Source organism: Ursus arctos, unplaced genomic scaffold (genome assembly GCF_023065955.2).
Source record: "Ursus arctos isolate Adak ecotype North America unplaced genomic scaffold, UrsArc2.0 scaffold_5, whole genome shotgun sequence".
In the NCBI taxonomy this organism is placed as follows: Eukaryota; Metazoa; Chordata; class Mammalia; order Carnivora; family Ursidae; genus Ursus; species Ursus arctos.
In genome coordinates this window covers 53706635-54860067 of record NW_026623067.1, presented here as the reverse complement: position 1 = coordinate 54860067, position 1153433 = coordinate 53706635, and the positions used below count along the sequence as shown (strand labels likewise).

Genomic DNA, 1153433 nt, shown 5'->3' with positions numbered 1-1153433 from the left:
ATCATAGAGACAGGAGGTAGAATGGTGATTGTCAGGGGCTGCTGGAGAGGTAATACGAAGTTGTTATTTCATGGGCATAGCTTCCGCATCCTGGAGCTGGATGGTGGTGATGGTCGCACAACAACATGAATGTACTTAATACCACTCAACTGTACACTTAAACATGGTGAACATATTACAATTTACCTTAAGTGTATTTTACAACAATAAAAAATATTGTAAAAGGGGGGAGAAGCAATAGGATAATATTTTCAAAGTGCTAATAAAAATAACTGCCAATGTAGATTTTATAATCAGTGAATCTATGCTTTGAGAGTAAGATTAAAGTCTAAAACATCTGACCGAATACTCCTAAGTGTGCTTGATAAACCACAATTCAACGTGCTTCACACACACAAAAAGAAACCCAGAGGAAAGACATGAAATGTAAAGAATAAGGACAGCTGTGCAAATTCACAAACTATGTGAGTGCGGCAGACAGCATCTTTCAAGCATGGTCACAGCAACACTTAGTTGCTTGCTGCAACAGTCCTTGCTGTCGGAGAACCTTGCCGCAACTCCATCAAGAGACCGAGTCTACTGGCCCTGCCTTTGCACCTGAGGAGACTTTGTGGCTGCCTTAATGAGGAGGGTACAGTGAAGGGGCACTGTGACTTCTGAGGGTAGGTGATAGGGCTTCCACATGGCTATTTCTCGCAGGGACTTGCCCTGGGAACCCAGCTACCATGCCGTGGGGAAGCCCAAACTATCTTCCACCGAGAGGCCGCATGGAAAGGAAAACAAAGAGAGAAACTGAGGCCCCCAGCCAACAGCCAGATTCCAAAGGAGGCCTTAAACAGTGTGAAACAATGGCACACTGTCTCTAATTTGCCCTGCTCCAATTCCCGACCCAGAGCATCCATGTGCATAATACTGAATTTGGTTCCTTATGCCACTAAGTTTTAGAGAAATCTGTCACAGAGCTATATTGACTGGAACAGTTAGTATTGTTAGCTATTGACTGTTAAAAAGATTTTGGTAACTATTACTACTACTGATAAAACAGTAAGGAAAATCAAGGGTAGTAAGCGGCAATTGTTTAGTGGACAAGTTTCTTGCTTGATTTGGGAGAAGGGTAAAGATGTTTAATAAATTCAGACTCTGATGACATTTCATAGTTAAGTTTCTGTGCTAAAAATTTGAAGATAAACATTAAAAAAGAACAGAAATGGAATCTATAGTGTACTCCGGCAGAAAGAAAAAGGTGGGGGAGGTAATATGAAATGTACAATATCAGAGCCGAATAGTAACAACAATCAATTGACTGCTATCGTTATTTTTCAAGTTCTCAGAATTCTAGTTGATTTAGGCAACACTATTTTAAAAATCCATGGCATGGTAGGAATAATAGTCCTGTGTCTCAGATTTTCAGATAGTATAAAGTTCAGGAAGTTTTGGCGTTTTCAGGTTTTTTTACTATAAAACCTTCACACTTCTGAAAGAGCACATACATACAAAGTCTAAGAACAGAAAAAAAAAACAGATTTTTTTTACACCATGCATTGTGATATTTTAGTTGGAATGTATGGCCACCACAGTAATTGTTATAGTTAGCTTTTTCAAATCCCTATGGGAAGAACATGGAAGAGAATTGTTCTAAATAGTTAATTCTAAACCACTCTAAGAAGGCTGATTTCACCAAGGAAGAGAACAGCATTAGTCTTCTTCAGCTTAGGCACAGCTGTTTGTTAACTGACCTTATTTTTATTTAACGAACAGACACAACACTAATGATCATTTGTGACAGTCAGTATTTGGTTCCCTTCGCCAACACATTTTGCCAGCTTCTGTGTATGCCACTGTTCCCTGCGCCTCTGTCCCTCCCTCTGCGATTCTTCGGGCGCACTAATGAATGCCCTGTTGCATGCTCTATGCTGGGAAAAGAGACACAGAAGCCACAGCTTCGCGCTCTTAAGCTGTGAATTCTATCCCACTCTTCTCATTTCTGTGCCAGTGGGATCCAGGTCCTGGAGCCAAAGATGGCGGCCAGAACAAAGGAAAGCACAAGAGGGTATCAGAGAGCAGCCATGAGGACTGCATTTGTTCCTTTATTTGTTTGCAAGACAAGGGCGCTTTCTCTTGTCCTCAAGAAACTCTAGTTTCTTAGTACTTACTGAAATTACCACTTATTTGTGTCTTGGTTCATATGTGGTTTTATACTGATAATTTCACTAGATGTGTCTTATCTCTTTAATCAGACTGTGTCCCATTTGAGGGGTAATGTTTTCTTCATTTTAGTCTCTGCAGCACTTCAAGTAGCGCAGGCCCAGTGAATACAGTGCTGCGTGCTGCACAAGTCAACACTGCGTGTGAGGAATGAATGCTCTCACAATTCTCTCATTAATGGATTTTCTCTAAAAATGAAATTGAGTCTGCCCAAGGAATTTCGTGACAGAAACAGAACAAGGAACGAAAGACCTTGCCTCCCCCGACCCCTCAAAGTAAGTGCTATGCACTTTAAACACAGAAAGCTCCTACTCAGAAACCTCCAGATTCCTTCCCAGCAAGCCTGTTACACCCGCGCCAAGCTGTTGTGAGACAATGTCTGCGGTCCCTGCTGGCTAGAAAATACAGTAACACCGACCTGGTGCCTTTACTGTCTACCCACAATTACGAGTACAGAAAGCAGCTTCATGTCACCAGCACACTTGTGACCTTAAATCCTCAGGTGGAATCCTTTGGTGGTGTATTTTTTTTTTTTTTTTTTACATGTAAAGAAACCATTTCACCCCCTCTATAGCTCTCTTTCTCCTTGAAAAGATCCCAAATATGGACCCTAAGAGATGACCTCTTGCTTGCCATTATAGTAAAAGTGCTCATTTATTTATTTAACATGACACGCCATTCCTTTTATTTCCTATGTTAATAATAATTCGGGGCACCTGGGTGGCTCAGTCAGTTGAGCATCTGCCTTTGGCTCAGGTCATGATCCCAGGGGTCCTGGGACTGAGCCCCACATTGGGCTCCCTGCTCAGAGGGGAGTCTGCTTCTCCCTCTCCCTCTGTAGCTCCCCCTGCTTGTGCTCTCTCTCTCTCTCACACACACTCTCTCTCAAATAAATAAATCTTTAAATAATAATAATAATAATAATAATAATAATAATAATAATAATACAATAACCCTGGGTATGCTACCTTCCTGGAGCCTAAAGGGGAAAGTCAATGATCTTCTTCCTCCTCAGAGTGTTCCTTTGTTATTTTATAAACTTCCCAGCAAAGTGTGAGGAATTTTGGAGAACACGAAAAATCAGCTGGCAACTACTTTATAAGTGAAAAATAATATCAAAATTCCCGAGTCATTTTCTCTGGGTAGGTTAGACTTTGTTTTCCCATGAGAAAGGACCTGTAGGTTCATTGATCTGGACATACTTTTCTCCCTTTCAACTTTTCCTTCTAAAGGCTTGTGAAGCTATGCCTTACACTTATTGCCTAATAGACTAGAAAGACAGGAGGGAAGTGGCAGTGAGAACAGCTGAACGGAATTGTGGATTCTGACAGACAAAGAACTGCAGTGTGTGAGAGAGAAACAGAGACCTTTGTGCTGGTGCGGAGCATGTGACCAGCTGCCCCAGTTCGCCAGAGCAGTTCCATTTGTTAGTCTACTTTTCCGGATTTTCTTCAAGATTCTGATTGAACCTGCTCCTTTCCACACCCCTTTCCACTCTCCCACCCGGGGCATCATAAGGGATGAGAAAAAGAGGGACCCTCTGTGAACGGCCATATGGCTTCCTTCATTTTCTACACCCTTCCTTCTGTTTTCTAAAACATAGTCTCCAAACATTTTGATCATGGATTTAATCAGGAAAACATATGGCCTCATTTATAGATCATATTATGTGCTATCTATGACAATGCTTTGTGCTAATACCTTAAAAAACACATTAAAATAAATTATAAGAGTGACACAAAACATATGTAATAGAATTTTTCTTAATATTTTCCCCTCCGTACCCTACTACATCATTTGTGCATGCCCAGGCTGTCTGCATCCTATTTGAGAGGCTCCTGGCTAAAAGACAGTTACAAGTTGACCAGAGAAAAGTGTAGTCTGAGAAGCTGAGTCCTTCTTTTGACATCATTTGGGGATGTGGCAACTCAGGTAGCACCATGTTTCTGTATATTTCTGGAAAGATCATGCAAAAAGCACAGGCAAGTACCCAACCCCAGGGTTCTGGAGGAGACCTGAAATCTAATTCCACCCCTTATCAATAGCCAGCCCTGAAAAAATCATTTAAACTCTCTGAGTTTAATGTCACTGGTAAATATAGTAACTTTTCTGCCCATTTCTCCTAATTGCTATAAATATCAAACTATGTAACTGATTTGCAATTTCCTGCCTATTTATCCTAATTATTATATATCAAATAAGACAATGGATTTGTGAAGTTAACACGGACTAGTAACATAGGAAAATGTTACTCTTTTTAAAGACCACGGGAGGTAGATGGGCAATATTCCCCATCGTGTTTACTGTTTCAGTGCCCTCCCCTACCACAGAAAGGATCATTGGTGAAAATCCAAGCTTTTAAATTTTAGCGAACAGTTTTCTAACTATTCTTCTCAAGGTTTTAGGAACATAAAAAGTAAGAAGAATACAAGGTTTTTGGAGTTGAAGGAACCTAAAGGTGATCTCAGCTGATGTTCTTATTTTGTGGATGGAGATACTGACGCTCAGAGGGCAAAGTAGTTTCCCAGGATGACACAGCCAGAGAAAAGCCTCACTAGGACCTGGGCTCCCTATTTTGGAATGGATGCCACCTTTAAGGGCATCACAGACCATCACAGTTCTTTAGTACATCACTTATTCCTCAGTGGTTCTATGTTTCTCTCGGTAGCAAATCATGTCCTGATAAAACCCAATCTATGTCTATTCCCCATCACCAAAGACTCCCTCCTTTTTCATACCTTTACATCTTACAAGTCAATTCCAGCCCCCAAATTGTCTCCCAACTCTTTCTTCCTTTTATTCAACTCCTCCGATTGCCTTGTTAGCTACCTGTGATCATCTCTTGTCAGGAAACGATTGCAGGTTAGGTGCCTAGAGGTGGCCACTTACATGGTCATGGAGTTGTGTGTCCCTTTCAAAGCACTGACAGCTCTTGTGTGAGTCACTCACAGAGGGTAAAAATAAGAACGTAAAAATAACCTTCTCACAGAAGCCTCACACCAGAAGACAAGGATATTTTGGAGAGGGGAATTTAGAGACAAATGGCAGGGATGATGGCACAAGGGTTGGTTAAATGGATGGATGCCACTCCTGAACTTTGTTTCTTCTCTCAGGTTTGGTTCTGTAGCCAGGAGGGCCTCACCTCTTTCATCTTCTCTCCTATCCCTCCTTCACCTCTATCCTGCTACTCCCCATTTCCAACCTACCCACCCCAAACAATCTCTGATTTAAATGTGAAATCCTGCTTATGTTACATGTTCAGTGGGTCTCCTTCTCCCCTACCCAGGTTGTTTGTAGCTATTTAATGGGACAATAATTCTCTAGGAGTAAGATATATTAAATCTCAGCGCCCATGTTTCTAATAGGGTAAAGATACATTAGTGAATTTATTTAATAAAATGCTCAAAATGAAGCCTTGACCCAAGTTGTTACTATATGATAAAGCAGTCGGAGATCCAAGGCAAAGAGCTGGCAAGATATTTTTGTGATTTCTGTTCATTTTTGGCTTTGATATCATAAAATATTCACCTGGTCTGTCATAGGATCAGAATGCAAATAACCAGATCACCAGAGCAACTGTTGAGAGCAAAGAACAATTTATATATACTCTGTTACCAATTTGTCTCCTAGGAATATTTGTGTTCACACCACCCTGGTTTGTGCACAGAAAAATGTCCAGCATTTTCTAGTTTGCTTCCCCGCCACCTATTGTTTTAGAGTATGTTTGACACGAAGGCACCCAGCTAGGTCCCTAGCACAAAGCAGGTGTTTCATACTGCGTTTGACTGGTGTTCAAACCCAGGAAAACCTCAGACAAAAAGATGAAACATTGTGGGAGTTTTTTGTCTAAATGTTAATGTTAAACACAACGCAAGCTCAAACTAAAAAACATAAATTGAAAATGACGAGTTAGAGGAGGAGGTGTGAGATAGGAGACAGCAGACTCAGAGCGAGTTGAAAACATCTCAAAAAGTCAAATGAAAGGCCTGTGTTTCCTGTAATGTGTCAGAGACTCGTACAGCAAGAGGTCTGCTAAATAATCACCAAAAACAGGAGAACCTTGAGCAGAAAAGATGGAGGAGGAAGGGGCGTGCGCCAGGAGGTGCCTGGAGGAGCCTGAATTTGCCCTGCCCATCATCACCCTCTTTCTTCCCTCCCACTGCAGACCCCACAAGTGGGCTCACAGTGTAGAGGGGGAGTCCAGGCCAGACTCTTGCTATGCTCATCCCACCAGAGTCCATGGAGTAAGAGGGAGAAGGAAGGAAAGACTCCTTGCTTCTCCACTTCTCTCTCCTCCACCCCTGCCAGAAACGAAAAATATCTGATGGCAAAGAAACAATCCTTCTGACTGCTGAGGTCTGATGTAGCATTCGATGTGGTTCTAACACTTCTGCTGGCCTTTGTCAGGGATGTTTTCTGCTCTGAAGCCACACATGTCCTTAAGTGTATATGTGAGTGCGTGTGAGTGCGCACGCACGAGTGTGTGTGTGTGTGTGTGTGTGTGTGTGTGTGTACGTGCATTGGTAGCGAGATAATGAGCTTTAATCGTAGGCTGGATTTACCATACTAAGAATTCTTACTTTCTGGGGGTAACTAGGCTCACACTGTAGCAATTTTTTTTAGTACAAAGAGTAATTGGTGAATTTTCTAAGAGCATATATTTGGACCCAAGGTAAAACAAGCAACTGACCAAACAAACAAACAACAATAGAAACCTACTCTAATGTCTGAAACTTACCTTCAAGGCAACTTTCAAATTATAAAAAAAATTTCCCAATACAATTAATGCGTTAAAATTGACACAAATTTATTTTACAGAACACTTACCAGACCCCTCCTGCCTGTCTTGATCTAATGCTTTTATCTTCTATTTCACCATCTCATGACCTTTACTCCTTCCTCTAAAGATCCTCGGGAGTCTGACTGCGCCAGTTTGCGAGCTCCATTAACTAGAGCTACCAGGTGATCTCTCAAAGGCTTCGGTGATTTGCAAACTTACATAAATATCTTCCAGAAATATTCAGTTACCTAGAGACCCAGGTACGGTCCACCTGGGCTCTGTCCCACGTAGCAGCCACAGGTGGCCACGAGCACTTACAACACAGAATGCAAGTAGGAAATTTTAAGTACGTTCGGAATAACTCAGGTAGATGAATATACTTTTTCAAATTTAATTTTGTGAAATCTAAGTACAGATCACAAATTTAGTATCTGAATTGAAATGTGCTCTAAGTGGAAAACACACACCAGATTCTGAACATCTCACATGAAAAAAACAACCTTATTAATATGTATTTATACTGATTAAATGTGGGAATGATAATACTTTGGATATATTGGGTTAAATAAAACATACTCTTAAAATTAATTCATCTCTTTCTTTTTACTTTTTTACAGCAACTACCAGAAAGTTGAGGATTATATCTTAGGGTTCACACTGTTATTTTCATTCCACAGGGCTCGTCCAGAGGGCAGTTCAACTTAAATGGAGCTGCTGTAGTTCGTCCGCCTGCCTAATCACACCTCTGGCAGTAACCCTGAACACTTCTTTGTCCAGCATGCTTTTTGTGTTTTGAACAGAATTACTTAATCTTCAAAGAAAAACTGAAGTTGTGAAGGAAGAGAAGCCAAAAGGGACAGAAGGTTATCGCTAGTGAGGTTTCTTTGTAAACAAGCAAATGTAACTGCTTTTCACCAGAGCATCAAAAATTTGTGAGTTCTAATCTTGAGTGATATATATATACATATATATATCACTCAGTTAGTGACAGAGTCAGTTAGTGACTGTCAGTTGGTGACCATCTGACTGTCACTATCAGTTAGTGACAGAATCACAGAAAGATTTAAAATAATGGAAAGTACAACAAGGTCGAAAGGAAATTGCATTCTGACCAGTTTTCCATGACACCATATGGGAAAAATTTGAAGTGGGAGAGGGGTGTTTTCTTTTTTCTTAAAGATTTCTTTATATATTTTAGAGGGAGAGAGAGACCTCAAGCAGATGCCCTGCTGAGTGTGGAACCTGACACAGGGCTGGATCTCATGACCCTGAGATCACGACCTGAGCCAAAACCAAATGCCGACTACTTAAACTGACTGAGCCACCCGGCACCCTGGGAGAGGGGTGTTTTAAGAATAAATTATCATAGTACTGTCAGTGGAACTTAAGACTTACAGGAAACACATCTCTAATGACATGGTGACTAAAGGATGTCAAGGGGTAGACGTGGGAGAGTGGGGAGTCATGGAGAGAACAGCACTCACAACATTTCCAAATCAGAGATTTGTCTCTGCATATTTTCACACTTTGTTTTTTCTTTTTAGAAAGCTAGCAAACTTCTAGGATGAGCTGCTTCCATCCCTTAAAAATCCTACCCTTGAAATCTCTAACACCAGCCTTGCAAATCACTATTAGATATAGTCTCCATGAACTGGTACCTTGGGTGCTTTGCACTCCGTTGCCTCTGACATGGCAAATGTACCTCCAAACACACTCATTCCTTTATAGTACCTAATCCAATTGATAGCTCCATTATCTACCCTACCGGCATGTAGAAACCTGAGTTGCTTTCAACTTTTCCTTCATTCTTACCTCCCCAACACCCAAACAATTAATCAATCACCGTGTCCACAATTTCTCAATTTTATCCTCTGTCTCCATGCCCACTTATCATCTCTATACTGGACCCCATAACTCATCTCCCAGTCCTTGGTATTACCCCCTTGGAAGCCATATCTCAAGGCATTTCAAAAACTGTCTAACATTTAAATCGGACCACATCATTCACCACTTCAATACACTCAAGGACTACGCATCACCTGCAGAATTCAGGTTCTTCTGCCTGGTCTGCAAGGCCCTTAGTGCCTGACACCTACCCATGAACCTCTCCACCTTCATTACTTGTTGCTTCTTGATTTAATATCAACTGTTTATGATTCCCTGCAGTCCTTATGCTATATGATGACTTTCTGCCATGGCTTATACTCATCCCTCTATCAGGTACCTTTCCCACTTCTTTTAATATTGCTTATCCCTCAAGACCTGATTTAGTCATAATCTCTCAGGAGGTCTTCCCTGAACTTCCAGGCTGAGCTACGGGCACTCTATTCCCTGTGCTCCCATATCACAAGGGGCAGATTTCTACTGCAGCACCTAACATGCTGTACTAAAATTATTAAAATTACCTGCTAAGTGTCTGTCTCTCCTTCTAGACTCTAAGACCCACTAAAGCAGGGGCAAACTTACTTACCTTTGTTAGTGCCACTGCTAATATCAGCTGGCTTTTGGTAAATATTTGTTGGAATGAATGGAACAAGGGGAAGTGGCTGAAGGGATTGGGGTTGGAGTCCTCTACTCCTATAAAGTCAGAGCTTGGACTCCTGGTGGCCTCCCAATAGGGTGGGGGACTGAAATTGAAGGAAAACAGTAACAAGGTGGCAGAATAAGAGTGAGAGAAGAAAGAAGCCACAAGCTGTTGATATATATATATAAAAAAAAAAAATCCCTGAGGAAGGACTTACACAATCAGTGAACACATGGGGAGGTCCACATTGGCAGTCTGTAAGCTGGGCTCTTACACTTCTAATGTCCCCCAGGAAGCATACAGCCTTATTATAATACTGTCCAGCTCTGGGCCTTTAATTCTACCCCTAAAAATTGTTTTATCAGGTTCTACCTGTATAAAAAACATTTTGGGTTCAAGGAGTGTAATTTTCCAAAGTCCAAACAAATCTGATTATGTTCACGATTAAAACAAGATATGGTAGATTGAAGGGCCAGCTCTCGGGAAACCAACACATTGACTCTCAGTATGAAGAACAGATATAGCCGAAAGCAATATCCAAATGACTTACCCAGTGACCATTTTAAGAAGTTTTCTGATGACTTTCCCAGTTGGCAACTAATGCCTAGTGGCCCAGAGTATGATAGCTGTCCATTTCCTTTCTGGGAAGATCAGTGGGACCTGGAAGATGAATTGTCAGTCTTAATTGCTGGCTCAGCACAAAAGGCTTTGCCTGGATGAGTGGCTAATGGTGACGCTGGCTTTCTTTTACATTCACTTACACTTAGTAGGCAGAGTGTGTGTTTGACACGTCTAGGGATTATGACTAACATTTCATCTCCCACTTTAGTGAGGTACCACTTTGAACGTTAACTACATGACTGAAAATCAACATATCACCATAAGGAAGAACTGTCCAGAGAGCAGCCAGTAGAAAGGGAAGTTGCCTCTCAGAGCCTCTTCTTCCATGCTTGTACTTGGCTTTATTGCAGTGCCAAACCAGTCACCCTAAACAGAGCTGATCTCGTGGCTTGAGATTTTCCAAGCCAGATGTGCAGATGAATGTGCAGATTAACAACAGGAAAGCATATCTGAAAAGCTTTCAAGTCCACTTGAACTTGTGTAGACTTCACATGCACTCTCTGAGCTCAAGGCTTAGGAAAGATTCTGTGCTCTTAGACCACGGTGCCTGGAGATCCTGTGGACAGGCAGGTATTTCCACATCTAGACAACTGTACCCTGCGGACTGGGCACAGCAGCCTCTCCCTCCTCTTCCCACACTTCTGGGCAGAGAATTGGCCCCAGGAAAGTACAGTGTGAGCTGAGACAGCATGAAGAGGTAGGCAGAGTAGCAGTGACAAGAGAAAGAGCAACGAGGTCAAGACTAATAGCAGGGGAGTAGAAGGGAGGTGATAGTCTGGGAAGAGAGGCAAGTTTGACAACCCTGAATTATGCTGTCAAACGTTAAATCAAGTGAATCTTACTCCCTTTTAGACTGTGGGAAAGGGTGATTATAATTGAAACTGGTTTCCCACATCATTCTCTAGTGATCATACCTCTCCAGAAGTTAAACAGATGAGCGATTACATTGGCTACGAGACATGCAGGTGAGCCCAGATAGAAAGGGCATGATAAAGGTTAAATGATAAGTGTTGCCCATATATAACCACATATATTTAGAAATGAAGCTGTCCTAACAGACATTTTCTCTATACCATTTCATGCATTATGAAAGCTTTCCTAGCAAAGTCTAATGCTATCAGATATGTGTTCCTGTACATGGCATCCCAAGTCTGAATGGCTACACGCACACTTGTGTGCCCAATGCCTACTGCATGAAGGGATCAGCTGTTGGTCCTGGCTAGCTGCTGACCCAGATGGGTTCTGTAAAGAAAATGAACACCTTGTATTAAATACACTGTAGCCTCTACTGATGCCCAATGGACTGGTGCTGGCAAGACCTCTAAAGGAAAATCTCAGCTGCCAAATTTCCTTCTGTCCAAAGAACTTCTACTCCTTGGTCAAAGCAGATAGTACAGACAATGACAAAGACAGCAGGACTCCATTTCCTTGATATCCCCTAAGATTTGTAGTACAGGTCACTGGGTTCCCTGTGGCCGTCCTTACACACTGGTTCAACTTCATGACCGCTTTGGTGGTCAGGTCACTTTGACCTGCCCTCCTACCGCCTTTTCCCTTTGCTTACCCACTCCAGCTACACCAGCCGTCTTGACGTTCTCTCCTCCGCCATGGGCCTTTGCAATTGTGCTTCTACCTCAAGGCACTTCTGCAGTCCTTTCAGGGCTAACTCCCTGGCTTCAGTTGTTGCTTGAATATCACAACCTTAGAAAGGCTTCCCTGACAATCTCATCAGACAATTCTTCCCATCCACTCCCTTCCATCCTTACATGTTCTATCACCCTATCCTAAATTTTCTGCAAGCAGTTTTAACTATCTTATAGTTCTGTGAATCCTCATTTGGTGATTGTGACGGTGTTGTCTGCGTCTGCAACTAAAATGTACGATCCATATGGGCATCCCTTTTCCCTCTACTGATCTCTAGTGCTAAGACAGCGCATGATACAATGGAGGGCAACGATATACGCTGGTTGACCGAACGAATGAGTGAATGAGGTTGAAAAAAAAAAAGGTACAGTTTACTGGCTTACTTCACATCATTCCATTAGGCAGAGGGGGAGATGTGACTCAAACCAGGTCTTTGGACTTCAAATTCCATGCTATTTCCTGTACACAAGGTTGCCTCTGTTGCAAAACTTGCATTTGGTTTTGTTTATTCTAGGGGAAAATAAACTAATCTAGACAAGAATCCTAAGGCCACTGTCACTGCTCTCATGATTTTGAACTACTTTCATGATTTATTATTAGGTATCTTATTTTTAACCCTCTCAAAGCTAAAAGCAGCACTTTCTCTAAGAAAGTGCAAAGCTAGACAGCTAAAAAAAAAAAAAAATTCTGGAAGAGTGGGAGCTGCTAAGCCTCAATAAATTTGGGGTGTTTCCAGCAACTTCAAATAATGAATGATAATAAGGGACCCCTAGAGGGCAGAAGGCTCACCTTCTCAACTTCAAGTGAACAGATTAAAGTCCTGAGTATAGAGTGTTGCTCAAATGGTCACCTCAGATACGGGTATTAGTGACTTTCCTAACTCCCCAGGTCCCTGATAGAAAAGATCTCTCCTTTTGAGATCTGTGGCACTTGTTTATTCTTCTTATATGTTCCTCATCTCAAGATACACATATAAGAAAGACTACACCTATTCGAAAAACTTCATTATGTACTTATTAATATGCATTAAGCGTTTATATTATCATATTATTATTTTTCAGATGTAGAAGTGATATATGCTCATTACATAAAATCTAGAAAATAAAACTCTTAAGTAAGAAAATTATTTATCATCTCACATAATTTTACAGATGAACTGTAGATTTAATCAAGTACAAAATTCTACTAGAATTGTATTTTAGATTTCTTTTTATATTTCATTAAACTTATACATTGACTTGTGAAGAATTAATATTTTTAAAGTATTCAGTCTTCAATTCTGTAAGCATGATATATATTTCCATTTGTTTATTGTTTTAAAAATATATCTCAGTATATATATGCAAAAATATCTCAACATCATGTACATTAGATTTAATATATGCACTATATGTACATACATTATATATACAGACACAGACATGTATCAAAACATGCAGGACTTCTATAAAGAAACATGGAAAACTTCACTGAAGTATATAAAAAAGACCTGTGTATGTGAATAATGTATATATTGTATACAGAGAGAAACATGTATCTTGAGTAGTATGTGTATCATTTTCTAGATAGTTGTGCAATGTTTTTGAACTTCAAAATCATTTTTTAATAACTATTACATTTCATCACATTTTTGTTGCATATGGTGCTGAACTGTTGTCCTACTATTGGCTTTTTAAGTAGTGTTCAAGTTTTTACTCTAAGCAATGGTGAAATGAACCATCTTACATACAGGTCCTTGTATATGGGACTGCGCATTTCCTCCAGGTTTCCAGGAGTGGGATTATGACATTGAGATAGATGAACTTCTTAAAGAATCTTGATACATAGTACCAGATGGTTTTCCAGACAGGGTGAACTAACGTACATGCCTTTGGCGTCTCAATTTGATTTACCATTGTTCCCTTTTAATATTTGCTAATTTGTAGACAAACATGGTATTCTAACTCTTATTTTAGTTCACAATTTGAGTAATAAGGTTGACATCTGGAAACAGTTCAGCAGTATGACTTGTGGTTTGATAAAGTTCCTATGTTCAGGTCCTGGAAAATGATTCATAAAGTTCCTATGTTCACGGTGTTTTAGGGAGACAGTAAGTCATGTGCTGGGAAATATTTAACGAGGAGTTTTATGGGGGCGGGGGTTGCATTTGTAGCATATTTGTAGCTGTGGTGTAAATGTTCCCATCAAGCTACCAACATGACCTGACTAAACAGGCCGCTGGAAGAGGCGTATCAGCGGACTCCCACGGGTGGGCATGAGCTGGTGCCAGCGCGCCACTGAAGGAAGTACAGTTTTAGGGCTAAATAACGAGTTTGGAGTTGGTCAGACTTGGATTCCCAGTCTCGCTACTTCCTGGCTTTGAGATCTTGGGTGTGCATCATACATAGTTTTTAAATATTTAATAAGATAATGAAAGTATTGAGCACAGTTCTTGACCCAGAGTAATAACTAAATAATAATGTTATTATTCTTTTTCATTTAGTACTAGTACCACTTATTTTTTCTTTTGTGAACTGTCTGTTCCTATTCTTTGACCATTTATCTTTGAGGGTATTGCTGTTTTTCTTATTGAAGTATAAGCACTTTGCATATTGAGGGCATTAATCATTAAGAATATTTTTGGCTTTCAAAAAATATTCTGCTTCCTAATTGTATATGCTTTTAGACCCTTAAAAGTTAAAAATAGGTCTTTGGATATGTTTGTGATTTCTTCTACCTGTATGCAAGCCTTTCATATTGTGCATTTAACTGCTTAAATTACTTGGAATTGATTTTGGTATGTGAAGTGGGTGAGAAACTAATTTTTATATGTATAACATCTAGCTACGTACCGTGGGTTCAGTATTATGAACTTATCTACCTCAGTTTCCTCATTACTGAGTTAGAGATGCTGGTATCATCTACCTCCTAAGTGTGTTAAGAGAACCATTCTGATTGTAATGTGTGGAGCACAGAGAACAAACCCCTGCTACACCGTGAATGCAAGGCACAGTTAGCTGTCCTCAGCACCATCCTCGTCGCCATTATCCTCATTAGAGCCTCACGATTATGTATCCCATCCTTTCCTTACAGATTACTTTTCTCTTTTATTTTATTTTATTCTTTTTAAAGATTTATTTATTCATTCGACAGAGAGAGAGACAGCCAGCGAGAGAGGGAGCACAGCACGGGGAGTGGGAGAGGAAGAAGCAGGCTCCCCGCGGAAGAGCCTGATGTGGGGCTCGATCCCAGAACGCCGGGATCACGCCCTGAGCCAAAGGCAGACGCTTAACGACTGAGCCATCCAGGTGCCCCTACTTTTCTCTTTTAAAGAAGATGATCTACTAGCAAAGTAAAAAAACAGAAATAAAACACCACCACCACGGCAAACTCGGACAAACTTCTGGGGCCCAAGCCCAGCTTCCATGACTATAAATACAGGTGTGAGGGTCACTGGGGAATGCAGTCGTTTCCCTTTGCCTGAAGGGATTAGAGAGACAGCCTTGAGACTGCTGACTTTCACCTTGCAGTTCTTTAGATACAGAAATAAGGTGCTCTGAGATATTGTCTTTCCCCCAGTGTAAACCTAAAGTCAGGTTTTTGACCTGTTTGTCATGGAAATTCTGTTGTGAGTGATTCAGTCCTACAAAGAGCAAACAGCACTGGAGAGCCACAACACTTGCCCTTTTCAGAAACGGAACTTCTTAAGGGAAATTTGTTCTGATAAAGAGAGACCATTCATTGCCTTAGGGACACCTCAGCATTGATTGCCAAGGCCAGGCCAGGCTGAGCTGTGATTTCAAGGGCCCATGGAAAGACTTCTGCCCCTTCCCCAAGATTTCCACCTGCAAAGTGGAAACAACGCATGGAGTCCTACGCTTCAATATAAGCACTGGAGAGGCACTCAGTCAGTTTTTGCTGCGAATGAACGAACACCTTGTCTGATTGTTCACACTGAACTGTGCAAGGCTGATTTAAGATTTTGGCTGAAAGTAGGAAGGCTAACAGTGCTATCCACTGTATACTTAAAGAAGGTGGAGGAAGGAGATCAGTTAAGATTATGGAAAAGGGACAGAACAGTAAACAGGAAATAGAAAGAAAGCATGGCCCAGCTTAGGGCAGTTGTATTCCATCCCCCAAACAATTTCCTGGTTCTGTATAAGGGCTTTCCATCACAACGTGACAAAAGTCATCATGTCAAAGAGATTTTGTGTGTGTACTACACAACTCTTAACCACAAACCAAATTCAGTGGCTATAACCTTTGGATATTGCTTTAATTTAACATTCCATTTCCTTTCCTTGAGCCCTTTAGACAAATGGGTATCAATGGGTTACTCCTCCTTCCAGGAAAGGTATTATGGTGCACTTGTTTTATCCTTGAGTTAGTGAACACATAAGCAGAAGAGAAACCTAGGACCCAGCAATTGCACTACTAGATATTTATTGAAAGGATGCAAACATAGTGATTTGAAGGGGCACATGCACCCCAATGTTTGTAGCATCATTATCAACAATAGCCAAACTATGCAAAGAGCCCAAATGTCTGTCCATCAACTGATGGATGAAGGAGATGTAGTATACATTTAGAATGGAATATCACTCAGCCATCAAAAAGAATGAAATCTTGCCATTTGTAACAATGTGGATGGAACTAGAGGGTATTATGCTAAGTAAAAATGTCAGAGAACGACAAATACCATATGATTTCACTCATAATGTGGAATCTGAGAAACAAAACAGAGGATCATAGGGGAAGGAAAGGAAAAATAAAATAAGACGAAAACAGCCAGCGACGGAGGCAAACCATAAGAGACTCTTAACTCTAGGAAACAAACTGAGGGTTGCTGGAGGGGAGATGGGTGGGGGCATGGGGTAATAGGAGGATGGGCATTAAGGAGGACACTTGAAGTAATGAGCACTGGGTGTTATATGCAACTGATAAATCACCATATTCCACTCCTGAAAATAATAATACACTATATGCTAATGATATTGAACTTAAAAACATTTTTAGAAAAAGAAAGAAGAGAAGCTGTCACAGGAAGCTTCAGCCCCTGCTGTGGGGAGTAGGAGCTCCTATCACATGGTGTAGGAGAAAGTATTTCTCCTTCACTTTGGAAGGTAATTTCTCAGGATACAGAATTCTAAGTTGGTAAATTTTTTCCCTCCCAACACTAAATATTTTTAGTCCACTCTTGCTTCTAGGGTTTCTGAGTAGAAATCAGATATGATTCTTACTTTGTTCCTGCATAGGTCAGGTGTTTCTTCGAAGATTTTTCCTTTATCTTTGATTTTCTGAAGTTTGAATATGAGCTGCGTAGATGTAGCTCTTTGGCATTTATCCTGTTTGGTGTTTTGTGAGCTTCCTGGACCTGTGTTTTTGTGTCTGACATTAATTTGGGAAGATTCTCAAATGAAAAAATAAGATGCAAATTTAATTCGGAAGCACCTAATACAATAATGTCTCCACTTAAATTTCAATGCTTTTGAAAAAAGTTTTAAATTTTTTGAATGTTTCTTTTCATTTTCAGATAAATTTAGACAAATCTTATCAGATTTTAAAAAAGAACACCGTTCAAATTTTAAATGAAATTACTAACTTGTGAAGGCTGACAATAATACAATATCCATCTTGAAAATGGGTGTGTACATGTGTGTGAATACACATACTAATTTATATTTGTAATGTTTGTGTGTGTATATATATATATATCTTAATTAATGGAAACTATATAAATATATAGAGACTATATATATGAAAGAATACGTATATCTGACAACGTGTGTGTCATTTTTTTGCACTTTCTTTATCTCTAGACTGTAAGTTCCTTGAAAATGGAAACCTTATTCCTTTTGTGATGCCCTGACTCTGACCAAGTGCCTTCCATATTTGGGCAAATGAATCCAGGTTCACTTTTCACACAGAGGCAAAAGGCTAGCACCATGTTAGACAATACCTTCAATACTCTTTCCAAAGGCACTGGAGAATAACTACCCCTGAAAGTTTAAATTTTTTCTTCTTTACATCCTGAGTAGAAAGGATGCTACTGATGAGATGGGGCTAAGATTATGGGGGAAATGTTATGGGGAAGCTTCTGTTTCATGCACACAATGGTAATAGAGTAAGTGAATTATACCCCTCTTGAGAAAAGTATCTTTATCCTTGGCACATGATAGAATCCTTATTCACCATGAAGGAATATAAGGAAATGTTTACCAGCTTTATTTACAATAGCCAAATTACGGAAGCAGCCCAAGTGTCCAGTGATAGATGAATGGATAAAGAAAATGTGATACATACACACACGCACACACGTGTATATATACACATATATATGATCTCTCTCTATATATATTGTTCATCCATAAAAAAGAATAAAATCTTGCCATTTTCAATAATATGGATGGATCTAGACAGTATAATGCTAGGCAAAATAAGTCAGAGAAATACAAATATCATAGGATTTCACTCAAATGTGAAATTTAAGAAATAAAAAAATTAACAAAGGAAAAAAGACAAACCAAAAGACAGGCTCTTAACTATAAAGAACAGATAGTTATCAGAGGGGAGGTAGGTGGGGGGATGGGTAAAATACGTGAAGAAGATTAAAGAGTACACTTATCTTGATGAACACTGAGTAATATATGGAATCGAAGAATCACTATATTTTACACCTGAAACTAATATAACACTGTATGTTAACTATACTGGAATTAAAATAAAAATAAAAATAAAAAAGAATATACTATCAACTCATGTTTGACAAAGAAGCCAAGAATCCTCATTCAATGGAGAAAAGACATTCTCTTAAAAAAAAAAGAGAGAGAGAGAGAGAGAGAGAGAGACAAATCTTCTAACTTTGGTGAGGAAATTGCTTATTTCAATAAGAATAATTAACAAAAATTACAATTTTCAAATCCATTTCTTTAATGTGAGAAGTTTAAACTCTGTATCTAACTATAGGGTTAAAATGAAGAGTAAATTAGATAATTATCCACTGGATTTGATCAATGTAGAATATGGATTATTCAGTCCAAAGAATCATTTCCAATAGCAGTGGTTTTTAACTAAATTACCTAGAAAATTACTTCAACTCTCTAATAACCATTCCTGTCCTCAAGGTTTATCCATGTTGTAGCAGGTGCCAAAATTTTCTTACTTTTTCATGTTGAATAATACTCCATTGTAAATGTATGCCACATTTTGTTTATCCACTTATCTGTCAATGGACACTTCAGTTGCTTCTACCTCTTGGCTGTAGTGAATAGTACTGCTAAGAACACGGGTGGACTCATTTATCTTCAAGACTCTGCTTTCAATTCTTTTGGATATATACCAGAAGCAGAATTGCTGCATCATGCAGTAATTCCATTTTTAATTTATTTGGGAACCACTGTAGTGTTTTCCATAGCAGCTGTACCATTTTATAATCCTACTAGTGCTGCACAGGGTTCTAATTTCTCCACATCCTCACCAATGCATGTTATTTTCTGTTTTGTTTTTTTTTTTTATTTGATTTGTTTGTTTTTATATATAAAAGCCAGTAAGTATGAGGTGGTATCCCATGGTGGTTTTGACTTGCACTTCTCTAACAATTAGTCATAAATATCTTTGCATGTGTTTATTGGACAGAAGTCTTCACAGAAACACCTATTCAACTTCTTTGGTCATTTTCTAATCAGGTGGTTTTGTTGTTGTTGTTGTTGTTATCAAGTTGAGGAGTTCTTTCTATAATGCGGATATTAACTCCTCATCAGTTTTATGATTTGCAAATATTTTCCCATTCTCTAGGTTTCTTTTTTGCTGTTGACTGTGTCCTCTGGAGCACAGAAGGTTTTAATTTTAATGTAGCTCAATTTGTCCTTTTTTTCTTTTGTTGCTTATGCTTTTGATGTCATATCCAAGAAATTCTTGCCAACTCCAATGTTATGAAGCTTTTACCTTATGTTTTCTTCTAAGAGACTTTTATTTTAGGTCTTACATTTAGGTCTTTGATCCATTTTGAGTTAATTTTTCTGTATGGTATAAGATAAGGGTTCAACTTCACTCTTTTGCATATGGATTCCGAGTTCCCTAAAGCTTTGTTGAAGAGACTATTCTTACCCCATTCAATGGTCTTAACACTCCTGTCAAACCAACATCATGTGACCAGGTAGATGGGGGTTTATTTCTGGACTCTATGTTCTAGGCCATTGGTCTATATGTCTGTCTTTATGCCAGTACCACATTGTTTTGATTCCTGTAGCTTCGTAATAAGTTTCAAAACTAGGAAATATGAGGGCTCCAATGTTGTTGTTTTTTTAAGATTGTTTTGGATATGCTTTTCTTTTTAGTTTCTTATTTCTAATTCTTTTTTTTTTCATTCCTTAAAAATCTTTATCTCTTATTATGGCACTTTTCCTTATATGGTTTATATGTCCTGCATCCTTCACATCTGGAAGACAGATGGAACAAGACAGCTTAATTGAGTGACCCACAAGTAGTTGTGTAAAGTGGGCTTGCCCTAACACAGTGTGGAGTAAATCTCTAAATCCTTTCCAGGAAAGGAAGTGTGAGACTGGAATTCAGACACGAAGCAGGAGTTATAGACTGGTGTTCTCATCCTGTCTGCAATACTCTTTGGCCACCTAATTTTGAGCAAGCCTGTTGACTTCTTTCAGCATCAGTTTTCTCAAGAATCAAAGGAGGGGAGAGGTTTCCAAGCTCTAGAATTCTATCATTCTTCTGGTAAACCAGAGTTGTTACTTAGGGATGGGATCTTAGCCAAGGCAATTCAAACCCTCCAGAGCTGGGCAATCTACTTCTTGTTCTCTCTTCTTTTCTCTTTTCCTTTACAGTTCCTGACTCCCAATTGCCTTCCTTTCCTTCCTGGAAAATTATTTTTCTTTAATTTTGCCATTATTGTTTCTAGATTCTTACCTTTTAAAATACTCATTCTATTCTCAGGAGGGGGAAAAAGTACCATTGTTTTTAAGCCTCATGCATTTAAAGACCATACCACACTCTACCCCCTCTTAGACAAAGTTCAGTTCATCACAGAGCTGACAACCAAAATGGTAGAGTAGCCAAACATCTATGCAAGGTGATGTGAGAACTGGGCAGATCCACACCTCTGTCTTCCATTCTCTGTCTGAAATCTCCCATTGCAATGACAGAGAGCACTGAAAGGTAAGACATTCAAGCCTCCTTATTTCTTCCTTCAGAATATTAACTATTCCTTTCCATCTTTTTTGTCCTTTTTCAGACACCCGATAGTATCAAGTTAGGATAACTTGAGCAACTCTACTAGGTTCAAACTAGGCTCTCGCTCTATCTTCTCCCTCACCTACCTTGCATATCAGGCCAGGCTAATCTTCATGAAAGTGTACTTATAGTTGTCATCTGCTCAAAAATCTACAATGGCATCCTGTTACCTTTGGCATTAAGTTATAAATTCTTTGTTTGACCTTCCAGACTATTCATCATCTAATAGCACCTTTATTTCCCAGGGCTCCCCAGAAGAATTCCTTAACAGCTCACTTTCTTTCATGTATTCTACTTGTATTTCTAACTCTTTGTCTTTGCCTGTGCTGTTTTTCATCATTTATAAGAACTTCTCTCTTCACCTCTGTTTACCCAACTACTCTAGACAATACAGATGTTTCTCCTCATTTCTCATTGCCAATATTATCCACACCATACAATTTAACACTTAAAAGTTTCATATATTTGTCTTTTGTTTCCTTGGCTGGATTCTAAACTCCTTCAGGAATGTGGACTTCTGTTTCCAAATTTATAATACCATATGCAAATGAAAGATATCATGATTATTTTTAGAACCAGAAGAGTTTCTGTGGTTCACTGACCTACGTATTCAAGTCCCTGGAATTAATTCAGCACTCAGAACTATCCTAAGTCATATGCAACAGGCCACTGCTCTAAGAGAGCATTGGGTCTACTCCACTGAATTCCAAACTGAGTTATTTATCATCTCTGTACCTGAAAGTCTAACAGGTACATGCATTTTTTTCTAGAAAATTATTTAAATGAATCCTTCTGATTAATGCATCCAAGAGCAGCACGGTGTCTTTCAAAGCAATGACAATGTACAAAATAAAAGAATACACAATGAAGCCAAACCAAGAAGAAATTTCTCAGCTTGTCAATGAGATGAAACAGCTTTACAGACAGATTCCCCAAACAGCAAGCCTCCAAAACCCTTGCAGATAAAAACTAAGATGTTTGAGAAGTCACATAGCAAGAAAGAAGACTAATTCAGTCATTTTCCAAACTGAGTTTCCATTCCTCCTTTAAGTAGTTCACAATACATACTCAATTATTTTCATATAACTAAGAAATACCTTCAATGCTGCCTTTTAAAAAGAGGCAACAACTCCGGTAACCTCATAAATATGCTGACGGTTCATAGCTCTGTTAGTTCTATACCGTCTCTACCCTCCTATGTTCCCTACCTGCACTTCCCCTAAGTCTTGTTCATTGCTCAGATACTAAAGCCTACTGAGTGGAATAATCAAAAGGAGAAAGGCCACTGGCTAACTCAACACCTTCTTTTTAATTCAGCTATGTAATTAACAGGTAACTTATATAACTCCTGACGGTGTTCACACTTCTGAATAAACATGAGTTAAATACAATGCTAGGATTTTCAGGAAAAATATGAACTTTTATAGATTTCAGTAAAACAATAAAACCCTAGGGTTAGAAAGAAGAAGTGACTTCTTTGGTGAAACTTCACTTTTGCCTTGCTGGCAGAGGCTAAGGGGTCAATATTATTTGCAACAAATACACTTGTGCACATGATTCTGAATATCTGCATGGAAGTATTTTTTGTCTGAAATCCAGAAAGAGTTGTGGTCTCCCAGTCACTGTAGAAAAAGGAGCCATGTATTATGTTGCAGACGGTCCATTTCCTCTGGTCACATTCACTCTTCCTACATTGGGAAGGCAAAGAGAAGTGTGAAATGATATGACAGAACAATGTTCTTTATACAGGCATAGTGGATTATTTATTTTTAAAAGGTCAGTTAGGAAAGGGTGTCATGCACTATAGAGTAATACATATGAAAATTAAAGTCATGAACCCCTGCATGGGGCTCAGTATTGAAAAGTCACCCAAAGTCCTACAGTAAATGCTCTGTTAGCTACTGTGGTTACAGAATGAGGTTCTCTGGTTAAAAATATGTTGCAGTTAAGTCTCCATTATGATTTCTATATCATGCCTAGATTTTAAATACCCAAGCATTAGGGTAAAGCAAAGCAGGGAAGAAATACAAAGCCTCTCAATTCAGACAAGCTGACTCTAAATCCTGGCTACAACTCTTACCAGATTTGTGATATTAAGTTATCTACTCTCTCTGAGCCTTAATTTTATAGCTGGAAAATGGAGCTAAACCTTGATTAAATACTATGCTAGGACTTCCATTTTTCCACTTCAAAATGTCCTTTGGGGGACAAGGTTTTCCCTCTGGCCTCACACAAATAAAACGTAGACAACATATATGAAGAAGCATTGGTTTCCAAGACTCAGTATATTAGATAACCAAGGACAGGAACCCCAGGATATGAGAAACAAAGGAAGTGAGATTTCTTGTTGCTCCAGCTTACTATCTTGAGAAAGTTTCCTGATCACGGAGCAGAGGGGAAAAACCAGGGATGGTCCAGCAGAATCCCTGAGTTGAAGAGACAGAGCTGAATGTCTAGGGACACCAATGCAGCTGGAGTTCATAAGACAGATTAGTGAGAAGAAAGAGTCACATAGAAAGCAAACTCCAGAGAACAGCACAGCATCCACCTTCAAGTTCAGCAGAGCATTAATCAGTGCATGTGTGTGATAAAAGTAATGGATACTGGGGAAAGAATCACCCACAAGGATTAGAGGGAATGGTACCTATGGCTCACCTAGGGTCAGTAAGTACCTATTCTCAACACCTACAGGGGAAATCTTTGTAAGCCCCATGGAACTGGGAAGTAGTAACAAGGGTCTTGCCTCAGTAGTAGAGAATAATTAGCTCTAAACTAAACATGGCTCAGTACTACATGAAAAATCTTAAAAAACAGACCTGAAAAGATGAAAAGTTTTCCAAATAGCTTACTGTATCCCAGAATAAAACACAATAATATTTATGAAAGTACAAAAATATCCAAAACCTATACAAAGGTAAAGGTAAAACTCACAATCTTTAACATCCAATGAGAAATTACCAGGTATGAAAAAAGGAAAGAAAATATGAGAAGAAAGCTCAATCAAAACTGACCCATAACTGACAAAAATGTTAGAATTAGCAGACAGGAACCTTCAAACACTTACTGGAACTGTATTCCACATGTTCAAAAAATTAAGTTGGGAATGGAAATATAAAAAAGACCCAGGTCAAATTTTTGAAGATGAAAACTAAAATGTCCAAAATGAAAAAATAAACTGGGTGGTATAAACTTCAGATTAGACATGGCAGAAAAAAAGAAGAGTGGACTTGAAGACATAGCAATGGACACTGTTCAAAATTAAATACAAAGATAAAATAATCCCAAAAAAGTGAAAAGAATACCAGTGACCTGTGGAACAACTCCAGATGGCCTAATTCATGTATAACTAAAATTTCAAAAGAGGGGATGATAGAAAAATATTTAAAGATATAATGGTAGAATTTTCCCCCCAAATTTGATAAAATCTATAAACCTATAGATCCAAGAAGCTACACAAAACCCAGCACACACACACAAAATGGAAAAAAAAAAGACTATACTAGGGAACACCATAATAAAATTGCTCAAAAACAGTGATAAAGAGAAAAATCTTAAAAGTAACCAGGGAAGACAGATGTGCTACATATAGAGGAATAAAGATAAGAAACATAGCAGATTTTTTTTTTAAATAAGAAACAATGCAAAAAGATTGCGGCCAACATGTCAAAGAAAAAAAGTGTCAAGCTAAAACTTTATGCTCTGGGAAAATATCTTTCAAACAAACATAGAGGCAGAAAACAGTTTTTCTAACCATAAAGACCTTAAAGAGTTCATCACTAGCAAAAACACACGACAAGAAATACGAAAGGCAATTCTCTAGGCAGAAGGAAAATGAGAACACCTGGAAATATGGGCCTACACAAAGGAATGAAGAGTGCAAGAGTGGGAGCAACATGATTAAGTATATAAGATTATTTATTTGTGATTTAAATAACTTTAATAGTTAACTTACTGTTGAGACAAAAAATAGTAATGTAGTATTGGGTTTATAACAGATAAAGGATACTAAAACACACCAATACTACCAAGGCTAAGTAGGGAGAATTTGAGGTACAGTATTATAGCCTTCTGAAAATATGTATGAAATGGCATAATAATCACTTAAAGATAGACCACAAGTTAACAATGTACACTATAAAGCCAAAAGCCAACACTAAATTAACAAAATGAAGAGGCAGAGCTAATAAACCAACAAAGGAGATAAAATGGAATCATAAAAAATACTCAGTTGAGCCAAAAAAAAAGGAGGGGGGTGAGAAAAGAGAAAAAGGAGAACAAAGAATGAATGGAATAAATACAGAACAAATAATATGATGACAGAATTAAACCTAACTACATCAGTAATCACACTGAACAGAGATGCTCTTTACATCCTAAGTATAAGTCAGTATTGTCAGATTGGACAAAAAACTAAGACCCAAATATTTTCAGGCTTTCTTTTTTTTTCTAGAAATTGGCAAGCTGGTTTTAAAAATTCATGGAAGTGGAAGTGACCTACTACAATAGTCAAAACAGTTCTAAAAAAGAAGAACAAAGTTGGAGAATAGCATTGCCTGATTCTCAGATTTATCATAAAACTTCATAAATCAAGTGGCGCCTGGGTGGCTTAGTTGGTTGAGGGACTGACTCTCTCGGTTTTGGCTTGGGTCATGATCTCAGGGTCATGGGACTGAGCCCCATATCACGCTCCATGCTCAGCAGGGAGTCTGCTGGAGATTCTCTCTCCCTTTCTCTCTCCCTCTACCCCTCCCCCGTCATGCTCTCTCTCTCTCAAATAAATAAATCTTAAAAAAAAAAAAAAAAGACAAACTTTATTAACCAAGACAGGGTGGCAAAGACAAGGAAAGATAATATATCAATGTAACAGCACAGAATATAGAAATAGACCCACACATACATGGATAACTACTTGTTTTTTTGTTTAGAGAGAGAGAGAGAGAGAGTGCACATGGTTGGGGGAGCTCAGAGGGAGGGAGAGAATCCCAAGCAGGATCCACACCCAGCACAGAGCCAGGTGCAGGGCTCGATCCCAAGACCCTGAGATCATGACCTGAGCCAAAATCAAGAGTCAATCCGACTGAGCCACCCAGGTGCTCCATGGATAACTATTTTTCATCAAAGGTACAAAGGTAATTCAGTGGAGAAAGGATATCTTTTTAATAAGTGGTGATGGAAAAATTGCATATCTATAAAATGAATAAAATTTGAATCATATCTTATTTCATAAATTAACTCAAATTAACTCAAAATCAGTCATAAGCTAAATGTAAAACCAAATGATAAAAAAGACCTCAAACGGAAGAAAACACAGAAGGAAATCTTTGTGACCTATAGTTGGTCAAAGATTGCTTAGCTGTGACACTGAAGGTGTGATCCATCATTATTGATAAATTAGAGTTTAGGAAATGTACAAATTTGAGTTTTTTGACAGATACTCTCAAGAAAATAAAAATAAGAGATAGACCAGAAGAAAATATTTCAAATCGTGTATTTGATAAGGGATTTATATTTAGATTATATAAAGAATTCTCAAAACTCAGTAATAAGAGAACAAATTATCTAGTTTTGTAAAAATTGACCAAAAAATCTGAACAGATAATACATTAGAGAAGATATATACATGGCAAATCACACAAAAACATGTTCAGCATTGTAAGTTATAAGAAAACTGCAAATTTAAACCACAATGAGATACTACTACACACCTATTAGGATGGCTAAGACACCAGATCGAGTGTTGGTGAGAAATGGGAGAAGCTGGGAGTTCTCATGCAGCGCTGTTAGGAATGTAAAATGTGCAACCAGTTGGGAATATAGTTTTAAAATTTCTTAAAAAGTTAAACATGTATCATTTTACCCCTAATAGTTAGAAGATGTAATAAATGAAAGCATGTGTCATACAAAGACTTACACAGAAATATTCATAATCCCAAACTGGAAACAAATCAAATATGCATCAAAACAAATGGTGACGTACGGATAGGGTGGGACAGGACATCAATGTCCTGGAAAGAGTAGTGTTGGTTGGGAAGAGGAGCGAGGTCTGAGATTCAGAAGTCTTGAGTTGTAACTCAGATAAACAACTTCACTTCTCTGGACCTCAGATTCTTTATCTATTCAATGAAACAAAAACATTTATTTTTCCTCTAAAGAGTTTCTAATTCCCCCACTCAAAAAAAAAAAAAAAAGACTAAAAATGAGGCAGAGATGTTATACAAAGGATAACGGAGTCTGTTCAATTTCTGTTACTGCTCCATTGGCTATTCTGGAGAATCTGTGCCTACTATGGAATAAAAGTGATCAGATATGACTGGAAAAGGACTTTTACTCCACCAGGGATAAGGACCCAACAGCCTATTCCTGACCTCTGAGCTACAGAACACAAGGTGTAAACCCAGAGTATAATTCTCTAGGTTTTTGGCAACTCCGGTAGAGATCTGTAGCCAAAATTTCTGCAGATATTTGCTTTTCTTCTCCTCCACGCTACCCCTCCCCCAAGTTTCACGATTATTTCTCTATTTTACAGCATTATGAAACAAAATTATATAAGTAAACAAAAGTTTATTTGCTCTTTAGTCTATCTAATGCCAAGGACACCTGTATGGGACAAAATCTACAGAAGAATACAAATCCGCAAGGTCCTAGGAAGCCAGCTGTATAGCCAAGATTTCTTAATTCCACAACTTGGCTAGAATCAAATCAACCTTGACATGGTTTGGGAGCAGAAATGGCCATCCAGAAAGTTATGTTCCCATAGAATAATTTCTAGGTTAGCTAAAATTTGGAGCAGTGTCCAAGTCTTTAGGATACACAAAGAAGTATTTTAATCCAGGAGAATCTGTTTTCTAATGCAAGGGTTAGCATGAGTAATTTCAGCTACGACTAAGAGAGTGGGTTACTTTTGGAAACTTCATTTAAATGAGTGTATATATACTTATCTATGTATCAACACATGTGGTAGTGGGAACAAGCACAATTTTGATTTAGTTCATGCCTTTTCCCTCTGAAATCTGTGGTCTTATGTGAAATGTCTTCACACTGAAGAAATTCTGTTTTCCTTTTGCTATCAAAAATAAAGTCCTTTAACATGGTCATAATCCCCTGCAAACATTCAGATTTACAATCACACCCACGCACACCCAGGTCTTTTCTGATAGCTTGCAAATATCCTTGTTCTCCTTTGCATGTCATCTTCACAATTACAAAGCTGAAATTTCTTTGGCCTTTCCTCTCATGTTTATACAGCTCAGCTTTTCAAAGTGTTTTTAAAAATTCTTTAGGCACACCTAAGAAAAATATGCGTTTCTTTTCATTACCTGGGTAAAGGCCAAGGTTTTTTAATCCCCATTTACCAAGAAAACAGTGCTCTCAAGTGTGCTTTGTATCAGCAAATTGAAGGTGCTCTTGATAGAGATTAATTTTTCTACCTCAAAAAGGCCCCTATCATCTTCCCATTTTCTTCCGCCTGTGTTGCACACAGTCATTTATTAACCACAGAAGGAGCTATTCCCGTAGTCTTATTCTACCGCTGTATCTCTGGCTCCTATATGGGGTCTGATAGAACACACACAATGTACACCTTACCCCCATACCCTCAGTCTTTATAAGCTGTGGAGGGGCATATTAAATGGGCATATTAAATGAATATAGATTTCCTACTTTGCAGGGACAGTTTGTTCCTAAAAACACTTTATGTAATGCCTTAGGTTGGATTCCCCAGGGGCAGACCCTGAGTCAAGGATTTGTGCGCAGATGATGTATTAAAGATATGCAAGAGAAACTTGTAAGGGGATGCAGGAAGCAGAGCAGGGAAGAGGAAGGAGCCCAGCAGGGGTGTGACTCCAGGCAAACACTCCTGGTTGCTTCAAGTTCAACCTGTAAAGGGGCACTTGAGGGTCTGACTTAAACCTCCAAGCTTTTCTCCTGTGGGGTCAGGGGGCTGAGCTATTGGTTAAGGGTGGTTTAGGCAGAGAGAAAACCCCACGCACTTCCAGATATCTGAAAAATCCCAATGAGGAGACTCCAGATGTCCCAGGGGAGTCCCTCAAAAAAAGTCAAGAAGCTGGTATTAGAAACAAAAGCACACAGAAGCCAGGGGAGGGACACGAGAAACTCTGAAAGGCTCCTAGGTGATCCAGCCAGAGCACCAGCAGTGTCCCAGCCCCTGCTCTGTGCTGGGTACTGTCCTCAATCTAGGAACAATATGGTAAGTGGACCTGCCAGCCATTCCTTCTAAGTTTAAAATGGGGTTGAAAAAGAAAAGATGACTCTTTAGCCAATACTCACACAAATGAATAGAACATAATAAACTGTGAAGTGCATCAAAAAAAGAACATTTTTTGGAGGCTCCTGACTTAGTCTTGGGTTTAACGGATGCTTTTTTAAGGAGACAACTCAAAATGTAGCAATCTGGATTCCTGGCTATATGAATATCTACACTGCCGTTATTAGTGTTTTAGTGGTTTTGCTAGGCAAAGACAATTTGTACACTTCCAGGTGCCCTGAAGTAATTCTCAAAGTCAGGATAAACCCTCTGAAAAGCCTTTAAATAGTGAATCGATGAAAAAAAGATAATATGAGGGTGTTTAGGTTGAGTGATCTAGAGAATATTCTACAGTCCAAGCTTATAAAGGCATCACAACATAGCACAAAGAGCCTTAATAAGTCACACACACACACACACACACACACAATCACTGGATCACCAGGCAGCTTTTGACAGCAAGGATGATTTTCTGACTCAGAATAACGATAGAAATTTCCACATGGTGACACAATATGACCTGCCGGGCACCAGGCGAGGTGCTCTATATTCATTGTCTGGTTCTGTCCTAACAAATGGCCCATGGGTTAGGTAGTATTTTTATCCCTACTTTGCAGAAAGGAAATGAAGATGAGAGAGGTTAAGATATGTGCTCAGGGCACACAGATGCAAAGCAGTTGAATGTAAGGGACTGCAACCTAATTCTGTCTGACTTCAAAGCTGAGCCATAACCAATTTGTTAACTAGCTGGAAAAGCAGCACCTGCTTGTGTGTACTGGAAAGAGAAGTAGACACTGTGGCAGCTTAAATGCAGCAGGGTACTAGCTAATTATCCACTTGAACCAGAAGATTCCCAAGCTAGCTAATAAGCCCCTTTCCCAAACAATGTGGTTTGCACGCAGCAGTTAGCTGGAGCCCCCCGCTATATTGACATGCTCCCTGTTGCCTTGTAGTCAAGCATAATGTGAAACTCTCTGTAGCCTCAATCACATCATAACTTAGACTTGATTAGCACCAACATTTGCATCAGGGAATGTACAGAATCAATGCCTAAAAGCAGGCTCCAGAGGGCCACCAGACCTTGGCAACTAGTCAACACCAGCAAGAGAGTATTTTTTCCCACAGCACAAGGCATGGCTTATGAGATTTCACATCAAGTGTCTATCACCCATACATTACACCGGGATGATAAATTGGTTCTGTCCTCTCTCATCTGGTGACTCTGAGAGATTGATAGTGACTGCCTGGAACACTGTTGCAAAGAAACCAGGGGCTGTATAGGCTCAGCAGGAAGGAGCTGCAAGATTAACTGGTACATATGGGGAGGCAGGAGGATGTGCAACGTTGTGGCCACACTGGAGGAAGTGGTGTTTCTCATTCCTACCTAATACGAGAATCATAGGGGACTCCCTAAAAACCCAGATTACCAGGTCTGGGGCAAAGCCTCAGCATCTGCAGGATAGGCGCCTTGGAAATGGCATTTTTATCAACTGCCCCAGATGAGTCTTATGATTAGGTAAGTTTGGGAAACACTGGGATCACCATTCTCTATCCCATCTACACTTCCGGGCTTTATGGATTCAGTTTTTAAAATTCTCATGGTTAAACTTTATCTGAATTGACCAGCCCTTTCTACAGCCATATGTACTTGCACACATGTATGTGCACGTACGTGTGTGCAGGTGCACGTGTATGTGACAAGGATGGGTTTTCCTACTATTCAGCTAACCCATGAAGTAGTGATGGGATCTTCCCTTCTGCATCACCACCCCTCCTCCAGGGTTCCAGAACTCACACCTTCTTTTGAGTGTGGCAGGAAATTAAAAGCATACTGAGCAGTTCACAGAGGCTCAGCAAATTCTCAAGTGAGAAGCAGAGATCCTTTAGTTGTATGATCATGGCAGGATGCACACTAGAAGCTGCCAGTGGAATGCCCTTTGGTCACCATGATGAGAACAGCCACCTTCCCTGCAGAACCAACAGGGTTCCCAGCCCAAAGGCCAGAGGTATACTAGCAACTGGCTCAGCTTCCATGTGGCCCCTGCTTCTGACCACTGGTTCTTAGTGGTATTCTCTTGTTAACAGTTTCTTCTCTACTTGACTGCCCCCCCACCGATCCCCTGACTGACCTCTTCCAAGGTACGACCTCATGACCTCTCTTTGTCTTTTCAGCACAGATACACCTCATCTATATTCTGTTTTTTTCCTTCACTCTGATTCTGTGTGTGTTGTACGTGTCATAAGCTCCTATATCCACTCCCCTCAAGGCCTTTCTTCTGATTTTCCTGACTTGCAAGGAATGAAAAAGAAAACAACAATAAATATTTACTGTTTATTTTCTTCTCTTCCTGCCCTAATAATTATAGCTTTTCTGTAGACGATACGAATGTAGCTGGCTCGACCTGATGTTATGATCAGGGAATGCAGGAAAAGCAGAAATAGACAATTTATTTGGCCAATTAAATATTTCATGGTCTTATCTTGCTATTTCTTCACTAGAATGCAAGCTCCCTGAGGACAGAAACTCTGCCTGTTTTTTTGTGGTGATCATTTCAGTGCTTGGTGAATGGGAAACATGTGTTAATACATCTTCGTGGGATTAATGCATGAATGACAACATTTCCAGTCCTGACTTTTCAGGTGCTATTCTGATATTCATAACTTCCCTAATTTTTCAAGGGACAGCTCAAGTCTCCCCTCCTCCAAGAAGACTTTCCCAAGTATCCCTGCTTTGCTCTCACCCCTGTGGCATTTTCAGCTGTATCTCACAACATCTCCTTGTTTGTTATTTCGATGCTGTGTAGCTTACTTGTTTAAGACAAATGATATTTTCAACAACTTTACAACTAATACTGTAGTGAATGTCTTTCAAGTTGTTTCTTAGAAATCCCTCAAAGCAGACTGAGGGTAACACTCCAGAGTCTAATTCAAGAAAAGTAAGCTGGGTCAAAACAATGCTCTCTGGGTACACAATTCTTTGACTCTTTGACTTGTCATTATTCTCTTATTTTTAATGTGTGTCATGTTTCCTCCTCGCTTCCTTCATGAACAAAGGATTATGTGTTTTCCTCTACAGAGATGAGCGTGGCTCAAGGCACGTAGTAAATTCCCACTGATTACTTGATTGATTTTAAAGACACTAGGGTTATTTCAGAGACTCTAATGTTCTTTCCATGGACAACTCTGTGGCAAATGTGTCCTTCCTAATTCACAGGAGGGCACTCCTGGTCTTGGGTTGTGTTTTCAATATTCAGTGGACAATAAAAGAAAATGTGTAGGACTGTAAATACATGTGCTCTCCCATCCTCCATCAGGATAGAAATGATAGTTAAAGTCCATGAAAATGATTAATTAAACCTTAAGGGGGTGTGTTTATTTCCTCTGAAATGTTACTTTTGACAAAGACAGAATTAATGTTCTTTTCCTTTTCAAAGCTTTGCCTCTGTTCCGAGCTGCCTTTGTAATTTTTTGCCAGCGAGTGAAGGAAAGAGGGTATTTTTTGCCACAGCATTTGTCTCCATTTCAGCAACGAAAACATGAATGTTCTAAAGGCACTGGCAGCGCAGCTCCAACCTGAGTGATTTTTCTCACACACCAGTCTTTCATCCTGAAAAGATGAAGCACTGTTGGGATTTTAAATAAACTCTAGTAAACTGCAGCATCTTTCAATGAAAAGAAGCAAAAGATAATGTGAGAAAAATAAAAGAGAGCATCGTTAAACAGTGAAGCCCGTAATAATGACAGAACAAGGCCTTGATTCTTTCCTCCGAGATCCAGTGGTGCTGGCTGGGACTGAAATGACGAGAATGAGTAAGACACAAAGCCCGAGCGCAGCTTCCCTTCACCACAAGTCCCTCACCTCAGCATTTTATGTTCTCCAATGCTCATGTTCTTCCCCGGAAAAGCAAACACATGTATGTTGTAAGTGGTTTCTCTACAATTATAAAGCAATTTGAGTGGCGGAGCCATATTCTAATTGAGGATGTTTAGATGTCCTTCGGCAAAGATTAAAAAAGGACTCATGGACATTTTAAGGGCAGTAGCTTTTAAGCATGAGTATTTCCGCCATTTTCTGAGAATTTCTTTTAAAAATTTTTACAAGAATAATATAGTTCTTGGCTTAAAAATAGTTTAGGGGAAAGGATCATTTTGTAAGAATGTTCTAGGCTGGAAAACTTCATACATTTGGTGAACACGTTACCTCAAGCGAGATGAATTTTACAAGCATTTTAATTCTCCTGAGCTTTGGACAATTTCTGGGTGACTCAACACTGGAGGGGAGTGCATGAGACTAGAAAGAAAGCATCGTTCATAACAATATGCTCTTCACATTGGGACTGACCTTTTGATTCTTTTGCCTATTGCGGACTTCAGCCAGATTTTAATTGGAGAGTATTTTTAATATCCTCCACTCATTAGCCAACTGACAGAAATAACCCAGGGCCACTAGAAAACAACAACGACAACAACAAATCATTATCTTTTGGTCAATCTGGATACAGTGAAAAATGAGAGACAGGAGCCAATGACAGACTATAGGCTTTGCACACTGCTGTTAAAGAAACCCTTATTCAGACACAGGATCACACAGAAAATTATAGATAACATGCTGCAGAAAGGATTCCTTGCTTCCCACCTGCACCCCCCGCCCCATTGCCCAGCAAGGGGAAAAACATCGCTGCAGTGATTTTTCTGATTAATAGTGAAAAATATATCCAAAGGGGAAAAAAGAGAAAAAATACCATTATACTGATACAAAACAAAGTCATAATATACAGTTTCTTGGGAAAAAATAGATTCTGGTTCCTTCATTTTACCATAAGCTGAGAAAAAAAAAAAAAAAGTAAGGTAGACTGGAAAAAAAAAAAAAACACTTAAAAGTAGGTTTCCCATGTCCTTAATCATTAAAATGGAAGTAAGTATACTAGCAATGAAAATAAGCACTGAACAGGGACAGGCCACAAGGACAAGATGCTGAGAGCATCAGTGTGAAATGATAGTATAAGAAATACGTCTAGGGGCACCTGGGTGGCTCAGTTGGTTAAGCGTCCAACTCCTGATTTCAGCTCAGGTCGTGATCTTAGGGCTGTGAGGAGCCCCTCATCTGGCTCCAGCTGGGCATGGAACCTGGTTAAGATTCTCTCTTTCCCTCTGTCCCTCCCCCACTTTCTCCAAAAGGAAAAAAAAAAAAAAAGTCCAATGGGTATTGACTCTAAAAAATATTTTGGAATGGTGTCTTATTCCTTATCTCTGTTTTTGTTTCATACCTTCTATACCTCTTTCACCAGTGGATGTGGTATCATAGCAGAGAAGTGTGGGCAATTTGGATGGTATATGAGTTAGCTAACCAGCTTAGCTTCTGTAACAAAGATCCAAAAATACCAATGGCTTATACAGGATAGAGTGAATTTCTCTTTCATAATAGTCTCTGTAGTGGTGATGGTGTCAGGGACCGTACTCCTGATTTTTTGCTCTGGCAACCTCAACCTCCAACTTCCATTTGTGTCCTAAAAAAAGCTACTCCACTTCCTGCCTTCATCCAAGAAAGGTCCTGTTCTTTCATTTAAGGGCAGGTTTCAAAGTCTTTACATATCACTTTGGTTCACAGTCATGTGGCCGGAGCTTGGTCGTGTGACCACACCCAGCTGATACAGGTTGGAAGTGAGGTTTTTGAACTGGAAGCAATGTGCGCCTGTTAGAACTTGATGGGTCTCTTATTTTTCATGACCAACTCACTTACGGTCCTTTAGCATTTCACCTGGCTTTCAGGACTCTTACTATTTTAGGGACAAAATGTACTTCCAGCGTCTCCTTTATATACCTTCATAAGAGTCGAGGGTGCTTCCCACCTATTTATCAATCATCACCAGGAAGCACTTTCTACTTATGGTATTATTTGCTCATGCTTGTCAGCTGCTCCTGGATGGATAGATACCTGGGACATTAAGTTAAAATTTTATTTCATTTTTCCCTGCTATCACAATTACAATAATACTCAAGTTCTACTAAATTTAGAGTCTAAATTGCCCTTTAGAGTCTTCAGTTGTTGGATTTGCTATTTGAGCACCTGTGTGTGAAAGAAGTTTTATTTTATTCAGGGATGGGGGATGGGTTTGACAGGGATGCTTGGTAATTTGAAGGAAGAACTAGAAAAGCTGGACAAAATTTTTTAAATATTTGAAGACAACATAGAGAAAACAACAAGTGAAAATGCTCGGGCTGTGTTTTAAGAGACAGAGAAAGCTGAGAGGTAAAGCATTTTGGTTTCTAAAGGCATCTGTATATTCTGAAAAGAACCTGAGCTGAGCATTCTTCAGAATTGCAGGCGTGTTTCCCTTGCAATAATTCATCAAGCTATGAGGTTAGAATTTTTATAGCTTCAATAAGTGTGTTATACTTAAATTTTTTAAAAAATTACATATATTTGAAATAAAACAAATGAAAGAAATTATGTAGAAAATAATATAACCAACACCTATGAAGCCAAGATTAAAAGGATTCTATCACTTCAAAAATTATTATGTATTTCTCTTTCCACGTTTATAAGAAATAAAATGTTTTAGATATAGCAGAAGCTCTATCCCATCTGTGTTCCTCCTGTCCTTAGAGAAAACACCATACTGAACTTGATGAAGCATTCTTACCATGGATTTGCGCTTTTACTATATATATGTGTGTGCATATATACACACACACACACTATAACAGTATATATAATAAAATATACAGTAGGTATATATAGAGAGTAAAAATACAAATATATATATATATATATATAGTAAAATTTCATAAAGAATCTTGTCTAAGATTTTGGGTTTTAAGTTTCATATAGAATTCCACTATGTATCTTTTGCAATTTGCATCTATCACTCCATATTGTTTTTGAGACTTATCCATATTGAAATGTATAGATCAAATTTATTTACTCTTCTATATATAACTTTGGTGTGTGAATAAGCCACTTACAAGCGATTAAAGCTATTTGCTATTAAAAACAGTGCTACAGTGAACATCACTGTACATGTGTCGTTGTTCTCATGTTTGAGAGCACTCATATAGTAGACATCTAGAAAGGAAAAGACAGCGCACTGGGACATACACATCTTTGACCTGACCATACACTGTCAAACTACTCTCCAGATGGTTGTCATAATTAGACTCCCAGAAGCAATATGGAAGAGTCCTTGTTTTCCTACCTTCTTGCCAGTGCTTGATACTATCAGGTTAGTGATTATTTTACATTTTGGGAGAGTTTAAAATGGTACCTTGATGTTCTTTTAATTTATATTTTCCTTACTACTGGTGAGGTTGAACACATTTTCCATATGTTTGCAGGCCATTATTTTTTTCTTTGTGAATTGCCATGATAAAACTGACCATTTTGTTCTATTTGGTTTGATTGCATCTTTCTTACTGATCTTTAGGCAATTTAAAAATGTTGAGTATCCAACTCTTGGTTTTGGCTCAGCTCATGATCTCAGAGTTGTGAGATCCAGCCCTACAACTGGCTCGGTCAGCCCTACAACTGGCTCGGTGCTCAATGGGGAGTCTGCTTGAGGATTCTCTCTCTCCCTCTCTCTTTGCCTCTCTCCCCACTCTAAGGCTGTCTGTTTCTCTTTAAACTAAAAAAAAATATTTTAAAGAATGTATTCTAGAACTTTATTCTTCGATACATGAGTTGTAGGTATCTTCCCCCAATGTGAGAAGTTTTTTTGTCATGAGATTTTATTAACATTAAAATAAGTTTTTATTTATTATTGATGACAATGTAGTCAAATTTATTATTGTTTACATTACTGTTCGTGTTTTTCTGTATCTTAATTAAGAAGTAACTCCTTATTTCAATGACATTACTTTTTCTTCCAATACTTTTAAAGTATTGCTCTTCAAATTTGAGTCTTTAGTTCATCTGGAGTTATATTTGTACATGATAGGAGGTATTTCTGCAATGAACATGACGCCACACCAACAGTAGATTTCATCCTTTCCCCAGGTAAGTGAAATGCCATCTCTGCTACATGCCTAGCTCAAACATACACATCTGTCTTTTTAGAATGTTCACTGTATTCATTCCTAGATGAAGGCGGACTTTTCACCTGGCATCATTTCTTACCAGCTTTAAGAACTTCCTGTAATGTTTCAGGTGGTGAAGCTGTGTTGTTCTCTCAGCTGTTGCTTATAAGAAAATCTCGTTTTTATTTTTGAAAGATACTTCCACTAGATAAAGAATTCTAGGTTGACAGGGATTTGTTTTGTTTTGTTTGTCTTTTAGCACTTTAAAATGTTCTTCTGTTACCTTCTGGCTACATTGTTTCTAGTAGGATACTAGCAGGTTTGTAAAGGTCATTTTTTCATTAATGTTTTTCTCTGACTGCCTTTAAGATTCTTCTATTTATTTTCAGCCATTTGATTATGATGTGCCTAGGTGTGGCTGTCTTTGTGTTTATTCTGCTAGCAGTTTTTAAACCTTTTTTTAAAAAGGTTTTTTTTTTTTTTTTTTTTGGATCTCATTTATTTATTTGAGAGAGAGAGAGTGAGTGGAGGGGCAGAGGGAAAAGGAGAAGCAGACTCACTGCTGAGCAGGGAGCCCCATGCAGGGCTTGATCCCAGGACCCTGGAATCAAGACCTAAGCCCATGGCAGATGCTTAACTGACTGAGCCACCCAGAAGCCCTGAGTTTTTAAAACTTTTTAAAAATACAGGTTATGATTACCATCAGAGTTGTAAAATTTTTAGTCATTATTTCTTCAAAAAAAATTTTTTTTTTCTGCCCCAATCTCTCTCTCTTTTCCTTCTGAGTTTCCAATGATACGTATATCTGTTTCCTGTACTATAGGTCAATAAGACTCTATTTGTTACTTTCACTTTTTTTCTGTATGTGTCTAAATTTGGATAGTTTCTATTGACCTATAATATTTTCTTCTGAAGTTCCCAATCTACTTTTTTTAAAATTTAAGTTCAATTAGCCAACATATAGAACATCATTAGTTTCAGATGTATAATTGAGTAATTCATCAGTTGCATATAACACCCAGTGCTCATCACATCACATGCTGTCCTTAATGTCTGTCACCCATTACCCATTCCCCCACTCACCTCCCCTCTAGTAACCCTTAGTTTCTTTCCCCTAGTTAAGAGTCTCCCATGGTTTGTCTCACTCTCTGATTTCTTCCCATTCTGTTTTCTCCCTATCCCTATGATCCCCTGAGCTGTTTCTCTTATACCTCATTATGAGTGAGACCATATGATAATTGTCTTTCTCTGACTGACTTAATTCACTCAGCATAATATATATGTGTGTGTACACACACACACACATACACACACACACACACACACACACATACACGTCGCACCTTCTTTATCCATTCATCGGTCAGTGGACATCTCAGCTCTTCCCATAGTTTGGCTATTGTGGACACTGCTGCTATAAATACTGGGGTGCAGGTGCCCCTTCAGATCACTACATTTGTATCTTTGGGGTAAATACCTAGTAGAGCAATTGCTGGGTGGTAGGGTAGCTCTATTTTAAGCTTCTTGAGGAATCTCCATACTGTTTTCCAAAGTGGCTGTACTGTACAAGCTTGCATTCCCTTGATCCCAAAACCAGACAGAGACCCCACCAAAAAGAATTACAGACCAATATCCCTGATGAACATGGATGCAAAAATTCTCACCAAGATACTAGCTAATAGGATCCAACAGTATATTAAAAAGGATTATTCACCACAACCTGGTGGGATTTATTCCTGGGCTGCAAGGGTGGTTCAATATCTGCACATCAATCAATGTGATATATCACATTAACAAAAGAAAGGACAAGAACCATATGATCCTCTCAAGTGATGCAGAAAAAGCATTTGACAAAATACAGCATCCTTTCTTGATTAAAACTCCACAATGTAGGGATAGAGGGAACACACCTTAATATCATAAAAGCCATACAGGAAAAGCCTATAGTGAGTATCATTCTCAATGGGGAAAAACTGAGAGATTTTCCTTTAAGGTCAGAAACATGAGAGAACTGTCCACTCTCACCACTGTTGTTCAACCTAGTACTAAAAGTTCTAGCCTCAGCAATCAGAAACCAAAAAGAGTCAAACTCTCACTCTTCACAGATGACATGATATTTTATGTGGAAAACCCAAAAGGCTCCACCCCAAAATTGCTAGAGCTCATACAGGAATCCAGCAGTGTAGCAGGATATAAAATCAATGCACAGAAATCAGCTGCATTTCTATACACTAACAAGACAGAATAAAGAGAAATTAAGGAACTGATCTCCTTTACAGTTGTACCCAAACCGTAAGATACCTAGGACTAAACCTAACCAAAGAGGTACAGGATCTGTACTCTAAAACTCAATCTACTTTTAAGCCCGTGTAGAGATTTTTTAAATTTTTCAATATTGTATTATTTTAGTTTTAGAATTAGTATGTGGCCCTTTTTATGCAGTTTCTGTTTTTCTGCTGAGCTTGCCCACCCATGTTCTAATTCTGACCAGATTTTCCCTTTAAGTCCTTGAATATACTTCTTTTTTCAACGTTTTAACATCGTCCTGTGTAATCCTAACATCTGTCTCATCTCTGTTTTATTGACTGTTTCATCTCCTACTTTGGGTCATGCTTTTCTGCTTCTTTATATGTCTCATAATTTTTATTGTATGCACAACTTTATGGATACTACATTGCTGAGAGTTTGGCTTGTATTGTCTTCATTTAAGGAGGGTGGAATATTATGGTAGATCAGCTTTATCCTGTAGAATCTTGATTTTAGACATTTCTGGATGAGTCTAGAATGACCCTCACTATGGAGGAAGAGTAGCTCTGTTCCTCAGGCATGGTATTTCTGGGGTTTCTTGCATTTGAGTGGCTGAGTTATTCCTGAGGTCTCTCCACTTCTCCTTGGCAAAACTCCATTGTTTCCCAGTACCGTGTCACTCTTGGAATTCCTGTTTTGTTGACTGTCCCCCATAAGCTGTTCTCTGCCAGGCATCCTAGAGTCTTGCTTTGTGCATGCACAGCTGAATGCTTGCTAAACAGTCCAGGTAACACTTCTGAAGATCTCTGGGGTTCTTTCTCTGCACAACTCTCTCCTCCTGGGACCATGCTTACACAATCCCAACTATCTCTGTATGCCCAAACTCCAACATCTGAATTCTCCTTGTAGGCCTACCTATCATTGCTCTCTGACAGGTCCCTGCTCCCTGATACTACAGTTTGGAAAGGGTCCTCAGGCAAAGAACTGGGCAAATGTGACACTCACCTCGTCCCCTTATGTTTATCCTTTCACCCGAGGGTCAGAGTCCTGTGCTGTCTGTTGACCAAGAGAAGAGCTTCTTTATATACTTTGTCTGATAGGTATTTACAGTGGGAAGGTGAGTGTGATGCTCATTGCTCCATTATACCCAGAATTAAGGGTGTCTACCTATAAATTTTTTAGTCTCTCTTACATTGGAATTCCTGCCCCCCTTTTTTTTTTTTTTAAAGATTTTATTTATTTATTGGACAGAGATAGAGACAGCCAGCGAGAGAGGGAACACAAGCAGGGGGAGTGGGAGAGGAAGAAGCAGGCTCATAGCAGAGGAGCCTGATGTGGGGCTCGATCCCATAACGCCGCCTGCCCCTTCTTTTATTTCCATCATTGAAATTTGCAACATCTTACCTTTTTCATTGGGCAGTATAATTAGGACTGACACTGACTTCAGCTGGTGTCAGTTAGGGGTATGCTGGGGCTGCAGATTGCTTTTAAACAAAAAAAATTTTTTTAAAGATTTTATTTATTTGAGAAAGAAGGAGAGAGAGAGAGCACGAGCAGGCGGAGGGGCAGAGGCAGAGGGAGAAGCAGACTCCCCCGCTGAGCAGGGAGCCCCACAGGGCTAGATCCAAGGACCCTGAGATCACGACCTGAGCCAAAGGGAGATGCTTTTAACCAACAGAGCCACCTATGTGCCCCTTCCTTAGACACTATTATTTCATTGTGCTCCAAGTAACTCTCGATTGCCATTAGCTGCTTTGAGCCAGAGAGCTCTTCTGAAATCACAGAAGACTGTTCTGTGCACATACAGGCAGGTTGGAAGTGCTGGGGAATTACCAGGAACAACCACTGGCCAATGACCGATAGGAGTTTGTACCTAAACACCCCAGTGCCCTCACCTTCTGGATGTAATAATTTTGAGACATGCTTAAATCATTTATCAGAGTTTCTCTATGGGATTTATCTTCAACTGCCCACTCTGGTAGTATCCTTCCTCACCCCCTTGCTAGTGTTCATGGCCTAAAGAAAAATAAGCCATCTCCAATCAATTCTGGTCTTAAGGTATGCTGCTAGGGAACTTGAACTAAGCCCGCTGTACTAGGGTTAGAAAAGGTATGCTATATAATACCAATTTTTCAATATTTGTGGACAATTGTTTTATGTCCTAGCATGGAAAAAAATTATAAATGTTCTATGTGAGCATAAAATGTTTATTCTCTAATTATTGCCACAGATACCTAGAAGTTTTTATTGGATAAAGATTTGTCTTGTGGTTGAGATGCAGAATTTTATTTGAATGTGAGATCAGTTCTTCAGTGAGATATATTTTAATCCAAATATAATGGAGATTTGCAAGTTTTTTCTTGTAATTCTGTATGTATATATATATATATCTATCTGGAGGCTGTGTTATCATGTACATATAGATATGGAATAGTTACATATTCCTTATCAATTGACAAATTCTCCTTATTTTTCTCTCCCATTAATTACTCAATGGTACACGTTGTCCCTTAGACCATTCTAGAGGAAACCTGTGTTCTAAGTGAACACGGCAACTTATTTTGCTATCTCTCTGACTCTGCTGAAAAGAGATGGCCAGTGCAGTAACATACTGCATTGTTCTCCTTTCTGTTATTTTTTGCCACATTCCTTTTTTTTTTTTAAATAAACATTTTGTGTTAGAACGATTTAGATTTATGGAGAAATTCTATAGTACAGAGAGTTCCCCTATACCCCATGCCAGCTGCCCTTCTTGTTAATACGTTACATAACCATGGTAAATCTGTTACAATTAATGAACCAATACCAAGACATTACTACTGACTGAAGTTCATATTTTATTCAGATTTCTCATACCTTTTTCTCTTCCAGGATCAGCATCATTGATCATTTTACTTTTTACTTTTGCCTATTTCAGAATGTGATACAATTGGAATCATACAGTATGTAGCATTTTCACACTGGCTTCTTTCACTTAGCAATATGGTTTTAAGGCTCCTCTCTGCATGTCTTTTCATGGCTTCATTTCTTTTTCTTGCTGAATAATAGCCCCTTATATGGATATACCACAGTTATCCATTCACCAATTAAAGGACATCTTTGTTACTTCTAGTTTTGGGGGTTATGAATAAAGTTACTATAAACATTTACGTGAAGGTTTTGTGTGGACTTAAGTTTCAAATCAGTTGGATAAATACCGAGGAGCACAAGAGCTGGATTATGGTAAAACTATTTTTAGCTTCATAAGAATCTGACAGCCTGTCTTCCAAAGTGGCTGTCCATTTTACATTTCTACTAGCAATGAATGAGAGTTCTTGTTCTGTATCCTCTCTAGCAATTAGTATTGCCAGTGTTTTTCTTTTTAATATTATTTTAGTTATTCTTATAGGTGTGCATTAGTATCTATTATTGTTTTAATTTGCAATTCCTTACTGACAGGTAATAATGAGCCTCTTCATATATGCATATCTGTATATCTCTTTTAATGAGGTATCTGTTCAGACCTTTAATTGGAAATTTAGATTTTTAATTTGAACTATTTTCTTATTGTTGAGCTTTCAGAATTCCTTGTGTGTTTTGGACACAAGTCTATAATAGTTAATTTTATATCACTTTGGGCTATGGGACGCCAAGATGTGAGAGTGTTTTGGGATGAGGTTAACATTTGAACTGGTAGGTCTAGTAGAGCAGACTGCTCACCCTAATGTGTGTGCGCCCCATCCATTCGATTGAAAGCTTGCCTAAAACAAAAGGCTGTCCCACCAGGAGAGAAAGACTCTCCACCTGACTGTCTTCCAGGTGGGACATCAGTCTTCTACCTTCAGATTCAAACTTGGACTGGAACTTACACCACCAGCTCTTCTGTTCCTCTGGCCTTCAAACTCAGACTAGAAGCAAACCATCAGCAATCCTGGGTCTCCAGCTTGCTGACTGAAGATCCTGGGACTTCTTTCAACTTCTCAGGCTTATCATTCTATGAGCCAATTCCTTATAATTAACCATATATGTATATATATCCTATTAGTTCTATTTTATAATTGGTTCCATTTTACATTATTTCTAATATAATATATATTATATATATATATATATTATTAAAAGACATTATATATAATAGAATAAAAATATATATCCTATATATATTAATAGCCCATATAAATATAAACATATATAAACACACACACACACACACACACACACACACACACACACACACATATCTCCTATTGGTTCTATTTTTCTGGAGAGCCCAGATCAATGCAAATCCTTCACCAGGCATGTGTCTTGCAAATACTTCTTCTAGTCTATGATTTGTCTTTGCATTCTTTCAACAGTGTCTTTCACACAGCAGCTTTTAAATCATAGTAAAGTTCTACTTAATCAATTTTTGTCTTCTTTCCTGGGTCATGTGTCTAGCATTGTAGCTAAAAGCTCATCTCCAAACCCAAGCTCACAGATTGTTCTCTCATGTTTTCTTCTACAGTCTTTATAGTTTTTCATGTTATATTGAGCTCCATGACACATTCTGAAGTAACTTTTGGAGAAGGTGTAAGGTCTGTATCTAGGTTCTTTCTTGTGCAAATGGAAATCCAGTTGCTGACATCCAGCATCATTGCTGAGAAGACTACCCTTTCTCCACCAGACTGCCTTTTCTCCTGGGTCAAAGGTCAGTTGGTTGTATTTGTGTGTGCCTTTATTCTGTGTTACTCATCTGCTTCTCTGTTCTTTCAGCAACACTACATGGCCTTGATTACTATAATTTTAGAGCAAATTTTGAAATCAGGTATCATGAGTTCACCTTTGTCGTTTTTCAACAGTGTTTTACTTCCTTTTCCCCCCGTCGTTCTCCTGCTCTATGTTCTCACTCACCAAATAAAGGGTTAGCATTGGAGTTTTTGACTCGTGCTTTGCTTTCTAAAAGACTAGTGTTATAAAAATGAATGTTTATGCTCCATGCCCTTAAATTCATATGTTGAAGCCCTAACCCCCAGTATAACTGTATTTGGAGATGGGGCCTCTAAGGAAGTAACTAAGGTTAAGTGAGGTCACAAGAGTGGGACCCTGGTTCGGTAGGATTAGTGTTCTTATAAGAAGAGACAACAGAGAGCACCGTCTCAGGGCTCAAAGAGCTCTGTTTCTACTTTTTCCTCTTTCTCTCTCTCTATCTGTGCATGCTCTGAAGAAAAGCCATGTGAGGACATAGTAGGAGGGCAAACATCCACAAGCCAGGACAGGAGGTCTCACCAAAAACAGACCCTGACAGCCTCTTAATCCTGGACTTCTAGCCTCCAAAACTATGAGAAAATAAATTTCTGTTGTTTAAGCCACCCAGCCTAGTATTTTGCTATGGCAGCCCAAACAGACTAAGATACACAGAATAATACAATGAGGAACTTTTGTAAAGATTAAATAACTGGTTTCTGTTTCCTTAATCCAAACTGGTAATCCTTGTCTTCGAACTGATGAGGTTGGTTCATTTAAAGTTAGTCTATTGCTGACAGTTTCATTTTTATCACTTTATTTTACAATTTCTCTCTCATACAGTTTTCTTTTTTTTTTCTCCTCTCAAATTAAGCACTGGAATGATTAATTTCCATAATTCTTTCTTTCCTTTCATTAGTTAGGAAATTATACATTTAACCTTTATGGTTTTATGGTTTATCCATTTATTTAAAAAATGCATGCCTGTCTGAACAGTCCAAAGTGAACAAAAAATTTTACCACATTTCCAAACGTTACCAGTTTAGAAACTGGTAAAGTTTAGAAACTTAATTATGATTACCCATTCCCTTCTTAAATGTCATTTTTCTCAAAATTTTAGTCCAACTTGATTTTTATGAACACATTCTTCATAATTATTTTCATTTTTTGTATTGTTAACATGTGTTTACATTTACCCTATGTTTGCCAATTGTTTTGCCCACTATTGCTTTTGGAAACCCTCTTCTTCCTTCTGGGTTCGATTTTCTTCTTTCTGAGATAAATCCTTGAATACTTTCTTTAGTGAGAACATGGGGTGGTAGCACCTCTGTGTCGTCTTGCGTGTCTAAAATTGTCCTTCTTATACTTCCACCCTTGATTGATAGTTTGTTTAGTTAATAATTCTTGGTTGACAGTTATTTTTTTCTTGGCAACATGAAGATAATATTCAACTGTACCCTGGACTCTACTGTTGCCATGACAAGTCTATTGTCTGTACTTTTTTCTTTGTCTTACTGAAACATTTTATTGTTGGACCTAAAGATCCATGTTTTTCATCATTTATAAAATTCTCAACCATCATTTTGTTACTATTTGACTCTTCACCATTCTTTTTCTTTTTCCTCTTAAACTTTCAGCAGACATATATTAGACCTTCTCATTAACTCCCTCATGACACTGAATCTCTCTTTTGTGGTTTTAATTTATCTTTCTCACTTGCATTTTATTTAATTTCCTCAAATCTATATTCTGGTTCAATATTTTTACTTCAGCTGTTTCTAATATGTTCCACAAGCTGTTTGTTTGTTGCTTAACTTTAAAAGTTCTATTTCATTTGTTTTAATCTTTTTTGTTGTTGTTGTTTATTGTGTATTTTTATAGTTGATTCTTTTCATTAACTTAATTATTTGAACACAATGATTTTATATTCTCTGCTGAAATGTTATAATATGAAAAGATGGATCTTCTAATGTGACCTGTTATGTCTCCAGTTCCTCCCCCATTCTGGATTATTTACTTGTGAAAGCTCAGGGTGAGAGGCACTTCATCCACAGGAGCACGGACACATATGCCACGGAGTGGTGTTGTCTTCATGTGTAATAAGCGCCCCAGAATTATCATTGGCACAGGAGCATGTTGATGTTAATTTCTCAGTCTGGGGACTCCTAAGGCTTGAGGACTTCAAGGTAGTATAAATTTATAGCCCACAATTGTGCATGGAAGACCCAAAGTATAACTCTCCAGGAATTTAGATAGAGATAGATAAACTTGCCTGCTGCGTTCCTGTGTCACTGGTCACAGCTTTTTCCGTCCTGTATTTTACTGAGGCATGGACCTTCAAGGTTTCCAGCTCTGCCCTCATGGACTTACAGGCTTTATTCTGTTCCTCTGAGCACATTAAAATTAAAGCTCTCAGGTACTTAACCAGAAACACACTAATCCTGATCTCCCACACACACTCCCACCCAGGATTAACCAACAAGTGGGACCTCACCTGTGCCTCCTGGGATTACGCCCTGCTTTCCAAATTACCTGCCATGTGGGCATTTTTCTTACTATTCCTGGTATCTCAACCATGTGTTTTGAACAATGTTGTATTTTATGAGTTTGGGGAAAGGATTCAGGTAATTGAAGTCACATTATTTATGGAACAGGAAGCACTGAAACTCAAGATTTTGTGACTATAGAGAAACCACACCCCAATCTGGGGGCTCAAATTAAAATGTGGAATACATTAATTTTATTTTATGTTCACTACCTGTATCATATAGTAATTGGAACTCATTGCTTTTTTAGCCCTGAGAATGTGAGATGGGATGCAGCCTCACAGTTGTTCAAACCTCCTTTAAAGAAGGAGAAGTGCATTAATGAGCATGAAGGAAGGTACTGGCGTACTGGTAAGAAAAGACTCATCTTGAGTTGATAACACATGGGTGAAATATCTGCCCTTCATTAGTTTATAAGCACCTTTAAGGGAGGCAAAGTGATATATTTATCTCATAATCTGTGCAGTAGAGCATTAAACCTGCTGCATGGCAGGTGTTAAATAACTGTGGAAAGAATGAAGGAAGGAGAGGGTGAGGATGGGAGAAAGAAAGGAAAAAGGAAGAGAAAGAAGGGAGGGAGAGAAAGAAGGGAGGGAAGGAAAGAAGGGAGGGAGGAAGGGAGCAGTATAATACCTGTAGAGAAAAAGAAAACCTAACCCACTTCCAGAAACTGGGTATTTGGAGCATAAATACAGGTGTCCTTAACAATGACTCCACATTCTTAAAGTCCAAGTCTTACAGAGACCATCAGTATGATCAAAGATTTTAGCTGCTTACAGCAGCAATGACATAAGACTCTCTTAAGTTACATGTTGAACTAGAGGAATTTGTGTTTTCAGTAGAGTATGATACTTCAAAGTTTCCACGCTGTTAAGGAGCATGCCGCCATGTCAGCAAATCTGAATACGTGGATGAGTCAAAGATTTCTGAGCTGCACCCATGTTTTGAGAGTTCCATGTCTTCCTTTCTTAATGACCTAAACTTCCTTTTCACCCCAATAAATTTCTTACAAAACCCCCTGTCCTTTCTTTTGGCAAAAACTATATTTCAGAAACAGGTAAGATGGTAGAAAGTGCTTGTTTTTTTCCTGCTGTTGCAGAGACCATCAACTGCATAAATGTTTCTCCTCAAAGAGGAGGAGGTTTTATGACTGAATTGTATCTTCAATAAACCTCTTTCCAGCTCAGGGGTAAAATGTTCTTTGTTTGGATGGGGCAGTTTAGCCCCTGACCCGAGAGCACTTGATTCTCAATCACTTCCATTCCTTTTGGGGATGAGGATGGGAAGAGTAGGGCTATCTGGTCATAGATTTTTAGTTGCTCTTGATGTCACTTCCTGCCTTGGCATATTTGACTGGAAGAATGAGTTTGTACAAAAGAACATGCTCTTTCCCTCGTCTCACCATTCCTTCGTTTCCTCATCTGCCCTACTCATCTTTCCTTTAAATGTTTTTAACATAATTTTTAAAAGAGCTTTATTGGCTCCCCATCAAGGTAGCACTGTTTCTTGAAGTGTGATCCATAAACCTCTAGTGATGCCAGGGAATACAGAGTCGGTTCCATAGTTTAGAAGCTAAAGCATTGATAATAATATACTAGTAATGTCATACCACAGAATGTGTACAAGCTTTTATAGTTGCTAGCATACACTTTGCTTCACATTTGGCTAAGATCGCTGATGCATAGAACTGCATCATTTCTCAGCATATATGGAAAACATATGAAGGAAAAGTGATCAATATACTATTATGCCAATATTGAAAAGGCATGTTATCAGAAAAGAACAATTTAAAAGGATTAACAAATAGTTAAAAATGATTCATGAGGGGTTGTAGCAGCATTTTTCTTTTTTTTTTTTTTTTTTAAAGATTTTATTTATTTGACAGAGAGAGAGACAGCCAGTGAGAGAGGGAACACAAGCAGGGGGAGTGGGAGAGGAAGAAGCAGGCTCACAGCAGAGGAGCCTGATGTGGGGCTCGATCCCATAACGCCGGGATCACGCCCTGAGCTGAAGGCAGACGCTTAACGACTGAGCCACCCAGGCGCCCCGTAGCAGCATTTTTCTATGTGTCTCCAGAGGCAAGGGAAACAAGGTCAAAAATAAACTGTTGGGACCCTATCAAAATAAAAAGCTCCTGCACAGCAAAGGAAACAATAAACAAAACTGAATGGCAACCTACAGAATGGGAGAAGATATATGCAAATGACATATCTGATAAAGGGTTAGTATCTAAAATATTAAAGAACTGACACAACTCAACACCTAAAAAATGAATAATCCAATTTAAAAATGGGCAGAAGACATGAACAGATACTTCCCCAGAGAAGACATACAGATGGCCAACAGACATAGGAAAGGTGCTCAACATCACCGATTAACAGGGCAATGAAAATCAAAACTACAAGATATCACTTCACACCTATCAGAATGGCTAAAATCAACAACACAAGAAACAACAGGTGTTGGTGAGGATATAAGGAGAAAGCAATCCTTGTGCACTGTTGGTGGGAATGCAAACTGGTGCAGCCACTGTAGAAAACAGTATGGAGGTTAAAAAAAAGTTAAAATAGAAAAAGTTAAAAAATGAAAAGTTAAAAAGAGAACTACCTTATGATCTAGCAATTGCACTACTGGGTATTTACCCAAAAATTACAGAAACACTAATTCAAAGGGATACATGCATCCTGATGTTTACAGCAGTATTATCTATAACCACCAAATTATGGAAACAGGCCACGAGTCCATCAAATGATGAATGGGTAAGGAAAATGTGGTATGTATATACAGTGGAATATTATTCAGCAATAAAAAGAATGAAATATTGCGTTTTGCAATAACGTGGATGGACTAGGGAGTATAATGTTAAGAGAAATAAGTGAAAGAAAGACACATACATATGATTTTACTTATATGTGGAATTTAAGAAACAAAATAAATGAGCAAAGAAAAAGAGAGAGAGAGAAACCAAGAAACAGACTCTTAATTATAGAGAACTGATGGGTACCAGCAGGGAGGTGGGCAGAGGGGGATGAGTGAAATAGGGCTGGGGATTAAAGCGGCACTTGTTATCATGAGCACTGGATAATGTATGGAATTGCTGAATGACTATATTGTATACCTGAAACTAATATAACATTATATGTTAACTAATTAAAATAAAAACTTAATTAAAAAATAAAATAGAGAAAATTAAAATAAGTAAATACATAAATAACACATACATCTTAAAAAAATGATTCATGAGGTAGGTATATTGGGATCAGGGTCACTTATATATGCTGTTGTGGACTTTACAAGAGATTGCTAGAGCTCCACTGTTTGTAAAGTGAACAGGTGGTAGAATATTTTCTTTTCTTTCCTTTTTTTAAAGATTTTATTTATTTGAGAGAGAGGGAGACCATGAGCAGGGGTGAGGGTAAGAGGGAGAGAGAGAGAAGCAGACTTCCTACCGAGTAGGGAGCATGATGTGGGACTCGATCCCAGGACCCCAAGATCATGACCTGAGCCGAAGGCAGCCATTTAACCGACTGAGCCACCCAGATGCCCCCAGAATAGTTTCTCCTCATGATCTAATATTGAAGGAAGTGAGGAAACCTGATTTTATTACATTCTGGCCTATGAGCATGTATCTTTTTTTGTCTGACGAACAGAAAAGAATAAGCAGCAAGTATTAAAACCTTTCTTTTTTCCATTAAAATATGGGACACTTACTATGACATTTACTACAACTATTCCAACTCAGTATCCTGTGTAAGGATTCTTTAGGGTCAAGAAGATAGCTTATGAGCCCTGAATTTTAAATCTTTAACTTACTGTACTCCATGAATCCACAAACCTTAAAAGTTCTCTAGGCTCGATTTAACAGATACCTTGTGACTGAACCGGGCTAGACCCCAATAAAGGCTACGCTCCTCTAATGAAACACAGAGTCTCATATGTCTACCCAAATGAACAGAAGCAGTTACAGAAGCAGTGATGGAATGAAAAGAACAGGGTAATAAAGTCTTTTTCGTATCTTATACTAGAAAGCCTACACCAAACTTCTGTGGACAGCAATACCTCTGCCACTGGTTGTTAACTCTTCTTCCTAATGCTTGGGGAAGGAAGCCACCCAAGGGCCCTTTTAGGGAGTTACTAGGAGACAAAAAGCAAATGTCATGCTAATCTTAAAACACCAACTTCTTTGCTTTATTTTTTGAACTTAAAATTCAATACACATTCATGGAATTAAATGGTCTGTTATTTACTTGAAGCTTGTTATGGGTTGAATTGTGCTCTCCCCCAGATGCATATGTAGAAATCCTCATCCCCGATATCTGAGAATAGCACCTTATTTGGAAATGGGGTCATGACAGATATAATTAGTTCAATTAAGATGAGATCATACTGGAGGAGGGTGGCTCCAAATCCAATATGACTGATGTCCTTATGAAAAGAGGAAGTTTGGACACAGGCACACACACGGGGAGAATGTCATGTGAAGATGAAGGCAGTACTTCTGCAAGCCAAGGAACGCCAGAGTGCCAGCGAACCACCAGAAGCTAGGAGAGCGGAATGGAACAGATTCTCTTTCCCAGCCCTCAGAAAGAGCCACCCCTGCCAACAGGCTGATCTCAGACTTCAAAGCCTCCAGAACTGTGAGACAAACTTCTGTTATTGAAGCCACCCAGTTCGTGGTACCTTCTTACAGCATCCCTAGCAAACGAATACAAAGCTTGAGCAAGGAGAAATTATATTTTCCGTCCTGCATTAATAAAAGTGCAGCACAATCGGTCCACACTTCAGAATTTTGCCAGCACACACCCTCCCCTCATCAGAATCACCGCAGGGAGGAAGAGACAACAAGCCGAGGTGTGTGTGTGCAAACACATGCTCACTCTTCTGAAGAAACGGAAGGCGCGCTTCTTAATTGAAGCATGTTTCCAAAGAGGCTGAAGAAGGGAAATCGCATTTAAAACAAACATTTACCCCCGTTGCTAAGTAAATGCCTCACAACATTACTATAGGATCAGACATGAAAATGAAGCCAGAATTAGGCAGTCGAGTAGAATGTGTCTATTCAGGATCTAATGACAGACAAAGAGAAATAGTTGCATTTTGTAGGATAATTGGTTGGGGGTGTGCAGCAGGCATTTGAAAACCATGTCAGGACATTTTTGCATATCAGAAAACAATCTCATTAACACACTTCAAGAGACACTTATGCAGTCAAAGAATTTTAATTATCCCTGAGGCCTGGGACAAGGAGTACGATACAAACCACTTCGGTGATAGAAAGAAAATAAATCTTTGTATTGCCATCAGCAGTGCCAGTCTTCTAATTTCATCTTCATTAATATTTCATCACTGTTTTACTGGAATAATTACTACTTTGTACTATGAGTAAAAAAGATGTGCTTATGGAAATACGAGATATGAACAGCATACTTCTTCCATTCGACTGACAGAGTGGAATCTACTGAAACCAGGAATGGAGAGAGACACGGTATGAAAGAAAAAATAGTGATTTCTTGTTTGTGGTTTTCAAATTTGTACAAAACCCAAAGGTTAAAAAACAGCCCAGACAACAGTTAACCGCCCCAAATTTGGTCTGGTGGCTTGGCTTCATGCCATTTGCACTGAATGAGACATTAGGTTCCACACAGTGACTGAGGGTTTTTTGAAATTGCTGCTCCTAGTCTGACCCCAGATTCTTGATCTGCCTCACCTGCACCCCCACCCGATGCACACGAATCCTTCTGAGCCATTCGAACAGGACAGAGCAGCACATGGTATCCACCCACCCAGACCCTGACCAGCCTCAGTTCCAAAAGCTGTCTGTCAGAACAAACACAAGGTTGACTCATGGGGCCACTGCTCCTTCACCCAACCTGTTTAGGAGCATGGCTCTGTCATTTTAAAAGGTAGACCTGCAAGCAACAAGTCCTCTGTTATGACAAGGTGAGGAGTGTACAGCTCGTCTGGGATCTAACTGGCAGAACAACCTTAGTGCTTTATAATTGTTCTTAGAAATGCTTACAGAACACTGTGTTTCACACCTCGGTATAAAACACACTGAGTGAAGCCATGACCCAATCCACCACAGAGCTGAGAGGCACTGAGAAACTCCAGTTTTCCCAAGAAAGGCAGTCTTTCTCTTTACTCCAAATACTATAGAAGAGGCATTACATCTAAACAGAAACAAAAGAGATGTCAAAATGTGAAGAGCTTAGGGCTTTCTTGAAAATAAGAATGGCTTGTCTTTCTAAGAGAATTCAGAGTCTCCTGGGGGAGTTTTAAGCGATGACAATATAGATTTATCTTTCACCTTTTTCGGAATAGCTAAATTCAGTGCACCTTAAACGATCTCAAAGAAACCTCTAAGACTACGTGGTACTTCATGGTTTTAGGTCTAGATCTCTATATTCTTTCTTGTTTTTATGAAATCCTGGTGGATTTATGGAGAAAAAATTAGTTTTTCCAAATCAATCTATGAATATCTCCTGTCCCACCTGTGGGTGCTCTTCCTCTTAGTTTTTGCTGCTAATCCTCTTAGATTAATCTCCTCTTTCTTCTCTGTGGTCTTGCAAAATTGCCTCTGCACTATACAAACAGCTTAATACTGTCTGCCTTCAAGCTTGCTATGTTCACATGCAAAGAGAGAGCCAAGAACTTACCCCACTGCTATACTGTATCTTGATTTGTTGGACTTGTAAATTGAAGGAAGCGTTTTCATGTTCATACATACACAGAAATAGTGAGGGAGAAAGAAAGAGTGTAATTAAATAAGGACTCACTAAGAAGAACACATTCAGGGACAGATGGAAAAATCAGCTTAATAAAGAAATAGAGCTATGTTAATTACAACTCCAAACTTAAGTGGGGGATACAATGCTCTGGAGAATGGAAGTTATGCTTTAAAATCCCTGAAATCTCCTTACCAATTAAAGTACAGATTTTTTGTGTGTGATTCTGATTGGTTCAGCTCGACTAGAAGTAGAGAGAAAGGGAAACGTCATCTCTGCTCTCATGTTTCTCTTCTTTATGAGTCTTGGTGATGACTAGTGCATGAATGAGAGCAAGGGTTTTGGCCAACTGCAGACAGTCTGGAAACTGTCTTGTTGCCACCTATGTCTAGTTTTTAAATCATTTCACTCAGTGGGCAAGATCTGATAATGAGTGTTCACAAAGGCAACCCTTTTCCATTCCAGCTGTGCCAATAGCTCTCATAATCTCCATCTCCTTGGTTCAAACACCATTATTAAATCATTCATCTGCTGCATCAGCAAAAATTTACTGAACACATATTCCACACCAGATATCAGTCTAGATCTTGGATTATAGCCATGAAACATTTGACAAACAGACTTAACTTGTAGTGAGAAGAGATGGACATTGATGGCTGAAGGTGCTAAGGACAAAAATAAAGCAGGAAGAGGGATGGGCTAATGGGTGGGGTGAATATTAAAGTTCGAGTGGGATGGGCAAGCAAGAATAGCTAAGAAGAAAATATCTGAGCAAAGGTCTCAAGGAGTGGGGAAGACTAGATGTGGATATTTGCGGGAAGAGGATTTCAGGCAGACAGAATAATAAACACACAGGCTTGAACATGCACCAGACAGAAATCTTGTCAAGGCATGACATCTTCCTTGTTCTACCCAAATATCACATAGGAGAAAACTCTGCTCTAATAAGAGTAGCCAGCAACATGTGAGTCCTGCACTGATACCTCCGTTTATTCCGCTCAGCCACAATGTGATGGGTATAAAATGCCCTGGGATTTGGTTCATGTGTCCGATCCGTTTTAGATAGCTTTCCTAGCAGTTTTTATGTCATACTGGTGATACAGAAACACTTCATTGTTGGAAAGATGCAAACAAGACAAAAGTTTACCCAGTAAAATGTGAAAGTTCCCCCATCCAACTTCCCCTGTTCTATTTCCCATCCACCTACTAATCTCCTCACCCCTGAAGAAAACACTGGTAAGTGTTTGACATACACTCATAAGTCCTTTCTCTGTGTATTTATATACGTCCATGTATACATGAAAACAGTTTTTTTTCAAGAATGGGACTTAACAATGTGTAAAAGATACAACTGTGTTAATACAGAAAAATATCTATCTCATTCTTTAATGTCAGTGTGGTAATTCCATGGTATAAATTTACTATAAATTATTTAAACTTCCCATTGATGGACTTAAAAATTTTTTTTGATTAATATTCTGTACTCAACTCATGGTGAATGTATGTGTTTTTCTAGGACAGACATCCAGAACTTGAAGGAGAAGGACATAGGAGGGTTTAGACAAAACTTTTTGGTAAAATGTTTATTGAAATTTAATTCACTTACTATACAATTCACCCATTTAAGTACACAATTCAGTGGTTTTCGTATATAGTGCAGTCATTACCACAATCAATTTTAGAACATTTTCAATACCCTAAAATAAATCTCCTATCTTTAGCAATCACTCCTCAACCCTCCCATCCTTTTCAGACATAGGGACCCATTCATCTACTTCTGTTTCTATGAAATTGCCTATTCTGGACACCTCACATGAATGGAATTATACAATTTGTGGTCTTTTGTATCTGGAATCTTTCACTTGGCATAATGTTTTCAAGGTCCATCCAAACTGCTGCATGCATCATTACCATCATTCCTTTTGATGGCTGAATACTATTTCTTTGTATGGATATACTAAAATGTATTTATCCATTCACCGCTTGATGGATATTTGGGTTGTAATTTGAGTTCGCTAAGTATCCTGTTTTTCTTGGTCAGACTAGCTATGTCAACTTCATTGATCTTTTCAAAGAACCACCTTTTTATTTTGTTGATTTTCTCTACTGTTTGTATATTCTCTATTTCATTGATTTCCATTCTAATTCTTATTTCCTTCCATCCACTTGTTTCAAGTGTAGCTTTCTCTTCTTCTTCCAGTGTGGACGTTTAGGTTATTGATTTGAGATATATCTTCTTTTTAATATAGGTATTTACAACTAAAAATTTTCCTCTAAGTACTTCTTTAGCTGCATCCCACAAATTTTTGTGTTATATGTCTTTATTTTCATTCACCACAGTATATTTTCTACTAATCTTTGTGATTCTTCATCAATTCATTAGTTATTTGGAAGTATGCTGTTTAACTTCCACATCTTTATGACTTTCCCAAGTTCCTCTCTGTGTTTTGATTTCTAATTTTAGACTATTACAGTTGGGGGGCATATTTTGTATGATTTCAATCCTTTCAAATTTTTTGAGGCTTCGTATGTGGTTTTTAGAAACGTTTTTCATTCATATTGTCAAACAGCCCTCCCAAACCAGTACATAACTTCTCATTACACGATGTTCAAAATATCCAAAGGTTTTATAGAAAACCAAAGTAAAAATAAAATATCTTTTATAATTCCCTTCCTGAATTTAGTTGGTTATCATTAAAATTAGCTGAAATTATGGTACTCTTGTGGACATCACAGAATAATAACTAGAGCTCTGATTTATGTAACACTATGGTCTGTGCATGTGTTACATATTTAAGATACAGTAACTATAATCTTCATTACAAAAGTTATTAATATTTTCATCTTGCAAAGGAGAAAACTAAGTCAGATTATTTAACTAATTTGTCCAAATTCACATTAAAAAATGAGGAAGAATTGGGATTAAGGCCCAAAATTATTTCTACCATAATACTCTTTTCCTACAGGAAAGGAAAAATGGTCACTTGGAGACAATGCTTTTTCCTCAATTTTCCTCACTTTTCTTCACTTCTATAATAGCCAAGGACTCATCCGGACTCATGTTCTTGCTATTCTTGGCAGCCATAAACTTCCATTTTTCCATTTCTACTTTTGCCTTTTTCCTATTCCAGAGGCCAACTGAATCTTCTAATTGGACAAGATGTTTACTAACTCCTTCCCAAGTGATTTTACTAAGAGGTAAAAGGGATCCAGAGCCTATTTCACTTATTGCAAATACACTGATATTTTCATAATTCCAAATTAATCCTTTCTTTTCTTTTGATTTGTCAACTACTGCAGAAATATGGTTCTGATTGTGTTGCTTTTATTTTCCCCATGAATCCATTAGATTGGGAAAGAGTTATTCTAATGAAAAACAATGTTATAAGGACAGTTAGTATGGGTGGGGATGATAAGCAGAGTCAGAGTAAACTAGGTGCTAAGTTTTACAAAATCTTTGGAAAGTATTCTTTCTTTTAAAAAGGTGTTGTGATTATCTTATCCAGGAATACTGAAATGTGAAAAATAAACTATAAAAAACATTGAATAATTGGACTGTGAATCGCCATGAGGGCAGTGACTATTTTCTGTCTTCAACACACAGTACACGACTGAAAACCCAGTAGGTGTTCCATATGACCTGCCAGATAAATTAATAAGCAGTGAAATTATTTCTGAGAAGAATGTTTTTACTACCCACTACTCAACTTGTAGTCCTTACTATCCCTCCAAAAGAGTTTATTTATGTATCCCACAAATACTCATTATGTGCCTATTATGTGCCAGACACCGTGTGAGGAACTGTGGCCTCAGAAGTGACCTGAGCAGACATAGGCCCTGATTTTACAGACAATCATCAGTCACTGAGGTAATTAGATAAAATTGTGATATATGAGTCAATGGGAAGTATATGGTGCTAGAATATCACATAACAGGGGATCCTCATCAAATTTGTGAGAGGATCCCCTGAGGGAGTGGCATCTAAGCAGACCCTTGAAATAAGGGGCTGCTATGCCAATGTGTTCTCTTAGGCCTCCGCAGCAGATTTTCCATTTTAAAAGACTGAATAGTTCATGCCTTCACATAGTGCATGCATCTCCAGTTATGTACCATACCCACTGTGTCGTTCTGACTGGTACCTGGCCTGAGTAAAATTTATGTTATCTGCCTGGCCCCTGCAGTTCTCTGAATATGTGTTTTGATGTAGAACTCTGAATATTAAAAATAAATAAATAAATAAATAAATAAATAAATAAATAAGCTCAATCTATGGTAGATAGATAAATGCATTCTAGGGCTTTGTCCAGTACATACTTATTTCCTCTATGTGTACGTGAAAGAATGTATCCTTAATCCTGAGATACTTTATTATTTTGAAAATACTGAGGGCATCTGGGTGCCTCAATTAGTTAAACATCCAATTCTTGATTTTCGGCTTAGGTCATTATCACAGGGTCATGAGATCGAGTCCCACATCAGGCTCCACGCTGAGGGTGGACCCTGCTTAAGGTTCTCTCTCTCTCCCTCTGCCCTTCCCCCAGCACTCATGCTCTCTCTGTCTCTCAAAAAAAAAAAAAAAAAAAAAAAGAGTGAGAGAGAGGGAGAGAAAGAAAGAAAAATAAAGTACTGGATATAGCCCAACAAGTTCATTTTATCTCATGAGACAATAATGGTCTATAATGCAGAGTTAAAAAAAAAAGTTGGAGAACTCAGAGGAAAGAAGAAACGAAATACCCTGTTTTTCATTGTGCACTAAATAATAATGACTCATCACAAAGAGAAGATACATCTTTCTTCCCATCCCACCTCCCAAACTCTGAAGTCACACTTCCTGTAATTCTTGTTTTTATAGCCCACTCCCCGTATGGTTGATTATGACCTTCAGAAAGCCACGGAATAGGAATTGACTAGCAATGACTAAACAAATTACCCTATTCAACTGCATATAACCTTCCAGAGGCTCTTGTGATTGGATTTCCAGTATTCCCACCTTCATATTGCAAGGCCAAGTTTAGAAGAAGATAAAATAAGAAAAATGGAAGACCAGGCAGGAGGGGAAGAATCACAGAGTGAGAGACTTGGTTGGGGCTTTGGAAGTTCATTCTATGGCAGCTAAAAGGTTAAGTATTAAAGCTCTAAAATGGGACTTGGATCACCCCGAGCATCCCCCATGGACGGAGAAGAGAAAAGGACATGTAAGGTGATACAAGTAAGGTGGGTCTAAAGTCCAGAGACACAGAGTTTGTGACAGAATAGAGGGCCCAAATGTCTATCTAGGGTCACTTCAGGCAATGCCATTGCAAACATCAGCATGTGATCCTGGATCTCTGGGAAAAGCCTTGATGACCCACTTCCACTATGAGTACCTGGAAATCTTTTGCATACATCTGCCTCCTCACATCTCCCCCCCCCCACACACACATATCCCAACCACCCTCTGTTATTACATTATTTAATAGGATTCATAAATCTGGTCTAACAATGAGGTATCATTCAACATATTCTACCCCTAATAAAAATTCAAAAGAATGGTTTTGGAAGGGACACTTCGTAGGCAGCTTTAGACAAACAGAAATACTTAATGACCCTTGTGGAAAAAATTATAGTAGGTTACAAGAGTGGAGGAAGCCGGGGTAATTTGGAAACAATGTATGTTCCTCCGGAACAGACTTAACTAATAGAAGATACTTGATTTTGTTGGTAATAACTGCAAGAGATTTCCATAATGAAGTAAGTGAAATGCCTGGAATTTTATCTAGAATTGTTTTAACATGTTGCCTTTCCTTTACTGTTATTCTAGACTCACAAGACAAGAGTTTCTCTATGATACTAGGAACGCTTGTATGGAATTCAGGATTGTTGAGGCTAATTTAGGACACCTTCCAAAGGGGTCATTTACTGCAAGTATCAGAAGGATCTTGGTATCCACCTCACCCATACCACAGTAACATAGCCTCTAACAAAAAAGGGTTTCTATCACTTTCTGCTTAGTTGTTCATCTATACACACACACACACAGATTATTCTCAGAGCTTTCCCTGAAACCATGCATGAGGTCCTACTTGACCTATTTATATGGCTAGAGCAATCTGTTAGGTTGGGTTCTCTGGCAGTCTTCCTTGTTTTTTTGGAGTTAAGTCCATCTGTTTTTGCTACCGTTTAGTATTTAACATTATTATGACTTGGAAATAGAAGTTCAAAATCTACTCTAGGTGTCATACTTATATCCAGAGACACATATCCTTTCTGTGGCTTTGCTGTAACCCTTCTATAAGTGATAGGCTTTGCTGAGTACAGCTTGAGATGGCATTGGTAACAGATCAACTCTTGCACCCAAGAGCCTAGTGGCTTAGCTGCTTGCCACAATAACTTGCATGTTCTGCAGTATACTGACTGCAGCAAGGCAAAATGCTGTCTGGCTGGGACAGACAGCACCTCCACCCCTGGAGAATAAACACACTTGCTGGGTTTTTGTTGGAAGAGCTGTTTGAGAATTCTTCAAGCAAGGGGGAGAGGGACATGATGAGTTGCAGGCATAATGCCAAGTGGGTTCCCACACCCCAGCTTGTAATTCCCACAGCTGGTTACAAACGGATGTTTGTAAGGATAGAAGTGGTGATACAAAGTGTGGCTGCTTGGCTCATCCCTTCTTATGAGCTCATTCTGTGCAGAAAGTGTGAGAAAACCTTATGCAAACCTCGGACTTTGGAGTCAACAACCACACAGGTATTCAGAAGAAAGGACAGCCTGCACCTAGGACCACAGCCATACTGACGAGCTTCTCGTCCAGCCCTCCCACCTTCTCAGCCCTTGAAATAGAACATCCTATAGAGAGCAGCAGCTGGAGATAACCCGTATATTACAATGCCTCGTGACAAACAGATGTTTAGCATTCAGGGTCTGAGAATGAGCCCTAGACCAAGTTCAGCATGTCCACCTTACTGAGCTTCTATCCGTCCAAGTCACTCCCTCTCTGGTCACTTCCAGGACTATAGCCATTGTTTACATCTTCCTTGTTGACCTCCTTCAGCAACTCTTGCTCATTCCCCGCCATACTATTCCTGGAGTGCTTACTGGTGCCCTATAAATTCACACTCTCTTCAGCCATATGCATTAGAATGTGAAATTCATGGGATCTGGGATGAGGCAGACCTGGACTTGACTTTTCGCCTATTTGCCATGGCAGCTCAAGCAAGATGCTTAATTTCTCATCCTTGCAATCCTTGAAGGATGGCTGGAAGAATTAGCTTACCCTTCATTCACAAAATGTCCTTCAAACAGCCTAAAGTAGGAAAACAAGAAAGCACAGTCCCTGGCATGTAGGAAATACATGATAAATAAGCAGCACGCTTACAACGGTGAATGTGATAATACAGACAAAAGTAATATTACACACAGTCTGACCTGGGTCCCACACCCTTAGCCACTTCATTCTGAGCTCGGTAAATACTGATCCATTGACTGTTGCTCCTGTGACTTTTGCTGGGCTTCTAATTGCTAGTCCATTCTTGGCATGGCTCTTGAAAAGTTCTCAGGCCGTAGTCTTGTCTTTTTCCCTGGCTAATGTAATCATCTGTGAGAATGTGAATGCCCCCACAAGCCTCACCTATCAAATGACTCTCACTGGAACAGTTCCTGTCCTGAGGTGATATTGGATGGCACCCTGAGCAGCTTCCACCTGCCATATGGTGTGGCAAAAGTCATGAGATCCCTGCTTCCTTCATTTCAGGCCAGCTTGCCAGGAACCTGATGCCGTCTCTGTAACACACAACACCAATGGCTTAACTGTACTCAGGCCTTCAAAAGCAGCTACTGTGAATGTGCTATCCTCAAGGATTCTCTGAAGTCTCCACAATCTCAAAGAGCTTGGGTTTTTCAAGTTCATATTCTTAAGTACAGCTCTCTAGTCTTGTGTTCATTGTCCTGGTTTTGACTTCTGGCTCCTGGAATTGGTTCTAAGTTAATAAGAGTGTTCCTAGGACAATTGCCAAGTGACTATTCCCTCAGTATATGTGGTTAATAAACCCAAGCTAATAATCTCACAACTCAAAGAAGCTTGTTTATAATTATATATGAGTGTTTTGTCTATCTTAACCACTTTACTGAGAACTAAATACTAATTGTGCTTTTTGGGTTTTGTTTTGTTTTGTTTTTTTTGCTTGTTATATAGCTTATTTATGTCATTAAGCAACAGCTCCCACAACATGGGTGTCTAGAAGGCATTGTCTTTCTTTAGCTTAATATATTGTCTAATTTATTAATCACATGTATGGCTGATTCATCAAATTAGTTGCTTTATAATAAGAGGCCTTGTATAATAAGATTTTCATTTGGTTTCTTTTTCTTGGTCACATCTTTAGGGTTAGGTAAGCAACAATATAATTTATCCTTAACTTCTTTTAGCTTTCATTTACTATAAATTGCCTCGTTAGCCACTGTGATATTTTTTCCTACGGTTGTACATTCAAGTCCCTAAACAGACTGGCAAGAGCACACAGTAGAAGGCTGAGAAGAAATGATCAGTCCTTGTCCCACGTGGGTTAAGCCTGGTGCTGCCAGGGCTTCTGATTTTTCAGAAATTAATAAAATAAACACTAGAGACAAAAAAAAAATTAACAGACCAGACTCATTTTATGGAATGACAGTTTACAACCCCTGATTTACTATCTTAGATGAGTGTTCTAATATTCTTTACATAATGAAGGCCAAGGTACTTTGATACTGAGATCTATGCTGTCAGAGACTGAGGACATTTCATTATGCACAGTAATTATTTTCATTTTATAACTTCAAACATAGTTTAGAGTTTTTAGAGTGTCACTGGTTGATCTGTCAATCTTTCTGTCATGCCTGGAGCATATGAGTGTGTGTGTGCGTGCATGTGTGTGTGTGTGTGTGTGTGTGTGTGTGTATAAATGATCTTCAGTTCTCTATCTAGGCATTTTCTTATTAGCATAATGTATATGTATCTGTATGACTTTAATTATTTCTATATTCAATTAATGTGTTAGGGGCTTTTCTTATTAAAGCCACAGAGACCACAGAATTCTGAATCTTCTCTCAAACCTTCCAGACTTTGGCTAAAGAAACATCTGACTAACATTCTGGTTGACAGATGCACAGGTCTGTTGCTGAATACTTGATTGGGATCTCTCCCTATGTTTGGCATATCATGTTCCCCTGACTCTTGCAGTGTTGAAATGCTACAAGAATCTAAATTCTCCATTTCCTTAATCATTTGTTTCCTTACAGTTTCTTGATGTGCTCTTAACTTTTTGTGTCCACTCTAGGAAGAAAGAAACCATGGACACTATGAACTAGCCCCAGTCTTTAGTGGTTTATAACATGCGAGGGAAACTGAGAGCATCTGAACAGACTCACACTAAAGTAAATGCATACAGAGCGGGGAGAATGGAAGGGGAAAGCGAAAGGGAAGGAAAAAGAAGACTTCATCCTTCACAGAAACTTTATGTTATCTTTGGCAAATACAATTGGAACTTCTGCCTGGAGAACAACTGGAGGAATGTACACTTACCCAAAAAAAGCTCTAGGCCTCCCTGGTAGCCTTTCCCCTCACAGACTCTAGACAGTTTATTTAATGTTTCAAAAACATACTTCCTTTTTCAAAAGTCCGGGTTAATTCTTAGATAAACCAGAAGAAATCTGATCCATCTCTGAGCAAAGATTTTGCTTATATTGCCCCAGCAGGATATTTTCCTGTTCCATTGAATTTCAGGTTCTTTATCTTCGGCTGACTTTTTTCAATAGATTTGCCAGTTTCAAAATTCAACAGAGGACTAAAACTGCTGTATCATTCACTGGGATCTTTATACTTGGATCACGAGGTGGTGGATGCTGTCCTACACCATTCAGATGCCCCCTTCGGGACCAAGACAGTCATTTCCTCAGCTGCCACGATTGCTGACCGCTAATGGCTCACAGCTGGGTCTCAGGTCAGTATTTGTGGACAAAGGAAGCTGACATCCAATGAGTGGCTGTGGTGGCCCCCTCACCTCAATTTGGGAAATCTCTGAAGCACCATCTCAGTGCTAGAGATGCCAGTGAGACCAGCTAAAACCTCCGTTGCAACCACACTGTGGTTCGATTTCTCCTTTCCACAGCCCTGCTTCTCTCATTTCCTCTGCAAACTTCTGGCATACAAATCTCTACCTCAGAGGCTATTTCCTGGGGAACCGATAAAAAAAACGATAAAAGAGAGTTGATATCAACAGTGGTTCTATAGAGCAGAAGCTAAATTGTAATTTTTTAACTAGATTATCTACCAGCCAGCTAGGCAAGGAGAACCCTGTCACTAGTGGTAGGTATAGTACCAATAGCCCCTGGTGTGTTGTACCGGTATGATTATTCAATACACCAGTGGATGGGTGGAATGGGACACGAGCGAAAAAGAATGCACTTGGTGGTGGAATATCTGAGGACAGTCTGAGAAGTATGGGAAAACAGTAATCAGGAAGAGTATGAAATTCAATGGCTGTTCTGGTATTACTGGTATATAGGCTAGAGACAGCAAAATCCCGAGGAGATTAATCTCCAACATAAGACCAAATATAACTGTTAGAAGGTCTTATTGGCAGCACAGAAAGACACTCAACTCTAGCAAATGAAGGGCAGAACGATCTGAGAACCAGGCCCAGTACTTAATTATAAGAGCAACAGAGCTCAAGAGAAGGTTCTCCACCCCCATCAGTCTGCTTCATAAAGATCAATTTCTAAACTCGAGCCTGAATCTTAGAGTCAAACTCAGTAACAGAAAGAGAAGCCATGTACTAAGAAAGGACCTGCAGCACCATAGCAAGAATGTACGGGAACGAGTCTTCCAATCAGGAGGGAACAATTTCCTCTTCCTTGGGTAACCATATACTGGGAGAAGGGGCATAAACAAATGTTTTGAGGACTCTTTGGCAAAGGTTCTATGTTAACACTGATAGCCAAGGACTTAAAGCATCAATGATAGCCCTTGTTAGAGTTGTGATGTGTGAGTGCCAGGTAATAAATGGAGTCATGTCCCATGTCTGGCTCACAAAGGGTCCAGTTGGTGGCCATGTCTCCATTCAGTAAATGTATTTTTGGAGGATCATGCTTAGCAGTTAGCAGAAACCCTACATTGGTTCCTTGGCTTATGGTGAAATAGCTATGACAGTAGGAAAGGCAAAGTAGAAATTGAGGAAACTGCCCCTTACTCTATTCAAGAGAGTAAATCAAAAAGACTTTTGCACCACTGAGTAGAATGTCAGCAGTTAGTGTTACCCTTAAACACTTAGTGTGGAGGTCACCTGCTTATCTCTGTTTAATTCACCAGTCTGGCCACTAGAAAAAGCAGGTGGATCCTAGCAAATGAGAATGGACTTCCACTAACTCAACAAAGCAACAGCCCCAGTTGTACAGGCTACACTGGATTTGGTGATTTCTGCTCAAATAGATCAACATGGCCCCAGGAACATACGCAGGCAGATGCATTCTTTTTCATCCCTATCAAGAAAGAGGATCAGAAGCAATTCCTTTTCAAGCAGGAAGGACAATATTCAAGGTCCTGCCTCAGGATTCTGTCAATTCTGCAACCCTCTGTCATAATATGGTGTGAAGGGACATTCCACAGAATATCACGATGACACTGGACTTGAGGGCCACTGTAAAACCCTTTTGCTCCTGGGTGTGGGAGATAAACTCTCTGAAGATTTTAGTTTCCTCCACATCAGTGAAGTTTTTAAGAGTCCAGAGGTCCAGGGCATGCTTAGACATACCTCTAAGTAAAGGACAAATTATTGCATCTTACCCCTCCTACCACTAAGAAGGAAGCCCAGGTTCTAGACGCAGCATATTTCACACCTGAGATGACTGCTCTAATCCATTTACTGAGCAACACAAGGCAGAGAGCCTCAGGTGGAACCCAAAGCAGCAAATACAAGCCATGATATAATCAGCCCTGTGAAATAAAATCCACAGGTATGATGGTACTGGAGGCATCTGTGGCAAAAGGATACATCCTGTGTCAGTTATATACCTTACAGGAAAATCACAGTGCAGACTGTTGCATTCTGGAGCAAGGTCATGCCATCTGAAGTCTGGAACCATACACACCATTTCAAATACAGCTCTTACTATGCCATGAGGCCCTAGAAGAGACTGAGCTTCTGAACTAGGCCATGAGTGACCATGAAGCCACAGCTGTCCATTCTGGCTGGGTTCTGTCCACTGAGCCATAGGTCATAAAGTCACCACAGTACCCAGTACCCATCTTAAGTTGCAAATGATGCATCCAGGATCAGAAATGAGCAAGGCCAGAGACCCAAGTAAGCTGCACAGTCAAGTAGCCCAGATTACCATGTCACTGAACACTATTTCACAGGCTTCTCTCCTTCAGCTCACATCTACGACTGTATGGGAGTCCTTCGGACCATATGAAGCAGGGAAAGACAGGTTATTCATAGATGAGTGAATTTGGAATGTAGGTACCCAACTGAAAACGGACTCTTACTGGACCACACTCTTAATCAGGGAAGGTCCAAGAAAAGGGCAGTGGAGAAAAATCCTGCTAATAGGCAGAGTTTGGGGCAAAGCCATGAATTCTGTGAAAAAGAGAAATAGTTGAGGAAAAAATAGATGTGGATTATTGGGCAGTGGTGAGTGGTTTCACTGGTTTCACTGTTCAGGGGTCTGGAAGGAATAATACTGAAAGATCAAGAAGAAGCTGTGGGAAAACAGCATGGGGGTGGGCCTACGGGAACAGGCACAAAGGGTGGAGATCTTTATCTTGCCTGCTAACACCTTCCCGACAGCACCCACCCAGAAGAGTGCCTGTCACAGTTCGAGGCAGAGAATAAGTGCCCAGCAAAGACATATTAACTGGGAAATAACAGATAATGGTCCTCGTCTCCAATAGACTGCAATAAGTAAAACTAACTGTTTGAGCCATACAGAGAAATGAACCCCCCCAATTCTCATTTGAGGTATTTTTAAAAAATATACACAACCAGAAAAAACAACAACAACAACAACAACAACAAAAACCAAATACATACAACCAGAAGCAAACATGAGCTAGGAAAGCAACATCTGTGACAGCCCAATCTTATATTGTTCTGTACCACATAACTATCATTAGGGAGTGATAAGGAGAGTATCTTGCCTTGGGGTCAGTTAATGGACCTCTCAGCATTGTAACAGAAATTTTGTGAAGCTGAGTGGATGCCTTTCTTTCCAGATATTTTCTGGCTTTTTTTCCCAAAATTTTTTTAGAGACAACTGATACATTTTACCTTCTGGAAGATTTAAACTTATTCTCATGTAAGAAACATGCAGCTGAAAAAATAAAATAACCCCAATATTTTAATGATTTTTATCTCTTTTTAACTTGGGATGAATTTTTAGAATCCGACAGCTCGAGTTTTCCTTTATCTAGTTTTAAAGAATTTTAGCTGAAGTTTAACAGTTTTGTAAATTTCAACTCCATTTCTTTCCACTCGATGTAATTCAAATACAACTGTCAAATACGTTTCTATTTAAAAAGTTAAAATACTTCTTCTAGTTTATGTAATTCATAATAATTATACTTTTCTTTACATTTTACCATATTTTTAAGTCATTCTGACATGACCACATGATGCTTTTAAAATAAGAAAAGTGCTATTTAAAAGTCTAATCCCCTCACTAATACAGACTTAATAAACTGCTTGATGAGTATCATCAGTTCATACTTAGGATTTGTTACAACATAAGAAAACATGAAATGTAATGAAATCCTACAGTACCTAGTAACAGATGTGTTCCAAAATTTGACTATAATCCTACAAATGTATGTAGCATTATAATGCACAGTGAATTAAAAAAAAATTGTGATCAACCATGCCAGGAGTCAAGACCGAATTATCTTTCTTTTTTCTATCTAGGAAGTATTACAAATTTACTATCAAGTGAAGAGACAGCTCAACAGTATGGAGCCAAGAAACAAAGGAACAAAAAGTATTACAGAACTATGTAAGGGAAATAAGTAATAAACTTATATACTTTATGTAATTTTCTAGAAAAAATTATCTTTGAAAAATTAACATGTAATGTTAGCTTATTCAATAAAGAGCACCAGGTTGACTGGCTAACTAAAAAATAATCATTTTCTCTCCATCATACTGTACCTCAAAATATATTTAACATAGATTAAAAGTGTAAAAAAGTAACACCCTTAAAGTACAAAGAATATAGCATATACCTGTTTTTTTATATATTAGTAAACACTGAATGATGAAAGTTTTAAAAGCTTCAAATCAAAGGCAGAATCATAAAAGGAAAACTAATAGACTGGTCAACATAAAATCGTATTTTTATATGTGAAATAACAATGTTACCATCAATGACAGACAAAAAGAAAACAAAAGAGATATACTCATAACATGTAACATATAATGGAGTCATTTAACTTAAAAAGAGAGATGCCTAGGGGCACCTGGCAGGCTCAGATAGAGGAGCATGTGACTCTTATCTTGGTCCTGAGTTCGAGCCCCAAGTTGGATACAGATATTACTTAAATAAATAGAACTTAAAAAGAAAAAAGAGAGAGAGAGATGTCTCTATACATAAAGAAGCAGAAACCATAAATAAGAAATTCACAAAAGAATTAAAAAGGAACAATAAAGTTTTCACTCTCACTATTAATCAAAAAATGCAATTAAAACACAAATAAGATACTGTTTTTCCTTAGCAAAGGAATGAAGATATAACAACAGAAGTTTTACATAAATAATGTGAGAAGACATTATATAATATAAACTTCCAGATATTGGCAGACCATGAATTTGCTGAAAGAATATTTCATATTTGCATATGAAAATAAAGAATGGAAAATAATTACGGAGAGTTCTATTCTTTTTTAAATTAAAAATTCTTTTCAGATTAGGTTCTGGGGAACTAATGTACAGTGTGATGATCATAGTTAATAAGACTGTATTATACACTTGAAAGTTGCTAAGAGAGTAGACATATGTTCTCACTCAAAAAAGAAATGGTAATTATGTGACCTGTTGGGGGTGTTAGCTAACACTATTTTGGTAAGCATTAACTTATATGGTGTTATATGTCAATTATTAGGTCAAAAGAGTTGGAAAATAAATAAACAGACCTTCTTTTTAGTTAGGGACTTCCTCTCATGCATTGTTGACAAGCTATTCATCACTCACTGCCCGTCACTAGACTTAAAATCTATCACAGTGGCCAAATATTTAATATTTATCTGAATGAATTCATCATGATGTATCAGTTTCAAGAAACACGGGTTTTTAGTCCCCAGACTTCTATTTTCTGATTAGCTAGATGTTCACCCACAGAGCTTCTCACCTCTCAGACCATGAAGAAGACAGTAGACCTTGCTGAAGAGGTGGGTGGGACTCTTTATCAGGCTACAGGGCCCCAAGGAAATAAGGCCCTATTGGTGTCCAAAACATCAAAGGAGTTAATATTCAAGAAGAGCTAACATTTATTGAGTAAATAGCAAATTTCAGATACTGTTCTAAATACTTCACCTGTATTAATTAATTTATCCAATGAGAAAGTTTTACAGTTGAGGAAAATAAGGCTCACCCAAAAGATAACGGACTTACCCAAGGTCACACTACTAAAAATGGCAAGGCCAGAATTTGAATCCAGGTGATAAAGTACTGAGACTATGTTCTTAACTACCAAGCTATTTGATAAAGTTAAAAGGAAAAAAAAAAACTGAATATGGAAGAATTGGTGGCAATTTTTCTGATTGAAAATTGGTCTAGCAAATATAGAGTTGGAAATTTATGATGTGTTTAAAGAAATAAAACCACAATTTCAGGACTTAAAGGAGAACAAAAAGGTTTCTAAGTCAGGTAGGCTCTGGCTAGGATGGTGGGTGAGACACCAACTGGCTGAATTATGGTTGCCAGAGATTTGCGTATTCTAATGTGTACCAAGCCAACACATTAAGCCTCATTACCTCATTGAATTACGTATATTGAATTACGCTTTGTAATTTAATGAAATGTGAAGTTAGACCATGAAGCGCAGTCATCAGCTCAAAGCGCTGATGTGTTCTCTGGCAACAGATCAACTGGAAAGACTTGATTCCCAATCTTCCCTACTTATGGAGGTGATCAGACCATGACCTTGCCACATTTTGGTCCAAGTGCCAAATGCTTCTTTCTTTGTATCTTTTCTCAAAGTGGTTATGTTACAAGTCAAATAGACAAATTATATTTTTTTGTTATTTTTCATCATTACTTCTCTTTTCATTTTGATAAGAAGCCCATAAGTTGAGAGACTGTTGGAAAAATGTAGTCCAAGATTTGAAGACTAATACAACGCAGAGTCCTGCTTAGAAGGATGACCTTAGTGTCTAGAGAGTAGGGAGAGTTAAGTGTCCTTGTGTGTTTTTTGGAAAGATCCTGGTACTTTGGTAACTAGATCCCATTAGATGAGCTGCAAGAACTTGTTCCAGGCCTGTTCAGGTTTGATTGTTTTGTTTTTTATTCTTTCTTTTTAAAGAAGAGGGAGAAGCAGAGGAAGTGGGAGAGAGAGAATCTCAAGCAGACTCCCCACTGAGTGTGGAGCCAACATGGGGCTCCATCTCCTGACCCTGAGATCATGACCTGAGCCAAAATCAAGAGTCAGAAGTTTAACCGACTGAGCCACCCAGGTGCCCCTATTTTTCTTTGTTTTTACTATAGCCAAGAGGAGGTTATTACAGTTAGGTTTCAGAGCACAAAAGCTGAATGGATGCTCAAATATCCCTCTGAAAGTAAAATAAAGCAGGATGTCAGAGGAGAGGGGGAAATAGAAATGGCTTCTGTCCTAGAGTCTCATTCTATTTTCTCTCTGGTCAATTACTCCACAAATAAAAAGAGTCAAGAGGCTTCCCTGATAGCAGTAGTTCACAGAATGTGGTCCTTCAGCTATCAACATCAGTGACACCTGGGAATTTGTGAGAAAAGTAAATTCTTGGGTCTACTAAATCTGAAACTCTGGGCAGAGAGCTGTCTCAGCAATCTGTGGTTTGACAAGACTTCCAAGTGATTCTGATGTACACTCGAGTTTGAGGGCCACCAGCTCAGGCTACTCCTAAGACCCTCCCATCTGTTGATCATTAATAAGTCAATAATTAATATTTTGGGAGTAAACAATTAATATTAATCCAAACATACAGATATAGGGGATACAGTCATTATGAGTTGTCTTCTGATCCATGGAGCTGTGTCAGGTCCTCACCCTAGGTCCAATTTGGTATCCCAAGTCAGGTATCACATCCAGAGTTGAAAATCATAGGAAGTAAGAGCCAACATCCCCTTGGTTGTCAACGCCATTTAAGAAAGAAAAATCCTTGTAGATGGTATTGTATGTACTCTTGCCCAATTATTTATTTAAAACATATTCTTCGGAGTGGATTTTCAGAGACAAAAAACCATGAATATTTAAAAATGTCATCTACTTTAAAGCGATCCCCCAGAACACTGTAACAATCTGTATTCCTAACCCATCGGGGCAGCATCAACACACGGTTCAGTCTTTCCCATTTCTCCCAACGGGCAAAAAATGAGGCATTTTAAATGTGTTTCCCTCTAGTTAAATATGATGAAATAATCTGTCATATGGATTTACTTATATTTCTTCTTTGAAGAGTTTTTCTTCACTCTTTTTTATTTTCTCATTTAACCTCTTAGAAAGTGCTAAATGGTACAGATAGATTTCCTGTTGCATTCCAGGGATAAGTTCCAGGTTGGCATGATACACGTGCAAGTAAACACACACATTAGCACACTCACAGGCACACACTGCCTTCCATTAACCAAAGTTTCTAGTAGACTAGATATTTTTCTTAAACTTTTTTCATCTGATTTGAGTATCAAGGTTATACTCCCCTGACAAAATGAGTTAGGTATTTTTTTTCCGGTATTTTTTTTTTAGTTGTCTCAACAATTTTTTTTTTTAATAATATATGGATTATCTGTTTCTTATAGTTTTTGGTAAAAGTTGCCTAAAAATCTGTTTGGGCAGGTGGGGGGTTTTTTTGGTGGGAAAATTATTTTTGGTATAATTTCACACTCTTTGATAGTTATCAAGCTCCTGAGCTCTTTATTATTTAGTCATTTGATAATTCATATTTTCTAGATGAATACTTTATAAGTAGTGACTCAAAAGTATGGAAGAAACCTGATTAATCAATTATAATAGACAAATTCAAAAGCTATTGAGGTCTCTACAACTTAATTAATCAAGTCTGACTTTTTTTAAAAAATCTTTTTGAGATAATTTTAGACTTACACAATAGTTATAGAAATAGTACAGAGTACCCATAGACCCTTTATTCATCTCCTCCTAATGTTAACATTTTATATAACATAAACATTATAAAAACAAAAAAATAATATTGTTGCAATGCTATTAACTAAACTATAGATTTCATTAGGATTTCACCAGTTTTTTCACTAACCCTGTTCTAGGATCCAATTCAGGATCTTGATCACGGCACTTTAGTTGTCATGTTTTTTCCAATTTGTGACAATTCCTTGATCTCCCCTTATCTTTTACGAACTTGATACTTTTGTGAAGTACTGACCAGGTATCTAGTAGAATGTCCCTCCATTTGGGTTTGTCTGATATTTTCTCAGGATTGGATTAAGCTTATGTTTCTTGGAAAGAACACCACAGAGATTTGCCCTTCACAGTGTATCCTATCAGGGTTTACAGGATATTGATAGGTCTTACCACTGAAGATGTTAACTAGAATCATTTGATTAAGGTATTATCTGCCAGGTTTCTTCACTGTATTTTGGGAACAGATGATACTTTGAAGTTATACAATACCCTGTTTCTCTTAAACTTTTACCCACTAATTATAGCAATTATTTGTGGCTCTTGCCTGCAGCAATTATTATGGTGTTCTATGGTATTTTCTATCTTATTCATTCCTTCTACATTTATTTTTTATTACGTTATGTTAGACACCACACAGTACTTCATTAGTTTTTGATGTAGTATTCCCTGATTCATTATTTGCGTATAACACTCAGTGCTCATTGCAATACGTGCCCTCCTTAATACCCATCACCAGGCTAACCCATTCCCCCACCTCCTACCCCTCTGAAACCCTGTTTGTTTCCCAGAGTCCATAGTCTCTCATGGTTCGTCTCCCTCTCTGATTCCCTCTCCCCTTCATTTTTCCCTTCCTTCTCCTAATGTCTACATTTATTAATAAGAATTTTTCTGTAAGGAAGACTAATGCTTCCTTCATCCTTATTTATTCATTCAGTTATTTATTTATATCACCATGAGCTCATAGGTATTTATTTATCTTCCCCTAACTCAGGAAATCAAGTAGCATGTCTCCAAGTAGCCAAGGTTACTTTTATTAGAGAAGGATATTTTGGAACCAAGATCTGGACTGTGGATGTTTTAATCTTATTTTATAACCTGTGTGTTTAAAAAAGTGAATTCAATTCATTCATATTTTATTGTGGAGAATGACATGTTTGGAGTAATTTCTATCACCTTTTTATGTTTCTGTTTACTATTTATTTTATTTCATTTTTCCCATCCTTCCTACCTTCTAGTAACTTGATGAAATTTTCTTTATTCTGTATTTTTTTCTTCTGCTGACTTTGAAGCTATGGAGTGTATTACATATTTAGTTATTACTATTAAATTTTTAATATAAATACTTATCTGAATTTTTTTCAACCAAAGTCCAACATTATTCAGTATTTCCAGCCCCCTTCCAAACAAGGCTCCCCTTCCACAGCATCTATGCATTGAACCGTCCTCATGACTGCAGCCTTAATTTTACTTCGGCGTTTAAAAAACGATTTAAGTATGCATATCCTGACAGTACCATTCGGTAGATTTTCATGAAACGAATAAGTAAGCACACTTTATGACATCAAGCAGGTCAAGAAACAAAATATTATCTACGCCCCCAGAAGTTCCCACTAACTCTCCCACCCGGGAATCGCCTCCTTTCCTTGAACCCCACCATGGGTTAACCATTACTTGACTTCCGGCAGCAAAGACTAGTTTTGACCTCATTCAGACTTTTAAATTAACAGAATCATACAGCTTTTACTTTTCAGCGTCCTTCATTTAATATTATTTTGGTGAGAGGAATCCCTATTTTTGCACAGTCAACAGCTCAGTCTCCTTGCTATATACTGTTTAGTTGTGAGTATAGTACTTATTTATACATGCTACCATGAAGGGGCGCTTGAGAGCCGGCATCCATCGCTTTTCAGAAGGACAAGCGCTGTTTCAGTATTTGTCTGAAGCAGAATGATGCCATCACCTGGGCCAAGTGACAGGAACCCAATGTTAAATCGGTGTTGTGATAAATGAGCAGTGCCGTGGAGAAGAAGAAATGTCTGCATTTTACTATGATTTCTAGTGCTTTTCAGCCTTCCTGGCCCACCTGCAGGAAGGATGGGATTTTAGGAATTGTGTTTGTTTCCATTAAGCAACGGTTGTAGCTCTTCAGCTTAGGACCATATGGGAAATTCTCCTTCCCTTCGGAATGCTGGCCAGGGCTTCATTTTCCCCTGCGCTCAGTAAGAAATGTGAACTGCCCACTAACTCAGGGGTTTACGATCTGTGCGTTTTCTGAGGACTAGCAATGTACTCCGTACCTGCCGGGGATCAGAAATCATGCGACTGGTGTTCAAAGAGAACCCGCAGGAGAGTCCCCTTTTTAGAAAACCAAATCTCTCAGTGGGATAGTTCCTGAAGCAGAGTGAGCAAATGTCCTTGATGGAGAGGAAGAGCACATACAGCAGGACACACATCCAATGTGAATGGGTGGAAGACTCGAGCAAGATGCTCCTTCTCCTCTTACTAAAAGCCCAGTGACAAGCAAGATGAGAGGACAGTTCTGGCAATGCTTCACGAGAGCATGTGAAGTGCTGAAACACCAGGCCCAAGCAGAACTGCCAAACCCTGGAGAAAACCACAACCACAGGGCCTCCTAAAGCTTTCAGCAGGGCCAAAAAAGGGGGTGGAGGGGAAGTATTAAGTCCACCCACCTGGTTACATGAGCTAGTCACCTTATGGCCGTCTGGTCCACAACTGTCATCTTTCTACTTGAGCGTCAAAGGTGCATTGAGACAGGGACCCAGTTAAAACTGAGGAGAAGAAAAATTCAATTGTTCTATCTGGTTTATCTATTTTGAGTGAGCAGTGAAACAACTGCAAGGCCTAGACTACATTCTTCACATCTTGGATCAACAGGGAACCAGGCCAAGTGTCAGATTAAATACTCCACAGCTGAAGTGTTTGCATAACTTTTCAGTGGCTACCATTTAAAGAAAGAAAAACAGTGATGGGCCTTTAAAAAAAAAAAAAAAAAGATTCCCTTCACTTGACATGCTCACAGTGTCCTGCCAGCAATTTCTCTCAACTTGGAAGGCAAGGCCATGCATATCTCGTCCCTGGAGTATCGGCGCCAGCTGGCAAGTGCGGCCCTGGATTTCCATTCGCTCCAGTGCATGAAGACCCACTGTGCGCCCTGAAGGCCACAGCTGCACTGCTGTATTGTTTAACCCTGTCTGCTTTGGTGAAGAAGCAAATCATTTTAAAAAGGAACTTCCTGATTCTTGAAGTGTCTGTTGTGTTTCAATAATGAGTTTGCAAGCACTGCGTGTGTTTTCAGTTTGGGTTGGCTCTGTGGGTCTGCTGAGGAAACTGGAGACAGGTCTCTTATTGAAACAAAATAAGAAGTCTGAATAAATCAACTTTATTGTCATTGGCTCTGGCGTGGTTTGGATTAATTTTAGCTTTATATTTCTAAAGCATTGCTCAAGAGGTGATGGTCTTCAATCAGGTTATGTGAGGGAAAGGAGAGAACGGACATATCCTAAGCACCTTCTAAGTGTCAGGTGCTTTCGTCTAGTATCCCAATGACTTTTCCTAGCAATCCAAGGAAGTGGTTGCTCTTCCATTCACTTTACTGAGGAAGAAATGGAGCTGCTGGGAGGGTCATTCCCTTGCCTGAGGTCATGTTGTCAAGAGCATGAACTGTGAAGTCCAACTGCTTCTTTTCATCCCAGATCTGCCATTTACTTTCGAGACCTTAGACAAGTCACTTCACCTTTCTGCTCCAACTTCCCTATCTGGAATATAGCAATAATCATCAGAATACTACATCAAGGATTGAATATTGTGTGGAAAGTGATCATTACAGTAAGTGGTCATTAAATTCAGCCACTGTTATGTAACAGTGCAGATATTTCAACCCAGTACAGCTCCCTTCCAAGCTGGTGCTAATGCCACTCACCACCCTGCCAGTCAGCACCTCTTTCCTCCACGGGGAAGGCTGAAATCAACACTGATATTCAAGAGACTCAAAGTAGAAGACCATTTAATGTCCTGATTTTTAAAATTATTTGCCCTATTGATGCAAACTAGGCCTATAGCTCTGGCTCAGACTTCTAAAAGCAGCTTTTTCTGATAAGAGACAAGAAGGAGAGGAGACCTGACAGGAGATAGAGAGGCTGGAGGGCTCCTTCATCTCATTGTCCAGGCCAGTGGCTTGGATTCAGAATTTTATTTCATTTTATTTTTTTTTTAATTTTATTTATTTATTTGTGAGAGAGAGAGAGACAGAGAGAGAGAACACAAGCAGGGGGAGCAGCAGAGGGAGAGGGAGAAGCAGGCTCCCCGCTGAGCAGGGAGCCTGATGTGGGCCTCGATCCCAGGACCCTGAGATCATGACCTGAGCCAAAGGCAGATGCTTAACAAACAGAGCCACCCAGACATCCCTTGGATTCAGAATCTTAAAATGAAAAATTAACATGTGACATGTTTTCTCAAGACAGCTGATGTCTGCTCCATTCACACAGCAAAAATGGAGTTTAACTCCTGATCCCGGGATCAATCATAGTGCCTGTCAGCCTGCGGCTCCGACCCCACCTCTGACTGCTTCCTGTGTACCAGGCTCTAAACTGGCACCTGGGGTGCAAAGTGGAGTAAGATATGGTCACCGTCCTCGCAGAGGTCCAGACAGGTGATCAAATGAGCCCACTCAACACACAGACCTTCCTTTCCAGAAGGCTAATTCTAGCTCCTCTGGAATTCATTCTAAAGGAAGCCTTGTATACTTCTCAGTTGTCACATACCCAGGAATTTTGGATGCTTTGTGAAGAAGCTTAGGTAACTTTCTTTAATAATCCTCAAAATCAACAATTAGGAGGGAGGCCCATCATGCAACCAACCTGGTTAATCACGTGGAATTTACCCCAGTCTTGCAAGGATTTCTTGGGCACTGGGAAGTACCCCTAGGAACCTGGCATCAGAAGACCTGAACATTAGCTCTGCCCTTGCCACTTAACAAGCTGTACAATTTTAGCCAAAATTGCTCAAACTATCTGAGTCATATTTTTGTGTTTGTAAAATGGGGAAGATGAATAATGTTGAGGCTACAGGTTTATTACCAATGAGTAAACAGATTAATGTCTTCGAAAGCATTTTTATGCAGTAATGACTTGTAAATATTTATTCTTGTTACTTCCCTTCATACTTTCACTTCCATTTATTTTGGATAAATTTTGTATAGTGTGACTTTAGATTGTGTTTCTTGCTTTATATTCTGATGTTTGTGAATATTTTAATAAAGAGAAGGCAGAAACGAATAGCATCAGTGAGCAGTTTTTCAATACCACATCCATGAGGGACAATGGGTAAAGAGAGGGCTCCTCTGCTGTTTTCTTTTTTACTGTTATATTATTATTATTATTTCATAATTTTTTTTAGAGAGAGAGAGTGAAAGTGAGTGGTGGGGAGGGGCAGAGGGAGAAGGAGAGAGAGAAACTCTCAAGCAGACTCCCCACTGAGCATGGGGCCTGACTTGGGGCTCAATCTCACGATCCTGAGATCATGACCTGAGCTGAAACCAAGAGTCCGACACTTAACGGACTGAGCCATCCAGCCACGCCTATTTCTTTTTTAAATGATTATTGTGACTAGTTACTTTCTGTTGGATATTGTGCTAAATACTATATATATATGTTTGTAAAATCCCAGAACATTCTCATTCTCACAACAAACTCATTAGATATGACTGCTTCCATTTTACAAATAGAGAAACTAGGGTTCTAAAAGCCTAGGCAATACTCTCAAGGTCCGAAATCTAGTAAGCAGTTGAACTGGGATGTGAACTTCTGTCTGACTCTAAAGTATAGGTTTTCGACTACAATCGATTCTCTGTCTGAGGATGATAATATTTGTAATAATCTGAAATGGGAAAAGGAAGACTAATAACAATGTCCATTTATTATGTTTATAGGAGCATGAAATGAGATAAGGCTTTGAGGGTTGGACAACTGCTATAAATATGTACCTATGGATAGGAAGTTATGAAATACAATCTGAACAAGCAACAAGTAGAAAGTATAAAATACAGTTGACCCTTGGAGAACACAGGGATTACGGATGGCAACCCCCTGCATGGTTGAAAATCTGTGTAAAATTTATGACTCTCCCAGAATGTGACAACAAACACCCTCACTTAGATTTGATGCCCCAAATCTAGAATAGCGCTTGACACACAGTAGTGCTTAAAACATAGTTGTTAATTGAATGAATAAATGAAGAATGAACAAATATGGCTCTTTTTCTTTTTTCTTTCAGATTCATTTATTTGACAGATAGTGTGCACAAGAGCAGGGGGGGAAGGGTGGAAAGAGAGGCAGTCTCCCCACTGAGCACGGAGCCCGACATGGGGCTCAATCCTAGGACTCTGAGAGCATGACCTGAGCTGAACCCAAGAGTCAGCCGCCTAACCGACTGAGCCACACGGGCGCTTTGGCCCTTTTTCTTTTATATCATAAAAGATATATGTGATTATATGTATATACCTCACCTAGGAAACTCTGAACTTTTCGAGGACAAGGTCTATGCCTCTCTCTCTAGGTCCTAACACAGTACTTGTAATTTGCTTACTGTTTAAAATTTTACAGAGATTTCATATACAATGTCTCATTTGTGACCTAATAACTCTTTAAAATAAGTTGGTATTCTTATTCCCATCTGTCTCAGTCAATTTGGGCTGCTATAACAATTACCACAGAGTAAGTACCTTAAACAAGAGACATTTATTTCTCACAGTCCTGGAGGCTGGGAAGTCCAAGAGCAAGATGCCAGCCAGTTTGGTCCGTGGTGTGAGCTTTCTCTCCTGCCTTGCGCACAGCCACCTTTTCATTGGGCCTTACACAGTAGAGAGGGAGAGAGCTCTGGTCCCTTTCTCTTCCTATTAGGATACTAACCTCATTCATGAGGGCTCCACCCTCGTGACCTCATCTAAACTTAATTACCACCCAAAGGCCCCAGCTCCCAGTACCATCACACTGGGGTTGGGACTTTGACATATGAATTTAGGCAGGTGAGACACCAACATTCAGTCCATAACACAATCCACATGAAAGAAATCATAACTCAAGGAAACTCAAGTAATGATTTTTCCAAGGTGGGAGATAACAGATAAATCAGATTTGAAGCCCAATTCTTTTTCCATAAGTCTAGGAGTCTCTCTTTTAAGGATCACTGTCTCTCCCTGTGTTAGAACCCATAAATAACTACTGAACCAGGAATGAATAAATAGAATACTAAAGCAAGGCCCCCTCCCCTGTGAGGTCCAGAGTAGGCAGGACTCTTCAGAAACACAAAAAGCCAGTTCACATGAAGGTACATTTCTACTTTGGGGTTTTGAAAATTTTTATTATTTTTAAATTAAATATGGTTTCTAACGTTTGTTTTGTGATAGTCCATCTGTCCTCACACTGCTATCTCTGCCCCTCTCCTGCTTTCAGTGGAAGGAATGGAGACTCTGTGAGGTAGAAAAATTCCAATAAGCCACATAATGCTAAGATGGGGAGACAGAATTTGAACCCAGGGCAGGTCGCCTCCCTGTTTTACCTGCAAGGGAGCCCACGAAGAAGCACTGTGTGCTCCTCTGTTTGGTCTGCCTGCTCCAATGAGCAGGGGTCAGTATAATGTTCTCTTCTCCCATAAAAGTGGACAAGATACAACTCTCTGAAGTTTAAATCCTTGGTCATTCATTGTTCTTAAGTATGTATGCACATAGGTACCTATATATGTCTAGATACATATATACACGTGTGTGTGCACAGGCATACGTGCATGTGTTTGAAAAGTCCTTAAAGCCCATGTATTTTTTCTGGATTTGATGAGTTCTTTAACCTTCAAATATTTCTGCAATCTGTCATTAATCCTCAGAACTCCTGGAACTCCCAGATGAAGTTAAGCCAGATTCCAAACTTAATCAGATTTATCCACCACTAATCTCTGTATCTATTTTTAACAGAAATACCTTATTTGTTATTTTCCAGACAGAACATGTTTCTGTAACAAGCCACTACAGCAAATTCTTCATCCTTGTAGATCAGAGTAGAAGACCTAGATCTCAATCCAGAGACTGTTACAGCTTTCATTTTTTAGAGTAGACTACAGAAGGAGGGGGACTGTGTGATTTAGGCGCCACAAAGACTAATTCACATTCAAGGCTACATTTAAATTTGTATGTCTATCAATGTAAGATTATGCCACTTACTCGGTAATTCCATTCTCCGTTCTACCTCACCCTGGGCCAAAGCGACGTGAATCAAAACAAACAAACAATCAAAAAATTGCTTTATTTGATGACAGTTATAAATGTGTAGCATCCTTTCAGTTTACATGACGAACTGCTTTTCCCTGATACCCACTAGACTTGAAAAACCTGTGTGTCCCTAGGGTGACCGAAGTTAAGAAACTACAGGAGAGTGGCCTCAAAAGGCTTGTATTAATGATGCAAATAATGCCAGAACTTTGGAACTCTTCATTGGAAGTGGACCCATCTTTTAATGCTGACTTGAGAACAGAGAAGAAACGCAAAGCAGACAAAACTAAGATGTCCACCGTACTTTCTGCATCTACAGTATGAAGGATTTGGGCTGATTAACAGAATGCTAAGGACCATTTAAGCTGCAGTACTCTCTGTTATTCCGATTTTCCCCTAAGTAATACTCTTCTCTGCCAGACCCAATGGTATTTTCACAGAGACCCAAACTACTTTACATTGAGTAGGCTGCTTAATATGATTTCCCAGTGAGCAAAATAAAAGCTTTTTTCAGGCCGGAAAGGGATTCATAGCCTGTCAGTGCTAGAGTAGTTATTTTTTTTCCCTTAGGTTTCTTATTCTGGACTCATGAGCCACAGAGTACAAGACACAGACAGTTAGCTATTTATGCTACTTCTAGCTAACTAAATTGTCAAGGTCTGTACAAGAACAATGAAAAGAATAGAGGTATATCACATTTCCGGAAAACCCAGAGTTCCTGAGAAATATTTTTTCAAACTTTAAGATGTTCTAAAGTAGCTTGTTATTTTAAGAGCTGACATGGCAAAGGATGCCTTCCTTTAGCAGATGACCTTCTGTCAGCTTTTCTGTTTAGCAAACTGAAATTTTCCTAAGTTGTATTTATTTAAAGTTGAGTACACCTGTGAATAAATAGCATTAAACTCAGGAGAGGGACAAAATCTCTGGTAAACCGGCGGTAGCTTGCATTTGGTGCCCCATATCAATGCCAAGGGCTTCCTCATTATCAGTGCATTTAGAAGCTAAGAATCTTGGATATGATGTTTCTTAAAAGCACATATTTACGCACATATTTATTGTACCCATTCGTCTATGACTACTTACAGAGTGCTGTCATCATAACACCTAAGCAAGTTTAATAAAAATCATTTTAAAAATGAAGAGTCTTCACAATATTCCTTCTCGAACATAAATAAAAATACAGCGTGGAAAATATCAGCTTAAAAAAAAAAGATGGCTACAAAAAACTGAGGTGTAGGCATGTACGCAGAATACAGCTGACTCTTGAACAACATGGGGGTTGGGACGCCAATCCTCAGCACAGTTGAAAATTTGCATATAACTTTTTTGACCCTCCAAAAACTTAACTACTACCAGTAAGCTTTACTGATAACATAAACAGTCGATTAGCATATATTTTGTATGTTATATATATTATATTCTTATATTATAATAAAGTAAGCTGGAGAAAACCTGTTAGTAAGAAAATCATAAAGGAGGGAAAATACATTTAGAGTACTACACTGTTTTGATTTAAAAAAAAAAAAAAAAAAGTTTGCCTATCAGTGGACCTGCACAGTTCAAACTTGCCTTGTTCAAGGGTCAACTGTACTGTACTTCTAAGCCCTCATTTAACTAAGAAGGGTCTGGCCGAAACAAGCTGCTTTGATTAAGAAAATAATTTGGGGATGCCACAAAAGAGTCACTTTATAATGCCATGGAACCTGATAAAATTTTAACCTCCAACTTTTCCCGAGGGACACTGTGTAAAAGATTCGTACCGAAGTCCCCAGGTCCCACAGCTTCAAGAAGATCCCCTGTCAGCATAGGGCTTTTCCCATGTCACTTGATCTGATGTGGCCGCTGTTTTCTGAGGCAGGGCAGAACCGTGGTGTTATAGACTTGAGTGTGTGTGTCCCCTCCAAATTCACATGTTTGAAACCTACTCCCCAGTGTGCCGGTGTTAGGAGGTAGGGTCTATGAGAGGTGATCTGGTCATGAGGGTAGAACCCTCAGGAGCGGGATTAGTGCTTTCATTAAAGAGACCCCGGCCCCTTCCTCCATGTGAGGACAGAGTGAGGGGACAGCTGTCTGTGACCCAGGAAGCAGACATCAGACACCGAATTTGCTGGAGCCTTGATGTTGGACGTCCAGCCTCCAGAACAGTGAGAAACAAACGTTTCTTGAAGCCACTGAGTCTATTGTGGTATTTTGTGAGAGCAGCCTGCACAGATGAAGTCACACAGTAGGCCCTGATACTGCCCTACTGCATTGGTAAGAAGCAATCTGATAAACTTTCCTTACCTTTTAAGGAATGCTAGCTTTTCCCCCTCAGCACCTTGGAAGCTCATGGAAATGCCTCTGTCATCTGCTGCTTGGTTTCTCTGAAGCTATTTATAGCTCAGGTTATGTCCTCCTCCAGGCTACTTTTTTTTTTTCTAATTTCATAAACTGAGTATCATGTCCCAACTTGTTTTAATTGCTCCCTCCACCATTCCCCATGTGAGGAATACTTCAAAGTCGTTAAAGAAAAAATTTTACGCATCTGCCTAACATTCAATGAACATGGATATGCAAAACATCTCTATGCAAAAAAAAACTTTGGACGTGGAGCATCCAAAGTTGAATCAGACTCAGACCCAGCTCTCATGTAGTTTCAACTTACAGGAAAGATGTTTTTAAAAAGGAAAAAGAAAAAAAAAAAAAAAGGACAGAAGAAAGTGTTAGATGTCAGTAGCATAGCAAGTTCCAAGAGAAAATGACATTTGGTCTTTCCAAGGAGATCAGGAAGAGTCTCATGAAAGTCATTTTTTGATTGAGTCTTAAAGTATCTTTTTAAAAAAATCGTATAAGAAACAATATGTTTCCTTTTTCTGATGTCACAGCCCCAGCAAGTGGTTTTATACCAAATTTAATGGAAGTTACACACAATGTTTTGTGCGTGGGAGGAGGAAGAAAGAGAAGTAACCACAAAATTCAAAAATACAAAAACAAAAACAAAATCCTGGATAACTTTTAGCATCTGTTCCACTCCCACATTAACAAAATTCACCCGGGAATTCTGAGGAAAAGGAGAACAGAGAACAAGGGGGGGGGGGGGGGGTAAAGAAGGGCATACTAGTGAATAAAAAGTCACAGGGGGAGGAAAAAAACCACAGAGAGCCCAAGGACAGACCTCACCACCCCCTCCCAAATCGGGAGGGCACTGTGCTGGAAAGCTGAGCCTCTGCTGGATTATAAACTGCCAGCTACAGCCCCCAGGGGAAGAGGGGGGAGGGCAGCAGGGAGGGAGCAGACTGGGGCAGGGGGTCAGGCATAAGGGAAGGAAACACTTCACTGAGCAGATGGTGAAGGGTGAAGGAGCTGTATTTTCATATTTAGAAAGAAGGACAGTGCTGAGGAGCTCATAAACTGAAAAACAAATGTCCTAAACTTCATTATTTTCAAAAAAGAAAGATGTCCTTGCTATCCCTACCCTACACCCATCTTGTTAATAACTTCATTACTTTTTCTTTTCTTCGTTTTTTTGTTTTTGTGTTGGTGCGTTTCATTAATACTTTGCTCTTACTTGAGAGAGGTCAGCGATCTCACTGGGCTCAGGTGTGGCGTGGATGCGCCCATACCCAGAAGAATGGCCAGAATGTCTACTGACCCCAGACCCACCCTGCCAGGTAATGCCAGTGCCATTCTGAAAGCTGGTTTGCCATTATCCTCTGTGCAAAACCCAGGTCTAGGACCCCAGTGCTATGTATAGCCTGGGACTTCCCCTCATGGGAACTATTTCGGCATCTGGCTGGGCTTCTCAGATGGACTGCTAAAGGCCACTTCTAACTCTATGATCTAGAGATCAGGGTCCATAAGCATAGAAGACATGCCATTCCTCAGCATAGTGAAGAAGTCAGGGTTCCTAGGGCCTCCAGGCTTCAAAGGGGCTGCATCTACTGAATTTTGAGGTGGGTTATTGGGATGGCCAAGTATGATTTCTTCCGGAACACCAATGTCTTTTGGGAAGTCCATGGTAAGGAAATGGCACCTGCTCCCATGACCCATTGTAGGTTTGTGTAACATCAAATCAGGCCCCGGTGAAAAACATGTTGATTGCCATGGCATTCAGGAAGGACATATGGTTGGAGTGAGAAGTGGCTGGGTCATTCCCACTGGACTGAGGGCTGCCATTAGAACATGAAATTTGAGGATTTTGTGTATTGATGTCCATTCCTGGCATGCTATTCATTGATGGCAAGTTGGGTGTAAGAGTTAGAGCAGAGTTGTTGTCATTTGAATCAACTGCAGTCTTGATGGTATGATGGTATAATCAGGTAGAAGTGGGAATTGCAAACTTGGATCTTCAATACATCAAAAAGGAGAGCAGGTTTGGGAAAGGAAAGGCTCTGGAGGCAAGCTGTGCTGGAGAAAAGACATCTGGATATTCACAGTAGCAGAACAACAAGCAGAGCAGCAGCAAACCCTAAAAAGGGGTTATTTAATCAAAGTACCAATGTCTGAGCCTACTATCAGGCCCACCACATACAGTGGAATCTGGAGGACCTTGAGGTTCCTCAATGGCAAGTTCGGCATTGTTGACTGGACTGCACATGGCGGGAGATTTCAGAGAAATATACGAGCAGAATGCACATGGTGGCTTGCCACAGATATATTCATGGCCTTCTGCCCTGATTGTGTCAAACTGGAGGAGCTGTGTGGAAGCTAATGAGGTTTCTAGAAGAACTGACAAGTAGCAGTGACTATGACAAAGCTGGCCATTAGTCCTTTGGTGGGTCTGATTGGCTCTCTGAGATTTTGCAAAATGACTGTGGCCTCCTGGACCTTGAGACACAGGAGGGAACGGCCTGAGGCCCATGCCTTCCCCCTGCAGGGTGCTCACCATATGGCAGGGAAACCATCCTCTGCTAAGCAGACAGCATCTTGGAGCCACCTGAGTGTAATCCATCATCTCTCCAGGGCACACCAAGCCTCTCATCTTTTAAGGTATCATCTGAGAGTTGGATCCTGTGTTGACATTTAAACTGACATCTCCTTTCATGACATTAAAGACCATCCCAAACTCAAAGCCCAACCAGGGCCCATCTGTGGGGCATTGCTTTTAGAAAGTCATCCCTGGTAAAACTTAAAAGGAAAAATGGAAATGTTCATTGAGAGCCTAGGATCATCCTGGTCATCTCCATGCTGGGCCTGATGCCTGCCGTGCTTATCCCAGGGAGAAGGCCTGGGCATTCTTTTGCCAACTGCTGTTGAAACCTCTCCGCAGACAACCTTTGGGGATTTTGGAAGTGCTCCCCTCAGTTAGGACCACTGAAGATGGCTTGGCTAGGAGAGAAGTTTCAATCATCTGGGACTTTTGGCCTATTGTCTGGCCCAATGACTACAGAAAGACCAGGTCTAGGCGTACAACTGGGGACGTCTGTCCCTTCCATTTCTGAGCTTATCATTCCTGTAAATCCAAGGAGGCCTATCTGCCCCCTGACATGTTGGGGTTGAGGGTAATGGCCCTAGGGGCAGAGAATGTGGCATAGCAATACTATCAGAAGATAGCTCTTCTTGCCCAGGTACCTAGCCTTCATCAGGAGCCAACTCCTATCAGAGGAGAGCCCCCTGGATCAATTCTCAAGTCCATGTTAATAAACGTTTATACCTGGAGGGAGTACTGTGGTACAAACATTTGTCCTTGATTCCTCTTCTACTCTTTATAAAAATGCCTCCTGTAATTTCAGACAAACTATTTTCCAGGAGCTATATGATTTGGGTGGTGGAATCCTATGGGCCCACAATGGGAGTTCACGGAATTTAGAACTACTTCATCTGGAGAAGTGGACACATGTCTGTATCCTATAAGGATAAGCAGAGCCCCCACATGTGTCTGGGGCCCAAGTCCCTTACCTAGGCATTGGCATTGAACCATCATGACCTGTATAAACCATTATGGTTTCTTGGGAATTCTGTGTAATATCCCAGCATTCTGCATTGTTTGTGCTACTTTGCATATTTTCTCATTAGGTAAAAGCATATGCCGGGGATTTCTGAGAGTTTGAAAGGAGAGCTGCTGATGTTCAGCTGCTCATAAGACAGTCTATCTGGATTCTCTCTCAGGGTGGGGGGATATCCACCCAACACTAGGGGAAGGGCTGAAGGCGGGGGGTAAGATATAGGGATTTTCCAAAGAGCTATTGCCCCAGTAAGAGATGGAGGAAACTGCTTGGTTTGGGGGCATCAAATTTATTTGTCCCAGTACCATGTAGGATCAGTGAAGTAGAGTAGGCCAGGCCACTTTCTACAGAAGGAATCAGTTTGTTTTCTACCCTAGATCTGTCCTGGGCCAAGGGACACATGGGGGCAGCAGGTCTGGGTGCTGGTGCCAGAATGCAGAGTTATGGGCAGTTGCCATTCAGAGAGGAATTATGGCCCTGGCTGGCCGGAAGTGGGGGCTGTTGTAGGAAAGGTTCCAAAGGCAGATATCTGTGTGTTCAGAGAGGCTTTGATTCTCTCTCTGTTTTGCTGCTAGGGATGTCCTAGATTTGGAAAGGAGGGGCAGTTTCAACTTGACCCTCAGTACAGCTTCTGCAGTCTGTAAACATATGCACCATTTGGGCTAACATTTTATGAGCAGGTGTGGGATTCGGACAAGTCTGGCTATGGGAAAGTCTAGAAGACCTATGGGTCATGGAATTTGATAGCATCATCAGTGTGCTAAGAATCCTGGGACTTCCTGTGGTCGGCATAATTACTTTCTTCAGTCCTGGGACCTCTCTGAGCAAAGGAGTAGATGAAAATATCCTGCTCCCTTTGCACCATTTCCAGTTCCATTCTTCAGGCCCATGATCTCATCTGACCCAAGGAGTCCTTGAGGGGTATGGATCCCACTCTTGGAGTCACAAGGAGAAGGGGGAAGGAGGCCGGGATTAAATGGTTAGTTTCCATGTTTACTCTGCCTAGAGAATTTCGGAATCAGGTGGGGCTTTGCAGAAGGGGACATCACTGTAGGAGGAAGGCCCATTACCTCCCACCCTAACTTGGGTTTTGACATTCTTTTGTGATGGGGAGTTTCTCTCTTTAGGGTTACTGGAATTGACTGAACTCCTGAGCTTGCAGTCACAGACAGGAGCAGGCTCTCTGAGTTCTTCTCAGATGGCAGCGGAAATAGCTGTGTGACAGTGACCTGATGCTTTCGGGGTGTCCCCTCATGCTGGTCACCCAACTGTCTTATTCCTCTTTGTTCTTCTGTACACTGAAGTTGGTCTTGCAGCTACACCATTCTCTAGGTGAACCTCCTGCTGCCAGAGGAGAACCTCGCATCTTGAGAACACAATAATACAGAGAGCTTGCCAATCCTGGAGCTCAGGGATCCAGGAACCATTCTCAAAGGCAATCCACACCTTTCAGGACATTTGATTTGTTCTTTTTCTATAATGGGACATGGAAGAACTTTCCAACATCATGTCCGCCTCCCAAACCTAAGTGAATTTCTAGGCAAAATTGGGCCAACATCAGCTAGTTCCATGTTCAGTCTCTGGAGGCAGAGTCGGGGCAGGCAAAGGGGAGCCAGCTTTGGTCCAGGGCTTAGCCAGCCGCTAGGCTGGGCAACCCATCGTCTCCTAGCCCCTGCAGGTCTTAATGTATTTTAACCACTGGAAGGGATTCATGTAAATGAAGCATATAAGAAATGAGGTTGGTGGTGCCTGGATGGCTTAGTCAGTCAAGCACCTGACTCTTGGTTTCAGCTCAGGTCATGATCTCAGGGTCATGAGACTGAGCCCTGCCTTGGTCTCCCCGCTCAGCCAGGAGTCTGCTTGAGATTCACTCCCTCTGCCCCTGCCCCCACTTGCATGAGCTCTTGCATGGGCGTGCTCTCTCTTTCTCATTCTCTAAAATAAATAAATAAATCTTAAAAAAAAAAAAAAAAGAAAGAAAAGAGCTTGGAGAGGCAAGCTAGAACGAAATTTAGGAAAGTCTCACATGCTAGATCATAAATTTGCAGTGTTTTGGTAGGGAGTAAGGAACTACCAAAGATTTCTACTGCACATGAGAGTGACATGATCATGACTTGGCTTCGGAGTGATTCACGGCTTCAGAGTGATTCACTCTCCCATTATTGTTTAAAGGAAAAAGAGATGCTTTTGGATGCAAACAAGAGAAAACCAAATCAAGATGGCTTTGCTGATAGAGATTTATTACCTCATATAACAGGAAGTCCATAGCTATAAAGAGAGATTTGAATCTCTTTTACAAAGCAACGGTGATATTTGAAACCAAGGGATTGGCCAAGAATGTCAAGAGAGGAGACAGACAAAACAGCCAAAAAAGTGACCAATAATAAAAGTTCCAAGAATGCCAAACAGGAAAGCTAGGAGGAAGGAAAAAAATTAAGTCCTTTTTATCCAATTTTTTGCCACCTTTATTTTAACACAACAGTTCACCTCTAACCCCTCAATGATTATTTTTAAATGAAAGTGATTTATTTAAATGAAATGAAAGGGACACTCAGTCTCTCAGGAATATTACATTCTCATTTCAGAAAGCCAATTTATCCAAGCCTAAGGATAACTAAGGGTACTTCCTCCCTAGAGAAGACTTCCAATCCACTTCTAAATAATTTTATTTACTGCTACCAAAAGTAACTAGAATATTCATCCCTAGGGGCCACTTGTCACCTTATGAGAAGCTTCCACATGTATATAGGGAGTACCTACTGAAATTCACAGAGAAACTTAGTAACCCACCAATCAGTGTCCCACTGAAAACAGGAAAGGTGCTGTTTCACAGATATGCTACAGTTGTCTGCAGCCAGGCTGGGCACTCAGCAAGACTTTTGGATATGAATGCCCAAGTCAGGGACACCTCTTCATGTATCTTGGCAGAACATCCTCTAAGACGTGATTGTAATTACCATGAGATTCTATTTTGCGCAGCAGGATAAAGGGATATGGACTTGATACTACAAAATGAAAAGATTATTTGCCCTCTTTCACTTATTTTTTTTTTTTCTTTTAAGCGAGAGAGAGAGGTGGTGGGGTGAGGAGAGTGAGAGGGTGAGAGAGATTCTGAAGCAGGCTCCACACCCAGTGCAGAGCCTGACTTGGAGCTCGATCTCACGACCCTGAGATCATGACCTGAGCTGAAATCAAGAGTCAGACACTTAACCAACTGAGCCACCTAGGCGCCCCATGACCTCCTCTTTCACTTCTGAGCTAGCTCAGATAGGACATCACCTCTATCGTTCTTGTGAGCACTTGAGGTATATGTGCCAATCACCAGACAAGGCAGACATCACTCAGTGCTCTGCCTGTTCCCTCACCAAGAGGCCAAAATGGCCCTATCACAGGAAACGGACACTAATGATTCCAGGGGAAACCAGAGGGGATGATGAACCTCTGTAGACGACGAAGTCGATGTTAGGCAACCAGCTCTTGCCAAATAAAGACTCAACTCCTTGCCCTAGCGCAGATGTGCTTTTGCCACAGAAAATAATGAAAACTATCTAACTTGAATACAACAGTGCTATATTCTGTAAAATCACATCAGAGCTTTTAATTTAGAAAGGCCAATTGTGTAATTTTTAGATTAATCCCTCAGATACTATACATTTCTTGAGCAGATCTGAATGAATGAAAGAATAAGTAAACATGCATAGACATGTATAGATAGTTAATGTTTATTAGTTGACTAGTGACCTGGACAGGCTGAGCAGCAATCTTCAAGACTGTAAAGGAAAGCTGCTAATTAACAGAACCTAAAACACTCCATTCTCTTCTGGAACAATGTGTCCATGGACATTTGCCTCACAGAGTTAGCTGGTGAGAGTTCCAGGATGGCTCTTCCCATCATGTCTTTAAACTGTGCAGTTACAATATGCATACAATTCAGTGCATTCAATAATTAGTTCTCAGCATCTTGTGAACTCAGGACCTATTCCCAGAAAGATTAAGTACAGTTTCCTCTAAAGTTTATGCTAAAATAAGAAATGATTAGGCTCAGAAGGGTTTTACTTAAAAACTCGTGCCTCTACTTATCTAAAATGACAGTGTTAATTAGCCTTCTCATAAATTTCCCCGCCACACTTCACTCTGAGGACCACACCTCAGGTGTTCCCTCAGGGTCTGGCACAGTGCTGGAAACCCATTGAAGTGGGAGCCGCTCTGTCTGGAATTCCTTGAGATACGTAATTCACTTAGAGACACAACGTTCTTGTATGGCAATGTAGTCAAAAGTAGTTTTTGCCCTAACCACATATCCAAGTCAATCTGCTGGGAGTTAAGAAAAAAAAAAAATGGTCTAAGCAGAGCTACAGCAGATGTTCTCTATGGACTGGGTGATGGCCTGTGAAATGTCACCAGTCTATGGAGCCATATATACAGAAGTTGGGAGTAAACATTCAGAAACTATTATAGCAATCTGATGAAGTACTTTTTTATCTATTAAATTTAATATTTTTAAATATTGTGTCATGTTTTTCTGTTTCACTTTTTATTATAGCTCATCCTCTAATAGTTGATTTTTCTTTCTGCTTATAGATCATATGTCCTACTTCTTTGCATACCTGGTGATTTTTTAAATTGGATTGTAGAGAGTATGAATTTCCACTGCCGGGTGCTGGCTTTAGCCATATTCCTTTACACAACAGTCAACTTTGTTCGGAAATGCAGGTACATAACCACAGATCAGTTTGACCTTCTCAAGGTGTGCTTTTGGGCTGCCTCCAAGCAGGACTCACCTTGTTTGTTTCCCTTCCGTGAAAGGAAATCATACACGTAAAGGGACTTTTGTCCAATATGTGAAAACCACTGTTTTATATATTTTGCTGGTTTCCTAATCATTTAAGGTGGAAGGGAAAATCGATGCCTATCACACCATTATGGCTACAAATAGATGTCCTAGGACTTAACATCCTTCATTTTGGTGTCCAGTAATTCACAGATAGTAATTTTACCGTATTTTATAAAAGTATCAATTTATAATGGAAGTGAAGTTAAAAAACAAAGCAAAGCAAAACAAATAACTCGATTTAAAAGTGAGCAAATGAGACATTTCACCAAAGAAGATCCCCAAATGGCGAATGACCAAATGAAAAGATGCTCAAAGTCACTAATCATTAGAAAAAATGCAAATCAAAACCACAATAATATACCCACCTTATACTTACTGGGATGGCTACTATCAAAAACAATACCAACAACAGGCCCCCAGAAAATAACACGTCTTGGCAAGGGAAAAATTGGAACCGCCATCCCTAATGGGAATGTGAAATAGTACAGACTCTATAGAAAACAGTATGGTGGTTCCTCAAACAATGAAAAACAGAATTAGCACATGATCCAACAATTTCACTGGATTGAAAGAACTGAAAGCCACGACCCCAACAGATATTTGTACACCCACATTCAAAGCAGTATTATTCACAATTGCTAAAAGGTAGAAGCAACACAAGTGTCCACTGATGAATGAATGGATTTAAAAATGTGGTATATTCCATACAACGGAATGTTATTCAGCTTTAAAAGGAAGGGAATTCTGGCATAAGCCACAGCTTGAATGAACCTTAAGACATCATGCTAAGTGAAATAAGCTACTCACAAAAGGACAAATACTGTATGATTCCACTTACACGAGGCATTTAGCAATCAAACTGTCAAAAAGTACAAGTGTGGTTGCCAGGGGCCGGGGAAAGAGGAGAATGGAGAATTATTGTTTAACAGGTACAGAGTTTCAGTTCGGGCAAATGAAACATGTCCTAGAGAAGGATGGTGGTGATAGTTGCACAACAGAGTCCTTGAATGTACAGTGAATGTATTTGAAGGTACACTGAATGTACTTCATGACCCTGACCTGTACACTTACAGTGGCAAAAGGCTGAACTTTATATGATGTTAATTTTATCCCCAAAAAAGAATATTTAAAAGCAAAACAAAACAAAAAGCAACTGGATCTTCTCCCAGGTAGCCTGAGAATCACTGATCTATAGAAGCTGAAGGTAGGAAAAGGCCTAAGTGAGGGGGAGTATGATGAGCTTTCTACCCATGATCAAAGATGACAAACAAGCCTTTCCTGCCATGCAGGGACCACCCTGCCAGGGAACCAGGAAGGTCTAACTACGTCAGACCTACAGAACCTACCATGGTGGCTATTTTTCTATCATCTGTTTTCCTACTTAATTAGCAGTGAAATCTTTAACAATGGGCTATGTGGTGGGCTTCATGCACAGTGAGGAAAGTAGGCTCTGGGAGGCTGTATTGTCTTCTGCAGTGAGTCTGGGGACAGACCTCAAGAAGTTGGGGTGGGAGCAGCTGCTCTGAAGACAAACAAAGGCAATTAAGTCTCTGTGTTCTAAAGGGAGGAAGAACAATACTGGCCCAAGACATATTGTTTATCCTAAAAAGAGAGTATTATTAAAAATATGTGTAACATGCTCCCATTCCTACATATTAAGAAAATAAACATATATATATTATATTAGAAAAGCATATATATATATTTAATAGAAAATGTGCTGGAAGGAAATAAACCAAAATGTGAACATTGGTTATATCTGTGTAATCAGATCATGGATTTTTTTTTTTTTTTTTTTTTTACTTTCTCTCTGCAAGTTTTTTTTTCATCATCTGTTGTCTTCACAGTGGGTAGGTAAATAATCGGGGCAAGAAAGCAATTTTTATTTAGAAATTAGAGGACTGAAGGGAGATGCTATGTGGCCCAGATTTGAGGTACCTTTAATTTTCTTTTTAGAGATTTATGTATAAATTAGTCGAGGTTTCACTATTTCTCATTCCACTTTTGTTTTTAACATGAAGATCCAGGCAGCAGTTTATGCATTAAAGTAACAATTCTTACTGTTTTATGTGCTAGAAATGCATTTCTTTCATCTAGGTCAGATAAGATTAGAGGAATTAAGGTCACTGGACTTTGTCATTTAACAAATCCTTAAATCCAACTCTAATCTCATTCATTAATGCCACAAAGGGGTTAATTGCTAACATACAGTGTGTCATACCCATCCAGACACAAATGTTATAATATTAAATGTTATTCATGTATCGCTTTGTATCTTTAGACGAGGGCTGATGTATTGACTACTCTAAGAGTTACAGATTTATTAGTTCTGAAGAGGTTATCCCTGGGGTAACTCATTATCGCTGGCACAAGCACGGAATGTTCTGTGACAGGAGAATGTCTAAGATGAAGCAACCCAATTAATCAAGATGGGGCATGCATGTGGTGGTGCTGCAATATGAACACATGCTGTCAACTCCTGAACTGTCACCATGCAGCCGTGTGGCTGAGGCAATGCCCCAGTTAGCACAGGCAGGCCACTGACGCTGACAGGGGGATTCTACTTGCCGGCTGCCCCATCGGACTCCTGCTCAGCCGCTCGCTGCAGCTCTGACTCAGCTGGAAAGGACTATCATGTTGCTTTACGATTCTCCTGCACCAAACCTTTGGCCACTTTAAAAAGGAGACAAATGAACTGATTTGCGTCTTAATCCGTCTCTCTCTCCCTCACTCCCTCCCTGTCCCCCTCTCTGTCTCTCTCTTTTCCTTTTTCCAATTCTGACAAAGGAGCTAAGGAGGAGTTAAAGTTCCTAAAGGGCAGTCTCGAAAGATCAGCCTCCAAATAAATGTGTTATCTCAACATTCGGAATCCTCTGCGGCCATTAAAAACGATGTCATAAAAAGTTTTTGCAGACACGGGAATGTGTTCGCTTCACGCTGATATTGTGAGAAGAACGACCTACGGATGTAACCCTGTGAACATACGGGATGATTCCAATTTCGTAAACTAAAATGCTTCAGAGAGTCTCCATCATATGTAAAAGATGAGAAGGAGTAAAAGACCCAATGTCAACATTTGAGAGGGAGAGGGATGCTTTGCTGGGTTGTGTTTCTTAGTTTGTTTGATGCCTATATACTTTCCTCCATTTTCCAAATACTGTAAGGGAGAAATGCATCACATTCTAAAATACAAAAAAAGACTCCCAACAAATTTTACTTTTAGGGTTATTCTCTAAACCAGTGATAGAGCAGATTCTACTTCTCGCCACCAATTCAAATGCAACAGCAATTTTCCTGTAAATCTTTATCTTGCCACGCTGGGCTGAAGCTGAAACAGAAATCATTCGAACGTGCCACCTTTTTCTCAAGCTAAAATCTTAAATATACCTTGACCCTCTATATCACAAAATCAAAAAACCCATCCAGAAGGGGGGAAAGACACTGTCCAATCAGTTCTGCTTTTTCTCAAAACTCTACAGGAAGATTTCATAAAGAGGCTGCCTTGGGCCCAGGGGTCATTTCCTCTGGGAATGCTTTCCCCTTTCCTTGCCCTGACACCAGGAAGGAAAAAAAAAAAAAAAAACACGAAAAACAAAAACACAACAGCCAAACAACAATTGGCATTCATACTGTGCTCAGAGCTTTGAAAATACTTCCATACACAGCTAGAAGGATGCAAAGAGAAACTCCTGAATGGTCTGATGCCCTGCTGACAGACACGTCCCCTCAGCCGAGTACATCGTAACGGGGGTCACAGGTGGCAGCACAGGGACTCACAGAGGCACAGCATGAGGGAATGGACTCTTAGATCTGCTGTCATGCCTGCCCCTGCTCTAATCACTTTACATACAGCATGCAGCCCTCGTGGCGATGCCGGGAGGAAGGTAGCATGATCTGTATCGGGGGTCAGCAAACTACAGCCATGGGCCAAATGTGGCCCGTGGCTTGTGACTGTGAATAAAAGTGTATTGGAACACAGCCACACCCATTCGTTTACTGTCTATGGATGCTTTCCTGCTACAACCACGGCACTGAGTAGAAGCTGCAACAGAGGCGTCGTTCCTACAATGCTTAAACTATTATTTGGCCCTTTACAGAACGTATTTGTCAACCCCAATCTACGTGATACCTATGAAGAAGGCTCGATGCCCCTCAGCTACTGACTGGCAGGACCAAGACATAAACATGTATCTACTTTAAGCCCACGTGCTTTTCATTTCTCCAAACCAGAGCTTCAAGAGTAATACCCTAGCTTCCTCTGAAGCATATCACACAAGTGGCACCTTACAAACTGAGAAAGATGACACATGAAAAATGGTGCTATTATTTTAAGACACATTAAGAAACATAGTAACTGTTGGATTCCTTAAGTGAAAGAATACTTCACTGTAAGTTATCTCTTACTTTTCAACTTTTAACTCTACAATAAAAAGTATAAGCCAGAAAATAAATTTTTAAAAAAAGCAGTGGAATTTTACATGCAAAATTGGCATTAGGTTTCATTGTATAGCTTTCACAGGAAGAAAAGACCCTAAAAATACATAATGTGTTCTTTTAGTGTGATATGGTACCATCTGTCTGAACTTGCTAGCTTCTTCCCAGCCTACATAGGAAGGGGTAAGGAAATGCGTGTCTAAAGTCAGTCTAACCTAGTCTTCATTTTTAGCATGGCTTTTGTTTTAAACATCAGTCTCTCTTCCAAAACTCCTTTTGCTAACTTCTCAACCACTCATTTAGCTGGGGCATAGAACTTTGTAGAGACTTTCTGTAGGGGCTTGATGGAAGAAACTACTAACTCTTACCTGCTCACACTGCCTCACCCACTGGTAACACAAAGGTGCGAGGCATGAAAAACAGAGACCAGAGAAGGGTGGGAGGCTGGCTCCATTCCCTCTGGCAGCAGCAAATGTGGGAAAGGGAGCATCTCTCCAAGACCTTGTCTTAGAGTCCAGCAGCTGAATGGAGGGAAAGGATGGAAAAACCTAAAGGACAGTTCTTGGCATGTCCTCACATGTAGTGGGAAGGATCTAGTTCCTCTGGCTTCTTCCTGAGAATCCCCAAGGAGTATGTCATGACTCTGGGAAAAGGCAATCCCTCCAATGTTTATAAGAATGCATAGAGATGCAACCATCTTCTGGAAGAAGCTGGCAGGGGCAGAATGAATACAGAGGGCGTTAAGTGATATCCTTGGCATGGAAAAAGAAAGGAGGGAGATGAAAACAAGGGAGTGGAAGTAAGAAGAGTGAAATAATCTAAAGCCTATAAAATCTTACAGGAGAGTTCACAGAGGAAGCTACTATCATACAAGGAAAATAAGAGCCTCACTTCCCGTTCTAACTATACACTAAGGAAGAGTCAGCAAGAGAATGTAAGTGGAAAGAGGTTCCCTTTGTTATCCTTTTACAAGGCTATACTGAAGTATAACTGACATATATTAATCTTTCCATATTTAAAACATAGCTTGATAGCTCTGACGTATGTTTACACGGATAGAACCAGCACCACAACCAGGATGGTGAACATATCCATCACCAGCAGGAGCTGATTCATACCTGTCTGTAAACCCTCCCTCCCAGTTCTTCACTCCCACCTCCAGGCGACCATCCACCTGGCAGACCATTACTCTACATTTTCTAACTGTTAACATAAAGGGAACATACTATTTTTATCTGGCTTTTTACATGCAGTGTATTTTGAGATTCATCCATATTATATTTTATACTATAGCTTTATTTCTTTTTACTGCTGAAATGTATTCCAGCATACAGATAAACCACAGCTCACTTATCTGTTCACCTACTTATCTGTTCAGTCATTTCCAGTTTTGGCTATGATTGCTCATGTTCAAATCTCTGGAGGACACGCTTTCATTTCTCTTGGGTAAACGCAAGCTGAGCGGACAGAGCAAGTGGCACATGTTTAAATTTCAAAGAAACCATTAAACTTTCCCAAAGCAGTTGTACCATTTTACATTCCCACCATTAGTGAATGAGAATCCAGTTGCTTCACATCTTTACCAATATTGGATATGATTAGTCTTTTTAATTTCAGTCATTCCAATAGGTATGTACTGGTATTGTCTTGTGTTCTCCATTTACATTTCCCTCGTAACAAATGACGCTGAATATCTTTTTCATGTGCTTATGTGCGCTCTGTATACATTCTTTGGTGAAGGGTCTGTTCCGATCTTTTGCCCACTGTTTAGCTAGGTCTTTCATTTTCTTATTATGGATTTTGGTGAGTGCTTTAAGTATGCATTTAAGTCCTTTATCAGATATAGATTTGCACATATTTTCTCCCAGTGTGTGACTTGTTTTTCATTCTTTTAACAGTGTCTTCCAAGAGCATAAGTTTTTCATTTTAATGAAATCCAACTTACCAGTTCCTTCTTTTAAGGACTGTGTTTTGCTGTCACAGCTAACTTATCTCTGACTAACTCAAAGTCGCAAGGGTTTCCACTTGCGTTTTCTTTTAGAAGTTTTATAATTTTAGGTTTTGTGGTTAAGTCTGTGATCCATTTTGAGTTTCTGTTTGTATATGGTGTGAGTTGTGGATTGAATTTATTTATCTCTTTGTATATGAATATCCAATTTTTTAAAGGCTACTCTTTACAGTAAATTGCCATTACACTTTGTCAAAAATCAGCTGTCCATGTGTATGGTGGGTCTATTTCCATACTCTCTGTCCTGTTCCATCGATCTGCATTTGTCAATCTTTATACCAATAATTCAGCACTTTGATTACCATAGCTTTATATTAAGACTTAAAATGTGATTATGTTAGTCTCCCAACTTTGAGCTTTTTGTCAAAGTTGTTTTGTCTATGTTACATCCTTTGCATTTACATGTGAGCTTTTTTAGTACAGCTGACACACAATGTTACAATAGCTTCATATGTAACATAGTGATTTGACAACTTTGTTATGCTATGCCCACCCCAAGTATAGCTACCATCTGTCACTACATAATGCTACCACAATACCATCAACTATATTCTCTGTGCTGTACCTTTCATCCCCCATGACTTATTCTACAACTGGAAGCCTGTATCTCTCACTCTCCTGCACCCGTTTTGCCTATTCCCCCATTTTCCTCCCCTCTGGCAATCATCAGATTGTTCTCTGTATTTATAGGTCTGATTTTGCTTCTCATTTATTTGCTTATTCATTTGTTTTGTTTTTTAGACTCCACATACAAGTGAAATCATATGGTATTTGTCTTTCTCTGACTGACTTACTTCACTAGCATAATACCCTCTAGGTCCACTCGCATCGTCATAAATGGCAAGATCTCATCCTTTTTTATGGCCAAGTAATAGTGCATTGTGTGTGTGTGTGTGTGTGTGTGTGTGTATCCATCCCACATCTTCTTTATCCATTTATCTATCGATAGACACTTGTGCAACTTCCATATTTCCATATCTTGGCTATTGCAAATAATGCTGCCATAAACATAGGGGTGCATATATATATTTTCTTCTCATTAGTGTCTTTGTTTCCTTTGGGTAAATTGCCCAGTAGTGAAATTATTGGGGCATATGGCATCTCTATTTTTAACTTTTTGAGGAACCTCCATACTGCTTTCCATAGTGGCTATACCAATTTACCTTCCCATCAACAGCACACCAGGATTCCCTCTTCTCCACAACCTCAGCAATGCTTGCTATTTCTTGTCTTTTTTACTCTAGCCATTCTGACAAGTGTAAGCCAGTATTCCACTGTGGTTTTGATTTCCCTAATGGATGGTGACATTAAGCCTCTTTTCATGTGTCTATTGGCCATCTGTATGTCTTCCTTAGAAAAATGTTTATTCAGGTCCTCTGACAATTTTTAAATCAGATTATTTGGATTTTTTGTTTTTGTTTTTTCTTTTGGTGCTGTGTTGCATAAATTCTTCATATATTCTGGATATTAACCCCTTATCAGATATATCATTTGTATATATCTTCCCCTATTCAAGTCGCCTTTTCATTTTGTTGATGGTTTCCTTCATAGTGCAAAAGCTTTTTATTTTGGTGTAATCCCAGTAGCTTATTTTTGTTTTTGTTTCCCTCATCTGAGGAGACATCTATAAAAATGTTGCTATGGCCAGTGTCAAAGAAGTCACTGCCTGTGTTCTCTTCCAGTTTTATGGTTTCAGGTCTCACATTTAGGTACTTAATGCACTTTTAATTTATTTTTGTGTATGGTGTATGAAAGTGGTCCAGGTTCATTCTTTTGCATGTGGCTATCCAGTTTTCCCAGCACCATTAATTAGAGACTGTATTTTTCCCATTGTATATTCTTGCCTCCTATGTCATAGATTAATTGACCGTAAAAGGGTGGGTTTATTTCTAGGCTCTTTTTTTTTTGTATATGTGAGTTTTAGAATTAGCTTGCTAACTACTGAGATTTTGATCAGGATTGCATTGCATTTACAGATCAATTTGGGAACAAATGATATCTTAACAATACTGAGTAGTTGACTCATGAATGTGATGTATCTCTCCATCTACTCAAGCATTCTTTAATTTCTCTCAGCGTAGTGTTGCAGTTTTCAGTGTGCAGCTCTTTCTCATCTTTTGTCAGATTTATCCCTAAGTATTTCATTTTCTGATACTATTTATTGAAATGTTTTACTTAAATTTCTGATTCTTCCTTGCTAGTATATAGAAATACAATAGAATGTTTTATATTGATCTTGTATCCTGCCACCTTTTTTTTTTTTTTAAGATTTTATTTATTTATTTATTTGAGAGAGTGAGGGAGTGAGAGAGCAAGAGCAGGGGGAGGAGCAGAGGGAGAGGGAAAAGCAGACTCCTCGCTGAGCAGGGAGCCCAAGGTGGGGTTCAGATCCTGGGACTCCAAGATCATGACCTGAGCCAAAGGCAAACACGTAACCAACTGAGCCACCAGGCACCTCAGATTCCTTTCTAAACTTGTTAACAGTGGGAAAGAACACTGGAATCTCTTGAGTTAAGAGAGAGAGAATGACTCTATGAAGGGGCCACAGTTATTTGGAAGAGTCACAGAAGTGAGATCTGAGAGAGAGAGCAGGGCTGAGGAACCTGGGCTCTATAGTAGGAGAGACCTAGGTTTCCATCCTGGCTCTAGCACTTCCTTGTTGGGTTCACTTAGGTTCTTCAAATCTCTTGCATTTGCTTCTCATTCTTTAAATTGGGACTGCAGCAATGCCTATCACACAGGGGTTTTGTGTGGCTTAAATGATACCATGAAAATATGCAAACTCTTCATAAACATTCCTGGAATATAAAAGTATAGTCTGATGACATTATGACTGAGATGACTTCATTCATTTGACAAATATTTATTGAGCACCCACTATGTGCCTGCACTGTTCCAGGCAGTTAGGATACATTAGTGATGAAAACAGAGGAAAAAAACCTGCCTTCATGGTGCTTCCAGTCTACTTGGGGTGATAGACGGTGAACATAACAAATAAGTAAACGGTTCAGGATGATTAAAAGTGTAAAGTAGTCAAGAGAAAAGAAATAAAACAAGTAAGGTGTTACTAGGGGTTGGGAGTGCTGGAGAGGCTCTGTTATCATAACAAAGGAGATGGTCAGGGCAAGCCTCATTAAGAAGGTAACATCTGAGAAAAGATCCAGTGCGGGAACAAGGCAGTCAGCTGTGTAGGAAGAGCATTTTAGGCAGAGGGAACAGCAGGGCAAGGCCCTAAGATGGTGGCATGTCTGGAGTGTTTAAAGAACAAGGATTTCAGGGGGAGGGGGAGGCCTGTAAGGGATGAGGTTATGAGCCAGGTCATTAGAGGTATGGGGGCCTGAGGAGGATGTGGGTTTTACTCTGAGTGAAATAGGAAGCCAATGGAAAGTGTAGCAGAAAGGAGTAACTTGACCTAATTTATGTCTGAAAGGCTCCTCTGGCTGTGAATCGAGGCTAGAATCACAAAGATGTCAGTCAGAGGCTAGTGTGGTGAAACAGGGGAGATGATGTTCACGCAGGTGCACAGTAGTAACAGGAGGAGTGATCAACAGTATTTTGAAGACAGAAGAAGGAGGTTATTTGGAAGAACTGGATGTAGGGTGAAAGAGAAAGTGAAGAATCAGGATGACATTGAGGTTTTCAGCCTGAGTAATGGGAAGGCTGGACTTGCCATCAGTGAGACAGAACACAGGCTTTAGGGCTGGATCGGGAGTTCAACTTGAGGCATGTTACATTTGAGACGTCTATTAGCCTTGAGTATCCACTTTTGTGATGCTCAAATGAAATAAGTATGTAATCTGTCCAAATTACATAAGAAAGAAACAGATGGGGTAGGTTGTTCAGAGAGAATCTGCCTGCAGGGAATTCACCTTCAGGCCAGAAAACGTGAGGTTACTACTTTAATCTTGTAGTCTATTAACCTGCTTTCTCTGTCTACTGTCACTGGTTACACTTAAAATTACAGGACTCCAAATTTTCTATTTTGCCTGTTACATTTCATCTAAAATGCGTATTCTGACCTTATTTCCAAATATGAAAGATGCAAGAGTGAAGTTTGGCTGTCGTCTGGCTGGTGACAATGGGAATCTTGGACCACTTGACAGCTTACTACCCCCCCTACCCCACTTCAAGCCATCACTACAAATACTGTTCCATAGTTGCCTTACACCTGGACTGAGCCAGGCACAATATAAAAACACTTTTTTTTTTCCTTTTACCCTCTCCCCATACCCTGTTCTTTAAACACTCCCCATGCCTCCGCTTGCCATACCCCCTACATATGCTATGCTGGGTCTATCATGCGGCAGGGTCCCACTGAGCCATCCTGTGAAGAGGCCTACCATGCGCCACGTTCTAGGGATGCATTGCAGGTGCTCTTCAAGGAGGCCCAGCATAGCATATTAGGTGAGGCAAACCCATGCTATCAGCCTCACAAGTTTCTGAAAAGGTGACCAGTTGCCTGGAATTTCCTGACTACTACCGAGGCCTTCCAATCTAGGCAAGGGAAGTAGTGACGGTGATCTTTATGGCGCTTTCCACAGCAGTGCTGGTAACAAATTGCCGCTGAGCCTTGTTCTCTCGGAGGGCACAGATGTTTGTGTTCGTGATTCATATCATCAAGAATCAAGGAGATGCCCTTCTGTCCCTCTATTCTCCTGTCCTTTTCCTATAAACCATTTCTCTGAAGGGTAGATGGAAGGCTCTGGGGAGCTGCCCAGGGGAGCTATAATGCCACCGCTTTATTTCCCCTCCACTGCGCACTTGTTTAAATGTACCAAGTCACCTCAAAAGCCAGTTTCTGACTGACTTGGAGCTTAACAAAAAAACAAAAAAACAAAAAAAAGTTTCTGATGTTGTTCATAAGATACGTGGACTGAAGAAAGTGATAAAAGTCCTAACAAACTTTATCCTGAGATTCAGAAGAATGAGGAAATATAATTCCCAGCTGAAAAGCCAAACGGTTCTTTTCAAATCTAGTTAGGAGTGGAGGAAAACATCGATACTTTGCTTCAGTGCCCTAGTACTTAGAAGAGATATATTGGGCTCTATAATTTAACTGCCAAATTCGACATTCATATCCATCTGGACATTTTTAAAAGGATCCTTGAGCCAGTGAGAATTGGCAGTTGGCTGTATAATCACACCTGCATATGGCACAGGAGGTTTTTAATGGGCAACAGTCAGAGCAAGAAAGTACTGCATGATAAGCATTTGCTGCGAACCCACGCTTAGACATGTTTGCACGTGTGAGTAATTATATTTTAGAGCTCTCTGTTAACAAGACTTTGTTCTTTCCTTCCTACAAATCAAATTAGTTGGGGACGTAGTTCATTTTGAAATTGTTTGGAAAACGTCTTGGTGTTCTAAATTTCCTTTGTACCAAACTTTTGCAAAGTTAAAAGGCAAGCCACAAACCTCCACAAGCAGTGAAAGAAAAATGCATAAAACCAACAACAAATGAGACATGATAAACACTCACTAAATAGGAAGGAGAGTGTAAATAAAGCCGTGTCTCTAAGTGTGTCAACCTCCATGTGGGATCTAGGTTCGACCCACTGTAGATGAAGATGATCTTTAATGATTATATATCTGCAAAACCTGGCTTCACAAAGGTCATATTTGTCTTGGTCCCATCTCCCTTGTAAATGTAAGTCTAACTGCACATATCCCAGCACCACCTGGGGGTGAAGCTGATGTATTCTGGGGGCTACTCTTTGAGATGATTTTCAAAGAAAGATCAAAAGTAATGGGGGAGGAAGCCTCCTTATTTGGAGAGCCCAAGTAGGAAACTGTTACGACCCACCTACTCTGGTCAACACAGCCCAGTTTTGGAAAGGCAGTGAGATAATCTACAAAAAAGCACTTGAGACGGTCTTGTTAAGGATGGCCCATTGACCCTAGCTACTCTGCTTCTGTAGAATAAAAGTCACTGTGTGAAAATCCCGTAAAGAATGGTCATTCATCCCTATGTAGGGGATTCCATCTAAACAGCTTTTGGAGAATGGTTTAATAACTTCCAACCACCAACCTAGAAGGAAACATCTAAGAACACTTGGAAAATTCTAAATTACATTTAAAACGCAGGGTGGCGTTGCCTATAGGCAACTTCTATCTTATATGTGGAGGGACTCTGTGGCTGCTTTGGTCATGCTGGGCATTTCCTCTTCCACATCCTCCCTTTCCCTGCTTTCTATCTTCCCATCTGTCTCCTGGCTGGACCATCAGTTTCTGACACCAAAAGAAATTATAATCCTTTCTGTGCAGAAAATACTCTTGAAAAATCAGAGATGCCTAATATAAAAAAAACAAACTGTGGTCATCACAAATATCATTTGAAAATAAAATTGGTTCTCTTTCTTCGGTAGATATAAAGTAGATCTATGAATTTATAGGGTAAGACTCATGTTTGCTTTTGACTCCTGAAATAAGTGGAAAAAAATAATTTCATATTTCTTATCCAGGCAGTAAAGGAATCACTCTTGCCTTTCCAAATGGGAAGGGCTTTTAAGACTTGGATGGGGCAAGTGTCAGTACACAAGATTTTATATTTATCACAAATATGATCTGAACACTCAAGCTTGGGAGGGATGCATACTGGTGGGAAGGGTGGGGATAACATTTAGAAAGAGAGCTGTTCTTAACGAGGATCATAAGTTTGGATTGCAGAGTAGTTTTCTTATGACTAATTTTTGTTTCTGATGGACAAAAATCCAATTTTTAAATGGAAAGAAAGGGGCTCATATTACAGACACAAAACATAGCTCAATTCAGGCATGATCAATGATGAATTCAGACCTTACACAGATGGATCAGTGAGAATTCACTAGCAGATAATGAAACCACTCAGGTTGTTTTAAGTGGTAAAGGATTTAAAAGGAATTAAATGCCTACAAAATGGGTAGATGCATAGATGATTTGTGGAATAACACTGAAAAAGCTTCTCCACAGGACAACTATTTCCCATCTTCACCAGATGCCTAGGAAATCAGGGAGCTTCTGTTCCCACTGCAGGCCCTCGATCTACTGCACCTCTGCTCAGCTCCACCCCAGTAAAATGGATCCCCTACCTCTTGATGTCCAGGAAACTAGGGATGAACAGTGGGGTCCCTTAACTGCTTCCATAGGAAAACCGTAACTGCATAGTAACATAGAGTCAGACTATTTCACAAATGCCTTTTGAATCATGCCCAGATATGAATTACTTGGTGGAAGTTAGGTTATCTGAAAACATAAAATAGTTGAGAAATAGAATATTTAGTTTCCCAGTCTAGCAAGACCTAAGGCCATGGTGCTCACACTTTGCTGCAGACGAGAACTATGTGCGGGGGGTTTAAGAATCTAAACACCCAGGCTACATCTCATATCAAGTCAGTTTAAATCTCTGGGGCTTCATAAGTTTTTTTTTTTTTTTTACAAAAACACCACAGGTGATTCTAGCACACAGCCCATGTTGAACCAGACACAAGGCATGGCTTCTCAAACTTCCCTGTACATATGAATATCCTGGGGATTTTGTAAAAATGCAGAACCTGCCTCAGTTGGTCTGAGTTGGGGTCCAAGATTTGGCATTTTCACAAGTCCTCTGGTGATGCTAGTGCTTCTGCCCATTATGCTGTGAGAAGCAGAGAGGTACTGCAGCAGCCCTTAAACGTTAGTGCGCGTCGGAATCGCCAGAGAGTTTGTTACAACACACATCGCCAGGAGTTTACGATTCAGTATGTCTGAAACAGGGCCAGAGATTCTGAATTCCCACCAAGTTCTTGGGTGATGATACCGAAGCTGCCGTTCTGGGGACAACAGTGCCACTGATACGACTGAGGGAGGTGATCGCTCTATCTGTAACAGATGGCCACCACGTGGAGTTTCTAATGAATTCAAAGAGTTTATATTCCATTTGGATCCAACTGATCGAGAGGGACTCAGAGGAGAAAGTGAAATGCAATTACTTACACCAAATCCAGTTACCTTTATCTGTCTTCCCTCCATACGTGGAATTATCAGTGAGTTAGCCAGGGAGACCTCACAGGAACATGTAGCTGGACGGCAGATGCAAGGACAAAAAAAGAGAGAATATTCATTTTATAGATCTCAGTAAACACAAGGGGCTGTATATCTCCACATTTTCCTCTTTGGGAAATCAGGGGAAAATATCTAAATGCTAGACGTATGGCAGAGGTAAACAAGCGACAGCTCAGGAGGTTCCCATGGAAGAGGTCTCAGGCGACACCCAGCTTACTGCTAGCTCACTAGACACGTACCATATGGGGGGATTGCGTCTTTACCATGATGCGCTCTGGGGGTTAGATTTTATCTCCGGAGGGAATGCATCGTCAGCCAACAGCTTTTAAAAACAGCCTTATCATAAGCGAAGGCAATAATAGTCTTCAAACAAAGTGTTTGTAACTTACTATATAAGATACAACCTCACTCAAAATCATGGTTTGGCGTCATTACTTATACTCTATTACGATATCTCCTATCTCCCCATTTTCACTCCTAATTCACATTCACAGGGTACTTGTGAACTTGTAAAACGGAGGTTCAATATCTCACTCATGGTTACCTCGTGAGTCAAATGAACCTGAAAATATCATGACCTCCATTTATTGAGGAACGAAGATAGCTAAGCACCTGGACTTAAATGAAATGCAACAACCTCCACTAAAAGAGGAGGTAAGAACTCCATGAGAATTTGACTAGTAGTTTCTGACTTTTTTCTTGAGTTTCAACTCAAAATGAATCACAATATGACCACTTGGCCCCACTGGTTCAAAGCATTTTCTCAGACACTAGTAGGGAATCTGTCAAAACGACTGAAACACATGGTATACTCTTAGGCCTTGGAAATGCAAAGATGCGTATGATAGTGAGCTATTTTTATTCATCTTTACACTTCTGACATTGAACAAGAGGGTTTTGTTTTGTTTTGTTTTTCCCTCACAGCAACCTGATTCTCTGATTCTCCAGACACCAACTGGGTGTCCAACAATTCAATTAAATCCTGACACTAGCTACCCAGAGTTAGCACAGACCCCACATGTTAAGGGCTCAGTCCCAGAACACTGTCCCCCCTACTTCAGGTGCCAGCCACACATCCCAGGACTTCTATATTTCAGGCCAAATGGCTCTAAATTGGGATTTCCCACAACCTCTTTCCTCAGGTTCAGTAATTTGCTACTATGGTTTACAGAACTCAGGAACATACTTTGCTTACATTTACCAGTTTTTTTGTTTTCTTTATAAAGGGTACAACTCAGGAAGAGCCAAATGGAAGAGATTTATAGGGCAAGGCATGGAGGAGGGTACGCAGAGCTTCTACACCCTCTTCAGGTGTGCCATCCTCCAGCACATCCATGTGCTCCTCAACCTGGAAACTCATCATTGGAAACCCCAAATCTCATCATGTAGGGGTTTTTTATAAGTTTTCCTTACATAGGCACAACTGATTAAATCATGGGCCACTGGTGACTAACTCAATCTACAGCTCCTCAGAACCAATGATGTCCCCATCACCCTTATCACTTAGGAAATTTCAAGCATTTTAGGAGTTCTGTGCCAGAAACTGGCAACAAAGGTCAAATATCTAAAAATGCTATTATAGTTTAGAGACCTTGAAAGTCTTACAACCAAGCTGTGGAGGGAGGACATGGGACAATATAATTAACAATACAACAAAGCGACATCTTTGAGTGTTACAGACTCAAAGTGTTACAGGCATTCAGAAACGAGAGGATTCAGTTATCAAGGGCAAGGATAGCCTGGACCAACCCAAACTCCAAGATGGGTGCAGAGGTTCTTACTCAATGTCAGGAAAGGTACAGACACACAAAAAGAAAACCCCTGAAGCTTAGTTTAGTTTAATTTAGTTTGGTTTGGTTTGGTTTGATCTGAGGAACAGTGGGGCAAAGGTGAGAGGAATGGAAGGCAGGGGGAGAAACTTAAGGAACAGTAGATGATTGACATTGGGAGGTACTGCCTTGCCTTCCCAGACGTAGTGAAGACTCACCTGTAACCCCCTAGAGGAACCCCACCCTACAATTTGGCACCAGTATAGAGATAACACAGAAGTGATAGTGTTGGGGAAGGCAGCAGGAGGAAAAATGGTGCAAGAGCATTTCAGCACACCACACTCTGTGTGAGATGTCAGAGGGCTCAAGAAGTCCTTGGTTCTCTATGAGTTGATGCAGATGTTCTGAGAGAAACCAGGGAATGGCAAAGGTCAGGGAAGGATGGAAGATGCCTCTGTGGGCAGGAAATCCATAACAGCTCCAAGACCTTGAGAGTTGAAAGAACACTTCAAAAAGCCAAAGGGGTGAGTCATACCTCAGCAGGAACCCATCCAATGGGTAGACCAGTCCAGCCACTCCTGCTGCAGAGGCCAGCAAAAATCCAAAGGTCACAACAAAAGTTCTGTTAGGTCAGATAATTTCAAGAAGGTCAGAGAGAAGTACAGGAATCTTCTATTATTCAAAGAGAAAATGCAGTTGGGTGTTCGGATATGGTATTCATCCAAATAAAAGTAAAAACTGTAGTCATACTAATGAATGAAATCTCAGAGCGGTAGCATAATAGGAGCCCATCATTTGTGAAGAAGGACTATGGCTGTAAAAGACAGAGAGGCGACCATGGTAAGTTTTCACCTCTTCGTTTTGCTGTAGTAAAGGGAAGCTCAAACACAGGGACAGCATTTGGGGATTTATAAAAGATGTTGCTGAAAGAGATTTCTAATGCTACTCAAAACCTGTTGCCAATTCACTATTCACACATCAGATGCTGAGAGTTGTGTTATTGACACGATGTGGCAAGAAAATTCCGTTAAAAAAATTCTGAATTTTGTCAGTGTATCATCCATTAACAATTATTAAAGAGAGACAGCAGAGCAGCTTCAGATGGAGATGAATGCACACACTGCAAACAAGGAAGAAGAAAGCTTTATGAAGAAGTGAGTCGTCAACAACACTGAATCCAGTGAAGCCTGAAATCTAAGCTAAGGCCTGATAAGGGACAGACGTAAAAGAACCCAAAATAAAAAATGGGGAGTGAGGAAGAACAGAGGAAGAAGATGTTTCTACTCCTAGGAGAAATTTTGCAATAAAAAAAGAAAGATGGTGTATTTCAAAAGGTTTAAAGAAGAGTTTTTGAATCATCCATCATTTACTATCTTTTATTGTAGATTCCTACTAAGTTAGGAAAACCTGCTCCCTATTTATAAACAAAGAGAAAAGGAAGAATTGTAGGAGAAACAATGAAGGATCCAAGAGAAAGAAGGGTATGCCCAGAGCAGTAGAGCCCTGGGAGAGAAGGAAGGGCTCATGATGCAGGGAGGGATGCAGGGGCTCTCCTCTAAAAGAGCAGAAGAGGGGGACAGCACGACGAAGTCCAGACCATGAACTGTGGACAGTATAAGGAGGCAGTCATTGCTCACAGCATGCTTTCTCAACCTCAGCACTGCGGGCATGCTGAGCTAGATGATTCTTTGTTGTGGGCAGCTGGCCTGTGCCGGGTGTTCAGCAGCATCCCGGGCCCTACCTGTTGGATGCCAGTAGCAGGTGCAGCAATCAAAACGCCTCCAGACATTACCAAGAGTCTTCTGAGGAAGACGGACAAAATCACCCTTGGTGGACAACCACTGGGTTAGAGAGACTGGGTGGGAGCACCAAGGTGAGGAAGTTGCTTGCGTGTCCCAGAGGCCTCAAACCTCCAAGAGGTGAGTCCACACAGGAGAAAGGGGAATGTGTGCATGCAGGACACTGGTATAAACGCTGGGGCCTGGGTTACAGAGTTGGAGAAAGGGTTAAGTCCCATTAGAAAGCCCTCGCTCCCTCTTCAGCTGTCTCAAAGCAGCAAGGTCACATGGGCTGATTAGAACAATTCACTGCCTTTCTGGAGGGGCAGCCATAAATCTCGAAAAATCCCGATCACTGTTACCTATGCTGTGGTAGATGAGCTTTAGAGGGGACACATCCCTGCTCTTGTAAAATCATGTATTCTATTGTTAGGTTCAAAAGCACTGGGTGTTATATGCAACTAATGAATCATCGAACTTCACATCAAAAACCAGGGATGTACTGTATGGTGACTAACATAATATAATAATATTATTATGAAAAAAAAAGCCTTGTGGGAAGTTTACAGTAAATTACTGCAGCTGCTGACTTTTCAAACTGCACATGAAAGGGCTACAGGGGGCATACCCTGTCACACAGTGGGTCCACACAGCCTCTTCAAAACTCCAGGGCCACCCTGTCACATGCCATGGGATGGGGAGTGTGGTCGCCAAGCACAGGGGGCAAGTGTGCTCAGTCTCCATGTTCTCAAGGAAGTTCTGTGGGATAGAGTTGGGAAGACTTAAACTGCAGATTCCAGAAACCCTGGCTTCTAAATTACACTGGTAAGAATAATAAGTTTGCCATTTGCAGATGTAAGCTCAGGGAAGCAGACCGCTTTGTGGCAAGGAGCTGTCTCCCTCAACTCCCTCCTTATCTCTAGACCCTGCTGCCACAACATGATTGGTAGCAGTTAGTAATGAGCACAATTTTTCTTCACATAGTAGGCACCTTCAGGAGCAAAGCTATAGATACCTTTCCCCGCCTCAGTGACACATAGAATAGGATGAGGAATCTTTCCCTGGCCGTGGACACAGTCATCCATGCTGCTGTCTAGTTAGAAATATGCTTATACATTGCTCATCAAGCCAATGGCACAAGATGGGGAACATGTCCTGTGAAAGTGGAGGACAAGAGCAGATTACCCCTCTCTTGGTGATTCTGGTCAAGGAAAGTCTGCTCTCTACCTTTATGGAGAAAAATATCTCCAAGAAATGAAACAGAGCTCCAGGAAAAAACTGCCTCTTCCTTTTACCAAGCTTATCTGAGCTACCGCTCAGAAAGAAAATTTGTATTTCTAGAACCCTCATCTCATTATCCCCCTCACAACATGAAAATAACCTCTTCTGATGATGTGAGGATGAGTGGTAGAGGGGAAGTAACACTGGATGAACTCATTCACTCATTCATTCATTTGACCTATACCCACTGAGCACCTGCCAGTGTTTCGAGCTCTGTGGGTAAATAATGAATGTTCCTGCCATCCTGGATGGTGACAGGGAGGTGTGGTGCTGACCATCACTCTACTTTGAAAAGGTGTTAGTCTTTAGGCTTCTCTCATCTATAAAACTAAGGGCAAGGACTTCCCATCTTCAAGCCTAGTCTATCTTAAATCCCACAAATGGTAAGTCAGCCTATAGCAGTGCCAAACATTTGGCCTATGCTATGAGCTGAATTGTATCCCACCCTTGTATCCCACCCACAACTCCCTACCCCCCATCCTTCCACCTCCCCACTGCCCCATCCCCCACTACAGCACCCAAACATTTGTACTTTAGTCCCAATTTTTAGTACATAAGAATGTGACCATATTTGGAAACTGCAATTACAGAAGTGATTAAGTTAAAGTGAAGTTGTTACGGTGGACCCTAGTCCAACGTGACTGGTGTGTTTATAAAAAGAAGAGTTTGGGACACAGACAAATACAGAGAGAAGACCATGTGAAGACTGGAGAAGACAGCCATCTCTAAGCCAGGGAGAGGGGCCTCAGAAGGAACAAATCCTGCCTTTACCTTGATCTCTCATACTTCTAACCTCCACCACTGTGGGAAAATACATTTCTATTGTTTAAGCCACTGGGTCTGTGGTATTTTGTTATGACCGCCCCAGCAAACTAACACAGTCTATATTAAGATCACTCAGAAACACTTAAAGATACACAGGCCTGGACCTGACCCCTCAAAGTGAATGAGATTATCCAGGTATTAGGGCCCTGGCTAGATAAAAAAATTGAAAGTGGCCTAGTGATACATGTGATGTCACCAAAGTCAGAGATCCGCTGGTCTACAGAATTAGAAGGTGGTCTACAGATTAGGGTGAAGCATCAGTCTGCTCACCCTACTGATATCCTTCATCTTTTCAGATGCATTATTTATTTTCATGGGGACATTTACTGAATCATCACCTCCTATCAGCTGTGTATGAAACCAAAAGATGAAGAGGCCAGCCTTCCAGTGATGTCGCCTGTCACAGGTCTTTCGACCTCTGCGCATCTCAGTAGGCTTCATTCTAAACAAGGCAGAAAAACAGTACACTGCCTGCTTCATGGGGATATTTTGAAATTTAATTACTAAATGCTTGTTAGAGCTCTCCAGGAAGGCTTTTGATGAAACAAATTCTCTGACTACAAAGTACTGTTTAATATGGAGGTACAGCCCAGAAGCACTGCAGTCTCCAACAAGGCCTACCTTCTTTTTTATGCAAATTAAGCACCACTTCAATCCACCTGGCAAATTACTGCACTCTCAGCAAGGTTTAGTCAGGGGCTCTGTGGGTATCCTTGCTACCTCCTCCCAATTCCTCTCTACTTTTCACCTCAGTTGTTTCAGTGTGTTCCTGTCAGAGAATCCCACAGGTATAATCTCACATTAATGACCTTCTTTTTTTTTTTAATTTTTTTAATAATTTTTTATTATGTTATGTTAGTCACCATACAGTACATCCTTAATTATTTGCATATAATGACCTTCTTGACACCTGTGTGTTGCTATTCTGGTGGGGTAACACTGTGTTGTCTTAAACGTTAGTGTGATTGAACTAACTGACTTTATCATTGTTGTACCCACCGTCATCTTCTTGGCATAGAGCCGTGAGGGAATGAACCTGGAAGTTTCCCTGTGTGGAGGTGAAAGGTGGTAGAGAAAGTTATCTAGAAGTTACAATTACCTGAAAGCACTGAGTCATCTAGAAGCTACACAAGGAGAGGATCAAACAGAGAGGGAGTAGGAAGTTGGAAAGCAACTGGTGGCAATTCAGCCAAAGAACCTCTTTCTCCTTGAAGTTATTTGCATTTCGCATTGATGGTCTTAAAAGAGAGAAGGTACTCATCAGAGATAGGATTAAAGCAGAGCTTTCCAACAGATGTGCAGATAATGGCTTATAGATGTGCACGAATGCCTCGATACTGGATTCTCTTCAGCCAGTGGAACAGTCTCCTGGCCTAGGAGCACCTATCCCCAGACCTGTCCCCTCCAACAGCTGGAAGCCTAATCAGGGGCTACAGATTCTCTCCAGTTTAAACAATGTGTACAAAAACATCATTTTTTCACACGTTCCATGATGAAAAAATTTAGGCACAAGTGGACTAATGACCTTTCACAGCTTCCTCTGTTTTCACTGCTTCCTCTCTCACCCTTCAAGTTAATCTCTAGCAGGATCCACCTGGATGTTGTGGAAAATGCCTTGCCTTGGTTCAAATCCTTCCAAAATTTCCCATTATTCTCAGGATAAATCCCCTAGTATGGCCAAAAAAACCTTCACGATCCTCTTCTGTGTACATGTTAGCCCACATATCTCACCATTACCCACTTCATTCAAGCTCAACTATTTTCAGTACTTCCAACACGTCATGAAGATTCTCAATTCCAGGTTTTTACACATGATGCTCCCTTTCTCTGGAACACTACTGCCCACTCCCAACACACACACACACACACACACACACACACACACACTACTTGTTACAAGGGAAACAATCCTATCTGTTTTGCTCACCATTAGCACCCAATGCTTACTACACTGTTGCACACAGAGCAGTCCTTGTGGGATGAGTAGATGGACAAATGGATGAGTTTCTTTCATACCGAAGAGCCAAGAGTTTTGTTCCTTTTAACTTTTTTGTTTTAGTTTCTGTTTGCTTTGTTTTTAATTCTACATCAACACTGAAAATGAAGTAACTTTCTCCTCAATGAATCTCCTAATCATCTCTGGCCACATTGTAGACAATAACTTGAACAAAATCAAGGTTCTGTTAGCAAAGAAAAAGGCTGGGAAAATGAATGTTGGGTAAGAAACCACTAGTGTGTTCTATAGTATTCAAGAAAAGGAATAGAGATAAAGGTAGGAAGTCACAAAGGAAGGACTACAATTCAACAAATACTGGGTTCCTGTTATACAACGCACGTGGCACTAAGTACTAGGGATAAGGTGGTGTACAAGACAAATGGTCTCTCTCTCCAGATACCTTGGACTTAAGTTGGGAATCCATACACTCAGAGAAGTAATTTTATTTTGACGAGGATATTAAGAAGAGAAACAGAATTCTCATGGACAAGTATTATGAGTCCATTTAATGAACACTTCATTGAAGAAGGTACCCCTAAGCTGAGATGTGAAGAACAGCTGGGGGTTGTACAAAGTGTGAAGAAAAAGAGTGTTCTAGGTTGTATGCCAAAGGACCAGCTTCCAGAGAAAGAATGACAGGCTCCAAAGGCTGACAGGATATCAGTGGGACGGGAAGGTAGACAGTGAGGGATATTCTCTGAATGAAGTGAGTGTAGAGGAACAGGCAGTCCATGTCACCCAGAGCCTTGTAGACCATGTTATGGATTTGGGGCTTTGTCCCAAGGGCAAGTGAAGACAAGTACTTTATACTGAGGAATGACATGATCAGACTTATATTTTATAAAAATCACATTGCCCACAGCGTAGAGAATGTTGGAGAAGGACATGTAGGTGCAGGACACTATGCAGAAGGCCCCTATGAACCATCAGATGCTGGTGCCTGAACTAACGTGGCAGTGGTGGGACTAAAGGACAGTATATGGACTGAAGAGACACTTGGAACACAGAAGCAACAGAGCTTCATGATTTAACCAGTTAGTGGAAGGGGAGTAAAAGAGAAGAGAGAAAAAGGAGACTTTGAAGCTTCTTGCCAGAAAAAAAACAGGTAAATGTGCTGCCACTTACTACAATAGGGAAAAACTGGGGAGTCTGGCAGGTGTCGGAGTGAATTATGAGCTCGGTATTCCATACTTGGGTGTGAGGTGACTGAGATACATCCATATTGAAAGAGTCCTAGTATTTGCCACAACAGTGGTTCTCAAAGTGTGGTTATGGAGCCAGCAGTTTCAACATCACCTGGGAACTTGTTATAAATGCACATTTTCAGGCCCCACTCCAGATGTACTGAAGCGGAAACTATGGGGGTGGGGCCCCTGCTCCAGAGTGCAGTGTTCTTCTACTGAAAACTCACTATCACACACTGCTTTTCATACAGAGTAGGATGCAGTGAGATGTCATGGAAATAACAACACCTGGAATTCAGAAGATAAGGGTTCAAGTAACAAGGCCCTCCTTTAACAAGGCTTCCAGGTGATTCTGAGGCATTCCCAAATTTGAGACCCAGTGGACTATAGCCAATCTATTAGGAATAGAAATAAGAAAGGATTGGAAGAAAGAAAGCAGGACAAAGAATCTATCAGACCTACACTACTCTGGGTGGGAAATTTTTCTACTTTCTTCTACTTTGCTCACCAAACTGGATTATTTTAATTTAACACTTCTATCTGACCTGTTTTGCATCTTAGTGATGGTACTTTCTTTCAAGGGGCCTCCTTTCCTCCAATTTCTCTTCTGCTAATTTCAGATGGCTTCTACAGACATATTAATAAAATACAGCTCTGACCATAACTATCCTCAGGTTAACAAGCTTCAGAGGACACAGGGCCCCACTCAATAAATCCTAAGCTCTTTGGCTGGCACTCAAGGCTGTCAGCACTCTAGACCTGGTGGGACCACTCATCCACCTGCCTTTACCCTTACTCATACCTGTGCTCCAGGCCAATAGAAATGGCCATCATTCCCAGAACATGCTTGGCACTTGCCTGCTCTTAAGATATTCCTTTTGCTCTTTCTCTTCCATCTATACACTAACTTCACCCATTGATATCCTACCTATAGGCCAGAAGTCTTCAGTGACATTCTCAGGCAGTGACGTGCTGGGACTGGCTTACACACATCTCTTTCCCAACTCAGCATTCAGTAACCACATGCTGGTAGTTTGAAATCAGCCATGACGAGAATATTTACAACATGGAAATTGGCAACATCACAAATCAGGTTTTCCTTACCCAGAGATCCACTTATTAAATATTTACTAGTCCACCACTGCCAAGAAGAGATGAGCCTGTCTTCCTATTACCTTCTATAGTAAGGACAGACAAACTATGGGATAAATTTGAACTGCTGCCTGTTTTTATACATAATTTATCAATGGCACACAGCCACACCCATTCACCGATGTGTTGTCTACAACTTCTTTCACATCAAAATGGGAGTAGCTGCAACCGAGACTCTAGGCTTACAAAATTTAAAATACTATTTGGACCCTTACAAAGTTTCCAACCCCGCTCGCTAGGACAATATTGTATATTCACTACCTATCACGCACTGTTTTTTATGAATACTAGAGAGCATGAGATGTCATGGAAATAATACTTAGAATTCGAAGATGTGGTTTAAGCCTCTACTCGCTACCTAGACATCTTCATCAATGTACCTAACCTCGCTGAACTTGAGCTTCCTCATCCAAAAAAGGATGGCTAACCTGAGAGCAATTTTCTAAAATCAAACATTCATGAAAACACCTTGTAAATTATGAAGCATTGTGCAAATGAAAGATAACACAGTTGTAATTTATGTATAGATCTTCTTCCGCTGCTAGACTCTCTCAGGACAGGTTTCACACCTCCTTCATGTCTGCCTCCCTCACAGCTAGCATCTTCCAGGCAGGTGGTATTCCCTGTGTTACTATGGAATGAAGCCTGAATGGCAGGGATTTGCTTTTTCAAGCTCTAATAGCTAACCTGGTTTCTCAGCAATGACCTCAAGGTTAGCCTAACAAAAAAACGGAGAAGAGATTCTATGGCTTTCTTGTTTCCCTGACTGCCCCATTCCCTACTTTGTCCCTGCTGCTGCTCTTCTTCCTATCTGAACCTCATTCCCTCTGGGATCCACCCTGCTGTGCCCACTTAATGCAGATGTCAACTGTGTGTGCTGATAAAAAGAGGTCAACAGTGTTTTGGAGAGTCTCAACTCCTTGGGATATAAACATGAGATGGCTTCATTTTTCTCAAACAGCAGTCCATCAAATTTGCTTTGCTGAGTCTCTTTGCCCACTAGTTTGTGGTTCCTTTTAGGCTAACATTTCAAGATTTTACTGTTTTCCTATCATTTTCAGCATTAGCCTGTGTCAGCCTCCTCTGAATCTATTATTTTGTTTCCTAATCATTTTCCACACCCAGAGCAGTATTAGCAGATAGTAGGTGATTAATAAATATTCATGCAATGAAGGAATGGCTCCCGGTATTTAATATCCAGTTCTCTCTTAAAACTTAAGCGTTAACATTCTTCCTCCCTGCTAGCTCTGGCCAGGCCTGTCTGGGGAAAGAGGAGCGTCCTATGCTATTCACACACCTCTCCCTCTCCCCAGCTCTTTCCCTTAGGTGTAGGGGCCAGGAGAAGACAATGGCGAGGCAGTTTTCCTTACCGCTTTGGGAAGGCTGAAGTCTTCTGAGGGGTGGGTTTGCTGCAGGCTCTCTTACCAGCACTGACCAACCCCAGCATCTTCTCACGGCCTCCATCTGTGGCTGCTGCCTGTCTCCTGAGCTAAGCACATGTGTTCCTCAAGGAGACAGCTAGGGTCTCCTCAATGCATGGTTTCTGGTAAGAAGGTTCAGCTGTGACTTAACCTTTCTCATAAACCCCTCCTTCAGCTACCTCCTTGGTGGTCACCACCCCCTGGTGATCCACTCCTGCCTTTCAGGCTGCTCTCATTGGGGGAACAACAGCACACTGTCTTTCATTGGTGCACTCAGTCTGAAAACAGTTCATACATTCTTGCCACACTGGGTGGCTGGAGGACAGGCTGCTTGGTCTTTACTTCTTCTCTTGGCCCCACAGTCACTCTCCAGTGTCATTGCTTCTGTTAGGAAGCTGCCTAACAGGTAATGAAACTGCCAATGGAACTGGTGAGTCTCCAGTGACCATCCCGCATTGGTTTCAGGGAAGCTGAAGCTCCCACCTTACTATCACAGTGTGAACAGAAAAGAGAGCTTCTCTCCAAGAACAGCAGGCTTCCTAAATGTGACCACCCAGTCCTCTTGCCATAATGACCAGGTGGGGGGAAGGAAGAGTGGCTGGATTAATAGAGCTGATTTGGGGGTCCCTTGCTAAGCCTTTTAAACTGGGAGGACTGCAAAGTCTGGCAGCCCTCCAGACTTTGGAAATTGCCTTCTTGGTGATTTTGGTATCTACTTTTGGCCTTAGCCACAATTCTGGGAACCCACAAAAATGCATTTCCACAGCCTGTTACAATTAAAAGGTGATACCTTGGACAGCTATATGCAGAAGAATGAAACGAACACTCTCTCACACCATACACAAAAATAAACTCCAAATGGATGAAAGACCTCGATGTGAGACAGGAATCCATCAAAATCACAGAGGAGAACATACGCTGTAACCTCTTTTGACATCGGCCACAGCAACTTCTTTCATGACACATCTCCAAAGTCAAGAGAAACAAAAGAAAAAATGAACTTGTGGGACTTCATCAAGATAAAAAGCTTCTGCACAGCCAAGGAAACAGTCAAAAAAAGTTAAGAGACAGCCCACAGAATGGGAGAAGATATTTGCAAATAACACTACGGATAAAAGACTGGTATCCAAGATCTATAAAAAACTTCTCAAACTCAATACATGAGAAACAAACAATCAAATCAAAAAATGGGCAGAAGATATGAACAGACACTTTTCTAATGAAGACATACAAATGGCTAACAGACACATGAAAAAATGTTCAAAATCATTAGCCATCAGGAACATTCAAATCAAAACCACACTAAGATACCACCTTACGCCAGTTAGAATGGCAAAAATGGACAAGGCAAGAAACAACAAATGTTGGAGAAGATGTGGAGAAAGGGGATCCCTCTTACACTGTTGGTGGGAATGCAAGTTGGTACAGCCACTTTGGAAAACAGTGTGGAGGTCCCTTAAAAAGTTAAAAATAGAGCTAACCTATGACCCAGCAATTGCACTACTGGGTATTTACCCCAAAGATACAGACATAGTGAAGAGAAGGGCCATATGCACCCCAATGTTCATAGCAGCATTGTCCACAATAGCTAAATTGTGGAAGGAGCCGAGATGCCCTTCAAAAGACGAATGGATAAAGAAGATGTGGTCCATATATACAATGGAATATTACTCAGCCATCAGAAAGAACGATTACCCAACATTTGCAGCAACATGGATGGGACTGGAGGAGATTATGCTAAGTGAATTAAGTCAAGCAGAGAAAGATAATTATCATATGGTTTCACTCATTTATGGAACATAAGAAATAGAAGGGAGATCAGTAGGAGAAGGAAGGGAAGAATGGGGGGGAACAGAGGGGGAATGAACCACGAGAGACTATGGACTCTGGGAAACAAACCGAGGGCTTCAGAGGGGAGAGGGTGGGGGATTGGGATAGGCCGGTGATGGGTAGTAAGGAGGGACATATTGCATGCAGCACTGGGTGTTATACGCAAACAATGAATCATGGATCATTACATCAAAAACTAAGGATATACTGTATGGTGACTAACATAACATAATAAAAATTTTAAAAAATAAAATACAATAAATGGTGATACCTTTTAAATTCTTCAAAATGTAAAAGCTAAAGTAGTTACCGATGGTAGAGGGGGAAGCGGTAGGGTCAAGGGCTAGGAGATGCCATGAGAAGCTGCCAACCCACCTTCCTAAGAGTGCCTTCTGCAAAATCATGAAATAAGACTCTGTTTCTAAAGCCCGAAGTTTCTCTCAGGATTGTGCTTCAAACCTCATTTACTGTCGAACACCAATGCCTACACTTTTGTACTAGGGAGTAAGAATCCAGGAAGACAGTGGAAAAGGCAATGCCTTTGGGAAGCAGATAAAAATGAGCCAAGGACAAGTGACATGAGCGTGGAAGAGCAAAGCACCTGACTTCCTGTGGAGGGAAATGCTGTAGAGTCAGAATCAGGAGTCTGAGTAAACCAGCATCTCCGTAAACTCAAGTCAATTGACCATTTAAAACTTAATGGCAACTATTTGATATTCTCTAAATTTGAGAAATTGTCATTTTTTATTGTCTTTCTTATCTTCCTTCCAAATACAGACATCTTGAACAATGTTTAATTGCTGTTTTCTGATGGAATATTTCTTGCTCACAAAAAGCCTCTGCCACGGAAATCAGTGAATAATCTGTAAGTGCTCTCAAATGATAAAAAGGGACGGAAGTGGAAAAGTAATTGCATGTCTTGCACCTGCCTCCTGAAAATCATTAGCAGCTTATGGTGCTCTGAAATCCTCTTTGAGGATGTTAAAACAATCGCACAATTGTTCCATCTCATCCTGTGTTTTATGATTCCAGCACTTAAGTGGCGCAGACACACCGAAAGGTTTTAGATACATAGCCTGTTTTCAGACGCAGAATAGATCTTTGCATGCCATTAATTCTGAATTCTCACCACTGCTCCGAAGCACCTGTTTTTGCTTCAAGGGGCCATACCAACTTGAAACGAGCGAATTAGGGAATGCATGAAGCAAAAAGAGGTCTGAAAACTTAGACTTTTAGAGTAATTTCACAAGCAGAAATCTGGAGTCATTGTTTCTTCATTGCTATAATTTATTTAGAGGAAACACTTCACTTCCTTACACAGAAATGCCAAACAAACCGAGAGGTTCCAGTGCACAGACAGGAGAATCTTCCTCCTTTCCATATCCCGCTCTGTTGATGTTCCTTAAACACTGTGTGATGGACACCATCCCTGACTCCATCAGTGGCTCTCTTTTCTTAGCCCTCGGTTGATAGGACTTCTGCAGTATGCTTCATCCAATGTATTCCCCCACTGTCATCCTGCAGAGTTTTCCCGGCCAACATTTTTCACAGAAGAGGAATCCAACTTTTCCTAAGTCCTTTCCTCAAGCTATTTTAGTTGACTGCTGTTTGTGAATGATTGTCTCTAAAAGAGGAAATGGCAAAGCATGGCTATCATTGATTGAGTCCATCCTATGTGGTCCTGTGCTACATTATCAATGCTTACCTACAACATCTAGAAAAAAACTTTAGCCCAGTTTTTAGCAGGAACTGAGGCTCAGAGAGCTCGGAGCCAGCCAAAGACCCCCATCTCTCTAAGTGGTTCTGTCTCAACAACAACGGCAACAATAACGTGCGCCCTGCTAAGAGTTCTGAGGACAAATATCTAAGAGCTGAGACTAGATTACTTAAAGAGTTCAACTAAATCTGGTCAGTTCATCAGGAGTTAGTTTAAACCCCCACATCCCAGGTGCCACCAGGGATAAAGAGCAGGTACACGATGACATCCTCCTGCCCTAAGGAATATACAATTCACCGACCCGACAAAATTACCCTGGGAAAAAGGGAATCAGATAACAAAAGGTACAAGACAGTATATTCACAAAGTGCAAAACTGTGTGACAGCAGACAAAAGTGCTAGAGAGGGCCAGAGCCACAGCTTTGATTTCAGGAAGGAAGAGGGAACAGACAGGCCTGTGAAACTCATTGTGATTTCAACCAAGGGAGTGGAGAGCAAAAGGGTTTTCAGACCAAATTTTTCAACCAGTTGCTACTTAACCAAGTCCTGGCCTTCCCCCTATCTGTGCAGAGGAGAAACCTTCCACTGCTTTCACGTAATGCCTGGGAACACAGAGTTCCCCCAGTGTGAGCCTGAGGAGCTGACCCAGGCTGCTCTTGGCAGGCAGCTCAGGAAGCCAAGGACTCAGTCAGGGGAACGAATGGTAGAATCCCTCAGGCTGCTGCTAACTGCGCTCACCTCAAGTTAGTTAACTAGATATTCAATGTTACACTGCTCTCAGAGCTACCTGCATGACCCCTACCTGCCTTTCAGTCAAAACAGGAAATAGGCGTATATCCGGGCTGCTTACCTATGCACACCCTCTTGTGTGCCCTCCGCCCCGTACAATCCAGCACTAGTCATCTTTCCATCAGACAAATGGTTCTCTGGCAGCCACACTCTTGTCACTGTTCTCCACCTTAAAGCGGGCTCTTCTGAGTCAGCTGTTTTTGTACGATGCTTTCAAATGTTCTGGTAGAGTACATTTATAAACTATTCTAGCATTCTCTAACCTTATACATTTTATGACTGTTTAGTGTGTGTGTGTGTGTGTGTATATAAAACCATTATCACACATATCACATATGTATGTATGTGTATATATATATATATATATATCACCATTAATCTCTCTTCTTATCTCTTTCTCTTGCAATTTACAGATAAAGAAATTGCAGCTCAGAGAGATTAAAAATCTTGCCAAAGTCACAGATGTAACAGTATCGGTCCTATGAGATGAGTTTAGGACTGAGGGAAGCTTAAGTTCCTGTTGTTTCTACTGGACAAAACTGCTTCCAAAAATATGACCTGAAGTAAAGTTTATCTGTGATACATGATTCAGATCGTCTCTCATTCTTGTCCATTCTCTGTTTCTCTCTTTATTTTGATAAGATTTATTGAACTATAAGTTGCATACACTAAATTTGAGTCATATTAAGGCTACAGTCTTATGGGTTTGACAAATCTGTGCAGTTGTATAACTAACACCACAATCAAAATGTAGAATTTGCCATCATCCCAGAGTCTCTCCCTACCCCATTTAGTTAATGCCCTCCTCCAACCCCTAAGCCTTGGGACTAGATTTCTAATACAATGGTTTTGTCTCTTCCAGAATGTCAGATAAATGGAATCTATAGGCAAAAAATGCCTTTTTAAACTTTGAGATGTAATTCATATACCACAAAATTTACTCCCTTTAAGTATACAGTTCAGTGGTGGTTAGCACATTTGCAAGGTTGTATCACAACTGTCTAACTTCAGAACATTTCCATCGGGCAAAAAAAAAACAAAAACAAAAACCCAAACAAACAAAAAACCCTCATGCCCATTAGCATTCACTGGCCATTCCTCCCTTCTCCCAGGCCCTAGAAACTGCTCATCTACTTTTTATCACTACAGATTTGCATATTCTGGACATCTCTTATAAATTCAATAATAAAATATGTGGCCTTCTGTGGTCTTGCTTCTTTCACTGGACATGTTTCCAGGGTTCATCCATGTTGTAGCATGTTTCAGTACTTTTATTCCTTCAATAACATTCCTTTGTATGGATACACCACATTTTGTTTATTTACTCAGCAACTGATAAACATTTGGACTGTTTCTACTTTTGGCTATTATAAATAATGCTGATATGAACATTTAGGTAAAATTTTTTGCGTAAACGTATGTTTTAAATTAGTTTGGGTATATAGCTACAAGTGGACTTGCTGGCTCATTCGGTTAACTCTATGTTTACTTTCCTGAGCCACTGCCATACGATTTGATAAAGTGGCTGTATCATTCATTTACAGTTCAATTGGGTTGTCTTCTTTACAGCCTTTTATCTGACTTCTTTCACATTGTGGAACGTTCTGGAAATTTCCTCATGTTGTTGTATCCCTGCTTCCTGTTGCTTAGTGTTCCACTGTATGGATATACTGTAATTTGTTTATCCATTCACTAGGTGATGAACATTTGGGTTGTTTCCAGTTCGGGGCAATTGTGAATAAAGCAAATACTTTAAATACTCCTGTACAAATTTCTGTTTATACAGAAGATTATTGCACTGTATGGTAGTATATGTTGATCTTTATAAGAAACAAACTGGTTTTCAAAGTAGTTGTCCCATTTTGCACTCCCACCAGCAATGTATGACTATACAATAATTCATGTCTTAATAGCTCCTTGTCAGCACTCAGTATTTTTAGTCTTTATAATTTTAGCCATTTCGGTTCATATATAGTAGTATCTCCTTGGGGTTTTAAATTCCATATATAATTGGCAATGTCTAATGATATCAACACTTCAAAAAATTTTTTGTGGGGGGATTTTTTGTTGTTTTAAATTAAGAGACTTTTTTAAAAGAGCACTTTTATGTTTACAGAAAAATTTAGTAGAAAGAACAGAGTTTCCATATAACCCATCACAATGCCCATCATCCTAGTTTCCCCTATTCTTGATATCTTCCACTACTGTGCCAATATTGATATATTATTATTAACCAAGTCCATAGTTCACGTTAGGGTTCAATCTTTGTGTTACATAACCTATGGGTTTTTGTCAAATGTATAATGACATAGTCACCATACGGGCTCAAACAGAATAGTTTCCCCGCCCTAAAATCCCCATGTTGTACCTATTCATCCCTTTTCAACTCCTCCCCAAAACCCTGGCAAAGACTTCTATCTCCACAGTTTTGATTTATCCAAAACGTTATCTCATCACAGTGCTCTTAATCCCCTTCACCTATTTCACCCATCCCTCCCAGCGACCTCCCCTCTGGAAACCATCAATTTCTTCTCTATAGTAAGAGTCTGGTTTTTAGTTTGTCTCTTTTTAATCTTTGTTTGTTTTGTTTCTTAAATTCTATAGATGAGTGAGATCATATAGTATTTGTCTCTCTGGGTGAATTATTTCACTTGGCATTATACCTTCTATATCCATCTATCTTACTGCAAATGGCAAGATTTCATTCTCTATTATGGATGAGTAATATTCCATTGTATTTATATATATATTGATCTCACATCTTCTTTATAATCTATTGATGGACACTTGGATTCCTTCCACAGTTTGGCTATTGTAAATAATGCTGCAACAAACAGAGGGGTGCATATAGCTTTTCAAATTAGTGTTTTCATATTCTTTAGGTAGATACCCAGTAGTGAAATTACTGGATCATATGGTAATTCTATTTTAAATTTTTTGAGGAACCTCCATCCTGTTTTCCCGAGTGGCCGCACCAGTTTGCATTCTCACCAATAATGCACAAGAGTTCCTTTTTCTCCACATCCTCACCAACACTTTTATTCCATTTTTTTAAATTTTAATTCCAGTTACTTAACATACAGTGTTAGTTTCAGGTGTACAACACAGATATTCAACACTTCCATACAATACCCAGTGCTCATCATGACAAGTGACCTCCTTAATCCCCATCACTTATTTCACCCATCCCCCAACAACCCCGCCCTCTGGCAACCACCAGTTTTTTATCTATAGTGAAGAGACTGCTTCTTGGTTTGTCTTTCTCTTTCCTTGTTTGTTTTGTTTAAATTCCACATATGAGTGAAATCGCATGGTATTTGTCTTTCTCTGACTTATTTCACTTAGCATTATACTCTCTAGTTCCATCCATGTTATTGAAAGTGGCACAATTTCATCTTTTTATGGCTGTGTAATATTCCACTATATACATATACCACATCTTCTTTATCCATTCATCAATTGATGGGACACTTGGGCTGCTTCCTCATCTTGGCTACTGTAAATAATACTGCTATAAACATAGGGGTGTATGTATCCCTCTGAATTTGTGTTTTTGTATTCTTTGGGTAAATACCTCATAGTGTGACTGCTGGGTCATAGAGTAGTTCTATTTTTAACTTTTGAGAAACATCCATATTGTTTTTCACAGTAGCTTCACCAGTCTGCAGTCCCACCAAAAGTGCACAAGTGTTCCTTTTTCTCCACATTCTCACCAACACCCGTTGTTTCCTATGTTGTTGATTTTAGCCATTCTGACAGGTGTGAGGTGATATCTCATTGTGGCTTTGATTTGAAGTTCCTTGATAATTAGTGATATTGAGCATCATTTCATGTGTACGTTGGCCATCTGGATGTCTTTGGGGAAATGTTCATGTCTTCTGCCCACTTCTTAACTGGACTACTTGCTTTTGGGGTGTTGAGTTTTATAAGTTCTTTATATATTTTGGATACTAATCCTTTATCAGATAAGTCATTTGCAAATATCTTCTCCCATTCCATAGGTCGCCCTTTAGTTTTTTTTTTTTTATTGTTTCCTTTACTGTATGGAAGCTTTTTATTTTAAGGTAGTCCTGATGTTTATTTTTTCTTTTGCTTCCTCTGCCTCAGGAGATATATCTAGAAAAAATATTGCTATAGTCGATGTCAGAGAAATTACTAACTGTGCTCTCTTCTAGGATTTTTATGGTTTCAGTTCTCACATTTAGATCATTAACCCATTTTGAGTTTATTTCATGTTTGGTGTATGAAAGTAGTCTAGTTTCATGCTTTTACATGTAGCTGTCCAGTTTCCCCAATACCATTTGTTGAGGAGACTGTCTTTTTCCCGCTGCACATTTTTATTTCCTTTGTTGAAGATTAATTGACCATACAATCATGGGTTTATTTCTGGGCTCTCTATTCTGTTCTAGTGATCTATGTGCCTATTTTTGTGCCAGTACCATACTGTTGATTACCATAGCTTTGTAGTACATCTTGAAATCTGAGATTGTGCTACCTCCAGTTTTGTTCTTCTTTTTCAAGATTGCTTTGGCTATTTAAGTCTTTTGTGGTTCATACAAATTTTAGGATTCTTTGTTCTAGTTTTGTGAAAAATGTGGTTGGTATTTTGATAGGGATTACATTAAATCTGTGGATTGCTTTGGGCGGTATAGACATTTCAACAATATTTGTTTTTCCAACCCATGAGCATGGGATGACTTTCCATTTCTTTGTGTCATCTTCAATCTCTTTCAACGATGCTTTATACATTTCAGAGTACAGGTCTTTTACTTCCTTGTTTAATCCTAAGTTTTTACTGTTTTTGGTGCAAATGTAAATGGTATTGGTTTCTTAATTTCTCTTTCTACTACTTCATTATTAGTATATATAAATGCAGTGGATTTCTCTATACTGATTTGGTATCCTGTGACTCTACTAAATTCTAGCAGTTTTTTGGTGGAGTCTTTAGGGTTGCCTATATATACAGTATCATGTCATCTGCAAAGAGTGAAATGTTTACTTCTTTCTTACCAATGTGGATTTTATTTATTTTTCTTATCAGATTGCTGTGGCTAGGACTTCCAGTACTATGTTGAATAAAAGTGGTGAGAGTGAACATCCTCGTTTCATTCCTGACCATAGGGGAAAAGCTCTCAGTTTTTCAGCAGTGAGTATGATGTTAGCTGTGGGTTTTTCCTATCTGGCCTTTATTATGTTGAGGTATGTTCCCTCTAAATTTACTTTGTTGAGGGTTTTTATCATGAATGCATATTATACTTTGTCAGATTTTTTTCTGACTCTATTGAAATGATCATATGGTTTTTACCCTTTCTCTTTGTGATGTGATGTATCATGTGGATTGATTTGTAAAACTGAACCACCCTTGCATTCCAGAAATAAATCCCACTTGATCATGGTGAATGATTTTTTTAAGGTATTACTGGATTTGGTTTGCTTATATTTTGTTGAGGATTTTTGCATCTATGTTCATCAGAAATACTGGCTTATAGTTTGCTTTTTTTGTAGTGTCTTAACCTGGTTTTGGTGTCAGGATAATACCGGTCTCAAAGAATGAATTTAGAAGCTTTTCTTCCTCTTTTATTTTTTGGAATAGTTCGAGAAGAATAGGTATTAACTCTTCTTTAAATGTTTCGTTCGATTCACCTGTAAAGCTGTCTGGTCCTGGACTTCTATTTGTTGGGAGTTTTTTGATGACTGATTCAATTTCATTGCTACTAAACAGTCTGTTCAAATTTCCTATTTCTTCCTGATTCAAATTTGGGAGGCTATATGTTTCTAGGAATTTATCCATTCCTGCTAGGTTGTCCAATTTGTTGGTATATAATTTTTCATAATACCCTTCTTATAATCCTTTGTACTTCTGTGGTGTCATCTGTTATTTCTCCCCTTTCACTTCTGATTTTGTTTATTTGAGTCCTCTCTCTTTTTTTACATGAGTCTGCAAAAGTTTACATCAATTTTATTGTTCTTTTCAAAGAACCAGCTCCAGGTTTCAAGGATCTGTTCTACTGTGTTTGTTTTATTTTGTTTTGTTTTTTGTTTGTTTTGCTTAATTTTAGTTTCTATTTTATTTCTTGTGGCTTATCTTTTCATTCTTTTATTAACAACGTCTTCACAGAGCAAACATTTTGAATTTTAAAGGAGTCCCATTTTCAATTTTTCTTTCATGGGTTGTACATTTGGTGTGGTGATGAAAAAGTCATCACCAAACTGAAGGTCACCTGGATTTTCTACTATGTTATCTTCTAAGAGCTTTATAGTTTTCCTTTTTACACTTAAGTCAATGATCAATTCTGAGTTAATTTTTGTGAAAGGTGTACGGTATATGTTTAGATTCATTTTTTGCATGTGGATGTTCCGTTGTTCCCATACCATTTGTTGAAAACACTATCCTTTCTCCACTGAATTGCTTTTGCTCCTTTGTTAAAGATCAGCTGATTTTGCACAGGTGTATTTTGGGCTCGCCACTGATGTATTTATCTATTCTTTTAACAATACCATACTGTCTTGATTAATGTAGCTTTAAAGTAAGTCTTGAAGTCAAGTAATGTCAGTCTTCAGATTCTTTTTCCCCTTCAATATTGTGCTGGATCTTTTGCCTTTCCATATAAAGTTTAGAATCAGTTTGATGACATTCACAAAATAACTTGCTGAGATTTTGATGAGATTTGATTGAATTTACAGATAAACCTGGAAAGAAATAACATCTTGATAATATTGAACCTTTCTATCCATGTACATGGAATATCTCTCCCTTTATTCAGATCTTCTTTGATTTCTTCATAGTTTTATAGTTTCTCTCACATACATCATGTGTATATTTTGTTAAATTTACACCCAAATATTTCATTCTTGTTGTTGTTAATATAAATGGTATATTTTAATATCAAATTCCCATTTTTTATTTGTTATATAAAAAAGCAACTGACTTTTAAACATTAACCTTACATCCTGCAGCCTTGCTATTATTATTAGCTTCAAAAGTGTTTTTTTTCCCCCTAATTATTTGGGATTTTCTACAGAGATGATCATGTCATCTGCAAAGGTGATTTTATTTCTTCTTTCTCTATCTGTATATCTTTTATTCCTTTTCTTGTCTTATGGCCTTACCTAGAACTTTTAGTATGATGTTGAATAGCAGTGGCCAAAGCAAAATCTCTGCCTTGTTCCTGATCATAGCAGAAAACATCTAGTTTTTGTACTTTAACTATGTTTTAGGTTCTTTTGTAGATGGTCTTTATCAAGCTGAAGAAATTCTCCTCTATCTCAGTTTACTGACAGGTGTGTGTGTGTGTGTGTGTGTGTGTGTGTGTGTGTGAGAATCATTAATAGGTAGTGATTTTTATCAACTGTTTTTTGGCATCTGCTGATACAATTAATCATATGATTTTTTTTTTCTCTTTAGCCTGTTGATGCAATGGACTACATTAACTGCTTTTCGGATATTGAACCAGTGTTGCAAATATAGCATAAATGCCACTTGATCATGGTTTACAACTATTTTTATACCATGTTGAATGTGGTTTGCTAATATTTTGTTGAGGATTATGGCATATATGTTCATGAGAGATATCACTGTGTTATTTTCCTTTCTTGTAATGTCTTTGCTTTGGGTATCAGATTAATGCTGGCCTCACAGAATATGTTAGTAAGTATCTTCTCTGCTTCCATTTTCTGGGAGAGATTGTAGAGAAATGGAATAATTTTTTCCTTAAAATGTTTGGTAGAATACACTAGGGAGCCCAACTGAACTAGCTACTTTTTGTATTGGAAAGTTACTGATTACTGATTTAATTTCTTGGATATAGGCCTATTCAAATTATTTATTTCTTCCTGTTCAAGTTTTTTAAATGTTACCTTTCAAGGAACTGATCCATTTCATCTAGATTATCAAATTTGTGAGCAGAGAGTCATTCATTATATTCTTTTATCTTTTAATGTCTATGGGATCATCAGTAATTTAGGACATTAAATCTTTCTAGCCTTACTAACCTCTTTCATTTATGATATTAGTAATCTGTGTCTTCTCTCTTTTTTTTTTCTTAATTATCTTGGCTAGAGACTTAACAATTTTATTGATTTTTTCAAAGAACCAACTTCAGCTTTGTTGATTTTCTCTGTTAATTTCCTGTTTTCAATTTCATGATTTCTCCTCTACTATTAACTATTTTTTCTTCTGCTTATGCTAAATTTAATTTGCTCTTTTTTTCTAGTTTCCTATTATGGAAACTTAAATTATTGATTTTAGATTTTTCTTCTTTTCTAATACATGGGTGCAATGCTATAAATTTTCCTTTAAGCACTGCTTTCACTGCATCCCACAAATTTTGATAAGTTGTATTTTAAATTTCATTTAGATCAAAATATGTTTTAATTTCCTTTGAGATTTCTTTTTGATTCATGTGTTATTTAGAAGTATGTTGTTTAATCTCCAAGTATTTTGGGATTTTCCAGCTATCTTTTTGTTAGTGATTGCTAATTCAATTCCATTGTGGTCTGAGGGAATACTTTGTATGATTTCTATTATTTTAAATTTGCTAGAGTATGTTTTGTGACCCAGAATGTGGTTTATTCTGGTGAATGTTCCATGTGCACTTGAGAAAGCACAGTAAATGAGGATGGAAGCATACACACTGCTAGATGTGGTAGTAGCAACTGTGACAGAGTTCTCTAATTTTTTAAACAATTTTACTGAACCATGATATACATGTAGTAAAGCACCCAGGCATTAAATGTATAGCTCAATAAACTTTTTCAAACTTTTATCATGTAACCACTCTCCAGATCATGAAATAGAACATTACTAGGAATTCACTGGCAATTACATTAAGTTCACTATGTACTATCATAGCTTCTTCAAAATGGTGGTTGAGAACAATATATGGGGGGAAGGATCTTACAAGCGGACAGTTGGTGGGACTAACTATAGCCCCATTGCTGCTCTTGCTCACAATAGTGTAATGGAGTTCATCACCTTCATCCTCTACAACAAAGTCTCAATACTCTTCCCTCTCAGCTAGTGAATCTGTCAGCCTAATTGATTTGCCTGATGGAGTAACTTCAAACTTTACCTTCTATTCATGATCGGGATCAATTACCCCTGCCAATATGCTCCTTTCTTTGTTTACGATCCATCAAAATGAGAAACTTCAAATGACCCAAGTTATAATGGGGGAGGGGGAGTTTGCCAGTCGGTATCTGTAGTTTTATGTTGACTGGGATTCTTCTGTGATACACGGCCCTTCTTGGAAACAAGACCTCTAGACCTATGCTTTCTAATATAGAAGACACTAGGCATGTGTGGATGTTTAATTTTAAGGTAAGTTAAAATTCAATACCTCAGTCACATTAGCCTTATTTCATCTGTACTATAGTCACATGTGGTACTATATTAGAAAACACAAAACATTTTTATCGTTGCAGGAAATTCTATCAGAGTACAACTCTAGACTCATATATTTAACTAATTGGAGACACAGTAATATAATGGCTACTGATATATATTTTATCTTATATTTCACGTATACAGATACATATCTTGACAGTACTTCAATCTCAGTGACTATCATCTCTAATTGGGCACTTTAATTGTGCTTTCAAGAAGGCAATTCTAATGCCCTCTCAGGCTGACCATTTGTGGGCTATGTAATATGTGGTAAGGTAAGTGAATCATATGGTCATGTGCCCTTTGGCGTATCTCCTTCACCATAAAATGAGTCTCTTGAGTTGAAGCAATGTCATTAAATCAGACATTCTGTGTGCCTTTCTGTAGTGGTGCTAGGGACCACAGCCAGTAAAGACAACCTCATAACTGGAAATCAGGTATCCTAATTAGGACAATTTATGGCTTTTACCAGGGTAGAAGGGGTCTCATATAATCAACTTATTATCAAGTAGCTGGTTAATCTCCTTGAGGTATGGAGCCACACCATAGGCTCAGAATTTCTCTCAGCTGCCTACAGCTTGGACACGCATCAACAATAACTAGATTACTCTTGGTGCAAGGGGGTCCTTGCTCTTAGGCACATGTGTAGCCTCCATTTCTTTCCCATAGCTACTTCTTCCATAGGCTCACTGTGTATGCTCTAAGATGATGGAGTACAAGGGCTGGCTGCAATCCACTGGATTCAAAACACAGCTGGTCCGATATACAAAGCATTGGTTCAGCCTACCTGTCACATGTTAACTTTAATCTTTCTCAGAAGACCCTATGTCTCTAGAAAGGGAAGGAGACATGGCCATCAACTGCACCCAAGCTGCAGAGTTTATAACCATGACTACCTGACAGGAGCTGACCTCTGATCACTCTCACATTGGAGAAATCCTGATGAAAGCTCTGGTTTCTCAGTTCCAGACAGGTGCCCTAGAAAAGGTAATTTAACCTCTCCAGTCTCAGGATCTGAGGGAGGAGGGATGGATTCATGTCAATATGGGGGCTCCTTCCAAACCAAAGATAGAGTATAAAGAAGAGGCATATCTGAAGTGACAATCCTGAGAGAAATAAAAAACAGGGAGGTGTCCATTATCTCCAGTAATAAACAGAGAAAGTAAAATAATTTTACTTCTTTCTGTTTAAAAAAAATCAACTAGCTTGAACATAAAAAGGCAGCACCTTTTGCAGAGTGTATTATTCTACCTTCACTTTATTAAAAAGTCCATGTCTTCATAAACTGCTTTTAATAAAGGAATTAAAATACTTTTCTTTCCTTTTTTATATTTTTAGGCAGGAAAGTCACTGGCTCTTCATACACCCAGCAACTGCAGCAGTTACAGCTTTTTTAACAGTAGGATCAGGGCGCGGTAGATGGACTTCAACATTTTTGTTAAAAATAAAAAGCCATATAAACCAGGCCCATCATTTCCAACAGGCAGGAATATAAATAGCTGATGCACTTTACTATGCATAAAACCAAACAAAAGCCAAAAAGATGTTGTCTAAAAGGTGATTAGAATTTGTGTGTTTATGGGATCAAGATGTGGCCACCCTCTGGCTTAAGGTCCATCTGATTTGGTCTGTTTATAAATAGAATTCCAAAGTGAATGAACCCACTTCCTGTTAGTCTCTTTCAATCTCCTTTTTTTTCCTCTCAAGTATGAATTTGATGTCTTGCCCTGTTTGGAAGAAGAAAATGCTGTTTGTCATCTATCAAAATCTAAACAGCTGTAATCCAACAATGTTCGTTCAATTTTAATAGTAAGTAAATAAATGTGAGCAATGACTGTATTATGGAAACATGTGGACCTCACATTCAAATTCAATGAATTTCACTTCCAGTTAAGTTTCACAAGGTTTTAGATTTTCTTAGACTCCCATTAGATTTCCCAGCTTTGCTAGATTAGTATGGATGTATATTCTGTAGAAATAGCCTCTTAACTTGTCCCCAAATCCATAAAGCTAAGCCTGTTTGGACTTGAAGATTTTTTTTTCTCTTGAAAGTTCAAAATAATTTAGTTCAAAAATTGAGAGCAAGAGTGAGTGATCTGAAAATGTGCTGGTTTGAAAATTACAGAATAATTAAAGTTATCATTATGATTTCCAGATCAGGTATAAAATGGGCAGAAACAATGTGCATTTCTAAATACTTCCACCCATGTCACTCATCCTTAACCCACAGCAACTGTGTACTTAAGACTAGCTTTACTCCCCAACCAGCCATTTCAGTATCCTTATACTTTGGATAAAACTCTGAGTCACTTCAGTGTTTCACAGAATCACAGTGATTAAGGGCACCAGTCGATAATATTTTACTATGAACCAACCAAGTGCCATTTCCAATTTACTTCCTTCAAACAGCAAAGGTGGTCTGCCTTTAGAAACTTGAAGGTGTTTGTAATTAAGTTACACGGTGGGACAGCTTGAATTAAATAATGGTCTCTTAGAGTCAAGCTAACATTCAACTCTACTGAAAGACTAATTTGAAAATTGAAGTTCTATTTTTCTGTATGTAAATACAGCACTAATCTGGAGAGACACCTATGCTAACGTAAAATATGCTCTGAATAAATACTCTTTTCTCACAGGTAAGAGTATCCTAATCAAAGGCTTTCTTTTCTAAGGTTGACTAGGACAGCTATATAGTAACTACTAGGTTATTACTGATTTCTTATTATTTCCCTAGGACACTCCCCATGGCAGATAGTATAAATCTTCTTTAGTTTTCTTAATGCCCAATTCTGTTACTAGGCCTCTATTCTCAGCATACCAGAAGGAAGTAAAACTTTTTATTTTAGCTTATTACTTGTTAGACTATGAGAAGCTATACCCAGACAGGATATAGAGAACTGCCTATCACTCAGAGATGGTGAGGTTCAACTTGGACACATTAAATGCATGATCATCTCCCGTGGTTCATGCACCCCATGCATGGCAAGGTATGGAGTACTTCCGGTTATAGCAATGGTAGACTAACAGGCTTCCCTTTCTGCCTGAAATACCTGGAAAACGTTGGACAATAGACCATAAAGGACTATGATGCTAAGGAAGAAGGAAACAGAAAATGAGCTATTAGAGTGTCCTGGCACTCTGCTCTTTCCCCTTTCCTCTAAAAAATTCACTCCTCAAGGTTGTAATCATTATAGGAATTTAGGTCATTTCCAAATCTGTATCTATAGCCCCCTAATCTCTCACAAATTCTCAGTGTCCTATCTCCAATCTACACAATCATTAGTTTAATCAACCTACCTAAAAGCCACTCATCCTTATCTCCAACCCAGTTTGTCCCTTCATTATTCTGCTACATCTGTTGTAGGTACTCTAGTCCCAGTCAGCAAACTGGAAAGTTTACATCCCTCTTCAACTATTCCTTCTCTATTCTTTATTTAAAAGCATTGGTTACATTATGATCACTTGTGGTTGTGGAAAATGACATCCTACGTCAGATCTTGATCATCTTCCACTTGTAAAAGTGAAACATCTTCAGTTCTCCTACCTTCAAATTCCTCTCCCTCCAAAGAACGTACACCCATACTCCACCACAAGCCTATTGCTAAAGCATTCTTTTCACCAGATCACAATTAAATGACTTCCCATTTCCTGCTGGATTTCCAACTCCAAAAGCAGCTTATAAGGAGTTAAAACCTGACACAGGAGGAAGTCTTTAGAACCCTACTATGGCAGTGCTCTAAAACTGTTATTAAGTATTTTGTGTACAACACCTGCAGACACCCAAGATTTAGTTACTTACAATTAATTATAGGTTTGATTGGACTGTTGGGTAATAAAAGTGGACCATGGGTAATAAAAGTGGAACTTGACTTTCTCAACTCTGTGTATTCAAGAAACAGGGTTTCTTGATTCCTGCAAAGTACATTATTAACGGACTTAACATTAGTAACAAACCTCCAAGCAATCTTCCTTCCTTTGTAGAACTTGAACTGCTAAATCAAGCTCTACACATTGGAACCACATTGATATTTCAAAGCCCACATCCAGACACAGCTCATCTTTTACCACTTTCAGTTCTGTGTTTGATCCCCTACTTCTTCCTAATACACTAAGTGTAAAATCAAATTTTTTATTTTCAGTTACCACGGTATTTTCTCCATAGACCCATATAAATTCTTAAAAAACTAGTAAAGAATACTTTTCATTGTGCATCTATAGAAAGATTTGGGCTTAATTAACAAAATATTAACCCAAGTCCTGTAGTTCAAATATGTCAATTGCACTCTGAAATGATGAGAAATATGCCAATGCATTGAACATAAATATATATGCAAAGTCTGTTTTTTTTCCATGTTTTTCCCCCCAAGCATGTTCTTTCTTTGTACTGAGGTTCCAGCCTTTGACTAGACCAAATCAAGAAGACAGGCTCCTTATGTTCCACTGTCAAGGGTGGAGAGGACTGCTCCAAGATTTTCTAAATCAAGATTTTCTAACCAAGAAATTGTTCAAGGCCTCTGATCTGGGGTTCATCCTGATTTTACTGACTTACTTCATATTTCCCAAACCATTCCTTTGCATTTTAGAAAGTAGTAACAATTTCATAATAATAACACAATTTCATTTCTAAGGCTATTTCTACGCTTGGGAATTCATTTAAAGAGAATAGTAACAGACTTTATTTCAAGGATAGACAATTTAGAATAACGATGGGCTAGGAATTCAAAGTGCTGGGTCTTCCCCAGGGCTCTGTAAGTAACCAACATTGTAATGGAAGCCAATGGTTTTTCAAAGTACACAGAATCATTTGTGATGTTTATTAAATTGTAGATTATGGGATTCTACTTCTAGAGATTTATTGTTAGTAGCTCTAGAGTGGGGACCAGAAATCTTCATATTAAGCAAATTCCCCAGAAATTGTTCTTTAGACTACCCTTTGAGAATCACTGCCTTAGGCAAACCAACTCCTCTGGGCTTCAGCTTTCACATCTGTAAAATGAGGGAACTGGATTAGATAAGAGCTGGGAATATTGTCAGCTCTTAATGTTTTACGACTCAATTATTAAGTGTTTCCTATTTCTAGGAATAAAGTCTTGATCAGTCAACATCGATGGCACTCAGGTGACTCAAAATCTCTTCTTTCAGTAGAGTACTGCCTAAGGGATATTTTTCTATTGCTATCCCCACCATTACCTTTTTTGTATCCTTATTACTCACAGGCAGTCTCGCATGTCTACTCCCAACAGCTGCCCATCACAAAACTTGTCAACAGGAAGAGGCAACAGAAACCATCAAATATAGCTACCATCCCCCACTAATATTCCAAATAGATGGTTATTTAGCCTGTGCTTGTTTACTTCCATTTTTGGGAAAGCACTATTCCAAAGTATGGAAAAGTCTTCCTTCTCTTAAACAAAAATCTTTCTCACTGGAGGATTAACCACATATCCTGGTTCTGCTCTATGATCCTATATAGAACAGTATAATTCCTCACCCATGTGATAACCACTTGAATACAATCTTTGTTCCATACTCAATTTCATGTCTTCTTACACACTGTTGATGTTTAGTTGCCCTGCAGTGGATGTCTCCTAAAAGGAGGGCCTACCCGTGGGTCTAAGCAGTATCATTTATACTAGGACCATGTAAAACCAAGGGAAGGGGGGCACATTTGAAACTCATACCACAGAAAGAGGGAATATCTTCCTTATGTATTATTCCAGATTAAGGTTATGTGTGTACTCAGATCTACATATTTACCGGCTTCTTTTTTGGAACAGGCCTTAAAAACGCTTACATTATCCCTAAGGTCATGTAGGTAGATCACTATTGTCTTCACCATCTCTGCACACCAAAGGGGTCAATGCAGCTGCTGCTGCTGCAGGTGTTTCTTACTATTCATGGGAATTCCCCAACACAACCTTACCCCATACCCAACAGTCCACAGCTCTTATTTCCTTCCCAGGGGCTTCCCTATTGCCAGTGAGATAATACAGGCTGTTGGACTAAGTTAGTGGCTTGTTTTTTTCTTTTACCACGAGGAGACGGTGTTTGATCACTACATTTTTCTTTTCCCAGCCATCACCCTGGCCACCACTCCCACCAGAGAGCTGAAGATAAATATTATCTTTAGGGGAACAACAAGAAAAATCAGAGCTGAGGTTTTAACATAAACAGGAGATGACATAAGACAATGGAATAGCAGTTTAAAGGTGAAAGAGAAAAAAAAAGTCAGACAGGTATTACATATCTAGCAAAAAATTCTTTAGAAGAGCTAAGTAAAGGTATTTTCAGACAAGATGGGAATATTTGTTGCCAAAAGAACCGTACTACAAGAAATACTAAATGACTTTCTTCAGATTGAAAGAAAATTATCCCACATGGCAGCATGGAAATGCAGAAAGAGACAAACAGAACAGAGGAAATGCTGAAGTAAATATGGATTTTTTTTTACTTTGCAAAAAGACTGTTTAAAGCAAAAATAATAATGTTTGATGGTATTTATAGTATACATAAAAGTAAACTATATGAGAACAATAGCAAAAAGGGCATGCAGAGCTGAAAGCATCTTCCATTATTTGTGAAATGGCAAAATTTTAATTCAAGGTTTTATTAAGTTAATATAGAGCATAAACAATAACAGGAAATACAAAACATAAAATAGAGTAAATATACCTGAATCATCCAAAAGAAGGCATGACAGAAGTGACGAAGCAACCAAAAATGATGGGAAAAGCAGAAAACAAAACACTGGGCTTAAACTTAACCATACTGGCAATTACATTAAATGTAAAACTAACAAAGAAACCTAAATACTCCAATTAAAAGATGGAGTTTATAAGAAGACATTTTTTTAAAAAAACCATGATTCAGTCAGTGTGTGCTATCTTCAAAAGACACCTTCAACATAAGGACAATGACAGAAGAAAAGTAGAGGATGGAAAAAGTTATGCCACACAGGCACCGGCATTAAAGAGAGATATGTCACAATGATTAAAGGATTAATTTTTCAGGAAGATGTGACAAGTCTAAATGTATATGCAGTTCATGCACTAGCTTAAAATATATGATGCAAGACTGACAGAACTAAAAGGAAAGAGACTGTTTCACAATCATAATTAGAGAACTGCACATATGTATCTCAGCCAGAGATAAAACAAGTTTTTTAAAAATAGCTAGTGTAGAAGAATTGAAAAACTCTATTAACAAACTTAACCTGATCAATATTTATATAACACAACAACTAACCAGTAGAGAATACACATACTTTTCAAATATACATGAAATAACAACAATGCAAACCACATGTGCATTCTTTAGCTAATTCTTTTAAGATTAATTTATTTATTTGAGAGAGAGAGCACATGCATGAGTAGGGGGAGGGCCATTGGGAGAGAATTTCAAGGGGACTCCCCACTGAGCATGGAGCCCCAACATGGGGTTTGATCTGAGGACCCAGGAGATCATGAACTGAACCCAAACCAAGAGTTGGATGCTTAACTGACTGAGCTACCTAGGCACCCAAACTTTAACTAATTCTTGGTAGGTCACAAAGGATTGACTCATTCAGAATATGTTCTCTAACCACAATGAAAATAGCTAGAACTTGGAGCACCTGGGGGGCTCAGTTGGTTAAGCGTCTGCCTTCAGCTCAGGTCATGATCCCAGGGTCCTGGGATCAAGCCTCACATCAGGATCCCTGCTCAGTGGGGAGTCTGCTTCTCTTCCTGTCCCTCCCCTGGCTAGTGCTCCCTCTTCCCTCCTCTGTTCTCTCTCTCACTCTCAAATAAATAAAATCTTTTAAAAAAGAAATAAATTAAAAAAAAAGAAAATCTGCTAGAACTCAATAACAAAAAGTTACCTAGGAAGTCCCCAACATTTGGAGATTTAAGGTATAATTCTAAATAGCCCATGGGTCACAGAAGAAATCAAAATGGGCATCAGAAAATATTTTGAAGAAGAAATAATGAAAATACAACATCCCAGAAGCTACGAGATGATGCTAAAGTAGTGCCTAAAGGAAAATGGAATGACTTTAGATGCTTATATAAGAAAACAGTAAGGGCTCAAATGCCATAACCTAAGTGACTGGCTCAAGTGTCTAGTAAAAGAAAGAAAGTATCCTTGAAGGAAGCAGAAAGGAAACTGTGGTGAACCCAGAGGTGCGGCACTCTGATCACCCAACAGTATCAATTGCGATAGACTGCCCCAGCTATCAGCAGATAGCCTCTGGTGGTCCAGCGCCTTCAGGGTTTGCCTCAATTACAGAGAACCTCCTCACCCAAGGGCACGCCCTTCTTGGGCAGCCCATATCCAATGACTGATTGAGGTGGAGATATGAAGCCCCAGACATCTGAGCCAAATGCAGGACACTCCTGACAGCCTGTATACCCATCACACTCCTTGTAGGGTTGTCTGAACTTTTTCAGGCTAGATAACAGTTAGACTTCTCCTTCTGACCAATGAGCTTTCAGCCTCCTTCTTGCTATAGGAATTAATCTCTAATAAATCCCCTGCATGGCAAAGTTTATCACAGGGTCTGCTTTGAGAGACAGATTTGCAGAAATCAATGGAAAAGAAGATGGACCCAAAATACAGAAAATCCACAAAACTAAACTAAAATTTGGTTCTTTGAAAGATTAATAACATTAATAAACACCTAGCAAGACTCATAAAGGCAAAAAGAGCAAACAAAAGTACTCAACAAAAATTGTTTGTTTGATACTGATACAGTCAAGATACAGAATACATCTATTCCCACGAGAATCCCCCATGCTGTTCTTTGGTAGCTCCAACCACCTCTCTCTCTTCATCCCCCCAACCTTAATCCCTGGAAATCACTATTCTCCATCCTAGAATTTTATCTTTTCAAGGATATGTATAAATGAAATGATACAGTATGGTTTTTGTTACCGGATTTTTTCATTCAACGTAATTCCCTGGAGATTCACCCAAGTTGTGTGTATCAATAATTCATTCCTTTTTATTGCTAAGTAATAGTCTATGGTATGGATGTACGATATTTAACCATTTACCCCTTGAAGGCCATCTGGCTCATTTCTACTTTCTAGCTGTTAGGAAAATAGCCCCTATGAACATTCCTGTACCAATTTTTAAAAACATGTATCTTACTTTTTCTGAGATAAATGCTTGAGTGCAACTGCTAGGTTATATGGTAGTTGCATGGTACTATGGGCCAGACTGTGTCTCCTTAAAATTCATATTTGGAGCCCTAATCCCTAGTACCTCAGAATGTGAGGTAACTGTAGTTGGAAATAGGGCTTTAAAGAGGCAATTAAGGTAAAATGAGGTCATATAGGTGGGCTTTAATCCAACAAGACCATGTGCTCTGAAGAAGAGGAGATTAAGATACAGACAACACAGAAACCAAGGTGCAACAATGTGAGGACACATAGACAACGTAGCCATCTGCAAGCCAAGGACAGGGGCCTCAAAAGGTGACACCTTTATCTTGGATTTCCAGCCTCCAGAACTATGAGAAAATAAATTTCTGCTGTTTAAGCCACTTGGTCTGTGCTACTTTATTATGGCCGCCCAAGCAAACTAAGATACATGACTTGTTTTTATAAGAAACTGCCAAATTATATTCCAGAGCTGCTGCACCATTCCCATCAGCAATGTGTGGGGATCAGTTTCTCTGAATCCACTCCAGCATCTGATGTTACCGTTATTCTTTATTTTAGCCATTCTGGCTGATACATGATATCTCACTGTTGTTTTAATTTGCATTTCCCAAATGACTAATTATACTGAACATCATTTCACGTGCTTATTTTCCATCCTTTTCATAAAATACGTCTTAATGTCTTCTGCCCATTTGCTAATTAGATTTTTTGCTTGCTTTTACTGTTAAATTTTGAGAGTTTGTTATACAGTCTAGATATTGATCCTTTATTGGATACGTGGTTTGCAAATATTTTCTCCTTGTCTGTAGCTTATCTTTTCATTCTCTTAATAGCGACTTTTGCAGAGTAAAATTGTTTAATTTTAATGAGCTCCAATTTATCAATTTTTTCTTTTATAGATCTTGCTTTCAGTGTCAGTTTAAGAACTCCTCTTAATCTTAGACCTTAAAGACTTTTCTCCTATACTTTTTCCTAAAAGTTTTATAGTTTTATTTTACTTTTAACTACATGAACCATTTTGAGTTAATTTTTGTATAAAGTATGAAGTTTAGGTCAAGATTCAATTACTGAAAAGGCTATCCTTCCTTTACTGAATTGCATTATCAGAGTCTAAACTGGGCATGTGAGTCAAAAAGGCTAAGAATAATTGTTTTACATAAAAAGAGCCTCCATGAAGATTCTCAGATCTTACTAAGGCAGAGTGAGCATGCTGTGGGTCTCTTTCGTGTTCTGCCTTCAAACAATGTATGTAAGCTCTCTTCTTTCTTCCTTAGCTGAAGATATAAAAGAGAAAATGAGCATTCTAAGATCTAAAATTTTCTTCGGTGACATTTATAGATGATAGTCCTTTTTTTTACTCTGATTTATGGTCATGTTTGTGAGGGAAGGATGCTTATTTGACTTGTGTCCCAGGTTAAACCTCTAGCTTACATGAAACCAAGGAACCAGCCCAATGACACAAGACCTGCCAATTCCAAGTGCATCTTGGAATTCAGTCCCCTGCCTGCTGTACTAGCAGACTCTCCTAATCTAGATTCCCAGTCACCCCTGGCCAATCTACATTTGCTTCATCCATGCCCTTTTGTGAAATTATGAGTACTTCCATCGTTGGTCTTCCTTTCCCTGGAAATGGTATTATTAGGTCATTGGCAGAGGGAGGGGAAGTTAGCCGAATATTCGATAGTAGAATACAGAGGAGTCATTAGTTTTGAATATCAAATATTTCTTCTCTTTTTGGGCAAATGAATTTTGCTACCCTATCTCTTTGAAGTTTAGAAAACCATGTGACTTGCCTTGGCTAATAACACATAAGCTGAAACAATGTGTTCTGGCTCCTGGTTGAATTCTTTTAAGAACTCTAGTGCTTCACCATTGCCTTTCTTTCTTTCTTTCTTTCTTTTTTTTTTTAGATTTTTATTTTGTTTATTTGACAGAGAAAGAGAGGGAGAGAGCATAAGCAAGGGGAGCAGCATGCAGAGGGAGAAGGAGAAGCGGGCTCCCTGGGAGCCCGATGAGGGGCTCAATCCCAGGACCCTGGGATCACAACCTGAGCTGAAGGCAGACGCTCAACTGGCTGAGCCATCCAGGTGCCCCAATTTGAGAAAAACAGTTTTCTTTCTGAGATTGAAATTTTTTTCCTTTCTTTCTTTTCTTTCTTTCTCTTCCTTCCTTCCTTCTACCTTTCTTTCTTCCTTTCTTTCTTTCTTTCTTTCTTCTTCAGCATAGTTTAACAACTGTGCTGTTTTAAAGTTATGGTTATTTTACCAATCCATTATTAGTATTTATTTATTTTTTTATTTTAATTTTTAAAAATCATATCACATGCCCTCTTTAATTCCTTTTTTAAATAATATTTTATTATATTATGTTAGTCACCATATAGTACATCTCTAGTTTTTGATGTAAAGTTCCATGATTCATTACTTGCGTATAACACCCAGTGCACCATGCAATACATGCCCTCCTTAATACCCATCACCAGCCTGTCCCATTCCCCGACCCTCCTCCCCTCTAAAGCCCTCAGTTTGTTTCTCATTGCCTTTCTATATAAAATAGCGATGCTCCTGATGGTAGAGCCTTCATCAGCATACAAACCAAAGTGAAAATAATATAAAACAGAATCCTGGCAACCCAAATGGACATGTAGCATGAGGGAAATAAACACAGTTATTTTAAACCACTAAATTTCTTTGTTCATTTACTTTTTACCATTACATACCTCCATCCATCCTTATCGACATAATCCCAATGAGACTGTATGCATTTACTTAGTTGTAATAATACAATAAAAGGAAATCCAAATTTGAATTGATCTTTATATCTTTGTAAATCTATTTATAGAAAAAAAATTTCTAATTGAAAAAAACTACGGTCACACCACGTTCTGAAATTAGTTCTGAAAACACAGTTTCTACATGCAGATCAGTGACAGCATTCCATGGGCTAAGATACAAACACACCAAAACTCGTTCTGGGCACTGAGTCAATCCTTGATATTTTCTGAATAAATGTAATCTCCAAGAGTGAAGTGGAATAAAGCAAATTGCTGACCAGAAATAACTAAGTAGTATTTCAACTGTTTGAAAGCGGCTTAACAACAAATAGTTTAACAACATTTTATACCCATCGAGCAAGATGCTGGATGGATGAAAGAAAAACACAGCCCTTTGCACTTTAATCTGTGGATGAGGCAGATATTCAAGAAATTATGACAGCAGAAATGTGCTCTGGGTTCTGCGGGACCACAAAGGAGGGGTAAATGTCCTGGTATCCAAGTTTATACATCATGGCAAAAAAACCATTTTCAGCTCAAACTCTCATCAGAAAGTTATGCTCTTGATTAACCAGAGCAAAAACATACAGGCAGAACCCAGGAGAAGCAAGCCAGAGAACACAGTGTACTCAGATTAAAGAACCAGAGAAGTGCAGAGCCCTGCAGCAAAGACAAGAAGTCACATCTCACTAGGAAGTAATTAGAGACAGGAATTTCACAGAACTCATGGAAAGCAGTAAAAGCTCCCTAGCAATGAAACTGATGATGCCTGAACCTGCCTAAAGTGAACTTTCAGCAAGTATATAGGCAGAGACAGATTCTCCTTCACTTCCGGGACCTCAAGGGAGAAAACTGTGTTGGGTTCACAAAGGACAATCAGCAAATGGCGATCTGTGCAAAGCAGGAGGCACTGGGGCTGGGAATATAATCAAGACTACTTTTTTAAGAAATATCAAACTGCGGCTTTCAGTAACTCTTTAGTGAGGATGGAATATATATTAATAGCAGCATACACTAGTAATTAATAGCCATGTGACTGTGTATATACATTTAAATTGTGAATTATTCTGAAAAGCTATGTTAAATTTACAGTCACATCTAGAGTTCTCATGAGATTGTGGGTTTATTCATTATCAACTAATCCTACTTTTGTCTTCATAAAATCCTGAACTGAACAACCACTCCAGGAAATGATAAGGCAGTTTGGGTTGAACTGACATGAGTATTATCCAGAACGGTCAAATGAGTTATGAAGTACGCCATACAAAATGGCGTCCTGGCAGGGCTGTTCCAGTATACTACACTTGGCATCCTTTTACGGTGGATGATGAAGGAAAACCGATACAATTAGGAGATTAAGTTTTAAAAAGGAAAAGAAAGAATTGGGGGGTAAAAATCTATAAAAAATCGAGGCATAACATTCCCCTTCCGCAGCATCACGTGCCAAATCATAATTTTTTCCTGTTCCCAAAACATGCACTTTAAGCATGTCTATTTGCTCTGACCCAGAATTTCTGCCTCTATGAGTCTAACCCTAGGAAATGATTGAAAATGTACATGGAGATTTATAAGAAAAATGTACTCATTACAAAATTAATAATATTGAGGTGATAATAAATTTTAAAAGCTTCTAAGTACTAATAAGAAATGCAACTAAATATTTTTTCTAAATTGGGAAGAAAAAATATGTAAAATCTGAGTAGTGATTCCATGTTAAGAAATGAAAAACTATGATCAACTCAGCTCAAATGCCAAAAAAAACCTCTAACCACTGGCTAGTTGCTCATAGAATGCAAGGTGTTGAAACAATCCTAATCCTGGACCCCAGGGTGCAAGCCTGGAATATTTTATAGTTCACTTCTTACCTTTTTCTTCATTTTAAAAATAAACACTTTTCAAAGTTGAGTATTTCAGAAGTTGAGCCATTCTCATATTTTTTCTCCTTTCCTGCCACTAAGGACGAGATACAAAATGTAGTCTTTAAATTCAGACTTTGAACCAAGACTTGATTATCATAGCGGCAGTTAATCTTAGTGGGTTATTTCCCTGTTATCAACCACATCATCAAGTGTGTAGTAAGAGATGGGCCTTGGCTTCACTGTGCTTGCTGTCCAGCTTACTAGTTAACGCCCACATCAATGAGCCAGGAACAAACAGTGTAGGATGAACGGAAAGAGAGCTAAGGCAGCATGTAGAGCCTAGATGTCATTAACATTGATATAAACCCAGTAAGGACCACAATGACCAGGGATAACCTGACAGAAGGGAGTTTCAACTAGCCCTTGAGAAAATCATGGGGAATTCTAGGAATGTAGCAAATATGAATGAAAGAATGGTACCAGGAACAAATTATTTTAGTTTAATGGACTTAAAATAGAGGGGAGCAATGAAAAATGAAGGTGGGAGAGTACTCAGGAAAAAAACAGAAACAACACCTTAACAACAAATTCGGTGTACTTTGGTTTTTGTGTGTATGCATGTATGTGTATATATATTTTTCCTGAAACTGGAAAGGTAAAATTACTTTAAATGTTAACTAATAGTCTTGACAAATCTAAACTTAAAGACGTTCTTCAGGAATAAACTTACACGTGACCCAATATAATAAAAAGTAACAACATGTGCCCAAGGAACAACTTCGAGAAACTTTGTGAATCCTCCTCAGTCATCCCCAAATAATCATGGTGACCAAGCTGGCTGCCCACATTCCCCACCAGCCTCAGCATTTCTAATGTCAAACCCAAGTCCCATTAACAAAAGTTTTTTCACCTCTGCTTACGCAATACCCTTCCTCTCTACTGCTCCAATCCTCCCTGCCACCCCTTCATTGGCACTAATGAAGATCTATTCCATATGTATTTATTACCACATTTCAGGTGCCAGCCATATTCTGAAACCACCTGAAGTACACATGAAAAGACGAAGAGGACGAATGGATAGACAGATGAGACAGAGGAATATGGATAGGTGGAAGGCAGGCTGACTGCAAACAAACATTGAATTTCTCCCCTCAAGGAGTTTCTAATCCAGCAGGAACCAGATGTGCAAATCAGTACAAGACACAACAGCTTCAATACAGTGATTCATAATGTCTACTGACACAGGGGTAAAGGAGCACCCAAGTCTGCCAGGGGAAGATGGAGAAGGCGACCCAGAAGCATATGAGATAAAACTTAAAGAAGAGGTAGGAATTTTTGGAGCAGGCTGAGAGAAGAAAGACAGTGATGAGGATCTGTGAGTATCTGGAATTGGTGAGAGGAGTGCTAAGGGAAGAGAGGTGGGAGATGAAGCCTGCTAGGTAAGCAGTGGTCACTTCACAAGGGACCAAGAAGAAAAAGTCATAATGGCAGAACATTCTATGGAGAAAAAAAACACAAAAAGTGAAAAACAAAACTAAAAAATATTCAGTGTGGTCATAAAGGTAAGGCATGTTCATTTTTTTTCTTTTTAAAAAGTCTATTCTATTACTCATATTTGTATATTTTAAATTTAGTTTTAATGTGTTCTAAGTAGTGGCTAGATAAAAAGAGCCTGTAAAATTGAGTAATGTATCAATAACAATGCAAATAACGCCGCTTCACCTGGTTTCAGGAATGGAATGTTACTATCATCTGTAGAGCCCCTCCCTGGGCCAAGCCCTTGCCTTCTTGCTCAGAAAGAACCGTTCAAGAGCTGAGCCCACACTTTGCCCACATTTCTTTCCACTCCCTGCTTCCCTATGGATATCTCACTGACTCTTTCCTTCCCATCCTAATCTTATTCCCTGGGCATAAAAAGAAACGTTTTCTGTTGTTGTTTGGTTTTTAACAGAAAGAGATGCCCCAGATTTTCTATCCTAACATCTTTATTTTACACCAGAAAGCTGAGGCACAAGAGTAACAACCTCTTGTTAATTAGTGGTAAATTCAGGGGCGCCTGGGTGGCTCAGTCGTTAAGCGTCTGCCTTCGGCTCAGGGCGTGATCCTGGCATTCTGGGATCGAGCCCCACATCAGGCTCCTCCGCTAGGAGCCTGCTTCTTCCTCTCCCACTCCCCCTGCTTGTGTTCCCTCTCTCGCTGGATGTCTCTCTCTCTGACAAATAAATAAATAAAATCTTTAAAAAAAAATACTGGTAAATTCAAAACTAGCACCTAAGAGTGTCAAATTCCAATTCCACTTTGAGTCAGAAAACCAACCCTGAATTCACCTCTAGTTTTGTCACTGTCCCATGATGGGGACGAAGCAGTCCCCCTTGATGACACCATCAATCCTTGGAATTCTGTAGTTTGAAGCATCAGGAGCCTCGAGTTAAAGAGCAGGGAGGAAATGATACAGAGAAAAGCACCACAAATTGCTATCCCTGTATTTGGGGAACTTTAGGAGGGCTATTAAAATAAATTATATCTTCTCTATCACTGCTGTAATATTTATTTGGGAGGCTTCAGGGTATATAAGACCCTAATGTTTAATGGACTAATTATCAACAGTCTGAGCCAAGAGGTGTGTCCAATTAAGTGTGAGTCACTAGCGGCATCGATTTAAAATTTAAGAATCCTGTTGGCTCTAGACCAAGGATGCTATTTCAAGTCACTCTAAAGGAGAAAAACTAAAACTTATCTTTTTTCCTCTCTAAAGAACCAAAAAGTTACTACAAAAATTAAAACATCATGAACAAGTACCATGGGGCACAGCTCTCGCATGCTGGGCACTAACTCGGAGGTGTTTGAATTTTGTCTGCAGATGTCTATTTACAGACTCATTAGGGAAGGTGGCTTTTTAAAGGTTTTGCATCCGAGGTATGAAAATCATTATTCAGCCACTAACTTCCAAGCTTCAAATCATTAGCTCTTCTTCCCTCATCTGGGTCTTATCTGTTTGTCCTTTAGAACAAAACAACTGTTAGGGCTGGAACAGACATCCAAAGGCCATTTAATTATTGAATGCTAGAGTGGGAAGGAACTTCAAAGACCTCTTAACTAACTCCTTCTGTTTACAAGAAGGAAACTGAGACCCAGAAAAGTATCAGTATTTCTTGAAGGCCATGGAAAGGTGGAACTTGGAACATGGTTCATTATTCTTTTACTGCATCGCTCATTCCAGCAGGCAACTGTAAAGACTGCACTTCTTACACAAAATGTCTGCTCTTGCATGGAGTCCGTCAGTGAATGGAACAACAGCCCTTGACTTTTCTGATGCTATGTCTTTGCTCAGAAAGAGCCAGCAATCTGTCTCATCCCAGGAAAGCCATCTAGAAGGGTCCCCTGACAGCCCACAGAGAAACCCCAAGACTTCCACAGTGAGCCTGTCAGATCACCAGTCCTGTGGGATCCTGGGGTGATGGGGCCATGAAATACTCTTGGGAAAAACCTACACACTGGTCCATCAATGCTTTAAAATAGGCCGCCTGGCCTTGTTGAACACGGGTCTCTCCAACCAGCTGGACCACACTTTCCTCTCTCTCTTTTATTGTTCTTTCTATATACCCATTATTTATCCCACAGAGTCACATTCTGAGCAACTCACCTATCCAGCACTAAGGAACGTCTGCTGCCCACCTCATTGCCTCAGGTGAGCTTTCCCAGAAGGGCTTAGGCACTCTGCTCTGCTTAGGCACACAGGTTAGCAGACTTCACTGCTGATGAATGGATTCATTTCATCACTTCATCGCAAAGGATCCACAAAATCAATTACTGTTACACATGACAAGTCAATGATACTTGTTAGAAGACCTGCTGCTAAGCCTCTCCCACTGGCTGGAGCAGGATAAAAACATCAGTCTTACTCCCCTTCCCCCCAAAAAATATCGCCTCAAATTCTATGCCAATGATTGTGTTTTTCAGGCAACAAATGCACATTTTTCACTTTGTATCATACATTATATCACTTATACTTCAACGGAGCTTCACAAATACCAATGTTTATAGGTGAGGTGAAATCCCTTTTCACTAATTCCTTTCTGAAGCCCAGTTCTTTCATTCATTCCTATTCATTCAACTAATATTTATTTAGTACCTACTATATGCCAGATACTATCCCAGGGCCTGTGGATACGGCTGTGAACAAAAGAGGCCAAGACATCTCCACTCTAGGCATATGTTTTAGTAGTGGACAGAACTGATCAGTTAATCAATAAAAAAGCAAACAGAGAAACAAATTTAATCATTACCATGTGCACATATATACTAAAATATAATGATGCCAAGTGGTGGTAAGTGCCATAGTATAAATACATATACACATACGTACGTACGTACATACATACATACATAAAGTAAGAAAAGGTAATAGGGAATAAGATGTTGGGATGACATCATTTTAAATAAAGCAGCCAGGGAAGGTGTCAGACAACTTGTGTAAAAGAACCAGAAGTATTTTTTATCTCTAGACCATCTCATCCTAAGTGTGCTTCCCTAAGCTCCTATGGGAGCGGAATGCTGGGAAAGTAAGAAAGATGGCAGCCTTGGACCAGTGGCCCCCATTCCCATTCCGCCGTGCAGGTCCCTGGTGCAGAGCTTACGGAGAGTCACCTATCTCAGGTTAGCAGGGACTAAGGTGAACATGTAACTTGGCATCACAGTGATAAGCCCACTTCCTTTCCTCCAGAGTCACACAGAGATGGGAGGCCTACCCTGAGAGGACAGGACAGGACAAGATCTGGGTGTCCTGCAATGTTTACAGGAGATTCAGGATTTTCACTTTAAATAACATTGTTATTGCCTTTTATTTTTCCCTAATCGTGACTCCCTCCAGGAGGAAGTCTCAGTTCCACGACAGTGGCACACACTCCTCTAACAATGCTAGTTTTCTTTTTTAACAGGAAGAGAATGGAACCGAGGTCAGACCTTAGACAATAGTGGTATGTAGCCAGAATTCAACGACATTAATTATTTTCATTGTATTTAATTTTGCTTCAAATAAATTGATTCAAGCAAAAGTGAGTCAATTTAAAGCAAGTATTTAGTAAATGGCAGTACAAGTGAGATTAGATGTTGTAAAAACTGTCAAGTTGGGGCATGAGTGAAGCATAACTGAAGTTAGGAAAACACTGTCCTTGCCTCACAAGAGCTGAAAGAAAATTTGTAGAACTCCCTCTTCCTCTCAGATTCACATACCAGTAGACAGTGCGTTGCTCAAAAAGCCATAGTTACTGGTGATTTTTATCACTGTATAATGTACGGAAATCTCTGCCTGTGTCTACACGCTTTCTTGATGATATGAGTATTCTATCAATAACCAGTATGTGATTTCAGTTTTCTTTGAATCTGCAAGCTGCCCTTAATCCCTTGAAAAGCTTCTTGATGTGGGTTTGGAGAAAAACAAGCAGCAATCATGAACTCACCATCTCCCCCTGATGAACTAACAACTGTTTCAAGGATTTCTTACAACATCTATTACTGGAGTGCAAACAGCCTCCTTGGTGACAAGAGGGTGTAACTGAAATTTTTGGTTTAACTAAATGACTAGAATTATTTTTAAAAATCCTGGTATCTGTCATTAAGTACCCTGGAAAGAGTTGAAAATTCAACCTGAAGCAAGGATATTTCAACTAGGTCAACTGTGCCAACTGAACCAGTTTAAGTATCCATCCATCCCTCATGCCTCATGTCCACACATGGGATACAAGAAGTACTGATGTTGCAATGGCATTAAAAATAAAATATCTCCCCCAAGTTTAAGCATACTCAAGAGTAACACTCATGTAACTCTTAGACCTTTCTATTCACCCCTTCTCTTTCCAGAGCCACCCCACATGTTCTCCCCTGCCAACCTGTCTGCAGACAGAGGGGCTGGACAGCCTGGAAAAACAATATTTTCAGCACAAATCATCATTATAAATCCATTAACACATCAAGAGAACAAACATTTTATTCCACCTCTCTCCTTCTACCTCTCTTTCTCTGTCTCCTCCTCCTCCTCTTTCACACACACACACACACACACACACACACACACACACACACTTACTCAGAATGTGAATCCACATGTGAATTTTATCCTTCAATGTTCTCATGTTTTGATATTATCTTAAAACTTTGGATTCTTTCCAAGAAACCAGTAAATCTAAACAATCTTTATACTATTTTTCAATTCTTACATCATTCCTTGAAAAACAGAATTTAAATTTCAGCTTTCTGTATTCTTCCCATCCTCTAAAAGTAGCTGCTTACTACTTGTTTGTTGTTATTAAAGTCATTTCAACATAGCTCACTCCTGAGGTTGGCTTTCTATATAACAGTCTTCAAAAAAACTAGGCAAAACTGGTTGAGTGTATGAATCTAATATATTCCCAATGGAGCCAATGGTGGGGTCAAATCTCCTATGCGAGCACAGTAAAACCACTGAAGGACTGGGTGATACATTGAAAACTGAGAAGCAGGGAATGAGTTATTCCACTGATCTCTGTGTCCTCTGCAACAAGGCCAGACAGGGTACAGAACGATACACAAAGCCAAGGGTACCACACTGTACCAAAGCCAATGGGACTACAAGAACTCATGCTGTCTTTTTGTTGCCGAGTGTACATGGGTTGGAGCTGGCTTACTTTAATTTTCAAAGTTTGTGTGTGTGTTCTGGCAACTTCAGCTCAGCCCCCAAACATAATCCAAACAGAAAAACTATAGAGTTTTCAGACTGGCTCCACATGGAGTGTCTACAAAGGCCTACAGTGCACCTTGGATGACTTTCAAGTTTTTTCAAAACCATCTGGAGTCTTTTAAAGTTGTCATTGTTTAAAGAACCTGCAGAGAGGGAAGAAAGCAATTTGGGTCTCAGGAGAAAAAGAAGAAATAAGATTTAAAGTAGCCAACAGATGTGGAAAAATTCAGGTACTGCCCCCTCCAAGTGCTCTGGCCATTACCTGCCTTTCTCCTACCGACTCAGCTGCCCTCTCCCAGGTGGTTCATCCTCCGTGAATGCCTTCTGCCTGGATGTAGAGAGAAGTGGTCTGCTTTTGCCTTTTCTTTCAAAGACCGGGGGTCTTCTCATTCTCCATAATCCTATCTTGCCATTTAAATCTACACAACAGCTGTTTTTCCTTTCTTTTTCTTTTACTGTCATGGGTATCTATTGCCAAACCTCATTTTGAACTTGCAACCAGGTAATTTTTATTCTTTAAAGTCTCTGTTACCAAATTCTGGCATATCCATATTTTACTAGTGGTAACTTCTCTGCATCTAATTTCTGACACATTTACACTTTTGATCCCTTCCCTAAAAGAAGACCTTCCTCTGTTTCTGTGCCCTCTACTTCCCACTTCTACAAAGCTCTTGATAGGAATCTAACTATTACTTTCCTTCTGTCACACTCTTCTGCACCCACCAACCACATTTATTCTTTCTCACTGCCTGCATCTCATCTGCTTTGGTCATGGTGCCGACTTCTTCATGACCAGCTTAGGTTATGATTTCCTATTTTTCTCTCTTTTGCCTTAACCAACTTGCTCCCTGTCCCAATCTTACTACTTAAACAAATTTTAAAGATCTACACTAGCAAAATGAATTTTTTAAGACACAAGACTTTAACTGAATTTCCCTTGAAAAGCACAAAATAGAAGCACAATTCAAAGTTGACCCAACTTGACCCAACAATGTTCCTCAGTGAACTCAAATAAGAGTGATTTATTATTCATGCATCTATTCAAGAACATACCCTGTCAGTATCATAAAAACCCCATAAGTATTGTCCAGGAGTAAAAAGGTACAACCAGTTCACATTCTTCCTATTAGATAACGTGGTCTTAATCAGCAGAGGCTAAAAATAGAGATCCCTGGTTCCTGGAAATGATTGACTCCAATTTCTCTTTCCAATGAATTTGAAATGAGAAGTTGAAGGGTCTTTGCCTCCTGGGAACATCCAAAAAAATTAAAAACACATTTCTTTTACTCGTATTTTATAAACATATGGCTGATGAGTACATTTAGGCTCTGAAAAAGTTTTCCTATGTGATGTACAACCTAGAGAAATACATCATTCCTGCTCTAGAATTGAATATATTTATGAGTCCTGAACTCTTACAGAAAAAGTCAGCCCTAAGTCTACAAAATACAATCTTCCAAAATGTAAAGTTTTACTTAAAGACTAATTTTCTTATCTTTCTTGTCTTGAGAGTTACTAGAAGTATTTACGCATCTAACTATCGATCGATCAATCCATCCATCTCTGCGATTTTTCTTTTTTAATTACTGGGATGGTCAATCTGGCCACTAGATTGTAAACTGATGATCCAAACATAGTCATCTGCATGAGTAGATCAACAGCAAACAATTTATAATGTTATGTTTCTTAGCCCTCAATTGATTCAAATCATCATCCCCCTCTGTTTGGACATTAAAGTTAAAAAATTAAAATTTGAATACACCTAAGATATGTAGAGACATGAGTTCAGGGTAGTATTAAAAGTCATTTCAGTGAATATGGCACAGGGATGCCTGAAAATGAAGAAAGCTCAATAAACATTGATTATGCTCACTCCCTGTCACCCCAGGCCTGAATGAATCATCCAGAATGAACAACCCCCAAGTTCTGCTTTTACTTAACGATTGCCCCATGCTATTGTGACTATACAGAATTGGATTCCAGCATTTCAAAGCACTAAAAATTCTAACTGAGCATTCTAAACCCAAATATAGGTTACAGTTTACTCTTCTATTTTGTACACAATGTCCTTGAGGAGAAAAATGCATCATCACTGCTATCAAAGCTGAAAAACAAAAAATACCTCTGATCACAAAGTTCAGGAAATTTCCCTGAGAATGGGGAGACACATTTCATATATTGTCATACTCATATATAATTGACTTATTTTTTCCCTAATGGCTAATCTACTTCTTGGAAGGTAATTCAGATCAATGAAAAATTGTTTTAAATCTTCTGGGCTACTTACGGATAGATTATTGTTCAATTTTAAGTCTCTTTTAGGAAATCAATTTCTACTTTTCTACCAATTAACAGCATTTGTTCATTGACTCAAAACACAAATTGAATTTTAAATCTGTCTCTGAATATAATGGGGAGAGTAATAAATGAATTATGTTTACTTGGAGAAAAAAAGGAATAAAGAGATAAATTATCCAATACACTATTGCGAAAAGAATCAAGAGTAAATCAGAGCACTGTTGGTACAAAGAATTGAATCTTACCTGTTTCTTCCACTATACTAAGTGATGGAAGATCACAGGATTTGAACAGTGAAAAGATGATGCCTTTGGCTAGTTTTTCAAGGACAAAAGAAGTAATACTAGGTTGTTAAATATGCAGGCACCTTTCTCACAATACTGCTGTGTAAATGTCAACATCTTCAAATAAATGGCAGGTCACTAAAAAGCTAATAATTAAGTCCCAGTTTTTTGACTAGAAATCAAAAAGGTGACACATATCTTTAACACATAAAAATCATTGTGATTTAACTATTGGAATGAAAATGGCTACATGGAGAAATACTTCCGTTGCAAATTTCGGGGGAAATCAGAACTTTTTAAATTTGGAATGGTCTTTTAAGATGAAAAATGAACTGAGAATATAAAATTTAGAAACTCCAAATTCAGGTAATGATTTTTTTTTTTTTTTTTGTAAATTACTCTGCTGTCAATGAGTCAGTAATATATACGTAAAAATCTGAAGGGCTGTCCAATTCAAACCTTGAAATAATGCATTCATTTGAACAATGCAATGGAAAACATCCTGACACGCTTGTGTCCCAAAAAGTATTTAGGGTAGAGTATTATCTAATATGTTCTGAGTCAAGTTAGACAAAATGTATAGCAAAAAGCACCAGAAAAAAAATATGTTAAAAGTCAAAACAGAAATTTTTCTACATTTCTCTATTTTGAATATCTCTTTATTTTCTAGATTGAGCATTTATAACAATAATCACAGAAGAAAAAGAGGAAGGGAGCTTATACTAATTTACTCATTTATATACCAAACATTTGGGGAGCACCATGCTTGACAATAGAAATACAGAGTACTTCTCAATTAAATCTCAGAACCACCTACATCAGAGTCTTCTAGAAAGACTATATCTGGAAATCATGAAGTTCTAGACACCACTCTAGACCAAGCTGATGTTTATCCTTTGGAGGGAGTCAAAAAGCTGCATATCTAGTAATCCACTCAAGGGATTCTTTTGCACAATTGTTTAAGAAACTCTGCTACTGAGACCCATTGGAGGAACTGCTACACTTGACCGATATGTATGGCCTCCCTAAATTGAGACTTACCGAAAAAGGGATTTGTCAGATGGAAACGAGATACAAGAGAAGAAGGTCAGGATGATCCTAACATCCAATCATTCTAGATCAGTGTTTCTCAATTCTGACAGTCCATTATAATTACTTGGAACTCTGCTCCACAAGGATGCCAAGCACTGCCATCAGTTGGGAGTTTGTTCAAAATGCAGATCTTCAACCCAAAGCCTAGACCTACTGAATTTGGATCTGTAGTTTAATTAGATTCAGCATAATTTGCATCCCTGTTAAATTTAGAGAACCATGTTTGAGAAGCACCCTAGATCAGGCCTTCTAAAATGGATACATTTCATTAACCGACCTTCAGGTAGCATTTTTCATCTGTCTTCACTCCTGTGTTGAGCAGAGTTTGAATTTCTTTGCTTTGAATAATGCTTGAATTCACCACAATCTTACGACTTAATTATATAGAAGAGCAAATGAAAGTACCCTTTCCCAAAGGGAATTAGTATTAACAATTTGGTATAAAGCATTCTTGATCTTTCCCCTACATTTATGAAAATACCTCTCAATTCCTTTTTGTACTGGACCATTTGCACACACTATTCCCCATTTCTGAAAGGGACTTCTCTCACTATTCACTTGAACTCCAATTCATCGCTAAGGTCTCATATTAAAAAGTCATTTCCTCAATAAAAATTTCAATTTCTAGTATTTTCTTTTTAAAAAAGTAACAGTTTACTTTTCTGTCTCACCAATAATTTTATAATTTCCTACAGTAATTTTGACCAAAGGCGGGGCAGATTTTTGAAGACCCTTAGATACACAATGCATGAAAGCAGTCATCAATACTTCATATAGTATTGAAACCTAGCCCAAGCACTGCTATACATAGAGCTTTGTTGCATAACTGAAAAAAAAGGATGAATTTCATCTCAGATTGGGGATCAAGGTATCAAATCATAAAATTATGAACTCACTGTCTATCAGATAAGAATCAATTTTTTTTGGTAATTAAAAAAAGTCCTTGTAAAATCCTCTCCCCTTCTATGTAAAGTTATTCTTTAGAGTCATAAATCTTTTCTCTACATAATTTCAGAACTCCCTTTGCGAACAATGTTTATTATATTTATCATCCAACAAAAGTGCTGGTATTTACCATTGCCAATTAATATGATTCTCCATGGTTTAAAAATCTTAGGTTATTATCCTAGTACTGTTTACCTTGAATCACAGGATCTATACTAAACGTTTACTGCTAACTTTATGTTTGTCTTATTCCTTCTCTATTTTTTTATTACAAAACTGAATCAAATTAATTTTTTGAAGTGAAAGCAGAGTTTATTGAAGATACATATATATGTGTGTGTGTGTGTATATATATATATATATATATATAGAGAGAGAGAGAGAGAGAGAGAGAGAGAGAGAAAGGGGTACTGAAAGGAAAAGAGCCTGAGTATTATCTTTGCTTGGGGCCTGGGGTTACTGGTGACTGTGGTCTAGTGCATGTGTCCTCTTAGGCATCCAAGAACTGGTCAGAGCAAGGACAGGGTCCAGGTGATTTCTCATCTAATAGAGAGTGAGCTCATGATTTTATGATTTGATAGCTGATTCCCAATGCGAGATGAAATTCATTCTTTTTTTTTCATCTATGCAACAAAGCTTCAGGTAATCAAATTAATTTTTAATCGTCTTACACCCATTTAAAAAGAACATGCAAGTCAAGCATGCCAAATATTTCCTCCTGGGCAGGGTTTAAGTATATGAGTGTAAATTATGTCAAATCTTAAAATTTTTATAAAAAAGGGCTTTTACAAAATCAGCCAAGTGCTGAGAGGATTACTGAAACCATTTCCTCATGAATACTTTATCATTTTTTTCTGGTTTCTCGTTTCTCCATCACATTTTAATGTTTGATTTTAAAATGTTCTCTTTGGGGCGTGCGGGTGGCTCATTTAGTGAAGCATCTGCCCTCAGCTCGGGGCACGATCTCAGGGTCCTGGGATCAAGCCCCACCCCCACAGGGCTCCCTACTCTGCTCAGGAGGGAGTCTGCCTCTCCCTCTCCATCCGCCTCTCTCCCAGCTCATGCTCTCTCTTGTGCTCTCTCTCTCTCTCTGATTAATAAATGAAATCTTTATAAAAAATAAAAAATACCCATATTAAGGAGGGCACGTCTTGTAATGAGCACTGGGTGTTATACGCAAACAATGAATCATGGAACTCTACATCAAAAACTAATGATGTACTGTATGGTGACTAACATAATAAAATTAAAAAAAAAACAAAAAATAAAAAATAAATAAAATGTTCCTCTTCTTTCCCTCATTTTTAAGTTTTTGTAGCGTCTCAGACCAGTTTTTCTTACGTGCTTTCAGCATGCAGACACTAAACTTTAAAGCTTATTCGTTTTTACCTTTTCTCGCATATGAAGCAAATAATCAGTTAATATTCTGGTCAGAACTCACTTCTGGCAGTGATTGATTATGACTAGATGCAGGGGACACTCTCTCAGATGCTCAATCTCTCTCAAAAGCCTGTGCAGGAGGAGGCAGTTATGAGAAAAGGAAAAGCTTCTCTTGTATAGAATTATATTAGACAAACCACAACTCTGATACTAAGAACCACGGGTGCTAGAAGGTACTGAGTACTTGTTAAAATGGTTAATTCTCTGCTGCAAGAGATACCCTTCAAGATACATGTGATAAACCTTTCTTATTATTCAGTATATTTCTTTTTGTTTGGTTTTTGTTCCATAATCAAAGACTGAGTTAAGATCTTCCAGTAGAGTGGTATTCCATTGTGTGTGGCAACTTGTCATTAATTGCTCCCAATGTCCTTACCCTTGTGAAGTTTGCAGTCTAATCAAGCAGTCTGTCAATATGATAAGCAAGTAAATACACAAAGATGTATCTGTTAGTGGTAAGTGTTGTATTTTCAGCATATGTTTTATCCTCAATCAATATAAAAATATACCCCTCTGAGTTTTTTGTAGTAATTTCTATTTAAATTCTTTGTTTATGCTAGCATGTCAATTCCTAATTCTAATTGTTAGCATGTGCCTAATACAACCCTGCCCTTCTTTTTTTCAAATGTTTTTGTTACATTATATTATGAGAGTCTGTGTCATTTAACAGCTGAGTTAATTCCATTCACAGTTGTTATTACAAATGATATTTTGACTTAATTAAGTCATAAGGGTACACGGTTGTTGTTTTTTTTTATATTACTGATTTATTTGGGGGAAAACTAGAACATTTAAGGAATACACAGATTAAAGTAGCCTGGAAAAGAGACTACAAAATGAAGAAATAGGATATAGAAGAACCAAGGGAAAAGCATCTGATCAAGAGATGAAAGATGATAAACAAACTCAAAAAGCTACAGAAAAATCAAGTAAAGTCATGATTGACTTTGACAGTTGCTAGGTCAACAATAGCCTTATATTTTCAGCAAGTTGAGATAAAAATAGGAGGTAGAATCAACCGCAAATAATGCATGTGATCTTCTTTAAGAGATCATGCTCTCTTCTCTTTTACTTCATAGTTCCACTCTGTTTATTTCCTCTCTTTTTCCCTCCGCCCTTCTGTCCACACACACACACACACACACACACACAGTTACCAACAGCGGCATTAAGTGGAACCTGGGTATACAACAGACATCAATTCGCAGTAAACATCTACGGCTATACTGATCATCTGAGCTGATCCTCTAGAAGAGAATTCACTGCCACATCACTCGTTCAAACGGAAAAACCAATCTCCACGCTTACGCACCTATGTAGCTGTTCCACGGACTCTTAAGAGCTAATTTTCCAAACTCAGATGTGATAATTCCAGGTTTTAGAAACCATACCCCAGGACTTTCTAATTTTTTTAGAGCCATGGACTCCTCTTTGTTCTTGTTTATTTTTTGCTAATTCACGGCTATAGAAATATAGCCTCTGAGGAAAAGACTTTTCTTAAATAGACATTTGGTGTGATTCTTTGACCAGAGCCAAAAACTAAATTAGATTCCACTGACTACAAAGTGGAGAAACAGGTCAGTAGTACTTATTTACTTAGTGGTTCCTTCTTTTTAATTGTTTTGACTGGTTTTGAAGGAATAGCTACTTTTACTACTTGGAAATTGCATTAGCGTCTAATGCTGCCTCCTGATCTGCAGTCCTGTGGCCAAGCTAAGTTTGTACGGTGGAAGTAACATGGATGAGGATTCAGAGACTCAAGTTCAGTCCAAGCTGTGCCTCTTTCTACTTGAGTAGACTTCAGCACATCAGTCCATTCTCTGAACTTTGGTTTCTTAACTCTTAATTATAAAACAGAAACAGCATCTACAAAATAGATATACAGTTAACTGAGATAGTGTGACACACCTGTTCACTATAAATACATTAAAAATGTCATATATCACTAGGAGAAGGAATACAGCATCAGAGAATTAGAACCAATCAGATCAGTATTCAAATCCCCATCTTACACTGAAGAACTATATGAACCTGAACAAAAGCAGTTAACATCCCTGAACCTCAGTTCTCTCAAATGTGTAAGACAAAGAAAATACTAGTATTTGTTATGAGGATCCATAATCATGTATGTAAAATATTTAATAATATTTAGTATAGAGAAGACGTTCAATAAATATTATATATTAACTTCATTATTACTGCTATAATTGAGAATATCTAAAATTTTTTGAGTGAGAAAACCATTTGTATAAAGAAATATTTTTGTCTACAAGCTAGATGAAAAATGAGAGAAGTAAAAACAAAGATGAGATATTTTAGGGACAGAAAGCATCCACATCCAGTCTGATGTCCTGGCTCATTTTCTAGAACATTTCATTTAATTCAGCCTTCCTGAATTTTTCACCAGACTCCTCACAGCTCTTTGGAAAGAGCAAGGTTATTATGTAACCAGGATGGGAACTGTCACAAATCTTATTAATTCCAAGGATCCCAAAGGCCCTTTCTCCTCTTGTTTTTGTTTTGGTTATACGCAAATCATGGGAGATATGGACTTAAAATTTATATTTAGGTCAGTTGTTATTTTGCTTTGGCATTTTTCTTATTATAAACCTAGATATAATAAAATCCCCAAATGAAGTTATTTTACAGTCATATTACATTCCCAGAAATCACTCTTCTTTACTAATAGGTCATTTGGTATGTTCCAACCACCTAAATTGGTTTCGGAAGAGAAAAGTAATAAGAGTAGATGTTCAAAATACTTGGAGTGAATTGCACAAGTCAATACAATAGCCGTGGAAAACGCACTTTCATTCAGGGTGCTTAAAACCCACCCTTAATTTCAATCCATAGCATCTGTTCCTATCAGACCATCTCAAGTCAAGCTACTCCTCTAGGTCCTTTCAAACACCTTATCCCTAAAATCTATAAAACATCGAATGATCTCTCTTCATAATTTTAAAATTAGAGTCATACGTTTGCTTCTAAATATTGGCCTTGATATCTCATTCTAAACTAAATTAACTTTCAAAAGCAAATCTAAATCAGAGATAAGCATATGCTCTCATCTCAGTAACAGGCACATAAAGCTATTTCGAGATGTTATTTTATTATGTAATTATCAGTGATTCCATTTTTAGGGTTTGTCTTGTACTATACTGACCACAGGAAGATCTAGGTTAGTATGCATGACATCATATACAACTCCTGGACAAATTATATCAGTAACACCTGCGTATCATATATAAAACACCAGGACAGAAGCCAGAAAGAGGCCTTGGAGACCAGCCAAACTCCAGTCTCAGAGGCCACATCTAACACAAGTGAAGCAGCACTTAACTGACTTCACGTGTGATGGATGGGCCCCCTACGGCACTGCTGTATCAGTCGTTATCACTGTATTTAGAGGTGCCTCTTGGCATGGCTGGGGGGTTAGATGGAAGGAGAAACTCCCAAGTCACTGGAAAACTATTAGGAACTCTGTTTATTAAACTGGTTTACTTTCTTCATTCATAATGTCAAACCATGCACCCCAAATATCACAGCTGCTTCTGTAAAGACATGAGAAAAGCCTCGATCAAGTAGAGGGAATAAACATATAGGAGCTCTTTGTGAAAAGGCAAAATATGAATAGACAGTCGAGACTAAGAAGCCAAAAAAAATGCAGCCAGGACAAGCAGTCCTCAGAAAGAGATGTATTTATGTGAAGAAAAATATGACAGCTTTGGAAATGATTACCTGGCTAGATTCTAATAAGAAATACCATTCTCAGATAGCCCAAAAATTTATCCAGCTCAGTATTTTGCCCTACACAGTGGCCTTAAGCAATTTTTGGGGGGAAGGATTTGATTTCTCTCACTGCCAGCAAACTTAATTTTTAAAAAAAGAAAGAAAGAAAAGCTTGGTGTATATACCCAGACCTCCCTATTCCTTTATAACATGTGTAGAATTATTCTAGAAATTTCTAATGGATCTCACAGGGAATTGTAGCTGGTGGGATGGTTCTTCACTGCATGAACCACATTTCCAGTTTGAAAGGAGAATCTGTCCTAGAAAGGAGGGATTCCCAATATTTTAGTTAATACATGGGTCAGAAAATAGACTATGGAACATATAATTCACAGGAATAAAAACAAAGAAGAACCCAAAGTGTCTTCCATTTATCATTATCAGAGAATATCAGAAACCACAGGCCTAATTCTTATTAAAATATTCATAAGTTTTGTCATCTTCCCTGTGTCATTTTGACTTCACTCTGACTGTTTCCCAATACAAATCTAAAAAGACATAGGGGAACTTCTTTATCAATTTTTGTTTAAAAGTCTATAATCTGAAAGATAAGAATGTTGAAGTTTGAAAAGCTGCTTTTGTCTGAAAATCAAGCATTTAACTCTGCTTCCAGGTGTGCCACAGAGACAGGAGAGTTCAGAGGCGGCTCTGTCCAGTGTGGTAAGACTTGTAAGAGAACGTCTCTCCCCTGATATGGAGTCCCCAGGATCTACTGCCTCAGGGTTAGAGTAAAAGACCTAGAACTTGACCTATCTCTTCTCAACCCTAGTAGACTACAGAGATGGCTGTCCTGGCAGCAGGTGCAACTGAAGAGGAAAAGGACATGAAGAGGGAAAGAAGCTCTAGCTCTGAAGGGGTGTGGCTTCAGAACAATCTTAGCCTGACTCTGGACCTAGGGTATGTGATCAAAGGTATTCAGAAACCCTGAAATTGGTTTGAGGCTGCCCAAATAATAGAACCTCAGATGAACAAATGCAAAGGCAAATTTAATCTAAGTTCACTCAAAAAAAATAGAAACTTAAAAAAATGAATAATCAGTCATAAATATTTCCTCGAAGAAAATCTATGCCTACATGTTTTCCTTAAAGAATGCTATCAATGCTATTCAAGGGGGGATCAATTCCAGTTTTACCCAAACTCTTCCAAAGAGTGACATAATACTGATAACAAAACCAGATAAGCACCATGTGATACAGAAAGTTGGCAAGCCAATCTTTTTCATGAACATAAATACACAAATTAAATAAGATACAAAGACAGATAAAGCAAGTGAAATCCAGCAAAATCTAAAAGGAATAGTAATACATCAGCACTAAGATGGTTCTTTTTTTTAAATCCAGGAATGCAAAATCTGTAACATGCAAAAAATCAAACAACATAAATTCCACATAAATAAATAGGGGACATTATATTATCATCTCACTAAATGAAGATAAAATATTCGATGAAGTTCAAAGTCCATTTATAATAAAAACTTCCAGTACACTAGGAACAGAAGAAACACCAGGGAGTTTTGTTTTGTTTTGTTTACTACAGTAATGCTGGATAATAAACAGCTGCAGAGTTTGGTGGCTTACAATAATGATTACAAGTCAGTGGGTACATTATAGCTCTGATGGGCTCAGTAATGCTTGATGAGCTTAACCAAGGCTATTTGTTTATATCATATTCACTAAATATGAAAAGCAAATCTATAAAACTTTTAGAAGAAATTATAAGAGAATTACCTTTCAACTTTGGGGTATAGAAATATTCTCTTTCTATATAACATCCTTATTAAGATGTAAATAACTTGGCACAAAACCCATTCTTCTGAAGTGTACAAGTCAGTGACTTTTAGTATATTCACAGAGTTGCACAACCATCACCACCATCCAATTTTAAAGTATTTTCAAACCTCACCCCCAAAATTCCCTTTACCCATTAGCCATCACCCCACTCTCTCCTCCTTCCAGCCCCTGGCAGCCACTAATTTACTTTCTGTCTCTGTGATTTGATTACTCTGGACATCTCACTTAAAAGGATTCATAAAATATTTGGTCTTCTGTGACTGTTTTCTTTAACAAAGCATGATGTTTTCCAAGGTTCATCCACAATGTAAAAAATCATGTATCAGTAATTCATTTCTTGTTACAACTGAAAAATATTTCACTGTATGGATATATGACTTTTGTTTATTCATTCATTAGTTGATGGAGATTTGGGTTGTTTCCCCTTTGGCTGTTAGGAATAATACTTCAGTGAACATTCATGCAGAACTTTTTGTATGTACATGTTTTCATTTCTCTGTCTTCATTACCTATGAGTGGAATGGGTGTGTTACTTGATATCACTATGTTTAACTTTGGGAAGAACTATCAAATTGTTTTCCATAGTGGCTATCCCATTTTACAATCCTACCTGTAATATCTGAGAGTTTCAGTTTTTCCATAAACCCCTCAATACTTGTTACTGTCCATCTTTTTTTTTTTTTTAGCCATCTTAGTGATTGTGAAGTGGTATGTCATTGTGGTTGTTTGTTTGAAGTATGCTCCACGCCTAGCGTGGGGGCCCAACCTGGGGCTTGAATTCACAACCCTGCAATAAAGACCTGAGTTAAGATCAAGAGTAGGACACTTAACCGAATGAACCACCCAGACGCAATCCCCCCCCAACCCGGTGGTTTTGATTTGCTTTTTTTCTAATGACTAATAATGTGGAACATTTTCATGTGCTTACTGGCTTCTTATAAATCTTCTTTGGACAAATATCTTACTCAGATCCTTTGCTCATATTTAAATTGGTTTTTTTTGTTTGGGTTTTTTGGGGGTTTTTTTTTTACTGTTGAGTTGTAAGAGTCTTTTACGTATTCTGGATGTAAGTTTCTTATCAAATGTATAATTTGCAAATGCTTTCTCCCCTTCTGTGGGCTGTCTTTCCATTTTCATGATAGTGTCCTTTGAAACACAAGTTTCTTAAAAATTTTGATGAAATATAATATCCTTTTTTTTTTTTGGTCACTTGTGCTTTTGGTGTCATAGCTAAGAAACCACTGTGTAACCCAAGGTCACAAAGATTTACCCTCATGCTTTCTTCTGAGAGTTTTATAGTTTTAGTGCTTACATGTAGAACTGTGCTCTATTTTGAGCTCATTTTTATGTATAGTGTGGGGTAGGAATTCAAATACATTCTTTTGAATGTGAATACCAGGTTCCCAGCACCACTTGTTGAAAAGTCCTTTCCATATTAATTGGTCTTGATATCCCTGCTGCAAACCCACTGACCATAAACGTAAGGATTTATTTCCGCACTCCCAGTTCTATTCCAGTGATCTAAATGTCTATTCTTACGGCACTGTAGTACCGTCTCGACTACTACAACGTTGTAATAAGTTTTTGAAAATACGAAGTGTGAGGCCTCCAACCATGTTCTTCTGTTTCAAGATTGTTTGACTCTTCCAGGTTCGCAATTCCATTTCAATTTTAAGACAAGCTTGTCAATTATTGCTAAAAATGGAACTTGGATTTTGGTGGGGATTGTATTGAATATGTACATCATTTTACAAAATATTGCCATCTTAACAATATTAAGTCTTAAGATACGTGCACATGGAATGTCTTTTCATTTATGTATGTCTTATTTAAACTTCTTTTAATATAGCTTTAAAGTAATACATCTTGTTTTTCTTTTGCTAAATCTATTCCTAAGAATTTTATTTATTTATTTATTTATTTATTTTGGTGCTGTTCTGAGTGGAAATGTTTTCTTAATTTCATGTTCTTTGGTAGTGGTAGGGGAAAAAAAATGTTGTGTTTCTTTTTCTTGCCTAGTTTCCCTAACTAGAACCTCCAACACAATGTTGAATAGAAGCGGCAAAAACAGATATCCTTGTCTTATTCCTAGTCTTGTTCCTAGGGAGAAGGCATTCCATCTTTCCTCATTCAATATGATGTTAGGTATGAATTTTGTGGATGTCCTGCATTCCCAGTTGGTTGAAGATCTATAGAAGGGTTTCTTAACATAGACACTAATTTTAGTAGAGTAGGAGATTAATCAATTTGAATTAAAACTTCTGTTCATTGCAAGACATCATACAGAAAGAATAAAGATAAGAAATATGGAGTTTAAAATATTTGAAACATGTATTAACCAAAACAAAGCTATTTCCCACAGTATATAAGGAATTCCTATAATTCAATTAGCAAAGCATAGACAATTCAATAGAAAAATAAACAAATTACTTGGCCAGGCACTTCTCAAAAGAAGAAACCCAAACAGCAGTAACCAATGAAAAAATGCTGAACGTTAGAAAAATAAAAATTAAAGTCATGAGAAGATACCATTATTCACCCATTAGTTTGGAAAAGAATAAGTCTGAAAGTGCTTAATGTAGGCAAAGACAGAAGCATCTGGAGATATTTTACCGGGAGTAGTATAAATTGTTATGGCAACTTGAGAAAAATGTTTGTCATGACCTGCTAAAACTGAAGTATGCAAACACTATAATGCAGTAATTTCACTCTCACACCTAAAAGATATGTTAGGTTATGTATGCAAAGATTCACACTTAAAAATGTTCGCGGCAATACTGCTCATAATTAACAACTTTTTGAAAGAACCCCCCATGTCCACCCTTAGTAGAATGGATTTATAAAATACTTTATGTTCTTACGATGGCATACTACATTGAATAGATATGAATGAATTACAGATAGGTAGGTAAAATTACAAATGTGTGTGCAGGAAAAGCAAGTCATAAAACAGTAATTACATGATTCTATTTCCATATAGTTCAAGAGGAGGAAATAATGATCTAATTTTTAAGAATGCATATATATTATATGGTAAAAAAAAATGTAAAGAAAAAAAAAGTACTAGAAAAGTGAGGGTCATATTTACCTTAAGAGGCCGTAAGTTATTTCATGGTGACACAGTGAAGACAGAGAAGTCACAGAGTATAGTCTCAGTAATGTTCTATTTCATGACTTGATGGAGTTGTACGGTGTCTGCTTTACAGACAATGTTTCAATGCACCTATAACTTTACACAATTTTCTTGATGTCACATTTGATAATAAAAAGGTTTAATCCAATAAACAAACACACTGCTTTCCCCTGATTACCTTACCTACCTTTGACTTAACTAATCTGGCCTCTTATGAGAGACAGATCTTTACAAAATTTGAAGTTTTCAAATGGGAATTTGACACTGAAATTTCACATGGAAAACAAGTCAAATCTAGTTGTGCTATTTGCAATGGATGATACGAGGCCTGGATTAGAGTTTACTCAAATCCCCTTTACACATCCCATTACCCAAAGCAGTAATACTTCCATAGAATCCTACAAAACCAGGGCATGAACAGTTTGGAAGCCACTATTACAGACTATCGGGGCACGAAAAAAAACCCAGATTTCATCTAACTTCAGCTCTTCATTTTACAGAGGGCTTTATGACATACCCAGGGTCATCCAGCCAATGAATGGCGGAGTGGGTTTAAAAGCCAGATTTGATTTTTAGTGGAGCATTTATTTTCACAGCTTAGTTTTTCAGTGAAGTAGCACTCAGAATCACTCATCTGCACTTTCTAATGTCTTCCACAATTTTTCTTACGGCAACTAGTTCTATTAGCAATGCTTTAGCAATAAACCAATTTTACGCATATATATGTGTGTGTGTGTGTACATGTATATTAATAAATATGCATATATCACACATACACAAAAATACATACTATAATGCATACTTATGTATATATGTATCCAAAAAAATAAGGTCCCTGTATAAAATTAAAATCAGTTGGTCACTTTAACCTCAACGAGTAAAGCAAGCAAGGGGAAGCATTTATTATAGGGTGAGTATAAATCAGCTGTTTCTTCTTTATTAAGTCAAACAAAGATGAAATAGGTTGAACTGCGCAACATGAAAGATTTAAAACATTGTTTATCAGAAGAATTTCCCCATATTATGAGTGTTTTAAATGTAGAAGTAAAATGTATCACCTCTTTTAAGGAAAAGATTCTAAAATTCTTTTCTCTTATGGTTGTAAAACAGGATAGATTTCTTTGGGACTTTCACAGTAACGGGAAGGACCCAACACTTCCTTTCCTGGCATTTTATGCATAACAATATCAGAATGAGGTTGCCACGGGGGTGTAGCTTCAGGACCAGCCTCACCCTGCTCCCAGTTCTGTGTGGCAGGCAAGGAGGTGCACTGTCCACACCTGCCTTCAAGAAACAACTTGCCAATCAGCTACAAACGGCGGCAAGGTCAGGCTCTTCCTTGGCAATATCTAGTCAAATCTCAGCACAACAGAGAAACCAGGGCACCACTTCTTGACAATGTGGGATGGCTCTATGGGTAATTTGTGTACCACAGTACCCACTGGCCTGGCCAAGACTCCAGAGCCGCACTGCAGTCTGAAGCCCTTCCTCCCTAAACCTCCTTCCCTCTCTTCCTCCTTTCATAGGTAGCAGACCCACATCACGATCTAAAGGTTTTCACTGCTTACTCTTGCTGCTTCTTCCTTCCATCTTTTATTAGCATTGCCCCCAATAAATCTCTGGCACTTGGAATTCCACACTGGTTTTCTAAAAGACCCAACCGACCAAGAAGGTCAGAGAGACTCTGATCACAGCCCTCTGTGTTCTTTCCTTTCCTAAGGACACCATAGTATTCAGTTACAGAAAAGAAGAAAGTTATCGTACTTCATCATAGTACACGCAGTTTAGATAGAAAGGGGGGGAAAACAGTATTTTAAAAGTACTGGTCTAGGAAAATTTAGCATGCCCACAAAATGGTTCTTTTGCCGAAAAATTCTGAAAGGGCCCTGTTCACTCCACCTTATTTATAACTTCTCCCTTCTTTATAAGATTTGGAGAAAAAAAAGGGAATAAAAAGGGCAGGGGACCAGAAAAGTCTCTCGTACTCTTTATCAGAGGTTGGGAGAAAGAAGCAATAGGGTGGTGGCAGGGATCCTAGAGACTAGGGCTGCTGAAGATCTCACCAGCTTTTCCTCCTGCTGACCTTCTTCTGGTCTTGACGGTCCCACTGCATCCAGTTCCTACCTGTCTAATTCCATCAGCATATTTTATCTTCCTGAGATCCCCTTTCCTTAGAGAAATGTCAGAGAGGTCCCACTGCTGTGGTAATCAAGACTCCTTACTCTTCTGAGAGATGGAACCATATTCTTTTTCATCTTAAACACTATCATTGATAGTGGTTACCTATGAGTTGAACTCCCCTCGTGCAGGGCTTCCTCTTAACAAGCACATTTCTGGTTCCTTGTCTTTCAGTGTGTTTATTTATTTTCTTTACCTCCCCTCTATCCCTGTCCCATGTGCTTGTCCCTCTGGTCTACTGTTTTGGTAGCTTTAATAGGGGTCACACCATAGCTTCTGATTTTACAATTTGATAAATGGCTGTGTGCTTACCTAGACAGTCATCAAGTGTGGATGAGTACTGATAAATCATCTCAATTGAGAAGGTTCAAATCAAACTCCACCTCTTCCAACTCCGGCTTCATTGAACTTAAGCTGTCTTACACTTGGACAGGTCATTTCCTACCCTATTCATTTACCTCTCTCTACTTTCTTTTATTTTTCACTTCTATGCATTAAAAAAAACCCTGAGAATTAAGGTTTATGACCCTAGGAGCTGTGAGTTTGATTTGGAATGTCCGCAGCCTACTCACACATAGCTACTCTGAGATCTAGTTGTAGACATCCTGAAGTCAGACTTAGCCTCAACTGTGGCTTTTTGTCTGGTGTCACTGGAATTGATAAAAGGGAGCCCACTGAGAAAAACAATGCAACAGTTATATCTCATTTTGCCTGGAAAAAATACTTACAAGATTCTTCAATTCCCTGGATTTTGGTACCCCTAGACCCCATTCCCCCAACACACCACACACGTACAAAGGTACACATGCATATACCCACACACACGTAACTTGGGCTCCCTTCTCTATTCTCAAAGCTCCCCACACCTGTGTGACTCTTATATTGTCTTGTCTCTCTACCTAGGTGAACTCTAACCACTTTTAGAGTGATTGTTACGGTCTTTTGTCTTATGTATTTTTGTACCACAGGCACCTAGCTCAACAGCAGAATCATGGTAGGATAATTATAGAAGAAAGGAAGAGACGGAAGAACTAAATGAATCGAGGCTACATTTAAGTTTAAGATTTAACTAAACAAGTAAACATGCACAAGCTATTTGATGTTTCTAAACCTCAGTTTTCTCGTCTGTAAAAGGGGAATATAATAATGCCTTTACAATATTTATTTTCTAGAGTATATAACTCTAGATAAAATCTAAAATTAGAATTGTTCTTAAATCAGAAAACAATTTGTTTTCAGCCCAAACAGGCTAAGCTTTCTACATTTTTTAAAAGTAAATATTAAATATCAATTTGTTTAAAAGCAATCAGTTCTGTTTCAAAGGCTCCTGCTGTGAGATTCATGTTCTACAATGAAATTTCATTTAATTCTCACCCTTAACACCTTAAGCACTTTTTTCAGATGAAGATTTTTATTTATACAATAAATGTTTGCATTTATGTTCACCATGACAGTCTGAGTTTTTTCATCTACTCGTTCAGGTTGACTTGAAATACATCTAGATCTTTTGTGGATGAAGTAATTGTACTGACATTACAAAATAAAATCTTCCAGAAAGAGACTGTTTAGACTTGTGTATGTGACCTATTCGTTGAATTCTCCTGGAAGGTTTTATGCCAGCAAGAACAATTTTTTTCTCTTTACAGATTAAATCGAATATATATATATTGCCAACACACAGACACACTGAGCCACCAGCCAGCAGGTTGACTCACTTGAATTTATAGTTATGATAAAGTCATTTGGAAAAACAAACTCAAGCTGTGAACCAGTGAGAACTAATCCCGGATTCAAAATCCAGTCCCTGACTGGGGCTGCACCACTGTGGCCGTGAACATGTGATCATGTAAATGTTCCCCTCAAGGCTATGGATGACAAGCCTGATGGAAAGGAAGGAGGAATACTGGGCCTACAACACTGCTCACCAAATGTGCTGACTAAAGAGAACAAGCAATTCCGTCTGGGACCCAGAGCCTCTGGCAGCTTCTCAGGGTAGCTTCTGCCTTTGGTGGCAAAACAAAGTTTGGGCTTTTTTTTTTTTTTTTCATTCATTGTTTTTTGAAAGGAGATGAGTATAATCATTTTTTAACATTGGCTCCTTTGTGTTACAGACAGTCTGTTAGCACACATTTTCAGATTTACTTCAGAAAAGAAATGAAATAGAAGTGTGGATGCATGTTAATTACCCAAAAACATGGTACACCAGATGGCCACCAAGGTCTGCTCCAGTCTAGTAGGTAAATAATGCTTCCCAATCCCTTTGTCCCTTGGAAAACCAAATTTTGAATTATATCCCTTCCTATTACTGTTAATGCAGGAAGTAACCAAGGGCAATAGAAAGCCACATTTATGAGTAGACTGTAAGGGCTGAGGGTAAACATCTTTTTTTTTTTTTTCTTTTGCTAAATTAGGCAGAATTATTGGGTCCAGAAGAAGTCAAGAAAAATGCTTATAATGCCCCAAAGCATAGACTCAGGCTTTCTTCTGTCAAAGCACAAACACTAGAGAAAACAAGTTTGTTTTTTCAAACCATGCATAATGTTTCAGACCTTATTGATATAGGTATAATGATTTTGACATCAAGATTCTTCTCACTAGGCTGTGTAATGGGCCCTCTTGTATTACTTACGGGAGATTTTTAAATTAATTAGGTCAGTATATACAGTCACAGTCCATTCTAAGAAAAACAAAACTTGAACTTTAAAAATGTCTTTCTCCTGAGTTGGGTATACACAATAAATTCTGCAAGACATTTCAAATACTATATTTCACCTCAGTGTGCTCCACGGCTGAAACCATTAACTTCAATAATACGTCTATAACTTAAGGGGCAGGGCAGTACATTTGGGATATTGGAATTTGGTCCCTCCCTCTCCTGTGGTGCCCTTCCTTTTTCCTTCACTAAGTAGGTAACTGGCTATCCAGGGCTATAAACAATGGATGTGACAGGTGGAAAAGCAGAAATAATCTGCAACAGAATTTAGTGGCTCCGGGTATAGACCAAATAGCTAGTAGAAGCTGGGAAGAAAGTATAGCTTCCCCACCCTGGGGAAGGAGTCCCACAACCTGGCACACATGCAATCAGCGGAGACATCATACAAGATGGGACCAAGGACAGAACCATAACCTCCCAGTGGCACTAATGATGATGGAAGATCAGGGTCAAGCCACAGCACAGACAATACAGTCACTACCTGCACACCGAAGGACAAATGCCCCTTCAGAACAAGCTTGGCATCTTGTATGATTCCTACATTGACATAAAATCCAAGGGAAAGGAGTGGGTAGACGGGGAAGAGAAATCTTCAAATTGATAGAGGTTATTTCTACCCACCCTGGCAGAATAAATTCTCAAAATAAAAATCAGATTGAGTTTGAAAAAAAGAAAAAATTCATTTTGCATAAGTGAGTTTGCTGATTGAGGGTCATGCCTGTAACTTTTATAAAGACCATCTTGAAGTTTGGGAGAAGACAAGGAAGGAAAACGGAACGACATTTCCTAAACGAACTTGGGACAGATGAAGATGAACAGATGAACAATTCTACTGAGGGAATTCTCCTGTTTAAAAGTAGCGGCCATTCTATGTATGACAGTTTCCTGGGCGCCAAGGGCTTTCCTTCCATTAACCTATCCACTCCTCCTAAAGCCTTAGGACGGCTGCAAAGTAGGAGGGGTGATCAAAGCACCCTCCTCTTCCTTCCTCACTTGTCTTGGCACAGAATCCTAGCCCTTCTAGCCCTTCAGAATGCCATCTGAAACTACAAATTCATGACGACCCATTTTCCACTCTCTCCGTGGTATGCTTATGGCTAATTACTTTATTTCCCAATAAAACTACCATTTTTTCAGGGCCTTAAAGTAAAATGCTACGCAAGTGAAAAAACAGGGCATATAATTAAACCCATCTCCCCCTTTGGAAATTCTCCACTTATCTGAAATGAAGCAGTTTTCATACATTTATAGTATAAAAAAGACTCATCTCTCTCTTTTTTAAAGATTTTGTTTATTTATTTTAGAGAGAGAGCATATGAGTGGGGAGACAGGCAGAGGGAGAAGGAAAGAATCACAAGCAGACTCTGCGCTGAGTGCAGAACCCGACACGGGGCTCGACCTCGTGACCCTGATCATGACCTGAGCCAAAACTGAGTTGGATGCTCAACCAAGGGAGCCGTCCATGCTCCCAAGACTCATCTCCTTTTTATGAGGTCAGACAACCATCACGTTTTCCAAATAAAAAACACAGGTTTTTATAAAAAATAAAATTGGGAAGAGGGATGGGTGTCTACGGAATTATAATTCAAGAAAATAAAATAATTTTTCTTGAAAAAAGCTAAAGGTTACACATTGGCCAGAACTCTGAATGAAGAGAATGCAATTTCCTTTCTTTATACTTTTCTGTTTTCTTCTCTGACGTCAATGATATTTTTTCATTTTATATAAGTTGACTAAGTTTTAAGTAACACCTCCTGAAAACAGAGAATCTCATAAGAAATAATGGATTCAACTTCCAAGTGACCAACTGACTGGCTCTATTTTCAGGACAGAAGCCAAGATTTGATTTAAAATAAAGAACCAGATAGTTTCTCAACAAAGATTACTGCCTGATTATCCAAAGAGCCTGCTCAAGTCTCCAGTTTAATTTACCCAAGACACATTTTGTAGTTCTCCACACATTATAGCATGCAACAACATGCCGTATCACTTGTGTGTTCTTCCAAATGTAACCACACCTTGCCCACATGGGCAGAGTTTTCTTCCTGCCTTATTGGCTGTCCCATTCTAAGGTTCCTTTGCTGACTCATTCTCTTCCACTTGATCTTTAGCAGTTGGCATTCCTCAAAGTTCAACCCTTGGCCCTCTTTTACTCAATGTTCTCTCTCTAGATGATTTCTTCATCTCCCCATGGCTCTCATTACTATCAGAACAGCCAGGACTACTAACGGTATACCTCTAGACCAGACCTCTCTCTGACCTCTAGGTCCCTATGTCTACAGATACCCAACATTCATGGACTGTTCACCAAATGTTATGCCAAGTGCTGTACGTGCATATTTTTAATTTAGTTTTTGATACATTTTCATATTTTACTATTTGCTTTGTTTCTAAGCATACATATAACATATATATTGTTATAAAACTTCAAGTGATAAAAAAAAGACGAGTCGTCTCAGCCCACCTACAGCTTCCCTTCCTACGCCACCTCATCTCACACCCACATCCCCAAGTATCTACTGTTATTGTGATGCATATTCTCACTTAATCTTCACAACAACTTGGTGGAAGTAGTATTACTGTTATCTTCATTTCACAGATGAAGAAAGTGATGCATAAGAAGATTTTAAAATGTGCCCAACGTCTCTTGGACAGTAAGTGACAGAAAAGGGATTACAAATTCAGGTTCGTGTCATTCAGCACCTTCACTTCTTCATTTTTATTTTGCTGCGTCACCTGGGTGTCCCTCAGAGGGCATCCCAAGTTCAACTGTCCAAACTTGAATTCAGTTTTCCTGCCTCGTACCCAGTCACCAAGCCTGGTCCTTCTCTTGGGTCTTAATGTCAGCAAATGACACAACCAAATACCCATGTGTTCAACTGAGGTAACTTGGGGTTATCCTTAAAATCCTTTCCTCCTTCATAATTCACATCTAACTGGTCACCAAACCTTGCTCATGTGGTTCCTAAATCTCTCTTGGATTTGTGAGATTCTCTATATCACCACCACCTCTGCTTCCAGACTTGCCACCTTCCAAAGCAACCTGTACACAACCATCAAATGGACCTTTGTAGAATGCTCACATGGGAGCATGTCCCTTGCCTCTTTAAAGTCTTTCGTTTTCCCATTGCTCTTAGAATCAAGTGAAATACCATTAGTATGGCTTCCAAGGCTCTCTTCAGTCCAACCCCTGCTCATATCCCTGCCTCCTATCCTAGATCTCTATATTCCAGGCACACTGGTCTTCTCTTAGTCCCTCAAACAAGTCACTCCCCTTTAAGCCACAGAGCTTTCACATATGCTCTTCCCTATACCAGGAGTTCTATTCCCCTTCTTCTTAACCCATAGTACTCTGTTCAGTATGCAAGCCTCAAGTTGCCCAGAAAAGCCTTAGCTGCCCTTTTATCTATTTCTTGTTCCACTCTTCTATGTTCCCTTACTACTTGGTACTTTGCATCTGTTAGTTCTATCACTAAATAATTAATCCACTAGTTTATACATGTTTTCCCTACTAGACAATGAGCTCCAGGAGAGTAAGAACAGTGTCTCTCTCACTCATCCTGTGCTTGGAACACAGAAGGCTCACAGCAACTCATGAAATGAAATTTGGTACAACCCTCGGTGAGTAGCCTCCTTAATTGGCTCTTAAGTCTCGGTTCTTGGAAAATTGGGATGGCGGCACAAGCTTAGAGTCACAGTACCTCTTTCAGGCAAGCTGGATTCACTGCTAGCAGGGTTACTTCTGGTAATAGTATTCAGAGACAGTTTAAGTAGTTCAAGGAGTTAAAGACGGTCTCCAGTGGAAGTCCCTAGGGAGCAGAAATAGAGCACTTTAAATCTTGGCCTTCTTCCTTCCCTCTTCTCTCAACCCAAGAGTCATCAGAGGAAGTCTAAACATTACAAAGCAAGATTACTGGAAAATCTTTTGCAAACTCGCTTCTCTGTATATTTCCAAACAGTACTACTTTAATAGATTCAAGTTTGCGGGACTTGATTCTAATTCCAAGACAACTCCCCAAACAATTCACCACAGAACAGAACATTAGAATTATGGTAGGTATAATTAAAATGCCATTGCATTCTAATATTGTCTCTTCCTCTGTTGCTCCCACCCACAACTGGTTTTTCATACCAACAAAGAAACAGCTGTGTAGATCAGCAGGCTTCCATCTGTGAGCTTCCTTCCATCTGCGGTCTCTCTAGCACTTGCACCAGGCAGAGCTGGAAAAGCAAAACACATTCTAGTCTTGATTTTACTCTTTCCCATTATTTCACATGTGCAAAAAAACCAAAAACAAACAAACAAACAAATAAAAAAAACAAAACAAAAAAAAACCCTGAAAGATCCTTTGGGGCTTTCCCTAAAATTGGCACTTCCAAGAAGTTCAATGGTAATTAATGACATTCCTTTGCCCTTTCTGAGTAATGCTATTATCAAGAGTAGAGAAGCAGCTGAGAAGGGATGAAGGACAGAAGAACAATCCTTATCCCATTACCTGGTAATGAACTGCCAAGGTTCAGGGAAATGACATTGTTATGACCATGCCTCATTCAACACAGAAAGAAATATAATCCGAAAAAATAAAAGTGATGAGGCACCCAGTACTTTAGAATAGTTGTCAACTTCTTTATTTCTAGTCCTTCCTTCATTCCCCAGCATCAGATTCCTATCAAATCTTCATCAAGCAGGTTCACTTGTCACTTGTCATCTCAGCAGACTTTAAAGCCTGGAGGATAGAAAACATCCAGGAAGTCTTAGTGTTCTCTGATCACTTGGTTACTCCCCTACTCATCTTTCAGTACTCAGTTCAAATCAGCTCTTCAGAAAGTTCCCTGATCTCTCCAGGACGAGTTAAGTACTATTTTTCTCTTATTGTTGCATGTTTGTATCAATTATACCCCTGGTTACAATGCTATAACTTATATTTACTTGTCTAGATCCTTAATTCACTGATTCTAATGTTTTCTGCTTTTGCATATGTCTCTAGAGTCTAAAATATGAATGAATGAATGAATGAATGAATGAATGAATTTATTGATTTTTATTAATTTCTCAGTGGTACAGCAAAATCTGCCCAACAAGCAAAAACTCTATGAAGTACAGTATACCTATCCATTGTCCATTATACTCTCTGTAATCCATGGATAGGAAGCAGGTTTGTTTTGAAGAAAGCAAATACAAGGACAAACTCAAATTCCTAGTTTAACCCCTCGTTTCTATCTTCTCTCTGATCTTATTTTTGCCACTTTAAAATATAAAGAAGAACAAACCAACAGTAATTACATAACTGTGACATTTTACTTTACCTTGCCAAACTTTAATTTCCTCAACTACGGTTTGTAGGGTAGGTGTGAGGATTTAATGGGGTCATGCATAACGCACAACAGAGCCCGTAGTATAGCACCTGACACATAATGAGTGGCAAATAGATTCTTAACTGGCATTTTTTTGAATATCAGGAACTTAGCATTGCATTTTGATTCTCCTCTATACTCCCCATCTTCCTCCTCTTACAAAGCTGTTAGCCATAAAGAAATGATCAAAAGACAGGAAATGAGAGGGAAAATGTAAAATAAAAATGGCTTAAACCCAGAAAATCCATCTTTGAAGAGAAACAATATATTTTATTTATACCAGATCCACATGCAATCTATCTAAAGGAATTTTCACTACCCACATGTCACTTCTTCTTTGATAACTAATGGTTTGACATATCTTTTGGCTCAAAAGACTTATCACCCTATAATGCAAGGGATGTGTTTACTGGGACAGCTGCCACAAAAGCAGCTCTGCAGATAGACTTTGTTCAACTAGCTGCTTTCAGACATGAGGGAACTGTCTTATATATATATAAAGGATATATATAACATATTATATATATCACATATATATATCAAAGGCACTAAAGCCCTGGTTTCATAACTATAGTACTCTAGTTAAAATTAATAGACAAAAGACCATAATATATCAAAGGGTAACCACATTTAACCATTGCTTTTCTATCGGTGACTCCAAATGGTCCTCTTTTTTTTCCCTTTGCCTTATAATAAAAAAATAACACACTAGATATCAATTAAAGGCCAAATTTTAAACTTAAAAAACAAAACAAAGTTACTCCTAATATTTTCATCATGTATACCAGGATCTCTCATTTGCCACCCAAGGAAGCACAATTAGTCAATCAACAAACATATTGGGGACCTGGAAGACACCAGTTTCTCTGCTGTTATTTGAGAATTCTTAGGTAAACAAAACACTGTCCCTGCTTTCAAGAAATTTATGTTCTAGTAGACAGGAAAAACTAATAAACTAAAATTTTCATACTTTGTAACAAGTACCATTACAAAGTTAATGATAAGGTGCTTGTAGAGCCCAGGAGGAACAGAGAATCCAGAAAGGCTTCCTGAAAAAAGTGGCATTAGCTGAATTTTAGACCAATAACAGACCTTAGTCACAGAAGGAGGAAAGCGGCAACCAGGGGGAGGGACTGTTTGTGCAAAGGTGTGAATGTCAACTTGTCCAGTGAGCTACAAATAGATCACTAGGGTGCCGACTGGGGTAATCTAGAGACCATGGAGAGGAGACAGGGTTTGGAAAATAGCTTAAGATCTCAAAGGTACTCGCATGTAAGGAACTTAAACATTTCCAAGCTGTTGACAGCCGTTTATGAATAAATAAATTGACATAAGCAGATCTGTATCACAGTAGATCACTCTAGCTGACTCGTAGAGAATGGATCATATGCAGAGATCTATCAAACTCTGTCACCCACGGTAAATGCTCTTATGTTGTAACAACCTAGTATACTTAAACACAGAGAAGGAACTAAATAATAGCTTCACAAAACAGGGTTGGACAGCCTGTGATACGCTGCTATTTTCTATTCCGGTTCAAGTTTTAAAATTCTGGCCTTGGCCTACTAAACTGATTTCACAACGCTCTAATGGAATGTGGCCCATGGTCTGAAGAACCACTGATAAGAAGAAAACAGACTATGGTCAGGGAGATCAGACAGGAGGTTACTGTAGTAATCCAGGTAGTAAGAGCGGTGAACTCAACTAAGGCAACACAATGAAAAGGAGCTGGTAACTTCTGCCTTATTAATAAAGCTCTACTGATTTCGCTTGCTATAACCTAGTTAAATAAACCTGGCAGCATTAGTGCACCTCTGAGATAATCATCATTTGAGTGCCTGCCATGTTTCACACTGTGCAAAAGGGCTTCACATGTGTATTAACTCTAATTCTGATTGCTACACTGCAGCGTAGATACTGTTATCTCCATTTTACAAATAGGAACAACGAAAGCCCAGGGAAATTAAATAGCTCTGCCAAAGTCACACAGATAGACATTAGCAGATTAGTATACAGCCAATCTTTTAGTGCTAGTTAATTCATACTAACTACAACAGTCTGATGAATGAAAATATTTCAGTACCTCTTGATGACTAACTTACTTCCAGCTTTTTGCTATTGTAAACAATGCTATCATAGACATTTTGGGGCCTCTCTTCCTGTAGAGTGGAATTCCCGGATCATAAGGTAAGATTACATTATAGATGTATTTTATTCTTATTAGGAAGTATCCATCAATACTTGTTAAGAACATCAATAGCTGGATTTTTCCCTAGGCCTCTTCTGCATCTATGAAAATGATCATATGATCTTGCAGTGTAGTTCTATTAGTATGATAGTTTTAAGGTTTTTTCTAACATTAAACCATCTTTGCATAATCCTACTTGCTCATATTTCTACTTTAATGTACCAGTGGAGTCTAAAAACCCTTGATAAGAAGAAACAAGTAGGAGTCAGGAAGAACGGACAGAAGGTTACTGTAGTAATTCAAGCCACCAAGGCAACATAATGAAAAGGATCTGGTAACATAATGACAAGTATTAACGTACTAATACCAATTTAGTTGAGACCTTTGCATCAATATCCATAAGTCAGATTAGTCTGTTGTTTCCTCTCCATCATGATCTTCTATTAGTTTCTAAAACATGGTATCTACTTCATAAAAATAAACTTGAATTTGTTCTTCCCTTTTAGAGTAAAAACTCAAATAATTAAGTAGCATTAACAGTCATGTCATCATCTTAGTTGAATTCTCCCATGAAACCATTGGAAGATGGTGTCTTTTGTGGGGGTGGACTAAGCCACTTTCTCTACATTTTTAAGCTAATTTGTCTGTGTAGACTTTCCTTGAGTCAGTTTTGGTACTTTTCATTTATTCTAAAAATTAATCCACTTAGTTTAGACATTCAAAGTATTTCCACAAAGTTGTGTAGTCTCTTGAAATATTTAAAAATTTTCTCTTTTCAACTATGGACTATGAGAAACAAACTGAGGACTTCAGAGGGGAGGGGGGTGGGGGAATGGGATAGACCGGTGATGGGTAGTAAGGAGGGCACATATTGCATGGTGCACTGGGTGTTATACGCAACTAATGAATCATCGAGCCTTACATCGGAAACCGGGGATGTACTGTATGGTGACTAACATAATATAATAAAAAATCATTAAAAAAATTTTTTTTCTCTTTTCAGGCTTATCGTTTGCGCTTCCTAATTGTGTACATGTATACTTTATCTCCTTTTTGCTTGATCAGGTTAGCCAGTGACATCAATTTTTTTCAAAAACAAACCTTTTGGTTTTATAGTATTTTTCTTTGCTAAAGTGTTCATTTAGGCTCTTAATTAATGCCTTCTGCTTATTTTGGTTTATTTGTTTTTTAATTTTTAATTTTAGATTGGATTTTTAAATTCTTTACCTTCCATTTTTTAGTCTTAGAGATATACGATTTAATGGCAGAAGTTTCTAAGTGTTAGAGTATTTTGTGGGTTTGGGTTTTTTGTTTTTTTGTTTTGTTTTGTTTTTTGGTGATTAACTTTAGTGTAACTGCATTAGGGAAAAAAAAAATAAGAAAATGCTCCTGTACTATATATAACACTTGGAATTTATGGATTTTCTATAGCAAAGTAGTCTGGCCCAACCTGTTTGTGTGAATAAAGTTTTGTTGGAAAATAGCTACACCTATTCATTTATGTATAATCTCTGGCTGTTTTTGCACTATGTCAGAGTTGAGTACTTGCAACAGGGACAGAATGGTCCACAAATTCTAAAATATTTACTATCTGGCCCCTTATAGAAACTATTTGCTGGCCTTTTTCTAAATCATCAATTTTTAGCCTAATTCATCTGTTTTGGATTTTTAAGATTTTCTAATATATTATTAAACTTTTGTCTATTTCCCAGTCAATTGTCTATAGTATAAAAGATGCTTCTGTAAATATAGATAATTTATTTTCATTGTGAATTTTAGCCTTTAGTTTTATAAAATATCTTAATGTATTATTTCCTTTTTTGTTTATTTTTATGGTGCAGTTATAGAACAACTTTTTTTTTTCAAGTTTTTATTTAAATTCCAATTAGTTAACAGTGTAATATTAGTTTCAGGTGCAGAATCTAGTGATTCATCACTTACATACAACACCCAGTACTCATCACAAGTGCCCTCCTTAATCCCCATCATTCATTTAACCCCTCCCCCCACTGACCACCCCTCCAGTAACCCTCAGTTTGTTCTCCATAGTTGAGAGTCTATTTGCTGGTATACCTCTCTTTTCTCCCCCCTATATTCATCTGTTTCGTTTCTTAAATTCCAGAGATGAGTGAGATCATATAGTATTTGTCTTTCTTTGACTGACTTAATTTTGCTTAGCAAATCACACTCTAGCTCCATCCTGTCATTGCAAATGGCAAGATTCATTCTTTCTGATGGCTGGGTACTATTCCATTGTGTGTGTGTGTGTGTGTGTGTGTGTATCACTTTTTTTTTTCTTTTTTTTTTTTTTTTTTTTTTTTTTTTTTAAAGATTTTATTTATTTATTTGACAGAGATAGAGGCAGCCAGCGAGAGAGGGAACACAAGCAGGGGGAGTGGGAGAGGAAGAAGCAAGCTCATAGATAAAGAGCCTGATGTGGGGCTCGATCCCATAACACCGGGATCACGCCCTGAGCTGAAGGCAAACGCTTAACCGCTGTGCCACCCAGGCGCCCCACTTTTTTTTTTCTTTTTAAAGATTTTATTTATTTGACACAGAGAGACACAGTGAGAGAGAGAACACAAGGAGAGGGAGTGGGAGAGGGAGAAGCAGGCTTCCCGCTGAGCAGGGAGCCCATTATGGGGCTCGATCCCAAAACCCTGGGATCATGACCTGAGCCAAAGGCAGACGCTTAACGACTGAGCCACCCATGCGCCCCATATACCACCTTTTCTTTATCCATTCATCAGCTGTGGACATTTGGGCTCTTTCCATAACTTCGCTATTACTGTTGATAATGTTCCTATAAACACCAGGGTACATGCATCCATTTGATCCAGTATTTTTGTATCCTTTGGGTAAATACCTAGTAGTGCAATTGCTGGGTCATAGGGTAGTTCTATTTTTAACTGAGGAATCTCCACACTGTTTTTCAGAGTTGGCTGCACCAGTTGGCATTTCCACCAACAGTGTAAGAGTGTTCCCCTTTCTCCACATCCTCGCCCATACCTGTTGTTTCCTGTTGTTGATTTTAGCCATTCTGACAGGTGTTAGGTGATATCTCATTGTAGTTTTGATTTGTATTTCCCTGATGATGAGTGATGTTGACCATCTTTGCATGCATCTGTTGGCTATCTGTGTGTCTTCTTTGGAAAAAAGTCTATTCTTGTCTTCTGCATGGCTTTTAACTGGATTACTTGTTTTTTTGGGGGGGAGTTGAATTTGATAAATTCTTTATATATTTTAGATACTAACCCTTTATCAGATATGTCATTTGCGAATATCTTCTCCCATTCCAAAGGTTGCCTGTTAGTTTTGCTGAATGTTTCCTTCCCTGTGCAGAAGTTCTTTCATCTTAATGAAGACCCAATGTTTATTTTTTGCTTTTGTTTCCCTTGTCTCTAGCAAAGTATCTAGTAAGAAGGTACTAGAGCCAATGTCAAAGAGGTTGCTGCCTGTGTTCTTCCCTAGGATTTTGATGGATTCCTGTCTCACATTTCGGTCTTTCATCCATTTTGGATTTATTTTTGTGCATGGTGTAAGAAAGAACTCTGTCTTATTATTTTTCAGTTTAAATTTTACCTTGTCAGATATCAATATTCTGACCACTGATTTATTCACTTGATATGTCCTTGAAAATAATTTTATTTTCAGCCATTCTGAATCTCTTTCCTTTGGACATCTCTTAATATAATGTAGTTTTGGATGCTGCTTTGTTCACCAGTCAGAAAAAATTCTAATAGGTCAATTAACCCCTTCTATTTCTTTATATGATTTGTATTTTGGCTCCAACTCCGCCATACTGTTTTATGTTATATAGAACACTTAGTACCTCTTTTTTTTTTTTTTTTTTTTGGTTATTTTCTATTTGAAAATAGAACAATATTATAAGATAATAACCTTTTTTTGTTTTCCCTGCATCTCCTTGAACATCTAGCTTAAAACAATATTAGTGTACTCTCAATAATAACTATGAAACTATCAGTAAGTTTTTTAAACTTTTCACGTTTCTCTTATTCTCCCCTAATATTTTGATAGCTATAGTATATTATCATTTTTGGAGTTTACAGCTATTACGCACTATACACTTTCTTACATAACTATTATTTGGTTTTAGTCTTATTTGCAAATGTATGTTTAATATTCATTACCAGTGCTTACTTCAATTTTCTTTTGTTTTTTATCATTGCCTAAAGCTCATTCTTTTGTAAATTCCTCAGAAAAAATATTCCTTGAATTATTGCATGCTAATAACTGTTTGTGTGCAACTGTTCTATCAGAAAGTCATTTTAGCTGGTCATAAAGTAAATGGCTCACATTTTTTTTTTATTAAGACTATTAACTTTTAGCGTAAGCCATGACTATCAAGAAGTTTGATGATATCAAATTTTCTTTTTTTGATAAATGTCTTGGTCTTTTTTTCAGTTCTCAATTTATTTTTCTGTTTTATTTAAAGTCCAGTAATTTTACTGCAATAGGACTTTGCAGTTCTCTGCATATTTTAAGTGACATAATTTTATACCACATCTCAACAGATAAATGGTGAGTTCTTTCAATGTATAGTGTTGTCTCCTTTTTAAATTCAAAAACATTTTCTTGAGTTACAGTTTTTACTATCTGTTCTTTTCCAATGGTTTAGTTTTCTTATTCAAGGATCCCTAATTATATGCATATTGGACCCTCTTTGCTATCTTCATCTCGTACATTTTTTGAACTATTTTCTCATCCTTCATGTTCTCTTTTTGCTTACTATTTACTTTCAGGTGTTACTCGTGGTATCTACTCTCATGTTTATTCTAGACTGTATTTCTGAAATGATTTTTTTTATTATCAATTCTTGTTTTAGTCTCATGTATGCTGTTCTTTCATATCACCTATAACTTTTTTAATTTTTAGCTCCTTTTGAAATGTTATATCATCAGGTTATACTTTTTGTTTTATGGTCATGTCTTCCTGCTTCAGTTCTCTGTGGGAACATTATTATGCTCCTTATTCTTGCTTTCTTTTTTTCCTCATAATTACTTGCCATGGAATCCAGTTTAGTTTTCCTTAACTTATAGGAGGGATGGATGGGTTTTAAGAGCTTTTCTAGCATTGTTTATCTATAACTCTGCTTTGTAGTTTTTTTTCTTTACTATTTTATTTATTTGAGGGAGACAAACAGATATAGCAAGAGAGAGCACAAGCAAGGAGGAGAGGGAGAAGCAAGCTCCCCACGGAGTAGGGACTCCTGACACCGGGGCTTGACCCCAGGACCCTGAGATCATGACCTGAGCGGAAGGCAGACGCTCAACCAAATGAGCCATCCAGGTGCCCCTCTGCTTCGTAGCTTTACTGAAGTGTTAAAAGCTATAGCCTCTCACTTTCTGACAATCTCTTGGCTCTGTGCCTTTCCTCCACTTCTATGTAAACTTCCTTCTGCTCCTACTGACACTGTTCTGCCTAATTTATACTGTATTCCTGTCAGTTTCCCATAGATTTGTGTTTTGTTTTGAGAGTGAATAGTGCTGCTCTGGACTTTTCAGACCTTACCATATCCCTTGCACTCATTCTCAAGTTGGTATATATAAAACCTTTTTCCATTTTTAGCTGCTGTTTTCAAATTGGCTACAGTGTTTTCTAGTGAGTACCTGTTGATTATTTTTAAATACTCTGGGGTTTTTCCTTCTTTCTATTTGGCTATCCCTAGATTATACAATGTCATGATTTGTCCTTACCTCTTCTGAAGTGTGGTTTTAGGAATACCTTGTCTGCTAGCTTTATTGTAGGTAGTGCTCCTTTTATTCCAAAGTGACATCCTAATTGTTTGCCAGCATTTGTAGAGAGATTCAAAAGGATTAAAAATTATACCACTTTCATCATTTTCCCAAAATCCTTGTCTAACTTTTTAAAAGTGATATTTAAAAGGCTTACATATAATGATAACCAACACTTGTAATTCTGATCTTTTATACTCATTATTTCCCAGATTATTACTAAATCTCCATTACATTTTTTTGTCCTTAAAAAAAAAAAAAAAACTAATCTGTTCGGTAACTTCTATAACAATAGGTTTCACAGGTAAAACGCCTATTTCTAAGTGTTTTTAAATTGTTATTACCTATTATTTGGTCATAGATCTTACATTGAAATCTTCCCAAAGCAACCATGTCATCACATATACTTACCAATTTGGCTTTCTTTTTTTTCCCCTGTAGTTTTGGCTCCTACATATTTTTTTCCTGGATATATTTTGAATCTTTTTTTCCCCCCTTAAAGATGGGCTGGGGGAGGGGGAGGAGGAGAGAGAGGATCCCAAGCAGGCTCCACACCTAGCACGGAGCCTGATGTGGGGCCTAATCCTAGGACCCTGAGATCATGACCTGAGCTGAAATCAAGAGTCAGATGTTTAACTGACTAAGCCACCCAGATACCCCCTGAATGTCTTCTATTTGTGAGAGTAGGGACCCTCAGAAATTTAATCTTTAATGCTGCTGGACCCAGAGGACCAACTTATTCTTTTTTAACATACATTTAGTATATAGTTAAATAAAACAAAATGTCCTACTAAGTGAGCATTTAGATTGTTTTCAAATTATATCTATGGCTTACAGTGTTTTACTGACATCCTTGAGTACTTTTGTGAGTATTTCCATAGAATATATTCTTCATTCTTCGATGTAGAATTGCTCTGTGCATATTTCAAATTTTGGCATAAATTTTCAAATTGCTCTTGAAAGAAGCTCTCAGAAAAATGTGTATGTTTATTCTCAGGCTAGCACTGCTAGTATTTTCTGAGAATTGGTTAAGTCCAACAAACAAATAGTACTCCCTATTATAGAACGGAAGCGAGTCAAAGGTCAACCCATGAACAGGTCCAAGATTTTCCTCAAAAAATCAGTTTGAGGGTTTCTCCAGTTCATGGACAGACAACTGGTTAGTTTAAAAAATCCTAAATCACAAGCCAAGGGTACAATAATTTTAACTTGACCAAATGTCATATGAGTATCATAATGCAAGCATGTACTTGGCCAGATGATTTCACCCTCCTTTCACCCTTAACCTTCCAGTCTTCTCTGTTTGGTATGTGGGTCCACTCCACTGCTACCATGCTGTGAATGCTGCTTCTTGTTTGCTATTTAGAAAATAAGTCACACTTCCCTCAAGATGAAGGAAGTAAAAGGGGCACCTGGGTGGCTCAGTCGTTAAGTGTCTGCCTTTGGCTCAGGGCGTGATCCCAGTGTTCTGGGATCGAGCCCCGCATCAGGCTTCTCCGCTGGGTGCCTGCTTCTTCCTCTCCCACTCCCCCTGCTTGTGTTCCCTCTCTCGCTGGCTATCTCTCTCTCTGTCAAATAAATAAAATCTTAAAAAAAAAAGATAAAGGAAGTAAAAATAAAGCAACAGAATACAGAAAAGGTAGAAGAGTAAGAGGATTAAATCTTAAAACCAAGAAAAAGCATACACGCTCGCACAATAAAACATTTTGGGAGGAAAAATAATATAAGGTAGCAAAACAAAATTTAAGATAAAGGACAAAAACTAATGATATTTCAAAATACAAAGCCAGAAATGAGAAAAGGACTGCCACTGAAGTTAATAACATCAGGTAAAGTAAAAAGAAATCTAAAAGAAAAAGAAAAAAGAAATATTTTAATGACAGTAGCACTTTAAGGTAATGAGAAAAAACACAGGATACAAAGAAATTTAACTGGAGAAGTAAACTAAAGCCACCTTTTTAAAGTACTACACAGCCTATATCATAGCAAAATACATACTAAAATACTACTATTTTCTGATTAATAAAACAGGAGACACCTTTAATATATAAGAGAACAGAACAAAGAAAGTGAAAGAAAAGAAAAAATGTTGACACCTCACTGAAGACAGGCTTCCCACTGTAAACTATCTCACATCAGAACATGGGGCCAGCCCTTAGAAACTCTCTTTAATACTTGCCATTCCACAAATATGGATCATGCTTTAAAACAGCTATCAGGGGCACCTGGGTACCTCAGTCAGTTAAGCATATGATACCTGATTTTGGCTCAGGTCATGATCTCAGGGTCCTGAGATGAAGCCTCGCATTAGGCTCCACACACAGTATAGAGCCTGACTGAGATTCTCTCCCTCTTCCTCTGTCCCTCCCCTCACTCACACATACAGTCTCTCTCTCTCTCAAAAAAAAAAAAAAAAAGAAGAAGAAGAAGAAAAGAAAAAGAAACAGCCACCAAAGAAAACTACATTCTTGTCAGATAAAGAGGAATTTTCTTTCACTGGTTCACTGCAGCTAAAGGTAGAAGGTGGAAGAAGTCCACTGATGAGATACTCATCATTCCCCTCTATTGTTTTCAATATAGTGACTATGAATCTTAATCCACACTCATAAGTGAGATATTACAACTTCAATTTCTATAAATCATCTGAATTTCTATTTTGAACCGCCATCTCAGGTGACAGAAGCTAATTTCCATTAGTATGCTGTGCCCTCTCTCCCTTTCATCTTAGGCACTGGATCTAAGTTCTTAGGGGGCTGACCAAGTATGAAGTTGTGGTAGAGTATGCAACATTCTTCTTATTCTTGGAGCCTTCTATCTACACAATTATGTACTGACCTATTATCTTCTTGGATACTCACTTTGAAGTACTTAGGCAACCCTCTTTTCTGTCTGTCTGGGTTTTTTTTTTTTTTTTTTTAAGACTAGGTCTTCACTATTTCCAAAGAATCTTAACTGTAAGACATGGGGACCACTCTGGTGCTTCTGTACAGAAGTGGTCATTTAGAATCTTACTGAAATGTCTCCATAATGGATTTCAAACTTTTCTCTTGTGTCTCCACACAGTCCATCTGATATTTCATTACCTTCATCAGTCCATGCAGGAAGCAGGATCCAGGGCCTAATCTATCTAGGTTTCAGAGTCCCTCTCTTCCTTAGCCCAAGGAAATCTTTTGTTTTCCAAAGAAGGCTCCATTCTCCTCGAATCCATATCACCTATTTACCTTAAATCTTGAGTCTTTGAATTTTCAATCAAAAAAGTATCTAGAAAAAAAAAAGTATCTAGAAAACAATGAGTCCTGGCCAACTATCAAACTGAAAAAAAGGAGAGAAATGGGAAATATTTGGAGAAAAAAGCTTGGATACCAATTTCAGAAATATGCTCCTACTATGTAGTCCTTTTTCTAAGTCTTACTTGTCAAAAATTTTTGAACTGAATTCAAAAGATTGCTTTTAATTTTGATTTATTTTTAAGATTTTTAGAAATACATTTTCTTTTTTTAATTTACAATAATACTCTTTTTCTATTAAAATACTAACAAGGTCAGATTAACACTGCATTATTAATGCCTCTGGCTAACTAAACATTGGCCCTACCCTTTGTGAGCTTCTGTACTAAAATGTGGGGGGTGACTTTTTAAGTTTAATTTAAAAAGAAGACATGAGCCTACAATTTTGGTAAAAACACAGTTTTCAATGCCTCCCTTTGATATTAAAATAATCTTACATTTTAGAACTTTATTTTATCTTGAATTGAGACCAGCTTTAGAAAAATGATGAGAGGAATGGGAGGGGAATCCTTTCCCTTACTATCAAGTCTACAGATGTGGAATCAAAGCTTGTGTCTCTAAGACAATTTCCAACGATATTATATTGTGTTGTTTAGGTCTCTCTTATTTCTCCCACATCATATGGATGGAAAAGAATGAAGTGTTACTCACTGACAGCCAATTAAGCGGCCTTTGTCTAAAAAATCCCACAGAAAAGCTGGACAAGGGGGCTTGAAATATATCTTTTGATGTAGTTTCAGAGGGAGTGGCAACTTTACTTAAAAACAAAATGTGTATAATTTGAAACCTTCATCCCCTATACCTTTCTTTTTTTTTCACATTAACAATCCAGAGCTCCAGTTCATGCAAATCATTCTGATGATTCTAATTTAAACATTCAAATATATCATTATAAAGAAATATAATCTATACTATCTACTTTTGTTCAAGGAGAATTATACATAAAGCACCCTAGTAGGAGGAATGCAAACACCCTATATTGATAGGTAATGCAAAAAGGAGAAAGTGGGCATTTGGATTTTTCTGTATCGTCTCATTTCCACAAATAACTCCCAATTTCCCCAATTAAGGTTCATAAACAAAATGACTGCTAATTGCTCTACTGAAATCACTTCGTTAAATTTTCCCACGCCATTCCTTTAACACAAAATCTATACATTAGGTGAAGTAGTCTACTGATCCGTTCTTATTGACAAGAGCATGAAGGGTCTATAACAGTTCCATAAAGAATATAATCAAAGTTAACTAAATAAGGCAAAAAAATCATACAGACTAAAAAAGCGCCTGAAATAAAAAACAAGAAAGAATGTATAAGTAAAGAAATAAACAATGAGGCTCCCAAAATCTACAATGTGGGTTTTTGTTTTTTTTTTTTTACTATATGTTTCCCCAAATGGGTTAAAATACATCCTTTCCAATAAAGAATCGCCAATTACGTAAATCTGTACTCTTAACACAGGACACTAACTGAGGCCGGGAGAAAGAATGAACAGATGGAGAGACCCTTGGGAGAGCTGGTGTAAATAAAAACTCCTGAGGCAGAAAGAATCCTTTCACTCGAGGGAAAAATCTAAGCTTTTTCAAACTGAAACAATTTTCTCTTTGTACACTTAGCTATTTAAATAAAGAGGGCAATACAAATGTGCAATAATGAGTTGGATCCATCATGATATTCAACCTTCCAAAACAATGCCCAGCTCTGCTGTTCATAATTTAGTATGGCCGATGATTTTGTAGAAAAGAAGATTCTCCTTCTAGAGGGCCATTTTTATCAACTATTCACTTCTGAAATCACAGTTCAAACTCACTTCAAAGCTCATCCTAGGCAAGAGATCTCAGCCACTTTCTCATGGGCCTCACCAAGAACAGCAGTTGGTAGTAACGCAATGATGCTAATTTGGATGTGATCATGACAGTGGCCATATCTCAGTGCTCATATGCACATCATTCTCTATGGAGTGGGAGGAAGAAAAAGAGATGGGTGGGATTTTCTTACATGTTATTTTTTCATGGACAGCTTTTATCCTGCAGTCTTTTATTTTTTTCCTTTCCCTTCTCTCTGCCCTTTGTCTCTTTATCCTGTATAACCGCTCCATTACTTTTCATCGCGCCTCTCATGAATGAACTAATTAAGCAACCCGGTGGATGTTCTTCCTTACACTTCTCCTTGGTCACCGAGACATGGGAGGACTTGCCTATCAAAAATAATAGGAGCACAGGCATAGACAAGTAAGTAAGTGGAACAAAAGAGAGTGAAGAGAAATAAAACCTAATATAAACTGGAGTTTAATTCAGGACTAGAGTGATATTTCATGCAGTCAGAAGAGGTCATTTATTTCATAAATGGAGCTTGAACAACTGGTTATCCATCTGGAAAAAAAATTAAGTTGGACTCTTAAGTCACGCCAAACTCAAAAATAAATTCCAGATGGATTAAAGACTTATGTATAAAAATTAAAACAATGAAAACCGTTCAAAATTCTTTATGTACAATCCTAGAGGCAGGAGAGACTATTTCACCAATTCTGGTAACCCAGACACACTAAAAAAAAAAAAAAAAGTATAGATGTATCTAAATACTCAAAATTTAAAATTTTGTTTGAAAAAGGGACCATGCTGGAAAAAATATTTACAACATATGTCATAGGTAAATGCTTAATATCTTTAGTATACAAACACGCCTTGTAAATTAATAAAAGAAAGGCAATCAACCCAATAGATGTTGGGGTAATAGAAAAGAAGAGTCAGTTGAAAGCAAAATACCAAAAAGCAGTCAACCTTATTAAGGCAACAGTGAGATATTTATAGCCATCAGACTGTCAAAAATAAAGACTTAAGATACCTATTTTTGGCATGGATTCAGGAAAAATTCTACTATATTGCTTGTGGAAATATGAATTAATGGAGGGTTTTTTTGGAAAGCAATCTGCAATACTCATTAAGTTGAAAAAATATATATACTATAATCCACATAATCCCACTGCTATGAATATATTCTACAGAAATAATAGCACTAAGATTTAAAAGAATATATTTATAAAGTATTTAAACAAAGAATCATTTTAGTGAGAAAAAACTGAAACAGAGTAAATGTTTATCAAAAGAGGAATTCTTGAAAATGTCATTACATTCATAACATGCATTTGACAGCATTAAAAGGAATACATTGGATATATGCCAGTTAATTTGAGGGTATTTCTCCAGTGTGTGGTTCAGCAAGGAAATCAAGATTCAGAAAAGCTTATGTGATATGACCTTTTTGTTTTTAATGAGAAAAAATAATACTGTGTGTGGATATGTTTTTTTTTTCTTTTTAAAAATAACACCTTTGACATAATTCACTGTCTCATAGGGTACAATTCAGCATGTCATTTATTTTTATATTCATTTTAAACTGTCATAGAAAACGACCAAAGGAAGCCTAGAGCTGTCTACCCCAGCAGAGTACAGAAACATAGAAGCAACAGGAGCTTCTCCTTGAAGCACAGGCATAATTTAAAGAGTAAATACAAAACATCCATAGTTTCTGGTGCCAAGTAGAAGCAATCTTGGTGAAGGAAGCCAAAGAACAGAGAGTCAAAATATATTTCACCTAGAGTTTCTTGGTGTTTATGAACTTGAATGAAACTCTTTCCTGATTATTATCCCATTACAAGAGCAAACACTATTAAAAAATCATGGCAAAGAATTTGATTGACACCTCATTCTAGAAAGACTTTCTACCTCCCGGCATCCTCTTCTTTCACTTACAGCTCCACCAGAGATGGACACACGCATTTAAATAAAGAACGGATGACAGTGACAGGTAGCACCGTTCCAGGGAACACCGATCACAACCCCCAAGAGATGTGTAGTATGGCAGTCCTGGCCACATTAATTTTAAGGTTTAATATTAAGCTTTAAATATTGAAAATATTTCAGCAAATATTAAACTGATGCTTTTTACTTTCTCTTTTAATGTGTATTTCATGGTGCTTTCTCATCATGGAGGTCAAGCTTTTGAGAAATATCACTCTATGACAGGAGATGGCTAGAATCTCATTTCCTCTGGAGATTTTAGGCTTTAAAACCAGGACTTGTGCAAAGAGAGGCTTTGCTAAATTCCTCTGTCTACTCTTTAGCATATCAAAAGCAATCCTAGAGGGTCCAGCTAATTGATTTCTGTGGTATTATGGAGATGATATCTTAAGGCTTAACAAGAGTAAAGAGGAAGAAGGAGGTAAAAGAAAATCTTATTCCTTCATCTCTTTCCTGAGGAAAATAAAGTGAAACCAAGGTGGGAAAGAATAGCAAGTGGACATGTGTTTTGTGACTGTTCCTCCCTGGGCTTTATTCCCAAGGGTGGGAGACCTGAGAGGGACCCTAGAAGTCAAGGTGTCTCTCAGGCTGCCAGACACCCACCTCGGCTGGACCCTGACAATGCAGGGCATCACGAAGAAGGCTTAAGCCTTGTTCTCAAGCTGATCTCAACCCCCAGGGGACACACATGCTAAAGTGGGAAACAGTGGGCCAGGCATGTCACCAGAGCAAGGCTAGGTGACCCTAGAAGGTAGAGAAGGCTAACACAGGACAGTGATGCTCTGCAGCCAGGGCAAGCTATGGGGAGGCCAAATTCACAAGGAGAAGGCAGCTGAGGCCCCGTGGGGACAGCCTAAGCCAAAAGAAGCCACACACTTACCAGCTGCAGATATGGAGCCAGTAAGAACACCACCATCCAGGGAGCCTGGGTGGCTTGGTCAGTTAAGTGTCTGCCTTCAGCTCAGGTCATGATCTTGGGGTCCTGGGATCGAGCCCCATGTTGGGCTCCCTGCTCAGTGGGGAGTCTGCTCTCCCTCTGCCTGCTGCTCCCCTTGCTTGTGTTCTCTCTCTTAAAAAAAAAAAAAAAAAAAAAAAAGGACCACCACCATCCAGGGTCCAGTGCCTAGGAGATGGCTGCTAGCAGCCACTACACTCCAGGGCAAGCCAGAGGCCACAGGTCCATGTCCTCCCTTTGGTGGCCCAACCAGAGGCCACTGAAAGGAGAGAAACAGGGGGAGGAAAAGCTTTTGAAAGACTGAGCATACTTTATTTAATTAATTCATTTATTTAAGTATGTTCCACTGGGCCTAACTCAAGGCTTGAACTCACCACCCTGAGATCAAGACCTGAGCTGAGATCAAGACTCAGACACTCAACCAACTAAGCCATGCAGGCACCCCAGACATATGTTCATTTAAAAGATACTGATTCTCCTGAGGGATGAAATGATGGGGATAAGAGTAAAACATTAAACTACATCGGGCATTTAGGTTAAGTTTTGTTTTCCTACTGAACAGCCAGTGGCAGCACACAGAAATGCCTCTAAATCACAAAAGTAGTCCATTTTCTCTGCCAGACCAAGCAATGGTGCAAGTCAAGCGCTCTCCTCTGGCGCGCTGCTGGAGGTAGTCGTGTTGCCCTGTGCGGCTGGCAGACAGCGGATCCCTGTGGGCCTCCGGAACCTCCTCCTGGGACCCAGCCGCTTCACGACTGTCAAATACATGTCGGAGAAGCAGCTCCAGCACTCTCCAGAACCCTCCGACACATTCGAAACCGTGAAAAACACAGGGCTAAATAACTATTGTCAAAAGGCATATTCTTCTCAGCCCACTCCCCAGAGAACTTCAGGCGCAGAAAAGGATACTTCTAAAGAATTATCCTAATGGCCAGTTATGAGCCTACAGCTTCAGACAGCACGGGAGGAAAAATCGTCTCCCTGCCCACAAGTTGCCTTCTCTAGGCTGCTTTTACTTCTCCCGGGTTAGGCGCCCGGTCTTGGCTAAACCAAGATGTTCCGTTTTTTTCTTTGCTTTTTCTTTTCAAACCACAGTAACTCACACGGGAGCCAAACCCCTTAACTAAAGGATAATTTATGACAGCGCCACTGGCATTTTAAGCAAAATTGTTTTGGGGATGGGGGTAGAAAAGCCAGGAGGTCAGAAGTTGATTCCTGAGTAAGGTATGCCAGCGGCCTCCTCCCCGGGGCTGGCAGGCTGGGATTATCACATTACACAGAGGGCCTGTGCCAAGGCCAGTAACAATGGCACCTAGATTCTATTCATTCCCTCCATGGTCTCAGCAGAGCCCGCAGAGCAGGGAAGCTTCCTGTTCTGAGGACACAGGCCCTGCAGAAGGGCTTGTTTTTCACCACTGGGAGAGTTACTGGAATGTAAGAGGTTCGGCTGCCTCGGTGAAGAGAGGCCATGTTGCTTGGATATGTGATCCTTAGCACATCATGTGCTCCAACTGAAGGCAACACGACCCACCAACAAAAGCTCTAAGTGGTGCTTAGCAAGACAAGGCCCAACTAGCACAACAGAAAAGGATGACTCACGGCAGACTCTGTACACACATGCTGGGCCTGTCCTCTCCACTCACAAATCACACGCGGGAGCTGCAGATCATGACACCGAATGTCGGCCCAAGGTTACCCTGTTCAAGGCCCAGGTCTCTGACCCCGATGTGAATAACTCAGAGCTGGCATGCGGCCTCCAACAGGGAACAAACACAATCCTAGCTGGGAAGAGTTTCTGGGGTGGGATTTCCAGATCTACGTGGTGGGCATCACGGGAGGCAAAGGACGAGCCGGGACTGGCAAAGCTGCTTCTTTTTCTATCACAAAGAACTTTTCAGCATTTGTATAGAAAGACATCTGAGTAAAACCCCCTGGGAGACTGGCGTTAAGGGTGGGAACATATAGTGTCCTGGTACTCACTCAAGCAAGAGTGCATGGTTTGGACATCTTCAGGTGGAGAGAGGTGCTGCTGTGTTGGAAAAGCCATGTCCTAGTGATGACTCCTGCTCCTCCTACCTTTCTGGGGTCACTGACCAGAGAGAGCCGTCCATGTCGGGCATGCGCAGGTACCGGCTGGTGCTGTCTTGTAGATAATCATGCTGCACTGCTTCCAGAACCCTGTGTGCCTGTGGTGAGCTTGCGATCTGGGAGCTCAGGGGGCTGCTCTAGTCCACACAGGGGCCTCCTTCGGGATTAACGGGGCTGGCAAAGAGCACACAGGCTCCCAAAGACTTCCGTGGGGTGGTAAAATGTGGTTTCCTTGGCAAGGCTACCCTGTATATGAATCAACTACATAAGTGTCAGCCCAGTCAAATCAACAAATACTTCCAGCAGATTTTCCCAAATGGCTTATTAAAAGTACATATTTTATATTTCAAGAGCCAGCTTCCTCTTGGAAGATTATGAAGTATACCAGTAATCATATAAAATTCCCCATATCACACATGCTATTTATTATGGCTAGAACAGCCTAACATCTAGTAACTTTTCTCCCAGATAAAGAAAATTAATTTAATCTGCTCATTTTCCATTTACTATCTGTTCAGTTTCAACAGGGAAAGAAAAGCAAAAGTGGAAACCCAATTATTTTTAAGAGAATTAATATAGCTAAGGAAGTATGCCCTGCTAGACCAGTAATGATGGGCCCCTGCCTGGCTCCAACAGAGGATATTGTTTCAAACATTACAGCATTTTGCTGATGAACACGCCCCACTGAATTTCTAACCATTCATTTTCTAAATGGCACTTTTTAAAACTTGACAAGACTTGTCTGGTTACTTTATTATATCCTCTTCTGAATTTCTTCCCTCTGAAAGTTTTTTTTTTCCCCTTAAAGGGCTATTATCCCTGCTTCCTACAACTCTATCTTACTAGTCAGACGTTCTCCCAGCTCCCTCCTTTTTCACCTGTTAATTTTTACATCTGAATGGCGGATAGAAAATGCCAATTTCACAATCTGAAGGTGTTTCCTTAGTAACAATTTACTCAAGGAGGAAAGGGAATAGGATGTCAGAGCATAGGCTGCCTCTCACCTAGGCTCTGCATTTTGTCTGAGGTTTCCAATCCTTTGATTTCTCTTTAAAAGGACCAGAGCAGATACAAACCCCAGGGCCAAAGAGCATCTCCTGAGACTTGATACTTTATGCTCTGCAGAGAGGACCTCACATTCCAGGATTGTTGCATCCAATCCCTATTGGTCTGGATAGGAATCCAAATAGAGAAGCTATCTTCCAGGAGGAGGAAGAGAAAAGAATTTTTTTTTTTTTTTTTAATATAGAACTACATAGCCAACCCTTACTAGGATATATGTCATTTTTATATTCCGGATACCCACAAATCACAAAGTATGTTCCATATCAAGATTCTGGCTGCTGTTAATAAGACCACAACTTTGGAAGGGAAAGGCCTGCCTTTTCTCAAGAAACAAGATAAAGAATGATAAAAGGCAACAGAGGCCTAAAATATATTATGAATGCTAATCTTATTAATAGTTTATACTAACCTTTAATATTGAGCTTCAGATTTTTAAACTATTTCTTATTATGGGAAATTCTTATGCCATGAAGAAAACAATCACTTAATTCTCTTCTATCTGGTCTATTAATTGCTTTTGCTAAAAATCAGGAGGTTCCAAATTTCATGACCCATTACTCCTAGGATTCTTAACTTAGGATTCACTTGGATGGGAAAAAAAAATCAGCAGTGGTATCTGTGACTCTGTCAACAGTATAAATTAGATATTTTTATATTATGTTATAACCAGACATACAGATGAATTATTTATTACTCATCATTGTGTTTGAACCAGGTAATTTTTACAAAAACCCACTGGTAGATATTGTTTCTAGTATACCCATAAAGAAACAAACTCACTGTTATAAATTTTAAAAAAAATTTGGGTAACTGCATGTCCCAACATTCCTATGTATTTTACTTAATGCATTTAATTTTTTTTTCTGACAAATGAAACACATTAGCTTTATTATAAGAAAGAATCCACAGGCATTCCACATTGCTGAAGGAGACTGTGGCATGCACATACATACACACATACACACACAAAAGCTGAGAAATCAAATACCAACTTTATGACTGGTGGTACCGCCCAGATGATATATAGGGAAAGATCTGAAGAAACAGAGGAAAGAGTGTCATGCTTAGTTATCAAGGTTGGCTGTGTGGGCAGCACTACAGGAACGTGCACCGTGTACTTCCTATTCCCAACTCCAACACCTTTGGGCGATATTTACATATTTGTGGGGGAAAAACAGTAAGCTGCAGCATGGTCCAGTCATTGTAAGAAAACGCTGACTCCTTTGGAGTCCACTAGTACTAAATACTCTACAGGCAAAACTCATGCCGGTAATCCCATTGTATGGATAGTTTTAAAATCCTACAAAGTGTCTTCTCTGTTTCGAGGCCAATCTAGGAATAACAATTTGAAACAAAGAATTTCTCTCCTTCCATAGAAATGTTACTTAATTAAAAAAAAAAAAAACAAAAAACAAAAACCCTCACCTAAGGCCTTTTTGAGAGTGCCCTGTCTTTGGATGAGCTGCTTCCAATCTTGCCAAATATTTCTGCAGCTTTGTGCTGCCAGTGTTCATAGTCTCATAGTCATTTCAAATACAAAATCTTCTCTCATAAAATTTGTTTCAAAATCCCTCTAGTGGAGAAGTCACCTATTAAATCACTCCCGCAGAGGGCAGAGTGTTGGCAATGTGGTCTGGAATGGAGTACTTAGCATTCCCAGGGAGTGGCTAAGGAGAATGCAGGTAATTGAAGTAATTAGTGGCACTTGTACGCTGAAAGCATTTTGCTCTATTTCCTAATCCAGCAGAGGCCCGTTTCCTGATATTAAGGGGGGGAAAAAGGCATTTAAAAATGCAATGTATAGAAAAATGAAAAGGAACAGGTTAGGGAGTGGTTCATACTAGAAGGGAGCTGCATTTGCCAGAAATTTCGGGCTCAAAGAGAAATTACTTGCAAAATTTATGGTAGCAATTTTTTCCATTTGACTTGTCCTACTTCCCTGTTCCTTCCCTTCTCCTCTATTTTCTCCTTTTAGATTTCCAGATCCTCCCTTTCTTCCTTCTTCCTCTTTTTCCCCTTTCTCTTCTGACTATTTTCTAGTCCTTCTCCCACATTTTATTTTTTTTCTCTTTTAATTTCTGTTTCTCCTTCCCCTACCTGAAGCCCAGTGCTGAAATCCCACCTTTGGAAATCTAGAATAGTCACGGGATCCCTCAAGTGTCATGCATGACATATTATTTCCCATTCTTTTATTTTCAACACTCCAATTCTTCACTTGTGAAGTATAGCTCTCATAAATAGCATATATATGCATGTGTGCACACATGCACCTGTGTGTGAACACTCCATAGGCAAGATTCACACAGCTAATTCCATTGTAAGGACAGTTTTAAAACCCTGCAAAGTGTCTCACTATCCTGAGGCCAATCCAGAGAGTGAGTGCGTACATGTATCTTAGTCCATTCTGATCATCTCTTTTAACTGGGATGTTTAGCCCATTTACATCAAATGTAATTACTGACATAGTTGAGATTAGCTCTACCATTTGCTATTTGTTTTCTAATCATCTAATCTCTTCTTCGATATTTTGCTCTTCTCTTTCTTACTTCTCTTTCTTACTTCTTTTGAATTATTACTCACTGTATTTCTTCAATTGGATTTTTTGCTATACCTTCTTGTACTACTTTTAATGGTTACATTGGTTACGTGCACCCATAATTAATTATAGTTTACCTTGAATATTTTATGATCTCACAAATGTTATTTTTACCACTCACTCTGCCTTTTGTTATTGTTGTCATATATTTTACTTCTACATATGTTATAAACCCCACAACGCACTGTTACTTTGCTGTTTGCCTTTTTTTTTTTTTTTTTTTTAAGCTTACTTTTATGTCCACCTACCTGTATATCCTTTCTGGTACTCTTCCTTTCTCCTTGAAAAATCTGTGGTTTCATATGTGATAATTTCCCATCAACTGAAGAAATTATTTTTGAGTTCTTATAGGGTAGGCCTATTGCAAAGAATTCTCTCAGTTTTTGATTATATAAAAAAGGATTGATTTATACTTTATTTTTCAGGGGCACAATTTACTTGGTATTGAATACTACATTGGCAGATGTGTGCAGCCTGAGAAAAAGACTGAGATGGAGATTAGTGTGTAGGAACTTGATCTCCCCAGACCAACACCTTTGGGAGGATGAAGGGATACAGGTTGGGCAGAAGGAGAAACAGAGCTGTAGTTCAGTCACAATATCACCACAAAGGTCTCGGATGATTCCTATGGGGACTGAGAAGCTGAGACTGTCCAGCAAAGTTGTTTTCCATCAGGAGAGAGGGAAGGGCCCTTAAACTCCAGTATCAACACCCAATTTCTGACAAGTGTTGTTTCCACTGGCTGCATCCTCTTCTTCCCTTCCCTGCATTCTTATAATCTGGCTTCAGACCATGTTTCTGCGGAAATACTCCAGCCGAGGTCAAAGATAAAATTCATAGCTAAATCCACTCAATGCAGAAAATACAAATTTAAAATATTTATATCACTGACCCAGAGATTCCACTTTTAGGGATATGTTTAATGGAAAAAGTTGCACAAAGATTATGCATGCACAGACACATACATATGTCTTTTGCAATTTGTTTATAATAATAAAAAATTGGAAACAACTTAAATATCCATCAATAAAAGATTGGTCATATAAAATATGGAAAACCCAAAAGAATCCACTCCCAAACTATTAGAAGTTATAGAGCAATTCAGTAATGTGGCGGGATACAAAATCAATGCTCAGAAATCAGTTACATTTCTATACACGAATAATGAGACTAAAGAAAGAGAAATTAGGGAATCCATCCCATTTACAATAGCACCAAAAATCATACATTACCTTGGAATTAACTTAACCAGAGACGTAAAGGATCTATATTCTAGAAACTATAAATCACTCTTGAAAGACATTGAGGAAGACACAAAAAGATGGAAAAATATTCTATGCTCATGGATCGGAAGAATTAACATAGTTAAAATGACCATGCTACGCAGAGCAATCTACACTTTCAATGCTATCCCAATCAAAATACCGATGACATTTTTTAAGGAACTGGAACAAATAGTCCTTAAATTTGTGTGGAACCGGAAAAGGCCCCGAATCGCCAAGGAACTGCTGAAAAGGAAAAACAAAGCTGGGGGCATCACAATGCTGGATTTCGAGCTGTACTACAAAGCTGTGATCACAAAGACAGCATGGCACTGGCACAAAAACAGACACATAGACCAATGGAACAGAATAGAGAATCCAGAAATGGACCCTCGGCTCTTTGGGCAACTAATCTTTGATAAAGCAGGAGAAAACATCCAGTGGAAAAAAAGACAGTCTCTTCAATAAATGGTGCTGGGAAAATTGGACAGCTACATGCAAAAGAATGAAACTTGACCACTCTCTCACACCATACACAAAGATAAACTCCAAATGGATGAAAGACCTCAATGTGAGACAGGAATCCATCAAAATCCTGGAGGACAACATAGGCAACAACCTCTACGACATCAGCCAAAGCAACCTTTTTCATGACACATCTCCAAAGGCAAGAGAAACAAAAGAGAAAATGAACTTGTGGGACTTCATCAAGATAAAAAGCTTCTGCACAGCCAAGGAAACAGTCAAAAAAACTAAGAGGCAGCCCACGGAATGGGAGAAGATATTTGCAAATGATGCTACAGATAAAAGACTGGTATCCAAGATCTACAAAGAACTTCTCAAACTCAATACACGAGAAACAAATAAACAAATCATAAAATGGGCAGAAGATATGAACAGACACTTTTCCAATGAAGACATACAAATGGCTAACAGACACATGAAAAAATGTTCAAAATCATTAGCCATCAGGGAAATTCAAATCAAAACCACACTAAGATACCACCTTACGCCAGTTAGAATGACAAAAATCAATAAGGCAGGAAACAGCAATTGCTGGAGAGGATGTGGAGAAAGGGGATCCCTCCTACATTGTTGGTGGGAATGCAAGTTGGTACAGCCACTCTGGAAAACAGTGTGGAGGTCCCTTAAAAAGTTAAAAATTGAGCTACCCTATGACCCAGCCATTGCACTACTGGGTATTTACCTCAAAGATACAGATGTAATGAAGAGAAGGGCCATATGCACCCCAATGTTCATAGCAGCATTATCCACAATAGCCAAATTGTGGAAGGAACCGAGATGCCCTTCAACAGATGACTGGATTAAGAAGCTGTGATCCATATATACAATGGAATATTACTCAGCTATCAGAAGGAACGAGTTCTCAACATTTGCTGCAACATGGACGGCACTGGAGGAGATAATGCTAAGTGAAATAAGTCAAGCAGAGAAAGACAATTATATGATCTCTCTCATCTATGGAACATAAGAACTAGGAAGATCGGTAGGGGAAGAAAGGGATAAAGAAAGGGGGTAATCAGAAGGGGGAGTGAAGCATGGGAGACTATGGACTCTGAGAAACAAACTGAGGGTTTCAGAGGGGAGGGGGGTGGGGGAATGGGATAGACCGGTGATGGGTAGTAAGGAGGGCACGTATTGCATGGTGCACTGGGTGTTATACGCAACTAATGAATCATCGAACCTTGCATCAGAAACCAGGGATGTACTGTATGGTGACTAACATAATGTAATAAAAAAAAATTTTTTTAAATGTCATTTAATAAAAGTAGAGACCATATTTGTTAACTAAGTGGCTAAATGAATGAACAGCTACCATGACATATACCCTTTAAACCTGAGGCTTTGATGATCTCCCACAATATTTCTACTAAATGTGAAACTAAAATCTTACTTTTACTATTTCTGTTTAAATAAGTTTGGTATTTACTAAAAGAAATTTCTTAATAAAATCAGGGGAAACAGAGTCCATTAGAAATGGAAGTGGTTAAGAAATAAAGCACAGATTTCTTACCCTAAAATAACTGAAATCTGCCCACAAATTTGCTAATCTGTCATAGTTTAGTGGGTAAAAGGCCTCTCCTCAACTCTAGTAGGATTGAGCTCCAAGAGCTCTTGAGTCTCATCTCAATTAATATTATTTATACACCTATCTCTGAGCTAATTAGAATGAAACTTGTCTTTTACGTGTTTCTGTCATATGTATGTTATAGGTACGTGAAGGATAGCAAGTACACATGACAGGTAGTAGATGAGGTGAAGCAACTTTGGAGGATACCCCAAAAGCTCTTTATCAGTCTTCTGTCATTTCCCAGCATCAGTTATTATGTCCTGCTTTCTATGTGGGGAAATAGATGTGAGAGAGGAAATCACAGTCTAAATAAACACTGGCTGCTAGGTTGTTAAATGCACCCTTGCACTAGGTGGTTGGGGTGGGAGCGGAGAATGAAATCTTCTCACTTCTCCACAAATACCAAAACATAAAAGAGCTACTACCCTCCTTTGATAAAAGTTAGTTTTGCCACCTGAATCCCACTCTCTCTTCTCCACTGACCCTGTATTACAAGGTCACATAACGTAATTTCATCCTTATATACTCACACTGCCATTCCCCAATCGTTATGCTTCTCAAATAACAAGTCTCTTACAGAGTCATGCATGTAGTGTGGAGTCATATCCCAAAAGTGGGACCAAAAATATGCTCAAGTTTCCTTTTTTGAAAAAAAATTTTTGCAGCTTCCTTATGGCATAATTGATGCACAATACATTGCAAATATTTAAAGTGTACATCTTGTTAAGTTTTGACATTAGCACACACCGGTCAAGACAATGAATACATAAATGCCCCAAAATGTGGCTGTGCTCCTTTATAATCAATCTCTGCTACTTCTCCCTGCTTTCCAAGTTCCGAGGAAACAACTGATTTGCTTGTTTCTTGCTAAAGATAGTATGTTTTCCAGAATTTTATTTATAAAAAAAAACATACAGCAGAAAGTCTTTTTGTGTCTGGATTCTTTTACTCAGCATTATTTTGAGATTCATCCATGCAGTCACATGATCAATAGTTTCTTTGTTTTCATGATGTAGAGCTTTCCAGAGTATTGATACACTACATGTGTTTACCCATTCACCTGTTGTTGAACATGTGATTGTTTCCACTTTTGGATACTACAAATAAAGCTGCTGTGAACATTTGTGTACGAGTCTTTGCATGGACATATGTGTTCTCTTCTCTTGGGTAAATACCTACTTGTGAAATGAATGGATCATATATACCATATGGTAGGTGTATATTTAACTTTTTAAGAAACTGTCAATCCGTTATCCTAACTGGCTACAGCATTTTATATTCTCCCTAGGAGAATATGAGTATATTCCCTACATAATGCCTAGGAGTATAATCCCTAGGAGTATATGAGATTTCCAGCTCTTCCTCATCCTTGTCAACATTTACTATGATCAGACTTCTTATTTTTAGCCATTGTAATACACACGTAGAGGTATCTCACTGTGGTCTTATTTTGCATTTCCCTAATGACTAACGATAGTGAACATCTTTTCATGTATTTATTTGCCATCTCTGTATCTTTTTTGGTAAAGTTTCTGTGAATATCTTTTGCCAATTTTTTTTAAATTGAGCTGTTTGCTTTCTTATATTGCTTTTTGACAGTTCTTTATATATTCCTTAGTAAGTCCCTTCATGCTTGTCTGGTTACTGACAAGGAATTACTTGTAATTCCTTTACAACAGAGCTCCTCTCACTGTTAGGATGGAGAAAGTAGTGACAGACTACTATTCCTGCCATAATACCTTGGAAAAAAAGAATGCATTAAAATTAATATATGTTTTGTTAAAGACACTAGAGAACCATAAGCACAAAGTAAGATAAAGAAACTAAGTTCCAGAGAGAGACAATACATTTCTACATGAGCAAAAACAGGTGATTACTTTCCCTTCCTAGAAACAAATGGGTGTGGGAAGGATCAGACCTGGTATAGGCACAGAGACTCTACATAAGTGAAGAAATAAGGGGAACTTATATTGACTTCCTGGGCTCGCATGATAGATTGGAATCTATAGGGGCCCCAAATACAGATTAGTTCTACCTATCCACTAATTCGACCTCATAGAACTTCTGTGGAGAATGCAGCAGCACTGGAAATTGTGGATATACGCTGAATTTTGCCAAATACTTTTCTTCAGATAATCATATGCTTTTTGGGTTTTAGTTTTTTAATATATTGTATCATGCTGATGGATTGTTTTCCATATTTATTGATTTATGTTTTCCTTTTTAGCTTTTGACCCCCTTCACCCAATTCTCCCAACCCCCAACTCGCCTCTGGCAGCCACCGGTTGGTGGTGTTCTTTTATCTATGAGCTTGTTTCTCTCTTTGTTTTTGTTTTTTGATTTTTCAATGTTAACTAACTTAACATTCCTGGAATCAACCCTTCCTTGTCACTATGTATCATCCTTTCTATATATGGTTAGATTCAATTAGCTAAAATTGTGTTAAGAACTTCAGCAGCTACGTTCATTAAGAATATTGGTTTGTAGTCTTCTTTTCTTGTAATGTCTGTCTTGTTTTGTTATCAAGGTGATGCTGGCTTCACAGCATGAGTTTGCAATGATTTCCTCTTCTTCAGTTGTTTGGAAAAGTTTGTGAAGAATCAGTGTTATTTATTCCTTAGGCGTTTGGTAGAATTTGTCAGTGAAGCCATATAGTCTGGAATTTTCTTTGTAAGAAAGTTCCTAACTAAAAATCCAGTTTCTTTAGTTGATATAGAGCTCTTGATGCTGTTTCTTTTGGAGTGTGTCTGGTTATTTAGTGCCTTTCAGGGAATTTGACTATTTCATGATGTTGTCGAATTTACCGGCATAAAGTTTTTTTTTAAAGACTTATTTACTTATTTCAGGAAAAGAAAGAATGAGAAAGAGGGGCAGAGAGAGAGGGAGAGAAAATCTCAAGCAGACTCCCCACTGAGTGTGGAGTCCAAAGGTGAGCTTGATCTCCTGACCACAAGATCACAACCTATGAGAAACCCAGAATTGGACACTTAACCCATTGTGCCACCCAGGTGCCGCAGCATAAAGATTTTTTATAATAGTCCCTTATTATTATTATTATTATTATTATTATTATTATTATTTGCTATGTAGAATCTGTAATGATGTTGCTTTTTCCATCCCTGGTACTGGAAGTTTGAATCTTTTCTTGACTTCTTGAATCTTTTCTTTTTTTCTTGCTTGTTGTCTAGAATTTGTTATTTTATTGATTTTCTTAAAAAATCACTTTTTGGGTTTATTAATATTCCATGTTGTATTTCTCTTCTACTTCATTGATTTCTGTTTTGATCCATTTTATTTCCTTCTGCTGCTTACTTTGCATTTAATATAATACCCTTTTTCAGTTGAAAATACTTTCTAGTTTCCTTTCTGATTTCTTATTTGATCCATGGGTTGAGAAATGTGTTATTTAGTCAATACATATTAGGATATTTTGGATAGCTTTCTGTTATTGATTTCTAATTTAATTCCTTTGTACATATAATGTACACCATGAATCCTTTTAAGTGTATTTAGAGTTGTTTTGTGGCACAAAATAATTATCTTATTAAATGTATTGTGTAAACTTAAAGAGACCGTATTTTGCTAATGGTGAAAGCGATGTTCTAAAGCATTTCTTAGATTGAGAGTGTTGGTTAAGTCTTCTCTATCTGATTCTGTCTCTTCTATCATTTACTAAGATGGGACTATCGAAATATCTTATTCCCACTGTTGACTTGTGTCTTTATCCTTGTGATTCTATCAGGTTTTGTTTTGTGTATTTTGAAACTATGTTAACAAGTAAATAAATGTTTCTGATTTTTTATGCCCTCTTAATGAATTAACCTTTCAATCATAGTAAAATGACTTTATTCCCAGTAATAGTCTTGCTCTGAAATATACTTTGCCTAATATTAATATAGCCACTCCTGGTCCTTTGACTAGTGCTGTCCAAGCTTCTTGTTTTACATCATTTTGTTTTTACATTTAAAGTGGGTTTCTTTGGGCGCCTGGGTGGCTCAGTCAGTTAAGCATTCAACTCTTGGTTTCCTTTCAAGTCATGATCTCATGGCTTGTGGGATGAAGCCGTGAGGTGGCTCCCCGCTAGGGGAACCTGCTTAAAAGATTCTCTCCCTCTGCCCCTCCTGCTGTGTGCCTGAGCACATGGGCTTCTCTCTCCCCCTCTCTAAGATAAATAAATAAATAACTCTTAAAAAAAAAAAAAAGTGAGAAAATAAAGTACTCTTACTGTTGATCAGAGAATAAACTGGTACAACTTTCCGGAAATTAATTTACAAAAGCCTTAAAAAAGATCTACTCATTTTAATTTATGAATTCTTCTTATAGGAATTTATCAAAGGAAAAAGTAAATATACTCATCAATATTTACTATAGCAATCTTACAAGTGAAAAAGGGAGCAAAGCAATATACGCAGAAAATTCCATTTTCAGAAAAATGCATTTATATACATATGAAAATATCTGAAGAGATCAAACTAAAATGTAAATACAGATAATGCCTGGGGTGGGGAGGTTATGCATAAGTTATAATGTTCATTTTTTTCTATTTACTTGTTTTAATTTTTAAAAACAATTTGATTTCTTTAAAATTCTGTAAAATGGCCCTTAATTTATATTTTTGAAGGTTATAAATATATTTAAATAAGCATATATCTGTATCTATATCCATATCTATCTATACACACACACACACACACACACAATGAGTATGAAGAAAATTTTTGCAATAACTATTGAAATAACGAATGATTCCATGACTCCAGTGCCGACCTAGAGTACTGCTAACCAGGCCATTTCTTTGAATAATCCAACTAAGTCCAGTTAATTGGCAATATTTAGAAGGCCGAAAAAAATCTTCAGGGTTGCAGGTGTTTCTCTCTCAGAAGTGAAGGAAGGAAACACTATCATCCTTTCCTTGAGGACACTGCTATTTTCTTGAGACTCAGCTAGCCAGGGCATCTAGAAGAGAACTAGTTCAGTCTCTGAGCATTAGGAATAATCTAATCCGTTTTTCTTCTGCATCTTTTTTTACTGAAAGATGTGAGGGAGAATTCTGGCCACTTTATAACCAAATCGGCAAAACTAACCAAATTCTCCAGTTGTGCGTTTGTGAGAAATGCCTGTAATAACTTTCTCATGACACATCTTCGATTTTAGAATCCATTTAGAACTTGATGACATTCAGAATGAAAGAACCAATGTGTTTCCGCTCTTAACCCCGATATGTGAAGAAATGTGGCAAAGAGAAATGGCTTATCTAACCTCTGGATGAATGAAAACTATTTTGTCATGTGGCAACTTGAGAGCTGTTTTACATTTAGAGTTTATTTCAGAGAGTGGCAGTTAGAAAAAGCTCTGCACACACAACAGGGCTTTATCTTGTTTCTCTAGATCAATAGTTTTCAAAGTGTGATCCCTAGAGCAGTGGCACTGTTAGAAATGCAAATTCTTGGGCTCCACTCTACTACTGAATCAGAAATTTCAGCATCAGGGCACAGCAGTCAGTTATATAACAAGCCACCTAGATGATTCCAAAGCATACAAAGTTTGAGTATGACTGCTCTAGACGGTCTCTGATGCAGATTCTCAAAGAACAGAATGACAGCATGGCTAACATCTAAAGGAAGAATTTTCTTGCATGATGAATTTGTATAAATTTTAAAGCACTGTTTACCATTTATTATCTCTGAAAGGTGAAAATTCTGATATTTATCAAAATTCTCAGGATAAACAATATAGTGACATTTCAGAAGCAAAACCATATGTTAATGTATTCCTATTTAGCACAGAACATGGAGAAGACAGCAAAATCCTATTAAAAGAAACCTGGTCTTGTTTATCTTCTATTACACACTGTCACATAACATCTCTATGTACATTCATTAATTTGGACTCACCCTAATACCTAAGCCCTGAAACCTTGGCATTCACCAACACTAACATAATAAGAATGTTCTCCTATCATTACCATACAGCTCAAAAATTAGAGATTAAGATTATCACGTTAAGCAACTCAGAAATAAAAGGATAGAGGTGAAGAATATGGGGGCACTCACTGCCAAAGATAAGAGAAATAAACAAATTATCAATTTAGCTGTACTGAGTCTACATTCTACAGCAAGGATGCTTTCTGGAAAGGAGTAAAATTTGACAAGAGATTCATACCAATTTAATCACAAAGGAAAAATACATCAGCAGGAATGATGAATAGAGCCATTTTTGTTCCAGAGTAATCACCAGGCTCTTTAAACAAAATATGAATATATCCTCTCTTTAATCTTTAAAGCAGAGTGCTTCAGTTATCTGTTGCAACTATCTATGTAGTTTCCTCACAAACTGGCAATTTGGATAAGACTCTGTCGAGCCAGCTCACCTCTGTTCTGAACGGTATCAGCTAGAATGGTTTGAGTCCTGAGAGCTGGAGTGAGTGCAGACTCATTTACTCATCTAATTTAATAAGACTGATCCTCACTCTTGGTTGAGGATTTAGCTGCGATTGTTGGTCAAACACTTACCCATATCTTCTTCAAGTGGCTTGGGTGAGCAATGTGAGAGACAGCCAGGAAGAAAGCCCCACTATCTTTTAAATCTCAGCCTCTCAAGTCAAAGGCTGGCAAGACTTCTGCCATATCCTATTAATCAGAGAATTCACCATCCTCCCTAGGATCATGGGAAGAGAACACGGTCTCCACTTCTTGATGGTGAATGCCAAGGTTCTGGAGAATGGAAGACCAGATACACAGCTAGCTGTGACCACTTTTGCAAAATCCAATGTTCCACGTCCTCTGGCCACAATAATTCACATTCCTTCCTGAGATGTTAGACTGAGCAAGTCCTCAGGTGATTCTTTTTTTTTTTTTTTTTTGAAGATTGTATTTCTTATTTATTTGAGAGAGAAGAAGAAAGAGAGAGTGATCAGGAAGAGGAGCAGAGGGAGGAGACAAGCAGACTTCACGCTGAACACAGAGCCCAGTGTGGAGCTCCATCTCACAACCCTGAAGTCAAGAACGGTGCCTAAATCAAGAGTTGGACGTTTAATCAACTAAGGCACCCAGGCACTCCACGTCCTCAGATGATTCTAGTCTCTAGTCTGAGAGCTGACCTAGCTGATTCTGAGTGGGACAAAAGAAAGCCATCCCCACTGGGTCCTGCCCAAGCTACGCATTTATGACTGAAGTAAATGTTGGTTTTGTTTTAAGCCATACAGTTTGGATTGGTTTCTTATGTAGCAAGGGACAAGTAGAGATGACACAGATTCTCAACTTTTTCCCTGGCTAAACACAGGTGAGAAACCCAGTGACACAAGAGACACTGCTCAACTCAACCAGATGTTCAAAGGAAGACAGACTGGGTCTCCAGCTCTATCTAATTCATTTGTTTTTTTTTCTTCCAGAAAGCATTTTACAATAAAGGCAAGTGAGAGTTCTATCATTATTGTGGTAACCCTGAATTCATCTAAATTTATACAAAAATAATGCTACAAATTTTGGCACCTTCCATATCATTTAGGACATACCTCGTGATTGATCACAGTCTACAACAAGAAGCAGACTGGAAGCCAGTGTCCTATACACTCTTAGTGGTGAAAGTTGCTTCAAAAAAGTTTAACAGAAGGGGGAATGAAGCATGAGAGACTATGGACTCTGGGAAACAAACCAAGGGCTTCAGAGGGGAGGGAGGTGGGGGAATGGGATAGGCTGGTGATGGGTATTAAGGAGGGCACGTATTGCACGGAGCACTGGGTGTTATACGCAAGTAATGAATCATGGAACATTACATCAAAAACTAAGGATGTACTGTGTGGTGACTAACATAACATAATAAAAAATTATTAAAAAAAAGTTTAACAAATGGCTACAAAATTAACAAATAAACAGAAAACCTGAGTTTTGTTATTTCTATCTTTTAAGAATGGTTAACCTACCCTAACTCACTACTGGCTGATCATTTTCATATAAAAGGAAGGGGAAATGGAAGCCTTATCAATAAGCAAGTTTTGCTGTTCATGCTGAGAGGATGTGGAGAAACTATCACTCACTCTCTCTGTCATTAGACACCTGGCCCAGTGGGCAAGTTCTTCATAATACAGTGACAACACTTCTCACTGTGCCCAACAGAATCTCACCATTCCATCTGATTTCACAACAGAATTTTGAATGATAACTGACGTGGTCATTATATTCATAAGTAATGTGCTCAGAAAATAACTTGTGGGTTTGTGGGATGTTTCCTGATGTCTCTGGACAAATCTCTGGAACAATTTCTAAGAGAATGGATCTGGGTAACGTATTTTATGTCCTAACAGATAGTCCCAATCTGGAATCAAGACATGGGAATCATGTTTGCCCTGGATTCATCATGTTACACTCTGCTAGCTGTCCTCTTAACAATCTGATTCCCTGCCAGTTATAACACTACATCTGTTGCTTACAGCTGGGCAGTAAGTAGAATTTTCACTAAAAGCACTCAGCATAGTTTTCCAATGGTCTCCACTGGCACTTTAAATTTGGCTTCTAAGTACTTTGTAAAATTAATTTGCTTGCTCAGGATTTCATACTTCTTTTATCTCAGTATGCAGGGAAGCTGCAGCAAGAAAGTCTATGCCCAAGTTTCTGCTGATTGGGGAACTCTGCCTTCCACCTGGCCCAGCCACCTTGCAAAGGAGCCCTAACTATGCCACTTCCGTTAAAACACCTTACCCAACTGCCTATAAAGTCATCTCCATAATCAAAACATTTTTGAGTTTTCTATCAGGAACATGGGTTCTGATCATTAAGTCATCAGACTTGCAGCCTCCATACCATTCATAAAATTTTTCTTGGTCTAAAAACAAAGCCCCGAACAGGTTACAATCACTATAAAGTTAAACATTAAAATAAGGAACCTAGTACACGCTGTTCTCAAAACAAAGCCAAGGTCTTGGTTTTCATCTGCAGGGTGTACACACTTTGCACACATTGGAAGGCACAGGATCCCCAGTGCTCTGGTCCAGGGCCATAAATAAAGGCTGTATCACACAGATAAAAGCAGAGCCTGGTTTCCCTATCCACTTGGAATACCCCAAAGATCAGAAGGTCAGTTCTGGTCTCTGAGGTACAAAATCATCAATTATGAAAAGTCTCTCACTTTAGAATACCTTTTTTTTTTCATCAATCTCCACAAACCTGGAAGTACTGAATATCCAAGTCTCTAACTTGCTCACAAATATATAGAGCATACTTGTACGTACAAATATATATGTATAGATATTTGATAATACCTAACACTGTCTGTCAATATTTTGTGAAACAAAAGCAAGCCATCATTTGCATTCATAAAGGAGCTCCTCTCTTTCTCACAAAAAATAGGGCTTTTCAAATAAAAGGTGCAACATTCCCAGGAAGCAGACCCCTGACAATCACCTAGTACATTTGTCCTTTAAAGCACACTTCCAACCAAGAGAGCTGAGTTTGAGCATTGATGGGATGTTCCACAGGCTTTATCATCTATTTTCCTAAAAAGACTGGAGCCCTGAGGATCATTTATTTTAACTGGCCTCTTCCTCATTACCTAGCACAAAATGAAGAGATACAAGTTTGGAACATCTGTCTGAGTGACCAAAATGGAAGTTTATAAAGTAAACTGGGTAAAAAGCTTTCAGGGCTGGGCCACAGGTATCCAGGAAACCTGTTATGGCTGGTATGGCCTGCACTGTATTTTCATAGCCCTGCACCCTATGCTGGGTGGATTCAAATCCAGTCTCTGGTATGCAGGCTGGCCATGGATCTAACATGTGGGCGCCTGGAATGCTGAGCCTCTTCCTCTGGCATCATGACCTAGCTCAACCAATCAACCCTGGTTGGGGTGTCAAGCAGGCAATGGACATGAGTGTGAGGACGTTCACAGTGCAGAGGTTCTTGGTATATTGCTGCAAGAAATCTTGCTCAAGGAGTTCAAGTTTAGGCAGCTTCCAGATGAAATACAAGAATCAAAAACTAAAGAATTTCCCTTAGCTTCATTGATTTCTAACTGTGGAAAAGAGAAAGCTATCAAAATTAACTAGCTACCACGAAGGTAGGCAGAAAGTAAGTGAAATCATACTGAATGACACCTTTACATCTCTTATTAATGAGGTATCAACTGCCTGTGCTTAAACATCCAGGTCCTGAGTTCAAACAGTGATTATTTCCCAAAAGTTTGGAACTTCTACAATGGGGGTAGAGACTGCATCTAATTCATTGTTAGATCACTAGAAGTTAGTACAGTAGCTAGCAAAGGTGTTCTGTAAATATTAAAAGAATAAAGCACTGTAGGCTCAATTTAGTGTGTGAACGTAGAAACATACTTTAAGGTCATCCTAATGTTACAGTGGCTGTTCCTTAAATTTATGTGTAGGATTCCCTAAAGTGCTTTCAAGTACTAATTGTTTAACCAATATTTTTATTACCATCTGTAGGGAAACCATTACAGGGTCTTAGGACTCCACTCTACCCATAAATGATCTCTTCTGCTTGTCTTGTCATTTTTAGTACAACAGCAAAGAGCTAGAAGCACAGAAAAAAGCTTTTCTCTGGGAGAGCAGAATTAAAATATAAGTTACAGTTCTTGCCCAGCAGCTGTGGGGATGAAAGAAGGCTGCTGTTGAAGAAGAAATAGCACAAACACAATGCTAGGGAGATCTGCTGTTCCCAAAGACAGTCTTTTCGGAAGCATTTTATCATAGCCTTCTTTTCTCAAATCTAGGTGATAAATAAATACCAGTTCCCACAGGGATGATAAAGACATTAGAGTCTAGAAAACAATCAGTGGGGTGACATGCAATATTGTCTCTGCAGCTCCCAACAAACGTAACTGCAATAGATGGAAGAATCATGAAACCGGTCAAGAAGATCCCTTTAAAAAGAATGTAGTGCACCACTTCTTAGAGGAGAACTTAGACCTTTTGGGCCCCATATCCAAGAAGATAGAGAGAAAGCATGATCTGGGGAAACAGATGCCTAGGACAGCTCGAAAAGAGAGTCCTAGTTAGCAAAGCACAGGAAGCTGAGCCTGTCACTGATCACTGACGTAAATTCTGTCTGACAAAAGAGTATCATGTCTTTTTCAAACTACCCAAGACGTTGTCTATTGCATGTCCAACATACAAACGTATGAGATGCAAACAGGAAGAGGAATGATGTGAACAGTAGTCAAATTCAAGCAGCCACAGTAGCCAAGACTAAAAGCACTAACCTGAAAAGCTCCAATCATCATCATCTTCGTAGAAGAGACATCACTATAAGGGAGCCAGCCTAGTGAGGACCAGTGAGGTGAAGGATGCCCCAGAGCACAACCAGCACTGAAGCTGGCATGCTGTTTCTCAAGACCTGTGGGTTGGAAGGATTTTGCCAATCCATGGGGAGAAATCCATATTGAAAGAAAACACAACTGCATCATGCGCTTATGCATGTGCCCATTCATTTATGGTCATTTTAAATTTATCAGAAAAAAACACAAAATAAACTGGATCTGCATATGTGTGTGTGTAGATAGCTCCTAAATCCTGGCTTAAGTGTGTGTGTGTGTATAGCTCCTAAATACTGGCTTAATGGCTCCTCTGGATTTCTCTGAAAAGAGTGAGTTTGTCAACTAGGACAAGTATCTCCAACTTTACATATATACCCCTCTCATCTAGCAAACCACATCACCTCAGAGAGACCACTCATTGTCTACAGAAGCTCAAGAAATACCCAAGGACACAGCAATTTTACAGGTTTTCCATTTTTACTGCCTTGGAAAATGCCAAGCACAGAATCTTTTTCAAGACTCAAGGGCCTTGCTTTGGCCTCAGTGCCTCTCAGGCCCATTTACCCACTTCCACTGGGTATGAGCACAACTAGTGGGTAGCTCAGGGCATGGCTAAAAACACTCAATACCTTCAAATCAAGTATGCTTTATTTAATCAGATACTTCCATCCATTCCGCAAGAATGCTGAGTATACTCTTTCTAGTCTGAAAAATATCACCTAATCCTCTTATTTTCTGAAAGAACTCCCAGTGAATGACTTGAGTCAATGATTTCCAGGGCTTTAAATTTCATAATACTATAAAATTAGATACAAAAATACAGGGGAACTACTTAAATTATTGATTTAAGTAAGCATATTTATAATTTCCCAATTTTATTATTCTCTCCCTATTTTATTATTTTTCAAAATGATTTTAACTAAAAAAGGATATAATCTGAACATATAAAAAAGAAAATAATTAAATAACTCAGGATTAGAAAGACTTTCTGATCTCCTTAACTTAACTCCATCTGTCATTTAAGTCAATTTAAGCCATGTTGAGGCTCATTGACCAAACTTACAGGTCAAGTACAAAAGAATGCAGCTAGGAAGATATTGGTGTAGACAGACTAGTATATTTCCCTGAAGATTCTGATAGAAAAGAGAGGAGAATGAGAAACAAACATCAGACAACTGAGAATTGTCTAGACAATTGAGAATCAACACAGAGATGTTCCTTTTCTTTTCTGCTGTTTTGCTTAATGGCATTTACAGTGGTCTTTACAACAACACAGACAGAGCATCCATATTACCAAGCATGTACTAATTTGACCCAGAAATACTCTCATACAAGTATATACACAAGATCTTGATACTGAAAACCTAAACCCTTTCCAGGGCTATTTCTATATTTAAAATGAGACTCATATTTAATAAATTTTTCAACTCATTAACCGTTGCCCCATTTCACATACCCAGTTGCACATGCGACAGAAGGGAACATTGTGTTCTTCACAAGATCATTTCAGTTAAGCACGCACTGGAATTGAGTTATCATGCTGACTTGATTTACTTCGCAACTTCTGCATCCATCAAGTCAGAGGGTATAATTAGAAGAAAGTATTAAAAGTGTTACCACTGCAAAATAGGTCGAGGGGAAGTGATCAGCAGGGTTGGACAGCTTCTATCAAGCAGGCATCAGCGTAAATTCCCAAGATGCCAAAACATGAGGCAGAATTTTTAGAGACAACTAACATTTACTTTCTATACTTCTGAGAAAAGTACAAAAGACACAGGTACCTAAAATGACCTCAAATTGTGTTCTGAGGGAAGTTATTCCTGTTTATAGCCAATTTCTTTTCTCTCCTGGTGCTTATGTTTACTTCAAGTAAGCTAATTCTGTGATTGTTTCCAGACCGTATTATTCTTGATTTGGGCATGGGGCGGGGGGGGGGAGGTTTACTTTTTGTGACATGTTCAGCTAGAGTTTTCCCTTCATTTTAGGTCATTGGTTTTCCTCATCTTTATTAATTAGAAAATTTAGTAGCTACATGCTGCCAGCCACACTTCACAAATTCAAGCCCCCTGAAACTTCAGGAAAGTCTTGAACCCACCTACCAACCCAGTGCCATGAAGAGGTAGGGTAACCTTCTGCTCAACCATACCACGAGATCATAGGGTTGCCAACATTCACAGGAATCAGTAACAGAATACCAGCACTCTGACGTTTATTTCCAGCTCCAATCCAAAGCCCAGCAGAGAACTTCTAGCCATCATGGGGAGAAAGTCAGCCCTCTGATGCAAAACTCCTGCTTCCAAAACATAGCAACAATAGGGAAAACAGACAAAGAAACACCCCCTCAACACACAAGCAGACTAAAATGTAGCTAAGTTCTGCTTATAAAAAAAAATGCTGAAAGCAAAGCTGTACCAAAATTCCATCAGGCAAATAGCTGCTATGGCAAAATAATGGAAGATAGAGTAGTATTTTGGGAAAATTATTAATAGAGATAAGGAGGAATACTTTCTAATAAAAATGACTTATTCCACCAATAAGTTCTAACCCGTATGAAGTAACTTGCTACAAGGAAAAAACAGAATCTCAACATAAATGGAATAAAATCTGACAGAATAATAAGGAAGAATTAACCAATCCACACTATCAGAGTACGATATTTTAATAGTCCTCTATCAAACCAAGAAACAGCTAGGACTACGAAAGATTTAAATAAAAAAATAACAAGATATATATACTTATATATACTTATATAAAATATATAAACAAAATAAGATATATGTACTTATATATACTTATATAAGATATATATACTTACATATCTTGTTATTTACATATATATGTATATATACTTACATATCTTGTTATTTACATACATATGTATGTATATATATTTATCTTTAGGACATATATACGTATATATTAGGACATATATGTGTGTGTGTGTGTGTGTGTGTGTGTGTGTGTGTGTGTGTGTGTATTTATCTATCTTTAGGACAATACACCCAAAAAACACAATACTCTTTTTCCAGTTCTTATGGAAACCTTACAAAAATTCATCCCATACTAGGCCACAAAGCAAATGTCAAATAACCTAGATAATAAAGACTATAATTGACAAGCCGATTTATATAAAAATCAACAATTAAAAGATAATTAATAAATATCTTTGAAAACCCAAAATGCACTTTTTTTTTTTTTTTTTTTTTAGATTTTATTTCTTTAACAGAGAGAGACAGCCTGCCAGAGAGGGAACACAAGCAGGGGGAGTGGGAGAGGAAGAAGCAGGCTCCCAGCAGAAGAGCCTGACCTGGGGCTCGATCCCAGAATGCTGGGATCACGCCCTGAGCCAAAGGCAGACGCTTAACGACTGCGCCACCCAGGCGCCCCATCCAAAATGCACTCCTAAATAACTCCCTGATTAAAGAAAAAATTAAAATGGAAGAAAATGACAGTAAACATTCCACTCCCAACTGTGGATAGGGGGGTACATAGAAAGAAATTACTAACTTCTTTCTAAGGACAAAGCTGTCATGAGATACAGTTTAACTAGGCAATTGAGAATTATAAAAATCCATACATTCTAAGAGAGTAATAATAATATCTGAACTCCTATATGTCTGATGTCCTATCAGAGATTTGCATTCACTCTGTCATGTTTTATGAAGCATTTTTGTGTTATATTTTTGCAAACTAAAAAAGGCTTTTAAGTTAAAAGGTTTATTCTTTAAGAGTCAGATCAGGAACATAAGTCAGATGGCATTGGTATCAATTCCTGCACTTGTAGTTATATAAAGATAAGTAAGTTATTTAGCTTCTTAGACTGTTTACCTAAAAAAATTCACACACTAATAATCTCTACCATGTAAACTCCTCATGATTTTAAATGATTTGAAACACATGAAACATAGTTCACAGTAATAGTTCAATAACTGTGAACTAGTATTTTTACAGATACATTAGTCATTTGGCTATTTGTTCCACCACTCGCACATGATTATATGCCTTCTTGAAGACAGAAAGGACACTTTATCTCCGACCACTGAAGGACATATACCACTGCCAAGTACAGAGTTGGTGCTAAATAAAATTGTTGTATTAATGAATGAAATTTGGTTAAACTTGTCCAAGCTACTCTGGTGCTCAATACCAAAATTATCTAACCAGCAAAATAAAGCAATAAATATGAAGATATTATTAGTGATTTGTAATCATATTTAAGTCTACTTAATTATCACTTGACACTTGAAGCACAGTCAATTTTCTTGCATCAAATCTGACATTTTCAAGTATTCATTAAGAATTAATCTGTATGATATCAGCCAAAGCAACCTTTTTCATGACACATCTCCAAAGGCAAGACAAACAAACGATAAAATGAACTTGTGGGACTTCATCAAGATAAAAAGCTTCTGCACAGCCAAGGAAACAGTCAAAAAAACTAAGAGGCAGCCCACGGAATGGGAGAAGATATTTGCAAATGATGCTACAGATAAAAGACTGGTATCCAAGATCTACAAAGAACTTCTCAAACTCAATACACGAGAAACAAATAAACAAATCATAAAATGGGCAGAAGATACGAACAGACACTTTTCCAATGAAGACATACAAATGGCTAACAGACACATGAAAAAATGTTCAAAATCATTAGCCATCAGGGAAATTCAAATCAAAACCACACTAAGATACCACCTTATGCCAGTTAGAATGGCAAAAATGGACAAGGCAAGAAACAATAATTGCTGGAGGATGTGGAGAAAGGGGATCCCTCCTACATTGTTGGTGGGAATGCAAGTTGGTACAGCCGCTCTGGAAAACAGTGTGGAGCTCCCTTAAAAAGTTAAAAATTGAGGGGCGCCTGGGTGGCACAGCGGTTAAGCGTCTGCCTTCGGCTTCAGGGCGTGATCCCAGCGTTCTGGGATCGAGCCCCACATCAGGCTCCTCCGCTATGAGCCTGCTTCTTCCTCTCCCACTCCCCCTGCTTGTGTTCCCTCTCTCGCTGGCTGTCTCTATCTCTGTCAAATGAACAAATAAAATCTTAAAAAAAAAAAAAGTTAAAAATTGAGCTACCCTATGACCCAGCCATTGCACTACTGGGTATTTACCCCAAAGATACAGACGTAGTGAAGAGAAGGGCCATATGCACCCCAATGTTCATAGCAGCATTGTCCACAATAGCTAAATCGTGGAAGGAACCGAGATGCCCTTCAACAGATGACTGGATTAAGAATTGTGGTCCATATATACAATGGAATATTACTCAGCTATCAGAAGGAACGAGTTCTCAACATTTGCTGCAACATGGACGGCACTGGAGGAGATAATGCTAAGTGAAATAAGTTAAGCAGAGAAAGACAATTATCATATGATTTCTCTCATCTATGGAACGTAAGAACTAGGAAGATCGGTAGGGGAAAAAGGGATAAAGAAAGGGGGGTAATCAGAAGGGGGAAGGAAGCATGAGAGACTATGGACTCTGGGAAACAAATTGAGGGCTTCAGAGGGGAGAGGGGTGGGGGAATGGGATAGACCGGTGATGGGTAGTAAGGAGGGCACGTATTGCATGGTGGACTGGGTGTTATACGCAACTAATGAATCATCGAACTTTACATCAGAAACCAGGGATGTACTGTATGGTGACTAACATAATATAATAAAAAAAACATTTAAAAAAAGAATTAAAAATGGTCGATAATAAGATATTATTATTGGGTGAGGCTGGGTTTGGAGCCTGGTTTGGTTTTCTAATTCTAGACATATGATGGTGATGGTAAACATGCCCCTCACAAATAAGACACACAAAGACAAGGGGATAACTCCAAAGAGCATAGACTACACAAAACGTGTTGTTAGATGGGAAACAATACATTTATGTAAAGCTAGGATAGGATCCTTTGTATTCTCATGGAAAAAAAATAAAATTCTATAGTTTCCAGAATCAAATGTTTCTATAAAATTTTATTTAATTAAAATACTAATTTCATCTTGGCTGCAGCACATTTATTCTCTTTGAACCCATTAATTATATCTAGTAATGTTCTGCAGGGTTTGTGGTTTTTTTCCAGTAATACCTGTGTAGTTTAACTTTCATTAAACCCTACAGTATCTTAACATGGGGGATGCTTGGCTGAGTCCAATAAAAGGCCACAATAGATACCTGAGAGTTAATTTACTTTGATGCTAGTGCAAACACCTCTAGCATTCTTCTCATAAAGCTAATGTTGAGGCAGAAGGAGCATCTTTCCTTCTCTTACTGCGTGGGTCTTCCAACACTGGAACAGATCGCTCAGGAATGAAAGTTTTACTGGAGATTGTTAAGAAAAGAAAGAACGGAGGGAGAGAGGGTAAAGGGAGGGAGAGAAGAAAGGAAGACAGGCTATTTCAGTGTAATGGTAATATTGTCCTGACCTACTGGAAGTTGAGGCAAGAAACTAAATGGCACGGTGATGGTCTTTTTAATCTTTGGCTTTAAATTTTCAAATTGTTGAAGCCTTAACTGAAAATAAAAATCATGCAAACACACATATACATATACAGACAAACACAAAGAGGACCTGAAATGAAAAACTTTAAATATAGCATTGGTTTCCATGACAGCACATCCCAAGAACGGAGATTCATTTTAGCTCACCATGGAATACAAATGTATCCAGGAACTTCATATGCATCAGCTTCAACCCTACCAAATCTTCTATCTACTTGAATTCTAAATTTTTAAATGCCATGATGTCAGTGTCAATTCTAAAAACTAAATTTTTAATTTAGTTCTCAGTGACTGCCTTTTGTGGATCCATTTTCTCCATTACAGATAACCTACTTTTCTTCTTTATTGCTTTTGCTTTCTACTCCATGAGAGCAAAGTAACTCAGTATTTCTTGTTGGAGCACAGAATCCACCCAATGTTCCACAGAAACATCTTTAAAAGAAGTGAATTAACTAGTGAATATTTTGAAGAGAAGGGAAAGATAGGATGCATCTTAGCTTAGAAGCTATGCATGATGATTGCATTTTTAACTGTCCTTAACAATATGACACCTCTCAGAAATACATTTCTTTCATTTACAGAATTGTCTCAAGATTTTAATAGTGTGTGCATGTGTAGAAGGGAGAGATTGAAATGTACCTCTTCTCAGGAAAATTTTCAAAAGACATAAATGCCTCTTTTCTGAAATATCACTGCATCCAGATGCCTCTATTCACCCTATCTTTAGCAAAGCTTTCTGTCTCCCAAATGAAAAACATCTGCACCTGCTATGTACATGGAGTTTCAGTTGCTCTGTGCCCCTAAGTAACCCAGCCTGTCTTAATTATCTATTGCCCTCAAAGACCATGTTTTGGCTCTTTATAAACTCCTTTTCAAACAAGCTAAATGCTGTAACATAAGATACTAAAGTAGGTGTGATATTATTAAACTAAATCCTTTATGGACCAAAGGGAGAACAGGACCATTAATATATAATAAAAACCTGGGAAAAGAAGCTGTGGTGATCTGGAAGTAGAGGTAGGGCTACTTGGTCTCTCCTTGACCAACACTCCATTTGTTAATGGAATGGTGAATCTATTCTAAGAAACAAGTCTAAGCCCATATTCTTGGACAAAGAGAAAGGAAAACCAATTTTACATAATTCCAATGTTTGCTTATAGAAATGACGATTTCTATAGCCAAATGTCATTTAAGAGAAAAGAAACAGAGAGAATTAATGGAAATAGGAAAAAAGGCATTCACTGCTTAGAGAACCAGTCCCTCTGGAGATTTCCAATGTCGTTTCTAAAGAACACTCGATGAGATTCTGCTACTGAGAACTTGAATTCTTCTGAACAAACACCTCTCTTGGCTCTTTCCTGGGGACATCTTTCTATGCTAATTCATGAAATCCCTTTAAAAGTCTCCAATGTACACCAATAAGTACGTTTCATAAGGTTGCAAGATACGAGGTAAAGACACAAAATCCATTGTATTTCTATACACAAGCAGTGAAAAGTCAGAAACCAAAATCTAGTTATATTAACATTTGCAATAGAAACAAAATAAAAAATACTTAAATATAAAACCTAAAAAACATGTATAGGGTCTGTATATTACTGAGGAAAGAAATCATCAAGGAAGATCTAAGTAAATGGAAAGGCATACCATGTTCATGAACTAGAAATCTTACCATAATAAAGATGTAAGTTTTCCACAAAGTGATCTGTGGATTTAATGCAATTCTTATCAAAATCCCAGCATAATTTTACGTAGATTTAGGTAAGTTGATTCTAAAATTTATATAAAAGGGCAAAGAAACTAGAATAGCTAAAACATTTCTGAAAAATAAGAACAAAGTTGTAGAAATCCCACTATCCAATATTAAGGTTTGTTACAAAGCTATAATAATCAAGGAAATATGGTATTGGTGAAGGGATAAACTCATAGATCAATGGAAGAGAATAACACAGAGTCCAGGAATAGATCCTCACAAAAATGGCCATTTGACTATGACAAAGATATAATGCAATTCAATGGATAAAGAATAGTTTTTCTCAACAAATATTAGAACAATTGGTTATCCATTAGAAAAAACTGAACCTAGACCTAAAGCTCATACCTTATACACAGATTAACTTAAAATGCACATAGATCTAATTTGTAAAACTATAACACTTCTATAAAAACACAGGAAAAATCATCTTGACCTGTGGTTAGACAGAGAATTCTTAGAAATAACACTAAAACCACAGTCCATAAGAATGGAAACTGATAAAATAAGACCTTATCAAAATTAAAAATTATTGCTCTGCCAAAGACAGTGTTAAGAGAATAAAGAGATAAGCTGCAGACTGGTATAAAATATACACAAATCACATATGTGGCAAAGAACTTGTATCTAGAATATAAAGAATTTTTAAAATCTAACAATAAGAAACAAACAACCCAATTTTAAAATGAGCCAAGGACCAAAGAAGATATAAACTTGGCAATAAAGCACATGGGAAGAGGTACAACATCACTGGCCACAGGGAAATGCAAATTAAAATCACAATGAGATACCACTACACATTTGTTAGAATGACTAAAATAATAGATACCAATAAGACCAAGTGCTAACAAGATTCATGACAACTGCAACTCTCAGACACTGCTCATATATAGTGGTATACCCACTCTGAGAAAGAGTTTGGCAGTTAAACATACACTTGGTATATATACAATATAGCAATCCTCCACCCAGGTATTTACAAGAAGAAGACGAAGACGAAGACGAAGACGAAGAAGAAGAAGAAGAAGACGAAGACGAAGAAGAAGAAGACGAAGAAGAAGAAGACGAAGAAGAAGATGAAGAAGACGAAGAAGAAGAAGACGAAGACGAAGAAGAAGAAGAAGAAGAAGAAGAAGAAGAAGAAAACTATGTTCACACAAAAACATGTACATTATTGTTCACAGCAGCTTTATATGTGACAGCAAAAACTGGAAACTCAATGTCCTTCAACAAGAGAATGGATATAAAAAGTAATAAATCTATAAAATGGAATACTGCTTACAATAAAAAGGAATGAACTATTGACACATACAATAAAACAGATAATAATAAAATGGATAAAATAGGCCAGTGGATGCTAGGAGTCTTGACTGGAGCAGGGGGGAGGGTATAAGACAGGGTCGGTTTGGGGAGCATTTTTGTTCAGTTGATGGAACTGTTATGTATTCTCATTACAGTGGTGACTATATAAATCTATACAGGTGTTAAAAGCAACAACATTGCACATCAAAAGGTCAGTTTTACTGTATGATAAATTTAAAAGTAAATATGAAATCCTACACTTGGCATTAAAAATTCAGAAATTGTTTCAGCCATCCCCGGAACTTATCATGTTGCCCGTATTATTCAAAATCTAAGTTTTAAATCTATAATTCAAGATGGAGGCACAGCTCCACTCCACAGGGTGTACTGAATGGGGTGAATTCTCCAAGCACCATGTCCCTTGCAGCTAGCAGCCACCAGAGCTGCAACTACTATGTAAAAGACTGTTTTCAGGTATTGTTTCATCCCCTTCTTGAGCAGTACCTGGGCCAACTGCCATAATGGCTACACCAGAGATAATAGAAGAGAGGATAGTTACTACCACCATTATCAAGAAGACTGGAAGAAGAAAGAAGCAACCATTTTATAGACCATGGTAATATTGCTTAAGGCAAGAGGGGAAGGGTTGCCATGGTTGTAAAGATGTTAAAAGAAAAGAAAGAAATGGGATGTTCCCTTGCTCTGAAGTCTTCATAAAACCTTATGTACACACAATCCCAGCTCAGTTTTTCTAGATGTTTCTAATACCTCAACGTCACCCTTATCTTTCACCTGATTGCTGCCTCTTATAACCCTTTTGTATATATTTGTCTACTTTTATGGAAAAGAAACAAGTGATAAGCCAGTATCAGAGATTTCAAAATAATGCCCAGGGATATGTCCTCGGTTTCCTGTAGGCTCAATTTCCCTTCCCACACCTTACACATATGTGGTCCTGCATAATAATTTCTAGGTGGTTTTTGTTTTTATGTTTTAGTTTGGAAATTCCTGAACTATCTACAGATTCAAATCAGATTAAATAACTTCTGGGTTGGTGTTATTGCTAAGTGTATTGCATTAAATTCAAATTTATATATCAAAATGTTCAATCAGAATATTCATTTAACTATAAGTCAATCTCATTGGATATTAAAAAAACCTTTTGTAAAATGAGAAAAGTCCACTGGTGCTAAACCATAAAGAATATGCAATGATGTCATCATTACTTGGTCAGCCACATAATTGAAAAAAAAAAATTTAATGGGTATTTATGAGCCACAAAGAAGGAAGGCTGGTGGGTTGCAATTCTTCATCTTAAGGTCCTATATTTTGTTTCATTCCTCAAAGGACACTTTACAACCTTCTAGGAAAAAGACTCAAATGGCTAGTACTCCTAACCACCCACTATTCATCACCCCAATTTCTGTGAAGGGCCTACATAATGAATGCTCTTTATATCTTCCCAAAAATAAAAAAAATGTCCTGACTCTTTAGACAATAACCACGACTTTTTTAAAAATATGATTCATTTTCCAGAATTCTGTATGTAGAAAGCAATTATTAAGTAATTATTGAATGAATTAATGAAAGAAAGAATTCAAGAACAAACTACTGTGAACAAAAGCAATGTAAAAATTCTACCTAATTATGCCATGGAACATGCTGATAATCATAAACAGCATTCCACAGTGCTAAAGGTATGTACACAGACCCCACCTTCTTCAGTACCTTTCCTCTGGGATGAAAAGATGAAGCTATGGTCTCTGAGCCCTCTCATCACAAACCCATTATTGTGGACTGTACCTTATTTCTCCACCTAATTAAAGCATTTCTTCTGAAAACCAACACTAGGTTAAAGATGCTTCAAATCAGATGTGTGTGGCATGCAGAAACATTCTGGCCCAAGCAAACTACAGCCTCTTCATCTGGGTGATGTAAGCACTGGCCTTGGCTGTACCCAATTTAGACATCAAAACTTGTCCATTTGTACTATGCTATTTACTCATTACACTCATTCAATTTTCCCACATACCTTGCCCAATTATCTACCAATTTAATCCATTTAAGCTATCTCAACTACAGTAAATATGTTCCCCTTTAGCATTTACTAGCACTTGGGCTGGCTTTTCAAGGGCCTCTAACAGGCTTTATGATTCATTTATTTTTCCTCTTCCTGTTCAATTTTGTACTTATGACTCATCACAAAATGGATGCTGCTGCTGTAGACAAATGCACTGGCAAGACCCTAACTGCACAACTGGCCATTTAGTCCTGAAACTAAATGAAACAGAATAATGACTACAAAATTGATCTGGACCACAGGGCAGAAACCATACTTAAACTTCATCCTGCACAGAGCACCTGCCACAGAGCTGATGTCTGGATGCCATTTACTGTTCTTTCCATTATTGTTGATAATAGCAGTGCTTTCAAATGGAACACTCCTCCTGCTGCAGATCAAAAGGATTTAGAAAAAATCCCATCATCTTATTTGAGGGATGAAAAGTAATAATTCAATTTCCTCAGTTTTGCTACAACCTTGGCAGCTGATATTAATTATTATCTCTAGCCATTGGGCACTAGTGAAACTATGACTTCTAAATAAAATAAACAGCATTTGTCTATTTTTGTTTGTAGGAGAAGGAGCCCATTCTGACTTCTGGCAAGAGGCCCCATGTGGCTCATGGGACTCACAGACACTTGTCTCAGGTACTTTAAAGCACCCGTACCTTCTCCTTCAACATTAACCAATTGGCATAAAAATCCTGAAGGCTGATTTGTAATCAGTTTACCCTTGCCTCACCCACTATCTTCCACACACCATCTCTCTATTAGAGAGGCTTCTCTGCCTCCATATGTTTTTTTGCACTTCACAAAATCTATTTCTCTTGCATGCCAAAAAAAGATCTCAACACTACAGAAGAGAAGCACACATGGTACCTTAAGAACTCCAGCATCAGTGGCTGTGAGTATTCTGTGGTGGAAAGGGATCAGTTGCTATAACTAAAAATGATCATGGGAATTATCAAATTCCTGAGAACTTTATAAGAAGACAAATTCTTAGGAAACGTTGTTATTATTTGGCAGCCTTATTGAACAGGTCTTTCTTTGATATGGACAATTTTGGGGGTCAAGAGTTTTCTGTGCCTAATGGATGAATTGACAGTTTCCCTCCCATGAATTAGAAAAAAAGGAAAAACATAATCACCTAGTTGACAATGGCCATATCTGCCTTCACAAGCCTGAGATCACCGAGAAATGGATCACGGCAAGGATGGCTGTTTAACCACGCAGCTTCCATCTCCCCATCTTCCTTACTTAAGAAATGTGACTGCTTTCAGGGAGGCAGTATGTCCACATAACAATGTATTTCCTACTGTTCCTGCAACCAGTAATGACTAGTGAGACTTAAGTGGAAGAAATTGGGTGGGACTTCTGAGAAAGCTCTTTAAAGGGAACTAATTCTCCAGGAGGGGCTCACGTGCAGCCCTATCACTATGCACCCCATCTTTCTGCCTGGAATATGAACACGATGGACACAGCACTCTAGCTGTCACTTTGGACCATTCTGAAGGTGACTGAGAGGTGTGAAAGATGACGAGGCAGAAAGAAGAGGATCCTGGGTCCCTGATAATGATGGCCCTGATTTGCCAGCCCTAGATATCCTATGGTTAACAGGATAAAGAAGAGAAGGAAACCTGTGTCTTTTTAATGTCAGTTATTTGGATTTCCTGTTCCAGGATTCTGCCAAGCCTAATACTAACAAACTCATCAAGCAATCATATAAGTTTATGGAGAACTACTTGTGATCTAACATTGGGTAGGGTGCTTACATTTATATAGCAGACACTGAGGATGTTATCCTTGCCTCCTCTTTTAAAAACTTAGGGAAATAAGACCAACTGACATTGAGCATGATGAAGTTTCAAAATTTATATCAAGCACATGAACTCACATAACACTCTGTACTTCTGTTATAATGCCACTTTCCATAGGATTTTTTCCTTTTTCCCTCCTTTCTTTCTACTAAGACTGAATAATGCTTGAAAGAAAAGCTGCATCTAATTCATAAACTGAGTCATTAATAAGAACATTGCAACTATGACACAATGGTAACAATGAATGTGAGCTTTCCTGGCATTCTGCTTACGTCTCACAGCTAGAGATGATTCCAGATTGGCCTGCCCTGTGTCTTGTTCGCCTCTCAAATTCAAGAAGTTCCTGCTTAACCACTTAAGTGCATGGACTTGTTAAATTAATTAAACAAGGAGGCTAGTAGACTAAGGTGGCTTTAATGCCCAGGCAGCCTTTGGAGCAATACAAAATCTAAGCTGGTAATGCCTCAAGTTAGGCAATCAAAACCTAAGGACAATACCCAGTAGTGCAACTGCTGGGTCATAGGGTAGCTATATTTTTAACTTTTTGAGGAACCTCCACACTGTTTTCCAAAGTGGCTGTACCAACCTGCATTCCCACCAACAGTGTAAGAGGGTTCCTCTTTCTCCACATCCTCTCCAACATTTGTTGTTTCTTGCCTTGTCAATTTTTGCCACTCTAACTGGTGTAAGGTGGTTTTTCAATGAGGTTTTGATTTGAATCTTCCTCATGGCTAATGATGTTGAACATTTTTTCATATATTTGTTAGCCATTCGTATGTCTTCTTTGAGAAAGTGTCTGTTCATGTCTTCCACCCATTTTTTGACTTGATTATTTGCTTTTTGGGTGTTGAGTTTGAGAAGTTTTTATAGATCTTGGATACCAGCCCTGTATCTGTAGTGTCATTTGCAAATATCTTTTCCCATTCTGTGGGTTGCCTCTTTGTTGTGTTGTTTCCTTTGCTGTGCAGAAGCTTTTTATCTTAATGAAGACCCAAAAGTTCATTTTTGCATTTGTTTCCCTTGCCTTTGGAGTCATGTCTTGAAAGAATTTACTGTGGCCTATGTCGAAGAGGTTACTACTGCCTATGTTCTCCTTTAGGATTCTGATGGAGTCCTGTCTCACATCAAGGTATTTTATCCATTTAGAGTTTATCTTTGTGTATGCTGTAAGAGAATGGTCAAGTTTCATTCTTCCATATACAGCTGTTCAATTTTCCAAACACCATTTACTGAAGAGACTGTCTTTTTTCCATTGGATTTTTTTTCTGCTATGTCAAAGATTAGTTGACCATAGAGTTGAGAGTCCATATCTGGACACTCTATTTTTTTTTTTTTAAGATTTTATTTATTTATGTGACAGAGAGAGAGACAGCCAGGGAGAGAGGGAACACAAGCAGGGGGAATGGGAGAGGAAGAAGCAGGCTCAAAGTGGAGGAGCCTGATGTGGGGCTCGATCCTATAACGCCGGGATCACGCCGTGAGCCGAAGGCAGGCGCTCAACCGCTGTGCCACCCAGGCGCCCCTGGACACTATTCTGTTCCACTGATCTATGTGTCTGTTTTTGTGCCAGTACAATGCTGTCTTGGTGATCACAGCTTTGTAATATAGCTTGAGATCAGGCAACGTGATGCCCCCAGCTTTGTTTTTCTTTTTCAGCATTCCCTTGTTGATTTGGGGTCTTTTCTGGTTTCACTCAAATTTTAGGATTGTTTGTTCCAGCACTTTGAAAAATGGCTTCAGCATTTTGATCAGGTTGGTGTTGAACCCCAAAGATACAGATGTAGTGAAAAGAAGGGCCATATACACCCCAATGTTCATAGCAGCAATGTCCACAATAGCCAAACTGGAAGGAGCCAAGATGCCCTTCAACAGACAAATGGATAAAGAAGATGTGGTCCAGATATAAAATGGAATATTACTAAGCCATCAGAAAGGATGTTACCAAACATTTGTATCAACATGGGTGGAACTGGAAGAGATTATGCTAAGTGAAGTAAGTCAAGCAGAGAAAGACAATTATCATATGGTTTCACTTATTTGTGGAACATAAGGAATAGCAGGGAGGACATTAGGAGAAGAAAGGGAAAAATGAAGGGGGGGAATCACAGGGGGAAATGAACCATGAGAGACTATGGACCTCGGGAAACAAACTGAGGGTTTTAGAGAGGAGGGGGGTAGGAGTATGGGTTAGCTCAGTGATGGGTATTAAGGAGGGCATGCATTGCATGGAGCACTGGGTGTTATACACAAACAATGAATCATGGAACACTACATCAAAAACTAATGATGCACTGTGTGGTGACTAACATAACATAACCACCCCCCCCAAAAAAAAAAACTAAGGACAACCAATCTCAGGCTACCATCGAGGCTTTAAGCTACAGCCAATTGCCAGCTTCCTTATGAAAGTCACCCCCAGCTCCTGCCCTTAGCCCTTCTACCCATTTTTCAGTTTGGCGCTACCTGATTTGAAGAAATTTACTCAAATAAACACTTAAAATTTTTAATATGCTTCAGTTTGTCTTTTCTCAGACTTTTTCAACAGAGGATGAAAAATAAAGGAAAGAATAGTAGTTCAATAAGGTGACGGACATACAGTGGCCAAGGCTGGAGGAATATTCTCTTCCTTAATGTTCCAATGGCTTTTCCCAAAGGTTTAAAATCCAATTTCCTCCATCAACTTGTAAGTTAATTTAACTTTTTCATAAACTGCCAGACTACTTTCCCAAGAGGTGGCTCCATATTAATAGTATCAGCAGCAATGAATGAGGGACACCCCGGTACTGCTAGTTTGGTTTTCAGCCATTCTGATGATAAACAGTGGTATCTCACAGTGGTTTTAATTTACATTTTTCTGATGACTAATAACAGTATCTTTTCACATCTAATTGGCCATTTGTAGATCTTATTTTGTAAAATGTTCAAAATTAGCCCATTTTTAATAGATTTGCTTAACTTACTATTGAATTATAAGTGTCTAATATAGTAAGCCTATCTTGTGAATTTTTCAATTCATGTATTTAATTTTTCAGCTCTGGAAGTTCCACATAGTTCTTTTTAATATATCTTCCCTTTTTCTCCTCATCATGTTCACCTTAAATTATGATATAATTACAAGAGACTTTAAAAGTCTCCTAAAGTTTTTGTCTGCTAATTCCATCATCTCTGTTATTTCTGGGTCTATTTATTATGCCTGAATTTTCTCTTGATTACTGGTTACATGTTTGTGCCTCTTCTGACCTCTAACAATTTTGAATTGGATGCTGCATTATGATCTATGTTGCTGACTATCTAAATTATGCTGTCTTCCTTTAGACAATGTTGCCTTTCGATTTGTCAGGCAGTTAAATTGAGAGGATCAACTTGGTCTTTTAAAGGTTTATGGTGACTAACATAATAAAAATTATTATAAAATAAAAAATAAATAAAGGTTTGTTTCTACGCTTTGTAAGGGCAAATCTAATTTGGCCACCCTTATAAGTTTGACCTTTTAGGAGTCTCTACTGAATGATGTTTGTCCACTGAGTCCCTTCACTCTGCCTGATTAAAACTAAATTGTTGCCCAGCTCAACATGACCTCTTAGAATTGTTTGGTTTATAGATTCTTAGTCATCCTGTGTCCTCCTGCAGTTTCACCCTGTACATATACAGTTTAGTTTTCATTTTAAAACACAAGAGGCAGCCCCTTTCCACCCTCCTCACCCTCCAGCCCCAAGCAGGGTTTTGGAGCTCTTCCTCTGAGAAGTTTCCTCTATTCTGATACTCTGCCTCACCACTTCTGGCTGCCTCCATTTCCATGAACTCTGATCTCTGTCACATGATTCAGTGAATCCACTAGATGCTCTACTTGAGTTTTCTCTCTCTGGGATAGGGCCCACTGAAGACATACAGGTAGAAGGTTGGGTGAGTCATAGGTTCGTCTTGTTTAGTTCTCTTCTCTGATGAGACACAATCCTGTCTGCCTATTGTCTGATGCCTGAAACCAGCTGCTCTGTATTTCTTTTTCCAGGTTTCTACTTACTTATAGCAGAAAAAAAGTCTACTACTAGTTCCTCTGCCATGCCCAGAAGCACATTTATACTAGATGATTATTTCTGTGTGTGGCTATGTAATGGAAGGGCCTCTGAGAAGACAGACATCGGAGCAACCATGTATGAGGGTGAAAGAAAAGAGAGAATGTGAAGATGAGCTGGTAACTGCATGCTTCCTTCAAATAAAAGACTTTTCTAGACTGTGTACAGTTGCCTGTGACATCCTCTAGAATCAGCCAAGTGCACGATGATTTTATAAGCATTATATAATAATGGCAATATACATTCACCTATAAAAATATTGAGATACTGACTATTTAGGAGACCAGAAATAAGAAAGAGAAATGGACTGGGAACAAAAGAGGGGTATTTATTTAGAAGTTAGCTTTGAACCCAAACCTGAAAAAGTGATAGAATTGATAGAAGTTCAAAAAGGGTGGACAGGAAGTTAACTTCCAAGTCTTCCAGCTGCTTCCAACAGGAAAAGCTGCTTGAATCTGCTCAGGTTGAGTAGTTAAGTTCCTTATGGATGGTTGGTATCCACTGCTTCCCTAATTAGCATTATATATCCACCCACTTTATGAGATACCCGTTAAAGTCCTTTGAAAACAATATGCCAAAACTCTCCAATATTGTTATTAATTTGTCTATATGGGATGGAGGCCAAGTAGCATTCCTCCCCAAACACTCGATAGCTATTATGAGAACAACTCCATTACTGAAATGAGCAGAATCCAACCTATGTTTCAAATATAACTTTTATCCAAATTAAACATACCTGACCAACCCAAGGATGATATCCAATGATACCACTTTATACTTAGATCTGCTATTTTAATAAGACACCAACAGGTTTAGCAGATGTTGCAATGAACAAGTAAATATGTTCCAGGCAATAAATCTACAAATAGACATTTAGGATAGCACTAAAAAAATGTGCTCCATTCTTTCCAATGATCACAACAGGTAATATTTTATGACTAACTACAGATGCATACAAATACTCATGATCTACTTGAAGAAGTGTCTCCATGTGGTATGACATGCAAAGACCTTACACATATTGTGCATTAGTATATAATTAAGAGAACATTCAGGCATTGTGAATATTTTGTATTTCACCTATCTGATGGTTATGTGATTGGTGAAAAAAATCACCACCTATTTTGGTCATAGCAGGGTCACAAATTGAATGTACTAGCTTGAGGATGTCATTTAATATCTCTCTAAGCCTGAGTCTCTCCATTTCCAAATTGAATTATTATCTAAACTACCAAACAATTTGGTGGAATGAAGAAAACAGAAAATTATTCTGACAAAGCAAATATTCTATGTACATTTAAAGAAAGGTAATTTTTATACTATGAAATTACTGCTGCACAAATTTCCCCCCTGGACACTAGAATAAAAAATTAAAGCTGAAAACAGAAGCAATTCTGGCATTAATTCTTTCAATTTTTAAGATAAATAGGAGTCATCAATCATTCTCCTTTTTATCCTTTCCTCTAGCAAAATAAAAATCCTTGTGGCTTATGAGAAAGCAATAAAATTATGCAGAGAAGCTGTACTTAGCAAGATAATTTAGTCCAACATTAGAGATCAGGACTATAAAAACACATGGCAAAAAAAGATATTTATTGCAAAATATAAAAGATCCATTCCTGAGACCAAGGAAATATTTGGACAAATTCTGTTCACATTCTTACTTTACCAAACAATCACTATTTGCCTTAATTCTTCAAAGTGGTTAAGCCAATCCTTCCAATGAGACTATTTCCCTAATAGTTATAAGGTAAAGCAATAATTAATTGGATATAAATAGAAAAAGTTAACATATTATATAATACTTTGTGCTAATAAATGGAAACAGGTTATTCACTTTGAGTAATATCAATGTTGTTTGAGTGGCATATAACAGGTTTTCAATAAAGACTGGTTCAATAAATAACTGCATAGTAGTGGGAATTTCTTGCAATATTAGTTATAGAGAAGTATGTAAATCCAAGAAATTTATAACTCACATTGGCAAAACATGCAACCCATTTAAAAAGTTATTTTCAGGTACTCCAATATATTGACTATTTCAGCCCTATACGGTAATTTTCTTTGTTCTCAGCTATGAAAAAATAAAAAAGGAAAGTAAGACTCATAGTCTTATGCCCAATTTAAGCCTAAGAATTAACTCATAAAATACGGCAACAATTTGTATACTGAGCCCAAGTTTCCCAAGATCATTTTTCTGTGTTCCGACAGGTAGTTACTTTAAACAACATCCTGAACTTCAAATACTGTCAGTGCTGGGCAGAGTCAATATGTGTATTAACCTTCTCCATCCTACTTACATGACTCCCAGCCTTAAGCACTGTTACTCTAAGGCATAACTATTCTGCTTCGGTATTCAGTTTCACAGCTGTCCTTAGAACAGTACCTTAAACAATGCCTTAAAACATTATGCCTAAATAATATCAAGCCTATACTGACAAGGTGTATTCTCAGATCGTATTAAAAGGCATTCTCTGATGCCAAATGGAGCCATGAGGAAGCACCAGGCTCAGCTAATTATGGGCTGGCATCCAGCTGAGGAGAGGTTGGGGCAGTTACCCAGCCACTCAGTGTGTGCACTGTCATCTTCATTACCACAAACCAGCCACTTCTCTTTGTGTTTTAGTCTCCATGGCGGCAAGACAGAATCAATAATAATGAGTTCAGCGTTAGAATTATTCACAATAAAGAAAAAAATAATCTACAAAGCACTCTGAGCTCCTGGGAAACTGTAAACATCGTTTATCATTTGTATTCTGAGACCTTGTCCTTGTTGGAATCATGTGGTTCCTAGTTCCATGTTGCCTGTGCATTCTTTCCACATGGGCAGCTTTTTCTGTTTGGTGTTTGGACATGCCAGTCCAAGGTTTCACAATTTCCAGCCAAACTTTTTTTTTGAGGGGGGAGGGGTTTAAAAGAAAATTTTCCTATGCCCACAATCATGCATTTTTCCTTTTCTTTGAAAAAGCAAGGTTCTTGGTTGTCGTTTCAATACTAGCTGCTAATTTGGAAATCAGAAGATAAGTTCCAGACACTGTGATTTTTTTAGATGGCATTTATCACTGCTCTGCATTCAATTTCCATTACCATCAAAATGAGGATGGCAGACCACGCAATCTTTGGGAACATTTCTCCAAATGTAGCCTATGGGCAAGAACATTTGCGTCAGAAATACTGAGGGGACTCAGTGAGAATGGAGTAGGTATTATTCCAGGGCTCGCTAAGCAGAAATATTTACTTTGAGACATTTTTAATAAGCACCCCAGTCATAACTACCCATGATAAAGTTTGAGAGCCAGGCTCCAACATCAGCAATTGATGACCTCCTGGTTTCCATGGCTTTAAAGAAGAGATTCAAGTTTTGTCACTCTTCTTAACTAATGGCTCTGTAGAAGACACCCTTAGTGGGGCCAGCTCAGCCTTACATAACACTTTCCCCGCAGTACATGTGGGGCAGAGCCATGGTGAGCTTCCCTCTGCAGTCCAAGGTGGCACACGGTACAGAGACATCTACAGTGGTAAGTATCATCCCATCTCCCAAACTCTGAACTTGAAGAAAGAAAGGCCTGGGCATTTTCCTGTATATCTCGGAACAGCTTTTCCCGGGTGCTAACTACAAGAAATATGATGAGAATGCATGGTCTCAGAGGAATTAAAACCCCACCAACTAGAATTTAGTTAATTATCAGGATAGACTGGTATGTTCTTTTACTTTGTGGAAGTTTACAGAAGCATTTCTGATGCCAAGTCAACACAAAGGTTTTTATTAAAGTCCTGCTCTAAAAACCATCTGCTTTTTAAGTTTTTACCTTAGGTAAACAATTTCCAAAAATGTCTCTTCTTTTTGTCCTAAAAGAAGAATGAGCCTTTAAAACACTCTTGGTTTATCTGTGATATATAATAAGAAGGATGAAATGTTGGAACATCAATTTCTTTTTTTTTTTTTAACAGATTTTTTATTTATTTATGTGACAGAGAGACAGCCAACGAGAGAGGGAACACAAGCAGGGGGAGTGGGAGAGGAAGAAGCAGGCTCCCAGCCGAGGAGCCCGATGTGGGACTCGATCCCGGAACGCCAGGATCACCCCCTGAGCCGAAGGCAGACGCCCAATGACTGCGCTACCCAGGCGCCCCTGGAACATCAATTTCAACTCTATAAACAAGAAAAATATTACATGGTTTGGTCAAAAGCCTCATTCAATAGGGCCCGACAGAGAGCTTTCATTGTATTTGACACAGCATCTTCTTACCCCTTACAAACCTATCTCTCATACCTGTAAATAACAGGGCTTCACACCTGTCGAAGAGTTTCTTTGAAATTGTTCAAGAATAATATTAGGAATATGAGCATTATCATATCATAGACCATATGATATATATCACCTAAGCTGTAGAATTACATTATAGAAAGTTTCATATCAATTTTTTACAATATTGTTTAAAGACAAAAGAACTCTTATCATTTTCCCAAGAAGAAAAAATGTTTCCCATCTCATGAAGAACAGAAAAGAAAAAGAGCTACATGGCACATTCAGTCAGATAAAAAGTCAATGGAAGGTAACTCCAGAAGAGCAGTAGGAAGGGGTTCCTTTGTAGTGATGGAACAGTTCCATATCTTGGTTGTTGTGGTGGGGACATGAGTCTAGATACAGGATAAAATTTCTTAGAACTACACACACACACACACACACACACACACACACACACAATGAGTACTTAGAGAAACTGGTGAAATATCAATAAGATTGGTAGTCAAAGTAATTGGATTATGTCAACATCAATTTCCTGGCTTTGATGATAAACTAGTTATGTTAAGATGTTAGTCAGGGAGGAGTAGCTGAGTGAATAGCATGTGGAACCTCTCCGTATTACAGTTTGCAACTTCTTAAGGGTCTATAACTAGTTTAAAATAAAAAGTTAATGGAATGGTTAAGCGTTTGTCCCATTGTTTATTCCTCTTCAAATACACTGACAGCTGAGGCTGTACCCACACATGTTATCTGAGCAAAATACAATTTATTTAATTTGAGAAATCCAATAGGGATCAGGGTCAGCTTCACTAATCACTCATCACCCTCTAAAACTGAAGCAAAATTCTGCAGAAAGTAAGCAACCCAAAAGTGAAATTTGAGCAGGTGTTTTAGCTGACTTATAAACACAGATTTCTCAGACTGAAAAACTGTCCAGAGATTTATTGCATAGATCTGGGCCAATCGGTCACTTTAAGGAATTGCCTGTCTTTTAACCCTTCTCTGTACAGACTTGCTTTTCCTCCTCCACATCTTCATAGTTCCTCTCACCTCTTCACTTGGTAAAAACAATCCAAGTCTTCTAGGAAGTTTCTATGTTTTTGTCCAGAGATTTGATATTGGACAGCCTTCACTGAGTATCATGGATGGTCTCAAAGATTTGAGATGTGATTTCTTCTATGCTCCAAAGAGCTTGAGGGACACATTCCTGCTCTCTTTGTTCTCTTCTGAAATGAGCACAGAGGAAGTGACTGAGCTGCAATTGCTCAGTTGCAATTTGGGGACATTTGTGGAACCCCAGCTTCACACTCTGCCAGTGAACCCTGAATAAAACCAGGAATGGTAACATGCAAGAATGTTTGTGGAGGTGGGGGCAGGGAAAGGAGGTGAATATGTACTGAAAAGGAATAGAGATGAATAGGGAAAGGGGGGAATCCTGTATATTAAGAAAAGAAGACCTATCATCCATCCCAAGCTCAGTTTCTTCATCTCTAAAACAGGAGCTTTGACCGGAAAGCCCAATACAATAATATTCTATTATTTGAACCACTCTAACAAATTAAGCAAATATCCCAGAAGCAGAGAGAATCTCTTCTCCAAATGCAGCTCATTCTGTAGATTAAACATAAACATTTTCTTGTATTTTATCTTGGATAATTTAAATACAGGAAGCAAGGAGAGATTTCAGAAATAACATTCTCCCTGATTTTATTCATAATTAAACTGTAGTCATCAGATCAAGTATGATTCTATTCTTGTCCACAATCTACAATCTGTTTCCTAGCACTTCTGAGTGAGAATTGGAATAGAAATGGTCTGCCGCCCTTGCTCCTTTCTTGTGCACAACCCACACTGGGAATTGAAAAAACCATAAAAACCATACTGCAGGCTCCAAAGCTACCTTGTGCTGGGGGAAAGAATGTCTTCCTATCTCAGTCTGCTTTTGCCCTGCAGGATTTACTGCCCACTGAGGCCTCCGTATCACCCCAGTTCATATAAACAGGAAACACAATTCCAAGTAAAGAAGAAAAGGAAAGAGAAAGCTAGGGCAAACCAAGCACTACAGGTACATTGTACAGTGAAAAATGAGCATACTGCTAAATTTTCTCCACCAAGTTAATGTGATTCTGGACTGCCAAAGAGCTTGAGATTGTATATAGTTGATAGCTGATGCAGATCAGGTGCCTCAAAGTCTCAGATGGGAAGTTCATAGTCCAAAGTTAAATGGGGTGGGGATGCCATTACAGACACTAGAAACAAGATTTCTGTCTGGATCACATCCTCTCATGATAGGTACACCCTGCAAATACCGAAGGAAGGACTAGGGAACTGGAGGTATGTGTCATCTGACACAAGCCAAAATACATTTAGGAAGTAAGAAACTCAACAGAATTTAACAAAGCAGTAAATTGTGATATTGCCAGAGGTTGTACAGTAGTGGTGTGTAAAGTTAAGCTGAAGCTTCCATAGTGAACAATATCTAAAATCATGAAGACTCGTGGTTAAATATGACATTCCATCTTTCTGTATATAACATTACATTTTATCTTTCTACATATAATGCACAATTGAAAAACTGAATTTATACACTTTCAGTATTCCCAAACTTTAATTATCTTACCTACTGCTACAAACATATACATCAAGATCACACAGGTATTCTAATAATGTCTTGGTGCAAAAGCTACACAGATGTGGCCTTTTCATCCTCTGGGCTTTCCTGTATATATTTATTACGCATGATAGCAATGACAAACTATTGCCTTAAGATTGTGCTTTTACTGGATAAAATTTAAACTGGTCTCTAGAATCTACTTAGAGTAGAAAATGCTATTTGTGAAAACCAAAAAGCGAGGGTAAGAAGTAGGGGTGGTATAAAGATTAAAAATAAGAGAGAAACAATTCCTATTTGAGGTGCCCACAGTTTTGTGGTGTATAGAAAAATAGCACAACCTGAAGATACAAGTTTAAGGTGCATGCTCTGGAAGTTTAGGAAAGGCTTTCCAGAAAGAGTGACCTGAGCCAGGGGAAAAAATAGGAACAGAGTAGGCTGGGCACAGGAACAGCGTGTACCAATCACAAAGTAAAGAGCAGGCACACTAAGGGAAATGGTACGTGCATGATATTATTATGGCTGAGTGAAGACGCTATAAAATGGTAACAATCACATCAAAACAGGCCTCATGTACCCTATTAGGTATTTTGAACTTAATCCGAGAGGAGACATGGAAGGATTTTGAGCATGGGTGTAATGTGTTCAGATTTCCCTTTTAGAAAAATCACATTGCCAGTGATATATGATAGATTAATTTAACTTACAGTGAGACCAGTTAAGAATCTGTTGCAGGATATATAAAGAGCTTATACAACTCAACACTAAAACCACAAATAATCCAATTAAAAAATGGGCAGAGACATGAACAGATATTTCTCCAAAGAAGACATCCAGATGGCCAAAAGACACATGAAAAAGATGCTCAACATAACTCATCATCAGGGAAATGCAAATCAAAACTATAATGAAATATCACCTCAAATCTGTCAGAATAGGTAAAATCAACAACACAAGAAACAAGTATTGGTGAGGATGTGGAGAAAAAGGAACCTTTATGCTCTGTTGGCAGAGAACTCCAAGAGAGAGGTCCTGATTGGAGATGCAGCTTTGGGATCATCACAGTGCCCATAATCAAAGACGAGCATGGCAGACCTCACCAAAGCAGAGAGCATCGAGTGAGTAAAGAGAGGAAGGAGAACTTAACTCTGGAAGACACATCCATTAGAAGTGTGCATAATGGGAAGGTATCCATAAAGGCTTCTGAGAAACAGCAGTAAGACACAGGATCAAAGAAAGTTTCATACAAACCAAAGCAGGACAGTGGCAAGGAGGAAAGGAATAAACAACAAAGTAGACTGAGGTAACAATATGAAAATTTTCCACCAGATTTGACAACTTTGGTACACTGGCAAGAGTAGTTTATTTTTATTATTATTACATTCATTTAGCCTCTGTATAGTACATCATCAGTTTTTGATGTGTTCAATGATTCATTAGCTGCATATAACACCCAGTGCTCATAACACATGCCCCCCTTATACTCATCACCCTGTTACCCATCCCCTCACCGCCCTCCCCTCTGAAACCCTCAGTTTGTTTCCCAGGGTCCATAGTCTCTCATGGTTCGTCTCTCTCTCTGATTTCTCCCCCTTCAGATTTCCCTCCCTTCCCCTGTGGTCCTCCATGCTATTGCTTATGTGCCACATATGAGTGAAACCATATAATTGTCTTTCTCTGCTTCACTTACTTCACTTAGCATAGTCCCCTCCAGTTCCAACCAGGTCGATGCAAATGTGGGTATTCACCCTTTTTGACGGCTGAATAATATTCCCCTATATATATATATATCACATCACATTTTCTTTATCCATTCATCTGGTGAAGGGCATCTTGGCTCCTTCCACAGTTTGGCTATTGTAGACATTGCTGCTATGAACACTGGGGTGCATGTGCCCATTCTTTTCACTACATCTGTATCTTTGGGGTAAATACCTAGTAGTGCAATTGACGGGTCGTAGGGTAGCTCTAATTTTAACATCTTGAGGACCTCCACACTGTTTTCCAGAGTGGCTGTACCAGCTTGAATTCCCACCAACAGTGTAAGAGGGTCCCCCTTTCTCCACATCCTCACCAACATTTGTTGTTTCTTGTTTTGTTAATTTTTTCCATTCTAAGTGGTGTAAGGTGGCATCTCAATGTGGTTTTGATTTGTATTTCCCTGATGGCTAGTGATTTGAGCATTTTTTCATATGTCTGTTAGCCATTTTATGTGTCTTCTTTGGAGAAGTGTCTGTTCATGTCTTCTGCCCATTTTTTGACTGGGTTGTTTTTTGAATGTTGAGTTTGAGAAGTTCTTTATAGATATTGGATATTAGCCCTTTATCTGTAATGTCATTTGCAAATACCTTCTCCCATTCTGTGGGTTGCCTCTTAGTTTTGATGGCTGTTCCCTTTGCTGCGCAGAAGTTTTTTATCTTGTTAAAATATCTATCCTGTCCAGAGCAATTTACACTTTCAATGCCATCCTTATTAAAATACCATTGGCATTATTCAAGGAGATGGAACAAACAATCCTAAAATTTGTATGGAACCAGAAAAGACCCCAAATCACCAAGGGAATGCTGAAAAAGAAAAACAAAGCTGGGGGCATCACATTGCCTGATTTCAAGCTATATTACAAGGCTGTGATCACCAAGGCAGCATGGTATTAGCACAAAAACAGACACAGACCAATGGAACAGAACAGAGACTCCAGAAATGGACCCTGAACTCTATCATCAACTAATCTTTGACAAATCAGGAAATAATATCCAATGGAAAAAAGTCAGTCTCTTCAATAAGTGCTGCTGGGAAAATTGACAGCTACATATAGAAGAATAAAACTGGACCATTCTCATACACCATATCCAAAGATAAACTCTAAATGGATGAAAGACCTCAATGTGAGGCAGGACTCCAACAGAATCCTAGAGGAGAACATAGGCAGTAACCTCTTCGCCATCGGCCACAGCAACTTCTTTCAAGACACGTCTCCAAAGGCAAGGGAAACAAAAGCAAAAATGAACTTTTGGACTTCAGCAAGAGTAGTTTCAAAAGAATTCCCAGAGGGAGTGTGTGTTAGAGACTGCTGGGAATTATAGTTGGCAAAAGATCCAGAGCACAACTGAAGGGATGAGCCCTGGACAAATGAATGAACACCACTGTCACTGAGTTAGAAACAAAGGAGAGGGGGTACAGGAAGTTGATAGAGATCTCCCTAGAATGGATTCTGTTTTCTCCATGAAAAAGAAGCAAGATTATTGGTTGCCAGTGAATGGGGAGGAAGTCAGATAAGAAAAATGAGACTAGTATGAAGATTTCATGCATTTGACAAACATTTACTCAATACATACAGTGTGCCAGTCAGGGTCAGAAACTGAATTCAAGTTGCTCAAGGATGTATGGCAGGAAAAAGGTCCCAAACAGTCACCAGAAGGCCTTGAGCAAGAGCTGACCAGTTACAGACTGAAGGATCACCCTAACCAGGCTGGAGAATGGGCACTGTTAATAGCATCAATATGAACACTTCAATGGAATGAGATTTTCTCTGGCTAGGCCTGGAAGGTAGTGTAGAAGTAAAATGCAGATATTTACATGGGTCCAGAGTTGGCTACTGTGAGTAGAGTGCTTCAGAAAGTCAAGAGGGAAAGAGAACATTGGTGACAGAATTAGACTAAGCCAACAGTGAACCGGGGAGGTATTTAAATGGAGAGAGAAATAGCCTCTAGAACACAACAGAAGATTCTTAACACTCAGGTCTCAGTGAGCTTCAAGGGAAAGTTGAGGGAGGCAAAGAGGTAAGACTGATAAGGCAAATAGAGAGATTTTTTTTTTTCTTCTTTAAAGCATGAGATTGCAGCTCTGAACTCAGAAAATAAAACGGGATGGAGTTTTCTAAGCGACTTTAAGTTTCCGTTGTAATCAGTATTGGCATTGAACAGCATGAACGTTTCTCATACCCTAGCATTCTGTTTTCTTTTCTATGGATAATGTGGCTTATGTGACTGATCATTTTTCTTTTCATTGGCTGCCAGGAAGCTCAAAAACAAAAGTTTAGTTTGTCACTACAAGACTTTAAAGGATATGTTTGTAGTAATAACAATGTCCCAGGATTCATATTACTCTTACTAACCTTATTTCCTCCTTCCACCAATTTTTGTCACTTAATTTCATTTCTTTTAGGCTTGTTTTTATACTATGTCGCCACTATGTCTAAAAGGGAGAGTGGGTATATATAACAAACATATGGTCTGTGATTACTTCAAACCCTGGGAAAGGGACATAATTAAATATTGAGATAATGCACACCTATTAGAAAGCATTTATTACCACAGAACTTTTAAGAATATCAATGATTCTGCAAGTCATATTTGCTGCAACGTGACATCTTGCATGTACTCTAATTTGGTATCAGATTGCATAGGCAGTGCTCAGGCTCCAAACTCCCATGTGCTTCATCATTCCAGTGACCATTACATTAAGTGTCCAAACCCAGGAACTTCTGAAAGTAATAAGAAGCACCACTAATAATTATACCAGGATGAGAAGTATATACTGAGACATATGACCTCCCTCCACACATATCAATTTTTAAATGCAGGCTTAAGTTCCAAATTGCCCTTGTTCTTTAAGGAAAATCTTCAGCTCTGTGAGATTACTCTTGCCATTTTCTATAGGAAAACAGCTTCATGTAATAATCTGTTCAGTTCCAACATTATTTAGAATGTCCACAGGGCTCTTCTGACTTTCGATAAGAGATTATAAAGCTACTAGTTGTGATGCCTAGGAGATTTCCTGCCAGTCCGTCAAGCAACTGGTTAGCTCATTAAGCTCATGGTGAAACCACCAAGAAGGATGGAAATGGAGGAAAGTGAATGAATGTAGACAGCTGTTCTGTTCCCTTTACTGTACCACAGAAATTGGTTTTACTTGATTATATTTATTCAAAATGAAAATAAGTCTTGTGTTATTTGAAATGCAGTGTAAAATATCACATGTACCCTGTGGACCAAATATGAATTGAAATCATCTATGTTGAATTACTCCTCCACGTGAGCTCCCAGAAAATGATATTCATGGCCATTTTGTTAGACGGGTTAAAAAAAAAAAAAGTTCTTAAAAGGAGCTTTGTCGTTTTTGTTTTTGTTTTTAACACCAGACAGTAGTAAACCCACCCTTTAATCCCATGCCTGGCTACCCACCAAAATGTCAGAAAGGAAAATGCAGGGTGCAATTTCAATCAAATGAGAGTGAAGAGCAAAATAAATTCTGATAGAAATACAGACTGACAAGTTTCTCATCCCCAAGTGGAACCCCCAAGACCACCTACATGGCAGGGTTTTCCAATTCTGAAAAAAAAGGCCTACCCTGAATCAGATTATATACTAAGTATCTAAGAATAGCATGTTGGGGCCAAATTATTTAAACTTTGTATTCTGAAAGATCTCCTTTCCCGGTCATTATTAAGCATGCACCCTTCAGAAAGAGATGGTTCCAGAGTCTATGTGAACGGTTTAAGTGCTTCGAATCAAAATTCTGGTCTGTCTTTTCCTGCCAAGGCAGGTACCCCAGGATCACTGTGGTGGAGGGTTAGGAGACTTCTTACTGCAGCTACAAGTTTGTTAAACTGAAGAACATTTTGTCCAAGAGAGGTTCTAAGAGTGAATCGGTGTTAGGTCTCCAAGGGTGAAATAAAAACCCCAGCTAATCTCTGCAGCTTAAGCAGAGAGAGGGTAATTGAGAAGTACCACAGCAAAGCAAAGCACAGGGGAGCCAACCTGGAGCAACTCCTGAGAGGCTGAGAGATGCCTTTGGTCTACTTGCAGCCCTTCTCCTCTCTGGACATCAGTTCACTTTGGTATCCAGGCAAAACCAAGAATTGTTTGGACAAGACACTATGCCATGTCTCATGTGGTCCAGACTGCATCAGTGTGGGGTTTACTCCCTTCAATTTCTTGAGTGGTCTAATTCTCTGATAATACCTCTTAGGTCAATATTTATATAATAAAAAGTAAACCTCCAACAGAATTTATTATTAATGATGATGATGATGATGATGATGATGATGATGATGATAAAAGAAAATATGCTATTATTTTTTAAGTAACAGTTCCTATTACTTAAGAGAAACAACAAGCTCCCAATGGAGTCACTTAAGCTAAACGTGATATCAGTACACCAATACTTAAGACCTCATCTAACTGAAGTTTCAAACCCTTCCAGGAATATAATCTTAACTGATCAGTCTGGAATGTCCTGGTCAGCACTGGTGAGGCAATCTACCTGACACACCTCTCTCATCCCCTAAAGGACAGTGACCTTGCCTGAAATAAGCCACTCTTTTTCCCCTTCTGCCTATAAAAACCTCCTGTTTTGTACAGCTCCTCCTTTCTACTGGCTAGATGAGATGTTGTCTGATTGAGGAATCAATGAATAAAACTAATTAGATGTTCAAATTTACTCAGTGGAATCTTGATTTTGAACACTACATATGACCAACTTGTTAAAAACTTGTATGCATTAGCTTGTTAATGTGAGCGTCCACAATCCCCCTGCAGGGGATATTCTGCTATTAAGTCTATTAAACAGATGAAAAAACCTGAAAACAGGTAAGTGAAAAGATAAGTAAGGTAAGCAATTACCTTAGAGATATGACTGCTACCTAGAATGCAATGGGAAGTTACTCAAATAAGAGGGCTGAAAGCTATTAGCAAAAGAGAGGAGAGGAAAGAACAAAAGCAGGGACCTGATGTGTTTTGTTCTGCAGAACCAACAGTTCCAGCCAAGAAGACAGCAACTAGGTGCTGCTCCTGAAAGCCCCTTGCTGGGTTAGGTGTGTCTCACCCGACAACACCTTACATGAGGCAGTTTTAGCTAGGCTGGAGCTGAGGACCTGCACAGAAGCCTCCCTGAATTGTTACCTTTAGCTTAGTCTAATACTAAGGTCTCCTCCTACAGGCAGAGTTTTCTGCCAGTTTTTGAACACAGGAGGTATGCACTAGCATGTTGACGAGCTAGGCATGCACGGTTGAACCAAACTGCCTATGGGAGCTCCCTGCACATGGATACACTGAATAAAAGCTTCCTGTACTAGCCCCACAAGGACAGAGTTCTTTGAGAGCTATCTCCCTGTCTCCTTACTTGTAACAAGTAACACAAAGTTCTTCGCTTTCAACACTCTGTTGGGTTGTGTTTAATTAGAGGTACTCCACTCAGTGAACCTCTTGAGTTCAGTTACATGACTAGTTAGTGACAAAGCTACAATTTAAACCAGGCACTTTTGACTTCAAAACCTTAACCTTTTTCATTTATCAACGAAGTCTCCAAAGGAATCAGTACAAAAAACTTTTCTTCTTATAGCATGAGCCAGATAGATAGTAATACAGAGGCTTGAAGCGTATTTCTTTCCACTTTCTTTTCTACCTTTCCAAAGACGGTCTAACCAACATGTAGTTAATTTTACAGAGCCGAAGGTTTGGGCATGACATTTACTAGGAAGACATTTTCTTCAATACTTTGAGGCTATGGTTTGTGGGTATGGAAATGCACTCCATCCTAGGAGTATTCTTCAAAGAAACAAAATAGGTTTCAACTGTTTCTACATTAGAAAAAGATCATAGGGGCTAACAGACACATGAAAAAATGTTCAAAATCATTAGCCATCAAGGAAATTCAAATCAAAACCACACTGAGATACCACCTTACGCCAGTTAGAATGGCAAAAATAGACAAGGCAAGAAACAACAATTGTTGGGGAGGATGTGGAGAAAGGGGATCCCTCCTACATTGTTGGTGGGAATGCAAGTTGGTACAGCCACTCTGGAAAACAGTGTGGAGGTCCCTTAAAAAGTTAAAAATTGAGCTACCCTATGATCCAGCCATTGCACTGGGTGTTTACCCCAAAGATACAGACGTAGTGAAGAGAAGGGCCATATGCACCCCAATGTTCATAGCAGCAATGTCCACAATAGCTAACTCGTGGAAGGAGCCGAGATGCCCTTCAACAGATGACTGGATTAAGAAATTGTGGTCCATATATACAATGGAATATTACTCAGCTATCAGAAAGAACGAGTTCTCAACATTTGCTACAACATGGACGGCACTAGAGGAGATAATGCTAAGTGAAATAAGTCAAGCAGAGAAAGACAACTATCATATGATTTCTCTCATCTATGGAACATAAGAACTAGGATGATCGGTAGGGGAAGAAAGGGATAAAGAAAGGGGGGGTAATCAGAAGGGGGAATGAAACATGAGAGACTATGAACTATGAGAAACAAACTGAGGGCCTCAGAGGGGAGGGGGGGTGGGGGAATGGGATAGGTCGGTGATGGGTAGCAAGGAGGGCACGTATTGCATGGTGCACTGGGTGTTATACGCAACTAATGAATCATCGAGCCTTACATCGGAAACCGGGGATGTACTGTATGGTGACTAACATAATATAATAAAAAATCATTAAAAAAAGAAAAAGATCATAGGGGATACTGAACGAAGGCAAAGTAATACAATGCTCTTTAATTTTTATATATGGTAGATCATGTAACAAAGCACCAGTTTGTTCTACTGTTTTGCAAAGCATTTACTGGACCTATTCAGAAAATAAGTATATTATTTTTTCAAGTTAAAACTCTTTCCTCTGTCAGTGTGTAAGTAATCTGGCTGCATTTCCTGAGCATAGACTGAAACATTAGGTAATTAACCAGAAAAACTTTCTTAATGTGGCTTTTTTGCTAAAATTAACCAGATGGATAACTGTTGCCCTAAACTGAATCAGTCTGAAATTGTTATGTGATTTTGCCTCAACAATTCTATTTCTTTCCCACTTAAAGATCCACTCCTCTCTTCTATTCTTATGGTCCCATAAAACTCCAAATGAGAATCAAACATGATTTTCAAAGTTTTATGGAACAAAAATCTGGTGTTTCAGAATTATTACATTACAGACTCTGCAGCTACCCTACTAACAACATAAGTAGAGTGCTGGACCAAAATCTTGGCTTTTCTTAAGCCCCAAGGATTGAAATAACCAGAATGTGGAAGAGTGCTGTTGTTTCACTATTCTACACTGATCTCCTCTTTCATTATTCTGATCTATCTCAGATTAACTGCTGCCGGAAACTGCAGACTTCTACCTATCTTTTTCTTTTACCCACAGCTAGAGGGGAAATTTGATTGGGCCTCACTGGGATATAAAAGGAAAACAGTTTAATCATATAAGACTTTATAATAAAAAAGGGAGGGGTAAATTCTACTTTGTTCAAGACAAAGAGACGGATTTAAGATAGGTTTGTAAAGGACATTTCATCCTTCCCTGAAAGAGCCAAGTTAATACCTTTGACTAAATAAACAAGGAAGAGAAACCCACCTCTCACAGGTTAACACAGTGCCCACCCCAAGAGGCTCTCAGCTACTCTGAAGGTGAGTTTTCCTCCAGGTTGACAATATGCTATAGGGCAGGGTCCAAAGCCTGAGAGAAATGTACTCAAATTCTGGGTTCATCCCCTATGTAACTTAAGCTGTCTAACCAGAGCCACAAATATATAAAATAAGGATGGGGAGGAGAAAAGATGGCAGAGGAGCAGGGGACTCCTTTTTGAGCTGGTCCCACTGAGTCGAGCTGGATATCTACCAGACCATCCTGAACACCCACGAAATCAGCCTGAGACGCAGGAAGATATATCTGGATCTCTACAAACGAACATCTCCAGCGCTGAGTATTGAGGTAGGAAGCAGGGAGCCAAGAATCTGGAGACAGATATCGAAAGATAAATGGAAGGCGGAGGGATATGCTGCGCTCTGGCGCCAGGAAGTAGTAGCCACCAGCACTGGGAAGCGGGCCGGACTCACGGACTGGCACCCGCGAGAGAGCAGACTGAGACAGTGAGCCTGGGAACGCGCGTGCGGCCAGACTGAAAACCGGCACTCCGAAGTGCACGCGAACACTGAAACAGGGAGCTCGGGAGCGCGCGCGGGAACCAGGGGCAGCTGGTAGTGTTAGAAGTACAAAGGACAGAGACGTGCTAGCCCAGGAAGTGAGGGCTGGGACAGCGGCTGTGGGGCGCACAACCTGGGAGGCTGCAGGGTTTTTAGCAGCACCGACAGAAACAGAGTTAGAGTGGCCAAGAGTGCTCAGTGGAGAGTGGACTGTGATCTCTCTGTTCTGAGACAGAGGCTGGATTCGGCCACTGCTGCTCTCTCAGAAGAGGCACAGAAAACCACCAGGGAAAGCCACTAGAGAACAAAAGCCCAGAAATACCTGTTGACATTGTGCCCATGCCCATCCCCATCCTACCTCGCAGGGGACAGGGAGACCCTACCCAAAGAGGGTTACCTGAGTATCTGTGCAGCAGGCCCCTCCCCCAGAAGGCAGGCAGAAAAATCAAGAAGCCCACATCCCTAAGGTCCCTATAAAACAAGTGCACACTGCCTGGGACCTGGTCAGGAATTTGGGCTCTGGGCATCCCCGCAAGCTCTCCTCATCAGAATGATGAGAAGGAGAAATCCCCCCCAGCAAAGAAAAGATAATGAGTCTGTGGTCTCTGCCACAGAACTGATGGACATGGATATAATCAAATTGTCAGAAATGGAGTTCAGAGTAACAATGGTCAAGATGATGTGTAGGCTTGAAAAAAATATTAACGGAAATATTAATGAAAATACAGAATCTCTAATGGAGGAAATGAGAGCAAATCTGGCAGAAATTAAAAATGCTATGAATCAAAAGCAGTCTAAACTAGACGCTCTGACAGCCAGGGTAAATGAGGCAGAAGAACAAATTAATGAATTGGAGGATGGGATGGTAGAAGAGAAAGTTAAAACAGAAAATTGGCTCAAAAAAACTCCAATCTCAAGAATGTAGATTATGGGCGATTACTGACTCAATAAAACGTTACAATGTCAGAATCATCGGCATCCCACAGGGGGTGGAGAAAGAGAGAGGTCTAGAAGAGATATTTGAACAAATTGTAGCTGAGAAATTGCCTAATGTGGCAAAAGAAACAAGAATTTGTGTCCAAGAGGCAGAGGGAACCCCTCCCAAGGTCAATGAGAACAGACCTGTACCACGTCACATCATAGAGCAATTTGTGAATATCAGATCCAAAGATACAGTATTGAAAACAGCCAGGGGGAAGAAAATCCTTACGTACAGAGGGAAAAATATCAGAATAACGTCAGACCTGTCTACAGAGACCTGGCAGGCTAGGAAGGGTTGGCAGGGTATTTTCAAAGCTCTAACTGAGAAGAACATGCAGCCAAGGATCCTTTATCCAGCAAGGCTGTCATTCAGAATTGATGGAGAGATAAGGACCTTCCAAGATCGGCAGAAACTGAAGGAATTCGTAACACCAAGCCAGCCCTACATGAGATATTAAGGGGGGGTTCTATAAATGTAAAAAGGCCCCAAGAGTGATACAGAACAGAAATTTACGATCTATAGAAACAGACTTCACAGGAAACATGACATCATTAAAATCATCTCTCTCAATAATCACTCTCAATGCGAATGGCCTAAATGCTCCCATAACGCCACAGGGTTGCAGACTGTATAAAAAGACATGACCCATCCATTTGCTGTCTACAAGAGACTCATTTTGAACTTAAAGATACATCCAGACTGAAAGTGAAGGGATGGAAAACCATCTTTCATGCCAATTGACCTCAGAAGAAAGCTGGGATAGCAATTCGCATATCAGACAGATTAGATTTTAAACTAAAGACTGCAGTTAGAGATACAAGAGGACACTACATTATTCTTAAAGGATGTATCCTTTAACAAGTGGATATGACAATTATAAATGTCTATGCCCCCAACAGGGGAGCAACTAGATACACAAGCCAACTCTTAACCAGAATAAAGAGACATGTAGATAATAATAAGTTAATAGTAGGGGACCTCAACACTCCACTCTCAGCAATAGACAGATGACCTAAGCAGAAAATCAACAAAAACAAGAGCTTTGAATGACTTACTGGACCAAATGGACCTCAAAGATATATACAGAAACTACACCCCAGAACAACAGAATACTCATTCTTTTCGAATGCACATGGAACGTTCTCCAGAATGGACCATATACAGGGTCACAAAACAGGTCTCAACCGATACCAAAAGACTGAGATTATTCCCTGCATATTCTCAGACCACAGTGCTTTAAAACTGGAACTCAATCACAAGGAAAAATTTGGAAAAAACTCAAACACTTGGAAACTAAGAATCATCCTGCTCAAGAATGATTTGGTAAGCCAGGAAATTAAAAATCAGTTTAAACAATTTCTGGAGACCAATGAGAATGAAAACACATCAGTCCAAAACCTATGAGACAATGCAAAGGCAGTCCTAAGGGGAAAATACATAGCCATCCAAGCCTCACTCAAAAGAACAGAAAAATCTAAAATGCAGTTTTTATATTCTCACCTCAAGAAGCTGGAGCTGGAACAGAAGAACAGGCCTAACCCACGCATGAGAAGGCAGGTGATCAAGGTTAGAGCAGAGATCAATGAATTAGAAACCAGGAGCACAGTAGAGCAGATCAACAGAACTAGAAGCTGGTTCTTTGAAAGAATAAATAAGATCAATAAGACACTGGCCAGACTTATTCAAAAGAAGAGAGAAAGGACCCAAATTAATAAAATTATGAATGAAAGGGGAGAGATCATGACCAATACCAATGAAATAGGAAGGATCATTAGAAACTTTTATCAACAGCTTTATGCCAATAAATTAAACAACCTGGAAGAAATGGATGCCTTCCTGGAAACCTATAAACTACCAAGACTGAAACAAGAAGAACTTGATTATTTAAACAGATGGATTAATTATGAAGAGATTGAAGCAGTGATCAGAAACCTCCCCAAAAGCAAGAGTCCAGGGCCTGAGAGATTCCCGGGGGAATTCTACCAAACATTCAAAGAAGAAATAATACCTATTCTCCTGAAGCTGTTTCAAAAAATAGAAACAGAAGGAAAAGTACCAAACTCATTCTGGGAAGTCAGTATTACCTTGATCCCCAAACCAGGCAAAGACCCCATCAAAAAGGAGAATTACAGACAGATATCCCTGATGAATATGAACACCAAAATTCTCAACAAGATGCTAGCTAATAGGACTCAACAGTACATTAAAAGGATTATCCATCATGACCAAGTGAGATTCATCCCTGGGATGCAAGGGTGGTTCAACATTCGCAAATCGATCACTGTGATACATCATATCGACAAGAAAAGAGTCAAGAACCATATGATCCTCTCAACTGATGCAGAAAAAGCATTTGACAAAACACAGCATCCTTTCCTGATTAAAACCCTTCAGAGTGTAGGGATAGAGGGTACATTGCTCAATTTCATAAAAAACATCTATGAAAAGCCTACAGCGAATATCATTCTCAGTGGGGAAAAGCTGAAAGCCTTTCCCTTAAGATCAGGAACACGACAAAGATGCCCACTCTCGCCATTAGTATTCAACATACTACTAGAAGTCCTTGCAACAGCAATCAGACAACAAAAACGGATAAAAGGTATCCAAACTGGCAAAGAAGAAGTCAAAATGTCTCTCTTCGCAGATGACATGATACTCTATATGGAAAACCCAAAAGACTCCACCCTCAAACTACTAGAAGTTACAGAGCAATTCAGTAACGTGGCGGGATACAAAATCAATGTCCAGAAATCAGTTGCATTTCTATACACGAACAATGAGACTGAAGAAAGAGAAATTAGGGAATCCATTCCATTTATAATAGCAACAAAAATCATATGTTATCTTGGAATTAACCAGAGACTTTGTAAAGGATCTATATTCTAGAAACTACTAATCACTCTTGAAAGACATTGAAGAAGACACAAAAAGATGGAAAAATATTCCATGCTCATGGATCGGAAGAATAAATATAGTTAAAGTGTCTATGCTACCCAGAGCAATCTACACGTTCAATGCCATTCCCATCAAAACACCAATGACATTTTTCAAAGAACTGGAACAAACACCCCATAAATTTGTCTGGAACCAGAAAAGGCCCTGAATCGCCAAAGAATTGTTGAAAAGGAAGAACGAAGCTGGGGGGAACACAATGCCGGATTTCGAGCTGTACTACAAAGCTGTGATCACAAAGACAGCATGGTACTGGCACAAAAACAGACACATAGACCAATGGAACAGAATAGAGAACCTAGAAATGGACCCTCGGCTCTTTGGGTAACTAATCTTCGATAAAGCAGGAAAAAAAACATCCAGTGGAAAAAAAGACGTCTCTTCAATAAATGGTGCTGGGAAAATTGGACAGCTCTATGCAAAAGAATGAAACTTGACCACTCTCTCACACCATACACAAAGATAAACTCCAAATGGATGAAAGACCTCAATGTGAGACAGGAATCCATCAAAATCCTAGAGGAGAGCATAGGCAGCAACCTGTACGACATCGGCCACAGCAACCTTTTTCAGGACACATCTCCAAAGGCAAGAGAAACAAAAGAGAAAATGAACTTGTGGGACTTCATCAAGATAAATAGCTTCTGCACAGCCAAGGAAACAGTCAAAAAAACTAAGAGGCAGCCCACGGAATGGGAGAAGATACTTGCAAATGACACCACAGATAAAAGACTAGTATCCAAGATCTACAAAGAACTTCTCAAACTCAATACAGGGGGAACAAATAATGAAATCAAAAAATGGGCAGAACGTATGAACAGACACTTTTCCAATGAAGACATACAAATGGCTAACAGACACATGAAAAAATGTTCAAAATCATTAGCCATCAGGGAAATTCAAATCAAAACCACATTGAGATACCACCTTACGCCAGTTAGAATGGCAAAAATGGACAAGGCAGGAAACAACAAATGTTGGAGAGAATGTGGAGAAAGGGGATCCCTCTTACGCTGCTGGTGGGAATGCAAGTTGGTACAGCCGCCTTGGAAAACAGTGTGGAGGTCCCTTAAAAAGTTAAAAATTGAGCTCCCCTGTGATCCAGCAATTGCACTGCTGGGTATTTACCCCAAAGATACAGATGTAGTGAAGAGAAGGGCCATATGCACCCCAATGTTCATAGCAGCATTGTCCACAATAGCCAAATAGTGGAAGGAGCCGAGATGCCCTTCAACAGATAACTGGATTAAGAAGATGTGGTCCACATATACAATGGACTATTACTCAGCCATCAGAAAACGATTACCCAACATTTGCAGAAGCATGGATGGGACTGGAGGAGATTATGTTAAGTGAAATAAGTCAGGCAGAGAAAGACAAGTATCATATGGTTTCACTCATTTATGGAACATATGAAATAGGAAGATTGGTAGGAGAAGGAAGGGAAGAATGAAGGGGGGGGGCGGTAAACAGAAGGGGGAATGAACCATGAGAGACTGTGGGCTCTGGGAAACAAACTGAGGGCTTCAAAGTGGAGGGGGGTGGGGGATGGGGATAGGCTGGTGATGGGTATTAAGGAGGGCACATATTGCATGGTGCACTGGGTGTTATACGCAACTAATGAATAATGGAACATTACATCAAAAACTAAGGATAAACTGTATGATGACTAACATAACAAAATAAAAATTATTATAAAAAGTAAGGATGATTATAATGCCTACTGCAGTGAGTTTTTTCTAAGGATGAAATGAGGTAACATATATAGGTATTTAATACAGCACTTGACGTATAGTAAGCATTTTAAAAGCATGATCAATTTGTTATTATTTTCCATATGAAGCCCTAGTGTTAAAAAATGTTTGGAAAACCTAGTAAATTTGGAACGGTTATTAGCAACTAATAGTAAGGTGTACCAAGGTACTCAAACAAATGTATTTAATGTTTTATGTAAACACAAGGTTTTATTATTCTCTACCTGTCACATTTTCTCTAGCTCTGCCAACTCTGCTTTTATTACTTTCCTTCACTGAAGTTAATTGTAGACCCATCATACTACATCTGAACAAATGGTGGCATTCTGTGAAACCTATACGCCAAGGTCTTCACTTAAATGAGAAATTTACAATGCTGCCATTTAACCTAAATATTATCAGTAAAAGTACCTTTTTTTCATTTGTTAAAAATTGAACAGAGAAGAAATTCATGAATTCGAATAAAAGATTCCATGCATCATCGCTGTCAGGGATGCTACTAAAGTCCTATAGTGAATGTGATAGAAATAAACATGTGGCAGTATCAGAATTTAGGGATTTCTGATAGTTCAGGCTATAGTACTAGAGGTTCAAGAATCATTTAAATTTATCAGAGCAAACAGTCATGTCAAAAACACAGTTTCATTCATCACAGCCATACACTGTATTGACTCTGTTAATGATGTGTACTTGCAAAGTTCAAATACCCAGCCGTTTTTCATTTATGATGTGCAAGATTTTTAAAGGTTGTAAACACTTGAGAGGGAGAAATTTTTTCTGGGTGGTCTTGGTAGGGGGAAAGGGGACATAATTAGAAATGACACAGCAAAGGGAAGAAAGGCCGGCTTTAATCTGAGCAATCAACTTTTCTAACTACACCAAGAGCCGACATGATATTACGTATCCAAAGGTAAGTGACAAAGACCAATGAGACAAAATAATTTGATGAGGCCAAATGAAAAATGTGGATTTCTCAAACATCACCGATGCAAATTTTAGCTGAAAGCAAGAGCACTATAAAATAAATAACAGCACACATTTGCTTTATTTTGAAATGTGAAATGAACAGAATAACCAAGAGGGAACATTTATTTCAGACCATGACTTTCACATCAGGCTTAGAAATCTCAGCAAACATGACAGCTGAAGAGTGAAACAGGCTAAGGGCCGGCAAGAATCTCAACTTCACTTTTGCCCCATTCCCTGGCTTAGGGTGGTGAACACCTCAGCCAAATGATACCAGGAAATCAGGGAGATCTTTTCCTAGAACTAATATTTTGGATGCAGAGATCATGAATTGTTCCAAAACTGGCAGGAGCAGTGCAAAGAATTTGGAAAGGCACAAGGAGAGCAGCACAGCCAGCACTGATGACTCCAAGAGAAGGAAGCAGAAAGGACTGAAGGACTGCCAGAGGATAGTGGCAAAGGGTGGAAGAAGGAAAGCCACAATTGCTCTGGAAGAAAAGTGCAAGGCATGATGGGAAAGGGCTCTTCCAAAGAGGCCAAAAGCAGGAAGCTGCCCTTGTTTAAAAGAGAAAGTTGTTTATTCTACCCAGAATGGCTGGTCCCTGATATCAGGCTCATCCCTTAGTTCCCCTTCTCTGCCATGACCCCACATACAGCTTGTTTAGTACTAGAAGAAAAAAATGGTCAACTTACTGACCTTAATTTTCAATGCTTTTGGATGTACACAATTAAAAGCCAGCAAATGGCACAGAGGAGAGAATACTGGCAGAAGAGGACGGGGAGGATGTGGGGAAGAACACTGAGTAAGAGAAGGAGAAATGTTGAGAGTCTGTAGGTACCATAAAGAGAAGAAGGCAAGCGTGTACCTCAAGGCTATAAGGGGCAGGGGTCAGGATGATGTGCTGGGCTTGAGGAACTCTAGACATTTCCAGACACAAAACATATGGATGAGGAAAGCAAGAGTACCAATTCCTGTGGCTAAAATGAAAAAGATTTCCCGTGGAAAAATCGGAGACTGCTTAAAACACTGGGATTGATCATGTTTGGTTTCCTTTGCAAATGCCCCATTACAAAATGCATTACTAAATCACCGTGAAGTTCTCAATTTCAAGCTCAGTAAAGCTGCAGAAGAGCTTCCCTACTTTAATTTTAGGTTTCTAAATTCGCAGAATTGTGAACTGTAGATGGCAAACAGGCCAGCTCTTATCTGATTCAGAGAGACCATCTTGCTTGATGAACCAACCCCTCCCGTGGGACTCAGTTAAGCAATGCGGTCTAAGCCCCAAGTATTGTCCAATCGGTGATATCTCAGCTGACTGGCCAAGGTCTAGGATTGAGAAGTTCAGATTTCACATCCCAGCTCTCCAAGCACTTGAATGAGCAATCACATGAAATCCTGGAACTCTCCTGACACCAATAACGATCCTTGCATTTAGATCACACTCGTGAGCTGGCCAAAGGCATTTACATCAATGTTCTCATTTGATTCTCATGGTGAACACAAGAGGGATTATATTTTGTACTTTTCAGGTTAGAATAGGAGCAAGACTCAGAGAATTTATGGGACTTGCCTAAAGTCACACAATTAAGTTCCTCTAATACCAGTCTACTTTTGCCAATGTACAAAAACACTTATTAAAGTAACTTCTATTTCAGGGGCGCCTGCGTGGCTCAGTCAGTTAGGCATCTGCCTTCGGCTCGGGTCACAATCCCAGGGTCCTGGGACTGAGCCCCAGGTCAGGCTCCCTGCTGAGTAGGGAGTCCTCTTGCTTCTCCCTCTCCCTCTGCCTGTCGCTCTCTGCTTGTGCTCTCTGTCAAATAAATAAAATCTTTTTTTAAAAGTAAATTTATTTCAAATCATTTAACTATACAGGACTTAAGAATCAGAAGGGGGAATGAAGCATGAGAGACTATGGACTCTGAGAAACAAACTGAGGGCTTCAGAGGGGAGGGGGGAGGGGGAATGGGATAGGCTGGTGATGGGTAGTAAGGAGGGCACGTATTGCATGGTGCACTGGGTGTTATACGCAACTAATGAATCATTGAACTTTACATCCAAAAAAATAAATAAATAAAAGAAATTTACAAGAAATTAGATAATGATGAGTACGCTAATATAAGCATAATATTAGTCAGTAATGCAGCCAAATACATTTTGCTTCTCTGGGTTCCTGTATATAAGAAACGAAGTATAAGTATTTGAAAATCTGTATACGCTCAATCTACTGAATCTTATCACTACCCCAAAATCATCTATTCATTAGAGACTATTTCAGGGAAAAAGTTTCTCCAAGAAGTTTTTGTAGAATTCAAAGCATCCCGTAAATGAGGAAGACATAAATATTCCACAAATCCAAGTCAAAGACTTGTGTTCCTTAAAAGAAAAGACCTTCCCTGATGAGAGTTGGATCAGTGTGATGGTTAAGCACGTGCCAGTCTTCCCTGAATTTAAAGCTTGATTCTGACACTTCCTCGATATCTGATGCTGAGCAACTTACTTAGTCTTCGCCTCTGTTTTCTCATGGGTAAAATATAGAAAAAATATTATTGAGTCATTGGGATACTGTGAGGATTTGATGAGTTAACATCTTTAATGTGTTTAGCACCATCCTGATACATAGTAAGACCTACATGTATAAGTTACCACTGCATCCATCTGCCAGGCACTACACACTAGATGCATTGGGTCCTTTCCAATTCACAAAACAATCCAGAGAGATAGGTATCATTACACCAAGTAGAAGGGAATAAAACCTCAGAGAAGTAGAGTAATGAGCCCCAGGTCACACAGCTAATAAATGGCACAGTCAAGCTACAGCCTTGTCTGTCAAATCTAAGTGGCCTCTGTATTTCCATCTAGAGAGAGCATGGTGGAGTCAACATAGCTGCTGTGTGTTATCCTTCCAAACACAAACCCACATTTCAGGCTTCAATTCCACAAACCTATAATTATTCATTTAAAAGTTTTTTTTTTAACAAAAAATTTTCTTAAAGAAATTGGTATTGACCAAAGTTTAAAGTCATAAAAAATTTGTAACTACATGTGGTGATGGATGTTCAACAAATGTGACTTAGTAATCAGTTGATAATACATACAAATATCAAATCATTGTGATCTACACTTGAAATATAATATAATGTTATATGTCAATTATATCTCAATAAAAAGAAAAAAAGAAGTCACAAAGTTACACGGCATGCTGCAATTGTACAGGATCTTATACACTATCTTGTTTAATTTTTACAGTAGATAGTCATCTGCATTTTATACTTGGAACAATAGGTTCAGAGATGTCCAAACATTCTGGTATTTTTAGACCATGTATTGTAGGAGCCATCCTGAATCTGAGTATATAGCTCTTAGCTCTGCACACTTCTATCTCTGATCATTTATACTTGACTTATGTATTGTTTCTACTTTTCTTTGTTTTGTTGTTGTTGTTGTTGTAAAGATCTTTATTTATTTATTTGAGAGAGAGACATGCACAAGTTGGGGGGAGAAGAGGAAGCAGGCTCCCCACTGATCAGGGAGCCTGACATGGGGCTTGGCCTGAGCCGAAGGTAGTCACTTAACCGACTGAGCCACCCAGGTGCCTCTCTACTTTTCTTTGAAAAAAGTAATGTGATGCTACCAACCAAAATACAACCCCTTGTACATGCAATAGGATGGACCCCATGGGAGCAAGACATACACCTAACCCATCAGAGCCTCTTTAACTCTATGATGACAGTCCCACACAAAGCACAGTTTATTCTTTAAATGGTTTCTCCAGTGAGTACTAATGGAATATTTAGTGAAAAACAGTGAAGTATGATTAAGTAATTATTACTGAGAGGATTTTTAAAAAGAAACTTTCTTTTATGGGTGACTAAAATTTTTATTTCTTTTTTTTTTTTATTATTATTATGTTAGTCACCATACAGTACATCCCTGGTTTTTGATGTAAAGTTCGATGATTCATTAGTTGCGTATAATACACAGTTCATTTCTATCTACTCACTAGGGATGGTTTCAAGTAGCAAAGGAAATAGAAAATAATAAAATTCATTAATTTTACTCCCACTAGTAAAATACACTTTACTTCTGAGAATTTAAAATGTGGTTATCTTCAGTCCTGGCTCAAACCATAAAAGAGGGTAAAGAAATGTGTGCCTATAGCGTATTTTTCAAGATTCTTGCATTAAAAACTTCCAGAAACATCAGTGTGAAATTGGGGTGTTTTAACAACTTCTCCACAAAACTATGGTAAAGCTAGCCACTTTTTTCCCCTCCTGCTTGCTATATTTCCAGGAAAAGGAACCAAAGGCACTTCTCTGAAAATTAACTCTGAAAATTTTCAAAAGTACCTTTTGTAAACTGCTACTCAGCAGAAAGAAATTGCCAGTTTCAGTTCATGTGGGACCTATAAACTCAGAAATCAGGAGGAAAAGCTTTGCATCCACTGATTTGAGTTGGGTGATGCAACTGAACAATTTCATTGGAAGATTTCAGAGCTGCAGTTCTAAGTAGAAAGTGAAAGATAGGATGCCATGGTATTTATAACTTCTCCAAGAACTTTAGACAAGTCCTATTTGATACCCTCTGGGGAATGATGTCCCTTTTAGAGCTCATTCCAACATCTTCTAAGAAAAAATTGTTTCCAGGGCTAACTTCAAAAGGAATCACATAAGCAGGGCTTATAAAGCTTGATACCACAAACACTTCACAACAGTTAAGTATCTTAAATCAAGTATGCTGATATCATTAGCTAGGCAATGAAAGAGAAAACAATCTAGTTTTTCAAGTCTATTACTTCTCTTTTCACAAAGTGGGAAAAAATTATATTCCTATCTGTGATTCTAACTATTAAGATGGCATTCTCAGAAATTTTCCGTTAAGATTTAAATCACGTTTATTTTATATGGACCAAAATGGGAGCAGTCGGGGCCGGGGGAGAGGTTCTCTTGAACTGATTCAGTTTAAGTCACTTGCTTTAGTGTTTAATTAATGAATTGGTGACGTGTTTTAAAAACCGCAGTTGTTTCTAAGTCCCTTAGCCATGTCAAATCCAGGACTTCCTTCTCACCACAGCCAAGGCTGAGTGTAAACTCCAGCTCCGTGGATAATAAGGAAACAAGCTTTCTGTTGTGGTGGCTAAAACGTGGTGTGTCCACCCCAGTGACTAACTGTGTCATGAAACAAAGAAACCAAATGTAGAAAAAGTAGAATAGGGACAGTGCCGAGCCTAAGTAACTGGGCAAGTTTGGCCCACCACAATAAACAGCAGATTATTTGAAACCACTCCTGCAACACTCCTTACATCCTTCATGAGAACTTGGGAATAACAAGACTTGAAAGAAGAGTGTCTACAGAGGTACACCAGCAGTGCCACAGAAGATAGAGAAAACAGAAAGGAAAACACCACTGGTGGAAAACAAGAACAAGAATTTCACAGTGCATTCGTTTTGTGTTCTGTGAGAGAATTCTAGCGTCATTGTCTCAAAATCGTGCCTAATCCATTTTTAACCTGAAAGAATATACTTTTCACCAGAGAAATACAAAGAACATGTTAAATTACAAATACTCTTTGAGAACATCAGCATTTAGTGACTTACACAGTTTCTTCCTCCTTCCATCTACCATATTGGTGAGTCAATGGTGCCACTGTTGACAGGCCAAAGGGCCTGCGTCACTCAAAATCTTTTCCTCACAATCATCTTCTCACCTTGAAGGCATGTACATACACTACCTAATCCTATTTTTTTAAACTAATTATAGTTCAAATGATCTCTCTTTACCAAACAAGTATATATATTCTCTATAAGCCTTTCATCTTCTCCTTTCCTAACTCTTGCCTAATTACTTCAGCAAAACCTCTCATCTTCTCATTAGCTGCAAACAACAATAAAAAGTTCTTGTTTCAGAGTTCTAGGTATATAAAAACATTACTAGCACAACTATATCAAACAACAGGAAAAGCTTTAAGTTTCAAGTGCAGTGAGATACAATAAACATCTATCTTCAAAGCCCTTAAAAGAACTCACAAATCTAACGTTTTCTCCAAAGTTTCTATCTACTTCTCTTGCCTCCTTTCCCTTAAACACAATTATCTAAACATAAAATCTAACATTTGGCTTTCTCTTTTTTAGTAATATTATGATAGCGCTGCTCTTTTTCTTTAATTTTACTGCAAATGAGCATATTTAGCTATCTCATGGCCTAAAGAGACTATGGATTTGTCTGAAAACTGAACTATTCTTCATGACATTGTTCCCAGGGGGGAAAATATATTGGTGTTCCAGATATTTCAACTTCAAAATAACTCCCAGAAAGAACTCATTCAAAAGAAGGAAAACACTGACTTTTGAAAAATCTGGCAAAGTGCACTATGCATTAAGGACTAACAAAAAGATAAAGCCAAATGGACTTGCTCTTCCATTCACTGTTATTAAGAGCTTCGCTGAAAGGCAAGGGGGCAAGGTGGTAAATAATTCAGGCTTTTGGAGTTATATGGCTCATATCCAAATTTTAGCTCTGCTACAATACTAGCTGGAAAAACTTGAACAAGTCACTTACTCTTTTAATGCCTAAGCCTCTTTGTCCCAAAAATAGGGATAATCATTGAACCAGTGTCAGAGAGATGTTATGAGAACTTAAAGAATTAATTCATATAAAGTTTATAGAATAATTCTTGACAGACAGCAAACCTTTAATAAATGTTTGGGATGAGGATGATATCAGACACTAGAATCTCTTCCTCTTTTGTCTCCTCTTACCAAAGCTTGCATGGAGACGGGTACAGCAATGAGCTAAAAAAAGGATCTGATTAATATTGTATGTCAATTATGTTTCAGTAAAAAAAAAAAAAAAAAAAAAGACTTGATGGCACCTGGATGTATGGTATGTGTGGTAAGAACTGAGTATGCTGGGAGGCAGGAAAGCCTGCAAAGTGACTACTGCTATCATCCAGAGTTAACAGGGCCTGAACTAACCCAGCTGCAGTGGGAATAAAGATGGGTAGACATGCTCAGGAGATAGGACAAACTCTGAAAGTCCAAATGTGAATAATGTTACCTTCCTCCTGACACTAATGCAAACAGTCCTAATATAAAACAGAAGCCCATCAGTAGTAACAAAACAAACACTATTAGGTGACCAACTCTGTCATACTCTCCCTGCTTTCTAGAATCTTCGGGACTCAGTTGTCAAAGGAAGTTAGAATATATGATCCCTAAGGTCCTTTACAGTTCTTAAGTAATGTCATTTTTTCAGGGTAAACATCAATGTTACTGAAGTATTCTCCTTAAAAAAATATCAAGATGCCAGAGGCAAGACAGCGGTGGGCACTGACAGCCTCTGCAACATTTTATTTCTTCACAAATGAGAACAATTTGGAGCAAATAGTGTAAAACAGTAACATTTGGTAAAGACAGGATGATGAGAATATGGGTATCATTTTAATGCCTGAATTGTCTGTATGTTTCAAATATTTGATATTGAAGTTAACTTAAAAAAATGGAAGCACAATCCAGAAAGGGCAGAAGCTAACATGTAGTCAAGATGAATAAAAATATACTGACATGTCTGTTAAAATTTCTATTTTGGTTTCTAGTCATATGCTCTCAATTGAAGGGTTTGGATCCCATCAGAAAGAGGGAGACATAAGGAGGTCAGGTTAGGGTGGGGCAGTGTGAGAGCAGGGAAGTGGTTTCACTGTCTGTGGGTGGAATCCTGATCAGATAGAATAAAATGAGTTGCTGACTGAACGGTTTTAATTTCTTCCCAAATAAACCTCTTCACGTTCAGGCTCTAAAATGCTCCAAGATTTGGGTGCAAATAAGGACCCAATGTGTAAATTCCTTCTATCTAAATCACCTTGACTCCCCAGGCTTTCTCTCGGGGCTGGTCAGGCTACGACGACAAAGACCACCACATGGGAGGGTTTTGGGGTAGCTTCAATCACGTGATATTGGGAACTACTCAGCCTATCTTGTTTAAGTATGGGGGCTTAAGGGTGAATCTGCTCTAGATCCTGATTCTTCCCTGTTGCCTTCCAGGATTAGGCTCTTAGTGCATTCTTTCATCTTACCCAATGAACATAAATAGGCAGTGATGATTCACATTCCTTTTTGTCTTAGAACATTTTACTTTCTTCAAGCTCTAGTTTAGGGATTCTCAAACCTAGGAGGAATGCCAGAATTATTGGGGGGGAAATTTTTCAAATATATAGTTATAAGGTTCCATCCCTCAAACACTGGATCAGAGTCTCCTCCCTTGGTGGGGGGGGGGGGATCTGAAAATTGAACCCAGGTTCCCTACTTCTACATAGGTATTCTTTTATATCCTGTGGCTTTATTGTTTATCCCCAAAGTCTGGAACCCATACACGGCCTAAAGTTAAACTTGTTTCTAAATCTCTACCTACAGACCCAGCAAATAAATGATTAGGAGGGAAATAACTCCATGTGGCCAAGCAGAGAGACAGCAGGCCATGGCCACAGGAACAGAAAACAGAAAGCGAGGAACATACATAATCCATGAAGACTGGCTCCTGACTCACATCTGGATTCTGCAAGGATTTCCAAATACTGACTAGCAGAGAGGAAACAGCCAGGTGGTTACAACCACAGGTTCTAGAGGCAGACTTTACTGAGCTAAAAATCCTAATTTTGCCATTTATCAGTCATATGACCTTGGGCAAGTCCTCATTCTCTGTTTCTTCCTCAAATGGAGATAAGAGTGGTACCTGCCTCCTAAGTTGTTTCAGGGATTAAAAACCTTAAAAATTTTTTTCTAAACACCTGGAACATAGTAAGCGCTCACTAAGTGTCAGCCATGAAAAACGTTATTATTTATTTGTCCTGCTAATCTACTCCTTGGCCTGACTGAATCTTACCTGTAGGAAACTCTTTCTCTTGCAGATACGCAAGCCAACTCATTCTACAATTCCAGTCATCCTTCTGTTACACAGTTTGTACCTTCTGTACTTTTATTAGGTGTATAGCCACCTACTGGTGGCAGTGGCGAAACTGGCTAAAAAAATAAAAACTTAAAAATCCAAAAGGACCTCATCAAAGTTCTACCAGGATATTCTTTCAACCATGTTGACTGTTTGCTTGGGTTAGGAGCTAAGAAAACACGCCTGACACCAAGACTGTGTAATCCCATCAAATGTCTCCCTGGAAGCAGCAGTCAATGTATAACACTGCCACTTCCATTCATGCTTAATCATTTTATAGTTGGGCTAAAAAAAAGAACTTCTTTAAAAACATATTGCTAAACTTTAAAATATCTTTGGTTCTTGAGTTGGAAAAACAGAACTAGAATGGTGCTGTATGCATGAGCAAAAATACAGTCATACCACAGACGCATAAATGTCACAAAAACTGTCTCATATGTAATGTTGCTTATGTTAAAAAAGAAAATTCTCACATTCTGCCAAATCTCTGAAGCTACTATATCTTGGACCATTGTCACTAGATCCTCTCAGAGATGAGAGAGGCAGGAGAGACACCAGGAAAATTACAAAGCCTGGGAAGATACTGCAAGCGTAATCTAGAGGCAGAAAGGACCAGAAGGCATCAACTGGCCCAACCTTCTCATGTGGGCGAACTACAGCAGGGAGAGGAACCTGTATCCCAAGGTCACCTAAATGGATGGGGGCACATGTGGAACTGAGGTCTGAATTGCCTGGTTCTAGTCTAATACTGTTTTTACCTTATTCCACAGCAAATGTTTTACACGAGAAAAAGAGGTGTACAAATACAGTTTATACATAGTATCTTAATTAAATGTTTTTGTAACTCTTGTCATTAATTAAAAGGAAAGGAAGGGAGATTTTAGTGAAATATGCTTTCTATTTTCTATTCTAAAACATATGCATTTGAACAAAATTAGATAATACGAGACTACAAACAAGAATAACCATATCAAAATAAGCATTAGACCCACCAACCAAGCATAGCTACTCTTAATGTGCTGGTATATTTCTTTCTAGTTTTATTTCTCTACCATCGTTTTTATGTATTTGTAGCTAGATTATATACATAATGCAGAATTTTCATTTTCACATAACAGTGTAACATAAGGACATTTTTCTGTTTTAAAAATACACTCCGAGGGAAAATTGGGAAACAAAAATAAAGTTAACTTTAATGAAATTCAGCTTGACTAAAATTAAAATTTTTAAATAAAATTTAATTCACTGTTAAGATCACACCACTGGTATACAATCTTTCCTATCATTGTTCAATGTGGTTTCCTATCCCCACCATTTTCCAGCACAGACACCTACTCTAGTTTGTAAATTCCAGGGCTTGACTGACTTTGGAGCCTCAGGATACATCATGGGAGCAGAGGATAGAAAAGGAATTAGCAAGGGAGTTCAACCCATTACCTTTCCCTCACCTCCTGCTCAAGTCCCACCCAGGCCTACCAAGTTCAGCTGGAGGAAGAGATTCTAAGCATACAGAAAAGAGAATGATCCAGAGAAGGGGAAACAGTTAATGGTGAGGTTCTGACCACAGGTGGATAATAAATCTCAAAGAGAAGACCTACCAAGGAAGCCAGGGTCAAGTGGGTGAAATCCAAGGTGGGAGAATGGAAGAAAGAATAATGGGAAAAAGAAAAAAAAAAAAAAAGAGGAGATTGACAACAGTGCTCAGAAAGATAAAGTAAACAAAGTTAAAACAAGTTTCCTAGGGTATTTGTTTCTACCCCTTCCTCTGTGATTGGTGAATTTTGTGATAAATTTTCTCCCTACAACTGATGTTTGGCTTGGCTCCTCCATTTTGTTTTCATTTTCACTTAGGACTTTACCTCTGCCCACAGCGCCCTCCATCTGAAAATGAGGGATTACTGGGATTGATAACTTAGCTTGTCCTTACTTCTGCTGGCTGGAACAAAAACCTGAGAGAGCCAATGGCTGAAACAATGGCAGGACAGGTTTATAATGTTTATAGATATATTTGAAAGATAGGCTGGTGATGGGTAGTAAGGAGGGCACGTATTGCATGGTGCACTGGGTGTTATATGCAACTAATGAATCATTAAACTTTACATCAAAAAAATTAAAAAAAAAAAAGAAAGAAGGTCCTGAGATTTCATATCCCTCAGGTTTTACAGTGACGCTTTTACCTTCTTCTACAAAACAGATTTCAACTTTAGGGAAGATTAACCATCATTTCAACTGATTGGCTACAGTAGAATCTACTGAGTTGAAATTTGCATTGTTGTCCTTGACATCTTTTCTACAGTGGAATAAACAATCTGTTTTCTAATGGGGTAAACTCATACATATTGAGTTTAGAGTTCTGTATTTAAATATCTCTTTAGGCAAGGAAAGAGGGAAAGGGGTTATTAATTTACAACTATTAAAATAAATCATATATTCCTTGCTTACATTTCTAGGGTGAATTTAATTGACTTATGAAAACTTTTATAATTAGATCACTTTTATAAAATTATAAATAGCGATTCCTCATTTCTAAGAACTTATCCCTTATTGACTTCTGCCCTCAATTCTCACATTTCTAAAAGAAATATTAAACAGCCCATCATATCCCCCATTTCCCTATATAGAAATGGCTTAACTAGGAGATCAGACACTGCAAAGAGGGTGTCTACTAAATGCTCTCATCAAATCTTCTTTCCAAAGTTGAATGAAAGAAACGTTAAGAAGGTCCACTGATCCAGGGCCAGAATGCCACAAAAGCATATTTTATATTAAAGTGAGGTTGGCCAAGAATCTATTCTTTCAGAGTTCTTAGGCAGATGCCAGCACACAGCCTCATCACAGGACTAGCAGCATAGTTATTCCCTGGTGCCAAGACACCGCCCAGCAGAACCTGCCAGTGTGTCTGACATTCCATCAGAAACACATTCTCTCAGGTTAAGACATTGCCTGTTCCTAAATAACCTCTTTCTGAATTAATCCAAATGTTAGGAAAGATAATATAATAATATATTACTTTTTAAATGTTTTTTATTATATTATGTTAGTCACCATATAGTACATCCCTGGTTTCTGATGTAAAGTTCGATGATTCATTAGTTGCGTATAACACCCAGTGCACCATGCAATACGTGCCCTTCTTTATTTATCTGCAAGACCATTTTGTAAATATTGTCCTGCCTCTTTTCAATTCTGACTAGAAAAGTTTCCTGGGGTATTTGTTTCTGCCTCCTAGTAGCTATGTGAGTGTTCACAGTTTACTTTATCTTCCTGAGCACTGTTGACTTCATTGATAAAAATAAGAAAAAATATTTCCCTTTCCAGATTACTGTATTGATTCCTTTACCAATACATTCAAAACATTTATTGAGAACTTCGTGCCAGACGGTCTTCCAGGAGTTGGGGACACAACAGTGTACAATACAGGTAATGGCCATGTCTTTCTGGAGCAGAAAATAGTGGAGGAGGGATCAAGATTCAAGGAGACAGACAATAAACAGATAAATAAATAGTTGCCTGATGATAAGTGCCATAGAGTGTTCCATTTCTATATTGGGTGATAAGCAATGGCCTCCAGCTGGTGGTGCAGATATTTGATGGAACAGCCTTTCTGGCAGAGGGAACAACAGGTGGAAAGGCTCTGATGCATGAGCATGTTTGCATTTTCACACAACAGTGAAGACATCAAAGTCGCTGGAGCAGAGTGAGTGAGGGAGTGTGTGGTGGGGAATACGGTCAGAGAGTCAGGAGGGCTGAGAATCATGCAGGGTCTTGTAAGCCAGTACAAGGGCTTTGGGCTTTATTCTGCATGACATGGAGCTTCTGCACATTCTAAGCAAAGGCAGGGCATGGCTGACTTCTGTTGTGAAAGAATCACCCTAACTCTCATACTGTGATAAAACTGCAAAGGCAAGGATAGAAGCAGGGAGTCCACATAGGAGACCAAGTCAGCAATCCAGGAGGGAGGTGGTAGTGACTTGGCCGGCGGGGGGGTTGCAGGGAGATGGGCAGCGGCAGTTGTTCTGGAGATGTTGTCAAGGTTGAGAGGGCAGGACCTGCTGATGTGTTGGAAGACATAAATGAAGGAGAACAAAGTCTAACATTAGCACATGTTCTATACATGTTAGCTTCCTTCCATTCCTTCCTTCCTAATAGATACTTGAGATGACATGCTGCTGAAAGGAGGAATTTGGAGGGATGGGAGGAATGGGGACTGATAGGGAGAGGTCACAGCATGGGCTTGGGCACAAAGACCTGCTTGGTTGGTTGTCTCTTCTAAGTAGAATGAGGTCTTTGAAAGCCAGCTACAAGGATCCTTTCCGTCCCACACCTCACCCCTAGCACCATTACCCTGAGGCATGGAAATGGAGCAGAAGCCAGTCCTGCTAGAAGTGTATATGACTTCTAAGGGACCTCTGAATTAATGTCAGTCTTGGTAACCCTGGATGCGGAGGGAAAACATGTTTTAAATGTTGATCAGGTTTTAAGGTCTTAATCATGCCTCATCAATGCTTAACTCTTTGCTTCTCCTACATACTTATACTGACACATCGATGGCACCAGATAAAACCTAGAACCTCAATGCAACTTAAGAGAAAACAGGGAATTGAGAGGACCAGAAATAACTGGGATTTATTTTCACTTCACAGATAAATGAGAGCTCAAATGATAATATCATAAGAAAAAATAAGCTGTATTCCACCCACGGCACAATGTAGTGGAATGAGATGAGACCCGCTATAATAGCAATACCCTAAAGTTAATATCTACTTTAGTAGTTCAATATTACCTATTTTTCTCCTATAAAACATATCTGAATTGTATTTTTCAGGTATTTCTTATGAATTTATTTAAGCTTGACTATATTTAAAAGTTCCAACTCCAGAAGGGTAAAATAACTTAATTTATCCACATAGGACAATCATACTGAAGTGAACCATCTAGAGCCTTGAAAAAGATGGGCATCAGAGGCAGGAAGCTCTCTTCCTGGGCCTGTTCCATGGTAGGACTTGTACAGCTCAAGGAAGAACAGACATCTGGACATGGTGGCAGAGTAGCAAAACTGGGCAATCTTTATGGCCCTGGTGTTTCTTTCCTTGATACAAGATAGCAAAGAAAAAGGAGTCTTTTCTTTTCCTTCAAGTTTCTGACAATTTTTCCCTGTTGTTTTGATAATGAGTCTGAGCAGAATTCTGGATTTCTGCTATAGTTTCTCTCTGGGCACATATTATGGACAGAAACTAAGCCAGTCTTGAAATACTTATTGTACCCTCACTGCTCTGGGGGTTTCTCATTCTCAAAACTTAAGACAATGTTTCATTTCATTTCCTTCTCAACACTGGCCTCAGCCATTCCATGCTCTTACTATACTTCAAAACCTATTTCTAACAGCCAGAAATCACTCGAGATGAGAATGAGAGTCTTTGAAAAGCAGAGGGTTTCTAGAAGCCAAAAGCCTTAGAAGAGAAAAGTGAAGCCAAGGGAGGCTGGGTAATTGCTCTCGGCTATGAGAGGAGAAAAAAGAAAACAGGAGCGCGGGCACGGGCCATCCAAGTTTTCTCCAACTTTACAAAGTGTTCAGGTTACACACTGTACGATTCTATTTTTATAACATCTTTGAAAGGATAGTGTTTAGAAATGAAGGGCAGATGCAGGGCTGCAGATTTGTGGGGAATGCTGGAAGGAGGTGGCTGTGATTATAAAAGGGCAGCATGAGGGATCCTTGCTGTGCCTGTGGGAATGGTTCGGAATCTTGACTGAGGTGGGGAACATGCCAACTTACAGGTGACAAACCTGTGTCGAATTCAATACACACGCACACAAGGCAAGTAAAACTGTGGAGATCTTCATCAGGATTTCTGAATTCTATCAATACCAATGTCCTGACTATGGGAAACGGGACAAGTGTATGAGGGATTGCTCATATTCTTTCTTACAACTGTGTGTGAATCTACAATTGTCTCGATAAAAACTTCAATTAAAGAAAAAGGGCTTAATAGGCAGTCTTTAAAACTGCATGTATGATACAGATACTGACAAGACATATGCATAAAAACTAACATAATACAATAAAAATATTATAATAAAAAATTAAAAATTAAAAAGTTAAAAAATTAAAATTGACAAAGAGCCTATCTACCAGCAAGGAATGATTAATAAAAAATAATGGAAAATATCCAATCTAGCTAATAGTTAGACATAAATTAACAGAGTAAAACAACATTTTCACCTATCAAGAGTTGACATTAAATAAAAAGATGTGGTGAAAATATAATAAAACTTATACTCTCATAGAAGGATACCAGGAATGTAAATTGATGCAATATTTTCAAAAAGTCACTTAATAGTTTTGTACAAATGATACATGCTTGGTATTTGAAATTTAAGAAATAAGGAACAGTAAAAGAAAGATGGAAAGCCATTAACATTTGGCAAACATTTCAGACTAGTCTTTATGTGTATAGTCAAACAGATAACAGTAACAAAAGCAGCATCATACATGATTTTTAAATAAAAGTATTTAATCCAGTTTTCCCTGAAATTAGCAAAAGAACATGATTGTCTTGAAATTGAAGAAACCACTAAATATCTAGTAAGTTTCTTTACAGCAAGCAATATTATTTTCAAGATTTTTCCAAACTGAAAAGGTTATGTAAAATATTATGAACTAGGATTGTTGGGTCTCAATGTGTATTTTTAATATGTGTTTAGTTCAATTTTCAAGTAATAAAGTTCAGGCAACTCTATGATAAAAAAGAGGAGTCTAAACAAACTCACAACCAAGCACAAATGTCTCATCCTACTTTTTATACACATAAAACACTTGAGAACATAAGCTTACTGGTAGGATGAGTTTTCAAGAAACAAGTAATAACGGAATGCTAAGCTACAAACGAACTAATATATGAGATGGGGAAAAAAACTATATGGCGCTGATTACAGCAATTTTAAATATAAAGAAATCACTCATGTATTCAGATTATCAGTCTGTCTCCTTCTTCCTGAATTACCTGTCCAGTGAAGATTTGGCTTTGTAGTTTAACCAAGCACTGTCTTATATACAATCAATTATTCAGAGTACTACTATATTTTAGCTTGCCCCACAGTTTTCTTCTATAACTTTTCCCCCAGATTTCCAATTGCTTCTTTTTTTTTCTTGTTTATTAGACAGGTAAGTGCATCCACTCATCACTAAAAAACTTCCAAGTTTGTTAATAATGAAAGGTATACATTAGTGTATACTATCTGCTCAAGATAATCTCCATGGAACTGTGTGTTGAAACCCAGTAATTCTAGGTGGGAGGGAAAGAGGGAGAAGCAGACTCACTGCTGAGCAGGGAGCCCAATGCGAGGGTCCATCCCAGGACCCTGAGACCATGACCTGAGCTGAAAACAGACACTTAACTAACTGAGCCACCCAGGCAACCCTTAATTGAGACTTTTAAAATGAAAATACGCAAGTAATGAATCATGGAACTTTACATCAAAAACTAGGGATGTACTGTATGATGACTAACATTATATAATAAAAAAATTATTTAAAAAATTAAAATAAAATAAAATGACAATACACTGGTGTATTACTTGATTTAATTTCAAAAATACATAAAACTATTATTATTGTTCTACAAACCTGGCATAAACAAAAAACCAGATCAAAGAAAAATAGCAGTGAACAAAACTATATCCATATGATGAAGTATCATATACCTATTGTTTTTTTAACAAATTTTAGCACTATGGGAAAATGTTCATTATATATTACTAAGTAGAGAAAAAGGGTAGACAAAATGTTCTAGCTGATGTAAATATCTATGCACATCCATAAATAGGAAAATAGAAGAAAACACATCAAAATATTAACAGTTGTTACATCTGGGTTGTAAAATATTGATGACTTCTGCTTTCTTTCTATATTTACTCACTTTCTAAGTTTTCTGGAGAGTTGTTTGTGGTTTTTTTTTTTTTTATAATAAAGGTAAAAATAGTTTAAAGCCAAACCCCACACTGAGTTCTCTCACCAACTGCACAGTACACTGCCATCAAGTCCCTGGAAACAGCCGTTCTGTTATGGATCTTAAAGCTTGTGCATGGTAGACGATACACAATGATTCCACTAACTAGAACTGGCAATGGTCTGACACAGGTTGGAAGGTTCTGTCAGTTTTAGTGGAGACAAACACCTAAACAAAATGTGGAAGGAGGGGATGACAGAAACATTTACTGAGTGCTAAACATATGCTAGGTGCAAAGAACGGCATTTTATACAAACTAGAGCCTCCACAGAATCCCAGAGCTTTGATTTCTTGCTTTAGAGCTCACCCCCTCACTTCCTGGCTGTGCTGAATTATGGGGCCCACAAGGAAGCTGGGTCTCAGCTATCCCCCACAGGGATGAGAGGGCAATGAGAACAAGATGGGATGCTTAGCTCTGACTGGATTCTTCACTATCTTCTACTTCCCTTCCTTCCTTGCTCAGTAATACTCCATTTTTGGTTTTAAAGTCCTTTTTAACACATTTCTTCTGGCCCTATAATCACCCTGTAAGATAGGCTGGTACTATTAAAGCCATTTTACAGACAATAAAGCTAAGATTTAGAGAAGTTGGGTAGAGATGTTCAGTGAAAGGCAAAGGTGTTTGTGTGGTAGCGAAATATCAGACAGAATGGTCATGAGAACCCAGGCCTTCTGACCCTCTAGGCCACCCAGCGACTATCCTCCCCCACCATCCCTTAAAGCAGTAAGTGGCAAGTGGTAAACAGACCCTACTTCAACAAAATAATACCAGTGTCTATAAAAATGTCACTGGGCCCATCCCAGGCTAAGCCAGAGCCACACCCAGCCACAGAAACTCAGAAAGAGCAAAACCACTAGCAATCTTTTCTCTTGACCTTCATTACGAGAGCATTGACAGAGCCTATCCATCTCAAGGCCAACACCAAGCACTGAGCCCCTGAATCTCTGCCTCAGTGATAAATGTGTGGCCCTCAGCCTCCACTACCACCTCCCCCAAATCTTAGGGTTCCCAACTGTCTTCCACAGCTTCCTCTTTTCTACCCCCTCCCCACTGTCACTTCTGCATTCCAACAAACTTGCCCTTCTGGTAACTCAGATCTAATTTCACTGCATGTGGAAACCATGAAAGTAGTTCTAATGTCAAAAAAGAACCACTCATCATCATCCAATGTTATTAAAATAGAGAAAGAAACTGAACATGAAGATGGCCAAAGAGATGACCTTGCCAACTCTGCCCAGATTCCCCAGCTACAGGAAATTCTTTTCCTGCCCTGACTCATATGAAAAGTTTTTATAAATCAAGCTGGGCCAAAAGAAAGGAAAAGTAAAGGTAACAGACATGAAAAATGATTTCCAGAGAACCCGGCTACATTTCTAGAATAAGCGGATTATAGCCGTTGCTTCCACTTCTCCACTGCTTATTTCCACATGACCTCCCCTAAAATGGTGCACTTCAGAATCTCCAATAGCCTTCTTGAGTGAAATTGCTTCTTTTCTCATTTCTTATTTTCCGCGTTCTCTAGGTGGTTAACTCTGTTGATTTCCCCTTTTTCAAACTTGCCATGCCTTCAGACTTTGGAATATATCAAGGTTCTGGCTCTTCCCCGTTTCTCTACTTGCTACTTTTCTCCTTTATTCTCTGGTTCTACTTATAGAACATTTTGCTAATCCCTGTCCCTAATTCTGTTTTGCTATTTTCCCCATTCCCATTCCCACAACAAAAAGGATTCAAAACCTATGTGTCAACCCCAGTCCATCTGAGGGGTAGATCACTTGTTCCTACATGCAAATACAAGGCATTTTCAGATTTTAGCTCAGAAAAGAGACTGGAGGAATACATGAGACACCACTGAATTTTCCTTGGGTTGAGACATACATAATCTCAGGCTGAATGAGGCTGTCCAAGGAGTCAGTGAAAGCTCACAGACCTATCTGCCAAAGTGTTCCCCAGGGTGGGAACAAATAGTGAACCTTTTTACCTTTATCATTACAGGCCAGATACCAAGGACTCAAGGTCCATAGCACAAGGGCTACACACTTAATTTGATTCTCTAATAACTAGAATCTTGTGGCTGACTAATCATAAGCTAAATTGATATGTAATTAAAAGCATCTTTTGCCTGTCAGCACTCTGTAAGAATCAGCACGTTTGTCTAATAGAAGGGTAATATAATTAAAGAAATTCTGAATACTGGAATTAAGAACTCACAGAAGGATGTGCTTGCCCACGTTATATCCTACTTACACAAGGCACCCTCAAGGACCTACACATGTCACATGCCTAGGAAGAAGAGCAGTGGTCACTGACTAAATGCTTGATTGATATGATACAAATGGAGATAAAATTCCTTGCTTTCCAATTAAATATTTAAAAAGTATTAATAAGTAGGTAGCAAAAAATATCACTTTAACTTTTACAGGTCTCCTTATGATTCTTTCATTCAACAAATGACCTAATTGATGGTGAACAAGGACAGGCACTGTAGGAAATGTAAACGTAAATTAGAAAATATTCCTCTGGACAAGAAAGTGACAATCTAGTAGCAAGATTAAATAGGCACTTAAATAACTACAATATTAATGGAAAGTAAGTGATGCAAGAACTTTCCAGCTGAAATACTACATGTCCAGCTTTCTAAATATCAGGATGGAGAGACTGCTTTTAAGTAGTATTTGATCTACTTGAGCAGCATATCCCAATTCATCCATTCATTCGACAATGACTTATCACTTGTTCACCAAGTGCAAACTGGAAAAAAAAAATTTTTTTAAGATTTTTTTATTTATTTATTCAACAGAGATAGAGACAGCCAGCGAGAGAGGGAACACAAGCAGGGGGAGTGGGAGAGGAAGAAGCAGGCTCATAGCGGAGGAGCCTGATGTGGGGCTCGATCCCATAACGCCGGGATCACGCCCTGAGCCGAAGGCAGACGCTTAACCACTGTGCCACCCAGGCGCCCCTAGAAAAAAAATTTTTTTAACCTGAAAATCCTTTTCTTTGGAGGGTACAACATTTTACTCTCTCACCAGTAATGTACTGTTGTTCCACATCCTCAGCAAAAGGGATAGGAGATACACAGTGACAAAACATAGTGACCCCGCCAATGTGTAGCTCAGAGGCTCCTCAGGAAAGCACAGTAATTATAAGAATACTAGGAATCACCAAAAAAATGTGCTGGGTCTTTTAACTTGATGATATCCAGGCAATCTTTTCTCCTCCAACCCATGCTCCATAAGATATCACTGCGCTTCCCTTTCCCAGCCAGGAAGCCCTGGAAGATGGATGCATGGTTGAAAATGTCTACCTACAGAAAACCCATTTATGAATCACAGACGATACTGGAGTTCTATCTCTCAAGAACCCCATCTCTATTCAGAAAAACAATTAGGGTACTCGTTGTTGGGGCAAATAATTAGGACAAACATATGTTGGCCATTCAGCTGATCATGAATGTAAATGAAGCTGAAATACTAGGTAATGTTCCTCAATTAGATATAATAATCCTCTTCACACAAGCCTGAGAAACGTATTATGTGTTTATACCAAGCCTTGTAGCTTGTTGGTAAAAATGGCCTTGTAATGGGTCATTGAGACAACTCAGCTAGGACACAGCCCCAAGACTGTGGGTAATAAGAAAGGTGACTTCTTTCATGCCACATAAAGCAGAAGTATTCATATTCATCCTTGGCAATTCATTTATTCCAGATATAAAAACAAGTTCACTTATTGTTTTAAATATATTACAACTCTATATAAAATGGAGGTTCCTTTATAAGATGTTTTTGGTAAATTTTCTTAAAACAAAACAAAACAAAACTTATCTTTTTCTGAAAGCCTAAAGGAACTTTAAGAAATTAACAAGGTTACTTCATTTGTTCACTATCATTCATTTCTCATTTTCCGTGTATTCAGCGCAAATTTAGCAAGGTTTACTAGACACTACTCTTGGAGTTAAAGAGGGATAAAGCATAGCCCCTGTCCTCAGGATGCCCAAAGCCCAGCTAGTGAAGCACAGAACACAGAGTGATCAACACCTAAAGCTTAACCATGGCCTCAATGGAGGTGAGTCATTACTGGGCCCAAAGGGTTGCCATGAACACACCAGGCCAAGATAAAAGCTGAAGAAAAAAAAAAAAAAAAAAACCCAGGGCTAATGGGAGAGCAATGAAGGAACTTTCCTGTTTAGAGCGTGGTTTAATCAAATATTAATTAAATTAGACTTTTTTTTTTTTTAAAGATTTTATTTATTTATTCGACAGAGATAGAGACAGCCAGCGAAAGAGGGAACACAAGCAGGGGGAGTGGGAGAGGAAGAAGCAGGCTCCTAGTGGAGGAGCCTGATGTGGGGCTCGATCCCATAACGCCGGGATCACGCCCTGAGCCGAAGGCAGACGCTTAACCGCTGTGCCACCCAGGCGCCCCTAGACTTTTTATCCTGATAAGTTTGGGAAGAATCTGAAAAATAAAAACACATTGACTGGACTTTAAGTATTTCTCTCTAAATAAAACCCTACTAAAAGACCCATCTTCAATCTGAGGTGCTAGGTTTATAAAAGTGCTACTTGTTAAAGGGAAGTCACTCTAAATCTTAAGAACAAACGTGAAGGAAGGGTCAGCGTATGGTAAGTGCTTTAATAGTTAACACAGTTACTTGAGCAAACACACCCAGAATTAGCAACAAAACAGATATTCACATAAGAGCTAACAACATGAATCAGTTACTGTAACAGCCCAGTTTCACTGAGAGAGAGAAAGACAGGGAGGAGAGAGAGAAAGACAGGGAGGAGAGAGAGACAGAGAGAGGGAGAGGGAGAGAGAGACAGAAAACACTTTTATAGACAAAAAATAATGACCAATATTTTCCTCATCACTTTTTCATTCCTACATCCCAATATCCTGGACCCGCATCATCTGATAAAATTTAAATTATTCCACAGCTGAACTCTACAGGAGTTAAGAATTTGATACAAATACATGAACTCAGAAGAGCAGAGATGGTGCTAGATTTAAGGCTGAGTGCTCAATCTACCATTCTACTTCCCAAACTAGCTTTGGACAACACTTTAAAGAATGAGCTATAAATCAGAAAGGAAATGAACTCTGAGTCACCTCGTAACTGATCCAAAACACCTCAATTCAGTGCCACCACACCCTCCAATTTAGAGTGAGGGAGGGCCAAAAAATCTCATAGATCTTGTATCTTTCCTGCTGAAACAGTGCATTTCTGCTTGAAACTGCTGCGAATTTCCCCTCCCCTCTCTTCCTATCCCTCAAGATGTACAGTGCCCTTTCCTACTGCTACATTCTCTGGGTAGGAGTAGACTCTTCTTTTGTGGCCATTAGTTTTTTTCTACTATTAGTTCAAATTATGTCATTTTTTCTTAATTGCACAGTTTGATGAATTCTGACAAATGTATAATTCTGTATAACATTACCTATGTCACCATACAGAACTTTTCCATTGCCTGAGAACTTCCCCTGAATGTCCCTTCCCCGTCAGTTTCTGCCCCACCTCCTCCAAAGAGTTGACAACAGCACTAATCTCTACCTCCATAGAATAGTTTTGGCTGTACTAGAAGGTCATACAAATGGAGTCATCCCATATGTTCTTTTGGTGTGTGTCTGGTTTCTTTTGCTCAGCATGTATGTGAGATTCAACCATGACACTGAGTGTATTACTACTTTGTTCCTTTTTATTGAATAGTATCACATTATATGACTGCACCATATTTGTTCATCCATTATCCTCTTAATAGACATTTTGGATATTTTCAATTATAGGCTATTGAGAACAAATCTGCCATAAATATACCTTAAGCAATATGTTAGGGGATGATTGCTTCCATTCTTCTTGGCTAAATACGAAAAAGGATCATAAACCAGGTACATGTTTAACTTTGTAAAAAAAAAAAATTAATCTGCAAAACCTTTTTCTTTGGATAGTATAACATTCTATCCTCTCACTAGCAATGTATTATTATTCCACATCCTCAGCAGAAGTAGCTGTGAACAGTCTTTTTAATTTTAGACAACTTAGGAGGTATGTAGTAATATCTCACTGTGGTTTTATTCTTCATTTCCCTGATGACTAATTGCAATTATCACTTTTTCATATTTATATAGACCATTTGTACATTTTTCTTTGTAAAACGTCTGCTCAAATCTTTTGCCCAATTTTTAATAGGGCTCTTTGTCCTTTTATTATTGAATCAAAGGAATTTTTTTCATATACTTGATATAAGAACTTGTCAGATTTATGTTTTGTGAATATTTTCTGCCAGACTAGTTTTTATTGATATATTCTGTGTATAAGTGATAGGAGTTTGTTTTCAGGGTTTTTTTTTTTCCTCCCATGCAGATATTTAATTGTTCTAGCACCTTTTGTTGAAAACTTTTCTTTCTTTACTGAGTTGCTTTGGAACACTTGTCAAAAATCAATTGTGTGATTCTATTTCTGGATTCTATTTTATTCCATTCATCTATTTGTCTAACCTTACTTCAGCAACAGACTGACTTATTTACTGTTGCTTTATGGTCTATATTGAAATCAGGTAATATAACTTTTTAATTTTAATTTTTTTTTATGTAACGTTCGATGATTCATTAGTTGCGTATAACACCCAGTGCACCACGCAATACGTATCCTCCTTACTACCCATCACCAGACTATCCCATTCCCCCAACCCCTACCCCTGAAGCCCTCAGTTTGATTCTCAGAGTCCAGAGTCTCTCATGCTTCATTCCCCCTTCTGATTACCCCCCTTTCTTTATCCCTTCTTCTTCTACCGATCTTCCTATTTCTTATGCTCCGTAGATGAGAGAAACCATATGATAATTGTCTTTCTCTGCCTGACTTATTTCACTTAGCATTATCTCCTCCAATGCCATCCATGTTGCAGCAAATGTTGAGAAATTGTTCTTTTTGATAGCTGAGTAATATTCCATTGTACATATGGACCACAGCTTCTTAATCCAGTCATCTGTTGAAGGGCATCTCGGCGCCTTCCACGATTTAGCTATTGTGGACAATGCTGCTATGAACATTGGGGTGCGTATGGCCCTTGTCTTAATTAAGTCTGTATCTCTGGGGTAAATACCCAGCAGTGCAATGGCTGGATCATAGGGTAGCTCAATTTTTAACTTTTTAAGGGACCTCCACACTGTTACCAGAATGGCTGTACCAACTTGCATTCCCACCAACAGTGTAAGAGGGATCCCCTTTCTCCACATCCTCTCCAACATTGTTGTTTCCTGCCTTGTCCATTTTTGCCATTCTGACTGCCGTAAGGTGGTATCTCAATGTGGTTTTGATTTGAATGTCCCTGATGGCTAATGATTTTGAACATTTTTTTCATGTCTGTTAGCCATTTGTATGTCTTCATTGGAAAAGTGTCTGTTCATATCTTCTGCCCATTTTATGATTTGTTTATTTGTTTCTGCTGTATTGAGTTTGAGAAGTTCTTTGTAGATCTTGGATACTAGTCTTTTATCTGTAGTATCATTTGCAAATATATTCTCCCATTCCGTGGGCTGCCTCTTATTTTGACTGTTTCCTTGGCTGTGCAGAAGCTTTTTATCTTGATGAAGTCCCACAAGTTCATTTTATCTTTTGTTTCTCTTGCCTTTGGCGATGTGTCCTGAAAAAGGTTGCTGTGGCCGATGTCGTACAGGTTGCTGCCTATGTTCTCCTCTAGGATTTTGATGGATTCCTGTCTCACATCGAGGTCTTTCATCCATTTGAAGTTTATCTTTGTGTATGGTGTGAGAGAGTGGTCAAGTTTCATTCTTTTGCATAGAGCTGTCCATTTTCCCAGCACCATTTATTGAAGAGACGTCTTTTTTTCCACTGGATGTTTTTTTTCCTGCTTTATCGAAGATTAGTTACCCAAAGAGCCGAGGGTCCATTTCTGGGTTCTCTATTCTGTTCCATTGGTCTATGTGTCTGTTTTTGTGGCAGTACCATGCTGTCTTTGTAGTACAGCTTGAAACCCAGCATTGTGATGCCCCCAGCTTTGTTCTTCCTTTTCAACAATTCTTGGCGATTCGGGGCCTTTTCTGGTTCCAGACAAACTTATGGGGTGTTTGTTCCAGTTCTTTGAAAAATGTCATTGGTATTTTGATCGGGATGGCACTGAAAGTGTAGATTGCTCTGGGTAGCATGGACATTTTAACTATGTTAATTCTTCCGAACCATGAGCATGGAATATTTTTCCATCTTTTTGGGTCTTCTTCAATGCCTTCCAAGAGTGATTTGTAGTTTCTAGAATACAGATCCTTTACGTCTCTGGTTAAGTTAATTCCAAGGTAACGTATGATTTTTGGTGCTATTGTAAATGGGATGGATTCCCTAATTTCTCTTTTTTCAGTCTCATTGTTCGTGTAGAGAAATGCAACCCCTCCCAAGCTCAACCACGACAAACCTACGCCACATCACATCATAGTGCATTTCGCAAATATTAAATCCAAGGACACAGTATTGAAAGCAGCCAGGGCAAAGAAATTTCTCACATACCAAGGCAAAGTTATCAGAATTACGTCAGACCCGGGGCGCCTGGGTGGCACAGCGGTTGGGCGTCTGCCTTTGGCTCAGGGCGTGATCCCAGCGTTGTGGGATCGAGCCCCACATCAGGCTCCTCCACTGGGAGCCTGCACTTCCTCTCCCACTCCCCCTGCTTGTGTTCCCTCTCTCGCTGGCTGTCTCTATCTCTGTCAAATAAATAAATAAAATCTTTGAAAAAAAAAAAAAAAAGAATTACGTCAGACCTGTCTACACAGACCTGGAATGAGAGAAAGGGTTGGGGCAGGGGAATTTTTAAAGCTCTTTCAGAGAAAAACATGCAGCCAAGGATCCTTTATCCAGCAAGGCTGTCATTCAGAATTGACGGAGAGATAAAGACCTTCCAGAATCGCCAGTCATTGACCAATTTCGTAACCACGAAACCAGCCCTACAGGAGATATTAAGGGGGATTCTATAAAAGTAAAAAGGCCCCAAGAGTGATACAGAACAGAAAGTCACAATCTATAGAAACAAAGACTTTACTGGCAACATGGCATCATTAAAATCATATCTCTCAATATTCAGTCTCAATGTAAATGGCCTAAATGCTCTCATAAAACACCACAGGGTTGCAGACTGGATAAAAAGACAGGACCCATCCATTTGCTGTCTATAAGAGACTCATTTTGAACCTAAAGATACAGCCAGACTGAAAATAAAGGGATGGAATACCATCTTTCATGCCAATGGACCTCAAAAGGAAGCTGGGGTAGCAATTCTCATATCAGACAGATTGGATTTTAAACTAAAGACTATAGTTAAGAGATACAGAAGGGCACTATATTATTCTTAAAAGATGTATCCAACAAGTGGATATGACAATTATAAATATCTATACCCCCAACAGGGGAGCAGTAAGATACACAAGCCGACTCTTAACCAGAATAAAGAGACATACAGATAAAAATACATTAATAGTAGGGGACCTCAACACTCCACTATCAGCAATAGACAGACCACCTAAGCAGAAAATCAACAAAAAAACCAGAGCTTTGAATGCCATACTAGACGAGTTGGACCTCATAGATATATATAGAACACTACACCCCAGAACCAAAGAATACTCATTCTATTCTAATGCCCATGGAACATTTTCAAGAATAGACCATGTTCTGGGTCACAAAACAGGTCTCAACTGATACCAGAAGACTGAAATTATTCCCTGCATATTCTCAGACCACAATGCTTTGAAATTGGAACTCAACCACAAGGAAAAATTTGGAAGAAACTCAAACACTTGGAGACTAAGAACCATCCTGCTCAAGAATGATTCGATAAACCAGGAAATCAAAAATCAATTTAAGCAATTTATGAGGACCAACGAGAATGAAAACACAACGGACCAAAACCTATGGGACACTGCAAAGGCAGTCCTAAGGGGAAAATACATAGCCATCCCTCACTCAAAAGAACAGAAAATTCTAAAATGCAGTTTTTATATTCTCACCTCAAGAGGCTGGAATAGCAACAGAGGAACAGGCCTAATCCATGCACGAGGAAGCAGTTGATCAAGATTAGAGCAGAGATCAATGAATTAGAAACCAGGAGCATAGTAGAGCAGACCAACAGAACTAGAAGCTGGTTCTTTGAAAGAATCAATAAAATTGACAAACCACTGGCAAGACTTATCCAAAAGAATAGAGAAAGGACCCAAATTAATAAAATTATGAATGAAAAGGGAGAGGTCACAACCAACACCAATGAAATTGGAAGGATCATTAGAAACTTTTATCAACAGCTTTATGTCAATAAATTAAGCAATGTGGAAGAGATGGAGGCCTTCCTGGAAACCTATAAACTACTAAGACTGAAACAGGAAGAAATTGATTTTTTTAAACAGACCAATTAATTATGAAGAGATTGAAACAGTGATTAAAAACCTTCCAAAAAACAAAACCTCAGGGCCTGATGGTTTTCCCGGGGAATTCTACCAAACAGTCAAAGAAGAAATAACACCTAGTCTCCTAAAGCTATTTCAGAAAATAGAAACAGAAGGAAAGCTACCAAACTCAGTTTATGAGGCCAATATTACCTTGATCCCCAAACCAGGCAAAGACCCCATCAAAAAGGAGAATTACAGACCGATTTCCCTAATGAATATGGATGCCAAAATTCTCAACAAGATTCTTGCTAATAGAATCCAACAGTACATTAAAAGGATTATCCATCATGACCAAGTGGGATTCATCCCTGGGATGCAAGGGTGGTTCAACATTCACAAATCTATCAGTGTCATAGATTTTATCAACAAGAAAAAAGCCAAAAATCATATGATCCTCTCAATAGATGCAGAAAAAGCATTTGACAAAATACAGCATCCTTTCCTGATTAAAACCCTTCAGAGTGTAGGAAAAGAGGATACATTCCTCAATCTCATAAAAACCATCTATGAAAAGCCTACAGCGAATATCATTCTCAATGGGGAAAAGCTGGAAGCCTTTCCCTTAAGATCAGGGACACGACAAGGATGCCCACTCTCGCCATTATTATTCAACATAGTACTAGAAGTCCTTGCAACAGCAATCAGACAACAAAAAGGGATAAAAGGTATCCAAATAGGCAAAGAAGAAGTCAAAATGTCTCTCTTCGCAGATGACATGATACTCTATATGGAAAACCCAAAATAATCCACTCCCAAACTACTAGAAGTTATAGAGCAATTCAGTAATGTGGCGGGATAAAAAAAATCAATGCTCAGAAATCAGTTGCATTTCTATACAGGTAACAGAACTTATCCAGCTTTGTTCTTTGTTTTATTCTAGGCACTTTACTTTCCCTATAAACATTAGAATTAGCTTGTTATTTTCAACAACAGCAGCAAAAACCCTGATGGGATTTTTATTGGGATTGTACTGAACCTATACATTAATTTTAACAATATGAGTGTCTATATCCAGCATTGTTGCTAAATTCACTTATTAGTTTTAGTTGTTTTAAAGTTTCCATAGGATTTTTAATGTTCAAAAGCAGTTCATCTGTTAATAAAGATTTTTAAAAATTTTTTCTTTCCCATCCATATGTTTTTTTCTTCCCTGAGTGCACTGCTTACAACCCCCAGTACAAGGATGAATATAAGAACTGAGATATCCTTGCCTTATTCTTGATTTGATGAGGAAAACAGTCTTTCTTCATGAAATCTGATAGTATCTGAAGGTTTTTAATGGATGAGTTCTTTTTTATTATTATTATGTTACATTAGTCACCATACAGTACATCATTAGTTTCTGATGTAGTGTTCCATGATTCATTGTTTGCGTGTAACACGCAGTGCTCCATGCAATACGTGCCCTCCTTCATACCTACCACCAAGCTAACCCATGCTCCCACGGATGAGCTCTGTCAGACCAAAAAAGTTTCCTTCAATTCCTAGTTTTCTAAGAGCTTTAATAGTGAGTAAGCATTGAATTCATCCAATGCTTTACTCAATCTACTGAGATGGTTATATTATCTTTCCCTTTATTCCGTTAGAATGAGGAATTACATCCACTGACTTTCCAATAATAAACCAATCTTGCACTCTACTTGGTTATAATATAAACTCTACTTGGTTGTAATTAATGATTTTATATTTTACATATATATGTGTGTACAAATAACATATATAATAGATTTGTATGTATATACATATGTATGCTTTAAACACTTTAGATTTATTTTTGGTTTTCTAAAATACGAATTTACATCAGTAAGTTTCACTTTAATCACTGGTTTATCTACATCCCACAAAACTTTTTGATTTGTTTTTCACTGCTATTCAGTTTATTTTAAAATTTCCCCCATGAGTTCTCTCTCCAATTTAGAAATGTGATGTTTAATTTCCAAATAGATGAGTATGTTCCAAATGTCTTCTAGTTGATGATTTCTAGTGTGATTCTACTGTAGTCACTATTTCAACCTTTTAGAACTTATTGGTAATAATCTTAGGGCTTACCATGTAATCTGTCTTGATGAATGTTCTCTGTACCATGAAAAAGGGTCTTTGTTTTGACTTTTTAGATGAAGTGTACTATAAATACCAATTGGCAAAGTAGGTTGGTAGTTTTGTTCAAAAGATGCAAATACACATATATGATTTGTATTCTTTGTGCTATTATCATAAACTTTAGTTATCTTGTAAAGGAGTTAAGAAATTAGTAGCAGTGAGTAATCACAGTTACCCAAATATTTACTTTCTTGGCATCCTACGTCATCTTCATGTGGACCTGTGTCTCTACCTGATATCATTTCCCTTGGGTCTTTAACATTTCTGGTGAATTCTGCTTCTGCTGGTTTTTATTGTTATAAAGATTTATTTATTTACTGGGGGGGACAGGGAGTCAGAGAGAGTCTTATGCAGACTCTGTGCTGAGCATGGAGTCTGACATGCCTTGAGATCACAACCCGAGCCGGGTGCTTAAATGACTCTGCCACCCAGGTGCCACTGCCTTTGCTGGTCTTTAAAGGTGGTACTTCACCTTAAGTTCTGGAGGATATTTTCATTTAGGCGAGAATTCTAGATTGACTTTTTTCTTTCGGTGCTTTAAAAATGTCACTAACTGTGTTCTGGCATGTACTGTTTTCCATGAACTCAACAGTAATTCTGAACACTGTTCTCATTTATATGTCTTTTCTCCTACAGATATTTTCTTTATATCACTGACTTTCAGAAATTTGACTATGACGTACCCACGTGTTATATTTTTTATGTTTATTCTACTTGGGGTTTGCAGATATTCTTAGATCTGTTGGTTGGTATTTTTCATCAAATTTGGAAGAGTTTTGATACTATGTCTTCGGAGATCTTCCTTTCTTAATATCTCCATACTCTTTTTCTGAAAGTCCAACTATACATTGTTGCGCTATTTTGATACTGGCCCATAAATGGCTGAAGCTAAGTCCATATTTTATGTTTTTTCTTTGTTACGCTTCCATTTAGATAATTTCTAGTGCCTAGTCTTAAAATTCAGTGATTTTTCTCCTACTGTCTCCAATCTGCTAATAAGCTCACACAGTGAATTTTTCCTTTTAGATAATGTAGTTTTTAGCACTAGAGCTTTCATTGGTTATTTTTATAATTTCTATTTCTCTGCTGAGATTTTCCATGGGTTAAATCATTAAGCTCTTTTGTTTTAAATCATTTAAACTTTATAATAGTTTTTCAAAATTTTGTCCAATAATTCAAGTATCTATATCATCTCTGGGTCTATTTTATTCACTGTTTTTCTCCTTATTATGGTTTACATTTTTCTGTTTTTTCACTTGCCTCATAATGTTTTATTATTACTTAGACATTGTGAATGCTACATCACTGAGAGTCTGGATCTCACTCTTTTCTCTTAAAGCTTGTTAATTCTTTTCCTGGAAGGCACTGAATTGATTAGTAGATAGCTTCTATCCTGTCAAAGGCTTTCCTAATGGCTTTGTTACTGCAGGGATACAATAACCCTTGCTATACAGGTAAAGTAGCTTACTCCTAATGCATGACCTTTCTGGTCTCAACTAAACATCTAGTATGTTCATTGAGGTCTCCTCCCTCTGATTGTTGGGAATTCCAGCATTTCCCAACTCTATGCTACTTTCAGAATATCCTTTCAGCTAAAAGCTATCAGTAACTATTTTCTGCCGGAACTGGCAGAGTTTCATCTACATATGCATAGCCAGCTATAGACTCAGAGAAACACAAATTCTTATTTCTGATATTTCTTCTCTATATAGCACCCTACACTCAAAAACCCTACCTTGTAAGTTTTGATACCCTACAAACTTTGAAATTTGCTTCCTTTGTCCAGCAAGATAGCTGTTTTCTGCATGGGCTCTTCTTCCATGTGTTATCACTTGGAAAGTTCTGCCACATAAAAGAAGCCAGGGTGAATACGGAGCTCACCTTGTCTATTTCCCTTCTTTCAAGGATCACAGATCTGTGCAGTCTGTTTTCCAATGCCTGAAAAAAAAAGCTGCTTCAAATATTTCATCCACTTTTATATTTGTTAATGGAGGAAAGATAAGTTTGATAATAACTTTTCTGTAATGGATGGAACTTGCAAGACCATTACTAGAGGTTATCCCAAGTAGGGGAAACACACACACACACATATACTTCAAAAGCCATAGCTCAACAGAAACTCTTAAATACCTAAAACTTTCCAACGTCTGAAATTTGGGACCTGTGTACTTCTAGTCATGATTAAATTATATCCCCCAAAGAAACAAACAGGTATTTACTGGTGGCAACACTTCTTATTTGTTTTAGGAAGACAAAAAGAAAAGAAAAAAAAAGCAAAAAGCTACAACATACCTGAAAAGTTAGCCTCATATGGCACGGGACTATAGAAGTTTACCTTCTGAATTGCTGAACTAGTCTAAATTTGTTCCTATGCGTGATTATCAGCTCTATACATGTGAATCTCTCATAACCTTGAAAGTGACATTTAGCCCATTCATTTAGTCAAAGTGAAACCAAAGTGAAACTTCTCTGTAGATCAGAATCTCTTATGGCTCAGATGATCGTAGAATTAATTATTCAAACTGGGAAGCTTTGACAGTTTTAATAAATATTCAAGGACAAGAGCCATACACCATGACTGGAACATATGGTCAATCTGCTTATTGTGTTCAAATGGTCTCTTGCCTGGAGCTCTGGAGATGAGAGAGGAAGGTGGTTCTAGGACTTCTTTTAATGACTTAAACTCAGTAAGTTATGGGAAAGTCTGTTACTCACTTTTCTTTTCGAAGAAACAAAGGTCTAAGGAGGCTTACAGATCCACTAGTTCAAGTGGCCAGTCACTTTTCTTTCCTTTATTACATTTCCTGTCATGCTTTGAAAGACCACTTCCCTCTAACTACAGGAATGACCCTTGTGCATATCCTGCTCATGCATGTGAGGGGATAAGAAGAGGGAGAGAGAAGAAAGTGAGAAAGAGAAAGTAAGTTTTGCTATTTTTCTTGATAGGTGCATTAAGTTGCTTTTATCTTTTCTGTTGGAAGTTGGAGAAATGGTGTTCAGGTCCTATTCAGACCAATTACATCGTTTGTTGTATTGCCTTAATTAAGAGCCCTTGTCTGATGCATCAAAGTAAAAATCTTTCTTTGCTAAAGACTGTTTACCTCATTCTGATTAGTGGGAATACTAATCAGCCAAAGAAGAGAAGGAAAGATCATACGAGGACTAAAATAAATAGTTTGGTAAAGGGAACAGCTTTATTCTAGTCCTTGAAAACTATTCTATCCATATCATTTTTTAAAGAGCTTGCAGCATAAAGCATCCCCAGTCGTCCTCTTAGTCCCTTAATTCTATTTAACAGTTGTTTCAAAACATTTTATAGCCATTCAGCTTAGTTTCCATTGATTTCTTTAACTGTGTTCAGAAAATATAATCACAAAATGTTCTCATGCCATTTGGGGTTCAAGAAGAAAATATAATAATGTCCTTGCAAAAATAAAAACCTTATTTGCCCTATAGTGCAGGCCAAATAGGAAACATTTTCAAAGGAGAAATGAACAAATGTCCTCTCTATTGTTTCTTCTTAATTAGATGGATAAGAAACAGGTAACGGTATGTGTAATGTAAGTAAATAATAATGTATAATTGGCAGATTTCTCAGTGATTTTATTGTTCTGATGTCATCCACGCATAATTGGGGAGGAGATACTTAAATGGAAAGAAAATTTCTGATGCAGTTTGTGCTGGGGAATAGCACTTAATTCAGCAACACTGCAGTGTTGCTTTGCAGTGATTTGAACAGGCACTCCTCGAAAATATCCAAAGTTCTGCAGCAGACACTTATTCTCAGTGAAGTTATCAGACAGCTGTATCTCCTTAAATTCTAGTACCACACAGATGCATGAGTACCAATCACAGCATAAATCATCATAGCTTTATTAAGACAGTTTATGAAGATTCTGAACTTAAAATGTGGTCTTTCAGCAACTGAAGAAAGTGATAAAAAAAATTATCTTCAGTTAGTCTATTAATCCTGATGCAAAAGGTTATTCATTTACCTAAATCAGATACAAATAGTTGGGAGAATTTCTCAAAAGCAGGAGACGAGAGAAGACAGACCATCAAGAGAACCAATATGTCCCTTAGTTCCTGCTAGAAAAATTTCTCACCTGTACCTTGTTGAGAAGAATCTGTGTGAAACACCACTCACCATGGCAGTTGACAGCAACTTCATCCTTCTAATTTTGTGCACCAAAATCATTGGGAGTCACCAGGGACTCCTGCATCTTCTAGCCAATCCACCAGGAAATCCTGTTGGCTCTATCTTCAAATATACCCAGCATCTGACAAATTCCTACTAGCACCACTGCTCCTACCGTACCCACGCTAACATCATCTCGCAACTAAATTATTGCAGTAGCAATAGCAGTAGCAATCCAGTTCTTACCTCCCCGTAGCCTATTTTCAACCCAATAGCTAGAGCAATTACCTTATTTTATTTTATTATCTTATTTTATTTTTGGAGCAATCATTTTAAAACTAAGATAGAGCGGCTGATTGGATCTGTTAAGCCCTGACTCTTTCTTTAGGCTCAGATCATGATCTCAGGGTCCTGGGATGGAGCCCCATGTCAGGCTCTACACTCAGCATGGAGTCCACTTGAGATTCTTTCCCCTACATCTCCCTCCCCCTCTGCTCGTCCCCCAGCTGGCACATGCTCTCTCTCTCAAATAAATAAATAAATGAATAAATCTTAAAAAAAAAAAAAAGACAAAGATAGGTATTGTCACTCATTTGCTCTGAACTCTCGACGAGCTCTTCACTTAACTGAAACAACAACAAACAACCTCAAAGTTCTCATCATTGTGTATATGATCTATACATACTGGTGAAGTGTCACCAGCCTTAATGAGTCAAGAATCCTAGAAGGCAGAATAGACCACTTTCAACATATTAATGATATGACTCTGTGGGCTGGAAAGCCCTCACTTAAAAACCCCTCTCTTGCTGAAAGATCATGGAAATTCAAGCAGGGGGATTTCTATGTCTGACCTATGACTCTGATCTTCATTGAATAACAAATACATTTCAGAAGGACAAAAATGTATGCTCTGATAAATTACTTATATTTTAGAATGTATATGTCTCTCCTGCTTTTTTTTGGCAGTAAATTATGAAAGAAAAGTAATATGGATGTTTTAGTGTGGAGAGAAGGAAATGGAATCAAACTTTACAATACAAAGAGGCAGAAGACCCAGATCACAAATTTCTGCTGCATCATAATTCTACCAAGGGCCAAAACTGAAAACAACTTGTATTAAAAATGTAATGGCATTTTAAAAATTCACTATCCAAAAATAGTATATGCTCATTGCAACAATTCAAGTAATACAAAGATACAGATAAAAAAAAAGAATCTTCACCTCCAGCTCTTACTCTATCCCCATCAAGACACATTATTTTAATAGTTTAGTATAGGATATTCCACTGATATACATTTAAATTTAAAGTATGCCCCGAATGCTAACTGAGCTCAACTTTGACATTCAGCTCCATTACACTATTTTCTTCAGTTATTTTTCAAAAAATCATCTTAGCTATCTATAGAGACCATTTGAAGATAATTTGTTTTATAAAAAAGAAAGAAGAGGATCCACATGTAAAAGATCTTCCATTACATCTCTCCATGTCTGGCAAACTAGTCATTAAGCAATTTTTTGCTTAAGAGTTTGAGATTTTTGTCAAAGGTCACACATTCTTTCAGAAGAAGGAAATGAGATGCTATTCTCCCAGTGGAAATTTTACCAGAATTACTTCCTTTGTTTTTTACACCAAAAATACACTTGGATAAATTAATTGTAATTTCTGTGATCGTCTGAATCCTTTTTCAGTGACATAGTCTCTATGTTAAGAAGGCACTCTTCTGAATTACCTCTTATAAGTCCTCATAACCAGGATAAAGGTTTATTCTGGTTTTTTGGACTATAGTTGAGGACTAGAAAGTACTCAAGGAATTCCAAAATTCCGAAAGAGAATATGTTCAAACTAACATTTCTCTGATTTATAGGAAATGTCTACATAATGTTACCTTCAGATTCTTTTATTTTTGTTTTTTCACTCTGGTCTGCAAACTTCAAAAAATGTGTTTTGGACTAAAATCTTTAAATTTAAATTTAATTAAATTTAAATTCTCTTCAGAGAATGGAAGAATAACCAAACTAACAGAGTTACTACAATCAATTCAGCATAGGATAACTTTATATATATAAGCCCTATTAAGTCATATCTTTGTTTTCTTTGAAACATTTTTAGAATATGGGAAAATAAATAGAAATCAAGAGAGAACAGGGCTAGAATGTGAACCAAAACAAACTCAGAAGACAAAGTGCTAGACTGACATGGGGTGGGAACAAGCAGACAGATGTAGCTGAACCATATTTAGAAGTGGTGGAAAAATCATCTCTCATTTACCAGGACAAGATGACAAATAAGTCTTATGTCATGTATGAACCCCATCTGATTGACAGCAGCTGCCTGGAGGGTAGTGCCTGAAAGGGATTCTAAGGCCCTCCTTGGGGACAGCCGCAAACTATTAGATTTTGACATGTCTAATTTAAGCATAAAATAGGGAACGGCAACATATATCCTACGAAAAGAAAGAAGAAATGGAGACTAATAGTAACTAAGCACTTGCTTTGCAACAGGTACTTTATACACGTTCTCCTATTAAATTATCATAGATCCAGTGAGGTTAACACTATAATCTACATTTTATAGATGAGGAACATCATTCACTGAGTGACACTTTGCAAAAGGGGGAGAGAAACAAGGACTTTATGATAGAAGAAAGAGAAGGTGTGTACGAATGACCAGTCCTACAGATGAGCAGTTTGTGAATTGACTTGTCTTCAGGAAGAACCTATGTACACTAATGTCTTCCTACTCCATTGCTTCCAGTGTTTCCAATGCTTCTTATATTTAAGTATCACAAATATTCAGCAGTCTAAATTGTTTCATTCTTCAAGATGTGCCATTATGCTAATTATAACTTCTCTATCAATGGTGAATAATTTTTTCCTTTGGAAATTATTTTACAGTTAGAAAGAAACCTGGTCCAAACTCTCTGATTACTACTGCTCGACCACAGAGATTTTAGAACAATGGAAAGGAAAGCATGTGAGCCCAAGAGCACAGAATTCAACAGTAGTCTCAGCCACTGAGACACTCTGCTACTGACAACTGGATCTGCATCTTGGATTAGTCACTCTCCCCTTTTGGGCCTCAGTTTTCCCACAAGGGGTTGAACCACTCCTTCTAAGGTCTATATGGACTCCCGAGTGCTGTGGTTTGCACAAGTTCAAATGCAAATCTTACTAGAAAGAGTCAGAGAGGCTTTACTGTAAATAATAAATAATATTGCCTGGGAATAAAGAAAATTATTTTATCTGTTCCTTTTTTAAGACATATTGGGCATCTCCCAGGTAAATGCCCTTTGCTGGACACACAGACTCAGGGAGAATCATTCATTTACTCCATGTTAATGTACTGACCACTGGCTTTGAGTAAGGCATTATGGAGGTATGAGAGGAATTTAAAGTTGTAAATCAAGTATAAATGTGCTCCAAACTTAGGAATAATAAAGGTATCTAACTAAAACATAGATCAAAAAGTAAAAAGATTCACAGGAGTTATGCACATAAGTTGCTGTAGGGGATAAAAGGAAGGGTAAACACCTTTTGTGGGGCTATGGAAACAGTAAAAGAAGTTTCCATGGATAGAGCCTTGCAAGCAGGCCTTCAGAAATAAAGAACACTTGGCCACATAGGGAAGAGTGAGAAGAGGAAGACCATCCAGGCAAATGATCCACTGTGAGCAACAGCAAGGAGGTGGGCAAGTACAGAACAAGAATGGAGAAAAGTAAAATATTCACTGTGGCTGGGCTGAAAGGTCCCTGCAGGCAAAGAGTGGCCAATGATAGTGGAAAACAGTACAGAATCTGTAGTGACAAATAAAGGAGTTAAAGACTTTATTTTCTAAGTCAAATCTTTTTGAGCAGGAGAGTAAACATCTCTGTCATCTGCCAGATCTTTCTGGCAGCAGAATGTAAGGCCAACTGGACTGAGAAGACCCTGGGGATGAGTAGGCAAATCAGGAACTACTTCAGGGTCCAACCAAGAACTAACAAGTGCCTGGATTAATATCATTACAGGGAGAATGGGACAGGGCACCCACAAAATCTAGTAATAATCATAACAGCTCACATCCTTTGGGTGTTCACTGTGCACCTTGCACTGTTCTGAGAATAAGTAAGTAAACTCATTTAATCCTCACAACAGTGCTCTGAGCTATGTTCCATTATTTCAGGTTTACAGATGCAGACACTGAGGCACAGAAAGGTTAAAAATTGCCTAAGGACACCCATTAAGGAACCTAACCCTGCTTCCAGAACCCTGTTTCTTAACCCTTCTGGCACACCATGTCCCTGCAGAAGTGAGAGTGACATCGCACAGTCACTGAGGGATGATGACAGGAAGGAGGAGGGAGGATGGGAGTTGATGAGACTCCAAGCCTGGCTGCTGGGAAGGTAGAGGAGCAGCTGTCAAAGGATGGAGGAGGAAAGAGGTGGGCAGGTGTGAAAGAAAGGTAGTGAGTTTACGGCATGTTGCTTTGTACTGGGTGCCATGAATGAAGGTAAATACCAACAATAACAAACGGAGCCCAGGAATGTGAGTGATTGTTGGGATCAAGGATACAGACTCGTGAGGGGGAAAGTTGATGCCATGACACTCCCCAAGCACAGAGTTGGTGAGGGAAAACTTAGGGCAGGTGTTAAGGGAGCATTTAAATAGAAAAGAGGAAATGACAGAAGGGGTTCAAATCAACAATGCCCACAAAGAAAGGGAGTAAGACTGGAGAGCACATGCTATGGAAACTAAAGAAAAAGTGGCTCCAAATGGGAACACACAAAGATGTCAATGGAATTAGGGAGCATCTAGGAAGGCCCTTTCCAGTGAGTTTTATATTTAATAGGATCCCAAAGAAGCAATATCATTTCCACAGAAACTTAACCCACGCTAAAGGACACAGAGAAAATCTATTTTGTCACTGAATGCAACTCAGGCTAAAGAGGTAAAAATGAGCAAATCATTACCTACTTTTCTTTTTAGGGATCCACCATTTGTATATGCGAAAAATCAAATAATTAAAGTATGTGATAAGTTCTCAACTTATCTGTGGCATTTGTTCTACTCTTTGGAACTGCATTAAATGATCAGTTTCACCATCCAAAAGGTAGTAAGCCCAGGGCCTCATTGGCTAGACAAAGCAAGCTGTGGGTCTCTCAGCCCCACCTGCCACTGCATGTGCTATTATACCTCACATAAGATATGTGAAAAATTCATTTTTTAATTTTTTAATTTAGTCAGGGACAGGAGCTCCCATCCCTAACCCCATTGCCTTATGGCTACTTATGCTATGGAAAGATGTGTGGCTTTATGCCAAATAAACCAAAGGTTTATACTCAATAACTGTCCCCTCCCAAGTTTTCTCTGACAAGCCAAGCTGACTCAGTCTGTCCTTTCAGTTCTCAGCCTCCAGACCTGATTTACACTAAACCGATGATTAGAAATGATGTGTCCCTACAGAAGGACAGAGTACAGGACTCTATTTTAGAGGAATGTTGAACTACATTTACAACTCCAATTTTCCCTAATTCTCAGAGGTAACCCTGACATTTGCAAGAACTGTCAGTGACTACCCTGTAACAACCCATCCATATTCCATGTTTATTCTGCTACTGCGTCATTTTTTTTATTTCATTGTTTTTTTGTTTGTTTGTTTGGGGTATCAGCAATGATTCTTACGAACACAATCACATAAGCAACATAAAATGCTGGAAGAAGGAAGGAAAAGCCAAAGAGATTCATATTTAGAAAATTAAATAAATGCCAGTTACATAATTCGAAAGAATAGGCCTTTGCCTAGGCAGCAGCCCACCTCAGGTTCAGTGCCTCTGTCCCCCCACAACCATCTTCTGCCTGTCTCCTGGCTGGCAGAATTCAACTCAGGGAAGAGTACAGCCGTCATTTGATAAAACACATTTAATTTCCAGTGAGGAAAATTAACTGTCTTCACAATACTGCTCTTGATGTAAATATATTGTATATTTAACTCTAAACCACCTACTAATTTGCTTTAAATTGGCCTAATAATAATTATTGCTTAAAGTTATGGCAGTGAAATAGTCTCTGCTTTTTGAAAAGCTAATTTTGACAGCAGGTGCTTTTTATGCCACTGTAATCTTTCCTATAAAGATCATTATCACTTAATTATAAATGGCAGCTTCATTTAGGGTATTTTGGTTCATGATGATGGTTTGATTGATTATTGGAGTTCCAATTCTGCTACATTAATGAGTCCAGTCTACTGGGATTTCCAAAAAGCATCATCAAGATTCTCAGTATCAGCACACATTAGTTCACTCTGTCACAAACCGTTAGCCATGAGGTAATGTTTTATATAAAGCACAAAGACAACTATCTTTTCCTTTTTGGTCAAGAAATTTAAAAAATAAACAAAACATTTGTGTGTGCATTTTCAAATAATATGATTCTTTAGCATCTAACTCAACCACATATGCTTTGAAGAAAACCAATTTAGACAGTGTTTTGTTTGAAGGATATATTTAAAAAAGAATAGTTTTCTAGAATTTAATCGAAAAATATGATGGTTATACATCTCAGACTTTTCATATTTTTAAAAAGTAATACCTATCTTCCTAAAAACCCACTTTTGAATTTTTTCCAAACTATATGATAAGCATAAAAGTCAGCAGATGTGATTACTTACCTTGAAAGTGATGAATCTTTAAGTAAAGACTATGTAGATACATGTCAATCTACATTTGTTTTCCATCAGAGAGAGAGAGATGTTAAATACATCAAATGCAGGGACATTTTGTCCTCTTTGGCAGCCTAACCCAATAGAGAAAGAACATATACAGTTGCCTCTGTCCCCAAACTACTCCTTTTCTAACTTCACTGCCTCTGTCCCCCTGCTAACTTCTTAAAGACATGTAGCTGCATGATTTAGGCAAATCCCTAAGCTTCTTCATGCCAACACTGCCTAATCTATAAAACGATGCTGACAATATGACCGGATGTTGTGCAAACCAAATGGCAAAACCTATGTTAAGCTCTTAGAGTTACTTCCATATATGAAGCATTTAAATATTATAGGAGATTTTATGATCATTATTAAAGAACTGAATGTTTTTATTGGGCTTCTTCTTGGTGTCAGACACTCTACTGAGTAAAAGAATGAAATACAATCTCTCTTCTCTAAGCAGACTACAGTCTATGGCAGCATGTTTTTGCTTGGCCCCTAATCTAAGAATGAATTTTATATTTTCGAAGGGTTGTAAAGAAAAACAAAGAATAATATGCAAAAGACCTATAGGTCTTTGAACTATAGGCCCTCCAACTTTAAAATAGTTATAATCTGGCCCTTTACTGGATAAATTTTCCGAGGGCTGCTCTGGAAGGGTTCTCAGTCTAGTGAGACCAACTAGTGAGTACTACGGGAAGTGTTTCATAAGACACAGAAATGTTCTGGTGAGGGAACACCAGACTAATAATCTTGCTGAGGACAATGGATAGAAAGTCACAGAAGGTCTTACAGTAGAAATTTTCTTTTTTAACTAGGACATGTGTATCATAGAGTAGGTAAAATGTGATCAGCCTCAAAAGGGAAAGGAGTATGCACAAAGAAAAAACAAGATCAAAACACTAGGATGGTATATTCCAGGAACTGTGGTTAACTGGATGTGTTTGCTTATAGGGTGTCTATCTATGTAGAAGGCAGGGTGAGAAAGGGGAAATTTAATGACCTACAATGAATGTGGAAAGAGCCATAATATGAAGGGCCTTAGATGCTCTACTATAGGTTAGAACTTTTACTCGAAAGTAAAAGGTTATCACCAAAGGTTTTTAAGTAGGAGAATGACAAAATCAGATTAGAGATTCAGAACAATAATTCAAGCAATAGTACAAAACCTAAACTATAAAAGAAACTCTGGCTTTGGGTCAAGATGCAATAAGAGGAACCAGATTTAACCATCTGCTTAGCAGCTAAAAAGAACTAGACAACATACATGAAACAAGGTTTTCAGACATTGGCAAGAGGCAGTGCCATATACTGACTCCTGAAAAAGGGGGTAGAAATGAACTAAGCCTTGACTGTCCAGATTCCTGCATGGAGAGAGGTTCTAAGCCTCAGCATAGGAGGGGGAAAACATAGCACATAATGAGGATAAAAATCAATCAACAGAATGAGAAATAATGAAGATTACATAATTGTTAAACAAGTATCTTAAAGGTTATAACTATAATCCAAATGCCCTAATGTCAAAGTAGAGGAAATCTGAGCATGTTAAGTACAGATGTAAAAGATATTTTTAGAACACCTAAACTGAACTCCTAGAGACCAAAAAAAAAAAAAAAAAAAAAAAATACAATGCCTAAAATGAAAAATAAACTGGATAGGATAACTGAATATTAGATACTATTTTAAAAAGTATCAGTGGACCCAAAAACATAATAATAGAAACTACCCATAATGACACACACAGAGGAAACTACTCCTGCCCGCCCCTCAATGGTCTGTGGGATGCATTGAGTTTCTGAAGAAAGAAAAAAGAGGCTGGATAGAAAACAATTCTGAATAAATATGGAAAAAATATTTCAAAAAAGCTTATAAACAATAAACCCACAGATTCAAGGATATAACTAAACCACAAGCACAGGAAACATGCATGTAGTCACAGCAAGGTTCATCATAATCCAATTGGCTAAAAACTAGTGATGAATAGAAAATCATAAAAGTGGGGTTGGGGGAGACATTACATACAGAGAAACAAAGACAAGAATGACAGCAGGGTTTTCCTTGGAAATAATGTGAGGTAGAGGGCACTGAGTAACTCTTTGAAAGACTGAAAGAAAAGAGAACTATCAATATAGAATTTTATACCCAGGTAAAATATCTTTCCAAAACAAGGATTAAATACAGACTTATTCAGAACACACAAAAGCAAAAGAATTCAGAGCCAGCAGACCTGTACTAAAAAGTATATTAAAAGTAGGTCCTTTGGGTAGAAGCAAAATAATGCCTTATGGAAATCTGGATTACCAAAAGGATGAAGAGCTTTTTAATTTTTTAAATTTACTTAAAATATAAGTGACTAAGATAACAAGGGCTTATAACATATATAAAAATAAAATGCATGAAAACAAGAACAAATTAGACACAGAGAATTTCCCAAACTGATAAGACAGCTATGCCAAACCTACAGCTAACATTATATTTAATATTCAAAGACTGGCATCACGAACAAGGCAAAGGTGTCCTCTCTTACTCCTTGTATTCAACATTGTACTAGAGCTTCTAGTAAAGGTAATAAACCAAGATAAAGAGGCAAAAGGGATCTTAATTGGAAAGAAAAAAAAGAATTATGGTGAGTAAAATAAGTCAGAAAAGAATATTCTACTTACATCAAATTATAGGAAATGCACACTGATCTATAGCAATAGGAAGCAGATAGTGACTACCTGAGAACAGAGGTATGTGGGGGAAGACAGTGAGGGACATATTATAAAGGAGCACATGGAACCTCCTGAGAATGAAGGTTATGTTCATTACTTTTATTGTGGTGATGGTTTGAAAACTCCTCAAACTGTACACTTCAAATATATGTGGTTTATTGTCAGTGAATTATAGATCACTAAGTCTGAAAAAAATGATGATGATTAGGATCGAGGTGCAAAGGCAGAGATTCATCTAGGGAATAAGAACAAGAGACAAGAGGATAAATGATTGAGACCAGAGTTGGAAAGGTGACTTCAGGGTTGCCTGGGTGGCTTAGTCAGTTAAGCATCTGACTCTTGGTTTTAGTTCAGGTCATGATCTCATGGTTGCGAGATGGAGCCCTGAGTCAGGCTCCATACTCAGTGTGGAGTCTGCTGGAGATCCTCTCTCTCCCTCTCCTTCTGCCCCTCGCTGCCACTCTCTCTCTCAATTAAATAAATAAATCTAGAAAGAAAAAAGAAAAGAAAAGAAAAGAAAAGAAAAGAAGAGAAAGGAAAAGAAAGAGGGAAAGAAAAGTGACTCTAGGAATTAAGAAAATAATACAAGGTTTCCTTCTGAGGTTGAATGAATAAATGTTCAATGGGGTCTATGGTGTGACTATCAACAGCATTAAGGAATGGAGGAGAAGTGTCTGACTGAAGGGGAAAGAGAATGATTTGAGTTCTAAACATGCCCTATGGGACATCTAACTACAAAGTGAAGAAATAGTTGCATATATAGCATTTAATTTCAGGACAGAGATCTCGGTTGCAGATTCAGATTTTGGAATCATAAGCAATATAGTAGAAAAGTGAGGCACTGGGAGTGGGTGCAAATGCTTAGGGGGAATCCTCAGATTAAGAAAGAAAAAGAAGTGGAGCCATGGGAAATATCAATATTAAGGAATGGGCAGCAGGCTTTGTTCTCTGAGAGTCTCCATCCTCTTTTTATCATCTTATACTCTACTCTCAATTTTCCATTCAGGGCAGATGAAAATAAACCAGCACCATCAGCAACCAGAGATTCACTTCTCTCTAAGAACTGACATTTACAATTTCAACTCAGTCTTGGATCAAATCAAGAACTATTTCATCAGGTTCTCAAGTATATTTACACTCTTTGTATTTATACAAAATACATACTTAACTATTTTCGGGGTAACACATCGTTCCTACATTTTGCTGTGCTTGGTAAGAGACAGTAGAGAACTGGGACAGGCAGGAATGCAAGGAAGACTGGAACAAGTCTTGGAAGATCAAGCTCCTTCATCCTGTTAAATGTATCTCTATTTCCTATGACAGTGTACTGAAATGAGATTTTAATCAATATAAAAAAATCACTATGCTAACAGAAATAGGGAGCCTGGGTGGCTCAGTCAGTTGAGTGACTGCCTTCAGCTCAGGTCATGATCATGGAGTCCCAGGATCAAGTCCCACGTTGGGGGGGGGGGGGAGTCCCTGCTCGGCAGGGAGTCTGCTTCCCCCTCCGATCTTACCCCCTCTCATGCGCTCTCTCTCTCTCTCTCTCTCAAATAAATAAATACAATCTTAAAAAAAAAAAAAAAAGATAACAGAAAAAGAATTTTCTACTCTAAATTCCTCTGTGCTTACCAAGAAAAAACAAAGGGGCAGGGGGTCCAACTGAAAACTGTCCTTTAATGACCAAGCAGACAGAGATGCTCTCCCTTTAAGTAAAATACTACACCCAAGGCTACCACTACTTCCTTCCCTGTCTATCCCAGCCCCTGATGCTCTATGTGCTTAGAGAAAATAAACCTGTTCACATAATCACTATCTCTAATGACAAAAATTTCTTTTCTGATTTCTTAAAAAAAAAAAATCTGAAGAGTCAAAGCATCTTTATTATTTGTTCAGTTTAAATAATTCAAACCTCTCAGCCCCGGAAACTTCAAAAACTAGTGGAAAACAAATTAAGCAGCTATAGAAGAAAGAATTCTTCCCTAGATATCCTTACATGCCAAGGAGCATCGAGGCAGTATTTTGACTTGGCAGGGAAAAAGATCGCAGTCAAACAAGGCCACCTCTTGCTCTCTGACATTTAACTTGATCTTTTATTTTTTTTTCCCCCCACCTTCCATATGTAGACCAAATTCACTCATAAAACTAACTCATCAAACTGACTTCCCTGCAGATTTAAGGATAGAGCCAGGTACTGCATAACATTTGAAGATTTGTTTTTGTTTCTGTATTCTTGAGTCACATGATGGACTGCAAACTATCCCTTCTTTCTGGTCAACTCAGAAATTCAAGTGTTTCCAGTATGAATATTAGCAGAGATGACAACAGTAAAGCTTCAATTCAATGGAATAGGCAAAGAATTCTAAATTTCACTACACAGATATGTAGATAGGGCCCCCCTGAGGACTTCCTTTCACAGGAAGATAAATTAATGGTTTTCAAGGAACTCCTTTTGTGATTATTCCTGCTGGTCTTATAGTGGTTGTTGACTATAATTTTGCAGATCACAGACAGAACACATGGCATGGTAAAACCATCATCCTCATAAAAGGATGTGTTACTTGCTAACACTAGCCGATACTAACATCATTTACTTTGTTTTTAATCATCTGAGATATACTTTGCATCCAAGAAAAACAATTTAACTGATTATCTGGGGAGCAAAGGTAGAACTAAAGAGCAAAATAAGGGCAATTAGAGCAGAAAGTCCAAATCTGAATGCAGAAGGCTAAATTAATCTCTAGTCTCTTGAAGATTTGCTGGTCAAGGTCTTAACCTAGTATGTTCATCAAATCTATTATTCAAGCAGGCTTTTTTGAGTTTTAAACGTTTTAACAGCTTTCTTTTCATTGCCTTACCATCAAGTTTTTTTCTCATGTGTCCTCTTCCCTTACTTCTAGCTTTCATCTATTTCAAAAGAATTAACAGTACTTGGACCTCCTACACAATGACCCTCAAAGAGACTGTGCACACGGTTTAGTTAAAAATACAATATGAGAGGGAGAGAAATATGTCTAAAATAACTGGTATTTTAAAAATAGCAACATGTAATCCAAAAGAATGGAATTACTCAAATGAGGCAGCCCCCTGAGGAAATACATGACAATAACCCATAAAAAGTAATTAAAACATTCCTGGTGTACTCCAAAGTAGCCAGAAGAATTTAATTACAAACTTCATGGCTACATTATGAAGATTTATACCAAGGCTAGAAGCAAGAAGTGCCCAAGCCTGGAAGGACTTAATCACAGAGCATCATCATTACATCTCTCTCAGGGAACCACTGATCTCTCCTCTTACAGAAGCATTTGTCACTGTTTCTGAAGAGCAGTCACACCAACTTTTTCAAATACCCTGTGAACCTCGAAAGTGACACTGACGGGGAAGGGCAAAGATGTCATAACCAGATCTTTTGTGAGAAAAGTTAATAGGAACATCCACATCTAGAATGGTCAACAGTCATCACAACACCAGAGTATACAACCAACAAAGCATACTCTGTCCGGTGCTATAAGTAAGGTGGGCAACTTCTAACACAATGGCATTTAGGATTCGCCATCAGACTTCATTTGCCCTAGAATAACTGACCTCCTACCAAATTAGAGTTACCTAAGATTTGAGTCATTAGAAACAAGAATAGATTAAACAACAAAAAGTGATATTATTTCCAGAAAGCTTCTTTTGCAATATAGGCACTAATTAGGAGCAGATAAGGCAGGTCTTATCCTACTGTCTCAGATCATGATTCTGAGGATGCTTATGGCTACAAATAAAAAGAAAAAAAACAAAAACAGACTCAATTAGAAACTAGAAAATTAGAGTTTTCAATCAATTAGAAAATTTATGATCCCACATATAGGAATTAATGATCTCACATACAGGGAAGCTCGAGACACACACTGTGGTACACTAAGAAATATATTTGGTCTCTGTCCCTGATTCCTGGCACAAAGCTCCTAAAACACTTGGTGTTTCCTGAGTGATAGGGGCATCTTTTGTTATTCATTATCAGCTCTGTTCTATCACACTTGGGTTTATGCTAATGAGGTGACTTAGGGTGAGGTCCCCAAACAGCCCCATGATGGGGCTGGTCACCAGAAAGACTAAGTGACTAGAGGATTGGAACTTTCAGTCCTACCTACAAACCTCCAGAACAGGATAAAGGGATAGAGATCAAGCTCTTAAAAAAATCTTGAGCAATGAAAACTCTTGAACAACCCATCCTCTTATACCTTGACCTATGCACCTCTTCCGTTTGTGCTCTAAAACTTACCCTTTATAGTAAAGTGTTTTCCTGAGTTCTTAGTGTGGAAGGTCATCAAAAGACATGACCAGTGATTAACCCAAAGTTGGACTCAGGCACTTGGAGGCTCCTCACCCCCTCCACTGTCCTTGGAATGTGGGTTCCACTTGCCCTTCCTGCTTCCAGAGGCTGCTCAAGGACAGGGCCTTGAGATGGTAATGTGGTACTGAAGTCACCTATACATGACTAGACCCAGTAAAGACCTCTTTACCAACTTCTAAGATTTGGTAGGCTGTTGTGGGGTTCCACTCATCCTGCTGCAACCCAAGACATGCCTCATATGTGAGTTCCTTTTGCTTATTAAAACTGACACCTAACAACCTGGAGTAGCCTGCCTCTTTCTTAGGTCTCTCCCGCCATTTGTATACAGAGTTTATGGTTAGGCCTCTTTCTAAAGTTTTTGTTAGAAGGAATCTCTCCTCAACTTAGCATCAAGTTGCTAACCAACCAATTTTTCTCTTCTCTTTGCTCCGATACCTATTACAGATACAGAAATGGTTTTAAAAGTCCATCCTGTGCCTCTATTTAGCAACTCATAAGTAATCCCTAGAGTAAAATTCAAGTCATCATGCTTGCCTGCTCCCTGAAGCTTGTTCTATAATTAGCATAATTAGTCAAAGGTGGCTAAATGGGGAAATCATATCATTTGCTTCCCAAGAACATGCCCTGGGATGCCTCGCTAGTGTTTTTCACTAATGAAGAGAGGAAAGATTGTGTAAACCTTGCTCCTCAATTGAACTCAAAGCAGAGTTAATTTCCAATATCCAAATTACTTACACTTTAAGACTAGCTCAGAGTTGATTCCATATTCACCAATACGTTTAATTAAATCACACAAAACAAAATTACTACCTAGGGTGATATTTTGTCTAAGTTCAAATTCTTCATAATCACCAGATTTGGGACAATAAACAAAGTGGCGATTATTTGAAGCATAAAGGACAGACTGTTTTATAAAACTGATGCCTCCTCCCAAAGAATCAAGTAATAACACAGAATTCTTAAAAATTACTTCAATCTCCCAAATTACCATAGATGTTTGGTAGACAATTTTCTAGACCTCTCTTTGTGAATATAGATAAGTAAAAGATGAGTAGATAGATTTATGGATAGACTGGGATCATTTTATTAAAATAGATCCATAGTATATATTCTATTTTTTACCAAAAGCTTGAATTTAATTTTACTTGAATTTAGCATAGTAAAATAAAGTGAAATTTAAGTAATAGCTAGATTTTAGACAGATTCTTCCAGTTTTAAAAATATATAAAACCTTTAAGAACAATTTTCTTTAACTTTAGGCAATATCCATTGATGCCCTATAAAGATAATGTATTAATTTAACATATCTTCCCATTTAACCTTCCTGACATCCCTAGTCATATCATTTTATATGCACAATGCCTGTACTAAGATTCAGTTCTACCATCAAAGTTCTTAGAGTGGTTTCAAGTTTTAAACTTAAAAGGACTCCAAGATGAATATCACTTCTTTTACAACATCTTTTCCATGTGTTCTTTATTTTGATTCACCTCTTGGTGGACCAGATTTCATAGTATAGATTATTCAAGAAGAACTCTATTTCCCTCATGTATTTCACATTGAGAATGAGAGTCTCTTGCCTTTACACTTGAAAGACAATTTGGGCTGGTACACAACTTTTTCCTCATATTTATTCCCCTTAAGCTTTCTAGACAATATTCAGCTGTCTTATTTATTGTTGCTGTGGGAAAGTTAGTAGGGATTAGGATACTAAGAAAACATGAATATGTCCTACAATTAAATACATTTAAAATAGAAGATTAACATTCTGATTGTTCCAAGACGTCAGCAACAGGATTTTATTTATTAAAGAAAATAGAAGGATAAGCAATGTTTCTTTTGTAGGCCTACCTTCACCAAGTTATGCTTTCAATTGTATAAAAATATTTTAGTGCCAACTATGCTATTTAGGTGTTATAGGTGATGAGAATCTGGCAATTCTAAAGTTATTTTCTTACCTGTATAATAATATCTGAGACATAATTATAGTAAATGAGATAAAGCATAAATTAGTTAGCACAAACCAATTAACTCAATTATATGTATGTATATAGGTGTACAATGGTTTGGTGGTAAACATTTAACAACTATTTAGGAAGAAGCGTGCCTCATTGTGATGTTTACTAATTTCCATAGGGTAAATACTCTGACCACGGCCAATTGCAAGCTACCAACATATTTTCACTAATTGGGGAACTTGTAAGAGATGGGCACAATCAGAGCCCCATTGTGCTTACCTGCACATTAAGAAGAGAGAAAACAAAAGCTAGAGTGAGTGAGAGAGAACCTTCAGGGCTTTAAGTTTCCGAGGGAGCAAGATATGAAACAGCTGACGTTTCAAACACATACAGGATGAGATAAGTCCTAGTAGTGAAAAAGAAAGGTATTAATAAGAGATTATAACAGGGAGACCTGATTAGAAGAAATTTTTGATGATGTGACTTTTAGGCTGATTACTAAAGAATGAGTACATATTGCCAGGAAGACTTGGGGGAAGGTATTCCAGGAACTGGAATCCAAGGTCCATGAGATGGGGGAAGCATGTTTTAAGAACTAAGAAAGGGATTTTTCTCTGGTATTTACTGCGGGAATCTCATCAAGAGCTTGGAGCCCCAGGGGTACACGGGACAGTCAGGGCTTTCACAACTGTTAATGGGCCAGAATCCACACCTGACACCTGTCACTGGCCTGCACTGCTTGGCTTACCTGCAGCTAGCTCCTCCAGCTGTGCACCTGCACCCTACTGGCCCAATTCTCAGCACCAGGCTTCAGTACTGTGAAACACCCATGGTGAGATTTTGCCGCCATAGAAGTACATTCCTATGGGTGGGGCCCTGCAGCTGCCAGTGCACCTGAAACTGGCTCTAGTCCTTGCTGCTGGCCCTGGCCCTCACTACTAACTGTAGTGCCCCTGACACCACACAGACACCTGCTTTCCCTCTGGGATAGAGAACAAGAGAAAGGTGCCCACTCTCACCACTCCTTTTCAACATAGTACCAGAAGTCCTAGCCAAAGCAGTTAGACAAGAAAAATAAATAAAAGGAATCCAAATACGAGAAGAAGATGTAAAATAGTGTCTGTTTGCTGATAACAAGACCACGTGTACAGAAAATTCTAAACTCCACAAAAATAACTTAGAATAAATGAATTCAGGGAAGTTTCAGGATACAAAATAAACATATAAAAATCTGTTTTCTGGCTCTACTCTAACAATGATCTATCCAAAAAAGAAATTTTAAAATGAACACCATTTGAATAGCATCAGAAATAATAAAATACTTCTTTACATTTAAAAAAGGAAATGAATTATCTATACAATGAAAACTGTAAGACACTGAAGGAAACTGAAGACAAAAATATAGGAAGATATTCTCTGTTACCAAATCACAGTTAATATTGTTCAATTGTCCACACTACCCCAAAGCCCTCTATAGATGCAACGTAATCCCTATCAAAATTCCAATCTCATTTTTCAAAGAAACAGAAAAAAAATGCTAAAATTCATATGGAACCACAAAAGACCCCAAGTAGCCAAAGGAGTCTTAAGAAGAACAAGGCTGGAGGCATCACATTTCCTGATTTCAAACTCTGCTACAAAGCTACAACATGGTACTGCCATAAAAACAGACACATAGACCAATGGAACAGAATTGAGAGCCCAGAAATACACCCACACATATATGGTCAATTAGTACATGACAAGCGAGCCAAGAATACTCAATGGGGTAAAGATAAACTCTTCAATAAATGGTGATGGGAAAACTTGATATTCACATGCAAAAGAATGAAAATGAGCCTCTATTTTATACCACTCACCAAAACTAACTGAAAATAAATTAAGACTTAAACATAAGACCTGGAATCATAAAACTCCTAGAAGAAAACATAAGGAGGAAGCTCCCTGACATTGATCTTGACAATGACTTTTTGGATATGACATGGAAGCACCAGCAATGAAAGCAAACTTCAACAAGTGGGACTACATAAAACTAGAAAGCTTCTGCACAGCAAACAAAACAATCAACAAAAGAAAAGGCAACTTGGGGAATAAGAGAAGATACATGCAAACCAAATATCTGATAAGGGGTTAATATCCCGAATCTGTAAGGAACTCATACAACTGGAATGGCAAAAAAATATATAAATAACAATAAAAGTCTTGTTTTTAAAAATGGACAAAGAACTTGAATAGACATTTTTCAAAAAAAAAAAACACACAAATGGTCAACAAGTACATGAAAAGGTGCTCAATATCACTAAACATCAGGGAAATGCAAATCAAAACCACAATGATGTATTACGTGTTAGAATGGCTATTATCAAAGACACAAGAAAAATGGCTGTTGTTGTTATTGCTATTAAATAAAATGATTTTTTTTAATATTAACAAATGTTGGTGAAGATGAGAAGAGGGAAACGTGGCATTCTGCTGGTGGGAATGTGAACTGGCACAGCCACTACAGAAAATAGTACAGAGGTTCCTCAAAAAATTAAAAACAGGACTACCATATGATCAGCAATCCTACTTTGGGGTATATACCTGAAGGAAATGAAATTGCTGCCTCAAAGAGATAGCCCCACTCCCATGGTCGTTGCAGCAGTATTCACAATAGCCAGGACATGGAAATAACCTAAGTGTCTACCGATAAAAGAATGAATAAAGAAAATGTGATATACATACACACACACACACACGCACACACACACATGCACACACACACAGAAGAATATTATTCATCTGAAGGAAATCTTACTATTTGCATCAAAATGAATGGAAGACATTATGCTAAGTAAAATAAATCTGAGAAACATAAATACTGTATGATCTCATTTATATATAAAAATCTTAAGATATCAAACTCATAGAAACAATAGATGGATAGTTACAAGGGGCTGGGGAATATATGGGATGTTGGTCATAGGTATAAGCCTGCAGTTATAAAACTTATAAATTCCAGGAATCTAATGTATAGCATGGTAACTAGAGTTAACAACGCTGTATTGTATACTTGAAAGCTGCTGTGAGAACAGACCTTAACAGTAACAAAAAGTGGTAATTATGTGATGTAAAGGATGTGTTAACTAATTTTATTGTGATAATTATTTCACAATAGACAAGTTTACCAAATGATCACATTATTCACCTTGAACTTATACAATGTTATACGTCAATTTTATCTCAGTAAAGCAAGGGGAATGGGGGGGGGGCAGATTTAGCAACAACAAAAAAAAGAGTAACTAAGAACCTATCCTGAGCCAGTAAGAAAGCAGCACAATATACCACCAGGGAAGCAGGCAGGGGCCAGATCCCACAGTGCCCTGCACAACAGCCATGTCAAAGACCTTGTGTTTTATCTTAAGTGCAATAAGAAGCCATTGGAAAATTCAAATAAGGGAGTAAAAGGCTATTTGAAATGTTAAAGGTCATTCTGGATACAGAGGACAAAGGTATGAGAGTTGAAGAGCTGATATGAAGATGAGGAACAACTAGGAAGCTCAAGGCAGGAAGCTAAGAAAGCACTTTCAGGACAAATAGGATTTTGAGTTGATCCAGGGTAGGGAAGGCAAATAGGGACAGACAGAGAGAGATGTAAGATTGCTATGAGAAAGAGTTCTCAGGATGTTTTTCAGCAGAGAAAGAAGCCACGAATGACTTTCAGTTTCTGGCTCACACTCGTAGGCTGACAGAAGTACCATGTACTGACAGAGGAAAACTGGGAAGAACACCTGTAGGGAAGAGAGTGAGATGTCGATGGTGCACCTAAGTGAATTTTAGAACATCCTTTCATATATGTGGTTCTGGTCTTCATATGAGCTTGAGGCTGAAAGTCTGGGTTTGTCTCTGTTCGACTAGGATTTAAACCATGACATAGATGAAAATGTTTAGAGGGAAAGCATCAAGTAAGACCAGAAAAGGGTCCAAGACTAAGCCCTGTAGTTCAAACAATTATTTGGTGGTAAAACAAGGAGCTACCTTGTTTTAGGTTTCTAAAGATACCTGTCAGAGAAAGAGCTATCAGAGGAGAAGGAAGGATTCCAAAGAACATGGTATCAATGAAAATCAAGAGATAAAATTTTTCAAAGAGAGGGAACAGTTAACCACTGAGAGGTCACATAAGATGGGTAACATGTCCATTGGATTTAGCAATTTGGGAAGTCATTGGTAACTTTACTGAAAATTGTTTCTGGGAAGGGAATGGGGTACAATCCAGGCGTCAGTGGCTTGGACAGAGAATCACTGTACCACATGATTCCTCTGGTTTTGAATGTAAAATCAGGCCACTAAGATGGTCTGGATTTCTTGAAGATTGGCTCAATTACATGATTCAAAGGGCCATGTGTGATACCCACCATAAAGACAAAGGAATTCACCTTCTTGGAGCAAGCTACAGTCCAATGAGCATTCAGACATACTGCAGAGAAGAGGCAATTAAAATTTCCACAGAGTGCAAAAATAAATAATGAATCATCTTTGGAGATGTAGGTCCAGTAGCATTCTCAGGGCTCCTTTCACAATGGGTAATATGTGCATACAAGAGTCGGATAGAGAAAAGAAGTCAGTTAAGAAATATGACCGCATTGACTTCCCTTTCCCAGTCAGGCGGCACTAGAAAACACCGGATTTAAGTTAGTGGACGAAAGGTACAGGGTTTCTTGTTTGTTGGTTTTGTGATAGTGATGATGGATTTTGTTGTTTTGTTATTGTTGTCATTATTTGCTATTGAATAAAATAATGTTTTAAACCTAAGTCCATCTATAACTGTGGCATAGGAAAAATGTACTGTTTTCCATCCAAAGCGCTGGTATCATATTTCTAGGCAAACATTTTAAAAGATACATGTGTTATGCTCCCAAATTTTTCACACTGAAAAAAGAAAGGTTAAATAAATTATGATTCTTTCCTCAGAATAAATGATTTGCATCCTACGATGACTAAGACCTACTGTTGGTTAACTTCAGGCATTCCTGCTCTGGTTTCTTTAAAAGACCATTTGGCAGACTGGATTATTTCTTTTTGAGTTTAAATATTTGCTTAAAATAGTTATTTCATAAATCTATTTTTTGTCTTTCCAGGATAATGTACAACTGTAAATTTAAAATCTTTAATTTTAACTAACTTGAAAAACTAAGAGAAAATGATGTTCTTACTCAATTTAAATAAGTACTTTTTAAATAGTAATGTGTCTTAGAACCCTAAATTATAGATTTTCCCACACTGTGCTGCACATGTAACGGATCTGCTTACAGTACCATTATCATGGAAATTTAGACCTGAGAAATTTACAAGTTGAGAGAAATCTTAGAAATCCTCCTAGTCAACTAATAATTACAGAAAATAAACATATCTGCATAACATTACTTCCAGAAGTCTGCACAATGTTGAGTTTCAAATTTCTAACCAGAGACATATGGCAAATATCAGAAATGACCTTTTGGTCTCTGAAAAACAAAATTTGAATGCTGCGTTCTGATGATGTCTCTTCTGGGGATACAAGAGCCCTATGGTAGAGTCCCATCCTTAATGTACATATTAACCAGACGGGAAATGAGACCAGGGAGGTGACTGGGGGCAAAAGAGGAGATGAGTCAAACAGTCTTTGCTCTAATCTGGGCATGAGGAGAATGGGGTCAACATTTGGGGTGCTGGTGGTGGGACACAAAAATCAGACAAGGGGAAGGATGTAGAACGGAAGTGTCAATGGCATGGGGCCCCAAATGACTGCCATGTATGTCAGGGATGGGAGGGGAAGGAAAACAAAGGCAGATGGAAGTTTTCAGCTGCAGTGAGACTGGGGGCACATAAAGGAAACAGGGAAACCTAGAGTGGGGCTTCTGAGAAAGATGAGCATGGTTTTAGGTGCACTCAAGTGGAATATGGCTCAGACCATGAAGTCATCAAGAAGAGAGCGAAATGAAACTGGAGCTTAGGAGAGAAGTCAAGCCCGGAGAAGGAGTTACTTAAGTCATCTACGTAAATGTGATGCTTGCATCGAGGATGGATAAGAAGTGTGAGGGCAGGAATGAAGAGGAAAGAGAACAAAAGTTTCCTTCTCATGCGCCTGAGGAAACCCATGACTTTAATGGGCAGCAAATGGAAGTCAACTGGACATAAAAGTTCCCTCATCAAAGAAGTATAGGCTCATTTATTCTTCTCAATACAGATAAAAATGCTTAAAGCCCATCATTCTGTATTAAAAAGCAGCTGCAAACAGACTCTACAAGTAGAACTTCAAAAATAAAGGAGACAAGGGCACCTGGGTGGCTCAGTCGATTAAGCATCTGCCTTCGGCTCAGGTCATGATCCTGAGATCCTGGGATCGAGTCCCGCATCAGGCTCCCTGCTCTGTGGGGGGTCTTCTTCTCCCTCTGCCCCTCACCCTGCTCTCATGCTGTCTCTCAAATAAATAAATAAAATCTTAAAAATAAATTAATTAAATTAAATAAAAATGAAGGAGACAAAATGAAAAAAATGTGCCACAAGAGGAACCAACTGCAAAATGAAATTTGAAAGTAATATCAGGGTAAGTGTAAGTTTCAAAAAAAAAAAAAAACCTAAAATATTTTTGAAATGAGTAAAAAGGGATTTTTTTTTTTTAGTTTTCACCATCTTTTATAGGTTTCTAGCATTCAGAAGATAAGTGGCTGAACCCAAATATGAGGCTTTCCACACCAATCATTTTCCTGTCCTAGAAATATTAGTTTTTCCATGTAAGAAAATGTTGAAGAGATTCTAAAATTAATTCCATATTTAAAAGGCTTACTAAGTGGTCTGGTTTGGGGTATGTGTGTGTGTATAAAAGGCTTTAACCCCTTGAGACTGTTAGGTCAGCAACAGGAAAGACCCAGAGTCTTCCATAGGGTAACTTCCCACATAGCTCACAGCAGAAGAGGGAAGAATGGAAGCTGAAGAGAGAGCAAAAGGCAAGCCGAGGGTGAGCCAGAGCTGACCCGCACCCCCTCTTGCACCCCCCTCTTAAGGTAGGGTGTGTACAACATTCCTCAGGCCCTTGTGACTGCCTAAAAACAAAGGCAGCAGAGAAACAAATGACCGACTCATTAAGATCACAGTCATGCAGGACATGAAACTCCCCTACGGTCTTAATGATTTATAAGAAAAACACAATCTTAATCATCGTCAGACCTCCAGGAGCCTATAGACTCAATTTCCTAGCGCCCTAACATCACCTTCACCTCCATAGGATGGAAAACCCTATGTAATCAGTCACTCCCTCCAATCACAATGCAGCTCGCTCTATCCATGGGTCCTGTCCCTGTGCTGTAATAAAAATACCTTTCTGTACCATGAAACGTCTCAAGAATTTTTCTTGACCGCTGTGCTCAAAGATCCCTCAAAAAAGCCATAGCCCTTCCTTCCATCCCTTTCCCTATCCTATATAGGTTTACTTTATCTTCAGGACTTTCTTTATCTACAATTAAAAGAACTAAACTCGAAATATATATAAATATATTTGTCAGGAATTATGAGTCTTTTTTTCCTGAAACGAAGACAGAACATCTACCAGTTGTTAACTGTTCTTCTGTTTTCAAAAACCCCAAAATGTGATATGGCAAAACAAAGGTAAAATGCTTACTAAGATGGGACATTAAAAAGTAGAATGAACATGTAATTTAACCACAGCTGGCAACCGTGGGTTAATTCCTAAGGACGTAGGGTGTATGCTCACAATGCCAGACACAGGTCATTGGCCATTTCTGTCCCACCACCTTTCTCAGTTCAAGAAAGGTCAAGGGCCCCATCTGGCAGATGAGCCAGGGCCTTTTGGAGCAGGTAAGTCTAAGAAGTTGGGAGAAAGGAGCCCTGGAGAAAACCTAATATGGTTTGGAAGGAAGCAGGGCAGATATAAAACTGAAAAAGCATCCTTCCTAGATGATTGCAATTTTTAGCATGTGCTGGCTTAGCCAAAGCACCCTCAGTCCCCTTTAGCACTGTCCCTTCTGGCTGCCTGCCACTGCTGCTGAGTTAGAGATACACGTCCCACGAGGGACTCTGTCATCTACCCCTTGTGGGTCATTCATCCTGGCTAACTCCCATTCACACGGTATTAATGCATTAGCAAACAGAGCGAGCAGTAAATATTTCAGGGAACCCAAAACACACCATGGGTGTCATTTATCATGACAAAGAGCAAAAGCTGTGTCTCTAACAATCTGCATTATTGAGTTTATCTATGTGCAAATGCACCCCCTCAGAGTGGTCATCCCTCAGACCCTGATTAAAACTTTAATCCTAGCCCTTTTATTCTAGCTCTGCTCTCCTCTTCTCTCATACTCATACATACACACACACACACAGACACTACACATATGTCTGTACATATCTATGTACATATGTATGTATTTGCTACCAGTCTGCATATGCGTCTTCTGAACTAGAATGTGAATTCTGGAGTACAGATATTTTTGTCTGTGGCATTCCCTGCTATATCTCCAAAACCTACAACAGTGCCTGCCATACAGAGGCACTAGTAAATATTTGTGAAATGAATGTAAGGATTATGTTAATTTTTATTTAGTACCATCAGAACAGTCTTCTTATTTTAGGGAACTAGACTGTACATGGGGGTTAATGGTCATAAACTAATGCTCTATCAGCTCGAGGGAGCTTTATTATTACCAATGAATGTTTATTCATTTGAAGATAGGCGTCATTCTTGCTAAGTAACTGTTGAACAATCATTACTTCAGGACTCAAAATGTATAACAAATCTGTGGATGTTTGGGGAAGGTTCTGGACAAAGCGATTATACAAATAAGTTTACGAGGCATTGAGTTCTAAGTTATCTCTAAAAATGAAAAGCATAATTTACGTCGGTACAGACCTAAGAGCCTCTCAGTCGGCACTTTACAAACTGCTAGCTTTGATAAACACAGCCAGCAATGAACTCTGCTTGATGAGAAGCCAAGTGAGAACCCACTGCCTTTACAGGTAGACTTCATTCTAGGTAGCGGTGAAGACGATGATGAAAAGAGCCATAGAAATCAGGACCATCATCAGCTACCACTGCCACTTCTGGAGACTTCGTATGCACTGTTTCATTTACCCTCCACCCCCACACCTCTGTGAAGCTGCCCCTACTGGTAATAATTAAATGAAGCAATCCTTGTGAAGCTTATCTCACACCTAGTAACTGTTCTGAAATTGTTAGATGTTAGATTATCATTTAAACGATGAAGAAATTCAGTGAAGCAACTCACCCAATATCACAGAGATGGTAATCGAAGAACTGGGGTCTGAACGTGGAACTAAATTCTGTCTCCAGATCTGAACCCTTAGCCTCTGGACAGTTCTGCTTTTCCTGGGGTCTGTTCCTCCATCCTCAATCTCATCCCTCTGCACTCCAAAACTCCACAACTATCTTTAACGCAAGTGGTTAAGTCCGAATAATAGAATCATTAAATATGGTTAACCAAAATTCTTTACTTAAAGAAAATTCAGATAACTCTGAATTCACTAATTTAGTAAGGTTAGCATTAATTCACAAATACTGATCATATATCGACGCTTTTCTGTTCCTACTGTCATAGGTCACAGACCTGAATGGGTTGTTGAATGAAACTCACCAATTCATCTCAGCTAATTGGAAATGTGGAAAATTCATTTCTTCTATGTTGGACAACTAGCTATATTTCAATTACATATGGTAATGTGAGTAGCCTGAACCTAATACCATGAACGTAATTCTGCAAAACTGCTTTAAATCCAGTTTCCACTATAGGAGTCCTTTCATCTCACCGGATTTCATACAAATTACATTTTGTCTCCTGCTGGAAAAACAATGGGTTCCTAAATGAAAAGTCATGTGCAAACAAAAACACACTGTAAAATCACACGAGAATGATAATATTTATAAAAAGCTGCACGTGTGAATAATGACAATGGATAAAATACTACCAGCAAGTCTTTATTCCAAGTAAGTCACAAACTTAACATGCTGTAAGTCATGCCTGCTGTGTGAAATCCAAAGATGCAGACAGTCTGGCCCACTGTCTATCTAATCTGCTTGCAGAATACCATGTATTTGACCTGAACAGTATTTCTGTCTTTTTCCATTTCCCATATTGAATCTTCAAATAAGAGCACAAAGATATAATAAGTAATTCATTTATTTATATGTTTCCTACCAAGTATTTCTCCCCCCTAATCCACTTTAATGAACAGCTCTTCTAGAGCAAAGGAAGCTGACCATCTGGCAGACACAACTCAAATACTTATTTTAGTCAGAGTAATTGAATATGAGAATGTGATGAGGAGAATGAGATTTTGCTGGACAGAACTGATCCTGGTCAGCAATTCCTAGCTAATCACTGGCTAATCTCACTTAGGCTGCATGAAACCTGAAGCTAGTTAACTCTCAGCTTCTCTCAAGCACCCGAGTCAGCTTCTAGAAACAACTGCATCTAAAGAGGCAACCTTTACTCTCTGCACCACCCAACCCTTCTGGGTCTGTAAGCTAGTCCAAGTTCAGCCTCCCACCGGGATGCCTCTTTGCGTGCCCCTTTTATTTACCTTATACTTGCCTTCAAGCCGTCCTGCTTCCCACTTTCCTGCAAACAGCACTACTTTCTACCAGGCACAAAGGACTTTGAAGTCTTATTTCTACAACACGAACATAAATTCTTTGAGGACACAGGTCACAATGAATTCTTCTAAAGCAAATGCTTTTAGAGGAAATGCATCCTTGACTAATTCCAATATAATTGCTTATATGGGATACCTACTCTGTGCAAGCACTGCACTCCAGGAACCAACTGCCCCATAAGCTGTTTCTCCAGTCTGAAGAAGTATTTTAAAATTAATTTGGACTTGAGAAATTACTAGAAACCTCCCTCTTTTTGTAGGAGGAACTGATGTAGAACTAAAAAATAACACTATTTTGGGGCACCTGGGTGGCACAGCGGTTAAGCGTCTGCCTTCGGCTCAGGGCGTGATCTCGGCGTTATGGGATCGAGCCCCACATCAGGCTCCTCTGCTATGAGCCTGCTTCTTCCTCTCCCACTCCCCCTACTTGTGTTCTCTCTCTCGCTGGCTGTCTCTATCTCTGTCAAATAAATAAATAAAATCTTTAAAAAAATAAAAATAAATAAATAAATAAATAATAACACTATTTCCTTCTTGTTTTTCATAATGAGGACCAAGTCCTTGCTCTTCTAAATGTGACCCGTGGACTGGTGCATGGCATTAATATCACCTGGATCTTACTAGAACTGCAGCAACGCAGGCTCCACCCAAAACCCAGTGAATCAGAATGCATTTTCACAAGATCCACAGGTGAATTACACATTAAATGCACATTAAATTTTAATGAATATTTAATTTTAAGCACTGACTTAGTTTATAACTTCTTCCTTACAACATCATATTTTGCTTTGGTTTCATTTTATTGGATTTTTAAAAAAGTACTATGTCTGATGTAACAAATCAAACAATATAAAATTTTAGGTGTAAAAAGTTCAACAATCATTCCCATACTGGCCACCTGTGAAAATCAATGTTAAAAGCTGACTGTGGGAGCTCCTGAGTGGTATAGTCAGTTAAGCGGTGACTCCTGGTTTCGGCTCAAGTCGTGATCTGAGGGTCATGAGATTGAGCCCCCTGTGGGGCTCTGTTCTCAGCACAGTCTGCTTAGGTTTCTCTCTTTTCCTTTTTTTTTTTTTTTAGCATTTTATTTATTTATTGACAGAGAGAGCACAAGCAGGGGGAGCAGCAGGCAGAGGGAGAAGCAGGAACCCCCTGAGCAAGGAGCATGATGTGGGGCTCAATCCCAGGAACCTAGGATCACGTCCTGACCAAACACAGACGCTTAACTGACTGAACCACCCAGGCGCCCCGGTTTCTCTCTTTTCCTCTCCCTCTGCTCCTCCCCACCTCCCACGTGCACGTGCTCTGTCTCTCTCAAATAAATAAATCTCTAAAAAAAAAAAAAAAGTAGACTGTGTGACATCTCTGTCCAGGTTCATATATCCTTACACAAAATATAATGTGCACATAAATGATAAGTTCTGCGTGATGGAACAATCTTACTCTCAATCAGCTCTAGAATGTGGGCACTGACACAAAGAGGCTGTTAACCTAAATCAGCATCAGCTGCCTATACCTGCCCAAGACATTTCTCAGATTCTCTAGGTGCTAATGGGCATTTTCACAGTAATCTATACACAGTCACCAACCTCCAAGCAATAAAACAAAGATGAATAAAGCGGACAGAATAAATCCTCAGGTTACGAAGGCCTGAGACTCTGTGTGTGATATATTTCACACGATGGTATGTGTGTGATATGGCTAGAGCCCAATGTTTATGTAATCAAATGAACATATTCTGGTATTTTCTTTCTCCATTTACAATTGGGCAGCATTGACAGTGATGAAAATCCTATGGTTTGATTCAGAGGACTAAGGACACTATAAACATGTTTCGCTCCTAAGGCCAAATGGCAATATTACAAAGCCAGGAAATGGTTCGGTTATATATTCGCAAGTTTTCTTTCTACAAACAACCTGTATTGCATAGCCATCTATATAAGGGATTATATAAATAAAAAGGAACAACTATGCAGGAAATGAAAGTTGCAGCCTATCCTAGGACAATAGGTAGCTGAAATAGTCAAAAGAAGGCAAAGCTGGAGAAAAATTAAGAATAACGTTAACAAGAATGAGAGGAAAAGGTATGGATCAGATGATGCACTCGCCAACTCTGCTGATAGATGGATGCCTTAGTATGGAATGAGTCTAATGCTGGAACGACTAATATGCACAGTTGTTAAATACTCGAATTAGCTCATATGGTATTTATACATGGCTTGAAAATTGGCTGTACCCTTCTTTTCTACAGATAGGAATATGATGGGTCCATCTAGGGCCCCTCCAAGGAGTGAAAGACTCCAAGCCCTTCGTGACAGAGCATTTTTCTCTGATAGCACAACTCACAGCACAGGGCACGGGGTCATGAGAAGTGGAGACAAGCCTTCTAAGTTATCCTTGAAATCTCATCCCACATCTTTGCTCACCAAATATCCAAATCCTAGCACTACAGGGTTCTTAACTTTGACCCAAAATTTCTGGTCTGATCTAGTGAGATCTGCAGAAGCACTGGAACAAAAAGAATCCATAACTAACTGAGCAAGCTTAGGGGAGTTCAGATGGCGATACGGTACAAGGCAACTACGTCAGTCCCAGGGCCCTACCGTTAGTGGGTACTGATCAGGGTTCCACCAGCCCAGAATCAACTTTATTTCTCTTTTCTAATGTAACCTTCCTTGTTAATACACTCCTCCACAACAAGAGGAGATATGGTAAAACATGAGGAGGTTTGAAACATACTTCAAAAAGGGTGATAATTTTAAACATCTATCCCCCATAACTTGCTCTGCCAACAACCAATGGCCTGACTTTAAAACAGGGAACGACCGTTTTAAACAACAAATAAGAGCTGGGAACCAGTGCCAGGGAAGGAGAGCAAACTGTGAACCAGGCAATGGGCTAAAGGTTTTACCCACACTGTCTCAGTACTACACGTCAGTAATCACTAAAACAGCTCAGTGTGTTAAAAATTCTCACCATGTTAAAGATAAGGAAAAAGAGACAGAGAGAGAGATTAAAAGGCTTCCAAGGGTCACACAACCAGAGTAGTCACAGAGATGCCTACTGATTGTGCGTTTTTCTGCTTCCAGAGCCCTTGGCATCTCACCCTTTCCTGCAGAGACTCCACAGTAAATCCACTAACATATGGGGGGAAGAGAGCACTGGATTTCAAGTCACAACGTGTGATTCTAAATGTTGGCTCTGCCACCTGCCCTAGGCAAGTTACCTAACATCTCTGTATGGCAGAGTCCTCATTGGAACATGGGATGTTTGAAGAAGTAAAAAGGTTTACAAAGAAAAGAAAAGTGCCTGGCATTTAGTAAAGCTTTACAAATATTACATTTCCTAAAGTGGATTCATCCTTAGCCGTTTAGTAGAATTAGAGACTTGATCTGGGTACATACTTTTAGGCACTTGCTGCATATTCCACAATGCACAATCAAGTGGCATCAAGTACTTAATTATTTTGTGGGAAGAAAGAGGACATCCTCCACAGATAACACTGAAAAATGAGGGTGGGAAAAATGTCTGCGGTGTTTTGCCTTTCCCATTAAGGCAAAGCTTGAAACAAATTGACAAAGGTTTTTATTCCCCTAATATCAGTCCAATTAATTCAAACAGAATTTGAAATTAACATACAGATTTCAATTCAGGGGCATTATTACTTTTTAACTAGTGGTGCATATCTAGGCTACTATTCATGACTCAAATCTTATTTAGCAGAAAGTCTGCTTATGAGCTGGACAACATGCAGAGCTCTCTGAATCTCATCAGCACTAAAGCCAAAAACGGTTAATCCTGATTTAGCGGCCTAGACGTTCAAAGCTGATCAGCTCATTCTGTCCTTTTGTTCTGTCCCACCTGCACAAATCCTGCAAGCTCCATCCAACTCTGCTCCAACATGGTGGGTGTCAAGAGGCCCCCAGGCTGGTGACATGAAGGGACTTCACTGAGACTGTTCCAGACCCATCCCTACCCTGCACACAAGTACCACTGCCAGAGGGTTCACACATGGTGTCCACACACTTGGATGAGAAAATCATCCATCTGTCCCAGTTCTGTGGTGTGCAGGGTCTTACAAGAGTTTGTATATCCTCTTGATAACTGTTTAAAAACAAAAATTGAGAGAGAGAAAGCTATCGGATTACTGTAGTATCAGGGGTTACAGGAGTGGCTGGCATATCTGCAACTAAATGTTAAACACCTGTGGCATTCTAGGTTCTAACCCCAGAAGACCCAAGAGGGGACAAGGGCACAAAACAAGAAAGACTGAGTCACAGAGAATTCTGCAGCTCTGTGGGTGTTTTTTCTTTTTGTTTTTTGTGGGTTTTTTTGCTTTCATTATGCACACAAACAAGTAAGCAAGAAAATAAATGAGCAAGCACGCAGAACATCATTTGGTCTAACATATCCATGTTCCAGATTTTAAAAGAAAAGTAGGTCCAGAATTGTGGCTGCAAAAAGAGGCCTTCCTTTTACCTAATCTCCTCCTCTAATTATCAATTCCTTTCTCTCTTCCACTTACTGCCTTGGTGCAAATCCTCTTTCCAAAAGACTTACTAACTATAGGTTCCTAGGCAAGTTATTTAAATGATCTCTCTTCCCTTATCTCCTTGTCTGTAAAAAGAGGGTACCAAGAGTCCATACCTCATGGAACTGTTGTAGGGATTAAATGAGTCCCTGAAATGAGTGCTGGACTCATGAGGGACACTACAGGCCATGGTAAGTCTGGATCAGCACATGGCTGCAGAATAGGACCGGCCACGACAACTGAGGATGTCCCTCAGTGATATGGGATTCACTATGATACAGAGTAGGCACTTCAAGTAAAGAGACTGAGGGTAGCATATAGTCTACTGAGGAGGGTTTAAGGACTTTAACTCAAGGTTTTGGACATAAAGATCTGAGCAGGTGGTAGAAAAAAGGAGCAACAAGTGGGACTTTGGGAAATGTCCACTCCATAAGGGAGAATCTTTGGGTCAGGACAACTGAGAAACCCTGTATGGGGGGCTGGGGGGAGAGGAAGACCCAGGCCAGGAGGCAGCCCACACCAAGTATCAGTGACAGGAGACTCAGGGAAAAGATCAAGAGCACCGCTGTGTTAGTTCAGGCCCTCTGAGAGGTAGAAACCAAGACAGAATTAGATATACCGGAGACGTGTTGGAGGAAGGACCTGTAAAGGAAGGAGGGGAGGGAGCCAGAGAAGGCAAGGGAGAACCATGAGACTGTGGTGTGCAGGTCGGAGTCCTGTGAAGTAGGGATCAGAGGAGTTCAGGCAGAGAGAGTCCCAGAAAGTGCAAGAAGGTCTTGGCCAGGCGAGTGGGAAGTACTCAAGCCAAAGTTGCCCATATACTATAGGGAAAAGGGCCTGCAGTAGTCCCCCACTATGCCAGTCGCTGGCTGAGAGGAACCTGTAGAAGTGAGGCTCCAGCAGGAATATGGTTGTGGATCCAGAAGGACAGCAGCAGGGGCTGTCAATCACGCTCAGGCAGCAAAAAACCTGAGAGTTGATCTTCGTGGCCACCATGCTCCACCTGTGCTACAGAGATTTATTCTGTACATGGGCTTGGGAGAAGCTCCTCCATGGCTCTTGGGTACCATCTCTTACTCAACATTAGTGGTCTCAGGGCCAGAGCTGGTTTTCACCCTCTCCCTCCTCCACCATCTATTAGAAATTCCCTCACCCTCCACTATCATAGTGGCAGAGCTCAGTGGCTTATACGGCAGTGTGACACAAACTTTCATTTCTTCTGGGAAATCACACCCTTCTGGGTGGAAGATGGCTACACACACCTGCTCACAGCTCCAGTGGGGTAAGGGGATGCCAGCAGATGCCAAAGTGGATCAGAAGGTTGCACACACACTTCGCCCTGGTCCCATCATGCAAACAGTTCTACTGCCCCTGCTGCCAGGGTGGTGACTTCTTGCCTGCTGACTGCTGGACACAAACTGTCTAAAGTGCTTTGGTGGCAGAAGTAGCTTGGACTTCAGAGGATGTGACTGTGGCCTCTGGCAGAAGGTTATCATCTTCAAGCCTTCCAGCCCAGAGTGAGATGGGACAGAAAGCACAAAATCTCCACTGGGAAAAAGCACCAGGAGTGATTTCCCAGTGACCTAATCATATTTCCCAGACTCGTGTATTTTTCCTATTGGGGACACAGTGTCATAGAAAGAGCTCTGATTTAATATACTACATCTTAAAGGAAAGCCCTCCATCCTTTCACAGAGTTGCCTTAAAGTTAGTGCATCAGCCATGCCTTCAAATGGTTCCAGGATTTTCTGAGGTCAGCTCCTTCTGAATGATGGGTGATGTAGAATGTGATAAGACTGGCAGAAGCCATGATCCTGATCCCACTCCCACTCTTCCTTTGCTGTAAAGTCAGATCCCTAATCAGATCCGCATCTGTTGGTCAAGCTTTCTGTGAGTCCCAACATAGCGGTGCTGGCTGAGATTCTGCAGACAGGAAAAGCAAACACATACCCAGAGTCGTTATCAATCCCTGTGAGGATGAGCCACTGGCCTTTCCAGGGCAGGCCCATGCAGCCACTTTGCCACCAAGTGGCCAGTTGGGACTCCTCAAGGAATATGTTGTAACAGGGGCTCATATCTGTCTCTCTTGCAGACAGGGAGGGCATTCAGAAGCAGCAAGGGCTACAGATGATGATGCACAGCTCATGGTAACTACTCCGTCCACATTGCCAAATGCACTGCATGACCTTGGGCAAATCACATGGCCTCTCTCTGCACCTCAGTTTCCTTTTATGAATAATAAGGGAGGGTGGACTAAATGTTCCCTGAAACTTCTTCCACGTCCAACACTATGAACTACTATTACACGAAGATCTGACATATCACTGAATAGAGATGGGGTTGGTCCTCTAACCACGCACAGCAAGCCCTCTCTTGAGTTACCTGAATTACTATGGACGGTGGAGAAATTCACACCAATCCGAAACATAAAATATTTGAGGTTTTGTTACTTCCAAGTAAACTAAATTAATGCCTAGTAAAGCACCTACTTTAATCAAGAGAGAAAATGTGGTTATTTTTCATTTCACTAACTTGCACGTGAGTGGTTAAAAACAAAACAAAACCAAACTCTCTAACCTCTGCCTCAAATTCACTACTCAATCAGGTTTGTAATCACCACCAGCAGGGTTCTTAGTCAAACTCATTTCAGATAGGGTATCGCCAGGGTGACAGATGTAACCAACATGATAAAATCCAGATGTTTACTTATCAAGATTGAGGTTTTAGGGCCTCAGCCAGTTATCTGTTTTCCTGACTGCTCTGTGCCTGCTTCTCTTTCCGAGAACTTCCCAATTGCTCTTATTCAGCTTGACCTTACACAAATTACTTAACTTCTATGTAACCTTGCTCCACGTCTTTGCCTGTAAAATGGACATAATTATGTCTACCTCACAACATGGTTGTGAGGATTAAATGAGATAATACACATAAAGATCTGGAGTGTGTGATTGTTAAAACATGGTCCCTTCCATCAGTTTGACTTGTTGGTCATTGAACTGCCTCATTCTGCTTGCCCTGTGCCACTAGATACCCTCCCTCAGCTCTATCTGCCTCAACTGTGGTGTGCTCCCAACTTTCTTCCCAGCACCCAGGATCTCATGTCACCTTCCTATCTCCAAAGTGAGGGTAGAAGCAATTGGATCTCAAGTATCTTAAATAGTCTCCCCTTCCTTCACTCAGAAGCACAGTCACTTTTCCAGGCATAACTGGCACAAACTGCGAAGGAAGATTTTGTGTGCTAAACAAAGAGAAGCCAGAGCTCAGACTTGGTCCAAAAGTACCAGAGTCTAATTTGGGGATGATGTCCAATATCAGCTCAAAGCAAATAATGGGATGAAAAGTGCTGTTCCTAAAATAATTTCACTACAAAATAAAATTCCGTGTCTTTTCCCCACCAAATTTAAAGGCAGTCCATCAAAACTCTTATTTCTCAATGGAAGGAGGCTACAAGTTTTTGATGATACCACCAACTAATATCTAGTTGCAGGTGATGGTTTTCAAACCGCCCTCCCCATTTACGTTCATGTATGAGACTGCCAGGTTTAATCATCCCAAAGTCACAAGTAAGAAAGCAGAATCAGAGTAGACATGCAGTTTGCCTGGGATCACAGAGAACCAAACAGCTCTATAACCTTTCTTATTTAGAATGGATTGGAGTCAGCAAATTCTTCTGGAAGGAGATAGTAAATATTTTAGGCTTTGCAACCACACATGGCTTCTGTTGCCATCTTTGCCTTTATCATATTTTTTACAACACTTTGAGAATATAAAAATCTTAGCTCACATGCCATATTGAAACAGGTGGCAGGCTGGATTTGTCCTGCAGACCAGTTTGTCAACCTCTGGACTAGAACAACTTTGTTGATGTATTTGCATTTGATTTTTTACCCTGTCCTGTGAATAAGATAAAAATGAAAAATGCCTTCAGATTTTACAACTAGTTTTTGTTTTCGTTTGGGGGAGGTGATGTTTTTTGGTTTGTTCAATAGCAATTATAGGACTTTGGATTCTTTTTTCACAGTTAATTCTCTTCCCAAAGGTTCTAAAGATAAATTTAGAATTTATAGGTCTCTAAACTAACAGGTCCTTCTGCCTAAAATAGCTAAATTATTTGACTATATTTCTCTGAAGAGTAAAACATGTCAGTCCAACCCCTTTGATTTAAAAACATCTTAGGTAATCTAAACTTCCAAAGATTTTATACAGTGTTATTTCCAAAAATTTCTGGATATAAAAGGAAGAGAGAATGGGGCTTCTGAACTTCTTAAGCTAAACTTAACTACTTGTCAGAATTCTAAACTTAACCAGTGAGTCTTTCTCTGAAAAATTCATCAACCCATATGAATAGCACACAGAGAAGTCGAAATGAATATAATCAGGTTCTTTCATCAACATCCACTTGTCTATTTAGTCCTCATAAGTTTTTTAGGGGTTAAAGATCACTTTCCACATTGACTCAGAAAAAGCAAACAGGAAATCAATACCATGTTAATAAATACAAGGGTCACCCTGGGTCAAAATAAGTCGTTCTTCAAATGTTATTGGCCTTAATCTGTTATGGGAATTGTTCTTCTTATGTGCTAGAGTTATAGGAAATGTGGGGTTTCAGTAAACCAGATGCTAAGGTGACTTTCTTCATAATCTATTCCATATGCTAATTGTTTCACAAACCCACTCATTTCTCAACCAGGTGGGTCAGACTTTTTTTTGGCACAGCATTGATGAAAAGCATATCACATATGTTATACATTACACAACTAGCATCGACACAGGAGTCAGGGTCCATCCCTCTCCTCCTTTCCTCCACCTTCCTTTAGAAAATTAAGGACTGGCAACAGTCAGAAGCTGGATACTCTATGTGCTCTACCAGTTCCCAAAGGAGCATTCTTAAAACCAGGCCCCAGGTTATAGTCTGTGTTTGCCTGCTGTTCTGCACAGCCACCTGCTTCTCCTTCAGGGGCTGCAGGGTCACCCTCCCATCGCTTTTGCATCTTTGTACATTTCCTTATTATGTTCCCCACATCCCCTTAAATAAAAGAATCACAGTACAAACTTCCAGTTACATATGTCATGGGGATATAGTGTACAGCTTGGTGACTATAGTCAGTAATACGGTACTCCATATTTGAAAGTTGCTAAGAGTGCATCTTAAAAGTCCTCATCACAAGAAAAAAATTTCAACCATGTATGGGGATGGATGTAAACTAGACTTACTGGGGTGATCATTTTGCCACAGATATAAATATCAAATCAATACGTTATACACCTGAAGTTAATATGATGTTATATGTCAATTATACCTTAATAAGAAATTTTTTAAAAGAAAAAAATTATACCTTGGGCTATTTCTATGATGTTTTAAATTTGAATCTGTCAAATACTCCCACCCAATGACAACAACCATATTCCATATTTAAAAGAAATACATAGCCTACACATAACCCATATTTAAGAGAAAATGTATAATCCATACAGAAATTATCATCTAAGTATTTGTTATTGCTACTGCTGAATCCTTCTTTGGTCACTAATTTTGGTCTTAGGTATAAAAGGCTCTTCTCCAATAATTTCACTGTCTAGGCGAATAAAAAAACACATATCACAGAAACCAGTGGTTCTCAAAGTTTTATGTGCACAAGAAACAGGAGACGAACTGGTCAAAGATATGATCACCAAGCCCCAGATTTTATTTAAAATGTCTGAGGTGAAGCCTGGAAATATGAATTTCAGCTAGTTCCCCAGGTGAGTCTGATGCAAGTACTCCATTGGACAGGTACACAATCTAACAGATTAGAACCCTTTGGGAAACATTCTAAAAAATCACTGGGTCAAAGTTGGGCTGAGTTTGTTTAATGATGCCACAAGATGAGAGTAACATAATAATCATCAATTTGCAAAATTATAGGTTTTACACGTCAGAATATTAGTCAGGGTTCTCCAGAGAAAAAGAACCAATAGGATGTATATATAGAGAGAAAGATTTAATTCAAGGAATTGGCTCATGGAATCGTGGAGGTGTGGCAAGTCCACAATCATATGAGGGAGTCTGGCAACTGGAGACTCAAGAAGGAGTTGCAGTCTGAGTCCAGAGACAGTCTGCTGTAGAATCAGGAAGAGCCAATGTGGCATACAAAGTCTGAAGGTAGACTGATGGACAATTCTTTCTTGGTCAGGGAAGGTTATCTTTTTTTCTATTCAAGTCTTCAACTGATTGGATAAGGCTCACCCACCTTAGAAAGTACAATAAGGTTTACTCCAAGTCCACCAATTTAATTGTAAATCTCATCCAAAAACACCCTCACAGAAACATTCAGAATCATGTTCGACCAAACATCTGGGCACTGAGGTCCAGTCAAGTCGATACATAAAATTAACCATCACAGTCAGGATATCCAGTACAAGGGGTGAAAATTTGGGAGTCATGGGTCACAATCCCATACCTCCCTAATTATCGGATTCATCAGTTTTCCAGGCTTAGTGCCATCTTTAGGATATAACTTCTAAAGTAAAATTTCCATCCTCGATAGGCAAATATAGTGATCAACAATTTCTGTTGTTGGGCTAATCATACTCTCCCCCAACCCCCACCCCAAATTACCAGGAGAACAGCGGCAAACATTTCTAAATAACTCACTGTGGCTAAGAATACCCTCAGTTAATTTCTTCATTTAGGGATCAAAGCCTTCAAATTCTTTAGTATCAGGCTCTAATTCGGTATGATAATTACAAAAAAAAGAGTATAACTTGCTTTAGAAATGGGTATGAGGTTTTCTCATCACTTTATTATTTTTTTCAGATAAAACTAGATGATGTTTCATTTGGCATATTGATCAAGAAAATCCTTTTGCTGGCAAATAATGAGATGTATAGGTTGTAAGCCAAGGATTCAGGAAGTGGTTTTACTTTCTCTGCCATTCATTCACTTAATCATTACTTAACTTTTGTTAAGCTACGACCCTGCTCCAGGTTTTGACATGCTGGGTATATTAACATGGGTAAGTCACTCTCTGGCCTCAAGTGGATCAGATATAAAGAAAAACAAACATACACAGAGCAAAAATCATCCTAACCATTTACTGTCTACTATATGATAGTAACCAGGCTGTATATTCTTTTCTTCCAGGCCTCACAAACTTTCTGAAGCATAATGAATCCCATTCTACTCAGAGAACACTGAGCCTATGAGTGGTCCAGTTTCTAAGAGTGAGCCATAAATCTGCTATTACGGATTTCTGACTCTAAAATCTACATTCTCATTCTACTACACAACTATCAAGCAAAAGAAGCCCAATAATTGTGCCATAGTCCACACTGCATGAAGCAAAAAACACAAGGATGATTGATTTGGAGAACATGACATTAAAACTGGCCCGAATGGGCAAAAAATTGCCACACTGAAATAAAAAAGAGGATTCTAAATATGCCTAACAGCATGAAAACTGGTATGGTAAAATCGAAGTGCCTCTTTTTCAGTATCCAGGGGAAGACTGCTATAGCCGAAGATAGGGACATAAAGAATTCAGAGATGGTGCTCCAAGTGTATAAAGCCTTGAATATGGACTTTTCCCTGTAGGTATGGGGTGTTTTAAATTAAGAGCCTGCCATCACAATGTGGTTGGCATCCTGTTATAATGATACCATAGTCTGAACAGCCAGAATTCAACTACAGTTATTCAACTGAATTATTAACCTTTTTTCATTCAATCAGCAGTTACAAGGGAATAGAAAGCTCCTATTTTTTAAAATAGAACAATATTAAAATCAACCTGTTCATGAGTAATATGATAGTTCCAATTTTAAAAATATCAGGTTATCATAAAATGTTTAAAATGATACTTATTTTAAAGTAGAAAAATCTAAAAGCAAGAGAAGTTCATATTTCCATAACAATGTTTTTTATATTTCTAATAAAGCATTTTTGTGTATATTTTGTTATTGTATGGTACAAATAAGTTGAACAAAGGTAAATACTTTCTTGTCAGCCCTTCCTTCCTCACACTCAGAGGACTCCCCATCATCTCTGTCACTTCTGCTCTCAACAATGTTGCTGGCAATTCCATCACAAACACCAAGAAATAGAAAAGCAAAGACCAGCAATTCAAACAAAGTACTTCAACTTTTTCTGCAGAGCTTTGATTTATTTGGGAATGCTACTTATAAATTCCACACATATTCCAAACAATGGCTCCATACCATTCAATGTATGTCTTTTAATGAATTGACATTATATTTGATTTGCAATTTAATAACGTGCATTATGCAAGCTCACGCTTTAAGAGCACACTCTAAAGTACTTTTAAAGTGAGGCTTAAAATAACTATCTGTATATAATTCGAAAGCTTAGTTACTTCTCTTTAATCTTTAAGTCTTTAGTTCTTTCCTGCCATTTATTTAATCAAGATTCAAAATACTCACTTTTGGAGGGTAGAGCTCAACAGAACTCATTTATAGGTACACACTTTGTTTTCAACTTCCTTCTGACTGTAAAAAATCTACCAAATGATTGCTATATGTTTCCTTAACTGATCACCAGAGGAAGCATGGGTCCTTGATATTCCCTTTTAAAAGACATTTTCATAAGTTAAAACTTTAATTTCTTGAGTCAATGTCCATCAACCTGGGTTCCAAGGACCTCCAGGGGAATAGTGAGGAATTTTCTTTTGCTTTTAAAAGGAGCATCAATGCTTTCCAACCTTGACAAACACTGTTTTCCAAAGGTGATTATCTGGCTAGTTTAACAAAACAAACATCCTTGTTATTTTGGAGGCAATAAAGTGGGAAATGCATGTTGTGCAAATATTTCAAATTTTCTTGGTATTCACATGTACATTTTAATAATGAAATTCTTGCAAGGCAGAGTCTGGAGGAGGCTATCAAAATGCCAACACAAACAAATATGATCAGAGCCTACACAGTTTCAAGCAGCACTGACTACTGAAGAAGTTACTCCAATACCAGAGCACTCGATTGGAAATATACAAGAAAGTTCAATAACAAGTCAAAAACTATGAAGACAGTCTCTAAGATAAAGTCCAAGTTCTTCACTTCCCTCCAAATTCTGCTGTATCAAACACTGTTACACATAATTTAGCCATCACCTGGGGTTTAGAGACCCAATTGTTTGTTCAGCCAAGCATTCGACATCATTGGATGTTAGCGAGTAAATGGTAATAAGCATGTGCACCTACAAGTATATACACAGAACAGCAGGCTTGGAAACCAGATGTAATATAAAGTAAGTAACTAGAGCTCTATTTGAATATACAAATCGGATCAATGAAAGTTATTTGCTCAAACGGATTTTTTTTTCATAAAATGTTACAGAAGCTTGCCATGCTAAGGGCTCCTTTCCTCTAAGATCTTAGTTCTGTCCAAGCCTACATTCTTCATTCTATGTGTTTCCCATAGAGTAAGCTTCTTCTTACATAATCACCATAAACTTTTATCAGCCTCTCAAATTTGTGTGTGATTTTGTTCATGTGTATATTTTTTCTCTTCCAAAAGTGCCAAGAGATTCCGTTTGGTCTCCTGAAATCCTGAATCAATTCTTGGATTAAGTCAGATCAAACTGCCAGTTCCAAATGTTGCCTAGAGCTCCAGAACACATTTGTGCTTCTGGAAAGTGTCCTGGGGTTATTGGTCAGACTCGCTTTGGGTGTTGGCTTGGTTCCTTGCTCAGCAACTTGGGAAAGGTCTGTACTTGTTAGGAGGAAAAAATCCTTTTCAGAAGGACCCATTCTTTAAAAAGTGAAGAGTTTCATTTATATTCTGAGAAAGGATGATTGGTTTAGCTGTTGTGAACCAAATGAACAAAGGGTACAAAGCATAAAACCAAAACATTTGTGAGTCCAAATCGTTGAGCATCTGTGCTCTGTGATGAGGAAAAACAGACAAAATGGATATATTTTCTCTCCTTTAAGTGCTAAAATCTACTGGAAGAGACAGCTATATAAATAGGTAATTAGAGTACTACATAATATGTGCTATAAGGGTATGTGAATATAGTGACATGGAACCCAAAGGAGGGGAGGATTTTTGTTCGTGTTTGTGTCATTTTTTTCTTCAGCTGGCATCTCTTTCCAGAAGCCTCCTGAGACACAGGCAAAACAAAGAAGTTCTGAATATGCATCTGGAGATATCACACAGGGACGAGGGCTTCATTGTATTGGGATTGAATAAGGTGCTGATTATGTAAGTGTCATTACCTGCCTGTATTGAGCTTTGACTATTTCTAGCACATTGCTAAGAACTCAGGCTTCTCAGCAGCAGTGCCAAGGAAACTGTTGGAGGTTGCCAGTCATTTTAGAGAAATGCCATAGAATGCTGCATGCCAGATGGCTACTGATGAGAGTGATGAAGGTTCATGCTTGGTAATGAAGTCCAATTCCATATTTGGTCTTTCTTTCCTTCTTTCTCTTTTGAATGCATAAGAGAGTACAAACTCAGCCTTATTCTACTCCCGTCACACAAAATCCCCATTGTCCTTTTTTCCTTTAATAAGGTCCTGTAGAGATGGGAGTCAAGTTAAATCTGCTTTATCCCAAAGCCTCAGAGGTCCCAGAGTCCTGTCTCTCAATGAGTCAGGCCTTTTCTCTTTTACCTCCTCTTATTCATGACTGCCAGAAACGACTGTCAATGAAACCCACTCAGCTTCAGCCTGCCAGCAACTCAAGTTTCTGTGAGGTAAGTTTTTCCCATCTCAACATCTCATGGAAGGGAAAAAAAAAAACGCCCTGTTGGAAATGTTTTACAATGGCTCTGCTTTGTAGAAGAAGTTCACCTAGTCTCTGTGGAGGGCCTTCCCTACAACCACACCCCCTTGCCACCTTTTCCTTCTCTGACTAGTGTATAGTATTAGGAGTAATTGCTTCTTCCTCACTCTTAAATCCTAGGTAGAGGCGGCTCCAGTGGGACAGCAATCCTGGTCTATCTTCCCTTCCCCTGTTACTCTACCTCAGCAAAGTGAAATGGTAATGAGAAAAATAAACCAACGCTGCTTCTCCCAGAACGTTGCTTCTTTCATGCTAGGAGCTAAGTCACCTCTGTTTCTCCGTGCCGGCACCTGGGCGGGTGAGTTTGCTCAGTCTGGGCTACGCATCAGCTGGCCATCTTGCCTAGACTCATACGACCACCGTCCAAAGTAAGGTTTTAACATAGTAAAGGTGATATCTTGGTACTCTATCCGCTATTAGGTCCCTTCAAAGAACCCTAGGAGATGAGAAGTAGTGATATAAATGCCAAAAAATAGCCTTCACTTTTTCTGAGTAGATTTTTATTGCACAAAAAGCATTGTGTCGTTTTCTGTTCTTTGCCCTTGAGGTGTAGGAGGCCTTACTAGGAGAAAGGGAAATAGCAGCAGGTTTCTCAATCCATCCTGAGGGTGACAAGAAAGCCCTGAGATGGAGCCAAACAAGTTAGGAAAACTCTACTTTTTGATGGCTTTAACTTAATTCTTGTCCTTTAGTCTAGGTAAAAAGCATTCTGACATTCAGGGCTCCTAACTATCTTGGGTCTCCTCCTTCCTTCTACCTATCATAGTCCCATAAATACATCTCCAAAAATCCTTCCTAAAGCTTTCCAAGAAGTATGCTCTGGTGTCTGACAGCCAGATTGATGTTACTCTCTCCTTTTCCACTGTATTTTGTCTAAAGGCATTTGAATGAATCAAGGAATAAATGAGTAATGATAAAAGAAATGGAATGTCTCTTGCTTACACATCTGTAAAAGACATATAGGAACTTCTCTGATGTTCTTCAGGGTTACTATTCTGCCCCACTGAAATCTCTCAGGGACAGGTGGAGCCCAGAAGCCCCCCATTCGATAACCTAATAAAAAGTGTGAGCGCATGCAGCTTGATCTTCATCACACTGGACTCCGCTCTGCAATGCCTTGAGCACTGGCGTTAGCGTAAGGTCTGTAATATTTAGGCTTAGGCTTCAAATATTTTCACCGGGGCCAGACGGCTGGACCGCCCAGCCTGAGACCAGGTCTCCACCGGCACAGGATGGTGAGGGAGAGGGCAGCATTCCAGGCAATTTGGAGGAACAGAGACTGAGCTTGGCTAGAAAAGACCTGAGAAAAGCAATTTTGATGCCTGGATAATCGCCCCCGTTGCTTGCAAAGCATGCCAGTGGAAACCTGTCCCAGGGGTTTCCAAGCTTAGAAAGTAAAATGATTGAAGCTCAATCCAGAATAAGGGTAGTGAGGCAATTAAGCAGGGGAACAAGTGGGGCCTTTGCCTGGAGCAACTTCTGTCCCATCAATTGAGAGAATTTACTTGCCCTCAAAGGAAGGTTATTTCAGCACCTGGCATCAGAATTCTCAATATATGAGCTCTGCAGTCTCCTTTGATCTGCACTTACTAGTTCCTGGATTATCAGGCAGTAACTAAGGGAAAGAACATGTTCTCTAGCTGCACTTGGCCCATGGGCCGTGATCAGCAATGAGGGCTATAGCCGCCACATAGTTAGTCTATTTCGTGTATTGGCTTACTCATTAGGGCTCCCTTCCACAGATCAACTGAACAGATTTTAGTCACCCCTAAGGTCAGACAACATCTATACCTATGCTGGGGGTAATTTTTAGCTTCCCACAGCTTTCATGTCCTAGACCCAGTGAGAAGATGCCACCCAAAGAGACTCAAGGTACAATTTTTTTGTTTTTCTAGAGGGGGAGAGACTTGGGGTTCAGGCAGTCCTGGATTCATATCTCAGTTGTGTGACTCAGAGAAGTCATTTCATTTCTCAATTTTCTCATCTAAAAAAAGGGAAATAGTAAGACATAATCTCATAGATTTGTTATAAGGACCAGTGAAACATTTTATGTCAAGGACCAAAACAGCATACTATATGACTAGCACATAGTAAGTGCAGAATAAATGATCACTCTCTTCCCCAACCTCTCCCCTACGCAGGACCTAGAGAGCTGTTCTAGATTAATGATTGCATTGTTTAATTCCAGGAATTTTGTGAACCAGTTGATGTCATATTGGGAGCTTAACAATGGCCACGGTGGGAGTTATTCACTTTGCAGAAATCAGCAGACACTGTGAATCAGGCCCTCCATTCACCCAGCCAGAGATCTGGTTTATTGGCACACCACCGATACCCTGGTCCTCAAGGTATGATCCTGCAACACCAGCAACCACATTGCCTGGAATCATCTGGATATGCAAATTAACCAGTCACAGCCCAGCCCTAATAAATCATAAATTCTGGAGGCGGGGCCCAGAAATGTATTTCAACAAGCCCTTCCAGTGACAGATGTATGTGGCATGTTAAATGACCAGCAAGGAGGGTAGCGTGGCTGGAGCAAAGAAACCCAGAGGGGGAGGGGCAAGGGGAGATGAGGCGATGGTGGTGAGGGCTGCAGAACACTTTAAAGAATTCGACTTGTGTTCCAAGTGACAAGGAAATGACCAGAGAGTTCTGAGCAGAAGAAGATGTCTTTTCAATCCCATTTTAAAGGATCGCTGTGATTGCTAGGTTGAGAACAGATAGTAGGCACCAGAGAGGTAAGAGAAGATAGCAGCTTGGACCTGCAAGATAGAAGTATACAGGTTAAGAAGCGGTTGGCTTCCAGATATATTGTGAAGATACAGCCAGTAGGATTTGTTGTTCATAGTTTAAAGGTAGGAGAGTCAGAGAAAGAGAAGAGTCAAGGATAACTCAAAAGTTCCTTAGCCTCAGCCACTGGAAGAACAGATTTTCACTGAGATACAGAAAGAAAAGGCAGTGTGTTAGAGATTAGGAGATCAGTCCATTTTGGACATGATTTGGAAGTCTATGAGACATCAAGAGGAAATGTCAAGGAGGTCATTAGAATGGAGTCTAGAGTTTGGGGGAGGAGCTGGGCTGAAGACTCAGCTTTGGAAGTCATCAGTTTGCAGATGGTACTTGCAGAGTTGGTATAAGATAGTGAATGCAGATGGAAGAAATGGGTCCTAACTCTAGAAAGTGTAGTCTGGATGATGTGAAGGAACTAGCAAAGGACAAAGAGAAAGAACAATCAATGAATAGTATTAGTTCAATACAAATTATGGAAGCCCTCAGAAGGTTGAAATAACACACTGCAAGTAGCTATATAACTTCAGTTCATGATTCCCAGGACCTCCCATGTCCCTTCTAAACCATCCGTTGAGTAATGGAGTCTTCACTCACAGCCTTCTAAGTACAGACAGTATTGAGTTACATATGCAGTGAGGCCTACTGAGCCAGTCTGCTCTTCCTTCACCCTCTAAGATCCTGCAGAACTTGCTTCTCCCTAGGGAGCAGAAGACGTGTTACCACAAGCTAACCACAGCCAGTAGCCAGCTCAGCAGACCAGTCTAAAACTACGCCTGTGTTTGTGAATGTTTTTGCTTTATCAAAAGGAACATGTAATTATCTTAAAAATATAATTCTCCATCTTTAAAATAAGCTGGAACAGTCAAACCTTCTTAAGCCCCCAGTGCTTTCACAAGGACAGTTTAATCAATTACCTTTTTAAGCTTTTAAAAGTCTGACTCATTTGAGCAAGTCAAGAAAAAAGACAAAACATCAGTATCTTGCTGGAAAAATATTGTGGTTATTGGCACTGAAACAAAATAACACTAAAATAAAGGCACTGTGTTCCCCAAATCAAGTGTATGCCTCATCTTTTTCTTAAGAAATCTTCCTTCACTGGGGACTTCGTGAGTCGTAAATGCTTGCAACCTGCATGATGTGGCCTTGTACTGGCTCTTCTCTCTGATCATTTGTTCCTTCCTGGGTAAAATGAGGATAATAATGCCTACACAATAATGTGTGTGTGGGAGGCACCCAATATAATAATGCTGGATACTCAAAACTCCCTTTCCATTGCCCTGGAAACAAACATGGCCCCAAGTAGTTGAAATGACCACTTCACACTTGAAAGAACAGTGGTTAACAGTATAAGGCAAGAGAACATGTACTTGGGAGCATTTTTGCCCAAGCACAATATTCTGACTCAGTTGTTTATTTGTAGAGAATATTAGGGACACAGCCTCATCACAACAGCTATGAAAAAATGTAAAATGACTTTGTAAAAAAATTACAAAGTAATGCACAAAGCAGGTATCATTGACCTTCTATTCCATCCATGACCTTCACCGTGACTCTGAAGCTCTTCCTTCAGAGATAAATTAAGGTTATCTATTTCCCACATTATTTAATTTTTCCAAATGGAAAATTTAGTGCTTATTTTTGTAACCTAGTCCAAACATATACGTCAAAAGGCATTGTACATTTGTCCAAGCCCATATGAATGCACAACACCAAGTATGAACTCTAAGTAAACTATGGACTTTGAGTGATAATGAGGTGTCAGTGTTCAACAATTACAACAACTGGACCACACTGGTGGGGAATGTTGATAGTGGGGGAGGCTGTACATGTGTGAGGCAGAGTACATATGAGAAATCTCTGTACCTTCCTTTTAATTTTGCTGTGAACCTAAAACTGAGCTAAAAAAATAAAATCCACTTAAAAACTCTAAAAACAATTTTTTTTTAAAAAAATCATCTTAAAGTAACATGTACCCATCTTTGTGGTCAATACGAGGCTCAGTAATATGGAAAGAGTTCTCAAATATAGAACCAGACTCAAGGCAACAGTCTTGCTCTAGGTAGAAAACCAGTAGAATAGGCTCCCCAGGCATGAGGGGAAGAGGAGGAGCTGACTGAGCCTCCCCTCCCCATATAAGACTTGGTATATGAATCACATTAAATGCAGTTTCTCCAAGTAGCTAATTCCCCCACATGTTAGGCTTCCCCAAGGGAAACCTTCCATCTTACTTTACACTGGTTCCTTCTAGAGACTTCATTTAAAATGAATAAATAACCGAGCAAACAACAAGCAATAGAGCAATTATGGCCACTATTTTCTGTGACAACATATGTGAGGCAACCCATACTTTACCAGCTCTGAAGGAAATTCAGAGTTGTTTCTTGAACACTCTTTCCCGAAGCTCTCCCACCTTAGCTTCTGTGACAAAGAAGGGGACTCTCCTGAGTCCCTCCTGCTTTACTGAAAGGTCCTTCTCTTTTTCCCCAGTGCCTTCCTCTGCCTCCACATACTCTAAAATGTGAGGGCTCCTCTGCTTTTCTTATGCGACACATGCTCACTCTGATTCCCTTTCTAGGCACAAAGAGGCACATGGGTATCCCATCTGTGCTGGGTTTGCAGGAGATGGTGTTGAACCCAGTAAGGGTAAAGATCTGGTTTGAAAATCCGAGCAAAGGGGTAGCAGAGTTGAACAGAGAGCCTTTGTCTGAACTACCAGTCATAAAGAAAGTTAAGAGCTTATTTTTCCTGTTGCTCTGACTTCAGTTACCATTTATATGCTGAGGAATCCTCAAATCTTTATCTTCAGCACAGTATTTCTCACAAGCTTTACAACTCGTATCTCCACCTGAATATCCCCCATGGAATTCAAATTAAAAACATCAAAAATCACATAATTCATGTTCTAATTTCAAACCTACTTCTCATTTTTTTTCACACTGAGGACCACCATTTATCTAGTTATCCAAGCTAGAAACTTATTCCCCATCTCCCCCACTCCCATTCTCCAAATCCAATCAGAAATCTTACAGATTCTGCAACCCAAATATTCTGGGGATCCATCACATCTCTCCATCACTAAGTCAAAGAACCATGATGTTCTATAAGCTGCCCTGATCTGGCCCCAGGCTAGCCCTAGTGATTAAATCCAGGATACATAGGACCTGACGGTGTCCTTCAAGGACAGCTCAAGAGAGACATCACTCTCCTGGATGCACACATTTTTTTCCCTGCCAGTAATTAGTTTTTACCACTGTAGTAAATTGCTGGGCAGTTTTAATTTTCTTTGACATCTTGCATTCTTCTTACCCTCCCAATTTCTCTTTTGGTATGTAATCATCTCTTTAGAATCCTAGGATTCAGGTCTTTGCTAGGTCAATGCCATCATCATCTGTTAGCTCTGGTGAAGGGGTACCCTGGGAATCAAAATGATACTGAAATCCCATGACTGTGACAAGTCGTACATGCAGAGGTTTCCAATACCAAAATGGCCTTGGGCCCTCTGTCCCCTGGAAGGACACCACCGCAGAAGAAATATGCATATAAACTAGGGCGAACACTGGAAAAGGTTATTTGGCATTTCCTAATTCTATTAAGGAAGGATATAGGAGACCAGTTTCTATTTGAGTTCTCTGAAGAAAGAAAAAAGATGCAGAATTTGGGGATAATCAGGGGTTGGGAGAATGGAAGGACACGACATAAGTATATCTCCAACCCAATCAACAGAAAGAAAATTCGGGAAAGAACTGTCAACTCTCATGAAGCTAAGACATCATTTCATGAATTGTTCTATGGATGTTTAACAAGAATCTACTCTGGCTAAGTAGTAGGATAGCCTGACAGAGCTGTTTGACAACTGCTGTCATCAATAGGTCTACAGCAGAGGTACCTGAAAATGAGGAAACAGGCATTACAAAGCACTGTCATTAGAACTGTAATGAGTGGGATGGGGGAGTGGAAAGAAGGTTATATGTGACATGGGTAGAGACCAGATTTAGGAGAGAATGAAGGAAATCTTGCTAAAGGAAATGATATCTAAGTTGAAACCAGAAGGTGAATAAGAGTTAATCATGGTGCAGCAAAGGGAATGTGAATAGGGTAGAAGGGCACTGGAAGAAGGGAACAGTATAAGCAAAGGTCCAGACATGAGGAACAGCTTGGTTCGTGCAGGCCTCCAAAAGAAGTTCAAACTGGCTTGTGTAAAATTCAAATGAGACAGGAGATCAAACAACGCTCGGGCTTTGAAGTCTCTTATTAACCACATGAAGAAATTCTGACTTTGTCAAGTTTTGTGTTTTAGAAATATCCCTCTTCAGTGGGGAGAATGGATTATAGTGGGGAAGGGTTATTTATTAACTGCAATAATTCAGGAGAAAAATTATGATGGCTTGTATTAGGGGAATAACGACAGGGATATAACTAAGTCACTACGTTCAAAAAATATTTAGGAGCTGAAATCTAAGAATTGATGATTACATGTTAAAGTTGAGAAGAAAGAGAAAGGAAGGATGACTCCAGGTGTCTGGTGTGAGTAATCTGTGGGGTGGGAATCACATATGCTAGGATAGGAAACTAGAGAGAAAAGCAAGTTGAGGGAAGGTGATGAAGAAGGATAGAAAGCCAAGTTCCCAATGTGCTCATTTCTCCATCGGGCAGTACACTCAAGCAGAAGTCCACAGTACGCAGGTAAGTACGGATGTCAGGAAAGATGGTGGACAGGTGGCAGAGCGGAGTGTACCAACAGCACGTGGCAGGGCATGGGAGGAGAGGACGGCTACCATGGAGAGAGGGGAACGGAGACTCCAAGGCTCAAAAACAGGGACAGGAGTGGTCCTTGCTGAGGGGGGCCACAGAGATGCCTTCATAAGAAGGAGGGGAGCTGCTGTCGTCCGGAGAGCAGGACCTTTCAGTAGGAAGGAGTTTACAAGAAGATGCTGCACTTATCAAAAAATGGAATCTCTATGTGCTGATAGATAAGGAGGTTCCAAAATAAATCACATGAAAAGAGCAGATTGAAGAATGGTATGTGAGGTATAATTTCCTTGTTTGTTTGTTTTCATATTGAAACTGAACTGAATCTTTCTGCAAGAGACTGTCCAACAAAGGTCCTTAAGAAAGTGAGACTGGAGAGTAATAGATAGGAGGAGGTGACTAACTCACCACTGAGTGGACCTCCAGTACTGATCGAACAGTTTGCCTTGAGTGCATCTTATATTTGTACACAAGTTTAAGTCTGTGGAAAAGGGTGAGAGTGGCTGACAGTATTAACCGTACAGAGAAATAAAGTAAAATGAAAATGGAATCTACTCATTAGCTTGGCAACAAGGAGATCACGAGTGGTTTGGTGGAAATCTTTTCAGTGGAGTGATGGGGCTGCATTTGCAGACGGTTGTCTTAAAGTGGGAGAAGAGGAGGAGAAAATCTGTGCAGATAACTCAATCTGGAAGACTGGTTATAAAGAGAAGGGAAGAGGTACAGCACTTACAGGAGGGAGCTGGGGGTCAGGAAGGGGACTTTTTACTCTGGCGAGTTGAGAATACCTTGACGTCTTCACAGAACTTACTTCAGCCTGAAGGGAGCTCGTGCAGAAGGAAGGGGTCCAGGGACTGAAGACACACATCTCAGAAGGGTCAGAAGGGATGGGACTCAGGGAAAAGGTATAGGAGGTCAGCCTGGACAGGAGGAGAGACACCTCCATCACTGCAAAGTATGTGAAAAAGAAAGGGTAAAGGCAATGCAGGTATGTTGGTCTGGTTGCCAGCATTTATACACACCAGGGTCTTGGGCTTCAGAAATTTCCCTGGGTGCAAGAAAAATATAATAAAATTCTGTGCTGCAGTCCTGTAGCAGAGGAATTTGGAGTTTGAATATCAATATCTACAATAAAAACATATCTTCTGTGGTTGTAAAAGATCTTATGTACGATTAGTGCTTTTGAAGGGGTTGTCATTTTTATCTGGATAAGCTGTATGAACTTATAATTGTTTCTCCACTCTCTATTTACACCCAAGAAGTCATGCAATATGGCAATATTAATTTATTTTATGAGTAATGCCGTGAGTCTCTCTAGGTCTTCTTTGTCTTTCTGTACTTGCATTCAGCACAGGGCCCAGGAAGGGTCACTGCTCAATTAATGTTTAACAAATGAATGTAATTCTGAAAAAAAAAAAAAAAAGTTGGTGCATTATTCTGACCTATACCACCACAAAAAAGTTTTTAAATGTCACTATACACATACATAAACTGCCATACAGATTTTATTCTTGAAAGCTATAAAGAAACAATTGCAAGTGTGCTTTGGGAACCAGAAAAAAAGAAGAGGTTGCAAAAGCTCTCGATGCAGACTCGCCTGTGTATATATACTCCATGTTGCTCACTTCGGCGTTAGTCATGACTTCAAAATAATGGCACAACTTAACACTTTTTCACACCTCTAAAAAAGGTTATACTCCTCAAGACAGCCTGCTGTGCACAATTATAGGAGAGAAACCACAGGGAGTAACCAGTTGCTAACAAGCAATCCCTAGAACATCCAAGGATTTTTACCAATATAGTCACTCACCAGAGCTGCCCAGTGCAAATTCAATCAGGCCTTTCATTTATGCATCCTGATGGCAGACTGCTCTGAAGGACCAGATTGCTCCAAGGGATTGCAGGGATGGAATCTTGTACATCGAAATAACTGGCTCCATTTTTTTTCCTCCTCCCTGGCTACAATTAGAATTCACTACCATCTAAGGGATATTTACCAGTCTGTATAAAAGGAGTTAAATGTTGGGCTAACAGATTGGAAATATGTCCACGTAACACAATTTACTCTCCCCACTGGCATGCATAATGGTAGCCCAGCATAAGGGCCAAGCGTGTAAAACACATCACAGCTACTGAGCTGCATCCCAGGTGGGCCAGCTCTGACAGGGTGAAGGCAGACTGACCAGAAAGCCATTACTGATCTGAACTCTCTGATTTTACTCAACAGGAAGACCTTTTGGAAGTCCAAGATTTATTTTTTCAAGTAAATTGAAAGGCTGGCCTTCTACACAGAGCACTCCCTGTCTAAAATATAGAGATTGCTTCTGACTGCCACACACTAAAACTGGCACTGTTTGGTTGAGACATTCCTTCCAAAACACCTTGTGTTTCTTTCTGCTCTCCTTTTCATCGCATATGCCAACACTTTGACAAGCTAACCTTTAGCAAGGTTCTTTCTTCTGCCCGGCTTTAGAGATTTGAGAAGCAAAAAAAATAAAAAGACAAAAGGAAAAGAGAGAGCAACGAGGCAAAATTAAAGGGTGAGCAGGACAGGACAGAGGTCTCCATGTGGGTGGTGTGACATCTTTGTTCTGAGGAGCTGACGGCAATATTGCACAAACTCACCTACACTCCCAAGTATATTTGTGGGGCAGGCATTCATTGCCTTGTAAAAGCAAAGAAGCATTGATTTGATATTTTGTCCCAAATTTTAAGCCTCAACTTTATCTGCAAAATGGGAATAATGTATAGATCAGAGGAAGTCATGAGGATTAAATAAGATCACAAGGCAATGTGTGTAGCAGTCCCTAGTACCATGAAAGCACTCAATCCATTATGACCATAATTATGATGAAGCACAGTAGGAATCTTACCTTTGCATTGCAAGATAAACTGCTAGATTACCTTGATCCATGAGGTACAAGGTCACTCACCACATCAACCTCCATTTGGGGAAAAACAAAAGGTCCTGGACATTGATTTCTGGCGGTTACCAATGGGGTGTGGTTGTTCTTAGACAACGCAAATTATTGCATTATCTCAAATGCACAAAGTGGTAGCATAGCTGTACAATGCAAGACTGTGGGCATCCTCTGCCACCTTCATAGGCACCAAACCCAGACCATGGCGTAGAAGGTCTATGCCCTAAATTAGGCCACCCACTACAGCCAAGGCTACCCTGTGGGTGCCTCATCTATACCCCCTCAGCACTAACCAATCCAATACTTCCAGCTGAATGCAAAATGGTTCTTTGCCTGACAGCTTTCTCGGGCTCACTCAGCTGTAAGGTGGGGCAGGCAGAAGTGCCAGGGAGTTAATATCCCCTGGAGCAGACCTCTATGTATAACTGGTAGAAGTTGGTGGATAGCTATCTCCTCAAATGGAACAACCTGAGACATTTCTACACTGTTTCCCAGAATTCCCCAGGAGGACTGAGGCCTGGCTATACACAGCAGGAACCTACTCAATAATGCCCTCACTGGCTTCCTTCTCTCACTTCCCCACATCCCTACCAGTGTTTGCTGGGACCACCTCTCAAAAAAGGCTACTTGTCCTCAGAGTTTCCTACTCAGTCTAATCCCAAAAAAAGTTCCTTGCTTCTGGCTCCACAAGGAGCAGCTCCTCATTGCCACCCCATTCCATCATGGGCACTTTAGCAACTGCCATTTCTGCGTGGGGACTTCTGATTTAGGGAGATCATGTATAGCTTTCAAAACATTACTTCTGTGGGAAATGGCCCCAGTCAATGTTTCTTGAGAGCTCACCTTGCACCATGCATCATAAAAATCAATTCTCCTGTACTATCTCTAACCATTACAATAAAGTAGGTATCATTATTATTCCTACTTAAGACTTGTAGAAATCCAGGTTCAGGGGAGTTAAGTCACTTGTCAAAATCTACCAGCAAGTGAAAGGGAGAGGTGGGTTGTCACCCATGTTGGTTTGGCATCAATGCCCATGACATTTAATTCCTTAAGCTACCCACAGAACCTGCTGAGTGGTAGTTCTGGGCTCAGTATATTTATAGAGTGTGCCCTGGGCAATGGATATATTTGGACTTACTGAAACAGTTTATCACCTTCCTATTCTTCCCTATTAGCAGCTTGCAGTCTGCTTTACCCCAATCCTCAATCATTTTCAACACGGAGTTTAATAGCATTAAGTGGTGTGATGGGGATGGGTATTTGTCTCCCCACATCGTTCTCTACTTTCTTCCTTTGATAACAGAGCCCCTTAGTTTTAATTGAACACTTGGCTACTAGCTAGAGAACCACTCTCCCAACCAGACTTGCAGCTAGATACGGCCACAAGGATGTGACGAGAAGTGCTGAGGACAATTCCCAGGACCTGCCTGCTTGTGCTTTATCTCCACATCATCCTTTGTCCCTTCCTTCGGGAGGGGAATCAGATGTGGGGGTCATGGAATGTTAGCGCTGACCAGGAGCACAGGGTGGCAGGACAAACTAGAACAAGTCTGGGCTCCTAGACCACCACACAGAGCCAACTTCCAGTCCTCCTGATCACCTGCCAGCACATACTGTCGTCTGAGAGAGAAACATTTATCTACTTGGAGCCACTTGTCTTTCTTCTACTTTCAGGTAGCCAAACCCAAATCCTAGCTCATTTTATGAGAGAGAGAAGAGAATAAGGAACTGAGAAGAAAGTCAGCAAGAAAAAGGGGGGAAACACCAGAGGAGAGCAAGTCTCAGAAGGGATGAGCTATAGTATTTTATTTGTTTGCTTGTTTTAAAGTTTTCAGAAACACAAAGGGAGAGGAGGAAATCAAAGCCAGAGAAGAAAGGAAAAGCAAAGACCTTCTCTTTTATCCTGCCTCTTGGGAGACTGTGGGTGGCAGGAAAACAGAACGGGAAAGGAATCCCCAGCTGTTATCAGAACCCATAAAAAGTTTCAACTCGATCTTGTACTGCAGAGCAGAAGATGTCACTAACTCCAAAGCAGAAGGGGTCCTTGGGATCAAGTAGGTGCCCACGGAGGCCTTTGCATTTGCAAGTAGCTCATGCAACCCTGGGCCTCCCTCACTCTGGAACAGAGCAAACCTCCACACCTTAAGGGGAAGGTCCACGTCACTCACTACAGTTGACCGTGCTTCCACTTTACTCACAAGAATGATAACCATTCAATGAAATGTGTGCAAACTGCCAGATATTTTCCAAGAGGACACATGCTTTAAAACATTCATTTCCAGAGTCCACACAACAGGACACTGTCAGTTATTTACATAAAAACAAATACAGCTACACCGAATTTAAAAAATCATACGCTAATTATTGGTCCATGCAATGCCTCACCACAGCCAGCACTTTTGCTAGTGAACATCACTGACTGCCTTTCAGGACTTGGCAATGCTCCAGGCCCACATGAGTCCCACACACAGCGCTGCTGAAGCTGGCTGCCAGACGTCAGCAGCTCAGCTAAACACTGGTGGTGCGGTGCTTGTTGACGTGGAGCGTTATAAGCAACACGCACATCAACGGGACAAGCAGATGAGCCGTAGTCAGTGAAGAACGGTAAGTGACAGGGAAAAATGCAACAGCAGACAATATGAATCAGGATATATTGAAAGGGAAACCCGAGCAACTCTGGAAGAATATGAATTAGTGTACAATCCAGGTTCCCTATCTCTTGAGTTGTCATGAGTCGTTCCTGCCTTTAACACCTGCTCCAAGAACCTATTTTGCAGAACTTCAAGAAGCCCACTCTTTCGGGAATTTTCCTCCCTCAACTAATTCTGAATCTTTCTGGAAATACTTCCACAGGAGTCTGTCATGACCGTCACCTGCCATCTCTATCCACTATCTTGTTCTCAGAAACTTGTCCTTTCTGTGGATCATTACTTGCTGGCTCACAACTAGTTGTCTGGCCTGTTGTCTTTTTTCCTGAACAGTAACACCCTCAAGAATGGCTAGGACCAGAATATAATGTCTAATAAGAGAGAGGCTAAGGAATACTCAAGGGAATAACAATGCAGACAGAAAATCTTCAACTGGCTACTGGACACCACCCATCGAAGCATGGACAGGACAGGCCACTCCTTAGGTGCTGCGACCTGCTTGTACCTTGATTCCTCCCAGACATGCCAAACTCTTGTGGGAGAAGGGAAGGACACCGTACTTTACTCTGACTGGACTTCAAGTAACACAAGCCCACTGGGCATCTCCACTAGAACACAGCTTCCTTTGTAATCCTGGTCACTGGTTGGCCCTTCTGGTCAACATCCCTCAGAAATAGAACTCTGACCTCAAGAAATATGACTTCCATATCATCGGGCACAGTGTCTTTACTCTTCACTGTCCTAAACGTGACTGGAGTTTGTCTTACATAAACCAGTTTTCAAACTTAAACAGCTTACTTAAAACTCTCACTAAACAGAAACTACGAACAACTTAGAGCACCTATCTCTCCAGCCACATAATTTATTCTGATTGAGGTTTCAGAAATACAGGGATTCGATAAGGCTGAGATTAAAGCACTGGAGAGTCTTGATAACATTACAGTATGCTCCAACCCATACAAAATTCAAAATTAAAACAATCCAAAATAGTTTAAGAAATCTAACTCAATTCTCATTTTTCTCACTACGATGATTTTGGTGCTTTTTCGAATAATTTTTTAGTGCAAAGATGCTCTCCTTTTCTTTGGAATCCTTCCTTACTGGTGTCCCCCACTCACTCAGCTTCTTCGGGAAGCCCACCACTACGTACAGTGTCAGAGTCCCCCAAGTGCACATGGGGAGCTAATTCCAGAGCCCTGCTAACATCACAGCTGCCTCTGCTTAAAAATCCACCCATAGTAAAACACAATGTTCCTTCTCCAATGTCTTCCTACTGGAATATTCCTGAGAACAATGGGCTTTTGTACTCAGCAGACAGTGTGAACTACCCCAAGATTATTTAGAACCAAAGGTGTCCCCTCCCTTTCTTTTCCTCTACTATTTACCCTGGGGCTTAAACCTGAAGGTCAAAGGAAACCTCATATGACTCATTTATTCAACGATGTTTGTTGAGCATGTGTAGTGGGTTGAACAGGCTTCTCCCAGAATCCATATATACCCAGAACCACAGAATATAATTTTATGTAGAAATAGGGTCTTTGCAAATGTAATTAGTTGAGATGAGGTCATGCTGGAATAGGGTAAACTCTAAATCTACAAGAGAAGAGGAGACACAGATACATATACATGGAGAAAAAGGCCCCATGACGATGGAGGGAGAGAATGGAGTGATACAGCCCCAAGCCAAGGAGCTAACTCCAGGTACTGCCAGCAACCACCAGCGACGAGTGGCATAGACGGGATCGTGCCACAGAGCCATCCCCAAAGATTCAACGCTGCCGGCACCTTGATTTCCGACTTCCAGCCTTCTGAACTGGGGAAGAATAAATGTCTGCTATTGGAGACCACCCAGTCTGTAGTGATTTGTTATGGCAGCCCCAAGAAACTAATACAGCTCCTGGTATTTTGTAGTCACGGTACGAAGCACAAAAGGATATCAATGAGCAAGACAAGTAAGGTCCCTGTTCTCCTGTAGCTAAAATTCTAGTGGAGAAGACAAGCAATAAGTAACCAGATTTCGAGCTGTACTACAAAGCTGTGATCACAAAGACAGCATGATACTGGCACAAAAACAGACACATTGACCAATGGAACAGAATAGAGAACCCAGAAATGGACCCTCGGCTCTTTGGGCAACTAATCTTCGATAAAGCAGGAAAAAACATCCGGTGGAAAAAAAGACAGTCTCTTCAATAAATGGTGCTGGGAAAATTGGACAGCTACATGCAAAAGAATGAAACTTGACCACTCTCTCACACCATACACAAAAATAAACTCCAAATGGATGAAAGACCTCGATGTGAGACAGGAATCCATCAAAATCCTAGAGGAGAACATAGGCAGCAACCTCTACAACATTGGCCAAAGCAAACTTTTTCATGACACATCTCCAAAGGCAAGAGAAACAAAAGATAAAATGAACTTGTGGGACTCCATCAAGATAAAAAGCTTCTGCACAGCCAAGGAAACAGTCAAAAAAACTAAGAGGCAGTCTACAGAATGGGAGAAGATATCTGCAAATGACGCTACAGATAAAAGACTGGTATCCAAGATCTACAAAGAACTTCTCAAACTCAATACACGAGAAACAAACAAATCATAAAATGGGCAGAAGATATGAACAGACACTTTTCCAACGAAGACATACAAATGGCTAACAGACACATGAAAAAATGTTCAAAATCATTAGCCATCAGGGAAATTCAAATCAAAACCACACTAAGATACCACCTTACGCCAGTTAGAATGACAAAAATCAATAAGGCAGGAAACAGCAATTGCTGGAGAGGATGTGGAGAAAGGGGATCCCTCCTACATTGTTGGTGGGAATGCAAGTTGGTACAGCCACTCTGGAAAACAGTGTGGAGGTCCCTTAAAAAGTTAAAAATTGAGCTACCCTATGACCCAGCCATTGCACTACTGGGTATTTACCCCAAAGATACAGACGTAGTGAAGAGAAGGGCCATATGCACCCCAATGTTCATAGCAGCATTGTCCACAATAGCCAAAGTGTGGAAGGAACCAAGATGCCCTTCAACAGATGACTGGATTAAGAAGTTGTGGTCCATATACAATGGAATATTACTCAGCTATCAGAAAGAACGAATTCTCAACATTTGCTGCAACATGGACGGCACTGGAGGAGATAATGCTAAGTGAAATAAGTCAAGCAGAGAAAGACAATTATATGATTTCTCTCATCTATGGGACATAAGAACTAGGATGATCGGTAGGGGAAGAAAGGGATAAAGAAAGGGGGGTAATCAGAAGGGGGAGTGAAGCATGAGAGACTATGGACTATGAGAAATAAACTGAGGGCCTCAGAGGGGAGAGGGGTGGGGGAATGGGACAGACCGGTGATGGGTAGTAAGGAGGGCACGTATTGCATGGTGCACTGGGTGTTATACGCAACTAATGAATCATCGAACTTTACATCGGTAACCGGGGATGTACTGTATGGTGACTAACAAAATATAATTTAAAAAATTTAAAAATTAATTAAAAAGAATAAAAAAATAAGCAAGTAGCAAAATAAACAGGGTTACTTCACAAGGTGATCAATTTTATGAAAGAACAATAACAATGAAATGACAGAGATGCCCAGGGTGGAGCTGGGGCAACACAGCCTTTCGCAATGGGATGTTTCTGGAACATTCACACAGTGTTGACACTACCCACGAAGTCTCTCTCCAATCTAGCCAGCACTTTCCAGGGAGTGTGCCCTCTTCCACTCCACTATGTTGCTCTCATGCCAGCCAGAGATCTGGCCTCTCCTCTCCTCTCTTCAGCAGCTCAGTGCTTTGGAGTTCAAAAGGCAGTTCTGCTTCTCACACAGTACTCTGTTTTCACCTACAGAAGGTCTTCTTCCTTCACATGCTCCCCAGCTTGAACATGTATCAAAACTGACAAGAATTGCTTTTCTCCCTCAACCAGCTTGTACATAATGGATGTCAGTATATGCCCTCACCATACTAAAAGAGCAGATCCAATTTGACTTAATTACCGCCGGAGCTCTGTAAACAGCCGCTGGTTACTGCTCAGCCCTGTGGTTTATGAAGAGAACACCACAAATGACAGGAAGCTGCAGGGGGAAAAATAGTCTGAGCTGCCTTTGGCATGTTCACTTTTGAGTACAGACACTTGCATTCATCAATGGGGACATTCATGAAATCTGGGCTGTCAAGATGATATTCCAGAAAGGAGCAACAGAGACCCAAAGTGTTGTAATTATGTGGCCATCTCTGAGCAGAATTTCTTCCTAGGACAAGAATGCAAGATGCTGCCCCAAAACCATAATCAGCCAGACCCTGAACACCAACCTGAGCGTGACTTCTCAGTGCTGCCCCGCTCTGCCTCCAGCTCTGGGATTCGTGAATGAGTGCCGACCCAAAAACACATTCAGTGAAGCAGAACTTGGCTTCATAAGAGAAAAATTTCCACCCAACAAGTGTGTGGTTTCAGAGGATGAATCATGCTACTGCATGTCTGATAGACTGACACTTGCAGCACGGGCACAAAGAGGAAGGGCAGGTAAAAGTGAAGGAGGCACCTCTGTTCTCCTCAACAGGGACCCTGGAGTCAGGGGCTCTCCACATGCAGCAAGGGCACGCAGTGAGGGCGGTACTCCGAGGGTGATGTGCTCAAGCATAAAAGGGAGGAGCTGATGAAGATGCAGATTCTGGTTCAGTAGGTCTGGGACAGAGGCCTAGAATTCTGCATCTGGAACAAGCTCCCGAGGATACCCACAGGCTGTCGAGGACCTAGAGTCGGACCGGCTGCTGTGTGCCAATGGACTGGGGCAGGGGTCCACTTCCGAGGCACATGCAAATGCCTGGGCGTCCAAGTAAAAAGCAGTGCCACTCTGCTTGTCGTGGGCAATGATAAACTGTTACATATTAGATACAGCTTCTCACCAACAAAATAATTTACTTCTAATTCAATAGCATATGACAATTCCATGTGCTGAATTAAGACATGTTTAAATATCAACATAAGTAGTTTTTAAAAGATGATAAACCAATGTATCTGCAGTTGATCTACAGGGGATAGTCATCTAGGGAGCAATTACAAAGACCAATGCCCAGGCTCCAGGCCATGTCAAGTGAATCCAGATCTCCCAGACTAGTGTGTATAAAGGGAGTCAGAGGGAGGCAAGGAAAGAGGCAAACAGCCCTGAAGGGAGGGAAGAGAAAAATCCAAAACAAGAGGGACTGGAGAAAAGAATGAATTCCACTCATTTCTTACTTCAATTCCCACTCCTTTCAAATTGCACTTGTTTCTTCCCTTGGAGGACTCTCCTTCCCAGTATTCTTCCAATCAAAACGTGTTCTGTGGATCAGCAGCACCTGGGAGGTTATTAGAACCAGAATCCCCAGCATCTCCCCAGACCTACTGAACCAGAATCTGCATTTTAACAAGATCCCCAGGTAATTAGTGTGCACAGTAAAGTCTGAATGCACAGCTCTACATGGATTTGAGGCCAAGCTCTTCTGCGCAGACATATGCTAGGTACAAAGGCAATCATTAAGCTGCCCGGGCAATTCACACTGGGGTCAGCTGCTGCTTATACCCCTGGCAGGCGACTGTAGGAGAGGGTGCCTGTGAACGGGTAATTGATTTACAACATCATCTGGCTGTAACCCAATGAAAGCCAAGTTGTCTCTTTCCCTGTATTGACATAATTACCGACATGAGGGGAAGCAGGTTCTTTCTTCAGATCAAGTAACCTTGTTATTCATCAGCCTTTGCTAGCTCCACTTCTGATTAGCAATTTATTCTGGGGGGTTATTGACTGACCCCACTTGGCTCTCATTATTCATTCTCTTCCCAACAGCAACAATTATTTAGCTCTCAGGATGACAGGAATGTAAACACCGTTATACAGATTTGCATTTTCTGTACATCTTTCTAGTTTTCTTGCCTTCCTCCATAGACAGAACATTACTTGAGGACCATGATTGCTTTTTTAACTCCTCACAATACCTAGCACTTAGTGAGAAATATAACTGATGCTGCTGGGTGATGCTAGGAAGCATTTGTAACACTGTTCGTCTCAATGCTCCATCTTCTGAGCTGAAACGAAACTGTTTTAAAGCCACACTGGAACACCCTCAGTTCCACAAAACTGACCACCTGCCTCTCTGCACTGACTCTATGCTGTAATTCAATCATGAAAAGCAGATGCTGTCACCAGCTTAGAAGCAGTTCCCAAGAGTTCATTTCAAAGTCATTATGAGACCTTCAAGTGTATTACCCCAAAACAATCCCTTCAGTTCCCTCTGCAGCCAGGGTGGACCCTGAGAGTGGGAAGCCATACTCTTACAATACTACTAATCAACGGCAACAATGTTAAATTAAATTAAAATGGGTTCTCATTCAATTTGATGTTGGTGCCTAAGGAAGAGCTTGAATCGAAAGGCTACAGGAGGTAGGAAGAAATGATTTTACAGATTCTGATGCATGCTTATTTCTAAGAGTTTTAAAGACGAATAGTGTTAATTTTTCAGGGTAAATTTTTTTATTAAAACTTCTGATTTTCCTTTTCCTTGCACAACATGTGGATGTGCCTTAAATTTTACACTTATTTTCCACGAGTATCACTGTTCTGTAGCTCACAGATGGCTCTTAGATGAACTCACGAGAGGGAGAAAAAAGAGAAATTGAAAGAGAAAAGTGTGATCACAATCTAGTGAGTCTAGTATACCAGAAAGAATTAAAAGTTTAGGTATATGAATGAGTGAAGGGCTGCTTGAAGTAGATATAAAATAATCAAATTTTAGACATGGAAGGGACCATAGTCACAATGACCACATTTTCCTTTAGGGCACTCTTCTTCTAATGGAGGGAAGAAGGGACTATGTCCCCTCAATGACAGTGGGCAGTGTCTGGAAACATTTTTGGTTGTCACAACTGGTGGAGGAGTACTACTGACATCTGGTAACATCTGGGACCAGGGATGGTGCTAAGCATCCTAGAGTGCACAGGGAAGCCCCAAAACAAAGACCCCTGCAGCCAAAAATGTCAGTAGTGCTGAGACCCAGAAACTGCCTTGGAGGTAAAAAGCAACAGGTAAGATGGTAACTAGCTGGCTGAATAGTAACAGGCATTCCTAAGATTCTTCTACAGCAAGATTATGGGGAAGAAGATTAGAATGGCTGATCTGACAACCCAAGGTTTAGCAAAGGTGAGATGATACTGCATGTCATATACTAAAAAGCAGACAAAGACAGAAAAAGATCCAATTGTTGGGACAGTGGTGGGTAGGGAGAAAGAAGGTGCAGAGAGTGGGCCAAGGAGCACAGCTACAGACTGAGCACCTCTGATGCTGTGGAAGGACACAAGATAGCTAAAAGAGCTGCATCAGGCTGGTCAAAGGCTCCTTCATGTGGAGCCTGCCATCTTGGTTGAGCTTCAAGGTCAGTAGAAGTGGGGACCAAAACAACTTCCAGGCAGCAATTCATTAATATGAACATGGGGCATCTGCAGGGAAAGTCCATGTAATCCGGCGGGCATCCAGGAACTAACAATCTCATTAATATAAAGTTCACATACATATGCTGATCACTCCCAAATTTTCATCTTTAGCCAGATCTCCGCTGAACTTCTAAATCATGTATCAAATGCCAATTTACCTTCTCGACTTAAATAATCAGAAGGGGGAATGAAGCATGAGAGACTATGGACTCTGAGAAACAAACTGAGGGCTTCAGAGGGGAGGAGGGTGGGGGAATGGGATAGACCGGTGATGGGTAGTAAGGAGGGCACGTATTGCATGGTGCACTGGGTGTTATACGCAACTAATGAATCATGGAACTTTACATCAGAAACCAGGGATGTACCGTATGGTGACTAACATAATAAAAAATATTATAATAAAAAAATGAGATGAATTCAATAAATAAATAAATAAATATCTACTAGGCATCTCAAATTAGAATTTCTAAAACTCTTAACATCCCCCCACACCTGTACTTCCTATAGTTTTCCCCATCTCAGTTGCTCAATTAGAAACACTGGGATCATTTTTATTCTCTTTTTCTGACACTGAACATCCAATCAGACAACAAATTCTCTCAGTGTTATCTTCCAAATGAATCTAGACTGACAACATTCTGTGAAGTGAAAGAAGCCAGTGACAAAAGACTGCATGTTATACAATTCCACTTACATGAATGCCCAGAACAGGCAAATCCACAGAGACAGAACACAGACTAGTGACTGCGAGGGCTGAGGGAAGGGGGATTGAGGGGTGACAGCTAAGGGGTACTGGGTTTCTTTTTAAGGTGATGAAAATGTTCTCAAACAGATTGTGTTAATGGTTGCACAACTCTGTGAATATACTAAAAGCCAGTGATTGTACACTTTACATGGGTATAGTGGATGGTATATTTCATTACACCTCTTATTTTTTTAAAAAAAGCATACGGATATACATAGTCTATCTACAATCTGAACTCTTCTCAGGATCTGTTCAATGGCTGACACGGGCCCAAGCCACTACCCCACCTCTACATTACTGCAGCAGCCTCTGGACCTGACTGGCCACTGGTTTCTCTTGCTACTCTACCTAGACCCTTTTCTGCAAGCAGCTCATAGTGACCCTCTGAAAACCTAAATCAGATGATATTACTGCTCTTCTCAAACCCTTCTGATGGCTCCCATCACACTGGAGTGAAAGCAAAAGTGGCCCCCCATACAAACCGGCCCCTACTTGGCCCACCAGAGTCATCTTCTCTAACTCTTATCATTCACTGCTATAACCATCCACTTTCTCCCTGCTTGGTGAACACACCAGGCCCTCTTCCCTCTAGGACTCTGAACTTGCTATTCCCTGTGCCTTTTCTCTCAGTTCCAAGTGCCCTGCTCCCCCACCTCCATCAGTCTTTGCTGGAACATCACCTTTGCCTTAAGGCCTTCCTGATCATCCTATTTAAACTGCAACTCTGCAACAGCACCTTCTAGCCCTCTTTCCTGTTTTATTTTTCTCTTTAACACTTACCACCACCCAAAAGTGTGTGTAATTTACTCACTTCTTTTTACTGCCTCAGTTCCCTAAAATGGAAGCTTCGTGAGAGCAGTAATTTTTACCTGGGTGTTCACTACTATATCTAGAACACAGACTCTGTGTCCCAAAGGAAACCGCCCCCGGCATGGCCATAGCTGTCATCCGGAGGGCATGGCATTCCAGAGTGCTGGAGTTGGAGAGCAGATTATGGCCAACAGTCCCAACATTTTCTCCACTTAGTTTTGTACATAGACAGACCTGCCTCAAATATTTTCAGAGCCTAGGGCAAGAGTATAAATGGAGGTCCACATGCCATATATCTCAATTATAAGTACAGCAAACAATTAAATAAAATTTGTTCTATTCTCCTATCTTAACAGATACACCTGGATAGCCAGATGCAAAATGACAACTCTGAGGACTGAATCGGAACATGACATCAGAGGATGGCACTGAAGGGGCAAGTAATCATAACCTACAAGCTGTGGACTGTCCCCTTGCCTTCCCAAACCCAAATTGATCCTGCACCTCTAGCCACATATATGTGGACATCCAGACTGCATATTCAGACTCTGTCCACAGTAGCTACTGACTATCCCCGGGCCTAGAAATTTGCGTACCAGTGGCCCAGTCTGCCTTCTGGAGACAAACCTGGAGAAGAGGAGCACAGAGGTCCTGGAAGTGTACATAGGGCCATCTAGGCAGAGAATTCCAAGGTCCCAGGTACCAGAAGCATGATCTTGAAAGAGTGGTACAGGCTCTAGGTGGGCACGTGAGCAAAACATGCTTGGACAAAGGCCAGAGAGGATCTAAAGAATATGGTCCTTTTGTCCTGGTGAGGCACAAAGAACTGCCCCGGAAATTTCGTCATGTCTCTTAATGATCCCAAAGAACTACATAGAAAAATCAAAGTGTATACTTCTCCCAAACAAACAGCAATAGACCTCTTACTGATTCAGAGGAATTCCATTACATCCACACCTCAAAACGTCATTCAGGAGAGAAGGGACACATCTTTCTTATAGAAGAATTCAAAAAAGTGTAAATAGATATCCCCGATCCAGGAAGTGGGGCTTAAACCCCACCTCCACCCCACCTTTAGCATGGGCTGGACTCAGTGATTTGCATCAAAAAATAGAGTACAGAAAAGTAAAAATACTAACTTCACAGTGGAGAAACCTAGCAAACCCTACCTTAACCAAACTATCAAGGTTAATCTCATCAGTGAAAAGTCATGTTGATCTCATGTGCCCCTAATAACATGTCAAGCTGATTAGGAGACATACTCTGTGGTTTGCTTCCCCAAACCCATAACCCCAGTATAACCATAAGAAAAACATCAGATACATTCAAAATGAAGAGCCTCAACAAAATGCCTGGCCAGAACTCCTCAAGACCATGAAGGTCCTAAAAACCAAAGAGAGAATGAGAAACTGTCACAGACCAGTGATTCTGAAGACATGAAAACTAATTTCAGGGTGGCACCCTGGATTGGATCCTGGCACAGAAAAAGGACATTAATGTGGAAACTTGTGAAATACAATAAAATCTGGATTTTACTCAATAGTACTGTAACAATGTTGATGTGTTATTTCTGACAAATGTACGATGGTAATGTAAAACGTTAACAATGGGGAAAAAATGGGTGAGGAATGTCTGGAAACTCTCTGTATTCTCTTGGCAACTTTTCCAGAAATCTCACATTATTTCAAAATACAAAGTTATTTTTAAAAAATATTCATCCACAGTATCAAAGAATCACAGTACATCCATCATTCTGTCTCCCTGTGGCCCACATTCACTCGATGGAACAATGCGATGGCATTTACCAGGTCTAGAATGCCCTTTTTCATGAGACCTGAAAGACGCCAATTCTCCTGGTCAAAATCAGTCTGATCCTAGAGGAGCACATAACCGACAGTGCCTCGAAACATCAAGATGTGTCTGTGGGCATTCCAAAGAAAATAAATAAAGTTTAAAAGAAGAAGAGAAAGGGAAATTACTTGTGGCATGTTTACAATTTGGAACAGCATAAAATAGGAAACAAATGACATATATAAAACTCTGGTAATAAACTTGAGAAGGAATCCTCAAACAGACCACAGAGACCTTAACACACTGCAACAGAACATTCAGCTGTAGAGCTTCCGACTGACAGGCACACAGTAGGCACTCCACAAAACGGACTCAAAATGGAATTAACCATAGACATATGCTCTCACCTGCCTACTGTGAAGGAGGGGACACCAGGAGTTTGCATAAAACTCGAAAGGTCAACTATTTCTAAGAAAAGCATTTGGTTTATCATGGGAAAGCAGCACAAAGAGGTCTTACCATGTACCTGTACCATTCATTCAGAGGGCCTCAGAGAGCCTGTTGAGTCTCATGAACATAAACCTTTAGGATCTGATAGTAAAGAAAACATATGACTTCAAGTATTTACCATAGTTGTAAACTTGCTCCAGACACAAATAATGGTATCTTTCCAAATTAATTTAGGTACCCTTCAATTAGCCCCACTATGTTTTAGGGGAGCAATATCTCGTAACAGCAGCACAGCTGCTCCGCTTGAAAAGAGACTATCAGGACATTCATCAGTACCTCTTTTGAAAGCCAAATTTTGCTCTTTCACGGGATTCTTACTACTGACAAGTTGCTTGGGAAAGTGTTTCATCAATTATAGAAAACTCCATGCCTTACAAAATGTGGCAGCAATTTAGAAACCCCACTTAAACATGATTAGCTATTTTTGAATAAATGTTTCAACATCCATCTAGGACCTAACTGTTAAGCCATCCTTTCTCAGATCATCAAAGTAAGAGAAAGAGAACATATATGTGTATTAAGTAGTCTACCTGCTATGAATTTCATGTGCTTGCTTTACTCATCACCTCCCCATCTCTATGAGGTAGGTATGATCTTTTTTTTACATACAAGGCAATGTGAGAGATTAAGTGTCATAGACAAGGCCACGCCTTGGGACTGCTGGCAAAGGGATATGAACTCAGCACTGTTTTCTATTAAAGTAAGAGATACTGTCATTATGCCATACTGTCCCTGGAAATACTCTGGAAGACAGAGAGTCACTGAGAGACTGAGAAAGAGAGAGAGAATGTGAAAGAGTGAGGGAGAGAGGGAGGGAGGGAGGGAGGGAGGGAGGGAGGGAGGGAGGGAGGAAGGTAAGAGGTGGGCGGGAGGGAGAGCCAGTTGCAGACAAAATCTGGTAGGAGTGAAGTTTCTATTTATCGGGTCATGCTTTATGCCTTTGCTTTGCCCTCCTCCTCTCCTCTCTTCCTGCAAACTTCCCTGTCTCAGAAGTCACCTCTGCAGGTTTACAATTCTTTTGGTTGCAATTAACAGAAACTCCAGCTCAAAATGGCTTAGATAATAGAGGAAATGGTTTAAATGACTTCCCAGAAAATCCGGAAATATGGCAGGTTTCAAACCAGTCTCTATACTAGGCTCAAACAACAGGGCCAGGACCTATTTGGTCTCTCATCTCTCACATTCTCAGGGTTGTCTCCATCCGGAGACTGCCCCTTCCCAGTGCAGATCCCATGGAGAAATGCTTCCTAATGTGCATCCAAGGAGAGACACGTAAGAGAGCAAGATGAGGCAGTGGCATGGCGATATAGGCAGAAGAATACAGAAAGGTCTCAAGTCCGTGTTTCCCCAGTAAGCACTGCTCCTCATCCTCATCCCACCAGCCCCCATCTTTCACCTCCAGCTCTGTGGTTTCCAAGGGGAAATATGTACATAGGACAATGGAAATCAGAAAATAAAACTCCACCTTACCACTTGCCAGTTGCACACTGCCCACAAAGCAGAATTCCCTGGTAAATATGACAACAGTACTTGATGGAGGCCTAAGACTTCAGGATGGTCTTTCCCTTCCAGCCACCAAGTTAAATATAATGAGAACTTTCCAATACTTAAACGTTTCTGTGAAAAGAGAAGAAAGATCCTGCTTACCTGGCAACGTGATGATAGAACGGCAAGAGAAACAAATCTAGGACCAACCTCTTGTTCTAAACATAATTGAGATGGAGGAAGCAGAAGACCACCACGCCCATGTGCGTCATTTCTCCCACTAGAAAATGTGGCTCCTTCAATGCCCTGAAATCTGACCGAAGGAAGCATTACTTCCTTGTAGAAAGGGAGATACATTCTTATTGGACATTATGTCTGAGGCTCAGAAGCAACTTCTTCCTAGCAGCTTTCTAGCTTCTTAGGTGGGTGGGATGAATGATATTTCATACGACAGAACTAGAACAGGAAAAGATACCCAAGGACAAGCTGGGGACCCTGCTCTGTAGCACTGTGCTGGGGAAATGTGACCTTAAGCAAGAGGTCAACTTTAGTTGATTTTCCCACAATGAAGCCACTGACAAAATCCATACAGATTTCTAGTACAGAAGTTTGTTCTAAAATGTCTGTAAGGGGCGCCTGGGTGGCACAGCGGTTAAGCGTCTGCCTTCGGCTCAGGGCGTGATCCCAGCGTTGTGGGATCGAGCCCCACATCAGGCTCCTCTGCTATGAGCCTGCTTCCTCCTCTCCCACTCCCCCTGCCTGTGTTCCCTCTCTCGCTGGCTGTCTCTATCTCTGTCAAATAAATAAATAAAATCTTTAAAAAAAATAAAAAATAAAAAAAATAAAATAAAAAAAAAATAAAATGTCTGTAAGTCCAGTCTTCACACCCAGGTTACTCAGAGCTGAGAGGCCATCACCTGCTAGGTAAATCTACACAAACCACCTCCCTTCTCTCTACTTTAGTTTTGTCACATATACAGTGGAAGGAAGTGGGACTGGCTTAACTCTAAGGTTTCTTCTAGAGGTCTCAAAATTGAAATGGAAAGGTATTTATATACAAATGTGGATTCAAATGTCACCTGTTAAGAAGTAACACTTATTTGGACATTACCTTGCAAACAACAGATTTAAGTCTATTACTTTTTTTATTTTTACAATAGTTTTTTATTATGTTAGTCACTATATAGTACATCCCTAGTTTTTGATATAATGTTCCATGATTCATTATTTGCGTATAACACCCATGGCACCATGCAATATGTGCCCTCCTTAATACCCATCACACGCCTATCCCAGTCCCCCAGCCCCCTACCCTCTGAAGCCCTCAGTTTGTTTCCCAGAGTCCACAGTCTCTCATGGTTCATTCCCCCTTCTGCTTGCCCCCCCTTCATTCTTCCCTTCCTTGTCCTACCGATCTTCCTATTTCTTATGTTCCATAAATGAGTGAAACCATATGATAATTGTCTTTTTCTGCCTGACCTATTTCACTTAGCATAATCTCCTCCACACCCGTCCATATTGCTGCAAAAGTTCTATAATCGTGCTTTCTCATGGCTGAGTAATATTCCATTGTATATATGGACCACAACTTCTTAATCCAGTCATCTGTTGAAGGGCATCTTGGCTCCTTCCACAATTTAGCTATTGTGGACAATGCTGCTATGAACATGGGGTGCATATGGCCCTTCTCTTCACTACATGTATATCTTTGGGGTAAATACCCAGTAATGCAATTGCTGGATCATAGGAGAGCTCAATTTTTAACGTTTTAAAGGACCTCCACACCGTTTTCCAAAGTGGCTGTACCAACTTGCATTCCCACCAACAGTGTAAGAGGGATCCCCTTTCTCCACATCCTCCCCAACATTTGTTGTTTCCTGCCTTGCCCATTTTTGCCATTCTAACTGGCGTAAGGTGGTATCTCAATGTGGTTTTGATTTGAATTTCCCTGATGGCTAATGATTTTGAACATTTTTTCATGTGTCCGTTAGCCATTTGTATCTCTTCATTGGAAAAGTGTCTGTTCATATCTTCTGCCCGTTTTTTGATTTGTTTATTTGTTTCTCGTGTATTGAGTTTGAGAAGTTCTTTGTAGATCTTGGATACTAGTCTTTTACCTGTGGTGTCATCTGCAAACCCCATTCCATGGGCTGCCTCTTAGTTTTTTTGACTGTTTCCTCGGCTGTGCAGAAAATTTTTATCTTGATGAAGTCCCAAAAGTTCATTTTTTCTTTTCTTTCTCTTACCTTTGGAGATGTGTCATGAAAAAGGTTGCTGTGGCCGATGTCAAAGAGGTTGCAGCCTATGTTCTCTAGGATTTTGATGGATTCCTATCTCACATCAAGGTGTTTCATCCATTTGGAGTTTATCTTTGTGTATGGTGTGAGAGAGTGGTCAAGTTTTATTCTTTTGCACGTAGCTGTCCAATTTTCCCAGCACCATTTATTAAAGAGACTGTCTTTTTTCCACTGGATGTTTTTTCCTGCTTTGTCAAAGATTAGTTGCCCAAAGAGCCGAGGGTCCATTTCTGGGTTCTCTATTCTGTTCCATTGGTCTATGTGCCTGTTTTTGTGCCAGTACCATGCTGTCTTGGTGATCACAGCTTTGTACTATAGCTTGAAATCTGGCATTGTGATGCCCCCAGCTTTCTTTTTTCTTTTCAACAATTCCTTGATGATTCGGGGCCTTTTCTGGTTCCACACAAATGTAAGGGCTGTTTGAAAAATGTCATTGGTATTTTGATTGGGATGGCACTGAAAGGGTAGACTGCTCTGGGTAGCATAGACATTTTAACTATGTTTATTTTTCCGATCCATGAGCATGGAATATTTTTCCATCTTTTTGTGTCTTCTTCAATGCCTTTCAAGAGTGATTTGTAGTTTCTAGAATATAGATCCGTTACGTCTCTGGTTAAGTTAATTCAGAGATAACGTATGATTTTTGGTGCTATTATAAATGGGATGGATTCCCTAATTTCTCTTATTTCAGTCTCATTGTTCATGTATAGAAATGCAACTGATTTCTGGGCATTGATTTTGTATCCCGCCACATTACTGAATTGCTCTATAAGTTCTAGTAGTTTAGGGGTGGAGTCTTTTGGGTTTTCCATATAGAGTATCATGTCATCTGCGAAGAGAGATATTTTGACTTCTTCTTTGCCGATTTGGATACCTTTTATCCGTTTTTGTTGTCTGATTGCTGTTGCAAGGACTTCTAGTAGTATGTTGAATACTAATGGCGAGAGCAGGCGTCCTTGTCGTGTTCCTGATCTTAAGGGAAAGGCTTTCAGCTTTTCCCCACTGAGAATGATATTTGCTGTAGGCTTTTCATAGATGGTTTTTATGAAATTGAGCAATGTACCCTCTATCCCTACACTCTGAAGGGTTTTAATCAGGAAAGGATGCTGTATTTTGTCAAATGCTTTTTCTGCATCAATTGAGAGGATCAAATGGTTCTTTTTTTTTTTAAGATTTTATTTATTCATTTCACAGAGATAGAGGCAGCCAGCGAGAGAGGGAACACAAGCAGGGGGAGTGGGGGAGGAAGAAGCAGGCTCCTAGCGGAGGAGCCTGATGTGGGGCTTGATCCCACAACGCCGGGATCACGCCCTGAGCCGAAGGCAGACGCTTAACAACTGCACCACCCAGGCGCCCCAGATCATATGGTTCTTGACTCTTTTCTTGTCGATATGATCTATCACACTGATCAATTTGCGAATTGTGAACCACCCTTGCATCCCAGGGATGAATCCCACTTGGTCTTGATGGATAATCCTTTTAATGTACTGTTGGAGCCTATTAGCTAGGATCATGTTGAGAATTTTGGCGTCCATATTCATCAGGGATATTGGTCTGTAATTCTCCTTTTTGATGGGGTCTTTGCCTGGTTTGGGGATCAAGGTAATACTGGCTTCCCAGAATGAGTTTGGTACTTTTCCTTCTGTTTCTATTTTTTGAAACAGATTCAGGAAAATAGGTATTATTTCTTCTTTGAATGTTTGGTAGAATTCCCCGGGGAATCCGTCAGGCCCTGGACTTTTGTTTTTGGGGAGGTTTCTGATCACTGCTTCAATCTCTTCATAATTAATTGGTCTGTTTAAATAATCAAGTTCTTCCTGTTTCAGTCTTGGTAGTTTATAGGTTTCCAGGAAGGCATCCATTTCTTCCAGGTTGTTTAATTTATTGGCATAAAGCTGTTGATAAAAGTTTCTAATGATCCTTCCTACTTCATTGGTGTTGGTCGTGATCTCTCCCCTTTCATTCATAATTTTATTAATTTGGGTCCTTTCTCTCTTCTTTTGAATAAGTCTGGCCAGTGTCTTATTGATCTTATTTATTCTTTCAAAGAACCAGCTTCTAGTTCTGTAGATCTGCTCTACTGTGCTCCTGGTTTCTAATTCACTGATCGCTGCTCTAATCTTGATCAACTGCCTTCTCATGCGTGGGTTAGGCCTGTTTTCTGTTCCAGCTCCACCTTCCTGAGGTGAGAATATAAAAACTGCATTTCAGATTTTTCTATTCTTTTGAGTGAGGCTTGGATTTTCCCTGTAGGACTGCCAGTACAGTGTCCCATAGGTTTTGGATCGATGTGTTTTCATTTTTGTTGCTCTCCAAAACTTGTTTAATCTCCTTCTTAATTACCTGGTTTACCCAATCATTCTTGAGCAGGATGGTTCTTAGTTTCCAAGTGTTTGAGTTTCTTTCAAATTTATCCTTGTGATTTAGTTCCAGTTTCAAAGCACTGTGGTCTGTGAATATGCAGGGAATAATCTCAGTCTTTTCGTATGGGTTGAGACCTGTTTTGTGACCCAGTATATGGTCTATTCTGGAGAAAGTTCCATGTGCATTCGAAAAGAATGAGTATTCTGTTGTTCTGGGGTGTCGTGTTCTATATATATCTATGAGGTCCATCTGGTCCAGTATGGCATTCAAAGCTCTTGTTTCTTTGTTGATTTTCTGCTTAGGTGATCTATCTATTTCTGATAGTGGAGTGTTGAGGTCCCCTACTATTAACTTATTATTATCTACATGTCTCTTTATTCTGGTTAAGAGTTGGCTTGTGTATCTAGTTGTTCCCCTGTTGAGGGCAGAGATATTTATAACTGTCATATCCACTTGTTGGATACAACCTTTACGAATAACATAGTGTCCTTCTGTATCCCTAACTACAGTCTTTAGTTTAAAATCTAATCTGTCTGATATGAGAATTGCTACCCCAGCTTTCTTTTGAGGTCCACTGGCATGAAGAATGGTTTTCCATCCCATCACTTTGGATGTATCTTTAGGTTCAAAATGAGTCTCTTGTAGACAGCAAATGGATGGGTCATATCTTTTTATCCAGTCTGCAACCCTGTGGCGTTTTATCGGAGCATTTAGGCCATTCACATTGAGAGTGATTATTGAGAGATATGATTTTAATGATGTCATGTTTCCTGTGAAGTCTTTGTTTCTATAGATTGTCAATTTCTGTTCTGTATCACTCTTGGGGGCTTTTTACTTTTATAGAAACCGCCTTAATATCTCTTGTAGGGCTGGCTTGGTGGTCACATATTCTTTCAGTCTTGGAAGGTCCTTGTTTCTCCCTCAATTCTGAATGACAGCCTTGCTGGATAAAGGATCCTTGGCTGCATGTTCTTCTCATTTAGAGCTTTGAAAATACCCTGCCAACCCTTCCTGGCCTGCCAGGTCTCTGTAGAGAGGTCTGACGTTTTTCTGATATTCCTCCCTCTGTACCTAAGGATTTTCTTCCCCCTGGCCGCTTTCAATACTGTATCCTTGGATATAATATTCGCAAATTGTACTATGATGTGATGTGGTACAGGTCTGTTCTCACTGACCTTGGGAGGGGTCCCCCCTGCCTCTTGGACAGGAATGCTTGTTTCCTTTGCCACATTAGGCAAGTTCTCAGCTACAATTTGTTCAAATATCTCTTCTAGACCTCTCTCTTTCTCCACCCCCTCGGGGATCTTGATGATTCTGACACTGGAACATTTCATTGAGTCAGTAAGCTCCCATAATCTACATTCTTGAGATTGGACTTTTTTTTTTTTTTTTTTTTTTTTTTTTTTTTTTTTTTTTTTAAAGATTTTATTCATTTATTTGACAGAGATAGAGACAGCCAGTGAGAGAGGGAACACAAGCAGGGGGAGTGGGAGAGAAAGAAGCAGGCTCATAGCGGAGGAGCCTGATGTGGGGCTCGATCCCACAACGCCGGGATCACGCCCTGAGCCGAAGGCAGACGCTTAACCGCTGTGCCATCCAGGTGCCCCGAGATTGGACTTTTTGAGCCAAGTTTCTGTTTTAACTTTCTCTTCTACCATCCCATCCTCCAATTCATTAATTCGTTCTTCTGCCTCATTTACCCTGGCCGTCAGAGCATCTAGTTTAGACTGCATTCGATTCATAGCATTTTTAATTTCTGCCAGATTCACTCTCATTTCCACCCTTAGAGATTCTATATGCTCGTTAATATTTTCATTAATGTTTTTTTCAAGCTTACACATCATCTTGACCATTGTTACTCTGAACTCCATTTCTGACAATTTGGTTATATCCATATCCATCAGTTCTGTGGCAGAGACCACAAACTCATTATCTTTTCTTTGCTTGGGGGGATTTCTCCTCGTCATCATTCTGATGAGGAGAGGTTGCGGGGATGCCCAGAGCCCAAATTACTGAGCAGGTCCCAGGCAGTGTGCACTTGTTTTATAGGGACCTTAGGGATGTGGGCTTCTTGATTTTTCAGCCTGCCTTCTGGGCGAGGGGTCTGCCGCGCTGATACTCAGGCAACCCTGTTTGGGTATAGTCGCCCTGTCCCCTGCAAGGGGGGATGGGGATGGGCACAATGTGAACCGGTATTTCTGGGCTTTTGTTCTCTGGCAGCTTTCCCTGGCGGTTTTCTGTGCCTCTTCTGAGAGTGAGAGCAGCAGTGGCCGTATCCTAGCCTCTGTCTCAGAACAGAGAGATTGCAGTCCGTTCTCCACTGAGCTCTCCTGGCCATTTTAACTGTTTCCGTCGGTGCTGCTGAAAACCCCCGCTGTGTCCCGGGATGTGAGCCCCACAGCCACTCTCCCAGCCCTCGCTTCCAGGGCCGGTACATCTCAGTCCTTTGTGCTTCTAACACCGCCAGCCACCCCCGGTTCCCACGCATGCTCCTGAGCTCCCTGTTTCAGTGTGGTTCGTGTGTGCTCTTGAGTGCCGGTTTTCCATCTGGTTGCTTGCGCACTCCTGAGCTCCTGGTTTCACTGTAGTTTGAGTGTGCACTCCAGAGCTCCTATTTTCAGTCTGGTCGCATGCGTACTCCCAAGCTCCCAGATTCAGTCCAGTTCTAGTGAGCGCTCCGGAGCTCCAGTTTTCAGTCTGGTCACGCACACGTTCCCAGGCTCACCACGGTCTCAGTCTGCTTTCTTGCGGCTGCCAGTCCGTGAGTTTGGCCCACTCCCCAGTGCAGGTGGCTACTGCTTACCAGCGCCCAAGTGCGGCGGCTCCCTCCTCCTTCCGTTTATCTTCCGATATCTGTGCGCAGATTCACGGCTCCCCGCTTCGTACCTCAAAACTCAGTGCTGGAGATGTTCATTTGTAGAAATCCAGATGTATCTGCCTATACTTCGGGCTGATTTTGTGGGTGTTCAGGATGATCTGGTAGATATCCAGCTCAATTCAGGGGACCAGCTGGAAAAAGTGAGCCCTACTCCTCTGCTACCTTTTTCCCCCTCCTATAAGTCTACTATTATTTTTTACCCTCAACAGAGAAGACACTGTGCATTCAAATTATATACAGCACCTTCTATTTAGAAAATCCCAGGAAAATATTTAGTAAGGGTTCCAATGGAGATGGAGTCACTCTCACTGAAGAGTCCAGTAAAGAAATAAGATCTCGGTCACCAGCTCAGGTCTGTAAACTATTCGTCTACTTGTGTGAATTAATAGATTCAAACAACAAAAACAGGTTACAAAATTTAATATATTTGGCTCTACAGAAACATTCTAATAATATTCTAAATCCAACTTAGCTTTTGGGTTATCACATAGGTGAAAATGTTCCTTCTGGTTCGTCTTCTCTTTCCTCAAAGAGTGTATTATTCTTCTACCCCTCAGCATAAGCTATGTATTCAATATGTCCTTGATTCTAGTGCTTTGTCTTCCATTATTAGTAATTTTAAAAATCAGTCATGTTGTGTGGTGAAACAAACATAGGACCAAAAGAACTAGGTTCAGGGCCCAATTCCTCTACTTAAAAGGTGTGACAAATGATAAGAGACTCTTAATCATATGAAACAAGGGGTAGAGGAATGGGGTATCTGGGTGATGGACATTGGGGAGGGTATGTGTTGTAATGAGCACTGGATATAATCACAGACCCGTACCCCTAAAACAAATAATACATTATATGTTAATTAATTTAAATTATAAAATAAAAATTTTAGAAAAAAGGTGTGGGACTAGGCAAGTGACTTCTCTAATATAAAAGGAATGATTACGTTTATCATACTTGGTTACTGTGAAAATCATTCTTATTTATTTATGCCTTATGCTCTTTCAGAAAGGAGTTAAGACAAGTACCATGAATATGTAAGATATAAGATGGCAGCCAAAATGGGACTGAGGGAAGACAGAAAAATACGACACTTGTGATTTAAAATGGATTCAGGAATAAAGTTAAAACAGTTCATCGCATAAAGACCTAAACATCTGCTACGAGAAGGTAATCCACATACTGGACAGCTGGGGACAATGAAGGATACTGCAGATGGAAGAGTGCCTGGGAAGGTATCAAGCACCACATGGCTGTTATTTGTTTCTCTACAAAAAGCCCAGGCTTGGAACTCATGCCAGTCTCAGTGTGACCACTGGCTCTGTGTTTTACTTCTACACCTCTCAGCACCTCGACTTCTCCCATGTCTGCAATGAGAAGAATAAATCCCACTTTGCAGGGTGGTGGAGCTCCGAAGTACCTAAGCTGTGGCAGGCAGCCGGGGAATGTGAGCTTCCTGCTCCTTCTCTTGCCCTCTCTCTCCCTCCTCACTTCCGTATCTCCTTTCTGCTTACTTCAGGTAGTAAACGCTCCTGTGAGAAATTGTTTCTAGTTCACTAAACTATCCTCTCTTTACCATCATTTTATTTATACTTATTAAGAGCAATACAATACTCACATCAGCCTCGGAGAGTTGCATACATCTGTATTTGCTAGAAAATGGTTTCCTCTCAAGGTGTCAACAGTAACAACATAACAGAAAAGCACCTTTAAAAATTGCCCTAAAACACACAGAGCCATTAATGTCACATACAATATAGGAGAGTTGATTTCCTGACAGAAGGTTAATTAGTTCTCTCCCATAGGATGGCACTGACATAATTAAACCAATAGCAACAAGGAAAAAATACACCCCTGGGCAAGTGAAGACATTCTGACAATGAGAAATGGCAGCGGGCACTGGGTACCAGGGCTGTTTTCTAGTTGCTGTTGTTTAATCATCATTGGCACAAGAAAGCAAGTCCTCCCGTGCCAGATAACATCTACTCCTGAGAGTGCCCTGTTTTAAACAGAAAGCAGGTATTTCAGCTTTATACTAGGCCTTTCTTTACAGTCTCTTCGTAAATGAAAGCAAGAAGCTCCAAGTGCGGATAAAACCTTAGTACCTGTGGTTATATTGTACCATATATCATTTCCCCTGCTAATGATAATGATTAATAGCATCTGTTTTGTGACCTAATTATAGGAAAATTCATGCATATTCATGACAGGGAAGGAGGAATGGAGCCTGCACACATTAGAAGCCCACCTGCAGGGGCAGATTCCACTAAAGGAGAGTGCCAAATAAGACCCTGCAAAGGCTGCTGTTGTGAGCGCTCACCCTGCTGACATGGCTGGAAGGTGCATTTTTTTTGAGGGGGGTACCAGGCAGAGGGAGAGGGAAAGAGAGAATCTTAAGCAAGCTCCAGGCCCAGCATGGAGCCTGACTCAGGGCTCGACCTCATGACTCCAAGATCATGACCTGAGCCGAAATCAAGGATTGGACGCTTAACTGATTGAGCCAGACACCCCTGGAAGGTACATTTTTCTTTTCTTCAATTGGGCATAGTGGAAGTACACAATTTTCCCTGGGACACTTTTCTCAAAACCCTGGAGAGGGTCAGGGAAGTGTATTAGGCAGCTTGAACTCACTGGGCTATCTTTCAAAAGGGTGTGGGGGGTTCAAAATTCAAAGAAGAATAGCAGTACCATGTGGTCACACATACCCCTACACCACCACCTCCTAGAGGCTGGGTATGTTGGTGATCATACAGCTTCCCACTTCCTGTACATTCAAGACTCCAATGGGCTGAGAGGAGGGTGTCCAGTCCGACCTTGTCTACTACCACCTTTAGGCCCAGCTGAGTATCTGGGGGCTCATGGCTCAAAGAAACAAGGAATAAATAGAACCAAAGATGACTGCTCAGAATATGTAAAAACTGCTTTAAAAGTCTTCAGTCTGATTTCCAGAGTACTGTCTCTCTGTTAAGCTTTGTCTCTTGGCATGGCTTCAGAAGGTCAGAGGCATTAAGTTACCAGGAGGCTACCACAAAAACACTGTTGTTCAATATGCAGGACCAAAAGAACAGTAGTACTTCTCAACCTAAAACTTAGCTCACTAGAAATCTGGATATCCTGTTTTTCTTTCAAGAAGCACTTCTGAATCCTCCCGGTCAGTTACCTAGGCTTAGCCTAGTTTTCAAGGTAGCATAAGAACCAGCATTTCCAAGGAAATAAAGACGTCTGCTCAGAGGAAGCAGGTATGCAGGTGGTTACGGTTTCCTCAAAGATCTAGGACATTAGCAGACATCATCAATGGTCTCTGTAATGAGGCAACCTTGGAATGTATCTTCAGTAATACTAAGAAGTCATAAGTCAATGCCTGTCCCACAGGTGACTGCCCACACATGACGTTCAAAAGCATTCACCTGCTTGGAGATAATTTATAAGAATCTTCGTCATGATGTGATTCAAGGCAAGGTGTTAGAATACTTTTAAAAAGCTGAGAGTTCTGTGGTGATTTAAACATACCCTCAGCTAATTCTGGATAATTTACTAGGAATTTCAGTTCCTATACAATCAAAACACACAAATTATTAAATTCAAAAGCATATGAGGGCTACAACAGAAATTAGGATAGAATCACAGACTTCTTGGAGCTTAAAACCTAGGTGAGAAAGTGAGTGATATTAAATGAACAGCTCGAATATGAAGCAGGATGTGGTAAATGCCATAGGATACTACAGCAAATAGGTACCGATCTTGGGAAGGCAGAGAAAAACAGGAAAGCAAACAAAACCCAGACATCTATTGTTCCATCTCCAAATAATGTGCTACTCCTTCTACACACACACAAACATAAATTTTCTTATTCTTCATTGACTGGGTCCTAATCGATATGCATTTTAAATCAATTATTCATTTTGTGGCCTAATGCTATATTACTTTCTCAAGTAGCTACAGCTATAAATTCACCAAGATGACTAGGCCACTTAAACAAATGAGATGATCTGGTGGCCTTGTAAGCCTAAAAAGCAAACTTAGTCTTCAAGATGGAAAGTGTCTGACCCATAAGAATTTAATTTTCCTATCCTATATTTAACTGATTATGCTCTTGGGAGAAATGCCAGACTCTCTGAATGTAAAGTTCATTGACTGAATCTAACCTCAAATTTAAAAACATGTAACATCAACACAAAATCCCTAGTTGGGCCTAAACCAAAGACCATTTAAAACTCAATTTAGGGGCGCCTGGGTGGCACAGCAGTTGAGCGTCTGCCTTCGGCTCAGGGCGTGATCCCGGCGTTATGGGATCGAGCCCCACATCAGGCTCCTCCGCTACGAGCCTGCTTCTTCCTCTCCCATTCCCCCTGCTTGTGTTCCCTCTCTCACTGGCTATCTCTATCTGTGTTAAATAAATAAATAAAATCTTAAAAACTCAATTTAGTACTCAGTAAATACTTATTTGTGATTGAGAAAATAAAATTGTCATTCACATCATATGATATTTTGTCTGAAAATAGCATGGCACATGTGAACTAAGACATTCCAGATGGGAAGGGGGTGGATCTCAACGCTCCTGACTCAGGTATATTCCACGTGCAGCTAAAACCTGAATTCTTAGAATACATAGGTCTCAATACATGTGCTGAGCCCTCACAATTTATAACTCATTTGTGCCATCACATCTGGAGTAACATAAACAAAATCACTACCAAGTTACAATAGTAAGTCCCCTTTCCTTTATTCTTCCACCTTCTACATTCCCTCTTTTTACTTTGACAAGGCAATTCTTCATATATAGGAATGGGATCAAGTTCAGTGTATGATTACTAATCTTGGATAGGTCCCTTTTCATTGTGTTGGGATATAAAAACTAGGTCACTTATCTTTAAATATTCTAATTAAATGACTTCAAGTTTCCTTATCAAGAATAAGTGACTGTCTTCTCTACCTCTGAAAAGTCCAAGATTCTAAGAATGCTTACCCAGCAAGGAATTAGGCCTGGTGATCACCTTGTAGAAAGAAAAACACGAAATCAATTTGAGCATCCTCCACAAAATAGCCGACTTGTCCGCTGCTGCCATTGCTGGGACCATTTCTTGGTGGTGTTGAAAGAGCAGCTCAGCACAATCACTGTAACTGCTAGAACAGTGCACTGCTGTTAGCATGGCCTTCACCCCACTGACAGTGGCCATCCCGACACCGTGATGCAGAATAAAGGTCTCGAGCTGCAGTGATCTAAATGTGTACCCACCAGTACTGGACTGTTTATGCTGCTCAGGCCTTGGGTCTTCGACACGTGTCTTGTCCATCGGTTCCTCACCACAGAGCCTCACTGATGGCTCAAGATGCTACTGTCACCACCACGCCAAAAGTGGCCAGGACGGACCCTCGCACTGGCTGCTCCAGCTGTTTCCTAGCGTGACCAGGCACACAACCCAGAAGTGCGAGGGGGGTGAGCAGTTCTGAGATGCCTCTTCATAAGGCCGCTTTGAAGACATCCCATGTGATGAAGAAGTCACCTGTGCTTGGTGATCAGAGCTGTGGTCTGCTGTGTAACACAACCCCTTGTATTTTTCTCTCCCTCCCTCCCTGCCTCACATCTTTTTATCTCTTCACTCTTGCTTCCCTGGAATGGTACCTCCCCATAAGCACAGGGAGGCACAGAAGCTTTTCCCTCAGGCTATTTTCCAGTAAATCTGGGCTAAGATTCCACCTCTGCTGATGAAAGTGAAACATCTCAGGTTCCCAGTAAGTGGAGGAAATCTCTCTCCATATATGTTACCTGCAGCTCTATTTACTCTACTTCATTGTAGCCACAGCCCCAGTGCTACTGCAGTGTGTCACAATGTACTTTCAGTACACAGGCAAGCACACGCACACACTCACATCATCTCTAAGAAAATATCACACCTCTACCACAGTGCCATCGTAGCTGGGATAGAAGGAGCTTCAATCCTTAACCACACTGTGTTCAGAAACATGCTCCCCTCCAACCCCAAGACTGCAGTCATCTTTGAGACTAGAAGAGACAAAATCTTCTAGTCTCAAGAGCCACCTTATTTCCTGCTATAAAAGGACTGCTTCTATTTTTCTCAGAGAAAATCTCAGCTTATTACATGAGGTTATGAGAAAATCATGCTCATTCAGAAGTCTGAGTTAGACTATTGCATGGCTCTCCACTTCCCTTTGAGTCACAACAGACCATCACAAGGCAGACCATGACACGGAGACATGTTCCTCCTCATTACTTCTCAGCCAGGACAAGGCCTACTAGAAGACATTTACTCAGCTCTCTTCACTGTATAATTTGAATGGCAAATAAGGGACTTTCTAACCAAAACCATCCAGTCTCTTTTCCTTTCCTGACATGTTGTTTTTAATTCCTGGAATTGAATTCCTTTCTGAAGAACCCTCTGGATACATATGAATGTAACCTGGATAAAACTATCAAGTGAGGGAGGCAAGGAGGGGAATGGCTACATATTAGCTGATCAAGAAACTTGGCACAGACTCATCAGCAGAAAGCCTACTCCCAACATAACTGGATTTCATTCAACAACTTCCAGCTGGTGCACACTGAGCACTTACTATGTGTCCGGTGCTAGGAAAAAAAGAGAAGTAAAAATCTGTCTCTCCATCCTGCAGACACACATTGGAAAGTCGTAGGATCTTGTTTTGTTTGCTTTGTCATTACCAAAGTCATCATAAAACTTCCTGCTTTATAATAAATATTGAAACAAATCCACATCATTGTTCATCACTCTGACTTCATTTTGGAGAGTCATACATATACTTGTCTTTCTACACAGTTATAATCCTTGTTTACGAAGTAGTTTTCAATAAATATTGTCACATATATCATGTGTTTGCATGAACTTAAATATTAACATTTCAATAACTGTATTTAATAGTAATTTTTATCCTTTCTGTTATGATACACCTTATTAAGATGACAACCTGCTACCAGGGTCAATGGCTTGTCAGAATAGTGGCTGAATAGTCACCTCACCAACATAAAGTATTTCACAATGATGAGGAACCAGGGTTACATTACTCTAATGATCACTTGGGTAACTGCTCTCTTTTGCATATACTTATTGAATACTTCACTGCCAAGGACATTTTTTTAATAAATCATTCTTTCTTTTTGGGGGGGGTATACTACTCAAAGTAAATGTGTAACTATTATATCATGGCAGATCACTGCCTAGAAAGACTAGAGTAAGAGAGAGCAACTAACAAAGCAATTGATGTGTGCATGTGTGTCTCCTAGCCTACTAGGGGTTAGCAGTTGTTTCTGCTAACTCGAGTTGTTTGCATTTTCATTTCCTCAATTATTTTCAAAGCTATGCATTTATTCCATGTGATATTTGACTTTCTGCACTTCCTTCTACGTAAGCCGCGTGCTCAAATTCTTTCACACTTAGAATAAATGAGTTTTTATATGAAACAGAAGGAGTAAGAAGAGACTCAGGAACATGGTAGGGCTTGTGGGCTCTGAATGCCAAGGGTAGAGTCCCTACCATGGGGTTCAGGGGAATTCCACACCAGGCCAGCCTATCCTTCTGCATGGAAAACCAAAGACCTCCATCCAAGAAAGGGAAATTCCCCAACCTGTGTGTCAGTTCCTAAACCAAAGACCAGATAGCCAATCATTCTACACGAGCTGGCATTTGCAAAGGCCTTTTCAAACACGCCTCACAGCTCCCAAATTAATCTGACCACCCTCAATTTGCAAAGAAAGGAGCTGAGTCACAGAGGGTTTGGCTCAATGACTCATAGGACCAAGGCCCATTAGTGGGAGAGCTGAAGGCAGGAGGCAAGGCTCCTGAATGCTTGTCCTAGGCTTGGGGAAAAGAGGCCACCCTGCCTCCTTATTGTGTCCATCAAGAAACAGACAGCCAATTGTAACCTCCCCAGCTTCCACAAAAGAGCAATTTGCTGCTTTGCCAACAGTGGGAGCTGGATAAATTGGCCCTTGTGCTCAGAGTATGAGGAGCCCAATTCTCTGCATCAAGCTGAGAGCTGCTCAGCATGCTAGCTAGTCAGATCACATGCAGGTTGAATCCCCTGGATGGGAAGAAGTCCTCTCATGTAATCAGAAATGGCTTAGTATGAAAGGGGGAGCCAGTAGCTTGGCCATTCCCTTCACGTTCTCAAAGAAGAAAAGGAAAAATACATAATGCATAAAATCCAAATTTTTTAAAAGGTAAATTAATTCTAATTTCTGAATCAGACATTTGGATTCATTGACTCTCCAGAAGCTTAAAGAAAGCATCAAAACACCTAGTCAAATTAATAGAACCCCCAATTTGCTTAGCCAGCTTTTTGCCCAATATCCACGTAGGTTGTACAATGACATTATTGGTACCCAACAGACCAGATGTTTGGCAATAAATGAGCATTTTCTAAAAAAAATCTGGGGACTCTAAGAACCAGTTCTTCAATGTTCTTTTGTACTTCATATCACCTGAAAGTGAGAAAAGAAGGCAGACCTGTCTGCTCCCAAACTGACCCTTTCCAATTCATTTCAAGGTCTTTGGATGCTACTTACAGAGCTCGTTTATTCTCCCATTCAAAACCAAAAGAGACTTTATTGTCAGGGTTTTATTTCACTTTCTGGCTATTACTGAATAGACATATTTTTTAAAGGGAAATGGATCATGAAAAGAAGACCAAGATTTTATGGAAACAACATTCACATATTCCTTTGGAAATTTACTGCCAAGTGTATACAGTGGGTGTCTTGCAATGGAGGCATCTCTTTAAAATCCCTTCCTTTTAAGTGTTGTAATCATTCTAAGCAAATAAATGAAGCAGCATTTACTCTGAGCCTCGTCTGCAGCCAGAGGCAGAGTCACAAAGCCTGCCCCTGTTACTGGGTCCTAGGCCAGCTCTTCCTGACTCCCATTTGCTGTCCTGCTCCTCACAGGAAGACTGCGTTTGTTGCTGGAAAATATGCAAACTTTACCTTGACTTTACCTTGAAGGTATTCCTGAATTCCAAGAGGGTCATCCTCCAGATATAGCAGCCAACAGGGCAAATGCCTCTATTTTGATTAGACTCCCAACAAACCAGCTCTTAAACACATACTGTGGCCAGAGGGCAGGTGCATGGGAGGCAGAATGCTTACTGTGGCACTGGCCAACTCACATATGGCTTGGGCTGCTGTTCCCTTTAGCTTCCATGCACCCTAGCATAGGAGGCAATAATTCGACCAGCATTTATTGAGAACCTGTGTGCCAGACCTGGTCTTAAGTGTGGGGGATACAGTAATGAACAACAAAGACAAGGTCCTTGTCCTTGCTCCAGTGCAGTTTATTTTCTAGAAGGAGTAACAGACTATAGACAATAAAATAATAACTAGATGTGACCATTGCAAGCACTATTAGGACCCTGGTGAAAGTCAAATCAGATGAAACAAGAGTGAGTAACCTGTGTTACACTGGATTTCAAGGGAGTCCTCTCTGTGGAGATGACAATGGACCCCCTCTCCCCGTGGCCCAGTGATGAAGGCAGAAGGAATAAAATATGCAAAGACAATGGAGATAGAATGAGTGGAGGGCAGAAGAATTTGTGGCCTTAGAGAAAGATCCATGAACTCCACCACAATCGTCTCAGGCTGTTAGCCTTACCAGAATAGGTACCTAGGAGACCAACTCTCCACTGAGACACATAGCAGAGGGCCAGCTGTGGCCCTGGAGGCCATCTCACCCAGCCCCGTGTTTTAAAATCAGAGAGCAAAGGCCCAGAAAGACAAAGAATGATTTGCCCTAAGTCACATGGCCGCAGCTAGGTGGGGCAAGCTCGGGAGCAGGGTGGAGGCTATGAGGATGTAGTGATATTCTAAAGTAGAACAGCCTTTCTAAAACCCCTAAAAACATAGCAGGCTACTCACACAAAACAGGGGAAAAAGACCATGAATTCTCATAAAACATAAACTGCCTACGTTGGTCAGGCCAGGCCAGATTATGTTCCCATAACAGTAACTCCAAAATCTTAGCCACTTAAAAGCAATGCAGGTTGCTGATCACAGGTGAGCAGAAAGGATCTCTTTATCAGAGTCAAGTTACCATCTTGAGTGTTCCCCAGAGGGGAGAGCACTGGAGCATCTCACAATGGCAATGAGATATTCCAATTCAGAGGTGATGCATGTCCCTTTGCTCCCAACTCATTTGCCAGGTCCACTCAAACGGTCTCTCACGACCATCAGGGGGCTGGGACATGTAGCCTACACACACACACACACACACACACACACACCCAGGAGAAAGAACGAGAAGTATTTGGCAAATTGTGCTTATGACTGAACACAGTGTTCTATGTTCCACAGGCTGCACCAAAGGGGCAAATGTCAGGCCTTTCTTTTTCCAACCCAGAAAAGCTGAGGCACCACCCAGATTTAAAGTAACAAGAAAACAGGCTGAGGAGAGACATACCCAAAAGGTGATCACTAACTGTTATTGTCAACAGTAGGAGGGAGGGAAAAATAATGGTTGGCTGAGGAGGAAGAATGCCAGGCTAAAAGCTGGAAGTCAGCTCCCAGGGCTCTCAGGGCTTCGGACCCTTGATGTGAGAAGTCCCAGCCTATTAGCAAAAGGAACCCAAAAATGTATCTTAATACACAGTTAGTAGTAGAAATTCTTCATGTTGTTTTCTTTTAGAAGACAGCTTCAGGGGTGAGCAGGCTTCAGAACAGAGAATCTGCTCACCTCAAACCTTCTCGAGCTTTTCCCTTGCCAGATAAGTCTATCTCAACAGGTAAACTCAGTCATAGGCATTGCCTAGAACAATAAATACCAAACTTATACTTACCCACATGCTCATACCAACTCGACCCTGCCTTAGAAGCAGGCACACACAGATGTGCCGCCTGTGCACACGTCCGACACCTGCAGCCCACCTCAAGCTTACACCTCCGGCCTCTCCTGGCCTTCGGGATCTTGTGCAACCTGGGGATGACTGCACTACTGCTGCATCTGGTACAAGCCACAGAAAAATGCCGCGGACATACACACACACACACAACTTCTCCAGTGAGAGCTCACCCTCTCTAATCCAAACAGAGTGTGAACATGGAGGAATAGAATTATCTTCTGTTGTCTTTTTGCCTCAGCAGGAACCATGACAAAGATTTTGTGAACAAAGGCCACAGTGAAATGAGGCTAAAAATTCAGTCCAAGAACACAGCACTTCAAACCACACAAGAGAGTTCTAGTCACATGAACCCCAAGAATGTGTTCATTATTTTCAAATCTTCAAAATCTGCCTGCTTTTTCCACATACATCACTCTCTTAGAATCCTCTTTACCAATGCCCCCCTGCTAGAAGGAAAAGCAGTCCAAAATCATGGAGACTTAATGGCTACCGAATTCTTCACCACTTTTCCATGGAAATTGTGCAAAGAAAGCTGACTTTACAGCAGGATGTCAAAATGGCCTCTGCTTGCTGGACTCTGTATGAAACACTGGAATTGTTCTTAAGGAAATTCCACCCAATGACCTTTTTCAGCACATAATTGGAGTGTGAGGTTTTCTTAAGCCCTGTGCTAAGATGTTTCTGGTATAAACCCACTGGCAATCTGAAATCTCCTGTGATTACTGGAGATTGCTGTGCCACTTCTCAGAGTTCAAAAGGCAAGCAGGCGAATACCGCTGGGCTTTGGGGACACACAGCACAGATGTGTTTGCCAAACTAAAACGCTTTCTCATTAGAACTATACAAAATCTGCAATTACTAGTCTGCCGAGGCTTTTGAGAGAATTCCTATCCATTTTCTTCACCTCACAAGGAATCTGCAGGAGTTCACAGACCACCCCTACTCCCTGTCCCCATCTGGCTCAACTTTGTCAAGGCTTGTTTTAATCACATCAAAATGTCACATCTGGAGGATAAACTTTTTCATGGGGTCGCACATATGGCCTTTACGGGGGACTTTTAATGCTGATTCACGAGCTGTCTTCTGTTTGGGGTACGATTCTGGTTTGGTTTCTAGCCACTGGTTCTCTCTCCCACCACCCCTCTCCTTTCCACCTCCACATCACCCTTTTATCTCCATCCGCACTGATACTTGGTCCACAGCAGGGGAGGAAACTCCACCTCAGCACTGACCATGTAGCTCACTTCCTCCAGCAAATTATCCAAGAGCACTGGATTCACCAGCAAAGAAAGAATTGTTCAGGACTGGTGTACTCCTCCAGTCAGCCCCCCAAATTCTCTCTCTTTATAAGGTCAACTCCCACCAAAATATCCCTAATCATTGTCACCTTCCCAGTTGGATATGAGAAATGCCTCTTTGCTAATGTGAAAATGGGTAGTCACGGGTATAGACTATGAGGTCATTATCAATACCCTTTGTTGTAGCTAACAATTTTGAGGGCATACTCTATGTCAGGCACTAATCTAGTCCTCTTCCTCTATCACCTCATTCAACCCTAAAAACAAATGCATGAGGGGGAAACTATTATTATTAGCCCATTTTACAGATGAGGACACTGCAGCCCAGGGAAAGTAGACAACAAACCCAAGCTCATGCATGCAGGTAGTGAGAGAGCCAGGATAAGACTCAGGCATTCTGACTCCAAAACTCATTCTCTTCACAGCAGTCTTTCAAAGTTGATCCACAGAAAAACACAGAAGACATCTTCCCAAAAGAGGATGCTCTCATGACCTGTGCTCCACCAATTTTCTGCTCTCTCCTTCTTTCCTTCTGAGGAACAAAAGCACTCATTTACCTCACAGAATGGCAGGGATCTCAGTGAGGGAGAAGGTGGCCCAGCCTCAAGGCCATCATAGCCCTGACTTCTGTAGAAAGTCTGGCTATCAAATTTCCATCCACCACCTGTCTAAAAAGAAGGCAGGCGACCCCCAGCTTTCACAGTCTTGGGTTTCTCTGGGACCTGTCGGGTTTTCATTTAGCACGTAGGTAGACTTGTGCCCTGAAGGAAAGACCAGCCCCCACCTTCCCGTTAGACCAGGATGAACACCAAACCCTCTTCAAAGCCAGCTCTAACTGCCCACATGGCTACTAAACATATCCAGGACTGAGTGTGAGCTCCAACCTTGGCAGAGTTAGGATGTGTGGTTCAGTGTAAGTGATCAAACCTCCCTGAGACTTGGTTCAGTGAGGATCGAGCTGCTAGAGGCCCACAAAGAGCCCATGAGGTAGTGCACAGAGCCCCATCACAGGCCAACACGTGATGCTTCTTTCTCTGGACACTGCTGCTCTGCTCGCCTGGACCTGGCTCTAGTGAGCCTCACCATAAGGCTCTCCAAAACCCATAAGCTCCGTGGCTCCTGACTAGTCCTAACTCTAGGACCTCTGACGTTCTCTCTGGTTCCAGTTTTTAACCTCCAGTTTGTAACCTCATCCCTGACCTTTGCTTTACCTCTCTCATTCCCAGGACCACGTCTCCTTCCCCCATCAACCTCTGCCCTTGGCTCAGCCTTGCCAGCCCACCACGTATATATGCGTATGGGGCTCCTGCCGGGCATGAAGGTGACACCCACCAAGAGTCTGAGGAGCAAACTCACAGAAGGTCCAAGGCAGAGTTAGCTGAGCAGCTCATCAGTTTGGGCACACCTACCGAATGTGTCCAGTCTGGCCCACTCCTGGCTTATCTCCTGGACAAATCATGGCACTGCTTCCCTCACTCTCACACTCTGAGATTTTGAATAGTATTTTATGGCTCACAGAATGAAGCTCAAACTCTTGCTGAGGCACTCCAAACTACCCTCATCCTTTCCGCTGACCGTCCTCTGGCTTCCCTCTCGCTATCCCCCTCTGCGGAGACCTGCGGCAGCCGAGCAGAAGTGCCGCCAGCCCCTATGGGGGCACTGGCCGTCAGCACACCCAGTCTGCTCCAGGAGCGTTTGCTTTCAGCTCATCGGCAAACTGCAGAGGCTCTCTAAACCCCTTCCCCTAAAGTACTCAATTCTCAGACACAAGAGTAGGGATACATTTCACCACAACTTTTTTTTTAACCTTGGCGAGAGTGATTTTTGAGTTCAGACTACCTTAAAAAAAAAAAAAAAAAAAAAAAAAAAAAACAAAAAAAAACAACCCTTCCACTTCGTTTTGCTTGGCATCACCTTGACCTCTTCTTCAGGCTGTCTATCTTTGGTCCCTGGGGTGGCCCTACACTGTGGAATAACAAGCATCCTCACATACCTCCAGCCCATGCCAGTAATAAAAACCTCCTAAAGCTAAAGTTGCTAAAGTTGCTACAAGTGAGAGAACATTTATGAATGAGATTTTTCTCACTGCACCAACGTCAGGAAGTGAATCATTCAACCTCCCACCTGCCAGAAATTCCTCCCTTTAGATCTTCAGGGTTCACCCTCCCAACAGTTTTTACATCCAGTAAGGGAACAGGAAGGTGGGTCCCCCCATGGTGGGTGTTAAAATAAACAGGCTCTGGCAGCGTGAAGAACCTCTTATTTCTCTAAGAAGAATCTGAGACAGGGAAGGAAGTGCATGGACATAACATGCAGGATTTTATACACTGTCCTAATATATAAGTCAAACCCAATTTACAAATTATGTCACGAATGCTTAATATGTGTCTCTATAACAAAGCCACCAACCCTTTAAAAAAATAATAACTTTATGCCACTATTCACTATAGGCTAGAAGTCAGGAACTGAGAAAAATCAAACATCATGGAATTTACAGATGCTGCAGGAACCTCCCAAGTCCTGTTTTTATGAGTTATGCATATTCTTTGCTTGAAGGCAAGTAAGTCCTGGCCCATACTTAGCGACTTCCAGAAATTGCATTCCTCCATGTTTTCCTGCTCATTCCTGGAAATGGAGCTCAAATGACACTTGAACTCCCTAAAAAAGAATCCATTTCCTTGCATTTATGTGTATATTTACATTCCTTTAGTAAGGGAACTTGTAAATTTCATTAAACACCAAAAGGATTCAGAAACCCAACAAAGGTCGAGGACTCAAAATTCTGAAAGGAGGTCTTCATTAGGGCAAAGAAGGAGATCAAATGGAGCCCATATCGATGTCCCTAGATCCCATGGATTATTTACACCAGGAGAGACTCCAAACAGATGTCTGCAATTTGTACCTTAAATGCTCAATTAGGATCTTAACTACATTATATTCAAATTATCTGGTTTAAACTCAAAAAAAGTATTAATGAGCACAATCCTGGCACAAGGAGGTGTCCAAGCATCAAGGATATAACTGGCATTCACCACCACAGGCGTGTAGGCTATTAAAATACTGAAATTCTTCCATACTCTCCCACCCAACGTCCCATCCTACTGGAACCCCTGGATTTTTGAAGGATTTTCCCCAAATCCTTCAACTACTGAGTTAATATCTAGAAATGCAGAGGGCCCCCAGGATGTACCCAGTGTGCAATTCAGTGTCTGTCTGGATTGACTGGGTCACAGCAACTGTTAACATTTTGAATATCATCACTGGATAAAATAATGAGCAAAAACTGGACCAGTTCTTGCTCTCTTTTCACTTAGTCTGTATTATTCAGGGTAGTTAACAGAAGCTGTTGCTGTGAGAAACAATCCCCAAATCTTAGTGACTTAACACTAAAAGTTTGTTCTCATAGTCCCAGACAGGCTGCGAGTATATCTGTCAGGACCCACACTTTAACATGGATTACCTCATTTCTGTGACATTCCATTGGCCAGAACCCAATCACACGGCCAACCGAACTGCAAGAGATGCTGGGAAACATAGTCTTCCTCTGTGCCCAGGAAACAAGATTAGTCAACATCTAGCCATCTCTGGCACACAGTCTGAACTTAGAGCCTAGTACTGCACATGGCTATTAATCAAACCAACACACGAATAAATGTACAATGATACCTGTGACAAGCTTCTCTCTCACTCCATTAGCAGAGATCACCTGGAAGGCCCTGTATGTTTTAGAGCTGTGCTTCTCAAAGATTAGGTGCATCCAAAACAGCTTGCTCAAACCTGCTCTGTTGGCCCCCAAGGACAGCACTTCTGATTTAGGAGGTCTGGGGGAAGGCCTGAGCAGGTGATTTCTGAGAAGTTCCCAAGTGATACCAGGACAGCGCTTTGATTCCCAAGCCAGAGTTTTTCTTGCCAGATTAGGAAAGGCCTGAACCCAGAGTAATTCTCCCCTTTCCCCCACCTGGCACTTCTGAAGGGCTTCTCTCCTCTATCTCAGATTTTCAGGTCCTCCACTGAGATTCTGGCATTTTCATGGTATTGCTATCTTCCCCAGGTCAAGTGGTTCCTGGCCCTTCAAGGGTAATTGCATCTCACTAAACAGCTGTGTTTAGGGCCCCTTTTCTCCCTTTGCCCAGTGTCCCTGCCCAAAATCAGATCTCTCCTAAGACAAACAGGGCCACTGAGGCCACACTCTGGGGAAGCCCTCTCCAACCAGCCTTCTTTCTTTTGGGGTTCCTGTCCTTTCCTCACTCATAGAAAAATCCTGTGTGCAACAATCCTCACTTCTTTCAGAATAACTGTGGCCAAAAGGAAACACATACTATTTTATTGTAACCAGGAACTAGCAAATCAAATTTTATCTGAAATACTTACTCTTTAGTTTCTCCAAGAATATGGACTCCCTGCAGATGTCTGTGAATGGTGAACACACTGCCTGCTTTATCTGTTTCATGTCCAGACTTCTTTGCTTGTCTGTGTTCCACAGGGAGTCTACACAGGGAGTCAGATTTGAGTCTAAACCAGATCGCTATCTCTGGCACCTCTATGACCTTGGGTCCCAGTTTTCTCACTGTTGAAATGGGGATAGCAATGTCAACCTCACAAAGGTTCTTGGGGTAGCCAAATGAATTTAGGGAAGCCCCAAGCATAAACAAGGCTGAACCCCAATCTGCAGCCTGGGGTGTATTCTCTGGGTGTACTATACACAGAGATTAGGAGTCACTCGAGATACATTATCAAGGTCAAGCGCTGGCAGCATGAAACGGTGCATGAGCATATATATTTATATACCAGGTCTCAACTCTAGCTGTGGGACCCTAGACAAATCACTTAACCTCTCTGTGACTCTAGGGCCTGTGACACCATCTTGTTTCTTCTGAGGGTATTCTGCAACTAGATAGGACAGAAGATGAAATTCTTTGAACTTCTTGAAAAGAAGTATTCTATATATTCACAGCTATGAGTATATAAGCCCATCGTATCAAAAAGTGAATTAAAAAGACCATGTGATACAAACTTATTTTTCTAGTGGAAAGATTTGTCTCCTAAGAAGGGTTTATCTACAAATAATACCCACTGCAATTTTAAATGGGAGTGTGGTTTTTGGTTTTTGTTTTGTTTTAGTTGATTTATGCCCAGGTGGGCCTGAACCTTCAAGTTTTTTGTTTGTTTGTTTTTTAAGATTTTATTTATTTGACAGAGAAACAGCCAGTGAGAGAGGGAACACAAGCAGGGGGAGTGGGAGAGGAAGAAGCAGGCTCATAGCAGAGGAGCCTGAGGCAGTGCTCGATCCCAGAACGCCGGGATCACGCCCTGAGCCGAAGGCAGATGCTTAACAACTGCACCACCCAGGAGCCCCTGAACCTTCAAGTTTTAACCTGAGATCCAATCCCTAAATATTTAGAAAGGTTCTATAGCAACCTGAGGATTAAACATCCCTACATCTCCGAGGGAAAAAAATGACGTCACTCTCTTAATCCAGGGCTGAGTTAGCGTAATATCCTCTCTCTGCCCTGACTGCGCATGGAGCACCTGGACTACTTAGCATGCTCTCCAACAGCCTCCGAAATCTGAAATATCCCCAAGCAGGGCTGCTGCTGAAAGGAAATTAGGAGAGCTGATGCCATCCATCAGGAAACTGAGTGTTTAGCATAATGTGCTTTTCCAGCTTCAAGAACCCTGTGAACGACATCTTTTTCACTCTGTTAATGACAGGAAATGAATCATTCCGTGCTTCAGTTGGCCAGCGATGGAAGTTCCATTTTTCCACTCTCAGGGAGTTAGCCTGCAGCAGGATTTCTCTCCTGAGGGCAGCACTAGAAAGGTCTCCCAATATTCAGAACTTCACAAAAGGCCTGGATCAAATAGGGAAGGCTGGTGCAGGTGAGCACATGAGGAACACGTGTCCACCAGGCTGGGAATTCAAAAACATGGGGCCCTTCACACTCTGTGGAACAATACCTCATCAGAAACTTGTGTGTGTGCATGTGTTCTGTTTGTTCCCTGCCCTTCTCTGTCTCCCACAACCAGAGGTGAGACTTAAAACACTGAGTATCAATCATGATGCCCAGTAAAAGGAGAACCTGCAGCACAGAATCTAGCAAACAATATTACATCACCAAGTGGATTCTAATGAAACTGAGTCCACGCATTCTGTAATCCAGTTCCCTCCCTGTGCCACCTTAAAGCACTCCTTCACCAGGGAAGCCTGAGCAGGTAAGTGTTTATGGAGAAAAATAAGGTAGGGAGCAATTAGAAGAAGGGAAGATCATTGGCTAGCTCCTCAATAGGCCAGCCCTCGCCTCTAAAGATTCCTTAGGGTTTATCTCCTGTAATCTAAACAAATCTTCCCTAGGACTCATCCAGTCCTACAAATTAATGACTTCTTCCATCCCAGTGTTTTCTCCTACTTCTCAGGAGCAGCTTTCACGCAGTATCACAGATTTTAAGCAGGGACTTGATCAGAAGCAAAAACGCAGACCCACAGAACAAAGAAGGGCTTGGTCACCCCTGTACAAACAGGAAGCCATGGAAGGCTGCCTGGGGAAAAGAGAGTCCAATCCACAGAGGGAGCCTGTCCCACGCCACTGTTTAGCGCATATTTCATATCAAACATTGTATCCTAAGTGGTAGTGTGGAGTGAAAACAAGCAGATGTGGTAGTTAAGGGGAATGCCTTCTAGGTGAGGAGAAGATCCATAATTGCAGAAAAATTATCCCAGAACAAACACAAAGACAGCAAACCCACCAAACAACATCACTGACTTAGAGAGAACTATAGGTTAATTACATATAAAAAAAGAGGAGGAGGGAGGAAGAGATGGGAGAGGACACTGGAAGAGAGGAGAGAGACAAAGAGAAAGAAAGACCTATAACTATAAATCAGTTTCTGATATATTTCAAATAACAGGATCCTTTTTCTTCTCTCCAAAGTATAAGCAGAATGATAGTTATACCCTGATGTTGGTCAACCCTGATGTTGAAAGTAGGTGTGATTTTATTTCTTTTCTTCTACACTACTTACCTACCACCCCCCACCCCACCCTACCCCCTACACACATAGCAAAAGTTAAGTGCTTTTCTGCTTGAGGGTTTGAAATGCTCAGACTCCCTGGAACCCCAGGTCCAAATTCTAGCAGGACGACTAGAGCCCTCCTCCTTAAAAGGCTGCTGGGGGTGTATTCAGTTTACCTTTTTCAAGGTCCAAAGCAACAAATTAACAATCTATAGCAAGACTGTCTGTTATCAGGGCAGGGAGGATAAAGATGGGTGTGTTAGTATAAGGGCAATGAGAAATAGTACTCAAGTGCCCAACAGGAAAAGATTTTAGCAAATTAATGACTCAGATCTCTTGTTACCCATCTTGGTGAGTTGTCATTTATTAACTTAGGTGAGTGTGACATTGAAGATACTGATTCCAAGCGTTCCAAGAAGAATGTGTTGATTTAAACTGAGTCCCAGCAAGGAGATACCATAAGGAGGAAATTCAAACATATTCATATTTGCTCCCAACTGCTCATGATTTTAATTGAGGTGTAACATATTTATAAAAACCAGTGAATGGGGCACCTGGGTGGCACAGCGGTTAAGCGTCTGCCTTCGGCTCAGGGCGTGATCCCGGCGTTATGGGATCGAGCCCCACATCAGGCTCTTCTGCTATGAGCCTGCTTCTTCCTCTCCCACTCCCCCTGCTTGTGTTCCCTCTCTCGCTGGCTGTCTCTATCTCTGTCGAATAAATAAATAAAATCTTTAAAAAAAAAAAAAAACGTGATTAACTGACTATACGATGAAAATGAGGCTACTAGTGGTTACAGAGCCTGTTAGTGGTCATGATCACTGACTCTGGAATAGGACAGCCTGGGTTCTCTTAATCGTGAGCAGAAAACATCTCACCCAGCTGCCTCCTATCCCTGCTCCATCACTTACTGAGTGGTATGACCTTGGGCAAGTCACTTAACTGCTCTGTGCTTAGTTTCTTCATTTATAAACTGGGGAAACCAGACAAAAATCACCCAGTTGTTGAAATAATTAAAATAAGTGACTTAATACATTTGTAGCAATAACGAACAAGGTCTGGCACATATTACAAACTTGAAACTGATATCTCCCATGATTTTGAAAATATTTATATTGGGATAGAACAGTGATTTTTTAAGGAACAGGGAGCACAAAGGACACCACCATCCATGCTGTTGTTTAAGGATGAGCATCATTACTCAAAACAAGAGTTGCTACTAGGGACATGGGTGCCTATGTGAATGGTGTGAAGGTTAAAAAAAAAAAAAAAAGGAACAACCGAAACACAGGCATTGGTCAGTTTAGTATTGAACCATGAATATTAACCATACACAGATACATAGCTGAGAGAAGTTACTTCATTTCCAGCAACACCGATCTTTCAGGCTCTACTAGCTAAATGGGAGACACAAATATAAAGAAAACCACCACACACAGCTTAACGAGGCACAGCCTAAAAAAGAAAAGATGCATTACAATGTAATGCCCCAAGCATGAAGAATCCAGGAGGAACACATGTGCTAGGTCTTCAAAGACATGTATTACTTCTCAAGGGGACAAGAGCCCTCCAGGGGCAACGTGGGACAAGACTGTGAAAGACTTTATACGAGATTCTGAAGGGGATGAACTTGGGGGACCTGTCAAGAGTTTACTCAGTGAAGAGATGTGACGGTGTCTGTGTTTCAGAAAGATACCTTCAAGGGCAGAGTGGAGAATGGGTTTGATGCGGAGAGAGAAAGGGAGAGAAAACAGGCAAAACTGTTAAAAAAAAAAAAAAAAGCCCAAGCATAAAAGCCTGAAGGAGGACAAAGTCAACAGGGATGGAGAGGTGGAAGACTACTAGACAGGAGAAGTGGAAATATCAAGACATGGTGACCACTTAGATGTCCATTAGATGTCAGGTGTCAAAATAATCCCAAGAACTCCATCTTGTGCTACCAGCAGGACAGTGGTGCCTGACCCAAAAGACTATGGAACAGAAACAAATGTTCCTATTTTGGCTTTGGTGGCAGTGGGAGCAGATATAAATTCATCTGGACATACCGAATTTGAGAAGTCTTTGAGGTAATCACATCAAGGTGTCCACTGGTAGGTGAAACCAAGTTCTGGAGTTGAGGCAAAAGGAGGCAGGAGTCTGAAACCTAGAACTAAACATCACTGGCATTCAGGCTATCTTTGAAGACACAGTCAAGGAGGACATGTAAAGTGAGGGGAAGGACAAGGATGGAATCCATGGGCACACTAAGGGAAGGAGCTGATGGAGCTGCCTAAGAGACAAGAACGTGGCTAGAGCTCCTGGTCGTGGAAGAACTCAGGCTCTAGCTTTGGGGCCTTAGGCTAAACTCTGACTCGTCAAGATTCTTCTTTTCATCATGTATATCGATGAGAAGAGTGTTTACCTCTATTTGATCTCATCATGAACAGCTAAGTAGTCATTTGTGAAGAATACAGAGCCTGGGTGGTGGCACTGATGTATAATGGGGACACTACTTTCTGTCTCCCTGTCTTTTTGACAGCTTGGACTCTGGCACAAGACTACACATACCCTTGTACTATGTGTCACTGTTGAAGCATTAGCCTTTTCCCCTCCAAAGTTTCGCCAGAGGCACCACCGCACTTCTGGCCCTATGCCAGATCACACTGGCTACACGCAGTACCCTCAACATTCCATGCTGCTAAGTGTTGGGTTTCAGAAGATCCCTAAGCTTTTACAATCTCCTGAGAGAATCGTGCTTTACTCATCCCCTCATGATGTGAGTACTTCCAAAAGACCAGGACAACTATGTATTTACCTGTTTCAGAAATGTGTAATCACTGGAGTCACATCAACCACAGATTACAATTTTGCCTCTGCCCCTTGCTAGCACAGGACATCAGATACTTTACTTAAGCTTTGTGATTGCCAGTTTCCTCATTTGAAAAACAGGCATGATCTTTTAATTAGATGCTACTGGGTGCCAACCCTGCATCCATTCTGCCTTTTAACAAGACCCCAGTTTTGCCAGGTATCCAGCCCATTTCATGCCAGCCTGAGCCTCAGGGCAGCTAATCCCACTCTTAACTCCAGGAGTAAATCTGACTGATCTAAGAGTAATTATATTTGGTTTTTCATTGACTGGTTCAGAAAGAGGCAAAACTCTGAACAACAAAATGTAAAGAAAAATCCACTGCTGCCATCCGGGGAAATTATTCGCACTCCAAAGAGAGTCACACAAAGAAATGATCTCACTCTGGACGTTGCTGTGTTTGGCTGTGATGCCTGGGACTACTGCCACCATCTTGCTTCTAGCTTGAGACTGAAGCCAACGTAGGGATGGCAGTCGAGAGACAAAGAGTCAGGGTTGAGCTTCACATTTTGGACCAATGTATCAACCAACTCTGAAGACTACTCTAATTCTGAACTTCCTCTCATGAGAGAAAATGAGTTTTCTTATCATTTAATCCAGCTTCCTTTTGGGATTTCAAATATTCAAACTGACAAAGTGGTGGTATCCACTTCATAGGATTGCAGTGAAAATTAAATGGAACGCTGTGAAGTGTTCAGAGCATAGGAAGTACTCATACAGATACTGCTACTATTGTAGTGGTCTATGAATTCCATTTCAGTTCACCTTTGGATCAGTTATTCTTTGCAGGAAAGCTCCATCTTTATGGTTCGCCTTGGGAGAAAATCCTTTGAATACTGTCTATTACTTTGTTCTATAGGTCTTACAGTTGGTGAGCCATTACATTCGTAAACTGAGTACTCCCCATATCATATGCACTATGCTGAGAACAGTTCCCGAGTTATCTCACTGAATCCTTCCAGTAATCCTGAATCAGGCGCTTGCTTTTAATATCCCATTTAGTAGATGACAAAACTGTGGCTAAAGAAATGGACCAAGACCTAGGCTTATATCTTTAAGCCTAACACTACTCTGCTTTGTCATTCAATGTTGAAATGATCCATTTTACAGGCACCTGTGAAGGACCAGGTGTCTCCCGCTGCTCAACCACATATACAAACTTTTACAAATGGGCACTCCTGTCTTTGAAGCTCCAGATGGGGCCAGCTAAGGGAAAGAGGACTGAGGCTATTTCGACTTAATTAACAGGTCAAGAAAGCATCCTGAAAGAGGGTGAGCAGGAATGCAAATGCGAAGATGTACATGACTGAGCTGAGCTAAATGGTGACATCACTGCAAAGGTGCATAGGCTCTGAGAACATTGTAAAGATCAGAAAAGGGCAGCAAGTGAGAGCCCTCTGTCGGGGGGGGGGGAGGAACACGTGTATCTTACATGAGCATAGTCAGAGGTATCAATAATGGGCAGGCATATGGTCATTTCTGGTCTAAAGCATGTTACCTAGATATGTGTGTAGTCATGCAAAGACAAGTGGAAAGAAACACAGTGATATTTTAGCAAAGATTTCTCTCTACGGTAAAATTATCAATATTTTATTTATCTCCTTTGCATTTGTCCATATTTTCTGAATTTCCCAACCAAAATTATTTTAAATGCATTCATTATACACTTATAAAAGTAATCATCTAAGCAATTTTGTGTGTTCATGTGCACATACACATAGTTTATATTAACCAAACTGTGTCTGCCAGGTCAGTCCAGCTCTAATCAGTTCCTCTTTTATTTGCCTGGCCTCTCCTCTTCTCTAGCCCCTTGCCACCTTTTTGCTTATTCCCTGCTTCTCTTTCCTGAGGGAGTGAACTCTTACCTTGAAGGGAGGGAAGCAGTCTAGAGATGAACCCTGACCCCACCGACGGTATGCTCCAAGGACCACAGAGCCAGGAAAGGAGCTGGAACCCTGGGTGGAGGTGGGGGGCATTATAAGCATCTGCAAGGGGAGCAACTTGCTGTCAGATGACAGCTCCCCAGAGGCTCCACGTGCAGTCTGGGTGGAAGCTAGCAGGTGAATACCATCAGGGAACTATTCTAAAAGGTAAGTGGGAAAAAAGGGAAGGATTCTCAGAACATTCAGCAGAACTGAAATGGGACAATATAACATTTCAAGATAACTATCATCTTGATATTAGAAAATACCCAACCAATTGATTCAGCACTTTCTCATGTTTTGGAATGTGGAAGTAAAGAAAGAAGGGAGAAAGGAAAAGGGGGATCAACACAACAAAGGATCCTCTTGCTTGAAATCAATATCAGAGTTAAGAAAAAGAAATTACCTTCACAGCCAACTCCAGGATTCCCTTTAGGAAACTGTTTATTTATGAAAACAACTTAACAAGGTAGGTTATAAGGCTATGAGGACAAGGGTTAGCAGGAAACAAGGCAACAACAGCTATGACATCAACAACACGGACTTTTAAGAAAAAGTACACCCAATTTCCAAATGAGATTATGTACTGTTCTGAGAAGTAAAAATGTAAATTCCCCTGAATCCCCAAAACCCTTGGTAAATCCTGCTAAACATACACAGAGGCCTGGAGAAATAGCGGCAGTTTTATCAAAAAGACTGAGTTCTATGTTGGAGTTGGCATGGGGGTGGCACCCAGGTCCACAAGGATGAGACCCTCCATAAACTGAATTTATTGAGCAGAAGTGTTGGTTCGAGAAGTAACATCCACAGTAATTCCAATGGCTGACTTGCAAGGTTGCCCTAAGCTGGCGTGGATGAAACAGTTTAATCCTCATTAACAACCCTCTGAAGGAGGAACCACTATTACCTCCACGCTATAGATGAGGAAGAGGCACAGACAGGTTGAGCACATGCTCCACAGCCCATGCTCTGAATCATCAATCTGAGCTACCTCTCCTGAAAACAAGATACATCCCCAGGAACTTTGAAAATGCTGCTGGACTTTTCCTCACGTTTTTGGGTCAAGGTGAGTTTCAAGGCAATCTTGTGTATTCCTATCTGAAGTGGCAGAAGGGGCCCAGCTGACGCCATGTTGAGGCGATAGAACACAGTAGAAATGTGTAGTCAGAAACCCCAGTTTTGCTTTCTAACTTCAATCTCTGTGACCTTGGAAGAGTTATCTTCTCTGATCCTCAGTTTTCTCTCCAATAAAGTAACGGTCTAATAAGAGATCTGCCTCCTACTATCATGTAACTATAGGTCAGTTGATCAGGGCCCAGCACATAAGAGCACAATTAACAGAGCCTTTTACTTATTCTTTGCAGTTACAATCCACACTGATGCTGCAAGCAAACAGCTGGCCAGCAGCAAACCTGCGCGGGCCGTCAAGTGCACCTTCTGTAAACGGGAAACACCTGCTTTACTTCATAGAAGCCACTAGGGTTTCAGTCAAATAAAATAAACACAAGCCTTAAAAAAATTTAAGAAAAATATGCATTCAAAAGGTCACTTTAATGCATGATTGTGTGAACTGAATATTAAAATGGAAACTAAAATGTTCCTGCCACTGTCTGAATATATTGTGATTAGTTACAATCTGAAATTTACACAGTACTGTTTTTCCAACAATTAAAGTTTCTTATTCCAAGTTCAACACATATGTTGAAGCTCTGCTTTCTTTCTCCCAGCAGGATTTTTATAGATGAGCCTGAATTAAGATTAAACAAACATATAACAAACCCATATCACATTTTCAGCTGGAGGGAGAAAAAAAAAAAAAAGGAAGCCTGAATCAGTCAACACACCTCTATACTTCCGACTAGGCCATAAATGTCAGTTGTTCTACTTCAACAGAAACAGAGGGCCTGTCTCAGCTCTCTATGGAAGCCAAGTGAGATGAGAAACCAGAGAAAAGAGATGATTGTTTCAAAAACTGCAATGCTGGGTATACTTGGAGTTCTCAAAAAGCAGTAATCGCTGAACACCAAATTTTTAGCTATCAAAGAGCCCCTTTCAAGAGTTAAACCTCACCCCACAAGAGCACTTTGATAACATGTGATGTGAATAGAAATGTTCCTATACAATTTCTTTCTTGAAATACTCTAGAGAAAATGCTAAAGCTGGTAAAAGAGAATCATGAAGTGGAAGGGAAATACTGAACAGTAGTCCCAGCTTTCAAAATTCACTGAAATGCACCCTTTACAAATAGCGAACTTAACTTTGGGGTCACACACATTCATGTTGACACGCACCTGAAACAGGATAAAAAGTGCTAAATGGAGTCCATGAATTATTCCTTTAAACAAAACTGTGCATTTGACACATCTCAGATGGAGAAGAGCTTCAAGGAGGGAAAGAGGCATGGAAGAAAGAAGAGAAAGGAAATTCCATGGTTTTCAGAATTCCAAACGGCTTTAGTTCAACTTTTATCCTCTAAAACAAAATGACAGTGACTTGTAAGAGACACAGGAAGATCTCACCATCACAACCTCGCTCATGCTTCAGTAACACGTGCAGAGCAGAGAGAAGCTGACCTGGAACAGCAGTGACCTGGCAGCTCCTTTGTGAGTTCATTCCACCCTGTGCCTCAGAACTGGACCATCCCAGTGCCGTTTCAGGGAAACAGTTTTCCCACAACTGAAGGAAAGCAAAGTTCATGTCACCTAACGAACATCACATGGTAACATAGGTAGAATTATCTCCCCACCCCAACACCACCTCCCCACTCCTACTCCTATTAAGAAGCCCACACTCTGTCCGTGAACATCCTGGATCGTGGTATTGCACTGAGACGTTCAGATTCAGAGCAGAAGACAGTTCTCAGAATATTCAGTAATCCCCTGCTTGGCGGGACAAAATCCTTGGAACAAGAAATCTAGAGGAACAAAAGTCACGTTGAAAGTGTTTTGAAACAGTTGAATTTTGTGTATGTCAAACAGAGGTTCATTTGATTGCATTTTGTTTCTTCAAATGCTTGCGGGCAGAACAGTCTGATGTGCCACTTCACATGGGTGTTCCCGACAAGTTCACCCAGTATGAAAATCCACCCCAGGAACTCTCCTCTTCAAAAAGAATACAACCCTCCCATCTGCACCTTTTTCTGAGTGTATGTAAGTTAATAATTCAGCACGTGTTCCTTGAGGCAGAGGGTATCCCCGAGGCATTAAAATGTTCACCTACCCAAAGATTATGCCCTATGTACCTTTTCAATTACAGTAGATTATTTAGAGAAGGGGACACCGAATGGGCAGATATGGGTGGAGGGCTGGAGAGAGAGTGAAAGGGACTCAGCAGCAAAGGATACACAGCAAAAACCACAGGGCTTCACAGTCTGAGCCCCCTGCCTGGCAGGGATGAACAGGCACAGGTAGGACGATTACAGGGGCTGAAGACTCCTATTTCCTACTTCTTAATTGTTTCCCCAAGAGAGCCCAACAGAGACTGGGGAAACAAGAGTGGACCACAGCATGTACCTACAACTGTTCTCAAATTACAATGAAAACAACAGATTTAGGGAAAACACCATCACAGACCCCTCTCAGAATAAACCAGAATAATCTTAAAATCACACATGTGCCACAGCATGTTCATAAACTGTTAAGGTATTTAGAGATCCAGTTCAGAAGCTCTTAATATTTGGGGAGCCATAGACCACTTTAGGGAATATGACAAAAACAATGAGTCTTCCTCAGAAAAATGCCCACATGCACAAAGACATAACACGCTGCCAACAACTTCACGTGGTTCAGACGATCTCCGAAGCCGTCTGGATCATGACCAAAAGACATCCGACCCAGCTGCCTCCCACCCACTGCTACCCCATTATAAAATGAGAAAGCAGGGAGCCCAGTGGGGAAAATAATATCTCTAATTCTGAGTAGCCAAAGTTGTCACAGGGCCAAAGCTAGTCCCATTTCCCTCAATTCCTACAGCAGAACTCTTTCTACTGCTTTGTGAATCATTAAATTTCTATCCTTTTTTTAAAATTATCTCACCCCCAAGATACCTTACATAAACATCAGTAGCTTTTGCTACTACTTTAGTCTAAAGAGGCCACCGAGCAAAATGTGAGAGATGAGACAATTCAACAAGAGCATCCTTGCCTTTATAAACAGATTGAGTTGTTTCTGGTTTTCTTGTTTGTTTGGTTGGTTGGTTGTTTGTTTTTAATTCTGGGGTATAAAACATTGTGATGAGAGTTCCCTGGTTACTCTTAAAGAGAGCATCCCATTTATCCATGTCAGACCGTGCTCGAACCGTCCGCCATACACACAAGCGTACTCGTCTCATCGACTGCTGGAGGGACATCTTTTGGAAGCAGTTTCATCTTATTCTCATTAGTGTTCAGCTGAGAACTCTGTTACCTTTCCCTCTCTCAATTCAGAACATGGGCTGCCCTTCCTTCCAAATCAACGGCAAACCTTCCAAGTTGTCATGGGGCCAACCCCCCCCACTTGCCACTGACTAATGAATCCTCTGGAAATGCAGGCCTGAAGTGTAAAAAGCTATTTTAACACAAAGGGCCCCTTTAGAAAATGAAGGATTTGGGAGGGCTCTCACAGAACTTCGAAGCATGTAATATATCTTTATCACTTGGCTGGGGGTGCTAACTGAAAGTTACTGTGGACCCATATTTTTTGGATCCCTTTCTTTCTTCACTTTGTAAGAGGAAGGACTAGTCCTTAGAGAGACAAAGATTCTAGGAAAAAGTAGAACACCAGTTGCATAAAAAGAAATTTTTAACCAAGTATGCAGAATGCTAATCTTTCCAAGACTGTTCATTATCTGGGGTGCTGTACTCATTGCCTAATGGGAGAGTCAGCACAGAAAAAGAATGTGGGTCCTATCCCAAGGAGGGAAGGTCCCGGTGCCAGTTCAGATCACTCAAGGCCACCAAGGGTGACTATCCTAAGCCTTTGCCATAACTTACAAGCTCTCACCCAATTCCTACGCCCTCTCACCCAGAGGATTTTCACAGCTGGGAGATTGCACACAGCAGAGCCCCCTTTTGGGGACCCCTTAAGAGACATGTGTTAAACTCCAGAGTCTGATTTGGGTCCAAAGGGCCAGCTGAATTCAGGAAGCTGCAAGAGATGTGCCCATCCTTACCACCTCAGAACAGCCTGAAGACCAAAACACTCTGACATCAACCTCACTTCTGACCTGGAAGAGCCAGCAGACAGGCTGGTGCTGACCCGTATCTGGCAAGGGGCAGAAGTGTCTGTGGCAGGCCTTCCCAGCAGCACAGGGGAGAAGAGCCGGTTTGGCTCCTCTGCACAGTCACCTGGTGGTGTGCATTCGAATGGTTCCTGGAGGTGCCAGCCCTGGCTCATCTTCCTGGAGCTCTCACTAAGCTAGCCACAACCTCACTAAAGAGTATTTAAAGACCCAATCCTCAGCTCAGAGGGCTTGACCTCCATGAACATCAAGCCCACCCACTGTCGCCTTCCCCATTCTGCCTGGGTGATCATCTCTATCGGTCCCACTAGGTTCAAAATCCTGGACCATCTACCTCTGTAGGCGCTCTCCCTGTGTGTTGATACAGTATAAACTGTATGACCCACTCCCTTAAGGACCTTCCCTTTTCATTCTTAAGAGTCCATTTTTGGCAATTCCACTTCTACATATAAGCCCAAAAGAACTGGAAGCAGGAACTCAAAGAGGTATTTATACATCCATGTTCAAAGCAGTATTATTCACAACAGCCCAAAGGAAGAAGCAACCCAAGGGTCAATTGATGGATGAAAGAATAAGCAAAATGTGATACATACCTACAATGGAATATTATTCCACCTTGAAAAGGAAGGACATTCTGACACATGGCTACAACATGGATGAACCTTGAGGACATTATGGTAAGTGAAATAAGCCAGACACACAGGGACAAATCCTGCATGATTCCACTTATATGAGTTACTTAAAGTACTCAAATTTATAGAGACAGAAAGCAGGATGGTAGATTCCAGGAGCTGGATGGTGGGGAAAAGGAAGTGAAGAGTTATTATTTAATAGGTACAGAGCATCAGTTTAGAAAGATGACAGAGCTCTGGAGATGGACAGTGGTAATGGCTACGGAATATTGTGAATGTATTTAATGTCACTGAACCATATAGTGCCAAAGAGTTAAAATGGTACATTTTCTTTTTTATTACAATAATATTTTTTTATTATATTATGTTAGTCACCATACAGTACATCCCTGGTTTTTGATGTAAAGTTCCATGATTCATTAGCTGCATATAACACCCAGTGCACCATGCAATACGTGCCCTCCTTACTACCCATCACCAGCCTATCCCATTCCCCCACCCCCCCCCTCTGAAGCCCTCAGTTTGTTTCTCAGAGTCCATAGTCTCTCATGCTTCATTCCCCCCTCTACATTTTCTACGTGTTTTACCCCAATTAAAAATGTTTTTCAAGATTCTGTTTTTGGAAGCAAAACAAAACTGACAAAAAATAAACCTAAGTGTCACCTTTTTGGAGCATATGTGCTGAATGCAATGCTATCAAAATTGCAGACAGAAGTCACTTCTTAGGCTTTCCTTCACTGTTCACTCCCCTGTTGTGCCTCAACAGCTGCCCTAAAGCTGCTGGTGGCTCCTGGAAGCCTTGGAGGCAGTGACATGGCTCTGGGAGACAGTGCATCCCTGTGGGCCCTGGAAGATGTCATCTTTCCTACGTGCTCCTGCTGAAATGATAAGTATTCACAGCGTGATATTCTGAGAAAAAATTACATAAAAGCAATTTTCCTCAGTACTATTTCTGGACCTTATATGACTCACTCACTGCCTTCCGAAGTGCTTGCATTGCTAATAAGGGCTTTCAATGCACAATACAGCAAGACTCCTTCAATATTCTATTGGCACAAAGAATAAAGAAACTGCTGTTTCATTCTTAAGTTCATCCTGAAAGGTTAGAGATAACTCGATGGAAGAATCAACCACTCACATAGATAAGTACTTCATCTACAAAGCCAACCACCTGAGAAGCACTAACTCTGCGCATCTAGAACCCCCACGCCTGCTTCAGTAACGTTTCATGCTTGTAAGAGCTGGTCAGGCCAGTCATCAGAGTGACACATTCCTTAGAGATAGGTCCAGCTCACACGTGCAGAAGGCTGCACTGAGTATGACCAGTGATATTTATAATGACAACCTGTATACCTGCTATGAGTTCGAAGGACCTCAAGGCTGAAAGTCTCCTAAAAGATGAATCAAAAGTCACCCTAGATGGACCAGGGCCATAGTCTAAAAACTTCTCACACACAGGCTGTTCACAGGACAGCCCATTACCAAAGGCACAAATAAGCATCTGCCTTCTTTCTATCTGCCTCCCTGGAGGAGTGAAGTCAACGCGCACGTGAGGCCACGGTGAAGAGTATAAGCACCTTCCCATGCAGAATTCCATCAGCCCCCTTTGCAGAAACAAGCAAACAGAGACATACCGAGACACTAAAGAGTGTGATGCAAGGCAGCTTCTAGGGGCTTCCAGACTTGTTTTGCTTCCCCCACTCCACTTATATTCTAAATCCTCAAAACTCAAGCAGCATCCATCTGCTAAAAGGTACTTAGATCCCTTGGCCTATTCAGTGAAGAGACACAAGACCAGGCAACAACCATCCAAAAAGAGGACACCTTCCTCCTCCTCCTTCCTCTGTAAATGACCTATATGACAGACAAGCATCTTATCACGAAAGAAGCAAATTACCGTTTTTCAAAGAGAACTTCCACTTCCAGTTAGTTCCCCTGGCAATGGGCTGCTTTCTTCTCATGTCCACGTGGACACTGTCCTATTTACGGTTTTCTCACTCTTCTCTCTGGATAATCTGCCACTTAACAGAACATCATTTCAGGAGTCATTTCTGCCACTGACACCGAAGCTATCCTCCCCTCCCCCTCCCCCATGTCTGCTGAATTCTAACATCATCAGAGAAAAGGCCAATACCAGAGATTAGGTCCAGTTCCAGAGAAGTTCAGTAACTCGCCCAAGGTCACACAGCTTAATTACTGACACATCCTGAGCGGCCTATCATTTTTCTTATCACTCTTATCCCTAATCTCTCACTCAGTGCCTGAATGTTAGTCATTCAATCACTATTTGATAATAATAAATGAATGCTTGTCATATTTTACATGGAACCGATCATTCTGCTTCTTGATGCAAGGTAAGAAAGGGAAGAGAAATGCAAACTCTTATTAGTATTCACCTGACCAGCAAACGAGAGGAACAGAGGCCTGGGGCTAAAGGTTCTGAGGGTGCACTCCATCTCAGTCCGACAGCGGCCTTTCCTGTCACCTGCACGTCTAGGTGCGATCGCGCTCTGTGTAGCTGGTGGATGGGCATCACGTCTGGCCTTTGATCTTGTGCGGGGCAATCGTGAATTTATGTGTGCACGCACACGTGGGCGTGGATGTGTTGGAGAGAGAGAGGGCAAAGACAAAAGCGCCATGACTCACTTGAGCAGGTGGGTAGGGCGGGTGCAGAGAAAGAACAGGAGTGTGTACCCAGAACGGGGGTTCTAGGCCAGCACGTCCCTCCGCAGCAAGCAGTGTGACATAAGCCATCACATCACATTTACAGGTGACAGTAAAGCACAGCAGAGCAAATTCTTTGTCACTGTTATGAAATCCCAAACCCCATCAGTCCCCTTACCCTCTAGACTAGGAAAACCTGAGCCAAACTCAAGGCTGTCTCCACCTATCTGTGAGTAAGTGGAACACACAAAAGCTGCTTCCCTGGTGTTGAAAATGACTCTGAACCGGCAACAACCATTAACAGCAAGAACAGCACAGGGCTGGACTCTCTCTGGGGCCATGGACTGTTCCCTGGCCTACTGGAGACTCAACTGGGCCTTGGGTCCTCTGTGTGTCTAGGCAGAGGAGGCTGAGGCCTCGCTCACTTGCTGAAGTTTGGCACATGAATGATAAAGCTTCTGAGCATTTTCAGAGGCCATGTGTCATCTGACTGAAGAATGATACTATGATTTTCAATCTAATTTACCATAAACTGTACTTCAAAATCCTTTCCAAACCTCAGTGCATTAAAATCGACAAAAGTGTTCCCTTCTGTCTTCCATTGCCAAAGAATATCAGGGAGAGGCCACTGTTGGTGCAGTCCTATTCTCTGCCAAAGGGATGACAAACAGTTGTAAGCTTATCTCCCAGCTCTTTTGTAAGGACAGAATCAATGCAGACAAAGGCGAGAGGGGGCCCTTTGTGACCCACTCTCACGTTTTCTTATGCCTCTATATTTCTCTTTTATTTGAGGTCATGGGGCCTTGAAATCCTCTGAGCAGAAGTAGTAAAATTAAAAGCATGTTAAAGGTGGCTAAGACCTAAGGAAAACAAAAATTACAAGTTGTGGTTAAATTCTCACAAGGAATGTTATCCAAAGACCTTATCACATTTTCAAGTACAGAATTACGTCTGACACATAGATGTTCAAAAGTATTTCTTTCATTTAAAGCTTCACAAAAGCAATATATCACAGTGGAAATGAAAAGACATTAGAGAAAGGATTTCTTCTATGCAGAGACATGAGCAGAGAAATGGACAAGACAAAGCTTTTAAGTGGGCTCTGCTGGGCGCCCAGGCTGGCTGAAGTAGCACCAGCAAAACCTCAGATGGCCCCATCAGCATGCTGACATTCAGTGACTTTTCACACTTCAAAATCTATCACAAGCTTATCTCACTCAAACTACTACAATCCTCAACACCAACAAAACTCTCAGTACAGGTGGCTAAGAAGGAACAAAATGTTTTAAAACCACAATGAACGTGAGAAAAAATGGAAGTCAAAATTAAAAAAAAAAAAGATGTTTGAACTTGAACATATGGTTCTTTGCAGACTTTTCAACCATTCTACATCATTGTATATCGCGGTGGTAGGGAAATAAGGATGGCCTCAGAGAGCACATGAGAAAACTAAGACCAGGTCTAGGGCTTCTGACCAAATGTCAGGCCCTTAGATCTGGAAGGAACCCTCACATACCTGCCCTTTCAAATTCTAAGTGGCATCCAAAAATACTCTAAGACAATGTTTAACACCCACAGCCCATGGGCCAAATCCAGCCTACTACCTGTTTTAACATGGCCTACAAGCTAAGAATGGTTTTTAAAATCAAAAGAGCATTTTATCAAAAGTAAAAATAACATGAAATTAAAATGTTTCAGTATTGATAAATAAAGTTGTATTGGAACATGGCCCACTTGTTCATTCACATGCTGCTTGTGGCTGAGATTTAGTTACAATGGCACAGTTGAGTAGCTGCAACAGCTATCTCATGGCCCACAAAGCCTAAGATATTCACTATCTGGCTAGATATAAATAAAGTTCCCCATCTTTCTCTAAGATCACAGGAGGGAAAGAGCGAAGAACAGGGAACATTCTGGGTACCTCTTCCCAGGACCATGAGGAAAGAGACCTGTTTTCCCTATTAAAGATTCCCTCACCAAGGTAGGAACCTGGACACCATGTTGCTCTTAGATGCTAAGGCCTAAGACAAACAACTCTGTCATAGGATTCTGACCCCACTGTTCATTGCCAAGGTTGTGTAGTCGTTACAGTAAATGATCTGCACATTTTCCACTCCTACACTCAAGTTGCCCAGGCTTCCCCTATTATCTCAGGGTAAAAAACAGACTGTAATTACACGAACGTGTCATTACATCAGCTAAACACTGAGGAGGAAAAAAGAGGCAAATGGTCTCCCAGTTTGAGGCACTGGGCTGAGTATCTGTCAGACCTTCTACACATCTCCCAGATCAGACCTCTGGACTTGCTTTATTGATTAAAGAGCCTTCCCAAGATGATCATTATTTGGACCAAATTTAACGCTGCCCTCTTTGTATAATGTTCAGATCAAGTGTCAAGCAAGTCTGGATCACGGGAGAGTTGGCATTTATCTACTGACCATCCCAAAGAGCTTCACACCCAAGTAGTCAGTGCTTCTCAGAGCTCAGAGAATGTTGCCCCATTTGAGGGGACAGTGGGAAGACAATGTGGGATTGTTGGCCAACAAGTCTGATTCATCCCTTTGTTAAAATGAATCTGGAAAGCTGCTGCATCTGTGTGTGCTGGGCAGTCAGCACAATTCCCATTGTTTATAGCCCTGTTTGTTGTGGCTGCTCCATGCGCACAGATTTGGCGAGGGGAGAGATTTCCATATTAAAGTCATTCTTCTGAGTGTTTGGTGGTTGTGTCTCCAGTTACATAAATCTTTGCCTACCATGCTCCTGGACTTGACAGCCCAACTTGCAGTGATTTGGAGATGGGGTAGCACATAGAGTGGCCAGTGTCTTGAGTGTGAGGATGAACAGTCATCTTGAAATGAAGGGAAAAGGCCAAAGGAGCACTTGGACATGGAGGACATGCCAACACAGTTCTAGCTTACAGCATGAAGTTTTCCAAGAAAAAGCATTCCAAGAAATCCAATCCACACTTTGGAAATGCTTGAATTCTAAGTCTCAAATCAAAAGTTCTGAATCATGGAACTTTACATCAAAAACTAGGGATGTACTGTATGGTGACTAACATAATATAAAATTATTATTAAAAAAAAAAGTTCTGGGGCGCCTGGGTGGCACAGCGGTTAAGCGTCTGCCTTCGGCTCAGGGCGTGATCCCGGTGATCTGGGATCGAGCCCCACATCAGGCTCCTCTGCTATGAGCCTGCTTCTTCCTCTCCCACTCCCCCTGCTTGTGTTCCCTCTCTCGCTGGCTGTCTCTATCTCTGTCAAATAAATAAATAAAATCTTAAAAAAAAAAAAAAAAGTTCTGAATCTCTTTGGGAAGGAAGGGAAGGTGGGACGGAGGGACAATGGGAGGGAGGAAATGAGTGAGTGATGTTTTTTTGGTATGCCAAACTGGGTACGCTAAATTATGAGGACAGGAGGGGGGGTGGCAGCCATTTTGTAGCATATACACACCTCCTAGTTATTCAATCAAACACTCATCTAGGCGCTGCTATGAAGGGATTTGCAGGCTGAATTAAAATCCTTAATTCACTGACTTTCGGATTATCTTGGTAGGCCTGGTTTAATCAGTGGCAGCCCTGTGAGGAAGACTCGGGCACTCCCTGAGCCATCTTCCAAGGTGCATCTGATTTACCATTGCTGTGCCCGCACAGGAGCTTTCCTCCCTGCCTACCTGTAACAGTTTCCAACTGTGCCTGGGGGATCCTAGCCTGCTCTCCATCTCCCCCCCGCCCGCCCCAGACTGTCTGCCCAGGGATTTCAGCTTGCACAATCATTTAAACCAATCCCTTCTGGTAATATCTATCTCCTACCATTTCTGCTTTTCCCGTCAAACCTGACTCATACACAGGGCAAGCTAGTCTGGCCATGCAAATCAGCACAAGATCACTGGCCCATGGCATTATAAACTTCACCAACAAAGTTGTTCCTAACTTTTTTCTACCTCCACCCAATCTAAGGGATACACCACTTTTCTATCAAAATCATGGCTCTCTCAGGATACTCTTTTCAGTAAGGCAGTCAGTAGGGAACTGCAGCAGAAACTCTAGATATTCTGAGGTAATGTTATCTTCCTTTCACACCTCAGCTGAGACTCTCTGCAACAAAGTGCCTCTGTGGGGCAGGAACAGGCACTTGGCTCTCATTTCTTTCCTTGATATCATGTTCACTCAAAGGTGTAGCCAGGTAGGAGAATGTCAGAACCTGCCAATGACTGAGTCGTCAAAGAACAACAAATCTTGATTCAGCACAAGCTTTTCTCTATTTTCCCCACTTCCATATGAGGAGGAATGATTAGGCCTCACCAGGGCATTATTTGTTTGTTGGTAACTCCTTGAGTTATCTATTCAGGAAATTATCTGTTGAAAATTTTTCCAGATAATCTGCATCCCACCAATCCCACTTGGCCGTGGGGCAGAAACGGAGAGGGTAAAGGTTTGCATGGTAAGGTAGGGGAGCATCTGGCCTTCAACACCCATTCTTGGAGCCTCAGGTTCCCGAGGGAAGGATGCACAGGGCCTCTCAGTGGTAGAAGAGGAGTGGGATAAAAGAAGGGAGAAGGATGGCCAGGGATGGAGAAGAGCCCCATTCCTTTCAGCTTCCCCATCCAATTTCCAGAAGGCCCTTCCAGGGGGGCCTCAGAATCCAGGTGTAGGCCTCTGAAGCTAGAAATTCTTAAGTTTGGTGTTATGTTTACGTCAGGTACAGTGATAGCAGCAGGCCCTTGGAATCACCATTTAGGAGTTTTCTGCTTATTGCTTATGTCAGAAAAGACCAAGAATAATTTGACACATAAGTACTGTGTTTTTAATGACGCACTCATTTAAAACCTTATGTGTGGTAAGACCCAGGGCACACATTTCCTATCAAAATCCATTAACCCTGTTGTTCTGCATCAGACAAAGCACAGGATTGCAAGTGACAGAGTAATCACTGAAAATAACATTTGTTCCTCCTTCAGGAGCCCTGCTTGTGTGGACACCCGTGGGCTAAACTTGCTACCTCACTCAGTAACATTGCAGAAACAATATTTTTATATTTTCTTTATGAAAATGCTTTATTTTACAGAACCTCTATCTTTAGCAAAAACTATTTCTTTGGGACAAGACTATAGGATAGTATCAATTTATAATTGAGAACAAACTTTTGGCTAAGATTGAAGATTTTTGCTTGGCTGGATCAAATTTCTGGAAAGTTTTTTAAAAAGGAAAGAAAGAAAACATCTGAGACAAGGCACTCCTTTGTGTTTAGTTGATTCAAAATCAACTTTATATCAAAGGAGGGAGAAATGAAACTGATCATGTTAATACAACTCCTGAAAGAGAGCATTTTTACCAATTAAAAATATATTTGTAAACAGATATTCACCCACATACACACACACACACACACACACCCCTATATGTCAGGCTCACCAAAAGTGACAAAAGTGCTATGTTCAGACAACTAGCCTTTCACATCTTTCAAAACTAAAAAAAATTAACATGATTACAGAAATAATTCCTAAGACAATTAACCTCAATCAAGTTTATGAATGTTCTTATAAAACAGGCATTGTGTCTGATTAATGTATTTGTGAACCAAAAATTGAGACACAGTGTCTGACACATGGAATTTGCAGGGAAAAGGATGACAGTTGCAGGAAATCCTGGACATGTGGTTGCTGTGATGATGCCACATGTAAAACAGCACCAATTCTTGAAGTTCTTCATTTGCAAAAATTATGTTCCACTAATTCCTTAAATCACGCCACCCTCAAGGGCCTAAAATATTATTGGCCATGCAGCAGGGCTCAATATGCATGGAAGGTACTCTATGGTTTACAAAATATTTTTACATTCCTTATTTTATTTAATCATCAAAAGTACCTTGAGGAACACCTGGGTGGCTCAGCAGGTTGAGCATCTGGCTCAGATCATGATCTCAGGGTGATGAAATTGAGCCCCATGTTGAGCTCCCCACTCAGCACAGAATCTGCTTGACATTCTCTCTCTCCCTCTCTCTCTCTGCCCCTCCCCCCATGCTCACTCACACTCTCTCTCTTTAAATAAATAAAGGGGCGCCTAGGTGGCTCAGTTGGTTAAGTATCTGCCTTTGCCTTGGGTCATGATCCCAGGGTCCTGGCATCAAGCCTCGTGCCAGGCTCCCTGCTCATCAGGGAGTCTGCTTCTCCCTCTCCCTCTGACCCCTTCCCCCTGCTTGTGCACTTTCTCTCTCTCCTTATCTCAAGTAAATAAATAAAATCAATAAAATCTTTAAAAAAATAAAATAAAATAAATAAATCTTTTTTGTCTTTTAAGTGCTTTGAAATGAAAGCAAAGAAGCTGTTGGGGCACCTAGGTGGCTCAGCCCTTAAGGATCTGCCTTCGGCTCAGGTCATGATCCCAAGGTCCTGGGATCGAGCCCCACATCGGGCTCCCTTCCCGGCCCTGCTTCTCCCTCTCCCATTCCCCTTGCTTGTGTTCCCTCTCTCGCTGTCTCTCTCTGCCAAATAAATAAATAAAGTCTTTAAAAACAAAAAACAAAAACAAAAAACAAAGAAGCTGTTATGACTATATCCGTTCTATTGGGGGAAGTACTATTAAATTTTCCATTTTGTTGTCACAGGAAAAGAGACTTGATGTGAAAGGTAACATAAACAACAAGTGGCAGAGCCAAAACTCCAACACTCACTGATTAACAAATTGACTGATTCGAGGAATTGCTCCCTGTTACCTATGTTATTGGCAAATATAAAAACTGAAACACTTTGTTGACGTGGTTGGATGTGCAATCCCAGGTACACTGGCTCTGAGCACACACTGGGACAAGCTCTCTGTGAAAGAATTTGGCAGTATACACGACAACCCTTTAAAACATTCCAATTTTCCCCAAAACCCCAATTCTAGGAGGCTTCCCTAAATGCAATGCCATGTCCAACAACGGTGGACTGACTAAATTATTTTGCATCCATACAACAGAATACTCTGTGGCCATTAATAATTTATCTTCAAATGATATTTAAAGACAGGATAAAAAGCTCTTGATAAAATATGAAGTGACAAAACAGGATAGGAACCTTGACTGAAGAATGCATTTTTAAAACTAAGAAACAAGGCAATACAACAAAATGTTGGCAGTAGTGATCTTTGGGTGGCATGCTATGGGTGACTTTTATTTCCCTTTATGCTTTTCTTTATTTTCAGATGTTCCTATGATCAGAAAATAGTCCTCCCCCCCAGCACTGAAATAAAGAAGGTGCCTAGGCCTGACCACTCTAGGATCTTGAGTACCAGTAATTTTCAGCAAGTGAAATCATAGCCATAAGGATGTTCTATGATGAGAACTGGCACAGATGACATGAGGATGAGAGGCCGTACAGGGGACACTGGAGCCTCAGCAGCTCCAGAGCAGTGGGTAGTAAGGAGGGAATGCAGGATGGGCGCTGCCAGGGCAGGGAGAGCTGGAGGGAGTCAGTGCTCTGTTTGCCTCCAGGCTAGCAGAGTACAAGAGGCTATGGAAATGCAATTGGAGGCCATGATAGAATGAGCCAGGAAGGGGAAGTTGAATTATCTCTAGGCTTTCCTGAGTCCGAGACAACATACCCTAGAGACATTATCAAGTTGGCATCTCAGGAAAAAAGTATAGGAACTGAGTAGTAGAGAAATGAGCGGGAGACTCCTTGAGCAGTTCCATCCTCCTCAGCAGTTCCATCCTCCTCAGCTTTTCCAAATCCCGAAGATGCCCCCTGAGACAGTGTTCTCTAAATCGTGACAAGCAGGCTCCTAGGCCTCCAGCTTACATATTCTGAATAAGAGAGAACTGAGAAAAGGAAACATACTCAAAGCTCTGTCTCTCACACACATCCCTTCACTACTCCCTTTTGTACCCACTGACCTTCTGCATACCTCGTAGCTACTTCATTCTTCCCACTCCGCCACATGCCACCCCTGGTTCTTCATCCCTTGTGTGACCTAAACTATGTATGGGGTTGGGGGTGGGGGTCCTCTACTAAGTACTTCATAGATTCTTAGCCATAAGCTCTACCAGCCCATAGATACTTCCCTATCAATGGAAGGGAGCTTCACCTTCTGGGTCTACAAGACAAGTGAGGTCCAAAATGGAAAGGATTTTGCCATCCACTTGACAACTCTGCCCATACCAAGACCTTTTTCCATGGCACTGAGTGCGAGCAAAGAGATATTTTGTTTGATAATAAACAAGGCAAAATTAGACCAGGCCTCCCCAGACTTGCCATATCAAGAGAATAGTGTGGTCAAAAGCCAGTGGGGTCAGGTGAAGCTATCGCCTATGCCTTAGAATGCAGTTCAACATAATACATGGAGAAGACTTGCTTCAAATCCCTGCTGAGAGTATTATCTTGGACAAGCTAATTCATTTATCTAAACTTTGATTTCCTTACCTTTTAATGAAAAAATACGAACACATTATATAGATGATGTAAGAACGACTATGAGACAAAATGTATAAAGTATATTTAAATACAGTTTCTAGAACACAGAATTTATCCAATTAACGGTGGCATATAGGAAGGTAGATGCAAAACAAGGACTGAAATCCAAAACTCTTACACAAACACCCCTCTTTCCACTATACCATTCTTTCCACTTGTTGTTGACTTTTTTAGGAAAATTAAGGAGGACTGAAAGGCTAGATGATAGTTCATATCTTCACCATGTTTGTTTGTGGTTTTGTTTGATAGTCATATTAGAGAAGAAGACTTATACACACAGAGGTCAACTTAGTGACACATTTGAAGATTAAAGGGGATAGGAAATAAAACACAATACATAAGATAAAAAATATAATACATGAAGTTTGAGAACACTTCAGAAATAAGTAGAGTTAATAATGTGTATCTGGGTACGGGTGAAACCACACTAACTAATATGAGAACCAAAAACAGATATTGTAAGAAAACTGTAGATCAATATCTTTCATGAACAGAGATGCAAAAACCCTTAACAAAACATGAACAAATTGCACTAGCAATATATAATACAGTAATATATCATCACCACGTGGGATTAATCCCAGGAAGGAAAAGTTGGTTCAACATTTGAAAGTCAATCAGTGTAGTTCACTGTCAGCAAACTAAATAAGAAAAACCGTAGCATCATTCCAATAGATGCAGAAATAGAACTGACAAAATTTTATACCCATTCATGATAAAAACTCTCAGCAAACTAAGAATTGGAAGGAACTTCCGCATATCCACAAAGGATATCTATAGGAAACCTATAGCTAACAGTACACTTAATGTTGAAAGAATGAATGTTTTTTGACTTGGGCTAGGAACAAAGCAAGAAGGTTAACTCTTATCATCCCTACTCAACATTTACTATAGGTCCTAGCCAGTGCAATAAAGAAAGAACAATAAAACAAAAGAAATAAAAGGCATCCATATTGGAGTGGAAGAAAGTAAACTGCCAGTATATCCAAAAAACATGATTCTCTACACAGGAAAATCTTACAGAACTCACACACACAAAAACAGGCTACTAGAACTAATAAGTGAATTTATTTAGCAAGGTCTCAAAATACTAATATTTTCTAAAAACTATTATTTCCATACACAAAAAATGAATTATAAATTGATTTTAATTATAAATTGAGAAATTTTGAAGTGGATTTATAAGAAGACCTAAGTAAATGGAGAGCTAAAACATGTTCAGAAAACTGAAGACTCAGTATTGTTAAGATGCCAATTCTCTCCAAATTCAGATACAATTTCATGGCAAACCCAGTGAAAATCCCAGAAGACCTTTTTTGAAAAAATTGACAAGGTGATTCTAAAAGTCATATGAAAAAGCAAAAGACCTGAAAAAGCCAAAACACTTTTGAAAAAATGAGAAAAAAGGTCACTGTTTTAGCAAATCTAACTTGTCCTCCTTTGTGTCTCCTTTACTCTCACATGATTACCATACTCACAAAACTTCTGACATGAGATATGTGGGTTTTCTCCATACCAAGCAATTCTTGGCAACACTAGCTAGGTATCCTACAATTTAATTCAACTCCAACACCATCTACTTGGAGATAGCATCAGATCCCACAGGTTAAGAGCTCAGACTCACAAGACAACCCCTCCCCCTGCCTCCCACTTCAGATGCCAATCACAAGTCCCACATTGTCACCTACAGATATAACTGACCAGCCATAAAGTAGTGTTCCCACAATTTCTTCCTTGGGTTCAATAATTTGCTATTAATAATCGTCAAAATCTGGAACCACCCAAGTGATGATCAACTGGAAGACAGATCAATTGTGGTACATGTATATATTGGAACACTACTTGGTCATAAAAAAGGAACAAACTACAATACATAAAACAACATGGATGAACCCCAAAAACATTACTTTGTGTGAAAGAAGCAAGATACAAAGGACTCCTATTTTCATGACAGTGTGCGGACCTAACCTATAAAAAAAATTCCATCACCTCTTTTCTATCTCCTCATTTTTGCCCCTTCTTTGCCAACCTGGTCTATAACAATGTAATAACCAAGTTCCAACTTCAGACTCTTTGAAGCCAGACAGACCTAGGGTGAGACCCCTTCTCACTTTACCATCTCCATGTGAGCTGAACAAGTGAGTTCTCTCTGAACTTCCACCATCACACCCAATGGTAAGCCTGCCAGAGAGGGAAGCAGAACCACACCAACTGCATTAGACTGCATCAGAGCCTACTGCTTGCCCAGCCAAGAGCCGTTCTCCCTTCTTCCTTAGTAACAGACACCTATACAGGTAGACATTGCAATGTGCCCAGTGAAAAACGACACTTACAAATCTCCCTTACAGACAGGCAGGCCGTGAGATTTAAGGAGAAGTTATTGGGGAATGTTTCAGGGAAAGACCCTGAAAAGAAGCTGATTACAGGTGCCTTTACCTACCTCCTTTCCTCCCTCCTCGTGTCTGCAAGGCAGAAGTGATGGATGGAGCTCCAACAGCCATCTCCTGACAGTGAGGTGACCTTGAATATAGAAGGCACACAATAAGGATGGAGGAATAAAAAAGACAGAAGCAGCCTGGGTTCCTAATGATGATGGAGGCTCTGTACTAGTCCTGGACTGCTTGCTTCTGTTTTACATAAAAGGGACAAAAAGGGTCTTATTTTGTTTAAGCCATTGTTATTTTGAGTCTCTATTAGTAGGAGTCAAAAGCAATTCCTAAATGACTCAATGATCTAATTAACTTTATAAAATGATATTGAAAACTAGAAAGTTAAAAATAAAAAACTGTTCATAGCTTGATTTTTCCCTGGTTTAGCTGACAATAATTTACAGATCTCATAGATGATTTCTATTATTTTAATCCACTAATGTTTGTTTTTTCCGAAAATGGATAGAAATGTACAAGTTATAAGTCACACCATTCTGTATGCCCAGAACTGTAGGAAAAGAGTATGCAGCCCTGTTACTTATTCCAAATCAGGGCTAAGTTTCCTTAGCTGCCAAATTACTAACTCCCCCATCCTCTTACATTAATACTCAATGAATTCAAAGAGCATCAAAACACTTAACTATGTAATTTTGCATTTTATAGATTTATTTGGACTCTAAAGAATTCAGACAGTTCTCTTTTGATAATCGAAACATCATTAAATGTACAAAATGGGTATGAGAGATCCAAGTTCTAAAACCTTAATTAAAAATAAAAAAGGTAAAGCCCCACATGAGAGAAAAGAATAGGGAAAATTTCTGACTGAGGTGATTAAAAGCAGGTTTATAGGGGCGCCTGGATGGCTCAGTTAGTTAAGTGTCTGCCTTTGGTTCAGATCATGATCTCAGGGTCCTGGGATCAAGCCCTGTGTTGGGCTCCCTGTTCAGAGGGGAGTCTGTTTCTCCCTCTCCCTCTGCTCCTTCCCCCAGCTCATGACCCCTCTCTTGTCTCTCCCTCAAATAAATTTTAAAAATGTTTAAAAGCCGATTTATAAAAGAATAACTAGAATAAATGATTTAAAAAGTAATAATAAACCCTTTTCAGGTTATAAAACAGAAGAGGACCAGCAGCTGGTGTGACTGCCCATGGGTCTAAACCCTCGTGGCCTCATTTCTGTATATAACAGCCCCATTCACACCACTTCACAAATCATTCACACCACCTCACACACTGTCCTCGGGGAGCCAACTGGGAAATGCAAGGATTGTAAACAGAGGGCATAATAAACAAGATCACAGGCACTGCCAGGTATAGGACATAAGGCAGAACAGTTCTTCTATACTGGGCTCCTAATCCGATGTTACCCTCATTTGAGTTTCCTTCACCCCCGTAATGTTTTGTAACAGGGGGATTCAAACCGGGGGGGGGGGGTGGGGGAACAAAAGTGAAAACTTTTTGTAGGGTACACTTCCAGTTCAAAGGAAGCCACTGCACACGTGCGCACGCACACACACGAAGAATGACAGAGGGAGGACTCCCTAGGGAGCCACAGAAGGATGCTCCCTAACAAGTGCAAACATCAACGTGTCTGCTCTGTTTATGCCACTGGGTAAGAAAGTTGAGAGGATAAAGGAGTCACTTGAATCACACTTGAATTACAGCTCGGAAGCTTTCTCTGAGGAAAACTGCAACGCTCACTCACACCATGGAGAGCAGTGACTTTGGCTTGGTAGGGAGGAAAGAATCAAGATTCAGGCATCTGAAGACTTGGGACATGAATCTCCCACAATTTTCTTATTCAGCCTTAGGTTAGTTACTTAACCTCCCTGAGTTTCAGTTTCTTTATCAGGAAAATTATGTTGAGAATGCATTTATTCCAGGATGAGGTGAAAAACAATGGCCTATAGGAACTCAGTAAATCTGATTTCTTTGCCCTTTCTCTATATTCCCATAACCCCAAATCAGCAGCCTGTAGGGCAAAGCTGGCCTAAACATATGTTCTCGCTGCAAACTGTGTGTATGTTTTTAAGGAGCCAAGATTAATTTTTTTTCAGTTTTTATTTAAATTCCAGTTATTAACACACAGTGTTTCAGGTGTATGATGTAGTATTCAATCCTTACATACAACACCTGGTGCTCATCACAAATGCCCTCCTTAACCCCCATCACCTATTTCACCCATTCCCCCCCACCTCCTTTCTGGTAACCATCAGTTAGTTCTCTGTAGTTAACACTCTGTTCCTCAGTTTACCTCCCTCTTTTTCCCCCATGATCGTTTGTTTTGTTTCTTAAATTCCACTTATGAGTGAAATCATATGGTATTTGTCTTTCTCTGACTGACTTACTTCACTAGCATAATACTCCACAGCTCCATCTACATGGTTGCAAATGACAAGATTTCACTCTTTGTCTTTTTGAGGATGGCCATGGTATGAGGTGATATGTCATTGTGGTTTTGGTTTGCATTCCCCTGAGGATCAGTAATGTTGAGCATCTTTTCACGTGTCTGTTGGCCATTTCTATGTCTTTTTTGGAAAAATTTCTATTCGGATCTTCAGATCTAAAAATAGAACTACCATATGATCTAGCAATTCCACTTCTAGGTATGTGTCCAAAGGAAACAAAAACACAAACTCAAAAAGATATCTGCACCACTCCCCTCATGTGCAATGCAGCATTATTTACAATCGCCAAAACATGGATAAAGAAAGAAAATGTGGTTATATATACAAAGGAAGGTTACTCAGCCATAAAAAAGAATGAAATCTTGCCATTTGCAACAACATGGATAGACCTTGAGGGTATTATGTTAAGTGAAATAAGTCAGAGAGAGACAAATACTGTTTTGTAACCTAAAACAAAAAACAAATGAACAAATAACAACAAAAAATAAGCTCAAAGATACAGAGAACAGATTGGTGGTTGCCAGAGACAGGGGTGTGGGGGTGGGAGGAACGGGTTAAGGGAGTCAAAACATACAAACTTCCAGTTATAAAATAAAGAAGTCACGGGGATGTAATTCACAGCATGGCGACTGTAATGCCTATTTAAAATGCTAGTATTACTGTACTACATATTTGAAAGTTGCTAAGAGTGCATTATAAAAGTTCTTATCACAAGAAAAAAAATGTTTAACTGTGTAGGGTGATGGACATTAACTAAATTTATTATGGCGATCATTTTGCAACCCATACAGATATCAAATCATCATGCTGTACATCTGAAACTAATGTAATGTTAGATGTCACTTTAACCTCTATAAAGAACAAAGGATCTACCAGAGCTAAAACTAGAACAGCCCCAGGCAAACCAGGACTGTTGGTCATCCAGGTAACAAAATGCCCTAAAACAATATACTTTTCTTTTTTTTTTATCTTACAGTTTCTGTAGGTCAGGAAACTAGGCCTCATTTCGCCGGACCCCTGCTTCAAAGTCTCTCATAAGGCTGCAATCCAAGTGTCAGAGAGGGTAAAGGTATCCTCTGAAGGTTTAATTACAGGAGGACCGGCTTCGAAGCTCACTTGCGTGGTTATAGGCAGAATTCACTTCCTCAGGGCTGTTGGAATAATGGCTTCAGCTACTTGCTGGCTGTGTGAAGACTACCCCCAGGTCCTTTCCATAAGGACCTTTCTGACATGGCAACTTGCTTCATCAATGCCAGCAAAAGCGAATTTTCTAGCAAGACGAAGTCAGAAATTTCTTGTGACCCAATCACAGCAGTGAAAGCCCTTCAACACTGGCATATTTCGGTGATTAGAAGCAAGTTACTCAAGGGAGGGACTTACATAATACCAGGAGGTAGAAATCACCTGGAGAGAGTGAAGACTCTGACCCCCTCGCCTAGGTGGATCCAACACATCTGTGTTCTATTTCAAATCTTCTCAACTCCCACCTCCTACGCTAGCTAATGCTGCAGTAGAAGCCCCAGGTAGTGATCAGCTTGACACAGGTGCAACCTGGCTATGCTCTGCTTCAAGCCTGTGATGGTATGTGATATAGATCTTGGTATTTTGAGGCTGACAGATGGACAGCAGTAGAATGTTTCTTAACTTTTATAGAAAAGAAAGAGGAGAGGAGAGGAGAGGAGAGGAGAGGAGAGGAGAGGAGAGGAGAGGAGAGGAGAGGAGAGGAGAGGAGAGGAGAGGAGAGGAGAGGAGAGGAGAGGGGAGGGGAGGGGAGGGGAGGGGAGGGGAGGGGAGGGGAGGGGAGGGGAGGGGAGGGGAGAGGAGAGGAGGGGAGAGGAGAGAGAAGGAAAGGAAAGGAAAGGGAAAAGGAAAAGGAAAAGGAAAGGAAAGGAAAAAGTAGGAGCTGGAGGGCAGAAAGTTGAAATCAGAGGCCATAATAGAAAAATCATGACCCTCCACCTGGGTTCCAGTTAAATCAGTTCATAGATCCAGAGCCCACTGACTGAAGGGGAGGCAGTCTTCCTTGAAAAACAGACCCACAAGTCTATTACAAGTATATACAGTAAACATTCCCTCCATCCTTCCCCACAGTGACCTGTGGCCACTTCTCAGAGTAACTGTATGAGAAAAAGGGAAACACAGATATGTTTTGATCTTATACTGTTACCAAGAAATCATAAATGTTACTTATTACTATTCTTTGGTTAGAAAATAAAGTATGGAGAACAGGTGATAAATGAAATTCTGGTCCAAATCCATCTCACAGTAGACTCATTAGTTATTTCTCTAATAACCAAGTTTATAAATGGGATCAACTTAGAAGATGGAAACCCTCAAGCTAATTCCCTGAATTCTGAAGTTAGAGCCTTTATAATAAGGGCCAAGTGGGAGATCATTGTGACATTGATAGTTCTAACAGCAAAGCAAATCAGGTTAACACCCATTTTCTTCCTGGGCACCATTTGAGATGAGGCTGAAAGTCCTAAAGACAGAGTGTGTCCTCTGGGTGTGGTTTGAGGTGCACTGGGCAGGTTTCCGGCCCCCTAAGTAAGTCTTCCACCTCCTAGTTTATCTTTGCAAAGGAGATGGGAGACGATTTAACAGGCAGTCAGTTGTACTCTCTAAACCACCCATCAGAGGATTTTTTTAGCCTGACCTAGATACTCTCACTCACAAGATGATCACAGGCCACAAGCGGTGTGCCTAGAAGGATGTAGAGCAGGATCCCAGGGCACTAGCAAGGCAGCGCCAGTGATTTCCTTCAGTGAAAGCCCACATTTCAGCCCACACAGCCATTCAGCACTGACTTCTCCCCAGGGAGAGCTCAAGTACGAGGGATGAGATCCACAGTAGCCTAGTATGGGAGCTAACCTGGCTTAAAATCCTCACTCCCCAAAGGAGCCAATATCCCCTGTAACAAGTTCCTAGCCATAGCTTTCATCACCCCTACAGGACACCCATTACACAAGCCACCACACTTAGGAAAGCCCAAAGCATGGTCTCCTTAGCAGGTTCTGTATAGTTCCTCCCACTCTAGATGCAATTCCCCAATTAAGGGTCATTTTTACATCAGCAATATGGTAGAGTTTGCATTCTACTCTGAAGAGGTTGTCAAAGTAACAGAGCTATACAGTTAACCAAAGGGCAAGTTCTTATGCAGAAGAAAAAGGTTTGTTTACCCTCTACCCACCCATCCTTACACAAAAGAATCTACGGATTCTGCTCTTCAGGAGGGAGCTACTGTAGCTACAAGGGTATTCCAGTGTCTTTGGGGGAGTTGCACAGAAAAACACAGATGGAAGAAGAGGAATTCCAGAACCAACTTTATCTCCTCCACTTGTTTTTCTGTAACAAGCTCTACTTGAAGTATAAGATCAATGTGTTTTTTTGTATTGATTATTTGTTTCAAATAGGGAGGCTACTGTAGCAAACTCCAGCCAAATCTTAGGGCTTCATGTGAAAGCCAGAGACTGAAGTACTTTGGACTATTAAAGCAGGATGTCCACGTTAACCACTCTCTACTATGCCCTTCAGATCACAGGGCAGGACAGTCTCATCCAGGATCCAGAAATTCACCTATCAAGCCACCTCGTAGGCTCACCATGGATGGGTAATCAGGAGCAGTTCTCCTTAACCTCTGAGATCTTCACTCGTTCCCAAGTGGGCCCGCATGCCTAATGACATGGGTCCTGGGGCCCCAAGGACCTCTCACCTGTAACTGTTCCTCTTTCGGGCCCGAGCCCAAAGACCCTTTCAACTCTCTGCTCCCTTTTGTAGTGCACCCTGTTTCCCTCTCCCAGATTTTGTCACTTGGCTCCATTCCATGTCCCCTGGGACGGAGCTGGAGAGAGTTCTGGGTCCATATGGATGAAGGACAGAATGAAGGTCAAGCATTTATTTACACAGCAGCCAAATCGTTTTCCTAATGAGAATGAGTGGCTCCATAAAAGTCTCCTGCTCCATATTTCTCAAAGGCTCTCTTTTTTCTCCCCCTTTGAGTTACATTAAGAACAGGTCCTCTTCTGTCCTCTTAGCCTGATTGGTGCCATACCCCAGAGGACACGGGAGAGGCAAAGAATTCATTCTGCACATAAATGCTTCCAAGTTTCCAGAAGCCTGCTTGGTTTGTTCCAAGAAACTGAACGTCCACAGAAAAAGGTTCTTCCTGAAAGATCTCACCTTCTCCCAAGGGTGTGCAGCAGGCAAACTCTTCATGGAGACCCATGTTGTCATCTTCAGGGCTCTGCTCGGTCCTCCTTGTGGCCAAACTCTCCCTATGCAACTTGTGGACTGGCACCAGCCCAACGGAGAAAACTCGGTTCTTTTCTCCTGCATCAAGTCAATGTGTGTCCTTAATGATTCGTGTGGTGCTTTGGTCAACTGTCCAGAGAGCCAAGAACAGGCTCTAGGGGGAGAGTGGGGAGCTGGCATTTATGGGCCAAGGAGAGTTGTGCAGTGATTCCTTAATGACTTTGTTTAGGGGGAGATGAAATACAGGGCAAAGTCCGAGAAGACAGAGGGGGGAGCTAGGGAAAGAGAACAGATGTTGTAGAAGACACTCTTTCATGTTTCCTGTGCACCAGAAATCTGCAGATGTATGTTGGCAGGGCTACAGTCAGAGAGCAGAGGGAGGCTGGGGTTTACACATCTGGAAGTCATTTGGCGGGGGCAGAGTTCAAACACTTTCTGCTTCAGCTGCTCTTACACATACCTTGCCACGCAGGCCGTTGCTGAGTGAGGGGCCAGCCATTCACAGAGTCCCTCTGGCCTCACTCTGGTGGAAGCCCTACCTAAGCTGGTGGGTTTTCCTCTGTATCAGTTCAGTCACACAGAAAAGCTGAAATAATTATAAAAAGAGAGAGGGGGATTGGGGAGGGAGGGGAGCAAAGAGGAGAATGCACCACAACTGAGAGAAGCCTGGCTGGAAATCAAGAAACAAAATGTACTTGGACCAAATCCAGTGCATGAGTTAACTTGGGAGCAAAGAACGCCATCCAGGGGGGAAAGGGGGGGCCTTCTGTGCAGCATAGTAACACCCAGGGATCATGCTCACACCACATTCACTTTTCTGAGAAATCCCTGTACATTTTTGCCTTCACTGATTTTAGGAATGTAGAGGACTCTCTTGATCCTGAGGGAATTACTCCCTTTGGAAGGATTTATGGGGTTCTGTAAAGAGAGAAAGCAGGATCTCTGAGGGCCCGGTCATCACCCAACTGACCTGCAGCCTCCTGCTGCCACCCTGAGATACGGTCCTTCCTCTCAGAAGGGACCAAGGTCAGTTCGGGTGTTTCACTACCCTCAGAGGAAAAACTCATCTTTGGGGTGAAACTGTGTCCCAGCTGAAAGTTCCTGCCATGTTCATCTCTGCAGACCATATTGCTTGCAGCTGCTGGAAGTGTTAGCTTGGGACTTCACACAGCCCTGTGTGGTGAGGTAAACTGGCAAGGGGGGCAGGAGTAATGAGTTAAAGGCTACGGGGCATCCCCAAGTTGGTTAATGTAGTCCAAGACTTCAGAAGGATCACAGTCCACGTGGGGAGACAACAGAGCACTTGAAGAGATGAGTAACAAAATACAACCAAATATAATAAATGCCAAGTGTGAGATAAAACACGTTCAGACGGATCTCCTCATAATTCTCACCCCCTCAAACCTGCTTAACCTCCCGTACTCACTAATTTGATGGATAGCTCTGTCATCCCCATAGTTGCCCAAGCCAGAAATGTTCACTTCTCCCCCTCCATAAACCAATGTGTCCAATTTGGCCCCAGGTCCTGTTGATGTTATGCTCTTCACATCTCTTGAACATGTCCACCACCAAATCCCAGCACGCTTGGCATGTCTAGCCTGAACTACTGTACTTGCCACCAAATTGGTCTCCCTTCTGCCAGTCTTGACCCTTGAATCTATTCTCTGACTTCCTTCCTGAAATATAAATTTGAGTGTGTCCTTTCTCTAAACAGTTCAATGATTCTCCACAGCTTTCAGGACAACATTCAGCCTCCTAAGCATGAGATATAAAACCTTCATGATCTGGTTTTTTTCAATCTTCCAGACTTGATCTTCAGGGGTGTGTTGGTAAATGTTGAATAATCAGACCTCCAGACATACCACGTGTTATCTTATAGACACACTTCCCTTAGAACAACAAGGAAATTCTACCAACTTCCTGATCATATCCTAATCTCTCCCTCACCTGGGCCTCTGCATATATTTCTCTCTCTCTGCCCAGAAAGACCTTCCTCCTTCCCTCCTAGTCATTCTTCAAGACCTATCTCCTCCAAGAAGTCACCCCATGGCAAGCACATGGCCATGACAATGCTGCACTGTAATCGTGCGCTGCGGGGCCTGCTGCTCCAGCCAGGCACCAATAAGAACAGGCGCTATCTTTACCTCTGCACCCATACTGCCTTACACATTTCCTGGCACATAGGAGCTACTTAGTAATCGCTGAATCAAAGAATGCAAACAGTGCTAGTTTTTAATGTACTACTTATACTCTACCTCTTGTACAAAGATTTTAAGTGCTATAGGCCTTCCACAGCTCCAGGGACTACACAGTCAGAGTAGCCAGAGAAGACTTCTTGGAATAGAGTTGCCAGATTTAGCAAATTAAAATAGAGGATGTCCAGTTAAATTAGAATTTTACATAAACAATGAGTAATTTCTTTAGCATAAGTGTACCCCATGCACTATTTGATAAATACTTAAAGTAACAAAATATTTATCTGAAGTGCACATTTAACCAGGTGTCCAGTATTTTATCTGGCAAGCCTATCTTTTGAGGAGGCTGCAGCTGAGCAAGAACTTGATAAAGGAGTCAGATTTAGAGAGGACAAAGAGAAAGGGGGCTGGTTCTTCTCACTGGATACTGGCAGGAGGGGCCATGAACAAAGAGCACAGAGAATGGAAACCTGCAAGAAATTTTCAGATTGGTCTGGCAAGAGGATGATGTCCATGCTCAGGAAGGATGAGAAGCTGAACACAAAAACGGACTGAAATTGAAGTGACCGGGGAGGAGAGAAATGTAATTATTCAGACATTTGTTCAGAGTTTAGAAGTCCTGACCTGGCCCAGAGGTGACTGGAAGAAGGACAGAAGAATGGGCAGATTACTAAACGGAGGGGGCGGGGGGATAAAAGGGAGGATCTAAAGAATCCTTGAAGACTGAAGACTCAAGAGAAGAAGCCAGACAGGAAGGGGCAAACAAGGAGGATGAACTTCATTTAGACAAAGTGAATTCAATGTGACAGTAGAATGCACAGCTGAGTTGGAGATGGGGTGCTAGGGCTTGGGTGTGACAATGACGGTGGAGTGACCCTGTACACATGACTAGGATGGTTTCCAAGGGCTGTCGCTTACACGACACAGAAATCTATCCCAGGCAGCATAGGAGAACCCTAACATGCTGCTGTGTTTAAGACTCCACATTCCAGAGCTTCTCAAGAGTCCTCCAGGCCACCAAGGGGATGTCCTGCTCTTTGGCTTCCTGACAGAATGATTGATGTTCACCGTTAAGACATTCCTAAGATGGAAAAGAGCATTGTCCCAGTAAGTCACCTAAATGTGTTGTTAAACCTAAATGTAAGAGAGTTCAAATCCAATCCTGAACAGAGCAAAGTGCTTATGTACATTAAACTGGCAGAGGCACAGTCTGTAGAAATAACAGATATGAAAGTGCTTTGAAAATTATAATGCACTATACAAGAATATTACAATGCACACAAACTGAATTTCTCCCAGATAACTGAAAATAAATGCCCAGACATTTAAAATTACGTTTGTGTACTGCCAAACATCTGGATATCTCAAGTCAATCAAATGCAACCCTTTCCCTGACACTCCCATTGCCCCCTCATCTTTCTCATAAATACCAGTTACCACCATCCATCATATTTTATAAGCAATACCTTATTTTGTTTTTTCTGACTACCCACAAAAATGTACAAGCCTAGAGGGCAAAAACTGATATCTTTACTTTTCGAAAGTATGGTGTATTAGGTGACACTGTCCGTGTCAACAACTTGATTGTCCTCACAATAAGACAAATGTAGGCCAGTGCCTAAGTCCTTCCTGGTAGAGGATAGTATGGGCATGCTGGGTGACCCATGAGAGTTAATTTCCCTCCTTGCTAAGCTTGGCTCTTTGGTATTTCCTCTCATACCCCAAGAGGCCCAGAGCCTCACCCCACCCCCGCTGAGGACTGACTCAACAAAGACACCATGTGGACCACGCTTTTCTCATTGTCCTGGGATATTGTATTAGTTTCCAACACCAGAAAAGAGCCATATTTGAATTCAGATTCCAGAAACCAGCATGTCCACTTGAGCCTATGGTTCTTTTTGCATAGTTCATTCCCCTGTCTCTGGAGCAATCCTAACTGCCTTAGAGTGTTGACTAGACACCGCCTTGCACATGCTGTTCTACAGAGCAAATGGAAGAGAAAGGATTCCTGCTCAGCTTCCCAGCGTGAACTGGCAACCCCGATGTAGACAAACACAAAAAATACACTGCAGCTGAAGCTCAGATGAGCCTTGAAAGACATCCAGCTGCACTCTTCAACCCAGCTGGTATGTGTCCTGGTTAAATAACGGAACAGACTGGCAAGTCTTGGAGAACCCAGTGCTAAAGTCCAAAAAGCTGTCATGTCTGAGTGTGTTTGCCTTCCTGGGAAGTAGGAAGGATTCAGTAGCAGGATGTCAAAAAAGATGGAGGGGTCCTAACTGAGACAGACCTTACTAAAGAGCTGACTCTTTCTTGGAGTCTAGTGCAAAGGAGATGGATGGAAATTAGCAGGGAGAGGTGGGCCACAAGGCCCACAGGGGGAAAACTAGAGAACCTGAGTAAGTGACAGGCGGTAGCACCTGAACTCCCAACAGGTCATGGTGTTAGGAAACCTGCTCCCCTTCTCACCATTCTTCGCTTGACTACTCTGTCTCCTCTCTCTCCCGTGTCAGTCATATGGCCACCCACAAAGAGGACAGAGAGGAGGCTCCCCTGCTGTTTCCTTCTAACACAGGGGACTGCCTCCTGCAATTCCTCCCCTTCCTCTGTAAGGCCATCCGGCCTCACGGAGCCTATCAAGCCTTTCTCTTTTCCATTCTCGTCCTCAGTTGATTCACTGCAGTATTCCTTTGGCCTCCTAATTACTGCCAGACGTGAAGCTGATGGGTCGGGGTTTACAGACACTATTACTGCCAGATCCTCTTCCCTTCATTGTCTGGAAGCCTGTCTCCATTTAAGCCCTAATCCTTTTTGCCATTTTTGACCTAGTTTCCATTATTTTATATTTTTCCATATTAAGTTAAATAAGCCACTTGTCAACCTGCATATATCTTATTGGATCCAATTCTTTTTTTGTGACTCAAATGAATGCCTGATTGAGAAAAAAAAAAAATCTACCAGCCAGTGCTAGAGATTTATCCACCTTCTTAACTTACAGCATACAGGACTAGATGGAAACCCCTTTTGAAAATTCTGGTGATGTTCCTTAACAAGGCAAAGCAGTGCTGTAACTCATTACCCACCTACTCTCTGCTGTCTTCACACAGACCAATGTGTTTAAATACATAAAAAATATGAAACGTGTGTGGATAAAGCCCTCCTTACAATCGCTGAATCTAGCCATTCCTGAATGAAAAAGTGCTAACAGGTGATGAATGTGTTCCATGGATAAGGAAGAAGGAGTAACTGAACAAGAGAAGAAGAATGAGGAATGAAGAGTTTAACAACAATAATTAAACACTCATCTAAAAGGCATAATTAATCCTTCCTCCTTATCTTTTTTTTTTTTAAAGATTTTTTATTTATTTATTTGACAGAGGTAGAGACAGCCAGCGAGAGAGGGAACACAGCAGGGGGAGTGGGAGAGGAAGAAGCAGGCTCCCAGCTGAGGAGCCCGATGTGGGACTCGATCCCGGAACGCCGGGATCACGCCCTGAGCCGAAGGCAGACGCTTAACGACTGCACTACCCAGGCGCCCCAATCCTTCCTCCTTATCTTAAGCCCCAGATAACTCTATGTGTGACTAGGCAAAAACCTAAGAAGCACGCTGTGGAAAATATTATTTCTTGAAACATACATGGCATAACCACAGGTATGAGTGAACCAAGACACGGTTAGTGATAAATAACCCACGGACTGGTCCACCACCCCTTTCTGGGTGTATTTCACAAGGAATCACATGTACTACATCTGTACCACAAAACCTATGCACCAAACCAAACTTTTAAAGGCTCTCACTATTGCTTTAAAATGCTCTATCTTAAGCAGGAAAAAACATCTGATGGAAAAAAGTCTCTTCAATAAATGGTGCTGGGAAAATTGGACAGCTACATGCCAAAGAATGAAACTTGACCACTCTCTCACACCATACACAAAGATAAACTCCAAAAGGATGAAAGACCTCGATGTGAGACAGGAATCCATCAAAATCCTAGAGGAGAACATAGGCAGCAACCTCTACGACATCAGCCAAAGCAACCTTTTTCATGACACATCTCCAAAGGCAAGACAAACAAAAGAAAAAATGAACTTGTGGGACTTCATCAAGATAAAAAGCATCTGCACAGCCAAGGAAACAGTCAAAAAAACTAAGAGGCAGCCCACGGAATGGGAGAAGATATTTGCAAATGATGCTACAGATAAAAGACTGGTATCCAAGATCTACAAAGAACTTCTCAAACTCAATACACGAGAAACAAATAAACAAATCATAAAATGGGCAGAAGATATGAACAGACACTTTTTCAATGAAGACATACAAATGGCTAACAGACACATGAAAAAATGTTCAAAATCATTAGCCATCAGGGAAATTCAAATCAAAACCACACTAAGACACCACCTTATGCCAGTCAGAATGGCAAAAATTGACAAGGCAAGAAACAACAATTGCTGGAGAGGATGTGGAGAAAGGGGATCCCTCCTACATTGTTGGTGGGAATGCAAGTTGGTACAGCCACTCTGGAAAACAGAGTGGAGGTCCCTTAAAAAGTTAAAAATTGGGGGGCGCCTGGGTGGCTCAGTCGTTAAGCGTCTGCCTTCGGCTCAGGGCATGATCCCGGCGTTCTGGGATCGAGCCCCATATCAGGCTCCTCCGCTGGGAGCCTGCTTCTTCCTCTCCCACTCCCCCTGCTTGTGTTCCCTCTCTCGCTGGCTGTCTCTCTGTCAAATGAACAAATAAAATCTTAAAAAAAAAAAAAGTTAAAATTGAGCTACCCTATGACCCAGCCATTGCACTACTGGGTATTTACCCCAAAGATACAGACGTAGTGAAGAGAAGGGCCATATGCACCCCAATGTTCATAGCAGCATTGTCACAATAGCTAAATCGTGGAAGGAACCGAGATGCCCTTCAACAGATGACTGGATTAAGAAGCTGTGGTCTATATATACAATGGAATATTACTCAGCTATCAGAAAGAACGAATTCTCAACATTTGCTGCAACATGGACGGCACTGGAGGAGATAATGCTAAGTGAAATAAGTCAAGCAGAGAAAGACAATTATATGATCTCTCTCATCTATGGAACATAAGAACTGGGAAGATTGGTAGGGGAAGAAAGGGATAAAGAAAGGGGGGCTAATCAGAAGGGGGAACGAAGCATGAGAGACTATGGACTCTGAGAAACAAACTGAGGGCTTCAGAGGGGAGGGGGTGGGGGTATGGGATAGACTGGTGATGGGTAGTAAGGAGGGCACGTATTGCATGGTGCACTGGGTGTTATACGCAACTAATGAATCATCGAACTTTACATCAGAAACCAGGGATGTACTGTATGGTGACTAACATAATAAAAAAACATTTAAAAAATAATAAAATAAATAAATTAAAATAAAATAAAATGCTCTATCTTGCTTACCCATCATTTAGGAAGACATTAGGATTAGGACTACTTAGGGGTATTCTCAGGTACTATTCTTGGTCTGTTTTTCTTCTCCAAAATCAAATAGTCTCACAGCTGACAAACTGATACTGGAGAGCAGTGGGATTCTCAGGGATTGCACCCAGAAATACTCAAGTCAAGGTGGTTTTATAATCTTGTGAAGGAGTGGTAACTGCCTTGTCCCGACTGGCGGAACCTGCATTTTTGTATGCAATCCAGAGATAACATTTGGGACAAGTGAGAAATAAGAGAAAAAAAAATAGTTTTGACCCTCCAAGAAGATGAGCTGATGCTTATCCAATCCTCACTGAATGATAAAGTCAATCCATCCTATTTTAAAAGAGTATTTGTATTTTTTAAATATAATATTCTTTTAAAGATTTATTTATTTTATTTTTTAGAGAGCAAGAGAAAAAGGGGGGCGGGAAGGATAAGAAGGAGAGAGAGAATCTCAAGTAGACTTCCCACTAAGAGCGGAGCCTGATGCTGGGCGTGATCTCATGATCCTGAGATCATGACCTGAGCTGAAATCAAGAGTTGGACACTTAAACAACTGAGCTACCCAGGTGCCCCTAAAGGAATGTTTTTAAATTTTTGTTAAAATATCAATAGAAAAAAATAAACTAAAATAAATAACAGGGAAAGCTGTGACAAAAATACGCAATGCGCTTTTTATGCATTATTTTTAACATAACCATCTACCAGGCAGGTATTATTATGATGTACATTTTATAGATGGAAACCTGAGGTTTAGTTAGCTAACCAATGTCAAATGACACTAGGTAGATGTGCATAGGTCCATATGAACCTTGAGCCCATGCTCTTAGATACAATGCTTCAAAATACTTTTACAATAGAAATGTTCCTAATTAGATATGTAAAAAGGATAGCAAAACCAATTACAATCACATTCGCTCAGAGACAGCTTGACAAAATCTCTTCTACATGTATCATACATATCCCCACAATTTAACAAAAAAGGGAGCAGAGATCATTCTTAACATATCGTTGTATATGCTTTGTATTTTCATTTGAAATATTGTGTGGAGGTCTTTCATGTCAATACGCTTCTACCACATTGTATTTAATGACTGTTTTCCATTGTTATCCCTACATGATAATGTATATAATCAATCTTCTCTTGGGACATTTTGGTTCTTATACAGAATGAGGATATAAATATACTAACAGCTAACTTCTTACACACATTTTTACCATCCTTAAGATAAATTCCTAGAAACAAAGTACAGGTTTATCACGTATTGCCAAATTGCCTTAAGAAGTGTGAATTTTCATTCTTATCAGCAGTGTATTAAAGAGTGTTCTCTTTCCCACAATGCCAGCACTGGGTGTTGGCATTTTATCATCTCTGCCAATTTTAAAGGGGAAATAATAAAATCTCATTGATCTTTTATTTGCTCTTCCTTAATTAGCTCAAGGGCAGAGCATTTTTCATGTCTTTGGTATTTGTATTAGTGCTTTTGTGAAGCATTACATGTCCGTATATGATTTTCTTTCAGGGCTCATTACATAGTAATCATTTGCCAAAATGATGTACTAAATATATTTCTCCCAAATTTTTTCATTTTTTATTTTTTTTTCAATTGCAGAGAACTTAAAATTTTTCTTTCCTTTTTTGGTTTCTGATCATCCATTTGAAAGAATCTCTATCTTAAGGTTATAAAAATAGCTAAGTTTTCTTCTTATATCTCAAAGTACTTTTTAAAAGTTCAATACTTAGTTTATCTAGATTTTCTTGGTGTAAGATGTACTTTATTTCTTATAATTTATTAAATCAACTGTCCGAACAGCATTTATAAAACAATCTATAAATTCATAACTCATTTGTAATTACTTATTGATTTCATTCCAGAACTTGATATATACTTGTGTCCATTTTTAGCATTACTGGTCTATTTCATAGACTTTCCTTCTGATTCCTATGCTACTATTATCTGTTTTAGTCATTACAGCTTTATAAACCATATTAATGTCTGAGGGGGCAATTTTCCCATCATTATTACCAACTGGTTATTTTTTCAAATGCACTTAGTAATTATTCTGTCAGTTCCCCCTCCAAACAAAAATGACATTGTTGTTAGAACTGTGTTAAATCATTAGAACAATTTGGAAAGAATTGATAGCCTTACAATTTGAGTAAATTGTTCCTTCTAGGAAAAAGCAAGGTATGTCCATTTATTCAAGTTTTCTTTTATTTTTCTCAATAATGCATTCATTTTCTTCATATATATTACAATGTGTGCCATTTAATCAATAAAATTATCTTCTCCCTGTTATATTTTACAACTACAATGAAACATGAACAATTGGAATCCAAGTGGTCCTCATTTTGACAGGGGTAAGGCTGATGCACAAAGTCATCCGCTTCATTTGCAACGCAATAGGATAGATCAGAGGCAGCAGCTAGTCCCCATGATACTCTCTCCAGGACACATCCCTAAAGACTTGTCCACAATTCCCCATCGCTACCACCACCACCCTGCTTGCGGCACCAGCAATTTTGCCAACTTTGCCCAAGCCGTTATTTGTATAACGTCCTAACTGACACTCCTGATTTCACACTTCGCCCTTTAATCTACTCTTTGAATTTCAAAATGAACAAATCATACCACTCCAGAGGACTCTTAAATCTCAAAGTCTTACTCTGGCCAACAAGACTCTACAAGATCTTGACCCCATGCACCTTTCCAACCACTCCTCCGACCTGCTCTCCCTTCTCGGCATGCTCCACCACTCTTGCCTTCATTCAGCTCCCCCACCATCCCTCTGCCTCAGAGCTCTTCTTCCAGAGGGCTGTCCTTCTGACCATTCAAAGCTCACCTTAAGTGTCACCTGCTCAACAAGATCCTCCCTGATCGTCCAGTTTAAAGTAGATGCCATGACTCGTATCATATCTTCCTGCTTTTTTTTTCTAATTTTTACACATCATTTTATTTTCAAAACCTGAACACCTGATATTGATATATGCACATGCACACATCAAAGAACTATATCTTCCTCATATTTCTTGCTTTGTAAATAACTTACAATGTTAGTTGAATATTATATTGGAACATTATAATTAAAGTGATGGCAAATAGCATAATTATCTTATATTTTATAAGTTACTCTAAATGTGAATAAATTAATTATATAAGAGCTGCATTATTTGAATCTTATCTGCTTTTAGTCATGTATTGTACAAGATGTGTTCCATCCACAATTTAGCTATTGTGGACAATGCTGCTATGAACATTGGGGTGCATATGGCCCTTCTCTTCACTATTTCTGTATCTTTGGGGTAAATACCCAGTAGTGCAATTGCTGGATCATAGGGTAGCTCAATTTTTAACTTTTTAAGGGACCTCCACACTGTTTTCCAGAGTGGCTGTACCAATTTGCATTCCCACCAACAATGTAGGAGGGATCCCCTTTATCCACATCCTCTCCAACAATTGTTTCCTGCCTTGTCAATTTTTGCCATTCTAACTGGCGTAAGGTGGTATCTCAGTGTGGATTTGAATGAATCATGGAACTTTACATCAAAAACTAGGGATGTACTGTATGGTGACTAACATAATATAATTTAAAAAAAAAAGGAAATGTGGACTGCTGAACTCCATGGACACTGTTAACCTTATGGATAATAAATATTTCTTAGACACATTTAAAAACAAAAAGATGTGTTCCATAACTTATTCCTCAGTATTTGTTATAATATTCCTCAAAAATGCCTATTTTTTATAAAAATTTTTATATTATGTTAGTCACCATACAGTACATCCCTAGTTTTTGATGTAAAGTTCCATGACTCATTACTTGCGTATAACACCCAGTACACCATGCAATACGCACCCTCAATACCCATCACCAGTCTACCCCATTCCCCCCGCCCCCTCCCCTCTGAAGCCCTCAGTTTGTTTCCCAGAGTCCACAGTCTCTCATGGTTCATTCCCCCTTCTGTTTACCCCCCCCTTCCTTCTTCCCTTTCTTTTCCTACCGATCTTCCTACTTCTTATGTTCCATAAATGAGTGAAACCATATAATAATTGTCTTTCTCTGCTTGACTTATTTCACTTAGCATTATCTCCTCCAGTCCCATCCATGTTGCTGCAAATGTTGTGAAATTGTTCTTTTTGACAGATGAGTAATATTTCATTGTATATATGGACATCTTCTTAATCTTCCTGCTTTATTTTTATAAAAACATTGATCATGAAATTTTAATTTACATACTATGTATCATCTCCTCTCAGCCTGTCTCCTCCATCTCCATGTTGAAGGCAAATTCTTAAAACAGTCACAATTTCTATCTTGAACACAACACTACTGGATTGCCAGGGACTAGATAAGTACCTGGTATATAGCAGATGCTCAATAAAAATCTGTGGAATGAATGAATAAATGAACAAACTCACAATTTTCTAGGTCATGGTGAGCAATGCAGCACGCATTTTACAACTAAGCAGACCTGTGCTTGCATCTCAGTCCTAGTCCTTGTTTGAGTTCTTGGGGAAAATACTCAAAGTCTTGGAATACTGCTTTTTTCAATCTTAAAGTGGGATGATTAGAAACTGCATCATAGAATTTGAGAATTTAATAAGAAACCACTAGTATAAACACTAGCATATTCCTAGCACATAACAGGTACTCGAGATAGGTTTGTTCTTTGCCCATTCTTGAACTACTTTCACTCACCAACTAGCATGTTAACCTATGTTAACTTGAGAAACTAAGAAATTTAGTGTCCAGAGAGTCTGAATATTAGGTTAAATCAGACTTTCAAAATAGGTACAAAACAGGAAGCGCTGACATCTGAGACAGGTCTTTGTTGCAGTTTGCTTTCTGAAATTCAGAAGGAATAGACAAGACATTTCAGTAAATTATTCCCTACCCTAAACTGCAACATAGAGTCAAAGACAAGGACAGTCAAACAAATCAACAACAAACTTCATTTTGCTACAAATCAACACAATTAGGGTCTTTAATCTTAATGCCACATTAGGGGAAAATACTCATTGCTCAGATGTCATATAGCACATTGGAACTATAAAAGGGGGCATTAAACATACTCCCCAGAGGAGGATCCAAAATTCAAATAAATCGATGATTATGGTTTCCTAGAGCAATTTCGCTGAGCTTCCATGAGCCACTAACATCAGGGGAGTACATAAATTATATAAAGCTATAAAGGCTGACACAGTAAAAGTGGTTCCTTCTGAAAAAGGAAATGAATTCTTTGACCTTGACTATCAAAACACCACCACTGATTTTTTTTTTTTTTTTTTTTGCACTTTCCTCTGGAGTTTACACTTGAGAAGCCGTTCATTTTGTTTCCTCTTTTGTTTATATTTTTGGGGTTTAAGCCCATGCATACAAGTTTCTTAAATCTTAGGAAGGGTAGGTTTCTCATCAAGAAGGCCAACAATCCCTTCCAATCGTGAGCAGCCCTTCTTAAAATCAGGAATCACTCCATTTGAAATACTACCTGGAAAGTAGTAGGCACAAAATTACAGGTCATATCCTATAATGAAGAAGTTAAGTGAGCCTTTTTTTTTTTTTAAACAAACATGCAGCATATACTTTCCCAAGAAGTACTAGAAGAAAACCAGCCAGCACCAAGAAGGAGGAGTACCAGCCAAGCCTAGCAATTGAGAGTGCGGATTCTAGAACATACTGCCGAGTTTGAATCCCTGTTCTACAAATTACTGCTGTGTGAACCTGGGCAAGTTACTTTTCCCTTCTGTGCCTCAGTCTTCCTGTCTATAAAATGAGAAAGATTATAATAGTAACTACCTTATACAGTTTTAATGAGTTAGGATTTGCAGGGAACTCAGTAAAGTTTATTAAAGGCTTTCTATAACCCAGCTACAACTCAAGGGAGAATTTTAATGTTTGTGTTTTATGAACCTGTGTTCTCAGTGAGACAAGAAGGGATGAGCCCCTCCCACAGCCTTAGTGGAGTGATGAACAGGGACTCTCTTCACCTTGTCCCACCTTGTTACTCCTTTGTCCCACAAGGTAGAAGAGGTAAACATGAGTCGTCCACTCACTTTTATCAGTGAAAAGATGACACCAGTGAAATGAATAAAAAATCCAATACCACTCATCTTAAAAATCAAAGGAAGATACATTAATTGAACCCTGGATGTTGGGTTTCCAGGTCTTCCTATCACTTCCTACAGGTAAAAAAAAAACCTGTGACCTATTCCCAGGGCGAAGATGCTGAAGGTAAGTATCCACTGCCTGGGCGAGTATAGAATATCAAAATTTCCTCCTTCAGAGGGCCCCCACAGAGTCAAAAGAAGTAAAATAAGACAACACCATTCTAATGCTCCCAAAAATATAAAGCTGTGGCATGAAAAAGAACCCTTAAACTCTTCAGAGGGCCAATCTGATTGTGCCCCATACCTCACTACTCACTACCATGCTGTCTCACCTTTGCCCCTTGAGTACTAGATGATTTCTTTGAAATCTGAAAATAACTTGCAGTACATGCCATGAGAGCAGCTCATCTGCTGAGAAAAAATTTAAATGAAATTTTTTTTGCTTTGGGAGTTTTTTTTCAACCATGAGATGGGAGTGATTTTAAAACTAAGGTTTGTAGGGGGAAGAAGAACCTAATCTGGATGCTAACCAAAGAGGGCTGTTCACAGGCATTGGGCAGCCAGATAAGCTAGGGGTCTCCCCAAGAACCAGCGCAGACTCTCCCTAACTAGAGGACAATTCAAGAAAGTGAGAACAAAGACAGCAAGAGCCCATTCATCACAACTGTAATAATGAATAGCCATAATGACAACAGAAGGAGAAAGCAGAGAAAATAAAATGTTTCAAGATGGAAAGGTGGTTAGGAAAACTGCATACTGATCATTTTTCTTCAGGAAACACCACTGAGAAAAATTAAGTCTTTATCCTCTGATGGCTTCCTGTAGCTAAGCCACAGAAATCTAATTGACAGACTCAGGTCCACAGAAATCTGCCGTCTGCTCTGGCTTCAGAATCGTATTAAGCCTTTGACTTGGTTACTGTAAGAAACAAAGAATTATTGCTACAGCACCATTAGAAAGACTGTACATCCAAATGATGCTTTTCTAATCTTTGTTTACTAGTCTTTCCCCGTTACCTCCAGCAAAGAGATGACACAGATACCTCAGGGGACACACACTGTATTGTTTGGTTCTGGGTTTTTTCCAAATGCATTTTCTATTTCCATTGTACAAAAGAAACAGAATTGAGTGCCTGTATAACAGACAAGAGGACAATTACTTTTGGGATAGCACTGTAATATTACTGATAATACAATACACCTTTTCATATCTTTGGGGTTAGGAAGAATGTTGCAACCACATAGCTTCTCACAATTATGTGCTTGCATGCCTGTTATATTTGCCCATTGCACATTCGGAGACAGTGCAAGTGTATTGTTCCATTTGCTCACAAAGTTTAGCTCTAACAGTATCTGCACAGAACATACCCCAGCTGAGAAATGGGTCTTCAGGTAGTTTTATACTTTTTCATTTTCTAGCTAGTGGCAGGTTGTGAACAATTTGACAAAGTCAGTAGGCTTTCAGAGAAGGAAGAGACAGCTAAACTGGAATCTCAAAACTCCCTCTGTTCTCTGTTAGAGTAACTTCATTCAGTGTTGCCTTAAACCTCCAACGCTTGTTCATAAGGAAAATTCCCATGACAAACATCACCTCGTCTGGTGGTCTTCACTAGCTCTCTCAAAACAGAAAGAACAGCCCTCACCTTCTCCTGCCCAAGCAACTCCCTTTGCACAAAGCAGCATCACTTCCAATTTCAATGACCTCCCTGCAACTCTGCCTCCCCGGTTTGGTTTTTGCAAACCTAGCACCAAGCCCCCCCCACCGCCGCCCCCCGCCGCCCTCACCTCCCGTGCTTGGCTCTCAGGAAAAATTCCTGAATAAATGAGTGGATGAATGAATTAATCAACCAAGGATTACAGTTAAATGGTCAGGAAGGCTTCGGAACATGAGATGTTGACACCTGCTAGAATTAGTTGACACCAATTCTCTCATTAGGTACGCAGTTGATGCTACAATCACAAAAACAGGACTCCCAAGAGAACATGGTAATTTTTGATTAACCAAAGTATCCAGTATTGGCTGTATTAGCTTCATCATTTATGGCATGCAGTTTACATGGCCTGTGGGGGTAAAATTTAGTAGCCACTATATCAAGGAAATAAGAATGATGCTATTTCTGATGATAATGGACAACCAGTAAGGGGCAATACAGGTTAATTTACCATAAAGAGTAGCAGTAAAAGTAGGTTTTCTTTTTGGTGATGGCCTTGTTCTGGGGTTGGGCAGTTGGTTCACAAGTGTTCTTTATTCTATTAAAAATACTGAACTACACATGTCTTGAATCAAAGATTATGATCAATGATCAATAAAATCCTGTGCTAAAATAAAATAAAAAATAAAAAATAAAGAGAGCAAACTTCCTACAATGTATAATTCTCAACCTGTTATTATAATTATCTATCTTCGGATAGCACTTCAACCTAAACAGCACTCGGTGTTCTATTTCATGCAATGAATTAGATTTTCGTCTAAAGTTTAATGAAGTCCTTTGTTAATATGGAAAGTGGTAGACAGTGCTCAATACCCATAAGTGAGCTGAACAGATGATATAAGACTTTAATCATAAGCAGATGTTCTGTCTTAGGGGACACTATAGACTCATGGCCTATTTGTATCTACACAATAAACTATGTTAAAAATAAATTAATAAATAAAAATAGCAGGGTTCTATGATATTCAGACACAAAGCTTAAAAGGACTTGTGAAAATCAATTCAATCCTTATTTCCCTTCATGCATGAGCAATGCCCTTAGTTGTCATAAAAACGAATCCTGGTTAAAGTTCAATTCAGGACAGAATTGAATTAACCAATGTTCCAATAACAATAACAACAATAAAAAGAATAAAAACTGAGTGGTGACTTTACACTTGCATAAGGCTTTACTATTTCCACGACATTAGACCTGATGTTCGCTTCCAATGCTAGGATCATTCAGCATGCAGTCAGTAGAGCAGAGCACCCCGTAGGAGGTGGATAAATATTCACTAGTGACAGTGATGGTGTTGACAAAGCCATCCACAGTGCTGTGCATGATTCACTCAGCACTCTGTATGATATCTGACCAGAAATACTTCATTTTATGGCCTGCTGAACACTTACCTTCAGAGAACAACACAATGAACAGGAATGAAGCTATAATTTAAGTAGAGGGAGCATTCCACCCTGTGAGGCTATAATGCCTAAGAAGAGTCAATTAGCTCCAGGTTCAGAGCCAACCTTGAACACAAGAGGATTTTTAATCATGAAGAAACTGCCATTTTGCTATGTTATTCTAGTGACCTCTGGGTCACTTAAAATGTGGGTTAAGACTATCATTCCTGTCAGGGCGCCTGGGTGGCACAGCGGTTAAGCGTCTGCCTTCGGCTCAGGGCGTGATCCTGGAGTTCTGGGATCGAGCCCCATGTCAAGCTCTTCCGCTATGAGCCTGCTTCTTCCTCTCCCACTCCCCCTGCTTGTGTTCCCTCTCTTGCTGGCTGTCTCCCTCTCTGTCGAATAAATAAATAAAATCTTTAAAAAAAAAAAAAAGACTATCATTCCTGTTGCCTTTACAACAACTGCTCTAAAGGTGAGTCTCATGGACTGCCATCTGTCATGAATGGCCTTAGAAGAACTGCAGTATCACAGAATACGGGTTAAGGAAAGGGCGTTACTGAGGAAAGTGGAGGCTTGCACAACTAGGCTCAGCAAGAGTAGAGGAGAGGAAGTGGGAACACCCTTTGCCCTCTGAAGAGTGGCCAGGGCACCCTGCTAGACACGCAGTGTGGCTTATGGTCCAGTAAAGGAACCCAAGGCCCTTTCCTCTGTACCTCTGTTAAGGACTTGCAGGAAAAAGTGGCCTTGTTATAGGAAATGCAGACAGATTCCTGTTACTAGGTGGGCTGTGTTTAGATGCTAACTGTTACTGTAATTTTCCAGGATAGCCAGCCACCCAGCATCCAGAGATCTTGAGGCCCATGTAGGATTGCAGGCCTCTGTGCTGTGAGAAAAGCCACCCATCATGCAAGAAGCTGAACTTGGGCACAATGTCTCCCCCTGGCAGAGGGAAGTCCCTAGGACCAGCTGAATCACTGTCAGGCAACCCCAAGAAGGCACCTATGGTAGTTTGCAGATACCTATTACTTGCATCACAGTATGACCCATGAAAGTCTGCAAAAGACTGTGAAATAAAATTATGCTAACCTGAATCTTCTGCTTCCCTGTGTCTTGACTCGCCTGTATTAGAGGCCCCTTGGTCAGCGGGGAGTCTGCTTCTCCCTCTCTCTCTGCCTGCCGCTCCCCCTGCTTGTGCTCTGTCAAATAAATAAATAAAACCTTAAAAAAAAAAGAAAAGAAAAAGAAAGAATGATCCTGTTATAGCTAATGCCAAATAAGCATTCTGTGTCTTCCCTGTAAGGCGATGGCATCCCTACCCAGGTTCCTTTCTTTTCTTAGAAATACTTCTCTACAAAGCAATTCTAAATCCTTGGCTTCCTTTTATTTTGTAATCCTATTATACTAGGACCAATGAAAGGAAAAAATAAAGCTAAGGTATAGATCACATTTGTCTCCTGACCTGCCCACTGCCTCTCCCTCACCAGGTACCAGATCCTCAGATTGCCCAACTGGGACTCAGCCTCAGGGTGCTAAGCTCCTGACATGACGCCCTTTTGCCAACAAAATGTACCTGCTTCCGGCCCCATTCTATAACAATAAATGGTGTGATTCGATACACAGATAAATCAATCCTCTTAAGCTTTTTCATGATCTAGTGTGCAGTGCAATGAGTGATTAAGGAGCGATGAAAATTCTGGGCGCTCAGAGAGGACACGTTTGTCAGGGAAGGCTTCCGTGTTCCTTACTTTCTGCCTGTGGTCCTTTTCACACCTGACTTCAGCTTGGCTTGCTGCCAGCCAAGAGGCTAGACTGTAACAGCTAATGAGCCCTCATGTAACATTCTTGAAGTCCTTTGGTTAAGTTCGTACTACTTTTTGGTCTGATCTGTATATTCCAGCTCCTCCGTTTTCTACTGTATTATTATTTATTGGACATGCTATTGCTGCAGACCACTAATTTTCTTCACAGAATGAGGTTCTATGTAAATAAATTAGTAATAAATACACACTTTAGGTATTGCTTCCTAATAGTTTTTGGTGTGCATGAATCTCAAAAATGGAGCTCCAGTCTCAAGTTCTTATTTGATTAGCTATTAAATACTTGGTTTGCTATTAACAATGCCAAAACAATGTAATGAACGTGGAACCCAAAATTCCCAGTTTGATTCCTGATCCTGCATTTGGTTTTTTCCCCTAAGTCTCCTCTTTCCTCTTTTGTTTCTCCATAACCAGGGAGAAGTGGGGTGTCATAAGAAAAGAAATGCAAAAGGTGAGCACCACAGGAAATCACCAAAGACTCTGCTATATTCTTGGTAACCCTTCATGGTCAAGGAAAAAGTTATGTTCAGAGAAAAGGAAATATCATGCTGAAATAATTTATTAACTGATTAAGTACCGAGATAAGTATGACTCAAGTCTCATTAACAAACCAACTTCTAGCCAACCGTTCCAACCTCTTTTATGAGACCTTTTAATATTCCTTACGGTAAGTTTCCTAAGGTCTGAAACAGACTGCTTAAATGTGAGCCCAAATCAACAAAATTCTCCCAAGTATTTCCCAAGCCCCCCGGGGGAGGGCCTGCCAGCTGGACGTGGGCACGACACAGGAAGGGCAGTGTGTACTACCCGATGTGCACTGAGGAACATCTGCAGCCTTGGCGAACCAAGCAGGTACCTGTCTGGGTTTCCTGTGGTCTCCAGGAGCTGGGAACTAGACGAAGTCAACCATGTTTCAGCTGCAGCAAAAGAAATAAATAGCAACGGTACAATTCCAACAACAAGCAGGTGGCACTTCTCTGACATCAAAAAGGTTATCCAGAAAACACAGTTATTAGGCCAGAAGACAGATAACACACCTTTCTCACGGGCAAAGAAGACTTGAAACTGTCAGTTCATCCAGGTCTTTTGATCCCCTTCTCTACAGTGGGCATAAGAGACCCCCTTCGTAGTATATATGCATGCACATATGAGCAAAGAAATGGCCAAATAAATGACACTCCTGTCACTGTTTCAGAACCACTAGAGGACACAATTAGAAACTGTAGCATAAACCCCAGGTCTTCTGCTTGTCAAAATGCTTCTCAGTTGCTTTTACTTCTATATTAATCAGTGAGGCTGATTCAAGATTTGTCATCACAGAATGAGATTCTTTCCTTTGTTTTTTTTTTAATACCAAATTAAGAATTCAAATCCTTTGTGATGCCCCTCTCTGAGATCTATAATGATTTTTTTTTCTTCTCAAATACTATATCACATTCAATTCTGACAGCTATAGGATACAGGGGATCTTTTCTCATTAAAAAAAAAAAAATCATCAGGGGCGCCTGGGTGGCACAGCGGTTAAGCGTCTGCCTTCGGCTCAGGGCGTGATCCCGGCGTTATGGGATCAAGCGCCACATCAGACTCCTCCGCTATGAGCCTGCTTCTTCCTCTCCCACTCCCCCTGCTTGTGTTCCCTCTCTCGCTGGCTGTCTCTATCTCTGTCAAATAAATAAAAAAAATCTTTAAAAAAAAATCATCAAAATACCTGAATATTTTAAGTATGACTATGTGAACTGTTCTAAATAAACCACTTAGATTCCCGATGTGCTATGGGACTTGACACCAAAATCGAATATTCCACATATACAAAAGTACCATATGTATTAGAAATAGCCCACCTGCTCCAAAATAAGCTCAGGTAGATGGCCACAGCCTGCCGCCCCCATCACTCTCCCTTCACACACACCAGCACTCCCACTCCATACAAAGTATTTTCCTCCACACAACATCCCAGATGGACACACAGGTATCTCTGCAAAATACAGGCTAAAAAGTACTACCCTAGATATAATTCAGTTACAAAGTCTAATTGTAGATATATAATTCTTTCAGATACTTCAAAACAATAAGAACAATTGTTTATATTGCTGTAGGCTCAGATTCTGCCAGCATGCTGAGTAGCACTGTCCTTAGAGTCACATACTCTCCTTAACATAATTTTTCCCTAAGCAGGAACCAGTTGATTTCTCGATCACAAATTGTATTTCCAGCTGAGTCAATGCCTCTGTAGCATGAATTAGCTGGGAGCTATCATAGCTACAGTTTTCATATCAACTTATACTGCTTTCCCCAGTTATGGTAAAAATCTGGTTTTCGGGGCGCCTGGGTGGCACAGTCATTAAGCGTCTGCCTTCGGCTCAGGGCGTGGTCCCGGAGTCCTGGGATCGAGCCCCAGATCAGGCTCCTCCGCTGGGAGCCTGCTTCTTCCTCTCCCACTCCCCCTGCTTGTATTCCCCCTCTTGCTGGCTGTCTCTGTCAAATAAATAAATAAAATCTTTAGAAAAAAAAAAAATTCTGGTTTTCGCAGGCCTCCTGCTTTGTGGATAGTGGGAAATGTTACAGTTATGCTTAGACAGAAGTTGGTGAAAATCGTATGAGAAGTAGAAAAATATATGTATGTATGTATATAAATACATGTGTTTATTACTGTATCTATAGCCCTCATCTGGTTGTAGGGGAAGCAGGTTTCTTTTTCTTTCAAAGAGATTCACATTACGTTACCAGGCTTTATCTAAATACAAATTGTAAGACAACACAGACCTTTTCATTTCCTTGCATTTCCTCCCTTGAATAATTTCTGAGCTCAACTCCTGATCTGCCACTCAGTGGCTCTGTGACAGCTGACAGGTTACTTAACTTCTCAGAACCCCTCTTGAGAATGGAGACATTAACATCATCTGATTCAGAGAGTTGCTATGGGGACGAAATAAGGGAACATTCATGTAAAGTTCTGGGTGCTTCTACTCACTTGTGTTAGATAACTTTCCACTCCTGCGGTTCTTCAGAAGTAGGATTATTTGGACCATTATATGAACACCCTCCCTCCAAAGCACAAGTTTGAAAAAAAATCAGCTTTTCATCTCTCTGTCCCTCAGTAAAGGATACTCTAGACACACACAGAATGCACAAACATGAAAATGTTCACTTTTCATAACAGTGGTAGTGGCATCAAGGAAGTCACATAAAAGACATTATGTTTCAAAGTAAGGAGTTATTTTCCAATTTTTAACTTACCAACTTCCCACACACCAAGTTCCCACAGCAGTCAAGAACATCTGAGACTCTGCTAGCCTCCAGTTTCCCCTAATGGGGCACTAACTGTTTTCAAATAAATGCCCCCAGTGTGCAAGCTCTCTATGTAGAATGCAAGTAGATTAAGTAATGGTAAACTTAACCCATCATTCTGATGTCTACAATGTCATGCTTCAGAAGATTCCAGGAGGAATCTGGTTGGAACTAAACATATTTAAATCCAATAAAAATATTTAATATTTGAATTACAAGAGTATCCATCATTGAACACCTCCCTCAAAAAACAAACACAATTCTATCAATACTCCCCATAACATTTACTTTTCCTGAAATAATTACATCTTTAATACATATGCACACACAAATAATCATCACACACGCGCACTCCACTCCTGCAATACAAAGTATTTTCTTGTGAAAGGCTCTTTAATTTTGTGTTTTCCTTCTTTATTTGCAACCTGTTTTTAGGACTGTAAAATGAGGTGTTTTAAGAGCGCCACCTTGTGGTAATAAGCCATTTCAAATTCATTTACCCACTGTCTCTTCCCCCCCCCTTTTCTGTTTTGTGAGTGGTTTTATTCATTTGTATTCATTAATCATTCGTCAGCGCTAGTGTTACTGAAGAAGATAGGATTTCATCAAAACAAAGTAGGCCATTAAAAATAGTAACAAAAAAGCAATAATGTGAGCAGAACAGAAGAATCTGTACACTTAAGAATATGCCACTCTTCGGGGCAAGAAACGTAGCTACAAATCAAGACATTTATGAAGAAGAAGGGAGAGAGAGAGAGGAATCCCAAATAGGCTTTAAAGGGAAAGCTAACCTGATTTAAAGCATTTCGTCTACTTTTCTCCTTATATCCACCACATTTTCTGCCCAGTGCCAGTCTGAGAGCCAAGCAGCTTAGAACAGCAAGCAAAGCTTCCCAGCCACAAACAATGGAATATTAAAGCCATTGATATTCTTCTCACAGCAGCGGGAGCCAAAGCCAGGTGCTAAAGGAATCAGTAGTTTATGAAGAAATAATCAAATATTCCTGCCTTCCTTCCTTCCTTCCTCCTCATTTCTGCTTCCTCTCACATAACTACCAGCATCCCTTTTCCCAAGGGCCAGAGTGTTACTTGGGGAAAATAATAATAATGTATGATTTTTTTTTCACAAAAAAACACTTCAGCACTAAAAATTCAGACCTTCATTAAAGAGCTTTCATTCCCAGTAGGAGGTGTGGCCAGGTGGCCAGCTAGTCATAATACATGTACTTTTTTAGTGCTGGATCATTAAATCCATTGAAAACTTCATCCAGCCTCTGAAAGCCCTTGACTCTTTCAACCCTGAAACAGATCGTGATGTGGATCCACCTGATGAAAAGAAATAGAGAGAAGACTTGAGAATGACCACCGGAGAATACCCATTCATGAGTCTAAGGGCACCCAGGCTGCAGAAGGAGCTTCCCTGAGCAGAGAGGCTCAAGGAGAAGGTGACCTTCTAATTTAAATGTAAAAGTCAGATATAGGCACACATGCACACACACAGGCCACCCATGAACACATGTGACTACTCACACACAGGGACAATCATCCTGTCCATTGGCATAATAGGGTTCAATCCCAGTTCCCTGCACTGACCTTCTAAGGAAAGACATTTGTCTTCTAGGGACTCAGAACTGGGACCAGATCCCAGGGATGGAAGCACGGGATAGGGGACTTAAATGTCAAGTTGTCAAGTTTGTGGAAGATAAAACTGAGAGAAGATAAATTTTGTCTACTGGAGATTTTGGTTAACAAAAAGAAAGAAATCTTAGCGGGAGCCTAGGTGGCTCAGTTGGTTAAGCATCTGCCTTCGGCTCAGGTCATGATCCCAGGGTCCTGGGATTGAGCCCTGCATCGGACTCCCTGCTCAGTGGGGAGTCTGCTTCTCCCTCTAACCCTCTCCCCTCTTATGTTCTCTCTCACTCTCTAACAAATAAATAACATCTTTTTAAAAAATTTAAAAAAATAAAAAGAAAGAAATCTTAGCATCAGCAGACGCTAAGCTAGGGTGAAATACTAGGAGGAATTACGGACCTGACTGTGAGGAGGGAGAGAAGACTAGGGCAGCCAAAGGAAGCTCTGAGTGGGCCATTGTAATCACCAAACCCAATGTATTATTCCGTGAGTGCAGAGCCCTGGAGGCCTGCCAAAATCAGACATGCATCCTAGCTGACCTTTCCAGGTCTCAGTGACTCCCAACCAGACTGAAGACTGTGACTGAGGAATGAATTCCTTTTCCTTCCTGGTGACCCCACATTACTTTCCAGTAAGTTCTCCCACAATACAATTGTTCCTTTATCTGTACAGGAAGGGTATTTGTGATTCCTTCTGGAAACCGGAGCACTGTGGGTGCCAGGCTCACTGTCTTGGCTGCTGGCTCAGAGTCAGACCATACACAGACCTGGAAGGAAGCCCAATCATGTGTGGGCTGTGATGCAACAGCCCAGCTCACCACCAGGCTGGGTGGTGGTTTTAACTCTCTATGACCCAGTAGCCTTTTAGTGACCAAAAAGTAGAAGTCACTGTAACTCCAATGGTATAAAACAGGGGTCAGCAAATTATAGCCCCCCCAGGCCAAATGAGATCTCCCGCTGTCTTTATAAATAAAGATTTATTGGAACACAGCCATGCTCATTCATTTCAGTATTCTCTATGGCTGCTTCCACACAAAAATGGCAGAACTGAACAGCTGCAACAACCACCACTGGCCGGCAAAGCCTACATTACACTATTAGGCCTTTATGGGGAAACTTTGCCAACCTCTGCTTTAAAAGAAAGATCCTCAAAAGAAGGCAGTGTGGTATACCACAGAGACCAGGAGAAGGGGACTCCAAAGGCTAGATTATAGTCCTAGCTCTGTTCAAACTACCTGAGTCTCCAGCTCTGAGTAACTCTGAATGCCTCTGCTAAGCTGCAAAAGATACAACAATTCTGTAATTTATCCATTTGGTAATGTGCAGGATTTCAGATGCCAATTTTACTGTACATTTTCCAAAAAATGTTATTTTTCTATTTGTAATCCAAGGACTGTGATATTTAAAATCATTATGTTGGAATCCATACCTTGTGCTTAAAAAGGAAATATAATCACACAGAGGCACACACATAAACACACACCAGAGCAAGCCATCCAGTCCATGGATATAAGAACAGGGTTTCACATCCAAGCTCCTTACACTGACCTTCTATGGGAAAGGCATGTGTCTTTCAGGGCCTCACCACTTGCTCAGAGAAAGCTTCTGTGTCTAGGGCCTCACCATCTGTAAAGCTGTGATCAAAACATCACTATCAGTTACCACCTAAGGCACAGCTGTAGAATTACGGAGAAGTGTTTTTACAAAACTGAACAACTGTCTGAGTCTGTCTCCTGACTAAAGGAATAAGAATCCCTAATTCACAAAATATTTCATACTTTATAGCACATTTATATAAAATTCAGTTGATGCTATCCTATTTATTTGTATTCCATACCATCTGGCTACTTTATGAAACTTGCAAATAGTTTCCAAACATCTCTCAAGCTAAGAGAAACATAACATAGTGAAGCTGGTTTTAAATCAGGGCTCTGACTTAGTCTGGGCTTTCTTCAAAAGCAGAGCCTAAGACCATTTATTTTGGGAACTGATTCCAAGGTACAGGAGTAAAGGACTAGGCAGACTGAAACAGGGAGGGGAGGGGAAGCCAATCCAAGGACCCTTTATTGAAATAGTCACTGCAATGGGCAATTTGTGGCTCCACCCTCCTGGGATGCTTTGAATTGCCTTATAGCATGAGCCTCTGATGTCTTCCCGTGGAATATGGGAACTTGGCGGTATTCATCCAGTAATTACTACCATTGCCACATAGGGTTTAGTTCACTCCCATTTCCAGTGTGAGCACGGGGCAGAACGAGTGGCCTGGCCTCTGTAAGCAGAAGCATCAGAGAAGTCCCAGTCAGGAAGCAAGAGTTATGTGGTGCAGGTGAGGCAAGGAGCTAATGGGTCACAAGTGCACACAGTTGTCATAGCAACAGCTGGAGTCAAAAGGTAGGCTGGGATACCTAGGTGGCGAAGTTGGTTAAGCATCAGACTCTTGGTTTCAGCTCAGGTCATGATCTCAGGGTCATGAAATCAAAACCCACGTCAGACTTCACACTCAGTGTGAAGTCTGCTGAAGACTCTCCTTCTCCCTCTACCCCTCCCCACCCTGCACTCACACACTCTCTCTCAAAAAAAAAAAAAAAAAAAAAAGGAGGCTAAGGGGAGAGAGGCAAGATGGTGGAAGAGCAGGGGACCTCATTTCATCCCTTGAATTCAGCTAGATATCTATCAAATCATTCTGAACACCTGTGAATTCAACCCAAGATATAAGAAAAGAATTGCTGGAATTCTACAAATAGAGAAGCGACCACTTTTTGTAAGGTAGGAGGTGTGCAGAAGTTTATCTGATGGGGTGTATCAGAAGATAAACAGCAGGGGGAGGGAGCCTCTGGAAGTCAGCTACCAGAAAGTGACAGAGCCCCAGAACTTTTAAAAGTCTGCTCCAGGGGTGCCTGGGTGGCACAGCGGTTAAGCGTCTGCCTTCGGCTCAGGGCGTGATCCCGGCGTTATGGGACCGAGCCCACATCAGGCTCCTCCGCTATGAACCTGCTTCTTCCTCTCCCGCTCCCCCTGCTTGTGTTCCCTCTCTCACTAGCTGTCTCTCTGTCAAATAAATAAATAAAATCTTTAAAAAAAAAAAAAAAAAAGAAGTCTGCTCCAGTGAGAAATGTCCCTGCCTCAAAGGTGCTCAGGTGGTAAAGTAGGGCAGAATCCTAGGTGGAACATTGTGGTCTCACGATCCCTGGGGTCACAAAAAGAACGGGGGATGCCTGAGCCAGCAGAGTTCCCAAGCATCAGAGCAGGGAAGCCAGTTATAAATAGAAAGTCCAAGAGTGGGCTTTCAGCTTGGTGTTGCCAGAAACCTCAAACCACGGCATGACTGGGCAACCACTCTCCCTGTAGGGACCCTTCAAAGGGCAGAAACGTGGCGACCTTCCTCCCTCCCCCAGGAGGGAGCAATTATATGCCAACAAATTAAGCAATGTGGAAGAAATGGATGTATTCCTAGAGACTTATAAACTATCAAATTGAAACAGGAAGAAACAGAAAACCTGAACAGACACATAACCAGCAAGGAAACTGAAGCAACAATCAAAAATCTCCCAACAAATAAGAGTCAGGGCTGGATAGCTTCCCATGGAAATTCCACCAAACATTTAAAGAAGTGCTAATACCTATTCTTCTGAAGCTGTTTCAAAAAATAGAAATGGAAGGAAAACTTCCAAACTCATTCTATGAGGCCAACATTATCTTGATCCCAAAACTAGACAAAGATCCCACCAAAAAGGAGAATTACAGACCAATATCCTTGATGAACATGAATGCCAAAACTCTCACCAAGATACTAGCCAACAGGATCCAATGGTACATTAAAAGGATTATTCACCACAGCCAGGTGGGATTTATTCCTGGGCTACAAGGTTGGTTCAACATCCACAAATCAATCAACATCATACATCACATTAACAAAAGAAAGGACAAGAACCATAGTATCCTTTCAATTGATGCAGAAAAAGCATTTGACAAAGTAGAGCATCCTTTCTTGATTCAAACTCTCCACAGTGTAGGGATAGAGGGGCCATACCTCAATATCATAAAAGCCATATATGAAAAGCCCACAGTGAATATCATTTTCAATGGGGAAAAACTGAGAGCTTTTCCTCCAAGATCGGGAACACAACAGGGATGCCCACTCTCACCACGATTGTTCAATACAGTTATAGAAGTCCTACCCTCAGCAATCAGACAACAAAAAGAAATAAATGGCATTCAAACTGGCAAAGAAGAAGTCTAACTCTCACTCTTTGCAGATGACATGATACTCTCTGTGGAAAACCCAAAAGACTCCACCCCAAAATTGTTAGAACTCATACAGGAATTCAGCAAAGTGGCAGGATATCAAATCAATGCACAGAAATCAGTTGCATTCCTATACACTAACAATGAGACAAAAGAAAGAGAAATATTAAGGAATTTATCCCATTTACAATTGCACCCAAAACCATAAGACACCTAGGAATACACCTAACCAAAGAGGAAAAGGATTTGTACTCGGAAAACTATAGAACACTCATGAAAGAAATTGAGGAAGACACAAAGAAATGGAAAACATTCCATGCTCGTGGACTGGAAGAACCGATATTGTTAAAATGTCCATGCTACCTAGAGCAATCTACACATTCAATGCAATCCCTACCAAAATACCATCAACTTGTTTCACAGAGCTGGAACAAATAATTCTAAAATGTGTATGGAACCAGAAAAGACCCCAAATAACCAAAGGAATGTTGAAAAAGAAAACCGAAGCTGGCAGCATCACAATTCCAGACTTCAAGATCTATTACAAAGCTGTAATCATCAGACAGTATGGTACTGGCATAAATACAGACACATACACCAATGGAACAGAATAGAGAAACCAGAAATGGACCCTCAACTCTATGGTCAACTAATCTTCGACAAAGCAGGAAAGAATATCCAATAGAAAAAAGACAGTCTCTTCAACAAGTGGTGTTGGGAAAATTGGACAACCACACACAGAAGAATGAAACTGGACCATTTCCTTACACCATTCATGAAAATAGATTCAAAATGGATGAAAGACCTCAACGAGACAGGAATCCATCCAAATACTAGAGAAGGCACAGGAAGTAACCGCTGTGACCTCCGCCTCAGCAACTTCTTGCTAGACACGTCTTCAAAGGCAAGGGGAACAAAAGCAAAAATGAACTACTGGGACTTCATCAAGATAAAAGCTTTTGCAAAGCAAAGGAAACAGTCAACAAAACTAAAAGGCAAACTATGGAATGGGGGAAGATATTTGCAAATGTCTTATCAGATAAAGGGCTAGTATCCAAAATCTATAAAGAACTTATCAAGCTCAACACCCAAAAAACAAATAATCCAGTAAAGAAATGGGCAGAAGACATGAACAGACATTTCTCCGAAGAAGACATACAAATGGCCAAGAGACACATGAAAAAATGGTAAACATCGCTCAGCATCAGGGAAATACAAATCAAAACCACAATGAGATACCACTTCATAACAGTCAGAATGGCTAAAACTAATAAGTGAGGAAACAACAGATGCTAGTGAGGATGTGGAGAAAAGGGAACCCTCTTACACAGTTGGTGGGAATGCAAGCTGGTATAGTCACTCTGGAAAACAGTATTTTTAACTCAAGAAGTTAAAAATAGGGCTACCCTATAACCCGGCAACTGCACTACTAGGTATATACCCCAAAGACACAGATGTAGTGAAAAGAAGGGGCACCTGCACCCAATGTTCATAGCAGCAATGTCCACAATAGCCTAACTATGGAAGAGCTGAGATGTCCTTTGAACAGATGAATGGATAAAGAAGATGTGAGATATACACACACACACACACACACACACACACAATGGAATATTACTCAGCCATCAGAAGGACGAATACTTACCATTTACATTGACATGGATGGTTCGAACTAGAGGGTATTATGCTGAGCAAAATAAATCAGAAAAAGACAATTACCATATGGTTTCACTCATATATGGAACATAAGGAATAGCATGGAAAAGCATAGGGGAAGGGAGGGAAAACTGAATGGGAAGAAATCAGAAAGGGAGACAAACCACAAGAGACTCTTAACTATAGGAAACAAACTGAAGGTTGCTGGAGGGGAGGTGGGTTGGGGGATGGGGTAACTGGGTGATAGGCATTAAGGAGGGCACATGATGTGATAAGCACTGAGTGTTATATGCAACTGATGAATTACTGAACTCTACATCTGAAATTAATGTTGTACTATATGTTGACTAATTAAGAAATTAAAAATTAAAAAAATTAAAATTATAAAAGGTAGGCTAAGACGATATAAGAGCACAAAAAGTGACTATACAGTATGTAAGGCTTAAATTTTACTCCTCATCCTCTTAACACACCATCAATTAAGTTAGCATGATCACAATAACTCCTTCATGCAAAATCAGAAGAGCATCTGCCTCATGCTAGACACCTGAAATAAAAGAGATGAGGAGACTGTCCTTGTGGCCAAAGAGAATTCCATTTTAAAGGAGGATACAACTCTGAAAATAAGTTATATTAATGCATTCAGATCAATATCACCAGTTAATATGCAAACACAGATCCTCCAACCTCTGCTGGATGGGGAGCAATGAATGGATGTCAATATGAGGGAAGTCTTCTTGGGGTTTAAGGAGTGCACTTGTCATGATGAGCACCAGGTGAGGTATGGAATTGTTGAATCACTATATTGTACACCTGAAACTGATATAACACTATACTAGAATTAAAACAAATTTAAAAAAAAAAAAAAAAGGGAAGTCTTCAGAAAGAGGGTGATACCCAAGATATTTCAAAGGACCAACAGGAGTTTTTCAGGAAGTAGAACAGAATGAGAGAATGAATCATCTATGCAGAGTCATGGTAGTTAAAGTCAAAATGAGGGCAGGAAAATATGAGGACTTTAGAAAGTATGCCATCTAGGTAATGTGGGGAAATGGTCAGTCATAAAGAGGCAGCAGGGCCCAGACCACGAAACCCCGGGTTCCATCTTACGCACCTTGAATTCCATTCTACTGACAAGAGAGGGAACATGTTAACACTGTGAAAAAGGAATGGAGTTATTCAATTTGTTTTTAAGGCAAAAGGTAACTTCGATAACATCACAGAAGGGAGTTTATATCATCTCAAAGGAATCTCAGCAGTAAATTAAACTCTGTGTATCTTGACGATCCCAAGATTAAAATAATTCAGCTCTGTCAAACATGTCAATTCATAGAACACACAATAACTTATTTTTCTGTAAATATACAGAACATTATGGCTAAATTTAACACAAGACTGAATGAAAACCACTGCAAGCCTTCATCAAAACAGAGATGTCTGTAAGAGTGTAGGTCTGTGATTTATTATTTAATGTTCACTGTAACACAGGCCTAGAAATAATTTAAACCACTGGTCATTTCCCTGGCTCTTAGCTTCTGCAAAGCAACATGAATATTCAGGAAGACTAATGCCAAGACTCAGTCCAGAAATGTAGGTTTTTCTCACCCTGCTGACAAGAAAATCAGTCACCATAAACAATGGGCATCTGATAAACAAAGTTGACTTCCTCAACTTCAATTCAGCAAAACAGCAGAGTAGTTCTAATGCTCCTGCTATGAGTCTGTGTGCCAAATAGAAGAGGCAGAGTCATATCAATGAAGAAGAAGGCAAAGACAGAAACTGAACATGAAGGGACAGAGTCAGAGACCAGAGAAAAAAACATAAAAAGACCAAAGAACTTGCTGTGCCTCAGTTTCCACACTGCCTAGAATGAGCAAGTAACCCATTTCTCCCTTCACCAAACTGTGACAATAAGTGATGTTGATGTTGACTGGCTAGAAATAGGACAATTCTAAAGAGGCATCCAAAGACCATCAGCTTGAAGACCCTACCCCTCCTTTAGCCAAGACCTTCACTCATTTTGGAGCCACGGCCCAAGCCAGCAGTCCAGTAAGACTTACAGACCCTTTCCTATTTCTATTTTCTAATGTATTTGAAAACATAAAATTATATCGAAATGCGATTACCAAAATATTAAGAACAAATTTTGTGATAGACTAATACATGTGCATTAAATATTAAGACCTAATGGCGACTCTGATAACTAGCATAATTTCAAAGTAGTGATGAGCATGAACTATATTTTGAAATATCTGCAACTCTGTGAGGCAATATGAAGTATCAGTAATTTCTACTAGTGACAAACTCGTATGTGCTGCTAATACAGTTTTGGTCAATTGCCTAGTAATAACTGATGCATATGCTAAAGTTACCTTGCGGGGCTGATAAAACAGAAGATGTAATTCACGAATCCCCAGTTAAGTCTACTAGCCACACTTCTGAAGGTGTGGCCTCTGTGTTTCAATCCTTTTGCTGGAAAAAAGCAACTTCAATTTCAAAGTCCTCAGACCTCCATGTGATAGAAGTTGTAATTTTTCAAACAAATGATTGAAAACAGGTATAATAACTACAAGCTACCACAACTTTAGTTACTTAGAAATACTTGGATTTGATAAATCGCAACCGCAGCTTCACATATAAGATCTAGAACAGCACCCACATACCCATATGTACAAGACTGTATTCAGGCCACAGACAATGCATTAGGCACATAAAAATTCAGAGAGCTGTGTTTTAACACAGCTGACATCTGCTTCGAAAAAACATATAATCACAAGTATAAGGTATAGACTTTGGCTTCTTTCTATAACTGTGAATAAATGAACTCAGTTTTCTCATCTGTAAGATGGGTGTTAGAATTATACTAACTTGAGAAACAAATAAACAAATTATAAAATGGGCAGAAGATATGAACAGACACTTTTCCAATGATGACATACAAATGGCTAACAGACACATGAAAAAATGTTCAAAATCATCAGCCATCAGGGACATTCAAATCAAAACCACACTAAGATACCACCTTACGCCAGTCAGAATGGCAAAAATTGACAAGGCAAGAAACAACAATTGCTGGAGAGGATGTGGAGAAAGGGGATCCCTCCTACATTGTTGGTGGGAATGCAAGGTGGTACAGCCACTCTGGAAAACAGTGTGGAGGTCCCTTAAAAAGTTAAAAATTGAGCTACCCTATGATCCAGCCATTGCACTACTGGGTATTTACCCCAAAGATACAGACGTAGTGAAGAGAAGGGCCATATGCACCCTAATGTTCATAGCAGCATTGTCCACAATAGCCAAAGCATGGAAGGAACCGAGATGCCCTTCAACAGATGACTGGATTAAGAAGTTGTGGTCCATATATACAATGGAATATTACTCAGCTATCAGAAAGAACGAATTCTCAACATTTGCTGCAACATGGACGGCACTGGAGGAGATAATGCTAAGTGAAATAAGTCAAGCAGAGAAAGACAATTATATGATCTCTCTCATCTATGGAACATAAGAACTGGGAAGATCGGTAGGGGAAGAAAGGGATAAAGAAAGGGGGGGTAATCAGAAGGGGTAATGAAGCATGAGAGATTATGGACTCTGAGAAACAAACTGAGGGCTTCAGAGGGGAGGGGGTGGGGGAATGGGATACGCTGGTGATGGGTAGTAAGGAGGGCACGTATTGCATGGTGCACTAGGTGTTATACGCAACTAATGAATCATCGAACCTTGCATCAAAAACCAGGGATGTACTGTATGGTGACTAACATAATATAATAAAAAAACATTAAAAAAAAAGAATTATACTAACTTCATAAGATTACTGTGAAAAGTGAAATGAGCTAAAGAAGTGTTTTCTACACAATGGGTTATAAATCATTAAGCAAGACATAAAATCCATTAGCATGTCACAATCAGCATTTTTTAAATGAAACAGAATAAAATGGGAAATAACAAAGCATATCACATATGGTAAAAGTAAGCGTTTTATGAAACTTTTATTCCAAATATATAGCTCTAACTTGGTCCTGCTGTACCACATCACTTTTTCAATAGTGAATCATAAAAGTATTTTTTTTAATATTGAAATAAAACATACAAAGCATATAGTGGAAGGCACGGCACACAGCAAACTACTGCTAGTGATAATAGTAAACCACTGACGCCCCAAGGTCCAGAGTCACAAATTGGGAACCACTCCTCTCAAGAGGCTACTTAAAGACCTGGCTTGCTAGGAATGTGTGAGACCAACATTTCCAACATACTCTAATCCTGCTGAGGGATCAGACAAGCCTTGCCAAGGAGAGAGGAGAAAATAAAAATGGGACTCTACAAAAACAGGATAGAATTTTATTTAGTTTACTTCAAAAGATCATTGGAGCACCTTCTTTGCTAATAACTAATTATGTGACCTCACACAAGTTATTTAACTTCTCTGGACCTCGGCTTTCTAAAAATTAGGATAATAGTAGTAGTAATCTCATAGGGTTGTCATGAGGATTCAATCAGTTAAACGTAAAAAGTGCTTACATGGCACATAGTAAGCACTCAGTGAATGTTAGGGGTCATTATAGATACTAGTATTATTACAGGACTGAGAACAGACAAAACTACAATTTGCAACCATTTTTCTACTCCCACCCCCTTAGCTTGAAATGATTTTTATCTTTTGTTGTTACTCCTACAGCAAACAAAAGACTTTTTTAAACCAAATAAAAGGCTGTGAACAACTTCATTTTTAGGAGGTCCTTTATATATTACTACCTACGGTCTTCTTTTCTCTGAGATCTAAGTTATTTTTCCAGAGTTATTTTTTATTTTTGTCTTGTGTGGCTGACAGAGGGGGTGTGTGTATAAATGTTCACATTCCTAACCATATGCTGAAATTTTGTCAGGAGACCCAAGGTGCTAATCCTAGCTTTGTGGATGCACTACTTCTTGCTTTCACATGGAAAATACCATATGGAATTCATGTGACCCATGCAAAGGGCAGCTGAGCTTCTCTAATATTCACAGATATATTGGCCCTGGATTAAATTTGGGACTTAATATACCAGAGACCAAACCCGACAGAGCCTGGTTAAGAACCTGACCCGAAACAGACTTTCTAGATGACCGCCAAGTTTTTAAATCACTTCACCCTTTTGTCAAACCACAGAGCAGGTAAATGGTGGAATAATTCAGAACATCAGACATCCGGGGAAAGCTTGCACTCCAGAGAGGAATTAGCCTCTCCAAGGCTCCATTTCTTCTTTGCCCTCCCCTTGCCTAGAAGTATGTTTTAAAATTGAGGCACACACCATGCTTCCACTCACAATCCTGTTCTTTTCAGGCTCGCCAGCCAAAAAGGGTTTGAAACACCACCCACGCAACATCCCATCCAAACCCCTATGTTCTGTGTCTCCTGTAAGTATCCAGAGGTAAACATTTCTGATCCAAAGTAAATAAATTGCCTATGGGGCTAGGCAGAATCTCATGAGAATAAGTAACTGCAACCAAAAGCAGAGCCAAGAAAAATGGACAATAGCAGAAAGGGTTTTTCCCAACTTTTCAATATGATAATTCTCTAAAATGAAAATTGACAGATTAGTACAACCAGTTATCTATGTACCCACCACACAGATGCAACACCTGTTTCTATTTTGGCATTATCTATGTATGAATGTATCCACTGTGTATGGGGGTGTGTGCATCTGTGTGTGTTTTGAATTATTTGAAAGTAAGTTCCTGGTATCATAATTCACCCCTAAATATTTCATCATGCCTCTTCTAAGACTGACATGCTCCTATATATTTTCCTATTGATAGAATAATAACACCTAAGCAAATAAAGAGTAATACCATAATATTTAATATTAGCCCATTTCCTAAGAATTAAAGCACTGTGTTTGATAGCTATGGCTCTTTAGGCTCTCTTAATACAGAGCAGTCCTCCTACCTCTTATTTCAATGACAATGGCTTTTGCATGTGTCCAGCCTATGTCTAGCAGGGGCAGCAAACTGAATTTTCCATCCTACTCAGACTGGAGGACAGAACTCCCAGCTCCATTCCCCTGCTGCGCTTCACCCTTAGTCACTTCACTGAGGCCACGCTGGCCTCCATGCTGCTGCCAACATGCTAACAACATGCCCAGCTCGACATCTGGCTCCTGATTCTTCCCTTCTTGGAATGCTCTTCTCCCCTACATCCCAATGGGTGCCCTCCAACCTCCTGCAGGTCTTTGCTCAATAAAACCTATCTTGAACATCTTAATTACACTGTAAACCACCTTCCCCACCTTATTTTTTCTTCACAGCGTATTTCACCATCTAACTTTCTAGGCATTGTGTTTCTTTTGCTGATCGCTTATCTCACCACCTGGAATATATCCTCCTTCAAGACAGGGTCTTTGTGTGATATGCTCATTGCTCTATCCCAGCTCCTATAGGAGGGCTGGGCTCTACTCAATCAACAAGTATTTATTAGGACCCACTGCTGTGCTCCAGACACTGGCAGAGCAGCAGGACTTCCTCAAAGTTTACCCAGCCTGGCTCTCCAGTCCCCAATGCCCCAGAACAGTGGTGAACCCACTGCCCAGTATTCAGAATGGCTCTCAGAAGTCAGGTGAGGCCTTGGGGCCACACACATCAAATCCTGAGCCCCAGCATTTGCTTGGAGGTAGGACTGACCATACATCTCACTCCTGTTGTCCCACTGTTCCCCTCATGAGTCCCATGGCTGCCTGCGCAGGTCTCTCACAATTCACCTGGGCCTAACAACTCCTCAGCATGTTCCAGTCAGAGCATCCACAGCGAACTTGCCTGTACCTGCCCCCAAAGGACCACTTCACCGGTTCCAGTCACACACCCTCCTACCTGTCCTCCTTGAGGCCACTGCAATGACCTTTCTAAGGCACAAACATGGCCAAATCATTACCTCAGCTCAAAACACTTCACTGGCATTCCTCCTTGCCCAGGATTAAATGTAAGCACCTAGCCTGATGTACACACAACACCCAACTACCACCTCCCCCACCTCCATCTGCTGCCACCTCCCACCTCATGTTTGACACCACTAAGTTATTTTTAGTAGTTTCTGGAACTATGTTCCTCACACCATGTACTTATTTATCTTTGTGCCCAGCATGCCTACCCCCTCACCTCCAGTTTTTGTCCTGGCAAACTACTCTTCCTTGAAGTTTCAATTCAAATGCTACCTCCTCTTGGAACATATTCTGACTCCATAGGTGAACTTGAACACTCTCTTCTGTTTATACTCACACAGGGCATTTTGGCTAAAAAGAAAATCACTTTAACAGTGGCACTTTACCATTACTAGTATCTCTGCCTGCCAGCCAGATCTCACTGCAGGCCTGGAACACGTGCCCTATGAAGGGGCGTGGACTTTGCATCTTCCTATCCAAAGACTCTTTGGCAAAATACCAGGCATTTAATAAATTTGTACAATTTGGTCTAAGGAGCTATTTTGCCCTGGGCAGAGCTGTGCGTTTAGGGTCTTAAGGATCAGAGTTAGTGACCCTGATCTTCCTATTCCGATGTTATGGCTCAGGCCTAGAGTTAATGGTAAATGTCCTCATTGTTTTGGTTTACTGAAACATTATGTAAACCCAGCACCAGGAGGCTGTTTGACTGGCGACAAACAATTCTGCATTCCAGAGCATGCTGACCCTGTGGCCAGTTTGTTTTGTTTGCTTTTCACCAACAAAGAGGCTCTCATTTAAAGTTCTGAAAGTTAAACCACATTCTTCTTGCTCTCCCTCATAAAAATGTGAGTGTGTGTGTGTGTGTGTGTGTGTGTGCGCGTGTGTGAAAGAGAGCGAGAGACAGAGACTGAATGCCATGAAATTAGTGTGGCAGCTATGCTTCAAGCTAACTCTTATGCCCTGACCCAAAAGGACTATAGAAAGCACATGGGATGAGGCATCAAGTCCAAAAGTGCCATGGTGGGTTGTCACTAGACTTAACAGACCACCTGCTTCCACAGTATTAACAAATACGGACCACATCCTCACCAGTTCTCCACTCCATTTTATTTCCCTCTTAGAGTCATTACCGTCTTTACCCACCTGAGTCCATGCAATTATATGTGCCTAACATTCTAGTCATGGTTCATACTCAATAAATGGCAGTATTAGGATTTCTCTAAGGAGTTGAGACTAATTTTCCACAACCTAAGAATCTTCTATACAGTGAATATGCTTCTGTCATTTCTATCTACAACATATTCACATGGCTACAGTATCACTTAATGTTATTATTTATAAATTCACAACCATTATCCTACCCCATAGAAGAATGGGTATCCACGGTTCTGTGCAATGAGGGAGTGCACAAAGACTCAAACGCTGCTCACATACTCATGCTTAGACTTTATGGACTTCAGGCTGAAGGTGAGTAAGCACTTCCGGCAGGGTCTTGAGACTCTTTCCCCTGGCTGTTAGCATTGTTTTACTTTGTCTGGTCTGAACCAAAGCCAGCTGAATCTTCTCCAAGTTCCAGTTTTGGTCAGATCTCAGGAGACAGCGTGTCTAGTTGTTTAAAAACAAATATCTGCCTGCACATCCACCCCAACCTGATATCACTGCAAATCACTGATGCCTTGCGACCCCTCCTGTGTCCTCATTTGTGGGAGGGAGGGGTAAGGACATTAAGTGCGAGATCTCCACAGCTGAGGTTACCAAAGTACAAACAAGAGGTCCTGCAAACAGACAGTGAGGCTACAGAGCCAATTACGCTCTTACACAACCAGTCTCTGCCACCAGGCACCCATGTTGTCTTCTCCTTTCCCGTTTACTCATGAATGTCTCCTTTCATGGCCTCCAAGCACGTCTAATTGTCTGCACTGATTAGTGAGCGTACAGTGGGCCTGCCCCTCCCTGATCAGTTTCCTGAAAAGACAGGAGAGAACAAGAGGGGAGTCTTCAATCCCAAGGAGTTTATAATACAGAGGTGGAGACAAAAAATACACTGACATGAAAAATGGAATAGAGATATGGGATTATTGTATTGTGTACACAAAGAAAGGGCCTTTTGCTCACTAGGTTTTTCTGCAATGAGTGAGATCATCCTCAGAATGGCATGTAAGACCGGTCCATCAAGGGGGCAAAGGCGGGGGGATTGGATTCAGTGCCTGAAATAATCCACTTTCAAAACACTTAACATTTTGGAATTCATCTACAGTGACTTCAAATATTTTTCATTGAATTACAATGTGATTTTTTAATTTACTGAAAAACTCCTTGTCAAATTTACCATTTAAGATTTTTGTTTAAATGTTTAAGAATATGTATATTCTATTAACATAAGCTTATCTCCTCTCAATCTGTGCTAATCTCCCTAAATCTGCCCATCCATCTATCTACCTGTATTTCTCTTCTACCAGGAAATGCAGAGCAAATTCTAATGCTAAAGCTTATCTCCAAACACTAATATAACATGGGTATATGGTAATTAATAGTATAAACAACTCAGTAAAGAGGCAGGTAGGCACAGTAGAAAGAGCTTGGGTATCAGAGAAAGGAGGCTTTAATTTGAACGTGCCTCTTTCTCATTATGTAAACTTGGAAAAGAATAATAATCCTTATTTCATAGGTTTTTTCCATTTATCTCATAAGTTTTTTAATAGGAAAAATATTAATGTACATAAAAGATCTAGCACAGTGTTACATATGTATTTTAAGCTGCCTTGTATATTTGGAGAATTAGATAGAAATCATTAAAAACCATATAACTCCTGTTTTTAACAGTTAGTGTTTTCAAAAACACAAGAAACAACAAGTGTTGGTGAAGATGAAGAGAAAAAAAAAAAAAAAAACCCTGTTGCACCGTTGGTGGGAATGCAAACTGGTGCAGTGACTGTGGAAAACAGTATGGAGGTTCCTCAAAAAATGAAAAATCGAATTATCATATGATCCAGTAATTCCACTACTAGGTATTAATCAAAAGAATGAAAAAACAGTAATTCACTGAGAGATGAATGGATAAAGAAGATGTGGTATATATACACAACGGAATAGTACTCAGCCATAAAAATATGAAATCTTATGATTTGCAACAAGAATAAATCTAGAGGGCAAAATACTAAGTGAAATTAGTCAGAAAAAGACAAATTCCATATGATTTCACTCAAATGTGGAATTTGAGGAACAAAATAAACAAAGAAAAAGAGAGAGAGAAACCAAAAACCAGACTCTTAACTATAGAGAACAAACTGGTGGTTACCAGAGGGGAGATGGGGGGGGGATGGGGGAAATAGGTGAAGAGGATTAAGAGCACACTTACCCTGATGAGCACTGAGTAACGTACAGAATTGCTGAATCACTAGGTTGTACATCTGAAACTAATATAACACTGTATGTCAACTATACTGGAATTAACATTTTTAAAGTAATTAAGTGTTTATTAATAACTGTGCTATCTTTAAGGATGAAATTGTGCTCTCAGGCCTCTCCCAGAGACTTGTGATAACCAGAACACCTGCAATGGAACAGGATCATCAAAGTTGGGTATGGCTTGAAGTTGTGTATGAGTAATAGCTTTGAAGAGGAATTTGTGTTTGATGGAGGTTTAAATTAGGAGGATTATGTTCTGACAGAAAATGGAGAGGACACGAGGAGTAAATGAGTCAGATCAGAAGGACAGGAGCTGGAGACAAGGGAAATCAAATCCATCAACTCAAACAGAAACCCTCAAGTCCCTGTGAAGCGACAGCATGGTATAGTAGAAAGCTCACAGGCTTGGCAATCAGCTGCTTCCAAATTCCAGGTCAGCCTCTCTTAGTTGTGTGGCCCTAGGCAAGGCACATGACCCTTCTGAACTTCTATGTCTTCACAGCAAAATCCTTGAATAATACCTATCTAGCATGAAAGATTAGAGATGATCTGTGTAAAGTGCACATGACACAATACCTTGTCCACAGGGATGTTTAATAAATGCCCTATTATTACCTCTTAGTTATCATTAGCCATTGTAATCCCTTGGTACCAGTGTGAAGCAGATCCCTAAAAAATTAAAACTAGCCAACCGTCCAGCCAAAATAGGAGCAGATACTGAGCTAGAAAACAGACACTTGACAAGAAAAAAAATCTTTTTGTAGCCATAGCAAGATCAACCAAGGGGGAAAAAAAAAAAAAAGGATAATATTGATAATATTGGAACATTATGGGAAAATGTTTTGATATACCCACAAGGAATAAGTTTTGGGGGACTTGGTGGCTAAGTATCAGGAAACCAGAGTTCACCAGCTACATCTTATGACCCTTGGTAAGTGCAGCCATGTTCCAAAGCAGAAGTGCCCAGAGGAACCACAGAGAAAGAAAGCCGGGCTACCAAATTAAAATTACAGACATCTAATGAAGAAATTCATTATGTACTGGATATAACAGCAGATGACACCCTTTTTGTGGAGCAGATTAATATGCTGACTTGAGAGTGGGATTCTGGCCACTGCAAAGGGGCATCCAGGTGGAGCCAGCGGAGGTTCTCCTTCTCCCAGAGTTCCCCCATGACGGCCCATGGTACAATAGTAGTCAAGAGCAGAAGGATGGTGGTTAAAGACTGACTGACCAGAAAAAGAGGTGAAACTGCAACAACTGGGACCCACAACATTCCTTAAGAATTTCTCTGCAAAAGTCTCACTTCCTGCAGGGGCTAAAGAGTGGGATCATTTCAAGAAAGACACCGCAGTCCTGGGTCTTGGATGCCAGATCCTGGACAGCAACATCATCCTACAACACACAGGAAAACAACAGAGTGGAAACCATGAGCTCTGGAATCATTTAAAGCACTAACACCATGTCCTAAATCCTGCAAAATAAAAACAAATATATCGTATACACTGATAATACAAGGCCTCCTTTTGTTCTCTGAACAGCTCTACTGTATTCAGCCTACAAATGTATATTCTAGCTATAAGGAGTTTTAAACATGTAACTGACAATAATTATCTTCCTGGAATTCAGTAGAATTTTTTGAGGCAGTGGTACAAATGGCCTAGCTCTCCTAACAACAACCAAACAAACATGAACCCTAACCCAAGAACTTTATGCAGCTGCCTTCTGATTCTGGTCGCAAATGTTAAATTAAACAAGGAAGCCATTAGACTGAGGTGGCTTTAATGCCTTAGTAGCCTAGTGAGCAAACCAAAACCTAAGCCCGTAAATGCCTCAAGGTTAAGAAACTGAAACCTAAGGACAAGCAATCACAAACAGCCAACTAGGCTTCCCAAGCAAGGCAACCCCTTAAGCTACAGCCAAACTGAAGCATTCCTTTGCTTGCTTCCCAGTCTTCTCTCTGAAAGTCTTTCCTCCGGCTCCTAACTACTCTAGTGTATCTCTGCCCAATTACAACCCCTGTTTACTCAAGTAAACACTTTAATATGCCTCAGTTTATCTTTTAGCGCATTCAAACCCAGTCCTGAATAACATCCTACCTTACAGACATGTCCTCTGACATTTAAAAAGGGAAATGTTTTAGAGATCACCTGGCCCACCTCACCCCACTCTCACCCCGTCTGTGACCATTTAAAAGAAGGGAACCAAGACTCTGGGAGTCTGAGGGATGTTCAAGATCAAAATGATTCCAGTGTTGACCTTCCCTCTGTGAATGCTGTCCGAATCATTTTAATGAGACTTAACAATATCCACACAGATCACCCCTCCCAGCACATATAAAAGTTAAGCGATGGGTCATGCTCCCCACATGAGAAATCTTTTCTGTGGAAGGTTACCAAAAACGTACAATGTAGATATTCCTATCAGACCAGGGATAATTTAGAAACAGAAAGTGTGTCCAGTTACATGAAGCTTATAGTGATAGCCCTCCATGTAATCCATGGAGAAGCATTTTTTTTAAATGATCATTTTTACAGGGCTGTATTTTTAAAGTAACTTTAAAAATATTTCACCAAAATGATTATTTCACAAAATGTCTAGAAGTCTGAAACCTGACTAGAGCTTCCTCTATTTCCTCTCCTCCCCCTCCCACTCCAAGCCACCACCGTCAGTCCACACTCACTCTGGCTCTACTGGCCCCCTATGAGCCTGCAAAATCCACCGTTTCAATGCTCACCCTGTTGGCCCCTGGACAAAATCATTCTTGTCTGTCCTTATGTCCCCCTGCCACAAACCGGCAAGTCCCTCTCTGATGCTTACTGGTCTTTTTGTTTTCCTTGAAAAGACCTACTTTCACATCCTCTATATGCCAACAGCAAATGGATTCCACATTGCAACCTAAACCCTACCCAAATCCATACGAAGGAGGGGGCCATCCAAGCACCTACAAGTATCAATTTATTAAATGGGTGCACCAAACCAACATGAGAATAAGTCGGCCAGTGTGCTGCCAGTGAACTCAGTTTTCCATATAAAATTCTTCACACACTAACCAAATGTAAGCCCACTCCTGGCTCCCACCAACGTGTATATTTAAAATCATCCCACATAGTACCACTTTTTCCGTACAATGCACCTCAGCGAGTTGGATGATTCACCCACAGACTGTATGATCTTGAGATCAGCTGACAGATTAGCAACAGTAACCACTGAGGGGCCAACAAAATGCAGAAACTATAGGATGCAGGGTATAGTATTATTTATCAGTAACAAGTGAGTCACATTATTATCTCAATTCGAAGCACTCACCTAAGAATTCTATGAAGTTGTCTGGTTTGGGGAAAAAAATCTCAAAAAAAAAAAAAAGTGAGAGAGAGTAGGAACTATAGAAAAATGAGAAATGTTTTGTTATCACGGAAGTCAGGAAAAAACTTTTAAGTATATTTTGAAGAAAAATTTACTACTATTCATGTAGTTTTTCCTATACTTAGTAAATGAGAGTACCTACCACTACAAAAAAATATGTGAAGTGAAAGGCAATTTCAACTAAGTCTAAATGTTATACTATGTACAGGATATGCAATAAACTCTAATTTTTAAATATAAACATAGGTCTGCAATTTTTAAAAAAGAAAATCAGCTTCTCCTTGCCACCACAAAATGACTATTAAACAAATACTTGAAAAATATCCACTTGAGGGGCACCTGGCTGGCTCAGTTGGTAGAGCATGTGACTCTTGATCTCAGGGTTGTGAGTTCAAGTCCCAGGCTGGATGTAGAAATTACTTTAAATTTTTTTTTAAAAAAACTATTTTTTAAAGGATTCTGTTTATTTCAGAGAGAGAGCACAAGGAGAAGGGGCAGAGGCAGAGGGAGAAATAGGCTCCCCGCTGAGCAGGGAGTCCAACGTAGGGGTTGATCCCAGGACCCCGAGATCATAACCTGAGCCAAAGGCAGACGCCTAACCAACTGGGCTACCCAGGAACCCCCAAAAATAAAAAAATCTTTAAAAAAAAATAGCCACTTGAAGGTTGCCAAATTATGGCCCTCCTCTCAGAATCCTCCCCATGTGTTGGGTCTCACCCTGAACTCAGACCCATTTTATGAGCACGACCTCACAAAACATCAATCCCAGCTAGTCTGCTGCTCCCTCCTCTCCATTGCAAGTTGCCCCACCCCCTGCTTGCCATTTCAGTCTCTTGCTTCTCCTTTTTCAAAAGCAGAAATGTCTCTTTCCTTTCCAAACTGCTTCTTCCTTAGCTCCCACACATAATTTTGGTTGTATCAATCCCTTGACTCTTTGGTCTACCATTCTGTACTTAAGTACTCCCTTCTGAGTATCACCAAACGGTGCTTGAGTCTCCATTACCCTAACACACCCATTTTTTCCTCTGGAGCACCAAGCTTTAGTAGCCTCTTTCTGTTCTGCATGTCATCGCCAAACTGTCACAAGAACAGTCTAGATTTCCTTGCCACTTCCACACGCTTTAAACAAAAAATGCAACCAAGAAGCAAGTATGGGAGCATGAGGCTGAGTGCATCTGAAGCAAACTGATACAGGTAGCCCCCCACCTCCCGCCAAAGCCCTGCCTGACACAAGGACTGCAGACAACATCCAGCCCAAGAGGAATGAGGGCCCTGGGTGGCCACATCGCTTAGGTTTGGAATTTGGAATTTTCATGTGAAAGCTAATAATGTTGAAATAGTAGCAATTTATTTGATTGTTTAAATATTGAGTAACAAGTAAAATACCTCTTTGGGTTGCATTCGGCCTATGGCCCTGAAATTTGCAAACTATTCTTTGAGACCTTCGGCTTCCTTCACCCAACTTTGCAAAACCAGTTTTCTTAAAAGTCATCAGCAACCACTTAGCTACCATGAACAATGGCCTTTTTCACTCCCTTTCCTGTGGGGTGGGGGGGATGTTTTATCACAAAGCCCTGTGTTAAACTGCCATAGCTAAGATTCTGTACCTCCACCCTCTCCTCATTGTTCTGTCTTGTCTCTTAGGCTCATCTTGTTTGATCATTCTCTTTTTGGCTTTTTCAAAAATCTCTAACTACAAAGATCATCTAGCCTCTGGGCTTCAACTATTCCCACTACAGAGCTCCCCCCTAAAATCGTCAGCTTCTTTTTTTTTTTTTTTTTTAAGATTTTATTTATTTATTTGACAGAGACAGCCAGCGAGAGAGGGAACACAAGCAGGGGGAGTGCGAGAGGAAGAAGCAGGCTCCCAGTGGAGGAGCCTGATGTGGGGCTCGATCCCAGAACGCCGGGATCACGCCCTGAGCCGAAGGCAGACGCTTAACGACTGCACCACTCAGGCGCCCCTAAAATCGTCAGCTTCTGTCATTAACTCCAGTCTCAAACTTCTATGTATTGGATTCAAGAACCCCCAAAACACCCTATACTGACTCAACCTCTTCATCAATGCCGCTGCCACCAAATCCACTCTTTCCACCTCTTCCCTCTTAGCCAACCAGCCTCAAAACTTCATCAACTGCTTCCTCTCTTCTGACACCCAATCAGCCATCATCACTTCTCTTCTGTGCCCTTTGCAAAATTTATCATGAATATCTCTTCTTCTCCTTTCTTCCTCCTGGACTCTCATTAGCTCTCAGCTGGATGACTAATGCCGGAGCCTGAAAACCCATCTCCCAGGTCCAGCTCCTTCACTGCTTCACTTACACTGTGTGCCAGATTCATGTTCCTGAAAGCCTCAAGTCCTGACGCTCCTGGGCTCACACCAACTAAATGGCTCCCCACTACTGACAGAAATGGAACTCAAGACCCTCTGCCAGCCGACCCTCCCCTGAATCTTGTCAGCCTATCTGCCTTCCACTTCCTTTCAAACAGCAAGCATTTCAACCAAACTGCCTTATGTTTCCTAAACACACTTCACTCTCTTTGCTTAAGCCACTCATTGTCCTCCCTTCCCTCTATCAAAATCATAAATGGCAAGCAAAGCACTTTTTAAATGTCCCAAATGCCTCCCGACTAACGTAACCCTTCTCTTCTCTAAAACCTTATAATCCTGTATCTATTCCTCTGGCAGGACTTATCACACTAGAGCCTCCATTAGAGCTCAGGGTGCATGAGTTATCTCTAAGACTGTCAGTTCCTCAGCGTGGCAGGCTTGGGTCTCATTTGCCTTGGACCCCTCACCACACTAGCACAGTAATGTCCGTCTATGTATTTGAGGACCAAATGACTGAGCCAATCTTCTGTCTCGACTAGTGATAACTATCCCATCATAGGTTTTCATCACCTGGGGTTGAGTCTAGTCATAGGAGAAAGTGAGGCAGACTTGTCTGGCAGGCTTTGACAATCTTGGAATTAGAGTGATATACACATTGCAAGAGAGTTACAGGTGAAAATTTGCACATTTAAGCTTGACAATGATTCATGTCAAGTGAACTTTCACTGCTATTTCCAATTTTCCTTCCAATCTGATATTACAGCTACCACTGAGTCACCAGGACAGCAAGCTCCTTTGCATCAAAACCACCCCCCTCAAAAAATCCCTCCTGCATCCTGCCTGTGGTACTCCATCCATTGTATTACTTTGGACTTGTCCTCCACCAAGATTCAGCCCTAGCATCTGATCCACAATGCTATCTAGACTACAAAGTTTTATTTCATTCTCCTTCAAAATAAATGTGGTATGTTTTTAATGGAAATAGGAATACATCACACACGGTTAAAAATAATTCAAGCAAACAAGAGTTCTGAAGTACTGAATGAAAAGTCTCCTTCCCAAAACCATAGTTCCTCTGCTGAAGAGTCTCTCAGTCTCCTTAAGGGAGCCACTATACCATTGTTTGGAATACGCTTCCAGAAGTTTTCCCTCCCCTAAAAACATATATAAAATATAATTTTTTTATAGGAACAAAAGAACATAATGCATGCTCTTGTGCAACTAGATTTTTGTTCTTAGCATATTCAGTAACTTGAAAATCTAAGTTAATACATGCAAGCCAGTGGGGCGCCTGGGTGGCTCAGTCGTTAAGCGTTTGCCTTTGGCCCAGGGCATGATCCCGGGATCCTGGAATCCAGCCCCGCATTGGGCTCCCTGCTCTACTGGGAGCCTGCTTCTTCCTCTCCCACTCCCGCTGCTTGTGTTCCCTCTCTCGCTGGCTGTCTCTCTCTCTGCCAAATAAATAAATAAAATCTTTTAAAAAAACCAAATACATGCAAAGCCCTTAGAATGGCTCCTGGCCACAGTAAGTGCAAAAATAACTGTTCAGGTGGAGTACATCAGAGGATATTCCTGCACTCAAGAGTTTCTACCAATTAGATCCCAGAAGCACACAAATAACTGCCAGGGTTCCACTGGACAGGAGCTCAGAGGTGCTTCTTCCCACTCACATTCCCAAAGACGGGCTCCCTGCAGGCTTGGCTATTACCTCTCCCTTTTGTGTGGCATTTGGAGGAAATGGTGGCCCCAGGGCTCACAGTTCCTAAATAAAATCACACCTACCTCCCACTGAACCCACCCAGTCTCAACAATACACAGAGGAGTAAAGGCCTCCTAAAGGGTTTTGCTGCAATCACTTTAAAAACACAGAAGAAAAACACCTTTCTGCACTTTAATTTGATTACATGGTAAGGAAGGCTGAAATCTGCCAGATACGGTTAGCTGTGTGGAATCAGCACCCTGAAAATTCTGCCCGAGCTGGCTCAGCTCCACACTAGGTCATGGGTGTTTCTAGAAGGTAAGGTGAAGTCCCTTGCATTTGGCTCTGGTCCCAACCCTTCCTGCACCCCCTAAAAAGAGCAGAACTCACAGGCGGTGTGAATTCAGATGTTAACTCAGGCGAGGGCAAGGCCACGTGTTCCAGCGGCTTTGGGAGATGTCCGCAGACGTCTCTGTCACCCCTCACGAGCAGTTTTCAGGTCAGAGAACTTCGAAAATTCTGACGAACGCAGCGCTGTTTCCGCCATTTTCAGCTCCCTCACCCGCAGGCCCGCAGCACTTCCGGCTCATTTGCATACCTGATGAGCCTTTCACACACGCCCCCCCCTCAAGGATCTTTCCGCAGCCTACCCAGAATGCACCCTGTTCGGCCTGGGCACCGGGTGGGGGAGGGGCAAGGGCCCTGGGAGCAGGTGGCAAGAGCTCCGTGAATACTGACGTTTGGGGCAGGGCAAGCTGGCTACTCAAACACTGCTCCTGAACAATTAGTTGAGGGTCGGTTAAAATTAAGCCCCGCAGAGACTTCTTTCCGAGTATGCGTACCTCTGGGCCCGCGGACACAGGCGCACACACAAACCGGATCCACTCAGCAACTGAAAAGTGGGAGAAACGGTGCTCCTGCGTCTCACGGGGAAGGAAACATGAGAGGCTTGACCCCTTCATGTTACTTTACTGAGAGGCTTATGTGGGGTGAGGGACTGGGTCAAAACGGGGTCTTAGACACCTGTTCCTGCCACCGACTCTCGCAAACGTTTCCCAAAGCCCCATAGCACCCGATACACGTACGCACATACACAGGGAAAACGAGCCTTCTTTCTTAACAGCTGCAGCTTCTTAACAAAATGGACTTTCCACTGAGCCTGTCATATAAACTAGCCCACAGCCCCTGTCAACGAGAATATTAAAAATCCAGGAAGAAGTTGAGTAAACAGGGCATAGTTTACCTAAAGTGGCACTTGGCCAGGCTACCTGGGCCAACAGAGGTTTGGGGGCTACTTGAATGACCTAAACTGTTCTGGACCAGAACAAGGAGAATCTTTTCTGAGCAAAATAATAATCAGGCCAACCTCCTAGAACCTTGGGTGTGAACACAAAGCCGAGGGTCAAAAGACCAGGATAGCGTCAGACCAATGTCAAGAGGAAGGCCCAGGATACACTGTGACTGTGTCAAGGCTGGAATGTGGGCTGAGCATTGTGCTGAAGGCAAACTGACCTAGTCCCCCATGCACAGATGTGAGAGAAAGAGGAATGGGATGTAAGTTTAGGGAAGGGATCAGACACTCTCCAGGGACGGATAGATGACAACTCCTCCTCGCAGCTGTCTGAAAGGTTCAGGGCTGTTGAGCTGTTCCAGTGACTTTAGGGAATTAAGATGTTTGGGGTAGGAGTCCCAGACAAAACTCTGAATTTAGTCTAGCTTCCAGTTGCTCAGCCCAAAGCCTTGGTGTCATTCTTGACACACATCTCCTCCACCCCCACACCCTCCCGCCAACATCCAGTCTATCAGGAAATTCTATCAGCCTTATTTTCTCAATATATCCATTTCTGCCCATTTCCCACCACCTGTGCTATCACCCTGATCCAAGTCATCATTATCTCTCACCTTGATTACTGAAATAACTTCCCAGGGTTTTTGTTTCCATCCTTGTTCACCTACAGTCCACACAGCATCCAGAGTGATAGTTTTGTAAGTGAGGAATCATTAAATTCTACCTGAAACTAATATTACACTGTGTGCTGACTAACTGGAATTTAAATAAAAACTTGGAATTAAGGAGGGCACGTGATGTGATAAGCACTGGGTGTTACACACAACTAATGAATCGTTGAACGCTACATCAAAAACTAATGATGTACTATATGTTGGCTAACTGAATTTAAATAAAAATAAACATAAAAACTTGAAGAAAAATAAGTATTTGAGTGGCAAAAATAAATAATTAAAATAAAATAAATAAAATGTAAGTCAAATGTAAGTGTCCTTTCTTCCCTGTGATAGCTCCACTTCTCACTTGGAGGAAAAGCTGAAGTCCTTCCACTGCTTTACAACGTCCTCTAGAATGTGGCCTCCATGGCTGCGAGGCCCTCACCTCCTCCTCCTCCTCTCAGCCTCGCTCAGTGCAGCCACACTGGCCTCCTCATCCACCTGGCACTGACCAAGACCACTCCTGCCTCAGGGACCTCCTCAAACGCAGTTCCCTCTGCCTGGGAATCTCTTCCCCAGATATATTCATGATTCACCCCCTCAGCTCCTTCGGGCTTTTTTTCAAATATCGACTCTTCATAAAGCTCTACCCCATTTAAAATTACAAGAGCATACAAATTCCCTCTAAACTGCTCTATTTCTTTTCACATCATTTATCACTTCCTAATGTTGTATATAGGCACATTTACATTTATTGAATGTATTTATTATACATTTATTACACTTCCTGTCTTTCCCCATACTAAAATGCAAAGTTCCACGAGCACAAGGAAGTTTACGTAATTTGTTAACTCATGAATTCTTTAAGCCTACTAGATCGTTGGGCATATAGATGGCTCTCAACACAAATAGTCGAAATAAACAAAGAGAGTCATTCAGATCAAAAGTCATTGAATGGCCCCTTTGCCAGACCAGGAGCTCCTCCATGAAAGGAAATGTGGCATTCATCCATTCACACATGTGATAAGTATTTACCGAGCACCTCATCTATACAAGCACTAAGCTGGAGTCTAAAATACAATGGTGAACAAAACATGTACATGTTCCTGCCTTCATGGAACTTACAAATGAGTGCCTAGAGACAGATACTCAGCAAGTAACTGCACAAATGAGATCATTACAACTGACGTAGTGTGCCATTAAAATAGTCCAGGAAAAACTTCATGTTTTGTATTGGATTGGTGGTAGAGGAGACAGAAAGCTGAGCAGATTAAAGATTATCTAGTAAAGAGAACATAATGGGAGATGTCAATGTATTAGATGGGGTTGGGGAGAATATATGACAAGGTCAGTCCCAAAGCTCTGGTTTAACTGAGGGGATGAATGTGCCCTTTGCTAGAGTAGTGTAGTAAACTGAATAACGGTCCACCAAAGGTATCCATGTTCTAATCTCTGGAATTTGTAAATGCTATCTTATCTGGAAAAAGGACATTTACAGATACGATTAATTTAAGAATCTTAAGAAAAGGAGATTATTCTGGATTATCTGGGTGGGCCCTAAGTGCGATCCCATGTAATCACATGTATCCTTATAAGAGGAAGATCGAAAGATACACAAACACACATGCAAAGAAGGCAATATGGATGGAACCAAGAGAGATTTGAAGATGCTGGCTTTGAAGATCAGAGTGATGGAATCACAAACCAACTGGGATGGTTAATTCTTTGTGTCAACTTAACTCGGCCACAGGGTACCCAGACATTTGGTCACACCTCATTGTGGGTGTGTCTATGATGGTGTTTCTGGGTGACATTAACTTTTCAATTGCAAGACTGAGTAAAACAGATTGCTTCACTAATGTGGGTGAGCCTCAGCCAATCAACTGAAGACTTGAGTAGAACAAGGTTTCCTAAGAGGGAATTCCTCCACCCTGATTGAACTAAGACATTTGTCTTCTCCTGCCCTCAACTAGAGCTCACACCACTGGTCCTCCTGAGACTCTAGCTTGCGGATCTTGTAACTTCTCACCCTCCATAGTTTCATACGCCAGCTTCTTATAATAAAACCACACACACACACCATTGATTCTGTTTCTCTGAAAAGACCCTAAAATACCAAGGAATGCTGGAAGCCATCAGAAACTGGAAGGGTCAAGAAAGAGACTCACCTCAAAAACCTCCCGAGGAGCTGTGGTCCTGCTGACGTCCTGATTTCAGCCCAGTGAAACGGATTTTAGATTTCTGGCCTCCAGGATTGTGAGACTATAATGTGTACTGCTTTACGCCAATCTGACTGCAGTAATTTGTTACAAAAGCCACAGGACACTGACACGATGGGAACCACTATAAGAGGAGATGGGGGGCATCAAGATTCGGTTTGAAACATGGAATCTGGGATGCCTATCACACCCCTAAGGGAGAGGAAGTCCAAATCAGGATTTGGACATGTAGGTATGGAACTGATGTAACAGTCTGAGCAGACGCATAAACCCCAGGGCCCAGGGACTGGAAAGCATAAGAAGTGGAATAAAAAGGAAAGATGGCTGAGCACCACATCCTGAGACAGTCTCAACAGTGAGAGGTCAGGAAGAAGGATAGCCTGAGAAAGAAACAGGAGAGCAGGGTCTTGGAGGCCAATGGAGGAGAGTGTTTTTGAATTACAGGGTCATCAACTCTGGAGCAGAACCCAGTGTGGAGGAGATTTAAGAGTGAGTGGTTGATGCAGAAACAGCCTGTGTGGGCAACTTATTCTTGAAGTATGCCTGGTTTGGAAAGTAAATAAAGAGAGCAGATAGTTGCCGGGAATAGTGGGCCTGGGGAGGATTTTTTGGTCCTTATTTTAAACAGGAGAGTTTAGGGCATCGGGGCATTGGGTGTGTCTTGGAAACTGACCCAAGAGAATAGAAACAATCGGAAATGCAAGCGAGGGTGAGGTTGCCAGCTGACGCCTGAGAAGGCTGAAAGGGGAAGCGTGCAGAGAGCAGGTCTCAATCTGGGCTGTTATTTAGGATTTCCTGGGGATAATTTTAAAATCTCGATGCCCAGCCTGCACCCAAGACAAATCCTGAGTTAGATTTCCTGAGTTAGGACCCAGACATCAGTCACTATGAATGCTTCCCAGGTGATTGCAAAGAAGTGTGCCAGGGGCTTCAGAGCACACCCGGAAGTCATGGCCTTGAGTCCAAGGAGGATGAGGCATAGGTGCAGGTAGGGTTGGAGGTTTGGTGGTGTAAGTTAGGGAGTTGCCAACTTCATATTTGTAGTTTCAAAATTCAAGAGAAGATCATGTGCTAAGTATGTCCTGAGCATATAATGGAATAAGGGGAAGACTGAGAGCTGAAGAAAAGGAAAAAAGATGACATAGTTCATATTGAGAGTGGAAAAGGGAAGATGCCCCAACTGGGGAAATGTGGCAAGAGTACTAGAAAGGGCTGTGAACTTACAGCTGTACCATCCATCCATCCAGTCAACTGTCATTTGTCGGAAAGACACCAAACTAGGCAGTAAGGATAAACCATAAGCAAGACACTGTCCTCACAGATTTTGTAATTCAATGAGAAAGAAGACATATATGTAAAGAGAAGATTCAGGAACTTAACCCAATCAAAGGGATAGTGGGGACCCTAACCCTTATGGGGACAGGAGGCATCTCCTCCCATCACAATACATGGCACACAGGATGCCCTAAGCCGTGTTCATTGTACTCCAAGAACTTGACTGTTGTGGGAAAGGGAGGACAAGAAATTGACATGACATGACAATTCGGCTTTTATTCTCCAGGCATGACTAAAACAGCTGCAAAACATAATGACCTATGAGCAGCACAGTGTCACATGGCCTCTCCAAGCAGGAGAAAGTCTCAGAGCTCTCAGAAGGGGTGCCAATGCAGAGGTCGACTTGGAATTTTCTACATGGTAATCTCCATGTGACATTCAGAAAGTGGTCACTAGGTGGCAGGATTAACATTTGCAAAATAACTGCCAATTGCTGGATACTATGTAGGAACTCTCAGACACTAGCTGGTGCCCCAAACCAAACTTCCAGGCCTGCCCAGGGAGTTTCCTGTGCCAACGTGACCAGCAAGGAGAAGAATGGTAAATAATGATGGTTTTAGGTCATGTTTAATGTGACCTGATTAACTGATGGTTATTTAGTTTCGTATATCTCTAGCCTCTAGAACTATGTTGTCCAATAAAGTAGACACCAGTCACATGGACCTCTTGAGCACTTTAAGTGTGGCTAGTGCCAATGAGAAACTAATATTTAATTCTATTTTCTTTAATTCATGTAAATATAAAAGCTGATTTTCTATTTCAACTATTGAAAAACTTTCAATTATGCTTGAAACAACTTGGGTATGTCAATACCAAGTTGAACCCTTTCAACTATAAATTTTCTGAAATCTAAATACAAACCAAGAATTTCCAATGAAAATGTACGGTGAAATTGAGATGTGGTATAAGTGTAAAATACATATTATGAAAAATAAAAGGTAAATATCTCATTAATATTTTACATTGACTATAATGATTTTTACATTGCATGGAATTATATATAATATTTTGATATATTAGACTAAAATACATTACTAAAATTAATTTCACCTAGTTTTTAAATATTTTTAATGTAGGTGTCTTAGCCTGCTGTAACAATACCATCAACTAACTGGTTTGTTTAAACAACAAACATTTACTTCGCACAGCTCTGGAGGCTAGGAAGTCTAAAATCAAGGTGTGGACAGATTCAGTGTCTGGTGAGGGCCCTCTTTCTGATTTGGAGATAGCTACTTTCTTACTCTATTTTCACTTGGTGCAAAGAGAGATCATCTCTCTTGTGTCTCTTAAAAGGGCACAAATCACATCACAAGGGCTCCACCCTCATGAACTAATGACTTCTCAAAAGCCCCACCTACAAGTACTAAAAATTTGGAAATTCAGTCTTTAACATATAAATTTTGAAGAGACGCAGACATGCAGTCCCTAACAGTGAGCTATGGAAAATCTAAAATTACTTAGGTGATTCCCATCGTTTCTCTTGGGCACTGCTGTTCAGAAGGTTGTGTCAAGTTCGCCTAAGCAATGGGGCTTTTGTTTAATGAGATAACATGGGGGACTGGGAGAACATAGGACAAGAAAGTGGCTAGGGAATGAGGCTGAGCTGGACAGAAGGGGTGGGGTAGCCACATGTCACAGAGCAGTGGGCTGGCATTCCCCCACCTTGCCTTGCTCTTAAGCATGACACCCTGACCAAACGGGCATTTTTCATTTCTAGCCCAAAGGAACAATAGATCTAAGTCCTGGGGAGACAGGGTGGCTGGGAAGGGTCTTTCAGATTTCACCCAGAGCCTTTTCTGTATACAATCCCCCACTTCTAAAGCTAAGTGTTCTCAGGTACACTGGTCTCAGTTCAGATCCTGTCCTAAGAGAGGTTTTTCAAAGGGGGTTGGGGGTGTGGGGCAGAGAACAGAGTTCAAAGGTTTCTTCAAGGCATTGAGAAAAGCTGGTTGTTCTGATGGTTTTTCCTCTTCTTCAGATTTCCCTGTCACCTTCCTTCTCCTGTTTTATCTCTGGTGCCAGACTCCTTAGGTTCAAGCCCTACATGTCCCTGAATGACCTTGAACAATTTATTTAGCTTCCTTGTGTTTCTTTACCCAGAAATGACTACTCAGACTGTAGTCATAAAGATTAAATGAAAAAATATCTGTGAAGTACTTAAAACAGTACCTGGCAATAATAAACACTACGTGCTAGATATTATTATAATTTTCTCATAACTTTTTTCCAACTTCCTTATGAAGGTGATAAAGAGTTGGCATTCTAAGTCATAATTTAAAAAAAAAAACTAAAAAGCAAAAATACTTCCAATCCCAATTTTGCAGTAGAAAGTATAAAGAAAAGTGACAAGCCAGCAAAAGGTATATCTCTTCTGCAACTGTGAACCATGGTGGGGCTGTTTTGCTTGTAGATTTCTAGGTTGGGAATGGGCCACCTCCTGCCCTGGGAAGTACCCAAACCCTCAGGTATCCAGGCTCCATCTCCTGTAGAAAAACAGCCTGAGGCTCCATCAGCATGTGCAGAGCAACCTGTCATAGGTCTTAATGGTGGTGGTGGCTCAGCCATTCATAGTAGCACATTCTGACATGACAGCTGACTTCTCCAGACACTACAGACTGCACAGCCCCTGCTCGGGCTCTACATCTTTTTTCAGAAAACCACAGCTTGGGATAGCTCTAAGACAATTCCAACAGTGGCTCTGACATTATTGGCTCATACGAAGCAAACATTGTTTGTCATTTGTTTGGCTGATTTTTGGCTCTTGAATACTTACCGTGCATATGTCTCAAAGCTACAAGTCAGCCTCACTTTACACGGCGGATACGGGCGTAGTTAAATTTTGAAAAATCAGGTCATCCAAAAATGCACTAGATTTGGTTACAGTTTAAAGGAGTGTGCGGTGCAGTCATGGATAAACTGAGTCCTTTGTTATAATAAATCTTTCTATTTCATCAGTGTAACAAATTTCAATTTTTATGGTAGGTTTGTTTAAAATGAATTAAATTATATTTAGAAAGTGAAAGGAAGTTTTAGAATTTCCTCTTTTTTCTTCTTCCTTTTTTTTTTTTTTTGTTGTTGTTGTTTGTTTGTTTCTTAATAGACCTGCAATGGGAAGGAACTGTGTTCCAAAGAGGAAGGTTATGCTACAACTGAAGCTATAATCACAGTTTTCCCATTCTTGGCCACTTTTGATTGCATCTCCATGTAAAGACGTTTTTTCTCTAACCTTGATATTAATTTATGGCTGATCTTATCACAATCTATGTTTATGTAGGAATACAAAATGGATTTTCTCTCTCCTGTTGAAAATCCCGAGACCAGTTCTTGGCTTCCTATTTTCTTCCCCACAAGTTCCACATGCTTGCATCTCATTTGAAAAAGAAAAAGCCAAAGCTAAATGTGTACCATCTTGGAGGTGAACTGCCTACTGTGTTGGTAAATGTCAGGGCTGGGGGCATGATGCATCTCAGAGGGCTATTTCCCTGACTTCCCTCCAGTCAGGCACAACCCACTGGCCAGGCTCAGCTGACCACTGCGTCCCAGCCCTGGAAGTGGAGGAAACTCGAGCTGAGATGTGAGGCAGTTTTCCTTTGCCACCCTGCTGGCTGCTGACCCGATCAGGCATCTGGGCAACCACACAGGGTCTTGGAAGAATGGGGGCCTATGGAGAAAAAACACATGGATGCTGCCTGGGCCTTCCAGAGACCAAGACACATGATGATCCTACAGAAAAAAACGTTCTGAAGAGTAAGGGATAAATGGGGTGCTACAATGATGAAAAGCCGTAACTAAAGATGAGACTCAACAGTAGAAACGAATATAAAAATCCAAGAGGAAGCCAAGTTAGAGATAAAGATAATTGAAGCAAGAACTGAACGCCAACAAAACAGATAAACTTTACAAGAAAAAGGTTTTCAGAAAGGAAGTACAAGAGAAGGGGAGGGGGGAGCCACACGTGCAAGAGACACTAAGGAACAGGACCAAAAGGCCTTTCCCTGAGCACAGAGGCCCGGGGACTGCAGGGCTTTGACCCACTCTATCTCTGAACTGATGATTTCCTGCAGTTGGGGTTGGTTTTGTCTTGTTTTGGGGGTCACAGCCCCTAGTAACTCGGTATACACTTACAAACACAATATTTTTCATTATTTTGAAATAGAGCAATCCCAAATACAAACTGTCCCAGAGTAGCAAATCTTCCCCCCAAACCAAAAACCTTCAATATGTTCCAACCATGCAGAACCTAAGAGAGACCTATTTGGAGTGTAATTAGCCTGTCTATTTGGGACAGATAGTGACTCTCTGGGGAAGTAAAAGGGGAGAGAGGTTGGTTCCAGCCCTGCCATGTTCAGTAGCTTTGGGCACTTTTTGGAGATGCAAGCCATGCTTTAAAACAGAAGCTGGTGTGTGAGATTCAAGCCATCTCTAGAAACGTCTTTACGAGACACGTGCAAGTGTTCAGCTGTTGCCACAAGAAAAGCTCTCTGGGCAGAATCGTAACCTTCTATTTCTAGTCCCTCACCTCTTCCTTAAAGCCCTTCGTCCTCCACCCAGAGCGCCCACCTGCAGGCCAACTGGTCAAGAGCTAATGTGATTGGACATAGCCCCCTTCACGGTAAGGCAGCAGCGGTAAGCATAGATCAGGCAGGCAAACCTGGTGAGCCCCCTTAATTAGCTGCTTTGTCTGTATAAATATTTCCGCTTGGCCCTACTTACCAATCGGCAACCATCGTGTGCCCCAATCACAACAATAATTTGGGTCTGGGGCAGCCACCTCCTGTTCCATCATTAAAGAGGGCTATTTACAGTGGCCTTTGCAGTCAATCCGTCTCCTTACCAGTGAAAGTCACTGCAGCTCACAGTAGTCACTGGTTATGAGCAAGGAAGCCCTTAGTGGTCAATAGCTTTGGGCCTTCAGCGGCCCCGGCAGTGGCTCAGAGCTGTAGATTATGCACAATTAAGAAAATGCATCTGCGTGAAGCAAGGAGCAGCCCACAGATCTGCGGACCAAGTCAGCATGTCCTTGGCATTTACTAGGTCCAGATGTCTTTATCTTCTGGGCAGGAAGTCAGAGTCTGTCCAGATGGCATCTTGATTGCTTTCAGCCCAGCTGATTAAATTTCTAGGGCTGACATCTCTTCCAAATACACTCTCCATCCTATGAAAATGTGGTTGTCGAATAAGTGCCAGGAGAATCCCTGCACACAACAGCAAACTGGGAGGGCTCACATTGGAACCTGAGTGTCTGGGACATACATACTGTGCACATCTCCTGCCACATGGCTGCAGTTCTGGAATTCTTTCTGTTACAAGCAAGGGAATTTCTGGAAAGGCAGCGTGGTGAGGTGCAAGATCGTGACTCTGGGATCAGATGGAGCCAGTCAGGAGTCATAGATCCTCCCAATTCCAACCTTGACCTTGAGGATATCCCTAAACCACTCTGGCCTCAGTTTACTCACCTATAAATTTACGATAACATCAGGATCTTCCTTGACAAGTTGTTGTGAAGATTTTTTTGAGATAATGCATGTCAAGTGCTTACAAGAGTACCTGGCTCCTTCCTGGTAAGGGTTCCTTGCATATATTTTCTAAGGAGTCTTCTTTAGTTTTGCTCCTAGCTTTACTTTGCCTTCGAAGGACCTGCTTCTTAGAAACAGAGACCTGAATGGGGGTGATGAAGCAGCCTGGGCACCCACTCACGCTTTATGTTAGAAATAATAAATTACAGGCGCCTGCGTGGCTCAGTCGGTTAAGGGTCTACCTTCGGCTCAGGTCATGATCTCAGGGTCCCGGGACTGAGCCCCATGTTGGGCTCCATGCTCAGCAGGAGCCTGTTTCTCCCTTTCCATCTGCCCCTCTCCCTACTTATTCTCTCTCTCTCTCAAATAAATAAATACAGTCTTAAAAAAAAAACAAATAATAAATTATTCTCCATAGTCCTTTACAGGTTACCCTTCTATCATTAGCACCCTTGAGAGGTAAGCAGGACAGATGTTATTTCTCTTTTATAGAAGGAGAGACTCTGGGAGGTTAATGACTTGTCCAAGGTCACACAGGTAGCTGAGTCTGAAGATGGAAACCCATAAAGGCTGCTGGACTCCAATCTGCTGCTAATCCTTCTCCCATGAGGAAGTCGGTGTTGCACATGGGGCAGAGAAATTGAACAAAAGCTCCAAGCTCCCCTCAAACCACCACCATCCTGCCCCCTACAAATGCTTCCCCTCATACCAATGGGACTTTTCTGGGGTTCACTAGAATGAAGAAAGGATGCCATCCTTCCATTTACAGAACTTGTCTCTTGCCTCTCTGCTACTTCAGCAAATGCTTTCCTCCTATGCTTCACCGTAAAGGGCTATGGGAATTTAATCTAATATGGCGCTCACAGTAAAAAGCCCGACAAGAGACAGGATGTGAAAAATGCTCCAGAAGGGCTCAAAGTAAATGGTTTAATAATATGAATAGTCTCGGCTCTTGGGAATGTCAGGTTCTTGTTGTTCTTTTACATTCTTAAATTAAAAAAAAAATGACAGGGTTGGATTAGATTATTTTATAGCTTATTTTTAGTTTTAAAATTTCCAATATTAATGTACCACTATTAGGACCACTTTATTTCAGACTTAAGGGTTTATCTTGGAATCCCAATTCCCAGTCCTATTCTCTAGTCCCTGTATCCCAGTGCCTGTTAGTATTCATTTAAAGCTTGAGAGAAAAACCCCTTTAACATTTATGCCTTTATAAAATATACCAGATGAAAGAAAAGTTACTAAATGGCGCTGACTTTATGGTTAGTTGGAAGTTAAAACTTGATAAATATTCTTATATAGTACACGTATTTCCAGAACCATACATATGTAACCAGATGACCACAGATAATAATGAAACCTACATTTGGGGAAATGTGAGTTTAAAACATCCGCTTTTAAACTTAAAATGCTATAATCTTTAAATCCAGTTTAAGTAGTTATAATTCCAGGGAGTGGCTATTTCTGATATCATTCGTTTCAGAAAGGTGTGAATCCTGGGGCAGGAAATGCAAACTGTCCCTGGACTGGGCAAGAAGAACTCCCCCCCTTCTCTGAGTAGAAAGGCCAGGGAGGCCCGGGCTCTGAGATGTGAAAAGGCCTGGGGTATTTTTGTGGAGGAGAAGGGATGTCCCGGGAACTCGGGTTCACAGGCCACGTGAAGATACTGCGCCTGCTTGGTTAATGGTGGTGGTGGTGGTGGTGGTGGTGACGACAGAGCCCTCAACCACAGCACAGAGAAACAAGCGGTTCTGAAGCAAGAGGATCAAGGGCGGCGTGGTGAAGCCATCAACGTGAATGAGCTTGAACTCAAGCCCAAGGTAAGAAGAGCCATGTTTCCTCTCCAGGTGGGGGAGGTGCTCTGTCTAGCCGGGTGACATCACAAGAGCCACCAACGGAAAGGCAAAGGCGTAGAGCATGACAATAAGCCTTGATGGCTCTGTTCTAATGTGCCCACAGGCAGCACACCAGAAAACCCAGGGAGAGTAGGGGGAGGATTTAAAGATTCTGGACTTCATCGCTCTAAACCTTAGTGGTTTAGTAAAATAAACAAATACAGAGAAATACAATGATAAGGCATAAAATTGATCATAAAATGCATTAGAATATTCAAGTTTAAGTAGAAGTTTAGATGCATGTAGATTTAGCCATCTGGGGGTGGGGGAGGAACCAGGTGGAAGGGCAGGCATGACCCAAAAGCAGAACAAAAACTAAATGTACAAGAGGAAAAAAAAGATAAGACAGTTGTACACCACCTGGTGCCCATAACCTGTACATGGAAATTAAACATATAGTTCTTTGCTAAAGTTGGAAGACAGAAGCATATTTTGGTTTGCAAACCCTTGAAAGAAGGCATATTATTAGCCTTTGGGTGGTAGCTAAGAAAGGGCTTGAAGAGGCCAACAAGGTATCCTAGGATCCCAAGGCACTTTCCAGACTATAATCAATAGAAACATGAGAAAGTGAGGGCATGGGCCTCCCAGACATGGAAGTGGGCAGTTGTGGGAAGTCACCCATGTGGTGGCAATTGACCCAATGGATGAATGCATGGGAACGTGGGGGAATATAAGAACAATAACTACCCTGATTACTGGTCCATAGAGATAAGTGAGTTTCTAGTGCCTTTTCTCACCTTCTCCTTTCTCTTTCCATCTCTCTCCAAGAACTGGCTCTTAAAATAGGTGATGGCAGTCCCATCCTTTAATGGCACCGTGAATCGGTTGGGATCACAGTAATCGTGATGTCCACCGCTCCAGCCAAACCTCTCTCTGTTTTATGTTTGCCAAGAAGGGGCAAGCCCACCTGGAGTAAGAAAGAATCTTTGTCAACAAATAGCAAGTAGAAGTCCATTTCATTGACTCAAGCTAATCAGTTACATAAGTAAAATGGAAATCACTCTTTTGAAACAGACAAACTGGATTTTTAGATGAAGAAGTGCCTTACAGATAAGCTAGCCCAACTCCATCATTTGACAGATGAGGACATTAAGACACAGAAGGATCTTCCCAGTGACACATGAGTTAATGGCAAAGCTAGAACTAGAATTCAAGTCACTGCTTTCCTTGGGAGATGTGGAAAAGAGTCTGATAGACCATAAGGGATTAGGATGCATACAGGTATGTCATGATTAGAGGAACTAGAGATTTTTAACCTGGGAAGGGGATGATTCAGAGACATCTTAACTCCTATCAAAAAGTTAAAGGACCAGCAATAGATAGGACTTGAACTTGTTCTGTTGGCTGGAGGAAAGGAGGATCATTGGAGGGAAGCCAGAGGGAAGACTTCAGTGCTTTGATGGTTTAGGTTTTTGCCAAAACAATTTCTTGGGGGACAGTAAATTTTCTGTCACCTGAAGCATTTCAGAATAGACTGGGAGGTAATGTAGTGTATAGGTTTTGTCTATGGGAAGGGGTGGGGTAAGGGGTGTAGAGGAAAGAATTCAGGCATGAAATCATTTGGGTGGTGTGACCTTTAAGAGCATGTGATTCTTTACAACCTGGCACCAAATAAGGGTTTCATTCTTGCCTTTGAACTCTAAAACCTATCTTCCCATCTGTTTGCAATAGTTTAAATTTTAATCTATTTCATATTTCAGGGTATTATGCCCTGAATATTTGATTTGAATGCTGTGGCAGAAGGTCACTCATATTCATTTATTTTCTTTTACTCTTATTCACTTGCAGTGAGTCTTTTGAATCCATTATGCAAACACATGCAAATCATATGCAAATAGTGTGGCCTCAGAAAATAACAAAATCCTACGGCCTTAACTGAGCCATCAAACCTTTCTTTAAAAAGAAAAGTAATACACCTCTTCAGCATCTCTGGGGCAGGAGACAATTTCCTGATAGTGATATTTACATGACATCGGAATTGGTTAATCAGAGGAGTAACACATTCTTCATGTTTACGTAGGACTTAAAGGTTAAGAAAGCATTTTCACATGTATGATCCCATTTGATCCTCATAATTACCCTGGGAGGTTAGCAGGACAGGAATTGGTACTCCTGTTCTATTTTTCAGGTGGGAAATAGACTCAGACAAGTGACATGACTTGCCCAAGTTCTTGGTTGGTCGTCAGTGGACTTGAGGCCCAAAACAACGCTCCTTCAAGACCAGAGCTCTTGCCATGCACCGAGATACCTGCCTTTAAAGCAAGGTAGGCTGTCATGGAGTTTGCTTGCACTGCGTTTTACCAAAAGCATCCTCGAACTGCTTCCATTGATGAGGATGGCATTTGAGGGGTGAGACTAGAAAAGCCTAAATATTGGTAGCAACCCTAGCGCAGTGCATAGCCCATAGTTTCTCCCACCCCCTCTGCTTTTTAGCGTCTGCTCTGACATCTGCAGATGAAGAACTGTCTTCATCCCATCCATTCTTCACTCTTGCAGAAAGCAAAACTCTTCCTGAAATTACAGAGGGTAATAGTACAGTCTCCACTGCGAGACCATGGATCCGAAGCCGTCGTCCACCATTTCCTAGTTGTGTGGCCTTGGAGAGGTCATTTAATTGCTCTAAGCATCAGTTTTTACATCTATAAAGAGGGGGAAATAACAGCACCTCTATGGTAGAACATGTGTTAGGGATATAAACGCAAACAAAAAACCCCTGCGTGGTGTCTGACATCTAACAGGTGCTCGATAAACAGCAGCTCCTGTAATTCTTGATTAGCAGTCGTAACAGTAGTGGGAGCAGCACCTCAAGACATTCGGAACTCTGCTGTCGAGAGCCAGGCTCTGGGAAATGGAATGGGAGAACGGTAATGCCAAGCAGCCCCTCTTTCCAGAAGGCTGGAAAACAATGTCTGAGGTAGCTAAAGTCAGCCCAGTGAGGAAGGCCTGAACTTGGACTTTCTTTAATCACTACCCCATCTTGCACTATGATAAGGGTAATTACAATCCTGCTTGAAGCTATTTCTGAGAAGAAATAGAGCCAAGGCTGACATCCTTAACCCAGCTCTCCCCACCGGACTGCCCTATATACAGCAGTGTTCCCTACTTGCCTGGGCTGGAAGGAAAAAAAGGGGGGGATTCCGTTCCACCTCACCTGCTTTATTAGGCCTTAATCACAAGGTCAGAGGATGGAGGTGTCGTCCTCCCATACCAAGACCAGAGGCGGGCGTTCCCAGTTCCCACTTCCAGCAGGCCCCGCCACAGAAACTGGCCCTTCCATCTGCCCCAGGGCATGCCGTGGCACCTCTCCACATGGCTCCCCTATGACAACTAACGGAGTGGCTTCCTTTGTGAGAACAGCTTCCTGCTTCAACAGCCTCTCTCGTGGAAAGGGACTAGAAGCTGTTGGAGCTGGCCAAACCCTTGAAGCTGGCCTAAGTCAATGAAAACCGTCACACTGAGAGGCCGGGTGACCCACCGCAGAGGGGTGCTCAACTGATTCATGCTTGCCAGGAAATGCACTGGGCCATTCTGGGGCTGGGTTCTCAGCTATTTTTGGCAAGGACTGGTGGTATGCAAAAGGAACTTCCCCCTTTTTTTTTTAAGCACAGGCCCAGCAAGAACTGAGCAATCAACTGCATTTCTTGTTCCCATCTCACCCTTCTGAGCACCTCTCTGCCTGCCGAATTACTGAAGCCACTAGAGCTGGATTCCATTTCTCCGCTCCAGGCACAGGATAAGCCCACCAAGCTGGTGGCCTCATTCTGGCGATGGCTCCCCGTGCCAGCTGCTTCCTGTTGGCAATGATGTTTTCTGCCAGCTGTAAAGCCATCACCTCCTCGGATCAGATGTGCACTGAGGTGAGTCTGAACTGTTTGTCTTTATCCAGATTAAACTGCCTGGAAATTTTGCGATTCAGCATGTAGTCCTATCTGAGCCTTGCCCTCCCAACATCTGCAGTCTTTAAAAGGGTGACACGGTGTGTAGCAGTTTTTCTTTAGAGTGAAGAAGGAGCCATAGAGCTCAGCCAGGGGGTGATCAGGGAGATTCTTCACTGGAAGAAGTGAGTGTTTTCCTCCTCTGCAAATAAGTCCCTCAAAATGGTCCTAATTGGGACATAATGTACCAACAGGGTCTCAGGGCAAAGGGCAGCCCTCCAAATGGGCTTCCGGCATGGAGGTGCTGTTTGCCCAATATCCTAGCATACGGCCACTACCCCAAACAGTTGTTTGGTTTCCTGGAGATTAGTGAAGATGGCCTATGCCAGGTTTTATAGCATATAAAGATCACTCTGAATGAGTCTGGCTCTCTCCTCGCATTGGACAGCCCTCCATCTGTTTTATTAACCCACAGGAGTAACATTGGAGAATAGAGCCAGATTGCATCTTCTGTTTTGGCCCATAACAATATTTACCAACTTGTGGGAAGTTCTTGGAGAGGGTGGTGAGAGAGAGAAAGGAGAAGGGCCGCAGTCTCTTGCCAACTTCTAAAATGCTCCACTGTTCCTCTCACAATTCTGGAGACCAGAAGTCTAAGATCAAGGTGTTGGCAGGGTCAGTTTCTTCTGAGACCTCTCTCATGGGCTTGTGGACAGTCATCTTCTCCCTGTGTCTCCACATTGTCTTCCATCTGACGTGTCTGTGTCCCGATTTAGTCTTCTCCTAAGGACACCAGTCATAGTGTATTAGGACCTATCTTAATGATTTCGTTTTTAACTAAATTACCTCTTTAAAGACTCTCTCTCCAAATAAAATCACATTCTGGGGTACTTGGGTTAAGACATATGAATTTGGGGGCAACACAAATCAGCCCCCAACAGAAAGGGTCAAGGAAGAGGTTTTCATCAACCCCAGAAGGTTACCTCCTCATCATTCAGGCTGGAAGGTCAATTATACACAGACATGTAGGGGGCATGATAAGAGGGTCAGAGTGGGGACACCACCTCCTCAGTGATCAGGTATGCCAACATCCTCAGGTCGGATAGTATCACAATTAAATTCCAGTTCACTGGGAAGCAAGCTATTTTAAATGCCCCTCTCTTAAGCCTACCAGTTCAATTCTTAAATCCCTGCATTGCTACAAAGCCCTCCAGAAGCCCACAAGGGAATCCTGGGAGATTCTGGAAAGCCCGTGGAAATACTGGACACTCTCGCATTCTATTGAGGACACTAGGTTCCAGAGTTACCAGTTTTTTTTTTTTTTTTTGCATTTGGCCCCACCATTGGCAGAAGAGAGGAAAGCACCAGGGCGAGCACCCTAGGCCTTGTGCTGCCTATTCCACAGCCTCCCTGCCTCCTCAGGTGGCAGAAGTGATGCTGAGGGTCCCAGGATCTCCAGTCCTGGCCCTATGCTGCAGCAAGAGCTTTCTCTTTTGGGTAAGTCAGGTGAAACTGAAACCTTTCAATTCAACAACCTACCGGCAACTCTCCCTCCAAAAGGACCGGTTTTCAATGCTTTGCAACCAATGCAATTAATGTTAGATCTATACTTTCATTTACATCCTCTACTGTGTATGAGTTCTTGGTAACAGGATTCGCAGGCTGTTTCCTGAGCTGTCACTCTGCGTGACTACTGGGAAGTTGCTACGGGATACAAAGATGAATGAGAGTTTGGTCCCAAGGTAAGGAACTTCTGGGCTGCTGGCAAGTGGAATAAAAGTGGGAGTGGTGAGAGAGGAAGCTTTGGGCTGAAGGGTTTGGCCTTTTTTGAAGTGCAGATCACCCCAACTTGCCCAGCCCTCTCCCTCACCTTCCTTTCCTCTTTTCTTCTCTTTAGTTTAAGCAGAATTAACCACACACTGAATGTGTGCTCCTGTTGGCCCCCATTAGCTCATCAGGCCCTATCCTGAAGATAAGGCTTTTGTTTTGCTTTGTTTTGAGTTTAATAAACCTTTTATTGAAATAAAACATACATACAGAAGGTTTCCCAATCCTAAGTGGACAGTTTTCACCAAAGGGAGCACATCTGTGTGACCGGCACACAGATCAAGAAATGTTCTCCATTCTCTGAAGCCCCCTCGGGCCTCTTTCCAGTCACTAGCCCCCAGGGGCATGCAGTACTCTAATTTCTGTGACCAAAGAATGATTTTGCCTCTTTGTGAATTTTATATACAGGGCACTACATGGTATGTGTTCTTTTGTGTCTGGGTTCTTTTGTCCAGCATTAAATATATGACATTTACCAAAAATGCTGCATAGAGCAATCATTTGTTTATCTCATACTATATATTGTTTACTAGTGTATTGTGGTGTCCTCCTGTATTAGTGAACCACTATTTATTTATTCATTCTACTGTTAATGGCCATTTGCATTGTTTTCAATTTCTTGGCTATTATAAATGCTGCTGCTTTGGACATTCATATCTATGTCTCTAGAAAACAGATGTGCAAGTCTTGATTAGGTGTATGCCAGGGTGGGGGTGTAGTTGGTCATGTACGGTATACAGATATTTAATTTCAGTAGGTATTGCCAAAACGTTTTCCAAAGGGTTGGTACTCATTTATACTCATTGGCAATGTGTATGAGTTCTGATGGCTCTGTGAACTCACTGAGAGCCTCACCATTGTTTAAGAATGTTAACCGTTCTGACGGATGAGTAGTGGAACTAACTAGGATTTAATTTTTATTTTCCTGATGACTAAAGTGAATACATTTTCAACTTCATTGGCCATTTACATATCCTTATGTGTGTGTGTGTGTGTGTGTGTGAGAGAGAGAGAGAGAGAGAGAGAGAGAGAGAGAGAGGTGCTTTCTCAACTCTTTTGCCCATTTTCCCTTGGGTTATTGGTCTTTTTAAAACTAATTTGTAAGGGCTATTTATGTATTGTGGATACAAGTCCTTCATCTGATTGCACATATCCTCTCCCACTGTATGGCGTGCCTTTCCACTTTTAACTTCTGATGAACAGAAGTTATTAATTTTAGGGGCGCCTGTGTGGCTCAGTCATTAAGCATCTGCTTTCGGCTCAGGGTGTGATCCTGGGGTTCTGGGATCGAGCCCCACGTCAGGTTCTTCCGCTGGGAGCCTGCTTCTTCCTCTCCCACTCCCCCTGCTTGTGTTCCTTCTCTCGCTGGCTGTCTCTCTCTCTCTCTCAAATAAATAAATAAAATCTAAAAAAATAAAAAAGAAAAAGAAAAAAAAAGAAAAAGAAAAAAGAAAAAAGTTATTAATTTTAATGTAGATTAATTTGTTATTGTTACTTTATTTTCAGTGTATTTCTGTCCTGTTTAAGAAATTTTTGCCTCCCCCAAGGCCATAAAGATATATCCTATGTTTTCTGGAAGTATGATTTGTATTTATTTCTGTTGCTAGGTTTCATATTTACATCTACAGTCCACCTTGATTTCTTTTTTTTCCTTTTTGGATATGATGTGAGGTGGGAGTCAAGATGAATTTTTTAGTAAACTTTTTATTTGAAAAATATTTCAAACCTAGACAATTTCTAAAAATATAATGACCATCCATAAACACTCCATGTGGAATCTTCCATTGTTATATTCTACATGTTCTGTGTGTGTGTGTGTGTGTGTGTGTGTGTGTGTATCATATGTAACAAAATATTAGAGCCATGACCAGGTGTTTGGAGGCTGACAAATGTGCAAAGCATAGCTGCATAAGTGTTCTGTGATTTGAATTCTGGTAACACTTTAGATGCCCTCTTGAATAATTACTTTGGAGTGTAGACATGCCTCTTCATTTCAGATGGGCTCATCTTGGCTATCCTGTCCCCTCAAAACTATGGTAGGAGGCAGTCCTTCATTTCTGGGTAGGGGTGGGGAGTGCTTAGTAGAGCTTCTTTTTAGGAGAACTCCAAGTTGACAAGTTCACAGATACAAAGGCTTCTGAAGAGCTGAGAACAATGACATGGTGTTGTGATGATCCAGTGAAGGAATTCCTCCTGTGAGTGTTCAACATATATTATCTCATGAATCCTCCGAGCTGGCCTGCAAACAAGGTCATCCCCCATCTATAACTGGGGAAAAAGAAGGCTCAGAGAACAGTTTGCTGGTTGAGAGCTGGCATTTGCCCCCAAGCAGTCTGACTCAAGACAAAGAGAAAATGAACTGCATATAATTGGAGTGCCCTTTGCCTGGAGGTGTCAGGTAGACCACTAAGTTTTAAGAGTGTGTCCTCCTGGGAACATTTTATTTTCAGAGAACTGTGACTCTGGGATTTGATGCAGTCACACTACTATCTCTGGATAGAGGAGTGAAAAATGGAGTGGGGGTCGGTGTTCAGCATCTCATACTCCACATGCATGGGGGAACTGGCTGCTGTGTGTGCCAAATGCAGATGAGACTTTGGAAAAGTGGGAATCAGCACCTGGTGAAATTCAAAGGGTTCAAAATTAGAAAATGATTTCAACACTTGAGAAGAGAAAATACAGTGGGATAGCAGGAAGTTTGAGATACAGTAGAAGGAAGCAAAATACGATCCTGATTGAAAAAATGCAAATGAATACCTGGGAGAAAAAGGGATCTCAAACACAGATGGAACACTCAGAGTCCTGCTTGGTGTAAAAGGCACAGCTCTGACAGGACGCTAGAGACGAAGTGGTTGGTGCAGGTCCCAGTGCACATGGGGTTCTGAGTAAATGCCCCATGACTGGGAAGAGGGTAGGCTTGCCAGCTGCATGAGTTCACAGCAACAAGGGACCCGTCTGCCATGGAACTGGCCAAAGTAGGAGAGTGAGAAGGTCATTTCAGAGAGTGACCTCACACTGAAGGCTAGAGAAGGAAAGCTGGTTCCATAGGAAGTGGCCATGTAGAATGCAGAGGAACCGCAGGGGCTGCATGAGCAGGGGTGGGTGTCTGCCTGCAGAAGCAAGTGAGCACGAGCCCCGGCAGCCAGCCCCACCCTGGGCAAAAGGGCAGTGGCCACGCTCTATTCCCTTCTGCCTCCTGTCCCTTCCTTGTCTCTTGCATTGTCGTTCCACGGTCCCAGAATCCTGCGCTCTGCTAATCACACTCTCACAAACTTTTGAGATGGATCCTCACAGTGAGAAAGACACAACTTCATTCATGTAGTATTTCTACCAAAAATGTGTAACCTGAATCAAATCATGAGGAAAGATAGGACCCCAAGTGAGGGACATTCTGTAAAACATGAGGCCGCATTTGGTTTTAAAAAAAATCTATTATCTGTATCTATATCTATATCTATAGATATCTCAATGCCATGAGAGACAATGAAAGGCTAAGGAATTTTCTCAGACCAAAGGAGTCTGAGTCATGAAAACTAAATGCAACGTGTGAACTTGGATTAGAAAAACAAAATTACTGGGGCACCTCAAGTCATGATCCTAGTGTCCTGGGATCGAGCCCCACATCAGGTGCCTTGCTCCTCTGGGAGTCTGTTTCTCATTCTCCTTCCCGCTCATGTTCTTTTGCTATCTCTGTCTCTCTCTCTCAAATAAATAAAAACTTAAAAAAAAAAAAAAAAAAGAAAAAATTACTATAGAGGACAGTATCAGAACAACTGCCAAAATGTGAATATGAATTGTATATTGGACAGTAATATCAATGTTCAATATTCTGAATTTGGTAATGGCACTGTAGTTATAGAAGAGATGTCCTTGTTCTCAGGAAATTTAGGGGTAAAGGGACACGATGTCTGCAATTTACTATCAACAAAAAAGAGAATGAGCATAGTGTGCGTGTGTGTGTGTGTGTGTGTGTGTGTGTGTGTGTGTGTACTCCTTGCCTTAAAAATACAATAGACTGGGGCACCTGGCTGGCTCAGTTGGTAGAGCATGCGACTCTTGATCTTGGGGTTGTGAGTTTGAGACCCACACTGGGTACAGAGATTACTTAAAAATAAAATCTTAAAAAAAAATACAATAGACTGCAAACAATTTAATGCTGTTGAGTGATTCCAGAGCACGGGGAGTTCTGTGTCACCATCCATAATAGTAATTGTGATTGTACAGGAGTGTGACTGTGAAAGCCATGTGTGTGTGTGTCTGTGTAGCTTAGGACATTCTCCGAAATGTGCTTATTTTTAAATTCTCTTATAAGCACAATTCTTGTCATTTGCCTCTTTCTTCCAGGAATCAAGGGCAGAGAGTTCATTGCAGTTTATACCAAACTAGAGATTAATGTATGACACAGGCTCATGGGGTTTCCCAATACTCTGTGGTAGTGTTACCCACTGGTTCTCTGTTTTTCACTGGGTTGAAACTGAGCTTTTTCATTTATCTGCCTTTGAATTGGTAGAAGCTCCCTCAGGCCACTGGCTCGGTAGAGCTCCTGCTGGATCTTCAACTTTCTGAATTACATTAATGCAGTAAAGTGCTTAGTAAAGCACAGAAGAGGACTAATTTAGGTGTCACGGGCACTAATATATTCAAGAGAAGGAGGGAATTGCCAGCATGGCGCCTTTTGCTGAAGGAACAGAATTAGAGCAGATGAATCGAGGAAACGTCCCTTTCTCCAAGTGTATGTGACATCAGCTGCGCCAGTGGAGAACAGAAAAGGGAAATGTCTTCTCAAAGCTACTCCAAACCTTAGCAGCTACTGGGGCAGCTAGTGGGTCTAGCAACATGTGTTTTTCCCACTAGTCACCTAATCTCAATTTAAATGCAAAGTGTGCATTTCAAGGACATTAGGTGGCTCTGTGGCAGTGCCTAGAGGACTCTAGGTCTCTCAAACGGGTCTGAAGAATGAATTGCAAGGAAATAAAAATAACAGCATTTTCATCAGTGACACTCATAATACTATCAGAGTGCGGAAGAAAACTGGTGATTTCCTGTAGATGAGCCTGCTTACTGCACCTACAGAAACGAGCACCGCTACGCAGAAGCCAGAATCAAGCAAAAAGCACTTCAACGGCAGTGATGGCCATGCTTCACAGTGAAGGAGGGTGTGCTCAGTTTCTGTTTCCAGCTAAGCAGGAACTATTTGCAACTCAGTTTGAGGACAGCTGCTGAGCTAGAATCTGCTGGGGCAGGTCTTGCCCAGACCAGGACAGTCTTGATGGGGCCTCTGGTAGGGCCACTGTGTGGGGACAGCAAAGGCAGCTGAAAGGGTGGATGAAATCACGCGCAGTCTGACGTCATGTGAGATATGGCCCCCAGGTGTACTTTGCTGCAAATCATTTCTTTCTTTCCTGGGAGCCTCCTCATGCAAGATATACCCCATCAGAACTTCATCCTACCCCACACCCCTTCATCCTAAGGCATCATCCAGATAAATCATGGCCAACGCCTTCCCATTTTTACCCAGTTGGTCCAAGATTTGCGAGGCAAGGCATCTAACAAGCAGCAAGTAGCAGACTTCTAAATACTCGCCTCCCGTGGGGCAGAGGATGAGGCCATCCTCTGAGCTTACGTGCACGGCTGCGTCTACCAGCAGCCTGTGGTTCCAGAGATCCAAACTGAGTCGTGCTTCAAAGTTGCAAGGCCTCACGACCTACAGTCTGTGCCACACTGCTGGTTTGTTCAAATGCTGTATTACGAAAATTTCTTTTCTTTTTTTGGGTGTAGTGTTCAATGATTCATTAGTTGCATATAAAACCTAGTGCTCATCACATCACCTGCCCTCCTTAAATATTAAGAAAATTTCTAACAGAAGTACTTAGTTACAGGGAACCTCCATGAATATATATCTACATTCAACGATCATCAATATTTTGCCTACTGATTTCACCTCACCACTCCTCCCCTCCTTTCTGCCCTGGGCATTTTAAAGGAAATCCCCAAGAAGTCATTTTATCCAGAAATACTCCCAAAGGCTTCTCAAAAGAGTAAGAGCATTGCTCTTATAATTAATAAAATTCACAATTCCTTAACATCTTTTAATAACCCATCGTCAGTTTCCTGATAGTCTATAACATGTCTTTTCCTAATGCTTTTTTTGAATCCGAATCAAAACAAAGTTTACTCTATTATTATTTGGTTTTATCTCTTAAAGAACTTTGTCTCTTTTGACAGGAGCAATCTCCTCTTGTCCCATACCCCTCTCTCTCTACTTCCCTAACACCATTCACAAGCCTATAAAACAAAGATGTGGTGTATACACACACACACACACACACACACACACACACACACGTATACATACAATGGAATATTGTGCAGTCATCAAAAATGAAATCTTGCCATTTGCAACGATATGGATAGAACTAGAGGGTATTATGCTAAGCGAAATAAGTCAATCAGAGAAAGATAATTATCATATGATCTCACTGATATGTGAAATTTGAGAAACAAGGCAGAGGATCATAGGGAAAGAGAAGAAAAAATGAAACGGGACTAAACCAGAGAGGGAGACACACCATAAGAGACTCTTGATCTCAGGAAATAAACTGAGGGTTGCTGGAGTGGAGGGGAGTGGGAGGGATGGGGAGGCTGGGTGATGGACACTGGGGAGGGTATGTGCTATGGTGAGCGCTGTGAATTGTGTAAGACTGATGAATCACAGACCTGTACCCCTAAAACAAATAATACATTATATGTTAATAAAAAAAAAAACAGTAATTCTATAGAATGCCCCACCTTCTGCATCTGGCTGAGTGCTACCTTGTGGCGCTGTTTAGCTTTAATCCCTCATATCATCTGTAGACTATAAGTTAAGTCTGAAGTCTTAAATGCAAATTTAATTCTCGGGGGCGGGAGAGCAGGATGGGGAGAGGCACGAATACCTCATAAGTGGTACTGTCTCACATCAGAAAGTATGTAATGTAGGATTGTCTTGTTTTAGTGATCCTAATGCAGAGTTGTTTGTTTTCAAACTGAAATAAAACATTTCCATGCATCCAAAATCAAAACTATGAAACAAAGTATCACCAGAGAAGTCTTCTTTCCTCCCCTGCTCCTCTATCTGGTTCCTTTCTTCCCCTTCAAGGCAATGAGATTTGGGCTTTTTTCCATTGTTTCTTTTTGCAAATATAAGAAATACACAAACCTTTCTTACAGAAAAGGTAGCATACAATATGCAATGTACTACGTACCATATACTGCACATGCTCTATGTACATTCTGCACCTGGCTTTTTACACCATACAGTGTACCTGGCTATCACTCCATATCAGCATGTGGAGATCGTATTCATTCTGTTTTCGTCTGCAGAAGGTTCCATCTTGTGAATGCGCTGTATTTCTTTCAACAAGTCCTATATTGATGAATAATCTGGTTATTGCCCATCTTTTTGGTATTACAAAAATTACTAAAGTAAATAATCTTCCGCAGGAGTCACCTTATGTCTTTGCAGGTGTATACTTGGTAAAGATTGCTAGAAGTGGGATTGCTGCTCAAAGGATAAAATACCTGTAATTTTGCTAGTCAATCAAATTACCAACTCTGATATGAGTTTACATTGTTTCTCTCATCAGAAAGAAGCCAACAACACATATAACTGTGAAAATTTAGGTCTCACGGAAGTTCCTGACACTCTACCAAACACAACAGAATTTTTGGAATTTGGCTTTAATTTCTTGCCTACAATTGAAAATACAACTTTTAGCAGACTCGTAGATCTTATCTTTCTGGATTTAACCAGGTATGTATCTGAGTTCCTTATCTGTAGTTGATGTTTTACTTATGTAATAACACAACTTGCATTCAAATTGTTTCCAGAATCTTCTTTTGGGAGCACAGGGACACTCTGTGTATCCTGCATGCTTATCTTTCCCATGAAATGTTTTTATGCAGGTGAAATGTAATATTTAAAAAACCCAGTCAGTGGAGAGAAAAGTGGATTATTTTCAAACTAGATTGCATCAGCAGTGTTAAGAAGTTCTAAGGAATACTGATAAAAAAAAAAAACTGAAAACAAATCTTGTATTAAATCAGATGCCATAGTTCATTCTTGGGTGACAACATTTTAAGAAAAATTTACAGGAGAAACACAGAAGCTACTAACTTTTTTCCCCCCTATAAGTTGGGAAAAAGAGCTCCATTATTTAACTTTAGAAGCAGAATCAGGATTCCAAATGCTGAACCAGTGTCTGTGAACCAGTGGGCAGAAGTATCACAAGGAAATAATGGAATAAACCAGAAGGGAAAGGCAGTGTGTGTGCCTGTGCGTGCATGTGTGTGTGTGTGTGTGTGCGTGTGCTTGTGTGTGCAAGACGGGAAAGGGCTTTGCATGTGGATGGGTCTGCATCCCTTGCAGCAGCTCTATTTCTCTGGTGGTTCAGCTTGAGTGTCTGCGGAGTGGCAGAGCATTCGCATCTGTAAGACCACTTCATCTTTATAATCACCCCTGGGAGGTAGGCATGCTGAATATTTTCGTCCAGCTCATGTTCAATGAGGAAATGCAGGCTCAAGGAGATTTTGTGACTTTGCTCAGGGTCACAGAGTAAGGAAACTGGGACTCTGCTCTCCTGACTCCCAGTCCAGAGCCCCCCAGATGACCCCAGGCCACCTCCACGGCCAAGATTCCACGGGCTGCCTGCCAACACTTCACTGAGACAAAGTCTTGCCCTTTCAGACAGGGACGGAGATCATTCTACTATCTACTCATGGTGCCCCCAGGACATTTACTTTCCCTCTGCTTTACCATTTCTCATTTTTAGATGAAATGAGCTTGACCACATTTTTAAGGAAAGCATGGGGCCAGGATAGCTTTTCCAGCTAGAGGAGTCTAGGTTTCCTTTTCTGTTATTTTCAAACGGTGACACAAATATCACTTCATAATTTCTTTTTTAAATAATTTTTTATTATGTTAGTCACCATACAGTACATCCTTAGTTTTTGATGTAACGTTCCATTCATTATTTGCGTATAACACCCAGTGCCCCATGCAATACGTGCCCTCCTTACTACCCATCACCGGCCTATCCCAGGCCCCCACCCCCTGCCCTCTGGGAAACACTTCATACTTTCTAAACTCCCTCTCCTTAGCTCCCCCAGCCCCTGCCTCTTACCTGGCCACCAGTCAGACAGTATTTTTATTACTTTAAAGAGTCACAGTTTCTTTAGCTTTACCAACATGTTTTCCGTTTTCTTTGCTCATTCTTCCACCTCGTTTTTCAGACTTTCTCTTGGAATAATTTTCTTTTTTTTCTGAAGTACGTACTTAACAATTTCTTTAGTGAAAGTCTGTTAGCAGTAAACTCCCTCGGATTTTGTTTTTCCAAAAACGTCTTTATTTCGATCTGATTCTCGAAAGACAGTGTTTCCTGACATGATTCCAAGTTGCTGGTTATTTATCTTTCTCAGCCCTCTGATGCTGCTGTTCCATTCTTCCCTTGTTGCTGCTAGATAATCACCTGTCTACGTAATCACTGCTCACACACAGGAAATCTTTCCTCTCTGGGTGTTTCCGGTGGCTTCTCTTTGTCTTTGGCTCTCTGTAATATCACAGTACTGCACTGTGTAGATCGCTGGGCTCCTGGAATCCTCAAACGGTGTCTTTCATCAATTCTAAAATATTCTAGCCATTATTTGTTTGAAACTTGGCTTGCTCCCATTCACTCTTTCATCTCCTCTGGATCTCTGATTCAATTTATATCGCAGCTTCCCATCCATCCTTCAAAGATGTCAGTATGTACTTCTTGTTTTCTACCATTTGGTGTTTTGGACTATATTCTAGGTAATTTTCTCACATCTACTTTTAGTCCATTAGTATCCTTTTCCGCTGTGTCTAATCTCTTGTATAAACTGTCCTTGGTTTTTCGATTTCATTAACTTCCTATTTCAGTAAATTTCAATGACTTCATTTTACAAATATATCACATGAGTTTTAATACATTTTTCCTTCATCATATTATTGGTTCACACTGTTTCCTTTAAACATATCAAACACATGTTTGATAGGAATATATTTATTATATATTCTGATAATATATATCAGGTATATCACATATTCTTTTATAAATCATATATATTACCAGATATACCTCATAATTCTGGCATCTGCTGTTTGTTTTAACCTGATTCTATAAAACTTTTTTTAAAGGTTTATTTATTTACTTAAGAGAGAGAGTATGAGCGGGAGGGGCAGAGAGCAAGAGAGAGAGAACCTCAAGCAGACTCATGCTGAGCGCAGAGCCCAATGCGGGGCTCTATGCCATGACCCTGAGATTACAACCTGAGTTGTAACCAAGAGTCTGACCCTTAACTGACTGCGCCCCCCAGGTGCCCCTGTAGAACATTTTTTTAACTGACTTTGACTAATTAATTCCCTTATGTGTTCAGCAAAATGTTACTTTTAGATCATTCAGAGTTTGAAACTTGATGTAAATATTTGTTTAAAAAATACTTTCCTGGAACTAGACAATGGCATTATGGCTATAGAAAATAAGCTTCTATTTTCTTGGAGATGCATAATGAAATACGTACAGGATATCTAGGAGCTGATTTAAAATAATTCAGGAGGGAGAGGTGGAAACAGAAGAAGCAAAGAAATATATATGGCAAACTCTTGAGAACTGTTGCAACTGTGTGATAGATATATGACAGCTCATTGTACTATAACCTTTACGTTTATGTAAATTTCAAAGTTTTCCATATTAAAAATTAATTAAGTAGGTACATTATTCCTGAAGAAATTTCCATTGACTTCTGCCAATTACCTAAGTCACTATCATTCTGGAGCCACTTGGAACTCAATTTTCCAGCATCAATTTAGGCCACAGTCCTCATGAGTGTAAGCTTATGGTTAGAGAATCTCAGAGGAGACATCTCTCATTATTGCTGTGTTCCATCTAGAGCTATGGCCAAGAAAAACACATACCCTCAAGGTCACCCTCTACAAACTTTTTTTTTAAGGTCTTCCACTGAACGGATGGATCGCTTTTGAGGGTCTTGGTGGTTTGCAGGTTTTGATAGGACCTCCTACCCTGCTTGGACCCCAACCTTTGTCTTCTGCCTTTGTGCATGTGGCTTATTACACCTCGAGCTCTAGGCCACCAAGGACTGGCAGACACTGGCAGATAGAACAAAGCTAGCTCCAGGGCTCACTTGCTCCCAGGGAGTTCAGCTTCTTTTTCTAAGGGAATTGGAATTCTAAGGAATTCCCTTATTGATCTCCAGGGGAGTTATGTGTGTTTGTGTGTGTGTGTGCGTGCATGCATAACCCAGTACTTTCAGGTGCAACACCAGGATGAAAACTCTAGTGCTCCATATATCTATGGAGCATTTTCATATGTATCATTTGACTAACAGCCGTTCCACAAAGTCCTCATCATTTCTATACTTTATAGATACAACAAAAGAGGTTGAGATAAGTTGTTAATTTCCCAGAATAACAGATACATATATTACATATTATATGTTCTATACTATACATTATATATAAAATACCGCATTTTACTTAAAATAGTAAATAGTTGGATTTTGCCTACAATCAAATCACTGTTCCCTAGATTCTAAACACAAACCTCTGAGAGTTCAAAGGGGCAAGATATCTGGAAAAAAGTCTACATCAGAATTTTCAGAACTGAGGCTAGCCATTAATTCAACAGATCATCTGTTGGTACTGAAGACAGTTTTTTACGTTTTATTTCAAGTAACAACGTATACTGTTTTTACGAAACACAGAAGATGGCCTTGTTAATATAGGTTGTGACAGAGTTTTTCTTTTTTTCAGTTAATTACTATTAAATCTATTACCTTTCCAAGGTGCCAGATCAACTGGGTACATGAAGACAGTTTTCAAAACCATCATCAATTGAACACAATTGTGTTGACTGGAAATCCCCTGATATTCATGGCAGAAACATCTCTTAATGGGCCCAAGTCGCTGAAGCATCTTTTCTTAACCCAAACAGGAATATCCAATCTCGAGTTTATCCCAGTGCACAATCTGGAAAACTTGGAAAGCTTGCACCTTGGAAGCAATCATATTTCCTCCATTAAGTTCCCAGAAAACTTCCCAATCCAGAATCTGAAAGTTCTGGATTTCCAGAACAATGCTATCCACTACCTGTCTAGTGAAGACATACAAGCTCTGGAGCAGACCACCAACCTGAGCCTTAATTTCAATGGCAATGACATCAAAGGCATTGAGCCTGGAGCTTTCCGTTCAAAAATCTTCCAGAGTTTGAAATTTGGAGGGACTCTTAACTTGTCTGTTGTATTAAAAGGTCTACAGAACTCTACTACTCAGTCTCTCTGGCTGGGGTCATATGACGACACCAATGACCAAGACCTGACTTCAGCCATGTTTGACGGACTTTGTGAAATATCTGTTGAAAGCATCAATCTACAGAAGCACTCCATCTCTGATATCTCCCCTGCCACATTCCGGTGCTTCACTCAACTCCAGGAATTGGATCTGACAGCAAATCACTTAAATGAGTTACCCTCTGGGATTGAGGGGATGAAGACTCTCAAGAAATTAGTTCTCAATGTAAATAGTTTTGACCAATTGTGTCAAATCAATGCTGCCAGTTTTCCATCCCTTACAGACCTCTCTATCAAAGGCAACATGAGGAAACTTGATCTCGGTGCTGGGTGTTTGGAAAAACTAGAAAATCTTCAGAAACTTGATTTAAGCCACAGTGATATAGAGGCTTCTGACTGCTGCAATCTTCAGCTCAAAAACCTGTCCCACTTACGATACCTAAACCTGAGCTACAACGAGCCTCTTGGTCTCCAGAGCCAGGCATTCAAAGAATGTCCTCAGCTAGAAGGTCTAGATTTGGCATTTACCCACTTGCAAGTTAAGGGTTCACAAAGTCCTTTCCAAAACCTCCATCTCCTACAGGTTCTGAATCTCTCTCACTGTCTCCTGGACACTGAGAATCAGCACTTTCTAACAGGCCTGGTGGATCTCCGCCATCTCAATTTACAGGGGAATCACTTTCAAGATGGGAGTATCTCAAAGACCAACCTACTTCAGACCTTGAGCAGCTTGGAGATTCTTATTTTATCCTCCTGTGGTCTCCTCTCTATAGACAAGCAAGCATTCCAGAACCTTAGGAAAATGAGTCATGTTGACTTAAGCTACAACAGCCTGACAGGCAATAGCATGGATGCTCTTAGTCATCTTCAGGGAATCTACCTCAATATGGCCGCCAATAACATCCGCATCGTCCCATCTCATCTCCTCCCCACCTTGTCCCAGCAGAGCACCATTAATTTAAGTCACAATCCGCTGGACTGCACTTGTTCGAATATTCATTTTATAACATGGTACCAAGAAAACCTGCAGAAATTTGAGGGCTCGGAGAACACTGAGTGTGCAAACCCCCCATCTTTAAAGGGAGTTAAGCTGTCCTATGTCAAACTATCTTGTGGGATTACGGCCATGGGCATTTTCTTTCTTGTAGTATTTTTATTTTTGGTTGCCATCCTGCTCATTTTTTCAGTTAAATTCCTTCTGAGGTGGAAATACCAGCACATTTAATGCTGAAGGTTTCTAGAGATGGCGAGTAAATGTGTTTAGCGAAAATGCCCCAAGTAAAGGAACTGTTGTCTGTTCCTTTTTGGTCTGTCAGACTTTTCAGATTGGCCCCTACAGCTGTGCAGGGATTTGCTGTGCTTTTCTGAGTCCTAGAGCTAAGGAACCTTCCTGGAACTTAAACTGACTAAGGGCCCAACAACAGCTGTGAGAGACCCAAAGCCATTTCTTCACATGGAAGGTCGCTGGAGGACCAGTGGCAGGGAAAGGCCAGGAGAAGAATGCACTAGGAGGCCATCTCCCTTCCGCTTGTGGACACCCCTGGAAGCAGCTCCTAGCCTGACCCTAAAAGGAAATCAACTCCTCCAACTAGGCAGCGCTGACAGCCCCAGCCCAAGCTCCATCTCCCACAGCTTGGACATTGTGCTTGGCTCTGAGTCCTCAGTAAGGTAGTCATTTGAAAAACTTGTTGAGGATAAAGTCTCAAAGCTTATTTTAAATGAAAAAGGGAACACACAGTGAATTTAAAAGAAGAGGCTGAGAAATGAGAAATGAATCTTGACATCAAATCGACTTTGCTAATCTCCTTAATCCTTAGGTCTCTAAGGCCTCTACAAAGATGCTAAGGTGTAAATAGCTACCAAAAAAAAAAAAAAAAAGCAAGCAACCCCACCAGCTCCCCACCCCCAAGGTCTAGGAGTTTTGCTACACTGGCCACCCTCTCTTCAAAACCCTGGAAGCGACTTCTACGTATCTGGTGTGCTTGCTCTTACGTTACAAATCCTACCTTATGCATGGGCTGTGGTCCAAATGCTCTTCTCATTTGGATGTCTGGTCCTTAGAAGCTTCTTTCCCACAGGAACTATGAAATAAATGGTGGCTTGGTTCCCAGGCTAGCTCTCAATAGTCTGTTCACCTGGGACAGCAATCGAGACGGCACATTTACATTGACAGTGGAGGAAAGCGCAGCAGTATGCTAGCTAGCCAGAACACAATCAGTGGGCTTCCTGCATTTCCAGTGTGGCCAGGGGCATCAGCAGTGGGCATGCCAGTGCAAAAGAGAGGACAAGACCATTGGATGGAGAGAGAGAGAGAGGACAGGCAAGGGGAAAGTGTTACGACTTAGGCCTTACAAGGCGCAAAGGGTCAGACTCATTTAGGGCTTGGTCTCCTGCAGTCTCACTGGCAGACAAGAGCTAGGACCTCTTGGACTCAGGTGTTGTGTTTATATGGCCTTGAGTTCTATAACCAATTTTAGGCTAGAGGTGGTAACTTAGAGTTATGAAAATCTGATTGGCTATCAAAATAAAATTAATTTTCATAACCAATCAGAATTTATTAGCCCTTCAGATGAGGGCATAAGAGTGGGACATATGAACAGAATGGAAACTTGGGGACCAAGCTCTCTTTACCTCTGCATCCCCGAGAACAGCAAGAAAGACAGGAAATAGTGAAGAAATGCCATAAACCTCTCCCTCAAACGCTCTGCTAGCCTTAGGGGGATTGTTTTGTGTAGTACTGGATGGGAGGCCAAATTTTCTCAGAAGTTCTTGGTAAAGAACACAAGGTGGGGGCTAAGGTAAAGAGAGAGAGTTACTTGCCTTGGGTGCAAAATTTAAGCAGAAGCCAAAAAATTCAGTAAGCAAGACAAAACTATTTAATGCAGTATTTTAAAAACTAATCAAAGAAATACATGGTAAATAAAATATCAACATTTAAAAAAATAGGATCCATAATAATAGTCCCATGCTGAACCATATTAGAGCCTGAGGCAAAGGGAGAATCAGTAATACTGAGCCTGCCTTTGTTTAAAATTTTGATATTTTATTCATGGTTGATATTTTGCATCAGTTTTTTTGTTTGTTTGTTTAATGTTGCATTAAAATATCTTCATTACTGAGTTCTTTGGTGCCCCCTTAAATTTAGCACCCAGGGTGGGTGTCTCACTGGCCTCACCCTTTCCCACCCTGAGGAATGCTAAGAAGTAGGGATTCCCAGCTAACTCCTAGGCCACAGTTCACCCAGGGCCTCTTAGCAGGCATGTGATCTCAGTTTTACTCGGAAGTGTCTATCCCTTTCCCCTTACTTTCTGGAAGCAGGTCAAAGTGTGCAAGAACTTACACCTTGCTCCCCACCCTCAGGTAACTTCCAACTCCTGGGCTCGAAGGCCTCCTTCCATCAAAGCCAAGAGAGGTGGCACAGATGAATGGGTAACTTATCCCCCTGAGCGCTAGACGGCCTGGACCTCGGGAGCGAGGGCAGGCTGAGCCCCGCTCTGCTAATGAAATGAAAGAACACATAATTAGCGGCTTTAATTACCTTGAATATCAGTGTTTGGGAAAACAGGTGCCTGAAAGGGAAGTTTTCCTCAGCTTTCCTGAGGGAGCATTGGAGATGCAGTTGTTTAAACATGTGTGTGGAAGGAGAAAGTAAGGGCTAGAAATATGAGGAGATTGAGCCTCCTCATCTCATCTACCTTTCTTCCTTCCCTGGGCCTAGGATGGTGGGGCACCATTCTGAGAAGGCTAGGTCGAGCCACTGCTGGGCTGGTATTGGCCTTGAGTCAATGGCAGTGACCAAGGCCTTTTCTCACAGAGTCCTGGGCTCAGGACAGACCTGACGCAGAAGCAGGCCTGGCTGCCCTGCCCAGGCTCTGTCGGTGTGCAGAGCAGGGGCTCTTCCACGCAACTTCCTCACTGCTGCTACAGGAAAGTCCCCTCGTTCTAGGCACCTGGAGGCAACGTTAGCAGACCCTCCCAAGCCAAGAGAGCACCCCTGCCAAATACAGCACCCCATGTGGCCCACTCTTGTACCAGAGCCATTCACCTTTGAGAAGTCAGGGGGGATGGGAGCAGGACACACAGTTAATGTGTTTCATTGATTGTGTTCATCTGCTTGAAGTAAATTAGATGATCAGCTCTGGAAAGTCTGGGAGATATTCCTGGTAGTGACCGTGAAGATGCAAACACCATGCTCACTGTTTCCTCTCTCCCTCCCCTCTCTCTTTCTCTTTGCTTTTTCTTTCTTTGCTGTTTATTCCCTTCCTTCCTCTTCTCCTTCCCTCTCTGCACTTCCTTCCTTCCTTGCTGGTTTCATGCTTTCCTTTCTCCCTTCATCCATATCATAAAGTATGGAAGTCCACACTCTATGAATCCAGTCTGAGACATATCCGAGCCACTGAGTTCCCTGTGCATTCTAGCAAATTCAGGCTCTTACCTGACTTCAGGATTTAAGCTGTGGATAGGAAATGCTAACTGCTGACTTACCACTCCATAGCCACACTGTCCTCCGCAGTAGTTCATGTGTAAAAACAAAAACACAAGTATTCTCTTTAGGAGATCCACAAGGCAGATTACATCACATGAAAGATGGTGGGGTCCTAAGGCCCAGCAAGACGTAATTGCCCATCTTGCTTTCATTTATCAGGCACGCGCCCCTTCCATGTCATGCAACTTGCAATTCTGTAACTGCGCGCTGATCTAAGGCTTTGTGACAGCTCCTCTGTTTTAAGCAACAGTAAATTCACCCTGGAAAGTCAGAAAGGGAGCTTTTTTGATAGCTGCTGTCAATTTTATTGCTTTATCCTGGTTACTAGGATAGAATCTGTAGACATGGTGTGTTTATTGGTTTTATGTATCGCATGTTGTTACTGCTCTGACAAGCTACCCCTATAAAAATGTGTTATTATTGCATGTTGTAGCTCAGTGAGCTGACCCTGCATTTCACAGGGTACTGAAGCAAATCGCATTGAAGTCCATAAAAGCTGACTGGCCGCCATCACGGAGGACTCTGCGTGAGCTGCGAATCCCGCAATCGGGTGGCAAATTATACCTTTCCCCGCAGCCAGCAGCCATCATTGCTAACCCAACACAGCACAGACCCAAACACAGGCATTACCTGTAAAATTTCCAGAGAGGAAGCTGTCATATCATTCCTACTCGTCCAATTCCCCAATAAGTGTCATTTGCAATTTTGAAGTTTACAAATGTATGAGATAAATGGCTTTTAAATGTTTCTGTATAAGTTGCAAGAGGGGCAGCTGACACTATTTTCTGCCCTGAATGCTAAAGAAAAAGTTAACTTGAGTTACAGCAAGAAAGAATGTGATTAGTTTTAAGCAAGTCACAACTGGGGATCCTGGGTGTTTAACTAGAACCAGTTGCCTAGAACATTAAGAGTTAGAACGTTTACTAGGGGGAGGGGGAGGCTAGCTTGAAGGCTGCAGAAGAATGGGCCAGCCATGTATGGCTCCCAGATACCGGTTTATCACCAGAATCATCTGGGGGATTCATTACCAAACAGATTCCTCTGCCCCACCCCTGGATATTGGAATTCTGTTAGACTGGGTTTGGCTCTAGACTCTAAGCCAAATGATTTCATGCAAAATATCTTTCCCTAATCTTATCAATCAATAGCTGAGTCATATGTTAGTCTCCATGAGTCAAATGACTTGAAAGCTGCTCCATATTCTCTAAAAGGAAATTTTGTAGCAAAATGAGAATAAGGGGCTAAGGAGCCTTCAAATCCAAGGGTGAGACATCCTGGGGTGTAAAGCCTCTTCGTCTCTTGCTACAACTGCCAGGCCACAAGACTCTGCTGCTAAACTCCCATGCTCCCCCTCCTACCCTCCACCCACACACTCATTCCATCCCATCTACTTATATGAAATCATTTGTTGAATAATGCTGGTCTTCAGAAAGGAAAGAACTATTCTACAGATTTTTTTTAAAAAAGCCATTATTGTTCATGAAAAATTAAATACTGACCTTCATCGAACTCTCATCCCCCCAAACCGAGATATTCTCTAAGCATCTGACTGTTCAAGACAAGGTGTTAGATCCCACAAAGGTAAGCAGAGGACAGGTGGCCACCAGAGTATCCATCCATCTCTTCCTTCTCCCTGCATGTTCATTCGTGGGCTTCCTCAACAGCTTGGGTCTCCCTTTTTTGCTTTCTCTTATCTTTGGAAACAACCTAAATATTCAATAATAGATAAATGACTTAATAAATTAGATGATGTGAACAAATTGGGAGATGTTCTATATTCTTGGGTGGGATAGGAACATTGGAAACCTGTTGGCATTACTAGGAATTAGAGAAATACAACTTAAAATGAGATAAAGGTTTGTATCTATTAGTCTGGCAAAAAGAAAGATCTGAATAATAGCATAGGTGGGGTATGGGGTTATAGGAACTGTGTGCATGGCTTATGGATGTAGACGGGTGAAGCCAATTCAAGAACCTGTGACAGCAATTAGTTAAGTTAAATATGTGACCCACAAATTCCGTGAGGGTGTATTTCCCAAGAAAATCTCACATTTCCACAACAATATTTAGTGCGGCATTATTTATGGAGGGGGACGTTCAAAGCAGTTTGAGTGTTCCCCACTAGGAAAATGGAAAGACACCCACCATGGGTATTATACGGTCATCAGAAGCAGTGGGTTAGATATAGCTATAGCAATGTATTTGAATCTTAAACATATGGTGTTGGAGGAGGTCACCAAGAGGACATGACTACTGGTTGACCCATGAGCTGGATCTGCGCCACCAGAGGCTCCTCACCCTCTCCCCTGTTCTTGGAATGTACGCTCCACCCACGATTCCCACAATGGGAGCTGGTTTCAAGGAAAGTCTTGAGAGAGCCACGTTCTGTTGATCTGGATAGGACACGTAACGGAATCCCGTTAAGACCTGTATATAAACTTTTAAGATTCTGGCACGTGGGGGCAGAGATCTACTCGTCTGTGGGCACCCAAGACAAGCCTCATACATAAGTTTTCTTGCTTATTAAACCTGCCACCTACCGATCTGGACCGGTCTATCTCTTTCTTCCGCCTCTCCTCCCTCTTCGGGTACAGGAGTCAGTTTGTGAACCAACAGAGAAAGCTTGATGGGTAAAAACAAACAAAACCCAAATGACAGATTAACACAATTGTTTTTATACATTAAAAATATATGCATACAAAACCAGTATTTTATAAGAACACAAAAAGATAAACCATTTAATTAACATGGCTGCCTACAGTGTGTGGAAGCGGGGAAGAAAGGAAGTGTGGGGATAGAATAAATGAACTCTGGCGTAAACTGGCCGGGAACTGGAGAACAAGACGAGCTCAATCGTCTGCATCTGGGGCTTCCTGCCATGAATGAAAGCAATATGGCATGTCCATAAAATGAAATGCCATGCAGCCATTATGAACAATATTGCAGAAGCGTATTTATAGATACTGAAATATATTTGTGATTTAATACTCAACGAAAGAGGTCAGCAAACATCATGTCCACTATTATTTCAGTTTTTTGAAAAAATTAAAAACCTGTATAAAGGCAAGAATGACAGAGTGGCTGGTGGGATTGTAGCGATTCATTTTTCTTCATCTCTGTATTTCTAATTTGCCTTAAGACCATGTTAGGCAACAAAAATGAGTTTTGTTGTTTAAGAAATACTTTTTTTGTTTCTACAGAATGACAAGAAGAATAAAGAGGTCACTGGTTGTGAGAATTTACAGGTACTGAAAAAGGAGCCAGCCTTTTTGCCAGTGGTCAAGCCCAAGCTTTTCCTTGAGGTCAGGGAGCCATAGTTGTTCTCAGGATGCCCATGTGAATGGAGCAGGAAGCCGAGGAGCTGGCGCTCATGATACGGGCTGGCACCCCAGTGATGGATGTGGGTGGGCATCTGCAGGAATTGCCTTAGTCCCTGAAAGAGTCAGTCTGTCTCCAGCCTGGGAATGTCACTTCACAGCACTGTGTAACACAGTGTATGTATTCTGGAGGGACAGAATTTTCAGGCAAAGGATTTTGATTTAGACAGGTTAGGTCTGGAGGTTATGGTGATGCCAGCCTGACATATGAAGACCTAGTAAACGCAACATGCTTGCTTCAGGCCTCACAAACATCTTCATCCTTCACCTCCTGGCTACTGACAGCCGTCTCCACACTGTGCTTAATGAAACAGGAGATGAGTGTTTGTTAGAGGCTTTCAGCTTTACAGTATTAATAGACCTTTTACAAAGCAGTGTGCGGCAATGCCTAGTAACCATATACACCAGATCTTTCTTTTCTCGACATCGGAACCGACTTGACTGGCACGTTGTGGAGGACACAGGGAACTCAAGTACAGGGAGCAGAGTCCCTTTCTGAAGTGCTTGCCTGCATCCACGTGTTGGGGCTGACAGTCCCCATGTCAGCCTGTGACAAGAGATGGCCACCTTGGCTTTCGGAACACACGGTCCCAGAAATCAGTGGGATGTTATTGCGTGTTTTTCTGTGAGGATTGGTGCTAAGATTCCAGTCTACGGTCCAAGGAGTCTGAATGGCCAGAATACTTGAATCTGGGCCAGACTGACCGACTTTCAATATGCAAGATAATGAAACCGAGGTTCAACAAAGCTGTGCTCGTTTCTAGCTTTTGTAGATACCTAAGACGTGGAGAATAGTCATGGGGGTAGAGCTAGGAAAAGAGAGGACTAACACAAATCACTGCTGTTAGGAATGAGTTAAAACCATACCAGTAGGTGGGAAATCAAATTTAGAGAGCTGCCCTACCATGGAGTTGCTTCATGCCTGGCCTGTATTGAAGGAAGCAGATTTCTGTAGTTAATAAAGCTACCCTTCTTCATGTTACATTTGTGTTGTGAACCGAAAATGCTAGATGGGAAGTTGCCCACTGATTAATTAGAATTAATAAAGAAGCCCTATTACAGAGAACACTCAGCTGCCTTGGCCCGTGGTTTCCCACCAATCATCAAACATGTAATTTTGCACCGTATGATTTTTCTGCATGTAGAGAGACAACGGGGTGTCTTCAAGCATTCACAGAGGGGCCCAGATCTGAATGCAATCACATGACACCTGGACATGTTTAGAAAGGTCAAGAGCTTTAGAGCCAGAAAAAAACAATCTGGCTTCTAATCCAAACTCTCTTTACAGGGTGTATATTAAACAAATGACAGAGCCTGTCTGGGCCTTGTTTCTCATCTGTAAAATGGGGATGCTGCTACCATCTGGGTTGAGGCTCAAATGACATGGGAGATGAAAAGCATCTTGCCCAGCACTACACACACACACACACACATACACACAGCCATACATACTAGGTAGACAATAAATGTTAGCTGCTTCTCTCATTCCTGGCGGTTTCAATGGCTTCAGTTAGGAGGAATGAGACAGGAAGGGAGGAAATCAAAGATGACAGGGCACAATGCTAACTGATGGAGGAAGATTTTAGGAGAAATGAAGGAGATGGTGTCCTGGAGGAAGAGACTGTATGAAGACAGTGACTGTGGTGTGGAAGCTGGTAAGTTCTGCAGGCAAAGAATGAGGTTGGGAGAAAACATAGGAAGGCATTATAGGAAGAATTAATCTTCAAGAAGAGAGCGTTTGTTTAAGTTAAAAAAAAAAAAATTAGGGGCACCTGGGTGGCTCAGTCGATTAAACACCTACCTTCAACGCAGGTCACGTTCCTAGGGTCCTTGGGATCGAGTCCCACGTCGGGCTCCTTGCTCAGCGGGGAACCTGCTTTGCCCTCTGCCTCTGCCACGCTCCCTGCTTGTGCTCTCCCTCTCTCTCCCTCAAATAAATAAAATCTTAAAAAAAAAAAAAATTAGCAAACTATTCCTCCACATAAAAAGCAATCTGCAAAGTCTCATACTTCCCATAATATACAGTTATATTCAGTAACATTTTAGAGATATATGTGTATATATAAGAAAAGAACATATTAGTCATTATCTTTTCATGCTAAATTTTTATTTCAATGTTATGCAACTGCATAAGTATAAATATTTGTTCAATATACAACAATTATGACATCCATAGGGAATTTCTTAGAGAAAATAAGACTGCAAACACTTTATTGCACAGATCCTAACAAACTTCGAAGCTGGTAAATCTACAGCTGGGAGTACTACCGAGGAGCACACCTTACAATCACAGGAGACTGACCAAACAGAACACAGGAGAATTTCTACCAGCTGATTGGAGAGGTTTACAACAACAAACAGGTATCACATGAATACAACCTTAAGTACTCTTTACTCATCCAAAATGCAAAAACATATTTGGCAAAAATGATAATACACTATACAAAATATACATAAAAATATCATTTGTAAACAAGCAGCTAGTTGTGCTTTAAAGGAAACTGGACAGTTACAAAGCAAAGGCTGTAAACCATGAACTACCTCCCCGATAGACCCGTCGTGGTGTCTGAGTACAGAGGACTGGATGACGACTGCCAAACACAGATATGAATTATAAATGTTGAGACCACTTTGGAAACCCATTTGAGTTCTTTTACGATATTTGTTTCTTCTACAATCTCACAATGTAGTCATGGGGAAGAGCTAAAACTACATGGGAAAAAAATCAGGGGCAAGGAGGAGACTTTTTTTTTTTTTTTTTTTGTGCCATTGCCAACTCATTGTACAATGAAGGACAACCAAGCAGTCAGTGAAACTATGCCTTTGTTTTTGGAACAGGGTTTATAGCCTCGCTAAATAATTTACAATCCACAGGCTGTGCTTAGGGGAACAATTTTATAGCTTGAAGATACTAAGACATCTGAGGGGGTTTGGGTGCTGAATTAGTACTTACTGGTAATTTTTTTTTCTCTTAAAAAAAACAAAACAAAAATTCTGCTACGGATCCCAAACATCTTATAAAGACTTATCTGTGTGTATTTTCTCTTAGTGCCCTTAGTGCTATGTCAGCAAGTGTTGTCTTACAATACAAAACGAGCCACCAGGACAACTGCAACAAAAACAAACAAAAAACCCCCTCAGCACTAAAATGATTTGAGGAATTCTACGTATTTCATGGTATACAAAATTTAAATAAGGCTTAGCAAAAGTAAAAAGGACACATTCAAGCACCAAATAGCTCCACTGAGTCTTTTTGTTTAAAAAATGCTGCTCTTTATTAATACAGTATTTTTTTTTTTTGCATACAAATAAAGAGATCATGTTCTGTAATGTATGGAGCTACTCGATGCATCAGAAATGAATGTGAAACCAGGAACTTGCTAAAAACAGCAAGCTTCATCTACAACATAAGGCCCCAGCTATGTAGTAAAATGTATCTGATGTCCTGATTATTCATTAATATATATGCTATGATGCCAAAATCCCCCCCTCTTTTCCCTCAAAAAAGCCAATTTAAAACCTCTTCCAGTGCCTGATCCTTCCTACTCGATTTAAGTACTATCAGATTTGTGTGCGGCCAGTAATTTTCCTCTTTGTTCAAGAGCAGGGCTGGTGCAAAACTACTACAAAACGTGTGCTGCTTGGACTAGTGACTCAGAGCATAAAGGCCTGAGGTTAAGAGCATGAAAGGAAAGGAAGGTAAGAGAAATAAAGCTGACGTGTGTTTATAGCCCCCGCTACAGCGAGGGTGAAGACCCCCCCCCCCACACCCATAGACAAGGACAACTGGCCTTTCAGACAGTTGGGCCCAGGATCAGAATGTCCACTGGGATGGCTGTGAAGTGAAAATGGTTAGCTCCCTCGGTCCCGGCCATTCCTAATGGAGGAAGGTTCCAAATGCAGTGATTAGAGTAGTTCTTGCTTTCAGATCTGCAAACACAGGTAGCCAGATACAGTACTACCAAGATCTCTCTTGAAAAATACACACAAAAACTCACGATCTACTGTATCTAGGACTTTCTTTCTTCTTTAACTCTACTTAGAATGTTTTAACTTAGAAAAATGTAGCCTTGAAATATTCTCTTAAACCACAGACCAAAACATGTGGGTGGATGTGGATATACACAGATAGGAGTGTAGCTACACTTCTCCATACACCCAATTTTAACCATTTTGCTTCGTTACTACGCTATGATAAGTGGTAAAGCAAACATCTTACCTGGAAAAAAAAAAAAAAAAAAAAGCTGTGGTAAACAACGCAATCAGCAGCAAGGTACCGACTCTACATCCCAAACCAAACACATTGCTAGGTATTTACAGAGAAAATCTTTTTCCTCAACAACCCTCAACTGTAAAGGTTTTTGTTGTTGTTGTTGTTGTTTGTATAAACACTATCTGGTAACAGTTTTACCGGTAACAATCGGGAAGGCAATTGGAAGAAGGTCCCCTCTTTCTTTCCGACTTTCTCTCCCTCTCCCCGTCCGCAGTGAGGCTCCAGGCTCTGCCCGGCGGGCGTTCCCACACAGTGCTGGTTTCGAAAGGTAGTCAAGACTCAGGTACACATTCAGGTCGGGTCTCCCCAGTCCGGCCTGGGGCCTGCCCCATTATGAGGCCTTTTTGTGAGGGCTGCTACGCAGACTCTCTTTCCCCCGCCTCTGCCGGACCACAAAGTCCTTCTCAGAAGAAAGGGCGATGGGCCGGTCAGGGTTTGGAGCTGGGGACACCTTGGTGACTTCTCTGCCCGCATTCTGTTTCCTAGTCTGAGAGGGCGGGGCTGGGACAGGCTCTTTCCCTTTGGTTTCTCCTATGGTAGCAGTTACTGACATGGCCCTGTCCCGGTGGCCAGCGCCCCCCGCCACACTTGGGCCGGGGTGCTGCAATTCCAGAGTGACGGTGGGGCTCCGAAAGGATGGCATAGAGTCACTCTTGGTCATGTGGGTTCTGCCATCACCTCCAGGCAGGGCCTTCGCCGCAGCGCCGCTGGCCTTGGCGGAAGACGAGTCACTGCCACTCGCAGTGGCCTCTCGTGCCCCGGGTCTGGCTTCAGGAAAGCTGGAGGAGGAGCTCAGAGACTTTTCCGGGAGGGCAGCGGATCGCAAAGAGCTCTGCCCAGTGGCCGAGGGTGACCGTTTCATGCCACTGGGCTTGCCTGCCTCAGTCAGTGGCTTCTGGGGACTCAGCCCTTTCCCTTTGGCCTCTGGCAAGCCCTTCCCCATGGCAGCTGCCGGCCTCTCTGGGCCTTTCGGCCTGGCCTCGCCCGGTGCCAGGGAAAGGCTGGCCTCAAGCTTCCCGCTGTCTGCTGCAACATAAAGTGCTTCAGTGCATTTCTTGCCCTCAGACTTCCTGTCTGTGGTGGCGGTGGCCTGCGAACTTGGACTCTTCTCTGTCTGTTTGCACAGAGTTGGGCAATCCTTCACAGTGGATGGTTTGGGGTGCTTTGGAGAAAGGTTTTGCTTTTCACTGACAGTGGCGGGTTTCTGGTCTACCGACTCATCACCTCCTGAGTGTCCTTGCCATGGCAGATGCGTGGGCTTCTCCAGCACCTCTGGGGGACGCCCAGCACTGGCAGGTTTCATCTTGGTGTCTAGAAGAGCCCCTTCGGTGTGCAGCGGAACTGAGGGTCCACCTCCTCCCTGGCTCATCGCATCATTGGCCGTGTTCTGGGAGCCTGGGAGGGCAGGGAACGCATCTAACACACCCTTGCTGCCACCCTTCTCCTCTCGGCTGGGGCCCACAGGGGGCTGAGCACCAGGCTCTTTGCTGGCTGTAGGCCCACCGCTCGGCTTCTGGGAGGAAAGGGCCCTGTCTGGGTGCTTAGACTTTGGAGGGCTCGGGTCAGGGCCAGGCCTGGGCTTGTGGCTGCTGCTTTCACTGTGCGCTGCAGTCGGCTTGGGAGGGCCCTGAAGGCCCAGGCTGGGCTCTGCAGCACAGGGCTTGCCTGCTGGCTCTCTGCCTGAGGAATGGCTCGGTGAGCTGCAGTGCGGCCTAGCGGCCGGGCTGGGCAGTTCTTTGGTGACTGGTGCGGGCTGAGAGCTACTGCTGACATGCTTCTGTAGAAGCTGTTCTTTCCTTTCCAGCTCCTTGGGACTGTCTTTCTGAAAAGATGGGAAACCAGAGAGCTGGTCTCCTTTCCCATTCTCAGTGCTGGGTGGCTGCAGTGACCACCGGGCAGGAGGGGCTTCCGGCTGGGGTTCCATGCCACCTCTTCCTCTGCCCAGCTCCCTCTCAGATGTCCCTGCTGACGGGAAAGAAGAGTCCTCTCTTGCCAGCGGCCTCACCTCCACTCGGCCATCTCTGTGGCTTGTTTTCCCACAAGGCCCCCATGCTTTCTCCATGGGGTGGGGCTGTGTGTGGAAATCTGGGCGGGGCCTCCCCCCAGAGGGGAGATTTCTGGAATTATCACTGGTTTTAGCAGCTTCTGGGGGACACAACTCCACGGAGGGGTCTCTGCGGGAGTTAGCCCTCATAGCAGACCGCTCGCTTCTGGCTGCAGAAGGGGCCCTTTCGGAGGATTCCCTCCCACTCAGCTTCTCTCTTGAGGGGGTACCTTCAGGAGGCAGCAGGCTGCGTGACCTGGATGGGTCAGCACTGTGGGGGTTCTGCCCCAGGAACGGGAGGAGTTTAGTGTCGGGGCTGTGGTCTTGGTGTTTGCTGGGGCCCCCCTCTCTCTGCTGGGGATCACTTTCCATGACTGTCATTGGGCTCCTGGCAGCATGGGAAGCTTTCCTGTCCCGCTTTACCTCTGGGTCAGGCAAGGGAGTGGCTGGTGAATTCTGGAGACCCCGGCTGGAAGGCGGGAACCGAGACTCTAGCAGGTAGGACTTAGTCATCCTGAAGCCAGCAGGGGAAGGCTCCCTCTGACCCGCCGTGTCACCCCTCATGCCCCCGCTGCTGGGGAGAGCTGGCGGCACGGAGGGCCCCACATCACTGGCTGGGCTGGGGCTCTGTGTGGGCTCCGGGGAAGGCAGCTCTGTCTTGGAGGCCTGAGGTCCAGACAGGAGAGCAATATCCAAAGTGCCCTCAATTGGCTTCAGGCAGGACACAGACCTACCTTCCAGCTTATACTCAGAGGGGCTTTTCCGGACAGGTGACTCAGGAGCAACCAAGCCCGGCTTCTCCACGCCAGCATCCACCCGGCTGGCTAGGGCCTTCAGAGGGACAAAAGAAACAGAACTCATCTGAGCCGGGTGGGCACTGTTGACGAACGCTCGGCTCTCAGAGGCCGGCAGGGCCTCCTGCTGTCCACCCATGGCCCGAACTGGGTTCCCGGGCAAGCTTTCATGGGCACTAGAGGTCATCTTGGGTTTGAGCACAGGGCATAGGCTGTCGTCTTTGTCTTCAAGTGACATTTTCTTTCGGAGGTAATCGATGTTGGCTAGTTTGCTGTCTAACTTCTCACATCGGAGACACTCCTTGGCCTGGGGGGCCTTCTCCAGGTTCTCACCCTTCACGGAGCTGGACCTGTCCGTGGAGTGACAGAGAGTGTCCTGGAGGGTGCTGGGAACAGAGGTGCGCTTGAAGTCACTGATGCCCTGGCTGTGGTCCCCGGGTGCCAGGACATGGCCCGTCGCTGCCCCCTCTGAGGTCACCCCCTCGCTGGCCCTAATGCTGACCTGCTTGTGAAGAGCCCCTTTCAGTAGACTGCCCAGGGACTGGGTCTCCTGCAAGGCCCCTTTGTTTTCAAAATGATTTGACCTTTCCAAAGCCTTTGGGTATATTTTCTTCTCTCTCTCTTCTAGCCTATAAGTCGAGAGGTTTTCTAAATCACTACCAAGTCCATGGGATTTCTGGTGGGGTTCCTGTTTCTCTGGGAAGCCATCTGGTTTCTTCACTACCACCTTGGCCTTGAGCTTCTCTCGGTCCAGCTCGTCCACAGACTCCTGTCTTCCCAACTTCCGGGAGACAGGGCGCTTCAGGCAGCCCTGCTCCACAGGCCTGGCTCGGCTGAGAGAAGGCGCGTCACACACATTTTCCTCCAGGCTCTGCAAGGTCACTTCCCGTTGAGGCTGTTCCCGCTGCACTTCCTCCTGGGTCACCTCCAGGCTGTGCTTGCGGGAACACAGGTGCTTTTTGTCACTGCCATAGGAGGGGGAGAGCTTCTCCTCTGACTGCACACGCTTGAGCAGCGGGGACCTCGGGGGCTCTGCACTCTTGGGCCTCACGATATGTCTGACAATGGTGGGAGGTGAGTGCATTTTGCTGGGAAAGGCTTGAGTGATCTTGGAATTGCCAAGTGAATGTCCCAACAGAGGGGATGGTGACCGCTGGGGGGAGGTGGGCTGTGGCGTTGGAGAGGGGGTCCGGGCCAGTGGGGAGAGTGGGATGCTGCCAGCCGACTTCCGCCTTCCGGACCGGTAGCGCTGTCCGCTGAGTTTGGGGGCCAGGCCATGGAGGGTGCTGGGCCGGATGTGTCCTGACCCTGCTGGGGAATTGGGGGCACTAGAGCTTGGGGAGCTGCTCTGAGAGGAATTAGTACCTGTGGGCAGAAAACAGAAAGCCGTGAGCAACAGCCTCCCTCCCTTTTTCCATGCTTCCAACCCAAACTCTTTTAGATCAGATCAGATAAAGGTCAGCAAATTGTCTTAGCATTTAACTCTCATTAATACACGCTCTTTGGATAAATCTTTCCCACATCAGGGTTCAACCCAGTATTTCCTGCCTTAATAGTCTAAATGGCCACATCTCATGACAGCCCTATAAATCCTGTTCGCTACCATCTACATTCTCAACCTTCTTTCATTAAGCTCGAATAAGCCTCGCATCCCTCCAGAGCTCAGACAGTGATTCTGACCTCCTCTCAACTCTCCCTTGCCGTGTGGGCCAGGAGACTCACTCACCGGATGGGAAGTCGGGGGTGGAGCGATAGCTGGGCGTGGGGGACCGGGGAGACAAGCTGTGAGTGGGGGAACCCGGGAGGCTCTCCCCTGATGACAGGGACCGATTCAAGCAGGAGAAACTACGGCTGGTGTGGAGCAAAGGAGAAGGCTGCTTGGCGAGTTTTTTGAAAAGGGATCTTCTCCTAGAGTGACAACAAGAGAAAACCGATTAGATTGTACATTTGGGGCCACCCCTGTCTCCCCACAATACCCGTGTAGTCAGTTCACACCACCGTAGGTTCCCACTTTCAAATTAAAAACTTTCTTATGACTTAGGAAGAGTCTTTGATAGCACACAAGGGACACTCTCTCAATTCCAAATACTTTAGGAAGGGCTGAGAAAATAGGAAAATATGAAATACATGAAATACATAGCCATTTGTTTATTTGTCAGGTTTACGAGGAGGGTGTTCTTTACCTGAAAGCTTCTCAGATACAATGACACAATGTAATTAAGAGGTAATACAAAGTGAAACTCTGGAAGTAAAACCATTATCTTGGATATAGAATTCTTCAGTGGTGATACGTTGGGCAGAGACTTTATCTAGGAGGGGCTGTTGCTGTGCTTATTCCACTGTGGGCTCTGGAAAATTCTTAATGACAATGTAGGCTGTACATTAACAGAAAAAGCGAGAAAGGGGAACTGAAGCTTATCCTATCAGCGGGGCACCAGACACTATGGTGCAGCAGAAGCAAATGTGTATTTAGTGCTCAACAAGCATATCTTAAAGTAAAAAGAAAAAAAAAAGCTTTAGATGGCTTCGAAGTGCAAGTGGCTGTAGAAAGTTCTTTCACCTTTGCCATCATGCAAGCCTCACTCGACCCGCAGTGAACTGAAGCAGAAGTTTAAACACTGTTGCCCCTTTGAAACAGTGTGCTCTGTATGACTTCAACCACAATCCAAATATAAAGCACACATGTTAAAATATACATATAAAATCACTCATTTATCTGATAAAGCACACATCTCAGAACTCATGGGTTTCATTCTAATCAAAGCAAATAAATGTACTTCGGTTAAACAATTACATCATTTTATACAGTTCGTAATGAAAAACAGCAACTCTGCTACTGCCCTTGGCCCACTTGCCTGAGAAACCACTTTCTACTCTAGCTGTTTCTTCTCCTGTTTGTCTGCATATTGCTAAGTAATCTCTTTATACTATGCTTTCGTTTTTCAGTTTTAGAAACTATCTATTGATTTCCTAGCACAGAAGATGAGGATGAAGCTCTTACACAAGCCCCCTTCCACCTCCTGACCAAACACACTTCCCTTTTTCTATTCCTCCCTCTAGAGCTAAACCAAAACTTTCGGTTCGAGAAAAGGTTGGCCTTTTCCCCCTCTATTTTATATCATAAATATTGTTCACAGCTGGGCTATGCAAAGCCTGACTCCATTTCCTTTCTTGTACGCTTTTCTCTTTCCTGGAGTTAATAAGCATTCCTTTTTCATTTGCTTATTTCCCCACATTTCTATCATCAAAAATCCTCTTAATACAATCAGACACATTAGATCCAAGTGGGCAAAGGAGGGGTGCTGCTGAGGCATCATGCGGGGAGCCCATCCAGACAGTTGTCTGGCGAGAAATGTCCCCACCGCAAACACATAACACACATCTTGCCAGGGTGTGCAGAGAGCACAGGAAGACTCACAGTGCCTCTCAGATTGCAAATGTGTAACCCAGTTAGGTCTTCAGTCACTAAATCAAAACCCCTTTATTTTGGGGCTTATCTGGATGCTTTAAATATATAGTTATTTTGAATATATGCCATTTAAAAATAGCAATTGTATGTTTTTAGATAACGTAAAGGACATTAATAAATGTAGATTTAATGCTAAAAACTGCCTGAAATCCAACTCATTTGAAATGAAGTCTAGAGGCTTAAGAAACAGCAAAGGGCTTTTCATGGTACTCACACAGGAAAAAAAAAAGCAATCTGAATTCTTCTATAATGTAACAACTATGTAAATCTTTTCATTGTGAAAAATAATGCTATTAAGAATGTGAACTTTAATGTATACATATTTGAACCAAAGCATGAAATTTCTCACAGAGCAATGGATCTTTTTCATATGTAAGTATTTAAATTAAGGAGTAACTTTCCTCCAACATGGGTATATACCAAACTCGCAAAAATACTGCTTTAACTAACCTTTCTAGACTTTCTTTCTTCTTAGATTTCTTGCTCCGCCTCACCATCCGGCTCTTATAGCTGTTTCTCCTGGCTGGTCCCGTTTTGATTGATGTGTTTTCAAATGGGGTAGTAGTGATTGACACCTTATTTCCACTCTATAAAAAAAGTGGGGTGGTATTAAAAGGAAATTCTGGGAGGAAACAAGATCAGAACGGGGATAGGAGATTCAAAGACAAAGAAAGACACATAAAGATATACGTACAGAAGCCTTCCATTTCTAAGCAACAATTGAAGCAGTGACATCCTGACAGAACACAAAGGGTGGAAGGCAAAAAGATAGGTTGCTTTAAGAACGCAGGCTCTGGACTCCACAGATGTGAGTTCAAATCCAAGTCCTGTGACCGCAAGAGGCTGCTTCTCCTCTCTGTGCCTCGAACACCTGCGCTATCTAACAGCGAAATCATACCTATCTCACAGGGGCTCATGTGACGATTCCACGGGAAGGAGTTAGTAAAGCCTTCAGCACTGCGTGTGACACGTGGAAAGCACTCTATAAATAACAGTTATCTTCATCCATATGTATTAAGTATAAATGTGCCCAGGGGCTGTCTGTTCTTGGTTGATTCATTTTTCTTTTTTCTCCTTTTTGTATTTTTCCTTTGACCTAGAAATCATAAACTAGCAAAACTGAATGAGACTTTTATTTTTAATTATTTTAAAAGATTCCTTTCCTGTCACCATAAAACTTGTCAGCTTGCAGAACTGGAAAGTTGACGCTAGCGAGTATAAAACAGCCTCTCTTTAACCAGGTCACACAGGGTGAGGTAACTCCTGGTGGATTTCTGGGCCTTTCACTCAGTGCTGGGACAGGGCTTGCTGGGCAGGCCCTGAGGGTAGACAGGAGTTAGAAGTTGGGCTGAGGGGTGCCCAGGGCAGATAGTAGGACTAATCCCCTTCATTCCTGCATCAATGACCTCTTCTTGAATTTCTTAATAACCGGGGGAGAAACATGTCCTTTCAAAGTCACAGATGGCCCTGATTATCTTGAAAAGACAAGAAGTGTAAGAAGGGTCTTTTAAAAGGCCTATGCCTAGAAAACGCCTAGCAATTCGGCTCTACGTGGTACTAAGCGATGAGGGAGTTGAGTATGGTGGGGCAGGGGACCAAACCAAGGAGGATTGACTGCTTTAATGTTAACATCTACTCCCCTGCTCCAATTTGGGAAATAATACATGACATTTTAAGATGTAATTGTAAAGTATAAGTAAAAATAAAAATCACTGAGAAACCTATCACTCAGCTAACACTGGTAATACTTCAGTATATTTCTTGATCTTTTTTTAGGCACGTATAAATTATGAATGTTTATGAACATACTTCGTAAATAATTTTAATCTTAATCTAATACTTAGCTTTATGTTGTTTTTCCATTTCATATTATATAACTTGGAAAACCTTCCCCGCATCATTGAATGTTCATTAGGAACATAATTTTTATTGGCTGTATATATAATATTCCACGAGATGGGTGAATCAAAACTTAACAATTTCCATACTGCTACTGTTTACTATTTTTCAATTCTTTTAAGAGTTGCCAAAAATACCCTTATCTATAAATCACTGTCCTAATCTCTGTCATTTTCCTTAGATTACATAATTAGAGTCAATGCAGCAAATCAAAGGATCTTTCTAAACTTGGTACATACTAATACACTATTTTCCAGAAAGTTTATGTCAATATGTATTTTTGTGGGCAGCACATAAATACCGTTTTTGAGTTTTTTTTAAGATTTATTTGAGAGACAGATTAAAGGTGAGAGAGTGGGGGGAAGGGCAGAGGGAGAGGGAGAGAGAGAGAGAGAGAGAGAATCTTAAGCAGACTCCATGCTGAGCTTGGAAGTCAACAGGTGGGTTGATCTTAGGACTCCATGACCTGAGCCAAAACCAAGACTCAGATGCTTAACTGACTGGGTCATCCAGGTGCCCCCATAAATACCTTTCTTACCACAGTTTTGTCAGAACTGAGCATTAACATTAAACGAATCACCAATTTTATACAAATAAATTATATCAAGTTTTAATCTTTGTTCTTTGATGATGTCTCATTTATTTTAGTCATTTCTATCTCTTCAGGAGATGATCTGTCCACGTCTTATATCCACTTTACAATCAGCAAGTCTTAGTATTTTATGACTGACTTTTAGAGTTTTTTGTATATTTAAGACATGTATTCCCATACCTAATGTCCTAATTGTAAAAAAATATTTTAGGGAAATAGGATTTCAACTGAAACAAAAGAAAAATTATTCTGAAAGAATAAACTATATGTTCTATTGCAAATGCCAAAACTTTTAGAATAAACCTTTATCTGATGGTAAAAACTGACATTCTATTTCCTGTTTGAACAGAACATTCAGCTTCTAAGTATGAAAGGCCTATCAGTGGAGGTTGTTTAGAATGGGATCATCTCTTCACAAATTGAGGGAGGTCAGCTAAAATCTGAGTTTGTCCTGCATGCCTGAGGCAAATGAAAAGAGCAACCAGGATGGCTGGAGTTCATCTTTCATTGTGGTTCTCTCAACCCTTTCCCATAATCATATATAGACGGGACACAGAGAGCCATTGTGACCACTGAGGCTGTCCTACCACGTGAGTCACTGAACCTGACTCCAATTCTACCATTTCTAGCATATTCACCACTGCCTTCCCTATCTTTATCTCTAAGCGGTTAACAATGCCACTTTAAAGAGCATTTTGAGCGTTAAAGTGTTTTTCACATATATTCTCTTACTTTATTTTCACCACCAAGTCAGGAGGGCTGTTTTATTTTTTTTACAACCGGTAAGGTGGGGAAGAATTGTTATCCTTGCATTAAAACGGAGGAAAACAGATTCAGGGACACTGAGTTTTCTTCTTCCCCAGGTCACAAAGCCCAGTGGAAGAGCCCACACCTGGCTCCCTGCCCCTCATCCCCTGTGCCCACTAGTCATGGGCACGGGCATGCCCTGATCACCACCTCTCTCGCTCCCAGCAGAGTACACGGCTTCTACATGACGAGTGGTGGTGAGGGAACCAGGCACTGGATTAATATGGGGAATGATCCAAGTATGAGACTGTCAAGACGAAAACGAAGAGATAGAAAAACAGCATAAACATTTTAAGAAATAAGCATAAATGATGAACATACCTCAGTAGAAAATAGTCATGGCCAGGGTTTTTAAATCAGAGCACATCACTGAGCTCTGTACAAATGTTTCCTTCCCCTGTAAAAACCAAACCTGGTTTTCTTTTTTGTCTCTCTATATGGCTGTTCCTGAGGACAGTTTGCTTGACTTAGGTAAATACACTGAGATAATTTCCCTAAAGAGGAACTGCAGACACGGAAGATAAAGACTGCAAATATTTCAATGGGAGCAATAATGACAACGAAAATGGTAAATGAATGGAAAAATAACTATCGATAATAAGGTAGGAATCATAAAGGCTGCCACCTGGTGGATCCATTGGCTACATGGAGGGCTGTCTGAGCTCAGCGCAATTTGTCTTACTGGGTCCTTTCAACTTCAATACATTCTTCTGAAGAACGAGTAAACTCTTCTAAGAGAAATTCTGTGGTACTTGTTTAAAAAACAAAAAATGGGGCCAGCAGACTGTTAAATGTTCAATTTGTTCACTTTTACTATAAACCATTTGTGTAATTGTGCATGGTGGGAGGGAAATTACTTTAAGCTGGCTGAACTCAATACAAAAGCAGGCTAACCAATCTCTTCCTCTCAGTCTGGCTCCACGTTAATTTATCGGTTGGCCCTGGATATCTTATTGAGGTAGACTATTCTTACATTCCTTTCTCTGCATCCTGCACATGGGGGAACGTTGGGCTTTCTGTAAGCCTGGCTCTTTGCTCTGATTCACATCCTCCACAATCCAGCCCCAACCACCTTGCACACTCCATCCCATATACAAACCCAGGCTCCTGCCACACTAGTTTACTCATGTACCTCAAGCATTTTGAGCTTTCCTGCCCTTCTGTTTGCACACACCCTCTATGTTCTGCTGAGACCATCCCACACTCCCTTTGCACGCACTAACTCTCCACCCATAACCCCCAACTCTTCCTCCCTGTCTACCCTAGTTTAAGTCATCTCTACTTCGGACTTGGGGCCAGGTTTACAGTCTGTTCCTTTGACTGCAGACTGGTACTGCCACTGTTTTTCCATGTGAATGTGGTACTGCATTATTGGCCATCAGAGGACTTCGGGTATAGAGCACTACGGCAGACTCATGTGATGTACAGACTCCGATGCTAGACGGTGCAAATCCTCTTCTGCGCCTTCTTAGCAGATAAAATCAGGCCGCTCTGCTAACTTTCTCATGCTTTAATTTCCTCATCTGTAAAGTGGGGACACACCGTTATTTACAGCACCCCCTTCACAGTGTGTAAGGACTGTAGCAGTTCGTCTGTATAAATCACTCTCTATTACCTATTATTCTTGTGTGGCCCCTGTTGTATGACCCTTCAGGACCTAACACGACGCTCTGCGCATTCTCAGGGCTCAGCGAATAGGTAAGGTTGGTAACAAGGATGCTAATTGATGGACTTCATTTTAATATCTAAAAGTTCCCCAGAGTTCATAGGAAAGACATTTTCAAAGCAGGGGCTGATGAAGAAGGGCTTCTCTTATGCACTGGCCCTTTAAACTAACGCTATCCCGAAAAAGCCACCTGGTTGAACTGAGTTTCCTGGAGTAGAGAGGGAAAGCCGGGCACCTTACTATGTGCATCTATATGGACTTCACCCACCACGGCAGTGGGAGGAGAAAGATGTCCTTGCTTTTACAAAGTTCTCTGAGAGAGCTACCTGAAAGCCGAATGGAGGTGATTTAACTCCTCACGGCAGGAGAGCGGGGAGGCAAAGGTGAAGGAGCACACTTCAAGGGAGTCACAGAGCCAATGGGGAACAGAACTGGGAAGCACGTGGTTCTGTAATTCCGCGGACCTACGATGGGAAGTGACTGTGGACGGAAGTTAGTGCTTCCGCAGTAGGTTCGCTTGGAAGTTGTGAGGGTAAATAAGCCCAAAGTTGGAGATGTTAAATGTGGAAAATGCTTACTGAGCTCACATTCCAGCTGATAAATGAGTCCCGTACAAGCATGTCTCAACAGACACAGAGCAGCCACCGCCTTTTCCTAAGGGTGCCATCACATTTCACGGAGTAGTTCGTGAGCAGAAAACATCAAGGCAACGGCCTCCAAGAACACCAAAACAGAGCTACTACCCTGGTGTTCCACGAGCAATGGCATGAGGGAGCCCAGTGTGGATACCACTCACTTTACACTTTGTGCAAGAACCACTGTTCAAATTTGGAAGAAAGCTGCATGATTACACAGTTCACTGGGAAGATAATTAAATCCCTTGTATCCTTTTTGTTTCATTACATTGCCTGCTCCCTCCAGTGCTTCCTTTATGAACCAGAGGCAGGATCCCCTGCTTGGCTCTGCGACAGAGCGCGCCAGAGCTCCCCGATACGCTCTGCGTGTGCTTACACAATTTCAGAGACACGCTGACTAGATCCAGGAATGAAGGTGCTCCATAACCACAGGAGGACAAATGTTATAAATGGGACTGGATTCTGCCAAGAGGCTTTGCCAGAGACCTTCAGGAGAAATATATATTCAGATTTTACAGAAGCAGGTTTAAAAATCCTGAATCATATCAAATGTGAAACAAATTAGGAAAATCACTGAATGTCTCAGCCAAGGAAACAAATGCATATTTTCTAAAGATATATATTTCAGTTTATTATTTCTCCTTGTGATTTTACGAGCAGATACACGAAATGATATGAGGACACGCTGTGGCTGGAGCTACGCTGCAGGTAACACAACACTGTTATAAAGAAGGCAGGAAGCCAAACCATGTTACCATTTAAAATCCCTCTGACCTCCTTTCAAATGCTAATGCCAAGATTTGAAAAAGCTCTAGCAGGATGAATAAAGACTAAAGAGAACCTCACCTGTAAAACACAGACTTATTTAAAACAAAGGGTGAGCTCCTAGAAAAGAGCAAGGAGCATTTTGGAGATAAATAACACGTCTGTCTGCCTACCTCTGTCTGCCTACCTCTGCGGTGAAAAGGTTTATATACTGGCTGTGCAGACAGAGGGAGAAAACCCTAAACAAATTCCCTGGGCTCCTCCTCACAAAGGGCTGATCTGTGAGCCAGCAACGGGGCAGCCCTGGACCACAGGGGCAGGTACTGTGAGAAAAGCTGCTGGTCAGACTCACGAGTCTTTATATCCCTTCCAGAATTTTTTCCTGTAGAGCCCTAAGTCATTTCAGGTCACTTTCACATCCAAAGGATCTCCGAGTCAGCAACCCTGCTGTGCCTCCCATTTCTTGGGCACTTACAGGAGTGAGTTGTTGCATACCAGGTGGACAAAGAATATTATCAGGGACCGGTGGTGAATGAAACTAAAAAACTCAGGTCTTATTCTCCATGTTGTCTGTTTCTGTTCAGTAGCCATACTCCAAAGCGTAGCCTAACCCCAGCCATTTAATGTTGAATGGCCAACGGAATGGCATGTAGAGCAAGACACGAGTCAAGACATAACAAGAGTAGTAGTGTGGTATTTGGCTCCTCCCATGGTTAACTTTTGGACAGCAGGCAAAGGAGAACCCCATTGTTCACCTCAATACCACAAACAGTTATTGGGTACCCATCTATATCCTAGGTATGGGGTAAATGCTGGGATTATGTAGAAAGCTTTGATAGTTACTATGTCCCCTGCAGGGCTCTGTCCAATTGGCTACGTGTTCGGCATGACCTTAAGCAGATTTCCAACACTGCCTATGGCACTGCAGTGTTCTCTCAATATTCAGTCCTATGCCTCCAGTGATCAATACATGCATTGGTGAGAAAGTTGGCTAGTATTAGGGGAACAACCTGTAGGTACGAATTACAGCAACGTCAGGCCCCAACCCCGCAGACTTCAGTTTTGAGCTCAAGACCAAAATTTCATCAATGATGTGAATTAATCAATGGCACTAATTTTCCCACAATCTGCTACTTCACAATGGATCTTCGAATATGCATGCTATATTAACTACTCTCAGAACCTAGGCCAGGCCCTTAATTTTTTGAAGAATATATTCCTACTAGCTGTGGGAATGACAGAAGAGTAGAAAAGTCATTAAATTGCACTTATTTTTGGAAGGCTTAGCATACCCACTTCTTTGTAGTGCCTTCTAAATTTCTAATTTTCTTTCATGTTTCAATTCAATGAAATTTCTCTGTGATGTCTCTCCCCACTCATAGAATATTCTCTCCAAAAGTATGACATTCTTCCCTCTGCTACAGCCCTGACTAATTAAGTTAAACTTTATCTGCTTCCATACAACCCCGACATCTCCCATACTTCTCAAGGGCAAGGACTATACCTTCATTCCTGTGTTATCAGCATCTACTACGGCACCAGACTCAGAGTGTTCTGAAAACAGTCTAAATGCACATTATTTCAATGGCATTTATGTGTTTATGCTCTGTCTCTCAACAGGCTGTAATATATCTGAAGCTGTGGTTCACACCTCTCTGTATAGAAATCCGTTACAGCCCCTCTGGTGCTCAAAAAGCAAGAGGTCATCCATAAATCTGTGGATTGGTAAAATAATCCTCCAGTTAGAGACTGTATTTCTGATTACAGACTTCTTTTTCCAAACAGATTTAAAATCAAACACAACTTCATCTTTGTTTTTACAAGACCCATTTTTGGAGCTATGACTTTATATTCTACAGTCAGCAGGTGACACAGCAAGTAACTCACCAGAAATGAGAGGATCAGTGTGGATTTTCTTTCTCCACTCAGATTCATGCTTCTTGTGGCCTTAACTCTCTAGGCTTTATTCAGCTTACATTTGAAATAGAAAATGATTTATGTTCAAATTCATTTGTGTGAGGGGGGAAAGGTGTAATGATTGCTAGCACCCCTTCCTCCATTATTACCAATTTCTGTCATTTACAGTATATGAGTATATTTTCACAATTCTTTTTTTAAAAGATTTATTTGGGAGACAGTGAGCGAGCGCTCACATGGTGGTGGTAGGAGAGGGAGAATCTCAAGCAGACTCCCTGCTGAGTGCAGAGTCAGACGTGAGGCTCCATCTCACGACCCTGAGATCATGACCTGAGCTGAAACCAAGTGTGGGACGCTTAACCAATTGAGCCACCCAGGCGCCCCTGTATTCACAATTCCACCTTTCGAAGGAAATCCAACTGTCAGACTGAACCTTCATTCCTGACCCCACAGTTTAATACCACTTCATCTTCCATTGCACTAGAATAAAACTTACTTAATGTTCCTGAAGAAAATCACCCTTAGGTGATTTCCAAACAGATTTCACCAGTGAGGTTCATAAAATGAAAAGAATTCATGTTATTTGTGATTTAGAATAAGAAGTTAAATTAGGAAGTGACTGTGCAGATGTAGGAACATGGTTTTCACGATATAAATAACCAGAGAATTAATAATCTCTTCTCCTTTGTATTAAACCTTAGACTACTGAATACTTTTCTCAGCAATAAGACTGAGTGTGTATGGGTGTACCACAGAGAAGAACCGTAGAACTTTAGGAGAGAATTCTTGGTACCAGCTCTTTCTGATGACCTGTTTTATCTGTACGGCATGGACATAAAAAGATAATACCTTTAGCAAGAGCTCTATAACTTCCGTGTGGACAAGTCCATGCACCGGTTCTCCATTGATGTGTGTGATCAGATCCCCAGCCTTCAGTCCTGCCTGGCATGCTGGACTTCCTTCTTCTACATTCTAAAGTCCAAGAAGAGAGTATATATTCGTAAGCCAACAAATGGCAACCCTAACATCTGCTGTTTCTTCTGGGAGAATATTCTGAGTTAATCAGCAAGTGATCCTAAGCTCCTAAGAGGAAATCAAGAAGGCATGGTTATTATTCCTTTTCTGTCATCATCCTAAAAAAGGACCATTCCTTATAAAATTTCAGGTGAATGAAGAAGGTAAGATTTTTTTTTTTTTAAATAAAAGAAGACCAGAAAAAAAAGAAAAGAAAAGAAAAAAAAAAACTAAAAAGGAGGGTGGCAAGAGGACTGTCATTGACTATTTCCACCAGCTTGCTATACAGACTGGATAATCAAACACGAAAACTGGACAGAATTATGAGAAATCACTAGTTTTCGCTAAATTTAATGCCACCCCATAAAGGGAAAGGGCATGAAACAGGACCCAAATGCCAGCTTAACAGAAAAACTGCTTGCAAATGGGTCTCAGCCAACTTATTCATTCTCCAGGATGGGTGGGAGTGAAAACTAACAAGGATGAGAGGCGGCTGGTCTTACCCAAACAATATGGTGCACCGTATAGATGTCACTGTCTCCCACATACACCCGGATGGCTCGGATGGTAAAACCATAGTTCTTCCCGGAACTGTGGATCACAACAGGCTGATGTGGACTGGCGGAAGCTGCTGAAGAATCTCGGCTGGGAGAGGAATCTCGTGAAGAAGAAGGGTCCGAGGACAGGGAGTGGGGGGACATTGGACTTCCCAGGGGAGAAACAGCAAACATGTCTGCAACACAGAAGCCAGTCATCAAAGCCGATTCTGATCACACAAACATCCATGCAGCCAGCCCACACCGCACCAGCCCTGCCATGATCGGGAGCTTGGCTGTAACAGAAATCCATTCCTTTCTAATAAGGAAATTATATAAAAATATTTATATTGCTAATCAGCATGGCTTTCCAAACAGAGGCTGTTAAGAAAACTTCAAAAGCGTCTTTATTTTAACTCATTTTTCAATTAATTCTCTGAAGTTATAATTTCTTAATTTTCTACACTAATGAAAACACACACCAAACTTAACTCCTACCTGGCTGTGATAGTTCTAGTTAGTATGTTTTATTTTAATTAAAGAAACAAATCACAAATGCACACATTTCAAGTACGCCTTTACCCAGAGAAGACTGCATGGCCTAGAGTAAGCGATCCTCTGGCTTCAAATCTTGCCCTCAACAACTTGAACATGGTCCTTCTCAAACCTCCATGGTCAGGAGAGCAATTTATCAATGCACCAGTTGCCTTCTACAGTATTACTGAACTAGTACTCAGTGAGTGATTTGGTTCAAGAAACACTGAGCTATCAATTTCTCCATGAAAGAATCACTCCTCATTACTCCGATTGCAACGGACTGTCTTCCCATGTTACCTACCATTCTAACAACAATGCTGAGAGGATAATACAGGTGAAACAGAGAAATTTTAAGAAAAACTTAATTCACCTTCCACAACACCAATTCTACTCTGTTCTTCTCGTTCTATAAGCAAACACACTTCGAATTTACTGTCAGCTCTGTGAACCTAAACAGATCTTCACTGGTCACGTGAAACTTGTGTGTGTTTGACAAGAAGAACAATCTGCAGAAGATGCTGAGGTTGAAGGGTGAGCCCCGTTAGAGCCAGGCTCCTAGGCGCCAGGGCCACTGAAGACTCACCAGGTGCACTGAGGACACTGTGGCCACAGCGAGCTGAAAGTATCCACACTATCATTTCTTCCAGTTCTTAGGTCTGGCCAAAGTAGAACAAAGCTAAGTGTCTCACTAGCCATGCTCCTTCATTTTGTGACAGTACCTGGCACCTGGTACTCTTCTGCTGGCTACCTTTTATCTAAAGGTCAAAAGGCCAGGTGAGGAGACACACACTGGTGGGCAGGGAACTTCTAACCATGCAAGCAGGAATGGGACAGAGTGGACACACACACACACACACATCGAAACTGCTGGAAAGCCAAGTCCCTGATCCCTTCCCTCATGATAGTTTCTGTTATTGCCCCAAATTGAACAATTGCTCTACTGAACCGAGATGTGGGCTTTCTCCCCAGCTTTCAACAGCAGACTTACCTTCCCAACTGCAGCTGCCCTGGGGCCACGGCCTTTGGGTTACGAATGGTCATTCAAACTAGGGAGACAGGTGTTTGCTTTACGGTACTAAAGAGGATGTCTCCCAGCAAAGAGTATGCTAGTGTGAGCAGTATCCCCACAGGGGCATTTGTTTCTATCAAATTTCTTTCTGCACCAACAGGAAATTTTGAAAATATCAACAATTCCTTTTAGACATGGTCTGTGTTCTTCCAAACGCAAGCCATCCGCAACAGAATTCAGTTGCGACCTGCAGTCCCTTGCCGCCATTTGAGAGGTAAGTCACCAACTCTTGGGTTTGTTTTTCATCTCTTCCAGTGGAACTGCTGTAGACTTAGTGGTTTGTGGAGGCGAAACCCAGTTGTGGAAAAATACCGCAATTCCACAAAACCATAATTAAACTTCGTCTTCCAACACAGGGAAGAAAATGATTTGACTACCAGTAGGAGGAAGCATAGCTCAACAGACAGGGTGGAGAAAAAAGCATAATTTCAGTGCTGTCTGTGACTCTCTGCATCCTCAGAAGTGAAAAACTTACATCCTCCATGTCTATTTCCTCATTAATTAGATGAGGAAAAACTATACTTCGTTTTCCAACACAGATGCTATAAACAGCTTGGTGAAGTATATAAATGATGCCCAGTCTAGGGAAGAAAAATTATTCAGAGGAGGTAACGTTACCACATAACTTGGGGATGGGGGAGCAGAAACGGAAAGAAAACAAATACGAGAAGGAAGGCTTTGTGGGAAGGAAGCCAGCCTCATCTCCTGATGCAGAAAGAAGCCAGAAGAAATCAGTGACACATGCTGTCTGGGAGCTCTGGAGTGACTGCAGGGAGAGGCTCCCGGGAGAGCTGAGCCGGACGGGTACCCCCATTACGGCTTCTAGCCATCCTGCACGCCCATCAGCATTCCAAACTGGGGAAGGGGGGACACATGCACAAATCACACAATGTCATGCGAGTAGATGTCTCTCTACCTCCTGGGATCATGAGGGACAGAGCACTGGCAGAAAGGGACTTTGTGACTTTCCCCGAGATTTTCTTTTTTTCTGTGCTTTCTAATCGCTGCCGGGCCATGTGAGAAGCGGGTTCACTGGATGGCTTTGAGGAATTATCTGTACTGTCCACACACTCGCTTCGTCCATTTATCTGATCCAAGTGCTCTGAAAAACTGCCAACTGCACAAAGAAGAAGGGATAAACACGTTCAGGGAAATCTGGGACAGGAGAAGTAGGGAGAGGGGAAGAGAAAGGGAAGGAAGAACAAAGTGAATACGTCCTCCCCTGTGGCTCACGAGCCCTTACGGTGTCAGGCAAACGTTACAAACACATGACTGGTTGGAGAAAGGCGATGTGGAGGAGGAGGAGAGGAAGAGGCGTCCATTCAGGTTCACTCTACCTGTACACGAGTCTGCTAGTTCTCAGCCTGTGATTCCCCTTAACTAGAAGATTCATTCCTTTCTAGAATCTGTATCTTACAACCCTTGTGGTGATAAGTCCTCCCCCTTGCTTCCAACCCATGGAAGCCCATGCTATGAACCAGGCATTGCCTTGTCAACGCCATGACCGCCCACTGTATACTATGACTATCCTGTGGTATTAGCTGTTAATAACGTGGACAACGCTGTTTGTGGTAAGTGGACATCACCTCATTTCTTTGTGTAGACTTCTGCCTGTGTCACCTCCTACCATCTTCCTAGGACACACCTACACTACGCTCATGCGTTAACTGACAGAAGAGTGCCTGAGGTGTCACCTTTGACTTCTCCTGCCACATGCCCCCTTAACACTCTCTGTTCCTTGCAAACTCACAGGACGACAAAGCCTATTACCCACTGCGTTACTCAGTGGCTCACTACGTCTTCCTGGCTTTTCCTCTAGAAAGTGTCATTCACCCTGTCCTGAAGTTACTGGACCAGTGGTAAGATCCTTTCCCCTCTGAGCCAGCTGTGCCTTCTTTATTTTTAAGCTTATTAACCCTTAAGAGGTGTTTTGTTTGTTTGTTTGTTTGCTTGTTTTTAGTTAAAAAATTGGGACTCCCCTCAGGAGAGGATCCCAAGAGAATATAACCACGCAGGAGGCGATAAAAATGGAAAATCACTGACATCTGTCTGGGCGAGGGCACAGATGAAGAGTGAAAGCTTCTGAGCAGAAGAACATGCAGAGTAACTCCCCAGAGAAAAAGGTGAACAGGCCCCCCTTTTGGTTCTTTCTACTTTTGCTTTTGGAGACTATTAGTTTTCTATCTTTTTTAAAATCACTGATAGTTGACCTTTGTCTATCCAGAAAAAGTAACACCTATCTGATTTTGACTTCTAAATGCTGTGTTACAAGCCCCCGGTGCTTTAAAAACCATTAACACAATCGTCACCTTAGGCTTTGCAATCCATGCAGACAATAGGATACCATTACAAATGATCCTTTGAAAGACCAGACAGCACATCTTAAGGCACGTAGTAACACTCTTTGCCTCGGAAAGAGTTAGGCTGGGTAAGACTTAACTCAATTTCTGTTCTGCTGAATATACCACTCAATTGCATAGCTCAAGTTTGGCCTTTGTGCACAGGAGATGGCAACCTCCCTCTAGGTGGGGTCCCCGCTAAGGGAAGCTGGGACCTGGGAGAGTGCTGTGGGTACAGGGAAAGATTCAGACTTCCACGTGACACCCAGTGACCTACAGAGGAAGACAATCTGAAGGGAAGTATCAGCAGCCTTCCTACTCCCATCCACCAAACTCAACCTCACTCAAGTCCATCTACCCTGTGCTCTCTAAATAAAGAAATCAACAGCTCAAGAACTTGACAAAAACTGCGTCACGAACCAAACACCTTATCTCAAAAACCTTAAGCTTCCTTTTGGGTAAGTTACACGCTCTTCTCCTTGCTAATGGAGGTGGGTGGGATCCTTGACAGGTGCAAAATGAAAAGCTGAATCTCTTCACAATGAATAATGGGTTTAACCGAGCACTACACCTAAGACTTCAGGACTTTTACTTTTCACCGATTCAAAAGCAACGTAGTCATGAAGAAACGGAAGGAGGAATAAAGCTATACCTCCCTAAATGCCTGAATGTGAATACATGGTATTCTTTTCTGTCATCCCTTCCTCTTGCCTCCGCCACTGCATTTCATAGCCCTGGAGATAAGCATGCATTTCTGTTCTGCCAATGGTGGATAATGTCACCTTAATGTTCTGTAAATGTCAAGGGTTCTTTCTTTTTGATGGTGGAGCAATATAAAAATCAACAAATTTAATTTTACTACAGTCACGGTTTTCAGATTTCCTAATTACCCTTGGCCATGAGCAGATCAGCTCATCTCTCTATTCTGTACAGCCCCCAAGGTCTTTGAGTATTTTTAGTGTGTATATGGGGGAGACAGAAAGGTGGTTTGAATCAATTAATCAAAATGCATGGCAGGACCTAAGCAGCTTTTTTTTTTTAATTATGAAAGTAATCAATCAACTGCTTACATACCGTTTCCCTCCCTTTCCCTTCGACAGTGCTAATGGGGACCAGGGCACGGAGACTAAGTGATCCACCGTATTAAGAGAAAATTTTAAATGGAGGGAAGTATACTCTATTCAGAGCATGATCATAAACTAGGAAACAGAGACCTTAGTACCCAGAAATATAAAATACTGAGATAATTCGATTTGACTTGACTACTAAGAGAACTAAAAATAATTAAGAATCTTGGACCACTATGTTGTGTCTACACTATTTCTATGTAACTATTCTCTTGGCTTTATAAAAAAGTAAGGGTGAGGGGAATTATCCTACATGGCAACAGCACTGAGGGGAAGAGGAAGAAAGAAAAAAACCAACAACAAAACAACACATTATTTTTCCCCATGATAAACTAGAAGCACATGTGAAGGTCCACAGAAGCAAACTTTTCAGCGAGGCTGAAATAAACCTAGCCTGTAAAATGTGTTTTCTTGAAATGATTTTAAAAAGAGTTATGCTGTGAATATTCAGTTAGATAAAAAAAAAGTTCATAAAAATTCTTGAAATCATTCATGGTTATCAATATAGCATACTGAATATAGCTTAATGAAAACATTTATCATGGCGACCCTAAGCCATATCCATGTTTCATTTTTTTTAAAGCATAAATGCACACTGCTCTGTAGAAGGATATGCTGTTGAAGAAATTGATGTAAACCAAGTCATATTTTAAGTGCACTTGGCTTGGTCTGAGGGAAATGCAAGTTTGATCATCTAATGACACATTAAGCCTTTTAAAATCCTTTGAAGATACTGTCTCTGCTGGCAGGAAGGTTATTTCACACAAAAGTGACACTATAAAGTGCTCTCCAAGAAAAGCCCAATCCCCTTGACTGCCTCACCAACAGAGACCGATGTCTGGGGAATTTCTGTACTCCAGTTACAGTAACTGGGACAGTAGCTTGTGTCTGGAGTGGGGTTGTTTCATATGCACATGAAATATGCACATGAAATACCGATTTGAATTGTGTTGGTATTTCTCACTCTCTCCTCCCCTCTTTTTTTTTATTATAATAATATTTTTTTAGTATATTATGTTAGTCACCATACAGTACATTCCTGGTTTTTGATGTAAAGTTCGATGATTCATTAGTTGCGTATAACACCCAGTCTCTCCTCCCCTCTTAGTCCTAGATGCATGGAGATCATCTGGGAATCTCACAGAATTAGCATCTTGCTGCACTAAGAGTCCAGTGTGGATATATGTAAGTGATTTGGCACAACATGGCCCCCTAACAAAAACCAACTCCTTCAGAGAGACCACCACCCACTCCAACACCAGAAGGAAAGCTGGCTTTATATTGTACCTTATGGGTGATTTCAGCCATTTTTGAGGGTAATTTTGAGCATGTCGCTGTCTGAAACAGTTCCTTACTCCTAACTTTGAATGAGACACAATTGTGCGAGACCCGCTTTTGCATCAACAACAGAGAACACAACACGGTCCTTAGTGTGTTCTGACTGCCATCCGAGAATCCCACCGAAGCCCAGCTGTGAAAGCCAAGGCTGGCTCTCAGGTCAAACTGAAGCAAGGAGGGTTTGCTCTATGGCCATGTGGTCAGGACGGGTGACCGCAGTTCATAAGAGCTGATCCCCCAAGTATGAGACGTGGGGCCGTGGAGCAACACAAAACAGCCATCGTCACTGCCTAGTGAGGCCAGCCTGGGATTGCGAACACCGGCCATTGCTTTTCAAGGCGGTGGATAATGGGAGGACAGCAGACACCACGCGCAGGCGCTTACCCGACAGCGTCGAGCTACTGATGGTGCTGGCCGGTGTGGTGACCTCGGGCTCCTCCTGAGCGCTCTCTGCAGGAGGAAGGACTGGCTTTTCTGGTTCCTCAGGCAGGTCTCTGGGGCAGGGAGCAGCTTCATCCTTCTCGGCCTCTGTTGAAATAGCCAGTTTGGGAAGCGGGCCAGAGCTGAGTTTACGTCTGTTGCTTTCAGTATCTGAAGAGTTGGATGTGGAGAACTGTTGCCTTAATTAAAAACAAAACAAAGTCACGTATGCAAACATGCTAGGAAACTGTGTTCATGGAGACTCTGGGAAGAAATGAAGGACAAAGGGAGCTGAGGCAAGCCTAACCAACGCATGTCTAGTGCAGTGGTTCTTAGAGCGCAGTCCCCACACTGGCAGCAACAGCATCACCTGGAACTGGGGACCAAGGCACAGTCTCGGCCCCCATCCCTGATCCAGTGGAGCAGACACGCTGGGACGGGCCTGGCCATCTGTGCTCTCACAGGGTTTCCAGGAGAGTCCGATGCTCGCTCAAGCTTTAGAACCACTGTGCTAGCAGCGACCGCTTATGACCCTTCTTAACAGGCGTTCCACATACATTTCAGAATATTCCGAACTCCAGCTGAATGTTTCTGTGGACGGCAATGCCGTGCTCTTGGTTTTGTCTCCAGGGTCTTCCTTCTCTTCTCCGGAATTCTGAGTTATTCGGTCTACGCTGCTGAAAACCTGTGAGGCGAAGCGTTGGTGTTTATTACTATCTTCTTTAAAGAATTTGTCAGAAAAACCCCAAACCTTGGGAGAAAATTCTGAGAGTACGACTAAAGTTTCAGCTGGGGCTGGGTATTCAGAAGGTACTTCCGACGCTGTTTACTTGAGTCCTGAAATGCATGGTCCGTGTATCTGGTTTTCTCTCCTTGGAGCGGGGACCTAGGAATTCATCACCCTCTCGCCCTATCTCCTTATGGACTTTGCATCTCCAAACATAGTCCGCAGACCCTTTGGGGTTTCTAAGCCCTGGGGTCAAGGCACACCTTACATGACTTTTTTTTTTTTTTTTAAGATTTTATTTATTTGACAGAGATAGAGACAGCCAGCGAGAGAGGGAACACAAGCAGGGGGAGTGGGAGAGGAAGAAGCAGGCTCATAGCGGAGGAGCCTGATGTGGGGCTCGATCCCGTAACGCCGGGATCACGCCCTGAGCCGAAGGCAGACGCTTAACCGCTGTGCCACCCAGGCGCCCCCCTTACATGACTTTTTAACCATGAAGTCCATCAGAAAAAGAAAATCACAGAGAAAAAGATTTAATGGCCACCAGTCAGGAGTGGGAAGGAGAGAAATGAATTGGAATTGAGTGCAAAGAGAAGAATACATTACCTGTTTTAAGACGTGTGTGTGGGGAGGTAGCATATGTTTGGTTCTGAGTCAGAGATGTTTGTTTGGCTTATAAATCACATACCTAGACGGGCAGCTTCCTATGATGGGACTGGTGTTTCTGAAGGGGATCAGAGCTTAGGCAGCCCTGAGATCTTTGCTGTCCCACAGGACAGATGGAAAGAAAAATCAGGAGTGGAGAGCCCAGGGCAGGAAGCACTGCCTAACATGCAACACAGCCACTTGCTGCTCTCGTGGGAGCGGCCCTTAGAGGGCCTATCATCTACTGCGGTGAGGACCAGGGTGGCTAACGAAGAGGGGACAGCGGACAGCGGGAAGGAAACAGAGTTGAGGGCCCGGTTTGGATGGGCCAGAGCACAGGCACGGGGGAAAACCTGTCCTCGGTGTGATCAAAGCTTCAGTCCTGGCTCTGGGCAGGCCGGCCAGCAGCCCCTCCAGAGAGACCCCACCTCTCCATTGCCTTCCTTTACACAGAGAAGGCAGTGCCGGCCCATTTGCAGATGCACTGTATGTAGTAGTCATGTACAAAAAGGTAGAGAACACCTTATAAACCCTACATGTTACAGAAGAGCTGAACAATCATCATGCAAAATGCCCTGGCAACAGGAAATGCACAGCTACCGAAAATAGCAAAAGGGAGGGCGGGGGGCCCTCCAGGTTCCTCTCCATTTTCCTAGGGCCCTGTCCAGTCTCAGGACTGTCCGGTTTCTTTTTAAGTGTAACTTTTTTCATCTTAGCACCATCAGTAAAAAGCATCCTTCTCAGACATCGATTTTATTATCTTATCCCATTTCCAAAATTCTAGCTTGGCTTCCTCCGGCCTGTGTCATATAACTTACATTTTCTGTTACTGGCTACAGGACTTTCTCATTCCACAGCAATTATTCCCAATGGTCCTAGCTGATGTCAAGGACTCTGACTGCCCCCTTGTGTTGCATCTGAGTGACACTAGGAGGGGGCTGTGCATACAAGGACTCAAGCTCAACATTCTTCATTAAACGATCAGAGAAGCGGGGGACTCCTCCACAGCCTGGCACTGAACTAGACTCGGTCCCACAGGGCGAGGTCAGCATATATACAACTACTGTGTTCTCCGAAGACAGTACTACGAGTCCACATCTGGGCCTCCAAGAAAAAAGATTCTTACCTGTGGAGAGTGAAACAAGCAGGGAGGGACTCTGGATTATCAAGATGGTGGGGTTGGTCACTTTTCCGAAACTAAAAGGAATTTTAAGTATAGGAGACTCCAAGCCTCAAAACACTGTGGGTGATCTTGTCCAGCTGTTTAGGGATGCCCGCTATCTGGCCCTAGGGTAGATTCTCTGGAGAGACCCTGCATGTTTATGCCACATGTCACTTACTTTTGAAAACCTGTGCGAACAGGAGGAAAACTGCCTTATTTCCACGTTAAAGTCTTCATCGTTCGTGTCATCTTCTTCCTCCGTCTCCATGTGATGATACTTCTCTGACCGAGCTGCACAGAAATGTTTGGGAACAATTCCAATTACTCAGAATTTCAGCTTTTAATTTAGATATATTAATTAGGAGCTTCCATATCAAAGCAGCCTTATGTGTAATAACTCACAGGTTCAAGACTGGATGGTTCTATCATAAGTGGAGATAATTTTCTACAAAGTAAAGGTCAAACAATGTTTTATGTCAGATAATTCACGTACTATCAAAATAACTCGTGTCATCCTCGGATTCCAATTGGGGAATAAATTCTGCCTTCTGTCTCAGCAAACTGTTCCAGTCTAAAGAACGGAAGAATCGATGCTGTTTGACTTCATAGGCACCACCTTAGGGCAGAGAGGGAAGGAAAGGACAGAGGGGAAGATGTTAAACTACCCTCCAAGCAAAACTTTTAAGAACAACCCCCACCCCCTAATCTATCAATAAAGAAATAAATTAAAGAACCATGGAAATTTTACTTTTTCATTCTACAAACAACACCCCTGACAAAAAAATTTCTTCCCCATAATTTATCAGCAGAGGATTCAATTTTGCTAATAGCAGTTGCTACCGCACACTTTTTCTTTGTTAATTTTTCCATGACTTCCTCCATTTTTCAAAGGTTAATGATGTGGCCACTTAAAATCACATTATGCTGAACCTGGGGACGTGGACGCACATTGGCCCAAAGCAGACTCGCTCATTACAAAACCAAAGAAATTCTAACAAGGCGCAAAATGTGTTCACAGCAATATTTCCTCTGGAGGCAAGGTTAATAAAGATGAATTTTTCCTAAATAGTATATAATGGTTTCCATTCAATTTTCCTGGATTGCTCGTTAACATAGGTAGGACTGATTCTGTAGAAAACTGGCAAACCTTGTTTGACAGATTTATAAATCATGGGATGAAAATCAGTCACAATTCTTAAGTTTCAGGCTTTTTTTTTTTGCCAAGTCAGCATGACTATGCAATTCAGTAAAATGTTTTTAATTCAGTTCATAGTTTTATTATTTTATTATTTTTTAAAGTGTTTTTTTTTTAATATTTATTTATTTGAGAGAGAGAGACCACAAGCAAGGGAGAAAGGCAGAGAGAGAAGCAGACTCCCTGCTGAGCAGGGAGCCCAATGTGGGACTCGATCCCAGGACCCTTGGATCATGACCTGAGGCAAAGGCAGACGCCTAACCGACTGAGCCACCCAGGTGCCTCTCAGTTCTCAGTTCTTCTAAAGAAGGATTTGGAAGGGCAAGCCCCATCAAAATATCACACCATACCCCCGGAAAGAGAAGAAAGCGCACACATTACACATAGCGTGAGCATCAGGCTCCTGCCTGACCCTCCCCCCACCCCCCAAGCACACACTGTTAAGGAGTGAGAGAAGGAAGAGTCTATTCTGAAAAAACACCAGGAAGAGAGATTTCACACAAGACTAATAGAGGATCTAATCACCTCCCTGCCAGGAGACGCCCTATAGCGGTGACATAAATGGCTCTTTCATGCACCTGCCACAAGGCTTCCCAACCTGTCCTCAATACAGTACAAAAAAAGAGGAGAGAAATGTAAAGTGAAGGAGAAACGGGTCTGGGTGTTGAGGTGGGGGAACCGTCTGCGGGGTTCAGAGATGTGGCTGTGTCCCCATCTGACTGCTCTAGCGCCAGGGCAGGTCGGAGCCCCAGACCACGTCAGGACTAACTAGTGTTTTGAGAACAATGTAGAGAAAAGAGCAAAGTGGGAAAATCACCCCAGGAAAGGGAGAAGAGATTCTTCATTAGTAAGCGTTTGATTAGAGTCTTTGTCCAGGATCGCCCACTGGCATTGTCTGTGTTTCAGCCCAACAGCGAAGCCTGACATTGGCCAGGGCGGCGACAGCGCTAGCAGTTCCGACAGGAGGGCTGACTCGGACAAGCGCTGCACTGCATACCAGAGGCGTCTGCTTTCCTTTCATTATATCACTGAAAGCAAGCCCACGAAACAGGCATTCTGTCAACTCCACATGTGCATGGGGAAACGAAGGATAAGCAATAAAGCCTAGTGGACCACGCACACCTACTAAGTGAAATTTGGAGAGGCTGAGCTGAGGTCTGTTTAAAAACGGCCAGGCCCATCCTCGCTGTCATAATGCCAACACGCCCACACAAAGCTGCCAGACACTCTTCCAGCGTACTTATCTCAGAGAGGCTCAAAGATCTTAAACATCTATCCAGCTCCCTCACTGTGCCGACGACACTGAGGTCCACGGGGTCAAGCTTACCGAGTGGCGCACTGCACACCACACTGCAAGGACTCTCACTTCCGCTGCTGCTCATGGGGACACACCAGTGACAGCTATACTCAGAGGTCGCTCAGCTTTACTCAGAGAAGCACAGTTCTCCAGATCTAAGGGCTCACAGGGCACTTCCAGACCGTAGTGGAAGGGCTCGCTCGGGTTTTCATTCCCCCGCCTGCCACTCTTTGGAACCCGAGTCAGTGAGAACGTTCACTTCATCTCTGTGGATGATGACAAGTGGGTCCTCTCCACAGAGTCACAGCCCACAGGTGACCCAGCTCACATTTCTCACCCTTTGGCCTTTGTGCTCCCCTGAGAAAAGGTTCCCTGACCATGCAGTCCTGTTTCTCATGCACTTTTACCGGGATGGGGAACAAAAGAATTAAAAGGACACACTGGGGAGAAAAGACCTCTGGGCTAAACTGCTGGGGCAACGTGGATGATGGCATTATGAGCCCGATACAGACGATCGAGCACAGGAACTCATGCAGGTGACAGTGCTCATTGCGAGAATTCACCATGCAGGGAAGGAAAGGGAGCGGACTATGTCTGGAGCTCCTGTGATGCACTACGTTAATGTCCTTGGTAGCTTCATGACCATGCTTGCGTTCAGTGTAACAACATGCCCATCTTCCTAGATTAGGGAATTGTGACCCAGGTCATGAAGAATCTACTCCAGACCTCCCAGCTCATACACAGGTGGGAGTCAGTCACCTCTGAGTAGCTAGAAAGTCCAATGAATCAGGCTGCCACTCAATACTTCACAAGTTCAAAAGTCTAGTTCAAGTAGGACAAGTTTCCAAATTCTAAGTTGTGCTTCACACTAATGTTCTCCCTTGAGTTTTTCTCTCCTTTCATGGAAGTTTCTTAAACATCCATTATGTTCTTCACACTCCTTTTCTCAGCCTCTCTAGTCTCTCGGGCAAATGTGAATTCACACATTTTCACGGTGCATTATTTTGCCCGCTAAATATGCATTAAATCCAAAATGCTGTCATTGGAAGCAGCATGGCAGGCCTGCGGGATTCTCAGCCTCAGTCTCCGGGCCCTACTGGGATCTGTCACGTTGGACCTGCCTGTTTGCCAAGTACTTTCTGAAAACGCTAAGAGCTCGGGCAGGGTCTTTTAAATGTCTCTTTTGAGCTTCTGCTAGATTTGCCTCTCTAATTGTCAAACCCTGAAAAGAACAGAAGTAGCAGTCAGGGAGAAAATGCACAGAGAGATAACTCACAGCATATAATATAGAAACACGGGTGTGTTGACCAGCATCATAGCCCTGTTTTGTTGAAATCAAGCCCAATCAAGATTCCAAGTCTTTTCAGAGGAGGGAAACAGGGAGAAGACTCAGTGGGAAAACTCTCCAAACTGACCCAAGAACACTGAAGAGAAGCAGGCTCTTGGGAAGGCATGTGCCAATTCTACTGTTATCTTTGGTCACACCTCAGGACAACGCTTCCCTGGGACAGCTCAGTAGGACATATAAATTGATACTGGTGTTGTTGCAGGACCAGCTGAAAATGCCACTGCTTCTCCTATTTGGCTCAAGTGAGTAAAAATTCACTCCTTAAAACTCCGTCCCATTCAGATCTTGACGTGGATTGTCTGATAGCTACTCATATCTCTGGGGCCAGAAAGCAAATGTGATGGCAGGTCACAGAGGGTAGGGAGTAACAACTTTGCTAGTCACTTCAGACAAAAGGAACACCAAATAGGGTGGGAAGAAATATATTCCGTTCAAAGAGTTCAGTCAGCTCAAAGGTAGGGGCACCACCACCATTTCTGTATCTCGGACACCCACAGGGGAAAGTACGAGATTATACAGGCAGGAGATTAAAATGACAGTAGGAGCGGCAGCAGTGTCATTCCCGGTTCTAAGAGCAGGAATGGATGATCTTTTATCCTCACGGAAATCCTGTGAGGTGGTACTCCTCTAAGCCCCATTTTACAGAGGAGGAAATGAGGCACAGAAAGGGAAGCTTCCTGCCCACAGTCGCACAGCAGAGATTTAAACTCAGCCAATCTGACTGTGGAGTGTGTGGCCTTAATTTCCATCTATATTGCCTCCCCTAGCCGAAGGCCCACTCATCCACTGCAAAAGGCGTACAGGCACATGGTGGTGGTCCAGGAAGAGGCTCAACTCAAAACAGTTTTCCAGAGCCAGCCCGGAGTTTCAGTCTTCTTTGATTTGCTAATGCAGTCAAGGGGATTTTTCTGTACAAAGCCAAAGAGTGAATACTTTAGGCTTTGCGGGCCGTACAGTTTGAGGACTCAACTCTGCCACCGTACTATGAAGGCAGCTACAGACAATGCGTATGAATGGCACTGCTGTATTTCAATAAAACTTTATTCAACTCTAGTAGCACCGCATACTTAGGCAAGAACGGAGCCCTCCAACCGGGGGAAGCTGTGGGCAAACATGGAGAGTAACGTGTATTTGGAGCTGTTGCAAATTACTTTTGTCTTGGAAAAACTGAGGGAGAGAATGATTTGTTCAGTATTTTCTGGTATTTCTATTAGAGTGAGGTAGAATGAAACAGCTCAGAGTAAATAACCCATTAAGTCAACAACTTACATTGGTGAAAATTATGGATACTATCTACTACGTGTGTGTGTGTGTGTGCGCGTGCGCGCGCGTGCTGTTGTGTTTATAAGTAATATTTAGACCCATCTAGATAAATTCACATACTGGGGCAGGCTAGGACTCTATACTGGGATCTCGGTCTATTCAGAATATAAGGAAGAGAAGGAGCAGAAAAAAACCTGTAAGTAGAACAGTCGGGGGAAAAATAATCAGCAAGAAATAAATCTATTATCTCCTTAATCTTGAAAGCCAATGGTTTTAATCCTCCTTCTTGGGCTATGGTGCTGATGACCATGATGAGACAGCATGGTTCAACCCCAGACACTCATTTCTAGTAATTAATTAGTTCAAGTACTGATAACCCATTTCAAAGCCTATAGATAGGAACAGGCTGGGTCAAATCTTCCTGGGAATATTTATTTAAAAAAAAATTAAACTAAAAAAGCTCTACATCTCAAATCCTCTGTTTTAATTTATTTAAGATGCATGATTTTCAGGATAGAAGAGTTACGTTGTGCCCTTGGAGGTTTTCTTCCAGACAAGCTTTATTTATTGAAACAAATTAGGCATAACTTTTGCTTTGCAAAAAAAACAAGAAAAACAAAAATCAAAGACAAACAACAAGTAACCCTCCTAGTGTACATACTGCTCTGAACCAGGAAAAAAAATCCAAAATATTATTATGATGTGTTGTAGTCATGTCCTACATCAACTAACAGATGTTTCTTATGCAAAGAAAAAAAAAAACCAAAACCCAAAACACAAACAAAAGCCTCTGAGTGCTCCACAAAGACATTATTTTTTGCATATTAGCAAAATTAAAACATATGTGCTCTAACCTGTTCCCAGTCTCTCCAGGGGATTCTGCCTAAGAAGCAAGGTAATCAGATCCTGGGCATCAGGGGGTGGCGCCTCGTCCTTTTCCGGCCAGTTGATCTCATCTAGAAGGGAGACATGTCGTTTACAACTTTAACGCTAAAATGGCACCCCAGGTCCCGGCAGCCTGCGGGGGGGGGGGGGGGGGGGGGGTTTGTTACAGAAAGAGAATTTCAGGCTCCATCCCAGACTGAATCAGAATCTGCATTTTAATAGGACTGTCAGCTGGTTCCTGGGCCCCGTCAAGTTTGAGAAGCACTGTTTCAACAGACAGGAACCAGCACAGCTTTCAACAAGCCTGGGAGAAAATATTTCAATAAGCAGTATCTTCCATTTGCTTTTTTGATCCTTTTTTTTTTTTTTTTTTTTCGTTTTTGGCAGACTTGGCTCAAAACAAATTATTCCTTCTAGTTATTAGAGGACTTAATATGGTGAAAACTCTACACCTGTGTTTTAGATGGTCCCCCACTCCTCACCCCGCCCCCCCAGGGAATCCTGAGAGTAAGGTTTTTCTTTCCTACTGTCCTCAAATGCGAATTTGGCCCAGCCTTACAGTTCTTCAGCTTCCAGAAGCACAGATTAATTTTGCAAAAATAACTATTTCTAGAGACAAATGAAAGGCCAAAGTGTTAAGCTTGAAGACAAAAAATCTAAAGTAATCATGGTAATAATGAAAGTATTTAAAATCTGTCATAAATATTAGAATACGTTCTACATTCCACAGGAGTTTGCCTGAAGATAAGGTGTGCGTGCTTGTGTGTATGGAAATGCAATAAAAACATGAGTTATTTCTGTGTGTGCCTGCCTCCAGCTTCCTCTGCTGCAGTTTAAATCTGATTTGGAAAATAAAACATGAATATGCATCTGAGCCGTAAGGCATCGAGAACAAAGCCAGCATTTGCTGCTTGTGTTAATTAAACAGTTGATTCCTCTTGCCATTCAGGCCTTGGTATATCAGAAAACAGCCTAGTTATAAATCCATAAACAGCTCAGATATTGTGGAAAAGGGTTATACACTGCAGGCAACTCACAAATCTACTTTGTTAAAGTTTACAAATATGCCTGGCTTGCAAAGTCAATGATAGAGAATAATGCCCTGATTAAGGGACTCCTCATATCAACATGAATGTTCCCTCTCCTTCCACTGTTAGACCCTGTAGCACAGTCCAGAACGTGGCAGAGTGGGTGATGGGGGTGTCAGCCATGAATGATAAACTTTGAGGAGGAGAGGCCTTTTTGATCTATGCTTCCGGGGGAAATTTATAAAAACAGCAGGTAGGGTAGTAATAGAGCCTATTTAATTATCATTTAGTTTTGCCACAAGCCGCGTAACAATAGTTAGGGTCAGCATGTAGGTTAAGATCTAAAGGTTATTGAATTTTAAATGAAAGATGAACAGCTGTTACAAAAATAACATTACACCATAACAACCACCAATGAAATCATTAACAATCTGTGGATTAAATTTGCTTCCTTCCCATTCTCATTATTTATTATTTGGTAGACATTTGTTTTAGGGTTTATTACATTTTTCTTAATTTCTTCATTGTGCCATTAGCCATTTTCCCCCATTTATGTAAATGTTACCCACATTAACCTTTTCTTCCCTGGTGCAACTTTCCTATTATGGAAAGGAAGACTGGACGGCAATGAAATAATTTGCAAATCCCACGTGAATTTCTTTTGCAGAAAAGCACACCATAAAAATTAGTTACACTGCTAGTACATTTCCAAATTCCATGTTAACGAAACTTCCTCAGATCAATTTTCAACACAAATAGATCTCCTGAGATTTGTGAAAGTCAGTTATGCGCTATGATGAGTGAGTTCTTTTAATTTGTTGACTAAACTGTTTGATAAAGGTTAACATTTTAGTAGTTAAAATGGCAATACTCCACAGAATTGCATGAAATAGCTGTTTCCCAACAGCCGCTTGAAGATAACTCCTGATATTTACCACTGATGACTTGTCCAAATAGCTCTTCTGGAGTATCCCCGAAGAATGGCACGCATCCAACCAGAAATTCATAGAGGATAATCCCCATGGCCCACCAGTCCACCGGCTTCCCATAGCCCTGCCTCAGAATCACTTCTGGTGCAATGTATTCAGGTGTGCCACAGACCTAAAAGATGATTGCAATATTAGAATAATTGGAATATTAGACATGAATTAAAATGAGCAAGATGGCTACACACCAATTATTTTGCCCAGAGTGCACCTGCTTGACCACATGGAACCACACGGACAAAGAACTTAGGAACAGCAATTACAAGTCAGTATCCGTAACACCAAAGGCAATGAAATATTTAAATAGCAAAAAAGGGAAACTTAAAATGCTGCTGTAATGTTCAACTATGTGTAATGAGTAATTTCGAATTGAGGGTCTGACCCTATTTGGTGGTTTTACTTATTTCATAGGATTAAAACATTTTTAATCCTCAAAGTTAATATAATGATGCATTTTTATTTTTATTTTTATTTTTTTTATTTATTTATTTTTTTTAAGATTTTATTTATTTATTTGACAGAGAGAGACAGCCAGCGAGAGAGGGAACACAGCAGGGGGAGTGGGAGAGGAAGAAGCAGGCTCATAGCAGAGGAGCCCGATGTGGGACTCGATCCCGGTACACCAGGATCACGCCCTGAGCCGAAGGCAGACGCTTTAACGACTGCGCTACCCAGGCGCCCCAATGATGCATTTTTAATCTGTCACCACCACAGATATAGTATTTATATGACCAAAATATATTCACATCCTGGTTACTTCATAAAAGCATGACAGTTGAGATGTGTTTACCTTAAGTAACTTTACAATGAACAGATTATGGGCACATGGTAATGAGGCATGCTTAAAGGGAAATGGGCCATGGCTTGGATTTTAGCACCCGGGATTGTACAATGCATCATGAGTTTCATGAGTACTCTGCTGAGACTCCTGAATTCCTTACAAAAACAGTTTTCCATTTGTCTCTCTCACATTCTCACTTGTGTGCAATTACATCGTTCGTCTTGCTAATAGACCATAATGCTGGGGGAGGAATGTGGAGGAACGGACAGTTCAAAGAGGCCCAGGGAGAAAAATGGAAGCAATTTGCACTTTATTAAACGTAAGGCTCATACAGACATCTAAACGCTCAGTCCTAATGCGGACCTGGCTTACACAAGTTGATTCTGAATGTCACTGGCAGTATCGTACTTTGTATCTTTCTCTCCAACTGAGCAGCAGCCAAGCTTACCTGTTTGTCCAGGAACTCGCGAGCATCCTTCTCGATATGACCCTCATAAAGATTGGTAGTCATGCTCATTAGTCCCACCTTGGATAATCCAAAGTCTGTCAGCTTTATGTGTCCCATGGAGGTGACCAACAAACTATGAAGCAGAAAGACACATATGAGAACACTTGCTTTGAAGTTCGTTCTTTCTCTCTCTTTTTTTAGACCTCCTCCTTCTCCTGTCAATTTGTAAGACTATTCACTATAATGGTATCCATCTTTTTTATTTATTTATTTATTTATTTATTTATTTATTTATTTATTTATTTAGAGGGGAAAGGCAGGAGGACAGGGAGAGAGAGGATCTTAAGCCCAATATGGGGCTCGACCTCACGACCCTGAGATCATGACCTGAGCAGAAATCAAGAGTTGGACTCTTAACCAACTGAACCACCCAAGTGCCCTGAGGTATCAATCTTAATAGAAAAGCCAGCCTGGGAAGAGGTGAGGTCACATGAACATATTACATATGTGTATCTGGCTCATAAGCGTAATTCACAAGGGAGGGCCAGACACCCGGCCCAGCTAACCTTTGTTGCAGTGGCCACATACAATATCATTTATAGGTTTAAACTTAGAAAAATCCAAGCATGGGACTCTGACATCTTTCTATTTTTTAGAATAATAAAAAAGAAAAGTGTTACTAATAATCCCACATTATACATAGGAAACTAAGGTAAGGAACCCATCGGTGATTTAAGTGACACATAAGATAAAGAACTTGGACAGAAAAATGAACTTCAGATTTAAATTTCTGTCCATTAAGCACATATTGTTGATTTCTTATATAATGCAAAGAATTCACATGTGAGTTTTATGAATTTAATTTTTAAAAATTTTCATTTTCAAAGGAAAAATCAAAATTTTAATTAAAACATTAAAGGAACAGAGGATGCGAAAAGAGAAAAAATAGCTAGTGGAAGGAAATATTTCATATTCTAACAGTTGTCTTTGTTGGGTAATGTTGCGAACGAATTTTTTCATATGTTTTTCTGTACTTCAAAATTTTCTGGAATGAGCATGAGTTAATTTTATATCATAAAATTTTCAGCATGCTAGAATCTTTACATATTAACATGTAATGCTTTTAGAGGTGTCTGAAATTAGTGGAGAAAGCATAAAACATTTAATAAATGGTGTCAAGATGAATAACTTAGTCATTTGAGGGAAAAAAAAAAGTCTATCTGTATCTCAAATCAGACACTAAAATGAACCTCATGAAGATTAAAAATTAAATTCAATATTAAATGGTGAAATAGAATATAATATCAAATATATCATCTTGGTGTAGGAAAGGGTTATCTATGCATAATACCAAATGCAGAAACTATCCAGAAAACAACTAGTAGCTTTCTATGAAGCTATTCAAAAATGAAAATAAAAACAACTTAAAAAAATTTAACCCTGGCTTTATAATCATCTTTTTCTTTTGTTCCTTATAAACTATTATTATAAGCACCAGATCCTGTAAAGTATTATACTAAATAGTATCATATATACTGCCAAAATAACTCATTTGGGAACATTATGAGAGAATCTCAAAACATGCAAAACAGCATTAAAAGAAAACATTTTTAGAGACATAACACTACTTTTTGTGTTGTGTGAACAAGAAAAAGATACGTTTCCTCGGTGTACATACTTGTCTGGTTTCAAATCCCTGTGTACAATTCCGTAATTATGTAGATATTCCAAGGCCAAGACCGTCTCGGCAAAGTACATCCTGGCCATATCAACAGGGAGAGGCCCCATGTTCTTCATTAATGTAGCACAGTCACCCCCTATAAGACCCAAGCACAAGATTTAGCAGGTGGAGTATCAGCTAGGATTGAAGAAGACCATCAGTTCAGATTACAGACCTTCAAAGCAGAATGGCCTCTACCCAGAGACACAGCATCTCAAATTCTTAAGTGGAGACCATGCACTGAGTAATCACGTTTCTAATTAAGATATAGTATGGAAAAAAATAAAGATTTTCTTTCTTTCTTTCTTTCTTTCTTTCTTTCTTTCTTTCTTTCTTTCTTTCTTTCTCTCTCTTTTCCTCCTTCCTTCCTTCCTTCCTTCCTTCCTTCCTTCCTTTCTTTTTAAAGCAGGAGTCCTCCTAAGGGAACAGATTTGCTCCAAAGTGGAACTGAAATTTGAAGGACAAATTACACCAGCCTAAAGCATGGGTTCTGGAATCAGGCTGAGTTCAAATCCTACTCTTACAGGCAGGGAGATCTTAGACAAGCTAGTCCCGGCTCTCTCCTCTAATATCAGGATGGTAAAGCTGTCATCCCTTTTCAGATTATTGTGAGGATTAAATGATATAATCTACATAAAGAATTTGGGATATTGCCAATATTCATTAAACATGTGACAAATGTTAGTTACCTATAAACTCAACCAAGGTTAATAAAGCCAAGTGCTGGCGTGAGGGAAAAAAAAACTGGGTGGCAATCAGCCAAGCTATGCTTTCGTCTTGTATCCACGAGGAAAGTATCTAGTAAGTCTCCCTCCTTTTCTTGGGTTTCAGTTTACACATCTGCAAAATGAAAAGGTTGAGCTAAATGATATTTAATGTTTCTTTGCATTTTATAGTTTTGGGATTCTGCTCGTCCAATTTTAAAAGCTTAAGTTAGAGGTTTTGAAGATTGTTTTGGCCCTTCCTAATACATTCCTTTTATTAACTTTGTTTATACCAATAAATCATGGCCAAAAACGCAAAACTGAATGTAAAACCGAAGGAAATAAGAACATTTAAAAGGTAAGCTGCAAATGTTAAAAAAAAAAAAATCCACCAAAAGTAAATTTTCTTGACTTGTATCTCCTTTTCCCCTAACTCATTTTTAATTTCATACCATAGACCAAAAAAAGATATATTTTTAATTCATTCTTTAAGATCAATTGTAATGAACGATTTTATGCTATGTGATAAAAGTAAGTAGGAAAAAATCCCATCGCTTATATTCTAACTTTAATGACCAATTGAGAGGAGGTAGTTAGGATTAAAAGCTATTAAAGAAGAAAAACAACCTTCCTCCAAACAGCACTAATTTTCCCTTTGTTATAGTAGAGCAGGCACTTTACAAGCAATTATCAGAAGATAATGACTGGGAATACAGCCATCTCATCGCCTGGCTTCGGTTCCTAGGTGGATACAACCATTATGGAGCCCAACAGGGAAAGCCTCCGCCGCAGGAAGCAGACAGTTTCTGGGTAGAGGTGTCGTGTTCTCTGTGTCACACGCTGACTTACCTTCCACATATTCCATGACCATGCATAAGTGGCGCCTTGTTTCAAAGGAGCAATACATGCTGACAACGAAGGGGTTCTCTGCAAAAGTCAGGATATCCCGTTCCACGAAGGCCTGCTGGATCTGGTTTCGGAGGATGAGGTTCTGTTTATTAATCTTCTTCATGGCAAACCTCTGCCGGGATTCCTTATGCCGAACGAAGTAGACTGCCCTGAAAAGGAGCACAAGAGTTGGGGTTCATGGGAAGTGAGGATGCCTCTGGATACAGTAAACCATGGGTGATCGTCAACTTTTTTTTTTTTTTTTTTTACATTCACATGGCGGCTGGAAGTCAGCTCACACATGCTATCCTAGCAGCTGCAAACATCCCATTCCAGGCCAAAATCTTATGGCTACATTTATTTATTTCTTAATCTTTTGATAAAGGTCACTGGTCATACATAAAGCAGCAAATTCATCTTCACCGAAAGGACAGAAATGGACAGTCCCCAGAGTGAGCTATTTTCCAATAGCTAGCTGACGTTTTCAGTTTTTCCACAAACAAAACAAAATTCAATATATGAGTCAGAGCAGGGAAAGAATTAACAAAAGTACATACATACCATGAGCTATAGCCTTTCAAGCATTAGATATATGTTAGGCATTTTTTCTAGACTGACTAAAGTGATAATTTTCTATATGATACCCTTGGGATCTGCAAAAAAGGACCAAAGCTTCTTAGGGTAGGTGGCTTCCAACTTGAGGGTAATTTACTCCACATGAAATTCCAGATAAATGAGACGTATGTAATAGGTCATATGAGGCTGTCCTGAAAAGAAGAGTAGGGTATTTCCTCACTACACACCTCAGCATGATTTACACCTATGGCTGTTTCAACAGGAAATGCATTTTCCAACATAAAAGGGGGCCAATAATACACTGTTCCATCCGGCCCACGGCCAAGGTGACAGCCAACTTTACTGTAAAATGAGGAGGCTGCATTGAATTTCTGCTGTAAGACTCACTCACATACTCCAGAGAACCAGTTCTGGCTGGGTAAAGACAAGGGACTCCTTGGAGCTTGATGTGGAAGAAACAAATCAAGAGAAGGAGGCAGCTTAAAACCTTACCTGTCATTATTGTAGGAGAACAGATTAGAGCTCTCAGGTTAGGAAATGCTCAAATAAATAATAATTAACCTAAATAGCAATCATTTATAGTAAAGTATATCCAATGTCTGTCTCCTAAAACAAGGGATTATCTGATCTGAGATGCATATTCCATTGTTTATTTTCACTGCTCATGAAAAATGAACGCAAGGAGGACGAGGATGCCCTAAATCCCTGCTGAACCAATATACCAGAGTAATCCACTTACATGAATCTTAAGTAGATTCAATCTCAGTTTAGTTGGTAGTCACATGTTCCACCCAAGTGTTCAACTAGGAGTTTTTCTTTCAAGTCTGTGTATGTTTGCCTTTTCGTTGTATCCATCTTTTTCCTTCACTTGCAAAATTGTGTTTTGTTTTTTTTTTTAGTCTCTGTTTAAACATTATTATTATTATTATTATTATTGCTTTACTTCTTTTTTTTCCCTCTCACTATTTCTTTGGTCTTCTCTTTCTTCCTTCACTGTATAGAAAAAAAATCTCTTTTACCCACACTTTGTATAACCAACTCAAGGAAGAATCTAGTGCTGTTATTCCCACAGTACCACAAACTGACAAGGGAGCTGGCCAGCTGGGCAGCCAACACTTTCCACACGGGCTGGCGGTCTTCTTCAGGATGCCAAATACTGGGGCTCTCACCAGCTGGGTTTATCTCTACACCTGTTTTTCTGGCAAGGCTTGATATCAGGATTAACTAATTTAAACAAATATTTAAACCGATGAAACAAGGAGTGTGAAAAGGAAAACCTTTGTTGTTTATAAAAAAAAAAAGACAAATGGAATGCTTTGGAAAGTACTGATAGAGATCTTAAATGTGAGTCACTAAATAAAATTCCTGTTGATTTAGTATGGCTGAGAAGGTTTTCAAAAGTGAAAAAAATAATACAGATCTAGAGTCCTACACTCAGATTGCTTCAAGTTACTGCTTCACCTTTAAAGCAGAGAAAAGTGGAAAACAGAAACAACATATTAGAAGGATGGTTTATACAGGCTGTCTTAAAAAGGCCTTATATCAGAGGACATATATATATATATATATATATATATATAATTTCTTTTTTTAAGAGAGTGTGAGAGTGGAGGGGTGGGAGGTGGGAGGGGTGCAGAGAGAGAATCCCAAGCAGGCTCCATGCCCAGTGCAGAGCCCAACATGAGGCTGGATCTCATAACCTATCAGATGGTTACCTGAGTTGAAATCAAGAGTTGGACTTTAAATGACTGAGCCACCTGAATTTATATATATTTAGATTAAACTGAAATGTTTACTTTTGGTATGCATCTGAAATTAAAAATATGTTTAAAGTACACATCTTTTTTTAATGATTTCCGACTTCGACCAACTTCTTAGTTAACCAACCAACTACTCCTTCTTTCTGGATCAGATTAAAGGCTTTTACAACAGTATTTTTTTTTTCCCCAAATAATGATTGGATAAAATCAAGATCCCCCGAAAACCTTGAGCTTCTCCTCATCAGATGTTGGACAGCACACAGACAAAAAGGCAGCACAGAAAATAACCTGGTTTCCTCAGAAACAGAAGACAAACACTGGTGAACAAATATTGTTACGAAGAGGAATTTCTGAAACAGGAAATTCACCTTTTAAAATGAAATACGGAATTTGAAATGGTGAAAAAAACAGTATCTTAAAGTGCTTCCTATTACTGACAGTCAACTGGAATACAGCTTACGTTCTCTCTCTGAGTATCTCACACCCGGCAGATGTAGTGCTGAGGACCCTCGGACAGGATAACTACGAGCTTCACTTGCACACCGTCAGATGGCTGCCATTGGGTTTTCAATCAACTATCGGTGTTTCTTACATAAAAAACTGCTCAGCAATATGTGTGAAAACAGCAGTAAGTGGGGAAGGAAGAACAGAGCCATCCGCAATAATGAAAGAACAAAGGAGAAAGAGGCCTCAGGCCCATCTTGACCAGCATCCGGACCAGGTTTCCCAGGGGCACCCTGTGAATGAAAAAGGACTCATATCTTTACTCTCAGATTTGCAACTCGTAAAACCTCATCTGACTTTTTGCTTTGCCTTGCTAGGATGTGCTTAAAATCATCAGTTAATCCCTAGGGAAATTTACCTACACCAATGGAAACGAATCCTATAGGCAGCTTGAGACACGACTGCTGCAGGACGGGCATATCTTGATCAAGTTTCCAAAGTCAATTAGACTTCTTAGACTCTGCTGTAGCTAGTTATCTGTTTGTCTCATGTTCTTGTTTTTACAGTGCTTTACTGCTTTAGGAATATTCTTCTTAATGCTGAAATCTGATCATTTAGCAGTAATTGTCCTCTCTCACAGACACCTTTCCTCTTCTCCTGTAAACTGATGTTCCAAATTTACTTAAGTCAGCAGAGATAGGGAGAAAGAGACTGAAACAGAGAGAAAGAAAGAGACAAACAGCAGCCTCTGACAGACAGAAGCACAGCTATACACCATCCAAGGTTATAAAACTGGACTGAACTGATTCGGCCCCTTATTTCTCTGCAGTTTGGCCTCAGAGGCTGCTTTCTTTGAAAAGGCTGCTCCTGTTTCTCTTTTCCTACACTGACCTGCCTGGTAGATAGGAGAACCCAAGGTTGGGGGGGGGGGTGATGCACGGAGAGGGGCAACTGTCCTCTCTGAGCTCAGCTTTTCTTCACCTCAGGCAGAAGTGAGCAGTGGGAGGGTAAGGGGAAAGGGGATCAGAAACTGACGGGATCTAGAGAAGAATGAATCAGTCCTACCGGGAGTGTGAATGGCTAATGTGTACAGAATTATGCATAAATCTGAATGCCCAGGACATGAATGCAAGCGGGCAAATCTGCATGTGGGAACAAGAGTGCATGTGTTAGAGGAAAGGCTGTGGGGAGAGATGGATAGCCAGCAACCCGCATACATGGGTCTGTCACACAAATGACCCCATCTTTTGAGGCATAAAAGAGAATGATGTGCAGCGAAGGTAGAAACTAAAGCAAAGAGGGACAGAAATGTCACGCCTTTCAAATGTAGTTTTTAAAAACTTTTAAGTCAATTAATTCTTTCACTTTGAAAACATCCAAAGCTGTCATTTACAAGTCCAGGTGGAATCAAGAGAAGATGGTTCCATGTTGGAAAAGGATACTTCGAGAAGGAAGGAGCGCTGCTTGGAGTCAGCACACCTGTGACCAGCCATGCCTCTGAGCTGCTCTTTCCCCACAGCTAGGCAGAAATAATACCAACACCACAAGGGGCTCTTGCGAGAAGACAGCATACATAAACCAGCACCGTGCCTGGCACGTGGCAAGTGTGAGCTTTCTACAAAGTGCTAAGCTGGCACGAGGGGACGTCTGACCCTCAGTCCCGGATCCGAAACACATTAAACAGAGGACACTGGATGATATCAAATTAGCAGACTGGCTATAACATGAACTGTTACTAAGTATGATGGTGAGAAAACCCCGACGTGTTATAGCTCCTTCTAATGAGAGGGCTAGTTTCCAGCACAGGCTATTTGCACCAAGTCGCAGAATCAGGGTCACTCAGTGATGTGAGTGGTGGACTGTAACACAAACGCCAAGGAAACCTCCAACAGCCAGAGAAGCAGCCACATGTTCAGCCAGTTCACATAAGCCTGCACTCAGCATCTTGACGGGGTGGACCAATGGGTCCAGCTCCACTCAAATTTTAAATTAAAAATAATTAAAATGAAGAGGAAATCTGTCAGAAATGTAATGAGAGATTAAATCTGAGAAGAGCAGAAGAGGGAAAAAAGTTTTGGCTGATGGGTAGAAGCTCCCGTAGGCAGCTTGTCAGCCCATTAATGACTTGGCCTGCATCCTGGCTGTTTACTGATTCACAGCTTGTTTAACTTCTTGTATATTCCCAGCCATTCCCCGAAGTGTGATACACCTCATCTACTCTACAGTGGTTTAATTGCACTACAAATGAGTTTACTCAACCAGTTAGAACTCCAAATACTGCTAAGATATATGCCCAAATTTTATAAAAGTGGTGCTTCACAGATAATCTTATTCTAGAATTCCACTGCCAATAGAATCTATCAGTGCTCCAGCCCAGAGACCCATTAAATCAAAGTTCAGTTTTTTCCCTAATGAAGGAAGAAATTCTCAGAGGATCTCGAAAACTAAAACAAACTAAAACCAAATAAGAAACAAATAAAACTCACAAACAAAAGTACGCGAAAGCAGTTTTCCTAGGGGGAAAAGTTTCAATGAGGTGCTTGAATGAAATAAAATATTATGAAAATACAACATCAGAAAACATTTATAAGCCACCTCAAGAAATATACCATTTAATATAATCCTGAAAATAAATCAGTGAAGCCCAGAAAGGACTCACAAATATTTAAGTTCTTCACTAAGTTAATGGTGTGGAAAATATTAGAGACAAAAAAAAAAAAATCGTAAGGAGAAACATCCCTTGTGGCATAACGAAAATCACTTTATCTCATCTGCTCATGTATGTGATAAATGGCAATAAATGTCTGTGGGATTGTTTATTGCTCTCCAAATACAGATGGAATTGAGATTAATACTTAATTAAACTAGAGCTCTTGGGCTGTCTAAAATGGATCAGGACACAATATGTGTATTAATTACCCTTCCTAACTGTTTCTTAGTAACTCAGCAGGATCTCGTCACCACTGACCCTACCCACGCCATGAGAAGAAAACCTTGTGTCTCTAAACATGAAGCAAGGAAGGGGCACCACGAATGTGACCGGATCAGAACACAGACTTCAACTGGAAAAAGAGTACAAAAAACCCCTGGTGTAATAGAAAGACTGAAAGAAATGTGCTGCTTTAAGTTTTCAAGCAGTCTTCTTATTTAAGTTCTTCTCCCACCAGACTGACTGGGGCTCAGACGGAAAGCACCAGCCAATGAAGCAGTGATGCTGTGTGTGAATTTACATGTTTTCAGAGATCTGGATTCTAGATATGCGGATACGGATGTGTGTATGCATATATACGACCAAGAGTCAGGTATTTCTGCACCCAAAAGGGCACAATTAAGGAGGCAGAAACAGGTATACATAAAAACTTTCCTTGACTTAATAAAGTCTCCTTCTCCATACCTGTAAAATAACTCCGGGTCACTTGATGGGTTTTCTCGATGGAGTATCTAAATGAAAAACGATTTTGGCTGCACATTATACCCACCAGGGAAGAAGCAGTGAACTGAAAACTCAAGTCCCTAATGACATCTATTTGGCCTAAGATAAAGGTGAAGAATATATTACTCCGGTGTGTTAAAATACAATAGAGAGTTTTCTTGAATTACTCACCCATAGGCTCCATTGCTAATCAATTTAATCGTTTCAAAATCACTTTCCCGAGGTTTCCTTTGAAGTTTCAGGGAAGCATTCGAGCTCTTGGAAACAAAATATGGAAGTTAGAAAATACTCGAGAATTCAAGAAAATGATTTTAATAGCAACACAAATGACATTTGCATTCTATGCTCTGGTGTTGAATCTGTTGAAGCCACAGGAAGCTGGCGCACAGCTTTCAAGGTCAGTTCTGCAGAGCGGTGCTGATAGACTGCCTCTCATGACGGGGCCTCGGTCTCATTTAAGCGAACCCCCCATTTCTGGGAGACGAAGGCACCAAGCTTATGAAAATTTCCGATTTGGTGGCGCCTGGGTGGCTGTCGCTGAAGCATCTGCCTTCAGCTCAGGTCATGATCCTGGGGTCCTGGGATCGAGCCCCGCATCGGGCTCCCTGCTCAGTGGAGAGTCTGCTCTCCCTCTCCCTGCTAATGCTCTTTCTCTCTCTGTCGCTCTCCCTCTCTCAAATAAATAAATAAAATCTTTAAAAAATTTTCCAATTTTAATTTACCTGTGTAAACTACTCAGGTTAGCCTCATCCTAGTCTTTTCAAGTTTTGAGATTTAAGTCCAAAACGTCAAACCTTAACTCTAGTTTTAGTCAGTTGGAACAGAAAGAACGGGCCGCTGTGGCTCTACCTGGGCTGAGGGATGGTGCAGTTTCTCTGTCCGTGACCAGAGAACGTCTGTTCTTCCTGTGGCAACCCTTGTTTGGAAAAGGCAGTTGGCAATGAAGAGACAATGCGTGCCTCTCTGGACTTCCATACCATCAGTCTTTTTTTTTTTTTTTTTTTTTTAAAGATTTTATTTCTTTATTTGACAGAGAGAGATCGCGAGGGAGAGAGGGAACACAAGCAGGAGGAGTGGGAGAGGAAGAAGCAGGCTCCCAGCAGAGCAGGGAGCCTGATGCGGGGCTCAATCCCAGGACTCTGGGATCACGTCCCGAGCTGAAGGCAGACGCTTAATGACTGAGCCACCCAGGCACCCCCATACCATTAGTCTTACCATGGTTTAGATATCTATTTTCAAAAAGATCACTCTTTAAAAAGTTGAGCTGAAAGGACAGTAAAAAGTAAAATGGGTTTGTTGGGGGCCTTTGGGAAATATTCTCTCATACTCCATGTATCTTAGCACTGAGAGGGTGAGCACTGACAGCCTCCTTGCTCCCGCTGCAGAGCCCAGAGTTCCCTTCCTATAACTGTGGAAGAAATGCCACAAGTCTGAGGTATGTGCCACCCTCCCCCACTGGATGCTGTCATCAGCTCACATGCTGTCCCATTTACCTTAGGAAGACCTGGGTACCCAGCTTCCCACCTTCCTCTTTGCTTGTGTTTTCTCACCACCCTGGGTGACTTGAGTGTCCATGCAAGTAACTCACCTAACACCCTGTACTCTGGGCTACTTGGTTGCTCAACCAAACAACTCTTTCTCTCCTCTATTTCCCCTAGGCCTCTGGCCACAGGCCCTGGGTCTAGCGATCACTGCTGACGCCCCATCTCAGAAGACATAATTCAAGACCAGGACCACTCCCTTGTTCCACCATTCTGCTCTGACAGGGTGCCCACAGCTTTGGGCTCAAAGATCCTGTTGAAGGCCCACCTGGCTCATTAACTCTTCCCCACGCAGGTGACCACATTCATGCTCACAGATGACTCCTACGTCATTCAGAACTCACCGAAAACCCTCTGAGTGCCAAGAGATCCCATGCCATGTATATGGATGCTAGTGTGATGGTTCTTCTTGAATGTCCCCCAAAAACTTAAGTCTAAACTCATTCAAAACTATGATAATTATGATAAAATTAACTAAAAAGATATCATTTATTTAGCAGTTAGTAGTGTTGCTGATCTAACCATTTCACATAAATTATCTCATTTATTATTTTGTCATCTTTTTTTTTTTTTAAGACTTTATTTATTTATCTGACAGAGAGAGACAGCGAGAGAGGGAACACAAGCAGGGGGAGTGGGAGTGGAAGAAGCAGGCTCCTAGCAGAAGAGCCTGATGTGGGGCTCGATCCCAGAGCACTGGGATCACGCCCTGAGCCAAAGGCAGATGCTTAACGACTGCGCCACCCAGGCGCCCCTATTATTTTGTCATCTTTTATATTTATTTTACAGAACAGGAAACTGAGGCACAAAGAAGATTCCCACAGCTAGTGAGAGATGCAGGCAGCTTTCAAATCCAGGCCATCTCACTCCAGGGCCTGGGTTGTTAGTCCCCAGGCGACACAGCTGCCTCTCTTTCCTGACCACCCCCAACTCACTCCAGCCTGGTTCCCCTGGGGGGACAGTGGCACCAGCATCCCAGAAATCTTGCTCGTGCCCTTGGAGAGCCTCTTGAGTGGCTTCCCTATGGTTACGTCTGCCTGCCCCCCTCACCCCGCTGGTTCTACACTGCCATCTTAAGACTGTTTTTAAGCTGTAACTCTGACTGGGTTGTCTTCCTGTCCACCTGTCTACACCCCACAAACACGTACATTTCTTCCCAAGTTCAATAGCTTCCCATCATTCTTTGAAAGAAAACATTTGACAAAGATGAACAATAAGGACCTCTATGGCTGGTTTTTGCCCCAGCTCTCCAGGCTCTATGGTCTTCTTGCCCTTACCCTCAGATGCATTCTGCTCCCTTGTGGCATAGTCTTTGTCCAGGATGTTCCCTGGGCCTGGAATGTTCCCTCTGCCCCCTTTTCATCCTAGTAACTTCTCATACCACAGCTCCCGGGCCATTTCCTTGGGAGATCTTTTTGGACTGGCAAGACTAGGGTCATTCTCTGTTAATGTTACATTTTAGTAGCACATGGCCCTTTTTCTTCGTACATCTTATTCAAGTTTATCATTTTTATTTTTTGTGCATGGTTTCTTTTTATTAATTTCTTTCTCTTTGAAAGGAGGGGCTAAAATTGTAATGCTTACTGCCTTGCACATAGAAGCACAATACATATTTATGGAAGAAATAAAGTAATTGACACACTCCAAATCTCCAGATGCCAATAAACAGAAAAACCAACACCATATTTCATCAAGAAAGATACTTACACTCACTGATTCATCTGTTTCTGGTGTTTCTGCTGTTCCACTATCATAGTTTCCCAACTGAGCCATTTCTAAATTAAAAAAAAAAAAAAGCAAGGTTTAAGAAAAATAGGACAATTTCAACTAGACAAGAAGTAACTTCTTCAATCTAAAAAAAAAAAAAAAATTTACTCTATACTTCAACGTACCCATGGGAAAATCTTAAACCAAAAATGGCAAGACCCAATAAAACTGACATTCTTGAAACTGTGCAGTACATGCCCTTCCCTGGAACCTCATTTCTCATGAACATCTAGATACTAGGTACTTCAGAGCGGGGCCTCCGCTTCAGCTAGTGGGACTGACCGGCCAACACAATCTTAGGGTTGGGAGGCGGGGGTGTGTGTGTATCATTGACTGTGCTTATAATTGGGTTCTCGAGAGAGAGGCACGTCTTCCCAGGCTCCGACAGGCATCGGAGATGCACTGACTCCAGCTCAGAGATGATTCTCACCCTGCGGTGCAGTACTCCTCGTTCCATTCCTTCGCAGCCACTGAGTGATATCCCCTGCCTAGTACACGAAGAATTTGCCATTTGTCACAAAGGAAGTAGCAGTTGTTAAGTGGGGCTTCACAACGAAAAGATTTGGCAACACCACCATGATCAGCACTTACTAGGGACCTTTCACCCTCAGGCTCTCCCCCACTGTAAGATGGGAATAATGTATTCATCTCTGGGAGTTTCTTGTAAGTATGATATAGGATATTCATGTAAGGCTCTCAGCATGTTGACTAACAAAAATGAAATGTTCACTGAATATTGATGGTTATTTATGACTATTAGTTACATCCTGTAAAGTAGTCAATCTTGGGCTGGATGCCACATGCCTGACACCAGCTTAAGTACTATCCTGGTGGTCTAGTTAAAAGAGACAAAAGCAAAATAAAATTAAAAAAAAAAAAAAAGAAAAAGAAAAAGAAAAAGGCATTTAATTGCTCAGTCTACAATGGAATGCATCTCTGCGTCTATATAAGTAAATGAAGAAACCTAATTCATCTTGTTCATTTTAATTTTTCTATTTAAAGAAAAAAAGATGTTTAATTAAAAAAAAAAAGAACATGAAGGAATTCTCTCCAAAACTCTGATAGGTAGTTATCTCTGAGTGGTAAGATCATAGGCACTTTACATTTTTTAATTTTTCAAAACTGAACATATATACTAAGTTATATATATAACTTACATAGAAGTTATAGTTTTTAGTTACCTATTTTTGTATGCATCTAAAACTAGTCCTTAGACTCTCATTTCATGTATTCATATTCTTATAAATATCATCCCCCTTTTCAGGAGAGATTACACATAAAAGATATGAAGCAAAACAACACTGGAGTGTTGTCTTTAGGTAAAAACCAACAAACTCCAGAATCTAAAATAACTAAAGACTGATAGTAACTTTCCTAGTTTTCCAGTAGGGGAAATTCAAGAATAAAAATGAGCTCAGCACAAACCAGTGCTTTCTTGGTGTCATTCAAGTGATGTCAACACCTTATATGACGAGTACTTTAGATTGGTGGACGTGGAGGTGAGCTACAATGTAGTCAGTCGCAGGGACTCTCAAGGAAAGGACTGATTTTAATATTGTTTAAGTAAAACAGCAACAGCAGCTAACATTTATTATGCATTACCGCATCTTGGGGAGAGAGATGAACTCATATAATCCTAAAAACAACTTCACAGATAGGTACCATTTCCCTGGTTTTATGGAAAGAACACTGAGGCACAAAGAGGCTCCTTAATAGCACGGTCAAGGTCATGGCCTGCAGGGCTGGTGCCAGGGTGCAGACCTGGGCTTTTCCACTCTACACCCTCATCCCCAACCTTCAACGGTCAGGTTGTAGGTCTGTTAGCACAGATGTTGACAAGAAGGGGAAACAAATGTAGATCAGAGTCTATAATAATGGCATGTTAAGTGGTAACAAATAGATTAAAAATCATCCTCAGATCTGAATCAAGAGAATGAAGTGTCAAGACTTAAAAACACAACTCCCAGGAATAAATTTGTATTACTAAATTCAAAAATTGTCAAAGATCACTATTAAGATTTTTTTAGAGTCTCTGTAAAGGTACATAAATGGGCCTCAGATGATTCACCTGCCACAGTTCAGCCTACAGTGCTCTCTACTGCCAGGTTAAGAAAACTGTGAAGAGCTCACTTGCTCTACAATTCAAGGGCTGAAACAACCTCAACTCCACCAGCGTGAACAGTCACTCTAATATACTTTGACAGCCTCCCCACTCCAATTATTTTCATAAAAAAACAAATTAAAAGATGGTTCTGTTTTAAATAGGATTTCTGCTAAATAACTATTATCTGGGAAATACATATTATTTGCAAGCAGTGAGTAGTAATGGAATGGAACCAGGAGTCAGCTTTTGAAGCAGGAAGCTAAGGCATCGTTTTGTAATGCCTGAAGAGATTTTTAAAACTCATCTAAATACCATTAAACATCTGCCCTTTTTATTTCATTGATTTAAACCATTTCTGAACACTCATGATTCAAAAAGGTAAAGATGGTAATTTAAAAGCCATGGGGGAAAATCTCTCCCCAGGGAACTTTTCAGAAAAGCAGCCACCAGTCCCTGATAAGTGATGAATCTGTTGTGGTATTGCTTTCAGGACAGTATAAATTTATCTGGCATTATCTCCCAGGAATGCATGCATCATTTCACTGGAAGCAAAGATCCGATGGCCGTAAGAGCAAACGAGGTGGGGGCGACAGAAGAGCGGGCCAGGGAGCAGCAGGCTCCCTGGCTTTAGATGGGAAAAGAGCCGTGCCAACAGTTACCATCATTACAAACAGTTTAGCAAGATAAACGCTGTTTGCAAATTCAATTTAATGAGCCAGGAAGAGGATTTTGAATGAAGGAGTCTCTGATCGTTTTTGATTCTTTTTAGGTAGTATGTAACTTAAGTGTTTTTAAGGACAATCCAAACAATAAAGAGCAGGAAAACTGGGGGCAGGTGAGTAGTTTACTGATAATAGATTTTTTAAAAAACCACTAACAAGGTGCTTAGTCTTCTGTGTATTTAATAACATTAGACCTATAAGCTTTCAAAAACATTTTCTCCGGGGTGCCTGGGTGGCGCAGTTGTTAAGCCTCTGCCTTTGGCTCAGGGCGTGATCCCGGTGTTCTGGGATCGAGCCCCACATCGGGCTCCTCCGCTGGGAGCCTGCTTCTTCCTCTCCCACTCCCCCCGCTGTGTTCCCTCTCTCGATGGCTGTCTCTGTCAAATAAGTAAATAAAATATTTAAAAAAAAAAACATTTTCCCCCCACTGGCTTTCTGTATATTATCATTTTTCATAATTTTTTTGTTACATGCAAAAATATACCAACCAACACTGCGCTTGATCTAAATCTATCATCAGTTGCATTACTCCCCGATTACTTTAAATGTCACTTTTAAATTAATTACAATTAATTTCTTTAGCAACGTCTTCAAAATTAGAAGTACACTTGAGAAGAACCCTACCGAGCTTCGCAAGAGAAAAAATACTCAGAGAAGGCTGAAATTTAAACCCTTTCAGGACACCGTGGCATTGCCAGGCTGACAGGCCTTTGGGATTTCAAGGCCTCTCCCCACACTCAAGGTACAACACAAAATGGGTCAGGTTCACCTGCTCTTCGGGACTCAACTTAGTGAGTTGTAAACCCCATAGTGAAGGGTTGCTTTTTTCTTCAAAGCACAACTGTCCCCAGATTTGTACTTTTCAACAGATAGAGTCAAATTATATGGAAAAAGTAGACTTGCTAAGTTCTTGTCTGAAGTCACAGTGCATAATCAAGTCAAAGGTCAGCCCAACCAAGGTACATACCTTCCAAAGGATCCTTATTGAGCCCCAACTGGCTGATGATGTATCTGGGAATGTCAGTTTTAATACCCTGTCCTTCTTTTGCATGGCCTTCTGCTGCTTCCAATAGGTAGTAAAATTCTTCAGGATCAAATTCCTAGCAAAAGACAAACACAGATGTATACTTATTTGAGCCAAAATTCTCTGAGGTTTTATTACATAAATTCCTCTCACAATAAAATCTGTTGGATATACATGGTTGTGGGTTATTTATGCAGAAATGAAGCAAATGACTTTTAAGAAGTATGTAATTTGTACTTCATATCTGAAGCCTTTCATATTCTAAGGCAATACATGTACGTTCTTGGTAACTCATATAGCGACCGCTTCCAATTTTCTTGTAATGCAACTCTTAAGATATCTTATTGCTATCTTATCGAAAATGATGTCTAAAATTTGTTATGCCTTTTTAGTAAAATTTTAAAATCTGAAATCTCTCTCTTTTTTTTTTTTTTTTTTAGTTATTTGACAGAGAGAGACAGCTAGAGAGAGAACACAACAGGAGGAGTGGGAGAGAGAGAAGCAGGCTCCTCTCTGAGCAGGGAGTCCGATGCAGGGTTCGACCCCAGGACCCTGGGATCACGACCTGAGCCGAAGGCAGATGTTTAACGACTAAGCTATCCAGGCACCCCTAAAATCCAAAATTTCATCCCGAAGATTCAGTTTCTCTTTTTGCACAAACAGCCACAAAAAGAGTAATGCTAGAATACATATTCTCAAAGGTTTTGCAGGACACTCCATTAGTACAAAAGGGTGCAAAAGTATTTTTTAAAAATATCAGAATTACCACTTTTTATCAGTACACTCTAAAATTAATATTCATGTAATGTGGAGATTAAGAAAGAAAAAGACAAAATTACAAAATTAATGCTTTTGATGACCTGTCTCTATTTTAAAATTTGGTAGCACATTTTGCCTATGTATTTTACTTGCTTTGGCTGTCTGTTACTTCTAGGATGCAATAAAAATCTTTCGGATTCCACCACCCTAAATGGATGCCATGGGTTTATTTATTGTATACAATTATGTTGCAGATTTAAACCACAGAGGCTATTTTCAGTTATATTTCCTAGATTTTTTTCCCCTCAGGATGTTTCCCATTTTGATTAATACCCCAACTAGGCAACTTCAGAATATTAGCATTTCACCTGAGAATTACTCAAGGGTTTCTAAAGGCCATGTAAAAAAAAGCTCGCTGCAAATGAGTAAAGCCAAAACCAATGTATACACTCAGCGCCCCTTCTAGAAACCTACAACACAGCACAGGCCTGAAACAGCAGGCCTAAGACCACTAGTTGGGAAACAATCCCTAAAACTCTGAATCCCCAGTTTCATCTGAGCTTTAAATAGTGCTGAAAATAGCCACGTTTTCAATTCTACTTTTAAGTTCACTTGTTTCTATCCCTGAGAGGCTGCACTTTTACTTCTTCTCTTCTGGTGAGCAGTGATTACTGAAAAAAGTCATTTCCACTTTTAAGGCAAGATTTTCTATTAGCATATCTGCTGCTGTCCAGAGAAACAAGTCTTAGTGCTAAATGCTATTTTTTCCCCAAATTAAACAAATGCAGGAAGTACAAGCATGTGGTGCATAATTCAAAAAGTACAATGGGAGACGCAGTACAAAAATCAGACTTCCTTTTGCTTGCATTTGCCAGTCACACAGTTCTCCCAGAAGCATCCAGAGTATTTGTTCCCCTTTATCCTCCCAGAGACAATGCCAAATGGTGCTTTTGATTCTGTGGTTCTAAGGGTCCTGGCCACTAATGGAAACACGTACTCCACCATGCCCCTCCCTGTCTCCTCAAGATTTCCCCTCTCCCATGACTCACTATGCCTGTGAACATTTCACTATTATAAAAAGCTATGAATGTTAATCAAAATAAAGGCAAAATCCTAGCAATACCACCCTATACGTATATGTGTGAATGTATAATTCTGGCTAGCAGAACTGAAAAGTGAGTGCTGATACCACGTTAAGCCCCTTAAAACTATTCTTATGTTCAAAGCTTCATACTTGTTCACAGTGTGGACTGAAATTTCAACCAAAATTACAAGACACAAAGATTTTAAAATAGGAAAATGACCAAGGACAATATAATTGGCAAAATGAACTCATCTCTGAAAGTCTCACTTCGTCCAGTCTATTTGGGACCCTACTATACTCTCCAAAGTGGGCTGCCACCAAGCATCTATATTTAACACACCACGTTTTAAGAACAGATACTAGTAACAGCAGGTTATGAGAAATCCTTTCTCTGCTTTCCCTCTCTCTGCATCTTGCCAACTCCAAAACAGTGAGGCCCAACAAGTGTTTAAAATTAGGTATCACACAGTAATGGTGCTGAGATAAGGTGAAGCCCATTAGTTCATGATGATCTTTCCAGTCTGACCGGAATGTGATATGATTATCACTCAACACAGTACAAGTCCTAGAATTTTTACTTAAAACCAGAAAACAGAATCCCATGTGGATGTGCCATAAACATTCACAAGTTGTAGTTCCTGTTGACTCTTTCCGTTTAACTCTGGTCTTTGAAGCCAAATGAAACTGGAGGTTTCTGAGGCTCACTGCTTTCCCACAGTTAACAATAAATAATGGAGGCCCCTCTAGGGGCAACTTACCAGGCACTCCAATAACCGAGCTGGGCGGGCAATCACAATTAGGATCTTTCGAACCAGTTGTTTAATAAACGCCAATTCTCCACTTTCTGAACGATCGTGAGCCTAAGAGAAAGCAATGAAAAGAAAGGTGAGACAGGGCTGCTCTAGTTAATGGAAAAGAAAACCAGCAAAGCACATATTTGCATAGATAATTGCAAATATGTGAAAATGGAGAGATCTAGAAAATACTTTTCAAAGACTGATAAGCGAACATTATCGTTCACAAATGGACACCATTAAAGTTCTTTATCTACAAAACGGCTCTATTAGCTAAATTTCAATTGTAAAACTTTGATTTATTCTGTGTTAAAAATCAAATGTTAAAACTCTCAATGTGAACCATGAGTGATGGAGAGATTAACAGATGATAACACATTAGGCACATGGTACATGTGGAGTGGGCGGCTGATAAGGAACCTTGATTTGCCAGATGTCGCAGAATGAAGTACGAAATGGCTAACACAGTGAACGGCTGCTTTTGTTATCTTTGGCATTTAGCACATTTATGAAATAGATTTTACATGGGCACCACAATTAGCCTATAAATTTGCTATTTTATAATGTGTAAGAAGTGGGCATTGCTTATTTCAAATGTTAGGGGGATAACATTTATACTTGGACATATACATACAAATTTGGTTTCACATATTGAAGAAATAATGCCTAGGCACTCAACTCAGTAAAATTTAACTGACTTTCTGTCTTTTTAAATTTTATGTTATATGTTGCCTAATCAAGCACAAAAAAATATCCTGAGAATAAAACTCAGTTTGAGTCATTTTAATTTTCAATGATATTTTCTTGAAGAAACGAGGTAAATCTGTATCAAGGCAGACATAAAACCTAAGTTGTAAAAGTTTAACCATGTAAATTTCTATGCATGCTCACTTTAAGGCTGTCATAATTTTTAAATTGTTATGATTTACTTTCCTCTAAGGATTAAAAAAACATATCAAGAAGATACTCGTGTAACAGAATATGATTTCACAGACATACTAATAAGCATTTGAAAACATCATTGAGGGTGCTTTATTCTAAGAACCAGCCCTCTCATGAAAAGAAGTGGCAGACCAAATCTGTGAAAAATGGTTAAACTTAGTAGTAACAGGTCTGCTGATTTTAGGCCATCAAATCAAAAGCAGCTTTCTAAAACGTAGGTACAGGAAATATATACAGGCAAAAGCAAAATAGCCCAACATTTCAAAGAAAAAAAAAAACAAACACAACACAGGTAAAAATGACTGCTGGTGAATAATTGTGGAACAGAATGTATTCAAAGAAAACCAACTCATAACAAAAACTATAGGTCCTAGGAACCAGCTGGGATGCTAGAACATATATAAGGAGATATACATAATATTTAAACTGTCTCTAAGTTTTCTTTTTTTTTTTTTAAGATTTTATTTATTTATTCGACAGAGATAGAGACAGCCAGCGAGAGAGGGAACACAAGCAGGGGGAGTGGGAGAGGAAGAAGCAGGCTCATAGCAGAAGAGCCTGATGTGGGGCTCGATCCCAGATCACCGGGATCACGCCCTGAGCCGAAGGCAGACGCTTAACCGCTGTGCCACCCAGGCGCCCCTGTCTCTAAGTTTTCTTTCCAATTTTTGTTTTACACCAAGAAGAGACTTTGGAAGATATAATGAATGGCACGATATGCCTGTATGCCTTCTTTATAGCTTATTCTCAATCAAAACTAAACAGAAAATCTTAAAGATGAAGCAAAAAAAGCCATCCAACTTAGTGACTGACAATTTGGGCTACATACAGAATTTCCTCTTTGTAATATTTACAGCTTTATAAATTCAGGATTATAAAGAAAATCTAAAAAGCCCGAACATGTTTTGCTGAACTCTTCAAAGAGAAACAAGAATTCTGTATCTTAAAAAATCTTTAGTCAGTTTAGATTATACAAATTCCATTTTAAAAACTGTAAAAATAATAGATTCGTTCCTATTTCTTACATCTAAGAATTATCAGCTGTAACTAAGGCCAAAAGATACAATGGGTAATGTTAATTCAAATAATATTTTATCTACTAACATTATTGCGGAGGGAGTTCTGTTAAGACAACACCAAACAAAAATCACAGTTAGCAGGAGAAGAGAGAGTTTCCAGGCTGCCAACAGCAGGCGCCAACACTAATGGATACTCTGTGTTTGTGTTTTAAGCGTTGACTGCTATAAAAAATACTGAGACCCATATTTGAGTAGGTTATAGTTTCCTATGTGTAGTATTTTCTTTGGCAAATACACCTAAGTGAGAAAACAAATGGAGACATAAAAGCATTCATCTGGAATTGACCTAGACCTCAGGACTTTAAAAAGGCATCAGTTAATCAAGCTGTTCAAAGCCACAGGGGGACCCTGCCTGGGCCCGCAAAAATTGACAATAGGGAAAGTGGACAGGAGATACCCGGCAGGCACACAATGTCACAGCTGGGAAGTGACAACAATTGCATCCTGGGGAAGGCAAAGGCAATTCCCACAATAAGGGCTCCATCTAAAAGGCACAGTTCCCCTGTGACTGTTTAGCTCCAAACTCTGGAAGGACACTGTCAGTGTGAGTCTGAAGATTGTTTTAATTTTCCCACAAGGACTGACTGAAGAAAATGTTTATCTGTGAAGATAAATAAGAAAACATTCCTATTCATACCAAAAAATGCTCTTCATACCACAAGTATACATGCTTCTCTGCTGAAGAGATGAATTTTCCTAAATACAAACTTTATACACACACACACACACACACACACACATACACACACACACATATATATATAATCTAAATTCTTTGAGAAAGAGAGAGAGAGGGCATGAAAAGGGCAAGAAGAGGGAGAAAGAATCTTAAGTGGGCTCTCAGCCTGTGGAGCCCAACACAGGGCTACATCCCAGGACCCTGAGATCACGACCTGAGCTAAAATCAAGAGCTGGACGCTAACCAACTGAGCCACCCAGGCAACCTCAAATTCAATAATTTTTATCTATTATATGGTGCATTCACATGATTTTTGAAACCTAAGATTTTTTTTTTTTTTTTATAACTGCCATGAAACAATCTGCCAGGTCTATTAGGTAGAAATAAAATTCAGTGTGTGTGGGGGGGGAACTTTTTAAAAAAGATTTTATTTATTTATTTTAGAGATAGAGAAAATGAGCAGGAGGGAGGGGCAGAGGGAGAAGGACAAGCAGACTCCATGCTGAGCGCAGAGCCCAACTCAGGGCTGATCCCACAACCCCAAGAACATGACCCGAGCCAAAATCAACAGTCAGATGCCCAAATGACTGACCCATCCAGGCACCCCATTGGGGGCAGATTTCAAAGTAAATAGCTTTGGATATTGATTCTATCCTTTTCAGAGAAAGCCTCTGAAGGAATGAAAAACACAGGACTAAACTAGTAATTATGGTAATACCCTGGGACAGAACTGTGAGGCTGACAACAGAGTTACTCTCTTATCTCTTATCTGCTTCTTCTGTTTAAAAATGCACCATTTGGGGCACTTGGGTGGTACAGTTGGTTAAGCATCTGCCTTCGGCTCAGGTCATGATCTCAGAGTCCTGGGATCCAGCCATGCATTTGCGTTCGGGCTCCCTGCTCAGTGGGAAGTCTGCTTCTCCCTCTGTGCCCTCCCTCACCCTGTGCTCTCTCTCTCTCTCTCTCTCAAATACATAAAATCTTTTAAAAAATGCACCATTTAACAAATATCATTTTCAAGATATTCTCATAGCAAGTAATACGCATAGTGTTCCGTGCATTTTTTCAGGAGCTGATTTGATTAAACGAACAGAAGTGAATTATTTGATGATAAATAAAATATTTTGGCATGCATACATACATATCTTCTTTCTCCCTCCTTCCTTCCCTTCCTTCCATAGTTACTGAGGAAGCAAGTACCAGCCACAGTGCTAGGCACTGGAGAGTTCAAGGTGATTTGGATGCGATCCCTGTCCTTTCAAAGAGCCCTCTCATGCTGTTAAAGTGAAACCCCAAAACAGATCATTAACAATGCATTGTGCTCAACAGGCCATGTTAGGGTTTTTACCTGTAGGTGAAATGGAGCCATCAAGACTGTTAGATGTTCTTACAGCCTCACAGAAGCAAGAATTTGGGGGTTAGGATACTGCCTTGGTGGAAAGATACTCAATAGCCAGGCAGACACATGAATTTGAAATCTAAGACAGAGCTGCAGATCTGAGATACAGAATGGAAGCCATTAGAGCTCATGGGTCTTTAAGATAGCCAACAAGGTCCCCAGAGGGGAGGAGCAGTGGATCACGAATCAGATCACGGGAAAGCTAACTTTTAGAAAATGCAACTTAGAAGAGCCCTTGGAAGAAGCAGAGAAGAAACAGAGGTACTACGAATATCTTGAAAGGAGAGGGGTTAGCAAGAGACAAAAGGAAAATTTTAGTATTGCTAAATATAATATTCTAGTCAAACAGGCTGCTCTGGGAAAATGTCCAGTGGATATGACAATAAGGAGGACGGTGGACTTCAGTGAGTTTAGTGAGAGGTCAGAAGCCATTCATTCAACAAGAGTTCTCCCATGTGTTAGACCTATTCTAGATGAAAAAGACAGACAAAATCGCTGCCCACACAGCCACTGTAGCCTATGCTGCTATCGGCCGTCTGTGATGACTTGTTAACCATTTAGCAGCTCTTCCATTTTTACATTTCTTATACACCCAAATGGATGATCATTTCCCTATAAATTTATTTTCATTTTAATTTACAGGAGAATTGGTGCAAGACAAATTGGAAATGAACAACAAAAACCAAAAACACTGTATTCACCACCCCTAAAATACGGTGAGAAACACTGCCTTAATGGACTACGATAGGTTGAAACAGGAGCAATGGGAACACAGTACAGAAAACTCTGCTGGGATGTTTGGATGGGAAAGAAAAGAAACAAAGTGGCTGCTGGTCAGAGAGAGATCGTCTCATCTCGCCAGGACTAAATTCAGTAGGGGCAAACACAGAGGAATTTCCAAAAAACTAGGATGCTATTATTTTCCTTCAGGTCCACACAATTATTTATATATTCAGGAGTAGAGAAAACCACCTACAATCATGCTGACATGGGCATAACTTCTGCCCTATGAGGTAGAGAAATACAATATATCCAAATACATAAGCTAAATAGGTTTTACTTGTGGGCTGTGGCTGATCAATTTCGGTTGCAAGAGCAATATATGCACTAATTGCATCGCACCAGACACATTCCTTCCCGTCCTGGGTGTTATCAGGAGCTAAGCATTCAAGTGTTAGGCTCAGGCAGGTCCTGTGTTTATCTGTCTTTTGGAAATTGGATATTTTGTTAGAAGAGGAACTGACCCTAATGAAAATATAAGTTACCATTTACTACCCACTAGCACGTGCAGGTTAATTAATAGGACACAGGCCTGGAAGAAGCCAGCCATTTTCCATTTAGCTTCTCCAGATATTAGACCTAGATAGCATCATCAAATAACACACATGCTCTCAGGCAATTTATAACTTTATGGTTGGGGTGGGGGGAAAATCACTGCCTCAAAATCCTTCGCAATCCACTTATCCCAAAGCCATAGATTGTTGGGTCCCGAGGTTCCTGCAAAGGTTATTACATTAACTTTCTATTACTACAAATGATGACGACCATCAATTTATAGCAAGTAGCAATCAGTTTTTTCTTCTTCACTTCCCTGGAATATGAACTCTAGTTTTTTCTTCGCTTCCCTGGAATATGAACTCCAGTTTTTTCTTCTTCGCTTCCTGGAATATGAACTCTAGTTTTTTCTTCTTCGCTTCCCTGGAATATGAACTCTAGTTTTTTCTTCTTTGCTTCCCTGGAATAGGAACTCTATCTCATGGTTAAAACGTGGAAGCAAATGCACTCGTGAAATCTTTTCTTTTTTCAGGGGAAAAGCAAAACAAATCAGAAAACTTTATACGGTATGTGGTTCATACCTCTTGTAGCAATTTATCTAATTTGTGCTGTAATTCAAGGAAGTATCGTGAGGTGATGAGACCCTGGTGGGATTTATCCAAGCAATCTCGAGCCAGTTCAATAATCTGATGGTGAGTGAAACTAAGCACTCCATCTGCTAGAGGAAGAACGTGGTCAGGGGAGTAGCTGGTGATAATTTCCTTCAGACGTTCCTCCATCTGAGCCGTAGCCTATTTAGAGAAGACATGTGCACACAGATGAAATATGACAAAACACACATGTGGACAATCATCACATTTATCTGGTATTTTCAGAGACCTCCACAAATTATGAAATAGAATTCTCGAAACTAATGGTGTATACATAATGTCCTTACATATTTGTCAAAACCCACAGAATGTATACCACCAGGAGTGAGCCTTAAATGTTAACTATGGACTTTGGGTGATTATGAGGTGTCAAGGCACATTCATCGATTGTTAAATGGACCGCTCTGGTGGGGGATGATCATGGGAGGAGGGTGTGTGGGTGGGTGTGCTGGCATGTGTGGGGGTGAGCTGGGGGGGCATCGTCAGGGGGTATATGGGAATTCTCGGTACTTTCAGTTCAATTTTTGTTGAGCCTAAAACTGCTCTAAAAAAAAAGTCTATTAAAATTTTTTTAATTTAAATTCAACTTAATTAACATATACTGTAATGTTAGTTTCAGAGGTAGAATTGAGTGATTCATCAGTTGCATATAACACCCAGTTGCTCATTTAAAGTCTACTTTTTTTTTTTTTTAAAGCAGCAACAGCAGCCTAATCACATGGAAGAAAGATTTGAGGTATGTAAGGGAAACTGACCATCCTAGGGTGATAATTATTTTTTTTTCTATCCTATCAAATATAAAATAGTCTACGTAAACTTCTTCAAATAAGCCGAACAATACTGTGCATTGTTATGCTTTCATTTTAGATCTCGGGCTCTTTCTTTCAGATAAGATGCTCAAAAATATCATTATGTTTTTACCTATTCAGCACTCAGGACTGTTGCTGGAATTCCACAGGGTGGGCCAAGAGTTGTTCTGCTCAGTAGGTTTTAATGTACCAGGAACATACTTACCCTTCTCTCAAAAAGCTACATCTTGTGCGAAAGGCCACGGAGATTCCTTGGGTACATATATCGAAAATCTCCTTTCCAACTTTGATTTCATTCTCTGTGATGCCCTAGTGCCTAATTGGTATCTGCTGCTTATATTAACTGTCTATGCGGGAGGAGGGGGGCCCCTCTGCCTCCTGCTTCTCTCTAAAATCCTAACCAGCAGTAACTACACAGAGTCAGGACCTAGCTCCCTGGTGAACAAGGGACATGTAATTAATAGCTAAGACGGCTTTAATCAATGACATCAATGTTGGGTTCATTACAAATAATAAGTACTCTACTCGTGATTTATGAAACCAGAGACTTCCTTTCGTTTTCTTGCCTAGGGCTACCCAAGTAGCTGGGGAGGAACAGGAACACGATGGAAAGGCTGTCTCCTCCTGAATGTGTAGGAACACCCGGGGAAAGGCTGTGGAAAGCAGGTGACCGGAGGCGTGCAATGGCAGGTTTTTGCAGCCAGGCCGTCTGTCAACGACTCTTCAGCAAGTCCTCTCTGGCTCAGCGTGAATTCCCTTTGCCAGTCTACTGGGGTACACTGCAACTGTCCCTTCCCTTCTAAAGTAACAGGGTTAGACATATAATTGCTGAAGAGATATGAAGTCACAGAAAAGAAAAACAAGGGTTTTTGTTTGTTTGTTTTAAGAAAAAAGACAATCGTCACATACCCATTCTACAGGTTTCTAAGGAAGAAAAACGGTTGCTGCCTGACGGAGCCCGTGGGTGTGGAGGCTCCCTCTCCCTGGGGCACCTCATCAGGCCCACCCAGTGGGTGGGGCAACCATCAGAATTTGCTGTAGAGGCAGTTTAGCACACGGAGAGTGTGGCTAGTCCTCAGCCAATTAAAAAAAAAATGTTGAGTGATTTTACCTTTCTTAGAAGCTGTGGGGCTGTTCTACACAAGTCTAATTCATTACTACTGGACTGGACCATCGCTTTCCATAACAAAACCACCTTACAGATGCTACGCCCAAGCCCAAGCTGCCTGTTCCTTTAGATGCTAGGCATCTTCAATTCAATTCATTACCTTCGGGAACCTTTCTTTGTAGACATGGTTCATCATAATTATTTCATGGTCACAGCAGGCGGGAGAACGTCCAGGGCTGCAAGCAAAGCAAATTACCCTTTTAAACTTGCCTCAGCATGAAATGAAAATAAGCTTTTTATTTATAAACAATTGGGTGGATCAAAAGTACTATACAACCTTTGTAAGAAAAGTGTATTAGGTAATAAACTACAAAATCAGTCATTAGTACATACATAAATACCCACAAATACTGACACCCTGAATAGGATTCAAAAAGGAAGATCTAGAAATGAAATGCCACAAAGTAATTACAGCTACGATATAAAACTAGTTCAGAAATGTTCTTAAATTGAGATTATATTCTGTATGTAGAATGCATTTCTCTAGTTCTGGAAACCAATTAACGAATTGCAATATAAAACAAAAAAGGATCGTTACAAACAGCAACATCTAGGACACACCGAACAGTATAATTTCACACTTTTATCCTACACCTGTGCTCTGCCACGTACCACTGAAGAGGTCTGAGCGTCTTCCACGGCACAGGTGTCGCCACTGAAATCCATTTTCTGGCCTAGCGAATATTTATTTGGGGTGCTGAGGTAAGCATTACGTCCGATATGAAACAGAGGCATGTAACTGTGGTGTGCTTTTATTTCAATGGTAGGTTCATATTTCTTCCTAGTGTTACAGAGTTATGCAACTTCAGTGCGAGTGTTTACATTTCTGGGAGAACACAGCCTGTGCTAGATATCCAAGGAACTCCCTTCATAAAACCATAAAATGGGCACCCATGTGGTAAAATATAGTGCCCCTAAATAAATTCATACAATTGACCTTTTATTCCTTAACTCAAAATTATAACACATTCCCAAATTACGCAATGGGGCTACATTTACTATCAGTTTATTATATACTAAATAAAAAAGGTACAAAGAGGGGGGCAACCTGGCTGGCTCAGTCAGTAGAACATGAGACTCTTGGTCCTGGGGTCATGAGTTTGAGCCCCATGTTGGGTGTAGAGTTTACTTTAAAAAAAAAAAAAAAAGGTACAAAGGGGAAAACCCTCCTCAGTAAACTCTGATGTTCAACTGAGCACCTGACAAACTGTTTTTACAGTAAAATCTTACACAGGAAAGTACACCAGTTCTATGGCACCAAGATTTCATACTGTGGAGATGGACTGCCTCGACCATCCTGCAGAGAAGGACTGCTACCCCCAGCGGCCGCGACTGCAGAAGCCGTCAGCCAGCAGTCCCTTCAAAGATGGCCTCAGTTCTCGTCACCTCACCCAGGCCATGTCCTTCCCTGGGAACCACACTTGGTGACTGAGGTAGGGGTAAAAAGTAAGGGCCATCTGGCACAGACAGACAACTCTGACGGGTCATGCCATCCGGAGAGCTCCCTGTGGAGTTGGCTGTGTGGCAGCTAGATTTCTTTCTGCCCAAGTCAGTTTGCTTGCCTTCCTTACATGGTATAAATCCTGAGCTACTCCCTAATAAACATCCTGAACACAAGTCTGTTTTAGAGTCTACATCCTAAAAAAAAAACAAAAAACAAAAAACAAAAAACAAAAAACACAAAAAACCAAAAAACCTGTAAGACAAATCTATCTCTCTCTACATATATCTGGCCCTACTCAATGTCAAAATTTAAGGGACACAAACTCCTAACAACTTATTCATAAGCTTGGAACAAGTAAAACTCATGAAGGGAAGAAAGATGAAAAATCTGGGTGAACTTTTATAATGTGGGATCTAAATGAAAATCCTTTTCTTTTTGCTGTCCTTCCTTTTTAGCCAGCTTACCCCTCTTAAAAAAAGAACATTAAGTACTCCTGCACCACGATCGGGTCGTCTTGAAATTTCCAACAGCAAGAAGGTTTTACAGGAGATCCCTTTAGTACCTCGTGATTATTGCTACTACCCCAATTAACAAATCGAGAGAACTTAAACGAAAAGCAGTACGATGCCTTTCAGTGGTAATTAACAATATCATGTAGAGATGGGAAAAATCACACTATATTTGGGGTAGTTCACAAATCAATTAACACGTAGATGAGTTGGAGGATCAAAACGCTTCCCTCAAAATGGTTAAAAACAGATAATTCAATACATTTTTCAATCAGGTCCACCCACCTCAGGCTTCGGGAACGGGGGCGCATGGGCGTGTTCCTGCATCTGTTTTCCGTGGCAATGCTTTCGGTAGTACAAAAATGTTTCGACAGGAAGTGCAATTCATCTGGCGTTGGCTGGTAGGGTAACTGATGCAGCTTCTCCTGGGAGGAAGAGGAGGACTACGGACAAACCACAGTGAGGTCAGAGGACCATCTTAGAAAGATAGACTTCAAGGGAATTCGCAATCAAAGCAGTGAACCTGGGTGGCATCACCATTTTACATTGTTTCCCTTTCATGTTATAATGACAATAACTAGTATCTAAATGTGTACCCTTGCTGCTTTCGATGTGAGGTCAAAATGCCTTCCATATTTCATCTTATTTGTCTTTAGGACCATTTCCCAAAAGATGGTTTCCTCTCTTGTAGAAAACCCAGGCTCTGAAAATGGGGAGATCTTGCTCAAAGCCAAGGCAAAAAAGTGACCCTGGAGAATCTGGAGGCATGAAATGACAGATTAGCTCTCAGCTGAGCATTGTACCCTTGCTGGGACCACTGCTCACAATGAAACACTTTGACTCTCAGTAACAGAAAATGAATTTTATGATGTGTGATCATAAATAAGGTAATGAGATCCTCCTTTACAAAGCATGCCGTCCTTTGATACATCGGTATGTGCCTTCGGTTAAAAGGGGAAGAGATGAAGATACTTTTCGCACTAATGTCATTGTTTTAAAAATTGGATTTTTTGGGGCGCCTGGGTGGCACAGCGGTTAAGCGTCTGCCTTCGGCTCAGGGCGTGATCCCGGCGTTCTGGGTTCGAGCCCCACATCAGGCTCCTCCGCTGTGAGCCTGCTTCTTCCTCTCTCACTCCCCTGCTTGTGTTCCCTCTCTCGCTGGCTGTCTCTATCTCTGTTAAATAAATAAATAAAATCTTTAAAAAAAAATTGGATTTTTTTTCCCTTTTCCCTTTGGCTAAGACTCTCCCTCTCTCTCTTTTTAAAGCAGCTTCAGTGGTGGTGAGTTTTTTTTTAATTCCTTGCATATAGATTTGCTTTTTGAAAACTGTCACTTAATACTTAGAGCAAGGTAATGTAGAAATGAATAACTAAATAACACTGTTTTTAATTAATCTGAGAAACAGAACTATAAAGCAAACAGACTTTTGTTTTTGTTTAACTGGGAGGTAAACTCTACAAGCAATTCTAACAAAAGAGATTGAGAAATCTTTGAGCAAGAGAATCATGATTAGAATAAGCATATTTGTAAAGGTAACACTCATCTGAAATCTCAGTTTTAACAGGTTTTTTTTTTAAAGCTGTCATTAGTTTAACAATAAATACACTTCATAAACACTGAAGCATCCAATGTAGGAACACTAGAAATTAATGACTAAAGCTTAAAAATACCCTCATACCCTGAAATTATGAAACATCTTATAAGTACATACTGAGACAAAGAGAAATTTTTATAAGGTAATGAGATTGTTTTATAAGCCATAAAAATGAGAACGCTACTGGAAAGACTTATGAGATAAACCAAATCGCTATTCAAAAAGTATAAGCACAGTCTTAAACACTTTTCACTGTGAAAAAAACAAATAAAGCACAAACTAAGTCAACTCAAGCAATCAGGAAAAGAATAATAAAATCACTGTAAGCAGGAGAGAAGCAGTAATGATAAAAGTGAAGATAAGGAAATTAGCTAATAAAAAACCAGAATTAAGGATCTGTACATAGGGCTCAGAGAAAAATCAATGTCCACAGTTCTGTATCCAAGATTTCAAAACACTAAGACCCAGAAGTTTATTTGTAAGTTTACAGTAACCCCTTTGAAGGCACAGCATCAAGTGAACTGATAGAAAGCTATTTAAAAGATGTACTCAATCCACTCAGTGTGAATGTTGATTCAGGCTGCTGTAGAAATATTAATATATTTGATTATGAGCTCCTGGCCCTGGTGCTGCTGGGCTGTTGTGCACAGTATAGGGATTGCACTACCTTTCTAAAATATGAAAATTAATTCCAAAACACACTGGGCTCTAGAGTTTCACGTCAAGTGTCATGGGCCTGTACTGGCATGGAAATGACACCAAGCGACTTCAGGAGGGTGCGTTCCCTCTGTGGAGGGAGGAAGCAGAAAGGGACTGGGTGGGCAAGGCTTTACTTGTATCTTTAACATTTATTCAACAAAATATTTTAAAAACAGCCCATACTAATGTAACAAAACCTTAGCAAGTGGTAACTCTGAAGGGAAAATTTTGTGGTTCTACCATATATACAGCCCAGGACGAAACTGTATAAGGAATGTACCCCAGGTTTACTGCTGGGGAATGTGGCAAAATGAACAATGCAGTGGTGTTCAGTGTTCTAACCTTAACACTACTAAAGAAGCAAGGAGGCAAGGAGCTCCTCTGGGGAGAGAGCCTCTTTCATCTCAGTTGGAACATGCAAGGTAAAATGGGATGAGGGTGATACCATATCCAAGTGACAAAGCACTGGGGACAGCTGTAGGCCAGCAAAATGGCCCCAGGCATTCAAAAGGTACCAAATAGAGCCCCAAAAGGGAGATGATATTGGACAATCGAAAAATCCAACGTTAGGTTTTAGCAGAGATCAGGGACTCACTCAGGGGAGAACTTTTCGCAGCCAGTGAGAACTGCAGGACAGCAGAGGTGCAGGCCTGCCCAAGACTGCACCCCATATTGCAAAGTCCCCTCCACCGGTCAAAGTGGCCGGGAGTACCACTCTGGGGAGAGCTTTGATAATTTGTTTGGGAGTTTCTCAATAAACTGTGTTTGATTACTTTATGTTTCTAGCATATTCTCTAAGTGTGGTGTCAGGTCTCATCACTGAACTGGTCTGCACATGAGTTTTGATAGTGTCATAAATCAAATTCACATTTAAAAAGTAGAGAGTTACATAAAGAAAAAAAAAAGCTGTACAAGACTTCCCCAAACCTGTTCTGAATAATGTATCATTTAGTCTCTCCAGATAACCATTTTGCAACAGACAATACTCACATGAATGCATAATTTTCTACTGGTTACTAAATGTAGTATCATTTTATAGTCATACCTCACATATTTATAGGTATTTACATGCTTATTTCCCTTCCCTCAGCAGAAAATAATTAATCTGTTAAGAAATATGGGGGAATGTCCTCCTACTGCTGCAGTTCCATATTACTTATTTTAAAATTAAAAATTATAATCTCAATATTATCTTAGAAAATTTCCCCACAGATTAATTTTAATGGCAAAATTTGCAGTTGAAAGAAGTTGCAATACTAAATATCTTCTGGAAGGACTGATTAACTTCCTATGACCAAATCTTTTCAATTTCAAAATATAGCATTTTTAACACTTGCCAATTTTATAGATGCCATATATGCCAGGATAAAGACATAATGTTTACATTTCAGCAGAAGTAGTTCTGGAATTCAGCTAACAACACAATTACCTGTCAAACTTAAGCTATATTTTCAAAGTGTTCGTAATTTTGTGCTCTGTATGTTTACTTTTAAAGAATATCTAAAATGCATTCCCGATTGGCTAAATGACTAACAGTTAACCCACACAACAAAAATCTGAGAGTGCCTCAGACCACATTTAGAAAAGAAGAAAATGAGGGGCACCCAGCTGGCTTAGTCAGTGGAACATGTGACTCTTGATTTCAGTGTCATGAGTTCTAGCCTCACATTGGGCATAGTGATTACTTAAAGATAAAATAAAATATAATACATTTTTTTTTTAAAAAGAAGAAAATATAACTACTAAAAAGTTTTGTGCAAATTTTGCCCCACTATGTAAAGGACAAGAACCCCAAAACACTGAGAGAAATGAAAAGTAGCTTTTCAAATTTTCACTCATTACTTTTTATCAAAAACCAATATGGAGAACACATAACTGAATTTTGTATGAGTGGAGCACCTACACTTCACACACTTAACATTTCCTTGTGTCTTTTGGCACAAAGTAATTTTGAAAGCTAAAATTTTAGGGGTGCCTGGATGGCTCAGGTCATGATCTCAGGGTCCTGGGATCGAGTCCCAGCTTGGGCTCCCTGCTCAGCTTGAAGCCTGCTTCTGCCTGCCACTCTGCCTGCTTGTGTTCTCTCTCTCTCCCCCTGTCAAATAAATAAATAAAATCTTTAAAAAAAATTTTATTTTGAAGGAAAAAGGAGAAACATGAGGTCAACAATTATATGTACGACATTCTTTAATAAACACTTAAGAGAAAGCTAAAAGCTACCTCACCTCTGGTCAGCAGCTGTTGGGTAGAAACATAGCAAATGCGCGCGCGCGCGCGTGTGTGTGTGTGTCTAAAAACGGTCTCAGGTGGCTTCTTCCTTAAACACATATGGAAGTCAAGGATGGTGATAATTTCATTGTGACAGATGGCCAGGTCATGTTTATTAATTAAAATATTTATTTTAAGAAAAACCATGTAAATTCTTTAAAAAGAGCCAAGAGCCTGGAGTCTAGGCCTTACTGTATTCTTAGAGAAAGGAGGGGGTTGGTCAAAGCCCCTCAGTGCATTCTCTGTGTCTTACACTTCTTTTTTTTTTTTTTAAGATTTTATTTATTTATTTATTTATTTATTTATTTATTTATTTATTTATTTATTTGACACAGAGAAAGAGGCAGCCAGTGAGAAAGGAAACACAAGCAGGGGGAGTGGGAGAGGAAGAAGCAGGCTCCCAGCGGAGGAGCCTGATGCGGGGCTCAATCCCAGAACACTGGAATCACGCCCTGAGCCGAAGGCAGACGCTTAACAACTGAGCCACCCAGGCATCCCACGTGTCTTACATTTTTGATAAATAAAATGAAAAGAACAGTAGCAATTGCATGACACGGTGTGTTGCTGGGATTAAACAAAGACTACAACGCACTGGAAGGAGTCAGGCTAATGTCTCCACATAATAAATATTTCTACAACGGCTGGTTTTTAAAATTGGTTGTACCAAACGAAGTCTGATTCTATGTAACTCACTCTTTTTGAAGAGATTGGCTTTTTAAAATGGTGTATGATTTATTAGAGTTGGAAAGATCTTGCACTCTCCTCAATTTTTCTTGCAAGAGTCAAATTACTGTACCCAAATGACAATAAAACTTAAGTGAAGGGCAAAACAAGGTCCCAGAGCTGAAATGAACAAGAATCTGGAGACAAGAAACTTCCCTGAAAATCTATAGGAGAACAATACTTAAATTTCAGAAAGTTACCCTTTTTTTTTCTTTTTGGTCAATCAGTTTTAGCATTCTTTTTCACACTGGAATTATCTACGTTTTCAACATCTAACATCAACCAATGACCAGTGATGGTTCTGGACACAGCAGTCTAGCGTGGCTTCACTGTTTTTTAGTGACAGTTTTATCTGCTGAAACCATTCATGAGTTTGAAGCATCCTCTCCGGATGCAAGGCTTTTCACCAAAATCATCAAAATGGACAATAAACTCATATACCACAACTAAATGGAATAGAGGATAGGAAAATAAACTACCTCTCCTCAATAAAATATCAGGGAGATGGTAAATATAATACAACAAATTTTAACAAGGCAATATTAAAGGTGCTCCAGAAATTGCATCTGGAATTCTGGAAACACTTAATATAAGGCAGTGGTGATACCAGTTAGTTTATAAACTTAATTGTAGTGTCCTTTCTTCTTTTTAAAATTTATTTGAGAGAGAGAGAGAAAGAGAGAGCAGGGAGAGAGGTAGCAGGGGGAAGGGCAGAGAGAGAATCTCCAGCAGACTCCCTGCTGAGTGAGGAGCCCGATGTGGGGCTCGATCCCACAATCCTGAGATCTGAGATCCTGACCTGAGCCGAAATCAAGAGTTGGATGCTTAACCTACTGGGCCACCCAGGTGCCCCAACTGTAGTGTCTTTGCAATGCAAGTACTATTAAGCAGCTGAATGTACATGGTTAGCCCGGTGCTGGGGCCTGTGAAAAACCAGCACCATCACCGCCACAACAAAACGGTAGATGAATAACCCTACACAGTAAACCACAGATTGTCACAAAATAAAGATGGAAATCACCAGAAGGAAATCTAAAATCATCAGGTCCCATTCCCAGCTTGTTCAAGGGCATTCGGACCATTCCATTAGGTATGTATTGAACACCTACAACATACCTGGTCTTTCTAAATGACCTCCAGCTTCTGAAGCTCTGTAGAGACAGGTATCCTGCAGCACCACTAATTCAAACTGAGAAAGCATCCATCTAACTTACTGAATCGGTTCCATTAATTGCTAGGGCTCCTGTTGCAATGTTACAGTTTGGGGCAAGAGCATCCTTCTTTCTCTCTTCTATTTCCATGGCTTCATTTTGTCTCTTTGTCTTAACTTACTACTAAATTCTTTTAATCTCCCCTTAAAAAAAAATTCTTACCTAGGAGGTACAGATTTAAGGCTTGCCATTTTTTTTTTCCTTTGAAGGAGAAAAACAAAGAAACAAAACAACAAAAACAAACAAAAAAATCCCCTGCATCTAAGCCACACAAGGAAAAAAAAAAAAAAAAAAGACCCAGGCCATCAAAATTTAATGGTGTTTTTAGTACTGATATCACTGGTGTGGAACCAAAGCAATAAAACCAGATTGCATTCCCCCCTACACCACAAACTACACCAACTGGTATTAAAAACGAAAGCTCCCAATCTCCTCCAAACTTGTGATCCTGGGACTTAACTCAATTTATGCACCAGAGTTTAAAAGCTTGCAGCAAAGAGTATGTCCTTTTTACGTTTGCCCGCTCATCATGTGATGAGTTACCTATTCAGAGCGACAGACAGGCAGAATTTATCTTCTTCCTACCAGGAAACACCCAGAGAAAACACCTGCTGTGCCAGAGAGCCGTGTGGTTATGAGGAAGAGGAGAACAGTAAGGTACTTACAGAGACTGTGGAGCTGGGCGTGTTTGTCCCATAGCCAGAGGAGGGGAGAGAAGCCAAGGACCAGCGGCGTCCATCAGTCCTATTGAGAGAGGGAGATCAGCTTTGCCCAACGTTGGAGCACTGTTTCAGGGGAACCCCAGGGAAACCGAGTATTTTTAGTCAAACAAATGACACAAATGCGGTCAGTGAAGATGTGGAAATGTTCAGCAAGGGCCAGAGTAAACAAACATTATACAGCAGGTTGACTTTTGTTTAAACTGAATCGATACACCCAAACAAATAGAAAGTGAATGGGTTGATCCATATTATTGATCTCTCACTAACACACTTTGACAAAATGAATACCAGGGATAATTACAATGGTCAGACTCAGCAGATTCAAATGAATAAAAACAGAAAGGGAGGAGGAAAAATACTCGTGTCCGGAAGCTGATAACTGAGGCCATGGGTCTTTGGAATGGCCGGAATTCCAGCAAGGTACAAGAGCCGGTGGGGACTTTGATTACATCCTAAAGACTCTCCACTTATTTTCAAGGGAACTGTCCTACTCGTCACATCCAGGGAAGGGATTAGTGGGGGCTCAGGGCTGGTTCAAGTCTTAAGTAGCAAAAATCTTGCACATGAAAAAAGTGACTGACCTTATATTCAGAATCTCTAAGAGTTACTATCTTCTGACATGACCTGGCTTCATCGAGTGTTGCAACAAAAGCCCCTTGCAGAGGCTGTGAGTATGCAGTCTAGCTCTGGCCCGGGACAGCAAGGGCAGAAAGAAAATTCTCCACTAGTGCAAAGAGTACAAGTGTCTGCCCCAGTCATAGAGGCAAAACTGTCAGGAGTCCTTGAAGAGAGTGATTTTTCTCTCCAAATGGTCAAAGGGTAGCTTCCAGGGCAGATTCTGGTTATGAGTTAGGGTCTTTACAAGGGTCTTAGATGATTGACTGAAGCAGTAGAGACAATACTGTTGCAGGGGAACACCAGAAAGCATTGTCATTGCTTTATTATTTATTCTATTTTAAGTAAGACTGTGACTCCAAAATCATATACCCCTGTGAAAACAAATAGATGAGCATTTGCCATGGGAAAAACAGAAAAAACACACATTATAAAGGCCCCTACTGCATTCTTTGGATGGAGTATCTACATAGACTTCTTGTAATTTATGACTGTACTAATTTACCAAGTGAGAGATATGAGGGGGCCAAATATACCAGAGACACATTCACAGGAAGTTGAAGTCAGGGGATTCAACAGCACTAGACTTGAATTTGAGAAACGTCACAATTAGATGTTTATGTAAAAAACTGACATTTGAGATTAAATTACAGTCAAGGGAAAATATAATCACAGGCTACCATGGATGTTTCCTCCAATAAATGCAAATGGTCCACAAAGACAAAATGGAGAAATTCAAGTGGACAAATCACAGAAATACTACAATGTTAAAATTTCAGTAAAATTACCTGTCATTTCTGTGATCATGATTGGAGAACAATTGAATCAAGGTTTTTTGTTTTTTTTTTAAAAGAAGCAAAATAAAATATTTGTAAATATACCAGGTACAAGGAATGGGAACAATTAAGTCATATGTTCTTTAAAAATAGTTTTAAACAATTAAAAATGTTAAAGATTTAAGAAAATAATAATAATAATAACATGCTTCTAATATCTATGAATTAAATGGACACAGGTTAGTCATATTTTATTCGGCTATTTATTGAAGACTTAAAAATCCATGCTGTACTTTATATTTTTAAAACCTCCAATTTTTAGAAGTAAAAAAAAAGGGGGGGTATGAATTTTAAAAGGATTATTTAATAGCAATTTAATAGCAATTATCAGAAGTCCATTTAATAGCAATTATCAGAAACTAGTCTCTGGAAAGAACTCGGGCACGATTTCCCCCACCATGATTTTGTTTTGTGATTCATTAACTCTCCTTTCCCTCAGGTATCAATGAATATATTTCACATGAATGAGCAATTCCAAGAAAAGACATGTTCTTATTAGTTTTGAAACATAAATTATATTTGCTTACTCTGGAAAACACACAACTAAAAGATGTTTAAACAAGAATGTGCAGCCACGGACCAGAAATAATTTATGTCTCATGAAGTTCCCCAAGTTCTCTGTGTCTATATACTCAAATGGAGCACAAAGGACCATTGCATTTTCATTACCATGACGACTGCACATCAGAAGTTACTATATATGCTGTATACAGTACTTAAGAGAGAGCACACCCTTTTTTTTCCAAGAAAGCTATCACACAAGTGCAATTTGGATCCTGCTAACAATGTTGTCTTTTCTTTGCAGAAGCTCCCCATAAAATATTATTGGAAGACAGACTACATTCTAGCCAAAGCAACAAGGCTTTTTTTGAAGAGTGATTTTTTTTTGGGGGGGGGTGGTAGGGGTAGAAATCTCTCCATATTAAACTAAGTGAAAAAGTAAGAAGGGAAAAACATTTGATGGGAGCATAGAATACAAAAAGTTTTGCAAAAAAAACATGATTTCAACACTACTCACAAAAATTTAGATTAACATGGTATAGAACAAAGAAAAAATGAAAAGTCCCAATATCAACCTGGCTATTATAATTATATGAAGAAAAGATTTATTTATTTGTTTCATTGTAACAGTCACCTGGAGTGACACATTGTACATTCTGGTTGATACTATAACAACTTGAACTATGCCAGGTGCTCAACAAGTGTCTAATGACCTGAACTCAGCAGGCCAGTCTGCTCTAGTAATTTGCTCGTGGAAATATATTCTGAGATCTACCCTTGAGGAACAATGAGGCCGCTAGGAAACACCCGTGGCATGTACTCAGGGCTCTGTATTTCCAATGCAAGTGCGAGCAGTATGTAATGTGTCAACTCCAACAGCTTTCGGGAAAGGCACAACAATGTTATTACCTCCATCTTAAGCCAAAGAAAAAATGTTAATTCTGTAATTGGATGGACTGTAAATCTGTAGCACAGGTCTTAGGAAAATAAACATATGTTTCCTTGCTCCTGACAAAATTTACTATGCTACAATCAATGCTCATTTTCATCCTTTTAACTCAGTAGTAAAAAATTACCTTGATAGTTCTACTCACATATATCTATATCTATATCTATCTATCTAATATACATATTAGATAGCAAGTGAGTGCCATCATATTTTCCAGTTTGAAATTAAACTATTTCATTACAGTGGATGTCTAGTGGGGGAGTATTTTCACATACTGGTATATGTAAGGGGTGTGTGTGTGTGCGTGCCACATAATGGTATAAGATGAGAAAATATTAATAAACCTGATCTTTATCCCTCTACTCAAGAATAATTTTAAAGACAGGGCAATCTCTTCTCTGTTGGACTAAACATACAAAATAACAACATGTGAGAGTCTCAAAATGGTATTACTTCTCAAAGGCTCAAAAATGCATACCGAATGGAAGGGAATGGGGACCCATGAGTGGGTTTCCATGTTTCCTGAATAAAAATCAACTTTAACATGGAGGAGAGAGACACCAGATGTTAAATAAAAATATACCAATTTGAGTCTTCAGAGCAAATGCAGGGTTCTGTTTACCTGAATAAAAGTTTAAAAAGATGATCACTCATGCCCCAATCTAAATTAATATTTTTTGAAGAGTGTGGAGGGAGTTCCATCTGGAAATTCATGCAAAATGAACTACAGGTCTCTTGTGATAATCTTCTGTCATGGTTTATGGTTTATTTGTCAAAAATTAGCATGCCTGGGGGTTGTGTATTTTCTTAAATAGAAGAGAAACCAGATTCATCTATCCTCCAGTCACCCACTTAATTATCAGATTCTCTTCATTTTTATAAATCTGACAGGATTAAGAGACTATGATTTCTGTCATGTTTAAATGCACGCTATAATGAGATTTGCATTTTTCTTATTACTTAAAGTAATTAAACACATTCTTTTAAGAGATATTTTTAAAGACTATGGTGGGTTCTTGTTTTTCCATTTTCATAAGATTTTTTGTTTCCACTTAGAGGAGTAGCACTATCATGAGTTAATATTAACTGGGCAAACACAGGCTTTGTGGGACCAGTTAATTTTCACATTTTCTTGACAGTGCTTAGAACAAGTTGCTAAAAGAAGAGAAGCTGGAACTGGGGAAAGAGTCAGGGTGGAGGTCTCAAGTTCCTTAAGAGCCTCTGGTGTCCCGCCCACGATGGAGAACTGGTACCTTACACACACAGGCCTCTGCCAAATGGTGGGGGCAGGGGGGTGTAACATTTACAAGGGACTCTCAGTTACAGAGAATTCTGAAAATCCTGCCGACAGGTCCCTTTCTTTGGACTTAGTAATATAAATGCATTACATGCTGACAAATGGCAGTGGGGACACTGCAGGTTTTGTTGGTTAGTAACATGCGTTAAAACACATCTTTTTTTTTTTTTTTTAACCTACACATATGTCTTTATTAAGTGTTACGTTAATGCACTTTATGGTATAGTTAGGTCACTGAGGAAAATTAGCAAATATGCTGGACGTGCAGACCATAAACTGAATTTATCCTGACTATTCAGAGACCTGGCTGAAGGGGCATTTTGTTTTCTCTGAGTTCTTCCCGGGCAGGAGAGGATAGGGTATGTGTGTGAGAGGGGTGAGAGAGCCCAGGAAGGTGAAGGTTGGACTCGGACAGGGAGAGGTACACTAATGCTACGTGCGGAACACAGAAAATGTGGTTGTGTAGACTCCTCTGACTTGGAGAAATCACCAAAGAACATCCAGAACTGACAAGATTGGATGTTACATCACGTGCCTATGATCCTCTGAACAGCAAGACTCCCTTGTGGCTCAATGACCCAGACTGAACACATGTATCTTTGACACTTGGTACCAAATTTTAACTAAGATACGAAGAGAAAACATAAAATATCCTATAGTCCATGTGTGGCTTTATCTCAAGGGGATCACTAAATTGGTGGCTTCATGCTCTCAAGTAAAGAGGCATCTTAGAGTTTATACCCTGTGATCCCAGAAAGGTCATTAAAATTTTTTTTTCAACAACAAAAACAGCTGCACCAGGACACAGAGATGAGTCAACTCCTTGTAAGCTCGGACAGTTCCGTAAAAATCTGATGAACAGCAAGCATGTACAAGGCACTGCAGCAGAGTTAAGAGAAAAAAGGCAACAGTCATTTCTCTCCCTCACTGGGAGCCCACCATCTAGGGAAGGACCAAGAGAGGTACATGGAACTCTAGCACGAGTCAGAAATCATTATTAAACTATAAAGCGGGAGTGTTTACAACAGAGTTGTGTGTTGGTGTAAAGCTATCTTTGGGCAGGGAGCTTCAGAGAGGGCCGTATGTGATAATGAACAGCATCTCACTGGCAGAAGGCAGGGGAACGGGGGGGAATGAGAAAGAGGGGGTTCCGGAGATGCGATTCTCAATATAACACTTTATGATTCGACTCACAGGAAGTCCTTACCTCCGTGCAAATGAGAAATGGGCTGAGGCACTGGGGGAGAAATTTCTTGGACTATCTTGAGGGCTATTTCCTGTAAAGAGAAAGAGGGAAAAAAATCATAACAGGATTTTGTTTTTGTAACATTATCCACATCCAGGATCACCTTCTTTTTAGTAATGAGTTTCTGTACATTCTCACCCAATGTCCATGTCTCCAAAAATGTCTCAGTGTTCCTTGGAGCAGGAGCAGGGGTGGCGGGGGTGGGGGAGAGCGAGGGAATGGGCTTGGGTTCCAGCACAGCGTTTTGAGGGTGCAAGATACATGAATAAGCACATCTATCACCAAGCAGTAGTCTCCCAGGGATTAATACCCTAAATATTTCAGTCCTACAAAATAATGTATATACAAATGTCTTGCTTCTTACTCTTCCAGATGTTAACATCTTCTTCTTTTTTTTTTTAATATTTTATTTATTTATTTGATAGAGACAGCCAGCGAGAGAGGGAATACAAGCATGGAGAGTGGGAGAGGAAGAGGCAGGCTCCCAGCGGAGGAGCCCGATGTGGGGCTCGATCCCAGAACACCGGGATCACGCCCTGAGCCGAAGGCAGACGCCTAACGACTGTGCTACCCAGGCGCCCCCAGATGTTAACATCTTAAGTAACAGGATGGGTGTGGAAGTATATGCTTCACCTGGTGGTGGGGGTGCGGCTTTCTACTTTCAGGTTTTCTAACTTGGTATTTTTTTATTTACAGAAACCAAGTACATGTCTGACTTCTCAAAAATAAATCCTCGTATTCTGGAGTCCATGGCTTAAAAGTGGAAATGTCAGTACTAGTCATAAAATACTGGGAAGAACCCAGCCATGTGGACCTATTTCTCAAATGACCCAGCTCTATGGCCCGAGTGGCCCAGCAGGATTAGCCTGTATCAATATTTTCTTCAACAGTCCCCCTGCTTCTAAGCATCTGGGCTATGACTGGCCAGGCAGGCTTTCAAAGCCACCACCACTGGCAGAGGGTGTCAAATCCCGCAGAGGCGGGTGAGCACAGACTGTTCGCTGTAAGGAGAGCAGCTCCTCGGGGGCTTGTTACTTTCTCCACCAGAATACTCAACCTGCTGCTGATCATTGAGAGTGCTTGGCAGGCAGCTGGTGAGGGGCAGCTCAGGACACTCCAGACCACCCGGCTTCCCTCTGCATGTTTAATTAGATTGGCAGAATTATCTGAGGACTGGATGGAACTGTAGCTGCTTTAAAGAAGGAGGTGAGGAAAGGCTGCAAACTAATCTTGTATGTTCTTGAAACACGGAAAATAAATCAGGACGATACGTTTAATCCCTAACAGCCAGCCAGTTCCCACGTTACTGATTTCACAGCGGAAGTGACAACTGTAGTTAGGTGTGAGGAATACAAGATTTGCATGTTCAAGTCAGTACCTATCTGTAAACAATTTATTACCTGCGTGCAAAAAGAACAGACTAACCCATTAAAGGGGATAAGTTCAGCGTTACCTCGAGGACTTCTGGACTTGGTTACATCTCTACTGAAATTTTTCAATTAACTTAAGGTTGCCAATTTTATAGTGATGTCTTCAACAGATGCCATTAACTTTATGACAGACAGCACAATTAAAGCCATTTGACTAGGAAGCACTGAAAAGCCTATTTCTTAATGGCCAGAGAATCTAGAAGCATTTTTCCCTCCGCTGCAATGAAATTTATCATGTCTCTGCATCTGTTGTTCCTTGGGCCCCTAGAGAAATGGATTCTGCTTTTGCCATCTAGTAATCCAGGACTCTTTCTGTCCATTTATCCACACAGCTAAATTAAATTCTGTCAACTTTTCCCAACAGCCTTCATTCCCCCTGCCCAGCCTCTTCCCAACTTAGCTTATATATCACTCTTCACAGCCTTAAAACATATTGAAAAATTCAAGATGGCTAAAAGTTTCTGAAAAAGCAGTGAATCTAATGCCAGAAATTTTAGTGTAGATTTTGTTTAGTTGGAAAAAAATGTTCACTTTCCTCACACCCCATGTAGAGCAAACTACCAGTAAGTTACTAGGAAAAACAAAACAGCTGATTGTTGGAAGCCAACATATGAGTGGTTTAACAATCCCTCCTACCCAATCATTGAGAATAAATAATAAGATCAATGAAACTTGGCACCAAATTCTTAGCTCCATGTTCTTTGTAAAGTGAACACTGTATCCGGAGATTATAATGAGATGAACTAGAACTGGACAGAGCTTACTGAGAATTTTTAAGACCCTGAAGAAGGGAGAAACAAGGAGTTAACTTAAAACCCTTTTCACTTTTAGAGATTTTAATGATTGGTCCCCAGAAAGTCATGTAACATCCTATAATACATGGCAAGTGATCACTTTGACCATGAATGGGCCGAGACAAAGATATATAGAGGCAGGTTAACTTAACTCTGCTCTTAATGAAAAAAAAAAAAAAATCAAGGCTACCATGAGCCATTTCTAATCTTTGAGTTTTGCCTCCCCATTTTGTGCTGCCTTTCTAAGCCCATCAACTGAAAACGTCCCTCATTTTCTTCTCATCTACTCCTACATTGCTATAAAATCAAATGCAAATTCCCACATTTTGAACCTCGAGACTACAGAGCCATCTGCATAATCTTGCTATTAACAGATCTTTCTTCCTGTTTCATGGCAGATCTAGGCTAGGTTTAAATGCCCATGTGTACAGGCGCACACATACCCCACAGGCTATCACAAAGGCTCTTAAACGTAGTGGGATATTAGAGAAAATGATGGCAGTCTGAACTAGAATACCTGATAATTCATTAAAGACAAGAGATTACAGGGTAATTTGAGGGCAGTTCAGCTAGCTCAAGAGAAGAAATGGAAGAACCTCAGGAAGGGGACAGAAACACCCCAAACAGAGTAGGGTGATACAGTAGAGACAGATACTCTGGCAGTAGGAGAGAGTCAGACTGGTGTAGCCAATGAGCTGTGAACTATATTTATTGGTATTAACTGGGGGAGGGCCTTAAGAGACATAAGCAGGCAAGGGAGAGATGCTACAGATTTTAACCTGGCATGAATGTGTTGGGTGGACTGATGAGTGGCCAACGAAGAGGGTTTAGGAGCTTAGATTAGGACATGAAAGGCCAATAGAAAGAATATTTTGGTGAGCAAACCAAGCATAATTAGTGATCCACTAGAAACGAAGTGATGAAAATAGTACAGGTCACAAGTGACCAACATTTCCAATATGGGTCGACCGTGGGTGACTGACTACCCATTGTGGGAGAATGCCTGTTGATAGGGAATTTTGAGAGAAGTGGAATGGTGGTGATAGGAGATGAAAAGGGAGGATGAGTACTCTGTAGATTTTTGTGTTATTACAGAATATTCCTCCATTTTCCTTAGGGAGAAGTAACAAGATTAGGAGATTAGATAGGTAGGAGTTAATCTTTGTTTCTGTTTTTGTTGTGTTTTGTTTTTAGAGAGGGTGGGGCAGAGGGAGAAAGAGAATCGTAAGCAGGCTCCATGCCCAGCTTGAGCCTAACTCTGGGCTTGATCCCAGAACCCTGAGATCATGACCTGCGCTGAAATCAAGAGTCGGATGCTTAACTGCCTGAGACACCCAGGGGCCTCTGGGAGTCAATCTTTGAAGTCTGTGTTCTTATTTGAAATAAAAATTGATTTCTATGTTACCTAATTCAGTCTCTGAAGCCTTAGGGACATTCTTTTGTTATACAGTGATGAAAATACCACTCATTTAGAACAGACTAAATTAAAAAGCGCATCTTCTATACGTATTCTTAAGAAATGAGGACCAGGCTGCTGTGGACATGCCCAGTGATGAGAAAGCGAGACGGATTGAAACCAGAGTCCTATACGTGACCTTCACTCCTCACAGCACTGCTCTCTGAATCCATCCACCCATCTGCAAAGCAATACCTGAGAGACTCTCGAATGAAAACCGGTGCCAGTTAATTCTCTGCCCATATGTGCAGCACTTGCTTATAACTCAAATCCTGCTGCTCCCAGGGATTTGCTGGCTCTCGGATATTTGAGTGCTAGGACACTTTACAGAATGCTGTTATCGCCGCTGATGTTTTTGACCTGGTAAAGTAAACCTTAGTAGTGGTCAGGCATTTGGTAGGTAATTAACTCCAGGGTCCCGGGGGGGGTGGGACTAGCATGGCCAATATACAAGCAATATAACAAAATGGGACTTTACCTCATGGCTCTGCACAGGGTGCCTCATTTTCAAGGCAGTTATGGTTAAGAAAGTGATTTCCAGATTAATTAAATTGTTTGATTGCTTTGTAATTAGGTTGGAGAAGTCCTGTGTCTTTACCACAGAGAAACAAGCTGCAAATCTTTTTAAAAGGCATATGCTATACCCACTACAGATTATTAATGTGCTTTTAATAGCTGTCTGTTCACAAAATGACAGTTTCTGGTTGCCTTGATTTTCTATCAGGACTGAGGGAATCCAAGAAATAATGATAATTGCCATTTGAAACTCCTGGAGGATCAAAGAATAAGCCCCCATTTGAATCCTTGTTGTCATTACTTGACTATCAGCTAAAATGACTTGTGGCGTTTTATGCTGTAACAGCCAGTACCGTGCTTCCTATCGCTTTGTAGGACATTCTGAGCACCATTGCTTTAGACTTTAAGACCAAACCTGAAAGAAGCAAACCTAACATCTCCTTCCAAGGTGAATTCCAGCAGATAAGACAGGCACTAGAACAGTGATGCAGGAATCTCAAGCTGAGTGAACTTGCAGAGACAGTAGTCCCCAGCACCTGAGAACTTTGACTCTATCCTACCAGACCCAGCTCATACAAGAAAAGTTAAAAATCTTCCTTCCACTTAGACAGCTGTCTCAGCAACTGGCTCCTCTCGAGATACAATTGTGGAATACTAATTACATCTGGGCAGCTGTTTAGACTCGGAGTGGACACAGAACAATCTTGATTGGCCTTCCGTGGAATTGTCTCTGGCAGGCTGTGAAGTGTCCACAGCAGGCCAATGAATAGAAGTAGACTCATGTGCCCAGGTTTTCAAGTACACAGAGGATTACAGACAATGAACCAAAGTTTTCATAAAATCTGGGCTCTCTGAACCTGTTTTGGTTTTCCCTGTCCCTTATTGCTTACTGATCCTTCAGCAGCCAAGACCACTGTTACCATCTGATTCATTCATTCAACAAATATTTATCAATCCTCTACCACCATAGAGGGCAATAATGAGATTTGATTTATATTTTAGAAAGATCCCTCTGGTGTTCTGTGACCGATGGGCTGGAAGCGGGCATGAGTGGAAGCAGGGAGATCAGTTAGGAGGCTATGAGCACAGACAAGCCAAGATATGCTGGTTTGGATGGGGTGACTGCAGATCTCAGGTCCCTTCTGGCACTAGAACAAATAGGACTTGCTGAATGATGAGGGAAAGAGAAGAAACAAAGAGGATTTCCTAGATTTCAAGATTAAACAAACGAGTAAGATGCTGGCGCTGAGACCGGGAAGACCAAGGGAGGATAGGGTTCGGGAGTGTAAGACAGAACTAAGAATATAACTCCAATACCGGGTGGGCATTAGGCTCTTTTACTTACAGAGACACCACCTGGAATAATTTCATATATATCAAAATGTACTCATACTCCACATTATATGCAATTACATATAACTATGTTATACTTAGTTGCGGTTCTCGTGTAACATATTAATTACTTAAAAATTCTGTTGTAGTTTTTGTTATTGTACTTGAGAGCAAGTAATATTTTTCCAGCTCACATTATTTAGTGCCTAACAGACTGAATAATCCTGATCTGTTTCAGACACTCAAACCACTCAAGAGTGCTAGTGAAAGGTTTGTAGAGAAGGAAAATTCTATAGGCTAAATACTGAAGATTGAGTAATGATAACTTCAATCATTCTATCTCCTGTCACCACAGGTAAAACTAAATGGAATTTAACAACATGTACTCTGTTCCCTTTCTCTCTTCCTTTAATTGCTATTTCTAAATGTTGGTGGGGGATAAACTCCAGTTATACATGTAGATAAACACAAAGTGTATTTTGAATTCTCATGCCTAACCTAGTTTCTATAATACAAAAAATAGAAACATGCTGTTTTTTTTTAAACTCAATAATTATGTATTAAGTTCTTTTTATGCACAGAGCTTTGAGCTACCTACTACAACAGATTAAGTGGTGAATAAGACCCAAAGAGCTAAAAATCCGATAGAGGCAGCTAACTCTAGATATCATCCAGCTCTGGAGTCATCTTGCAAAACCAATTCTAGATCCAAATTCATGTGAAAAAGAAATTTTCTTAAACCAAAGCCCTTAAATGTACCAAAATTACTTACTAAAAATGAACTCTCAATGACAATACCATATGGAGAATGTACTGTGTTACAACAGACTCGTGACAAACATACATGTAATGCTTTCTAAGGAATGACTGATGAGGTGCGAGGGTGGAAAACATGTAGGGAGTAAAAGAGAGATCCAATAACAGGTCAATTTCTATGTCATAAGACTCTCACCGATGCCTATTGTCTCCATTTCATGAAGCTGGTCCTCTGGAATTTGTGTACTGTATTTGAAATGCTGTGGCATTGACACGAATCCCTTGGAGATGTGTTATAATGGGTTCTTGAGAATGTTTTAGCTTTTCATTGACCCTTCCTTATTACTCTGAATTGATGTCACATCTCAAGGTGATCCCGACTAAAGACTGGTGAATGTCAAGAGTGATGAAGGAAGTTGATTTTTAGTTGTGTATTTTCCTCCCATCTATAGTAATTCATCTCCCCACAACAGAGAAGAGATTATTTTTAGTCTTTGTTTAAAGTTGCTGAGTAGCATTGGTAAGGTCAAGGAAGGCGAGTTAATAACATAGCCACTGTAAAAGATATTTCCAAGTTTCATGCAATTTTATGAACCTTGATGCATTCCTTCATCTTAGATAATTAATTAGTATCTGAATCAGGATAAAAGACTGAGTTAAAGAATGTAACCTAAGGTGCGTGTATTTTTTTTCTGTCATACATGAAGGGATTTCAATTCTTTAACATAATTAGATACAAAGAATTTCCCTTTTTACTTAGAAGAGTAGGGAGGGTGCTCTCAGGAAATTGGTTCTTCTCAGTTGTTTGCTTCAACTGCTTATTAATTTCTAGTCAAAGGGGAAGTATTTAAATGACATGGTACACATCCATATACCTTGCTAAATATAATCTGAATGTATTCTCTATTATAGACTTTTTCCTTTCAGTTCTTCATAGTAAAAAAAATACATATTCTACTTAAGGTGGTCCCATTTAACGAGTACTAAATGTTCCTTTGGCTGCTGGTACACCAGAATTCTAACCGAAAGAAGCAAAATATGAATATTTTTTCTTTTAGTAGTTACCTAATCATTTTCAGTTGCTAACTCCAGAAACAGGATCAGACTTAAAAGAATCAAAGACATTCAATTCTATTGCTTCACTATAAAATAATATGCAATGTGCCAAGTATCTAACAATTCAGAATTGTGACTCTGAGTTCCCATAAACCATACTGACATTGGAAATTCCCTGGCCCTGAGACTTTGTTCTAATATTTTTTCTTTCACTCTCCTTTTTCATATCCTTATATCAATAAACAGTTCTCATTTGGAGTGTGTAAGAGAATCACTTGGGAAGCTTTAAAAATGCTGATATCCAGGCCCTAACATGCCCCTGTTTAAATGGAGTGATTGTAAACTGTTGCCAGGACTGAGAACCACGACCTTAGAATTTGCTTGTATACTATAAATCAAATTCAAAACTCTCACTCGTCCTTTAGACCTCTTAACCAGGAAGTGTGGATTTTTTTTTCACTTCCCCATTTCATTCTATAATGCACCTTCCCTCCTTGTCTCGGGTACAATAATAGTTCAATGTCCCTTTTACAAATTCACTTCATGTGACCTCCAAGTATTGTCAAAACAGGACTAACGCTTGAAATTCCTCCCTTATCAATCCAAACAAAGAGCATCCTACCATGTGAACACTCTGGAAATCCCACCTGCCCACAGGTGTTCTCTGAGGTTAATCAAATAAATGATATACTTCCTCTACCCGATCCTACTGCTACCGTTCACTTCATTATTCTCACTCTTTTATTTCCTCTATACTCACTTCATTATTTCCAGAATTTCTCCCTTCTTTTCAAACAGGGTGTAACACCCCCCAAGCTTCAGTGTGTATCATTCCTATGTTCCTAAATTAAGACTAAAAGTCTTTGTAAGAGGAAAACATTGGCAAAAAACAACAAAAAAAAAACCCCATTCATTGACCACAAACTTGTTTACACTTTTACTATCAAGTTTAACCTTTTGATTATTCAAAGTTAAACACCAGTTTTCATTTCAATCACCATCTAACAGTATATGAGTGAAATATTTGCCTTAAGATTGTGCATTTCCCGCTTCCATTTTCTTATACGCAGAATGCCAAGTATTTGGTTCATGTAATATTGGAACTTTAAAAATTATTAGGACAGTTAAAATCAATGCACAGGATCTCAATGCAACATGTGATTATCAGAAGAAAAAATAAGATCACTCTAATTATTCCAATCATTCCTCCTTACAAAACACAGGATTTGGGGGTGCCTGGGTGGCTCAATCGGTTAAGCATCTGCCTTCAGCTCAGGTAGTGATCTCAGGGTCCTGGGATTGAGTCCCGATTCAGGCTCCCTGCTCAGCAGGGAGTCTGCTTCTCCCTCTGCCTCCTCCTCTGCCTGTGCTCTCTCTCTTTTTCTGTCAAATAAATAAATAAAATCTTAAAAAAAAAAAAAAAACATGATTTGGGGGCACCTGGGCAGCTCAGTCGGTTAAGTGTCTGACTCTTGGTTTCAGCTCAGGTTATGATCTCAAGGTCATGAGATCAAGCCCCATGTAGGGCTCCATGCTCAGTGCAGAGTCTGCTTGAGATTCCGTCTTTCCCTCTCCTTCTGCCCCTCACACGGGGATATGTGTGCACATTCTCTAAGATAAATAAATCTTTAAAAAAATTTAAAAACAAACAAACAAACAAACATGATTTGGTCTTTTCCATGATCCAGATGTGTCCATTCAGGTCCTTACTCTATTTATGTTCTATACATGTATCCATGGTATTTTTAGCATACAATCCTAAATTATTGATAGATGGGGTGAGGGCTCTCATTCCAAACTACACACAACCCTGAGATTCTCGGCACAAATAGCAACTTTTAGAAAATCACTAACTTCAGGAGCCACAGTTATTAATTACAATGTGTTGAACCCTTCAGGTATGTTGAGGGGTGTTGAGGTAGGGAACAAAGTTGCGATTACTCTTCTTAAACAGCACGACTGCATCTCCATGGCCCTCTGAAGGAAAAACTAGGTATAGAACAGGTAGAAATTTTAAATCATATATATATTAAATCACATGCCTAACTAAATTCAATACCAGAAATTGTAAAACTGCTACAAGAAAACAGGGAAAAACTCCTTGACATCGGTTTGGCAACAATTTTTGGAATACGACACTGATGGTCCAAACAACAAAAAAAATAAAATAAGTAAGAATACATCAAACTTTAAAAAAAGCTTCTACAAAGCAAAAGAAACAGCACAATGAAAAGGCAACCTACCAAATGGAAAAAAAAAATACCTGCAAACCATCTATCTGATAATATATAAGGAGATCATACAACTCAAAAACAAAAACCACAAAAAACCCAATTAAAAAATGTGCAAATACTTTAGACATTTTTCCAAAAAAGATGTATAGATGGCCAAGAGACACATGAAAAAATGTTCAACATCACTAATCATCGGGGAAATACAAACCAAAATCACAATGATATCACTTCACATCTATCAGAGTAACTACTATCAAAAAGACAAGAGACAACAAGTGTCGGCAAGGATGTGGAGAAAAAGAAACCTTCATGCATAAGTGGTGGGAATGTGAAGTGATGCAGCCACTACGGAAAACAGGACGAAGGTTCCTCAAAAAATGAAAAATAGAAATATTATATGAACCAAAAATTCCACCTTTGGGTACTTATCCAAAGATAAGGAAAACACTACTTCTAGGCATTTATGCAAAGATAATGAAATCGTTATCTCAAAAACATATCTGCACCCCATGTTCACTGTAGCATTACTTACAACAGCCAACATATAGTAACAACCTATGTGTCCACTGATGAATGAGCAAACTGTGGCATATACATAAAGGAATATTATTCAATCATAAAAGAGGATACCCTGTCTATTGCAGTAACATAGATGGAACTTGTGGGTATTACACTAAGTGAAATAAGCCAGAGAAAGACAGATATTGTATTTTCTCACTTACATGTGGAGTCTAAAAATCCTGAATTCCTAAGAACAGAGAGTAGAATGGTGGCTGCAGGGGCTGGGGGAAATGGTGAGACGTTCAAAGGTACACATTGTAGGTAGAAGGTACGTTCTGACGATTTAATGTAAAGTGTACTGACTGTAATCAACATACTGCATTACATACCTGAAAGTTTAGAGAATAGATCTTAAAAGTAACCACCACAAAAAAATGATAATTATGTGAGGGGATAAAGGTATGAACTAAGCTTATTGTGGCAGTCATTTTACAATATATACGTGTACCAACATGTTGTACACCCTACATGCATTATCGATCAATAACGTCTCCGTAAAGCTTGGGGGAAAAAAGCCAATATATGCTGGGTACTTCAGTAGATCCATCAAGTCTAAAGTAAGTGATACCAGCAGCTTCCTTCAAGTGATGTTGGCAGCGATGACGGATGAAATGGAATACTGGCAATTCTGGAGACCATGTTTGAGACTAGAGCTCTGTGTTCCAGAATACCTGAGCGGTTAGAAATGGCCAATCACTTCCTGCATCAGGCCACGCGTGACTGTAAGGCAGGCCAGCACTCAGGAGCTCAAAAGGAAAATACCGAGATGTTTATAATGACAGACTCTTGGTTGCCTTTGGAGAAAGTCGGATGAGTCAGACCATCCCTGACCACAATGCTCTCACCCATCAGACAAGGAAGACAGACAGAACAGAGCATAATAAGATCCTGCACTCATGTGGTACAAATAAAGCGAGGAAGCCATGCATTCAGAAGAGGGATGGATGGCCACACAGAGGCAACCTCTGACCTGAACCTCCAGGGAAAATAGTAGATGAAAGACTAGAAGGAAAGGAGACTTTTGGAGCAGAGGAAACAGAACAAGCAAAGGGACAGAGCAGTAAAAGAGAACAGCATATTTTTAAGTACTTTAGTTTTACTACAAAAGCAATAATACACACATGGTTTAAAAAAAATAGTTCAAGAAGGTACACAATAAAGACTAAAAATCTCTCCCAAAGTCTGACTTCCATTCACTGATTCATTCCAACATTTGTATGATCTCAACACATCTGTACTGCTGCAAGCTCTGGGCCCCCATGCCCACCTCCCAACCCCCAATTCTACTCTTCACGTGCAACCTCTTTTGATAGGGTATGGACCTACCCAGAAATACATATAGATGTGCAAGCATGTATTATGAATATAAAAGTATCCCAAAATAATACCATGCCATATATTTGTGTACATATAGTTCTAAATTTGCTTTTTTCTTAATAATCTTTCTACATGTTTCTGTATCACCACACCTAAATCTCTGTCATCTTTATCATCAAATAAAATTCCAGTATGCCCTGTACCATAATTTACTTTCTTTTCCTATTAATGGATACTTAGACTGATGTCAATGTTTTAATGATTCAATGAGTATCTTGTGAATACTCTCTGGAGAAAGTCACTCAGAGCATGTGCCCTCCATTTGATCTGGAAGCTGGACCCAGGTAACTGGAGGCTCCTGACCCCCTCCCCTGTCCATGGAATGTACACTGCGCTCACCATTCCCATAGGGGAAGCTGTTCCAAGGACATAGCCTTGAGAGAGAGACAGAGACAGAGAGAGAGAGAGAGAGAGAGAGAGAGAGAAAGAGAGAAAGAGAGAGAGATATGGACTCGATACGTGACCGAACCCAGTTAAATCCTCTATATAAACTTGTAAGATTCTGGTCACGACACACAGATCTACTCCTCTGGAAGCCCCTCAAGACTGTCTTGTAAATAAGGTCCCTTGCTTTTAAAGCTGCCCCTTAATGATCTGGAGCGACCTGCCTCTTTTTTCAGCCTCCCCTTCCCCTCTGCGTAGGTGGGCCAGTTTGTGAAGCAACAACACAGTGACTGCATCCAAGAGCTGAATTCCTAGACACAGAACTGCTGGGTCCAAACATGGGTTCATCTTCCACTTTGGTGCCTCTCACTAAATTGCTCTCCAGAATCACTGCACTACTGTACATTCTCACTGGTAGCACGTGGGGCACACTAGCCCCCCAGTCTTGCCCATGCTGACTTCTGAAAGATTTAGGTGCCATCTTTATATGTACTTCCTTAGGTTGTCAGGGATCCTGAGGATTTTCTAATATGTGAACCATCTTTGTCTCATTCTCTACAAACTATCTGGCTCCTACTTTCTTCTTCTGAGTGGTTAGGTTAGCCTTTTTTATTGATTTGTTATGTTTTTGTATTTTTATACCTTAAGGCAGTTCTGTCAATACACTGAAGATGTTTCTCCCACTTGTTCTTATCTTTTAATGTTGGTTATGGTAACTTTTCCAAGGAGAAATTTGTTTAATCCAATTTATATCAACCATTTTCCTTTATGACTTTAGGTTTTATACCTTGTTTGGAAAGGCCCTCCCCACTTCCAAATTCTTTCCTCAATGCAGCCATGCTTTCTTCTAGTACTTTTATGGTTTCTTTTTAATTACCTTTTTTTCTGTATCTATATGAGATTTATTTGGTGTACGGACTGAGATAGAAGTCCAGTTTTTTCTTTTCTAAATGACTAACCAACTGATTGAAGATCATTTATTGGCCTTAACAATCAACATTTTCCCCAGTGCTTTAAACAAGACACATTTAAGGAATGCCAAGTCATTTGATGTCATAGAAGGAAAATTGTAGGAAATTAAGGCAGGGCAGGGCGGTGAATGATGTCAAGCACAAAGAACAAATGAAGATTAAACCAGAAAAACCTGATGGCCAGGTGGAACTATCCTTTAAGGCAGTATTCCAGGTGATTCTGCACCTGGCTGGAACCCTGGGGTCCCTATTTTTATCGAGTACTCCAGGTGATTCCCAGGCACACTGAAGTTTCAGAATCCTAACTTTAGAACAGTGATTCTTAACCTTGGATTCACATTAAAATAGCCCAGGGAATATTAAAACAAACAAACAAACAAACAAAAAACCCCAATGACCAAGTTATACCTCAGTCCAATTAAATCAGAATGGGGACCGCAGTTGGGGCAAGATCATTTTTAAAGCTTTCCAGATGACTCCAATGTGCATTCAAGTTTGAAAAACACTGCTTTAGATTTTGCTAAAGCAAGTGAATTTTACAGATTAAGTTATTCTCTCACCTTACTAAGGATCAAAAATCCCCTGGGGAGCTTTAAAAAAGATATATACTGATGCCAGGTCAGACACATGGAGTTTCTGATTTAATTGGTCTGGGACCTGGTATTATTTTAAGCTCTGCGGGTGATTCGAATGTGTAGTCAGGCTTTAGAACTTAAAGAGCTGTAATTCTCAACTGCAGAGTGTATCAGAATCACCTTGAGAATTAGTTAGACCACAGATTCCTGGGCACCACCCCCATAGTTACTTTATTAGTAAGTATGGGTTGGCGCCTTAGACTCTGTATTTATAACTAGTTCCTGGAGCTGCTGCTGATCTGGGGATCACACTTGGGTACCCTATACTCGTCTATGTCATGACAAACCACAAATGTTTCTTTAAAGACATAATTGCATCCATGTGTTTTTTAAAAAAAAAAAAGCCTTCAACGAAGAAGAGAAAGGAGATTGAGGTGCACACAGGCAGTGAGAGCAGGCGGAAAGAGGGAACCCAGTCCTCACTCCGCTGCAAAAGCCCTGAACCAGGGGCTGGGGCCAGGGCGAAGCACCAGCGGTCAAATTTCAGAGGGAAATTAAGACTTAGCAGGGAGGGTGGACGAAAGATGCTGGGTAGCCAGGTACAATGACATTGCTAAAAGTGAGAATGAACAGACCTGGTGAGAATCAACTTGCTTACAGTTGGATCTGAGGTGCTGCGGGGACACGTTCAGATGGAGAAAGCTCCAGCAAATAGAAACATGCATCTGTGTTCAGACGAAATGTCCAGGCCCAAGATAGAACTGCAGAAAAAACTGGCACATGCACGAAGCGGCAGGTCGTGGTAAAGGAGTGCTTGTCACAGGTAAAGGGTGACAAAGGAGGTAACACAAGGGGATTCCAATAGTTAAAGTGGATGAGGACACAAAAAGGAGCCAACGGGAAGGACGGGAATACTGAAGAATTAGAGGAAGCAAGGGAAGGGAAATCATCAAGAGGTAGGAAATGGTTCCTGATATTAAATCTTCCAGGGCGCTCAGGCTGAATAATACTATTTTATAAAGAAGTCACTGGATCTGACCACTGGGAGATGATGGTTTTAGCGGAGCAGGAGGACGGGAGTAGTGTCATGCCTCAGTATGTCATCAATGAACACTCCAACGTGGGACCTGAACTAGTTTCCCAAGGGAACCGGACTCGGACTTGCTGGCTCTGCTTCATGCAGACATAAAATAAACATAATAACAACATCCACGCTTGGTTATTAATCAACTTATAATTTTAAAAGAAATTTTAAATGTTATAATAGCTCATAATTTCATAGAGTGATTTAAAAACCTCATATTAAAAATGTGCTCTCAGGTGGAAAATGGCTGAGATAATGCCTAAGTGAGGGGTAGCGTTTGCATCTTAGGATATGAAGCTACAGCAGGACAAAACCTTTTCCACTGTTACAGGCCAGGGGATTTACAATTTTTGAATCTTAGCAGAGACCCTTTTTACTTAGGATATTTCTAATTAACATCTTATTAACTAGAAAACGAAGCAGTTCTGCTAAATAGTTTTGTAATGTTTTCCAACAGCAATTAACTGAGATCACCCCTCCCCCCCAAAACCCATTTTTATTTAACAATACGTGTCATGAAAAAACACTCGGCTCTTCACCCAGATTCTACACTGATCTGCGGCAGACGCGTGCTTCTCTAGGTGAAGTCAGGTAGAACGCAGCAGCATATGCCCACCGCCGCTGAGGGGCTGAGTAAGGATAAATCAGACTGAGGGGATAACTTTAGTACTGCTACTAATATTGGAAGATGCTAAACATAAAACCGTTTAACTGCTTCAAACTGAAGGCAGATGGTGAGAGTGGAAGCAGTATGCACGTGGGATTTTGCTGGTGAAATGTTGAAAATCCATAGTACAGGAATTGCTCAGTTCTAAAATAACTTTTAAAAACCTGATTCTAAAGGTAACACATGGTGGAGGATTTGGAAAATAAACTATAAAAATAAAACTGGTAATCCTATTAACGTAGCGTGGTATGTTTCTTCAGCCTGTTTTTTGATAGTGTGTGCACGTACATACAAACGTACTTTTTTTAATTTTTAAGTCATCTCTGCCCCCCACATGGGGTTTGAACTCACAACCCCGAGATCAAGGGGCAGGCTCCACTGACTGAGCCAGCCAGGTGCCCCACAAACATACTTTTAAATAGGATCACAAACCATATTCAGCTTTTGTATCCTGTTCCTTACAATTAGGTTGTAATCATAATTTTCCTATGCCATTAAATTGTTTTCGCTGTGATGATTTTTAATGGCTATATTTGTTATACAGATGGACTACAGTTTAAGCATCACTTCTCACTATATAATATTTAGGTGGTTGCCCATTTTTGTGCTATTATAAATAATGCTGCAATTAATATCCTTAAATATGTATTTGAGTACTTTTCTGATTAACTCCTTAAATTATATTTCATGAAGTGCAAATAATAGTTCAAGTGATGGAAACTATTTTTAGTGTTCTTGACAAAATACCACTCTGCTTTCTAAAAAGATTATAAATTTACATTAATGTACTGAGCATTATCGTCTCACTATACCATCACCAGAAATGATTATTACCGTGTGCGCTTTTTAATATTTGCAAATCAGGTGAAACTGGTATTTCATTATTTTGATTTGCATTTTTTTGATTAGTGTGAGATCAAACTTTTGTCATGTCTACTTTTTTTGTGAGCTGTCTGTTCATGTCCTTTGCCTATTTAGTGGGACATTAGAATTTTTTCTTTCATTCATGAGACTTTTTTTTATGACTTAATAATATTAAACTTCTGCCCATTGTCTTTGTTGGAGATATCTTCTCAGTTGCTAGTATTTTAATTTTTTATGGTGGTTTTAACTTACAGAATTGTAAGTTCTTAATATACTCGTATTATCCATCTTTTCCTTAGCTATTTCTTCTACATTTTCATGCTAAGAAATTATTTCCTCATGCTAAATAACTACATCTTCATTTTATTTTTTAGGGTTTAATTTTTACACATCATTTAACAGCTGTCCGAAAATCATTTTAGTACATAGTATGAAGGAAGTCTACCTCCCACATTTTCATATGGATAGTCAATCTTCCCACTACCATTCACTGATAAAACTCTCTCTTTCTCAGGGCTGTGTGATGTTTCCGTCACCATATCATTATCAATCCCTGGCAATTTTTATTTCATGTGTGGTAGACTGCTTGCCCTGTCATCACCCTAGATGATATCTGCTAAACTCAGGTAGTCAGGTCCATCTTCCTGAATTTATGTGGCCAACGGTATCTACACAGTCTTCCAGATGTACTTTATAGTCATTATGTCCAGTTACCATAGTGAGTATTTGCATCTTTATGCTCACCCAGTATCTTCTGAGCGGTCTTCCTAGAGAAGAGGAATTTCCCACATCAAGAGCGCTGTCTCCCCAAGACTGATGCCACCAACCATGTTCCCAGCTTTCTTTGCAATGAGGGCATAGCCAAGGCTTTGCCAATTAAGTCTAAACTCAATTTTTGGCTTGAAAGAAGGCAGTATGAGGAAATAGGTGGCTAAGTAATTAATTTTCACGGCAAAAGTGGTGGCAGGGGTACCCCTCTTGGAGGCAGGGGCAGCAGTGTCTGAGTTTCTAGCATTCAGAATCATGGGCACAGTAGCCAGGAGTTGCTCTGCACAGTACCATGATGTGGTCTATGCACTTTTCTAGGCTATGTGGACTTCAATGCTCACTCTCTGGTCCTCCTGAAAATTCTCTGAGCTACCTAATATTCTGTAATAAATTCCTCCTCTGCTTAAACTACAGAGTGAACATGGTGCTTGCAATAAACACATGTACACACACACACACACAGAATCACACAGTCAAGAGGATTTGGATTAGAGTTGCTTTAGAACTGTGATTTAATATGGGGAAATTATAATATTTAGCTTTTTCTCCAATGAACAGAACATATCTTTCCATTATTCAAAAATAGCTTTGCTTTCAAATAAAGTTTTGTTGCTTCTACACAGCAATCTTTTTCAAGTCTCTTTTGTTACTTCAAAGGTATGGTATTTATGACCCATTTCTTTGATGGAAAAAGGGATATGGGAAAAGAGAGTGGAATGCTATCATGAATTGATCCCTTTTATTCATTATCATTTCTAACTGGTTATAGCTGATAATATTCAACATTAATTTCTATATATTCATCTTTACACAATCTACTTAATGAATACTTTTATTAATTTTAGTACTTACTTTAGTACTTACACTTAATTCTCTTGCATAGTCTAGGTTATTTATGTCATTCAAATATAACAAACTTTACCAGCTCTTATAGATTTTGTTTTAGTTTTGTGTGTTGCTTGACCCAAAGAACCTCTTGGATAAATTTAAATATTAATGGGGAGAGATTTTAATAAAATGTTGCTAGTATTTCACAAAATAAGACACTGGCTATTTGTCTGAATTAATGTGTCTTACTATATCATGCAACTCTCTGTGTGTTCTCATTTTCTAAAGCATTTTCAGCAAAAATGGATGTTTAATTTTATGAAGCTCTCTTTCAACATCTATTCAGATGAACATCTGACCCACGGTTTTGATGTATTAGTACCATTCATAACGTTAAATCAATCAGCTTTCTTGGGATAACCCTCAGTAGTTTATAGTAAATAACTATTATGGCTATTACAACTCTCACATTTATGTTTCAAAGGTAAGTGTGGTGGTAGTTTTCTCCGTGTTGCAGTATTTTCTTCTTTCTTTCTGTGACATACAAGGAAATGACTGCTTTTCATCCTGGTACGTTTACTTTAAATGTTTAAAAAACACACCTGGATGCCTATCTTGCTAATTAAGAGATTGAAAAGGAGTAAGTATAACACTTGTTCCCGCCTCATTCCCCAAAGTTAGCCAAGAAACCTGGCCCAAGTGTACTTCTGCCTAATCTCCACCTTTCATCTTGACTGATAGAGGAGTTCTGCATCTATCCTGTTGTTAGTGAGTCATTATTTACACTTCTATATTTCTAAACTATCTTTTCAAACTTTTAGTATGTTCAACATACTACTTTTATATCCCATCTCTCCAATTCTTTGGTTGTTTAACTCTTAGCTATCTATCTTTAAGCGAGTTTTCTCAGGAAAGACATGAAAAGTGTATTTTATGTGACCTCGAATGATAATGCATTCATACATACATACATATGATATCCTATCAAATAGAGTTCTGTGGCCACAACATCATTATCTGGCAATCTGTGGTAGAAAGTCTGAGGCCAGCATAAATTTTATTCCTTTGTAAGCAATTGATTCTTTTCTGTTCCGAAGTCTAGTGTTTTTCCCTCATTGCTTAAAAATCAAAAAGTCACAGGACTATATCCAGGGCAGAGATGAATTTTTGTTACTTGATCTCTTTTCCAACATGACAAGTCTTCATTAACAGTATCTTTGATTATTGCTTCTGTTCCATTTTTCTGGTTACCCAACCAGAAAAATATATTGTTATAAATTAACGAATGAATCGACAGTTTATCTGAGGTAGATGTTTAATACTATGAAGTGTAGTTTCTCAAATAAAATAGAGAAAGATAAGGCTGTTGGAGAACAATGGATGTACAACAGCTTTCTTGTGGTAGGAGGAGACTGCTAAATATTTTGCTTGTTGGCTGAGGTACAACGTCTTGACGTCAGGGATGCAGTACAGGAAAGTGAAACCCACTGTCTTGTGGAAATGTTCTGTCTCTGCCCATTAGGCTCTTAGACCATTTCTGAGGTCTAGCCATGTGTTGAATGTATTTGAATCACGAGAGTCTATGTTGTAAGTAAGGTTAATTCTTCCTAAATATGTGACCAGTCATTGGCATATACTTACTCCAGTGTCACTGCAGTTTTAGAAATTGGGGATGGTGGGACGTTACAGGTATTTCAGTGAAAAGCATGACTGGCTAACAAACACAGAACTTTTAAGGCAGTCACTCACTGTGAGGCATGTTCATGTCAGTGACTAAAATTTAGGTCTTGTAACTTCTACTTTGCTAGTAAAGACAATTTCCAGAAACTAAATGTTAAGCAGGAGTCAGGTAAGACAGGCACATAATCATGACAGAAATTCTTAAGGCCTCACATCACCACGAGAAACGAACATTCATCATTTACGTCAACATTAAGTACGAGAGAAGTGAACTACGCAGCGTCACGGAGCTCCTGACAAAGCAGACTGCTACCGCTTATGGGAAATTTGTTGCAGGAGAAGTATGTACATCTCTTGATGTTAAAAGTCTGCCTGGGTCTCCAGAGAAGGGAGAAGAATTTACATTTGGCCTTTCTCTTTTGAAAATCAAAACTGTCAAATGAAATGACTTGTGATAAGCTTTAAACCCACATTTCCTACTGAAATAAGGACACAAAAACACCAAACGTGAACCCACTCACAACTTTTTTTTCTCTTCCAATTTCAAGGATGCGAGAACGCGTCCATTCCCACGCCAAATTACTGATCCTACAAGGAACAGGGCTTTTTACCAATCAAGGAACTTGCTTCATTTCCTACATTTAGCCAATTAAAAATACTCTGCATCTGCCAACATTGGAGTGAGTCTTGTTCTCGGCCTGAGGATCTCTCTTTCTTGCTCTCTCTCTCTCACACACAAACACAGACACAAACATGCACGCACGCACGCATACACAATTGGTCCCTCACTCTCAAACCTTCAAAACTAAATTCATTTCTTTAATGATTGGGGGGTCATTCTGGTAACTACTTAGAGTTCGAGAACATGTCCACGTGTGCAAAATAAGGCTTTCAAGCCGGATTGCTCCATTTTATAGACATACCACAAACTGAAACGTACTATTACTCCAGTAAACACAGGGATGGCTTTCAAACTGTGCCTGCGAGGCCCAGGCCATAGGACAACCAGTTTTCCCACCCAAAGTCCTTCCAGATGGAAGGAATATCGATCCTCAGATGATATCGGTGACCATGTCCAGGACATGCTTGTGGGTCACTCAGGCATGCCTCCCTCCATCTTAGGTCATAGGATCCAATCTACTCTCTTGTCCCAAATCTTTTCCTTGTTACTTTCAATGCCGAGAAACCATTTTTCATCAGCCCCTAGAATACTAGAAGCATACACCCAGTGAAAAACATAAGGCCAGTATGAATTAATCTTGATAACACAGTGTAGGGGAAAAAACTCCTTTAAAACAGAAAAACTAGAACTATGGAGTTAGAGCCTTGGAATAAATATTAAAAAAGAATATTAGAATAAATACATATAATCCAACCTCCACTTTTAACAGAAAAGGAAATTAAAGCCAAGTGAAGATAAAGAGAACTGTTCAAAGTCAACCATGATTAATAGCAAACCACCATAGAACTAAAAGAAAATTAATCAGAAATATAACTTTTTATATCTACTAAAAAAAGGTGCATGTAATTAAATGCTGCTTTTTCATTCACTGACAACTGAGACCATCATAGATGGAACAGTCTGCAAGGTTTATGCTTTGGGGGAAAATTCTCAGGGGTACCTGTACTAGAGAGTCTGTTCCCAAAAAGGGTCTGCTGACAGGACAGTCAGCAGCAGTATACAATTAGGGGACACACAGTTTATATAAAAATGAAACTTTCCTTCTCTCAGCCCACTTGTTTACTAAGTAGGTGTGATTTCTTGCTGACCCTCCTTCATGTGGTTTAGTCATGTGGGGTCCTGTTAGTAAATTGCTGACACGCTCATCTCCTGACCAACAGTTATTCTTTTAATGTGTTATGGCAACTTAATTCATTCCTAAGGTAATCTGAAATTGTTCTCTATCCTCAGGACACACCATACATGGTAACTCTAATAACAAGATGCCTATAAATCTAAGTGTTTACTTACGAAAAGTGAGCTTTCCCCCCCGCTTCAGGTGGGAGACCCAAACTCTTTCACAGAGTAGTACAGAAGAAACATAAATGAAGAAAACCACTTATCTAGACACTACGTCAGGCCCAGAAAAGAAAAATGAATCAGAGCTAACTCTGGGGATGTTCCTGGTCTTCTCTGATCTCTCCAAAAGACATCTTCAGGGTCCTACTACAGGGTCCTGCTGGGAAGGGTGCCAGGGGCAGTGACTGGGAAACCAGGTGCCAGATCTAGCTCTGATACCAACAAGCCATGTGAACCGGAACACTTGGCTGCACTGGGCCTCAGTTTCCTAGAATGATTTTTAAACATGCATGTGTGTGTGCATGCATGTATACACACTAAATATTCTGCTCAGGCGAAAGATGACTCTCCAGCCCAAACTGTGATGAAGGTTAATCTTCTCTGGGTGAAGCAAAGGTAAAATAGGGGGCTATGAACCCCACTCCTAAATAACTAAATAACCCTTCCTACTACCTATCCCTGGGGCAGACCCTCTGGCACTGCTGTGGTTCTGGTCCAATGGAATTGACTTTTCATTTTTTATTTTTATTTTTTTAAAGATTGTTTGATTGATGAGAGAGAGAGAGAGAGGGTGTGGGGGGAAAGGGAGAGGGAGAGAGAATCCCAAGCAGACTCCACACTGAGCTGACCTGGGGGCTCGATCTCGTGACCCCGAGATCACAATCTGAGCGGAAGCCAAGAGTCAGACACTTAACTGACTGCACCACCCAGGTGCCCCTGGGATTCACTTTTAAAAGAAATGCTGTCCATTTCCCAAATCAGCTCTAAACCAGACTAAGTACACAGCTAAGGGACCTCCAAAGGCTGGAATGCCAAAAAAGAAACATCACAGACTATAACAAATGTATTGCAATGAGGACCATTACAAGGATGTCACATTCCATTGTCGGCAGCCCACCTGAAGACTGCAACAAGCCTGTGTTCTAATTTGCTTTGTATTTACACACCATGGTATCCTAGCATTTTAACCACATTATTTTTTGGGGGGGGGGGCTTTTCTGAATGTTTTTTTTTAATTTTTTATTTTTTTATTATATATTTTTTTTGATGTAAAGTTCGATGATTCATTAGTTGCGTATAACACCCAGTGCACCATGCAATACGTGCCCTCCTTACTACCCATCACTAACCTACCCTATTTATGAATTCAGGTTAGTCCTAAAAATACCTTAATAGTTTCTGAAAACCTCGCACTGGTATGGCACTTTATAATACTGTAAATATAGTCACAGTTAAGCAATTGTATGAGGTGGCAAGGGCAAGTTCTATTATTTACATTTTTATATATAAGGAAGTTGAGATACAGAGAGTGATTTGCCCAAGGGAGCAATGCTGATACATGGTAGAGAGGAGCTAAAATCCTGATCTTAACCCTGAGGTCCAGCGTTTATTACATACGCCATTAAATACTTCATTGGTTGTTAAAGATCTCAAAATTAAAAGGGTTCGGCAGCAGGGTCAGGGGGACACAGCAGCTGGAGGTTTCTACACTAGAGTCTAAGTCCTCAGTGCCTGGGAAAGCAGGGACACAGCATGAAGTGTGACTAGCTCTGCAGTTCTGTGCTATGTTCCTCCTTTATTGACTTCACTAACTTTACCAGGTCACCATGATGTTACTGGGTACAGAGCTCCTGGAAATGCAGCAGAACGAGCTACTGTCTCACCTAGAGAGGACACACTTGAGATGGACTTAGATACGTGTAAAGTTATTTTGGTGCCACACAACACATTCCTGATGCTTATTAAATGTCGTTTGCAGCAAGCATTAAAGAGCATTTCCTGTGGACACAATCTCTGACTCCAAGGCCTCAATAAGCTACAGCAGACAATAACAAATGGCCGGACAACACAAATACAAGACAATAGAAGGCCAGCACTTTCAGGAGTACCCTCCCAGATTAGGTTGAGAAACTAAGCAGAGTGTTCACAAAGATTGATGGGTAATGTTATTCACCACGACATTACTTACAAGGGCAAAAAACAGGAAAACAGACAAAATATTCATTAGAGGAAGGCAACTACGGCATATTCATAAAATGGAGTATTTTGGACTTTTGAAAACCAAGTATTTGAAAAAAAAAGACATTTAATGATATATAAAAATCTCAAAGAAAGACAATGATCTAGATACAAAATTGTATCTATGACCCCATAGATCACACACAGGTATAGACAAATTATGTGTATATATAAAATTTGTATTTCATGCACAAATTTATGTATACATGAGCGTCATAAATATTATAGCAGATGAACATATATAAACTAAACATATTTAGACAAATAGCCAAATGTTAAGTAGTTAATTCTGAGTGGTGGATAAGAACACAGGTGATTTTCATATTATACTTTCTTGTATTTTCCAAATTTCCTATAATAAATATGCACAGCTTTTACAAACAGGAAAAAAAAAGGTTTTTAAAGCATTCTTAAAAAACATAAAATATTTCTTTCTTTAAAAGCAAAGATCATCTCTTTTCCCTACAACTGTATGACTTTGCTTGTATGTATGCTCTTCTAAATTTTTTCCACCACTCTTCTCAAGGGTAGGGATGCCAAATCTGCTATCGGCTCCAATGCAAGAGTGTTGATGGGCTCTCCTTCCCCACAGCTGAACCCTCTAAACTTGTGATGGTTGCCACAGTATACATACACCTTAACATTTCATGACAAGCTCTATAATTATCCAGTGTTACCCCTACCATAAAAGCTTAGAACTTGAAAAGCCTGCAATTTGCCTGGCTTTCTGGACAAGCACTCACACACTGCTATAACAAATACAAAAAATGTGCATTAAAGCATCATAAAAGCTGAAATTGTAATTATGCCAGAGTCAGTAAGTTCAAAGACAGAGATGGCATTGCTGTGCATATGTAAGAAAATGCTCTTTAGCATCGGTACTTGAATTTAAAATACAGACTTATAAACCTCCCTTACTTAAGTTTGCCCGATAGGTACAGGCCACTTAGGTTGTGCTGAGCATCTTGCCTTCTACCAAGGGCGCTGGCACTGAATGCAGACAGCTGGCTGATTCCATGCTAATGGGACCCCTGTCTCAAGTTCTTTTGTCTCTAGGGAACCGGCTATTTTTCTATGATACAAATCCAGCGACTCTTGCCAGCTCATGGGCTGAAGAAGACAGTCTGCACATAAATATAACTAGGGATTTCTAACTGAAGCTCAGAGATCATTTGGGGGTACGCTGGTGCAGAGTGTGCAAGAATCACCATAGTACACGAAAAACCCAAGTCACTTTGACAATCACCAAAGCTGTCCAGTCTAAGACCATTAAGTTCTGAAAACCTTGAGGATGAGGAGAGCAGGGATTCAAGCAAGGATTTTAAATGCACCTTTTGACCTCTTTACGTTCTAGGTGATCCTTTATTTACCATCTGTATGAACATAAAAGCAACCCTAAACATAAGGCAAGCTCTTCTTTTTCAACAGGTTGATAAAAAAGAATCTTTTTAGCTAATGTGAATATATAAACTTCCAGACATTTAGAAGACCTAATAACACATGTCATTTATCTATTTCCAAATAGTGAAATATGTAATTATCACAGCGTGAAATTTAAGTCTAAAAATGTCTAATCCAAAGGCAAACACTGCTGATAACCCCGTTACTTTAATTTTTAACTGCAATATTTATAAAATATGAAATTAAAAAGATTGTTTCTACCTCACTAACTTTCAAGAAAAGAGGTTGAGACTTTTGTTTCTCAAGAATCCCCTCCCTTCTAAAATTTGCAAAAATCTCTTTTCTCACAGCAAAAATAACTTCAAGAATTTTCAATGTCTATTTTCTACAGTTCATATTTCCTTCATTTTGGTGAAACACTGCCTTGTTTGACTGCTCTGTGGATTTGGAAGGTGGTAGAGCACGTCAGCATCCAAACTATCTAACAGTTATGAAAGGCAGGAGCTCCCTCAGCTTTTAGCAATGGTTGAAATAGATTATATCATGGACAAGGTAAATGAAAGATTTGCTGAAACTACTTTCAAAATAAAGTTACTAAGATTATGCATTAAAATCTGTGGGGCTTTCTACATAAGTAGATAATTTCAGAGGACTTTCTCTTTGTCACGGAAACAAATTTTCCATCTGGAGAGTATGCTGCATTTTTGGTCAACAGAGTAATGATTTTATTATGAACATTTCTTTATGAACAGTCATTTATTCTTTGAACAAATATTTGTTATGTGCCTCGTAGAGACTGAGGGTTTGCTATTAAAACTTACCACTCCCTCTTTCTGGGCACTCTGGCTTCTCTTAAATTCTGAAATACTACATCCTCCTCTTTCCCTCCTGCCTCTCTGGTTGCTGCTTCTCAGTTTCCGGCTGGTGACTGGTCCTCTCAGAACCTCTAAATGTTGGCATTGTAGACTCAGCAACCCCACCTCAACAGGTTTGGTCTTCTTTTCACTCCCAAACTCTCCCTCTCATTGATTTCACTCCCTTCCAAGGTTTTAAATACCACTCATGAATGAATGGCTTCCAAACTGGTATCACCAGTACAGACTCAACCTCTGAGTTTCAGACCCATAGAACAATTGTTTCTTTAGGTCACTGAACTGTATCACGGGCATCTTAAACCCAGTAAGCAGCAAAGTGAACTCTGCGGCATTAGCTCAGATCTGTTCTTTCTGCCTCCACCATATTGGTAAATTCCCCTTCCGTCCATCCATATCCTCAGCAAGACACCTGCACACCATCTCTCATCCCACAGTTAACATACCACTAAATACTGTCGATTCTAACTTGAAAAACAGGTAATTAAGATCTAACTAGTACCTTAGCAACTAAACCAAGCCAAAGAAAACCCAGTTAATGCATAAACACAAAAAAGTTATAAAATTTTGATTTAAAAAAATGAAGAGCCGTCCCCAATGGATGACGGTGTCAACCTTCCTGAGAGGCTGCCATGTTCTATACATGCTTCCCTCCCCCCAAAAAAACCCACAAAAAACTACTATCGCTTTTGTTAACACAGGGGAGGTTTAAAATAAATTTAAAAGGTAGCTTCCCCAAAGCTTCAATTTATAACTGAAGGAGAAAATAAAAGGCTAAATCAAAGGCCATTCAGATTAAATTCTACATTTAGAGTTTAGGAATACAAGAAAGATCTCAATTGTTAAATTAATACAAGGAAAATATTACATATACACATTGCAGTCTTCTCAAAAGACCAAAATGACAAACTCGGGTCACAAGGCAGATGATCAGCATGAAAGAATTAAGAAATACTAACGATGCTGGTATATACCCCTGATTAGTGATTCAACACAAAGCAATACCCAAAACTAGGAAAATACACTGACGTCAGTCCACCTGATTTTATCATTCTGTTCCTTAAGCAGGAAGGGCAGTATGTGTCATTACTCAAGCCAACAATTGACAATTACACAAAGGCTAAGAATTATAAAACTCTGAATGTGGCATGGAATAAGAAAGGTAGTATTCTCTATAATTCAGAGAAGCTGACTTATGAAATATTTGAAGTCACAGAATAGATGCCTTGTGAAATTATATAGCTTAGACAAACACGCCAGATTAGGAAATCTGGTCTTGGGCCCTTTCAAAATTTTAATCAAACCAGACGATTCTAAGGTGATGTTTCACTTGACTAAGTTTATCCATATGATTTCCTGATTTTAAGCTCCATAAAGTGAAATTTTGAGGACATCTGATGCTCTGGACTAAACACAACAAGGTTTTACAGGTTTAAGTTGGTATGACTGAGATCTGCTTATAATTAGGAAAAAAGACAATGAGTGATCTATCAGAGATTCCTCTTGTGTAAAAAACAAAGTTTCTACCATTTTAAAGAAAGAGTGGTTATATAGGGCATCATGAAACAATTTCCATTAGAGCTCACAATCAATCTGTTATGACTCTGTGGCCACATAATCTTGCTCTGTCCTATTCCCAAAATACAAAGAAGCAAGGGAACCATTTGTCTCGTACCATCATGTCTATATGGCCAAAGGAGACGAATGCCTTGCTGAATGAAAATTTTTACTGAAGATCTACAAAGCCAATTTAAACAATTTGGCAAATATCATTTCAAGTATGGGAAACCTGCTGAAGGTTTTTGAAAGATAGTAACAAAATAAAAGAAATAGACATACTATCACACTCAGCACTATGTCCCTAGTCTCACCTTATCTAAGGAGAAATTTTTCACTGATACCTTAAGATCATTAATCTCTAAGTTGTTCCCACCAGTAAGCGAAAATTCACAGGTAACAGTTTTCCCTCTGTCTGTGTGCAACATACAAACCAGGTACCACAAATATCAGAGAAGAAATATGTAAGTGTATTCCGAAAAGCTTCTGTTGTTCAAAAACTCACTCACTGCTTGGGAAAACCATCACCCTATACAAGAGATGAAGAGTAAGAGAAGGTAAAGAAACATGACTGATATTAAACTTGTCAAGCAGGAGATACAGTGAGGTCAGAGCAGACAATTCTTAGAGCAAGACCAACTTTGTTTAAAAAAAAAATGACACTCTATAGCAACTAGACACAAGGACAACAAAAGTGGAAGAAATCAGAAGGAAAAAGACTGGACCACAGACGAATTAAAAATAAGAAAAAAAAAAAACCCTTATGTTATCAAAAAGCACCAATAAAGAAAAGTCAAATAGCAAATCAGGGATGACTATCAGTGATATAACAAAAGATTAGTAAAACATACCCATTAAAAATATTAAGATATTCACCTCACACATATTAGAATGGCTATTATCAAAAAGGGGTAGTCAGTATTGGTGAGGTTGTGGAGAAAAGCGAACCCTTGTGCACTGTTGGTAGGAATGTAAACTGGTGCAGCCATTATGGAGAACAGGATGGAGGTCCTCAAAAAATTAAAATTATAACTAGCATATGATCTAGCAATTCCACTTTGGGGTGTCTATCTTCAGGAAACAAAGTCACCAAGAAGATAGGTGCAGTCCACGTTCACTGCAGCATTACTTATAATAGCTAAAACATAGAAACAACCTAAGTGTCTAACAAGAGACAAATGTATAAAGAAAATGTGGTGTATATATAAATACAAGACTACTGATTAGCCATAAAAAAAGAAGGAAATTCTGCATGTGCAACAACAGGGATGGCTCACGAGGAGATTATGCTAAGTGAAATAAGTCAGAGAAATACAAAAGTTCCATTTTCCAACTACAAGGTAAGTTTTGGAATGTAAGGTTAACTAAAGTCACCTTGCTGGACAATATTGTATATTTAAAGTTGCTAAAAGAGTAAATCCTAAAAGTTCTTATCTTAAGAAAATAATGTATCACCTAGGGGCATCTGGGTAGCTCAGTGAGTTAAGTGTCTGCCTGCAGCTCAGGTCATGATCCCAGGGTCCAGGGATCAAACCCCACATCGGGCTCCTTGCTCAGCAGGAAGTCTGCTTCTCCCTCTGCCCCTCACCCAGCTCATGCTCTCTTTCTCTCAAATAAATAAAATCTTAAAAAAAAAAGTGAAACCTACATGAGGTGACAGATGTTCACTAAACTTATTTCCCAATATATACAAATACCAGATCATTATGTTGCACATCTGAAACTAATACAATGTTCTATGTCAATGATAGCTCAATAAAATTGGAAAAAATACTATGATATTGTTTGGCTTATACTGATGGAACGTAAAACTCTGTACCATGAGCGTTGGCAAGGGTGCACTAAAGCAGAAACTTCAACAAATGCATTGCAATCACAGTAGAGACACACACATACACACACATATAGGAAAGAAGGACAAGAAATACAATAAAAAGTTAGCAGAGGTTATCTCTGAGTAGTGACTTTACAGGAGAGTCTTATTTTCCATGTCATTTCTTCTATTTTCCACCACCTATCAGTTTTCACTGTTATAATCAGAATATCATATTTTATTTTTTAACCATACCAGCCTGGAAGATCAAGGTCATGGACACGTGGCCTGTCACATTTCTTATGAGATTTTACCACTTCTTCAGAATGGCACAGAGTCATGTGGATGTCGGTAAGCCGATTAAGGACCTGGTTGGCACCCAGGGCCCAAATTTCAGGTTTATTAAATCCCTTGTTGCCTAGCTACCCATTTTCCAAGCTTAGAGTTCCCTTTCTTGGCACAGTGTGTGGAGACGAAGTTTCTCACCAACATCAAGGACGCTCTCGGGGACATCTCTGGCACCTGGAACGCTCACTCCCCTCGTTCTACTCCAGACTATCTTCTCTGAACTCTACTCCACAGTGTTTATTTTTACCCTGTCTCCGTCTCATTGCTAGCCCATTAACTTCCAACTGTTTGCATCAGCAATGCCTGTCGGCAAAAGCCACTGCGTGTACCCCCATCCGATTTGCACTGATACAGTGCAAAGGCTCGTTGTAAGGTGGTGACGCCACTCCTCACGTGTGGCTCAGAAAGAGACTCCAAAGCAGGTCCCAAAGAGGAAGGTCCTCACCATTTTCTGAAATCAGAAAAACCTTACTGAAAAAATACCCATGGTATCTCATGGTTTCTCCCTTAATTTGTGCGCCGCGTTGTTAAGCCCACACCTCCTGGCCCCCAGGAGGTGGGGAGGAAGGAAGATGAGGCAACGTGCACCACAGAGTCCACAGGGACTCCGTCACGCGAGCGGATGTGAGATGTTCTGTTGTGGCGCCCAGCTCCCCTGCACCTATCCCACTGCTGTTCCTTGTAGTCTAAGTTTCTACACGGAACAGAAGTTCTCCAGTTCTCTGATTATTTCTGTCTCTCTGGGCCTCCTTTAGCTCAGTTAGAGCTTTGAAGAAGGGCTCGGTGAACAGTGCAGCAGCAAATAAGGTGGTGACTCATCCTTCAGACATGAGGCACTTTATTATTATAAAATAATTTATGAAACTTTTTCCAACAACACAGTAACCTAACCTCAGGGATATTTCCTGTCTTTAATAACTCTTAGCACTGTCCAATAGGAACGTGAGACTCCTTTTCATCTCTCCTTCCAGAAACATTCTTATAAATGAATCTCAACAGTCACCCGCAAATTCCCAGTAAAAACAACTTCTGAAGACACAAAAGGTAGGTATTTTGGATGGGGGCAACAGGCGCTCTTAGGACTTAAAAAGCCTGGAGTCACTACCCAATCAGATAAGCCTTTTCAAAGAAAAAATGTGCTCTGGCTGATGGCAGGCGAAGTTAGAGATCTGAAATATGAGAATGACTGGATGTGTCACTGGAGGCTTGCAGATGGAGGACTGCAGCCTCCAGAGGATAAAAGCAGCCTCCAGCTGATGGTCAAGATGAGACAGGGATCTCATTCCTACACCCACAGGGATCTGACTCTGTTCACAACCTGCATGAGCTTGGAAGGAGATTCTTTCCTCGTCTCCAGATAAGAACCCAGCCCAACGGACAGTCTGATTTTGGACTTATGATATTCTAAGCCAAAACACTAGGTGAGGGTTCCTCGGGGACTAGGAACTTGTGATTTTCCATCTTCCTTTGATTTTGGCTTTACGATACCTTGAGAACCCCCTGAGCTCAAGCAAGTCAAGCGTACCTGGACTTCTGCTCCACAGAAGCATAAAATTAATACATGAATGCTGTTTTAAGCCCCTAAATTTTTGGTAATTTATTACATAACAACAGAAGACTAAGGTGGGCATTGTTTTGTTTTCTTTATTGGGTTTTTTAGACTCTTATTTTATTATAAAACCACTATATGCTAATTTCCCTACCTTCCTATTCTCTAAAGATTAACAGTGCTAAGTTTCTCCTTTCTCCTTCCAAAAATTCTCTATGAATATGCATGATGTACAGATGTGCCTATATGCATATATGCAGTCTAAAACACACACACACACACACGCACACACACACAATTACACAATGTATTATGTAATAATTTTTCACTTAACTATCTATCTTGGGCATCAATCTAATATCAGAACATGAAAGTCTATCTCTCTGTAACAACCATGCAGGGCTGGATTGTGTGTCTGAATCATTTTCTAAGAAACCAGTCCCCTACTGAAGGACATGTTAAATGATGAAGTGGTAACAACTTCACTTTCCATTTGCTATTTACAAGTAGCTAGACTTGTTATTTTCCATTCTTCTTTTTTTTTTTTTTAAGATTATATTTATTTATTTGACAGAGAGAGAGAGAGCCAGCGAGAGAGGGAACACAAGGAGGGGGAGTGGGAGAGGAAGAAGCAGGCTCCCAGCAGAGGAGCCTGACACGGGGCTCGATCCCAAAATGCTGGGATCACGCCCTGAGCCGAAGGCAGACGCTTAACGACTGAGCCACCCAGGCGCCCCTATTTTCCATTATTCTGTGAGACTCTCACTAGGTAACTTCCTAGAGATGAACTGGCCGAAGGGTAAACGCAGTTGCAGTTTTGACCAACAGTGCAAACTGCTAACCAGAATGGTTGCACCAATTACATCGACACGGATATCGTATGATATCATATGGCAAGGGTCTCCTTCTCTACAATCGTGCTGTCATTGGATTCTGTCAATTTTATAAAATTTTTGACAATAGGCTAGGTGAATGATGCTCTCTAACTATTATGGCTCATGTTTCTCTCATGATTGCAATGAATCATTTCATATTTTGGGGGGACGATTTCAATCTTTTTTCTATGATGTGCCATTTACATCTTTTGCCCATTTTTCTCCTGGTGCATTCACCATTTTCCTACCAATTTATACAAGCTCTTAATGTATGTATTAAGGCAATCAGATGTTTACCAATTAAGGGCATAAAAGTATTTCTCACACTTTGTTTTCTTTTGATTTTATTTACTACAGAGAAATTTTCATGTTAGGGGAGATACACTGGTCTTTTCCTTTGGGGCTTCTGGATTAAATTTCATGCTTAGAATCTTTCTGGAACTAGGAGTCTGTGATTTTTCTACCTTTCTTTTTCTAATGGGACTCCATTCACTACTCTTTTAGGAATCCCTGGCTCCCAACAAACACTATTTTATTTATAGAGATAAGCTCCAGAACACTATGCCAGACTCTCTTTTTTTCTTAGAGCACTACTGACACATCTACACAAATAAATTCATGTTCTCATCTCTACCGATTCATTTGACAGGGGATTAATTCATGTGTCAGTGATAAGTGGCCTGATTCACATAATCCTGACCTTAAAAAAAAAAAAAAAGCCTAACTTTATTTTTGGGTCAGAATGCACTGAAAGATGGTAGTTTTTCTTTCTCTTGTGTTTCGTAAAGATATTTAGGAATTCTCACTTGGCATTCTGTGCATTGAACACATGACACAGAAGACAGCAATGGGAAGGGAGAGGGAGGTGATGAGGCAAGATGAGTGGGCAGGCACTCACCACCATCAAGACACGAGGACTGGTCTTTATTTAATTTACGTTTTCCTTCTCTTATTACATGTAAATAGGAAACTACCAGACTGTGAGAAATGACATTTCTCACAAAGAAAGTCTGACGGAGTTCTACAGGGTCCGAGCGAATAAAACCCTGTTGGCTCTTGGACCTAAGGGAAAATGCCGTCTGAACCTGACAGACAGGCTTCTCTCTGCCTGCTCCTCTGACTGACTACTAAAATTATGTTTGAAGAGCAAAGAATTCAAGCTAGGTCTACAGAGAGAAAAAGAAAAATAATTAAAAGGATCATTAAAGTCTTCACCACATTTTCTCTACTCTCAATATTAGCACTGAAGAAAATCACCGCAATAAAAGACTCGTCAACAGGCACATAAACTAGGGCACAATTACTACAGAACACTACAGAGAGGAGCAGGATTGAAGTTTTTCATCACTACTGAATTATACGTAAGAGATAAAATTCACGATACACTTAGCCCTTGTATATACTGCTGGGCACTGTGCAGGATGAATGCAAAGATACAGTTCCAGGGGCGTCTGGGTGGCTCAGTCGCTTGAGTGTCCAACTCTTGATTTCAGCTCAGGTCATGATCTCAGAGTTGTGAGATCGAGCCCCGCATCGGGCTCCATGCTGGGCGTGTAGTGATTGAGACTCTCTCTCTCTGCCTCTCCCTCTGCCCCTACCCCTGCCCCACACATGCATGTGCTCTCTCTCTAAAAAAATAAAAGACTGCAACTCTTAAAAAAAAAAAAAAAAAAAGCTAGAATTCCAGCCCCCACGTAGGTATTTGGCCTTGCTTGCCCCTCTGTCACCTTTTGCTGTTCTGATGATCATGTAATACAAGTCTCCACGGTATAAATGGCAATAATAGAAATAGCTGGGCGCTCCCCCAGCAGCTGCGCAAATCCAGTATTACCAACTGCTCACCCCTCCCTCAGTGATATCTGCCTCACACCTTCTCAGAGGTAACCACTACCATGAAATTGGTCTTTAAAATGATCATGTTTTCCTTTAGACTCTTAGAAGAAATGTATATATGTATTTAAGAGTACATGTGTGTATCCCTAAACAGCATACTCTTCACAGCCTCATGCTAACCTCACATGAATGGTTTCAACCATCTTCTTTTGCAACTTGGCTTTTGCTGTCCAACAGTGTCTAAGCTGCATCCATGTAGACACGCGTGGTACTAATATCTTCTTTGTGCACAGTGTTCTGCGATGACTATGCCACAACACATTTACCCATTTTCCAATCAAGAGCTACTTAGGTGGCTTCAGATGTTTAGCTATTACAAACAATGCAGCTATGAACAGTCTAGAACACACCTTCCTGTGTACATGTGTAAGAGTTTCTCTAAGGTTCTACCTGGGAATGGGATTTCTGGACTTCTGTGGTCTTGCTTTAGTATCATAATTTGATCAATTCATGTTTTACCTTTTTTGCTTTGCCATCTTTTATTTATTACTACAGGGAAAATAAAATTTCATTCCAAAAGGGCAACTACCTCTCTCTCCCCTTTCTTCTTCCCAAACATGTTACAGGGAACTCCCACTCTCAACTTGAAAGCAACCTCTGAGCAAAAGGACTGCATTCAGGGGAAGAGTCACAGCCCTACGTTTAAATGGGAAATAAGTATCATCTGGCAAGCCCATCAGGTTAGAGTTTCTACCAGAGTACAATGACTTAGGGCTTACTCATGCATCCTTTCCACCCAACATCCTTCAGAATCCTCAAGACAGCTTCCCAAAACACAGATCCTCCTCAAAATCCTTGAAAGGCATTCAAACTCAAAATTCCTTATACTCTATGACTTTCCTTTATCTTTCCACCTTCATATTCTCTTACAACCAAAACACCCATACCCCACTGCAGCCATGCTGATAATCCCCCTTCTCTCACCCTGTGTCTGCCAGCCCAAGTCTTGCCTGGCTTTCAGCATCTTGACTAAGTAGCTCATTTAAACTCTCCCACACTTTCCTTGCACCATGATGGGTATGAGAAAAAGGAAGAGAAGAGAAGAGAAGAGAAGAGAAGAGAAGAGAAGAGAAGAGAAAGAGAAAGAGAAAGAGAAAGAGAGAAAGAAAGAAAGAAAGAAAGAAAGAAAGAAAGAAAGAAAGAAAGAAAGAAAGAAAGAAAAAGGAAGGAGGGAGGGAGGGAGGAAAGAAAGGAAGAGAGAGAGAAAGAAAAAGAAAGAAAAAAAAGAAAGAGAGAGGAAAGAAAGAAAGAAAGAAAGAAAGAAAGAGAGAGAAAGAAAAGAAAAGAAACCCCAAACAAATAAACGAACAAACAAAAAACCCAACATTCAAAGCAGTCTTCACTACGCAGTTTTTCTAATATGGCTATACTTTCCTTAAAATTAGTACTTGAGGCCAAGGGCTCATATCTTAATCTTCACTGTCCCTATAATGACTATAGATGTAATAAATAAGTTATATCTGCCAGTGTCAGGCAAAACTTGAGATAAACTCTTGCACACACACTAGAGAAGACACATTCTAGACTGCTCATAGCAGCATTATCTGTAATAGCGAATGTAAGTAATGGGTTAAGTTCAACTTTAGGGAGAATAAATGCTGAATGGTTCTGATGGACGTTAAGACACGTGGCCTCAAAATATGGCATCCTGACCAACAATATTTTAAGCTAAATAAATAGAAGAAATGGCATGTGAAGGAAGGTTCTTCGGACCTGCACCTAAAGCACCTCACCAAGTCCTCCTGTGAGAGGAGTCCTCCCTGTACCTGGAGGAAAGGAGCATCCTGATTTCTGAAAACAAGGAACACAGAGGACTATGAATGTTCATCCTTGGTCAATTTGCCCCAGTTTACTAGAGTTAGCTCATTTCTGTCCTGTCCTTGCCTAACTTTTCACTCTTCATCAAACCTAGCATTAACACACTCAGGTTAACCATGTCTTTGGGTCTTCATTTCCTTATGAAGGCTCCTGTGTCACCGAAATCTTCTATTAAATAAATGTGTTTGCTCTTGTTAATCTGTCTTTGGTAAGGAGGTTCCCAGTGGAGAACTTAGAAGGGTAGGGAAAAGATATTTTTCCTCCCCCAGAGTTCTTAACATGGATCCTCTTCATGTGAACGAACACATCTGCATTCCCCAAAGATAATCCCAACATGGAAACATGTCTTGCATCATCCACAAATTTAGAAATGGAGAAAGAAATAATTGAAAAAGGATTGCATTTAAAAGGAATTCTCAATTTCAGTATCCAAACACTCTGAAAAAGAGGATGAGGTTTGGGCTAACTTATCAGAAAGAACAGCATACTGATAAAACAAAAGGAAAACCGAGATAAGCTAGAAAGAAACACCTGAATTTCAACATGCTTGGATTATTTTAAGAACCAGCAAAAAGAAGTAAAACACAACTCAAGAAAGGATAAGTAATTACCTGCATGAGCAGAGAGAGGTGAGTGTGGTCGAGGCAATGCTGGTGACTGTCCATTGCCTATCAAGCTTTTCCGGTTGCTTGTTCGGCAACTGTGAAAAAGAAAAACAAAATCAAAGTTTTAAAAAGCAAATATAACGTCAGTAATGTCCAGGTATATTCAACATACACATGTACTAGAGGTTCAGCAACGTATCTGCTCATGGCTTACATTTTTGCAAGTTAATATGCACTCACTAATATTTAAGGCACGGCTGCCTCCTGAATACTAGAAAATATAATGTATTCATATAGCATAACACCATCAGTATTCCTCACCACCAGTGAGGTTATAATCAAATGCCTTCTTTCCACTCCTTGCTGCAAATAGGTGACACGCCATACACCCAAGTGATAAATTAAGGATTCAAATCAGCAAACCACAGGTAGCATCTCTGTTGACATGAAATTTCTAATACAAAATTACATGCAATGAAGCGCAATGGCATTCATCTTACAATGATACACTAATTAAAAATCTAATTATTTAGACAAATTTCCTAGTTGTGCCTTTTGTCAATAGAACAGCCGGTGCCCAAGATGTATTTCACTCCTGATGCATTTTTCATCTTGTATACTCCATTCAAACTCCTCATTCAGGTAAATACTTTGGAATCATAAAAACAGATTCCAGTTGGTATTAAACCAATAGCGAAAGCCTTTTGCCAGAGGCACACTATCTGCTGTTTTTATCCTGGGTACCCACTCGGTAGAAACACACTGCTACATTTGGGCAAAGGGCAACAACTTTTTCCTGTTTCTGCCAGGACCAAGTTATACAATGCCTATTTGGATTCGGAAGTAACTCTCACAAGCAGCGAAGAATAAGATAAACGTGAAACTGGTTGATGATGAGGTGAATATTATCTTCCTTTCCTTTCCTTTTCCTTCAATGCAGGCTGGCACTGCATTCTCTACTAGCAGTAAAGCAGTGAGGAAAAGGGGAATAAAACCCAGCAAGCTACCTCATGGAATTCACCTTTAATAAGGTTCAGGGCACTGTGATTCTGTCCTCCTACACCCGGGAGTTTATTGTAATGTCTTCCACCATTTAAGGTTTACTGTAATGTCTTCTTTAATTCAGAATATACCTGTTATAACAGGCTCTTCAAAGAGAAGTTTTCACCTAACTTCTAAATTAGGTGTCGTGGACGTATTTGAGAGTTTGCACAGAATATTTGAAAGGAATATCTCTCAATATTCAAATAATACATTTCAAAACCAAACTCAATTTCTTTCAGCAATATTGACTTGGGAACCAATCCTCTCCCTTAAAGGTTTGCTGCTTATTATCATTTGTCAACATCCCCATATTTATAATTTCTTAAGGTCAGGCTGCATCATTTTATGTTCCATACTGGAACAATCAACATCCCTTAGCATTATCTGTGAGTGTAATTAAGATCATGTTTACTCAGCCTTAAAGAAGTTGCTGATTAAGAATAGACCCTTGATACTTAATTATAAAGGTGGATTGTGATATTAACAACTCATCTATCAAGAACCATATTTGACCTATTAAATTCAAAATTCATAATCATTAAATCAGACAGTATGATTGTTTTAAAGATACTTTATAATTTATTTAGTGTTAATTCAAATTAATGTCTTCTTTCATTCCAATACAGGAATATTAAACATATCAACTTGCTAATGTTAATAAAAGAAATTACAAGTGACAGATTTATACCCTGGAAATCTCAGCAAAATTATTTAATTTAAACAAATTAACTGAAATACGAGTTAACTGCTAGAAAAATGGCTATCTATATTATTTTTCACATTTAGTTTGTGATATAAATCACTTATGAAGATTTTCTCTTGACATTCCATTATTAGGGTTTATATATGTAAATAAAATTTTCAGTAAGAAACGTAAATCAACAGAAATAGTAACCTAATGAGTATCTTAAATAGGGATACCCATGAAATACAAGAACTTCAAATCTAGAAAATGGTATTTCTTGAAGAAAACCTTTTTTAAAAAGTGAATTTTCCTAACAAACATATAGAATGACTAATACACTACAATGGGCAAAATAAATAGACAACAATTTAGATTTAAAACAAAGAAAAACAAAAGAAAATTTCAAAATTACATCAGTTATTTAAAGTCTACCAGGAAGAGGCAGGAAAGTTCTGATTTTAAAAATGTGACTCAAAAAAAAAAAAAAAAATCTCACAAAGAAATCTCTAAATAAAACCTGGAATAAAATATCTTGTTTGCTTACTGTAAAAAATATAAAAATACAAAGTATAAAAATATGATAAAAGTTTATATTACATTCATTCTGTTTTTGCCTACTCTCTATAAAGACTTGTAATCTTTACAAACCAATGATTATGAATGCAATTTAGAGCAAGAGAAAAAAGGATTCTTCATCTATGAATATAGGAGCAAAAAAAATAGTTAAAAACAAGGTACAGGGAATATTTTATACAAAACCTTAAATAATCAGAGGCATATCTTATTGACAAATGCTATGAACAATCAAAGCTGAAAGGCTCTTCTCTAACCCCTCTCAGGATCTGGAGCATGAACGTAGAGACAGTATTAAAATTACAATAGACTTGAACTTTCTTGAATCTCTCAACAATGAAACAGGAAGCTTTTAAACATGAAATATAAAACCAGACTTTATAAAATACAGGACAAGACAGATTCCTTATACAATACACAAAACAAATCTCTATATTGTGAAGTAGGGTCTTGGCCTTGCAAACAAATTAATTTATTGCTAACATTCTTAAGGGTAAAGAGAATTTTATACTGTATTTAACCCCCAAATACCTAATTCTTGATATATATACACATATATATGCTTTTAAAATCCTGGGGTCCTGCTGAGATATTCTGTAGACAACTTTCCACAGATGGGGAAGACTGGCAGTCAACCAATCTCAATATAGCTTGCTTCCAATATCTGACAGTCACCTCATTTTATTGCTCTAGGTACCTGGTTCCCAATGAATGAATTAAAATCTGATTTTAGGGGCACCTGGGTGGCTCAGTCCGTTGTGTCAGGCTCTTGATCTCTACACAGGTCTTGATCTCAGGATTGTGAGTTCAAGCACGACACTGAGCTCCACGCTGGGCATGGAGCCTACTTAAAAAAATGAATAAAAAATAAAATAAAATCTGATTTTAACCCATAGTAAAATAATTTCTAGTTGGTAGGACCTATGAGTGTTTACTACCTACACTGCCACAGTACGTAGCACTGCCCACATTGATGACACTGGTACAAAATGCTGAGCTGACCTCTAGGGTCATCATTCAGTCATCCAGGTTATCACACTCTTTCCTGCAGATGTAGGGAGAAGCTCATGGCATCCAAGGACAAAACGGGCTCCCCAACTGGTGGTGACTGCGCCATACTCATTTAATCCATAAAATGAAGAAAGAGAAGATACACTGCCACTTGGACAAAATCAAGGTTTGTTCCCTATCCCCAGCATTACTAAGTCGATTCAGCCTTGCTTGTTTTTTCTCAAGCAGAATCATCCCAGGAAAAAACAGGGGATGTCCTAACAGGTAAAACAGAAATACCACTTCTGCAGCAGAAATCTCGACTTGCTTAAAATTTATCCTCATCTAAACATTTGAGCTTGTAGAATCGTCTCCCATGTTCAGCCTTCAGAACAAAGGTGTACGATTGCAAAAGTAAAACTGGAGAACAGTTATAAACTCAAGTTTCAGTCAGGCATCCCCGAGTGCATTCTCTCCACTCCCCTCTTTAGAAAGGAATGGAAGCCATTCCCCCGCCTCTGCTTGGATCTGGAAGCCAAACACAGGAATATCCACTCCCCACGGGGCACCTCCACCCTTTAGGTCTCCACTTGAAGCAACACATGGAGGCACTTGGCCTCCGGATCACATGTGCAGTTTGTTCTATCAGTGTGGAAAGTGACACAATGGCATGGACTCTTTATGTGCAAAATTTGGATTGAGCCCAAGAAGCAGCCACAGACAACCTGAGACAAAGGCAAGGCAAAGGCCAACAGTGGACCAGGACAGACTCTGATGATGCCAAGTAAGGATTTCTCTTTACCTCATTCCTTAGGTTCCTCCGCCCACGGATGAACTACACACAGACACACAATGCTTGCACGGTAAAACAAATACTGCTGACCTCGGAGGTGGGATCTGAGAAGAATGGAAAGTGGAAAGGCAATGACAGAACTTCGGAGTGGGGCTGGGAGGCAAGACAGGCAGAGACAGAATGCCCTAGAGGAACATCAGGGATGGGGGGAGGGGATGTGCTGTAGAGTGACACAAGGCCAGCACAGGAAAGCGCTTTGTCTGCCTAGCAGATGAAGTGAGGATTGCACAGGGCACCCCTCCTGGTCTGAGTTCACAGAGCATTCTACAAGGAACTGGTTCATTTCCTAATCAACGCCAACAGTACCTTCCATCTGCCGGGAAGATAAAGAGACAGATCCTGCATTTTATTTTTTTCAAAGATTTTATTTATTTATTTGAGAGAGAGAGAGAGAGCACGCAGAGGGAGAGTGAGAGAGAGAAGCAGACCCCCCCCCCCAAGTGGGGAGCCCAACACGGGGTTTGGTGCCCTGAGCCGAAGGCAGACAAGCTTAACTGACTGAGCCACTCGGGCGCCCAGAGACAGATCCTGCATTTTACCATCTAAGTCAGGCCTGCCTCAAAAGTGTGAGGGAGGAGAGGTGTGGGGGCTACCACGCTGAAGGAGAGGAGGGGAAGGTGGTGTACACATTTTGGGTCCAAAGCAACAACATTCTTTGTCTGCGCAGGTTGTCCTTATGCTGAGGGTTCCAATGAAGGGCTTGGCAGGACCTGTAAACCTTTCACATCTGAATCTGTCACATCTCTTCTGGCCAAAGAACCTGTTAATTATTCCCGACTAGGTCTGTGAAAGCTGGAAGGCCCACCAGACCGTGGCCTTTTGCAACTGTTCTGAGGAGCTGAGATTCAGCTTCATTTTAAATTACATTCATTTTGAGACACGAATACTCATCATGTCTGACCATAGCAAGACGCAAGGCAGAGGGGAAACCCGAACAGGCATTCACAGCTGATTTGAAAGGCCAAAGCTCGGTACGGCGTACGAATGGCCATGACTGAGGGGCAGTGATCACACAGTGAGTGGACTGCACAGGAAGGGCCCCAGGAATTCAGATGCTAGGCTATCGTTTATTAGTTCCTCTTGATGAAATATTGGATAAATGTGCACAGTAGACCAATTAAAGACCACAGCTTTACTGGATGTGAACATCTGTTATTCTGTACCTTAACAGAATCAGAACGTTTGAATATTTCCTCATGGAAAAGGAAAGCTCCAGGGGAGGAAAGTGGGCATGACTGGGAGCGCAACGGTGCGGCTCCTGTGGTTTTGCGGACTACGTGTTATAAACCAGGCAGGCTTCAGCTTCCCTCTCTGTACAATGAACGCACTACACCAAGGGAGAAACAGAGTCCTACATTTTTCTTTTGTCTCAGACATTTTAAAAAAATAGACAAAAACCCCAGAAAAATAATAATTGCCATCACTTGGGAGGAACAACTGTATCATTTTGTCCTATTTGTTCCCAATCATATAGCAGAGAGAGGGGGACGTGTACCCTCTGACATGCAAACCATCAACATTTTCCACTCCCCGACCAGACAACTACTAACAATTGTGGCTTATAGCTTTCTCATTCTTTTTTGGAACTTGAGCACTACATACGTGCATCTAATGAACAACATCTGTGTACATGTTACAGCTTCACGAGTGGTTTCTCATACCAGGAAGAAATGACAAAGATGTGGGATTGTGCAGAAGAGATGAATGGCTTGCCTTTCAGTGGCTCGTTACGCTTGATACAGTGGACTCCCCCAGGGGATTACCTGATTTTCTAAGGGTGGACAACTTCCATGGTCTTTCTACTGACTAGACTGTTGTAAAACTCTGTAGGGGTAGAAGTTAAATTGTAGAAAACTGGTAGTAAGGCAGGGATTCTTGTTCACAAAATGAAAATGAATTTTGTATGGTACAGACACAACTCATTATCTCCGTGGAGAGATGATCCCAAACACTTAATAGCATTGTCCTACAAGATATTAACCAGTTCTGCACCTACTGGCAAATTCATGTCATCATTCCTGATGTAAAAAATTATCTATATACATATATATACACACACATACATGCACATATACATGCACATACGTATATGTTTATATACATGGGGTTTTCACAATCTTTTAATCTTTTTTAATATGTTATGCTACCCTCATTAATTAATAACAAAATCTTTAACATATGGACATTTTATATTTCTGGACAGTGGTGCGTTTTGACTTTTGCATAAAGTACACTTTGGCACACACTATAAATTATAGGTATTCTGCAACTTACTTTTTTCACTCAACATGTATTTTTGAGATTTAACCATGGCAACATAAATATATGGGTCTAATGCATTCCTTTTTTAGATTATTCACTTGAAGCAAATTTTAGAATTCTTAAAATGCACTAAAATTATATATATCATGGACATTTCTTTTTCCTTTTCTGCAACATAAAAGATCACTTCTGTATGTTTGCAAATCAGACTGCAAAAGCCTTGGGAAGTATCTTTGAGGCTGTATTTTGAAAGAAAAGTTATACTAAGCAACATAAAGCAAATCTTCCTTAAAATCTGTGGACACCTTCCCCCAAATCCTGCTTACTCCTTCAGAGGCTGCTCTGTTCCCATCTCCACTTCTGCCTTCATACTATTATTGTCTTCTCCCAGAAGTAACTTCTTGTCTTTCTGAGGTAAATCAATCTCCCTTTATCCGGGCCTCTTCAAGCCTACAGATCTCCCCCTTTTTCTGAACAGTTCAGAAAGCAGCAGAGAACCAGGCATCAGTATTTCTATCTCTGTGACATCCTTTCTTACTCTTGTGAAGCCAAGCACGCCGGCTTCCAACTTCTGGGCCATGAAATCTGGGCTCCACAAAGGCTTTCAGTAATTCATTCAACAAATTACTTTTGTAACATATGCTAGGCATACTTTAACCAGTAAAAATCCCTGCTGCCCTCCAGGGGCTTACCTCCTGGAGAAAGAAGCAGACAGTAAACACAACCAATGAGTCAATTTCTACTATACTATGGGAGACAGTGAGGACATTTATAGTGGGAGAGATGGTGATGAAGGGAAAGAATGCAGAAGTAGGACGGGGAGTGGGGAGCGCCAATGAGGGACATCACAGTCACACAGAGGTGGTCAGGAAAGGCCTCTCTGGAGAGGGGAGGAGTGAATGAGACCAGAAGGATGAGGCAACCAGCATTCACAAAGAGAAGCAAATGGCCCTGAGACAGGAGCCGAATGAGCCAGCATCAAGCAGCCAAACAGGCAGTGGAGAGAGGGCAGGGGCAGATCTGTAGCAGCTGCGAGGACACAGCATGGAGATCAGTTTCTAGCCCGGGTGAAAAGGAAAGCTGTTGGAAGGTTCTCAACATAATCTGACTTTTGTCTAAAGAGGAGGGTTCAGGCTACTAGATTAAAATAACCAAAGGAGGAAGTCCGGAAGCCAGTTAGGGAGTTAAGCTGATGTGCTCACAACTCCCGTGATTGTACTTTACAATATTTTCTTTAAAACACTAACTTTTATAACAAAATGGCCCTCAAACTCAGTGCAAGCATTATGCCAGACCATGCCCTCTTATACAGCACCAACCAAATGGAGGAATAGCAAGCACTCATAGTGTGGGGTTGGCCAAGCCCGAGCGCTATCCACCTCGGCACATTTGCACCAACATAATGACCTAGTTCACAGTTATTCAGGGTGTGTAATTATGAATACTTATTATTGATATTATCGGCTTGACACTCGAACTTAACTTTTCCATTAGTGGAAAAATTCCTTTTTAAAGGCATTAATTATAACGGAAATGAATGGCTGTTCACACTGTTTTCACCTATGAGCAAAAAATTTAGGCTAATTACATACCTAGAGGAAGGCACAGATCTCCCAAGCTTTCAAAAATTCTGAGGAATATCAATAGGAAAAAATACATATTACTGTATACAGTACTTCTTGGAAATATATCTAATCCCTTAAGATAACGCGTACTGAAGTCTGGCCCAATTTTCTGTCTTCACAGAGGAAAAGAGGGAGAGCTGAACACACAGATATGAGCGAGACACCACTCAGTGTAACAGATAGCAATGGAATGTCTTTTCCTATGTACAAAGTACTATGAGAGATAAGAACATGAAGAAAACATTCTCCAAGTGTTTAAAGTATAAATGAGATAAGAATAATTCACAGATAACTGCCTTCTAAGGCAGAATCTGGAAGACAGGTATAAAACAAAATTTGTTGCTGTTTGAAGTGTGACACAGAATCCCAATCAGCTTTGAAACCATTTTCATAAATAATAAGCACTAGACTTTGATAGTATATACCATGCATGGCAAACTGTCCTTCCATTTCATAGGTTTTCTCTAAATAATCCCTTCCTCTCAGAGATGTGTGCCTGACATAAAACATTTTTAAATGCTTTTTCTTTTTAGTCCATTTTGTGGCTATCTCAAAACAAGACATACCAACGCAGCTAGTTCTACATGGCTGACATGTTGAACTCTAATGTCATATGTTGGCCACATGGCTGATGGGTGGCTGACATTCACCACACTGTTCCAGAGTGATCCTGGCAAGCCCTGCACCCATTCTGGAGTTACTCATTTATTCAGTAAACACACCTGGGGATTCTACATGGAGGTTATAATCTAGGAGGGGGTATAAGTTTCGAATCTCTTTGGGCACCCGGAAATATACAGAAAATAAAAATGATTTCAGTAAAGATTCGGTAAATATTTTTGAATGATTAACTAAATTAAATATTTACCAAATCTTTACTGAAGATGATTCCAGTCTTTAAGAAGCTTATAATTTAACTTGGAGGATACAGTGTCCCTTATAAGATTCAACTGATCCAAGATGATGTAATATAGTCTAATACTACTACATTGGTCAAGGCCATGTACAACTGAGAAAACACAAAAAAACTGACAGGATTATGGGGCCGAATGTACAGTATGACACATCTTACTGGAAAAACCTACATACACATTGTTTTGAATAAACTTACAAATGGGATAATCAGTGGAATTATAAGAGGCTTAACCCGATGCTCAAAGCCAAATAGGAGTTGGTAATGATAGGGTATTTATAGTAGCAGGGTAAGCTGAACTGCTAAAAATGTTAGCAGTAAAAAGTAATTCAAGTGGGGAGCGTCTCAAAACCTGTGAAAAAAAATTTTAGTGCAATTTGTCTGCAATTTGTCTGCAACAAGATCTAGAAGGGACCTAGCCCATATGCCCCTCAGGAATTCTCAGACTTCTGTCTATCTGAATAAGGACAGCTGAGGGCTAGGAGGGTCAACGATGAGACACAGGTGACTTGTGAACTTATGATTCCTCAGGGAGGACACAAAAGCTCAAACCTCACTCGGAAGACACAAAGTAAAGACTGTTCCTACTTGGGATGAGGGTGTGAAGAGAATGCTGGGAAGGTAAGGTAATTAATTTTGATCTAAGAGTTGAAAGGCGTGTGCTATATCTTGGGAAACTGCTCCAAGGGCTGATGTGGCCAAAACACTGTATGGAGTCATTCAAAACTATGCTCTCATCTATCCTGCAAAGCTGAAGAGCTGCTTCTATCACCCAGCTGGGCCCACTTATATGGCTAGGCTATCAGAGTGGCAGTGAGAGACATCTGGGGGTAGTGGCCCCGGTTCTATAACTGGGTCAAGGGTCAGAGTCCAATACTTCTGAGACTCACACCCAAGCCTTTGGTTGTTCTCAGGGCAGCTGCAGAAAGGGACCAAAGGTAAGTCTACAGACCTATTGGGGAGTTAAAAAAGAAACAAAATACAAATACAAACTAATGTTTTCCTAAACTTCTGCTTCGTGTGTGTGTGTGTGTGTGTGTGTGTGCGCGCGCACACGTGCCGTGGCAGAAGGGGGGTGGGCTAATTTGTGACTTGAACATATTTTTTTAAGTTCCCATGTTTCATACTCAATATGGATGAAAGTCATAACTTGATACATTTTTTCCTAAGGAGCAAAAAACCAAGTTTAAAGTTCAACTATAAAAATTACTGTTTATCAATTTAATAACATTGAACTTTTCTCAGCTGGCCAGTGGTGAGGAAATAAATCTTTAAAAAGTGTTAGAAAGTGGCAGCAGCATCAAACCAGAGTAAACTCATCACATTAAATCTAATGTTCTGATCTGCCTTTCTGGAAATACCATAATAAAGATTTACTATTAACTTCTTTCTCCGGTAGCTACTGTCTCCTACTTTTATTGCTTTCAAGAAATGCTCCACACCTTTATAAAGCTCAATGGTAAGATTTTCTTACATCCAAATTTTACTTGGACATATACAAAACAGCTGAACTGTTGTATACAATACTATTTTACCCGTTCCGGACTTCTCCATCCAGAAATTAAATCTCAGCTTGACTTGCTACACCCAGATTTTAGTCTGTTAGGGTGATTCAGCTACAGAGCTAAACACGACCTATAAAAATCAAAAGCTCTGTTCCTTCTTTCTGGTTCAGAAGACCCTGGGGTGCTCAGTTCTGACCCACAAAAGGGAGGCCAGTTTGCTTCTGTAAACAGCCGATCTCCTTTTATGACACTCAACAGAAACATATGTCAAACACAGAATGAGTGGCGTATTCAACACCACTCCAGCTCTAGAGCATTCTGCCTTTGCCACAGTTTGGCAGAACGCTCTGCCCACAAGTGAACTGTCCCTGATTCCACGTGCCTCCAGTCAGAACACACACACACACATGTAAGGCCTATAGCAGAGCTCCACTTCGTTCTTTTCTGTGAGGAGAAGTCATGTGGCAAAAAGCCATTATCTTTCTGTTCAGTATGTTTTGTTGCTAGCTGTGCCTAATTCAGTATCTTGCAAAATGACATTCTGTTAATGACATGAATGTCAAAACTGTGATAATGGGCAGGAGTAGAAGAAAATGTTTCCTAGATGGAGAAACACCAGGAAGACTGCCAAATGGATATGAACATTAGTTGTGTGCTCATCCCATACTTAAAGCACTTACACTCCACCCCTACTATTTGTTCCCCAGAGGAGAAGGACGGAGCCCTCTAAGGAGGGCAGAATAGCCTACCCTGGTGGAAAAAAAAAAAAAAAAAAGTCAAAGCATATTTTCCTTTAATTTACTGGACACTGGACAAATGTCTTTTTTTTTTTTCCTCATTTGTATTCACTGATGTTTTCTTAGTGGGTCTCTCATTTTACAAAGATGAAATTGGCCACAAGGAATCAATTCTGTTGCTAAAGACAGGAGGGCTGGAGAGATACCGGAAGATGCTGACTGGTAAGTTAGTTGTTCAGCATTCAGTTTGGGTAGCAAATTCACCTCGCTCTTGTCATTTGTGGGCTGAGCAATAGAACTATAGCTCTGGAAGACGATGTGATGTCTGCCAAGGCAGCACCACCAAGTGGTGGTCAACAGGGCCTACGAAGGGAGGTCACGTGGCTCTTAGAGTCAGGGTATCGTTAAAGTCAGAAATCTGCATCAGACATAGAGATACATTTAACTACTACTTATATGAGTGGATAGTAATTCTATTCCATAAAGAGAGAGCTAGATCTTTTTTAGATTTCATGGAACACTATGAAACATAAGGACTTGCCCTTGGTAGATGGGTTTTCCAATTCCAACCCTCTTAAGCCTCAATTCACCATTCTGTAGAATAGGGATAAGACTATGAACTACCTGTGAAGAAATTAAATGAGATAATGCATGTAAAGAAATTATCATCACAGTACGTGGCACACAGCAAGAGCTTCGTAAACATGGGCAGTCAAAATAAAACATTTTGGACTTTCTCTCTTGCATATCTTCTTTCATGCATATATGTTTTACTACTCATAATGTGATAACGAGGCTTTCCCTCAAGGATCTTAGAACAAGAAGCATAAGATTACCCACAGAATTAACTTCTAAGGGCAATACAATGAATTACGTAAGAGGTAAAGAGGACAGTTCTAAGGCAGCAAGACCTGATAGTAAATGGAAATATTAACAGTTACAGAAAAAATGTTGCAACACGAAGGTTTATGGGCTGGCTTTTAGAAACACAGAGAAACAAAAGCTGCAGAACCGCAAGTTCAAGTGTCAACCCAAGCACTGACCCAGGGCTTCAAAGTGGCCATGTCAAGGTGGAGGGACATATAAGGGACCCCACCCAACAGACTTCACTGTTTCAGACTGACTGTCAACACCACGTGCATCGGTCCACCTTTGCCCAGTGCCATTCATCATTTCAACCACCTACCTACCGTACTCCCCAGGCAACCCTGGCTAGCTTCACGGAGAGGTATGCCCAAGCGTGAATAACAAAAACAGCAGTAATAATAACTGCTAACTTTGACAACTGTTTCATACACGCCAAGAAACAGTTTAATTTTCATGACAATCCTGAGGTTGGACTTATTTTTATCCCTATCTAGCAGATGTGAAAACTGAAGAACTGAGAAGTCTAGAGGCTTGTCTGACAAGATCACACAAGTAGTACGTGGTTGAACTGGAATCCAAATCCAGGCAGTTTGCCTTCGGAACCTGTGCTTGCAGTCATTTTGTACAAGTGTCTATAAGACAGAAGGAAAGAACTGTGAGGGGCCTAAGCTCGATAATGACTGTATTTATCCATGTCCATCAGTATCTCAGCATTCTGGTCCTGAGCATCAGTCAGTGAGCCTGGTAACTACAGAGCCATGCCCATGACATGGACGGGATCCTGGGGGCACCAGACCTTTGTGCCTATAATCTAATGTTCAGCTACAGAAGGAAGATCAAGTCATCAAGCTTCACACCAGATTATGAGAGTTTTCTGGAGGTAGCAAGCCTGACCTAGGTGGACAGACATCCCGATATCACCAAGCAGGGCATATCCTGGGATACACTTGTATACAGTGTTCAGGCTCATGTAAACAGGTCAGATGTCATGATGTGGACATTTCCATCTCCACAGGGCAGTGTCGAGGATCCAAAGGCAAATGACCCAACACACAGATTACCCATGGCAAACAGGCACGTCCTCCTTAGCCCTCTCCAAGCCAGCTGGTCTAGACAGACACAACTAGAGAAAAGAATTGCACTTAAGCATGTATTAATCAGATTTTTTTGTTCCACTGTTTCTTGACAGATTTTAAAATTAAATCTAAGCTTCTGGATCATGCTCCCTTTAATATGGCTTTTTTTTTTTCTTTCCCTATTTCTAGATCTCTGACTCAGAGAATACAGAAATCAGATTTCTGATGTGAAGCATGTTTATGAGCACTGGCTTTGGAGAAAAGGATTGATGGCACACATTGTAATATACATCAGGAAGTGAATTTGGCCAGGAGAGGATGCAAAGTGTGTAATAAGTTATACTGACTGTATTACTGAGACAATTTTTTTTGTAAGTTGCAATATTTACAAATAAGACATCTCAAAATGAAACAAACTCATTATAAAATGTACATGTATTTACAACTTCTATAAACTTGTGACCCCAATTTTTGGATTTTTTTGTTGCATTTATTCTTTGAAGATGTCATTCCTTTAGTCAGGCATCTTCCCCCATTCTTGCTCCCAAAAGACCTCCAAGACTTTAAGAATGTATGAGAGTGTGTCTGTGTAGAAAGAGCTTTCACTGAACTGTGAATTGTTACAACTATGGCAGGAGTTCACAAGCATCAGTTACTAAGGAAAAGTTGAAGACTGGCTTCACTCACCTTGAAGTTCCTGGCATGCCTCTTACAGTCATGGCCACCTATTTCTCATAGGGCCAGCCTTGTGTTCAAAGAAGTGACCTCATTCGTCCCTAGCCTGGGGTTTGGCCCTTATAAGTAAGTACCCTGAGCTCCAAGAGTAACACACCAACTCCGCCTCTTCACCATATTCACCAGGCAACCAACCCAAACTCATTCTGCATTCCCTGCAGTGACTCACAGAGTTCCTGTTCATTGTGTTCCTGGATTCCTGTTTATTAAAGTTAGGGAATCTGACCTTCACATGACAACATTTCTAAGTAGAAATTCAATGCTATAAAGAGATAGCACCCTGCTGAGTAAAATTTCCATAGTGAAAAGGATCCTTAGGAACTTGCCCACATGACATTAAATTGCGTATCAAGACAAGAATCAGGATACTTCAACTTACTGAAAACAAATCAGTGACCCGATGAAAGAATGAATGTGAAATCTTTCACTGACTACTTTTGCTTCTTATTCTTCTAAAGAGACCCTAAGTCATATTGAAAGAACATAATGCATATGAAAACAACAATACAGCTAAACCATCTTCAAAATAAAATTTGTCAATAGCTACCGCCTTTGGCTTTGTGGTCACATTATATTTTCATTCACAGTATAATCATAAAATTATAGGGCTCACTTATATAACACAGTGTTTTCTGCCTGCGTCTTCAGATATTAGCTACACCGTTAACAGGAGGCACCAAAGTTTCTGAACTTCCACAATTATATAGTAAGGAGCAAAAACACTTTGTACCATTAGCTTATCTGCCTCACAGACGTACACCAAAGATTTGACACTATGTTCTTCAAATGACAAAAATTGTTTCTGGTTTTACTTAAAAAAAATTACAGAAACACCTTAGTTATATATTTTCATATCTAGAAGTTTTGATATTTTAAAATACTGTAAAAGAAAGCAGATGAGTGGTTAGCAACAGTTCATGTCACCTTTCTACAAACTGGACTCTTAGCACCTGGTGATAAATTCTCATAAAATAGAGTTGTCTTCTAACCCCCTTCACGGATATAAACGTCAACATGGTTTTCTTGTTTTAACTCCTTTTTTTTTCTCTTGGGCGGCTTTACTGCTCCACCAAAAATCCCTCAGCATTTTTTAAAGAATGTCTCTGTTTCAGGCAAAGGGAGGACTGTTACCAGGACCCAAGAGATGTGCCTATGAGTTTGCAATCAGGAAATCTGGGGAGGGAGACATTTCCCAGAGTTTTAAAATAGCTCTATTGTTTAGTTAGGCCACACTGTGTATTTGAGGACCAAAAAAACCCAAAAAACGAAAAAACAAAAAACCCTGCCTCTACTCAAGGTTTGATAGAAACTAGGCAGTCAAGCTAAAAAAGAAAAAAAGAAAAAAAGAAAAAGAAAAACAAACAAACCCAAAGTAAAATAAAATGAAACAAATTAACATAATCATCTAAATTAGAAATGCAACTACTAAAGGTTTCAGTATCCAGGAAGGCAAATTGTTCCTATCATAGGTTAGGGCATTTTCTCAAGAGCACAAGAGAAAATAAAGATACCTAGAGTGGGAATAATTTTATCATTAAGAAATATGTAGGGAATGAGGGGGTAGTGGAGGTCCCAGGAAGACTATTTAATGTGTGTGCAATACACTGTTAAACTAAAACATACAATTCCATTCATAAAATTATTTTAAAATTTATTCTAGTATAGCAAATACCAGTAGAACCAATAATCAACGTGTGTATTCTAGTTAGAAAAAAAAAAAAAACCCCAACACAAAAGAATCGGCAACGAGTCTGGCACCATAGTAAGGAAGAATTAATGGCACATTAATTATGAATGATAACTCTATCCCCCAAATCCTCCTGGCCCTCACTGTCACAGCCTTGTTTCAGAGACGAGTCATTTTTCAACTGTGAAAACTTCCTCTTAGAGAAAGAACTTCGATTAGTTTTCTACCTCCTCCTGCAAGATATGATTCTACCTCAACAAGATTAATCTCTAACTCGTCTCTGAAAAAGTTAATCAATTTGTATAGAAATGAAGAAAGGTACTTCCCTATCTTTTTAAAATGTTTTTTAAAAATTGATAAGATTCAGGAACAGAAATAGAGTTGGCAACTTTTCTTAGGAGAGCTCCTTTTTTGGTCATTCTGTTCTCCAAACGCTTTTTATGTACTAAATGAAAAATCTATTTTTAAAAATCTTCCCCACAATAAAGACCTAGTTCTGTCTGAGTCACGGTAGCCTGAAATGCAGTGATGAAAAAGTCCAGAACTGAGAGAAGACAGGGTGGTCTGAGGAGGCTCCAGGACGGAGGCTGGCACAGGACGGTCCCTCCCCGGGGACAGAGGAGCTGGTACTGGCAACAGGGCCTGTGTGCTCCTCTACTCACAGTTCTCCTTTTAAGATCACTTGACAATCACCTAGAATTAGCTGCCCCTCCCTGGGGAAGGTTTTCTGTTTCTAATCAAGCTGTTTCACCATCCACTCTCCCTCTACAGGCACATCCCTTTGTGGCCCTTTTTCTGAGATGGCAGAGAACTAACGATGACGACCATTGTCTTCTCCTAAACACCCTGAATGAAAAAGCGCAGTGAGCTCTGCTAGGACTACTAGATGGGAGGCGATTCCAAAAATGCTAACAAAGACATAGGTGAAAAACAAACGTAGGGTCCAAAACCCGAGATCAAACATGTATAAAATACATAAAAAGGCAAAGAAAATGGACTGGAAGGAAATGTCCATCAATGATAATGGGGATTACTCCTCAGCAGCAGGAATATGGGAGCGTAAGTGTGTGTCCTTGTATTTAGTTTTCACAACACTGTAATCCTGGATCCTGTAACCTCTTAATCTAGAAAAAATATGCATGTAATGTGAAAATTAAAGCAGATGCCTTTTTTTAATATTGCTAGCCATGATTCTTGAGAGGATTGGAGAGGCTAGAAAGTGACCATGTATGTGTCCTGTGACAGGATAGTTTACGGGGTATTTTTTGTGGTATTCCTTCCCCTGGAGGAGAACGCAAAGTATAAAGAAGAAGAAATCCTTGTGGGCAGAGTCTGGCTCCTGAGACTCAGAGGGCCTGTTGGGGGAGTTTCGGTTTCAGGAGTAGAAGCGGAAGTCTGGAGGCAGCCCAGGAGGCGAATCTCTACCCAGGTCGTTCCCTGAGGACCAAAGAGCCTGTGAGCCCTGTTGCTACAGGGAATGGAAGGGGAGGAACTGCCCAAGCCTAGAAGAGGGGCTGAGTGTTCCTGAGACGGGGACAGGACAGAGGTGCCTGGGTGTGCGTCTGACTTGTGAGTGGCCAGGACCTGTGTCTCCTCCCTTCTAATGCAGGGCTCCAAGAGGTACAAGATGACAGGCCCTGTGGGGGGCATGCATGTGGCCAGGGATAAAGGCGTGCAGGACAGAATTAAGAACAGGGGTCATGCTTGCTCGGTGAGGGCCAGTTACACGTTTATGCCCACTGCGGCATCCAGGAATACCACACCCCAGCTTAGAACACGCCTCATCATCCCACGTAGGCTTTGACTGTAAACAACTCAGGTGAGCAGGAAGCATCTATTGGTTTCCACATCACTTGACCCGATGAGAAAGGCTACACCAAGCAGTGACAGTATGGCAAAGACTGTGCTGATGACTGCATGAATATACACTTATCTCTGAACTCATCACGTTGTATACATTAAATATGGACAGCTTTTTCTAGGTCAACCATACCTCAATAAAGTGATTTTTAAAAAAAGAAAGCACCTATAGTAGAAAAAAACCCCGACATGCCAGATCACCTTGGTTGTGAAGTACCAGCCAACATTAACTCACTCCCAGCAACCCAGCATACCAGAGAAGTGTCTCTTTCAGGAAATCATCAATAAATGTCATTTTAGTACTTTAGCCAAAGCTCATCTTTCCTTAGAGCCTGATTTAAAATGTGAAAACAGAAAACGAGCACAGAATGTTGACAGAGTTCGCTAATGGAAGGAATCGTTGGCAGCCCTTTAATTACAATCGGATTGCTTCTGGTTGTGGAAACACAGTGGTGCTAATCAGAGCCAGGGCAGGACAATTCTAATAGTTATTAATGATGCGTGGGAGATGCAGCAAGACTTCGGCAGGCTTGGTCAACTTGGCAAAGAGCAAAGCCAAAAGGAAAAAGGTCTCCTTGACTTAACATGTCAATGGAAACACCACATACAACCTGGGAGTTACAGAAATTTGAAAGCAAAAGCAGGTAATCTCACTGGTTGCCTCTCAACTAGCAGTCCTTCAGGCCTTCAAGGGAACCTTTGTGTTTATCAATTAACCCCCTCAATGACACAAATACGCTCCATAAGTGAAGACATCCTTTTAGAATATCCACACAGAACACACTTTTGCAGAGTGGTAGACAAACAGCTATTCTAAAACAATAAACAGCTCTATATACACCAACTTTTCCCAGCATTTAGTGTTAAATATCATCACTCCTTTTTGAGCTTTAATTAATAAATGTATATTCGGGTGGTAATTACCATATTGCATTGGAATATCACGTGTCTCATATTCAACGTGCAGAACACTTACAAAGTTGAAGCTACAATGCAGAAGCTAAGGAAAATCATAGTGTCCCATGTTAAGAAAGCTCCCAGTGTTGGGGTTAGTTATGTGGAATGAATCATCTGTTATTACAATAGCCCCTGGCCCTCTCTGTGGAACGTATGGCTACTGAACAGATGGGGGGGGGGAGCCTAAATTAGGAATCCAGCACCACAGGGAGAACACAGAGACCTTGTGGTTTTGGAATCACTGTTACGTAGTCCCTGTTGCCACTCTGCCCCAAGCTCCACTCAAATGCCCACAAGTATCACTTAGGGACCTCATCCATTTTCCTTCTTAGCCTTTTCCAAAGGTTGCAGAAATGCCATGCTTTCCCAGTGACAGGGAGCATTTCAATCACGTAGGAGGTCAGAGCTCAGAAAGGATCTGTTGCTTCTCAATACCTTCCTTAAAGACAGTTTAGCAGAAAACATCTGAATAAGGTATAAGGAACAATTCCAAATTCCGTAGGTGTGGCCTGTGATGACACCACAACAAAAGAAATAAGACTTTTAGGCAGGTAGTTTTAAATGAAGAGACTGTACAAAGCCAGGTAAGACATTTTATACTTAGGTCACTGGCCAACTGGCTTATGGTCTAATCTCTTGTATGAAATGCGGTCTGGTATGAAGACTAAGCATGAAGGGCCTCTTTCATTGAGAACCAAACAGACAAACAGGGTTTACCTATGATGAAATGTAATACAGTGTAAAAACCTGTTCAGAGGCTTCATTGTTTATACGGATCTCCCGATGGACGGTGTATGGAGATGTAGATTCACAATGCCATAGTATTTGACACACGGATTTTTTCTGCTCAAACTTGAACTTACTTTGCTCATCACAGACAATGGTTGCAAAAGCAAAGATAAAGGTTACAACTGTCATGAGCAAATGAACACAAGCAGTCTGTCCCCCACAGTAGAATCAAAGTTAATCAGTTATCATATTGCTAAATCTAGATCATTCTAATGTGACAAAATTCAGAGGGCACCACACATCATTGCTTCCACACTGTAATTCTGCTTAACTAGCTCTCGGTTACTTTAGAATTGGCTGTTTCACTTATGACTGTGAGTGGAAGCTTCTGGTTCTTAGTCTAAAAGCGCAGAACGTTTTCAGCAATATAAACCATACCTATGTTGTAATGAAACTCAACAAATGAGCTCAGTCAGATCCTGAGTTTTTCTCTACAAGGTCTCCTCCAAGTAGCAAGAGTTATCAGTAACACCCTGAAAAAAGCACGGAGAAGTTACGATCCAAATAAACTAATGCTCACAACTTCATCGGTTAGCGGGGAGCAGAATTCCACCTGGTTATTTTAATGTAAATAGGTGCCGCTTTCTAAAAAGTGTTATCAAGTCAGCACGAGTTTTGTTGTTTGTTTTTTAAGGGTGAGTTGTTCACAGGAAGAAGTAATTAACAGCCGAGAATGAGATGGATTTCAAAAAGAATTCTATCATCAAATGCTGGTTTCCATTTACTTCCTCTATACACTAAGTATGATCATTCGTTCCTAACCTGTGAGTCTGTAAATGTGGTTAGACCAGGGCGAAAAGTGTTTTTATATTATTCTAAGATGAAATGGTTATCTTAAATAATGCTGAATTGAGGTTTGTCCTGTTTAATGTGTAAATATAGCATATAACTTAATACTCTGAGGTATAACATTGGACATGAAAGAAAGAACAATAAATCTGAGCTACCCTATGTTTATAGGTTTATAGTTGCCGCACATATGTATATTTATTTGTACTTAATAAAATATATAAAATAATACACATCACTTTTCTAGAGCTCAGAATTCTGTTATTCTCAATAAATCCCCTCATATTTGCATAAACGTCTAGGGTACACCACTTCAGACCCTGACATATATGATTGTGTTAAACGGGTGAATGGACTTTGAAAGTGGTCTTACTCTAAAATGCCTCCTCACAGTTCTCCTACAGGAGACTGTCAACTCTGTGTGGGCAAGCACAGATCTTACTCTTCTTGCACCCCCAGCAGCCTGGCATAGCCATCCTAGACTAAACCTCGCTGGATACATGAACCTAAGGACAAGCTAATAAAAATGAGAAAAGCAAAGTTCTACTGAAAATGGGGCAGGGGAGAGTGTGCTCATAATAAACTGTGGCCTAATAAATCTTCCTTTTTTAAATTAGTTATAGTTACCATTTTACAGTTTCTCCTCCAATCTTCATTAGAAAGCAGTGATTGCGGGGGGTGGGGGCAGGATCTGCTCAGAACCATACAAGGTCAGACTATGCCTGGTCTCCAACAGTCGATCTAAAATGGATTACACGTACCACAGAAGTACTGATGGACAGATTCAGGTAACTGTGAAAATTCTAAAAGAACCTTAGGCTAAAGGGTTAAAGTAGAAATTGAGCAAGAGTTTCTGGAAGGGGGACAGATGGCTTTTGACAAATAAGCACACCTTCAACGCAAGTGACAGAAGTAGGTCATGATGAGTAAGTGAATTTTCCACTGACTCATTTCCACATGTATCATGGGCAGCAAAGGATACCAGTGATCTAATGCTCCACCAGGAAGAGCTATACAAATTCGTTCTCAAATCATAGAAGCTGCAATTTAAAACTGACATGGCGTGGAGAACCGCCATCCTGACCTATTAACAGTTCGGTAGGCAGTAAGGTCAATAGGCCTGACAAGTGATATGCACTAAACAAAAATCCTTGTGTATTCAGAAAATCTGGCAACTTAAGAGTTTAAGTACATGCGAGTAAGGTGATTCCTGCTCTTTCTCCAGCTAACAGATCGGTGCAATCTGGCTTAATGGGGACGCACTAATTAACATAGATTCAACAAATTTCACTAAGTCTGCATGCAGACTTTCAGTTTTCAGCTTTGAATGCAAACCACCTCTATTTTAGGTCTGGCAGGGAAAAAACCTGGTAAATTATTTTTAAATACAAATTCATTTATTTTAGTGCAAATGGAGCATACCACTGTAAATGTCAAATAGTCACCATCCATTATGGTAATAGGGTCCAGCCAATCTTGCCAACTTATTCAAAGTTCACTGCATGAATGATCAGAGCTCTCAGTCCCTAGACAGAACTTAAAATATGTCCTTATTAAAAAATTCAAAGGCAATAAATCAGGTTAAAAAGGTGGCAAGAGATGACCCCCCTCTGCCATCTACTCCAGGAGAGGCCCAGTGCTCTCTCTGCAGCAGCAGACGGTGAGAGCCGACCATTTCTCTCTGTGCAGAGCACACCGGGATGGGGTTGCGGTATGAAGACTGATGGTCTCCATTCTCCTTGAACTTACATTAAAATAAGTCTGTTGAAATGCATGTGTTTTACTCTAGTGGGAGATTATCCACAGATAAAAGTAAATGCCTTCCCTCACACAGGGAAAAATACCATCCCCATTGGGAAAGATTCCACCCGATGGACATCAGTTTTATTTTTTCCAGTGTAGTTAATGAGTATGGCAGCCTCATCCATACTTTGAACCAAAGTAGTCAAATATTTTCAGCCAGTTCTGACGCACCAGTTGCAACTAGAGGAAAAATAATTTTCATTGTAAAAGGCGACTGGTATGGGATCAACACTCAGAAACCTTGGCCTCTTCAGCACAAAGCTCTACTGAACCAAGATACTAAATAAAAATATAGTGACTGAGACACCCAAGGCTCTCTAAAATGAAACATTGTAAGAAAGTGACAGGAGCCCTAAAGACAGGAAAGTGCTGAGGCAAAGAACATTTATAAAACATTAGGTGCTCCAAATATATAAAGCTTATGTGGTTTTAATGTTTCAAACTAAAGCCACTTAAACTACTCAATAGAATGGAGGGGTTTAAAACCACAATCTCATTACTGTATACAAAACAGGTCTTCTTCCAAGGATCACCTCTAGGATTTTTGACGATTTGCCTCAGGAGTACTGTGGAGTGACAGTTGACAGGAATGAAGAGCTATTTTTTTTCCTGACTTAAAATGTCATTCAGATGATCTATTTCTGCCACCAGGGTTATGGGTATCTCTCCAAGAAGCAAACTGATGAATATGTCATATTACAACAGCTATCCAATAACCACCCGATGGTCAACTCAAGAGCTTTCACTCAGTACTAACCTGGTTCAAGCCAAAGTTTACAAGGACAGCAACCTTAAACGGTCAAATATTGCCTGAGACCATAAAACAAATGAGATATGGAATAGAGGTATCATATCATGGAATTACTAAATTAATTATGGAGCTTTCATATCATATTGCCCTGAAAAATTATTTGTTAAATGAAGACCTATAAAAATGTGAAAGTGTGGGGCGCCTGGGTGTCTCCATAGGTTAAGCATCTGCCTTCGGCCCAGGTCATGATCCTGGCGCCCCAGGATCGAGCCCCGCATTGAGCTCTCTGCTCAGTGGGGAATCTGCTTCTCCCTCTGCCCCTCACCCCACTCTCGTGCTCTCTCTCAAATAAGTAAATGAAATTTTTAGGAAAACGTGGAAGAGTGGTATTTATCCACATGTATATGAAACATTTAGGTAATAAAACAATATGTACTTAATTTGGAATTTGGATTTATAATTCTCTACATGTTCCTAAATATACGTACCATTTCACATTTGATTGTGAAATCATAGTGAATTTCAACTTTGTAACAGGTCTACATTTTTTAATGTACACAAACAAATTTCAATACATGAAATTCTGCAGTATGTAAATCAGAGAAGTTCAAAATGTATAAAAATATCTAAGTCTTCAATTCAAATTAATTAGGATCAACATTGTAGAGACCTGTACCTAGCACAGCCATTTCAATGATGTGATTAACATGAAATCATAAACTCAGCAAGAATGAACTTCTGTTTGGCTTCCTCCTATCCTGTTCCCCATATAAGCAAACATGCTTTCCTTCTAAAACTACCATTCTGTCCACCATATTTCTCCTCTTTGTGGACCCAGAAATCATGCCACCAAGAGAACACTTCTAAATAGAACATGTTTTCTGTTCAAGAGAAAGAGGGTATAAAAGCAAAACAAACAAAACCCAACAATCAAAAACCACTATGACTATGCCACAGAATTTTGCAACTCCAGTTTCTTACTCAACTCCTCATCTCTTTCTGTCCTGATTTCTTTTTCCTTAGAGACAGAATATACATGATGGTAAGGTTCCCCAGTATATTTTTAACTACAAGGAAATACCAGGAGTACCACAAAACTTAAGTAACTGAAGGATTCTATGACCAATGATGGTTAAATCCTCAACATTACCCCCAAATAAAACACATGTACCTATGGAAAAGGTTAGGTATATGGTTCACTACTTAAATACGTGCAAATCATCTCCCACCCTCACCTCCATTTCACTTGGGAACACAGAGGGCACAAACGATTAGATTCTGTCCCTGGATCTAGGCAGCCCCAAACACTAAAGACTCCTGGGAAGAGAAATATTAGACAGTCATCAACTTTGATGCTCTTCATTCATCTTTATGTGGATGACTCTCTATCCTCAGCCCGGAACTCTTTCCTATGTTCTAGACCTTTGCATCCAATAGTCAGCTGTACATCTCTACTTGGGTATATACAGGAGTTAACCAAAATTATCACTTTTGCTCTACCTGTCCTGCTTCCTGTGCTCCCAGTCTCATCCTTCCTCATTTGAATCATCCAACTGGTCTACCAGTCCTGTGGATTCCATCTCCTTTCATGCTCACCGCCACCAAATCCGTGACCGTCCTACCACCACCATCTCTGGACTGGAAGCCTGGCCTCCTCCTTGCCCCACTCCAATTCCTCCTCCACTGCCAGGAATCTTTCCAATGGGTGAATGGGACCTTACCACTCACTGCCCTAGGTAAAACCCTTCATCGGCCCCTCCTGCCAGGAGAGTCAATTCCAGGCCTCTAGCACTCTAATATAATCTCTTCAAGCCTCACTCCATGGGCTCTGTGCCTGGAATATTCTCCTCCACCATATATTGGCTCCTCTCTCAGCCAGTAACGTGGTTTACTTCCCTGATAACCTGCTTTCTGTTACGTGGCCCTGGGATGCTCTCAAAATAATTTCTATTTCCTTGTGACCTTCCACGCCATGGCTAAGAGAGGCAAGCCCAGACACACAATCGCATACAAGGTTGCAAGTTCCTGTGAATCTTTGCATCTTCCTCGCCCCCCCCAACCACAATTCCCATGAAACTGCAACTTTCAAAAGGGCAGGAACCATCTGTCTCCTTTACCACTCCCTCCCCAGAATAATGCCCGACATAAGGAAGGTGTTCAGCTAATATTTACTGAATTCACCAACAAGCAGATGTAGAAGATGGAGGGCAGACTGCATGCAAATCCACACCCCCTCACCCCCCAAACGGCATCTCCCCTGCTTTAGGCAAATCTTCTTAAACTCAGAGGTGGCCATAACAACAGATCCTCCCCTAAGAGGTGGCTTTCAAGACGTAAGGATGTTTTTTTCTCTGAAGTGCTTAAAACAGATGAGCCTAACACTTATACGTTCACCTGTGGATGTGTACAGGGATATGGGATACAGCCAGAGTCGACTTTGCTTCCACGGCACAGTTAGGACTCTGAAGAGAATAAAACACTTATTCATGAGCTACTTGGTCAAGACAGAGAAATTTTACTTTGCTTTTGTAATAACTAGATATTCTGATGAGTTCTGTGCTACAAATAAATGTGAACAGTAGTCAAACCATCTATCGTAGTACAACATTAAAGTAAAAAACTGCTGTCTTCTACGCTAATTATCTGAATTGTATCATTAAATATGTAGATAATAAAGTATCCTTATACATCTTCAAGTAATAACCCTGATAATTTACAATAATTACACAGACATTCCTTCCTGATGAAGATAACTTTTAATAATTGTATGTAAAAACATTAAAATAGAACATATTATAGTTATTCTACCTTCATATTTAACGTGATATATTTGGACTTTCACAAATAAAGGTAACTGGCGAATTTAAACCTGATTTTTTTTTTTTCTTTTAGCATAGTGAGCTTCGTTTTCATCTGCATTTTGAATTAAAATATAAGGTGAAGCCCAAAGATAAGGAGGGAAGGAGTCTTTGCCATCCATATCTAGGTCAGTTCCATGTGTCACTAAAAAATGATGGATTGTTTTTTTCATCTTTTCTGAACAGAATTCTGTGGTCTCAAGTATTATAGGAGGGGAAAATGTGCCTAAGGGGCTATGATTTACAATGATTCTGTTTCATGCTGATTAGCATAAATGACCATGATAGAAAGTTGCATGCAAACCCTAGAAGAGTCAATAAAAGATATTGATCCATAGTGGCAACTAAGGGAGGAAAAAACTGCTTACAGTCTAGGCTTCAAGCGTCCTATCTAATTTGGTAGAGGATCTTTTAACCTGAAAATGATTCTATGTTTACAAAGCATTCTTATGGTTGCATGAATTACCTTTCATAAGCAGGTGGACAAATCAAATCTCAACACTTTGTTCTACTCACAGGTCTTTTAGGCTAAAAGTTTGTATCCAGATTAACGTGGAGGCATTTATAAGGCAACTCCAAAGCCAAAAAGAATCTCTCTCCCCATTAGAAGCTAATATCATGAGATGATTTTTAACAGTCACGTGGCATGACATTTAAGAGCATTCATAGTTCTCCCTCTCTCCCACAAAATTTTTCTCCCCAAAATGCCAAGTTGAAGTAGGGAGGCAATGAGAAGCAATGGCTTCCATTCTCTGAAAGGATTTGGATAAATTCTGCTGGCCGCTCCTCTTATTTAGAACATACTCAGACCTTCGTCATTAAAACGCAAACTCTAGGAGGGAAGACGACTTTAAGACTAGCAAATGAGAAGTGCTTTATCAATTTTATTTCTTAACTTCTTTTTATTTTAAAGATTTTATTTTCCAGTTGGGCAATGTAATTCAAACCTGGTAAGTAGACAGGTGTAGCGCATGATTTCTGCAGGTTCATGGTCGTAGTTAATTGGGGAGCACATGTGGTTAAAACAAAGAGGTGATGATGCTCTGATGGCAAGACGCTGAGGGACACGGGCTCCTCTGCTCTAAGGACACAGCTTACTACACACAGAGCAGGGACACAACCACATTCCCACCAGGCCTGGTCTTTGGGTCCTTCCAAAGACAATGGTCAGGGTGATAGGTGCCTCGACCACTCTAATGTTCCTTCTTATTGTTTGTTTTAATATACTCCTGGGCTTTTCTAGCAACAGTCACAATAAAATAAGTGATGAAAATCTGGCACATTTTCCATGGCTTACTTCTCAGCCAAGTGAATCATATTTACATATATATACATATACACACACACAGAGATATATATATATATATCTATAGATATCTCTGTGTGTGTGTAATGGAATATATAATACAGAACATGCATAAACTCTTTAGGACATCTGTGGAATCGTCCAACTCACTAGAATCCTCAATTTCCACACAGTATCTTTAATTGAACACTGCCCTTGCTCTATTCAGCTTAGTCCCCACAAACTTTGTAATACCATCTACAACGTGGCTTTTAGGTGATTCTATGTGTTTGTTAATACCACTTGTACCAAAAGACAGATACTGCTATTTATCACTGGTAATTTCTGAGGCAGTCAAACCCTAGATGAAGGGGAGCAAAATATCAAACTCAAAAAAAGCTGTGGGTACCCAATGTCACAGCACAGAGACTCAATCTTATTTCACACACAAATAAGATGAAATGAAGACGGAAATGCCTAACATAGTAGACAAAAAGTTTCAAACCTTGATAAAAGCATGCCTTGGAATGTGCATTAACAGCAATTTGCATTTAGAAATGTTTCATATTTGAACATTAAATGTGTTGATGGGCAAAAAGCAAATAAAAAATATCCAAATGCTTTCTTGAAATAATGATAACAATATAATACAAATTCAAAGCAATTAAAAAAAAAACTCAGAAGTTCTTTGTCCCTGTAATCTATCTTTTACCCTATACCTTGCTCCTGCTGCCCGCCTTCCTCCATTTTCCAAGTCCCACAACAGGGATTTATTCTTTTAGAAGCTTTTCATCCTTAAGCATATGCAATGTTCATTCCAGACTTAAATGTGGCAATGTTGTAGCCTCCTTCCATTTCTTTTGCTCGGGAAAATGTGGAACACCAAGACTGCCAATCTAGCAATAACACACCATGCAATAGGAGAGGCACAAACTTGGAAGGAATTGCAAGTAGACATAAAAGCTACTTGGCATTATATATCAAGATTCATAAATATATGCATGTCACTTTGGCCTAGAAATCTCTATTCTGGGAATTTATCCTAAGGAAATAGTTCCAAAAGATAGAAAAGGCTATATGCATGAATATGCTCACTATGGAGTGCTTTCATTCAATAAACCTTGATCGACCGTCTATTATGTGCCAGGTACCATGCTGGCATAAAGTCTCTGCCTCAAGACATTCAACATCAGCTGGGAATTCAGATAAGTATACACAGAATTATAACATGTTGGGATAAATGCTAACAGGCCTGTATAGAAGCACTAGAAACACTGAAATGCGTTGGAAAAAAGAGCAAAAAGAGTCAAGAAGGACTTCACAAAATTTGGGGTAATGCTGTTATCATCTCTTCACAGTATTTTTTTTTTTTTAGAAACACAGATCATGTTAAAATACTGAAAAAAATGTATTTATTATTCTGAAAAAACATTCTTTCGTCCTTTTATAAATAAAAAATTACAAGCACCCATCACTGCCCTTAACAGCTCTCTGAAAGCCCTGCCATCTTTCTCTCCACCATGTGTGGGAGTTGGTGTGTACCCATCCATCACCAAGTCCTCACTGGGCACATTCCACCAGTCTATGCCCTGTCTTAGTCTTCTACTAGACACCAGGGGGTCCCTAATCAAAACTGCTGAGAACTCCGAGTTCATTTTGTTTAAAATACAAAACAAAATAAACAAACAAAAAAATCTAATCAATCCTTTGAGAACTTCCTCTTTCCAACGGCCCAATCATTTCAGTCAGAATACTCCTGCTTTGCTAAAGAGGTCCTTTGCTAAACATGGTATTTATAATTTGTAGCAATTTGTTAACGTCTTTAGAAATGAAAAAAATTCCAGTTTTAGGGGCTGTATTGGGAAGGTTTTGAAGAAGTACAGATCGGACATACCTAGCAAGAGAGTGAGAAATAATCTAAACTAAATTGGGACATGTTGCCCTCTACATAGAATGCCTGTATTTACACTTGGATTAGAGCAAATCCTATTCCTGCAACCTGCACACCGCCTGATTCAAGTCCAGACATGCTATATATCAGGGTGTGGGAGTTGTAGAGAGACCTCTCACAACGTGTTCTGTCCTGTGTCATGGCTCAAGGCTTTGGCCATATTCCAGAGGTGGATAAGGGCTTTGGAAGGAACATTAGAGAAGGCTACATCAGAACTATCTTTCAAGAGGGTCTAAAGAGAAAGACTGACCTTGAAATAATCAATGGGAAGACTAAAGGCAAGGTAAGGTTACCGTTTACGGAGTGCCTACATTTGCTAGGCACTGCCTCAGGCTCCTGGTTGGGGGAATCCCCCTGTAAAGGACCAGCCAGTACACATTTTTGGCTTTGCAGGCCAGCGTCTCACGTTACAACTCCTGGGTTCTGCTACTGCAGCACAAGTAGCCACAGTTAATACCAAAATGAACTGACGTGGCTGAGTTCTAACACAGCTTTATGTACAAAGACAGGCAGTGGGCCAGACTGCGCCCAGAGGCTGTAGTTTGCCTACCCCTGACCTACGTGATTATACCTTCTCTAACGCACGGAAGGTGTGGTTATTTTTCTTAGTTAAGGATGAGGAAACCAAGTATCAGAAGTAAGGTGACCTGCCAGGCCACACGTCTAGTTTGTTAAAGAGTCTGGATTCTGACCAAGGTACATCTAAAGCCTAAGTCTGAACTCTTTCTATTTGAAAAGGTTCTCTTAGTTTGAAAACACATAAAGAAGGTCATGTTGAATGAAAGGAAAAAAAAAAAAAGTCAAAATCCTTCCTCTCACTTAACATTAACCAGTGTACGCCCACCTATGACAAAATATAGGGGACAGCAAAAATGCGGGTAAGTAGGGATATAATTGAAACACTCCTCGCAAAAGAAGCTTCTGGAATCTTCTGTATCATAATGTGTCAGATTATTGAAAAGCTACAATGAAGTCACTCTCCTAGAACTGTAACACTTCCAGAGAGGACTCTGTAAAATAAGTCCACTGATATTCATATATTCACTAATTCATCCATTTCGGGTCCAGACAGCACACTATAAAAGGGCTTAAAAAATGGATGTGGCATTTGTCCTTTTGGAACTTCTACAGAGCTGGAGGCAACTAAACAGTTAATCACCATCACCTGCTGATCTGAAAAGCCACTTGAGTATGTAAAGAAACTGTAAGGGTGATATGTCCAGTTCAGTGCCTGGAACTCAAGGGAGATGAGGCAATGAAAACGAGTGTGTGGTTGCTTCTATGTGAATCTTACTCAAGGTTCTTGCTCTTTTTATTCCTCCTGAGAAATCAGATTCTATTTTCACCACGGTTGTCCTAATTTGGAACCTGAAGACCAGGATTCAAGACCATTCAGGTTCCAAGTTGCTGACTGCTTGAAAGTCTGATACCTAAATGTTAGTGTCCTCATCTTACAGTAAAAGGGTTTGACTACATGTTTCTGCAAGTCTTTTCCAAGTTAAGACTTTGCTGAATGAATTTTTTAAACACAATTCTGTATGCCCTACAATCAAAAAGGAAAAAATAATATGGATGCAACTCAGATGTCCACATATTTTAATCCATGACACAGGGTTCTTTAAATTCTTATAGTAAGAAAAAGTTTCAATTATTAAAACTATCTCCTTTTAAAAAGCAGAAAGTATCACTTAGAGAGTTGCACAATTATTTCTGAAAATTAAATGATGATTTTCCCCAAAGGACAGAGGGGAAAGGAAGATGTGGAGCAGACGGATTCATTGTTCCCCTATGGAGAAAACACATTTCTACATCTTGCAAAAATATATTAATTGGCCTGCCATCTGGCAAGCCTGCTCACATACATAAGGGATAAAGTTTAGAACTTGAGGTTTAACATTTAAGCCTGTGGGGAGATGGTAATTGGAATCTTTCTGAGTTAGCATTAGTATTTTTAAAGGGAACATTTCAAGAGAGATCTGAATGCAAATGCAGAAAAACAAGACCTAGAAAGTGAGACCATCCAAGGTGACATCACTGGTGTCAGGGGCCTGGCCCTCTCACTGCACACCACGGAGCCAGCCACGGACACGCCCACATAAGGGAAGGCTGTGCATTAGCTCAGCGGTTTCCAGAACATGGTTTTAAACACTTCCACACAACTTCATAGATAACGCTCACACATCTTCTTGTAGGTTAGGGGTATTTTTCAAATTTTCTGGAAATTATACCATTATAAAGCTGGGTATTTGAAAGAATCTCTCTTTTTAAAAAAAATATTTCTTTGTCAGAGAGAGCGCACAAACGGGAAGCGGCAGAGGGAGAAGCAGACGCCCCGCTGAGCAGGGAGCCCAATGCTGGACTTGATCCTAGGACCCTGGGATCGTGACCTGACTGAAGGCAGACGCTTACCCAACTGAGCCACCCAGGCGTCCCTAAAACAATCTCTTTACGGGAAAAAAAAAATCAGCTCGTAAGACAAGAGATACAAAATATGAGTTTTGCGGTATGTATATACACACATGTGCACACACACGCACTCAGAAAAAAAACTCGGAAGGACAACCCCACATTTTTAATAGTGGTTATGTGTGAGTAATAGAATTTGGGGAGATTTTTTTACTTTATAGTTATTTGTATTTTCTCCATTCTGTCTTCAGCATCCATTGTGTTTAATTTTTTCTTTAAAAGCTATACACATTCCACTGAAATTAAAATATAATAAAAATATTGGTAAGATATGATAAATTATTTTACAAAGCAATTCAAGGGTCTTGAATTTACCTTTTATAAAATGTATGTTTCATTCTGTCTTCACTCGCATTGAAAAACTGCAGGATTCCTTCTGGATCTCTGTGTTTATTTTCCCACGACCATAATCTAGGTCATAAACTACATACCTCCCAAATCTTCAACCTCATGGCCCTCACTAAACAACGCCAGATTATTTTAAACAAGTCTGACTAGCAGGAAATAGTTAATCTGGTTTCTTACAACTTCTTCACCCATGTTGGCTCAAAGGAGCTTTTGTACATTAATAATGCACCTCATGACTGAGGCAGTTTATGCTTTTCTTTCAAGTATCTCACAATACATTTTCCTGTTACCTCCTGGATATTATCAACCAAGTAATCGAACTATGTGTTCATCATCTTCCTCACGAAAATGATTTCTAAAAAGGATTACACAGTGTAACATGGTATCCTGGCTGGGATCCTGGCACAGAAGAAGGACATTAGGGAAAAAACAAATCCAGTCTTAATAACATATGGAAACCAATTTTTAAAAAAGGGAAAGAGGGGACAGCAAACAAAACATCTTATTCTAATCCTATATTAGCATTATCGAACAATTAAAAAACACCTAAAACTTTTTAGGGGATGGAAATTGTGGTGGTAGTTACATGACTGTATTTCTCAAAATTCGTGGAAATGCAAACCTAAAAAGAATGATTTTACTGTCTGTAAACTCTATCTCAATAAACTTTATTAAAACAAAACAAAACACATCTATCTCCCTGGACTTGCTTTTTCTAGAGCAAGTAAATACAACAGGTAAACCTTGTGTCAGTAGGAATCTGAAGAAGGCTTGGGCCTGGGTTAGTGGCCGTGAAGACGAGCATCCGGAACATTTGAAAAAGCACCTGAACAGAAGACTTCTTCCATTCCATCCTTAGGGAAGGGCAGCCATTCCTCAAAAACAGCTCACATCCTGTACCACTGAGAGCCACAAAATGGCCAGTGAAGGATTCTGTTTAGAGAATTCTGGATACAGTATTTGTGCCTTTTGCATGTTATAGATTACTTACCCTTTATTCTTTTACAATTGTGGTACGCATAACAGAGCAGTTACTTCTTAGTTCTTTAAATACAATGGCTTTCCCAAGGAAAAAAAATGTATTTAAGTGAATGCCACCAACTCATTTCCTTTTTTTAAAAAAAAAGGTAGTTAAGCATTAGCATACTCAAAAGGAATTACTATATTTTTAAAAACGAAGGAGCCTATAGGCAATTCATCTCTAAAATCCCAACAGATTTTTTTTTTTTTGGCATTCATAGTGTACTCTCATATAAGATGCAAGAACTTTTGTCCTTCTGTGAAATGAACTACATGCACTATTACAAGATCAGTAAGGCTTCTGAGATGTGTCCGCATAATATATACATTCATGTGAAAGGACAGGATTTTATAATACACAGAGTGAAATCTGAGAAAAGTAGGCATGGTTGCAGAGGAATGTTATTCATTCAAAAGGCCTATAAGACAGCAGCTGTTCAGAGCTATACCATAAGTAAAACCTCAATTTTAAAAGCACACGCCTTTCAAACACCATTATAAACTCTGATACTTTAACATGAGGAAATTACAGAATACATATACAATTTCCATTAATGGTAGAGAGAATCAGCAGGTGGCATTTTAAAACAAAGTAAAACCTACTTCTATTTTTCACTCTCTTCGCTCAGACAGCAGGTGGCATTTCTATAGCAAAGATCAAAATTATCAGGGCTCTGTATTCCACACCTAACCTCAAATTGCCAGGAGGCTTCTGTACTATAAAACCTCAAATCTTACTTTACAACTATCATTTCTAATAATTAGAATATTGTGAAAGCTGTATGTCTGTTGGAGACAGGAGAGCACAGTTAAGTTTCTATCCAGATTTACCTTTTACAACTGTTGAGATTTGGGTACAGTTAATTAATCTCTTTAAGCCCCAATTTTTTCATCTAATAGATATTATAGATCGGATTAAATGCACCAAACTGCCCCAACAGATATTCTTCCTCTCCTTCTGCCTTTGTTGATGTTGGTCTATCTCCTACCGGTTATTACACGTTACTGTAATTACCTGGCTATACTGCTTTCTAGCCCCATTAGAAGAAAAGGATCATGCCATACACATCTTTGTTTCCCAGGCGATAACCATAGCCCAGATCACATAAAAGCTACTCAATAAATATCTGGTATATAAATAAGCAAATGAGGCAATGCGGTAAAGCCCCAAGACCCTGTCCACAGAAGTCAAATGTCATCAAACTAGGTTATTAGGTTATCAGGATTCAGAAGGTGATTCAGGCTATCTGCAAGCCACAAAGCAGGAAAAGGATCACACAGAGATGTGGAACTCATAAATAACCCCCCCCTCCCAAGTACTTTAAAATAAAAACAACGTCCCACACTTCAGAAGTTAATCCCCCAGCTCTGAGATGCTGGTTGCTCCATCTTTAGGTCCAGTTTATAATCACTTGACTCCTCTTCAGTGCTGCTACGGTAATCAAAGAAAAGAAATCGAAAGAGATGCTGCATGGCCTCGAGTACCAGGGGCTATCCCATCCCAATCCAATCCCTAAGACATCCTAAGGAACTCAGTCTATGACTAGAAGGCAAAAACAAAACAAGCAAAATAAAACCAACGTCATTTTAGTCTAATACGCCTTAAGATGGAGTTCAAGATATATACACACCTGGAACTTCCCAACAAAGTCCATAAATGTTGGGCCATGAATCCCCTCCAAACATGTTAGTTTCTTATTAAATAGTTTTGAAATCAAACCTGTTAAGTGGCTGAAGAAACAGCTACAAGCCACTGCCTGCAGGACACACCTAAAAGAATGGAAGGTCTGAAAAGCAAAGCTTGTTTCTTCGGCTCTGGGCTGGGCACGCCACTCACACGGGAACTAGAAAACTGGCTTAAAATGAGAACTATAATCTTTCTGGAACAATAGGTCATGACGAGCTTCCTTAATGCCAAAATAAGTGTTTAGAGGTGACTTCTGCTAAATGAAAGAAAGTGTAAAGGGCATATATATTTACTCTGGCTTGAATACAACATTTCTGAATATGCCTATTAGTGCCAGGAGTCAGAACCCTTTTCCTCATGGATTTTAAACCCGGGACCCATTCCATAGAATGTGTTTCCTAGGAACGGCATCAAAGGTTGTATCATGTTAATATCTAAACAGCTCAGTTATCTGTACCTTTTGACTCCCAAATCACCCTAGGTCTGGTGTGAGAAAGTGGACTGACTTTAAGGTTAATTCTCACAAGGTAAGACAACCCACAACTTCTATTATTTAAAGAATTTCTTTTAAGAAGCCAACAAATGATATGTCATCAATCACATTTTGAAGAAAACTGGTCTACCTACCTAGAAGGCATCTTGGTAATGATGATGCTGGTAAAATGACATCAAAACCACTAAGCTCTAAGAACTGGTCTGAAGTGAGAAGAACTCTTGAGCCTGGATTCTTATGTTAAGAAGGCCTATACAAACCACTATTCACTTCTCACCTTAAAAATCCTAGATTTGGAAGGCTAACTCATCTGAAATTGACTAAAGAGAAGTCAACTACTGAAAAAGAATACTACATACAAATTTTATAGGTCACACAGTAAAAATATGGCAAGTTTTATCCCTTACTAACTCTCTGGGTCCAAGCATCTAACCCCAAATATCAAACCCTAAAACACACAGGAAATTACAATTCATAAGCACAGAAAGAAGCTCATTTTGCAGAATCCATAAGAAGAACTATGACCTAAAACACCCCTAAACTATCCCATACTCTCCCTGTTCCACTACTAGCCACTATGGCCATTTGAGATCTAAGATAAAATATTCCCTTTGCTTAAGAATTCATCATTTCTGGAAAATGCAAATTCATCATCATCCATTCAACCCGTCAAGTTAGGTGAGCGTGCCTATCAGCTGTTTTGCCACCTGTGCGCCCTTTGGAGTGGTTGAGCAAGCGTAGACTAATCTTACAATGAACCATTTTTTGGATTAGCAAATAATTTGTGTTTATTTGGATGGGTACTCAAATGGAGAATACCAAGTGGATAAAATTAATCCTTACAAGGAAAAAAAAAATCTATTTGACATGGCTTCAGTATCTATCTCTAGGGCTCAGTGTCAGACCAAGGTAATCCACTTGGGAAAGTCTTTGATTTTGTATTCAAAGTCTTGAGATTAGCCAAATGAAAGTAGTATTTTTACAAGAATTTTATCTCAAGTTTCAAGATCAACAAGCCATTCCAAATCAGACGTAAGAAATAACATTACATAATAGTCACTTAATGGCTATTGTTTTACAGTAACAAAGGTTTCGTTTACCATATTTCCTAGAGTGCTTTATTCAAGCAGGCAGTTTTTCCCATGACAAACACACTGTTTTCTCTTAACCCCTCCATATATCTGTAAAAGTAAAACATTTAATAATTATGATTTCCAATTTAAAGATCCCCATCATATAGTATTTTAAAAGATATGAAAGTTAAAGTAAAATCACATAGGTGATTTTTATGCAAGCTATTGGGTTCAGTGATTTTCTTCTCATTTACTAGCTAAGAATTCTGGCAGTGGCTAGACAATATTCTAAGTGACTCAAGAGAGAAATGCAGTAAGGCCAAAGTCAGGATCCTGAGACATCAACATGCACTGTAATATTTAATATTAGAATAAAGCATAGCAAAGACAGCTTCAGCAAATACTCAGAAGGCAAAATGAGCCTGGTGAATCCATCAGTTTTCTTCTCTCTCTGATTCTATGACCCTAGGAGACCTCAGCAAGTGTCATCAGTTCCTCATTCCTCCCGCCCAGGTGATTCACTGACGACCTAATACATTATCTCCCAAAGAGATCTGGAATTTGAACTGCCATGTCATGTTAGAAAGTTTCCAGGGACATGGAGCTGGTTCTTACCTTGGAAGAGCAAAAGCTTACTTGAAAACTTCAGAACAGAAATGGCAGTTGGCCGACCACATGCCAAGATCTGGATTTTGCCTGTGTGTTTGTCTGCAATTACAGTTTCCTAAGAGATTCCAGACTGTAACACAATCTGAGCCATGGATAAATCTAAGATCACAAAGTCAGTGGAATGTACAAAGTCCCAGGGTTCTGTAACAACCCAAGCAACGTGAAGCTTAAGAGAAAAACATTAATGACTGCCCCTTCTCCTTACCACTCTCTTTTACCTTCAAATGCTGATCAAAGCCTAAGTTCTCTGCTCAGGCCTTTAAAAACAAAACAAAACAAAACAAAACAAAACAACACAACACAACACAACAGTATGATGTTTCAGGCTGATACTGGTATAATTACCTTCCCTAATAAGTATGTCCAATGGTGATTAGTGTAGCTAAACCTCCTGCAGATCCTCTCATTCTATTAATAAGGTTTAAGGTCAACATTTTCAGAATTTACAATCCAGTTCACAGGGAACTTTCCTAATTACCAAGACAGAGGAAAAGAAAATAAAGAACCAGAACTACAAGTGTTAACGACCACGGGAATTTCTATTTAGAGATCTTTCTAGTTACACAATGTCCCACGTATCACAAAAACCAAATTTGCTACTTTAGAGTCAAGACTTCCACTGATAGAGACTGGGCCTCTAATAAATGGATTTATACACACCCTGTGCCCACTTTCATCCAGGTAGCCCCAGGACCATGTTAATATCTTGGCTCTACCACTTAACTTTCAAAGGGATTACTCAGTTATCATGACATCACTCCCAAATGACTAGGTTACACGTAGTAAAGACAGCTCAGATTAAAATAGCCTGTGCATGCTCACTCACACAAGAGATGGGTGTGTAAGGGGGTTCGGGGCGGGGGGGGTTTCAGGGTTTCCAGTCTTAATCTCCCTGAGAAACCAGCCTATTTCCATTTCAACCAATACAAGGAGGAGTCTCCGAAATTATTCAGAAGGAGACCTATTCCCAGTTTTGTCCTCAATGATCCATTTCCACACAGGGACTCAAGGGATTACTTAACCCTAACATTGGTCAGATTTTAGCCCGGAAGGCAGATGGCCTCTATCTTGAGGCTTATGATCCTCTTGTTTGAAAGACACGACCTGGGCTTCTGATAACTGGATCTATGTGTAAAGAGAAGCAAGCAAAGCCATAAAGCATATAATGTTCTACCCTGTCACTGCGAACTTGGTGACACACATACACACACTCGTCCCAGTGCTGACACGTTCTAGTAATGGATAGCCCAGGCCTGCCCAGGGAGCAGACTCCATGTTCTAACGGTTCACTTTTAAAGAACTTCTTCTAAAATCCACCTTTTGTACTCTCTCACACACACTCCCTTCTCATTTCTTTCCTTCTCTCTCCTTTCTCCCTCCATCTTAACCCTCAGGAGACCTACCTATTCAAGGAGCAAAACAATCTGTAATCTCCTACGGAAAGCTTCACACTAGAGAATAAAAACATTATCACCATGTGTGTATTCCTGCTCATGTCCTTCGTACCTGGCAAGCTTTACAGGGTACAGGATACACAAGGAGTAAGAACACGCTGCTTTAGTCTGGGGCAGCCAGGCTCTGCCCAGACAGCGCTCAGAGAGCTGTGGGAAGCTCCTGGCCTGGGGTCTCAGCTTTCTCTTCTTCCCTCCGCGCACCCCTTACTAGGCTGGGGGAGGAGGACCCGTGAGTGAGGGTTTCACGGGAAACTACCAGTGCTGGGGCTAACCCTAAGAGGCAGACTGAAGGGTGAGTCCTGCAGTGACAGGCAGGCCCGTCCCACCTGCAGAAAACACAGTCTGGAGCTGGAAGAAAGGAGAGGGATGAAAGAAAGCAGTTAGGAAACAGGCTTGGGCAGAGCACGGAGTGGGAGGAAATGGGTACAGAGGCTCGGGGAGGGGCTGAGCCTGCAGGTCAGGCGTGGAGAGCCTGAAAAGAGGCCAGGCAGTGAGCTAGGTTTCAGCCCCCTGTGGAACAGGCTTCGGGGAGAGTCAGGGGTCAAGCTCGGGAGGAGACAAAGTGTTGGGCGGCGGTGGGGAGGTAGCCAGAGGCACTCAGGGCCAGTGAGCTGAAGTCACAGCTCTTAGAAAGGAGAGACTCATAAGGCTGTAGACAGAGCCTGAGCTTCCAGCGAGGTGGTGAAAAGGAAACTGTCATTGCCCGTTTGGGCGATGAAGCAGACAATAAAGTGAGCAACAGTGAGTAAGGGGATATGATTCAGGGAGGAGAGCTGGCAGGCCAGCTGTGAATGTGCAGGAGCTAGGCCACAATGATGTGTCACCACTGTAGTCAGCTACCCACAGAGAGTAGTTACCACCCATGGTCTGCCATTCCTCACTTCACGGCTGTTGCCCCGCTCCTCGGCCTCGCCCGCACCCCTCCTACCCCATCAAGGCTGCTGCTGTTCATGCTGATGTCACCCCGCCTTCCCTGTTGTCCTTCTGTCTCCCTGTGGAGTGACAGCACTGCCCTGCCTCCTCTTGGGATCTCTCTGAGAACACTGTGTGGCTTCCTTTGTACCAGACTCTCCCCAGGCCTCCTTCCTTGTGCCCACCTGCATCTCAGCCCACTCCTTAAATGGGGCATCCTTATTCTCCCACAGATTAATCTAACACAGGTCTCAGATGGTCCTAATGATGACTCTCAAGCTTATTATTTCTGATCCAGCCTCCCCGGTGCCCTGAACCCTCACATCCAACTGCTAGCCTGGTGGTTCTTTCCTTCCTGCCTCAGAGCCTTTACCCTTCCCAGACGCCTGCCCCAAATACTCCCCACCAACGGCTCCTTCCCATCTTTTAGGTCTCCTGATCAATGACACTCGCTGACCACATTATCTAAAGTAGCCCCCCCCACACTGTGACCCTTCTCAACACCTGCCTATAGCCTTTGGAACACAGACCACCATCGGGCAATTGACTTATTTAGATGCGTGTTTCTTTGCAAGGCCCAAACACTCTGTCTTGTGCACCATTATAGTCCCTGCCCAGCATGGATATTGGTGCTGTGACTCTTGGGAGTGAAGGAATGTATGTTCCATGGTATTCAGTATCCATAAGATGCTCAGTAAATGTAGATTAACTAGACTTCTGGGAATCAAAGGAATGAGTACAACTTCTTTTGTCTTCCCTTCCCCCACTCTTGCACGTATAGGTAGTTCACTCATCTCCCTGGTCCCCCAGGTCAAAACCCCCAGGGCCACTGTGGAATGTTTCCTTGTCTCTCAGAGCCAATGGCTCATCAACTTTGATCATTTATATCCTCAGTGTCTCTCAAAGTGACAATCTCACCATATTCCTTGGTCAGATCTCCAAAACCCTTTAGGCAGCATACAGCAATAACATTAATTGGTTTCCAGGTCTCACCCTTCGCTCCCAGACCTAAACTCCCCAGTGTTGCCAGACATGCCTTCACTCTTTGGGTAAAGGCCAAGCAAGCGCCCACAAATATCAAGTGCCTCAACTCTCGTCCTTAGCCTCATCGCCCCCTACTCATCCCCTTGTTGTAATGACAGAAACAATGTGAATACTCAGTATTTGCAGAGTTTTTATGTGCCAGCCGTTGCATTAGCCATTTTACACACATGAACATGTTTCACTCTTTATAACAACCATGTAAGTAATTTACTTGTCCCTGTTTTATAGGTAGAGCAACTGAAGTCCAATGAACTTCGCCAATCTCATTCAAACTCAGGTGAACTGGCTTTAGATCAATCCTCTTCACCACTGTGGTATATTACACTGCCTCTCCAAACTTTATGCATCAGCAATACTGAGTTATGCTTCGGGTTTTTTATGCTCCAGCAATACTGAGCTATGTATAGTCCCTTGAACTCTGCTGTTAAGGCCACTATGCCTTTGTACACACCATTTCTTTTGCCCTTTGGGAAGGCCCTGTCCTTCTATCTGATAAATACCAAACTATCCTTTAAAACCTCCCTGAGGTGTTGTTTTTTCTATGTGGTCTCTATTTTGGCTCCTCGAGACCAAAGTCTCTCTTACCCAATGACCACTCCTAAGGCTTATAACGTATCTCACAAATACTTCTCTATTGCCCTGGTTTGCAATGATTCATTCCCATATCTTCACTGAAGGCAATCCTATGACTCACCTTTGGGCCACAGTGCCCAGGCACCCAATAGATGCTCAATAAATGTGGATTTAACTGGACTTTCCGTAAAAGGGGTAAGTACAAATTCAATAATGCCCAATGTGTCAGGACAAGAGACTAGTGTATTCTCCATACTTCTTAAAGACACATATTCGTGAGCAAAACAAAAACTCACCAAACACTACAGATGTTTCTGAAAAGAAGATGTAGCATACATAAAACTTCAATACATTCTGACAATCGCAGCGGTGAGTTTAAGATTCCTGGATATACCGCTGTTCAGGGCAACCGCTGAGTAATGTGAATTCAAACACACACACACACACACACACACAAAACCCCAAGACCAACTTCTATCCCATGGGTTCTCGGCAAAATACATTAGGAGACTTGCTCCAAGTGATTAATCGAGTCGCAAGCTGCCCACTGGCATGGATAATGATGCTTGATTTAGTTGTCATTGAGATTTGGATGTTGTCATGGAAGCTAAATGAAAGTATGACAGATTTCTGACCATTAAGGTTAAAAACCAAACATCTTCTAGAATCTCTAAACTGTGCTTTAGCAAAACTAAAGTTGCACCTCAAAACTGAGCAGCAATATTTATAGACCAATGGTAGCCCTTTCTTTACATATGTGAGGTAGGTAAAAAAACGAAGCCTAAAGAGAGAGAGAGAGAGAGAGAAGCTTGATCTTCTTTCCTCTCCCCACAATGTTTTTAATCCAAAGGGGGAAAATGTTATAAACCTAAGGGGTAACATATAGCAGCCCTGGATTTCTGTCCCTCAAAGCAGCAGGTGAATGGCTGTCCTGAGTCGGCCTTGCGGAAATAATGGAGGGGCAGAGGAGACAAAGCCAGACATGGAAAAAGAAACTGTTTCCTGTTAAAGAGAAATGATGAGATGGGACATCTTTGCCTTCTACCTGACCTAAGCAAGGAAAACTCCAAGTTTCTCACTATAGTAGTTCCCCTTATTCACAGAGGATATGTTTCAAAATCCCCACAAGATGACTAAAACTGCAAATAGTACTGAGCCCAATAGATACACTGTGTTTTTTCCCATACACAGACACTGATGATAAAATGTAATTCATAAATCTGGCACAGTAAGAGATTAACAACAGTAGCTAATAATATAGATTATAACATACTGCAATAAAAGTTAGGTGAATACGGCCTCTCTCTGTCTCTTCTAATGATGTGAGATGATAAAATGTGTGATGAGATGCAGTGTGGTGAAAGTCGTAGGCACTGGGACCTAGTCTCAGGCCACTATCATCGGCTTCTGGACTGTGGCTGACTACAGATGACGGGGGTCTGCAGAAAGTGAAAGCACAGATGGCGGGACTATTGTATTAAGTATGCTGCTAGCTATAGGTTTTTTGTAGATATTCTTCATAGAGCTGATGAAGTTCCCCTCTGTGCCTGGTTTTCTGAGAGTTTTTGTCATGAGCAAGTACTGGAACCTGTCAAGTGCTTTTTCCGCATATATTAATGTGATCGTGTGATAATCCTTACTTACCTTATTTATGTGACAGATTACACTGATTGATTTTCTAGTGCTGAACCATCTTTGCATACCTGGGATACACTGGTCATGATGTATAACTGTGTTCATACATTGTTGGATTTGATTTGTTAATAATTTGTTGATAGAACGTATGACGTTTTTTCCATGCAAATATTCCCTAGAAGTATAAACTTTAAGACTGTGTCACTTAAACTCATTCATGAAATTTAAATGACAGTAAGGCAAGAGAAAGTAAGGATATTTTGAAAGGTTTAAGACTTTACAGAGTATTTTTTTTAAAGATTTTTAAAGAGATAGCCAGCGAGAGAGGGAACACAAGCAGGAGGAGTGGGAGAGGAAGAAGCAGGCTCCCAGCAGAGGAGCCCGATGTGGGACTTGATCCCGGAATGTCGGGATCATGCCGAGCGGAAGGCAGACGCCTAACGACTGCACTACCCAGGCGTCCCAAGACTTTATAGAGTATTTATCGAAGTTTTCATAAAATTAAAAAGAGAAAATTTCCCTTAAAATAAAGAATGTGATAAAAAAATAAACTGTTTCCAACGGAATATGTAAGTTTTCCAACAAAACAGCAAAGTCCATGTGCATCCAGACAACCTGTTGTCTGCCACAGTCAAGACAAAAAAGAATGAAGGAAACAATAAATTGTCTTTGGGACACAGGACAAGAAATGTCAGTTCAATACTGTGTAAAAATCTAAACCTGAGATTAGGTCTGTACGATCCTCTCTCTAAGAACCCAGGGAGTTAAAAGTCATAGGCCCAGGTAGGCCCAGTTGGAAAAGAAACTTTCAAAGTTTTCCTGTGACGGAGCAAAGCTACAAAGCAGTACCATGCTGAACCAGCAAGGCAAATACGATGGAACCAACCAAAAAGGCTTCCATGATGAAAATGTCCACCATAATACAGACTTGAGGGAAGAGTGTGAAACCTTCAACCACTCCTTCTTTTGTCGAAATGGTACACACATCCTACCCCAAAAAGCTCTGAGATGTTCATTCACATGCTTAAAGCTGAATTTACTCTTGATAGATGCAAAAAGCTGATATTAAAGAAAAGGTGAAGATGAAGTCCTCTAAAATACAATGTGAATCAGAACAAGTAGCTAGGAAAAACAAAACAAAACAAAACGTAGAATGAATGATCCGTTGGACAAAGCCAGCAAGCATGCAAAAAAAAGCTAGGCTTGGGCAGGAGAGATATTCCCAGGGCTAAAGCTGACGCACCTGAGGGCGAGGGCAGGTGTCCTCACCTGGACACTGGGTACACTCACAATGGGACTGGCAAAAGGACAACTTGAGGATGGCAAGGTCCTTTTGAACGGACAGATTTAGGGAACCTGATCAGCCAGGTGCGGAATGGGGTTAACATGACAGTAGAAGGAGGAGACAGGATTTAGAGCAGTGAAGGGAGGTCACAGACGGGAAGAGTTCCACCGTAAGCATATGCTACATGCCCTTAGGGAAGGACACAGAGCCGGAATTGATCACTGTATAATAAGAGAACGCAACAGCTACATACACCGCCCTGGACAGGAAGACACCTGCCCTTCAAGTTTCCAAATCTACATAATAAATATAAAGCAGTGCTGGTCCTTTGAGACCAATAATAAGTAGATGTACGTAGAGATGATCTTCAGGAAACGTATCTCCAAACTCCGAGGTTCCTGGAAATCCCCAGTCACAAACAGGCTGGGACAACCTCCACTAATAGAAGGGAGGGAAGAAAATCCACCCCCTTTCCTGTTTCATGGAACTGAAAAAACAGGTCCATGACTTGGGGAGTGGGGAAAGGCCTCCCACACTCTCTCACTTTGCTGGGAAGAGCCTAAGTTACTTCAGTTCTGAAGAAGGAACTTAGAATTGGGGCTCTCTGCCAGTGTGAGCTGTGTGAATTGCAGTGTTCTGGATTGGAATGCCCTGGGCTGGAAAGTCAGGGTCAGACTAGCCTGAGAATTCTCTCAGTAACATTGTCAACAGGTAGATGGGGCAAAGAAAGGCTCCAAACACTTTTCAGGTCCAGACACACAGGTGCGATGCCAGAGCAGCCCAATCTCTTTGAGAAGTGGCTTCAGGTGAGAGTAGAGACTGCATCATAGTCAGGACCACACCACTCAAATATTTCAGAGCTCCTGACAAACTTGAAAGGTAAGAAGTTATAGAATGTACTGCCACGAAAGTCGTGGTCTTGTTCGTAGACAGCATTACTTCTTCAACTCACTAGTTGCGTTTATTTTGCTGGGGGGGGGGGGGGAGAGGCATGGCTGACACATCTTGAATAAAAATGACCAATACCTAAAGATCACGTCTCTGAACACATAGAGCTGAACAAGGAAAGCCTAGTTAACCTTATTTAAATCTAGACTCTAACATGGTTTCATGGGACCAACGCTGTTCAAGATATATTAAAGTAAGTATGACTTTAAAGTCTACTCAGTATCAGCCAGAGGTGTGTGTGTTTTCTAGGTGTATATTTGCACGTGTGCATACAGAGTATTCCAGGATGCTTCTGAAATCTAAGAAATACCATGGGAAATTTCGGAAGGAAAATTTACTAAGTTTTCCAAAGTATGAGCTCTCTGCATTCATGCTACACAAAGCTATAGATATAACAAAGAGAATACACCGTTTTCTCGTGTTCTTTAAACACTGGATTTTGAAGCTCGCAATCTGATAGCCAGCATCCTGTTTATGTGACCGCACCATTGCTCTTGAACACGTTCACGGGGACGTGCAAGTCAAGTTGTGAAGAAAAACGATGAACATATAGTTATGCAACTCAGAAGGCATGCCCCTCTAAAATCACAATGCCACCTTTCTGCGCTGGGCACCATGTGGAGAGAAAAGAAACACTCCCCTTTAAAATCATAGTCTCTCAATCTGAGTGTCAGCAAAAGTGAAACTGCCTTTCACTTCTGCCACCAGCTTCATCCTGATTTTAAAATTCTCTTGTCCTCCACCTATTCTGTCAAAGATGCTACAAAATGAAAAGGCCAGCCTGTATTAGGAATAAATGTCAGCAAACCAGTAAAAAAACGAAATGGCAAAGTTATGCAGGCCTGTCTCTTTTAAGCAGACAATATGAAACGGGCAAACTTGAGCTATCTTGGCACTGCACATCTGCATCTTATAAAGGTCAAATATTTAATAGAAGGGAACATCTGAAAGGCTCTACAAAGAGAAGCAGAAGCCTCTGGTGCCTGAGTGAAGGAAGCCTGATGAATCCTATCAGATCAGAGACAAAGTATCTATCCTCCTCCCCCTTTCCTCCCCCCTCCACTCTCAACTCGTCCCCTCCTCACCCACATTTCAAAAGAACAACTCCAGAAGCACAGGCAAGCAGGATCACATAGGAAATCCACAAGAATGACAGAATCCCTGAAACAGTGCCCCCCTGGCAGGGTAGAAACTTTTCAAACTGTCGCCCAGTAAACAAAACCCCAGCTGCTAAGGGGCTTGGGCAGTCGGGCTGCCTCTGAAGCCAACACATTCCTTCTCCAGGCAAAGAATCCCCGCGTTTTTTACCTTTGTGTTCGCCGAAGCCTGTTCCCACTCCTCAAATGAGGCAAAGTAAAGTTTGAGAGCACAGTCCAAAAATTGGGGTCAGACATATCCATTTCTTTCTCTCTTCAATTCACTGTGGGTTCAAGGCCATAAGCCCAAACCAGGGAGGGGGCGGTAAAACGGAAAAAAAAAAAAAAAAAAGAAAAGAAAAAGAAAAAGAAAAAAATCCTAATTATCTACTCGCTCCCTCCAGAGGAAACGTGCTGTGAACTGTGATCTCAAGAACAACTTGGGAGTCCGTCTGAAAAGTACCCGTCCTAGCCTTTAATTAACACACAGCCATTTCTCCAAGGTTCAGGAAACTTATTTCCTCTTGGGTTTGCCCTCTCCTGGTCAGCCCTGGGCAGCTATAAACAGTAATTACAAGAGTTGGGCCGTGCGTTCTGCACAAAATGCTGTCTGTGTGTGATTCAGTCCAAAGTACTTTGTCATCTGTTTGGCAGATACCATTTGCAGCTCCTGTGGGGGGTGGGGGGGGAACGACTATTTTAAGTCTTTGGTTCCGGGAGGCTGTTGCTTATCAGCAAACCATTCAACATCCGAACATGCCCAGTGCCGAGTTTCCTTTTGGTATCTACATACAAGGAAAAGAACTGAAATACAAAAAGCGGTTCTTCTCCCCCTTTGCAAAAAAAAAAAAAAAAAAAGAAAGAAAGAAACTTAAAAGCACTTTTAGAAAGCTGGCCTACAGGCGGACTTGAACAGGACACCTTTGTGCGGCCTCCGCGGCCAGGGGTTGGGGGGCGGGGGGGTTCCCCACCGGCAGACACTCCCCCGGGAGCGGGGCCTCATGGGAAAGGGGGCCGGCGGGGCCCCGCGCGCGAGCCCTAGAGCAGCTCCGACCCCAGCATCCTCCGCCTGCGCCGCGCCCCCAGCTTGCAGCCCCAGATGGATCATTCCCCTCAAATAAATAAATAAATCCAGCCGCGGCCAACACTCGGTGAAGTGAGCGCAGCGCACACCTGAAGGCTGGTCTGTGATTCACTGCAGAATGGATCACCATGAAAACACTCCTAGGAAGTGAGTAATTACTCTTTACCCAGACGCTGTTTGCAGGAAAAGCACGCCAATGGGATGCCACACTCGCCGAAAACGTCAGTCAACTATATTTATGAGTTTACATCCATTTGATGAATTACGACAGGCACAGCTGTTTGGCTTCATGGGCTACAAACATAGCCAGGGAATGGTCAGCTACTACCTGTAAAGCCACTACCTGGCATTTTTAAAACAAATGCTCGATTATTTCCCTTCCACGTGTGTTCAAAGTTGGAGGGAATGAAAGGGAAGGTTGAATCCATGCTACTGTTGTTCATCTTGAAGAAAGGCATGGTATTCAAATAACTCCCCAGACCAACAAATGCTGTGTGAAAGTCTATGAAGGAAAAAGATTAGAATTGAAATTAGCTGCCTTAAATCTGGTGTAAGAGGGGGAGAGATACTAAATTTTACAAGATTTTAATAAAAAAAACCTCATAAAAAATGGTTTAGTTCACCTACTAAATACTGGAAACATACTTGCTTACAGAAATAGAGTGACAAGGGGAGGAGGGGTCAGCTGACAAAGGGAAGGGGTAAAAAACAAAGAACAGAAGTGCACTTTGGAATCCTCTTTATCTAATTCTTATGACTCCGGAGATATTTTCACCCCAAGGACTCTAGGAATTTCTAGTAATAATTATTTTACAGGGCTTTCTTACACATTATCTCCTAAGATTCTCACTGAGCCTCCTCAGATCCTTGGTATCTACTAAGACAGACAAAGGCGGCAATATTTTCTCAATTTAACAAGTGACAAAATACACTTCACCAGATACTTAGGAACTTGGTTCAGTATGTTTTGCTCCATACTAAGCCATTTTTTTTAAATGTTTTTAAGGACTGAAAAGGGTATTTTTTAAAGGCTGACACAAACACAGTTCTACCCGTGCTCCAGAGCCGTCTGTCAACCTCAGTACTTGGACACGTGAGACTGGATAATTCTTTGTTCTGGGGGTTGTCTTGTACATTGGAGGACGTTTAGCAGATCCTTGACCTCTACCCACAAGATGCCAGTTGTGACAATCTAAAGTGTCTACAGACATTGCCAAATGTTTCTTAGGGGGCAAAATCACCCCTGGCTGAGAACTACTACTGCCCTAAATAAAGCCTCCCTCTGAGAAAGGTAGCACAGAACATTGGTTAAGAGCAAAACACTTGGGTCTGAATTCTGGATCCAACAATTACTGTGAATTAAGACAAGTAACTTACTCTCTGCCTATTTTCCCCATTTTGGGGGGCACATGATAGGACCTAACTTTAAGAGATCAACACACACAAAGGAGATGATATATATAAGCCCCTATAAGCAGTGTTTAGAACACACTGCACATAAATGTCAGCAATATGCAGAGGTTAAAAGAACACAATACTGAGAGGGTAGGAATAGAGCACAGGGCACCCCACACCGTGCCCTCCACTTTCATGGTGGCAAGAACTTGCCTTCACTGTGGTGCTGGACACACTGCTTACGCTGAGGTGTAAACAAACTGTTTACTGCTGTCTTCCCTAGCAGGCTGTGAGTTCCTCAAGCTGCAGTCGTGTTTTACTGATTTCTCTATTTCCAAAGTCTGGTGGTTCCTGATTTATATAAGTAGTTAGTAAATAGTTTTTGAATGGGTTTCAGATGCTTGGGTTTCTCTTCATATGCCCTGGAATTATCAGTATTAGCAGGTCAACTGTTTTTTTTTTCAAAGAATCTTAACTTCTGACGAATCCCATGAAGACACTTTGAAGTTCTAAAGAATTGACTTATTTTTATCTACGCACCGTAACACTGAAAACAGAAGTACTATCATTCATCATGTCTTAACATTGCTCTAAGAAACATCACAACTGAAACTAAGAGAAACTCTCTTTGGGTCCCACCCACCATCTCCAACCCCAAAGGGAAGCCCAGGGAATAATTCTGTGCTCAGTTATAGGTATTCAAGTTTAAGAGGGAAAATTATGTATTAGAGGCTGCCCAGAGAAGAACCAGCAAGATGGTGAAAAGAGATATGAGAGTGTGCCATATACATGGTGAAGAACCTCTGTGTTCAATGTGCAGAAAGAGAACATTCTGGGAGCTTGACAGTGGTCCTTGAATACTGAAATAACTACTATGTGGAAGAGTCTTTGGATCCAAAGATGAAAAGGGCTGAAAGGCCAAGACAGGATGTCCTATAAGAGTGTCTGAGTAGAGGTAACTTGAAGGAGATGCAGTGCATAGAATTCAAGTTCTGGATGGTCCTAAGAACTAATGACTCTGTAGCTCCCAACTCCTGTGTTCTATATCTTCCAGAAAAGCCCTAGTATTTAGGCAATGCCCATAACAATGATAACTAAAATGGGTAAATAAGTACATAAAACATTTTTTTTCTTCTCTTGATTGATAAATAGCCTGGCCAGTGAGCAGATGTCATTACAATCTCTACTCCGTACATTCAGGGTAATTCACCCTGCAGATTTTCAAAGGGATGGGTAAAGACAATTTTTTTTAAAGCTACATATACTTTAACCTGTTTTTTCACTTAGGAGGCTTGGGAAAATTTGGGTTGTATCCAAAAGGAAAAAATAAAAATAGGTAAAGTGCATGAAAAGCCAGAAATGAACTACTTAACACAGTGAAAGTGGCTGATGCATTCCCACATTCGTTTAAGATAAGAGTAGGTGTGACACTCAAGTGTAACTTGTCTTCTAACCTGTTTGACTTGATTTGGGAACCTATGATTCAGAAGATAATGCAGTCAGCAAACACAAGAATTAAAATTGTCAGAACTACTGACATTTTCCTGCAGACAAAATAATTATATGGGCAAAAACTAGAGTATAGTTTAGTTCCAAGTACAGTGAAACTGGCTACAGAACTAAAAGAAAATTGAGGTAATTGGAAATTCTTAAGACTATAGCTGGTCTAAGTCAATATACAGATATTCAGCAAGATTTTCTACTTATTGCACAATAACTGAGCCTACACAGTAATGGACAAGCTTTGTGATCCAGAATGCTCACTCGTTTAATCAGATGATATTATGAGCCATTGTTTTTATAAGAAAGGTAAATGACAATGAAAAATAAACTTGTCACGCTACTAAAATGCTGGCTTAGAATGAAATGAGTACTTAAGAATGGGTCAAATTCTTCATTGTTGGGGCGCCTGGGTGGCACAGCGGTTAGGCGTCTGCCTTCGGCTCAGGGCGTGATCCCGGCCGTATGGGATCGAGCCCCACATCAGGCTCCTCCGCTATGAGCCTGCTTCTTCCTCTCCCACTCCCCCTGCTTGTGTTCCCTCTCTGCTAGCTGTCTCTATCTCTGTCGAATAGATAAATAAAATCTTTAAAAAAAAAAAATCTTCATTGTTCACCCCCTCCTATATACAAAGAATTCCATGTTCTTTTCCCTGACTTGAATTCTCCCATCCACTTCCCACCCTCTGCCCCATGCCCACTCACTAGGGTTTTCTCCCACCCTACACAGAACAATGTTGCAGATAATATCCCTGGAGCCTTCCCTGAACTTATACACTGGGAGACTAAGCTTCTAATGCAGGTATGTAGCCCGGGAAGCTTCAGCTCCCTGTACTGACACTCAGGGCACAAGGCCAATTCCAGTGAGAAGTCACTATGAAAAGTGGTGTTGATACTGAGTTTCCAAATGTATTCTACCTGACTCTGGCCTCCTCTGGGGACTGCGCCATAAACTAACTTTGATCTCTATCCAATCCCATTTTATAGCACCTAGAAGTGACTACTTCCCTAATTCTGCCCATACCTACAGGTCTACTTTGGTCACATACTAAATGCTGCCTTGCGAATTTAAGGGTAGAAGAACAGCAAATTGCCCATCCTGAATAAGCCATCCTTGTAATCACGGCACATCTTAAGAAATAAAGCTTAAAGGCTGAGCTAGGGATGTGAAGAAAGTTGCATCAAAGTGGAGCAGCTTGAAAGAAAACTCTCCTAGTGTTACTAAACAATTTTTTTGCTCACATTACCAAACTATGAAACAAGATAAAAAAGATAAATGAAAATTAACATGTAGGGATAGATGTGAATGCCTGATACCAAGAGATGGATAATAAGTAAGGTTACATCATCCTTGGAATACGAACAAAAAAGTTTAAACACTATCACAAGGTAGATTCACATTTATAGAGGAGGTAAAACAAAGCAAACACAATAAGACCGATTTCTATTTCTTGACAGGCTGAGCAGAGAACTGCATAATCCCCAAGGACTGGCTGAAGGATAAGGTCTGAGAGAGCAAAGGACAGGCTGGAGACTGGCTAGAATGGGAAGAGAACATAACATATTCCTCAGGTACTCCTTAGATTCTAGGAGAATCATTGGCTCAGGAAATGTAGCAATTAACCAATAACTTAAAAAAATCCAAGAGGAGAGAACAGATAAACACAGACAATGAAGTACATATCTCCCACACTGGTGACTCCTTGATGGGTAGGCTAGAGCAGTGGAGTAGAACGTGCATGGTGACAGCCCAGCACACAGGACCGGGTTGGGTTCCATCAGTATTGCGTGCAAGCACATCACCCTAGCACTCTATTCTCTGGCTTACCAACAAGAGAAGCTCCTGGGAGAAGGTGCACACTCAGTCTGACAGAGCTCTATCCCCTGCGAGAGAAGTGGATAGAAAAGGTCTATCATCCTTACAGGACTGCTACAAGGGTCATCCTACAGGAGATGACAGAGAGGGAACCAGAGATGAATGTGTCACTCCATTCTCAACCAGCTGTCTGGAAAATCCCCCAATTAAGTGACGCAGAGTAGTGGCCTGTAACAGAACTAAGCAATCCAATTTTGGAGCAGAAAACAAGGCTTGGAGATCAGACCCCTCATCTCACAAATAGGAAGGCTAACTCCTATCTTACTTTAAGACCAAACTTCTGGCCACTTGTGCTAGGCAGCTTTCCTTTGAGGTTCCTATCCCCACCAGGTTGAGTATCCCTCTACTGGCCTCTGGTCCTGAGAGCTCCTGCAGAGAAAAGGTTCTCCCACTGCATCAAAATAAAAATCTGTTTGTTTGCAGATCAATTACCATTGGAATAAGAGCTCATTGAGAGAAGGGCTCCGGCCCCTTCATCTTCAAATCCTCAATACAATCATTTGGATGAATGTTGAGAGAAGGGAGGAAAGGAAAAAAAGAAAAGATTTGCTCAGGGTTAAAATGATACTTGATAGCAAAGTCAGGTATAGAATCCTGATATTTTGAAGACTCAGTTTGTACTGTTTTAAAAGGCTTTTTTCAATCTATTCCTCCTGAATTTCATGACTCCATTGCTGTACCTATTCAGGTCTATTGTCTCAGATTTCAAAATCTCAGAAAATAGAGACCACGCATATATAGTTTCATGTATGTATACATACATATATACACACACACATATATAATTATTATATATATTATACACATATACATAATGTGTATATATGTATATATATGATATATACACATATAATATATACATATTATATATATAATTAGTTTATATGAAATGCTAAATACTTTTTGACTGTAACAGTGACCCCCAGTTAGTAATCATTGCATTAGTCTCTCAATCTGGAATTAACTTCAAGGACATGGAGTTTCTTGGTCCAGAAGCTTGGGTCTAAGGTTCATCATTTCTTATCCGGTTCCTGAGCATGAATTACAGTGCAATTATCACAAGTGTCAATTTGGTTTAAGTGGGTCAGGGTAGTTATATTTAGGCCTTTAGTAGCTGACACTAAGAACTTTCTGTAATGTAAGATTAAAGTTAATTTATCAGTTCTTCTTTTCTTGAATATTTTTCCAGGTCAGACATCTAAAGTTATGGAAAATTATCCCACTAAAATAAGAGATAAGAGTTTCCATCAAAAGTACCACACAGGGAGCATAGATAGACTGAGCTAGAAACAATGTGCTTCTGCTAACAGCCAGAATTTTATTCCACTGTTCAAGTTGATTCACATTATTCCACAAATCAGACGCTATTATTTTAGGGAAGACACAAAATATTTTAGCCAAGGAGTTCTCAAGCAAGCCTTAGTATATATATCTATAAGTTATGTCATTTCCATTACCAACAAATATTTTAAAAGAAATATTAATTCACAGAACAAATATAATGTTTAGAATGAAAAGTGTTCAATCTAACTATTCTTGTAGAAATGCAATCAAAGCATCAATTAAATATTTTTACCTATTTAAGTGGCCAAGATGAAAATAAAATACCATCAATGCTGGTGAGAGCACAAGGATGTAAGTCCTCTCTACTAACTATCTGGACAGCTATCTGGAGAATGAAAACATACATACCAACACATACATCATGTCTACACAGACATACACATATAAGTCTGCTACATACATATACATATAATATACACATACAAATATACATTTTAACTATAAACTGACATCCTGGAACTTACACAAATATAACCAACTGTATACACAAACATTCATGCATATGGAAATTAATCTCAGAATTCCTTATAATTGCACAATATGGGTGACAAAAACCAAACGTACAACATGTTAATGATGTTAATAAATGTAACTTTATTAGGGCAAATGCTAGTAAATACTGACGTAGCCATAAAATAAAATACTTTTAAAACCAATAAAGATAGAATCATAGATTCCAAAGATACCCAGCTTCTAATCCCTGGAGCCTGTGAATATGTTAGCTAGTGTGTCCAGAGGAATTTTGAAGATGTGATTAAATTTAGGGTCTTGAGATGGAAGATTTTCCTAAATTATAAGGGTGGGCCCTAAATGTAGTAAGTGGCTTTTTTAAGAGGGAAGCAGAGGGAGATTTGACTATAAAATAAGGCATTGTGACACAAGCACGATGCTACCAGGCTGGCTTTGAAGATGGAGGAAGGAATGAGAGGAATGCACAGAATGCAGCTCTAGAAAGAGGCTGGAAAAGTCAAGAAAACACCTTTTCCCTTACTGTTTCTGGAGGCTGCTCAGCCCTGCAGACACCCTGACTTTAGCCCAGTGAAACTGATTTCAGACTTCTGAACCCTAAAACTCTAAGAGAATAAATATATATTGTTGGAAACCATTTAGCTTATCATAATTCATTACAGTAGCCATAGGAAACTAAGACCACATTTGTAAAGCATACATAATGGGAAATGCTCCTGAAATGTGTTAAAAAGAAAAAAAAAACAGAAAACAAATGGAGCAGTAATGATATAACTTGCTTATAATATATGTGAATGTATATGAATACAAAAACAGAATTATATGAAGTATTTTTAGTGGCCATCCATAAATGTGGAATTATGTTTGATTTTATTCTTTTATACATATATATGTGCGTGCATGTGTGTGTGTATTTTTTTTTTTTTACAATGAGTCCTATTATTTTTAATTAGGAAAAAAACCCCTCCAATCCCAGAAGCCATATATCTGACAGTCCTTTTACAATGACCTGAAAGTTCACATTCCTGCGAATTTTAGAATACTGAGAAGAGTTTATAAACTTAAAACGATACACTTTTACATGGACATTTTCATAAAATTGGATTGGCATCTTTTGACAAAATAAAATGCAAATGTAAAAGCTCTAAAAACCTTAGAAATACTAACATTGCTTTAAAAATGAAGTCTTTCCTACTCCCAGGAATTTCAGAATATAAAAATGAAAAATAGCTGTTTCTACACATAAATCCTTACCTGTCTATGGCAACTGGGCAAATGGGTATTTTCAAAGCTGACTGGGTTATAAATCCATAAAGGGCTGTGTTTTGGGTTGAATATATATGTTGTTATTTGCAGACTGGTCAGGCTGTGCATTTTATGTGACCAATTCTGAATTCCAGAAATATTTCATTGTGCTGTACATGAAGACTTTCTTCTTTCATTGCTCAGAACATTTACTTTTTTAAAAAATATTTTATTTGACAGAAAGAGAGAGAGCGCGCGAGCATACTAGTCGGGGGGGAGGGGCAGAGGGAGAGCAGACTCCCCGATGAGCAGGGAGCCCAATGCAGGGCTTGATCCCAGGACCCTGGGAACAGGACCTGAGCCAAAGGCAGATGCTTAACCAACTGATCCACCCAAGTGCCCCCAAAATCATTTACTTTGACAGAGCAAGCTCTATTTTAATATTGGCCAACATGCATGCAGTAAAAAAGATGTTCCTAATTTCAAAATATTATATGAGCTGTAATTTGGGATTACCTCTCCCCTCTCCACAGCAAACGCAAACTTCTTATTTCCCATGATGCTAGATAATTTAGATTTTACTGTCTTTACTTAGCTGGATTATGAGGACCAAAAGGCACAGACCAAGTTTCTGGTACCAACCAAAAAAACATTCTTTGAATCAATGTATTGTAAGATGTATCATAGAAGACAACTATATTGAAGTTAATCTTTACCAAAACACTTTCAAAAAGAAGTTATTCCAGGTTTAAGAGCTATAGCAACAGTCAAACATGTCATCCTATATAGTGGAAGATGGATGATAGAAGAATATCTATTGGTGTGAAGTAAGAATGAGCTTTACAGGGGCGCCTGGGTGGCATAGCGGTTAAGCGTCTGCCTCCGGCTCAGGGCGTGATCCCGGCGTTATGGGATCGAGCCCCACATCAGGCTCTTCTGCTGGGAGCCTGCTTCTTCCTCTCCCACTCCCCCTGCTTGTGTTCCCTCTCTTGCTGGCTGTCTCTATCTCTGTTAAATAAATAAATAAAATCTTTAAAAAAAGAATAAGCTTTACAGGTGACGTTTAGCAAATGAAGCACATACAGAATTATAAAGGATGCTAATACACCAACGATAAAAGAAAAACAAGGCCAGATGCCACGTACACAGCAGAAACAGAAAACTCAAGAGAGTAGGAAAAAATCTCACTTAAATGTAACAAAAATACACTAGTTGGGAAAATTAGAAAGTGAGAGAAAACTAAATTAAATTCTCACTATACACAAAGTTAAAAAAAAAAAGAGAGAGAGAGCAGATTTTCACATTGTACGGGGCCCCCTGGTCAAAGGCTTTCATTACTTCTTGCCTGGATTCCTAAAATGTCCTCCTCCTCCCCACTCCAAACTATTCCTCCAAAGCCGCCAGCCCTAACGTGTGCACACAATCATTTGACCCTTCCTCCCGTGAAAGAAAATTCAGTGGTTCCCCACTGTTCTAGCAACAAGTACAGTTTCTGTCCCACCATCGATGAACTGCCTGGAGTGCAGATTTGAGGAGGTTTCTCCAAACCCATGGACTGAGGATTTCTGGGCACGAAGCCCAGGAATCTACATTCCACCAAAGTACCCCAGGGGGTCTTCTGCACATTAGAGTTGGAGAGGTTCTTCATAGGAAAATCAAAACCTCTGTAAATAGAACACTTTATGAATACAGTCCCTTATTGCTCCTGCCTCATCCTCTGACACACGTCCCCTTGTGGTTTATGCTCCAATAATAAAAAAGTACGTACTTGTCAGAAATAGTGAATTACTCCCAACTCCCCAGACGCAGGAGCTCTACCATACCTCATTGCCTCATTGCCTTTGCACATCCTGTTCCCTGTTCCTAGAATTTCCATCTCCTCTGCCTGGAAAACTTCAGCTCATCTTTCAAGTGAGAGATGTAAGGTCATCTCTCCAGCTAAGTCATCCTGACTTTGTCTTGCAGACCTGAGAGGTTTTCCTCCTGGATCTCGAATGAACTTTATACATACACATGCCTCTTTTAGAGCAGTCATTTTACTAGAGCACAATTGTCTACAGGGCCAATTCTGCACGAGGCTTTAAGTGCTCTGGATACAAGGATAGTTTCTATTCATCTGTGTAGGCCTCTGAGTATATCAGAGATACTCAGCAGACTTCATGGATGCATACACATTATTTTGTAAGGCTTAAAACAGACACAGACACAGACACACACACACAGACACACACACACACACACACACACACACACACACACACACCCTGTTATTTTTCTATTTCTCTAACTTCTACATATAAGCCCTAAGGGGATGCTTCCAAAACCATGCTGCCTTTTGTCAATTGGTTGGATGGCTTTTCTTTTAAAGCACTGTCATTACTGACAATCTTCAAGATTATTAATAAAAAGAACAATGAAAATTTAAGACTGTGATTTTTAGGGAGATTTTAACAGTTCATTAAGAAATGAACCAAAAAAACAAAACAAAACACTATTAGCTTTTTATAGTCCATCACAACTATTGCTGAAGTCAAGTGTTACTGTCCCCTCTGAGAAGTTGACTAAAAATGAACTTGGGCAGAGTGACCTTTTTCCAAGGCTGGAAACTCAATCCTCCTGGAGACATGATCAATATGTGCAATCCCCCCCCACACACCCTCCTCGCCCACTGCAGTGAACAGATAAGAATTTTGAGTACCGCGGCCAGAGTGCTCAAGGTCTACATCCTACGGGCCACCACCTCCCAGTCCCCGGCTCCTGGCTCAGGTACGTCAACCTGCTCCACAAAACTCCAGCCCATTTAGGAGGAACAGACACAGCCGATCTCTCCGTCTCTTCATCTTCGGCAAATGCCCATTTCTACATCTTGATCTTGCTCGTAGTCCACAGTCAACCAATCCCATCTAAGGGTGTAAGAATTCCCCTTTTTTGTTTATTTGTTTTCCCTTAGAGACAGCAAGGGGAGGGTGCACAGAGGGTGAGGGTCAGAGAGAATCCCAAGCAAGCACCACACTCAGTGAGGAGCCTGACCTGGGGCTCCATCCCATGACCCCGAGGATCACGACCTCAGCCAAAAATCAAGAGCTGGATGCCCAACTGACTGAGCCCCCCAGGTGCCCCTGAGAATTAACATTTTTGTTGATAATGTTGATGATCTTACTATCCAGCAGGGTTTATATATGAAAGGGAATTGAGAGTTTTAGAGAAAGGTACAAGGAGGAGGGCAGAGTCCACTCATGACTATAGGAGCGTGTTTAGTGAATGATGCCAATCCGAATCTGGAGACGGGCTCCTCAAGAGTGATGGCCACTAAGTCATCTCCCCACCTCTCTTCACCAGAGAAAAATAGAAGTGAAGCTGTAAAACTCTGCAGTGAGAGGGCTACAGGCCCTGATGCAGATACTACTGTCTCTCTTATTTTTCACAGATGCATCAAGGGTAAATGACTTATCTACTAATTATGCAGCCACCGAAAATGATCATTACAAATTATGTAACAGCATAGTAATACACTACATGGAAAAAAACCCCAGAAATAGCCTAACTATGGTATGATTACCATCACACAAAGCCCACATGCATACTGGAAAGGATTTGTACATATCATGGAAAACTGGAAATAGTTCATTCTAAGTGATTTACTTTACTCTTTCATTTCTGTTATTATTGTTTAAATATGTATTAAAGCACATGATATATTTTAACAGTATTTCCTGGTCTTTAGTTAACTTGCTCTATTATCCCATCAAATTGCCTTGATACCAACTCATCTTCCAACTCCCTGCAGACAACACTGCTTGATACGAAAACACACAGAAAAGGTGGTAGGGCCCAGGCTGTCTCTAGCGGAAGCTCAGCGAGGGACAACTTCAATTGTCCGAAACTACCGGACAATAAACTGCTGGGGGCTAAGAGATAAACATAATCGTCACTGAACATTTTGGGTGGCACGTGACATCATCCAAGTCCTTTCTTTCCCCTTTAAAATAATTATTTATTTATCCTTTGTTAGTGCCTAGTACCACAGCTTTAAAAACATTACTGTGGAATTCATGGCTCAGAAAGATTCACTCAGAGATTCTGTCCCAGAAATAGGAATAGTTATACTTCAGTGAGCTGCCAGGTATCTGTGGAGTCCCTAAAACAACACATTATTTGTTACTTTCAGCTTTAATGGGGAGCAAAGCCTACTGCATGTAACTTCCATACCGGAGAGCTCTGGCCTAGTCTCCCAAGTTATAAAGGGCATTTTAGGAGGTGCTTATAAAACATAAAACAGGCAATGGAAATTCTGGGTGGGTCTAATATCCGTCAATCAACATGTGATCTATGGGTTAAGCCCATCCGTTAATGTAAGTATCCAAACAAGGACAATTTCGGAGGGAAAGGGGGAAAGGTGTCTTTGCAGTGTTTCATAAATATAAGTTGTGATAGAAATTACTGAATTTTTTTTTTCAATGAGCTGCTTCTAAGGGAAGCAAATAAAAGAACAGGTGGAAAACAACAAACAGATGAACAGACCAGAGCATGGAACCCAGACAGCCATCTTTCATAGATGCACACTAACTGTGGGAAGAATGTCAGGCCTAGAATCTGTAACATACCTCTCCGACCCGACTCACTACCTAGGAGTAGATTAGGGCATAATTGCTTCTTTGAGTGGAGTAAGAATTTAAGGTCCTGTATTTCAGAGTCACATCTTGAGAAACTTTTCGTTGAGACAATTCCAAATCATGCTTATTTTGATTTTTCCTCCAAAGAACGAGCATTTCAGGAGAAATAACTAAAGCATAACATGCTATACTCCTAGAAAAAGCCCCGTAAATAAAAAATAAATAACATGTTTCCCAAATGAAATCACAACTAATCTACATATCAGATTCCAGGAAACTCTAGAATGGATTCCTATCTAGACGTTTCCAAGACTAGCTAAGTATTAAAAAAAAAAAAACAAAAACAAAAACAAAACAAAAAAAAAACCTCACAGAGAACTATGACCAGGTAAATTTATCATGAAGTGAGAGATGAAGTAATATAGAACAGTTGTGGTCATATGGCTCTTTAAATTTGGGTATGAAAACTGACTTCATAAATAGAATATACTTCTATCAGAAGTTTACTACTGATTTCAAAACAATTAATTGAGTTTCCAAGGCCATATAAAAATTTGTATCAATTTCTTTGTTAAGAAAGAATGAGCAAAGCAGGAGTAAGAGAAATCCCAATCATCCATAAATTTCACCTTATAAAATTATTTTAACTTCTTGTCACAATGAAGCTTCCATAGAGCTGTCAACCTGGCAAACCTGAAGTCTGAATTTCACTTCTTCTACATCTCCCTACGAAAGCTGTGCAGGCTTCCTGGAGAGCAAAAAAAATGCCCTAAGGGAGAGATCTAGAATAAAGCTAGAAAAGCAAAATTCTCAGTGTGTGTGTAAATATATAGTCTTTGACTATTCTGTGATTGACTACAGATAAAAAAATATTAATGGAAATGGGTCATGGAATACAAGTATCATTTAAAACAGAGATTTAAGGTAGTCTAAAAATTCTTTCATGTTTCAGCTGAAAATATTGATCATGTTTTACTGATTCTAGAAAAATGTTTCCTCCTTCCTTAGTTGAAACAGCTTTTGCCTAGTGTTAATATTTACTTAATTGCAGGTTGTTGCTTATCTGCAACTATATTTCTTTCCTCAGAAGAGCTGGTTTCAAAATGTCAGTGGGGAAAAGTAACAATTTACCATATAAAATAATATTTTCACATGGCTACAACTTGTGTGTCAACATAGCTTTTGGCTAGACCCATACATGGGCATTGCTGCTGTGCCTCCATTCCCAAATGCCACAGACTCTGCCCAATGTGCCTGAATAATTCTGGGCTGTCACATACTTCCATGGGACAATGAGAACTTGAACTGATCAAGGACTGGGCAAAATCACTCTGAAGACAAATTGTTCTCCCCAAATGTTCTTACTGTTACAATTTTTTTTTTTTGGGGGGGGGGGATGAAAATAACTGGCTTCCTGACGGAAAAAAAAATAGCCTCAAGCAGATGATGCACAAGAAGGGGTGAGGAGAGACAGAGATGGTTTAAAGGTGCTTCTGAGAATAGAGAAGAGGCAAATTCAGGGACAACTTTTAAATGTCAAGGTTCTAGGGATGTTACCTTTGCAAGTCCCAGCTGACACACTGTCAAACATTCCCACATCCCACATTAAGACTTTTTTTCTTATGAAACATGTTGTGAATATTTTCTATTTGCTGCATATCTAAGCAATCATCACACAGACTGGGGAATTCTTATGAAGTGCAAAGACCTAAAATAGAAACTGCTTCCAAAAGTTACATTTTTGTGATTGTTAAATTTAATGATTAATGGAGTTGATAGATTATGTTTTTAGACAAATACCTTGTTTCCCCTAATAAAGCTGTAAGCCAACAACCTGAATCCAGATAGGTTAAAATGTAAAAAGTGTATGTTGTCATGGATAAAATATAGTATAAATTTTGATTATGTGGTTTTCCTTTTGTTTTTTGAACCAAAATATCTTTCCCCTTTGCAGACTCAAATTGGTCATAGTTCTATGAATGTCTCTTCATGCATGGAACATGGGGTGTATATGGGGCGGCAGTATCACAGAGTTCCTGACAGGATGGACTGGAGCCGCTGCCCAAGTTGGGATCACAGCATCAGTAGTTAATAGTTCTGGGATGTTGGGTAAGTTATTCAACCTCTCAGTGCCTTAGTTAGAAGGCAAAATTAGAAGAATTATACTTACCTCATACAACTGTTGCTAGAATTATGTTAGTATTTTTTATTGCTGAAAACAGTGCCTGGTATTTTAAAAGTATTAATCAAGCTACTGTTACTTCAAAACTAATGGATGAAGTGCATCTGGAAGAACCACTCATTTTCCCCAGCAAAGCTGTTCATCCACTGGGAGCTGCTTGAAGAAACGGATAGACCCCCACATTTTGGGCAGATGTAACTACAAACCAAGTCTTAGATCAATGTCGTTAATTCTGTCTTTTCCTTCCCACAGATTCTTCTCTGGAATAGGGGTAGGGATGGTCCCAATGGTAAGGATAACCCCTTCTGGGTTAAGGGTCAATGAAGAGGAACAGAATCACAGAAATTAAAGACCTCTCCCCAGAACAAATAATAGAGTCACTCCCCTCTAGTGGCTGAGATACAAAATTACAACTGCCCCTGCCAAGTGTAATTCTTCAGATGTGTTGTAATGGAAATAATTCAGAGGATGGTAAAGTGAAAAGCCAATATTAAGCCAGTGGTGAGTGAGATACAGAATAACAAACCACTGAGGCTTCTTTAAAAAAAATAAATATTAAACATCTGCACAGTGTCATAATTTTTAACCTTAATATCACAAAAAGAACAATTTTAATTAAACATAACCCCACTGTAAGTATTTAATACCTACTTCAGTGCCCTCTAAGTACAGTCAGTGTAGTCCACGTGATAAATAGCTTTCTCTTTCTCTAAGTTTTTTAACGGATGGGGCTCATTAGTTTACATAATCATCCCTAAAACTAGGACACCGCTCCCACTGTCGCTTTGCAGTGAAATATTAATCCTACCAAACCAAATATTTGACATGATGCTGGGCTTGGAGTATTTTCCTTAAACCATTAACCCTGCATGGGTATGGGGAGACAGGAAAAGAAGAAGACATCTTTCATTATAGTTGTGTTACATGAGGAATATATAACAAAGGCGACTGGATTTTCTTTAAGAGTACTGAAATTATTTCTTAGCAGTTTATATTCTAAGCCATTTCAGACACTCAGACATCCAGCTCTTCTGAAATGTTCTGATTTTAAAATCCCATTGCACATGATTCATCAGCATACACTCTGTGCTTTATACTGAGGAAGGAAGGTTACACCAAATAAACTGTAAAAGTGGCTCATTTTTCATTTATAAATTCATGTAAGAAAGCTAAAATATGTCATCTACGAAACACGGAAGATGTTCCTAAAACAAAGCTCTCCTGTTTTTTCTTTCACATAAACAATATACACACATTTGACTTTTAAAAACCTCTGATCTAAAATACACCCATTAGAAGGCATATTTTCTTCTTTCATGCTATTAAATACACAAACATCAAGAAATATTTTCTCTAGTACATAAAGTACCGTGACGTATCTAATAAATCTATATAATTTCATACTCACTTAAGATACTGAGAGGTGTGTAATAGTACACGCGTGCATATTTGTGTGAAACAAAATAAAATATAGACATTGTTGGAGAAGGAAAAATATGAGTTTTCAACACTTTTATTTGATGTGGTGGCAATTCATCTAAGGGGTGATTTCCTCTCAGCATTGGGACACATAGGACTAGAAATAAGTTGGGCGAAAAACAGATATGCCTGTTTACAAACTTGCTTTCTATAATAAAGATCAATTATTTCTCCGTTTAAAAACCTACGATCCTTACAAAAAGAAAAATACTCTTGTCCTGTGATGTACACTCCTTGGAATTTACCCAAAGGAGCTGAAAATTTATGTCCACACAAACACCTGTTTACAAACTTGCTTTCTATAATAAAGATCAATTATTTCTCCATTTAAAAACCTACGATCCTTACAAAAAGAAACGTACTCTTGTCCTGTGATGTACACTCCTTGGAATTTACCCAAAGGAGCTGAAAATTTACGTCCACAAAAACACCTGCATACAGATGTTTACAGCAGCACTGTTCATAACAGCAAAAACTTGGGAGCAATCAAGATGTCCTTTAGTAGGTGAACGAATGAACAAACTGTGGTTCGTCCAGACAATGGAATTATACTCAGGGCTAAAAAGAAGTGAGCTATTAAGCCATGAAAAGACATGGACGGACCTGACATGCATATGTCTAAGTGAGAGAAGTCAATCTGAAAAGGCTACATATGGTGTGATTCAAACTAAATGAGACTGTGGAGAAGGCCAAACTATGGAGTCAGTAAACAGATCAATTGTTGCCAGGGAATGCGGAAGAGGGACGAATAGGCAGCGAATGGGAAATACAGGGCAGTGAAAACACTGTATGATAGCATGCTGATGGATATCTGTCATTTCACTTTCATCCAAACTCATAGAACGTACAAGGGCAGGAGTGAACCCTAACCCAAACTAAGGACTTCAAGTGACTCGCTTATGTTAGTGTCTGCTGTGGTGGCGAACACTGATTAGGAACAGGGGTACGTATGTGTGCGGTCAGGGCTGGGGTATACAGGAAATCTCCACACCTTCCCCTCAATTTTGCGTGAAACTAAGTGCGCTCTCTGAAAAATAAAGTCAACTGGAAAGGAAAAAAAAAAAAAAAAAACAAACACAACTTTGTATTTTGGGGCACCTGGCCAGCTCACTTGGCGGAGCATTCGACTCTTGCTTGATCTTGAGGTCATGAGTTTGAGCCCCGTGTCGGCTGTAAAGATTACTTAACATAAAATAAAATAAAAATTTAAAAACTCTGCATTTGAAGCCAAAAGGCACCTAAGATTACTGATAAATTACTCTTTAACGAAACCAAACCAAACGCTAGATCCCTCCTGCCTACAAAACTAAAGCTCAGCTTGGGCTCAGCCAGGGTCTGGAGCCTCAGCACCTCCATTACCTGCCGCTGTGCTCACCAGGAACCATGACTCCCTCACAACCACAACGCTCGCTCCTAAGCCTCCTGATCTGTTCCTGCCATGCCCCCTGCCCAGGACTGGCTTCCCTGCTAGCTCCTCTTCTCTTCCTGATTGACATCTTTTCATCCTTCTACAGCCAAATAGCATCTCCTCTGGGAGCTCCCTGTTGAAACTGAATCAGACAGAATTAATCCTCTCTCCCCTTGTCTGTTATTATATTACAGTTAACTGTTTTCATGTCTGTCTTCCCTGAGGGAAGGTCATGGGTCATCCATCGTGGTAGCCCAGCCTCTTCTGTGGGGTCATTACTGGCAATCAATACATGTTTGAAGGATCAATGAGTGGCTCTCCGATGTGTGTCTACATGTCGGTGGTGTCAAATCTCTTTTAGAAGTAGGTGGGACACAAGTCATAAGTGAGGCCTGAGTGTCCACCCTTACTGGACTGCCTACGAGAGTTTTCACCAGCACGTTGAATACATTGCTGATTTTCTTTCTCACTCAATTGTCTCTATTTCACTTCCCATCTTCCACACCCTTATTCTGCCTCCCAAATCTTATCCTTCCTCCAAGCCTGGGCTCCTATCGTACCTACTCTAAAGGCCTTTACCATCTACACAGACACGCACAAGGCAAACTACAGGTTGAAGGAAAAGAAAAGCTAAGTTGTAAACTCACTCAAGGCTTACTGCTCACATAAGGCTGCACTAAAGATAAACCTGATTTAGTAACAGGGAAGGAAAAGGTATCAAAACAGATAGTACTCAGATGTCACACAATGAGCAAGAGCCCCAATCTTCCCAGACAGGCCATTAAGAGCCCCCGTGTGGCTGGTATCACAAGGGTCTTTGTCCTACGTATCTTCTAGTATGTGCTACCTACCTTCCACCCACCACTCTCCTCACCACAGGCCCCTGAATTCCACAGCCTGTGCACAGGGCGGCACTGACCATTCGTGGCCATGTGACCTGCAGCTCCCCAGCTCGGCATCTGAATCTGCAGTATCTCAGAAATCTACCCCAGAGCCACTTCTCACTAGTTAACTTCATCCAGTCCCAAGGCCTTATGTCAAGCCCCAACTTTGCTTCTCTGTGGACCTAACCTTTCTTGGGAATTCCAGACTCCATGGGGGTATCACAGAGGCCTCTCCAACTTGACATGAACAAAACTGAACTCATGATTTTCTGCCACAAACTGCTCCTCCCCAAATCTTCCCCACCTTGGGAAGCAGACCTACCATCTACTCTGTTACTCCAGCCAACAATCTAGAAACTCATCCTGATTTTGTTCTTTCCCTCAAACCCCTTCCTTCCAACTCATCCCCTGTCAAGTCCTATGCATTCTCCTTCAGAACGGACAGAATCTAACCATTTCTCTCCAAATCCCCATTTACTGCCCAGTCCAAGCCACCTCTATCTCTCATTCTAGACTACTCCCTAAACTACAAAGCTGAGGGCAATCCACCCACTACACAGCAGCCAGAGGAAACTGTAAAAACCACAAATCAGGGGTGCCTGGGTGGCACAGCTGATTAAGGGTCTGGCTCTTGGTTTCTGCTCAGGCCGTGATCTCAGGGTCATGGGATCAAGACCCACATTGGGCTCCAAGCTCAACATAGAGTCTGCTTGAGATTCTCTCTCCCTCTCCCTCTGCCCTTCCCACTCATTCTCTCTGATAAATAAATCTTAAAAAAAAAAAAAAAAAGCAAATCATATCACGTTATTCTCTTACCTCAAAATCTCAAGTGCTTCCCCCTCAGGCTTAGGGGAAAGCCAATCCCTGACTCTGACCACTGAAGCCCTTCATACCTTGTCCTGCCCATCTTCCCCCTCATCCACACCACCTCGTCCACATGCCCTCCCCTTGCCCACACAGCTCTTCTTTAGTTTGCTCTTACCCTCCTTGTCTTTCCCCTTGAAATGCCTTTGCTTTGGTATGCTCACTGCTGTCATCTTCTACTCATTCAGGTCCTGCTCGCATGTCACTCCCTCAGAGAAAAAGAAACCATCAGATCATCCTGCCTAATTTCTCTGCAAAACACCTGTTACCCTCCAGTGTTTGCCTGGCTTGTTTCATGGTAGCTCCTCTTTCCTCGCATCCCCATACCCCACTAGGATATAAGCTTCATGAGAGCAGAGATCTTCTCCGTGCTGTTCATAGCTGTATCCTCAGACTCTAGAACACAGTCTCACCAATGGCTGATGCTCAAAATGAGTGAGGATTGTGTGAATGGAGGTCAGACCCAATGCCTGTGTCTCCCTGTGTCACCCTCAACACATTTTGGCCAGAATACTTTGAGAAGCATTGCACAGGATTTCTCTGCTCTCTATTTAGAGTTAATGCTATTCTATACTCTGTGCCTATAAGCTCTTGTCGTAGGTTACATTGTTGTACTTCTCCAGGATCCCTATCTTTACTAAGACTTCACAGGAGGCCTTCTGCCAGACCTTCTGTTGTTACGACATAACAAAGTAAGTCCAAGCCCACCTCCTCCTCCTCAGCTTGACAGCTATTGTTGACTCATCACCTTCTCTGTGCCTTGAACTCATTGTCAACACTCAAAAATATGTGTTAATGTCCCCATTTCATAGATGAGGAAACTGGGATTCAGAGATACTATGTAACTAGTCCCAAGTCCCTTAAAGCAAGTGGCAAGGCCGTATGTCCCTCACAAATGGTAGGGTACAACATCTCAGAGGGAGGGCTAGATATTATTGAAGTGAATGATAGTCTCTTCACCTTTAAATTGGCATCCCAATTGCCAGCTTCTGTCAAAATCATGAGAATGATAAGATCCAGATTCACACATACAAGTTTCTGGAACAAAGCTAACCGGTGTCCATCTGTCATCATGGAGAAGTGTCATAAAGGTAAGTGACATCAACGGAGGCCTCCAGAGCTAAAACCTCCACGGTGACTTTACTCAGGGTTTTAGCAGAAATGCTGCCGCCAGGCACACACCATCCAGTAGTGACATTTCATACCCTTATAACCACACATAGACCTTGAGACCACAAGAAAAGCTCACTGGCAGCAAAGGGACAGAACTTTAAACTACGCATCTACCCTTATGAAATGAAGTCAGCTACATAAAGCAACATCACCGCTGAGCTCCTGAAATAAAAATGCTATATAAACGCTATGTGCTAAATAAAAGCTAGAATTCTCTGATGAATGGGGTAGCACTACTCGCTGCGTAGTTTAGTGTACTTTAGATCGATATTAAAACTCTAACCCGACAACGAGGCCTTTGTAGTTGGGCCAATGAATCATCAGCAGAAGGGCACCACACTCCAGCACCAGTTGCAGGCTCCTTTGAACAAACTGCAGATAGGCACTTTAATGAGGGAGAAAATATAAGCAAACATAACTAGTCAAATCAGATCCTACAAGAGGGAAAGCACATTAACCGATGTGCTGATATCTGCCGCCAAAATATCAGGGAGAACAAAAGGCTGTCAAAGCAAGACGCTCTAACTAAGCCATTAGTTAAATTCCATGCAACTATGCCCAGGGTTTGGGCTTAAGCTGCAATATGACATTCTCAGGAGGAACATGAGTTTTGTTTCCAATGTCAGCTAAGTGATTTTTTATTGATGTCATATTTTTTGGACTTCCTAGTTCTCCCTGATGACCAACAGGAGATTCCGATAGACTGTTATGATGACTTCAGATATACACGCTTAGATAAATAAAAAATTTTCTGTCATTCTTAAACACTCTTTTATGACATAACATCCCTACCTATGCAGGTAACAGTGTCCAGACACATTTCTATTCCTCATCTACATCTCTGAGTGACCCTCCAAGCAAGACAGTTTACCAAACCCTTATTCAGATCAAATTTAGCCTCTTTAAGAAACATGGAGAGGTTAAAGGTAAACACGAACATGGACACACACACACACACACACACACACACACACACACACGACAGTTCAAAATGAGATAAGGCCAACAATGGTAAAGGAAAAATAACATTTCACCTGCACCATGCTGAGAAGTGCAAGGCCTTTTCTCTACAAGGAGAAAGGGGGTCCTGACCTTGCTGCTTTCTCGTTGATAAGACTTTGGACAAATGACTTAATCTCTGTAAATTCTCATTTTCTCACCTATACAATAGGAATAACACCACTGAATAACTCCACCTATCCTACCTATTCCCACAAAGTAGAGGTCTCGAATCATTTGGGGATGCCTCAAACCATTACCCAGAAATAAATAATGGGGTAAAGTTCAAATAAACAAACAGTAAAAATGACCTCACTGGGTTTTTATGAGGAACCAGTTAGAGTTCGTATGTGAGAAGTGCCCCCAAACTGGATGGCACTTTACAGTTACAGCGCCAAACTGATCTTGGCAGAGACACCGAGTGTTTACTGTTCCTTCAGAAGCAATACCACTACACAGCCCTCAGAATCAAGGTGGGTCAGAGAGCCTCTTGAAAAAATGAATTCCCAAAATTAAATGGGGCAAAAATAAGCCCTGGCCCTAGCCTTCCTTATCCCTCAACACCCAAATCAATTTATCAATTTATAGTATAAGGTGATAGAATGCGTGCTCTCTGGGTATAACAAACTAGGAATGGCTTTTATTTTTTATTTATTTATTTTTTTTGAGAAATAGCTAAAGCTTCTGGCCAATTTCTATCAAAATAAATTCCATGCAACTATGCCAATTCAGGAACACAGTTTCCACTGGCAAGCCTATGGCACTGGAGCTGCCTACAGAATGTGTTGCTGATTGACTATAGTTTTTACTCACTAAGCCTCCCACAGAGCCTCAGAATCCTTCTTGGCATGGAGATCTGAGTGCACCTTACAGAAGAGTAGTCAGAATGAAGCGTCTCTCACTAGCCATCCCTACACACAGAAATGAGCAACTGACTTACCGTCAAATGTTTTTCAAAATGGAAATTTCCACTTTGAGCTGCTAATTTTCAATGAATAAAAGCAACAAGATTAAATTCATTCATGAGATCAATATATTCAGCCATTTGAGGTAACATTTTCCAAGTACTTCATGCCAGGAGACTTAAAACTAGGCAATGCTGTTCAAAGTCACATGCTCTACTATAGTGCGAGGTACACGGAAGAGGCAGCCATTTGTAAAAATCTTGCCTTCAAAGTTTTTATGGGCAAATGGTCTCTCCCTCAGTCCACTGCACTGAACTTTGGGATCTCAGTCCAGTGCTATTTTTTCTTTAGCATAGTTCTTTCTTGAGAAAAAACAGTGGGCTGCAGTTCCCCTCCACCAGTAAAACAAAGGCTTTTGTTACTATTAGAATTCCTCAGGCTCCTTACTGGCATCAAAAGCAGGAGGAGCTCTCCTGCCTAGCTTCTGGGGCATTTCTAAGAGAGCGAGAGGCTAAGGGCTCAAACTGGAACTTCAGACAATTCGGGTATCTCTGCAAATCTCCAAATGTAGCTTATTCCACAGTTAATTGGACTCAAGAAATCTCAGTTCTAAGTTGCAACTCAATATGCCTCTCCAAGGCTAGTCCCTGATCCCTGAACTGGGAGCTAGTCACTGTTTCCCCCCCCCACCCTGAGTCTAGACCCAAACGACGGGAACAAAGAGCAAGGTGGATTTAGCAGAGCATCTGCCTCCGTGCCCACGACTGGAAAGCGTTCTCAGTGTCTGATGATACCTCCCACACCTTCACCCACATCATGCATGAAGTCCTGGCAATGCTTCCCCACTCTGGGATCCATCTCCAGCAGCATGCTGGATGTTTCCACTTGGCCGTTTCAATATCATATTCAGACACGACATTATAAACATGGCTAAAAAGAAATTATTACCTTGAAAATGGATTTTTCTTCTAACTTCCCTTTTTCTGAGACAACACAATTCCTCTGATCTATATGATGCTTCCATCCTTCAGCAAGGTCTACTGACTCATCTTTCCTAAACACCTTCTCCACTCTGCCTCCCCTTCTCAAGGCTGTCCTTCTGTTCTACTCTTTGTTCATCCTTTCCTGCACTGTGCTGCTTCTACTCTATTCATGCCATGGGCAGAAATCTCACCAAACTACCAAATTCATCAGACCAATATCCTGGTTAAAAACCTCAGACACACCCCACACTGAAAAAATAAAACACAAGGCTTGTAAGGTGGCATGTGAGACAGCCTACAATTTGTTCCCAACCTTTCTTTCCTATGACATCCCCTCTATGCAGTCTAGTCTGACTCAAGCTCTCAGGCAAGCTGGGTAATTCCCCATCCCTGACCATGTGTGTCTCCACCATTCCTTCCATTCCTACTCCCATGCTCAACCCTCAAGACTGACCTTCCTCTCTTCTCCCTTAGCCCCTCACCAACCTTCACAGTATGTTTAGTTCAGATCCTCCTCCTGCATTCCTAAATCCTTCAACTGTACCACCTAGGTGGCCTTTGTGACATAAACCTTAACATTTCATTTTTTCAGGTATTTTGGCTTAATTGTTACTAAAAACCAAAATAAGCTCCAAGCAAAACAGAACATCTCTTCTTGGTATCTTCTTCCATGATACTAGTACAGCAAACCAAAAGTAGGCGGTTCTATTTGCTGACTGGTTGATATGCTACAACTTACAAATCATTTTGAGATGATCCCTAAGGACCGATTTTTAAAACACAGAATAAACCGGAGCGGGTGCATTTTAGGTTTTGCCTTCATTGAGTAAACCTCACTCTCATTATTCTAACTCGCCCACTGCCACCGAACTGTGGAAACTCTTAAGAAACCATCATTTTTGGAGGGAAGGGGAGTACAGAGGAGTTTGTTTTACTTTACTGAAATGATTATTTTTTATTTTAACGCTGTGCTAAAATGATCCGAATAATTTCAAAGTTTATCTTCTCTCATGTTCATTCATAACCAAACTTACAAACTGAAACACAGAATAAAACAGTGCCTCGAATTAAGCAAGCAATATAAAAGCTGAGTGTGATTTTATAGCAATGCTACACAACAGATTCAAATGGAAAAATAAAATCCACTTTGAAGCTCCAAAGAAGTAGAGAATAGAAATGAAAATGATTTGGAGGCAGGATAAACAGAGTTCCAAATGCCAAGTTCAAATCCTTGGTAGTCACCTCCATTGTATCAAAATGCCATCAGAATGTACACAATTAGGCAAATACTGACAAAAAAATAAGTTACATTTTCTGTCAGATTTCGTGAGTGCTGTTTTCACAAAAGAATATAGCATCAAATGGAATCTCACTTATTTCTCTGTAAGTCTGGTGATTTATCATCTCCCCCCCCCCCGCCCACCCTTTGGATAGAAACAAGGTCAGTGTAAGCTCAGAGTACAACCTGATGGGTCATTAAGGTGAAGAACAGTGACTCTGCTCGTGAAGCTATTATGGGGTATCTGAGTCCAAACACTGCCGAGAGCCTGAATGAACAAAGCCACACGCAGAGGCACATTTCCACCCCCCTACCAAATGCCTACAGCTGTTGTGATCAATAATTAGACAATTTTAAATGTTCTGGAATCTGCAGTTGCTCTCTGCTTTCTGTCTTTTCTCTTTCAAGAGATACATTCAATCAAGGGATCGTGGGGGTGATCTACAAAATGCCTCACATTAGAAAGGAATCCCAGAGTCATAAAGAGGAGACTGTCTATATCAGACCCCTAATGCTAACCTCACGTATCATCCAATACCACATAATTCTGGGGCTTGTTCAAGCTCTCAGGCTGCTGGTCTCTGTGTTATGTTTATAAAATTTACCTCTTTTTACACCTTCCATCATTGATACAAGGATATAGATGCAAAGGAGTGGAGGATGGTGGTCAATGGCCATTCAAAGAATCAAAGGCGCGTTCAGTTATCCATACTGTACTTCATACTGGGCTAACTAGGAAGCCCATATGAACTAGATAATGCTGTAAGTTCCACAAACTTAACAGGTACAGACAGGATAAGCCAAAGCCCATTATAATCACTGCATGCAAAATATCCAGATCTACACGGTGGGGATGCTAACTGTTCAGATGCTCTTGTAGGATGCCATGGTCCAGGGATTCTCCCCCACACCCTGGATCCTAGGTGAGCCCGCGGAGTCCCCTGTATTAAACACACTGCTGTGTTCTCCTCATTGAGGAGGGAGCAGCACAGGAGTACCACTGCCCTATTATTGCCATCACACTTCAGTCAAGCTGTTTCCTTGTCTGAATCCTACTGATTTACATCTCCCCCAGCACCACATATGGTTCACAGAAGCAAAATGACTGAACAGATTAGGGGACACGAATCGTCATCATTATGGGAAAGTAGGGGGAGCAGCGGTATGGGACATGAGTTCTAGAGTGTGCATCTGCAGCAGGAGACTTAAAATGGCTCCTGGGGAGAAAGAATGAGTCCCAGCAGGTGTTTTCCAGGAGGGGGTAAGGGCTCCGGAGACTGGAACTGTAGCTCATTATGTGGTTTTTCTCTGGAGCCTCATATAGGCCTACTCAGATCCCACTGCCTCTAATGGGCCAGGAGGTCACCAGCACATGAAAACCGATGAGACCATGGCTTCATGAGATGAGGCTAACAGGTACTGTCAACGAGACAGCAAGGGATTCTCTCTGCCACGCAAACACAGACACACGGACACACACGGCTCAAGAGCATCCCAAATCTGGAAGTCACTTAAAACAGCCACTTCAAGAGGAAATGAGTCCCCTGGACTGTGGAAAACAGGCTGGTCATCTCCCTGTGAGGATTCTTTGGGGTCCCCCTCTCATGGGTCTGTCTCTGGTGAACCCTCTTTGTGAGCAGTGTGCGCCGTTCACCGGCCCTGGTTCTGTGGAGAAGCAGGGTGCCAGGGTCAAAGCAGCCCTGGGCTAGCAATCCGGAAAGCTGGTTTGCATGGCATGACTCCCTCAGTCCTTGTGCTCTTTCTTCAGTGAAACTGAGGTCGAAGTCCTCCCCACAGAGCTCTGACAGGGTCATTCAAGAGTCACGATAAAAGTAAAAGGATGTACAGTTTAACATTATACTTTGTTCCTATCCTATGGCTGCTGTAACCAATGAACCCAAAGTCGGTGGTTTAAAGCAACACAATGTCTCTCTCACAGCTCTGGAGGCCAGCAGTCTGAAAGCAGGATCATTAGTCCCAAATCCACCCATCAGCAGGCTCTGCTCTTGCCAGAGGCACTGGGGGAAACGGTTACTTGCCTCGCCCAGCTTCTCTGTGAGGCCCATCCCTCTGCCTCTCTCTTACAAGGATTCTTGTGATTGGGTTTAGGACCCACGGGGATAATCCGGCATAATCTCTTCATCTCAAAAATCCTTAAATTAATCACATCTGCAAAGACCCTTTTTCCATTAAGAGAACATTGACAGGTTTAGGGGATTAGGTTCTGATATCTTTGGGTTCTGATATCTTCTGATATTCAGCCCACTACACCCATCAATTACACTGAGTGTTCATGTCCAATTCCTGCTGCACATTCTTTTCTTATTCCTTATCATCTCAGCTAGAATAGAAATTCGTCAAGAATAAGATATCTTCTACTCTCTAAGTCCCACGAAGGCTTTTAACATATTACGTACAGAATGAATGACTATTTGTTCACTTAGAAAATAAAACCCTTTGTTCTACTTAATTTTTAGTTCCCAACATGAGTACGCAGGTAAAAATTCTAACATAATGTCAAGTGCTTCATTTGTTTTTTCTAAAATAGCCAGCCCGTCTGTTCAGAGGAGCTGGAGAAGAGAGAACTGCCAAGTGCCTGGCCTAGAGTCTCATCCATGATGCACTGCTCATAAGGGCTCCAGATATCACCAGAACCCAAAGGCAGGAGGACTGCTAGCCGTGAAAAGCACAATGAAATCCAGACAAATGAGTAAGGACCCCCTGCAGCCCAATTCATCTCAGTATCAAGAACAGAAGAGCAGCAGCTAATCTGGAAGAGCTTGATGGAGGCTCAGAATGGGGGGAAGCTCACCCTGGCTTTTCAACAACTATTTGTTGAGGATGTTTGATGTTTCAGACAGTAGGGACCCAGCGGTGAACAAAACAGGCAAATCTCTGTCACTCTGGGGGTTTCATTCTAGTTGGGTAAGATGAACAACAAATAAATGTTATATATTGAATGGGGATATGCACCATGTTGCAGGAAACATCACAAAGCAGGTTTAAAGGGAGATGGTGGGGCTGGGGAGGGCCTCTCTGTTGCAGGGATTGTTAGTTCAGACACTGAGGAAGTGAAGGAGAGATTAGGTGACTGGTGGTCGGGATCCTCTACCTTTTTCTGCACAGCTAGAACATGTTGTGTTGGAAAATGAAGAAATGCTAAAAATAAGCGAATAAATAAATAAAATATAAATATAAGTAAACAAATAAATAACTAAGACAGTCATGTCAAAATGACCCAAGAGTCAGCTTGAAAGGATTTCCACTGATGAATTCTGAGACAACCTGATCAAAAAAAAAGGGCAATGATGGTCACGGGTCATTACACACCAAATAGGTATTTGTTTTCTGTTTTATTCTTTAAAAATGCATGAATCAATAGTAGTACTCCCAACAGTGGGAAGAGAAGGAGAAAATTTCTTCTTTAAGTGCAGAACACCAGCTAATAACAAATAGAAAACTGTCACTTGACAAATGGCAAGATATTAACTGATTCAAGATCATCAATGAATGCAACAACCATTGGGTGAAAGCTTGAGAAGAAGATATTATTCACGTGGACTCCAAATGTCACTCTAGAGATTACTTAGTAAAGCAAAATACATGGTACCACAAGGGAAAAATCTGGCAGACGCGGGATTCCGGGCTTTCCAATGCAACGCTTTTGGGAAGATAACATCGTCTGTTCCTGCCAAATACATTTAACATGAATCTAACGAAGAGGAAACCACCAGATAAATTGAAATTGTGGGACAGTCAGCACAACAGTTTTACTATACACTTGAAAAATGTCAACATTATAAAGAGAACACTCCCCACCCCCGCCAAATGGTAAAACTTGTAAATTAAAGGAGACTAAAGGGATATGACAACTAAATGGAATATGTAATCTTTAATACGATCCTGGATTTAAAAATACAACTATAAAGAACTTTTTAGAGACAACTAGAGAAATGCGATATGGGCTGCCTATCAGATAATACTGTATTCATATTCAACTTGAGAGTATAATAATAACATAATGATATTACGCCTATAAAGGAGAATGTACTTGCTCTTCAGAGATAAATGTTGAAGGATTTAGGGTATAGCCAATGTCTACAAAGTCCTCTCAAATGGTTCAGCAAAAGAAAAAATAAATAAATCTACCTCGGGGCTAAGAGGGAAGGAGGCAGAAAGATAAAGCAAATGTGGCAAGTGGGAACTGGTGATTCAAGGTGAATAAGGGCATTCACTGTATTATTTTTACAACTTTTTTTGGTAGGTTTGTATTTTTAAAATTTTTTTAAAGGTGAAAGCACAGGGTGGAGTATTTCAGGACCCAGGGACAATATGCGCCAACCCAAACACAGTTGGAATGGTCCAGAAAAAGCGGAGCTCAATGTGGCCGGAAGGAAATGACTGAGAGGTAGCAGGAAGGCAGGTCATGGAAGATGGGAGGGTGGCCATTGAAGGCTCTGAGCAGAGAAGTGACTTACCCTGCAAAGATCACTCGGAGAGCTGGCTGGAGCACAGACCTTAGCAGGGCACAGGCTGAACTGAAGCATTACATTTGGAAGCTACTACAAACACCCAGGGATAAGTGATAGTGGCTCAGACTAAGGTGGTATTAAAGAGGGAGTGAGTAAAGTAGAGCAGAGAATCAACAGGACTTCCTGAAGGATGATACATCCACATGGCACCATATACACACACTAAAAAGAGGCGGGGGAGGGGTGAGAATTAAAGATGATTTTGACTCTGAATTTGGTTCAGATTGAGCCAAATATGTATTTTACATAAAGAGAAAAGAAAAAAATTCTAACACCACTGTTGGAAAAGAAATGTTAGCTCACTTTGGTGTAACTCCACCAAAGTTTTATTAACTGGATCGGGTAATAATTCAACAGAGCATATTGTCATGGGAATACTAGTAAAAAACCTAAGAAGCCATGAAATTTAGCTCATCTCCTATTCACTCGAGATCATTAGTATAGTTATCCCAGTTTCATAATATATCATCATTCACTGTCATGTGAGAATATGCACTATCCTTCACACGATGGCCGGGTTCTGTAGCTCAGTTTCAATACTGTGTTTCCAAGAACAATACGAAGCTAATAATAATAAAATAGAACACTCATCTTGGAACTTTTCACAAATGCTGCCTAATTAATTCTCACAACACCTCCAACAAGTATTATTATCCTCATATGTTACTGCTGGAGAAACTTGAGAAGTTTTTAATTCCGCATTTGTATTCACTTACCGAGACACCTTCCTACTTCATATTATCATCACCATCTTATGCTTTTAAGGAATATCACAACTTAATTCTCTTATCAACAGGGTGGGTGTTAATGGCTGCAGCAACATTTTAAGTACAGGAAACAGGTTTTAAAAAATGATGTGAAATCTCTTTTTTCTAGTCTAAAAGCAATGCAGAAACTAAAGAAAATACAGGGCAGAACCGCCCCCACCCCAGCAACACACACACACACACACACACACACACACACAGCGCAAAGTCATTTCTTCAACTGTCCCAAGATGACCTAGGAAATAAGAGATAGCTGCTAAGCTCCCAAGAGTAATTTCAATATATTCTAAAACCAAAAGTCAAAAAGTTGGTCACGGTATTTGGTCCAGAAAGACTCTAATAAGGACTACTCTTGAGTGGTAGGGCCATACAGGTGTTTAACGGGGAGTGCTAGAAAGGACGTGTCCTGGCTCCTTGCACGTAGTGGAGGGCTCCTTCTTCAAGCCTGAGGAGGTGTGGCTTCTAGTAGAGCTCCAAGGGCCTGGGACCCTCAGAGCAATGGTGAGACACTGTTAGCCCCCAGGCGAAGCAGGCCAGCACTGCCTGAGGGAACCCCACACAAACTGCTCAGGTTAGAGCAGCAGCAGAGAGCAGAGGCACTGGGGCCCGCGGCCCGATTTCCAAGTGAAACCAATTTCACCCTCATGGCATGATCTAGGCTCTGCTGAAAATAAACTTTTTTACAGAGAAAAATAGGGCACCCCAACTCAAAACATACTCCCCAGTCCCATAACCACAGTGTCAACAGAGGACTGAAAAATTTACTTGTGTAGTGAAACAAGCAGAACTCCAAACGGAGTGACAAGATCACCTCCCCTGTAAATAGAACATTCTCTTCAGAATGCAAATTTAACATGATTGCAAACTCCAGTGTGTTGAAGGAAAATGTAGACAGTGCAGCTCTGTGCCACAGAGTGAGAAGCAGGCTCTCCCACCAGATGCTTGAGATTGAACCATATCAGGCCTCTTCCTTGACATAGGTAGGTGGGTATACTTTGTCGCCCAAATTAGGGTTTGAAAGTCAGGGAAGGCACTTTTAATAACCACACTGGGACAACAGGCATAAATTGAACAGAACCTGGGCAAACCAAGATGTGTGGTGACTCCATGTAATTTTGTTTCTCTGTGCCTCTATTTTTGTTTGTAAAATGACAATAGCAGCCTTGCCTCACAGGTACATTGGGACAACTACATGAATTCATCTCTGTGAGGGACTAAGAACAGCACTGGGTATGTAGCAAGCTCCTGACAAATGAAAACTAAGCCAATACTTATGCAAATATCTAAGTTAGTAATGTTGGCCTCTCAACCAAGTCCTTAAACCAGAGAGCAGAGCACATGAAAGAGTAAACACTTAACAAAAACCTGAGACTCATCATGATAAAAACAAATACCCTGGAAGGCTGCGCCGGGCCTGGCACACACAGATACCTGCCAACACATGAGCACAGGCTAGAAAAGGACTCATGTGCTCCAGGAACCCCAGTGAACTTGAAAGCTCTGCCTGCCACTCGACCTCACAGGACTTCATGCCCTAGGCTCAGTAACTTTGTAACAGGTACGTTTATGGTATCAGTTAAAAAAAAAATAACGTGTTCTAGAAAAAGAAACTCAAAGGAAAAATACCAAAGCATCTTTCTGCAGTAAGTTTATTAGGCTCACCCTTCCCCGTTCCTGCACATCAGTCTACTCCCAACCCACCCCCTTTTGACGTACCTTAGACACATCACCTCATTCTCACTTCCTTGGATTCTTAGAAGCAACAGAAGCCTCCAGGTGGTGGCAGGGGCAGAAACTGGGGTGGGGCCCAGGGAAAGGCTAACTAGCCTGTCCACACTTCCCCTGCCCTCCTCTGAGGCCAGCCTTCCCCATCTCTACCCGGACCCAAACCCACAGGACCAGTAAAGCGTTCACGATCGAGCTCAGCTCCGCTTAGCAGAGCCATTCCTTGGAGTGTGTGCAGTAAACAGATTCAGTTCTACATAGCAAATTCCGCAAGAAAGCTCAAAGATACATAAGGCAATTCATTAAACCGTCACATTCACAAAAGCACGGGAACTGGAATCCGTACAGTACAAAAAAACTGCCATCTGGTACCAGCTTCCTCCGATTTTCTCAATGTTCTCCATCAAGTGAAAGGGGATAAACCAGAATAAAAAAGAAATGGTCCTGCTCATCCTATCAAGTAAATGAAACAAAAATGCATTTAGCAGTCACATGACTTCCTTACGCTTCCAGGTTCCCCAGGAAAAGAGACATAAAATCATTAACATGTTGCCACGTATTTGGTAAATACTTATTATGTCTGCCCCTCACCATGGCAACAAATGAAGGGCATTCAGGAAGCTGTGGGTACCCAAGAACCCTTCTAACAGCGACAGGACAAATGGGACAAGCTTTTAGCAAAACTAGATTAGGTGACGTTTGTCCCTGATGCCCTCTTTTATTACAGTATTGTCTACCTGTCCTTCTAACTACCCTTTGGAGCACTGTAGGTTCCATTCTTGCTAATACACATCTATTGCACTAAATATCTATAAGCTATTGTTCTTATTCTTGTCAGTGAGGCAGGGGATTAGAAGATAAAGACAAGGAAGGGCCATAAAGTTCATGACTTGCCCAAGGTCACAGAGCTTACATGTTTTAGGCCCCCCCCCCCCCCCCCGACCAAGACTCAGGGACAATGACTCCTAGTCTGTTGGGGTCCCAAACTCAATTTCCAGGACTTGACAGGTAACATCAACAAACAAAGCTAGCCAGGTGGTGTCTGCAGGGCTCTGGAGAACAGGAGGCCTGTTAAAAAAAAAAAAAAAAAGAAAAAAAAAAAAGGGTAGCAGGGACCCAGCTCAACACTAGACTAGAATCACACCATGAAGGAATCCAGACTCACTGAAGGGTTTCAGAGTTTCTCAAAGTTGTGCCCTAACGTCCCCAGTTCAGAAATCCTTCGCTGCTTCAAAGCTCACTGAATGACAACAACTCATTTTATTAAGTATCTATTATATACCAAGTGCTCTTAGGTGCCAAGGAGACAGCAGTGAGCAAAAGAAAAAGGCCTCCACTCTATGGAGCTGACGTTCGAACTATCTTTCCTTCGAGTGACGTACCCTCTCTGGCGTGGGATCTGCCGTGACTTCAAGATCGTTTTCTCTGCCCCTCATTAGAGTGAGGCACGGTCTCTAATACACTCTGGGGTTCACCTTTCTTTAATAATGCTGGTCTACTTTGGCCTTGAACCTTACTTTATTTATTACTGATACCTGGTCAGTTTTCACATGCTGGTGGCTATCATTTAATATTTATGAAAGAATCAAAATGCACGCCCTACCTCTCAAAGTGTCAACACCATTTTCAAAGCATACATACTACATTAGCCTATGCCGTGTTTTGAGCACAGGTTAAAAACATCAGAACAGCCTTGAGCCCCAAAGATAAACGGTCATTCTCCAGCACTACATACTTGAGGAGCCTCTACGATGTGTGTCAGGCACTATTTTAGACTTTGCAGATACATCTGTGAAGAGAAATAGACAAAAAACATTGTCCTTGTGGAGTGTGTAGCATGGTGGCAATATTCTTCTCTGAAACTAGTACTGAATCCTACCAGCACTGTGGCATGTGTGATTGTAGTCACAGCTGACACAGGGCAAGGGGCATTCAGGGGATCTAAGAAGAAAGAGAATCCATGTTCTGTTGCCAACTCTGGTATAGGTGACTGTGTGTCTACAACCTAAGACTCCAGGAACCAAATGGAGAGGTGAACTAAGGATAGAAGTCAAATAGAAGGAGTGTACAAAGTGCCAATGGATGCCATCCACCAAAAAGCTGGGGCATGAAATAGAGATACAGAAGAACACGCTCTATCATAACAGAAATGCAGCTACTTAGTAAAGGCAGCCAGCCTCCAGCTACTTACTGAGTCCCTATTGAGGGCAAGGCAGGCTAGGAGCCAAGACAGACACTGAGAATGTAAAACGGGGCAGCTTCCCTTGGACTCTTGCTACGTGATCAGAGTCGAGATTACAGGTCATATCCAAATTACTCATGAGACACTGACGTCATCATTATACGAACAGCCACTAAACTGTCATCAATGTATTAAGTACTGAGATTGTGGAAATTCTGAGTAGCTCTGGTTGCCTCAGAAGGGGGAAGGGAAGATATACATAAATTCCAGTCAAGGTTTTTAAGATGTTCTCTGTCACATTTGTACTTATAAACCAATATTTGGGAGATATATATATTTTAGCTTATGGACAAACTGTGTATTTTGTATCTCTCTCCAGCCCTGCTGGAAGACAACAAAGGTGTCAGAATTTCAGGGTGGAAGGGCCTTTGGGTATCATGTGGTCTACTACTCTGCTGGCTGTAGGAATGACCTCTGCATCCTTCCAGCTAAGTGGGAAGTTGGCCTTCCTGGGAGACTTCCAATGGCACAAAGCTAAAGGTTTAAGGAGGCAGCCCACTGTACATTTAGGAAACTTCCTTACAAAATTCTTCCCCTCAAACTGCCTTGTGGTCTCCATGCAGCAGTGCAAGTTTCCACTGCCACGACGGACCAAACTAAACTTAAACTTCATTTAGCACTAGAGTTGCCCTAGAATCTGCAGATCTCTCGTTTCTGGGCAACCTTCAGGAAGCCTGAGCTGGAAAGCTAACTCCCGTCTCAGCATAGCCTGCCTCCAGGGCTTTACTATGAAAGGAACAGAATCTTCCATTGCCATATTTAGAAACTGTGTGTCAGCACCTCAAAAGGGCACATACACTGTGAATGCTCACCACCACCACTCTCCCCCCAGATGTGCAAACCCCACTCATAAAAAAAAGAACAGAGAAGAAATCTGATCCATCACAATCAAGAAAAAGAAAAATGTGCAGGGTTACAATAAATCCTTTTCAGTGGTAACGGCATGAACATATTTGGAATCTCTCCCTTCATATCATACCATTATTTGGGGGCACACCATTAAAGATGCCCAGTCCCAAGCTGCCAACCAGATATCCCCACCTAGAGATGTCTCCATGTGTTGAAGATCAGACTCATCATGATGATTTTCCTCCCTCCCCAACTCTGCTCTCTTGGGGTCCATTCACTTACTGCTAGGAATCTTAGTGCCAATCATTTAGTCAAAATTATCTACTGAAGATCCACCATGGGCACCTTTCTTTCATCAACTTTTGTGACCAAGATTGCTATCTACTTAGCAAACTCATTTCCTCTGTTTCCTGGACGCAAGTAAGCTATACTTCCCAGCCTTTCTTGTCCATAGGGGTAGTCAGAATAGTAAATCCTGGCCAATGGCCTGTGAGTAGAACTGATGTGTGCCATCTTAAAGTCTGGCAGTCCACCATCTCCCATGCTCCTTCCCGTTCCACCAGCTGGAAGCTGATGCCCAGGGCAAACTTGCAGGCACGTGCTGAAAAGCCCCCTGGATCCCTAAATGACCATGTGGAGCAGACAGTCTTTCATGCTCTTGGTCTGGGGAGTGAGAAATACAACCCACTATATGTGAGTCATTCTCTATTTATTTGGTGGTTCACGTGTGAGCTGTGATTTAACTGATACATCTTCTCCTTCCAATTCACTCATTTATTCATTCTTTTTTTTTTTTAAGATTTTATTTATTTATTTGACAGAGAGAGAGACAGCCAGTGAGAGAGGGGACACAGGCAGGGGGAGTGGGAGAGGAAGAAGCAGGCTCCCAGCAGAGGAGCCTGAGGTGGGGCTCGATCCCAGGACTCTGGGATCACGCCCTGAGCCAAAGGCAGATGCTTAACGACTGAGCCACCCAGGCGCCCCTCATTTATTCATTCTTTAATAAGCATTTCTGAAACACTTACTACATTCCAGGCGAAGCACCAGGGAAATAAAAATGACTAAAGGAGGCCACAGGTCTACCTAAACCAGATAATTAAAATTCAATATAAATTATCTCAGAGCAATTGCATCTTAAGTCAGTCACAGTGGAAAAATACGGTACTTCATTTTGAATCCTTGGCTAGTAAAGCTGGTTTATCTTCTATGTGTGTTAGCATCTTCATCTGTAAACAGAAGCAGTATCCCTTTCGGTCTAACAATGGTGGATTAAACTGAATTAGATCATGTATATGAAAGCATTTGGTCAACTATAAAGTATTTTGCCCATGGAAATTCAATTCACGGCTACCTGTCCTAATCCAGAACTTGTTACTCGTGAAATATTGTACAAGCATCCTCCCTGAAGTTTCTACCTGAAATCCAGTCTGATCTTCAGGGTATTAAAGGTAAAAGTAACTTTTCTCAGTGTGAGCTCAGATTGGTTCTTTCCTTATTCAGATTTGTGGAATGCTAACAAGATGTAAGTCAAACTTTTTAGCTCAGTATTCATGACCCCAAATTAATGTTTAAGTCCATATCAAGCTCCTTACAGCTCCTGCTTCTCTTCTCCTTTAACCTCCTTAAGTTCTAGCTACACACAGCATTTCTACAGAGTGCCACACTTGCATAACCTCCTTCACTCTGTTTTACATTCTGCCCGCTTTCGTCCTTTACCACCATCTCCCCCCCCCCCTTGAAACACCCAGATTTTTCAAGGTCCTGCTTAAGTATCACAGGTCCAATACATCCTTCTCCAAAAACCCTCTCCCAACCTCCCCCTCCTCTGCACTGCCTCAGCATTTGTCTTATACTCTTCTCTCCTCTACTATGACAGCACCTGCATTTTGAATAGCTATTGTCTTTAGGAAGGAAAAAGAAAAGGGAATGTGAGCATTTAATGAAGACATGTTACACTGAAGAAAAAATTCAGAAGAGAGTCCAATTACTTTTGGTTGGATCACCAAAAGGGGACAAATTACAAGAGCAGGAGAATTCTCTGGATTGTCAGAGAACTATTCCTATGCTTTCGGATCTATTATAATCAAGAGAGCATATATTATATGCTTTATGAAAGCTATTACATGGAACTTTCATGTTGAAAGTCACTTTTACAATAAATATAATCCTATCAGCAGAAGAGGAGAATCAAAGATCAAAGTCATTAATTCATTTCCCCAGTCAATTCTTCTTCACAGATTTTAGTTCAGTCTTATTTTAGAAAACAAGAGAAACAAGTATGTTAAATTGACCCAATGATAACATCTAAGCCGAAAGCTTGTAAGTTACTATTTTTAAGGAATTTTTCATTCATTTGCGTATGTGCAGAAAAACATATTCACTAACAAAAAATAATTTAAGTCACTCTTTCCACCAACTGAGAATTTCATTCTACTTTCTCTCTTAGGATTAAAAATAAAGGTTGTGGGGGGTGCTGGATATTGTACATGTATCTTCTAATTAAGTATGGGGAGACCCACTCTACCCAGACACTGAATTCATGAAAATCTTAATAGAACATAGGTATTATACATACAATGTGAACAGCACTTTCTACCATGTATTCTTCTAACAAACTGGGCTAAAATGCAAGTAGAGCTCCGTGGAGATCTTTCTCTAAAGAACAGAAAAATTAATTTACATCAGCCTGTGAATGAGAGGGTGGAGATGTAGCTGGGAGTCCTAAAAGAGATGAAAAATTCTAATCCTTTTAAACATTTTAAATGTTTTGTCCTGTAAATAACAGGATATACAATAATTTGTGGCAACACATATCACAATACTTCAATCAGAATTAGGAAATATTTTCTAGAAACTGTAACATGTTGTACTCTAAGAGACAGGTCAAAATTTGTAGACTTCAGCAGATTGTTTCCTAAGAAAGCAAGAAGAAAAACTAGTATACACACAGGAGTCAAACAACTAATCACCAGGCACGAAGTGAAATATAATAAGATGAGCTAAATGGGAGAAGCACCGCACATTTTCCAGGTGCTCCTGTAAATCACCAAGCAAACAACTCGGCCGGTTTCCTTGCTCTGTTAACACTAAGATGACAGGGAGGAAAGGACTGTGTATTGTGTATTGCAGACTCGCAGTTGTTGTGGGGTCTGGGGGAAGGGAAGGCAGAGACAAATCAGCCACAGGCCAGGCTGGCACTGGAGCGTGCTTACCTCCAGAAGTGAAAAGCGAAGAGAGGACTACAGGGGCTGCCTGGGCTGGATGGGGTTGGACTCAGGCTCCTTGGAGTGAGACTGAAAGTTAAAATAATGTCATTCCAATTGGGGAAATGATGGCAGTAAAAATAGCAATGCTCATTTAAGGGACTGTGTTCCCTTTAGGCCAGAATCACTGTGGCATGCCTATCAATACCCCGAGGTAATCAGCTCACCACTTGCCTCTTTCCAGCTCTAAAATAGAGAACAAGGGCAATGCTTCCTGCTGAAACTGACATCCTCACAACTACCGCTGCTATTTGCATTTATGCCTTTTCTTTGTCACAGAGCAACTTAGCAGGTACCTTCTGTGATGTCTGCAAAGAAAATCTAGTCTTGTTTTATTCAGTCAGTATATTCTCTTTCTGATCAATAATCAATGGTAAATCAGTAGAGCTAGAGGGAAGTCATTATCAGACAACAGAATTCAAGTTAAATACTGTAGTTATAGAATTCAAGTTAAATACTGTAGTTTTTAAAAGGCAAAGCAGCAAACATTTCCAAATCGGAAGATATGTTTTTAAGCACTTTGCAGTGAAAAACACCCAGCATCATTTTCTGTAATCCTCAGGGGCAATGGTAAAAATGGTTTTTTTACTTACATTTATAATAGATAACGTGAAAACTTCTTACACATATTGCTATACATTATTTTAACTTTCTAGAGAGGTTTTTTTGCATTTCATCGGTCAAAGGACCATTAGAATTCCTGCCCCCTGCCAGCCTATCCAAACCACCCAGCACATTCACCAGCCAGCTCTCAAATATTCATCACAGGGTGGTGAGCCTACATTGCCTTTATCTTTTTTCCTTTTGGCCTCCTATCTCTCCTTTTTTAGGGAAAAGATAAAACTTAATTTGTCAGATATCTTCCTTTTAAAATTTTGCCAATAGATATATCAAAGTATGAAACTAATATTAGTCAATTCCCAATTATTTTTACATGGCAAAATCAAAATGAGAATTAGCTAGGTACTCTGGTACCAACTCTTCGGCTGAAGTGAGCAGGAGAAACTTCCACCACAGTGCAATGAGTGTCTTTAAGAACATTCTCCTGCCTCTCTATTGGCCATGACCCTACACCATACCTAGATGTTTGCCTATCTTAGAGAAGGGGTCCTGGAACGCAGCTCTATGTTGGATGATTCAAGCTGGCTGTGCCCTTTACTGAACAGAGAAATGGCAACAGTGGCTAAAATCAGAGTTGGGCTTATCAAATTCTCAGTTCCATCCTTGTTTCCCATTACATGGATAATTGAGACTTGGCTGTTTTTGTCTTAAACTGAAATATAAAATTACTGCTCAAAATGCTCCCACTTACTTAATAAAATGTTTCAACAAACATTTTTTTTTTTTTTTTTTTTTTTTATCTTTTAAAACCATTCTCCGGTTTGGTGCCAGTACTTAGTAAACTAAGGAACTGATTTCCTTATACATTCAGAGCACGTTCAAAAACCACTGCTCTTAAACATGCTGTACTTTAACTTAGCAGCTCATTGGAAAACTCTCAGGAATGTCTACTGATACAGACATTATTTAACCTCAGTACAATCTTATCTGTCCCCTTCGGTCCGAAAATAGGCATACATGGGCACTGAAGCCACACCACGTCTCCAAGCTGATACAGGGATCCTATGTGTTCCCAAGTGTCTATTTCTATCCTTAAATTGAAAAAAAGAGAAAAGCAACTTACTTTCTCAGAAAGTGGAAAGCCACACATAAGCCATCTACATATCAGAAATTTCTGAATAAATTAATGATTCATTTATTTCCGAAATATGTCTGTATTTGGTGTCTCATATCCAGAAATTTCAGTTTTTGAAATAGGAATCAGAAAGTGATTCCTGTTATTGCTAAGTCTGATGGAAAACTCCGAACTGTATCTACAGAGTGTAAAACATGCTGGTGTCGTAGCTCACGGCTGCAGTACCTACAGAACACACTCTCCTCTAAGAGAAGCAGGACTGTCTCGTGGGAGAACATTCAAAAACTACTCCATGTATTTGGTGTGGTATAAGGTCCCCAAATAATTAAAACGATATACATACATTAAATCTGCTTTTAATAAAATCAGTGATTTTTTAAGACTTCCCATTGTAACATTTCTCTGCAGTGGTTAGAAAATGAATTGACTCAAGGACTGCAGAACTTGCTTTCTCCATGAATGAATGTAAAATTAACTATGTCTACCTAAGAGTGATTTTACATTTCAAGGTAAGCAAAATGTTCACAGTAAATCTTATGCTAACACTACGGTGGCATTTAAGAGTGATCCCTATTCTACTATGTCGAGCTCCTGGCGGGGTGGGGGGGGGGAAGGAGTGATCGATTTTAAACGCACAGTCACATTTAGAGGCTAGACCAAGGGGTGTGGCCTGAGCCAAAACCAAATCCAGGGAACCCCTGTGTTTAGCGGACCCATATGCGCTGCGTCACCGTCGACAAAGTCCTAAAATTTGTGGCATACCTCAGACTCTCAAATTATGGGTGGAACATCTGATACAACTGAGCTTGTGTATTATGAAGTTACTTTCAAGTGTCTCCTCCTAAAGTAGACAACATGCGAAAAACAAAAGAAAAAGGCGTAATGTGAAATGATATATACCACTAAGTCTGAAACAACAACAACGATAACAAGGAAGTGGAACGACGAGAAAGAGAGGTGAAACAGTGCTGGCGTTAGTGCTCCTGGGTCTTGAACATAAACGCCCCGGCATCTGAGCTGTGCATTTCCAGAATGCTAGAGAGAGGGGACTTAGGTAGAAGAATGAGTGCATGCCACTGAGATGTGACCTAAGGATGGTGAGGGCTGAACGCTAGGGTGCAGCTGGAGACAGCTCAAAATATCAGGGCAATGGGTAAATACTGCTTGTGTGTCCATTATGAAAAATGCCACAACTAGCAAGAAGTTCTAAGAGCCATTTAACTTTCTCTAAGCGAGTACTTGTTAGTATAAAATCAGTGTGAAATTTTAGAGCAAGGACTGATTAGAAAAGTACTCACACCACTTCAGGAATGTAGTGTTTTTATTAATTTTTGAATTACAAAGTAATTTCCCTTGTATGACGCATCTCCAGGATTCAAGAGGAATAATTAATACTCGGAACTGGGCACAGTACTCTCTTCCTGCAGGCTCTTCCTGGAAGTCATGCAGTATAAAATGACTGGGATTGTATGAATTTCAACTTAAATATAATTTTCCATCTTTATTGGAAGTTAGAAAAAGGGGTATTTCTCTTTTTCTACCAGATTTACATTCAACTGTTTATTATTTTCAGTGTGCCAAGCACAGACTAACTCACAGTTTCTGCATCTTTGACTAACAGATTTAAAATAAAAATTTGCTGACACTTCCTGCATCACAGATGTTTAACTTCTGCGCCACAAATGAGATGTGGGCATTTTCACGTGGCTACATCAAATCAGAAGGCACCCAGATGAGTTAACGGGTTAAAAAAAAAAAAAAAAAAAAAACAGCTAAGCAAATACAGATCTCTCAACTAGGTAAACACTGCATGCAGTGGCTGGAGACTGCAGAGAGGACTCAAAATGCACTCCAGTTCATTAATATTCTGTTGCACAAATAAAACATGGATTGCATCTAATGAATGTTACAAATAACCCTTCTCTTGTACTTTAATCCATTGTAATGTCTTCTATCATTCAATGCAGACAGAGGCCTTTCTTTAGAAAAAGGCAGCATGGGGATAAACAAACAGTAAGAGAGGAGAAAAAGACAGCTAGAGCATGGCCTGCTGATACATTCTTTCACAATGAGCTGTTAAGATGTTTCCAGCACTGAGGTTTAGTAACTTTAAATATGCAGCAACACTTCTCCTCTGACTGCAGAGCAAAATGCAGGGTCTGGCTTCCCCCAGCAGCTGAAAACCAAATGCCATGCATTTAAGACATGTTCCTCCACCTCACACTGCAGTGCTCTGAGGCTGTCAGTACAAACAAATGCTAAAGAGCTATTGGTCGCAGGAAAGCGAGTGCCATGCAGAAAGCATTAAAATATTAAAGACAGACAATACTTACTCCAAGGTCAGCCCCGGAATCTGTAGCCTTTCCCGCTGGGCTTTCATGGTTGTTATATGTTACCACACTGTACCGTAACCATGACACACATTCCCTGTCAGCGTCCCGGTGATGACAGAGAGCCAAAACGAACCTCTAGAAAGGACTGGACTAACAATCTCTCTAGGGGGAGGGGGAGCCTGCAAGTTTGGGTCCTTCCACCTCTAGCGGTAATCAGGAGATGTCAGCTGCTTTCCTTGGGGTAACAGCAGAGCACACTGAGCTGATTTCGTTAAGGGAATGAGGCTTTCAGCTCTGCATATCAAGTAATTGGTTTCTTATTTTTTTTTTTTTAAACAAAGTCGCTCCACTCACAGACCCAGTTTTTACCTCAGTGAAATGAAAAGTCCTTTCATCATGCAGACTGGAAAAAAAAAAAAAAATAAAGCAACAGTATCATACTTGTGAAAGAGTTTATCTCAGCAAACCTCAACTATCTCCCACCTCTCAGTGATGCTCTCAAACAGAATCCGGCCACCCTGAGGAAGTTCTGGTGACTCTTCCCTTGGTGGAGTTAACAGAATCACTCATGTGCCACAAGAAAGACATGGGGAATGGTGCCGAATGAAAACAATTAGATTTTTTTCTATATAAGGCAATCATCAGAAAGAGGAATAAACTAACTGCATTAATTTGGGGGATGTTGAACTCTGATGTGAGGCAAACCCTTGTGTGAACAGGCAAAACCCTACAATGGGAAAAACCAACTGGAAATGCAAGAGACGGGAGCTTGTATTTTTATTTTTGAAAAGTGATTTTTAAGAACACCACGGTGCTATATACTTTAGAAAAGCAATCAAATACGAATTAGGAAGCAAAGGGAGAACATACATTTTAGAAGCCTGAAAGTTTCATCCTGTATTTATTCAAATAACACAATTTTGCACAGTATTCCTAACTTGGGACTAAGTGTACTTCCATTGTTGTGTATGAAAAACATATCTGACTCACTTCTTCTAATGCATTTTAAAATGTTTTAAAATTCAGTAACTACTGGTCTGCTGAGAAGTACTTGATCAAATTAAATCTTATTTTAGCAAGAATTCTAATTCTCAAGCACTGCTGCTGGTCCACATGCACACTGCCAACCTGTGATCAAACAACTGTGTTCGAGTAGTTACATTTAAAAAGGTATGAAGTCAAATTCCATAATTTCACAGATGAAGACACTGAGAGCACAGAACTGGTGACAGTGTTAGGGTTAGATGCTGGTATATCAACTCCCTATCCCAAAGGCCTTCACTTGCAGGGATGCCATGTGCAGTTGTTCAGGTTGTGCCATGCACAAAGGTGCTGGGCAAAAAAGGAAGTGAGGGCTGAAGTCCAGCCTGCTTCCCACCTTGCCAAACACGCTGCATGGCTCTGGGCTGCTTCCACCAACGCCTCCTCTTCCTCTTCCTCTTTCTCTTCCTCTTCTTCTTCTTCTTCTCCTTCTTCTTTTTTTTCATTTTAAATAAAGTTACCCTCAGCTTTGCATCGATCTAGAGGGTCACCTGTTTCTAACTGTACAAAGGTTCGTGTGGGCTAGAGAAGGTTCATGAGATACTCCCAGAACCTTTCTCTAACCTCTAACCCGCCAACATGCTCTGGGCTACTTGTTAACTAGGTAACAACTTGTCCTACTTGTGGGTGGGCTCACAGAAAACTAATCAGCTCTACCTTTCAGTGGTAGCAAATCCATCTTGGGAACACAGTCATTGCATAGTGACCATAGGGAGGCAGACAGAAATGTAAACAAATCATTTTAAGTAATATGAAAAGCATAACAATAAGAAATAATAAGGATATAATAGAACACAAAGAAGCGGGATCAACTTTGCTCACTAAAGTTAGGGAAAGCATGAAAGGAAGCATAGCAAAAGCCAGGTTATGATTTAAAAAAAAAAAATAGGAAAGAAAGAAAAAATTCCACTCTGCCTCCTCAAAAGCTAAATTTCCTGAATTTTTTATTTTCTTAAAATAACCTCATTTTAAGAATCACATTAGATTTATTCAGTAGACTTCTCTACACAGATCTGAAGTGAATTTCAGTTCCATATTGCCAATGGACAACAACATAGTTTCCCTTGAATTTCCTTTTAATACCCTTAATTTAAAATACCCAAGCCCAAATTCCCCATCCTCCTCTCCCTGCCAAATAAATTTCCATGCAATGTAAAATATCCAGACTTTCACCATTCTTTCCCCCCAAACCACGCTGATCCAAGGAATGTCCTATCCTGGCTGGCTGATTATAATTTCCTTCTGACTGATCTCTCCACTTCCTCCCTGGCACCCTCTACACTTTGTTGGATACACAAATTCCAGAGTGATTTTTTCCAGAATAACACTCTTGTGTTTAAAACACTCCAACAGCTTCTCTCTCACTCTGAGTAAAGGCTAAAAATCTAGCAAACTTGGCAAAAAAAAAAAAAAAAAAAATCAAATAATTGAGCATCAATAGGAGTGACAAGGGTAATGTATTAGAACATACCCAATGTTTAAGGCCATGAGTTCAAGGAGAGAAGGGAGGAAGGACGTAAGGAAAGAGCGAAGAAGGAAACCGGGAGGGAAGGAAGGAACGAAGGACCACCGGAAAGAACGAAAGGAGGGAGGAGGGAGGGAACCAGCCAGTCAGGGCCCCCTTTGGAAGATGCTAGGGAATTACCCCATTCATTTTGAAAACTGGTAAAGGAAAAAAATTAACCTCTTATCCTGATTTCCCTATGAACCACATGTCATACATAAGAAAATGATTCTCTTTATATAAGTATTCCAATGGGTAAAGAAAGAAAGAGTGCTACAATTAGAGTACCACCCTTTCTCAAACCCTAATCAATGAATGGATCTAGGCCATGATTATGATGACTGGGTGTTCTATGCCTCTCAGTTCAACATATACGAGGTAATCCTACTAAAAAAGCCACACCACCCCAGGATACAATCAAGCTTCTACATCAAAGTGTTGATTACAGTGTATGTAGAGACAAAGAGATGTCCTCAGCAAAAGGTAGACAGGGAAAAGCGAAAGCCACAACAAATGACCTGGTATCTTAAGCCAAAATACTCAAATGGGGACGTGAAAGGGATGGAGCGGTTAAGTAAGAATGAAGAGACAAATCCATTAATTGCAACCTATGAGCCTGTGTAGGTCCTGATACCAAACAAACACATAATCGGATACTTGGATATCATCAGTGTAACAGACGCACACACTGACTGGGTATGCGGTAATATTATTTAAGAGAACATTGGGATCAGGATCACTTTTAAGTTCTTATCTTTCAGAGATAAATATAAAAATATTTACAGGTTAAATAAAGTGTCTATACTTTGCTTCAAAATAATCTGGAGAGGGAGAGTAAGATATATTAATTAATAATAGCACTTTACTATTAAACCTGGGTAATGGGTACATGAAGTGTTCACTACACCGTTCTCTGTAGTACCTGTCTGAAATGTTGGGGAATAAAGAAACTGAAGCGTTCTCACCATGCCCACAAAGCTCCACGTGGCGTGTACACACCCACCCTCCCTGGCCTCCATCCCTGCACCTCCAGTCCTCACTGTCCTTCTTGTACCCCAAACCCACTCCTATCTCACGGCCTCTGCATTGACTGCTCCGTCTGCCACCAACTCTTGTTCCCTGAGATGTCCAAACATCCTGCTGAGTATCTTTTACAACCTCCCTGAACAGGCTACTTGAAATCCCAAGCCTCCCTTCCACCTATTGTTTCCTTCTCTTCCCAATATATTTTTCTCCTCAGCACCTCTCACTTGAGACATATTTTATATTCATTTATTGTCTCTCCTCTACAGGAGTGTGGGCTCTAAGAAGTAAGTGTGTTCTAACTCCAGTGCCAAGAACAGTCCGTTCAAGTATTCAACGAATGTCTGCTGACATTTCAAACTACACTACAAAGCTGTAGTAATTGAAACAGTATGGCACTGGCACAAAAACAGACACTTCAGAAGAGAACAGGACAGACAGCCCAGACATAAACCCATGCTTATATGGTCAATTAATCTAAGACCAAAGAGGCAAAAATATGCAATGGGGAAAAGACAGTCTCTTCAACAAATGCTGCTGGGAAAGCTGGACAGCTACATGCAGAAGAATGGAACTGGACCACTTTCCATCTCCATACAAAATTCAAAATGAACCTAAATGTGAGACCAAAAACCATAAAATTCCTAGAAGAAAAAGTTGACAGTAATTCCTTTAACATTGGCCTTGGCAACATTTTTCTACATATATCTCCTCAGGCAAGGGCGAGAAAAGCAAAATTAAGCTATGGGGATTATATCAAAATAAAAACCTTTTAGATGGTAAAGGACACTATTAACAAAATGAAAAGGCAACCTACTGAAGGGGAGAAAATATCTGCAAATGATATATCTGATAAGGGGAAAGAACTCTTACAACAAATAATCTAATTAAAAATATGGGCAGAGGAGGGGCACCTGGATGGCTCAGTTAGTTAAGCGTCTGCCTTCACTTCAGGTCATGATCCCAGGGTCCTGGGATCGAGTCCCGCATTGGGCTCCCTGTTCCTTGGGAAGCCTGCTTCTTTCTCTCCCTCTGCTCCTCCCTGCTCATGCTCTCTCCCTCTCTCTTTCTCAAAGAAATGTTTGTTTAAAAAAAAATGGGCAGAGGACGTGAATAGACATTCTTCCAAAGAAGACACCCAGATGGCCAATAGACACGAGAAGATGCTGAACAATACGAATCATCAGGGAAATGTTAAGTCAAAACCACACTGCAGTATCACCTCACACCAGTCAGAATGGCTAAAATACAAAACAAAACAAGACAAAACAACAACAAGGAATAAGAATTGGCAAGGATGTGGAGGAAAAGAAACCCTCATGCAGGGCTGATGGGAATGCAAACTGGTGCAGCCACTGCGGAAAACAGTGTGGAGGTTTCCTTCAAAATATTAAAAACAGAATTACCATAGGATCCAATAATTTCACTGCTGGGTATTCATCCAAAGGAAATGAAAATACTGATTCAAGAAGATATATGTGCCTCTGTCCAGTGCATTATTTCTAATAGCCATAATATGGAAGCAACCTAAGTGTCCACTGAAAGATGAATGGATAAAGAAGATGCAGTCTGTATGTCCATGCATAGTATACACACACACACACACACACACACACACACACACACACACACACACAGTGGAATATTACTCAGCCATAAAAAGAACGAGATCTTGCCATTTTCAAAAACATGGATTGGCTTAGAAGATACAAGGCTAGATGAAATAAGACAAAGAAAGACAAATGTCATATGATTTCATTCATATGTGAAATTTAAGGAATAAATGAACAAACAAGACAAAAACAAAAAAATAAAATCTTAATTACAGAGAACTTGTAGCTGCCAAAGAGGAGGTTGGTGTGATGATGTATAAAACAAAGGAGATTAAGAGCACACTTACCTTGATGAGCAGTGCACAATGTACAGAATCACTGAATTGCTATATTATGCACCTGAAACTAACATAACACTGTATGTTAACTGTACCTCAATAAAAAAAGAAAAAAACATCTGCTCAAAGAAGAATGAATGGCTCTCCCTATAATGGTGCAACTACCAACTAAGGACTCTCGTCCTCCTTTCTCTTACAAGTACAGCTCTCCACAGTGTTAGAGAACTAACCGAATGGTACCAACAGCTCAGAGAGTGACATTCAAGAAAGTGGAGAGTCAGGTTTTGTTCAGATACCACAGAAAGACCCCTACTGGCTGGAAAGCACACACCAACTATTAGCTGCACACACGTGTGCAGAGGAGGAACCTCAGGTAACGCTAGAGTAGGATGCTATGTTTTGGTGGGATGTGGGGAGTGTTTCAAGTGTGCTTGAAACTACACTGGAATGACTGAGAAAACATATACACAACAAGGTTCAAGTTAAGCAGCTTTCTACTGTTACAGGGAGGGAACACTACTGTGCCCTTACTGGTGGAAATATGGGTTCTAAAAAAATCCAGTATCATGTCTTAAGGCTGGGTTGTTCCACATATACTCTAGAATGGTGGTTCTCAACCAGGGATGGAAATGTCTGCAGACATATTTGGTGGTCATGGAGAGGAGGGGGGTGCAAAGGCCAGGGTTGTTGCAAAATATCCTACAATGCACAGGACAGCCCCCGCAAGCCAGAATTATCCAAACACAAATGAACAGTGTGGCTCCAGAAAACTCTGCTATAAAGTCAAGGGTCAATTTCTGTAGGACTCTCAGCATCATTAACCAGTTTTAAATACTTCAGTTCTGATTTCATTGTACTTAGCTTAGGAAGAAAAAAAAAAAGAGCAGTCTTATTCTTTAATTTCTCATTCCCTCTTTCCTCTCTCAGGAATACTACCAACCTAAGCGTATATCTATGCTTTTGTCCTGTTTTCAGGGGAAAACACTTTTTAGAGCCAGAGCCCCAGCAGTATGTCTACGTCACAAAAATCTAATTAACAGTGTCTCCTGGCCACACTCAGCCAGCAACCTAGATAGGGAATTTTGCAAAGCAAGGTGTATGTAATCCTAAGGCAGGAGCATTATTTCCACATGTTCAATTATTTATACATTCTTAAAAGCTGTGCATGGTAGAGGAAAACTTCCAGAAAAGGTGTATGTCATCTTCTTTGATCACTCACACAATCTAGTAAAAATTAGACCACGTTATGAACATTTTTCACTCTCTCAATAGCTGATATTATTCATTTCATCCATTTCCTTCAGCAGTCCCTAGTTCTAGGTATACGAGATGCAGGAGTGGGTAGGACAGAAACCCATCTGTGGAGTCCATTTAAGTTGGGGAAACAAAGTAAGTACACAATTAAGATCATTTCAGATCATTTCAGATACGGACAGGCACCGCACAGGCGCCATCATGGGTGGTCAGTGATTCGGAGAGTACACAGTGCCCTGAGATCTGGGTGGGGAAAACTTAGTGCTGTGCGAATTTCAGTGGCAGGACACAAACGATGAGGAGTCAGGAACAGGGCACCACAGGCAGCGAGAACAGCAACTGCAAAGCCTCTAAGCTGGGACAAGATTAGGTCATTCAGTGGTCATGAAGAGGATCCTATGTCTGATATGCAAAAATGCAACACATTTTTATTGAGATTTATATAAATCATGGCATTATAGGATATTCAGAGATGAATCACACCTCAGTTTGGTTCTTAGGGAATGATATCATTCAGGGAAGCAGGAGGAAGAATAGAATAAAAGTTGAAGGAGGAATCAGTTTTATGTCCTACATGCCAAGGAGATAAAGAGTCAGGTTTACCAGGGATGTACTGTATGGTGACTAACATAATATAATAAAAAAACATTAAAAAAAAAAGAAGTTTCAATTTTGATGGTATCTTTAAGGGGTGGAATGAACTTTTCAAGCAGGTCTTTGTGAGATGCAGCTAATGGCTTCTAAGGGATCTCCATCAGTTCATAGAGCAACTTCAGAGAGCAACGTGGAGGTGCCTGCATGTGTTTATTCACTGAAGAACAGAAGTTAAGCGCCTCCTATGAGCATGATACTAGCGAAGCAAGGGGACTAAGAGAGTGAAGACAGGGCAGAAGGATCTTCCACTCCTTGACCTCTTCCTCTCTCCTGCCTTCTTCTGTTCTTGTTCCTTCCCCCCAAAAAGGTAAGACCCTTTCTCAACAGAGACAGTTTATCACTGTCATCTACATAATTTGCTGAAGATACCTTAAGACATAAAAGGCATCAAATTTATCATCTATACACATTTTCTCAAGAAACGACTGGAGGATACACTGCACCTCAACAAGGAAGCAAACCGTTTCAGAGAAATGCATGAGATGGAGGGAAGGGCAATGCACAGAGAGGAGTGAAGGGAATGAGCAGGATGACGGTTATGATGGTGAAAGGAGATCACAAGAAAACAGCCGGGTGGCGGACCTAGACGGCACACAGTCTGGTTTGGAAGGCAAAGACGGAGACTCACTGAGGAAGAAGCTCCATGGCGGGGTACATACTGATCTGGTACGGTGGATAAGGTGCAAAGTGCAAACAGAGGTTTCACAGTTGTATAAAGTGTATGGAAAGGATTCACGTCCTTTGGCTACATAAAATCTATGGAGAGGAACAAAAGGAAATTATTTACTCCAGGAGAAACACAGTTATAAAGGAGTGGGAAGAGAATCACTGGCGAGGAAGAGAAGGAGAAGGAGGAGATGAGAAGGAAGAAGGAGGAAGTAAAAATAAATATATTTATAGTGGTGGCAGAGTAATGACCCCTCTGAAGAGGGCATAATCCCCAGAATCTGTGAACATGTAACTATACATGGCAAAAGGGACTTCACTGACATGATTAAGTTAGACTCTTGCGATGAGGAGATTGCTTTGGATTATCTGCAAAAGGTCCAATGTAATCACAAGGGTCCTTACAGGGGAAAAGGAGGAGGCAAGAGAGTCAGAGTCAGAGATACAACTGGAGGGAGGTCTGAGCATTGCAGCCAGGAGCCAGGAACACAGGTGGCTTCTAGAAGCCGCAAAAGGAAAGGAACAGATCTCCCCCTCCAGAACCTCCAGAAAGAATGCAGCCTTTGATTTTAGCCTCCTAGGATCCAGTTCAGACCTCTGACCTCCAGAACTCTGAGAAAATGTATGCTGTTCCAAGTTTATGGTAATTTGTTACAGGAGCAATAGAAACCAGTATGTACATAATCTGAGTAAGAGGAATACTGATTATTGATTTAACCAAGAAATTGTACCAGAAGAGTGGTGTAACTATTTTGGCGGAGAGGAAAATGAGGTAGAAGGGGTTAAATAAGAGTTATGCTTCCATATTCTGTATTAGGAAGTCAATACATAATGTCCAAATTGATAAAGAGAAGAGAGCAACAAAACTGCATAATTCTGAAATATGGAGAACATCATTCAAAGAAGAGCTCTGAGACTTGAAGCATTCTCTCAGGGAAGCAGAACTGGACAGTGGGAAGGATGAGGCAGATTTCTACAGTTTTACACAAGCCTGAGAGTACTATTTAATTTTTAAACCTATGTATGTACATCATTCTGATAAGAATAAAATTGAAAGAAGAAAAGATTAGCAGTCATCCCTTGCTGTATCTCTGGATTTCATCTGATTCACTTTTACTGAACAATTGCCTCATTTCCTGCGCTTGTCATCTGTTATGGAACCAACACGGCCAAGAGCAGCGTTGAGTGTGAATGAAATTGTCTGAGACCTGAACCAAGCCAGGCCTGAAGCTGGACTCTGAAACTTTCCAGTGATGTGATCCAACAATTCCCTTTTCTTAGGCCAGTGTGGATTGGATATTCTGTCACTTGTGATACTAAAGATTATCAAGCAGTACCATCAGGAAATTTTATCAGGTGTACAAATAATTTCATAAAGTTAACCATTTTTATTCCCATAATATAAGAAAATTAAAAAGCTAAACAAAGTGACAGATCCTTAAGACCAAACTATAAAATGCACTGTAATAGTATTAATACTTATAATGGCCAGAACCTTGCAACTACCCAGATGCCCATCAACAAGAGAACAGTGCAAATACTGCAGCACATTTACCTAATGGAACGTGACACAGCAATGAGCATAAAAGATTATAACTATATAGTGGTTTAGATGAATTTTACATGCATAATGTTGAGGACAACAAAGTTTAACTATCCTCTGGGAATGTAACATGGTGCCACCAGTGTGGAAAACAGCATGGTGATGCCTCAAAAAATGAAGCATAGAATTATCCTATGATTCGGCAATTCCACTTCTGTGTATATATACAAAAGAAATGAAAGCAGAGACTTGGACAGGTATCTGTACACCCATGTTCGTAACATCATTATTCACAGAAGCCAGAAGTTAGAAGCAACCCAGGTGTCCATCAAATATCAGCAGATAAGCAAAATCTGATCTATACATAAAATGGAATGTTACCCATCCTTAAAAGGGAAGGAAAGTTTGACATATGCCATAACATGGATGTACCTTCTAGACATTATGCTAAGTGAAACAAAGCAGCCACGAAAGAATACTGTACCATTTCACTTATATGAGGTACTAGAAGAGCCAAATTCATAGAGACAGAAAGTAGGGTGGTAGTTGCCAGGGGCTGGGGAGAAGGGGAAATGGGGAGCTACTGGTAATGGGTATGGAGTCTCCGTTTGGAAAGATGAGTAAGTTCTGTGGATGTACAGTGATGATGGCTATACAACAAGGTGAAGGTACTGCACGCCATTGAACTGTTTACTTAAAAAGGGTACCTGTTAGGGGGGCCTGGGTGGTACAGTTGGTTGAGCATCCGACTCTTGGTTTAAGCTCAGGTCATGATCTTGGGGTCGTGGGACTGAGCCCTGCGCGGGACTCCCCACTCAGCATGGAATTTGCTTGGGATTCTCACTGCCTCTCCCTCTGCCCTGTACCTATCCTATGATTCTATTTATATGAAGGTCAAAATCAAGCAAAACTAATCTATTTCCTTGGAAGTCAGCAGAGTGGCTGTGGGGGGATAGGGTGGGGCAGGATCGGGGCGGTGGTGACAGGAGGTATGGAAGGCACTTGTGAGGGAGAAACCGTGTGCAGTTTCTGGAGCTAGTGCTGGTTACGTGGACATGTGCCGTTGGTGAAAATTCCGCAAACTTGTGAATACAGGGACTCCTTCAAGTCTCAAGCTGCATCTCCCATAAAAGCAAAAAATCTGTATCAGAGGTTTTACAGCTTTCTCACACACTTTTCAAATACACTCCCTATTTTTAGAAAGTTATTTATACCCCACATCATTCCAGACAGGATTTGAGGCAATACATAGAAGAATGCACACATATCCTATTAAATAACTATTTGTTAAATTAACAAATGAAGCAAAGTTAAAAAAAAAAAAAAGGAAATTAAATCAGAACCAGGAAAAAAAAAAAAAAAGAAAATGGATTCAGATGACAAATACAGGGGGAAACATGCAGAAAATACAGTTCCTCAAGTACAGGGGTACATTTTACAGAGCTACCTGAGACCAAAATAATTAATTACTTGCCTCACATTATATATTTACTAAGTGACTGAGGCAGGATTATAAATCAGATATTCTGACCCCAACTACCTTATTTTATTACAGTTTACCACACTTTTCCAGATCATAAAGTACAGACACTGACTTTTTTGACCAAATGATTCCAGGAACATTTTTCTAGATAATATATTCAACATATTTGATTCACACCAAAAATTGATTTTCAAAAGCATTTTGGACAACATAATGCATAAAGTCAGATGCATGTTAGATATATTACCCAAAAGGTAAGCTGGAGGTACTTGATAAAAAACTCTGCCAAAAATGGACAACACACAAAAATTTCAGGGTAAATTACAGAGGAGTTGTGAGAAAGCTTCACAAGCTACAAAGTACTCTCTAGAGGAGGCAATTGATAAAAAAAAAAAAAAAAAAAAAGGAAGTAGCAGTCTTTTAATGGTCTGTACAATTTATACACAAAGACAGGGACCCAGCCTGGGCCCCTGCATCTCCTACAAATATAGATCTCTACAAAATATAGATAATTTAGTTCCCCATAACAGTGAGGTGGACACCACAAGGAGGAAGGTTGAGATCTACGCTCTGAAGAACGAAGGCACCATCAGTACTGAGAGGTGAGGGGCACTGGAAGGGGCTACAGGAGGGCGGCCAGAGGCTGGGGGCCCCAGAGTGGGGCCTTTGAGGTCAATGTTTGCAAAAGTACGGGGTTCTCTAGTGTCTTTGGTAGGGGCTGAAGGCACCCTGGGTAGGGATGGGGGTGGCACAGGAGTCTTAGAAATAGAAATAGGGCGGGGTGGGGGAGGTGACTTCAGCAATACCATGATTGCCTCCTGTTTGTACAGCTTATCAGGACTATGGAACATAGTACCACCCTCACTATTTTCCATTTTTGTTAATGGCTTGAATACATGTGGCCTGATTAGCAGAGTTCTTCATTAGAGAAAGGCCCCCTTTAATAGGCTATCCTAATGATACCTGATTTTTAATATTTTTTAAATTTTCAAGTTGTGAATTATACAACTAAGACACTTTGCATAGCTGAAGTTCTGTGAGATTTTTATAAATAGATGCAAAGTCTTTCCACTTCCAAGATTCTCGCTGACCAGTCAAGCCAGGGTGGCACCTGTCATACACTCACCCTCTGAGCACCAGCCTAACTGGGTCCCTCACAGGAGACTCACATTCTGAGCCTCTCATTTACGAGACATCTATGATATGGATTAAGGATGAGGCATGTCCCTTTTTCCCCTTCAAAGAGAAAAAGGAGAGAAATCAGACAACCATTTCTGAGGCTAGGAAAGGAAAGTATTTCTTCATTGACTCGGAGACAGTATCTTAAGAATAAGCCACAGCAAAGGATTTCTTTTTTAAAATCTGGGACCAAGAGTTGTCAGGTGAGTCAGAATTAGAGGCACCTAAAAGAGGTAACGTGAAGATTCACAAATAAAAACCTTACCTTTTCAACAGGAGGGGGAGAATGGTAAATTTAAAGCAGTCGGAAAAAAAAGTCAGATGATCAACAGCGAATTTGAAACATAAAGAGCCATATGCAAGAGCTTAACTAAGTTCTTTGATGGAAAGCTTACCATCAGCATTTATGGATACCAAGTTCTGAAACTTGGGGAAGACAATGTGTAAAGAAAGAGCACAAATTTTGCATCATCACTCAAGGTCTATATTCCTCTCTTAACAAACGCCCATCTTTCTGAAATTTCTTTCCCCAACATATGTCCCAAACTCCAAGTCAAATACACCCTTTAGTTATTATAAAATGCTATGATGACCTGACAATCCATAAAAATGATCCATTGTGTGTATTTCTCTGCCTTTCAAAATCATGTTAGCAGGAAAGAGAAAATATATAAAATCATGTTAATAAAGTACTAGAATTACATGACTGGGTGTGATGCATGCTATGGAGACTAGCAGAGCAAAGAAAGGATATTTATTTATATTACATATTTGGTAACCATCATTCCTTTAATCAACATTTACTCAATACCTACTATGAGCAAAATACCAGAATAAAGAAAATTAGTATTTCTTAGCTTCATTATAAAATATTTTCTTGGCTTAAAAACAGAATTTTGTGGAAAAGACATTATTGGCTATATTCTGGGGAAGAGAGGCAGGAAGGTACAGCTGGCCCAAACTTACTTGCTGTAACATCTGTTTTTAAATTGATTTTCATCCTGAATTTCACTGAAATTCTGGTAAGCAGTAAGAGGGGTCAACTGGAAGAATGTAAAGACTCAGGTTGGCTTTGTGGTTACCTTATCTGCTTGAATTTAAGCATTGAGTCAGCAAAAGACTAATTGAGGCCTTAGCCCTGTCTATTTTGATCAGTCAAGCAATGCAAAGAAACTTACATGTTGTTGTTAATGTAGTATTTTCACATCTTTGTCGATGTATATTTTTAAAGGTTCTTAAGAAGGGTATATCTTGTCTCATTTCCCTCTTTCTCAACTATTTTTCTGCAACTTGTAAGAGCTGCACCCCACGTACAAAGGACTTTGGCTTATTGGGCATCATGAACCCCCCCAAAAAAAACTAAAAAAGAGAATGCAGTCCCAAACCCAAATTTAACTTTTTAGTAACATGAAAATCCTTTTCTAATTCCCATATCTTCTGGAAATTGCTAAATAATACTATGTTTCAATGCAAATACAGAAACCTTTTAGGACCACTAGGAATTGCTGAAATAAGCATCTTATAAAGTCTTGAGAGCAATAAGCTTTACAAAAATATCAAGTGATCATCGAGGTTGATGTGGAGATGGGTCACCTGAAAACACAAAATATATTCTATAAAAATATGCTGAAAAAAACGTTACAACCTATTGACTTTATTCTGAACAGAACTCGAATTTTAAAAACTGTAACATTTGGGTTGATCATTATTATCTTCTCAAGAACTTCTTTTTTTTTTTCTTTTAGCCAATACTTATTTAGGAGATTATTATTTCAAAAACTTCTGAAAACGATATTAATTTCTAGTATTGTACTAAAAAGCTTAACACCTGTGTAAATTTCAAATACTTCCACCTACTGGCATTCTTATCCCCATTTTACAAGTGAGGAAAGGGAGGCGGAGAGGTAATAATTAAATTGTCCAAGGTCACCCACCCAGAAAGACAAGAGAACCTTTAATAGTATGCTTTGGATAATTTACTGAGATTGCTTTCTGAGGTTTAATGAAGGATCGATTTGACGAATGTTCCTTAAGCATTGGAAGGTGGGGTGGGAGGGTATAGTCTGTATTTATAGCATGTAACATTCAATACAGATCCATTCAAATCCTAATTAACTTATTTTTATTTACTCCACCTAATACTGATAATATTGTGTTAAAATGCCTGTTCCCTTCCAAAAAACAAGTACCTCTTAGAAACTGTATACTCAACATTTCTGGTTCTTAGGATGGCTGAAGGAAATCATTTGTTTCTGAACCAAATGGTATACCTGTGAGGGGTGCCGTAACATTTTACTCATCTTCTAGCACATACTCTGTCCTAAGACAGTTACTCAAAGTTTGTTGATCTGAATTCAGACTTTTCCTATTTCCAAAATAATTATCTTCATTCTCTAGTGGTATATTTGTTTCTAACCCCCATTTTCCCCATATTCACCATTTACCACAACACTTAATTTTCGTCCCCAATATTATTACCCTTAACAGGATCATCTGTAAACACGTTATATATTTTGAATTACTCCATTTGGCTTTTTTTTTTTTTTGGTAACATCTAAAATTTGTTCCTTGATTAGCACATTCTAAGATTTTAAATATACACAAAGGATCTATGATGTCAACTGCTTGAAATACCCTATGATGAAACAGAACAGCAAATGTTATCCTAGAAAAAGATGCCTTTCTTCTACTTTACTAAATTAAAATAAATTAACTCAACTCAAATATCACTTGTGCTCCTGACCTCCCAATCTAAATTAGACCCACAATTACACTCACCTAGAACATTCTGCTTCTTTCCTTTACAGCATCTTTAACAATCAGGATACACTTTAAATAAAATGTATTAATATAAATCCCAAGAGAGCAGGGGTCATGCCTTTTCTGTTTACCATTTTATACTAAATCCTTAATTAGCATAAAGCTCACACATAGGAGGCATTCAATAGATACAGGACAAAGCAAAGAGTTAATTGACAGTTAATAAAAGCATTACAAGTATAATCACAGGGGGTGGAGACATCAAATTCAACTGGGGGATTATTTCTAGAAGGCTTTGTTACTATTATTAACTGGAGGAATCAGGATTACTCTGGGCTATCTTGAGAAATCCAACATACCACATCCTACTCAACTCCATGCCAGCCAGTGATACACACGGTGTCATCTACAAAGAGCAATCGAAGCCATGCAGCTTGGAAACTGCTTCAGAGGAACGCCAAGAGCTACTCTGGGAGACAGAGAGGCTCAAGTGCTTTGCTCTGCCCTGAACCAGGGATGTTGGGGAGGGGGAGGGGGGATTGATGGAGGCAACAAAAAGGCTTCAGGTCTCAGGGGGTAGGAAAGAAGTGTAAGAGTACAAGTTTTGATAATTCTGTCATCATGCCAGACAGCTGACAACTACTCAAGAAAAACCTCTGGTGACACTGTGCAGAGTTTATATGAGAATACCAGTAAGGTCGTACCCTTTTCCCAGAAAACCTAAAACCTGGAATCACACTGGAAGGATCTCTTACCATCCCCACATTGCAATGGAACTTAATCTTTGGTTTCTTGACAAATCATCCAATTCAGAACATGACAAGGGTTCTCATCTTCGCCTTTTCTTTTCTGTCTGCTCAGCCAACTTGGGAAATCAGTCTTTGAGCATTTAAGTGCCGTAAGCTGGCAGTCAGTCTCCTTCGTGAGCTCACTCCCTTCTTTACAAATGTGGTAGTCAGAATGGGGTGGGATGTGTGACACTTGCCGTGTGGGTAGGAGGGACAGTCACTTGATAAGAGAAGCCTGTCATCCAGATAGTCCATTTTCCTTTCTATCTTGCATGGGAAAGCAATTAACAAAACAAAACAAAAACCCCACAATGCGCAGATAATTAAGTATTAATGTATTTTTACCACTTTCAGTTCCAAGCTTCCCGCACACATCAGAGGCCACTACCTCAAAAACAGGGGGATTCTTGAGATCCAACATTATGATATGAAACTCTGCCATGAACTCAAATCTAAACTAAAATTCAACTTTCTTTTCCTGTGGGACCCAACCAGGCTGGGGAACATGCCCAAGCTTTAAGCGTTGTTCTGTCTCCTGCCATAGAAAATACTGTGCAGGACTGGCAAGGGTTATGGCAGAAAAGAGTCTGTCCTATTGAAGTTTCACTATAGTAATTCTTCCAGAAAGAAAAGACTGCAGGGCAAAGTGGTATTGAGCAGTAAACTGAGTGGGAGGCTAGCTTCCAATATCTAGATGGTGAAGTAGAAAGCTTAAGGTACTTGATATCCCTAAGTAATCAGAGAATAGTGTTAACCCATTCCCTTGTGATTTCTACGTAAGTGCAGACTTGAAATTCGATGTGCTTTATGAGAAAAGGCAGAGGAGAGAAATGTTCATACCTTTTGTTTGTGTGGAGATGGATACAGCACGGGAATTAAAAGCAAGTTTGTGTTTCTTTATTTCAATGTCCCCGTGACAGGTGGGGATCAGGCAGAAACTCAGGTCTGGTCCAAACCCTACAGGGACCATAAAAGTCACCCAGAAAAAAACTATATCTATTTTCCAGGGTCCCACTTCTTCTAGGGCAGAAACAATAATAAAGAATTCAGAGGTGAAAAAAATTAGTACGTCATAAAAAACAGGAAAGAAAAATAAAATACTCTCACATTGACTGTCCCTAGGAGAATTTACTCACATACTTAAATTTATGCAGCAAGTTACCAGGAGCCTCATAAATACTGGACCCATAATCAAACTGTAATCATTCATTTTATTTACATTTCATTAGAGGGCACTAAGGTAATGATCTTCAAAAGATTTCACTGGCAGCCAAGGAAAGAGGAAGTGGACGTCCTAGAGGAAGGGGGTGGTGCCTAAGAAGCACATGTCATTTGTCCCAAGGGCACAGAATTATTAAAACTGTTTAAAAAGTGACCATGTGCTTTATGCATCTCTCACTCATAATCACAATCTCAATTATTTTTACTCTGCAAGTTACAGGAGAGGTAAGACCTGAATCTATGTGACTTGAAGAATTTAGACTGAACTTTGAGCATGACGTGAGAAACAAACAAACTTCTGTGAAATTGAGGCTGCAACAGTGATTTCCTTTACAGCCGGAATATTCACCATATATATCACCACTTGTCATTTACTGTTGGCAAAATGCATGACAACCTTTCAGGCACTTCCAAAGCAATTTGAAGAGCTGCACCAAAGGACAGAGCAGCAATACATTGAATAAAACATCCAGGGCCTGCATGCCTCCTTTGAAGGCTGTCAGCCATACATTTTGAATAACCTGATATGAAGATCAAAAGGGAACAGGATTCATTTATTTATTTATTTTTCCAGAGGCAATGAATGAAAAGAAGGTAAAATTTAGGACTAAAAAAAAAAAGTTCCCATTTAGGTAAACATCACTACTCCGTTCCCAAGATTCATAAAGTTCAATAATCTCAGCGAAGTCACAAAGCATGAATGACACTGCGGTAGAACACGAGGCCACGGCACCAGGAAAACAGAAAGGGAAATAAAGCCTGGCGTTCCTTCCTTCGACTCTTTCCCTCCACAGCCTCCTTCGCTCCGACCTTCTGCAGACACAGCTCCTCCCGTATTCCAGTCACGACCATCACCTCAATTCTCCTCAACACATCAGCCTGAGAGTGGCTCCTTCTTCCCGCGGGGATTCCCTGGGTACCGTTCCTGTCTCCCCTCTTTCTTCAAGCTCATAGTCAAGACAGGAGGGACGTGATGGAACTCAAGATGGGCAGGGGGAAGAAGAGAGGCTGCCTTATTTTACAACTATTCCACCTAACATCCACCTATAGTAGGATATAAACCTCAGAAGCTAGCTTTTCTTTTCTTATTTTTTTAAGATTTTATTTATTTATTTGACAGAGAGACAGCCAGCGAGAGAGGAACACAAGCAGGGGGAGTGGGAGAGGAAGAAGCAGGCTCCCAGCAGAGGAGCCTGATGTGGGGCTCGATCCCAGGACCCCGGGATCACGCCCTGAGCCCAAGGCAGACGCTTAACGACTGAGCCACCCAGGCACCCCAGAAGCTAGCTTCTTATATAGATGTTAAAGAAAACCAACTGAAGGATTAAAAAAAAAATTGTCCAATAGTTTCACGTACAACCTACTGTGCAAGTTTAGTGGTACCATTTAAAAACTGGAGAGCAGATTCAATATAACTAGGTAGCAGATTCAATATAACAGATAATTCAGCTAGTAAGCTTCTGTATTTAGCATATGACCTAATTACCTAATCAAGAAACTAAACATGATCTCAATTTCTCAGGGCAGGAATCTGTTCCTACAGCTGAGGGACTGCACCTGCTCCAGCCCTCCCTGTGTGGCCCGGGACCTGGGGGAGTCCCATCTCTGAGGAGCTCTCCCACACAATACAGCCCTACCAGTTGCAAGGTGCCAGGAACCTTGACTGCCTCCAGGGGGCTCAGGGATTCGGACCTGAGGGGTTCTGGATGACTCAGAAGACAACCTTCCTGAGAGTATGTGTTAAGGTGGATTCTGTGGCACAGCCCAGGAACTCAGCATCATTTACAGCATAGCTTCCCTGCGGAAATGTGTTCACAGGTTTTCAACAACCCATCTAGATCTGAACTGGTGAAAAAGTTCATTTGAGAACCCATAAGTATTAATGAAAAAAACAACTGGAAAAGAGGCTCTCGGTCCCTCAGAGGCTTTGTCTCCAAGGTTTTGTGCTTGGCTCTTGAATTCAATGAGAACTTGGGCCAGTGATGTAGTCTCTATAAAACTAGGTTTTGCTCATCTGTAACATGGAGGTCATAACACCATGTCTAGAAACCAGGAGGTAGTCAACAGATGTTCACATACTTCTTTCCCCACAGAAAAGCTGTGTAAACTTTTTTGCCCATGATACTGAAGGCAGAACTCTAAAACGACCTCTAACAACTTACACTATTATATCATCGCCCTCCCTCTCCACTGTGACAGGCAGACCTGTGAAGATGATGGATTATTATTCCCATGACATGGTTACCACTCAGCTGACTCTTGAGTTCTTCAAAAGAAGACAGTGCGTGGGTGGACCTGACCTAATCAGGTGCATCCCTTAAGAGACGGTGAAGCGTCAGAGAAATGCTTCTCCTACCTGCCTTGAAGACAGTGAAAGCCACTGTGAGCTTACAACTGTAAGGAACTGAATTCTGCCAAACATGTGGGCTGGAAAGAGAACTCAGCTGAGCCCTGTCCTGACTTCTGATCTATAGAACTGTGCGATAATAAATGGGTGTTGTTTTAAGCCATTAAGTTTATGGTAATTTATTACAGAGCAACAGAAAACTGAAACAGAACACAGCTATAAATTTATGTGTTTCTATAACTCTGGGGAAAAGAGGCATCAGAAATAACAAAGTACACACATATTAGAAGAAGAAAGGAAGAGGGAGGAGAGAGATTTGAGATGTATTGTGCTAGACACTCTGGCAGATAACTGAACAAATGTTATCTCTTAGAAAGAGTTTTATTTAGAAAGAAGTTCTAGCGTCTTCTATTAGTCTAATACAAAGTTTCTACTTGAAGCCAAATCACCACCAATTTAATTAAAGTTTTTACTTTGTTACCATGATAGAAATCTTTTAATCAGCAAAAGGATGTAATCCAAACATGGTTTTGAAGAATTTTGCTTTATTTCATTTATTTTTTTCTTTTAGATTTGATTTGAGAGTGAGAGACAGAGAGAGAGTGTGAGAAAGAGCCCAAGCAGGCAGAGAGGTGGGCAGAGGCAGAGGTAGAAGGAGGCTCTCCACTGAGCAGGGAGCCCAATGCGGGGCTCGAACCCTGGGATCATGACCTGAGCCAAAGGAAGATGCTTAATGGACTGAGCCACCCAGGCGCCCTGAAGAATTTTATTTTAAAGACACTGAGAGTGACCCAAGAGTAGGTGATTGTGACACTTGAAGCAAAAATCAAAATCAAACAGCTCTTATCACATAGACCACTCACAACCAATTTTTTCTACTGGTGGAATAAGAATAAAAGAAACACCTTTCTTAGGAATACAGGAGACGTAATCCATATGGCAATGCAGAAAGCAACTGGCAGCACCAAAAACATTCAGAATCATCTATGAATTGTGAACTATTTTTAAGTGGCAAAAATCAGAAAATACCACACCATGTTTTAACAACAGAAATTGTACACTTAAACTCTAACAAATTTATAAAGGAAAACGTGGGGAGAGGGTTACAAATTTATAAAGGAAAACGTGGGGAGAGGGTTACCTGTATTTTAAAAGGTTTTGACATCTACGCAAGACATGTAAAATTAACATCCCAAGAACACTTGAGGTCCCTGCCAATTCCAAGTGACTTTCCAGAGAAGACCAGTGAATGCAAAATACACCTGTGTTGCTTCAGAATTAGTTTGAAATTTCCATCATTTATCATGCTCTCTGATTCTTTAAAAAAAAAAAAAAAGGCAAAAGAAGAAAAGCACAAGCATTGAGCATAGCCATAAAATATTCTGGAATGCTTCCATAGGGAAAAGACAGTGGTTTTTCTGTAAGCACTATTTGCCAATACTGTAACTGATAGCCCAGTATTTCAGGAGATAGAATGGAATTATTCAAATAAATAATAAAAATTTTTTGAAGGACTATTACTAAAGATATTTGCTTCAAGACAAACAGCTTCAGCAAGTGAATTCACCATGCAATTCCATTAAGCAAATGAGCCTTTTGGAATTTGCTACTATCTTAATTTTACATAAATACATTTCAACTGCTATGCTACTGATTCCGCAAAATGATGACAAAAAAAGAGCTATTTAGGCACCTGGAAGTTCCCCGCAGTCACTCCTTCCTTTTTAAAAGTAGTAACAGCTTTAGGAGATACGAAAGAATCTTTAAATAACTCCTTACTCTCGGAGCCTGACCTCTGCATTTTCATGTTTAGTAACTATGGATTCAAAACTGCATGTTATTCACAGTGTGAACAGGCATGTTTTACTAGAAATGCTAACCAGAGCTTCCATTACAAATGCTTGCTCCAGGCTAGCACATGACATGCATTACCACACTCAATTCTACGAGGTACACATTTATCAAACTCATTTCACTAATAACAAAATTAAGACCAACAAAGATTATTTAACTTATCCAAGGTTACGTTGGGTGGTACATGACAGAACTGGGATGGTCAGTCTCCAAAGCCAAAATAAGTAAATAATCCTTAACTATCTTTCATAATTAACCATAATGAAACAGAGGCATAACATCTATCATGGGTACTTTACCATGACAGGGAGAAATCAATGGAAACTTTTTGTACATATATATGCTCATAATCTAACAATTTTAGATCTATAAGGTAACAACATACTTGCTTTCTATCATACATAGACACACCTTCATATGAATATCAATGATGATACCTCAAATTGCATGAGAGTTACTAGCGACCTAATTATACCCTTAATTTGCTAATCAGACGATGGTTATATTAATTAATCTCTAGGTCTGAAGTAACCTGACATAATTAATCCAAGGCCAAAAACAAAGTCATGAAGAAATATAACTGATAACAAAGTTATCTCTAACATTCTTCTCAAACAAACTCAATCACCAGTGTAATTATAAGATACACGCACACACCAGCTTGTATAGAAGACAGTCTGGAACACAGAAAATAATAACTATAGTCTCATGAAAGTAGCTTAGACTCATGTTGTGAAAGCTTATTTTTTTTTATCATCTTCTTGTATAATTTTCATTATACAAATGCACATTTTCTTCTGCTAAAGAAAAATAGCATGGTAACAAAATGTTTTATACACACAGCTAGAAAATACGTTTGTAATGGAGATAACAAAGGGTTATAAGTCATATACAAAAAATGTACAAACTGATTAAAATACCAACAACCCCGGAGACATAATGGCAAACATATGAATAGATATTTCTCAGAGAAGAACATCTAAATAGCAAACGAAATGAAAAGATAATAAACTGTTTTGTTACTGAAGAGTGAATTAAACTAACAATAAAGTATCACTTTACACATGAAGTGGCAGATTATAAACAGTGTCAAAATACCTATTGTTGGCAGGGATATGGAAAAATGTGGTGCTTCTCAAATTGTTAGCTAGTGGAAATACAGGCATACATTATTTCTTCAGTTTGGCTATTTTCTATTAGCCTGTCCTCCACATTATTAATCGTGTCTTCTGCTGTGTCTGATCTTCTATTAAAACTATCCGTGGAGTCCTTAATTTCAAATATTGTATTTTTCAGTTATCAATTTTTCTATTTGCTGCTTTTTCTCCCCCACAAATTTCAATTCTCTGGTGAACTTTTCCAATTTTTTATTTTTTTTTTTAACATACTAGTCATCTAAGTCCCTAAATTCTAACTTCAATCTTTGGGACAAATTTCAGGGGCATTCAACTGATAGCATGGTGGGTCTTTGCCCCAACTCCTCTCTAAACTCATGCCTGGAACATAGAAGTTAGCAATCTCATTGTAGAACCAACTAAGACAGTGTCCTTCATATTAAAAGGGAATAGTCCATTAAATTCAGGCCATTTTGCTTGCCATCTCTTTCTGGATGGCAAGCAACTCTCAAATATGAGGAAGGGAAGGCATCGTGTGACAAAATTACCATGCAACTTATAAGAAATTCAGCTATTTGCCCTTCTAATTATAATCTTTCTTATGTCACAGAGTATATATCACACTAACAGTCTACATTTATCTTAGTTAGACACTAGCAACATTCCAGGAACAAAACACCTACATGACTATTATGTAATGCTTACTTGGGAACAGGCAATATTGGAAAAGAACAATGCTGGGGAAAAACAATTGTCATCTGTACATGATATAATTTTGTATCTAGAAAGCCAAACAGAATCAAGTGAAAAACTACTGGAATAAACAAAAGAGTTAAGGAGCTTGGATAGATCCCACATACATCAAATACAATAGTTCTGCTACCAGTGAAAAAAATAGAAAATATGACTTATCAACAAACCCTATTCACGAAAAAAAAAATAAATAAATAATACTACAAAATGAATGGTTGCCACAGAGGGGAAGTGGGTAGGGGGGAAGGGTGAAACAGGTGAAGTGGATCACTTATCTTTTTTTTTTTTTTTTAAGATTTTATTTATTTATTCGACAGAGAGAGACAGCCAGCGAGAGAGGGAACACAAGCAGGGGGAGTGGGAGTGGAAGAAGCAGGCTCATAGCAGAGGAGCCTGATGCGGGGCTCGATCCCGGAACGCCGGGATCACGCCCTGAGCCGAAGGCAGACGCTTAACCGCTGTGCCACCCAGGCGCCCCAATGGATCACTTATCTTGATGAGTTCTGGGTGGCGTATGGAATTGCTGAATCACTATAATGTACGCCTGAAATAATATAATACTCTATGTTAACTCTACTGCACTTAAAATAAACTTTCATGTAAATAAATAAATACTCCAAGATATCTTAAGGAGAAACCTGTGTGATATGTAAAAACAAAACAAAACCAAAACCCAAAAAACCATTTTAGAAAGAGGGTTATTAATTTAATATTAATTTAGTAAACATTAAATTTAACAAACATTAATTTAATAAACATTCCTAAAAGGATAAAACATAGCTTAAGGCGACACCTGCTTCTAAATGAAATGCACACTTTTAATACTCCACTTAGGGAACTGTGGGCATGGTAGGTGAACCTCAAACATGACTCTTAACATTTATCTAGAAAAAATATGAGTAGATGAAATTATCACTTAAAAGTCTAAAAAACAAGAGCAAATATGGAGATATATGTCTACAGTTATTAATCTATAGTTATCAAATATAGTACAGTCCTAGTTAAAGAAAATGTGGATAATAGAGAAGAGACAATAAGACATATATTAAATATGAGACACAACAAATCAGTGGGGAGAGAATTATTTAGTAATGGCAGAAGGGAGTAACTGCTTAGCAAACTGGGAAGAAAACTATAACCTACTACATACTAAAATCAATTACAAACCCATTTAGACAACATTTATTTTGTGCTACTAGATACAAGATACTGCTAGGTACTGGAGATTCCGAGATGAAAAGACAGTCGAGTAGTCTAAGAAACGAAGGAGCAGACACGGAAGAGCACAGCCCAGTCCCATCTAGCGGGAAGTATTTGTTACCCTAAATTGAATGAGCATTAGGAAACTTGGAAAATGCTATGTGTGCCCTATTCCCTGCCCCTCCTCAAATGCCTTCACACCCAAATGCACAGTGCCTGACACACAGTCAGTGCTCAAATTTTATGGAATAAAAAGTTACCAAAAATGTTTTGAAATAATAGGACTGCTTTTCTCTGTATGTTTCCTGTGGAAGAGCATGGGTTCTTGTCCTTCCACTTCCAGTGTGAGAAAGCTTACTGAAATTTGTCATTTGCAGAACGATTTGAGGGACAGAAGGGGAAGATTTCATTAAAGAAAAAGAGAACATATTTTTCATGTTTTTCACTTCATGCCAAATTCTGTCCTGAGGAGGACAGAGGTAAAAGTGGTGGTCAAGGTAGAAGCAACTAAGGAAGAAATGGTTTAAAGTACTTCTGAGTAGCAAAGAAGATACTGCTAAAGATCATGAGCTTAAGACCAAGGACCTTAACATTTCAGTATTACTTTCTAAAAGCAAAGGCTGGCAGCAGAGAAGCTCAGAGATAAAGATTACCTAAGAAAAAGAAATTGGTGGAAAAAGAAAAAAAAAAAAACACAAAAAACTCTTTCCCTAAAAGGAAAAAAAAAAAAAAAAGACCTTTCATTGAGTTACAGTCTGAAGTCATTTTACTGTATATGTTTAACACACTTACATGATGCTTAATATACACAAGGAACTGCTCAAGTGCTTTTAGAAATCTTATTTCATTTAATCTTTATAATAACCCATGATTCAGGTGCCATTATGACTTCCTTCCATAGATGATTAAATGGAGGACCAAAGATGTTATTATTAAGCATTTTGACCAAGGTTATGAAGCGATTAAGTGGCAAAGCCAGGATTTAAATTCAGGCTGTTAAAAATAAGTTCTCATTGATAGAATTCAGCCCAAATGCATGGTCGCCAAATTAACATGCTCTTCTTTTAAGATGGGAATAACAGAACATTCAGAAATAAAGGGAGGAGTCTAAGCAGTGATGAAGACCTCAGTGTGAATTCTCTACCTATTAAGAGCTATGAGACCCTGGAGAAGTTAAATAACCTTTCAGCGCTTTGGTTTTCACACCAGTTAAAGAAAGACAAAACAACCTGACCTCAGAAATAAGGACTGAGAGAAAAATGTCTACGGAGGAGCACCTGGCAACGAGGGACCGCAAAGCTCTGAACAACTTGCAGCAAATGTACCAACAGCTGCATGAGCACTGAGCGTCACACTGTGTCCTGAGTTGGCCAAGCTCAACATGGGGTCCCCCAGGACAGATAGGGAAGAAAGCACAGAACTGGAAAGATGGTTCCGCGAATTTAAAAGGATTGAGGGTTAAGTAGGTAGGAAACGGGCACAAGGGCAGATTCAGTGGGTAGCAAAGAGGTTTGCAAGGTTACAATATAATTGGCCTCCGTAGGCACCTTGGAAGATGCTTTTTCCTCTCACAAAAGAGCTAATAATAACAAGTACATCACCTTCTACGGGAAAACATCGCACTATGTGCATAGTATCAAAATCTAATGACTATATTGAGAAATGAGGAAGCCTCTTCCTAGTCCTTTGTCTCCTCTGCATATAAAATGAATAAAAAAATCAGATACTCTGAATCCCTTTCTTACAGTACTACCAGTATCACTAGGAGCTGGCAAAAATTTATTGGTGCCTATCATGTTCCAAGCACTGGGCAAAGCATTTTTGATACATTATCTCACTGAATCCTCATAATGGTCTCATTTCCATCACCTTCATTGGAACAGAGGCAAAGTAACACAGCTACAAAGTAGGAGAATCGGGCCGGAAGATAACATCACCAACTGAAAACAAAGCCTATGATTTTAACTATAGTAGCTACTACTTTCAAATACAGAGATTTGGGGGAAACCTCTTCAGAATATATGGAATCACTAACTAAAGGGCACTATGTCTCCACCCAGTGCAGAGGTCTACCACCTTTTAACTCGTTAACACGTGGTTGGCCGATATTCGTCCCCACCCCTGCCCTTGGATCCTTCTTTTGTTGCCAGGTTCGTTTACTTGCAGTAGGTAATACAGCTAAAAGCAAGGCTGGGTTTTGTATAAGAAACAACCAAAGACAAATACAAACAAACAAACAAACAAATAAAACCCCAAAGCTTAGGTGCAAATACACATTTTGGTAAAAAACATGAAGACAAGAATTCATTGAACCCAGGCTCACCTCTTTCAGGTATAAATATTATGTCAATCTACTTATAAACCAAGTCACATCCATGAACGCACTAAAAGTAATTTGCACCAATTTTGGCCCTTCGTATACTCTATGCCAGTGCTCCTCCTCAAAGTGGAGTCTAAAAATGATTCTCAGGGAGATGAATGCTTAACACATTATAAAAATTTTTGTTGACATTTCATTGAATCTTAAAAAATATGAACTCTGTAATGACTATCCTTTAAATTGAGACTGTTCCATAATTTTAGTGCCATGTTTCCACCTGCGGTAATGATCAAGTTGGCCCAGTATTACTATTTCAATTTTCCTGAGTTAATGAGAAAAAACCAGAGGATTAAATACGCAAATAAGGGCAGGGCCAAATGACATCATGGAACACTAAGGAACCGTTGTCACTAAAGGCTTTCTGTCAGAAAAGTCACAGAACTCCACACTGTGTATGATAAATATGCCAACTCAAGAAACAAACAAATGAAGTAAGCAGGTGGCACATCAGCCAACAGCATATCCGTCCTAAGAATGATTTCGTTTTAGCCAAATATCATCATTAATACATAATAATAGGGGCACCTGTGTGGCTCAACCTGTTAAGTGTCTGGCTTCGGCTCAAGTCATGATCTCAGGGTCCTGTGCCTGCTTGTCTCTCCTCCTCTGCCCCTCCCTGGTGCTCATGCTTTCTCTCTCTCTCTCAAATAAATAAACACAAGTCTTTAAGAAAATACATAATATTAAATCAGTATTATTACTGTAAATGTTACTCCTGGCAGTTTTGTTGTATTTGTTTTAATTTGTTTTAGTTGCAGTGGTAAAAATGAACCTGAGTTTTTATCTGGCTTTTTTCTTTATATATAATAAAATATCATTAAAATAAATAACATAACATACATAGCATTGCAGCCGTGAAAACATTTCCTTTTTAAGGAAGTTTATACATCATTTAAATTAAAGGAATACCTCTAAACACTATGTCTCAAACTACAGTTAACCCTTGAATGCCACATGTTTGAACTTCACGGGGTCACTTATACACAGATTTTTCTGGATAAAGACAGTATGGTACTGTAAACGTATTTTCTTAACTTTTTTGCTAGTTCACTTTAAGAATAGAGTACAGAATAGATATAACACACAAAACATATATTAATCTATTGTTTATGTTTTGGGCAAGGCTTCTGGTCTATGATAGACTATTAGTGATTAGTTCTTGGAGTGTCATAGTTCTATGTGGATTTGTGACTGCCCGGATTTGGTGCCCCTTCCTTCTGCGTTGTTCCAAGGTCAACCGCACGTTGGTTTGGGAAGCAGTGAAATCGGCAGTCTCCCACACACTGTTGCCGTAGTCCACATAGGGCAAGTGTGAGGCAAAGCACCTTACCACAAGAAGCTTAAAATGTAGTTAGAAACTGTCATTAGACGGAAAAACATAGTCCGTAACTTCTGGCAGCCAAGGAGGCTTGCGAGAATCCTATGAAAGCTACAGGAAACACACACAGGTTGCTACACAATGTCAGGGATGCCAGAAAGCTGTCAGGTTCCCAGGATGAAACCACTTAGTTAGAAAATAAGTTTAATTTAGAGGAGGTGCATTATTCTTTTTATTTTTTTTAATTAATAAGTGACATGCAACCAGGAAAGAAAGAGTGGGGACCAAAAAATTGAAACTAGCTGGATCAGTAAAGGAATTAGGAAAAACTAATAGGTTTGGCTGGGAAAATTTTGCTCGAATAAAAGTATACACAATTCAAAATCTCACGATCTCATTTTCAAAGGGTCAAATTAAAAAATACTTCATTATCACTGAAATATTTTTATTTATCAGAAATTTTTCTACATAAAAGGAGCATCTAAGTACAATGCAGGAAAAGAGAATTATCAGAAATATGAGCACTTGGTCTACTCCAGTTAGAGAGATGGGCACAGGCTAGGGATGGTTAAACGTGGTAATAAACGATAATAAGCTTGAGATAAGCAAAAGCCACATTAGGCTTTGCAAAGCCAAAGAATCTCTGGCTTCCCCGTGCCTATAGATTTCAAAATATGACTTCCTATATAGATGAGAATTAAAGGATACAGCTATCCAATTAGAAATACTAATGAAGAGTTATGTTTACAGGTTGCAAAAGAACTACTAGGTAATATTTTGAAAACCCCAACACAGCATTTTGTTGAAATTTATTTTAGCCAAGTGCAGACTTTGAATAAATGAAAGGACTTAATTGCTAAATTTCATGGTGTGTCATAGAGAAAAATATCAAATTTCACTCTACCAAAGATTAATAGAAAAATCATAATAAAAACTGCAAATTATTTACATAGCTTAAGTAGATATCAAAGATTGCAGACATGCTCTGAGGAACACAACTAATCATCGACCCACGACCCACGCACAGCTAATTACCAACCAATATGGAGAAAACCTTCATCGCCTATTCCGTTTATAATGCGGCCCTCACATCAAGGTTTTGTCATTTCTGGTCTTAATAAGAACCAGTCATGCAGGGAATTTAATTCAAAGTGCAAGCACAATTTTAACACAAGTTTATTTCATCTCCTTTTTTCCTCCACTTTTTTCCTTTTTATTTTCAGAAGAAAGCAAACTGTGTTAATTCCTGAAATACACAACCTACAAGGGTGGCCTAGAGCTCTCCACCACCTCCACTTCTGAACTCAAACCCTCCAGCTACAATAAAATAATAAAACCAAAGTCTCCTACGGAAACGGCATCTTATGAAATTGCTGTTTGAGTATGCCAACTAGAGGTTAACATCAGACATTCATTTCTAGGCTTGGCCTCCTCTCTCCAAACCCAGGAATTCCAATGAAAAAGCCAAGCTTTTCCTGATCAACAGTGCTCAGCTACTCATCTCTGGAAACCTCTCAAACAATTCCAACTGAAGTCTGACAGACTCAACTATTAAAAAGCCCTCTTGGTTAAGATTTCATGTACAGTAATTCAGAAGGGACAGTTAATAGAAGGGAGTCCATATTTTATTTTTCTTACCAGCTAGGTTATCTTTTGAAGACAGCATCCATATCATCACCACCCCTGAAAAAAGAAAGCTGGATACTCACCTGTTTTGATAGCATTTCTATACTTTCCTGAAGATAGCATGACTTCAAGGTTCCTTCCATGCACTGTTGACCCTTGAACAACACAGTTTAGAACAGTATGGTTCTGCTTGTATGTGGGATGGTGTGTTTTTTTTTTTTTTTAATAAATATAGTACCATACCGTAAAATGTATTTTCTCGACTTCGTGATTTTCTTGACAGCTTCCTTTCCCTGGCTTTATTGTAAGAATATAGTATATAATAAATATGCCAAATATGTGTTAATCCACAGTATATATTATGGGTAAGGCTTCTCGTCAACAGTAGGCTGTTAGTAGTTCAAATTCTGAGGGAGTCAAAATTTATACTCAGGTTTGTGACTGCACAGGGAATCAGCACCCTTAAATGCCCTGCATTGTTTAAGGGTCAACTGTACTTTAAAAAGTGGCGAGGGGCACCTGGATGGCTTAGGTGTCCAACTCTTGATCTTGGCTCAGGTCATGATCTCAGGGTCCTGTGATTAAGCCCCACGTGGGGCTCCATCCTAAGCAGGGAGTCTGCTTAAGATTCTCTCTCTCCTTTTCCTCTGCCCCTCCCCTCAGCTTGTGAGCATGAGCATGCTCTCTCGCTCTCTCTCAAATAAATAAATAAAATAAATCTTGAAAATAAGTGGTGATACAACATCAGGTGTCAGTATTTCCATACTGGTTGGAATTTCAGTGGGAAACTGAGTCCTGCATTTGAGAAACTGAATGTTGTCCCTTTTTATAGTATCTTAACATATGCATTCCATCCTGGCAGCAATACTGCCTTCAATAGCATCTGAATATTTTTGGTGAGGGATAGAGAGTATGGATTAACAAAAAAAAAAAATTTAAAATTTCTAGATTGCTGCAGATTAACAACTAGAAATTAATGAATGAAAACCAACATAATGGCATGCCCAATCTGTTTTTATGTTCAACTGTTAACTAGAGTAACTTCATCAGGAATGTGTTAAGAAAACTGCGTGAATCAGAGTTAGCTAGGCTCCTTTTACCAACCTTCCCACTCCCCACTCTTTCAGTCAATCAATCAATTAATCAGTCAAACAAGGAAAGACAACATTTATCCAAAACCAGGGCAGAAATTCTTCTCCCACCGTAAAGAATTAGGATCCTGATAAGTGCCAGAAAGGTAAACACACAATTGATAAAATCAACAGCCTGAGGGGAAAATAGGGTAACAAGGAAATGAGGTTAAGAGTGAACTTTTAAACACTCTGGTAAACGTGTAAAACCTGATAAAAATAAGCGAAAACATGCTCGGTGAGAAAATGTGATATTTTATATACTTTAAGTAAAAAAGGAGAGCATTAATTGTCTTATTAAGTACCTCAAGCAATAGGTACTTTTTAGGGTCTCACATCACTGTGACTTGGAGACATTTAGAAAATGATTTGGTCTTGCTAGAGATCAAGTAAATTCTGAGAAGCTATGTTTCCCCTAAACCTGGACCTCCGTGAAAATCTTCATTTCTAGGGGCTAGCTGTGAATCCAGAGCTGCAGAGAAACATGAAGGATTCAAGAAGGATAAGGACAGCTAGGGCAAAACCTTCATCTACTCCACACAGCTGCACAGTGTGTCTCACCCACACCGCCAGGTACTGAACCTCCGTTCTGTCCCAGCAGCTGGGCAAATGCCCATGACCCCTCCTCTCAGGCCACCCCTGTCCAGTCCCAAAGAAGCCTCATCCATCCTGGCTTCCTCCCAATTCACTGCCTTGTACTGGACAATCAGATACTAAAAAGATCGGGAACCCACCTGTAAAAGCAATTCTCTACTTTCCTGCTTTATACATTCCTAAAAAACATACCAAAAAGTCAAATATACGTTGTTAGGCAATTTTTTGTTCCTTGAGAGAGAAAAAAGTTTCAAACTTTCTAATTATTGCTCATACACCCCTCATTGATACACTCCCAATCTGTCCACATCCTTGCATTTTGTTCTTTTCATTCGCTATCAACTATCACACACCACCAAACCAAGCACAGTCAGTGTCTGATTCAGGCTAAATATTAGTCCGTTTTGGAAAGCTGGATAACTCCCCTCTAGTGTCAGCTGCATTAAGTGTATGAGAGCTACACTTCTTATCACTGATACAGCATGTTCTTTTCTGTTTCAATTCAACTTCCGAAAACAACGGTAAAAAGGCAATGAAATACTCACAACGATGCTGTACTGCCAAGATAGGGATGCTGCTGAAAGTCAATGTCGGCTGGCAGAAAATGGGAATGACTTACACTGTCGACACTATTAGGAAACAGAGTTCTGAATAAATAAGGGAGCAGTTAAACAGGACACGCTTTCAAAGTCTTCTCTTCTACTTCACATAAAAGGTGACTTAGGGAAAAAATGTCATGGGGCACAATGAACTAGTCCGTTTTTAGGTCTTGGGAAGAAGTTCTCCTTTCTTCCTTTTCCCTGGACCAGTCTTTCCCTCTGGATATACTGGGTACTCTAAGGGGCAGTGATTCGGTTCCTATGGAAAAGATCTCTGGATCAGTTAGGATTAGGTGCAGTTATAACTGCATGTAATTGGTAACCCAAATATGTGGCTTAAACAAAGCAGCTTACTGCTTTTGCACATAAAAGAGGTTCCGAAGCAGGGAATCCAGTGTGGGAGTGGTGGCTACCAAATCGTCTGATTCAAGCAACTTCTACCTCTCCGTTCAACCATCCTCAGTAGGCACTCTATCCTCACGGTCACCTCAGAGACCAACATGGGTGCCAGAGCTCTAGCCAACACAGATGCATTCCATACTGGAAGAAGGAAGTGAAAGAAAGGATTCCCACAAACTATCTCTTGAGCAACTTTTACTTAGATCTCATCGGTCTATATGTAATACCATAACTCCATCCAGCTGTGAGGTAAGAAGGCTGGTTAGGCACAGTCATTTAATTGAACACATTACCACTGTGACAAAAATCACAGTTTTATCAGTGAACCAAAACAGGATCGTGGATACTGTGTACACAGCAGGATGTCTCTGCCAGTGTCTCTGCCAGTTCTCCTTCTGGGCATAAGCCTCGTCTCCAGGGAATTCCCGAAGCACATGAAGGTCCAGCCTTGTTCCCTAGACACCACTGCCAAGGATGGCAGTCTCCCAGTAGGGCAGAGCACACTTGCTCTGAGTGTCCCTTTGCATCTTCCCCCAAGCGCCCTGACATGGCAGGGAGAAAGCCGCCAGGGCCTCTAAGCCTGGCCAGATCCATATCCCCAGCTCATGTCAATGACATACAAGGCAGTACTTGAAAGGTGTATCTTTAAAGTTAAGACACCAGATCGCAATTCTCAGGGAAACAATGTTATAAATAGTGAGAGGTTTGCAGGTTTATCCACAGAGGACCACTTCACAGGTAATGCAGCAGAAATAGTATTCATTTGCCATCATCCAAAGTGGAATTGATTGGATTTCGATAGATTACTCTAATGAGGTGTACAGGAGAGCTTGGACAGAAAGAAAAAGAAAGAGCAAGGACCAACTCCTATTTCATGCTGGCTTTGTTCTCTGGCAAGTGCGCCTTTCAACTGCTCTCTCCTGAACAAGTAACTTGTCTTGCCCCTGTGCTTTTCCATTCAGAGGAGTTCACGAAAAAGGAAGGGGACGTTGCACAGACTACAACAAGCTCGAGCTCGACAACACCTACTGGCTTGTGGAATCCGCCTTCCACATTTGGGCAGGGAGAATGAGACTAGAGGGGCTTCCAAAATGAACTGTGTACCTCAGAAAATACTTAGTTCTAACCCTCAGTACCTGCAAATGTGACCTTATTTGGAAATAGTGTCTCTGCAGATGATCACTAGGGTGGGCCCTAATCCAGTGACTATGTCCCTAGGAAAGGGGAAGACTTGGATACAGAAAGAGTCATGCACACAGGGGAGATGCCAGGTCATGATGAAGGCAGAGATCGAGGAGATGCATCTATAAGCCAGGGACCTCCAGAATGCCAGCCAACCACTAGGATCTGGGAGAGAGACCTGGAACAGATCCTCTCTCATAGACCTCATGAGGAACCAACCCTGCAGTCCCTTCATCCCACACGTCTAGCCTCTAGAACTGTGAGACAAGAAGTTTCTATTGTTTAAGACACAAGGTTTGTTTGTGGCACTTTGTTATGGCGGCCCTGGCACTTGAATACATGGGGTGACTGAATCACATCCACTCACCTCCATAAGTCTGGGGCAAAGCTCCCGTTCTCTCAAATGTCTACACCTCAAGCTACTTCTCAAGGGCCACCATTTTCCACAACCATCATCTATATAACTGAAGCTCCAGCCATGCATGTTCTAGGGGGTAATTCAGGAATAGTCATCAAGCAAGAGTGAGAATGAGAGGAAGCCACAGGACCCTCCACACCAAGGATCATCTACCACTTTGACCAAGACAATGAGAACCAGACACGGCTCAGTGTGATACCTACGTTTCAAAGTCTGCATGGAACAGAACCACACCAATAGGTAGCTGCCAAAGGCTTCTGCAGAAACAGAAGTATCTGAGTCAAGAAAAATTAGAGTAAATGATTATGCATAGGAGGCACTGTAATCACTCACTTCTTGTGACTCAACAGGCTCAAATATGGAAATGTATTCTCTTTGTCAGTTTCTCTTAAACATGTTTCTCTGCTTCCATAACACCTCTCCTTTCTCTGTCTCTCCTGGCCTTTCTGTCATAGGATGTGGTCGGAAGATACTGGAAAGGGAAGAGGCTGAAAAAGCTGGTAAACAAAGCTAAACTTTTTCATAAACAGAAATGAACTAGAGGAAATCTCACTTCTATGTACATACACTCTCCATCTTTTACTGTTCTTAATAAAAAATCTAGGAAGGGATAGCATAATGAACACCCACCTGGTTATCAACAACTACTCAACGAGACATGTCAAAAATAAATACTATTGAAGCCCCGACCCCCACTCCATGATCTTGGTTACCCTCCTCCCCCAAGAGGTAGCCACCACCATGAATTTGGTCTTTATTATTCTCACACATGCCTTTACAATTTTACTACAAAAACAACCCACCTAAAATAATGGTGTTCCTTGGCCACAGACCCACTGGTTACTGTTTTTTTTTTTTCCCCTCCTTCCTTTCTTTCTCTCATCTATCAAAAGAATAATTATCAGTAAATGTATTCAAAAGCATGGCATTAATAACAAAAATTGGTAATTTTATTCTTACCAATTAATGTCTTTTTTATTCACCCATGTTACTTGTTCCCACCCCCCATAAATCTGTGATATAAGGAAATCAAGCCAGAACAATGGGAAATACACTTTGAACAAGTATCTATTTCTGGCACTCAATTCAGATTGGTAAATGGAAATGGACATCACCTATGCTTAAAATTCTCCTTGACAAAAACCTGAATGGATAAACTAGAATTTAGGATAATATTAAATTTATATTGCACTTTTTAAAAATTTTTACTTATTTATTTTAGAGAGAGAGAGCATGAGCGGGGGGGAATGGGGGGAGAGAGAATCCCAAGCAGATTCTGCGCTGAATGCAGAGCCCGACCTGGGGCTCGATTCCAGGACCCTGGGGTCATGATCTGAGCTGAAATCAAGTCCAATGCTTAACTGAATGAGCCACCAAGGTCCCCTTGCACTTCTTTATACAGAGGACTAGAAAAATATTAAGACATTAATCAGCAACTAATTCATCACTTTTACCTGTTTTGATAAAAGACTTAAATGCAAAAAATGAAGTAACATTGCATTAGATACAAATACATTAAGTTGACAAGCCAACATCTACCATCGTATTTGGAGCACATCACATTCTTTTTTTAAAATATTTTATTAATATTTATTTGAGAGAAAGAGAGTACAAGTGGAGGGAGGGGCAGAGGTAGAGGGACAAGCAGACTCCCCGCTGAGCATGGAGCCAGACACAGGGCTTGATCCCACAACCCCATGATCACGACCTCAGCCAAAGTCAGATTCCTAACTAACTGAGCCACCCAGGCACCCTGAGGAGCTCATCACATTCTTATTAGATGTTGGAATGACTTAATGTAGGAATTCAGTAATTGCTCAGTCAACCGACTAAGGGGTTAGTCAATGAGAGTGTTAAGCAACAGGGGAAATATGCGATTTAAAAACACACAAAACAGGATCTACAAATATTTGTGGAACAACTCTGACATGCCAGGCATGGTTCTAGACACAGGGGATATAGCAGGGAACCAAACCCCCTGACCTTAGGGAGCCTGCATTCCAGCAGGACAGCGTGTACAAAGGTACACATGTGATATTTCCTGAGCAACTCTGGGAAACCCTCCCTGATCAATAAATCACTCCACAAACCACAACTTGGCTAAGAATGGCTGCAGTGCTGGTTTCGGAGGAAATTTTAAAAAGCCCCGAGTGTTACAGCAACACAAAGAAAATCTGTTCTATTCCCTAAATGAATATATCATCTCTTGGTTGACTACGGGAGCCTATTAAAATGTGTTGTGAGAAGTGATTTGCTGCACATAAAAAGTCAAAGCCTCCTTGAACCTAAACAAATATTGCCAACAGCTGCAGAAAAAGTGTTAGCGTTTTGAGTTTTCTAAAATGAATTACTGAAAATAAGGAAATGCCTCAGTACCCGAAACAAGAATACATGACCATTAGTAACAGTCCAGCACTTCACTCTCCTGGCTGTTTCTGTTCGATGGCACAGCAACTGCGGGCAAGCACAGAACTGAGCTCATCTACAACTGGTCAGCTCCAGAAAGGACTTCCCCGCTGGAAAGAAAATGTGCAACAAGAATCAATCATCATCAGGTAATGAGGAGTTGAAAAAGAGCCTGAAGAGAAATATACTAAAATGCTTTCAGGGACTATCTTCACATGGTGAGACTATGGATTAAAACTTTTATTCTTTATACTTCTCCAATTTTTCTACAATGGGAATAATGAGAAAAAAAAGATAAATGCTTTATGAACTGAGAATCTTCACAGTAAAATAAAATGCTACTCCATTTCTTAAATGCTAGGAGCCTCTAACACTGGGATACCTAAAGGAAAAATTATTTAATTCATCAAAAGACACAAGAGAAAGCTACATTCTTTGCTTTTTAAACTATCTTTTCTTTAAGTGATAAGAGGTAATTTTGAATGCATCTTCTCCAGGCTGTATTTTCTGGTTTAACAATGGTCACTTGTGTGACTGATACAAGTATTAAATTATTTTCTATAAAGACCAGTTGGCTGTAACTTATTAAGATATCACAAATTATACATTACTCAAGAAATGGACAATAGGAATACACATATCAGTTTCCACCCGAAGAACAATTCTTGGAAATGCCTCTAGGTTTGAATTATTTCCCTCTTTACAAGGGCCCACAGAACTTCAGAGAGATCAAAATACACCAACTCTTCATAAATTAGCTATTTCTATGGAACACCGGTCCCCGGTCTTCCACCATCACTGCTCTGTCAGCGTATCAGCACCACATCTGATGAGTAAATGACAGGAGACAGCAACAGGGAGAAAATGGAACGGGAAGGTCTGGTTTTCAAGCCTCTATCATATAACATACATTGCAGGATTAAAGTGTTTTCTGATGATGGAAAACAACTGAACTCAGGGACAGCTACCTCTTTTATGACAGGTTTTTAAACCTCATCTTCAAGCTTGCTCCTGCTCTGAACCCCATTTCCCAATCATCGGATGGTGGGTTATGAAGCCAGAGAACAATTTGTTACATCTCCGAATGCCTCTCCCTGCAAGGCCAGATTCCATCAGTCTTCCAACCAACAGCCTGAAATATACGACTGTGGTCTTAGGTTAAGGTCAGCGCTCAGGGTTACAGACACGAGCAGAATGATTTCTATATGGGCAACAAAAAAGAGCCAGAACTCTGGCATCCTCAACCAGAGTCATTTACAGAGAAGCAGGACAGCAGGGGCCCCAAGCTGTGAGGCAAAGGAATCTTTAGGGTTTCCGGCGATTGCAGATTTAGGATACGGTACTAACAACCCCAAAATGAGAGGATAACCTGAAGTATGTGAGTCACAGCCTCACCAAGTACCTACAACCCTCAAAGCACTTCGTCACTGGCCCGTTTCTTTTCTTTTTGAGGCAGGTCTCCCAATGGCTGGCTAGAGAGTTTTTTTTTCCAGCCTTTATTTTTAAGGCTCCTGCTGCCAACACCTGTCTCAATTGTCATTGGCTGACCCCTAAAGATGGGCGTGAGATTTCCCAATTTTAACGGACCCCAAGAGAACAATTCTTTCTGCCAGGCTCACATTGGGTACGAAAGCCTTCAACTACCTGGCATTTCTTTTAATCAGTTATACTGCTTTGGGGCTCATTTTACAAAGCCATCTGGCTTTGCAAACATCAATGCAAAGACTATGAAAAAACCCACTTTTTTTGTGGCCCTGCAATGGGGAGCAATCTACTTCAAAGTATGTTAAGCTCCAAGGGCTCTGGTGTAGAAATAGCTTGCTAAGATTCCTCATTGTTCAGACATCCAAGGAGCCTAGCCCTCTAGAAGATAAAAGGATTCTTCTGAAAGCACCATGTAAAGGAAAATATTTGTTCAGTCACAGTGTCCCTACAAATGTGATCTTATGCTCCATGGCTGGGTGTCTAAGAAGATGAAAATGAAGGGGCCTTAACAGATCTGGTGGAGACCTGGTCAGATAAATTAAAGGTTGGGGGACATGTGCTACCCTAAATTGGATAATGCTGAGGTGCCCTCCTTCCTGTGAATATTCTACTCATTCTTACAACATGTTCCATAACTCAGGATGGCATCAAGGAGAAATGCTTTGATTCCTTTTTTTTTTTTTTTTTACTACTGAATACAACTGCAATTATACACACACACACACACACACACACACACACACACATATTTCAACTGCAATTATATTTAAAATATCTTTATATTCTACTGCTTTGAGAGGTTCACTTTTGAAGTTTTCTATTCATACACTTCAATAGTCCTACCCCTTTCTAAGAGATTGTAAGCTAGCCTTTGAAAAATCCAATAGTAGGAGAAAGTACCAATGGAAGTAGTTCTTTTTTTTTTTTCCTCCAAAGAGCTATTTCATTCATTAGAATTTCAATGGTAGCAGAAATGACAACAGAAAACTCGAGGAGACTGACATTTCAACATTTAGATGTACAAAAATATTGTGGGGACAAATAACTCGGGGTCAAATTTAATGTGTCATTTTAAAAAGTCATCCTCTGACATAACCTGGAAGTTAGATGCAGCTGGCAGTATATGTCCCCAGCTCACAAGAGGTTTCCCCAAAGAAGTAGCTATTTCTCTTTAAGGCACAGAGAGGAAGGGTCACTGACTACTGACCCAGCAGCTTGACCTGAAAAAATGGAGCAGTCTCAACACAGTTCTCAAGGAAGAAACACCCTGCCACCAGAAAGGATAAGTGCTTACGTCACACTCACAGGTGATTTACAATTTCTGCCATCAGCCCAGGGACAGGGTGGGATCTCACTCTTAAAAAGACATCAATCTTCTCAGATGATACTACACTTCTCTACCAGCAGACCTGTTTAAAATCAAAGCAATATGGAAGTCTCACACTTACACAGGATCTGTTGCGTCAATATTTTCTTCTACCTCCCATGTGTGGAAGGTTTAACATATTCTAGCAATAGATTAAAGCAAAATAAAGACGAGAAACTGGTGATACTCTACTTTGAGACAATTTAAGACAGTGCCAAACACATGAAAGTGATACTCAGGGAGGGTAACATTTTAACAAGGACAAGAGAATAGTATTAAATTACTACAATGTTACGGGAAGTTACATTTTACCTTGGTCGTTTGGAGGCAACCTTTGCAAATCTTAAAATGAAAATCTACGAAAAATATTTACTGTGATTCAGTTTTAATTTCTAGCTTAAGATTTTTTCATTGTTTAAAAGTACACTATCACATACGGCTGGTTTACTTCAGTTGGATCCAGATTAAGAATGCCTATTAGTTACTAAGGTGGGTTCCAGTGGACCTCATCTCATTAGGTCCAGGAATGATATCCGTAGGCTTCAGGAATATTGCTTTGAACCCAATACCTGCAACGTTCTGGGAGCTACAATGCTGCTTTTCGGTCAGCACAGGAGAATCATCACCTGCTCAGTATCTTTACGTGAAGTGCAAGGATTCAACAGAACCCTTGTCGATGCATTGAAATCAACACAGATGGTGATTTCTATCTAATGTCGCAGATGTGGGGGATTTTCCTCCTCCTTCTTGCAGTCCTGTGAGCATTACTCTGATTATCCTAGTGCTTGTCTCCTCCCCATGCAGGACTTCAAGGCCTCCAGTCAGAGTGGCTTTGTGAACACAGTGCTGGTAACTGTAGGTGCAGTAGTTCTGGCTTCGGGAACAAAAAACTGTTGGCGATGAACAGCCACTCCAACCCCTGACCACAGATGGTGGTTTATGTTTGTTGTTTATGTGGTTCGTTTATGGTGGTTGTTCACGTTTATTTGACAAACACAGGGAAGGGTTCTCTATCCTATTTTAAACAAATTTTCCAGAGTCTCTAGCATCAGGCAGCCCCCCACTATTTAACGTTGTTTTTGAAAAAAATTCCTTTATGACTAATCTTATCATATCCTAGTTTACTGTTTTTTTACTATGATTTTCAGTTCCTGCAATAGCTTGCATATATTTAAAAACAATTTCATCTTAAAATTAACAACGTAGAATTTATATCCATGATTGTGTTTAAAATATACTCCAATTATATCTTTTTAAATTTATGTTTATCAACTCTCAATGTTGATCCTGATTAAAACTTGAGTACAGGAAACAGAATCTGAATGGATCAAAATACCGCTTCTTGGACAACCCCAGAAACATGATAAGTCTTTTATTGAGCACAGTTTGTATCATTTGTTACCTATGACAGAACATGATCCACCGCTCTGGGCTTCTGGTAGGCCCAACTTGTTCAACGGCTTCTAAATACCATTTCCTCTGTCACTGAAATTTCCACTATGGGACTGCAGAAGACATTCCTTCCATTTGGTTCATCTGACATGAACAGCTCAACCTCCACACACACTGTTGAAAGCATCCTTGAGCTTTAGACAAAACAAAAACAAACAAGCAAATCCATTCTAAAACCAGCAAAATTTGCCATACCCCAGTCAGGGCGTCTTAGTATGTTCCTGAATGAGTCGTGCTGACCGTTAGTGGAAAGTAGTATTAGAGGCCAGAATCCAGGTACCTGGACTGTCTGCGGGACGGTACTGGATCTATGAGCTGGATGGAAGCCGGGAGCTAACTGTTCATGACCTTCTTTAGAACAGAATAGAAAAATTCTACTTGGCTATGATTTAATAAAGATTCAAAGTTCACATCGACGGTTTAAATTTAACTCTAACTAAACTAAGTCCTTTTTTTGGTCTCAGTGTGAATAATTTAAATGAATTCCCTCTCTCTTTTCTAAATTACCATCTTTAATATTCATACACATGCCAAAAATTGCCACACCAATTCATTTATTTGAATTATAATACCATTAAAAGTACAAGGAATCTCATTTTTTAAAAACATAATTGTATTTCATTCAATAATAATCACAATACGTTAATTATTTTACCATTTCATTTTTGGCTACAGAACTAATGGTTTTTTCTAATCAATCAAGTAAACACGGGTGGAACCTACATGGGGATGTTTGGCAGATGGCAGAAATTGTAAATCAGCTGTGAGTGTGACGTAAGCACTTATCCTTTCTGGTGGCAGGATGTTTCCTTTCATAAGCAAAACACAGACTTTGTGTGTATTTGTATGTATACTATCTGTAAGACAACACTACTATTATCTTTAATCACACGCAGTCTTAGTATTTAGCTACAACATTTCAAATCCCCTCAGAAAAACACAAAGTTATTTAGTGTTTTAATATTAAATGTAAAGTTTCCAAAAAGCAATTGAGAATAGCAGTGAACGCAATTAAGTTATTATCACATTAACGTAAAGTTAAGAATTATCAAAAACATGTAAAATATTAGACAACTTTTCCCAAAACTTCAGGTGTGACAGTTTCCTAGGTCAAGATTATTTAAGTTTTAGAAGAATGAAATCATAAAAAATCACAAAATACATGGTTTGTTATGCACATCTACAGTTTACATTATTTTTAAAGCCGTCAACCAATCCAGGTTTGAGTATATTTTATAGTTTGGCACATAAACAGAAATACAAAGTATTATAAGGTCACAGTCACTAAGAGCATTACACTGTAGCTTTAATGCGATAATCTAATTTTTGGATAGATTTCAACATGTCATGCCTGTAACCCCCATTTCTCCATTTTGAGGTAACTGTAAAATTATCACAGAGACAAAGTAAAATCAGATTTAAAAAAATCAAAAGTCACATAAGAAATAAGGCCTCAGTTCATCAGTAAATATTTTCCGGTTAGTAATATCAAGTGAAGAGATCCCCAAACTGAAAATTATTAATTTTTAAATTCTATTTATCATACATCATTGTATTACCTTTTATATTCAAAACATTTAAGATAAAATTCCCCAACTTTAAGTTTTAAATTTATTTTAACCAGAGTATGAAAAAAACAAATGGCTAAAAACAACAATAAAAAGTATGAGAAGACCAGTGAAGGACAACTTACCAGACATTGCAACTCACTAGGAAAGCCACTGCATTCAAAACAGAATGGTGTTGGCACAGAGATGGATAGGGATCAGAATACAGAGTCCAGAAATAGATCCAAATATATATGGCATCCTTATACGTGACAAGATAACATTTCAAGCCCATGATAAAGGTTCTTTTAACAATTAGAAACTAATAAAGGCAGAATCCTACTTCGTATCATGTGTACAACTTAAAAATTGCAGTAAGAGTTGAAGGTTTTAAAAACTGGGGAGAAAATATAGGAGAATATTTATATGACCTTGAGATGGACAAACCACTCTGAACAAAACAGATGATCTCAGAAGCAATAAAGAAAAAGACGTATTTGATTGCATAATAATTAACAATTTTCATGTGGCAAAAGACATCACACACAGAGAGAAGAACAGTAAAGATATATTTGCACACACATATCCAAGGATTAACATTTCTAAAATACAGTAACTCTCAGAAAATATAAAAGAAAAACACTACCAACCAGAAAAATGGGCAGTGGAGAAAAGAGAAATTCACATGGATAATAAACATACGAAAATATTCTCAACATCAACAGTAGTAAAGAAAAAGTAAATTAATGATCAGTGATAATTAGTGAAGAAAAGAGAAGTGAAGAAAAGAGAAATTCACATGGATAATAAACATACGAAAATATTCTCAACATCAACAGTAGTAAAGAAAAAGTAAATTAATGATCAGTGATAATCAGATTGGTAAGAATTAAAAGGAGCAATGACATCTAATGCTGATGAGAATGTGGGAAATGGGAGCTCTTACGTGCATATATCATTTGCTATTCCCTTGAGAAAAATAATTTAGCTTTATCTGTTAAAATTAAAAATACACATACCGTTTGACCAAGCAATTCCACTTCTGGGAATCTATCCTATAGAAGAAGAAAAAAAAAAAGGACCAGTACGTAAGGACGCAGGTACAAAGATGTTTATTGCAGCATTGTTTGTTGAGTGATGGGGGGGGGGGGGTGGAAATAGCATGAATGCCCAGTGATGGGAGAAAAATGAAATGTAGTATATCTATAATATGTAAGAACAGGAAAAATCAGTAGATGCTAACTTGGAGATAACAAAAGCAAATTGGTAAGGTAAGAAAAGCAAACTGAAGAGTAAGTGCCATAATCCCATCCTTACAATGGCAGCCACAGCAGAAACAGAACAACGTGTGTGAATACACTCATATGTACATGAAGGAAGGCATGGAGGAACACACACCAGACTGACAACACCTGCCTACGGCTCTAAGTGGAAACAGGGATTAGAAGGGAGAAGGGTTACTTACTTTCTCTTAGTGTTATTTCTGTGCTGTTCCATTAGTGGCTAGGGGGTACCACGTTACTCTTATAATTTTCAAAAATATACTTAAGAGACAATTATTAGCTCTTATTAGTGGTAGTAGGGCAGTATTTCCAGACATTCATCCTCAGTAAAACGGTAGCAAATAAACAAATATTCCTTTCTTTGCTTATGCCAGTTACCACAGTATTCATCTTTAATTGCTTGTCCAGTAACCATTCCACCTCTCTCCATATGTCTATTAGCCATGTGGTTTGGGTGGGTCAGACTCCCAGGGACCCCTGACTGGTCTAAGCCAGTCGACAAGGAACACAATTTGAAGCCACTTCTAGAACTTCAATTTTCTAGGAGTCACATTAAAACAATTTTTTAAAAACACGTGGAAGCATTTCTAATAATGCATTTGCATTCTAACTCAATAAATCCCAAGACACTACTGTTTCAACATATACTTAACATACAAATTATTAACTAGCTATTCCACATTCTTATTTCATATCTCAATTTAGACAAGCTGTATTTCAAGAGCAGAAGAGCCATATCTGGCTAGTGGCTACCATACTGGATAGCATCGGTCCAAGCAAATGGAAGAATTGTTTTAATGTTACCATATTCAAGGGGGACATATAATTTAAGACAGCACACTTAAAAAAAAAAAAAAAAAACTCATAATGATAGGAGAAGAAATACCTTGTCATGATGAGAATGAATAAGGAAAAAGTAACCCCGAAACTGCTGGCAGCCATGTGTGAGCTATGAAGGAAAGCGCACGTGGGGTGAAGGAGAAACTGGGTCCTGTGTCAACAGTGAACGTTGGGATCAACCCCTGCCAGAAACCTGGACCATTTAGCTACATGAGCTGGTAAAGTTCATGTATATTTTTAGCCACTTTGAGTGAGGTTTTCTATGACCTGCAATCAAAAGTATCCCAAATGATACTCATCTACGGCCAAGGCCATGTCTAATCAAATAATTTCTTCTTAGGCAAATTAACTCAGATGTTCAATATTTCTCCTATTTATTTGTAGTCAAGCCATGCTTTTGTTAAACTGTTTTATTTGGTAACATTTTTAGACATCCTCTAGAAATATGCCCGAAGATTTCCACAGACTAATTCCTCATCATCTGGAGTAACTGCCCATGGTCACTACTCAAAAGAGTAGTTCTCCTCAAGACAATGCAGACAGGAGGTGCCAGAGAAACCCATCCATTTCACTCTCATTCTATCCTCTTTTCTAGTCCTTCCCCTCCAGACCAGGGTTCCCCAACTTGAACACTATCGACATTTTGGGGAGATAAGACTTTGTTGGGGGGATTTCCCTGAACACTGTAGAATGTTTAGCAGCATCCCACTAGATGATAAAAGAAATCCCACTCTCCCAGTAGTTGTGACAATCAAAAATGTCACTAGACATTGTCAAATATCCTCTTTGTGGACAAAATCACTCCTGGTTGAGAACCACTGTTCAAGATCAACCACCAGTTCAGGTGCACAAGTAACCTTCATTGTTCTGTTAGACTGAGTCACTGCGGAAGACGTTAAAGTATGATGCTAGCCCTCTGTTTCCTGCATCATAGGCTTTCCATGAACACATGAGGTTCTAGAATCTCGTCTGTTCATGTCTTCCTCCTCCCTTCCTAAGTTGACCCTGAGCTCTCTATTACACTCTTCTTTCCAGAAGAAATGTGCCTACTTCCCTCTAACTTCAGCGTGAAATCATAATCTGAGCTGCTCCCAGAATGAACCACCCAACCATTTTTCTTGGGCTTCTCGGAGGGGATTTTTCTGATACAATACTTGTTCATTTATGGTCATTCATTCCTCAAGTCAGGTTCCCTGCGCTGTGCCACCCAGCTCTTCCATCAGTCCATCTTAGGGGGCGACTCCATCCCTATCTCTCCACACTGTAACAACCCACACTTTATCCTCCCTAATCCATCTCTAAGACTAGTGTTTCATTGTGACAACCACTGGAAAACTTCACAGCTTCTCAAACTGATCTATAAAGTTAATTCAATTCCAGTAAAAATCTCAACAGGTTTTTGTTTTTGTAGAAATGGACCAACTGATTCCAAAATTAAAGAATCTAGAATAGCTAAGACAATTTTGGAAAAAAATCAAGATGGAGAACCAACACTACCTAATATCTAAACTTACTATAAAGCCACAATAATCAAAACAATGTGGTATTGCTATAAAGACAAATAGGTCAATGAGAAAGAATGTAGTCTGTAAACAGACACACACAAATAAAGACAACTGATTTCCAACAAAGGTAAAAAAACAATTCAGTGGAGAAAGGATCGTTTGTTCAACAAATGGTGCTAGAACAATTAGATACCTACATGCAAGAATATGAACGTCAATCCATACTTCACCCATACACAAAATGAATTCAAAATGGATCATAAACTTAGAACTCATAACGGTAAAATTCAGAACTATAAACATTCTGGAAAAATAGGAGAAAAACTTTGTGGATCTGGATTAGGCAAAGCTGGCTAAGCATGTTCATTTAAAGGACAAACTGCTAACACAGACTTCATCAAAGTAAAAAACATTTGGTCTGCTGTGAAGAGACTGAAAACACAAGCCACAAGTTGGGAGAAAATTTACCAACCATATATTGCAGTGTTATCTATAATGGCCAAAAACTATAAGCAACGCTAATGTCCATCAACAAATGGATGGATAATCAAATGTGGATAATCAAACTGTACCCATTCAATAGGATGTTATTTAGCAATAAAAAGTAATGAACTATTAACATATGCTAGAACATAGACAAACCTCCTAATAATAAAGCTGAGGGAAAGAAACCAAACCAAAAAAAAAAAAAAATGTACGAACAGTATTGTTCCATTTACTTAAAATTTTAGAAAATGCAAACTAATCCTAAGGGATGGAAAATACTAGGAATTGTCTGATTCGGCATGCGGAGGTGGAGGGAGTCCTAGCAGATCAGTAAGAGGAAACTTCTGGGCAACACCGTTGTTTCGTTCCCTTGATGTGATGGTGGTTTCCCGGCTACATACATATGACAAAGTTTATGCAATTGTGGACTTTAAATTAAATGCAGTTTATTGTATGCCAATTGTTCTTCCATAAAGCAGTTTCTTTTTCCTATTTAAAGGTGTTGGCGGGGGGGGGGGGCACTGTTAGCTGTTGGGGAAAACATTAACTGCTAGACCATGTAGGGCTATACTGTCCTTAGCACAGCTGAAACTGGTTCATGCTACATAGAATTTCACGAGAAGAAGCTGTTTTAGAGTGTTTTGTGTGCCTGTTTCATACTGCTTTAAATTCTGCTGCAGAGTAATACAAATGAAAACCAAAATTCCTGGGTACTTAGCGTAATACAGCCTAGGTGATGTTAAATAGGAGCCTAAAGCCGTGTGCTGGACAGGGAGAGATCTGACAAAGCCTCAAGAAGTACCAATTTCCACTACCTTTACTGTAATTACCCTTTTAAGTATCTCCCCAGACAACCACCACCATGACCGTTCCTCCTGTGGTTTTCAAGATAAGTCTGACCAACATCTCTCAGAAAAAAGGAAAAAAAAAAAAAAAAGAGAGAGAGAGAGAGAGAGACTAAAGCTAAGTGGCCTGAATTCTCAAAGACAATAATTAAGAAACATGCTTTAACCAGATGTTTGATGACAGTATTTTTCCCTGCAATTCTATCAGAATCGACTGCATTTACATACAAATTGATAATACCTTGGAATCCCACCTAAAAAAAAAAAAGCCAACACAGTTCCCCTAAGACATGAAACCCATGTACTGATCTATTAATTCTTTTTCAGTATGTGATGTCAAGTGCCATTTTTAAAATATACTCCATTGCCTCCAAGTGCTTCTTTAATCCACAAGGACTGGTTTTAGCATTTAAACTAATTTACCCTAGACATAAAAAACCTTCTGCTTATTCTCCCAGATAATTGATTCTTGATTTGTTAAGATACTAAACACTACGCTTAAGACCCTGAAATGCTAAACCCCTGGTGAACTCACTCATGTGCCCCATGCAGACCAAATACCATTTAGTGCCTCAGCAGAGAGGCCAAGGGGAGCTAAGAAAAGAACATACCCTCGCCTTGTCCTGCTGCCAGCTCAGAGGGACAGTCCCCACTGTCCCTGCATTCAACATTATCCTTCACTCCACAGCAGCTATGGGGGGATGTCATATGGTGCCAGCTTCTCAAAGCAAATACCCTCTTCAGTTCTTGGAACATGAAAATAAACCCAAAAGATAAGCTCTGCCTCAAAGCTGGGCTAAGGAAAAGCACAGACCACCCCCAACAATAACATGAAAAGACAGCCCTGGAAAACCAGGGTTTAATAAGAGATTGGCACCGAGTGCTAATGCCATTCCCGTGTTAATTCCATTGATCTGGGTGACACAACCAAAGTTAGAAATGACTTTTCCTATGCAATAAAGAGTACAAAGCATATGCCAAACCAGTATTTTCCAATAGAACAAGAACACTTTTCACATGAACATCTACAAAATATGCAAATATTTCTTGAAAGATTTTATAGTTCTAGAATAAAGGCATTTCAAAATCTTTCCCTCAATATAATATGCATATGGAATTTATTATGATTACAAACTTCATTTTTAAAAAAATGAAAATGTATCCTTTTTTACTAGGTCAGACGGATGTCACCTATTTCCACATGCAAATAAACACAGAGCATACTTAATGAAACTCTCCCCCCCTCATTACAGAACTCTCTGTATAGAATTTCCTTATGGTACTACTCAAAAGTTACCTGGGTGACATATGAGGTGAAGCAAAGCCTAGAAGGCCATGAGAAGAGACATGTACAGTTGCTGGCATGTTCTATGGTCTCATCTTATGTTCCACAACCCGAGCATGGAGAAGCCCTCAAACTCATCTGAGGAGAGGGGACTTCATAGAACAACATGTGAGAAGTCAGTGCATGTGTATTCAGATGAAAGAAACGCCCACCAGGATTCTCAGAGGGTGAGACCCCTCTTGTAGAAAAACAAAGAGGGAACCCTCAAATATCTTCTCCCCAGCTGATGAGGTTGGACAGTCAGCTGCCACAAAGAGTAAAAGGGCAGGGAGCTGAATTCTCAGGAGTCAGAACAGCTGAGGAAATAGGAGAGATTCTAAGGAGAAATACCAAGATACACGTACGATCTCGCAGCTACCACCCACCTCTCCAAGGTCCCCCTCGGAGGGCCTCACTACCACACCACAGGGTACCGAGGACAACACAGAACCTGGCCACTTCGCTCATGTCTCACTGCATAAGGGACAGCACTTACTGCAGCTGGGAATGGCACATTGCACCAGCCTGGCCTCCCTAGTCTCCTGATCAGTCTGAGTAAATTTCGTTCCCTGGGAGTCCTGGCAGGTACCTTGGGGTTTTCCCTTTGGTTGCAGTTTTAAGTGTAAACACTCAAGAAGAGTTGGGGCCGAGCTTTCCAGAATGTTCCAAGAAACCAGGACAAGCATGGTGAAGTCAAGCATACGGTGTGGCGTCTACCGTTTATTCGATCCACACTGTGGACCTCGATGCTAAAACTCCTGTCTTTCAGAACAAAGCATACCCGCATCCTTGCTGAGTATGTCTTTCCAACTCAAGTACACTCGTAAAAAGGAAAGGTTGCTTTCCAATCCCTGGAGGGTAGGAACCCCAAATTCTGGTCACAGTCAAGGAACTTGCCCTAAGCACAAGCAAATCTCAAATCCTTTGTGTTGTTAGTTCCACACTTCTCAAATAAATCTATGTTTAGTCAGATTTCTGTTCAGGTTTCTTCCAGGTATGAAATTCTGACTCAGATTTTCCATATGGACGTAAATAATAGCCCACTTCATTTTCCTCAACACCTGTCTATCCCAAAACACAATTGCAAGAAGTGATCTGTATACTATGCTGAAAAAAAGGATGGGCAGGTCTAAAGTGGGGGCTTATTTTGGAAGAGGGCCACTGAGCACACAGAGGTCCCTCACAGCCTCATGACACAGAGCCAGAACACATGTGGGGTCCGTCCCCACAGCACACCTAGAAACCTCCTGTTACCACGCTTGACCATCATGGGATACAAGGGAAAGATCTACCCAAGGTTATGGGGCCAAATGCCCTCTTTAAAACCTCACCATTGACAAAAGCTGGGAAAAAACCCAGCTCCTCAGAAAATGCTCTGCAAATGATCTGGCTTTAAAGGAATTTTCCCAGCCTACTTTGTAGTCTTTGGTCTAACTCTACAAGAACAAAAATAAGAGATGGGGGCGGGGTGGCACAGGGAGGGCTTAATTCCCGGTACTTTTTATTTCGCATAACACGTACATAGTACTGAGAGTAGGCCACACACTGTTATAAACACTTTACAAATATTAACTGATTTAATTCTCAAGATACCCCCTATTTTACAAATGAGCAAACAAAGACACCTAGAGGCTCAGTGACTTTGTGAAGGTCACAGCACTGGTTAAACGGCAGACACAGGATTGAAACCCAGGCATTGTGGCTCCTCAGTCCACGCTCTGAAATGCCTATTGAGTAACAGACCCGAACAGGTGGCTTTTAGTGAGAAAGCATAGGCAATCATCCCCCGGCCTCAGGGGGTCACTGTACAAGCCTATACAAGCCTCGCTGAAAAGGAGTGCTCACTGAAAAACTCTCCTCAGATTCCCGTTTGATTCAGTTTTGTTAAAAAGTTATTCTAGTAAATATGAAGCAGAGAAGTTCCCCTCGGGCCTTAGGGGCATCCAGAAACCCACTCTGCCACCATACACTCCCGGGAGCTCTAACAACACCTCTTCTCACCTGCGGGTAGCATGTTAGGCTCACCTTGAGAACTGGGTGAAGGTCCACCAGCCTCCACCCCCACCATACTGCCCACCCCCCAACGCACCCAGATTCTAATCTGCACTCCCAAGTGTGTTTGGAAATGTGCATGCATTTTGATAACCCTCCCTTAGGGGACCTAACCCTTCCTGCCTTGGAGCAAAATTAAGGTCTTCCTACAATTTTCAAAGGTAAGAAGATCAATCCTACTTTGCTTCTATCTGGCAGGTCTCTTCCCTACCCACTTCACAGAAGATGAGAGTAAGCATGATAAGGGACGCTGCAAATACATGCCAAATACCAAACTAGCTCTTCGATGAATATATAAATGCAACTGACATTCTTTCACAGGCTGCAATCCTCTCTTTACTCTCAGGATATATTACACCATTCTCTTTTGATATAAACACGCCACTTTAAATGCTAATTCAGATGTGACACTCAATTTTTTCTTCGTTTTGTTTCTGGGTTTCTAACATTCAAAATGACACTGGACTTCCATTCAGCTTTGACAAGAGAGATTTTGAATTCTTGCCTCAATATCTATGGGTGTGGGAGGGAAGAAAGTACTAAAAAGGAAGCTAAATTTATTTTAAAACTCATCCAAATACACGTACGGTTTACAAGGCCTTTGTTTTGCTTACATTAAGCCCTTTCCCTCCGTTTCAGGAAATGTTGCCTTCACCTTGCTGAAAAACTCACAAAATCTAATTCAACTCAGTTGTAAAATGAAGGTGATTTCCTCTCCTTGCATTCTAGACTGAAACTACTCATTTTACTCGAACTACTTTTCTAAAAAGTTCGTCAAGGCAGTATGCTCTGGCTGAAATACAACCAGCTGGAATATAAGTCTTCTTTTCAACAAACAGACATTTCTATGCATGCCAAGTGTATCAACCAAGTGTATTCAACTGCAGAGAGTGCCACTTCCTAGCTGGTCTCAAAACGACAAATTCCAACCTAACCCAGTACCTTCAGTTCAATATATCTACAGTGAGACAAGTTGCCATCCACGTCCAGCAGGCCCCGCTCCACCCAGAAGCTTCCAACAACCATCAGGGTCCTCTGCCTCTGTTGTCCTGACCACCCTCTGACAACACATTCCCTCTGCTGCTTACTCACCCCTCCATCCGTTTCCTGCCCCTGCCCAGAGAGACAAAATTAGAAAGAAGTGAAGTCAGTCTGCCATCCATTCATACATTTATTAACTTACACATGGGGCAAAACAGTTCTTGACAGCTGCTCCCCGATCTGGTAGCCTCATGTCCCACCCGTCCAGCAGACACGTGCCAATAACGAACGGTCTGCTGCTGTGCTAAACGCAGCACAGTGACACGCTGCCCAAAGTTATGCACAAGTCAATGAGACACTGAAAACATCTCTAAGATCCAACTGAATGGATTTCTAGTATGAGGCTGTCTGGCACTGTGGCAGATAAATTTAAGATGCCTTTCTTCTTTGTAGATAGGGAGGGGGGCTTCCTAGCAGACCAGAAACAGCTAGACACCAATAGCCAGCTATCTATGTGTGCCCTGTCCAGCCCTGCTAGCCCCCAGCCACCTCCAGAACATGGAGATAACAAAAGGAAAGCATGAACAGAGAGGGGACAAAACTCGATAGAGGAGAACAATTACTGGATACTAGGACTGTTGCTAGATCAAGAAATTAAAATAAGCCAAGACTCCTAATGTGTCTTTTAGGCATTTCAAACCTCCCAAAGATTGCTGGGCATGCAGAAACACACTTTTTCAGGACCTCTGTGCATACCAGGAGCTGCTCGTGCTTGGGGAGTCAGCTGCTAGATGCCACTTTTAAAACACGTATAGCCAAAGAACTGGCCAAGTGTCAAGTCACTGTTACTACTATAATAAAGCAATAAGTGCATACAGTTTTATGAATTCTACGCCAACAGGGCTCCATAAAACAGCGCACTCTAAGCTCATGATTAAAAGACACAGAAGAAACACTAAGTAGCAAGGAGAATTTCCTTGCTAAGAACAGATAGTGCAGTTTCCTTCTCTGTGTAAAGAAATCTGAAAAGATAACTAAAAAACAACATTGGAGGAGAGGGAACGGCCTCCACCCCATTTCCGGCACCTCTCTCCAGGGAATTCTATGAAAAGAGAGGCTCTTTCTGTCCCAGAGAAATGTCTATTTGGACAATTAACAAAATACAAAGGGGTCTTTTAAAAATAAAGTGAGCTGCCAGGGACACCTTGGTTTTGCTCCTAACCATGTATTAGCTCACATCTTGGGTTTTTACCCTTTTACCACTTGACCTGTCTCAAAACAAGCACCTCCCAGAGAATTTTTCCACTTAGAAATTCATATCTAACTATGGGTAAAGATTATATGAGGGACCCACAACACTTACATAAATATGGACAGTTTAGACTCACTGCTATTAGGAAAATAAAAATAATGTCAAGGGAGTTGATGGATTCCACAATGAATTTAAACCAAGAAAGATCTGGCATGAGCTGACCAGCCACAGAATCACTGCTAGTCCTCAATACACACTGGGATAGGAACTCAGAGCAAAAGCAGGATAGTTCACTCTGCTGGGAGACTCATAGTCTGGCTGAGGGAGACAGACGTGTGGATGACCTCCCAACACCCACACTCTGTACATGACCCTACTAGGCACCTTGTGGTAGATAAAAAATAGTCAGTCACTTCTCTTAAAAGGCTGAAAATTCAAGACAACAAATCTAGTTCCACAGCTAAATGTCATAATGTCCCATTTTAGATACCATCTCATGTGCCTCCTTTCCTCCACAAGTACCAAAATTTATTATGATGCTTTGGCATTAACTAGAAGGCACCTGCCACAGCAGATATTCCAACAGCTATAAAACTGTACTCATTTGAGCCAATCCTCAAGTAACAAACAACAACAACAAAAAGAATAAAACAGAAATAACAGGTTTGGTATAGCCTTTCATTCAAAACAGATAAAATTTATATAATTTTTCCTTCAAATTATTGCTAAATCTCCACACATGCCTGGATAAAGCAGTTTGGAATCTTAGCTTCATGTAATTACTGAGTATTTTAAGTACAATAGTTGGAGAATATCAAGCTGTAGGGGGTATATTGTAAATATCCAAGTACCTACCACATTAATCATACACATGAAACCTCCTGTAGAGTACTCACGAATCCCATTTCTTTCATTCCCTCCACTGATAAACTTTACTGTAAATTTGTTGCCCATGCACGTTTTTATATTTTTACTGCACGTGTTTGTATTCACCAACAAAATGTCTTGTTTTGCATATTTTAAAATTTTATCATGTAAACGCTTTCTTTTATATGCAATTTGCTTTTAGCTTTTTGTTCTGTGTATTTTTGATAATTTTGGGTGTTGATACATATGCTCCAGTTCATTCATTCTACCTGCTATGTAGTATTTCATTGTATGATTATATCATGATTTATTCAAAGGATATATAGTTTTTGACAGGTAGCAGAGAGGAGAAAGAGCAGAGAGTATCACAACTTTAGTTCCAATGAGAAAGAGACGGAAAGTGCTGGCAGAATCAAGGATCAAGTCTCGGCAAGTAGCTACTATTGAAAGGAAGAAGACAACTAGCTGATGTCTAGCTATCCAAGGAGTCAGAGTGGAGATGATATCTGGGACTAAGTTGATAAAGGGCTGGAAAAGCCTCTGGAAAACTGATCTGGAGTCACTTGGTTAGTTAGTAACACACCTTGCCTAGAAAGCAGTTCCTTTGACTTCTCCTCTGTTATCCTTTGCACCCAAAAAAAAGGTCACAATCATTACCTTTGCAACCTTTTAAAACATATATGAAACGACACAGATTTCAAGTGATTTCTTGAGAAAATGATCATATTTTACCAATTATTGAGGAACTGGATTATTTTCTGGACAGAAGACAGTTTGCTTTTTTAATACTTCAAATAGTAATAAAAAGAAAAACCTGTTTTCTGCGATCTTTTGTGAGAGCTTTAACTTTTACATATATAAAACATGTTATGATTCTAGACATAAAAATTATCTGTAAGACAGTACTAATTTTTTTAAAATCTGATAAATCCCTAAGTGCTTGAATGATGACAATGCATTTAAAAAATATCATCCTTCAAACATACAAAGTAGAAGCAGCAGATGTAACAAAGTCAACCACCTTCTTCCAGGAGCACAGCCTTTCTGAAGACACACGCCCTCCCCAACACATTCAATCCCATCACTTTGTAACTACACACAATGAGGAATCCATCACCCTGTGTAGTTGCTCACTGTTAACATGGAAAGAAGATTCAACAGAACAGTGGGAGCAAATCCTCAATCTCTATTGGAGAAGATTCTAAAAGATCTGAAAACACTTATGCTGGAGGCATTTAACCAGTAAATACAAGGACAAAGTGTTAACAGGTTTTAATTATCAAGTACAGTTATGTTGACTAGAACGACTTTTGCCCTTCTTCATTGAAAGATTTGTATTAAAGTCACTCTAGCAATTGTTTTTTTAAAAATATTTTCTTTTTCTCCAAGTCATAAAACAGCCTTGCATGGGGAAAATAATGACCAGCATTCTGTATGGGGGTCAATGAAAATGCTGGGTGATGTTAAGTCCCAGAACATCTCTATCATACACCATTAATTCTTTTGGGAATATTTGTATTTAATAAAAAATACAAAGGAACATCTTTATTTTTTGTTTCTTTTACTTGAAATATTAATTTCCCCAGAATTCACTGAAAAAGGAAAAGGTAGATTTATGTTGACATACATGCTATGTTTTAGATAGATCCATTGACTTTTATTAGGGACAAGATTTTAGACGGCTTAAATGTAATTCTATGTTTCTCTTAGTAAGTTTTCAAAGCATGGATGCCAAAGAAACTTATGCCATCATCCTTTTTTATCCATGAAAGATTCTATGCTCCCAAGTCAAGAAATTTAAATATATCTTCTATTTCTCCCACCAACCCACAGCTATCAGCTAACATTAACAGACATTACAAGGAGATATGAGATAAGGAGATAACTACAAAAGGAGATGTGGCTCTTAAATAAACATGGGTGATCTAATTTGTAATTAACATTACCTTAATAAAGATTTACAGGAAACATACTAACTCAAAAACTGGAAAAAAAAATGCAACCTATTATAAAGGCCAAAAGAACATTTGACTGAAATTCTCAAGTTTTCAAATAAAATATTAAAGACAAACCTAGGATACTTTAAGCATTAAATAAAGGTACAAGGGAAAAGAGACTTTTTTTTTCCTATGAAGATCGTTCATGTAGCTTTACTTCAGTTTTTCTTATTTCTTAGTTTTCATCATGATTAGAAATATCATAATGTTTGGACTTTTCCAAGTCTAGGTGAGAGTCCTATTCACGATTCAGAAGAAGGCAAGTTTTTGATTCTAAAGGCATTTCCTATAGCCAACTTTTAGGCCATTAACCTCTAGCACACAGAGATGTAAGCTGGAAGCCAGTGAAAATTAATCCAGACAGATTCTTCAAGAACAATGATCCCATATCCTCCAGGCAGCCTAAAGCTCTAAAATATTAAGAACTAAAATGGATAGTATTAAAATGTTCATAGCAGATGAAGTTTTAGTTCTCAGATGCAAAGGCTGACATAATCCAAGATTTGGTCAAAAAAATGAATACAATCTGCCAACAGTTACCATATACATTTCTAATACTCCCAGTTGAGACCCACATCAACCTACCTTAAATGTTATACTTATGATTTAAAAAGGACATTGCCCCATCCACTTAATTCTTTAATGTAGATACCAAATTCCAGTATTTCTAGACCAGCCCTTACACAGTACTAGTTGGTAACAAATTTACCCTAAATTTACTGGAACATTAAGGCAATTAATTTTTTCTGCAACTTGCTAATCGTAAAAAAACAAACTATGATTTATGCAAATATATTACGAGCCTTCAAAACAAAAAGTTGAAACAAACTATAAGGATATCAAGTTAAGGTGCATAAATCTGCTATTTTAAAACAAGACCATGACATGACTTAATGCAGTAAGATCTAGAGCTAACAGAAAGTTTAGCTGACGTAAAGTCTTCATCATCATGGCAAAAGTTTATCATTTACTTTCCATAAAATCCATAGCATAAAAAACAATCACAGATTTCCAGAACATATAGGAGAACACCAATTCTTGACTCAGATCCATTTGTACTATCTGCAAAGCAAATAATGTTTTTGCTTGATTACATAAGATAATTTTTTTTTTTTAATTAAGATTGTCCCAGGAGTAAGTAAGCATTTTGGTTTACAATGCCCATAAGGACAAAATCTGGAAATTTTTTTCAAGTTATCCTGAAATCATGAATATGTGACATTTATAAATAAATGCAAAGTGTCTATTTTCTCAATTCAGTTGACTACCATTAATCCTCCATTTGCCACTGAATCCTAACAAATCAGAGAATAATCGCATTACAAACTGTACAAAATAATTATAAGGAAACAAAATAAGGCAACTTACAGACTTCCTCTTCTGGGGAGACTCAGCTCCTTCTGCAAAAGAAAAACAAAACAAAACATATATATGAGAGGCCACTTTAACCTTAGACTGGTAAGGCACCAAACGGATACCCCAAAATGTACCATTCTTCATTATGCTTGATTTATCATTTTCCGCAATGAAAAGATTTTAATGTCATGATTTTATGCTGGATCCCTTCTTACAGTGTTCTCTTCATACACTGTGTTGAAAGTACAAACACAGTTCATCTAAATTCCAAATCAGAAAAGACATTAATCCTCTCAAAGCAAGGACAATGCAATACTAAGTTGAGCTACATGGCCCTAAAATTGAGAATCGGGAAAACTGGAGGAACCAAAGGACATATCCAAAGAGGAAAGAGACAGAAGGAGGAGCAGAAATTTTACAGGATTATAATTAAATGAAAGGTGAAAGGAGAAAAAGGAGTTAAATCAGACTATTTACCCCTAACAGAAATAAACTCAGGGAAGACGCTGTGCATACCAAAGATGACGATTTATTATGATTTTCTTAAAGAAAGCAAAGGTTTCCTTCTGGTTTTATTTCTTAACATTAATGAGATTTATGACTTCGCATATTTAAAAGTAGGTTAATGAATCTCTCTAAAGGTAACCAGACAGCAACAATTAATAGAGTGCTTTAAAAAAGGGCGCTCTCACACTTATCACAAATTAAGATCACTATCCACCTAACTATAGGGGAGACTGTGAAAACAAACAAACAAGAAAGCCAACCAAACCGACGAAAAGGGATACAGAAATACCTCCACCCACAAATGGAGATTTCAGAAGCCTGGGTACTCGGGAATGATTACTTGATAACAATAATTAAAGAATAGGAAGCCATGAGTCATCAGGCTATTTAAACTCAAAAAGAACACACTATAAATTTGAAAGACTTGACTAAATTTAGTTTTTCATTCCCATAATTACTTTTTTTTTTTTGCCTTCCAGGAGCTTGAGCATTATTTTTTGAAAGGTGCTTCCCCCTCAGCTTCAAATTCACCTTTCCTGTCCCCTATTTTTATTGGATCCTTAAATGTCTATCACAGACAGTGGCCTCAGATCTTACTTCAAAACAGTGCAATTTATTCCAGCATAGCTTACAGAACGTGGCCTTGAAAGGAGCAGACCGAGGGGAGGATACTGCTTTAAATATACCACGCCTTACTTATTAGCTGGCAAATATATTCTGATACAGTTATAATAATCTTATCATTGTTTAATTACAAGAAGAAACAATGAACCATTTTAGAAGCAGGAGATCTTCCTCCTCTCAAGGGCCTCAGGGTACAGGGATGAAACGCTGTATTTTTGTTTTGTTTCACTTGTTTCTCTAATCCTTGATTATCTCCAAGAAATTACAGTGTTTGCTCAACTTGGATGCCTGATTGTGAAACATAAGTACACCTTCGTTTACTAAAACCCCTAAGGAGAGGAGAAAAGTCTCTGACCAAGACTGTTTTCCTTGGGAACTGAAATGTAAATAGAAAACCAATGAGCAATTCTCTGTATGTCTATCTTTGGTAATGACAAGCACTGAGAAATGTGTTTAGGATTCAGGTTAAAAAGAGAAAAGAAGGAAGCGAGGAACTCCCTAGAAGTAATTGTTCACCAGACTGTGTCCACTAGAAAGGACTTACGGAAGCCCGCTGCGCAGCAAAGGCCGAGAGCTCGAGTTAGGAAACACTGCGGTCCTGTGAGTTGATCTGACAGAGGCAGAGCAAGAAAAGGAGGCAGGGCTGACGGGCTATCATTAATAACAGAGTAAGTCAGATGTTATTTCAACTCCATATGCAAATAGATCACTCAGATGATATGAGAAGCAAAGGGCTAAATGGATGATCCCCAAATAGTCCAATCAATCATATTCCACTAAATGACCCAACCATAAGCCGGCTGCTCTGCTCCAAGAGAAAAACTGCTGAAACAGCAAGATAAGGGATAAAAAGCAACTCTGTTTTTAATCAGAAGTCTCTCCAATAGGTCTAGCATGATGAGTTCTAAACAAGAAGAAAGGTTACGGCGGGTAACCCGGCACTGCTGCTCCACGGGACGGCAGCCGAGGCTCCAGGATGAGGAGCAGAGGACATTTAATCGGCCACTGTCAAGTGACCTGAAGCTTCCACGCTAACCAAGCTGAAGGAGCTAATCCACCTGACGGTTTGAATGTCAGACTCGGGACTGGAAACTCAATTTGGTAGCAAATTGGAATCAGATGTGATGGTAATAAAGTGAGAGAAATGAATGTGCTGTGGCCAAGACCTTGTGAACAGTAGCTGCAAAAGGCAGCAGATAACAGGAGGACTAAGCAACTGCAGACCGAGCAAGGGGTGGCTCATGCATGGGGACCACACGCTGCTCAATCCGCACCCCTTGGAAGTCAATGAGCAGCAACCAGGCATTTACTGCCAAAGCCCCTGTAGGACATTGTGTATGTGTCTTCATTTTATTTCCTTAATGTCAGGTGAAGGTCACTAACACATACTAAGATAATTAGATAAGACATATGGTATTGGTCCAAGTCATAAACCAAAGCTTCTGCTTAGTATATCTGGAACACACATTAATAATTTAGCATCGGGTAAGAATTAGGGGAGGGAGGAAGCGCGGGGCAAAGAGAATAAAGGTCAGGAAGTATCAACCTGAACTAAACAATATGGAATTATTAATTAAAGACACTCCTAAGAATACATTTAAGAACATTACAATTTTTTAAAAAGATTTTTATTTATTTATTTGACAGAAAGACAGAGAGCACAAGTAGGCAGAGCAGCAGGCAGAGGGAGAGGGAGAAGCAGACTCCCCACTGAGTAGGGAGCCTGATGCAGGGCTCCATCCCAGGAGCACAAGATCATGACCTGAGCTGTAGGCAGACACTTATCCGACTGAGCCACCCAGGCACCCCAAGAACATTAAAATTTTTAAATGGTTTCCATTGATACTGATTTCTCAGTGACATCTAACATTTTTTTGTAGAATTGCTGTGTATCAGTATTTGCTCTTACGGTATGATTTCCTTTGCCCCCCCCCTTTCTAAAAGTGCTATTTTTTTAAAAAAGGATTTTATTTATTAATTTCACAGAGAGAGAAAGAACACGAGCAGGAGGAGCGGAAGAGGGAGAAGCAGGCTCCTCGCTGAGCAGGGAGGCTGATGTGGGACTCGATCCCAGGTCCCCGGGATCATGACCTGAGCGAAGGCAGATACTTCACCGCTGAGCCACCCAGGCGCCCTAAAAGTGCTATTTTATATGATGCTGAAAATAAGGATGAAACAAAGTTTATCTTGTTTAAGACTACTATTATTCCTGGGTAAGAGTGCAGACAAACAAGGGCCCCTCAAATCCAGTAAGAGAATTCCTGGAGAATCCAGGAACAAAAGAGCCCGAAGGAATGATTCTCCTTCTTCCCCTCTCCCTCCCACCCCAGCAACCTTGGCCTCAAAAGGAGAAAATAACTTGTTTTATTCATGAACCCAAGAGAGAAAACTGCAATGTTTCATATGTACAAGTAATTTCCACAATGGTAATTTAAAAAGAATATACTATTTAATGTTTTTAATAGTTATAGATACACAAATGGAAACGATATGGCCACATGTGTTTAGGGAATCTTTGAGCTATTCTTTTTAACTGATGGGTCATTCTATGATTTAAAAGAGAAGGATATTTGAATATATTACAAATAATATATGTAGATAACCCCTTCTCTAAGAGATGGAGCTTAATTCTCTTCCCCCTTAGACTGGGCTGGACTTAGTGACTCACTTCCAAAAATAGAATAGAAAAAGGGAAAATAACTTTTCTGTGGAGAAACCTGACAGATGAGGTCTTAACCAAGTGATCAAGGTTAACACCACCTGGTAAGTCATGTTGCTATCATGTGCCCCCGATACAATGTGATGAAAAGGGGCTTCACCTCCATGGTTTTCTTGCTAAAAATCCTTAAGTCCAGTCTAATCATGAGAAAACATCAGGCAAACTCTAGTTGAGGGTCATTCTACAGAACACCTGACCAGTACTCTTTAAAACTGTCAGAATTGTGAAAAGTAGGGAACATTTGAGAAACTGTGAGATATTAAAGGAGAAGGGAGAGATGATGACTAAAGGGAATCGATGTAGGTTCCTGAGCTGGTTTCTGGATCATAAAAAGGCCATTAGTGGAAAATGTGCTGATAACTAAACTCAGACTTTATTTGGATAATAGTAATGTATCAATGCTAATTTCATAGTTTTGACAAATGTATTAAGACTATATTAAGACTATATAAGACTACAGAAGACCCCATAGTAAATGGGGTGCCTGGATGGCTCAGTTGGTTAAGCATCTGCCTTTGGCTCCGGTCGTGATCTCAGGGTCCTGGGATCGAGTCCCGAGTCAGGCTCCCTGCTCAGCGGGGGATTTTCTTCTCCCTCTTCTCTGTCCCTCTGGTTGTGCGCTCTCTCTCTCTCAAATAAATAAATAAATAAAATCTTAAAAAAGAAAAGATATTAACATCGTGGAAAAGTATAGAGAAATTCTCTCAAGTGTCTTAAAACTTTTCTATAAATTTAAATTATTTCAAAAAATTAAAAAAGCTCTTTCTCACATAGGAGAAGAGAGAGAGGTAGGGAGAAATATTCTAAGCTTATTTTAAGGAAATGTTTAATCCCAATTTTTAAAGGTTAGACAAGTCATCTGTGTGAGAGAAGATGAAGATGGAGAGAAGCAGTCAGATTTGAGAAACACTTCTACAGAATCTATAAAAGAACTGTATGTGGAATCAAGGAAGAGTCTAAAGCTTTCTGAGCAAATCCAGTCTGAGAGCAGAACAGTTTAGTTTGGACATGTTTTATCCAAGATGACTCAAAGAATTCCAAATAGAAATTTCCAAACAGGTGGCTGGACTTCTATGAGTCTGGATTCAGGAAAGAGGTAGGGGCTGGAAATAGACATTGGAGTTATTACCCTATAAGCTGGCATATAAAGCCATGGGCTGGCTGAGACAGGAAAAGAACAGAAAGAAAGAGGCACACCTTTATGCACCATCATGGGCACCTCAACATTTAAAATCTTCAAGTGGGGGAGAATCTTGCTACATTGTTAAATGGTGCATTGCACAATGCAGCAACTAGGGCTCCTAATAACAAAAGAAATTGAGTAAGGCTACATATGAAAAAAATCTATTGGGTAGATACCAGCTCTCACACAGGTGACAGGACGGTAGCACAGACAAGATCAGAAAAAGGACAGGAAGCAGGAAATTAAACCCCAGAGAACATGGTTACACTCAGGACATCCCCACAACTGAATACTCAACTCAAGCCCAACCTCCAGGTAGTGTAACTTAACTGCCTGTGCACCTTTCCCTCATCACTCCTAGCGGGCTCCCCTTCCCTGTGAGTGTTAGGGTGATCACACCTGGGTCTCTGCCTCAGCTGTCACAGAACAGAGAATACTAGATCCCTTCACCAGCACAGTGGGAGGATCAGTCATTGGTAAGCTCACGGTACCATTGAGAGTTACAACTATTGTGCACTTACAGACAAACCATTAATTTAAAGAGAGAGTTCAAAGAGCCAAGATGTGCAGGACAATGTATCAGGCACTGTTTGGGGCACCTTAGGAGGAAACAAAATATGACAGATTTAAAAGCTAGCTGGGGAAATGCATACGCACACAAGAAAAGAAATACCACCAGGTAAGAGAGTATGCAATTCTACCTGAACATGGAAACACTAACAGTGGATAGAAAATAAAAGGGGATGAGATCATTCAGCTCAGGCAGTGGGTCTGAATGTAGCCGGATGATACATTAATGTCATCCAGGGAGCTCTTAAAAATACTAATGCCTGAACCCCACCCCTGGAGATCTAGAGGAAGAGAGGGTTTGTGTAACTTGTTTAGTGGAGGTAAGTGCTTATTTCTTTATTTTGAGAGATAGAGAGAGCTGGGGGGGGGGGGTGGCAAAGAGAGAGACAGAATCTTCAGCAGGCTCCGCACCAGGGGCATGGGCTCGATCTCACCACCCTGAGATCACAACCCGCGTGGAAACCAAGAGTGCTTAACCAACTGAGCCACCCAGGTACCCCAGTACTTTTAAGTCCTCTTAAGGACAATAAATTTGCATAAATCATTTGCCTCTGGATTTTTTTCTTTAGTGAACTTTCAGGTTTTCAGTTATTTCCTTTGCAAGTGGGAAGCAGTGGAGGGCAGGAAAAGGCACCCGCAGTGGAACTCCCTCTTCCTGGTAGGGCATAAAATTAGCTAGGAGTATAGATTCTGCTGGTTATTGGTCCTCGTAAAGAAGGGATTTGGGTCCCATTTTTCTGGCCTCCATTTCTGAGTGTCAGTTATGAAGGCAGAAGCAGAGGTCAGGTTACAGTTCACACTACAGAACCAGACCTTACATGACACTCAGTTTAGAATCAAAGCAATGGTCAACAACAGCTTATGTGCAAACAGTGTTTGAAAACTCCAGTGAACGGCCCATAAAGTAATTGGTTTTCTGCATTAAAACCTGTAGAGTAAAGCTGGAAAAGCAGCAGGTAGACCTCTAAAGATATGCTTGGACATTCACACCATTTAACCTGTAAAACGTCACTAAAATCCCTCAGTGGGAATGTGAGATGCATGGAGAATCCCTAAGGATCTCCCCTTTCTTGCAGGTTCTATTTCATTCTATTCATGTATGATGTATTTATCTGTGGTAGTAAAGCTCAACACAATCAACCATAAAAGGTATACGCAAAATGCTTGTTGGGTTTTCACATCCATTTTCCTTGATCAAAAACCACATACTCACTTTCTTTTAATAAAAGAAGAAAGTGGTTACCATCTTGCTTTCTTGCCTGGTTGGCTTTTTTCTGCTGTGAACCCAAGTAATCAGCTATCGTCCTTGTGACTTGACATTAGGCTCACAGGCTCTTTCTATAGATAAAGTTTCTGAGTCACAACACGGCTATCTGTCTCTTTTGGTTTTATAAGCTCTTATCAAAAACTCAGTCTAAGAATTTTACAACATAATCACCTGGCTGTCTCACAGGACCCTCAAATCTTCCCACTGAAAGCCCAGGGGAAACTAGCAATTGCCCTACGGTCACAAAGCCAGGAGATGCTGGCAGCAAAATCTGAACCAGTGTCATCCAGTTCCAATTTCCCCCCCTAAAATGCACTGTGAATGTCAGGGGGCAGAGTGGAGATGTGAGCCACTGAGAGGGGGTCTGAATGAGTACACATGCAGAGAGGGCTGGAATTAGTAACAAAAGAGGGCAGCCTTTCCTCTAAAGAGGAAGAAAGGTACAGGTTGTGAGCAGGTACCTTTTAAAGAAGAGCAAAGTCGAAGTGAAGCAATTTACTTGGAGGTGTGTAATTTCAGAAACACATAAATCACAATCTTTTGCCAAGGGTGAAACCAAGGGGCACATGGAGGCTAAAGCAAGCAAATAGGGGTCCTTTATTCTATCACTCACTTTTTAACAAGGGCCACTGTGGGAGGTGCTGTGCCAGGCCCTGGGGATAAAGGACTTCATTTGCTGTAAACTTACATGTTAAAAAACCTGGAATAGAGGCCTTTTTAAAGTATGCAATAGGACCAAGGGAGGAGGTCATCAGTTTTCTGTAAGGAGGGTCAGTACTGCTTATCACCCAATGTTGCTACCTGTTATTTGTACTAACAAAACCTGGTGGAACTGACACTACTCCCATCAAGGCTTAGCTCAGGTTCAGGGAAGCTAATGACAAAGTTCATTCGCTTTGGCCAAAGAAAATGGGTTCAAAGTTGGCATGTGATTCAATCTGGGAAAACAAGATGCAAAACAGTGTGTTCCAGGATCCTGGGAAAGAACTCCCCTCCCTTTTCCAAGGGAGCTACTAGCAGGAAGGAAGGAACACTGACCCCAAGAAGCTAATGGCAGCCGTGGGGTAGAAAGACATGGAAGGTGGCGGACAAGACAGATGGCTAGAAACTGGGTCTTGGGTGATATTTTTCATACATGACACATAAGCCATTCGATTCCCTTTATTGTTTTAAGCAATTTAACTTGTGTTTTCTGTTCCTTGGAGTTCAAATATTCTACTTGTACCTGGTTTTTCTTCAGCAGCAACAGGGAGTTGGCTGGGCATCCTCAGGAGTGGGCCAGAAAAGGGGTATTCCGGAAAAGGGAAGAGATGAAGCAAGGCCGGGTGGAGTTAAAGAGTACACAGCTCTCAGTAAATTCAGAATGGATGGAACTGAAGGTAGAAAGAAAAAGCAAAAAGACAAGAATATGGAGGCAGAGGCAGAGTCAAATCACAAAGTTTTTGGAAGAGCCTGCCTTTATCCTATTGGCAATGAGGAGTTCCTCTAACATTTTATTTTTTATTTTTTTAAAGACTTTATTTATTTATTTGAGAGAGAGAGAGAGAGACAGTGAGCACAACTGAGGCAGGGGCGGGGGGGGGGAGCAGACTCCCTGCTGAGCAGGAAGCCCGATATGGGGCTCGATCCCAGGACCTGAGATCACGACCTGAGCCTTAGGCAGACACTTAACCAACTGAACCAACCAGGCACCCCTATAACATTTTAAATAGGAGAACAAAATGGTCAAGTCTGCATATTTAAAAAGACCACTTTGCCATCAAGGTGTCAAATGGGTTATGAAGGACAAACAGGAAAGGAATTAGGTGGTTTCTAAAGTTGTCTGGGAAGCACGGTGGAGTAGGGACCAGGGAAGAGGCAGCGAGGAGGTCAGAGAGGAACAGATTCAAGACAGAAATGTGTACCGGATCTATAAGGTGTTGAGAATAAATACTTAACTAATGGGAAGATTTAGAACCTTTGGAGCTAAGGGCAGGGTGCCATGCAGAGATGAGGAAAAGGGCCATCCAAAAGCACAGAGAACCTTTCAGAAGTTAAATAAAAGAAATGTGAATGGATGAGGGGATAGAAAAACCATCTAAGTTAGACCACAGGGTCCCTGATGGGCAGGAATGTGAGATAAAGTTTCAGGGTAACATAGAGCAAGGGTCAACATCCTGGGTCTTTCTTACATGAAAGTTACATATCAATCATCACAAACCCCTTTGCCACCTTGTGATTTGTACACACAGGGCAGAAGTGGTTTTTCTTTACTGAGCTCATCTGCCTCCCTCCACTTAGGAACAGCACCTCACGCCTACTGTGCGCTGACGTACATTATCTCATTTCATCTTCACCAGCATTTCCATTTTATAGAACCGAGACACAGACAGGGTAAGGAGCTTACACAAGGTCGCAGAGCTGGTAAGTGGCTTAACCTGTCTGTGAATACACATCAGCCAGAATCCGGAGCAGTTTAATTATTTTCATCCCCAGGGAAGACTTGGTCTATCTGCACCAGGGCCCTGCCTTCTGTAGGCTATCGAGCTGCATTCATAGTTGATAACACACACTGGCAATTACTCTCAGAAAGGGGTGCCACAGATTTTTACAGCTCTTTCTAAGCAAATTTCACACAAATTATTTCTTACAGACTGATTGTATTTGAAGCAAAGCCTTGAAAGCACGTTACTTTTAACACAGACCTTTTAAAGTAGACAAAAGCATAACAAGTCAAATATCCAGCTAACCCCAAGTAAATGAGCAAATGAAACAAGCTTCCTTTACCAGCCAATTACGATGATTCCTGATATTTCCTAACAGGTTATACTTTTGACTTCAAAAAATCAAGCTTGGGAATCAGATATTTGTATCCATACTGCCTTCCAATTCAGTATCGTATACGGGAAATCTACTTCTACACCTCCTACAGTTGTTGAGTAATAGTTAGTACTTATATTAGTACTTGTATTAGTAACAACTCCAATTTACTGAGTGTTTACTACATCCTGAAGTGAATGGGAATCTTATTTCCTCATGGTTAGTAGCTTCCAGCACAGTCATATTTTATTTTATGTGCTTATTTTGTTCTCTAAGAACAAAGGACTATTTCTTTCAAGAGAAAGTGTGTCCTTTTTGAAATTGAAGAAACTCCTTTAGATCCAATTAGAGGAGTCATAGCCCTTCACGACAAAAGAAGCTAAACAAGAAAACATACTAGATCAGCCAAAGTTTAGTTTAGGCTAAAAAAAATCTTTATTTAGGCTAATCGTATGCTTCATAATGATTAAATGGACATGATCTAGATTCACATACACATATATTCTATTCTAAGTCAGTGCTAGAAAGCATCCTTAAAAATCTTCCTTCCCTTGTCTAGGACTCAGTCTCTTGAATTATAAAAGGAGGATATGACAACTGATGTCCTAAGGAGTTGAGAAGATGCATGAGAATGCAGGTCCTGCATTAAGCCTGGTTTCAAACACAAGAGCACCCTAAATGTCATTTATGTTATGTTATGTTATGTTATGTTATGTCATGTTATGTCATGTTATGTTATGTTAGCTATGTTAGCACGCTACTCACATTAGACGAGGCACGCAGGGCACAAGTGAAGAGCTCCGAGAAACAGAAATGGGGAAAATCAAAGAAGGAGCACAAAAGACCTTTCCTCTTCTCTCTCAATGTGGAACCCAGCCACCGTTCTGGGAACCACCTGGAAGATTCGAAGCCAGTCGGGCTTCACTGCAATCATACACTGTTACTAATCATCAGGAAAATGCCTGTAACAGGAGATCAAATACAAAGGCTAGATATTTAGAATATTAATTGCCTTTAAGACAGTGCAAGTTCAGAGACCCTTCAGGACTATAAAATTAAGGTCACTGTGGACAAGTTTTGTGATTTTCTTTTTTTTTCCTTAGAGAAGTCTTACGAAGATACTGATAAATACACGTATCGGCCCTGCCACTTAACTATGTTTCTTGTTACTCGGGAACAAGAAAGGGAAAGCCTGTGACCTACAGTGAGCTTGGATAAAAAGGCAACACCACACAGCTGTGCCCCACAAGGCTTGGCAATTTTGTCAGTTCTTTCATCCATTACCCGCAAATTATAGTAAATTCAAAATATTGATCTGCACACCCCTATATGGGAAGAAAGTTACCATCGACTTTTATTGCTTATTGTTGGGTACAATTCCCTGGAATCAATAAAAGCTACAATGTTCATAAGCTTCTAAAAAGCTAGTTAATATAGTGGATATGAGACACCTCTTAGGATCAGTATAAATCTACAGGATTCTTCAACAGAACAGTAGCTGGCAAACATCTTTAGTGTTCAAAAGCTTTATTTGATTTTAAAATCTTCTCATTACCCAGGAAAACATATATGTGACTGGGAATAAAAATTAAGCAATTAGAGAGAACCCCACTTAACAGATCTTCACTTTTACCTTTTGGTTCCCTTGCATTCCCACAATGATGTCACTGTCCAATCCAGGGGCAATTATGAAGAGTTGTGATCGTTTCTTAAAAAGTGTATCTTAACACTGATTTAAGATAAGTTTTCTTGACAGTAGCTTCCAGGTTCAATCAAAGGAGGCCAGTTTGCCCATAAACAATATTTCAACTGCCCCTAATTCAAAGAATCAATATCCTTTTATGAACCAATTTTTAAAAATCAGATAATAATTCACAGGTTCCATTAAAATTACGGACAACCTTAATACAAAAAGAAAAGGGCTTTTTACAGAACCAGGACCCAGAATTGAATGAGACTATCTGACCAGTGATAGAGAATTTATTCAGCTGAGATTAATCATTTTTATTTACTAAGGACACCTCAGAGTTTATCTAGCAGTCACTCTTCTGAAAGCCCATTTTAGTGTAGAAATTTACTGGCAAATCAGCTCCAGGGAGCTCTTGAAGTTCTGTATGAAGCTAATACCCACAAGTCGGCTTTCTTCTGACACTCTTCTCCATCTAAATGCAAAAGACGACACTTAAAATGTACATATAAAATGTACGAGGGTGATGGAAGATTAATGACACACATATTCAAATAATCAATAATGTGACTTAAGCCTTTAATGGTACTGAAATTTATTGTAAGGAGGTCACAGAATAAAATAAACAATTGGCTTATGGGGGATATATTTTACTTAGTAAGTAATAGGTCCTATTTGTTAAAGAGCGTGGTATCTGACTTTTTAAAATTATTTTCCCCAATGTGCTGTTTCAAGTAACAGCACCTGGAAGATGCTGGAATTGGGAGCTCCAAGACTGACGAACAGGAGTTAAGGTATCTCCTATTTCCTACTTCACTCCTTCCCCTGCAAAACCACCATGAAAACCGGCCCTGCTGTGCCTGCCTCCACACTGCCATCAGCTCTGCCCTTCGAAGTGCCAGGCACTGTGCTCCATGTTTTCACATAAAGGATTTCACAGGAGACTCACTCCAGCCCCGCAATCACAGAGCGCGTTACCACCACTTCTTCTCATGGGAAACCCAGTTTTGGAAAAGTTACACAGTGATTTGCTCAAGGTCGGAGGCCTCGGGTGAAGGACAGCAGAGCAAAGACAAAAGTGAGGTAATGGACCCGGTTTCCATACTGCTGAAGCCATGGACGTTCAACTGGTGAACATTTTTATGGGAGAAATAATACATCCTTATTTATTTCAACTGCTGTTGGTTTTCTGTTTTTTTGCAGCTAAATATATTACTGATACTCTCCAAAAACGGTTCATACTGAACTTTTCAAGTCACCTCTGGAGCAGTGTATCCAAAGGCGCACAAGGCATCAAGGCCACCCTGGCACCACCAACTATGAGCATTAGAAGGGCTGGTGTTTGTCACCCAAAGAAAACGACCAAATGTTCTTGAAATTAAGATTAGATTCTATGAGAAACAAAAACTTTGACAACATTGATTACAGATCTGTCGATGTGGTTCCTTTTTTTCAAAACCGATTTGGGAGGGATGCACAGTGTGTGTTAATGACTTTGAAGTTAACTAAAGAGACTCCAAACTTAATGGCATCACATTTGTGACAGTTAATTAGCAGAAAACATTACAGTGCAGTGAAGTTTTTGCCTTTTTTTTTTTTTTAAAGCATCAAAAGCAGTAAAAGGCTTTGGGTTTTTAATTGCTTCTTCCCAAAGACTCAATTCTGTTCTCATTGCAAAGATAGAATCCTTCTCTCAAAGTCAAAATGATCCCTTGTGATGTTTTTGGATCACAAGGATTACAAAATGGGTGGATGTTTAAATTTAGGACCTAAGAAAGTTTTCATTAGGTGGCCTCTTGTTTTTGTTGACTGAAAAAATAAAGCAATTTCCAAGTAGGAAGATTTTCTTTTTGAAATATGTGAATGTCGCCATTTCTAATTCAGGGGTGAACTGAAGGGGTTTCCACTTTGGCTTCTATTGTACTAATTAGGTTCTTCCTCTGAAAAATCAGAAGCATAATAGACCTTATTGTACTGATATGTTTACTATATCACACAGAAGCTCTGTGTTCTCATGATGGATTATACTGGATTACCTTGGAAACCTGAAACTGACCGTTGATTTTGGACTCACTGTCTATTGAATGAAAGCAAACAACAATAACAATAAAAGCTGAGAAGACGTACGTGTAGGATATTGAAATAGTCGTATGATTATCTCATGGAAACTACAGTGAATAAATTTGGAAAAAAAACCTCAAGTGACAATACTATACAACATCATGAACAAAGACAGGGAATCAACTTTAGATCATTAAAGAATACAAAGTCACAGGCAGTTGAACTATCTTTCAAAGCCACACTATTTAGACAAGTTGATGAATTTACATTAATGCTTTTAAGGGGATCTATCACTTTTAAATGCTAGTAAAAAAAAAAAAAAAGAAAAAGTAAACTTAGTTACACTGAAATGAATTATTTATCGAACAAAAAAAATAGTACCTAAGTAAAACAGACTGTTACAGAATTAGATCTTTTTTTTAAATTGGGATATAAATTACATAGAACATTATGTAAGTTTAAGGCATGCAATATATTGATTTGATACATTATGTTGCAATATGGTTGCCACATTCTACTGCGTTGCATAATTACTATTTCTTCTAGTGGTAGGAACAATTAAGATCTGGTCTCTTAGCAAGCCCCATGTTTACAATACAGTTTTACAGTCTATAAGCACTGTACTGTATATTAGATGTCCAGGACTTATTTGGCTACAAGTTTCAAGTATGGACTCTTAAACTACATCTCTTCACACCCCCAGCCCCTGGTAACCACCATGCTTCTGTTTTTTCAAGTTTGGGTTTTCACAGATTTCACATAGAAAAGAGTATAGGTCTCTTTTAAAGAAAGAATGTAAATATAAAAATCCTCTGTGCTAAATGTGATATACTAATTGAATCAAGTTGACAACCCACACATGCCTAGGCTCACCAGGATCAATGTGCTTAAGTGGCACAGCCTCAGAGAGGCAGCCAGGCAAAGTGGCTCAGAATACCTGGCTTAGAAGGGACTCCTGGGTGACTCAGTCCGTTAAGTATCCAACTCTTGATTTCAGCTCAAGTCATGATCTCAGGGTCCTGGATCAAGCCCCGCATGGAGCCCCTTATTGTATCAGGCTCCACGCTCTGCAGGGAGTCTGCCTGTCTCCCTCTCCCTCTGCCCCACCTCCTGTTCTCTCTCTCTGTCTCAAACAAATAAATCTGAAAGAAAGAAAGAAAGAAAGAAAGAAAGAAAGAAAGAAAGAAAGAAAGAAAGAAAGAAAGAAAGAGAAAGAAAGAAAGAAAGAAAGAAAGAAAGAAAGAAAGAAAGAAAGAAAGAAAGAAGGAAAGAAAGAGAAAGAAAGAAAGAAAGAAAGAAAGAAAGAAAGAAAGAAAGAAAGAAAGAAAGAAAGAAAGAAAGAAAGAAAAATGCTGCCTTAGGACTACAGCCTTGGACAGAGTACTGAACTTCTCTGTGGCTCTCTTCTCTCACTGGAAATTTTAGGTAATAACAGCTCATAGTGTTATTGTGAGGATTCAATGAAATAATACAAATAAAGTACCTAGAAAAATGATTGGCATACATCGAGCATGCTAATATTAGGTTATTATTCTATTTTAAATATTCATGCACAAATCTGACATTGCAACCTTAAGGTTTTGCAATTTAAAAGTATAAAGTGTTCATCTACATAATAGGTAGTTATGCTGATGTATCTTCTGTGCACCAAAGGACCGATGAAAACCAGTAATAAATTCAAATATTCTCTAAGCCCGCTTAAATGAAAGCCTAAAGAATCTATCTTTGCATTTCTTATTGATACTCTCAGGTGCTTTCCAAATGAGTTCTGCTCCTTTAAAACTAAACCAAAACAAATTACCTAGGCAGTTGTAAATGCCGTTTACCAAGCATGATGTCCATCTCAGTGGAAACCAAACTTCCTAAAAAAGCCAGATTCCATTTTTATCCCCACACATGCTAAACAAGTCGGCATATGTTCCAAGCATTCTATTGTGCATATTTTAAGCAGACCCTTTTTAGCACGTGTAGGTTTCATTAAATTACAAGTGAAAAGGTATTTCTTGCTCTGACCGGGAATAATGCTAGATTTGTTATCTCCTTTGCATTCTGTATTTTTCTCAGTCTACCTTTCATCAATAAATAACAACAGTGTTGCTTTAACTAAAAAGTGTGGAAAATTCTGATTGAATTTTCCACTTCAAAGTACACAAAATCATTTCATCTAACATGCTGTGTTGGAAAATCTATGCTCCATTCTGACCTCCTGTTGCAGTCTATTTCAAGTGTTGGCGATGCACCATGTCACGCTGCATGGCTGGTGAAGGAGAGTAAACATATTGACTAAGAAATGTTTTGAAAAACCCCTATTCCACATAGATCCCAGCTACTGTCAAAAATCACAAAAATGTTTGCATTCTGTCTGTGCAAGAGCATGACCGAGCTGTAGGAGAAATTCCCACAATAAATAAAACCAGCTACCTGCCTAGCTCTCCATCTAAACGAGACAGTGTTGGGCTTGGGGTGAGGGGGATGGGGTGGGGGACAAGGTTCAGCCTAAATAATACGCTCAGAGGTGTCTAAGAGAAGACGTTATTAACTGTGCCCTTCCTTTAACCTATTTGCAAGGTTAAAATAAAATTTAGCAGAGGAGATTACCACCACTACTGAGAAGGCACAACTCAGCCGGCAGGCAAGGAACACACCGGAGGAAAGGTAATATATTGATTGACCTTTCCTTCCAATTGCAGTCCATGCAGCTAGCTGTCTTTTTTCATTTGGAGGGATATGACAGCTGACCTAGCTTATTTTCTTGGACTAGCAAACTAGGACAGTCCTTGGACAAGTTAGGCAGCCAAGACCAGTATACCCTACAATGACATAGCACTACCACACTAACACTGTTGTAAGTGGGAAACCCCAAACAATAACACTGTCATCAGATAGCCTTCTGGGTTAGAGCTCTTCTTTCGTCCAAAAATGAAAGCTCCCTTATCAGAAAGCAGTGGGAGGAGGTTTTCCAGGTTACGGAATGGCAGTCGATATGAATTATTCACAGTCCTTGAAATAAAGAGCAACAGGGTCCACATAATTTCACATTTCCCAAAGAACGTGGTTAAAGGGTATCGCTTGACAAGAAAAACTTAGAGTTTCTGGACAAAAGGCTCTGTATTCACTTATGCTGGAGAAGCACATAATTAAATACAGCGCATAGCATTTACCTGATGCAAGATTTTTCCCATTATTAGCATTTTACCTAACAAAAGCAAGGGGCACAGTCAGCACTGCTCTGGAAAATAATGGGTTCATGGAACACTTTGGGGGGGAACCCCACTGAAGGCATGTGCACAGAACATGCTTTGAGAAATGCAGGTTTAACTGAGCCTTTGTTTTAGTACAACGGTAGGATGACCATAAGAAAAGCAGAGACCAAATTATTGCCATGTAATATGCCAGTTACTGTACTCTGTAACTTTGAATTTCACAGTCTGGTATCGCACAATGATGAAACAGCGAGGTGACCTACACTTCAATTCAATCAAGTGTCCCCTACTACACCTTGCAAGACTGCACAACTAATCCAAGAGGAGACTGCAAACAAGAGTTACACAAACAAATCCCTGGTGCATCACAGTGACCAGATCTCTAAAGAACTAAACACAAAGCACAAAAACACTACTATTCCATAGGCCTAGAGGTCACGTGACAGACAAACCTAGTAAATAAAAACTATTACTACGTCCACGTGTTTATAACAGCCATGGAATAACAGAGCTGGGCCCCTATTTATCAATGGCCAAGATTTATCTTGGTTCTCTTTTCATTATTGGCAGAATTGCTGATCTCCCTGAACAAATTTTCTATTTCTAAGACTTGGACTTCCACTTAGGACGTAGACAATCACAAGAGACCATTACTCTCAACAATGTGAATGAAGACATGAATAAAACGAGAAATGAAAAGTGGAAGTTTGGCTGTTTCCTCCCTGTCCTGCCATTCCACCATGGTTGAGAGCCAGCCATGGGCCTCTCACTTCAAGAGTTTATCAGTTTCTGGAATTTGCTTTTCTTTTTAGGTTTACTTGTGCCCCTAGCTTTTTAAAATATATATATATATTTAAATACGATATTGTAGCTGACGTAGCTGGTTTTGATCGTTAAGGTAACAGCAACAGTCTCTTGTCATTATCTATATCCCAAGTGGAAAAGGAAGGCTGAGAAACATTTTGTTTCTTTCTGTGTCCCTAATTTTGAGGAGGCAAAACATCTTGAATAAGTCAGTAGAAACTGAGATAAATAATATTTAGGTCCAGAAAAAGTGGGTCTCCTCTATGTCATACCACTCAAGCAAGGGTGCTGAGTCATTCCACTCTCCACTAGAGCTAGGTCTGGGTAGTGCTGGGACCCACAGATAAGAAGAGAAACAGGCAGTGCAAACAGATGCAAAGATAACCAGGATCTGGGTGTTATCAGACCAAGACTCAAGACCAACTACGCTAAAGGGTACAGCGGTAAACATGCATGACAATGTGAAGACATAGGAAATTTCTGTATAGAGGTAAAAACTGCAGTAATAATGAAGAACAAAAGGGAAAATGAGACTGCAAGATAGGACACCAGAATGAAATGGATTTACCAGCTGACTGAGCAAAGCAAAGGGGAAAGTTTAAGTCAAAACAACAGATATTTTCCAGAATGAATCACCAGTATAACCAAAACAAAATAAAGTCAAAAGCTAAAAAGAGTATCTAAGACCCTCGGAACAGTATAAAACAGCTTACATAGGTATACACGGAGCCCTAGAAGGAGAAGAGAGAAAATGAGGTAGAAGATATATTTATTTGAAAAGACCGGCCAAGGACTTCCAAAAAAAATGATGGAAGGCATCCATCCACATATCCAAGAGGCTCAGTGAATCCTGAGCAGAATAAATACAAAGAAAGCCATACTGGGGCACATCACTGTTAAATCTCTTTTTCAGGCAGGAAGTAGGTAAATGTGTGTGGGAATGGCAAGGGAAAGCAACCCCCAAAAAATTAATGTAAAAATGTTAACACAGGCAACGGAGTTATCTAGATTAGCAATCCAGCTACCAAAATATATCATGGTCTGTGAGCATTGGCCAGCAAGTGTGTCTGAGCTGTTGAGGACGCTCTTCACAAGTACTGCCATGAAACACATTCCTTCCAAAATGCTACCAGGATAAGAGTAGCCTGGCTAACTGTCTAAATTACTTTTTCAGAGTTGCCGCTTATGTTTTGATCTGGTTTTCTTCTTGCCTATGGGCTAGGGGGATAGAGAGGCACAGAGGATACAGAAATCCTTGAAGGCAAAGGGATGATTTCAGTAATTCCTCATAAATCTAGAGCCAAATTGGCTAACCTGTACTTAACCCATTCTGTGATCTTTTCACCTCTAAATTAAAAAGATTTCCTACACCCTTCCTTCAAATAAATTGTTAATCTCATTTTGGCCAATTACCTGTTATACACATCTTTGGCAAGCACAACTCTGATGGCTCTGAGAAAAGTCAACAAATGTAATTCATGACTTTTTTAAAGCCTTTGGTAGGGAGGGAAATCCACATTAAGACAAAAGATGCTGAGCTACAACCAGCCAAGGCACCGATGCATACTTAACCTTTGCCAGCTGGAAAAAAAAGGAGAAAGGTCATGATACAAGAACCTGTGTTTGAGAAGAGGGATGGGCCAAACTAAATACTTTTCCTCCTTCATGTTTTCAGTTGCAACATTCAGGAAGACTTAAAGTAGAAATTTTTTTTTTTTTTTGAAGATTTTATTTATTTATTTGACAGAGACAGCCAGCGAGAGAGGGAACACAAGCAGGGGGAGTGGGAGAGGAAGAAGCAGGCTCACAGTGGAGGAGCCTGATGTGGGGCTCGATCCCAGAACGCCAGGATCATGCCCTGAGCCGAAGGCAGACGCTTAACGACTGCGCTACCCAGGCGCCCCTAAAGTAGAAATTCTAGCAACTGAAATTCTGAAAGCCACAGTGATTGTGGTCCTTACAAGGTTGTTCTTTTTACCTGTGTTTTGAAGACCAATCCCATCCTTTTCTTAAAATCAAAGGCAAATAAAACCAAATACCATTTACTGGATAATAAATCAGATGCTGGAAAGCAGTACCAGGAAAGACATAAAACTTCGACAACAAAAACCAGAAATTTAAAACATTCTGAAAACTGCAACAAGGGGGTCCTCTGAGGTGTTGGTAATGCTGGTTTTTTTTGTGGTTGTTTTTTGGGGGCTGTTACATGGGTATGGTCAGTGTGTAAAAGTTCCCTGACTTCTGCACATTTTGGCCACATGTTACTCTTACAGAAGAAGAATTAGTGTCTAAGCTCTGTGGGACAATATCAAGCTTAAAATGTGTGTTATATCTCAGTAAAAATATGTTTTTAAAAGACTAGGTAGGAATTCTTCAAAAGGCAGCGGACTGTACTCACCTTCAAATCAGGGCACTAAATCCCAGTGCCTGACTTTACAAAGTGGATACCAAGCATATTCTACTGGAACTGAATCCCAACCGACTTGTTTTAGCACCATAATTCTGAATGCTTTAGTACTGGATTTATATCACACCTTATACATAGCATCACGGAGAAGAAGTAATGGGAATCCACTTTTCTTAGAATTACTTGTATGTGTCTAAGTAGAGAGAGGTTCGGCTGAAAAAATTGGGGTACCTTTTGCCGATTTTGTGATTGAATTGTTAGGAGTGTGGAATTCTGTAAAGCCAAAATCCTTATTAATTAGGATAAACACACCTAGGAACCACAAGGAAAATAAACACTTTCCGACAGCTTTGCAGCCATACGAAGATTCAGAATAGTGTATTATCAGGTGGAAGAGAGTGGTATGGAGGCCAAAGGATGTATCTGACACTTGAGGCAAAAAGAACATCACCTTAAGGATAGTGGCTGCCTTCCTTGTGAACCCTGAGAAATACTGGTTGGTACAGGGCATTCCCTAGGAAAGAGGCACAGTCCCTCTTTATAAAGATGGTGTGACAACGCATATAACATGGAGGCTATGTACAGGGAGTCACTGGGTGTGAGTCCCGGCTTCACCTTGTACTAGCTCTGTGACTTTGGACAAGTTAGGTAACTTCTCTGTGCAGTCTTGCCAAAGGTAGTGAACAATTCTACACGGGCTGCCAGGCAGAAGATGACTGTATACGCATGGTCCCAAAATTCAACGTGAGATTCTTCTTGGCCACAAAGAAAGGGAATTAACCATTTGTGATGTGGGAAGACATTATGCTTTGAGTGTGATGTTTATTGTCATAGCTGTGCCCTGTCAACTGGCAAATGGCGCCCACAGGAGTTGAGAATGACCATCAAAGACAGTCGCCCAGTAGAGTTAAAAAACTAGGAGAGGCAAGATGAAAATACCATTGATCCGCCCACTGAAAGGTCTTCCTTATGATTCAAACCATAACAGCCTTTATCTATCTACTTACGTCTTAACAGCCTTTATCTATCTACTTACATCTGACGTCTGCTGCCCAATCTGCTGTATGCTGTAATAATAGGAGGTGGCCTTAAATTCATTGAGACACTTCTCTGCTTTCCTTCGTGAGTTGTCTACGTCCCTCAGCCAGTCTTAACACAAGCCACAAACTGTGGTAAGATCAATGAAAAGGTAGGATTGTTGTTTTTTCCTATTCTTTAGAAACACCCAATAGTTGTAGCAATTTTTTGGAATGTTTTATATTTCCATTGTTTTTGCTTTTAAAGGCTTATAGCTTTCACGATGTTGTTTTCCAGCATCATAACTTAGTGCCCAGTAAAAATGACAGAAGTTTTTGTGTAGCAGGGCTGCCCATTCTGTTCTGTTTCTTGATCTGGGTGTTCTTTGCACAGGATTGTTCAGTCTGTGAGATGCACCAAGCTGTACACTTCTGAATACATATTTTAATAAAAAGTATTATATACATGAACACCCCAAGCACACACAATTAAAAAAAAAATAATTTGTCCACAAAGCTGCAAGTGCCAGGCATGTGCCAAGGGTACCATGGATGGGAAAGTGTCTATTCCTCCCTCACCACTTCGGGTATGTCCATCGCGAGGCAGCAAGAGCTCACATGGAAGAACAGGGACTCGAAGCCAGACTGCCTGGGTTTGAAGGCTGTCTTCTGTGTCACTAACTGTGTCATCTTGTGCAGGTGACTTGACTTTACTACACTTCCGTTTCCTCGACTGCAAAATGACGCTCACAGTACCACCCTCCTCAGGCTGCTGTGAGGGATGAAGGAGTTGGTCCAGTGTGCAAAGCACAGGCAACCACGTGGGGCACATGCCCGGGCTGCGTTTTAGCTATTCCTGGATCGGTAGTCGAGATACTTCCCTCACGCGAGGCTGCTCTCCCTTCTGCACCATGAAGTCTCCCTTATAACCTATCTCCTGGCCTATTTTTGCTTGGGGAGATTCAAGTGTAGAGGACAGGACAGAGTTAATCACACCCCTCAGTCTGGAGTATATGATTGTCATCCATCAACTTATTTACTTGACAAAACTTTCCACCTCTGTGCCCACCACCTCTGCGCCCCTTGACTCCAAGCAACCCTTCAAATGGTATTCAGCTATTTGCATCAACTCCCGAAAACTGTCAATTATATGGCGTGCACTTTTTTTTTTTTTTTTTTAAAGTAGGCTCCAAGCCCAGCGTGGAATCCAGCATGGGGCCTGAACTCACAACCCTGAGATCAAGACCTGGACTGAGATCGAGAGTCAGATGCTTAACCGACAGAGCCACCCAGGTATCCCTGGTGTGCAAGTAATTTTGATTGATGAGTGTAGTACTACAGAATTGAATTTCTACACTTGTTTTCGTACAGGGACATGTTTTAGGCTCTGTCCTCATTGCTGCGTGCCTCCAGGCTGCCGCTTCTATCTGCTGGACATCGTATGAAGGTATCCACCCTATTTTCCCAGGCACTCTCTCAACTGTCTACACCCACAATAACCCCAAACTTTCTGGAGCAACAAAAGTGCTACAAGACACATCTGTGCACAGGTCCATTTTTTCCAGATGGAGAGGTCAGGGTCACAGGGCAGACCACACCCAGACCACTAAGAGCCGCCAGCGCACTCCCCCAAACAGCCTTATCGCTCTGGGGAATGGCTGCCCCAGACATTTCAGCACAGACACCTTCTTAATGAGGGAGACAGGGTTATTCCCCCCAGCGTGCTGATAACAAAGATGAGACTTCTCCTCAGTCCCACGGTGAGTCCGCCTGACCTCCAAGCCTCTGTGCATCCCATCATGGAGGGTCAAGGGCATGCCTTCCATGTGGCCCTCGTGTCACACTCCCTCCATTCCCGTCTGGCACACAGCTTTTCTGGTTGCATCATGGAGTGTTAAACCTCTACATTCATGCTGTTTACAATGTCCTGTTCCTCCTTCAAGAAGTAGAAGAAAACTCCGAGTTCTGGGAAATCTTTTCTGACTGACGCTCCCAGATTTCCCTCAATTCAAAATCAATACCCAATATCTCGCTGATACTGTTTACCATATAATTTAGCATTGTCTTGGCTTTATTTATTTGCTAATTTTATTACATTCTCGAAGGGAAGGACCCAAACCTGCAAGTTCTATTCCTGCACGCCTAACATACTGCCGAGTGCATGGTGCTCATTCCTAAATACACAACAGAGTTTTAACAATGCAGGCATTTTACCTCAAAACATCATCTGCTCCTAACCCCTTATTTTACAAAGTAAGAGAAAAATTCTAGTTGAATAATTATTAACTAGTAACCATGATAACAGTAATCATAATTTAAAGGACAGCTCCAATTTGTCTGATATTCTTTAACTGGCTGTGTGGGAAAAACTTTGCATCCATTATCTCATTTACTCCTTTCAAAACAATCTGGTAAGATGGGTATTATTTTGTTCTCCCACTTTTAAAATGAGGAAACTGAGGCTTTTTTGGATGATTAAGTAACTGGCCCAAAGTCACAGCTAATAAGTTGCAGACATGGATTCATGCCCCTTTTAACTGGGACCAAAGGTAATTTGTAGATGGCTGATGTCAAAACAAACAAACACTATGAACAGCCTCCAAAATTTCTGAAAGAAATCTACCACCTCTAAAAGCCTTGGTTTAAAAAAAAAAATTACATAATACAACACTTTATGTGACTAAAATACTCTGAGAATAATTATGGCAACTGGTCTTCCCAATCCCTTACCCCTCTTCCAACAACCTTAAATAGAGTAACAAATACTACCTCCTCCAAAAAAGAAATTATTCTTTAATACTTGAAATTCCAGGGACTAGGAAGGTGTTAATTACCATCCAGAAATTCAATACATAATAAAGCTCAAAATGTAGACATTTTTAAAACCAAACCCCTTAGTGCTCAAAACTCAACCTATTTTCTTCTATTACAGACAGAAACACAATGCCCTGACTTCCACTGCCATCATTCCACTTCATCTCTGCAACCATGAACTCTGCTCAGTGTAGCTTCTTGTCCTCTCTTAACGGTGCGTATCTAAGGTCTCAAAGACATTTACTCTTCAGATAGGTAAAAAATGAAAAAAGGATCAATCCTAAAATGTTTATGGTCATGAGAAAAGAAGACCATCTGCTCTGAGATCGCTCAGGGCTGATGTTCCCAGCAGGGGAGCCCAGGTTGTATAAACCTTATTCTCATTAGAAAAAGTTAGAAAAATTGCAGGGAATTAGTAGAAAGGATTTTCAGGCCCTAGAGCAGACTAAAACAAGGTAGTTTAGAATTATATGCGGGTTTTTGGTAGTTGGATAATCAGTGCATGCAGGTCATTGGGTTTGTTTTTGAAAAGGAAGATAGAATGTTACAATACCTTCTGGTTTTGAAATTTCTTAGATGCTATGCCGACCACTATTTACTCTCACACGCTCAAATTTTAAGTACAATCTTTATGAACCTATTTATTCTGGATCAGCAAAGCTTCTGATGGACAATGACAGCTCATCTAGAATAAATCTTCATCATCCTTTTGTGCGGAAATGCCAGAGGATTTGAAAAGTAATCCTCTGTATTCTCCCGTGTTCTCTCCTTGTGTACCCCCCGTCTCCCCACAATGTGTCCCTGATGCTTCCATATCAAATTGATTTTTATTTAACAGAGGCCTTTACCAGCTCCACAAATAACTGCTCTGTGGTCTTTGAACTATTGTTCCTATTGCCCGTTTTGCTTCATTCTTTGTTCATTTGCTGGGTTACAGCACTCATACTGGGGACAGACAGGTGAGCATATTCTCAAAGTGAAAGCCTATTTAGAAATTCCCAGTGGACAAGCTTAGCCAATCAGAGGCACATTACTTACCTTTGATTTCTTCCTAACCCTTTACTCTTATTCAAATAAAACAGATTTAAAAGCCTGTTTTCCTATACTTAAAGCACAAAAGGCTTTCTAAGACTAAGAGACAAAAAAATCCAGGCTATGGGGAAAAAAAAAAAGCCAACTCCTTGAGCAGACAATGAGCCCCTTATGTCTGGTCTATATTTTCCCCATAGCTTTAATGTAATTCTGTTCTAAAAATTAACTTCCACTGAAGACAGTGATCGAAGACTGCCTAATAATAATGCTTTTGCAAGTAATGAGGAATGATGTCATTGTAAAGGGATTTTAGGATTGAGAAATGCCATTCAAAAATCTCAGACTAAATGGTAAAGTGACATTATAAATAGCCTTGAGGGAAAAGAAAAATAATTGCTTAATTTGATTAAGAAAACATTTCATATACTCTTATTTAAATAGATGAGAAAATCTAGAGCAGTGGGAGCTCTGTGTTAAGTGGCTACCCAAGAGCTGGTTGATGGCAAAGCCCACTGCACAACGAGGTCTAGTTCGTTCTTCCACCACTCCATATTGCTACAGGGAAGCCAAACATTTCTACCTGATCACACTCCTTTCGAGATTACACAACACCGACTCAGAACAAAATCAATGCTCTCAGAAGATTTGGCAGCTGGTTTACCATAAATTGTTTCTGACCCCCACAACACGGGCACCTATAATTTGCAAGAGTTCTTTACTACAGCTCAGGTTATTGAATTGAAAATGATACAGTGCAGATTCTAAAGCAATGTGCTTATAATGAAAGGTCAGCGGCTACACAGATGCACATTTCCATTTGCTATTTATTGTCCAAGTAACATATCCACACAGCTAACAGTGGCTTCCCCTATCACTTCTTAGCGTTAGAAAAGATTTTTAGGCCCTTCTAAAATTCCTAGGACTGCGGTGTTTTGGGGAGAAAAGGAGTTGACCTTTAAAACGGACTTTGGTAACATGGCTGAACCTATTCACATGCACATTAAAGCACCAGATAACTTCTTTACCGGAGTTTAACCACTTCCTCTTAAAGTCTACCTGAAAAAAAAAGCCATGATTCTCACCCAAAACAAAACAAAACAAAACAAAACAAAAAGACTCTGACTACCATTAAAAGAAAATCAGCTAACTTAGAGTGTAACTTAGAACGCATTGCATGGTGAGGCACAGTATTTCTCAAAAGGCCAGGGGAGAATGAAATGAACACAGGAAAAAAAAAGAGGAACAAAAGCACATGCTGAGCGGAGTCCTTAGGACACCACTGACCAGGAAGTCCAACCTGTGTGCAGCACATGCTTCAGTAGTACCTCATTAGTTAAAACTCTTAGGTGAGGCCCAGGACAGATCTGGTATACACCGAGCTGTGCTCTACTCCAGCAAAATTCACCTCTTATATGATGAAACCACCCAAGTTATTCAAAGCTGGTTTATTTCTTCCAAGAAAACTTCCATGACTCCATCATAAGGATTATGAGCCAAAGTGAATTGTCTGGGGGAACTTGGGGAGGGGGCACCCTAGGCACTTAATACATGTAACAAAGGGTTATGACATCTGGATCCACTTTCAAGTATTCATCATAGGCAGTGTAATTTTAGGTATTGGTTAAAATCATCCCCTACACACAGTCTGTGGCCTTGATCACAATTTACTCCCCCAGAGTGGTCAACTAGTCTTAGATAAGAGGTATGCACATTTCAGTCAACACTAGAGAGTTTGCCAAACGGCATAATGAAATAGGTTTTCATCACTGAAATCAAAATCAGTGGCTTCCTGATTGGCATAATGGATGGTACACAGGCTGTCATTGTTGGAACTAGTGGCATTTAAGGTTAAGTGGGCAAACTCAATCTAGAGACCCTTGCATGAACAGGGCTTACAACTCTAGGGAAGCCTATAACTTGTACCCTCAGGACTCGCACCTGATGACCAAATACACAATGGCCTCCTGTCCGGGAGCTGGGTTAGAGGAGCCCTGTTGCTTGATGCCCACTACAAAGGTGAGAGAATCCTGCCTGTGGAAAGTTGTCAGGTCATCGACCTTGAGTGGAATTTTCCAAAAATATTCGGCTGGAGCAGTTAAAAGGCCAGAGAGCATGGATTTCATTGGGTTTAGAGGACAGGCTGCAGGAATGTTCTGCGCCTATTTGCTCATACATGTTTGTGCAATGAAAGTCCGCGTACAGCAAAACTGGCCAGTGACTTACTTGAGGTGTGTGGGACAACAAGCCTTTATCCAAAACCTTACCCACTGTTCTGTGGCTACTGTGATTTACCAAACAGAACATAAGAGCTGAGCATGACCCATCACTTCTTGGCCTTTTGACTAAGATCAAGTGAAGAGATGAGCATGACTGAACCGGTGTAAGACTATTCTCAACAGATAAAACACACATAACCGTGGCCCTGGAGCCCACCCTCACCAAGCTGTAAGTGTTCAGGAGTTGTACAAGACAGTTGTTAAATGCAGCCGTTATTATGATTTAAAAATATCTAAATGTATAGTTAAATACATTATATTGAAAACAAAGGTAAAAGATACACAAAACTGATTCCCTTCCTAATCATGTTGCTCTATTTCACTAGGGTTTATGTCACTTTCATCTGTGTGGTAGACACACCTCAGAATACTGCTCTACAACGCATCTCTTCGCCGCTGTGAGGTCAGTCTTGTCCCAGCAGTTCTTGAAACTGGCTGTGGTGGGAGTAGCCACAGAAACCAGCAAACGCTACCAATCAAGGTTCTGTTTGTTCTCAGGGCTGGTTGTTAAACCGAGAACTCCACTGGTATGGATGGTCTTGAATTAATACAGCTGACTTTGCTTCCTCCAACACCTTCAAATATACCAGCATATATAAAAACTCACAACTTCCTTCTGCACAGAGGAACCACAGCACCATGCACGCGAGCCACCTGGGGCGACGGGACACACTCACTTTTGGAGCAGCTGGGTCCACTAGTCTCTGCCGATGTCGGGCTGAGTTGAAATGGCTCTTCGGAGGCTGCCCTTCCTGACAGTGAATGGAAGATGGGGCATGAACGAGAGATGGGAAGGGGAGAAGGTGGGGCATGGAATGATGGGAAATGGTCAGAAAAGGGAGAGGGACAGCGTTTAACGGCACAGTACTTGTTTCTTTCAGCTGATATCCAATAATACAAACACGATGTTTTCCCCCGCAGAAGCACACGACACATTCAAGTCCTTTTGTTAAAAACAGCCTTATATATGCACGTGAGTAATAAAGTTAAGTATCCAGACACTTCCCATCAAATCTTCATTCTTCCCTTATCTGATACTGTCTCTAATTATATTTTAAGGATACTAAGGAGAACTGGAACCCGATTTCCCTAAACATGAAGTCGATCTTCCCAAAATAACAAAAGGCATTAAAGGGGCACTCTTAAGAGTTAGACTTGGCACCTATGTGGATATCACCAAAATGACATGGGAATCACAGTCTTCCTCAAAAACAGCAAAAATCTCCCGCCTCTCTGCACCATCCCGGCAGAACTCCTGGTACCTGGCAGCCACCAAAATTTCTGTCCTTGAATGCAATTACATGTTATTGGCGCCAATAGAGACTGGCGCCAATATTAAGTTAATAATTTAATCTATGTAGCAGGGTGTTCTTTCCTTAGACCAGGCCCATTAATGCTCTTACATATAGAGAGAGGACACACAGATCCCACAGAAAGACTTAACACTTCCCCGTTGTTTATTCCATGCCAAACACATCCACCAAAAAAAATTCCAAGAAATTATATTTTAAAGGGCAAGTTTAGAGTAGGGGTCCACATAAATCGTACAGAGTTCCACTTCTCCATTCTTTCAAGAATTTAAGAAGCAAACATGATCGATCCGCTCTGAGCATCAACTTCAGTGATGGGGAGATGAAACCAACAGAGAGAAGGTCTCAAAAAATCCCTGGGCTTTAAGCCCCTGGTCCAAGCGAGAGACTACATGGAGCAGAACGCCCCTCCCACGAGTGCTAGCATTAGTTCCGCTCTGTTGACAGACAGAGTAGAAGGCCTTCTACTTAGGTGAGAATGCAGTATCTATATTACAATACTTAAAAATTCTTTTTCTTCTAAGAATAACAGCTCTATTATTTTTAACACGTGGATCAATCACATCCACTTGAAATGCCAACAATCACTACTTCAGTGTCCAAAGTATAATGCTTACTTTTCAAAAAGGAAATGTCATTAAGTAGCAGACCGCAAGTCAGAATTATGTTTTTCCTAGTAACTGCCCTGCCAACATGCATTCTTTCCCTACACTCTTCTGAAAGAATCTAAGGAAAGAGTTTTAAATCTCAGCTGACCTAGAAAATGTACCAAAGTTTTAACAGCAAAAATGATGCTCATTAATTCACTGAATATTTGGCAATATAAAAACAAACAAAAAACTATGACTTCCCACTCAAAAGAGTCAATAGCTTTGTAGGAGAAATAGCTTTACTTTTTAAAAAAAGATTTTATTATTGGAGAGAGAGAGAGAGAGAGAGAGAGAGGGCATGGGGGAGAGGCAGAGGGAGAGGGAGAAGCAGGCTACCCACTGAGCAGGGAGCCCTACCATGCAGGACTCAATCCCAGGACCCTGGGATCAAGACCTGAGCCAAAGGCCCACTCTTAACAGCCTGAGCCACCCAGGCACCCCTACTCTTTGCTTTTTAAATCACGAGATTATTTATTTAGCCAGATTTGAAAATTCTCCTTTAAATTTAATGGCTTATCAGAAAGTGGTTTTAATGTTTTTTCTCCCTAAAAAAAAAAAAGTCATTAGATAGAAATAAATAAATAGCCTCATTAATATATCTGGAGATCTATCCGCCCTTATTAACCTCCCTATGAAATGATTACAACTGATTTAAGAGTTCCAATGCACAGTGCCAGGCTTCTACTTATGAGGCAAAAAATTAATCTTGGCGTTAAATATACAATTACAGTCAATGTGCAAATTAACTAAATCCTAGGCCTGTGGTTTATTGCTCTTCTTCTGACTGCAAGGTGAAAATGTTTTTTTTTTTTTAATTAGCTAATTGCACCATGAACTCAGCAGGGGGCAGATGTTGATATTAAAACTAGACTCTGAATCTTAAACTCCCTCCCCTGTGGAAGGCCAGTTTAAAGCAAGTAGGCACATCATCAAGGAGGGGGGTGGAGGGGAAGGTAGGTTTTTGAAATCTCGTTTCCATTTTACCTCATTTATCATCAAGGACAATGAATCTGTGACAATGGTCTGCTTGCCCTGAACAAATACGTGTATGAAATAATCAATACATTTATACAGATTCTAGTAATACATCTTAATAGAAACCAAAGAACAGCCTGGAGGATTGATGCCATTTTAATGAATTGCATATGGAGTGAAAATGAGGAATTGTGAACAGCTCACACCAAGTTTTTCCTTCCTATGACTCATATCTTAAACTAATCTTAATTTTCAATAGAATAGTGGCACTGTATTCTAGCACTGAAAAAAAGTTAGTCATGGTCAGTTACTCACATATTCTGGAATCAGTTCGATACTGAGGCTTTGTGGAAAGATGTACGTAGCTAGGTACTGGATACAAACTTTTGAGAAGAATTTAATGCATTAGAAGCTAGACATGTCTGCTTCTTCGCTTTAGGGAGATCTTCATTTAAAAGTGTGTTCTTTCCTTTTTCCAGTCTTGTTACAGGCCAGACTCCCTGACACAACCAGGGAAGTATAAACAATGCATCTTAGAGCGCAAGCAGTTATACAAAGTAAATTATGAAATACTTGACATTTTTAAAAAAGCAAACAGGGCTCTTATTAACGGTAATGCAGGAAACCAACATCTTACATGAAAAAAAAATTGTACATATGGTTTTCCATGCTCAAGAAAAACAGTGAATTCAATCATTCAGTCTAACGTTAAAGATAAAATAGGTGACTTCATTTTCTTTTCCCAAACTTTGAGTCTCAAGAAGCCATTTTTCCTCAGAAATGAGAGCTTTCAGACTCTGGTATCTGTCATTCCAGACTGAGACATCAGTCTCCTGGTAGCATTTACCTCCTGGCTAATTCCATCAACATCAGCAAAATAAACAGATTGGACCTGGGTGGCCCAGGGGGGTTCTCCATGGAGCATCTTATTTACATATGTAAATAGGGGCTCTTCACCACAAGGGGAGGGCGGCAGGAGAAGGAGGGGTGGAAGCCTCACCATCGGTTTTGTGGAAACAGAAGCACATTATATTGCTTAAGTCAACTTAACCAAAACCCTTTTGCTGTGATAACCACCACTAATAAAAGTAGCAGCCCTCAGTTATGTAAATAAACTATTAAAAAATGACAAAGGGAGTGTTGACGTGTGCATAATCTGGAAACTTAATGAGACATATTTCATCTGCATGCTAAATGCTTTCATCAAACCTTCTCCTGGTAAGTAAGTCATTTTAGAAATTATAAACATCCCTTAACACTGCAGATCATACTTTTTAAAGAAATTATTGTTCCCTAAACATTACAGATCTGATAGCATAGTACTTTAGCCTAATTTGCATCACACAAACACACTTAAAAGAATACTTTGTGGAAAGCCATTTATCAGGCATGAAATAATGGGTGTCCAAAGAATTTAGTGGCTGGCATCAGATTATTAAAGTAACTAGTTCTTTACGTCATGTAGAAGGTACTCTATCTCAAAATTAGAGCCACAAGAAAAGTTTTAAACACAGTGTATCTGTAATTTAGGCATTAATTATTGTAAAAAAAAAAAAATCTATCACTGAACATTTCCAGCCTAGATATTTTAATATAAGAAAACAATCAAACAAAACAAACACAATGGTTTCCAGGGCTCCCAGATAACTTCTTAAAAGTCTATTCAAAACCATTTTAATTCTGGAAGAATTACATGCATTCTCAGTTAATAAAATTTTTCACCAAACTCTGAGACATCCTTCTGTCTGTGATGAATATATTTCACCCCTAACTGAAGCTCTTACTAAACAGTTGACTAAAACAGAACAACGCTCCTGCAGAGAGTCGCTAGTAAAGGAGCCCCGCATGTCTATCAAGCAATTCGGGACCACGCAAAGTCAAGAAAGTCCCTGAACATAAATTGATTCAAAGAATTCACAAGCTAGGGAGATTTAACAATGACCAAGCATATCAAAATAAGGTCAAGAACCCAAATGGACATGCAAGAAATGCGCCGTTTAGGAGAACACAGTTTCGATGAAGACATTGTATATGATTCTAAAACCCATGAAACTAATCCCACCACAATTTATGAAAACGTCCATAATTAATAACCTTGTAAAGATGAAAGTGCATCATTTTTTTTTTCTTTCGAACATTTGGCTCAAGTTAAGAGTCACCAAAAAGGGGTAGTGGAAGGGATACCCTCACCTGTGAAAGCAAACCCTAACACAATAGCTGACTTTTGTCACTGCGATGATCAGCGAGAAATAGATTCCACATCATTCAACAACACATGACAATACCACCAGCAACGCACGCTATCTGCTCATCTAGTCTAGTTTCTTTTTTAAACAAATGCCAGGCTCTGGCTACCACATCAGATGGATCTGACCTACAGTTCAAAACCCCAGAAAGGAAGTGGTTCTTAGACCGTGTAAGACAGGAATCTTTACACCCTGATGCTTTAGGTTGTGTCCCAAACTTCAATCATTCACTTAGTAATTTTTCCCATATCCCTGTACTTCGTCGACTGTTACATCTACTATGTATACTATTCTTTCAATTATTTTGAAAGACTGCTCCATATTTTTAAAAAATGAAATATTTCAATCTTTAATGATAGCCTAAGTAATAATATCTTGAAATCCTGGCTTTGTCATTCCAGTTACATTTTTTTCCCAAAGATTTTATTTATTTGAGAGAGAGAGAGAGAGGTAGTAAGAGAGAGCACAAGCTGGGGGTGGGGAGAGGAAGAATGAGGCTCCCCACTGATCAGGGAGCCCACCAAGGGGACTCGATCCCAGGACTCTGGGATCATGACCTGAGCTGAAGGCAGACAATTAACCAACTGAGCCACCCAGGCATCTCAAGCAAGGGCAATTTTAAAGGTGGAACAACAAGTTCTGTTTCTGAGTCAGGACTAGGCAGGGAAGAGAGAAGGGAAGCAGGCCCTATGCTTGCTGCTGTTAACTTTGGCTCAAATGCCCTACGGTTACTTTAGAGCTTCTCTTCTTTGACCTCCAAATCAGTTTGTACCTCTCCCCCTTCCTCTCTTTCTCCTCTTCCTGTCCACTCTCCCCTTTCTCTCCCTTTCTCCACTTCTCTTCCTTTTACCTTCTCTTTCTTTTCCCTCCCTCCCTCTCCATTTTCTCTCTTTCCCTGCCTTCCTCTCTTCCTCCCTCTCTCCTTCCTTTCCTTCTCTTCTCTTCCTTCCTCTCTCTCTCCCTCCCTCCCTCCTGCTCTCCCCACTACCCATCTCCTCTGCAGACGTACATAAAAGGACTCCATGCCCTTTGGTGTCAGGTTGGGTAAAGGCACAGCGGGCAGGAGCTTCGGAAGCAAGGAGGGGGAATAGAGAATATGATAGAAGCCATTCTCTGGCTCCCCTCCTGTGCCATTAGCCCAGGCTGGCAGAAGGCTCTTCTGAAGGTAAATGCACTTGTCAGGTGACCCTCTATACCCAGCTCTGTTCTACACTTTTTGAAAGCAGCTCCCTCCCTTTGCCTCTTCCGGCCTAGTGAGGAAGGAGGTGGTCTTTTAGGGGAAGGGACATTTGAGCATTCCTGAATGCAGTGAATGGGCATGCTTTGCAACAATACTCATAGGAGTGTTTTCTAGTGAAGGGAATCACAGGGAACATGAGTTGATTATGTGATTGAAGAGCTCTAGAAACAGCACAGTGACTGATGTGGCCAGAGTAGAGTGGGGGTTGGGATGTGGCAGGGAACATAGGATCCACAGAAGTACCCAGGGCTGGGTTGCTCAGGGCTTTGCAGGCCCTAGAAGGACTTGGGGTTGAGTAGAGGGGAAATACACTAGAGGGTTTGGAGAAAAGGAATACTGAATATGGTGTACAGGGTGGCTTTGTCTGCCGCTAGGAGCAGAGACCCTACCAACGGCAAAAATAACAGAAGGGATATGAGGTATTGCTGGATTCTGGATGACTTGGATGGTGGTATGTGTTGAATTGTGTCTGCCCCCAAATACGTTGAAGCCTTAGCCCCTGTATTTCAGAATGTGATGTTGTTTTGAGACAGGGTCTTTACAAAGGTACTCAAGTTGTTTAGGGTGGTCCCTGATCCAGTGTAACTGGTGTCCTTATAATGAGGGGAAATTTGGAGACAGAGGCAGACCTGCATGGAGAAAAACTAGAGTTAAGAGACACAGGGAGAGGACGGCCATCTAGAGGTCAAGGAGTGAGGCTGGGACAGATCCTTCCCTCACAGTCCTCAGAAGGAAATAACGTTGCTGACCCCTTGATCTCAGACTTGGGGCCTCCAGAACTGTGAGAAAGTTAAGTGTTATGTTATGTTATGATATGAAAACTGATAGGATTTGCTGATGGATTAAATATGGGTTTGTGGGTGTTGGTATATGGCCTATGGGAACTGAGATTACAAATGAGACAGCAAGGTTGATGCTATGTCATTGGTTAGAGCATTTGGGTGAATATTGGAGATGAGGGAAGTTGGAGATGAGGTCCACTAAGGAGACCAGATTTGGGGGACAGAGGTCAAGAATTGGGTTATGGGCTTGTAAAATTTGCAACTTTGCAATTTGCTTAATATCTCAGAGTAGTGAATTCGGGTGGGGGGAAAATGTTGTTAGGGCAGAGTCATAAATGCTGGTTTGTGGTCACCACCCACCCTGCCCTCCAGATAACCCCTGCAGAGCCTGGGCTGCTCCCTGCCTCCTGAGGTTGTGTGGATACCTCTGGTTCCACACAGATGAATATAGTCAGTACACAGATATTCTTACATAGTGTTCAATATCATTACCTTAATATTTATTAGAAAAAAATACAACTGGAATTGAGTCCCATGCCAGGCTCCCTGCTCAGCAGGAGTCTGTTTCTCCCTCTGCTCCTTCCCCTGTTTGTGCTCACTCTTTCTATGTCTCTCTCTCTCATAAATAAAAATAAAATCTTTAAAAAAATGAAAAATAAATAAAATTGCCCTTGCTAAATAACATCTGACAAAAGGTTAGTATCCAAAGTATATAAAGTACTTATACAACCCCATTAAAAAATGGACAGAAGACATGAACAGACATTTCTCCAAAGAAGGCATCCAGATGGCCAAGAGACACATGAAAAGATGCTCAACATCACTCATCATCAGGACAATGCAAATCAAAACCACAATGAGATATCACCCCACACCTGTCAGAATGGCTAAAATCAGAAACACAAGAAACAATAAGCGTTAGTGAGGATGTGGAGAAAAAGGAACCCTCCTGCACTGTTGGTGGGAATGCAAAATGGTGCGGCCACTGCGGAAAACAGTATGGAGGTTCCTCAAAAAGTTAAAACTACCATATGATCCAGTAATCCCACTACTGGGTATTTACCCAAAGAACACAAAAACACTAATATAAAAAGACATATACCTCTATGTTTATGGCAGCAATACTTAAAACGCCAAAATATGGAAACAGCCGAAGTATCCATTGACAGATAAATGCATAAAAAGATGTGGTGTCTCCCTCCCTCTCTCTCTTTCTCTCTCTCTCTCTCTCTCACACACACACACACACACATACACACAGTGGAATATTATTCAGCCATAAAAAAAGAATGAAATCTTGTCATCTTCAACAATATGGATGAATCTAGGGCATACTGCTAAATGAAATAATTCAGTCAGAGAAAGACAAATGATCTCATTCATAGGTGGAATTTAAGCTACAAAACAAATAAACAAAGAAAAAAGAGACAAACCAAAAAACAGACTCCTCACTGTAGAGATCAGACAGATGGTTGCCAGAGGGGAGGTGGGTGGAGGGACAGGGAAACAGGTGAAGGGGATTAAGAACACACTTACCCTGATGAGCATGCAGTAATGTATACAATTGTTGAATCACTATCCTGAACACCTGAAACTAATATAACACTGTATGTTAACTATACTGGAATTAGAAAAAAAGAACACTACCTGTAAAAAAAAAAAAAAAAAAAAAAATCGCCATTGCCGAACTGCCTACAGTATCCATGTGAGCACTGACGTTCGAGGGACATGCCTGTGTGTTGGAGGGAGCAGAGGCAAACGATGTTAGCAGAGATCAAGTGGAACCTTTCTTCTCTGGCTCTTGCTTCCCAAGAAATACTGAAGGGGTGAACTAGGTATTATCTGTAAAGCACCACGTATCTAATGACGGGGGGTTTGCTTCTGTCAAGGTTTCACATGGATGTGATATTCTGAGATCTGCAGTCTTAAGTCAAAAGAAAATTCTGGGATTGGATTCCTGAGGAAATTCTTACTTTGAATTCAAAATTACCTTCCAGCCCAACTACACTTCAGTTTGCCTTTTAAAGTGATTCAACCTCAGGAGAGGAGAAAAGCCAGTGTGCACTGAATCCCCTAAAACTCCTTGCAGAAGGGGGCTCTGGCACAATGGGGGCCGGTGGGAAATGCAGAACCGAGCGCCAGTCTCCTCCCACCCCAATGGGTGGTGGAAGTTGGTCCCAGTCACTTAGCCCTGCTGGACCTCAGCACCCACACCTGTCACTAGGCGTAATGTATCTGAAGTTTTTAAATTCCAAGATCCTCTAGGAACGTGAGCTAAATATGGTACAGCTCAAAAATATACAGGAGACCCTGTTTTAAAAACAAGTAAATTCAATTACTGGGCTCCTGCCATAGTTCAAATTTCTTGTAGGCTACGTGCTATGTGTGTTTTGGGAATCACAGTATTGACTTGCTATTTAGAAATGTTTACATTTACTGCTGTTCATAGAGAAATGTCTGGGTCTCTGACAGTATTCTACCCATCAGTCAATGATCCTTTGTTAGAGCATTTCAGAACATTATATATTGATTCAAATTAATGAATTTTATGTCAAGGACCAGTTAACATATTTTACCATAGACAATAAGTTTATGGATGTAATTACTGTCTTGAGCTCCAAAAACGCAGCACAATTATACAGCAGCACATATGTCAACCCACTTAAGTCACTTCAATTTAGAAAAAAAATCTAATGCTATCACATGCCACACATTTTTTAATGAGAAAAATTACAAGATACCTAAATTAAGAGAACTAATTTTCCACAGGGAAATCTGGGGGAAAAAATTTAAAGGTAAACCAATTTTCTGAAGGCAAAATAAAATTTTCAACATAGCTCTGAGTTGTACCCAAAGCAAATTATTGCCAGCAAGTAATATGGCTCTGATAATTAGACTTGATTGGGGTTTAAATTAAGCAGGGGGATGCACCAGACTCCTCAAAGCTGTTTTGATTTGTCTCATCTGTTCTAGCGGGCACGGGGAGAAGGGCCAGGGGCCCAGGAAGGGAAAAGCAGTCCGGCTTTGCAGACTTAGGTAGGGTGGTGTTCAACTGACCTCTCTGGCAGTTGCTTATCTCAAAGATTCATATGTGACACAGATTAAGGACCTACATACCCACCCCGGTCATAATTACAACCCTGAACACCTGATACAACACTGCGAACCCATAACACAATGACAACCGTGTCTTCGACCCCAAGTGTACTTGCTACAAATCCTTGAGTGGGGATATGAATAAAAGGTCATCTTGTCACTCCCTCTCATTAAGAAGGCTCTGGATGCTTAGAAGACATGAACTTTTAAGCAGGTGCAAAGAGAAGCATCCTCAGTTTCAGGTCACACTGCTGTAATTCCATCTTCTACTCTGTAACCAAAATCGAATTTGATCTGGAGAATATAAAAAAATTGCATGTTGGCTTCCTTACTGGTAGCTCCATGCCATGCTCTGGCCTGTGAGGTGCAGAGAGAAGATGTGAAAGGCCCTTTATCGCAGTGAAAAAGGTCCAAAACATCTACACGTTTGCATCTGTCAAATGGGAACAACAGCCGCCTCCACGGGGTGTGAGAAGAAATAAGGGACGTGACATCTTGAGCACATGCCTGGCAGGAGTGAAGGATACATGCTGGCCATTCAAGGTACCGTGATGGCCACAGTAACTGCTGCTTTGTAGGGCCTCTAACATCCACACAGCTCACTTCTGGCTAGAAACTTGATGTAACAGAGTATGTGAGGATTTTTAAGTATTTTCTACATTTATGAGTAAGCAAAGCAAGAGAGCTTAGACCCAGGAGTTCCAGGCTTTGGGGAGACCATGGATGACTCGTATTCCCTGTCCTCACAGAAAGAAATCCCATAGAGCGGTAGTGGACCATACCTACCTCCAGTGATCTAAGATAAGGCCAATGCTGAGCTCACTAAGCTCTTTGGAAATAACTGAGCAGTGACGAGAGACAAGAAGCAGATGGCTTCCTGGCCTGCTTTCCGAGCACCAGACCCGGGCACTGTGTCTGGGGACCCCATCCATCATGTGTCCTGTCTGCACTGTAAAAGCAACGTCCATCCCCAGTGACACACTGACTTTCCCATGCTTTGAGGGCACTTCCACTCTGATTGTCCCAGACACCCATGGGAACACAAAAGAGGAAGGAAACATGCTAAACAATTCATGAACAAGTTTTGATTTTTTTTTTTTTTTTTTTTTTTTTTTTTTTTACAGTCAGACGATGGGAAGTGGTAGGAGGGAAGGGCTGAAGCATGAGGCAGAGAATGAGGGCAGATGACAGAAAGACAGAAGCCTCAGAGGAAGTGTTTGGGGGAGAAAAACAAGAAAGGCCACGGACGGGGGCAGGGCGGGGGGAATACTCCAGCAAAAAAAGGAAAAGGTGTTCTCTGCCAAGAAAAATGTGCTAATCTTATGCAGCTGAAACAGATATTTAAAGAAACATTGTAAGATTTCTGTCTTTAACTCCTTAACACTTAATCCCAAGGGAATACTTATCCTCAAGCACTCCTGAAGGAGCAAGGGATATCCCAGCACTTACAACCACGAGCTACACTTCTCCAAATGTGAACCTCTCTTCTTGTGCAATCACAACAAAATACCAGCATCGCGTATTTTATTGTCTCAAAACCTCTCACAGGTCACAATCCATCAGTAACTAGATGTATCAGACCACTTATCCAGAGTAGTACGGATTAATCAGTTTGGCTTTTTAAGTTCAGTGATCTCAAGTAGTCAGATATGTTTTGTAAATGACACACAAAACCTCCTAAAACCAAAACCTTACTGCTCTATGACAAGTCCAATTCTAGGACAGTCTTAAAACAATGTGTCCCGCAATCTCAGCAATGTCCTGGTTTCCAGGAGAAAGAGCCCATATGCAGGGTAGCCCAGTACTCTCCCTGCGACCACTGAGGCTACTCACACTCTGGGCGTGTGAGATGCTCACAGACCATGCTGTCCCCCCATTAGACACTCTCCTCCTTGTATTTAAATCACTCATTTCATGTGACATCACACTCAGTGACTAGCCTTCACGTGGCTCCCAATGGCTACATTTAATTCATTCCTTAGTATCACTGCTTTCTAATTATCTCTGAATTTGATAAAAATAGATGGTAACATAAAAATGCCCCTTAGAAAATTGTAATGTAGTCTAAAGAGGTCAATGAATTAAAAGTTAGCCAAGACAAAGCTCTCTAATTTGGTCCTGTTGTTGTTGGAGGAGGAGGGTTTATGGGGAAGGTACCATGTTTGGGGGAGAGGGGAGGGAAAGAAGGACAAAATGGCAGCAGAGAGAACCAAGAATCAGGGAAGCCACTGACCTTTGTCTTAAGTAAAGGTATGACACCAACATCAACTCCATTATTCTGCTACTTAAATGTAGCACAGTTTTAAGGAATACCAAAGTTCCACAGAGCAGAATGGTAATTACCAATATGGAGAGCAGAATAAGAAATTTTAATGTATGTCTAACAGTGATTACAAAAGGTAAGATTAAAGATCATGAAAAAGGACTTGTTACAGCATTGCTATGATTTAACAACATACTAGAAGTTCCCACTAATGCAGTTAGAAAAAGATGAAGCAAATAATGGGGAAGCTATTCTAATTGCAGCTGACAGAATATTTCTACTAAAATATGAGATTCTACAGAACAATTCAGGGAGCTCCAAAGAGATTTTAGATACAAGATCACATACAAAATAAACAGTATTTGTATGCACCAGCAATAACCAAATAGAAAATGTAAAAGGAACAAAAAAGAATTCATGAGAGCAATAAAAGCCATAGTGTATCTAGAAATACATCTATTAAAAGATGAAATAACATATAAGTGGCCAAAAGGTAAATGAAAAGATGCTCAACATCACTAATCATCAAGGGAATGCAATGCAAAACCACAATGAGATATTATGTCATACTTGTTAGAAAGTATGTACCCAACTTAATGGGTACAATATAAGAGAAGTGTTGGCAAGAATGTAGACAAAAGGGACTCCCTGTACACACTGTTTGTGGGAACACCAACAGTACTAACAATATTTCCTTCGCAAACAATATAAAAATGAAATGACAATTCGAAAGTACAAAAAAGATGCAGCCACTATGGAAAACAGTATGGAACTTCCTCCCAAAATTAAAAATGGAACTACTTTATGACCCAGCAATTCCATTTCTGGGGATATATCCACAGAAAACAAAATCACTAACTCACAGAGGATATGCACTCCCATGTTCACTGAGTATTATTTATAATAGCCAAAACATGGAAACTATCCAAGAGTCCAGTGACAGATGAATGGACCAAAAAAAAAAAAAAAAAAAAAAGTGGAATGGAATATTACTAAGCCATAAAAAGGGAAATCCTGCCATTTCCTACAACATGGATGGACCTTGAGGGCATTAGGCTAGGTGAAATAAATCAGACATAAAGACAAATATTGTGTAATATACTTGTATATGGAATCCAAAACAAACAAGCAAGCAAGCAAGCAAACTCATAGATACAGCAACAGTTTGGTAGTTGCCAGAGGTAAGGGGTGAGGGGGTGGTCAAAATGGGCGAAGGTGGCCAGAAGGTACAAATTTCCAGTTAGAAGATAAATAAGTTCTGGGGATGTAAGGTACAGCATAGAGACTACTGTTAACAAGACCATATTACATATATGGAAGTTCCTAAGAGATTATATCTTACAAGTTCTCATCACGAAAGAAAGAAAGAAAGAAAGAAAGAAAGAAAGAAAGAAAGAAAGAAAGAAAGAAAGAAAAGGAACTATGTGAGGTAATGGATGTTAAGTAAACTTGTGGTGATCATTTCACAACATGAACATATCAAATCATTATGTAGTACCCCTTAAATTAATAAAATGTTACTTACCAGTAGAATAAATGTCCAGAAAACATTGTAAAACAAAACAAAAAGATAAACAAGAGCTATACAGTGAAAACTGTAGAAACAACTTAATGGGTACAAATGAGTACCAGTACTAATGGAGACGTAAGTCACATAAAGATGGGAAGACTCATATATATTCGAATTAATATGAAGAACCATTGGAATTCTAATCAAAATTCCAAGTTGATCTGTTCTTGTGGAATTAGACAAATTGTTTCTAAAATTCACTTCAAAGCCTAAATAGTCAAAAATATCCAAATCCATTCTGAATAAAAGAAGCACAAAAATAAAGGATTTACCCTGCAGAAGTCAAGCTTTATTTTAAAACTGTACTAATTGAATCATGTGGTGTTCATTAAAGAATAAACAAACAGATTGGGGCACCTACAGAACCCAAAAACAGACCCTTGCACAGATGGGAATGTAGCAAAAATAGAGACAGAGTACCAAACAAAGAAAAGATACACTAATTCAGTAAATGATACAGTAAAAACTCACTTTCCACCTGAAAAAATATACAAATTTAATGCACGCCACAACCCATACTTTAAAAAAAATCAGATGAATGAGAAAGTTAATGTCAAAACACGACTTAAAATATTTTGCAAGAAAAAGTGAAGTAGGAGATATTTTTTAATCTATGAATAGGAACATATATTCCTAAACAGGCATGAAAAGTAAAACTCATGAAAAAATATCAACAAATTGGAATTCATCATAACTGAAGTCTTCTATATGGCAGAGTGATGTCATAAGTTTTCAAGAAAGAGGCAAACTGAAACAAGATATTCATAATGCATAAAATACAGGTGTTAATAAAAAAATAATAATGGGCAAAAGATAGGACCTAACAAATTAGAAAAGGTGAAACCCAAAAAGGCCACTAGACATCTGAAAAGATTCATAACCTCTTTTAGTGTAATTCTTTAAAAAAAAAGAGCAAAATAATCACTCTCCCCCCATGAGAAAAGCAAAAGTCTCAAAAAAGTCTCAAAACAGCAGGTGTGGTGAATATGAAAGAAAATCACAATCTGGTGTAGATGTGTGCGTTGGTTCAAGCACATAGACAAAAGTTTTAGCAGTATCTATTCAAGGCGAAAATATGTATCTGACAGAAACCAGTAATTGTGCTTCTTGCACACGCCCTTGGATCACCTTTACATACAGGAAGCAAGAAATCCATATACAGATGTCCACTGAAGCGTTCTTGTAATGGGAAACTTAGAAACAACTGACATGTTTCTTAGTAAGGGAAAGGATAGAAGAAACTGGCCTATTCGTAAGATGAAATGCTAGTATTTATAATGAATGAACTAAATCTATGTGAATCAACGTAAATCCATCCAAAAAAAAAATTCAGAGTGAAGAAAAGTTGCAAAATATAGAGGAAAAAAAAAACTGGAAATACAAGCACCAAATTTACAATGGGGGGTTACTTTTGGGAAAGAGGGTAAAGAAATAAAGGCCTGGGAAGGAGTTTTTGGTCACATTATGGATGTTTTATTTATTTTTTTTTTTTTTGGTTATACTGTTCAATTACTTTTATTATAACTACTATCTGAAAAAAGGACAAAATGTACACATTTCTTAATTCTAGATGTCCAGTATTGAAGTGATATATCATTATCTATTCTTTGCAGTGTTTTAGAAACTTCTCCATTTTTTAAAAAGAGCAAGGTTGCTGGTCATGTAACCATGACTCTTGTCTAGGTCAGTATTTAAAACAAGGACACTCCAATTTCATACAAAGCACAATCAAAAGATCTACCTACGATAATCTGGGCATAAGGATTATCTTTGTGCAATGCACAGTATTTGATTCATAATCAGATAAAAAGAAAATCAGATCTAAAATCAGAAAGGCAATCAGTCAGTATGTGTCTTCCTGATAAAGACAACACACAGGAATTTCTAATCTTTTCTTCCAGACAACACTGACATTGACTGGCACATGTGAGGGCAATTAATAACCCTTCAAAACTGAGATCAGTATCTTACTTTTCCTTATGTTCAAGTGGAAACAGTAACATAAAATAGCACAGAACTTCGAGAAACTACCGCACAAAAGGATTTTTTCCTTCAAGTTCCAGGTAAGGGTCAAACAGTGATCTCCTGCATTTTCCCACCCTTTGACCCTACCTGCTACCAGCTCCCCCCTCCGCCCCACTGTACATGCAGCGGACCCCAAAGCTGGCTGGCTTCGTGTCCCTGAGAGTCGTCCCACGTCCCTTCCGATTTTAGTCTCAGCTGCACTGCAGACTCAGAGCAAACTCAGACTCACCTGAGGCTAACAGTGTTCGTATCAGGCACACACACACTGTGTATTTTTCTAATTCTGCCCCAGCCACTCTGCAAGACCATGGTAGCCTGTAGGGCCCAGAGTGAGGAGGAGATAATTCCTTAGGGACAACCTTCAATCAACGGGGCACAGGAGTTGGTGGTGGGTAAATACTCCAGCCGCCTGTAAAGAGTCCTTCAAATGGAAGATTCCGGGAGGGTTTCCTTTCAATGTGTGTCTTAGGAGGTCCCCGTGGAATGACATTTCTAGCGCCCATGGCTGCAATCTTAGATTGGCTTTCCTTCCACATGCCTCCTACATGCCCTCACAACCTTGTATCCAGCTCTGCTTTCCCGGAGAAGGCAAATAAAGAGAACCATCTAGTCCAACTCTGAATGCCTTTTTTCCAATTCATGGGTTCTACTGTTTTTTTAAATATTTAAGTGCCAAAGAACGTATGTACTGCAGATGCAGAAATAAACAAGGTAAGACTGCAGTCATCAAGGAACTTACAATCTTCTAAGGGAGAACACAGATACACACACACACACACACACACACAGAGTAAATGTGCCAGGAGCCAATATCAAGGCACGTAAAAGATAACCATGTCCTGAAGCAGGAGTTGTTGCCTCTGTCTTTGGAGGTGCTCCCAGTACACACGTGTTCCCTTTTCCAACGCTGGTAGGCAGCCTCTAAAATGGCTCCTAGGGATCTCAGTGCCTGGTATTCACACCATTTTGAAATCTTTCCCCCCTGTGTGTGGAGCTTAGTGATTCATTCCTCCAGACTAGACTATGACAGAAGTGATGAGGTGTCGCTTCTGAGATTAGGTTACAGAATACTTTGACTCCTGTCATACTGTCCTCTCTTGCTCTCTCCCTTGCTCACTCAGGGGGGAAGTGAGTTGTCATGTTGTGAGCTGCCCTATGCAAGGGCCACGTCACAGGGAATAGAAGGTGGTCTCCCAACAACACCCAGCTGGGAATGGAGACCCTTGCTCCAGCAACCTGCAAGGAGCTCAATCTTATCAACAATCACTGAGTGACCAGAAGCAGGCCCTCCTCTAGTCGAGCCTGGAAGTAACTGTGGCTCTAGCCAATGTCTCAATTTTAGTCTTGTGAGAGATCATAAGACAGATCACCCAGCTAAGCAGCACTGGATTCCTGGCCCACAAAAACTATGATGTCATGTTTGTTTGAAGCAGCTTCATTTTGGGAAGATGTGTTATGCAGCTACGGCTAAACAACACACACTCCAACCACCATGAAAAGTCACTGCCGATATGGATATGGTCTAGACAGAGCACGTCTGATGTCTAATTCTAGCTCCTACCCATATTCATTAAATAAGCATTTACTATGTGCTCAACCGTGTGGACACAAAGTTAACTTTAAAAAGATACTGTCCCTGCCTTCTTGGAAAAGGCAAGCTTGCAAAATTTCTGGTAAACCTATTTATGCAACTTCACAGCTTATTTTAAACTGTGACTCGTTATAAATGTTTAATTTCTGCTGACTCTGTAAGCAGTTCATTAAATATATAATTAAATGTCTTTGCTATATTAATGCACTTTGTGCTCAGTGCAATATACCTAAGGGTCTGTTCCGTCTGCTGAAAACATAAGTTATATATTTAGAAAAGAGTTCTGATTTTCTTCTCCACAAAAATTCTTACAGGAATCAGGCCTTTTCCTTCCATTCATTCAAAAAACTATTCCCACAGGCAGAAAAGCCCGTGAAGCAGTGAGCTGGAAAACTTTATGTCCAAACATTCTGTCACATTTTCCAAATTGACTACTTGGAAGCCTACATTCTCCTCTTAGTCTCTCATGAGACTCAGGAACCACTGTGCAAACTCAGGACAAACATTTAAATACTTCCTAACAATATTACATATGTAAGGCTTTCATCTTTTGTGACAGATACTTTCCCCTTCACGTGACACCAACTAGAAGGACAAAATGATACAAGTAGGAGCATTCTCTTGCTTATGCATAAAATATTTCTTTAGTCCTATTTGTTCATTTAAAAAAATCCCATCAGCTTTCCCACTGCATCACAAATGGCTCAGGGAATACTTGAAAGAACTATGACCATTTGGATAAAAAAGGAAAAGATAAGGGGAAATGATTTTTCAGTGAAGAATTTACACATACACAGGCACCCTCAGATCTCTCCAATCCATGGGACTAGAAAAATTAAACTTATCCTAGGTTTATCTCTCAGAGTGTGACCGCAATTATCACACTGGTTATGCAGTCCTTATCAAGCATGCTTACTACCTTCTCATCCCTACACTTGTCTTTAACCAGCCACGGCTTGCACAGACGTTAACTTGCACTAGAAGTGATACCTTGATGTTCCACCAGTCTTGGAGTAAGACCATGAAACAAAGGAACCAGAATGGGGTGGGGGGGTGTAGATCACAGAAGAACTGAAGATTTATTAACCAGCTTCTGTTAGAGTTGCTGAGGGCTTCACCCTCTGTGACACTGTTAAGAAGAGTACATCACCCAGCTTTGTTTTTCAGTTTCAAATGTCGCAGTATTGTACTGTTCATCTCATCGTATTTTCCACAGGCCCCTGTCCTCACTCACCAACAGGAATATAATGGGAATTCTGTTTAGGGAGGGAAAGCCATTTATACTTTATTAGGGTGTCCTCTACTACCACATGAAGAATACCAAGACATATCCGTGCAACTTCTGTAAACTTACTGCACACAACTGAGCTTTGCACATCTACGCAGCAATCATACTTTCACACAAAAGATTTAGCCATGTTTCTAACTTTGGGGAAAAAAATGTAGTGTGAATTAATGACCATCAGAGATGCGAAGTGTCTCTCAGCCCAATGCCTCTCACCAAATCACTCTGGAGTAAGGAAGGACCAGACCACGGTAAAGGAAATAAGTACAAACTGCAGCGCCAAAGAAACACAGGTTTATATCCACACAGACAAGCCCCAAGATGTCCCAGCAATTTGCCGAATGGGTCTGCGCTTCATTTTCCTCTTCTATAAAATGGCGTTAATAATGCCTACCCAGGTCATTTTGAGAATTAGGGCTAATACAGAGTGTTGAGCAGAGCATCTAATATTTAGTAGGCATCCATTACACTACGGAAGGTTGTTATTATTATGTATTTCCAAAATATTTCACCACATTGAACCCAATACTAGAACTATGAATGGAATGTGTTATTCATTAAAATAACAAGAGCTTAGCTAGGGTCAGATAACTTCATTGTGCTCTGCAAAAAAAAGGAGATCAGACCAGGTAATCCTCCAGAACCTCTCTGGCTCTAAATCAACAATGCAATAAAATTAGGTACCACTTGGCAAATCTGTCAGCAGTCAAAAGGAATGGTATAGATAGGAACTGTTCTTACAAAGAATTTTTCCATCATTAATTACTGCTCACCTGCAGAAGGAAATCTGCACCAAGATACTGCTAACACAAAGACCCAACAGAGAGAAGGGGCGCACACACTATAATAATCCAGTGATCTGTGGTGCTAATAAAAACAAAAAGGGTTTTAGATATGTAGCACAGGTTTTTAACACATTAAGAAAATGGTGACTCTAAAGAGTCATTTCCCAAGGAATGAAAGAGACAGCAAGCTGCAACAGTATCTCACACAAATTAAACTGTCCTCTAAGACCAATGGCCAGCACAGAAAGAATGCATCTAAGGCGACTTGCAGCATCCCCCTGGCTCATGCCATGAGTGTTAAATTTTGCTAACAAAAATCTATAACGAACGGGTTGGTTCAAATTGCCTGGCAGCCTAATCAATTACACTGCTGCCCCTGCCTGCTCTTCTATTAAACCCTACTTAAGACGATGCTGCATTAGATCCCTTTTCTCCACTCCCAGCCTTTCTGCTGAGACTTTACATAGGTAGATAGCAAGATAAGTAGGTAAGATTATGGTTCTTATACATGAAAAAATAGGGCCAAGATGGATTCTCAGCTGAAGTCTCTCATTTGTTTTTACAATGATTTTAAACCATTCTAAATTATAGAAGATGGAGATTACCATCTATCGGGAAATGTACAGCATGCATTGAGGAGAGACACTGCCTCTATGGGCAAGAGAAACCCTCTCCATTTCAAGAGAAGATTCTTTCCCTTGGGATGCAATTTTACAAGGCTTTTGAAGAGGCTTAAAATGCATATTTTGCTCTGGGCAAAATTATGTCCAAGAAAAGAAAAAGCAGGGCGTGAGTAAACGAAAAAGGACAAGGGAAGAGCAAATCCGGCTATATTTTATATATATATATATATATATTTTAAGGGCCTAGATTTGAAAGGAGTCACAAAAACAAGGTTCAAAGGTTACAGTATGTTCTGTTTAGGGTTTCCAAATAAAAATGGAATTTGAATCCCCTTAAAGCATGACATATGTTCTCTAGTTTGGCCATAGTCCCCACCACTCCCTATTGTGCCCCTAGCTGGCTTTACACATGTACCTTATGCCTCTAGTCCCTGAGGATAGTTTTGTTTGCCTTCACAGTCTTAAAAGATAAAATGAAATAGTTAATAAATGTTTATTCCAAGTCCAGAAAATGATAGGGGGCAACAACATGGGACAGGCTTTTGCAATTACGTTAACTCAGAAGATTCATTCAAGGATCTTAATGAACTTTCTAAAATGGGATCCTTTGTTAAGCAAACACTACTTTCTTATTTAAAAAGTTAATATTTAAAAATTCAATATAACCACACAAAAGAACTCAAGCATTTGCTATGCATAGGAGGGCAGAGTGAACAGACTGTGAATGCAAACGCTTTGATTTTGATATTCACTGTTTTGATAACTTGAGTTCAGTCACGTTATTTTCCTGAAACTCAGTGTTCTTAGTTGAAAGATGAAGGAATTAAGCTAGATTAGATCTAAGGTTTCTCTCTTGGACGTAAAATTCTGTGCTTCTCTCATTCTCAGTATCTCAGACATTAGCTATTTCAGAAAAAGGGACACTTTTCTTATAGAAAAGCTCAAAACCTGGACCCTGGAGGATTCACAGCAACAAGGAAAAGTACATCAGGCAAATTCTTTACCTGGAATTCTGCAGTGAGTCAGAGGATGTGCAGGGACAAGAATAATGTATCACCTTTATTCTGGCTGATGTAACCACTACAAATAATTGCCTCATGCCTGTGAGGTAATTCGCTTTTTGCCAAAGACCCCATTAACAACTGAACGGACCTTAAGAGAGTCTCCTTTATTTCACACATAGCTTTTTTTCTCTTTCCTTTTTCAAGCTTCCTATTCTGATTATAAAAACACACAAAATTTAAAACACACACACACACACACACACACAAATACATTTGTAACAGAATGGCTCAAAAACACATAGTTAAGAGCACCAGGAACCTAGCCCTTGACAATAAGCCCTTGACCATTTGCCATGTCAGACCATGCATTTGGGATCTAACAGGCAATAAGATAATTTTCTTAACTTCATGAAGCTTACAGATTCCTGGGGTGGAGAGAACAAGAGAACAGACAATTAAGATGTGGTCTGATGGGGACCTTACCCAGGTTTGGAGGTTCAGAGTGGAAAACTACTGCTCTGGGCAAAAGTATGTCTAAGAAAAGAAAGAGCAGGACGTGAGTAAACCAAAAAGGACAAGGGAAGAAAAAACAGAGGTGGGGCAGAGGAAGAAGGAGGAGGGCAAGAGAGAGGGAAGGGCGGGTGAGGGGAGAGAAGAGATGGGGAGGGAAGCAGGAAGAGAAAGAAGGGGAGGAAGATTCATGCAGCAGAGGAAGGCGAAGGGGGTAGACCACTCCAGGCAGAGGGCAGATATACAGGTTTCTCCTGCTTCCTCCACCTCCCACTGGGGCATGAAGCAGAATGGAGCAAATCAGGCAAACTTCCAAAGACCCCTCACCATCGTCATCAACTCCGAGAGAATGTTTCATGGTCCACCTCTGGGCCCTAGAACGCCAGTGTGGCTGCCCCACAATTCACAGATGCCCAAAAGAACCAAGGAAACCCAGAACGAGGACACCCTCAATCATCCCAATTATGGTGAGTCTAACAGGTTTCTCATTTTGTGCAGAGACAGTGACCCTCACCCAAATTCCACCCTATCTACTGATTACGTGAAGAGAACCTGAAGCTGGGGAGGGCTGCATGAACATCAACCGCCTCCACGTGTCTCAGGCAGCTTTCTGCCGTTAGCACACCAGCCTTCCAAGCTGCCTTCCCTTCATCCATGTGAACAAACACCTCTATTGACCTAGGTGTGGTCGGCCAGAGCATCTATGGAATTGAACCTTCCCATTGACGGGCACAGCATTTCATCAAGAGAACACTGCATAAAGTCAATGCCCCAGAAAGGAGAAAACACCTGAGAAGAAAAGACAGAAAAGAAACAGAGGATGAAAAAATCACTAGCCAGGATTTCCAGTTCCACGTGTCCAAATCCTCACACAGCTCCATCGACAAGCCGACAGAGGTGAACAATTATTTAGAGCAGAGATGATAAAAGGCAGTAACAATATGAAGCTTCATGCTGACGTGCCACATCAGCTATTTATCACTGTCAAATCATTTAGGATAAAATTACAATAACTGAGGCTAACTTATCATTGGTGAAGTCAAGCCTAGTAATTCTTTCCCTGCTCAACAAACAAGGAGCTGCCTGCTTTTAAGAGGTTAGCCGAGTAAGAGCACAAACTACTAATCTTTCAAAGAAGAAAATATTTTATCACTTTTATTGCAAATGTCACTAAAATAAATTTTCATTCCTTAATAATCACATTTTTGAGCTTCCTCTAACCTCTTCATAAACAAAGCCCTATGTTAAAATCTACTTACGTTGTAAATTAAAATTAAGACATCTTCATACAAGAAAAATGCGAAATATTTTAGGGGGGGAAACACAGTCAATCTATTTTGGCATTAAAATAAAAATGTCTAACTATTTAAAAGGAAAAATAGCTATCTTAAGCAAAAAACTAAAATAGTGAGGGTGATTTCTGTTTCATGTAACAAAATACCCAATTCACAGTGGCTACAATAAAAGACGGGCTCGCCCAGTGGTGTAACTGCCAACTCCACTGAGAGGCTTTGCTTCAGACCAGCTTGGACTCAGCAGCTCCCATTGTTAAGAACCTGGTTTACTTCGAATTCTTTGGCCCTGCTTTTTCATGGCATTGCCATCTTCCTACAGCAGGCTTTCTTCATACACCCAAAATATCTTTCAGTTACACTTGAGGCTATGTATTTCCTAATTAATGTCCAGCAAGAAGAAGAGCATCTTGGCCTCAGCCTTCCCAGTAAAGGGACAGAGGTTTACTCTGCCAGAGTCAGTGTGGTCCACATGCCATCCCCGCCACCACCATGGTCTAAGGGAGAGAAGACGCTCAGCAGCCCAATCCACACCACCTGCCCCCCTCGATCTGGACCCAAGTCAGCATGTCCAAAACCACATGGATTCTCCCAAATGGAAATCAGGGGGTGCTGGGAAGGAGCAAAGGGGGAAGGGATACCAGGGAACTATTCAGCCTCAGGGGACTACATCTTCTAACTCAGATCTCAATTTGGTTTAAGTCAGGTAAGTCATAAGCTCCAACTCAAAGTTATTTTTCATAATAAAATAATACCTATTCCTAGAAACCATTTGATCTCCAAAACTCTTTGGTTGTCTTTACTCCTATTTTCCAAGAACTAAAATTACCCTAAATAGCAAGTACAATTTAAAATCTCCTGGAGGGGGGGGGAGCTATTCACTTCTGTCTATTAGCATGGCTCTCCATATGTCAACTAGTTTTCAAAATCCTTCCAGGCTTCGAGAGAAGGGTCCAGGGATTTTAAACCATAATATAACTCTTTTTATACACTGATACCATTTTTAAGTTACAATTGTGGACTGGCTCTATTTTCTCAAGGACCGAAGTCGTCAATAAACTAGCTGCCCTTCCCCAGACTAAGTCCTCCTGGGCTCTTAGGGCAGTGGACATTATTTCATCCTGCCTTCCATGGAAAAACTATTCAGAACTAATATTGAGGCCTACTGTAGCAAAAATACAACATAACTTTAACTCCTCAAGGCCACTGCAGGAAGATCGATGAGGGAACTCATTACTATCTCATATACAACTTACAACCTTTACATGGACATACCACCACCCCCATCTCTGGGCTTCCATATTATCCTAGATACAACTTCTACTGAACCTGTCAGAATAGATGATAATTATCAGTTGGGCTATTTGTCTCACACACTTCAGGGAAGCAAAAAATCATAAGGCCATTAGAAATGTGCTCAAACCACATGGATTTGAACCTAGGCATCTAGGTTTTGAAGCCAGGCTCTGCCACTTGCTAACTAAATCAACTCTGAGACCCAGCAAGGTTAGTTCACTCCCCAGTTTTTGCTTCTCAAAACTGACATCCGCCCCACCTTTCTCAAGGGGCCACTGCAGAGGTAAGATGAGGGGACACAGGTAAAGCACTCAGAAAAATGCCTGGCACTCAGAAGCTCAATAAATATTATGTTTATGCCAATTACCACAGCTGGTCTAAGAGCACAGAATGGGACCCAGCTGATAATGTTGATATCACTCTTTTTTAGGTATTAATTTGGTCCTTCATAAAGTGTTCCTAAAGATTAGTGATACTAATAGATCCAAGTTATTTTTTTGGTCCTTCTTTTTTCTGATGCCTCATACATTCACTGGGTGATTCCATCCACTACCAGGCATCAGCCATCACCCACAGGATAATACCACCAAAATCTCTAACTCCAGGTCATTTTTGTCCTACTCTCTCCGAGCTCATACATACCATCTTGTCTATTAGACATCTCCCCTTGAATATGAGGAAACTTAAGATGAACAGAATGTCAGAAAAGAAATGAACAGAAATCAATTGCCAACCTCCATCACTGATGTCATGCTTCTGATAACCCCATCACTGGGTAAACGTCCTTTTATGTGCCCCTATGGCATCCTATTGTATATTCCCCGTATCCAGCCATCCATCCTTCCATCCACAGGGCACCTACTCTGACCAGCTAACCATCGTAACACGCATCACTCGGCATTCAATTGTCTACCTACTAGTCTGCCTTCCCTACTTCTGGGTCACAAGCTCCCAGAAGATCATAGGAATTAGATCTTGTTGGTCCTTGTATCATCAGCTTTGCATAAAGTAAAAATACATGATAAAAAACCTGGTGGGTGAGGGAATGAATGTTCCCATGAGACTAGTCCGATGATGAAGAGCTAAAAACACGTCCCATAAATGGTATGTTAATAGCAGGAACAGAAGAAAGAAGGTACCAGAAGAATGTAGCCGATCACTGTTTTCAGTGAAGAGATATATAAAATCCAAAGATACTTTCTCAAATCAAATCAACATTCTTATACTATGTCCAAAGCAAGACTGTTTTTCATAAAGATGGAAAGAAGATTAAATGTGTGCCTGAAGGTTTAAAAGGTCATAGTCTATAACAGAAAACTGAGGAGAGTAAATTGCGGAAAGCAAAAACCAACAGCTCATAACGAACATACACCCCCAAGTGCTCATGCATGCGCGCGCGCGCACACACACACACACACACACACACACACACACACTTGGCTGGGACCAGCTGTTAATGATGAATGCCAGACTTCACACCACTTTTCAGCTGAGAACAACTTAAGGAAAGCATCTGACAATGACAGGAAGGACTATAATAATGAGAGACACCCTCCTAGTGTGAGGGGACAGGAAATGATGCAGCCACTGTTCACCACCACCACTACCACCACCACTCCCTATCCTGGAATAGCCACTGAAACACATTTGAGGGCCCTGAAAGAGAGAAGAGGCTCAAAACTGAGACGATTCCCAAAACAAAGAGTGTCCAGCCACAATAATTTGTGCAACTCCTTTCTGCTCTAAGCATGGGCACAGATATACCCTGGCTCTATTTTATATCAAAATCTCTGTGAACATATATTATCCTCCCAGAACAACTTATCCTCCTTGGAAATTACAGAACCTCCAAGAATGCAAAGAGAACAAACCCATTTCCATGTGGCTCCCAGAAGGTAACGGAAAGCTTCATTCAAACCGTCACTAATACTACTCTATGAGGACCCAAGACTTAACAAAGGATTTTACTGAAACCTGTGTTTCTTCTTACACACATAACACTGGCTAGTCCGCCTCTCGTGTACTAAAGACCTCAGCAGAAAAAGTTAGTGCCAGGACCAACAGGTGTCAGGCAGGAAAATGGGTGGGAGGGCTCTTGACCCAGCCAGGAAAATTATTCTCCCCTCCAGTACGGGTGAAGGGACTATAGCTCAGGAAAAAAGGGGTTCTTGAAGGCATTGAGTGTTCAAGGAAAGCTAAGTTGGAGAGCATACTTAATGACAGAGAAACTACCTTGCTGACATGCCATGTTCTTTTAAAACACCTGACAGATGAAAGGTGGCCAGTGACGGCCTTGAAAATGCAGGTGAATGGACAGTACAGGAAAAGATGTCCTGTTTCAGGACCACAAATGTGACAGCTATCCAACAAAGACAAGTGCTGCGACATCAACACTCTATCTCATGGAACACTTATAAATACCAGACACTAGAAATTCAGGTTTTTTTCCTGGGACAAAACAAAATAAGGTGGTTTTGAATTCACACCCACTTTACACAGAGTGGATTTAAATAAAAACAGCTATAGATAAGGCAATGACATATGTAAATGCAGACACACAGACACACACAAGAACTCATTTAAGGGCTGCATTTCAAATTATTGTGATTGGTTAAAGGTGTCTAGGCTAGTGTGGCATTAGAGATGCAAAGTTTCATTCATGAAATTTTAAATAATGGTGATAAGATTTATCTAGACATACAAGCGGAACCTAAATATAAACCACATGAATAATAGAATGTGCATGAATTTTGAATGCTTATTTTTCAGAAGAAAACAAAGAACTGAACGTGTGAGTTCTCTGAGTCTCTAAGTGTAGCCTGTATTTGCATTTCAATGGCTTGCAAGGTAAGCTCTGTGAAATTGGTCATACGTAGAGACTCTCATCTCTCCTCCATCCCCAATCAGTCAATTAGCTTCTAGAGAAAGTGGCATACAGATGTTAAAATCCAGCATCTCAAAAATCTATTTCAGCTGATACAGATCAAAGTAATTTTGAAGCAAGGATGTTGAGGATACAGGCTTTCCATGAAGGAAATTCTGGTTAGGAAGCATGCAAAACCAGGAGCTAATAGCTGATGTGGTCAGGGGACACACACACACAAATGGAATAGACAAGGCAGTACACAATAAGATTTGTACAGAAGGGAAGAACAGGCAAAAGTCTGTAGACTGAGAACCAACACACCAAAACAGTTTTCCAGTAGGCAAAACGGTAAGTGTAGCAATTTTTGCCCATTTAAAACAAAGGCATTTCAGATGTCAGCTCTGCTACGCTGGTTAATATAGACAAGCTATAAATATGAGCCCCCTTAAGATTTCACACTGCACCCAAACCATGAACCCGAATGCTCAATCTCTCCTTATTAGCATTTTGCATTCTTCCCATTAAAAGCCTTTACTGGCACCATATGAGCTACTCTTTGCCCTTTCTAAATTCCCCTATTCCAAAGGAGTTACTTTTTAATGCTCACAGGAGAAAAAGTATAATATACACATATTACGTATTTGAAGGATGTTATCAATATGCCTGTTCAATCGCAGCACTTCTGGTCTGTCCTTTTCTTTCTTTCTTTCTTTCTTTCTTTCTTTCTTTCTTTCTTTCTTTCTTTCTTTCTTTCTTTCTTTCCTTCCTTCCTTCCTTCTTTCTTTTTAAGATTTTATTTATTCATTCGACAGAGACAGCCAGCGAGAGAGGGAACACAAGCAGGGGGAGTGGGAGAGAAAGAAGCAGGCTCCCAGCGGAGGAGCCTGATGTGGGGCTCGATCCCAGAACACTGGGATCACACTCTGAGCTGAAGGCAGATGCTTAACGACTGAGCCACCCAGGCGCCCCTAGTCTTTCCTTTTCTATGTTCCACTCTTTTATCTTTCCTTTCAATAAAAACAGAGATTCTAGAAACCCAGAGGTGAGCCCAAAGTGGAGGGTGTTACGCTTGGCTCGTAGGAGGCATTCAAGAACTAGGAATGGATACCTGAATTTAAAGAAATGGTGGCAACATATGGAAAGTAAACATTAATAACGGAGCTACTTTTACTAAGTGCCCACTCACCCATCCATGGTTAGTGCTACAGGCTGAATGTTTGTGGTCCCCCCCCCACCACCAATGCAAATTCATCTGGTGAAGCTCTAATATGACTGATTTGGAGATACCGCCTTAGGGAAATTATTAGGGTGAGACTAGGTCATGAAGGTGGGGCCCTTGTAATGGGATTAATACCCTTAAAAAAACAGAAGAGACATGAGATTTGTCTCCACCACGTGAGGACAGAGCCAGGAGGTAGCCATCTGAAAGCCAGGAAGAGGGCTCTCACAAGATATGCAACCTGTGCAGCTTGACCTTGACATTCCCAGGCTCCAGAAGTGTGAAAAATAACATGGTTGTTGTTTAAGACCCCTTGTCCGTATTATTTTGTAATAGCAGCCTGAACTAAGACAACTAGATATTGACCTACCTTTGCTGTAGTCCACTAATAATCCTGCCAGGTAAATGTTAGTATCCTTACATTATAGGAAAACACAAACACACACACACACACACACACACACACACACACACACACACACAACACCTAAGGCACATACGAATTTTAACCAGCTCCAGAGTCAACCAACTAGGATGTGACAAGTGACACAGTCCAAGGGAAGCAGAGGAAGACAGAGGCTCAGCTATCTAGAAATACATAACGATGGCCATGATCATGCGCTGCGTTCTTGCTACCTGCCTGACACTTTTCAAAGTAATTTACATGCACACATCTTAATTATTTTTACAGCATTCCTGGGAGGTAAGTAGTATTCCCATTTTACGGATGGCCAAACTGAGGTTTAGAAATGAGCAGTATGCCCAGGATAATCAAGGCAAACAGGTGCTGGATCAACACCCCCACTAAAGTCTAGCAGACTTCAATGTCACTGCTCTTACGCTCTTAACCACAACACGAGCTCATCCCCTGTATTGTCACCACTGCCACCATAAAGCTGGGTCATAAACCCAAACAAAACTAGCGGTTTACAACAATCAACATTTATTCTCATGTTTGCAGGTCTACAGATTGACTATGAGTCTGCTGGTCTTGGCTCCTGGCTCCACGTCTCTGTAGGTCAATTCCGTGAGCGTTTGCTCTGGGATCCAGTAGGCACTCAGGGTACGTTCTTCTCACAGTAAATCACCAAAGCGCAAGATGGCAAATCCAACTCCACAAACTTATTTCAAGCCTCTGCTTGTGACACATTCACTGACAGCTCATTGGCCCCAGCAGGTCACATAGCTGAGCCCAAAGACAACTGAGGGGAAGTAGCACTGCCCACCATGAAGCCATGGGGCCTGGGCAGAGGAGTGAATGTATACACAGGAGTGAAAAATTAAGAGAGTAGTTGTATCCACCACACTAACCAAATTCAATTTGTATTTACCATATCTTTTAGTTGGATTGCTCAACAGTTAATGGGAAAAGAATCTGTGAGCTCAATAATTTATGTATTTAATGGAAAAGTGTAAACAGTCAAATCAATGGTATTATTCCACCTTCTCCATCAGAACAATGCTAAAATTGAAAGAACAGATGACTGGAAAATACAAAAGTACCACCTCTCATCAGGAAAAATATCATTACGATGAAAATCCTATAAGATGAATTTCTCAATGTAGCTGATATCTAACAATAAGCACTAAGCTAAAACAATCCATTAAAAACACTTAATGTTTTCTACAATCATTTCCTGCTCATTGTAATACATTCTACCTCTAACTCCCAAGAGGGTTCCGTTTTTATCAATGTGATTTAATGTCTCTGTGTATACGTACACAAATTGGCAACAGTGTGTCAGCAAATTGATAAAATTGTACACATGCCATCTGTCTTTCTTGGTTGAACCCCCTATCTTCAATTACAGATATTCCATTGAAAGGGAACAAAAATCTTGGCTCAATTTGATGTAATCTCACTCAGGTTTTAAATTCACTCACTGTTTCAAGCAATATGGTACCAACCTCATCATCTTCATTTAAGAATGAATTGCTTTTTCCATTATAGTCTCTAGTTTGAGATGTTTCATTCTGCCTTTTCAAAATTATATTGAAATGAGACTTATAGGCAAGTTGTCAAAGTTGGAAGCAATTTGCAAAACACATGTGCACACACACACAAACACACACAAAACCACAAAAACACACAAAAAACCCCTACATCTTTAAAATTGGATACATTATCTTCAAGACCTGACACTAAAGCATAAAACTACTTTGCTCTTAGTATAACTGCAACCAGTCCTGCAAAATCAGTGTTAAAATACACATAATAGTAATTCTTGGAAGCTATTCTAACAGAAATCTATTAGTCTGTGAGGATTTGCACTCTCTTACTATTCATAATGTACTTGGATTAATTATTTAAAGCAGATGACTTCAGCATCTATAACTGGCCTTGACCTCCGTGTGGAAGCAAGCCTAAACCCATACATTAGCTGCTTCCTGAACATTTCTACCTACAAGCTGCTTCCACCACCAAATGCACAGAACTAGTTATCTTCTCACTACCCAGATCACGTTTACTTCTGGCCCCTAGCTGTTGCTGGTCCTGTGGTCTGAAACCTGGAGGTCACCTGCAGCTTCTCCCAGCTCCCTCCCCACCATCCCAAGAGGTCAGCATGCCTTAATTGTACTGAGCTGCCTTTTCTCTATCCCTGCAGCCACTGTCTCTGGGGCAGCAATGGCACTGCTCACTCCTTGCTCCTAACCTGCTAGCCATCCCTGGCCTCTCCCAGGGCACACCCCATTCACAGGTGACACAACAGCTGACAGCTGGCACAAGACTGCTATGCCCCGCTTAACATCTTTCAACGGCTTCCTGGTGTTGGACAGATCCCTCAATGAAGCATGGCTCTTGGGCCTCCGGCTGGTCCATTCCTCCCTCTCACCTGTAGCTCCTTCCAAACGGAGGGCGCACCCCATGTGGTCACCCCATCTTGACATGCATGGCTGCTTCCCTGGCCCGGAACATGCTTCTTGCCTCATCTGCGCCTGGTCAGATCCCCACCTGCACAAAGCCTTTTGCCTCCTGGGGCACAGCCTGGCTCCATCGCCATGCCCCCACCCCCCTGCACTATGACAGAGGCGGGACCTGGCACTGGCTGTTGTCAGAATTGCTGTCCATCTCCCCCACACACGGTCAGCCCCTCACACAAGGGTACCGTATTCCACCCACTTCATGCTGCTGGAGCCGGGGATGAAAAGTCCAATAGTGCGTAACTAAGACGCATTGCTCAGTCATCTGACACCCACCTGGTCAAAATATGCTGCTGCTGCTACTGTCGTTATTATGATTATACGTTTATTGAAAGAAAGACAAAGAATGGAGTTCTATCCTTGACAGCCTGAATGGAAAGCATGTGCATTCACAATCTGAGAGCAGCAAATGTTTTGAGAACTCACGCAAGGGCACTACGGAAGAACACCTACAGTCAGAGTTCCAAATCACAGGTGTTTGCTATCGCCAGCGTTAGGCTCATGCTTCCAGGGACAAAGCTACTGTTTTACCACACCCGAGGTGGTTTCTAGATGGAACCACAGGACATGTGCCCACAATTTTAAAAAATGTAAAAATGGAACTGGATACCAGCAGTGCCCTGGGTCCTTTCCGGTTAATGGTCTAGCGCTGCCTCTGGCCACCCCAGTCTAATTAAGTGCCCCCTGAAGGTGGGTTTGTTAATGGTTTGAGCTCTCACATTACTACCACTGCCATTACTTAGGAAGTCAAGAAACAAATGCAAGGATATCCACCTCCATCTTCTTCTCCATAAAAACAAACCCATGTCTCACTGGAAGAAAGGAGGCCAAACCTGCCACACACCTTTTAGAGGCTGTCAGACTTTGCATTTGGAGAGACAGAAGTAGGAGGTTCCATGACTCTGGGTTCCTTGGACAAGTAATCCCCCAGGAGCAGCGGGTCTCAAGGCTGGCTGCACACCACTGAGAGATGCTAATTTAATCCAAATGGGCTGAGTCTAGACCTAGGCATTAGAGGCTCCTCAGGTGGTTCAAAAGGACAGCCTCCATGAACCACCATCCTAAGGTTTGGAACGACTATCATGTTAGAATTTATTTACCTTTCTCAATTTCATAAAGACACAAAATAAAAGACAATCTTTAAGAGCTTTTCATTGATGCTAGTGAGCAGTATAAAACTTTTTCTTAGACAACAAAGCAAAAAACAATTATAAAGAGGCTCCCAAATCCCACTTTTGACTGATTATACAAGTAATACATGTTTACTATAGAATAAAGAAAAATTCTTAGATCCCACCATCAAGATATAATCAACCTTTTAGTGCTTTTCTTCCTGTTGTTTTATATGAAGAAAAAACAGGTTCCTAATATATGTCAGATAAGAGTTATTTTTTCTATTTCTTTCTACCACCCCCAACTTCTCATCTCTGCCTCATACAGACTAATGTGTGTGTATATGCTAAATTTTTATAGACTTATACACATCTTATGTATACACTTTACTTTTTCACTTCTCGTTATTGATGTCAGCTTTTTCCCCTATCATGAAACATTTGTCAAACGCATGATTTTAATAGCAATGTTGTTTCCTAACATGAATGTCTCTAAAGTCATTTGACAACCCCCATGCTTTTGGTTGCTTCCAAGACAGACACATGGTTTCTAAGACTTTTTAAAAGGCTCATAATTTATTAGCAATTCAAGTTTCAAGTAAAATCAAACACCCTAATCTCATTACACTCTGGTGTCAACAATAAAATGATTGGTGGCTGCATGAATATTGATCTTTGTAAGTTCATGTAATACACAGTTTTTATAGTTTACCTAGTTCAGTGACTAGCTGGTCTTTTAGTCTCCTTTTGTCTTCTTCCAAAATTACTCTTTAGAAAATTTCACAGCTTTAAGCGTAATATTAATAAATTTTCAGGTCTTATCTACTTTGAAAAACTTTTTCAGGCAACTTAAGGTTTTTAAAAGATATATAATACATAAAACCACACAACTCCTCAAAGAGGGAACTAAGAGCTCAACAGTGCAGAAGTGGTGGCTCCATTTATCTCAAAAGTTATTGCAGCTGAGTGTGAAACCGTTCTGATCAGCTGAGACAAAACTGGCAAGACAGAGCCAGCTCTCGTTATCTGATTCAAAGAAACAAACCGGTTTACCTTGTGAGTAGTGAATGTTAAGCTAATTTATCGTGTGGGCCTAATGCAAGAAACAATGCACATCATAAGGGATAGGGCTTCAAGGGGAGTTTTCCAGAAAGCACAGAGATGAGCAATCACAGCCATTTCTTCTAGCAACTCTCCCTAAGAGCCAAGGACATAATGTGAAGTTGTAAGTCTTTAAAAGGATTTCCAGGGGAGCAGAGATGGACAGTCAGACTGTGTGACAGGGCAGACCTCAGGGAAGCCAGGGGATGAATGGGAAGAGATCTCTTGGGATATTCCTCTCACACCTCACTTCTCTGAGCCAGGATGTGAGGAGCAGAGCAATTCAAAATTGAGATTGCTTGCAGGATCTCACGTGCAGGTGTCCTGCATTATTGATTCCAAGGAGACCCATGTACTTTAGACACTAAAGTGGAAGGGGAGGAACATTTTCCCAAGAGGATCCAGAGCCTGACTAGAAAGACATCATTACATGTAAGTGGGAAACGGTTGAGGGCCAGGGCCTTTCACAGAAGAGCAGCTTTGAATCTGTTCAAATGCTTGAACTCAGTTCAGGCTCCAGAGATCTGCACTAGGAAAACTGAACATTGACTATGGTTGGCAAAATGCTGCCCAAAAAAGCGAGGATCAGGTCAATACACGCTTGTTATATACCATACTGTGTGTATTTCCATCGCCCATCCAGACCTACTCCCCACCCCGTACTCGGCCTTGCAGTCGGCCTGTCCCAGTCTTGCCCCTCTGGCTTCTGACTGGGTTTTGCCAATGGGGAGCACCAGCCAGAGTTCAGAAGGAAGGAGGACAATAAAGTTGCAATGTCCCCTTGGCACCTCCCTGCAGAATCACCATAGGCTGGCTATGCAGCTTCACCTAAGGCACCCGTCACCTGCTTTCTCTGTCTTGACGTTCTGCAACTGCTCTCTCCCTCACTCCTTCCGGCCTACTGAAGAGGATGGCTGTCTGTTGCTCCTACCCTCTGGTACTGCACCACCCCTTAAACTTTACCTACACCTTGCCTATACCTTTTACACCTTCCCTTTCATTAAACTCTCCTCAAATTATCCAATTTACACATGCCATCTTTTTATTGCCTGGACCCTGCCTGGCACCAGCATTTAACTATTTAAACATGCAAGGTTCTGTGGCAACACAGAGGCAAGTGTTACAACCTCCTCCAATCTTCAAATACATTATTTCTATTTTACAGATGTAGCTAAGCAATTTGTCTAAAGTTACAGAGCTATTCGTTGTCACTGAACACATATCCTACTCTAAAGCCATGAATCTTCAATGGGTTTATAATTTCAGTGTAAGACATTCAAATAATTTTACAACTATACATCATGCAACAGGATTAGGTGTGCAAATAAAATGGATGATGACTATTATAAAGTCCAGAATGGACTGCAGTGATTATGGAAAAATTCATCAAAGAATGAGAATTTACTGTGGTCCCTAATGAAGAGCAAGAATTTGGGCAACATAAGGAAAGAACATTTTAGGTAAGGGGGATCTGTGACATCTGGAGATGATGGGATAGGGTTTTGGAAGGCAAACAGTTGACAATGAAACCCAAAAAGCAGACAGAGGCTAAATTAAAAATAGGTATATTTTAACTCTATCCAGAGGTAGATAATAAGTCACACGGGAATTTTAAACCATGGGTTGGTGTGGGAATCCAGGCTGACAACCAGCATGGATTGGAGAAGGGCCTGGACACAAAGGGATACTAGACATTTCAGAAATTCAGAGGTAAAAGAGAGTAGTCCTAGACACTGGACATATTTTTACAGCAGAATTATGAGGGCCTGGAGAAAGCAAGCAACAGATGGAGAAATCAAAGGTGGGAACGAGATGACTTGAAGAATTAGTATTTCATTGACGAAAATACAGAGATGACAATTTTCTGGTTTATCAGCTGTATCAGAGAATAAGAAGGTGCAAAAGAGGAGCCAGTATTCAAATTTGTTTTTTTTTTTCCACTGTTACAAAAAGGTGTTAAGAAAAAAAACAATTCTTTGAGCACAAAATAAAAATCTGAGGCAACATAGGATTTTTGAGGGCATCCCATCCTTCTCCTGTGTGAATCAGGAAACTACAACTTTTTATCTCCATCTCCAACACAGAAAGTGAACTCCTTCAACAGGTAAGAAATACCACTTCAGATATGGCCACACCTGGTCTAATTAATTAGGTACTTATAACTAACAAAAGTTCATTTACCATCAGGGCACCTGGGTGGCTCAATCAGTTAAGAGTCCTACTCTTGATTTTGGCTCAGGTCATGATCTCAGGGCTGTAGGATCAAGACCCATGTCGCACTCCATGCTAGGGGAGCCAGCTTAGGAGTCTCTCTCTCTTCCCTCCCCCCCACCCCTCCCCCTGCTTAAAAAAAATTCATTTACCATCTTGGTCCTTCCTGTCCCAAAAAAGCCTCTTTGCCTTTCTGGAGCCTTTGAAGAACAAAAGCATTTACGCCAAACTATTGTTATCATAACTTTTTATTAAAATAATCCTCTAACTAGAGTTCTTACCTATAACTACGCAGAATCTTCAAATGAATAAGGACAGAGTAAGAGTCCCACACAACAATACTGTGATGGAATTTTGGGTCAAGTGTAAACACATTCAGAATCACTTTAAAGTTGACAGAGAAGACACATTGAGACATTATGATTTGAACAACCCACATTCAAGCATTGAGGAAAATAGAGGTAGCTGGATACCCAGTCAGAACAAAAGAGTCCGCGGGCTTCTTTGCTTACTAAAATTGAACTTGAGACAATGGCCAGTGGAAAATCAGAGCCTAGACCAAAGTAATAATGTTAGCTTTTCATTGTTTCAATTAAGGCTGGGAGACGAAGTCAGGTATAAGGGAAAGCAAAGAAAACCAAAAAAACTAACACCAATCTGGAAGTCTAAATTCGAAAGACTTAGTCATTAACTGCATCACAGAGGAAAAAAAAAATTACATTCTAGCTGCATGTGATAATCTGGAAGTGGACTGAAATGCTAATATGTAACTGGGGAGGAGGGGAATCAACAGATGATAGCAGGCAGAGCAAAACACCACAGGAGGACGGGAAAGGAATCCTATGACATCTCTCTGGGAGATCACTACCTCTTCTAGTGACTTGTTGCTGCTTTAATGACGCCTGTCCATCTTTCTCCAGCCTTGGGAGCTATCACATTAGGGATAGAGACACTTTCATTAAAACAGATAAAATAGAAACATATAACAAAAATCACTGAAACAATTAATTCCCCTGACATTTAAAAAATATGATCCGTGTGTGAGGAATGTTAGCCTTGAAAGGAGCCAGTTATCCTTTGATGAATTAGATCTGTCTAGAAATTCAAATTGCCGCAAGTCCAAGGTCTGCCCAAGCCCATCCATCCGTCAGAATTTCCCATGTTTTGAGACCCAATCTGAAAAGTTTCCCAGATTCTAACAGTGGAAGCCATTGGGGCCTCTTTCTCTCATTCTCATTTCAAAGGCAGTGATTTAAGTGCTATCGGTGGTACTGGAAATATCAATAGAGTCCACAGAAAAGATGGAAAAGTGAGTCACTTAAGATGAACAACTCAGTTGTGTTGCCCTTTTATGAGGTAGCCATTTCTTGAGAAATTGTATGTTCTCACTAAAAAATTTCTCAAAGACCAAATTTTAAAAATACCACTGTGTTTTAAGAGCTAGAGATACTGAAATTCTAAAAGTAGGTTCTAAACTCATACTGCATTATTTTATACTAAACACATACTATATTATTATAAAAATATATTTTATGGAATTAGGATATTTGTGTGCTCCAGATTTTTAATTAGGCTGTTATCTAAAAAACTGGTCTGTTCCACACAGTATATGCCCCTATTCCACGTGGCACATCAACCAACTCTTATTATATAAAATCCTGTAGCCCTGTCAACATGATCCCTGTAAATAAATAATGTTTACTGTCTTCACTGCTGATTCTTCTAACTTAAAAACAAATTCAAATAGCATACATGGAGTAAAGACGTAAATATTTCATCTTGCTAGTTATGACATGTAATGCTATAAAAATAAAAATTATACCTTGCTTTTCAACAACATAATATTTACTGAGTGTCTACTATATAGTAGTGTATTTATTATATAGCCATTAACTTTTAAACCTCACTTATACCTATCTCCTACTTAATACACTCAAAGGTCTTGTGCTAAATTATTTTATGGAAAAATAAACAGACACTGAGGGCATAGGACTTGCTCAAGATTACCTTGCAAACATAGGGTCAGAATCATGAATACAAAATGTGTAGGTCTGAACCTGGTTTCACTACTACAGATGTATCTCATTTACATGTTGAAATGTTTCGAATAGTGTATATTTGAAAATTAACTTAATTCTTAAATTCACTAGGTGGCGTTATTTTCATGAATCCACGGTGACATCTTTTGTAATACAAATACTTATTACATAGCAGTTTCTATGAAAAAGTACTCTCTGTAAGGGGTGTCTTTTAAAAAAATATTAGATATAATGGGAGTAAAAGAAAAATAAGCTTTGTTTGAGCCAAAGTCAAGTTGTAACCATGAGGCAGCAGAACTTTGAGACACTTTTATATTGTTACGTCTCACAGAATGAAGACTTCTGTCTCATTCATAAAAGAAATCAGACATTCTCTATCCGTTGTGTAGCCAATTATGGCAGATGTAGTAAAAGTATGTTAAGTATGAGAACGATCTAGCACTCCAAGTATTATATCAATGAATTGTTTCCTTTGTTTTGTTGCAAATCTTTTACATAGAAAGTAACTCCAGTATTTTAAATAACTACAGTTGTTATTTATTTCTAAAATTAAAAGTTTATGAGATCTACACCCCTCAAAAGCACCGTTTGCTTCAACTATATCCTCTGAAGTACTGAGAATATATATTACAGAAATAAACCACAAAAGGAGTTTCTTATCAAACATACATTAAACAATTTTCTAAAATGCATTAAAGGAAAGAGAAAACTTAGCTGAACTGCCATTTATTAATAAGCTAAACCAAGAGGGAGCTTAATAGTTTTATCATCTTTTTAACAAAGAGACTTTCCATATTTAACCCTTGACCCCGAAGAGGTCCTGGAACCACACAAACAGCTGTGCGTTACCAGAACTTTATAGATGTGATGAAAACAAAGAAAAGGAAATCCACAGCAGTGACTAACCGCACTGTACATTCAAAACAATGACCACAGTGAAAATCATTAAAGAGGCAGTCTGTTTACTTAGGTTGGGAACAATACATGACATTTAACCCCAATTTCTTTAATCCCTCTTCTGTTTACCTGCAAATAATCCTTTAATTTACCCACAATATTATAATATGAATAATAATAGTATTAGTGACAGACACTCAGAACAAAAAAGCAGACAACTAGACCAGCTGTAAGGCAAAGCCTATTAAGGACTATCTGGAAGCATTTCTAAAATGTGCTATATATTCTGTACTGTCAAGCATGCATTTGACACGGTTTATTTTTTTTTTCCTTCAAAAATAATGAATGAGAGTTTAACAATGGCTACTTATTAGATTCCTTCAGGAAAAAAATACCACTTATCCACAGGAAAAGGAGTTCTGAAAGAGTTAAACATACTAATTTTCAACATATTTATGTTTTGGCTCCCTTAAACTTAAAATCACTAAGCAGATGTTTTGTTTCAAGTTGCCTGATTTGCCAAGTTTTAACTTGGAATACATTTGTACACTAACGTCGGAGTAATTTAATTAGAGAAACTTGGGCACAAAAATCAAGGCAGGGAGATGGGCACCTTTCCTCATCTCAACACAAACAAATTACAGTCAACTTTGATGGAGCTGCCAGCAGAAACTTTCATCTCCCGACAGAAGGAAACTCTCAGGAGCTGCACACATCTGCAAAGCCATCAGACAGATGCGGCTGCCGCTTGGAGCCTGATCCTGACACAAAACTGAGTCCTGTGCTCCCAGAACTGAACGGAGTTGCCACCCTCGACAGACTTCCCAGACACTTGACAGAATGCCAAATTGGCTCATCAGCTGTCACCACCAGCCACGATTTAACTATTCTTGAACAACCAGCAGAACAACAACCCGCAAAGTATCAAACTAAAAGTCCTATCTATTGTCTCTGACAAAAGAGCCTTTCTCATTGAACCCTGTGATGTGTCAGTGAACCCTGGAACTAGAGACTTAGCGTATCCCATTGCCAAGTGGATATGAAGAACCGTGCACATGATATGTGCCCAGTAAAGGAATGAAAAGGGAACTTGGAAATCCTCAACGGCAGACCACTGAGGATGCTACATTTCAAGAACGGAAGGATCTCCTACCTGGAGCCCTCTTCGTCTTAGAATGCTGGACTCATCCATCTCCCCCTCCGCTTTCTCTGAGCCTCACAACAGTCTAGCCATGCTGTACTACCTCTACTTCAGCACGCTAATTCCGAGCCCAGCAGCTGCTGAACACTTACATCACGCTCTCGCTGATTGGAGCCCGGAGTCAGCTGGTCCCGCTTAGTTATGCACTCCAGCAACTTCGGAGATCACGGAGGCTTGCAGTTCCGTGCGAGAGCGCAGCAAGTGGGCTCAGGTACCTAATGCATTTAGCCGGGCGGAGGAGGCTCTCGCTATTAGGCAGGAAATCGCGGGGTCCCTGTGTTTCCTTCTCCTTCAAAACGCTGGCTCTGGCATTCCAGACGACCAGTAAATGGCTTTCGGCAGGAGCTCTGGGTCAAGCCCCTTCTGAAGCAACTATAAGGTCAAAGTGGCTAAGTAAATCAGCGGTGACAGACACCTCTGTGAAAGGCAGCCACTGACTGGGACGGTGAAAAACTAGGGCACAGCTGGTCAGCCAAGCAGCACCACCACGCCTGCCGCTCATCTTTTCTGACGGCATCAGAGAAAAAAATGTAGCAGAACACGCACGCTGCCTGAAACCCGGCAAACAGAGGGCTCTGGGTGGCTGCTCTTCCAGCCTTGGCAGAACACTTTCTACCTCCCAGTGTGAAAGCCAATTCATTTACATAAATACCTTGCCAGTAGATTCCTGGCCCTAAGATAGAAACATTTCAGATATTAATGTCCCTCCTGATAGCAACTTAGTTTTGTTGATACCTGACCAAAATGTAAAAAGGCAGAAGAAATCGTAAGAGCCATCATTAGCTGGAATATTAACCTATTTACAGGCTATAATCAGCTAAAAAAAAAAAAAAAAAAAAGCTTCCCATCATGTGCAATTTCACAGTCTGTTTCAGCTTGTTTACTCTGCTCATCCTCATCTTATTTCAATTCGAAGCAACCCAGAGATGAATATTAAGTTTTCATTACTGGCCTGGCACAGGAGTAACAACATACAATACTACCAATTTATAATAAATTATTCCCCCTTGATTTCTATTCTAGAGATATTTAAATTGAGATTACAGTTTGGTTCTGAGGAGGCAGATTCTAGGACGATCCACAATTCGTCTGAAAACCACATTCTCCTTCACTCTATCCATTAGACAGTCTCTTTCTTGAAAGAAAGAAGGTCAGTAAGACAGGCATAATATTTTCTTAAAAATCCACATTTTCTGGGTTTTACCTAATCCAGATATCTGATTTCTTAATGTGGGGGGTGGGGAAGACAGTGTCTAGAGGTTCCTTACCCATCCACCTGCTATTACACGAGCTTTCTGTCTATTTCTGGCTGTCAACACACTATTAGGAGTGCTATCAATTGATTAGATTATGTCATTAAAAATACCTTGAGGATTTATGAATCTAACCACTGAGGAAAATTGATTGCATTTTATGTTCCCAAACAGTCTTTGCATACATCTTCACACATACAAAGAGAAACCTTGTCAAGAAATAGTACCAGCAGGAGAGGCATCAGCAGAGATGGGTATCAGGGTGTCCTTCTACTTAGGTGTGCTCATTTGATACCACTTAAGGAAGGAAGCCCCAGGGAGTTTTTAGTTCTCTCTCCCATGTGCAATAGTAGTACAATCTCTAGAAGCAAAGAGACAGCCCCTAAGTGATCACTGTGCAAGTCAAAAGGGAACAACGAATTCTAGAACAACTGTTTTGAACAAGATTTTTTAAAACTGTACATGTTTGTTTACATGGAAGGACAGAACAAAAACAAAAACAAGGAAACAACCTAAAAAAAAAAAAAAAAAAGTCTCAGACCCGGGAGAGTAAGGTCGGCTTGCTATCTGTGGGGGATCTGCGAAGCTGCTGTAAAGAGATACCCATTCCTGACAGGCCCACCTGTACTCTCATCTTTTCCTGCAAAAGGGAGACCTTTTCCTTCAATGAAAACAAAAGGTATGACAGTTGTTGACCTTTCTCCCTCAAGTCACCCTCCTGAGAGAGGAGCATGAACAGTTGCCTGAAATTTGAAGTGCCATCTTAGACAAAATGCCTTGGCAGCAGTGAGAATATATTTACCAGCTGAGACGATCACTGTCATCCGTACACAGAGGCATAAGGAAGCCCTAGCTGGTTTTAGGCAAAGAAAAAAAAAATCATGACCTAAGAAGCTGAACTTTCAAAACCAAAGGCCAAGCTTGGTATCCTTACACATGTTTGTGCTCTGAATATTGGGATCCTCATTGCGCTGGTCAGTCTAGAAAAAGTGGGGTCTAAGGGAGGGTACCAAGTTTTCAATACAGAGAAGGAAGGGAAAAGATTTTTCCCCTTGAAATAAAGATCACAGGTTGCCAGGAGGATTAAAAAAGAAAAAAAAGTAGAGTCCAGAAGTACCTTTTCTGTGACCAATTGGGTAAGTTAGCTGGAAATGCTACGTCAAGACATTTCGAGGACACACTGTCAAAAAGTCAAAAAGATGTGTAGCCCAGATAAGTGGACTCTATGCGTCCCAGGCACTGTGGCAGCTAGAGATGTTTGGTGGGTGGGACTGATAAAAAGGAATTTGGTTGGGGGTAGAGGGGGCAAAGTATGTTTCTTAACAAAAGAATATTTTGAGATAAAAATCTAGTTTACTATTCAACCATTAACTAAGTCTAAGATGAAGATTATGACCATTGCAGCATCAAATCTAGTATGAAAAAATATCGATTACCTGTCAAAATGTATCCCTTTGAGAAGTGATACATACGTTTTAAAGAAATAAAACCAGCCAGAGGCAAAAACATTTGGGACAAAAATGAAAGGCTGGTGAAAAATAACGTCAAGTAATAATGACTTAGCAGAGGGAATAGTAAAAGGAAAATTGCTACACTTACCCTTTGCTACATATTTTCTCATCAAGATAAGCCATGTGTTAAAATGCAATAAAAACTTTAAATGATGACTCTATTCACAGGTAATAATTAGGATCTAGCTTAATTTCCATTAATAAACTCATTTTTCCTGCAATTTTATACCTTCATGGAATATGTTCACAATACCGTGAGCCAATTCAAAAAATACCAACCTCAATGTTTAATGCTGTTACATGTGTTTTCAAATAAAATTTTTTAGGCTTTCTCATCAATTGTTACCTAAAGCCAGTCTCTTTTTTTTTTTTTTTTTAAGTATCTATGGATACACCCCATGCATACTCTATCACAGGCATAATTTACTTCAAAGAACGCTCAAAATCCGTGGACACTATAATACAGGTAAAATTTAAATTTTAATCATTATTACAATAAATGACTCACAGAAACAAAAACAATTCTAAATCCTGAGAAAAATGGAGGTGGGGGTAGAGGAGGGGTGGAGGAAACATTTAATTACACACATTTTCAACAAAGGGGTAGACTGACATTTTTTAATTGCTATCCGCAGTAATGTTTGGTAGAAGGATACAGGTTTGCTATCTGATTTACCTGGTCAGGTGTTTTTCACAAATTTAAAAAGAAGTTACCTCTCTTCTGTAGTCCCACACTAGTTACCTCTCTTCTCTAGTTCCTACAGGAAACATTCATTCCAATTATACACCTACTCTTCAGCAACTGAATGTTCACTGGGGAACTGCTGTAAGGAACACTGTGAAGAGTTTCTTTTTTAAAAAAAAAAAAAAGATGGGGTCAGTTTCCAGACTTAATCTTGCCCATCGCACCCCACCAAGCTAATCCACTCCCTACCAGCAGCTCTCAGCCTTGGCTCCTGGACCACCCACCTACAAGCCAAGGGAGCCCAGATCAGGGGGGATTGTAAGAGTGGTTTCCTGGTAGAGGAAGAGGTTTCTCCCTCCCCATCAGCCACAAGGAGGACAGTCAGAAGAATGCCGCTGTTACCCGTCCCTCATCCCACCAGTAAGAGTTGTCAGTAAGCTCTGAATGTGATCTCTAGTACCATCACCACAATCGTGGTGGGACCGTCCCATTGTGTATTCTTACACAAGTGTGGCAGTGATCACTATTTCAGCTTGAGCAACACAAACAGCCACAAAATGCATTCACTACTATATCCTGTCTGTTACTTTCAAACAACAGACGAAGGATTCATGTGTTTTATTTATGTTCACTGACCAGGTCAGTCTACGCGGCCAAGTGGACAAATCTTCCATTCACCATTTGATTACTTTTTTCACTCATAAATTCAATGCCAATGGCCAATGAATGTGTTATATTTAAGAAAAGGTAATATAAAGGTCATAAAAACTTACAAAGGAGAAACAGATCCGGAGAATGCATGTAAGTATCCATTACTGGGAATATAATCATACTGCAATGTAAGGGGTAAAGAGAACCTCAGATGCCAATGACCAAGGTAGCTGTAAGATTTGCTCACAAACACATTTCTGTATTTATATTTAAACTCCTCCTCAATTTTTGCACTTTATTTTCCTCCAGGTTTTACTTCTAAATAAAGGCCAACACTTACCCCACAACATGTGCCAATCCCTGTTCTAAGTACTTTATAAAGTTTATCTCATTTAATCCTCACACTACCTCTATGAATTAGATTTAATCCCCATTTTACAGAGGAGGAAACTGACCCTCAGAGAAGTCGAGCAACTTCCTAAGATCACACAGTCAAGGAAAGGCAGACTGAGAACCAACTCTTTCCGGCTGACTCTCCAATTTTAGCTGCTAACCACCCTATTGCCTGTTAGGGTTTAAACCGAGGAAAAAGGGCTTTCCAGATGAAAGGAACACATGAAAGGTGCCAGGTATTTTTAGCTCCTAAGGAAAAATTACCACATTCTAAGTTGTCAGTGGTCAAAACACACCAGAGATAGCATAAGAATTCCAGATTCCACGGGCCATGTGTCTCAAAAGAGCAAAGGAGCTGGGTCTCTACGGCCTCAGGACAGAAGCTAGGGGGTACCCCCCACCCCCACACCGGGGACACAGGAGGAGGCAGAAGGCAGTCAGAGACAAGTGATGGAGTATGGCCTTTACTTTCTTCTAAGCTGTCTCTGGGCTTCCAGGGACTCCCTCTGAGGGTCAACAACTTCACCATTCTGGCTGCTCCGAAATGATCTGATTCCAAATAAAGTGTCATTTTTTTTTTTATCAACATGTAAATTCCACAAAACCAAAGGTACCCTTTTCAGTTGTTGTGCCAGACATGCCACACATCCCCATTCACCTGTGGGGCTTTTTGGTGGCTTTCATTTCCTGGTCTCATCTTCTCTGGAATTTACCACTCAAGGTACTCTTTAAATCGCTCCTGCCTTTCAGGTGAAATGACTCAGGGCAAGGTTGCTCACCCTGTTCTTAACAGCACTGAGACTTCTCACTTCATTTTCCAGACGTCATGACTCTCCAGCATCCCTAGAAGAAAGCCCCTGGCACAGAGAGCCGTCCCTGTCCAGGCTGTGCCAAAGAGGAACCCAGTAACTTGGGGCAAGTCCCTCACTTCCCTGGGCTTCAGTTTCTATGACATAAAATGAAGATATGACTATGGACTTCACCAGGAAGCTGGGGAAGAGAAGGAGGCCACCTGTTGGGAAATTGGGAAACTGATCCCCCCGCCCTTCAGGCGAGAGCAGTCCGCTCTGGACACCTGGTCCCTCTCTCTTGGCCCTAGAGCGATGTCTCCACACTCTCCTTCCTCTTCTGTTATTTTGCAGGCCATATCAGCCTGCAGAGTATCTACATCACATACCACCCAGCCACTTTCTGAGTGCAAGGCTTCTTCGCCCACCCAGGAACACGTGAGAGACAAAAGACAGAGCTCAGTTTCCCAGCTGTCGCTTCTCATCCCCATCCTCCCAAGTCACAAAGCAGTGAGCATGCTGACACCAGGGGTGGGCTGAAGTGCAGGGGCCAAAACACACACCATGTTCTGCATGCTAACTCCGAAGACAGGTTACATACTTGGCTCCAGTTGACATTCACCTTCATTTCTGCCTAATATTAATACTGTAATATGACAATATTATTGTCAAAGTTATTCCTGTCTGATCTTTAGAAATACCCATTATTCATTAAAGTAACATACAAGTGAACCAGATGTTTATCACCCGCGTCATCAATGGTCAAAAGTAAAAAGACACTTGGAGACAGGTTCCATTCTATTTAAAGTCTCAGGAGATCTTATACTCAGGAGGCAACACTGAAACCATCAATTACCTTGTCCTCTATTTTAAAATAGTCATTTGAAATTTTAAAGTCACCTTCTAATCTCTAAGGTCAACAAAGGTAAAGAAATAGTTCATATTGTATGTCTTTTTCTCCCCAAAGAAAAATGTTCAAACCTGTCAGGAAGAGGACTAACACAAAGGACGGGCTGCCTGCCTTCCAGAGAAAGATGCAATTTTTCCTACTCAAAGGAAAAGGGAGGGATCTGACACCTTCCCACTGACAATACACCACAGTCTGAATTTGTCCAAGGAGTAGCATGTTCTAAAACACATGTTTCATTTAGCAGAAATTGCAGGTGGGGGTCAGTAGCAAGCATATGCCTATGAAATATGCTGCCTCCCACGCTTCCTGAATTTAGCTCCATTTTCCATCCCGCCTGTAATCCTGAAGACTCTTTAAATGTATGAGATTGGTGATTTCTACAATGTAACATGCATGATTTCGCTTCAGGCTTCTCACAAGAAAGCTATATTGTCTTGACGTTTGCATCACCTTTTTTTTATCTAATTATTTCTGGCATATTACCCATCAAATCACTACTGACAATATGACAGGAATCATGGTATTGAAAAAATTACATCCTAGGAGGAAATAATAAAATATAAATCACATACATAATTTTCTTTTGAACATTTTAACAATGACATCCTCATATACATATGAAATATAGCAGACTATCCCCATAAATGCCCTAACATCAATCACGGCAGGGAAAATATTCTCTAGTTTGCGAACACACGGATCCAACAAAATATAGCATTTCTAATAAAACTGGGTAATACAACTTCATTTTTTTCATGCGAGAGCATTTATGAAGATCTGACAATTGGAAATAGCTCCAATATATTTTTTTCAATTATGTCCCTTCATCTCTAAATGATACACAGCTAACACTGGGATCGTGAACTAGTAGTTAGCGAACTCCTGTATTTCATATTAATAGATCTATCAAGATCAGAGTAGATGAGTGAAGTGACATTGGCAGTCATGCCAATGGATGCCTATCAACTACACGAGCTTTAGAAATGAGTAAGTCAGTATGTATATATGTAAGTGCTAACACTCCTGGTATCAACTAAGTATTTTATGAGCTTCTCAAAAAAAGAGACAGTCCTAAAATTATTCCTAAAGTGATGAGATACGCCCAGAGATGAAAGATGAAGATAATTTTTTTAAAATTTTGAACTGCATCATCTATATTCCAAATATCCTTGCTGAATCAGAGATTACAACAGCACTTTCAGAATACACATGTATTAAACTTTTTAAAAAATCTCACACTGACAGGACGTTAAGTTCTAGGTTAAATGTACTGCTACCTAGCTAAACTTTCTAAAAAAGGAAGCACAGGTGGCGGGGAGGGGGGGATTCTGGAAAATCTTCTAAGGAGAGAAAACAAGCTAGTCATCTTGGAATTGAAAATCTCATTGTCCAAAGACAGCATGTGAAATAAAATTAGGGTGGGACTGCATACCTGAGGTAGTCAAGCACTCTTTCCACATATGTATGTTATACTGACATGCTTCCGATAGAGATATGAAGAGCCGCGTGCAAGCTCCTTGTTTTAGGCCCTACAATTATGTCTAGAGCCTTATACTACCTTGAGACACCAGTGTACATTAATTCTGAGGTTTTGACTGGGGACCTCTTTTAGATTTTGTTGGCATTATGTACACAGAGCCAAGCACTTTCGGTGACTCTTCCACAAATACTGAGCAGCTAAATAAGTCTAAGAGGTACATACAAAAGGGATTTTAAAAAACAACTTAGCCTGTTTCAGGCAAGCATACCTAAGTCAGACACTGCCCTTGAAACCTATTTGTGACTCCACTCACCCCCATATATAGTTGGCCTTTCTTTCCATCACCCTGCACTAACATGAATGGAAATGGGGTTGCTGCTAGCCCTCCTTTTTGGATAATGGCAAGTAGAACTCCTTTGGACTGAACCCTGTAACACAGCAACATGACAGAACACTGCTTCTCCACGGTACCAACTCTGTCTTCTAGCTTCTCTTAAGTGTGCGCTTCCGAGAAACACAAAATGTGCTCCAGAGTCTAGCTCATTAATCCTCATCAGTTTCTTGTAGCGTAGCAAGGCAAGAGACTCGCCCAATTTACAAACGAAAAGTAAGGCAATGAGGTTAAAAGAGGAGCCCAAGGTCACAAAAACAGTTTTAAAAAACAAAACAAACAAACAAAACAAAACAAAACAAAAACAGAGCAAACAAAAGAATTCAGGCTTCTCAGTCAGGTACCAAGGCCTAGATAGCAGCCATGTTCCAAAACACCTCCCTCTTTCCTCATCTGCCTTCACTGTCCATCCCACCGATGCTTTAACAGGAATTCAAGGGCAAGGGCTCCCCTGCCAAACCTTCAAATAGATACACAAATGATGTGTGCATACCCACACTGATACGCATACAGAGGGAGAAACAGAAGCACTAAATGAAGGTCAGACCAAGGATGAACACTTTAGGGAGAGGTCACATTGGGTCACTGCCCGGTGACCCAATAGTAATATCTATCTAGTTCAGCAAAACAAAGCTGAAAACAGTGTTTAAATTTCAACTTCACAAGTCATATACTCTTTTTTTGTTTTTGTTTTTTGTGGTTAAGTGTCCCTCTACACTCCAAGAACATATAGTCATGCATTAATATCCAAAATACCATGTGATTCTTGGGCCTGTGTCACACATTTAGTCCATGACTCTACCCAAAGACCTTGAAGAGCAGCCTGTTTCTCCTTTCACCTTCTCTTAGCTCAAGAAAAATAAACACGTGTCTAGCTTAATATTTCAAAATTATAACAAATTTCTATTAAAAAATCTGTAATATACAAGACCACCATAAAGTCCTATCTAATTTTTTAAAAAGATTTTATTCATTTATTTGACACAGAGAGAGAGAGAGAGAGAGCGAGCACAAGTAGGGGGAGCAGCAGAGGCAGAGGGAGAAGCAGGCTCCCCACTCAGCAGGGAGCCCAATGCAGGGCTTGATCCCAGGACCCCAGGATCATGACCTGAGCCGAAGGCAGATGCTTAACTGACTGAGCCACCCAGACACCCCAAGTCCTATCTAATTTTAATGAACAGTGATACATTACTTTGATTGTTTTTTAAACACCAAAATATTCATCACTTTTATACATAAAGGACCTGGAATTTGCTATTAAAAGCTGTCTTTAAAGTAGTTCTTCAAGTAAGAAAAAGGAATGGCTTTAACAAAAATTAATATTCTCCAAAAAATGACAATAAACGTTTAAAAACTTTGATCTTGCTGATAGCTGATTTCTTAGACTTAGTTTCTCCATAGTCTATATAAGAATGCAGCTATAGCATGTTATCCTTAAAAGTCGAGGAAATATATCTCAAGTTTTACAGACTGATAAAAAGTCACTACGTTCTGTTTGAAATCCCCCGCTCATTCATTTATATTCATTAATCTTAATGATATCATTAATGCACAATGTGTTCCACAGAAACTAATTGTATTTTGCCAGAATCAAACATTAACAATTATGCCTCCCATTATCACCTAATAAAATAAAATTTAAAAAGTCTCAGGCACATAAGTGAATATTTCGGTATGGTAACTAATTTGCATTTTTAACGCTACAATAAATTGACCAGATTATCATCAATTAGATAAATTAATATTCTGTAAGTAAGACCATAGGGAATTATTCTGTTAGAAATTGACAACTCTTGACACTTATTTCCTTGAGATTTATTGAATACAGGCTTAGCCCTTCTTTGTCCTCTTATCTAAAGCTGGCCTTTGTGACTCTAGCTAATACCACACAACAGAACATACTCCTCTTTAATTTTATATACTTATCATTGCTTTAAGCAAAGAAAGGAGATTAGGAAATCCGTGCTCTTCAAGTAAAGGACAAATATCTACCTGGGAAATAAAAGTGCCCTGAGTCAGAAGTGTGTGAATCAATTTGTTTACGTCTTGTATTACTATACACATTTTTTATCCCCTTGATTCAAAAACCAATTGCTAAACATCTACTATGAGCCAGGCATTATGATGAATGCTGAGAACACAGAGAGGAAAGAAAGACTCAGTCCCACTAGAATGCAGTCAGGGATCCCAAGACCCAAGTACCAAGGGAGGATGAACTCAAACAGTAAGTGGAGAATAAGGGAGGTTTCCAAATTTATCCACTCATTAGAATCATTGGAAGATTTTTTTAAAGATTTCATTCATTCATTCATTCATTCATTCATTCCTTTGAGAGAAAGAGAGAGCAGGGGGAGGGGCAGAGGGAAAGGGAAAGAATCTCAAGCAGACTCTGGGCTGAGCAGGGAGCCCCACACAGGACTCAATCTCACAACCCTGAGATCATGACCTGAGTCGAAAGCTGAGCTGACTGAGCCGACCAGGTGCCCCTGCACGATCTTTTATAAATTTCAAAATTTAGGGCCATACCCAATCTACTAAATCACAACCCCCCAGGGTGGGTCCCAGGCATCAGTAGTTTCTGAAGCTCCCCAGGTGATTCCACTGTGCAGACATTTGACAACCCCTGGTTGAGAGGGCATAGAAGTACTAAGCCCGGGAGTAGTAGGGACCGTCTTACTATAGAATTCCTGGCATCTTCCCGTTGCGTGATTATCAAACTTGAGAAAGGGGCTGGGGGACACAGTGATGGAAAACAGTAAGGGAAAGGAAGGATTAATTCTTGTGACTATAAAAGAATAGGACTTTAATATCTTTTCACCAAAGACTAGCACTTTCATGGAAAGACAGGGCACTTTTTGCACAATCTTCCTCTAAAATTGAAGTTCGGTGAACTGGATAAGTCCTATCGGTCTTGGCCTTACTAAACACATTACATGACTCAATTATTAAAAGCAAACAGGGTCCTTCAGCTTTTCCTTTTGAGGTTTCTCTGGTGAAGATTTCATAGCTCACCTGACAACTCTGGATGCCTGTCACTACTCTCCTCTGAGACAGGAGAAAAGGACATCTGTGAAAAGCTCATTCACTGTATTCTTTAACTGTCTACTAAAGAAAACTAGATATAATAGCCATATATATCCTGAATGTTTTACCCACTGAAAAAAAATTTTAGACCATATCTTATTCCATTTTGTAAAACAGCACACAGAGAGTCCTCACTCGAAGCTATCAGTAAAAATACAGATTTCTTTAGGGAAAATATATAATAAAATTCGAATACTGTTCAGGAAAGCAGGATTTTCTCTTAATCCTTACTTGTCTTCTGAAATACAGGTTTTAGAAACACGTCACCAATTTCACTACTCAGTTTTTAGAGGGGATACTTGCATTTAAGAAGTGAGAATGTCACTTCCTTCACATGCTTCTAAAGAAGCATCTTCAACCATCTTTGAGTATAAAAACCATAACTAATAGACTTCTAGCACAGAGTTACTCATTTAGCTGTGCTGTTTAATTGCACATGCAGTGGAGTTTCTAATAATGTATTCTGGTAGCATGATGTCTATTTCTTCAAGAAGTTACATGCACCATGTTCCACTAAAATGTTTTTTAAAAGTTACTAGAAGGGGGGCGCCTGGGTGGCACAGCTGTTAAGCGTCTGCCTTCGGCTCAGGGCGTGCTCCCGGCGTTCCGGGATCGAGCCCCACATCAGGCTCCTCCACTGAGCCTGCTTCTTCCTCTCCCATTCCCCCTGGTTGTGTTCCCTCTCTCGCGGGCTGTCTCTATCTCTGTCGAATAAATAAATAAAATCTTTAAAAAAAAAAAAGTTACTAGAAGGCACTGCCCTATGTATTGAAGCCTTCAACATTTTCAGAACATTATCTATAAATCGAAGATAACAAAACATCTACCATATATTATTCTCTAGAACTCAAACTACTATCAAGATTACATGTTCTCTAACTTGCAGCAGTGATCTGCAGCCCAAGTGTTGTGGGAAAAAAATCTCCATGTGACATGATAAAGCATTTTAACTTCAACCAGATATTAGCTTTTAAAAAGTTCTTCCTGACAGTTTCCTAACAATTAGAAAATTAATTTTAAATCATCCAATTGTTTTTCTCCACTTGACTTAGAACCACCTTGCATGTAGGGTATACCTTTCCTTTACATGCATTATGGATGCATTTTCTGAAGTCCTCAACCTATTTACCTCCATCAGTTGCAAATGAGATTTGCTGATGCGCCACCTACTGGACAAAATACCATTTCCAACAGTATGCTTGACCCTGTTTCTCTGAGCTTTTAAAACCCTAGATTCTCTCTGTTAATGGAGATGAAGATCAGAGAAACTATTTTTAGGGGAGGGTAATCTAACAAGAAACAGAGTTTGCCCCTTCAATGGTACTCTAGGTGGTGATGCTGTGAATGATGCTTATGGGAGGGCTGGCCTCTTCTGCCCACCTATGGCTGCTCATCAGGCTTGATGAAGCACAAGGGAGGCAACCAAGGGTCATGAAAGCATTCAAGGTCATCATCCAAACAAGCAAGGATGATGCCTGAGACCTGGGTGAAAGTGATCGCCTCTCCAAAAAGCTGGTGATCTATAAGGAGCTCACCCCACACTGACTACAAAGAGTAACAGATTCTCAGCTTTTTACTTATGTTGTAACATCAATGAGGTGTGCACTCATCATAAACAGTTATTGTGATTTCATAGTTTCTTACTAGGCTAGGTAATGGCCTAAAACTCTGAAAAATATCTGGAGACCCTCCTTCCCTGAGGTTCCAGAAAGAGAGAGGAGATGAGGAAAGGTACGGGCAAGTACCACCATCTGTTCATGTAAAGCTGCCCCTGGAAACACATCTCTCCTCTTAACCCACAGACGCCTGGGATCAGGCAGAGTCCACAGAGTGTTCCACACTGCTCTCCTAAATTTCCGAGAGAATTAAAGACCTTCTAGACTCTCCTGTTCCCAATGCCCTTCTAAGGGAACATTCCATTCTGGCAACAGTGGAAGAGCACACTGTGCCTATGAGATTTGTATCTACCACGCCTTCCTTCACTACTAGCTACCGTTTGCCATGGACTCCTCTTTCTGGTTCAAGCTGTCAGAAATGAAAATTCTAGCTTCAGAACTAGAACCACCCACTTCTTCTCAATGGGTGAAAGATCAACATGATGCCATTCAACCAGCAGTTTTATAAAGCAGGTACCTATCTTCTGCTTTGCTCATTCAGATCACCTGTAAGCGGAAATACACAGTAATGCTGCCAGGCTCAGACATTTTGTTCAGAAGCAGTACCTGGAGGAAACTCCTTCCTCTGTTTTTCTTTAAGGGAGGAAATATGGCTGAAATATAGAAAGCACAAGAATGGCAACTGACCAACTGGAATTCATTCTGGGTTCTGACACTTAGCTCTTGATTGCCCTTGGGAAAGTCATTTAATAAATCGCTTCCTGCAACTTGTTTTAGTTTCCTTAAAGGAAAAGACACTTGCCCATTTTTACTCTTCATTTTTGCCCCGATTTTTAATTTTTTCAATCCTACAGAAAATTTGAAAGAATTCAACAAATACTCTTATACTCTTCACCTCGATTCACCAATCACAAACATTTTTCTGTGCTTCCTTTTGCTATACGTATTTGTGAAAATACGACGCAGACAAAGATGCATTTTTTGACTTAATAGAAAATGCTTTAGGGAAAAAGCTCCCCACAAAAAGGCAGTAAATGGTCAGTAACTATATATTAAGATTTCCCAACAGTATTTTTAAGAGGAATTAGATTTCTTTAAAAACTCTTAGAATGACAAGAGAGTTGTCATTAACATTTTCCAAGAGATACTTCAGTGAGGATGGTCAGTCTCAGATGAACCCGAAAATCATACCATTTCAGAGCTGGAAATCCTCTCAAACTCTTCAGTTCAGAGATGTGATAACTGAGATCTAGTGAGGCTGCTTTACCTTATATCTGCTATAAATAATACACTTCACTGCAAGAGGTGGGGTCTTAGGAAGACAATGAGCACACCAGGAGGAAGGGGACTGAAGGGAGTATAGGAGGTAGCCAGGCATGGTCAAGGGCAGCAGCTCCCTAAACCCACTGACATTCACCCACAATGGTGCAGCATTACCACGCTCCAAGGGCAATGCAGAACAGCTGCCCTTTGGAGCAAACCAGAATCGGCTATTCCCAAACTCTGAGAATCCCCCCTTCCAGCTTCAGCCTTACATTCCCCTATTTCAAACGTCTGACCCTGCTTCAGACATCTCAATCATTTCTGGTTTTTCTCTTTATAGATAAGGCGTTAATGTGTCTTCTGAATAATTATTAAACGCAGGTTCTATCAGGGCAAAGATGTGACCACGGCAAATGAAGCTTTACCACGTGTGGCTTTGCAAGATAACCACCTCTCTAAGCAAGAATAGGCAGAGGCCCTCCTGAGGATACACAACTCCACTTTTATGTTTCCTGAAGCACGTTTCAAGGTTTTGGGCTGGAGATGGGATTTCCTCTGTTATTTTGGTGTTCTGCTCCAGAAATACAAATCCTTTTGTTCACAGAATTATCCACGGCCACTTTCAAAACCCCTAAATCAATAAGCATAATTCAGCAGCAGAATATTAATTTTCAGTAATACATCTTCTATTGATAGTTTCTTGGCATACTTCCTGGTCTGGTGGGGCTCCGCGCTCAGCTTGGCACCCACCGGCCGTATCATAATGATACTCACGGACGGCGTTCTAATGCAGAAGACGACGCCACCATCCAACTGGTCCTCATGGGTCTTTGGTTTTGTTTTTTGCTCTTCCCTGCCTCCTGACTCAAATGCAGACCTAGGCTGTGGGTAAGGAGCAGTTTACGGCCAGCCATCAATGGCTTCATTGGTAAAATTAGAGCGCTCCTGAACTCCCTTGTAAAATACTTTGAGGTGCTTTGATAAATTATAGCACAAGCACACAATTATGGTATTGATTGCTAAAGCCACCAGGTTCTCTGTCAGTCCCTGTTGCATTCACAGCTATCTTTTTAATATCTTTCCTCCTCTCTTAGAAAAGTGTCCAAAAACCTGACAGGTGGCATTATTTAAGGATGTGCAATGCCTTCATCAATCGAGAGTAACGAAATAGGTCTTTTTATGCCTTTTAATGTGTCCATTTACCTCCCTGACAAACTATTACACTAGCACCCATCACACAACTAAATCAAGATGTTGACCAGTTTGAATAATTTCTTGACATGACTGAATTCTAAAATGCATATGTTAACAGATGTTGACCTACCCAGAATGTACTGTGTGTTCTATCAAGGCATCAGAAATACTCTGAGGCTTGCCCAAGATCTGATAGGCATCCAAATTATTAGAATAAACCCAAGGAAAGATGGCGGGAGGGGGGGTGGGCGGAGCTGGAAGGACAAACACCTTTTTTTCTTTTCTTTCTTTCTTTTTTTTTTTTTTTTAAACATTTCCTGGATCCTTTTCTCAGTTAAACTTCCAATGTGTTTGGACAAGTCTGTCTTATTTCTCACACTGAAAACATATCCAGAGACCAAGAATATAGCTATTTTTCACTCCCACCCTAAAATATTATCATTTAAAAAAAAATGTTATCATTAAAAAAAAAAAAGAGTGCCAATCCAGAGTAATATGTTATCTTTACTAATTCTCAGATACACAGGCTTTTTGCCACAGTCAGGCTGGGGACTGTCCCTCCTCCCCACTGCTCCCCCCAAGCAGAGGCAAAAGGCCACAGAGCATGGCTGACATCTCTTTCCAGCACTCAGGGACCAACTGTCAGACAGTGCTGGTGGTAGGAGAGAGAAGCCAACATGAACCATTCTGCCTGGCAGATTCTCTGGGCCTCTGCCTAGATCCTGTGCATGCATGGCCCTCCTCTATGCAGAAAGTCATCACCTGGAAAGCCCCCAGTGAGGCTTTTCCTGCGATTATTTACTCTCAGTTGGACAGGGAGAGCAGACACACAGGGGTTCTATACAACGAAAGCAGCATCCTCTAACTTCTGATTGCAGAGGAAAGCCTTTAGGGGACTTGGCAAAAAACCTTCCCATTCCATCCCTTTTCCCTCTCTTTTCTTCTCAAGTTCAACCACACAGTGGGTTAACTCCTCTGCAAGCCACTATGCTATCACAGTCAGTAAAGAACTGTGACGGTAGAAGGAAGGCAGAGAGGGGAGGCAAAGGGAATTGGAGAGCAGAGTAGAAAGTATCCTCTCTGGATTAACTAGCCCATACACTGGATATGGATTTCCCCAGCTATTATCCTATGAAACCTTTCATAAGCCAAGAAAGTGTAAAGCAAAGAAGCAATTACAATTAATTTATATGGAAAACCTTTTGAGCATGCCCAGACCTAAGAAATCAACCTCCCAGGCTTTTCTGATAACTTAGGACACATCTTGCTCAAAGATGCCCAAGATAAAGCACAGATGTTCAGAGACACATTTCAAAGCTACGGCAGCCTGATGCTGAGAGGCTGGGTGTAATTCCCGGGGGGAGGAGCCTGGCAGCGCCACTGTCCAGACTGGGGAGTGCACTGCCTCTGGAACAGCTTGGGGCAAAACAAACGCTGAACACTGTTCTTGCTCTTCAGCATTTTTCCCAACATGAAAACCCTCTTCAGATTTCTTTTGGCACTAATGCAGGTTCTTTGCAAAAATGAGGTATGGTAACTTGAACTTTTGAAAAGTGGGGGATACCTGCACCAGGAACATCTAAACAGAGAACAGGCAGCCAGAGGCACCACTTCCGGTGACACGTGAGGCTTTGGTAGTGCTCCCATTCATGTTTTTGGTCATGTTAACTGGCTGTTTACTTGTTTATCAAACCACTTCTTCTTGTTTCTGGGTACGCAGCCAGAATACATTCCTGGCCTCTCTTGGACTTGGGTATGGTTTACGACACTGAGTTCCAGACAATGGACTAGGAGGTAGATGGGACTCTTCCCCATATCCCATCTGGGTGTTAAAGCTCAGGGGAGCTTGGAAAGAACAAAAAAATGGCAGTACTTCTGTCAGCCTGAGTTCCTGATGGACTACATGGAAGAGAGCCTATCTCTGCCAAAATGGCCTAGAAGTGAGGGAGAAATAAATGCCTATTGTTTATACAAGTAAATAATAACAATATTGAGGAAACTTCTAAATCAGCAAAAACTGAGTGTATTTGTTACAACATTTATTTAACATAACACAATACACTCTTAAATCATCCTGATTAAACACTGAGAAAACTTACCTCACCCAAAACTACAAATCAGCCTACAACTAAAATAACAGAACGGTGTGCAAGCATTCTCACAGCAGATGTCACGCAGGTCAGAGCTGCAGGGCGGTCAAAGTTGTTTCAGAGTCCATACCCTGGGGATCGCTCAGGCAACTTACATAATGGTATATCCATGCGATGAAAGAGTGTGTCATCATTAGAAAGGGTACAGTAGACTCTTCTGTGCTAATGTGAGATATCTCCACATTACATTAAAAAGTGAAGTCAAAACAATTTCCAAAAATTAAAAAAAAACTTTAGTTGTATACGTTTATGGAGACATACGTAATTTTTTTCCCCACAAGAAACAATTAGTAATGATTACCTTTGGGGAGAGGGACAAAGAACAGCAAATCTTTTTTTTTTTTTTTTTTTAACATTTTACCTTTTTGTATTCCTGGTATTTTCTAATATTGGATATGTATGACTTTTTATAAAAATGTCAACAGGGGTAGCAACACTGTGGGCTATTCATTTTTTTTTTCAAAGATCCTTATATTTAAAAAAAAATTACCATTAAAATGTAAATCAGCAGCATGAAAGAAGGGCCATATCAGTGGAATGAATGAGTGTTCCCCTCCTCCCAGGCAGATCAACTCCCAAGCGAGGACACTAGGAGATTGTTGCTGAGTGATTGCCAATTATAACTATATAATTCTGAATTTGTATTGGTGTCATGAGTGACCATAAGGTTCCCCTACTTATATGGAACTTATGACTCTCTTGTTTATTAGAAAAGTAACATGTGGCAAGAGCATTTCTCATTAGCGATCACTGAAGAAATGCCTGAAGAGCCCATTCCATGTAAGTTCACTCCCAGATGAATTCATGCGCCTTGCTCTGATTTCAAAGCTCTCCAACTAAACGTCACATTTTATGTGGGGGGCAGAAAAGCACTTCAGTTTGAAACTATGCAGAGAGGCACCAAGGAAGAAAAACACAGAATGAAGGGGACATACCCTGGCATACAAGTAAGCTCCAGTGGGGCTGTACTTGGGAAGGATCTCTCCTAACCCCGGGAGAAATTCTGAGTCTCATTTTAAAAATATCCTTCAGAAAAGGGAGTCCATCTTCAACATGTGCATCTCTCAGTGAAGTACATAAAGGCATCTTCCAATGCAAAGTCCAGCTCATCTCTTTTGCTTGAGTTTAATTTCCACTGCAGCAGAGAAAAGGCTGACCCGGAACACAGGAACCACAGCCAATATAATGCAGGTGCTCGCTAAGCTGTTGGATATTTTGTTTAAATCAACTGAACACAATTCCACCGGAACATAGAAGTTAAGGCAGAGAGAATGTGTGTTTAAATATTCTAAGATAAATGGTTTGTGCTACCGTATCAGGAACCACAACCAATGTAGGGCAAAGAGGATGCTGTTAATAAAGGAGAGGTTTCTGGAGAAACTTGTGTGTGCTGGCCTGGATCTGGGACAACAGGACACAAAGACACAGCTCTGCTGGGCTCCCCAGCATCCAAAGTTTCACTGGGACACAGGTTAAAAAAAAAAAAAATCACAACTAGTGAAACCCTCCAACATAATAACAATAACACATATTTTAAAAACCTGAACACTCCCCTGCACTTGATTCCATGTCTACAGTGTAATTACCTTTAAAGTACTCTGAACCAGGAACCAACGTAATTGAATTGGGGGCCACATATTTGCGATCACCATTCAAGAGAGTTGCACACAATGAACTCAGAGCTGCACCAACCAGAGTAGCTGCCAAGAACCAGGGGAACCAGCCCAGCATCTAACGCATCAGCTCCTGGGTCCCTCTGGCAGCACTACCCAGGAGCCCTCTTGAGCAACTTTTTAAAAAATAACTAACAGGAAACCTCAAGCTACATTTTAAAGCAATGCTCCACACTACAAAATTTCACTGGATAAAACACGAATGAATAATTCAAGTCTCTGGCTTTGCGACTTATAGACTGTGGAAGGACCCAGCAAAAGGGCGTATTGGATATTCCAGCTTCGTGGTTGCCTGTGGAGTTTAAAACACACTTGGAAGCCAAAGAAAGGGTAAGGGGAGACACTCATTACAAAAACCAGGCAGCCACACTAACATCATCCTTGAGGCTAACAGTCAAGCCTCAAGGCACAGGGAGGTGGATGCTGCCATCTAGAGATATCTAGGGATATCGGCTTTGATCGCAGTCAGCCAACACAAAAGGGCTGATGGCAGGGGATGCAGAGGACTTCACAGGCTTAGGGAAGTGGCTGCCAGAGGGACACACTCGTCCAGGAACCAGGTGCCCCCTTGTCTGAGGAGAGTGCACACAAGGAGGTAATGCCAGCCAGACAGAGAGCCTTCAGTTCCACAACTCCCATGAGCATAAGGATGTATACTCCTCTGTAATGGTAGAGTGAGGCACGAGGAACTAGGAGAATAAGAGGGAAGAGATCACATGAATAAAAGATGGGTACCAATGGTCAGAGGTGGTCCCCGGGACAAAGGGCTAGCACCCGCTGAAACACTGTCAGTCTTCCCCTCTCAGAGTTACAAACCACGGAAAAGGAAAACAGGCAGAAAGAAACCAAAGGGATAAATTAAAAATCAGACAGGTAACCAGCCGAAGACTGACATCGTGGGGGAAACAAGAGACCTGAGCAATAAAGAATGCCTATAAGCTATCACGAGTTACTAGGAGACATGAAAAGAAAATCTATATTTAGAGAAAACAGGTTAAGAATGGTTGTATATTATGCACAATTTTTATCCCTACCTTTTAAGAAATTTTAAAAAAATGTTCTATGGGAATTTATCACCTTAGGATACAAAAATAAACTCTTCTCTTTGGAATAAAGAAATCAAGAACACAGAAGTCATCTCATCCTGAATTTCCTAATGGATCAACCTGATCTAAGACTCCGGGGATGGAAAGGTAAATAAAGTTCTAGCAGACCAAAGACACGGCTTCATTTGCCCTGATATTGGATTCCTAACCTTTTCCTCTTAATGAAGAGCTTTCAGCACTGACAGGCTTAGGCGATGGTCATAATTCCGATCCACATCTGTCACACCGTTCTGCCATGTAGGACAGGCTATAAGCTCAGGACTTCAGTGAGGATTGTTGCCACCAGCAACTTCAGCTGCAACCAGCTAATTTCATATCAAATTCAGATTTGTTTAAAATGCCAGACAAGTGGGGACCATTCAATCCTGCCGCAGCCTCTGCCGGCTCTGACAGGGCGAGGAACCCGACGGTTGTCAGGCTTGATGGATGAGGGGAATTACTCCTCATGTGCTGTCAGTGCCCATCCCCCTTTGAGCACATCCTTTGCCTTTAGCACAAGGGGCAGAGGATGTTTTGAATGAATCAGAGAAACAACAGTTTGGGAAAACAGCTCGTGCCAGCAAAGTGGTGCAGTCATTAAGTTTTCACTTCTTTGGTTGGCTCTTCTGATGCCGCCACCAAGGAAAAGTCTCTATAGCAGAGGCCATCTCTACGGCTAGTGTGGTAGTTGGTAGTGTGCTGTGTGGGTGGCATTAGGATTTCACAACTGCGAGCTATGAGGTAATGTGGTCACTCCCTTCATGGAATCAAAGAAAGAGCCCCTGAGATTGGCAAAGGAGGAGTTTTTCCACACGTAGAGGGAGTGCCGGGCCTCACATTCTCAACTCCTGTCTCTGGAAAGAGCCCCAGCCTTTGGAGATGTGCTACCAGCAGGCTCCAGTGTCTGCGGCTGGTGGCAGCAATCATCAGAGAGCCGCACTCCAGAGAGCAGCAAGGTCCAGGGTTACGTGTCACACCACTCCACTAGAACTTTGCACACACAAGTCTCAGTAAATGGTGCCCCAACGCAGCGCAGCGCACAGGCCAGGAGGCCGACACGGAAACCTGACAGAAGAATAAATGATTTCTCTCCCCACTGTAACTAAGATTTATAAAAGTAAGAGATGTGTAATATTTTCACAGGGGATGATTTTTTTTCCTCTCACTGGTTTTCAAAGAAAATGAGGAAGTTATTTCCAGAGATAGAAAAAAATGTTAAAATGAGGGACAGTCTTTTAAATGTAGTTGCAAATAAATTTAACTACAAGAGTTATGAGGCTCCCCTACCAGCCCTCCTAGATGTTAAAAATAGCAATGAAAATAGACAAATTCGATTATATGATATAAATACAAGAAGACAAATCAAAGGAACAGAACAGAGCCAAGAAATAGACCCATAATGTACTTGGGAATTTAGCGTATGCTAAAAGTGGTATTACAAATTAGGGGGGAAAGAAGCTGTTTGGTAATAGTGCTGGAAAAACTAGCTAGCCGTTGAGAAAAAGAATAGTAGGCTCAACTGCTCTTTCGCTGCTCAACAAAAATAAGTTCCAAACAGATTACAGATTTAAACATTAGAAGTTAACCCATAAAAGAAAATAGGAGATAAATTGTTAGAATCTGGGAAGAAGAAAAGCTTTCTAGGCATGATATGAGATTCGGAGCCATTCAAATGAGTAATATGCACAAAAAAGGGAGGGAGGAAAAAAGCATGAGAGAGAAGACACAAATAAATACATAAATAAATAATCTTTAAAAATATTATTTATATTTATTTATTTTTGAGAGTGAGAAAGAGAGCATGTGTGCTCACGAGTGGGGGAGAGGAACAGAAGGAGAGGGACAAGATGACTCTGCACTGAGTGTGGAGACTGACATGGGGCTCGATCTCACAGCCCTAAGATCATGACCTGAGCCAAAGCCAAGAGTCAGAGGCTTAAAAGACTGAGCTGCTCAGGTGCCCCTCAACTAAGCAGTAAGAATGGGAAAGGAGTCAAAAGTGCAGCTGCCACACAATAAACATAATTTTCAAACACAATAAACAGATTCACACAATACTATAAAACACCAAAATGACTCAAGAAGAAATTAAAAATCTCAACAGTCTAATAACCATTAAAAAAATTTCTTCAGTCAAAAGTGCCCCAAAAAAGAAATCGTCAGGTCCATACTGCTTTCTAGGTAATATTCGGAATAGTCAAGAAAGAAATCAATCTACTGTTACACAAACTCTTCCAGAGATTAGAAAAAGAAGGAACTTTTCCTGTTCTAGATAAAATTGCTGTTTAGCAAGTATTTCTTCTCTCCTACAGATGCTGGATTTAATCACATGGCTTGCTTTCACCAAAAAAGAGAAGTAACACGGTGGCTGTTTCAAGCCTATTCCTTAAGCACTGTTTCTGCTCATCCCTCTAGAAGTTTCCAACTTCCAGCATGAGAAAACCATTCTATAGACAAGTGTTCCACTTCATCCTGGGTCCCACAGTAATCCATGCAGAGCAGACAGGACCTGACCTACAGATTAGATTCCAGCCAAGCCAACCCAACATTCACCATCTAAAGCAGCTACCCCAGCCAACCCACAGACTCACAGCAAGAAATAAATACTAGTGACAAATGCCACTGAGAAACTGTGGCTTATTATCTAGCATTATGGTAGGAATAAAGGAATGACTTATAGACTCCTAATTCATTTTGTTGGGCTAACATAACCTAACGCAGGCAATACAAAAAAGGAAAACTATAAGCTAATACCACTAATAAACACAAATGGCAAAATTCTAAACAAAATACTAGTAAACTGACTGCATAAATGTATTTTTTAAAGTTATTTGTCACAATGTTGCATTTTTTCAAAAACATCAGATCAATAACAATCAACAAACGCAAAAAAAAAAAAAGATACTTAAAAAAAGAACAGCAAAAAAAAAAACATTCTTCACCTGACAGAGATTCTAGAGAAGAAAAAAAAGCATTCATCATACTTAATATGAAATATTCAAAATACTCTCTTTGTGTTTAAGAACCAGACAAGAATGCATGTGATCACTTCTTTTCCACATAATTTTAGATGTCCTGGTTAGTGATTTCAGACTTTTAAAAGAGAAATAAAATCTACAAAGACTGGAAAAGGAAGAAATAAAGCTGTTATTATCTGCAGATCATCATTGCCTACATTGTCTACAAAAAACTCCCATCCACCAAATATACAGCTTAGTAAAAATCAGTAAGAATTAGCAAGGTCGATTAATTTAAAAATATGCAAAAGCCAATTCAATTTCCAGACATTAGCAAATAGGTATACATGTTTATTTTTAAAGGATGTTATTTAAAATTCCTAAGAGTAAATCTAATAAAGGATATACAAATTCATTCTGTAGATAAGAACATTTAAAAAGCCCTAAGTAAACAGAGCAATAGACTACGCTCTACAATAGTAAAACTCAATGTCATAAAACTATCAATTTCCCAAATTGATCTCTGGATTTAAGATAATTCTAATCAAAATTTAATTAGCTTGCAGAACTTCACAAGTAAATTTATATAGAAGATAAACATGCCAAAACAGTCAAGACTCTTAAAGAACAACAGTAACATAAAGAACGTTTCTTGACCAGTTAAGTCTTGTTATCAAGTTAAAGGAATGAAGAAAGTGAAATAGAGGCACAGAAATAGACAAATAGACTGATTACAAGAAAGAGAAGCCCAGAAATAGAGAAATACACAAAGAAATCCTAGTACTTAGTAGATAGTTCTGATGTATGTTGTGTTATAACCCTGAATTGTTACAACAAACGCTGTCAGGATTAACTCTTCCCATTTTACTAATGAAGACACCAGGGCTCAATGAGGCTAAGTGACAATTGCCCAAAAATACAGAGCCAGGTATTAGAATTCAGTCCTAAGTTTCCCAACCCCAAACATGTCAGTCTTTTTTGTCATCTGCTATCTTGGTAAAGATAAGTTGGTAAATAAACCAAAGGGCCTGTATACTAAGGATAACAGGAACTTCCAAATGTTGAACAAAAATCTTAGCAAACAATGGGTAAGAGAAAGAAAGAAAGAAAGAAAGAAAGAAAGAAAGAAAGAAAGAAAGAACAAACCAGCATCTGTCAGCAGAATTACGCAGTGGTCTTTATAAGAGGGGTTTAAAAGAAACCCTCTTCCCTTCTAAGCACATCACATCAGAGCCAGGGTGTGAGTTTACTTCAATTAAGAAGGGGATAGATACTTCAAGTCCTACAGAATTAAGGTCATGGTTCCGCAAGTGTTGGGCTGATTTACGTGGATCAAGATTCGGGGGGAAAAAAACCCATACACACTCCAATTATAAGAGAAACACTCACGTCCAAACTTTAGAGAAGAAAAAATATACTAAAAACTCTAAAAAACTACAGAGACCAAAACTGTCTCTTCAGGTAGATATGGTCCTAAAATCATCAGGGAAACACGTATTTAACACTGAACATATGTTAAGAAGCGCCGACAATTTTAAATCAACCGAAGAAATGCTATTTTTAAAAGAACTATAAGAGAGGATAAATTAGGAACACTATGTCCCATAAAGTTTGTTTCCAAACAACCATAATTCCTTGGTTGGACTCTCAAATACTTAGTTTAGTTATGTGAGATTCCTATTAAAATGTTTTATGTTCTAGGCTCACTTAAGAGCTTGATTTTTCTAGTCATTTATGCCTAGCTTCTACGAACACAGAGAATCATGCTTTAAATAAAAATGAAATATAAGAAAAATGGTATTTTAAAGAATAGAAATCAAATTAAAATCTAAATTGCAAATCATCTAACATCTATAAGAAAGCTAAATTAGAACCCCAAGAAATGCTGAAAGGGAATATATTTTTAAGGGTCATAAACCAAACGATAATATTAATTGCAATAAGAAGGCTTATTTAAATGAAAAACCCAAAACTAAGGATTTCATAAGCAATGTTCCTAATTTATATGCTTAACAGGCAAACATTTGTTTCTGTCTTTTACATAGCTAACCAATTACAGCATATTTCTAAAGAACCAATTTTATTTGCTGGCAATTTTTTGTTATCTTAGCTGTAATTCTGCAGCTTTTCAAGCAACAAATGAATGAATGTCTTACATCTGGAGAAGAAAACACAAAAAGTGATGGTATGATGTCTGAATACATGCAATTACTGGTATGTTACATTCTAATTAGCATAATTAGCTTTGAAACATTTCTCACAGTAACTGTCAACATTTGTGTCAATTTAGTGGCAGTTAATGACATGTGTAGCAAAGATCTGCTATTCCTTTCACTTACAAGTAAAATAAAATAAACCCTTCCCAAAGAGAAAAGGCAGCCTCGCTGAACATTCAAAACATCATTTAATCAATAAAATTCTATGGTAGCAGGTTTAAGAAGGAAGACCTTGTAGTTTATTCCAAGAATCTACAAAGTGGAATATGGACACGCCCAGGATACATATAATCAAATGGAATTTAGGGAAAAACTATTAGAGTACCGGTTGCCATTTTCGGTGTTTCTTCTTTTTTGTTGGCTTTAGTACATTTCCTAAGTTGATATTCAGGATGATGCTCTGCCAATACGCACCAGTTCTGATGGCTAGAATACTTCCTTAGAGGTTGGCAAATAGTCACTGCCTCAAGCACTCCATGTACACTCCATCTCACTCATCACCAACCCCAGAACTCCTAGAACATCTCCATGGCATGGCAGCTAAATGGTTAAAGTTGGCAAATGGAACCGCCTCCAGACCCCTGTTAAAACCCTACAATAATTGTTCTAACAGTTCCCTAGTAAAGATTCACAGGTCTGTTAAATTGTTTTTTTAATACCACCTCTAAATACATGTAAATCCCTTTAAAATATATTCACATAGTAGGGACACACATTCAAAAATGCTTCGCTGATGGAGTGAGCCAGCAAAAATATCTGAAGCCCAACAGATATCCTCTTTGTTACATCTGCATAAATGATAGTGAAATCTGGGCATGGCAATAAGTGATGGCAAAATTAACAGTATCTTAAAATAGATGTTGGGATACCAAAGATCCAGATACAAAGGCACTGTAATAAGTATACAAAATGTGAACTCAGGGGTGCCTGGGTGGCTCAGTTGGTTAAGCGGCTGCCTTTGGCTCAGGTCATGATTCCAGGGTCTTGGGATCAAGCCCAACGTCAGGGTGCCTGCTCAGCAGTGAGTCTGCTTCTCCCTCTTCCCCTCTACCCCTCCCCCCATTGTGCTTGCATACTCTCTCTCAAATAAATGAATAAAAAAATTTTTTTAAAAAGTAAAAAAAAAAAAGTCAACTCAAAAGAAAGCAACTCATGTATTAGAAAAGAAAAGAAAAGAAAAGAAAAGAAAAGAAAAGAAAAGAAAAGAAAGAGACCATGCATGAAGACCAAGATCCTGGTAAGTCTTTTGTGTAACCTAATGAGGGAAATGAAAAAAAAAAAAAAAAATGTAGTTGGGGTTTCCTTTTTCTGGTTGCCTTTTACTTTTGTTTATTTGATGGTATCATCCCTAAACATTTACTTCATGTTGAAAATGCCAATTTACAGGGGCACCTGGATGGCTCAGTTGGTAAAGTGTCTGCCTTCAGCTCAGGGTCCCGGGATCAAGCCCTGGGATCAAGCCACATTGGGCTCCCTGCTCAGCAGGGAGTCTGCTTCTCCCTGACCCTCTGCCTCTTCCCCTGCTTGTGTGTGTGTTCTCACGCTAAAATAAATAAGTCTTAAGAAAAAAAAAAAAAAGAAAGAAAATGCCAATTCACACTTTCTCTTAACTTTTAATTTCAAACAAACTTTATGTATTATAAATTATCCTAGAGAAAATGGAGTAGACCTGCAGTTATCTGAAAATAATCAGAGACAAACTTATCTTTACCAGGCCAGTTTCATCACTCCTTTAAATTATAAATTTCAGATAAGCATTCAATAAAACTTCATGTTCCCTGGTTTAATAAATATGTGAACTTACTACTTTTAAACAAGATGGTACCAGTTAACATTACTGGGCTCTTCCGATGTGCTCCTTGATTCCAGCAACTACCACATAAGATGAGTACTCTTAATATTTCCACTTTTCAGAGTCACAGGAAGGTTATGCTCCTTGGTCGAGGGCATACAACTATTAAGTAGTAAACTCCAGATTCCAACCATGGCAGCCTGACTCTGGAGCTCATGCTCTTAAACATAAAAATGCCTACAGTAATTAAATTCTAAATCAAGGGCTTGTAAAAAACAAACACAATTTAGATAAAGGACACTGTAGTGTACGATCTCTCTAGGCAAGGGGAGAGTGGTAACCAGGGTCTGTTCCATCCACAGACTTCTCCAATTCCAGAATTCATTTTCAAAAACAAGGCTCAGAGAGGTGATATGGGCACACCCAATATAAGCTCATATTTCATTTAGTGTTATTTCTGAGGGCCTAACCCATGAAATATTCCAGGCTCACCTTTATCAGCTACAGATCATTATACCAGGCCTTTGAGGTAATCAGACCATTCAGGGAAGAAGAGGGAAGGCGGGGAAGACAAGCAAAGAGACCCTTACAGTCCTATGTGACAAACGCTTTGGTTAAGATATGCATAACTGAAAGAAGACTGGGGTGGGGAGAGGTGTCAAGGAGGACTTCCTGGAAGAGAAAGTCCATGTGCTTAAGTACAGATTAGCAGTGGTCAGACAAAAAGAAGAAATATGCATAGAAACAAATACGAAAAACTCATGACCTTCTATCACATGAATCTGTCAATGGAAGGGATGTTTTCCAGAAAATAGGGGCAACAGAGAAGTTCCTTAAAGTTTAATTAATAACTTTTTGATCAAAGCTATGTAAAAAGTGGACAAAATGATATCATCGACTCATATTATTTATGAGGCTAAAATCTATCACTAACTTGTGTCTGGGAATAAAAAAAAACAAACCAAAAAACTGACATACACTTACACAAACAACTGCCATGAACAATCAGGTATTTAAGAGATCACAAGTAGCTGAGTTAAAATTGCACATGCCCTATTCTTCCCTTAAAAACAAATTAGCAGCATTAGTTCACAAAGAAAAGCTATTAACTCAGAAGTCATTATTACCATCTAGCCATGAATCCAACAAAAATGAAGACTTATTGCCTTTTGGCTAAAATCCCTACAGATAACAGACTGTGCATCTGGGAGATCTCCTACGTAAAAAGGACATTCTTTTTACAAAAAGACAGATGGTGGTGGTCTTCCAGGGTTCGCATTAAACCAGAAACCATTCTTTCACTGACAGCCATGAGCCTCTGGGTTTTCATGTGGTTCTTTGCCTGCCATGACAATTCTAGAAACACTGTTCTAAGAAAAAACATTGCTAGTCAAACCACCCTGTCCACTTTTTTCTACCACCCCTACCCCATTCCACTACATACTTAATTCCACTACACCTTGAAGTGTGCCTACTTGCGAGAGATCTGTAGCCCATGTCCTTCTTCTAGGTCTCTAAATTCTCAGAGCTGCACACTATCCAACACATTGTTTCCTTCTACTTTGCTCTGATTTTTCACAAGTCTCATTTCAGCTAGCTTTGAAGCTCCTTTTAAAAAAGACTATGTGTCACATCTTTTTCATGGAAGGTTTTTTTAAAAAAACTTTTGAGTAGAGTTGACACACAATGTTACATTAGTTTCAGGTATATGGACACAGTGATTTAACTTCTCAATACATTATACTATGCTCACCACTAGTGTACTGCCCATCAGTCACCACAAAACACAAATACCCTATTATCCACTATATTCCCTATGCTGTGCCTTTTATTCCCACGACTTACTCATTCCATAACTAGAAGCCTTTATTGCCTGCTACCCTTCACCCATGTTGTCCCTCCCCCCAACTTCTGGAACTCTGGCAACCATCACCTTGTTCTCTGCATTTTTAAGTCCAATTCTGCTTTTGTTTATTCATTTGTTCTGGTTTTTAGACTCCACAAATGACTATTTTACTTTGCATAATACCCTCTAGGTCCATCCACACTGTCACAAATGGGAAGATCTCACCCTTTTAATGGCTGAGTGTGTGTGCTGGGGGGGGGGGGGGGGGCTTCTGGATTTTGGCTATCGTAAATAATGCTGCTATAAACATAAGGGCGGCATGGTATCTTTCTGAATTAGTGTTTTCATTGTCTTTGGATAAATACCCAGTAGTGGAATTACTGGATCGTATGGAAATTCTATCTTTAATTTTTTGAGGAACTTCCATACCGTTCTCCACAGTGGTGGAAATTTCCACCAATTTACATTCCCAACAACAGCACATGAGGGCTCCTTTCTCTCCACATCCTCACCAATCGTTATTATCTTTTCTAGTGGTTTTGATTTTACCATTGCGTCAGGTGTGAGGTGATCTCACTATAGTTTTGATTTGCATTTCCCTGATGACGAGTGATGATCTTGAGCATGTTTTCATCTGTCTGTTGACCACGTGTGCATCTTCTTTGGAAAAATGTCTATTCAGGTCCTCTGCCCATTTTTAATCACAGTATTTGGGGGTTTTGTTTTTGTTTCTTGGTTTTTTGTTTGTTTGTTTTCAGTCCTAAGTTCTTTAGGTATTTTGGATATTAACGCTTTATTGGATAAATCATTTGCCAATACCTTTTCCCATTCAAAAGTTTGCCTTTTTGTTTTGTTGATGGTTTCCTTCACGTATAAAAGCTCTTTATTTTGATATAGTCCCAATGGTTTATTTTTGCTTTCATTTCCCTTGCCTCAGGAGACATATCTAGAAAACTGTTGCTACAGCCAATGTCAGAAACATTACTACCTGTGTTTTCTTCTGCAATTTTTATGGTTTGGGGTCTCACATTTAGGTCTTTAATCCACTTTGCATTTATGTTTGTGTATGGGGTAAGAAAGTGACCCAGTTTCATTCTTTGGCATGTAGCTTTCCAGTTTTCCCAGCACCATTTGCTGAAGAGACCGTCTTTCCCCATTGTATATTCTTGCCGCTCTTGTCTTAGATTGACCGACCAAAGAAGCATGGGTTTACTTCTGGGTTCTCTAGTCTGTTCCGTTTATTCATGTGTTCCACTTGTGTGCTAGTACCATACTATTTTGATTACTGCAGTTTTGTAATGTATCTTGAATTCTGGAATTGTTACACCTCCAGCTTTGTTCTTCCTTCTCAAGATTGCTTTGGTTATTTGGGTGTTTTGTTGTTCATAGAGATGTTAGTATAATTTGTTATAGTTCTATAAAAAAAAAAAAGCTGTTGGTATTTTGATAGGGATTGCATTGAATCTGTAGATTGTTTTGGGGAGTACAAACATTTTAACAATATTAATTCTTAGAATCCAAGAAACAGTTTTCCATTTGTTTATGTTGTCTTAAATTTCTTCCATCAATGTTTTATAGTTTTTACCTCTTTGGTTACATTTATTACTAGGTATTTTGTTCTTCTTGGTGCAGCTGTGAATGATACTGTTTTCTTAATTCCCCTTTCTGCTACATTAGGATATAAAAATGCTACCAACATCTGGGTATTAATTTTATATCCTGCAACTTTACTGAATTCATTTACTTCTTCTAACAGTTTCTTGGTGGAGTCTTTAGAGTTTTCTATGTATAATATCATGCCATCTACAGATAGTGACAGTTAAACTTCTTCCTTAGCAATATGGATGCCTCATTTCTTTTCCCTGTCTGGTTGTTGTAGCTAGGACTTCCAGTACTTTGTTGAATAAAAGTGGTGACAGCAGACTCCTTATCTTGTTCTTGCCCGGTAGGAAAAGCTCTCAAGTTTTTCACCATTGCATATGATATAACTGTGGGTTTTTCATATATGGCCTTTATTATGTTGAAGTATAGTCCCTCTAAACCCACTTTGTTCGAAGTTTTTTTTTTATTATCAAGAGACGCTGAATTGTGTCAAATGCTTTTTCTGCATCTATTGAGATGATCATATAAACTTTATCCTTTGTTTTGTTGATGTGATGTATCATGGTGATTGATTTGCGAATATTCAACCACCCTTGCATCCCAGGAATTATTCCTTTAAATGTATTGCTGAATGTGGTTTGCTCTTCTTTTGAGGGTTTTTATGTCTATGTTCATCAGGGATATTGGCCCATAGTTTTCTTTTTCTGTGGTGTTTTTGCCTGGCTTGCTATCAGGGTAATGTTGGCCTTGTAGAATGTGTTTGGAAGCTTTCCTTCTTCTATTTTTTTTTTTTTCATATGGGTTTTAATACGAATTGTACACTAGGAACACCATTAATAGTCAATTACCTGATAAATAAATTAATGAAATATACACAGATTCAGAGTCCAATGCTAGACTGATACTTCAGGTCCAATGAAATAAATATACTTTCACCAATACTACTCATTCCACTAACCATGAAAGTATATCTAGAAAAATACAGTAGGAAAAGTATCAAAACATGCAGGCTTTTCCAGAACCACAAAAACCAAAAGTTTCCTAAGATGCCTATTAAGTAAAATAATTTTTCATTTTTTTCCCAAGAAAGGAAATGTTCCAACCCCACCCCCACCTTCCCACAAACCACTGTCTAATTACTATGAGTCTGTTGGTTTTTCCACCAGGGTTGCAGAATCCTTTTGACAATGAGAGAGCAAATAATTAAGTGCTCATGTTTTACCAGGGAAGCAAAAGGACAAGATGCATCAGACAAGGAGTCCACGACAGGGAAACCTGTCCACCAGGGCACCAAGGGACACTGCCATGATGGCAGCCAAAACCGCTTTACCACCTTTATGTTGATCACCTCCCCAGACACAAAGGTCAATAAATCACTCAGAGCCTAGCAATTCAACTAGTCTGGGCTCCAGGAAGCAGAACGACAAGAGCCTCAGAAACTCAAGGTTCTTTTAATTAAGACCTCCTAAACATTTAATACTAAACAACCATTACCTAAGTACTAAATACTTATCAGGGAGTGCCCTTGGTGCTAAAAAATACAGTGGGGAATCAGACAGCTGAGATTCTAGGACTTGGCATTTCCTGGAACATCTCATAATGCTTGGTGAACAGGTTGACCAGCAGCTCCTAAACAGGGATACCAGCTGGGTAAGAGGGCAATAAATGAAACCTAAGCTTTAATATACACATGCACTAATATATATACAAATATATGGTATTACTGCTGTAATACTGCTTTAAATCTCTCTATGATGATAAGTAATTAAAACAAGGCACGCATTTCTACTCTTTAAATCCCCCAAGATATTTATGGTCACCATTCATTCCACTGACACTCCAATGCCTTTGATGACATTCAGTCCCTTCTTGACCAGTCTGTCTAGGCACCCCCACACAGACAGCAACTTTAGCAGGCACCCCATCCTTCCCAGGAAGGACAAAACAGAAGTAAGGTAAAGAATATTCTTTAACCTTTGCAAATGACAAGAAGAGAAAACTGAGAGGGGAAGTTTTCAGTGACTACTTCTGGCTGCAATTTCATTTTAGAAAAAAATCCCCCCTCCACCTGCCAAATAAGTAGTTTTTCATTCGTTAATAGACTGAATCACAATGAACTCAACATATGCTTTTCTGCTAATTATTCTCATGGCACCCAAGCATGTTTAGAGCAAGGAGGCACATTTAGAATATCTCTTCACAGAGGCAGTAGTTGGGATGATGACAAGGATTTTATAGTTTGATTTTAATCTGATCTTTGATTTACAGACTCATGTTAAACCAGCTACTCTGTGGATGGGCCCAGGTGAGCCTATAATGAGATTTATCTTCATGGATTAGGCCTGACCTATAATAATCTGCTCAGGGCTCCCTATGGCTATTTCAGCACTGAGTTATGAAAATTCATCCCTTCACTATAAACAGAACCTAGCTCAGAGGGTAATAACTAGGAGACGTATTACTCCTGGAGTACAAGCACTCTTGAGACTCTGATTATAATGTCCACAGCTGAAGGCACTATTTCACAATTGAGATTACTACTTTCCAGATGAAAAAAATTCTGAACTACGGAATAATGCCTTCAGCTACATACACTGTAATCACACTCAGGAGTTCTTATATCCCAAGAGCAACACAAGTTACCAACAGTTGGTATGGGAAGCTGATTTCAGGAATGGAAGGAAGAAGTTGCAGGAAGAAGCATGGATAACCCTAACTTCCTATTTGCTTTATCCAGAGGTTTAGATGTAAGAGTTCAACATGTCCAATAACCTTATCAACTTCACTAAAGATCTAACAAATTTAGAAGAGTAATGATTTCACGTAATAACCCAGCAAAGCTGGTTTGTTTTTTTTTAAGACAGTATTGACTACTGGCCACAGCATAGTGAGATGCACTTTCTCAGTATATGAATGTATAAATCTGAACAGCATCCATAGAGACGTATTTAGCAGAAGTACAGAGAACTTCCATAGTGCTCATATACTTTGCCATGGTGATTCCACCCCACGAAGTTACCCTGAAAACATAATTAGAGGTGAACAAGGAGTTACTAAAAGCCTGCTCATCGCCATTATCTACAATAGGAAAAACTTGGAAATAACCTATAGGGAGAAATTTTGAGAAATCCACACACTGAAATATGATGCAGTCTTTAAATTGAGTCACAACGGCTAAAGAGAATGCGAACTCACAGTCCAGTCGTATTCTACAACTTTTGTTAAGCAACTTATCCAAGGGCATTCAAATTGTTCCTACATCAATATTTAACAGATACTCTCCCAGAGTTAACTAATTGGACTTCAGCTCAGGTTTTTGTTTTGGAGCTATAAGGCTAATGAAGTATTGATATAATATTAAATGACTGCAAATAAAGTCTGTACCCTAAATAAATGCTGACATGATGCCAGTGCATTCTGAATGGATTAAAAAGGAAAAATGCACTTTTGCATACGTTTAGTGAATTTTCCCTGACTCTTCATAATGCATTTGTGCAAATGGAAAAGATGAATATTCATCAAGGCTCTTTGAATATATTACAGTTTAAATAGTTTGGTCTTAATATTTACAGTGCATCATGAAACATAATTTTTTCATTAAAAGAAATGGATACTATGTCAAAAGAGGGCCATTGAAGAAACATGAAATTACACCACTGAACCTAATATTTAAAGTTGAGAAACATTATTTGAAAGCACTACCCCCTTCAACAATATTAGCTATTCTAGAAAGTATCTTCCAGTGTGCCAGGTTGGTGAATATTGAGTCAAAATAAGAAAGCAAGAAACAAGCTGGTTCGCCATCACACAGGAAGGACAAAAAGGTTACACTACTGCTCTTAGCGGGTGATCCAAGAGAAAGGGCTCATATCCCTCCCTTCTAATCATACCATCTCCACTAAGCCTGACAACCCTGAGGAAACAGTGTTCTGATAAACACCAAGTACGTCAACACCAGTGTTTCCTAGGTAACAGGCACAGGCAAAGGACTGCCCATGAGTTGGTTCATGTGATCCTCACAATAACCTTACGAGGTTACTACAACCATTACCCCTCTTCACAGGTGAATAAACCAAGACTACACAGCTAGTAAGTGCTAGAGAGTGGACCGATCTCTTAACCACTTTGCTCCCCACCCCCAATTCCCTTTTTTCAACTTAACCCCTGTAGTTTAACTCTTGAATATAGTTTCCATAGTAAATTGCTCTCTGGCTTGAAGATTAGCTTCTTGATTAGGCTAAACCTAAAATGTTAACCACAGATTAAAAATAAGGAAACACAGGGGCGCCTGGGTGGCTCAGTCGTTAAGCGTCTGCCTTCGGCTCAGAGCGTGATCCTGGTGTTCTGGGATCGAGCCCCACATCAGACTCCTCCGTTGGAAGCCTGCTTCTTCCTCTCCCACTTCCCCTGCTTGTGTTCCCTCTCTCGCTGGCTGTCTCTATCTCTGTCAAATAAATAAATAAAATCTTTAAAAATAAATAAATAAAATAAAATAAAATAAAATAAAATAAAATAAAATAAAATAAAAAATAAGGAAACACAAATAAACAAGGGTCCATTCTAGGGACCTAAAAATGTATAGATAGGAAATAACATTTGTTTATGCATTCATCAACTCTTCAGTGGGCACCTACTATGTGTCAGCACTAGTCTAGGCCCTGGGAAGTCAGCTGGGAAAACAGGGAAAATCTCTCTACTATCATCAATTTTTCATTAGAATGGTTAACAGACACATAATAAAGTAATAAACTAAATTGTGTGGTATACTGAAAGGGGATACAGTTACAGAGAAAAGAAGGGTGTATGGCTTGCAGTGTGGGTAGCAGTTTCAAACAAGATGGTCAAGAAAGACCTCAACAAGAAAAAATGTGATATGGGGAGGTTCACACACACCAAGCAGACAAAGCTCACGATTCAAATCAAAGAGAAAATTGGAGAAAAACACTGTAAACTAGTTTTCACTGTGTTTCTGCCATCTATCCATTACTCCAAAGTACAAAAGAAGTGAGGATTTCATATGATGGCCACATATACTATTTTTAAACTTTAATCATCAAGGCTTACAACCTTATTTTCCTACAGAAAAATAAGTTACCACTGGTCCTGCTTTTGTCTCTTGAAATTTCCATCTTTCTTGCCAGAAAGCAGCATCTGTATAAATCCCCCTGCTCCTGACAACTCTGACTTCTTTGATAAACTACCCATGTGTGCGGGGAGGGACAGAAAGATGGAAGAAGCAAATGGAGAAATGAGTTTTCCCCTCTTCAGATTAATGTATATGAAGTATACATCTGACACTTCATCAGCACTCCCGGCTGGTGTCCCAGCAGGCGGACACTGGCTGAGCACGGATTCTGCCAGCTACCAGGCTACTTAGGATGAATTGGCAACATGCCATTTATCTGAAATGCCCAATGTGTCTGGGAGAGGGAGCACAACTACATTTAGCATTGCCAAGGAAAACTAGATACTTCAGGCTAGGAATTAATCTCCTCCTTGAGAAGGTAGTTAGCATTACCCTCAAGCTTGCCTATGGTATTTAAATCACTATAGGTCATGCATTTACTAAAATTCGAACCTACCAAACCACGGGCCTTCATTTATATCTTACTAACATATGAATTACCTCTCAGGTTGAGAGTCTGTACTTTTCTGAAATGTTTGTTGGTGTGTTGAACAGGAAATTCTGTTTTATCAAGTGTAATGCTGTCATTTGGACATTTTGATTCCTGTTTTTCCAATTTTTCCATACATGAAGACACATATTGCTTCAACTTACTTCTTCAATGAGCCAACTGAACATTTAAATCAACTGACTGCTTACAAGCATATTAATCGAATTTCCTAGAATGTGGACAGTGATCCACTCTTCACTACTTTGTCACCGTATTTTTTGGAGCGGCCGATGTGGAACTACATGAAATTTGGCACATTACACGGACTTCATGCCTAATCACGAATTTAAGAAGCACACAAAACAAAAACAAAGAGGTTTTAGATGGACAGCCTTATTAGGCCACCCATTACAGCACACAGAATCACATCATCACTCTTGCCTTGCAACTAGAGTCATCTGTCACTTTGTAGGAATAATTATTCGTTCCATCAACAATATTTATTGAACACCTCCTACGTGCAAGGAGTTGTGCCAGGAGCAGTGAGGAGTACGATGTCAGAGCAGACAGGAATTCTGCCCTCAAGGAGCTTGCAGTCTAGCAGGGGATATAAAGCACCAACCCAAACAACTACAACAAATGTGCACCATGACAAACACAGTCAGGAGGAAGAGTGACTTAGAGCTCTAAGACAGGGGCAATGGGTTGAGACTAGTGGCCTGGAGAGAGGGTCAGAGTGAAGCACTTTCTGTGGTTCAGGGCACCATGTGACACATCACTTGTTTAGAAGGAAAAGAAAGAAAAAGTTCTAATAAGTAGACATTTTCATCTCTCATCCATCCTTCTCTATCACTATAGAGGTAGTTAATTGTAATCAGTAAGATAATTTAGATGTAATCCAATCCAAGAACTATGAAACAGATTAATGGTCTGCAAAGGGTGCCAAAAGCAGGAATAAGTCATTCGTCTGCACTGAGCGACATACTGAAATAAGTGATACGGCCCAGAAAGCTGGGCAGATAGCAGAACAGTGAGGAAATCAAAATGGTGCCCTGCCTGGCAGCTCTCCTCCAGCTGCTACTGCTCTTACTAGGACAGAATAGGGGTGGGGTGGCAGAGGGAGAAGACTTGGTCAAACAGTCTGCAAATAGTTTTCCTTCGACAACCATCAGGAAGTAAGGAAGTCTCTGAGGGAAAGACATGGACCTCACTGTCCAGTGAATGGTTAACTGCAGTCTGGCTTCTGTAGTCAAGCTTACCCATAATATGTTACTAACAGAAGTAGTAATACCGCTAACATTTGAGACTTGCTATGTGCCAGGTACTATGTTAAGTTTGCTGCCTATGGGATTTTAGCACTTTCTCTAGTTTTGCTTTCAAGCAAACAGTATAAAAACTCACAGGACTGATAAGCTAATAATTAAACGGCTCTTCGGTAAGAATTTTATCAGACCTATTTTGAGGAGTACTCTTTCGTGTTTTCTATTAATAGTTCTCTTTATCTTTTTATCTTATTCCCAAGTATCTTAGGTCACCTGACATGTGTTTTACCAATGAATGAATCAATTTCTGTTTCTGAGTATAGGACTACCAGTATTAGATAAGATATATTCCTTTTAACAGTACTGTTTTAATCAGAATCATTTACTTGGCAATCATCATACAGGATTACTATCTGAGTATTAAGAGTAATTTTGCAGTGACCCAAAAAGCACTTCTGTTTAAAAAAAAAAAAAATCACTAATTGTAAGGCATTTCCCTCTTTCCTTAAAAAGTAAATGCTAAAGTAAAATAAGCTTTTAATAAAATTCCCCGAGAAGAAAAAGTAACATTGAACTTGGGGATGGGATGATGGCAAATGGTAACTACCATCATTTTAACTGTACCTTTAAATAAAAAGTCCTAAAATTTTCATGAGAGGAAAAAGATGAACTTTGGTTGAAAGACCATAGTCAATTTTGAAGTCATAAAATACTCTGAAACTTTTTTAGGGATAATTATTCACTACCTTCACAATCTTCATTATTCCAGAAGTAGAATCAGGGGATTCCAAAGTTGATTTCCAAAGAGTGCTTAAATATCTCTTTTCATCTTGCAGGTGCAGCTGAGTTGATAAAATAGGAGAAACTAAGTGATTTGCCCAAGTTTAAACAGCTATCTAGTGGCAAAAGTAAGATTAGAGTCCTGACCTAAATCAAATCTCTCTGCATTACTGAATGATTCTCAAATATCCAACTTAATTTATTACTAATGCATAAAATTATAAGGCATATAAGGCACTAATATATCATTTGCATGTCCATCAGTAAAAGATAGTTAAAAATCTATTCCCAAAACATATAACCCTACCACCAAAAATGCTTGTAGAGACTTTAAGGCTGTGCCAGAGGTTAAAGGAGAGAAGTAACAGGCCCAGGACAAAACAAATTCTAGGAAGCGTCGTGGCTGAAAATCAAGATCAACACTGGAAAAAGTGAACAAAGAATGCAGAAGGCCAAGCTGTGAACAAATATACAAACATGGATGCCATATGCCAACCAGTAAATGTGGAGAGAGTCCTGAGGTGGGAATAATGACCAGTTTCAATTACCACAAAAAAGAAGGGTCCAGACAAGAATCACCAATGGATAAGCAATCTAGGGGAAATTTTTGATGAAAAGAAATATTTTCACAAGGCCTGAAATTTATCTTTCCACAGAATGCTTACTGATCACAAGATTAAAAGTCTAATAACTCCAGTGGAGATATCAACACCATGACTGGGGGGAGGGGGTGTTTAACATCACAATGAGGGGCAGATGGACATCATGGGACTGCAGAAGGCAAGCCCTGAAAGGACACATCACCACCCATGCCCTATTCCGGCCTGCAGTGCAAAATGTGAACCTCACCAGGAGGAAACATCAGACACATCAGGCATTCCATTTCATTCTTTAAAATTGGGAGGGGGAGGAAGTCTTCAAAAATGTCTATGTCATAAAAGGGAAAGGAAGGTTGTAGAAAAATTCCAGATTAATAGAGACGAAATAGATACGACAATTACATGCCATATATGACCCTAGACTGAATCCTACACTGGAGGAGAAATGCTATACAGGACACGATTGAGCCAACTGATAAAAATGAAATCCAGAACAGAGAGTAGATAAAAGGCTTGTAGTCACCATAAATTTACCAACGTTTATAACTGTGATAACAAAAGACCATGATAGACACAGCTTACTCTCAAATAGTTCAAGCAATTATCTCAGTGTGTGTACATAGATATGTATACACACACATGTGTATATCTATCTCAGCATATATCCAAGGAGAGAGAAAAAGCAACTTTGTCAAGAAATTAATAGCTGGATCAAGGTAAGGATCAACAATGTTCTACATATTTTTCATATTCTTCCAACTTTCTTGTAAGTCTGAAATTATTTTCAAATATAGTATTTAAGAAATAAAGCTCAGAGATATTTTCATTTCTTGCAAGGGAAGAGAGGAGACAGTCAAGGGGAAAGAAACACTACAGATTAGGTCGGGGGCGTGGAGCGGGAACTTGGAAAAAATTAGCACACTCGACACAAAAAATTTCACATTGCTTAATGTTAAATGTGGTTAAGTTCAAAGCTAGTTAAACTCAATAAAGTTAAAATAGTCCCTAGGGTGGTGGGGAGATGAAACCGCATCGAGGCACCGCAGACACGGGCAGCTGACACGGGCAGCGGTCACTCACCAGGCTGGCGGTGAGCAAGGGTGCCGACTGGCCCAGGGCCTGGTTGCGCATGCGCACGAGGTTGGACGTCTCCGCGGACGCTGGCCAGGCCTGCCCTGCCACAGGGTTTGGAAGGAGGTACCTCCCTGTTGGGGTGAAAGAGAAGACAGCGTAAGTGGCAGGCAGAACATCGGCACTTCTGTGACAATGGCAAGTCCCTTCTTGGCCATCCTTCTATACTGCTTCTGTCATACTCCTTACATTTATTCATCGCAACCAGAGGAATATTGTTTTACTTAAGTCAGGGGATCCAGTCCCAAGTTCTGACCCTGATTTCCCACATAAATCCAAGGATCGGCAGCTTTCAGCAAGGGCAGGGTAAAATACTACTGCCTATTCCACAGGAACTTGCAGAGGATACATATAAATACACAAAGCATCCTCAGCATCAAAGAAGTAAACATGCACTTACAAATGGACTATTGAGATATCTAATACGAAAAATGATCTCAAGATCAACTAGAAAAAGAGTTGACAAAGTAGAGATCATGACCTACAAAAGGAACTACAAGAATTCTGTCAAGGTGAAACAGGGCTGGGGCCTCATTCTCAAAGCTTCGCTCTCTGAAGAACTGGTGGTCATCCAACCATGTCCACAGGACACACGTGGTATCCATTCGCATACATCAGGACATCAATGTCAGACTAGGTTCACTGAGCAATTTACATCAACCTTGAACTCTGCTACATGTGTATGCCTTTAACAGTCAAACAGGTGAAGCAATTCGCATTACATTACTCCCTCACTACAAGGACTAAACTAGTTACCAACACACAGGAAATAAGGTTCCTTGACTTCAGGGAGTTAGGATGGACATGAATATTTATGCAGTAATGGAGCTCAGTGAAAGTAGAAAACATGTTTGATTTTTATGTGTTTCACACTAATACTAGCATAATGACTGGCCATAGTAGGTGCTCATTAAGCATCCCATGAATGATTAAAGAACAAGTAGGCGCTTCTTTCCCCAGAAAACACATTGGCAAAGAGAAAAGATGGCAGGCAACCCACAGAACCGCATACAAGGTTGTGGGGGGGCAGGGTGGGGATCCAGCCACATTCCTCTCAGAAACATGAGGGGATTGCCGCTCGTGTGGCTAGGTGACCTGTAGCAGAAGCAACATCTGGATTTTCCCCAGATCTGTTCCTTGTAAAAGAGCCTCACTCTCTTACTTCAGGCAACAAGCATATCCCACTAGGTAATAACTGTTGCCATATATTAACTGATTTACTAGCAGTGTGCATGGTAATCACTAGCACTATCGGAGTATAGGAGTGAGCTACAGCTCCCATCATTGTCCATGTGAAGACGTGTAATGCTTTCATCCCGGTGCTTTCAGAAATTTATATTTTCATTGCAAAGCAAATAATTACTTACTTTGCCAAAATTGCTCTTTTCCTATATTATGTAGTGAAAGCACAGATTCTAGAGAAATTGAGATTTGCTTTTGAGATCTTCATCTTGCCTTGGTGACAAATGGGGAAGGAAGTTAGCCAACCTTTCCCAGCTTTGGTTTTTCCATCTCTAAAGTGGGGAGAATGGGACAGTGTAAATTGTTGGGGGATTAAAGAATTTTCTAAGTAAAGTGCTGAGTAAATGTTAGCTCCTTAGCCATAACAGTAGTAAAAATGGTAAGTATCTTTTTTCACTTGGGTTTTGTTCCTTTTCACTCACAAGCAGGAAGTGTAAACATATATATAAAAAGGGAAAAGTCACCTATAATCACACCAAGGAAAAACACTATCAACATTTCAGTGATTTTCTACCAGGCTTTCTTTCTGTAACCTCTATTTTCTTGCAAAAATGGAATTATACTGATTTTTGTTACCTGCTCCCCCCAACCCCACAAAATAGATTATGACCTTTTCCAAACAAACACATATAGCCAATGCCAATTAATTGAAGCATAAACTCTACTACTGAAAATTCAAATATAATTACCCTCATCTGTGATTCTGGTCACCACCTCAAAAACATTCAGCCCCATTTTATGCAGGAAAGGTTACAGAATTGGAAGTCCAGAATTTGTTTTTTCCTTGCCTTATTTTAAAACATGAACTAAAAGCTGGACTAAGAGGGGCTTTGGGCAATCTGCCCCCTTTAGATCCAAAAGCAGGACATTAATAAAAAAGGACAGGAGAACTACAGACTACATTTAAGAAAACTAAAATCAGTATTACATGAATAAATGATTTAACATAGAAATCACTGTCTTTGAAGGACATCATTTGTTAAAAATATACGAACCTCCAGTGATCAGAATCCATAGATTTTTTTTCTTCTGATCCCTTCTATTTCATTTCCTACATTTTGTGTTTTATATTTTCTTTGTTCGTATTTCAGAAAGAAGCCTGAGAGAGGGTACAGAGGCTATGTGATGTCAAGGTTTACAGCATGGAGAAAATCTACTTTGGCCTCACCACTATTCTGCCCCAGATGCTTCATTTTAAAGAAAACCAAGAGTACATACAAAAACAGTTGAAGAATTTAATGTAGCAGTGGAAAAATTTAGAGGGCAAACATTTCAGTTAACTGAATAATTTTACATATTAGTCCTTTTTTTTTCTTCTAGTAGAAAATAATTGTTAGACTATCTCCCTATAATCCCCCCCGAGGTGAATAAATAGGTATTTATTTCTTTATCCCTAGTACCAGGCACAATATCTGGCCCTTAGGAAGTGTTCAATAAATGTTGCCTGAAATGCAGTTAAACTACACTATTTGATCAATCCTTGTCAAATATAAACAGAAAGAATAAAACTAAACAGATTATTTTCTTAAATTTCATTTGTACCATAGCCTAATAGCTACACATCCTTACTATATGCCAAGTACTTCCAATATCTTAACAACCCAATGTGTATTAGGTAATATTACCTCCACTGTAGTGCCCAGGGAGGGCATACAGCTATTAAGTGGGTAAGTTATTAAGTGGATTTATAGATATATATGGGGGGGAGGGGGGGGAAGAGAGAAAATGGCTGAAAAGATGGGAGATGGTAGCAGAATGGATTAAATGATATAATGCACTTAACACACTCAGCCTAGGACATGGGCAACAGTCAATACACTATCACTACTCACATTATCATGAGAACTTTTTAATTCTGTCAACATCAACCCCAAGTCCACCCTAGGAACAAAACAGGGCAATGTGTTCTTTAATAAAGAGAAATATTTAATAATATTAAAATAAAGGCTAGTATTTCTTTGTGGAAAGGATAAACAACAAATTCAGAATTGTAGTTATCTCTGGCAGGGAAAATGGGGAATGGGCCTAGGGAGGAAAATGCTGTAATATTTTATTGTTTTAAAAATCATATGCAGGCACTAATGGGGTCTATGAGTTGAACTTAAAACTTCAAAGAATTAAGTTTTCACTTGTGGCTTTAATAAATTTAATATTAATACATCTGAAGAATGTGTCAATTATTAAGCTTAGCTAAAGCTGGCTGGTGGATATATGGGTTGTACTGAAGTATTCGCTCTTAATTTCTGTATATGCTATTATATAACGTTGTTTTTAACAATTCCTATCAAAACACGTGCTCCATCATCTAATACGGCCAACTAGCCGGGAGTACATTCCTTCCACGGATAAGGCCACGTCAGGGAGGGATCTGCTGATGGTGGGAACTTTGTAACGGGTTTGGGTAGAACAGAAAGGAGCTAGAGGGAAGGTTCCATGAAGAATGGGAGCCAAAAGGAACCACGAGGACACTTACCACAGTCCCAGAATGAAAGTCATGGCAGCAGACACTGGGAAAGACTCCCTTTGTGCCAATGGGACAGCAGAATGGAAACGGGGACAGTTCTCAAATAAATCCCCGGTGTAGGAAATTCATATGCTAGGATCCTTGCTCAGGGAATCCAACCCCACCTCAGAACGGAGGTCAGACTCAGAACAAGAACTGGGGGAGGGGCACAAGCAACAGAACCACCTCCCTTCCCTCCATTCACTCGGAAGCACACTTTGAACACTTTAGTTTCATTAGTTCTCACAGTGCACTCAAAAACAAGCAGAGACCACTGCTAACAGGACCCCTGTGTGTCCTCTCCTCCAAAGTCACCCTGTCTACCACCATCCCGTACGCTTTATGTGTTACTGTACCATGTCTAAGTCTCATCTTGGTAGCAAGGCCATATATGTGCCTTATCAAAGGAAAACCAAGTGCGACACTGTAAGTGGTGAGGACAGACTTTAATCAGTAGTAACTACTGCAACAGGAAAAAAAGAGTCCAGTGTGAACTGAACTCACCTTCAATTTGTACAATAACTGAGTGTTTTACTAAGAGAATGAGGGAGTAGGGCAGGGAGCCAGTGGGGGCTCAGTCGAGTCAATAGAAGTGAAAAATGACACAGGGTCATTCAGTGTAACTGCGATCAGGCCAGCTCTTCCTGCCAGCTGGCAACTGCCAAATTCACATTCTACCCTCCCACAGAGCCTGGGAGGCAGAGACCCTAGCTGTTGGCCCAAACAGAAAAAATTTTGACAGCCCCGAGTTTTCTCAGGCAGGCACTTTAAGAGGACTAGGGTCATGCTAAGAAGGTTGCCTTGAGCTGTTAGAACCTATGCCACTGTTTGTTCGCGTCTTCACTGACCAAGTCTGAGGCCTGGTTGAGAAGGAGGTCTCAGAGGAAACTGGCTAGAGTTTGGTCAAGGAGAGGCTCTCCGTCAGGCTTCAATTCTTTTATTATGTCAACAGACCCAAACCCCAAGGACACATTTTGATGTTCAATAATTGATCAATTTTGGAATTCAGTTTGAACTAGGTTTTTCAACTTAGTCCATATATTTACCTCATACAGTCTTCAAACCCAACAGGACATAAACAATCAAAGTTGCCAGTAATGTTATGGTTGACTTTACAGCCTAATTGCTGAGTGCCAACTCTGACCCCCCAAAAGTGATTCTATCACTTATTCATGAACTTCCCCAAGTCTCGATTTCCTCAGCTGTGAAATAGGGGTAAACTTACAGGGTGTTCCTAAAATCCAAAAAGAAAAAACATCATACAATGGACATTCAATAACATCAGCTTAAAAAAGTAAGAAACACAAAAAGCTATCCATGAGACTACATATGATAATGGGAGCAAGAAACAAACTTTCTTTAAGCCACTGGAAAAATAATTAAATTAGGAAACACACACATAATACAATGAAATATTTATAATCCTGTCACTGCTTAGATTTTAGATGTCATTATTCTTGCATGAGTCTTATCCTTAGGAATCACATGAATGTTATAAATTGAATGGTCTGTTAGCACAACACATGGGAGGTTTTTATTCCTGCCTAGACCCCCATTAGTGTTAATAGGGAAAAGAGGACAACAGATGGATTTAAGACAGTCATTAGAAGGCACTAACATCATGCCATACTTGGTAGTGACTACATCAAACTTTATATAAATTCGCTTTCTGATGACTACCAAGAGCCTCTAAAAAGTGTGTTGCTGTTGTATTCATGCATCATTTGCTGCCTACAATTTAAGAAAATTAGCATCTGTCAACTGCATTATTCAGCTGCACGGGGTGGAAATTAATGGATAATACCATTCCTAATTTCTTATAGGAGAGGTGAGCTTGCCTACCAATCTGGCTGCTTTATTTTAATACCAAATTGAGCTTGCTGTTACAATTGGAACTGTGATCAGCTCTATGCTCTTTGGAAACACATTTATAAAATTCTGATATGTTTATTATAGCATTTATTACATATATTCTACTGACATAACTAGAAATTTAGAGGCAATAAATAGAGGTCCATATTAAAGCTGAAATTCGTTGACCAGACTGATGTAAGAACTTGTCAGGCTTCAAACATAGAGGTATGAGTTACCTGAATGGGCTTTTTATATTGGTTATTGTTACTGTTTTGGTCACAGGGCCTCTACTTAACAGAGTGGAAGATATGCAGCCTTTTAAGATTATATATTAAAATAAGTAGATTTCTGAGCCTAGACCTGGATTGTGCCTTGGTTCTATGAACGTTACATATGGTCTCATTAATGGGGTGTGTTTTCCTTTGTTTCCATCCTGAATCCCAAGAAACAAGAAGACCTCCATAAATGCAAGCTTTCAAAAATGAAATACATGCTTTCAAAGCCCCCCAAAGCATGAAGTATCCCTCTGAAGTAGGAAAATACCAGGTCAGCAATAATTTTAGCAGAATGGCTATATAAAGAATTAAATACAGCCTCTGGAGAACTACTTTATCATCAGGGAATAATGGTACCTGACTAGATTTAAAAGCTTCCAGTAAAAAAGTTCCTTATTACCTGAAGTGCAACATAGATTTCGCAGGCAGTCCACAGTCTTACATTTTGGGTTATTTCTCTTGGACTACAAACAAGCCATCAAAGGGAAAATAAGACCTAGTAACTACGAACAAAGCAGTCTTTGGATAGATACAGCTTCTGGCGCTCAGTTATACATAAAACTCTGAAAAAGTTTGTTTATCCCTCTAAGGCACCAACCAGGAACAAAAGGAAGTTGAGGGAACAGCTGTGTTGCTCTCAAGAGTTTTGGGGAGGTGGGGCCAGGGAGCCACCGGGGGAGCCACAGGAGGGAGGGAAGGAGAATGGGCGTGGCCATGGCCCAACAGGAGTCACGGGGCTGGCGACACAATGAACACTATGAAGCTATCACCATGCGGGTGCCAGGAGCAGGCAGAGGGGGCCATGCACTCATCTCCCTCATCCTTCATCTTTACATTTCAGCTACCAGCCTGCTGCCAACCTGGAGCATCTCCTGAGGCTCTCAAAGTAGCTCCCTGAAAGTTCACGTCCACCACTGAAGTGGGAAGAGGGACATCCCACCATTTTACCGCCTGCCCCCACTCCCTGCTTCCTGCTAAAACCTCCCTTGCTCAATCCCACCTCTGGGTATATAGAGAAAAGAACTAAAAGCAGGGATGAACAGATAGGTGTATACCAAGTTCATCGTAGTATTAATCACAAGAGCCAAAAGGTGGAAACAAACCGAACATCCCTGAGAGAGGAGCAGATAACCAGAATGTGGTATACACATACAGTGGGGTACGAGTCCACCTTAAAAGGGAGTGAAATTCTGACACCTGTCACAACATGGATGAACCTTGAAGACATGCTAAACAAAATACGACAGACACAGAAGGACAAATATTGTATAATTCCACGTATATGAGGTTCATGGAATGGTCAGTTTCACGGAGACAGAATGTGTAACCGTGGATATGGGGGCTGTGGAGAGAGGGGATGAGACCTACTGTTTCTCAGGTACAGAGTTTCAGTTTGGGAAGATGATGGAGTTCTAGAGATGGATGGCAGTGACAGCTGCACAACATTGTAAATATACTTAATGCTGTTGTTGAACTGAGACACTTAAAAATGGTTAAAATGGTGAATTTTGTTAGGTATATCTTAACACACACACACACACACACACACACACACACTGACACACACACCCCTTCACTTGCTTAGCTGTAACTATGCACCTTCCTGAGAAAAAACAACTCTGTTTTACTGTCTGGGAGGCATCCACACTAAACTACGTCAGCACCTGCTCTTGCAAATTACACTTAAATAACTTGAGCCGTTGGAATCACTGACAAGTCAGAGGAATTGAGTTTTTCCCAGTGCACTCCCAAATTTAGAAATGGAGAAAGGTTAAAGGCCAGGAGAAGTCACTGGCTGAAGCCGGGAAGAATGTATGAGTCAGCAGCCACTGTCCTCAAGTATGCTCCATCATCCTCAAGATGTTCCTCTTCTCTGCTCCACTGCTCACTCCTCAACAGTGGTTTCCTCATCATAGTGACTGTCAGACTCCCAGCAATTAGAGCCTCCCTTTATTCATCTTCAGCTGCTACTGCAACACAGAGACATGGCTCCTTCCATCTTCCCTCTCACACGGGTGACTGACTTCCAATTTCTTGTCCCACTGCAAAAGAATAACTATACAGACAGCATCGGCAATGCTGCTAAATCATTCTTCTTAATGGCACAAATAAATATAATTTGAGAAACCAACAGACCTGTGACCAGAGAGCGAAGTTCACTGACTCCTATACCGAGCTGCTATTTTCGCCTTAAAAGGAAAAAAAAAAAAGTGTATGTTTACTCACACAAGGAAAGTCCAAAGCATAGCCTTGACCCTAAGTCCTTAAAGACATCACTGCCCCCTATACAGGGATCTCTAATTGACAAGGGAAGTGAACGCTGAAGGAGAGAGTGCGCATGCCTTCGGAGAGGCTGGCAGTCAAAGCATGGGACGCCATCCGGACACCAAGGCCTGAACCCAACTAACTGCACGATGCAGCCATCTCTAAACCTCAGTTCTGCTATAAGACTCAAACCCAATGGAGATGCGCAGTCTCACTGTGTTGAATACTACCACCAGCATTCTATATTTAACAAAGGATGGCAAGGCACGATATGAACCACAAGGGCCTGGTGAGAAAGTTAAGGAGACACTTTAGAAGGAAGCTGGCAGCAAGCGGAGTAGGTAGCAGAAAGTGAGAGTGTACCGACCCCAGACTGGGTACGTGACACAGGTTTCAGGGAGTCACGAAAGGCCAGTTTCACACCATGAGAGCATTCGGGACTGTGGAAAAATAACAGCATACTCCTGTCTACAATACAGAAGTCAAAGCCTTTAGCCAAACCATCTCTGGCTGCCACTGCCACTATCAACTACAGCTGAAGTTTTACATCGAAAGTAACTTTAGTTGTGGGCAATACAGCAACATGATTCAAAGGTACTCTCTTCACCCTCAATCATAGACAGCCACCATGTTGCCCCTGGCAGTTTATGATAAGAGGGGAAAAATGCCAACAGCCTGAATCTGCACTTAGAAATATATTTGTTCTTTTTTCCTTTCTTTTGTTTTCCCTTAAACTGCTCCTTAAGAAGTATTTTTTCTCATCTACTAAGACTACCACTCTGAAACTCTAACACAGGAAGATGGTAGTACCAAATGAACTAGTACATGAAAGAGAGCTTGGTAAACTTCAGTGTTCCTATTATTACAAGTGCTCACAACACCCAGCAAATCCTCCCATTCTGTAATGAGACCCAGCCCTAGCCAGCAAATCCCTGCTTCACCTCCACCACCAAAATGTCTCCATTCAGATGATGATTATCTGAATTTAAATTTCTTATCAAAAAATAAATGATGGTTTTGCCCTGAGCGCTAGCTGTATAGACCAAATGCTAATGGGATAACGTAAAATTGATTTGTAAACAAGTATTATACAGAGCCTACTCTAACAAGAACATGGTCACAAGAATCCGATAGCAAGTGGTATGGCTTGGAATGGCTGTCTGCGTGAGGGCACCGAGGAGCTGGGTGGTGGCCGTGTCTAGGCAACGCTGGGCATAGGTCAGAGTTAACATCTGCAATCTGGCCTCCCTCCATCCGCGTATTGAAATATAATTCAGCAGAATGAATTGCTAGACATGCCTAAACCCCCTGGGAAATGACAGATATTGATGAATGCTGTTGGGAAGATATATGGAAGGAAACGACAAATAAATAGAACCATTTTTTCTCAGAGTCAGTTTGAGGATATGTGGAGCAGCTGTTAAACTACTTGTCAAGCTCCCAGTTCTCCCTTCCTCTTGCTCCTTCCTCTTCCCCATCTGCCTCCAAACCTTCCTAAAATCCCCGGGAGGACCAGAATCTTGCACGCTTCAAAACACCAACCAAATGAGTAGGAGTCATCCCCTCCTCCCCATCACTCTCTTCCCAACCCAGTATGTCCAATTCTTTCCAAAATATCTTTCCATCTAAACATGTTCACTGCCCCCTCTGGATCCTGGAAATATGTTCAATGTTTAAACTCATGAAACTGTTGAATTCAAGTCCATCCCCATTTGGCCCCAGTCACGAGGTTGAAATCCAAGATTCACAGCCTATTATAATGCAGTAGCTGCATGGCTACAGGACAGTGTGGAACACACAATTTGTTTTCAGTGGTTGCTTAGGTCCCCCTCCAGGATGCTTTACGCATCTTGGCATCATGGGCATTGAACCCATACCCCAAGGCACTGCTAGCCTTCCCTCTCCCCATCATACAACCTGTTCTTATATGGCTCCTTGCATAGAGAGTCCCATTTATTGTAACGCACGACATGCTCTCTCCACTGTAAACTGTCACCTGGGACTGTACCCCATATGCGCTTGCAGCCCTACATCACATCCCGGACACCAAAGCTACCAAACTTTTACATGATCACATGCTTAATGTCTATGCATAGTAACTCTCCATTCTCTCTCTCCTTTATATTTCTACCAGGGTTCATATTTTTCCATTACTATGTGGTTCCGCATTGCCTAGAAAAATACTCAAATTTGGTCCAATCATTAGCTCTGTAATATTAATGCCAAAGACTCAGCAGCCTTACTTCTCACTTTTCTTGGCTTTGACTTTCACTTCTAAAACTCATCTCCAAAGAAGTCCGACACCTCCACAAAATACTGTAACTTTTCAAAGTAAGCTGATTGGCCTCAAAACACTAGACAATTTGTACTTATCATCTTGCTTTGGAAGAAATTATGAATCCTACACAATTCCATTCTTTTGCAAACTAAGATGCTTTGATTGACACACCCAAATGTCACTGGCAGCCCTGAGAGGCTGAACATTCCTGACAACTGCCCTACATCGAAACACTTAGGACAGAGGCCAAGGAGGAGCTAGCCATCAGGAGCTTTACAAGAGAAACAAAAAGAACAAAGGCAGCCACAACGGGATAAAACAAACTCTGTGTCACAATCCAAGCAGAAATTTCCAGACAAGTCCTCATTTCCCAACAAGTTCTGTTTACCCAAGGAAACTTTTATATACACAATCTACGTCACCTAACAATGTACTTCCACATATATTTATTTGGAACAATTTCTAGTTCCAAGCTGACATTTATTCCAAGCAGATTTCAAATTCTTCTTCCTCAATAACAATGTCTATACTTCCTGAAGAAACTAGTATTTTTGTCTTCAGAGATGTTTGCTGATACTGGTTAACGAGTAAGCAAAAAAAATCTAGAACACAACTGTGAATGATTCTCCAAAAAATACCATATAGTAGATCTCCTCCAGGGACTCCAAATGGTAGTTTGTTGAAGACCCCATTTCCAGGGAGAAAGACCTCCACCAGGGAGTGTATAGCCCGCTGTTCTTCCTCTCTTAGTAGGAAAGTTAATGTTCCTCCTACCTGGTTTAAAAGCAACGAAATCTAAGAACCAATGCTATCCAAACTGCAATCGATACCCTGAATTAAGCTCCAAAAGATCACTAAGTGCTTTCCAAAACCTAACACAACACTGCCCTTGTTTTTAGGAAGAGAAAAATTAAAGCCACGATTATCTTCCTGATTTCCTCAGGACTGCTTAGAAATTAATGAGAGGTATAGGATTGGAATTCACCCCCATTTCTGGTCTATACCTTAGTCACTGCATTCTTCTTCTTCTTCTTCTTTTTTTTTTTAAAGATTTTATTTATTTATTTGACAGAGAGGCAGCGAGAGAGGGAACACAAGCAGCGGGAGTAGGAGAAGGAGAAGCAGGCTTCCCGCTGAGCAGGGAGCCCGATGCAGGGCTCGATCCCAGAACGCTTGGATCATGACCTGAGCTGAAGGCAGACGCTTAACGACTGAGCCACCCAGGCACCCCCACTGCATTCTTCTGAAAGCTTGGAGGGCATTAAGCAGCCTTGAACTCCAGGGTCAGTTCTTCATGTTTTGAAGTAACAGTATCACTAGACTGGTCAGCATTCCTTTTTAAAGAATTCAGCCATGATTATGGGAAAATCAGTGTGCTTGGTGCTGAGGTGGGGGAAGGTAGCCATTTGGTTGTTCCAGTCACCCTCCAAATAGCCACCTCTCAAGACTGACAGTCTGATTGTTTTCTTGTAACAGCTCAATTAAATGCATTTAATCTCCCATTACATGAATCTACAGAGAGGACTATGTTGAAAGCATGGCAAAAGGGTTGTATACAGCCTTGCATATATCAAAGAGGATATCATGTACCAGGTCTGCTTGGGGTTGTCCACAAAGATGGTACTGTCTCTGAGCTGAGTAACCAACCAGAGGGTCAAAGAAAACATAAGAAAAGGATACTGTACTAATATCTATGTGTAAGGCCTCTAACCTCTTGCCTTTCTTACTATGCATGTCCCTATGGGACAACATGTCTGAGAAGGCCTAGGTACAAAACCATTCCAGTCTTTACTGAAACACTTTGCAAACAAAAATATAAGATGTTTAAATACATTTGGATTCAAATAAATCTGAATACACATGCCCCAAATTTTATATTGGACATAAGTATACTAAAAATATTATTAGTTCTTTCTCTGGTATGAATAATTGGGTGTTATGCATTTTGCCTGACAACCCTATTTACTGAGCACTTAATATGTGCAATGTAGGAAATTTTGCTTTGAGGATACAAGGAAAAGTTCCTGGAGGAATTTATCAACTAGTAAAAGGGATGATAGGTATACCAAGAATAGAAAATGTAAAGTGACCCATCCTCTAAGAAGAGAGCAATGTAAGCAAAGGAGGGGGAAGGAGACAGTTCAAATAGGGCTATTGAAGAATTAGCAAGTGATAGGAAGAAGTGTTTGGAATGGAATTTGAAGTAGTAAAGGATCATGAGTTTCATTTCCCTGTTTCGTACACCTGAGTAGGCATCTCATTGCTGTGGGGTTTTGGGTTTGTTTTTTTTTAAGATTTAATTTATTTATTTGACAGAGAGAGCATGCACACACAAGTATAAGCAGGGGGAGAGGAAGAGGGAGAAGCAGACTTGCTACTGAGCAGGCAGCCCAGCGCGGGGCTTGATCCCAGAACCCTGAGATCAGAATGCGAGCCAAAGGCAGACGCTTAATCAACTGAGCCACCAAGGTGCCCCTTATTGCTGGGAGTCCATACATGTATCATTTTCCCCTTTTTAAAAAATTATTATTATTTACATATGCCACTGCTGCCAAAACCTAGTATAATGGAGCACAGAACAACGAAATGCTTTTGCACTGACATTCCTGGCAACCCAGGCAAGCACAGTGGGTGACCCAACTCTCCCTCCTTAACCAAAGAAAGAATTCAAATTTATCAAACTAACCCCTGTTTTCCTTATTCTGAGCCCAGAGAAATTTGCTTGTTGAGATATTTGCTTCTAAGTTTGTTTGTTGGTTTTTTTTAAAGGGCATTGGCATACATAATTGTTCCTGGCCTCTAGAGTGATATAAGGCAAAAAACTACAGCACATCCTACATTGTGGGACACTAAGTAACAATCGAGGGCACAAAGCCATGCACACATGCGTACATGTCAACACACACTGCATGTCCAGGTACATTACTTTACCCACATCCAGGACTCTCTTTCACAGGGACTTGGATGCTGGGAACTCTGCCACCTTATGCAAGATCCTTCAAGCCTAATTTGGTTCAGGGTTCATCATTTAAGGTGGTAATGATTCCACCTGTATTCTTGTTCAGAAAAAGGGAACAAGACATTTCCATAATGTTGCGTTTTCTTTTTAAAAGTTCCACTCCTGGCAGTGAACAGGTTAGCAATGGGTTAAAAGCAAAGCAGCAACTGTCCCTCCAGCTCTCCCTTCTGGCCCTGGGGTGATGCAGGGCACCTGACACAGTCAGAGAACGAAGAAATGATCTGGCCAGGCAGACACTGGAAAATAAATGTAGCCCTGACAATATGCGTTGATTAAGTACTTGAATGACAATAGAACATGACAATGACAAATGCAGGCTACCACCACCGGAGTCATTAATATAGCAGAAACACTAATTTTTATAAATCTTTAAACTTCCCGGTTGGTGGCATCTGCATTTCTTTGCCTACTCTTTCCACAGCGGAGCTGACATCAAGTCAGCTTCATTTTCCATTTCCACCCAGGAAGTTAAGAAAAAGGTCTACATTCTTGATCTCTGATTAGCCACTGAAAATGAGGTTTAAACAAGAGATGGATGGCCTGGGGTACTTGGTCTCAGGGGCTGATGACAGGACATCACTGAAATGCTCCTCCAGTGGAGACAGTGGCTTCGGTGCTCAACAATGGAGCAAGTATTTATGTGGGAAGGGAACAAATGAAGGGAAACCAGTCTCTGCAAAGATGTTTCCCCCCTCTCATCTTGGTAGCTAAAATTATTTACTACTCTAGCTCGAAGGGACTTGGAGACTGTCTGATCCAATCCACTCATTTTACAGATGATTAAATTAAGAACCAGAAACCAAGACACGCCTTACTTAGGGCTGTATTTCTGACTAGAATCTGGTCGTCTGATCCCCATTTCATGATTCCTATCACATCCTGCAACAGCAGTGTAGAGCGTATCAAGATGCCTAGCTCCACCCAGCCAAGTCACTAGCTTTTGATCTTTAAACCCTCTTCAGTGTAATCCATGTATCTCATTCTCTTCCTGACACACATCTCCCCTAATTGCTACTGCATCACACCCAACCACCATGCCTGTGTTACCCAGAAGATTCCAGCACAGGAGCCATTAGCACCTTGCATGCGCCTCTGAGCAGCTGCACTACGGTTTCATTGTACATGCTAAAAAAATGTCACCAGGAGAGCCACTTACCCATATCCAGCTGCATACGTGTGCTCCAGCATGGCACGAAATCTTCCTGGCCTTCCCCAACCTTATCTCCCCTCCCTAATAATCCCAGGAGTGCTCCGTGTGGGATTTAACAGGCAACACTGATTTTCTATTATTTCAATGTGTATTTCATGTTCTTAACTATAGTGTAATGAATTCAACTTTTGTGGCTTCCTTACATTTATAGTGAAGTGTCACAGGGACTTAAAACCATTTCATCTTCTATAGATGAAACATGTAAGGAACTGAGAAGAAAAGCTTGGAATCTGTACACTTTTCAGAACCTGAAAGTAGACAAGTCATAGAGGATAGTAAAATCATGTGCAGCCATGCAGGCCTCAGGCTATCCAGTGGAACAAAACAAAATTTCAGGGATGTACACAAATATATAGTCAGTGGAGAGAAAACAAAAAAGAATATGATTGTGCCTGTTCAAAAAAATCAACCCCTTGATAAAAATGCCCCCAAACCACCGCCCCCCTGAAATCAACTTTGTATTCTAAAGAGAATTTGAAGAACAAACAACTTGAATCTTTGATATATGGATTCAATAAATTCCATTTTTCTCCCAGGAAGAACAAAGGTCCATTAGTTATAGAACCACACTAGAACATAAGAAATATGGGGAGACATTAAGAGAGCAAGAGAGAGACTGGAAGGGGGCGGGGGAAAGTCTAGTGCTTGACGGATCTTGATGTTCATCTATCTTTCATTTGTTTCTGTAGAGTTTCTTCATTACCCTGATACAGAGAGCCTCCTTATCTATTTAGACACATACAACTTTTAAAATAAAATCAGCAAAAACTTTGAAAGACATTCTTCCTTGGTGTACTTTAAAGAAGTTCAGGTACAACATTTGATTTGCCACATCCACCACACCCAGGAGAAGGTCAAGCAGGTGACCTTACTCTGCAAGTGAGAATGGTTCAGCTCTAGTGTTCAGCTGATTTTCCTACCCTGGCAACCTTGAAACTCTAGGTCAACAATGATATAAGGCCCAAGCTACTTTTGGTCTGCAGAAGGCACCTCAAAAAGCTTAAGAGAAACAGAGTCTTCTATCAACACCTTAATTAATACTCAGAACTAATTTTTAAGTCCTTCGAACTCGATCTGGTACAAAACTGTCACATGACTTTCTGAGGAGCCAGCGCTGCTGACGGACATAGCCTGGCTCCCATCACTCTCTGGAGCTCCATCCCTTCAAAGCTAACAGGCTCGTGTCTCATCTGACTCCCCGTATCAGAAAACCACGTTTGAGTCTTCAAGTCCTCATGTAGACTCATCCCTTAATTAATTCTCCCAGCATGCCTGACATCATCACCTCTTGGGAAGGCTTCCATGGTATCAAAGCCCTGAAAGAGCTATTGGAGTTTCAAGTAGGGCTCTGCAGCCTGGCTCTCAACAAGGTGGCCACATGGCAGTTCCTAAGCAGCAGGTGACCAGGGGCCTGGGAACCACCTTATGATCGCCCTGTTAGAGGGAGCAATGACTCCTTGGTAGGCCATCTGCATGGGAGATGAGCCACAGCAGACGGCCTCCTGACAGAGAGCCACTGGGAGGCAGCATCTGCCAAAGGAACCAGCTAACAGCTGCAGGCCCCATTAAGTAGAAGTCTCTGGAGATTTTCCTACTCTGACAAGGAGAAATCATACAACAAAAATACACACAAGAGTCATCTTCTAATTAGAGCACCTAGATACCAACAAAATATCCAGACATAAATGGACCTAGGAGCGGTGAAGACAGCAGTGGTTTTAAAGGCTACTTCAAAGCCGGCACTCTCACCAGGAAGAAGATACTAAAGGAGTTGCCTCTTCATTGCCTAGCAACCCAGAAGAATGGGTAGACAGCCTCCAGTTTCATCAACTATTGTTGATGAACTACACAATTTTACAAGTTCTAAAACAAAACAGTAAACCAAACTAAAACAATGCCTGCTCCCAGTTATATGTTTCCAGCCTGGAGATTTTTTTAAACATTGACAAATATCAAAACAAACAGAAATAGTTAGTTTTTAAACGGGTACAACCTTAAGTGAGAATTATCTGTGGATATGGGGTTTTCTCTCTGTTGGCCAAAAGCCAAGAACCCAAACTGAGAGCATCACAGAAAAGCACCATTTACAACAACTGTAAATGTCTTTGCTCTTTAAGAGTTTCAAATGTTGCCATATTTCAAAATATTAACATTTTATATATCCTTCAGGGTCTGGTTAAGTCCAACTCAGCCTACCCAATGCTCAGTCCCCAATACAATCACACGCCCAGGTCCCCACCTCCCATCCTCCTCTGAAGCTCCCATGAGCTTTGACTCCACTGCTGGGCAATTCCACCAAAGGCACCAGAAGTCCCCTCATTCTTACACAGTTCAGCTCCGCTCTCCCCACCTCTATCTTAAATGACCCCCAACCAGGCCTCTCCGCTATGTTCTGTGGAAATACCATTCCTGGTACACCCATTTCCCTGGTGTCTTAACTTTTCCTCAAACATGCAGACAGGCTTCACTTTAGATTCTTGACGTCAGACCTTAAATCAGTTGTCAATGCTTCCAAACAATCCTACTACATTTATAGATCCCTTCCTATTCTCCAAGACCCTATGACTTCCTTCTCTACTTCACACCATATAACCCTCCTGACCACTCCACAGGGGTCTCATAATGCATTGACAAAAGTGAAGCCACCAAATCTATTGAACTACCTACTTTTTATTAAGCAAATTTATTGAAAACAGCGATATTGAAAGGGGACATTAAAACATGAAACTTCTTACTCTCCAGATACATGTAGATTCACATGTAGTAGGATGAAACAGTACACAGAGATCCCAGGTACATTCTACACAGTCTTCCTCAATGGTAACACCTTGCAAGACTACAGCATACTATAACCATCAGTAGAATGACACCAACATGGTCAAGATCTAGAACGTGTCCATCCCCAGAGGATCTCTCATGTCACCCAATTACAGTAACACTTACTTCCCTCCCACCTCCCTCTTCTTAATCCCTGGCAACCACTCACCAGTGGATTTCTACAACTGTATCATTTCAAGAATGGCATATACAAATGGAATTAAACAGCATGCTTTTTTTATACAGTCTAATTCTCTGGAGATTCACCCAGGCTGTCATCCCCATCAACAGTTCATTCCTTTTTATTGCTGAATAGTATTCCATGATACAGATGTACCTAGACTACCGGCTTTTGCTCCCTTTTGCTCCTCCCTCCTCCTATTCCAAGGGAGGAAGTGCCCCTTCTCCTATAAAAAAGCCAACCTTCTTACATGTGCTGCAGATACGTTGCTGGGTTCCTCCCAAAGTACTTCCCTTTGGCTATCATCTCTTTCTTCAGTAGCACGCCAACCTAACAAACACGCTCACATGCACCCACACTAAGAGGTCTCCTTCTGATCCTTCATACCCTTCCAGCTCCCACCCACGTCTCTAGCCTCCTTCCCAGCACCACTTCTCAAAAGAGTTATCTACACTCAACTATCAACCAGTTAGCTACCTCTCATCCCTTAACTACTGTTTGCTCTTAACCCACTCCATTCTGGCTTCTTTCCGCACCTCACTACTCTCCCCAAGGTAACCAGGGACAGTATTGTTGAATTGAAAGACAATTCCTTATCATCATCTTCCTCTTGGCGATGGAGCCAATCCTTTCCTTCCCAAAATACAATTCTCTCCCTTTCTGTGATTCCACAGTCCTGACAGTATGTCAATTCACAAGTCTTACAGGTTTTCAATTTTAGCATACTGAAAACTGAATTTATCCCATTTTCTTATTAAAACCTACTTCTCTCTCAGGCCAAGTGCCATGTTGCCATTGCCTCTTATGTAGTTATATACAGAGGCAACGGCCCGGCAAGGACCACTCTAGGGCCCTCCAAGAGCGGCACCAGGCTGATGTTTGGCTGTGACCATGTGACAGAATCTTGACAGAAAAAATGTGAATGGACAACAAGAATATGTCTCTTCCAGGCTGGGACTTCTAAGAAGTTGGAAAGCTTTCACCTCTGTTTTTCCACTTCTCTCAGCTGGAAGCACTGCGTCTTACAGCCACAAGGAAAAATAAAACCAGAAAATGGAAGGAGCGTGGGTCCCTGATTCACCATGAGGAAGACAGCTGCCTGCTAACCAGCAACTCATACATGAGCAAGAAATAAATGAGTATTGTGCTAAGCCACTGATATGTTCTCGTTTACTTGTTATAGCATTCCAACACACATCATTTTATCTTGGCATTCTTTTGATGGAATTATGAAAATAAAGAAATCTGGGGTATCAAGGAGATTTAGGAGCAAAATTTACTAAGTATCAAGGCTACCCAGAAAAAAGCCTTATTTTATCTAAATTCACTTTAATCTCAATTCTTTGTCTCGACTACTAAGCTAAGGAGGCGTCTACGATGAGAAACCCGTTAAGCTCTACACAGCATTGAAACACAAAAGCCTCCAGGTTAATTTTAAAGAAAAAAATGTTTTCTAGGATTGTGCTGTTTATTTTTCCCTTTCCCTCTTGAAGTAAAATTCCCTCTGAAATGCTTTTAAAAATTTTTCAGATGTCATTCCAAACTGATTACCACAATCTAAGAAAGAAAAAGTCTCAATATTTCCCCCAACATAGAACGAACACCAGATCCTACTGTGTTAGAAATTCCAGTTTATACTATCCACAAAGTTGGTTTATTATCATTAAATGCGAGTTACAAACATGTACAGATTCTTCTTTGTTTTACATTCCAAACAAGCCACTATGTTTTGAAAACCACAATTTTCTTCATAAGGAAAAGGATCACACCTTTTCTGACTGTTAGGGCTGCAACATACATCCCAGTTGTGAAATTCAGGACCAGGATTCAGGGCATTCCTTCGTCTATCAAGAAGCCAGGACTCAAGGCTGAGGTTCTCTCCTTCTCTGTGCAGCTTCCTTGCTGAGAACTGTCAGGCACCTTACCACATATTTATGAATTGACTTAGGGGTCTGCTAATGATTACTCCTCTTACTCATTAGGGGGCTCCAGAGCTCAGTCAGTGTTTACAGCATGCTTCTGGGTGCCTATTTAGCAAGCTGCAGGCCACGAAGACAGAAAATATCATTTGCCTCCAAAAAAAAAAAAATTTTTTTTCAGGCAGCATTGGACGTAATAAGCTCTGGGTTTGTTGTTTAAATGCTAGCCCTGTAAAAAGGGTACTGATGGTTTTTTTTCTTTAATCTAATAACTTTAAGTTACCCCAGTTTTAGGGAAGAAATTGCCAAAAGTTAAACTACGGCTATCTGTGCATGGTGGAGGTAAGGGCTTCTCGCTTTTTGCCCCCCTTCATTTTCTAACTTGTCTACACTAAACAGACATCACTGTTATAATAAAAAATAGGCACATGCAAATATTCTTATTGTAAGTGATGGTTTAAACTACAGAGACCAATTATGACAAATGGAATTATTGGTCCCAATTCTTTGCTCCCCTGCAGTAGCATTATATATCTGCACCTTTGTCAAGGTATTACCTGGGTAGAACATGCTTCCGCCCCTTGACTCTGGGCTTGACAATGTGTCTTGCTTTGGCCAATAGAAAATTTGCCAGACGTAAAGCTCACAGAGGCTTGAAACGTGCCGGAGCTGATGGACATGCACTCTCACGCTCCTGTCTTTTACCAGAATGTAATGCCTTGGATAGCTGCTGGTCCAAGAAAGAAGACAGACACGTGGAGCTAATCTGGACCCAAACAGCATCCTAGAACCAATCCCAGCAGAGCTCAGACTAAATTATCCAAAACCCAGCTGACCCGCAGCCATGTGAGTAAGAAAGAAACACTTGTCTGCCAATGAAATTTTGTAGTTATACAATACTATTATCACCAACTGATAAACCAACTACTGCCACCAAAAAACTCAGTGGCAAAAAAATGTCTTGTGGATTGAGTTGCAGGGTGTAAAAAAAGGCCATAGCATCCTTCATGTGCCTGTTAATAAGGGAACCCAATCAACCACCATCCCAGTATGAGAAAACTCCTTAGCAGACAGGAATTGTTTTCCTCCACCTTGTTAAACATCCAATTATTTAATCACATTTATAGCAAGTCCTATGAAGCAAGTGATGCCCCCGAGACCATTCAACAATGGGATTTCACATAAAAACATTGTGAGCCTCTGTCAACGTTAAAACCTATTCTTTTACAACATGGTATTTAATATTTACAATTGTCTTCCATTTTATGTGTATACCGTGATATGTGTAGCCAGTATCTTTTGCCAGATATTTAGATGACATGCAATTTTAATTATAATAAATGGTGCTGATCTAAATATAACTAGTGTTATTTCTCCGCACACATTCACAACTATTTCCTTGTGATGAAATCCAAGCAAAAGAATGGCTAGGTTAACAAATGTGCAAACTTCATGGGTTTTACTATAGATCAACTGCACGGTTTTAATTTACTTTTGTAATTAAGGGACAAGGATCCCTATGGATTGAGTCAGCCCTGGCTTCCAAATGAAATAAAGTTTCCCACATAGGATTCACTCCAAATAATCCTACCAGAGTTTACTAAGTACTTTCTGTATTAGGAACAGTGCAGTGGTTACAAGGATGGACTCTGGAGCCACAGCACTCAGGTTCAAGTCTTGGCTCTGCTGTTCGTGAACACCACGATCTTGTGCCGTTCAAACTATTTGTTCCTCAGTGTTCTCATCTGTAAAATGGGGATAAGACTGCCTCCCTCCCAAGTGGATAAATATGGTAAGAACTAAGTAAGTCAGTAAATGTAATTCCCTGCCAACAGTGCATGTGACATAGTAAGCTCTTAGAGTTAGCTGTCATTATTATTAGTGGTAAGATGAAAACATCACAGATCTTCTTCTCAAAGAGCTGAGTTTAATGAAACTTATCAAGGATAATTCAGTGACAAAAGTTTCCAGCTACAAACCTTCACAAAAAAATTGTTTTAAAGAAAACAGTAGAAAATTGCCAAAGAAAAGACTTTTAGATTAAAATAAGGCTAAGCAAGAGGAAGATGGCTGGTCTTTACCATACAAAATCTATCGGGCACAGACTTCTGATGTTAAAACCAGTTTGACTTAATTAAGTTTAGCAACAAGTATGCTCCAAGGTAAGATCACATGTGATTATTCATAGTTGCCTATAACTAGTGGAAACTATGTTTCTTAAAGATCAGAAAGGAGATTTTCTTTCTGCTCCAACTGGACACTAGCACATTGCCTGACACAAAGTAGAAACTCAGTGGATATGGCACCCAAACTGGTGTTCAGAAGCCCAAGTTCTCCATCAACTGCGATTCAATTCCTGCTGCACATAATAGTAACAGCCACCCGTCACTGGCTAAGTGCTTTGCAAAAATTCTTTCATTAAATCCTCAGCTAAGCTATTTAGGGGACCAGTCAGAATGTTTTCTTCATATTCCAATAAAACTTACAAGCAACTGCTTTTAAAACCAGATTGATTTTCATGAGATTCTTTTACGTTCCCTCTCTCCTAAGGGCTAATAAATATTTTTGAAAATTATTTGACCTAACATTTAATTATCTAAAATGATTGTAGAGCACACTAAATTTTGTAAGAGTAGATATACCAGAGCTATTGAGATTATGAAATGGGAATCAACTTCAGAATTTTTTTTTAAGCTGTAAGCCGAATTGTATGATTCGGCTCATATATCTGCATCAACACCTATACCCTTGCACTGTTTTAAAGCTTTAAGTCAACTCCTCCAGCAAAATTGCAGAGAACCATTATTGCCCCTACTTTTAGTCAAAAATAGTTTAACCAAAGTAAGTAAACTTCCTAAGTGAAATTAGTAAGCAAACTGATGAGTAACCATTAATATTTAATTCTCCCACCTACAAAATAAAGGTTGGACTACCTAATTTTTAGGATCTCCCTGAAAAAAGCAAATAGTCTGAATCTATAAAAGGAAAGCAAAGAAAAATTCCTTAACAAGCATTAAAAGAACATCTGTAACTCAGGCATGGACATTTACTTAAATTTAGTGAAGTACAACAGGTTTTTTGATGAATTTCTTCCCTCTGGCCTGAGGTCAGTTTCACTGTGCATTCCAGCAGTATGCCACAATGGGTCAAATGTTCTAGACTCCACTGAGCCTAATGTCAGAATCATTTCCGTTCCCAGAAATTTCATCTCCAGGATGTCAAAATCTGCAATTCTCAAAAAAAATGTGAGTAACTCAGCTTATTTTTCAGACCATTTAAGAACTGGCAGAGAAGACCATCATGTACAGAGAAAACTCCACTTTAGGGTTTAAAAAACAGTTTCTCTGAGATATTTATATTTAGAGGAAAAAGCACTCGGAATGACTTAAAGTCTAGTAACATGAAAATTTATATGGTGTGTTATTAAAAATTTCTTAAATATCTTAAGTTTTCTATCTTTCAAGTCATTACAAGGGATTTTTGGGTTCTCTGTATTTGAAAAGTTTTTAAATTAATTTTTACAACATGATGAAAAAGTGCACGAAAGAAAAAAAAAAGGATGAAAGATTTGAAGAGACACTTCACGGAAGATAATCGAATGTCCAACAAGCACATGAAAAGATGTTCAACATCATTTAGTCGTCAAGAAAATAAAAATTAAATCCACCATCTGACAGGACTATCTACCCATTAAAATGGCTAAAATTAAAAAGGCTGGCAATACCACAAGTTGGCAATGGCGCAGAGCAATTAGATCGTTCATCTGTTGCTGGTGGGAATGTAAAGACGGTACAATTTTGGAAACAGTTTGGCAGTTTCTCATCAAGTTCAATATACACTACTGATACATGCACCAACATAGAAGAATCTTAAAAACATACTGAGCGAAAGGCGCCAGACACAAGAGAACGTGTACTGTTTGATTCCATTCATGTTATAACTTTCAGCTAAACCGAAGCTGCAGTGACAAAAAGAAGATATCTGGTTGCCTGGGGCCAAGAAAGGAGGCGTGGGAGTGAGAAACACAAGATCAGGGCCGAGGAACCATTCAGTATCTCGACTGTGGTGGTGGCCATGCGGCAGTATACATTTGCCAAAATCCATACACATGGACACTTAAAATGGGTCCATTTTATTGTATGTAAATTTTATTTCAGTAAGAAACTTCATTCCTACAATCCTCCATTTTACTGCTGTCTGGATTGGATCAGCTTTTACCAAACAGTCTGCAGAGGGGTGGGCCCACTCTGAAGCAGGCCGGTTTTCACACGTGGGACTCCCGCACCTGTCAGCACCTGCTGGTGGGTCCATGCGGGTCCTCCTCTATCACGTCTGCCCCTCAGGACTCACCTGTCAGAGCCCCTCCCAGGCTGCCCCGCCGCAGCTCTCGACCGTCCTCACTCAGCTGTCTTTTAAACTTCAGGGACTTTGCAGGGACAGAAGTCACATCTGGGTTGCTGCATTTCCGAAATGGCATGGGTGGTGGGGAGAGTATGTGGTCAAGCTGCAGAGAGAAAGACAGGGGCGTCACTCACTGAGGACACTGCCAACACAGCCAGCATGCAACACCAGCCCATCCGGTGAACACCAACCCGTCCGGTGCTCTTCTTTTCTTATCCTTCTCTAAATCCCTCCCGCCCAAGCCTCCTGCTCATTTGGTTACTTTAGACCATTCAGGGTTTCACTGTCATGTCCTGTATCTGAAAAACATTCTGGCTTACTGCAAAATCTCAATGGCAATGATTTTTAAGCTGTGGGTCACAACAAACTACTGGGTCAGGAAATCAAGTTTCGTAGATCTAAGCAATATTTTTTTTTAATACAGTAGAAGCTGTTAGAGTCCAACGAAGGAAAGAAAAGGACTGTTTCATGAAATGTCTGATAAAGCTATACGTGTGCATGTGTCCTGAGTCACTGTGTCAAATATACATCTTTCCGTGGGCCGTGAGCTTTTTAAAAAATAAATAATATTGCTCTATAGAGAATCAATAGATCACTGCTTCAGTTGTTCACAAAAGAAAATCCACAAGCTTCTGGTGCTCAGAAATACACGCAGGGAAGGGCAATTTCTAAGCACCAGAGCCCTTAATGCAAATCAATACATCCCTCTATCACTTTATAGCTTTTTAAAAGAAAATCTGTCACCAGAATCAGAGAAACTACAACCACTTCAAGCAACAGCTTTCTACAAAAGAATCCCTTGTGTCGCAACACTTATTTCAAGATCTGTCCTCCTTTTCTAAGACCTTTCATACTTGAATAGGGCCACATCTTCTAAAATGTTCACCTTCAAAGTATAGATGCATATATATGTGTCTAGATGGTTATTAAGGACAAAAATATTCACATGCACATATCTATATCCAGAGAGTTATTAAGAACAAGAAAGAAGTACAAAAGGTATTCATGGAAATTCCAAATGTCACAGAAAATTTGTAGAAATTTAAATTCAGACAAGACTTCAGTAGCACTGCTCAAATCTGGGCATTTTTAAGGATGCTTCATCGAGACTTGTTTTGTTCAGTTTTGTTTTGTTTTGTTTTCCTGGGCAGAGAGAAGGATACCTGGTTATACCTGTCTCCATTTTTTTCAGATTAAGACTATCAGGGATATATTTTATAGGAAAACAAAATTTAGGGGCAAAATCATCCATTTGTCCGTCTCTGTACTGAAGCATATTCAAAAGCCATTGCACAAAAAGAAATTTAACCAGTGAGTAACTCCTCCCAAGTGCACTGAGATGGAACAGACCTCACTGGCTGGGCTATTACAAGATGTCAACTCTCCCCCAAGCTCACTGTATTCATTAGTAACACTGAAGAGCTAGATTTCAAGCACTGGTCAAGAAGTACTGCCTCAAATTCATGGCCTATCAGTTATTTACTGCATTTCATTGCCACTTAGCATTCTTGTGAAAGGTCCCCCCAAAATTTGCAATCCATCCCCTCCGGGATCAAGCCAGATCAGTAGGGAAAAGGGATTCCAGATTGCACTCTTGGAAGTCTGCTGTTCATTACAACACTGTCCTACTTAGGAGGACCTCCAAGAAGGAATTGTATCTAATTTTAGACACCTTGGCCTTAAACCTTATGGACACCAAATTGGAGCAAGGGAACCCTGGTCAGTGACACATCAGCTACTGGAAAATGCAATCGGTGGTCTAAATGCAGTCTGATTATTACACAATGTAGAGGTTGTTTTTGCTTCCTTCTTGGCTCCATTTTATGCCCTTAACCCAGTTCTTTTTTTTTCTTTTTCCCTGCCAATTCTTCAAATATTTTTAATTTTAAAGTACGCTCCACACCCAACGTGGGGCTAAAACTCACAACACCAAGATCAAGCATGCTCTACCAAGTGAACCAGCCAGGCGCCCCTCCTTGCCAATATTTTTTTTAATTTGAAAATTTTCAGAACAAAATTTACAACAACAAAAAAGTTTTAAGGAGAGTACAATGTGGTCCCTTATTCCCATGACCCCGGTGAACAGTTAACCTTTGCCATACTTTTTTGCTCTCTCTTTCTCTCTCTTTTCCTCCCATCCCCACACAGTGGAGAGTTCCTTGCAGACATTATGGATCTCCCCCCCTCAAAACTTCAGCAGGCCTCTGCTAAGGTCAAGGACATTCTCTTCAATTCTCCTACCCTGTATTGTATGTAGCCTTTTACGATGTCTCAAGTCTTTTGTTACCAACTTAAATTATGAATAGTACGGAAAAGGTAAAATAAGATTCTATCATGTAGACTTAATATTAGAAATTTGCTCTTTTGCATTAAAAGGAAAACTTGCAGCCACAAGGTGGCAATGTGCCCCAGACATTCAACAAAACGTTCCCTAACAGCTTGCTACCAGGTCCTCTAAATGCACCAAGAACCCCTCAGAGTATCTGAGTGACTTCAACTCCATTCCACTTAGTTATCTTCTCCTAATTACTAGTGGCAGCTGTGTCAAATACAAATATTTATTGTTTAAGGTTCATCAATTTCTGCTACTTACTTTTCACCTGAAGTTAAATTTTTTTCGCTTGCAGAATTACAATTACTCTCTCTGGGGAAGATTGTTGAATCACAAATTAACAGAGGGTGGAAAAATAAGAGAGGAGAAAGATAATTTCTAAATAAGAATGATGTGATTTCCTTACCTACTTCCGACAAAGCCCTCCAAGACAAAACAAATGCAGAGGAAGGAGAAGGAAATCAAGAAGAAAGTGTAAGAAAACAAAAAAAGAAAATCCATTTCATCGCATATAGAGCCACAAGCTCTTAGTCCGTCAGCCAGCATTTTTAATCAGAATCATAACCCCAAGAGGGGAGAGCATTATTTTAAATCTGGGAAAACAGAGTCAGTGAACTGTGAGGGCTGTAAATGCTTCAAACACAATATAAGCAGAAAAACCTGTAAGCATAGGGCCAGGTTCCAGGATCCCATTTCCTTCTTCACATCAAATCACAGTCCCAACAGGGCTCTCCCTAAATAGATCATTTTTCCAAATTTGCTGGGTTGTCAGTGGCTTGACTTTTCTTTCTACAATTAGTCAAAGCTTCCCAAAATGGTTCAGTGCAGCCCTGCAATTTATTTTTCATTTTTTGCCCTGATTCAAACTCTCATGCTCCATTTGCAAACACTTCAGCACACCCTAGAGCTTACGGTAGACATCAAACCCATCACTTTGGACACGGCCCTTTAAATGATTCCAGTTTAATGTTTGCCAACTTTTCCAAACTCCAAGAAGCTCAACTAATAACAGAGCTTGTCTTGAAACTTCCAGTGACGTTTAAGGGCATCTAAACCTGAACTCGGCATCCTTGCTTCACACACTTCAAATTTTCCTCCCCAAGCAGACCACAGACAGCTGGAGAGCCAGCCCTACTGCCCTGTCACATACTTACCTCGCCCACTGCTAGCCACAGAGTAGCCCCGATCGACACACATTCTCCAGAAATCCTTCCTTACTTCATTCACCAATGGCAAGTAACTGACTCGTGGTGGACTCCAGTTGCTCCAAATTTCCTAGGTCAGTTTTCTTAACCTCCTGTAGTCCCAAGAGCCACAGAATTTTGAAGTCAGAACAACAGGCAGCATGCATACCACGCACATGGAAACAACTGCCATTGCTTGAGTTTATCACAGCAAACACAGAAGCATCTCAGAGAACAAAAGCCGGACAGACACTATAATACAATTCCTTCAAGTGTTAGGTGTATTTGGGGCAACGTTTCCAAAATCCTCAGTCCCACGGAAAAGGTCATCACCAGAATTCCACGTCTGTATTTTCTTTATTTATCATATCTACCCTCTGTTGGATGTTTTACAATGATCATGCTGAGAAAAACAGAAGAACACACCATGATCACACTGTGGCTTCTTTCATCAGCGAAAAGCACATGTAAAGGCAAATCAAGAAACCATGGGTTTCTTCTTCCATGGCTATATTCCCCAGGAATAGTATCATCTCTTTCTAAAAGGGCATATCCCAACTTTCAATGAACATTCAACTTGCACCTTTTGAACTGACCATTTTCCCCAAACTCCCCTTCTAGACACTTTCATGCTTGAGTCCACAAGTTCTCTAGTCTATAGTTTCTAAATAATCCCAATGATCATATGAGCATAAAGGCATTTTTCCATTTGCAGCAAATTGTGACTCCTTTTTCTAGCTACTCAAGTCGCAAACCTTACAGTTATTCTGTACTTGTTTTTATTCATATTCAGTCAGCAAATGCTCTAATTCAACCTCCAAAATACAAATATCCAGAATCCAATTACTTCGCCCCTTCTACTGTTACTGCTCTGACCCCTGCCATCCGGATCTCTCTGCTGCCATCCTTGACTCAGCACAGCAGCTACGGACCCTTCTAAGACACAAGCCAGATGTTCCACAACCTCTGCTGGAGTCCTCCACGACTTCCCTGCACCCAGAACAAAACCCCAAATCATGGCAACGCCCTATAGGTCCTACCAGGTGTACCACCTCTACGCCCAAGTCTCTGATCCCTGCTACTACGACTATACTCAATCCCCCTTGGCATGCTGCTGGACCTCTGGTGCCCCAGGCATCTTGCCACCTAGCACATTTACCTTGACCACAGCATGTATCTAGGACTCACCCCAGGTATTAACTACCATGCTCCTCTCCCCCGTCACCCCCCCAAATCCTCCAGGTCCCTATTCAAAGGTTACTCCTCCAGGGGGCCATCTCCAACTGCCTTGTGTAAAACAGCATGCCCACCACTTCATTCCCTTCTCTATTTTTCTTCCTAGCATCTATCACCCTATGTTAGATCTTTTATATCGGTTTATTGTCCTTCTTCCACTAGATCCTAAGGTGCATGAAATTACACACTAGCCTGTTCCATTTGTCCACTGCTCTACCTAAAAGGCACCGTGTAAACATTGGTTGAAAGAATAAATGAATGGCAATCTCCGGTATTTAGTTTAAAATACAACAGCAAAATAAAGAACACATGAAATTAAGGGTTTTTATTGCTGGAGAAAGCTGAATAAAATTATATCAAATGTTACTCAAGGTGAAAATGCTCAATTGAGTCTTGAGCATTTTGACAAAATTGAACGCTTCATGTATGAAAAAGACCCTGAGGTTATAGCAAACGCCATCTTTTTAGAGAATCTTTTCTATATACAAACTAATATGCTAATTTTTAACACTGCTATCTCTGAAGGTGATTCCTAAATAATGAATTATTCGGCCTCTTAACTACATCCTAACTAGCATATTAATTGTGTCCATCAATCCATGCCCTTCCCTACACTCTCTTCTCTTTTCTGTAATTCCTCACTCATTCCCAAGATGTGGCACATGCATTTTAAAGACCCATCCAGAATGCACGTGCCCTAAGGCCAAAGTTCATTAGTTCACCAGGATCATGTCACCTGCATACACAATGAGGCTCACCAGAAAAGTCTTTCTATGCTAAAAAAAAAAAAAAAAAAAAAAAAAAAGAAAAGAAAAAAGAAATGAAAGAAAAAAGCGAAAGACTGACTAGTAACATGGGGTTATGAAGACAATGTTCAGTTATTCTGTTTCTTGATATTAAATATTCTAAAAAACCATAGGTATGAAAATGAATAATTAAAAAATTACATAGACTATGCCCGTAATCTTAATTAACTGCCCTACTGCCTCCATCCAAAAAGGAATCCAATGAGCAACCTGAAACGACTTTATTTCAAAACAGGATTTCATTTACTTTTAAACCAAAACCTATAATCAACATTTTAAAATTTGATAGAATAGAGTTCCATCGTTAAGACAGTCATTACTGGATTCCTACTAATTTCGCGGTGGTTAGAAACGCCAACACTTACTACCTAATTAAGACAATTAACTATTTCTATGCCCATTTCCTAATCTGCAAAATGTTAATAATAATACTACCTATGTCCCGAGGTTATTGTGGATATTCAAAGAATTCATATATGCACTTAGAACAAGGCATAGAACATGGTAAGTGTACAGTAAATGTTAGCCGGGGTGGTTATTAAAATTGCCATATAGGAAGTCATCCCAATCACAAACATCTCTGCATGTGTTACTTCATCACAAATGGCTTGCAAGGAAATTAAACTGATTACAATTTTACTGAGTTGTCTTATTTTTCTTTATGGCTCAAAGGAGAACTTGGCTTGAACTGCTTTACAATTATTTCAGGCTGTTATTCTCATGCTATAGGGTGTTCAGCATGCATGAAGCAGAGCTGTATGCAAGTAAGGAGCCTAGCCCAAATCTGGCACTGCAGAGCCATGCCTTGGCCAAGCTACTTGACTCCTCTCTGAAGGATGGGCCTCAGAGGTAGGGACGAGGCAGGGAGACATGGATGAAAAGGGCTCGACACAGTGCTTGGCACATTTAAGCACTCAACAATGTTGGTGGTAATTGTCACCAGAGCTGAGCTCAAGTTCCACGTTCTCTTAGCCTGATGACTGGTAAAGCATATGGCTATTCACCCGACCCTTCCGAGTGGCACCTCTCAGGCATTCTTACCTCTACACTACTCCAGTAGAGAAACAAACAGTTAACATGCTCACCGGTGCAAGAAGAATATGCCATCTCCCTTTCCCCAGCATCCTAAAATCTAACTACACAGACTGAGTCAGACACTGACAGGGCTATAATCTTGGCCCACATTGTTGTGGGGCTCATGTAATTGATTTTGCTGACATTCACTGTGGATTACGCCACCCAGAATGCATGCTTCCATTTAATGATACTTTAAGAAACAGCCATGTAAATCCTGCCACGCTATTGTACAGACAAATGAGGAAGAGCCTCTATTAGATAGTATCTACCTTGTCACGGTATGCCTCTGGGCACAAGAGGGGACAAAAATCCCTGCCCACCAGAAGCTTCGTTCTAGTTGGGGAGAGAGAAACCTGGAGAAAATGCTGTCAGTTCTCTGTAGTACAATCAGGTGTGCTTCTGCTGGGTTATGGTCTGATTTTACCCTGGGAACCCCACAAAGCAGAGAATTCATCACGTTTCTTTCATTCAACCACTGGAAATCACAGGGCAAGGTCTGTGCGGCCCACCACCACCAAGTGTGGCAGGTCCGATCTCCATCGACACATCACAGGTCTGCTTGTGGCACCAACCTCACGCTGGATTTCACCTTACCCTATGCTATAGGCCGAATGTTTGTGTTCTGCCACCCCCCCCCCCCCCGCAAATTCTTATGTTGAACACTAACCCCCCAGTGTGATGGTATTTGCAGGTAGGGCCCTTGGGAAGTGATGAGGTCATGAAAGTGGAATCCACTGAATGAGATTAGCACTTTACACAAAACACCCCACAGAGTTCTCTCGCTTCTCACATCGTGTGAGGACACAGCTATAACCTCTATGGACCAGAAGCAAGCCCTCACCAGACACTGAATCTGCCAGGGGCATGCTCTTGAACTTAGCAGCCTCCAAAACTTGGAGAAATGAATGGTTGTTTCTAAGTCACACAGTCTATGGTACAGGTGTTACGGCAGGCTAGACTGACGAAAACACCCCCTACAGCGTGGTTCTCAGGTCATGGTAATTTTGCCACCGAGGGGACACTTGGCAATGTCTGGAATCATTTTTTATTTCCACAGTTTAAAGGGGGCAGGGATGCTGCTGGTATCTACTGGCTAGAGACCAAAGACACTACTCAACACAGGACAAGGCACAGAAGAGGCCCCAATCAGAAAGAAATACCCAGCATAACATGTCCCTCATGTCACTCAGGAGAACTGCTGTTCTGCACTCGCTTTTCATTTGTCTATCTTCACCTATTTTTAAGTTATTCAACTTGCTGAGTTACATGTTATTTCAGGTCATCTTAAAACCTTCTGAGAACAAGAAAAGGGACAGACGGAGAGCACAGATGGAATCTTAGCAAAAACTGATCATGTCAATGAGTCTGTTAAGCAAATAATTTCCTGAGCCACATTAATTTACCCAACCTACTTAGCTGTTTGCTGCAATTCCATTTTGCCGATGAACACCATGTTTTGAAAAATAATACATCAATCGAATGTATTTAAACTGGGAGATGTACCAGATACCAGGATCATATTCCATCTTCAGTTTTTAATTAATTCTTTGAATCGCAAACTTCAATTAGCAAAATAAAAAGTGTTTCAGAAACGTCCTAAAAACACATGATTAGATCAAACTACAATGGCATGCACCTAAACAGAGCTGCACCACTGGTTTCATCTGTTAGGAGAATTGATTTTCTTTCTTCCCTTCTGAGAGAAATATGTAAATTAGCACTTTGATACCACTATCTCACTTTTGTCTGTCAACTCAACTTCAAGAAAGTCAATTCCTTTGCTTATGAACATCTCTAAACACACATGCGTGCACACACACGCCCCACCAGCAAGCAGCATTATCACAATCCCAAGGAGAGAGCATCACGCAGCAGGCATTTAACTGTGATGTTTACATTAAGCAATAAATTCAATAGTCTACAGATGTTTAAAAAAAAGGAAAAGAAAAATAGCTAATATTATGTTAATTTTTTTTAAACATAGCGCTTTTCAAAGTTTAGTGGGATCCGTGACATTGGGGAAAGCGCAGGGAATACGCTGATTTGACTTCACATGTATCACCTGTTTTCCTGTCACTTTAATATTCTTGATCTTTCTCTGACGTTTATTTAGGGATCTGATCCATGCTTGAAACTGTTTACTTATCTGAAGTCATTAAATTCCCTGGTACCATCATGTCTCCATCAGCGACCTAACTCAAGACTCAGACCACAGTTAACAAAGCAGGAAGACAATACACTCCTCTGGACACATCTACGCTCCATTTCAAGTCAGAGAGGGGAATGCTCAGCACTCTGCACAACTTTACATGATGTGCCCACTTCCCCCTCGGGCAGAGGGAGTAGACCCCCAAGTAGACAGTAGTATTATTCCCATTTTACCAGTGAGTACACATATTCAGCAAGATTAGCCCCTGCAAACTGATCAGCTTCCTGGGCAGTACAAAAGGAATCAAGCCCAAGATTGCTTCCACTAAAGCCCCTGTGTCTTCCGCTGGAATCCCAGTGGTCTCCTAGAGAGTCCCTAGAGAGGGGCTCACAGTGGGGAAGCACAGCAAACCCCAGAAAGTTCACTTTACTTTTCTCTTCCATCTCTGGTATAAGAAGACTCCCTAGAGGAGAATGGATCTTAGAGTCTGATGTCAACCAGTTCAATACTAACTGGCAATTTACACTACACAAGCCATTTCTAGGGCTTCTACAGCTGAAATCCTTAAACCAGAGTTACAGAATCACAAAATATGAACAGTAGGAAGGACCTAAAAACCATCTTCAGTCTGATTTCCTGCTTTTTGGAAGATTGAGGCCCAGATAAGCCAACCGCCCAGGTTGAAAAGGATAGCTAGTGCATGAATGCTGGCCAGCACCCAAACTTCCAGACCTACCATCTATTGCATCTTACACCATGCTCTCTTACCGACTTTGCTTCCTGCCACCTGGCAGATATTCCCCACTCTGTTATAGGTGACTTATAGGATTTTCTATGGGGGCTTTTATTCATACATGCTCTATTAACTCAGGGTTGTTTTAAATATTTTTTTTAGCCAAATGTCTACTATGGACTGGGCACTGTGCTAAGGGCTGAAAAACCGAGAACAGAATGGACACAGTCACCTTCCTCAGGAGACTTCTACCCAAGTGCAGGAAACAGACACAAAAACCCAACCATAAAACAACATGCCAGATGCAAAGATGGAATTAGGTATGAGGGACTACAATGGCTTTGAGCAGAGCTATGGCCTGGCACCTAATTAATTTGTCTGTGTTGGTTGAAAATGCTGGTATTACTTTGCCTGAAATGGGGGGGGGGGCGCGAAGGGGGTGACTCGTACGTACTCTCACAGACGATGGTCTTCTCAGATACTCAGAAGCCAGACCAGGAGAAGCACAGAGCGGTGTGTAAACACTGGCTCATTTTGTTTCTGGATTGGCACTTTTCAAACTTAACCACCATGTCCTAAGGTACAGAAGAGACAGAGCAGAGTTTTTTCCACCACTCGTACCACACCATGACTGGAGCTTTTCAGATCCTCATCATCTATCATTCTTGAGGCACTAACTGCCCACCAGGGGCCAGATGCTCTAGGAGTCGTGCCGGGCATCACTTCCTATTTCCCGAGAGGACCAGAAAACAAAGAGGAGGACAACAGTGGTTTGAGGCAAGCCCACAGCCAGAAGGGCATTCAGCCACTTGGCCATAGAAAGGGGGCTCAATTATCCTTTCATCTATAAAATAAGGATAATTCTATTTCCCTCACAGGATTTCTGTGGATTAAATTAACTGATTAGTATATAAAGCAAGAGGTGACACATTCGAGTGTCTTCCCCCTTCCTTATCTTAGCCTAGTTCATTTTGTTAGAAACATAAAAAAAAAAAAAAAATCATCAAGAACTAGAACTTCTTTTCAAATAACATCTATTAAAGCTAAAAAATAAACTTTATACAAGTTTCTGGGGAAAAAACTTCAAAATACGCTCTCCTTGTAAAATAATGTTTAAGTTCTTTAGCTGAACAAACATGAATGAATATTCATTTCATGTTTTTACATTAAGAGGGAAAACGGGATGTTTGAGCGAGTCTGCACGGATAGCAGTGGCAAACCCAGCTCTGACCCAAGAGGCAAAATAAACATTCTTAAGAAAAGTATTCCTAAGAATCCTGAGCCATAAGTCCTCAGAAGTCATGAGGTTTTACCTGGTTAAACAAAAATCATTTAGAAGGACAGAGACAACTGTCACTGAGAAATTGGCAAATAATGGGGAACTCAAATGAGGGTTCTGGGGATGGCGGGGTGGTAACAGTCATGTTAACTATTTTTACCAGCTTCATTTCTTCTTCAAGAGGAAAAAAATAATAATAATCCAGGAACGTGAGGGAAAAGAGAGAAAGGACTGAGAGCGAAAGGAAGGGAGAGGAAGCTGGAAATGGGAGTAAGTGATGTTGCAAGAGCTATGGGGAAGATACTCCCCTGTACGCGCCCATCCTCACATCAATCCCCCTCTGCTCTGGGCTGTGTCCCAACACAGAGCGTAAGATCAGTCTTCTCTCTTGGCAAAAGGAGTAAATAACAAATAACCACAATAAGTAAATAAATTTATTAAATAACTATCAATAAACATATTCCATAACTATAAACTAAGACACGCCAAGACCCTCAGTCAGTTGCTCCTTATTACTCCTGGATTACCATCTGACTAGGTTCCCGCCCTGATGTCTGCCCTGTTTCCCTGGACTGAGTCTCTGCTTCTCAAATGCTAGGCTCCCTGACATGTGCCCTCCGAGCTTGAGGTCTAGGGGCTGCCTTGTGCCCAGGGCTTTGCCCTGACTGGCTCTTGCCTCTGAAGCACAACCTGCTGGAGACCAGATCCCACCATGGTGCTGGGTCTCGGGACTCCCTGCCTGCCTGGGGCCTGACCAACTACAGACCCTGTGCCCTGCCTCTGCTGGGAGCCACAGGTTGTATTTAAGGCTTGCTTTAGAAGTTAAGTAATGGGCCAATATCCCAGGTTTCCTTAGTCCAGCTCACACCTTCCAAGGGCTCAATCCGAAGCCATTTTCCACCACCTCAACTCCCAGTCCTCAAGAGTCAGACCGTGTGTAACCTGCCAGCCCCCCAGGCGGACAGGAACTAAAGCTCTCAACATGGGAAGGAGAAAATGCCACAGAGAGACATATAAGAGGAAGAAGGGAAGGGGTGGGCAATGCAACAAGAGACACAAGGAGGAGAAAAGAGGACAATTAATAGCTCTGTAGATTCTGCAGAAAATGTATCCATCTTTAACTTGTCTACCTATTTTACCATTCACTTGGGTCAGGAATAACTTGATCACTCAGATGCTATCACACCATCCTCTGAAACTCAGAGTGGCTGACCAACCACCACTGGAACCTCCTGACATGTTTAACCTACTCTTTACAAAAAGAACACGGGCCCTCCGCTCTGATTCCCTCCTTCCTTACCAGGAAGATAACTCTTCTCCGGGTTACAGGAGCAAAGAACAAATCAAGATGTTCCCAACAACCAAATGAAAGCAAGTAAAGATTTTGCCTTTGGGGACAGGTTCCCAACTCTACGAAAGGAGGTACTTCATCCAAAGCCACAGTGTAGTAACAACAGAAAGAAGATAATTCACTGTTGAGAATCCCCTGAGTTCTCAAAACAAGGATTGGGGAGAGTTCCATAAATAAGATCCAGGCAACAACCAAGAGCTAAAGAGGTGTAAGTTTCATCATTTTTTTTAATGGCGCCTGCAAACATTAATTCTAAGATTATTACTTAAAACACAGCCAATGTTAGCCAATAAAAGGAAGCGATTCTGTTTCCCTTCCCATGAAAAAGCAAAAACAAAACCAGCCAAAACTCAAGAAATCCAAGGAAGCAGCTGACAAGCTAGAGCGCCAACTGGTGCCTACCTAGGAAAGCACGCACACACTGACATCTGACCATGTTCATGTCCGAAATGGACTTGGCAGATGAAAACGGGAAGCAACTTCACGGTCAGCATCTGACCCAGTCTGGCTCCCACATCTCAAGTCTTTATTTCCCCTTCTTGCCGGAGACTCAGGTGGAAGGAAGAAGGGCTCTGCATTGAACACATGCAGATCTAAAGGCTGGAATAAAGGACATGCTATGTTAGGGCAATGTTCAAGTTTGAGCTTGCAATCTACCTGAGAGCAGGGCAGTCCACACTGCAGGGAGAGACTTCTTTCCAAAACATCTATGGCTCTTGTATCACCTTCTTTCATTAAAAGTTCCTACACGTCTGTGTAGAAGCATATGGGAAAAGCTGTCTGCTTACCTCACTGAAATGACACTGTTATGTATAAACCACTGTTCAAGTAACCTCTCCTTTCACTGACAGGTATCTGTTTGTAAATGGATGTGAAGAAGCATGTGGGAATAGAACTACTCTTACCTCAATGAAACAACACGGCGTATAATGTGTGTTTCAGGTAACACCTTCTCTCATTAAGATGTAAGTGTTTGCAAATCTATGTTAGAAGCATGTGGGAATACTCGCATGTGTAACTCATTGAAACTGCACTGTAGATAAACTTTCTTGCAAGTAACCTCTTCTTGCACTAAGATGTAAGTATTTGTAAAGTTATGTATAGAAGCCTACGGGAATAGCCGCATGCTGAACACATGGAAAATACACTGTGCGTAAACTTTGGAGGAAAAAATCTATGGCTCTTATAGGTAGATAAATTAGATTTCTTCTTACATGGGGACTCTAACAATGAATTCCTCCATGTAAGTGTTTATCTAAAGACTGACAAAAGCCAGCTCACAACCTATGAAAGCACAGTGGTCATTCACAAGGCCATGCCCACTGGACTCGTCTGGTCAGTGAAGCACATACCCCGCACCCATTTGTTACTATCCCTGCTGCCGGAACCAGGCTGCCTCCCCACCAGGGCTGTGAGTTCTGTCTTCCAATTTCATATACTCCTCTAATGCTTCCAGTCACCCCCCACTTCTGAGAGGACCCATTCTCACCAAGCTCGAACCACCACAGCCCTCAAGGTCCATTCCTGACATTCACCACTCACTGATAGCTCAGGGATCAGCAAACAGAAGCCCACACATGCCAAATAAAATTGTACTGGACCACAGCCACGCTTCATTGACAGACTGTCCACACTCCGCCTTCCACAGCAGAGTTGAGCAGTCGCCACAGAAACCATATGGCCCACAAAACCTACAACATTTGCTCTCTGGCCCTCTATAAGTTTGCCAGTGCCTGACTTCTTCAATACATTTACCAAGCATCTACCACGTGCCAAGCACGGTCTGTGCCCTGAGGAGAGAACAGTGAGCACAGCCAAGTTCCCTTCTTCGGGGGAGTAACAGGGCTGTGAAGAAGCAGCAGCAGGACAGAGAAGAATGGCCCAATTAGGACAGAGAAGAACGGCCACTCTATTCTGTGGGTGACTGGAGGAGGTTCTCACTGAAAGAGGCCCATATCCACAGAGACCTGAAGGACGGAGAGGAGGGAGCCATATCAGGGCCCAAAGTGAGAATGAGCTCAGCATGTCTGCATAAAAGCAAGCAAAGTGGCTAGACCATGCCTCCTTTCTCCACCATCTCAAACCACCAGTGCCTCCTCCAGCTAGGTACAGCACCTGATACATTCCAGGCACCGTCCTAACTGCTTCAAGCATGTATCTCATTTAATCTTTAAAACCACCTTCCAACATGGAATTGTTTTCATCCCCATTATACAGATAAGGAAACTGAGGCTTAGAGAGCTTAGTGATTTAGCCAAGGTATCAGAGCTAAGGCCCAATAATGACTGAGATCCATGGGTAGCTGTCAGACCCAAGCTCCTCCTACACGGTTTCCCATTCCACCTTTGTGTAAGCAGCACCAGCCATGGCACGTAGCGACAGCCCAGCAGCTTTACCCCTCTGCTGGGCCTGGAGCTAGTGGCAGGCCATGTGGATGGGGCGACAGCTTCACTGGGCCTGCTGTCTTTTCCACTGTTTCTAGTCCATGTTCTCATTGAACTTCCCCACCTCCTCCAGCTCTATCATTATAAAAGCCTCTTAATACTCCACCTCTAGAGCAAACCCACTAAGCTACGGAAGGCTCACAGAGGCAGGGAACTAACTTGCAAAATAAGGCAGGAGAAAGGGAACTAGTATTAACGACAGCCTCTGGGTGCCAGGACTCATGTATAAACTGCTCACTTTATTTCTGGGAGACGATGCTTAGGGGAAATATCAAAGGAGAAAAACAACAACATCTTGCACGTAGATTTGGGCAGTCCCCAGTGCAGGAGCTGCTTAAGAAGTCTCCAGAACAGACCCAATAAAATTTTAAGATACAGCACATATTACTGTGTTCCTCAGGATTAATCATCATCCAATGTCCGGAGGCAAGCTCTACAGCAACTTCCTATTCTTTCCTACCTCTGACTATGTTCTCTGACACTTCCCTCCTGGTTCCTCTGTCTCTTTTAAGAGTTTACATCAGACTTTAATGCTTTGCTCACAAGTTATTAGTCCTAAAGCCACCATGTACCCACATGCATACTTCGATTACAGAGGCATGGGGAACCCTAGGCAATTAAGACTTTCCGTGGCTTACCCACCAGGATTTCCCAAGCATTCCCAAAACAGGTATGTGGATTAATCCCCAGTGTAGCCCTCCACACCTACTACTACTAAGAAACCCAACAATCATTCACAACAAAGTACCAAAGCAACACAAAATAGACCATGCGGAGCACACCTCACTAAATGCTAGCAACAAAAAACACAACGGGAAAAATGGCAAGAGTAACTGAAATTATCTTTCCCTGCTCAAAGGAAAAAGGTTATGAAAATGCTTTGCTAACTCCTCTATTTAAGCATTTACACAAGAAAACAATCCCATCCTCAGTTAATAGGCCTGCTGCCCCTATGAATCCTAATCTCTCATTTGCTCCCCCAAAACTGAGCAAAGGCTTGACATGGTCAACGTAGTATGTGTGTCACAGAAATAAACATCTACTTATAGCTGAAGGTATTATATTAGCTGACAAGTAACCCAAGGAGTTAAGAGATGCGTCACTGAGAGGGAATGAAAGGAAAAGTGAAGTAGGTTAAAATGCGTCCATACGTGGAACATGACAGGAGGATGAAGTGTGTGAAAAATGCCCTGAAGCTGGGTTAGGAAGGGTCCAGTCGTCTTTACACCCTACTGCTATTCCTTTCTGATTGACCCTTCTCCTGTTTTACCCAGAATTCCTGCCCCAAGGAGTCTAGAGGTCAAAATAAGTAAACAAGAATGGCCTCAAATCCAGCAACTGGAGAAAGATGTGGCTAAGCAGGTGGGAAGGAGGCAGAAATGTCAAAATTAACTGGAAGGGAGAAATAATATTATGTTTTTGTTATTTATAGATGATATTTCACTCAAAATGGGAAGTATGCACCATCTTCCCATTTACCCAACGATTCAGATATAGGAAAAAAAACAGGAAAGTCAACTCTCAGAATCATTTTTGGAAAACTCAAAAATAACTTCATACAAATCACCCTATGTAATTAAGTGATGGCATATTTTACTTCATGATAAAGCACATTTTATCACTATAGTAATTAAAACCATGACAAAAAAAAAAAGAAGGAAAATGACAAGGAAGGTACCAATAATTCAAGATTTCAATGAGCAGGAAGCAATCTATGTAAAATCTTTTCAGGATTCTTACATTTCAGAATTTTGTGTAGTCACAATACCTCACTACCAAAATCTGATCATCAACAGTGGTATATAATTAAGAAATAGAAGATCAAGGAAGTGAGATGAAAGGAACCTATGAACAGCCTACGGGGATGATGGGGCTTCCAATGCAAAAGGCCTGCAGGTAGCTAAACACTCACCACCATCATAAAGTCAGAAGGCAGACCTGAGTCACAGCACTGTCAAGGTGACCTTGATCCTCCTGCTCCCTGGCAGGCCCTGCAATGACCACAGCCCTGGCTGCAGCCTCACTAATGACCCTGAGCCACAAATGCCCAGCTAGGGTGCTCCTGAATTACTAAGACAGCTTCTGGATGTTAAAAAACATTCTAACATTGTTGGGTCTGGTTTTGTGTTCTTTTGTTCTTTAAGCTGCTCAATTTGGGGGATAATTTCTTACACAGAAGATAACTCAATGTCAAGCGTCCTCTGGCGTGGGTGTGTGTGTTGGGGGGGGGTGTATGCTGTATGAGTGATGTGTTCACAGTGACATCATGCAATGAACTACACACTGACTCAGACGGCCCAGACAGAAGGTAGAGGTCTCCAGCATGTGTGACCGAATACAGCATTCCCTAGTTCCTACTCGTAGGTTTTCCTGTTTATAATATTCCAGTAGAGAATATAAGCTTTGTCGCGGTCTTGATCTTTTGCCAACAGTCTTCCATGTATCACATGTGAAAACCAGCTTCATTTCTTTATCACCCTATCTATGATAGGCCTTTCACTCTAGCACGACTCAGAAAACTCGAAGAACAGCAAAGCAAGGAATGGACCACTGTTAACAGTACCTGAACATAGACAGGACTGTGGAATGACTAAATATTTTTTCATTCATATTCTAACTTTTTCCAAGAAAGTGTTAAAGACTCTAGTATAGTAACTCTGATAGGGATTCTCTCCTGACACTTACAACCCACTGCCAATTTCAACAGCTAAATAGTTGTTGTTGCCTTTCTACTTCTGTTCGGAACTTAGATTTGATTCTTTGGGTCATTTAATCTTTTATTCAACAATAATTCAGTAACAGGCCCAGAGTAAAACTACAGCTCCAGTTGTGCGAATGTGTGAGTTCATCAGCAGGCTGGGACGCACGTGTAAGCCAAGGAGCACGGGCGCATGCACACACACACACACACACGCACAGGACAACAACAGACAGAACATACAGTTAACAAAAGAACTCCCCATCTACTAGCATTTTACATCTCCTGTCTCTTTCCTAGTTGGGGGGTATGACTCATAGCAGGGAGATACATTAAACACTCCAAGGTTTAACTTCTGAGAAAAGGTTAAGTAAGTCACACCCCCTGGATGAGGGCTGGAATGGAAGGGAGGAGAGAGCCAGGTAAGGTCAAAATACAATGGTGCTGGGGCACCTGAGTGGCTCAGTCGGTTGGGTGTCTGACTCTTGATTTCAGCTCAGGTCATGATCTCAGGGTTGTGGGATCAAGCCCCATGTCCGGCTCTGCACTGAGTCTGCTTGAGATTCTCCCTCTCCCTCTACTCCTCAAAGGTGCTCTCTCTCTAATAAGTAAATAAAATCATTAACAACAACAGAGAAATACGAAGGTGCTGAGGCTTGCACTTAAGTCCACTTCAACAGAAAGCAAGCAGTAGAAATGGGAAAATTAACTTCTCCAGATCTCCCAAATCCCACTGCTATCTCCTCCAGGATTAAAAGTTCCATATCACCCTATCAGGTGGATCATGGAAAGCTAAGATCAGAAGCACTGAAAAAAATAAAGGTCATCATTGATTTCTTTTGCCTTGATAAAAAGAAAGGCAGTGTCTCACCTATGAAAGAAATGGTTTCCAATTCCATTCCAACAGTATTTATTGAGTGCTTACTCTCTGTGAAGGTACTGTGGAATGGGGGGGGGGGGGCTGAGTGCTATCAGGAATATCTCACTGTAATAAGTGACTCAGTCTCTGATGGGCTGAGCACATTTGTGAATCCTACAAAAATTACACCTCCTCTCTCATAATACATGTATAAACATAAAAATTTAGTAGTAATTTCAGGCTACTCATAAAACCTCAAGGCCTATGACTCCTAGGGCAAGCACTGTTTGATCTACTAGGAGAGAAAAACATGAAGAATTTTATTTAATTATTTACTACATGATGCGTACCGATAGATAGTAACCTTTTCTTCCAAGCAGCTGAAAATCAACCTTTTTGTCTTCTGTCTTTTCCAAGTACCAGAATTTGCAGAAGACAAAATGCATACACACGTGTGTAAGAAACTTTTACTTATGTATGTAAAAGCAACATTTACGGAAAAGTAACCTTTATTAATATTTCTGGCATCACTTTTTACAGGTAATAGTAATTGAACTGAAATAAAATTTGCATGAAACCTAAATTTCCAAAACCGGAATTTTTAATCTCATCCTTCTACTAAGTGTAGTTATTTTGTATGATTAATTCTGAATATAAAACATTTTCTGTAGTTGCAAGATAGCAAGCTGAGCACTTGTCATTAGTTTCAATGGCTTAAATAATTTTTGCCTATGATATTGGTAGAAAAAAAGATTCACTTGAATTTTTCTTTTTTTAAATAAGCTCAGTTTCTCTATATAAACTATTTATGCTGTCAAAAGGGAAACATGAATGACAACTGAACTAGACACCAGGGGTGTTTTTAAAATTTCTCTCTCATAGTCTCTGGGATCTTCAAGAGCCAAGTTCTTATATACAACCCAGAAGTTCTTAGGGTTCTTTAAGGTGGGGCATGGAATGCTAACAGGGTATGTCTGGTGAAAGACCTGAGAACTCACTAGAACAAAGAGAGAAACAATGTCACTGCAAGGGGTTGGGAGAGAGTGAGGACACAGCTAGATAACAGGATAGAAACAGACATGAACTAATGTGTTTTCCAGCTTCTAGAACTGTGCAGTCCAATATAGCAGCCACTAGCCACAATTTACATTAAATTTAAATTTAAATTAACTTGAACAAAAAGTTCAGTTCCTCAGTTGCACCAGCCTCTTTTCAAGCGCTTAAAAGCCACCTGTGGCTAATGACTACCAGAGGTGACATTGCAGAGTAGAGAACATTTCCGCCCTCTCAGCAGGTTCTAAAGGACAGCGCTATTCCACAAAGTGCCACCTCAGAAAACATGGAGAATCTTAGTGTTAACCAGAATATACACAGATTCACAAACAATTTTCAGCTAAGTTCTTTCAATTAAGCAGAAATGCGAATTGATACAAAGCAGACCGAATAGTCAATATTAAGAGTTTTTAGTGCAACAGAGAACTGGTCCCACATTACACAATAAAATCCCTAACATTCTGGACTCCATCTGAGATTCAAGTGGCTCAGGAGCTGCCAAGCCAGTGGAAGGTCTGTGGATTATTCTTCCTTGTGAGCCAATAACAACATTTACTGAGTTCCTAATATCTATTTATGCCCTGTGGAGAAAGAGAGTGCTAAAATAATAAGACATATTTTAGGCTTCAGGGATTCAGTGCAGAGGGGCAGGGAAAAAAACGTTTGATATATATCTATGATTCATGTATTTATAGCCCACATATTTTCCATAGCCACATATCAAAGTCATGCTGCATTTAATCTTAAGCATTTAGGGAAAGGCATAACATTATTGCTGTGAGGTATCATTTTGCTTTTCATTCAAATATTGTCTTTTCCAGAGGCTCATTTTCATTACATGCCTCCTAATTCCTTTTGGCTCATGGGTGGAGATTAGGTCAACAGGAAAATAGGACCTTTCTGGAAAGCCCAACTTTCTTCACCTGAAAAATCATAGATTGGACAAATCATCTAAGTTTGTTCCTCATTTTGGTTCTCTAAGGTCTATGACTCTGCTGGTTGCTCAGAATGCTCTAAAAAATGGAAAAAACTTTGAAGTCGGGGAATTGGGGAATTATGTAAGACACACACAGGAACTACAGAAGAGTTACACAACATGTGTGACTAAGTAGAAGTTCACATGGTGACAGCTTTTCATTTAGAAAAGGTGACATTATGGAGAAACGAGAAACTCAGTTTGAGCCATTTTTTTAAACATTTGTTAAAAAGAAAGCCAGGAGCAATGCTCTTATGATGGAGTTACTATTCTGTCACAAAAGGGTTCAAGAGGGACACCTGGCTGGCTCAGTTGGTACAGCATGTGACTCTTAATCCCAAGGTTGTGAGTTTGAGTCCCATGCTGGGTATAGAGATTGTTTTTTTTTTTTTTTAAAGGATTCATAATGGAAGTAATCAACTCATTAAATACTGAAGAAACTATTTGTTTTGTATTACTGACTAACAGTAACTTTCAAAATTTTGACCACATATGTAAGACGTTGTAGATTGTTATCCAGCAGGCATACAAATAAAACATTTCACAGAGCAATAACTTAGTCTCATTTCTATGTACATGTTCTGATATTCCCCTTTATAATTTTATTTAGAAATGCAATTATGACCTATTAGGCTAATTTTATGACCTATTTATGAGTTCCAACGTATAGGATAAAAAATACTTTAAGCTATTGCAGGAATTTGTAAATGGTTGACCTGCAGAAGGGGAGCCCTATTTGTACAAAAAGGATCAAAAACTGTGTGTGTGACAGAGAGCAAGAACAGGAGGGAAAACATGTTTAATACAATGTTTTATGTGTGAATTTCTACGTTTGCCAGACAAGAGGAAATCACTTCTGTTGTTGTTGAAACAAAAAGTGGGGTAGATGTGCCTGGAGGCTCTGTAGAAAGCGGAATAGCAAACTGACTTATGATACAGCACACACAGACCTGGTAGGCCAGCCATGGCTGTTTACGAAGTATAAGAACACAAACCTAATCAAACGAAGACTTGGATATGATAGTAAGAAAAAGCAGAGGAAGGGCCTACTGGGGAACAGCACAACTTCCCAACGGGAAGAGAAAAAACACAAGACGAGCTTCTGAAACCAAATGACAGAAATACTAAAGGAAAGATGTAGGTGGGGAGGAGACAGAAGAAACCTCATCAACTCTCTCCACAAACCACGCTGGTCCCATCTGATCTGCTTCTTTTCCCAATGAGGTAGAACAGGCCATGACTAAACACCCCCATGGAAAAAGGGACAAGCTCTGTCTCCATGCCCCATCACATCCAGATGCTGAGCCCATCTAGACGGCCTGTATCCATTTAGTTGTTCATTCAACGAGTCCAACAGTGCCGACCTACCACGTACCCGACAACAGAGGTACAGAGCTCACCAAGCATAGTCCCCACCTTCAAGACACCACAGTAAAAAATCAGCTTCCTAAACAACGACTGCACAAAGTGGCAGGAGCTCGATGTGCGCACCAAGCGAGGCACAAACAGCCCTCAGTGAACGGTTCTGCCTGGGTCAGCAAAGGCTTCCAAGAAGAAGAGGGCGTATAACAACCAAGTTTTCTATCAGGGGCCGCAGCGTAGACAAAGCAGGGAAGCGGGAAAGTGCCTGGTGTGTAGGAGGAAGGAGGACTACAGAGGAGCCAGAAGATGGGGTGGGGAGAGCGCCCGAGATAGGAAGCTGCTGCTGCAAAAGGAGGGGCTACCAGTACGCCAACGATCTTGTGTGCACTGGTGACAATGGCAAGCTGCGTCATGAAGGCACCTGGAAACCAAACATTTGTCAGCCAGAAAAGAGAACAAATCAAGCCCATACTTTAAAAAGCCAACACATGCAACTATTTAAGAGGTGAAGTGGATGGTCCAACAAGCCTTGAGGGGGGCCAGCAAGGAAGGTTGTTGACAAAGCAGGTCCTGGGGAGAGCACCACCAGCAAAAGTGGGAAGGAGCAGGCGGGCAGAGGTGGTGAAAGCAAAATGGCAAGTGTGTGTGTCTGACTGCACAGAAGGTGAAGGACAACAGGAAGTCACAGATCCCTACGGAGTTCTTACTTGGTGGGGGGTTGGTAGGGGCAGCTTGGGCTTGGGGAGGAAAGATAAGAAAACTGGCCTTAAACAAGCTGAACTGAGGTTACCTCTGGGACACTGTAATGGACTCTGTCAAGAAAGCAGGGGGATCTCCAGCTGTGAGGCACAGGAGAGACATCTGGCAGAAGCAATCCATTTGGGAGCTGGCAATACAGCAATAAGAGGAATGAGAACACAAAGAAGAGGCCACCAACAGTTAGGAGGGGGGATGACTAGAAGACTGCGAACCAGAGGGAAAGCTAGCTTTTCTTATTAAGAAAAGTTGGGGAAAAAAAAACAAACAAACAGAAACAAAAATAGGACAAGGTGGTTTTAAAGAACAAGGTTAAATGCCACAGGGAAGCAGAGTAAAACACAGGGCACATTTTTCCCCCAGTTATGTTTTAGAAATGAGCAGCTATAACATAAGCAAACAGTAACAAGTGAAGGCTGTTAAAGACAGAAAAATTGATAGGTTACCGTCTCACTGGATGCTCCTGAAGCAGGAATCAAGCAAACTCCCAAGAAAGGTGATGTAATTAAACTATCATGACACATTAACTGCAACACCTTGTTCTAGATGCAAACGCCTGACAGATAAACCCCAGTGGCTCTGTAGATAACAGCTGCTCTGATCTTTGGATACTGCGAAGCTGCACTCAATGCTGCTTTATCATAAAGCATGTCAGGACCAATCCGAAGTGTTATTATGCAATTGTGCATCTCTTTAAGAGCTCCAAACCGCCTCTAAACAACAATTACTCACCTGGGGCACATCCACAGTGTTTTTCCACAAAGGAAAACATAACCACCCAATAATTTTCAGAGATGGGCTAATGTATATTTTAAGGAGTGTGTGTAACGACATCATACCGCTGAAAACACACTAGATTCAAGTTCCAAGACCTACTTAGAGTAGGATATGATACCTGTGTCTACTGTCAATATCATGAAAATCTTCAAAGTCAACATGCTATTCTAGTCCCAGGCTTCATTTTCTAAAATGTGTTTAAAAATACTTTTCCTTTTGGGGAGCCTGGATGGCTCAGTCGGTTAGGCATGGGACTCTTCTTTTCAGCTCAGGTCATGATCTCAGAGTCACGAGATTGAGCCCTGCATTGGGCTCTGCGAGCAGGGGGGAGTCTGCTTCAGATCCACTTGCCCCGCCCCCTGCCTCTCCCAAATAAAAAAAATAAATAAATCTTTAAAAAAATACTTCTTTTTTGGAGGGAACATATGGGTACGTAAAGTAAAATGGCCTGTTGTTAACCCATGTCTTACTTCATGACAACATGATTAAGCAGGGGGACAAAACACAACCAGTAAGCGTAGGGTGTACGTGCATCCACATAATAGCCAGCTTCCAAAACTGCATTTTACTCGGAGCCTCTGAAAGGTATCTGTAAATTAGGCTACCATGGTCTTAACTGATTAATGCAAGGCAAATGTTCTACCTTAACCACTGCTCACAATGCCTTTAAATTACCAACGATCAGCAATCCGTCATCAGCAAATATGCTTATGTCAAATGCCCTTATAATGAGCTATCACATTTTCAAATATTTTCCTCCATTACCCAACCTGGAGATTAACACAACGCATACAATTTACAGAGAGGAGAGGGAATGAATTACTGGATCTTGGTTTAAATGAGCAAACCCCCATCCTGAACAGTAGGGGGTGAGGGAGGAATGTATAAATTGAGAAAAGAATGACTTATTTATCTTCATCAATACTTGACACCATCATCATTTGGCCTCTAAAAAAAAAAAGATGTTTTAATTTGCTGGGAAGAATACATCTCTTCAGGGAGGAGATTTGGGGATTTGACCATGAATAATAATGAAGTGAGCCGAGTTTTCTTCGTACGTAAAATCGAGCTCCAGTCTTTCAATCCAAATGAGATTCTAAAAGTTGCAGGTGGAGGGCAAGGGATTTGAGTTATTTATGCAAGTCCATGTAGGCATCCTTCATCCACACCAACCAGATGTGCATCTCCCTCTCCAATTAACATTAAGACAAAAGGGGGAAAAATAATCTCATTTGTATTGGCCAGTTTGTAGCAACAACCCTAGGTTCAAAGAACAGCCACTGCTCAAGAAGCTGCTCATGGCCCTGCCTAGAATGTCCCCCCTTGCGGGAAAACCAGGCACCACCACAGCCCTCTGATCACTGCCCCTCTTCTTTGGTAAATGCAAAACATTTTCTTGGCATCCACAGTTTGTGATAAATCATTCAGACTCACGCCAAAGCTGGAAACTCAGCATGGATTAGTTTTAAGTAAGTTCTGATACTCATTATCAGTTATGGACAATGACAATATTTCTCGAATGCCATTATTTGTTCTCTGCACCTCAGAAAGCTAAGAGAAAGCAACAATACAGCTGACCTTTTGTGGCTTCCTAATCATGATTGCTTCCCACAGGCGGGGGAGGGGGGGTGTGCAGAAGTGAAGAGAGTCCCAAAGCATTATGCAAGTCAGGTAGAGAGAATGAGAATCTGAGTAAAGCAGACTTAGAAGAAGAGGCCCTCAACTGGCAGCATCGAAGTGATGGCTAAATCAATACAGAATGATTAAAACACCGCTCCATGGAGGGGCTGCATAGTTCATATACATTTCATTACAAAAAAGATGATGCTGTAAGCAGACCGAATGCCTGGCCATGCACTATAACACGTACCAAATTGTTTATAGAGAGAATTTCTAGCAATAGAGCTAACCAACACCATCATTTCTGGAATTTCACTCAAAGCAAGGAGCTTTGAGTGAAATTCCTTATTTCCTTAGTGATTTAAGTGTCCACATTCACACACATACATCCCCTCACACCAGATTTCTTTTTTTAAAAAAAAGATTTTATTTATTTACTTGACAGAGAGAGATAGCCAGTGAGGGAGGGAACACAAGCAGGGGGAGTGGGAGAGGAAGAAGCAGGCTCCCAGTGGAGGAGCCCGACGTGGGGCTCGATCCCATAACACCAGGATCACACCCTGAGCCAAAGGCAGACGCTTAACGACTGAGCCACCCAGGCGCCCCTCACACCCGATTTCTAACACACTCCTTCACTTAACAGATACACGCACCCCCTCCGCCCCAAACCCAGCATCGATACAGATCCTACCATTCTCACTCAGACCACAGCACAAATTCCATAACTAAATACCCCCAAAGGCATAGTCATCGGACTCACTGGAATAAAACACACACTCATCTTCTGCTTCTTTTTCAATGGGTCAATTAAGTGCTGCTCCCTTTCTTTCACTTTTCCAAAAAGCAGATTTAAAAGCTAAATATTATGTTTTTTGCTTCAGTTAACTTTACTCAGAATATGGTACTGTGTTTACGAAGCAAAAGAAAAACTACAAAAGGCAAACGGTGCACCAGGAAACGCAGGAACCATGGAGCACTCAACAACCCCCTCTCCGTTCTCCTCTCAGGGCTCACCCTTTCCACCCCTCCTCTGAACCCGAATACTGGGGCGTGACTTCCATTTTAGACAGTTCTATCTACCACCTACTGCTGTAAAGAAAGCCATCATCACTTTGGCAAGGAGTACTTTGCCAATTCCTTCCAAAAGAAAATGAGCTTCCTTCAGCCTCTTCTCTGTATTTTACTTGAAAGTAAAAACTCGTCGCAATAAAATTCTTCTGATGGAGGTATCCTCCGTTACCTATTTCCCACAGACTTACCCCATTGAGTTCATTGAACTAAACTCTTTCACTATTCAAAAGGAATCTAATCTCTAATAGCCATGACTTCCCCATCATTCAAAGAAACTGTATATTCAAAAATTCAAGCTTAATCATCCAAAATGCAATGGAAACCTACCAAAGGACTACAGCAAAGATATTAAAATAGTCAAGTGTCTCTACATACATATTCGCACACACAAACATAAATACATATAGACATACATATAACCTACATGTGTGTGCATACACACATACACATGTACACATATACAAGTGTGTCTCTATGTTACATGCTAGTCCTGTTTGAAAGTTCTGTTCACCCTAAGCAAATTCAGGATATGCTATTCCAAAAACAAAGTTCTTTCAGAAGCCACCCCTAGGATAGTCTCGACTTGGATGTACTTTAATCTCTTTCCTTCTAGAATTCAAATGCCTCTTTATTTTTCATGAAAATTTACGCTCCTAAAAACTTCAGCACACACCAACAGAAGAACTTTAATTTTAGCTTATTCTACTTATAAAACTCAGAAAGGTTCCCCATCTTTCCCTGTGCTCACGAACATGATCAAAGTAGTTCTGTGTCAATAATACTTCCATTACATGAAGAAAATCAAAGTAGCCATTCATTTAAAATATTTCCTATGTTTCACTGTATGTTCTACATGTTATCTCAGGCAAGCCTCATGAAACAAACGAAGCAGGTGATATTATCCCCCATTTTATAGCTTAAAATTTTGGGTTATTTGGTCAGAGAGAACCGACAATGGCTTCAAACATGAGCTTAATTCAGGGTGCCTCAGGCAAACACCACAAATGAAGCATTCCAAATTCTGCCATTCTGTATCTAACGAGGGGCTCCCATTCTAGCAGCAAAGAAAGTAGAAAAAGAAAGATGACATCCCTCTCCTTCCAACTCACCCCACTAAAAAAAATCCACATAATGTTTCCAACACAACTAGCCACCCTCTCAGCAGAGATACATTATCTAGGCAATCCGTGATGACACATTGTGTGTTCCTCTGTTACTATCTTACTGAGAGGCCATCAGTTGGCTCAGCACTCTATTTCCTCAAATAAATATTTCCACGGTGTATTGAACTTGGAAATAATACTTTGTACTGCCTTCACCCCCTCCCTCCTCCACCAAGTGGAAGGTGTCTGCAGACATGCCACTATAAAGAACTGGGGGGAGGGGGGGGCATCCTATCTATTAGGAAATAACCTAAAGAAGCCTGTGCAGATGTTTTCTACACTGTGAGTCATGACCACCAGTGGAATCAATTTATCAAGTCATGGCCAGCATTTCAAAGACACCAAAATAGAGTGAAAAAGATCAAAATATCCTACACACACTAAGGTAAAAACTGTTTTATGAAACTTTGTTTCAGCAACATGTTCTATAATCAATTAGGTGTGTATTTGTAGCATGTGTACTAGGTTGTGATATAAAATATATATCTTAGTGTAGGTTAGCGGCGTTCCTTGACTCCTCTCACCTTTACCTCTCACATACAACTAACAAACTCTGCTGAGATTACCTGGCAAATATATTCTGACCTCTATAACCCCCACGCCTCAAGCACCACCCACCATACAACTTCCCAGGTAAGCATTTCTCACCTGAACCATTACAAGAGCCTCCAAACTGACCTCTGTTGTCATGCACCCCGCAATGCAGATCTGACCCCATCACACTCTCCAACTTAAAGTCTTTCAGAGCCTACACAATCAAATCACAGTCTCTCAGCATGACATACAAAGTGCTCCACAAACCAGCCCCAAACACCTTACAAATTTATCTCCTACAACTCCAGCCTCTGTCACCAATCAGTAGGAACCCCCAAGGAGCTATTACATCCTGCATAACCTACCTGCTCTCTGCTCAGGCATTTGTCTGAGACTCCACTCGGAGGTCTTCTCTTCCAGAGTCTCCCTGGAATCTTAGAATGGAGTTAAACACACCCTGTAAAATTGATGGAGTTAAACACACCCATGAAAATTAGACTTCCTGTGTGCCTGTCTCTTCCACTAGACACAAAGGATTTTTTCTACCTCTTCAGGTCTTTACTCAAATGTCACCTTCTCACAGTGAGAGCCCTGCCTTCCCTGACCACCTTATCTAAATTCATACCCTGTCATTGTTTCCCCACCCTCTTCCCAGCTCCCTCCATTGGCTTTTTTCCCTTATCACTCACCACTATCTAACTCCTGTGTAAGTACATAAATACACATAATGAGTTAGTTATATGTGTGCATATTACACATATGCATATGAATAGACAATGTTAGTATATCATACATGTTTTTAACCTAATACCTTGCTTAATATCTGTCTCCACATATAGGAACGCCGGCTCCATTTTATGTCTATTACTGCTATATCCTAATGCTTGACACATAAAGAGGCACTTGATAAATAATTGCTTAATGAATAAATAAGCAAATACCATCAAAATCAGAGGCTGCAACTAAACTCAACTTTGAGCCTCCAAAGTTATGCCCACTTATGGAGTTGGTACACAATCAATGCTTCCATTTAAAAAGTAAAAAGAGAAACTCTTATAAGCTATATTCTCTATTTTGCTGCATACTCTTTTCCTTTTAGCAGAAACAAGGACACAAAGAAAAATATAAGGCTAGATAGACCAGTTAGCTGACTGAAAGGAAAGTGGAAACTTTAGAATATCATCATACCTTGGATATGCGCAGGGCATCTAAGGCATGTTTAGGGATCTGCTGTCTTTTCAAAGTGAATACTATAAAAAAAAAATTCCCTAATGTGGCATAAACATATAAAGCTTAAAATGTTCTGATATGCTTATTTTCAGCACTCCTGTTTGTTGACATTAGAACCATTAAAACTCTGAAGGCATCTTATTCTTTGGCGGGAAGAAGTCCTTCCCATGCTACTAAGTCATGGGCACATCCACTATTTATAATCATTTTAAAAATCAGATTAAGAATGTAAGAATGATAAAATATGCATACGTTCTTGAAGCCTACAACTATAGCTCATACATGTACTAGAGCAATTTCTGTTAAAACACAAATTTGTGACCCATACTTGAAACTAGAAAAGAAATATGAAGCCACTTAAAAAATATTTCTTCTCATCAAATGAAAGATTAATATAGATGTTCTAATAAGAAAAGTGTATCACTTCATCCTTACAACATAAATTGAAACTGGCAGAAACTTAAAAAGAAAAATAGTAAAATCCTGTAACAGAAAAGTAGCATTATTTCTTAAATATGACATAATATTTCATTAAGAACAAGGCGGACTTGGATGAAAAATAAGGAAACAACCACTTTTCAGTGATTGTTCTAAGAAGAAAACGGAACATTTAAAGAGAAACAAACGCATGGTTATAAGCCTACAGAGGAACCACTAAAGGTAACACAATGTGAAAGGTTTCTACATTTTGTAAGACATAGGTATACTTTCCAGTTACTAAGTTAGGGCAAGAATGACCTAGACCCAATCCCTAACTCATCATTAGCAGTCAGAACTCCACCTGGACAGATGACTATATTTGAGTTTAAAACTTGCTTTGACCTATGACATTCTCATTAACCAGGGAAAAAGTCTAATACACAAAGCCCTGCCCTGGATTTCTGTGCTCTACACCCTACAAGTGTATTTTTAAAACGACATCTTACAACAAATATCAAGAATTAAACATCAGTATAACTGCTGTAAAAGCAAAGAGAAAGGGATCAACAAGAACTCTTTCCTCTGCCAGTAAGAAAAATAATACCTTACCTGGTAAGGTGAGGCAATGTTTCTCATTTCCAACCATGTTTGCTTGGAAATTAAAATCATTTCATTAAAAGTGACAATTTCTATATATATTCATTTATATAATAATATATATATTATATATATTACATATATACATATACATATATACATATATATGTATGTGTATATTTTATATCCTCGAGTTGAACTTTAAAAATCTCCCTGCCTACCTTCAGCCTACATCACCAGAAATACCCTAGTCATGTATCAGGCAAAGGCAGAAGGCAGGGAGGTGTACCAGCAATAGCTTCCAGAATAGTGTGCCCGGTGTAAATTTGACCATCACCAAATGTTCTTCCCAAAGTTGGTTTTGTTGTTGTTGTTGTTGTTGTTGTTGTTGTTGTTTAAATAGGAGACTAAGAGAAGTCAGCTTCAATAAAGCATAATGAAATCAAAATCTGATTTGATTTTAAGTAATTTGGTCTTTCCTCTTAAATGACCTGGTTAAAGTGAGAAAAGTATTATGTAGTCACCTAATTAAAAAAGAAAAATGAAAATCAATTTGAAATCATTCCTGGGAAAAGCACACAAGTATCACCTTTGAAGATTTCCATTTTCTTAGAGTCGCCCAGCCACAACGAAAGCTCAATTTTTTCATAAGGGATTAAGCACTTCTCCTTATCAAATTCTTTATACTTTTATGCATCATCAAAAATGAAGAATATTTAGCATTTTTCTTCTCGCTAAGGTTCACCATCATTTTAAAGAATTCTGGAAGGAAGTACTCGAAAGGGCAAAGTCAGCAATGCCACAGCTAAACTCCCTTTCAGCAACTATAGTGTACAGCACTGCTCTTTCCACAGCAGAGAAACAAACTCCGCTCTGGGCTATTCCTCAACCACTCAATAAATCAAGCTTAATAGGAGAGCTAGAGTAAAGAATTCTAAAATAGACTTCATCGTGTTTAACAAGAATCCTCTGAATAACCCACAGAACAAACCATCTTTTAAAACTTAGAAATGATCAACCAACATATGAGACAGAGGTTTCCACGATCTCACATCTTAGAAGACGACAGGAATCCACCAAAATCCTAGAGGAGAACATAGGCAGCAACCTCTTTGACATTGGCCACAGCAACTTTTTTCATGACACATCTCCAAAGGCAAGAGAAACAAAAGAAAAAATGAACTTGTGGGACTTCATCAAGATAAAAAGCTTCTGCACCGCCAAGGAAACAGTCAAAAAAACTAAGAGGCAGCCCATGGAATGGGAGAAGATATTTGCAAATGACACTACAGATAAAAGACTGGTATCCAAGATCTACAAAGAACTTCTCAAACTCAATATACAAGAAACAAATAAATCAAAAAATGGGCAGAAGATATGAACAGACACTTTTCCAATGAAGACATACAAATGGCTAACAGACCCATGTAAAAATGTTCAAAATCATTAGCCATCAGGGAAATTCAAATCAAAACCACATTGAGATACTACCTTACGCCAGTTAGAATGGCAAAAATTGACAAGGCAGGAAACAACAATTGCTGGAGAGGATGTGGAGAAAGGGGATCCCTCCTACATTGTTGGTGGGAATGCAAGTTGGTACAGCCACTCTGGAAAACAGTGTGGAGGTCCCTCAAAAAGTTAAAAATTGGGGTGCCTGGGTGGCACAGCGGTTAAGTGTCTGCCTTCGGCTCAGGGCGTGATCCCGGTGTTATGGGATCGAGCCCCACATCAGGCTCCTCCACTATGAGCCTGCTTCTTCCTCTCCCACTCCCCCTGCTTGTGTTCCCTCTCTAGCCTGCTGTCTCTATCCTGTCAAATAAATAAATAAAATCTTAAAAAAAAAAAAAGTTAAAAATTGAGCTACCCTATGATCCAGCAATTGCACTACTGGGTATTTACCCCAAAGATACAGATGTAGTGAAGAGAAGGGCCATATGCACCCCAATGTTCATAGCAGCATTGTCCACAATAGCTAAATCATGGAAGGAGCCGAGATGCCCTTCAACAAATGACTGGATTAAGAAGATGTGGTCCGGGGTGCCTGGGTGGCGCAGTCGTTAAGCGTCTGCCTTTGGCTCAGGGCGTGATCCCAGCATTCTGGGATCGAGCCCCACATCAGGCTCCTCCACTAGGAGCCTGATTCTTCCTCTCCCACTCCCCCACTTGTGTTCCCTCTCTCCCTGGCTGTCTCTGTCAAATAAATAAATAAAATCTTTTAAAAAAGAAAAAAAAAAAGAAGATGTGGGCCATATATACAATGGAATATTACTCAGCCATCAAAAAGAACGATTTCTCAACATTTGCTGCAACATGGACGGGACTGGAGGAGATAATGCTAAGTGGAATAAGTCAAGCAGAGAAAGACAATTATCATATGGTTTCACTCATTTATGGAACATAAGAAGTAGGAAGATCAGTAGGAGAAGAAAGGGAAGAAGGGGGGGGTAAACAGAATGGGGAATTTACCATGACAGAGTATGCACTCTGGGAAACAAACTGAGGGCTTCAGAGAGGAGGGGGGGTGGGGGAATGGGATAGGCTGGTGATGGGTAGTAAGGAGGGCACGTATTGCATGGTGTACTGCGTGTTATATGCAAGTAATGAATCATGGAACTTTACATCAAAAACTAGGGATGTACTGTATGGTGACTAACATAATATGCTAAAAAATATTATTATTTAAAAAAAAAAAGGAAGACATATCTAACTAAAAATGGTGTCCAACTAATTCCCTGGCACTATCTCTCCCAACTTTTCATTCAATGTCCCTGAAGTTTAGAAAGAAGTAACTATTTGTAGTACCTCCAAAACCAAGCCTACTAAAAACCAAAGCACTGTCAGAATCTGGAAAGTATCCACTGTATGATAAGATGGAGATATACCCACACCACTGCTCAGAGCACCTCCTCACTTGACTTCATTAGTAGATATTCTTTACAAAGCTGGGACATTGCTTCCTAATTTTTCTCTCTCTTTTTTAAAGATTTTATTTATTTATTTGACAGAGAGAGCATGAGCAGGGGGCACAGGAGAGGGAGAAGCAGGCTCCCGCTGAGCAGGGAGCCCAACGCAGGGCTCAATCCCAGAACCCTGAAGTCAGATGCTGACTGAGCCACCCAGGCGCCCCACTTCCTAATTTTTTCTACTACTTGTCTGACCCATGCACATCCCTCTTCAGGTAAAATAGACGGCAGCTGTCCCATCCTGTGCCTCAGACACTGATCTGGGATATAAGGAGGGCACTACTCCCTGAATATCTCCCCTTGCTACTCCAAGTGTGACCACCTCCCTAAACACTAAGCTCTCTCCACTCAATGGCACTACAAATCCCAGAAAACTATTTAGGAACCAAGGTCAATGGGTATGTTAAACATCAAAATGGATGTGCTGCAGCCAGTATTTCTCACAGCCAAATCACAGCCTGCATTTACCAGTCATTTGACAAATACTCATTGAGTTTCCACCACGTGCCAAGGACTGTTCTACATGCTTGACAGATATTAGTGGAAAACAGAGACAAAGATCTCCGCTCTCCCACAATTTATATTCCAATAAGGGAGGTAGATAATAAACAAATATAGTCAGTTATATAATTTGGCAGACAATGAAAAGTACCACGTCAACAGAACAAAAAACAAAAAAAAAATAGAGGTAAACGGGGTTGAGAAGGGAGGGGAGGGGCAGCAGTTTTAAATAGGATGCTTCTCAAAGAGAAGACGACATTTGGTGAAGACTGGAAGGAAATTAGCCTCCTAGACACCCAGAGGAAGAATTTCTAACAGAGGCTGGCAACAATCATAGAAGAGGTAGAGGCAACGGCACATCTGGCACAACCGAGAGTACCAAGGAACCCACATAGGTGGAGTGGAGGGAGGGAAGGAAAAACAGGAGTTGGTAAGGTCTGAGGAAGTAACAGGGCCATGTTATGCGTAAGGACTTCAGCTTTTACTCTGAATGCAACGTGGAGCAAATGCAGAATTTGAGCAGCAAAGTGAGTTGATCCAACTTACATTTGGAAAGGATCACTCTGGCTGCTCTGTTGAGCATAGACCATAGTGAGGAGTGATGGCAGCAGGGAGACCATTTAGAGACCACAGTAGTACATACAGTGAGAGACAGTAGTGACGTGGACCCAGGGATGGTAGTGAAGAAATTGAGGAGACACCAGATCCTGGATATATGTGAAGGCAAACCAAACAGAATTGTCCTATGGCCCCGACAAGCTGAAAAAGAGGATAAACAGTGAAGGACAATTTCAACGTAGCCAGAGCAACTGGCAAGGGGAAACAGCCATGGACTGAAACAGAAAAGAGCTGTAGAACAGGATTGAGAAGCAGATGGAAAACTTGGTTTGGACACATTAACGTGGAGATGCCACATTCAAATAGACATACAAAGAAGGAGTTGGAAATGTACACATGGAGTGTGGGAGAGGTCAGGGATAGAGGTGTAAATTCAGAGACCATGAGTATATGGGTGGTAGCCATCATAGCACATAGGACCACACGGGATAGATTAAAAATAGACAAGAGAAGAGCAATGAGAGTATACTATGAGGCATTCCAACATTAAGAGGTCAGAGAAAAAAGAACGAGCAAAGCAGAGTAACAAGGAGCAACTAGTGAGGTAGGAAGACCACCAAGAGTCTGAAATGTCCTAGAGGCCAAGTGAGGACCACATGTGACAGAAAGAAAAGAAAAGAAAAGAAAAGAAAAGAAAAGAAAAGAAAAGAAAAGAAAAGAAAAGAAAAAAGAAAAAGGACTCTGCCGTGTCATATGAGGTCTGGGAAATGACCACTGGAGCTCAAGGAGCCATGGAGGCAAGGGATAACCTCGACAAGATAGTCTCTATGAAGTAAGAGGATGAAAGCCTACTAGACTGGGTTCAGGAGACTAGGAAAAGAATGGATTTGAGGCCATGAATAAAAATAACTTTTTGGAGGCGGCTGCCCAATACAGCAAGGACAATGTGAACATCTGGTAGGAAAGCAGGGCAAGAGAAGGTTTATGGAGACGCAACTATCATAGCATGCTTGCGTGCGGTCAAGCATGACACGCGAGAGGGAAACGTGTGGTAAAGACGGGAGAATTGGTAAGGTACCTTCTTTTTTAAATTGAGATGTAACTGGCATATAACACTGTGTAAGTTTAAGGTGTACATTACGTTGATTTGACACATTTATACATTTCAATATGATTACAACCACTGTGTTACCTAATACCTCTATCATGACACACAATTACTTTTTTTGTGGTAAGTATAACGAAGATCTCATCTCCTGGCAACTTTGAAGTTTATAATATAGTTTTATTGATTGTAATCAATAAGAGGTAGATTAGATTCTCAGAAACTTATTTATCTACTAGTTGCAAGTTTGTACCTTTAACCAACCACTCCTCCATACCCTCAATGGCCATGGGTGGTTTCTTCTGACCAGGTGAGAGGAGGAATGGGGGGACTAGGAAATGGACTGGTCTTAGACTTGAGCATGATTAGCTCCTCAGGACTATTCTCTGACTAGCATGAACGGTTACCTAAGCAACAAGCAGAAAGAGAGAGGAAATGAGTGGAGACACTGGGTGGGGGAAGTCTCTCTTCTGTTTCAATTTTCTCACCAATGTAGGGATCAAGTTCATGAGCTAAGAGTGAAGATGGAAGGAAAGATATTTAAAATCTGAGGAAAGAGGGGATCAGAAAAAGTCACCCTAAAAAAAAACGCCATCTTCATTATTAAGTAAGAAAAAATATTCAATTATTCAACTCGACAAGCTAAAAGAAAATCAAATAAACCTAAGGGAAGCAAAAGAAAGAATCATTAAATAGATAAAACAGAAATTAAGGGATTAGAATATAAGCAGTAGAACAGCTGCTTCTCTGAAAAGATCAATAAAATATACAAACCTCTCACAAAGCTCATCAAGAGGGAAAATACAATTATACAACATTGGAAATAAGAAAATGAATATAAGCCAAAGACACAAAGGAAATTTAATACAAGTATAAGGGAATACATATGATTGTATGCTGAAAATTTGAAAGGCTAGATGAAAAGAAAGGATTCCTAACAAAATATAAATTGTCAAAATTGACTCGAGAAGTAGACTCTGAACAATTCAATAACTGTACGGAAATAGACAATGCTGACAAAGATTTTACAGGGGAGCACTATCAAACCTTTACAAGACCGAATTTTTATGCTTTTTAAAATGTTATATGGTACAGAAAAAAAAAATCAAGGAAAGTTTCCCATTTAATTTTATAAAACCCAGCATAACCTTAACATAGAAACTCCAAAAAATAGTGTAAGAAATACAAATCTATTTTATTCATAAATATAAATCAAAAATCCTAATTATCAAATCACACACAGTTATAATGTGATCATACTGTTAGATGACAAAATTGCATTTGGAAAAAAAATCAAAAAATGATTTCTAATAAGATAATTTAGTAAACTCACATTAAACATCTTTCACTAGTCAGTGTCTGAGATCCTGTTTCACAAATAACTTCCAAAGTCCTTCCCATTAGCCTCAGAAGCACATAATCAGTGCTCAACAAATATTAGCTAGTTATTATCATTATTACTGTATTAAAACAATGTCTGCTCCTACCACTAATATTTAATATTTCATTATAAAGCTAACTATTCCCTGTCCTCAGGGGAATTAACTATGGCCAATGCCTAAAAAAACTTAAGCATAAATGCAGGCAGGTTGACCACAAACTTTTCTAAAATGAAACACAAATTCTCTAAGGAAAAAAAGTCTGTTTTAATTGCATTTTAACAATGTAGTAGATCTTGGTATGTGTGCTAATTTCAATGATTCAGGAAAAACAAATTCATAAAACACTGAATGGTAAGACAAGAATATTTTATGTCAACTCACTTTGTAAAAGGTAGAGGATTATGTATAACCCAGTGAACATTTGGTCTTAATATTTACTCAGCTGATAGTTTATAAATAAGAAATTCTTCAGCTTAAGGAGGAAAAGAAAACTTTAAAAACTTGCCAGCTGTATTTTACACTGATTTCCCACTGGGAAGAAAGCTCATTAGGTATTGAATTAGTTGGTTTATATTTCCTCCAAAAAGAATTACTTACATCCTCACTTGAAACTCTGGAGAAACGTTTGAGAAAGCTTTTTTTTTTTTTTTTTTTAAGATTTTTATTTATTCGACAGAGATAGAGACAGCCAGCGAGAGAGGGAACACAGCAGGGGAATGGGAGAGGAAGAAGCAGGCTCCTAGTGGAGAAGCCTGATGTGTGGCTCGATCCCAGAACGCCGGGATCACGCCCTGAGCCGAAGGCAGACGCTTAACTGCTGTGCCACCCAGGCGCCCCGAGAAAGCCTTTTAAATCGCCAAGCAAAAGGAAGCAACCGAGGTGGTACCTTCTTGGTTGTAGTCAATTCTAGTGCAAGGCAACCTCATAACACCCACTATACTCGGATTCCTAGCTTCCCAAAGAAAAAGAATCCCCAAACACATACAGTTCACTTCCATAACTCACTGCAACCATTCTGTATTTGAAAGATCCATTGCTTCTCCTCCAGAGAATCCAGGAAATTCTTTGTTTCTTAGAAAATGCCAGGATGTAACTTCACTTGCTGTGAAAGACCAAAAGAGGAGGCAGTTCAGAGTTAGTGAGTTAAGCATGTGAAAGACAACGGTATTAAGAACATAACAAGGTTACTCTTGAAAAGAGCAAAGTTTTATTGAAGAGCTTGACTGGATGTCAAACAAGAGGCATGGAAGAAAAACTGAATAGCAGAGAGAGTAACCAAGAAGGAACAAGACCTCATATACAGGACACCCACGCGAAGGAAGAGGACATGAGGATAACAAAGCATTACGGTAACGGCACAATCAAGGTCAATTTGGGGAGGTTAGGAATGCATGTAAAGCTCAAACAAGGGTTTTTCTTGAAACCATTAAATTGTGTTATTATCAAACACAACGACCTGTAATAGTTATCTCTAAGTTCATTCACCAGGCTCACCACCAATTTCTCTACAAACAGTCACCTGGGAGACACAGCGGTCATGTCTGTGCCACATGACTTCGCCAGAGCCAGCAGCCCTGAGGTCATCACCTCCACACACTGAGCCAGTCATGTGCTCGACAGTCTGCCTCTGCTGGGTACTTGAACTTGTCCTAGGCCCTCAAGTTCAGTAGATTTCTAAAGAGCCTGTACTAAGAAAAGCCCATACCAACCTAACAAAATACGAGCATGTAGAAGAGGCCGTGTCTGATTTAATGAGCAAGAAGACTTTGTAATTTGATAACCCATACTTAATGGTAAACCTTAAGGTACTTCTAAAAATACCTTCCAATATGTCCCCTTTCATTTTGCTTATGCTTTCTTACCCTGACAAAGCAAACAAAAAACTGGTTTTAAACATACATATCATATCATATAAACCCCACAGATACTGAAAAGAGCCTTTCAAAGAAGATATTTTTTAAAGCATACAGGATGTGAGCCTCTGTGCAATGGCCAAGAGCAACAAAACATTGTCACAGCTGAAATGAAGTCCCTCGTGTCCCAGCAAGAGCTTGGGGATGCAGGAAGGCTAACAGCTGTGTGGAGGTGGTGGGAACCAGGCCTGGACTCCGCTGTCACATGGCTTCCTTTGACCTTAGCAGGGCTAAGCCTAAACGGCAATGACTAAGACAACTAGTATCTGAGGACTATCCCAATCATAATGGGTAGAGATAATCTTCTAGAAACCTTTCATAAATATGAACATAAAGGAGATTTGATGCAGCCTCCACAACACCAAACTGAGGCCAAGGACACACACACAAAAAATACCTCAGACTGAAATGCTTGGAAGAATTTTCTAACGTGGAGATCTGTTAAATGCCTAGCAACCTCCCCAGGGAAATAGCAGAGAAGTCACTGAGAGTGGAGCGAGAAATTCATTTCTGAAAGCCTCTTTTCCAACTTGGGAAATTTAACTCTATGCCTTTGTAATCCCCAGAGACAGCTTGGCTGAGGCTGCACTGGGTGTAACCATATGTCAAAACTAATACATTGGATATGCTACTCACCCACAGTTTGTCAGAAAATAGTCAAAACTAAAAGTGGCAAAGGAGTCTTTTCTTTATGGATAGGAGCATAAGGTGTGACTTTATAACATTAAAAATACTTTGTCCTTTACCTAGATAAGACAATTATTTAAACAGGCTATATTTAAAAGACCAAAGAAATAGGCAGTTCTTTGGGGGGGGGGGGCTACGTGGAGCCAGCAACATTGGCCATCTTTCTTTCTTTAACAGCAATTTAACCAAAAGTGAATCCTTCTTTCCATCCTCCTTTACCTGGCTAAAAAGTCCTAGTCAAATCCTGGGTCCTCCTCTTCAGGACACGGCTTAGGATTCAGTCCAAGCTCCATTAGGAAACCCTCCCTCCTAAGGTCCAAGGCCCCATGCAAACCTTTATTTCCCTCTAGCTGAGTGCTCATCACCTTGAAACTGACGGCCAAGCTCCCCCCTACAGACCAGAGATGCAAATAAGAAAAAAAAAAAAGAAAAAAAAAACAGACCAAGAGAAAGAATAAACAAGAAGGAAGATGTTCCCTCTACCTCAGGCTGGCTTAAGAGGCAGGGGAATGTGTGGAGAAACTCAGGTGGAGGACAAGTACACAAGGGACAGATCTTTTTGAATGAATCCCACCAACAATGCTCCCAGTAGAAATTGTTTTTTATACTGGTCTTCTTGGTACAAAACTTAAGATGACACTAACACAAATTACCCCCAAAAGCATAGGCCTCACTAAAGGAAAGCTCAACAGAAGCAAATTCAACCCATTTTCTGATGGTTTCTGTAGTTTCACATTATAGAAAGAATACTCAGATTTAATTAGTGTTTTTACCTTCTACAAATGTAACAACTTCCTTTACTTTTTTAGCAAAAATCATCCTGAGTCATTATTACCAAGACAGCAGTTCTCCCCAATTTGATCTATAAGATTCAGTGCAACCCCAATTAAAATCCCAGCAAATTATTTTGTGGATAGTGACAAAGTGATTTTACTTATTTATTTGAGAGAGAGAGAGAGGGAGGGAGCACATGAGTGGAGGGAGGGGTAGAGGGAGAAGAAGACTTCCCGCTTAGCAGGGAGCCCAATGCAGAGCTCAATCCAGGACCCTGAGATCATGACCTGAGCCCAAAGTAGATGTTTAACGGACTGAACCTCCCAGGCGTCCCCTGACAAAGTGATTTTAAAGTTTTTATGGAGAGACAAAACATCCAGAATAGTCAATACAATTTTAAGAGAAGCACAAACTTGGAAGACTGATACTACCTAACTTCAAGATTACTTGATTACTACAGTAATCAAGACCATATGGTTCTGGTGAAAGAACAGACAGACAGATTCATGGAACAGAACAGAGAAGACCCAACAGACCCACATAAATAGTCAATTAACCTTTGACAAAGGAACAAACACAAAATAATAGAGCAAAGACAATATTTTCAAAAGATGGTGTTGGAACAACATCTACATGCAAGAAAATAAAATCAGGATGCAGACCCAACACCCTTCACAAAAATTAAGTCAAAACGTATCTTAGACTTAAATGTTAAATAGAAAACTATAAAACTCTTTGAACACAAGAGAAAACCTAGATGACCTCAGGTATGGAAATGGCTTCTGAAATTTAATACCAGAAGTGTAATTCATGAAAGAAATGAGAGATAAGCCAGACTTGACTACTATTAAAAACTCCTACTCTGTGGACAACAGTGTCAAGAGCATGAGAAGATAAGCCACAGACTGTGACAAAGTATCTGCAAAATACAAATCTGATTAAGGACTGTTATCCAAAATATACAAAGAACTCGTAAAATTCAACAATAAAAAAAAAAGCTACCAATTAAAAATTTAGTCAAAAACCTGGATAGACAACCAACCAAATAAGATATACATATAGCAAAGAAGCATATGAAAGGATACTCCATATCATATGCCGTCCAGGAAACATAAACTAAAACAAAATGAGTTGCCATATGCACCCATTAGAATAGTCAAAGTCCAAACGACTGGCAATACCAAATTCTGGCAAGGATGTGGAGCAGCAGTAACTATCATTCATTGCTGGTAGGAATGCAAACTGGCCGAGCCACTCTGGAAGACAGTCTGGCAGTTTCTTAGAAAACTAACATACTTTTACCATATCATCCAACAATCATGTTCCCTGGTATTTAAACAAAGGAGTGGAAAACTTATGTCCCCAACAAGACCTGTACATAGATATTTATAGCAGCTTTATTCCTAACTGCCAAAACTTGGAAGTGACCAAGATGTCCTTCAGCAGGGTAAACGGATACCCCAGAGTACAGAGTACTACCTGGCACTAAAAAGAAAAGAGCTATCAAGCCATGAAAGGACATAAAAGAACCTCAAATGCATATTGCTAAGTGAAAAAAGCCAACCTGAAAAGCCTATATTGTATGATCCCAGCCACATGACATTCTGGAAAAAGCTAAACTACAGGGACAGTAAAACGATCAGTGGTTGCCAGAAGTTGAGATGGTGGGAGTGAGATCAATAGGTGGAACACAGGATTAGGGCAGTTAAACTACTCTGCGCGATACGATAACGATGGATGTCATTACACATCTGTTCATCTACAGAATGTACACCATCAATAGTGAAACCTATGGTAAACCATGGATTTGGGGTGATCGTGATGTGATGTGTCAAAGTAGGTTCATCAATGGTAACAAATATACTACTCTGGTGGGGGATATAGATAGTGGACGAGAATGTGTGTGTGTAAGGGCAGGGAATACAAAGAAAATCTCTGTACCTGCCTCTCCATTCTTCTGTGAACCATAAACTGCTCTCTAAAAAATTTAATAAGGGGCGCCTGGGTGGCTCAGTCGTTAAGCGTCTCCGTTTGGCTCAGGGCGTGATCCCGGCGTTATGGGATCAAGCCCTGCATCAGGCTCCTCAGCTGGGAGCCTGCTTCTTCCTCTCCCACTCCCCCTGCTTGTGTTCCCTCTCTCGCTGTCTGTCTGTCTCTCTCTGTCAAATAAATAAATAAAATCTTTTTAAAAAAATAAATTTAAAAAATTTAATAAAAAATCATCCTGAGTAATGGTTTTCTTCTAGAATTTTCAAAGAGTATTCCTTGGAACTCTTTTTCTTTCAGACTTCAATAGAGATAAACGGAGTCAAAGTTAAATTCCACTTCGGAAACAAGTCAAACAGAAATAATACAGGCTTCAAATCTTTACCATATTCATTTGCAAAGTGAATCTCCTAGCAGGATCCAGTATTTCCCAAACACATTTTTTCATTTAAATTCAATTAATTAGCATATAATGTGTTACTTGTTTCAGGGGTACAGGTCTATGACTCATCAGTCTTATATAGTACACAGTGCTCACCATAATATATACTCTCCCCAATGTCCATCACCCAGCCACCCCATCCCTCCAACCCTTCTCCCCTTCAGCAACCCTCAGTTTGAGAAGATGACTTTCCTCCTACAGTACTGTTCAGGACTCTGTTCATATAAACATACTTCGAAAACTCCTGGATTATATACAAGGAGTCTAAAATGGGAGTTACCGATGGGTTAAATTCTGAAACAAAGCTGCCAGGTCAAAACTATGCTCTGTTGTTTATAACAGCCACTTTTATATGCACTCCTAGGAGGGGTTTAAGTTGGCATAAACACTTTGAAAAAACCGACTGGCACGGATTCCTAAGGTCAAACTTACACATTACCATATAACCAACTCCTAGATACATACGCAATGGAATATGTATGCATGCATATGTGCAAATGTCATGAAAAACCACGTGTAAGAGTGCCCAGATTCATAGTGACTCCACACTGAGAACAACACGCTTGGTAATGGCAGAAGGGATAAATCAATGATACTAGTTTCACACAATGGCTGTGGTAATCAGAAAAATGTTCCCATCTCCAAATTCCACATCCTAATCCCTGGAACCAGTGACTTCTACCTTACGTGGCAAAGGGATGTTGCAAGGGTGGTTAAGTTAAGGGTGCTGAGATGGGGAGAAGATCCAAGTGGGCCCTAACTGTGATCACATGTGTTCTTCTAAGAAGGACGCGGGGGAAATTTGAGGACAGAAGAGGTAAAGTGAAAAGGAAGCCAATCCTGGAATGCCATGCTGACAATGGAGAAAGCAGCCTCAGGCCAAGGAATCCAGGTGGCCATGAGAAGCAGAAAAACACAAGGAGACAGATTCTCCCGTCAGAGCCTACAAAACGGAGTCCCACCAGCATGGTGACTTTAGCCCAAACTGGAGACTTCTGACCTGCAGAACTGCACAAGAATAACGTTCCGTGGTTTTAAACTGCTTTGTGATACTTAGTTACAACAGTAACAGGAAATTGACACAACGGGATACTAAACAGAAATGGGAAAGAATACACAACTGTTACACATAACGGCAGGCAAGATTCTCACAGGCATCCCATTTGGAAAATGAAACAAGACATAATGGGGCATAGTGTATGAGGGCATTTCTATCAAGTTCAAAAACAGGCCAAACTAAGGCATAGGGTTAGAGGTCAGAACAGCAGTTATTTTCTCTGTGAAGTGGCAGGGACTTGAAGGGATGCATGGGAGCATCTGGAAGAAGAGTCTCTTTCTTAATACAGGTTATGGTTACACAGGTATAATGTACTCTGAGAAAATTCATCAAATTATACACATATAATGTGTATACTTTTCAAATACTATACATCAACAGAGGTTTCGTGTGGTTATTTTAACTGTACTGTTTTTTTCTTTTTAATCATTAGATCCAAATGACTCATTAAATAAATCCCCTAGGGGAGGCTCTGGTTGGGAGCCATCCAAGAGCTTGGCCATTTTCACACTGTGAAGGAAAGGAACAAAGATAAGGAGGCCCCTGACTACACCCACGCAGTCCATAAGGAAACCGGAAGAATTAGGTCCTGGACAAACAAAAATAAATCAATGATTCTAACAGAAGATGATGTTTTTGCAAATAAAAAGAGTCTAGAGTGACAATTCCTGCTTTCCAACAATTCCATCTATTATTTTATACTAACAAAGTTAGATTAAGAATTTAGTAGAGAAGCTCCAGTGAATCCACTGGGCCAGGGAAGATGGGCATGTGTCCATACACTCGCATGTAGGGAAAAAAGATGGAGAAAGACAACAACCAGTGACAAAAGGCCTGCCAGCTAACAAGGTCAAGATGCGACCATAGGGTCCTTCTCTCTTGTGCTCTTTTCAAGTGCAAGAATGATAGAAGTATTAATACTTTGACCTTGACATGTTAGAAAACATAACCAACACCACATACATCATAATAGAGTTAAAAAGAAACATACAATATTTTCCTAATATATATTATACAAACACACACATCAACCATTGTTTCCTCTGGCATATTAGATCAGAATGAATCTGAATGCGAAGTCACGTAGTTTCCATAATTCAAAATGAGTAAATCCAATAAAGACATGGAAAAAGGTAAACCTGAAGCACTACCAGGAGGACCAAAGCAGAGATGGGTCACGCCAGTTCCAGAGAGGGCAAGTCCCAACTTGAACAACATAAGGAGGGAGCCTGCAGAGACTATTTTTTTCCCTTCTATTATTGGAGCCATACTCCTTCATATTGGAGTATGAAGGAATCTGGTGGCCGGAATCAGTCCTACAGTTCAAACAGTTTGCAGTCCACATGCCAGTATGGTACCCAGTTTTGGTGGAACACTTTATTTTGCAAAGCTTAAGATCCACTACAACACCTACATGGACCAGATGAGGCTCGGAGTTGTTGAGAACCACAAAGCTAGTATGTCACCACACCCTGCTGATTCTCTTTACCCCACATTCAGTCTCCGGTGAATTGGTTTCACCAGTAACACAGCGATAGGGGACTAGGCTTAATTCTGCACTCCAGTGCAAAATTTAGATGTAAAATGAACACTGTACAACACCTCAACCCCACTGAATTCTTAATTTCACTAGATTTTCACTGAAATCATACAATTGCATATAAAGTGAGTTTTATAGTAAACTCAATAGGAAATGAAGAGATCAATAGTCAGAATGTCAATATGGCTTTGAAAATGCATTTTGACACTCCGATGTCCCTGAAGGTAATATGGTCAAGCGCAAAACCTACATTCTCCGTTACCCAAAAGGCAGAACAATGAAGGATTTTGAAGCTTCAGGAAACTGATAATCTAGAAAAAAACCTGAAAGAAAGCAAAATGTCAACAACAGCTAAATCTTGGTGGTGTCTGTGATATTCTTGGTGCCTTTCTGGAAATATGGAAAGTGTCAATTTTAACAGAAGGAAAAATTAGAGAATTTCACAGGAAATTTCTATGAAACAGCCACCTGTAAAAAATGTTTTGGGTGCTCTGAGGAAAAAGCCAGTAACAGACATGAAAGAAGAAGTCTAGCTTTGAAAAACAAAGTCCTAACAGAGAAAATTATATGCTTTCTACTGGCACAGCCCCATAATTATCTCTCAATGTAAATTCTTATTAATACCTATCCCATTTTCACGTTGTTTTAAAATTTCAGCATTTTTACACGTGTTTTTTCCCCCAGAAAATTTCTATTCTCTCGAACACATGCTACCACGCCAGGAAATAAATTCACTTATAGTCAAAGAAAATGCATGAAAACTGAAAGTCAGTTCTTTTGGGTGTTATCATTACTGTTTTAAATGATTAATGGCTAACAAATGGGTTTACAACAGAAAACCCATCTAAGACCTGAACAACAGGCAAATCTGCAGCTCACTGTAACTAGGAGGAAAAGACTCTTTACCCCTTACAAACAAAAGGCCAAGTTTAGGCAATGCAGAAAGCCAACCACAAACTCAATCCTAATAAGGAGGTCAAAACAGTGTACACTGGCTACCACATTCCAGCCACTACTGTTCTTTTTATGGAAAAGGCAACCAAAGCTCAGAGTTCAAGTAGCTCACTGAAGTCAATTAGGTATGATGAGTTCCAACAAAAGATTCTTTGTGTCATTATGCAATCCTGCCTCTACCAATAAAATTCAACATCACCAAGAGCTCACTGAGACTCTGAGAGGTCCATTCACAGTGTCATGCCAACTTTCAGCCAGCCAGACAGTCATACCCATGTGACTTCATGAATCAAGAAAATGCAGTGCAGGGTGCCTGGGTGGCTCAGTCAGTTAAGCATCTGCCTTTGGCTCAGGTCAAGATCTCAGGGTCCTGGGATCGAGCCCTGTGTCTGGGAATCTCTGATCAGCAGGGAGTCTGCCTCTCCCTCTGCCCCTCCACCCTACTCGTGCGCACTCTCTCTCTCTCAAATAAATAAACTATTTTAAAAAGAAAAGACTAGGAAAGAAGGAAGAAAATGTAGTGCAGGGCCTTGCTGGCTCAGTCGGGACAGCATGCAACTCCTGATCTCGGGATTGTGAGTTCGAGCCCTACCTTGGGTGTAGAGATTTCTTTTTTTAAGATATTAAAGAAAAAAAGAAAATGCAGTTCAGAGTTAAGTGTAACCCAAGCTGGTGGGTAAGCCAAGACACTAATCTCATTTTTCAACTCCAAGTCTTGCACTCTTTTCCACAAATCATAAAAGCAAACATGCTACAGGAGCCACAGGGTATAATAAAACTAGGACAAGTTTTGTACAGCTGGGTTTGCCTCTCACTTGGTAGTTGTGTGAACTTAGAAAAGTTATTTCTTTCATTTCCAGTCTTCTTGTTTATTAAATGCAACTATCAGCACCATCCCCTTCCCTGGAAAGACCAGAGTAGACAGGTAAAAGATCTGGTACTTACGGACACTCAAATGGTAGCAGTTAGTATTATCCATGACAACACAGGCTCTCTCCTTGTAGTAACTATTTCATTAAGCAGTACTGAATGCCTGCTAGCCCGAGAAATCAACCCTTTGAAGTCAACACAAAGAGTTCAAATACTTCGCAGTAAAGAGTTTGAAAGGCACTGCTCTTTACCACAGTATATGCCCTTCATGTTTATCACTCCAGGGTCTAAACATTTTTCCAGTTATGGGATGAATTACGTCTCCTCCATCAAGTTCGTATGTTGAAATTCTAAGCCCCAGTACCTCAGACTGTGACTGTATTTGGAGACGCGGTCTTCAAAGAGGCGATTAAAATTAAATGAAGTCACTAGAGTAGTGTCTAACCAAATCCAAGGAGACTAAGACTCGAGCATAGAGAAAAAAAACCACCACGTGAAGACACAGGAAGAAGATGGTCCCCTACAAGCCAAACAGAAAGGCCCTCAGAATAAAACCAACTCTGCCAACACCTTGATCTTGGACTTACAGCCCCCAGAAGTGTGAGGAAATAAATGTCTCTTGTTAGAGCCACCAAGACCCTGACTTTGTTGTGACCGCCCTGGAAGACCAATATACCCATCAAGTGCCCTCCTCTCCCACCTGCAGCTCAACCCAGGTACAAGGGACACACAGCTATGGCCACCACTACCACACAAGGTGCCTGAAAACTGGCACAAATGAGTGCTAAGGAAGATCTGTTGTATGCTAGACAATCCGGTGTTTCCAGTCCACAAAAGGATCAACCTTTTCTATCACTTCCAACAACAGTGGCTCGTTCATAGGACTCCATGAGGAGAAACTGGAATTCCAGAGCACAAGAGCTCTGGCCCTCTACTGGTATCTTCTAAGTCAGACTGGGCTCTCTTCGGGTGGAAGACTCCCTATAGGAAAACAGGTTAAGGCCCAGAAAATGGAGCCTTGCTGCTCCACATCCAGGAGCACCACAAAGCTTTCAGAGTTAGAGTAGCTATTTTTTTTTTAAGATTTTATTTATTTATTTGAGAGAGAAAGAGAGAGGAAAAGAACATGCACGAGTGGGGCAGGGGGTGCAGAGGAAGAAGTAGGCTCCCTGAGCAGGGAGCCCGACGTGGGGGTCGATCCTAGGACCCTGAGATCATGACCTCAGCCAAAGGAAGATGCTTAACCAACTGACCCACCCAGGGCAGGTATACTTTCAAGTAAAAATTACAACAGCTTTGAAAGTGCTATCTTGCCGTTTGCAATACCATGAATGGACCTACAGGGTATTATGCAAAGTGAAATCAGTCAGACCTAGGAAGACTGAAACTGTATGATTTCATTTACATGTGTATTCTAAAAAACAAAGAATAAGCAAAACAGAAACAGACTCCTAGATACAGAGAACAAACTGGCGGTTGCCAGAGGGGTGGGGGCTGGGGGGATGGAAGAAAGCAGAGGTGAAAAGAATGAAGAGATAGGATATTCCAGTTATAAAATAAGACATGGGGATGTAATGTACAGCATAGGGCACAAAGTCAATAATACTGTAACAACTCTGAATGGTGACAGATGGCTACCAGACTTATTGTGGTAACTATCTCATAATGTACATAAATATCAAATCACTATGTTGTACCCCGAAACGAATACAATACTTTGTCAATTCTTCAATACAAAATTAATGTAAAACAAAAAAATTACAGTAGTTTTCAAAGACTAGCACTGCATTTGTAGTTTCTTGACTTACATCAGATTATGAAGAAATTGTATTATTATCACTATTATTTTTAGACGTTCAGATAAGGCCTAAGAGCAAAGTTTCTTGTGCTCAAAACATTTACTCAACATAGAGTAATTCAGCTATGGCTATTTATAAATCTAAGTTAAACTCTGCTGGATTGTCCCCAGAGAGCTAAATCCCCTTTTAACATAATAGCAATTATTCAAAATGCCTGGTCTGAAGAAAGAAACGGACTAACCGAAGATGAAGAATGTTTATGAAACACTGGTTTGAGGACTTCATCTCATCATTTTAAACAACAAAAAGTTACTATTTCTCTGTTCCACCATTAGAACACACATTTTGCTAGAAAATTCTACGTTTTGGCAGAGCAGCATTCAGTAAAAAGAAGTTATGGACAACAATTTTGACAATTACATTCCTTAAAAGAAAATACAGAATAACACGTCTTATTAACCTCAAAGGCTATTTCCTTTTACAATAAATTTAAATTTCAAATTACAAATTCCCCCCCCCCCCCCATTTCACATGGTATTATGAATAAGGGGTGTGTTTGGGCTTGGCTCTGTCCTCCAACTCACCTTGGCATATTTATTGAGTCCTCTCTGCCCCAGGCATGGATTACGGTCATCATCACAGGAGTAAATCAGATCATAAAGGTCTCCCTGCTACCCTAAAGTCCCTTGGTACTGTTGAAGATGAATAAAAATTCTGGGGACAGTAGAGCACTATTTCTCAGAGAAGTCCCTGGGTCAACTCAGCTGGTATCACAGGGGAAGGCTGTTAACAATGCAGATTCCTAGGCTGCAGCTAGAGTTACTAATGAAATCTCAGGGCAGTGCCCAGTTATCTTCACATCAATCAACTTCCCAACTGATTTTTATGCTGAGGACAGCTTAAGACCCAAAGCAACATACAGTATATGCAGATGGCCTGGGGCTTTGGCCTCTGATACTACCTTTTATAGCTTGTACGACCACGGGGAAGTTACTTCGCCTCACTTCCCTACCTGTGTTCTATGGACAGCAGTACCTACCCCTGAGAGGTGCTGGAGGAGGACACGAAACAACCTACACGAAACCTTCAACATGCTGCCTAACCCACAGCACATACTAACAAATGTGGGCTGTTATAATTACAATATACAAAGGGACTTTGAATTTATTGATTAATTTTGGTTGAGTCACTGATTAGCACATTAAAACAAAGTGAATATTCTAAGGGAACCATGGAAACATGTCTTCTGATTATAAGTCACAAGGTTCTGAGGGCTCACATTTTAAATACTGTTTAATGGTAAGTGCCAGGCATATGGCTCTAAGAACACATGCTGAAAACGGAATTCTGTAGTCAACAAGGTTTTCATTTCACAGCATCTTAAATGGAGGTGTCAGAGCAGACTCGAGGGAACCTGAAACCATTCCTGTGAAACATTATTTGACTTTGCCATCCAAAATCACACCACAGCATTCGCCTGTATAATTACGTATTTGGCTCAGATTTGGTTTTTATCATTTATATCTTTTGTTTTCATCTTTAAAAAAAATTCCTATGTACTAGTAGAGCAGAGATTAGAAACACACCTGGGACTTTTGTGGAACTAAAGCAGCACATGTATTTAATTATGGTGAGGTTTCTGTCATTATCATTCTAAACATGCTCATGCTATACCCATTATAAACAGAAAAAAAAGAAACTATGGGGAAATGCAGACAGCACACAGTAAGTTTAATCTTTAGATGATCTCAGATGAATCTGTGCAAGCAGAATTCCAAATTACTGCATGTAAATAAAAAATGTGAAATCTGCCCCTCCAATATCCACTTTCCAAAAACAGCTTCTGGAACACTTTGGAAGGGAGCCCCATCCAGGAACTACAGGTCCCCAGAGGAACGAGGATGACTATGCAATGCAGTTTCCATGGCTTGGGGGACACAAAATATTCACAGCTTGATCCCAGATTAGGAAGCCCAGAAAAACCCTCGTGCCAGCTGAGTAGTCCCTCTTCCAGAGGACCCGGTATCCTAAAATATATGAAACTTCTGACTGTCTACTTAAAGGACAATAAGCTCCAGATTCTTACGCACAGGGAGACACAAATGATACGTCAGAATAAAGCAGAGGAGCAGAAGCAGTGGTGGTCTGCGGCAGGCATTTTGTAAAAGGGTAAGTAGAGCAGGGGGCATCAGGGAGGAGGGGGAAGGCTGCAACAGCAGTTGTAGGGAATAGAAAGTCTAGCCTACAGCTCACAACCTATTACTTAACAGTTATTTCTTAAATGCCCTAAGTCCTTGTACACCTTCCCTCATGTAGTCTTTGCAGGTGTTACGATTCCCACGTCCTAACTAAGGCTAAACTAAGGCTGAACACTTGGCACTTAGTAAGTACTCTATACCACAGCTATTTTTCTGATCAACGAATGAATCAACCCAACGGAGTGTACTTGTAGAAGAACGACTCTGACATTCCAAACAGACACGGCAAGGGCACCTGGGTGGCTCAGTTGGTTAAGTGTCTGCCTTTGGCTCAGATCATGATCCCAGAGACTGGGAGTCGAGCCCACCATTGGGGATTAAGTGGCCAGCTCTTGATTTTGACTCAGGTCATGAACTCAGTGTCCTGGGATTGAGGCCCATGTCAGGCTCCGTGCTCAGGAGGGACTGCTTGAGAGTCTCTCTCCCCACCCCAACCAATAAATAAGTCTTAAAAAAAAAAAAGTTTTTAACTTCAAAAGTCCATGTTTTTGGTAAAGCTGAGTCCTCTGAGAGGTGAAAACTAGTATTTCCGAGGCAATTTCAATATAAAACTTTTTTAACAACAACCTATAAGGTAGGTATGCTCACCACATCCATCTGGGAAGATTAAGAAAAGTTAGGCAACTGAAAAAGTAAGTTAAGCAACTGGCTCAAGGCTGTGAAATCCCAGCATCAGGACTTGACCTATTCCCTCCATTTCAAATTTACTTCTTTTTCCATCATTTAGGTTGGGTTTACTGAAGATCAATTTCTAAAAAAAAAAAGTAAAAATTTTCTTTAAAACAAAGCCCTAACTAAAGAAATATCTAAATTCAGAGAGTGGTAGCCTTAAGCCCTTAAAAAACTCAAGATGAGAAAATCAAGGTCTAACGGACCACAGGAAACTAGACAAGCAAATGTGCATTGCCTTGCCTGGTGTGAGATCCAGACCAGCATGAAAATCAGTGAGGGAAACAGAAAACTAAGTTCTAAGAGGTTCTGTGAACAGAGACCCAGGGATGCAACTAGCTAATTAAAAAATGGAAGAGAAGCAAAACAACACGAAAGAAAATACAGCCAGGTGCTACAAGACATGCAACGTGAGTGCCCCCACGCAGAACGTACTTAAGATACATTTATAGGAAAGCAAGTTGTGTCATGTATGTCCAATGTCATCCGCATTCAACCCATGCAGTAACAGCCAACTCTGAGTCAGCTACTACCATTCAAACTTCATCACCATCTGCTCAAATGTTAAAACAGTCAGTAGTAGTGACTTCAGTAATACTCGTCATTAGCCATGATAATCAATACTGTAGCAATTAATTATATTAATGATTATATTCATGACTAAGGTGGTAAATGTACCTCATTCTATTATAAATAGTAAAAGGTAAACAGTATTTACAATCTAACACAAAAATTTAAAAACATATTTCCAAATTGCCGTCTTAAATCATTCCAAAGGTCTATTTCTCAGTATGTTTACAAAGACAAAAAAACAAAAAAACAAAAAAACAAAAAAACCCACACATTAAGCAATTTGCTTTAGAAAAAAACAAAATAAAAAAAAAAGTATCTCAAAATGTTATCCAGAAATCCTAATACAGTGAAGACATATATCTATGTTACAGCCCCATTTCATTCAGGGAAAGCAGGTGCTGGGAGTCTTGCTTCTCATCACAACAGATGAATACTCCACGCGAAGGCCACAGGGAGAAGGCACTTCCATGCAGGACAATCTTTAGGAAAAATCAACTAGAAAGGCACACTTCTCAATAGTCTAAACTGCTAAGTGGTCTACACAAGAATTGCACTGAGAAGTTTAAAAAGTAAAATAAAGTAATACGTATTTTAACTATTAATAAAAGCCTTCCAATAAGCAATTTCTTTTTACTTCAATATGACTTTTTTGGCTGATAAAATTCAAACAGGCTGTCCAAATTTGACAAGTTGTAAGAACATTAACACAAAAGTCAAAGCACTTACGTGTATCAGACCAAAATCTAAGGCTTAGGGGATTTCACCAAGACTAAAGAAAGTATCAACTAGAAAAAAGAGACAGAACAACAATTTGTATGGGGTTACAATGGTGAGAGAGGAACTACCAGAATTTTCCATCATGAAACAGCAGACAAATTTCTATAAACCATCTTGGTGCTAACAAAAGCAAAGGTAATAAGATTCTGCTTTTTAAACTATAATTCATTATTCTCTCTGATGCCAGTAGAGCAAACACAAAATCACCTGCTTCCATTTTAGCCCTAACACCTTATGCTACGAGGGATGGAGGAAGGTGGGGGGAGTGGCTTTAAGGCCACAGCTGTAGAAGCAGAAAGACCCCAAGCTACGGATGACAGCCACAACACAGCGGGGATCACACCCCGCCAGTTTCGGTCACAGCGCTGTCACCGTGACACAAGCACTGCCGATGGAGGGGTGAGCAAGACCAAGAGCCTCCAGGAGTTCCGCTCAGATACAGGGAGACGGACGTGCATCCACACCAACAGGCACATGTCCGAGAACATGAGGTTCTCAGCAGACAAGCAAGTATGGCGTGTGCGGAAGAATGCCAGGGCTGGGGGCGGGGGCTGCCACCTCAGCTAGGGTGGTGAGGACATTTTTCTGAGGAAGACCACCTCTGAGTGAGAATTAAATAATAAGAAGAAACCACCACAAGATCTAAGGCAGATAGCATTCAAGGAAAAAATAGCAGCGCACTCCAAGACTCCGAGACGAGAGCTAGGTATTAATGAGGGAAGCAGGAGGGCGAGTGTGGCTGGGGAGGCCTTGCTGAAGGGGGCTGGGTCACACATGGTGTGGGGAGGGTGTGCAAAAAATAAGTTTGGTTTTTATCCTAACTGCAGTGAGATGCCACTGGTAGATTTTAAGCAGAAGTGTACCATGACTTAGTTTATGCTTTAGACAAGATACAAGCTGATAAACAGAGAAAGGATGTCAGGAAGGACCAAGGAGAAGAGGGAGATCAGCACTGGGGGAGAGTCCCAGGGCAAAAGGTGGTGCTGGAAAAGGGTTATGACAAGGGAGGTGGTGAGGAGTGGTTTAGAAGTGGAGATCACCTAAGGTACAGAACTCGGGGTGGGGGTGTGTGTGTGTGAACAACACAGGGGAAGGAAGAATGATTCACAGCTTAGGGGGCTGAGCATGCACGGTGGTTCCATTTATGAGATGGGGAACCTAGAACCCTGTTCTTGTGCTTATGAAGATGCCCTTCAGATATCCAAGTGGAGATGCCAGGAAGACAGCTGGACCAAGAATCTGGAGCTCATGAGAGAGATGAGGACAGGAGACAGCACCTTATAGGTGTGTTTATAGTCAAGGGACTAGGAGATCACTTTTTAAAAAGGGTCTAGACGAGGAAAGAGCCAGGGACTCAGCGCTGAAGCACTCCAACCGTTGTAGACCAAGCAGAGCAGGAGGTCCCTCTAAAACCATCAGGAGAAGAGCAGCCAGCGAGTGAGAAGAAAACAGGAGTGTGTAGGGTTGCAGCAGACACCAGATGAAGGGTGGGTGTTTAAGGGTGGGCAAAGCAGTAGAGAAGGTGAGGGAACAAAGGAGAGGTGTTGTGACACCACCATCTCAGGGACCGGGAACAAAATGGTACAGCAGAGCTGCGGTGAGCCAGGGAGCCGGTTTTGCTGACTGTCTGCAGAATATGCAACTATAGGCTCCATGCTTGCATCTTACATCATCAGGGCTGTGTTAATGACTGTCCACTGGCAGAAGGAGAGCGACAATGGGTTTGCTGGAGTTCAGTCCACGTACTCCAAGCTGGAACAGGTGGGAAGCCAAGCCAGGAGAAGGATGACAGATTGTAAAACAGAGGCGAAGCCTGAGGATTAGCCATTTCCAAGCAGAAATGGTGGAGTACATCAATGGTAAGGTAGGAAGTGGTGGTCAAATAAAGGAATATTTGAAACTGAAATTCCGGAAGCGTGTACAGTTATCAGTGTGGAGTAGGCCTAGGATAGCAGTTCTTAAACACGATGGTGCCAGTCACTTAGCAAAGAGACCTCAATAACCACCACACAATGAGTATGGTGAAGTCAAAATGCCCAGTTCTTATTTACCGCCATAAACTGAAACCGATTTTGATTCAAGATGTCCCGAAGGCCTTATAATGCTGGATGAAGAGTAACCATTCTACATAAAAGGTATCATCAGTACAATCACCAGTGGACCCATTCACACTTCCAGAACTATAGGGATAAGGTTATTAAAGTAAAAACAACTCCATCAAAAGTTCTATTGCCTGCCCTGTCTTCAGTCACTATCTCAAAACAGGGCTGGATAAGAAATTCTTTAACAGTATTTTCTTCTTTCACAACGCAAACAAGTATATGAAGAAAGCCCATAAAGGGTCAACAACTTGGATGAAGTAATCATAATAAAGCAAGAGAAGGGAGCAATGAGGTATCTTTCAGAACATTCTAGTAATAGAAGAAACGGGAGCTTGAAAATCTTCTGAAAATTAATAGCTAATGGCATGTGACATTTTAGCTCAAGGGTGGGAAGCAATTACCAGAAGAAAACCACAGCAAGTACTTTCTAATCTTAGACAATGAAAACAAACTTCTACAGCTTCTCAACAAAGGTTATGTGGTTTCTGAAATGCAAGAAACACAAAAATTAATCTCATTCCCAGATATTCATCCTTATTAATAGCACTAAACACCTTATACTGACAAAATATTCCAAAGTTATTCAAATACTTGTTCCTTATCTAATCCTCAAATGAGTGATCCTGTGAAGTAGACAAGCGGGGTTATCATGGGTCTCATTTTACAAATGAAGAAACTGAGGCATTACAAGTTAAATGACTTGTCTAAAGTCACATGCCCAGTTAGCAGGGGAACAGTAAGAGTGTGTCCCTAAATCAGAGCTTTTCCATCACCCCATGCAGATTAATTATTACTTATAATGATTAATGCAACTGCAAGGATTGTGAGTGTCCCAGAAAGTTTCCACACCACATGCTGACAATATACGTAAAGCTTTCCAAAAGAGGAGGCAAATTCTAGGTGTACCCAAAGCACGTGAAAAAAGACCCCAAAAGATCTACGCTCCTACCCAGTAAGAGCTAGAGAATGTATTTTGAGATCCTGTGACCCCCTTGTAATACATCAGCTTCCCATGTGGATAGTACTATTCAATATGCTACACTAGCAGACACTGTACCTCTTAATGACTGTTAGGATAAAAAGTAAACTGTTTATAATTAAAAACATAGAGCTAAGGTTACATAGTCACTGGAGATGTTATTCATCAACTTAGGGACAAGCACCTTGAAGGTCACTACCATGGGTGGACAAGGGCAGGCCTAGAATTCCCAACAAGTTTGAAGCCACTGAATTTTTAAGATCAACGCAGGTCAAACAAACAGTAAGGTGCTGAGCTGAAGTTTTGCAGGAAAGATGAAACAGTGGTAGGTTTTGGAAGGAAGGCAAAGCAAGGGACAGAGAAGCCTCTAAGAATGGAAAAGCTCCATGAGAAAGAATAAGAAACCTCAGTCAACAGAAGAGACAAAAGTAGACAAGGCAGGAGCACCTGGGTGGCTCCGTCAGTTGAGGGTCTGACTCTTGATCTCAGCATTGTGAGTTCAAGGCCTGTTTTGGGCCCCATGGTGGGTGTGGAGTCTACTTAAAAAAAGCAAAGAAGGAAGGGAGGGAGGGAGGGAGAAAGGAATAGACTGAGGCAGAGCCATCACCATGAAGCTCAGGAAACTCAAGTCTTTCAAGGAGACCGACCTTCCTCTCTCCCTGGGACTGAAGCAATCCTGACTAGGGTGCAGATCAAATCTGGCCTGGTCTCACCTCTAACAGCTCACAAGATTATTTCAGTGGAGACCTAAGATAAAATGATGAAGCAACATAGAGCAGATAGCCTGAAGAAAAGAATACTAAGTAACAATTAATGGTCTTCACGAATATGAAGCATTTTTATGAAGGTCAAAGTAACCAACTGTCTTCATATTCACTAAAGCTTAAATTGCAAAAAAAGAAACTGCTTAACCAGAGCAGTTACTGACTCCTAAGACACTGTTACTAAGAGACTCTCAAATCCTCCTTTCGATTTTTTCTTCCCGGTGATAGGATAAACGTTGAAATGCCTGAAAAGCCTGGAAATTCTTTTGTGGTTTTACTCTGATGAGGAAAGGTTAGGGACATAAATTTGAATAGAGACCTTTTAAGCTAAATTTTACAAAACGTTCCTCTTCAGTTAACTCCATCCCCAGTTCCCCCACACTGGAATGACTGCCATGGGCAGATCCTGACTGGATCTGTACTACTAGCCGTGGTGGCCAGTCTTGGTCCAAAAAAAGATCATTTCCTACCTCCCCTGTCCCCTAGTAGGAGCCCAGATTGTCACCCTAGTTCTCAGACCAGGAAATCACTGCCCTGAATGGGAATCATTTCTCTATCAGGTAGTCTATTACAATATAGCAACCTGTTTTTCTGTCTCATTCCAGAAGCAGTAGGAATGATTCTGCAATATTCACCAACTGTTTAAGAGCAAATGTGGAAAGACTGGTACTTTTCTTGGTTGAGGGAAAAGAACAAAGATATCAAGATTCAGCAACCCTTTTTCATCCTTATCCTCTCAACAAAGCACAGGGTCCCAGCCATCCCTGCAAGTTCAACCACTGAAGAATTCAAGTCTACAAAACAGTTAGGAATTAGCCTGGCCATTAAGGCTCAGCTGACCCAAACTTGCTCTGAAACCATGAACTGGTTCCAGATAGTGCTTCAGGAAGTATGACAGCCAGAACATTCCTAAGTTTACATCATACCTATTTGAGTAAGCATGTCAAAGTTGCAGGCACCCTTACCAATGAGCCCAGTGTCACTGCTAATGTACAGCAGTCTGGAAAAACAGGTCATTGCCTTTGGTCTACTTGGCAGAGATGTGCTCCAAGGCAAAGGCACCTGAACCTTGTGGGAACTGTGCTTAAAAACAAATATGCAGTCAGCATGACCTTAGGAGGATTCTGAGTCACACTGCATTAATCTCCAAAGCAAGGCAAAGGTTTACCCAACAGTGGAAAAATTTGACAATTCTCATGGATATAACACTTGGCTATAGAGTTAGACATCTTGCAATAGACTCACATATGCACCTGGAAAACTGCTACATCACCTTCAAATAGGACAAAACATATCAACTGAATTTATGATCAATGTCTTTTTTAAAGTCAAGTTTATCCTTTAAAAAAAGAAAAAAAAAAAAAAAAAAACAGCTGCTAGAAAAGAAAGAAGTTATGAAACCAAACAACTTCAGATAGGTAACCGAAGTCAGGATTTCTGCCAATCCACTAAAAACACTTTTTAAAAAAAAAAAAAAACAGGACATTCTTTGTGCCCTTGACTTTAAACCTTATAAATGGCAACCAATTTAAAACCACTAAAAAAGCTTAGCTAAATAAGCGTAAAATATGATGGCTATATTTTACATTTTAAATTTTCTATAAATGCTTTCCATAGAAGGTGCACAATTACGTATTTGATAAAACAAGGAACATACATTTCTGCCACGGGGCTCAAGCTCATACAACCCTCATGTGGAGAGGGTGGAGAGGCGGTTTGAAACGGAGTAGGGAATTTACGAAGTAATTTTTTAAAAAGAGCAGAAAATGTAGGGATAGGAGTGGGGAAGAAACATAGGCACAGAGCTGATTGCAGACTGATGAGGAAGCAATCCAACTTGGGGCATACAGCTGGAATTCTGATACTGTGAACTATGCTATACTTAAGTTCCACTCTGGCATCAGAGCTAACAGACAAAAATCTTGTCCTCGAGAGGGACAGCTGAGAAATATTAACACAAGACTTTCCTTGATATCTTAATAAAAGAAGCTCTACTTCTATGATAAATTTTTTATCTAATTTTTAAATCTCCACATTAGTAAATTCTTTGGAATCTTCAGCGTGCTTACTTAGGGGGAAAAAAAAAAGTTTCTACCAAAATGTCACATCCTTTTGAAAGTGTACACCACTGTAACAAAACCACAACAATAATAGTAAGGAATAAAGGCTAACATTTGCTGAATGTAGATTATTGCACTGGTACTGGTCTAAACACTTAAATACATCGATTCAGTTCGTCTTCTATCCACCCTGTGAGGTTATGTATTGTTACTATCTCCGTTTTAGTGATACAGAGCCAATGTTTAGAAGGTTAATGCTAGCCTAAGGTCACAAAACTATTGTCAGGGCCAAAATTTTAACTTGGATGGTTTGACTCTAGCACTGGTTTTTTGTCTTTTTTTAAGTTCTAACCCAATGTGGGGCTTGAACTCATGATCCCAAGACCAAGAGTCACATACTCCACTGACTGGGCCAGCCAGGTGTTCCAATAGTGCTGATATTCTGAACCTCCATGCTCTGATGGCATCAGCCATCATTCTTCCCTCTAGAGCAAAGTTCAGCAGAAAGCATACCATCTTTCCACAGTAATGGACAGAGCGGGAAGGACTCTCTCCTAAACGTGGCTCCCTAAGATGAAACAAAGGGCAAAACTATGGTGAATGTGTTTCTATGAAACACATACTCAACGAGGACCAATCTGTGGGGGGATTTTTCTTCCCTACCTACTCTTATTTTATTAATGGTTTCAGAAAAAGCTCTCTAGAAAGTAGTAAGAGCAAAGTGATCCACTATGTTTGCATCCCCAGAAACAACTATATAAACGTTTTACTTCTTAACACTTCTATCCTGCTTTTAGCTCCTTGTTTTATCTTCTCTGGTCCTTTTGAATTTGACAGATTATCTCTGTAGAACTCATGTGGCCATGTGTGCAATTACTTTGTTAAGTACACGTGCCCAAGCTCACACCCATCTGTTCCTGTTCTTACCCCACACGGGGTACTAGAATCTTAGAGGCCAGCCAGCGTCATGCCCTTTTACCTCCTACAAGGGCACAGCAGGTGCTGGCTGACCAACACCAAAGGCTTACTCTCTGCAGCATGTCTCAACGGCCAAGAAACTGACCCCCTTTGTGACCCTTCCTCTTCTAATATAAGTGTTCAAAAATTACTAGACCTCACTCTTTCGAGGAACACTGGGGTGAAAATGCAAACTCCTCCTGCTTTTAACTGACAAAGCAACTGTTACATTTTCTCTGTGTGACTAATTAGACATGTGACTGGCAACTAGACCTTTAGGAAATTTTTCTAACCTGACTTTTAGCCAAATATTAATGTATAAAGCATACAGTTACACACACATACATATAAACACACACACATACATTCCTTCCAGAGCAATTTATGCACCTGATTTCCAAACACATTTAATTGAACCTACTGTTGCTACAAATGAAATTTCTACTTAACTGGTAAATGTGTGTGAATTCTTAACTAGTGCTCTTTGAGAAACGAACCTAAAAAAGATGAAAAAAAACAAAACAAAACAAAACAAAACTCCTGCTATAGCTGGAAGATTCAAGAAATGACTATGTTTTCCTGTGACAACTGTACAATAGACTCCTTTCCTCCATTTTTTTTCCCTTTCCTCCAGTTTCACTGTCCACGTTCACATGCCATGGGCAGGCTGGCCTGGATGGCCATGCAGGAAGAGGGCCATTCAGATCTGGGCCTTATTTGGATGGAAAGATACTCCAAAGGGCTCTGCAGAGCAAGCATGGTCTGGGCTTTCCTCAGAAGTATGGGACAAAACATGCTGACCTTCCTTAAATATCCACTCACTTTATCTTGCCTTTTTCAAACAGGCTGCTATGTTACTACTTAAAGTAGTGAAACCTCTTCTCCGAAATCTAAAAGATGAGAGTGAACAACACCTAAGACTCGTATGCCCCGGTTGCCAAGGCAAAATCCCTATCTAGCACCAAACCTGTGCCCTCCACCCCAATTTTTCTTTCACCACGATTAATATGTTTGGGTGCCAGGTCAACGTGAATACCAGTCTCTGCATTATCTCAGGCCCACTTCAGAGTGCCAAGGGGAAAACTGAGGTTTAACGTGCACCCACTGGTTACCTCAGAGCTAGAAAAAACAGCTGAAAGATGTGTCACAGGGGTCTAGCTTACCCTGAGGCAAGGCAGGCCCCATCTCAGGTGACTCTCTGGGGAAACACCACCTTAAGGATACCAAGGCAGGCCATCTGCATCTACCTAGAACCTGACTTTAAAGGGTGCACAGCTGACCTTGGAAATCTGCTCCTGAAATGCTGGTGTATCAACTTAGTCATCTTTGGGACACTCTTCTTTCCTTCCTATTGGTGACCCATCAGCCGTGATGCTTACTGAAAGGCTTGAAGTCTGGTCAAATAACAGAACAAAACAACAGTCTGAAGAAAGATGTTTACCGCACCGGGTCAATACACTAGATGCTAGCTTAACCTAGGAAATACGCCGACATGTACCTTTTCAATACAAGTAGTCAAGAGGCAGCAGAAAGCATCAAAGGGTCCGAAACACCCAAATAATTGTTAAAGGAAAGAACGGTAAAGGGGCACTCAAATGTTGGTTCTTATCTTGACGGTAGTTTTTCTTCAACCTACATGATACCAAAGGGCTAGCTTCCATGGCTACAGATGGAGAAAATTAACTAATTTAATTTTTTAAATAGCATCCAAAATGATGCTGATAGAACCCTGGAGAAAAAAGGAGCTTGTGTTTTAGGACAGCGAGGTAGCTTCTCATCCGTTAGAAGGAAGTAAACACCCACATCTAACACACAGGAACTTGTTTTCTGACTGAGGTAAGTGCTGAGTCTCCTGTATCAAGCACCCCTTTCCTCTGACAACCCACCACCTATTCTGTCAACTTCCATTCCATCCAGGGCTTCCTGTGACTACCAGCCAAGAGACCAGCCAAAGAATAATCTAGAATTCAAAAACCTCTTCAAAGGTCCACCTTTGAGGAAGTGAAATCTAGATTTCTTTTAGCGTACTTATGTCATTATTTGTCCCCCACCTCCCTTCACCTCTTCACATGATCATTATTATCAAGTAGGTTATTACTACATGGCACTCTTTCTCTCAGGCAATAACAGCAATTCATAACATTTATTCCCTCATTACTCTATGCCAGCCACTCTACTGAACATACACCTATGTATCTGTGAATATATTATCTAATTTAACAATTCTAAGAGATAGGTCTTACTATTTCCTCTTTTTCCAGTTCTAAGGGTCTAGAATTTGAACCAGGTCTGACTCCAAAGCCCTAAGTAAACCGAACCCACCTTTATTTTCAGCTTATCTCTTGACGCAATTCACTGCTATCAGTGTCAGCACGGACTAACATCTTTCACGTGTGACATTTACCGTCTAGGTGATTCCTCACATTGTCTTTCAGGGACCCACAAACATATGAAAGCCCTTAAAATTTTTTAACTGGGATTAATGAAATTGTTGATGAAATTAACCTCAGTGCCCCCATGGTTTAGGGACTAAGCACATTAGGCCAGGCATGCCCCAACACATTCTAACCCATTTCTGGGGTGTGGGTCCATCTACGACTCCTCTCCGCCCTGATCCAAGGGACAGTCTTATAACTCTGTCCATGTGGAAGTTTTTACCACAAGGACTGGCAAGAAACCCATCCAACCCGGAAGCTTTCATATAGTCATGGAGCAAGTGTATTTATGAAGTAAAATAAGGCCTAAACATCTGTGTACACATTTGGGGCGCCTGGGTGGCACAACGGTTAAGCGTCCGCCTTCGGCTCAGGGCGTGATCCCGGCGTTATGGGATCGAGCTCCACATCAGGCTCCTCCGCTATGAGCCTGCTTCTTCCTCTCCCACTCCCCCTGCTTGTGTTCCCTCTCTCGCTGGCTGTCTCTCTCTCTCTCTGTCAAATAAATAAATAAAATCTTTAAAAAAAATAAAAAAAATAAACATCTGTGTACACATTAAAGCAGTTAACACACACCCGCATACTAGAATGTCCAGCTGTCCCATCCTCTTGCTTAATTCTGAGTTACCTGTCACCTTAAGTGATGGTCCAGCTGTCATCACCCAACCCCAAAAGGATCCTGAATTGAAGAGTTTATGACGGTAAACCTACGGGGTGGGGGGTGGAGGCAGAATGCCAATAAGAGGAGAGATACGCAGGAAAGCAGTGACAATTGAAAACTTTGCTATTGTTGCCCCTTAATGAAGAAGCAGTCTGGGAGAACAGAGAAGATGACAGGGGTCCAGTGGGTCAGCATTAAATAACTGCACTTGTCCCCCACCACAGTCCATTCCTTGAATACCCAGACCCTCCCTGCAATTCCCTCTTGTCAGCCAAGTTGTGCCCTTCAACATGAGAAGCACAAACATAAAGCAGTTAGGGCCAAAGAAGCACATTGGGGTTTAAGTCTGTGGTTGAACAAGGGAAGGGCAGAGCCCAAGTGAAATCCTGAGGACTTCCTTCAGCACTTCTCCACCATCAGAGTGCTGAGAGTCACAGGTCAAGCCGGCTTTAAAGGCAGATCGCAGACTCCCACCCACCCTGGATGCGGATCCAGTCATTCTGAAGTGGGACCCAGAGGTCTGCACATTAATGGGCCCCAGGTGATCTGAGGCCACATGCCATATGCCACATGCCAACTTGAATCATCCCTGCCCAGCAGTGGGGGAAGCACTTCTAGACAAAGAGCTGGGAAAGGGTTCAAGTCCTTACTGTGTCACTCAGAAACTATTGGACCTGGGGCAAGTCATTTCACCCCTCTGGATCTTTTGCATTTTGCGATAAATGAGGAAATGGGAAATGATCTCTCAGGGTCCCTTCTAGCCCTGGAATACTGTGACTGTGGGAAGTGCTTTAGATACTAAAGGATACTAAAGTCTAATATGTGTGTGCTTCATGAACTCTTAAAGTTAGCACCTTTGGTATAGTTATTTATGGGTCTGAGTACGGGAAGCGAGGTAAAACCGAATCTACAAGTATCACACTGGCAGTACTTCATGGAATCAAATATATACTCTGCTGTGGCCCCCCTTGTGGGCAGAAGCAAGCACCCCTTGCATGGTAGGTCAGAGGTGCTGGCTGCCACACAGAAGGATACCACACAAGAGCCCGGATGGCAGGGAGGCCCGTGCCCTTGGGCTCCTCAGAGCAGCTTGCTTCCGTGCACACTTGCTCTAACTCAAGGGGACTCCCTTCTGCACGAAAGGCTCCTGAAAGTTCTTTCCAGTGAAAAGAACTTTCATCCAAACCACTAGGACATCACTGCAGTCTTAATTTGTTTCTACTTCAGATATCAGGGATAGAATCACATCACAGAGAAGGAAGGAAAATGTCTTAGGCTTCAGCATGAACATAATAACACAAAGAGCTTTTCCCCCCAGAAGTAAACTGCTTGTTCACTACTCTCTGTGAAATCACAGCTTGTTTGTTCAGTAAATAAAGCGTCTGAATTAATAGGGGATTTAAAGAAGCTAGAGGGGAAAGGCCTTGCCCTCAAATCAGATCCGTGGTTAGCGCCAGCTCTCAGTGCGAAGCTGAATTGACATCCTCCTTCACTCTCTAATTACTAAGGGAGGGGGCTCTGGCAGCAGGCACGGAGGGGACTGTCAATGAGGTTCGGAGGTAACCTGGAGGACAATGAATGACAGCAAGGAAGACAGGTTTAGCAATTGCTGCCTGGCTCTTCCCTTATTTCCTTCCAAGACAACCAAATAAATTAAATTACAAACCTGTGAATCCCATTAAAAAAAAAAAAAAGTCAACAGAACTCAGCCTCAATTTACTGTAGCCTTCCAGGATGAGAAAAGTCAGGAAACCGTAAATGGAACGTGACCCAGGCTCACAACAAGTGTATCCCAGCCTTTCCCCAGCTCACCCTTCCAAGCAGGTGTACCATTTTCAAGTTATGCCAGAGGCCCAATGCAAACTAAAACTGGTTCCCTGCTAAGGATGTAAGGTTATCCTTCCTTTCTCAAGGTGTAACTCACCAGTCTTCACCAAAAGCGGAGTAAGGACCTAATTTATACCCATGCAGTTCATAAACTTGCGCATAATAGAAAAATAATAACCAATATCACATGTAACTTAAAGGAAAAAATCTGCACTGAGCTTAGTGATTCCAAATCCAGACTTTGGAGGGTGATGAATTCCATCAGTTCAATAGCTTTAGTCAAGGGGAGAGGCAAGTGATGGCTCTGCACAGAGCTGGCCCAAGTAGCTGCTGCAGGAATTATCTGGAAGGTATGTATGCTCAGATCCGTGGTTAGCGCCAGCTCTTAACTAAGGGAGCCTAGAACCTTACCAAAAAGCCTTCAGTTTCCACCTCTCTGAATAGCTGGAATGGTGTAACTGTGGATGTTTTTCATACAGCAGGTTTGCTTTAGGACAACCAAGTTCATCAAATTTAAGCAGTGATGAAGAAAGAGAGGTAAGAGGTCACAGCAACTGGAAAGAGAAAGTCTCACCAAGCCTCCCCTTCGGTCTGGTCTACATATAAAGAAGGGAAGCTGGTTAGAAGCTCAGGTAGGAACCCAGAGTTGGCAAATGCTCACACAGAAGCTGCCCCGAGCCCACACCTGCCACCATGAACACATCTGTAACGGTGCTTCTGAAGTATCTTTCTGAACACAAACTGAACACAATTTCTACCAGAATCCCAGCAGTTGGCCCAGCTTGGGACACATCCAGTTGATCACTACATCTGGGTCATTCTATCTCCTAAATAGGATTTCAGTCTGTCCCCTCCTCACCCACCACCCCCCTCCCTGCAGCTTCAATCTCTTCCCTCACCTGTCTCCTGAACCATCAGTAATTCCAGTCTACCTCATGTCACATCATTTTCCGCTGTCTCCATGGTCACAGTCATCTTTCTAAGACCTCATCTGACCATGGCACTTACCAATATTTTTCAGCACAACCAATTCCCACAAAACACAGTTCTCAAACTCTGGCAGCCTTCATCATCAGATCGGCCTGGTCCTACCCCCCAAAAAATCTGACCTGACGGTAAAGCAGAGGGTATGGGTCCAGGAAGCTCCATTTTCAACTAGTTCATCAGATGACTCTAACAGAACAACACCGTAGAACCCTGACCTGGACTTCAAACTGCAGTCTTTTCATTCACATCCCCTGGCCCATGCCCCTCCCTCCTCCTTCAAACCCCTGCAGATGTATTCTCAACTCCCCATTTCCCCCACATGTGCCTGGCTAACTTCACCCTCTTTTCCAGATGCGATCAAGCATCCCTTCTGGAGGAACATTTTCACAAAACTAACAGACCCCATTTCTTTCCCATCTCTCCTACTGGCCTCAGAGCTGCAGCTAAGACTTATTTTTTTAATCACCACTGCCACTCGGACACATAGTAGGCTCTTAATAAACGTTGCTGACCATATTTTGAAGAAACAAACAAACACAGAAGCTTTAAGGAAATCCAAACCGGGGAGCTGGCGGTGTTTACCCTCAGACACTCTTTTATCATCCCAGAACAATACATGAAGAGAGAGGTTAGAGATGGAGAGGAGGAGTGCCAAAGGAGTGAAATTCATCCAGGGATCAGTACAGACTTTACAGTGCAGTTTCTGGTGATTGCATGTTTCCAGCCATTGTAACCGGGGGATCCTTTACAAGGCTGTAATTTTCAAATCATGCTGCAAGCTAACGACTTTTATGCTAATCTCCCTCAATAAATACTACTGCTGAAGATGACACAGGCACTCGTTTGCATCGTAAAGGCCAAAAACCTGCGAGATACCACTTCTTCAACTTTTCATTTCTATTCTGAGTATCTGTGCCAGAATTCTCCTCAGTTCAGAAAAGGCTGGAGGCGGCACTCAGTACACGTCCACTGAGGAACACGGCAATCATGCCTACAAAGTACACAAACCTCCTAAAAGCTGCTCCTCCACTCAATGACCTTCAAAAAGGAGATGTTTTATGAACAAACTCTTTAGCTCAATTCCCGATACTGGATGATGAATCGATATGTAATTTTCTTGACAGAACTATTATTTTGCTCCTTGTTTATATTTTTTAAAGTATGAAAGAGACTTCTCTAGGTGTCTGGCAAGTTAAATTCCCTCAGCAATTACCTTTAGAATTTACTTCATCAGCCAGGCAATTCTAACATACTGACATCGTGAGGATAAAAAGTTGAAAGGAAAACACCTTCAATGTGAAAAAGACAAGCTTCTCGAAGAGCTGCCACGTGGGTTATGGCAGCCTGGCACCAATTAAGAAAAAACTTCCGTCTCAGCAAGTGCTGTGATTGGTTTATGATCCCAGCTTTTCAAATCAAATATTTATCGTCTCATGTTGCTCTTTATTAAGACCTTCCCTTCCAGCTTTATGATGAATTAATATTCCCAGGTCTGAAGCAATTCTGAGTCTTTCACCAACCTCATTTGGATATTAAAATGGTTTCATAGCCTTGTGAATTAAAAGCTTCGGGGAATTTCAACAATCAGGGAATCCTAAGGCCTATGAAAGGAAGGTGGGCAAATAAATTGGCAAAATGCTTTCATTTCCCCAAGAGTCTAGTTGGTCACAATTAGTGGTCACAAGTGACGTGCAACTTACTTCTCTCCAAGGTGTAGCCAGCTCTTGATGTTAGAAACTTCTCTCTTTGCAACTGACATGCACTGGTTTCGGCTCTGTCCTCTGTGGTTATACCACCTACTCCTCCTTCCACATACCTGCTTCTATTTGGAGACAGCAACGGTGTCTGCCAGGTTTGGACAGTAACAACTCATTCCTTTAAGTGCCTCCCATATGCCACGCTTTAACCTCTGCTTGTATTTTGGTAACTCTGTACATACACTCTTGTGTATGGCAAGAATCAATGAATGCTTCATATATCACCGAATCCACAAAGAACAGGGAAAAATCTCTCCCTTGTGAAGGACCTTTATATCCATGAACACACTTTAAGATGTGGTTAAGGAGTTTTCTTTTAAAAAAAAAAAATCAACCTATTGACTCATATAGTGCCTCCATTCAGCTTAAATGTTAAAGACATTTTTACATGTGATGTTGTAAAGTGGTGACTACTTTATTCGTCACATACATACACAGCTGGTTTTCTGAACACCATGACAAGACGTAATGTTTATTCCCTATTAAATTTCACCCTGTTAGATTCAGCTCTGTGTTCCAATGCACTCACTATTCCTTCCTGCTTAACTTCAACAGCAGATTTGATGAGCATCCCCTGATATGGTGACCAAGTCACTAAGAAGCCCAGAGTCTCCCCTCTTGAGATGCCTCAAGGCATCACTCCCATTACCCAACACTCTCAGAGAGGAGATACTCAATCACTTAGGGCTTGTACATGAGACTTTTGTGGAGAGCATTCAGCAAAGGCCTTTCTAAAACTCAGAACAACAACAATTTTTGTACCACTGTAACTGAGGAATTTCTTCAAAAAAGTAGGTTTCATCTGCTATGGCTGGCTCAGAGCTAACACTCTGGTTCCCAGGGCAAGCTCTTTCCTACCCTATGACTACTGTCACAAACATTTGTGCTCCTGTTGGCTCTCCCATTTCTGAGCAGTTTTCCTACAATGGAGGGTTCTGCAGAGAGAGAAACTTGGTGGGGATGTGCGAACCTCACCTTCTTCTAAGGAAGGCAAAAAGGACGCTAAATATAGGCAAAGTCTCACATAACCCAGGAAGCTAGCACATGGCAACTTCCCAAAGCTCAGCCAACAGCTGTACCCAGTGAGGACTTGGAGCTGCAGGAAATGACACAGAAAGCAAAGGCAATTCAGAATGCACCCTGGCGGCCAAGTCCCGAGTCCAGCAGGCAGCAGTGACCCCGGCGGCAGCTTTCTCACGGCTCCTTTCACTCAGCACCGGCTGGCTGTGTTTTCACGTCTGGTTTCCCTGGGGTCTGCCATTTTCTGAGACCAGCTCTCTTAGCCTTCCCTTCAAGACACCCAATATCCTTTAGCAAGACCCATTTGTATTGCAGTTATTCAGAGCTGGATTCTGCTGTTCACAACCCAGGACTAGTGACTGTTAAGAGCTTCATCATCTACCCATTCATCGGTCTGGAATTCTCCCTGGAAACCATACCAACATGGCAGAATCCACCTCTTTCTTCTGCCTTTCAGAAACTAGACACCACCATCTCCACTTCTGGGACCATTCTAACTCCCCAGGAGTTTTGAAAGACAGGAAAACTATTTCCAGCAATTCCATGTAAAGATTTTCCCAGAATGCTGGAATGCAATTCATCCCAAAAAGAAAATCTGAACTCATTATGATCAAAATGCACTTGTATCTGATCTTTTCACTCATCTCACACCTCTAATCCCTTTACTAAAGTTCGTTATCCTTCCAGATCATTGTATCATTCTAATAAGGAAGCAAAAGCTAATGAGAAATTTAGTATTTTTCTTTCTCTGTAATTCATGCAGACATACCAAGAAATGGTCTTCTATCTCTGCCTTTGCCCCAAGAGTCCAAAGACTCTCTTGCAACAAACTAAGCAGGTAGTTGGCTTCTGGTTATATTTGAATAGAAGCCAGTAACTCTCTTAAGACCTATTACTTCTCCCCTCCTCGAAAAAAATTACTCATTCCACTTTGTTCCAGCACAGGTTAATAATTTTCAAGTTTAGACTCTCAAAATTCCCACACAATATATTCATTCATGTGTTCACGACAACATAGATTCCATGACTTAATGATCAGCACATTCTTGTCAAGTTTTAACTTTCACATTATACATTCAAGTTCCCTACTGGGGAAACTAAGCTGGATAAACACGCTTGCATCTCATGACATTTTTAGACTTTGTCACCTAGAGAGCCTTATACTGTACAATACAGTTTTAAATTTTTTAACTAAATATAAAAATGCAAGGTATAGCTTCATGTAGATGACCACTTTGTTATGCCAATGAAGAGAAAGGCTGGAAAGCTATGAAAGAAGCTTAAACTTTCAACTTCTATTTTAATTTGCTCTAAACTACTCTCTACAGATCTTAAAAAATCACAAGTATTATAGTTGCAACAGATAAAAATACAGCAATTTATGTTTCAGAAAAGCCAGTGATTTTTTAGCATGTTAAGTCGAAATGTTTCTTCAAAATTAAGGTACAGTAAATGCTTTTTGAAACTCTAACACACACACACACAAAGAGCCAGGTTGTTGGCCTAGGAATCTACAAAAACAAGCAAAAATAAGTTAATCAACAGCTGAGAAAATGTTAGCAGATATTTCAAATGCATAAAACTGACAGAGGATTTTTTTCTACAATACATAAGAAACCTTCACAAATGAACAAAAGATAGATAAGTATAGCAGAAAAATGAGAAGACGTGAACCAGCAGTTTACTTTTGATGGTATGCTCAGGAAATCAAGAGATAAGCTCATTAAAACCAGGAGTTACTACTTTACATCAAACAGACTGGCAAATACCAGGAAGCTGAAAGATAACCAAGTGCAGCCGGGTATGTAGACAGGGAAAGACCTCAGACACCTGGTGAGAGAAGTGCACATGGTGTGACCCCTACAAGAGCACTCAGCACTATTTAAGTACAACAACATATATAATTATCCCATGACCCAACAGTTCTGCTCCTGTGTTCAAGTCCCATGGAAATTCTCACACAGGTCTATAAGGCAACAGGAACGGGAATGGTCACTGGAGACTTGTTTACAGTGGCAGAGAGAGGGAGCAAGACTATACCCCACACCAGGGTCTAAGAGAGGCCACACTCTGATACAACTGGCCTGTGACACTGCTTGCCTTGCTGACGAATGCACTTCTCCCAAGGTGGAGTGAGCAAGGACTGAAGAAGGTACGAAGGCGTGTTCCATAGCACATGAAAAAAGCCTAGGAAAAGACCACCATGCCATCTGGGGTAACAAGCAGCAAGAGGGAAATGCTGGACGTGGTCAGGAGGCAACCCAAGTACCCATTGATGAGACAGTGCTTAAGTCAAATGCAGCCCATGGAACAGTTGAGAGATCAAGATACCATGTACTTATACTTAACATGGAAATGGTCTTACACTGTGTGGAGTGAAAAAAAAGTAGGAAATATTTTACATATATTTTAAGATACTAGGTATCCTTTCTCTTTCTTACTTTCCTCCATCACATTTGGGAATAGATAATATTTAAAATGCAAATAATATACATACAAGAAATACAAAATATAGAAATAAACTCACATAAAATGTTTTATAATAGCTCATTCAAATAAAAAAATGCACATTAAAGTGACTGCCTATAGGAGAGGGGAGAACATAAAAACTGAATATAGGATAAAAGGATAAGGAGGGCAAAAGGAAGGATAATCACCCAACAAAATTTTCAACTTAAAAAAGATCACAGATCCCAGGGCAATGCTTAGGGACAGTTTTTCTCTGACAATGGGAAAGGGAGCTAGGAAGTCAATTACATTTCATCGCTTGCATCCAACCTTGACTAAACATGGTTTGGAACCATAACAGCTCCAGATATTACATAAAACATACTGCATGCTTATATTAAACAAAATTAAGTCACTGAGCAAAGATTCGAAAGAATTAGAATGTTCACGTACATCTTTGGTAAGTCTCTAGCTCAGCTAAAAACGGGAGAAATTAAAATTGGTTTGCCAATGTAAGATACTTGACATTCCAAGATGCTTCTAAAAATTGAACAGCATTTTTTCCAAATTTTTAATGACATTAAGTACCTTGTAGAGTCAGTCATGCTTAACACAATCTAAGCTAATGAAATACACACTCTTGAAAGACTTGGTGAATCAGCTTTATTTTCAGAATTAAATTAAGAAATTAAGTGGGACACTGTATAAGATCCACCGTACCTCACTCTTTGAAAGAGTTTAATTTAACCTCTCCTAACCCTTGCTCAGTCATGGATGTTACATGGTTTTATACTGGTGTGGCAGGGGTTAACTCTCGAAAGAAAATTACTATTCCAACAAACACACTCTTACATCAAAGTACTTTTTCACAGCTGTAACAGACTTTGGTAGACTGGATATCAAAAAGCCATTCAGAGACCCATCTTCCTTGTCATCCTCCAATATAGCATTTGAAAATTTCCTAGAAAGTCTTGCAGCTAGAAGTAAGCATGGGACCCACTTCCAACCAGTAAGACAGTCACACAATTTACTGGATAGATCTTAGAGAAAAATTCCTACAGAGAAATTTAGCTGGCAGGGCCTCTTTTGCTCTTAGCCCTTCCCCCATCTTCCCACTGGAGTACCGGGGCAATGCAAGATGATAAAATCCATACCCCAAAGATGGCAGCATGGGAAGACTGGGTCTCCACTCTTGAGAACATCCTTGAGAAGTCACACCTGCCCCAGACCATCTATTTCCAGGTTTCTTAGTAAGTGAAATCAACAAACTGTTTACCATGTAAGCCACTACTAGTTGAGTTTTAGCTCAATGCACTCCTGATATAGCAGCAATGAAAAAAAAAAAAAACACAAAACTGTGCAGGAATGTAGAAAAATGTAAGAGAATATAAAGTGGAAAAGACTGAGATGGCATGCTCACCATAAAAGCAATGAAATGAAAACAAACTACTAATGCATTTGGTGAAAGATTAAACAGGAACATACAATGTTTTAACAGTTGTGTCAGGGAAGGAGGCCTACATATGGGACAAGTGATAATAATTTCCCTTTCTGAAGTGGGACACTTTAGAGCAAGAGTGGGCAGTATTAATAACTATGCTGGCACCAGTGTGAATGAACACTGGCCCAGGCAAGCTGTAGGACAGGAGGCAGGTTTTTGCTTTGTTCAAAAATTTTCAAGTAACAGCTTTATCTCGCCTTATTACAAAAGAGCAAAAAAATCATGCTTCCTTCTCTAACCAATCCCCAAACTATATCCCCTCATCTTTGTAACAGATTCTGTGCTTGTCCTTATAAGGAAGTCAACAATAGTTTTGGTGAGACTCTGCCTGGAATCCTCAGTGAAAAGAAAATATCTTGCTTCATCTTTTTCCATATACCTTCAATAAAAAGTAGTCTTTCTGAGAATTTCTTCAGCCGAAACTTCCTTTTCAACTAGCATATTCTATCTAAAATACGATCATACAGCTCATGTTCATAAGGTAACATCACTAAGTGGCTTCTACAATCCAACTTTTAACAAGCTCTCTAAGAACTGATCCACTCAAGAGATAATTAAGACAAAGATTAGGGGCTGGTAGATTTTTAACGAACTACAGCCACTGTACTGAACAGTAAAATATTTTAATTATATGTTGCTTAAATCTAAGACATACACATTATCAAGCAGTGGTGATTTGTACCAATGGAGAAAACTCTAGAGAGCTATGACCAATTCAAAGTAACAGTAACTCCAAGAGCCATTTATATCTGACCTTGGAGTGTTTGTTCTTATGCTTCCTTTTTGAATAAGATCAGGACACACAGAACTGTCAACTTCTGTAATAGCCTCACAAAAATTTTAACCACGTAGCGCAGGAGGTTAATTGCCACACCTTCACTGAGAATCACCCCAATTCTGCAGTGTAAACTACCACATCTTGAGCAAGGCATTATCATGCCCTGCACGTCCCAGCAGTAACCTGGCTTCTCAGGCTCATCTCTTATCACTTTTCCCTATCGCCAAAAAGCTGGGCAAACATTCAAGTTCAAGTTGAGAGATAAGCTTTGTCCTCCAATTCTGCCTTTACCTCCTTTTCTCCTGGCGAACTTCTATTCTTCATTCAAGGGACAACTCAAATGTCACACTCTTTCAGATGCCAGCACCCCCTGGCCCAGGTCAGAAGTGTAATTCTTTCCTCCTGGCTCCCCACTGTACTAGCTCACTTACTGCAAAAACAGTTCCCCTTGGTGCTCACAGGGTCCTCCCGACCCTCAACACTTTCCCTGTCTCCAGTCTGGGAACTGTGGACAATCACTTCCAAGGCCTTCTTGAGCCAAGGGCCCTAAGTCCATACTCTCCTCACCTGTGGGGCTTCCCAGCCCAGTGACCTGCCAGCCCAGGATTTCCCCTGCTTTTCTGGTCTTTGCCCCCACCTGCGCCCACACTGCTGAATCCAGGCAGGAGAATCTCCAAGTCCCTGCACCAGCCTGCCATCCTTTGTCTTCCATCTCCACCAGCTCCCTCCCTGGACCCGTTCCCAACCGTGACCTCACCCTCGACAGCTCCCATCATGCTTTAGCCACACGGTCTCAAAGGACATGAAGAACCATCTGAAACCAGGTAACCTTCCATATCCCTATTGATCTCCTCTCATTTTAAATCACCAAGAATTTATGTCCTGTCTCCCTACCGGTAAGCGGAAGCATGTTTCTCAATTGCTAGTATGCCGGCAGTATCCCAGTGGCAGGGCACACCTCGCTAGAAATTATTTGAGAACGCTACCCATGTGTCTCTGAGACCAGCTTCTCTGAGAACTAAGCCTGAGATGTGACCCATGCTGGATGAGAGGAAAGCTCTTCCAAGCTGCTTCTACGATTTTCCTCTAGCTGAATTCCTGTGCAGGCACCAGACTGAGAATCAGGCAGAGGATCTCACACAGTGGATGCTGCGTTCTTGTTATATCCACTAAGCTCAGGATTCTTAGAGCTTTGCACACTTGCCCCATTCTTTTTTTTCCCCTCAGCAAGTCTAAGGTAGCTTTCAGATTTCTCCCCCCAGTGGATTCCTCCACTTTGTGCCACAAGAGCTCTGCTGCGTACCACTGTTCCTACTTCACTCAGCAACCAGCAGCTGGAGATCTAACTGGGCGAAGGCTACATTTCCCCCTACCCCTGGCTTCTTATTTCTACTACCTTTGAATGTTAAGCAAATCCTATTTTACAAGCATGGACAGTTTTCTTGAGACATTAAGTACGATGCCCTGGCAATTCTCTCAAGCAAAAGTATACCAAACCAATAACCATTAACATTTCCATACTGCTTATGTTTCAGGCACTGTGCCAAGCATTTTATATGAATTAACATTTAGACTTCACCATTCTGTGGGACTGGTACTCTTACTGACCCCATTTTACAGAAGACAACTCTACTGGGGGACCCAACTAGGGCAAGTGGTCAAGTTGCTAAGTTCACCCTCAGATTCCTAGCCTCAGTATGTCCCATAACCCACTCCAGTCCTTTCGTAACTAGGTACAAATGACCAACCTCAGCAGAAAAGCCACCCTTCAAACCTTTGTTTAAAAGGGTGAGAAACACCTGGAGACTGGATTTCAAACATCTCGTGTACTTGCCACAGTCAAGAAAACTAAAATGTCAAAGCAAGTAATTAAATGCAGGCAATACTAATACTCAGAAGAGGAGTAAAGGAGACTTTCCCAGGATAAAAACGATACATAAAATCTATTCAAACATTGGAGTTATTGACAGTAAGCTTCCTGGCGATGGGTCCTGATGTCTAATTACAGAATAGAAGCTGAAAATAAAAAGCAGTTTTATTCCTTGAATCCTGAATTATGTTGACTACAAAATGAAATTGCTTCAAACTAGCACAACTTTGATGTTGCTCTGAATGGTCTGGCATTTGGGGCAAAGGCATGGGCCAACTCACTGATCTCATGGAATCCCATTCTCCTCATCTGAATTCAAGTGCACCATTTTCCTTAATACATAGTGAATAGGAAGTGATTAATAAATTAAGCAATCTCAAGGTCAACATAGGAGGAAAAAATTAAGTCACTGTTAGAGCCAACTTCAAAATTCAATTCTTTGAAATGTTAGCCTCTGTGTGGATCAACAGTGGCACTGACCCTTCACATTTTCAATCAACAATGCACAGGTGAAATGAATTGCATTCTGAGAATGTGGGTATCAAACTCAACCCCCACTTTTTAAAGATGCTATTAGTAACAGCAACCCCATTTCACAGACCAAAGTACTAGGCAAACAGGTAATGTTCCCAAGATTTCAGTCTGGGCAGTGAAATGAGGAACAGAATAAAATCCACCAACAGTGACTGGTGGTGACGTGGGAACTCCACATCAACAAGGACAGAGAATAACTAGATGAGAATTTGAGATAAACCATTCATCTGGGGCTGCGAACTGAGGGTCACTGATTTGCATGATGCTGCTAGTGGCACTGGGGGTCCAGTGCTGGCCACATAACATCATGAAAGAACAGAGCACAAGGGCCAACAGAAAAGTCCTAAGAAGCAAAGACCATCATGCATCCTAAAATGGGACTTCATTCCATAAAAAAAAAAAAAAAGAAAGAGAAAGAAAAAGAAAAAGAAAAATGGAAGAATGTCTCCCACAGAAGAAAAAGACATTGGCAGTAATACCACAGCTGTTTATGCAGAATAAGTCACTATTTCCAAATGGACTAATTAGCCAAAGACAATAAAAAGACAAACCACCTGAATGAAAAACAACTAATGAATGGAAACTCCTAAACGTTTCCTTCTACCATTCCTGTATCTAAGTCTTCACCATGGGTATGGGGACTAGACACCCAACTTATTATCCATATCAATTTATTTTTGCTAGTAAAAAGTGAAGCCATTCATAATTACACAGGATAGGCATGCACAGGTATGGTTGAACTTCACACAGGCTACACCATCTCATGACCCCTAGCATGCGCTCCTCCCCATAACACAAAAGATGGTGCTCTCCCTTCCCCCCACCCCTCCCTGTGCATCTGGCTGCCCCTACTCATCCTGCAGCCGTCCATCTACACGGTGCTTCTTTCCCTTGCTACCCCTTGCCATCATGCAGGACCCTTGTGAACTGAACTACTACCCCAAGCAACCCAGCTTTTATTCTTACCCCAGCATTTGCCACACTGCATTATCAATGTCTGTCTACTCGACTGGCCCCTTTACTAGGTATGCCAAAAATGTAATACTAAATTTCATTTGCAAGCTGTGATTTTAAAACAGTCCCACATTTATTGGTACCATTAATTCTTGGAGAAATCATCTTAAAAGTTTTCAAGTCACAGGTACATGAGTTATAGGGGCTTCTATATCAACCTGTAGGCTTGTAAATATTATGAAAAAACAGCAGTCCTTGAAAAGAAGAGACACTAAAGTGGTTTTGTGTTTATTTCTATTAGAGGAGACACTCTAGCCAATTTCTCTCCTGAATTAGCTTTCCTTGCTATAATGGAGTCAACGTGATAACATTGTCCCAAAAGGCTGTACATTTTAAGTCACATAAAAAGGAAATGTGCAGGCATGAATATTCCATTTTATTTTTGACACGCTGCACAATTCATTTGGTGTGATTTCTGCAATCTCTCCCAAAGTTCCATAGGAAACAATCATACAGCAGAATACAGATTACCAGATATGACACAGGGAACAAGAACGATACGTACTTTTTCTAGCTGGTTGAGGGTCTGTGAAGATAAACGTAATTACTATCACAGACATTTCAAAGTCACCCAGAATAAAAATAGCCAAGTTTTAAAAGCTCAGCCAAAAGAACATATGTAAATGCCTTGGCAAACTGAAGCCCAATAGAAGCTTCTTGAGGGCAGGAATATGCTAAATGACTTCCAAGGCTAGTGCAGCCCTGGCTACAAATTAGAATAACTGGAGTGTTTTCATTTTTAATAACCTACGTTGGCCTAGGGATCTGACCCTGGACCAATAAAAAATGAGAACCTCAAAGGGTAGGGGCGCCTGGCTGGTTCAGTCAGAAGGGTGTGAAGCTCTAGATCTCAGGGTTCTTGTTGGGTGTAGGAATTACTTAAATAAAACTTTTTTTAAAAAAAACTTCCAAGGTTGAAACACTACATCAAAAACTAATGATTTACTGTATGGTGACTAGCACAAAATAAAAAATTAAAAACTTCCAAGGATAAAACCCAGACATTGGTATTTTTTAAGAGCCCCTAAGGGGCTGTTATGCATAGCCTCTGTGAGAACTATTGCTCCACTTCCCACAGGTTTTCCCAGAATCAGAGACAGCAGTAAGAAACATTTTTGAGTATTTCCTGTGTGCCAGACACAATTCTAGGAACATGTATGCATTAACTAATCCAATACTCATAATTACCCTACAGAGTAGATACTAATACACTATCCACCACAGTTTACCAATGAGGAAACAGAGGACCCGGGAGGTTAAATAATTTGCCCCATATTCTACATGTAATATATTAAGAAAATGCAACTCAAACCTCAGCGGTCTGTCTGCCAAGTCAGCTCTACTAATGACTCTATTGTTCAAATATCAGCACTAAAGAACAGGCCCAGGGGTCTTAGGCTGGTGTCTCAATATCTAACAGGATTTGGGGCATGGGAGTTAGGTAGGTCACCAGAGGGAGGCACGAGAAGAATTTTGCTTCCACATGCTATTAATAGTGGAGCAAATCAAGGATAGTCCAAGCCACACAATCTATAGCAAATGACTTTCTTTGTTCATTATGTAATTTAAAGCCAAACAGAAATTTGGGGGCAGTTGTGCAGCAAAGTTAGTATGATTCTTGCCACTGGATCCCAGCCAATGTTACCTACTAAAGGATACAGTACAGGCAACTGCCTCCACCTCTCCTGTACCAACAGTCTCTCTGCTGGAACATTCCTATCAGCCTATAAGCATGCTCTAATATCTACCAAGAGAAGAAAACTGTCTGCCTGCTTGTCCCATTTGTCCTCACCTCATTTCTCTGCCTCCTTTCACAAGAAACTCCTCAAAACAATGTTCTATATATACTGCAACCAATTCTTCTCCCATTCCTCTTGTATGTTTTCAAAAATGATCAGCCAGTAGCTCTTCAGATATTGTTCTATTCTCTTTTCCCTTTTCCCTGCTTTTAAACCCCAGTTACACGCATGTTAAGATCTTTCCACCATATTCCATATAGCCCTTCAGCTTCTTTTTCTGCTTCAGTCTAAAGACATCCATATGACTCATCTTTCAGTCAACTTTTTAAAATTGTGCCCTACCTTTATTTCTTTTAAGACTTTTTTTTTTAAGAGTTTAGGTTCATATACCCATCCCACGCATGCACAGCCGTCCCCATTATCAACATCCCCCACTAGAGTGGTACATCTCTCCCAAATGATGAACCTTCACTGACACATCAAGGTCAAGCAAATTCTATTAGGGTTCCAAGAGACATTAGGGTTGACTCTTGGTATTAATATATTCTATGGGTCTGGACAATAGATACATGTCATTACACATTTATTATAGTATCATATAGAGAAGACTCATCACCCTAAAAATCCTCTGTGCTTCACTCCACCTATTCATCTCTCCCTCCTTAAAACCTCTAGCAATCATTGGGGCGCCTGGGTGGCACAGCGGTTAAGCGTCTGCCTTCGGCTCAGGGCGTGATCCCGGCGTTATGGGATCGAGCCCCCCATCAGGCTCCTCCGCTGGGAGCCTGCTTCTTCCTCTCCCACTCCCCCTGCTTGTGTTCCCTCTCTCGCTGGCTATCTCTATCTCTGTCAAATAAATAAATAAAATCTTAAAATAAAATAAAATAAAATAAAATAAAATAAAATAAAATAAAATAAAACCTCTAGCAATCACTGATTTTTTTTTTTAACTGTTTCCATCTTTTTGTCTTTCCCAAATGTCAGGTACTTAGAATCATACAACACATAACATTTTCGATTGGCTTCTTTCACTTAGTAATACACATTTAAGGTTCCTCCATGTCTTTTTGTGTCTTGTTAAGTAGTTTCTTTTCATTGCTGAGTAATATTCCATTGTCTGGACACACCAGAGCTTATTTATCTATCATCTACTTAAGTGTATCTTGGTTTCTTCCAAGTTTTGGCAACTATAAATTAAGCTGAAATAAACATCCAAGTGCAGAGTTTTTTGTGGGCCCAAGTTTAACACCTTTGTATAAAAATACCAAGGAATGTGAAGGGATGCCTGGGTAGCTCACTCAGTTAAGCATCTGCCTTCGACTCAGGTCGTGATCCCAGGGTCCTGGGATCGAGTCCCACATGGGGCTCCTTGCTCAGCGGGGAGCTGTTTCTCCCTCTGTCTGCCACTCCCCCTGCTTGTGCATGCTCTTTCTCTCTTTCTCTCTGACAAATAAATAAAAAGAATCTTTGAAAATGTTAAAAAGAAAAAAAACAAGGAATGTAATTGCTGGATCATACGTGAAGAATATGTTTGGTTAACTTTTCAAGTAAGTCTAACCTTCCATTAAACCCATTACGTTCTTTTTTTTTTTTTTTAAGGATTTTATTTATTTATTTGACAGAGATAGAGACAGCCAGCGAGAGAGGGAACACAAGCAGGGGGAGTGGGAGAGGAAGAAGCAGGCTCATAGCGGAAGAGCCTGATGTGGGGCTCGATCCCATAACGCCGGGATCACGCCCTGAGCCAAAGGCAGACGCTTAACCGCTGTGCCACCCAGGCGCCCCTAAACCCATCACCTTCTTTATTTTGATTATTTCATTTTCTGGCTCTAACACTTCCGTTTGTTCTTATAATTTCCAGTTTTCTCATATAATTCTCAATTTCCTCCTTGAATATACAGATGGTTATTTTAAGTTTGTAATCATTTTCTGCATTACCTGTCAATCTCTTTCCCTCTCCCCTTGGTTTTTAGAAAAGTCTTAGCTTTTCCTTTTTCTTCTCTTCCCTTTCTATGCTCCCTTCCTTCATGACATCATTCAGTCTCATGCCTTTAAATGCCTCCTATATGTGGATGATTCCCAAATTAATATTCCCAGCTGTGACCTCTCCCCTTAACTTCAAATTCCTGTCTCTTGTGCCTACTAGATAGGCACTTGAATGTCTCATAAGCCTATCATCAAAGTTACTATATTCAAAATCAAATTCAATTCTATTACCTTCTCTTCTAGCAATGTTCCCCACCTTGGTAAATGGCAATTCTACTTTGATCACTCAAATCATAAACTTTGGAGGCATCCTTATCTCCTTTCTTCTTCACACCCTACATCCACATTCCTCAGCAAATCCTTGGATTTGTGTGCAAAAGATAACCAAGGATGCAACCACCTCTCACCACCCTTGCTTCTACCACCAGCCTCGTCCAAGCACCACCCTCTCTCACCTGTAGTACTGACGTAACTTCCCAGCTGGTCTCTTTCTGCTTCTACCCCGGCTTCCCACAATCTATTACCATAGTAGCATGATCTTTGCTGTAAGATTTAAGAAATAACAGTCACTCCTTTGTTTAAAACCGCCCATCAGGCTTTCTCAACCAATACAAAAAGCAGCGTTCTTAAAGTGGTGCCTAAGTCCGCATATGATCTTCCTGGTTATCTCTCTGAGCTCCTCTCTTGCTTCCCTGTTGCTTGCTCACTGCTGCAGCTGCAGGGGCCTCCTTGCTGTTCCCTGAACAAGTCAGAAGTCATAAGACTTTGCCTTTTCTGTTCCCTCCACCTTAAATATCCTATCCCCTGATAGCCATGTGACTCACTCCCTCACTTCCATTAGGTATTTACTTCAATGTCACCTTCCAACAGAGTCTTCACAGCAGGGACCAAGGAATAAGAATAGCAGCTCCTCCTGTCACTTCTTCTCCCCTTTACCCAGCTTCATTTTTCTCTATAGCTGTTATCATTATTTGGCATGTCATGTGTTTATATTACTCAACCGTCTCCCCCTTCTAGATTTCAAGCTTCATGAAAGCAAGAATTACATCTATTTTGTTCACTGCTGAGAAATCAGAACCTGGCAGGTGATAAGGTACTCAGATAACTGTTTGAAGGAAGGAACAATGAAAAACTAAGTTAAACGACTGATTTGTACCTGCCTGACTTACATGAATAGATGAATACCATTCCTAAAAGGGTATATCTCTATTAGGATTTTTTACTTAAATCATAAAAAACCCACAACACCCAAAGTAGTATACAACCCAAGTATAAACACATAATACTGAGAGCTCTTCAATGAATGATCAAAATTATTAAAGAATCCATCACTAAGTATCTTTGAGATCAAATATTTTTTTAAAAAGCACATTCTACAGCTAAAGATCTACAATCTCCTAGATTTTTTCCCCAATTTCTTTTCATTATCTTTAAACACATGCAAGCAATAAAAGGCATCCAGCAAGCTCAGCGCTCTAATTACTTGACTATAGCTCTTTTCAAAAACCACTGCCCCTTTAATTTTAAAATAAACTTTTTATATGCCCAAAGTTCAAAATAATAAGTACTCTTGAACACATTACGAAATGCCTGAAGAACTAAAATCCTTGACTGTATTACAATATTTAATTAGGAAAAGAAAAGGATTCTGTAATTAAGGTACCTTACATGATGAAACTGTGAAATGAAGAGCTTAAAATGAAATGATTTGACAGACTCTAAAGAGGTCTTTCTGCTCACAACTTTTCATTGCCTGTGTTTTCCCTTTCTGAAACTGAAGACTATAGCTTAATTCATTAACCATTATGTCTCACACACAGCCAACAAAAGTTTCAAGGACAGAAAACAAAATGTAAGGGTAATAATAGTCTCAAGAGTGTTTAAAAAAAAAAAAAAACACTATGATTAGATTTTGAAGAGCTCACCTAACACCCTAAACTCCAAGTTCTATGAGGGCAGAGATTTTTGCCTATTTTCTTTACTGCTGGATCCCTGGAACTTAAAATAGTGCCTGGTACATTTTAGGTGGTCATAAAAAGATTTTTAAAAAATTGAAGGTCAAATAGTACCCTAAATAGCACACACAGTATAGGGCAAACCTACCTGTTGGGCTTACCACCAGCACTGAAAAAATATCACCTACAGTTCATGGCTCCCTTCAGGTTCAGTTAGCACTCAAAAAGTGTATTTTCGGGGGAAGGGGGAGGAAACTTATAAAAGAGGGTATTATTACTTGCTGCTGTTGCTTTCCAAATAAAAACTAGGTAGACCTAAAATTGACACAGGCTCTTAGAATTCATTTGGCTAAATATTTGAGAACACACCCTTCAGTTAAAAATATTAAGCGATTCTTTGTGTAGCCTATTTGATTTCCCAATTTATTAAGGACAAATACAGGTGTCTACATTGATTTTATTTGAATTTTCTTTTTCCATCCAATCTCTTGCTGGAGGGAATGTTAGTTCCATCTCTAATGTGATACAGCAAATGCATATAAGATCCGGGCTCTGAAGCATACTTGAAGACCCTTAGATCGGGCATGGTGACACACATTATAGCTGCCGAACAAATATCCTTTCTCCTTTCTTTCTCACTAGCCGACTCCAGATTTATTTCAGAAGAGCAATAAGCTCAGCTAATGAAAAAAAGAAATCTACACTCTCTGGACTCCTTTGCAACAAGGAATGGCCATGTAACATTTCTGTCCAGTGACAAGAATAAACAAGTGGCTAGGTGGGGTTCTAGTCAGGCAGACAGCAGGAGTGTGTGCTATCCCTATCCCCTTCATCCTGTCTGCAATGTAATACAGCAGAGCAGCCATCCTAAGTCCCTGAGGGGACAGCCCACACCTGGGAGGGCTGACTGTACTTTAAGAAAGGTCTGGATGCCTAAAGAAACACGGAAGTCACCGCATCAGGTGCATACTGCCTACCTACTTCACTTTATCGTTGAGGGAGAAAAATAAAACCTCTACTAAGTTAAAGCCACTGTTTCCAGGTTATATCTCCTGATACTCAGCTAAATCCTCCCTGATACAGTTATTAGTGGACTAAGAGACCATACAATATAGCTTTTGCTGGGCTTTCCTTAACCTCATTACATTGGTATACTTAGGAAAATAAGAACAAAATAGATACTAATATCTGATTTTTCACATTTTAGCCAGGCAACAGTCCTGAAACATGACTCAACTGGTGCTAAGAGAAATTAAACTGTTAAGAAAATAGTCTTTTACTGAATTAACTAAAAAAAAATCATGCTGGGGTTGGGAACGCTAAGCACCACTAATCAAGTCTGAATTATAAGATTTAATGGTATCCCTTTCATCTTGGTAATTAACAAAATAGATATTTACAAAAAAAAGTTTCCAAACTATTTGCTGCCATCAAAAAACAACGGAATTTCAAAAATTAAAATTCTTCCCAAAGCTTGCAAAAACAAATGCCTTGCAACAGGAAGACAATGTTTCCTACACCACCATCAGCAAGTTCAGCCAGCCTTACCATATTTATCACAAATTTCCAGTTACTGCAGACAACATAATGATGTTTCACTATACTCTCAAAGATGTTCTTTAAGTCCTGGTCACTGTGAGGCAGGAGAGGAGGATTTGAGGCTTGGCCTTTACGATCCCATATACCTCTGGTTTGGGACAGTCAAGGGGCAACTGCGCATGGACATCACATTCCACAGTGACTCCCAAACCCTGGGCAATGCACAATGAGGAATCACATCTCTGTCTTCACAAGCGCAGTGAAGCGCTGTGTTTTCCCTTTCTGAAACTGAAGACTATAGCTTATAGTCTTCCATCAGCTCCCACCCAGCCAACTCCTTCTGACCCCATAAGTCCCAGAACCAATGCCTCATCCTCTCTGTGAAGATTATCCCAAGATGTTTTATTTATACATTTACTACAGCATGCCCTATACAGCATCATCATCTCTTTGTTATTATTTCTTACAGGCTATAAACTGCTCATGAAGACCATGTTTTATCTTTGCATGTTTTGAGTCTACAAAAAACATGGAAATATAACCGATCACAGTTTGCTGAATGACTATATGACTCAATGATTGCATGACTGCATTCGCTATTACCAATATTATAGGAAAATCCATCAAAATTTAAGTTATAACTTTTAGGATATATAGATATATATGATATATATATGTGATATATATATCACTTTAAATAGAATCTTTAAAGGAAAATAAAGAGTTGTTTTGCTCATCGTTTGGCCTAGATATCTTTTAATCCTGGGTACCAGGGCCACCTTACATTCAAGAAGCATGTTAGCATTTGTTTGCACACCCACGGTCTGATTAGGTTATGGCACCCAGAGGAAGAGGATACTATACGGCAATGTGGCAGATCACACATAACAGAGTAGCAATCACATGACCCGAGTTCAAATGCCAGCCTGGCTACTTCCCAGCAACCATTCATTGCTTTCCTGCCTACCTTGCAGGATGCTGTGATGGTAAAATTTCTTATTTGTTGCTGCCACTCTGAGCCAGAACAGTGTCTGGCACCTAAGGGGTACACACCTGTCAGAGAACAAATGACCCAGAGAAGACAGTGTCTGGACTCAAAGACCAGGCTTTTCCCCACCACACACTGCAGGCTCATAATGCTTTTTCACAAAAGACCACTTTTCTGCAAGTTCAGTTTAAAAATATCAGTTACTAGTTCTCTTTCACTACAGTGTTTTCTTGAAGGACTCTTTGCTAGCTTTTGCCTTGACAATTCCACTTGCTTAGGTTTAATTTGATATTGATTTAAAAAGGGGGGGGAACCCCATAACCATTCTACAATTAACAGTTAAACTTAACATAAAACTGGTTGGAAATAGGCCAGTCATTGTGAGCCTTTGTTTTCTTCAGAATGAAACTACATTCCTTTTGAATCAAGACAGGCCCGTGTAAAAGGTTTAGCTGGAAAATCAAAGGTATATTCACAATTATGAATAAAAACCAAAGATTTCACCTATGTATTTTCATAATGCAAATTTAAAAAGTAGAATAATGTAGCTGGTATTTTCATCTATTCCTATCCCTCGGCTCTATCTATACACTGTACATATTCCAATTAATACTGATCTTCAGACGTGATGAACTGGTTTGGAAGTGGCAGCCCCAGCAGCAGCTCCTTGCACTGAAAAATGCGAACAGATAATCCAAAGCTTACTAGTGCCCATCCGATAAATGTTTATATGCAGGTTCTAAATATGAATGTAATCACTCGTTGGATAGTTTAACACCAACTCACTCCCCCCGTGAGCACTATAGATAGGATTTTAACAAAGTATCCTTCAACTTTTTAACCATCCTCTTTTATTTTCTGTTTTGCTTTCTCCTGTGGGGTGGTTTCCATTGTTTAATTGTTTCTATGTTTTATCGCATTTGGGATAGAACTGAAGAACTTACATACCCATCAGTAAGCAAGGCACATTTTCCCACCATCTTCATGGTTAACAAGGAAAATGACAGGCAGCAAAGGAGGAAGAAAGAGCATATAGAAATAAGCAGAACTCCAGCTGAATGGAAATTAAACTTCCCTTGCTGATAGTACTTACACAGCATCTTTCATTCAGGACCATACATTGACAAAAGCAAAATTCGATTAACTAGAAATGTATACGGGGAATTATACTACAAATACCGATTTAACTTTGTTATAAAATGCTGAAGAAAAATATTGCTACTGAATCAGGGAGAAACAGATTATCAGCACATTAACACAGAATATGCAATTTCTTCTCCAGACAATATTAGGGTAGCATTATATTTATTTTATGAGGATACAATTAGAATGTTAAGGGGTATCTGGGCATTGTCCAATTGCGATCCGTCTGCAGACTGCTAACCTATTACAGACGCTGAAGATATTCTCCTTGGTGATAAGACACTGTCCTCTGTTAAGACAATGATAATTTTTATCTATGCTTGTCACCCAGTAAACTAGATAGGCTATTGATTTAGGTTGGACATCCAAATACCAAAACAATAATGAATAGTGAATAAATTCAGTCATTAACAAAAGGCAAGACAGATCAGTTTCATGCAGGTGATCAGCAATCGGTCTGTAAGATAGAAATAATTCATAAAACCTCTGGAACAAACATTTTTCTTGGAACATTTTTCTTTTAAGTTGCTTCCCTTTATGAATCTTCTTAGAAATATGGTGAATAACATTTACTCTACAATTGCAAAAATAAATACATGAAATCAAGAGATATTGGACACCACTGGGCAAAATAAGGTATGTGGGCTTTCAAAATACAATTTTGCTTAGGAAAAATGAAATAAATATACCCAATACTTGAACTTACATGCATTATATAACCAAGAATTAGGTCTCACAAGTAGAAACAAAAGCATTTTTCCTTTCCAAAATACTGGAAAAGGAAATCATTTCATTTGGCAATTTATAAAACGTATGTGAGCATAACACTTCAGAGTACTTTAAAAGTGAGAGATATTCTTTTTTCATAAAGTCCAGTCACATAAGCAAGAAGATGCACTTGCTATGCAAAAAGCAATTCTTTTAGCCAATAAAACAGACTGAGAACAGCTTCTCCATTACATGGGAAAAAACAGTGAACCTAATCAAGTGAGGTTATCAGAGTTTCTTCAATTGAATCTAGAATCCCACCCACATTGTCTTCTCATCAATATTTCTTAGTGCTTCCTCTTCCCCAATTACAAAAGACCAGATAACCCTGTGACTGATGGGTGATACGCACAACCTTATTTTCCACTGTTACACAGAGTTAACATACCCAGGAAGCTATTTCAATTACTGAATAAATGGAAAAGGGTTAAATGTGGAATATAATGAAACAGGATTTAACAACATTCCCAACCTCATCAGCAAGCAAATGGGCAATTTCTGAGGAAAATATGCTAGAGAAGACAAACCTTACAAAAGGTAACATACATACAGCATTCATATTGCAGGGTTATTAAAAAAAAAAAATGAAAGAAACCCCCTGAGCAACATGTGATATACAGCGGCCTATTATTAAGTACAAAGCAGAAAGGGCTCTACCCTCAAATGGCCCCTTGTCCAGAGGTCTCACCTCCATGCTTTGGCCCTTTAGTGGCCACCTCCAGCAAGCCTGCCCTTCTTGCCTCTGATAAGCCATGGGTACCACTTTCATCCTTACCACGTTCTTGGTTCATCTCCTATAAAATGCTGTTCCCAGGTTGTGCATCCGACTCTCGGTATTGGCGCAAGTCATGATCTCAAGGTCGTGGGATTGAGTCCACCCCGCTGAGCAGGGAATCTGCTTAGGACTCTCTCTCCTTCTACCCCACCCCACTCAGCCCCGCTCTCTCTCTAAAACAAATAAATCTTTTTTTTAAAAAATGCTATTCCCAACTTTCATACGCCACTAGTGAATTACTGAAGCCATTACCTTTCTAATGGCTTAAGTTGTCAACAAATATTTTCCAAATTAAAAAAAAAAGGACTTACTGCTAATGGTGTGTGTGTGTGTGTGTGTGTGTGTGTCTGTGTGTGTGTTTAAACACAATATTAGTTCTGAATCATGGCACTCTTTGTGCTCAGCATAGGAACTACCACACTTAAGGTGCATTGCCCTATTTATTAATAACCCAATTCCATAGTGTGACTGTTAACACAAGGGCTTTACATTGCATTATGACACGTGAGTAAGTGTAGAATAATCACAAAGTGATCATCCTGTTTCTTAAACTGGGGCATAAGCTCCTTGGGAGAGAAAATACTCAGGGTGGTTTCTTTCTGCCCTTTCTCAGAGCACCCTCATTTGAGGGTTTGCTGCAGGGCAGACTGGAGCCAATCCAAGACCACTTTCCTGAAAAATAAACTTGGGACCAAAGGTGGCACATGAAGATTGTTGGGTTTTGGTGAATTATCTTAGAAATGGAGTCTCTTAACATCCAGGTTACTGCTCACTGCTCCTTGCAATAACTTCCAGTTTCTAAAATGATCTCTTTACCTCGTTACTGACTGAGAATGAAGTTCCTGGGTTCTCGGTCCACCTAGGCCACCACCTAGCTACAGAACTGATTAAATCACTTTTACTTCCCTGTCCTTCAGCTCCCTCAGCTACGAAATGCTGAAGCCTATTCTTCTATCAAAGTTCCATGACTTCTAAATTTAAGACCTATTTTTCAAGTGTAGCAATCTTCTAACGAAAGCATTAATACCCTAACACTAAAGACAGTTTTGAAGCATTTAACAACAAAGTTCTAAGACTTCAATTTCAGTGCAATATGTCTGAGCTAATTCAAAGATTGAAAGCATGTCTACCTCACAATGTTACCGTGTGTGGTGAAGGTTAAATCAAATAACAAATATAAAGCATTTAGCTCAATGCCTAGCATTTACTAAAGCACTCAATAAATACTAGTCATTATTATTGCTATTGAAAGAAATATAATCAGAACTCTGTAGATTCTCATCAAAACCCATAATATCAATGTAATTAAGTTGACAGACCTGAATATGTTTAGAAATTCCTTGAAAAGGTAAATAAATGAAAGGAAATTGTCAAGTATTCACTCAATCACTAAACATCTTATGATCAAAAGAAAGCACATCTTAGCAATCCAGAATTTCCATATCTAATTTTGTAGGATTCTGTCATCTCCCTGTAGAATCTTGTTTCCTGCCTTAAAAAAAAAAATACAATTCCAAATAAAGCCACCTACCGGCAAAGTGAAAGTTTATTTGTTCTAATAAAATAGTATGTTGATACAATGATTAAGTTATTCTTTCCTCTAACCTCATTTCTACCTTTGCTACTTAATTTGTACTAAAAAAAAAAAAATCTACAATTAAACCTTTTACTTTTTTCCTATCTCATCTGCCCATAGGAACCTTTCCCTCCCCCCTTCATCTCTTCTCTGGATCAAGAGTCACAAGGCACCTCCTCCTACAACAGCACTGCTTGGGTCCTCAAGGCCCTTCCTGTCTCCCCTCTGACCACCCCATCACCGTTTCTGGGTCCTAGGGCCTCAGTCCCTTCATGAAGCTCCCTGAGAGATTATCTACTCCACAGCAAGCAGTCCCTTAGAATCAAACCACCTCTGGTTGCCTTTTTTTTTTTTTTTTTTTTAAGATTTTATTTATTTATGTGACAGAGAGACAGCCAGCGAGAGAGGGAACACAGCAGGTGAGTGAGAGAGGAAGAAGCAGGCTCCCAGCGGAGGAGCCTGATGTGGGACTCGATCCCGGAACGCCGGGATCACGCCCTGAACCGAAGGCAGACGCTTTAACGACTGCGCTACCCAGGCGCCCCATCTGGTTGCCTTTTTAACAAGAGTAAGGGTACCGGATGTTTAATGGATACTACTCTCCCTTCTGGATGCCTAACGGAGAAGTATCCTGTACTTGTTTTGTTTTTTTAATGTTAGTACTTTATTAAACCTTATCTCCCAGAGAGGTCTCCCCTGACTATTCCACGTCAAGCCCCCCATTCTTCTGTACATAGCACACCATTTGCTTCCTAGCATTTACCACAACATGATTTATGTAATGCTTGCCTCCTTGACCGGCCTGCAAGCCCCATGAGGACAGTGGCTTCATTCATTCATTCACCACTGTAGGCCAATGATGTAGTTCAGTGTCTCACAGATAACACACAGTACTCGCTATGTATGTATTGAATCCATCAATGGCATCTGAGATGCTTACGTGCGTTGGTCAGGCCCTACGGGGGAAAACACAACGGATACGGCCCTCGATAACGGAAACTTAGAATTTAGAACAGATTTTATCTGGGAAGGTTAGAATTTCATAAACTTACTATTTTTTTGAGAAACAAGACACACTAACCAGAGAAAAATACACAAAAGACGTGGTATAGATTCTCAGTCACCCAACAGGAAGGGCACCACGATTGGAAGAGGTGAATGAACCAGCACAGCCATCAGAGAAAGTCACGTGGATGAAGTGGGACTCGTGCTGGTGTTCGGTGGAAGGATTAAATCAGAGCTGGAAAGGAAAGCAGATGGCCTTCCACAGTGAGACGAAGCTGGCAGAGCACATGCCAGGGAAGGAGACGTGCAGAAATGACACACAGATTCACGCCACTGAGCAGAGCGGGTGGAGAGCCGGAAACAGATGATGTAGGGCCAGATTAGGAGAAGCCTTGACTGCAATAAAGAAGCCGTTATATTTGATGTCATGGTCAAGAAAGCCTTCCCAGCTTCGGTGGAGAGTAGGATGCTGGCACTGGGACATGAGCCCACTAGTGACACTCAACTAGGAACCAAAGGACTAAAGACAAGAAACCAACAAAGACTTGTTGGTCATGAGGGTAACAATACTGAGAACAGAGAAGTAACAAATACTGAAATCTGCAAGTTCCCACAAAGGCCACCTCAATGTTAGAAAAGGAGAAGAAAAGTGAAAAAGAAGAAAGTATTGGCTTTTAGTGGGATTTGGAATTACACGTATTCTTGGCCCCACATCAATGTATACTAGACACCTAGGAGGTGAGAACGATACAATACCATTAACGACACATGCTAATTCCTTATACCTACTGCTAACGCTTAACACTAGTTCAGTGAGGTTGATCTTAAGCATGAGCAATTGAAAATCTATGATGAACCTAGCACAGCTCTGCCCCTTTGAACAAATCATGTAGATTTCTACATGAACTGCTCCCTAAAGATGCGCTAAACTACTGCAAATATTATTCTCAATGGGGAAAAGCTGGAAGCCTTTCCCTTAAGATCAGGAACACGACAAGGATGCCCACTCTCGCCACTATTATTCAACATAGTACTAGAAGTCCTTGCAACAGCAATCAGACAACAAAAAGGGATCAAAGGTATTCAAATCGGCAAAGAAGAAGTCAAAATGTCTCTCTTCGCAGACGACATGATACTCTATATGGAAAACCCAAAAGAAGCCACTCCCAAACTATTAGAAGTTATAGAGCAATTCAGTAACGTGGCGGGATACAAAATCAATGCTCAGAAATCAGTTGCATTTCTGTACACGAATAACGAGAACGAAGAAAGAGAAATCAGGGAATCCATCCCATTTACAATAGCACCAAAAACCATACGTTACCTTGGAATTAACTTAACCAGAGACGTAAAGGACCTTTATTCTAGAAACTATAAATCACTCTTAAAAGACATTGAGGAAGACATAAAAAGATGGAAAGATATTCCATGCTCATGGATCGGAAGAATTAACATAGTTAAAATGTCCATGCTACCCAGAGCAATCTACACTTTCAATGCTATCCCGATCAAAATACCGAGAACGTTTTTCAAAGAACTGGAACAAATAGTCCTTAAATTTGTATGGAACCAGAAAAGACCCCGAATCTCCAAGGAACTGTTGAAAAGGAAAAACAAAGCTGGGGGCATCACAATGCCGGATTTCGAGCTGTACTACAAAGCTGTGATCACAAAGACAGCATGGTACTGGCACAAAAACAGACACATAGACCAATGGAACAGAATAGAGAGCCCAGAAATGGACCCTCAGCTCTTTGGGCAACTAATATTTGATAAAGCAGGAAAAAACATCTGGTGGGAAAAAGACAGTCTCTTCAATAAATGGTGCTGGGAAAATTGGACAGCTACATGCAAAAGAATGAAACTTGACCACTATCTCACACCATACACAAAAATAAACTCCAAATGGATGAAAGACCTCGATGTGAGACAGGAATCCATCAAAATTCTAGAGGAGAACATAGGCAGCAACCTCTACGACATCAGCCAAAGCAACCTTTTTCATGACACATCCCCAAAGGCAAGAGAAACAAAAGATAAAATGAATTTATGGGACTTCATCAAGATTAAAAGTTTCTGCACAGCCAAGGAAACAGTCAGAAAAACTAAGAGGCAGCCCACGGAATGGGAGAATATATTTGCAAATGACACTACAGATAAAGGACTGGTATCCAAGATCTACAAAGAACTTCTCAAACTCAATACACGAGAAACAAATAAACAAATCAAAAAATGGGCAGAAGATATGAACAGACACTTTTCCAATGAAGACATACAAATGGCTAACAGACACATGAAAAAATGTTCAAAATCATTAGCCATCAAGGAAATTCAAATCAAAACACACTGAGATACCACCTTACGCCAGTTAGAATGGCAAAAATAGACAAGGCAAGAAACAACAATTGTTGGAGAGGATGTGGAGAAAGGGGATCCCTCCTACATTGTTGGTGGGAATGCAAGTTGGTACAGCCACTCTGGAAAACCGTGTGGAGGTCCCTTAAAAAGTTAAAAATTGAGCTACCCTATGATCCAGCCATTGCACTACTGGGTGTTTACCCTAAAGATACAGACGTAGTGAAGAGAAGGGCCATATGCACCCCAATGTTCATAGCAGCAATGTCCACAATAGCTAAATCGTGGAAGGAGCTGAGATGCCCTGCAACAGATGACTGGATTAAGAAGTTGTGGTCCATATATACAATGGAATATTACTCAGCAATCAGAAAGAATGAGTTCTCAACATTTGCTACAACATGGACGGCACTGGAGGAGATAATGCTTAGTGAAATAAGTCAAGCAGAGAAAGACAACTATCATATGATTTCTCTCATCTATGGAACATAAGAACTAGAATGATCAGTAGGGGAAGAAAGGGATAAAGAAAGGGGGGGTAATCAGAAGGGGGAATGAAACATGAGAGACTATGGACTATGAGAAACAAACTGAGGGCTACAGAGGGGAGGAGGGTGGGGGAATGGGATAGACCGGTGATGGGTAGTAAGGAGGGCACATATTGCATGGTGCACTGGGTGTTATACACAACTAATGAATCATCGAGCCTTACATCGAAAACCGGGGATGTACTGTATGGTGACTAACATAATATAATAAAAAATCATTATTAAAATAAAAAATAAATAAATAAAGATGCGCTAAAGAACAGAGCCACATGGCCTCTCAAAAGGATCAGGAAACACCCTAAAAAGACAAAGTTGGACTCAAAATAGAGAAGCAAGCAATGGTAGCACTTGCCTACAATAAAAGTTTTCCTTGAATAAATTTTTAAAAGAACCAAAATGAAGCAAAAGGTAATACTAGTTTATACACAAATCACCAAAACCAAACATAGAATTAAAAGGGAAAGGAAGAGAAGAGAAAGAGAAAGAGAGAAAGAGAGAAAGAGAGAAAGAGAGAGAGAGAGAAAGAAAGAAAGAAAGAAAGAAAGAAAGAAAGAAAGAAAGAAAGAAAGAAAGAAAGGAAGAAAAGACACTCAGGAACTAGACTCTTAGGACCTACTAGGACCAAAGAACTGTCAAAAAAATAGGAGAACTACGTCCTTATCTCTCAGCTTGCATTCAAGATTGAATTCTATTTCTTAGGCACCATGGACTATTTAGGTAGATAAATGGACATTTATGGATATTTACCCTATTTTTCTGCATACCTTAGTCAAAAATAAAGACAAAATTAATTGTAACTGCTTTGTCAACAAGTCAGTTATATTACTTTACTCTTCTGATTCAGCTAATAGCAACCATTTTTAAAAAGCTTGCAGATTAAGAAATAATCTAAGCTGATGGTTTATTTCCAAGCTTGAAAACTATTAAATGTGTTTGTTGTACTGTACTGTATCTTTGTAGCTAAGGAAATACACACAATGGAAAGTAGAAGAATAGCAGGAGCTAAGAAAGTGATACTATCTTTGTTGTTTCATCAATCATCAGTACACATACTTAAGCAATCCTGATTTTATTTCTGACACCGTACAGGGTGACATGGAACAATGAACACACCTCGTTGTTTCATTTTGTCTTCCGGGATGAAAAAGATTCCAAGCTGAAGCATCATTTACAGTGTATGCTGCCATCCTGGACTTGAAACAAATAATTTAACTTCTCCAATCCATTACTTCTTTATATTAAAAACAAGAAATTTACAGGGTGCCAGATTCACCAATGTAAGTGTGATAAGCAAACCACTAAAATATTCACCAACAATCACCACCTCCTCCTGTGCACGCTCTGGTGTAATTCATCCCCTTAAATGTGGGCTGGACCTAGAGACTGGCTCCTCGTGAACAGAATACGGCAACCATTATGGGCGTCACTTCCAAGATCCTGTCAGAAAAAGACTGTGACTTTTGGGGCGCCTGGGTGGCACAGCGGTTAAGCCTCTGCCTTCGGCTCAGGGCGTGATCCCGGCGTTAAGGGATCGAGCCCCACATCGGGCTCCTCCACTATGAGCCTGCTTCTTCCTCTCCCACTCCCCCTGCTTGTGTTCCCTCTCTCGATGGCTGTTTCTATCTCTGTCAAATAAATAAATAAAATCTTTAAAAAAAAAAAAAAAAAAGAAAAGAAAAAGAAAAAGACTGTGACTTTCAACCTCAGTGGAGAAGTCCCATGCAGCGAGAAACTGAGGGCGTTCTCTGGCCAATGGCCAGTGAGGAAGCGAGGCTCTCAGTCCAACAGCCACCAGGAACTGAATCCTGCCAACAAGTCCATCAACGAGTGGGAAGTGGCTGCCCTCCCAGCTGAAGATTCTGGTGAGACTGCAGGCCTGGCTGACATTTTAATTGTAATCTTATGAAAAACCTGGCACCCAGAGAAGCCACACTCAGATTCCTGATCACCAGAAACTGAAAGATAATAAATGTTTAAATTTTAAGCTGCTGATCTGGAGATCGTTGGTTGCAGAACAACAGATAACACAATAATATAAATGAAATTTATAAAATAATACATTATTTAAGGCTTTAAAAAAATTCTATCTGGGCCCATAGGAAAGCAGGTTTTTTAAAAACCCCCTTTAAGACCTTGTTTCAAAAAAAAAAAAATCAGTTTTTATCCACTGTCATCTAATACAACTGAAATTTATCTAACTAACTCATCAGTGGTAACAATTAGTATCCCAAACTAGTAGTCTATCAACCATCAAAAAAAGAACTTTAACAAGTATTATGAAGGTATCGATGGTACTTAGCACACACAGAGCCAAAACACAAAGGGAGATTAAGACTGAACATTAATATCAGACAAAAGTCTTTTGAGAAAATTAAGCATAGAAGACCATAATGAACCATAAAGAAGCAGTCAGTCTACTAGGAAACATCAATCCTGCATTTATAGCTGGCAGGCACTGCCTCCTAACACAAAGAGAAAAACACTCTCATTTTATTCTTTTCAAAGATTTTATTTATTTGAGAGAGAAAGCGAGCAGATACAGGGGGAAGGAGCAGAGGGAAAGGGAGAAAAGGGAGAAGCAGGCCTCTGCTGAGCACGGAGCCCAATGCAGGACTCGATCCCAGGACCCTGAGATCATGACCTGAGCTGAAAACAGATGCTTAACCGACTAAGCCACCCAGGTGCCCTCAGATTTTATGACCCCAAATTTTTCCTGAATAACAGCTGTTACACTGTATGACACTTGAAATTATTCTACACAAATCTACTAAAGGAATTTATATCCAAGGTTCTCCCATAGGAAGTCGGGTTTAAGCTTTCAGGAGACAGGGTTAAATGCAGTTCACACATAATACAGATAACATTCCAATATGTGACATGGCCAATAGGCAACATGTGTGACAGACTGACTCACAGCACCGATTCTTCTCCCCCGTTACCATGCCCTGCGCCGTGAGTGTGTGCTGGTCTTCCCTCCAGAAGCAACACGTCTCCGCATCCACGGACTCTGAGCTCTGCCCTAAGACTTCCTTTGACCAGTGGAATGCATACAGAAGTGACAATGTAGCAGTTCTGATCTCTCTCGCACACCATGATCTTGTGTTTACCTCAGGAAAATGGATTAAGTGTTCAGAGACATATAGGTCAATTGTCAAAAACATCTATTAATGAAAATTAAGTTACATAAACTTAAAAATAAACTATTAAGAACAAAGGTGCTCAATTTTCTAACTTCCTAATTATTTTATTACTATTACATGTGTTTTTGAGGTTTTCTATTATATCTGTGAGACGAAAAACACCATATAGTGGTGTGCTTCCTGTCATACTTGTAGCTCAAAATCAGCCATGACAGGAGTATATACACCACAGAAATGGGCAAATGCTACAAATCCGAGCTTATCTGTTCTTCCAGAGAGCTGGTCAGTGTTCTACTTCCTTTAGAAAAGCTTCCTTGTGGTCTCCATCATTTCAGCCTGGGGCCCCCAAACGAGCATTTCCGCAGTAAACTTGAGGTCAACTCACAGCAAGGAGACAAGTCCAGCCAGATCACAGGTGGAGGGAAGGTCACCAGTAGAGCCCAGCCTAGACCAGCCAATCCACAGTCACACAGGAGTCCAAGCCAGAGTCCAAGCACAAACCTTGACTCAATAAGCGTATCTATGAGAGTTAGTTATCCCACACCATTGTGGCAATGAATGACTGAAACACATGGTAAACTGGAGTTAGTGCAATTGGTCTATCAGAAAAGGAAAGACTGGCATTTAAAAACAAAACCAAATTATTAACTTGGGAGAGGTCCTGAAAGTGAGATGTTGATGGGCAACCACTGAGAGACTGATAAAAAGGACATGCTCCAAAGCACAGTGAAACAGTAGCACTGACCTTGCGTCATGTAAGGGGGATAACCTGCAAGGCATGTTCAGCAAGAATTGATTTGGCTCTACCATGCACTGTGGATTCAGCAGTGAAAATGAGAGAAGCACTGGACATGCTCACGACTGGTGGGAGGAACAGGGGAGAACAGGTGGGAGGAACAGGGCAGCACAATCTAGGGTGCTGAGGGACTGGGGAAAGGACAAGGGCACAGCAAAGGGGCATCCAGGCCAGTCCGTGGTATTTGAGAAGGCTTCTCACCTCAGAGGTCTGAACTGAGATTACTCCAACAGTTCAGTTAAAGGTAACTAACTCTCTGCTAAATAATGAAGAAGGCTTCTAGAATCAAACACGAAAGGTAATGCAGGAAAAAATGAGCAGGATTTGCCAGGTGTTTAGATCCAAAGGCATCACAGCTGGCCTTGAAACAGCAACTGGATGAGAGTACAGCCCATTTCCGCCCCTCCTGTATCAGGCGGTGCTTGCTCAGAGGTAGAGGTCCTATTCATCTAGGCAAGCCTATGGATAAGCACAGCATCTGGTCCAACATTTTTGCTCACTGATGACTGCCATTGTTCCCACCTCTCCTTTGACATTTCATCCATTTACCTGTCACACAACCCTGAACATGTCCCAGAAACAAAACGCAACAGCTGAAGTTCAGTCAGCATTTCCTAAGAGCATTTATGCCCAAGTACTGTCTGTAATCGGTATGGCAACCAAGTGCATTAATTCAGTACTTGAGCCAGGGCCTCCAGGAAACACTGCATCCCAAAAGCAAGGATCGCCCCTGTGCTCCCAACCAGAGAGAATGCACACACAGGTAGAACACCACATTCTTTATATTCTTTTTGAAATCCAAAGTATGAAACTATTGCTTAAAATTAGTAAAGTACAGCCACATTACCCAGCTAAGAAAAGCAATTTTAAGTGGAAAAATGAAATATAAAGGTATTCTAAAATGTAGTGTTTTAATTTCTACTGTCCCAATTCATACAACTCTTGCTCTAAGATTTTTGCTTTAAGAATTAATCCTATAATATGACTATCCTGCAAAAAATGTAAAAAGCAAGTTCATTGTAGCCACATTGGTAAATCAAGCACACTAAATCCATCCCACTAGATGACATTCAAATACTGAAACAGAAGGAAAATAAAATATTTGACAAGGCTCTCATTAAAAAGTATCTCAAGATACCATTCAATCAAGCACCAATCTCTTCTTCTGAAGATTGTTAGCCTGCAATGAAATATTAAAATTAGTAAGACCATTTTCTTCAGAGATCTGATTTAAAAACTCAGTAGGAATGCCACAGACAGGATATAATCATTTCATTTTTTAAAAGAAAAGGAAGCTACATCACCAAATCATTACTGCCTTTCTCTGCTACAATTAAATATACCCTTAAGGCATTTCCAGTATAAAAACCAAAATATAAACTGTGGAAGAGACCTAACACAGGCCCACTGTTTTATTTTCTTGCTTTTGCTGGACTTTACTCTTGAGCATGTTGTATATTTGATTCTTTTCTCACCAAATATTTTCTCTGCTCAGCTGAATCTCTGCCACGCCAAGTTCAACTTTCCCAGATCTTCTTGTCTAATCATAGCACAGCAAACTCTAGTAAAAATAACTAAAGATTCCTTAAAATATTATGAACCTATAACAAAAAGTAGCTTCAGAATTAAAATTTTCAGAAATATTATGGCCAAAGTCACACATTGCCACCAAGTCTGAAATAGCATGTATACAGTAAGTGCGATTCCTTCTCTCTCTCTCTCGCTCTCTCACACACACACACACACACACACACGTGTGCGCGCGAGCTCCATTAACCACTAAAAGGCAGACATTTCCCTCCAATTGGAGATCAATATGCAAATGTCTTATCAGATGTAATTAAGGTGAAGTTATAAAGCTTAGCTCAAATTCCTACATTGACCCATGTATTTCTCGAGTTCAACACAAAAATTCAGCCTTTTCCCTTCACGTTTAAGACCGCAAAGGTATGAAAAATGAATGGTCCAGTAAATTCTCAAGAAGCAAGTACAGCCCACCAGTGGCAGCAGATACAGGAACTAGTCATGTGTCAGGATATAACGGACCTTCACTTCCCGTGCTACATTAAGAGGACCTGAAATCCGTCACCCCTGTGCCATGTGAATTCTGCTTGGTTATGCAGACACTAAGTATTCAAACTATAAAACACTTGGGCCAGTTAGATCATTCGGGGCATTTTCGCTTTTTGGTTTTTCTTCCTTATTTAAAATGCTGCAGATAGTTCTAGGTAATGTTTCTTTTAAGAATTGGTTAGCCTATGCAAAACATGTACGGTAACTTTCAAACTTCAGTATACATAAAAGTAAAAAAAAAATCAGATATCAATTTTTTAAAAAATCCATAGGAACAAAAGCTAAGTCATTCAGTAAAAATGCTTTATTAGATATTTTGAAATTAGATACTGAACTCGAGGACAGGGAAGCCACTTGGGAATGGGAGGAGAAGGTCAATCAGAGGTCTGAATAACTCGTTTTGGAGCGGGCTCTTCCAACTCACCATTTCTTTAAAGATTTTATGATTTGCTATAAAAGTACAAAATATTTAAATGATGTCCCAGTAAGTGATCCTGGAACCAAACTTTTGAAAAACATCCAAGTTTTTTAGAAGAGAATGGGGACACGGGTTCTAAGAGGCAGCTTACTTGGCCAGGGATTCAGTATATGAAGATCATTTAGAATAGTGTTGAGGAAGCACTTATATTCATAACCCCAAACCTTAGTCCTACAATGGCAGTTAAGTACACTGGAAAAAAAATTAATTGATGTTATATTACATTTGCAAGCAGAGGGCAAATATCCAAGGTTGAAATTAGTAAGAATGACTTAGACAAACAGCTAAATTGGACACCTTATTTAAAGGTTCTATTAAAAGTCATTTAAATTTTCAATCACATTGTTAATGGTAAGCTTTTAAATGTTATAGGTATTAAGCCTAGACATTATGAAGAATTGTGACGTCCATCTCGACTCTGACATTTGCTTCTGCCAGCTAGGGCAGCTGCTTGGGGCTACAGCATTCTCGAATTATTTGGCCTCTCCTTATAGTTGTGATAAATGGTTTCATCACATTATCACATGATAAATGGTACTGTGGCCGTGCTGACATCATCCAATGAAGCTGAGGAATAAGCAAAACATGAAATGGACTTAAATGGAAAATAAAGGGTAGAATAATTTTCTAATACTTGGTGTTCAAACAGATTAACAAAGCAATTAATACAGCTATGAACATAGATAATGAACACAATAGTCTCTAGAGTAGTAATACTAGCTTTTTGGAAAATTCTACTGGATTTACACTTTATCACTATGTTTTTGCTCTTTCTACATAAGCAAAAATGACAAGTGGTATAGAACGTCACGGTTTTAAAGGTGACAAGTGAAGAGAATTTCTAGCACTTAGAGATGCTCCTGGCCTCTGCCTTGAAGGAAGTGAAGGATTAAAATCAGAGTCTATAATTGAGATTTTAAAAATATGTTGCTGTCACAATTCAGTTTCTGATCTCTGCCTATAACCAATGGCATCCCTATAAATTTTCGGCTCTAAAACCTGTCAAAATGATTTATCACAGAACATTTTAAAAAGTATATCCTTTATCAATGATTAATGACTAAAAAGATCGCACATCGCGATATCTGACTGAATGGCAGAAAGGAGGGTTTTTAAGATTTATCCACCGCAAGTTCTGGAGGGAAGGAATACCAAACAATGGGGAGCGGGAGGATGTACAAAAAAGGTACATTGTCTCAAATGTTAGCACAGGCCTTGCAATCTCCATGCCATCAATCCTATTTCCTGGGAACATTTTAACCTGTTAGAGTAAAATCAAAGAATTAACCATCTAAAACAAAAATACAATTATTTTAAACCTTACGAGAATAAAAAAATTTTCTGTTAATTATTTTAAAACCCAAGTTGGAGAAAATATCAGATCTGTGAAGAAGGTCCTACCAGACAAAGAAGAAAGGGGAAAAAAGGTGGAACAGACTAGAATTTGAAGAACAAAACAAAGATTACCAACATTTGAAAAGTGAAAAATTCAAAGGAGAATTACAAACGCTGCCAGAGAATTCCAAGCAGTTCCCAATTGTTTCATATTACAAAATCATGTACCTTTGGTCCTAATTTGCCCTTACTTTTTTAACAATAAAGGGGCAGCTAAGCAAGTATTTTAAGAGTGCTTTCAAGACATTTAACTATTTGGGGCAAAAAACAAAACAAAACAAAAAACCAAAAACACACAAAAAAACAACTGTATCCAAGTCTCTTCTTACATGCAGACATTTACTAAGTTAAAGCAGACAACAGCTTCTCTCACCAAGTCACTGGCTAGGACAGTGAACACATGCAGTTGAAAATCATCAAACCGAAATAAATATTCTGCAACTCTCAACTGTCCAACACCATTCCCAGCTCAGTGTTCATCATATTAAAGCAGCATCGGCCTAGTCACGCTCTCACTTCGTCATTATGAGAATCTAACTGACATAACTGTTCTCCTTCCACTTGACAGTCTAAGAGAACTAAATTTAGGAAGCCACATTTTAGGTAACAGTCCATAAAGTCAGTGTGCCTACAGATAGAATGGACAAGGAATAAGAGAAACTTGGACCCAAACCCAGATTTTTCTGATAACTCAGAAAAATGATTTGAAGTATGGCTTCTTATCTCTCTGGGCCTGAGATTCATCATCTATAACATGAAAGAACTGAGTGGAGACCGGTTCTAATGTTTCCTGGTCACATTTTTAATTAAATCTCCAGGATATCCCCTACTGAAAAAAAAAAAAAAAATTAGACACATGCTCAGTACTCAATAATTAGGTATGAGGAGGGAGGGTCACCACCTGTCTCCCTGAAAACTACCCATCAACCCCATGTCCAATCACCATTCTGGAGGTTTTCTAAGGTCCCATCAGGTTCCCAGACACTGTCATTGGTGTACTACCCCTTGATAAATTATCTCCCAAAATGAAAAGATTGGGCCACCCCCATCTACCGCTAGAGGTCAGAGTCTGGCTGTAACATAGTCAAGTACATTTGAGAGAGCTAGGATTTGCCCCATACATGACCTCAATTTCAACTGAAAAGAAATCAACTACTTCAAATGTAGCTTTCCAAAACAAAGAACACTAACTTATTAGAACTGGGCATTCCTGCCCAACTCTAGATCTAGATCTCTACATTGGGAGGTACAGGCACTTAGGAGTCTACCATCTACAGGCTGGACTAACCCCACCACAGCCCTTGACAGTCAACCCTACCCAATGAAATGTCCCCATTCCGGAACAGTAATAATTCCATAAAGTTACCTTTGCCAGAGAAGTTCAATCCATAAACTCAACAGAACTAATGAGATTTCTCCCTCAATAATGTGAAGAAATGAGGCAACTAGAGTAAGAGGGGGGAATGAATGTGTGAACAGAGACCACTCACAGAAAATACTTTGATTGACACAATAAATGTTTTTAAATAACCATTTCCATCCTTTCCTCTACCTATATGCAAACTGGCAAAAAGCCAATAATCTCCTAACTATCCCTCAAATATAATCCCTAGAGAAATGAGGGTCTGACCAGTAGATCCCTATCATATAAAGATGTTTGCTACTATTCCAACAATATAAAAGCTATTGATATCATTCATACATGTATCTAATGGAATCTTAGTACTTCCTTTCCAATCTGAAAGAGTCAAACTGAAATTTTCCCCAGCAGTTTATTAACTACCAAAACACTGTAAGTACTAAAAATCAAAGTGCATAGCTTAAAAAAGGGGGGGGGGCTTGTAAATGAACACTTTTATTTATATAAAGGACTCTAGAATACAAGAACACAGTAACTCATGGAAAATATTGAGTATTACAAATCTTGGTAGAAATTCATTTTATACTTCTGAAAGTTATTGGAGTCTCTTGAATATGATAAAATCAAGCCATGTTCTTCTTTCTTTCCCATTAAATCCCTTAGAAACATCAGCAACAATTTAGGAATGTAAATGGATTTTCCATTTGCATTTATACTTGATGATGACTTAAACAGAAGGAATACAGCTTAATTTTTTTGGAGGTAGACTGAGCCCAGAGGAATAGGTTTAAAAAAAAAAAGAGAAAAAAAGAAAGAAAGAAAGAAAGAAAGAAAGAAAGAAAGAAAACTTATTTTGACTCGCAAAACAAAAAGAACGTCAAAAGCGAAAACCTGACTTAAAAAAAAACAACAACAACAACAAAATAAAACAAAACAAAAATAGCTAAAGTCAAAGATAAATTTCAAAACACAGCAGTCCCATGCCTGGTCCAAGGATGTTGGACTATGGGGTACCCATCCTCTGCATAAGAGCAAATTAAATACTGAAGAACACTCCTTAAAGTCCACGGATATCCATTTGGTTTCAACTTTTAGATTCTCACTCCTTTTGATTCCTTTTACTACCTTGAACTTTACATGTGACTCTAATGTTCAGAAACAAACTCTGTTAATAGGAGATGTGGATATCATAACACACCATGTCACAAAGGGCACATCAACTGCTCTGACAGATAATACCTCAATAACAAGTTCTGCAAAGACTTCCTAAGTCAGCACTCCTGGAAATTCACATAGTATGTCTGCCAAGGACATATGCTTCCCCTGACATTTTAGGACTAAACCCTATCAAGCAGATTTTTTCCTAAGTCTACCCTGCAAGTATTTCTCATATTTAATTCTATAGTACAAGAAATGGGGCCGAAGCAAAAACCATTTTTCTCCTAGAACAAAAATCTCTACAGAAGCCTATGTCAGCATGTGCGTATATATATATAAAACATATGTTTTTAAATAATCATTCAGTTCACTGAAAGAGAAAATGGTACTTGTTCAGAAATCTACATTTACATGATGGTTTATGTATAAAACTATAGGTCCAATTTTTAACTAAGGACATGGTGCTGTTTCTTACAGCTTTCTAGCAACATGAGCAGTAACAACATAGAAACAACAGGATCTCCAAGTATTATTAATGCCATGTCCATCCTAAACTCCCGGGGGGGTAGGGAGGGGGAAGGGAGTAGACACTCCAAGAGACACTGCAATGCAGTTCACAAGTATTTGACTAAGTGCTCCGCCACTCATTTTGTCTGAGTACTCTCAGAATTGACTATTCTCAGAACGTATAACTATGGGTAGTAACACCAAAATTCTATCTAGTGATTTTTTATTCTTTTAAAGAAATGGAGGGGCACCTGGGTGGTGGGCATGGAGCTTAAGATTCTCTCTCCTTCAGCCCCTCCCCACCACCCTCTCTTGGGGAAAAAAAAAAAAAAAATGGAAGAGAAAAAAACTACAAGAAAAAAAACAAAGAATGCTTGGGGCATGAGGGGAAGGAAGGTGGAATAAACATACATCTTGTTTTGTAGCTGTCACTTGGGAACAAAGTAAACATTTTATGTAAATACAAACCTAAGTTAAAATTTAAAAATTACTGTGCCTATAGTTAATAATAATGTATTGTTCATTTAAAAAATTATAAGAGTAGGGGCACCTGAGTGGCTTAGTCGGTTAGGGATCCAAATCATGATTTCAGCTCAGGTCATGATCTCAGGGTTGTGGGATCAAGCACCACATCGGGCTTGGCACTGGACATGGAGCCTGCTTAAGATTCTCTCTCTCAGTCTGCCCCTCTCCCTCCCTCTCTAAATAAATAATAAAAATTAATAAATAAAAAACTCACGTGTTCTTACCACAAACAAAAATCCTTAAAAATAGAGAAAAAAATAATCATGTATCCTGCCTTTCCAACTGGAATTAGACAAGATACCCAAATGACTGATATTTTACTTAACAGAAATATTTTAGCTAATGAAGAACTGCAGATTTAGAATTTGACCATTTAGCAAACTCTAATAATGGATTCAGTTATCATTAATAGCTACTAACATCACACAGAGACAAATACTACATATCTCTTGATGGCAGCTGATGACACTACCTAGAAGGTATTCTAGTGAAAAGAAAAATAAAAAAATAAAACCTTGATCCTGCTCAAGTCTTTAGATCTGTCAATTTGTAACAAATACAGGGGAAAGAGGAAGCTGTTAACTGACACCATAGGGATACAATCAGCAAATTATGAACTATGGGAAACTGCGTAAAAGATGAAGGATACTGTTTCTTCAACAAACTGCAATAAATTAAGACACAGAGTGGGGGAGGAGAGAGGCAAGATGGCAGAGGAGTAGGGAACCTCACTTCATCTGGGCCCTTGAATTTAGCTAGGTAACTATCAAATCATTCTGAACACCTGTGATTTCAACCAGAGATGCAAGAATTGCTAGGATTCTATAAATAGAAAAGAAACCACTTTTTGCAAGGTAGGAGGTAAGGAGATGTGAATTTGAGGGAATGTATCAGAAGATAAACAGTCAGGGTAGAGGGCCTCTGTAAGCTGGCTACCAGAAAGTGAAAGACCCTCAGAGTGCAAAATCAGAACCTTAGAAATCTGCTCCAGTGAGAGACGTCCCTGCCTGAAAGGTGCACAGGTGGCAAAGTGGGGCAGAATCCTAGGTGGGACAGTGTGGCCTCAGGATCCCTGAGGTCACAGAAGGAACACAGGTGCCTGAGCCAGCAGAGTTCTCAGCACTGGAGCAGGGAAACAGGCTAGGGTCAGCAAGCCGGTGAGCAGACTCTCAGCTCAGTGTCAGCTCGGTGTGCAATAAACCACAAACCGTAGCACGATCGGGCGACCGCTCTCCATGTGGGGGCCCCCGCGAAGGGCAAAAACGCAGTGACTTTCTGCCTTTCCCCGGGAGGGATAGTGCAGGTGCACCCATGATCAGGCAACCACTCTCAGTGCAGGGGCCCTGCAAGCAGCGGGCCCTTGGACAACTCTCCCTCCCAGGAAGGATCAGCAGGGGTGCACACCACAGAAGTCTGCAGAGTTTGGCACACACAAAAGTGAAGATTGCTTTTCTCTGAGGTCTTACTGAAGAGAGGAGGCCACGATCTCTCAGCTCCAGGGCTGGAGATCAGGCTGCGGCCACTTTTATTTTCATCCTCTAAAGCAGCGCAGAAAGCCTTCAGGGAACAAAAGCTGCACAGAGCAACCCTAAGCAGCTTACACTGAGCCAGGAGCCCTGGCAAGGGGTGGTGCAACTCTACTGGGGCAAAGACACTTGAGAATCACCACAGCAAACCCCTCCCCCAGAAGACCAGCTGCATCATCAGGGGAACACCAAGTTTACCAAGCACACAGAACTGCACAACTCCAGCGAGAGGGGAAAATAGTATATAGAAGAACAGGGGTTTTTTTCTCATGATTCTTTTATCTTTCAGTTTAAAAGTTTCCTTTTTTTTTCCTTTTCAACTACTTTCTTATGTTACCAACACTTTAAGTCTTTAACTTTCATTTTTACATTTACATTTTATAGATAAATTCTTCATTTTTGGCTTCCTTTCACTGTATTCAATTTTATTTTTGTATATATTTAAGTTTTGCTTTCTTTACAATTTTGGGATTTAGTGTATTCTAACAAACAGACCAAAATATACCCAGGACCAAGTGGATCACACTGTTTTGTCCACCTGCGAGATTATAGTCTCTGTTTTCCTTTTTCTTTCTTTTATGGTTTCTGACCTCCTCGCATTTATCTATGCGTATTTCACTTGGATAAACCAATTATTAACAAAATTAAAGAAACATCAATAATAAGACAATAATAGTGGGGGCCTTTAACACCCCACTCGCACAGATGGACAGATCATCTCAGCAGAAGATCAACAAAGAAACAAGGGCTTTGAATGAAGATGGACTTCACAGATACATACAGAACATTCCATCCTAAACCAACAGAATACACATTCTTCTCGAGTGCACATGGAACATTCTGCAGAAAAGATTACATACTAGGTCACAAATCAGGTCTCAATAGGTACCAAAAGATTGGGGTCATTCCCTGCATATTTTCAGACCGCAATGCTTTAAAACTGAAACCCAATCACAAGAGGAAATCTGGAAAGAACTCACATACTTGGAGGCTAAAGAGAATTCTACCTAATAAATGAGTCAACCAGGAAGTTAAAGAAGAATTTTTTTAAAAATTCATGGAAACTAATAAAAATGAAAACAACTGTTCAAAACCTTTGGGATGCAGCAAAGGCGGTCACAAGAGGAAAATTTTTAGGAGTACAAGCCTTTCTCAAGAAACTAGAAAAGTTTCAAATACACAAGCTAACCTTACACCTAAAGGAGCTGGAGAAAGAACAGCAAATAAAGCCTAAACCAAGCAGGAGACAAGAAATAATTAAGATCAGAACAGAAATCAATGAAACAGAAACCAAAGAAATAGGACAGATCAACAAAACTAGAAGCTGGTTCTTTGAAAGAATTAATAAGACCGATAAACCCCTAGCCAGACTTATCAAAAAGAAAAGAGAAAGGACCCAAACTAATAAAAGCACAAATGAAGAGGAGAGAATATGACTGACACCAAGGAAATACAAACAACTTTAAAAACATATTATGAGCAACTACATGCTGACAAATTAAGCAATCCGGAAGAAATGGAAGCATTCATAGAAACTTATAAACTACCAAAATTGAAAAAGGAAGAAATAGAAAGCCTCAACAGACCCACCATCAGCAAGGAAACTGAAGCAGTGATAAAAAATCTCCCAACAAACAAGAGTCCAAGGCCAGATGGCTGCCCAGGGAAATTCTACCAATCATTTAAAGAAGAACTATTATGGGGCGCCTGGGTGGCACAGCGGTTAAGCGTCTGCGTTCGGCTCAGGGCGTGATCCCGGCATTATGGGATCGAGCCCCCATCAGGCTCTTCCGCTATGAGCCTGCTTCTTCCTCTCCCACTCCCCCTGCTTGTGTTCCCTCTCTCGCTGGCTGTCTCTATCTCTGTCAAATAAATAAAATCTTTAAAAAAAAAATAAATAAATAAATAAATAAAGAAGAACTATTGAACACTAAATCAAAAACTAATGATAAGGACTATACAGAGCCATCTACACATTCAATGGAACCCCTATCAAAATACCATTGACATTTCTCACAGAGCTGGAACAAATAATCCTAAAATGTGTATGGAACCAGAAAAGACCCCAAATAGCCAAAGAAATGTTGAAAAAGAAAACCAAAGCTGGTGGCATCACAATTCCAGACTTCAAGCTCTACTTCAAAGCTGTAATCATCAAGACAGTATGGTACTGGCACAAAAACAGACACATAGGTCAATGGAACAGAACAGAGAGCCCAGAAATGGACCCTCAACTCTATGGTCAACTCATCTTTGACAAAGCAGGAAAGAAGATTTAATGGAAAAAAGTCTCTTCAACAAATGGCGTTGGGAAAATTGGACAGCCACATGAAGAATATAACTCGACCATTTTCTTACACCATATACAAAGACAAACTCAAAATGGATTAAAGACCTAAATGAGAGACCAGGAATCCATCAAAATCCTAAAGGAGAACATAGGTGACAATCTATAAGACCTCGTCCGCATCAACTTCTTGCTAGACACGTTTTCAAAGGCAAGGGAAACAAAAGCAAAAATGAACTACTGGGACTTCATCAAGATAAAAATCTTCCGCACAGCAAAATTCAAAGTCAACAAATTTAAAAGGAAACCTATGGAATGGGAGGAGATATTTGCAAATGACCTATTAGATAAAAGGCTACTATCCAAGATCTAAAAAGAACTTATCACACTCAACACCCAAAAAACACATAATCCAGTCAAGAAATGGGCAGAGGACATGAACAGACATTTCTCCAAAGACGACATCTAAATGGCCAACAGACACATGAAAAAATGCTCCACATCATTTGGCATCAGAGAAATACAAAGCAAAAACACAATGAGATACCACCTCACACCAGTCAGAATGGCTAAAATGAACAAGTCAGGAAACAAGAGACGTTAGCAAGGATGTGTAGAAAGGGAAACCCTCTCACACTGTTGGTGGGAATGCAAGCTGGTATAGCCACTCTGGAAAACAGTACGGAGGTTCCTCAAAAAGTCAAAAATAGAGCTACCCTATGATCTAGCAATTGCACTACTAGGTATTTACCCGAAAGATACAAATGTAGTGATTCAAAGGGGCACCTGCACCCCAATATTTATAGCAGCAGTGTCCACAACAGCCAAAATATGGAAAGAGCCCAGATGTCCATCAACAGATGAATGGATAAAGAAAATGTGGTGTGTGTAGACACACACACACACATACACACACACACAAATAGAATATTATTCAGCCATCAGAAAGGATGAACACTTACCATTTACATCGACCAGGATGGAACTGGAGGATATTATGCTGAGTGAAATAAGTCAGTGAAAGACAATTATCATATGGTTTCACTCATATATGGAATATAAGAAACAGTGAAGAGGATCATAGGGGAAGGGAGGGAAAAGTGAATAGGAAGAAATAAGAGAGGGAGACAAACCATGAGAGACACTGAACTCTAGGAAGCAAACTGAGGGTTGCTGGAAGGGAAGTGGGTGGGGGATGGGATAACTGGGTGATGGCTATTAAGGAGGGCACGTGATGTGATAAGAACTGGGTGTTATATACAACTGATGAATTCCTTATCTGTACATCTGAAACTAATAATATACTGTATGTCAGCTAATTGAATTTAAATTAAAAAAAAGACTTGGTAACTAAAAATTTAAAAAATACTTTAAAAATGTATCAATCATTTGCAATGTATGGATGTTATCCAAATCTCTGTTCCTATGAAGTAAATATTTTGTGACAACCGGAGAAATTGAGCAAACACTAGGTAGTTATGAAACCATTACTGTTCAGTTTTTCAGATGTGATGATACTGTGCTTATGTTGAAAAAGTATTACTTTTTAGAGAGTTACAGAAGTTTTCATGGGTTTAATGAAATGATGCTTGGGAAGGTGGGAAGTGGGCAGGGAGAGAGGAAACAAGAATGACATGAGTTGATAATGGCAGCTGGATCGCTGTCCTACTTTTGTCTAGGTTTGGAATTTTCCATTTATTTTTATGTTTTGAAGATTTCAGAGAGAGAGAGAGAGAGAGAGAGAGACTGAGACCCAAACCACGCGTACATGTGCCAGTTGGGGGAGGAGGAGAAGGAGAGAATCCTCAAGCAGACTCCCTGCTGACCTCGGGCCTGTTCATCACAGGGCTTGATCTCACACCCCTCAGATCATGATCTGACCTAAAATCAAGAGTCAGACACTTAACTGAGTGAGCCACCCCATGCCCTCACTTCTTCTTCTTCTTCTTTTTTTTTTTAACCATGAGCTGCCTCTCATTAGCAGTCCCCAAAGACCACTCCCTCCTTGAAACACTCTCTACTCCTGGCTCCTAAGACATCATCCTCTCCAGCCAGGTTTTCCTTGTCTCTCTGGTTTTTCCTTTTCTCTCCTCCCTCCTCCCAAGCCTCTACCTCATGGAGCTCCTTGGGGTTCAAGCCAGGACCCTATACCTTCTCTTTAGCAACATACCTATTCTTATGCCATTCAGTATCATTTATGTGCTAGTGACTACAAATTTCTATCTCAAACCAGAGGCTCTCCTCTAAGCTCTAGACTCACAAACCCAGTTACCTACAAAGCTTTGGTGCCTGGATTTTTAGGAAGCACCCTAAATATGTACAAAAGCAGAATCTTAAAGCCCCATTGCTCCCCCAAATTTGTTCCTCTCCACCACCTTGGTAAATGGCACCCAACAGTTAGTTCCAAGTGAAAACTCAAGTATCGTCCCTGATTTTTGCCTCTGTCTCACACTCAACCCCATCTTGTAAGATGTTTTTCTACTGAGTCCCTTCTCTCCATCTCCTGTGTCATCCACCTTCCCTGATGCACCTCAATGGCCTCCTCATGGACTTCCTAGCTTCATGACGCCCCCTCCACAGGATTCACCAGCCAGCAACCACAGTGATCCTTTTCAAGACCAATCAGAACACATCATCCCGAAGTGTGAAATGCACCAGTGCCTTCTCCCATAATTTGACTGAATCCTGAAGATCCCTTCTCCCATAATTTGAGTGGATCCTGAAGATCCTCTGCAATTTACCATTTCTAGTCATCATCGAGGTAGGGTCCAAACTACAGTACTAGTTGCAAGACCTGTGGCTTTTTCACCAGTAGAAATCTCAGATCTCATAATTTTGGTATCTTGAAATATCACTTACTCTCATTACTACCTTGCAATTACAATTATTAAACCCACTGCTAGTGCTTGTCAGTCAATGCTTTAACAAAGCAATTTTTTTTCTATATTACACATGTTAACTGTTTTGATACTGGTATTTCAATATAATTGGTTTACTTTGTAATTCTGACTTTGCTTTATGCATTTCAACTTTTGCATGGGTCCACATCCTAGTGATGTAAGGAAAGAGTAAGAGGTAGCAGAGATCCACCCTAGTAGGGAAAAGCATTCATTCACTGACTTGCTTTGAAGTGGCAGCATATGGAGACAATAAAAAGGAGAGACAGACTTTTTGTCAATTTTAGTATTTTTTTAAAAACTCTCTCCAGATCATCTATCCCCATTTGCTTGAGTGAATCACTCCACCACCCCCTCCTTGGAATCCCACTGATCTCACCAGACTGCCAACGGAGCTCATGTTACAGAGAAGGTTCAAGAATCCCTGAGTGGGAGCTAAAACTAATTAGGTACCTAATTTTAAAGTCTTTGATATGGAAACAAAAATCACTAAAAAAATTAAACAACAGAAGAAAAGGTGTAGACATATAATAAAGTTTTAAAATAAAAAAAATATTTTCAAGAAATAATAAGAATGAGACTATACTCCACTAATGTATCACTTACTAAAATTGACAGGAAACGATCAGTACTGTAAACCTATATGGAACTCCTACAAATCAGTAAGAAAAAGACCCTATTAAAATCGACAAATAAGCAAGTTAGAGGAAAAAAAAAAACCTGATAAACTGCCCACACACATATGACAATTTTCAACTGAACTAGTAATCAAAAAATTTCAAATTCAAACAAAGGGACAATATTTTCATACATGAGGTTAACAAATTCCAAGAAAAAAAAAAAAACATTTGATACAAAAATGAAAAGTATGAGAATACTCATATACATTAGACTGCTTTTCTGAAAGACAATAAAACATACATATCCAACATCTTAAAATCTTATTTACTCTTTGTCCTAGCAATGCAACTCCTTGGAATTTGTCCTAAAAGGAAGATCACACATGTGAGCCAAGATTAGGTCACAGTATGATCAAAGAATGGTTTACAACCACCATTTTCTTATATTAATGAAAATAATCCACGTAGCCAAAAGGAAGTTCATTATAGTATATCCATACAACGGGAAATCATTTAAAACAGAAATCTAGTATTTCTAATATGGAAAAACTTAAGATATATTAAGTGGAAACACTATTCTACTCATTTTCTTGTCTTCTATGAGCCACTTTTTTAAAGTGCATACCTGTACACATAATCTAGAAGGCTATCAAGATTTCCACAGCACTGTCACATCTAGATTATATAAAAAATAATTTTATAATTTTGTCATTTTTAACAGTAACATTTTTATAATAAAAAACCATTTACAATCATACAGTAAGATGAAAATAAAGCATCCTCTGAAGCAAGGTCATTCTAAGGACAATCTTGGTGCAGAAACACTTGCAGCTAGAAACACTTGCAGCTACCTCCACATCAAAACAGCACACCCTTCTCCTTACTATCTTTCCTGACCATATGCGTCATACTAAAAATGCAACACAGGAAAGCAGTACCTGAAGTACTATTAGTAATTACAATCTCAATACTGTTACCAAATTTTTATTAAAGTATTTATTATATTTTGTTATAATTATTTTATATAATTTTATGTAATTTATATAATTTATTTTTTATAATTATTTAATTAAATGCCAGGTGAGAAGAAACGAGGCTTAGGGATCACGGCCTGAAGGATATGAAATCACCTTTTCTTTTCTATTGTCCAACTAGATTAGGCCAGATCAACAGAGCAGCAGTTTGGGCCTCATAACTTAGTGTCCCAAGGGCCACCACTGCGTCTAACAAACCTACATTCCAGTCCTTTACTGACTTACTCTCACTGAACTCACTCTCATGGAATTCCATCAGCCTACATTAGGGAGTGTTGTAATAAAACATGCCTATGAAATTCACCCCTATGTCTCCTCTGAATGAGAAGAGTATGTGACCTGGGAACAATTCCTGCCTGGGCTTAGCATCCCAAGTCCATGGGGCTTCGTCTGACCTAAGGGGCTATACTTACCCTCCAGTAGTGGTTTTTACCCTTCCAAGTGAGATATGGTTCCATGTGCCCCCGAAAACCTGATGGAAGTCACAACTCCTCCTCCATACGCACACACTACACTTTGATTACAATTTCAGGGAGCTGAGAGACCTCTCCTCAGGCTCCAGGTTAAGAACTCCCATCTTATGGACGAAGCTTCCTTCTCCCAAGTTCTGTGTTCACAGGGGCTGCTAACAAGCTTGATTTCCAATATCCACCTTCACCCAGCAGACAGTTCATCTCGGTAGACATCTGCAATCCTGCATACCTGCTGCAGTTCACATCCCTATACTCATTTCTACCCCAAACTTTTAATTGTTTTGCTGAAGTTCACATATCTTAGAAAAGTGGGGTTTTTTTTTCCAGTGGGTGCAGAGGACAAAGGTAGGAAGAGTATACAAAACATCACGGTAATAACACAACTTAGTGTGACAGTCATTAATGTGATTGACCTGTGGACTTGGGATGCAGTCAACAGCACGGCATGTTCTGGCCACTACACAAGGTCTAGAAAAGGAGACTGGAGCAGAAGTGACACGTGTCATTTACAGATCACCCAATTTAACTGCTCGGGGAACCCCTGAGTTCTTTTCCCCTTGGCACAGTTAGGAGCAAGCCTGGAAACCAAGGCTGCTAAGGCTGCTCCCATGGCCCTGCAATGCACTTTTGGTGCTTTAAGCCAGGAAGACTGGGTGGTGTTTCCATCTGCAGCATAAGCCAGCCTAAAGGGACTAAGGTTCAAGAGAACCTATACACCTCTGACTGGTGAACCTAGTGCCTAAGATTTTCAAAGACAACACTAGGATGGCAGAGATTGCATCCTGGCAGCAGGCTGGGACCTTCAGCAGGTCTGGTGCTATGTGGAGCACCGCTGGGGCAGGACCATCTGGGCTCTACTGACAGGGAGCACTCAAGAGTACCGACTAGGATAGGGAAGCAGACAAGCTCAGGGTGGATTTCAGAAGCATGGGCTGGGTTGTGCTGACGGGGCACCTGGTGAAAGGAGGTCCATCACTCAGGCCCTCCCCTGAGCCCAGTGTGCTCTCACCTAGGGCTAGGTGGCTGGCACAGAGGGATGAACAGCTTCCATCAAACACGGTTCACCTGTTCATCACTGCTGAGCAAACCACAGGAAATGTGCTTCTAGTCACTGAGCACTTCTTATGATTATTTTGTGCCTGGTGTGTTCCTAAAAAGCACTTGGGGGGGGGAGGGAGGCACTTTAATGTCAATTCACAACATGTGTACATTTGTTTTTCTAAGAAATCAGAGCTGAAGAGAAAAGCGATAAGGACTTTTTTTTTTTTTTTTTCATTTAAAAAAAATGAGGCCAAGACTGAGTTTAATTATCAAAAAAAATCAAAACACACCACCCTAGGACGGGAGGTTCTGTGCACTATAGATAGCAAGGCCACAAATGCGGCTTTTTAGCATGTTCCTAGGCAACGCAAGGAAGCAACGGGATCAGTTACGTGAAGAGCCACCTTCGTAAAAAGAAACCAGTTACTCTAAAGCAACACAACCTCAGCACCCAGACCAGGGAGAAATTTCTCCCTCGTGTCCTCATGATGAGGCCACTGTGTAACGTGATCCTGACCATCAGTGTTTCAAGGGACTTTTCTCTGGAGTGCGCCTCGGTGAAAGCGGACAGCCTCCAACCAAAGGACCGTTAAGAACAACCAATTCCAAGGGTCTAAAGTTGGTTTTCAGAAACTGAACAGTCTGGTGAGCTGAAGTGATTCAGCAACAAACTTTAGTTTATCTGAAAGAATTAGAAGGGCGCCTGGGTGGCTCAGTGGATTAAGCGTCTGCCTTCAGTTCAGGTCATGGTCCCGGGGTCTTGGGATCAAGTCCTTCACTGGGCTCCTTGCTCAGCAGGGAGTCTGCTTCTCCCTCTCCCTCTGCCCCCCACTCATGCTCTCCTTCTCTCACTCTCTATCTCAAATAAATAAATAAAATCTTAAAAAAGGAATTAGAGATACATGTATTAACAAATTTTAATAAGGCAGATACCTTGGTTGGAAAAACAAACATAACAACCTAGCCTCCAATTAACACTTATGGAAAGTGCTTAAATTCCATGAAATTGTATTAGAAAATTATTAAAATTCTAATATTTTCATCATCAGAATCCAAAAGGATGTTAGAAGGGTCTTTGGAAACCTCTAACTCAGACCCATATATACAATTGGCTATATAATCAAGTAGAATAAATGATGTGCAAATAAGGCCCAGAGATAAATTATTTTTGATTTCAAATATTGGATTGACTGCATATTCTTCAATTAATTCTCTGTAACTATTATGTTCCCAGTCTAACATTACATCATCAAATGGCTATTAATTCCTAGTTGTATTCCCCACTAAGTACCTGGTAGGGAACCAACACTTCAATTGCCTTCAAACACAAACATGTGATATGTTATGGCGGTGCTGGTCCAGAGGGGCCCAGCCCTGAACAGAAGGCATTCTCACCTTTGTGGAGTAGTCAGCTGCAGGAGTAGCTACTATGGCAAGTGCTACTTCATTCTCCTAACTCTGGTCTCCCACACTCACTGTGACACTTGGTCCTCTTGTGACTTCTCTCTTTCATGCATGTATGTGTGCACTATCTCCTCAGTAAGACTGAATACTGAGACATGGCATTCGGATTTATAGATACAAGTGCATATAAAACATGGAAACTCCGAATTCCAGAATGTTCTTCATTTAATGCCCCACTTCAGTGCTTTACATATAGTAACTCCTTACCTTCCCCCCACCAATTTGGAAATTACCCCAAATCATCTTTCTAGAGCACAGATGAAAAAAAATCAGAAGTAAATCAATCAGTTAAGTCCATTCATTTCAATTCCCAGATTTTATTCTTTAGAAAGGACCTGAGGTCTTACTCACAGCCTATTAGATTTGACACACAAATCTAATTTGATCACTTGGTTTGCAGGTCTATAGCAGATTAAAAGCTACAAATTAAAAGGGGGGGTAGAAGGACGCTATTGAAGAAATGCTACAGAAATACAGAAAAACAAACCAGAGCAGTCTCCATACTAAGTAAGAGGAGGAAGGCCCTGCCCACCTTCTCACTTGCTCCTGAATGCAGCACCTTTAATGCCCAGCATGGTAACTACTTTTGTAATGCAACCTCTAAGTCAGGACTCAATCATTTAATCAGCCTTAGCAATCTAAAAAGCAGAAATTTAGAGAGATTACTTTCTGGAACCACTTTTTTTTTTTCCTTTAAGTTCTGATGCTCTCTACAGAGGTCAACTGAGCTATATGAGAAAACAAGGATCCTAGAATAATCCTCAACATGGCCAACAGCCCAAATTTATATATATACTGGGATAAAAACTAGTTGATGAGGTCTGCCAGGTATAATTTTAAAAAAAAGAGTCCTTAGAGAAAATGATTTAACACACACATAACTCAGTATTTAGTCTAAATTTCAATATATGATCCTAAGTGCTTACAAATTTGTTTTATCACCTCTGTTAAACTCCCCTCACAACTTTGTTCATGTTGCATATGTTGTAGCAAAGTCTCTTTGTCAAGACAGAACAGGGATAATAAACGTCAGTCCGGGTCCTCCCCAGAGGGAAAGGCCAATCCACAGGTGGGCGTGTGAGTCTGAGCTCTGCCCGGCTGATCAGAGAGCTGAACACACAGCTATCAGATGCAGGACCCCCGCGGGAGAGGTGTTTCTTCCCACTTTCACCTTTGAGATTGTACCAAAACCGTCAGTGTCAAAGCCAGAATTTTGACCAGCCTTCTGAAGGAATCTCGGGGAAGGGAGAGCCTATGTTTATATGCCAAGTATGTTTTTATCTAAAGGGATTCCAGGAAGAAGCACAGACCTCTCTAGCATCACTCCCCCCACCCCCGCGTTGGTGGTGATCCATGCAAACACACAGCCCTAGTCAGCTTTTTAATCTCCAGAAGAAATCCTCAGCTTGTACTGCACTCACTCAACTGTCAAAACACACAGAGATGACTTAAAGTAACAACACTGAATACCACTATACAGGTTTTCTCTATCAACAACAGCATTGTTTGGGGTCCTAATGTGATCACGCTTTTCACATTTTCCCTCCATGTTAAATGCAATTCTAGGTAATCAGAATATATATTGTAGGGACATTGTTGAAGACATTGTACACTCATCATTCAAAGTTTCCCATGTTATGAGAACATTTTTCAGACCTCAATACCTAGAAAAACTCCACTTTGCCTGAGTAACCGGTTTGATTTTGCCTTTATAATGCTGAATGGTAGATCAATCATGTTTCTTCCCTAGGCTGCTAGAATGCTATGAAAACCAGAATCAAGTTTCAGCCCTCTTCTAGCAACGACGCAGACCTGCTATCATGCATTCTTTTACGCTAAACTATTCCATCACTTTTAATATTTTCTTCCCTTCTACCTTTAATTTGCCCTTTGCTCCAATTTCCTGATCTACTAACTTATACTTCTAAGCACATATAAAAATTCCCAAGAACTATAGGAAGAAATCCAACCTGACCATGTTTTGATGTAATTGTACATAATCAACATGATTTTAACTCAATAGATACACAACTGCCCCACCTCTGATCTACTGTCAAGAATTCTGTTTCACAGCTCTGTAATCTAAATTAAAAAAAAAAAAATGCATAGATAGCATTGTGTCCAAGGGAAGCTGAAGAATAGTTAAAAACTCTGTCCAAATTTCCAGTAAATCTCAAAGAGCATGGCATAAATCACTGATACTATAATGACTATAGGACCGCAAATTCACATGGCTCAACGAGCAAAGACCAAAATTTTGTAAAAGCAGCTTTAAATCTTCCTATTTCAGCTTTTTTTTTTTTGGTCAACAAACATTTCTATAAAATTACTTAATACTAAAATTATAGTGATATATGGTTAGAAGAAAAATGGCAATCATTAATACAGGTCATAGCTGCCCAAACTGTTTATGCTTAATTATTTGCAGCCATCAATCTAAAAACTGATGAACATACCACTCTACCCATCCTGCCCTGAACGCAGGTCATCAGGGACTTCCATGCTGGTGAAGGCTCACAGTCTTAACCTTCCTCAACCTTTCAGCATCACTGGATGTGGCTGATGAGCTCCTCTTCCTCCTCCTCTTCCAAACACCATCTTTACTTGGTTTCCAGGACACCAATGGTTTTTTCCCTTCAATCTTCTCTTTGGCAAAGCATTCTCGGCTCCTTTACTACTTGTTCATCTGCTTGACCTCTAGGTCCCCAAGTACTCCAGGATTTGGTTCTCTTCCATCTGTTCTAACTCCCTGAGGAATCCTATTGGTTCTAGAACCTTCTGTATCATGAATGATTCCCCAAATGTACTTCCCTAGCCTGTTGTCTTTCCTCACCTCCAGAATCATTTATCTAACTACCTCCTCATGTTGCCACTTACATGTCTTATTGAAATTTCAACGCTAGCCCTGGAAAGGACATAATGCCCTCCATACTATACATCAGAGCATTTTAAGCACTGATGACATATACTCCCCTAATAAGATAAAGACCAAAGCATCTGTCTTATTAGAAACAAGAACCACCACTTACAGTCTTCAAATCATTATTGCCCTTGAACTGTTATAAATTTAGCAATGCACTCATGAAACAATCTGCAGATGTTTCAGCAGACAATTTACAGAACACTCTACGCAGGCATGACTGTCCTCAATTGCTTACTGACACTGAATTTTACATGTTATTTATATGCACACTAACAATGCAACAGGCCCGTATTGCACTCTATCCAAGCAGCACAGTGAGAACCATCAATATCATGTGGAATCCATGACTCTTTTACAAAAACCCACCAGGATATCAGACACCAGATGCCAGCCTGCACATTTCCCTGTATATGAGGGCTTGCATGATGATCCACTGGATAGCAGGATTTCTTCTAATAACTTTATGGATCAAAAAAAAAAAAAAAGAGAGAGAGAGAGAGAGAAGGAAAGAAAATTCACTCAAGGAATTTCTATGTGGAAACTTCACCTGCCACTTAGGAGTTGAGGGCTCTTAGGGACCCACAGTAGCATAAAGCACAAACCTCAGCAACAGACTGGAAGCTGTGAACAAATGCCAGCACGGAAAGCCACAGAATGCATCCTAGTTCAATGGACACCATTGGCCACCAGGGCACACACAAAGCTAGGAGATGACAGAAAAGGGCTTCTCCTTCCATCTCAAGCTATGTGCGGTATTAGGCCAGGGACTCTGCACAGGTAGAATGCAGGCTGCCAGGCTGGCTATCCTGCTGATTGTCTCTCTACCATCTTTCCCACTCAGTAAATGGCACCCCATCCTTCCAGTTTACCTGGCCAGAAGCAGTGAGCTCATCTTCAACTCCTCCAGCTCTCTAAGCCACTTCCAGTCTGCAAGCAAATCCCGTCAAGTCCAGGGATCAATGCACACCCAAGACCTGCTTGCTTCTCACGACCTCCACCACCAGGAACCTCATCCAAGCACCACCTTCTCTCACCCGAACTACCTCGATAACCTCTTAACTGGTCCAGTGGGTTTCCGCTACAGCTCCCCAACAGCCTATCACTGGTTAAACAAGACACCAGTGATCCTGTTAAAAATTAAATTGCATCACTCATTCTTCTACTCAAAACCCCCCAGTGACTACCCAAGCAACAAATACGACTTTTTTCATTGTAAAGGCCTTACCAGGTATCATGATGGGGCCTTGTCCCTCATCCCCAGTCTCTGCCTCTGATCTCACGTCATCTCTGATTGTCTCTATCATGCACTCACTCTACCTCAAACACCGGCCTCCTTTACCATTACTTGAATTCTCCAAGGATGTTCTACCTTAGGGCCTTAGTCCTGGCTGTTCCCTCTGTATGGATGATCATTCTCCCCACATATACACGCCCAGATACACACATGGCTGAATACATTATCTTATATTTACTTAAATAACCTTCTCAGCCAGGCCTTCCCTGACCACCCCTCAGAAACTCCAACACTGCTTGCCCCCATATCCCAATACTCCAGATTCCCTTTCATTTTCCTTTCTCCTTAAGGCACCCGGCATTCTAACAGGGGTCTGCAAGCTATGGACTGTGGGCCTAATCTAGACCACTGTCTGGTTCTGTAAATTACAGTTTGTTGGAACACAGCCTATCCATTCACCTATGTATAACCTATGGCAGCTTTCACACTAGAAGGGCAGTCAAGCAGTTGTGACAGAAATCGCCTGGCCCACAAAGCCTAGAAGATTTACTATCTGGCCCCTTACTAAGTTTGCAGATGCCCCCTCTAACACTAGTCTAATATATTGTTGGTCTCCCCTCTATGCAAGAGATCATGTACTTTAATCCGTTTATTGCTGTATTTTCAGGGCCACTACCAGTGCCTGGTACATAGTAGGTGCTCAATAAATATTTTTTGAGTAGCTGGAGGAAGGGATTATTGAGTAATGAATTGACATAGTTCATTTTAGAAGGACACATTGGTGACTTCTCTTTACACGGTTTTTGAAATGCACAAAAAAAAATCTATCTGTAACATAAAAGTACACTGTAATAATTACAGACACTAGGGTAACCACCACCCAAAAACTAGAATAAGGCTAATATCATTTCAGTCACAAAACTGTCTGTCTAAAATCCAAAGTTAACTAAAATGCAATATAGAATTACACATAGCAGATTATATTCACCTAACAGCCGCGGATTACTCTGCGTGCTCCAGTTCTTCAACACTGTTCAAGAAATTGTCTCCCTTCTCATACGGTAGCACACTTCAGGACAAAGGAAGAAGAGGAAGAATTCCAGACCCTCACTGTGAAGGCTCAGGCCCTTTCAGTTAAGCTGCCTTCCAGGAAGGCTTTGGGCACTTTAATATAACCATCCCCTCTTATCTGGGGTCCCAAATCCAATTCCATTCTAAAATGAATACTAGACCACTTAGGATCCTTGTGTTTATGTAAGCCGCTAACTTCATTTTTCTTAAGCGTTTGTGATCCCTCAGAGCAAAAAATTAAGACAGTCACCTTCAACTTCTCCTCCTTTATATTTCACTTCCATTTATTAACAACCCTGCTGCTGGTGCCCAGAGAATTCAGAAAGAAAAAAAAAAAAACAATCTATTTAAACAATTCTGACTTAACTGCTGTGTCAATTCCTATCCATGTCTCCCTTCCTCTGAATAAGGGGGGACATTTGCATTAAAAACAGTATCTCTCTTACTTAGAATGCACCTGCTCAGGCTGATTAAACCCCAAGTGGAATCATAATCCTCTACTTTTGAGATCGCTACCATTCTAACAAAATGAGTTATCACTTCTGTTGAGACATAAGGAAAAAAAAAAAAAGTAAATGGAATTGTCCTCCTATGGGGTAGGAGAAAAGAATGGACAAAGAGGCAGGAAGAAAGGATTTGAGAAATAAGTACCAACAATATTTTCTCATCGAATCCATAGAAATGTTACATTTTACAAATAATTAACATTTCCTAAAAGAAATTATTGCCCACAGAGCTAAGTTCTATTGTGTTACCAGAAATGCTATAAACGGTTTTGTTTTTTTCCAAGGGTCATCACTTAGGGCTGTCTGCTGTAATACCAAGTAGTACAGACCAATCGCCCACTTCTAATTTCATAGCATAACTTCATTATCCATAATAAAGGGGAAGTTCTATGAAACTTTATTCAAAGTGTACTGAGCTTTCAGGATGTAGTTACAGGCATAACACCATATGGAATTAAGGTGGAAGACAATCAGTACTGTAGAGTTCCACCTATTTCCCCCATTCACAAATAAACACACCCAATATAATCACTACATAATAAAAGTGCTAGAGAAAAGGACAAGCTATCCACTTGATACTCTACCAGGATTTGATCTTACACAGTTAAGCATAACAGGATAGGATCTTCCCTACTAACGACTTCAGTAATCTAAATCACAGGGGAACTCTTAAATATTGCCCCCTCTCCTCATTCTACCAAAAAGAGAAAACAGTAAGAACCTAAATGTTTCCTGCACTTTTAGACCTATATTTAAAATATTGAAATTCCCGTATACTGTGTTAGGCTAACATCACACTTTTTTTTTTTTAATTTAAGGGCACAAGAATATACATTGTGTTGGTAAGAATTTACAAATCTTTCCTAACACAGAAAGTGACCTCAATAAAGATATCATTAAAAAAAAAAAAAAAGTTCATTTTCTCTCCAGATACTATAATGATGCTTTGCTTGCTTTTGTAATAAACAGATATGCTGAAAGTTACCTGGTAAAATATATACAAGGTTAATGAAATTCCAAATAATCACCAGAATGGAATCTTCTGAGAATATGCATAGAATTATCTTAGTCACACTGAACCAGTGGGGGGAAAATAAGTTTATTTCCCTCAGCAAACCTACTTGGGCATATATATGAGCCTCCTATATAGATTTACAAGCACACATCTGTATCCCTGTATATGAACAGAATGACATATCTATTAGGAGAAAAGGGTATAAGCAGCTCAACCAAATTCTACAGGATCCTGCAGGCATTGATATTATAACATGAATTTTTATGAGTTTTCGGGGAGGAAAAATATTGCTAACGAAAGGTTGATAAGATGTGACAGCTCTGAGGAAGTGACATACATACACCCTGGGGCTCTGCTCACCAAGTCCCCGCTGTGCAGGAGGCATGGACTTAATTCAGAATCCATCGAACCCCTGTCACCGTGAGGGACTCAAGGCTCCGAAGTAGGAACCCCATCAAGTCCCAAGGGTAAAACCTTCTACTACAATTATTCCTAGAAAAGTTACTCTCACCTAACGGTCATACTGTTTGAAGATCAAATCACTAACAAATGACAACAAAAATATAGGGTGACTCTCTTCCTCAGTGGATTTCTTGCCATTATTTTCATTGCCTATACCACCCCTCACATGGGTCACAGGCCTGCCTCAGGGTGACAGGAGGGCATTCAGAGAGCTGCCAAGAAGGCAACGTTGCATTCATAAAAGGTACTGTGGTTGGACAACATCCTTCGGCAGGCTGAGGAGACCACACAAGGCAGTGATGTCCTAGAAAGGCAGACAGGTAGCCTCCCTTTTCTATTTCCTCTCCTCACACTCCAAAGTAATCATCAGTGCAGCAAAATAAAGTTAAAAAAAAAAAAATCCTTCTCTTTTCGTTAAATGTTCACCAGCAATTCACATACTACTAAAGGAAATGAAAAGCACCATCATTCTAATGGGCCTTACACATGTTAATAGCCGCCTTGCTATTTGAGGATCGACTCAACAATTATCAGGGTAAACATCCAAAGTCACATCCAGTTAACTGGAGGTCTTTTAAACCAGTGTTCCCATTGTTTCCCAATATGGAGAGAAGTGTTTATTTCTGTAAACAGAGACATTCATATTGATTCAAAACTTAAGGTGTACTGAGGACATGATTTTGCAAGGAATTATGCGTTCAAACACACACACACACACAACCCCCATGGAACCTTCAAATTACGAAATATTCATCAACACCACAAAAAGGAGAGCCAGCTATCCAAATCCTTTGTTACTCTGAAGACACAGGTCAGTACCCTTTATGGAAAGCTCTTGGGTCAAAGATGAAGATCAGTAAAAATCCAAGTACCACAAGTGTAACAGTGGAATACAACACAGGAGTTAAAATCATGCCAGTCACTAACTGGAAGACCAGGTATGAACTCCTTGAGTTCTCTGTAACCCATTTCCTCAGCTGTAGAAGGAGGCTATGGCGCTAGAGCTCGTGGACTTCCAGTGAGGATGAAAAGAATGATCCCTGCAAAGCATCTAGCACAGCTCCTGCTCGTCAAGGGCCCTCAGCAAATGCCACTGGGCAGTCGCCATCACCTTTCCCCACAAGCCAAGAGGAGCTAAGCCCATGCTTCCACACCCACTGCTGGCCACTCACAGAGCCACCTGGCAGCCTTTAAAAGACCTAGGCACACAGAATCGGGATCTCCTAGTTGAAACCCACCAGGTCAAAGCTCCACAGGGGAATCAAATGTGCTCAAAGCAGAGACCAAAAATACTGCCATAGCACCAACTTCCCTATTCAACCAAAACTGCCCGCAAGACAGGCTCCCTATCTTGCTTATTGTGCTCCTGGATTTCTCAAACATTGTCTTTCTCCCTAAGTTTGGTGTTTTATATTTTGTTATTGGTATATGGCCTTTCCACTTCTGTGCTTATATAGTACACTTCCCTGAAGGTTACAGTTACTGCGGGGGAGAGGGCACACTCTGGTGACAGGATGAACATCCTAAGCAAGGGGAAAAGAAAGAACCATGGAATTTGAGCTGGTGATCCACTGTGTGTTCCATTTTATCCACAAAATTTAGTGGCTTAGAAGAACCACAGGGTCCTTTTACTTCACAATTTTAGGAGCCAGGAATTCAAGGAGGGCTCAGCAAATCCATTCTACATATTTCTTACATTTTGTTATATAATTGCCAAAATAAACTGGTCAATCTGTTCATGCGCGACCTTAAAAAAAAAAAAAAATAGCTCCTCTCTGCTTTTACTGATCCCCAGTGGGGAAGAACACTGGTTTCAGTGTGAGACAAACTGTGAGCAAGTTATTTCTGTGAGCTTTACTTTCCTAGCACTGAGACAGAGATATCCCTACCTTCTTGTAAGGCTGAAGGTAGAATTTTAAGAAGTAATGCATGTGAATCACCACTGCAGTGCCCAGCACACAGTAGGCCTTCAATAAAGATTGGGCGTAACTGCATTACCAACAACAAGATCGCCATGGAACACCACTTCGAATGAACAGCACCAGAAATCCCAAATATTTCAATGAGCTCCTGCTTCTGGCTAGGTCTCAAGGTAATTTAAGTACCTCGTACTCAAATTTAATGTTTCCTTTTACTTTTAGGAAGAAATTCAGTCCATTAAATCATTAATGACAGATTTGATGTTCTCCTATCAGACCAGATATGAATGTGCAAGGTATCTGTTTTCAAGGCTCAGCCTCTCTGGTGGAAGCCATTTTTTCCTGGCTTTGTATGTTTTTATAGCGTATTATTACACACATAATTGAGCACTGCAATTCAGCAACCAATTGTGGATAAGAGCCGCCAGCAAAGCTGTCAGGGAAATTCATTAGGAAAAGGAAAGAAAGGAGCAGTACTTACCATCTATTTACACAACGAAGTCTCGGTCTTCTTTCCTGAATCGGCTTTTACATACATTTTTAAATGTCTGCCCTTTCAGAGGATAGAGACACAGCACCCATATCCACATACACTGAAGTCCCTGCCAGTCACTCATCTCGGGAGCTTGAGAAAGCAAAGCTCTGGCTTCCCCGGGGCCTCACAAAACTTATCAATCCAGAAAGGAAGTGCTTTACCTCCAAGGAAGCCTTGGGCTTCTCCCTCTCCTGGACGAGCCCTCTCAGATGTTCCACAGGGAGAAAACCAGGGGCCCCAAATCAATGGACTCAGATGTCCAGCCAGGCTGAACAGGTCTTATTCCAGGCAGTTCTGCCTAGTTAGTGACAATCGGCCAGCCAGCAGTGCCAGACTTCTAGTAACTAATTCTGACATAAAACTTGAACATAAAACACTTAAAACTTTTTTTCAAAAAATTGTTGTTGTTTTTAAATCATCTCTTCTTTGAGTTCCACTCTGAATTGTCCGCCTTGCTTTGGGGACATAGAATAAATGAGAAACTCCCACGCCACACCACCCACGATCCTCAAGGCAAGGTGAGCAGACTCCAGCTTGGAGTTCTGCTAGTACAAGTATCTCAGTGCCGCCACTCATCTCAGAGCTTCAGCTTTTCCTCAGCTACACAGTCAACTTCCCTGCATGCATGTATTTACTCAGCTTTCCTGCACACTGGGATGTAGCTGCGGTGAGCACGGAGATCAACACGACAGGGTCTCCACTCCCATGAAGCTAGCTGTCTGGTGAGGGGTGAGGACACTGTAACTCAGCAAGCTCAGACTTCTGGTTGATGACCAGTGTAAGAAGCTACGGACTCGCTGGGGGTGGGCAAAGAGCGGAAAGAAGCGAAGCCCAAGACCTTTGAGCGGAAAGAAACGAAGCTCTAGGCGCCTTATTTGTCTAGATGGTCATACTTTAATTTTTAGTCAAATTATACAAATGGCACGGCCACCATTTTAAGTTAATGGGGCTATAGGACTTTCAGGAACCCAAGTTTTGCTTGTGGGTACAGCAGGTATAAAACCTTTACTAAGTCAGACGTACAAAGAAAAAAAAAGTCTCTTCTTGAAATCAAATTAATTCTCAGTCCAAGGCCCATGGTGAAAAACTGATCTCTCAAAGTCATTCCTGGGATGTCACACAAAGGTAAGCCTATTATGCTTACTACTGAATCCTCTGCCAACCAGACCCTGAGAGCCCTGCAAGCCAACACATTTACAATTCCATGCCTCTCGGGTGGCACCAGAATCCCTGTGAAGGCAGGAAACCCAATGTCTAAAATCCAGCCTCCCCAGGCCCACCCAGTGGCCAGTGTCCTCCTCCCTGGCCTCATGCTGCCAACAAGATCATCAAGGATCCCGAGCATGCTCCCTTCCTATCCAAGGAAATCTGCTTTTGCTCTCCTTGCTCTCTAAGGGAAACTGCCTATACCACAAGAGGCTTATCAACATTCTCTATTCTATAGGTTTAGACTTTTTATGGAGAGACTGAGCAGAACATCTACTTCAAATTACCTCAGTTTTCTGCCAGGCAACTATGTGCAAGGCAAGAATTATTACTACCTCAGTTCCAGTTTCGAATGCCAAAGAAGAGAAAAGCAGAGCAAGACACAGGTTTAATCAGCATGTGTCCCCACCCCAAACAAAGCATTAAGATGCTGCAGCTGAAAGATCCCCAGTAGAAGCAACCTACCATGTCCCAACAGGAGGGATCTGTAGACCTCTCCCTCAATGTGGACAATGAGGTTCCTACTCTTTCCAAACCACTATCGGAGCAGCACATTCACATTGGGAGGTATGCAAAGTACTGTACCTTTTTGGTCCAAAAGAAATTTGCCAGCTCAAAGAAGAGGAGGAACTTGCTCCCCAAAGAACAGAAAGACTGAGGGTTCCTCAAAAGGACTTCTGTTCTCCAGTACAGAAAACCTCCATTAAGATAGATTAAACTTTGAAAACAAAAACTGGGATCTATCATCACTCTCCTCAAAAGCCAAAGACTTCCAGAGACCCCAAATATCATTTTAATAAGGACCAACAAGCTCATAGACTTTCCAGGACAGGCAACTCAGTCTTACAGGAATAGCTTCTACTCTATCATTTCATGCATTAACCAGGTATCTGTAAGCAGTATATAAAAAGAGGGAATAGTTTTAAGAGTTAAAATTAATAGCACTGGCTATAATTGCAAATTTCACAAATTCAGGAAACACACTGTGGTTAAGCTAAAAATAACTGGGACAGAGAATCTTTGAAGGCCTTGTGCAACCGGCCAGACACTCACTGGGGCCTCAGAGACTGCTTTCCTTATTTTTCCTGAGGGAAGAGTGACGGGTAAGACATGCTTGGCCAGAGAAGAGAGAACAGAGCTAAAAGTAGGTTCACTTGGGAGCTTAATGTTACTTACAAAAGCACAACTGCCCTTATCATTCCACTTTGGTTTGCCCATTTTAAGTAGCACCACCTCCAATAAGTTTTTCCCGTTCATGCAATACACGTTTTCTCCAGTACCCCTGCTGCCTTGCTTTCTAATTTGGTGTGGCTTTTGGAAGGAGTCCCACACCAGTATCCCCACACCAGTAGACCAGAATCACTAACTCTTTGGCGAAGGAATTTTCTCCCATGCTTGCAGAAGCCTGAAGGAGACATTAAGTCCTAGGAGTTTTATAGAGGGTGGGTTTTATCCTTAGGAGGTTCACTTCCCTCCCCACCTCCAACACCGGGAACTAGCTACCCTGACAGGCCTGCAGGAATTACCTTATAAAATCATAGGATGTGCCTCATAAAACCAGTGAGCCTAGGGAGGCTGAGGCCTAAAAACAAGTCCACGTGGCTTGGAGGTCCCAAAAAGCTCCTAGATCTGGGGTTACCATGGCCACAAGTCAAGTCCTCAGTTATGTCAGGAGGCCCACTCTGACACAGGCCGTGATTCCCGCCAGAGACTGAGAGGTTAAGAGCTTCTCCTTCAAGTTTTCCAAGTGCACTTTGAGAAGGAAAAAAAAAAAAAAAGATTAAGGGAGTATCTGAAATTCTATCTGGGCCAGAAACATCATTGCTCTAAACTTGGCAAATTTCAAGCAATGAGTAATCAAAAGATATCCCAAAGCAAGGAAAGTGCTATCCTCAAGAGACAGTACCCAAAATGGCATACCTGGTCAATTCTTACCAAACATACTTTCTCCCTGAACTCTGCCCTCACCAACAAAAACACAAAGTTCCTTACCACAGTGACTAAAACAGCATTTGTCGTAAACATTGCTTAATTATCTAGGCAAAGATTAATCTTTAAAAAAGGAATCTCGATTAGAAAGTTATGAAGCTATAAATAAACTGGTATTAAGGAAAATACTACAATCCTGGTAGTATTTTGTACTAGCAATTTTAAATTACACAAGCACAAAGAATTAACCATAAACATATGGAAAAACCAACCTACCAATTCCTCTTCCTTCACAATATTATTACTTTGGAAGAGGAAAAAAAAAGAGACTTTTCTAAGACCAACTATACGTGGTGAACTTACAGGTTACGGCAAATCACTTCATCTGGTACAACTTGCTCCTCTCCTCTCCAATACTTTCACCTTCATGGCACCAGGAAAACCCTCTTTCAGGAAAATCCTATCTTTAGATTCTGTACTTCCTTCCCTCCCCTGACCCACCTTCAGTTTGAATCACATTCTCACTTGTTCAAAGGGCACTGTGCACATTCAACTCAACTCACTCCACGTATGCTCCGTCTCCTAAACCGACTGTGTGCTGCTTTAGGCAGGACCAGGTTTTCAAAAAATTTCTTTTGCATATGCCTTCCTTCCCTTGCACATGCCAACTCCTACAGAGCTTTCCAAGAAGTATTCAGTAAATACCAATTGACCTGAGAAAGAGAAACAACGTGCACCTATGCACCAGCTCCAACCCACCAGAAGAAGGGTTAGCAGCAGCTGGGTACCAGGCAAGAATCCTACACCTCACCTCCAAGATCACCTTTGCCAGCACCTATTACCGAAACAACATGCTAAGGTAACACTGCGACATCCCAGGATCCTGTGTCCACCCATCCAGCCCTCTAGTATTTCCTCCCCTTCTGTCCTCCGAAAGTACAGGCCAAAAGGCAACGGAAAGAAAGAGAGGCACCAGCACTGTACTTGGATAATACCAGAGACTTACCTCCAGCCTACAAGTTTACGTTAAAATGAGTCCCCCCACACCCCAGAAAACACCACTGTAACAGGCCCTAGTTTTCTAATACATCCTAAATGAGCAACTGTTTTACCCACAAATGGAAAGCTACCTCCCCAAAAGTCAAATCAGTCTGACTGCCAAAGATTGAAAAAAATGTAATGGCAATTCTGTTATATAATCTGCCACTTCTCATCTAAGCCCACAGAGAGAGCAGCAGTAATAATTAAATTTACATCCTTAGATGTCCTTAAGTGTCAAAATAAATTCCTAAAAACTGCAGGTAATAGCACCTGAACAATTCAACACAGTGCCCAAGTGATCACAGGATTTTCCTGAGTCTAAAGTGAGCACCCCCTGACATTTCTCAGCAGGACTTGGACCTATCATTATGAAATCACTTGGTAAACCTGTATTTATCATTTTTTAAAAATCTGTGTTTCAATTTCCCTTTAATTACCATTGACAGCCTCTCAAGGGACACTGAGAGGCTCTGATAGAGCTGTCTCCACTGGTGGAACCTAGCTGTAAGCGACATTGACGGGCCTTCACCATCTCTTTACAAGAACCAATTGCACTAATTTCACAACTTAGCTTTAACTCCCTCCTGAAAGGAGGGTAGACAGACAAGAGAGAGAAAGCAAGCAGCTCTAAACATTATGAATAAAAACATCCTCTCCTCGGAATGATGCAGCCATCCTTTCAGTTATTGCAGAGTCGGGTTCAGAAAACAAAGCAACCCCTAAAAACACTATTTACGTCCAAGTTCCTCAATGGAAGGAGGGTGTGTGGCAACTATTTAAAACCTCATCTGTATAGGAACGCTAAACCTTGTCATGGGAATTAACCTAAAAGAAAAAGCAGGGGAAAATTTAATAGCATCCGCTGCTGAGGGAGAGGCCATGCAAATTAGAACATCATTTGCTCTACACCGAAATTTTATTTACAAAGAAAACATGTTTTGGACAAATGTCCCTCAGTTTAATTTTTTCTACTAATAGTACTTGGTTTATTTAAAAGGTATTCTGATGGGTTTTCTGAGGTAACCACCTTCTACCTTAAATTCTTGGCCTTCCCAGGTCTCCCCCATTAGAAATGAACTGAAACTCCAATGTTCATAGCAGCATTATCCACAATAGCTAAATCGTGGAAGGAACCAAGATGCCCTTCAACAGATGACTGGATTAAGAAGCTGTGGTCCATATATACAATGGAATATTACTCAGCTATCAGAAAGAACGAGTTCTCAACATTTGCTGCAACATGGATGGCACTGGAGGAGATAATGCTAAGTGAAATAAGTCAAGCAGAGAAAGACAATTATCATATGATTTCTCTCATCTATGGAACATAAGAACTAGGAAGATCGGTAGGGGAAGAAAGGGATTAAGAAAGGGGGGTAATCAGAAGGGGGAGTGAAGCATGGGAGACTCTGGACTCTGAGAAACAAACTGAGGGCTTCAGAGGGGAGGGGGTGGGGGAATGGGATAGGCTGGTGATGGGTAGTAAGGAGGGCACGTATTGCATGGTGCACTGGGTGTTATACGCAACTAATGAATCATCAAACCTTGCATCAAAAACCAGGGATGTACTGTATGGTGACTAACATAATGTAATAAAAAAAATTAAAAAAAAAAAAATGAACTGAAAGGGGCCAGTGGATGTTTAGCTTCGGGTTCAAATGATTTGCCCCCACATGTGAAGGAGTCTTAGGGATCCCTGAAGGTGTCCTTCAGGGACACCTGAGTGGTTAGAGTTCCCTCTCCCCTGGCTCACCTGGGCCCTGACAAAGCCTGGCAGGGCAGGGCCCGGATCACCCCATGTGCCGATGTTGAGAAATAACACCAATAATTCCTTGTGCCACTGGCATCTACCTCCAGAAGCTATTATATTGCCCCCAACACTATAGGGAAAAGAGGTTTGCCCCAGTATCCCATTCATTCTGGGGGTTAATTATGCTTTTGTAGGCTAATCTAGAAACCCAATTGCCCTTTAAAACCACATCTCTATGGAACTTCACAGTCCAAGTTCCAAACAATGGACTTGCAAGCAAACTTATAAAACAACCCTGATCGCTAAGGCTAATAACTTAGGCTAGAGATATTAGCCTCTGTTCTTAAAAAAAAAAAAAAATTAAGTGCAAGTCAGCACATTGGTTTAAAAAAAAAAAAAATCTCCTTATTCTGATTTAACTTCCTTAGCAAACTTTAGTTCACTCCAAGGGCTGGGGAGCTGGGAGCTAGAACAGTGCGGGAGAGCCCTGGCCGCCTGGGAGAGTGGACACCATAAATATCTTTCAAATCAAAGAATTTTTTTAAATCAGAAGTTGTTGGTCTAGGACATGGGAATGAAGACTTGTGATGTGCCATGAGGCCCAAAGACATTAATTCTGGGCAGCAAGAAAATTTCAAACCCAAGTCTTTTCTGTCTAGAGCCTAGGGTAAAAAAAGCAGATTTTGCCACTGATGGAAGGATTTGCATACGGCTCTAATGGGAAAGACCCAATTCTGCAGTCAGAGTCTCCAAGAGCTAATACCAAAAAACCATCCTTTATAATTTCACCTAGAACAATCATTTCTCTTTTTTTTTTTTTAATTATTTACTTAATAGAAAGAGAGAGAAAGAGAGGGAGGACACTAGCACAGGGAGAGGCAGAGGGAGAGAGAGAGAGAATCCCAGGCAGACTCCCTGCTGAGCACAGAGCCCGAAGTGGGGCTTAATCCCACAATCCTGAGATCATGACCAGAGCTGAAATCAAGAGCTGGACACATAACCGAATGAGTCACTGAGATGCCCCCGGAACAATCACTTCATACATATAGCATACAGTATGCTATATACAACATATACAACAGTATGCTATAGCATCAAACGAAATACGAACTGACCTTGGTATCCAGATTGGGAGTTAAGAGACAGTACCCTCACTTTCTTCTGATGACTAACAGAAACATACAAGTAATTATAAAGGATGAATAAAAATGGACATGAAAGGTTTTTTTTCCTGTATGTTTAAGTCAGCATAATCCGAGAGGAAGAATCTATGAGTAAACGTCTTTGTGAGAATTCCTTTCAAGACTATGTGCCTATCCACAAATCAGAAAACACAGCGACCAAGTTTGTCAAAAGAAAAAATGTGTATAAATAGTTCTAGAACAAATTATATGCTGATGACAATTTTGAAATTCCAATATTTCTATAGCAAGAGGGAAACAAAAAACTGGAGCTGAAAGGACCTCTTATTTCAACACATGTGAAAATCACAGAGGCTGTAACCCACGTAGTAAGACGCCAAGCCAGAGTTCAAGCCTCTCAACCCCTCAGCCAATACTCAGCCACTACTATAAAATTACCAGAATTCCTGCAACCCATTTCCACCAACAGCAGCATTTTCCTAAGCATCAGTGAGTACAGCCCAGTATCACTGTTAATGTGTTAAAAGGTTAGATATTAATATTTCATCAGAAATTAAAGTAATTCATTTAAACATGTGGCCAATAATGGCTTACTGCTACAAGTGTGATCGTAATGAATAACCGAAAATTCTCCTAGCAGAATTCAGTTTCCCAAAGCCAACCAGAAAATAAAAATTGGTTTAGAGTTTAAAACCTTCATTTGTAGAAACTCACTCAGCCCATTAACTGAGGACCTAAAACTCAGGATCATAGCTTTTAAATCTTAGCTCTGACCTTAAGTTCTACAGACAGACGCCTCAGTCAAACTCTTCATGCCAAAGGCACAAAGACCTATCTGCTAAGTGGTCTTTCCACTAATGATTATTCCTTTATTCTTGTCACACCACCTAAGGTACTGTGCTAGGTTCCTGAATACAGAGAGGGCAAAGAGGCCGGGACCTTAAGGAATGCAGAGTGTATAATGTGGAGAAGGTCACTTAGCTACAGCTACAGCATGGTGGTGTGGACCCAGTGAATTACTAAATTTTAAAAGACTCTGGTAAAAGTGCAATGAATAAATGCATGTAAAACCCTCAGAATGATGTCTTGACACACAAAATGCCTCAAATGCAATTTTGTGCATTACTGTCCACTGTACACCATGCATTGTTCCTGTGGCAGGGATGTGACTTGATAGGACACTGTTCTCACTCAGAGGAGCTCACGATCCAGTAGGGGAGAGAGAGTGATTACCAACTATACTGTAGAACAACTGCACAAAATGGGAATGAGAAAACAAATGAAGTATCATAAAAGGCAAACTGTGAATTCCTGCACGATTATTAAGAATACAGACAAGAGCTGGCCTAACCCAGGAACAAGAGATGCAGCGCAACCCTCAGAAAAAGAACTTCTCCCGCCACCTTCACCTTTGTAATTCAAGTATAGTTGAGACACATGTTACATTAGTCTCAGGTGTACAACATAGTGAGCCATCTTCAACTTTAAAGTTAAAAAAAAATACTTTCATCAACAGTGCATGCACTTTTATCCTCACACTCTACCTCCTCTTACATACTTTTACATCTTCGATAGTTTTCAAAGATGACTGATGCCCAAAATGAGAGACCTAAAGCACGATGAGATGTCAAACCATTACCCAAAAGAAAAAAAAAAAAAAAAAGTACCTTGTTCACAGAACAGTAAAGGCAGGAAAACCACACCAGGGCATTACGGGGAAAAATGGAAAACAAGAAAGTGAGAACAAAAAGGGCTTTTAAGTTTTTGGTGAATCATACAATTCCATAACCAAAAATGGTTTTTCCCCCCCAAACATTCTATTCAACTGAAGATTTACTACAATCTTCCAACTAACCTGGTTTGTTGTGTTCTTCTTAAAATTCCACAGCCACACTTCAGAAGGGGAAGAAAGAAAAAATGCCAAAATGTCAAGTTGCTTCTCTAAAGGTATAACTCCTCCCAGCTGGTCTTATTCCCTAATTTTAAAACTGTTAACCTCAGCTTGCTCCAGGTGGAAATGTTCTAATTTCAACAGTGTAACTCCCAAAAATAAAACTGATGTTGACTTGTTAATAAGATTGAGAGTTCCAAGTTGTAATTTCCATTTTATCTCTTATTCAAATAGCGATTTTGCACCATGTCTAAAAGCCATCCATCACCGCAGATTAAAACTAGTCCTAAAAGGTTAGAACCATTCTGACCCTATTTGTCTTCCCACCCAGCAGTCAACAGCTTATGAGGGTAACTTAGCCAACGTCCATAGAACAAAACACCAAGAAATTTCAAAGACATTAAGTGGTACATTAAGTAAAATTTACAAAAGGAGTATTTCAAACAACAGTTACGTAAGTTAAAGGGCCAAAATGCAGAGCAAGAAGAAGGCAGTCTTTCCTTATTTGACAAGCCATTTGCCTCTTCTTCTCTGTAGCTTTCTGACGCTCACACAACACTCAATCTTTAAACTAAAGCCACACCAACTTAACCCCGAGCTTCTACTCACTAGTCACAAGAGGGCCACAAAAATGAAAGGACAGCCTTTTCTTGCGTCTTCCTGATAGGTACTCTACTCATGCAAGAGGAGCGTGAGTGAAGTTCTCTTTTAGTCAAACTTTTCAATGGTGACCTCTCTCCAGACAAACATCTCGGGCTGCCCTTCTGTCTGGAGCAACTCTCCCCTCCTCCTCTTGGCTACACCTGAGGGAGAATCCCCACAGCTGCCCTTTTAAAACAAGCCTGAGGTAATGATGACTTCAAGTAAGCCTCAAACCGTATCAATTAAGCTTCAGATAATTTCAACTAAGCACCCCAGCTAAAACTAAGGGAGTAACAAAGCAGATTTTCTTAGTTTATGTTACGTATGTAGGAGCTAGACACGCTCCTAAGAGAAACAATTTATTCATAAAAAAAGCTGTTTGTGAAAATAATCCTTTAACCTTTATACACAAAATAGATTTCATCACCACTGCCTCCCATTTCAAAACCTTAAGGTAGTTTAGGGAGCAATGATTACCCTAAGAATCAATTTTAAATTTGTAACTTCTGTGATTGAAGTCTCAATGGCACGTACAGTGATGTAAGATTTTAACCAATTCTAACCCAATTTTATTTCTCTTCCACTGATGATGCACTGGGGCCCTTCCTACACTGCAAAACATATACCCATCACTGCCTAAAGAAATGCCTAAAAACAAACATTAACACCAGAAGCCAGAGATATGATGGTATTATTTTTTTAAAACAAGCATAGAAAGGCACAAAATCATTAGGCAGGACTGAACTACATACCTACCTTCTCGGCTTATCAAAAAAGGAACTGACCAAGTTCTAAGCGGTCAAAAGACCCACATCTGATGTGAGTTTATTAATGTGCATTCCACTATCCATACTAAATAAGGTGCACCTGTGAGCTTGCCAGCCACTGAAAATACCACTCAATTACAAAGTCAAGAATAATAAAATTAAATTTTCATTTTCCACATGATAGCCTATGAAATTAGTTAAGAAAAGAAAGCCAATTTGTCAGTATTTCCATTCTCTCTCCCACATCCCTACCTCCCCCCAGCCCCCAATATCAGTACAAACCATTTGGGCTGAAAGGTTCAGTGGAAGTAAGTACCATAATCAAAATTATATCGACTGTGTCCAAGAAAGGAATTGATGGGCTGGCAAAAGAGTACAAGCTTAGGGTACAAATTCACAGGCTGTCTCACAGACACATGTGAGACAGTTATGAAGTCAAATCATTAAATAAGCAGTGAATGCTCTTCATTAAGAGAAGTGCGAGGGTCCACCCGAAACTGCACACAAGTTCTATACATTGAAGTGTGACTTTACTGTATGTGTGCCGCTGACCACGGTCCTGAACCAACATTTCACCTTCAGGGGAAGGGTTTTCTCTCCTATCCTTCCCAGGGATTATGAACAAGATGAGAGTGTGCTGAGACAGAAGGGCATAGAGAGGGAGAGACAAATACAGAGAAGCTGCTGAGGATAAGACTTATGCTGAATCTTACGTTACGCTTTAACCGAGTAAGAACAGTAAGAACAGTACCAGATTAAAAAAAAAAAAAAAATCAGACAAAATATTGGAAACATACAAGAACAAGAATCCTGAACTGAACAATGCAGTTATATAACTAGCGGCCTGAAAAAGCACATAGGGCAGTGCATGAGGTTGGTGAGAGGGAAACAAACTGCAGTCCCTGCAGCAGCTTTTGAGTTTTACAGTAAGAGCTCCTAGATTATTTTTATTTTTGCCTTAAAGGTTGACATGTTTACAGTGCCCCCAAAGAGACAAAACAAAATGGAGGGGGGCGCAATTTACATACATGAATTCTTGTACTTTTAAAAGTACTATCACACTTCTGACAGATTTCCTCTCTGTGAAACCGGGGTGGCCCCTCAAACACCTGCGTAGTCCCACCTCACCCTAATGCTTTTATGAGCCAACGCTGGCTATCAGAAAATCATTTGATGTGTCCTGTTACTCCCTTCTCAGCCTCCAAATCATTACATACGATGTTTAAGCTCATGGTCATCTCACCAGCCTCTCCACATGGTTGACGTGCTGCCTTCTGACTAAATCCCTGGGCACAGCTAGTAATTTACATGTGGCTAGAGTCTTTTAGGATATTATTTAATAAATGATCACTAAGAGCAGGTTCCATGAGTAAAAGAGAGATGTTATCTTAATAGAAGGGTTAATGAACCATACACCACATTATAAGAAATGCTCTATGAAATGAAAAGTGATAACTATGTTACATATCTACCTACTCATTAATGAAAGGGCCTGTGAGGACTACCAACAGAACAGGCTGGCAGCATAATCCATCAGGGAAGGGACCTCTAGGCTTCTAATTATTCCTGGCTATGGCATGGACATTGTGCATAAGCCAGCTCTTCCATACTTAGTAGTAATAAGAAATACCACTATGGAATGCATACTGTGTGCCAGGCATCATGCTGGGTACTCTATAAAACACCTCTTAATCCTCACGACCCTCTGAAATAAACATTGTCATACCCACTTTACAGAGGAGAAAACAGTCTCAGCATTAATAACCTTTCCAAAGTCACACAACCCATAAGTGGCTGAACTAGTGTCATTAGTCTATACCCTCAGGCACTACTGACCCTGACCCTAGAGCAGAGAAAAACTGGCTGCTAGCCCTGACAGGATGAAGGAGAGGAGCGCAAGCCCTTTCCAGACAACACTACAGATTGTGATAACGTGATTATAAATGGCATGGGGTTTCTTCCATCCAAAAAGTCTAGTCATCTTTTCTAAGATATAAATGTGCATGTATGCACACATACACATACACCACACTGTTTTCTCCAATGCCAGGCCACCTTGTTATGGATCCTCCTCATTGTGAGAAATTTTCTTTTTTTTTTTTTAAGACTTTATTTATTTATTTGACAGAGAGAGAGAGCGAGCACAAGCAGGGGGAGCGACAAGCAGAGGGAGACGAAGTTTTCCCACTGAGCAAGGAGCCCGATGCAGAACTTGATCCCAGGACTCTGGGATCATGATCTGAGCCAAAGGCAGACGCTTAACTGACTGAGACACCCAGGCGTCCTGTGAGAAATATTTCTAACAAGCTCTTTCTACAGTTTATCATGTTTGCACCCCGCATTATAGTTCTTCCATGCCCTTCCTCAAAGGGATAAACTGAGAAACAACTGGATTCATTCACACATTGTATCCAATAAGTCTGAGGAAATACATAGCTTTGTCACTGACTGTAAAACACTGGCAAAATATAAATATTGACTTTTCCCTAGAATACCTCAGACCAGAGGTGGAAAGGGCAAATTCCTGAGTTTTCTGATGCTGACCCTTCATTCTCTAGAAAAATACAAGCAAACAAGCTAGACCCTCATAATGTGTATTGGCTCACAAACACCACACTTCCCATCAACAGGGAAGCTCATGCAATCTCAGGGCAATTTCACCTTGTATTCACCTTGGGTACATGTTTTCCTGCAATTTACTGTGGAAATGAATGACTGCAAGGCCCTCTTCTCAGTCACCATTCCCATTAATAAAGTTTTTCCTCCAAGAAAATAATAGGCTTAAGGCAACATCACTGTGAAAAGGAGCATTAATATTCACTCTATGATAATCTCTTGAAGAAAGGTAAGTTCTTTTTCTACGATATTTCCCATGTGTTTACCTGGAGAACTACCAGGAATGAGCCCCCTGTTCCATGTACACACCGTTTATTAAGACACCGTCTTCTAGACCATCAGCTCCAGCCCTGGAACATTTAAACAGGCTACACAAGCCATTCCCAACAGCTGGGCTTCATGCTTACCACCTTCCCAAGACACAAATCTTATCATACTACTTTCTTAATTCAATCCTTCAATGACTCCCAGTACCCTTGGAATGAAGTCCCAAAGGTTCCGGACGCCCTACAGCATCCCTCTGAAGCATCATCTGATGCTATGCTCCCTCCTGCATGCCAAACAACCTACAGACCCACCATACTCTCTCCTGCTTCACGGCCTCCTGCTCTCTGCACTGCTCTGACCCCTTCCCTCCTCCCAGCTATTTCCCCACTCATCCGTGAGGTCTCAGCTCAAATATCACCTCCTCAGTGAGGAACTTCTCACCTTCCAGACTAGATGAGTTACACGATACAGACACACTCCCTCACAGTCTGCTCCTCTGTACCCATTTACCACCTTTGAAACCAACTAGTAATCGTATGTTTAGGGACTATCTCCCCCAACTACACTAGAAGCTTCGTGAGATCCAAGCTATCTCTGTCTCATCCACTCTCAGGCCCTTAACACTGAGGCCGATGCTTCAGAAGAGTCTCATGCAATATATATTATCTGACTGATTCTCTGAGCTTGTGGCTTTCTTACTGAAACAGTGAGCCAAAAAAGGAGACTAAATAATAAATGCGCCAAGATTTATGCACTACTTTTGTTCAAATTATGTCGCTGCTGTGATTAATAAAATACAAACTCAAGGAAAGCTTTACTGAGGGGAGCCTGGGTGCCTCAGTCGGTTAAGCAGCTGCTTCAGCTCAGGTGTGAGCTCGGGGTCCTGGGACAGAGCCCTGAGTCAGGCTCCGCGCTCAGCAGGGAGTCTGCTTCTCCCTCTCCCTCTGCCCCCACTCTACCCGAACCATGCTCACTCAGATGTGGGAGCACGCTTTCTCTCTCTCTCAAATAAAATTTTAAAAAGAGAGAGAGAGAGAAGAAAAGCTTTACTGAATCCATGGTTGTTTTTGCTATTTTCTTAACCAATCAACACCAGAAATTCACCTGCTGCATCACTATCACATGCAGGAATTCCACACACACCCCAAGTATTGCTAAACGCAGTACTCAAAATCAAACACTACTTAATAGAACAGTTCAAAGACATCCCATAACCATGCTTATTGTAACATAGGAAACTATTTCCCAACATATGTCAACAAAACAAATCCTTTAGTGTCATAGAGTATAAATGAGCCGCTTTTGTATCAAGTTGAAAATCCTTTCAACCACTAAGCGTTTTTTTCAGCCATTCTAAGAATCCTTCAAAGTTTCAAGTTCTAATATACACAGTGAAAAGCAGACTTAATACACAAGTCCCTTCAAAGGTATTTTGAATAGAACCTCAGTGATTTGGCTTTGTTCAAAATTTACCTGGATCTTGGGGCGGGCGCCACGGTGGCTGAGTCAGTCGAGTGTTGGACTCTTGATTTCAGCTCAGGTCATGATCCCAGGGTTGTGAGATTCAGCCCTGCATCAGACTCCGTGATGGGCGTGGAGCCTGCTTGAGAGTCTCTCCCTGTCCCTCTGCCCCGTCCCTGCCCCTTCTCCCATTCTCTTTAAAACAAAACGAAACAAAAACCTGGATCCATGGGATATTTTTGATAAGAGATCTGGAGGTCTGAGCATAACTCACAATAGGCAGAAACAAATGAATATACAGTCACCCTTCAATCAAATGCACAACTATTTTCAAAGATGTCATTTTTTTCCTTATTCATTCAACATATATTCACTGCGTCCCTACTAATGTATTAGAGGTACAGTGCTAGGCACACAGAACAAAATCCCTGCCCTCGAAGAGTTCAGTGAAAGCAAACAGCACCTGAGTATTTCACTAATGTCATCACCAGTTGCTCTGGGAAAGGACAGGGCAAAGTGCCTAGAAGTCTATTGAGAAATGTGATCAGAGGAACAGTCCTCCAATCTAGATCACTGTAGATTAATAGAACCCACAACCCCTCAAAACCCACAGACTCCAAATGCACAGACTTAAGAAAGCAGCAGAGGGAGTCAGATGCAGTTTATTAAACCAAATGACATGCATCATCTCTAACTCTCCAGTGTTCCACTTTCAGAACAAAGGAACTACAGTCATTGCCTTGCTAAACCATTGTTTTTAAGCACCAAAAGCACAAAGGACTGATTTAAGTCTATGAGACTCAGTAAGTTCACACACATGCTGATAGTAAGATAAAATACAAAGTACTACAAGATACTACAAGACACTACTAGATATATTCAAATCAGCTTTAACAAGGTTGCCAAAAAAATTAACACCGCAATTACACACTACATACTTGAATTTTGCTGTTTTTTAACAAGTGATGCAGTAAGTTACTGTAAAAAGAAAAAACACACTTTGGAAAGCAATGACTCTCCCAAGCTAGACATAACAGTTTCAAAATCTAAACGAATCTTTTCCCATCTTATGGGCTGCACTTAAGCCTTTTAATGCTTTTTACTCAGGGCCTTGCTGTATTAATAATAACATTACACTAACTTTGCCCTGCCATATTACAACCTGATACAAATAAAATGCTTCCCAGCTTATGTTAATAAAAGGAGAATAACCTGAACACACACATAGTCTCAGGTTCTCTCAAAGCAACAGGTTATTTAGGCATAAATAAAAATAACAAGGCAGCCCAAGTTCATACTTCCATTTCACAAAACTTTCATCACAAATTAACTTGGAGAATTAATATTTACTTAGTACGTAATGCTATATGTTAGATACTGTACTAGAAGTAAATTAAATGGCATGTGTAAAACGCCTAACTCTATTACTATCATTCCCATTTAACGGTGCCAAAACCAGGGCTTACATGAGTGGAATGGTCCACAATCCCACATCTAGTTAATGTGGCAGTGCTGGGACGCAAACCCAGGTCTTCCCACTAACTTAGTGTTTGTAACATGACTGAACCCTCTGGAACAGTATTTATAGCTATGTTCATTTTCTTAGGAGCAGGTGGAGAGCTTACATTAGATTCTCAAAGAAGCCCACAATCCCTGCAAAAGTTTAAAAAACATCATTGCACCATACAATCACCTGTGGGGGAAAAAACAAAATGAAAAAGAAAACGCACACTGGACTTCAAGGCCTTTCATCAAGACTATCACTTCTGTACTCCTGAGGAGGTAAAAACTCCACAGTTACAGTAGGCACTTTAAAATCCTCAGAGCAAGTCAAGATTTCCACTCCTGGATAATTTCCAGCAACCCCTGCCACAGAGTAAGTTACACAATAAATTGCAATACTGTATCAGTTTACATCCAATTCTGAGGTTTCACAAATACTGACCAATGTTATTTAGTCATTCCACTTTCGAAAATATGTTTCCATCAACCAATCCTCACTGCATTGCCTGTGAAATAAGCTATCATTATATTCACTTCCGAGAAAGTCAAACACTGTCACCCTAAGGCCAGGTTTAGGGTGTTCCAGAATTAGGATCCAAAGTGGAAGTTCCCTACTTCCCCCACCCCAAGATATGCAAGACCATGTCATTTACCCCAGAGCACCCTCTCCTAGCTACACAGAAAAGAGTGGGCATCTTTTCTACTAATGAAAACACTGAATGAGAATTGAGTAGTAAATTAGTGAGGGCATACCCCCAGCTGCCCAATGGCAAGTCTGCTCATCTTTAAAGTTGAGGCAGGTATCACAGGGTAAACACCTGGCACATACTCGGCATCTTCAAAACAGGACACAACCATTGAGGGACCCTGACAGCTCTGTGGTAGTTGTGGCACTCAGCTTAACTCCTGCCATCCTGTCCCTAAAATCAATCTGAACGATCAATGCATCCTAAATTCCTGATCAACTTTACCTTGAAGTTAACTGGTTCAAACCCATCATTGTACAGATAAAACTGAACGTCAGAGGAATGCAACAACTGACCAAAGGCCTCACAACTCAGGAGCAGCGACAGTTCTAGAACGCAGGTCTCCAGACACCTATCCAGGATCCTTACAATCCTCCTGGGCTTTGGGAAATCAGTCAGGGTTACTGCCAGAAGGTTGGCCATTGACCTGACAGGGAGGACTTTACTCCTCCACCTGGTGCCAGATCCACTCTTTGCCTTCAGACTGAGGTCCCAGGGGGCCAATGTCAGGACACTGACCTCAACTTGCATATTCTGAGAGACAATTACACATTAAAGCTAACCCCATCGAAGAGGACAAAAATAGGACTCTGGCACTGAAAAATGAACTTCACAAAGAGTCTATGTTAGGATGATGTTTTATTTATAGCCCTGCCTGACCAAGATGACTTCTGCACAATCACCCTCCAAAGCAAACAATCTTAAAGATAATGAAGAACCCTATCCTTCCCTAACTGTGCTCCAAAGGCCGAAAAAAGCCAAGAAAAGCAGTGGAGAAGACACCAAAGTCAGATGCCCAATGTGTCGGGACCCGACCCACAAGTTTTGGGAGAACATTCTTCCAAGAAATCAGGATGGACACAGAAACACCCCCCCGCCCAGCTCCCAAAGAAGATGGGAGGGTCTCTATCCAGTTCGGCAATCAGCACGCATCTGGACACCCGGGAATAATCCGAATGGGAGCTGCAGGCGGGCATGTCCGCGCCGCAGACGGAAAGCTGAGAGTCCCCCTCTCTCTGAAGACTGACGCAGCGCGGACCAGCCAAAACCACCCTCAGGGGATCCGGGGGGTGGGGACGTCACTGACACGCCTCCGCGCAACTCCGGGGGTACTGCTTCCACTCGTCTGCCAGGACCCACACACCACCTCCTCCCCTCACACCCATACCCTCACCACACTCCCCCTCGGCCCGACAGCTTCGGCGGGAAGCAACGCCCACTTCGGAAAATGAGCTCTTAGTTGTGGAACAAGCTAGGCGTCTAGATCACATGCACTCACACACCCACCGTAGAAGATACAGACGTTAAGGAGTTTGCTGCTTTGACATCTTAAAAAGCACACTATCAGACAGCACCTGAAGACACACACGCGGAGGTAACAGCCACGGGAAGTCAGGAACCCACCCGGAGGCTCCTAACTGCCAGCACCCCGGCCTCGGGGCAGAGCACTTGGGGTCCCTCCCCCTCTCCCTCCCTATGCCCCAGTGCGCTCAGCCAAGGGCCGCGAGCCGGGCGGAGAGCTGAGGTCTCCGGATAGTCGGGACCCGGAGGGGGCGAGCGGGGGAAGGCGGGGCCCACCTCCTCGTCCTGCTCCTCCTGGGACGCGCTGCTGCCCCGGGGCGCGGGTGGCGCGGTTCCTCCGGGGAGCTGAGGCGGCGGCGCACAGACTCCAAGCTCAAGCACCACGCGCGCGGGAGCCCACGCGGCGGGCGGCCGGGCGCCTACGGCGCCGCCCGGTGGCGGCGGCGGCGGCGGCGGCGGCTGCTGCTCGCGGCAGAAGCCGCCGGGCTCCCCTTCCTCCGACAGAGTTTCTGAGCCCGAGGAGGACTCGGCCGAGGAAGCGCCTGGAGAGGACGCGGCGGCCACCACAGGGACTGGAGCTCCGGGGCCGTGGCCGCTGCAGCCGCGAGGCACCGGCTCCGGCGCCTCCGAAACTTTCTCCCCCATTTCCCTCTCGGGCCCAAAGTGCGGCCCGAGGGGCGGAGGGGACGCGGCGCGCACTCAGCGTCTCCAGGGAAAGCTGCGGGCTGCGCGGCTCCGGGTTCCTCTCGCCGACGCTCCCGGGCTGCGGGGAGCCCCGCCGGCGACTACATGGCCGCAGCACGGCCGCCGGAGACCGCCGCCAAGTTACCAGCCGCCTAGACTCGGCGGCCGACGGGGGCTCCCGCGCGCGGGGACAGGCCAGCTCGAGTCCGCGCTCTACGTTCCACAATTCTTGCGCGCTGCGCCCGCGCCGCCGGGACTGCGGCTTCGCCAGCAAAACCTGCCTCGGGGCAGGAGCGGGGCCGGCGGAGGAGACGGGCAGCCCGGGGAGCCAATGGCAGGGCAGGCGCGCCGGTGGGCGGAGGCTGCGGCGCCCCCGGCCGCACGGGCGTCAGGTAGGGGAGGCGGGGCCGAGGATCGGACTACGGGCTCCCGCCGGAGCGCTTGGGGCCCCAGGGACTCGGGAGAGGAGGGGGGAAGCCCTGGAGGGTGGGAGTGGAACCCTGAATCCGAGCCAGAGGCTGGAATTCTGAACTTGGCGGGGGAGCGGCTGACCGGCCTTGGAACGCCAGGGAGAGATGGCTGAGGGGGCGGTGAGACCTTGGAGAAGAACTGGACTTTGTTTAGAAAAAGTAAAATCGAGGAAACTGACCAGAAGAAAAAGTGATAGGACTTTAAGAGTAAAAGGAAACACAGTCACTCACACGAACGCATGCTGGAGGAGAAAGGGGGCAACTTCGTGCTATACTGAGTGGGTCTAAATGGACCTGATAACCAATCCGGGATTCTCCATTTAAACGCCTTGGGCCTCAGTTTCCTCAACTGGAAATGGAGACATTAATACCTGTCTTGTCAGGTTATAGGCTGAAAATATCTAGCTAGCTAGCTAGTTATTTAGATAAAGAATAGATATCTAAAAAATAGATATCTAAATAGATAGCTAGATAGATATATGCGCATGCATACACACACACACACATAAAGCCTCAGTAGAGTGCCTGGCTTGGAAACATGGATAGTTTTCCGAAGACTATTTTCTTTATTTCTGTTTATAAACTAGAAGATTAAGTCAAGGACTTGTACCTCTGAAAGGGAAGAAAATAACAAATAATGCCCCTATATTTAATTGGGAACAAGAATATGCCCAATTCTGTCCCCAGCCCTAAATAAAGGTGAGTTAGAAAGGGCTCTGTAGCCCTACCCACTGCCTGTCTCTCCATATCAGCTAAGCAGAGCATGAAAAGAGTTTACATTTCCAGCTTACTTTCTCCTAGCCCTAGATTGTAAACCAGCAGGAAGCAAGACCAAGGGCTTCATTTTCCTTACCCCGAAGAACTAGGAGAAAAAAACTTTCACCAAAAGCACAAGAATCACCTTGCAGCCCTCCCTTGGGCTGGAAAATGCATCCTTTGGGGTTACTGGGTGACTTAAATTTCTTGGAAGCCAGCACTCCGTTTAGCAGTGGGAAATAAATGATTCCTCACTTGCCTTCAGCTCCAGCCCTATTTTGAGATCTGGCACTGTGATCTGAGATATAAATTCAACCTGATTACATTCCACAGACACTGACTGAGATGTATGCCAGGTGCTTGCAGGGGATACAAAGATGAATAAGGCAGGTCCCCTGCCCTTGAGGAGCTTATGGTCAGGTGAGAGATTAATGCTGCATAACATATCTCCATTACTAATTTTTTTAAAGCTGTGTAGTGCTACAAGAACAATGTGTCATGGGAGAAGGGAGGGAGTTACAGAAAAACAGTTAACAGGTCCTCAAGAATCTTACATTTTCTTTATCAGAACAGTTTTGCCAAAGGTCCTTAAGAACTGAAGAACTGGAGTTGAAAGCCCCTTCAGCTAATGAGCCCTTTTATGCTATCACGGTATTTATAAGTGATACATCACACAAAGCACTTCATTATATTGGACAGCAAGCTTTGTCCTGATCAGTTTCCTCCCCCCCCAGGATGAAGGGGAAGGAAATACGGCATGAACCTATTGCCATAGACAGCTGTATTGCAAAGCAGGCTCTGGCTGTCAGGCTTGCATTGTGACACTTTGGGGTTATCTGTGGGGATGTGAATACCTGCTGAGGCAAAAGGACAATTCTAGTGACTTGGCTAAGTTGTGACAGCAAGGCTGCAGAGAGAGCACAGTGGGACGGTCAGAATCCAGACCTGGGCCTCACAATAGCTTTTCTAGTCAGGAGTACTGGTCTTTATCTGAACCCCTATGTGGTTGATTCGCCAGAGCCAAAGTGAAATCAGGACTTAAGCAAACCATTCACATGAAAGAAAAGGAGAGGTTGCTTTTCAGTGCATCAGGAAAGAGGAGGCAATGACATGATCTGAATTACTAACAGGAGGAACAATGATCGTGATTCTTGCTTGAGCCCTAAGCACTGTCTGTAGGTGGTCTCATTTAAACCTGGCAACAATCTTATAAGACAGACTCTATTAGCCCCACTTTGTAGATAAAGAAACTGAGGATCTGCAAAGTCAAATAATTTGCCAAACATCACTAAGCACCTGAGATACAGAACTGTGGTTTGAATCCACCGGTCTGCTGCCGAGGCACTGTTAAACATTCCAATATAATGCTATTCAGAATAGACCCCTTTTTCAAGCACATATTTACATGCTACATTACAAATATCCACAGAGCAGGAACATGGTTGTTTTGATTCAATATGTAAAAGAATATGAAAGGATACTTGGAGAATAGTTTCTCCCACAACCATTTATCAAGCACTTAAAATGTTTTCAAACACTTTACAAATGTTAATTTTTGAAAACCTCATATCAACCCAATGAGGTAGCCACTGTTATTACTCTTATATTACATACATGAACATGTGAAAACTATGGCACAGAAAAGTTATGTAATCTGCCCAAAGTCAAACAGCTGTCAAGTGATGGAGCCAGGATTCAAACTTGAACAGTTTGGTCTCAGGGTTCATGCTTTTAGCCTCTACCGATCAAAATCAAGTACTAGATCAGTATTTAACTTTTTAAACCTTAGTCCTGCACAAGAAATATATTTTACAACTCATGACACATATAAATACACTACAAATAAAATTCCCTGAAATAATACCTATCCTAAGTTCCTATAAGCAATGCAGTCTGAAATTTTATTACGTTTTATTGAAAGTAAAAATGCTAGTTGTGATCAGCTAAATATATTCCACACTCCACTATGACACATGCAGTCGAAAGCAGTGTACCTAATCATCCCCAGAGCTGACCCACAAGGGAAATATGACTATAGTTCAGGCTGAGAGTTTCCAGACCAGAACTAGGCAAGCTCAAAGAATGACTCTATAAATAGAAGGTAATCATAAGGTCAGGCTAGTTCCCCAAAAAATATCACAATTAGACCTATGGACAAATGCTGAGATATGGCCAAACCACTGGAACTAAATCAGTTTTGACTGATCAGAACCCTGTGGTTCACCTTTCTTATCTGATAAATTATAATCATCTTTCTCAGTGTTGAGAAAGGACTTCACCGAAAGGACTTCTCATAAACGTCCCTCATGTTAGGTATAAAAGTATGGCTTTTTTCCTGTATTGTCATTGTAGGCAAGAGCCAGAAAAATAAAAATGACTTAGTCATAGCTCTTGGAAAGCCAATGGTGTAACTTCACATGACAGAACCAGACCAGCCTACAGGAGAGGAAGGACAAGGTAATCGGTGTCCATACATTGTATGAGACATGGTCCCAAGTGCTTGGTTCAAAGACAAGAACCTCTGGGCGCTTGAGTAAGTATTCATTGTGTTCAGTGATTAAACACTTACCTTAGTTTTCTCTGTTGTCCTCCTAAGTAACAGGAGATATTGCCTCTGGGAGTCTCTGCTGTCTCTGCCAGTCTCTGTCTGTGGGTGAGGCCAAGTGTGAATATCAAGATCTGTTTCTCCAAGATGGAGGACGTTGGAGGAAAAGTCATCACATCCTTAGTCCACTGTTTTGACCTTCCTCCTATGGATTAGGTTTACAATTTAATAAAGTTGAAATCAATTGTCCTTCCATCTTACCTACATGAAATTAGGGCAACATCAACTCCAAACAAACATTTATTCAAAATTACAAGTAAATATGTTCCTATTTAATATACTGTCATATTATCTTTAGATTATGAAGATGATGATGCTATACTTTTGGCAGGTTTTTTTTATCATCATTATTAATGATAGGTTTGGCTGCTTCCCCTTGACCAATGAAATGCAATTTCAGGACAAAGTAAACATCAATGAAAAGGTGGTCACTGAAGGGGCCTAGACTGCAGTTTCTAATTTAAACCAGAAGGTGTAGCATTATCCAGCCCATGGCTGTTTCTGACCGCCCAGCTGAGAGGAAAAGCTCCCACAGTTTCTCAGGCTTTTGTTTGTATCTAAGCCTCTAGGAAAGGAAGGGTTACAGTACAAGGTTCCAGAAGATAAGTAGAAAAATCTTTAAATGATGGTTGAACAGGACAAGGGAGGAAGAGTAGTAACGCGACTCGCAGCTGTTGGAGTCTCTGACATAGAGGTTGAGAAGGATGGGAAACTAAGCTATGTGAGTAAATTAAAAGAAGCCTGCAGCAGACCAAAGCAGAGGATGCTGCTGATCTGATCTCTTAGATCAAGGTTCCTCAGTGAGTTGTACATGAAACACCCGCAGCAGATCAGAACGCAAACACGAGAACAAAGGATGCTGGTTCCCTGGCTTCACCCAAGGTCTGGGAATCAGCATTTTTAAGCACTGGTCCAAGGGAGTGTCAAGTATACTAAAGCTTGAGGATCACTGAAGATGTTCCTAATTTGGAAATCAAAGAGCCATTTTATAGGGCAAATGTGCATGGCTCAATATAAGGTGACTAGAATGAGCCTGACTGACAGCAAGGACATCTCTTTGGACCACTTTGTTCCTATTCTCTTGGAGTACAACTACCTTTGGGAGACCAAGACAACTTAGCAGCTGGACAGAAATATGCATGGTCTGAAAACAGCCGGAAAAACTGAGCTAATACAGAAAAAGAATTGAGGATAATGTTCCCTTGAGGATTCTGTTTAAACAAAATTCAAAATGGTGACCTATTTCCCACAGAAGACTCCAATTTTTTGCATTTGTCTTTCCAAGATGGACAAGATGGATATTCACATCTGGGATTTCTTTGTTATGCTTTCAGCATGAAATGTTCTTTTATTATCACTCTTCATTTTTCAAAAAGATTTATTCAGTACTCTTTGCTTGTTTAGGAAACAGAAAACAAGCAAACACATTTACTCATTTTTATTCATTATAGTGGTTTGCTTTCAGAGTCAAATGGTTCTGTTTCCCATTTTCAATTCATAGAGCAATTTCCTTGACTCTATCTACACTGCTTGGCAAGAAGTTCCTTCCACCACTAACCCCAACTAATTAGAAAATAAAATGATGCTGAAGAGTAACCTAGGAAGTAGCAACTCCTTCCACAGCCATGAGCCAGTTGGCAACCCTAGGGGTAATTTTTAAGGCTTTCTGTACTTAAGGAAATAGCGTCTTCTAGTCCTTTTCCCCTCAAAGTGTGGCTTGCCAATAAGCCAACCTAGGAGCTTATTACAAATGCAGAATCTCAGTCCCCACCCCAAGCCTACTCTATCAGAATTTTAACAGATTTGTGAGGACTTCATAGCCACATTAAGGTTAGCAAAGTACTGTTCCAGTTCGGTTCTCAAACCTGGAATTACTAATGGAACTTTAAAACATACCGGTGTTCCATCCCCAAGGTTTTCTGATAAGTGGTTTGGGTTGGGGCTTAGACATTAAGATTTAGCAAGTTCCCTAGGTAGGAAATGGCTCATTTCAGGGCCAAGGCAGGGAAATACAAGATAAGCCTGGAACAACTCATGGTACTACAAATTAAGGAAATGCTCAAAAAAAAAAGATAGGACTTTGTCAGAAGAACATAGGTGCCACCATGAAGGAGCTCCCAATGGCCAACGTTAGACCAATCTAAGCAACAAAATAAATCATGATAGTTTTGGACTTTAAGTCATAAAATAAAATAAATAGCCATAAGTCCGAACTCATATAAATAATGAAATAAAAATTTAAATGGAAGAACAGAGATAGTGCTTCTTCACAATAGAGCTCCAATTAACAAATGTGGAAAAGAAGAGGGAAATAGAGAACCACCAAAAGTCAGACACCAAAGGAATAATTGTTGCAGGTAAGACTTGAAGACGTGTGCTCAAAGGGCACCTGAGTAGCTTACTTTTTTAAGTGTCTGACTTGTGATTTCGGCTGAGCTCACAATCCCACAGATCCTGGGATCGAGCCCCTCGTGGGGCTCAGTGCTCAGTGGGGATTCTACTTGAGATTCTCTCCCTCTGACCCTCCCGCCCCACTCGTGCTCACTTTTTCTCTCTCTTCGCCCTCTCTAAAATAAATAAATCTTAAAAGAAAAGAAAAGGATGGGTGCTCAAATTAAAAAGCTGAAGTTTGAAGTGAAAAAAGATTTGCCTAGGCTTGAAGTTCTTCCTTCCAATACTTACCAATACAAAGTTAAAGACAGTAACTGTGCAGTGAAGAAACCCCTCAGACATCAACTTACCCATATAAATATCACCGGCAATACAACATATCAACATCTTAAACTCCCTGTTTGATTTACATCATTTCTGTGGTATTCTTGACAAAAATGCATAACCTCACTCAAATTATAAGAAAATATGACAAACCCGAACTGAAGTACCTTGTACAGAATGATCAGTACTCTCCAACAGGCACAAGGTAATGAAAGATAAAGAAAGTGGAGCAACTGTTACAGAAATGAAGAAGTAATAACTGAGTACAATGTGGGATCCTGGAAGAAAGCCTGGAATAAAAAAAGAACATTCATGGAAAAAATGGTGAAATGTGAATCATGCCTATCTATAGTTTAGTTAATAATGCGCCAATGTGAACGCTTTTTCTTGGTTTTTCTACTATGGTTCTATAAGCTTATCTTTAGGGTAAGCAGGGTAAGGGATATTAGGGAAGTCTTTGTACTATTTTTGCAACTTTTCTTTAGATCTAAAATTAGTTGAAAATAAAATGTTAAAAAGCAAGAGTCCCTAGGTGAATCCAATAGTGGTCAAAATTATGAACTACCATTCCAGCCCTCAATGGCCAAACTCCTTCCTCCATCCTTTCTCCTTAGTCAAAGAAAATAATTTTTTCCTATCTTGACCTCAAGAAGTGGACTAGTTTGAGATAGTTGAGGTACAGGGCAACACGGTAACAACATCAATGCTATGCCCAGGAAAATGTCCATGGTTGGTGCTATGGGGATCATATACTTGGAGCATAAACGTAATGATAGACATATTCGGTATCTGGCTGCCTTATATCCATTCTGCCTCCTTTTGGAAAGAGCATTCCAATTTATTTTTAATAAATTATATATTTCCTTCTTAGCAGCTTTGATGCTCTTAATGCTGGAGTGGGATATCCTTGGACTTTGAATCTTAGAAGAATAACATAAGGAAAGTGGTGTCTGGACAAAGCTCTCAGTTGTCTCCCATTAACTAGATCCAGAGCTGCTGCGGTTCCAGCACTTCTCCAAGTTTTATTCTCTGGCTTTTCCTTTGATTATCTGAACTACCAATGAAACTTCCTTCTGAATGAATTAGCTAAAATAAGCTATTGCTTGCCACCAAGCAACTGTAAAAATTACAGGGGTGACCTGAATCCACTGGTCACCCAGTCCAGGTGGGAAGTAGGCACCTGAACGTCATCTGAAAGCTAGGAGTGATACTAAACTTAAAAACGTATTCCTGACCTCAATAATGGTGCTGCTTCCATCAGATCTCAGGAAACCATCCATGTTCCAGGTATAAGTAGGGATTTCTTTTACTGGCGGTTAAAATGCTTGAGAAAAAATGGTGAACTGGCAGAAAAAAAATATTTCCAGCTATGGCAGAAATAGATCCTAACACCACACTATGTCAGAATTGTCTGTCTGTCTTCCTACAGGTTATGACGATCTTGAGGACTAAAGAATGTTATCTATCTAGCACATTATTTGTGCCAACACCTAGCACCACGTCTGACATAGAAGAGTTCATGATAAGTATTTATTGAGTGAGTGCATGGGACTACTGCTATCACATGGCTTTAAACCGCTTTTACTAAAATTCTATGTTTACAGTTTGCTCAGTCTAAGACTTGTATAGTTTGATTAAAAGAACCCACATTTTAGGAAGGGGGGAAATGCGTGTATGTAATAAGGTGACTTCGTTCCTGACTAGTTCCTCATTTTAATAAAATAATAATTGCATTAAAATCTTCATCTCAAACCACTATAACTGTTAAGGTCACTTAAGTTTCTTCCCAGCTACCTGCCTTCCAAAAACAGCCAAACTAATTAGAACTACCTGCACGTGATGCAAATAGGGTGGAAGGAACACTTGACAAGTCCTTGCAATTTCTTACTGGTCCAGCCTGTTGGCAAAGCAGGAAACGCTACGGTAAGCTACAAGAACCCAAGGTTACTACTCAGCATGCTAGTGAGGGTACAAAGAACCTGTGCCCTTGTTTATAGGAAGCTCTATTCTAGTGGAAACCCCATTCCTGTCTAAGAATATTAGGACCCTTTATAACACTTAGCCATGTTGCAAAATTCATGCAAAGGAACTGTTGTGGCAGGAAGGAAGATGACATGAAATCGTGGGACATGTCAGCATGTGAAAGTCAGGGTTCTTAGAAGCCAGCCAGAGAATCCAGTCTATGTGGTTAAGGAAGGAAGTGACTTATTAAAAGATCTTAGAATGCTCAAAGAGTCTTTGGGAGAACTGAAGAAGCAGGCTCTGGAGTGAGCTTGCAGGAACAATCCCCAGAACCTCACTGCACAACTGGCTGGAAAGGGAGTTGCTGCTCCCGAATGATTTCTGAACCACATGGCCTTCCCACCATCTGTGCGGGTGAAATGGATGCCCTGCCCCCAACCTGCTTCCTCACATAAATCACTTCAGTATCTATGTTTCCGTCTATGCATTTGATTAGCAGAGCCTAAGTCACATGACTCTACCCTGGAGGCACAAGAAACTGAAACATGAGGGAGCTGTGCTTTCTATCTTGGGAAGATGGGATTCACACCATGAGGAACCATCGTGATGTAGGAAGAGTGTCAAAAGATTTGGCTAACAGGGTAAACCAGAATGCTTTAGACTTGAAAAGTCTCCAGGTCTTGATTAATTGTACTAATATGCCCCCGGGATAATGTTTGCAGCCATCAGGTAAAGTGGGCGTGAGAATCAGTTTCAGGATGCCTGCTCCACCCATCAGTCATTTCCTTGCTCATTATCTCATGAAGGAAAAGAACTATCACGCACTGAGCACATTCTATATGCCAGACACTGTACCAAATGCTTTAGATGCATTATTTTTAAAATCTCCTCAATAACCCCAATTAAAGGGTACAATTCCCATTTTTACAGATAAAGAAATTAGTGCTGAGAAATGAAATAGCGTTTCTCAGAGTCACACAGCAAGGTGGGACTAGGATTTAATCCAAGGTCCTTCTCGAGTTATGCTCTTTCTACTAATATTGGGTTCCTAACCAGAGCATTCATGGACCTTTCAAAGGTAGTACTGGCCTCAGGAGCTCTTGGAATTGTCAATGTGCATCGCTCTGGGGAGGTCACCTAGAGCTTTTATCTGATTTCCAAAGGGGTGTATGATCCCTAAGCAGAAGTAGAGCAGTCGTACTGGATCAGATTATGATCATTAAACTGTTGTTACAGAAACGGAGGGAACACTCCAACTATTTGTTATTATTCAAGTTTAAAATTTGAGTAAGGAGCCCTATCCCTTGCGGGGATATGTGTCTGTGTAGAAAGGAGCAGGGGTTAAAACCAATGAGATAGGTTCTCGCTCCAAGATGAGAAAGGGCTGAGCAAAATAGGAACATATTTTTCACTTAACTACTGAAGTCCCAGCTGTACATCAGAAGGCCTAGCAACTATTTGTGACTTTGTCCCTGACTCCATTTATCAGAGCCTCCATCACCTGTGTGATGGGGGCAATACAAAACCTGCCATCATTTCTTCCATCACAGCGTTATGAGATTGTTTTGGAAGTACTTTCATTTCCCCAACAGAAAAGTGTTATAGATCTGTATGTATACCTGTTATGACTTCTTTGGGGGGAAGAAAAGCACCTCAGAGAAGACTTGGCTTCCAGCTTCCAGGACTGAGTGATTTCTGAGCCTCACAGGCATCCATATACAGGAGGTTCTTTGTGGGGAACAACGTGTTTATTTCTTAGTTTTACTATTCTGGTAGATTCCTTCTTCCCCCTTTCCATTTATTGTGTTTTTTTTTTTAAATAAAAAAACCCAATAGAAATAAGTCTCTTAAATTGTGTTAGCTAGCTAGAATGTTGCTTTAGATGGTTCATTATTTATGTCTTGCTGTCAACATGCATATTATTTTACAGAATACAAAAGCTTTACTCTAGAAACAAGGTAACAATTGTTTTAAAACAGAAAGATGCAAAGAAGTGAGTTAGCCTGGTCCCCTAGTAGAAGTAGCAATATACAAAATATAGAAGGTCTAAATGCAACATTTTATGAATAGGGTCAAGCAGCTGGGTGTGAAATGTTCCCTTCTTTGCCATCTAGTCCCCAAGCAATCAGTTTTTTAAATGGCATTTTAGAAAGGTAATGAATATCTACTAATACCAAATATAAGCTTAATTTGAAAGCTGGGGAATAGGTCATAAATATAAACATTGAGTGATTGCCACAGCTCAGCTCATTCATACTAATGGAAATATAAATTATCAACAAGGGAAGTCAAGAGCTCTTCTCAAATAGGGTAAAAGGCCAGATACTATGAGGTTCGATTTTTGGTTGTTGTTCTTGCTGTTATTGTTGTGTTGTGAGTTTTGTTGGCTTGTTTATTTGTTTGAGTGGTCTTTATACAGAAAAGCATGAAGAATTCACAATTATGGTGGTATCTAATACAAGGATTCAACATATGATATTTACTAAGCATGTAGCAGGGAGAAGGGACAAAGGAGAATTTTTGAAAACAGCCTTCACTTGATGTTTTCTTCCAACTATTGTAGCTTGTAATTTCAAAGTAGAATCTTGCATGTGAAATTGCTTGGATGAAGTTTAATTGTACTTATTCAATTAGATGCCTAATGTAGGAGTGGGAGCTACCTTCCTAGGGGTTAAAGAAGTCTTGAAATTGCCACGGGCACAGGAAACAAGAACAACATTGTGTTGCCTCTATTGGAAGCACACAATGCTCCAGCTCTCACGACCCTTCCATAGCCAGGTGCTCAGCAAGTCCTGTTGATGCTTTCTTCCCATAACTCTCCCATTCATCCCTTCTTTCCCATGTTAAATTCTGCTTCCCTGACTCAGGTCTTTATGACCTCTAAGATTACTACAGTAGCCTTCTAAATGACTTCCTAGTTTATAGTCCAGCCCTTTATTCAATTTATCTTACATCCCCATGCCAGATTCATCTTCCAGAAACACTGCCATAATCATGCCTCTCTCTTGCATGTCAATAAGACAAAAGCCAAAATTCTTAGCCTAGCATGCCAGGACCCAGTCTCTTTCCAGGTCCACCTTCCTAAACCTCCCTCCACAGACCTTACACTCATGCCAAACTGGATTATTCACCATGTGTGACTCAGACTCTACTCCAGTCTTGTTACCCATTGGTGTCTATGCACCTAGAAGCTTATTTAGCCTTCTTTCCATGCATTCAAATCTGACAACTACTCAAATTCTATATATCTGCCCAAACTCGACTAAAATCCAGTCTCCCTCGTCACAATTTTAAAACATTTCCTCCAATTCTTGACAATCTCTCACTAAGAGGTGTGGTCTGGCTCCCCTATCCTTAAATCTGGCTTGACTTTGAGGGATTTGCTTTTAACCAACGGAATACAACAAAAGGAATGAAATGCCACATATCTTCCAAGGCTCAGTGAGAAATGGCCACGTACCTTCTAACTGCTTGTCTTGGAATACTTGCCCTAGGTCCAGTCAGACACCAAGTAAGAAGTCCAAAAACCCTGAGACTACCATGCTGGAGAGACCACGTCTACACACTCTGGTTGACAGCCCACGTGAGCTCTAGCATAATTACTGGTCAAGAGAGACATCTTGGATATTCACCCCCCCAACCTTCAGATGACTGCCCTAATCAACAACCTAGGAAAGAATTGCCCCACCAAGCCCTGCTTAAATTTCTGATCCCCAAATCAGAAGCCAAATAAATAGGTGTTTTAAGCCACTGTGTTTTGGGATTATTTGTCACGCAATAATGACTAGAATGCTCCCATAAATTCTTTCTCTGACCTCTATCTTGGAATCACCTCTCACTCCTTTAAAGTCCAAGGACTTATTCTCTATCCTTGTTCATTCAGGAAGCATTGAGGCATCTACTAAGTGGCAGACACTGTGCTGGATGCTGAGGAGGCAACAGGTTTTGAGAAAGACACTATCTGTGCTTTCAAGATATTTATAATCTGGTAAAGATGGACAAGAACGCTGGCAATTATAATACATGATGTGCACGTAAATATGTGAGCACCTGTTTTGTGCCAGGCACTGTGTCATAGAGAAATAAGTTTGGAAATACTGATTTCTATAGGCTGTGGCACATCGATACAAACTTATTCTAGAGGTAATTGAGTATGTAAGTCTGGGGTTCTGAAGAAAGAAGTGGAGTGGAGATTTAGATTTGAGGGTCAAAAGCACGTCAATGATAGTGCAAACCAAGAGTATGGATGAGATTCCCCAGGGACAGGGGTAGAAAAGTCAGCCCAGGCAGGAACGCAAAGGAAGAGTGTCCTTCAAAGGAAGAGAAGGATCAGAGAAAAAAACAAGGAAACCAAAGCCTATGGATCCCCCAAATCAAGGTAAGTAAGTGTTTCAAAGAGCAGGTAAGAGTCCTGTGAGCCAAATGCTGCAGGCGCCAAACAAGAAAAAGCATAACATTCATATAGAGAATCAGAACGTCTCTGACACCCCTTTCACTGCGGTCTTGGTTGTCACTTGAGAACACTTTTAGGTATTAAGGTCTCTCTAAAGTTATACGCTCTCTGTGGAAGGGAATTATTTGTGCTGCAAACTTAAATTTCACATTGTTACAAGATTCAGATGTGTAAAGCAAAAACTCCTTTTTGTTAACTGAAATGAAATCTCAGTCCCCATTTCTGCAGATGGCAGATTTTATCTGCCGTCTTTCATGTACCTGTAGTTTTTTCTATTTTAAAACTGCTTTTTGCATGTGTGTGTGTGCACGCTCAGGTCCAGGATTCTCCCCATTCCCCTTTGTCTTCCCTTGGAAATGGTTCAGGTTCCAGAGTGCTGATGTATGGTCCTGGCAGGGAAACTGCTTCCCCTTGGGTCCACTGCTCACAGTGGATTCTGCTCAAGTATAGCTCATCCCTCCAACCTTCATTATATCCATTGCGAACGTCTGAAGCCCATCGTGTTGACCCATGCAAACTGGACATCTCTGTTCCTTCTCAAGTCTACGAGTCGCTCCTTCTTTACCCTCCACCTAGCTGCTCACTTATCCTTCGCTCCAGTGGGCAGAATCCTAAGAATGCTGGACATCTCCTTCAGTCATTCCTCCTCTACTACCCAGGGGTATAGTAGATAAAGAGCTTCTTTAGAGTTCGTGGCACAAATTCTCTAAATTTATACCAAAAGGAAAAAACACTGTTATATATTTCTAATTATGTCATAATACCAAATCAGGGCATAGAATGTCAAAGCCAAATTTTCAGCATTTCTTCCAAACCTATTCTCTCAAGAGCTGTAAGAGCTCTTGAAAATAAAAAATGTTTTGGCTTTCAGAGTATTTTCTTTGCTCTGGACTTTAATAACTTTCTTGAAAGTGAGAATTACTTTATTCTGCACTGCATTTGCCATTTCCTACCAATGAATGCCATTGATACCATGGGAAGAAAACAAGACTAAGATTTTCCATTAACAAAAAGTACATCAGATAATATTTCAAAAGTATTATCCATTATATTGTTTATGCATGGTAAGTGATCAAATCATAGAATTTAAAATATTGCTGATGACTTTTTGTTAGGAGAAAGGCAACTTCGTTGGCCTAACGTTTGCTAGCATTTGTAAATTTGGGTTTCCAAGGTCAATCCTTAAAGGACTCTTTATTCCATTAATACGACTTAAACTATAAACATTTAAACTATAAATAGTGTCAGCTGCCAGAGTTTTATCGGTGGTTATGACTTTGCTGCCCCCCCGCCAAATGATGTCCCACAGGCATTAGGAATTGAGAAATAAAGAGTAGTATGTTTTACCCTGTAATTACGCATCTTCACATGAAAGTAAACCTATTAAAACATATAAGCACAAATATTTACAAATATTACGAATTGCTCTGTTTAAACAGGACATGTAATTAGGATGCAATTTAAAGAAATGTAAGATTCTTGGCACAGTTATGTCCTCCTTTCTCATAATCTTTGTGGTTAATCATTGCTCAATTTAATTTTGGGTTTATCCTGAGTTTAAACAGAATTAACTAACTCTTTACCTTCTCAAGATTCAAACCTCAAACTTCTGGAAGACCTTCCCCAATTGGCACACCTTTGGCTATTTCAGATTAAGGAATATTCCTGTAACTGCCTGTTTTTCCAGGCTACTGCTAACACAATTTTCCACAAGTTCTGACTCTCTTCTTTTTAAAGCATATCCTTGTTCTTTTTCTGTTCTGTTCTTTTTTCAGAAATCTTAGTGGAAATTGAGAGAGAGAATATATATAGAGACATGTACTACCTCTGCAATTATACCATGAGTGCTGTGGGACAAGCTCTTCCCCAAACCAGAAGGGAGCTCTCCATCTTACCACCTCTCCAACCCCCTCTTTAGGAGGGAGCCTGCTTCTCTCCCATCTAGCAGTCAATCCTGAATCATGATTTCATATGTAAAGCTCCTTTCCAAACAGGCTAGGGTTACAAAGCAAAGCTTATCAAAAGTTTCCTTTTCTAGTTAGAGCTTATGATTGTTCAAAAAGAGATAAAATGATGTCACCTTAGTTGGCTAATGTTCCACTGGCAGAAAAACAAAAGCAATAATTTCAAGGGTGTATACATGCCCTTGACAGCACTTTTGTTTTTATTTTTGCAAAGATGAGAAGGTAAAGAGGTTAAAGAGAAGGTAAGATCCAATCAAATCTTAGCTGGCGTTTTGAAAATACAGCAAAGTTGAGAAAATGAATGAATGGTGGTGGAACTAAAATAAGAAAACAGACAGCTACTAAAGAAAAACAGAGAAGACAAGAAGGTGGCATTTGTTTGCTTCCAAGAGAAACTGAAGTACTTAAAGTCAATGAGGGCAGAAAGAAGGAAGCATATGGATGATTTAAAAAACAGAACTCGGGAAATATTGGTCCTACGGTTGGAAAAAATAATTTCATTGTAATATTTACAGTGAGTGAAACGACTTAACAGCCAGTGCCTTGTATTTTGTTGGATCTCTTGTGAGTAATTAATATGTATTTGTTGAATAACAAAAGGTTAGGAGGCTCTAGGAGGAAGCTAGTGTGGGGATGAGGAAGGAGGGGACGATTTTCTGTGCAGAGGTAATTCTGCTGGATGACAAGAAAGGGGAGCGCTGTTACTGATAGCTGACCTATGACGCGCTGAAACATTTTAGGGATGTGTTTACAGCTTCAGTCTCCCTCACATGGCTCCAAGTGGGTGGGTATGTGGCATACCGCACTCGAAAGAGCCTCTCACTGACTTTCTGGAGGATGACTGTGAACAATTTTTCTCCTCATATGAACCACCCCTTCACTCTTTTCTCTTTCTAGTTTCACAGCTAAAAGCATAACACGAAGTCACAGAAAATTTTCTACATGTTACAAAGTAAAAACACCTTCCAGCTCTTTTCAGCATTTCCTCTTTTTCCCATTAATGAAGTCAGAGGTGACACTTGTTTATCTAGGAAGAGCAGCGCTGACTTCCTCTACTTCAAACAGTCTCTGGCCAGAGAATCCAAAGGAAGACTCCTGTGCCCTCAGGCATAACCTCAAATTGACTAAACTCAAATTAAGAACAGTGTGTTTACTTGAGAACCACATTGTTCAACGATGTTGTTTTCTACCTCTTGTCAATCTTCTGATACTTTTTCTAATTAATTACGGAGTTAAAAATTTGAGAGCTATCCAACAAGAAACCCCTGGAAAGTTCTTATCTGCTACAAATGATTATTTTCCTATTGTACCTTCTGCAACAAAAATGTCCTGGGCTGCATGCTTTAAAATATTCCACTGGGGAATGGGGACTTGAAGGTTATTGGCAAAACAGGATTGGCCATGTAGTGATAATTTTTAAAGCTGGGTGATGGGATGACAAAGTTCATTATTCTCTTCTGTTTTCTTAATTAGATAAAATGTGCATACAAGTATTATATTCACAGTGACAGTATTTATAACACCAAAGAAAGTAGAAATAACTGGATTATTTAATCATAGAGAATGGCTAAAAAATTATAAATAATAGCATATTCACAAAGTAAACTACCATAAGGCAACTAAAGAAAAATGTCTATAATGAACATTTGGTGACATGGAATAATGCTCACAATTCGCTAAGTGAAAAATCTGAGTGACAATAAATATGTATAGTACAATATCAATTTTTTTAAATATAAATGTTTGGAATAAAATTCGCCAGGCTGCCCCAATTCTAATTTTTATCCTAACAAAATAACCAGAAATGCATAAAAAATGATGCACACATTCATTATAGAGTTTATTATAATTTTAAAAAAAAGGAGATAGTTTAAAAATTGGTCAATTTCCTATATGTTAACGAACTAGATCTGAAACAGAAACTTGGGGGGCACCTGGGCGGCTCAGGTCACAATCTCATGGGTGATGAGATCAAGCCCCGTATCAGGCTCCCAGCTCAGCAGGGAGTCTGCTTGAAGATTCTGTTCCTCTGCCCCTCTCTCCGTGCACACATGCTCTCTTTCTCTCTCACTCTTATTCTCTAAAATAAATAAAGAAATCTTAAAAAAAAAAACAAAAAATAAATATAATAAAAATTGGTCAGTTTAATGTGGTATGTCCATTGTGCTATAAAGTCACATTGTTTGGAGAATATTTAATGAATTGGAAAAAGTTTTTAAACTGATGTCAAGTTAAATAGCACATTATCAAACTATATAGTATAGTCCATGTTTATTGAAAAACGAAGCAAATCTATGTATAGCTTGGTAATAAGGAATTTTAAAATTTCAAGTGTAGGGCCAACAGCTGAAGCAGAAGGAAATTATCTGGGTGATAATTTTTCTTAGGTTAGGATTAAGTCACAGATTAAAAATTTACAGCACTCCTACTGATTTCTAAGTTCTTTTCTAAATCACGCTAGGCCAATCAAGTTAGGTTCTCTGATCCATGCCCTAAAGCAGAATCTCTCCCGGGCGCCATGATAGGTCAAGAATTCCGGTATTACTCTGTTGGTCCATGCCCCTAGTCCTCAGTCCCAGGCTGATGCTTCATGACCTGTGATGTTTTGATGAGCTACTTGAAATATCCAGTTGAGCCCCGCAGCTGCTACTTCCAGGTGAAGCACCTTACCAGCCTTTATCTCTAAGACTCTCAAGACAGACCCTCAGACCTAGTCCTGGGACTTAACATCCATGACGGGTCCTCTATTCAGAAATGGGAGACAGTTTTAGGTAGGCATTTCCTTTTCCTGTCTGTGTGTAAAGATAGGCAATGGACCTAGGTGGGTCAGTAAATAAAGGGTCATTTTTATCTTAAATCCCTCCCTGTCTTCGTATTTGTCCAGCATGGGAATTTTGACATTTTGTTTAGATAGCTTCCAATGCTCACTCACTTGGAACGAGAGAATCTAAAGCAAGATTACAGCCCGACTGCTTACTCTTTTACCAACATTGCTCTGCGTACGTGCTCACTCATAGCAAGGTATGGCGACAGGAAACAAATGATCTGAGTAATAATGATACATCTGGAAAGCAAACCATTCCTAAAATTGTGCTCTGTCAAATAAATAAATAAAATCATTTTTAAAGATAGTTACTAAAAAAACAAACACACACAAAAATGAACCTCCAATAGAAAACTGACTCCAAGGCATAAAGACATAATAAATGAGAACCCAAAAGGCTAACACATATTAAAAAAAGAATATTTTATCTTTCTGGTAATTAAAGAAGGATAAATTAAAACACAGTAAAATAGATGGTTTGCCTATCAATTTGGTATTTTATTTTTATTTCTTAAAGATTTTATTTATTTATTCTTGTGAGTGAGAGAGAGAGAGAGAGACCATGAGTGGCAGGGGAGGTGGGTTAGGAGGGTTAGGTAGAAGCAGAGGGAGAAATAGACTCCCTGCTCAGCAGGGAGTCAGACACGGGCCTTATCCCAGGATTCTGGGATCATGACCTGAGCCAGCAGCAGATGCCCAACAGACGGAGCCACCCAAGTGCCCTCAATTTGACATTTTAAAATAATGATAATATCCAACTGCAGCAAGAGAGGAGTACCATGAGTAATACCATGTGCTGGGTGTGGGTGTAGAGAAGTCTTTCTAGAAAGCAATTCAGTAGTGTGTATCAGGAAATTGTGCAAGGTTCGTTTTCTTTCACCCAGTAATCTAATTCCTAGGAATCGGATACCAGGAAATATCAGCAATATTGACAAAGATTTAAATGCAAGCTTTCTCATTATAGTATCATTTATAATGGCAAGGACTCAGATGTAGTCTAGTTGCCCAATAATAAGAGATTAGTTAAATTGTGGCATGTTTATGTTATGGAATATTACGTAGCCATAAAAGGAATCATATTGCTGGCTAACCTCTACTCATCCTTTAGCTATCTGCTCTGTTCTCCAAGAAAGTCATCCCAGTTAGGGGCTCCTCTCAAATTTTCTATTCCCATATTGTGACACTTACCTTATTCCATTACAGTTGCTTTTTAATTACCTGTCTTCCCATTTGACTACAAAGTCCAAGAGGGCAAGAAATACCTGGCACGCTGTAAGCACTTGATAAATAGTTGCTAAATAAATACCAAAACATTCAAGGAAATTCTCATGATAAAATTTTAAATGAAAAAAATAGGATACAAAATTACATAAGAAATCTGATCCAAACGTAGAAGAAGATAAAGAAGGAGGAGAAATTTTATTTCCATATATAGCTATAAAGAAGAAGAAACACAACTGCTTGTCTTTAGGTAGTGTCTGGATGGCAGGAATATAAGTAATTCTGTATTTTACACTTCCACATTTTCCAAATTTTCTCCAACGCACACATATGCACTACTTTTGTAAATAGACAACATTTTTTTATAATTCTCAATATTAAAAAAAGAGTAAGATTTCCAGAAATAAATTTCAATATATTTCAAATTCCCCAGTTGTTTATGGTTTTTTCCTATCCTTAAAAACTTTTACTTTCTCTTTTTAAAAGAAAGAACAAATCCCTACTATTAACATGGTTTTTAAAAACAAGTATTATGTTGGGGCGCCTGGGTGGCACAGCGGTTAAAGCGTCTGTCTCCGGCTCAGGGCGTGATCCCGGCGTTCCAGGATCGAGCCCCACATCAGGCTCCTCCGCTATGAGCCTGCTTCTTCCTCTCCCACTCCCCCTGCTTGTGTTCCCTCTCTCGCTGGCTGTCTCTATCTCTGTCGAATAAATAAATAAAATCTTTAAAAAAAAAAATAAATAAAAAATAAAAATAAAAACAAGTATTATGTGAATAATTGGATTTTTCTAGTCTCCTGGGAGATGTGTGTGTGTGTGTGTGTGTGTGTGTGTGTGTGTGTGTGCCGCGTGCGCCACTAGAATTTTCTAGGTCTGAAACTAAACTCTGTTATCACTGATAATGACTGTTCATGCCACCTTCTTAGACTGGGTGTGTCTGGAAGCCAGCCCGACAAATCCTGTGAGCAAGCAGTCATCCACTGCGCCTTCTAAATCACTGTTTTCCAGTGTGCGGGAGTTGTCCCAGTTGTTCTGGTTTCCAGTTTTAAAAAGGCACCAACACAACAATTTATGGGGAGAATGAAACCTGTGAAGCTGGACTAACTAAATATTCATGCTACTATTTGAAAAAGGCACAAAGACAACTTTCCCCCCAGAACATGTAGGTATAGATGATTTGAAGTTTAATTTCCTACTTTGTAGAGATAGTATGAACTATAATTTATGAAGCCCTTAACTGTGTTTTTTTTTTTTTTTATTCCAGTATTTCTACACAACACCAAACCCTTGTTCAGCTACCACAAATGACAAAGGGCACTTTTGAAGGTCAAAACATTTTTTAAGAAAAAAAAGAAAATGATGGAATGGGATAAAGAAATGTGTCTCAAGCTGAAGAGAGAAAAGGTATGTAGGTAAGAGAACACCATCCTGACCCATTAACAATTTGAGTCTTCAGAAGGAAGTCACTGACTCCAACTTCCCTATAATATTCACTGTGTGAGGCAGCACTCCGCCCCTCACCCCGACACCCAGGGAATCACAGCCTAGTCTTCCTCCAGAATCCACCAGCCCTCCATTTGCCAGCCTTCCAAATTCTGCATGCCTGCGGTAACCTCAGAAATCAATGGATAGAATGGAACTGGGATCTACATAATGTATCAGGCATGCGCCCAGCATGCTCTACAAAGTACAGGGGAGAATGCTCAGTCCTTCCTCCGAGCTTAGCAGTCCTGGGACAGCTGGAACTGTGTAGCTGTTTGGTCTGTGGAATGTAACAACCCCCGTGATCATATATGGCTCTGCTCCAAAGACCCCAAGTGCTCATAATGCCTGCTTCTGAACTGGGTGCTGTAGTTTGAACTATAACGGTCTGTATGATCAAGAGATATAACATCACGAAGTAGGAAAAGAGACTTGGGGGGGGGAAGGAATAGTTCAGGCTCTTCACTCACAGGAGTGATCTTAACTTTCTTGTGCTTTCTATATCACTCTCTTCGAGATTTATTAAGTATATTGTTAGCACCTTTTTGGAGGACAGTATCAAAATTCTTAAAATGAAAACAAACATTTATTAATTTGACCCAGGAAATGCTCTTCTAGAAAATTATTCTAAGGAAATAATCAGCGCACATATACTTATGTACAAGGATATTTACCAAAGTGTTGTTCGTAATACCAAAGTATGTGAAACAACCTATGAAGCTTCATTAAACAAATATGGGATATAGATATGACAAAATATTATTGATCCATTAAATACTATAATGCAGTTATATTTATTTTTAACTTGGAAAGAGGCTGAAATTTAGGCTGAAAACAGGATGCACAGTATGATCCCATTAATTTTAAATGTATTCATAGAAAAGAATCTAGAAGGTTCTACACCAAAATAATAGCAATATTATGTCTGGAAGTATTATGGATAAATACCACTCTCTTCTTTGTATTTCTATATAGATTGAATGAAGTATAAAATAAAACAAATAAAAAAAGAATCCACCCCTGCCTTTTAGGACACTGGATTATCATTCTAATAAAAATCTTCCTAACAGCCTAATATCCCAATTTTCTGTGTAACAACCTGTTTGTGTCTGCACCGGAATGCATTATGGTCCAGTGCTTAAGTTTGAACTAAACAGTAGACATACAAATATGACACAGTTTACTTTCCACCTTACTGACACTGGCAACTCAGGAAATCATTCTGACTAAAAGTTGAATAAAATCAGTCCAAATAGCATTAGCATCTTACCTCCATGCTGTCAGAATGTGCCCATAATCTTCTAACTGCAATCTAGCAACCTCATGGTTGAATAGTTCTATTCATTAGAAGACTCCTATTCAGGGATTAAATATACATGGCATGGCTACCACCACTACCTCCTCTCATAACCATGGCAGACATCATTAATCACACTTTGTCCTGTGAACCCAGATGTGGCCTCAAAATCTTTTCCAACACAGCTGTGCTCCAGGCAGCCCCTATCAATCATTTATTTCAATTCAAGTTGAAACCTATTAGCCGTATCTGCTTTGATTACTCCGGCTGGAGCATTATTATTCCTTTGACCAGTTCCCAGGACTATGGAGTTGAGAGGCATGACCACTTTCTTTCTTTAATGATCTCTCTTCCCCTTAAAATGTTTAGAACACATAAAGGTGTCGCTGACATAAGGTTAATTCTCTAAGCAGCATGTTTTAAAAAGCCTCCATCCCTGAACCACATAAAAGAACCATCTCTTTTCAAGATTTTCAAGAATTATAGGATGAAAATTAAAAACCTTGCCTCCCCATGGAGACTGTATTTATATTCCATGTAAAGTAACAGAATATGGAAAACAGTCACAACTATTAAGAGAAAGTAGAACCTGGGAAGGAGTAGGGCAGACTAGAAAGGAAATGGTTGACTTACATGAAATCACAGCAATAAAGGAATAATTCTTGTATTCTATGTCCATAAAAAGCATACTTCTTCCAAAAATTTTATCTGAGGAAGGCATTGTGAAATCTTAAATAGGGAACTTCCACGTGTGAAACAGACAAGTTCCAGATTTATAGAAATAATCACTCGGGAGTGTAGGTCAATATGGTCGATTAGTCACATATTTCTAACTCCTAGCCTCAAATCACAAAAAACAAACACACATGCAGACACAATTAGCCCTGGAAAAGTAGAAATTTGTGTTATTAATACTCCAGAAATTTTGAAGAAATCCTGAAAAAACAAAAATGATGTGATCACATTGGTAGAAGAAACCACAGCCCAAATCACGTAGACAAAATATAACTAAGGGAGTGGGAATGGTTTAAGAGGAACTCCAAAATGGAAAAAATAATAAAGAGACAGAGGCAAAACATCAAAGAAATAATGTAAGAAAAGTTCCCAAAGCTGAATAAAGGCACGTTTTCAGATTGAAGAGCCCACGGAATTCGAAGCAGCTTGAAATAGATATCTCTTGCTGAAATTATAGAATACTAAAGATCAAGAGAAAGTTTCCAGAGAGAGAGAAAAAATGACTTAGAATGAGAATCGACTGTGTATCATACTGCCATGAGAAACACAGAATGCTAAAAACCAAAACAAACCGAAACCCAAAACAAATGAAAAAAACTGAATGCTAAAAGACATGAGAAAATCTCAATTTTTAAGGGGAAAGTATTTTGAATGGAGTATTTTGTTCCTAAAAAACTAAAATTCAAGTGACAGGGCAACAAGAAAATGACAATTTTAAGAGCAAGTACCTCTTGTTGCATTAAAGAATTTATAAGGGGATTAAAGTTTTAAAATGTTGAGGCAGTTGGGAAACTGTATTTTAATCTGAGAGAAAGAAGGATTTTGATTGCTTTTGAAATAATTCTCAAGAGAATATTCAACGAAACTGCTAAAGATGTACATTTTAAAAAGGAAAAGAATGGAGCAAAGATAGACTTTTCAACAAATGGTGCTAGAACTAGACATTCACATGTAAAAAAAATGAATCTTGATACAGATCTTATACCTTACATGAAAATTAACTCAAAATGGATCATAGACCTAAATGTAAAATTGAAAAGTATGAAACTCCTAGAAGAAGGAGAAAACCTAGATGAACTTGGTTATGGCAATGACTTTTTAGATACAACACCAAACGCATGATCCATGAAAAAAAACAAAGGATAAGGTGGACTTCATTAAAATGTAAAATTTCTGCTCTGCAAAAGACAATGTCAGGAGAAGGAGAAGACAGCCACAGACCGGGAGAAAATATTTATAAAAGACACATCTGATAAAGGACTGTTACCCAAAATGTACAAAAAACACTGCAAACTCGACAACAAAAAAAACCCAACTGGATTAAAAAATGAGCCAAAGACCTGAACAGACACCTCACCAAAGAAAACATACAGATGGAAAATAAACATATTATTGTATATTAGGGAAAAACATATGAAAATGAGATACCATTACATACCTATTAGATGGCCAAAATCCAGAGCAGTAACAACATCAAATGCTGGTGAGATTGTGGACCAACAGGAACTCTCATTCATTGCTGGTGAAAATGCAAAATGGTTAACACTTTGGAAGGCAGTTTGATGCTTTCTTACAAAACTAAACATACTCTTACCATATGATCTAGCAATTGCATTTGCATCCCTTGATATTTACCCAAAAGAGCTGAAAACTTACATCCACACAAAGATCTATACATGGAATGTTTGCTGTAGGTTTATTCATAACTGCCAGATTTTGGAAGCAACCAAGATGTCTTTCGGTATCCAGGTGAATGCATGAGCAACTTTGGTACATCCAGGCAACAGAATATTATTCAGTGCTAAAAAGAAGGGAGCTATCAAGTCATGAAAAGATATGGAGGGAACTTAAATGCATGTTACTAAGTAAAAGAAGTCAATCTGAAAAGGTTACATACTATATGACTCAAACGATATGACAGTTTGAAAAAAGCAAAAATTTTGAGATAATAAAAATAACAGAGGGGATGAAGAGGCAGAGCACAGAGGATTTTTAGGGCAGTGAAAATACCATGCATGATACTACAAGGATGGATAGAGGTTATTACACATTTGTCTGAACCCACAGCATATACAACACCAAGAGAGAAACCTAATGCAAACTGTGGACTCGGGTGATTATGATGTGTTGGTGGAGGCCCACCAATTGTAACAGATGTACCACTCTGGTGGGGATGTTGACAATCGAGGAGGCTATGCATGTGTGGGGGCAGGGATATATGGGAAATCTCTCCTTTTTCCTTCTATCTCTCTATCTCTCTAGTAGGCTCCATGTCCAGCATGGAACCCAAAGCAGAGCTTGAACTCACAACCCTGAGATCAAGACCTGAGCTGAGATCAAGAGCCAGACACTTAACTGACTGAGCCACCCAGGCATCCCGTATCTTCCTCTTAATTTTGCTGTGAAGATAAAACTGCTCTAAGTGAAGTCTTTATATATATTATCTCTAACATATATATGTATAATTTTATAATATAAAATACTATATATAACATTATTACATTATACATAATGTATATAGACTACATTATATATATTATTACAAAAGGAAAGAAAAAAAAGAATCAAAGGAAAAAAGGGGAGAAAGTGAGTTAAGGATAACTTTGTATTCAGTAGCTTACTTAAAAGGTAGCAAAAAATGATTACCCTCTGGTATCTTTTTAGTGACTTATATGAAATGAGCCAGTTTTGAAGTCCACTTTCCTATATGTGGAATCTGGGGTTTATACTTTCAGCTAATATGGCAGGTGATCTATCCTTGTCCCCTTTACATGGCAAGGACAAAGGACAAACAAACACATCTACTTCCCTATAATTTCTCATTGTCACCAGAATAGCTGGTTTCCTATGAGGCTGTATGAGGTCCCCTTTCACTTATGGAATCAGGGGACAGGAAAGGGATTGTTTGTCCTACATAGCAGTAGAGCATTGGTTTCCTTGGATAACCACATAGAATGGTTGCTTCTGTGCTGTGTCGCCTGTATCCTGGAGTACATAGAGTGTTTAACTCCATCTTTCACTTCTAGTAGTTTCCTGCCTCCAAAATATGTAAGCAGGAGACAGTCCGAAGGAATCATGAGATAATCCTCTTGTAAATATGATAACGGCTAGCTTTGTGACCAGAGTGTGTCACATAATTCTGATTTAACCCTCCCAAACAGCGTCTGTGAGGGAGGGGGGACAGATATTATTATTTATTATTTTACAGAAGAATAATTTGAAGCTCAGAGCATTTAATGAAACATCCAAGAACATTCAGCAAGTCAGTCAATCTGTCTGGCTTAGTGAAGGCCTCCTGTGTATCAGCACGTGGTGTTCTGAACAGGGTCCAAACGGCGGTAAGCCCCTCAGTCAGAAATGTGGGAGCTAGCAAAGGGAGACAAGTGGTAAACATGTGTCTTAAGCATGTGTCGGTCTGTTGGTGCTGCTATAACAAAATACCACAGACTGGGTAGCTCATAAACAACTAAAATTTACTTCTTACAGTTCTGGAGACTGGAAGTAAAAGAGTCCGGGTGCTAGTGTGTTCGGGGGAGGGTCCTCTTCCAGATCACAGACTTCTCTCTGTGCCCTCACGTGGTGGAAGGGGCAAGAGATTTGTCTGGAGCCTCTTTAGTAAAGGCACTAATCCCACCCATCAGGGCTCCACCCTCATGATTTAAGCACCTACCAAAGTCCCCACCTCCTAGCACCATCATCTTTGGAGGTTAGAATTTCAACCTATGAATTTGGAGGTGGGGCACACACATTCATATCACAGCAGCACGTACACATAAGATAATGTCAAGTACTGGTAATTGCCAGGGAGACAAGCAAGAAGCAACATCACCCAGGAGAACCTGGGCTGTGGTGGGTGCGGGCAGCTGCTTTAGCTCTGGTGGAGTTGAGGAAGTTCTGTGAATTGAGTCCGGAGTGTTGAGAAGGAAGTAGGCATGTGAACTGAATGAATAGCAACCCTAGCAGACGAACAAACACCTTAAGGCAGCAGTGAACTTGGCATGTTAGAGAGTTTGTAAAGGACCAATGTACATGGGGTATGGTGAACAAAATGGAGGGTTTTTTTTAAAAAAACACCTTTATTAAGGTATATATTACATATCACAAAATTCACCAATTTCAAATGTACAGTTCAATGATTTCTAATAACTTCAACTGAAGAACACAACCATCACCATAAAGCAATTTTAGAATGCTCTCATCTTCCCAATATGATCCTTCACGCTCACTTACGGTTATTCCCTAGTCCTACCTTCAGCCCATGCAACTCCCAGTCTATTTAAATTTGCCTTTTCTGGACATTTCATATAAATGGAACCATGGAATATCTAGTCTGTGTCTGGCCTCTTTCACTTGGCGTTGTGTTTTTGAGGCTGCATGTCAATAGTTTGTTTGTTTTTATTGCTGAATAGTGTTCCACTATATGGAAGTATCACCATTTATTTATGTATTTACCTGTTGATGAATAGGTAGGTTGTTCTAGTTTTTAGCTTCTATGAATGATGGTACTATGAACAGTTGCATGCAAGCCTTTGAGTGAACATCTGTTTTCATTCCTTTTGGGAAGAAACCTAGAAGTGGAATTGCTGGGTGATGTGGTAGTTTCACGTTTAGCATTTTGAGAAACTGCCAAACTGTTTTTCCAGAGTGGCTGCACCATTTTATATTCCTGACAGCAGTGCATGAGGGTTCCTATTTCTCCACAAACCCAACAACATTTGTTCTTGTATATCTCAATTATGATAGACACTCTACTGGATGGGAAATGGTATTTCATCATAGGCTTCTCCTGCATTTCCTTAATGACTAATGATGTTGAGCATCTTTTCATGCCCTTATTGCCAATGGAGAAGTTGCAAGCAAGGGAAAGATATGAAATGATGTGTGTGTTAAAGCTCAATGTGTTTGCTAAATGGTAACAAGACTATGGGCATAAAACTAGTTAGGAGATAGTTGCAGTAATCCAGAGAGAGACAATGGTGTCTTAGATTCGGGTTATAATAGTGGAGGTAGAGAGGAGTATGAATACATATACATTGTGGAGGTAGAGCCAACAGAGTTGGCTAATGGATTGGATGTGGGGTGTGGGTGTGCAGGAAAGAATGCCATTTAACTGAACAACTGTGTAGGTAGTACTGCCATTTATTATCAAGAGGGAGGATTATGGGGAAGCAAATAGGGTGATCATGCTGGGGGTTGGTGATCAATACTTACTTTAATTATGTTACATTTTTTGGTGTTCACTAAACATCCACAAGGAAATGTTGAGTGTATAGTTGTATATGAGGGTCTGGAGCTCAGAATAGAGGTGTACGATGGAGACATAAACTTGACAGTCATCAGCATATGGCTAGCATTTAACACCTTAGGACCTAAGGAGAGACTGTGGAAGAAAAGTGAACAAAGAATGAAACCCAGAGGCATTTCAAAAGAATCACTTATAGAGATCAGAGGGTAAGGCTGACACTTTGGAAGTTAGGACTGGGTTTGTGAAAGTAGGCTGAGGGAAGCATCTAGAAATATGTTCAGTTGACTACTCACTCTATACCAATGCTGTCCAATACAGTAGTCACTAGCCACATGTGGCTAGCTGAGCACTTAAAACATGGCTCATTGAAATGAGATGTGTGTATGTATAAAGTACACACTGCATTTCAAAGAATTAATACAAAAAATGTAAAATCTCACTAGTAATGTTTATACTGATATGTTCATATGATAATATTTTGGATATATTGGGTTAAATAAAACTGTCATTAAAATTAATTTCACCTGTTTCTACGCACTCATGAGGCTACCAGAAAGTTTAAAATTGCATATGTAGCTCACATTCCGCTTCTCTTTCTCTTTCTATTGAGTTAGTCTAGAATGTTCTGCTCATCATCTTATTCTGGTTTTCCAGAAAAAAATCACTGTGACCTATTAAAGTACTCTTGAGTTTATGTGAGAATTTCATAGCTATTTACTCTTAAATATTTATTAAGGCACAGATCATGTCCACAACATACAGAAAAGTGCTATTGTGGTGCATATTTTCGATATGTGTTTATGTTGTGCAGATAAACCTATATTTTAGCAAAGAAAATGCCACATGGATCATTTGATCCTCGCTGAACTGGGAAACGATTAAAATGGAGGTATCATATCCTTGATATTTGTAAGCCTTAGGATGTCCTTGGTGACTATGAAGGAATTTCAATCAAATAAATCTCTTCTTCCATCTGGTGATATACAACTTGATTAAATGAAGAGAAAGTTAATTATTTAATAAGGTCACAATATGAGTTAAAATTACTGAATTTTTTCCTTTTATCATCTATGAAATTCTTAACATACCACAAAAATCAGTTACCTCACATCCTCTTCCCATTAATAATATATCAAGAGTTTCCTTTTAGAAATAGAAATTTCCCTTTGGTTAGAAATCAGAGATAAACTATGCAGATGTAATTTGGCAAACTTTCCCCACTTTTTCTTCTGCCTCCAATGAATGAGGTCATTTGAACAGGGAAATTCCCTCAAGGGGTAGAGCTACACAGTTTTTCATGTTTTACAAGGTAGATAACTAGTCAGATTTTATACAGACCTCCATGAGAATTTTTGTGATCTCAACAGAGAGCTTTCCCTAATGTTTACGATTAAAATATCTAATCAAGAGGTATAGTAACAGCCCCTTCATCTAGTTCATTAAAGGATTGGTTGGCTGTTCACAGTAGTGAATTTTCTTCATGGCAAAGCTTTGTACAGGTTGTTTCTTACAGCATTGCTTTCCTTTCTAGAAAAAGTTTTCACATAACTTTCCTGGCTGCATTGGCAAAGCATGCTAAATACACTTTTATCCTCACTGGGTATCTCAAAGAAACCCCATGTTGTAAAAGGCTATTGAAATTGTTGGGTTGCCTGGATGGCTCAATCAGTTAAGCAGCCGACTTTCAGTTTCGACAGGGTCTTAGCGTTGTGAGATCGATCCCCATGTCGGGCTCTGCACTCAGCGTGGAGTCTGCTTCAGATTCTCTCTCCCTCTCCCTCCAGCTCATGTGTAAGCTCACTTTTGTGCTTTCTCTCTCAAATAAATAAATAAAAGTCTCAAAAAAAAAAAAAAAAGACTATTGAAATTGGTGAGAGACGAGGGAGTCTGGCCCTGCTATGTCATTAATTTCTCATGTGATTCAGGGACAAATATCCAACATCTCTGGGCTTTGGCTTCCTCACCAGCACAATGAAGGCATCATCCTAGATCATTAGCTCTTAAATAAACTTCAGCATGCAGAAAGGGCTTGTTAAAACACAAGCTGCCTAGCCCTTCCCCAGGTTTTTGGATGCAATAGGTCTGAATTGGGCCCTGCGAATTTGCACTTCTGATCAATTCCAAGTGTGGCACTATTGTTAGCTTAGGGACCACCCTGAGAACGACTCATCATCTCTGCCATGTTCCTTGTAGCTTAGCTTCCTAGAATTTTGTACGTGTTAAGTGGGTATTTGCTGGTTGACTTCCTTAATGCAAAAACTCTAAAGATCACGGACAGTCTGATAACTCTAAAATAGGCTTTCATAAAGCAAAACTGTCATCAGAAATCCAGGCATCTCTAATTTTGAAAAAAAAAAAGGAAACTAGATTATTATATTAGCATTCTGAAACTGTGTATAAAAATAAACTTTGCAGTTTGGAGAGAAGATAAGTATTAATTTCTTTTCTCAATGTACCAATTACTGCTTATCCATCTAACCATTACACTTTAGCTGAAATATAAAATCGGGAAAACATGTAGACAAATTGCTTAATCACTCCCTGCACAAAATTCTCTGATGTGAGAGGTTTTTTCCTTGGGTCACTTCAGCATTATGCAATCACGTTTTATTTCTCATTTCTATTGCAGTAAAGCTGAGAATCAAAAAGATTATTTAAAATAGTGTGCCATAAAACCATCCTTATTAATTCAAATATTTGCAATGGGAATTAGCCAGGTAATGTGTTTTCATGTTTAAGTAGTAAACCAGAGAATATGCTTTCCTTGTGTTTGATCCAGAATCTACCTTTTTGGTATAATGTAGATGCTCTGAAATGTCCTAAATAATAATAGAAAACTTCAGGAAAGTTAATGCTAATTATTAATCTGCTAGGGATTGCTAGTCATAACTGGGGAAATAATTTGCTCTCATTTAATTTCTGTTTCTCTATTTGTGAAATAGGAATAGCAGTTTTCCTTGTACACAAGTATTTATTGAGGGCATAAATAATTTTAAGCAATATATTTCCCGAGGCCGTTGACTAAAAATGCTGGACTGCCTATTTAGAGCAGGTTGTCTTTCACCAAGAGTCTAGCTTCTGAAGATGCAGGTGCCTGTGAAGGTAAAGGAAGGAAAGTGTCACCAGCCTCTCCAGCCAGCTGGAGATGAGTGTTACAGCCAGCTCATCTTACTTTCAATGCTCCAACAATGATGATCACCAGCATCAGAAATAGTCAAAAAGTGCCTCTTCGAACAGATTTAAAACACAGTTTTCAATGCTGGCCTGGGCCCAGCGCTAATAGGAATGAAAGCTGATACATCATTTCTAGAGAACAGTTTGGCAGGAATCATCACAATTTGTAGCATTTGACTTCCTTTAACTCAGTAATCCCCTTTCTAGGAATCCATTCCCAGGAAATATCAGAGATACTGACAAAGATTTGTGTGCACACAGAGTTACTGGAGTGCTATTGGTAACACAGAATAAAAGAAAACATCCTAAGTCACCCATAACAGAGGGATGGTTAAATAAATTATAGGTCATCAGAATTTTGTCCAAATTAGTTTGGGAGAATATTCAATGACACAGGAAACTGCTCTTGCTCTAATATAAGTGGGATGAAAAGGCCAGATGAAAACCTATAAAACCATGCGATTTTAGGATGGAATGTGTTGCGTCAGTTTGGTTAAGCTGGGAACTGAGGGTCCCAGAACTATGATTTCTGTTCCCTATATGGGTTGGGGCTGGCCAAAACAAGAACTTGTGTGAGATTTAGAAGGCAAGAGTGGCAAAGCTGCCACTACTTTCTTTTTTTTTTTTTTTTTAAGATTTTATTTATTTATTTGACAGAGATAGAGACAGCCAGCAAGAGAGGGAACACAAGCAGGGGGAGTGGGAGAGGAAGAAGCAGGCTCATAGCGGAGGAGCCTGATGTGGGGCTCGATCCCATAATGCCAGGATCACGCCCTGAGCTGAAGGCAGACGCTTAACCGCTGTGCCACCCAGGCGCCCCTGCCACTACTTTCTGAAGGCATTTGTGGTCAGATGTAGCAAAGGACAGATCGAGAGCTGTCTAGTGCGTTCCAGCTCTTCTTCACTCAACACCCAGCACTCTTGCTTCTGGTCTTGCTGACCAACCAACAGTGGTCTCAGACCCAGCACGAGAGGCCTGCCTGTATATCCGCAGAGGACAAAGCCACACAGAGACAGCGGCTTTCAAGAGACTTCCCTGTGATCTCACTTTGTGGCATTTGTTTCCTCTTGCTCCTGTAATGAATTGCCACAAACTTAGTGGCTTTAAGCAACACAGATTTATTCTCTTGTAGGTGCAGAAGCCAGAAGTCCAAAATCAGTTTCACTAAGCTAAAGCCAGTAAGTTTACAGGACTGGTTCCTTCTGGAGGCTCTAGGGGAGAATCTGTTTCCTAGCCTTTTCTAGCTTATGCAGGCCTCCCACATCCCTTGGCTCATGACCCTTTCCTCACTTTGCTCCAACTGTCTTCACATTTGCTACTATTGTGGTCAAATCTCCTTCTGTTTCGCTCTTACAAGGACACTTATTTGCACACAGGGCCCACTTGGATAATCCAAGATAATGTCCTTGGCTTCTTAGTTGAATGATTAATGACTCCTGTCTTCCTCCCACATCCCTATCATGGACCTTCACTTCTCTCCTCCCACAATTGTGTAAGATCCAATTCCTATAATAAATCCTGTAGCATAATGGTTCTGCTCCCCTGTTTGATCTCAAACTGAGAAAAATCCGAATGATGTGTAAAATGTACGCTTATATATGTATAAAAAGACTGGAAGGAAATACATCAATATATTAACAGTGCTAACCTCTGGATGGCAGGAATACAATCACATAGAGGAAGATGCCAAAGATACAAGAGAGATGGCGAAGCACTGAGGAATGAGATCCAGAGCCTTCGTGAAGACATTGGCTTAGCTAGGAGGAGAGACAATGTCATGGAAGGAAGCAGGACAGGACAGGTGTGGAAGCAGGAGCATTTGTAGGTTTGGTGGCAGGAAGTTAAGGAATTTCCTTCTCGTGGCTCCCATTTTCTCTGTGAGTTGGAAGGTGAGTTCACATGCTAAGATGTAGGGGAAGCGACTGGGTCTGAAGTCTGAGGAGAGAAAGGAACATTTGGAACCGTGCTTGTGGAGAATGAGAGAGTGGCTGGAGCTCCATGGGGAGAGCGCAGTTGAGCAGCACCATTGGGCCTAGGTCTGTGATTTTCTCTAGTTTCGTTCAACAGCCAGGGTGCAGGGAAGAGAAGGCACATTGTAGGACCTCTCAAAGGTGGAGTTTCCTGAGCAGCTTTAAAGGAAAGACAGTGGGGCAAGGGAGTTTAAGATCTCCAGTGCAATTGCTCTCCTTGGTCGCCATGCTTTCAAGGCGAAGGTAGAAGCACAGGAAGTTGGCGTGACTGACCCAAAGCCAAAGAACTGGCAGGGGCAGAGATGGAACTAAACCCAGGTCTCCTGACAGAAAAACAGTGCTGTTCTCCTGCAGCAGAGCAGAGGGCTGCTCCAAGTGTGGCCTCCTGGCCAATTCAAAATCACTGGGGGTGCGAGGTAGCGCCTGCTTATGAAAATGCAGCTTTCTAGGCCCTGGCCCAGGGATTTAACAAGTACCCCCATAGATTCTGAAGCATAATAAAGTTTACGAATTGCTGGGATAATTCATCCCAGAGTCCCTGTCTTGTGAAGAGAACACAACAGCAGAATAGTGGTAGGGAGAACAAGGGAGGGGACAATTTGATCCTGAGAGGCAACATATATGAACTTCTGGCAAAGAGGGGTGGGGAAGACGAGTTGGTGCCCAATGAAGTGCAACAGACACCATGTGCTGAGTAGGTCTGCAAGGGTGCTGTGGGCTTATGTTATCAATGAGCAAGACATGCAGAAAAACCAAAGATAACCCCTAGTTTTTGCCACAGTGTTCTTCTTCTTCTGGTGTCCAAGAAATATCTGTGCTTCTAAGTAACACCTAAGGACATTCAATATCCTCTCAGTTTTCCTACTGACTAAATATCAAGTGCAAATGGAATACCACAGACTCAACAGGCTCAGACTCCAGACTTGGAGTTAAGATAGGCAGGGTTCCTTGACTTGGATGTTGCCAGAAAGGAAGTGTTGTGTGGCCTCAGCTAGCAAAGAGACTGTCACTGTTTCATAGGATACCAACATCCAAATCCCACGCCAACTGGTAGAAAGAACAGACTGGCCTTTTAGAGGTGGAAGCCTCATGGGATTTGCATTCTAATATCTAAGCTAGAGGTTGGTTTCATATAGAGAGATTTGAATGGAAAAGCTGTCTTGTCTCTACAGCAAATTTATCAAAAATGTATATAATCAGACACATTTATCCAAGATCAGACACCCCAGATCCAAGAAAGATTTTTTTTTTTAATATATTTGTTTCTGTTTGCTTTGATTGACTCCTGGCTTAAGAAATCTAGCATAGCCAGTATGCTATCTCAATATCTTGAGATACTGAACATATAATGAATGCACCTCTTCTTATCTGCTCATGAACCGCTTGCATCAAGGACCTAGTTATCTCTTAAAAACTTGGGTGTTTCAAGGAATATGAGGAAAAAAATATAAAATGATGACTAAGTCAATCATTTATTGGTACCAAAAAATGGGATATCAGTGACTTCAAGCCCACGTTCTGTGAAGCACTGAATATCCCAAATTACTTTCACATGTATCAACTTAATACATCAAATATGCCATTGAAAGTGTTAATAAAATTGAACATTAACAGGATGCTACCATTCCAAACATAATGCGTGATTTACCAGTTTATATTTTAATACATAAATACAAAGTATCTTGAAGAAAATTTCCCGACTGTATTGGAATGATCAACTTTTAAAATACAGTGCTATGTACCAAATGTATTCATGCTTTTTCCCTTCACTATGTCAAGCCCATTTCAACAGATACATACACCCAAACACAAAACGATGAATGCATACTGACTGAAGCATTTTTCATAACAGCAAGAGACTAGAAACAATCCAAGGTCCACAGCAGGGAACTGGTTTAATAAACAACTGTCTATCCATGAATACTACACAGCTATAAACAGAAAATGAGAAAGTTGTTACAGAAAGTTACAGAGGATATACTATTAAGGTAAGAAACAAAACAGAATAGAGCAAAGCAAAACAAAAGATCAAGGTAAAGATCACTGTGTAAAGTGTACTGCTGGCTTCTGTGGAAGAAAGGAATAGTACATGTTCGTGCTTATTCGCATCTGCATAAACACCCTGGAGAGAGTCACAAGAAACAAGAGAATGGGAGGGAGGGAGAGAGGGAGGCTTTCCAATGTATACCTTGTCAAGGTTTTTCTGTATTCTGAACCATGTGAATGTATTACTTATTCAAAACAAATAACAAAACTGTAAAAGAGAAGAATGTAGAAATATTAAAATTGTGGTGTTCATGATAAAGGGAGGAAGCATATCTGTTTATTTGGATTGTTACAGTTTATTTCCCTCCAGTGAACGCTTACCGTGCGATTGTCACATTCAGGACCCTCAGGCTGATGCCCAAGCCTGAGTAGGATGTTCCCCTCTCCCTCATCCCTTTATTCATCAGGCACCCAATCGAGTTCAGGGAATTATCTGTCTATCCACCGGTTCTTTCTATCCTCAACTCCTCTTGCCTAAGCTTAGGCCACCAGCTTCCCTTCCCTGCTTTATAGCATCAGCCTCCCCTCAGTCTTCCTGCCTCCAGTCTTGGTCCTTCAAGTTATCCTCCAGGGTTCTGCCTGAATGTTCTATTTAGTACACAAATCTGATCTTGTCCCATTCCTGTTCAAAGGCTTTTATTATCTCCCACTTCTTTGCCTTCAAGATAAAGTCAGAACTCCTTATTCAGCACTTAAGGCTCTCCATATCACACCCCTGCTTACCTTTCCAGCCTTATTCCTTCCCTGCCATAAGCTCCCCTCCCTGATGCCACACGGGAAGCACTGACCCAACTTTCCTGACCCTTTACCCCGTTGTCTCCCGGCCTTCATGAGTGCTGTTTCCTCTGCAAAGAACACCCGCTCTCCACTTTTTGTTTCTTTTTTTCTGGTTTACTGTCATTTGTTCCTTAAGCCCCTGCCCCAGTAGGGAATCATCTCTGACTACCTCCAAGTACATCTCACATTTTAAGAGTTAATGAAATTGAATGACAACAGGATACTACCATGACAAACACAGTACAAGATTTACCAATTTATATTTTTAAATAGAACTATAAAATCGTGGAGAAAGGTTCCAGGTTATTTTGGAAGATCACCTTTCTAAAAACTGTGCTATTTAACATAACTTCTGGCATAATTTTTAGCCTTTCCGGATGAAGTAACCTTTCTCTGTGATCCCATAGTACCCCACCACCACCTGCATACCACTAGTATAGCCCTGATCACACAGTTTTATCATTGTCTGACTCCCATGGACTGTGAGATCCTTGGGGACAGGGACACTGCTGTCAATGCCGCATTTGCAGTGCCTAGCACTGTGCTGACGGTAACCTACAAGACACTGAGCAAGAAGTGATTGAAGGGCAACATCCCTGAGCTAATTCCTAACCTATTTCCACCTGGGAAGGTGTGAAATGGTGTTGCACAACAATTGTCCCGGACTCCCCATTGCTGAGCAATGACAAAAGCATTTACAGTTAGACCTGCAAGTGGGATATGACTCTTTAACTTCCTGGCTTTTTTAAAATGCCCCACCCAAAGCCATAGGGCTGAGAAAGAAAATAACACAGAGAGAACATGTGGAGAGCCCTTGTGAGCAAGACTTGGAGCTGTCCCTCCCAAGGTGAAAAAACAGAGTCTAATAACTCTTTGGGGCCACTACTAAGAGACCTGTAGCAAGGGGGCCATCCCCAAACCCAGCATGAAAAGACACCACATAGATATACAACTACATTAGAGGAAAATAACCCAGCCTGGGCCAGACCTCTTCTTTCACAAAAGTTAAAAAAGGATTACCAAGGGGTGCCTGGGTGACTCAGTCAGTTAGGCGTCTGCCTTCTGCTCAGATCATGATCCCAGGATCCTGGGATCGAGCCCCACATTGAGCCCCACATCAGACTCCTTGCTCAGCTGGGACCTTGTTTCTCCCTCTGCCCCCTCCCCTGCTCATGCTTTCTCTCGCTATCTCTTTCTCTCTCGAATAAATAAAATCTTAAAAAAAAAAAAAGATGACCAATTTCTTTGGTGAGGAGAAATTAGAGGCTTATATCAGACTCACTGTGGAGCGTTTATTGTTTGTGTACTGTAGGATGAATTAGTCAATATACAGTGCTCATTTACAGATTCAGTTATTCTCAACAGCTTTGTGTTAAACCTCAGTTTTTATTATTATAGGCACCCTAGACCCAAGGATTCCTGCCAGATCATGAGATCAAAATTCTAACCTTCAGAACGGGCAAAACCATGTAAGTAGCTCCCCCATTCCCTGCCCTCCCCCCACGCGTCCTCACCCCACATTCCTTTGAGATTGGGTCTTATTAGGGTTTACTTTTATCTCAGTGTGTGACATGCACAATTAATTGATGCTGAAGATCTGTTGAATGAATGAATGAATGAATGAATGAATGAAATATGCATGCTGTCTGCCAAGATTTCAGGTTCTACGTCTTCACATTTTATACCTTGTGCCACTTTCTCCATCACAAGCATAAATCTTATAAATGGATTTCATGTACTTCTGTTATATTAACAGCTAGATGTAGCTCTCATGCCAAAGACTGTATTTTCTTCTACCATTAATCTTTCTCTGGCTTGTGAGCTGGCAAAGTCATAATGATGGGAGTTGTCATAATGAACCCAAACAGTAATTGTATAAGAAAATGGAGGGAGAAAATTGAAAAGGAAAATGTCTCTCCCACAGCACCACAGATAAATGACCATATTCTCTCCCAATTTCAAGTCTGCACAGTTGTATTTGTTCTTGTCAAGATCATTAGGTACCAAAAGACCATTTGACATTAGTGGGAATGTTATTTTTAATAGGAGTAATATATTGTTGTAAAAAAAAAAAAAAAGCATACCTCTTCCTTTTGTAGGTTCCTGTCTAATCCACGAAATTTTAAGAGTTAAAACATATATAAAATACTTAATAAAGAGTTTATATGAACGAGACGTGAAAGGGAGTAACCTGCTTCAACCAAGCTTCTGAAACCGAGATAAGCAATTAGTCCTATTAAAGCAATCAAGGGTTTGAATGAAAACAGGTTTAGTACTAACTTAGTTAAATATTAATTTGGGGATTTAAAAGACTTTTACCACAGCTCTTTTCACCTTTAAAAAAAAAAAAAGTTTTCAAAGTCATCCCTAGTCATTTTGATAAGTTACATCTTCCTGCCATTCTATAGTGTTTAACATATGATGAGAATTACTAGCAAATATAGAGAAATTTATGACTGCTAAATCATTCTGACACCCTCTGGGTCCTGATGAATTTAGTAGTGAGCTCCACAATGAGATCCCAGACAAATTAAATAATTAAGCACTTGATTCAGAGGAAAAAGGCCTTCTTCCGAATTGCCAAGAACTTAGCTTGGAATGATCGCTGGATGCACTCTGGCCACTTAGCAATGATGCTGTAAGAAGGTGTTACTTATGTTAAAGTGATACTAATTTCAAATTATCTTCTCCCACACTGCCCATGTCTTTGCCCTGATGTTCAACCTCCCTCCAGGGGAGTTAAGTTGATGACGACAAAGAACCCTGATCTTGTCCCCAGTATTTATTTGGAAGAGTGAAACAGACATTCTTAAAATAGAGAAATTATTTCTCTTCCAAAATTTCTTCCTCTTTTCTCCAGCTTCCCTCAAGTGACTTACATTCAAACCAGCTCTTCGACAAAAATATGAAATCAGAGAAGTACTGGGTTAAGCCTAGAGTCTCAATCCTGGCTGCACATTGGAATTATCCAGGGAACTCCTAAAGTAGTCCCATGCCCAGCCCTCACCCCTGGCCGATTATGTCAGAAGATCTGAGGCTGGATTGAGGTATCTGTATGTGAAGGTCTCCAAGAGATTCCAGTGTGTAGCCAGGGCTGAGACTCTAGGAGAGCTGAGTCAGGTTGATGAGCTGCCCCTTGGGTCTTCAAAAAGGCAGTTAGTTTAGTACCCCTGCCCAGGCACAGTACCGGGCCTGGAAACGGGAGTTTCTTGAATCCTATGGCATAAGAGAAACTGAAGGATAATTTGTATCTATGAAATTATCTATGGCAAGGCTTTCACTTGGTTTAACTAAAAAGACTTCTGAAATTTTTGCACAGTGCTAGTATAGGGACTCTTAGTAACCTACTGTAACAAGAGGAATCAAACAAGAATATAGCACTGCTATGTACCAAAGATACCCCACACCAACTTTTTCAACAAGTAGTTTCTCTCTGCAGAGAGATATATAGAGACCTCGGTGACTGTTAAAGATAGTTGATCAATGGCAGTACCTAGGTGGCTTAGTTGGTTAAGCGTCTACCTTTGGCTCAGGTCATGATCCCAGGGTCTTGGGATCAAGCCCCACATCAGGCTTTCTGCTCAGCGGGGCATCTGCTTCTCCCTCTCCTTCTGCCCCTCCCCTATTTGTGCTCTCTGTCTCCGTGTCAAATAAATAACTAAAATCTTAAAAAAAAAAAAAAAAGGTAGTCAATCAGTGCAAAAAACATAAGAATCTCCTGGGGAATATAAGTCAATCTCTTCTTTACAAGGACAAAAGGGAAGAAAAATTTTACCCAACTTGAATGGGATGATGCTTCACTGCTACATCACCCCAAGCTGCTGTCCCCACCCAGTGTCACTTTCCTGACACCATAGTATTGCAGGGTTAGAGGACTGCTGATGTGGCAGATAAGTAGAAGCAAGATAGCACCTTCAGGTAGCCAAAAGTGATTTCATGAAGGGAGTCCTAGATGCCTTTTCAAGGACTCTCTCTTACGCTGGAGTGAGACTACTTATTGGGCCCAGGGCCCAGTAAGCCTAGTGTATGATCATGTTGGGTAAAGCTACACTATACGGTCAGGTTGTATCACCGATGCCCACAGAAGGGCCGACATTGTTCAAGCTAGTTGGCTTTTTTGGATTCCTACTTTAACAGTGTTTGCTATTTTAAAACTATCCTAATCCCAGTTTATAGAAATGAACAAATTTCCCCCATGTTTTATTATCTTTTTTTTTCCCCTGTAAAAATATAAGCTCTTTGAGGGTAGGGCCTTTGCCTTTAATTTCTCTGCAAGCATTTAAGAACAAAATCCTTTGGGTGTGGGAGATTTTATCTACAGGCCTCTACTAATTTTAAGATATCTGAGCGAGTTCTAAATTTTCTGATTTTGCCGTTAACTAATCATTGGCCAGGGTGTTACTTTTTATGAAAATACCCATGGTTAGCAGGTTAATTTGTACAGACTTTCTAAGAGACAATTTCTGCAATATTGCTTTAAAAAATTGATTTAAAATACATATATCCTTTGACCCAGAACTCCTGCTTCTAAAGTGTCCAAAGGAAATAAATATACAAATGAGCAATATGTGCCAAGATAAGCTATAAAGATGTTCATTGCAGTGTTCTTTATAACAGGAAAAAGTTGGAAATAATCTAAATGAAGAAAGATTAGTTAAGTATGTTATGGCACATCATCGGTAATGATCCTTGGAACCACAGTATTCCTTGGTGGTGACTCAGGGGCAATTGGGTAAAGCGTAGGGAAGGAAAAAAAAACCAATGGGAGCCTGAGTGGGTGGGGCCCTGGATCTCACATTCCTGCTTTAACCTCAAAAGCTTCAATTTTATCTGTTTCTTTTGGAAAATTAGTTCTGCTGCCAAAAATAGTTGTAAACAAAGTATTATTAAAATAGAAAGTGGTAAAAAAAATACCCTATAAAGTAGAAAAAGACTACAAAACTACTTCTGTTTAATCTCATTTTTGTTTATATGTCTATGTATACCTACACATGAGAAAATACACGCACAGAAAGAATCCATATAACAATGAACATGTTATTCTTTGGGGTAATAAAAAAAAGTTATTTTTAACTTTAAATTTTTGTTCAGGGGCACCTGGCTGGCTCAAGTTGATAAAGCATGTGACTCTTGGGGCGCCTGGGTGGTGCAGTCCTTAAGCGTCTGCCTTTGGCTCAGGGCGTGATCCCGGCGTTATGGGATCGAGCCCCATATCAGGCTCCTCCACTATAAGCCTGCTTCTCCCTCTCCCACTCCCCCTGCTTGTGTTCCCTCTCTTGCTGGCTGTCTCTATCTCTGTCAAATAAATAAATAAAATCTTAAAAAAAAAAAAAAAAGCATGTGACTCTTGATCTCAGCCCCATGTTGGGCAGAGAGATTACTTTAAAAATAAAATAAGTTAATATTTTTCTACATGGTTCTCATTGACTTTTCAAATTTCTCAATCATTAGGAGGCCAAAATCAATTCAATAGCTAACTACCAATTCTTCACCTAAAGACTAACTTTCACACAAGAATCTCCACACTGTTGTTCTACCCATTTTAGGGATGGAGAAACTGAGGAGAAACTGAGGATGAGCGGAAACTGAGAAAATGACACTGTGAATTCCTGCAAAATGGAGAAGTCATCATGGATCCCTCAGTTTCCTTTCCAAGTTATGTTTCAGGTGTTTCCACAGACCCTGTTAGTTTTTCAAAGTAGGATAAATGAGTTCGTAAAGAGAGCAAAAAACATTGAATTCTTACATATTTTGTACTCATTGAAATTAAAATAGTGAGCTAATGAAAAGTTAATATAAGCAGAGACCGACAGTGAGGTGAGAGGAAACCAGCAGGGAAGATAAGATGGACAGTTGTGAGAACAGAGGACCAGTAGCTTTATCAGCATATCATGCACACTGGTGGCACTGAATTCAAGTATAAATGATGATGGTGATAATGATGATGGTGGTGGTGCTGATGATGGTATCACTAACATGTATGGAGAGATTTCAGTGGGCCGGGCACTGGTGTTGTTTTTGTCTTTTGAGAGAGAGAGTGAGGGTGAGTGGGGGAGGAGCAGAGGGAGAGGGACAAGCAGACTCCACGCTGAGCAGGGAGCCCCACTGGGGGCTCAATCTCACAACCCTGAGATCATGACCTGAACCAAAATCAAAAGTTGGATGCCTAACTGATTGAGCCACCCACGTGCCCGGGGGCTCCATTCTAAGCACTTCACATGTATTAGCTCTTAATCCTGACAACACCCTTATGGGGTAGGAACTATGAATAACCCCATTTTCCTGAAGAAGAGACTAAGGAACACAGAGACTACACAATGGGTATCATGGCCAGGATTTGAAGTGCTTTATTCATTTTCTCATCACCCCTTTGAATCTAAATTGACAAATGAGAAAATTTTCACTTCCTGAAGGTTAAAAACAGTCTTTGGTTTGAACACACAGAGGCACGATGACAAAACCCTTCTGATGCCAAGAGACCTGGGTTCAAATTCTGGATCTGCTGCTTTTCCTCTCAGAGCCTCGGTCCCCTCATCTGTAAAGGAGGTTAATAATTCTCACTCTACCAACGTTCTATGAATAAGAATTCCTCTATAAAAAACCTTGGCCCAGTGTGTGCTGCATGTGGTTACAGAATAAACGGAATCTCATACTGCTATTAGGGCAAGAACACGAAGCAAGTGAGGAAACTTAATTGAATAACATTTTTAATTATTTTACTACTATAAAACCCACTTGAGCAAATGGACCTAGGAATAACTACTCTTACGGTGTTGATATAATTTATCGTCTACACCAGGGGACTTTAGAGAGGAAAAGGGCCCTAAACAATTTATCTGGGGTAACAGGTAGAAACAGACTGTCCCGGGGAAACAGGACGCACAGTCACCTACTAGCAAGCAGGGGTGTGAGACCATAGCTGCGGGACCTTCTCTGCACCCTCCCCGGCCCATCAGCCCCTACTCCAGGATGGTCATTAGGCTGGGGAATAACAACAGCAATGAGAAAATCCCCAGGCTGTATGCCAGCAATATTCAGGAGATTTTAAGTTTATATTGTCTTCTGCTTAGATGAACTCTGCTCTTAAGACTTATCTGGAAACACCAGTTCTCAGGTAGGACATGAGCTTCATTCAGCAGGACATCCTGTCATGTGGTCACCCACTGCTCTGTGATCTTTGAAGTTGAAGACTGTACAGACTCGTAGGTAGAGATTTAAAATCAAACCTGATGCACGCCCTCCTTCAAGAGGCTCCTCTGCCCTGCTAGCTGTGATTGTGCCCCGCACGTGGACTGTGCTTTCTGAAAATCATGCACCTCTTAAAATGACATGGCACTTGGCTTGCATACAGACACCTCAGTCAAGGATCACAGGATATCAGAGTTTGCAGGGATTCTTTAGTCCTATTCCTTCATTTCAGGCCTGGAGATCTCAAGTGACTTAACTTAGCCAAGGCTACACAGCTCGCTCACTGCAGAAGAACCAGAACCCAGGACTACACTCATACCAGGCAATGCTTTCTATTATTTTTTAGCTGCTTCCCTGAAAAATAGCTCTACCAGCTTAAAGCACAATATAGCAATTCCAAAAATCACACAGTATTTCAGACTTGTCAGGGTTATTAGCAGGAACTGCATATTCTCCCACTGTAGTCTATAGCATCCGTATAATTAGATGTATTTTTCAGTTCTTATTGGGAGAAAATTAAAATCAGATTTATGTTGATGCTTTAAATTCTCTACATTGGCCAGGTAATAAGGAGGCTAAATAATGTATGTGCAGTAGGGGCCCAATCATAAATTTGAGACATTTATTTCCCAACATTGACATAGATGGGAATATATAATAAATAAAAAATGAGGTATCCCAAGTCAGGGTGAGAAAGACCAAAAATGAAAAACTGATATTCATTATTCTGGTAGTTGGGGATTCCAGTCCAGGCTAATAAATGAAAATCAACCTAAGTTCATTGGTTTCTACTGTTTAAAGTTTACATTTTCCTGTCCTTTGTATCCAGTATGGTGGTTTAGGATAAGACAGGAGACTGGGAGTGAAAGAGAATTGAATGAATGCTTGTCACCAGGTCAATGGGTAAGATCTAAGAACACACATTTTAAAAGAAAAGATAAAATTATCCTGCCTCAAATACATCTTCTGGGGAAGTCAGAGAAGAGATGGTTTAAGTGGGAAATGAGGAAATAGGAAACATCAACAAATAGATTTATTTGCAAGACAGTGGGTTCCTACATATTCTTGGTCTTGCTCTTACTGATCTGTTCCTTATCTGACAAAAGAAGTTCTAAATTCTTTTGACTCTTCTTAAATTGGATTTAAACACTCATTGAGCCAGCGCAATTAGTCAAGAAAAAGAAATAAAAGGCATCCTGACTGGAAAAGGAGAACTATCTCTACAGGCACATGACATGATCTTATATATAAAAAATCCTCAAGAATCTGACAAAAATATTAGAACTAATAAACAAGTTCAACAAGGTTGCAGGATGCACTATCAATATTCAAAAATTATATACTGTATATCTATATATGTCATACATAGATATATTTATATATTCTGGGTTCAAGTCCACAAGATACATGATTTGCAAATATTTTCTCTGGGTTGTCTTTTGCTTTCTTGGTAAAGAAAACACAAATGTTTTAAATTTTGATGAAGTCTCATCAAAAACTAATTGTATGGTAGTCCTCCCTTATCTGAGAGGGATGCATTCCAAGACTCCCAGTGGATGCCTGAAACTGCAGATAATACCGAACCCTATATACACTATACATACAAGCCTACAATAAAATTTAATTTATAAATTAGGTACAGTAAGAGATTAGCAACAATAAGAAAATAGAACAATTATAACAATATGTTGTAATAAAAATGATGTGAATATGGCTTCTCTAAAAACATTGTACTATATTCACTCTTCTTCTTGCAATGAGGTGAAATAATAAAATGCCTACATGATTACATGAAGTGAGGTGAATTACACAGGCATTGTGATGTTGTGTTACATTACTACCGACCTTCTGACAATAGGTAAGAAGGAGGATCACCTGCTTCTGGACTGCAGCTGACTGCAGAAAATGAAACTTCAGATAAGAGGGGCAGAGTACTATATTTCTTTCTTTTTTTTTTTTTTTAAGATTTTATTTATTTATGTGACAGAGAGCCAGCCAGCGAGAGAGGGAACACAGCAGGGAGAGTGGGAGAGGAAGAAGCAGGCTCCCAGCAGAGGAGCCCGATGTGGGGCTCGATCCCGGAACACCAGGATCATGCCCTGAGCCGAAGGCAGACGCTTTAATGACTGTGCTACCCAGGCGCCCCCAGAGTACTATATTTCTTTTTGTTGTTGTTGTTGTTGTTTTTGTTGTTTTTTTTTTAAAGATTTTATTTATTTATTCAACAGAGATAGAGACAGCCAGAAGAGTACTATATTTCTATACACTAGCAGTGAACAATCCAAAAATGAAATTAAGATCACAATTACAGTTTTAACAGCATTAAAAAGAATAAAATACTTCAGGATAAATTTAACAAAAGAAATGCAAGATTTATACACTGAAAACTATAAATAATGTTGAAAAAAATTAAAGAAGACTTAAATAAATGAAAAGGTATCTCAGCTTTATGAATCTAAAGACATACTATTACTAGGATGGCAATACTACATGCAATGATCTACAGATTCAGTGCAATCCCTATCAAAACCCCAAGTGGTTTTGTTTTTTGCAAAAGTTAATCAACTTATCATAAAATCCACATGAAAACGCAAGACACCCTGAAAAGCCAAATCAATCTTGAAAAAAAAAAGGACAAAGTTGGAAGACTTACATTTCCAATTTCAACATTTACGACAAAGTTGCAAAAATCAAGACAGTGTGGTACTGACAGGACAGACATGTAGATCAATGGAATCTATATGAAAGTCCATTTATGGCCAATTAATTTTTTTTTAAGATTTATTTGAAGGGGGTGCAGAGGGAGAGAGAGAATCCCAAGCAGACTCCCCACTGAGTGTGGAGTCCAATGCAGGGCTAGATCCCAGGACTCTGAGATCATGACCTAAGCCGAAATCAAGAATTAACCAACTGAGCCACCCAGGTACCCCTAAGGTCAATTAGTTTTTATAATGTTGTCAGACAATTCAATGGGGGAAAGAATAATCTTTTCAACAAATCATATTGGGACAACTGGATATTCACCTATAACAATGAAGTCAGATTTCTATTTCACAATCTACACAAAAATTAACTGAAAAGGGATCATAGGCATATATGTAAGAATTAAAACTATACAATGCTTAGAAAAAAATATAACAGTAAATTTTCATGACCTTGGATTAGGCAATGGTTTCTGAGCTACCACACCAAAAGCACAAGCAACAAAAGGAAAAAACAGGTAAATGAGACTTCATCAAAATTTAAAACTTTTGTGCTTTCTTCACCAAGAAAGCAAAAGACAACCCAGAGAAAATATTTGCAGATCAAATATCTTGTGGACTCATACCCAGAATATGTAAAGAGTTCCTATAACTCAACAATAAAAAGACAAATAACCCAATTCACAAATGAGTAAAGTATTTGAACAGACATATCTCCAAAGAAGATATACAAACAGCCAATAAGCATGTGAAAAGATGCTCAACCATTAGGAAAATATTAGCTCTTAAGACAACAAAAATTAAAACTACAATGAAGGAACAAAGGGAAATGATAAGTTATTGTTTGGTGGGCAGTTTCTGTTTGGAATAATGAAAACGTTCTGGAAATGAACAACAATGATGGTTGCTCAACATTGCAAATGTACTTAATGTCACTGAACTGTAAACTTAAAAATGGTTAGAATGGTATATTTTATGTTATGTATATTTCACCATGATAAAATTAATAACCATAAAGATGTGCTACTTCACAACCAGTGAATGGCCATAATTAAAAAAATGAGTAATAACAAGTGCTGGTGAGCATATAAAGATATTGGAGCACGTATAGACTGTTGTAGGAATGTAAATGGTAGCCACTTTGGAGAATAGTTTAGCAGGTTCTCAATTTGCTGAACATATAGTTACCATATTACCCAACATTACCACTCCTAGGTATGTACCTTAAAGAATTTCTACACAAAAGCCTGCACATGAGTATTCATGGAAGCATTATTCATAATAGCTAAAAAGTGGAAACAACTCGATATCTATCAATTAATGAATGCATATATAAAATGTGATATAGCCATGCAATGGATTGTTATTCAGCCATAAAAAATAATGTGGTACTGATACATGCTACAACATGAAAATATGCTAAATAAAAGAAGCCAGTCACAAAAGGCCACATATTGTATGATTCCATTTATATGAAATGTCTAGAATAGGCAAATCCATAGAGACAAAAAGTAGATTAGTGGTTCCCAGGGGCTGGAGGAAGAAGGAATGAAAAGTGATAGCTACTGGGTAAATGAGCGGTAATGATAGAATACTTTGTAAATATGTAAATTATATTTCAATAAAGCTGTTATTTTTTTATTATTATTATCATCAAGTGGAGTGCTGAGTAGGCATGACACTCCTAAGAGTTTAACACCCTATAATTATCATCCTACTAAGTGCATTGAAAGCAAATATTTTGGGGTTGGAAAAACCACACACCTGACATACCCCTTTCTCTGCCAGAGGCCACCGTTCATCATTTCCAAGTGATTCACATCCTTCTGATCTGATCTCTCATTCTACGTAAGAAGGATCAGCTGAAAGCATGGAAACATAAAAGCATCTGCAAATTCCCTTGTGATATGTCAAGAAAACATCAATGATTATTCATGTGACTCACTGTTTCACTCATCTTTGGCTTTGGCAATGGCAGAAAGCCACATACCAGGGGAAATGAAGCCAAGAAAGACATAGCCTACTTAGGCCAGAGAGAAGCGGGTGCATTCTTACTTGGCACAGAGTGTACCTTCAATGTCCAAAGAGCCAACTACAGAGAACTCTGGGAAATGGATCCCCCTGACAGAGATGCACACAGTTCTAGAAAGATTTAAATTGTAAGCTCCCTGGTTCTTGGGAAAAGCCTCCACCATACACCAAGATGTAACTGTGGTCTGCTATGTGTATAAAAGACAATAAAACCTATCTCATTAAGAAAACTTGGGGCAAAAATGAAGTAACAATAGGACTCTTTGCCACTTGAGTAGAAATTGTGATGTTGTTAAACATTATATACCACTTTAGATATTTTTTCTTAAGAATATTTTTAAATAAATAGAACCTAAAAGATGTCTTTGGTTATTGGAGAGAGGTAATAAATACTGCTCAAGTTTAAGAGTTTAAAGAACTCTCTTTGAATCTGCCTCCTCAGTCAAGGGCAACAAAAGCAAAAATAAACAAATAGGTAAATCCAGCTGAAAAGCTCTTCTGCAGCAAAGAAAATCATCAAGAAAATGACAAGGCATTTTACTGAATAGGAGAATATATTTCTAAATGATATATCCAGTATGGGGTTAATATCCAAAATACATGAAGAACTTACACAACTCAACACCAAAAAACAATCTAACAAATGGGCAGAGGATGTGAATAGACATTCTTCCAAAGACATACAGATGGCCGACAGACATATGAAAAGATGCTCACCGTCACTAAATATCAGGAAAATGCAGATCAAAACTGGAACAAGGTATCACTTCACACCTGTCAGAATGGCTAGTATCAAAAAGATAAGACAAAACAAGTGTTGGGGAGGATGCCAAGAAAGAAGAACCCTTGCACACTGCTGTTGGAAATGTAAATTGGCATAGCAAATATGCAAAACAGTATGGAGGTTCCTCAAAAAATTAAAAATAGAAATACCATATGATCCAGCAATTCCACTTCTGGGTGTTCATCTGAAGAAAATAAAAGACACTCATTTGAAAAGATATATGCACCCAGCATTGTTTATAATAGCTAAGATACAGAAACAACCTAAGTGTCCATCGATAAATGAATACATGATGAAGACGTGGTGTGTGTGTACACACACACACACACAGAATACTACTCAAACATTAAAAAAGAATGAAATCCTGTCATTTGCCACAACACAGATGGAACTAGAGAGTATTATACTAAGTGAAATAAATCAGAGAAGGACAAATACTGTATGATATCACTTATCCGTGGAATCTAAAAAACAAAATAAGCAAACAAAACAGAGACAGACTCATAAATACAGAGAACAAATTGGTAGTTTCTAGAGAGGGTGGTGGGTAGGACATGCATGAAATAAATGAAGGGGATGAAGACGTGCAACCTTCCAGTTATCAAACAAGTAAGACACAGGGATGTAAAGTACAGCATAAGGAATAGAGTAAAAAATATTTTACTAACTTTGTGTGGTGACAGATGGTAACTAGACTTAGCATGGTGATCACTTTGTAATATATATATAAAGAGCGAATCACAATTTGTACACCTGAAACTAATACAATACTGTAAGTCAACTACACTTCAGTTAAAAAAAGTTTAAAACACTCAAGCTATAACTTTGGGCAAATGACTTAAGCTCTTTAAGCATCAATTTCCTTATTTATAACCTGAAGATAACAAGAGCATTGACCTCATAGTGTTACCGCAAAGACTAAAGGAGGTGCGGGGCAGGGGAGGCATTGAGCACACAGCCTGGCACATGACAACCCGGCAGTGAGAAAGGAGCTCTCTTGAGTGACAGCTCTTTCACTGAAGCTGGGACTGTGACAGTGTCTCCTGCCAGTGTCTCTTGTGCTCCAGGAGCCTCAGTCTCCATTACATTCTGGCTTCCCTCTCAACGCGGGAGATAGACACTGAGCTTGCTAAGACCTTCCTTCTGTTCTCCCACAAACCACCTTCTCTTTCTCAATCCCACCCTATCTTTCATGGCAGCCTCATCGATCCTCTGGCAGATCTGAAAGCTTGAAGTTTGCTTTGACTATCTCTCCATTCCCTACCTCCAAAAATTTTTTTTAATTGTCAGCTCTTACCTTCAATCTGTCTGTGCTCTCTGACTTCCATTGTATTGCTAATGTCACCTGTCATCTAAGCTCATTGTGATCACTGATCCATCTCCTAACCTGTGGGTCTTTCTGCTACATACTGGATCAAAGTTAGATACCAGTCCTGACTTGAGGCCCAATCATTGTGCCTGTTCAGTTTTATCTCCCACCATTTCCCAAATAGAAATCATTTGCTTCATGCTATTTTAGAAATTGTATTACACAAGTAATAAAATTTGATATTTATTTGCATCAAATTAATTTCCCTATTGTCTGTCCCAAATACCAGATTTTGTTTGGTCCCAGCCATTTTAACGTAAATTTTATTTTAGAAATTATCATACAAGAAAATGTCCATCTTTCTTTTGATGTGCAGTTGGACACCTGCTAGCACATGCACAGACTCAGGTAACCATCACCAAAGCTCCCTTATTGTCTGTTACCCCTTCTTTCCACCATCCCCCCGACTAACCTTCTGTTTATGCTGACATCACGACCTAAAATGTTCACACTCCTCTTTCAAGTTATATGGCGATCATCTTTCAAGATATCACACAAATTCCAGATGTCCGTGAAACTCTTTCTGATTATGTCCCCTCACCCTCCAGTGATCCAGCTATTCATCCATTTATTTACTCATTCATGCATGTATTCAACAAACATTTATGAAGCACTTACTATGTGACAGACACAACATTAGGTATATGGAACACAAAGACTGGTCAAACAAGCCTCCTTCCCTGAAGAGGTAGAGAGAGGTAATAAGTGATTTTTGATCAATGCGCCACATACAGTAGCAATGGTACATGCATGGGGTACAGCGAGAGCCCAGAAAAGGGGATGTCAGGTGACAACATTTAAACTGTCCTCAGAGAAAGTTAGTGCTCTATGAACAAGGGACCCTCATGTGAGCTCCAGGGGCTGTTCAGTTTGTGGGGCCTGAAGCTAATAATGCCATTTGGGGTCCTCAACTTACAAAGAATGCAACTTCACAAATATACATTAGATAAAATTTAAAAATTTCAAAAGCCGATAAATACCATAAACATCACAGATTCTAGAAGACCAACATATTGTTCTTTTGCTGTTGTCATTATTAGTGAATCAACTACCTGAACCACGTCTATGATATCCCCCCCCTAGATTTTGGCCCCTTAGCCTGACTGATTTTCTATTTTCTGCAGAGAGACTGGGAAGACAATTCAGTCTTTCCTGTGGCATGGGTGAAAAGACATCTGTTTTTTGTTACCAATGGTTTTAGAAGTTTCTTCATTTCGTAACTTTGTTATCGGTCATGCGTCATCCGTAACTTCCTTTACAGCTTCTTGCTCAAGCAGAGGAAAGCCTGAGAGGCTCCCGGTTCCCTGATAGTGACCCTGAGTTGGGGGTAGGATATGCAAGGAGGAGCCTGAGTCATAATGTCCCCCCAGGCAGCCATGGAGCAGCTCCTACTTCAGATCTTCTCCTGGGGGTCCAAGACAGAGTCCAGAAGCTCAGTGAGCTTGCCAGGGATAAGCTGTCATTGAGGTCTGGGCAGAAGGAGAGGGAGGGCCAGCAGCACACTGGCTCCATCTGCAGCCCCAGGACTACCATCCCAGGGGGCAACAGTACTCCTTGGTTCAGGCCCCTAGCTAGGCTGCTCCTTCCTCCCCGAATCCTGAAGATCATTCCAAGCTTCAGAAGGTACATGTACTTGTTGGAGCATAAACCTCATGTCATCATTGCAAATCTGCCTTTGTGCAAAGCAGGGGTTTTAAAATAGCAGGGCATATTCAGGGAACTGAAAATTGTCTAGTACTGCTTGGAGGAAAGCTGAAAATTTGAACTTGATTCTTGAGGCAAAGGGAAGCAAAAAAAGGGTTCAAAGCATGTAAAAGTAGTGGTCAGATGCGTGGCTTTAGAAAAGATAATCAGAGAAAGTTGCAGGATAATTTAGGGGAAAGTCTGGAGAAGGAGAGTTTAACAGTCCAGGAAAGGAATGACAAGACCCAGCGGAAGCAGGAGCAGGGTTGGAAATGTAGTAACAATAACAATATTATGAACATCAACACAAACTGACATTTATTGAGCACCATGCCACGTGCTTTTAGGTGTCTTCATTTATTCAGTTCTCTCGGATCCTCAGAAAACAGGTGAGGAAACTGAGACCTTCAGAGATTAAGTAACTTGTACCAGGTCCCTAAGGGATGGGGTTTAGGACCCAAAGCGGCTGTGTCCAAAGCCATGGAAAATGATGGCCGAATAGATCTGGGGGTAGGGGAACACAAAAAGGAATGTTGGAACAGGAAGAAGTTAAGGTGGTTAAGAGGCTATAAACTGGATCAGGAATTGTTTTTTCCCTTCTTTTGATTCTTACAGCAAATGATTTATATCATTCTCTACATGTTTCACAGCCCTCTCCTCCAGCATGAGAGAAATCTATTTTGATTTCTGTTTTAATGTATTGTCTTTTCAACCAATCATAAACTACCTGAGTACAGCTTTATTTATGCTACATATCATATACTCAAACAACAATTACTAGATGCCTACTGTGAGCCAGACCCTGGGCTAGGCACTGTGAATACAAAGATGAACGTGACAAAATGACTTTCCTTTATGGCCCAGCGGGAGTGATAGATAAAAGATTTTGATGTGACGTCACAGGGCAACATAGAGTTCTAAACAATGTGATCTGAGAGCACAGGGCAGAGAGCTCATCTGTATTCAGCTGGGGAAGTCATGAAAGGGTTTAAGAACAGTAATATGTAAACTAGGGATTGGGGTACACATAGGAGTTCATTCGATGACTATATTGTGGATGGGCCTTCCAGCCTGAAGCAGAGGCCAGAGATGTTAACGTTTTTGCCAAAAGACAAGAGGTACAGGACAAACACAGAAGTATATGATTGGAGACTGATAGCAGGTTACTCTGAAAATTACCATCGTGGCCAGGTTGTACTTACTTGGCTGCCTGGGTAACTGAGGCATGGAATGATTCAACTAGGATGTTGAGAACAGGAGGCGTGGTTGCCTGGGATAGCTTGTAATTTCTTACATGCATGCCCTTTTCCATGGGACTTTGCTGCTCTTCCCGTCAAGGGGTGGGTATATTTCTCCATTATTTGAATCTGGGCGTGGCCACGTAACTAGCTCTGGCAAGCAGGTCATTAGCAAATGTGATGCAAGCAGAAGCTTGAAAACTGCTTGCATATTGGAGTTTACATCTCTTGCTGTTCTCTGGGAACTCTTCCACCATTCTGTGAACAAGCCCAGGCTAGCCTTCTGGAGAACAAGAGACCTAATGGACAGAGGTTCTATCCCATCCATTCCTAAATCATCCAGCCTCGGCTAAGCTGACCTAGGTAAGAAGTGACCATAAAACTCACAGGATACAGAGAAATTATAAATGTTTTGCTTTAAGTCACTAAGTTGTGGAGTCGTATGTTACACAGCAAAAGCTAACTCATACACTGCCCTCCTTACTCTCTTCATCATGATCCTAATCAGGATGAGAGACATCAAATAGCAATCATTCACTTGGATTCTGTCATTAGACTGTGGGAAGGTAAGCCACTGAGTCCTTACGACTAGAAGAAAATTAATCTTCCCAACCTCGATGCCACACTTATTACTATTTGGTTCTAGAATTTCAACACTCTTATAATTTGTGAGTGGGAAAAAGGACTCTGCTAGACTACTTACCAGCTCTCTTGTATCCCTAACCATACTTTTTCTGCAGATGCTGAGTTTGATGCAGGCTCAGATGTGAAATAAAAAAGGGCCTCGCATTCTAACTATGAAGAGGATGGAGTCTTGCTCCTCTCTCTAATCTTTACTGAAAAATTGTAGAGTAATATCAAGGGACTGATTTTTCCACCTCAAGGGAAAAAACTCTGGGTGGTTTTCAGTTCATAAGCCTATAATGCACTGGTTGTTCTACAAAAATAAACTAACATTCTCTTACTTATGATTCCATCTGAGTAAAGCTTAGAAATTTCTGCTTGGTTTTCTACATAGTTAAGTTCATTTGTTACTTTCATTAGTTAATCTGAAATATTTGGGGAGAGCATTGAAAGGGGTTTCACAACAAGTAATTCCCCTAGAACTCAGTTAAGCGATAAAATAAATGTGAAACATATCATTGTCTATGCGTTCCACTTCATATCCCACCTTCTGAGAAATGAGAAGAGATAAAAATGAAAGATGGTAGTTTTTGACAGTTGAAGCTTTTCTTTCTTTCTTTCCTTTTTAAAGATTTTATTCATCTATTTGTCAGAGAAAGAGAGCAAGCACAAGCAGGGGGAGCAGCAGAGGGAGAGGGAGAAGCAGACTCCCTGCTGAGCAGGGAGCCCGATGCGGGGCTTGATCCCAAGACCCTGGGATCATGACCCGAGCTGAAGGCTCAGGTGTTCCAACAGTTGACACTTTTGTATGATAAAATGGACTTGAGGCAAAAATAAAGATATTTCTTAAATTTGTTTGCCAAATACGGAGGGTAAAGACAGTGACGGCTACTGGAAGGATGTAACCTGCATACCTAGCTCAGGGTATGGGACTTCTGGGCAGACCAGTAAGAGTCCAATTTGCATGAGAGCAAGGAATACCAAGATTAAGGCTCTCAAGCAGATAGAGGAAGAACTGGTGTTTTAGGATTCACTCTCACTCTAGGATTCTTTTCCCCAACTTACACACAGGGAAGGCCATTCATAACTCCAAACTTCAAACATCACCTCTTTTAGAAAACCTTCTGACCAAAAGAGAATTCATAATTAATTTGTGCTTCTATTTTTGCACTGATCAGTCTGCTTTATAATGTATTTTCTCACCTCTCTGCTTCTTTGACTCAACAGGATGCTTCAGATTGCAAGGGATGATAGGGGTTGGGGGGTGATTGGAGAGTGCTGTGTCTTACTCATCTAGGGAAGCAATTGTCATACAAGAAATATAAAATAAATATTTGTTGAATTAATGAATGAGACTTCAGTTAATGAAGAGGGGTGTTTTTAAATAAGAGGGTAGAACTATTCAAATATTCTATAGTATAGATACTAGTAATATTCCAAGTTTCTCAATAGATGGAATAAACAGAGGGCACCCAATAATCTAAGTCCTTGCTATTCCAAGTATGGTCCACAAACCAGCAGTATCAGCATGATCTGGGAGTTTGTCACAAATGCATAATCACAGATTCCACTCCAGACCCACCAAGTCAGAATCTTGATTTTAACAAGATCCTCAAGTGATTCACATGAACATTAAAGGATAAGAATGATAATCTAAGAGAGTGACTTTCATAGTTGGCGGGATATTGGAATCGCCTGGGAAGTTGTTTTGTTTTTTTTTTTTTTTTAATTTTACTTCCAGTATAGTTTCAGGTGTACAGTAGAATGACTCAACAATTCTATACATTACCCAGTGCTCACCATAAGTGTAATCTTTTATTTATTTGAGAGAGAGAGAGAGAGAGAGAGAGAGAGAGAGTGTGTGTGTGTGTGTGTGTGTGTGTACACAAGCAGGAAGGACAGAGGGAGAGAGAATCTGAAGCAGACTCCACGCTGAGCATGGAGCCCGAAGCAGGGCTTGATCCATGACCCCAAGGTCCCCACCTGAGCCAAAACCAAGAGTCAGACGCTTACCCAACTATACCACCCAGGTGCCCCCTAATAAGTGTTCTCTTAATCCTCTTCACCTGCTTCACCCATGCTCCCACCAATTTGTTCTCTATAGTTAGGAGTCTCTTTTGGTTTGTCTCTCTTTTTTCTTGGTTAGGTTGTTTTGTTTCTTAAATTCCACATATGAAAGAATTCATACAGTATTTGTCTTTCTCTGACTGAACTATTTCACTTAGCATTATACTCTCTAGATTCCTTTATGTTACTGACCATGACAAGATTTCAGTCTTTTTTATGACTAATATTCCCTTGTATATATTCCATATCTTCTATATCCATTCATCTATTGGTGGACACTTGGACTGCTTCCAGAATTTGGCCACTGTAAATAATGCTTCAATAAATAATCTTAGGGGTACATATATCTTTTTGAATTAGTGTTTTTGTACTCTTTGGCTAAATACCTAGCAGTGGAATTACTGGGTCATACTCACTCAGAAGGTTTTATGCATTATTATTGTCTAGGTCCCACCTCTAGAGATTCTAATCTGAATAATCTGGACTTCTTTCCAACCAAGATGAAGTAACAGAGACCTAATTTATCCTCCTGTCTTAAATGGCTGAACAAAAACAGCATATGTGAAATAATGACTTTCAGACTATATTAGTTATTTCCGACTGAGTAGATACCCCCAAATTTGCCAGCTTAATAAAAGCACACATTTATTATCTCACAGTTTTTGTGTTTCAGGAATCCAGGCATGGTTTAACTATTACCAAATTACCACAAATTACCAACACCAAGAATGAGCCTCAGGGTCTCTCCTGAGGCTGTCCTTGAGGAGCTGGCCGGTGCTGTGGTCTTATCTGAATGCCGGACTAAGGAAGGATCCCCTTTTAAGCTCACTCGTGTTGTTGTTGGCAGGATTCAGTTCCTCGTGGACAGCTGGACTAAGGGCCTCCATTACTCTCTGGCTGTTGGCCAAAGGCTACCCTCAGTTCTTTGCCATGTAGTCCTCTCCAACATGATAGCTTGCTTCATCGAAGCAAACAAGAGAGAGTCTGCAAGCTAGAAGGAAGCCATAGTTTTCTGTAACTTTCTGTAATCATAGGAACTGCATCCTATTATACTTGCCATAGCCTATTGTTTAGTCACTAGATCTAGCCCACACTCAAGAGAAGGGGGATACATGAAATATGAATACCAGAGGGTGGAGATCGCTGAGGGCCATCCCAGACACTGCCTACCATGCAGGCATTGAATAACAGATATCAAGGGACTGTGATTTCTAACAGAAGGGAAACAAACAGGGTCAGCTGAACAACTGTTTTAGCTTACTGCCAGGAAGCACTTCCAGGCTAGGGTGCATGAAAGGGGAAATCAAACAGAATCCAGCAGGCTCTACGAGCTGAAGATACAGAGAGAATAGTTCAGGAATGTCAAGGCAGTAAGAATGTATAAGACAGAGTAGTGAATGCACAAAGAAAAAGCTCAGAAAATCTACTGAGGGGTCCTCTTTAGTATTTGCCTGAGTACTAATTTGTGCATGTCTGAGCAGAAACTACATGAATCCAGGGAAATTACCATCAGGAAGAAGTAAGCAGAGTAGTTTCTAGACTTCACACAGGGCAAGAATGGAAATGCACAAGACATAACAGCAAAATCTTCAGATATTCTTTAGACTACACTAAAAGCTGCTCTAGACTTGCTCTAATAAAATTAAGAAGGAAGTCTCCAATGTTATAAACTAATTCCAGGTACATTACTCAGGTGCCAGAACTAAATCCAACTCTATTTGAAGGAATACCACAAAATCCAGCTATCAATAATGTAAAATTCACAACAGCTAGCATCCAATAACAAGCAGGCATGCAAAGAAGTAAGAAAATAAGACCTAAATTACCCGGAGAGAATTCAATCAATAGAAACAGACCCAAAAATGACAAAGAGTAGAAGTAGCAAACAAGCTTCTAAAAAAAAATCCTAGAACAGCTATTATAAATATTCTCCATATGTTTAAAAAGGTAAAGGAAAACGTGACCATGGTGTGGGAAAAAAAATGGAAGATATAGAAAAGACACAAAGACTCAAGGAAAAAAAACCATAAAATGAAAAATAGATTGTGTAGGATTAAGACTAGACACTGCAGAGGAAAGTTCAATGATTATCCAGGCACAATTAAAAAAAAAAAAAAAAGGCAAAATGAAACAAAAACAACGGAAAAACATGAAAAGAGCAGCCGTGACCTGGGACACACTGCCAAGTGGGGTAATGCATTATGCAGTTGGGAGTCTCAGAAAAAAGGAAGGAGAGAACAAAAATTTTTAAAGAAATAATGGTCAAAATTTTCCAATTTTGATGAACTCTATAAACTCACAGATTCAAGAAGCTCAATGAATTAGAGCAGAATAAGCACAAAAAGAGGTACATCGTAATTAAGTTACTAAAGCCAGAGATAAAGAAAAACATTTGTAAAGCGGGGGGGATGTTACTGCATGTAAAAAGGAGTAACAATAAGAATTTTAGCAAGCTTCTCAACAGAATCTAGGCAAATCAGAAGACAATGGAAAGTCATGTTTAAAGAATGAAAGGAACAAAGCAGCAATCTAAAATTTTAACCATAAAAAACTTTCAAACTTGAGGGCAAACTAAAGATATTTCAGACAAAAAATGCTCCCTGCCAGCCAACATGAATTATAAGCAATGCTACCGGAAGTTCTTCAGGCAGAAGGAAAATGATGGCAGATGGAAATGCATAAAGGAATAAAGAGAGCCAGAACTTGTAAATATGTAGATAAAAAGATATTTTTCTCCTTCAAAAATATGTTTTAAAAGTAATCGTTTAAATAAAATCGTTTAAAATAAAAATATCAATATATTCTGAAAATGTAATGAAGAAATACGATTTATAATAATATCATGAAAGATGAAAAAGCAGGAATGAAGGTACCCGTTTTAAGGATTTTATACCATATGTTGATCTAAGCGTAACTTGTGAGGAGAGACCTCTTCCTCATCCTGTTCTCTCATAACAGAAGAATGATGTAAGAATGGTGACCGCAGTCAGTGGACTTGAGCCACCTAGAACTCGCTGGAGAGAGGAGGCTGGAGGGCCCCAGACCTCAGTAACTAGGGGGTGGTGCAGGATTAGGGTGAAGGACACTGTTATTATTGTCGGTATCTTGCTTTTTCCCTAGGAGGAGCCTAGAGCAATAGGTTCCTCACAATTTTTTTAAAAATTAATTAAAAAAAATTTTTTTTATCACATACCCATGAGAATTGCCTTTATTTTTATTTATGAAAAACACCTTAAAAATAAATCAAAGTGACCCAGGGATGGACAGGAATTAGACAAATTTGCATTCACTAATAGAACCCAATATTAATTTTACTTAATGGTAAATAAACCAAGCCAATTTGTAAAAATCCAAATTCATATATTTTTTAAAAAATAATTATTAAAAACAGAACTCTGCCACATCACCATGTTCCTCAAACCAGATGACATGTGGCTGTCCTGCTTTACCACTGCATGGGATGGAGACTGAGCACAACAAGGCTGCGAGTCCAAGAATCACAGGATTCGGAATCTTCACTACTCAGGACCCACACGATGAGGGCACATCTGTCAGGAGCCAGGGATTCACAGTTTAGGTCTGGCATTTTAAAAAAGGTCTGGGGAAAAAAAGTCTAGAGAACAGTTAAGAGCAAATTAAGGAGACTGAAATTAGGATCTATGAGGGACGCTTGATAAAGGGTTAGAGGTAATTTTGCATGAAAAAGAAAAAGAGTGACTAGCTGTCTCCAAATAAATTAAGAGTAATTACCAATAGATAATTAACCGTACAGCTCATTCCCATTATACGAGATAGAAACAAGCAGGAATGAGTTTAAATTGCAACAGTGAAGTTTGATCACTGAGAGTAGAATTTATTGACCAGAAGGGTGAGTAAGCACAGAGAAAAGTCTAGGTTCTTAAAATATTTTAAGTGAAGCTGCTTCTTCCTAACGCAAAGCATTTGGTGATAGTGAAAATTTCATCCAGTCGACCCTTCAAAGTCATGTGCATAAAACATCTGTAAGTTAAGTGAATTTGTTAATGAATTAATTGAACTCAGTAAACGTTTTGCAGTTTTGGGGAAATTTCACCCAAATAAAGAAAAGCATAGGAGTCCTATTGTCTGATCTTGTTCTGAAATAATTTATATTATATAATTAGAGTAACAGTGTCCATCTGCAAGTGGACTCATTCTTATGGGCTCATAGAGCAGACAGAACTCCATCTAATTTCACAAGTCCCTATGGTGAGATTACAGAGATTTACTCAAATAACTCAATGCCTTGACTCCTTAGTGAATCACTGCTTTCTACTGTCTACAAACCAAGTTGTCTAAGAGCTTACAGAAATCCTAAACAAACTGATAATTTTTTTTAAAACTGAAAATGAAGGTATGGAAAATTTTCATCAAACTTATTGACTTCTTGGATTCAGGCAAGAAAGGTCTTTACTGACTAAGGTTTAGGACAAGTGAAAATGAGGATGAAGTAAAGTTGCAGGATTGTTATACATCCACAAACTGTTTCTCCAGAAAGCTAGTCACCAAATGATTAAGGCAGTGGTTCTTCAAGTGTGTTTTCCAGACCGGGAGGAGCATCACCTGGGAACCTGTTGGACATGCAAATTCTTGGGTCCCACCCAAGGCCTACTAAATAAGAAATTTTGCAGGTGGAGCCCAGCACCCTGTGTTTTAATAATCCCTCCAAGTGATTCTGATACACACTAAGATTTGATAACTTTTGGCATGAGGAATGATTTGTAATTATTCCCAGCTGAGCCCAATCTAAGTTTCAACATCTGGCAACTGGTGTTAACTGGTGATCCTTATGGGTCTCTGTCTTCATGAACTGAAATGTACAGGGGTTTCAGGTTTCCTACATGAAGGAGAGACACGTGGATGATGTCCTGCCTGGATAGTAAATGGGGTACATATTCAATATCTACTAATTGAAAAAATAGAAGCTTTACATATAATAGAATGCGCAAGTATTTGTTGATTATTTAATTCAGTCTGGTCCTTATGCCTAATCAACTGGTTTGGATCCCCAAAGGAGTGGGGCGAGCCAGGAGCTGAAAGATCTATGTTCATCGAAACAAAACAGAACAAAATAAAAGCTGTTCTGGGACTTGGAGCATCAGCAACTGCTTCATGGCCCAGGTAGAAAAGTGGAGGTCAGCCCTGTTCCATATTGGAGCCCAGACATTTCCAAGGGCATGGAGCAGCTCCCAGGGAAACTAGCTACGCCTAGTTCAAAAACATTCTCCTAGAAGGCAGTAGCAGTAGAAATCACAGTAGGGACATAGACCTAGCAAGGGGCTGACACAGCCGCTGTCATTCGAATACCAATATGACTTTATCTCTTTATCCACAGACTGGGAAGGCCTGGGACAATGAGGTCCCAAATATAATATAAAACAAAACCAGACTCAGCCAGGAAAAGTGAAAAGCCTGTGACCCAAGTTCCCATCAGGGTGTTAGAGAGTAATTTAAAGCCTCGGCAAGTTTGGTCTAGGTGCTTTCAGATTCAAAGCAGTGCAGTGATTGTCAGGCTCAATAGCTAGCTATCTGTTGATGTCATTGGTCTGGGAATTATACACCTCTAGAAAAATCAATTCCTATAAAGCTTTTTAAATGGGGAAAACCATAGGAGCTTCTGTATGAACAGCAGAACAGAGAACACTGAAGCTGAGAGAATTCAGGTCTATCTTGAACTGGTGGTCAACATGTATGTAATGCTTTTAAAATGTGTCCGTCATTAATTTATACTAAAAATATTTGCTGAATACCTACTATGCATCAGGAATGGTGCTAGACACCGTGTATCATTGGAATCACACTACGGTCAGGCACTGGAGAGCTGCTCTGTTCAATATGGCAGCCACTAGGGGCGCCTGGGTGGCTCAGTCATTAAGCGTCTGCCTTCAGCTCAGGTCATGATGCTGGCGTTCTGGGATCGAGCCCCGCATCGGGCTCCCTGCTCAGCAGGAAGCCTGCTTCTCCCTCTCCTACTACCCCTGCTTGTGTTCCCTCTCTCACTGCCTCTCTGTCAAATAAATAAATGTCTTTAAAAAAAATAGATGGCAGCCACTAGCCACACATGGTTATTGAAATTCAGTTCCTTAGTCCCATGCACCACATTTCGAGTATGCAATACCCACATGTGGCTAGTGGCTACCATCTTGGTCAGCACAGATGCAGGACACAAGGTAACAGAGGGGGAAGCTTCCCACTCTCTGTCCTCCCAAGTCTCAGTGCTGGGATTTTCCATTCCCACTTCTATCTTCCCCAGGATATCAAAGCCCTCTTTCAGGGTTGGTGTTGTTATGAGCATCCTGGACCACAGTATGGGTAGAAGGTATCTACATGGATCATTTTAACTGGGTCTCAGAAGAATCTTGAGGCAGATGGAGGCCTTCTTCTGCCGAATAGACTGTGGGCAATATGGCACACTCTCTTTCCTGTTTCACTGCTATGGTATAAAGCCTGCCCCTTTTGATTCTCAAAAAAAATCTACTGCAGAAGTTAAAAAGAAACCTGGAACATTAACAGTTTCTTGCTTTTTGTCTTGCTCCTACTTTTCTCCCTATGGTAGTGTAGATTCCTCTGCCCGAGAGGGGGGAAAGTCACTTGCAAGGACAAGAGGAAAACAAAAGCATAAAGATTAATATTTCAAGATATTTTCTTGCTACATCAAAACAGTAGAAAACATGATTCTTGCCTCCAAGCTGCCTATATAACTGGAAAAACATGAAAAATGGGGAAATTCATGAATAGTTAATAACCATAAAGAGTCAAGTGACAATATTAAACAGAAATGACAGAGGTGTCACTTGGATCTACATGATGAATACTCAAGGGCTGGTATAGACCCTAAGTGTGACTTTTCACAGAAAGGTGCAGTCGGAGCTGCACAGATTTAAATGGATAACAGGGAGAAGAGGTGGAATTTCAGGTGGGGAAACATAATAAGCAGAAGTGTGAATGTGGAGTTCAAGCGTTTCAGGCAAAAGGAATCGGAGAGTTTGACTGTCATGCCAGGTGTGGAGAGCTAAGCCTGCAAAGGTAGGCTGAGAAACTACTGCAGGAGACCCTGAATGCAGGGCTGAAAAGGGTTTGGTCACTATCCCATAGCAGGACAGGGACATCCTTGAACTGTGTGCATAGGGAAGGGATAAAACTAGAGCAGCATAATGACAATGAAGTAACATTGAACCCTAGCAGCAACATTTGGGTACCTGGATATACTGAAACTAAGGCAGTCTGGAGAGAGGAGGGTGGGGAGGAGGCTACTGCATGGGGTATAGGCAGCAACTGACCCAGGCCTGGAAGAGAGTGGGTAACAGTGGAATGAAAAGGGATCAACGAGCATGAGTAGCATACTGAAGTGAAAATCAACAAGGCTTTGATTCTTTGGAGCTGAGGGAGAAAGAAAAGTCAAATATACTATTAACTTAGGCAAATTACTTAGCATCTATAAAATAGTGATAATAGTTGTGTTTTACAGGTTTGCCGTGTGAATTAATAATAAAAAGGCCTTTGTAAAATACAGGAAATCTCTGGCATACAAATGCAATTTAAATCCATCATTTGGAACTCAGATGGCCCAGAGCTGCTCTTCTCATTCCAGCAGCCGGGGCCTCAGGAAAGGAGATCCAGCTGAAGGGCAAGACCGACATACCCTCTTTTCCTTAAGGTCCTGGACATGTTATACTCTCAGGCGAGAACCACTGCAATGTAACAGAACTTTCCAGAACATACTGAGGCCCTCTGCTTTATTTTCAAGCACATCCACATTTAAGGTCTCTAGAAGATTTCTGAGGTCCCTCCCACAACAAATAAAAGATCGCAGCTCAAAACCCTGATGTACTTGGCTCTTTTTTTTTTTTTAAGATTTATTTATTTATTTGAGAGAGAGAGACAGAGAGCAGGAGGAGGGGCAGAGGGGAAGAATCTCAAGCAGACTCCCCACTGAGTGCAGAGCCCAGTGTGGGACTTGATCTCACAACCCTGAGATCATGACCTGAGCAGAGACCAAGAGTCAGGCGCTCAACTGACGGAGCCACCCAGGGTTTCCTGTTGTGTCTTTTATTTTCTCAAACATCTAGTCTCATTGTATAAGCCACCTGCTTTCCCTGTCTCTAATCATTTCTAATAAAATGGTGTTTCTGTCTCCACCTAGTCCACAAAACTTTGTTTAACATGCAATATTGCTGCATATGCCTTAAACTTACAACAAAAATAGAAAAAGTTGCTGCTACCATACTGGTTATCATTTTTTAAGTAAAGGGGAAAAAAGGAAAATGTGTAGGAAATTATTCTATTTATGTTGAGTGCTAGTGCTTGAGGAAAAGCTGGGTAAATCAGTGGTGAATAAAGGGGCAGATGGAGATTTTTGTAAAAATTGTGAAGAAAATCTCCTGAGGACTTTCAAATACTCTAGAAATTATAGGTCTTGAGTCTTTATTATGTTGAATTTAACTTCAAATCTCTGCCCATCATTTTTACTTGAAACAGGTAAATATAAGCAGGCTGTGACGATATAGACATCGATGTCTGTGTACGTGTGTGTGTGTGTGTGTGTATGTGTTATGTCCAGAAGCAGAAATCTACACACACACATAGGAATGTATATACTTGTAAAAGGGACACAAGAAGGGAAAGAGAATAATGTGGCTGAAGAAAAAAAGATTTTTCTAGAGTAAATGTAAATCAAGAAAAGGTGAAGAAGTTAAGAAAAGCATGTGTGTACGGAAGAAGAAATGAATTGGTCTATGAAGAGCAAAAAGAAAAAGGAAAAAGAAGAGAGAGATATAAGCCGGCCACCAGGAGGTGTTGGACGTTACTCTAATAAACCCACTCGCAGGGGCAGTGCAGCTGTGCAGAGCCAAGAGGAAAAACACCATCGACTAATCACATGAATGGTCAAAGTCTAAGCTGGTAACTTGGAGAGTATCTCTGTTCTGGAACTTAAACAAGAGTCAGCACACATTATAAGTTGGATTATAAATAATGGGTAACTTTCTTCCAAGGGATCCAGTGCCTCTTCCTGCCCTGGCTGGACAGAAAGTGCCATTGAGGCCTCACCTAGAGCACCATTCTGTAATTTACTTATTTCCTCGGTCCAGTTAAAATATTCCTATCTGCTGTCCCCTAATTTCAGAACAGTGTTCTCAGTGATGGTTTGGTAAACTTACCCATACAAATGGGAATGGGAATATGAATGAGTTAATCTGAGGTAGCACTTGTGATGATGCTAGATGACTTTGTAGAAACAATCATTTAGGCTCCAAAGGTGTCCTGGCTAAGTTGACAGACCAGATGTGAACACAAGTTTGGAAAGGGAAGTTCTTTTGGCATGACTTTTAGGTCACACCATATAAAACTCACATTCTGCCCATAAAGGGGAGGTAGAGAAGAAGCTTCCTTTTACCTTCCATAGACCATTGCCAAGGGACATGGCCAGAAGACTGAGAGATGTCCACAGAAGTGGGGCTACTTGGGCTTTTCTCCATTTAATTCTCCAAGAATCTGATCAGGGCTGCTGGCAACTTTTGGACAAAGGGAACCAACTGTTGCAGTTTGCCCAGGACTGACAGTCTCCAGGGATGCGGAACTCTCAGTATGATGACCAGGGAAACCCTAAGCAAACTCAGATGATGGGTCACCCTAATATTCCTTCTCACAGTTCGGGCCTTGACTTGAATGACGAATACCAGGAAAGGATATTGACCCACCATCTGCACCCTGCTAGCTCTTTAGTAAAGAATTGGTAGAGCACAATATAGATACTACGAAGTCTTCCCTATTTCCCATTATTCTCTCCACCCCATAGTAGACATTTCTATAGTAAAATCAAAGTAAAAATCAAACAAGTTCTCTTGTTTGATAGCATCAGCCCAAATTAAACAGATTAGTCAAAAATTATAAAAGGCCACAAAACATGCCACACATTTGAGAGTAGTATCTGAAAGCCTTACAAATTCTCTGTGGTTAGTTCCAGCGCTAATAGTCTAGGACTATAAAGTCCAAAACTGGCCCTGGGCCAAATTATAATGTACCTATTTCAGGTGCCCCAAGTCCATTACTATCTTTCCTCCAACAGGACTGGAGCACTTCACAACCTCTGTTTCTCGTACTGAAACCTGTGCCCAGGGAAATATCTAATACCAGCAATTTACTCATTAGTGTGAATGAAGTGGTAGCTCCCCAGGCTGATTTAAATTGTTAAGTCTTATCTTTAATTATATTCTTCCATTCCTTCTACTACTAAGTAGTCACTGAGAGCCTTCCGTGATGAGGCTGGAATACAGTAAGTGAAAGCAACCCAGAGCCTGCCCCCAAGGAACTTAAACAAATTCAACTCCATTAATTGCAGGCGTCAGCTGACCAGAAAGAAAAAAGCATTTAAGGGTAGGGATGGGTTTCCTAACTGCCCCTGACATTGGAGCCCTTAGGCTGGCACTGACAGGGCTGTTGGTTCAGGGTGAGATACTGATGAGCTAACTGTAGAAATTAATGTGGAGAGTAAAACAAAGTTTTGGTCTTACTTCTAATATTTGGTTAGACTTGAAAGATGATGTTAAAAGCAAAGAGCAGGAGGATGGAGAAATGATCTGGACAAGGAATAAAACCAAAACAGAGGAAATTTAAAATAGATTAACATAAAATCCGGATTTGGGTCCGAAAAGTCATTGATTTCAAGAACCGTATTAAAATCTCCCCAAAGCAGGGGTGCCTGGGTGGCTCAGTCGTTAAGCCTCTGCCTTCGGCTCAGGGCGTGATCCCAGAGTCCTGGGATTGAGCCCCACATCAGGCTCCTCTGCTGGGAGCCTGCTTCTTCCTCTCCCACTCCCCTTGCCTGTGTTCCCTCTCTCACTGGCTGTCTGTCAAATTAATAAAATCTTTAAAAAAATAAAATAAAATCTCCCCAAAGCAAAACATTTTACAGATATTGATAGGGCAACTTCAATGTCTGGGGTAGGGAACAGATGAGTTAATATGGTACATCTTATGGAATTTAATGTATCTTTAGGCATAATTATAAAAAATAATGGAGTAGCATGAGAAAATGTTAACATGTTCGTCTTTAAGGTGGGAATATGAAAAATTACCTAGGTTATGTTGGAAACAATGTAAAATTTATAGAAGCTTATGAACAAGGACTAAAAAAGAATATGGGTAATTGAAAATTACAGATGTGGGCATAGTAAGATCCTGGGTCAGCTATTTCATATTTATCTATTCTCTTATAATATTGTTTGTACAATAAACATTATAATAAATCAATTGGACAGGTAAGGGTAGGGGGAAAATGCTTATTTATAAAACATTGATTGACTACAAGCTCAGAAAAAGCCAAATGACAGAGCTATGAGACTAATGTTTAAAAAAAACTGATGAAATTAGACTTCATCAATGGAAAGTTAAGCAAGATCCAACAGAAATAGAAGTCTCAGCATACTGTGCACTAATTTGACCACATCTGGAATACTCTGTTTAGCTCTGGGGAACTTACTTTATGGGAGACATTGATAAACAGCACAGTAAAAGAAGGGCAACTGTAAGATTTGGAAAGACCTGAAAAGAATATAAATGACAATAAGTTTTAGAAACCTTGAAATTCTAACTTAGAAAAGACAAGGCTGAGGGGGTGTGCATCTGTAGGATTGTTTGTTATTGTATAAGTTGTATTAGGTTTGTTTAAATTTAGAGGGTAGTCTCAGAATCAAAAGATAGAAACTTTAGGGAAGCAGTTCCCTCACTAAAATAAGAAGGAACTTCCTAATAAGAACTGATCAACAATGCAATGAACTATTTCAAAAGGTTGTGATCTTCTCATTGCAGAAATCATTGAAATAAAAACAAGCAAAGAGCCCTAACATTTGTTGGGAGGTTGTTCTGGGTGGTTCCTAAAGACCCACTGAATCTTTAGATGGTATGCTTCTGTCCAAACTAAGAATGAGAGATATTTGTTATGTTTCTACAGTTCCTCAGGTATAGACATGAGACAGGTCAAGTCTTCCCTTACATATCCTCATTCAATTTGGAGCCATAAATTGTAATCAGAATGAAGCCAGATAAGAAGAAATAGATTTTGTCGGTTCCCATTGGGTTGCATAAGTGCATCGTCTGAGTTTATTTTAAAATTCCATTGCTCAACATCCATTTGATTACTCTCAACCTAATTACTTTGGGCCACACTGCAATTTCATTCTTGACCTTTAATCTAATCATCAAGGAAAGAGGTAAAATAAGTAACTTCTATGAGCCAGGCACCACACTAGACATATTACATACATAATTGTATTAGTCTTCCAACCCTATGAGGGAAGAATTATCATACCCATTTTACAGCTAAGTAGAGGTTTGGTTATAATTAAGAAAAACACACCCAAGATCAGACAGCAAACGCCAGAGCTAGACTTCAAACTCAGAGTCCAGGTTTCAAAAGCTCTGCTTGACCATACTGCTGCTTTACCTTTCCCAAACCAAACCACTGGAGACAGAAATTCACCCACAAGCAACTACAATGCTATCCCTGTGCAAGACCCTGCTCATTATTTCATTTGTTTTGTTTCTGGAAACTGAGTTTGTTTCCAGAAGACGACCTAAAACTGTCTGTTCTTTGAATTAGAATGTTCAAGCCAGTAACTTGCTTGTAAGGTCACTGGTTTCACAGCTGAGGTCAAAAGGATAATGGCCCCCAAAGATATCCACATGGCAGGGCAGAACAGAGTTTTCAAGTGTGATTAAGTTAAGGAGTTGGAGATGGGGAACCATTCTGGGTTGTCTGAGTAGGCCTGGTGTAATCACAAAAGTCCTTATAAGAAGGAAACAGGAGGGTTAGAGCCAGAGAAGCTACCATGTATGACAGAAGCAGAGAGAGAGAGAAGAGATTTGAAGATTTGAAGGGATCATGAGGTAAGAAATGCAGGTGACCTCTAGAAGCTAGTAAAAGCAAGGGGCTGGATTCTCCACAAGGAACTCAGCCCTGCTGATACTTTGATTTTTAGGACTTCTTTACTTCTAGAAATAAGATAACAAATTTGTGTTGTTGTAAGCCACTGGGTTTGTGGTAATTTCTTACAGCAGCAATAGGAAACCACAGCCTAGAATATTCTATTTGCATGAAGAGAAATTACCATATTGAAGAACATCTTGACAACTGGAGAGCCAGGAACTTTTCTGCCTGCTGGTGATAGACCTAAGGTGGCTGTGAGTGTTCTCTAAGGAGGCTCAAGACACAGGCAAGAGTGGAGTGGGAGGGAGGCAGAGGGGAAGGCAAGAAGGAAAGGGTCATCCAGAGAAAAGGACAGAAAGAAGAGTGAATGTAGAGGAGAGAGAAAGAACAAGGTACAGTTGGTAATGAGCAGTACCCTACCACTAACTTGCGTCCTACAAAGAAAGACATATTTCTAAGTACTCTTAGAAATGTATAGGTTCTTGGATGAACCTATAATGTCAAAGTTAACATTTTCATAGAATAGGTATTGTATTGACACAAAGAGTATCAACTTGATTCCAATTGTAGAAAGGGAGGTTTTAAGTTGTTTCTGAGCCTCCTGGATTCACTCCAGTGTTATTTTCTGTTCAAGCCTAAGAAGAGAAGAGGGAAGATCAGAAAGCAATGCCATGGGCAGGGATTACCACAAGCTCTGAGAAGAGAAGGAAGGCATTACCCTTCATTGAGAGCTCACACAGGAGAAGTCACAGCATTCCGCATTCCTGCCCTGTTCCTTATCAAGAAGCAGTAGTCAAGCTGTGATAGCAAGTGCCTGATTCTAACCCTGCTCAGCTTTTCGAAAGGCAACCACAAAGCTGGCACTGAAGGGCAGCCCGCCAGGGTGATTATTCGTGTACTCACAGGCAGTAGGCAATTCTGAGCATCTACTGGACCAGCTGGATTTGTACCCAGGCGCTCTGTAATATGAGGAACTTGTGTCTTCCTGTAAAGTTTGCCTCTCCTACCAAAAGCAGGTGAACTTGGTCTGAGTGGATACAACCAGAAGCTGTACCATGTGCTGCACTTGATTCTACATAACCACTAACTGTAAAACTAGCTAAGATACTTTTGGGCTTCTGGAAAACGATGGAATCTTACCAGATGTGAGCCCTAGTAGATTTATCTTTTCATTAAAACTTCTTAAAGATCATTTAATATAGTGCCTTGATTAGAAGTCAGCTCAGACATTATTTAGCTGTGCCACTTTGAGTAAATGACTGCATCTCTCCGTACCCCAGTTTCCTTACTTAGATCCCTGCTTGTGCTGGGCCTCTTCGAGTCTACAGATGTGCCCAGTGTCCTATTCCCTATCGGTATTTCAATGGCCCTCTCCCTAGCCCCTCTGTTAGAGGGTACATTTTTCTATGTCATTTGGAATGAAAAGCTCTCTTCAATGCCAGGCAACATAGATGCTCTAAATATGACATTCAGCTGAGCGTTTTCTGCCCTCCATCTATTCTCCATTTAAAATGGGCTCATCATCTCTGTACACCCGAAAGTCATCAATTACGATCTTCGGCTTGGTCACTCTCAGACTAGGAAACAAAACCCATCAGAAAAAAGTAATTAGAAAACCAGCCCCCAACAATTAATAGCAACAAAAATATAGGAGTTCCTCCTACAAACATGAGTTCTTTCCTTCAATGAATACTTACTCATTCATGAGGACCTCCTATGGGCCAGGCCCCACCCTAGGCACTTGGGATGCAGTGACGAACAAAACAGACAAAGCTCCTGCCTTTAAGGAAGTTACGTTCTAGAAAGACGGACACACAGTAGGGAAAAAGCACAAAGCAGAAGAACAATGCTGAGTAGAGGGCTAGAGAGGGATGAAGTAGGGAGAGATGGGCATGTGTCGTGTCGTGCTGTGCCGGGCAGAGGCTGTGAGTGGTAACAGAAATCATAAAACACCATCCCTGTCATAAAATGTTTATAGTTTGCACAAAGAGACTGAACACCACAGAATGACATCTAGGGGACCAAACAAGATATGTTTGGTTTATGTGTTTGAACTAAACTCTAAAAGGATTTGGGCTAGGCTGGGAAATTAAAGAAATTGTAGGGGAAAAGAGAGACAAAGAGCAGAACTCCCATCAGAAGGTCCTTGGCATCACCGTGTGGATCAGAAATGGGGGGTACACAGTAAGAAAGCAGCTTCTCCCCTGATGGCTTCCGAGGTGCAGGAGCCCCACAATGGATGCAGGAGCCCACATTCTTTTCTGAACTGGAGTCCAGGCCTCTGACTTGCAGTCCAAAGAGGAAAGCCTGATTTCTGCTTTTTCTTCCCTAACGCTTGACCCCATCTCTCCCAAAGGACCACGGGGAGGATTGATGAGGTAATGTCTCCAAGGGGGTTAGTGCTTCACTGACTCTTCTGGCAAAATGCAAATTATAACCAGGTGAAGTCACACAGTCTAGAATGGAAATCCTGGAGTTAAAATATTCAAAACACAACATCAAATACATAATCTCTCCCTAATCAGACAGTTCAGAGTACATATGATGTGGCAGGTTTTCCTGTCTTTCCTTAACCACTTAAAACACCCTAACCTTTGGCCATGAGTATGTGGATTTTGGGATGCCATATGGAAAAAGTACAACTGACTTTTTGTGAGTTGTGCAATGGTGTTCCAAAGTAAATCAGGACACACGTATATCAGGCATGTTCATTTCCTTGGCTATGTGTTTGGCCAGATGATGTCAATACTTAGTTTGCCATAACTCTAGTCCAGCTGGCAAGCCGTGTCTGCACAAATCATAGGATTCTAAGGATGGAAAGGAGCAGCATGAACCAGAAAAGGAAGTAAGGAACACCAAAAGAAAAACACTTGACTTTCAACAGAGAGTCAACACATCAGTTTATCCTAAAACTCCAGTTCATCATCTAAGGGAAAGCCTCTTGTAGAGCTGTGAGGAGTATTATTCAGTAGAGGCTTTCAAAATACATTTGAGACATAAAATTCTATAGCACTACTAAAGGACAATCAAGTCACATCCCCTTACCTCTCTTTTCTAAAAGTATTGCCTTATGAATCTGAGGTCATACAGTGCTGTTGGAAGTGCAGGGCTTACACATGGGAAAACCACCACAAATGTATATATCTATGTGTGCATTATTCTTTTCTGATATTATATCTTCACTTTTGAATTTTAGGATATGCAAATACATATATATTTATATAATATAATTATATAATATATATAAATGTGTGTGTGTGTGTATATATATATAGTCATACATAATAATCCACTGCTCTGAAACAATCATAGGAATAATTTGGAAAATAACCTCCCATATTTTTGATGGCATCTATGTTTTTAGTAAACTTGGGATATTTTCTGTTTTGTAAAGAGCTTTTTCTATACTTTTGAAAGATAATGGAAATTATATGTGATGTGACTGGTTCCTTGAAAGGGCAGCTTGAAGTTCGACCTCCTAAAACAGATTTTCAAATGTTAATGTCATGAATGCCCAGGAGAAGCAAGGAAATCCCTGAGTTCACTACACAGAACAGACATTGCACAGGTAGTGGCTAGAATATAGGACTTTTTCTGTATAATCTAGGACTGCAACGAAGTTGAGGTAAGGGAAGTCAACCACTCTGCTGTTTCCCGTGGTGCTTCAGTGAAGGTTTTCACTGCATCTCCTTCTTTCATATACTTACTAGGCTCTCCAACTGGATTTTACAGGAATTGAATCCACCCAAAGAGAGACATAGGTCTCTGGCTGCAAATAATAATAAAGTACATGCAGGTATTTCTTTCTAAATCAAAGTAGCCCACAGATATTTACTAATTTCTAATTCAACCTAATTTATTACTCCAACATATTATGGTGGGTGAGGTGGGTGAAAGCTATTTTTAGTCCTATTTTACAAGCACACATGGGAAAAAAAAAAAAGTACAGACCTCGTCTAGAACCATTAAATAAGCCATATATGGTCTCTTAATAGGAGCTCAACTCCCTAGTTCCTGTCCTGATTTCTCTGAGCTCTTAAGTAACACTAATTCTTTAATGAAAGTGTTCCTGCTCTAAATGACGTATTTTCTCTACTTTTTCCTTCTCTGACTTTAATTTCTATGAATACTTAAAATATGTTTGTTTTTAAGAGTTCATCAGCTTCTGCTACAGAACCCTCCTTGCAGGCATATTTTTCTTTTAAAGTTGGCCCCAAATGACTGGATTGAGGAACATGTATGTAGGGGGAAATCAGCTTTATTTTTCAAGTCCTATTTCCTATTTTCCCATGTAACTGTCTTTTCCTCTGTCATACCTTTCTAGGTGGGCTAGTTATTGTGTGATTCCTCTATAATTGGACCCTTAACCCCATCAATGAGAAACCATGTGAGAACTTACTGTACCCTGGGTCACACAAAGGGATCTATGTAGTCTCTCTGCTAAACACTGGCCAAAATGGAGTATGCTATAAACTGGTTCTCGGTGAGAGGAGAAGGAAGCCCTGAACCATAGCATCTGCCAATTTCCGGTATAAATACTACCACCATGACTGACTTCAAGCTACCAACATTATTCACTAAAGATGGAGTTGGGACGAGATGCATATGCAGACAGCTCAGAAATCAGAAGTGGAATGCCTATCTAAGTCTTTCTGGGCTCCAACTCACAAAATCATAACCAAATTAAAATGGTCATTAGTTTTGGGGGCAGTATGTTATACAACAGTAGATAATCAGAACAGCTACCAAGCTAAGAGGTAGGAAAAAAAGGTAATCAGTAAAAACTACTCAGATCAACCCAAAAGGTGGCAGAAGGATGGGAACAAAAACAATCTATTAGGATGGCAGATTTAAATCCCCATATAACAGCAATTACATTAAATGAACCAAATGTCTCGATTAAAAGAAAAAGAACACCAGCCAGGATTAAAAAAAAAAAAACAAATAGATATGATGCTTATAAGAGATAACATCAAAAACTAAGGATATGGAAAGTAAAACAAGGGAACAATATAGAGCATATGAACATTAACCAAAACAAAAATAACATACCTATTTTAATGTTAAAGACAGTAACCCTTAAGGCAAAAAGCATTATTAGAGATAAGGAGGGGCACCTTATTATGATAAAATGTTCAATTCACCAGAAAGAAAAACTGCTTTAAATTTGTATGCATATAATAATATGGTGTTAAAATATATAAAGCCAAAATTTAAAGTACTTCAAGGAGTAATAGATGAATCCACAACCAGACTGGGAGATTTTAAAATACTTTGAGAATAAATTAGTTGGCTCATTTATTCATTGAAGCTCTCTTGTGTATCCTTATTCAGCAAGAACTGTGTTAGATGACTGCTGTGAGTGGAATACATTCTCCATAGAAAAAATTATTCTAAGTGATAATAAAACCATTTGCTCTTTGTTCAAGGCAAAGAAATTAAAGTGAGACCCAAATTTTATCTGAAATTTTAAGGTTTCTCACCCATCCTCTACTTAAACTACATCAACTGAGAGATTTTTAGAAGGGTTGGGGAAAGACTACCTGCCTAGAATGTCATGGAGATAATTTTCTACATCAACCTATTTACAGACTTAGAGGACTATCTCTGTAAAAAAAAAAAAAAAAATTTCCTAATGTGTGTTTAACAGCAGTAAGGTACTCTGTTACAATGAGTGATCAATAGATCAGAAACTGGATTATTATCTGAGACATATCTGTCCATCCCATAGAGCTGGATTGGCTGGTCTTACTTCATTGTGTGTTTTCTCAAGTACCCCTTGGTGATGATAATTTACTTCCTTATAACAATCATTACAGAGCTTACACAGATATTTGATTAACAGCTAATCTGTCCCATTTTTCTGTTTTCTTGTATTCCACTTGTTGATAACCACTATATGACAGTTCAGTTACTTTTTTTTTTTTTTAAGATTTTATTTATTTATTTGACAGAGAGACAGCCAGTGAGAGGGGGAACACAAGCAGGGGGAGTGGGAGAGGAAGAAGCAGGCTCCCAGAGGATGAGCCTGATGCGGGGCTCGATCCCAGAACGCCGGGATCACGCCCTGAGCCAAAGGCAGACACTTAATGACTGAGTCACCCAGGCGCCCGAGTTCAGTTACTTTTTGAATCACCTGCTTAATCACACTTGTTGTTCATGATGCTTTAGCTCTGTTTCTTACCTTAACCAAAAAGACAAATATTCAAAACACTTTAATTTTATGGTTACACTTGTAACTTTTTACTTTTGTAGGTATGTGTATCACTCAACCGCATGGGCAGTATGGTTCATTTTGAGCATTGTTTTAAATGTTCCAGTACTGAGATGAATATAGACTCCTGGCAGCTAGGCAGAGTACTGGCAGTCTATCACCCTCCATCTAATGCAGGTCTCTAAATAGAGTCTGGACAAATCTGTGCAGTTGTTCCTGCCAAGTCTTTCTACCATGACTGTTACCATCACTCCATGGTCCTGATTTTCAGCCAACAATACATTTATTTAAGTCTGCTAAATTAAAATTGAGGAACAGGTTTTTTGCTTATCTGCCAGATAAGCAGCAAGGGTTACTCACTGAAGCACAGTCAGAGGAAATCTTACAGATTACCTGCCAATGGGGTACAGATCCTTGTTTAGGTAGAAAAACTCCTTTAACAAGGACCATCAACTCTAGCCTCTACAATCTTTAAGACCTAAGCTCTCTAGAATGTCTTTTTACAAAACTAATATAATCTCTTCTCAGTTTCTAACCCCCATCTATGGGTAAATGTATCTGTATTCCTCCATTTGGTTGTCTTTACCCAAAAGCTAGCCCAATCACCATAGAGAAGGAAAGGGTCTATTTCACTCTAGTAAGCAGGATGCATCTCCCCTGATGATAGTTAACGCTCATCACTAGGCTAGGTCTCTTCTTTGATCTGCTGACACAATTGATCTTGAATTTCTATTGGTTCTGATGCATCTTGTTTTGAGATTTCTCTCACAAAGCTTTGTTTAATTCTCACTTGCTTGTCATTTTCTGTCTGGCCTTTGAACCCTGGAGGGGCTTGATTTCTACCCCTCCTTCTCTTATCCTGTTTTTCTTGTTTTTTAAAGCTTGATTTAGCATGATCCTCATGTTGTGTTTTAGAAATGATGTACGGTGGGGAGGAGGAAGCCGCATTAGTAAAACAGCAGTGGTATATTCACAACTCCTTTCCATTTAAAAATGTCTACCTTATTCTCAGAGAGTCTTTGGAGTGCTTCCGATCAGGGCAGTTGCATATGTTCCATAAGAACAAGCAAACCAAACAGTCACTTAATGTTGTGGCTTAGTTCTGCTGTCTTTATTGTAGTTGCCTGAGCTTCAAAGATGCCTGCTGGCCGTGCATGGTGCTACTAAAATTTTACTTCTACAGAGTAAAATAATGCCTTACCTTTGTATAACACTTTAAATTTAATAAATTTAAATTTTAAAAATTAAATTTAAACAAATTTAAATTAAAAAAATAAATTTATAATAAATTATAAATTTAAAATTTCAGATCTGTGTGGGACCTCACATGATTTTCAGCACAAGCCCGCATACTGGTAGGACAGGAATAGACACGCAAGCTGATAGAGGGCATTCGTAACCTTGAGGAGTCAAGAGGAGTCTCTCCAAGGGCCAAACCCTCTTCTTTTCTTTCCTCTTCAGCAGAAATGGATGACAAACTGTTCCCTTTGTCTAAAAGAATCGAAGGCCAGCTGAAATGAGGAAGCCAAAGTGAAAAAATGCCTGCCTGGAGCCATGTATACTATTGTCCTCAGTTTACAAACTACCCTTCTCTTTTTTTTTTTTTTTTTTTTTTTTTTTTAAAGATTTTATTTATTTATTCGACAGAGAGAGACAGCCAGCGAGAGAGGGAACACAAGCAGGGGGAGTGGGAGAGGAAGAAGCAGGCTCATAGGGGAAGAGCCTGATGTGGGACTCGATCCCGTAAAGCCGGGATCACGCCCTGAGCCGAAGGCAGACGATTAACCGCTGTGCCACCCAGGCGCCCCCAACAAACTACCCTTCTCTAATGGGGAGAGGAAAGGTGAGCCACCACCCTTGCTTCAGTAAACAAATAATGAGGAGGAGGAGGCTGTAGTTAGATGCAAGTTCCCAGGGTCTGGTTGGATAATTAGCCAAGTGACTATCATCAAAGTTAATGGACTTCCCTTTGTTAAATTCCCTTCCATTGTATACCATTGGAAACAGATCCTTTAGGTCAATGAAGCTCTTCTAGGGTTTCTGCTGTTATCCCAAAGGCACAGTGCCATAGCCCACCTCTGGTCTGGCTTAACTGATGGATTAGCAACAGAGTCTAAATTACTCAGAGAGAGTGTCTCTTTCCTGGACCAGCACATCACCACCAAGCACTAAGGAGAGTTCATCAACAGGCCAAGTAGATAGTCTGAAAGAAACTACCACACAGTGGTGCAAATAAGAGCACAGCTTCTGGGGACAGCAGGTAGGGAAATGGAGCCAGCTTTGGGGGGGATGAAACGCATGAAGGTGCCATGAAAAATCACCTGTCTACTAAAATTACAGCAAAACAGCATGCTGGTGAATTTAAGGAAGATATTTATGCAGATGGGGTTTTACTTTTTTTTTGCACCTGCTGTCAGTAAGCATTAGACCATAAACATCAGCAAACATTGATTAAGCATATTGCCTTGATAAAACTTCAGGCAAAAGAGGAAAGTAGTTCAGCAGCCCCAAAGCCCAGAAGACAAATTACTCTTGGTACAGCAATTAGAATGGGGGAAATTGCTGTACCTTTTTGAAAAAGCACTCTGAGCTTGGTTCTGTAGACAATCTAATAATAGCTGATATGACTTTAGAAAAAGCACTAGCACTCCTATCATGCTTTGTAATTTTTTAAAAAAGTACTTCAGGTATATAAAATGCCACATGACCAAAACGATGAAGGTCAGTCTATTTGTAAGCTATAGCTCAGACTGGATGCTTTAAACTAGTTTCCTTCAAGAAATATGTGGTATAATAAGTGAAATAAGAAAGACTTTAGGGACCCAGCATTCCTTCCACTTCCTGTAGTAATGTTCATCCTGAGCTGGGTTTTCTGTCAATTTTCCTCCAGCAGGTCGATAACATGAATGTTTCACAAGCAACTTTAAAATGCATTAGTCATTTTGGGATCCATTTCTTCAGTGTTCTTGCTGGTCCTTTTGACCGTGCAGCGGCAGTTGGGCTGTGAGCACAAAATAACGTTTCCAGGTAAGAGGACAGACCTACATGTGCTCAGCAGCAGGGACCACAAGTAAATTCTAATTTGCTTCCAGTTTAAACACAGCAGGCTGAGTGAGTGGGAATAAAGTCACAAAAGTTTCCATGTGTGTACATGCGTGTTGTACACTTAGCCTCAAATACATGCACTGATACTTATGTTTTGTATTGCTTCTTTCCTTGAAGAGGAAGGAAAATGAAATTTGTATTTATTGTGTATTCATTATGTCAGCCTCTGTGCTAGCCCTAAGGATAGCAGTCTAGTGCTATGGCATGTGGCCTCTGAAGTCAGACTGCCGTGGTTGAAATCCTGGGTCTGCTGTCACTAATCATGTGACACTGGACAAGAACTGAACCCCTCCAAGCTTCCCTTTTCTCATCTATTAAACATAGATACTAATAGAACTTATTTCAAAGCGTTATTGGAAGGATTCAATAAGTATAAAGTGCTTAGCACGTGGCAATTTGCAATAGATGAGGCTATAATATCTCATTTAGCACAATAATAATCCTATGAGGTACAAGCATTAGCCCCATTTTATAGATGTGAGAACAGAGCCTAAGTAAAATGAACTAAATTCCCCACCATTTTAAAACTAGCAATGATCTCTCCTAGGAAAAAAATTAAAAGAATGAACAATGATATTCCTTAAGGGAATGGTAGCTGCTGTAACAAATAAACCTCAAGTTTGTAAAAGCCCAAACACAGTAAAGATTTATTTCTCTCATGTAACACTTTACGGTGGGTTCCTAGTTGGTAAATAACTCTCTCTCTGTCAAGACTCATACATCCAACTTTTTCCATTTTGAAGTGCTGCTGTCCCCTAGAACCTTAAAGCCCCTCATGTCGAGCTAGCACAAGGGGAAAGAAAACATGGAAAAGGTATAATGACTTCTTAAAATCCTGGGCTCAGAGTAATCCATGACTTCTGCTGGCATTCCATAAATAAGAGCCAACCATATGGCCACACCCAGGTGCAGAGGGCGCTGGGAAGTACAGTCCCTAGCCAGGTAGCTATTTCCCATGAAGGCCTTATCCAACGGTGGCGGGAATACAATGTCAACATAATATAGCATTCATTCCTTGCTGCCACTGGGTCAAAGGATAGCATCTTCAAGCATGAGGCACATTACTTGATTTGGAGGGTTTCTTTTATTCTCCTTCTATTCCACAAAATTTCTCCAAATTAAAACATCACTCCTCTTCTACCTATCATTGTCCTTATTTCTTACCAAAGGAATTTTAGATCTATCTCCTTCAGGGTCGTAAACAACTACCCTCATGAGTCAAGGTAATGGTGCTATGCTAAGTCTGATGGAGAAAAGAGCAAGAGGAATCCGGCCAATTCAAGTGATAGCCTGAAGCTTGTTGTTTTGTTATGTGTGTGTTTTCTGGGCTTCAAATATTGATAAGGGCCATGAAATGAGTCCATCTTTTAAAACATCAAAGCCCTGTTCTGATAGCGAACTAAAGGGGTTCTGCATTGAATAGCTAGTGTTAAAACAGAGAAAAACCATACTAAATGCCTGCAAGTGGAATTCAGTTAAATGAATAATTAAACAAGACCACACACATAATCAATGACCCTGTTTCAGTTATCTATTGCTGTGTAAGGAACTGCTTCAGAACAGTGGATTTAAACAAGAACCATTGTATTACCCTCATGATTCGGTGAGTTGACTGGACTCATCTGGGCAGCTCTGCTCTGCGTGATGTCAGCTGGGGCTGCACTCATCCTGGGGCATGATTAAGCTGGATCATCCAAGTTGGCGCCCTCATAAGAACGGGTGCCTTGGTGGGGACAGCTGGAAGACTGGGGACAGCTGGATCACTGGGACAGTTGGCACCTCTTTATCTTCCCATGTAATCTCAAGGCCTGTTCCTTTCCATATGCACTCTCCACAAGTTCTCTCCAGTAGGGTAGACACACCTCTAATACGGCAGCTCTGGATTCCCAAAAGGAAAGAAGCAGAAGCCGCCAAGTCCTACTAAGACTTCGTCCCAGGACTAGCATAAGGTCATTTCTGCCAAATTCTATGGTCCAAGTGGGGCAAAGGTCCAGCCCTGGTTCAATGGGCTGGAAACAAAAAGGTGTATACTAGAAGGTGTGGTTCTCTGGGCACCATTTAAGGGGTTTTTACCAAATCCCTAGCTCACCAGTAAGAATAAGCACCATGCCAGACCCAAAAGCAGTCAGCATGGCCTGATAAGAAATTCGATGTACTTGGCCTCTCATCTTTTTTCTCTTCAATTCATTTTTTCCTGGGAATCTGTTTTACAGGGGGGTGTTGCCATTCCACAGCATTCCTGACCTCAGAGTGAGCAAAGGCCAAGAGCAGCCATTTGTGATCAAACAACTTAATTCCATTTATAGATGGTTCTCTCACTGTTCCACTTTCAGATAACTGAAGAGCTGGCATGAACAGATCAGAGGAAAATAGAACTAGAGATGAGGAGGGGCAGACAATCATCCCATAACAAATGGGCCGGCAGTGGAACAACAGCCACGGAGCGATGTTAGATGCTGGGAGAGTAGTTAGGGTGCGCCTTTGTAATCCATGTAAGACTCAGTGATTTGGGGATCTCATTTAAGAATTTAAGAAACATTTGTAACTTATAATCCATAGGATTTGATGACCAGTGGCTTTAAGAAGGAAGGGAGAAGAACTCGAGTGTGGGGCTTGAGTGGCTGGATGACTGAGTTGCATCGGATACCAAGAAAAGAAAGAGAGTAGGAGGAGTGTTTGGGGGTAAATGATGGAGATTTCACTTTTGAACACACAGAATTTGGGTGTTTGTAGGAGATCCAATGAAGGTGAACAGTGGGCAATTGGATATGTTTCTGTGGTGGGTATTTGTTTTCCTTCCTTTTACTTTCCTTTCCCTTTCCTCCTTATTTATTCTTATTGCCCATGTTTCCTGCTTTGTATAGAGGGAAATTCCCCAATGAATGAGTCCCACTGAGAGACAGCCCACATCCCAGTATAAAATCTTAAAGGGCCAGATTTTGCTTTCTGGTAGTGCAAACTGTGGTGTCCAGTGCTTGGGGCAGCAGGGAACTTCCTAGACTCATGACACTCCTTAGCTTTGGCTTCCCTTTCTTCTAGCCCATTTGCTGAGTCTTGCTCTTTAGCTTTTCTGAAAATTCTGGGAGCTACACAATATGTTTTTGATAATTTACATTTTGCCTGAGTGACCCTCTGTAGCTTGCAGCTCGGATCCCTGGCCAGCTTATAATCTGGAACCTGAAGGAGGGACTAGGGATTCATCAGAGAAAAGGTGGAGGTAGAAGCCACAGGGGTGAATGAGACTATCCAGAGTCCACAGAGAAAGGGTCAGGGTAAAAAAAGAAGTGGGTTGAGGACAGGGCCCTGAGGAATAGTTACAGGGAAAGGCTGGGCAGAGCAGAATGCGAACATCGTGCCCCTGAGGGTAGACACCTCAAGGACTATTTCCTCTGCCAGTTTCTGCAGAGTGTAATCATCTAGGGCACAGTGGAGTCAGGTGTCAGGGGTGTTTAGGACTCAGCATTCCGCTAATAGGACAGATCTGTTGCTATGACAGGTCAGAGAAACCATGAAAGCCATCAAGGGCAATGGACAGACTTGGAAGCACAAGGCCGACATCAACAGTCAGACAACGAGCAACCAGGGACCTGGAAAGGCAGAAAGGCTGAGGCACAGCTAAAAGGTCGAGGCTCAGAGATGTCTAGAGTCCAGAGTTAGGGAGAATGCACTGGAGGACATACCAAGAAAGAGGCTGCTCCCAAGGCAGAAGTCATTTGCCATCCTGTCCTTTCACACTTGAGACCACCGGCTCTGGGGTACCTGGTCCAGGCCTTAAGGTCTGTCTGTATAGCCAGAGAAAGAATAGAGTCCCACAGCGTGTGGCATTTATCACTGAAGAGGAGCAGGAGTGCTAGGTCTCCTGGGAAGTTCTCACTCCAGGCAGCAAAATGACTGGGTGGTTTAAATTATGAAAAGGTGTTATCCAAATTAGAACCAAGTAATACATGCTATTTCTGGATGCGCATTTATCCCTGGCATCAGGAGCTACTAAGGGTGGGGAGCTCTATTGGCCAGCACCTCCCCATGCTGCACTATCTGCTGCAATCGCCGCCTCTCCCGCTGAGGGGTGCTCTGTTGCGTAGGAGGCACGCATTCGTTACAAGCTGGTACTGCATGATTTAGCCTTGCGGTACACAGCGTCTTGGGCTTTAATTGAACGTCTCAGTCTTTTCGACAAGGCTGAAGCATCTCACAGCATTTCATGTCTCTTGTCCTTCCCCAGAGTCACCCACAAAACACTAACAGATGCAAGTATTTGGTAGGTGACCTAGATGGCTTATATATAGAAATCAACACAAAACTTTTATGCCTAACACTTTGGATCAATCCTAACCATAGGACATAGTGTGTTTTCCTTAGCACAGTCTTTTCTTCTTTGCTCTAGTGCTCTTCAGAAAAGAACCTGGACACTGAAATGTGAGGATATAACGGCAGGGGGTGACTTCAGTTATCTGATATCTATGAAGCCTGGCCAGTTGACTCGTCCTTCAGACGATACGGAAGCTTCAGACACAGCTTCTACTTTGCGAGCGATTTTGGGATCCCGTTAGCCACTTTAATGGCCTAAATGGCATTTTAATTAGCTGCTCTAAATGACTTTGCTTTTTTTACTAAAGGTAGTATTTTCATTTAAAAATATGAGTCGCTGGTGTTTCCTTTTAAAAGATGGCTATGTTTAGTACACAGGAAAATGAGTATATATTTGCAGACGTTTTACTCAATCATTTCTGTATCTCAGATTGATTTTTGGAATATGAATGCTTCAATTCTTTTGTGGGTTCAATGGTGTCATATCAAGACTTATTACATTTTTCCTGGTTCTAAAATACCGTTAATTCTTCCACAGGCTTCCCATAGCTCCAGTTTATTTCTGGTACCTACAACAAGTCCACCAGCTGTGTTTATGATTATACACAATTTTAGAAAGGAGACTTGACTTAGTACATTGTGTGCTGAAAGAAAAAAAAAAAGACACTTACCCTGGATATACATTTCCCTTTCTGCCTATGATGCTTCTGCCAAAACCATCGGCCATGGCCTCACAGAATGCCTTTTCACACAGCATTGCTTCTGATCAAGGAAGTCACTTCAGAGCAAATGAAATGTGGCAATGGGTCTGTACTCATGGAATTCACTGGTCTCACCGTATTTCCCTCCATCCTGAAGCAGGTGGCTTGATAGAACAGTGGAAGGGCTTTTTGAAGACTTGGTTATAACACTAGCTAGCTAGATGATATTATCTTGTGGGGCTGGGTCAAGGTTCTCCAAGAGGCTGGACATATTCTATATAAATGTCTAATATATGATATTTTTTGTTCTATAGACAAAATTTAGAGGTCCAGGAATTGGAGATAAAAATGGGATTGGTACCTTTCAGTATTACCCCAAAAGACTGACGAACAGAAGTTTTGTCTTCTGTCCCTACAATACTATGTTCTGCTGCTGGTCTAGACATTTTTATTCCCGCAGGAGGAACACTTCCACCAGGAGGCATAATAATTATTCCCCTGAACTAGAAGTGAAGACTGACACCCACTTACTCTGGCCTCCTTGTGCCTCTAAATCAACAAGCAAAAAAGCAACTTACTGTGCTGGCTGGGATGACGGATCCTGACTACCAAGGATCAAGTGGACCGCTCCTCTTCAATGGAGGTAAGGAAGAGTGCCTGGAATAAAAGAGATCCCTTAGGATATCTCTTAGTATTACCATATGCTGTGATGAAAGTCAATGCAAAACTCTAACAACCCAACCCAAGAAGGACTTCTAAAGGCTCAGGTTCTTTAGGATTCTGCAGGAATGAAGTTTTTGGTCATCCCACCAAGCAAAGAACTATGACCAAATGAGGTGCTCACTGAGAGTGAAGGTAAAGTAGAATATTCTAAATATCAGCTACAACTTTGTGACCAGTTACGGAAACAAGGACTATAACTGTTATGAGTATTTAGTTATGAATATATGTGTGTATGTAAATTGTTATGATATAGCAAATATCTCTGTCACCTTTCTTCTCTTATCCCCTTATCATGCAATATAAGATACGGTGACGTTATTTCATAGTATTTAATAATTTCTAACTTTACATCATAATATTTCAGTTACAGGATATCAAAGAGAAGAACAAACATCACCAAGAACTGTGCATCATTTTCTGGGGAAAGGGTAGTGCAGTTTTGATTGCATACGGGATAGTTGTGTCATGAGAAGCCTAAGTATGACCCTATGATTATCTTTATATGGAGATTAAACATGATTTAAAAAGATGAATATGGGTGCTAAACTGACAAAAGGTAGACTTGAGATGGTATGTGCGTCCAAGTGGGTGGACCACGGTGCTCAGATATTTGGTCAAATATTAGTCTGGGTGCTTCTGTGAGCCTGTTTTTGGATGAGATTAACATTAAAGTTGGCAGACTTTGAGTAAAGCAAATTACCCACCAAAATGTGGGTGAGCTTCATCCAGTCAGTTAAAGGCCTGAATAGAACAAAAGACTGACTGCCCCTGAGCAATAGGGAAGTCTGCAGCAGATTGCCTTTGGTTTTGTTTTGTTTTTTTGTTTTTGGTTTTTTTATTATTACGTTTTGTTAGTCACCATACAGTACATCATTAGTTTTGATGTAGTGTTCCATGATTCATTATTTGCGTATTAAGGAGGGGACGTATTGCATGGAGCACTGGGTGTTATAAGTAGATTGTCTTTGGACTTGAACTGCAACACTGACTCTTCCCTGAGTCGCCTGTCTGACGGCCCAGGCTGCAGATTTTGGACTAGCCACCTTCCATAACTTTGCGAGCCAAATTTCTTAAACAAATATGCTATTGGTTTTGTTTCTCTGGAGAACTCTAACACACCAGATGATTAGATTATTTGTTAATGGCTGCCATGAGGGCTTGAGTTAGCATGTTGTATTAATGGGATATGCAGACTTTGGGTTCTGAAACCTGGTTGACCTATCTAATCAGCCCTGAATCTTGATACCCATTCACAGAAAGCCTACATAAAATACAATATATTGAACTTAAATATGAAAAATACTGAACTTAAAAAAATTACTAAAACTGCAGTACAGAGAAATAAAATTGTAGAAAAGTAGAAGAAAAGTAGAACTAGAGATTAATGGACACAAGGGACCTATGTGGCTCAGTCATTTAAGCATCTGCCTTCGGCTCAGTTCATGATCACAGGGTCCTGGGGTTGAGTTCCGTGTCGGGTTCCCTGCTCGGCAGGGAGTCTGCTTCTCCCTCTGCCTACCACTCCCCCTGCTTGTGCTCTCCCTTTCTCTCTCTCTCTCTCTCTAATAAATAAAATCTTTAAAAAAAAAAAAGATATAAGGGATAGATTGAAAAGTCCACTTATGTCCAACGTAAGTTCCAGAATAAAAGTCTAGAGCAAAGACTGGCAAATTTTTACAAACAGTAAATCATTTAGGCTTTGTGGGCCATATAATCTCTGTCACAAGTACTCAAACCTGCAGTTAAAGTACAAAATCAGCCATAGACAATATGTAAAAAAATGGGCATAGTTGTGTTCCAATAAAACTTTATTTGCAAACACAGGCAATAGCCAGATTTGCCCACGAACTGTAGTTTACTGACCATTGGTCCAGAGATACTGGATGAAAGCCAATATGTGAGACCAGAGTAGATAATTTTCCTGAAGTTTTAAACTCTTGATCTTTAGGCTGAATAAGTGTACTGAGTTTCAAGCAAATTAAATAGAAACAAATTTAAATAAAGTACACTGAATCACATTGTAATAAAATTTCAGAATTCAAGGATTGAGGGAAAAGCTTTATAATCAACCAGGGAGAACAGAGTATCTACAATTGAACAGCTGATAGCACATTTCTCATCACTAACATATAGAATCCAAAAAACAAGAGGATCAAATCAGAGAGCTGAGCAAAAATAAAAGACAACCCACAATTCGATACCCAAAAGAACTATCATTCAAGAGTGAGGCCAAATTAAAGATATTTTGAAACAAATACTGAAAAAAAGTATATGATTCACATACCCTCAGGGAAAGGACTAGAGGAAAGTGTACTTCAGAAAGAAGAAAAGTGAACCCAAAAAGAAGGAGCTGGGTGCAATGATGAGCAAAGAGACCCGTTTTCAGTGGGTAAATTAAATATGCTTTAATAATAATAAATGATGTTGAAGTTCTTAAAAATACGATGGAAACACAATACTGGGCAACAATAATTTAGATTTTAAGTCTGGTGTGCATGTTAAAATTTTTAAAGAAAAAAAACCCCACAAGAATATAAATGAAACGTTTAACTTCCGAAACCAGTAAAAGGATTAAAAGTTAACTTTTAAGTTGCAATCCAACAGGAGTCAAAAAAGAAAACATTAGAGAGAAAAGCCAAAGAATAATCAATGGAAAACACATAATAACAGGTAGGAATCAATTCAAATATACAGGAATTTGCATCAAATGTAGATGGGTTAAACTTCTCTGTTTAAAAGGCAGGAGTACTCAGGTTATGGTTTGTTTGTTTTTTTTTTTTTAAAGATTTTATTTATTTGACAGAGAGACAGCCAGCGAGAGAGGGAACACAAGCAGGGGGAGTGGGAGAGGAAGAAGCAGGCTCATAGTGGAGGAGCCTGATGTGGGGCTCGATCCCATAACGCCGGGATCACGCCCTGAGCCGAAGGCAGACGCTTAACCGCTGCGCCACCCAGGCGCCCCTCAGGTTATGTTTTTAAAAATATCATAATTAAATCCAATTATAAGCTATTAAAAAGAGTCATGCCTAGAACTTAACAACACAGAAAGTTTAAAAAGATGGAAATGATATACTAGGAAAATGTAATAGAAAAGACTGATAACAAAGCTGTTGTCAGACAAAATAAATTTTAAGGTGGTAACATTAGGGATAAAACAGGCCATTAAGGTCTGATAAAAGAAAAAATGTAAACAAAATGTTAAAAAATGTTTAATTAATATGCATCTAACAACACAGTCTCAATATATACAAAGGAAATTTAGACTGAATTATCAGGAGATGGTGCTATGGACAGATGGTTGTGTCCCCTCAAAAGTTCCAGGTTGAAACCCTGCCCCTCAATGTGATGCTATTTGGAGGTGGAGCCTTTGGGTGGTAATTAGGTTTAGAAGAGGTCATGAATGGGGTGTGCGAGATGGGATTAGCAACCTTAGATGAGACCAGAGAGCTAGCTCTCTTTCTCTCTTAATCTTGTGTACATACTGTAAGAAGGCAACTGCCTGCAAACCAGAGAAAGGCCCCTCACCAGACAATGCATCTGCCGGCACCTCAATCTTGGGACTTCCCAACCTCCAGAACAATGAGAAATGAATATGGGTTGTTTAACGCACCCAGTCTATGGTATTTTGTAATAGCAGCTGAACTCAGACAGATGGAGAGAGCTAATTATTTCAGAAAGACTATCAGTTGACAGCGTCTTTGTGGGATCACTGTTCATCAAGAGTTTAATTTTCTTCAGTTCAGGAAGGGTGCTAGGAAACTGATTCATAAAGCATGACCAAGAATAAAACGCATTTATAGTCTATGATTTGTACAGGTGTGTTTGTTTTCATGCAATCACTACCCGTACTCCCCTTGTTGCTTGTTCCCTTGTTATATCACCAACCAAAGACTGTAGGAGGCCTTCATTTATATTTGGCTTATATTTATCTACAAAGGAAAACTAGCTAATAAAGTAAAGAAGACAAAAATTTATGAACAAGGAATTAATTAAAGGGGAAAATGCCATGAGGAGCCAGGAGGGGATGAGAAATACCTCAGGTAGCAAGGTTAGCTTTGAACAGGTAGAAGGACAGCTCATCCACGAAAAGAAGGGGAAGGATGTGTGTGCACCCAGAGTTTATTTATGGAATGGGGTGGGGCAATCAGTTGAGGGCATTCCCACCTGTCAACTGTATTTGCTTGCAAGTTCTCCAGAGGATATAAATTCCAAGAGGGCAGATAATTGTCTACCTTGCTACCACTACAACCTCAATACCTGAACAGGGCCAGGTACATATAAATGCATGGTAATTATTGGGTAATACATTAACAGAGCTGTTGAATACTGTGATGTGATGGAGGGTGAGAGAGGACAGAACAGAGAACTCGGGAAGTGAGCAAGTTAGCAGTCAGTGGGTGATGGGGTTTTGCAGATGAGCCAAGAACTGAATGCATCTCTCAAATCAAAATTTGGTGGCAGGGACAGGGTCAGGGAGCGAGCATGGGAACGGAGCATCTGCGTACAACAGGAATCAAAATCTTTGAAATGAGAAGTGCCAGAAGGCACTTTCAAGGACCCCTTCAGACACATCATGTTAGAGCCAGAGGGGCCAAGGGAGCACTTAACCCGAATGTGGAACCACATTAACCAGAAGCTAATGCAGTTGTCTCATAAAGCCAATGAAACGTGAAGCAGGGCTCAAGGGAGCCTGAAGATGTCTGGGGAGGTGTATGAGCCATCATTGGAGTCTGGGATTTCAGGCTGAGACAGTATCTTTCATCCCATGTACATGTCCGAATTGATATTCAACAACCTTTTTTAATATTCTGTATTGAATCATTAAGACTTGTCCTTACACCTCTCCATTTCCAAGATTACAGAGTATCTATCGACAACAACAGGTGTTTTTGTGTTGATGGGTTCCTTTGAAGGGAATCACCTAAAACCTTTTCTGAAATTAAGAAACACTTCAGTCTCTGCAGTACTGCCATTAACAAATCATTTCCCAGACAGACTAACTCGTGGGATGATTTTCCCAGATGTCGACTTCTCCCTATCTTTAAGGAGCAATTTCAAAGGGTGACATTCTTTTAACTTATCAGAAATAAGTATGTCATTCTGGACAGGTTTAGAATCTAAAAACATCTTCATTTTCATTTTTTTCTCAGACCCTGAAAAATCCAGTTTGGTGTTGCTACCCAATGGCCACATTTCAATTACTTTTCTTTAATGATAAACTTTTTACAAAATTAGGTATTTCCCTGATAGAATACCCTGCACCAGAATGACATACTATAGAACTTGACAAATCTAAGAGAAATGGCTATTTTTAACCCACAAACAAGTTTATAATTGGCTTCTTGTTAAGAAGTATACAGTATTAGGCCATCTTTTTTAGAAACAGATGTTAGTTTTCAAAAAAAAAAAAATTACATTAGTTTTTGATTAGCAGCTGAACACTTTCCAGAGGCAGTATCGACTTTACCAACAGGATAGATTTGGGCAACTGGCATTGTCTTTGTCATAATGCACAGTTATAATAAATAGAAGGGACCCAAAATAGCCCAAGGAATCAAAAATAATACATTTCTCTTATGTATCTAAAGTGTCCTCAAATTATATCATCATGATGGCTTTATCCTCAAATTGGCTCTCTCCATGTGGGAAAGATGCCCCCAGTAGCTCCAGGTTTACACTGTGTTTTGGCTTCCAATGCCAGTAAAAAGAAAGAGATCCCCCTCCCCCCGCAACATCCATAGCAATCACTGAAAATACTATGGTCCCCTGGGGTCACACGCTCTTCCAGACAATTCACTAGGACCAGAGATTCTGAGTCATCTGATGGGCCAGCCCAAGTCTGTCCCACCCTTCCCACCCCCACCATCATAATGCGAAAGGTAAAGCTACATGATAGTCCATTTCCAAAGGCTAAAGATGCTGAGTAGACAAAAAAAGTAATAAATCTACATCTCATTCTTTCCAGAGACATCTCAGTGCAAGGGATCTATTATCAGACAGACCTGCACCATTCACTAGCCTGAGCAAGTTACCTAACTCCTGTGAGGCTCATTTTTTCTCATTTGTATCAAACTTGGAAAGTTGTTGCAAGGTTGAAGATCATCTATAGTAGCGCTATTCAGCTACTTCCCTTGCTCCCTTCTGTGTGCATTCCTGTCTAATTGCATGTCCCCAAGGGGATCCCCTCAAACGCCAGTCCTCAGCCTGTAGTGAACAAGACAGCATTCCCGTGCACCCACCCACTCCCCTACAGGCCCAACTCCTGGAGCTGTCCTCTGGCTGCCTGGAAATTGTACCACCTTTTTTTGTCCTCATTTCCAATTGGGTGGACTTCCCTGCCCCACTCTTGATGTCTTAGTCTGTGCCCCTGCTGTAACAAAATGCCACAGACTGAGTGCCTTACAGGCAACAGAAATTCATTTTTTCACAACAGGTGGAAGCTACAACTAATTACATTCCTTGAAGCTGGGCAGCAAGATCTTGCTTACAGGGGCATCTGTTTGGTGACTTGTCATGTCTGCCACATCCTCCAAGATTCTGTTTAAGAAGAAATTTCTCAAGAATCAAAGTGTGATCTCAAAAGAGGCATCCTGATTATGTTAAGTACATGAGAAAGACTGGGGGCAGGAGATCCTTCTCAATCACATCACAAAGATGCAGCCTATTCAGTCAAGCCAGCCTTACCCAAACCACCCCAATCTCCTCTAAGACCTCTCAAACCACAGATCCTTCCATCCTTTCTGAGCCCCCTTCTAGGTATTGGTGTTCTCCCAGGTGTCTATCTAACATCTGAAAGATCAGAGCCAGGCCGGCGGCCTCAGAGAAGCCAATACCTTAGAGTACCTACAACGTCATACAATTAACTAATACCTACTATATGGTGCAACTATAACTATTTTACAGGTTAAGAAACTGAGGCTCGGTAAGGATAGTTAACCAAAGACACTCAATGAGTAAATGGGGCTCTAAGTAATCCATGCCTCTTGCCCTTCAAAGTGTGCATTCTTTCTATTGGCCATTTAGGAGACTGTGTAAAACATTTCCCAGAAAGCTTTTCAACCACTATGGTTTTAACGTATTTTGTGTTTAACTAGATGTATTTCAGGCTATTCAAGAATGCTTGGCTCTCTGAAATGACCCATCCCAAAAGAAATGAGATTTTTAGAAAATGAAGATTTTACTCTCCCACAAATTCCATACAAGAGTTCTGCATGAAAACTATTAGCTCTCTTTTATAAAAATAGCTAACACATGCCAGTTAACTCTTGATAGCTAATCCCTTTCCAACTTTGAAGGCTCATTCTTGGTCTCGTCTACCTCTGCCAAGGAGTTTTACAGTTTCAGTTGACCTTGGCTATACCATTGAACAGTGTTTGCCTGTGAAGGCCCTATTGACCTGAAGGCTCTGATCCTTGATTTGTTATTCACACCATATCCACCCTGCCCTTGTGTGACAACTTAATATACATACAGGGACAGCAAGGTCCAAACCTTACTCATTAAAACGAGTAAGCCAGAATTACTACAGGGACCAGTATCAAAAACACCACACACACAAAAATAGTCCTTACTTTCACTTGTTTATATTTAAGAGAGTCTGACAGCCTTCCTTGTGGGAAAGCACTCTTGAAGACACACTGCTCCCACCAGTGCCACGGGAAGGGCAGACAGGCAAGCAAAGCACTTGGCTAATGAGGACAGAGGCATCTGCATTCGGTATTTGAAGAAGACAAAGAGAACTGGAAACGTATTTGTTTAACCGCATTACTTATTGCTTTACTATTATTCCTGTTTAATATTGGTAATGTCCCCGCAGTCATGTATCTTCAATGCTGGAATCCACAGTTTGAGAGGCTTAACTCCTTGCTACAAAACAAACATGTGTGAGTGTCTCAGGAACCGGCAGATGTGATCTGAAACTTAACACCAAGCCTGCTCGATGCATAGATTATTGGGAAAAGGAAAAGACAAGGGGTTTTCATGAACGTGGTGGGGTTTTTTCCTGCCCTAGAACCACATCGATCCCCATCTTAAAAAGCAAATTGAAGAGTAAACGGATATACTCTAAGCCAAGTTAACTAAAATTAAGTTATTCATCCAAAGTAGGCTGCACAGAACTGAGGCTTTGGGGCCAAGAGAAACTGGGGTCATGAATACTGTGTTATTCACTTGTTTTTAATACAAGCTGCTCCGTTTGGAAAGGTGAGTTGGGAAGGTGATGGCTCTCTAGGCAGAACACAATATGCCTTCGGCTTCGGGGCTCTGAGCAGCCAGGGTGCAGCACTGCTGATCCCTGTCACAGCATGTCCCTGGTTGCCTGTCGCTCTCACTTTGGCTCAGTTGAGATGGAGCTGGGGTTGGTGCCAGCAAGATCTCCACGATACGTGATACCCACCCCTGCAGGAAAGTCAGCTTACTCCTGGAAAAGCATCACTCATTTTAAAACTTCTCATACAGAAATGCAGAAAACCTCACAAAATAAATGTAGAGTTTAGTCAACTACTAAAGCAGACAGCCTTTTAATCACCATTCAGGTCAGTAAACAGGACTGTGCTGGCAACCTCAGAAACGCCTTCACATGCCCCAGCAGCAAGCCCTTCCGTTCCACCCCCCCCCCCCCCCCGAGTAAGTACCGCTCTGATTTTTAGAGAAGAATTTTTTGGTTTCCTTAGAGTTTTTCACCCAAGTGATAAAAACTATAGCTTAGTCTTGCCTACTAAGAAGAAAAGGTGTATTTTAAGTCTCTTCAAACCCGCAAATACCCCCTAAATCCTTTTCTTTTCCTTATAATTTATCTGTCGAAGAGCTCACGATGTTTGGCCGGTAGTTTGCCCCATCTGGATTTGGCTGACAGTTCACTGCTGGTACATTCCAACGTGTTCTCCTGCACTTGGGATTTCCCACACAGTAGAAGCTGGGTTCTCTCTAGTGCTTGAGTGAAACAAGTCAGAAACCAAAATTCCATCCTTCTCTCTCCCAACCCCCAAGAAAGGGCCCTCCCTCCAAGGTACAGAGTCACCCTCCCTGGGCACCTCACCCCTTTCATGTTTTTATATTCTCTTCCCAGCTTGTCCCACTGCCTGAAACACCGTGCCTGCTTTCTCCACCTAGAAACCCACTACATGGCCCTTAGGGCTCAATTCAAAAGTCACATGTCACTCACAAGTCTGTGAAGTCTTCCCACAAGCCCTCAGCAAAATATGTCACCGGGTCCTGGCCGTGTTCTCTCCCCCTCTATCACAGCACTTGCTAACACCATGTCATAACTGCCTGAACTCTCTCCACCACCACCATCCCCGCCCCATCCCCGCACCTTGAAAGCAGCAACCATCTTAAGTAAGCAGATACTCAGTGTGGTCAACAGCCCTGGATCCCTAACACTCCCCCACTACCCCATGGTCCACAGAGGGGCACTCTCTCACAAGGACCTTGCTTCCTTTCCCAGTGCCTACAAGGTGCTCTGCTCATTTGTTTCCAAACACACAGCATGCTTCCCTACCCTCAACTTCTCTTTTCTTGAGAAGGATCTGTACCCTTGTCCGATCTGAAGTTGGCTTGGAACTTGGCATTCAAAGAGAAGGATCATAGAACACCACCCCATCCCCTGCCTGCCCTGTAGCTCAGCTCAACAGTGCCTACAGCAGAATGCCGCCTTGCTTCAGTCACACCAACAACCAAGGCAAGTAACACTGGCTACACAAGCCCCAGTCACACCCATATTCGGGAAAGATGGGCAAGCCACGAGGGAGGTATTCCCATACCATTCCATTAAACTCTCACCTTCCAAATGTGGCTTCAAAATCACTCCCTACGAACTTTCTCTGATTACCTTGACCCAATTCTCTTAATCTCTCTACTCAATGAGCCTTCATTAATTATGTACCTAGAGATTTTCCTCTAGTCATATGCTCTCACTTTATTATTTTATGAATATGCTTTCATTTCTTTTCGTACGCAGTTCCTTGAGAGAAAGATCTGAATGCACACTGTTCTCTGAACCCCTGGACCATGTTAGTTCACACTTCTGCACAGAGGACAGACCCCATAATTGCCATAGACTGACAGACGTACGTGACTATACAGGTAACCGGACACTTGTAATTCTCAAGTACGAGAACTGAAAGAGCTGAAGGAGAAAAGATAAAATTTCCAGGCTTCTGAAGAACATTTTTTTCAAAATGTCTTTTTCTTTTCCTGAATGGTGCTTTTTTTTTTTTCTTACTAACCCACTGAAATTTGCTCAGCTGTCAATCTCTAGAGCTCTTTAAATAAAGAATTGTTGATCAAGTTTTGACGGTTCAAAGAATTGAGAGTCTTAAATATAATCAATTGTATTACTCTGAGTACTGGTATAGCTACTTGTGATCATCATCAGTAAATGCCCTGGGTCAGTGTTTTCTCAGCAGCTGTAGAGTTTTCACGAATTCTTCCCACAGTCCCCCTGATACAATAATTGTTCCTCTGAAGCAACGAGCCATCCTAATAATGCTGTGGGTCAAATGTGAATTATTTGAATTATTACTTTTTACTTTCCAAAGGGAATATCTTTCAGGTCCCGGACTTACAGATCTGCGACAGTTTAGAGTAAATGTTGATACTTAAGACATTTGGCCAAATTTGGACTTAAGAAACTTATGTCTTCTGATAGAAAGTAGGTCTCCAGAAGACTCAGGTCACCTATTCATTTACCTAAAGTTTTACGAAAAAACAAACAGAGCGTTTGTGTCTCTCGTGTGTGTATGAAATATATTCGAATCGTACTACTCAGGTTAGAGCCCTTTACAATAAGCTGAGGGAAGGACATCACACATTCCAGAAAACTAACGGGAAGTTCCTTGGGATCTTTGCTCATATTTTTTTCAGTCAATAAATTAAGGAATGATCTAGATCCTTTACAGAAAAGATATGAGGTAGGATTCTGCCATTGTGCACGTTTTTGTGTTCAAATCATTCACTAGTAAATACATAATTAGACTTCACCTATTACTTTTAAAAAGAATTACAGCCTTGATTACACTTACCAAGGTAAAACATATTTTATTTATTCATGGTAAATTTAAGTATTTAAATTGGAAGGTATTTCTTAAAATAAATGAGTGGTCAATTTTGATCAAATGAAAGAATCGATCACACTATTTGTAGTGTGATCTCTCAGTAGCCTGGGCCCCTAGCAACTGGAAGGCTACAGCCCTTGGGCTCTCTTATTCACCTCTGACAGTTTTCTAAACACCCTCCCTCTGTCTTCTCTCTTCTTCCAAAGATGGTGACTACTTGGGTCATTCTGATTTCTAGTGGTAACCACAGCACCCCCCCCCCCACCGCCCAGGATATTTTATTCCACAAACTTATCTCTTTTCTCCCTCTTTCCATGCTCCCTAAAATAATCAGTCTGACCCTTGTAGTTCTACATTATTACTATGAGGGAAATAACGAGTTCGGAAAAATCCTAAAAAGTTATATCCATAACTTAAGAAACCAGAAACATTTACAGATTCTTTCTAGACGTGATTGTCCAATACGGTAGCCCCTAGATACATTTAAAGATAAATTTAAATTTATCTATTTAAAGATACATTTAAATAAATTAATATGAAATGAAATTTAAATTTCAGTTCCTTGGTCTCCCAAGCCCTATTTCAAGTGCTTGATAGCCACAGCTAAGGTATTGGATGACACACAAAATTCCCATCGTCACAGAAAGTTCTATGGGGCAGAGTGCTTTTATAGATTCCCTTCTCTGAAGGAGAGTTCTAATGTTGTGGGGTTTTTTTGTTTGTTTGTTTTGTTTTGTTTTTATTCTATAATGTTTTTCTTTCACCAAAAGTCCTTCTCTCTTGCTGAGGATATCATCCACCTTCAGGCCTCACCAGACCTCCTCCCAAAGGTATGTTCAAGCAGGACAGGCATCCTGTTTCTGAATCAAGTGGATCAGATATGCCTCATCATGAGGTCCATCATGAGTACCTCATACGAATGAATGTTAGGGGAACTCTTGTACCCACAGAGATTTAAGGAAATGGGCAAGCCTGAAGGAGCTTCGTCTTCCGCAAAAAGGTAGGTAGAGACCAGGGAAGGGACAGTGAAGCAACTGAGGGAGCCGGTCAGAGATTCAGATACAGTACTCTGTCTCTTCTTAGGAGAGGAAATTTAGAATTCCAGTAATACCTCACTGTGTGCAACACTCAATGGTGTGTAAACAAATAGGTAAAGAACGGAAGTGCACAATGACAAGAACCCTGCAGTGAAAATGCAAAAATCCTTTTTCAAGTGTAAAGTGTCAACCATTTAAACAATCAAGGCTTTCAAAAAGAAACCCGGGTGCACCTGTAAAGCAAGAGCCCCAAGGCTGGAAGCATTTTACTAACACAAAGGACTTTTCCATCGACTGTTCAGGCTGTGAGGTCCTTACAGGCCAGTCTTCAAACCTGGCTGTCTCCAGCCGAGCACTGAGCCGGATACACCACGGGCACCAGGATAGTGTTGTTGAGTGTTTCACAAACACATGTATTTCTAACTTTGGCTCCTTCCTTCTACTGTCATCCTCCCAACAATTGTGGATGTATAAACACCATGGATTGCTGAGCCAACTCATGTGTCTCATTTCCTTTCATCAGCCTCATTGTTTTTCTATTTGCTCGATTTCCCACGAAAACTTCTGCTAGGGGCTCAGGCTACTGAGAGATCACACTACAAACTTCAGAAATCTGTAAATGTTTCTGATTCTTCCTAACAGCTCTGCAGAGCCACGCAATGTTCTTCTTCATTAGTTCAGCCTTACCATGTCATCTATTGGTCCCATTTCTTCCCGGGCAACCTCCCTCCTGACATCCCCTGTTTTTGTCCAGTCAGACCTGGTTCACACCCAGGCTACTGTAAATTGTTGACTGGGGCTTCTCTTTCACTGCTTACCTAGGACCCATTTCCTGGACTCTCATCCTGTCCTACCTTGATTTACTTCCTTATTTTGCTACAGAACATTCCCTAGTTGTTTTTTTAACACAGGATGAGTGGAATATAAGTGTCTGAAATTGTCTTTACCCTCACATTTGATTGGTAATTTAGTAGCGTTAAGAATTTTAGGCTGACAGTCACTTTTACTCGGATTTTGAAGGTCTTGCTCCATTGCCTTCAAGATTTCTATACTGATGATGAGAAGCCTGATGTCATTTTGACTCCTGATCTTTTGTATGTGATCCACTTTTTTCCTTCTTTAATATACCCTGATATGGATCTTTCTGAAATTGTTATTATTCTCTGGGCAGTGAACTTGATGGACACTCTATGTCTAGAGATGTAGTCCTTCAGTCCTGGGAATTATTACATCCTTTTTCTATGAAATTGGTTGAAAATGTGAATAAAACAAAGTGGCTTGACTTTCCCACAGGTAAGAGGGAATTCTTTGCTGCCTTTGGATCCCAACTGAAATATTTGCTCTTCCTTGGTCTTGAGCTTATGGATGGGCCTTTGGCTGGGAACTATGCCATTGGTTTTCCCGGTTCTCAGGTCTTCGGACTCACGCTAGAACTACACCATTGGTTCTTTTGGGTTTCCAGTTTGCTAACTCACCCTGCAAATCTTGAGACTTGCCCACCTCTATGAGGGTGTGAGCTACTTCGTTAAAAGTCATCTCTATACACAAACACACTCTATTGGTTCTGTTTCCCTGGAGTCCTCTGATCAGTACAATTGCTCCTGTGTGAGGGGGACACACTAAAATGCTGCTTTGAAAACTCTGGCTCTGGGCAGGGCTTTTTGACTAGAGGGTTTCACTGTCAACACTTGCAGTTCTTTCTTCTGCAGCTCTTCAGTCTTCCCAAGGAAGCATCTTCTAATCTTCTGCCTCAGGAAGTATAAATGTGGTAGATGGGTGGAGGAAGAGCCAGAGGGTCTGAGAATTCAGTATTTTCAAGATGCATCTTGAAAATTGCATCTTCATGATGCAAGATGCTTAGGCTCTGATGCACTAAGTCATGCATTGCAGTTAATGATGGAACTGCTCTCCTACGCATTAAAAAAGCACTGTGTACCATCCTTGGAAGAACTGAAGGAATGGTCACTCAAACTATTCTCTGTAGGACTTAATTCTCTTGCAGAATCCCACATGAGAACAGCCAGTAACAACTGCATGTCAACACTCTCAGGGTCTCTCCTGGTTGTCAGCCCCACAACTCACCCACCGTCTTACAAGTCCTACAGTTACTGGGGTTCTGCACAGGACATGCTTGCCCCTCTGTACACACTTAGATTGAAGCCTCCTCTTTTTTTTTTAAGATTCTTATTTATTTGAGACAGAGAGTATGAGAGAGAGCACCAGCTGGGGGTGGAGCTGAGGCAAAGGGAGAAGCAGACTCCTCACTGATCAGGGAGCCTGACGTGGGGCTGAATCCCAGGACCCAGGGATTATGACCTGAGCTGAAGGCAGGTGCTTAACTAACTGAGCCATGCAGGCACCCCCTGACTCTTCTTAATCAGATACCTCCACCCGCCTGCTTTCAATCTTATAGCAATTCATTGCTATTGCACATTCCTTGTTGTCTCCATGCTTCTAATCTGGCTTTCTGGCTTAAAAGCATTTTATTCCCTTACAGTCGTTTTGGTGGAATTTATAGGATAAGAGATGACTCAATGTATCCATTTACCATGATAACCCAGAAGCCCAGGTATTCTGAGTACATGATTAATACTCTAACTAGGATTATGTAATTTATCACCCAAATGAGGACATCACTGAGAGTGAAAGGGACTCTAAAAATAATTACTACTACATAATTTTACACACTTTTTATTAACTAACAAATTGGTATTATATTAGTGGATCTATAAGAAAGTGGATCTAATCTGGGGTGCTTGAGTGGCTCAGTTGGTTAAGGGTCTGCCTTCAGCTCAGGTCATGATCCCAGGGTCCTGGGATCAGCCCCACATTGGGCTCCCTGCTTAGCAGGGAGTCTGCTTCTCCCTTTCTCTCTGCTCCTCCCCCTGCCTGTGCTCTCCCTCTCATGCTCTCTCTCTCAAATAAATAAAATCTTAAAGAAAAAGTTCTAATCTATTTTCAGATTTAAAAACTTTCTAGAACATTTTAATTAATATATCTAAAATAAAATTACATACCCATGTACATTAAAGTAAAAATTTTAACAATTCCTTATATTGATTATCTGAATATTTAAAGACTGAATAAAGATTGGGGGAACATTTTCATTTAATCCATTTTTTTGGGTCATATCTCTTTCTAATAACATGTCACAGTTACTTTTCTGAATATACTTTTTTTATCGTATAACTCTCAGGTGTACAACATTAAATTCAACATCTGTGTACACTACAAAGTGATTATCCCCAAAACTCTAGTTACTATCCATCACCCTATACCCCTTCACCCCTTTTGCATATCCCCCCAACTCCCTCCCTCTTTGGTAACCACTGATCTGGTCTGTGAATTTGTTTCGTTTTGTTTCTTCACTAGGGGTTTTTTGTCTGTTTTGGGGGGGTTCTTTCTGTTTGGGGGTATTCTTTATTTTTTTTAGATTCTAAATGAGTGGAATCATATGGTATTTGTCTTTTTCCTTCTGAGTTAATTCACTTAGGATAATATTCTCAAGGTCCATCCACGTTTTCTCAAATGGCATCGATGGACGATTAGGTTCTCCCATATCTTGACTATTGTAAATAATGCTTCCACGAGCACAGGGGAGCATTTATCTTTTCAAGGTCGTGTTTTCATTTTCTTTGGATACCCAGTAATGGAATAACTGCATCACATGGTAATTCCATTCTTAATTTTTTGAAGATTCTCCATACTGTTTTCCATAGTGTTTATAGCAATTTATAATCCTGCCAACTTTGCACAAGGGCTCCTTTTCTTCATATCCTCTCCAACTTGTTAATGCTTGTCTTTTGATACTAGCACTCTGGCTGGTGTTAGATGATATCTCACTGTGGTTTTGAGATGCATTTCCTTAATAACTCATAAGGCTGAACATCTTTTCACGTGCCTGTTGGCCATCTATATATCTTCTTTGGAAAAATGTCTATTTAGATCCTCTGCCCATTTTTAAATTAGGTTGTTTGCTTTTTTTGTTGTTGAGTTGTAGTTCTTTGTGCATTTTATTTATTAACTGCTTATTGGATGTATGATTTGCAAATATCTTCTCCTATTCAGTAGGTGGCCTTTTCATTTTGATGGTTCCTTTCATTATACAGAAGCTTTTGTTTAAAGTATAATTATTTAGTATAGTTATTTTTAAAATTTTCCTAACATTTACTGTAACATTTTCAATATTATATTTATAGTTACCAAATTTGCAATTGTTGACCCCATCAATTGACTTTTCTCTCTAGGCCATAATATTTTAAGTGAGAAAATACACTCTGTATAGGGGTTCAGGTAGATGGGAAGTTCATTGCAAATTCCACTAATGGAAGGTATTGTCACTTCTCCTTTTTTTTTTTAAGGTAGGCTCTACACCCAACACAGCACTTGAACTCACGACCCTAAGATTAAGAGCTGCATGCTCTACCGAATGAGCCAGCCAAGTGCCCAATTTTACATTTTAAAATTGAAATGTTTAAATATCTGAGCCCCATATTTTCACATGTACTTCCTTTTTGACTCAATTCAGAGTAATTTTCCTTGACCATTTTATAGGATAAAACTTGTCAAATATATTGTCTCTGTTTATTATTAAAGTGATTTTTATGAAAAGAAATGCTTTTTCATGAATGAAATGCAACCAATATTTAAAGGACTCCTTTACAAAGTAATATAATACTATCATGGGTCACTCATGTGGACGTGTAGTTCTCCAAAGGCTCAAGATTTTGATGATGGACAGTAAAGACAGAACAAGTACAGCCAGACTGAAATATCTTTCTAAATTCAGCACCAGCTTTGTCACAAAAAAAAAAAAAAATTTTGTAGCTCAGTTCCTTTATGCATATATAACAATATTTGTAAATCTTAACTACAACTTCTATTTTTATTGGTAGAGTACTGCGACTTGTTTGAACACACAATTATGAATTATGCATGTATACAATCAATTCCAAATACATTTCTGCTCCATAGTTTCCCAATTTAGTAAGAACATTGTTATTGCTATGATTTTGTGCCTTACCAAAATTTGTATTTGTACAAAAACAAATCATGTTCTCTTCAATGTTAAATCTCTGAACTGTATTTATAAGTGAAATTCACTATGATGTCAGATATTTCAAATTCAACATAATGAATTTCTAAAAAGCTTTACTTTGACTCCATCAATTTTATGGAAAAAATGACACCTTATTGATATTAATGGATTTTGTCTGAAGCATCTGATGTCATGGACTTAAAACAAGCATTAGTTTTCTGTTTGCAAATTCTTTCTTTGTTAATGGACACAACACATTGCCAGTTATTGCTTCATTTGTACATGTACAAGAGAATGTGCAATTAAAAATCAGAGAAATTGGGGCGCCTGGGTGGCTCAGTCGTTAAGCATGTGCCTTCTGCTCAGGGTGTGATCCCAGAGTCCTGGGATTGAGCCCCACATCAGGCTCCTCGTCTGAGAGCCTGCTTCTTCCTCTCCCACTCTCCCTGCCTGTGTTCCCTCTCTCGCTGGCTGTCTCTCTTTCTCTCTCAAATAAATAAAATCTTAAAAAAAAAAAAAAGAGAGAGAGAGAGAGAGAGAAATTAACTTATAACAACAGTCATTTTATCCAAAGAAAAGTCATACTTCGCAAAGTGATGTATAAGCATACTTTCTGCAGCTTTACATGTTGAATTGTCTTTAAACATGATATTCTTAGAATAACTACCAACTTTTCAAGTAGATTTTCATAGTTCTTCAGCAAATTTGTGTCTATTTTTCAGTGAACAAAGATGTCACCACTGACTGCATGGTGAATGGTAACATTTATTTATTTTTTTTTTTTGCTCACATCACGTTTTTTGAGAAACCAAAATTCAGTTTTTAATTTTTCATTAAACATGTGCACTTAAAAAGCTCATTGCTTAGACAAAATAGGGGCATAAGGAATTCCAAAAGCCCACTCTTCCATACAAGCAATGAAAGAACTGACAAAACCATAACCAACTTTTGTGGATCATTGGAAACTAACCAAAGGCTAGCAGCAACCCCCAGAAGTACTTATTCAAGAAAAGCGGCTGAATCTCAATAAGAACAGTGAGGCTTGTGGCATCTTAACTTACTTTGTTATGGTTTCCTAGTCCCTAGCTCAACAGTAGCCTTGAAAATTACCTTCTACCTTCCTGGTAACAGTGGAGCAGAGAGCAGACAGGCATCAATTGCAAATTGTCCTTAGCTGATCTAGCTGGTGGCTCTTGGAAGGAGCTTCTCAAAAGCTCCTGACCTGACTGGTACTCTCATCTTGTGCTAAAGCAAGTGGGTCAAGACTCTGTGGAAAATACATATAGGCAAATATTGTAGTCCCTGTTGCCTAATGCAATAAGTAACCACTGGAACAAACAACAGATGAACCAAAAAAGACTTGGGAGGAAAGTCTTGGAGTGAGATGTTTAAAAGAAAAAGAAAAAAAAAACGTAAGGGCTTAGAAAGCTCTGACATATTCCAGGGAATTTAGGAAGTCATACACATGCCTAGGTCATGCTCAGATTCAGCTGTGTTCAGGCTCAGGAAAGATGGGAGAAGGCTCTAGGCCCTCACCTCTGAATGACTTTGAGGCCTGGAGAAGCAAGAAGTGAAGGCTGAGACAGGGTTGTTTACTTCTGGCTAAGTGTTCAGGGCATGCCCCATCACAAAGACCCTCTGCAAAATTTCTTTCGTTCTAGGCATTGAAGGAAATCCATATCTCATCATTACCTAAACACTAAGCCAAGGCTATTCAGGGACCTTAGCCAAAACAATCACGAGAAAGAACAAAGCTGGGAAAGTCACACCTCCTGGTTTCAAAACTTACTACAAAGCTATAGTAATAAAAATACTGTGGTACAGGCATAAGGATAGACTTGAGCAATCAACTCTTATAACCATGGTCAACTGATTTTTGAAAAGGATGTCAAGACCATTCACTAGAGAAACAACAGCCTTTTTAACAAACAGTGCTGAGACATCCAGATACCTCTATGCAAAAAAAAAAAAAAAAAAAAAAGAATTTGGGTCATTAGCTCACAGCATAAATAAATACTAACTCAAAACAGTTAAAAGATCTAAATCAAAGAGCTAAAACTATAAAAGCTTAGAAGAAAACACATATGTAATTCTTCATGACTTCAGACTGGGCAATGGTTTCTTAAATATAATGCCAAATCAAAAACAACACAAGAAAAAAACAGATAAATTGGGCTTTATCAAAATGCAAAGCATTTGTGCATCAAAGAATGTTATCAAGAGACTAAAAAGACAACCCCCAGAATGGAAGAAAAAAATTGTAAATATCTGTTACAGGTCTAACATCCAGACATATTATGAACCCTTACAACTCAATAATAGAAAGATAAACTACCCAATTAAATCAGCAAGGGACTTTGTCACATATTGCTCCAAGAGAGATACAAATGGTCAATGTGCACATGAAAAGATGCTCAACATCATTCATTAGTCATTATGTAAATTCAAATTAAAACCACAAATGAGATACCAGATCACACCCATGAGGATGGCTACAACCAAACAGCAGACAATACCAAGTGCTGACAAGGATGTGGAGAAGTTGGGTCTCTCTTACACCCCTGGCAGGAATGTAAAATGGTGTAGCTACTTTGGAAAACAGTTTGGCAGCTCCTTAAAAAGTAACCTTATGATCCAGCAATTCCACTCCTACGTATACATCCACAAGAATGAAAACATAGGTATACGTAATTGCTTGTACAGGCAGACCTTTTTTCACTCTGCAGATAATTGCATTTGTTACAGATTGAAGGTGTGTGGGAACCTTGTTTTAAGCAAGTCCATTGGCACCATTTTCCTAACAGCATTTGCTCACTTTAAGTGTTTGTGTCATATTTTGATAATTTTCACAATATTTCAAACTTTTTTATTGTTCTTCTATTTCTTATGGTGATCTATAATCGGTGACCTCTCTTGTTACTATTTTAATTGTTTTGGGGGTGCCATGTACTGTTCCCATAGAAGACAGTAAACTTAATTGATAAATGTTGTGTGTAGTTCTGACTACTCCAACATTCTGCTGTTCCCTCATCTCTCTCCTCTTCCTCAGGCCTCCCTACCCTCTGAGACACAACAACATAGAAATTAGGTCCATTAATAACCCTACAATGGTAAGTGTTCAAGAGAAAAGAAGGATTACACATCTCTCACTTTCAATCAAAAACTAGAAATGATTAAGCTTAGTGAAGAAAGCATGTCACACATCACGATAGGTCTAAAACAAGGCTTCTTAAAGGAAATTAAAAGTGTTACTCCAAATTACACACAAGTGATAAGATAGCAAAACAGCCTTACTGCTGGAGAAAATTTTAGTGGTCTGGGTGGAAGATCAAACCAGTCACATTTTCTTAAATGAAAGCCTAATCCAGAGCAAGGTCCTCTCTTGAATTCTATTAAGACTGAGAGGGGTGAATGAGCTACAGAAGACAAATCTGAAGCTGGCAGAGTTTGGTTCATGGGGTTTAAGGAAAGACACCATCTCCACAGCACAAAAATGTAAGGTGAAGCAGCAAGTGCTGACACAGAAGCTGCAGAAAGTTAACCAGAAGATTGAGCTACACTACACAGCAGATTATCAGTGCAGATGAAACAGCGTTCTATGGGACAAAGATGCTATCTAGGACTTTCATAGCTAGAGAGGAGAAGCCAATGCCTGGCTTCAAAGATTCAAAGCACTAGTTTCACCATTCTGAAAATCCTAGGGCCCTTAAAAATTATACTAAATCTACTCAGCCTGTGCTCTACAAATGGAACAATAAAGTCTGGATGACAGCACACCTACAACATGTTTTATTGAATAGTTTAAGCCCACCGTTGCGATCTACTGCTCAGAAAGAAGAGACTCCTTTTAAAATATTACTGCTTGTTCACAATGCACCTCATCACCCAAGAGCTCTGATGGTGATGTACAGGGAGATTAATGTTGTCTTCATCCATTCTGCAGTCCATGGATCAAGGAACCATTTTGACTTTCAAGTCATTATTTAAGAAGTACATTTCATAAGGTTTTAGCTGCCACACGTAGGGATTCTTTGAATAGACCTCGGCAGAGTAAACTGAAAATCTTCTGTAAAGGATTCACCCTTCTAGATGCTATTTAGAACATTTGTGATTAATGTAAAAAAGAGCAAAATATCAACAAACAGGAGTTTGTTGGAAGTTGATTCCAACCCTCATGGAGGACTTTGAGGGGTTCAAGACTTGAGTAGAGGCAGCAAGTACAGATGTGGTGGAAACAGCGAGAGAACTAGGATTAGAAGTGGAGCCTGAAGATGGGACTGAATTGCTGCAATCTCATGCTACCACTTTAATAGATGAGGAGTTGCTACTTACAGGTGAGCAAAGAAAGTCGTTTCTTGAAGTGGAATCTATTCCTGGTAAGATGCTGTGAAGATTACTGAAATGACAACAAAGGCTATAGAATATTACATAAACTTAGTTGAGAAAGCAGTAGGAGGGTTTGAGAGGATTGACTCCAATCCTGAAAGAAGTTCTACTAAGGGTAAAATGCTACCCAACAGAATCACAAGCTACAAGAGAAATCAGTTGTGAAAGGAAGAGTCCATTGATATGGTAAACTTCACTCTTGTCTTATTTTAAGAAGTGGCCACAGCCACCCCAGGCTTCAGCAACCACCTCCTGACCACTCAGCAGCCATCAACAGCGAAACAAGACCCTCTACCAACAAAAAGGTAGCAACTTGGTGAAAGCTCAGATGATAGTTCACAATTTTTAATAATAAAGTATTATTTATTTTTTCAAGATTTTATTCATTTATTTGAGAGAGAGAGCGAGCATGAGTGAGAGGGAGAGGCAGAGGGAGAAGGAGACTCCCCCCTGAGCAGGGAGCCCGATGTGGGGCTCAATCCCAGGACCCCAGGATCATGACCTGAGCCAAAGGCAGATGCTTACCTGACTGAGCCACCCAAGTGCCCCAATAATAAAGTATTTTCAAATTAAGGTATATACATTATTTTTTTAGACATAGTGCTCATGCACACTTACTAGAGCACACTGGAGTGTATGTAAATATAACTTTTATGTGCACCAGAAAACCAAAAAATTCATATGATTCACTTCATTGGAATATTTGTTTTACTGCAGTGGTCTGGAACTGAACTTGCAATGCCTCTGAAGTATGCCTGTACATAAATGTTCATAGCTGCATTATTTATAATAGCCATTGGTAAAAACACAAATGTCCACTAACTGATGAATGGATAAACAAAACGTGGTATACCTATACAATGAAATATTATTCAGCTATAAAAATGTATAAAGCACTGATACCTACTACAACGGAGATGAACCTGAAAAAAAACATTATGTTATATAAAAGAAGCCAGACACAAAATCCCTCATATTCTGTGACTCTACTTAAAATATCCAGAAGAGGCAAATCCATGAAGACACAGTAGATTGATGGTTACCAGACAATAGAAGGAGAGGGAAAACTTGGAAGTGACTGCTAATAGGTACAAGGGTTTCTTTTTTGAGTGATAGAAATGTTCCAGAATACTAGTTATGATTGCACAACACTGTGCATATACCAAAAACCATTGAATTTGGCACTTTAAATTTGCTGGGTTGGTGAGTTTTATGTGGATTTTTATCTCATTAATAACAATAAAGCTCCTGCAATGACAAGATTTTTTTGTAAAATAAAGGGTGTTGCCAAGCAATAAAATAAACTAACATTGGTTTGTATCATATAATAAATGAGAGAAATGTTGCAACAAAAGCATTCCAACAATCTTCTCTGTATGCCCTGTGGCAGGATCATTCAGCCTGTTTTCTAGACTTATCTGTGGTACAACCTCTAACTTTCTCAATTTCCCACTGATCCTCATGCCAACTAGCCTGGAGGCCTTGACCTTTGCTGCTAGAGGCTGTGGCACCACTGGCTGGTACATTACGGTCCAGCTAGAGTAACAGGGCCAATCACTTTCATCAGAACCACGGGCTGATATGAGCAAGCTGACCTTCACTACTCGCATTCCTAAGCACTTGCTTTTATCAATAAACGTCCTGCTTGCTGTCCTTGAAAGGGAAATGTTAGTCAACACTGTATCTAAAAAAGTTCAAGAAAAGAGAGGTTACTGCTGGTCATCTTTATATTTAACTATGTGTTAAAACAAGAACTCAGAAAAACAAACAAACAAACAAACAAGTAAACAAGAACTCTGTTCAGTGCAGGGATATCTCACACACTACTAGATGAGACCTGGGCAGAAGCTGGAAGTGCAAAGTGGAGGTCTACCCAACTCATCCCAGCTTATTTTAACACCATTATTAATGATAAGGTTTTGTTGCAAACAAAAGCAAAAAACCTGGAACACACACTAAATAAGAAGGGATGTTAGGAAAAGCAGTTAATCTGGACTTACCAGTCAGATCAGGATCTATGTCATTTTAACTCTCCTGCAAGCCACTGCAGGGTAAGTAGCACAGAAATCAGGTCCTACAGAGATCTGACATGGAAATCATGTCTGGCCTCCAAAAGGTTCATATTTTGGGCTATCGTGTAATTGTAACAGGTAAAGACAGGGAGGAAAGGCGATCTGGGAGGAATGAAAAATGGGCACAAGAGCAAAAAGTACATTTAGAAAGAAACAGAACTTCCTCCAGGGTTCATCTATTACTGATCATTTACCTAAGTCATGTTTTAATTAGATTACCTATATTTCCCATATTTTCAGGCTGTCTATATACAAACTATGCCTACATACTGCTGACATTATCTCTCTTATGGGTTAGTGCCTTTTTTTCAAAATAAGGAGAAGAATAAGGAAAAAAAAAGAATTAGACATCTTACAAAAGCAGGGGTGCTTTCTCTACCTTCTAGTAAACGTATAAAGTCCCCTACATACTAAACAAATGAATAACCTTCAATGGTAAGTGATAATCTTTACAACCTTTAAAACCCCTATAAAAACATTTACTTCTTAAAAAACAAAACAAAAAACTCATCCCATTAGGTTAAATAAAAGATTTAGCACCAAATCAGATGAAGTATCACAATGAAAGAAGCTCAGATGGAGTGTAGTCCATGTACTTCCCCACCCTACCCATGGTGACAACTTCGTCTGGCTTTCTCAACTTCTATACGGAGCCACGACTCCATTACAGAAAGCACTAAGTGCCCAGAGCCTTTCCTCTTCCTCCTCCCTGCAGATGTCTCCAGAGCCTTTGCTACCATAGAGACAAATAGTAGCTGCTCGGTTTACCAGATACATTTGACTGTGTTTTCAGTCTACAGTCTCAAAGTCCTGACTGCTAAAATTTGGCATTTCCAAAATTTTGCCAGAAATGTATGCAAACAACCACTTTTTATAATTTTTACAGTTTGGGTAAATATAATTCAGTTTCCAGAATAAGACTAGTCACACAGAGTTTTACACAAATACTCCTAAATTCATCTTTTGTCCTCTACATTATCCCCAGTCCTTCTTACCCTCAAGGGTATCACTCTTTGAGAAAAGCAGTTTCCTGCAGAAATCAAAGTGTGTTAGCAACCGTCACTTTTACAGGAAGAAATATTTTGGACATAAAGGTGTGGCTTGTTTGTATTTCGGTTGGTTGTTTATATTCTTTGCAGCAGGGAACTATTATGGATCCCAAACATTTTTCATCTACTATTCAGCTGACTGATTTTCAGGGAGATTACAAATCTTTGGAAGATAAATTTAGAATATGGGATGAGCTTCCTAATTAGAAGATCTGAGCTAAAATCAGTATTTTAAAATTTATTAGACACTAAAATGAGGCTTTTCAAGTATGAAACAAATGGAGGAACTATGTGCTGTATCTACACAATCTTGAAACACCCACGTACTTAAGCCACTTCTGAGAGAGAAAAATTCTATTATATCAATTGCTGTGTTTCTTTAGATCAGAACATGAAATAGAGGCTCTTGTCCCAGCAAAGAGATAAGACTTGGAATTCTATTGTCAAGAAAATTCGTATGTATCAGCAAGGAAGCTAAAAAATGAAAAGATAAATATTTATTTTGAAAGTTAGAAGTAATCTATATAAAACAGTTTAGAGTTAGTAAAGCTCGAGGTAGCCCTAGACACTTGGAACCCCATGTCAGACTTCTGCTCCTGGTAGAGGCCAGCAGCGGGCAAGAGGGAAGGAAGGAACCATTCAGCTTGGAAGGCAACTATTTTTTTTTTATATTGTTTTAAGAAAAATTTAATATGAAAATTAGATTTATGAGAAGAGGGTCATGAAAAGTTGAATAGTGTCTTCCAGGAGAAAACAGAATGGCTGTTTATAAGAACAAGACTTGCTATTCTCAAGGATGAAATCTCAGCCTGAAATTACACACAAGGTTATGGCTGCAGACTGCCGTGGGCTGAGTCACTGAGCTGCCTGAGTCAAGGTCAAGCTGAGAGTGAAGCACTCTGGACTGTGCCGGGAGTTAGAGCCCTTTCCTCAGAAAACTGAGAGAAGGCAGGTTTAAATGGAGCATTTTCTGAAAGAAGGAGGGGACCGTTTCTCAGTAGTTAAAACCAAAGGCAGAATTATTCTCTATTATCTGAGGTCCACTGGATATCTCTAATCCTCTCTGCAAATGTATTTCTCCTGCTTTCTTATTCTGTGAGCTCTTAGGAGCAGAGTGCAGAGGACCAAGGCCCGAGGCTCACATGGATGCCTGGGGTGCAAATTCCTAAAGACCAGCATGCCCCCAAAGGGTAAGGGAGTGGAGATGTTGCTGCCCCTATTCTGGATCAGTCACCAACGAAAGGATACGTTCTTTAGTGCTACCAGCTTTGAAGGGGCTGCTGAGTCTCCTGTGGTTTCCTTAAAGCTAAATACAGTCTAACTCCCTTCAGTATGGAGATGCAGGCCTAAAAAATCCCTGCCAAAGCTAGGTTTTCCATTTTGCATTAGAAATAAGAAGAATTTAAACCTCAATTAAACCTTGAAGCGCTTCTGCACTTAGCACTTGGAGTCTGATTTCTAATCAAGGCCACTAGAATTAATGCCATCCCATTCTTGGGTTTGCAGCTGTGATCACGGATGAATTGGAGCCAGAAACACACACCTGGCACAAGTCCCTGTAATAAGACTGAGCACCTTTCCCTTTCAGAAACAGGCCAAGGAGATACCTGCTCTCCCCTGCTAGGGCTCCACACTGATTCCCCGAACAGCCCATCTTGAGAAAGGCACAGCAATTTGAAAAGGTGAGATTACATAGGCATAAACGCAGATCAGTGCCATATGTTGAAAAGCCTTTGTTATTTATGTCTGAACCAGATGCTTCTATCCCCTGCATTATATTTGCAATCAATCATTTTTAGCCCTTTTTCCTGATGCAATGTCAATTTAATAAAAGAACTGTGCTTCCTTTTTTCTTCATGACTATGAAAGCTCTCATGACCAAATAACCTCACTATTTCATCTCAGAAAGGTTCCCCTTGGAATTAATTACTTTGAAATTAAAGTATTCCTGAACATACAGCTCCTTTCACAAACATCATTGGCACTTCTTCCTAACAGATCATCTTCCGTAAGTGAATCGAACTTTCACCATGATGTCACTGAGACAAATTAGAGCAATAAAAATACATGGTGAACCATTACAAGGTAACGTGGACAACCACTTTAAGCCAGTTTTCAAATGTTATTATTACTTTACATTGTAAAATGGATTTTAAAATATCCTACTGTGAAATTAAACCTGAGATTTGAAAATGGACATAGGAGATTCATGAAATTCTGCCTTGAGAGTACAGACATCATCAGCATTGTGTGAAGGTATTATCATTTTTAAAAAATACTACTGAGGTATATACATATATTGCTTTTTTGAAAGTCTAGAGATGAGTAAATCTCAAATAAGGCAACTCTGAAATAATAAAACCCATCCCCCAAGCTACCAATAAACACATCTCCCACTAGTTCATTTTCTGCCTAATTCTTCCTTTCTTTACACACCACCCTGGTATGCCCCTCTTCCACTGTTTTCTAATGAAAACCCATCTTCACAATTTTTCCTTTTGAAAAAAGCTGTGGTCAAATATGCATAAAATTACCATTTTAACCATTTTTAAATGTACAGTTCTGTGGTAAGAAGTACATTCCCACTGAATTTATCACCACCACCTTCCATCTCCAGAACTTTTTCATCTTCTCCAACTGAAACTCTGCCCATGAAACACAAACCTCTCCCCCTCCCTCCAACCCCCCGACAACCACCATTCTACTTTCTGCCTCTAAGAACTGGACTCCTCTAGGTGTCTGATGTAAGTGGAATCATACAATATTTATCCTTCTGTAACTGGCTTATTTCACTTAGCATCATATCTTCAAGGTACATCTGTGTTGTAGCATATGTCAGAAGTTCCTTCCTTTTTGAGGCTGAATATTCCATTGTATGTACCTACCACATTTTACATATCCATTCATTTATTAATACACACTTGAGTTGCTTCTACCTTTTGGCTCTTGTCAATAATGCTACTATGAGCGTGGCTGTGCAAATGTCAGTTCAAATCCCTGCCTTCGTTTATTTTGATTATCTGTCTAGAAGTGGAATTGCTTCATCATATAATATTTGTATTTTGAATTTTTTGAGGAATCACCATACTGTTTTCCACAGGGGCTTCTCCATTTCACATTCCCCCCAGCAAAGCGCAAGAATTCAATTTCTCCATAGTCTTGTCAATACTTGTTCTCTGTTGTTATTTTTTTATAATAGCCATCCTAATGGGTGTGAAGGGCTAGCTCACTGTGGTTTTGATTTACATTCACTAATGACTAGTGATGTTCAGCATCTTTGTATGTGATTATTGGCCATTTGTATGTCTTCTCTGGAGAAATGTCCATTCAAGTTCTTTGTCCATTTTTAAATGTTTTTTTCCTTGTAGTTTAATTGTAGTTCTTTATATAATGTCGATAATGCCCTTTATCAGATATGACTTGCGAATTTTTCCTCCCATTCTGTATGTTGTCTTCATTCTTGTTATTTTCCATTGACATACAAAGCTTCTTAATTTTGATGAAATCCAATTTACTTATTTTTACTTTTGTTGTCTGTGCTTTTGGTATCATATCTAAGAAATCCTTGCCAAATCCAACATTGTAAAAATTTTCCCTGTTTTCTTCTAAGAATTTTAGAGTTTTAGTCTTACATGTAAGTCTTTGGTCCAATTCAAGTTAATTTTTGTATATGCTGTAAGGTAAGAATCCAACTTCATTTTTTTCTTGTGGATTTCCTGTTCTTAATTATTTCTCCTCCCTCAACTCATCCTGGGCACCAAACTCATTCTGTATTTTCTCCCCTTCCCCACTGATTCTCTACTTCCTTGACTTGTACATAATATTTCAATTTTGCTTTTCATCCTAGATAAATCTGCTTTCATCTGTTGTCTTAGAGTATTAATTTGTCAAAGGAAGGGAAAGAGTTTTGTGTTTCTATAGTACTCAAAATCAAACCCTTTCTTCATAAATGCTTTTGTTCATGGTGATATCTCAATCAGGGTTCAGTAGGAACAAACAGAAATGACTATAGTTAAGTAGGAACAGATTTAATACAGGATTATAGAAGTTTGCAAATTCCCAAGAAAGGCTAGAATACTGGGAGTAGGCTGGGCCTCCAAGAACAACTTTGCAGATCCAGCCATCAAGGAAGTTGCCGCTTCAGTCTTGAAGGTAGGGACTCAGAAGCCTCCAAATGAACTTCTGACTTCCTAAATAGCACCCTCACCTGATCTAGGAATCAGAAAGCTGTCACTGCTGCTGCAACTGAAGCTCTAAGATTATACCAATGTCCGCTAGATCTGAACTGGGCAAAAAAAAAAAAAAAAAAAAAAAAAAAAAGATATTCCATAATCTACCTCTCAACACCCATGAAGCCAGTGACCAGACACTGGAATCTTGCTGCAGAGAAACCCAGTGCCTCCTCAAGTGTGTACACCAGCAAAATAGTGCAAAAACAGAAGAAATCTTTCCAATCTGTCCAATACATCACTTGTGCCTTTCAAATCTCATTTGGGTGCATCTAGTTAAAGAAACCTAAATCTATTCGAGAACCTTAAATGTAAGGGAGTTTAACAAAATGCCAGTTGTAGCTTCCAGCCTTTGAATAGGAAAGCAAACTAAGAAAGAAAAGTTGCATGCAATCTCCCATATTGCCCACCATGATGAAGATAATGATGACAAGGACACTTAAATCTATATCTAGATAAATACATACGTGTGCGCACGCACACACACACACACACACACACAGTAGTGGCTGTCACTGCCATATAAACGGTCAGTTCACTAAAAACTGGGAACCATGTTTGTTACCTGGGGCCACGCAGTTGGAAATCTTTACTATTTTGTTTTTAAATTTTTCTTCCAGTTGAGTCAGTATCATCCTGCAAATAGAGAGCACACACAGAAAGAATCCAACCATCCCTTCCCTCATAAAATACTCTTCTATTTCCATTGTTCTCTTTCTATCAGCCTCATTTTTATTGATCCTGAGTTGATTCAGATTGAAGACATGCATTTTTTTTTTTTTTTTTTTTTTTTTTTGTCAAGATCCACTGAGAATTTCATCTCGTGTGTTAACTAAAATGTTGGGTATGGGACTGTGAGGTATAAGAGCTACAGGGCCGGCTTCAGGTACAATTAGACTCAGGGATCAAATAATTCATTTCAACTGTTTTTCACCATCCCTTGGCTGAGCCTCTTGCTCCATTGGCTTAATGCTCAAACTGCATGGTGACCTCTGACAGCTTGAGCTCTCACTCTGTGGTGGTTAAATGCTCATAGCAGCTAAAACCTCTCATGTGGACAAAAGAACAAGGGTCTTTTTAGATAGCAGAAAAAGCAAGAGTCTTTGCAAAGCTCTCTTAAAGGGCTGAGGTTCATTCTAATTGGATCAGATTGGGCCACACGCATGTCTTGAATCAATCACTGTGGCCAAGGAAATGGGATACAATAATTGGTTTAAACCATGATCATATGTTCCACCTCTAAAACTTGGGATAAAGACCTCCTCCCCATCCCCAACAGACTGCATAGATCCAGGATGGAGGGGTAGATTTCCCATCTCCAAAGTCAGAGACCGTAACCACAAAAATAATTGAGCTAGGGAGGTAAAATTCAATGGACTTTCTACCTAGCCTCCCTTTTACCCCCTAGAGCAGTGCCTGGCGTGTGCAGACTGTTTAAGGCAAAAATAAATGTGTGATACGTGTTACCACATCTTCCATGTTTTCTTTCCCTACTCCCGCTCAACAACTTCTGTGGTGTAGAAAGGCTTCTGACAAATTCTTACCTGACATCCATTGAGTATTTCTTTGACCACATGTCCTTCATTTTCTGTACAACTGAGCTCTGACTGAGAAAGTGAGAGTCAGTTGAGTTACTCTGGAGCAATCTAATTGTTCCTGAAGAAATTGGATGCAATTGAGTTGCTTGTTGACATGTTCAAGGGCAACTGAATAGTGTCTGATAGAATTGGAAGCAACAATATTGCATTTGAAAATCTCTTCTCCCCATTCAGTTGGGCTTAAAAATTATGGCGTAACTCCATGGCAGGTAACAATTGTAACAATTGTTCCCTGCACTCAAGCCAGCCTAGGGGAGGCCCTTTTAAACAATTTTTGACCAGTAATATTATTCTATTTCCTAGTCATCAAAAATAAATCTGAATGTTCTTCTTATGGCTATAAAGAAAGCTGAAGAGAGTTTTTCTGCAACAAACAGCTATTTAACTAGGTGGAACAGTCGCAGTAAGGGCCAAAAGCCTGAGTTCAGTGGAGGGTGCAAATTGCAATCCTGAAGTTAGACAAAGAGACCCCCCAGAAGACCAACAATGAATTTACAGAAGGCTTGCTTTGAGAGGTTTCTCCTGTGGACTTAATTACATTTAAGTCATATACCTTTCAGGATCTCATCCCAAACACAGTTCAATTCAGAGAATTATACTTTGATGTGTTGTGAGGCTGAGAATGAATTTGATCTAAACTGTATTAAGTAAATTCACCTAAGTGGGTTTTCAGTTCTTTGGTCTTACCTACTCTGACTTAGAAGGCCCCCATGAGTTTCACCCTGACTTTTGTTCTTGCTATTATTATTTCTAACTCCTTCAAGTTTTACAACAAATAACTGAATCTAAATAGGGAAGAGAACACGTGAGGGGAAGAGAGTCTTGTTACCCTATTTAGTTCTTATAGCAGCCTGACCCCAGCCAATCCGTGGAGCGGGCAGCTTGCCTTTGGCACACAAGAGCGGCATCTCTAACCATGTTTCTCAGAACCTTCACCCCTTGGGTAAATTTTAATCTCTCAATCCTGGTGGCCCATGTTCTCCCTCTTCCCATTTACTCAACTGTGTTTGGTTGGTTGGTTTGTTTTAAGATTTTATTGATTTATTTGAGAAAGAGAGACCGATAGTGACAGAGATAGCGAGAGAGAGAGAGAGAGAGAGAGAGAGAGTGTGTGCGCACAAGCAGGGAGGAGAGGGAGAAGCAGGCTGCTGCTGAGCAGGGAGCATGGCGTGGGGCTCAATCCCAGAACCCTGGCATCATGACATGAACTGAAAGCAAATGCTTAACTGACTGAGCCACCCAGGCACCCTTACTCAACTGTGTTCTTAAAGGATTCACACATGCTATACAAAACTAGCAATGGCTTAGAATGCTACACCACCTTGGATATTTGAATTTTGTTAGGTATCAGAGCTCTAACCTCATTAAACATCAATGGTAGAATTCCAGACCCCAGGCATGAAGGAACCAAGGCTGGTTAATAATGCTGGCGTGGGGGCACCTGGGTGGCTCAGTTGATTAATCATCTGACTCTTGGTTTAGGCTCAGGTCATGATATCATGAGTCCTGGGACCAAGCTCCACAATGGGCTCCATGCTCAGCGGGAGTCTGCTTGAAGATTCTCTCCCTTTGCCCCTCCCCCCACTCTCTCTTGCTGTCTCTCTAAAATAAATAAATAAATCTTAAAAAAAAAAAAAGAATAATGTTGGCATTAACCAAGATGAGATTTATGGAGGAAAGATATTGTAGAAAGAATTGATTTGCGGGGAAGATAATGAACTTTATTTTTGGACATATTGAGCTTAAGCCATTGAGCCAATACAATAGACAGTTTGAGATAAGGGTCAATATCTTAGGAGAGAAGATGAGCCTGGGAATAGATATAGATCACTCATGTATGAGTGGTAAATGAAGCAAGGTCAGTTGAAAGTTAGCTAGGAGGATGTATTTGAATGTACTCTTCGAGAAGTAGGATGAGGTTTGACCCATAGAGAGCAACAATAGGTTATATATTTGATAGATGGATATATATTATACAGTATCTATACCTAGCTACAGAAAGAGAGGAAATGTGCAGGAGAATGCAGCCACACAGAAGACCAGAGAGAGGTGATCAGTAAGACCAAGTAGAGCAGTTGCATTAAAAAAAAAAAAAAAAATCAACGATTTTGGCAATATCTCAAGATACTTTGATGGGATATCGTGTAATAAATGTATTAGGGTGCCTGGGTGGCACAGTCAGTTAAGTGACCAAGTCTTTGTTACTGCTCAGGTCGTGACCTCAGGATCATGAGATCAAGCCCTGTGTAGGGCTCCATGCTCAACTCGGAGTCGGCTTGAGTTTCTCTCTCCCTCTCCCTTTGCCCCTCCCCCTGCTCGCTCTCCCTCTCTCTCTTTCTCTCTAAAATATTTTTTAAAATCATTTAAAAAAACCAAAAAATCTTCTCTCCTTCTCTACCTGGAGAATGAAAGAAATGAATTAAAGCTGCCATAGAATCAAAATTTTTAACAATCAGTGTAGTATGGGCACCAACCCATCAGAATGGGCCATCAACCAACCAGTCAGGAGCAATGGCAGGACATAGTCAGCCTGCAAAGTCACACCATTTCATACTGGCTGATTACGTACCTCGCAAGACTCTCGCTGATTACCACTGAGGAGCAGTATCAGGTAGAGGTTAGGAGGTTTCAGATCCAGTCTTACTGGATTTTATCCCTGGTTCTGCCACTTTCTAACTTTGTAATTTGGGAATGGTTACTAAACTTTTCTGTGTCTCAGTTTCCTTATCTATAGCATGAGGATAATCACGGGATTATAAAACAGTTTCTAGAACAATGTCTGGCACATAAAAATGACTAATAGATGTTAGTTGCTAATATATTTCTGAATAACGTAGCCTCGAGCAAATCTGTGTCCCCATACCCACAGAACTGAGTCCTGCTTCTTTAGAGGTGTTGAAGCCACACGGGCAGGCAATGATGCATTCATGCAACCATGATCTCCTCTTGGAAAAACTCCTAAATTCAATTAGCATCTTCAGTTCAACTAAACAAACTGGAAAAATTCCCAACTGCATCAGATACTTTATTTAGATGATTTCAATGAGGGAGGAAAATGTCTTTGAAATGAAACCAAAAACTCACAACAGACACATTTCATGGTTGGAACTGTAAGAATTTCAAAGGCATTTGCTTTTTTGGAGCAAGGTTTGGAGGATTTGACTAAAATGCTATTTGAGAAACAGGATTTGGAAGGAAGAGACTTTATTTGTGGTACAACTGTTTCATCTCCACATCCTGAAATGGATCTTTGCCTGAGTACTTGCTTAAATTCTGTTTACAGTGGCCATTATTTTGTGGGAAAATAAAAGGGGGCTCTTAAATCAAAAAGGAAGGGGGGGGGAGTAGAGAAGACATGTTTGAATGCACAGAGGAGATCGTAAAATATTTCTGTGGCTTCCCAAAAAATCTGCTCATCTATACCATATTCTACAATTTGTAAAAACCCGCAGAAATAAAAGCTCTGAGAAACAGCAGTGGTGCCCCAGCTTAGAAGAAGCAGTTTCTTTTGGATAGGAAAGTTGATTAAAAACTTCAATTTGCAGGCTTCCTTCCAGAAGAGGGTGGGCAGGCTGAAAGAAGAGGAGAGCCTAGTGGGCTCACAATACTTAAAGGTGGCTGGCTCAAATGTCACCCTCCCAGGCTGCCTACCCCTCCCTTATCACTCAATATTAAATGGTCCTCTGTATTGTTCTCCAATCTCTTGCTTCATTCTTTAGAGCACTTCTCTCTCTTAAAATTGCTAAGTGGATTATTTACTTTCTTGCTTATTATCTTTTTCTCCATTTGAATGTAATTCCATGAGGGCAGGGACAGTTTTGCTCATTACATCTCCAATTCCTAGAATACCTAGAACAAAACAGGATGTTCAATAATTTGTGTTGAATGCATGAGTTAGTGAATGAATAAATGCAGTTGCTATAGTGACCATTTTGAATCAACTACTGTGTAAAGTCAGTGTCCTATATACATGATCAGCCAAATTGGTCATTTGGTTAGTTGATAGGTATTTTGACCAAATTAAGCAGTCAAATCAATAAAACAATGATCAACCCAGGAATTTCATTCAAAGCAGTTTTGACTTGTTCTGACAGTAGCTTTAAATTTGACAGAGTTTTAAAAGCGTTCTCCTAGTACCTTTATTCAGTAATTTTCTTTTCTAATGGGTAGCTTCCACAACCATGGTTAATAGAAAAACAAA

The 1153433-nt window shown here is 40.3% G+C and overlaps 2 protein-coding genes and 2 long non-coding RNA genes across 24 annotated transcripts; 2 read left to right on the top strand and 2 right to left on the bottom strand.

Annotated features, from left to right (window-relative positions):
- Positions 1 to 9755: 9755 nt before the first annotated feature.
- On the bottom strand, positions 9756 to 430000 carry LOC123001044 (uncharacterized). The gene is made up of 6 exons (XR_006409555.3): positions 429898 to 430000; positions 405326 to 405405; positions 174748 to 174836; positions 174317 to 174424; positions 105283 to 105353; positions 9756 to 10169 (listed from the first exon to the last, which is right to left on the bottom strand). It is a non-coding gene; the product is annotated as an uncharacterized LOC123001044 (long non-coding RNA).
- A 45522-nt stretch (positions 430001 to 475522) lies between these two features.
- CD180 (CD180 molecule) lies at positions 475523 to 501002 on the top strand. Of its 2 annotated transcripts, none has more exons than XM_026498868.4 (3): positions 475523 to 475939; positions 485410 to 485576; positions 489644 to 501002. In XM_026498868.4, the coding sequence occupies exons 1-3, from the start codon at positions 475850 to 475852 to the stop codon at positions 491370 to 491372; spliced, it is 1986 nt and encodes a 661-aa protein (XP_026354653.2). In that variant the 5' UTR covers positions 475523 to 475849; the 3' UTR covers positions 491373 to 501002. The 2 variants fall into 2 exon arrangements, with proteins under 2 accessions (XP_026354653.2, XP_057163013.1); XM_057307030.1 differs by lacking the exon at positions 475523 to 475939 and adding an exon at positions 477299 to 477699.
- On the bottom strand, positions 500101 to 1035674 carry MAST4 (microtubule associated serine/threonine kinase family member 4). 20 transcript variants are annotated; one of them, XM_044384142.3, is made up of 30 exons: positions 1034985 to 1035674; positions 891367 to 891520; positions 867403 to 867527; positions 760459 to 760490; positions 746678 to 746713; positions 615062 to 615150; positions 578914 to 578983; positions 573452 to 573530; positions 566576 to 566733; positions 564438 to 564513; positions 562292 to 562501; positions 556301 to 556402; positions 553643 to 553775; positions 549790 to 549857; positions 546713 to 546798; positions 540290 to 540498; positions 538695 to 538833; positions 537017 to 537149; positions 535737 to 535902; positions 533743 to 533844; positions 528279 to 528401; positions 527964 to 528076; positions 525809 to 525936; positions 525216 to 525451; positions 520944 to 521144; positions 518389 to 518618; positions 517721 to 517843; positions 509041 to 509177; positions 506848 to 507029; positions 500101 to 506486 (listed from the first exon to the last, which is right to left on the bottom strand). In XM_044384142.3, the coding sequence occupies exons 1-30, from the start codon at positions 1035351 to 1035353 to the stop codon at positions 502615 to 502617; spliced, it is 7881 nt and encodes a 2626-aa protein (XP_044240077.3). In that variant the 5' UTR covers positions 1035354 to 1035674; the 3' UTR covers positions 500101 to 502614. The 20 variants fall into 20 exon arrangements, with proteins under 20 accessions (XP_044240077.3, XP_057163008.1, XP_057163005.1 ...); XM_057307025.1 differs by lacking the exon at positions 1034985 to 1035674 and adding an exon at positions 1031170 to 1032896; XM_057307022.1 differs by lacking the exon at positions 1034985 to 1035674 and adding an exon at positions 928642 to 928738.
- On the top strand, positions 1033992 to 1047642 carry LOC125282949 (uncharacterized). The gene is made up of 3 exons (XR_007190417.2): positions 1033992 to 1034781; positions 1043368 to 1043475; positions 1047395 to 1047642. It is a non-coding gene; the product is annotated as an uncharacterized LOC125282949 (long non-coding RNA).
- The last annotated feature ends 105791 nt before the right edge of the window (positions 1047643 to 1153433 follow it).

Coding starts and splice junctions, on each gene's coding strand:
- MAST4 (XM_044384142.3), bottom strand. CDS start 1,035,353: ATGGGGGAGAAAGTTTCGGAGGCGCCGGAGCCGGTGCCTCGCGGCTGC. Junction 528,402..533,742: donor CCTGGAGAGACTGGGAACAG/GTTAGAGCACAT, acceptor CTCTGCCCTAAG/GTGGTGCCTATGAAGTCAAA. Junction 525,452..525,808: donor AGTTCGGAATATTCTGAAAT/GTATGTGGAACG, acceptor TTTTTAATTAAG/GCAACAGTTCTCCACATCCA.
- CD180 (XM_026498868.4), top strand. CDS start 475,850: ATGGCTCCCCGTGCCAGCTGCTTCCTGTTGGCAATGATGTTTTCTGCC. Junction 475,940..485,409: donor CGGATCAGATGTGCACTGAG/GTGAGTCTGAAC, acceptor TTCTCTCATCAG/AAAGAAGCCAACAACACATA. Junction 485,577..489,643: donor ATCTTTCTGGATTTAACCAG/GTATGTATCTGA, acceptor TACCTTTCCAAG/GTGCCAGATCAACTGGGTAC.